This window comes from Balaenoptera physalus (assembly GCF_965194825.1).
Source record: "Balaenoptera physalus genome assembly, chromosome: 13".
Lineage (NCBI taxonomy): Eukaryota > Metazoa > Chordata > Mammalia > Artiodactyla > Balaenopteridae > Balaenoptera > Balaenoptera physalus.
Window position 1 is genome coordinate 90,852,879 of NC_138892.1, and position 957,888 is coordinate 91,810,766.

A 957,888-nucleotide genomic window follows, 5' to 3' on the forward strand; every position below is an offset into this window, starting at 1 on the left:
TCCATTCAAATTTTAGGATTGTTTGTTCTATTTCTGTGAAAATGCCATTAGAGTTTTGATAGGGATTACATTGAATCTGTAGATTGCTTTGGATAGTATGGACATTTTAACAATAATAATTCTTCCAATCCATGAACACAGACTATCTTTCCATTTCTTTGTGTCTTCTTCAATTTCTTTCATTAATATCTTACAGTTTTCAGTGTATATGTCTCTTACCTCTTTGGTTAAATTGATTCCTAGTATTTTATTCTTTATATTGATTTTTTTATCCTTTAGCTTTACTGAATTCATTTATTAGTTCTAACAGTTTTTTGGTGGAGTTTTTAGGATTTTCTATATATAATGTCATGTCATCTGCAAAGAGTGACAGTTTTACTTCTTCCTTTCTGATTTCCTCTTATCTCTTTTTCCTGGGAGATCATTCTCTATATCTAGTTGTGTTAATTCTATCATTACATGTATTTAATTCATCACTCTCAAAGTCCTTTAATTACTTGTTTCATAGTGACTTTCCCTGCTAGAATGTAAACTTCATGAAGTCAAGAATTCTGATCACAGTACCTGACATACAGCATTTAATTCTCCATTTTAGTCTTGTTTCTATAGTCACAACAACAACCCATGCATAATACACTACAGACAATGGACAAGTGAGAGCATAGAAATGAACTATATAGGGAAAGGCATTCTCTTTACCTTAAGAAGAAAAAGATCAAATGTTAATAACATGTTCATTGCTGCTCTTATAGCATTGAGAAGAAAACCAGAGATTATCTATGGAAGGGATAAAGTCTTACATTCTAGAATTTTTGACTGATAGGCAGGCTTCAAAAGCTCAGATTCCATTCCTCCTCTCTTGCCCTTCTCAATATTCCATTTTTCATAGAGCAAACTGAGAAATCTTTGCAGAGCATAAATAAGATCACATTACTACCCTGCATAAAACCATTCAATGACTTTCCAGTGTAACCAGGATAAAATGCAAGTTCTCAACCAGCTTTTCTATGATTTGTTCTCTGCTTTTGTCTCTGACTTTCTCCCCTCCAGACTTCTTACTCATTTTGCTCTGGGCCCTAAGCACATTGGTCTTTCTGTTCCTGTGTGAGTTAAAGGCATTTCTCTCTCTTCTCCCAGATCTTCAAGTGTTGCCTCTTTTTCATTATTTCTGTCTCAATTCAAACAATACTTCCTCAGAGTCATCTTTCTTGCCCTCCCCAGCTAAAGCACCCATTTCTATCAAGTAGCATTCTCTACCACTGTGGTTTTTCTTCTTCAGAAAGTTAGCTGCCCCGGAAATAATAGAATTTGTTTATTGGCTTACATGGTTAATGTCTATCTGTTCACACAAGGGCAGCAACTTGTCTACTGATTATTGAAAATAACTTCAGCTCCTATAATAGTAGTACACAGTAGGTGCTCCATATATATGTTAACAGAATCTTTCTGGATATGCAGGTGCAGGCTAATCAAGCCTTTGAAATCCTAAAGACCTCCAAGAAGATTGCCAAATAGCAAAGCAAATATGTGGTTTTCTAAATGTATCTGGTGACCCCTGCTGGAATATTTACCAAGGAAACCAAATATGAATTTTCATTTTTTTCTTAATTACCCTCTCACTATTTTTTTGTTATACTCACAGTTATGGTTTATTACAGGGAAAAGATAGAGATTAAAATCAGCCAAAAAAAGAAGAGCATAAGGCAGAGTCCAGGAAAAGTGCTAAATACAGAGCTCCCATTGTCGTCTCCCCACGGAGTCTTGTATGTGTTGTTTTCCTGGGATCCGTGTACAACACAGGGAATATTGCCACTAGGGAAGCCCACCTGAACCTTGTGTCTCAGAGTTCTTATTTTTTTAAAACCATTTTTTTAATCAAAGTATAGTTAATTTACAATGTTGTGTTAGTTTCAGGTGAATGGCAAAGTGATTCAGTTTTATATATATACATATATATATATGAATATATACATTCTTCTTCAGATTCTTTTCCATTATAGGTTATTACAAGATACAGAATATAGTTCCCTGTGCTATACAATAGGTCCTTGTTGTTTATCTATTTTATAGATAGCAGTGTGTATATGTTAATCCCAAACTCCTAATTTATCTCCCCTCCCTTCCACCCTGCTATCTCCTCCAGTAACCATAAGTTTGTTTTCCATGTCTGTGAGTCTATTTTTTTGTTGTTGTAAATAAGTTCATTTATATCATTTTTTAGATCCCACATATAAGTAATATCATATGATATTTGTCTTTGTCTGACTTACTTCACTTAATATTATATCCTTTAGGTCCATCCATGTTGCTGCAAATGGCATTATTTCATTCTTTTTTAGGGCTGAGTAATATTCCACTGTGTGTATAACCTACATCTTCTTTATCCATTCATCTATCAATGGACACTTAGGTTGCTTCCATGTCTTGGCTATTGTAAATAGTGTTGCTATGAACATGGGAGTGCATGTATCTTTTTTGAATTAGAGTTTTCTCAGGATATATGCCCAGGAGAGGGATTACAGAATCTTATGGTAACTCTATTTTTAGTTTTTTAAGGAACCTCCATACTGTTCTCCACAGTGGCTGCACCAATTTACATTCCCACCAACAGTGTAGGAGGGTCCCTTTTTCTCCACACCCTCTCCAGCATTTGTTATTTGTAGACTTTTTAATGATGGCCATTCTGACTGGTGTGAGGTGATACTTCATTGTAGTTTTGATTTACATTTCTCTAATAATTAGTGGCAGAACATTCTTTTCATGTGCCTGTTGGCCATCTGTACATCTTCTTTGGAGAAATGTCTATTTAGATCTTCTGCTCATTTTCTGATTGGGTTGTTTGTTTTTTAGATATTAAGGTATATGTTACTTCTTTTTACTGAATGATAAAATGTTGGTGTGAGTGTAAAATTAGAGCTCAGGACCTTCTGAGAGTCTTTCTTCCATCTTGGAGAAACCCCACATCCCATTCTGTCTAGATAACTGTTCTCTTTCCTCTCTCAGCTAATCAATTTGTGCTTTTAGCATAAATCTTAAAGGACAATATTCAGGGATATAGGAAATAGAGAACTTTCTCTGATTTCCCTACAAATCTTATTGCATAAATGACTGTCCTTCTTTGCACATATATCTGAAGGAAGCAGATTCATCCAGATAACATGGATCGATAAACATATATCCCATGGATATATGGTTCCATTATTTCACTTCTGCTGACTCAGGGAGCAGTTTTGAAAAAGGGATTCACTGCTAAAAAGCAAAGAATTGGCAAAATGTGTTCTCATGTCAGGAATAATAGGTTCAAGAGTTATATTAGTCTACTTTGAGGGGTCATTAGGAGATGATGTGTTGTTGAGAGTGCTTGTCCTTGAGTCAAAACCCCAGGTGAGAGCCAAGAATTTCAGAAATTCAAAGTAATGAGAGTGGGAATGAGTGAAACAATCAGGAGGTGATCTGATGACACTTTAAAAAACTGTTTACTTGTCCTGTGTATGGTATGACTATATGTACACGTTTACAGCAGAAAATTTGTAGAACACAAATAAACAGAAAGATCACATAAATATTAATCATAATCACTACGACCTAAAGAAAACCATTGTAAGAAATTTGTTTATATCTATTCCAGTCTTCTGTTTATATATACTTCATGAGTAGAAGTGTATGTATACTTTTTTTTTTACAAATTGAATCAGTCATACTATTTTATTTATGACTAGTCATACTGTTTACATACTATTTATTTTTATTTAGTATGTCATGAAATATTTTCATTGATCTAAGTTCATCCCCCCCAAATTTTTATGTAATTAATTATTTGAACAGATAATATATGCATGTGGCACAATATTTTAAAAATTCAAGAAAAGTAAGCTTCCTTTTTACTCCTCTTCTCTCCAGTAGTAACCACTGCTATTAGGGGAAGCTTTTAGTTGACCAATATATGTCTGATAAATAAGGCTGGAAGTTATTAAAGAGGTCAGTATAGTGCCAGGCACTATACTAAGTCCCTTACACAGATGATCTCATGCTCACTTTAGTAAGAAAATCAAAACTTAGTTAAGCAATTGGCTTGAGGTTACATAGCTGATAAGTGGCAGATTGGACTTGCCCTCACAAGTGATGAACTTACAACCAAGCACGTGATACCTGGCACATACTGTGAATGAATAAAGTCTCACAGTGTAATTTGGATAATGTGGATCAGCTATCCTTGGGCTTGTTCAATCCTGGAAGAACCAATCTCAGGGCTGCTGAGACTAGACACTGCAAACTTCAAGCTCTATCACAACCCTGTCACCCTGTTCTCACTTCTTGTCAACATGTCCTTCTGTTTGGTTTTATTGGAATTTTTATTTGCAGGACTCACAGGGGTTATGTCAACACAAGCAAGTCATTTTGTGAAGCAGAAAGTCATTTTCGATAATTTGGGCTCCTATTTTTATTATTCTAGTACTTGAATTTTTTGATTAGCCGTTTAACTTTTTTCCCACCACTTGAATGAATGGATAATAAACTATATACTTAAATTTACAGACAAAGATAAGAATCAAATACGTCACTGAATCATGGAAAAGATTTTTAATCTACTTGATCCACATTGATTTATTAATATCAGATAACGAAATATGGTTTTCTCTATCTTGGGTCATTAAAATATTCTTAAGTAGGTAAGGCCACCTGTACAGTAAATGGCTAAAGACCTAATTAAAGATTCTAACCTTTCTAACTCTAAAACGTTAGAATCTTTCATTAGGTTTTAATACTAAGAAGTAACAAATAAGATTAGTTATAATAAATAGTAAAAAATTAAAATAGTAAAAGTACTAACAAGTAACACACTAGTCTATGAGAATTCTGCTCATAATTCTAACGTGAAGGATATTTTGTGTGAATTTCAATTCTGCTACTATATGGAATAGTAATGTAAACATAATGATTGTAGGCTAAAACTGTAAAGTAAGAGGTTTCAAAACATTCATTTTGTGAATGTCTTTACTCCCTTTAGGAACAATATAGAGTGTAGCTGTGTGTGCAAATAAATTAGCACATACATGTTTATATACATACAAACACATGGGAAAACATATACATTTATAGCATTTATTGACAGGCTGATCCTGACCATATTTCAGAACCTAATGTCTTTTGCAATTTTCTTCCCATATTTGAACACTTTTACATCCATGGAATTATTTTTTTATCAATTTGATAATATTTGAGGTAATTGTACACATATGACTAAAATTAATTTCTACAACCTCATTAAAACGATGGTCTGATGATCATGGGTCAGTCAAAATTACATTCTTTGTATGTTATACTCAAAGACATCCTGGCATTTTCATAGGGAAATTTTTAAGAAAAGTAATTAAGGAAAGGGGAAGCAAGATCGATGCCTATCATCAAAATTAGATTTGTCAATGTAGAATGAAATAAGTAGAAATAATTTTTCTTAGTGATCTAGAAATGGGAATCAAGAGAAAAAATAACACTTACTTAGGAAATCTAAAGGGATTTAGAGCTTAGAAATACATCCCAGTCAATTCTACGTGTAACGTACAACGGTCTGCAAAATTTATAAGGGGAACTGCTACTCCTGGATCACTTTGGAGGTAATGAAATAAGTACTGGTGACTGTGTGAGTCTAGGAGTTTGGTCAAGAGGACAAGGGCTAAATGTCCGGACTCACGTCATGATCAGCCTGTGAAGATTCCATTATCCCGGGGGGTGCTTACCTAAGCCCCAAACTGGAGGGTTTTACTTGTGATTGTTCTGGGTTGTTTGGGTAGATATTGATCGGAGATAGTGTCCTCACTGGACCTTCCCAGAAAGACTGTAAAAGGAGCCAAGAATTCTGCCTTCCATTGGAAATTCTCTGGGAAGGCCATGAGATTTCTTTCTGCTGGTTTATTCCTGTGAGAAGCTACCAAAGCCTGTGATCTACCAGCTCTGAACCTCTGAGTCCCTAACGTGCACCACTCCTAGGATTACAGTTCATTGAGAGAGGGATTCAAAAGTGCCAGAGAACTGAAGGAAGAATGCTCCGAGGCCGATCGCTATCTGTGACATCCCTGGGTGGGTTTCCTCGGTGGGAAGCCAGACTCCCTGTGGAGGATTTACTTCTCTTTGAAGTCGCTTGGGAAGTGACCAATAAAGGTTTGTACTGCCCCTGAGGTGGTTATTTACCAGATTGCTGAAGAATGTAGATTAGGATTTCACAGAATGCTCTCTAGTAAGAATGACTTGCCAGTGAGTGAGGAAAGTATTCAAACCAATACGTTTAGATTACGTTTAACCTTGTCTATTTCGACAAGGTTGAAATGAAAGGCAATGAAAACTTAAACTGGTGTATGTGTTGAAGGAAGAGAAAACTGAAAATATTAGTCATGGCCAGAGAATGTGCATTTAAATTAAAATTTGAAATCCGTGTTATGACAAAACAGGAATATAGAGTTAATATTTACCTTTCTGGTCTTATGATTTTTCTCAGCAAAGAAAAGCACAATTTTGTACTTTATTTTAGGGAGAACTGTGCCTGATCAGGACCAATTAGAAACTTTAACCCCACACTCTGTTAGCGATTATATGAAATATTTAACAACATTTCTAATAATTCAAGATTAGCTTGGAATTAAAGTTTTAACTTAGAACCAGTTCAGAAGGCATAATATTGAGCTCCTATTAAGAAGAATGCATGTAATTTTTTCTTCAATACTACATAAACATAGAAATTATAAAATAAGAAAGGAAATCAAATTGCCAAAACTAAAACAATTTCCTAATAAGGTATAGTATCACTTATGCTGGATTGGAGATGGCAAGGCAGAGAACTGTGACCTAAATGACTTTTATGATAAAGGTATCTGTAAAATTATTAAAAAACTATTCCTCATGGATTGATATTGTCTAGTTTAAAAGTGTCAAGACTATTACCACTAATACTGAAGGAATATTGGTAAAGAAAAAGGAGCCGTTCTGAAGGTTGAGTTCTTCAAGGTCATGAAAAACCAGGTCAAAAGATTGATGGGTAAGGCAGTGATAACTTGTGGAATTTAAAGGATCTGAAATGATAACTTGTGATGTGATCTATTACATGTTCATTTTTTTGAAATTTATTTTTTTATTTTTATTTTTTATGACATGTTTATTGCAGTAGTCTAAAGGATCTGAAATAAACATGAATGTGATACATTACTTCTTCCTTTTAGCTAATCAGAGCCAGCAAAACCTCAAAATCAGAGAAATTGTATTTAGAATCTGATTTTTACCTTATGCTCAGTGTTCAAAGCTCTCATGTGTATGCATTCATAAAATTCATAAAATCATAAAATAAAAATTAAAAATGAATTCTTCCTATTTAGAAATGCCCGGAATGAATGTCAGAGAACAAATCACAGTCTTCCTCTTTGTAGTTTAGTGAGGAAGAAGGAAAAGCGACAGAAACCTTAATATGGAAGCGTGAAGTATTATACTTATAGCTGTTCCTAATGTTCTTTTTCCAGTCCAAGGTTTTTAAATATGCCCAAAGCTCCTGGGAACAGAGCCATCTCTACTACATATAAATCCCAGACTGTGACTTGAAATAGAGGTTGTTTTCTACAGAGTAAGCAGGAACTCAAGGATATAGCTCATTGGTGGAAAAAACTGGGGGACACTCCTTTGCACCAAGAATCAGTTCAGAAGACCTCTGTGTGGGTTCTCCTGAGCAGAGCCCCTCTCCTTCCTTCTAGCAAACATTGCTGGGACATTGTCTCCCAGTGCTGGGCACACACCGGTGAAACTGTTTATCCCACAGATCTTATATCCTGACTACATGCATGCAGCTCTCAGGGCCTAGAACAGTGCCTGGTGCATAGAAAATGCTCAATGGGTTTTTTTTCTTTTGCATGAAGGAATGAATACATTTATTTTTCAACCTCTAAGTTGCCTTCGATACTTATTTTCTTTCATTTCCCATGCAAGAGGAAGGGAATTTTCTTGTCAAGATGGGACCCACAGAGTGATTTACCCAAATTGGTATCATTTCCAACATACCTTTAATATTTATCATGGTCATATTTTTAAGAAATTTTTATATAAATGGACAATTATTGTGTCCATCCCTGATAAGACATTGACACTACAGTTTCTTTGAAAAAATTTACTTTGAACTTTTACTTCCCTGCAGTTCATAGCAGTGATAGGAGGCATCTCTGAGATCATGACTCCAACTCCTCCACTTCATAGATGAAAAGGATGCCTACAAGGCATTAAATGACCAAGCAAATGGCAGGGTTGGGACTAGCGTTTAGGTCTCCTCCGAGTCCACTTCTCTTTTTTATTACCACACAAGCATTACAAATTAAAATGTCCAATTTCTAAGGAAGTGCCCTGTAGGCGAACGGACACAGGACTTTAGTCAAAAAGGTCAGGGTTTTCTAAGACTTAGAAAAAAATCCCTTAAACTGTCTGAATATCAGTTTCTTCATGATAAAATGAATGTAGTATGCTCCAGCCATCTTACAATGTTTTGTGGACACAAGAAAATGTATTCATATCCAAGAAGACAAAAGATTTCTTAGGGGAAAAAATTCCTTACTGCCAGAATTTTGCCCATGAACAATGGAAATGTGTAAAATATAGCAAACAAGAGAGTCATAGTTAAATTATTGGGTGTTCATTCTCAGATGTCAAAATAACCTTTTCTACTTGTTCACATTAACCTTGAAATTTATTGCTCTTATTCAATAAAGATTCATCAAGTGTCTATTGGGTATCAGACACTGGAAAACAAGGGGCTTAGAATTTAACAATACAGAATTGATTCCTAATCTTCCAGAATTTACGAACTTGTAGGAAGATGGACATTGAACATGCAATTGTAGTCAAATGTAATGAGTGTAAGAATGAGAACAAGGTGCTCTAGGACTATAAAGGCAGACCTCATTTTATTGTTTCGCTTTATTGTACTTAGCCAATGTTGCATTTTTTTTTTTTTTACAAATTGAAGGTTTGTGGCACCCCTGCATCAAACTTCGTGTCTCTGTGTCACAGTCTAATAATCCTCACAATATATCAAACTTTTTCATTATTAGTGTATTTGTTATGGTGATCTGTGATCAGTGATCTTTGATGTTACTACTGCAAAAAGATTATGACTCGCTGAAGGCTCAGATGATGGGGAGCCTTTTTTAGCAATAATGTATTTTTAAATTAAGGTATGTACATTATTTTTTTAGGCAAATGCTATTGCACACTTAATAGATTGTGGTAGAGTGTAAACATAAATTTTATAAGCACTGGGAAACCAAAAAATTCATGATTCTCTTTATTGCAATACTCGCTTTATTGGGATGGTCTGGAGCACAGCCTACAATTATCTCTGAGGTCTGCCTGTAATTTGGTGAGGGTGGGGGAGGTTTTTACCTAGTTGGAGGCTTGGAAAGAACCTTTGATGAAAAGACATTTGAGCTGACACCTGAAGGATGAATAGCTGTTGGGTAAAGATGAGGAGGCGGTGATAAAGAGGGGACATGTTCTATGCGTGGGAACTGTACATGCCAAGGTGCAGAGGTGAGGAAATATACTCTGTTCAATGATCTGAGGGAAGTTCAGAGGCAGAAAAGGAGTGGAGCATGAGAGGAGACAAGAGAGACCAGCAAGGGCTGGACTGTGGAGTGTATGGTGAGTTAATAGCCTTAAGGAGTTACATTTCCAATCCACAAAGGATGGGAAGCCACTGAAGTTCTAGATAATGGAAAGTGTTAAGGAGTCAGATGTGGTTTCTTTTATTTTTTTATTTTTAATATTTTTTACTGAATGAAAAATTCTTTAAATCCTATAGTGCTTTACAGTTTGCAACTTTCACACACATGATTTCATATAATCCCATAATAACTTTTTCCCCCTACCCCTACATTGCTCCTCCTCCCTTCCGTCTCCCCACTGGTAACCACTAATTTGTTCTCTATGTCTGTGAGTCTGCTTCTTTTCAATTTTATTCACTAGTTTGTTGTATTTTTTAGATTCCACACATAAGTGATATCACACAGTATTTGTCTTTCTCTCTCTGACGAATTTCACTTAACATAATGCCTTCCAAGTCCGTCCATGTTGCTGCAAATGGCAAAATTTCATTCTTTTTTCATGGTTGAGTAGCATTCCATTGTATATATACACCACAAAAAGCACTATTACTAGTTGCGGGACAGGCTAGCAGGAAAGTAACTGTGCCATGGTCTAGGATGGAGAGTTTTGCCCCAATATTGGAAATAAGCTTTACTTTCAACTTCTTTGCTACAATCATTTCTTCTGTACAAACTTGCCCAAATCATTGTAGATTGTGGACCAATGACCATGTTGAGGATATTTAGGATCATTAAAAAGAGTTTAATGAATGTTGTCAAAAATAATGTAAGCTACTCTAATAAACGTGAACACTTCTGAAATTTAGTCACTAAATGGATGCTTCCCTCTAAAAGTTGACTAAAAACAATTTGTTTTAGCACCAAGCCAGTGTCAACTGAAAAAAAGATTGCACAACCTAAAAGTTGAGAACTGCGTTTTATTCAGCAGACTTTCTGAGGACCATAGCCTCTCAGTTCACTCTGAGGGACTGTTCCAAAGAGGTAAGGCAAGAGCCAGGATATATAGCAATTTTTGCTGAAAAAAAAAAAAAACAAAACATGAACATGTAGTCAGACATCAAAAGGTTACTGCTAATTACAAAGACAGACATCTCAAGCTAATGACTTTAAGTATTTTCTATGTTTGGAAAGATGCAAGAGTCTGGGCTCATTGAAATCATTCCTTTGATACGCTTCTTAACTATCTAGGGCCAGTATCCTGTTTTTCTCCATCCTGAATTCCCCTCAGGGTGTACCATCGGGGCAGCTGCAGTGGCTGATGCATTTATGCACAAAACATCCTTTGTTTACTGAAATGGCAGGTGACATTCTTTGTCCACACCAGCTTATTGCCTGACAGAATATTTCTCCCTGCTCCCTCCTCAAACTGGACACAATAGTTCTGGGTTACATGGTACAAAAGGCACACGGAATAATTCAGAAAACTACAGTCGAAAAGATGTGGTAGAAACTGATTACGATCAAGTCCACTACTGCAATCTGAGGCAGGAGTTCTAAAGGTGGGGACCTTGATGAAAGTGAACTTCCAGGAGTTTGCAAACCTTCTAAAATTGTATGTGAAAATTGTGTGCTCATACGTGTACGTGCTTTGTCAGAGAAAAGGACTGAATGATTTCACCAGATTTCCAAAGACCCCTATGATTTTTTTTTTTTAATTTAAAGTTACGTTTGTGACTCACATTTTTTTTTTTTTAATTTTATTTATTTATTTATTTATTTCTGGCTGTGTTGGGTCTTCGTTTCTGTGCGAGGGCTTTCTCTAGTTGCGGCAAGCGGGGGCCACTCTTCATCGCGGTGCGCGGGCCTCTCACTATCGCGGGCTCTCTTGTTGCGGAGCACAGGCTCCAGACGCGCAGGCTCAGTAATTGTGGCTCACGGGCCCAGTTGCTCCGCGGCATGTGGGATCTTCCCAGACCAGGGCTCGAACCCGTGTCCCCTGCATTGGCAGGCAGATTCCCAACCACTGCGCCACCAGGGAAGCCCCAGGCCCCTATGATTGATGTGAGAACCACTGCTCTAAAGTTCCCTTAACCTTGGGTTCCTTTTTATTAACCCAGAATGTTTAGAGCCAAAAAAAAAAAAAGCGATTTCCCCTAAGTGCTGTTTTCCAAATGGCCTTTCTCTAGAGCAGAGTAGAAAGGATTCCACCCTCCCCAAGACTTAAAGATGCTTATCTCTGCGTGATACAGCTCGCTTTCTCCCTCCGCCCCTCCCACCACCATTTTCAAAGACTCATCAGTATGTTGTTCCATAGAGTTACAATCGTCCGTCCGTATCCACGGTTCCACACCCGCGGATTCAACCAACTCTGGATCAAAAATAGTCGAAATAAAATTCCAGAAAGCTCCAAAAAAGCAAACCTTGAATTTACCACATACCAGCAAACTATTTACACCCCCATTTACATTGTGTTAGGTGTTATAAGTAACCTAGAGATGATTTAAAGTATATAGGAGGATATGCATAGGTTATATGCAAATACTATGCCATTTTATATAAGGGACTTGAGCATCCTTGGGTTTTGGTATCCACAGTGGTGGTTGGGGAGTGGCGTCCCAAAACCAACCTGCTGTGGGTACCAAGGGACAACTATACTTACGATCCTGCAATCTAAAGCTTGTGGGCTCTGGAGTCAGGCTGCCTGGATTGTAATCCCAACTCCATCCTTACCTTTGTAATATTGGATCCGTCTCATAGCCCCTCTGTGTCTCAGTTTCCCTGTCTAAAAAAATAAAGATAATAATAGCATCTTCCTTAATAGTGTTGTGAAAACTAAAAGAAATACCGACTGTAAATCACTTAGAACTGTGCTTAGCATCTATTAACACTCTGTTACCTTATTATTATTTCTTATAAAGTTTATTCATACAGTGGGGGCATTGAATCATTCATTTTCACACTAGCTCTCACTATGAGCAATTGCATGTTTCTATTTTTAAATGCAAAAGAAGAAAGAGAAAGAAAATACATGGATCAAAGTTACTACAATCATGGGCAACGCTGTAGTTAGAGGTTGGGGTTTCTTTGCCTGGTGTGGATATGCAGTGGCCATGTCATGTCAAAAGCATCCTGAACCACACCACATGAAACACACAGTCTCTGTAAGAACCATGCTTGTCACACACATACCTTCAAGATGAGCACCGGTCTCTCCACTTCCCTTTCATCCAGATTGCCATGACTAAGCCCTTCCTGTATAAAATATTCAGAGCTGCCGTTGTGGATGTAATCAGGGTGGGGCGTGCTTGTGGGCATGCTCTTAGTGTATCATCTCCCACTGCCCTTGGACTGCGGCTGCTTTGATTTGAACCACACACCCAGCTGACTGCTAGGCACACAAACATTTGGTGGCCATCGTCACCAGTAGCATTTAATCTCTTTCCTACCAAGACCTGCTGCCTCAGAGAACGATGTCCAACTGTGTAATGACTATCCCTGCTTCTTTAACTATGTCTTGGGACAGGAGGGTCAGATTAGTAGCTATGCACACTGAAATCATAGACTTCTAAATTCTCTGACTTTCAACCATATAAAAATAGTGAAGAGTCTCTCTCTATATATACTTATATTTATATATTATAACATATATCTCCTTTTTTTGGCTGGTGCCCACCTTCCATACTGCCTTGGAATTCTGCTTTTAACAATATCAGCAGTGTTTCTAGATTAAAAACTTGAGATTTTAGCTACTTCATTGACATATGTGCTATGATAGCTCATCTTTTCTTTCTGATGAAAGGCTTGATACTTTGCCCTCACACTAAAGACAGCTTCCATGTTGTTTCAGGAAAGTATAGATCAATAAAAGACAAAGTACATGTTTGAAAGTGAAGGGTAAGTCCAAATTCAATGACCTACACTGTGGTAAAACAATAATTCATTAAAAAATATGTGTTGGTGAACCTTTGGTTTGTACTCCAGATTTGAAAATAGGAATGACCCTATTTCTCAGCTATCATACTCATCTTTAATGAGTGTGCCGAGAGAGGAGTTTGGGGTATAAGGTGGTAAATAGAGTGAAAATTAAGGAAAGTCTTTGGCATATAAATCTGGGAAGGACAGAGAGGGCCTGAAATGGAGCTTGAACATGTGAAATAGCAGTAAGAGGACCTCCCCACAGAAAGACTGTACGGGGAGAAGCCTGGGGGTGGGTGGGGAAAGATTTATTTACAATCAAGCCTCAACCAATATGGGATGAAATTTTTAAAAATTTTATGTTTTTATTCCTGATAGACTAAAAAAACATAGCCATAGTATTTGTAAACACTCTAAGGCTATTTGGGGACTATTTATCTCAAGGTTGAAGGCCTCAAATGGGAAAAAGAAGCAGCAAATTAATTGTGTTTATCTTTGCATTTCAATTCTCAAATCTAACCATTTATTTTGTTTGAAATAAAAAATTTCTCTTCTCCCTGACATCCTTTAGCAAATAAAAATGTGTTTGCATTAACCCGAGTGTATTTCAATTTGCAACACATAATCTAACAAACAAGGATGTTCGAAGGTCTCTGGGCAAGGTACACAGCTGCAAATAAAAGAGAGTTTTCAAGACTAGAAATGTGAATTAGACATTTAATAAGTGTATGCCATCAGAACCTGATAACATAGTCCCCTGGATAATATAAAGATGAAGGGAAATAGTCTACAAAGAGGAGGAATTATTTGGAGATTTTCCATTTTTATTGACAGTGGGCTTGAATAAAGCTTATATAAATATATATACTTTTAAATATGTTGCTAAGATGTGACTCCAAGACTTTAGAGAAAAGTTCTTCTTTTTAGTTGCTCTTGCAAACTATTTCTCTAACGTTTTTTCCTCAACAAGTGGTTTTGACGGTTCCTAAATTTTTCTGGAATTTGGGGAAATATTTAGGCATCCTTGATGTTGGCATCAGTTTATGTAGACTCAGATTCGTGGTTGAATGGTTAAGTGAGTCCTGTCTGCTCTGGTCCAGTCTGAAAGGCTCTGCTTGCAGGTTTGCAGAGCCTCTTCCTGGTCCCACGCTGTCCTCATCAGCCACCTGAGCTGAGACTGATAGTGTCCTTATTATCAGAGGCTGCTCAAGTGACAGTTTAAATTTCTTTTAGGTGTGATCAAAAAGTTTTTTCTTAAAGATCAAGTTTCTAAGGACAATAAATTTATGTAGGCTCTTATGAAAATTACATGTAATATTTACATTTTGGTAGTTACATTAGCTCTTTTCTTTTATAAATTAATGAACCCCGTTGTATCATGTAATAGTACTAACATTTGCCTTTTGTGTCTCACCTCTCAAAAGGCAATTTACCAAAATGTGTATTTTGAGTGATTCAGACTTTTAAAAAAATTTGCAAATGGCAATTCTACCTTTTGGCTCTCAGTTATGACTATCGGTAAGATTTATTATTTAAGGTCTAATTTACTGAAATAAGAAATTTAAGAGATGCAGTAGGTATCAGACTTTACATCCTGAAGAATTGAAATACCTTATGAAAAACCATGGTGAAAAATAAGACTTTTTCTTCTTAATATACAAGTAACAAAATTTTTCTTGGAAGTGGGGTTGATGATTGGTGCCAGAATCTGTACTGGCTTGGGAATTTTATACAGGATTTCTTGAGTCGTTCCTTTGCCCGTGGTTCATGGACAAAGTATCGCTCAAGACATTGATTCAGATTGTTTTCATATTCTCATACGAGGTGATTGCTTTGAGCTGGCACGGGAAGTATCCTGTCCAGTTTACTGAAGGTCTTTTTCCCTTTGGTCCTCTCTATTCCTCCTACCTGTTTACTGAACCCCTCCTTTTGAATGCCTAGGACTCTCTGCTTGCACCCTCTGCTCCCAAAATAGAGCCTTGGCTCTGACTGTTCTCTCTGCCTAAAACATTCTTCCCCACGATATCCACTTGCCTGATTTCCTTACCCTTTTAAGTACTTACTCCAAATATCACCTTTTCAATGAGGTCTAATTTTTAATACTCCTGCTCCAGCCTGCCCTTCCTCCCCAAGTGATATACTGTTTTAGCCCCCTTGAACAGGTGAGCTAATGGAGCCTTAGACAGGTTACGTGAGTTAACTAGTTCAACTTAAGTTGGTTACAATTTTTCACCACCATAATTCTTTAATAAATATCCTTATACACACATCTTCTTATTTTTCCCCCAGGACAGTTTTCCAGATGTAAACATGCTGGGTATAACAGTATGTATATTTTCCAAGAGTATACATATTTTTTGGCTTTGTGTTTTAATAGTGGTGGCAGCAATGCCAGAGAGGCAAAATGCAATACCATATGAAAACTTGTATTTGTGTCACTGGGTTTGACATGAGGATTGGGCCAAGCATCTCCCCTCAAAATCCATCAGCTGCTTCTCCTTGTCAAAAGGTACTTGCTTGGGGGCTCCCTTGGTGGCGCAGTGGTTGAGAATCTGCCTGCTAATACAGGGGACATGGGTTCGAGCCCTGGTCTGGGAAGATCCCACATGCCGCGGAGCAACTGAGCCCGTGAGCCACAACTACTGAGCCTGCACGTCTGCAGCCCGTGAGCCACAACTACTGAGCCTGCGCGTCTGGAGCCCGTGAGCCACAACTACTGAACCTGCACGTCTGGAGCCTGTGCTCCGCAACAAGAGAGGCCACGATAGTGAGAGGCCCGCACAGCACGATGAAGAGTGGCCCCCACTCACCGCAACTAGAGAAAGCCCTCGCACAGAAACGAAGACCCAACACAGCCAAAAATAAATAAATAAATAAATATATTTTAAAAAAAGGTACTTGCTTGGTCCCTAGAAGGGAAGAGGCTCTTTATCCTGGGAGACTTATAATTTGAGCAGTGGCTGTTACTTGGTCATATTTTATCCCCTTGGACCACTGTTGGAGAAGGGGTAAAAGGTGATTACTGCTGCTGAGGGCATGTGTCGTGGCAATAGCCGTTTGTCTCACCTTTGACACTTCCATGTGGATAGAGGTTTAAGCCAAGTACTGCTTTATTCCGATTGTCTCTTCAGGTTTCCTTGAAATATTTGTACTTCTCTGCTGCTGCCAACCTGCTGCTTTCTGACAAGCACCCAGCATGAAATTGAACAAAATAGTAACTCTTTGATAGTGTTCCTTAAAATTTTTCTTTTAGAAAGTTAAATAAACCCTTGCGCTTGATGGATCCCAAATGCTAACTTAAAAATGAGTACCAACCTAATATTGTATATCAACTATACTTCAGTAAAAAAATGTTGGCTTAAGTAACATAGAAAAAAATGAAGACTCATGTCCACCCCTTCATCACTTAAACTACTAACCTGAATGATAATGGGACGTTTTCTTTTTAACAGTTGGTGGCATCTACACTGTGATTCAGACAAAGGCCAGAACAACAGCAGATGAGTGGGGAGACAATTACTTTCTGCTTGGTCCATATTTTGAGCATAATATGAAGACTCAGGTGGAACAATGTGAACCTGTAAATGATGCTGTGAGAAGAGCAGTGGACGCGATGAACAAACATGGCTGCCGGGTAAAGGATACCTGGTTTGAAGTGATTTATGGAATTGCCTTGCATGTAATAGGAGAGTAAACATAAAATAAAGAACATGAGTAAATTACTATAGAAAAATAGAGACCAAAGGGGAAGTTAAAACTTGGATATACAAGTGACTAAATAATTACAATCGGAAAAAATTTGAAATAGCTACTGCATTCAAACTTGCACAAGGTAAAACATTCAGGAATAAAAGAATCAGTTTGATGAATGTAATAGAATTAGACCGTGAGCTGCTAGATTAAAGAGAAAATGCATCTTGGGCAATACATTTAGTTACAACCTCTGGCAGCAACCATATTGGGAAACACTTGGTGTCACATTTTCTTTGATAGAAGGAATAAGGGAAATTATACACATTTGTCTAGAGAAACTTTTTTTCTGGCAGGAAATATTGTAAGTCCTGTTGCATAAAGGAAAATAAGTGACATGGTAGACATATCCAACTCCAGGCTGTTAAAGATACAGATCACTTCACCTTATGACTCTATCATAAATACATAGACCATAATATTAAATCCTAAAACCATGGGCTTAAGGTCACAGGAGGATAATGAGGGACAGAAGAACAGAGATTACATGATCTAAATACTTCATTTTAAAATAAGCAAATTTAATGAAGAGCAGGAACTTGGAGATTCTAGATGAATGGGTGCCAATCCATTCCCTCTTCGGGCGCACACATCAGATGCTCTGTGTTATCACTATGGTTCCCTATATGGCTTGTGTAATCTGCTTTTGAGTTCTAAATACAGTTTATAGCTTCTAAACCCAAATACATTGTTCCCCCTTGCGTTGCCTAGTATTACGCCATGGCTGTGTGTTCTTTATATGGCAGGTGTACTTTGGAAGATGGCTGATAGAAGGGAGTCCTTACGTGGTGCTCTTTGACATAGGCTATTCGGCTTGGAACCTGGACACATGGAAAGGTGACCTCTGGGAAGCATGCAATGTTGGTATCCCTTATCACGACCAGGAAGCCAATGAAATGCTGATATTTGGATCGTTAACTGCCTGGTTCTTGAAAGAGGTACTGTTTACTGTAGAGTCGTACAACAGAGGAGAAGCACAGTTGCTCTCTGTGCCCAGCAACGATCCTCTAAACTTTAAGCCAATTTTGAGATGATGCCATTATTAATTGTCCTAGAACATTTCAAAGGAATCTGAGAAAACATTCAACCTTCCCGTAACTAAATACCAGCTTTTGGAACAGGGTGATAATAATGCTTTTTGTTTTTTGGCTGTATTGGGTCTTCATTGCTGCGTGCGGGCTTTCTCTAGTTGCGGCGAGTGGAGGCCACTCTTCGCTGCAGTGCGCAGGCCTCTCATTGCGGTGGCTTCTCTTAATGCAGCGCACGGGCTCCAGGTGCGCAGGCCTCAATAGGTGTGGCGTGCAGGCTCAGCAGTTGTGGCTCACGGGCTCCAGAGTGCAGGCTCAAGTAGTTGTGGGGCACAGGCTTAGTTGCTCCACGGCATGTGGGACCCTCCCAGACCAGGGCTTGAACCAGTGCCCCCTGCATTGGTAGGCGGACTCCCAACCACTGTGCCACCAGGGAAGTCCCAATAATGCTTATTAATATTTACGTCATGTCAGGTTCAACTAGAATGATGTGGATAAAACACCCAATTATATTCACTGTTACATAGATAATATTCAACATATATGCAAGAAAAAACAGTATACATCATGCACTATGTACTTGAGTTCTAGCATCATGGGAGCAGAAAATGGCCTGAAATATTTGATTTTGTTTATGTGTGAGTGCTTGTGTGACTTCAGTGGCTCTCAGATCTTTTAATCATTTGCTAAAGGCTGAAGTGATCTCAGCAGTTGCTAAGGAGTCCACAGCAGTGAAATAGTCCACAGATGTAAAAATAAACCAAGAGCATTGGAAAGCAGTCCTTGTTAAATGAGCCAAGACTGTACTCAATTCCTGAAAGCATGGCAGTAGGATTTCTTCATATTCCTTTCATTACCTCAAGATGATTATGCCTCACTTAAAAATTGGAGAATGAAGAGCATCCCTAGCAAAGTGGGACTGTGGTCTAAGGACAAATCACAGAACTGTATGTTGGGAGTGTGACCCCTTGACCAGTATAACTTCTTTCTGATGAAGTCAGTCCAACAGCCATAAAGGGCTGCTTTGAGGTGAAAGGGAAGTGAAGGGGTGGTCCTATTGCTTTGTCTTGGTGACACCATAGGAGAAGAAGAGCGAGGGAGCTGACAGGATCTGACCTAATGACAGATAGATGCAGGCTTGTTTAGCATCAGTTGCTGAAACCAACTCTTCCTCTGCAAACTGCCCCAGGGCTGAGGCCAGCCTCCACGATCACCCACACATGCGTGCATGTCAAGCCTTCCAGGTGATTCTGATGTACCCTAGGTATGAGAACCGCTGTCTTAGGTTAACTCTCCAGACTTCCCAATTCTCTGGGCAGGCTTCTTGAACACAGGTGTTTTTCATTATCAATGCTACTCTGCCACTAGGGAAACAGTCATTAAGGGGAGTGGAATGTAAATATTAATTTTTTGTAAGGGTGAAACAAAGTAACTTTTTTTATTGAAATGCAGTTGATTTAAATATTGTGTTAGTTTCAGGTGTACAGCAAAGTGATTCAGCTATATATATATATATATATATATATATATATATATATTTCCATTATAAGTTATTATAAGATACTAATATAGTTCCCTGTTCTATACACTAAATCCTTGTTGTTTGTCTATTTTATATATGGTAGTGTGTATCTGTTAATTCCATATTCCTAATTTATCCCTCCTTCCAACCCTTTGGTAACCATAAGTTTGTTTTCTATGTCTGTGAGTCTGTTTCTGCTTTGTAAATAAATTTACTTGTATTATTTTTCAGATTCCACATATAAGTGATATCATATAATATTTGTCTTTCTCTCTTTGACTTACTTACTTAGTATGATATTCTCTAGGTCCATCCATGTTGCTGCAAATGGAAATATTTCATTCTTTTTTATAGCTGAGTAACATTCCATTGTATACGTATACCACATCTTCTTTATCCATTCCTCTGCTGATGGACGTTTAGGTTGCTTCCATGTCTTGGCTACTGTACATAGTGCTGCAGTGAACATTGGGGTGCGTGTATCTTTTTGAATTATGGTTTTCTCTGGATATATGCCCAGGAGTGGGATTGCTGGATCATATGGTAGCTATATTTTTAGTGAAACAAAGTAACTTTAAGGTTAAGAAACTGGTGCCCTGCCTAGTGTTAGAATTAGACCTGGAATTAGACCTGGGTCTTCAGTGTGTTATTAAGTTTCTATTTGATTCTAAGCAAGTTATTAATCTCTTTCCCTAATTCCAAATTCTTAAAATAATAATATATCATTTAAAATGTTTTTGGCTTCAAGGAACAGAAAGTCCAAATGAGACTGACTTAAAACATGAAGTCATTTATTGTTTATTAAAAAGAAGCTTGTAAGTGGGTGGCCCCACCTGATTCAGCAGCTCAGTGAATCTTCAAGGATAATATTGCTATTATTCATTCATCCATTTAATGAATATTTATTGAGTGCCTACTGTGCATTTATTCAGGAGTCCCCTCTGTGGATACAAAAATAAATTTGATCCATATTGAAAGAGAGGATTATTCCATAAACATATAGGGGCTTTATGAACATGCAACTAAATTCTATAAAACCATTATATTTGCTAAATCTGCCTGCTTTATCTTTAGATCCCTTTAAATTGTGCCAAAATTTACAGGCATGATAACTTTCCTTATGCTGTGGGCCATGAGCAAGATCAAACTACACCACCAACTTTTCTAAAAGCTTCTTTTCTGGTGTAGGTGACAGATCATGCCGATGGGAAACACGTCATTGTCCAGTTCCATGAATGGCAGGCTGGGACGGGACTGATTCTTTCTCGAGCTCGGAAACTTCCGATCGCTACAGTCTTTACCACTCACGCCACACTGCTTGGGAGGTATCTCTGTGCAGCAAACATCGATTTCTACAACCATCTTGATAAGGTAATTAGTCCTTCCACCTTCCCCCCTCACCACCTTTCTTTCCGGTCCTTGAAGCTGAAGGATGGGAAGTACTGACCTTCGTCTTTCATCTGTCATCCAGATGGCAGAAATGCCCTTTTAACCAATCAATATTCATGACAAAGCCTCCCCTGAGGTGACTGAGAGCTCATATAGTTTAACTTTGTTCAGAGTGCAGTAGAGTGTAGCAGGGAGAGGCCAGATGGCTGTCCACTTTGGAGCAATAGACCCAAGATCCAAAGGGATCTGGTGGGAGTCAGACACTGCGGATGTGAGGTCGGCCTGCTGTCTACTCTGAAGCTTGGGAAATGCTGTGAGGACCCTGAATCTGCATGCAGATCTGAGTGGCAGGTGCATGGCAGGGAATCTAGCCATCAACTTGTACTATGAGCCTTACCTCCTCCACCCTTCAAGTGAGCAAAGGTCAGATTTCTGCTGTGACTCTGCAATGAGTTATAGGTGGAGCTTTATGGGGATCTAGTAAAACAGAGTTATCAAAGACAGGGATGTGGGGCTTCCTTGGTGGCGTTGTGGTTAAGAATCCGCCTGCCAATGCAGGGGACACGGGTTTGAGCCCTGGTCCAGGAAGATTCCACATGCCGCGGAGCAGCTAAGCCCGTGCGCCACAACAACTGAACCTGCGCTCTAGAGCCCGTGAGCCACAACTACTGAGCCTGCGTGCTACAACTTCTGAAGCCCGCTGGCCTAGAGCCCGTGCTCCGCAACAAGAGAAGCCACCTCAATGAGAAGCCCGCACACCGCAACGAAGAGTAGCCCCCGCTTGCCGCAACTAGAGAAAGCCTGTGCGCGGCAACTAAGACCCAACACAGCCAAAAATAAATAAACAAATTAATTTTTAAAAAATTAAAAAAAAGAAAATAAAAGAATAAAATGAAACAAAATGAATTCGGAGAGTATTAAGATGAAATTAGTACAAGATAATGAAAAAAAGATGAATGAAAGGATGTACGAGTAAGAAATATATCTCTGAAAAAAAGAAAAAACAGGGATATGGATCTTTGGTGACTAAACAGTTGGTTTTGCTTATCTTAGAAGACTGCCTTATTCTATGACCCAGAGTCATTCAGTTTTGACTTCTTTCTTCTATTTTCCATCCGCTCAATCAGATTAATAAAAGTATGTTTCTCATATCATCCTGTCAGTAATAGTGATCAAGCATTTCAGTACCATAAAGTCAGGAGTTTTGCAGATTTGGTATCTATGCTGCCAATTAAATCAATTTAGCATTTCAGGGTTCTGTTTCACTCTCAGGAACATTAGGAAGTTGGAAAGTTGATTTCTAAAGACTCCCCCAGTTTAAAAAAGTTCTAGAATTCTATGAAACAGAATGCATGCTTGTGTGAGTGTGTGTATGTTTGTGTGTGTTTGTAACATATGAATAATACTACTCAGATAACGAGAGCAGAAAATTATACTACCATCTCGGAGACATTTTGAGCACAGGAAAGTTCTTTCAGACAAACTTTAACATTTGCAAAGCAATGAATGGTCCTAAGGAGAGCTTGCCTATAAAAAGATCAGCTGAACCTGAAGGTCAAATTGTAAACATTAGATGTATATTTAAAATAAAGTCACCAAGGAATTCAAAAAGTCAGGAGATCAGGGAGATTTCCTAATGGTAGACTAATAAAGGCAAACCAGTGATCTGTGATAAACTCAACCACTGTGTTTCCTGGAGAAGAGCAGACTTTGATTTTTGTGAAAGAGAAAATATTACAGAGGTGTATCAAATATTTCAGGCATATCAAATATTTCACAGCAGAATACTTAGGAGCAATGTATGAAACAATTAATAAAAACAATTAAGAATATTCATCAGATTTTATTCATCGTTTTTAAGGAACAAAACCATTATAATATATAGTTATATATTATAACTTTATTTGCTCAATAAAAGGTCAGTGTTTATATCACACTATCTTCAAATATGATTATATATCTCCCTAGCTTAAACCCCTCAGTTGTTGAAATATGGAAGCTTAGTCAGACCCCAGCCCATCTCTCTAGTAAAAAGTCCTGCTCAGCAGAGTAACTAGTAAATAAATAACAAGTAATTAAGAACTAGGTTTTAAGTTAAAAACTCATAATCATTATTCACAGGAAAGGCCCCCATATCAATTTCTACAGCAGACCTTCCAACGCTCACAGTAGGTTTAGAAATTCAGTGAAACAGCAAAACACCAAATTATATATATGAAAAGTTTTTAAAAGTTCCACATAAGAAATGAGTCATAAATTAGTCTTTGGTACAGGATCCACAGTCAGTGTCAGTGAGCTCTGACTCAGGCAAGTAGACTGAAAATGAGAACAAGGATAAAAGCATTTAACTTTTATAAAAGCAGAAAGATTAGAACTATTTTACTCAAAGACATGAACTGAAAATGTTTTTGGTTAATAGCCGATTCATAGGGACCTTGATGTTTGTTTATGTTTTGACTTAAATGTATTAGTTAAAATAGCATTGCAACTATTTTCAGCCAGCATATGAATTTTCTGAGACTCTCCATGAAGATGTTTCAAAATTCATTCTTATCGGTCCTGCCATTGGTCAACCGTCTCCTCAATGATAATGACTAGATACCTAATGCTTTAAATAAAAGGGGGATGGGCATTAGTTTTCTTATGTTTAGGCCTCTCTTTTCTTGATAGCAATGGGATTTCCTAGATGGGAATGTAAGGACAGGGCTGTTTGGGATTAGAAAATGGTGAAGAAAGCCACAGACAATTGTTTGGTGGATTTTAACTCTTTCCTCTGATCAAGTTTTGAGCTGGTCAACTTCAATTATAGGGGATCGCAAGGCCTCTGCTATCCTCTCCCTGTAGTTTTGCATACTTGGTTTCCTCATTTAGGAATCCTATCTTCTCACCTCTAAATAGTATTCAAATGTTAAGTGCTATCCCTATGTGAAATCTTACTATTCTCTACAATAACAACAACACTACTACTAAATAATAACAATAGCTGAAATTATTGAGCCCTTTCCATATGCCAGGCACTTTTCTAAACATTTGATGTGTGTTAGCTCATTAATTTTCCCAAAACTTAATGAGATAGGAAACATTTCATTCCAGAGTTATTTTTCTCGAACATAGACTATGTCTTTACCATACCTCTAACTGAGCCCTTTCAGTGCTTGCCATTGTATTCAGGACAAAGGCTGAATTTCTAGCCCTGTCTTCAGGGACTTCTGAGATCTGGTCCTATTACCAGGATGTCTCTGTATTACGTGACCTACATTCTACACCCAATGCTATAGTCACATCAGATGTCCTGCTATTTTATGCACATACAGTTTGACTTTATGTATTTGTTCTTTGGGACAACTAAATTTTTCAGTCCAAAATAACCTTTCCCCAAATTAAACTTTCATGCCTCAGTCCAAATGTCATTTTATTTATCTAATCAACTTAGAAATACAAAGATTAATAAGTCATGTTCCTTGCCCTTGAAAATCGTACATTCTAGAGGTGATAATGACAATATGAACACTTGCATAAATATGAGATACTGTTCTCTCTCCTTAGCCAGGATGAATCAGACCCTCTCTGATCCTGTACCTTACTCAGACACTTACTCATTTCTGCCCAATTTTCACCTGCTTTCTCATTCATAAGCTCTTTGAAAGCAACAGAAGTATGTAAATTACTAAACAAATGTAGGCTGAATGAGAGATTTGGTTGAATGAATGAGACCAGCCATATAGAGCTGATCTAAGCATGCCATATAGAGCCTTGATTCAGACATTTTCAGAGAGATGGTTGCAAATATTACAGTCAAGAAAGAATGCTCTAGGAATGTCCCTGTTGTAATCTCTAGAATCATCTAATGAGTCTCTTTTAGTACATTCCTCTATATGGTGCAGTCGTTATTGGGATTGCCATGTTGATTGAGCTGGAATCTACTTGATATAAAAGCAGGCAGGAGCTCAGGTGTGGAGTCAAAATGATTTGGGATCAATTTAGGGCTCTGCTAAGATACTTAATAGGAATGTGACCTTGGGCCAGTTTCTTAACCCCTAAAAGTTTCAATTTCCCCCTCCGTAAGATGAAGACAAAAAATGTGTCTCTGGTTTATGAGGATTAAATATGATATCAGAAGTGTCTGATACATAGACTTGAGCTTCTAATAATCTTTATTACAAAAAGCACCCCACTAATACAATGCCAGAAACTTTATATACTTTTTTGTCTTAGACACTGCTAGTTTCCTATGCAGCTATAGAGACATAACATTCAGTAACTAAGCAAAATGGCAAAAGCCCACAACGTTTGCTAACTGTGTTAAGTAACTGTTGGGGGTTTGGCTTTTTTTTTTAAAGTTAAGATACCCAGAATAATGGATGATTACACAATCTAACACACCATCTAATTAAAGTAACTGTACACTACTTGAAGTTTCACGGTGTTGGGAGTTATATAACATGGAAAAGCATTTGTCTTTTCTCTTTGTCAGGTTTCCTTTAGTGAATAGGAAGGATAATATTTATCCTTACTTTCAGTATCAAGTTTAATGTCAGCTTTGTTTCATTGCTTATGGAAAATATATGATAAAGACCTTGGGGAAAGGAATTAGCTCAACATTTATAAAATAAGCAAAAGGATAATTAAAATGCCAAAAACATCAAGAGTTCTCTATGATTATAGCAAAGGGGAAATATCATTTACATAGGGGTTTAAATGGCAGTTTAGAAGCACAGATGAAGTAAACAGCACTTTTTGTAAGCATAAGTAGCTATGTGCTTTAGTAATGGGTTTAATAGAAATTTATCATTATTTCTTTTGTGGTCATAAAATTTCACACAGCCTTGAGGAAAAACAATATGAGAAATATGTGATTTTGTTTTGCTCCTGTAGAAGGATCGGTGTAAGCAAATGTGTATGTGCGTGTGTTTTGTTTTGTGTTCACAGTTTAACATAGACAAAGAGGCTGGGGAAAGGCAGATTTATCACCGGTATTGCATGGAGCGTGCCTCAGTCCATTGTGCTCATGTATTCACCACTGTTTCTGAAATAACAGCAATAGAGGCAGAACACATGCTGAAGAGAAAGCCTGGTAATTATTATCCCTGAGTTTGTCACTGATCTATGAGAATTTTGTTTGAAACAAAAATGCGTAAAATAATAATAAGAGGAAAAATTGCATTCACTATTACCACTCAAATCTTTACACATATTTTAATTCTCATTTTCAGTAGCTTTGTTGAACACTAAGCTATATCTGGAACATACTAGCGTACAATCTGTGCTTGTCGAATAGTCTATGCTTAAAATGCCCTAGTTCTCAACTGGGTTGTCATAATGACTTCCTGTGTGTAAGCAAGCTGAGTTGATTTTTCTATTTTAAGAAAATGAAAGTCCAGAAAATATCAGAAATGTGAGTGATACTACCCTAGTCCTACATCTTAGAACATCGCCTCATTGGTCCTGTTTAGTAGAAATCTGTTGTTTTACTTCTCCCAAGATTTTCTTGTAAGTTTTTCTGGGAACTATCCCCAGACCCATCCAGAGGTTGCAATGCCAAGAGGCATGTTCATAAAACATGACACTGTCACCTGACCACAGCTGATTGGTCCAGAGGTAGACATCTGACATAAGCTGGACCAATCAGAATGCTCTCATAAGAAGGAGTCTAAACAGATGAGTCTGTTTGAATGCAGTCTTGTATAACAGAAATGTCACCTTGGAAGCTGTTAGCAGTGTCCATTTTCCCATTATGTTGCATGAGATGCAAAGAAAGTTAAACTACAGTGAAGTACAATAAGAAGCAGAAACAGTTTGAGAGAGAGAGAGAACTCTATACTTTCCACAGTGATTTAGATCATGGTTTAAACTAATTCCTGAGGCCCAGCTAAGTCTTTGCTATGAGACACTCCAGCATCTTATTAATAAATCCCTCCTTATTATACTTAGTGTTAGTAGGTTTCTGTTACTTGCAACCAAACAGTCCTAATTAATACATCCTCCTTGCTTGATTGCTGTGGTCTTGTCTCTAGCTGTCTTTCTTTCAGATACCAGTTGAATATCAGAGAAAGCAGATCAAAGTTCTAGATAATTAAAAAAGAAGAATTCAAGTAATTTGAATAGTGGCAGCCTCAAGATCCTATGCTATTCTTTTTTCTTTCCAAGGGTTCTCTTGGATTCACTTTTGTTCTCACTCTCATGTCTCTTACAAGAGTTTGCTACATCAATATGCTCACTTGTTTCTTGGATCTTCCTTTTTTCCCCTATCTTCATTTTCTGTGCTTACAAAAATGCTTTGTTTTTTTCTATTCTAAAATAAAAAATTCTCTTGAAGCCACTACTCTGTCAGATGTCTACACAATCTCATCCTCCCTCCTTTTGTTAAATATTTTAGAAAAATAATCCATAGTTCTTCCACTTACTCACAGCCCCTTCAACTCTAATTTCCAACCTCCAACTCTTGGTCTAAAATTGCTTTTTCAAAAGTCACCAAGTTCAGAATTCTGTAATTTTCTTTATGTTCCTTGACATTCTTTAGCAGTTAAAGGTGGCAGATACCTCTGTCATTCCTTACTTTTCATGACATTACATATTCTAAGTTTTCTCAAATATGATTCTTTTCTAGTGTCTCTAATAGTTTCTCTACTATCTTCCATCTTTTAAAAGCAGACATTCTCCATGATCAGATTCTGGATCCTGCTTTCTCTATATACTATTTCCTTAACTTCCTGTTTTCTTAAGGGGATTGCTGTAGGATAGGGGTGAAAACTGTGGACTTGTTGCCAAACTGCCTGAATTCAGTATCAAAATGACTTTGTGTTGAATATATGTCACTAGCTGTATGACACTGTGAAAGTTGCTTAAACTCTCTTTGCCCTAATTGCATAATGGAGCTGATAATACTATCTCTTATCCAGAATTGTTGCAATGATTAAATAAGTTACTACACAGGAAGAACTCAGATCAGTGCCTGGTTCACTGTAAAGGTTCAGAAAATGACAACGATTATTATTTTCTATGGATCAGACTTTTCCCAGGCTCTCATTTCTGTTTCTGCTAACTTCACTTGGAGGTTCTACTAGAACTATAAACCCCATAAGCTACTCCATTTCTGACTAGTAAAAGAATCACGCGGTGGCTCTGATTGAAATTGTGAGATCCCTGATGCTTTGTGGTTCAAGAAGGTCCACAGACTTTAAATAGATTATTAAACACAAAATTTTTCCTAAGAGCATTCTGAGAAAAAGCATCATATAGCACATCATGACTTTGTATTTTTTAGATTTTTCAAAGTATGTATTTTGAATTTTTGAAACTTGAATGATGTGAGTTTATTGCTTATATAAACAAATTAATCATATTTTTATAACTAATTTAATTAATGAAAACACTGAATTCAGAGCAATACCAACTCTAGAGTGGAACTGCTCACAAACTGAAGAGAGCCTTACTAATATAGTAAACATTGAAAGGATCATTTTAAACATTATTTGTAATAATTAGATTCCAGATAAATATTTTTACTCTAGAGACAAAGCTACAATTTTAATTATGTCATTACGTGTGTCCATATGATTCCATATCTATCAATGAAACATAAAAACATTTTTTGAAACTTATGTCTTAAGCCACGTAGGCAGTGGGGTGCTGGAACCAGCTCATCTTGGCTCACAAGAGCCAATTATTAAATTTCAGGAAATTTGTGAGCTGGTTGCTAAACACAGACATGATTAAAAATTAAATTATGTAGACCAGAGCAACAGCCAGCTCTACCCACCACCAGTCCCTCCCATCAGGAAACTTACGAAAGCCTCTTAGATAGCCTCATCCACCAGAGGGCAGACAGCAGAAGCAAGAAAAACTACAATCTTGCAGCCTGTGGAACAAAAACCACATTCACAAAAAGATAGACAAGATGAAAAGGCAGAGGGCTATGTACCAGATGAAGGAACAAGATAAAACCCCAGAAAAATAACTAAATGATGTGGAGATAGGCAACCTTCCAGAAAAAAAATTCAGAATAATAATAGTGAAGATGATCCAGGACCTTGGAAAAAGAATAGAAGTAAAGACTGAGAAGATGCAAGAAATGTTTAACAAAGATCTAGTAGAATTAAAGAACAAACAAACAGAGATGAACAATACAATAACTGAAAGGAAAACTACACTAGAAGGAATCAATAGCAGAATAACTGAGGCAGAGGAACGGATAAGTGACCTGGAAGACAGAATGGTGGAATTCACTGCTGCGGAACAGACTAAAGAAAAAAGAATGAAAAGAAATGAAGACAGCCTAAGAGACCTCTGGGACAACATTAAACACAACAACATTCGTATTATAGGAGTCCCAGAAGGAGAAGAGAGAGAGAAAGGACCCGAGAAAATATTTGAAGAGATTATAGTCGAAAAACTCTCTAACATGAGAAAGGAAATAGCCACCCAAGTCCAGGAAGCAAAGAGAGTCCCATACAGGATAAACCAAAGGAGAAACATGCCGAGACACATAGTAATCAAATTGGCAAAAATTCAAGACAAAGAAAAATTATTGAAAGCAACAAGGGAAAAATGACAAATAACATACAAGGGAACTCCCATAAGGTTAACAGCTGATTTCTCAGCAGAAACTCTACAAGCCAGAAGGGAGTGGCATGCTATACTTAAAGTGTTGAAAGGGAAGAACCTACAACCAAGATTACTCTACCTGGCAAGGATCTCATTCAGATTCGACAGAGAAATCAAAAGCTTTACAGACAAGCAAAAGCTAAGAGAATTCAGCACCACCAAACCAGTTTTACAACAAATGCTAAAGGAACTTCTCTAAGTGGGAAACACAAGAGAAGAAAAGGACCTACAAAAACAAACCCAAAACAATTAAGAAAATGGTAAGAGGAACAATATATATCGATAAATACCTTAAACGTGAATGGATTAAATGCTCCAACCAAAAGACACAGGCTTGCTGAATGGATACAAAATCAAGACCCATATAGATGCTGTCTACAAGAGACCACTTCAGACCTAGGGACACATACAGACTGAAAGTGAGGGGATGGAAAAAGATATTCCATACAAATGGAAATCAAAAGAAAGCTAGAGTAACAATACTCATATCAGATAAAATAGACTTTAAAATAAAGAATGTTACAAGAGACAAGGAAGGACACTACGTAATGATCAAGGGATCAATCCAAGAAGAAGATATAACAATTATAAATATATATGCACCCAACAGAGGAGCACCACAATACATAAGGCAGCTGCTAACAGCTATAAAAGAGGAAATCAACAGTAACACAATAATAGTGGGGGACTTTAACACCTCACTTTCACCAATGGACGGATCATCCAAACAGAAAATTAATAAGGAAACACAAGCTTTAAATGAAACAATAGACCAGATAGATTTAATTGATATTTATAGGACATTCCATCCAAAAACAGCAGATTACACTTTCTTCTCAAGTGCGCACGGAACATTCTCCAGGATAGATCACATCTTGGGTCACAAATCAAGCCTCAGTAAATTTAAGAAAATGGAAATCATATCAAGCATCTTTTCTGACCAAAATGCTATGAGATTAGAAATCAATTACAGGGAAAAAACCATAAAAAACAGAAATGTATGGAGGCTAAACAATACATTATTAAATAACCAAGAGATTACTGAAGAAATCAAACCGGAAATTAAAAAATACCTAGAGACAAATGACAATGAAAACATAACCATCCAAAACCTACGGGATGTAGCCAAAGCCGTTCTAAGAGGGAAGTTTGTAACTATACAAGCCTACCTCAAGAAACAAGAAAAATCTCAAATAAACAATCTAACCTTACACCTCAAGGAACTAGAAAAAGAAGAAAAAACAAAACCCAAAGTTAGCAAAAGGAAAGAAATCATAAAGATCAGAGCAGAAATAAATGAAACAGAAACAAAGAAAACAAGAGCAAAGATCAATAAAACAAAAAGCTGGTTCTTTGAGAAGATAAACAAAATTGATAAACCATTAGCCAGACTCATCAAGAAAAAGAGGGAGAGGACTCAAATCAATAAAATTAGAAATGAAAAAGGAGAAGTTACAACAGACACCGCAGAGATACACAGCATCCTAAGAGACTACTACAAGGAACACTATGCCAATAAATTGGACAACCTGAAAGAAATGGACAAATTCTTAGAAAGGTATAACCTTCCAAGACTGAACCAGGAAGAAATAGAAAATATGAACAGACCAATCACAAGTAATGAAATTGAAACTGTGATTTAAAATCTTCCAACAAACAAAAGTCCAGGACCAGATGGCTTCACAGGTGAATTCTATCAAACATTTAGAGAAGAGCTAACACTCATCCTTCTCAAACTCTTCCAGAAAATTACAGAGGAAGGAACACTCCCAATCTCATTCTATGAGGCCACATCACCCTGATACCAAAACCAGACAACGATACTAAAAAAAAAGAAAATTACAGACCAATATCACTGATGAATATGATGCAAAAATCCTCAACAAAATACTAGCAAACAGAATCCAACAACACCTTTAAAGGGTCATACACCAGGGTCATATGACCCTGGTCATATCCCAGGGATGCAAGGATTCTTCACTATACAGAAATCAATCAATGTGATACCCCATATTAACAAATTGAAGAATAAAAACCATATGTTCATCTCAATAGATGCAGAAAAAACTTTTGACAAAATTCAACACTCATTTATGATAAAAACTCTCTAGAAAGTTGGCATAGAGGGAACCTACCTCAACATAATAAAGGCCATATACGACAAACCCACAGCAAACGTCATTCTCAATGGTGAAAAACTGAAAGCATTTCTTCTAAGATCAGGAACAAGACAAGGATGTCCACTCTCACCACTCCTATTCAACATAGTTTTGGAAGTCCTAGCCACGGCAATCAGAGAAGAAAAAGAAATAAAAGGAATACAAATTGGAAAAGAAGAAGTAAAAGTGTTGCTCTTTGCAGATGACATGATACTATACATAGAGAATCCTAAAGATGCTACCAGAAAACTACTAGAGCTAATCAGTGAATTTGGTAAAGTATCAGGATACAAAATTAATGCACAGAAATCTCTTGCATTCCTATACACTAATGATGAAAAATCTGAAAGAGAAATTAAGGAAACACTCCCATTTACCATTGCAACAAAATGAATATAATACCTAGGAATAAACCTACCTAGGGAGACAAAAGACCTGTATGCAGAAAACTGTAAGACACTGATGAAAGAAATTAAAGATGATACCAACAGATGGAGAGATATACTATCATCTTGGATTGGAATAATCAGTATTGTGAAAATGACTATACTACCCAAAGCAATCTACATATTCAATGCAATCCTATCAAATTACCAAAGGCATTTTTTACAGAACTAGAACAAAAAATCTTAAAATCTGTATGGAGACACAAAAGACCCCAAATAGCCAAAGCAGTCTTGAGGGAAAAAAACGGAGCTGGAGGAATCAGACTCCCTGACTCCCTGACTATACTACAGTAATCAAGACAATATGGCACTGGCACAAAAACAGAAATATAGATCAGTGGAACAAGATAGAAAGCCCAGAGATAACCCACGCACCTTTGGTCAACTAATCTATGACAAAGGAGGCAAAGATATACAATGGAGAAAAGACAGTCTCTTCAATAAGTGGTGCTGGGAAAACTGGACAGCTACATGTAAAAGAATGAAATTAGAACACTCCCTAACACCATACACAAAAATAAACTCAAAATGGATTAGAGACCTAAACGTAAGACTGGACACTATAAAACTCTTAGAGGAAAACATAGGAAGAACACTCTTTGACATAAATCACAGCAAGATCTTTTTTGATCCAACTCCTAGAGTAATGGAAATAAAAACAAAAATAAACAAATGGGACCTAATGAAACTTAAAAGCTTTTGCAAAGCAAAGGAAACTACAAACAAGATGAAAAGACAATCCTCAGAATGGGAGAAAATATTTGCAAACAAATCAATGGACAAAAGATTAATCTCCAAAATATATAAACAGTCCATGCAGCTCAATATTAAAAAAATAAACAACCTAATCCAAAAATGGGCAGAAGACGTAAATAGACTTTTCTCCAAAGAAGACATACAGATGGCCAAGAAGCACATGAAAAGCTGCTCAACATCACTAATTATTAGAGAAATACAAATCAAAACTACAATGAGGTATCACCGCACACCAGTCCGAATGGGCATCATCAGAAAATCTACAAACAACAAATGCTGGAGAGGGTGTGGAGAAAAGGGAACTTTCTTGTACTGTTGGTGGGAATGTAAATTGATACAGCCACTATGGAGAACAGTATGGAGGTTCCTTAAGAAAACGAAAAATAGAATTACCATATGACCCAGCAATCCCACTACTGGGCATATACCCAGAGAAAACCATAATTCAAAAAGACACATGCACCCCAATGTTCATTGCAGCACTATTTACAATAGCCAGGTCATAGAAGCAACCTAAATGCCCATCGACAGACGAATGGATAAAGAAGATGTGGTACATATATACAATGGAATATTACTCAGCCATAAAAAGGAACGAAATTGGGTCATTTGTATATACGTGGGTGGATCTAGAGAGTGTCATGCAGAGTGAAGTAAGTCAGAGAGAGAAAAACAAGTATCATATATTAACACATATATGTGGAACCTAGAAAAATGGTACAGATGAACCGGTTTGCAGGGCAGAAATATAGGGACAGATGTAGAGAACAAACGTATGGACACCTAGGGGGGAAAGTGGCAGGGGGTGGTGGTGGTGTTGGGATGAATTGGGAGATTGGGATTGACATGTATCGGCTGATGTGGATAAAATGGATGACTAACAAGAACCTGCTGTATAAAAAAATAAATAAAAGAAAAAAATTAAATTATGTAAACTTACAATTAAATATTATACTAAAAACTAAATTAATACTCAAAAGACATCAATTCCTAATTATTTTACTACATTTTACCGTGATCAATACTCTCGTTTATGTCTATTGCATTTGTACGGTGGAAATAGTATGTAACGGTGTTACTTTGTATCTCTTTCCAATTCACATTAGTAGCTTGAAATCAGTCATGGTGGGAGTATTTACGCCATGGAGATGGGCAAATACTTCTAATAAAACATCTTTCTCTCTCTCTCTCTCTTTTTCCTGCAGTGCTGGATACCACTGCTTGTAGGCCTCTACGTGGGAGGTTATTCTGCACTAGAAATAAAGATGTTAAAAGACCTCATTGACCTAATTCTTTAGGCTAATAAACTGAGACAATTAATTTCAAGACACATCTTTTTTTTTAAACTTATTTTCTTGAAGTATAGTTGTTAATTTCTGCTGTATGGCAAAGTTATTCAGATATGTATATATATATATATATATCTTCTTTTTCAGTCTTTTCCATTGTGGTGTATTATAGGATATTGAATATAGTTCCCTGTGCTGTACAGTAGGACCTTGTTGTTTATCCATTCTACATATAATAGTTTGCGTCTGCTAATCCCAAACTCCCAGTCCAATTCTGTTCTCTATGCCTGTGAGTCTGTTTCTGTTTCGTGGATGAGTTCATTTATGTCATATTTTACATTCCACATATAAGTGATATCACACAATATTTGTCAAGACACATCTTTTATTTTTAATTGTTTGTGAAGCAGTGAGAAAATTCCAGAGGAATTAAAGTCATAATAATGTGGTATTCATAAACAGTCTTGCCTTCTCCCTCTTTGTGGACAGTACAGCTGCCTGACATAGAGGATAAGGATGTAGACTCCAGAGCTAGGCCGCCTTGGCTTTAAACTCCCAATCCATCCTTCCCCCACCCTTCACTCCCTTGGCAACCACAATTATGGTTATCTGACCTTAGCAGATAACCTCTCCGCAGGCCAGTTTCTTCATCTGCAAAATGGGGACAGTGAAAAGAACTTACTTCATATGGTTTAATGAAAATTAAATTAATAGAGTCTACAATAAAGTCTGGCTCAAAGTAAGCCTGAGAGAAATGTTATAGAAAGAGATACATGGTAAGAGGGGTCTGTCCGCTATCCTGATCAGTAGCAAATGCCCAATTACTTAGTAAAAAATCATAAGAACAGCAGTTCTTTTTAAAATTTTTTTTCACAACAAATGACCAAGAAGCCTGGGTTGATTTTGTGGAAGCATTTCAAGGGAATAGCCTGTTAACTGTAAAATATCCTTCAAAATGATAGCATACTTATACTTCTAGCTCAAATCTCCACTGCAAAAATCTTCATTGCCATGTGCTAATTTTTTTATTCCTTTTGTTTTTACTGCTACTATATACAATAACCCATGAATTCAACTCAGTAGGTGATTTCCACCATATACTCTGAGCAGTGCCTCTCTTTCTTATCACAGACCAATATTCTGGAAAACCAAAAATGTCTCCCTGCCCAAGCAACAAAATCTTCTAGGTAGAAAGACTCAGCTACGTATTAGACCTAAAGGGCTACTTTTCCAATGTTCCGCATGGACAGAACACTTCCCACACATTTAACCAAAATAAAATGACAAGAGGTAGTTTAGTGCACAGCACAGTTAAAGCTACAACAGGTGGAAGCAGACCGCATGGACACTGCTGGTCCTCCTGACACTTGTGCTCTGGAACAGATTCTATTGACAACTCTGTGCCTCAGTTTCTGCCTCTGAAAATGCAGATAGACACCCCGGCTTTATTGGCTGTTGCAGGGATTAAATGAGTTACTTGCAAGGTGTTTAGAGCAGTGCCTGGTGCACAGCAAGTGATCAATAAATGAAAACTCTAACAATGGCTATTTTTGCTATTCGTGTATTTCATAATACCCATCACTCAATGTTATTTCAGTCAGATAGTCTTGATTTTCTATGTCAGCAATTTATTATAAACTTTTATGAATTTTCAATTCTATGATAGTCAGAGACTAGAAATGTTAATAGACACCTAACTAGATAGATTTAAAAATACTGTTTTGTTTTGTTTTTTTACAATGCTACCCTCTCTCAAAAGAGCTTTTTCGTGATGATTTTACTTTGCTTTTCCAGATGTAATTACTCCAAATGGCTTGAATGTTAAGAAATTTTCAGCAGTACATGAGTTTCAAAATCTCCATGCCATGTACAAGGCCAGGATCCAAGATTTTGTTCGAGGTCATTTCTACGGGTATGCTTTCCTTCACTGAAAAAAAATTAGCGTGTGATGTTAGGGATCTGGGGTATAGAGAAAACAGGGTTACTAAAGTAAATGTTTATCTTTCCTAGTCCCCTTTGTACTTTAACAGAACTCACGTGTACATTTTGTTGCTGTTGCTTTATTTCATTGGAACCTGTTTTGTTTTGTTTTAGTCATCTGGACTTTGATCTTGAAAAAACGTTGTTCCTCTTCATTGCTGGGAGGTATGAGTTTTCAAACAAAGGAGCTGACATCTTCCTAGAATCCTTATCCAGGCTAAATTTCCTGCTGAGGGTAAGAATGATCTAGAATGCCATACAGTATTTTTTTATAGGAGGACTTTCTTCTGTGGGAAGTAAAGAAACTTCTGGCTTCTTAAATAGATTTCAAAAGAATATACGATTTTGAAGACTTAAAATGACAGCCTTATTCTAAAAGTGACTTTGGTCTTTCAATTAACATATTAGGATTGCCACACTGTTCGCTTGTGTATTTGTCTATGATGTCAGGTATTTTTTAAAGAGAGCCACAAGCTTATCACATATGTGCTATTTTTTTTTCAAGAATCATAGGAGCAACATTTTATTGGAAATGCTTCTAAAAGAATATTTTTATGTTAATTTTAACTTTTTCAATTTTTATTGAAATATAGTTGATTTACAATGTTTCAGGTATACAGCAAAGTGATTCAGTTATACACATATATAAATATATATATTCTTTTTTTTACATTCTCTTCCATTATAGGTTATATATGTGCTATTTTTAAGACAACCATATAGCATCCCTTTTCTTACCTGTCCCCAAAGAATTTGTAAACAATTGAAAGATAAATATAGAGAAATCAAGCAAACAGAGAACAAAGAGTATAAAACCTCACCTTTTTTATTTATTTATTTATTTATTTATTTATTTATTTTTTATTTATTTATGACTGTGTTGGGTCTCTTAGTTTTTTCGTGTGAGGGCTTTCTCTAGTTGCGGCAAGTGGGGGCCACTCTTCATCGCGGTGCGCGGGCCTTTCGCTATCGCGGCCCCTCCCGTTGCGGGGCACAGGCTCCAGACGTGCAGGCTCAGTAGTTGTGGCTCACGGGCCTAGTTGCTCCGCGGCATGTGGGATCTTCCCAGACCAGGGCTCGAACCCGTGTCCCCTGCATTAGCAGGCAGATTCTCAACCACTTCGCCACCAGGGAAGCCCGAAAACCTCACCTTTTTTAAAACCAATAAAAACTATAATGGAAGATATGGCTTGGGTGTATGGCATCAATAGGCTTCCTAATATTGGACCTTGGTATTAAACTTCTTGGTATTAGACATCCAATCACAGGCAGCTCTGGCCATTGCCATCCTCCCCAACCAGAGCACGTCTTCAGAAGAACATGTGCAACACGTCTGACAGCCAAGCAGTTTTCCTCTGTAGAACGGGGAAGACACTCACAAAATCTATTCCTATCCCAACTCACTTGCCATGCCTCTTCCTTGAGATTGAAAGTCTTGAACTGTGAAACTAGGAGAGGTCCCACCGCAAAGAAACATGAAGGAGGGAAAGGAGATTCCCATCCCAACAAGGTGGAATCATTTTTTGCTCAGGAGGGTGGGGCTTTATAGGTTCCAAACTAATCCAGCAATAAAACTTGTGCAAATAGAAGTGCCATGTCATAGCTACTGATGAAAGTTATTGGCTTATATTCGAATCCCATCACATAAAAATATAGAATAAGTAACAGGAAAATAGGGGAGACTAGTGTAGAAGTCCAATCTTATTGAGATACTGAGACAGTCTAAACTTTCCTGAGCTCCGTACTGCTCTCCAGTTCAGTTTTTATTTCTTAGACATAGATTTAGCCTTGCCTTAGAGCAGACATTGTACCAAGTATGCTAAAAGATTTACTAAAACCACATTAATAAAAACCCAAGCCTGTAAAATAGGGTTGAAGGTCAGAAAGATTATTCAAGAATAAACTACAATAACCTTATTTCACAGTATTTCCTGATACGTATCTATTCAACAAGCTTTACAGATGGACTCACAACTATATCAAATATGTATTGTGTTTAGAGACATTATTAATCAATTTATCCATACTTTTATTAATTATTCACTTTATTCTTAGATGTCAAGTAAAAGCCAGTTTCTATTTTTCTAGACATCAAAGACAATTACAGTCTTTGGAGAAATTAAAAGAAGGCATTCTCTTTCCATATAGTACATTTATTCTTTAATGGCACATTGGCTACTTGTGGGGTGAGTTTCCTATTCTATGGCTCCTATAAATGTTCAAATAGAATTTCAGGTCCTAGAGGGCAGAGACCACAGATTAGATGGTAAAGTGTCCCACATTCAGGAGTAAGTCATTTCAGAATACAAAAGCATTCATCTGTTCACAGTTCTAAGTTTATGCTTTCATTCCCACAGCTGTTTGGCATGTCATTTCCTTCTGAGAAATTCCAGGTCAATGGTATTTATTGGAATAGGAAAAGTAAGCAGATTGTAGAGTCAAAAAAACACCGGTTGACTCCCAGTTTCGCCAATAACCTCTGATAGGAGCTCAGACAAAATTTTGAAACTCTTGTGCCTCTCTTTTGAAATTAATGAGGAGAGTGATAGCGATTGTGCAGTTACTACCAGGCTTGGGTTAAGTTATGCGTTTAAAGCACCCAGCAAAGTGCCTGCCACACCAAAAGTTCTGGGCACATGCTCGTTCCCTTACTTTAGGGCTAAAAAAACCAAAACGCAACATCATGAGAATCAAGACATTTAACAGAAAAATGTAAATAATCTATTTGTGCAAATCCATGTAAATTAGCTATAAGAAATAGAATAAACCCAAACGAAATCCTCATTAACTTTCCAACCTGCAATTTTAAAGAATATTAGCTCACATTTATGTTATTTTTTTAACCACAGAAAAGCACAGTGATATCAATAACAATTGCTCTATATTTTAGATGATCGATGTCATGAAAATATTCTATGTGTGGATTTTTAAATTGTTAATTGACAAATCTTGATTGAATGCCATATTTAAATTAAAATTTCTGAAAAAGCCTCAAGACAGTGGGTGTAATTTTTTTGTCAATCATGAATAAGTATTCTTTTTATCTCAAGATATTCAAAGCACTCTTTTTCACAGTTTAAGGTCCATCTGTCACATGGTTTATTTTATCTTTGATAGTTGACTCTGTTGTGTTTTCTAATCCTTCATTAGATGCATAAAAGTGACGTCACCGTGGTGGTGTTTTTCATTATGCCTGCCAAGACAAATAATTTCAACGTGGAAACCCTGAAAGGCCAGGCAGTGCGAAAACAGCTATGGTAACCTCACATCTTGTACATGTTCTCAAGCGATAGACCTAAAGGGATTTTTTTAAGTGCATGATTTCTGATCTATTTCCTTAACCTGTTTTTTTTCATTAAGATTATTATAGCACACATACTACTTGGTTCTCTTCTCATTGGGCTACTAAATGTTAGATTATGTCATGCCTATAAAACTGTGTTAATGTAGAAACATTGGAGTGAGCCAACATGGAAGGATAAGGCCTCTATAGCTATTTTTAAAGATGGGTTTAATTTAAAACAAAATTTTATTATGGAAATGTTAAAACATATGCCAAAGTAATGAGATTAGTATAATGCTCCCCTACCTGCCCACAGCCCAGATTCAACAATTATCAGCGTATTCCCGATATTACATCGATACCTCCATCCACTCCCCTTCCCTTCCCCCCACCCTCTCCTGATTATCATCAAGCAAAAAAATGTTACATTCTCTGCACTGGTCAGGGTGTTCAGCTGCCTCAGCTCTGGAGGTTTTAACTCAGGCTAAACTGGCAAATAGGAAAAGAACAGAAGAGGTGATACAGAAGAGACCTGTAATTTCAAAGCCTGCACTGACAGAACAACAGCACTGTCATGGCAAAGAAAGAATTAAAATGGTGACATTGTTTAAGCTGTGAATCTTTCTGCTCATACAGGGACACTGCACATTCTGTGAAGGAAAAGTTTGGAAAGAAACTGTATGATGCATTATTAAGGTAGATGCTTGGAACACTGAACACTTCAAACGTTTAGGGCTTCACTATTCAGACTTAACCATTTAGACATTGTATTTATTTTGTTCCAACTATAAAGGAATTAGTAGACTTTGAAGATGTTTTACATCATGTGAGCAGATTTTGTTTAATCCTTCATCTGACAAATATTTGTAAACAGTTTGCACAAATGAGAACATATTTATATATACAGATAGGTTCTAGTTCAATGGAAATCTGATTAAGGGTTAATATGTCAGTCTGAAGCTGAGAGAGATTTCATGAGGTTTTTTAAAATAATTTATTTATTTATATTTGGCTGCATTGGGTCTTCGTTGCTGAGCCAGGCCTTTCTCTAGTTGCAGAGAGCGGGGGCTACTCTTTGTTGTGGTGCGCGGGCTTAGTTGCTCCGTGGCATGTGGGATCTTCCCAGACCAGGGCTCGAACCCATGTCCCCTGCATTTGCAGGCGGATTCTTAAACACAGAGCCACCAGGGAAGTCCTTCATGAGATTTTAAGTCAAAATATATATTGACTTCATGTATATTAAGTATATATTTACTTATATATTAGATTAACATATATTTATTAATTAACATATTAATTAATGTTAACTAACACATTTACTTAATAAGTAATATATAGTATTTAAATAAATAATAAATAAAATATATAAAATGTATAAGTAAAATAAAATCTAAATAAAAAATCAAATTAAAATGTATTATAAAATAATAATATGTACAAAATATATGGATTTTGTTACAATATGAAGAGAAAGCTGTGTTGTCTCCTGATGCATGGTGGCATCATTTCTTGTTACCGGTAAAAATATCAACTTATAGGTGGACAAGTTATGGCCACTGTAGAACACAGTACTTAGGGGTGGGCAAAATACAATGAGAATGTCCTCCTGATCATCAACATGAACGCTTTAAAAATTAATTTCAATTTTCTTTTATGCCAGCAAAGGTGTTCTTTTACCAAACTTCCTCAAACTTTAGGAATTTGTGAGCTTCATCAGGAACCTTTGTTTGCTTTACATTTATTTTTAAATTGCTTGAAACGGTGTCTAACACATAGGAAGCACTCAATTAGTGCCAGCTGTTTTTATTTTTATTATTAAAACTGTTTTCCCCACAGAGGAGAAATTCCTGACATGAACAATATTTTGGATCGAGACGATCTGACAGTTATGAAAAGAGCCATCTTTTCAACTCAGGTAATAAAGGAAAAAGTGCCCATCACTTCCCATAGTTGTTAAAGTTCATTTAGATCCATATCTTAATGCATTGGAGTGGGCTGATTTGGGAAATTTTTAAACCTGAGAGCTAGAAAAGTCATTCTTAGGTATTTACCTAAATGACGCCTTTGTAAGTTCTCTTTCTTCAGTGTATTTTCAGGACTCCTTTAAAAAAATCTCATGGAACTTGTTTTTGTATCTATTTTAAAAATTCATTTGGAACCAATATGTCCAATTGAAAAACGATGTATATTGCAATGACACCAAAAATACCTCCCAAAGTTTTCAAAAAGCATAGAATTCGGAGTCACTATAGAGAAAAGGTGAATGTTTCTCAGTCGAGTGGAATTATTATAAAAAAGGAAAGATAAGTGTGTTAGGCTTGTACGGGAATCTTGTCAATAACAGCGAGGCATCAGAGGACTGCCCCCTAGTGGGAACCGGCAGAGTAGCTCATCGGGAGTCAAGCTTCCAGGACACTTACTCCAAATAAGTCCCAGGAGCGCTCAAGAAGTCTAGGCTTTTCATAGAGTGGCTGCAGGTGAAAAACACAAGTACCGTATGTTCACAGTATGGGAAGGAAGTTCTTTACCCTGTTATCCTCCTCTTAGTGGCATGAAAGACCTTAGTGGCATCTCAGACCAGAAGGCATAAAGGTTGGATATCATGTCGCCAATGACGTATTGTTGAAATTAGTCACACTTGTTAATTCTTTTCACAAACTGACATTTTCTTCTCTCTGTTCCTTCAGCGGCGATCTTTGCCCCCGGTGACGACTCACAACATGATTGATGACTCCACCGATCCCATCCTCAGCACCATTAGAAGGATCGGGCTTTTCAACAGCCGCACAGACAGAGTCAAGGTACAACTAATTGCTTACGTGGGGCACTTCAAAATCATACAGAATAGATTTTTTGAGAATTTATTAGAAGCATCCCTTTTTCGTTGTAACTTCTATCAGAAATATTGTAAATAATATTTTGTTTCCTGTCTTGAGCAATTAAAGAATGACTATTTTGGTATCATTCTTAAAAATTGAAGCCTATTTATGGCTTTGAGTTGTAATTTAGCTTTCATTTTCATTGTACAATACTGTCAGTAAGCATCAGGAAATGGCCTCATTTTTAATGAAACACATAGTCTAAGAATTGCTTTAATTAATGAATCTCTGAGATTAACATGAACTGTCTTTGTTTCTTCTTGATAAAGTTCAACTTAAAAGCAGAGTATGAGGAGCTTCCAGTTTCAGAGAATGTGGCTAATGATGGTTTTATGTAATTTTCTACTGACCAATTCATTCTTTTGACTCTTGGGTTTCTATGATGACAAGGGACAGGGTTAGGTACATGAATAAGACTTGGTTTCTGCCACCGTGGAGCTTAATCTCTGTGATGTTTACTGAGGGCATGTCATGTTCTAGGCATGGTGCTAGGCATGGGAGACAAGGGTGAACGTGTCAACAGATAACTGCTTATCCTTACTCAATTCCATTCACCGGCATTCAAGATCAAGTTGTCACAAGCTTTTACCAATCTTTTCGAAGGGAAAGGTCTCACCGTCCCTTCTTTCTTTCACCTTTAGCAGATCTTATGAGTCCCTTCATACTGGCCTCGAATATAGATTTTGACCCATTCTTACTTCTTTTCCTTCAGATTCTAAGGGTTTTTCTGGGATCTTATTTCCTCCCACATTCTTAGGAAATGTGCCCTGTTTACCCTTCTTCATATTGTAGGCTTACTAGCTCCTTCCCTTGCTGTCTACAAATATTTCTTAAATTTTCCCACATGAAAAAACAAACTTTGCCTTAAGCCTGTCGCCTCTTGATGATTCTAAATGTTTTTCTACTCTTCTCTGCAAAGTTTCTTGGGAAAATATAGTCTATTCTTAAATGTATTTCTCATCCTGCACTCACTCGTTAATGTAGGTATGAGTGGATATAATGGAGACAAATTAAGGACCAACTGCAACAGTACAGGTGAGGGATGCTGAGGGCCTCTTCCAGAGGCCTCATCAGAAGTGCTGGAGAGAATGGAATAATGGGAGAAATGGTTGCCTGCAGAACGGACCATACTTCAGTGACCAGTGGACGCTGAGAGTGAGAAAGAGGGAGAAGGCAAGGCTTCAGTATGTAACCCGTACTTTCTAAAAACTAAGGAAAGGCTTCAAAAGAAGTTGGTTTGAGGGTCATGTCACGAATGGAGTTCAGTTTTTGATAGATTGAGTTACGTGTGAGATATTCAAGTTGAGATGCTTAATACGTACTTGGAAATCATGGGTCTGGGGTTTATAAGGACAGTTGTGAGGGGAGCTATTGGCGTGTGGGCAGTAGTGGAGACCAAGGAATGACGACCCTGCCATGCTGGAAGACCAGGTGGAATGAATGAAGGAAAGTGTTGAGCCAAGGAAACCTCAAGAGTTAAGAGGGGGGACTTCCCTGGTAGCGCAGTGGTTAAGAATCCACCTGCCAATGCAGGGGACACGAGTTCGATCCCACATGCTGCGGGGCAACTAAGCCACAACTACTGAGCCTGCTCTCTAGAGCCCGCGAGCCACAACTACTGAGCCCGCGTGCCACAACTACTGAAGCCCGTGCCCCTAGGGCCCGTGCTCCACAACAAGAGAAGCTACCACAAGGAGAAGCCTGTGCACCGCAACGAAGAGTAGCTCCCTCTCGCTGCAACTAGAGAAAGTCCGCGTGCAGCAACGAAGACCCAATGCAGCCAAAAATAAATAAAATAAAAAATAAATAAATTTTTTAAAAAAGAGTTAAGAGGGGATTAAAAAATGAAAGTTCAGGAAAAGAAAGAAAGGGAAAAATATCTCAGAAATCAAGGCAGGAGAAATTTTCATAATAGTAGGAAGAGCTCGTAATACAGCATTAAGTGATACAAGCTGTTTGTAAAATGTTCCATATTGTGTTAACCCTTTATTTCAAACATATTCTACACACCCACCTACCCACATATTGTATATACTGCCCTGTGCCATAGAATTATGGGTGATTTTTGTTTCTCATTTGTGTTTGTGAATTTCCAAATTTTCAACACCTAGTGCACCTATAATAGTCAGGCTGCACATTTTCCCCTGGAAATGCAGGGCTGTATCTGCCAAGGATGCACCACCCTTTATGTTTTTCAGCAGGATTGGATCCACAGAGTGTGTCAACACTTACTTGGCTTCATTCTCACGTAGTTTACCCCAGACTGGTCCTTCTCAATTTTTTGTCTCTTGGAAAGAAAATAGTGGGAGCAAGAAAGCCTCTTATTTCCCTGTCAATTTCTGTTTTTCTCAGAACCTTTCATGTCACATCCATATCTAAATTTGTGAACCTTCCTCTGTCGATCTGTCTGTGCCTGGCACTTATAATGTACAATAAATACAGATTGATGTTTAAAAAAGTGTGATAACAGTGAGGCAATTTCCCAGGAATGGATGAGTAACTTATTTCCTAAACATATTAAACACTTTCATACCTTTGTATACTTGCTGATATTATTTTCTCCTTCTGAAATAACCTTATCTCTGTTATTTTAACAATTCTTTTGGGATCCAACCTAAAAGTCCTCTCTTCCTTACACTTTTCCTCAATATACATTTGTCACTTTTCCTCAATATACATTTGTCTACTCCAGACAGAACAATCATTGCCTTACCTGTATTCTCAAGACACTTTCTATCTTCTGCAACTTTAGGAATTATCACATTGAATTCTATATATTTTAATTTATGTGTCCATTTCGCCAGAGACTGTGGGTTCTTTGAGGCAGTGATCATGTCTCACCTATTTTCTAAGTTTTTTTCCTCTGAGAAGCAGACACCGAGACAGGAGTAGATATGAAAACACTTATTGGCAGAAATGCCTGTGAAGGGTAAAGAGGTTGGAAGCAAGAGCGGGCAGGGAGGTGCAGCCAGACACAAGGAAGAGAGAGCAAAAAGGAAGGATGAGCTAGGAAGAGCCTTAGATGGCAGCCTAGTTTTTAAAAAGTCTCAGCCTTATTATCTTTTTTTTTTTTTTGCAGAAAGAAAAGTCAACTGATTAACAAACACTAGAATTCATAAAAATTAGCAACTACACAAAAACTACACAAAAAATGTACACATATATATATATATATGTACACATATATACACATATATAACCACACTATATATAGTGACTCATAAAGGGGAAAAGCAATGGTCCAAAACCACCCAATATGGCTTGTCAGTTAATGGAAGGAAACACACACACACATACACCCCACACGTGCGTGCTTATGCACCCACAAAAACAAACAAAAACAGTTTTCAACAGTACACTCAAACTACAGCTAACACAATTTCAGAATTATTATACAGTACTTCCTTTCTTTTTTTTTAAGATTTTTTTTTTTGCTGTGGGTCATTTTTAAAGTCTTTATTGAATTTGTTACAATGTTGCTTCTGTTTTTTATGTTTTGGTTTGTTGGCCGTGAGGCATGTGGGATCGTAGCTCCCCCTGACCAGGGATTGAACCTGCACCGCCTGCATTGGAAGGTGAAGTCTTAACCACTGGACCGCCAGGGAAGTCGCTACAGTGCTTCCTTTCTTAATACTAAAGATTCTTATTTGGGTGTGTGTGTGTTTTGGCTTACTGTTGACTTACTTTAAGTATCTTAGTGTTCTTACATACATTTTCCTTTATTGAACAATCTTTTCTTCGTGTTTCATCTTCATGTGTCCTTTCCACCTACCAGAAGTTTCAGGTTGGCAGGCAGATGGGTGCCTTAGTCTATGAACAATTCAATGCAATGGTTTTAATAGGGATTTCCATTAATAGGGATGAGGATTCCCCAAGCAAAAGTTGCCCATTACAGGAATCACCCAGTGGGCAGAAATGGGTTGGCGCTAGTACCCATCCCTGCTGGTCTTACAGGCTAGGAGTAGCCACTGTGATAGATGCACAGGTGAGGCACTTAGGGCCGTCAGTCAAGATCCCCAGGCCAGGATCTCTTGAAGGAAATCTGAGTGGCAAGTTCAGGGCTGCCACACACATCTCTAAAGGTATGTGAAGTCCTTCACGACTGTACTCACACTGCCTGGCTTTAAATCTCGGACACTTATTCAACATGTAAGTTTACTTAATCTACCTGTACCTCAGCCTTCTCATTTGTAAAGCGGTGATCATATAGCCACACTCATAGAATTGTTGGGAGGATTAAATAAACCATAGGTACCATGTTTAACACAGTCTTTGGCACAGAGTAAATGCATAATAAATGTTAGCTTTTTTTAATTAGTACTAGGCCAGTCCCTGGCACATCATACTCCATATATTTTTAGAAGTGTGAATGGAGTTTGATTAGCGTAGAAGACAGAGAATTGATCTGTACCTGCAGGATTTGATAAAATGTTTTATAAAAGAGATGATACGTTAGCTGCATCTTGATAGATGAGCACAAGTTCATCAGCAAATAACAGAGGGGCGGGCTCACCAGGCCAAAGAAGTAGATGAAAAGGCACAGAAATATAAAAAAGTCCATGACTTATGTAGAGTGAATGGAGAAGAAAGTTGGTCTCATACAAATTGTGTTTATGCAGTTAAACTCATGAGCATTTTCGGATATTCACTGATTAATATCATAAAGCAAACACACACACAAGAAATAAAAGAATAGCCCCTTTCATACAAATTGTGTTTATGCAGTTAAACTCAGGAACATTTTCAGATATTCACTGATTAATATCATAAAGCAAACACACACAAAATAAATAAAAGAATAGCCCCTTTTGTACAAATTGTGTTTATGCAGTTAAACTCATGAGCATTTCAGATATTCACTGATTAATATCATAAAGCAAACACACACAAAAAATAAAAGAATAGCCCCTTTCTAACAATATACACTCAAAAGCACTGAGATAGACTTTGGTCGATTCAGAATTAGGTATTTCATTTTATTAATAGCATCCTTGAAAAGCTTGACAGTAATTCAGGGCCTGTGCTAATGTAAGTACCTATTTGATCATCTGCATATTTATAGATGGCTATAGAGTGGTTCTTAACTCTCCGACTGGATTGACAAGTGTTTTATATGAATGTGACCATTTGATTCAGGAAGCATTGCAGATTATTTTAAACTTGAATTTATCATCCATCCTGCCTTGGTGGCAAGGTACAGTGAGAAAAGTCTAGACGGCAGATTTCAGGTCTGGACCCTGTGCTGCCATGCTGTGAAGGTAAACTAACTTCCTGGGACCTTACTTCCCTCCCAGGATAAATACAGTCCGACAAGTTTTTGTTTATCTGTTTTATCCCCACTGATCCAGGGACTGCTGGGAACCAGGTGCTCTGCTGGGGGGCTTTGCATACAGGATCTCATTTAATCCTCCCTGTAACCTTGGGCTGACCTCTGATATCCTTTCCTCTGCCCTGAGCTTCTGCCATTGGCTGTTCTAGGACCCAGGGCAGCTGTTTTCTTATTTTAGTCGTGCTGTCGTCTCTCTGGCTGGGAACAAAACGAATGAGCCATGATGTTTTCATGTTCCAAAATGGGCTTTGGAGAGTACAGATTTTCCTAAGTTTGGAAATGCCAAAGTAGGCACAATGTCTTTTAAATCCCCCTTTGCTGATATTTACCAACAGAGTACAATGGGCTTCTGACTTGATGGTTGCCCAGACTCAGTCAACTGTCTATGTCTTTGGTCTCTTTTCCTAGTGCAATATTTTATATGTAATAGGAATTGAAATTATGTTTTGTGGAGGAAAATATTTTATCCATTTTTGCTTTGCCAAATTGTGATTCTTGTGATTGAATAAACCATCATTTGTAGGTACTGGTTTTGGACATTTTTACCATTTTATTCCTTCTTGAGTTTAACATGTCTGCTATTTATGGATCTGCTGAGATATAACCAATGCTTCTAAAGTCTTAGCTTCCTTATTTCTAAAATTAGGACAATGAGAATGTCTACAGTCCTCATCACACAATGTTGCTAAGATTAAATCAGGTAATATGCGTGAACGTGACTTACATAAAGTATTAGGCAACTGTTGTTGTCTAATACTTTTTTTGTTGCTGTTAAAAAAAAAGTTTCTTTTTCCTCTTCCTTTTCCTCTCCCTCTTTCTCTTTCTCCTTCCCAAACAGTTCAGTTCTAAAGCCATTAGGTGGGGCAGCACAGGTAGGCATCTACACTGGAAGGGCGGGGGGGCATGCTGGGGTAGTCCATAGGAAGGAGTCAGAGCCCAGGCAAGGTGGGGAAGGTCCACGCAGTGGGGAGAGACACTCACAGCAGGTGTCAGAGCCAGAGTGGAGTGAGGGAGAGGCCGTGGAGAGACTAGTTAAGTGGAGGGGGATTGTCTGAGTCTGTTCAGGCTGCTGTAGCAAAATACCACAGACTGGGTGTCTTCTAAACAACAGACATTTATTTCTCACAGTTCTAGGGGCTGGGAAGTCCAAGATCAAGTTGCCAGCCTGGTCATGCTCTGGTGAGGGCCCTCTTCCTGGTTCATAGATGGCAGCTTCTCACTATGTCTTCACATGGTTGAAGGGGCCAGGGAATTTCCTGGAGCCTCTTTCATAAGAGCACTAATCCCATTCATGAGGGCTCCATCCTCATGACCTAAGTACCTCTTGAAGGCCCCACCTCCAAATACCATCCGTCTTTGGGGGTTTAGGATTTCAGTATATGAATTTTGGAGGGAACACAACATTCAGATCATAGCAGGGATTGACCCAATAAGTATTAAATTAAAGATAATGAAACTAAGTATAGATGTGCATGTGTGTTGTATATTGTGTCTCTCTGACTGCTGAGAGGGCCTGTGACACCCCAATAACAAAGAGCACATCTAACACCCAGGTCTTTATATCATTCTACACTAAAAGGAACCAGGACTCACTGAAGAAATTGTTACTTCTAGGGCTGTGGCAGGAAAAGTAAAAGATGAGCCTAGAACTTCTTCTTGTGTCAAAAAATCAAAGAAATGCTCAAAGAATGATGGAGATCTGTCAAAAGTTTACAGAAACCAGTTTGAAGGGGCTCCCACTGGCCAAATCAGGCACAATTTAAGTATCAAAATAAATATAGATAGCAATGAATTAGAATACATTGAACAAGGAACCATGAATCCAATACAAGTATAAGTTTATTGAGGAATGGAATATTTATATAGTTTCAAAATAACTCCCCCCAAATACTTACTAAAAACAAAGGAGAAACAGAGGAAGATTTTACAGTGGAGAAACCAAAAAGACATGACTTTAATCAAGAGATCAAAGTAAACATCAGAAGTAATGAATAAAGTGTAAATCCCTTGCCACCTGATGAAATGCAGTGAGAAGAACGGAGTATCACCTCTGTGCTATATCTACCAAAGATGCATAACTTACTCTAACCATGAGGAAGCATAGGACAGGCCCGAACTGAAGATCAAATTTCAAAATAACTAGACTGTAGTCTTCAAAAGTGTTAAGGTCATGAAAGCCCAAGAAAGTCCTTGAACTCTTCCAAACTAAAGGAGACTAGAGAGAAGTGACAACTAAATGTGACATGTGACTGTGAACTGGGTCCTTTGGTTTAAAGGACAGTATTTGAACCACTGGAGAAAGTTGAATGGGATTTAAGGATTAGATGGTAGTGATGTATCAATGTTAATTTTCTGATTTTGATGCTTATAGTGTGGTTATGTAAGAGAATGTTCTTTTTAAAATTGAAGTATAGTTAATTTACAGTGCTGTGTCAGTTTCATCTGTATAACAAAGTGATTCAGTTATATATATATATATATATATATATATATATATATATATATATATATATATATTCTTTTTGGATTCTTTTCCATTATAGGTTATTACAAGATATTGAGTCTAGTTCCCTGTGCTATACAGTAGGTCCTTGTTCTCTATCTGTTTTCTATATAGTAGTGTGTATATGTTAATCCCAAACTCCTAATTTATCGTTCTTCCCCACACCACTATCCCCTTTGGTAACCATAAATTTGCTTTCTATGTCTATGAGTCTATTTCTATTTTGTAAATAAGGTCATCTGTATCATTTTTTTAGATTCTATACATAAGTGATATCATGTTTGTCTTTATCTGATTTACTTCACTTAATATGATAATCTCTAGGTCAATTCATGTTGCTACAAATGGCATTATTTCATTCTTTTTTTATGGCTGAGTAATATTCCATTATATGTGAGTGTGTATGTACATATATATATTAATATATATATGGTATGTATATATATATATATATCTTCTTTATCCATTCATCTGTTGATGGACATTTAGGTTGCTTCCGTGTCTTGTCTATTGTAAATAGTGCTGCTATGAACATTGGGGCACTTTTCAAATTATCTTTTCAAATTAGAGTTTTCTCCAGATATATGCCCAGGAGTGGAATTGCATGATCATATAGTAACTCTATTTTTAGTTTTTTAAGGGAGAATGTTCTTGTTTGTAGAAAATACATCTTAAGTATTTGTGGATGATGGGCATCCAGTAAGCAATTTACACACAAATGGTTCTTGAAAAAATATTAATTCTCCTCACATTGTACTTGCAACTTTTCTGTAAATTTGGGATTTTTTCAGATTATATATATATATACATATATACCTGTATTTATATATAATTATATGTATAATTTGTATAAAATTAAATTTTAATATAATTTTAAAAATATATAATTTATACATAAACATATATATAATTCTCCTATTTCCCCATTTTATGAAAGTTCTCACCAAACCAGTTATATGTTATCTGTCAGCCTCCCCCCATAGCTAAGTAAGTTATTAAAAATAATTTCTAATAAATTTTAAAAATCAGATTTTAAAGTACTGGGATAATAATATAATTTATACATTATAATTATATTATAATTTATAATTCATCATTTTAATAAATAGGAGAAATAGAACTCATTTATCTAGGTGACCAGTTAAGTAGCTATTCTATTCACAACTTTCCAAGTATAGCTGGCTGTCTCTGGTCTCCGCCTTTGCAGAAAATTATAGGCTGTGCAGTCCAAGAAAGGACTCATACTGGTGCACGAGAGCCAATTGCTGAATTTTCAGAAATGCTGTAGGCCAGTTTTAAACACAATCATTGTGTAAAATTAAATTACATAGACTTAAAAAAAATCAATTATGCTAAAAAGAAAGGTAATGCTCAAAACTCATTGCATCCTAGTTGTTTACTGCATTTTCCTATTACCTATGCTCTTGAGGTTATTTATGACTATTGTACTCACATGGTGGAAATATTCTATAAGGAGATACTGCTGCTCTTCCCATCTCCAGTTCAGCGACATCACATTGGTAGCTTGCAATTGGCCCTTAGTTCCATTTCACTTGGCTAACTCATGCCTGGGGCATATAAGGGTAGCTCCCCTTTTTCCTCCTCAAGGTGGGAATAAATTGAGAAACAAGACAAGGGCCAGCAGTCAGAGAACCAAGTAAAATCTTTATTGTCAGTAAAGTCTGGGTTGGAGGAGTTTAGCATGAGAACAAAAATGGATACAATAACTCCCTATCCTCTAATCTACACCTGGGAACCTGAGGGAAAGTTAGTACTCAGAATAGATATTTACAGAGAATGGAGAGAGGAGAAAAAAACACCTGGACATTTTCCTTTTTCTTTTTTTCTTATCTCTCTCTTTCTTTCCCCAGAATCTAGAACACAAGGATTCTACAGTATTGAAATATTGAAATAACAAAACTGTAGGAGATTTTTTGCTTTAATTTCTTCTTTCTTTTCTCTTTTTTCTCATTAGAATTTTTCTTTTTCAGGTGATTTTGCACCCAGAGTTCCTATCCTCTACCAGCCCCTTGTTACCCATGGATTATGAAGAGTTTGTCCGAGGTTGTCATCTTGGAGTATTTCCATCATACTATGAACCCTGGGGTTATACTCCAGGTATGTGACATGTATAGATTGGGAAGTGTTTTAGATTTTATTAGTAGATTATTTTATGCACATGTATGTAATATTCTAAGTTGATATGTCATTTCTAAATGATATGTCATTTAAAACTACAAAACCAAAACCTTAGTAGAAATGGTTGGATCTATCCCAGGGATCCATTTTATGTTTTGTAGCTCCTGACATAAGAATAAGGACATAGGGCTTCCCTGGTGGCGCAGTGGTTGAGAATCTGCCTGCCAATGCAGGGGACACGGGTTCGAGCCCTGGTCTGGGAAGATCCCACATGCCGCGGAGCGGCTGGGCCCGTGAGCCACAATTACTGAGCCTGCGTGTCTGCAGCCTGTGCTCCGCAACAGGAGAGCCTGCGATAGTGAGAGCCCCGCGCACCGCGATGAAGAGTGGCCCCCACTTGCCACAACTAGAGAAAGCCCTCGCACAGAAACGAAGACCCAACACAGCCATAAATTAATTAATTAATTAATTAATTAAAAAAAAAAAAAGTTCTCATCACAAAGGAAAAAACTTAAAAAAAAAAAAAAGAATAAGGACATAATACATAATCATTTATGTAAGTATAGGAGATTGTGGTTGGGCATACTTTAGGGGGTATCTGAATTGTTGCCTCATTGCATTCCAAAGAAAAAGAATGTTTTATAAAGATTATATCTTCACCAGTCCTACCCATTAATATGAAGGAGAAATTAACTGCAAGGAGGTTAATATGAGAAACAATTTTTGTTTCTAAAATTGCTCTAAAATTTATTTCAGAATTCTTTTTTTAAATGAAAGGATATATGTATCTTTTAATTAGATAACACATTCATGTGGTTGAAGACACCAATAGTATAAAGAGATGTACAGTGAGAAGTCATCTTCACACCCTTGTCTTTCAAAAACGAGGTACTTTTAACATAGAATGCCGGTTCAGTGGTAGGTATTATGCCCAATGACATAGTTCAATTCAGACCCTCCACCTGCCTCCCTTTCTGTTCGGATGGTGGATTCTCAGATCCACTATCTATTTTTCTTTTCTGGCCCCTACTGGCATGGCTGCCATTAGTATTAAGAGACATCAATTTGTACTTGTACTGAAATGCCTAATTAAAAAAGAAACAAGTACTTTAAATATATGCCAATGCAAAGAAGACAATGATGGCTTTTCCATCTTCTTGGTAAACAGCGATTTTCCTCCTAGTATAGATATAATTCCATTTATAATTGTAAAAGAAAAGGCTCAGAAAACATTTTTATTTATAATGAATACATTTTGCCTTCTGCATCTCAATGTCATTATAGGCCAAGTAAAGGGCAGCAGCAGTCAGGGTTAGAGAGGTCATAGACTGAATTATGAAGAAGATTTTTTTCTAATCTTTACATTTTGATCCCAGAATTTTAGTATAGAATTTAAAATTCTGTATAAATAGGATACTATAATCTTTACAATAGGAGTGACATGAAGGCTCTTCATTTTTTGACATAGGTCCTATTCTATTGTTCTAGGCTCCACCAAGAATAATTTGCCAGCAGCTGTAAAACCATTAGAACTTTTGGGGGAAGATTGAAAAAGAATTATCCACTCTTGAAACATGACAGAGAAAAGTTATTGATCTAACTCCTCCAGCTACGTCTCTTGTAGTTCTAAAAATTGTTCTCGGCACAAATTCCACTTTTGTGAAGGCAATGTCTTCTTACCTATGAAATGCCCGCATAGTTATCTTAAATTGCTGATAATAGAGTATCTATCTTTTGAGATACATTAAAACAATTCACTTGACGAACTTAAAACTTTGTTATAGACTCTTATTCCTATTATTTCTAGGAAGTAACATAATTTACGATTGGAAATATTGAGAGCAAAGAAGTACAAAACCAAAGCATGAGTGACCAAGGGAATGTGGGAAGTCATTTATATTGGGTAAAGAGAATGTTATCTAACTTACAGCAGCCTTTCTGCCAGAATATCATTTTATAGGACAAAGTTAAACTTAACATGAAATGATAGAGGAAATATATTTAGTGTGTTAAGATAAAGGCCAGCAAATGTGTTGTAAAAAATAAGTAGATGGAAAAAGGGGTGTGAGAAATATGTACCCTATAGTGAATGAGTCATTCTCTGTTTTAAATTAACCCAAGGGGAATTCCCTGGTGGTCCAGTGGTTAAGGCTCCACGCTCTCACTGCCGAAGGCCCAGGTTTGATCCCTGGTTGGGGAACTAAAATCCCACAAGCCACATGGTGTGGCCAAAATAAATAAATAATAAATTAACCAAAAGAAGTTGGCTCCTCCTTATTTATAGAAACAGCAAAACCTCTGGTGGTATACATTTGGCATTAGCATATTAGATACCTCTCTAACTTTTTTTACATAGTTGTTTTATGTTGTACTAACTCTCCAGAAAGGGTTAAAATCTGTGTTTTGTGTTTTGAGAAAACCCAGTGAAGATAAACGCTGACTTCATTAAATTCACTCAATGAACATATACTGAGCTTACATGGGTCCCTGGCATTTTATTATATGGGTGTCAATGAGTATTTAATAAAAATAAGGACCTGTGAAGTTCCACAGAATTGTAGGCAAAATTTTTCTGGGGAGGAGTTCCAGAGTTTTCATCTGATTCTCAAATGGGTCAATAATCCCCGTCCCACCTTCCTCTCCTCTACCATCTTCCCCCAAATTCGGAAACCACTGTTCTCTAGAGCTAAACCAAGAGGAAATACTTGCAGAACAGGAGAACATGGGTCACGAGGAAATCTCTTTTTATCCACCCATCCCCACTAGCCAACCAAGAGAAATTCCGTAATAAAATATAAATTTCATGTTAACAATTCAAACATCCTTGAGTGTGTTAACATGTCTTAAGACACATCTGATATTGTCTAAAAAAAAAGGTTTTGACTAAAAGGTGGTAGAGGATTGAAAGAAACCATGGGTTCACTGAGCACCTGAGAAAGTGGAGGGGGTTGGTGGCAAGAGAGGTGAATATGATTGGAGGAGATGGCTCTTTCCAAAACATATTTACTTACCCCATAAACTTGCCAAATACTTAGTGACACAAGCTTAGAACAGAGCAAACAACAAAGCCAGCTGGAATGAGAGAGGCAGTGTAGGGTAGCAGTTCTGAGCAAGGGCTCTGGAGCTGGGCACCTGGCTTCAAATCCCAGCTCTACCACGTTGCCTGGCTTGGTGAAGTTGGGGAAGCTGTTTAACCTCTCTGTGCCTCAGTGTCTTCGTCTGTAAGATGGGGATAATGGTAGCCTCACTTCATAGGGTGGTTGAGAAGATTAAATTAGTTCATGCATGTAAGGAGCTTAGTACCGTGCCTGGCATAAAATAAATGTTGCTATTACTAGGTGGACTGGGGCTTTTCCTTCTCTGCGTGTGTAAGAGGATATTGTTGCTGGTTTGAAGCCAAGCCTTTGTCTCTTTCCCCTGGCAGCCGAATGCACCGTGATGGGTATCCCCAGCGTGACCACCAACCTCTCCGGCTTTGGCTGTTTCATGCAGGAGCATGTGGCTGATCCCACTGCATACGGTGAGACTTTTCATCATGAACCCAACTGCGGGAGAAGCACCAAACAAAGCACGGGGTCTTTACAGAGCCTGACTCTAACGCTATCCTGATGATTAAACTTTTTATACTTCTTGTTTAATTAAAAGTAGATTTCATTATATGGTCCATAGAAAAGATTAGAATGATATTAATTTTGAACATATTGCTCAAAAGACAAACTACAAAAGGAGTGTTAAACTTGGACAAACATTGCCTTTTCACCTTTTTATGTTTCTGAACTGATTTGGTCCTCTATTACCTACAAGTGATAATGACAATAACCATAGATTTGGAGTACATGTATTGATCAGCATAATTATAAGTTCCATGCCAAGTTATCAAAATTCACATTTAAGACGGCAGATGGTATCACCATCTCTATGTCCATGCTGCCTAGCAGCAAGAAAAGTTAGAATGGGCTGATGCTCTGCCTGGACATTGCCCATTCTCTGGTCTTTTAGAATTGCATTGTCACTGTTGTCTTTCCTTGGTTGACAGCTCTGGTCTTCACCCGTGGCTGCACGGTGGGGACACTGGGGAACCTAAAAAGCACTGAGACCCAGGTCTCACCCCAGAGATTCTGGTTAGTGAGCAGCCCCGAGGACGATCACTGACCCGAGGTATCCCTATACTGCCAGATTTTCTTTAGCAAGATCTGTTTTGTTGGCTGTGTGTTGGTGACAGTTGTGAGCCATTAGAAGGAAATCACAGGAGAAATACAGTCTCAGAAGGGAAAAGATAAAGCAGAGGCAGTAGGGGGGTCAGGGAGTGGATAATCACGCAGTTCGTGATAGACCCTAAGGAACAGGAGTAGAAGTGCTTTAAGGTTAGCCTTATCTTGACTTGTGCTCTGGCTTTCGTGCCCCTCAGGTATTTACATCGTTGACAGGCGATTCCGCTCACTGGACGATTCTTGCAATCAGCTGACTCAGTTTCTCTATGGATTTTGCAAACAGTCACGCCGCCAGAGGATTATTCAGAGGAACCGAACCGAGAGGCTTTCAGACCTTCTGGATTGGAGATACTTAGGCAGAGTAAGCAGGTTTATGATACACACAGAGGACCCCTTTAAAAATCCCACTGGACTATGAAAGAATTGATTCGAGTTGTAATCTGCAAGGTCAAGTCTGTATCATCACTGTTCAGATCTCAGTGATGCTTTCACGTACTTAATATGAGTACCTTTGAGCTTGATATGAATCCGCAAAGTCCCAACCCCAATTTTTCATATTTAGTTTGAGACCAGAACAGCCAGTCCAGCAGCATCTAGCCATGATCTTACTAATTATTCTATCACCAGGGCTTAACTTGATGCTTCACAGGTTTCATGAAGATGAGGAAATCAAGAGAAAAGTCCCTATTTTGTTTCACTCTAAGAGATAATATGATCACATTCCTCAACTACAGTGGGGAGTGGAAATAATCTTGTTTCTCAAAATGACAGGTACAGGAAATACCTCCTTTCAATCCTGCCATTAGTTTATAAATACTCAGACGTTCATATAGCTCAGCAGTGGATGATTTAATAAAAACTAAATTGACTTTGCCTTCACATAAAGTATCTGCTTAGATACTGCTCAACTCTGGCTGACAAATGACAGATAAGGCCACCAGCTGAGTATTTACACACACTAATGCCAGTAGTCACGCTCATTTCCACCCAGGAAGATTAATTTTGCTGTCTTCATTTTATAATGAAAGCAGGATGATACGCCCCTTAGAAGCTATGTTTCTTACGTAAGGTCGGAAGCAGGATTTAAAGCCAGTGTGTCTGATTATTCAGGCCCCATCTTTTTCTCCATGCCACACTGCTTCTCTATGGAGTAAAACCAGTGTTTTCAGTTGCCTTAGTGCTCAATTCAGAGTTCAGTAAAGCCAGTATGTCCTTCCCCTCCAATTTTTGATAGTATTTCTTTACTTATTCCTTGAAAAATGATAAAACTATAAATTGTCATATTTTTTCTGATTCTTAAATTTAGGATGAATAAAATCTGCCACTTTAAAAAATATATATAAATATATTTATAAGTAGGAGAATAAGATTTTATATAACAACTTGGTTATTGAGATATAAATATATAAATATACATCTTTTGTAACCCATGGATTGGTTTTCTATCATAGTATTACCAGCATGCCAGGCACCTGACATTAAGCAGAGCTTTTCCAGATAAATTCCACACGGAAACCACATCGCCACCAATGGTAAATATTTTATGTATCGTTTATTTGTTTTGAAAGCTAAATGTCTTACGTATGGTTAAGTCCTAACAATACCTTTTATTTGGAAGTAGCTAAATTCACAAACTATTGTACTTTTTCATAGTGTTGCTACAAAGCAAATAGAGAAACTGACAAATCAGACCAACTCTAAGCCCTCAGTTCAGAGTTAGCTTATGCACAGGCTGAGCAGTCAGCTAATTCATGTCACTGGAGAAGCACTTTCATATGAAAACTCTCCTTGCCTTAGTGCCTGAAACCTCTCTTAGACATCCATTCTTCTGAGGGTTGTCAAAAAAGAAACTGGCCTGCTCTCATTGGAAGTGAATTTGCTATCCAAGGAGACGTTTAAATGTAGGGTGACGACTTGGCAAGAGTAATAGTGAATTCGAGCACCGCAGGAGAAATTGAACTAAACGAGCATTTACGCATGGAAATTCAGCAGTGCCCACCAGGGCGTCTTCCTCTAATATTCCCTTAGACATTTATATTCTTGAGGCTAGAGCAGATTACTTGTCATCACATTCGCTTAGAAGGAAACACAGCTTGAAGTAGGGCAGTATCAGGCATTTCTCTTCAGTGGAATTAGTCCTTACAGCAGTCTACACAGCGGTCCAAGAGCTAAACTTCTCTGTTCCCTACCCACCAGGTGAAAACTTAGGTGCAAAAGATGAAACCCATATCATTGACTATGAGATCCATTTTAGCTTAGTAGTTCCACATCCCACAGGACCCAACATCTCATGTAAATCCTCACAGATAAGCTTCTATGGTCTCCACAAGGAATGTGAGCAATTACAAGAGTCATCAAGTTCAAGGATTTCCAAATACTAGAGACCTTCATCAAGTATTTATAGATCCTCCAAAAGCAGATGTCATTTTCCAATCAGGAGTCACTTTCACTATAAACAATTTTGCCTAATACCTTATATTCCACCTCTATTTGGTGTCTGGAGACCAGATCTAGAAAGTTAACCCAAGGGAAAATTTGCTCATAGAGAAAGTGAAAGAGTTTTGTAAATCCCTCAGTATACAAATTCCACTTCCCATGTCCATGATTCTAACAGAGTGACTTGCTTAGCTTACTTAGAGGTGGTCACTGCCCTTGATGATAATTCAGCTATATTCATTCATTTATTCAACTAATTCAAATAATAAGTATTGAGCTCCTATGCTCCCTAAGTGTAGGACTCAGCTCTTTTTTTTTTGGTATTGCTTTCAGGTAAAGTAACTGAGCCTTGAAATGACTGTACATGTATGACATAATAATGTCTAAAAATAGTTGCAATTCAGAGTGATAAGTGCTGTAACAATTTTATACATTTGTCTTCCTGATTGATGAAGCATCTGCACTCCTAGAGAGCAGGGATCATGTTTTTCATCTTTGTTTCCTCCTGCCCCATAGGTGTTGCTTAGTATGTGTTTATCAAATGAATTATCTCAGAGCATCTTAGGTAGAAGGGCAATTGATTAAAACCTAGTGATGTTTACTCATTAACTGAAAATAAAAGGAACTGGTGGAATTTTAAGGTCAGTGAAGTGGCCTGACTTCCAGGAATCTTTCTAGTGGGTGTTGTCCATGGAATATCCAGGCTGCTCATGTTCTGGAATTTGATTGAGCAACTCTGAAGGATGACATAGAGACTGATAATCTCAACAGTGTGTCATGGCAGTTGATATTAAAGGCTCTGGGATGATCACAGCCCTGGAACCACTCTTTGCTCTACCACTTACATGCAGTATGACCTTGGGCAAATCATTGGCCTCTTGGACCCTCAATTTTCTTCTGTCAGTGGAAAGAACAAATTGGTCAGAGATTAAATAAGATCACAGGTATATAGCCCCTGGCACATTTCAGTGCTTGATAAAAGAAAGCTATTTATTTAAGGAGTCTCTCTTGAACTTGGTTGGACCAGAATCAAAATAAATCAAAGTTAATAGCCCCTGAACAGACCAAAAAATCCAACTGTGTTTTTTGTTAAATGCACATGCCAAGTGTGTACCTCATTGAAAAATCAAAAAGTCATTCTAATGTTTTGTGTCTTTTTTTTTGTCTTTGGCAGACAGAAGGGTTTAAATATCCCAGGCCTTCCTCAGTACCACCTTCTCCTTCGGGATCTCAGGTCTCTAGTCCTCAGAGCAGCGATGCGGAGGATGAGAATGAGGAAGAAAGATACGATGAGGAAGAGGAGGCTGAAAGGGATCGGTTAAATATCAAGTCACCATTGTCTCTGAATCATGTTCCTCGCGGGAAGAAGAAGCTGCACGGCGAATACAAGAACTGAATTCCACTCTGGTCGAACAGGCTAATTTAGTGAGAACATAGAAAGAATGATTACTGAAAGAAATGAAAATACCACAGGTTTCATTCTCTTCTTCTCAGTATAACAATGGGATTTATTCTCTGCCTAAAAAGTGGAGGAGATGAAGTGAATGGCAATTTTGTAATTTATAATAAAATCCAACTCCTTTTGCCCCAGTCAGTTCAGGATCTAGGAAGAGTGTTAATTAAAGGAGGAAGACCGGAAGTGTTTTTAAAATGGTTATTTTAAGCGATAAGAATTTTCATTTCCTAATGCTGATTTTTTACTTATCATCACCATAATCCTTGGCTTAGTGTTTATACAGCTTCTATACCTGCTAAACCAATCTGCCATTTCCCTCACAAAGGATCCTGATCTTAGCTATGAAAGTGTTCTACCTTTATATTTCAAGTAATTTGGTCTTTAGTGATTATTCTTATTTTTCACATGAGGCAGAACCATGAATTTATACCTAGCTTTGCAGACAATCAAAATCCATAGGACAGTAGCTATCCTAAATCCACATGTTGATACATATTAATGCATATGTACAAGGTCACTTCTCAAATTAATGATCGGGAGATGTTACCATCTGTACTGTACCATCTGACTGTAACAGTTTTTTCTATTGTTTAAAAGGAAAGCCTTTTTGAAAACATGGTCAGTCTTCCATAGGTGATAAATTGTTAAATCCCTATGAATAAATATATCAATATTTAAAGATTTAACTGCATTGATAATGTTTAAAATTCTTTTAGACATTTAAATAAGATAATATGTGCAAAAACACCTACTATAAAATAGTGCCTTATGAAGGATAACATTTAAAACTGTCTTTTAAAAAAATTAGCAAAAAGAAAATAGTCTACTTATAATAAGGACAATGTCTCTGAGACATTGTTGAATGATTGTAGTTAAACATATTAATGTTTTAAATGTAGTTAAACCTAAATCAGCAAAAAAACAAAACCCAAACCCCACATTCACTCATGTATTGTTTTTTCCACAACTGAATGTTGTTACATTTAGATCCCAGTGAACACCTTGGTTGGCATATTGGTTGGCCCAGGTTTGTAGGGGCTCTAAAAAAGTTTAGGTCTTCTCAGTGTTGGGTTGTTGATGGCAATAACGGAAGAGTAACAATGACAGTGTGTCAGATGGTGCAAGACCAGTGGAAAACTGCACTCCAGCTCTATCACCCCGTTGTTAGGGGAGAGTAGAAGAATGGCGGATACAAGCAACAACTCAGGTCAAAATGGAAGATTGTTGCAAACTCCCCTAATTTAGTGGTTTGTAAGGAAGGAAAATAAATTACCTAAAGCCTAATCCTTAAAAAATGCCCAATGGATACCAATTAACCCAACTCTCCAAGCTCTGCAGAGGAGATCAGAAAAAAAATATGAAATAGATTTGTATTACAATCCAAATACTCATTTGCTGAAGTGCCAGAAAGATCTCATGATAAAATGGGTTTCACTTTTGCAATAACCATGAAATATATCCCTAATAAAGTGGTGCAATGTGTGTATTCAAGTGATACTCTTGATTGGTAATTGGTTGATCCACGGCTACTGAAAGCATGAGCTATACAGAAGCTATAACTTGTTAACACAAAACTTTAAAATTCAAGTTTTTTTTTTTTTAAATGAAAGAATAGTTCTCTGATTACAAATGAGTACAGGGCTTCCCTGGTGGCTCACTGGTTGAGAGTCTGCCTGCCGGTGCGGGGGGCGCGGGTTCGAGCCCTGGTCTGGGAGGATCCCGCATGCCGCGGAGCAGCTGGGCCCGTGAGCCACAACTACTGAGCCTGCGCGTCTGGAGCCTGTGCTCCGCAACAAGAGAGGCCGCGATAGTGAGAGGCCCGCGCACCGCGATGAAGAGTGGCCCCCACTTGCCGCAACTAGAGAGAGCCCTCGCACAGAAACGAGGGCCCAACACAGCCATAAATAAATTAATTAATTAATAAACCCAAAGTTTAAAAAAAAAAGAAAAAAGAAATGAGTACAAATGGTATAGGACACATGGAAATGACTGATTTGTAAACACCTGGCTTCAAGTGGCATGTGTAAGAATCAGTTTCTACCCTGCACTTGGTCCTCTATTCAGACAGCTGCTGCCACCTGACTCCAACCCCTTGCTCCAGTCACTTAGTTGTCCGTTCCCCAAGACTGACAAACCCTGGTGTTCTAGTTGTTCTTTCCCCAATATTGACAAAGCTTGGTGAGGAACAACCAATAGGATTGTTAGGTGACTGTGTGTCTAGCACAGCACCTTATACACAGTAGTTGCATAAATGAATGGTTTTATTGGGAGAAACATAGATACAAAAAACTGATGCTCTTAAAGTATGTATAAAAAAAGAAAAAATAATAAATAATAAATAAAGAATGTATGTATCCAGAAATTGGAGGACAGGAACTACGGAAAATTGTGTGTGCTTGACCAGCTGACAGCAAGACTTTTTTTATGCATTGTACCACCCTTCCTTCCATGGTAAGGGCTAGAGTGAACAGAGTTGGCTTTACATATACAGATGGGAATATAAAATATTACAAGTGCTATACTAGAAGCTTTCCAGGACACAAGGAGTTCTCAGAAGAGGGATTGGTTAAGTGTACTTGAGGAGATTCAAAGCGACTTCCTAGGACGATCCTAAATTTCTATGAAGTAATGTGGGAGATACAACTGCCCACTTCACATTGTGGTTGTAAGGATAAAATCAAATTAGACGTGAACATTTCCTTAAGGGATTTATAGTCCAGTAGGAGACCAACAGGTTACATTCCCAGCTCCTCTTTCTCCTGAGGCCAGGGTAAAATAATGTAACTCAGGGTTGGTAGGATATAGACCTTTATTTCTCATCAGCAGGTAAAGAAGAAATGCTAGTTGGAGGCTGATTTTAACCTCTCACCTTCTCTCCTTGCTTAGGATCACTATGGTGGGGGAGAGGAGTCATCCTCTGGGGAAAACCAGGGAAACAGAGAGTAATTGAGAGCCCACCCTAGAGGCCACGTAGCCACAGGGGAAGAAGGCTATAGAGGCAAAGAGGAGAAGAGCAATTGGAACGGGGTGAAAGTGGCTGCAAGTCCTATCTGGAGGTGGGGTATTCTAGTACAAGGACATGCACAGGAGGCAGATATTTTCCAATTTTAAAAGACAAGCCATACAATGTGAAAAGTTTTGACCACTGATCACTTATTCATTTCAGTTTTGAACAAGATAGAAATAAAGAGAATTGCAAAGACACCCCCGGAGAGATAGAAAGTTATAGCAAACCGGGCATATGCAATTACTGGGTTAATGTGCACATCTGTACGGCAGAACAATGTTCAGGAAATTCAAGTACTTGTAATATTGTAGCTGATATTATAACAGCTGTTGGTCATTTAGACAGCTTTTACAAACTCTGTTTTAGTGGGAAATACTTGAGATTGTTCTAGTTGTGGAAGAATTACTTTGTAAGATAGACTTTAAATGTATTCTGGGACTAGACATAGTATTTAAGCAGTCCATATGTACAAGTCTATGTCAGGTGAGTAAATAATTCTCAATAAACTGGACATATACACTGTCTAGAAAATCCACTTTAAAATCAAACAATAATTAATGACAGGCACCTATTATAATGCCACATAGATTATTTTATTGCTAGCATATTATTTTTTTGGCAGACATCAATGTTACATTAACTTGAATACAGTTTCATTATTCAGTTATGAAATGAGATACAGACAAATCTTATAAGCAGGGTTTTGATTACTTAACAGTAAAATTGTAATTCCAAGTTACAGAGACATTCACATAATGATATTCTTTAGCTACTGACTAATAGCTATATACTGATGACAATAAGAATGGACAATACTTTCCACTTGTGACATTTATCAATAACAACTCTCAAGTAATTAAGTCAAAAATAATGAACATGATGGTCGTATTGTAATTTCAAATAAATGTACTATATGCTTGCTGTAGGTATGTGTGTATTTTATTTTTCAGATAGTACTGAACCCTAGTTGAGTTTAAAAAATGAATAAATTAGGTATATTACCATGCATTTTGTATCAGGGTGCCTTTATGTTATGTTTTCATGTCAAATAAAGCCTAGAGTTCTAGTCAATTAGAGTAAGCAGTGTTTGAGTCTGTTTGGCCATGGAAAATGGGTTACCTCTAAAAAACTGGTTTGTTTCTTTTGTACAAGAGCAGCGCGTGTTTCCATCTGCTTATTTCCCAGTAACTTTTAGATCCTTGTTTCTAAACTGAATTTGGGGAGGTCCCCAGGGAGCACAAGGGGGAGCTTCCAGCTGTAGAACCTTCCAATGGCTCCAGTCTCACCAAGGGTCCCCTCTCTCAGCAACCACACTGCAGTGTCTGATCACAGGGCTTCTTCCCAGTCATCCCTTCCCACTTCCCTTCCTGACAACTTACCTCTCCTGGATACTAAAAGAATCACACTCTACTCTTTCCCATCTTGCCATGCTTCCCTGCCTTACCCTCCTTGGAGGTGAGAAAAGGGGGAAAAGGAGAGGAGATTCTCTGCTGAGTGATAAGACAGTGCAAGTGGGTAACAGAATGAAAAAAAGCAAGTAAGAATGATTAGATCAAGATGGGTATCTGTTGTCACAAAACGAAAGAACACTCTAAAGAGTCTTCAACCTAATAATTATAAATGGGCTAAAAAATTCGAGAGTAAGACACAAGGCGATCTAAACAGGACCTGAAGCAATGGAAGAAAGCAACGATGTTCTCACTAAGAACTCAACATCACTTTAGCTTCTGGAAGAATAAAACTGGCTGCACATGTTCCTAAGATTACAAATGAACATAAAAAGGGTGCACAGGCTTTATTCACATGGTTCATGTTTTCAACAAGAATAGAACTATAATTGAATTGAATCTGGTATATTTTCACCAGTTTAGCAGACTGTCTTCTAGGAATCTGGCTTGATCAAAGTTTTCTTCTCCAGCTGTTAGGAAAAAAAAATACATAACATAAACATGTATCCTGTGTTTTATAAGAAGAAAATATAAGATGAAGAGAACCTCAGGAGATAAACATTTGCCCCCCTACATTATGTCAACTCAGGCACTCTGCTATAGAAACCACCCCCAAATTGGATTTTGATTGATTTTGTTTCAAGAATTTCCCCCTCAGCTTGGGATGCATTGAAGAATTCACATCTGACATGTGAATCTCTACAGTGAATTTAACTATTACATGGTGTGTTTGGTAGAAATCTGAAAAGGCCACATGTCTTGCTCTAAATATGCCTCGTGTCTAAAATACCCACCAGTAGAACCATTCACTTGCATCAAGGTACTGTTTCTGTATTTCCTGTTAAAATGCATTTTAGCTGGGAGAGATGACAGAGGAACACATTTGCACATATTCTCTTACAAGTTGAACTAGACGTCTGGGGTGGAAGTAAGACAAAAAGAAGGGACACTTGTTAGCTGGGCAGGATTGCAAAACTTCAGAGCAGGAGGAATAACCTCTGGGGTGGGGATAGCGGACTGAGATGACAGCAGATTCCTGGGACTAAAAATGCGTTGAAGGGCTGAAACTGATGATGGGGAAGGGAGAGGAAGGTGCCAGAGACAAAATTCCATTCCTCATTTTATGTAAGGTCATCTCTAGAGAAAACCACTTTCCCCTAGTTAGTTACAATATGGTTGGAATATCTGAGTTACAGTTTAACCTGAATTGGTAGCAAACTTCAAAATATTGCAGATAATCAGTTACTCTATTTTTTAAAAATTTTTTATTTTTCTATTTTTAAATATTTTTATTGGAGTATAGCTGATTTACAATGTTGTGTTAGTTTCTACTGTACAGCAAAGTGAATCAGTTATACATACACAAATATCCACTCTTTTTTAGATTCTTTTCACATATAGGTCATTTCAGAGTATTGAGTAGAGTTCCCTGTGCTATATAGTAGCTCCTTATTAGTTATCTATTTTAAATATACTAGTATTTAAAGGAAAGGAAAAAAAAAAAAAGAAAGGAATCATCCCTGTATATCCTCCATTAAGATAACAATCCACGGGGCTTCCCTGGTGGCGCAGTGGTTGAGAGTCTGCCTGCCGATGCGGGGGACACTGGTTCGAGCCCTGGTCTGGGAAAATCCCACATGCCGCGCAGCAACTGGGCCCGTGAGCCACAATTGATGAGCCTGAGCGTCTGGAGCCTGTGCTCCGCAACAGGAGATGCCGCGATGGTGAAGAGGCCCGCGCACCGCGATGAAGAGTGACCCCCACTTGCTGCAACTGGAGAAAGCCCTCGCACAGAAACGAAGACCCAACACAGCCATAAAATAAAAAATGAATAAATAAGCAAATATGGTTAAGAAAAATATATTAAAAAAAAAAAAAGATAACAATCCACTACTTAAAATAATAATCCACTACATAAAATAAGTCCAAATAATATCTAGGGACTGCAGAATAAAAATATTAAAGGTGACTAATGATTAATCTATCATATGGCAATCCACAACTTTCCCATCCAGTTAGACTGATAAAATTTTGTTTCCTCATTTCATCATCAGAGACAAGCCACTTTGGAAACTTCAATAATTAAAAACTTGAATTTATTTTCCAACAAAGACTTGAAATGGAGACCTACAGTCACATTCTTCTGTAAAGTTTCTAATGAAGATCCCTCTCCTCCTCTTTAAAATTAGTTCTACCTTCTCCATTCCAGCTCACATCTTCCCAGCAATTAAATCTCAGACTTCACTAACAATCCATTTCCACCCTCACTGTCCTCCTACTGACTTCAAAAATCAGTAAGAGGGACTTCCCTGGCATTCCAGTGGTTAAGACTCTACCCTTCCACTGCAGGGGGCATGGGTTCCATCCCTGGTCGGGGAGCTAAGATCCCACATGCCTCACTGCGCAGCCGGAAAAAAAAAATCAGTAGGAGTGCCAAATGCCGAATTTAGAAAAGATCACCTTGGATGCAGCATCTTCTACCCATGATTCAACTCTTTCTCACCTTTTCATCACAAGAATTCTGAAAGCCGTGCCAGCAAGCATCTACTTTCTCTTAACTCTGCAGTTTACCTTCTTTTCCTAAATTCCCTCGAAACAAGGTTTCAGAATGGGCAAGGCAGCAGCAAATCACACCACTGGGCAGGGGCTGAGGAGAAGACTTGTGAACCGTGATTTAATGACCCTTCCTACCCAACACAATCTTCCTTCTCCTTTGATTTCTGTACTCTTACTAAGCATTCTGCTATATTTGGTGCTTCTCATCACTCCTTTCTTGAAACTCTCCATCCTCGACTTCTTGGATTCTCTGTTATTCTGGCTCTCCTCTTACCTTTCTGCATGCTCCTTTTGAAGTCCCTTCACTGATATGATTTCCCCCCTTTCCCTTGATCTCTGGGTATTCTCCAGGGCAAATCCTTTATTATCTGCCCTTTTCCCACTACATCTGAGGCCTAGGAGAGAGTTCCATTTCCATGCTTCCAACCTTTATTAACTGGCTCTGAATTTCCAGTTGTTCCCAAACCTGACATCATCAGAATAATGTGAGTGAACTTCTTGAGGATACAGATTCTGGGGCCTCACTCAAGTAGTATGGAATCAGACTCTCTGGACCTAAGGCCAAGAAATCTGTATTTTCAGCAAGTTCTCCAGAGAACTCTGATGGAACCAGTCCACATATGGAGAGCAGAGAACCAGTGACCTATACACCTTTATCCACTGGAATGGCTCCGTCACCTCAAACGGAACCTTAATTATATGCACAGGAATTTTCATTTGTCAGTATCACCATTTTAAACTCACACAAACACTTTAAAAATGTGCTTGACTCTGGATTCTCTCTTTCGTTTTAAAATTTTATTGAAGTATAGTTGATTTACAATGTTGTGTTAATTTCCTCTGTACAGCAAAGTGACTCAGTTATACATATATTTTTTTCATATCCTTTTCCATTATGATTTATTGCACGGTATTAAATATAGTTCCCTGTGCTATACAGTAGGACCTTGATTTTTATCTGCTCTTCCTTCCGGTATGCCTCAGGGTTGAGGCTCCAGTCCCACTGACCTCATCACTCCACTCCTGAATGACTGCCTTCGTTTCTCACTGACCTCATCACTCTGGCCTTTCCTCTTCAACACCATCCATCTGAGAGGTGGCAGGGCATAGCTGAAAGAGCTACAGCATCCCACAGCCCTGAGTTCAACTCCCCGTATCACTTCTTGCTGTGTAAACTCCCCATATCACTTCCACTCTATGTGGACCTTAGGAGAGTATATACAGCTCAGAAGGGTCAGTTTTCTGAGCTATAAAGATTAGCTTTAATATCTGACACACAGTAGATGTTCTCATACTGTAGCTATTGTAACTGCTCTTATGGTTACCCTATAAGCAATAACCAGTTTCATCTTCCTTCACCATGTCCTCTTTCTGGTAAAAATCCATGGACCATCTGATTGATTCTCAGATAAAGAATAAGTTACCCCCTGTTCTTCATCCCAGTACTACTATGTACCTGCTATGTGATAGCGGGCAAGCTACTCAATCTTTCTGTGCTTCTGTTTCCTCATCTGTAAAGTATAGATAATGACAGTGGGTAATCCTAGGAGGTAATTCATTTGTTACGGATTAATGAATTATTAATAAATGTATTAATCCATATCAAGTGCTTGGAACAGTGCCTGACCCACTGCATTATAGTAAAACCCTCAATAATTATTAGCTAGAGGGAGTAGTAACAGTAGTTGTAGTCATAGCTATAGTATGGCCATGACTCTCACAGCCTACTGTCCTACTGACTGTTCACCCTGCCTTTTCACTGCAAAGGCCATTCTCATTCTTGCTTTTGTTTAATCCATTTTCTTCTCTACCTGCCACAGTGCCTGGCACCTAGCAGGCATAAATGCAGATTTACTGAATTCAGTATTATAATCCCCTCCACTCCACCAAGTCAGCCGCGGACTTTCTCTGATTTCAAAAGACCTCTTTATCCCACTCTCTTCCATTTGCTTCTCATAGGTTTTTGTTTTGTTTTGTTTTTGTTTTTTCACAACAAAGCCATAAGCTAGAAGCCAGAAAGAGGCCCCTGCTCTCTTCCCCTCCCTGACGGGGCCCGTCCAATAACAGACAGGGAGCACATAGGCTTTCTCCGCTAGCACAAGTGTCAGAGCCCAAGGCCAGCAGCCTATGCTTTGACCACCAGACTACTCACTGTATTTTGTTAAATACATTTTAACATTTAAATTATGTCATAAATATGGCATCATTACAATTTTTGAGAGGGAAATATCTAGATCTGTTGAATATGCTTTGATGATCTCTATTGTTAATGCTAATAGAAAGTACGTACTTTGTTTCATTTGGCTCTTAGAGCAACCTGCCCATGGATGTCATTATTCCATTTTACCCGTAATGACACTAAGGCTCAGGGTCACCCAGCTAGTAAAGCAACAAGGCCAAGATTTGAACCCAGTCCTGTTATACTCCAAAGCCCTGGCTAATGTGCAACAAGATGCCTTAATGCAATTAGTGGTTTTAATGTTATATGGATAGAGAGCCTCTATTTGAAGAACACACCTAGTCCTGGCATGGAAGAAGCTATATAGTATAGTGCAAATCACACAGGCTTAGAATCAGAACTAGCCCAATCTCTTAGGGTGAACCATAAGAAACTGCTGTGTTTGTAAGTAAAAAATGAGTGATTTTCAGCTATTCCATTTGGTTCAAACTTTAATAGCGAGTAACTGGATCTGCGATTATTTAAACCTCTTTTGGCCTCAGTTTTTTCAAATATAAAATAATGAAGTTGGACTTTCTGGAGTTCTAACAGAAATAAAAGCTCCAATAGGCTATGGATTATGGAATTAACATGAAATCCCCCAGTCTCATCAAGGAAATGTTTTTACATTCTTGGGAAACACTTTAATGAGCAGCATGGGAGTCTTAAAATAATAAACGTCTCTGTGAATTTCTGGTGGTGTGGGCAACCGTTAATTATTTTTTAAAATCTGAATAAATAAAAGCAACTTTGTTGTACTCAACACAGAATGCCCAAAGCACTCAAAGCTTCCCTGTCCTGCAGTTAAAAGAGGTCACTATAATTATACCTTCTTGCGGTTTCTGCAAGGAAGCCAATAGCACAGCTACTGCCTCTGGAAGAGTTAGTAGTTGGGGATTTGGGCTTCGTCTTTCTGGAGAAACGAAAAAATAAATACAGATTCTATTAGCATTTAAATATTCATCTAGATAAATCCTATTCCAGTATGCTATAATACTAGAAAATCTCTGTGAAATACCTCTGTGATCCCTCAGCAAAGAGCCCCTTACACAGAATGATTTTTACAAGTTGAAACATTTCACACTTCGCTTAGACATTGCTTACAACTGGTTATATTGTGTATCACAGGGAATGGAAGAAAATTTAAACTATATACTACAGAGAATTTCATGAAAGCAAGGAGGATTAAGATAAAGAACCCATGAGAAATTTCCCCTTCAGAGCTTAAAATGGGGTGTCTGGGCAGAAAGGTTTAGATGGGACCCTGCCTGGAGCCTGGACTACCTTCTCTCTTGTTCCTTCCAAAGCAGTTTGAGAAAATAATCTACATTCTTGACCACATGTAAGTCAATTATTTGACTGAAGGAGAATCTGCAAAATATTCAAAACTATTTCAAATCTAAGTTGACAGAAGACAAACCATCCTGATTCAACACAAACCATGATTTTTAATTTGGGAGCTGGTGAAGTGGGAAAACAAAACTTACCCTCCCACGGTAAAAAAAAAGTTAATTACACTGCAGGCTTGAAGAAGGTAAACAAAAATTTGATAAGCACCTATGTGCTCAACACAGTGTTTGGTATTTTTCAAAATGAGTCTACTTGGTATTTTTAGCAATCTTGAACGTTTATCAAAATGAATGGTATTGTTATTTTTTAATCCAATGAATGGCATGGAAAGGTTTATCACGAAACATAGTCTCTGGCTCCGTCCTTAAAGGCCCCCACTTCTTCACTATTTCTGGTTTTGAACCTTTTGATAGTTCTTTTTAGTAATATAATAGAGCTGTTTGAAGTTTTTAGGCAAATCACTATTTTAATAATGATGATGATGATGAAAACAACATTGGCAACAACAACAGCGTTTAAGAGAAATCTTGTAAAGATCATGCCCTAAACGGGAGGCCCATTTCTCGGGCGGGGCAGGCGCACAGCTCTCATATCCATCCTGACGCCCGGGAGCGGAACCCCGCCCCCGCCGCCCATCGCCATCCCGGCGGGGCGTTGCGATTCCCAGCTCCGCAGCTGCCAGCGGGGCCGGGCGGGGCCGGCTCTCCCCCGGGAAGGCCCACGGGCCAGCCTTTCCGGAGGCGGAGCGCGCCCCTCCGGTCCTGCGCGGTCCTCTGCAGCCCGCGGCCCCCTCACTCCCGCGCACTCACCGGGCGGCGGCCGGTCGGCGAGGTCCTTCCTCCGGCTCTGGTCGGAGATGAAGCGGCGCCCCTCTGCCAAGGCGAGACACGGGCTCAGCGCCCTCCCGGCCCGATCGATCGGGGTTCCGGGGCCGGGAGCGGGCGGGGCCGGGTGCCCCCGGTCCGGTGCGCGCGGAACTGCCGGGGTCGGGGCGCCGGAGCGGATGAGGGAGGAGACCACGGGTGAAGCCCGCACGCCCCCCGCCCCCGGGCCGCCGAGTGCGCTTCGGAGGGGGCGGCGATCTCGCCCACCAGCCAGGGCGGGGCGGTGTGTCCCCGGAAATCCCAGTCTCCCTTTGGGCAGGAGCCAGCAACCCTCCGGTTTAGGGTGGAGGATTTCTGATAATCCTCCCCCCGCCCCCCGCCCTTTCTCCTTGATTAACTGAGACCAGGATGACCTCGATTATTTATGGGAACAAACTCGATAGGATTCTCTCCCCACAGCTCTTCATCTATCCCACGGATTCATGCACCCCTACGGATCTCCCTCTATTGCTGTCGGAAGAGCAAAGTATTTGGAACGTACGTGCACCCTTCAGGTAGAGCATAGCTTGAGGCGTCCAGTTCCTTCTCTCAAAGAGTCTCTATAACCCGGGGAGAAGAGGAAAGCAGTTAGTAAGGCGTTGCTGCCCAGCCCACTATTAGGGAAAAAAAGAAGGGAGGGGAGGGAAAGAAAGAAAGGGAAGGGAAGGAAGGAGGGAGAAGATAGAAGGAAAGAAAGAAGGAAAAGAAGGGAAGAAATAGGAAGAGAGAGGGAGGAAGGAAGGAAGGAAGGAAGGCAGGCAGGCACACAGCGCACGAAGGAGTCCCAATTTTTGCGTTTGATTACCTGCGGAGCACTGTTGGACTTTCCCAGGAAAGAAAACACCAGGAAAAGAGCCAAGGTTGTTACCACCAGACTTCTGAATCCCTGTATGAAAAGATCATAGAAAGTCGTTTCTGTGCCTATAGGATCTTCTGCTTCCTTCCCTGGAGCCTGGACAATTACACATCCCTTACTTTTTGCTATGTTCTGTTTTAGCGCTCAGAGGGTGGGGCAGAAGGGGGTTCCCCAGTTTGCCGTCTAGTTAATCCACCAAGAGTTCTTTTTTTAAAAAATTAATTAGAAATATATTATTTTTATTATTTAACCCAAATGAGGATTTGGGTGAATTAGTGAAACTTTTTCTTTGTAAAATCAAATGATTCTGATATTTTAAAGGCGTAACGTTTAACTATCCTTTAGCCTCTAAAACACTTATTAAACATAAAAGAGGTAAAAAGCTATACAGCTTTTTTATAAAATAGCTAAGAAATCTCAAGTATATAAAACCTTTACTTACCTTCATGCTCTACACCTTTCCAGAAGCTGCAATAACTATAACTTAACCTCTGAGTTTTCTAATTTTGTTCTGAAGGTGGGGCTTTTAAATCTTAGTGTCAAGGATCCCTCCTGATTTTGCATAGAGCTAGTGTCCACAGGGACTTCCTGTCAGTCTTCAAGATTGAGAGGATCTGATGACTCCTCCAGGGAGATTCAGTTGCAGGAAGTAGAGGAATGATTGATGGGTGAATATCATTTACTGTCCACATCAGCCAGGAGATATTCTGAAAATATCAGCATCATGACCTTTGATTTTCCTATTAGCTTCCCAAGGCAGTATTATTATTATTATTATTGAAAATGATTAATAACCCCAGGCAGAATCAAAAGTAAATGAACAAAGTAAGAAAACTTGTCTTGGGTAACTAACGAGCTATCAAGCTAACACCGGTGAGTAAAGATGAATCATTTGGGTAGGAATGAAAAGGTTAGGGAATCTCAATGGAATTTGACTCATTCACTTAATTATCCACTCAATTATTTAACAAATATTTATGGAATGCCTACTATGTAACAGACATCCTTCCTTTTAGTTCAAGGGACACAGCCATGTATTAAAAAGAGAAGTCTCTGCTTTGATCATGCTTATCTTCTAGTCAGGGGGAAAACACTCCAAACCGGTAAATAAGGTAATTACAGAATTTTTAAATGCTTTATAAAGGAAAAGTAAGCAAAATGATGTGATAAGGTAAGTGGTGGGCTACTTTAGGGAAGGTAAAAATAAGAGGGGGTCTGGAAAGATAAGGTGGAGTCAGACATGGGATAAACTGGGGTGGGAATCAATATTGCTGACATTCTCAGGCAGAAGAAAAATACAAAATCTTGGGATGGCAAGGAGCTTGGCTTGTTTGAAGAACAGGAAGGGGACCAATGGAGCCAAAGTTGTGTGGGTGTCAGGGGAGGACACTGTAAATTGAGGTTGGAGAGTAAGAAAAGGCAACTTGGTTATAAGCAAAAGATGATGATGGCTTAGACTAGGGGAGTCCTTGCAAGGAATGGAGAGCTGTAATGAATTTGGGAGGCAGAAAACATGGACTTGTGGATAAACCGTATATGAGAGTTTAAGAAAAATAAGTCAAGGATGACTCTTAGATTTTTGGTTTAATCACTGGGTGAATGATGAAACTCTTTATTGAAATTGGAGAGACTTCATAAAGAAGCAGTTAAGAGAGGGAAATAAAGAGTTGTCTTTGGACATAGTAAAATTAAAATGTATACTAGACATCCCAAGGAGAAATGTGAAGTAGGCAGTTGCAGATGCAAAACTCTAGAGCTCAGCAAACAGGTCACCAGCCTATAGATTATTTTCTAAAGGCAGGAATTATCAGATTTAAGAATCTTGAGAATTTTAAGGATGGAAAAAATTGGGATTGAAAAAATACTTAGGGAGTGAATGTAGTTAAGAAGAGGAAGAGGGGCTTCCCTGGTGGTGCAGTGGTTGAGAATCTGCCTGCCAATGCAGGGGACACAGGTTCGAGCCCTGGTCTGGGAAGATCCCACATGCCACGGAGCAACTAGGCCCGTGAGCCACAACTACTGAGACTGCGCGTCTGGAGCATGTGCTCCGCAACAAGAGAGGCCGCGACAGTGAGCGGCCCGCGCACCGCGATGAAGAGTGGCCCCCGCTCACCGCAACTAGAGAAAGCCCTCGCACAGAAACGAAGACCCAACACAGCCAAAAATAAATAAATAAATTTATAAAAAAAAAAAAAGAAGAAGAAGAGGAAGAGATAGAGCTCTGAGAACAAACCTACAGAGATTGAGCAGAGGGAAAGTCAGCAAAGGAAGCTGAACTGAAGCAGTCGGAAAGAAAGAAATTCCAGGAGAATGAGGCCATGGGAGCTGGGAGACTATCCAATAACATTGAAAGGTTAAACTGACATGAGCTAAGAAGTGTCTGCTGGATTTGAGAATATGATGGCTTTTGAGGATAGAAGCTAGACTGGGGTGGGTTGAATAGGATATGAGGAAATAAGGACAAGTGTGGACAACATTTATAGAAATTTCACCAAAAGGGGGAAAGGAAAGTGAATTTTTAGAAAAGATATGTGAGTGTGGTGGAAGTGGGCTATTTTTTTCTTTTTAGCCTTTCAGCAAATCTGAATCCTTTTAATTTTAGGGAACTTCGGAAATTCCCTAAACTATAAATTATGATTCTGGGTGGGAGGCAGCATCTTCCTTGTATTATAGAAGCTGAAAATGCTAGACGCTCTTTCCCAGCCTCCCTATCGGGTAGAGTGTGGGCATGAGGCAGGTTTCACCAATCAGATGTACCCACTCTTCTGGAGCTGGGGAGGGAAGAAAGTGGGGAGCAGGAGAAATACTTTCTGGTGCAGCACTGGTTGTAGGATACCTGAGTTTGTGGGGGCAGTACTGGCTACAATGCTAGTGATAGACACCAGCATCCAGTGCTAGCGGAATAGTGATACTAACTGCACTGTCCTTTTAATAAAGTCCTCTTTTGCTTAAATCAACCAGGTGTGTTGGTTTCTTTTGATGACCATTTGCAGAACATGTATGCTGATGGGGATGATCAGCAGAGAAGGAGAAATTGACGATGTGGAAGAGAACTGCAAAAAAGGGAGTTTGTGGAAGGCAAGAACAATAGGACCCAAATTTGTCAATAACCAGTTGAAACAGTTCTATACACAGGCAGACAGTGAACAAGGACCAGAGTGGCCACCATATGCTAAGATACCATGGATGACAGAGGTGGTCACTTTCTTCGGAATGTTAGAGCAGTGCTCCGCAGGTATTAATGTGCTTTTGAATCACCTGGGAATCTTGTTAAAATGCACATTCTGATTCATTATAGCTGGGGTGGGACCTGAGAGTCTGCATTTGTAGTAAACTCCCAAGTGATGCTAATGGATGCTAGTCTACTAATCCTTGGATATTATGAGTAGTAAAGCTTACAGGATATAAAAAGTGATAAGAAAAACTAACACTTAGAGTCTACATGGCTGGGAGAATGGCTAACAATAGAAACATCAGGGATAATGGAGAGGGACTAGAAGAGTTTAGTTTGGGACTGAAGTTTGAGGGGTAATGCTATCTACCAGTAAATACTTGTCTAAGAGAGACTGGGGTTTGGGCATTTGATGTTTGGAATTGACGATCATGTGCAGCCAAGAAAGCTGAGATCTGGTTAGTAAATGAGAATGAAATATAGAAAGTAGTTTGTAAGTAGAAACTTGAGGAATATTTACTCCCTTTAAAGAATAAGTAGAGCAAGAAGGAGCCAGAACCATGAATGTAGTGTTTTCCACTGTTTTAGGAGAGGAGGAAGATAAAAACTAAGGACTAAAAGGTTATCACCATATCTAAAGAAAATCAATATTCCTTTAAATATTAGGTTTTAGGATTTTAGAATTTAATTTCAAAAGACTGTAACAACTTCCAAAAAAAAAGCAACAGAAGAAAGATTATGCATGTGTTTATATTTTAAAAGAATTCATAAGTGAAACCCAGTTATTAGGTTACCCTAACAAACAACTGAAATGTCTTTTCCCCCTCTCCATACCAAAAACACACAAAGGTTTTAGAAAGAGGGACAGGAAAATAAATTGCCAATCAAACTGTGATTTGCATTTACAATCTTAAGGAAAAAATAATTAACGTGGTTTGTCTATAACAGTTCTGCTAATGAATTCACAAACAGATGTTTTACGTCAAAGCTGCCATTTTCAGCATAATATGCACAAGTGAGCAGAATGGCTTTGACATATTATCAATATTGTAGTCTTATCAAAAGCAACATGCCAGAATGTGTTTGTTCTAAAAGGGCATTGACTCCCAATCAAATGTTTTTGTTAAATTCACAATATTTTAAGATTTTTACAGGTCTAAACCTAGAGATGGGCTAAGAAAAGTTACTTATTTGAGAAAAAAACAGTTGTTGCATAAAACCAGTAAATTTTATTCTGCTGATATGATTACCCGGCAGTGGGTACTGGACAAATTGGATCCAAAACCTTTTTTTAAAGGCATATTTAATGGAGATCATTTTGCCTGCATCACTGATGTTATCTGAATTCTTCTAGTTGACTGGAGCGTGCCCAGGCCCCATTTAAAAAATACTGTCACAGTTTAAACTGCATTCTTACAAGGTCAGTGATTATTGTGTTCACACAGAAAACAGCTATCTTTTTAAAAAATTATTTTTAAACTTTATTTATACATTATTAAATCGAAGTATAGTTGATTTACAATGTTGTGTTAGTTCCAGGTACACAGCAAAGTATTTCAGTTATATATATATACAACTTTTTTTCAGATTCTTTTCCATTATATGTTATTTCAAGATATTGACTATAGTTCCATGCTATACAGTAGGTCTTTGTTGTTTATCTATTTTATACATAGTAGTGTGTATTTGTTAATCCAAAATTCCTAATTTACCTACCCACCCCCCTTCCGCTTTGGTAACCGTAAGTTTGTTTTCAATGTCTGTGAGTCTATTTCTGTTTTAAGTTTGTTTGTATCAGTTTTTTAGAAATCACACATAAGTGCTATCACGTGATATTTGTCTTTCTCAAACAGCTACTATCTTGGGTAAGATTACCTGGACAATATGGCTATTGAGATACTCAAGTATCCAAATTACTCTCTGATAACAGAATAGAGGGTTTTGGTACAGGATGATGAGGTCATTGGGTTCAAGTCCTACTTTGGCTTTATTCTCTGAAGGCCAGTCAGCCCCATAGGCCAGTTGTCTCACAAAGGGGTGGAAGAAGTAATTTCCCCAAAGGGCTACCGGTTTTAGGAGGAGATTTAGGGACACTGAGAAGGCCTGCTATCTAAAATAAAACTCCCCACTCATTGGCCAGTGTCTTTACCGTCCTTTACTTAAGGCTTTGAACTTCATGAATGTCTTTTTGCAAACCATGTAAATACCACAAAACAATTGGCAGGTTCTAGGAGAGGACAAGGAAGGGCCAGCTGTTTTGGCCTAGTCAGTCAAACAGAGGTGACCTTTTAATAGGTCTTAGACCTGGTAAAGGTAAGACCATGAAAAAGTGTCAGTTGATGAAGGATTTGGGGATGCCATTTCTATGTCTAACCTCCTATATGGATACAAGTAGCAGAAGAGCAGAAATTGAAACCTTTCAGCCCAGAGGACAAGGTTAGAAAGATGTGCTGGATACTGTATTTAATAACAGATTCACCAGACAATAGTCAAGACTTGCAGTTTAATAATTGGATTCAACAAATACTTATTGGGTACCTTAACTGGTAGATTTGGCCAGTGGTTTTCAGCCTTACTAAAAACATTGCAGACGTTAAGTGATTTTATTTAAGTCACAAATACTTAAGTATTATATATTCCTTCCATGTAGAGAAAAAAAAATTAAGCATTTCTCCACTAATTTCTAAATTCACCGCTCACTTTTTTACCTGAAGTCTATTTCTATTTATGATTACATTTAAACAGTTTGGACGTGGAAGATGTGACCATTATATAAAAAAGAAAACTGGGGCTTCCCTGGTGGCGCAGTGGTTGAGAATCTGCCTGCCAATGCAGGGGACAAGGGTTCGAGCCCTGGTCTGGGAAGATCCCACATGCCGCAGAGCGACTAGGCCTGTGAGCCACAACTACTGAGCCTGCGCGTCTGGAGCCTGTGCTCCGCAACAAGAGAGGCCGCTATAGTGAGAGGCCCGTGCACCGCGATGAAGAGTGGCCCCCACTTGCCGCAACTAGAGAAAGCCCTCGCACAGAAACGAAGACCCAACACAGCCATAAATAAATAAATAAAAAAATAAAATTTTAAAAAAAGAAAACTGCATATAAGGCTAATTTAAAAGACACGAGGTTATGACCCAGCAATCCCACTACTGGGCATATACCCTGAGAAAACCATAATTCAAAGAGTCATGTACCACAATGTTCATTGCAGCTCTATTTACAATAGCCAGGTCATGGAAGCAACCTAAGTGTCCATCGACAGATGAATGGATAAAGATGTGGCACATATATACAATGGAGTATTACTCAGCCATACAAAGAAACGAAATTGAGTTATCTGTAGTGATGGACTTAGAGACTGTCAAACAGAGAAGTAAGTCAGAAAGAGAAAAACAAATACCATATGCTGACACATATATATGGAATCTAAAAAAAAAAATGGTTCTGAAGAACCTAGGGGCAGGACAGGAATAAAGATGCAGACGTAGCGAATGGACTTGAGGACACGGGGAGGGGGAAGGGTAAGCTGCGACGAAGTGAGAGAGTGGCATGGACATATATACACTACCAAACGTAAAATAGCTAGCTAGTGGGAAGCAGCTGCACAGCACAGGGAGACGAGCTCGGTGCTTTGTGATCACCTAGAGGGGTGGGATAGGGAGGATGGGAGGGAGACGCAAGAGGGAGGCGATATGGGGATATATGTATATGTATAGCTGATTCACTTTGTTATAAAGCAGAAACTAACACACCATTGTAAAGCAATTATACTCCAATAAAGATGTTAAAAAAAAAAACACAAAACACGAGGTGGGTTATTGTGCAATGCTAAAGTTTTAGAATTTCTTAATAAAAATACATCTGACCATTGTTATGGATTGAATGTGTTCCCTCCAAATTCATATGTTGAAACCCTAACCCCCAACGTCATGGTATTTGGGGGTGGGCCTTTGGGAGGTAATTAGGTTTAGATGAGGTTATCAAGATGGGGCTCCTCATTAAGGGATTAGTGTCCTTATGAGGAGAGAGATGAGAACTTGTTCCTTCTCTTTTTCTCTGCCACGTGAGGACACAGTGAGAAGGCAGCTGTCCGCAAGCCAGGAAGAGGGCCCGCTCCAGGAACTGAATCTGCCAGCACCTTCATTTTGGACTTCCCAGGATGCAGAACCATGAGAAATAAACATCTGTTGTGTAAGCCAGTCTATGGAATTTTTTCATAGCAGCCCAAGTTGAGACAACCACCAGTTAATAGAAAAGTACCCTTTTATTGAGAAGACAAGTGTATTTACAATATTCAATTGTTAGATCATATAATCTGTGAGACTTTTAAAAGCAGCAGTATTCCAGGAATTACAATTTATAAGGGGAAAAAGAAAACATTCCAAATAGGTTTCTGTTACAGAAAATACATTTGAACAATGCCAGAGACACTTAAGGCTAAGTAGTATTAGACCTTCTCCTCCATCTTTATAGCAATAATCAGAGTATGTTTTTTGTCACAAAGACAGAAGACTAATATTGGAAAGGAAGAAACAATATGATGTACAGTCCTTTCTGTCAGAAGACAAGTATGTTTAAAAATAGAGCCTCATCAATGGTTCTGAATAAGAAACATACAATGCTGCCAAGCAGTCCCAAACTCACATTTGAGATAAACTGTGGACTCATTTAAAACTGAAAACTGCTCCAAGCCTCTCACTCTTACTAAGGACTGGGAGATTATCACATCCTTTACACATTTCTAATAATGCTTTCTGAAATAAGATTGCTGAAAAAGAGATCTCTGTTACAGTGCAAAGAACATTTTGATAGAAATTCATGTCTACAAAGGAGCTAAATAATACAGATGTTCCATACGTTAACAGATACTGTTCTTGCTTTAAAAAGGTAGAATTATCTAACCACTGTAAATAATATGGGTCAGTCAAAAATATGTATAACAGAGTCCTACAGGGCAACTTGTATAAGTCAATCCCCAAAATATGTATATATTTGACACTCTCCAAGTGAGGATATTACTTTTTTGAAGAACATTAGACACAACACTAGGTTTCTTATTATTCCATGAACTATTGAGGTAGGAGTCTCATTTTGTCAATATCATCTGTTTTTCACAGATTATAAGTCAAATGCCAGTACCAGAAAGACAGTAATCCACAAGGCTGAACCATTAGACTATCTACCAAGTCCTTCCTTCTTTAGATGAGCAAGGTTGGGACTTCTCTGTGCATCAAGAGATTTAACTAAAAATAACATAGGCTGTAATATATTTTGTAGACACATTTGTCAATAAAAATCACAAATTTCAATTATGATTTTATACATTAAAAAGCTTTGCAACTGTTAAAAAAAAAAAGAGTAAATAGTATAATCATTAGTGGTAAAACAAATAGTACTATGACTCTTGAAATGTCTTCCTACATCTACCAAAAGGGTGCCACCTTGGAAAACTACTAATGAAGAAACAACTACTGTTTCCTACTGCCTGTCAAGCAGCAACAGTAGAGAAGACAACACATCATTTTTGTAGTGTCATGTTTTTCAGAACTGTAGCCAGTTTAATTACAGTAAAATAATTTAGTATGTGAACTCAGATATTCTCTCCATGAACTCAAATGAAGAGTGATCATATGAAACACACATTATGCATATTGATTTTTATGTTATGAAAAAGCTGAAAATAAGGGAAAACTTGGCTTATGTAAATAGCCCTTAAAAAATAGCTGTAAGTTTAACACGGTACATCCTAAAGTAAATATTACCAGTAGTTATTTTATGAAAAGCAAAATAATAAATCACCGCTAAAATTTAAAAAAGAAAAGAAAAAGAAAAACTGGATCACAACATGGAACTATCCATTTGGGTTGCATCACGTAGTATCTTAAATAACAAACTATTCAATGCAATGAGCTATGTAACAGACTCCTTCATCACCAAGAATGCTTTTTTTGTTAAATGCTTACATGTCATGAAAGATAAAGATGCTCACGTGAGAGTCCCAAGAAGTATGAGGACTTCCAGAATGTGTTCCTGAAAGAAAAAGTGCTGAGTCAGCTATAACTTAGAAACTACAAGCTAGTAAAGAATGACCTTTGCATATTCCAACAAAGAATATCTAGTTCAGATTTCCATCTGGCTTTAAAATATTAAGATTCAGAAGAACCACAGAAGTTTTATTTTAACCGTACGTTTACCAAAAAAAAAAAAAAAAAAGAAAAAAAGTGATTCATACATCGACACTGGGTTTTCCTGGTTTTAATATATTACGATGACATAATCCAATCTAACTCATGCATCACTTTCAGAGACACAGTGCAACTGGAAATATTTTCGCTGTTGCAGAGGACATTACAGTTCTAAAAAGCAAATGCCTATGGGTGTGCTTGCATCTTCAAAAAAAAAAGAAAAGAAACAGGCACTATAGTTCTCTAAGGATGGCTGTGTTTCACACATTGTGGAAAAACAGTAAGAATCCCCTTCAAGAGTTTCAATATGCATTGTAACATAGATTTCATCTCCTTCGGTTTGCTTGCTGACTTCTTAGATGACTTGGTTAGAAGTCTGTTTTCACTGCTTCTTTGTTAACTGCTGTTGCTACTCTGTAGGCTATACGTTTTAAACTTCTGTAAGGAACATTACAAGCTATTTCATGTAACTTAATTTTGTGCTGAATATTCTTCAAAGGATTTTATAAATAATACAATATTTTAAATGAGTCTTCAATTCACTTGTTGTTATACCATATTGTTGCTTTCTCCGACTTTATCTACAAACTGCAAGAAGAAAAACAGATAATTAAATGAAAGCCTAGAGCACTATAAAATATTACATCAACACTTCAAATGTGGATTAAAAAACCCAGCTTTATAAGATTTGTGGAAATTTAAGGTATGACTGACAACGATTAATCCAGTACTACTCACCACCATCTTCTGACACAAAAGTGTATATAAAAAAATTTTTTTTTCTATAAGTTGTTTCTGCATGACATGTTACACATATGACTTTAAGGGTGCAATACAAGAAACACAACGCAATGAATAAAAAAATTGGATAAGATGAAGTTAACGCTGCTAGCTCAACAAAAAAAGTAAAAAAATAAAAAGCTGAAATGTCAGCCATCCATGCATTAATGAACCCAATAAGATATTTCAACTGACCATTATTGTGGATCTCTTCTGGGCCTATGTAGTCTTTGAACAAACAGATTTAGCTCCATTAAGTTCAATAATTAACAACAGCTACTGACTAAAAATACTTTAAATGTGTATTCTGGACTTCAGACTGAAAGTGGCAATGACATTAAAAAGAGACTTAATGATGCAAGCATAAATCGATAATTATGGAACATAAGTTTTAACACACATTAATGTAAGTGGTTATTTACTTTGGTTACTCCACCCCAAATATAAAGCAATTGGGCTTTCTTCAGCATTCCAGATGGTGATGCAAACAGATGTTGAAACAAAGTAATTAGTGAAGATATTAAGTTACATAACCCAAGTGATTATATAACACTATCAAAATCTAGCAATCATCTAACCCTTTCTTTCATTTCATTATTCACATTTTTACTTAAGCATTTATTACAATGAAGTAATAATAATAGGAAACATCATTTATAGTATTGGATGTCCATTTATGCAAATACTGAAGAATCCTTAAATTAAGGACATGATTAATGATTACAGCTCTATAACTAGAAGTTGTAGTACATTCAAAAGACATTCTAAGTATAAACAACATTGACTACTGTATGAGTTTTGGGGATTAATGCAAATGAAATCAGGATATACCCCTATAAGCCTAGGTTCTAGCATCTTATATTATCGCAAATAGGTGATTGGCACACTGAAACTAAAAGTTGCTCTCAAAGCACTCATGGATTCATTAGAATTTTACGGTAAATTTAGGTGGAGAGAAAGCACAACATTGTATCTCCAAAGGTAACTTCAAAAAATGTCTAGGTTATCTGGGCTGCAAGGTTCTGATTTGAGGATGGAAATGACATTAGGCTTATAGTGGTACCTATTTTTAGTGGGTAAGCCATCCTTCAGCTCTTTGAGAATTCAATAAATGCTATGAACTACCTCTCTAGAAGCATCTACAAAAGTCTGCAAACAACTTTAAGAAGCTGATTGCCCGCCCTGGAGAAAAAGATTTGACAAGACTGTTCTAACTGTGGACAGAGCTAGGAATGGAATTTTATCATCTGACTCCCAGTATCACAGTGCTTTATTTAATTGTCTTAAAGCACTCCATTTGGTGATACAGTCTACGAGAGAAAATATTTGTAAGAAATAATGATGTCCTTTTATATTATCGCTTCTAAAATTAGAGATCATATAAAAGTTAATTGAAAAGTGCCTTGAACTCTCAAAGAGAAAGGCAGCATAGCATATCAATCCAAGTTACATGAAAAAAGAGAGAACATTAAAAATGGATACAGTGAAACCAAATTTCAGGTTCTATAGGTTTAGCAATGATTATTTTCTCTGGTATTCATGGTAAGCACGATCTATGCGATGCAACCATTTATATCATAATAAACACTTATCAATCATGTATCAATTCCTCAAATTTCTAAAAAGAGCATCAGAGAGCATTTACCTTTAAAATTTTTATTTTATTTAAAAAACTTTTAAAAATTATTGAAGTATAGTTGATTTACAATGTTGTATTAATTTCTGCTATACAGCAAAGTGATTCAGTTATACATATATATATGCGTGTGTGTATATATATACATATATATATACACACACACACATTCTTTTTTATATTCTTTTCCATTATGGTTTATCACAGGATATTGAATATAATTCCCTGTGCTATACAGTAGGACATTGTTGTTTACTCATTCTATATATAATAGTTTGCACCTGCTAACCCCAAACTCCCAAGCTGTCCCTCCCCCCAGAGAGCATTTATTTTAATGGTTTAGAAAAACATATTGTTAAATATATGATTACTTACTGATCTAATTCCAGGTAAATTCAAGAGTGATCCAAGGACTGGCACTCTTCTAATAAATCCAACAACCACAGGAAAGAAGCCCCTGGGAGAGGCGAAAAAAGTTCTTAGGATGAACACGTTCTCTATTACCAAAATGAACCGTTAGCCATGTAAAAAGAAAGGATCCTGTTAAAGTTTTGAATGTTTTAAGAGACTTCAAAATTCAGTTATCTCTTACCTCTCCCTGGATTTGATCCCTTCCTTAGTTGTGCTCATAACATTCTGCATAAACATCTATAATGGCATTACTATTACATCCTACTGGTATCTTTACAGTCTATTTCCCATTTTAGAAATGAGAGATTCTCTAAAGCAGATTTGGCACTTAATAATGTTTGTTTCCTGTGGGCAATATGGTGCTTGGCAGATAGAAGACAAATGATACACTTTTCTTGAATAAATAATTAAACCAACTTACTTGAAAGTATTTTCTCACATTGCATACTATTCTTTACTGGGTAAGTGGCATTTGTAAAATATTAACTGATCAAAACCTCCCATAATGTATTTGGTCCAAAATTTTCTAATATCTACATGCACTAAAGAAAGTGTCATCAAGTGACAGTAACTGTACAGCATCAAGTCTACATATTAAAATGCTGGATCGATCGATCTATCTACCTACCTATCTGTCTGTCTATCTATCTATCAATCACTGTCTGGTTGATGAAAATACCAAACATAAAGAGAGTGCCGTAAAATGCCAACAAAATAAATTTTATTGCATTGAAAATACTTTATAAAATAATTTATACCCTGACATAAGCAATCATCTGCATCTGATAAACACATCTGGGTTTCTGTAATAATTATTTGACATAAAGGTTTACTGAAAGAGAAAACAATAAAATAAAATGGTCGCCTTACCTGAACAAGAGAAAGAACCCATAAATCTCGAAGATCATGCCCATCAAAGGCCAACCAGTCAGGACTACAAATACGCCACCCAGGAAAAATCCTGTAGCTTTCATTTTATGTTTCTGGAAGAAGAATCTGAATGTTCTTTCTAAACCAATTACAAAAGCCAAGCCAGCCACAAATAAAACCTAGAAGAGGAGGAAAACGTAACACAGAAAAAGCAGTTAAATGCACTGCATATGCTTGAAGGGGTAAGGTCAAAGCTGAATATGATAAAAAAAGACATGTGGCTTTTAATGTGAGCAACTGGCCAGAGAAAACTACAATGCACACCAAGAGGCAGAACCACGTTAAACCTGTAGTTGTATCCCATTCTGTTCAATCCTCTTCTATCTTGATTATATGAAGAAAAGAGAAACAAAGAAAGATTAGGTGTCACCCAGCAGCATCTGCATCTGCAGTGGTTTCCCCAGCTTTAGCTAGATGGCGATGGCTTAGTCAAGCAGATGAGCGGCAAGGCAAGAGAGGGAAGGTGCCCGAAAATATGTCAACCGAAGGTACTCCTGGTTCTGAAAACTTGATCAGGGGTGATAGGAGTTCCTATGGACGGGAGAAAACCTGACATGGCCCAGTTGGTAGTAGAAGAAACCACGCAAAGCCAGCAAGAAGATCCTAGTTTTATTAATTCCGGAAATCTGGGAGCAGCAGAAATGAAATACAGCCATGCATTCTCAAATATACTTATAGTTTGTAGGTTTTCAGACAATGGACAAGAGATGGTGATTGACTAAAAGCCTGCGTTTTCCCAGGTTTTATTCCCAAACACTTGCCTTTCTTCATAACCATTCTTCAGTGAAAAATATTTCACAAAAATGTTTATTAAGCCTATTGGTTAAGCTTCACATTCTGAGATACCAATGCTGTTTATATTATTGTTTATTAAAACATTAATTTTGAACAATCGTTACCCTTTATATTTTCCAATGTCCAATTAAAAGCCCAATGTTAACATACACTTCAAAAATATTTTATCGCTATTCAGTGACTTTATTGCCCTCTTAGAAGGGTTATTATTTATTTCTAGAACTCTTGCACAGCCTTCACACATGCACAATAGAGTACACATTCCAAATAAACAATATACACACCTTTCTCAGCAGGTCAATTATTAATACATTTTTTAAAGGTTTAAGTAGTTTTTAAAACTCTGTTCATTTTATGCTATTTAAGCAAATGTTAAATCTCAGGTGTGTAAAGTCAAAACATTAACAAACTTACCAAGACACGGGGCTATCAAGTCATCTATTTTGAACTATTTGAGGCAGTCTTGATTTAATCTATTGTAAATCACATATCAAACACTTAACAGAGCAGTTATGGAATTAGAAAACTTCATTAAGCATTTATCTTTTATTTAAACAGAAAGCTGACAGGTTTCACCCCTGATGAAATCAGAGAATGTAACAGGAGTCTTCACATGAGTAACAGTGAATTACTTCCCCCCAATTTCATAGCAGGCAATAATTCATTAGTAGTTAAAATTTCCTTATGAATTTAGTTAAAATATATATTGAAAAACTCACATTTCCAATAGCCAGTAGTGCTTTGTCAAAAAAGAGAATCATTCCAAAGAACAGGAAAAACACTCCAAATCCTGTTAATCCCATTCCAATTTCTGCAATATAAGTTATATGGTTAAGGGTAGAGCAAAAGTAAAGTTACATTAAGATCCTCGTAAACTAAGCAAGAAAAAATTTTCAGTTTTTCTTTTGACTGATATAAGGAAATAGGACCCTAACATTGCAGGTTGACTTATAATGACATTCATTAAGATCCAGAACAAATTAAATTAACAACAGAAAATTACTCCCAAAATTTAAAATATGAATGGGAATTTCTAATCCTTATATGAGAGAGAGCATTTCTCACAAACATACCCATAATAGAGAAAGACAAATGAGGAATCTAAACTTTTGGTTATATTATTTTTTCCCTCCCAAGAGCCCTTCTGGCATCAGACATAAGTATGTGGGTTCACTTTTGTCTCCTTTTCTCCTTTCATATTCCATGACTAGTATTTGTATGCACAATATCTGCAGTTCCTTCTTTCCCTTCTGAAAACGAATTCCTTCCTTAACCCACTGGAAATGCTATGGGAGGTCAGCACAGACTGCTTCTCACAATGACAACAGGAGAGATTTTGAGAGTCAAGAAGCCGTTTCCTCCAAAGTTAATTTTCAGACTTTTAACTTCTTGACAGCTTATTATGGATTCATCTTCTACAAGTCTCTCTCAACTATGCATCCATTCACATATTTAGTCTAAGAGTCCAAAAATCACCTCTCCAACATTTCAAAGAAGACTGTTTTACCTAATATTAATATTCTGGGTTTTTACTTTTTCATTCAAAAACAAAGAATTGTTGATCAACTCCTAAATGCCAGCAACTGTTCTAGGTACTGAGTATAGAGTGATGCACAAAGTATAAGCTTTTAAGTCTATGGTTACTCTTTATACAAAACTAATATTTTATTACCTTTACACTCCCTAGACTTATCTTTATGTCTGAAGAGTCTTAACTTTCTAAGGTTACAGTTGTACTATTCTGTTAATGTTACAAAGCACAATCCACGAAATTAGTTCCTTGATTATTTCAGTTTTGTTTTCAGGAAACAGTCACCAATCCTTATTTTACCTAGCAGCACTATCTGCATAAAATAATAAATCAGACCGAAACTGCCATATTTTGGGAAACACAATTTTAAATACACAGTAGTGATTTCTGATCTGTTACTTTTTTGCCTCGGCTCCAGAGAGCTAAAATCTAAGTCACAGCTACTTAAAAATTTAAGCATGTAAAATGTTATGATGAGTTGAAAATTTATATCCTATGCCTTTTTTGACATCCTTCACCTCAATTTACAGTTAACTCCTGCCTCCCATTTCAGCTGCCTTGTTCTCCGAAAGTTAGTCTAAAAGAATTCAGGTACCTGTCCATAAATACACTGGTAAGTGTATTCCACGGACACAAATTCTCATGAAAATTGGAGGCTCATACCTTCATGCTTAAATGCTTTAGGAGAATTTAACCAAATAACTGTTTAGGTGTCAGACATAATTTCCTACAGGAAAATATGGACAAAAGAGCAAGGAAAATTCCATTAAATAACTATTTAGTAGTTAGGATTTAGTCACTGGCAGCTGAATTATTTAAATACAACTCATTTCTATCTTTTCACAAACTGTCCTAATGATTACGTACACATTTTGAGATGTTTGTTCATCAGAAAGGAAACTATATGGCAATATGCCTACTATGTATTGAGAATTTACCATGAATTGCCCATTACGAGGTGCTTTTCGTATCTTATAGAACTTAATCCTCCCCATACTACTGCAAGGTAGGCATCATTACATTATTCTAGAGATTTTTTTTTCGCCAGGTTAAATATGTTTGATTAAATGAAATTCAAGGGCACTGGAGTAGGCTGAACTTCTGGGAGAAGCATCTTTAGGTTTAATATAATTAGCTTGTTACTAACATAACTAAGGAGATGTCAGTACAAAATTGACTGCAGTGAAAAAGGACAATGTCTGTACATGGTTTTACACTTACTGAGATGTTTATACAAATATGTCATAATTCCTTTAGCAAAACTGGGGGGTTAAAAAGTAGCACCAGCCCCATGTTTCATGTGGGCAACTGAAGGCTCAGATTAATAATTCACCCTTGATCACAGAATCAGCAAATGTGCGTGTGGAGGGGGACAGGTGCAGGGAGGGACGGGGGTGTGGTGTGGAGTCCGGCTAGAATTCCAATCCAGTCTTCAGGCTCCACATCTTACAACTATCACAGGGGAAACCCAAACATTCCCACTACTTTATCCAGTGTCGTACAGAAAGAGAGGGTTGCCTGTAACATTTTTGTCAAAACGGACACTAGCATGTTATTGCCCAATAGTCCCTGATCTGAATGGGTCAAAAGTCTCAAACTGACCTCGCTGTGTTATTTTCTCCCCTCCAGAATTCCATTCTTGCCTATGCCTATGTATTCACAAGCCCTCTGGTTATTAAAGCCCTACTTGGAGCTGCTCGTTCACCACCAGAATCATACCCAGTAAAATAAACTTATCTTCCTCTGTGCACTATCAAACCTTCATTCCCGCTCGAGCGCGCGCACACACACACACACACGTGCGTGTTTTTAAAGCATAATCTGATAAAAGTAGTCTAATAAGACAAATGTATCTAAAATCAAAAGCTTATTGTAGAAATGTGGTAAGGAGAGATATTCTTAATCCAATGACAATCACTGTTAGCATTTTGATATCTTATTTAAGACATTTTAAGGCAGCATTGTCTTTCTTACTATGCCCATTCCTTTCAAAAAGTAAAAATGTCACAATAAAGAACTCAACTGAACACCATGGTAGAATTTCAGGCAATGTGACATAATGAAGTAAAGATTTAGAGGCAGCATAGGAACTGCCCCACTCCAGCCCCCTCAATAAATCTTGTGGGTTTTTTCTGGGGTGGGGTGAGGTAGGGTGTGCTACTATAGAATTCCCTAAAACAATTATGAATTGCTATTTACTATGATCAGTACTTGGTCTGGTACTTCTCTTCCAGAATCAGGATCCCAGAATAATTTTGGCAAGTCACTTGAATGATGGCTGATCCCTACAGTTAAACACACACACAAACACCATTTGAAATCCAAAGAGCTTTTGGTTCACTAATCATTTTGTGTTCTGATCCATTGTCTTATCTAAAACACTTGACAAATGAGCAGTAAAGAGTATAATTTCATCCTCCTCATCAATTTAATGAAGTGAGGAGACTGCTTCCTATTCTGCCCACATTCTAACCCAACCCCCTTGTTCTGGTTTTTGGAAGGATGTAAATCAGGCACTTGTCCCTATAAGACTTCAGTAGAAGAGAATCTCTACACACAGGATAAGCAGTTCATATATTTACCTATGTAATAATCACAGACTAAGATTGGAAAGTTAGATAGGAAAACTATGTAGAGATTAAGTACTTCCTCTGAGTAATTAGTAGTATTAGAAATAAATTCTAGCAATTTATGTATACAATTCTGCTAAATTCTGGGTTTCAATTGAGAGGAACAGAGCACTGCATCATAAAGAAAATAGGCTCTGAATATTCTACACAGTCTGTCTCAAAAAAAAAAAATCAATGCACAATTCTAAAGGATAAATATCTACTGTTGAAACTATTTTTGCTATGGAACAATTTCTCCATTCTAAGATAGATTTCAAATAAGCTTTATAGCAAGTCTTCTTAGATGCTAGTAGGGTACCGTGAAAAGAACAAAGGTTTTTGAGCCAGCAGACTTGGGATCAAGTCTTGTTTCTGTCACTTCCCTCATGATTATACATTGAATTTCTTTTGAGCCTCCTTTAATTTATAAAAGAGACATATTCCTCTTTGCTCTACAGGACTCTTAAAAGAATTCAGGATAACGATTTATATAAAAGCACATGGTAAACTGAAATAAGATGCTTTTATACAATTATATAAAATGGCTAATTTTATTATAACAGTAAACCAAAACATCCCACAAAAAACAAACAAAAACCCCAAACAAAAAAGGACTATACTTATATTTTCTCTGATCAGAACAGGCAGACCAAAATGGGCGTCCAAGGTGCAGACCCAGTCCAATTTGAGGAAGGGAGGGAGCTCGATTCGGGTGGCAGTGTGGGCAGGAGTTATTAGCAGCTCGGTGAAGTTCAAGTTAGCCATGATTTGAATCCAAACCTTACGACTCCACTTTAAAACAGGGCATTTTTAAAGGAAGTTCTATTTTTATTTCAACAGACTGTTTAGTTCTTAAAATCTTTAAAATTCAAGTAAGTTATTCAGAATAAGAAAAACAAAGGCGTGGCAGATAAAACAAAGTGAGATAAAAAGTCTATCATGACCATCAAAAGATAGGAAGCATAGGGTTGGCAGAAATGTAAATACTAAATTATTAAGATTGACAAAAAGGGATAGAAAAGTGTAAATTTTACATTGATAGAAAATGAAAACAGACAGCAATGTTAATCTTAGAGATAAGATAGGCCTGGAGAACTCTGTGGCAGGCAGAAAGATGCTAAAATAATAAAACATGCCACCAAAGCACAATATACAATATTAACGAAAGAAATCGTTTAACTGAACACAGAGTTTACTATTGGGGAGACAGTAGCCGGTAGAAAAGTGAAGTTGTTTCAAGGGACTTTTAAAAGGTTGCTTCCAGTAGTGGCAAAAGGCAAATACTCAAAGTATTTAAGCGTAAGCACATTTTCAAAAACAGCCTATCATAGGTGACATTTAAAACTCGGCCTCCCAAACAACCAGCAGTAACTTGTAGAGGACCCCAAGCATGTCACGTGCAGAAATGTCCCCAAGAGTGGGCCGCGGGCACAGCGCATCAAACTTTCTCTCGTGGCCACCCGCGGGAACAAAGCGCCCATCTCCCTGGAAGTGAGAGCTGCGCTACCACGGTGCGAGACAGACGCTCGGCGAAAGCTCCCCCTCCCCAGCTAGGGCGTCTCCCCAGACCCCACCGACTCTCCCCCCAGGCCAGGTCCGCCACCGCGAGTCCAGCCCTCGGTTCCTCCAGGCAGCCCTCCAGACGCCCGCAGCCCTAGCTATGTCTCGCAGGCCGCCGCCCCCATTTCGGAGCTTCATTCATTGACCCGGGCGGGCGGAGGGGCGGGCGGGCGAGACCCAGCCCAAGGAACGGGTGTCCGGGGCTCGCGGCGGGGCCTCGGAGCAGGTACTTACTCTGGGTGTCCGTTAAGGAGATCATGGCTGCAGGGGTGAGGGCGGCGTCGACAGCACCTCAGAGCGGCCAGGGTGTGAAGCGAAGTCGAGAGAACGAAGCCGGGAAACAGCCCAGGCGAAAGCCGCCACGTCTTCCGGAAACACGCAGCCGCCCCCACCCCATTTCAAAGCCGTTTCCCATTGGCTAAGCCTGCTCCCAACATCAACCAATCACCTATGGCTTTGTTCAGTGGCGCAAATGGTGGCCACACCCCTTGACCAATAAGAGAAGGATATTACTTGCAATTGGTGGAAAGGACCGACCCGGAAGGGTGGATGCTTCTGGCTGGAAAGAAAGGAAAGCCTGGTGGCGGGAAGTTTTCGTTGGAGCGCGTCTGAAAGCGGTGCGTAGCGGACCTGAGGCCGGGGCGTTTTGGGGTTGGAGACCGAGGAGAGGAGGATGTTCCTTAACCCCCTGGGGAGACGTTCTGGGGTAACTCCCGTTACCGCTTTGAAAGAGCTAATATTCCTTTTCCTGGCTGATGGGGAGGCCGGCTCACTTCCTTCCACCAATACATTGGCGGGGGAGAAACAGGGGCCCTCGCCCTTCTAATGGAACTCTCTATCATCGCTCAGCTCTAATGGAACTCGGTCCTTTAGGGGCACGTTCCACTGCCGACCGGTCTTTTTTTATCACCAGCCTTTTCCATGCAGGAGGCTTGGGTACCACAGCCTGTTTATTTGCAACCACTGTTTATTGGGAAACGCCACTGGGAACGCCTAAGCGTAAGGGAGGGTATTATTCAATTGCTATTGCGTCTAAACGCAGGGGGCGAGGAGTTGGGGGATGTGTGTGTGTGATTTAGCCTCTGGTACTTGGTGTCAAGAATGCATGACTGCCTGAGACCCTGTAAAATATTTCCTGAGGATGCTTGCAAAAGTTCAGGTATAGCAAGTAAAACCACTGAATCATGGAAGTAGTAATTAGTAAAAGTTCATTGTGTACACACCAAAAAGACAGTTTGCCATCTGGGAGCACTCAAATCGAAACATGGAATTAGGCTCAGGGCTATATTGTTATAAAGCAGCTTGTTTAGTAAGGACTGTTTATTCTTCACACTGATTGGTTATAATAGTAACATTTTCTTAAAGGATAAGGAATTGATTAGTGGTTACCTCATAGCAACCTTGGGAAACAGTTGGAGTTTTGCTTCTGATTTCCAGAGGCAGAAACAAAAAATGCCCCAGGTCAAGTTAGTCTTTCAAAATAAGCTAAATTAAGCTTTGTTTGTATGTCTGTGCTGGTTTTGTCTGCCCAGGAAATTTTCAAGACTGGTCTACGTTTGTTTTGGATTTTAACAGTGCCTAGGTACACTTCTGACACACATGCTATAGATAGCTCATTAATTTTTGAACCTATTTTATGTTCAGATAGCTTTTGCTATTAAATCACATCCTTTGGGGAAGGAGTTTATGACCAGTTTTTTTAACAGTATAATCAAAGGAGCCGTTTAAAATAGTGGGGCAAAATGGTTGTAGATTACATCCTTTCATAAGTATAGAAGAAGCCTCTGCTTTCAATCTCAGCAAACCTGAGCCTGCACTATATGCAAGGCACTGTGCTAGGCTATGTGGATACAGATGTGAAGGGACTCAATCCCTGCCCCCCTGGAGAACCTTACAGTCTAGAGAAGGAGAATTGTATTTCCACAAAATGGTGAAGACATATTCGTATCGATAAAGAATTAGAAGTTCTTGGTTTACTCCCCTCCTTCAGTATCTTTTAGTGGTGTGGCCCTTCCAAACTTCTTAGCAAGGTAAAGAAGACCCTACTTATTTTTCCAGCCTAGTGGTGACTACAGAATTCTACATGAGGAAGGGCATAAGGTCAGCAGTTTGAGTAAGAGTAGGGTGATGCTGAAGCTTTGGAGAGCATTCTAAGTTAGTTTTGGAAAATATTGGTTTTCCATATCAGAGTTGGGGGAGGTATTCCTGGAGATTATGGACAATCTAAACAAAGTTCCTACCCTCCAACCTCACCTCCTTCCATTTGCTCATGTGTACTCTTAAGTTTTAGTCTTTCAGAAATATTTTGAGTTCCTTAATACAAACCAGGCTTTTTCCCCACTTCTGACCTTTTCATGTTCTCTCCCTCTGAAATCTCACCCCTCTGTAGAATACCAATTCCTCTTTTAAGATTGAGTCTAAATTGTAACCCTTTAAAGCAAATATTCAGTAAAATGTTAAATGATTAATTTGAATATTATGTTGATGGGTTTTACTTCATCTGGGGTATTTGAATCTATCCAACTTGTTATTTGTAAAATAGCTTCCACCATCCGAATTTTAGAGACGGGGAAGGGGCTGAGACGAACAAGTTGTTTAGCTTTTCTAAGGTCACAGAGTAATTTAGTGGTAAAGCTGTTTAACCTCAAAGCTTTGCTCTTTTTTTGTGACATCGCTTTGTGTCTGGTGGATATTTGTTCAGTGTTCTTGACGTCATACTTGTTATTATATGTTTATGTGACTTTGGACACTTCTCTGAAATCTAGAGAATTTTCCATAAAAAAGTGGAGTGGGAAGAAGCATGTAGTCCTTATTGAAAGGTCACTGCAGTATATAGTTTACTTTCTAACATTTTTTGTGCTTAGTAATGACAGATTATCATTGAGCGTTATCAACAGTACTGTTTTTAAAAAGTTGTTGCTCTGATTTTTCTTTCACTTTTAGAAAGAAATTTGGCTCTCCAATTCAACTTTAGAATGGCATCCGTTTCAGGTTAGTGGAGATGATTACATTTTGTAGTTCATTCTGTTCTCTTTCTAATTGCATGTTTTTCTCTGTACCTTCCCCTCAATTTTGCTGTGAACCTTAAACTGCTCTAAAAAAGTCTTAATAGAAATTAATAAAAATAAATTTTAAAAATACTTGTTTTAAAAATTCTGATTATAGAAGTGATGTCTTTTCAGATTTTTTTTTCATTGTGGGAAAATGTACTTGATGAAATTTACCATTTTAGCTGCTTGTAAGCATACAGTTCAGTGGCGTTACGTGCATGGCATTACGTGCATTTGCACTGTTGTGCAGTCATCACCATTATCCATCTCCAGAACTTTTTCATCACTCCAAACTGAAACTCGGTACCAATTAAACCCATTCCTCCCTTCCCTGCAGGTAACACTATTCTGCTTTCTGTCTCTGTGAATTTGACCATTCTAGGTACCTCATTTAAGTGGAATCATACAATATTTGTCCTTTTGTGTCTGGCTTATTTCACTTAAGCATGTCTTTGAGGTTCATCTGTTTTGTAACATGTATCTTTTTAAGGCTGAATAATAGTCCATTGTATGTATATACACCTTCTCTTTATCCATTTGTCTGTCAGTGGACATTGGGTTATTTCACTTTTTGGCTTTTGTGAATAATGCTGCTACAAACATTGTGTACAAATATCCATTTGAGCCCCTGCTGCCAGTTTTTGGGGGTGTATACCTACAAGTGGAATTGCTGGTTAACATGGTATTTCTGTGTTTAATTTTTTGAGGAACAACCGTACTGTTTTCCATCGTGGCTATACCATTTTACGTTCCCAAAAAGCAATACATAAGAGTTCCAAGGAATGATATGTTTTTTGATAGCATTCTGGGAACTTAAGAAATTATCAGGTAGACAATATAAATCATTTATAATCTCACTAGTCAGGTTAATACTGTAACATTTAGATGTATTGTTTTTCAACAAAATTTTTAACATTTTGTACATAATGTTTGGTAATGTGATTTTTAAAAATATAACGTAGATATAGAATATAGACATATTGTTAAGTAAATTCTATGTTGTAAATATTCTATTTTTAATACTGTTCTGTATTTTATTGTTTTGAAGTGACATTAAATAATTAACACTTTTAGTGTTGGTGTTGAACTTTTAGTCTGTCTCCATTTTTAAAATGTAAAAAAGGTTGCGTTGAACATCTTTGAATCAAAAACTTTGTGTGCGTCTCCGATTATTTCCTTAAGATAAGTTCCTATAAGTGGAGCTATTTGAAACATTTTTAAAGTATAAAAGAAAAACTTCCATTTCACCTTTTCCAGGCAGCTACTCTTGGTATTTTGGTATATTTGCATCCATTGCTTGTTTTTATAAACTTGGCTAGATTCTATTGTGCTTATTAGTGAGGTCTTGCTGACTATTCAGTAAAGAAGTGGATGGCAGGAGTGAGGAACTTATTCTATGGTTATTTTCCTGTCCTTTGTAGGATATAGTGAATATGACCTTTGCTACGTACTAGCACTAACAGTGGGGTAACAAGATTAGGTTCTTTTCAAACTTTAAAGAAATGGTTTTCCTAAGTATGGCATCCTCCCATCCACCCCTAAAAACTTTACAATTTATTTAAATATAAATATGAAAAAAATAGTGACATAGATTTTGGCTTTGTCTCATGACTCATTCTCACAGCTTAAGGGTTAATAATAAATGGTAACAATTTAAGTTATATTAAATGCTAATCCAAATGTTCTTTACTAAGAGACAAAGGTGAGGGTTTCAGAGATGTTATGGAACCTTGCCTCAGTTCGGTATAGGTATTTTTGGAATGCATAAATGAGTTATTCTACTTATCAAGACTTTAAGCTTTCTCAGTAGGCTATGATTTTAAAATAACTGAGTAATGACATAGATAAATTTTATTTAAGAGGAGATGCTTATTTTGAATCATTGCCTTTACAATATTGTGCCCCTTTCAAATAACCCACCTCTTCTATTGTTCTACCCACTTGTCGAACTATATTTGAAATGCCTCTGAAGTTGCCTTCAGACAGTTTGTTGATTTGGATTTGATGGCTTCCCTTGTGGCAAATCACTTTCCTTTCGTTGTTCATTTCAGTATGGGATATTGCTAGAAAATGTGCTGTTTCTGAAGACTGGTACCTCCCTTGCATCAGCTGTAAGCTTAGGAACTCTGGAGTGTGATCCCTGCTCAATACTATGTGCTCTTGAGATATATTATAGTAATAAGCCCTCTTTGTTATGGATTATTGAAATCTTTCACTTTTCAATCTCATCTCCAATAATACAACTCATGTGTTGTCCGTGCTGGCAATAGAGGTGATATAATTTTGAACAAAAACATTAAAGGACCCTGATTTATTACAACGAGCTCTATTTTCTTATACTCTTAGTCAGTCAGGACTTTATCTAAGGTACGATGATACTGACTTTGTAGCATAGTTTGACATTAACATCTCCATTACGTAGGATTTGATCAGGAAGCAGAGCCACTATGAGCGATATAAGGGACTGACTGTAGGGATCCTACTTGGTGTGAATATGGGAAGTGGTTAAGCTCTTTCTTTCTGTCTGTTGCCTGTGTGTCTGGAGCTGGGCCCAAAGTTGGCGGAGCCAACAGTTAGGAAGAGAAGACGCATATGCAGTGGGGAATGCCCACAGAAACTGCTCCCCACGAAGATGAATCTTACCGAAACCTATATCAGTCTCTTATTGCCTCAAAGCCTCCAGTGTAGGTGATGCAGGACCTGTCAAAATGCTCGCGTCCTTCCCCGTGGAGTTGCATATGACCTGGCTGGGTGTTCAGAGAAGCCAAGGGAGGAGAACCACAGGATCTAGAGGAGCTGCAGGCCCTGCTGTTTCCCTACGGATATCTAGCAGCAGCTGGAATCATGGACCCAGCTGCTGCCCCATGCCAGTGAGGTCACCAGGCCTGACCTTGCACTGACCTTCTTAAATATGGAAAATATGGCGACGGCTTCACTTCCACCTCCTACATCTCTGGCTCCCCAGCATGATACAGCTGTCCCTGGTCCAACCAAATATACACTGATCATCTCCTCTGAAGAGGACAGGCATTCTTTTTATTCATCTTTGGGTGATGCTCATTCCTCTTCTTGCTGAATCACATCCTTCTTGATAATCTTCTAACTTAAATCCTGAGATATGAGGTTAGCGACTATTAACACTTTTTATTTTAGAGTTTAGGGGAATGGGAGCAGGAGCATCAATCAACCCATCCATCCATCCATCAACCAACCAACCAACCAACCAACCAACCACCAACAAGAAAAACCCAAATTTGGCTTATATAGGAATATCAAAATAAGGGAGAAATGCTTATAGCTACTACAGTTCTTGGTTCTCACCTGATCATGGGGTCATAGCTATTATTTTATAACTGCCTTTTCAACTTCTCATTCCATAGCTTTTTTTTTTTTTAATTTTATTTATTTATTTATGGCTGTGTTGGGTGTTCGTTTCTGTGCGAGGGCTTTCTCTAGTTGCGGCAAGTGGGGGCCACTCTTCATCGCGGTGCGTGGGCCTCTCACTATCGCGGCCTCTCTTGTTGCGGAGCACAGGCTCCAGACGCGCAGGCTCAGCAGTTGTGGCTCACGGGCTTAATTGCTCCGCGGCATGTGGGATCTTCCCAGACCAGGGCTCGAACCTGTGTCCCCTGCATTGGCAGGCAGACTCTCAACCACTGCGCCACCAGGGAAACCCCTCCATAGCCTTTTGTTCTCAGCAAGCAGCTCACCTGGTCATGGGGCCTTGCCTGGTGGGATTTGCCTTAGCAGTTTGCTTGTAATGAGTTTTGGTAGTTTTCCATTAACTCTAATCAGAGGAGATGGGAATACCAAAAGACAGCCTAGAGGATCCCCTCCGTTCCAGACACACTTCTCCTCACCTCTGCAATGTCACAGCAATCCAATTCCCTTTAATAGTCAGGATAACTCACCCCAGCCAGTCCAGTAACCCCCTTCTTGGCCTGTTGATTTCCTGTGATGAGGAACGCAAACTGGCCAAGTGGTAGTCAACTTCCAGTTAAATGGAACCGTTGCTTTATCTCCTGGTAGAAGAGTTCTTCCTTGCTAACTAAGACCTCTAGACCAGCAGAGTCCAAAGTTTCAGGGATGGGAAGCAAACATTTCGCTAGTGGATCCTGGCAGTGGGAAGAGCACTGTTCACTGTTGTGATAGGTAAGCACACTTAGCTGCCTTCCACTTGGTCTTTCCTACCATAATCGTCCTTACTCTTGGGTCAGGAGACCAATGTGTGAACTCAGACAGTTGCTGAATATATCTGTTCTAATTATGCCTGCTGGAACTGGGGAAGTAACCACAGAGTAGTTTGGAGGACCTCCTAGCCCACTGTATGATGCACCCAAGCAAAACTGCATTGATCATCGGCTTTGCTTAAGTCCAGTCCCTACTCTGACTGGTGGATCACCATGGCATTTTAGTTCTCCAGGAATTATCAGTTTAGAGTTGATGTCTGGTAGTTTCTGAGAAGTTATTTTCCTTTTCCCAATACACAATTACCTTGATAAGTCTCTGGAGAAGGATAGTGGAAAGATTTACCACATACATTTTTAGCTGTGTGGGAGAGCCCTTTTTCAAAGGGCCCCACTTCCAGTTTATACAAGGGACTCTAGGTCTAGAAACTGGCCATTTCCGGGAACTGGTTGAAGGACTAGGGCTCCGTTGCGGTGATTCAGATCAGGCGTGTGTTTACCAGAGTCAGGCCTTTGTATTCTGCCTGGACAGATCAAGTCCTCTATTTCCATTTCAGACATCACGATCAGCTAGCTACTGCCAGAGATCTCTGTGGGTCAGACTGTTCTACTCTATTGCCCGGTATGGCAGCCACATCCACCTTTCCTCTGGTCGTGAACTGAATTGCCAGCCTTTAGCCCCCATGTCTTAGAATCCATCATTCTCGTTGATTCAGGTAGTCTAGTTCAAAGGTAGTACTTCCCATGGTCATTCCTGGCTTACAGAGAACAGCCACTCCAGCCCTCTTCCCGGATGCTGGGGCTCCCCTCATGAATGCATTTCTTTCAGGCTTGGTGAAGGGAGGATCCTCTGGGTCCTGTTGGGGGACGGGACCACAGGAGAGTGGACGATCAACCCACCTGATAATCCACTCTAGCACTCCCATCTCCCTAAGCCTCAGGTTTCCCTCCTTTAGAGCATACCCAGGAGGTCCTAGCCTTTCCACTTCATTGGCACCTCCACCTGTGTCATTCCACCCCAACTTTCTGATATTCATCTTTGGGACCAGCTAAGTAAATTATTAGAGCCACTCCTGGCCACTATATTTAGCACACTAAATCTAGAATTTCTTTCTTTCTTTCTTTTTTTTTTAAATTTTGTTGTTGGACTATGTCCTGTCTTTTTTTTTTTTTTTTTTTTTAATAAATTTATTTATTTATTTTTGGCTGCGTTGGGTCTTCGTTGCTGCCCGGGTTTTCTCTAGTTGCGGCGAGCGGGGTCTACTCTTCATTGCGGTGCGCGGGCTTCTCGTTGCGGTGGCTTCTAGCTCTAGGCATGCAGGCTTCAGTAATTGTGGCACACGGGCTCAGTAGTTGTGGCTCACGGGCTCTAGAGCGCAGGCTCAGTAGTTGTGTTGCACGGGCTTAGTTGCTCTGTGGCCTGTGGGATCGTCCCGGACCGGGGCTCGAACCCGTGTCCCCTGCATTGGCAGGCGGATTCTTTACCACTGCGCCACCAGGCAAGTCCCTAAATCCAGAATTTCTTATTGAGTCCACACCAGTAAATTTGGCTTCGTTCAATATTGTATGCTGTCCACCTTGATTTAGTAGCCTTAGGACCTATTCCCACGTATACGCTATAGTTTCTGGTGATAGATATTGGCAAATGCAACTCTTTTGGTGTGTTTCATATTTTCTCACGGTTCACATTTGTATACCTCATCCTCTGGGGCCTCGTGGGTCTTGTAGCGCTGGGAGGTGGCGGGGGCAGATCCTGCGGGTGATTAGCATGCTCTTGCAGAGCACCTACCCCAGGAAAGACCGTAACGGGCAGGAGGAGGCTGTTTCAGAAAGGGGAGGGGGGGTAAAAAAGACTTGGCAGAATTAGTGGCTCAAGGTCCCCTGCTTCGTTGGAATCTGCCCATATGTTCCCATCCCGATTTCAGGGTCTCACTCCTTCCAAATCAATGTCCTAACTTTAACAGAAGAGTCCCTGTGAGGTTGGGAATTCAGTTTGTATCATAATTCAGCCACCTGCAGAATTTAAACTTGTTAGTATTCAGTAATCTCAGCCCTGTAGCTCCAGCATACTCGGAAGCAACCAACTAACCCCATTATTCTTACAAAAATTTTCTGTGACAGCAACATTTGGTCACCCAGAGCATTGCCTTCTCTAGATACTTAATTACTGGTGTCTATAGATGATAATTTAACTCCGTCTACTGCATGCTGTGGAATACCATTATCACTTCTACCACTGCAAAGAGGGGTCATTAATGCCCTTAAATCTAATCAGATCAGAGACTCAATTCCAGGTGACCCAGAAACGATTCAGAGAACCCATCTTTAAGGTTCTGTTCCTCTGGGACAACATTTGGCATTGGTTAGGGTTCCATCATAGAAGCTGAATCATTATGAGTGATATAAGGGATTTATGCCAGGGATTAGTCTCTACATGATCATGGGACCTGGTGAAGAAGTCCATTGCTAGTCTGGAAGTCACAAGAGCCAGCAGTAGGGACAGGAAGATGGATGTGGCATGTGGGAGGATAAGGAAGAGCTGAAACTCACTAGGACCAAGTGGAACCTGTGTGTCACTGGGACTCATGTGGTGTGTCACTGTCCCCAAGGCTCTGACCTCCAGGCTGCTGGTGCCCTGCGGAAGAGCTGGTGCACTTGCCGCAGAAAGTTGCATGTGAACCCGGCCAAGGATTCAAAGAAGCTGAAGAAGCTGTGAGTAAACCTGCCCCTGTTTCTGCCCCCTGTCAACAAGGTGAGCCAGCAGATCAGCGACAATGGGAGTGAGCTGCAGCAACACCTGACCTTATGCCAGCCTCCTGACTGTAAACCTGGCTGCTGTTTCATTTCCACAGACTTCCCTGGTGGCCAGCCCTAACCAAGAATCACGCAGGCGGTTGGTACAATACAAAGCCACTGGAGCATCCTATTTTAAATCACAACTGTAAGATTTCATCTCATGAAAGGCATTAAGACTGGACACTGATTGGGAATTCCCTGGCGGTCCGGTGGTTAGGACTCTGCGCTTTCACTGCCGAGGGCCAGGGTTCAGTCCCTAGTCGGGGAACTGAGATCCCACGAGCCATGCAGCATGGCCAAGAAAAAAAACAAACAACAACAAAACAAAAACTGGACACTGATTAATGCAGGCAGATGTTTTAGAAAACACCAATCTATAAAATTTTTCTAGCTTCCACTGATGTGATGTCAAAAGAAATCTCACTTTGACTTTAACATTTGGACTGATTAGAGTCATACGTTAAGGCTTCTTTATAAGTTAGCATGCTGGCCTTGTAATGCCAATTCCAGTACCACGCTTGATTTCTCTCTTTACTGTTACATCATTGTGTTTATAATCACCGACTCCTTACCATGTCACAGTATGAACCCAAATATGAATGTTTTTGTAAAATGATAGCTAGGTAGTTAGGGTATGACTTTTAAATAATTTCTTCTTGCTTCAAAGTCTGGTCACTTTACTGAAATGATTTAGGAGATGGTTGGACCACTGTCCTACAACATAATAAAAAAAATTATTGTTGATTAAATGCTTAACTGTGTGCCAGGTACTGTGTTAAGAACTTTCAATATGCTATCTCATTTAATTTGTTATAGCAGTTCTATGAAAGCTAGGTATTAATATTATCCCCATTTTACAGATAGGGAAATTGAGGCTCAGTTAAGTATAAGGTACTTCGTCTGAGGTCACTCAGCCAGTAAGAGGAAGACCTAAGATTTAACTCGGGTCTGTGTGGCTCCAAAACACATGCTTTTAACCACTCTGCTATACTATGATAAGTTTATAATTTTGATGGTGAGGAATACCCAAAAATCAATAATAAGGAAACCTAAAGTTGTGATTAACTCTGTCTGGTCATTATATCTTTTTTCCTCCCTCGTAGCTCTAAGTGAGGAACTGGATTCTATAACCAGTGAGCTACATGCAGTGGACATTCAAATTCAAGAACTTCTGGAAAGGCAACAGGAGCTTATTCAGAAAAAAAATGTCCTAACAAAGAGGATAAAGCAGTGTTTAGAGAATTCTGATGCTGGGGAGAGCAGCGAATGTGATTCTTCACCTGCCTCTTGGAATAAAGAAGGTTTGCTCTTTTTTTGTTGTTTTTCTTTTTATCTTTGCCAGTTTTGTTTCTTCTCAGTTCTATGAACTGGAATTAAATCATTGTGCCTGGGTCAGTGCTTTCTAGTAGCTTAAGAGTTGAAACTGGCCATTCCTTAAGTGGCAGGGGAACTTGGAGGCAGACCATTCTTTACCCATGTTCTTTTTAAATGAAGCCTTTATTATTCAGAATGTATTATTTTGTCCAAATATGGTTTCAGCAACATTAATCGGTGCTTGGAAAAATAAGATATTTATTTAACTCAATTTTCTAGGTTTTAACTAGAAAAAAATTAAACAATTGAGAAAAAAATTCAAACTCCTCGTTAAAGTGTAGTTCATTCTCCTGCCCTAGTGAACAAACCTTTCTTGATTCAGGATCTTGCCAAGCGTCTTCTTTATCATTAATTGTGGAATACTATAACTCTTGAAAGAATTGAATTGCTTTTGTGGGCCTTTTTTTCCAGTGTTCATTTTTAAACAAGATATTTACACCAAAAATTTCAGGTAATCGTTAACTTTGTTCTTGATAGTTGAGTTTTCTATGATGCTATGAATTTCCTGGTGGACATGCAGACTGTTTTTCAAATACCTGACCAAGCACCTTTCTCCTCTGTAAGTTATTTATCACCGGCAAAGGTTGTCATTTTTTTCTGATGTACTTTTTTTTTTTTAAGAAATCTACTTTAGATTTATATATTTATTTATTTATGGCTGTGTTGGGTCTTCGTTTCTGTGCGAGGGCTTTCTCTAGTTGTGGCAAGCGGGGGCCACTCTTCATCGCGGTGCGCGGGCCTCTCACTATTGCGGCCTCTCTTGTTGCGGAGCACATGCTCCAGACGCGCAGGCTCAGTAATTGTGGCTCACGGGCCCAGTTGCTCCGCGGCATGTGGGATCTTCCCAGCCAGGGCTCGAACCCGTGTCCCCTGCATTGGCAGGCAGACTCTCAACCACTGCGCCACCAGGGAAGCCCTGATGTACTTTTTCTTATGATATATCATTAAATTTGATTTTGCTTAGCATCGTGAATTAAACAGATCTCAAAATTATTATTATAAAAGTTAAATTGTCCATAGTATTAAAAGTCTTATATATTGATCTGATTCTTCTCTATTATAAAAACGGCCATTCACATTTGTGTCTCATTCATAATCCTGAATAGTTCTAATCTATCTGGTTTGTTTTTCTCTTTCTAGATTTCCCATGGTCTGATAAAGTTAAAGATGTTCTGCAAAATGTCTTTAAACTGCAGAAGTTCAGGTCACTTCAGCTGGAAACGATTAATGTAACAATGTCTGGAAAGGAGGTATTTCTCGTTATGCCTACAGGTGGGGGAAAGAGCTTATGCTACCAGTTACCAGCGTTATGTTCAGATGGTGGGTATTAATCAACATTAATTTAACATGAAGAAACATCGTTTCTCTGAATATATCTTTAAGTCTTTAAAAAAAATGTCTAGCCCTGTATTTGCCAAAATCAAGTGCATTTTTGTTTGATTTATCTCTCCACTAATAGACATTTAAAGGATTCACCTAGAGAGGGAATGTTAAAGACTCTGAGAGTAATTCATTCTTTTATCTGGTTCCTGAAACATCATTAAAAAACATGTTGTAGGAGAAAAAGCACTAGAAAAGGAGTCGGTAGGCCTGGAGTCGAGCCCCAGGTCTTTGTGGAGTGTCTGCTGTGGAGTTAGGCCCTGGAGATACTGGAGTCAGCAAATGTACGTGGTCCTCGTTTTCACAGAGCTCAGTGGCCAGCAGTGCTTTCTCAAACTGTAATGTGCATAAGAATCAGCTGGTAATCTGATCAACATGCAGATTCTAATTTAGAGTGAGACCCAAGAGCTTGCATTTCTGACAGGCCCTCCGATGACACTCATGCTGCTGTTTGGGGACTAGCAGGGGTATAGAGCAGGGTCAGCGGACTTCTCCTCGAAGAGCCAGTCAGTAAATGGGACAGGCTCTGCGGTCCGTGAGGTCTCTGCCGACTGCTCAGCTGCCAGTGTAGCAGGAAAGCAGCCACAGACGATAGGTAAAGGGATGGCTGTGGCTGTGTTCCAGGAAAACCTTATTTACAAAAACAAGCAACCGGCCCTTAGTTTGTTGACCCCTGGTCTAGAGAATACAGCTTAATTGCAAGCAATTGCATTAAAGGTTTTGTGATAAAGGTTTTAATAGGGAATCAAGTCAGTGCAAAGATCTGGTCTAGGGGCTGTTAGGGAAGGCCTGAGGAAGTGGCTTTTTTTTTTTTTTTAATTTTTTTTTCATTGAAGTATAGTTGATTTACAGTGTTTCAGGTGTACAGCAAAGTGATTCAGTTATATGTATATATGTATATATATTTTTTCAGATTCTTTTCCCTTATAGGTTATTATAAAATATTGAGTAGAGTTTCCTGTGCTCTACAGCAGGTCCTTGTTGGTTGTCTATTTTATATGTAGTAGTGTGTATATGTTAATCCCAAACTCCTAATTTATCCTTCCCTTACCCTTTCCCCTTTGGTAACTGTAAGTTTGTTTTCTGTGTCTGTGGGTCTGTTTCTGTTTTGTAAATAAGTTCATTTGTATCATTTGTATCTTTTTCTTTTTTTAAGATTCCACATATAAGTGATATATGATATTTGTCTTTCTCTGTCTGGCTTACTTCACTTAGTATGATAATCTCTGGGTCCATCCATGTTGCTGCAAATGGCATTATTTCATTCTTTTTTATGGCCGAGTAATAGTCCATAGTGTGTTTTTGTGTGTGTGTGTGTGTGCGCGCCTAAAAGTGAGAGAACATGCATGGTGTGGGGTATTCAATAACCTGGAAGCATTTTAGTGTGGCAGGCAGTGAAGGGCAAGATGTGTGGAAAGAGTCTTTAAAGATATTTTAAAAACTTTTCCTTAGATGAGTGGAAAGCTATTGAAGGGTCTTAAATAGGTAAGAGACTTGTCAGATTTGTGGTTTAGAAGGATAATTCCAGCAGATGGAGGAATTCCAGAAATATTTAGGAGGTAGGTTCAGTAGGACTTGGTATTCATTGGATACAGGACTAGGAGAAGAGATAGTCTAGCTGCCCAGATTTGAGGCTGGGACAGATGGTGAAGTTGTTCACTGAAACAGGGTACACTGGAGAAAGAACTTATTTGGGAATGGAGAGGGAAGGTGATGAATTTAATTTGGGGCCTGTTGAATTTATGATGCCTGCAAGATATCCAGGTAGAATTGTCCTCTGAGTAGGAGGATGTTTGAGTGGAAAGCTTGGGTCCGAGAGATCTGAGGTTGCTGGGTTGGAGGCTGTTAGTATGCAGATGGCTATTGAAGCGAACTATATCATTCCAGAGCAGCGTGAGAAGAGAAGAGCGCCCAGAACAGAAACCAGAACACCAAGAGTGTAGGGATAAACAGAGAAAGAGGGCCTTACAGAGAAGGCTAAGACAGAGTAGCAAAGTGTAAGAGGGTAGTCAGGAGAGTATGGTGTTATCAGAAGCCTGGAGAAGGGAGTATTTCAAGCAGGGAGTAGTTAATAGTGATGACTGTTGGCAAAAGGTCAAATAAAATAAGGACATGGAAGTTCCAGTGGACTTAGTGACAAGGGACTCAAATATGACCTTGGCTAGAGCAGCTTCAGTAAAATGGTTGCGTGGCAACCAAAGAGCAATTGTTTGGGAGTGAGTAGGAGTGAGGAAGTGGAACCAGTGAAAGGGACACTCTTGGGAAAGAATTGCTATGCAGGGAAAAAGACAGGGGGCCTTGAATTAGGTGTTCAGGGTTTCTTCCAATCTGAGAGAGACTTGACCGTGTTTAAACATAATGAGGGACTTCCCTGGTGGTCCAGTGGTTAAGACTCCACACTTCCACTGCAGGGGGCACGGGTTTGATCCCTGGTCGGGGAACTAAGATCCTACATGCCATATAGGGTGGCCAAAAATAAGATAAAATAAGATAAGATGATAAGATAAAATAAAATAGTAATGAGAAGTTGCCAGTAATGAGGGAGAAAGTGAAAATACAGGAGAGAGGACTAATTGAGAGGGTAAAATCCTTGATAAGGTCTTAATCTTGAGTATGTTTTTTAAACTGGTCTGCTTTCTGCCGTAGGTTCTTTTAAGGAACAAACTACAGAAACATAAGATCGTAGGATTTTAACAATGTAGAATAGCTTTTGTAGCTGCTGCAAACAATTTCAGTTCTCAGAGAAAGGGGATATATTACGAGAACTTGAGTCAGTCAATAAACCGTTCACTGATGTCTGATCTGACTAAATTAATCTGGTGCAGTAAGTGACTGGATACTCATGTAACTATCATTCTAGATGATACAAGTTGCTATGTTTTCTTTGGAAAGCTAACTGGTTAGTATTTGACTTGATTTATATCATTTTACTAAGATTATCAATACTGAATGTTAAAAATGAGAGTAAATTCAAAATGATAACATCTATATTTTTATAAGACTGATAGGGTGAGAGATTTCTGTTTATCTTATATCTGCTTATTTGGCTTATTGTTTATTCGTATCTGCCTCCTTTATTAATGAGGGTAAGATATAGGTGGTATATTGCTAAGGCTGCATTGAAAATCAGTCCAAATTGATGGGCAGGGCCACAAGTTACAGTAAAGAAGGTAAACTCATTCTGGTGGTGATGTAAAATTTAAAGTAGATTTCTTTCTCTTTTAGGTTTTACACTCGTGATTTGCCCATTGATCTCCCTTATGGAAGACCAATTAATGGTTTTGAAACAATTAGGAATTTCATCTACCATGTTAAATGCTTCTAGTTCTAAGGTATGTGTCTGTGGCTTTTATTGTATTTTATTTTTAATTTACACTCTTCATTGAAGTAGGAACCTTAGCTACAATTGAGTTGCTTATAAAATTAAAAAACTGATAACTGTTTACGTTGGAGTCGAAAATTACTGCTCATAGGCCAGTTCTAGCCCACTGCCTATTGTGTGTGGTCCGTGAAGTAAGATTAGTTTTTATATTTTTAAATGGTTAAAAAAAAATCAAGGGGCTTCCCTGGTGGTGCAGTGGTTGAGAATCTGCCTGTCAATGCAGGGGACACGGGTTCGAGCCCTGGTCTGGGAAGATCCCACATGCCACGGAGCAACTAGGCCCGTGAGCCACAATTACTGAGCCTGCGGGTCTGGAGCCTGTGCCCCGCAACAAGAGAGGCCGCGATAGTGAGAGGCCCGCGCACTGCGATGAAGAGTGGCCCCCGCTTGCCACAACTAGAGAAAGCCCTCGCACAGAAACGAAGACCCAACACAGCCAAAATAATTAATTAATTAATTAATTAATTAAAAAAAAAAAAGAATACTTTAAAAAAAAAATCAAAAGAAGAATAGTATTTTGTGAAGTGTGAAAGTTACATGAAATTCAAATTTCAGTGGCCATAAATAATGTTCTGTTGGAACAGAATCATGCTGGTTCTTTTATGTGTAGTCTGTGACTGTTTTCATGCTGTAACGGCAGAGTTGAGTAGCTGTGATATGGACCACAACACCAATATTTTCTATCTGGCACTTTACAGGAAATATTTGCTGACTGTTTTATGGTATCCATTCTAAAATAGTGAGCAAGAATTTCTTATTATGCAATATAATTAAATACAAAAAATGAATTAGTAACAAGATACCCAACCCCTGTGGAATTTCTTCTGTTTGGGAATGGACTCTCTTACCTTTATCTGTAGAATAAAGCATTTCCAAGGTGTTTGTTTTTTAAAAAGCATATTATTGAAAATTTTAAAAATATACAAAAGTAGAGAGAATAGTATAAAAACTGCCATGTATCCGTTAAGTACCTTTAACAGTTATCAGCATATGACCAATTTTTTTCGTCTATATACCCCCAATTTCCCTTCCTGCCCACCCTTGATTTATTTATTTGAGACAAGTCCTAGACATCATATCATTTCAGTTGTAGCTTCTTCTTCAGTGTGTATCTCTAACATTTTAAAAAGGTAACTACAATGCCATTATCACATCTAAAAAATTTAGTATTAGTTCCGTAAAACCATCAAATAAAAAGATTCAGATTTCTGTCTCATCAAATATCATTTTTTTTAATCATGGTCCAGATAAGGTTCATGCATTATGTTGTACTGGTTGATATATCCATAGGTTTCCCTTATTTCTTGTTTGTTTCCCATGCAAATTATTGTTTAGGTTGGTTTTTTTGTTTGTTTTTTTGTCCTATACTTTCCTATATTTTGTCTCTTCCTGATTGTATTCTTGTGATGTTGTTTCACTTGTTCCTTTTAGTTAGGTCTAAAAGCTTGACTGTATTCGGGCTTTCTTTTCTTTTCTTTTTTTTTGGCAAGAGTATACTTTCCCCTGGTATCACTCAGGAGGTATATAATACCCAGTTATATTTTTGTGACATTAGCTTGATCAGTGGGTTCAGCTTATGTCTGCCTGCTCTATAATTATCAAGTTCTCTATCACCTTTTCATCTAATGGTTTTTAGCAGCCACCGATGATTATTGCCTACCTTAGAACATTATTTAATTAGGGGGTTACAAGATGGTGATTTCTAATTCTCACTTTTTCTTATATTAGCTAGACTTTTTCTGTAAAAAAGAACTTTTTCCTTATTAACTCTTTGCAGATTGAAAGTTCTTTCCCTTTCTTTACCAATTTTCAGAAAGAGTTGGTTTTCCAGCATTCTCCAAAGGTGGTCAATAAGTTCTTTTTTTTTTTTTTTTTCCAAGTATCATTGTAAACTTATGGATTTTTAACATGTTTGCTGTCTTTTGATCCATAGTTATTATTCTTTTTTTATGGTGAAATAGTCCCATCTTTGAGTAGTGAGAGTCTATCTAAGGTGTCTCCTAAATCTAACTCATAGCTTTTGAGTCTTTGCTTTCTTTTATAAGATACTCTGTGCTCATTTTGTATATTTGCTCCCAGACCTAAAGTCAGCTATGTCTTCAAGAAGCCCTTTTTCTCCTAGTCTTTCCTGTATAATTTTGTTTTATTTAAACTCTTGTGTCATTATAACTGCTTTCTCATTCACCAAAATGAATCTGTGGAGAACACTGCCTTCTCATATTGCACTTCTTTAAAACTGAAAAAGAGAGCAATAATAATGGAAAGTACAGTTGACCTTTAAACAACGTGAGGGTTGAGGGCCCCTAACCGTACACACGGTCAGAAATCTGCAGGTGACTTGTAGTCAGCTCTCCTCATTTCAGGGATTCAACCAACTGCAGATCGTGTAGTACTGTAGTATTTACTACTGAAAAAAATCTGCATATAAATGGACCCATGCAATTCAAATTTGAGTTGTTCCAGGGTCAACTGTAGTTAGAAAGGTGCGATGATTACAAGTTCAGGCCATGTCACTACTGCTTGAAGAGTTGGAGAAAGAGAAAGGTATAAGTCCAGTTTTCTGGTTGCTTTCACTGATCATTCATAGGATGTGAGGACAACCTTTTTTCCCCTTGCTTCTGCACTTATTCTGCCAGAAGTTCTAGTATTTTTTGACACCTGCCCATTTCTGAGGAAATAGCCTTATGTTTGCTCCTCTAAGATTTCTGGGACATTTAGGACCAGCTGAAATATTAATACACTTTGGCCATTTCTTAACAAAACTAGGAATATCTCGAGTTAACAAACTGCTTTGCTGGGATGATTGAAAGTATTTTGACTTTCTATCGCATTCACCACTTCTTTTGGTCCTAATTAGGTTAGAAGGAAAATATACAACATCCAGTGTTCTAAATATTATAGAAAATAACAACAACACTAAGAACCTAATAGCTGTTAGTTCTTAAGATTTATTCTTATTACATATGTCAGCGGTCCCCAACCTTTTTGGCACCAGGGACCAGTTTTGTGGAAGACAGGACGGATGGGGGTTAGGGAGGGTGGTGGTTTCGGGATGATTCAAGTGCATTACATTTATTGTGCACTTTGTTTCTATTATTATTACATTGTAATATATAATGAACTAATTATACAGCTCACCATAGTGCTGACAGAAGGCGGAGCTCAGGTAGTGATGTGAGCGATGGGGAGCAGCTGTAAATACAGATGAAGCTTCGCTCACTCGCCGCTCATCTCCTGCTGTGTGGCCCGGTTCCTAACAGGCCATGGGCAGGTAGTGTTCTGTGGCCCAGGGGTTGGGGACCCCTGATATATATAATATATAAATATATGTATTTCATATTATAAAAATTTAATGAATAAGATACTTCATAAAACCTAAATAGATTATGAGTAGATTTGATAACATCATTAAAGTAGCTAGTTCACACATGCATGAAATGATTTCAAATATAATGTTAAAAATTAATAAAACCCACCTTTATCACCATACCTATTGCATTGAGCTTACATTTTGGCATTTATTGTGAAAAATTTAGAATTATGCCTTTATGGAGTAAATGCTTATTGGAGTGTCTTCACATTCATTTTTTTGTTGTCTTTTTTGTCAAATGAGATTATTCTTTTATCAGCAGTCTGGATGTAAGTAAATAACTGAAACGCTGTTTGCACAGCTGCCTTGAAGTTTAGTACTGGGACATCATTTTGATTTTAATGCAGTAAACATCTGTTGCTAAAACAGCCCCAAGGCTGTTGCTTCTGAGTAATGAATGTCTTCATTTACCACTGAATATTGCAGTCTGCTAGCTTAGCTCTACTCTCATTGTGTCTGTGTTTCCTTTCAATAGGAGCATGTGAAATGGGTTCATGCTGAAATGGTAAATAAAAACTCCAAGCTAAAGCTAATTTATGTGACTCCAGAGAAAATTGCAAAAAGCAAAATGTTTATGTCAAGACTAGAAAAAGCCTATGAAGCAAGGAGATTTACCCGAATTGCTGTAGACGAAGTTCATTGCTGTAGTCAATGGGGACATGATTTCAGACCTGGTATGTATGTTGTATCTAGAAAACCCATTGGTGCTAGGGACTCTTTTCTTACTCAGCTTTACATGATGGAAATCCCTGCTTCCATTAAAATTATCTTCTTAGGTAGTTATTACTCATTTTTTCTTGCCTTAACATAAGGGAAGTCAAGAGGCAGAATCTTTGATCTCTTTACCCCTCACCCCCATGGTAGTGTTTATTTGTCTAATTGCCTTTATCTTTTGAAATGTGTGCTTATTAGCAATATTATACCTTGCCATCTTTAGCCATAAAGGTTTACTGACCTCCAGATTCTCCTTCACATCTGTTGAGGAATTTGCATCTGCTTCAAATTTGTCTCTTTTAGTCAACCTTCTGGGTGTCTTTAGCACCCACTTCAGGATCTACACCCAGCTAACTCCTCAGTGTTATAGTTCTGTGGTATATTTTAGTAACCTTATTCTTTGCTTCTCCAACAGAATCCTACAGTCATAGCCTGAATCAGATTGCTCAGACGTGTTCTATGCAAAAAAATCTGAAAATTAATTAAACTGTTTGGGTTTTTTTGCTGTTGAGCTGTATGAGCTCTTTATATATTTTGTATATTAACCAACCTCTTACCAGGTATATGATTTACAAATATTTTCTCCCATTCCATAGGTTGCCTTTCATTATGTTAATGGTTTCCTTTGCTATACAGAAGCTTTTTAATTTGAGGCAACCCCACTTGTTTTTTTGTGTGTGTTTTTTTGCTTTTGTGCTATTGCTTTTGGCCTCAGATTCAAAAAATCATTGCCAAGACTGATGTCAAGGAGCTTATCTCATATGTTTTCATCTAGGAGTTTTATGGTTCCAGATATTACATTAGAGTCTTTAATTCATCTTGAGTTGACTTTTGTATGTGGTGTAAGAAAAGGGTCCAGTTTTATTCTTTTGCATGTGGCTGTGCAGTGTTCCCAACACCATTTATTGAAGAAACTGTCATTTCCCCATTATATGTTCTTGGCTCCTTTGTAGTAACTTTATTGACTATATATGCGTGGGTTTATTTCTGGGCTCTCTATTTTGTCCCGTTACTTTAGCTGTAGCTTTTATTTGTATGTTCTTATATTTTTATTACTGTAGCTTTGTAATATAGTTTGAAATCAGGAAGCGTAATACCTCTGGCTTTGTTCTTTCTCAGGATTGCTTTGGCTATTTGGGGTCTTTGTGGTCCATACAAACTTGAAGGTGGTTTTTCCTATTTCTGTGAAAAATGCCGTTGGACTTTTGATAGGAATTGCACTGAATCTGTAGATTGCCCTGGGTAGTTTGGACATTTTAACAATATTAATTTTTCCAGTTCATGAGCACAGAATATCTTTCCATTTGTTTGTGTCTTCTTCAGTTTCATTCATCAGTGTCTTTTAGTTTTCAGTATAGAGGCATTTCACCTTCTTGGTTAAATTTATTCCTAGGGATTTTATTCTTTTTTGGTCTAGTTTAATTTCTCTTTCTGATAGTTGTTATTAGTTTATAGAAACACAACTGATTTTTGTACTTTGATTTTGTATCCTACAACTTCGCTGAATTTGTTTATAAGTTCTACAGGTTTTTGGTGGAGTCTTTAGGGTTTTCTATCTATAATATTATGTCATCTGCAAATAGTGAGTTTTACTTCTTTCATTCTGATTTGGATGCCTTTTATTTTGTTTTCTTACCTAATTATTGACTAGGACTTCCAATCTATGTTGAATAAAAGTGGTGAGAGGGGGCATCCTTGTCTTGTTCCTGATCTTAGAGGAATAGTTTTCAGCTGTTCACCATTGAGTATGATGTTAGCTGTGGGCTTGTCACGTATGGCCTTTATTATGGTGAGATTTGTCCCCTCTAAACCTGCTTTGTTGAGAGTTTTTATCATGAATGCATGTTGAATTTTGCTTTTTCTGCATCTACTGGGATGATCATGTGATTTTTAGCTTTCATTTTGTTACTGTGGTGTATATCACATTGATTGATTTGCAGATGTTGAACCATCCTTGCAATCCTGGAATAAATCTCACTTCATCATGGTGTATGATCCTTTTAATGTATTGCTGAATTTAGTTTGTTAATATTTTGTTGAGGATTTTTGTATCTATGTTTGTCATGGATATTGGCCCATAACTTTTCTTGTAGTGTTCTTTCCTGGTTTTGGTATCAGGATAATGCTAGCCTCGTAGAATGAGTTTGGAAGTGTTCCCTTCTCTTCTGTGTTTTGTAAGAGTTTGAGAAAGACTAGTGTTAATTCTTCTTTAAATTTTTAGTAGAATTTACCAGTGTAGCCATCTGGTCCTGGACTTTTGTTGGGAGGTTTTTGATTACTGATTCAATCTCCTTACTAGTGGTTTGTCTGTTCAGATTTTCTATTTCTTAATGATTTAGTTTTGATAGGTTTTAGGTTTCTAGGAATTTATCTGTTTCTTCTGAGTTGTCGAATTTGTTGGTATATAATTGTTTACAATACTGTCTTATAATTGTATTTTCATAGTATCAGTTGTTATGTCTCCTTTTTCATTTCTGATTTTATTTATATGAGTCTTCTCTCTTTTTTCTTGTTGAGTATGGCTAACAAGTTGGTCTATTTTGTTTATCTTTTCAAAAAACCTGCTCTTAGTTTCATTGATCTTTTCTATTGTCTTTTTAGTCTCTATTTCTTTTATTTCCACTCTGATCTTTGTTATTTTCTTCCTTCTGCTAACTTTGGGCCTAGTTTGTTCTCCCTATTTTAGTTCCTTGAGGTGTAAAGCTAGGTTGTTTATTTGAGATCTTTCTTGTTTCTTAATGTAGATGTTTTTTGCTATGAACTTCCCTCTTAGAACTGCTCTTGCTGCTTCTTGTAAGTTTTGGTATGTTGTATTTCCACTTTCACTTGTCTCAAGACATTGTAAAATTTCTCTTTCTTCATGTGTATCTCAATTAGCATGACTACAACTAAATGCCTCCCAAAAGGCCTGTTCTTTTTCCTTCTGTCTTGTAACTGGGAATCACTATTTGCCCTGTTGCCATGCTAGATCAAAAATTTTTTTTTTTTTTTCTTGATCAAAAACTTTTGATTTGCTTCCCTTCTCTGTATCTTTCCCTCTTCCTCCCTGTTCTCCCAAGCAGTTTACCCTTCAGTCTTCCCTATCTTAGAAAATCACTTAACCACTCACACGTTTACTCAAGCCAAAGTTTTAGCAGATCTGTTTAGTCAGGGTCTAGTCAGGAGGCAAAAGCTATACCAGTTATTTGAACACAGAGAATTTACATTACATTATGTAAAGAATTGTTAACTAAGTAAAAAGTGATTATAAGCAGCTAACTGAAAAAAGAAAAAGAAAACTCCAAGGTATCATGGAGGTAAAAGCTAGAAGAAGCAACTACCATCCCTAGGGCTGGGGGAACAGGAAGAAAAAGTTGGGATTGATGAGATTTAGAAACCTAGAGGAGGGGCCTTGTGGAGCTGATGCTCAGACCCATGGGAGGCCCAGCTCCCTGGTGCTGGTGTCTGTGGAGGCAGAGATAGGGTGGACCTGTGATGAAGTCAGTTCTCCAAAGCTTAGAAAACTGCCAACTGTATTCAGCTGCTGCTAAGTGGTGGCTAAACCTTGCTGGGGCGACATTCTCGGGAACACCAGCAAACACAGAGGAAGCAGACTGGAGGAGCAGCAGTCTTCTTCCTCCCCGAGCCTTGCACTTTGTACTTCTAGGGCCAGCCAGCAAAGCAGAGATTCCCCACGCCAGCACCACAAAGCAGAGTCTAGAAGGGTGGAGTTGGAGCTGAGAACAAATGACTTCATGGTGGCACATTGTCCTTGACTTATCCTACCTCTGCAGATTCGGCCCACCACCAAGTCCTGTCACCTCCACCTCTCAGTTGAATCTCAAGCTTGTCCACTTCTCTGTGTCTGTACTGCTATTTCTCAAGTCCAGCTGGGCTTCTTTCCATCAGTCTACTACAGTAGCTCCCTAGCTGGTCTCTGTTCCGGTCTTACCCTTTTACAGTTCATCCTCCACCCAGCAACCAAATCAAATCATGTTACTTCCCTCCCTAAACTACCCAGCAGATTCTCTTTGTACTTAGAATAAAATCTATATTCTTAACTGGGGTCCCCAAGACCATATGTGATCTGTCCCCTGTTTGTCTCTGCCCAATTTCCCCTCACATGTTATACTCCAGCTACAATAAGATTATCATGATGACCACTTACCATGCCCTGATAATCAGATACTTATTGGTTTACTCCTTGCATTGTCAGATTTCTTTGCTTGAATTGTAGTTCCGTTTGCATAGCATCTTTGTCTTGTTCTCACTTTATCTCTGGTGCCTAGGTCTCTAGGTGCTTGGCACATAATTAAAAGTGTTCAACATATGCCAGGTGATGAATGGATGAATCTTGGACTCTTCCCCCCCCGCCCACCATATCCCAGTAGTCACTAGGACCTATGGGGTTCCAGTTCATGTATTTCAGTCTTTTCTTTCTGATTTATCCTCAGTGTCATGCCTTATTTCATATTCACTATTTTTTGTTTTCCAGTCTGTCATTGCCACCTTTTAACTCGTCTCCCTTTCTTCAGCCTTTTGCTTTACTCCAGCCCATCCTTCACACTTCCACCAAAAGACGATTCCTGAAACATAGACTGTGTCCTTTATCTGCTTGAAAAATCACACGACTCCTCATTTCCTATAGGACAAAGTTCTGGCTCCTTAGAATCAACCAACTGTTCAGTTCATAGTCTTACTTAAACCTGCCTTTTTATACTCTTTGGAGTAACAGTATCAGTCAGGGTTTGGGCAGGGAAGCCGAGCTGTTATGAATGTTAAGGGCTAAGGGATTTATTTTAGGAAGCAGACCTTGCACAGTTGTGGGAGGAGCTGGGGAAGGGAAGGTCTGGAGGGGGAGTTGGAGGATCAGAGGAAAGTCACTGACTAGCCCTGGAGCACTGGTGTGGGAGCACCAACCAGAGCTTGTTGGGGAATCTGCAACTGGCATGGCCACTGCCAAAGGGGCCGCACAGGGGGAGCTCAGGCGAAGTCTCTGGTTAGTTTTCTCTGAGTAGCCGTCACCTCCGTGGGTCTGCTGCCAGGCATCTAGGGGGCCAGTGTTGATCAGTGAAGCCTACAGTTGGGAAGAAGGGCTGAAGGAGTGGGGAAGAACTGGGACAGGCTGGCACTGGCTGGGCACTTGTCCACCATCCTATCTGCCGGGAAGGCCCTTCAGAGAGTGTAGCAGCTGCTTCCCTCCTGCCTCCCAGGCCTTGCACAGGTTCCTCTTCTGGTCCAGCTGTAACTTGGAACCATCCAGCGAATAGAATAGAGTTCCCAGCCGACTGGGGTTGACAGTAGGTCCATCTAGCACAGCACCCTGTGATCTAGCCCCTCCGAACTGCTCGCTGATACCTGAACCTACCGAGAGATTTCATGCCACTGTGTTTGCTGCGTGTGTGTATGCTGCTTCCTCTGCCTGATGTTTTCTTCTTCTTCCCTTCCTCCCGAACTTCTGCTGGATTCTTCCAGACCCAACTCAGATGTTATCTCCCTTGAAGCTTTCACAACTTCCCAAGCAGTTACTGTCTGTTCCCTGTTTTCACAGGAGTCCTCTACCTTAGCACTGAGCCATTTCTCCCACATTTCTTTTTCACTTTTCTCCAAATAGTTTAAGTGCTTAAGGGTGTACTCATAGACAACTTATCTCGTGACTTAGATGTGTCTGATAAATATGAGCCCAGAATGGCTTTCCTGAAGTGGGTTATATAAAAACCAATGCCCTCACCAAGCGTTTTCTGTTCTGAGTTTGCCACTCTTGGATGATACCTGTGGTAGAAGGGTTTCGACTGATGGCCTTTTTATCTCTCGTCAGTTGCCACAGATTCAAACACTATGGCTCCTCCCACTCTGCCTCTCGAATCCACTGTTCAGCAGGTATAGACCAGTGCTCAGCTGACTGGGAATGTTGTGGTATTCCCTACTGAAGACACCTATGGCCAAGAACAGTGTTTCTGAAGAACCAGTTAAAAGTAGAGTAAAGCCTGTCTATCACCAACGCTAGGCAGCAACCACAGCTTAGATACAGATGGCTGTGGAAGTAAGATTGCAGTCATCTTGATGATCTGCAGAATGTTAGCAGGTGTAATTTACTCCTTAAAGGATAGGAAGAGGGCTACTTTGTATTTTTATTTTTTTCCCAGATTATAAGGCCCTTGGTATTTTGAAGCGGCAGTTCCCCAGTGCATCGCTAATTGGGCTGACTGCAACTGCGACCAGTCATGTATTGAAGGATGCTCAGAAAATACTGTGTGTTGAAAAGTGTTTTACTTTTACAGCTTCTTTTAATCGGCCAAATCTCTATTATGAGGTATGTAACCTTTATGTCAGTTTATTTTGTGAAGGATTTCGGAAGAAAGGTTACTTTTTCATTATGTCTATTTACATGAGTCACAGTTAATTATGTTTAAAAGTTTAAAAAAAATCAAGTGAGTATAAGCAGACTTATTAAAGAATGCTTTCTTCGCATATCTCCTGTGCAATTTAATTCTTTGCTCGGTTAAGTAGAAAACACTGCCTCATTAAATTTGCGTACATGCTTTCTTATGCAAGGATGGAGAGAAAGCATGTATGATACTAAGGACCCTAATGACATCTCTAAAGAAATTAATTATGAAATAATGCAAAAATTAATATACCACTAAAGATTTGCTAATACTGCCTATTTAGATTTTATCTGATATACAACCTTGAAAGGTAAATAACCTCACAGCTGTTTTTACTTTCCAATCCTTTTAAGGACAGACTTAATATTTTTCTGAGCTCTTACTGACTAGTTGTTTCTGCCATGGTTTATGTTTTTACAAAAGTAGCATCAGAAAATTTAAAAAGTCTCTGTCTTTACAAGTTATTCACTGCTTCTGTGTTTCCTCATCTCTGGTAAATTCAAAAATAAGGATCAAGAAGAGTCTGGGAGGTGATAGGGTCAGATGGGCGAGTGAAAGAGTAATAGAAAAAAACACCATGCCCAAGAAAGAGTGGCGCCTTGAAAGTTGTAAGTAAATGACCGCATGAATGGTATTCATTAATTTACTTTTTAATAAGTTGACTTTTTTTTAGGTTCGGCAGAAGCCCTCAAACACTGAAGATTTTATTGAGGATATTGTAAAGCTCATTAATGGAAGATACAAGGGGCAATCAGGTAATATAGAAGGAAACCAAGTTTGAAGACTGAGAGAGAACTTTCCAAAAGTAGCAAATATTATTTACACTAATACACTGAGAAAAAGACTAGCACCAGAAATATTAATGCATGGCAGAAGATACTTGAAAATATCATGATAAAATTAATTTGCTTGGTGATCTTAGAAATCAGGTGTGGCATTTGCTAATTACACAGATTGTAAGAGTCATAAAACTGATTTATTTTTGCTTATTTACACTTAATTGTGTTAAAGAGTGGACATAATGACATAATGTTAATTATCAACAGCACATATTTAGTAAGTATCCGCTGTATATGATTGAAGGTTAAGCAGTGATTTTCTAAAGGAATATAAAATATAGTTCCTTATAGTAAAGGACACATTAAAGAAATAAACAGTACATACTGAATGAGCTAAGTATAGAGTTGAGAGTGCGTATAACATGTGTTCCAGGATTAATGTAGAGACAAGTGTTACTAAAGCAAAGAGTTGGTGTAAAAGTAACATTTCAAAACTATTCTGTAGATTTTCAGGAGATGTTAATAGGGGCCATGGGTAAAAGGAGTTCCAGGGTCAAATAAGTTTGAGAAAGGCTGCAGCTGTTTATTCCTCCTGCAGAGTCACAGGGTGTATCAGCACCTTAGAAGTTCTGACCAGCCCTGCAAACAAGGAGACACACGTGTTTGTCTTTGTTAACCTTCCCAAACTTATTTGCACAGGAAACTCTTCTCATAGCATGCTTGTTAATATCTTGTGGAGCTGTGGGGCATCAGTTTGAGAAAGACTATGTAGTGGGAGATAAAGTTGGAGAGAGAACTGAGATAATGGGAACCCAAACTGGTGGCTCCAGGCTTGTTACTGCTCTGGAGCAAGTGGGTGATCAGACCTTGAATTACACTGAAAAATCAGTATGTGTTCAGGGCCTTGGAATTTTTCATAATTCTTATTTTCCCCCATGCATTGTAATTATCAACCTCTTCAGTGTGTGAGTTAAAAATTTTCTAGGAATGTACTATATATATCTAACCATTTCTTTTACTACAGGAATAATATATTGCTTTTCTCAGAAAGACTCTGAGCAAGTTACAGTTAGTTTACAGAAATTGGGGATTCCTGCAGGGGCATACCATGCCAATATGGAACCAGAAGATAAGACCAAGGTTCACAGAAGATGGTCAGCTAATGAAATTCAGGTTAAGTAATAGATCTTCAATAGAAGCCCAATTCACCTTTGAATATATTTTAACTTGACTTAATTAATATATAAAATGTTAACACATTTTAGGTAGTAGTGGCAACAGTTGCATTTGGTATGGGAATTGATAAACCAGATGTGAGGTTTGTTATTCATCATTCAATGAGTAAATCCATGGAAAATTATTACCAAGAGAGTGGACGTGCAGGTATGTGTAATTCACATCCAGAAATAATTTTTTTTTAATGTTTATTTATTTATTTGGCTGCGTCAGGTCTTAGTTGCAGTGTGTGGGCTCTTTCGTGGCGCACAGGCTTCTCTCTAGTTGTGGCACGTGGGCTCCAGAGTGCGCGGGCTCAGTAGTTGCAGCTTGTAGGCTTAGTTGCTCCACAGCATGTGGGATCTTAGTTACCTGACCAGGGATTGAACCCGTGTCCCCTGCATTGGAAGGCAGATTCTTAACCACTGGACCACCAGGGAAGTCCCCTAGAAATAATTTTTAAAGAGCTTTAAAAACACTATAAATGATGTTTAATAATACTGTATTTTTAATCTTCTTTATTGGCTAGTATTTTTATAACAAACAATGAAATCTTTTTTGTAGTTTTATATTTGCCTATGGAGAAATTTTATTTATGTTCTATTGGAGTGTCATGAATTTTTCTCATATTTGCTAAAATAATTTGATGTCCATCTTTGCCTCCTGAGTTTTTAATTAGTGGTTTCAAGTCTATAATTTAAATAACTGGACTACTTATGGACACATTTTTAAGCTAGTAAGGCTGATTATTGATAGATCTCTTTAGTCATTTTTTTAAAAATTTGAGGGCAGCTGTTACAAATTAACTTTCACAGCTCCGTCTGAAATTTCTAGATATATATTTAGACTACGAAATATTGCCAGCAAATTTTATATATTATTTTTGCATGTTTGACTTTTTAAAGTAATTATGCAATCTCAAGATTCTTCCCACTGCAGGTCGAGATGACATGAAAGCCGACTGTATTTTGTATTATGGCTTTGGAGATATATTCAGGATAAGTTCAATGGTGGTGATGGAAAATGTGGGACAACAGAAGCTCTATGAGATGGTGTCATACTGCCAAAACATAAGCAAGTAAGCACACACCTTTTTGTCACTTTTGTCAATTAAAGACAAGCACAATATGAAAGCACATGACATTACTTTGAGTCCTTACTCAAGTGAGTAAATACATTAGTGAAACATCAAGTGCAAACCAGTAAAAGCAGATGTCTGAAGGGTGGGAACCAGTACATGAACCTGCAGGATGCCTGAATCTAAGAAAATATATTCTCAGATATAGAGAACAAAGTAGTGGTTACCAGTGGGGAGGGTCGGGGAGGAGCAGTATAGGGGTGGGGGTGTGGGAGGTACTGCAACACAGGGAATATAGCTAATATTTTGTAATAATTGTAAATGGAAAGTAACCTTTAAAAATTGTATAAAAGTAAAAAAAATAAATAAATAGTATCGTAAGTCTAAAAAAAAGAAAAAAGTCATTCTCTATCTGTTTGGGAAGGATAGCTGTTAACTTTTTTCTAAATGTTTGGTAGAATTCACCTGTGAAGCCATCTAATGCTGGTCTTTTGTTTCTTGGGAGTTTTTAAATTACTGATTCAATTTCAGTACTTGTAATTGGTCTGTTCATATTTTTTATTTCTTCCTCGTTCAGTCTTGGGAGATTGTACATTTCTAGGAATTTGTCCATTTCAGCTAGGTTGTCCATTTTATGGGCAAATAGTTGTTCATAGTAGTCTCTTTGATCTTTTGTATTTCGGTAGTATTGGTTGTAACTTCTTTTTCATTTCTGATTTTACTGATTTGGGCTCTCTCTTTTTTTCTTGATGAGTCTGGCTAAAAGTTTATCAGTTCTGTTTATCTTTTCAAAGAACCAGCTCTTAGTTTCATTGATCTTTTCCATTGTTTAGTCTCTAGTTCATTTATTGCTGCTCTGATCTTTATGATTTCTTTCCTTTCACTATCTTTGGGTTTTGTTTGTCTTTCTTTTTCTGGTTCCTTTAAGTGTAAGTTTAGGCTGTTTATCTGAGATTTTTGTTTCCTAAGATAATATCACTATAAATTTCCCTCTTAGAAAGCTTTTGCTCCATTCCATAGATTATGAATCATTGTGTTTTAGTTTTCATTTGTCTCCAGGTATTTTTGCATTTCTTCTTTGATTTCTTCAGTGATTCATTGGTTGTTTAGTAGCATATTGTTTAGCCCCTGCATGTTTTGTGTTTTTTGCAGTTTTTTTCTTGTAGTTGGTTTCTGGTCTCATAGTGTTGTGGTTGGAAAAGATGATTGATATTTTCTTAAATTTACCAAGGCTTGTTTTGTGGCCTAGCATGTGATCTATCCTGGAGAATGTTCCATGTGCACTTGAAAATAATATGTATTCTGCTGCTTTTGGATAGAATGTTCTATATATATCTATTGAAACAATCTGGTCTAATGTGTCATTTAAGGCCAGTGTTTCCTTATTGATTTTCTGTCTGGATCATCTGTCCATTGATGTAAGTGGGGTATTACAGTCCCTTACTATTACTGCGTTACTGTCAGTTTCTCCCTTTTTGTCTGTTAATATTTGCTTTATGTATTTTGGTGGTCCTATGTTGGGTGTATATATATTAACAATTGTTATATCTTCTTGGATTGACTCCTTGATTATGTAATTTCCTTCTTGAGTCTTGTAACAGTTTTCCTTTTAAAGTCTGTTTTGTCTTATATGAGTATTGTTACCCCCACTTTCTTTTGATTTCCATTTGCATGGAATACCTTTTTCCATCCCCTCACTTTCATTCTATGGGTATCTTTAGAGCTGAGGTGAATCTCTTGTGGGTAGCATATATATGCAGGTCTTGATTTTGTATCCATTCAGCCACTCTGTGTCTTTTGATTGGAACATTTAGTCCATTCACAGTTAATGGAATTATTGATAGGTATGTACTTATTGCCATTTTGCTAATTGTTTTGGGGTGGTTTTGTAGGTCTTTTTTGTTCCTTCTTTTGCTCTCTTGTGATTTGATGACTATCTTTAGTATTATGTTTGAATTCCTTTTTCTTTATTGTGTGTTTATCTATAATAGATTTTTGGTTTGTGGTTACCATGAGGTTTATATATGGCAATTTCTCTCTATATATACATGACTGTTTTAAGTTGCTGGTCTCTTAATTTCAAATGCATTTTAACAATCCTGCATTTGTACTCCTCTCCCCCACAATTACCATTTTTAGTCTCAGTCATCTTTGTAGTCTTATTGCCTATCAAATAAAAATGACTCAAAATTTTTGAAATAAGCAGCAATTAGACCGTGATAGAAAATGGCATTTCTTTCCTATGGATGCCACAATAATCTAGTTTAAAAAATGAGAAAATGAAAATGTCCTTAAAATATCCAATATCCAATAGCCCCCATGAAGCATATTTTGGGGTTTACACCCAAACTGATACTGTAAAATACAAGAAACTGCTATCAGGAAGAGTCTATTAATATAGGCATACCTTGGAGATATTGCAGTTACAGTTTGAGACCACTGCAATAAACTGAATATTGCAGTAAAGCAAGTCACATGAATCTTTTGGTTTCCCGGTGCATATATGTTATTTTTACACTATACTATAATCTGTTAAGTGTGCAATAGGATTATGTCTATAAAAATAAGGTACATACCTTAATTTAAAAATTATTCTAATAAATGCCAACCATCATCTGTGCCTTCAGCAAATTGTAGTAGTAATTCAGACTACTGATCACAGCTCACCATAACAATATAATAATATTGGAAAAGTTTGAAACATTGTGAGTATTATGAAATTGTGACACAGAGACATAAAGTGAGCAAATGCTGTTAGAAAAATGGTGCCAATGGACTTGCTCAATGCAGGGTTGCCATAAACCTTCAATTTGTAAAAAACACAGTATCTGCAGAGCACAGTAAAGCAAACTGTGGTAAAACAAGGTATGCCTGTAGTTGTGAAATACTGAATCTCAGACAATTTTTTAAAAGCAATGTCTATTAACAACATATGGAAAAAATTATTATACGTGGTGGGCAGCATAATGGTCACCCAAAGATGTCCACATCTGAATCCCTGGAACCTGTGAGTGTCCTACTTTACATGGAAAAAGGGAATTAAGGTTGCAGTCAGCTGATCTTAAAATGGGGAGATAATCCTGAATTATTTAGGTGGGCCCACTATAATCACAAGGATTCTTAAATGTGGAAGGAGGCATAAGATGTCAGAGTGATGTGAAGACTTAACCCACTGTTGTTGGCTTTGAAGATAGAGGAATCGGGGCCATGAGCCCAGGAATGCAGGCAGTCTTTAGAGTCTGGAAAGGGCAAGGAAACAGATTCTCCCCAAGAGCCTCCAGGAGAAATCCAGCCCTGCTGACATTTTTATTTTAATCCAGTGAGACCCATGTCAGCCTTCTAACCTACAAAAATGTAAGATAATAAATTTGTGTTGTTTTAAGCCACCAAGTTTGTGGTAATGTTATGGCAGCAATAGGAAATTAATACAGTATATAACTCTGTATTTTAAAATAGGGATTCTTAAAAGTCTATTAATTATTTGATAATTTGTATCTCTGATGTGTTTGCAGCTGTCGCCGTGTGTTGATAGCTCAACATTTTGATGAAGTATGGAGCCCAGAAACATGCAACAAAATGTGTGATAATTGCTGTAAAGAGATTTGTGAGTTGTTTTTTAAATCCTTATAGGCTAATATTTATATGTAGGAGTACATGAGGGCAATATTAGACACCCAAAATGGATTTAAAAGAATAAGCAAGGTGTGAATAGAACTTCCCAGATTCAAAAGTGGCAACACAGAGTTTTGAAACAGAGGCAAAATTAAAAGCCATATGTGTATGCATTTATTTTATGTTGCTCCACTGAGGACATGTTAAATTTTTAAGAAATGAAGGGAAAAGTTTAAAAACCTTCTGAATAGAAATAATATTTTAAGTAAGAGAACGCTAACCTCCTGTGATAATCTCTAAAGCTTTATAGTTACTGATTGGAAAGAGAAATTTAGTGCAAAATAGAGACTATAGCGTATCATTTTTGATCCAGATAATGGCTAACCACTCATAAGACACTAATTTAGCAGTGCGTTGGTGCCGTCTTTTCACTTTTTAAAATCCTGTGTGTATGTGTATTATTGGAAGAGCTGGACTAACCCATTCCTCATTGAGTTCTGATGCCTTGGTCAGTGAAGGTCACAGTTTTAACTTTGCAGCTAGAGAAAATTATTTATGATTATTTGATTATTTTATACTGACCAAATTAACAAGAGCCTGATACATACATCGGAGTGCTAGTATCAGTAATTGGGAATAACTGTCCACGACATTCTTGTCATGAAATGAGAGTCCCTAGGAAGCCATACCGGTTGTCAGAATATCGCCTAATGAGCACGCATCAGGTAACATGAAGAACAGACTGACTCGCCTACGAACACCAGGTATTTGTCATAATCATGTTTGGCTGACACTCTTTGGTTCCTAGAGCATACCCAGATTAACCAGATTATTAATCTGATAACCAGATTATTTTCTTTACATCACTTAAATCTCAGTGTCTCACAGAGACTATAGCTTAATCTAGTGATAAGAGACTTGAGCAGTAGTCTTAGTTCAGAACATAGAAACAAATCAGTGTTTAGCGTGGCTCACACTGGGTGAAGACGTATTTTTTAAACCAGTCTAACCACTTAGGACAGCCTATCCTTGCCCTAATTTGAAATCCCATTCACCTGTAACCATGCCTCTTTCATTACAGCATTTGAAAGAAAGAATATAACAGCGTACTGCAGGGATCTAATCAAGATCCTGAAGCAGGCAGAGGAACTGAAAGAAAAGCTCACGCCGCTGAAACTGATCGACTCTTGGATGGGAAAGGGTGCAGCGAAATTGAGAGTAGCAGGTGTTGCTCCTCCCGCACTCCCTCGTGAAGACCTGGAGAAAATTATCGCGCACTTTCTTATACGGCAGTATCTCAAGTATATACAAACCCATTGCTTGCCCTTTCATGTTGTCTTTATGAGTCTCATTTTTATAACTGCAGCAGAACAAATGGTTTTGTGGTTGTTTCGTAAGAACTTTTAAACCCTATGCAAAATTTACCTAGTAAACAAATTCAAACTTTGATTACTGTATGTCAAAAAAGCACAAAAAATACTTTCTATAAAGATAAACTGCATTTTTATACTAAAAGTTTTATATTTCATATCAATGTTACTTAAAATTATTGCACTTTTTTTTTTTTATAAACTTCACTTTGTTGTCTGCAACTTGTCAAAACCTGATTGTTGGCCTTTATCTTCTGCAGAGAAGACTACAGTTTTACAGCTTATGCTACCATCTCATATCTGAAAATAGGACCTAAAGCTAATCTTCTGAACAATGAGGAACATGTTATTACCATGCAAGTAAAGAAGCCCACGCAGAGCTGTTTCAGGGTAGTTATTAATTTTTAATTTTTATATATTTGAAAAAGCCTATGGGATGCTTTTCTTTAACTAGTACTCTCCTGCGTCCAGTGGAGCATAGTAAGAGATTAAGTCAGTTTTCTTCCTGGAATCTGGGTATAGAAGAGAGAAAACCTACTTTTGTGTTCTGTAGAGGTATTAAGTAGAATTTAGACTAGCTTTTTAATAGACTAGGGGTTTCCAACCTTTTCGGATGTGAAGACTCCATTTAATGTCTGATGTTATGAGGCACCCTGCCCTTGCTTGTGGTCACTATTGGCTGAGAAGTCTGCCTGCGCAGCAGAGGTTGAAAAGCACTGTCACAAACTAACTGCTCTCAAGCCTGCAAAAGCACACCAGGCACAAGTGTGTCTAAGGACTTGACAGCACAGCCCCTTCTATTTAAGATGGGGCGCATACTGGAAGAAATTTGAAGATAAAAAACAAGACCACTGGACACTTAATTAAAGAGGTGATAATAGGACTATTGAGATTATTAATCTCCTGAGAAAATGGAATAGCTGAATTTTTACTAGTGTTTGTCTTGCTGTTGCTTTGTAGGCTGAATCACCTCAAAGTTGTCATTCTGAAGGAGCTGATAAAAAGAGGGAAGAAAAAGCTCCAAGTAACTTCCAGAAGAAGTCGGTGAACATGCTTCAGCAACCTGATTGTAAGATTACAGGGGCTAAGAAAAGAAAAATTGATAATGCATGAGATGAGTGCTTCTGAATTTTCTAATAGTTTATGCATGTATACACCATTAGTTTTGTAGTTAATCAGAAGTTTAATTTTAAGACAATTTCATTAATATTTTATTCATATGGAGCTATATTTTCAGAATTTATTTCTTAAGTATTGAAGACTTGAGAATTTGAGACCTTTTGAAATTTTGAGATCATGAATTGTATAAATTTACAGTATGAAACAAGGGAAAAATAAGTCATTTTAATGTAAAACCCTTTAAATGTAAAATACTTACTTAAGAGAATAAGTTCATATAACTATCTTAAGCTCTTTATGCCTTGCCATAACTAGTTGTATTTTCTTCTTTTGACACAACTGTCTTTTGATAACAATGTTATTATACTGAATATTTTACTAAATAAAAAAGGAATAAGGTATCCATACAAATAATATTAGCAAGTATGCTACACCTCTATTGAAGTAAAATAAAACTGTAAGCTTCTGGAAACCACAGCCCTGCTTTGACATTTCACAGAGAATGGCTCTGGTATATTAACCAGACCACACCGTTGACTAAGTAGATAACAACATAGTTAAATTTGCTCCAAATCTAAATCACAAATGAATGTGTCTACGTTTAAAACACAGAAATGAATACTTAAGACTTAAGTGGTCAATTTTGTATTTGTTGTTAGGGAAAAAATATATATCTATAAATAAATGATTTGAACTGATTTCATCTTTAGAATTTTATTTATTTTTAAAATCTTCGTATTTCTGTATTTTTAACTTCAGATGGTCATCATTAAATCAGTGCAGTCAATTTACTTTATTGGCATGTGACTTGTCTTATTTGGAACTCGATGTAGCCCTTGAAATGCCCTTTTTAGTCAAAATAATCTTCTATATCAATATTTGGATCTAGTAGATCTTCTCCATATGCTGAAAGATTCATCTGGTTTAAAATTAAGTTTTCAAATGTTTCTTCTAAATCAGTTTCACCAATTAAGACCGCTCCCATCATTCGCCCATTCTGCAGGACAGCTTTGATGTACTCTTGTCCTTTGGTACACCTCAGTATTAATTCATGATCTAAACCTAAGCCCTGTGCATTGTATTTTCCCAGCAATACAACCTATACAGAGAAAGACAAAACAAACAGTTATTTTAGTGAGTATGAAAAAGAAACATAATATGCAGTTATTTTGTGTTTTCCTAGAATGGCAAATCTAGTCACGAAAATTTACAGCTAAAAGTGCCATTCGGAGGAGCCCAAAGAAAACACTTGCATGGCATGCATTTACTCTACAGATGACACTACCATACAATCTGTATGAACTTTAAAAATACCTAGCGAATATACAAATATGTAGGATGTAGACTACATTAGCCTTGAATCACAATTTAAAGATTTAGTAAGAAGCTGAATTTGATCTTTCATGGGCACATTGTTTAGTCTCCCTGAACCGTATGTATATATTTGTATGTGTTTCTCCTTATCGGTAAATTAGGAGGAAAAATCCTGCCTCAGAGTGATGTAAAGAGGATTAAGTAAGATAATACGTAGGGGGAAGTACCTGCTCATTCTTGAGTATGAACAGCTGTTAGTTCCCTTCACAAAGGAGGAGTGAATTGCAACTAAAACTCAGAAATGCACCAACAGGGAACAAATCTGGAAGAGATTCCCCCCGCAACCCCTCGAACTATAAAATACTACAGTGAGACGGTAGGTAATGATTATCAGATGATTAGTGATTAAAGCCCAGCAATAATAACCAGATATAGATTTGCAAGAAATGAGGAAATTTGTCATTTTTTGTAAAGTGATTAAAGCCATATAAGTTCTTATTCATGTGAGAAAATCAGATGACCATAATTAGTTATAAAACTAACAAGCAGAAAAGGCACTAATTTGCTTATCTATCTTACCTTATAGTTAAAAAATTTTGTTACGTGAGCGAAAAGTTCAAAGCTGAAATCCATGTCAGTAGACTCGCCTACACTAGCTGCGGCCATGCACTTGGCTGCATACCATCCCATCTGTCTAGCCTGGGTCCACAGCCTCATCTGAAATTAAAAAAGGTTATGCAATTTAACTTTTTATTATCATTATTTGAAAAATGTTATCACCTTAACCTAGTAAAATTCCTTAAAGGGGTTCAGTGCTTGACAGTCCTTGAGAACAGTTAGATCTAGCTAGTTAGGTAACTGATTGAATCATCTTTGCCACAGAAGCCATCAGCCATCCACACTAAGCAACTGATTCTGGTGTTTGATCATTCTTATACCTCATGTGTGGTAACTAATGTCTTTTTGTGTGCAAAAAATAATAACCATAATCATGGATATGAGCTTTAAGCATTTCTGGTAGAAGTGATAGATTTTTTAAAAAAAAATTCAGTCTCCTCTCTAAACAAGGCAGGGTCTGATGAAGTAAGAGGCAGCCTACGGTAAGGGAGCAGAGTAAACTGAGCACGGTAACAACTAGAGAACGGCCAACAGAAGTGGCCTGCGGTATTACACTGCTGCACTGCTACCTAATGTATTCTAGCCTCCGGGTCCCTTTAGTTTGTGTCTCAGACTATATAAAACAAACTAATTAGTGTACTTACTGCTTCTGCAAATTAAGAGATGAAATTTATTAGATTCACTCAAAGTAAGAAACCCCTGTTTATTTTTGGACTTTCCTGTATCAGAGTATGAGGCACATGAAGGATATGATAATATACATATTCCCTAGATTCAACCCTTAGAGGGCTGAGATGTTAAAAAAAAAAAAAAAAAATCCCATGAACTCCAATTCCGAATTGAGTTTGGGACAGATATGTCATAAAAACAACACTGGATGTCACTGTAGAGAAAACTAAAAAACAAGCTAGTTTGAAGCATTTTAGAATTATGGCTGAAATCGCTCTCTTGTTGATGCTCTCTCTGATGTATGTTAAGACATGCTAAATAGTAAAGCTGCTTCTTAGAATACATCTGGTTCTTCCACTACTTCACACTCCACAGTTAATCTGAATAAATATCCCTACCTGTGGAGCTGGTCTTTCACCAAGATAAGCGTTGACTGGCTCCTTCATCTGTTAACATCTACCTCTGTCTCTACTCCTACTAAAACCACCCCGCCTCTGGCCGCTGAGTACCTTCCTCCAGTACTCCTGCTCCACCATTACAAGGCAGGCAACACTGTCGGGGCAGGAGGAAGTCTAGATCCAGTCAGAAGGGGTTGTTAGGCTGAGGAATTCTGCTATGGGAACATTCTTTCAGTAATAATTCCCACGGGGATAGGATCATCAGAAGCAGAATGTATGGTTTATAATCTCAGTTTGCTACTTTTTAATCCAAAGCTGTGCTGTCCCAAATCATAGTCACTAGCCACATGGCTATTTAATTAAAAGTAAAATTAAAATTCAGTTCCTCAGTCACATTAGCCACATTTCCAATGCTTAGGACACACATCGCTAGTGGCCACCTGACTGGACACTGCAGAAACATAAGAGCATTTCTGTCATCACAGAAAGTTCCACTGGACACCGCTGATAAGCATCTGAGCATGAAAAACAAAGTAACAATCATAATTCTTTTTAAATTAAAAGACATCCCAGTCTATTCCATCACTATATAATAACTTACCAAAGGGAAAAATTCTAGTGTTCTTTTTGTTTGTTGTTTTTGTGCCAAAAAACTCTATGATAGCTTCCCACTTAAAGTAGAAAAGTTGGAAAACCAGAAGGCTGGATATGCTGGTAGCAGTTCCTTTATTTTCAGATGGAATCTCTGATAAAAACCTGTGACCACCTATGCCAGCTTACCTGCTGCCAGACTGGGCTGGGCTGCCAGGAGGCCGTGCAGATGTCACCTGCAGCATAGATGTCAGGAAGGGACGTGCGCATGTGATCATCCACCTTCAGGCCACCGTCTTTCCCTACATCAAACTAAACAATGTTCCTCATAAGCATATGGGGTAAGAAAAAGGAAACGTGACTTTTTCATTCTAAAGTAAAAGAACAAGTCAAATTCTACACGTTGATATGCTGATCTTTAATGAGAAAAGCTGGCTAAACTGCAAAGTTTAGACAACTAAGCTGAATTTCCAGGCACTCAAATTCCTACTAAGACGAACCCATAAAATTCTTAGAACTTCAAATTCTTAAAATTCTTAGAACATCAAAAATTGCCAATAACCATATGATGACCCCACCCATAGTTACAAAAATATTCCTTAGTTTTTGTAAACTTCAAATGCTAAAAAGCAAAAAATACAAGCTGGCTTCTCTAAAAGAATCACTTTTAAGAATTCATAGGAGGTATCAGTTTCTTACCAACATTTAGACAAATTGTGCATTATGTCCCCTTAATAATGACACTTAGGCTGGGATGTTAACTGCTTAAAGACTTGAAGCAGTAAAACAATATTGCAAATCAAGACATGAATATAAACTAAACTGTTTTCAGTCATCTTAAATTACAGTTCTGTGCCAAAACAATGAACAATTATTCATGCTTGAGAATTAGAGATCTTCATAAATAATACTTTAAAAATGTTCACAGTGGGACAAAATTTTCACCTTACATTGTTGCCACAGAGAAAAGGTTCTGTATTTGGTGTAACTCCTGTAGCACTGACAATGAAATCACAGCCATATATCTTTTCATTGGTCAATTCCACATATACAGGCCATATCTCTTAAAATAAAAAAAAAAATTATTCTCAAGTGTAATGTAATCACCACCGTCTATAACATTATGTGAATATAATGACTAGAAGAAAGAAAGAAAAAGGCAGGAGATGACTTTAAAACAACGCCTCTTAATATTTATAGGTACATTTGCTAAAACAATTTTTAATGTCATCAGTGCCATCTTATTTTGGGTATAATCGCAAAACCATGGCAGGCATTCTAAATTTTTTTCCTTCAAATTCAGACACAGAAATTCCAACAAAGTAAATTTAAATCGATAATACTTTATAAACTGTTTCTTTAAAAATCTTTATTAATAGATTATACTCCATTGAGAGTTTAGTCCAACTAGGTTACTCACTTTTCAGTGTTTTCCCTTATTATTCACATTCAAACTCTAACACTCTCTTTTCCTATGAAAAAATTCAAAGAATTCAGAGCAGTGGGATATCCCATACAGTAGGTTTGGGTGAGTGTATTTCTGAGTAGTTCTCACAGGAGTGTAGAATAGGAATTTTAAGAGGTCTGTGCTTTAGTTTCAAATTTATAGATTTCATTCTGTTTGATTTTGAGGATGTCACTTCACCTTTCAGAGTATCAGATTTTTTTAGTTTTTATGTTTTGCCTTGATTCACAAGATATTCTGATTAACTCACCGCGTTATGATGGTCAAAACATAATGAGCCCTACGTAAGATGTTAAGCTTTCTACAATTTAACTTATTAGAAAATGTAAAGAGTAGGTAGTGAAAACAAAATGATTTATGTTATTAAATTATGGTTTTATTTTTACTTTTCACATTTAAGTTTTATATGGAAATATGAAGCTGTTTTCTAAATATAATAATAAAGCAAGATTAAGTCTTCTTTTAAAATAAGTGTTTATTTTTTTATTTCATCACTTACCTTTGTCAGCTATAACTAACTGATTATGATGGTCTCTTGGAAAAGTCAAGGACTTTTTCTTAGAAATTCTAAATTCTTCCTGAAGATAGATTTTCTTTACTTCACACATAGTTTCAATGTGAATTTTATGAGAAAACTAAAATAAAAGAAATACTGGTCACCATAATACTTCTAGAAAGAATGATCTGGGTTACTGATGATGAAGAAAAAATTTATAATACACTTATAAAAACATATAGAAAAAATAATTCTTATAAAAGAAAACACACTGAATGCCCACAAGCATGCCTCTCAATTTCTGTTTGAAAGAAATAAGCAGAAACTCAGTCAGTACTTAAAGAGATCTAGTAGTTGAATTGGCAGGTAGCACCAAGGGCATACTTTTTAACTATGAGCCTCCCTGATAACTACACGTATATTTCTTTTAAATTACAACTGTTACAGACTAAAGAAAGTTGATATATCCCAGATTGTTATATTCCAGAATCTTAGTAAAATGCCAGTTAGGTAGGAGATACTCAATAAATGTTCACTGAACTAAACTGAAGTTCCCAGGTTAAGAATACCATTAATCTTAGGACCTGAAGGTACAGGAATTAATTACTTTGTGTAATTTCCATCACAAAAATTAGATACACTGTGAAGCCAGCCCCCTTCCAACCTACTGAAGGCTGAAAAGGTATCATACACAGTAATAAGGCCTGCATGTTTCTTACAATATTTAAATATCATAGCCTTTTAACAACTACTAAAAAACTAAAATATCTAGTAAATAAAATGAGTAAAAGCAAGTCATCTGCTTATGCAATTAGGATATTAAATGTGTATTTTATTTAGCATCTATCTAATAACCTTTAAAATATTATACTACATCTAAAGTGACCTTTGAGAAAAGATTAATTTAAAATGACAGGTGTATTCACTAAAGTCTCTGTATGGAGATCTCTGTCTCTGGAGAGTTCAAATGGGCCAAGTGGCACTGAAGCCCTTTCCTAGCACCATGGATTTTAAGGAAAGCAACCTAGCAATTCTTTGACTATATACTTATAACCAGTCTTTAACAAACAGTTCAAGAATTTAAAATTGCATTTAGATATGTTTAAACAGTATATGAAAACATACCTCTTTTGTTCCTTTAAGATCCAACCCTTCATGCCAATCAGGTCCCAAGGCACTGCCTATATTACCAGCATTAGCTTTGGTTTCTGCTTCATTTTTCCTTCCTGAAGGGATAAACTCAATTCAAAATCCAAATGATATAAAAACTGCCAGGCAGAGAATTACATTTGTGTTCAGAAGTTTTTAGGCAATGTAATAATTTTCACACATACATTCATACAGCAGGACTAAACTTATCTATATTAATAATTTTAATCATAATTTTAATATTTTGTGATATAGAGCTATAAAATGGGTAATCTTTCAATCGAGTGTTGTGTATAAACACTCAAAAGTGTTTTATGGATGTTATATACACTGGTTAATATAAAAGGTAAGAAAATTAGACATCAAATTTTGAAAATTTTGTCAATTTTTAGTACCCCCAAAACTTACAAAATTCTTGCTCAATTTTATAAGCCAAAAGTTTAAAAAAATAAAAAAGCTCTTTTAAACTAAAAAACTGTATTTGTTTTTAAACTCACTGCATTTTTAATAAAATTACCTTAGGTATTGTCCAACTGGAGCATCTGTCTGCAAAGATGCAGATGGGCTGGTTTATTTAATTTACTTTAAATTGCCAGTTTTAGTTATACATATTTTTCATATAAAATACATCATACATATATATACACATATATAAATATATTTATCTTATAAATATTTCATACATATATATAAATAAAACCTTAAACATCACATAAGGAAATAGAAATATCTATATTCCTATCCCCAAATAAAATCTTTTTGCTAAATTTTCTTATAGCCTTTTTCTGTATGGTAAAAAAAATAAAGTTTCATCCGTGAATGAATGAGCTAGATGCTATATTTACCTTCAGTTGTATATCTGGTTCTTTTCTGTGCAATTTTAGCCTCTGGTTTTTCAGCAATGAGCTTTGAAGTCAAGAATTCAGCTGCTCCTGCATCGAAGAAAGTATTCCCAATAGCTTTATCTTTAATGGCCCAAATTACTTCACAGCCTTCAATTTCATACCTAAAAGAAATATGAAAGTTACTTGGAAGAAAAAAATCTTTGTATCTACAAATAACAGTTATCTCTTAAGGCAAATGTAAAGAAAATATTTTAAGGCAAACTGAGAAAGAATGATTATAAAGAGGAATGTAACACTTTTTCAGGATAATAAGTGCTAAGTAGAATAAATAATACAAGAAATTTAACCAGTTTACTGAAAAAACATGTGACAAATATATGTACTGAATATCAGGTAAAATTTCATTACAATGAATATCACTTCAAAGTGTTCAATTTCTACAAGATAGTTATATGAATGTCCCCCAGGGTTCCCAGGAGTGAGCAGTGTCTTGCTTATTACCTAGTTATAGAGTAATCAGTAATGAACGGATAGATGTTATATATGTTATATAGCTACAATATTGAGAACAGTTGACTTCTTTGCTAACGTACTTTATGTATTCAAAGCACATTATGGAAGGACACAGAAAAAGGAGCAAATGAGAGATACAAACTAAAATCTTAACTTTGTTATAACAGAATAATTACCCTGCAATGACTTCCCTTCACCTCAGAAATTTCCAAGCCATCTAGCCAAAGAAAGATCCAGTTCACAGAAAAATGAAGGCTCTTAGAGGAAGAAAGGAATGGCCAAGGAAGCCACCTTCCATTACCGTTCAGGAGGTAGCCAGAGCTCCTGAGCACCTGCAGTTTTATCTCTAGGTTTGGACACGGAGAATGTAATTTTCTTAATATTCATTCCACAAAGTCCCTGAAGTTCATTATAATTTATCTGCTATTACTACTTGTTTTGGTACAAATGAATTGGGACAATCGTGGACACACAGTATATATGGTCATCCTAACTACACTAGGATTTTATTTGAAATTGCAATGGTAATAAGAGTGTATTGATGTTATTAATTTTTAACATTTATTTATGGTAAAAAGTACTGCCATCTTTATATCTCAGACTGATATAAGTTAGGTTACATGACTTTTCAAGGCTGATCAGTAAGCAGGTGATAAAAGAAAGAAGGTTTAGTACATCTGACTCCAGATCACCTGATGTTCATGCTTTCTGGCATATGGTAAAGGAGTCCCTTGCTTTCTCCAATGGGCCTTTATTTTTCCTCCTCTCCTATGCCAGCAAAGAGCATTTATAGTTACTAAATGTCAGATTATCTGGAGAACGTTTTATCTTAACACTGCTCAGGTCATACAGCATTGCTGATGAGCAGAGAGCAGAATACACACACATTTGGTGATAAATTTTATATGTCAATTTACATACAGGCACACAGTTACCATGAAATGATTTCCTTAATTTTTATAAATTAGAAATTTCTGTAATTACCATTTTCTTTTTGTATTCTAAAGTAGTACAGCAACGTAACACATATCAGAATAGCTTAAAATACTGATGCTAGACCAGCAAGCCATATTTACTATAAGTAGTCACCATAAGTAACTCCTGGATGTGCTGTACCTCACAAGACACCCTCTAATCCTCTTACCCTATGAACTTGTCCTCAGAAAGATGCATAAGCATGAAGGTATCATCACCCATAGGGGAAATACTGCTTTCATTTTTAAAACCACTCTTAAAAAACAGACAACAGTGAAGTATTAAATTTTGTGAAATTATGAAAAACTATGTCTGTTTGAAAAAGAAAGGATTAACCTACATTTGGAAAGAAGAAAAGAGATAATAACTGAAATAAAAGTATACTGAAGAAAATCAACATTAGCCTCAGTGGGACACGGGGGCTATTAAAAAGCAGAAAGAGTTTGGGTATGTCATTTTTCATCAAGAGAAGACAAAGGCCTAATCATTCAGTAAACCTAAACTGAGAGAATAGCACTATATGGGAGCTTTCTTAAACTACCAGAGTTTACTGAATATAAAATTACGTGTTTTATATCCAAGTATATGGTCTTTAATCTTCAACCTAAAGAAAGTGAGGAATAGGATTAAATGTTGTGAGACTCTGAACATTTTTGAATGAGAAAGCTTTTCAATGTGAATAATAGTAATAATAATAATAATAGTATTAAGTTATACTTTTGGTGATAACTGATGGAGAAAATCTGTCATGTGTACATAAGGATTTGAAGCCCCTCTTACAATAAATCTATGCCTCCCTCCTCTTGGCCCAGTTTGGTCTTGACTCCCTAGTTTTTTCTCTGCATTTTTCCATACAATGCCACAAACTTCATAATTAAAATAATGACTGCCACACCTAGTACTCAGGCAATCCAACAACTCTTACAGGTTTCCACTGGGATTCACCATCCTCTAAAAAGGAGGGGCAAAAACCTAGTCTCAGAGTTGGAATGAATGAAAGTGAGAAAAGACAGGGCTTTGGCAGATTCCTTATTTTGATATAAATTTGTCCTCTTTGTAGTCAGACCCAACTTTCTGGCCTGAAAAATATCTAGACTATTCCATGTCAGCCATCTGCTGAAAGATAAAAATCACAAAGAAAGTGCATCAATGCTCTGTAGACCACAGCAGGTCCTCAATGTTTTCCAAACTTGAAATATCATCTTAAGATGATAGTATTTCACATTAAGGTGTTCACAATCCCCAACTTCCAAAAACCAAGAGCAAGGAGTACCACATACCCTGAAACAGAACTCACAGACACTGCGTTTCATCGGCCAGACAGGTACCATACATGAGTGAAGCAGGATGGGTATAAGCAATAAAAAGCAGCGGGGACTATCTCCAGAACTCTCTAAAGGTGCACACATTTAAACTGTTCTTCAGTATAGTACATGCTTCTAAGAACACACGTACGGGCCAAATCTACACAGTCATCAGTGTCTGCCCCTTTGAGACCTAAAGCATTCCCGAAACTCCTATGTTTTATAAGGTCAATTTTGCAACTAGGAATTCCATGAAAGCTAAAAAAATAAAGTGGATTTTTCCCCTTGAAAATGTATGAAAAACAATTATATTTATCTTTGATTTTATGATAACAAGATGTCTTCTAGTCTGTCAATAATCACATGAATCACAGAGCAATTCTTACATAATATTCAAATATATGTACTTACACTAATTCAAGTGCAATACCACCGTTCCCTATGATCATTATTCTCTTAGCTTTTGTAAGCTGTTTCTGAAATTCCTGTATCAAAAAGAAAATGAAAAGAGTGTTTTGTAATAGTGGGCAATGCCTGAAGCAAGAGGCTTCACTGATAATAAACCTAACTTTCCCACTCTGCCAGGAGGCACCATCCCAATTAATATAATAAATGCTCCCCCCATGTTTCACCCCAAACTGCCTTTATAGCAAGGCCTCTTCCTGACTTTCCTTGCCTTTTATGTCACTACATTCAGAATTGCAGCAAGAGCCTCTGTCTTTTGTTTGCCACATTCCCAACTATTTGACCAAATCAATTAGCAACATGACACTGATCTAGACCCTGGAAACAGGAGTCTTCCTGTCCTTCTAGTCCCTCAGTTGACACTTTCCCTGCAGTTACTCAGCACCTGGGACTTGCAGGAACGAGAAGCACAGCAGCACAGTGGTTCAGAGCACAGATCTAGAGTCCCTGGCTCTAGCAGTTACTAACCAGGTGACCTTGGGCAAACTGCTTAACCTCTCTGCACCTCAGGTTCCCCAACTATAAATGGAAATAAGAGGTGAGTATATCTCAAGGTTTCTGTAAGTATTAAGATGATAGAGATAAAGCTGTTGGGAGTAGGAGGCGCATAATGTCTAATATTTATTTTAAAATGTTATTACGTTATAAGACAGCTAATTGATGCCTCCACCTCCCATCCCTCCCCCCACCCCCAAAAAAAAGATCACAATGAACTTGGAGAGAAAAAAAAATACAAGGAGTCATTCTTATGGTACTTTCTAAAGTAGAGAATAGTCCCATTGCTTCAAGATGACATTTGAATAGCTAAATTCCACCTCCTACTATGTCAGGTCACCATTTCTATTAATGGACCCCAAAACTTATTGTAATGTACCATACATAACCACTGAATTGACTTCTTTAAATTCTACAAGAAAAAACCTGAAGTTAATTCTACCTTGTCCTTCACTGAACACAGCAGGTAATTAAAGACCTGTAAAGAGCAGTGGGCAGGGAGATGAATGTCATGAGTTTAGATTATACTTCTGATAAACTTAATAGCTACTTTAGTATAGCCAAATTTCTTAGTCTCTCCATCTCAGCTGCCTCTTTGCAGAGTGGGAGTAATGACTGTCACACAGGATTATCATGAGGATTCAGTGAGTTCATATATGTAGAGGACCTCGCTGTAACACAGTTATGAACTCAATCTTTGATAATATGAACCTAAAATGTTTACAAGAGCATAATCCAGTTCTTCTAGTATTATCTAAATTCCTAATTATTTAAGAATAAACTGAAGAAAATACTATCAACTTTCAAGACTATAAAATCTTATGTAAATGTACAATTACCACTTCATGGGACAGAACAACAACGAGCTTGAGGTAAGACAATAGTATTGTGACTAGAAAACAAGAAGGTTTTTGGCAATAAGGGTCAATGAACCCTGAAATAAATTACCAAACGAAGTTGTATAAGGTTCTGAAGGTAGAATTTCACCTTATTGGGATAGTTTATCACTGTTCTTGAGCAGAACAACAAACCAAGTGTCTTTTTCAGTTCTAGGATTCTGTCATGATTCTGTATGACAAAGATCTTCTGAATACTAATTTCTTTGCTGAGAAGTAAATTTTGGACATGCTTTATCTTTTGAGAAAAAGATCATTACATCCTTTAGGATGCAAATCACATACTCCCGATCAGAGTAAAATAATGAATGTGTGTGCAATGTAAGTTGTAACCTTCAGCATAGACATTATTTCTGGGATATCACATAATGGAAAGAACATGAAATAAAAAACAAGATAAATTATCCACTAAAACTAAACTCAAATTGGCAGTAATAAACCATTGTAACTACCTTCTGGTTTATGAGTCATGAAACCTTTCTTCTGCTGCTACAGTTTAGGAATTGACATTATAAGTGGAACACTTTGATTCAAATGTAGAAAAAGTCTAAGAAATCTTCATGTTTCTTTCCCATGACCCAATGTCAAAATGTTACCTGAGCACTGTCTGTATCACGGATTCCTAACACGTAAGGATTTTCTTCACATATCAACTTTGGTTTAGCTCCAGCACACAAACAGAGCTTCTTATAAATATGCTGATTGCCATCTTCAGTTAAAATGCACTGTAAAACCATAAAGCAACAAAGAGGAGAGGGGAAACATTTATAAATAGGTACAACTGCACTTTAAACATTCAATAAGACAAAAGCAGAAAATATATTAAGGTTGCCTCTTGGTGGCACTCAATACTTTGTTGCAGCAATGACAAAGCTAACTAAGCATAGGAATGCATTCTCTAATCCAGTGATTCCTAATCCCTTTAGAACCATGAACCATTTAAAAAATCTGATGAAAATTAGTCCTTCTCCCATGGAAAAAAAGGTACATTCCCACAAAATTTTGGATAAAACCAAGGGAATCTCATGTTTGGAAAGGTATGTTGACCTTAGATTAGAAAGGAAACATTCAGAAAATTTCAAATTGAGCATTCTGACGAACATTTCCTTGATGAACATTCTGATCTCAGTGAGAAGATACTGTAAGAAGATCTAGTGATTCTAATCATATCAGACCTTAATGTCTGTTATGGGTACGGGGAGTAGTGAATGGTAGAAGAGGTCACAATACATCTTAATCTGAAAAATCAGAAGTGCTAAAAACAGTATTTATATTCCTAAGTACAAATAACAATCACTTTACCAGCAAACTTCATGCTGTTTGGGGATTATATTTTTATGTAAGTGAAAAACATGTTAACCTTAAATCCTAGCATGTACTGGCTTTAAAGTTAATTTACATTCATTTTGAATTAATGAATTTAGATGAATCTAAAAATACATATCAGAGATCCATTGTTTTTGTTCCTTAATATTGAATGAATATCTACACAAAAGTAGAAGCATTTAGAAAGCAGGTATACATAAGCATGTGCTACTATGAGAGATGTCAGACTTTGCTGGAATGGTTTCGGGGGTTAACCTTTGTGCCATATGTCTGATTTATAAAACTTGCCAAATAGCATTTACATACCCGCTGAAATATTTGTTACCCATTTTAACTCTTCAGCTACATAACAAATACATAAAACCAATAAACCAACACAGTATAATCATACAGAAATGTTACACAAGTCTTCCTTCAGATAATCTGGTTAGAATTTTAACTAATAGAAGTTAGTCATAGGCACTGACCAAATTTAAAAAATTATTTGCATTTAGTTACTATAAAAGAAACACAAAAACTTTTCATTGGCTACTGTTAAATTTTTGGAAGTAGAGACGAAGGTAAAACACATTGTTTCTAATTCACTAAAGAATACGAAGGATGGATGACAGAATGCAGACATGTATGTTATGCAGGACACTTTTCAAATGAAACGTGTGGCACTCTGATTCATTCAACTGCCCTAATATATAAGTTCCCTCATAATTCATTAGGATACTTTTGAGCCTACCTCAATGAGCAGATTCACTGACATGGGTGTCTTATGGAACAAGTACTACCATTACAAGTATTAGGAACTAACTGCGGTGTTTGGATTCAGATTTGTAATATTTTTCTCATAAAACTCAGTACTTTTTCTTACTTTTTTTTTTCCTGTCAAGTTATTTGTTTCAAATGTGACATGTATGCTTTCTCCCTAAGGGAGAACTCAAATGTGAGCTGCTTTAGAGAAACAACTACAAACCCTACTTCCTATCTTGCCTAAAAGCTCATCTGAAGATACTGTTAATCATGTGACACTGAGACTTCCTGACATCTGAGACTGAGGTACTGCCTTTCCTGAGACTGTCTTAGTTTGGGCCTTATATCATTTTGGACTATTACAACCACCTCCTAATTTGGTTGTTGGCTACTGGCCACTTGCTCTATCCCAGTTCATCCTTGACACTGCTGTCAGATACATCTTCCTAAAAGAGTATTTTAGCATCCCTGGCTCCACTTAGAATCTCTTTACTATTTTTTCCATTGATTATAAAATAAACTCAATTTATTAGCATGACATAAAAAGCTCTTTACAATCTTATTTACTTATTTCTCTGGGCTAGTCGGCCAACCTCCTTTACTTATCCACACCCCAACCCCTTTGACAGTCTCACTCTTCCACATGCCCCTTTCCTTTCTCTGGGTCTCTGAACCCGTAACGTAATCTCTTCTTCCTGGAATGTCCTTTTCCACCTGGAGAACTGAATTCACCCATCTTTAAAACATAGCTAAAACATTACTCAATCTGGGAGGTCTTCCTAAATACCTACCATCAGAGCTTTGATGATATTTCAACAACTGTTTTCTTCTATGGGCATACATTACACGTATGCACGGCTATACTCCCTATGACACTGAGAGCTACCGGCAGTAGGTTCCTGCTATTACTGCTATTGTATCTCGGTACTTAATGCAGTGCCCAAAACACAGTGAACACTATATAAATGTTAATGCTAATTTAAAATGTAAAACCTAAAATGCCAGGCTAAACTAATTATATGACCCCAATAAACTCACAAAAAGTGTAAGTTTTTCTAATACCAATGGAAATCAATGTCACTGAAATTTACATGCTAGAGACTTAGGCGGTGGTGGAGCAGGTGGGGGTCAAAGGAAGGCAGGCAAAACCTCACCAAGATTTAACAATGGCAAATGTCATTAAGAAAAAAACCCTCTTACATGTTCTTTGCTGTTCAGTTGCTTTACTCCAGATTCTATAACTTTAATGTTGGGAAAGCGATTTTCTAACATGGTACTTGGTTGTTCTTCAACATCAAATTCTTCCAACACTTTAGAAACCTGCATTAGATAAAAGAAATAAAAATGTATACTTAAAAAATTTTTTCCTTTCAAGAATTTTAAATAATAAAAAAATACTTTCATTTCTTTTTATACACTATTTATTTTATATTGATAAAATAAAGTCTGCCAACTGCACTATATACAGTGGAAAGAGGGCCAGACTCCACATTTTAAGACCTAAATTCAAATACTAGTCCTACCACTCTTGGGCAACTCAGAAAGTCACTGAGCCTCAGCTTCCTGGCCTGGAAAATTAGGGCTAACACTACTTACTTCTGTATAGTGTAATCAAACAGCTTATCTATTTCTTTATCCTTGTAGCTCTCTCTTTCCATTGACTAGCTAACCTTATTGTGATCTAGTCTTTGGACTCTTCTTTCCTCTTCTCCAAAATCATTGGCATCCTCTTGGACTCACTTTCCGTCCTATCCCACTAAGACTCCATTGTGGATCATTTACTTCCCCCTTTCCCCAAATCCTTTACTTCCTTGCTCTCTTATCCTTAACCATTAATTACCCTGAAAACGCCCAAGCACAGACCAAATTACTTGCTTTCTCTAGTCCTATACCCAGTCTGCTATAGAAGTACCACACACCTTTCAGACCAGTATTTGGCCTTAAACACTGCATTGAAATGCTACTGCATGGCTATAGCAGTTCTCAAACCTTTTAGTCTCAAGACCCCTTCACACCCTTACCAATGATTGAGGACCCCGATGAGCTTTTGTTTTTTGAGTTACACCTAGCAATATTTGCTGCATTAGGAACTAAAACTGAGAAAAATTTTTAAGTATTTCTTAATTCACTTAAAAGTAACAACAATAAAAACATGTTACACTGATACAACATACCTTTAATGAAAAATATTTTTTTCTAAAACAAAACAAATTAAGTGAGGAGAACAGCCCTGTTTTACATTTTTGCACATTTCTTTAATATCTGTCTTAATAGAAGATAGCTGCATATCTGCTTCTGCAGTCAAACTGCTTCTACCTTTAAACCACTGCAACGCTGTTCTGGTTGAAGTATCAATACATGAAGAGAGTTCAGCCTCACACAGATATGCAGCCCTTTCAGATAATTGTACATTCTTCTTGATGCCACACTAAAACTCAACAAGTGATGGTTTCTTAAAGATTAGATGACATGTAGAATTTGAAACCATATCAAGAACTTTTCATACTGTGACTGTGAAATCCATTAGTTTATCCTGCACTTTGAGCGGATCTTGGAACATCACACATCAGTCGTTTGGACAATACTGGTTCATTAAGTTAACAGAGATCTTCCAAATACTGACACATTTCATGTCAATAAATATAAAAAAAAATTCATTATTATCAACAATTTCATGAGAAAAGTCTAAGTACTATAAGGCTCACAGTGAATAATGAGTTTTCCAAAAACCTAATTTTTGCTTGAAAGCTCTCATTTAGTCATATTGGCAACAAGCACCATCTGTTGTTTCCTTAAAGTGACAGGCTCACTTCATTCATTTTCCAAACATGAATAGCCAGTTTGTCAGCTGTTCTTTCAAGTAAAATTGATGTTCCATGAAAACAGTAGCTAGTTCATCTTCAACTCAGCAATTGCACAACTGCTTTTCCTTGAGACAACGTTGTACTCGTATGCAGAAGAGCTTTATGCATACATCGCATGGCATCATATAGAATATTAAAAAGATGTGTACTCAGGAGTCAAGAGTTAATAAAACTAACATGTTTTTTACTGGCTTTTATTTTTTTCACTAACTGTGTGGCAGTGAAGAACAAAATGGCTACCGATGTAAGTAGCCAGCACTGCTTTTATACCATCAGTGCAAACGTCAATATAGTGAGAAGAGCAGTAACATCTTAGTAACATATTCCATTCCATCAGTGACTTTTTCAAACTCTCACCATTCTAATATTCCCTGAACTTACTCTACCCTCTTTATTCTCAGTAAATCACCTTACTTCTAGGCACAAAGAGACCACTAAGAACTCTGACTACTTCCTTCCCACTATCTAGACATTTCTTTGCTAGTGTCCACCTTCCCTGACCCATTCCCACTATTTCTGAGTCAATCCATTGCTCTGTGCTCCATATCCCATCGCCTCTCACCTCCTCAGGACTCCTTCCTTCTTACGTATTCCTTGCTTTCCTTCATCTTCAGGCTTCCCCACTGGTTTCTTAATCTCAACAGGTGAACAGGCTCAAGTGTTTCCCACCGTAAAAGAATAAAACTCAACTTAACGCTAGACCTTATGTCCTCTTTTTGCTGCCACTCTATCTTTTCTACCTTTGCAGCCAAATTTTTCAAGAGAGAAAAGTTTATGCTAACCGTCACTTTAGAATTTCCTCCCATTCAGTTCTCAAAACAGCCTAAACTGTCTCAAAGTCACCAATGATTTATACTAGAAATAGCTACTTTCGAGCCATCATCTTACCTGACCGTTCCACAGGATCTGACACAACTGACCACTCCTCTTAGTTGAAACTTTTGTCTTCCTTGGCTTTAGGGTTACTGCTCTTTCACAGTTTTCCTCTTAGATCTAAGACTAAGAAGAAGGACGGCCATTTTTAAGTTCTCCTTTCTCTCTGACCTCCGCTTAGTGTTCCAAGGACACCACCACTGGGCCCATCTTCTTCTCCCGGCATGTGTCCTTCCTGGGAAAGTGCAAGCCAGGCCCGTAGCTGCAGCTGACACTGAGACAACGGTGAATACTCAATTCCCGTCTCCAGCTCAGTCTTTCCACTTGCTCTAAATGCCCCAGCAGCTTGGCATCATCTAAATTTAGATAAAGTGCAATTTCGCATCATGGCCCACAAGCCCGTCACGACCTGGCCCCTGCCTACCGGCTCAGCCTCGCACTCCACACGCCAGCGGTGAACTGGTCCCTGTTGGGGCATGTTTCATAGTTACACATTGTCATGCACCTTGGCACATGCCTACCTCCACTCCCTCTCTTACAAACACTGTAAAACCTTCTTCAAGTCTCAGTTTCAATGCAACTTCCAATGTAAAGCCTTCCTTGATTCGCAAAAGGCAGGCTTTGGCACTCCTTCACAATGTTTTCTATGTATAAAAATAAATATGCATGTATTGGAATATGACCTCAATTTTTTTGCCTCTATCAGGATAATGATCATATTGTATGACAACTATTTCTTGCATATCTGTTGTCCCAACAGAAAGTAATCATTCTGAGAAATTGACCATGAGGGCCCTACAACCAAAGTGCCTAGTTTCAAAACCTGACTTTATGCATCTCAGAAATTTACCTAACCTCACTGTGACCCATTTACCTCACCTGTAACATGGGGATAATATAACAACCTACTTCACAGGGTTAAGAATTAAATACATTAATATATTTAAAACATTTAGAAGTATAGCATAATAAGTACTCTGTAAATGTGAATTATTATTATTATTAATCCTTTTTCTCCTTTAAAAATTACGCAAGTCATGAATATATGCTCTTTTTAACACTAAACAAATAAACAATACATAATAAAGATTAAGTATTAAAATCCTTCTTTACCGCTCTTTAAATCTCACTTTCCCCTTACCCAAGGGATAACCACTAGTGACTTTTTGATGTATGTTCTATACTTTTAATCTCTATAGCCTGGGTGCCTAGCACACTGGTTGGTAAATAATCTAGATGCTCAATAAATGATAACAAGAATGCAATTTCTGACTTCTAAACACTAAGAATAACTGACATTTGCAATATTTATTTTAATTCACTTTCACATAGATTAGTACATCTTAAGCTCACAACCTTGTTAAGTAAGCAAGGAAGATATTATCCTAATGATGCAACTCAGGTACAGACATTTGTCAAGGTTACACAGCCAGTAAATAATAGTTAGGCCTAGAACCCAAGTTCTTTTTCTTCTATTGTACAACACTTAAAAAAAAAAAAGATTGGCAAAAACTAAACTCAGGTCTTACAACTCTGGGATCATTACACCAAATTAAGTCTTCTGTAAAGACATTAGAAGACTCAGCTATACATCTCTCTATTATGTATGTACTCTTAGCCGTAATTGAATATATACTTTTTTCTTTTAGAAATTAAGAGCCATAATTTGTTCTCTGGTTCTCCCAATCCCATAGTTCTTTTGGCTGTACCAAAGGTTCTAAGATATCTTATCTCTAGGCAGGTTATAAAGAGCAACATATGGCACTAAATTACCCTTGGTCTTAGGGGCTTATGTAAATCTTAGGGGTTTATATATGAGAATGGGGTAGGTTAAATGTATATTGATCTCTTCCCTGGGAGACAATATATAAAGAACTTTTATAAAACATACTTCAAGATTGGAAAGGTGTGTTTGTGGGAGATGGGCAGGGAGAAGGTTGCTTTTCCTCTTTAGCATCAAGTCTTTAAGCTTTATATGAATAAATAATAAATCTTAGACAAAATGCTGAAAGAAAAAAAAGATACAATCTATTATCAGAGTATTATAAGGGAAAACTTCTAATGAATCAAAGACTATGTCAATAGTCTTCACTGCAGTGTGGGAAGAAAAGATTTATGTTTATCATCTTTTTATTCATTTATTTTTTGCATAGGCATTATAATATTCACAACTGTAGCACTGTAGTACATGTATATAATTTATAAATATAATATTAAAATATGAGCTCAAAAGTTTTTAACAGGTGAGGTACAGGATCAGAAATGTTTGGAGACCACTTTTCTTTGATACTATGACCCAAATGTTCTCAGACTCCTATTATAATGTTATAACGTGTGTAAAATAAACTCACGAACTACAAACTGTTCTGAGATGCTTATGACACATCTGAAACATTAATTATCTGCAAGTGTAAACCTGGCTCAAAAGCACTTTTCTTCTGACTCGTAAACACACACACACATTTATAATAAAGATACACATGTATATTTGCATAAAGATACACATGTATATGTGTGTAACACCTTTCCTCAAGAGATAAATTTTCTGAAAAGTAATTCTGAGTGGGGAAGAAAAGATGGGAGAGAAAAAGAGAAAACTAGAAATTCAGTACCATTCCAGGTGCTTTTGGTATTCAATCTGAACAATTTTAAACTTTGAGCTATGATTTTAAAATGAGTATCAAAAGAACATTTGTCATTTTAAACAATTAAAATACTACAATTACACTAACTGCTATTTGAGTGATTGTAGTTTTTAAAGAGTAATACTAAGAAAGTTATATAAAGATTCTTACCAGCTTGAAATTTGTAACTGCTTTAATAACAGGAGAAGCTGTGATCAGGAGAACATCTTCTGATGGAAAGTGAATCGCCAACTAATTAAAAAAACAAGTAGGAAAAATATGATAAATAACTAAGCATTAGTACATATGGCATGGTGGGGTGAGACAGGGATAACACAATTTTAATAATGTTATTAACTTAAGAAACTAAAAACTTACTGTTCTTCCTCTAAAGGTCTTGGTCATATTTATGGGGTAGTGGTGAGTAATGTTCCACTCTCATATTGATTAAAATGAAAAATACATTTACACTACACTCAACAATTATCATGCAGAGGATGAGAAGAAACTATCTTCTTAATTAACAGTTAAACCAACTTCTATTTATTATAAAATAATAATTTCAATTGCCTTTAGTAGAATGAAATTAAGCAAAGCTTCAATAAAATGTTTAAAAGCTTAGCACCTTTCCCAAGTACTTCTATAATATTTGACAATATTATCACTCTCTCCATCGTGCTTTCCTCTGTATATTCTGTAATTTATTCCCCCACTTTCTGTTTCCACTATTATGCTACTAAAATCACCTTGAAGTTAGCCTTCCAGTCTCATGTTAACCAGCTTCCCCTGCCCCAAACACATTGTAACTAATCACCTTTCAAAATTTTTCATTTGATCATATTACTACACTGCTCAAAATCATTTGACTACTTATATAAGTCTTTGTTAAATTCTTAGCACGATTTATAAGATCCTTTATGATCAGGTCTCTACCAGCTTTCTGGCTTCATCTCTGGTCATCTTCCCCAAGCAGCAAAGCTTAAACCATATGCTTTAAGCTTTGCTGCTTCCAGATGGTGCCACGCTTTTCCACCTGAGATTACACTGTTGTCTCCCTTTGGAAAGTCTGTCTTTTCTTGTCTACTTGGTAAACTTTTTACTGATTCCTCTATATAGGCATAACTCAGAGATATTGTGGGTTCTGTTCTAGACCACTGCAATAAAATGAGTATCTCGATAAAGCAAGTTGCATGAAACTTCTGGTTTCCAAGTGCATATGAAAGTTATGTTTAGGGACTTCCCTGGTGGTGCAGTGGTTAAGAATCCACCTGCCAATGCAGTGGACACGGGTTGGCCTGGTCCGGGAAGATCCCACATGCCACAGAGCAACTAAGCGTGTGCAACACAACTACTGAGTCTGCGCTCTAGAGCCCGCGAGCCACAACTACTGAGCCCGCGTGCCTAGAGCCCGTGCTCCGCAACAAAGACAAGCCACTGCAATGAGAAGACCACGCGCTGCAACAAAGAGTAGCCTCCGCTCACCACAACTAGAGAAAGCCTGCGCGCAGCAACGAAGACCCAACGCAGCCAAAAATAAATAAATAAAAGTTATGTGTATACTATAGTTGCCAATATTAAGTGTGCAAAAAAATGTGTTCTTAAAAAATGTAATGCCTTAATTAAAAAATACTTTACTGCTAAAAATGCTAACCATCCTCTGAGCCTTCAGCGAGTGGTAATCTTTTTGCAATAGTAACATCAAAGATCACTGATCACAGATCACCATAACAAATAGAATAATAATTTAAAAGTTTGAAATATTGCGAGAGTTATCAAAATAGGACACAGAGACACGAAGTGAACAAATGCTGTTGGAAAAATGGTGCCAATAAGGCTTGCTAGAGAGGGTTGCCGCAAACCTTCAATTTGTAAACAATGCAATATATTCAAAGTACAATAAATCGAAGGGCAATAAAATGAGGTATGCCTGTACTAAGACAAAAGGACACTTCCCTTAAGAAAGGATACTTCTTCCCTAATCCACTCCTTACCAACTCCACAGGTACCCCTAAGGTACTGAACACATTGATGAAATGACTTATTTACTTACTTACTTTTACTTATTTATTTATTTACATGACTCACTAGGCTGTGAGTCTCTAAAAAGGAGGTACCATACTCTGTTTGTATTAGTCTGATCAGCCCTTAGTACAGTGCCTGGATTATAGGTGTTTACTCAGAAAATAAATGAAAACTACACATCCAAAGATTAAAAGTTAAGGGAAAAAAACCTCTTCAATTTCTTAGAACATCAGTGATGTCATAAGAATAAGACATCTGTTTACTGTTTACCAACAGAATAATCCAGTCCCTCTTGCAATACATGTACATGTATATATGTGATCTGATTATTCACTATAAATCAGAAAAGCATACCCTCACTGCATTTAATCCCTTGCCAGTTGTTTTAAAAAACATTACTAGAGATGATATCTCTTCTATCTTGGGAGTCCAAAGTATAGGAAACTTACGTAAGCGTTTCTTTATCATTCAGTTATGATGCACTCAGGACTTGGGCAGCCGTGCGGAAGCGGGATTCAATCAGCTAATTAAGAAAGGGGGCTGAGTTTTCCGACCAAGAACTTACTAGTCGTAACCCCCCCTCTCCTCCCCATCGGCTTTGACATTACTAGGACCAGAGCCGGGTTTAGTCCGCTTTGCGTTTCCCCTAACAACTTGCTCGCCATCGCTCCTCCCTGCGCCAGAAGCGAAGCCTGCGAAGTACTAAGGACATCATCTGGGGCCACGACACAGTCTCTAATATCTGGGAGCAAGGAGTGAAAGGGGAAAAAGGAAGCGGCTAAAGAGCGGCCTGGAAAAAAACCAGGAAAGGCGGGCGGGGAAGGAGCCTCAAGCGCCACCGCCTCCGGGACGGACGAGAGGCGGAGCCGCCTGCGCGCCCCCTTACCTGCTCCGCACAGGTGACACCCGCGATGCCACCCCCGACCACCACGAACTTCCCCGCCGTCGGGGGTGAGCACGCCGCCTCCATGCTCTCGGACTTCCAGCGGTTTTAGGACTCCAGTGCGGAAGCCGGGAAAGTTTACAGGCCGGGAGAGGGAGTGGCGCGGAGAAACCCCTTTCGGCGCCTGCTCCTGAGAATCCGAGCTACGGGTACCCGGGAGCTCATACTTAGTCTCTTCGCGTATCGGCCGGGGCTGCGTTGCCTAAAGCGCAGAGGCGGCTTGGCAATTGCGGGGTTTTGCGTTACTATCGCCACAGCTGAATGTAGTTTTCCCACGAAAATTTGGTAAAGATAAGACAAAAACCAAAGTAAAGTAGATGGGTTGTCAAAAGAGGCTTGGCAGGTTGTCTAAAGACAGACCAGTGTTCTCACGGGGCAGAGCGTTCTTAGAATAAATGAAGTTCTCACTGTTCGTTCCTGCGGGAAATTAAACACAGCCTCAGCTCTTAAACTCTTCCTGGTAGAAGGAACATAATCCTTCTCTACCCTTAACCTAGCAAGCTAAGATTTTATGTTTTGGAAGCACATTCTTCATTGACACATTAATCAAGACAAAAGCAATACTACTGTTGTTTTCTAAGAAGTTATTTCCATTTACAATTTTGACCTCAGAGAAAATTTCCCATAGTAGATAGACTTGCTCGCCATTTTGTCAAAATAAAAGAACATTCTTCCCAAGTTTTCAGTAAATAGCAGCACGTGTAAAGGCTGAATTAAATATTACCAATCTAATTTTTAAAAACTATTTTTACCATATTCATATTATTACAGTAGTCACCATTTAATTGTTTTACTATTTACTATTACCTTTGCTGTCTCATATAATATTTCCCCTGGGGGTTGTACTATAAAATTAAGAAGGTACTATTTCTCTAAATGGCTCACTCAAAAACTGGCAATTATCAATCCCCCTTTAATTCTTTAAAACTCTGGAAATAATCAGCCTATATAAACGAGAAAACCTAACACATCTAATTACAGATATTTACTGATAGCTCTAATAATTATTGTGTTTTGATTTACTAAGTTAAATAGTAGGCGCTTTAATAAGTGATTCTAAGTCCAATTACTCTCTCAGGCAAGCAAACAAAGCATTTCTAGCAAGAGGAAATTGGACTTTAAACCCATATAGATCTAGTCTTGTTTACTTCTCTTGCTTCTTTATTTTCACACAATCTCCCTCATCTCACTGTGCTCTAGCTAGATTGAACCACACTTGCAGCTTCCAGGACATGGCATATTCTTTCGTTTCTGAGCATTTGCACATAACTCTTTCTGTAATGCTCTTTCCCAGCAATTTTCCCTAGCTAAATCCTCACTGACCTTTGGTTTAACTAGCCATCACCTCCCCTAAGAAGCTTTATCTAATGTCCTCCAGACTGAGCTGGGTACCTCTTGACTTAAAACACTTTATTTTACCTATTACAGGTCTGATTCCCCCTCGCCACACCCCAATCACAAACTCCTTCATCTCAGGGATTGTCTCTCTTTGAATCTTCAATTATTCGTGAGTGTCCATGTAAATGTGCTGAATGAATTAGTAAGTGGTTGGAGCATCAGACTGCCCTGAAGTCCCTTAAAAATGTATTAGATCCTCTGGTATATTATGACAGCTATTTCCTCTTTGTGGAGGGCAAAGAGAAGAACAGACTGGAACTCAAGTTCCCAGAGGAAATGGAAAGAGACCAGATGTAGATGAGAGGGAGGGTGGCCCTGGGAAAGGAAGCAAAGCAGGGGGGTGCTTCTCTCTCGAAGGAGAAGGAATGGTGACTCTACATTTCTCCTTTTGAAAGCTGGCCTATGTCAGGGAAGGATAGTGTTAAGACCTAGCTGCCTCCTTCACTGGCTTGAATATTTAACTTTTAGAGATTCTAATGGTTAAGGAAGAGCACTAAGAAAGAGCTAGCAATGCATCCCACTTTATAGTGTTGATTGATTTAGATAAAAATGCACTCTGGGTGTGGGATGGGTTAAATGTAAGATATAGGTACCTTTGGAACGTGGATTCCTCAGGGAGGGCAGGAATGGGTAGGGGCTGGAGAAGAGGTGACTGCAGAGAAAGCTGGTCTAGAAATGAGGGAGGCTTCATGCCAAGGGGCAGGAGAGCAGCAGAGAAGCCAGAACGTCTGCTCCCTTTTAACTCTTTTTGGGATGCTTAAGAGTGAGCAGCACACCAACTTTATGGTTGTTTTGGAGGAGTGAAAGAAAGACCAGTTTCTTCCTAGATATTCTGGTGTACGCTTAGAGGTAGAAAAGAATAGTGGGCCCTGGAGTAGACCAGGACAACTTCACAGAGGAGGTAGGGTTTATACCGAACCTTAAAGGCCCAGAAGCATTTGGATAGGTTGAAAGGAACGATCTGGCAACCCAAGTCGGAAATATCTCAAGTACCAAAAGGTTCATGGCTGAAGTGAGCGTGGGAAATATAGGAGATGGTAAAAAGAAAGGGAAAAACAGTGGTTGGGGAGTTCAGGATTCATCTGGAAAAACTGAAGGAGATAAAACGCTCTTTATCTCACATCTACTTCCTTAACTTTTTTTTTAAATTATTTATTCATTTATTTATCTATTTATTTATGGCTGTGTTGGGTCTTCGTTTCTGTGCGAGGGCTTTCTCCAGCTGCGGCAAGTGGGGGCCGCTCTTCATCGCGGTGCTTGGGCCTCTCACCATCACGGCCTCTCTTTGCGGAGCACAGGCTCCAGACGCGCAGGCTCAGCCTCGCGGGCCCAGCTGCTCCTCGGCATGCGGCATCCTCCCAGACCAGGGCTCGAACCCGCGTCCCCTACACCGGCAGGTAGACTCTCAACCACTGCGCCACCAGGGAAGCCCTCCTTAACTTTTCTTAAAGGTCATCTCTAACTTATAAAGTATTAAGTGAAAACCTAGTTTCCCATTCTTCACCATGCTGATTCCGAAAAATGTCTTATATAAGAGGGTTTAGATTAATTTATTGAGCTGACTGATTGAAAACTGGGAAAGAACAATGAAATTTCATGCAACAGTTAATGATTAAAGGCTTTTGAATCAGATGACCTAGGATCAAATATGGCTCTAGCATTTTCTTAATCATGGGATCTTTAGTGAGTTACTTCTCCACCTGAGACTTAGTTTCCTTGTTGGCAAAGTGGGTGTAAGATCTACTTTGTAGCAGGTGTGGAGAAAAGGGAAGCCTCCTACAATGTTGGTGGGAATGTAAGTTGGTGCAGCCACTATGGAGAACAGTATGGAGGTTCCTCAGAAAACTAAAAATAGAATTATCATATGATCCAGCAATCCCACTCCTAGGCATATACCTGGACAAAACTAAATTCAAAAGATACATGCACCCCTATGTTCATAGCAGCACTATTCACAGTAGCCAAGACATGGAAACAACCTAAATGTCCATCGATAGATGAATGGATAAAGAAGATGTGGCACATATATACAAAGGACTATTACTCAGCCATAAGAAAGAACAAAATAATGCCATTTGCAGCAACATGGATGGACCTAGAGATTATCACACTAAGTGAAGTAAGTCAGAAAGAGAAAGACAAATACCATATGATATCACTCGTATGTGGAATCTAAAATATGGCACAAATGAACCTGTGTACAAAATAGAAACAGACTCACAGCCATAGAGAATAGACTTGTGGTTGCTAAGGGGGAGGGGAGGATGGAGAGGGATGGACTTGGAATTTGGGGTTGGTAGATGCAAACTATTACATTTAGAATGGATAAACAACAAGGTCCAACTGTATAGCACAGGGAACTATATCCAGCCTTCTGGGGTAAACCATAATGGAAAAGAATATTAAAAAGAGAATGTAGGGCTTCCCTGGTGGCGCAGTGGTTGGGAGTCCGCCTGCCAATGCAGGGGACACGGGTTCAATCCCTGGTCCGGGAGGATCCCACATGCCGCGGAGCGACTGGGCCCCGTGCGTCACAACTACTGAGCCTGTGCTCTAGAGCCGCAAGCCACAACTACTGAGTCCACGTGCCGCAACTACTGAGGCCCGTGCGCCTGGAGCCCGTGCTCCGCAACAAGAGAAGCCACCGCAATGAGAAAGCCGCGCACCACAACGAAGAGGAGTCCCCACTCGCCACAACTAGAGAAAGCCCGCGTGCAGCAACGAAGGCCCAACGCAGCCAAAAATAAATAAATAAATAAATAAATTTATAAAAAAAAAAAAAAAAAAAAAAAGAGAATGTATATATGTATAAAATTGAGTCACTTTGCTGTACAGCAGAGATTGGAACAATATTGTAAATCAACTATACTTTAATTAAAAAAATAGATAAAAGATCTACCCCGTAGAGTTGTTTTGAGGTACGGATGAGATAACATATTTAAACTTTCTAGCACAGTAGGTGCCGCAGTAGGATCAATGGTTAAGTTGTCTGCCCTTGGGAGGTTGAACAGTCTATCTCTGCTCAAAAGATTTTATTGACATTCTTAACTTCAATGAGATTAAGATGCTTTTAACTTTCAAATGTCTATCTCTCATATCATTACTCTGAATCTTCAAACCTGAAATTTCTAAAGCCTCCTGGATATCTGCTCAAGGTTACCCCAGTGTCCTCAAATTCAGCATGAATCTAAACTGGGTTCATCTTCTTCTCAGGATCTCTTCTTTGTTTTTGTTTTATTGAAAAAGCTGAACCTTCTAGGGAACAAGCAAAGTCTTCTTTCTCACCACTTTTCCTGTGAACATATTTTTCTTATCCTCTAAATTAAATCCTTGTCTGGCCTCAGAGCTTTTCTGATCATTCTTGGGTGATTAAAAAGTCCAGTGCTGCTTATTATCAAAACTCCAGACTCATCCAGTTAAAGTTTTACCTAACTGCAGGCAGTCAAGGTTGCTTTCTTTTTGCTTTCTTGTCCCAGCTCTTCTCCCATCTAGTAGCTGATGTTTTAAGCTGCTTTAAAATTGGAAGGTGGGCAAAGAGTAGGGGAAGAAAGATCTTACCTCACTGTACAGCTATGAGTCAGTGCTGTGCTAGAGCCACTGTCCTGTGAGAGCTGATTGTTAAAATTTCAGGAATTGTATAAACTGATTGTTAACACAACCATTGTTAAATATTAAATTATATAAACATATAATTAACTAAACTATATTAAAATAAAGGTAATAAATACTCAAAACTCATCATTTCCTAATTATTTTACCATTATCTACTCTTGAGGTTATTCACATCTATTTTATCCATATGGTGAAAACATCATACAATGTAGTACTACTGCACATTTCTTCCCAATGCCTCATTCAGTGATGTCACACTGATTGCTTGAAATTGGTCATGATGGGTGTATTTACACCATGGAAAATGGCAAATGATACAAATCAGGGATTGTTTTGTTGTATTGCCCAGACTTAAGAAAGTGATGGAGAAAGTATTAATAATGCAATTAAATGAAAATTGCGTTGTGTGTGTTGTTTTTGTGGCACATTGTGAATAGCACAAAAAATCGAGGAAATATTATTTCAGCATTCAAAAGCTACTATCCAATTCAGCAAAGACATTACAGTTGTCATAGATAAACAAGTGAAGTTTGACCTATGTCTTTGTTTTTCATTTTCATCTTACCAGTTACCTTAGATGGAAATATCAACCAACATTCAAATTACACTCATTAGTCAATTGGTATTATAATTTGACTTGGGAACAAGAATTCTGCAAAATCTATGAAAGTGTTCTGAGAGAATCAGTTGGCTATATGGAATTTACAATAGAGAGTATTGCATGTTTATTATTATTATTAAAATTTAAAATAAGTGCTATACATCTTTATATCAGTAAAATTTGCTTTATATATATGTACTTTTTCAGATATGTATTTTTCTTTTCAGGGAGCCAGTTGTTAAACATTTACCAGCACACTACTGGCCATTGATGCCTTGCTGGTGTGACTGATAAATGCTGATTCTTGGACACTGAGAACAGTGGTGGTTGCCAAGGGGGAGGGGGTTGGGGGAAGGATGGATTGGGAGTTTGGGGTTAGCAGAGGCAAACTGTTACATATAGCATGGATAAACAACAAGGTCCTACTGTAGAGCACAGGGAACTATATTCAATATCCTATGATAAACCATAATGGAAAAGAATATTAAAAAAAGAATGTATACATATGTATAACTGAATCACTTTGCTCTACAGGAGTAATTAACACAACACTGTAAATCAACTATACTTCAATAAAACAAAATGAAACAAAATGCTGATTCTTCCACTTTCCGAATGGGCATGCAGAGTTCCCCCATCACTGGGGATCTTTCACCTGCAGTTTCTGGGTCAGCCCTTCTCCAGACTCAGTCCCTCTTGAGATGACGTAGGGTTCACAATGGGCCCTCGGGAAACTCACTTAGCCTTTTTTTTCCAGCAAACCCTGAAACTGCACACTAACCCACCATAGCATCTCTCTTCTCTCTGCGGTCAGACCACCCAGGTAGCCACACCGGCATGCCTTCAGCTGAATGAAGTGCCATCTCCTGTGTCCTCCAGACTCCAGGGGATACCTGTAGAGCTCTCCAAAGAGAAGTCTTCCTCACTTATGCTAGGCTCAGGGACTGGAGAGTGAGGTGGATTCCCTTCCCTTCTCCTTAACTGTGTGCACTGCGAATGCGCTGGGGCTAGTGGGGCTAAGGGCAGAGGCTGTTTCCTACAGCATACCTACCGCCCTCTTCAAAAGGATTCTTATTATAGCCTTCTTCTAGTCATCAAAGAATTCTTTACATTCTCGTATACAGCCTCAAGGAATATGATGGGCTAATGCCGGCAAATTTTTCTTCGTAGCGGGTCCCTACTTTATAATCCTTAACATGGTCTAGTACCTTAAAGGCATTGGGATGTTTGGTACCTGTTATATTGTCCTTAGCTTTGGGAGCTGAATTAACACCACCCCCCCCAATCACATTTAACTCCATGAGACGCTGTTTTTGTTTTATAAATATCAGAGTCACGCCATTTAGAAAACTGGAGGCATTTCTTACACTCTACCCCCTGGCCCCCAAATTCAACATACCAAGTCCTACCATCTCGGAAGTGTCTCTGCTTCCTCACTTCAGTTTTGATTGTGGCTGCTCTGTCTTAGGCCTTTCTTCCTCCATTCTCTGCTTCTAATTGATCTTCCACGCTGCCATAAGCACTACCTTACTAAAAGGGAAATGTGGTTGCTCTCCCTTCCCACCTCTTTTTCTTCTGGAACTTTTCCAGTTCCCTGAACACATCAAGATTTTCTTTTCTCTATTCCAGGTTTGCCTTGTCCCACCTATAGACTCTGTGAATGGCAGGCTCAGATGCCGCCTTCCCCACTATTCTCAGGCAGAAATAATGTCTATAGTAGTTTATTACATTTAACAGTGTTTATCATGTTAGAGTTGAGTGTGCCCCTATTGGGCTCCTCTTTGAGGAAAGCGTATCTTTTTCTTTTTCTTTATTTCTTTTCTTTTCTTTCTTGGCTGCACAGCATGTGGCATCTTTGTTCCCCAACTCCCAACCAGGGATCGAACCCATGCCCCCTGCAGTGGAAGCATGGAGTCCTAACCACTGGACCACCGGGGAAGTCCTGAAAGTGTATGATTTTTCTTGCTTGTGCCTCTAATCTCAACACTTAGCATAGTGACTTAAGCAGCATATATTCAATAACCATTTCTGGAGGTGTCAGAATTAGCACTATAGGCCTGATCTTACAAAGACTGAGTTCTCATAGTATGGTTAGATCCACCACTGTGAGGTATGAATTTGCCTTATGAAATACTCCTTTTCTTTCTTAGTTTGCTGTGATATTTCTAGATCAAGTGTTCTGGGTAGTTAGGTGTTAGGGTCACCCCATGGTATCAGGATGGAACCTCTGCTCAAAATTTGGTTTGGATGTCAAGATTTGATGATCACACACACATATATACAAACCATGAGTAAATGGAAAGGTTTATTACTCACATAATGAGGTTTCCTGAACCTTCTGGAGAGAGCTGGGCAGGCTCTCAAGCTGATCTTTCCTTGAGAGGCAAGGAAAGGAGACCAACTTTGCTTTTATTACAGTTAGGGGATTGGGCCTGGGTGAAGGTTTGGCACAAGTGGGCCAGGTTTTGTTGTGGTTTAAATTTCTTGCCAGTGCCAAAGGTGGGCACACCCAATTCCCTCAGCTTGCCCCTCTGTGGAGCAGAAGGGGAAAGGGTGAGGCTTGAAAGCAGCCAAACATTGCAAGTGGAGTCAGGCTCTTTATTACAATAGCTAGCCTTCCTCTTTTGGTTTCCAACTCTATGCGATAGGTTTATAAAATTTCCAAACTCTTCTCAAGCTGTACAATGGAGCTTCATACTTCAATTTCAATTTCAATCCTTATCACCAGAAGACACTCTTATTAAATTATAAGCACACAAGGCAATTCCAGAGTCAAATATAAATTCTTTTTTATCATCCACATCTCTTTTGTACTATAGAAAACTGGGAATTCTCTTTAGCCTTTCAAACTTTTTGAGTCACAATTAAAACTTCTAAAAGATGCCCTTCATAGTGTGAAAGGTTATTATAACACAACTTGCATGTCCTTCTCCATATACTCTAAATAACAAATATTAGGTTTCAGCCTTATAGGTTTCATGCTATTTTTGAATAAAATGTTTCTGCTTAAGTTCCACAGCATTTGTTAATTGCTATGCTTTCCACGTATAAAATTACTGTGACAGCACTTGAAGGAATTATTATTTAATTATTTTTATGATTAATTATTTTCCATTTTAGTATGTAAGGCAACATTTTAATATCAGCCACATTGAAGATAGAGAAATTCTGATTGTTTTCTCAAAAATAAATAAAATACTTTCCACAGCCAATTATTATATTAAGGGAATAGAAACAAACAACACTGTATTTATACTTGTTTATTGAAATCACTAATATTTCTCATAAAATAAATGAAGGTATAAAGAAGGTAAAGCATATTTTTCCCTCCAAATGAGAAAAAAATGTTAAATTATGCTATCAAATGAATATGGTTAATTTACTTCAGTTGATATTAAATACTGAAATTAGAAATTAGGTTGTATCTCAGTGAATTTTATCTGTTTTGAAAAGAAATAAACCTCTGTTGTTTAAATAATACTGCAAATACTGCATTATCCATTCACTACATTAACCCAAGACAGATTTATATGATGTTAAAGTAAATTTCTCCAGTCTTGAACTTATTTTTAGGTTTATATGAAACTTTAGAATTTTAGCTGTCAAAATGATCTTTAATACAATTCATACGTCGTTAACAACAATGATTCACATTGAACGTGCTTGCCCAAACACATCAAGCTAAAAGTGGAAAGAAATTCTCATCAGTAGACTTGGGAGATACAAGTTAACCAATGTTTGATTTGATTCAGGCCAGATCGCTTTTTGTATGAATGACATTTTGAAGAACAGTTGTATAAAAAAAATTTTGTATAACGCCAAAAAATCTTGTTCTTATTGTGGTTGTGAAAGGTAGTCATGGAGGGAAAAAATTTGTCTCAGGAAGATGCAGCATTTGTTTAAAGAGACGTATCAGTGTTATGATTCATTTTTGTCATCTTTGAAGTAATCTAAAGTTTTATCAGTTATAGAGTAGTTACAGCATCTGGTGTTTGTAAAGAATTGGACACCCATTTATTCCCTCTTTTCTTTGACTCTAGCCATCTGCCCCAGGAACCTACACTATCTTTTTCTGTATTTATCAAAGCTTCCATTGAAAAGGAATGTTAAAGTCAATTATCAGATGGCCATGGCTCATGGAATCATAATGTAACTACCTTCCTCACATGCAAAGATAGTTTAGAAATGTGTCAAAACATTTTACAAACCTAACAGTTTTGCAAAACACCAATAACTCTTTTAACAATATTCCTATTGTTCTTTTACATCTCTCAGTCCTTTTTCTCTCTTTCCTATGATGATACATTTTCTTTCGCCTGACCCTAAATGCACTGTTTCTGAAAGCTCCATCCTCCATGAAGTTCTCTTCCCTTTCTATACTGCCTTTATCAGCACATCTCTTCCTGGTTGCCTTTGGAATATACATTCTTCCCTTCTTCCTTACTAATAGAAACCCAATTTTGTTTGAATTGCCAATATGTTACCTAAAAATATTTGTCCTTCCAGACTCTTTTGCAGCTGAGGTGGCCACATGATACTGTTCTGGACCATGAGTAAGTGGGAGTCATCCAAAGATTTCGGGAAAGCCTTTGTTCTCCTGATACAGGTACTGCTAGTTTCTCCTTTTCCCTTCCTCCTTCCTCCTGTCTGGAAGGTGGATGTGAGATTAGGGGTAGAGCAGCCATCTTGTAACCACAAGATCAAAAGTATGAAGATGAAGATATATTTGCTAATGATATGGAAGGAAGAGATGGAAATATCCTTCTCTAAATGCTTTATTGAGCCACTTTTTAAACTCTGGCTTGCCTACCTCCAGGCCTCTTGTTGCTTGAGACAAATAAATCTCTATATGTTTAAGCCACTACTGGTTTTCTGTGCTTATCGCTGAATATAATCCTCACCTAGCCCCCTTTTATTTAATTACTTTAGGACAGAAACATTTGATTCACTCCAATTACATCCTATCTTTAAAGCCATATTTATTCCTATTACTCATCTCTGATTTCCCTTCAATGTGCTATTTGAAAGTATACAAAACTGAAGGCACCATTCTGGATCATTTGCAAAGCCAAATAAATGGCTTTTAGTTCAAAGGAGTTCACTTATTGTGACATTTCTCACTGTGATTTATCTCCAACATTTTGCTGTAAGCATGGTGTAATTTATAATTTGGGGACCTCGCTGACAGTTTGATTTCCATACTCCATTCCTGACCACACTGGTGTCAATTTGTGTTAATCACTCCTGCAGAGGGCATGACATATTTTATCAGACATAGATTTTGATTTGTTACCCTTTCTACACTGAGGCTGATTAGCAGTGAGCAGGAGGTAGGCCACTGTGCATGGCCATCTGATAATATATATTACCTGTGTGTCTACTCTTAGATCTATACCTGCATATTTCTATTTATGCCTAGATCTGATTGGGATATCAAATAGCTATATAAATATAACTGTTTCCAGGACAGTGGCTTTGTTTCCTTCCCAATTGTAATGGATTCAATTTAATGATTTAACATCGTCAATTCCTAAATCTGAATATATTTCTTCAGTTTCATAAATTTGTATTAACCAAAATTAGTCAAATATGCTTGTAAGCATGTTTTACTTTTATAATGAAAAATATAATCAAATGACTTAAGAGAAGTACATTTAGGTTAGGCACATGCAAATCAGTATGACCATTCTAGTGTCATTCACAAGTTTTTAATTGTTACATTTATTCATTCAGCAAATATTTACTGAGCACCTGCTACGTGTCAGACATTGTTCCAGGCACTTGGGATATATCAGTGAATAAAACAGACAAAAATTTCTGCCCCACCAGGAAAAGACAGATAATAAAATAAATTTTAAAAATGAATAAATAAATAATGGGGCTGTATGTTAAAGAGCACTAATTGTATGGAAAACAATTAGAACAAGAAAAGTGAGATCAATAATATGTGCTGTTTACAGCGTTAATTAAGGTTCATAGGTAGGTCTCATTGAAAAGATGATATTTGAGCTAAGACACGAAGGAAGTGAGAGAGTTACGTGGATGTCTGAGAGAAAAGCATCTAGACAATGGGACGGGGCAAGGTGGCAGGCAATAAATGCGAAGGACTTAAAATAAGAACATATAGGGTAAAACCTAGTTCTTTCCTTCTGTGTTTCTCTCCTGTGTTCTGCCACACTCACACAGAGTACCTCACTTCTAACACTTCTGGTCACCAAGTATGTGGCGTTCTTTTCCCCACACTCAGCAATTCTCTGTGACATCAGCTGGGAGCCCTACAACTTTACTGAAATCTAACACTATTTGCCTGGAGAGAGCATCAGATCTCACAGGCTCAGGGCTCAGTCCCACAAGACTCTCCCTCCCTACGTCAGCTGCCAGTCACAAATAGTAGATCCCCAGGTCACCCATAACTTCTGTCCATTTGGCTACAAATCGGAGGTTCCCACGACCTCTCCTGAGGACTGAGTAATTTTCTAGAATGGCTCATAGAACTCAGGGACTTAGTTACTCTTACTGGTATATTAAAGGATATGATAAAAGCCACAGATGAACAGCCAGAGCAAGAGATGCATAGGGTGAGGTCTGGGAGGGTAGCCAAGTATAGGGGCTTCTGTCCCCATGGAGTTGGGTATCACTCTTCTGGTGTGGTGTATTCCCCAACCTGGAAGCTCTTGGGACCACTGCTCTTGGGATTTTATGGAGGGTTCCTCAGGTAGGCATGATCAATTATTAAGTCCATTTCCAGCCCACCTCCCCACTCTGGAGGATGAGAGGTAGGGCTGAAAATTCTGAGCTTCTCAACGTGGCTTGGTATTTCCCATGATCAGTCCCTGTCCAGGAGCCATCCAAGAACCCTCCCAGAGTCGCCTCAATAGAACAAAAGAGGCTCCTGGTGTTCTTAACACTTAGGAATTTACAAGGGTTTCGGGGGCTCTGTGCCATGAACCAGGGGCAGGACCAATGTATATTTTTTATTGTCTCACAAACCCACATGCTCATCATAGGGAAAGTAGATGACTACTTGACTGTGGTACATTCACCCAATGGAGTTTTATGTAGCAATAAAAACAAATTAACTGATTATATAGTATGCAACAAAATGGAAGAAAAATAGCAATAAGTGAAAGCATTGAGTCCTCTCAAATTACATACAGCCTGAAGCTCTCTTTCCAAAGTTTAAAACAATTAAACACCTACATGCATGTATGAATGCACACACACACTCTCTTTAGAATTATACATAAATGCAAATCTATATAAAAATGAAAGAAGGTAACGATCAGCAAAAGATTCACAATGAGCACGAGACTCAGGTGGACGGTTATCTTGGACTGGATGAGACAGGAGGTGGGTTGGTGGGGGAAACCACATGGTTAGATGTAGTTTATTTCAAGGTTCTAGGTTTTACAAATAAGAGCTTACCATGCACGGACAATGTTGAGACCAAGTTGTGAAGCAGGGAGTATATGATTAATCTAATTCTGTGTTTCAGAGGTCCACAAAATCAAATTTTTTTCCAAATGAAGGATTTCCTAAAAGTGTTGTTTTCCGCATTTTAAAAATAGAGCGCAGAAAACAATTATGGCGGACCATGCCTGACTTATCAGTGTTCATGGCCAGGAAAGAACTTGTGCAACGGTGTGAAAAGAACACACACAATGTGTTTGATGTTCAGAGAGACATAAACTGAATGTACAGAATCTGAGGGGTGCTTCTGTACCGTACAACTCAGAGACATAATTGTGATCTCGAAGGTTGTTTTCAGAGGCAAGGACGGTGGTGGGTGACCGGTCACACATGAATCCATTCCAGTACTTCACACTGCTATCTGTTTAGCTGCAGGTCCTAATTCTCACCAGAATGTCTGCTGACGCTACCCCAAACTGGCATTACTACTACCAGAAGCATTGTCCTATAACAGGGGTCAGCAAACTTTCTTCTGCAAAGGGCTAAGTAGTAAATATTTTAGCCTCTGCTGGCTATAACTATTCAGGTTCGTGGTTGTAGTTATGAAAGCAGCCATAGATAGTATTTAAGTGATTGAGTAGGGCTATGTTCCAATAAAATAAATTACAAAAACAGGTGGCAGGCCACATTTGGCCGGCATGCATAGCTTGTTGAACCCCTGTTCTATACTATTCATCCAATGACGAGTCTCTTTATCTTATAGTAGAGGGATAGCCATACAAAATGCTTACCAGCATGGTAAGGTGGTATTTAGGCCAGACCTTAGGGTTTAATGAGTTATCTCCCAATAGTTGCCACATCTTCCAATGTGAGAAGAAACAGAACTCTGTGGTCCACACTACAGAAATCTTTACAGTGGACTTATTATCAAATAACACTATCTCCATTGTTGCAAATTTGGGATGAGGATTTGAGGGAAAGCAAGCTCTACTTTTCAGAGTTGAAAGGAGGCTTCTCAGTTTTCTCTGGGGAGTCGGACTTATCAATGCTATCAGAATCCAAGGTGACTTTCTGGGTGTGATCTACAAACTCTGTATACACATTCTTTGCCAGTGTATTTATACATTTGAAACTGTTTGAAAACAAAAGTAAGCTGTCTTCTACCAGCCATTCAGACACTGTTTTAGGATAGCTTTGTGGATCTTTGAGGCTCTTTGGACGTATTTTTTTTTTCATCCTATTTTTTAGAGTGCATAACAAGCTCACTTTTTGCAGTGACGCAGCTCTGTCTTATCTGTAAAAAAGAAAACAAATCCCACAATAAAAGGGTAGCCAAAATATCTTCATTGCCTGCTTTCCTAATTCATCTGCCCACCTAGAGATTTTATTTGGCAACCAATGTCTTCAACGTGATACCGACCACACTGGACTTTCATCCGCAGAGAAAGGACCGGGTGACTTGCTTCGTGAACAATTTAGTGAATTGTTCTAGTGTTCTTCTCTAGTGGATTCCCCAGCAAAGTGCTGAGGAGGCCGGGGAGGCCGCATGCCCCCAGGAAGTGTGGGTACAACATGTCATGTGGAAAGATTGTACTGAAAGTTAAGAAATCACATTCAGTTTGGGAGCCAAGCCAGGGTGATGGCAACGGCATCAAGGACTCTCTTTCACCGCTGCTGAGGAGGGGTAATGACCTCGAGTAGATACTTACTCAAAAAAGAGATATTGTTTCTTAATTTAAAAAAAGGTGGCTGATAGAGACAAGCAAAAGAAGACTATGTTTATGACCAAGGGGCAATTATTAGTGTTTTGAAAACCCTTTCTCTATGGCTATTTAAGTCCATTTGTTGTACAATCACAGTTATTTTTGAGTATGTTGGGCAAGACCATCTAAGTTAGGGGAAAATTACTTTACTTAAAAACTTACCAGGGGGGGCTTCCCTGGTGGCGCAGTGGTTGAGAATCTGCCTGCCAATGCAGGGGACACGGGTTCGAGCCCTGGTCTGGGAGGATCCCACATGCCGCGGAGCAGCTGGGTCCGTGAGCCACAACTACTGAGCCTGTGCGTCTGGAGCCTGTGCTCTGCAACACGAGAGGCCGTAATAGTGAGAGGCCCGCGCACCGCGATGAAGAGTGGCCCCCGCTTGCCACAACTAGAGAAAGCCCTCGCACAGAAACGAAGACCCAACACAGCCATAAATAAATAAATTAATTAATTAATTAAAAAAAAAAAACTTACCAGAATAGTTAAGGTCCTGGAGAAAATAATCCTGATAAATAAATAAATAAAGCCCTAGCTACTGGGGGTCCTTGACAGGGAGTTGTCACAGAATTTTCTAAACATTTCCCTACAACACCTCCATCAGGGAATCCTTCAGGTTGTCTCCCAAACATTCTGAAGGTGTGTAGACCCCTGCATGGCCGCTACCACCGCCCTTATCCAAGACACTGAAGGTCTCGGGCCTGGAGTGCCACAACAGCCGTCTGGCCCCGCTCTTGCTTCCTGTGCGTAGCCCTTTCTCTAGGCTGTGGACAAATCGATCTTTTAGAGGCACAAATTTGATCGAGTCATTTCTCACATCCTCCGATGGTTTCCCATTTCCGACAGAAGGCAGTCCTATCTCCTGGCCGCGCAGACAGCACTGGGCGAGGCCTGTCCCTGCTCAGTGCCCCGGCCTCCTCCCACCCACTCCTCTCCTCCGCGGTCAGAGCTCACCCTGCTCCCACTACCTCAGTCTCCTTGCCAGCCTTCAAATTCACCCTGCTCGCTGTCTTCCACCCTAGGGCTTTTGTACTTGCTGTTCTGGCGTGCCTGGAGGGCTCTGTCTTACATCTTTACCCAGTTGCTCATCTGGATCTCTGAATTTAAGCTCAGGCATTACTTCTTCAAGGGCTCTCCCAGACAATCCCCCCAAACAGAGACCTCTGGACACTCTCAACCCCATCCCTCTGTTTGCTTCTCTTCATGGCTTTTATACCCTCCAAAAATTACCTTGGGAAACTGTTCCATAAAACCTTTGTATGTTCCTGCCAGGAGATGGAGGAGTAGAGATGGGAGGTAGGCCGGGGGTGAGGGTAAGGGGTTGGTTCAGGCAGGGGAAAGGGGTGTCTTGGGACATTGGCAATGGGATTATGTTTTCTTTTGAGAAAAGTTAAGATACATAAACTCTTACTATTTTTTCAGAAGTGTAGTTCTCCAAGGCTTTGAACACTCTAGGAGATAGTTTATACAGATTGCAACAAAAGAAGGAAAAAGAACACGCAATTCTCTGCAACGTTATTTTAATGCTCTTTCCCACCTGTTTGCTAAGTTAATGTCAGCTCTTGAGAGGCAGTGGAGTGCTGGGTTCTGAGGCCTGGCTGCTGGGTTTAAACCCCTGCTCTTCTGTCTTCCAGCCATCTGATCTGGAGGACATTAAAGCCTGCCTGTGCCCCAGCGACCTGACGAATTTGTTGAGAGGATTAAATGACTTAATACACTTCGGAGAATGGCCTGTAGCACATAACGGACAGTCAGTAAATGTTAACTATCATTATTACCAGACGATAGAAAACAACCCTGCCTCTTGGGGCTTCTTAAGAGAAATGAAACGCTGGAATTTCCATTTCCACTGTGGATGAGGTCACCGGAGGGATCAGAGCACTTCCTGCCCCACTGCCTCCCACTTTTGAAGCAGCTCCCAGATTTTGTCCACAGAGCTGCAGGATGGGCAAATATTTTTGTGTCCATCCTTTCCTCAGACTACTTACACACTTGAAAACAATGACAGAAATCTCACCTTCGGAGGCTGAGGAGCAGTACAAGTAATATCTGAGAATTACTAAATATTATTTGGGTAGGAAAAAATGTTCTAACTGATTTGGTTGCTAAATATTCACATACACACAATTTACACTTTTAAAAATATACTTATTAAATAGGCCTAGTAAAGGTAAAAGAGCTCCTCTTAATCTTATTATGTTGACTTGCTTATTTTCTTCTTTCCTTTAATCAGAGCTAAAAAAGTAGAAATTTAAACTACTTTGCTTATTTTTATATCCTTAGTACCTAGAATAGCATTCAGCCTAGAATAGGCACTCAACAAATATTTGTTGGAAGAAAGAACTATAATCTCAGCAATTCTTTGTGGTCAGTGCTCTAATTATCCCATAGCATAGATGAAAAGACTGAGGCTAATGAACTTGTCCAAGATCGCAACTCATCAGTGCTGGAGCTGGGTCTAGCTGGTGCTTTTAAGCATCCCAAAGCATTTGTATTATGTCTCCCCCTTTAACATACCAATCCAAACTATGTTCTGCCCTTCATCGCAAATTCCACCTGAATATGACCACCTCAGCACCTGACACAGTCCCTAATATTTCACTCATCCAATTCAGCTAGCAAGTTACTGATAGAATAATTGGTAAATGTTGGTTTTCTCACATCAGTCTACTGTTGAAAAATGTTGGTGGCACCCTGTAGAAATGAATGTTCCTGTCTACAGCAATTCTGTGCTTCCAAGTTTATTCCTGTTTGGATATCATCTTTTCTTACGTTTTCCAGCCACACAGGAAACTGAACTCATGCTCAATGGATTAGCCTCTTACTTTACTGAATGAGTAAACCAGTAAGTAATTCTTTGATTTACAAAAGACTTGCTAAAGCACAAAAGCAAAAACTGAGAAAACTGAGGGTCAGCTAGCTAAGTAACATGAACTCATTAACTGAGTTCTCCTGTACTCTCTGAACATGATGTCTTAGTCAGAGCCCTGGCCACGTAAGGGTTAACTGTTAAGAAAAAAGAAAACAAGAGAGTAAGGAGGAGCCTCTGGTTCCAACTGACTAATCTTTTCTCTAACCTGTTTTATGCAACCCTCAGAACCGCAGAAACTTTACGAAGGATTAAAACTTATGTAAAACAGAGATCCTTTTATTTCCAACTCTGATTCTCTGGAGAGAAAGAAGCTCCAGCTCAAATGTGTGCAGAGCTTTATTCATATTGGTTACTCAACACGTAATTTTAAAAAATCTGATGATCTTACAGTATAGAGGCAGCAATGAATGAAGATGATGGTGAATGCTAAGGTAAAAGGAGTTCATTTATTTGGGTTGTTGTGGGTTGCAATTCAGTCACTTCTGCTTGGAAAAAATATAAGGTAGGCTTAATATTGGGAAATATAAGGCTCCTTGGGTTTTCTAATTACCTTGTTTATAATTTCCTGATAGTGACAATTCTATTTAATGCAGGATCGTGTAATAGTAACACTATTGCTTGTTCACAGGTAAGCATGTGGAAATATACTTTGATTTTTTTCTAATATGTAGTTACCAGTGGTTTGGAATATTTGAAGTGAGTCTAAATGATCCAGACAATGTTTCCTTCCTGCTTTTTCCAAGGTCTGAAAATTCCGTCTTTGTTTATCCAGTTCCTCCAAGTTCATCCTTCAAGTTTTGATCAAGCCCCATGTTCTCCTTATACCTCTCTCCCTCCCCTGAAATCCTAGAGCTTTAGCAGTCTATACCACACACACACACACATACACACACACACACACTTCATTGGCATTTTCTTTCAAAATTCAAAAATGAGAAAGTTATTTTTTTTAAAGCCAAATAACACAAAAGTGTGAAAAGACAAAATCAACTTGGTGCATATCCTTTTACATTTCTTTCTATGCTCATGTAAAAAATATACAGAATGTATATAATTGTATGTATTTATATACATATGCTCCCCACTACTCTTATTCACATGAATAGGATCATCATTATATACATGACTTGACTTTTTACTGTATTCATTTAAACTGTGTACTCTGGATATTCCTGTGGGTCAGCACATGTATCTCAATCATTCTTGGCCTATTTTTTCTTAGAAATATGTCTATTTCTATAGAATAGATTTCCAAAAGTGAAATTGCAGAAACAATATGTATTGCAATTCACAACCCTACCATTTCTCTACCCCATTCCATTGAATGTTAAAATCTTTTAGATTTTGTTAATTTATTATATGAAAAAAATGAAGGTATTGTGTTGTTCTGAATTGCATTTGCTTGTCTACTAGTGAGACTTAGTATCTTTTACAAAAGCTTTTTATAAAATTTTTTACCCATGTTTATCTTTTCTTATCAATCTGTAGAAGTTCTTTTTTTACATTAAAGATATAACCCCCTGCTTCTTATATATATTTCAAACATTTCCTCCATCTTTCTCTCTCTCTCTCCCTCTTTTAAACCTTATTTATGGTATTAGTCACCTTTGTGCCTTTGTGTAATTTGTATTTTGATGAAGTCAGCTTTGCAATTTTTTTCCATTATAGTTTCTTAGGTTTTTTTTTTTGTATTTTTGAAGAAGTTTTTCCCAATCCTAACATCTTTCTACTTTTTTAAAAAAAATTTTTTTACATTAAAATCTTTAATCTATTGCTTTTTAAATTTTAAACATGATATTTAGACAGGGTTAGCACTCTATTTTCTTTTCCAGTAGAGAGTAAATTATGGTATCAATATCATTTGGTAAATAAACGCTATTTTTCTTGAAATACTATTATTAAAGTATATATCGAATATTACATTTTCATTTTTACTGGCTCTAGGAATGGACTCAGTTTTGTACCAGTGACCTGTTTGCCTGTTTTTTTGGCTCATGATGTGCTGTTTTAATTAGACTAGTGTTACAGAAGGTTTTAGCATCTCCTGTAGCAGGTGCCTACCATCCTTTTCAATTTCAGGGCAGGGCGGGGGCCGTCTTTCTCTCAACCTCAAGCCTAGAGAGCATGGCTTTAAGAAGTTTGCTCCGAGTGTTTTATATTTGTCCTCTGCAGTTTGGAGGACACAGGGGACTGGTGTCGGACTCCTGCTTAAGAAGTGTAAAAGGCAAAAGGCTGTGAGTGGATCTGCCTGCCAGGAGGTGGAAAGAAGAGAGGGCTACATTTAAAAAGGACCCAGTCAATGGCGGGTCAACCAGAGCTAGTTTGGGGCTGGCTTAGATCTGGACTGATTGGATTATATGGAGCGTTGATGAGACCTCAGTAGAAAGAGGCTAAACTTGTAGGCTGCACATCAAAATTTGAAGGAGAAATTGTGCCTGACTAGTCAGGGGCGGTGCATTTACCCTGCCAAGGACACTGCAGGTGAGAGATGGTGAATGGAGGGTGAGATCGCCCAAGACCCGCGATAGTGGCCGTGAGAGAGAGTCAGTTTTAAATATCCGTCCTGGCTGAAGGAGGCAAGGGTGACATTTCCGGTCTCATTAACTCCTCCCATACACGTTTCAACTCTGCAGGAGACAGAAGCAGCCTTGTTCTACTGTGGGGGGAGAGATGGGTGTGTGGGCGTGGGGAGAAGACGGCAGAAGGCGATAGAAAACAGGAACAACCTGGACCTTTCTCCCAACCGCAGCATTTGAACAGGTTGTAGTGGAAGGAAAGAAGCCTGAATTTAAGTAAAGTTCCAAGTGAACAAGATGGTAATCCGCAACTGAGCCTTTTTATGGGACTGAACATGCCCAGAGGGCTTTAAATGTTTTTCTTTTGAAAGTTAACAGAAAGTAGCATGACCTGTCTCAGATTTCACTTAGTGTCAGGAAGAGAACTGGCCCAGTGAAATGAAATTTGATAGGCAGTGGAGGGGAGAAGACTAAGGTTATTTTCTGCTATCACCATGTAAATCCCATTTGTTCAAGGCGCTTGCAGTTGCAATCTGTTTCTAATACAAATATTGTTTGGGAGCACAACAGTGGCTTATTTCAATTTTAAACTCTTTTTTCGATAACACCTCCTTTTCAGGAAACGATGGCCTTCTCCTTAGAAAGACTCCAGGATACTGTTGCTAGCTTTTCTACTTAAATATTTTCTACAGATACTTAGTATTTGCCTTTTAACCTAACAGATTTAGCTTTAGAGGCATGTCATCAATTCCATAGGATGAAATTTGGTAAGGACCGTCAAAGCACAGGAGTCAAATTTGGGCCAGTCTATAACAGGAGATTTTTTTAGTAGAATTTATTATTGACAGTAAGGATGATCATAATTTCAGACATGTGTATAGCATTTTAAATATTCAAAATAGCCATTTTTTCCCCTTATAAATCAGGAAATAAATAGGATTACATGTCCCGTATTTGAAATGAAGAGAGTAGAAATTGTCTTAGGAATTACTTAATACAAATACTTAGAGGCAGGATGAGGACAAAATGAAACTCAAGCTTGACAACTTGAGTTGTTTGGTTACTTTGTAAGCAATAGAGGCAGCCGGAGCTACCAATTACTGAAACTTACAATATGTCAGGCTCTCAGACTGGCACTTTACATCAATTATCTCATTTTTTATTATATGCCAGGTGGAAGTCTAATCTTTTTAGGGCCCAGCGAGAGATTTACATATCTCCTATTTAGTTGGTTCTAGGAAGCCTAAGGAGATTTACCTAGATGGTCCCTTGGCAGTTTCTGAAGCTTCAGAGATATTTAGGTCACTTGGATTTCAGTGTTAGAATTAATTCAGATGTGGCAGTAGCAGCTTGGGTGTTTCAAACTGTCATCCAAATATACAATGTAAATGACAGTGCAAGAATAGTATGGGAGAATGTAGACTGGATTCGACATTGGCTTGGTTCACTAACATTTTTGTCTTACAAATTAGAAATTTTTTGATAGCAATAATCTGTAGTTTCATCTGTTTTATAACAATATAATATAGTGATTGAGTGAGACAGTGTATTTTTTTTTTTTTATAACACAAGGTCACATGTTTTATTTATTTATTTATTTATTTTTGGCTGTGTTGGGTCTTCGTTTCTGCGCGAGGGCTTTCTCTAGTTGCGGCAAGCAGGGGCCACTCTTCATCGTGGTGCGCGGGCCTCTCACTATCGCGGCCTCTCTTGTTGCGGAGCACAGGCTCCAGACACGCAGGCTCAGTAGTTGTGGCTCACGGGCTTACTTGCTCCGCGGCATGTGGGATCTTCCCAGACCAGGGCTCAAACCCGTGTCCCCTGCATTAGCAGGCAGATTCTCAACCACTGCGCCACCAGGGAAGCCCGAGACAGTGTATTTTTATTTGCATTCTAAAATGGAGAAACAACATATGAAACAGGACTATGAAAACCCATAGGAGGCACTTTGTTTTGAAAAAAGCCCTCGTTTCTTTTCCTACCCACTTTCTTCCTTTTATCTCTGTGTAGGCGAGATTTTGTTTTTCTTCATTGACTAGTGACACTTATATCATGTCTGGTTTATAAGTTCCTGTTCTTTATGCTGTAAATCTTGTTGTTAAAACCGATGCTAGATGAGGCCAGTTGGTAGGACTACCTATATGAATTCTGATATCTATTCAGAATAAGTAAATTCAGAAATGTCAGAAATACACACTTGAGTATATCTTTGAATCTGCTCTTCTATCTTTTGTCATATTTACATGGCAGAATAAGTTGTTTACATATGTAAGGAAGAGGGCAGAGGGTAAACTCTATTTGAAGTGTCTGTTTTCCAGTTGGGACACTGATCATTTGCTAGATTGGATCTTAGCCTGGTAATGTCTCACTGTATCCGGAAATTATGGTCACATTTGTGGATTTTCTAAGGTTAAATTAAGTTTTAAATATATATTCCTAGAAAAGGCTAGAAAGAAATGTGTGTAGGTGGCAATAATACCTAAGCTTTTCTGGGGCAAATTTCCAGATGAAAACATATAGTAAAATGTAACTATTGATTATAACTATTTTTTATACAGGTAAACATTATCTCTGAATGCCTTCCTGTATTATAGATGGGAAAACAATTTACCTCAGATGACTGGTCACAGAGACCAAGCTCATTTTTGGTGGTAAAGCAGTGCATTATCCATTTCAGGTGATTTAGCTCCTAAATTCAAAAATACCAAAAGGACAACATATACTAGAGATATATGAGATTTAAAAGATTTTAAAGAGCCTCAGCACGTCATGTCTTAAGATAACCATATTTAAGCATACGTCAGATTGTTGTATTATGGTGTTTACAACGATAAAGTACAAAAAGGTCTTTTCTACGTGTGAATACACTCTAGAAGACCAATGCTACACTTGCAGATTTTAACAGTTGTAGCTATTAGACTTTCCTAAACGTCTTGACCTGGGTTTACTTTTATCTTATTTTTCACTCAGAAGTCTTAGAATCAAGGTGAGGCCAAATGTGAAGTAGTAAGTAGTATAATTTTTTTTAATGCCTCATGCTTTAGTCATGCCATATCCTAGAATTTAATTAATAATAATCACAGCTAATATTTGCTAAATGTGGTAGAGACAGGTATAATTATATTCTAAGTGCTTTTCATGAACTATATCTATCCTTATATCTCTGCCAAGAATGAGGGAATTGAGGCTAAAAGAAGTTAAGAGATGTATACAGTGTTTTGAAAAAGAGCTGTGATCCTAACAAAGGTCGGTCAGCCTGATTCCAAAAACCCTGCCCTTCCTACTATACCAGTGGCCTTACATAGTAGTTTTCAGTGTCCTGTTGACTTTTTGCTCTTCAAGATCACAATAGGGAATTTTTTTAAAAGCTTAATTTTACTTTAATATTATGACATTTGAACACATTTAAACAATCTCTCCTGGTACAGACAGATACTAATCCTAAACTGAAATTCAAATAAAGCTCCAGAAACTGAGTTTGAATTTCTAGGAACTCAAAGGGTTTGGTTCTGTTTCATAGCCTCTTTTATTTTCCGTGTCCTTTCTGCAGCAGGGGTTCTGGAACAAGAGAGTTCCTAAGGATCCAATACTGTCTGAGGAAGCCTGAGGACATTCCAGAGAAACAAATGGTTTCCATTGTCTTGTTCTTTTCTCTGTTTTGTCCTGCTAGCATTCTCTACCTTGTCGACCCAGGTTAACATTTAAGATTTTTATAACCAAAGTAGAATTGGTGCTTTAAATCCTGCTCAGGCCTAGCTGTTTGCAGGCAAATGGTTGCAGACGTAGGTAGATCCCAAAGCCCAAACACAGAAATTGTAAGCTAATCAAGACTCCTTTATGCCTTTTCCCGCCCTGCTCCTTCTCCTTTTTCTTTTCCTTACAGCTCACCTTGCCTCTTCCCTTATCATTTTTCATGTCTGCAGCTGCCTATCCCATTCTCCTAGGCCTTTGTTCTCAGCTGGCTGTTAAGTAACTTCTTCTAGGGAAATAGCGATAGTGATTAAGGATTTCCCTGTCAAGAGGGATTTATTTGTCTTTTAATGAGGGACTCTTGAAGTAAAAAGTTTTCAAAATGCAAAAGAATGAATTTCAAATTGTAGAAAGTTTGGGAGGTTAATTTGGGATAGGAGTTCTGCTCCAGACTGGTAGCTTGTTTAAATAATTCACATTTTGAAAGTAGAAGTATGTATTCAATAAAGGAAGTGAATTATTGCAAACCAGAATACACTTTTATTACAGTTGTAGCTGGGACCACAGCCTCCTAGCCTTCATGTAAGCTCACACTAATTATTTCATCATTTCAGTTACATAGACCCCATGTTCACATGTTTATAGGATAATCAGGGCATTATGCCTATGAAGATGAAGAAGAGTTTTTTTCATCTAAAAATCTCCAAATTTTAATTAAGTTAAAACAGTCGTGATAGTTTTTTCTTCGTTAATTCGAGTATGGTTGATTTACAATATTGTGTTAGTTTCAGGTATATGGCAAAGTGATTCAGTTTTATATATATATTTATTATATAGTTACATCTATATATTTTTTTCAGATTATCTTCCATTATAGGTGATTACAACATATTGAATATATTTCCCTGTACTCTACCATAAATCCTTGGTGCTTAAGAAGAGATTTTTAAAAATTTAAGTCTACAATTTTTTTTTAATTAATTTATTTTTATTTTTGGCTGCGTTGTGTCTTCGTTGCTGCGCGCAGGCTTTCTCTAGTTGCAGCGAGCGGGGACTACTCTTTGTTGTGGTGCCCAGGCTTCTCATTGCAGTGGCTTCTCTTGTTGCAGAGCACGGGCTCTAGGCTCACGGGCTTCAATAGTTGTGGCATGCAGGCTCAGTAGTTGTGGCTTGCGGGTTTAGTTGCTCCGCAGCATGTGGGATCTTCCCAGACCAGGGCCCAAACCGTGTCCCCTGCATTGGCAGGCGGATTCTTAACCTCTGCGCCACCAGGGAAGCCCTACAATTTTTTGATAAACTTAATTTTCCTTTTTATAATGCCTGTCCATGATTTCAATTAAAAAAATATTGAATTTATTAATATAGAGTTTGTTATATAGGTGGTAACATTTCCAGCTACTTAAATTCTATCCTTTTAGAAATTTTAGAATTTGCTCTCACTCGTAATCTACTTGCAGCACACGTAAACTCTACCAGATGTGCTGTTTCTATATTGTCTGCTATTTCCTTTTTAGGATTTGTGTGCCACTTCTTACTGATCATAACTGTTGTTCTAAATAACAAGGAATGTTCCCACAGGGAAGAAAGAGGATGGATTTCTAGAACCTGCATCTTGTATGGTTCTGTCAAATTTTCGTAATTCTAGATGCAATTGTGCAGAACAAGTGTCTTGCGTCATTGGTCACTGGAGCAGGAAAGGTAACCAGTGATACAAATCCTATTTAGGATTTGGGTAGATTATTCTCATTATCCTATTTCTGTTTTTGTTTCTTTGAACCTTTCCCTACATCGTTTTGTGCCCACTTTTATTACCCACCTTTATCTCCCACCGCCCCCGCCCCGCTTTTTTATATCCTTCTGGTTTGCTATTAATAACAAAAGTACCCACTGTGATACCATATCATTCTTTTGTTCGTGTGCAGTTATCATGGCTATAATAGTTACCACTGACTGAACCCCAAAATTGTGCCACGTACTTTGCGTATCTCATTCCTAGTCTTTAATAAAACCTTACAATTATTATCTTTGTTTTACAAAAGGAGTGTAAGAAGTCACACTCTATCAACTTCATCACTGTGTGATATCAGAACTTTATATTAAAGTTTACTCATTCATTTGCATGTTCATTATTCATGGAACACACTCATTCAGCCAGTATTTATTGAGTACCTGTTATGTGCAAGGACTGGATTTAAATATTGTGGGGATTACAGAAGTAACTCACTTACCCTTGTCCTAGATTTCAGGCTAGATGAGGAAATAATACCTGTGCATACATAACCAAAATACAAGGTAAACCTGTAAACTTCTTCAAGGTATGCTCTAAACCCCAGCCACTAAAATAGTATCAAATACCAATGTGAGCTCAATGGACATTTGTTGAGTGACTGTTTCAATAAACTGATATCGGCAGAGTAATACAGATAAAAGTCTATGTAAATTCAGAGGAGAGGCTCCTTGGAGACTGGCATTTGAACAGAACCCGAGTGTAGACTCCCAGAGGGTGAGGGGAGAATATCGAAAGGTGAGCAAATTCTGTGAGCAAGGGTGTGGAGGTGGGCGAGTGTGAGGTGTGAAATGTAATCTGAAGTTCCGTGGGAAGGACCTTCATGGACTGGCTACTGGATTTGGGCTTATTCACTTGGCAGAATTTTCATTTAACCATAAAAGAAAATTTTCTTAGTTGTATACAGAACAAAGAAATGAGTCTCAATAGAAAAGTCAATATGTTAAGAGGTTGGAATTAACAGATACACACTACCATATACAAAATAGATAACCAACAAGGACCTACTGTATAGCACAGGGAGCTCTACTCAATATTTTATAATAACCTGTAAGAGAAAAAAATCTGAAAAAGAATATATATATATACAAAATTGAATGCCCGTGCACCACAACTACTGAGCCTGCGCTCTAGAGCCGGCGTGCCATAACTACTGAAACCCGTGTGCCTAGAGCCTGTGCTCCGCAACAAGAGAAGCCACCGCAATGAGAAGCCTGCGCACCACAACGAAAAGTAACCCCTGCTCACCGCAACTAGAGAAAGACTGCGCGCAGCATTGAAGACCCAATGCAGCCAAAAAAAAAAAAAAAAAAAATTGAATCACTGTGCTGTACACCTGAAACTAATGCGACATTGCAAATCAACTATACTTCAATTAAAAAAAAAAAGAAAAGTCATTATGAAAATCTCAGCTGGATTAGGGAGAGGGGATAAAGATAAGCTACAAGTAATCTTTCAGTATTGGAAATTTTTAATAAGCGTATTAGATTTTTCAAACTTTCTTTCAGTTGAAACCTTAAAATACAAAATAAAGTAAGACAAAGCTATCTGATACTGGGTAAAGGTTGTTATCCTCAAAAGCAAACAAGTTCTTTATATTCTGAACACATATTTCTTGCCCCATTATTCTTTTGCCTGACCTGTTTGTCCAGTTCTCAGGCAAACTTCTTTGGCAGAGTCCTACACAAAATAAGCCACAGTGGAAGTAGGAAAAAAAGATTTTTTGTTTGGACATGAAGTAGAGAAATTGCCTGGGCTTTGGAGTCTGATAAACCTCGGTTCCAGTCTTGGAATGACCCTTATTAACTGTGTGATCTTGGACAAGTCAGCTCATTTTCTTTTACAGATACTATCGTTTATTTTGACAGATGTGGCTTGTTAGGAGAAGGCAAAGAAATTCCTGTCATTCTTTTTTTAAAAATATTTATTTATAATATTTATTTATTTATAATGCCGTGCTGGGTCCTAACTGCGGCATGCAGGATCTTCGTTGCAGCATGCGGGATCTTCGTTTTGGCATGTGGGCTCTAGTTCCCTGACCAGGGATCGAACCCAGGCCCCCTGCATTGGGAGCATGGAGTCTTAGCCACTGGACCACCACAGGTGGTCCACCACCTGTCATTCTTATCTATTCTTACAGAATGAAAGTTTTGTATCAGCCCATTTTTTATTCCTTAGTTTCTATCAGTAACTTGTATAACGATACCTGCCTGATGGAGTTTTGTGACGATTGACAATACAATATATATAAAGCGCATGTAGATGGTACTTAGAAAATAATGACTTTTCCCCATCCTAATTCTGTCCTGATTTCTTGTTTTCCTCACAGTGTTGTGAAAGGAAGATAAGAGATTTTACAGATGCCTTGGATTGGGGGAAGTGGTATAACATAGTGGCTAAAAGCACAGTTCTGGTACCCTCCCCCCCAAAATTAGCGTGTAAACTCCATGAGGATAGGGGATTTTGTCTGTCTGATTTACTGAGGCACTTTACAGAGTGTCTGCCGTATATTAGGTGCTAAGCAAACATATGGAATGGTGAATAATTGGGTTAATATCTTGGCTCCACCATGGGACTTGGTTTGTATTTGGTACAAACCGAGGCAGAAGAAGGTGAAGTGATTTGCCCAAGGTCAAACAACCTCAGTTTCTTCATCTGTAAGATAGAGAATAATAATAGTATTTTTACTGAGCTATAATTGGCATACAACATTAAACTGGTTTCAAGTTTCACAACATAATGATTCGATACATGTATATATTAGGAAAGATGACCACCAAAGTCTAGTTGACATCCATCACCATACATGGTTACAAATTATTTACTTGTGATGAGAACTTTTAAAGTCTGCTCTCTTATCAACTTTCAAATATACAATACATTATTATTAACTATAGTTAATTACATCCCTAAGGCTTTATAATTGGAAATAACAGTATTCATTTCACAGGGTTTTATGAGGAGTAAATACATGTGAATGAGTTTAAAATAGCATCTGGCACATAGTGAGCCTGCCATAAATGAAGCTGTACATGGGGAGGCAGTGGGGCTTAGCAGTTAATGGGTACCAATTAAATCATACCAAGTACAAGCTGAGATAGATAAACAAATAGGGACATTCAGAGGTAGGGTAGAGTCTCTGTTATTAAAAAAACATATTAACTGCTCCCTCAAGCACCTTTCTGAACTCTACAGTGGGCAGGTACCGCCCCCTTACAAAGTGTGATCCAATGCCACGTCAGAGGGAGAAAGTGGAAGCTTCCTCTACAAGGAAAAAAGGAAGGAAACAGCATTTATTGCAGGGCAGATTTGCAGCCAAAGTCTTAGCTATTTTCATCCCTGACACGATCTCATTTCATCCTCACTGCCTACCTCTGAGTTATTTATTATTCTTTTCATGTCACACATGAGGAGACAGAGGTTCAGAGTAGTCACCCAAGTCTATGTGACTCCAGGCTACACGGTCCTCCTACCACATGGCACTAATGAGGATATACCTTCATTAGCTGTCCCGTACTTCCCCTTAGGGGCTTTGCTGTGGAACAAATGCAAATCTCCCATCTTCGGCTGCATGGTGAACAGCAGTAAAATGGTGGTTCCCTCGTCTGAGAAAGAGAAGGATTTTCTACCCATGTCCCAGGAGAAATGTATATATCTTATCTTTTCTAAGGCATAAAAAAGACTTTGGATCAATAATAATACATCAAAACTCAAATCTCTGGTCCATACTGTTGTTCATTTCTTTTCACTTCATAAGCATTTCTACACTGTCATCATGAAGAAATAGGAGGTTTGAAATTATCAGAGATGCTATTGACACCACCTATACAATGAAGAAGAGGTGAAGAATTTGATTGCAATTTTTAAAGAAGCTACCATTGTTTACTTCAACCCAGCACAGGTGTATTTCATGTCATTAGTAGATGCCCAGAAGTAGAATGGGCCTTGGAAGCACAATGAAATTTTCCACCAGATCTTGTTACTCAGTGATTTCTTTAGCAGCCAAAAAAAAAAAAAAAAAAGTCACTGTATTATAAAGGATTCCTCCCTAGGTATAATAAGAAAAACATTAGCTGCTATATGCTATATGACTAGCTGTCACAGCATAATTTAATTTTCTAAGAAATTACTGAGAGTTGTCCTAATTCCAGACAATATAAAGTGTGACAATTTTTATAACCTTAAGGATACTCATTGCAAGCCAAATGATATAGCTATTTTAACTTATTCACATGTAGCCTCACAGAAAAACATCTGGCTGTTAATATGTAAACTCTAAGCTCCTGTTTGGCTCCTAAATTGATAAACCTACTCAGCACGAATACTTAATCCATTTCTCTCCTGACTGCCCAGAACTCTCAAGTTTGATTGTCATGTCTGAGCATCATAGATAAATTTCTAATGTGTTCTGTGTCTTTATTTCTTCTGTTGGAAATTCCACAGAACTCTGACTCACTGTGTTCTTCAATATCTCAATGTGCACTGTTAATAAATGTTTCAAAGCAGAGACTTTTCAGTCAGTGGAAATATTGTCCAAATAATGTAGGTTAAAGAGCAGCATGGAGATGAATGGCCAATGCATATTACTATGTTTTCACAAAAATGATCAAAAATTAAAAATTTCCAAAGTGTTAGCAATAGGCAGAGATTTGAATTTTGTTTATGATATTTGTTCATGAATGAAATGTATGTTATAAATCAATAATAAGGGGGAAGAAACATATGCTAGCATATGTAATTTTTCAAATGAAAGAGCACTTTTCTTTCAATAAATTGAGAAAAATAATAAATTTTTATTTATTAATAAATAATAAATAATAAATTGCTCCTGTCCCACTTCACCAGAAAAACTATTTTTAATGGAATTTACTCAATCTTATTGTTATGAAAATTTAGAATTTTTATTTTAATAATTATTTTATGAAATTTAATATTTAATTGTGTAATACTATGTTTAGTTTATTTGGAGGTGGAATTCATTTCCCAAAGAGTTTAGTAAATCAAATCAAGAAAACCATAATTAATATGTTCTGGTATGATGAAGTTACATTCCATAGCAATTTATCAATTATTTTTAGCTACGTGGTAAAACTCCCCTGGGATAAAATGATAGTACTTGCTTCTTCCATAAGTTGTATGATATGCTTAGAAAGCACAATTGTGTAATCCAGGGGTCCCCAAACCCCCCAACCTGGGCTGTACAGCAGGAAGTGAGCGGCAGGCAAGTGAGCAAAGCTTTATCTGCCGCTCCCCATCGCTCTCCATCACTCACATTACCGCCTGAACCATTCCACCCACCGAATCCATGGAAAAATTGTCTCCCACGAAACCAGTCCCTGGTGCCAAAAAGGTTGGGGATGGCTGGCTTAATCCATTGTCAACCAAAAGATGCTGGTGGTAAATAAATATCAAGTTATTTTCAGAAGATAAGAGAAGTTAAGCTCTATGCCAGCACAATATCAAGGACAGAAGATGGAAAATCCCAAGTAGCCTAACTTTCTCCAGAATGTGTAGATAGGCTTAATCTTCTTGATTGTGAAGTAGGAATTTTGTGAAATGGAGAATGACTAAGTTTCAGTCTCTGCCCTTCGTTAGGAATCTAGCAATGCTGAAGAGAAATGTGTCAGTCACACAAATAATACAGCAATAATATAACATTATAATAGAGTATTTTAATATGAATAAAATAGTAATAATATGATACTATAATATCAGATTTCTTTTGAATCTAAAAGATATCTTCAAAGTGTGGTTAGAGCTCAGTGAGTGGAGTAATCATATTCAGTAGGGCAATGATGAAAGATTCTTGACTTTGTCATTGAAAGATTTCAAAAGGCTGCACTGGGGGACATTCGTTCAATTTAGAGGGAACGGAGGGAAGAGTCAGAGCCTGGAAAATAAGAGAAAATGTGATGATATCAGTTAAACAGAAACAACTAAAAAAAGAGTTTGGCAGAGTGTATGTATAAGAAATGAAATGATGTGGGGTAAAGCTGGAAAAGAGGATAGGGGTTACTTAATGGAGGGACTTGAATGATAGGCTAAAAAAACTGATGTATTTTTGTAGATAATAACAAGCCTTTGAAAATTTTTGCATAGAACAGCTGATATAATAAGAAATGGGCATTTGGAAACTTATTCTGGTATCGATGTATAGAATGGCAGTAAATATTGGAGGTGGAAAACTATTTCAGCAGCCTGTTGCAGGGATCCTGGCTTCCACAAAGAAGGCTGGAGCTACGTTACTGGCAATGGGGGAAGGAAGAAGAGACATATCCTAGTAGCAAGGACGTAGAGTACACATGTCCTGGTAACTAATTGGAATGTGGGGAGCAAGGAATTTGAGCGATCGGTGATAACTTCAAGGTATCAAGGCTGAATTACTGTGGAAGAATGGTTATGCTGCTATTAGATATAGTAGAGTCAGGAGGAGAAGTTGGTTCATTAGGGAGGATGAAAATTTGACTTTGGTTATTTTGTTTTGGTAGGCTGTAGATAAAAAGTCACAAAAGTTTACTTCTTGGTGACACTCCATGTCCAAGACAGATCAGTAGGAGAGTTCTTCTCCATGAAGTCACTCAGGGCCCCAGCCAGAGGGAAGCCTCACCAGCAACGGCTGCAGCAGAGTAGAGAAAGATTGAAATTTTTCACATAGGTTTTTTAACCTATTGTGTCAACCTAGATGTGACACACATCATTTCTGCTAATATTTCGTTGGCCAGAATGAGCCACATAGCACCACCTGAATGCAAGGGTCTGAGAACTACACTCCCTTGTATGCTCGGGAAGGAGAGGATGTCGGTGAGCACTAATAATATCTACTACAGATGCACTGAGTGTAAGGAAGATGGATTTTTCCATAGTTTTGGGTAGTGTGTATGTGGAAGGGAAAATAATGGGTAGAAAAAGAATACTTTCTCCTACATTATATGAAAAGCTCTCCCTGCACTCAGCCAAAGGAGCTTTAGACTCACAGGCTTTTTTACTGTTAACCAAAAGGTGTTATTTCATCTCAGCATAATATTACCAGGTAATGATATTCAGGCTTCAGAAAAGTAAGAGGCTTATTGAAGAATGTCCTCTCACAATGCTTAAAGAGAATTTCTAGAAGTGCTAAATGCAGTATTAATAAATAAAGTCTTTGTTCTGATTCTGTATTGCAACATGATTGATATAAGAAGCGCTTTTATTTCTAAATCTTCAATAAAATATAATTTGTAGCATGGACATAAATATTTGGAAGGTTACTCGAGAGTACTTACGATTTCAAGCACCACAGGCACAATGAGAAGAGTTGGGATAAATTTAGTCACCAAAACTTACTGTTGATATTTCCAGTTACATCAATAAAGAAAAACTAATCATTATTTTCACAAGGTACTTAATTATGAAGAGCCAGGGGAAGTATTTGGTACATAAGGCATTCCCAACCTTTATATATTTAGATTCCTACTGGCCTACGAATACCAACTAAGGAAATAATGCTGAATTTGTTCAAATGTTTCACCTTGATAATGAACGTAATGAGTAAACTTTAGAATAACATCTACTCTTAATGTCTATTGTATCAATGTAATAACCTCTTTCCTTCTCAAAAGTCTCCTGGTTGGAATAAGTGACATAGTAACCCTAACTCTATCCAACTCCTTAGCACCAGAGGTTGTTAGGTTACTATACATTAATTCTTCTTGTTTTATATCTGGGAATTGTGTACTGCTGTATACAATGGCCTTGAATATCATATGCGCTCATTACAATCTCATTAACGCTTGAAAGATAGATTGGGGAGTTGATATAGATGTGAGATGCAATAAAGTGTTACTTAATGTAGACTACCGTGGGAAAATTTTTAAATAAGTAAGTTTAACAGATTGTAATTTAATTATACCTTACTCTAAAACGTGGTCATATCCACTTTGAAAGAGGCTAACAATTGAACATCACAAATAGGAATTTATGTACTCATTTATTTCAATATGCAATTCATGACATAAAATCACTCTAAATAACATCTTCTGTCTCTATACACTCCAAAAGAACCCAACAAACAAACAAAACAACAACAAAGTCTATAATCTGGTGATCTAAGGCATACTTCATAAGGGGAAATTTTAATGTAGCAATCAAGTCAATGAGTCGGATTCTCACTAAGATTGAGATGCTTCCTTTTTCTGTTTTCTTTTTTAAATAAAAGCTGAGTGCCTTTAGAAATGCATAATGCAGCATGATAGCAGTTTATATGAGTTAATGCTACTTCCAAAAGTATGAAACTCAGAGTTAGGGAAAAGCAGATACCACATAAGAATCTGACTTAAAGCAAAACATTTCACTTCATGTTCAGTACTTCAGCTTCCTTCCAAGAAAAGGGCATCAAACACGGAACCTCTGCCAGAAATGTCCAGTTAATTAAACTATGAAAATAAGTTGCCATGGAGTACATAATTTCCAAAAGTCTATAGTCTTTTAAATGAAGACATAGTTAATAGGAACACAAATTGCTTTTTCAGTACCCTGTATAAGAATATGACTAAGATCTGCTGAAAGCCACTTAGAATAAAGGGCATATACATTTAATAAAAGCTCACTGAGGATAACTCCTAATGAAACCCTCAGGGACATTGCTTTTTCAATTTTTAAGTTACCTCTTAGTACCAGCAAGTACAACAAAAAACAGAATTAAACAAAAATATTTTGACTGAATCAGGAGAAGGCTTTAATTGACTGTTTTAAGCAGCATTTTATCTCATTTCAGAAATCTAATGCAAAAAGGGATTGCTTAACAAGTGTACTTACAATTGCTGGTTTTCTAATGTTTATAATCAGAACTTTACTATTACTTGTTTACAATTTATCAAGTTTCCAGTAACCATTTTCTCCTTTGTTCTCAAACTCAGGTCATAAAGATACAGGCCAAAGAAATGACTTTTTAAAATGTTTTAAAAATAAAAATCTACAGCCAGAATATTTCATTTTTAAAGACTGTCTTTTTATTATGGGATCTTAATTTGCATTAAATTTAAAACAATTCTTAACATGGCAATTTATATGTCCTGGCAACAAACATGGGACACAGACATTCATATATTCACTCCAGAAATGAAGAAGCACTGTTAAAGTCTACAGCAAATCACTAGAGTATTTATACAATAAGAACTGTGAGGTGCACTGACCTCTAAAGGGAGTAAGTAATTCAGTGGTTCTCTCTTTAAAATCTCAACTGTATTCCTCTTGCCGTATATATTGGATCCCACCTTGGTAGGTGAGAAAATGGTGCCAAGGTTGTTGCTGGGCCAAACTAAAAAATTTTCCAGGCGTTGAGTTGCACAACTGGCGGTGCTGCATTTCCGCTTTTCCATTTGACTACTGGTGACATCGAACAAATATGAAAGGTTAGAGACCTGGAGTCAGGATTAGGTACAGCTATTATGTATGTGACACCAAATATCTCATATTGATGAAACGTAGAGGAGACATCTTCACATTAATAATTCAATGTTTTGATTTGCAAATATCTGGATGATTGACAGAGCTTTTGGACACCTTGAAGATGCAGCTTGGAAATCATATAGCAAACCCTCCATTATAGTCAGTGTTGAATTTCCCAGTGTGATTCTTTCTTTGGAAATTCAGAATATATTCAAGATAATAATAATAATGTCTTTGTCTTATATGCTTTTAAATACTGATTAATCTATTGCCCAATTTAAAAAAGGACTTAGAAAGTAAAATATATATGTAATCTGGAATATGTAGACTTAAAATATATATACATTCACTTCCTGCATCTTTCCAATCATAATTAAGTAGTGTTAGTTAATTTTTGTTGCGTTTCCTGGGGTCATTGAATTAGTAGTGTTAAGAGAAATGTCAGATATTATGAAGTCTCAAGGGAATCAATTTTATCACCTGTTCAGGCACTTTGACTATTGTAGTGTGGGAATTCTATTACTATTAGCATAAATAAGTGGAGATTACCATGTTCCTGCCACCTACTAAGTTCCTATGCATTCAACAATTTTAATGATAGAATTGGTTTAAATGTTAAAACAGAAAGTCTTTTTATGTCAATGGTATTAATATTCATCATATTCTTTCAGCAACCTGGAACAACTGCATAATAATATTATGGATAAGTCAGAAATGATAATTGTGAATAATTTGTTTGAATTTTAACTTCTGTTTCTATTTACAGAATTTACATCAACTCTATATTTTTATACCATCTTTTGTTTTAATGTGCTCTCATAACAGTACTGGAAATAGACACAATTTTAACATTGCTTTTTGCTGGTTGTTAGGAGCACTAGGGAAATATTTTAGTTTTCAGCTCCACAGAAACCAAAATATTGGTTAACCTTACGTTAAGTGTAGAGTGGGAGAGAGATACAGGTATGAGGCTAGAATCTCAATATCCAGAAGCCAGTGGATATACATAATTTGAGGCAAAATTGCAGTGGTTTTGATCTCAATGTGTTTATTTTGTATGGGGAGTACTTCATTAATAGTTTGTATAGAGATAGCCTAAGAGTAAATATTTTGAAAACGCAAGTGAAACTTTATGTTTTTACTCTCAGATCTTCTCCCACACAGAAAATTTTTCTTTCAGTATTAAATAAACTGGTATGTGTTGCATGTGAGTGTATGTTGACAAACTAATTATTCAGGCAAAGGAAACCCACTTTGGGGCTGAATTACCTGGTTTGTATATCAGTTTTTTCATATTATCCATTTAATTATTTCTTTTGCATGTCTAGTACACATGGCCAATGTGCATGTCCAAAGAATGATTTAATGCTTTAAAGGATTGTACCAGTAACTCATACACTGAACATTCAATTCTAAAAGATGATAAACTTTTCCTGAAAAACAGCAGTAATTGGAATGTGACCCAAACACTTCAAACTGATAAATTTAAAGCAGTAAAGGAAATATGGATCAAATTGAGGAGGTTCAAAGGGATTTCTGGAGACTTCCCTGGTGGTGCAGTGGTTAAGAATCTGCCTGCAAATTCAGGGAACACGGGTTCAAGCCCTGGTTGGGGAAGATCCCACATGCCACGGAGCAACTAAGCCCATGCACCACAACTACTGAGCCCGTGCACTGCAACTACTGAAGCCCGCGTGCCTAGAGCCCGTGCTCCGCAACAAGAGAGGCCACTGCAATGAGAAGCCTGCGCACCGCAATGAAGAGTAGCCCCGGCTCGCCACAACTAGAGAAAGCCCGCGTGCAGCAATGAAGAACCAACGCAGCCAAAAATAAATAAATAAATAAATATATATAGTGAATCTATTTTTTAAAAAGAAGGGATTTCTGTTCCAGGATATGTTTGGCAAATGCCTGGAGCAGAGTGTGAAATACTCTATGTGTTAAATGTCTGATAATTGATAATTGATACGTCTGATAATTGGTCTCAAGGTCTGTAATAGGATTTAAAATTATTCTAACTAAAATATTACCTTCTTTGAGTTAGCTAAGAGGGCCATCATTCTACTGTAAAGAAAAACTAAGAGCTTTTATGTTTGTTGGTTTCATAATTGTGAACCTGCTTTCCCAAACAGGACTTTTCATGTAAATATGGTAGTCAGGATATACAAGATTCCACCCAGAACTATCATTAAGATGGAAAAAGTCAGCTGAAATGGTTAGTGAAAAGCACCATACTCGTATTTTCATGTGTTTTTTCCGCATTGACTACCAGGCAGACATGGCCTGCCAGCCTACCCACCAGCTAGTTAACAAATACTAGTTTAAAACTACTGACCACTTACACACATGCACACACACACGGAAATTCTTGGCTTTAAGAGAGTTTAAACAGTGATGTTGACTATAGGCCAAACGTTAACTCTTAAATTGTCTCTCTTTAAAAACATCTCAGTTTCAAGGGTTTTCATTTTTTAATTTTTTGGCCGCACTGCGCAGCTTGCAGGATCTTAGTTTCCCCACCAGGGATTGAGCCCTGGCCATGGCAGTGAAAGCCTGGAATCCTAACCAGTAAGCCACCAGGGAAGTCCCTCAAGAGTTTTTAAATGGATTCCTTATCCCAGGTCTTAATAGTTATCTGTGGAGGTGTGTGAGTTCCTATAGGGGACTCCTAGTAACTCCAGAATGAAACCCATGTAATTATACTTTTGGTTACCCTCTGATTATCTGCCAGGCAGATAGTTACTACTGAGTCTTAAAAAGTTGGTAGGCAAATGTGGGGTCTTTTTGTCTCACTCATGAGTGTAAAGTAACATAACTATGTTTTGATATGGTTTGTAAAGTTTGTTACCTCTTAATTGAAAAAGATCTCGAGTGAGATGATTGACTTTGTGAAAAAAATGACATTAAATAATAAATCTTCATCAGCTTTATTTTTTTAAAGGTGTTTAAAATTTGAGATGTTTCCTACATAGGCTTTCTCAGCTTTTTATGAGCTTTATAGAATATTACATGGTTGAACAGCTCAAGATATAAAATTCTTCCTCCCCCTTAAAAAAAAATGACCAAACCATACTGATTCCAGGAAATTCAATTTCCTGAAAAAAATTGATGAATGTTTTATAAGTACTTCTAATAATAATTGAAAGTAAGAGATTGTACGACTAGCATGAATATATAATTTGTTAATAAATAATGTTACATACTATTCTATTTCTGAGCAAAGTTCACCTCATAATAAACGAATATCCTTAAAAACATACTGGGTAAAAATACTTAGCAAATGAGTATATCTAATGAAAGAGAAGATCAAGATATAGACAGAAATACTAGGTAATATTGCTAATTTTCCTGTCATCATTCAATTGTTCTGCTAGTATACCAGAAACTTCATGGCAGTTTTAAAGTTATTTTTATCCAGGAGAAAACCAATTGAAAATTACAGTCAATTCTGAGAAGAACATCCTGTAAGCTAGATAAGCCCTGAAATGAAAAGAAAAAAATCTTTTGATGATTCTTATTATTTATTATACATAGGTGCTTTAGAAATCTTTCCATATCACCAAAGACCTCCATCTCAACAAAAAACACCCGGAAGGAAAATAGAAAAGATGCTGATAATTCTATGAGAAGAGTTCTAATACTACTTAAAGCAAAGTCTCTTCAAAAATAACCTTATTCTCCTTGGTCTTTAAGAGAGTATAAATTCAGTTCTACAAAACTATATGGAATCAAAACCGATTTAGGCACAAATGAATCTCATTATATTATTTATGACATATGCATGAATTTGGACTTAAGGATCTTTTAAATGAATGGAGAATCACAGTTTTAAAGGCTTTTCATTTGAAAGTTGTAAATACTGCAAACATTTTCACCCTACATAGGTTTTAGACTTCCTTAACATTACCAGTCGAATGAAATGACACCTTTCAAAATAAGCTTTTTTAAAAAAAATCCTGATGCACATGCTACCTATTGAAAACGTTTTCGGAGGTATTAATTTACATTTAGAGCATCTTGGAAGTAGTCTCATGAAAAATAATATTTTAATTATAATTCTCTTTCATTAACAGAACAGTTAACAATATAGAAAGAATCCCCCTAAGAACAAATGGCTTTTTAACTAGAGCTTCTAAATTTAACTTCTTAGCAAATTTAATTTGCCCCTTTCTTATTTCTATATATTTAAATTTCCAGAAAAAGATGTAAAAGTTTTGGATATTGCCAGAGCTGAGAAAAAAAATCTATATAAACATACAGTAAAATTCCACCTCATATAACATATATGCTTTAAATTTCTCTAGTTTGTTTGCGAATCAGGTTAGTATAGCAGAAGTTACCACCTTTTGGGTTCTCTTGCTTCATGTTTTGGCTTTGCTCCTCTAAGTTTCAACAGCATATTTCTGACAAAACTGGAACTATCCATTCCTGTCTGTCACAAGTTTCATCAGAGAGATTTATCAGACTGACGTTAGTCTTTAAAGAACACAGAATTTAAGGAACAGTTGAACAGCTTAATGTACTATTCTTTTTTTTCCTCTATTTTGTATTTACTTTTTAAAATAATTAATTAATTTATTTATTTTTTAACATCTTTATTGGAGTATAATCACTTTACAATGGTGTGTTAGTTTCTGCTGTATAACAAAGTGAATCAGCTATACATATACATATATCCGCATATCCTCTCCCTCTTGCGTCTCCCTCCCACCCTCCCTATCCCACCCCTCTTGGTGGTCACAAAGCACCAAGCTGATCTCCCTGTGCTATGCGGCTGCTTTCCACTAGTTATCTATTTTTAATGTACTATTCTTGAATATGATTTAGTCAGAAATCACATGGCACAAGGGCTGTTAATTACATAGCTGTATTTAATTCTAATTTTCTCATACTTTGCAAAGAAACCAGGATTTTAAAGTTACTAACCTTTCAATGGGTGTACCTTCCAGATGGTTTAATGCAACAAAGAGCTCAATGAGAACTACTGGCAGCTTCCAGATGCCCATTGCTTCTCAAATTTTCTGAAAAGAATAATTCAGAATTGAAATCAAGAAATTTATTATAGTTCTGATTAATGGAATATTAAACTAGAGCTTACTTTAAAAAAATCTTTTTTAGAACATAATTTCCAAGGATCATACTTTTGATGTAGTCCCTTAACAATTTTCAAATATTTTCAAAATTTTCCCTTACCCAATTTCCTTCTTGAAACAATCTGGAAAATTAATATTATAGAACATTATCCCTTTAGCCTTTCTTTGAAATAAACCATATATTTAATCCCAAATTTGTTCTAATGCTAAATAAATAATACTATCCCAGCAACAGAAAATTCCTTACCTTTTAATGTCTCAGTGTCAGCAATATCAGAAAATACCTTTGTTAGCAAGGAAGCTTCATGAAAAACACCAAGCTTGCATCCACTGGAGCATTTACCCCCCGACTTGCTAACCAGTAATCCAGCTCTTATATACCCTTCACACCTTTCCCAGCTCTGACATCAGGCAGTTCAGAGAGACTCTGTCATTAATTTCCATCCCTATAGATAGAAAGTACCTCATAGACAGCAGAAGCAGATGGGTCATTATTACATTAACACATCAGTGAATGTTAACGTAGTAGATACAGAGTATCTTGCTGGAATTAATGGTGTGTCACACACAGCGGAAACTTGAATTTGCCATCTTTGTAAAGTACCAGAGTGGATTTTCACGGATTAAAGAGAAGTTTGTAGCAAGGAATTGGTAAAAAGAAGTGATTAAGAATATCAACAATATGCTTATAGGCAAAGAATGAAGCCAGGGACATTGAAGTGTCTACCTAAATTCAAATAATGCTAGGGGCTTAATTCCATGAACATTCAGTAGCAGATTGAGATATGAGGTCAAGGTACATAAAAAAAAAAAGACACAGAAGACAATTGAAAGCCATTTATAATGAAGTGGGAAGAGGAGGGTTAAAGGCATAATAACAATTTTCAACCCGTAAATTCATTTGTCAGCATTTAAATAGAGACACAACTGTAGCCAAGCAGTTTTTTCACTGACTTTTTCTATTATCACATAGAAACATCACAATTATTTTGAAGGAAAGATTTAATTTATTTTTTATTTTTTCCAAATTGTTCTTTTTTTCCTGAATTTCTAAGTCATATTTAAGTTAATATTCTAAGTTATGACAGCTTAAGATCATATATAGCAGCTAAAACAAATTCCAACTGTCAGTGAAAATGTGCATGTCTGTATAATCTAGAAAAGGTAGAAGTTCTCCAAGTAAAATTTTAAGTTCTCTGACTTCATATATTTCTTTAAAGCTGAGTAATATAGTTTGAGGGTGTTTAGTAGAGATTTTAAGAGGAAAGAAACAAACTGTTTTCCAATCCTAGTTTTAATTAACAATGATTCTGAAATTTTAGTATTTCTGTAGAAATTACTGATATTCCAAAGGGAAATATAAACTCACATGTTTTTGAAGAATAATGATTTCCTGTAAGAAGATAATTAATGTATTTAACAAAGTGTATATAATGATATAGAAATAATACAGAGACCCAGAGATGTTAAATAATATGTCCGATGTCACACGTTTAGTTTGAGTTGGATCCTGGACCAGAACTCAGTTTTTCTGATCCATGGTCTAGTGTTCATTTAGACCAAAATGCCCGCTTTTAACCTACATATTTATTTATTTATTTTCCTAATTTTTTTCCCTCTGAGATGTTAAAGATGACAAACATACATTCAAATATTAATTCTTTCACCACCTGGGAAGTAAATGTTATAAGGAAAATAATGTTCTACCTAAGAAAGGAACAGGTGGACCTGATATTTTTAAGGACTACCAAACGCCATGCACAGTTATTTAACTGATATGTGAGACCTCACTTCATCTGCACACCTCTAAGGTGGGTATCATTTGCCCCAATTGATAAATGATGAAATTGAGATTCAGAGAATATAAATTACTTGCTTAAGGTTGCACAGCTACCCAAGGACAAAGTGAAATTCAGATTCTCATCTGTCTGTCCCATGACATTTATTGCTTTGTTATAAAGGATCTCTATTCCCATAGACTGAATTACCAATTGCTTCTTGTAAATTTTGTATTTTATTATAACTCTTTGAATGATTTTGTTATAGCTAGACATGGCCTTATGTTGGTCTTGTATAACGTTTGGATAAGGTCAACATAGACCCCAATCTCAAACAATTTTAGGTCTTACATGCTTCCTATAGTAATGAAAGTCACGCTGGTAGTGATGATTTAGATCATCTTTATGAGGCAACTCCATTATCAGATCCTAAGCTCCTCCCTACAGGACAAACATCACTATTACTCATTTTTATATTCCCTCTAGCCTTGCTAGTCAAAAATGCGAATAAGGTGCTGGTAGCTTTGACATCACACAGGAGCGTTTCAGAAACTCCTAATCTCAGACCCCATCCCACATCTTCTGAATCAGAATGTGCATGTAAAAACAGATCTCCTCAGTGGTTATATGCACACTTTTGAGAAAAAACTGTCCTATTCTACATTCCATTCACTGATCGATTCAGTCAGGAGTGAATAGGGACCTACTCTGTGACAGGGGATATTCTAGGTACTAGAGATACAACAGTGAACAAAGCAAAGTTCCTGGTCTCATGCAGCTTAGAGCCTGTGGCGGAAACAAAGATAAGCAAGTGAATAAGTAAATACGCAATCACAAACGGTACATACTGTGGAGAGAATTGCCATGGTGGTGAGAGAAAGAAAAAATGGCGGCACTTAACTTGAATCCTAAAGCGTGAGAGAAAACCAAGGAAAGAGTGCTGGGGAAATGTTCAAGGCCAGAGAAGCAGCATGTGCGAATGCGAGTGGAGGAACAAGAAAGTGGTAGAAAGATGATGCTGGAGACAGAAGCAGGGGCCCGAAGATGCAGGGCTCAGAGGCTGAGCTGACTTTGGATTTATTCAGAGGCCAATCCGAAGCTATTGAAGGGGGCCAAGCAGGGGTGTGACTTCTTGTACTCAGCACTTTTAAAACATCAGCCTGACTGCTGTGTGTGGAATGGATCAGAGGGTGGCAAGAGTGAAAACAGGCCATCTGTTGGGAGACTAGGTAGTATTCCAGGTGAGAGATGATGAAGGCATGGACTTCAGAAGACCTAGAGAAGTAAACGGCTTCAAATCATACCTGGGGTCATGACATGATGTGGAAAGGATTAGGTATGGGGAACAAACGAGAGGGAACTGAGGATACAGGTGAGTGCCAGGTGAGGATATAATACATAATATGAATGAATGGTCTTCGTATACAATTTTTAAAAAGTAAAAGATCTTTTAAATGTCTTCAAACAAATAATTTCTAGTTTGACCGAATGTGTGTGTGTTCACAGTTTAAAACACCCAAACGGTATTACAATCAAAACAGCAGTCCTCTGCCTTCCTTCTGCCTACCTCTGAATTTTGGGGAGGGGGGAAGCCCAATTGGTGGGCCCATGGGTGGTCTCCTACCAGCTGGAGGAGCCATAAGGCCTGGAGCTGGGGTTGCTGGGCCAACAGGTGTGGGTGGAGTCCCATGCCTTGGTGGGTGCTGAGCTGGGGCTCCAGCAGTGCTGGCAGGAGCAGCAACTGCAGCAGCGGCTACAGTGCCTCTTCCCTGGACTCATTACCTGTTGGGATGGCCTCCCAACCCCCCGGACAGGACCTGCTCATCCAGCAGGAGCCTGGGGAATTGGAACACTAGCTGGTACACTTTAGTCAGCTGCCTTGCCAACCCCAGGGCCTCTTGTAGTTCCAGCAAGTGGTACCCAAGCAATGTCAGTATGTTTGGGGGTTTACCCTCCACAGTCACAGAAACCAAGTTCTCTATGTGGCAACCCCAGACTCCAAACCTGCTTTTCTTCATGCTCTGGCTGCTTTGCATTCTTTAACCTGATCTCCTTGATCTCACCCCTGTCACAGAGGATCAAGTTCACATGTTTGTCGAAAGCCTTAAAGATGCCAATGAAGATTTGGCCGTCTTGCAAGATACATCTCAACCTACAGTTAACGCACTGCAGCACCTTGCTGCTCTTTCCATAGTCATGGTTGACGTTCCCCCAAAGATAATGTCCCCTGGAAGGTTTCAGGATCCTTGAGACCTCAGGGAAGGCTAGAGTTAGAGCTATGACGCAGGTTCTCCTACAAACAAGGCAAGCTGGGGCAGAAGCTTCAAAGAGTAGACAGAGCATGGGTTTTTTTTTGCTCCAATCAGCTACCTGGCTATTCCAGTATAGCTTTACCCACCTCTTGGTGTCTCAGCCAAGAATGTCCATGTCAATTTTGCCTTAAAATCTACCATGGGTACTTGCTGCTGCTGAGATCTCTGCGGGCACAGTGGACACTCTTGATCGCTTGGTGAGGTTGTCCTTCTACGTGTGACTTGAACTTCCACCTCCGGTACGTGCCTGTTCTGTGATCCGTTTCAGGTGTGAGCAGTCCCTGGCCTGCTCCATCGCTTCGCTGGCTGTTCTTCAAAACAGAGCATTACGCATCACTGGCTTCTTCACCCGGCTCCTCCAAAAGTCTTTTGAAGATTAGATTTATTAGTTTAATCTTATGTATTTTTTTCTCACTGGTTTTCCATATCTTTAATTTTTTGAACGTCTTAGAAATATCCTAAACTTGATAGAGTAACATTTCCATTTAAAAATCAACTTTGACAATCATATATATTTTTAATTTTCAAGATCTCTTGCCTCTTGAATAGCACCTCGGTTTTGTTTCATTGATGTAAATAAAATCCATTCTTATCTACGAGGATACTATTTACAGCTTTCTCTCTCTCTCTCTCTCTCTTTTTTTTTTAATTCTTGTCCCTTTGTGGTCTCTATTTCCTTCAGTTCCTTTTTGTTTACCTTTGAATGTTTGTTTTGGTCTTTGTATTTCTTACTGGAGCTTTCTTTAAGTATCTGATGATCCTTAGCTATCCCTTTATTTATTTTTATATTGTTGTTTCACATCTTTATTTAGGTACTATAGAAATAAAATAAACTGCACATATGTAAAGTGGACAATTTGATTGGTTTTCACAAATTTATACACCCCTGAAACCATCACTGCAAACCATCACCACAACCAGATGTACAGATGTTTCCATCTTCCAAAAAGTTGTCTTGTGCACTTTTGCAGTTTATCCCTCGTTCCACTCCTTCATTCTCCTCTATTCCTTTACCCCCTCGCTGGGCAACCACTGATGTGCTTTTTGTTCTTGTATACTTGTTTGCATTTTCTAGAATTTTCTATAAATGGAATAGTACAGAATGTACTCTTTGCCTGGCTTTTTTTTTTTTTTTTTCGCTCAGCGTAATGAATTTGAGATTTCTCTGCCTTCTATATCAATAATTTTCCTTTTTATTGCTGAGGAGTATTGCTTCTTGTTAACATTGCTCTCTTAGCCGTATGGAGACTGAAACATAAGTCATTATATCTCCTCAGGTTTTTTTCCATCTTGCATAGATGTGTAGCTGTCTTCTGCCTGTAACTTTTCTCTCTCATTCGCTTTGTCTTTGTGGATTCATATTCTTTTTATCTCTTTGCTGTCATTTTAAGATTGGCGTGATTAAATGAAGTCTAACATTGCATGTTGATTCCTTCAAGAAGTATTCCGTGGCTTGGGAAGATATTTAGAATTCTTTCCTAACAAGCTTTACTTTTTATCTGTATTCTTTTTACATTAAAAATAAAATTTCATTCCCTGTTTATAGGCTTCAAACTTAACAATTAATTTTTGATTATAAAAATTTAAAAAGGAATAAAAAATTGAAAGATATGAACTAGTGATAAATAAAACAAAAGATACAAAATTGTTAATATATACAGTATTTACATATGAAAATAGAACACAGTAACAGTTTTTGTGTTAGAGTTCCAGGTTATGACTGATTTTTCTCTAAGCATTTTTTATGTTGCTACACAGTTTTAAAACTATCTCCTTAATGGATTGCCAAACATAGTGTGAAGATGGTATCAGTGTTCTAAACATTCTCAGAAATGTGTTTTAAATCTGTGTTACATGGTGTCAAATAATTCTTCTATTATTCCACTCCACCATGAAGATATAAGTAAGATTATTTTCTATGCAAAAAGCTACAAATTAACAAGCTGGGTGATTTTCTGACACACAGTCTCTCACCTCTTTGTACCACAGAATCACTTTGCTGGAAAGTAATTTAGAATTGCCATTGTTTTCACACCACACGTAGTCATTCTTTCCTGCCATCCTTTAAAATGCAGCATAGGAATTTTTAAGTCCCTAAAGTGAAAAATGCCTTTTCCAACATTCCCTTCACATGTCCTACCATATTCAAAAGGCATGAATAGTATATTTGTTTGTTTGTTTAATTTGTTTAACTTATTTAATTTTTATTTTTATCAAAGTATAGTTGACTTACAATTTTATGTTAGTTTCAGGTTTACAACATAGTGATTCGATATTTTTATAGACTATATTAGGGTATGTTCCATGTGCACCTGAAAAGAATGTAAATTCTGCTATTTTTGGATGGAAAGTTGTATGAATATCTATTAAATCCGTTTGGCCTAATGTGTCATTTAAGGGTACTGTCTCCTTATTGATTTTCTGTTTGGATGATCTATCCATTGACGTAAGTGGGGTATTAAAGTCCCTTACTATTATTGTATTACTGTCAATTTCTCTGTTAATATTTACGTTATATATTTAGGTGCTCCTATATTAGGTGCATATATGTTTATGCCTGTTATATCCTCTTTTGGATTGACCCCTTTATCATTCTATAATGTCTTTCTCTGCTTTTTTTTTTAATAGACTTTGTTTTAAACTCTAAGTAGTCTGATATAAGTATTGCTACCCCAGCGTTCTTTTGATTTCCATCTGCCTGTAATATATCTTTCCAACCCCTCACTTTCACTCTGTGTGTGTCTTTAGTTCTGAAATGAGTCTCTTGTAGACAGAATATAGATGCGTCGTGTTTTCTTAATCCGGTCAGCCAACCTATGACTTTTGATTGGAGCATTTAATCCATTGACATTTAAAGTGATTATTGATAGATATGTACTTATTGCCTTTTTGTAAGTTGTTTTCTGGTTGTTTTTGTAGTTCTTCTCTCTTCTCTTCTTTTTTTAGTCACTTCCCTTGTGGTTTGATGATTTTCTTAAGTGTTATGTTTGGATTCCTTTCTCTCTCCCTTTTTATTTCTATTGTAGGTTTTTGATTTGCAGTTACCATGAATTTCATATATGTCAACATTTAACTATATCTACTTGTTTTAAGTTGATAGTCATTTAAATTCAAACACATTCTAAAAGATATATTTTTTGCTTCCCCTTCCCCCCACATTTTGTGTTTTTGATGCCATATTTTGCATCTTCTATGTCTGTCTCTTAACTGTTTATTGTAGTGATAGTTGAGTTTACAATTTTTGTCTTTTAACCTCTGTTCTATCTCATTTAAGTGGTTGATCCACTGCCCTTACTATACCTTTGCTGCTCCCAGTGAGATTTTTCTTTTCCTATATTTTCTTATTTGTTATAACATTTTCTTTTTCACTTAAAAAAAACCCTTTAACATTTCTTGTAAGAAACATTTAGTGGTCATAAACTCTTTTAGCAGAAAGCTTGTCTGGAGAACTATCTCTTTTTCAATTTCAATTCTGAATGGTAACCTTGCTGGGTAGAGTATTTTAGGTTGTAGGTTTTTTCTTTTCAGCACTTTAAATACATTATGCCACTCCCTTCTGGCCTTCAAAGTTTCTGCTGAAAAATCAGCTGACATCCTTCTGGGGATTCCCTTGTATGTGACTCTTTGTTTTTCTCTTACTGCCTTTAAAATTCTCTTTACCTTTGACCTTTGCCATTTTAATTATGATACCTGTTTGTGTGGGTCTCTTTGGGTTCATCTTGTTTGGGACTCTCTGCTTCCCAGACGTGGGTATCTGTTTTCCTCTTCAGGTTCAGGATGTTTTCAGCCATAATTTCATCAAACCCATTTTCTGCCCTCTCTTCTCTCTCTTCTACTTCCAAAACCCCTCTAGTGCAAATGTTAGTATGCTTGATGTTCCAGAGGTCTCTTGAACTATTCTCATTTTTTAAATATTTTGTTTTTCTTTTTACTGTTCTGATTGGATTTCCACTATTGTATCTGCGAGGTCACTTACGCATTCTTCTGTGTCACCTAGTCTGCTGTTAATTTCTTCTAGTGTATTTTTCATTTCAGTTATTGTATTCTTCAACTCTAACTGGTTCTCTTTTTATATCTTCCAGTTCTTTGTTGAAGTTCTCACTGTGTTCTTCTATTCTTTTCCCAAGTTCAGTTAGCATTATTATTATTGCTTTGAACTCTTTATCAGGTAAATTATTTATCTCCATGTCATATGGGTTTTTTTTTTCCATTTTTTTTTTTCTTGTTCATTCATTGGAAACATATTCCTCTGTCTTCTCATGTTTCTCTGTCTCTATGAAATTAGGTGAAACTGTTACCTATCCTGGTCTTGAAGGTGTGTCCTTGTGTGGGAGAGTCCCTATGCAGCCTATCTGTGCCCAGTGGCTTTGGTGGGAGAGATGGGTCTGAAGTGAGCACAGGCTGTGACCTCTCCTGGGTTGTGCTGGAAGCCACCACATTGGTGGGAAGTAAGGTTGGAGTCGGAGGGGCTAGAGCTGGAGGCAGGTGCAAGCCAGGGCTTCACCTAGGTTCAGTGGTGGTCACTGCCCTATTGTGGGTGGGTCCGGGGCCCTGAGGCACTGAGGCTGCACTTCTTAGCTGTCTCTAGGTCTCTGCCTTGCTCAGAGGCAGGGTCAGGGCCCAAGGAATTTGAGCCACACTTCTGGCCTGGCTATAGGCAGCCCTGGCCCTGAGCTGGCTCTGCTTCTTCCCGGGTGTGTGCACACACATTTGCAATGGTGATCTTTGCCCTAGTGGGAGAAGTGCTGGAGCAGACCAGGGCGGAGCAGGAGTTCAGTGCAGGCTGGAGCGCACACCGGGGCAGTTCTGGCAGGCTGGCTAAAGCCCCTGGCAGTTTTCAATCTGATGTCTCTGTGCTGGGCCTGAGAGCAAGCAAGTTTGTTATGCACTCTTCAAGAGGGTGCAGGTTCTGACCAAATCTCTTCTCTTCCCTTCCTACCGAACTCCATGTGGTTTATTCTTTACAGCCTTGGTTGTAAAAGAGCTGTTCTTCAGGTGGTTCTCAGAAAGAGTTGCTCTGTATGTAGTTGTAGCTTTAATATGTTCATGGGGAGATGGGAGCTCAGGGTCCTCCTACTCTGTCGTCTTGATCCTGCCCCCTCATGAGTAGTATTTTGAAAAGAGACAGGAGCCAACCCCATTCCTGCTGAAGTTTAGGGGAGTATGAACAATGCCTTCTCACTCAGAGCTTTGTTTTATTTTTATGCTTTTGTGGTGAGTTCAGTGTTTAATGGCTTGCAACTTTATATTTTAAAAGGGTCTCAAGAAACTATCTTAATGGATGCTTGGACCAAATTTTGATAATATTAAGCAGTATAGAATAAATGTTATTGTTAATATAACAGAACTAATCCCAAACATATCTATTATATTAAGCAATACATGGGCTTACCTTACTTACTAAAAGAAGGATATTTCAGATAACCCACAAAAGAAATCCCAACTGTATGCTCTGTATAAAAGACATACTTTCCGTCCTGTTTTAATAGTTTGAAAAATGATGCATTTTTAAGGACTTCTAAGATCCTGTTAATTCAGACATATGGATTAGGAGCTTTTGAAAGGCCTGATGTTCCCCCAAAATCAAAACAAAATAAGCACACAAGCAAATGAACAACAATCTCTGAGTTAGAAGAGACTGCCAGGAGAATTTAATTTACCCTCCTTTAATGCTTGAATTATTCATTCAATAATATTTGGAGCATCTATTGGGTACTAAACTCTTAAGTATAGTCTAGTTTGGAATTTGGGCAACTAAATAAAAACTAGCAATGATGTTTTCAACCTGCTGGAAAAAATACCACAAACTGACTTAAACAACAGAAATTTATTGTCTCATTGTTCTGGAGGCTGGAAGTCTGAGATCAAGATGTTGACAGGATTGGTTCCTTCTGAGGGCTGTGCTATATCTTTCCCCACCTTCTCGTAGTTTGCTGGCAAATCTTTGGTGTTCCGTGGCTTGTAGAAGCGTCACTCTTATCACAGTCTTCATTTCCATTTGAATTCTCTGTGTGTATATGTCTCTGTTTCCAAATTTCCTTTTTTTTTTTTTTTTTATTAAGACACCAGTTATATTGGATTAGGGAACCAAACTACTCCAGTATGACTTTGTCTTAACAAACTACAACTCCAGTGACCCCATTTCCAAATATGGTTACATTCTAAGGTACTATTAGAACTTCAACTTATAAATTTGGAGGGTGGGGAAATAATTCAACCCATAGCAGTTGTTTTCTAGAAATTCTGCAAAAATTTTTGTTTGTGTGTTTTAAATTCTCTCCTCTAACTCAAAGGTTTTCTTTCTTTTTTTTTTTTCAGTCTTTCTCAGTGGAGGAGTTTCTTTTATTGTTTTGTGGTCAAGCAATATTTTCTGTGTTATTTATATTTTAGACTTTATTAAATTTTTTTGTGATCAGATACATGGTTAGTTTTAGTAAAGCTTCCATAAGCACTTGGAAAAAGCTGTATTTTCTAATTCAGGTACAAAATTCAATATATATCCATATCACCTCCTTTATTGAAAACATTATTTAAGTCTTCTGAATCCTTTCTTATGCTTTTCATTTTGCTATGCCTTGGACTCGGGGGGAGAAATAAGTTGCTATTGTTTATTTCTCTCTCTGAATGTCTCTGCCTATCTATCTTTGCATTTCCTGAATTTCCTGCTTTATGAAATTGCTGTACTCCCACTGGGTGCATAGAAATACATAACACATCTTCACTGTGAATTGTTCTTTTTAGTACCTTTAACATGCCTTTTGCTCTGAATTTTAATGCCTTTTGCTCTGAATTTTACCTTGTCAGATATTATGATCATGACTTCTGCTATTTCTTTTTTTTTTTCTCTTTTCTTTTTTGGATATCATTGCCAATTCTTTTAGTCTTTCTGAATAACTTTGTATTTAGTGTGTCTTTTATACACAGCATAAAGTGGGGATTTGTTTTGTGAGTTATCTGAAAAAATATCTTTCTTTTAATAAGTAAGTTAAGTTCATGTATTTCTTGATATAATAGATACGTTTGGTCTTAGTTCTGTCATATTAATAATGACATTTATTCTCTAGTGCTTAATTTATCAGACTTTGATCCAAGCATTTTATATATATTATTTAATCCTTACACAAATCCTCATTTTTCTTTTTTAAAGTACAAACAGATTATTTTTAAAATTTATTTATTTATTTATTTATTTTTGGCTCTGTTGGGTCTTCGTTTCTGTGCGAGGGCTTTCTCTAGTTGTGGCGAGCGGGGGCCACTCTTCATCGCGGTGCGCGGGCCTCTCACTATCGCGGCCTCTCTCGTTGCGGAGCACAGGCTCCAGACGCGCAAGCTCAGTAATCGTGGCTCACGGGCCCAGTTGCTTCTTGGCATGTGGGATCCTCGCAGACCAGGGCTCGAACCCTTGTCCCCTGCATTGGCAGGCAGATTCTCAACCACTGCGCCACCAGGGAAGCCCCTCATTTTTAAACATATGGTGAAACTGAGCTACAGAGAGGATAGTAACACACCCAAGGCTACAGAGGGAGTTAGTGGCAGAGCTGGGATTCAAATTTAGTCTAGTTCCTGAATCTTGTCTTTTATTGACTGCATTATATAACCTCTTTATTTTGTACTTTTTATGCTAACTCTGGGTAATTAATTTCCTAAGATTGATTTTTCAATTCACAAATTATCTGTCATCTGTATCTGATATGCTGATACCCATTCCGTGTGTTTTTAATATCAAAGATTAAGTTGTTTTAGTTTTAAATACTTCTTGGTCATTTTTAATAGTCGTTTTAGGTGGATTTAAAAACAGTGCATTAATTTTGTTTTTAATCATTTCATAGATGGTCAGTCAATATTGTTTATCTGATTATCTCAACATATTTTCCTCGGAAATTTGGTCTGTATTTTGTCTCTGATGACTCTCAGTGGCAGTGGCTTGATTTGTGTTTATAAGATCATATGCTCTTTTTTTAAATTCTTTTTAAAAAATTATTTATTTTTGGCTGCCTTGGGTCTTTGTTGCTGCGCACAGGCTTTCTCTAGCTGCGGTGAACGGGGGCTACTCTTGTTGCGGTGCGCAGGCTTCTCATTGCAGTGGCTTCTCATTGTTGTGGAGCATGGGCTCTAGGTGCACAGGCTTCAGTAGTTGCAGCACGTGGGCTCAGTAGTTGTGGTGCATGGGCTTAGTTGCTCCACAGCTTGTGGGATCTTTCTGGACCAGGGCTCAAACCTGTGTCCCCTGCATTGGCAGGCAGATTCTTAACCACTGCGCCACCACGGAAGTCCAAGATCATATGTTCTTCAACTAAATCTGTGGGAATCCTAAGGGCCCATATTGGGGATATTCCCTTAGAAAGGATATGGTTTATTTGCCACTGTCCAGAATTTGCTGACATCTGAGATCACTTAAGCTCCAAGGAGGGTCAAGGTAATACAGGAGACTCACATTAGCTTCCAACCTTGAGACACACCCAAAGCTTAGGACTTCAAGATCTCAGGACTCCTATTATTATTTGTTCCCAGAGAGACTTTCTTTCACTTACTGTTTACTCATGGCTCTCTGCTCAGATTTCATTTCATTGCCTCCCCCATCACACTCAGATTTCCTTTCCTTCTTGTGAGATTAGCCATGCCTTAAAAATGTTTGTCTTAATTTGTCCAGGTTCTAGTTGTCTTTTAGTGGGAGGGCCCTTCAGTATAACTTCATACTACAAAAGCAGAAGTGTGTATGCATATTTTAAGGACTTCCAATCTATATAGTCAAATTGCCCTCTAGAAAGCTTATAATAATTTACACTCCATTAGCAGTGTGCTAGGATACACTTTATTCTTAAGTTTGCTAACACAGGATATTGTTTAGAAAAAAAATACCCATAAATCACAAGAAAAAGGAAAGTAGTATCTTTATATTAACGTAAAATTTTTTTTAATTTTATATTGGAGTATAGTTGATTTACAATGTTGTGTTAGTTTTAGGTGTACAGCAAAGTGATTTAGTTATCCATATACATATATCTATTCTTTTTCAGATTATATTAACTTAATTTTAAAAAATTAATAATGAAGTTTAAAAAAATTTAAGTGTTTCTTCGGGTCATTTATGCAATTTAGTTTTTAATCACTTAGGCATATGGATTTGGATATCAGGATAGGTCTGATCTGGATATAGAAAGTCTTAGACATGGATTATATAATCCAAGGAGAGCATGTACAATAAGAATAAATTAAGACAAAGTATATCTTAGGAAACATCAAATTTTATGAGTCATTTTGAGGAGTAGGGGCCAGAGGAAGAGATGGGAGTATTCAAATATGACTTATTGGGAGAAAAAAGTGATGTCAGAAATCAATGAAAGAGAAAGTCCAAGAAGGAAAATCTTGGTATGAATGTCACATTATGTAGATAAATAACATAGGATGAAGACTAAAAAATAGAAATTTGAGGTCAGCCAGTAAAAGTTCACTGCTGACTATAACTTGTGTGCATTCAATGCTTGGTATGGACAGACACAGTATAATGGCATAGCGTGACAGTCCTGAAATGTTACTGATATAGATCACTGGATCTTAACATATTGAGAATCAAGCATCCTTTTAAGACTCTGATGGGGAAAATGAGCTCTGTTTTTCCGGAAAATGTGGATTTGAACATGCAATTTAAATTTTGAGCACAGTATCTAGAAATTCATATTCCCTCTGACAACCTCCTTTATATAGATTCCACTACTGTAGCCTCATGGCAGACTTTTGATCATAAAGGCAAGAAGAAAGACAGACCAATAGCTTCAGGAGAGGTTAGCGTTAGGTTAAGATAACAGGTAAAAAATGGCCTGGCACTTACTAACTATATATTCAATAAATGTTTATTGACTTTTCAGTAGGATAGGAGAGTTTGGTAAGACGGGAGAGGGAAAAGATAATTGTTGGTATAGTGTCCCCAGAGAACTGGGAGGCAATGGGATTGTGAATATAGTGGAGAGGATAGTCTTATGGGGATGAGGGAAGCAGACATTAGAAATGTGTGTTTTTCAGAAACTGCTTTGAGTCAGGCATTGTGTTAGGACATGTTTGTACAATACCTCACTTAATCTTTAAACAAGATTAGCTTTTACAGATGAGCATTTGAATGTTTAGAGAGATTACATAACTTTTTCAAATTCATGTTAGAAAGTGGCAAGGAGAAGAGTCTAACCTCCATGTGTCACACAACAAAACTGCCACACCTGGTACAGTTATACAGAAATTAAGGAATTAATTACTATCGCTAAGATTGGACTTGGAGGGGAGGGAAATTTGGGAAATTGGAGTCTCTATCTTCATTGTCAAACTGTTACCAAACTCAGGTTCAGCTGTTCGCAGGTTGAAAGCCAATAAATGAGAGACAAGTGTTGGTGAGAAAAGGAAAGCTTGCTTTATTCAGAAGGCCAGCAACCTGGGGAGAACGTAGACTTGTGTCCCAGAACCAGCTTCGAAGATTCTGCTTGGCCATGAAAGTTTATAAAGAGAAAAAAGAGGAAAAAAATCTCAATCACTGAAGTAGGGGGTCAGATTCTTTACCATCTTCCATAGTGTGCAGGTTTGTTGACTTCTTGTGATCTTTCTTTGGATGCTATCTTGTTCATGCAGTCAGCTCACAGGGTTACTGAAGGAGAAAAGATCTAGTCCTCCATTAATTACTTATTCTTCATTCCTACTTCTTCAATCTAAGAAAAAAATCAACAGGTTAGACAAGGCATGGTGTGATCAAAAGATTTGAGAGGTGTGCTTGGGTGGGAGATTGGTGAAGTATGGAGGCACCTGGTATAAAGGTTAAGTTAAAATACAGCTTTTGCTAAAGTGACAACAAAAAGGGCCTCATGCAAAGAGCTGCTTCCTGCAAAGGGCTGCTTACAAAACGGCAGAATGATCCACTGAGAATGACCATTAGCCTGGCCTACTCCTCTCTACTGACTTGTCAGCACTGTCCCTTAGATGTCTGGATGGATGTCACACAGTCCTGCAGCCCCTGGGTCCTGCATCCTGCCCACCTCCAGGTCTGACAGCATTGGAAGCTGGGATTGATGCAAACCTCTGGGAAAGAGCCAAGTTGTTCATAGGAGATTTTCAAATATGAGCTAGATGAAAAGGGAGAACAAAAAGAACATAAAAGATCCATCAGAGGGATCATGTATTATTTCTTACCAAAGCCACCCAGCTTTGATTTTATTTTTGTTGTTAGTTTGTTTTTTCCTAATACCACTCAGTGAGTACAGAAAGAAGCTGTGGAATTGTCCATGGTGTAGAAGCCTTAGGACTAACTTTTTTCCCCTCTGTACAATATTACCGTCTATCTTGGTTCAGCAGATTATTAGCTCTTTGAAACCTTATTTACATTTTTTGTTTTGTTTTATATTCAGGACACTTCACAAATAATATTACTTTTGTTGTTTGTATTTGAGTTTTATTATAATTTGATCTAAAGCTAAGTAACTTCCAAGCTAAGTTGATATGTGATAGAAATTAACTGGTTCCAAATAGTCATTTTTTGTTGCTGTTGTGAATACTGTGGTTGGATATAATTATAGAGATGAGCTTTAAGGGATAATGTGTATAGTCAAAAGAACTCTGGTTTAGATTTGATTATTTAAGCAGATCTGATAATAATTTAAGAGTGATACCCTGTGATTAAGTTGTAACACTGCTCAGAGAAGTGGCATATGATTAAGGTTGAAATCTAGCTATTTTATATTCACTGTTAAAAAAGTTGAATAACCTATGCCAAAAATTCCTTTAAAGATTAGTGGTTTCCCTCTAAGTGTAAATTGATTGGTTGACAAAATTGCCAAGTTCACTGAGATATTTGTACCTACATCCACTCATACTCCTCCCATCCCCACTCCCATGGAAACAGTCAAACAATCAATGAACCAACCAAACAGTAGAGGAACAGGGAAAGAGTATTTTTATTTTAATGTGTTTCAGCATAAATGGAATGAAGCTATTTGTTGCACTAGACTTTTGGCTGTGGGTGGAAAAGCCAACATCTATGTATACGGTGAGTTTCAGAGTCCCACCACAACAAAGTGTTATGTGTAAACAGCAGATGACAGACAAAAAGGAGTGTTTACCTGTGGGCAGCCATGAAGGGCTCATTGAGAGTGAGTGATGTTTTTGGACACACACTCAGCCATAACATCACCCTTAATAGGAAGACTCAAAATGTTCAATTTAGAGATGCCCTCAGTCAGATGACCTAATTGAAATCAGATGAAGGGAGAGATGTAGGGTAATGATCCAGTTACTGGGAAAGTAGGATAGGATTAGTTGGGATTTTACTGACACTACAGAAATGGAGCCACCAGACTAAAGCCCCTTAGGGCTTAGAATTTCATCTAACTGCTACCATGCACCCCTCCTAATCCTTCCTCTCTTTGCATTTCCAGAGATAAATTCAGTTTTGGCGATGTAGGTCTGGACTGAAGTGCTTGGTGAAGTACAATTCTAAGCTGTCAATCTTTGAAATAAAACAGCAAACCTTCCTTTTAAAGACTATCCTGAAATGCAAAGGGAGGAAAGGCCAGGAGGGCTGGATGATACCAATTAGACAAAATTCTAAGGGGTTTGTCATTAAAGCCCTAAGGAGCTTTAGTCTGGTAGCTCCGCATGCAATGGAGGACGTTATGCTACAGGAAATAATCAACCAGTCACGGAAGGACAAATAAGGCGTGATTCTACTTATATGGGGCAACTAAAATAGTTTAACTCCTAGAAACAGAGCAGAACGGTGGTTTCCTGGGGCTGGGAGCAGGGGGAAATGGAGAGCTACTATTCAACAGGTATAAAGTTCCAGTTACACAAGGTGAATAAGTTCTAGAGATCTGTTGTGTAACATTGTGCTTATATTAACAATACTGTATTGTGTCCTTAGACTTTTAAGAGGGTAGATCTCATGTCAATTGTTCTTAGCACAATAAAAACAAAACAAAGCAAAACAGAAAAAAATAAAATAAAAATAAAATGTGGACTGTTAAAACCAAGACAAAAACAAATCAAACAAAAACCACAGCAAGCGATTAAGAGGCCGATGGCAATTGGAGACCTGCCATTTTCCATAACAATATAGGGATCTGAGGGCATCTTGAATCCCTTTCAATCTGTCCTACAGATTTTGTCCCAAGATTTTAAGTCACAGACTGTCAAGACTTCTTTGAAACCCAGGAGAAAAGCTCCTAAGGCCAAGTTCAAATCAGTACAAAGACCCAAAGGCCAAGGGCATGTTGGTGGGCTTCCAGGGCATTTGTCTGATCTCAGTTATTTGGGGACATAAGAAAGACTGGTGTTGGTGCATTTCAAATAGTCCCTTGATTCACGGTTCCTTCCAAAACTTTTAACATTTTCCAGTAATGTTTATAAGTATTGTAAGGCATTTTAGAAAGTGCAAGACACCAAATGTGTGTTGTTTGTGGAGACACTTTGAACTCTCCTCAGCTGGGTGAGAGTTTTCTTTAGGTCTGAGGCCCAGGAATATGTTGTAGGTGAACTAGAGACCACGCACTGGGAAACTGCACAAATGAAACAAGACATCTTGCTTTTCATCGTCACCACACCCTGAACTCTGTGACCTCTGGGCTTGTCCTCTCATGTTATGGATGGAGCACGGTTCACTGTGTCATGTAATTGTCTACATGTCTTATCTACTGGCTTCTAAGGTGCTTCAAAGTGAAGGGTACTGATTGCTAACTTCTCATTACCCAATGCCTCTTAGCAGAGTGCCTCGGACACATTTAGTCACCTTGTTATTTTAGTGTGATGTCATATGTGTTTCAGTTTTTCCCAGATTCTTGTTTGCTATTAATAGCCTTTATTTTTTTGTTTGTGGTTGTTGCTCTAAACTTTAATTTTTTAAATATAGGTATTTTGCCTCGAGTTTTATGTTTAGAAATAACTTTTTCTCCATCATAGCCTATAAATGGTCATAAAAAATTCCTGCTAGAGGTCCTTTGTGCATTTCATTTGGGATATGGAATGAAGGGAGAATTTAATTTTTTTCTTATAGTAATCAACTATCTCAAAGAAAAGTAATAACACTAATAAATAATTGAGTTGAATGGATAATAAAAATAAAGAGATAAAGAATCATATGGCTTGATCATTTGTGGCTTGATACAAGATTCAGTGAATATTGGGCCTGAGGACAAGGAATGATATATGTAAATTCCTACTTATTCTGGCAGTCTGAAGACATGTTACACTAACGCAAGACCAACCATTCATTTAGTCATCTTTGATTTGGTTGAGATTTCTTGAATCCACATTTTTGAACTGCCTAGTAGTAGGTAGGTAGTACACGTTCCAAACTCAGCACCAACTGGGAATTGTGGGTATAAAAATATGGAAAAACCATAGGCTGGGCAACAGCTGAGACATGAAACAAGAAACGTTTCTGATCATTAAGAATGGTACTTACATTCTTATGGTGAAGTACAGACAATTATTGCAAATGCAGGTAGAAAAGCTCATGAAATGGTCTGAGGTTACTGATTCACTTCAATACCCAACCCACTGCTTTGCACCCTTTGTACCAAATAAATTGCACTTGAGGAAACAGATCAATTTGGGCTAACTTATGTACCAACAATGAAGTTTTAAGCAAGTTTTCTTCAAAGTTGTTTCCTTTTTAGCAATCAACTTTTTTCCAATTCAAATTACCAAAAGAATGACAATTCCTCTGTACCTTAAAACACTCTTCACCTTTCAAAATGATACAGTCTTGACAGATGGGCTATAAATAGTGGCTTTTCCCCCTGTAGTTCAAAATAAGTCTGAACTTGGGATCAGTCATATTACTAAGAGCTTCCCACAAGGAGTGAAGGAAATGCTCTACCTTACGTAGGTGGATTTACATTGCAATTACCATAAAATACAATGAACCTACTATTAATGTCACAATGGCATGTGCATGGCTTGCTAGCTCATCTTGTTTCCAAATGAAGTGTATTGGAAAATGTGGGTGTTTCTTTTCCAGTGGAGTGGAGCAGACAGCCTTGGTTATATCTTTGCAGAGTCAGAATATACAGTATCTGATGATATTGGAGTTTGGGTCACACAACAGGCCAAATTCCAGGCAAAGGGAAACTGCTTTGGAATCTATAACTAGTTTTTTGCTTTGTTTTTAAAAATAACTAGGTATTTATCACTGCTGGGAAGATGTCTATACCAAAGGTTTTGCTGAAACTGGGTTAAAAAATAGTCATATATGCAAATACCATATGATATCACTTATATGTGGAATCTAAAATATGACACAAATGAACTTATCTACGAAACAGAAACAGACTCACAGACATAGAGAACACACTTGTGGTTGCCAAGAAGAAGGGGTGCGGTGGAGGAGGGATGGATTGAGAGTTTGGGGTTAGCAGATGCAAACTATTATATAGAATGGATAAACAACAAGGTCCTACCGTATAGCACAGGGAACTATATTCAATATCTTATAATAAACCATAAAGGAAAAGAATATGAAAAAGAATATAGATATATACGTTTTCTTCAAAGTTGTTTCCCTTTTAACAGTCAACTTCTTTCCAATTCAAATTACCAAATTTGAATCACTTTTCTGTACAGCAGAAATTAATACAACATTTTAAATCAACTATACTTCAATAAAATAAATTAAATAAATTGTCACATGTGTTCCACATATGTTGGCAGTTACAATTTGATTTGACTGTACAGACTATCAATGCAAGTCCTCTTAAACATAATAATTCATCCTTGATCTACATCCTGTGCTCAGCAAAAATGTGTCTGTGTTTGATGTCCCTTCAATACATATTCCCCTCTTGCCATCATTTCATGGAAGTAGGTGAATTCTTCAAAGATCAAGGCACTGAAGTTCATTTGTGGAATAGCCTATTTCTTAATTTACTAGTTTACCAGATATATTGTTTTAAGGATTAATCAGCATAAGCATATTAAATGGTTCTGTATATGCTTTCCTATAAACATAATTTATTGACTAGATTAAGTGAATATGAATTTTTTTTTGAAAACATTCAAGTACCCAATGAAAAACATTTTACATAAATAAAGTCTTCATAAATGCACTCTCCCTAATTATATTCTTCATGAATATGTTTTTCACAACTAAGAATATTTTCAGTGAATTTATTCATCTTTATTATGCTTTTAACACTACCTTAGGGTGGGAGGGAGACACAAGAGTGAGGGCATATGGGGATATATGTATACATATAGCTGATTCGCTTTGTTATACAGCAGAAACTAACACACCATTGTAAAGCAATTATACGCCAATAAAGATGTTAAAAAATACTACCTTATTAGAACTTATTCTTAATATATTTATATTAATATTTATTAGAAAATAGTCATAAAATCACCAAATAAGCCTAGGACTCAGCTTTTGACAAATTGAACATTCCTTAAAATGTGTTTAATGAAGGTATATGTATATTTAAAAACAATATTCCTTATAAAAAGTTTTAGTAAATTTGACAAGTTTGGTGTTTGGTAAATTGACATTGCGACTGACCTCAGGTTTAATTCTCTTATCAGTTCATTGACTTAAGAAAGCATAATTTGTGATTATCTTTCATGACTTGGAATAGAAAAATACATCTTAGCTTTATATTGTTCATTCAGTCTTGCTTACTTGGCTTCTAGGATGATATAGTGAAAACTAATTTAAAATCAATTCTAATTTTTAACAGGATACTATGAACCCATTCTCACAAGTGATAATGATCCTGAATTGTTCAGGATTAGCTGTTTACCTAAAATGAATGAGCAGACTTCTTTATTGTCTGTGCTCAACGGAAAAAAAGATGTCGTGGTCCTGCTTGCAAATAGATGTTACTGCTTCTCTGGTTCTAAAATTTTAGAAAAGGCTGGACTGTTCTCAGTCTGTAGACCAATATGTTTACGTCATAAGCATTGGTCCACCAGATTGTAATAATTTAGTTTTCCTACTGCAAGGAGGAGGTAGATTCCATACGAATATGCTACTTTCAACAGACATTTAGCCTGGATTTTCTGAGAGGTAGGTGAAGAATGAATTGAATTTGAACCATGAAAAGTCACGTTCCTAGAAAATTCTATGGTTGTACTTAACAAGACCAAACACAAAACCAAAACAGATCAAAACCAAAACAGCTTCAAATAACTGAAGGTTAAAAATTAACCTGCTTCTTTGAATGTGCCGTTAATGTTTTTACAATAAATTTTTGGGGTAATGAGAAGTACCATTTAGCTCATTTACTCACTGTCTCCTATGGAGTGATTACTCTGTGTTTATATGAATATGGATTAGGAAAATTGTTCTGCACATATGAGCTAGAGATTTTGAAGAAAGAATCTTTATTCTCAACACTGATTTTACCAAGAAAAGGGGGGAGTGGTATTGCAGTTAGTTATTAAAGAAATAAGGAATAGGGTTTACTAACGTCTGAATTCAGTATACAAGAAGACTCACTCTAAATCTAAAAGCTCAAACTGTTACCTTTCCTTTAAAAAAGAAAATCCTTATTTGTATATAACTTGAGTCAAATGCATTGTTGATTTTGCACTGAGTAGGACTTTAATTAATCTGTTCATTTTCTCTTGTCTTTCTCTTAGGCATATAATTTTCTGCAACATTCATTCAGATAAGTTACTGTATAGTAGGAAGGATCTTAAAACATTTTCCAAACCAAATGTATTTGCCTCTTCGGTTTCTTGTGTACTAAAATTCCTAACATGTGAGCTAGTCCTTTTAATTAAAAAACTTAACAAAGGGCCCCTATTAAAATATGAATCTGCCTGGGAGGAGCATATTAAATTCAAAATTAAAAGGTGGTAATATATCAGTATGAATGTATTAACTAGATTAGTTTCATAGCAACTAGAAAAGAGTAGAACCAAGACATAAAACACTGTGGAAAGTGAGTCAGGTGAAACACTATAATTCATACTTCTGCGAGGCCAAGTATGGGGTACACTGTGGGTTTATGGTATGGTGGGTAAGGGGAGGGAGGTGTTCCTTGGATTACATCTTCTCTCAGGCTTCCTATAATGCTAAAACTGCACAGCTCTCTCATTCTAGGAGTTCTGAAAGGCAGCACATGGAACTGTTTAACCCCTAACATTAATGCTACATACAAATAGTCACTCAGTAAGTGAGATTTATCTGATTTTTGAAGATACATAAATTCAGTTACGGAAATGCCAGTTTTCACTGCTCAGCGGTCCTTTTATCAGATTTACCCAGCTGGTGAAAGAAAAAAGTTTGACCTATATTATCCCTTTGCTTTTTTTCTTCTGTCAGTTCTCACACCTTATCTGTATGAAGTTGCCTGTGTGTAGACAGAGTAAGTGGCCAGGTAATGGATGTGATTTGAAAGGTATTGCAAAATTTTGTGCTATTCTATCCCATGTCCCTGCCAATAGAAATGTCCATTATCGACATTTCTCCAACGCATGAGATAACCAAGGTGAAATCTTTCTCCTTCATTTTACAAACATATGCATTTTTTTTCCCCTCTGGGAAAGAAGAAAAGGATAAGCTACTTCCTAATCAGAATGGTGTCTTAGGTAAGAAGGTGTTACACTGGAAAGTAGCAAAATGAGGCAGTCAAGGAACATATATAAAGAGTTAGGGGAAAGGGAGAAGAGAAAAAAGGGGCTGAAAAATATGTTTTCATAGAAGTTAGTCTTTGATTTAGCCTGTCATCTGTCATATTGATTAAGGAGAAAAAAAGTGACAAGGGCAATTTGACTCTCTGGAGATGCCAGGTGTAGGTCACGTGGGTGCACACGTGCATGTGGGTTTCTCACAGTATGTATAGGTGTTTTAGCCGTCCTGTTAGTCCCTAGGTCTATTTCAGTGAGAGTTGCTCTGTATGTAGTTGTTGTTTTGATGTGCTTGTGATGGGAGGTGAGACCAGTGTCCACTTACTCTGCTATCAATCTCTTTTGAAAAGTTTTATAAATTAAAAAAGTTTATTTAAAAATAGATGATTCTACCTAAAATGTTTTATTTTAGATCAATATGTTTGTAGACAAATTATAAACTTTATGATATTTGGTAGTATTAAGTAGGAAGGCAAATTTTTGTCATATATATCATGTTATTTATCATGTGATATACACTCCTTATTTTAAATTAATATTGAGAAAAAAGCATGACCTGTTAAAAAATAAATTCAAAGATGACATTCTGTTGTATTTGGCTTCAGAGAGTCATACATTAAAATGTAGATTGGTGTTTAATTATTATATGTGTTAAAGTGTTAAAATAAGAAAAAAGCTGATATAATGTTTGGAAGTTTTACACTTTGGAGTTTAAAAATGTTTGGAGTTTAAAAAATCTTAAAAATCAATAAACAGTATTATACTGTTTGTATTTAGAACTGAAGGAATAAGATAATAGATTTTATGTCATTATTTGCAGATATTTCTAACTAGATGAAAAAAGAGCATCTAGATACCATTCTTCATTTTATTCTTTCTTTCCAAGAATTGGTTTTGATACAATGGAATCATAAAATGAGGTACTATGCTGTTGGAGGATGGAGGGGATGAAAAGTGCCCACTGAACTGAGATGGTGTCTTGAGACCGAAAAACAAGGCAGGCAGCTCCATATAATCAATGGATCCATTTATTATAGGGCAACTTACTCACAAGGCAGGATCTATTGGGGTCAGGCGACAACAATCCCGAGGCATTCACATCTGCACTCTGCACCACCGAGGAGCCGTTGGGGCAGTTTTATAGTTAACCTAGGGAATGGGGTGAGTGCTTGGAAAAAGGGTGTACATTCCTAAGTCAAGATTTGTGAATGGGGGGACTTCCCTGGTGGCACCGTGGTTAAGAATCCGCCTGCCAATGCAGGGGACACGGGTTTGAGCCCTGGTCCAGGAAGATCCCACATGCCGTGAACCGACTAAGCCCGTGCCCCATAACTACTGAGCCTGCGCTCTAGAACCCATGTGCCACAACTACTGAGCCCACGCACCACAACTAATGAAGCCCATGTGCCTAGAGCCCGTGCTCCGCAACAAGAGAAGCCACTGCAATGAGAAGCCTGTGCACCACAAGGAAGAGTAGCTCCCGCTTGCTGCAACTAGAGAAAGCCCGCGCGCAGCAATGAAGACCCAATGCAGACAAAAATAAATAAATAAAAAAATTTATTAAAAAACAAAAAAGATTTGTGAATGGGTAACTAGTCTCATGGGTGCTGGAGAATACGTCAGGGAAGGTTTTCATCGTTTTGGAGAGACTAACAGAGGATAGAGGCCACCTGGTCCTAATGATTATTAAACAATGTCTATTAACTACAAATCCCTTGACCACAGAGAAGTGGTTTACAGAACAGTACAGTCCTGGGTAGGGTCAGTGGAAAGAGAGAAGAAACTCTGAGGGCTCAAGATGGTGTCAGTTATTCTAACAGCCTTACACAGGCAAATTTTAGGGACTTCCCTGGCAGTCCAGGGGTTAAGACTCCACACTCTCAATGCAGGGGTCATGGGTTTGATCCCTGTTCAGGGAACTAAGATACTACATGCCATGGGGCCAAAAAACTTTTAAATAGAGGAATGAAACTTACTGATCAGATGAAGGTACTCTTGAGGGACATTTATAACATTATTTTCTTTATGCTCCCCATTAGGTTAGATTTTAACATCAGTGCTTTTCATGCTTTCTGTCTTTATCCAATGGTCTATTAGAGGTATAAATAAAACAGTGTATGACCACAAATACAGTTTAATATTGTCTAATATTCGAAACCAACATGCTGACAAATGGTACTCAGCTGAGTGGTAAACGGAGGAGAGGCTAGTCCTGCCCACACTCATCTGATTAACACTAGTCCTGAGCATCTCGCTTGATATTTATTCAGAGCTCCAAACTCTTCCCTTTATATAATTTAAACAAGTGTTTTATTTACTAATACCAAAGTAGAAATGAGAATTGATACCTTTATGGCTGGAAGCACATGGAGCCAGTTGGGAAGTTCTGAGTAGCAACTCTGGATGCTTCCGGGCTCTAACAGTCAGTGGCTCTGGTCAGGAAAGTTACAGATGCCTCAGGCTGTTCTGCTAAATTAAAGTCCAAATAATCAAAGAGAAGGGAAAGAAAGAGGAGACTGACAAAGGTTCTTAGTGAAAGCAAAATAATTAGAGAACCAAGGAAAAAAAAACAGTTAAGAAAGTTGTTAAGAACACAGCATTAACATAGATTAGAAATGTGCTACCTTCTTATTACGTTTTTAAAGAATCAATTCCAATGACGCTTGTTCTTTTCCCCTATATTTTTGTAATTGAAAATATATATAATGATCCTTGTGGAAAACAGTACATAACTTTCCAATGGAAAAACAAGACAAAATCAATCATAATCCTACCCAGAGGTAACCACTATTAAGATTCTAGTTTTGGTCCTTCAATATTTTATCTAAGTGAATACAACAGTGAACATACACACCACACCAGCGGAGAGGCAGCTTAGGGTACTGGATAATAGTCTCTAGGGCCAGACTGCCTGGATCTGAATCCTGGCTCTGACACTTACAAGCTGTGTGACCTTGTACAAGTTACTTGACCTCTCTGTGCTTTAATGCCCACATCTTCAAAGTTGGGATAATATTATTTAGGTCATAAGTTTGTTTTGTTTTGTTTTGTTTTTTACCATTCATTCTCTTTATTTTTTTATTTTATTTATTTATTTTTTTAACATCTTTATTGGAGTACGATTGCCCCACAATGGTGTGTTAGTTTCTGCTTTATAACAAAGTGAATCAGCTATACATATATATATGTCCCCATATCTCCTCCCTCTTACTTATCCCTCCCTCCCACCCTCCCTATCCCACCCCTCTAGGTGGTCACAAAGCCCTGAGCTGATCTCCCTGTGCTATGCAGCTGCTTCCCACTAGCTATCTATTTTACGTTTGGTAGTGTATATATGTCCATGGCACTCTCTCACTTTGTCCCAGCTTACCTTCCCCCTCCCCGTATCCTCAAATCCATTCTCTAGTAGGTCTGTGTCTTTATTCCTGTCTTGCCCCTAGGTTCTTCAGGACCTTTTTTTTTTTTTTTTAGATTCCATATATATGTGTTAGCATACAGTATTTGTTTTTCTCTTTCTGACTTACTTCACTCTGTATGACAGACTCTAGGTCCATCCACCTCACTACAAATAACTTAATTTCGTTTCTTTTTATGGCTGAGTAATATTCCATTGTATATATGTGCCACATCTTCTTTCTCCATTCATCTGTTGATGGACACTTAGGTTGCTTCTATGTCCTGGCTATTGTAAATAGAGTTGCAATGAACATTTTGGTACACGACTCTTTTTGAATTATGGTTTTCTCAGGGTATATGCCCAGTAGTGGGATTGCTGGCTTGTATGGTAGTTCTATTTTTAGTTTTTTAAGGAATTTCCATACTGTTTTCCATAGTGGTTGTATCAATTTACATTCCCAGCAACAGTGCAAGAGTGTTCCCTTTTTTCCACACCCTCTCCAGAATTTATTGTTTGTAGATTTTTTGATGATGGCCATTCTGACAGGTGTGAGATATCTCATTGTAGTTTTGATTTGCATTTCTCTACTGATTAATGATGTTGAGCATTCTTTCATGTGTTTGTTGGCAATCTATATATCTTTGGAGAAATGTTGTCATAAGGTTTTATGATAACTAAATGAATTGGCAACTCTAAAGCTTCTAAAACTGTGTCTGGACTACAGCAAGTAGTATATAATATGTATATGTTTTATTATTATCTCCAATTATATATAGTTTTACAAAAATGGTATCACATTGTATGTAATATATTAGGATTTGTGTTTTTCTAATCTGGTCATAGCCCTTTAGGACAATCTGCTTCTACATGCTTTTCTTGTATGTTGGAGTCTTTGAGAGTATCCAATCAATAAATACCAATAAGTACCAGTGGCCCCCCCATCCTAACTGTGAATCAATTGAAAAATAAGAGACACGTATGACACACAGATTCCAAAACATCACTTCTAGCACTGACAAGCTGATGTGAGGGCATGTGGCTTATTTCTGCTGGCAAGCAGGCTTTCTTACAGTTAACCTCCAAATAGATCAACCTCCCCACGTCAGCCTTCTCCACATGGAGTGAGTGAGGGTATGGAGAGGAAGGACATGTCATGCTCATGGAATTCCATCTATACAGAAGGAAATAATAAGAATGAGGAATAATAATATTATCCTTTTCCCTTTTTCTCCTTCCACCATGGAAAAGTTTTCCTTCTGATTTTAATGTACTGTTTTTACTCTGCTTGTTGAAGCATTTTAACAAAGCACTTAGTGGTAATTGACACTATGTATCTCAAATTTCGTTGGACATTTTCCCCACATATAACTTAAATAAGAAAGCTGGATATACCTTGGTAAGTGAAGATTTGGTGACAATGGCTGTGTTTACCTGATGCGAAAGTAGTTGGTTAATATATCTGACCAGTTAAAAATCAGTTGATTTGATGACAAAATCTCATTTGGTATCACATAGAGATTGCAGGGTCTGCATATGTAATGTCAAGAGCTGGCCAATTATGCAAACTAGTTAAATCTCCTGAGTCTTCTATTACTGAGAATAAAAAGAGCATTAAGGATTGAAGGTATAATATCAATAACATCAATAGGTACCCCTCATTGAATGTTGATTGTGTGCTAGCATCATATTACATACTTCTTATGTATTATCTTATTTAATTTTATTGCAACTCATCGTTGTTGTCGTGGTCACTTGTATTGGGCCCTCCCATCCTCTGATCCTTTCTGTCCTCCATGGGACTGACTTCAGAAAATTAAAATGTCCAGGTTGCCTTGCATCTGATTTCCAGTTAGGTTGTCAATGAGAGGTATTGGTGTGAGACTAGGGTTGTAGAGGGGAAAAGTCATTTCTCCAGCTCCATGCATTAAGTGGTGCCTCTGGCAGTGGCTGTGTGTCCCTAAGGGCGCGAGGTCCTGCAACTCAGCCCTTTTCCCTTTCTGATACATTCTCAGGAGTGAGAGAGACTTGCCACTGACATAAATCTCTGGGTTGCTCACCATCTGCCCAGTTTGGCTTTTTAACTTTTCCGATGCCTTTAGAACTAGTTTCCCATAATTAAATCCTCTATTGAACTACCTGTCATGGGTTCTATTTTCTTGTCTGAACCTTGACTTATGTAAAGATAGAGATTATCTTCATTGTATGGGTAGATTAAGCGACTTGTACAGAATCACACAGCTAGTTTGAAAACAGGCTTTCAAACCAGTAGGGCCTCCTTTTGAAGCCCAAGTCCTTAAACTACTAGGCTGTATCAAAATGATATTCCAAGTGACTGTCCAAATAAATAGTTTTCATGAATTGCTTATTTTTATTACTTAGTTCAAATTGTTTGCATGATGGCATGAAGCAGCTATTATTATCCTTTAATTGTCTATCTCTCCCATTAGCTTGTGAGACTGCTTGAGAGCAAGCACATATGTTATTCATCTTTGTATTCCTAGCACCAACTACTGTGCTTGGAATGTAGTAGAGCCTTAATAAATATTTGTGGAATGAATGAATAATAATCACTGCCATTTACAGAGTGACTATTTCATTCCAGCAAACATGCTAGGGGTCTTATGTAAAATTTATAACTCAGTCTTCATAACAATCTTGCAAGGTAGGCATAAATATTCCAACATCATAGGTAAGGGAAAATAGGCTCAGAGTTGAAACAATTCACAACTAAACTAGAATTAAACCTTAGCTAACAGGGCTTTAAAGTCTGCCCTTTTGACTATATCTAGCTGCTTCCATTAGTATGAAGAAACAAATATATAAATAATTGGGTTGGAGAAAAATCTAACATCTTATTGGATTTACAGTTATTAGAGGGACTTCATAAACAGATGAAGTCTTATCTCTATGAGAAAAAAGAGGAGTTCAGTATTTTCTTGCCATAATTAAATGAAGAAACAAGTTTTTGTATCTCAAACTATGCCTATGCAAGCAAAAGGAAGAGAAATTGGGTTAATAATCTGAAATATGAAATGGTTTAAATTGCCAATGTGGAAAACATTGGCTATTCCCATAATTACCTAATCATTCTCTAGAGTTACTTGGCATGAGATGTAACCCTGATGATATTCACAACTAGCTCTCCTAAAGACTTAGAAGTCAGGTTTTAGCTTTACTTTTCCACGTCTTGGTTTATTATCCAGCACAACGCAGTAAGTTTTCCAAAGTAACTGGGTAGGTATTTTTATTGCTGGATTGCTGATGATGGCTTTCACTTGTGTTTCTGTGTGTTCCATACTTTGCTTTGCTTGGTAAAATCATATGCATGAGTCTATGGCCCAGTTAAGTTTCTCCCTTAGTTTTACCAGAGTGATGCATTTCTAGTAACTCCTCTGAGCTTGGACTTAAAATAATATCTATACTTGTAAGGCTGATTTGCAGAATCCATGTCTTATTCTTTGATTTCTGATGAAAAGTAACTAATAGAAGCAAAATAATTTGGTAGGCGTCATACAAAGAGTCATTGTTAATTCTCCACGTGCTTCTTTGGCACATACTTGCTTGGTTTGGTATTGGTTGAAATTATTTCAGCTGGATACCACCAAGAGTCTGTTCTCTTCTTGCAGAGCTAGGAGCCATTTGAAGATTCTGGAAATAAACAATTTTCATAAGGTCTTTGCTGGCGTGACCCTGTCTTTTTCCCCAGGGAAAGGATGTTCTCCTAAATCTTCTTCATGTATGTACTACTAGTTTTGCCATGATAAAGTAAAGCCTTTATTTTGTTAATTCAGTAGGAGAGATTAATATAAAATTAAATGTAGACATTTTCCCAGGTGATTTATAATAATAAAAGCTATGTCTATGTATTGAATACTGGGGAAAGAACACAGTAAGACCGTTTATTTGTTTGATAAATCATTGTATTCTCTTGTCGTTGAGACCTGTCATTAAGGGCTGGAAACCAAGGGGTGTTAAAAACCCCAGAGGTTGCTGTTCCATGGGTGTAGAGTTTCAGTCATGCAAGATGAAAAAGTTCTAGGAATCCACTAACCAAAAGTGTGCAGGGAGGGAACAGTTCTGTAATGTGCTTTTACCACAATTAAAACAAAAATAAAAACAAACACAAAAAGCAGAGTCGTGACCAGTAGACATGGAAGAAACCCAACTACATTTGTGCTGAAGAATTACCTGCTCCCATTTGAATGTCGAGAAGGAGTTAAACTGATTCTCTACTTCATAAAACTGCAGCAAGGCGTTTTCATTAGCAGTGATGACTGATGGATATTGTCGGTGATGCTGTGATCCCAGGAGCAGAAGTCACCGTGTAAACAAAGCTGTGCTGACAAAAGGGGACTGTTCACAAAGCTGACACTAGCGTGGCATTGAGAATATGAAGAAACAACGTGTGCATTCTCCGATTTGGGGCCAAAGTGCTCAATAATGATTGGGACATTAACTATTGGAATTTACAAATTTTAAGTAAAAAGAATAGATCTTATTCATTCATTTATTTATTTTCCTCCGCTAAAATTTTTCAAAAGTATCTGAAAAGCTAAAATGTTTTCACTGTATAAGTTGGCAAATTAAGGAAAGTTTAGTGTTAATTGAATCACATTTAATTCTTTCCAAGTGCTTAGCTTTAAACACTACAGTGAAAAGACAACTGTTTAAAAACTTCTTTCAGGGCTGGAAACACATTTTGAAACAAACCTTTGGGGCATGATGATAAAACCTGCACAATATCACAATGCACAGAAGGAAAAACAGAATTCCCTGATGTGGTGATTTTCTGTGTTACCAACTACAGCTTCTATGCCTCCTCAGGTATATAGGAAAAATAAGCATTTAGAATAGGCATGTTTTTAGCCACTAAGATGAGTGAAGACAACTTTGATACCAAGAGGAATATATTCTCTCCCTCTCTTATCATTTGACTGGGTAGCTATATTGAGCTCTAATATATTGAAATTTAAGCAAGCTGTAGCGGGGGAAGAAAAAACATAAAGGAGAGAGATTGAGTTCTAAATGTAAGAGAAGGAAAAACTGAGAGCAGTTGAGAGGTTTATGATAAAACCAGAGGTATTATAGATGAAGACCAAAAAATAGCAGTTTCCACTCTTTTGAAAAATTATCCCATTCTATGGGTTTTTCTAAAACTAGTGTTATGTACTTGCGCTACACTTAAGGTGACTTGGAATTTTATGGGAGGGATTTCAGCTTGAGTTCACTTGTATTGTCATTCAGAATTGCCAAGAGTGGTCTCTCGTAATTTTCACTTATGACCTATGGATTTTTTCACCACTTACATACCAAACAATTTGTATTTGATCATACACTGTCCAGTTCTATTCCAATGTGTTTTATTGAAAAGTTTTACCTTTCCCAATAAAAGTATAATTTCCTTGGGATCTGGGTCCAAGTACCTTTCACAGAGCCTTATACTTCTCTACCTAGTTTATATTGTCTTTAGGACAACTTGTCTGTCTTGCTCACTGCTGAAATCCTGTGCTTAGCACAATGACTGGCATATAGTAGACTTCTGATAGATATTTGTTGTCTTCATAAAAGAATGAGTAAAGAGAATTAAGCTCATACATAATTGTTCAGTGGCTATTGCCTTAATGTGTATAGGGGAGTGGGATTCAGGTTTTAAAAATTAGTGCCATTCGGGATATTGTTAAATGGATATTGTTCAGAGGATTTTGATCAATTAACCCTGGGGATACTGTTAAGACAGCATCTGGCAACTTGAAGTAGATTTACTAGATTAAATATAGTCAGAGGGAAATGTTTTGGTTTTAGTACAAAATATTGCCCTAATTTCAAGAAACGAAATAGACAAAATCTTTGACAAACGGTTAGTAGAATTTAATAGAGTTTAAATCATCCTTTTGTTTTACATATAAAACATTTTAGATATAAAAATGTGTACCTATATATTATATATACACATAGACACACATATATCTGTATTTATTATATATGTATACATATAGGTTTCCACTTCTATCTTTGATCTTCTCTGAAACCTCACTTCTTAACTTGCGGGATTCTTTTCCAGATCATAGAATTATTTGTTATTTTTACTTAGGCGATTTCCACGATTAAAATTCCATGTCTCCCCAGGTTTCCGTGAATCAGCAGTGCCCCAGAAAGCGCTTCCCTTCCTGAGACTCCAGGGAAGTCTTGGAACACAAAGAACTTGAAGAGGGAGCCTGGCCAAATAGAGATTTTTTGAGCCTTTGTAAGCTTGCTAAAGCAGATTATTAGTACAAACAAAATCAAAGTCTGTGTGTTCCTAAAAGCAGCATTTTCATGTAAGTCCAAGGAGCTCACTTTAGTTTTATTTGCTTTGGCTAAAGAAATGAAAAGCTTTGTTTTAACCACGTGGGCATTATTTTGCAAGGGGATCATAACAAATTGTTCTAATCTGTAATTTCACTAAAGAGTTACTACAGTGATTTGATGTAACTTTTTCAATGGAAAATTAACAACTAAATCTTTTCTAACGTCATTGTTTTCTAGACATGAATCAGAAGCTTCCTAGGTATTTTTGTAACATTTGTAACACAATGCATTCTGATTCTGTTATTCAGATTCAGTGCTTTCTTCAAAAGAATGACGCTTTATGACTTTGTCAGCAATTTAATAGATTTTTGTCTTCTTAAAAGAATAGAACTAAGAAATATCAAGATTTAAAGCATAAACACCTTGGAACACTCAGAAGAGCAACATGGGAGAAACTGAGAAAAGAATTGAAACTCATAGAATAAGATGTCTTTCCAAGTTGAAGGTAAGGACTTGCTTTGTGTGGATATATGTATATGCACCATATATATATTTTTAAACTGAGACCTTGTAAAGTTGCTTATATCTTCGTGTATTAATCTAATAATAATGTCATACTACCTGATATATTGATAAGTTCTTGCTTTAATGAAGTTGGTTTGTAACTGAGGGTGTGTCTAAATAGGATTATTGATTCAGGCAATTTAATCGGAAATAGTTTTGAGGGATTTAAATGGAAGACAGGATCTTAAACACTTTCAAGCACACAGTATATTACAGTAGGATTTAATTTCCTGGATCAAAGGCCAATTTAATGTTCACTCTTCTGGGGCTTCTAAGTCAGAGGAGTATGGAGGTCTCTCCTGGAAAATGGTTCATGGCACAGAAATGCTTTGTTGATCTGTATTCAGTGATGCCCTCACAATGATCCACTAAAACAAATGTTTACTTCAAGCTTTGGCATCATACCAATCATTCTCTATAAGAAAAATGCCCATTTTGTTAGCTGTTTCTGGTATTCTTGACTATTTTAGAGCAAATTCTTTTTGCATAGCCTCAAAGCTATTTTGCCTTCAAACAAAATTTAAATTTATTTTAAACCAAGGAATCTGGATAATTGTCTTGATTCCACAGCTAGTGCCTGCAAGTGGTTTCCAAACTACGACACTGCCACCAGTTTCCTTCCTATCAAAAGTTTGTTTTCTCTTTATACATGTGTAGGAAAGATCTACACATGTACCGGAAAGGGGAGAATCATGATATAGAGCTGGAAAATTACTTTTGCCTGAAATGCTCTGTTAATTATATATTTTAAAAATCCCCTTAAATTATTCCTAATTCTCATGTCCATCTCCTAACATTGAAGGGTTAAAAATAAGGACTGAAGCCCAGGCTATCTAGGTTTATGTCGAGTTCAACTACTGACTTGCTGTGTGACCTCGGAGAGGTTGCTTAACGTCCTTGTGACTCAGTTTTCTCATCTGAAAGGGGTAACAACAGTACTCATCTCATAGAATGTTTTTCTTTTTACATCCTTCAAACAATGACTGGAATATTGTAAACATTCAATAAATATTAGCTATTATTATTAATAGCATTTGTGGATAAAGGTCAAGTATTATTTATAAACAATTGGTCCTTAATTTTTTCTGACTGGAGTTTGGCAGGACTAGATATTGATCTGAAATGAGATAGCAAAATACTGCAAGCACAAGTTTATCAGGTAAAAGTAAGAGGCAATCGCTTCATAATTAGCCGGGTTTCTCTGTTTCTCTGACCTTAGACATATGCTCATTAAGCAACATTTTTAGAAGATATCAAAGGACTGTCTTCAACAAATTTGCTTCAAACTCTGGGGCATTATTAAAAGCTGGTAGGACTAGCTTTATAAATATAGAGGTTATTTTGCACTAGACATGAGTCACAATGACCACTGGTTGCTTTCACTCTATGAAGAAAACCATACAGGTTAGGAAGCCCATCTAAATGTTTCAGGAAAAGCACTGGGGTCATGATTTACCTAGTTTCCTCTCTTAAAATGTTAAATAAAAGAAATTATTCTCTCAAACATGATCTGTACTTTATTTGATAGGCCTTGCTTGCTTTTAAATATAAAATCTGAATGATAAAACCATGTGAAAATTGTTTACTCTCAACAATGTGCTCTGAAAAGATTTACAGTGTGATGAGAGACAGAATTTCTACAACTGGTATTTAATATAAAAGGATAAATAGCTAGAGATATAGCTATACTATCTTGGCAGGTATATAACAGTATGAATTTTGACTCATATTGAGCTTGATATTTAAATTTCCCAGGTCTTTTTCACATACATTTCTATTCAGATTTCCCCAAACTAATTGGTGCAGATAACTTTTGGTTTAGGTGTATTTAATCCTATTGAATTTCATCTTATATTCAGCTTACTTTCAGCAGTGACTACTTCTTCAAGATGTTTTTGAATACTGATTCTGTCATTCATTCAATAAACTTGTACTGGATGCCTACTGTTTGTGAGGCATTTACTAGACCCCGAAGATACGAAGGTAAATAATATATGGATCCTATCATTGACTTGCTCACAGTATAATGAGGGAGGAGGTTATAGGCATCCAAACACATAAATAACGTGCACTGTGGGGAATTCCCTGGCAGTCCAGTGATTAGGACTCTGGGCTTCTACTTCAGGGGCAAGGGTTCAATCCCTGGTCAGGGAACTAAGATCCCGCATGTCACATGGCACGGCCAAACAGATAAATAAATAAAGTCCTTTAAAAAAAATAAAGTGCACTGTGCTGAGGGCTGTAATAGAGGCAGGCACACAGCAGGGTGCAGAGATAGGGAGTGAGTGGTCAAGGCTACCTCGGAAGTAGAAAGACAAGGAAGACTCCACAATAGAAATAATGATAGAGTTGAGTTTTAAATATTGAGCATATATTTATCAGATGCACAAGGTGAAGAAAATCATTGCAAGTGCAGGACCACCTGTAAAAGAGGTGTAAAGTGGCATGGTGAATTAAAAGAACTATAAATAGAACATTATGTTTAGGGACATGCAACAAGAGATCATAACAAGGTATATACGAGGTTTTATTTGCCATCTAAGAAGTAGGGATTTTTGTTCATGGGAAGCCACTAAAAAGTTTCAAGAAGTGGAATCACATGCTAAATATGCATTTTATTCATTTGTTTGACAAATATTTATTAAGCTCCAAATTAGTGGTGGCAGGAGGTGGAAGGGAGATTGGAGGTGGGAAAGACTAGAGGAGACTAAAAAATGATTGCAGTTGTCTAAGATAAACTTTGTAAACATTTGAGAGATTTCAGCATCTGGGTGGTAGTTAAAGCCATGGGAATAAGTGAGATTTCCTAGGGAGAGGGTATATAGCAAAAAGTGGAGGGTATGAGACAAAAGCCTGAGAAGAGAAGACTGGATAGAAAGAGTCTAGAGATAGGTGGAGATACAGGTATACATGGGGGGAGGGGAGGGAATTTCAGGAAGAAATGAATGATTAATGATCTTAAATGACTCCGAGATATCAACTTAGCTGAGGACTGAGAAGTACCTATTGGATTTGGAAATCAGGAAGTTGTTTATGACCTTTTATAGAGTAGCTTCAAGAGAGGCTAGACTGTAGTAGACTGAAGGGTGAGTGGAAGGTTCGTGTAGGCAATGAATCTAGACTATTCTTCCAAACAGCTTGATGGTAGCTGGAGCTACCATCAGGGATGAGGGAAGATTTTTAGGACAGAAATGTCTTGGATATATTTATAAGTTAGTGGGGAGAGAGGCAGTAAATAGTATGAGGATGAAAGTAGAGGAGGGGGTCAACAATTGATGAATCAGGATCTCAGCAATGGGAAGAATGGATTCCAGAGCATGGCTGGAGGGAGTTTCTTATACAGGAGGAGGGATACATCCTTTTAAGATGGGAGGGAAATTGGAGGGGTAGGGAGGGGTAAATTTGAAGGTGAAGTTGCTGAGATCATTTGCTGGTCGAGAAGAGCATGGGGCTGAGTTGGAGACTGGCAAAAAGAAAAGATTGTGAATAATCTTGAAGGGAGTGTACAAAGTGCAGTATAAATTGTGGGGTTGGTTCAAGATTGAGAAATTGGAAGATGGAGGGGTGAGGATTTTAGGGATATGAGTGTACTGGCTGGAGAGTAAATCGAATGGTCTCTCAGGATGGAAGTGTCATCAGGAAATGGAAAAGCCCTATGGCATAGGATTGGAGACTACCATTCAGGTTGATATAAATATATTTATCTATAATTTGTTGATTTGGAAGCATTAATCTACCTGACTTTGCTCCTTTTTCAAATCCCTTACTAAGACCTAAATCTTTTCACTTCCAATTTAATAAAACTATCAAAAATTTAACTTTTGGGGCTTCCCTGGTGGCGCAGTGGTTGGGAATCTGCCTGCTAATGCAGGGAACACGGGTTCGAGCCCTGGTCTGGGAGGATCCCACATGCTGCGGAGCGGCTGGGCCCGTGAGCCACAACTACTGAGCCTGCGCGTCTGGAGCCTGTGCTCCGCAACGGGAGAGGCCGCGATGGTGAGAGGCCCGCGCACAGCGATGAAGACTGGCCCCCACTTGCCACAACTGGTGAAAGCCCTCGCACAGAAACGAAGACCCAACATAGCCATAAATTAAAAATAAATAAATAAATAAAAATTAAAAAAAAAAAAATTTAACTTTTTAGTAAAACCATACTAGTTTCTGCTGATCACAATGGTTCTATCTGTTAAATTGTCCTTGAGTTTTTTGTTACAGATGGTGTCAGCCTGACTGCTGTCTGGAATTATATCAATACCTAGGAAGTGTGATTCAATATGCAGAAATTTATTGTACTGTATTCATATTTGTTTATCATAGCAAGTACCTGTTTATCATAGCAAGTTTAGAAACATTTTGTACGGTTTATAATTAAAATATTGCTTTAAATAAATTAACTGGCAATGAGTAGCAATAGAATGTTGTATAAATTGCATATTACTTTGTTCAAGAGAGAACTTAAACAAATTTGCTACAGAAATAATGTCTTTGTGTAACGCCACATTCCTTTTTAAAAATTAACATACACGTATTCTTTTGTACTACAGAGAGTGTTGCAATGCTGAAGATCAATTTAAATCATTTGCTACATGTTATTTAGAATGATTACTTGCTTCTGTGTATGTATAAGACGTGCCCATAAAATAATGAGGCTACAAATGACCTACACAATTCAGTATCACTAATCAATTAGTCCCACTTTGGATTTTCAAAGAGAGAACATAGTATGGAAGACCAGAAGAAGAGATCACTTTAAAAGCTTCTTCCAAATACAAGAGTTACTTGAGGTGGAGACAATCAGTCTTTTGGTAGAAGATATTTTGTCAACGGGTGGCAAATGTACAATTTAAAAATAAATTTTTCATATGTTTTCTTGAACTTTTTTTCTCCCTAGATGTTTCTGTTGGCAATAACATGTGCGTATGTATCCAAAACACTATCCGGATCTTATATGAATTCCATGCTCACACAAATAGAGAGACAATTCAACATCCCAACGTCTCTAGTTGGATTTATTAATGGAAGCTTTGAGATTGGTAATGAATTATTTTTCCATTACTTCTTTTTATACATTATTTTATCCAGGGAGCTAGTCTGAATTTTACTCTCCTTATTTTCCGCTTTGTACCATTTAGCTGACTGAATGTATTTTCTAAAATGACTTAAATAGCCTAGCTCACTTTCGAATATGTTGAGAAACAATTCATTTCAATATTATCCCTGAATAACACTTAAACATTGTCACATATCCCATCATGGGACTTTTTATTCTAATAGTTAAAATTTTTTTACTCTAATAGTTCTTTGGTTAGCTAGCATGAGTAGCATAGTGTTTAGAGTACTAATATTTAATCTATTATTTGATAACCCTTAGGGCTTTATTTTCATGTTTAGAAGATATCATGGGAAACAAAGGAATCTGTTTCAAAAAAAAAAGCAAATATTTTTCTTCTCCTGCTGTTTCTGGGAGGTTGACAATTCTCCTTTCTAAGTGCAGAGCCTATTCTTAGGCTTTGATTTTTGTGGCTGACTGGGAAGATGTGAGGACAGAGAGAAAGAATGAGGAAGGGAAAGATTTCTTCTGTGAACAAACCCGCATAGAAATACAAATGTCACTCCTTTTGTAATGGCTTTTACTTCCTTCAAGATGCAAGTTGCCTTTAATATTTTTAATCAGTATCTGAAAGAAAAATTAGGATGGGATAGACGCAAAACTGAAGCAGGTGATGCTTGATCTTGTCTCCTAGTGCTCGGCTCTCTCAGACCTCATTCTGTGCTACCCGTTTGCTGGCTATGGAGATCCTGGCTACGGAGTCAGAAGTCACTCCTTGTACAGTCCTTGTGTAAACTCAGCTGACAGTCTAATGGAGGGCATAGGTGCAAAATAATTTAACTGAATGCAGTAAGTTTGGTGACATAGGTATATGCAATGTCCTATAGGAACACAGAGGAGAGACACAACCTCACTTAAGGAAGATAGGCTCTTGAAGTAAAAGTTTTCCGGGTGACGAAACAGGGTTAGATAAGTGTGAAGAGAATTCCAATAGAAGAAGCAGTGTAATGTTGAAACAGCATGGTAGCTTGTGTAGGGAGCAACGTTCAGCCCAGTGTTATGGACTGGCCACGCTTCAGGTGGCAATTCCTAGAATATAGGTCTGGAGAAATGGGCAGGGGTGAGAAATGGACTATTGGAGAGCTTCGTGTGTGTGTGCTATGGAACTTACCTTTTATCCTCTAGGTAATGGAGAGTCACTAAGAGATTGGCAGAGGTTATTAACATTTCTGTGTCAAGGACCTCTTTGGCAATCTGATGCCCTATAATCTCAGAATAATGTAATTGTGTAAAATAAAAACCATAAGGGTACAAAGGAAGTCAACTATACCGAAATAAAATTATCAAAATATTAAAAGCAGCTTATATAATAATACTTGTACTTCTTACCATCACATTAAATAACAAATCTACACTAATTTTGAAGCAATCATTGGTGTCAATAATATTTTGAAGTATCTGCAACAACTGTAATGTCATATGCAAATACCTGTAACTTCTGTTGGTGATAATTGACGACAAAATCGTACATACTGTTAATACTAATGTAGTTTGTGTCTACTTTCACAGTCAAAGGAAATACTAATATTAAGTTACTGAAAATAAAGATGTAATTTTTTTTCTCACTCAAGTTCATGGAACACCTGGTTTCTATCCATGGACTCCTTTGGGGTTTATAGACAGCAGGTCAAGAACCTCTGTTAAAAGACATTGTGAAACAGAGCCTTCCCTCAGGGCAGGGGTTGTGTCCTATTCATTTATTATTTCATGCATCCCTAGCACCAATCCCAGTATTTCAGATATTTATTATACAATAAATGCTGGATAGTCAATGATTGGGTGAGGCTGTTAATTTAGACTTTGTTCATACTAATTGAAATATTCATTTTTCACATCAATTTTTTCTAGGAAATCTTTTGTTGATTATATTTGTGAGTTATTTTGGAACTAAACTGCACAGACCTATAATGATTGGTGTCGGATGTGTGGTTATGGGCCTAGGGTGTTTCTTACAATCACTACCTCATTTCCTCATGGACCGGTAAGTACTGCAGTCTCTGATGACTTTTTCAGGGGCAACTTTCAGCTGCAGGAAATAAGCTTGGATTTCTTTCTAGGAACAATGCCCCTAAAGACCCAGAGCACTGTAATAGAAACTGCAAGGTTCAGATTCTGTTCCACCCGCCTGTTTTGTACTCTTGGCTGCCTGGCTTCCACTTACATGTCCATTTATGAACTAGAGATTTGGGACAACTCTTTTATGGAGTTGAGTCTGATGAAAAGATTCTTAGGACCTGGCAAGATTTGGGATTACTCCTTTCTAGGGACTATTTAGACACTTCTAATTACAGTTGAGTTTCTGTTTAATTATGGGTCACCAAAGGATAGACCATTCTGAAGGTTGATTTTCATTTTAAATTTTTACCAAAGTAATATGTGTGCAAAATTGTGAAAAGTAAAATTATGTTGAAAAAAGCATTGTCTCCCACCTCTTCAACATTGCTCATGTTACTCCTCTCCAGAGGCAACCACTCCCGACTCTTTTAGCTCTTTCTTCTTCTATTTGCTTCCATATTTCTAAGTAAATGTTTATCCTTTTAGTTTTTGATACTTTAATGTTATGTAATATACATATTGACTTCCTACTATAAAATCATGCTCACTATTCCATGTGTGTGACTATGTAAATATTTTTCATATTTCAGCTGAACCATGCTGTTATTTTCCCTTTCTTCTATCACTTTTTATTTTCCCTGGATTTAATAATTGCCTCATTTTATGTTTGATTCGTTTTCTTTTTATTTCTCACGAATCATCACCAAATTCTTTACCGGTAGGACAACGTCTTCTCAATATATTCATACATATCAGAGGGTTTCATTTTTGTCTTTGAGATACCTCTCCTGTCATCATCAATTTTCCATCTGCAATCTGAACTGGGAACTCTCCAGGCCAGCCGCATGGCTGCTTCCTTGAAATTTTCACTCACCATTCTCCTTGGGAATTTGTCCTGCCTCTTTCTTCCATTCAGTTACTCACTTCCTGGGTAGTAATCTCTTCTCCTTTCCTTTTCATTCTTACTCTTTTTGTGGAAAATGTCATCTAATAGGTTTCTGAGAAAGTGTGCAAGGAAAGTAATAATTTTAAGACCTTAAACATTGGGAAATATTCCTATTCTACTCCCATACTTGGTGGCAGTTTGGCTGGTATAAAATTCTGGTTTGAAGTTTTTTCTCTAGGGATTTTGAAGACATCATTTCCAAGACTTTCTAGTTTCCAGTGTTAACTCTTGAGAATCCTATACCATTCTAACCCCTGTGACCAGTTTCTTTTCTCTAGGAGCTGTTGGGATTTTCCCTTAAACTCCAGAATTTGAATTCATGATAATCATGTTGGTATAAATGATTTTCCTTTATCGTGCTAGGTGCCTTCAATCTGGACATTTGTAAAAGTTGCCTGTATTGTTTCTTTGATAATATCCCCCCTTCTTCCACCCCTCTACTTTCTCTTTCTAGAACTTCTACTTGTTCTTGAATATTGTTACATCCTGAGTTAAGCTTATAGTTTTCTCACCTTTTCTCTCCAATTTTCTATCTCTTTGCCTTCTTGTTACTTTTAGGGGAGATTTCTAAAGATTTTTTTTTTTTTTTGATGTGGACCATTTCTAAAGTCTTTTATTGAATTTGTTACAATATTGCTTCTGTTTTAGTTTTCTGTTTTTTTTTGGCTGCGAGGCATGTGGGATCTTAGCTCCCCAACCAGGGATCGAACCTGCACCCCCTGCATTGGAAGGCAAAGTCTTAACCACTGGGCTGCTAGGAAAGTCCCTGGGGGAGATTTCTTTATCTTCCAAACCTTTGAATGGATTTCTAACTTTTGCTATCATATTTTTAAGTTTTAAGGACTCTTGTTCTTTGAATGTATCTTTTTAAGGAACATCTTGCTCTTATTTTAAGAATGCAATGTCTTTTCCATCTACATTTTCTTCATCTGTCTTCATGTCTCTGTCTCTTTCAAGTGTACAGTTTTTTATTTGTTTTGTCTTTGTCTTTATGTTATAGGCTTCCTTCATATATCTGGTGGTCCTTGGTTAGCTACTCATATTTGAGAGAGAGGAATAGCAACAACAAGCTAACCAGAAGTTCTGTGGTACATGTGTAGGACTTGGTTGTTGGAGGACTTCTTCACAGCACAGGGACTGGATGTTTTAGAGATGGCTCAGAACTGTCCATAACCTGTCAGTTAACTCAGGCAGGGATTCTTCAATCTGTTGCCTGAGACATGGCAGCTTGGCTACCAGCCAGATGGGAGTCTCTTTTATCAGTATGTAGATTTTTCTTTTACTTAATATCCCCAGTTTTTAGTATGGCCTCCTATCCTCAATGTGCTTGTTTTGACTCTCTGCAGTCTAAGGCCATGTTCACTGGGATGGTGGAGGGTGTCTATTATAAGGGTTTAAGTGCTCGTTATACACACCTTAAACCAATCCTCTGATTTTTTGGATCATACCCACTCCTGCCTTTAGAAGTATCTTGTATCCTGCCTGAAACTTTCCAGGGATATGTGGCACATGTTTGGTTGCTCCCCTGCAGGCACTTACTTAGGCTTGTGTTTCTCATATTTTCTAGTTCAGTGACCACTCATCTGCTTTCCCATTTTCAAAATCTTTATCTTCTTGTCGAATTTCCAAAATCTCTTTCTCTTTGTCAAATCTTCCATTTTCTTTATCCTTGCAGCGTTATGCCTTTCCCTTTACTATTTTATAATCCATCAACTGTCATTTTGCTGAAGTTTTGGGGATGAATGAACTTTGAATGAGTTATTGGGTTTTAGTGGATAAGTTAAATGAAAATGATATGTTATCTTCTCAGGTATTTCTGAAGGGATCAGAAGTTTTCAGGCAAAGAGTTTTCACCGTCCTTTTAGTTCCTAGCCTGTCCAAGACAACATCAAGTAATATTCAGCTATTATTTACATTTCTTTCCACTCTCTGCCAAAGGTGTTATTTTTTTTGTCTGAAGCTGACAAGTCTCATGGGATCATGGGTATGGAGACAGAAGCCTTTGTCCACAGTTCACAGCCTCTCTGTGACCATGACTGGACAATTGTTCAAAGGAGAAGGCATTTTGACCCTTTTTATTATGTTCTATAGCATAGAAATCAGAACTGTCAGTGACATACAAGCATAGCACTCTTTAGCTCATTTGGAACTCAGAAGGGCAAGGTTGTTTGTGTGTGTGTGTGTGTGTGTGTGTGTTTTGTTTTTTTTTTGTTTTTGGATTTCTCTTATCTACTAGAAATATAGAAACCAGTCCAGCATAATTTCTATCAAAGAGAGACTTAGCTGGACATATTTTCTACCATTATTGCAGCTTATAATTTACTTTCTGAGAAAGCGCATGGGATCTTGTGGTAATTTGCCTAAGATAATACAGTCACAGTGTATTAACCCTTTTGTTCTTATGAGAAGAGAAAAACTCATTACATTGCACTGTCACAGTGTTTGAATCTCCAAAGTTCTCTCATTATGATGGGAAAATGTTTTGTTTTTCTTGGGGAGTGATGAATGCATGAAGGGATTATTGTTTGAATTCTCAGAAAGTGGGGTATATTTTTTATGAGCAAACCTCAGAGAATCCAAAGTTGGAAACTTGTTTTGTTTTTCCCCCCAAAGCTTTATCTTCTTTATTATACTTCATAGAGTCTATTATTTTTCTTCCTTTTTGTTCCTTATCCACAGTAATTATTTCCAGGCAATGATCACCTAAAAACCACAAGTGTTGATGTTAGGTAATCTAAAGGATAGACCATACATATGCAGATAATTGAAAGCTGGCTGTCAATGAATTGCACATTTTCGTGAGTGGCAAGTTCTTTTTGATGATAGCAATCTATGATGATTGGGTGGCAAAGATGAAAAGACATCTGCTTTCCTGGGTTTGGATGTTGTATCTTAAGTGAAGCAGGAGCATCTTCACAATGCTCACATTGTCCTCATTGGCTCCTTAACACAAATGTGTTTTCCCTGTGTTCATACAGATACGAATATGAATCTACAGTTTCAGTGTCTGGTAATTTGTCCTCAAACAGTTTCTTGTGTATGGAAAACGGAACCCAGATTTTCAAACCAACAGAAGATCCATCAGGTTGTCTGCTTCATTTTATTACTTTAGTTAATTTGTAACTGAACACTTTCTGTGGAGGGTCTTTGAATGAGTTATTGGGTTTGGTTAAGTAAGGTAGAGGAACAAAAAGATATTTTTTCCCCTCTAAAGGATTTTAGAGGGGATCACGGAGGAGAATAGGAATGGCTAATAATAGAAAATGTTATGCCTCTTATTTTTGAATATACCTATTAAGACTGCCTTGTCTGTTCTTTAAAATGGTTATTTAAAAATCAGTCAAAGACATCCACCCAAGGGCCACTGTAAAATTAATTCCTCAGAGGAAAACATCTTAGAAGGATGGGTTTATAATGATGATTTGGTCTATACAATTATCTAAATAGGAAACAGAGGTAGAAACAAAGTTCAAAAGATTTGTGTTATATTATTGATATTCTATAGCAGAGAAAGCAGGCAAGTATGCTATAGTTCTGAATACTCTAGTCTCTTTCTACTGAACTAGGAACTTGTCTTTTTTGCCCAGTTGTCCCTCTTTTCCAGAGACTACTTCCTAATCCAGCGCGATAGTGTACAATAATGGTGTTTCTTCTAGGTTCTTGCAGTCCCAGGCACCAACATACCTGCCTCTGCCCCTTCATGTGCTAAAGGACCTGTGTAATCTGGTGATACTTAGTCTATAGGTGACCCTGTTAATTTACCTCAGACCAGAACTTCTTTCCCTGTGATGGGCACATTTTCAGGCTGTATTCATATCAGTGGAAGTTACAGTGGTTCCTTAGGCTGGGAATTTCACTGCCAGCATGGAATAAGAGAGAATCAAAATAGTTCAAATGAGTATAAGAATAGCTGTCTCAGAAACTCTAAATCAAAGGAACCCCCTGGGGAAACAAAAGAAAACAGTGACATCAGCAATAGCCCACGTTCTCTCCTTGAGTTGGCTTTTGCCAAAGAATGACTCAGGTCCTGTTTCCTATTTTTCCTAATGTGCATTGTCGTAGATAAACAAAACCTTCCCAGTTGGGTGTATCTCCAGGGAAGTGTGTTGATTCCTTAACCACCTGATATTCTCAGTTTTGCCCTGGAGGAAACCTGGAGTTTGCCTGTGATCTATAGACATAAACATTGTGCTCATCATAGATAAAAATATGAATACCCAGCAACGGAGACTATGATTTTCTGGACTGGGAATGACTGAGAGATAGCCTGACAAGAAATTTTGAGACTCAGCTGTGTTCAGGACCCTCACATCTGTGGGTGGCACAGTTTACTAATCATCGGGAAAATGCAAATCAAAAACCACAATGAGATATTATCTTACACCTGCCAGAATGGCTGTCCTTAAAAAGGTAACAAATAACAAATATTGGTGAGGATGTGGAGAAAAGGGAACACTTGTACGCTGCTGATGGGAATCTAAATTGGTGCAGCCACGATGAAAAGCAGTATGGAGGCTCCTCAAAAGATTAAAAATATAGAACTACCATAGGATCTAGCAATTCTCCTCCTGGATATATATATACATATCTGAAAAAAACAAAAACACTAATTCAAAAAGATACATGCACCCCAATGTTCATAGTAGCGTTATCTACAATAGCCAAGATATGGAAGCAACCTAAGTGTGCATCAACAGATGAATGGATAAAGAAGACGTGGTGAATACATACACAGTGGAATATATTACTCAGCTGCAGACAAGAATGAAATTTTGCCATTTGCAACAACATGGATGGACCTGGAGGGTATTATGTTTAGTGAAATAAGTGAGAAAAAGAGAAATACTGTATGTTTTGACTTATATGCTGAATCTAAAAAATGAAACGAATGAATATAACAGAACAGAAACAGATTCATACATGCAGAGAACAAACTAGTGATTGCCAGTGGGGAGAAGGGTGGGAGGATGGGGAAAATAGGAGGAGGGGATTAAGAGGTACATACTACTAGGTATAAAATAGATAAAAGGATGTAATGTACAACACAGAGAATGTTGCCAATGTTTTATAATAACTTTATATGGAGTATAATCTATAAAAATATCAAATTACTATGTTGTACACCTGAAACTAATATAGTATTGTAAGTCACTGTACTTCAATTTAAAAGGAAGTTATTTGGTGATCACAGTATACAGTGGGCTCTATAGAGAAAATGTGATTACTACTCAGTTAAATATTCTTCATTTCTATAAAGTAATTAGAACTGTAGAGAATTCAAAACTCAGTGAGCCTCTTATGTAAATCTTATAAATATAGTCTCAATTCTAGGGAGAGATATTTGTGTTTTTTCCTCTCCCCAAAGTTAGTATATATATTGGGTAGCACTTATAACAGCTAACTAAGTTTAGCAGTTGCTGGTAAACTAACTCTCTGGAGGGGAAAAAAAAAGCCTTGATTTTTAGTGTTTGTCAATTTCTGTGGTGTAAATACTCTCATCAAACTACCAGCATGTCATCACTAAATACTGAATTGGGAAGAGATGTATATACTCATCTCTCCCCAGCCAGTAGGAACTGGCTCCAGCGTACCACTTATTGTTGGCCATACCTAAGCACTCTGTCAGAAAGTGCAAGAGGGATGGCCCATGAGTCATCACTGGCATAGTAAATTGTTGGCAAGGTGCCATGGTCACATAAGAACTGTGAAATGCTTACCTACCAAAAACTTAGAATTAAGTATTGCTAATATTTCACTACCAAAACATTAATGTAATGTCTTTTTTTCTTTTAATGCAGAGTGTGTGAAGGAAGTTAAATCATTAATGTGGGTGTATGTACTAGTTGGAAATATTATACGTGGAATTGGTGAAACTCCCATCATGCCTTTGGGTATTTCCTACATAGAGGATTTTGCCAAATCTGAAAACTCTCCTTTATATATTGGTGAGTTGGAAAATCTGCCTTAGCCTCTTTTCAGGACAGTAAGCTCCTTGAGCATGGATATTAGTTATTTATTTGGATGCTTAGTGATTTCCAGAATGATGAACAGAGTGCTTTGGCACAACTGGCCATCATTTAAAGTTTGTTGAATGGAGCAATTATGGGCTAACTCCAAATAAGCCACTTTGCTAAATCTGCTTTTTTACTGTTGAAAATGCCATTAATCTAGTGCCCCTGGAGTTCTATTTGACTCCTCCATTTGCTGGGCACCAATCTATACCCAATCTGTTAAGAGATTTAGCAGTGTTTTATCCAAAATGTCTCATATTGAAAACCTTTCTCACTATTTTCATTACTTCTATTTTTGTTCAGGTCTTCATCACTTCATGTATAGATTATTATAACTTCTGTATTGGTCATTTTATCTGTAGTATTTATAATCAATTTCTTATAAAAATTCTTGCAGTATAATTTTTCTTAACTATTTTAAATGTCTTCTCTTTCATGTTGATGAAACATACTGACCCTTTATCCATTAAATATGAGCTCTCCACTTATTACTAGCTCTGCACTCAGTTTATCTATTTAGTTTCCTATATAGTTTCTCTTTATCACAATTTCTTTATAATAGCCAGGCTGTTTCATATTTTTCACAAATATCTGTCTTCATAATTTTGGTTATGTTTCCTGAAAATTCATTTTCTAACATCTATCAGTATCTCCCACAATAGGCAACTTAAGATCCACCTTGTATGTTGTCTTACAATCTCCTGAATATTCTTAATTTATTATGCATAACTTGCTTATATTCCTTAGTTACTCCATCTGTTGTTGGTTATAAAATCATAACTTTGAGTACAGGGACATTTTTCTGTTAAAGTAGAAATATCTTTTTAAAACCAGAAAAGTCAAAGTGGGTAAGAGAAGATAGTAACAGAGCTACATGTAATGAGGAGATTAAAATATTTAGGAACGATTATCCCAAGCAACTTTGGGTGATTTTGATGACTCACTGATTTTGTAATAATCTTTTTCAGTGTTTTTCTATTCAGTCTTTGAAACCATTCACATACTTATATTGAAAGATTACAGAATGCTCACCTGCAATAAATTAACAAACACCTTGTTAAAATATGTATTTCTTTTTTCAACAAATATTAGGGTGTATAACACATAGAAACAATGGATAATCTCTACATGTATTAAGATGAATAAGACATTGTCCATATAAAGTTTAGTATGTAAATAACTACATAATTATAAATCAATAAAATCAGATAAATATGTGTATAATTAAATTTGAAAATTGCAGTAATAATTATTAATAATTAATAATCCATGTATAATTAAATAATTATAAGTCAATTAGCTATACATCAAGAAAACAGTTCCATGTGTGGCTCTGGAGTTTAGGAGAGAACATAAAAGCTAGACATAAAATTTGAGAATCACCTATACAGAGACAAAAAATAAAATCAAGAGGGAGAAATGAGGTTGCCGTAGGAGGTCAGATGCTACATAGTGAGGGGCCCTAGGATAAAATACTAGGGAATGCTTCTACTTAAGTGAATAGAGTAAGAGGAAGAAAACTCAAAGAAGGGATAGTCATAAGGGACAAGACTAAGACAATAAATGAATGTATAGTTTTGTAAGTCTTCAGAGGAAAATGTCCAAAGAAAGTTGACCAGTTAAGAAGATGAAGACCACTGGTAAGTGGCCAAGAGATCACTGAGGCTACCTGTGTGTATTTTGAGTAGAATGTGAAAGGATTTGAGTAAAGTAGAGGCAGAGTATAATGACAGGAAAGAAATCAGGGTGAATTTGAGAAATTGTACCAATCACTGGATGTGGGGGAGACTGAACAAATACACAAGAGGGAGTGTTTGGTTGAGAAACAGAGAAAATAGAAAGGGTTAGTGTCTCACAGACATAGAGAACAGACTTGTGGTTGCCAAGGGAGGGGAGGTGTAGGGGAGGGATGGATTGGGAGTTTGAAATGAACAGAGGCAAACTATTATATACAGACTGGATAAACAACAAGGTCCTACTGTGTAGCACAGGGAACCATATTCAATATCCTGTGACAAACCATTGTGGAAAAGAATATATATATATATATATATATATATATATATATATATATATATAACACTTTGCTGTACAGAAGAAATTAACACAACATTGTAAACCAACTATACTTCAATGAAATTAAGAAAAAGTTTTGAAAGGGTTAGTGTCAAGAAGTCAGGTGTGTACAAGGTGGACTAGCCCATAAACCGTGGAGAAGGCAGAGGCAATCGGTGAAGACATATTTTGAAGTAAAGAGGAAGAAAGTTGAAGAAGCTCGAGCCTGGATTTTCAGTAAGCAGGGACGGCTCAGCATAGACTCAGAGTTGTAGACAAATCATGAGATAGCTGATGATAATGGTCCAGAAGAGTAAAAAGTCAAGCGAGGATGGAGGGGACTGACGGAAATGGAAGATAAGAATGTGGAGGATAAGAAAGGAGATGACGGTAACGGGAAGAGAAGTATCAATAAAAGTGAGGACAGAGCCAAAGGAAGTTTCAAGTGGTAGATTTGGGAGTGAAGCTTTTCTGAGGAGTATGCCACAAGATATTTATCATAACATAGTATTTCTTTTAAAATCCTCCAAAAATATGACTGTGGAAGGCAACAAAAGAATTTTGCTCTATACTATGACTTTCTCAGTAGTAAGATCCCAGCTGTAATACTGAAGGAACCATAGAATCAAAATATCCACCCATGATACAGTAGTGATAATTCTATTCCAATATCGGACACAGTAATAGTTTACTCACAAGACACAACAAAACTCACTGAAAAAGGCCATCACTTTAATCAGTCTCTAATACCACAAGAGAAAATGGCTTTGAATCATAATAGGGACAGTCCCACTAATCTCATCTTTGTCTTAGCAATTTATCAGGTCAAGTTGAGATTGTGGAGATATGCTGTCATAGAATTTAAAGATTCCCATTTCCTTAGTTTTATTTCAAAATTATTATTAAGGAATGAAGTCATACATACACACTGATAATTTTAAGTAAGTTAGTCTTTCATAAGAGAAAAGGAATATTTTCATCTTGGAGAAGGGCGTTTGCACACAATATGGTCACCCTGCTGCAGCCAGTCGCTTCTAACTGCAGATCTTTATCTGTAACCGAGTGTGAAAGAGAATTTGGAGGCTTAAAAGAAAGTGGCTTCAAATTAGGAGGCTCCTTTTTCAACATTTAAACAAACATCCTTGTTACTTATACGTACACCAAGTTTAATTTTCCTACAGATTGAACACATAAGGCAAAAATATCTAAGGTAAAAACAATTCAATCTTCAGACTCTTCATGGGATTAGAACTCTTTATGTGGGTGTATAAGTTTATATTTTCCTTTATTTTTAGGGTTTATAGAAACAGGAGCTATCATTGGTCCTTTGATTGGACTTTCGTTAGCGTCATTCTGTGCAAATGTTTATGTTGACACTGGATCGGTGAACACAGGTAACTCCATAAAATCTATTTATACAGTGTCCAGAGTACACAAAGCATCATTGGGTATGTTATCACATTTAATTGTTGCTTTACCTGACCCTCAGTTAGATAGAATCTCCACTTTCCAGGTGACCAAATTGAAGTTGAGGAGTTTAAATAATTTTCAATATTTCAAACCAGTGAGCAGGAGAGCAAGATACAGTGCTGATCTTCTGACTCAAAATCCAGTGCTCTTTCTATTGCACTAATCATATTTCTTGTTTTCAAAAGATTTAAGCACATAGGTTTAAATTGTTTTTAAATCAAGCAATCATTTGAGGATAACAAAATAGAACTTGTAGCTCTTTAATATGTACCTATTTATAAATTCCTTACATGATAGGACAGATAGTCAAACTAGCTTATTGCTAGACAGTATTGTAACACCACATATTGTCAGACAAGTTTTATCAATGTCTGAATTATATGCAAATTCTGTACTTGGATAGAACCTGACAATTATAATTGTAATAATTTTCTATAGTTCATAAAGGAAATAATGACTCAAGCTAATAAAAAATGTGTATATCTCTTTACAGATGATCTGACCATAACTCCCACTGATACTCGTTGGGTTGGTGCATGGTGGTTTGGCTTTTTGGTTTGTGCAGGAGTGAATGTGCTTACTGCCATTCCTTTTTTTGTTTTGCCCAAAACGCTTCCAAAGGAAGGACTAGAGGATATTGCTGAGATCGTTAAAAATGACAAAGAAGAGAAACAAAGCGAGGTCAGGAAGAAAAGTGCTGGAATCACTAAAGGCAAATATAAACATTTTATATTTTACAATTTACTTTCTATTTTCTGTAGTCGTGTCTGTATCTTAGTCTATTACACTATGCTAGGCTGAGTTAAAACAATTTGTCACTGGCAGTCAGCAGTCAATAATGTCTAGCTGTGCTACTACAATAATGTTTTCCCATGCTACCACCTGGGAGTGAATGATATAGTTTAGAACCTGACTTAGATCAGCATTTATATGAAATTTTATGTCAATCTGGGTACTCAATAAATAAAGAAAGAAAGAAATTAGGTCCCATCTGCCTTAAAAAATCTATTTTACAGAGAGCATAGGTCTAATTAAAAAAGAAACTCAAACCAAGAACAAAAGGAGGAAAAAATATACGCTAATCCAAATAAGTACCATATAGGTCTGAAACCAAAAATATTAGCTGAGCTGTGAGCTTCTTGGAAGTTAAGGCAGAAAAGAAAAAAGGCACCTCATTTATAGGTCATATAATTATCTGTATTTGAGAGTGGAAAGGATAACAATTCTTAGAGAGAAATTGTTGCCCAAGTAACAAGTTGTAAAAAAAAGAAAAAAATTATATGATGTACAATACAGGTAATATTGAGTCACATAGTTGTTTTCCAGCAAATTCAGGAGCATATTTCATGTAACAGGTTTTTTTTTGGTATAGATCCTCAATAAAAGCTCAAAGCATAATTTACAGAAGGTGTATCTATGGGAAACTAAGTAAGGTAATCTATGTATAGTATTCAAGAATACTCGTTCTCAAACTTGGCCATATATTGGAATCACCTAGGGAATTTTTTAAATTACTGATGCATGGAAATTTTGCAGTATTACCCAGAGGTCTGATTTAATTAGTATAAGGTATGGCCTGGGCCTTGGAATTCTTAAAGAGTGTCCATTTGGAAGGTGGTGGGGGGCTTAGTTTCCTTACCTCAAAGATGGGGATAAAATAGTATTTATTATTATAAAGTTGTTGGGCAAAGGTAAAAGGAGTTCTGGCACATATTACTATTATTACTGCTTACTAGTATTAGTATTATTATTGTTGATGTTGTCACTTCTACCATCACCCGTAAATTATAATATCAATTTGCACAGAATTTTTAGCAGTTACAAATTCACTTAAACCACAACTGAACATAATTTAATACTTCTCATACCATTAGGAGCCAATTCAGAATCTTACAAATTCTCAGAGTCCTTACGATTATATTCACAACTCTTCTCAAAGGGTCGGTATGGACTGGTAGGGAATTTTAACACAGAATTTCATTTATAGTCTGCAAGATAAACTAGGAAAGGGCTTAACTCAGTATATGACATCTAGAAAAGAAACTGAAACTACTGAGACTCATCTATTAGGACAGTATGTCAACAAACATGCGTGACTTCAAAAGCTCCAAAGAGCTGTGAACACAAGTCACTTCTCTGCCATGTACTTTATTCATACATATGAATTCTACAACTAGAATTCATTTCTTTGCATTAAACTATGCTTCCTCCTCTTCCAAGTTGTTTACTGATTGATACTTTGCTAGATTGGATTTTAGGCTGTTTATTAAGCAAACCAGGATAATACACAATAAGTAAGGAAATCAAGACAGAGAACATGAAGATAGGAAAAGTGAAAAGAAACTATAAGCGAGACTTTGACCCGAAATGGAGACCTAGAACATTTGCTAGAGCTGGCCGCAAATTTGGCTCTGAGCTTTGTCTGTCCACACAAACAGGAAAACATTTCGGTTAACTCATTTACATGGTCTTTAGTATATAGCAAATGAATCAGGATCTCAGGGAGCGAGACCTGGGGGTTGGTATTTTAAAAGACTGTGAACCGTTAGAAGCAAAGAAATGCCTAGTACTTGAGAAAATTTATATGTCATGAATTTCCACATTTAACTACATTTTAAATGTTCAGGAATGATTAATCAATATTTGTGTGTGAACTTCTTTATCAAATTGATTTCCTTCCTGACTTTAGAGGACAGAACAGGAGAGCAAGAATCTTTCATTCTAGATGATCTCTAGAGAAGAGAGGATATTAGTACAAGTAAAAGAGAAGGATAAGAAAGAAATGGTGTGAACCCGGACAATGTTTTTGTCATGCAATAGTTATACTTTTTCCTTAAGACATGTTAGTAACTTAGTGAAGGCAAAACGACTGTGCTCTGATCCCTTCCCGCTCAGCTGCCTCACTGTCTTGCAGAAGCTACCAGAACAGCGATACAACTTTAGCTTTCAAGGGGCAAAAAGAATCAAGAAACACATGTGCATTATAAAACAGAAAAACATACTTTAGAGGGGAGGTTGATGTTTCAGAAAAAGTCAGTCATAAAATGCAAAGCCAAGTTTGTATGACACTGCTGTCATCCTTTCCTTTCAGATTTTTTACCATTCATGAAAAGCCTTTTGTGCAACCCAGTTTACATGCTTTTCATACTAATAAGTGTGCTGCAATTCAATGCGTTTGTCAATATGATCTCCTTCATGCCTAAATATCTGGAACAGCACTATGGAAAATCAGCTTCAGATGCAATCTTTCTCATTGGTACGTTTGTTCTTCTCTGCAATTGTAGCCCACTTTTTTCCCCATGAAATGGTGAACAGTGTGATGATGGGTCTAGGAAACTCCTCAGTTGAAATCTGTTAGGATATTTTTTGCCTCTGGTAATCTCCCCCCGTCTGCTTTCCAGGGAAATCAAGAGAGGGTAAGGAAGGGAAGAAGCCAGAAAATCCTGGTTTTCTTCTTTCTTTGGCTCTTTTTGTAGTCAGAATGCAAATTTGAAATATTTGTGGAAAGTTTAGGGAACGTACAAGTTAGATACAATTTTCAGATTGGTAATTCATTTATGTAAAAAGGAAGACAGAGTTAACTCATCAGGAATTTTGTTTCACATCCAGGTTTTACTTTTTTGGCTCCAATTCATGAATTCTGTGGTTTCTAACTTAGTTCCCTGGCTCTCCTGGTGTTTTGAGATGTCTCTGCAGCCCATACATTCTGATTTTCCTGCAACCACACTAACCTCGGTGGTTCTACTCCACCCTGAGTTTTTCCTGGGATCTTTTTTACTGTTTTGAAAAGAATTTCCAGATTACATGTACCCATATCACCTAGAGTGTTTGTTAAAAGTTCAGATACCTGGGACCTATCTCAAATATACTAAATTAGACTCTCTGGAATGGGACTTGAGAATGGATATTAAACAAGCTCTCCCAAGAGTGTGATTCAGTGAATAGACCCTGGCACTGTAAAGATGAAACCTAGGGCTGTCTTTTCCCTTTCTTTTTCCTTTTTTGGGGGGAGGATTGGGGGAGGGAGAGTGCTAGTCAGTAGTAGCAAGACATTAAATGTAAAGACACTTGACAATCACAGGCTCAGCAAAGTACCTCTAAAATACCTTGAGCTGAGTCAAATTCTTAACAATCAGAGTGGGAATAAAAAGCTGCAGAATCATACAAATCATTCTATGTATGATTATATAATACTGTATATGTTATATACAAATCATTATATATATAATCCCACCTGAAAGAACGGAAAGCAATAAATGACTGGTAGACTTTGACTTGCCACTTCTACCTACATCCTAAGAAAAGAGATATAGACCATGATCCCTGCATACAAGAAATTTACAATTTACTGCTATTAATTAAATGAATGACAATGATAACAGTCTTCTAAAATATATTTCGATGTTGTGGGGCATTTAAAAATCTCACTGTATGTAATGCATAACTAAGTGGGGATAAATTTAAATTAGCCTTCTTCACTATGAGTTGGACCTAAATGGTTTTTTTATGTGAGACATATTAGATAAATGTGTTATCATATTTTTTCCTTTGCTAAGTCACTTTGTACATAATATTTTACTTGTATTTATAGGTATTTATAACTTACCTCCAATATGCATTGGATATATAGTTGGTGGTTTAATTATGAAGAAGTTCAAGATTACTGTCATACAAGCTGCCCACATAGGATGTTGGTTATCCTTAATTGAGTATCTTCTCTATTTTTTGTGTTTTCTCATGATCTGTGATAATTCTTCAGTTGCTGGCATAACCACCTCTTATGAAGGGTATGTTGTTTTCTAATGAATGTCATACTCTTTCAAAAGTTAATAACATATTTTCTACAGTGATTACTCATGACCAGATTATTTGCTAATTGGAGTTAATGGCAGGAATTTGTGGTCTTTCTCCATCTTATTAAAGAGGTTGGGAATATATCACAGAGTTAGTGAGCTTATGATTGCGTGTGTGTGTGTGTGTGTGTGTTTGTCTTTGTGATATCCTAGTAGATAGTAAAATGAATATCACAGAAACTAGTTATGGTTTTAGGTTGTATTAGGATGTGTTATCCATATATTTTATACAACCATAAACAGGTAAAATTAAGAGTTGACTATACAGTCTCAATCACCTTTATATGGTTCCACGATGGGCTTAAATTTAACATAACTGAATCCTAATACATGATATATCGATGCTTATATAAATTTATATATTTTATTTGTATAGGTATATCTATGTTGTTGAATGGTTTTAGATTTGCATTTTGAGGGTTATCTGGGTTCACAGGAAGGTTTTGCATAGTGATATGAATTTTTAAAAGTCATTTGTAGGACATATCTAGATAATGGAGTGATGAGTTGAAATGAAGAGCATCCTAAAATGGTCCCTTTAAAATTACCAAGGACTATACGATTGGAATAATATTAAATATATAATCATAAAAGTAATTTTATATATTATCTTATTTGAGTCTTGCAAATTCCATTTAAGATAGCTGTTGTTATTTTCATTTTACAGATGAAGAATTGAGATTCAGAGAGATTAAATGACAAAGGGAGGTCATGGAAAACCTCTTCAACTCCATCAATATATAAGAATAGAATTTAAAATTGGTAAAATCTTAAAGATTATCTCCATCTCCAATTATCCTGATTCCCAGAGCAAATATGTAAAAAGGCATAATCTAGTCATGAGTCAGGACTTTAATTCAGTTTCTAGACTCCCATGCTAGCGTTCTTTTCATCATATTACATTGAACATAAGAAAAGTAATCTTGTTAGACCTTTAGATCTGTTTTTAATTGAAGTATAGTTGATTTACAATGTGTTAGTTTCAGGTGTACAGCAAAGTGATTCAGTTACACACACACATATATATAAATATATATATATTCTTTTCAGATTCTTTTCCATTATAGGTTATTACAAGATATTGAATATAGTTCCCTGTGCTATACAGTAGTTCTTGTTGTTTATTTTATATCAACTATTCATTTTTTATATAATTCTATTTATTTTTTATAGTGTATATCTGTTAATCTCAAACTCCTAATTTATCCCTCCCTTCTTTCCACTTTGGTAACCATAAATTTGTTTTCTACATCTGTGAGTCTGTTTCTGTTTTGTAAATAAGTTCATTTGTGTCATTTTGTTTAGATTCCACCTAAGTGATATCATATGATATTTGTCTTTCTCTGAGTTAGACCCTTTTTAAAAAACTTTTTTCCCCTGGTTTTATTGAGATATAATCAACAAAAAAATCATGTAGGTTTAAGGTGTATAATCTGATGATTTGATACGTTATATATTGCAAAATGATTATCACAATAAGGTTAGTTAACACATCCATCACCTCACATATTTACAGTTTTGCGTGTGTGTGTGTGTGGTAACTTTTAAGATCTACTCTCTTGGGAACTTTAAAACATACAGCATTGTTAACCATAGTCACTAGGATGTACATCGTATCCCCAGAACTTATTCACCTCGTCTCTGCAAGCTTGTCCCTTTGACCACGTTTCCCCATTCCTTTTCCTACCTTCCAGCAACCACCAATCTACTGTTTCCGTGAGTTCAGTTTTTTTACATTCCACAAATAAGTGAGATCATATAGCATTTTTCTTTCTCTTTCTGACTTACTTCACTTTGCATAAAGCCCTCAAGGCTCATCCATATTGTCGCAAATGTCAGAATTTCCTTCTTTTCTATGGTGGTTGATATTCCATTTTGTGTGTGTGTGTGTGTGTATATATATACATATACCACATTTTCTTTACCCATTCATCTGTCAATGCACACATAGGTTATTTCCATGTCTTATTATTGTGAATAATGCTTCAATGAACACGGGAATAGAGATATCTCTTCAATCGTCTATTTTCATTCCTTCGGATAAATACCCAGAAGTGGAATTGCTGGATCATATGGTAGTTCTATTTTTAATTTCTTGAGGACACTCCATACTGTTTTCCACAGTGGGTCTATCAATTTACATTCCCACCAAAAGTGCACAAGGTTTCCCTTTTCTCTACATTCTCGCCAGCATTTGTTACCTCTTTCCTTTTGATAATAGACATCCCCTTAAACATCCTAATAGGTATGAGGTGATATCTCATTGTGGTTTTGATCTGCATTTCCCTGATAATTAGTGATGTTGAGCATCTTTTCATTTACCAGTTTGGCTGTTTGTATGTCTTCTTTGGAAAAAATGTCTATTCAGTTCCTCTGCCCATTTCTAAATTAGATCATTTGGTTTTTGTTATTGAGTTGTATGAGTTATTTATATTTTGGAAATTAACCTCTTATCAGATATATGATTTGCAACTATTTTCTCCCATTTCATAGGTTGCCTTTTCATTTCGTTGATGGTTTCACTTTCTGTGCAGCAGCTTTTTAGTTTGACGTCATCCCCCTCATTTATTTTTCCTTTTGTTACTTGTGCTTTTGTTGTCAAATCCAAAAAAATCATTGCCAATACTGGAGTCAAAGAGCTTACCCTTTATGTTTTCTTCTAGGAGTTTCATGGTTTCTGATCTTAAATTTAAATCTTAATCAATCTGAGTTGATTTTTGTGTATGGTGTAAGATAAGGATCCAGTTTCATTCTTCTGCATGTGGATGTCTGGTTTTCCCGCCACCATTTATGAAAAGACTTTCCCAACCCTATTGTATATATTCCTGGCTCCTCTGTTGTAAATTAATTGACATACATGCATAGGTTTTTTTCTGGGCTTTCTATTCTGTTCCATTGATCTATGTGACTGTTTTTATGCCAATACCATACTGTTTTAATTACAATAGCTTTGTAATATGGTTTGAAACCAGGAAGTGTGATATTTACACCTTTATGCTTCTTTCTCAAGATTCCTTTGACTATTCAGGGTCTTTGTGGCTGTAGGATGGGCTCTGTGGCTGCCCAGGCTCTCTGGCCAGGCTTTCTGGATGGGTAGGACTGGAGGCTATACTTAGCAGTTGGGTGGAGCTCCATGGCCAGGGTGGCCCATTGACTGGGAACCCAAATCAGGCAGAACTGCCAACCGAGCTCTCTGGCCAGATGGGGTCACCACTCAGCTCTGCAGATGGGCAGAGGCACTAGCTGGGATCCCTGCTTGGGCACTGCTGCAAGCAGGAATGCAGTTTACCAAGATCTGACTGATGGTTGCTGTAAGTCCTGCCCCCCTCTCCTTCTCCAGTGGTCAAACCCCACAGATTCTCCCAGTGATCCCCTTGTAGAAAGATCTGAGTGGGCCTCCTGGAAAGCATTCCACAATCTGGGGGCACTGGGCTTTCTTTTCCCACTGGAGAAACCATAGGCTTAGGGGGGCTGTCTTGATGTGGTGTTGTACTAGCCTGGGGGAGGGGCAATCTGCTCAGAGTGTTACTGCTCCTGTTATCCTTCTAAGGTCATCCTTCTTGGTCTCTGTGGCTCAGGAGGTGCTCCAGCCTCACAACTGTGTTCTGGGATTTTCACAGTGGTGTCTTGTTTATAGATAGCTGCTAATTGGTCTTCTTGATGATCACTGAACACCTTTTATACTAGAAGAATGTATTTGTTTACTCAAGTAGTTATGTTTCTGGAGCTAAATGTATTATATACATTATAAATTGCACTTACAGACTTTGCTCTTACAGATTTTGAGCCCTTGAGATTGTTTTTATAAAATATGATCTCTCTTGTTATTTTCCACCATGTGGACCAACACTGGGATTTGTTCATCTTCATTTTTGAGTTCTAATTAATACCTGGAAAAATACTTTCTGTATAGTAGGTGCTCAGTTAATGCTTGTTTATTGGCTTTTGTTTACCTGAAAGAGATCATTGAAAAACTGGCTGTGGTCACCAAAGTAAGGTATATTTTCTTGCAGAGTTATAGTATCCAGGCCATACATTGACAGTTGACAGATTTCTGCTTCTATTTTGGGGAGTAGAAGAAATATAATTGGGAACTGAGATGAAAAGAAAAAGAAAATGCTCTAATATTCTTTCAATATCCATGGCATTATTTTAAATCATTTCAGACTGCAACAAGATTTACATGTGGGAAATGTCATCCTTGCTGACTGCAACATGGATTGTAACTGTCCAACTAAAATATGGGACCCTGTATGTGGAAACGATGGTTTGTCATACATGTCAGCTTGTCTTGCAGGTTGTGAGACATCCTCTGGAACAGGAATAAACATGGTAACACATCTTATTGGCCTTTTATACAGAACTTTTATTTTATGCACTGCATTGGCACATTCCAACGATGAACCGGGTCCATATTTGACAAAAGTAAAATTAAAGTCTTTCCTCAAAACCAAATTAAAATTTTTTATGGAAAAAATAAGTTACTTTCTATGTGCTCACTAAATTTATCTTTTACTTCCTAGATCTTATTTGAAATCTTCTGCATGTCTGAGCCCTGATCTTTAATTTCATAACAGTTGACATTATTACTTAATTTCATTTAAAAATACTCTAGACTGAAAAAAAAAACACTCTAGACTGAGATAAAGTAGGCAGTTGTGCTCTCAGTTAACCAGTCAATCTCTTTGCTGGGTTTTTTTCCTTTTTTCCTGTGTATATGTACACATGCACTTTCTGTATGTTTACATCCTGACAGGTTTTTAAGAAGATAGAATTGAGCATGTTTTCTTGCCTAAAAAATGTCACTTATAATGTTGGTTGGTAATCAAAATAAAATACAAATTTTGATTTTTTTCTTTTTTTTTATTGCTGGGTCAAAACATATACAAAATTCTAACGTTTTTAATGGTTATTTATTTATTTATTTAAAACATCTTTATTGGAGTATAATTGCTTTACAATGGTGTGTTAGTTTCTGCTTTATAACAAAGTGAATCAGTTATACATATACATATGTCCCCATATCTCTTCCCTCTTGCGTCTCCTTCCTTCCCACCCTCCCTATCCCACCCCTCTAGGTGGTCACAAAGCACCAAGCTGATCTCCCTGTGCTATGCGGCTGCTTCTCACTAGCTATCTATTTTAGGTTTGGTAGTGTATATATGTCCAGGCCACTCTCTCACTTTGTCCCAGCTTACCCTTCCCCCTCCCCCTATCCTCAAGTCCATTCTCTAGTAGGTCTGTGTCTTTATTCCTGTCTTGCCCCTAGGTTCTTCAGAATCTTTTTTTTTTCTCTTAGATTCCATATATATGTGATAGCATACCGTATTTGTTTTTCTCTTTCTGACTTACTTCACTCTGTATGACAGACTCTAGGTCCCTCCACCTCACTGCAAATAACTCAGTTTCATTCCTTTTTATGGCTGAGTAATATTCCATTGTATATATGTGCTACATCTTCTTTATCCATTCATCTGTTGATGGACACTTAGGTTGCTTCCATGTCCTGGCTATTGTAAATAGAGCTGCAATGAACATTTTGGTACATGACTCTTTTTGAATTATGGTTTTCTCAGGGTATATGCCCAGTAGTGGGATTGCTGGGTCGTCTGGTAGTTCTATTTTTAGTTTTTTGAGGAACCTCCATACTGTTCTCCATAGTGGCTGTATCAATTTACATTCCCACCAACAGTACAAGAGGGTTCCCTTTTCTCCACAACTTTTCCAGCATTTATTGTTTCTAGATTTTTTGATGATGGCCATTCTGACCGGTGTGAGATGATATCTCATTGTAGTTTTGATTTGCATTTCTCTAATGATTAATGATATTGAGCATTCTTTCATGTGTTTGTGGCAATCTGTATATCTTCTTTGGAGAAATGTCTATTTAGGTATTATGCCCATTTTTGGATTGGGTTGTTTGTTTTTTGAAATTGAGCTGCATGGGCTGCTTGTAAATTTTGGAACTTAATCCTTTGTCAGTTGCTTCATTTGCAAATATTTTCTCCCATTCTGAGGGTTGTCTTTTAGTCTTGTTAATGGTTTCCTTTGCTGTGTAAAGCTTTTAAGTTTCATTAGGTTTCATTTCTTTTTATTTCCATTTCTGTAGGAGGTGGGTCAAAAAGGATCTTGCTGTGATTTATGTCATAGAGTGTTCTGCCTATGTTTTCCTCTAAGAGTTTGATAATGTCTGGCCTTATATTTAGGTCTTTAATGCATTTTGAGTTTATTTTTGTGTATGGTGTTAGGGAGTGTTCTAATTTCATTTTTTATATGTAGCTGTCCAGTTATCCCAGCACCACTTATTGAAGAGGCTGTCTTTTCTCCACTGTATATTCTTGCCTCCTTTATCAAAGATAAGGTGACCATATGTATGTGGGTTTATCTCTGGGCTTTCTATCCTGTTCCATTGATCTATATTTCTGTTTTTGTGCCAGTACCATACTGTCTTGATTACTGTCGCTTTGTAGTATAGTCTGAAGTCAGGGAGCCTGATTCCTCCAGCTCCCTTTTTCGTTCTCAAGATTGCTTTGGCTGTTCGGGGTCTTTTGTGTTTCCATACAAATTGTGTAATTTTTTGTTCTAGTTCTGTGAAAAATGTCAGTGGTAGTTTTATAGGGATTTCATTGAATCTGTAGATTGCTTTGGGTAGTAGAGTCATTTTCACAATGTTGATTCTTCCAATCCAAGAACGTGGTATATCTCTCCATCTATTTGTATCTTCTTTAATTTCTTTTGCCAGTGTCTTTTAATTTTCTGCATACAGGTCTTTTGTCTCCTTAGGTAGGTTTATTCCTAGATATTTTATTCTTTTTGTTGCAATGGTAAATGGGAGTGTTTTCTTAATTTCATTTTCAGATTTCTCATCATTAGTGTATAGGAATGCAAGAGATTTCTGTGCATTAATTTTGTATCCTGCTACTTTTCCAAATTCATTGATTAGCTCTAGTAGTTTTCCGGTAGCATCTTTCGGAATCTCTATGTATAGTATCATGTCATCTGAAAACAGTGACAGCTTACGTCCTCTTTTCCGATTTGGATTTCTTTTATTTCTTTTTCGTCCGTGATTGTTGTGGCTAAAATTTCCAAAACTATGTGGAATAACAGTGGTGAGAGTGGGCAATCTTGTCTTGCTCCTGATCTTAGTGGAAATGGTTTCAGTTTTTCACCATTGAGGATGATGTTGGCTGTGGCTTTGTCATATATGGCCTTTATTATGTTGAGGTAGGGTTCCTCTATGCCTGCTTTCTGGAAAGTTTTTATCATAAATGGGTGTTTAATTTTGTCAAAAGCTTTTTCTGCATCTATAGAGATGATCATAAGGTTTTTATCCTTCAATCTCTTAATATGGTGTATCACATTGATCGATTTGCATATATTGAAGAATCCTTGCATTCCTGGGATAAACCCCACTTGATCATGGTGTATGATCCTTTTAATGTACTGTTGGATTCTGTTTGCTAGTATTTTGTTGAGGATTTTTGCATCTATGTTCATCAGTGATATTGGCCTATAGTTTTCTTTCTTTGTGACATCTTTGTCTGGTTTTGGTATCAGGGTGATGGTGGCCTCGTAGAATGAGTTTGGGAGTGTTCCTCCCTCTGCTATATTTTGGAAGAGTTTGAGAAGGATAGGTGTTAGCTCTTCTCTAAATGTTTGATAGAATTCGCCTGTGAAACCATCTGGTCATGGGCTTTTGTTTGTTGGAAGATTTTTAATCACAGTTTTAATTTCAGTGCTTGTGATTGGTCTGTTCATATTTTCTATTTCTTCCTGGTTCAGTCTTGGAAGGTTGTGCATTTCTAAGAATTTGTCCATTTCTTCCAGGTTATCCATTTTATTGGCATATAATTGCTTGTAGTAATCTCTCATGATCCTTTGTATTTCTGCAGTGTCAGTTGTTACTTCTCCCTTTTCATTTCTAATTCTACTGAACCTTCTCCCTTTTTTTCTTGATGAGTCTTGCTAATGGTTTATCAATTTTGTTTATCTTCTCAGAGAACCAGCTTTTCGTTTTACTGATCTTTGCTATAATTTCCTTCCTTTCTTTTTCATTTATTTCTGATCTGATCTTTATGATTTCATTCCTTCTGCTATCTTTGGGTTTTTTTTGTTCGTGTTTCTCTAATTGCTTTAGGTGTAAGGTTAGGTTGTTTATTTGAGATGTTTCTTGTTTCTTAAGGTAGGATTGTATTGCTATAAACTTCCCTCTTAGAACTGCTTTTGCTGCATCCCATAGGTTTTGAGTCATTATGTTTTCATTGTCATTTGTTTCTAGGTATTTTTTGATTTCCTCTTTGATTTCTTCAGTGATCTCTTGGTTATTAAGTAGTGTATTGTTTAGCCTCCATGTGTTTGTGTTTTTACAGATTTTTTCCTGTAATTGATATCTAGTCTTATAGCGTTGTGGTCAGAAAAGACACTTGATACGATTTCAATTTTCTTAAATTTACCAAGGCTTGATTTCTGACCCAAGATATGATCTATCCTGGAGAACGTTCCATGAGCACTTGATAAGAATGTGTATTCTGTTGTTTTTGGATGGAATGTCCTATAAATATCAATTATGTGCATCTTGTTTAATGTATCATTTAAAGCTTGTGTTTCCTTATTTATTTTCATTTTGGATGATCTGTCCATTGGTGAAAGTGGGGCGTTAAAGTCTACTATGATTGTGTTATTGTTGATTTCCCCTTTTATGGCTGTTAGTATTTGCCTTTTGTATTGAGGTGCTCCTATGTTGGGTGCATAAATATTTACAATTGTTATATTTTCTTCTTGGATTGATCCCTTGATCATTATGTAGTGTCGTTGTTTGTCTCTTGTAATAGTCTTTATTTTAAAGTTTATTTTGTCTGATATGAGAATTGCTACTCCAGCTTTCTTTTGATTTCCATTTGCATGGAATATCTTTTCCCATCCCCTCACTTTCAGTCTGCATGTGTCCGTAGGTCTGAAGTGGGTCTCTTGTAGACAGCATATATTCGGGTCTGGTTTTTGTATCCATTCAGCCAACCTATGTCTTTTGGTTGGAGCATTTAATCCATTTACATTTAAGGTAATTATCAATATGTATGTTCCTATTCCCATTTTCTTAATTGTTTTGGGTTTGTTATTGTAGGTCTTTTGTGTCTGTCCCCAGTGGCTAAGGTTTGTTCAGTGGGTTGTGTAGGGTTCCTGGTGGAGGGGAATAGTGCCTGTGTTCTGGTGGATGAGGCTGGATCTTGTCTTTCTGATGAGCAGGTACACGTCTGGTGGTGTGTTTTGGGGTGTCTGTGGCCTTATTATGATTTTAGGCAGCCTCTCTGCTAATGGATGGGGTTGTGTTCCTGTCCTGCTAGTTGTTTGGCATAGAGTGTCCAGCACTGTAGCTTGCTGGTCGTTGAGTGAAGCTGGGTCTTGGCGTTGAGCTGGAGATCTCTGGGAGATTTTCGCCGTTTGATATTACGTGGAGCTGGGAGGTCTCTTGTGGACCAGTGTCCTGAAATTGGCACTCCCACCTCAGAGGCACAGCCCTGACCCCTGGCTGGAGTACCAAGAGCCTGTCATCCACACGGCCCAGAATAAAAGGGAGAAAAAATAGAAAGAAAGAAAGAAGATAAAATAAAATAAAGTAACATAAAATAAAATAGTTATTTAAATGAAAAATAATTATTAAAAAAATTTTAAGTCATAAAGAAAAATAAAAAGTAAAAAAAAAAGAAAGAAAGAAAGAAGAGAGCAACCAAACCAAAGAACAAATCCACCTATGATAACAAGTGCCAAAAACTATACTTAAAAAAAAAAAAAAACGGACAGACAGAACCCTAGGACAAATGGTAAAAGCAAAGCTTACAGACAAAATCACACACAGAAGCATATACATACACACTCACAAAAGAGAAAAAGGGGGAAAAAAAAATATATATATATATATATATATATCGTTGCTCCCAAAGTCCACCTCCTCAATATTGGGATGATTTATTGTCTATTCAGGTATTCCACAGATGCAGGGTACGTCAAGTTGTTTGTGGAGCTTTAATCCGCCACTCCTGAGGCTGCTGGGAGAGATTTCCCTTTCTCTTCTTTGTCCGCACAGCTCCCGGGGTTCAGCTTTGGATTTGGACCCGCCTCTGCGTGTAGGTCGCCTGAGGGCGTCTATTTCCCGCACAGACAGGACGGGGTTAAAGGAGCAGCTGCTTCGGGGGCTCTGGCTCACTCAGGCCGGGGGGAGGGAGCGGTACGGAGGAGGCGGGGCGAGCCTGCTGCGGCAGAGGCTGGCGTGACGTTGCAGCAGCCTGAGGCGCGTCGTGCGTTCTCCCGGGGAAGTTGTCCCTGGACCACGGGATCCTGGCAGTGGCAGGCTGCGCCGGCTCCCGGGAGGGGCGGTGTGGAGAGTGACCTGTGCTCGCACACAGGCTTTGTGGTGGCGGCAGCAGCAGCCTTAGCGTCTCCTGCCCGTCTCTGGGGTCCGTGCTGACAGCCGCGGCTCGCGCCCATCTCTGGAGCTCCTTTAAGCAGCGCTCTTAATCTCCTCTCCTCGCGCACCAGGAAACAAAGAGGCAAGAAAAAGTCTCTTGCCTCTTCGGCAGCTGCAGACTTTTTCCCGGACTCCCTCCCGGCAGCTGTGGTGCGCTAACCCCTTCAGGCTGTGTTCACGCCGCCAACCCTAGTCCTCTCCCTGGGATCGTACCGAAGCCCGCGACTCAGCTCCCAGCCCCGCCCGCCCCGGCGGGTGAGCAGACAAGCCTCTCGGGCTGGTGAGTGCAGGTCGGCGCCGAGCCTCTGTGCGGGAATCTCTCCGCTTTGCCCTCCGCACCCCTGTGGCTGCGCCCTCCTACGTGGTTCCGAAGCTTCCCCCACTCCGCCACCCGCAGTCTCCGCCTGCGAAGGGGCTTCCTAGTGTGTGGAAACCTTTTCTCCTTCACGGCTCCCTCCCACTGGTGCAGGTTCCGTCCCTATTCTTTGTCTCTGTTTTTATTTTTTTCTTTTGCCCTACCTGGGTATGTGGGGAGTTTCTTACCTTTTGGGAGGTCTGAGGTCTTCTGCCAGCGTTCAGTAGGTGTTCTGTAGGAGCAGTTCCTCGTGTAGATGTATTTCTGATGTATTTGTGGGGAGGAAAGTGATCTACGCGTCTTACTCTTCCGCCATCTTGAAGCTTCGCCTTCCAAATTTTGATTCTTATTGAAACCTGGGAACATAAGATTTCAAAAAGGGTTGACTTTGTTCTGTTTGTGAAATAAACTATATTTTTTGAAACAAAACTTTGTTTATTGGTAAGTAAATATTTCAACTGAGCATTCTGAAACAAATTTTATTTGTCATATTTAGCATGTGGCAAAACAGCATGTGTTTCTAAAAACCATGACTTTAAGGCAACAGAGCTATTGCAAATTTACTCAAATTTAGAAAGAAATACACTTTTTCGGAAACCACCCTTCTATGTTTTGTTTCACGAGATAATCCTGAGACACTATAAAGGATATGAGAACAAAGGGAACAAACTGTCTATCTTGACCTCATTAGGAATGCAGAAAATATTTGAGATTTGTATTCAAAAGTTTCCTTCCTTAAATAGGATAATATATTATTTTTGACAGGTGTTCCAAAATTGTAGCTGCATTCAAACACCAGGAAATTCATCTGCAGTTCTTGGGCTATGTGACAAGGGACAGGACTGTTCCATGATGCTCCAGTACTTTTTAATCTTGTCGGTGGTCAGCAGTTTCATCTATTCTTTATCTGCCATCCCTGGATATATGGTTCTCCTGAGGTACAAGAATTATTTTCTTTATTTAGATTTATTTCTGGTTGTTTAGTAAGGGAGCTTTTTCTAAGAAAGCCACTTGAAGTCCACAGTATCTAAGAATGTGGTGCTCTATATATACCATTTATTAAGATTTTCCCATTAAACATTGTTGAATTTTACCAAATTTTAAAGTTAGCAATAAAAATGTTCATCTGTTGGTTTTTGCCTCCCTATCTTTCCTACCTTATTTCTTAGAGTTAAATTAGCGAACCTCTCATTGTTTAACACAAGAAGAGACACAGTTATATTTTAGGGTAAACCATATGAGATGATCATTTTCCTAGGTACAGAGTGGTTGCCTAGCTGTCATTTCTTATAGTTCAACCTATAGGACAGCAGAGTTTAAAGCTGTCAGAAGTCTCAGTTTCACCAGTTACTACCCACAGGGCAAAAGGCAGGTCAATTGATCTTTCTGGGCTCCTTTTATCTTTAATTAAACAATGGATATATAATGAATGCTCAACTGTCTTATAAGGCTACTGTGAGACACAAACGTTGAAGGGCTTACTGAAACTAGGAAATTGCAGAGCTAGGATTCAGACTTAGGTTTATTACATGTATTTTTCCAATTACAGCAGCTTCATGCCTTGTAAACAATTCTAAACATGCCTAGTAAACAAAGTGCATTGTTTTCTCTTTTCTTCATCTTGAAGCAGAGTTAAGTTGATCATAATTCTCAGTTCATAGTTTATCCTAGGTGAGGTAAGGTTTCCCTCTTGTTTTATTTCACTTTATTTTAATTTTTTTCATTCCATTCCCCACTTCCTATCACCACCGGCATCTATATTAATATGATAGACATATGTTCTTAAATACGTACTTTCCTTTGTAAAATATTAAGTTTTTTGTGTATTGTGTTTTATATTACACAAATAGTGTTGTGCCATAAATTTGTTTTGGTTCAAAAGGCACACAGATACATAAATTCACCAAGTACTGCTATACACCAATAACTTATGAGTTACAAGTACACCAATAACTTATGAGTTATTCTCATACCATCAATGCATGGGAATTTCTACTTCCTTATAGCCTCACCAGCACTTAGAATTATTGAACTTTCTGATTTTGACTCTTCCAATGGGTGTAAAATGGTAGCTCACTGATGTTTTAATATGTGATTTCCTAATTCAATGAGTTTAAGAATTTCTTCAAACTTTTTTCTAGCTATTAATGCTTCTGCTTCAAGATGCTTATTCATTATTTTTGCCCATTTTCATTATAATTCCTATACTTTTCTTGGTGAATTATAGACATTAATGTAATATTGTTTACTTGATACAATTATCTTTTCCTGGTCTCTCATCTTTCCTTTGAATTTTTTTCATAGTATTTTTTATGAAATTAAATCCTAAATTTTGTTGTACTGAAATCTAACAATTTTCTTGCCTTAGGGTTTGTGTACTGGGGAGTCACATTTCAAAAGGGTTTCCATATTCCTAATTTATAAAAGTATCCCCCTAAATTTTATCCTACTAGCTATACAGCTTCAGCTAGTTCTTTAAGTCATCACAAGTCTATCTTTATGTGTGGCTCAAGGGAGAGAGATATTCAGTGTTATTTTTCTCCAAAAAATAAAGTAGTTTTCCCAGCATCATAGCACAAGTAAGAGGTCTTTTTTCCATTGATTTGTGGTGCCATCTTTATCATATTTAAAGTTTTTATATAACATGGGCCATTTTCATTCTTATTCTGTTCCACAGTTTATTTGTTCCCATACCAGTGACATTGCATATGTTAATGTCTCATACAGTAGCTCTTCCTCACCCACCCACCACTTTCACCTTCACTCTTCCTTCATTCTTTTCTCCCAAAATTGATTTAGCTATCAATGCATGGATCTTTATACTCACATATGAATTTTGATTGTATGGATTCTATATATTAATTGGAGAAACACTGACATCAAATATTTGTGAACATGGAATATTTTTCCATTTATTTAAAATTTCCTTTATAGATACTACACACACACACACACACACACACAATATATATATAATATATATATATATATACACACACACACAAAATGGTACCATGTACAATTGCAAATATATATGTACCCATATATATCCAAACATACATATATGGACATGTACTTATTTGTAATTTAACATGGTGTTATTTTCTTTTATATTTTCTAGTTGGTTATTGTTGGTTTAGAGGAATGCTGTTGATTTTTTAAAGTTTACTTTTTATCCAGCAACTTTTCTTATTTTTTCTAATAACTTGTTGATTTTGTTAGGTTTTCTATGTAGAAATATGTTCACATATGGAAAGTTTTATCTCTTCACTTCCAAACCTTGTATATCTTAGGTTTTACAAATTTTCTTACAGCATCAGCTTGGACCTCCAAAAGTGTGTTAAACTATTTGGTGATAGTGAGTATTCTTGTTCTTTTCTAATTTTAATGGAAACCATGTAAAATATTTCCATTAAATATGATGCTTGCTAGAGATTTTTAGTATGAGTTTTCATCTAGTTTCTGAGTTTTTCATAATAGAATCAGTATCAAACTATCAAATATATTTTTCTTCATCTAGGAAAAAATTTACATATAATCTTCCAACTCAGTACTTTTAGTGTAGTGGAAAAAAGTGATAGATTTTTTTCTACATTGAACTGCTTGCATATCTAAGAAAAACCATACTTAATCACAATATATTTTTATATATGATTTGATTTAAATAATAATTTATTTAAAATTATTATATCTATGTTGATAAGTAAAACATACCTTTTATTTCCTATTCTTTTTTGTTTGTTTATTTTGGAATCTTTCTAGGCCCACAAAATGAATTAATATATTTTCTACTTTTAAACTTCTGGAACAACTTGCATTAAATATTTGTTTGTGGAAAGTTTTATGAATTCACCTGTAAAACTATCTGTACTTTGGGCTTATTTTGTCAGTGATACTTGGTTATTATTTTCATTTATTTAATGTTAGTGTCTATTCACATTTTCCATATCTGCTTACACCAGTTGTATACTTGTTAGTGTATGGTGTTTATAATATTCTTTTATCATTCTGATATTCTCTGATATATCTGAAGGATTTTCCATTTTTTTCTGTATTTTGTTTATTGCATCTTCTTTATTTTTTTTCTTGATTATTGTTGCCAGAGGCTGTTTTATTTTTCTTTTTTAAAGAACCAGTTTTTGGTTTGATAATCTTTATTTCATCTATTTCTGCTCTTTATTTTATTTATTTTAAAATATTTTTCCTTTTGGGCTTGCTCTGTTTTTCTTTATTTGAGTTTAACACTTAGATAATTTGCTCATTTTGATTAATGTAAATAAAATCATACATTTCCTTGCAAGTATTGCTTTAGTTATATCTGAACTAGTATTTTCCATGAAGTTTACTTCTAAATCTTTTGTAATATCTTTTATGTTTGCTCCACCAAACCAAAATTTATTTATGTGTTATATAATTTCCATATCTATGAGAAATTTCTATAGGTATCCTTTATTATTGTTATTTCATTTTCATGTTCAGAGAATATAATCTGACAGATGTGGGGTTTGGGGGGGAATATTGAGGCTTTCTTTGGGGCATAATGCATGTTCAATTTTTGAGTGTTTCATGTGTTTCTGAAAAGAAAGTGTAACTTCTGCATTTTGGATATAGAGTTTCCATATTTCTTGGACTGAAGTTAATCACTGTGTTATCTAAATTTTGTAAATCTATGCTTGTTTTTTGTCTGCTTAATTCAACAGTTTTTTGAAGATGGATGTTAAAATCTTTAAAAATTGCTGATGTATTTCTTCCTATAATTCTGTCAGTTTTTTAATTTATATATTTGGAGGCTATACTGTAGGATGTAAATGTGTCTTTGATCATTATACTTCTATTATTAGCAGCACTTAATTTTCTTCTTTATCTTTTAGTCATTTCTTTCAGGCAATTTTATTTTGTTTCATATTAAAATTGCGGTACTGGCTTTCTTTTGGTTCACTGCTTCCTGTTACACCTTTTTCCTTCCCTTTCTTTTCAATCTTCAATCTTCTATTTCACTTTATAGACAATATGTTAGATCTGATTTTGTAATTTCAGATTGGTGAGTTTAACCCACTTATATTTACTGTAATTAATGTGATAGGGCTCTTTTGCCACTTTATTTCATATATTCTATTTATTTGACTTTTTGCTTCTTTTTTTGCTTTCCATTGTATTTATTGGATTTTCTTCTGCTGCTTGAAAAGTCATATCTTTCCAATGGCTAGCCTGATTATTGAAATTCTTAGCTACATTTCTGTTTTACTTATCAATTTCAAAACTTTTCAGTAATAATATCTACTTTCTATTAAGACGAATACTTAATCATGCTCTCAGCTCTCTTCATATCTTTACTCTCTTCCTCTAGCTCTTGCCAAGATCACATTGTTGAATTTAACACCTGGATTTTTATGGATATACTTATGCTTTTCTCTATTTTTGTGGAATCTACATGGATCTCCTACCATGATGGTAGAAGGATGCAACATCTATGCTACTCTGCCAGTTTTTAAGAACTATTTTAATTTCTCTCAGCATTTTCCCATAATTTGCATTTTAATTTTTCTTTCTTATTTCTGGATTCTAGAAATTAATGTTGTTATTAATATCAAATAGTGACAGCATTTGGAGAACAGTTTAAACTGCCTACAATTTCTTAGCTATAAGGATTTCATGCTCTTGTGAGATCATAAGGTGGTATATTAGAAATAGAGGAGAAAGAAAAATTCTTCAGTAAAATTTAAATGCCCTATTTTCTGTATTAAATGGTAACTATGGGAGCAAGAGGGTCATGCTAGGTCTCCTGGCTTTTCTTACTTCCTTCTCAGTAAAATCCTTGATGCTGTCTAAATAACCTACGTGTTAGATAGATAATGACCAGGTCAACTGTATCTCAGTCTATGACGCTGAAGAGTTATTTGAATTGGTAAAATACTTATGCCAAGAAAATGCCAATAATATGATGTTTTTGCTAAAAATGTACTACGTCCTTTTGTGAAGAAAGCTGCTTTCATTTTCTCAGCTTTGAGTTAATCAAAAAGGGAAGGGAATACAGAGGAACTCTGCAGGTGAATTCTTGGAGCAGGTAGCCATGCTGATGTTGAAGTGAGTGGAGCACAAAAAGTGCCATTGGGGAATTATAGTCTTCATTTCTACTCATAGGAATTTCAGGCAACAGTGAAAACATCAGGGAATTTCTGGAGAGAATGGAGGAATCTGTGCCACTCTTGAAAAGATACCAAGTCACTTAAAATATGTTTGCTTTGGATTTTTTTCATCACTTTCCTTTGAAAATTTTTATTCTGGCTTTCTTTTCTCCTTACATTTATTTTTTAAAATTCTTGGCTTTTCTGTATTTTGTTAATACAAATAATTTAAATACACCTAGGGCTGCATTGTTCTTGTTTTAGGCTAAAGTTTTAACCATTAGAATCAAGAAATACCATTCAAGAAGAGGATACTGGGGTTGAAATCAACTGATATGAAACATTTTCTTCCTTGATAACTTTATGATAGAAATGAATGAGCAAAAAATGATGGATAAAATGCCAAGGACCAGAGGTGGGGCTCCTGTGAAGGTTATGAACTGGATAATCAGGCCTTGAATAACCCAGACCTGAGCAGGCAGGAAAATTTTCTAAGGCTCAGTGTGTTACTAGCACACAAACAGTTCTTTTAAGAAACTGTGGTAGATTTTAAATGTCTATTTTTTAAATTTATGAATTCATTGATTTTTTAGGTGTATCAAGCCTGAAGAGAAGTCTCTTGGTGTGGGATTACATGCATTTTGCACAAGGGTATTAGGTAAAAATAGTTATTTTTCCCAACATCACATCAGACCACTATTAAATACTAAGTAGATGAAATCACTCCCTCAGAGTAACAGTCTAGCAAATATCCCTTCTGCTTGTAAACAGCACTTTGTAATTAGTGTGAGAATGAAGAACAAAAAGAAATAGAGACCTTCTCCTTTTTATTTGAAAAAGACCTATCTGACCTTAATTCTACTTTTCATCAATTGCTTTTCATCAATGCAATTTGAAAAGCAAAGGAACAGGAAATGCTTTGTTAAAGTATAATGTGCATGTGATTGGCCCAAAACATTGCAGAAAAAAAATGTAAAGAATCATTAATTCAGTGTTTTTCTCTACTGATGATATTTATTTTGCATTTATCCTTCAGATTACTTATTTTTTATAATCTAAAAACTTTACAGTAAAAGTAACTTCCAGTTTCTAAACGTAAAATTTAAAGCAATAGATGTATATTTTGTTAAACTTTATTTGTTCTACGAATAAAGTTAAAATGTTTCCAAACAAAACAATATATCTTCTTACCTTGCTAATGGATTCTTCTTTCTCCCTTTTAATTGTAGCTGGGATTCCCGCACCTATATATTTTGGAGCTTTAGTGGACTCCACATGTTTACACTGGGGTACTTTGAAATGTGGTGAGTCAGGGGCATGTAGGATATATGATTCCACCAACTTCAGGTAAGGATAATTTTTTAAATTGCCTTCTAAGCATAGACAGTGTGTAAAACGGTACCATTCATATCTAACATTTTCTTTGTCAAGGGACTAGATTACTTTTGCCTTTGTTTCCAGAATAGATAGTGGTACTGTGTCTCCAATTCTTATTTATATACTAGAATTTTATTTCCTCAATATTTTCAAAGTACTTGATAAATATAAGCATGGGTGGCTTTCAAAAGCTTGTTCCTTAAATTGGTTGCAGTCAATATATTGTTGAAGGTCATGGCTGTACAGAAGCTACCTATCTAAATTATATTACTCTCAAGTATCCCCATTTAATCCTACATCATTTCAACATCTTACTAGGTTAAATCCTTACTTCCTTTCACTATCCACTTCTGATCTCTAAAATGGTATTTTTTCTCCCTTATTAAATTTCACTGACACAATATTCTTCATGTCTCTTAAAGCTTTATTTATTTTTTTAATAACAGACCTGATTTTGAACAAACCTCGTATGATAATATTAACCTGTTTTTGAACAAAACTCTTCCATTTTTCTCTTTTTGTTTTCACATTCTTTTCCATTTGGAGACCTGGATTTTGTTTAAATTTATATTAATTTCTCCTTATGGGGCAGTAAGAAAACTCATTTTCTAAAAATGATTTAGCATTATCTAAAATAGTCTAAGGTCTTCTCTTGATCAGTAAAAAGGATGTATGTCAAGAACTGTGAAGAGAGCAGACAGAATGAGATTCATGTTTTCATCAGTTCCCCTTTCCCCTAAAGTTCCACAGGGGTAATATGGAGGTGGGCACAGATACATACTGTGCATGCAGTGGGTTTGCATCACAATTGAGGAAAGCCAAGGATCCCTAGTGTAGGTTGGCCTCATCCTGCTGCTTTGATTCCTGTTGATAGTAGCTTTGATTAAATGCTATTTCAGACAAAATTATTATATTTGGTACCATCCTCTGTCAGTCAGGTGAATTAGAGTGACCAATGAAGTGTACTCATGAGAAAATTCATCAGAAACTAATACAATGTAGAAACAAGAGTTACATGTTGATGGACAATTCTTCATGGGTTCCTTGAATCTTGGCATATCTTGTCAGCAGACGCTTTTGTTCTGAACTATCTTTTCAAAGATGTTTGAACAGTAAGTGACCTTGGAAGATAAAAATGGTCTTTCCCTCTGGAGCAGAGTTTTCTGTCCAGGATGATAAAGGTAACATCTCCCTCTGGGGCAAATGTTGACAGATTTGCTTGCAACCCATTTAAATGATAGGGATTTCCTAAACTCAGGATTGCTTAGCTGTGACCCGAACCCAGTGTGTGCACAACCTGGGTCTCCTGTGTCCCCACTTCGGGACTTGGGGGGTGAAAACTAACCTGAACATGAAGCTTGTGCTGATTGCTGTAAAAGTCCTTTGTCTCTGATCAAGGAGTCTTGTATCTTCTGCCAGTTTCCATGCAGCTATGGCAGGCTAACTTGTTAGCTTAAAATCCAGGTAAGATCTAGGACTCTTTTACAGTTCTTGAGAACAGAAATACTGATTAACTTAAAAATTGGCCAAAAATGTAAGGATGATCACTTACATTTATTACCATCTAATGAAAAGTGGGGAAAGGATTAAGGAAAATTTGATGGAAGTAAGGCATAGGAAAATAAAAACACAAAAAATAATTGAAAATAAAGCCTAAATATACCAGGCTTTGCAGTAAATGTAAACCAATTGAACTTGCTTCTTAAAAGATAATGCCTTTCATATTGACGTTTTCCAAATTCCAGCTACATGTTGTTTACAAGAGACAGCCTAAAAATATAATGCAAAGAAAGGTTGAAGATAAAGGTCAGAAAATGTATACCAGACAAATATTAAATCAACCTTCTGTGGTTATATTAATGACTGTAAGACAAAGTAGAATTTAAAGTGAAAAGAATTAATAGAATTAAAGAAGGATATTACTTAATAATAAAAAAAGCACTTCACCAAAAATATATAACAATCATGAACCCATATAAATCTGTCAACATAAACTCAAATATATAAAACAAAAATTCACAAAATTACAAGAAGAAATCTACAACTAGAGTGGAAAATTTCAACACACTTCTACAAGTGAATATAAAATACAGATGAAAAATTAGTGAGAATGTAGAAGATTGAACCATCCAATTGTGCAAAAATTATCTATTAGTAGATATATAGTGATTTTTTTTTTAACCCAACTAACAGCAACCATAGGAAAATGATGCAAACCTCATTGGAAAAGAGATTTAAAAAGAAACCCTTTTGCATGTTATTGCTGTGATACTAAGGAGGGAATAAGATACAGATACACCCAAGAACTAGACCAAGTGATCTCTTCCCTCTGTGATTATTCCCAGTATCACTATGAAAAGAACTAGGAAAGGCCTAAGAACCTGGGGGACTGGGAAAAGCAAAGGGAAAATAATCAAATTTGGAGGAGTAAATACAGAGAAACAGAACAGCAAAGAAAACCAAAATAAACAAAGAACAACAACAAAATACTCAAGAAGAGCTTGTAAACTGAAATGTTAAAATACATAAATAAATCCAACAGTAAGAAAGACAAGCACATAAACTACCAATTGAAACATTACTTTATTCCAGATTAAATTTAATCTAATGTAAGTATCTGACAAAGACTTTAAAATAAGTATGTTTAACCAGCTTGATAGGTTTAAAAATAATAAATTGATGGCATAATACCCGTTAAAAATGAATAAGAAATTATGAAAAAATTCTAGCAGAAATAAGAATATCAAAAAGAACTCTTGGAAATATTAGAGATTAAATGGATAGCACTGAAATAAAAAGAAGCCTAAATACATAATAAATTTCAAGTCAACATAAGAATTGGTGAAATGGAAGAGAGTACAGAAGAATTTATCTAGAATGTAAATCAATGATTTGAACTGATTAAACAAAAATGAACTACATAAGTAATGTTAAAGACCAATTAGCAATTAAAGGATATAGCTCAGAAATTTTCTAGAACAGAGAATAGAGGAAATGGCAGAGATAAATTAAAGAGTTAATGGCTTAGAATTCATTAGAATTTAATAGAGACATACATTTTCAGATCAAAAGTGCACTTCAAATGCCTAATGGAATAAATTAAATAGACATATCAGAGTAAAATTACAAATGCTCAAGGTAAAGAAAAAACATAAACACTACCCAGAGAAATAAACATGTGGCTTATAAAGAAATAACAATTAGACCAATAGCAGATAGGTCATCAACAACCGTAGATCCTAATATCTTTATGATCCTTATTGCTTTGGGTTTGGGTTGAAACAAAAACACAAACCAGAGAGCAAAAAATTGGCAAATGTGACTACATATAAAATTTTTAAAAGTTTTTGCAACAGAAAACTCCATAGACAGTGAAGAATGATAGAACACAAATTGGAAGCATCCGGAACTCTCATACACTGCTGGTGGTGAATAAAAACTATTGAAAAGAACATTTGGGCAATATTTACTAAGCTGAATCCTCTAAGATGCTTACACATATTTTAAAGAAACTCTTGCTCACATGCACAAGGAGACATGGCGACAAAGGTATGTTGCAGTTTTGTTGATATTTAAAAAATTTGAACAAAAGCGTCCCACAGGAAAATGGATAATAAGCTGTGGTGTGTTTGTTACCGAACTCAGGTTCGGCTGCTCACCACTCAAAAGCCAACACACTGAGAGGCAGTGTCAGTAGAAAGGAAAGGTGCTTTAGTCAGAAAAGCTACCAATCTGGGGAGAAGGTGGACTCGTGTCCAGAGACCAACTCCGAAGATTCTGCTTAGCCATGACAGTTTTTAAAGGAAAAAATGTTGAGGGGCGTGGGGCGCGGGGAGGGTGGGAAGAATCTCAGTGAATCATGGAGGCAGGAGATTGGGTTCTGCATCATTCCCACCGAGTGCAGACTGGCTGACTCTCTCTTCGGATGTTATCTTGCCTGAATGATCTGCCTGCAGGATTGCTAAGGGAGCTGTTGGGAGCAGAGAGCTAAACATTCTTTAACTATTTAATTCTTCACTCTTACTTCTTTTTAACTAGGAAAAGAATCAACAGGCTAGGCAAAGCATGGTGTGCGTTAAAGAAAGCGTTAAGTCAGGAGTTAGTTTCAATTGTTTAGTGATTTCGTTCCTATAATTAGGGTTTTAGAGTTAGAGGGAGACAGAAATGGGTAAACAGGAAAGGGGCAGAAGAGTTGCTTTCATGTTCATACATCACAATGTTGTTCAACAGTTAAAAATAAACGATGTAGAACTACATGTATGAGCCTAGTTTTAAAATGGTGGGCTGATAGAAAAACTTCCAAAATAAAAAAAGAGTATTATGCCAATTATTTAAAATGTGAAAATATATACAATAACTGTATAAATTACGAATGGATACATGCATACTTTGTAAAGCTATAAAAATAAACTAGGAACAAAATCTATAAAATTCAACATAGTGTTACACCTGGGACGGGTTAGAATGTAGTAGGATCACAGGAATTATTTTCTTTTAACCTGGTCTGAAACAAAACGGCAGCAAAACAAAAACGGCAAAATTTAATCATTTAAAAAACCTGGATGGTGAGTACAAATATGCTTAACTCTTTTTTTCCTGCATTCTTGAAATGTTTCCTAATAAAAGAAAATTTTAGAAGTAGAAAATGAATATAAGGAGCAGAAATTAATAAATAGACTATACACCATAGAGGTAACCCCCAAAAAGCTGTGCTTTCTAAAAGATTGAAATATAATAATAACAATTATCTGGAAAGGCAAATAAAGAAAGAGAAGAGGCACAAATAAACACTATTAGGAACTAAAAAGGAAATATAAGTACAGATACTTAGGAATTTTATACATAATAATTTGGAAACATGTTAAATAAGAGTTTTCTAGGTAAATATGTATTATCAAATTTTATTGTAAATATATAGAAAACATGAATATTTTCATAGCCATTTAAAATATTTGAATCAGTCAAAAATTCTCATCTTCCAAAGGCATCAAGTCCAGAAGTTTTAAGGCAAGTAATACAAACCTTCAATGAAGTGATGATTCCTGCATTATACAAGTTATTCCTAGAAACGGAAAAAGAGGGAAAATTTCCCAATTCATTTTACAAAGCTAGTGCAACCTCGATATTGACATTAGACAAGTTCCGTATAAGGAAAAAAGTATAAGCTGGTTTTACTTGTAAATATACATGCAAAAAATTAACAAATTGAATCCAATAAGGTATAAAAACTAACAAATAGAGTTTGTTATAGAATTATAATAATAATCTTGGATATTCTGCTAATTACATACAGAAAAATGATTTAGTGATATTTTACAAATTCACAACTAAAACTCTGAGCAAACTCAGAAGAGGAGAAAGAAACTTCCTTAACCCGATTAAGATCATCTAAGAAAACACAGGAGTAAATATTATAATTAGTGGTGATTCTTTGGAAGCATTCTCACTAAATATTGAAATAAAACTGCTATCCCTGTCAGTATTAAATTTAAGTTGAGGAGTCTATTCAATGTAAAAAGATAAAATAAAAACAGTAACAAAAGATTAGTGAAGAGGGAAATAAATTTCGATCTTCTGGATAAAAAATCCCAAAACTCATTTTAACAAACATTAGAATTCATAAGTGAGTTCATGAAGTTCATTCATAAGGTTGACGTGCAAAACAATTAGCTGCTGCTCTCCTTATGAGAGTAAAATATTAATAATTAACAATATGCAGAACTATCTTTGTAAGTTTTAATATGTTTTAACTCTTTTTGATAGATACATCTACCTTGGATTGCCAGCAGCGCTAAAAGGATCAAGCTATATTCCAGCCTTTTTAATCCTCCTTATTTTGAGGAAGCATCGTCTACCAGAGAAAAATGCCTCTTCAGAAACTATGCTTGAGGCCAAGTTTACAGGGAAGGAAAATGAGGGCAAAGAGATGGATCAAAATTCCAAAGTTTTGAATGATGATGAATTGAAAACTAAACTATAACGCTCTTTTATATCATGCTTCGCAGAATTGGAGAACACACTACAACTTAATTGTTTTTAGAATCAATAGAGGTACTTACTGCAGGTAATTTTTCCTTGTCTTTAAGAACCTCAACATTTTTCTTTACTCAAGGTAAAAAAATGTTCACTGATGGTATTTCTGAGGCAACAATGGCATTTGAGATCTTCCTCAGAGGGACATTTATAAACAACCTTCAAAATAGGATATTAGAACCAGCTTTATTTTTATGTTAAATTGCTAAAACAGCAATTTCTCTTTTCACTCATGCAAAATAAGGGCATATTTCCCACATCCTTTCCAAATGATTCTAAAAATTTCCTATTAGGAAAATCTATTTAATTCCATTGAATTTCTGCTTTGATATCAGGATTATTTAGAGACTGAAATTCTTATCTTCTTATGTGAATATTTAAGTATTTTATTCAAATTTATCACTTCATGTGAAAGGAGAGTAAATCTTTTTAATCTATTTTGGAATTGTTCTTTACCTCTTCCTATTCATTCCAGACATGATTCTTTTAAAATAGATTACTCACTAATATGCCATCACTTGATTTCAATTCATTCCCTGCTTTTTGACTCATGTCATATATTTGCTCATTTTGTTCAGAGTACTGACAAACTTAATCAGGTAATTAAAAATCATGTAGCAAAGATTGTTGGATTTTTTTTTTCAGCAATTCAAACCTGGCAACTGAACTCTCTCTTAAAAACAAATGTCTAAGTCAAAGTATGAAAGGTCAATATTAGAAAAACACTAGTCCTTTTTTTTTTCAGTATTTTTAAATTAATTAATTAATTAATTTTTGGTTGTGTTGGGTCTTCGTTGCTGTGTATCGGTTTTCTCTAATTGCATCGAGCAGGGGCTACTCTTGGTTGCGGTGCGCGGGCTTTTCATTGTGGTGGCTTCTCTTGCTGCAGAGCATGGGCTCTAGGTGCGTGGGCTTCAGTAACAGTGGCACGTGGGCTCAGTAGTTATGGCTGGCGGGCTCTAAAGCACAGGCTCAGTAGTTGTGGTGCATGGGCTTAGTTGCTCCGCGGCATGTGGGATCTTCCGGGACCAGGGCTCGAACCCGTATCCCTTGCATTGGCAGGCGGATTCTTAACCACTGTGCCACCAGGGAAGTCCCGAAAAACACTAGTCCTTAAAGGCTGTTTGTATTGCCAGATATTATCCAAAAAATCAGTTTCCCAGATTCAGGCGGCCTCCTTAGTCTAATGTTTATGTCACCCAAGGTGTCCTAAGTTAGAACACAAACACGAATTTTCTTTACATCCTCTTAGAGAATGAAGTGTTTAAAAAGTAGCTTCTGTTATGGAACTGAGTTTAATAAAATTCAAGATGTAGATTTAAAACTAAATCTACCCTTATTATTATTTTGTAGCTTAGGGATACAGTAAAAGTATGAAAGGATTTTAGAGACACAAGAGGCCTTATGGATGATATGGAGTTTCTGGTCAAGAGAATAGAATGAACAGCCATGTTTATCTACTTCTTATTCTCCCTCCCACTGAAAGGACAGTCAGTATAGATGTAATGATAGAACTCCCTTAAGGGTGAGGAGGATGTGGAGAGGGAGGATTGGAGAAGTGGGTGTCAATATACTCTGATTATTTATGTGTCATACAAAGGGAATGGAAGTGTCTCCAGGGATAGAACAGGGTGGCAGGGGCTGTCATTCAGGATGCACTTAGAAGGAGCCTGGGATGTAGGTAGGAACCTCTGAGTTGAAAGTTCAAAGAATACAAGTTAGACAGAAAATAGACCACAAGCTAGACAGGAAGTAGTCCAGTTAATTGAAGGACTGTCTACATATACTTTGCAGACCAGTATGATTTCCTGAGAATTGGATGCATCATTTAAGAAGAAAGCAACAGAGAGGACTGGGTAGAACAGGTTTGGGGGGAAGATTTAAGAGTTAAGTTCTCTGCTCACGAAGTCTGAGACTTCATCAAGACCGTGATTCAAGACAGGAACAGTGTTGACACTGGAGAGAGGAGCTAAAACCATTGGAAGTGAGGAGTTCCAACTCAGGGGAAGTGTGGCAGATGAGGGACAGTTGCGTGTTAGGATCAGATGACATGAAACTTAGAGCTGCTTTATTTGGGAAGGGAGGAAATGGGGAGAATGCTCTGGAAGCTAAAAGAGGAGCAAGGACTCACCCTATATCCAGAGAGTTGTGAGAAAAAGTCAACAGCTACCACATGAGATGCTTTTGGGGGAAGCATTGTCCTCAGGAGAAACCCAGATTTTGGTGAGGCTGCAGCCGTGAAGAGAATGCTGGTTTATGAGTTTGAGAACATGGACAGTTTTGGAGTTCCAGGGGACAAACTGAAAGGGGGCAGATTTCAAAATTGGAGTCTGAGAGAAAAAGCTGATAATTAGAGGTATATGGAAATCAGAGAATGAAAATTAGAAGAAGGGGAACGAGAGATCATCTGGAATTCTGGGACTTTTTAGGTAACTGACATAATGAGGTTAGTCCTGATAGATTTCAAGGCAGATAGTGTTGGTGACACTGTGAGTGTCAAAATTAGGAGGGGTCATGACTCAAGACCCCTTGTCATGGAGGCAAACTGGAGAATCAAAATCTTACCTGAGTACCTGTGGCTCTTTCTTGACTTCTATTGATGGGTTTAAGTTGATCAGAGAAAGCTGAATCTTAACTCTGTGCACAGTTCAACCACTTGAATACCCTCAGTGGAGCAGGGTAGGCCCAGAGAGACATGATTTTGGACCCAGTGTCTTGGGCTCACTCTTATCCCCTGCTGGGAATGATGGCATTTTACTCTAGGGTTCTCTTTTGACACTTCTTGGTGGAGGAAAGAAAATCAGAGAAAGTGAGTATTGGAGTGGTCTGTGACCTCTCCTGACCGCTGTTGTTCAAGTCCATGAGGCCTGGAGAAGTCAGTTATTTTTCTGAGCATTTGTCCTCCCTCAGGATAGGGTAGAAGTAAAGGCATAGCAGACGGAAGTAGAGGAGAGAAACAGCAGGTAAACCAGTAGTGGGAAGTCTAGGATCGTTCATTATCTTATTTAATATTGTGAGGAGTCTAAGTTTATGGAATTAGAAATGGTTTAATATATTATTTATAATTCTAAATATAACTGATATTTATGGGAACTTTAAAAATAAGTACATAGAAAAACCACAGAAATTGGGAAAAAGCATAAAGGGAAGGAGAGGAATTCTTCATATTTTATAGCATGGAGTTAAAATATATTTTAAGCTTAATAAATTCAGATAAAATTGGCAAACACATCTTATCAGAACTGCTGAGAAGTGGTTGTCTCTGTAGCATTGGAAGCAGGAAGAGAAGCAAAGAACAATGCATTTGCCTTTCATTTTTGTCCCTTTTGTACTCTGATTTCTTTTCTCTTGTGCATGTAAAATACAATGAAAAAAATTTCATAAACAATACACATCAGCAAAAACAATAATAATAAAAGAAATAAAATAGGGCATTTTACAGAAAGGGAAGAACTGAGTCCTCCAATTGTGAGATTTTCAAAGGTTCTCCAATGGGTGTTTATTTATTTACTTATTTTTTTAGTTTATTATTTTTTAACATCTTTATGGGAGTATAATTGCTTTACAATGTTGTGTTAGTTGCTGCTGTATCACAAAGTGAATCAGCTATATGTATACATATATCCCCATATCTCCTCCCTCTTTGAGTCTCCCTCCCACCCTCCCTATCCCACCCCTCTAGGTGGTCACAAAGCACCAAGCTGATCTCCCTGTGCTATGCGGCTGCTTCCCACTAGCTATCTATTTTACGTTTGGTAGTGTATATATGTCCATGCCACTCTCTCACTTTGTCCAATGGATGTTTATTGAACAATTTTTTTCTCGTTTCTGTCCTTGGTTCTAGAGGATATGTGTCTTGGTGTGTGTATGTAAGGAAGGTGGTGATGAACTAAGTTGTAGGATGTAAAATTCAAGTGGGTGTCATTTTATTAGGGTGAATAAATATACACAGAAAACAATGACAGAACGACAAATAACAGCACAAGGTAATTTCAAACCCTATGGACATATGGTGAGTCACTAAGTAATCAGAGTTTTTTGCAAAAACTTCCCATTCTGTTTTTGGGAAACACTGCAGAAGCATGTTAATTGGTAAGGGATTTCTTTCCAAAAGAAGAAGACAAATCTTTCTAGGAAGACATTTTGCCCTTTTTCCTTCTTCCTTCTGGAACTGAAGATATTAGGCCTCAAGGAGGAGCAAGAAGCCATCTTGCCACCAAGAGGCAAAAGCATAGGGATGAAAGATGAAGAAACATGGTGTTGTAGGAAGACAGGGAGAGCCCGGCCACCAGCAGGGGCAGGGCTGAGTTTTGCGGGCTTTTAAGTTTACCAAATTTGAGAGGAAGGCCTATAAAAAGTTTCAAAATGATGAATACAAAATAAAATTAAAAGTGATAATTTACTTAGAATGAGAACAAAAAATCACAACAGGTTCCATGTGATATGCTTCCAGACATGATCATGATTTTTTTTTTAAAAAAAGCCCTACTGCAAACATTAGAGTTTAATGGGAAATTTAATTTTCATAAAGCTTTCCTGCTGATGTTGGGAGTGCGAAGGAAATGGCTACTATTGCCATTTCTATTCAACATTATGTCCTAGCCATGGAAATGGGAAGAAAAAGAAAATTTGTAAGGATAAGAAAAGAAACAAAAACTAAAACTATCATTGACATGTTTGTATTGCAGAAAATCCACAAGTTACTATAGATGAGCTATGAACGTGATTAAGTGAATTTTAACAAAGTTCACTGGTTACAAGGGCAATCCACAAAATCAAATGCAGTTGTTCATATATCAATAGCAATTAGGAAAAGATATTAGTAAAGCATATTATTTAGTGTAGCATCAAAAAAAACACAAAAAACAAAAAATAAAACCACATTGAAATCCTAGCAATAAATCTTATAACAGGTGTCTAAGACCTCTATCCCCAATACTACAAAGCAGTATTCAGAGAAACTAAGACCTACATCATGTTCATTTATTGAAAGATTTAATATTTTAAGGATGTCGGTTCTCCCAAATTTTATCTATAAGTTCAGTGAAATCTCAAACAAAATCCCAGTACTTTCTGAAATGTGGATATTGACAAGATTAATTTGGCCTTTACATGGAAATGTAAAGGGCCAAGGAGAAATCAAAGCAATCTTGAAGGCTAAAGTTGGAGAAGCCCAGCATCAGATATTAAGGCCTGTAAAGCTAAAGGAATTAAGCCAGTGTGATATTGACGCCAGTCTCCCATCCCTGGTGCCACTCTCTTCCTTGCAGAGACCTTCTTCACCCCACGCAGAGTCCAACACCATGCGGTGCTGGGCTGCTTTTTTCCTACCTGGAAACCCTTCTCACCCTATTCAGGTTCCAACACGTCACATCCGGCCTTCATTCTGCTCTCCCCCACAGTGATGTCTTCTTCACCCTATTCAGGTCTGACACCCATGGCTGGGTGCCCCATGTGTGATGTCCCCCTTATACTCCTGTGATGGTTGGTGCTATGTGTCAACTTGGCTGGGACACAGTATCCAGATATTTGGTCAAACATTATTCTAGATGTTTCTGTGAAGGTCTTTTTTAGATGAAATTAACATTTAAATCAGTAGACTTTGAGTAAAGCAGATTACCTTCCATAGTGTGGGTGGGCCTCGCCCAATCAGTCGAAAGCCTTAATAAAAAAAGACTGACTTCCCCTGAGGAAGAAGAAATTCTCCCAGCAGACTGCCTCTGGACTCAAACTGCAACATCAACCCTTCCCTGGGTCTCTAGGCTACCCCCTACTACCTATCTATCTATCTGTCTATCATCTATCTCCTCTTGGTTTTGTTTCTCTGGAAAACCCGACTAATAGACCCTTCCTTGGATTCTGATACCTATGCTGGACTATCCCTCTTATGGACACTCTCCTAACACTGTTTTGACTCTTGGGCTCTTACACCCACTCAGGTCCCTGTAGTTCCCCTTAAACAGCTTTCCTCCACCCACACCTACCTACATACCTACTTTCTTGGCCCCATCTAATGGCTCAGGATTGAATTATTCTGGAAGGAAAAGGACAAGAGAAAGGAAGGGAAAGAAAAGAGAAGACCAGGAAAGGATGAAGGGGAAGAAAACAATTGAATATTTGATAAATTTTAGAAAGTGAGTATTATGTTGGATGTTATGTATCCAGAGAGTAGATGCATATTGCCAAGTGTATTTTACACTAAGCTCACCTATGTCTAGGTCGAGATTAATAAGTGCTATTACACAACATTGTAACCTTGAAATTTATGTTGATTTCCTATTACCTCCTGCTCTAGGATGAATAGAAACAAAGAGTTTCTTTTATTGATTATATATTTAAAATGCTTTTGCATTTGTTCAACCACATAGCAGGCATAAGAAATCTTGGAAGTGATTTTAAAATTTATGAACGATGTATCTAATTTTAAAATTTATTACTCAACAGATTTGTGGATCCAACAAACAACTGCCTGAGTAGATTATTTTTATGTTTTTAAACAAAGCACTTACTTTCCTTTTAACTGTTCTCAAATTTATAGCCTGATATATATGTATATGACTTATATATGTGACTCATACAGGACACAAATTATAGAAATGGCCCAAGCAGTACTCAGAGCTTTATTATAAACAAAGCTATTGAAGTAAAGCCTGGCAAAACAAAATATGAAACTTTTCTTGCAATCAGCCCTAAGAAAAATTCAAGCAAATGTTACTTTAAAATAAAATGGAATAAAATAAAAAGGAAATCACAAGCCTCTTCAAGCCCTCAGATGTCTGTAACTCCTATCTGTATGGCTGTTAGCATAACTGATACCATCTTGAGCACTAATAGTTTCTCCTGTCCTTCTGCTGACTCTACCCAGGACTGGACTGTACAGTAAATCACTTCTCTGTCATGAAGGGATTCACGGTTAATAGATACTGTTTAATAATCATTAGGAACAGGTAGCCTGTATGCTCTGTTAGTCCCCAGTGATGAAAACCTTCCCTGACATATTCTCAGCATCCACAAGACTAGTTACCCATTCATAAATCTTGACTTAGGAACACCCGTCCTCTTTCCAAGCAACTACCCCATTCCCTAATTAACTAAAATCGTCCCAGTGGCCCCTTGGCAGTGTGAGTGCAGCTGTGAATGCTTCTGGATCATTGTCTGCCCAATCCCATCGTGTGAATGTCACCCTATAATAAACTGATCCATTGATTATATGGAGCTGCCTGCCTTGTTTTTCAGTTTCAAGATGCCTTCTCAGTTCAGTGGGCATTTTTCATTCCTTCCATCCTCCAACACTGTTGAAGTCAATTTCTAAATAAAATAATAACTTAACATATCCTAATGATATATCAAGCTTGGTAGATTCAAAAGACATCCTTCACAAATTCAGAAAGGTACATGCACCCCAACATCCAGAGCAGCATTATTCACAATAGCCAGAATATGGAAACAACCTAAGTGTTTATGAATGAATAAAGAAGAGGTGGTATATATATATATATATATATATATATATATATATATACACACACACACACACACACACATATACACAATGGAATATTTTTCGACCATAAAAAAAGAATGAAATCTTGCCATTTGTGACAACAACATGGATGGGTCTGGAAGGTATATTATGCTTAGTGAAATAACTCAGATAGAGAGAGATAAATATTGTATGTTTTTCCTTATGTGAGGAATCTAAAAATAAAACAAGTGAATGAATATAACAAAACAGAAACAAGCTCACAGATACAGAGAACAAACTGGTGGTTACCACAGGAGAGAGAGGTGGGGGGAGGAGCAAAATAGGGGAAGGGGATTAAGAGGTACAAACTGCCAGTTATAAAATAAATAAGTCACGAGGATGTAGAGTACAGGGAATATAATAAATATTTTATAATAACTTTGCATGGTGTGTAATCTATAAAAATATCAAATCACTATGTTGTACACCTGAAAGTAATATAATATTGTAAGTCAACTATACTTCAATAAAAAAATACATCCTTCACCAATATCATTTCTGATAACTAAATGAAATGACAGCAATAGAAATTATGAAAGGAGGGGAAGAGAGAGAGATTCTTCCCATCAGTAAAGATATACTGTGCTGAGTTTCTTAGAATGGTTAGTATGGGGGAAGACATATTTAAGTGGCTTTAATATGTGTGGAAAACCTCATTCTTTTCATAACTCTGCATGTTTCCTTATGACCTGGGAGAAAAATCCCTTGCAGACCCAGCATAGTATACACCTAATAACGTCTAGCAAATTCGCCACATTGGAAATATTCTTGTAGTCATCCCAAATACCAGATGTATTTGCAAGATTATACCTTTTCTTCCACCTTTATTCTTAATGGCATTATTTGTTATTTTCTTATCAGTTGTCTAGAGGCTTTATATTAATGGACAGATCATAAGAATATGGGAGATATTGCTGGGTGAACATCGCTAGAACTCTTTATGCACAGGTGCTAGGGATAAATCTTTGGGTAAAAAATCCAGCGTAACAAAACCAGACTCACTATTTAAAAAAAATTTCCAGTCAGTCTTAAAAAAATTCAACTGAGAAGATAGAAGGAACTCAATAGAAACAAAATAAAAGCCGTCTTGCCTGATGACTTGGCCCTGTGGAATGAGTGAGTTTAGGAAAGGTCTATTTCAGAATGATAGCTGTACTTAGAATTGTTTACCAAATAGATAATTTCCTAGTTATTGGAGAATCTATTGACTAGCATCAGGTGAGGGAAAGGAAGAGAGGTACTCTCATATAATTCAAATAGGTCTTGAAAATTCCTAAAGTTAACTGAAACACACTTTCCTTTACATCAAGGGAATGAAAGTGAGACTTCTGGTTTCAGCTCGGACATTCAGAGAGCAGGAAGCAGTATTGCCTCCATACTCCTATAATAAGAAAAAGCTGGAAAAAAGGTAAATTACGACTTTTCTTGAACCCATCAGTGAGCTGAGGTCAGTGGATAAACAGCTAACTGGATAGCTAGAGTCAGGATTCCGCAGGGAGAAGCAGGATTTGAACATTTACTGACTTGGGGCAGAAACCACTTAATACCAAATAAGTCAGTACAAGATTCAGATAGAAATTTTTAATGAGTTGCTAAAGACCAAGTGTAGGTTGGCATGAGAAAGTGAAGCCCCTGAAGGTGGCCAACAGAAGGTGGGTCACACCTCTTGCAGCTGATTCCTCCAGAACCTCAACCAGCCATTCGGGGGAGGTTAGAGAGGACACCAGGGGTGCCAGCTGGGGCAGAACAGCAGCTCCTTTTCCCATTCTGCTCAGACCAGTCTCCCCTTTCTCCTCTAAGGAATGGAAGCTTTTCTCTTCAGTGGGGATGGTCAACAAAAACTGTAGCTTGAGGGTGCTGGTGAAAACTCCTACAGCTGGGAAGGGAAGCAGGAAGAAAAGCTTCACTCCTGGGAGAGGGGCACGTCACCCCCAAACCCTGGTTTACCCAGACTGCCTGTCTCCCTCCTCCATACCCACGTCCACCCATGGTAACAAGCATACAGGGACTTCCCTGGTGGCACAGTGGTTAAGAATCCTCCTGCCAAGGCAGGGGACACGGGTTTGAGCCCTGGTCCGGGAAGATCCCACATGCCGCAGAGCAACTAAGCCCGTGCGCCACAACTACTGAGTCCACGTACAGCAACTACTGAAGCCCACGTGCCTGGAGCCCGTGCTCTGCAACGAGAAGCCACCGCAATGAGAAGCCGGTGCACCGCAATGAAGAGTAGCCCCTGCTCTCCACAACTAGAGAAAGCCCGCGAGCAGCAATGAAGACCCAACACAGCCAAAACTAAATAAATAAATTAAAATATATATATGTATATTAAAAAAAACCAAGCATACAGTAAAAATAAAAGTTGTATATATTGGGGAGAGTGGCAAGAGACAGACTGTTTGTGGGTAACAGGGCAAAGGGAGAACCAAATCCACATGGGGAGTAGACCCTAAATACAAGGTTTCCCTAGAGGAATTTGAAGCCCTTGATGCACTGAGGGTAACCATAGCAACAACAAACTTCAAACCCAGCCCCACTCCTGATAGAAACCTCATGCTACAGGCCTAGTAGAAGGAAAGATGTGCTCATCTCCAAGTAGGAAAAATATTTACCTCCGTATCACCTGTCCTATACTACATTTATGACCTTCAACAAAAAATTATGACATAAAAAGGTAATAAAAAACACAATCTGAATAGGCAAAGCAATCATCCGAACCAAACTCAGATATAAAACAGAGTATAGACATATTATTAGAATTATTAAACAAATGAAGGCTTTTTAAAGATGAATGTGACTCAAAGGAACATTTTTTACAGAGGGTTTAAATGTATAGAATCATTATTGGTAAGATCAGTCTTAAACAAAATGGGGAATAGACAAAAGATTTTTGGGGCTAATCATCTCACTTTTCTGTTACCTTTGCTTTTGCTTTCTGAATATGTTCATTGTTTTCCATTTCCACTCCTTTCAAAAACCTATTGCTTTAAAATGATTGGAATCTCACTTCTACTGTGAAGCACCTAATAAATATATGATCTCTTCCAATTTAAACAAAGTCTCAATTCAAAGGTATAAGCTTCTAAGGATAGAACTTGAAACAGCCTCGAACTTAACAATGGAGACTGGTTGGGAGTCAGAGGTATGTCTGTGGGTTTTTGTTGTTGTTGTTTTTTAGTGATAATTTTTAAATTTCTACCTTCCAACTACTTCTACCGACACTCCTTTTACAAAACATTTTAGTCTTATAAACTATGGCAGTCAGGTTTGGAGTTGGTGTTGGGGAAATCACACTGCTTGTCTAATCATCTTCTCATCAGGTTAGTTCTTGGTTTCCAGGTGGTGAGCAAGTCTACTTAGGAAGGGTAGAAGGCACACAAGAGGAAAGTGACAATGGCCACTGCCAAATTTGTTGTGATAAATTCTCAATACTTTTTTTTGGAGGGGGTAAAATCTCCAGAAATATATATGTTGAAATTGAAACAGAGAGACTAGCATGGTCCCTATGAATGAGACACATGAACATTTTTTATTCTATTATAGTATTGATTACAGTGTATATTATCCTACATTTATATGCCTATTCTCCCCCTCAGTTGTGGGCTCCCAAAGGGCCAAGATTCTATTTCATAAAGGTTTTTATCTCTGTGCTTAGCATGTAGATGGCAGTCAAAAACCACTTTTTTGGGGCTTCCCTGGTGGCGCAGTGGTTGACAATCTGCCTGCCAATGCAGGGGACAAGGGTTCGAGCCCTGGTCTGGGAAGATCCCACATGCCGCGGAGCAACTGGGCCCGTGAGCCACAATTACTGAGCCTGCGCTTCTGGAGCCTGTGCTCCGCAACAAGAGAGGCCGCGATGGTGAGAGGCCTGTGCACCATGATGAAGAGTGGCCCCCACTTGCCGCAACTGGAGAGAGCCCTCGCACAGAAACGAAGACCCAACACAGCCATAAATAAATAAATAAATAAAATTTAAAAAACAAAAAAAAAACAAAAAAACCCCCACTTTTTTGACATTACAAAAATTTTTTTTTGTTGAAAGATATTAAAGAAAATCTTCAAAACATCAGAAATCATCACTCCCTATCCAATGACTTAATACAGCTATTTTTATTTTTGCACATTGTTTTTAATTCTTATTTATAACATTCATGTGACTGGCATTTTTGGAGTTCATTTATTCATTCATTCATTCATCATTCTTTCAAAAATAATTGATAAAGCACCTATTTGTCTGGCACCAAGCTAGATCCTGGGAATAAAATAAGTAGGTAAAATGAGTTCACTTCCTACCTTCCTAGAGCTTATGACTAGCGGGGGAGACAGACAGTTATTAAATAATCATAATAAATGTAAAATTACCATTTTGATAAGTGCTGCATTACTACAAATATATTGGAAAAATTCTCACCAATGAAGAAGTCTGAGACATTGAAGGAATGGTGATTAAGCTTAGATCTGAATGCTGAGAAGCAGTTACATGGAAAAAAAGAGTATTTCAGGAGAGAGAAACATCATGATCAAAGACCTCATTTCATGAAAATGGAAGGGAGTGTGAAGACATGGTGTAAATAAGGAGACCTCAGTCTGGATACTCAAGTCTTTCTTCAGAGCAGGAAGGCATTCTTCCACTAAATCTCTGATTAATGCTTCCAACTCTGATTAATTAAGCATTAATCTCTGATTAATGCTTCCAACTTTGATTTCTTCCTCAAAAATAGATTTATTAGGTTGGTGTTTTAGTTTGTCCTCTAAGTCACCTACCTTTCTTTCACAAATTGCTTCTTTACCTTTTTCTTCCACATTTTCATAGATTTTTCAAAAGTATCTTCTTTAACATGGATTTGGGTTTTTGACCATTGTTTTCTTTCAATTTTATCCAATGCATATTTTAACTACACTCTTGCATTATTTTGCTTCCTTGAAAATCTTACTTATCATATTCTTATCTCTGTTGAATTTTTTCCCCTAGGATCTGTATTCATGTTTAATAAATGCCATTGAATTAAATATTAATATTTATTCTGGATTGCTGGTTCTGAAGTAGATCAAATAATCTACTGTATATGTGTTAATGTTCCTTTCCTTCACTGTACATATCAAATATAAATATAAATTTATTCTTTTAATTTATATAACTTTATAACATTTTATACTTTAATCTTGTTAATGTTCTTCTTCCCCTTTAAAGTGTAAGCTCATCAAGAAAAAAAAGGGAGAAGACTCAAATCAATAGACTTAGAAATGAAAAAGGAGAAGTAACAACTGACACTGCAGAAATACAAAGGATTATGAGAGATTACTACAAGCAACTCTATGCCAATAAAATGGACAATCTGGAAGAAATGGACAAATTCTTAGAAATACACAACCTTCTGAGACTGAACCAGGAAGAATTGGAAATATGAACAGACCAATCACAAGCACTGAAATTGAAACTGTGATTAAAATTCTTCCAACAAACAAAAGCCCAGGACCAGATGGCTTCACAGGCAAATTCTATCACACATTTAGAGAAAAGCTAACACCTATCCTTCTCAAACTCTTCCAAAATATAGCAGAGGGAGGAACACTCCCAAACTCATTCTATGAGGCCACCGTCACCCTGATACCAAAACCAGACAAAGATGTCACAAAGAAAGAAAACTACAGGCCAATATCACTGATGAACACAGATGCAAAAATCCTCAACAAAATACTAGCAAACAGAATCCAACAGCACATTAAAAGGATCATACACCATGATCAAGTGAGGTTTATCCCAGGAATGCAAGGACTCTTCAATATATGCAAATCAATCAATGTGATACACCATATTAACAAATTGAAGGAGAAAAACCATATGGTCATCTCAATAGATGCAGAGAAAACTTTTGACAAAATTCAACACTCATTTATGATAAAAACACTCCAGAAAGTAGGCATAGAGGGAACTTTCCTCAACATAATAAAGGCCATATATGACAAACCCACAGCCAACATCATCCTCAATGGTGAAAAACTGAAATCATTTCCACTAAGATCAAGAACAAGACAAGGTTGCCACTCTCACCACTATTATTCAACATAGTTTTGGCAGTTTTAGCCACAGTAATCAGAGAAGAAAAAGAAATAAAAGGAATCCAAATCGGAAAAGAGGAAGTAAAGATGTCACTGTTTGCATATGACATGATACTATACATAGAGAATCCTAAAGATGCTACCAGAAAACTACTAGAGCTAATCAATGAATTTGGTACAGTAGCAGGATACAAAATTAATGCACAGAAATCTCTTGCATTCCTATACACTAATGACAAAAAATCTGAAAGTGAAATTAAGAAAACACTCCCATTTACCATTGCAACAAAAAGAATAAAATATCTAGGAATAAACCTACCTAAGGAGACAAAAGACCTGTATGCAGAAAATTATAAGACACTGAAGAAAGCAATTAAAGATGATACAAATAGATGGAGAGATATACCATGTTCTTGGATTGGAAGAATCTACATTGTGAAAATGACTATACTACACAAAGCAATCTACAGATACAATGCAATCCCTATCAAACTACCAATGGCATTTTTCACAGAACTAGAACAAAAAATTTCACAATTTGTATGGAAACACAAAAGACCCTGAATAGCCAAAACAATCTTGAGAAAGAAAAAGGGAGCTGGAGGAATCTATACTACAAAGCGAAAGTAGTCAAGACAGTATGGAACTGGCACAAAAACAGAAATATAGATCAGTGGAACAGGATAGAAAGCCCAGAGATAAACCCACACACATATGGTCACCTTATCTTTGATAAAGGAGGCAAGAATATACAATGGAGAAAAACAGTCTCTTCAATAAGTGGTGCTGGGATAACTGGACAGCCACATATAAAAGAATGAAATTAGAACACTCTCTAACACCATACACAAAAATAAACTCAAAATGGATTAAAGACCTAAATGTAAGGCCAGACACTATAAAACTCTTAGAGGAAAACATAGGCAGAACACTCTATGACATAAATCACAGGAAGATCCTTTTTGACCCACCTCCTACAGAAATGGAAATAAAAACAAAATAAACAAATGGGACCTAATGAAATTTAAAACCTTTAGCACAGCAAAGGAAACCATAAACAAGACAAAAGACAACCCTCAGAATGGGAGAAAATATTTGCAAATGAAGCAACTGACAAAGGATTAATCTCCAAAATTTACAAGCAGCTCATGAAGCTCAATATCAAAGAAACAAACAACCCAAATCAAAAATGGGCAGAAGACCTAAGTAGACATTTCTCCAAAGAAGATATACAGATTGTCAACAAACACATGAAAGAATGCTTAACATCATTAATCATTAGAGAAATGCAAATCAAAACTACAATGAGATATCATCTCACACCTGTCAGAATGGCCATCATCAAAAAATCTACAAATGGGGAGGAGCTTCAAGATGGCGGAAGAGTAAGACGCTGAGATCACCTTCCTCTCCACAAATACATTAGAAATACATCTACATGTGGAACAACTCCTACAGAACACCTACTGAACGCTGGCAGAAGACCTCAGACCTCCCAAAAGGTAAGAAACTCCCCACATACCTGGGTAGGGCAAAAGAAAAAAGAAAAAACAGAGACAAAAGAATAAGGACGGGACCTGCACCAGTGGGAGGGAGCTGTGAAGGAGGAAAGGTGTCCACACACTAGGAAGCCCCTTCGCGGGCGGAGACTGTGGGGGGCGGAGGGGGAAAGCTTCGGAGCCACAGAGGAGAGCGCAGTAACAGGGGTGCGGAGGGCAAAGCGGAGAGATTCCCGCACAGAGGCTCGGCGCCGACCAGCACTCACCAGCCCGAGAGGCTTGTCTGCTCCCCCGCCGGGGCGGGCGGGGCTGGGAGCTGAGGCTCGGGCTTCGGTCGGATCGCAGGGAGAGGACTGGGGTTGGCGGCGTGAACACAGCCTGAAGGGGTTACCGCACCACAGCTAGCCGGGAGGGAGTCCGGGAAAAGGTCTGGAGCTGCTGAAGAGACAAGAGACTTTCTCTTGCCTCTTTGTTTCCTGGTGCGGGAGGAGAGGGGATTCAGAGCGCCGCTTAAAGGAGCTCCAGAGATGAGCGTGAGCCGCGGCTAACAGCGCGGAACCCAGAGACGGACATGAGACGTTAAGGCTGCTGCTGCCGCCACCAAGAAGCCTGTGTGCGAGCACAGGTCACTCTCCACACCTCCCCTCCCGGGAGCCGGTGCAGCCTGCCACTGCCAGCCTCCCGTGAGCCAGGGACAACTTCCCCGGGAGAACGCACGGCGCGCCTCGGACTGCTGCAACGTCACGACGCCTCTGACGCCGCAGGCTCGCCCCGCCTCCTCCGTACCGCTCCCTCCCCCCGGCCTGAGTGAGCCAGAGCCCCGGAATCAGCTGCTCCTTTAACCCTGTCCTGTCTGGGCGGGAACAGACGCCCTCAGGCAACCTACACGCAGAGGCAGGGCTAAATCCAAAGCTGAACCCCAGGAGCTGTGCGAACAAAGAAGAGAAAGGGAAATTTCTCCCAGCAGCCTCAGAAGCAGCGGATTAAAGCTCCACAAACAACTTGATGTACCTGCATCTGTGGAATACCTGAATAGACAACGAATCATCCCAAATTGAGGAGGTGGACTTTGGGAGCAAGATATATTATTTTTTCCCCTTTTCCTCTTTTTGTGAGTGTGTACGTGTATGCTTCTGTCTATATAGCTTTGCTTTTATCATTTGTCCTAGGATTCTGTCCATCTGTTATTTTTTTGTTTTTTTTTTACTTTAAAAATTTTTTTCTTAATATTTATTTTAATACCTTTATTTTATTTTATTTCACTTTATTTTATTTTATCCTCTTTCTTTCTTTCTATTTTTTCTCCCTTTTATTCTGAGCCGTGTGGATGACAGGCTCTTGGTGCTCCAGCCAGGCATCAGGGCTGTGCCTCTGAGGTGGGAGAGCCAACTTCAGGACACTGGTCCACAAGAGACCTCCCAGTTCCACGTAATATCAAATGGCGAAAATCTCCCAGAGATCTCCATCTCAATGCCAAGACCTAGCTTCACTCAACAACCAGCAAGCTACAGTGCTGGACACCCTATGCCAAACAACTAGCAGGACAGGAACACAGCCCCATCCATTAGCAGAGAGGCTGCCTAAAATCATAATAAGGCCACAGACACCCCAAAACACACCACCAGACGTGGTCCTGCCCATCAGAAAGACAAGATCCAGCCTCATCCACCAGAACACAGGCACTATTCCCCTCCACCAGGAACCCTACACAACCCACTGAACAAACCTTAGCTGCTGGGGACAGACACAGAAAACAATGGGAACTACGAACCTGCAGCCTGCGAAAAGGAGACCCCAAACACAGTAAGTTAAGCAAAATGAGAAGACAGTGAAACACACAGCAGATGAAGGAGCAAGGTAAAAACCCAGCAGACTTAACAAATGAAGAGGAAATAGGCAGTCTACCTGAAAAAGAATTCAGAGTAATGATAGTAAAGATGATCCAAAATCTTGGAAATAGAATAGATAAAATATAAGAAACGTTTAACAAGGATCTAGAACTAAAGAGCAAACAAACAATGATGAACAACACAATAAATGAAGTTTAAAATTCTCTAGAAGGGATCAATAGGAGAATAACTGAGGCAGAAGAACGGATAAGTGACCTGGAAGATAAAATAGTGGAAATAACTACTGCAGAGCAGAATAAAGAAAAAAGAGTGAAAAGAATTGAGGACAGTCTCAGAGACCTCTGGGACAACATTAAACGCACCAACATTCGAATTATAGGGGTCCCAGAAGAAGAAGAGAAAAAGAAAGGGGATGAGAAAATATTTGAAGAGATTATAGTTGAAAACTTCCCTAATATGGGAAAGGAAATAGTCAAACAAGTCCAGGAGGCACAGAGAGTCCCATACAGGATAAATCCAAGGAGAAACATGCCAAGACACATATTAATCAAACTATCAAAAATTAAGTACAAAGAAAAAATATTAAAAGCAACAAGGGAAAAACAACAAATAACACACAAGGGAATCCCCATAAGGTTAACATCTGATCTTTCAGCAGACACTCTGCAAGCCAGAAGGGAGTGGCAGGACATATTTAAAGTGATGAAGGAGAAAAACCTACAACCAAGATTACTCTGCACAGCAAGGATCTCATTCAGATTTCATGGAGAAATTAAAACCTTTACAGACAAGCAAAGGCTAAGAGAATTCAGCGCCACCAAACCAGCTTTACAACAAATGCTAAAGGAACTTCTCTAGGCAGGAAACACAAGAGAAGGAAAAGACCTGCAATAACAAAGCCAAAACAATTAAGAAACTGGGAGTAGGAACATACATATCGATAATTACCTTAAATGTAAGTGGATTAAATGCTCCAACCAAAAGACATAGACTGGCTGAATGGATACAAAAACAAGACCCGTATATATGCTGGAGAGGGTGGAGGAAAGGGAACCCTCTTGCACTGTTGGTGGGAATGTAAATTGATACAGCCACTATGGAGAACAGTATGGAGGTTCCTCAAAAAACTAAAAATAGAACTACCATATGACCCAGCAATCCCACTACTGGGCATATACCCTGAGAAAACCATAATTCAAAAAGAGTCATGTACCACAATGTTCATTGCAGCACTATTTACAATAGCCAGGACATGGAAGCAACCTAAGTGTCCATCAACAGATGAATGGCTAAAGAAGATGTGGCACATATGTACAATGGAATATTACTCAGCCATAAAAAGAAATGAAATTGAGTTATTTGTAGTGAGGTGGATGGACCTAGAGTCTGTCATACAGAGTGAAGTAAGTCAGAAAGAGAAAAACAAATGCTGTATGCTAACACATATATATGGAATCTAAAAAAAAAAAAAAAAAAAATGGTCCTGAAGAACCTAGGGGTAAGACGGGAATAAAGACACAGACCTACTAGAGAATGGACTTGAGGATAGGGGGAGGAGGAAGGGTAAGCTGGGACAAAGTGAGAGAGTGGCATGGACATATATACACTACCAAACGTAAAATAGATAGCTAGTGGGAAGCAGCCGCATAGCACAGGGAGATCAGCTCAGTGCTTTGTGACCGCCTAGAGGGGTGGGATAAGGAGGGTGGGAGGGAGGGAGATGCAAGAGGGAAGAGATATGGGGACATACGTATATGTATAATTGATTCCCTTTGTTATAAAACAGAAACTAACACACCATTGTAAAGCAATCATACTGCAATAAAGATGTTTAAAAAAAAAAGTGTAAGCTCCATGAGATAGTGTAATTCTTTGTTTTTGTTTACTGTTATATTTCATTTTACCTGTCAGATTTTTGACATTCGGTAATTGGTAAAGAAATAAATATTCAAGATAGTGCCTTTATTTTCTTTGCAATGTTTTAAAACACAACTCTGTAATTTTGTCTCTTTTTTTAATGATACAAGATCCCATCAGACCTGTCACATAGTAACCAGCTGTGGGTGATTTTTCAAATTTCTGCTTTTGTGATTAATGAATCTTTTCTCAGGTTTACTGTTTGAGAATAGGTTAATATATATAACTTCCAGTGTAATTCCGAGATTCTAGCAAGCATTCATGTTGTGTGACTTTGGTATACTCAGGAACATCTTCTCCTGTCACGTGGCTTGTTTTTTGTATCTCTTTATCAAGGGCTCTATGTGAATTTTTTTTTTAAAGGAGATGTCCTGGCTGTATCACAAATGTTTTGAATCAGAATCTCATGTGGGTGTATGATTGTGGTTTCTTTTTAAAGAATGTTTCACAGGTGATTCTGATGACCCGCATTTTTTTTTTTTTTTTTGCTATTCAGAATAAAAACTACAACTTCTAGCATTCACTATAATAAAGCTGCCATCACTAGCGAATGCAGTATTCAAATATTTGTTCTCATTCACTCTACTTCTTGTCCTACTTGTGAGGGTGTGAAAGATCTCTGTGCACCAAACACAAACACACAAAAAGCCATGCAATTGAGAGACAGTTGGTAAATTTGGTGCAGACTCCATTTCTGCCAGAGAGCAGGCAAACAAAATGAAGACATCTTTTAAATGGGCTTTGCTTTCTCAAGTTAATGTCAGCGTTTCTTAATCCATTTCCATGGGCTTGAAAGAAACTTAACACATTCTGTAATATGTTGTCTGACAATTGCAGCTTGGAAATTTTCGATTAGTTCTATTTCTTCAGCAGTATTTTAATGAGAGGTTGGAAGAAGATGTATCAAGTGCTGATAGTCAGATTAGAAATTAATAAGGTCTGGGAAATATATGACTTAATACATGAATGACAGATGTCATGACAGCATAAGCTCTCCATCATACTAGACTTTAGGCTTGAGTAACATGGTCCAAATTGGTTTTGGTTCTTGTTTTAAAAAGAAAGGTATTAAGCTTTTCTTCTTATTTAGACTATTAATTTCTCTCTTCCTTTTTCACCTCTACCTATTTTCTAGTCACTGGTTTTATTGCATTACAATTACCTGAGCAAATACTTTCTCTTCTATTACATATTAACCATACCTTTCACTTTAAATTTGTATGGATCATATATTCTAATCCTAACCACAAGTGCATAGCCACACCTTAACAGTGAGTACTCCCATTTTTTCCCATTTATAGTTTGTTCCATTGTCATAAATTCATAGGTGATTCATTGTTCCATCATTAGTATAGAATGTGAAAATTGTCAGTGAAAGGACCAGGAACGGCTCAAAAATAACATCCTACTCAATTAATACAATGTTAGTTGAAAACACAGCGGCAGAAGAATTTTTTTCTCCCCTTAAATATGTGTTTCACGGTCCACTCCGGCATCACTACTTAACGGTTCTAAGTTCGCTTCGTTCACGGATTTTCTTTCATTTTCTGATGCCTTGATATCTTTTCCTTGATATTTTTTCTTCATAACAGAAATTAATACAACATATAAAACAAGGGCGGGGAGTTTTAAGCTTGTAGTCAAGCCAAAGAAAGTATTTCTGTGAAAAGAGAAAAAAAGTCAGTTTTTACTTGGAATTGGGTAAAACACTTTACAGTGTTGTTCTTCAGTATGCAGAAGGCTTTAAAAAAATGATGTTTGAAATCTTACATAAAAATATTGAAGTAGCAATTTCAGTGATTCTTTTGATTGGAGCATAAGAAGTTTGTGATTATTTTTAAAGGACTATTAACCCACAGAAACTAAGGATGGTTCATGATCTGCGCAAGTGCTATCCGTAAAATAAGGTATATTTGGAATGTTCAACTTTCTCAGAGACAGATTAGTTCATGTGTAATGAGAACAGATTATAAAGGAAATGAACTGCCTGTGAGATAATCAGATTGAATCCATTTATATTGAACCAGGAGCCAATGTTTACCTTATAGCCTTGCTGTCTACGAAGCCCTGCCCTGTGGTCTACTGAAAATTTTTCACAAAGCCACATACAATTACCTAGTACACGTGGTCTATTCCAGGGATTCTCAACTTTGATTGAACATTAGAATCACCTAAGGAGATCTTAAAACTCCCATTCCCCAGGCCACATCCCTGACCAATTACATCAAAATTGAAATAAGTACTTCAAAATAGAAATTAGCAATTTTTGGGAATTCCCTGGTGGTCCAGTGGTTAGGACTCCATGCTTTTACTGCTAAGGGTGCGGGTTCAATCCCTGGTTGGGGAACTAAGATCCTGCAAGCTGCATGGCACAGCCAAAAAAAAAAAAAAAAAAAAAGAAAGAAAAAAGAAATTAATATTTTTTAAAGCTCCTCAGGTGATTATAATGAGCAGGAAAGATTGATGACCACTGACCTGGTAGGTTGGGAAGCACTCACCTCATAACATTATTAACTAAATGTTGAGAAGCTTTATGCAAAAGATACTTTGAACAATTATTAGGTTTAACTAAATGGAATTAATTCTATAACTTTGAGTTGTTTACAAAGTTTTTTAAATGGTAGCTATAATTCTTAATATTATTATTACACTGAAAATATCTCATTCTTTAGTAATTAACATAGTCAAAGGAAAAAATCAATTAATGAAATGTATTTATGACAACTTACCCATATAATGTGGAATTGTATATCCGACAAGACCCTTGCTTCCCATAGTTGTTGACAGACCACTTCATACAAGCTCTATCAATCAGAGCCCCAAAATATATAGGAGCTGGAATTCCTCCTGCAACATGAGATGAGAAGATGTCAACCCAAGGAATATGTTTCAAAGGAAACAGTGATATTCCACACTGATACATTTTGGATTATGTAGAAATTAAAAATTTTGGAGGACTTGTCCATTGATTTGGTCTAACTCTACTCAAGAATCAAGATTATGAGGAATCTCCGAAGCTCAAATCACACACAATAGCATAGACATCTTTTATCTACCCTCACCATGCCAACACACATAGGGAAGAAGGAAGATTATATGCCTGTACATTGTTCTTCGTATAATGCCAATTAACTTAAGCCTGGTTGGTAAAAGGGAGAATGTTGTCAGTAAAACATAGAAGTTATATTGGTTCATATGTAATTTTTCTTAGGCAAGGACAGCTAGAATAGCAGGAGTAGAGTTATAACTTCACAGGGAAAGGGAAAATCTCTCAGCTCAATTTCTGCAAAGGCAAGAGATTTTTCAACTCGATTTTTAAGTAAATTAAAAGGTGAATGCCAACACTAGGACCTCCCCCCCAGAGAAGCACAGGCCCAGCTTCACTGAGTACTAGGCTCCTGGTAGGCTGTGCTTTTTTTTTTTTTTTTTTGCCTCAGGGCTCCACTCCCACCTTCTTGGAGTCTTGAAGCATTTTCTCTCCATTGATTGTGTTCATTATTAATACCTCCTGAAGCAGCCTGGGCTGTCCAAGGGCCTGTGGTGCTGAATTTTGCTTCTGTTGATGTTCTGATCATAATGATGCCTAGGTCTCTCCAGTGGCCTGTACCTAACCCAGTGTTTATTTGTAGTGTATGATTTTGTAGAATTTGAGGATTTTCAGGAACACACATGTTGTCTTAGAGCAGAAGTGCCCATCTGCTTTTACTGCTATTTTAATAAACTCTGACATTGACTCCTAGTTCTAAGCATTGGTAACTTGACCAAATTTTAGAGATATGCTAATTTTCAAATTTTATTTTGTTACATAAAAATGATAGTGGTTCATAGTTTACAGTTTTGCCAATTCCATTTACTTTTAATCAGTCTCAATTTTCTGAGAGTGAGAAATCTTAAAATGTCAAGGAACTGGTGTCTGAGACGAATATATCTGAGGAAAACTGGTACAGAGAAACTGGATTAGGAATTCACAGGTTTTTACAAATCTAAGCCATTCCTTTGAAAAATGAAAAATATGTGCCAACAATTTATTTTTCTTATATAAAAATAGCACTGGTTTGATCAAACTTAATGAATTAAATGTTTCAGGTAACAAACTTGGTCTTATATTATTGAAATTTTAAAACTTCAGATAACTTGTTTTCCAAATACCTATTTCAGTTTAATATACCTTCTACAATTTACATTGTATTCAGACAGTTGTTTGTGACTGGACATTTGGTCCTCAGTGTGTATTTTTCCCCTAGAAGAGTTAGATTCCATTGGGCCACATACTGGACGTATCAAAATAGGATGCTTACAATCAGAATAGCAGAATTCCTTTTTTTCTATTTTACGTCTCTAGAGGACCTTCTTCTATTCTCAGTCTCATTTCAGCATATCAGAAGGAGTACTGGCTCCCCAAATTCTCTTTCTATCTGCTAACTTCTATGGCTTAGATTCTAGGAGTGAGGCATCTCCATTGGATCTAGAGGAACTGCCAGGATTGGACAGAGAGCTACAAAAGACAAGGTAGAAACTTTAATGCCCATAGCTAACTGAAAGAAGGCAGTCTGAAAAACTACTCACTGTATGATTGCAACTATATGATCCTCTTCCATAAAGTCTGCACTATTCCTGCCAGCTGGAAATAACTATCCTCTTTAAAACTCTTAGCACTTTGTAGCTCACTCACAGCCCTTGTCATCCTGCAGTACCTCCATCTTCTTCTCTCCCATACCTTTTATATTTTCTCCTTTTACCTTTGAGGATCTGTGATTTTCTCCCAAATATACTTCTTGGACAACTGCTCCATTGTAATTTGGCCATAGTTATGCTTCTTTCTTTTGCTTGCAAGAGTCCCAAGGGTTGACACCCTCCCATTTCCTTTTCTTTCAGCCATCAGTGGTTGCCTCCATGCCATGATCAGTTGCCTACCCCAGTTCCTAGAGCAATCATGTCCTTTTCCTACTTCCCAGGAATAAGCATATAATGTTAACAGGTCTTAAAAAGAGGTAGCACAGGGGTTAGGTTAGAAGTTGTTAAGCTAACAACAGGAAACTGTATGGTATGAATGGCAAATGGCAACAAGGGGAAAAGGATAATTTTCTAAATCTTGTACTAATCACCTCATCTGAATATTTAGAAATAGGCCTTTAGCCTCTAGATTCTATAGTATTACTATTTGACAGCAACAACAAAAAAACACAACTTCCTGAGCTTTCTTTCATTCAGAGCACTCCCCATTCCAAGATGCTCAGTTCGAGAATTTTAGTGCCCATGAAACCAAGCAGAACCCTGTGGGCCTCCGCAAGTACAAAGGTCCCTCCATGTCCCCTGCCTCTTGTTTGTAGAAAAGATGAAATCTCCCAGGCCTTCCTGAGTCACAAAAGAGCAAGCTCAAGCAGTAAATTATTAGGACAACAGAGTCACAGAATCTTTCCAGTGTCTGATGTACATCCCTGAGTTGTTTTACAGATACTATAACTGCCACCAAAGAAAAAAAGCTAACCGCCTAATGACCAGACTATAGCCATGCCATAAGCTGCTCCATCTATGGCTAGCACAATTCTAAGAACTGGCTTCAGATAATGGGATTAACATTATTGCTCATGATAATCTATATTTTGTGGGCATCAAAATAATTGTAGTTTACTCTGCCTGTATATGTAAGTGGGCAACTAAAATTATCAGCAAAAAGATACTACAGACCCATGTCGACATCTTCCACTTTAAGAATACAGTGCCCTATGTCGGCATGAAATTACAGAAGATGGACTTTCATCCCTAATCCCATGGAATGGAATGATGTCTGACAAGCAGCTCTTTTGCTCCTTTTCTGTTTGTCTATTTCTGTTCCCCTTAAACCTTAATTATAAAAATCAGATCACTAGGTAACATTTAACCTAACGCCTGACTTGTGCTCTACTTAATGCACACCATGCCTTGCCTAACCTGTTGATTCTTTTCCTAGATTAAAAGAAGTAGGAATGAAGAATTAAGTAATTAAAAAATGATTGACTCTCTATCCCCAGTGCCCCCTTAGCAAACTTGCAAACAGACCACACGGGCAAGATAGCATCCAAAGGAAGATCAGGAGTAGTCAGCAGGTCTGCATGAAGTGAAAAAATGATGAATCTGACCTCCTACCTTAATAATTAACTGAGATTATTTCCCCTTTTTCCCTTTAAAAACTTTCATGGCTGAGCAGAATCTTCAGAGATGGTTTTGGGATGAGTCTGCCTTCTCCCTAGATTGCTGGCTTTTCTGATTAAAGCAACTTTCCTTTCTACCAACACTTGCCTCTCAAATATTGGCTTTTGAACAGGGAACAGCCAAACCTGAGTTCAGTAACACCCATTCCCTTTTGCATTTTAAATTTCTATAAAAGGTTATCTGCCCCAGCCTTAGAGAACTAGTCTGAGGGACTGTGAAAGTCCTCATCTGTTGTTTTACACAATCTCCCAGGCCTCCTGAGCTGTTTTGGGCATTACCCCCCTCAGCATAGAAGGAAGGTCCTGCACTCTGCATATGGGAAGAAATATTCCTAAGTCTTAAATTAAATTCTTGGAGACCACTGATCTTTGTTTTAGAAAGGATACAATACAAATATGATGACGCCTTGTTCTTACGGATTGATTCTAAATAGAACTGACAACAAAATTCTCTTTTAGGTCATTTAGTTCTCCTTTATCTCATTATTTTTCATTTACCACAAACATAAAAATGATATTTTACTTATACCTATTTAAAGGAACTTTCTGATAATTGGAAATCAATTACATTCAGTCTTTGAGCTTTGACATGAAAATTTATACCTGGAATTTATCATCTACGTATTTATCATACCTAGTGTTCGAATAGTTAGTGAATGGAAACCCATGGCAAGTGATTTCAGTTCAGGTTCAACATTTCTGAAACAAGATAAAGGCAAAGCAACATTAAGCATCTCTAAAATACCAGATTGAGCTAAATATTAAAGCATTTCTCAGTGTTGCTCTTCATGATCTAATGAAAATCCTCAAGTGAAGAGCGGCTATTATTTAAAGTTATATTTTCAGTTGTTTTAGAAGGCAAACATCTGAATGATATTAACAGTTCTTATTTCTTTACTTATTCAATGTGTTACAATTTCAAGACAGTTTTACAAACATTTCCACATTTGATCCTTAGGAAATCCTGAGATAGTGGTTGGAATAGACTTTATGATATCTATGAAGACAGTGATTTTGTGTGATCTGTTTAGTTGATACCTGCCATATGAGAGAGCAAATACTTTTATGTAGGTCTTGGTCTGAGCAGAACTCTTTTTACTACTTTATTTCTATCATTGCTGTTAACAGAAAGGTTGACTAATATGATTCATAAACTACATAATATAACCAGGAAGGTAAAAAAAGATATCTGTATTCTACTGTCTAGTGTATTTAAATGTCATTTTAAAGGTAGCAAATACACTTGTATCCTCTCTTAAAATTTAACTCACTTTTGCATTTAGAAAGTTATTTCCACAATTCCATATTTCTATGTTCAATGAGCTGATGATACAACCAACTCTGTAATAACCTAATACATATCAAGCAAAATAAATTACCTGACTGCAGTGGCAAGATGGGGGAGGGCGACTGAGGCTCAGAAGTTCTGTTTTTATTGAAATATTGAATTAACTGATACAAAGGTTTATTTTTTTTCTTGAATGACTGTATGTGTTCAGAGATAAATAAATTTAGTCATTCAACAAACATTTGCCATGTGCCTCCTAGGAGACTCTATGCTAGTCTTTGTTATTGATATAAATAGATAAATCATGTTTCATAGGAACTAAATGCCTTAGACAAGTCATTCAACCTCTCTTAGCCTCAATTTCCTTATCTGCTAAGTAGTCTTATCTTGTGTGTTGTGAGGATACAATGTAATAAGCTAGCCTGCTAAACCTCAATTTTCTTTACACAAAATTGCCCCTTAACCCTTGTAGGAGAGCTACGCTTGAGTGAGATTCTCAAAAGTATTCAAGAAAGCTTATAAAAGTAAACAGGATAAAAAATTAAATTAAACATAGCATAATAAAAATTAAACACAGCAGAGTTATGTATTAAGAGAGAAAATGAATGGAAAGGGTTTTTTCTCTGCTTTTGCAAAAGACAGGGACACTTGCACTAGCCGAGCTGAGGACACAAAAACTACCCTTGAGGGCAGTGAAGCCATGCCAGTAAGTAGATGAGGTCATGTTATTCAAAGAGGTGGTTTCTTCCCTGAGGAAATTGTCATGAGGGAATCAGCCATGACAGTTAACTAGTCCAGTTAGCTGTCTCTCTCAAATATCAGATTTCTTACAAGGGCTTTTGGGAAGAGAGAGAACGCAGTTTGTTCCTGGTTGAATTCTCTGTGACAAGTGCCTGAAGTGTCACTTTTCATTGCAGTTGATTTTTTAAAGGATGCATTTGGCTTACAAGCCAGATGCAATAGAGGCAAAATTGAGATGTTTGTTATCAACTTGTCTTTTTACCCAGGGAGAGGGCTAGTGTGTAGGAGAATGGAGTGGACTTGGGGATAGTGATAATATCTTCCTGAAAGGGAACTTGAAATCTTAGACAACTCAGTGGAAATGATAGACTTATGTGATATAATGACACACAACACACATACACACATATACAATGACAATCACACACACTCCTACATTCACGTGCATGCACACTTACAGACCCTCATGCTCATACTTACATGCACACTCTCAACACACACAAACACACACACACACACACATTTTTATCATGTAAAATATTGGTCACTGCAGCATGAGTCCTACCTCAATCTGATACTGATCAGCTCTGTATTTTGATCAACATTTCTCAGGATGGATTCTCCACAAAAAGCACCTCCTATCATAGCCTTCTGTTTTCCCTGATTCTGTTCTTGCCTCCCAAAGACATATTTTCCACACAACAGCCAGAGTGATCTTCTAATTGGATAAGATAGTTGTATAATTCTACTGCTCAAATCTCTCTGCTGGCTTCTTAATACAATGAGAGTAAACTCCAAAGTCTTTACTGTGATCCACAGGGTCTGTGTTATCTGGACCATGCTTGCTCTCTCATTGTACTTCTTACCTCTTTCTTCTTCGTACAGTCCTCCTGATCTTGTACATGTCAAGTATGTTCCACCTCAGGACTTTTACCTCCACTGCTACCTTCCCTGGATTGCTCTTCACCTGTTCATATCTGCATGATTTGTACCCTCAATCTTTATTCAGGTCTCATCAAATGACTTCCAGTGGAAGGTATCTGAATTAGTACTGCTTCTCCACCCCCTCTTCTTTCTTTGCTTTTCTTTTTTCCTTTTTTTTTTTCCTCATCAGGTTATTCTCATCTATGGTCTCCCCTTTCCCACACTAGGAGCATATTAAATCAGGTTGTGACAGTGGAATGTGGATCCTAAAGCAGACCCTTCCATCGCAATTTACAGAGACAGAGGGTAATTAAAACCCTAGTTAGTGAAGATGAAGTGCGCCTCCTTCCTCACCAGAAGTTAGTGATGGAGGGCTCTGTCGAGGGCCTGAGCAATGTACTAAAGACTTGGTTGTTAGGCTTCTTAATGTTTAATTTTTTTGGATGCATGGTGATTAGCTAATTGCATTTTACTGGAGATGCAGGCCCTTGACCTGGTGAGGCTGGAGGTTCAGATGCTCATGGAATGTTGTGGTCTAGTTTGGTGATCCATCTCTTTCAATGGCTCAGACAGATGATTGAATAAAAGCCCCAGAAAAGCACTTGGTAGACTAACCACACTTTGTAGAAGTGAAGTAGGATGTTTATCATGCACATCCGACAAGCTTTGACAAGCTTTAGCCTCAATTATTCTATAATATGTGGATTTCTTCACAACTTAACTATTCTTGCAGGGAAGGTAGCTTTTACTAAGAGGAAACGGGCTCTTATGATGAGTCGTCTTCTATAACTCCTGTCCAATTTTTAAAGATTCACAGGGTTGGTTGAGCTTTCAAATTCTTGGGAGGGAACAGTCTGAAACTACCATCTCTTTAAAACAGTGTTGTAAAAAAATGTTTTTGAAATTATTTTGAAAAAAGTTTTTGAAATTAATTATTCTTGCAGAAAAGTTGTAAGAATAGTACAAAGAATTCCATCCTCATTCCTGTCACCTGTATTTCCAAGCATTAAAATTTTATTACCTTTTCTATATTTTTACTCTGATTTTTTCTTCCTAATGCTTAACACTTCTTTTTTTTTTACATATTTACATGCTTATTTATTTATTGTTTCTTCTCCTACACTCATCCACTTTCCCATCCCTCACCCCCACTGAAAGCTAATGGAAGGAGGGCCCTTAACACTTTTGTTCACAGTTCCATCCTTGGCCCCTAGAACAATGCCTAACATATATACTGAATGTGTAAATATCAACACTCCTGCTTACTCTAGTTTTAATAATAGCTTTATGATGTAAGCATCGGGAAATCACTAATAGACTGAAGTTTATATTTTTATTCCACAGTCTACCTCACAAAAGTTCTCTTTCAATAAAATCAAAGGTTGGTGAGAAATCAATAAATGTTTTTGATAAATGGTAATGCTGATCTTATCACTTTCTTATTAAGATAAAATTATCATCAATGTTGTAACAGTTATCTCTAAAATTCTCATTCTCCTCATAAAAAATTTTAAATTAAGAAGCCAAGACTTGTTGAGATGCAAGCTAATTTGGAGTTTTGAGACAACTTCCTGTAATTTAATTAATCTGTAATTTGGCAAATATGGAAAGCTTCTCCTTTTGAGTAGACAGTATTTTATGTTAAGGTAGAGCTTTATCTGTGGAATAAATTAGTATAAATAATTTGACAAGTTTTAAGGGTCACTGTGGAATTTAAACAACTGTAGTCTCAGTTTATAGCTTTATACTTATTTTAAAAAACATTAATACATTTGTTTTCTTTCCCTTCTATGTCATGCTGTTGGCTGACCGTGAACCTGTTGCTAACTACTTATGTCTTAAAAGTATAACTAGAGGTTAAGCCAGATCACCATATTTACACATATATATTTTAATACCTAAATGCAAGTCTTTATATGCTTTCACTTTTAGGTGATTGAAAGATTAACTTCACCAACAGGCCTTGTATTACCTACTCCCTTCCTAACCCTGCAGTCTTACCTTGTGCCATCTGTTTCACTCAGTATGTTCCAACCAACTGGCTTCTGTTCACTCCTCAAACACATCAGTGCTTTCCTGCCTTGAGGCATTGGCATATAGCCCCTCTCCCTGTAAAGTTCTTCACTGCTAACTTTAACATACCCTCTAGACCTTTAGATTGTGTCACTTTTTTTGAGAAGTATTTTCTGAGTCCTCTTCCTCACAGCTCCTCACCTCAATCCTAAATTTGTTTTTCCTTTTTATTCCCTTTAATAGCACTCTTTTTTTCTTAGTAGTACTAACGACAGTTTGTAATTACGTGTTTATTTTTAAGTTTATTTGTCTTACATAGGTCTTTCCTGTTATACTCTAAACTGTATGAGAACAGGTACTTTATCTGTTTTATTCACCATGGAGTATTCTTCACCAAGTGTGGTCTAAATATTTGTCTAATCAGTGAAGAAAAGAACGAATATTGTTCATGCATTTTTCTTTTCTCTACGAGGGTATTTGAGAGACTAGGTCAAAAGCCATTCTTTTAGCTAGGATTAAAAACTTTGGAATATCATAGACTGTTTATATTATGTGATCTGGTTCCCAAATTTTTTTTCTTCAATGGAATCAATACGTGATTCACTTTGACAGGCCCAACAGGGTATAAGGCATCTCGAAATGAGAAGTTCTTTTAGAATCACAACGGGGATTCTTTCACATTGAGGCAGTTGTCGATCAGTCTCTGTCTTAAAAGTCTCATTAAGAGGAGAAAGTATGGAATCTAGATTTTGTAGTGGCAAAGGTCAAGGCAAAATTATTAATTATGGCAGTGAAGTATCACAGTAATCCTAAGAAAATGCATTCTTAGAAAATTTAAATGTAACAAAATATGAATTTGGGTTCCAAATATATTATGGAAAAATATGCACATTATTAGGTGTGTTTATAGTCTAATATACGTAAAACTGCTTTTAAAAAGTCATACTCACTTAAAAACCAGCATGATATTTGAGGTGCTTCCCAATGCAGAAGAAAAAAAGATAAATATTTGCACTACTATATAAACGTAAAATTTTCTTGTACATTGATCATTTTTGGGGCATTCACCCAACTTCATTGAGTTATTTCTGCTCTGGAAACCATTTACTTCCACACAGCTACAGTTATGAAACATCTGAAAAATAGTTTTTGAAATATGACAGAATATATTTACAAAATATGACTGGGCTATAAATATATTCTATTATATTTAAAGACATCTCACTCATCTAAGCTAAAATATTTACAGTTTTTAAAGAAAACATTCTAACAATACAGCTGTTTAAGAATTGAAAGGCAAAATAGTTTCCTGGATTCCTTTCTAGACAAGAAAATGTAATTTACTATTAACTTTTCATACATCCCTAAATTAAAAATTAGGAAAGAATAGAAAAAAGTAATGTCTGAAACTCTAAATTATTTTCTCATCAATATAAAATGTTTAAATATTTCTCTACCACTCACTTTTATTTTCTATAGCACACCTACTTACTCTCTTTAACAATCTCTACAGAGTGTTAGTGACACTCCCTGGGTAGGATTGCCTAGGGAATCCAGAAAATATAGTCGATTTGGAGGGGTCAAACCTGGGTCTAGAGCCACCCATTCGAATGGGGCAAAGTCCAGGGCGAAATGGGCCAGGCACGGATGCTAGAATTTCACTTTGGCCAGAAATACAACATCCGATTGCATAATGACAGATTATAGGATAGATGATGCCATTACCAGAGAGGTTCAACCCAACAGAATACCCTAAAGGTTAGAACACAGCTAGAGAAAATTTAGGAACAAATGATTTTAGAAATTTAATTTGGCAGGAAATTTATGTAGCTAGATGGCTTTAATAAATTCTGTTCTGAGTCTAGGCTAAACTAAGGTTTAAGGGAAGTTTGAACCCATTAATGCTAAAGATCAATTACTGAAGGAGGAACTGGGGAAGAATTTGAATTCATACTTATCTGATGACCAAGCTTTACTTTTTTTTTTTACTAAGAATTGTGTGGAGAAATTCTTTATGTAGCAAGCCTATCAGGCAATAAAACCAAACTTAAGTACAAAGGGCATTATTTTGAGTGATTAAGAAGGGATGACTTATTACTAAGAATTTGGTAAAAGGACTCCGCATTGGTCCCTAAATGGTAAAGTATTAAGAAGATGATGTCTCCATAGTAGACAGAGCTCTCTTTAGGATTCTAACGTCATGTCTCTTCCAGCCCTTCACTCGTGGACAAGGTGGGACAATAGGTTGAATGGGGCACTCTCAATGAAAGGCACTATAGCCATGCATATGAGATATGGGTTTTTAAGTATAGTCTTTGGGCCATTTTTGTGAAAATTTATGACGCAGCTTCAAAGAATCTAGGTTCTTCAAAGTTCTTCAAAGTTCTCAGTGACCTTCATTAATGCAGTTAGTAGGACTATGGGCAAGAAAATAGTGGTAAAGTTTGAAAATCAAAGACAGGAGGTTGTGGTAGAGAGCAATGATCATAGCTGATAATATTGCTAATATTGGTGATAGGAAAAGAGCCCAGCAAATGGGTCCCCAACTTTGTGAGATAGTCAGTGGATTGGAAGTAGAATAGAGAACACCATATCTGATGCCCAGCTATTGGAAGTTACTTGGGGGATTGGGGAGAACTCATAATTTGCATGGAAAGGGATATTTTGAGTGAAGAAGACAGTGGCACTTCTATGGGAGATTTTAGCAATAGGTAAGCAGAATATTAAGTTATCCTGTGTAGGAGAAGTGCCAACCTTGAAAAAAATCAAAATTGGAAGCCAAAAATTGGACAGTCAAGTGAGCATGAAGCCTTGATTAATTTCTTGAAAAGTCAAAAGGGTATTGAGCCTCAAGATAAACTCTCCAGAATCTATATGCAAGATTGCATATAGATGGTTGTCCTGGAAAGGCACCTAGATTAACAAAGGGTTGGCTCAGGATTTTCCCCTAGCATCTGAAGGGTAAAGTACTTCCAACCTAATGGAAATCATATCCTTTAGTCAAATGAGGTACTTCCTAGAAATCATAAATGTTTTTAAATTTCAAAAGGTCATGGTATTATAAATGCAAGAAGAAAAGGTGGGAGTAATCTCATGAGAATTCAAGCAACAGAAAAACCTGTTTGTGTCTCAAGCAGGATTTTATGTGAGGCTTTGTTTACACACCACAGCCATCACAATGACAGGCAATAATAGGAATCTTTTTCTATCTTTTTACTGGTGACCTTAGTTGTAGAAACATTTGGTAAGTAATTATCAAAGTTTAAGTAAGTTAAATCAAATCTGCAGTTTTGATTAAGGAGAAGAAAGTAAAAAGTAATACTCACAACAGACTTTTTACTGCCACTTGAAGATTTGCATCCTGCTAAACAAGGTGATATGTAAGTTATTCCATTGTCCCCACAGAGTGGTTCCCATTGACTTTGATCACAATTGCAGTCAGAGTTGCAGTAAGAAAGTGGTACATTTATATGAGATGCCACTGGATTATTTCTGGAAATATATGATAGACATATATCAGAAAGAGAGAGAAAAGAAGAAGAAAAAGAAAGAAGAAGAAAGGAGAAGAAGGAGAAGGAGAAGAAGGAGAAGAAGAGGAGGAGGAGGAGGGGAGGGAGGGGGAAGGGGAAGGGGAGGAAGGAGGAGGAAGAAAAGAGAAGGGAAGGGAAAGGAAAGGAAAAGAAGGAGGAGAGATGAAAAGGAGATGAGAAATAAGGGAAAGGGTTGTCTTTAAATTAAATAGAGATATTTTGCTTGTCCAAAATAGCAAAGTTTATTTTTAGTGCTTATTAACTTTTTCACCCTTTATCTTTACCCAGACAAGATTTATGATGTAGAAAAAGTAAAACATATAAAAGAAACCAAAGAGGATAGGTAAGACATAGACAACAGGTCTTTGTGATTCTATCAAAAAATTACTCAAAAATCACTTCATTTTTCTGAGAATCGGTTTCTGTTCAGTAGGGTAATGACGTTAGACTAAGGGTCTTCCCAGCTCACTGTAAAGTCTCATGAATCTGTGAATGTTAATTAACTAGTTTGAATTTTTAAATCTATATTTTAACTACACAAGGAAAGAATTCAACGTGGTCAAAGCACAATCCTTATGGATCAGTTTTTAAAAATCAAGAATAATAGAATCAGTTGAGAAAGACTAGAAAAACTTCATATGCTATTTAAATGAAACCATAACAAATTTTATAATGATTTACTGTAAAACATCGTTGTATTTATAAAATATAATCTTATAATATGGCTAAAATTATTAAATGGATTATTCATATAATTAATTTTCTGCTTATAGATTTTTAAAAATTATTCTTTTGTTTTTGGGTAAAAATCTTGATAAATTATCTTTGAATGAGAAAGTAATTTTCATGAAGAAAGAAGAAGGTAGATTCAGAAATTCTGTAATCAATGATTTTACTAAAAGCATCTAATACCTAATCCTGCTTGGGGACACACGATGGAGAGGGAGTGATTTAGCATAATGATTAATGACTCAGTCCAGACATTTCAATCAGACAGTCCTGTGTTCATATTACGTCTGCCACTTCACAGCAATGTGACTACTCTTTCTAAAATTAGATTTGCCATTTGTAAGTCATAAATCCTCATAGATTTTTTTTGGAAAAAAGTTAATTTAGCTGTTCTCAAACTTTCTGTTCCCAGCAGCCTGTCCATTCTTGAAAAGTACTGAGGACCCTAAAGGTTTTTTGTTCAAGTGGGTTCTACTTATTGATATACATACTCTACTAGAGATTAATAATAAGAAAAATTTAGTACATGAGAATGCACAAGCACACATATCCTTAGCCAACAGACTGATATTATCATCACATATCTTGTAGCCTTAGAAAATATCTCTATACAAGCACAGGGAAGTCTGTTCAATACTCTGTAATAACCTAAATGGGAAAAGAATTTGAAAAAGAATAAATACATGTATATGTATAACTAAATCACTTTGCTGTACACCTGAAACTAACATGACATTGTTACTCAACTATGCTCCAATATAAAATAAAAATAAAAAAAAAAAGAAAATATCACTATATACTCATTAGAAAATGAGAATGAAAAAGAAAAATACTATCTTGGTATTAATATAAAAATAGTTTAGAATTTGTTGACCATCTGCAAAAGTCTCAGGGACCCCTGTAGATTCTCAGACCACATTCTGAGAACCTCTACAGTAATTCATACTCTAAAAACTTACCCCAGTGACTAGCATTTCATAAATGCTAAATATATTGATTCTGTTAATAGCCATCACTTAGATTATGAGTTCCATGAGGGCACTGAGGTATCCTATAAATTTTTGGACCTTTAAGGAGGCACTCAGTGAAATTTTATTGAATGAAAAAAGCCCATAGAACTCTAGCTGCTTTCTTTTGAATAGATAGCACAGTTACTGTGCTTGTTTCAGGGAACTGGCTTTAGGTTAAAGCCTGTGTGCTTGTGCTGTGAAGTAGCATCGTTCACTGTATGACTTCAAACAAGTCACAGTTTCTCCAGGTCTCAACTAACAAAGGAAGAGGATAAAGGAGGGTCGGGCTGCATAATCTCCAGGATTCTCTTCCCTCTAAAGTTCAATGTTCTAGGTACTCTGTATTTTGATATACCAGAATGAGTGGTGGTCAATAGGAATATTCAACAACAAACAGGATTAGGAGAGAGTGGGGAGATAATTCAAGATTAAGTTGGCAAGCCTCCAAGAATAGGATGATGTTTAGGTAAGCAAATGTGGGAAGATTCGACAGGTTCAAATTGACACCTCATAAGACCCAGAGTTTAAAAACTCAAAGCCAACAATAAGCAGTGCTAAGGAGCATGGTTACTAAACTGTGATCCAAGGATCTTTGCTTGTTGCTTGAACGTGAACCTTCCTAAACTTAAATTGTTGGCTATATTCAGGAGATGATGAGAAATCTGCGCAGGGATCTTGCCCTTGATTTGGGGTAGAGACTGTAGTACTAGGTATACTGCACAATGAGTGATAATAATGAAAAGTAACAGTTTTCTAGGTCTAATATACCATTATGTATAGAGTATTTATCAATTCTACTGCTAATGAAGACAATACCAGAAGAAACAGAATTAGCTTGCAAAAAAGGAGAATTCAGTAGAATTTACTGGTTTTCTTATAAAGATAATTGTTAAACATCAAAATTAACTGCAGATAAAGATTGTTCAGTCACTCTTGGAAATGTCATTTATATTTCTCTCATGATTCATCCAAGATCATAGTGGTTAGGATTAAGAGTTTTGGAGTCAGAACCTTCAAATCTGAGTCAGAATCTTAACAGTGTTAGCCATGTAATCTGTGTATCTTTCTAAGCCTTGCTTTCCTTATCTATAAAATGGGGATAAAAGTACCCATCACTCATTGTAAGCACCCCATAAATAATAACTATTACTATTACAAACTATATGGCTTTTCTTTAAGGAAGGAAAAAAAAGAACTTTTTGAGATCTTAAGAAATGAACGTTTTAAGAATTTATAAATTGAAATTTCTCTCAGTTAAAAGTTTAGTTAAATTGCCACTGCCTTGTTTGCCTTACTTTCTTTTACATTGGATGGTTTATATATTGTGCAATTGGTATATTGATATATATACAAACCCATCATAGGTCAAGGTTAGTCCAGCAACTGATTTGTTTTCACAGATTAGCGCAAAATTTAATAGGTGAAATAGGAAGGACAACATATGGCTACAAAATGAAAATTTCGCAATTCCAACCAAGGTAAATTTGAATTTTTTAATGATATATCCTCCTGTAAACATTCCAGATGCAAAAGTTGGTATGGTTATGAATCCTAGAAGAGAAAAAATGTAATTATATAAATATGGTTATTCTGAATGTCTTTACACATGAAACGCTGTATATCAACCAAAATCATCCTATCTTATTATTTCTTAAATAGAAGGCTGGCAGTCCAGGATGGAGGTAGAGGGTCAGTGCACCATGTGGGGGAGATAAAAATAATTTCTTCCTGCCAATGCTGAAGGTTTAGTTTCCTCAGTAGCAAAAGTCAGTGACTGAGAATATCTGTATGTCTGAACATATGGTTTTTATAAGGTGCTTTTTGTCCCCTCCCGGAAAACAACAACAAAATATCATCTTCCTGACTCTGAGACTTCTATCCCACCATCTAAAATCCTTTACATTTCCTTAAAATGAAGAGTTCCCATCCTTAAAAACTTACTACAAATTTGCCCAGTAGTTTAGAATTGAACACTTAAATTAATATCTCTTCTTTATTCATCTAAACACACACATACCCTAAGATGATAAACAGGTCTATACGTGATGTTAAAAATAGTTGATTCCTCTTATAACTTTTCCATTTCATTGTCTTCCAAGATTGATTAAAGATGAAGATCTCTCTAACAAAAAAATTAGGCTGAGAACTTTATTAGGAGTTAAATTTACAGTTCTAACTTTTATCTTAAGTTCAACAAGCACATCCTACAGAATTATCTTTTTCTTGTTTACTTATGACCTATTCATATATCACTTGATAAATTCAGCTTAACTTATCAAATATTGGGTTTCTACAATGTGCTGGGCCCTGTACTGGGTATTCTACTGCTCTTAAGAATCTTATATTATACAGGGGGTAGGGAAAGAATAATATGAGAAAACCTTTCCTTCATAAAGAAGTCTCCATGTGTCATTGGAAACAGATATTGCAGCAAAAAACCTCTCTAAAATACGAGATTTGTATTGAATTATATAGATACCAATGATGTGTTTAAATTGATTTTTCTCCTGGAAACATCAATGTCCTATTTTTTGTAAGTATCTGGGTCCTGATTCAAAGTCCATGAAGGATAGAAGTATAATAATTACATTACAAAAGGATTTGCCTCAGAATCTCAGCACTAGATTATAAGAGCTAGTTATGCAGATATCATATCTACATGTTCCATTCACATGTCACTTTTCCTTCAGGAATTCATCTTTTCAAAAATAACATGAGCTGTAACTTCAAATGCAGAGCAATGATGATATCACAAGACCCATCGATTTGATAAAATTTGAAAAAATAAATGAAAATTATATTTAATAAAATGTGACATTGCCTTCACAACAAAATGTCACTTGGAGCTCAGTGACTTAGTAGCATAGCATTTATCAAGCAAACATAAACAGGTCTTACCAAACAAAATGCTAGTCTCAGATGCTGACTGGCCATACTGCTGTTCTACATATTTGAAGACATAAGTAATAATTCCAATATGGCTGCTGGCTTGTAGCAGTGTCAAAAATAATGTTATAACATACAGGGGATTGGTAAGGATGTTTTTCAAGGACTGGAAAAAACCTATAAAAACATAAAAAGAAAGAAAATATTATAATGCAGCATACATATATATTAATATCTTACTTGTAAATATAATTTATATAAGATTTAAAATTCCATAAATATATAGCACAGAAAGTCAGAATACTCTGCAATCCTACTAACAGTTTTTTAAAAAATATTCTTTCAATTTTTTCCATATGTGCATTAATATTTATTTAGTTAGTTCATTTTACTCCAAAATGGGATCAAACATACATGCTGTTTTAGTAAGTGCTTTGTTCACCTCGTATTTTGTTATTCTTAGCATTCTACCATACAACTGCATACATCATCAGTTCATTTATTCATTCATTTAGCAAACATTTGGTTTTTAATTGGGTACTAGGCAATATGCTAGGCACTCAAGAAGCAAAAGTGAATGAAATGCCATGTCTCTTTTTATTAGCACTTAATAATACAATCATTATATTAATAATATAATTATTAACTGGAAATTTATCTTAAAGATAGTATAATCCAAAGCTCACAGAAATAAGAAGACTAAGGTTCAAAAATCATAAAGTTCAATTTAGTACCAGGATTCAGATCTCTTGTTTCCTGGAATATAGCTTTTCTACCATAAAATCCTGCCTCAGTAAATCTGGCAGTATTATCCATCAGCTTTCTTAAAGACATATTGTGTCTCAAGTGACATTATGACAACAGTAGGGCAAAAAACCCATGCCTACAAACAAGTGTGTAACAAATCTGTTAACTTCTGTACCTAGCAAGAATTATGTGATCTGGGTCTATGATCACCAGGTTAACTAGCTGTAATGAGAGTTCAAAATGGAAGAAACCACTTAGAAAAACAGTGGGAAGTATCAGAGTCTAGCAAGACAGAACCAGATATGGTTACTGAGATATGGATGGTGTGGACTTTGAAAGATCTTGTGCTGTAGATCTCTAAAGGTTTCCATTAGATATGATCAGAACCAAACCTTCTATCCAATGGTAACTAAGAAATAGTTTCATCTGCTTATAATAACAAGAAAAAAGATTAGAGCAAAGGGCATAGAAGGAGAAAAAAGAAGATGTAGGGAAATGTATAGCAGGAATAAATAACATTTTAAATTGTTAGGTCAAAATGCTAAACTTCTCTCCATGGGACTCCCCAATCAGGAAGGACGATTGACTTGTGAGGCATTCTAAGTGAGTTGTGATGTTTGATCAAAAGAAATAGGGTATATGGGCTCACCAAATCATTGAATTTTTGAGGTGAGTGAGAACTTGGATGTCATCTGAACTTCTACACAATCATGATCCACTATATATCCTCAATAATCGGATCAATAAACAACTCATTAAGCTGACTATCTCAGAAAGAAATTTCTCATTTTTGGACAATTCTCCTTGTTTACAAATTGTTTTGTAATGAACTGATATCTTTATTTCTTTCTAACCAACTAGTCTTGTTTCTACTCAAATTAGATATTTTATTTTCTCACGAAGTGTTCTTAGTTATTTCATCCATTCCTAATAGCACATAATTAAGAACCTCTTTACTATCTTATTTTGGTCACTATCTTACAAACACAGTTGATAACACAGATGATGTTTACAATCGCCCTATTTTTGCATCTTCATTATCCTCTCCATTTTGGGGGGGCTCACAGTCACCCACGTTCCTTATTTTTAGATAATCCGCTACTTTTTATGGATTTAATTTGCTGCAGTGTGAAAATAGCATAGACCAAATGAAAATTTATTGGAATGGTACTTTTAGTGTGCATGTTAAATTTCAAAGACTCCTAAATCAGTGGTGTGCTGGTAAATGTTTAACAACTGATTCTTGGGAAAACAACGCTGATTTGAGTATTTCCCAAGTTCGGTAATAAATGGTGGTAACTTCTCCCATCATGGCCAATTTCAAGCTACCAATGTGACTGAAAATTTAAGTCTTCTTTCATGAGTCAATACAAGTCACACCATTGCGTTCAGATTAGAGTGATGGAGAGGAGAAAGTAACAATAAAAGGAGTGAGGGGAAGAACTGATGAGAGGGAGAAATTGGGCTCCACCTGACAAGCTCTAATGTCACTTCAACTTGAAAAGGTTGTCAAGGTTCAGCCATTGCTTTGCTTTGACTCTTACTATTCCACCATCTCTGTGCAATCTGAAAACTGCACTATTAACATTGTTTCAACTATCTTGCTCTGACTGCTGCTGGATCGTTCCCCAAATTACTGCTCCTAAATTGTTCTCCATTAGCCCTCGGGGCTTATGTTTGAAAGGAAGGGCACTATCAAATGGTGGAGGGCTCTTATTCACATGACTGATTACAATAACCTTAACTACTACTGTTGCTTGTACTTCATTTTTTAATATTTAGGTAAGCAATATTTTTCTATATAATTACAAAGAAAATAATCTTACTCTATCTAGAGAGAAACTTCCTCTGATTTCCTTCTCCATACTCCATGTCTCCACCTAAGAATAGTTAAGTTGCCCAATTTATAGGCACTCATAATTGTTTATATAGGCACTATATGGCAATTGTCTATATATTTTTCAGTACAACCCCATTATATTGTAAATACTTGGAAAACAGAGGCAATATTCTATTACCAGGGCATAGGATGCTTCCTGGTACTATTTGTGAAAGGAAAGAGAAGAAAGAAAGAAAGAAAAAGAAAGAAAGAAAGAAAGGAGGGAAGGAAGGAAGAGAAAGAAAGAGGAAGGAAGGAAGGAAGAAAGGGAGAGAGAGAGAGAAAGAAAGAAAGAAAGAAAGAAAGAAAGAAAGAAAGAAAGAAAGAAAGAAAGAAAGAAAGAAAGAAAGACCTTTTAATCCCCATAGTTTGTACTATGTAATTTGGAAATGAATATATACTCTTTGGTTTACAAATAACAGATATTTTTAGCCTTTGATTGGTTTCTCCCTGCCACAAGCCTAATCCCCTTCTCTTCAGAGTTGATATGTGTTCAGAAAATATTTACAAATTTTAGTAGGAATCTTAGAAGAATAATTTAGCCAAATTTAGTAAAGAAGAAAGCGAACTTTATTTAGATGACTTGAGTATGATTTATTATTTTGGAATATTCACCCCTCCCTTTCACTGGGATTAACAATTCCAAATTGACTGTAAATGTGAAATACTTACCAGCTACAGTTCCACTAACATTTTGCCCCTGCTTGGTCAAATGAGCCATTTGACTCTTTTCCTCATTTTGCACAGGCAAAGATACTGAAGCTTTTTTTTCTTTCTTTGGTTTATCCAAATTTTTGGGCAAGAAAAAGAACGGTATAGAAGAAATAATGGATATTAGTCCAGCCACAAGGAAACCAAGCCACCACGCACCAACCCAACGAGAGTCCTTAGGAGTTATTCTGATAGTGCCTAGAATAAAGAATTAGAAGAAGCCAGTCAAAAATCATTTTGAAATGCAAGAATTTCTGGAAATAATTGTAATAATTGCTGTCCTCCATAGATGAAGAAAGTACATGATGTTTCATCAATTCTGAGACACTCTTTTCTTTTTCTCACACATTTATCTTTGAAATAAGGGTAAGTCTAACATTTAATGACATCCTACAATTGCTCTTGTCCAGGAGTCAGTCATGACATTGTTGTCATTGCCTGAGCCTGTGTGAACTTGGTGGCTTTTCTGGTGACATGACAACAGCGGCCACCATTGACCAATTGAAGCCTGCAAACTATTTAAGGGCCATTTATGGAAAGCATGATACTCATTGTCTGAAAACTTCTATTGGCACCATCTCCTGAGGTCAAGAAAGCACTAGCAATGAAATTTACAGCACTTTGCAAGAAATTCTCAGAGTCAATAGTGGGGTTTTTCTCCCTAGAACCTGCATTTCCAACTCCTTGACAGCACAGAGGATGATAATGGTGAAGATATACATATAATGAAAATCTGAGTTGAAAATTTAGACTCTAAATTTTAGGGATAATTTAACCATTTTATTTCAATAATATTTCCCTTTAAAGCTGTGTGAGTGCCATGTATGTGCTATATCTAAACAAGTATAAATGAGCTGTTTTAGTAAATATAAAGTTTCAGTATATATTTAAATTTATAAATATAAACATTCTAATAAGAAAGCACCACACACACACACACACACACACACACACACCCCATAGATGTTTGAAGCAGAATAATAGTGTTGTTACTCTTTGATCTATAAGAAAACTCTTTAACGTGAGAAAACATTGACTTGATATATAGAAATAAATTATTAATTATATGTACTGAAGTGGTTTTCAAATATGCACAACTCTGAGTTTAAAATTGATTTACATGTTCATATTATTCCGTAATCAGCAACTCTGACAGACTGCAGAAATGATTGATAAAATCAGTGACTCCATCTACATGCTAAGTACTTATTCATCATCTGTCAGAAATGTCATTTTGATAACATTTTTTTGTGTTCTATCCCTGGTGTACACATAGGAACTAGAGGTCATAACCTGGCTAGACACAGCCTGCCAAAGTGTTTTCTTTTGTTCACACATTGTTTTAAAAATTGAAAACTTCCACATGAAAATCTGGATTCCAGGATTTTCTTGAAAACCAATCAGAAGATTTTGTCAATGCTGGATCCAAATTTCTTCATGAAAAGAATAGGTTGAGGTTGAGCAGTATATGCACTTTCAGGTGTGTGCAGAGGGCAGTTCACCACCACCAATTCTTCCAAGTTTAACCACCACACCGAACACTCTTTATTCACTTATGTTATCTCGTTGGCTCCTTTGGCATTGGAGTTTGCCAAAATGTACTTCACAATATGTTTACATCATATCCATAACTGAATAAGAGAAGATATAATAAGGTCTAGACGTTCAGTGCTAGAAATGGGATCACCATGGACCTAAATACTGTGAGTAGTGATTTCTGACTATAGAAAAGAGGTTACAAATCTATCATTCTAAAGACTTTAACCATTTATTTCTGGGTGCTTAGTGATAAAAACAAGGATGAACCTGGAAATGAACGAGTAGAAACACTTGGAATGTGAACCTACTCTAATTCACACATCCAAAATAGAAGACATAACACATTCCATCAGGTCCACGTTTTAGCTTTATATTAAAATACTTTCAGATTGTGGTTATTGTTGGTCTGCTGTGATGTCTACTCTATGTAGTCCTGGTGAAATAGAAAATCAGATTTGTTTATTTCTAAACACTAATTACTTATCATACATTAAGACAGACATCATACAGTTATGTTCTAAAAGAGATGGAAGATAAGTGGCACAAATATTTATGGCTCATTGTGACAAGGGCTACAATAAAGGCATGCTCTTGATGATTAATAGGGACACTTAACTTGGGGCCAGTAGGAGGTGGTGAAGTAAGACGTCTCTGAAGAGGAGCCACATATTGGAAAAGACTTTAATAACTATGCAAATAGAGATGGGAGAAAGGGTAAATGTGGGGAAGTGACATTAGTAGGCACATTGAGAGACCTGCAATTAGTTTGCAATTATTTTGGGTGAAGTAATCTTAAGTTTGTTAAATTTTCCTATTTTGTGCTTAGTTGTAAAAGCCTGATGCAGATAGGTGCTGAATTTTATTTTTATTCTAGTTATTAACACATTACTATTTGTAACTTTTGACAATTAGTCAGCAAAGGGCCACTGAAAGAGTGAATTCAGTTATTTGAAAGAATGGTGTCATGTACTTGAAAAGCATTATCATGTTACCTTGTTCTGATTGTACTTACTCAGATCTACGTATCCAATATCCACATACATTTTAGAAAACAGAGATACCAGTAAAAAGCCAACGACTGGACCAATCATTGTTACTGCAAACAAATTACCTAAAAATATCACAAAACATTTTTATCAAATGCCAATAATACATGATTCTTATTCAATTTTTTACAGTAATACAGTACAATGTATTTCTCTAAATAAATTTTTAAGTAAAAGAATGAGCTTAGGAGCACTGTTATTTCAAGGTACAGCCAGGAAAAGTAACCATAAAATCTAATATTTTCTGTACATTACCTAAATAAAAAGAAGAATGTCCTTCTTTAGCAAAATCATCGATGTAAGAAATCCCCAAGGGTGTTATGGGCGTTTCCCCAATTCCACGAAGCATATTACCCAATAGAATATATATCCACATATGTGACCCAGATTCCTTTTCCCAACCTACATAGACAAGAGAGTGTTTTATCTTAAACATTAATTTTAGCATCCCTGTTGAAAAGTCAACTAACTTAACCCTTTAATTATTTCATTTAAGATTTTTTTTGCTTTTTTTCTAATTATAAAATGATTTATAGTCACGTTACAAAATTTGACAATACAGAAAATCACAAAGAAAACAAGTAAAAATTATCTGCCATCCCTCCACACACAGAGTACCACTTCTAATGTTTGTTTATATCTTTCACATTTTTAGTGAACATAAAAATATGCATAATATTCTTTATGTTCTCATATCAGAATTTTAATGACTGCATAATAGTGTGCTGAATAAGTTTCATCATTTATTTAATCAATTTTTTCTATGTACTCACACAATATTTCTAATTTTTCATTCTGTTAAACAGGGATGCCATGGCTATAACGGTAAATAAATCCTTCTGCACATTCCTGATTATTTCCTTAAGATAAAGCAATAAAAGTAGAATTGCTGATTTAAGCAGATGTGCATATTTTTGTTCTTTACCATATTGAAAATTACCCTCCAAAAGAGAAATTTATACACTCCCCATAATACATAAAATGTGTCTTTATCCTCTACCTCATTTCTTTTTATTTTTAATCTTTCCTATCTAGTAGGTAGGAAAATCTTTAACTAGTACTATAATTTATAATTAAAACTCATGATTTATGTTATAATAGGTAAAAAATCTTTAATTGGTGTAATAATTTGAATTCTTCTTAAAGAGTAAAGTTGTTTTAACGTATTTATACCACTTCCTCCTCTTTATATTAATTGCATATAGTCTTTGCCAATTTTGTATCAAAATATTCCTCTTTTCTTATTACTTCTAGAAGGTCTTTATATATAATATATATTAACACTATGATTTTTGTCTTACATACATAAGATGCAAATGTTTTTCCTATTTGTCTTTTAAATCAATTTTGCTAATGGATATCACAATTGTTTTTTAACAATGTAATTAAATTGTTAAATTTTATAATATTTATTAGTGACACTAATATTCACTAGTGCCAGTTCAATTCTTACCTTTTTCCACTATCTCCAGTGATGTTCTATTCAGTGACAAATTTTGATTAATCAAACAAGTTGATAAGCTTGATGTTGAATTCTCTGATGGATTAATAGGGGTGTCTTTAGAATACCTGTAACTGTAAGAACATCATTATATTTACTGAGCATTTTCACTTTTCCCAGAAATACAGAGGAATTTTCCCCTTTATTTGCACCATTCTCTTCTCCAAATTATCAGGATACTCTGTCAGTTTCTCAGCTTATATTTTAGGAGTGGTGATGGGTAACAGTGAAATGGGAGTGTTCACTAAGAAATATGCAATACTCCCCAGGCAAGGTGGAGTACCATGTTGCTCTCATCCTAGGAGTGCTTATATTCTGGTCAACATATGAAATATCTTGGTTTCATGCTTTTAAAAAACTGCTAACTGTATTTATCAATCTTTTGAATTATCTTCAAAGATGGTTACAATCTAAAATTTCAAAATCAATTTATAATCACACACAGTCATATGCCTGACTCTTCAAAACTTAGTTTAAAAAGTTCTAATTCATTTCAATTTGATAAGGAAGCACTTAATAGGAACAATAGAATGGACCTAGAATAGGGACAAATGCTGATATTTAAAAATACATGAATGGACCGAAAGGTATTATGCTTAATAAAATAAGTCAGGCAGAGAAACACAAATACTGTATATTTTCACTTACATGTGGAATCTAAAAAAAAACCAAAAAACAAATATAACAAAACAAAAACAGACTCACAGGTACAGAGAACAAACTAGTGGTTACCAGTGGGAATAGGAGTGGGGGAAGGGGGGAATATAGGGTAAGGGCGGTTAAGAGGTACAAACTACTAGGTATAAAATAAAGAAGGAGACCTTCAAGATGGTGGAGGAGTAAGATGTGGAGATCAACTTCCTCCCCACAGATACATCAGAAATATAACTACATGTGGAACAACTCCTACAGAACACCTACTGAACACTGGCAGAATACCTCAGACTTCCCAAAAGGCAAGAAACTCACCAAGTACCTGGGTAGGGCAAAAGAAAAAAGAAAAAACAGAGACAAAAGAATAGGGACAGGACATGCACCTCTGGGAAAGAGCTGTGAAGGAGGAAAAGTTTCCACACACTAGCAAGCCCCTTCACTGGCAGAGACGGAGGGTGGGAGGGGGCTTCGGAGCCACGGAAGAGAGTGCAACAACAAGGGTGCAGAAGGAAAAGCTGAGAGATTCCCGCACAGAGGATCAGTGCCAACCAGCGCTCACCAGCCCGAGAGGCTTGTCTGCTCACCAGCCGGGGCAGGCGGGGGCTGGGAGCTGAGGCTCGGACTTTGGAGGTCAGATCCAAGGGAGAGGCCTGGGGTTCGCTGCGTGAACACAGCCTGAAGGGGGCTAGAGCCCCACGGCTAGCCGGGAGGGAGACGGGGGAAAAGTCTGGACCTGCCTAAGAGGCAAGAGACCATTGTTTCGGGGTGCGTGAGGAGAGGGGATTCAGAGCACAGCCTAAATGAGCTCCAAAGATGGGCACGAGCTGTGGCTATCTGCGCAGACACCAGAGATGGGCATGAAGCGCTGAGGCTGCTGCAGCCACCAAGAAGCCTGTGTGCAGGCACAGGTCACTATCCACACCTCCCCTCCTGGAGCCTGTGCAGCCCGCCACTGCCAGGGTCCCGTGATCCAGGGACAACTTCCCCGGGAGAACACATGGTGCCTCAGGCTGTTGCAACATTACGTCAGCCTCTGCTGCTGCAGGCTTGCCCTACATTCCGTACCCCTCCTCCCCCAGCCTGAGTAGCCAGAGCCCCCGAATCAGCTGCGCCTTTAACCCCCTCCTATCTGGGCGGGGAACAAATGCCCTCAGGCAACCTACACACAGAGGCGGGGCCAAATCCAAAGCTGAACCCCAGGAGCTGTGCGAACAAAGAAGAGAAAGGGAAATCTCTCCCAGCAGCCTCAGGAGCAGCAGATTAAATCTCCACAATCAACTTGATGTACCTGCATCTGTGGAATACTGGAATAGACAATGAATCATCCCAAAATTGAGGTGGTGGACTTTGGGATCAACTGTAGACTTGGGGTTGCTTTCTGCATCTAATTTGTTCCTGGTTTTATGTTTATCTTAGTTTAGTATTTAGAGTTTATTATCATTGGTAGATTTGTTTATTGATCTGGTTGCTCTCTTCCTCCTTTTTTTTTTATATACAGATATATATATATTTTTCCTTTTTCTCTTTTTGTGAGTGTGTATGGTGTATGCTTTGTATGATTTTGTCTGTATAGCTTTGCTTTTACCATTTGTCCTGAGTTCTGTCTGTCTTTATTTTGTGTGTGTTTTTTTTTACTATAGTTTTTAGCGCTTGCTATATAACTGGTGGATTTGTTTTTTGGTTTGGTTGCTCTCTTCTTTCTCTTTCTTTTTTTTTTTCTCATTTTTAAATTACTTTTAAATTTTTAATTTTTAATAATTATTTTTTATTTTAATAAGTTTATTTTAATTTCTTTCTTTCTTTCTTTCTTTCATTTGTTCTTTCTTTTGTTCATTCTTTCTTGCTTGCTCTCTTTTCTTCTGGGCTGTGTGGCTGACAGGGTTTGGTGCTCCAGCCGGGTGTCAGGCCTGTGCTTCTGAGGTGGGAGAGCCAAGTTCAGGAAATTTGTCCACAGAGACCTCCTGGCTGCACATAATATCAAATGGCAAAGGCTCTCTCAGAGATCTCCAACTCAACGCTAAGACCCAGCTCCACTCAATGACGAGCAAGCTACAGTGTTGGACACCTTATGCCAAACAACTAGCAAGACAGGAACAAAACACCACCCATTAGCAGAGAGGCTGCCTAAAATCATAATAAGTTCACAGACACCCCAGAACACACCACCAGACGTGGACCTGCCCATCAGAAAAACAAGATCCAGCCTCACCACCAGAACACAGGCACTAGTCCCCTTCATCAGGAAGCATACACAACCCACTGAACCAACCTTAGCCACTGGGGACAGACACCAAAAACAACGGGAACTATGAACCTGCAGCCTGTGAAAAGGAGACCCCAAACACAGTAAGTTAAGAAAAATGAGAAGACAGAAAAACACACAGCAGATGAAGAAGCAAGGCAAAACCCCACCAGACCTAACCAATGAAGAGGAAATAGGCAGTCTACCTGAAAAAGAATTCATAATAATGATAGTAAAGATGATCCAAAATCTTGGAAGTAGAATAGAGAAAATACAAGAAACGTTTAACAAGGACCTAGAAGAACTAAAGAGTAAACAAAGAGAGATGAACAACACAATAAATGGAATTAAAAATTCTCTAGAAGGGATCAATAGCAGAATAGCTGAGGCAGAAGAATGGATAAGTGACCTGGAAGATAAAAAAGTGGAAATAACAACTGCAGAGCAGAATAAAGAAAAAAGAATGAAAAAAATTGAGGACAGTCTTAGAGACATCTGGGACAACATTAAATGCACCAGCATTTGAATAATTGGGGTCCCGGAAGAAGAAGAGAAAAAGAAAGTGACACAGAAAATATTTGAAGAGATTATAGTTGAAAACTTCCTTAATATGGGAAAGGAAATACTCAATCAAGTCCAGGAAGTGCAGGGTTCCATACAGGATAAATCCAAGGAGAAACATGCCAAGACACATATTAATCAAACTATCAAAAATTAAATACAAAGAAAAAATATTAAAAGAAGTGAGGGAAAAACAACAAATAACATACAAGGGAATCCCCATAAGGTTAACAGCCGATCTTTCAGCAGAAACTCTGCAAGCCAGAAGGGAGTGGCAAGACATTTTTAAACTGATGAAAGAGAAAAACCTACAACCAAGATTACTCTACCCAGCAAGGATTTCATTCAGATTTGATGGAGAAATTAAAACATTTACAGAGAAGCAAAAGCTAAGAGAATTCAGCACCACCAAACCAGCTTACAACAAATTCTAAAGGAATTTCTCTAAGTAGGAAACACAAGAGAATGAAAAGACCTACAATAACAAACCCAAAACAATTAAGAAAATGGTAATAGGAACATACATATCGATAATTACTTTAAATGTAAATGGATTAAATGCTCCAACCAAAAGACATAGACTGGCTGAATGGATACAAAAACAAGACCCGTATATATGCTGTCTACAAGAGACCCACTTCAGACCTAGGGACACATACAGACTGAAGGTGAGGGGATGGAAAGAGATATTCCATGCAAATGGAAATCAAAAGAAAGCTGGAGTAGCAATTCTCATATCAGACAAAATAGACTTTAAAATAAAGACTATTACAAGAGACAAATAACGACACTACATAATGATCAAGAGATCAATCCAAGAAGAAGATGTAACGATTGTAAATATTTATGTACCCAGCATAGGAGCACCTCAATACATAAGGCAAATACTAACAGTCATAAAAGGGGAAATCGACAGTAACACAATCATAGTAGGGGACTTTAACACCCCACTTTCACCAATGGACAGATCATCCAGAATGAAAATAAGTAAGGAAACATAAGCTTTAAATGATACATTAAACAAGATAGACTTAATTGATATTTATAAGACATTCCATCCAAAAACAATAGAATACACTTTCTTCTCAAGTGCTCATGGAACATTCTCCAGGATAGATCATATCTTGGGTCACAAATCAAGCCTTGGTAAATTTAAGAAAATTGAAATACTATCAAGTATCTTTTCCAACCACAACGCTATGAGACTAGATATCAATTACAGGAAAAAATCTGTACAAAATACAAACACATGGAGGCTAAACAATACACTACTAAATAACCAAGAGATCCCTGAAGAAATCAAAGGGGAAATCAAAAAATACCTAGAAACAAATGACAATGAAAACACGACAACCCAAAACCTATGGGATGCAGAAAAGCAGTTCTAAGAGGGAAGTTTATAGCAATACAATCCTACCTTAAGAAACAAGAAACATCTCAAATAAACAACCTAACCCTACACCTAAAGCAATTAGAGAAAGAAGAACAAAAAAACCCCAAAGATAGCAGAAGGAAAGAAATCATAAAGATCAGATCAGAAATAAATGAAAAAGAAATGAAGGAAACGATAGCAAAGATCAATAAAACTAAAAGCTTGTTCTTTGAGAAGATAAACAAAATTGATAAACCATTAGCCAGACTCATCAAGTAAAAAAGGGAGAAGACTCAAATCAATAGAATTAGAAATGAAAAAGGAGAAGTAACAACTGACACTGCAGAAATACAAAGGATCATGAAAGATTACTACAAGCAACTACATGCCAATAAAACGGACAACCTGGAAGAAATGGACAAATTCTTAGAAAAGCAGAACCTTCCGAGACTGAACCAGGAAGAAATAGAAAATATAAACAGACCAATCACAAACACTGAAATTGAAACTGTGATTAAAAATCTTCCAACAAACAAAAGCCCAGGTGCAGATGGCTTCACATGCGAATTCTATCAAATATTTAGCAAAGAGCTAACACCTATCCTTCTCAAACTCTTCCAAAATATAGCAGAGAGAGGAATACTCCCAAACTCATTCTACGAGGCCACCATCACCATGACACCAAAACCAGACAAAGATGTCACAAAGAAAGAAATCTACAGGCCAATATCACTGATGAACATAGATGCAAAAATACTAACAAACAGAATTCAATAACACATTAAAAGGATCATACACCATGATCAAGTGGGGTTTATTCCAGGAATGCAAGGACTCTTCAATATATGCAAATCAATCAATGTGATACACCATATTAACAAATTGAAGGAGAAAAACCATATGATCAACTCAATAGATGTAGGAAAAGCTTTCGACAAAATTCAACACCCATTTATGATAAAAACCCTCCAGAAAGTTGGCATAGAGGGAACTTACCTCAGCATAATAAAGGCCATATATGACAAACCCACAGCCAACATCGTTCTCAATGGTGAAAAACTGAAACCATTTCCACTAAGATCAGGAACAAGACAAGGTTGTCCACCCTCACCACTATTATTCAGCATAATTTTGGAAGTTTTAGCCATGGCAATCAGAGAAGAAAAACAAATAAAAGGAATCCAAATCAGAAAAGAAGAAGTAAAGCTGTCACTGTTTGCAGATGCATGATGCTATACATAGAGAATCCTAAAGATGCTACCAGAAAACTACTAGAGCTAATCAATGAATATGGTAAAGTAGCAGGATACCAAATTAATGCACAGAAATCTCTTGCATTCCTATACACTAATGATGAAAAATCAGAAAGAGAAATTAAGGAAACACTCCCGTTTACCATTGCAACAAAAAGAATAAAATACCTAGCAATAAACCTACCTAAGGAGACAAAAGATGTGCATGCAGAAAACTATAAGACACTGATGAAAGAAATTAAAGATGATACAGATGGAGAGATATACCTTGTTGTTGGATTGGAAGAATCAACATTGTGAAAATGACTATACTACACAAAGCAATCTACAGATACAATGCAATCCCTATCAAACTACCAATGGCATTTTTCACAGAACTAGAACAAAAAATTTCACAATTTGTATGGAAACACAAAAGACCCTGAATAGCCAAAGCAATCTTGAGAAAGAAAAACGGAGCTGGAGGAATCAGGCTCCCATATTTCAGACTATACTACAAACTACAGTAATCAAGACAGTATGGTACTGGCACAAAATCAGAAATATAGATCAAAGGAACAGGATAGAAAGCCCAGAGATAAACCCTGAGTTGTCGTAAAGGAAAAAGGGATTATCAGCTTGGCTTGCAGGTTGGTAAAGGTGTGGATTAGAGAAGACTTCACAGTGAGGATTCCATATGAGATGTGTCTTGAAGATGGATATGGGTTTAATAGACAGACAAAGAAGGAAAATCATTCAAAGCTGTAGAAACACTATGAACAAAGCTATGACATATTATGGCACATTTGGCAAACTGTAGGCCTAGAGTGTGGTCCTCAGTCATGGGAAGCAGTGTAAATGAAGCTAGGAAGGTAGTCAAGGACCAAATCAGTGAGTGACCTGTATATGCAAATGAGCTTAGATATGCAAATGAGCCTAGATAGTAATTCATAGGCAAAAGGCTTTCAATACTTTGACTGTTACTAACAATGAGAAATACATTTTGCATCACAATCACAATACATGGATATCCACACACACACTCACAAATTTATGTACAACCAAAACAAAAGTTTCACAGAAGAATATTTATCCCTGCTCTCATTGTGTTTTCTTCTATTCTATTCTATTCTATCCTATCCTATCCTATTAAAAAATTGTTGGTCTTAATAATCATAATTGATTTATTGGTCCATGAGTGGTTCAGGATCTGAAGTTTGAAAAATCCTGCTCTAGGATACGGGACTTCCCTGGTGGTCCAGTGGGTAAGAGTCCGAGCTCCCAGTGCAGACGGCCCGGGTTTGATCCCTGGTTGGGGAACTAGATCCTGCATGCTGCAGCTAAGAAGTCCACATGCCACAAGTAAGACCCGGTGCAGCCAAAATAAATAAATAAATACTAAAAAATAAAGAAAAATACTGCTCTAGGATATTGGGAGTTTTAAGTGGGAGTAAAATAATTAGATTCTTATTTTTTAAATCAATACTGTATATAGAATATGAGTTAGAATGAAGTTGAGTTGGGAGGCAAAAAGTCCAGGCCAGAGATGATAGAATCCTCTATCAGGTTAAGGGCAACAACTATGACAGATAGCAGGCAGAATAAGCAAGATTTGGTGAGCACTGGTCATGTGTATTGAAGTAAAAAATAAGTCTAGGATGAGACTCTTGACTTTAGTTTGAGTTCCTCTGTGGCTAAATGAATCATTGCTGAAAGAGTGAATGTGAAAAATCTGAGCTGGTTTTGGCATAGGGACGAATTCTGTTCTGAATATATGGATGCAAAATGTTTGTAGGATGTTAGGTTGGAGATACCCACGAGGTGGTTGGTTATATAGATCTTGAGTATAAGATAAATTCACTGTGTACAGTGATAGTTACATTTAATGCATGTACTCCACACAAATCATGTAGAATGAAAAGTGAAGAAGATTGAAGAGGGAGCTTAGGCAATACTGACCTTATGGTGTCAGTAGCAGAAGGAAAAGATGGGCATGATGGAGAAGCCAAAAGGAGAAAATAAATCAAGAGAGAGTAAGATGATGAAAATAAGAAGGAACAGCACCAGGAAGAAGAAAGAACTTATGAGGGTCAAATAGAGTAATTAATATAGTAACCAAAAGGCATGGCTGTTGGCATTGATAATGAGTAAGTAATTGATATCTTTAGCAGTAACTGCTCATTGGCTCTCAATATCCATTCTTCTCTCCTTCTATGGTAACAGAACCTGGGATCTTTAGCTGGGAAGGGGACGCCTGAAGTAAAGTCTATTTTTCCCAATGACTTTCTATCTGAATGTGAGGTGTAACAAAGTTCTGGCTAATGTGAAGTCGGTAGAAGTGTTAATGCTTCTGAAAATATTTCTTAAGTCTCAGCCTGTGTGCATTCTGTTTCTTCTTATTCTTCTTCCCTTCTATCCTGTTGCAAGGAACAACATTGCCACAATTTAGACCGTGAAGTCAAGGCCAGTCAAAGCTGGGTTGGCTACATTTTTTTGTGTAAAAAATAAGCTCTTATCTTATTTAAGCCATCACTATTTTTGGTTTTCTGTCATTAGTATCTGACTCTAATTAAAACTACACAGTGACTTAGAAAGAAGTCTCAGTGGAGATGGTAGTGGGAAAACCCATACTGCAGTGAGTTGAGTGGTGAAGTTGTAAGCAGCTTTTGGCAGGAAAGAGGTTTCTGCAGGAGGCCCCTTTGTCTTGTCACTTTAGCAAAACTACATTGTAACTAACATTTAAATCAGGGGCCCCATACTCTACTCATCACCAACCCAAGCACACCTTTCAAATCTTTTGATCACACAATACCTTGCCTAACCTGTTGGTTCTTTCTGTAGATCAAAGAAGTAGAAATGAAGAATGAGTAATGAACAGATGACCAGATCTCTTCCCTAGCTTTCCCTTCAGTAATCTCATGAACAAACTATGTGAACAAGATAACATCTAAAGAAACATCACAGGAAGTCAACAAGCCTGCACACAGTGGGGGATGGTGACAACTTTGACCCTCTATCTCAATGATTAACAGACATTACTTCCCTTTTCCCTTTAAAAACTTTTATAGCCAAACAGAATCATGGGAGTTGGTTGGGGGGACATGAGTGCACCTTCTCCCCAGATTGTTGGCATTCTGATTAGAAGCAACTTGCCTTTCTACCAACAATTGCCTCTCAGGTATTGATTTTCGAGTGGTGAGCAGCTGGACCTGAGTTTGGTAACAAAGACTTATTAAATATTATCAAAATCTTGTAGGCAAAGACATGAAATACATATCATATTAAAAAGTCACAAAAAGCTTATTTATTTTCTGTGAAACTACTCATTTATTGCTATTCATATTTTAATATGAATGAGAGTCATGGTAGATAAAATAATTTAATTATTACATAGAAAATATACTCCATTTCTACACACACTTAGTGGATATTCTTCTCAAAAGGGGACTGCTTATTTAAAAGGAAAAAAATGAAATTCTACCTTTAATTTACAAGGAAATGATCATTGATGGCATAGAGCCACTTACTATCCCATGAAGAAATGAGGTAAAGCAGTCAAAATACTTCCAATTCCCATAGTGAAGCAACCAATTCCGATTAGTTTTGGTCTGTGTAATTTGGCTCCAAAGTAACTCACAAATACAATCACAAGCAAATTTCCTAGAAAGAAAACAAAATTATTTTGATATAATTGATTATAGCAAACAGTGACTGAGTCCAATTTTGTGTTCAGTAGAATGGAAGGCCACAGAATGGATAAAAATAGAGCATAAGACATGGTACCATGCCTCAAAGATCGGGTAATTTTTTTTTTTTTTAAATAGACTCTGCCTTTTATTTATTTATTTATTCATTCATTCATTTATTATTTATTTATTTTGGCTGTGTTGGGTCTTTGTTGCTGTGCACGGGCTTTCTCTAGTTGCGGTGAGCTGGGGCTACTCTGTTGTGATGCGCAGGCCTCTCGTTGTGGTGGCTTCTCTTGTTGTGGAGCACGGGCTCTAGGCACGCGGGCTTCAGTAGTTGCAGCACACGAGCTCTGTAGTGTGGCACGTCGGATCAGTACTTGTGGCACGTGGGCTCAGTAGTTTTGGCTCATGGGCTTAGTTGCTCTGTGGCATGTGGGATCTTCCCAGACCAGGGATTGAACCCGTGTCTCCTGCATTGGCAGGTGGATTCTTAACCACTGCACCACCAGGGAAGTCCCTGGGTAATTTAATTAAGATGAAACTCACTTACCTTAAGCCACTCACTATAAAGTTGTATTGTGTTAATAATAAGCAGAATTGACTTTAGATAAGAACTAAAGTACTTGAATTACTTGGCGATATTAGTGAAGCAAAATTTTATGAAGAATTTGGAGTTGAGTGGGTTGTACTGGAATGGAGAAAAACGGACAAAAATACCTGAGGGAAGGTATTTATTCATGCATTTTTCATTCACTCCTAGAAATCTTTAAATTCTTATTAAGTACCTGTCATGGGGTTAGAAGCCAGAAATAGAGGAAAAGAATAAACAGTGCATGGTATCTGCTCTAAAAGAACTTACCTACCAGTGACAAAAATAGATAAACGGACAGAAGTATTCTTACACCACAGAAAGGGGAAGCTTAAATTAATTAGAGGTTTCAGGAAAGTTTCCTGGAGGATAGGTCACTTGAGATTTAATGTTAGCTATAAGTTATTTAGATCAAAAAGAGGAAGAAGAGCAATCTAAGTGGAGGGGGTCATGACCAATTCCAGTCCATCTGGAGCTACAAGTATAATAACGAACAGACAACAACCAAGAATTACTGAACATTTGATGGAAAAAAATAACATGAAATAAAAGCACCAAACTGAACCAGCAGATAAAGTAACCCATGAAGAAAACAGTTAAATGAGGAAACTAAGAAGAGAAGACATTTTGAAAAAATCCAGTTAGTATCTCTAGAGGTACAAAGGTATGTTGCATCCATAAAATAAGAACTGGCAGACTAAAAATAATAAGAGAATAATAAAGTATTGTTGCAAATTTAAAATACTATACAGAAATGTACATATTGGGACCTGATACAATAAGATGAAAGATGGCATCAGCAAAGACTGATGGAGTTTCAAGAAAAAAAAAAGGTCGAATTTTAGAAAGAAAAACTTAAAGTGAAAAAATAGCCAGAAAATTTAATATTCATATATGTTTCAGAAGAAAATAGAGGGGAAGGAACAAATTTAAATATAGAAAATAAATTTCCTGAGCTAAAGGAAGGCTTAAGGCATCAGATAAAAATTTCTACATTTCTACAGCATAAATAATGTAAAAGAGACTGTCCTAGGTATATGTTGGTAAAATTTCTGAAATTCAGGCATAAAGAAGAGGTACTATCAGTGCATGACAATGATACTGGTAATGATTTCTTATGTATAATATTGTGTTATAACACAGTAGATAAATGTTTTAAACGTTCTGAGAAAGAAAGATTCTGAAGTTTTAATTTCATACTCAAATTATCAGTTGACTATGATAGTAAAATAAATACATTTTCCAACATGCAAGAGCTCAGAAAGTATGTCTTATGTTCAATTATTTCTGGGAAAAAAAAAACTACTTGAAGATATACTCCAGAAAAACTAAAGATGAGACTTGAAGTCATAAGGTTCAAGAAATAGTGTTAAGAAGGAAACGAATAAAAAGTATAACCATGTCCAAATAATTGCTTTTAAATAGCTACAAAGTTTAACAAAGATAGTAAGAATCAATTCCTCAATATAAAGAGATATACAATGAATTAGAATTTAAAGCTAATCACAATCTAATACTAAAGTTCTAGATGGTTTCATTAAACCTAGAAGGTGGAAAAGTGAAGGATATATATGGTGTAATAGTCTCTGAATCATGAAAAGGCAGAATTCATGACAAAAAGATAGATGGGTCTTCCTTTATACAATTATTTTTTAAATATTCAATAAACAAGTATATTTTTTAGAAGGTTAAAAGATAAAGAGCAAACTTGTAAAAAATATGTGTAATCTATACAACAGACATAATTTTTGAATCCCTTCAAATCATTAAAAAGTGGGGGGAAAAGGAAAATGGGCGGAGGTAATCAGCGACCACTTCATAAAATAAGAAAAGAATGTTAAATAATTATATAAAACCTCACTATTATTAGAGAAATCCAAATTAAAATGAAGACAACAAAACAATATACTCAGTGTTCTAAAAAAAAAAAGACTTTTAAGCCCAAATTTTATACCCAGTTCAACAGTAGACCCTAACAAAGATTGCTTCAAAATTGTTCTCCTCTCCTCAAATCATCAGAATCATAATCCTCTCTCCAACTTTTTTTTGCACTAGGGCATCTTGAGAAAGAGAAGTTTTAGCCCTGCAAAATATTAGTTTGCAGGCAATGAGTTTGTGTAAATCAGGGTTTTTTAACCTCTATACTTTTGACATTCTGGACTAGGTAATTCTTTGTTTTGGAGGCTGTCTTGTGCATTGTGGGATGTTTCAAGGCATCCCTGGCCTCTACCACTAGATGCCGGTGGCATTCCCTAATCCTCAGTGATGACAACCAAAAATATCTCCAGATATTGCCAAATTGCCCCTGGGCAGGGGGTGGGGATGGGGGCAATTTACCCCTGGTTAAGGATCAGTGGTGTAGAGCATATGTGAACACTTTTTTTACCTCTGCAAATCTCGTTACTAAGTAATAATCAAAACAGAAACAAAAATTACCCATTTCAAAGCTTCCATCAATTAAGCCAACAGTAGAAGATGATATGTCAAATCTCCTTTCTATTTGAGTGATGGAACTTTTCATAATGATTGCACTTAGTGCCTTAGAAATAAAGCTGAGTGAGAGCGCTGCCAAGAACATCTAAGAAAAAGCAGAAGAAAAGGGAAAAATAATTAATCATAAGATCACATAATGTTTATATCTGCACAGAATTAAAATAGCTTTTCTTCTTTACTTAGTAATATTTTTATCGTAAAAAGCATACCCACCTTTCTTCTATTCCAGTTGGTACTTCTTAGTCCTTTTAACATGAACATCACTGTACCAATAAAGCACCATTTTCTTTCTTCCTTTCTTTTTAAAGCCAATTTAGTTAGTTATTCCGACCGTGCTGCACGGTATGTGGGATCTTAGTCCTCAACCAGGGATGGAACCTGCACCCTCTGCATTGGGAGCACGGAGCCTTAACCACTGGACTGCCAGGGAAGTTCCTCATTTTCGTAAGAAGCTAGATAATGATGTGAGATGGCCATGGTAACAAGCTATTCTTTAGTCCCAAATGAATAGCAAAGGAGAACTGTGAGGGGAGTAGCTAGACATTCTCAAAGGTAGTATTTCCAGGAAGTCAGCTGAAAAAATTTTCATTTATAAAACCTCGCTAATATTGGAGAAAACCAAATTAAAATGAAGACAACAAAACAATATAGTCAGTGTTCTAAAAAAAATAGAAGACTTTCAAGCCCACTGGTTATAGGTGTTTTATTTTCAATTTAATTTTAACAAAATTTATTTATTCATCTTTCTTACAGCCCACATTTATATCCATAAGTAAATTCCTTTTACATCCAGTATTAAACACACTGCTATATTTGAAATGGATGACCAACAGGGACCTACTGTATAGCACAGGGAACTCTGCTCAATGTTATGTAACAACCTAAATGGGAAAAGAATTTGAAAAAGAATAGATACATGTATACGCATAACTGAATCACTTTGCTGTACACCAGAAACTAACACAACATTGTTAATCACCAATACTCCAATATAAAATATTGATAAAAAGTTTAAAAATATATATCATCCTGTTATGAACTGCATATTAGTGTCTCCACCAAATTCATATGTTGACACTCTAATCCCCAAAGTCATGATATTTGGAGATGGGTCCTTTGGGTGTATAGGTTTCCCCCACTATCCAAAAGTAGAGCGTTCCTTTGAAATTTTCATAAGCCAAAATGGCGAAGAAGCAATTACCTTAGGACACACCTTGCTAACAAATGCACAAGATAAACTGAGATAAAGCAGAGATGCTCACAGACACAGTTCAAATCTATGGCAGCTTGATGCTGAGATCCTGAATGCAGTTCCCAGGGAAGGAGATTAGAGGTGCTGCCGTCATTGCTCGAGGTGCCCACCACCTCTTTAATGGCCCGCTGCAAAACAAAGGCTAAATGCTACTTTTGCTTTTCACCATTTTTTTGTAAAAGCAAAACTTCTCTTTGGAATTCTTTCAGTTAGCAAAAACAGGTACTAATGTAGGTCTTTAGTAAATGTGAATGATGTAAAGCGAACTTTTGGAAAGCAGGGTACACCTATAATTAGGCCATGAGGGTGGCGTCCTCGTGGTAGGATTATTGTCTCTCCCTCTGCCGCCGTGCGAACATAGCAAGAAGATAGCCATCTGAAAACAAGGAAGAGGGTTCTCGCCAGAACCCCCAACCATGCTGGTACCCTGATCTCAGATGTCCAGCCCCCAGAACTGTGAGAAATAAATTTCTATTTTTTAAACCACCTAGTCTGTGGTATTTTGTTATAGCAGCCCAAGCTGGTTAAGACAGGCCCGTCTCATTACCTCCTACTCTACAAAGTGTTAGGCACCATCATGTTTAGAATGGGTCATTGCATTAGTTTCCTAATAGACCTTTCTGCTTCCGCTCTTGGTCCCCTATGGTCTCTTCTCAACACATTAGGTAGGAAAGGTCTTTCAAAGTGAAAAGTAGATCATGACAGCATTCCCTGTTCTTCATCTCACTCATCTATCTAGTCTTCCCAAAGTCCTCCAAGGCACAAAATGGTCTTTCCTCTCCCCTGCTCCTTTTTACCTTTGAATCTCATCTTCTGTGACTCTAGTCCTAGGTCATTCCCCTACAGCAACCCTAGTCTTCTTGCTGTACCTCAAGCATTCCATGCTTATTATATTGTTCCTTTGTTTTTGCTTTTCTTTCTGCATGTAAAGCTTTTACCCAGAGTCACAGGATCATCATAAGATTTAGCAATCCCACTTCTGGGTATATATCCAAAGGACTTTAAAAAAGGATCTCAAAGAGATGTTTGCACATCCATGTTTATCACAGCATTATTCAAAATATCCAGGAGGTAGAAGCAATCCAAATGTCCATCAACAGATGAATGGATGAGGAAAATATGGTATATACATATAATGGAATATTATGTAGCTTTAAAAGGAAGGAAATCTTATCACATGCTACAACATGGCTGAGCCTCAAAAACATTATGCTTAGTGAAATAAACCAGTCACAAAGGGACAAATATTGTATGATTCCACCCATATGAAGTATTTAAAGGAGTCAAAATCATAGAAGCAGAAAATAAAAATTCAGTTCCCCAAAACTGGAAGAAGACAAGAGAGAGTATTAGTATTTAGTAAGTATAGAATTTCAGTGTTGCAGGATGAAAAAGTCTAGAGATCTGTTGTACGACAATATGAATATACCTAATACCACTGAACTGTACCTTTAAAAATTGGTTAAGATGGTAAATTTAACATTATATGTTTTACCACAATAAAAAATGCATTTTCCCATTGAAAAAAATGTGGGTGGTCTTTTGCTGAGAGAAGTAACATGTCCCACTGATATGTTCAAAGTGTTACTGGCTGAAGGATAATGGTACATTACTACATAATTTCATTTTTTTCTCATAACTTCACTGTGCTGTTGTCCGCTGATCTGTGAAGTTTTGTACAGATGTAGAACTTCTTGGTAAACCTTCCCTCCTCCATTCCTCTCCCCACCCTTTACTTATTTTAAAGTTCTGTTCTTTTATATAAATATATATATATAAATAAATCATATATATATAAACATATATATTATATGTGTGTGTGTGTGTGTGTGTGTGTGTGTACAGCCATGGGAGAATTTTTTAATTTATTGAGTTTGTTGCCTCCCTTCAAGAGTGGTGAATGAAAATTTCTGGTGATTCTTGCCTGTCTGCTTTGTTTTACATATGGAAGCTCCCGTTTCCTTGTCTCTGAATATTCAGTCTTTGTGAAGTCTATCTGGGATGGAGAGGCAGCAATCTTTAGCAGTAGGGTAGTTAATAGTTAATCTGCATATGTGCACCTCACTTCTTCATGGGAGTTGCCAGCCACTTGAGACACGGTTCTGCACCATATGCCCGGGAGGGCATCCGACCACGCTCACTACCTCCTGCCCAGGGTAGATGTCTCTGCAGTTTGCTGCTTGGACTAAGTGGGGGAGGGTAATTTGATGATCAAGGGAGATGTTAAACAAGGAAAGGAGCATGTTTTCTCTGACTGAGTGGAATACCCTATACAACTACCTGTCGGTGGTGCCTGGGACCTCTCTTGATCCCATTATCAGTGGCTTTTGCCTTTGAAACATGCTTGGAGCCATGTCCATTTTTTTTCAGGTTTCTTTTCCTGCACTTGTCTTGGGCTGTGATTTCTTTTTTTAGCCTAATTCTTTCTACTTCTTACTTTTTAGAAAACTCTCATAGTTTCTGATTTACAGAATGTATCTCTTCTTGTTTTCTAGCACATCTACAAGTTGCCTTTGATACCTTTTACATTATTTATTAAAATTGGAGGGGGGAGGAGATGGCTTCAACCTTATTATTCTGTCTGCCGTATTGAACTAGAAGTCAAGTTCTGCCTTTCCTTCTCTAATAAATAGAAAAAAAATGTTATCAGGTTCCCTATCAATCTCAGATGCCTGACACATAATGAGTAAGTATTCAATAAATGTTTTTTGGTTGTTGAATAAATTGGTATTCCCCAAATTTAGGTTATAAATCTGGTACAGAGCTTACATGTAGTGAAACCTCTCATTTCCTAGTTTCCTCGGCTTTTAGATGGAGATAATTACAGTAAAATTGTTATGAAGATTAATTAAAATAATATACATAAAATTTTTGGCACATAGTATTGAGAAATGTCTGTTTTTATTACCATTCTGAGCTATCATCATTCAGCTTTTGGCTGTAAGTTCGGTCAAATAAAAATAGGACTCTGATCATTTAGCCAAACACATTTTTTGTCAGGCACTATTTCAGGTGCTGCAGAATCAGTAATGAGCATACTGGCAAAATGATTTATTGATTATTAAAGAAATACTGAGGCAAACTTTTATCTAAATCCTTATCATCAAAACACTAATTGGTAAAATCAAAGAGGAGGGAGTTTCATAAAGTAACAGAACATCTCAGTAAGCAGATACAAGCATAACCAGATGTAAAACCTGTCCTATATAAGAGCAGCTTTCTAAAAGTTCAGAGAAAGATTTTGTAATGTACATGTCTTCAATCTTAAAAGGAAGATTAGCTCAAGACAAAAGAGAGACTCAGTAAAGTCAAAATTTGTACAGTATAATCCTAAATTGGTTTTACAAAGAAGAAAAGGGTAACAGATGTAAACACAATGGCTACAGTAGGATTCCTCCAATAAGCTAGGATTTTAGAAGGATATGAAATGAGTTAATATAGACAGATTTATAAATGTGCTTTCTTTTACTCTAACTATAACCCTGAGAAATGGGCATTTTTAACCATGTTCCTAATGTGAGGCTGAAGTTCAGAGAAAGAGTGATATGATGATTTTCTCAGAACATAAAAAATTAAATAATAATAAACCTGAAATCTGCAATGGAAAATATTAAAAGACCAAAGCATAAGGATAGAGAATTTAAGATTGAGAGATTTCAAAACAGAGATACGAATGTTCACAATCAAATAGATTTTAAAATATCACAGGCAGAAAGACACAGCTAGCATTGAGATAAGAGGTAAAGTCTATATTTACCTGCAATCGTGGCAGGTCAGTCCTTTGTTTATGATGGCAAGAGTCTTAGAATTAAGGTCAGAAGACAGTTCCAAGTTTCTACATTGCCGTATGTACAACCATGATTAACTCAGTTAACTCATAGGAACCTCAAACAAATTTACTCAGCAAACATTTATTGAGCAACCACAATATGGCAGTTCCTCCACTAAACCTTGGAGTTGAGACAGGCACAGAGTAAGGAGGGAAGTAAAAACAATTAAGATGTAATAAATGCCCCCAAAGAACTAATATTTCCCTGGGCCAATAAACAATTAATGCCAGTATAATAATGTAATGAGTACTGTAATTGCTATACAGTTTTAAAATTATGAGTACACAGAAAAAAGTGATTAGTTCTGTCTACACAGGTCAAAGTTTCTATAGATGTGCTAACATTTAAACTAAGTCTTTAGGGGTTAATAGAAGCTTGGAAACCGAAGAAGAAATAAACATTTAAAACAAAATAGGAAACACATGAAAAGCCCCAGAGTAGTGAAAGAACACAGATCATTTGAAAAACAGAAAGAATATCTGTGGGTGGAATATAAGGATAGAAGTATGCCAACCATTGGGAGATCAATCTGCATTTTTAAATGTGATGTAAGATTAAATTTTAGAGGGCTAATTCTGGTAGCCATGAGGAAAATGAATTTATGGCAAATAAATTAATTAGAAAGCTGATTTCAGAAAAAAAGATGAGCAGAGATGGGAAGAGGGGACTAAAAGGTTACAGACACACTTGGAAGAAGTTTAAGAGGAGAACCAATAAGATGTGGGAATAATGGAAAATAAGTATTCTGATTTTGTTTTATAGTTTGTATAATTGTATGTAGTAATACTATTATTTGGAATGAGAAAAAGAGAAGTCTTAGGGTTAAAGACAATGAAATCATCTTTTCAAAACTCAAATTTGAGATGTCTAAAAATAAACATCTACTAAATAGACACAACTAAGGCAGGGTTTGTGCTCAAGAGAGAGTTTTGTCTGGAAGTTGTTTTGAGATCTACCAGGGGATAACTGTACAATTAATCCATATTCAGGCTTATTCCATTAAAAAAACTACCCCTGCCCCACTGCATCCTCGCTTTTCCATAACTCTCTCTCATTTTTTCCAGTCAAAACTGAGAGTTGTTTACGTTTGCATGAATCAGATCTTATTTTTTGCATCATTTTTTAAACTATCCTCAGCAGGCCTAGGATACTTTGGCTATTCCAAACTTTATTTCAGGGTTTTGTTTCAAACTCTTTTCTCTTTTTATTCTACATACTCTTTCTGGAAAAACTCATAAATTGTCATTGTTTTTATTGCCACCTAAATGCTGCTGATGTCAAATCTATATTTTAAGCCAAGCTTGCTTTTGCTGAGGTTTAAGCTGCTGTTCCAAAATGCCTGCATTAGAGCTCCATTTTGGTTTTAATGTCCAGATTGCATCCTTTTCTTCCTCCCCTTTCACCTCCTTTCCTGTGTCACCACTTAGAATCTACTCTCTTATATATCACATCCAATCAGTCCCCCAAAGCTAAATATTTACTCTTGTAAACATCTCTCTTTTTAATATGCTTCACTTTATATTCCTACCTCAAATGACCATCATCTTTCACCCAGAATACTACTATTTCTAACTGGTGTCTCTTTCCTCACTGTCAACTCTTTTTCACACCACACCCAGCATGATTTTTAAATACTTATAACTATTTCCACTTCCAATGTAGCTGAATAAGTTCCCACTGGACTGATCCTGCAGCAAATAACCATTGTAAAGTCTGAGGGGAAAACAAAAAACACCCAAAGGCATGGGAGAGCAAACAGAAGCAGTCAGATTCTGGACAGGGGTTGACCCTTAAAAGAAGGAAATACCTAAGGTTAATTTCTCATTCTTATGGCTTTAAGGTAAGGTCACAGTTAGCATTATTCACAAAAGCTAAAATTCTTTTAGAAAAATCACAGTCCTTGTGGCCTGAAGAATGAGGAAGAAGAGTTTAGGTTAAAATATAGGGGAGAATCTCATAAAGGAGAGATCCAGAGAATGGGGAGCCCCAAATTCTGCATATAAACTGTCCAATTTTTTGACTTCTGAACTCTTCATGAACAGGGCAACTCAAGTTAGCCCTATAGATAAAGTAATTTAATTGAGATTTGAACTATTTCCTAAGAGAGAGAGTTTGCAGTTTCAGGTCAACAAATTTAATTGCCTTGTAAAACAAACAAAAAATATCAACACCCTTTGGAAGAATGTAACAATGTTCAAAATTACCAACATATGAAGAGCCAAGAAAATGTGACCATTTCTCAAGAAAGATAACAGTCAACCAAGACTAACCCTTAGATTACACATATGTTAGTGTTACTGGACAAGAATTTTAGAGCAACTAATCTAACTGAGCTCTTTGATGTAAAGGAAAGTTATCTCACAATGAATGAAAATAGAAAATTTCACACACAAAAAAACTGTAAAAAGAAGTTATAAGAATGAGAAAAGATACAGTATCTGAAATAATATGCATAATCAAGATGTTAATTTATGCCACATCTTCTGGATAGGTGTTGTGTGTGTTCTCTCTTTGTAACCTATGCTTTCCTATGATGTAGATCTTAGTAAGTCTCCAAACTTTCCTAAACAGAAACTATCAATAGTCAATATAGCTTTCAAAAATATTTGATAGCAGAGATAAAGATGAAGTTTTGCATCAGACATCCTACAGAAAACTTAATATCTCCCCATCCACTAGATATTTCTCTTTCCAATTAATACAGGAAGGATATGAATGTGAATTATGTTATGTGGAAGCTAATATTTGCTAGGACTGTTCCAGGTATTCTAGAAGTATTATTTCTAATGCTCACAAAATCCTTGCATGGTATGCATTACTCTTTTCATTTTACAAGTAAGAATAATGAAGTTTAGAGATGCAAAGTTATTTAACTAGGGGAATAAGGCTAAAACTGTAGCAGAACTGCGATTTGAACACAAGTATTTCACACACGAAAAGCAAAACAGTTCTTGGATCCAATATACTAATCCACTTTTCCTTCATCTCTTTATTTTCCTAAATCAGATCCTTGTTACGTCTCACTTGGTTTATTTGTAGTATTCTGCCTGCTTTCCTCCATTTGCAGCAATGGGAATACTGCATGTAATTTTATTTTTCCAACTTTATTGAAGTGTGATTGACAAATAAAATCGTATAAATTTAATGTGTATAACATTGCAGTTGACATATGCATAAATTGTGAAACGATTAGAACAATAAAATTAGTTAGCACATTCATCACCTCACATAGTTACCTATGTTTTATTTTTGTAGTGAGAACATTTAGATATACTATCTTAGGAAATTTCAAGTATATAATACAATATTGTTAACTAGAGTCATCATGCTGTACACTAGATCCCCAGAACTTATGTATCTTATAACAGAAAGTTCATACCCTTTGACCAACATCACCCAATTTCACACACCCTCTGGTTCTAGCAACCACCATTCTATGCTGTTTCCATGAATTCAACTTTTTAATACCCACCTCAGTGACACCTCTTTAGTGAAGCTGTATATTGACTAATAGGAATTTGGTTTGTATCCCTCTTATAGCTAGTGTAAATATATAATTTATCATATAAACTGGAATAATTTTTAGAGCAAAATGAGTGGTAAAAAATAATTAAGCTTAGAACAGTTTTTGAAATTTTATTGATGAATTGCTTGTTACTATTGTTCTAATTTTTTCAAATAAAAAACACATATCCAAGTAAATTGAAGGAAACATTAAATTTTTTTTCTTTTCATTGCTTACTTTAATATTTAAAAATAATACACAGTATAATTATTCTTGGTGGATATATTAGTATATTTTTATGTATACCAATATGTATCCATGTATATCCATGTATTTTATTCAGTTTCTTATGAGTATCTCCATTACTATGTCACTATTATTTTTCTGAAGGATAATTTTCAAATTAGACATTTTAGTTTATTAAAAAATTATCTGAAATCTTCATCAAAATTGCATTTTATGATTACTGAATTTGAAATTGTCAACATTTCAATTGACACTTCTCTGTAGATCATAATATTTTTAATGAAGAAAATATTCCCTTAATAAGCCCACAGCAAATTGTGCTAAGTGGAAATATTCTCAATTCCTTTTTTAAAATATTTACCTATGTACATTTTTTATTCTAAATATCACAGGTGCTATCATTTTTGCCTCTCTTTAGTGTATCTTTCTTGAAAAATATTTAAATAAGAAAAATTTATGTTTTTTTTAACATTTGCCAATTTTTGTCACTGGAAAATTATAGGTATATTCAGCTACTTTTTATTCAGATAAAGAATATACGTTTATCCAATTCAAATAGTACCTGTATTAAAATAATTTTTCCATATGTCAAGATATTCTAAAATACAATTTTAGAATTACAAAATTACATTTTGTACATTATATGATCTCTAACCAATTAACTTGTTCAGCTCTTAACATTCTGTTTGCAAAAATTGTGATTTCAATAATAGCAATATACAAAAAAATTTTTAAATGGAAGTTTTTGACTCTTCATTAAATATTTTTATCAAAGAATTCAAATCTATTTTGAGGAAAGTGCAATGATAATTTACAGAATTAATTTATGAATATGTCCAATGTCATTGAAGGATACTTATTTTTATAACAAAGATCAGTTTCTTCCCAAAACTTTTATATTCAATTATTCACATATGTATGTAACTGTTGATGACAGCTTCAATTCAACTGGTAGAATATCTCAGGCCGGACACAATTATGGATTATAAATTCATTTTAATCAGTTCTAAAAACATTCTGCTCCATTATTTTTTTGTTTTAGTAAATTGTTTTTTATTGTTACTCTCATCGTCCAGTAAAATTTGTATTTGTATGAGCACCACAAGACAACATATTTTATTATTAATGTTGAATTTTTAAATTAAATATATAATAGTGTTTACAATAATATTAGAAATTTCACCTTTGAAGAAAGACCTTTCAAAAACTTTACTTTGATTCTATGAATTGAGTTAAAAACAAAATCAAACTATTATTAATTAACTGATTTTCTATTTGAAACATCTTTAATAAGTTAGTATTCTTAGGAATGGTAAGAAGTCAGGCAAACATAGGATGAGTGTATACACTAATTAATGTGTGGAAATTTATTTAATCCTTCGTTATTTTCACATTACTATTCTCAGAGCTCTTACTTTTTAAAACGTGTTTATTTTTCATGTCAATTTGGTGTTATAAGGACATTCTTTTAGCTTGTTTAACTGGGATGCAAAATTATTTTTTGACTGAATACTATAAATTACATTTGATCTTTCTTTGTTTTCAACAACCTGTTGAAAACTACCTCTAACACCTTTTCTGCCTTTCAAGTATAAGTTTTACCGTCTTTTAATTAATCTTCTTTTTGAGGTAACTGGTTTATATTATATTTTATAACATTATGTAAGTTTCATGTGTACAACATTATATTTCTACTATATACTACAGCATGCCAACCACTAAAAATTTAGTGTCCCCTTTAACCCATTTTGCACCACCTTGCACCCATTTTCCTTTGGTAACCACTACTTTGTTCTCTGTATCCATAGTGTTTGCTTTTGTTTTGTTTGGTTTGTTCATTTATTTTGTGTTTAGTTTATTTGTATTTCATAGTCAGCATATGAGTGAAATTATATGGTATTTGTCTTTCTCCATCTGACTTATTTCACTTAGTATAATACCCTCAAGGTCCATCTATGTTGTTGCAAAGGGCAAGATTTCATCTTTTTAATGGCTGAGTAGTATTCCATTCTATATTCATACAACACCTTTATCTACTCCTCTATCCATGAGCACTTAGGTTGCTCCATATCTTGGCAATCATAAATAATGCTGCAATGAACATAGGGGTGATATATCTTTTTGAACCAGTGTTTTTGTTTTCTTTGGATAAATACCCAGGAGTGGAATTGCTGGATCATACGATAGTTTTATATTTAACTTTTTAAAGAAGCTCCATCCTGTTTTCCAAGTATTACATTCTCACCAACAGTGCCCAAGTGTTCCTTCTTCTCCACATCTTTGCCAACATTTTTTATTTTTTATTTTTTTTAACAATAGACATTCTGACAGGTGTAAGGTGATATCTCATTGTGCTTTTGATTTGCATTTCCCAAATAATTAGTGGTGTTGACCATCTTTCAGTGTGCCTGTTGGCCATCTGTATGTTTTCTTTGGATAAATGTGTATTCAGCTCCTCTGCCCATTTTTTAATCAGGTTTGTTGTTGTTGTTGTTGTTAAGTTCTATGAGTTCTGTATATATTTTGGATATTAGCCCCTTATCAGACATATGAGTTGCAAATATCTTCTCCCATTCAGTAGGTTGCCTTTTCATTTTGTTGAAGGTGCGCTTTGTTGTGCAGATCTTTAGTTTGATATAGTCCTATTTGTTTATTTTTGCTTTTGTTTCCCTTGCCTGAGGAGACATATCCAGAAAGTTATTGCTAAGGCCAATGCCAAAGAGTGTACTGCTTATCTTTTCTTCTAGGAGTTTTATGATTTCCGTTCTTACATTTAATTCTGATCCATTTTGAGTTGATTTTTGGGTATAGTGTGAGGTAGTGGTCTAGTGTCATTACATGTGGCTTTCCAGTTTTTCCAAAACCATTTACTTAAGAGATTATCCTTTCTTCAGTATGTTCTTTGCTCCTTTGTTATAAGTCAATTTTTTGTATATATGTGGGTTTATTTCTGGGCTCTCAATTCTGTTACATTGATCTATGTGTTTTTTTTAAAAATACCATACTGTTTTACATACTATAGTTTTGTAATATACTTTGAAATCAGGGAGTGTGATACCTCAAGCTTTGTTCTTTTTTCTCAGGATTGCTTTAGCTATTTGGGGTTTTTTGTGGTTCCATACAAACTTTAGGATTTTTTTGGTTCTATTTCTGTGAAAGATATCATTGGGAGTTTGATAGGGATTGCATTGAATCTATAGATTGTTTTAGGTAATATGGACATTTTAACAATGTTAATTCTTCCAATTCATCAGCACAAAATATTTTTCCATTTTTTTGTATGTTGTGTTCAATTCCATTCATCAATGTTTTAGAGTTTTCAATGTACAGGTCTTTAGCCTCCTTGCTTAAATTTATTCCTAGGTATTTTCTTCTTTTTGTTGAAATTGTAAATGGGATTGTTTTCTTGTTTCTCTTTCAGCTAGCTCATTTGTTAGCATATAGAAACACAACAGATTTTTTTTTTTTAAAGGAACTCCTTTATTTATTTATTTACTTATTTATTTATTTTTGGCTGTGTTGGGTCTTTGTTTCTGTGTGAGGGCTTTCTCTAGTTGCGGCAAGTGGGGGCCACTCTTCATCGCGGTGCGCGGGCCTCTCACTATCGCGGCCTCTCTTGTTGTGGAGCACAGGCTCCAGACGTGCAGGCTCAGTAGTTGTGGCTCACAGGCCTAGTTGCTCCACGGCATGTGGGATCCTCCCAGACCAGGGCTCAAACCCATGTCCCCTGCATTGGCAGGCAGATTCTCAACCACTGCGCCACCAGGGAAGCCCGAAACACAACAGATTTTTGTGTATTGATTTGTATCCTACAACTTTACTATATTTATTTATTATTTATGATAGCATTTTGGAGGAGTCTTTAGGGTTTTCTCTATAAAAAATTATGTCATCCACAAATAGTGGCAGTTTCACTTTTTCCTTTTCAGTTTGGATACCCCTTTTTTCTTGCCTAATTGTTCTGGCTAGGACTTTCAATACTATGTTGAATAAGAGTGGTAAAAGTGATCATTCTTGTATTGTTCCTGACCTTAGAAGGATAACTCTCAGTTTTTTACTGATGATTATGATGTTAGTTGTGGGTTTGTCATTTATGGCCTTTATTATGATGAAGTACATTCCTTCAATACCCATTTTATTGAGGATTATTTTTTATCATAAATGGGTGTTGAATCCTGTCAAATGCTTTTTCTGCATCTATTGAGATAGTCATAAAATTTTTATCCTTCATTTTCTTAATGTGGTGTATCACATTGATTGATTTGCAGAGGTTGTACCATCCTTGCATCCCTGGAATAAAAACCACTTGATCAGAGTATAGGATCCTTTTAGTGTATTGTTATATTCAGTTTGCTAATATTTTGTTGAGGGTTTTTGCATCTGTGACCATATGGGATATTGGTCTGTGTTCCTTTTTGTGTCATCCTTGTCTGGTTTTGGTATCAGGGTAATATTGGCCTCATAAAATTAGTCAAGAAGTGTTCTCTCCTCTTCATATTTTTGGAAGAATTTGAGGATAGGTATTATATCTTTTTTGAATTTTGGGGAGAATTCATTTTTTGTTTCGTCTTTTTTATGTTTTGCATCTCTGCTTTAGATTTATGTTTCATGGTTACCATGAGGTTCGTTGAACATATCTCATAGATAAAATAATCCTTTCTCTGCTGATACCACATTATCTTCATTTGCCTATAAGAGTCTGTCCTTTTCCTCTTCAATTTTTATGTTTTTGTTGTCTCAAATTACCACTTTTTATATTGTGAGTTTGTTACCAACTTGAAGTAGCTATAGTTATTTTTATTACTTTTTTTTCTTTAACCTTTATGCTATAAAACCTATTGTGATATGTAGTTGCAATTTTCTGATTCTATTTATCACCTTACTCAAAGTTTTGTGTATTTTTGCCTTTTTGTTTCTGGTAAAATACCTCCTTTCAACATTTCTCATAAAGCAGGTCTAGTATTGATGAACTCCCTCAAGTTTTGTTTGTCTGGAAAAGTCTTAATTTCTCCTTCATATCTGAATAACTTCGTTGGATAGGGTATTTTAGGCTGACAGGTTTTTTCTTTCAGTATTTTTAAAATGTCATTCCACTCTGTCCTGGCCTGTAGAGTTTCTGCTGAAAATATTTGTTCCTTTATAGGTTACCATCCACTTTCCCCTGGCTGCCTTTAAAAGCCTTTTTTGTCACTGACTTTTGATAGTTTTAATATAATGTGTCTTGGAGAAGGTCTTTTTGTGTTGAAGTAATTAAGTATTCTCTTAGCTTCATGGACTTGCATTTCCAATTTCTGCCCAGGTTTGTGGAGTTCTCAGGTATTACTTCTTTAAATAAACTCTGTTCCCTTCTTCCTCTCTTCTTCTTCTGGGATATCCATTATCTTAATATTTCCCTTCATAAAAGAGTCAGATAGTTCTCAAAGAATTTCCTCATTTTAGATCTTAATTCTTTCTCCTCTTTTACCTGTATCATTTCTAGATTTCTACCTTTGAGCTTACTAATTCTCTCTTCCATATAGTCTGCTCTATTTTCAATGCTTACTAATGCATTCTTTATCTGGTTTATTGAGTTTTTCACCTCCAGAATTTCTCTCTCTTTTTTTTTAGAGTTTCAATATTTTTGGTAAAGTATTCCTTCCATTCATTAATTTTATTCCTGAGCCTATTGAACTGCCTTTCTGAGTTTTCTTGTAGCTCACTGAGTTTCTTCATGACAGCTATTTTGAATTCACTATCAGTCAGATCACAATACTCCATGACTTTAAGTTTGGTTTCTGGAGAATTGTTACCTTTTTGTGGTTCAGTGTAACTGTGGTTCTTCATGGTGCTTAATGAGTTTTCCTCTGCGATCACATTTGAAACAGAGAACACCTTTCTTCTTTAGGTAAACCTTTTTTTTTTTTTTAATAAAAAACTTGATTCTAATGATTTAACGGGTTAGAAATTAGAGGACTTTCTTTTATTTTTCAGTAGGTGACAGTATAGCACAAGTTTTGGTTACTCTTACCTGAGGTGCCTCTGGTATATTTGAGAATGAGCATTTTCCACCCTCCAACACCTCTGTCAGAGGTGTAGCCTGGTACTTTCACTGTCACTGCTTGTGACTCTGGGGTTGTTGGTGCCTTGCTGCTGCCAGTGTCACCACCTGGGTCACTGGAATGGCGATGCCTCCACGATCCAAGATCTCATGAGTCACAGGCTCCTCCACCACAGAGGGAGGGAAAGGGTGGCTTGGAAGCCAGGTGCCTCTGCTGTATCCAGATTTGTCAGATTCATGGGTGCATCTGCTGTGGTTGGGAGGTGTGTCCCAGAGTTATGGGCACCTCCCAGACTAGAGGAAAGCATCGCAGGTTCTGTTGCCACTGCTGTCCTATTTCCTATGGCTGTGGGCACGGCTATGCCTGGGAGGCTGGAGCTGTGTGTACTGCCTCCCCTGATGCTGTTAGGTTCTCTGAGACAGCAGGCTGGGCAGCCATGAATGGGGATCTGGGATCATAGGAACCGCCTCTGCTGTGCCCCAATTCCACCTCCTCTGTGTATTCCAGTCCACTCAACTTTGGATGTACAGATGTGTGGAATTCTCTGGAGTCCTGGTGTGTTGGGCAGAGTCACCTTTGTTAGGCTGTGGATGTTTTACTGGTTGTAGATTGAAGGGGACAGAAAAAGGGAGAATCTCACTTTACCATGATTCTGATGTCACCCACTAATTAGTCTTAATTTCAGAATATTTGTAATCTAAAATTACTGTGCTATTTGCATTCCTGAGATAAATTGATTGTTTTCTTCTCATCTTTAAATTGTAAAATTGCTTAGAAGAATTCCTAGCTAGAATGCTTTGTGAATGTCATTACTATTAGATCTCAACTTCCATAAGGTTTAGTTTAATTTTGAAATGAAGGTAAGTATTATAGAGTTACTATACTACTTCCAAACAAGATTGGAATACAATTTATTGTATGTTTCAGAAAAACTAGGTTCTAGATACATTGTACCTCTTTTTTTTAAACCTGGCTTTATTTCATACCTGGATTTCATATCTCATATTTTTCCCCTTCTTTCTTCGGATACCTCCCACCCACTGCACTGTTTTCTTCTTAGCAAAAGTAGAAAATTATTCATGGATTATCTGGTGTGCATGTGATGCAAGAAAAAATAATGTATTTTGCAATCAGAAGGTCTAGATCCAGTTGTCTTTTTCTTAACTTACTAACCTAACGAAGATGAAAAAGTTACACAATTCACTGAACTTCAGGTTCCTAATCCATTACAAGATAATATATAAATAGTTACCTTATTTATTTAATGGGGTCACTGTAAAGTTCAAAGGAAATCATGTTCATGAGTTCATGGATATGGTTTTGAATGTCTGTCAATGTACCAAACATGTTTGGAATTTGGAAGGCTACTATAGATTTATCCTCTCTTTTTCTTCTTATTAATGTTAGACTTGTTTCTGAAACTTTGCTCCATTCACACTCTTCAATTACTATATTGTTCTTTGCACTAGTGGAAGAACAGGAAGAGTGTTGAGTGCCAAAGCCCTTCCTACCACCTCTATAAGACATATCATAACTGAGTTAGAAGCAAGTATATTATAGAGTGAAAAAATTATAAAGCCCTTGTCTAATACCCAGCCCAAAGATTTAATTTTTATTAAATATTAACCTTATACCTTAAAAATATTTCCTTGTCTTTGTAAATCTACATCTCTTTTATTTAATTTTGCTTTATATACTTTTAATACATTGAGACAACCACTTTTTAAAAATTTTTGATATTTGATATCTTTCTTCTCTTTTCTATTATTTACTAATTACAGGCAATTATATTCCCTTAAAATTCACTGTGGACAAATAAACATCTTATGGTTAATTCCTTTTGCATTTTTACAGAGTTTATCATTTTTATTTTCTGTTTATTTCCATGAATTTTTATTTGATTCATTTCAGCCAAATTCTGTGTATTCACTGACATAATTCCTAGCTTTTGGTGATATCCTGGTAGTTGCCTATGCTATTAGCTTTAGTGATTACAAATTTTAAAGTGCTTTATAAAAAACTAACTTCTTTTGGCATAAAATATTTCCTTAATCATTTAAATATATATGAATTCTGGGAGAAAAATGATAAATAGATAATTTAAGAATATCTATATGAATGTGCCACACCAATGCATATTATAATTAAATTATTAAAAGTCAAAGACAAAGAGAGAATTTTTTAAGAATCAAGAGGAAAGCAACTTTTCACATAGAAAAGAACCCCCAGAAGACTATCAGCAAGTTTTTCAACAGAAACCTTGCAGACCAGGGGAAATGGGATGATATATTCAAAGTATTAGAAAAAAAAAAAAAAAAAAAAAAAAACCCTACCAGCCAAGAATACTACATTGAGCAAAAGAAACCTTCGAAAGTGAAAGAGAGATAAAGACTTTCCCAGACAAACAAAAGCTGAGGGAGATCCTCAACACTAGACCTCCCTTACAAGAAACGCTAAAGGGAGTTCTCCAAGTTGAAATAAAAGAATACTAGACAGCAACATGATACCATAAGAAAGCATAAAACTTGTTGGCAAGGTATATATAGAGACAAATACAAAATACTGTATTACTATAATAGTAGTGGGTAAATCACTTATAATTCTAGCATAAAACTAAAAGACAAAAATTTTTTTAAATAACTACAAGAAAATATTTTAAAAGATAGATAAGTAGATGTAAGCTATGACAGCAATAATGTAAAATATGTGGAGGGGGAGAAGTTAAAATGTAGAGTTTTTATGTGCTATTGAATTTAAGTTGTTATCAGCTTTAAAAGACTGTTATAACTATAAATATTTTATATATGCCCCAAGGTAACTACACACAAAAAATTTACAAAATATACACAAAAGAAAAATAAAAAAGGAATCAAAACGTATCAGCACAAAAAAAAAAAAATCAACAAAACACAAGGGAAGGAAATAAGAGAGGAAAAGACAAAAGAACTACAAGGCTCTCAGAAAACAATTAACAGTGTGGCAATACTAAATCCTTTCTTATCAATAATTACTTCAAATATAAATGGTTCAACCCCCCCCCAATCAAAAACTATAAAGGGGCTGAATGTATTTTTTTTTTTAAAAAATGTTTTTTCTGTGTTTATTGAGATCAACATGTGATTTTTATTCTTCCTTTGTTAATATGATGTATCACATTGATCGATTTGCAAATATTGAATCATCCTTGCATCCCTGGAATAAATACAACTGGATCATGGTGTTATGACCCTTTTTATATACTGTTGGATTCAGTTTGCTTATATTTTGTTTAGGATTTTTGCACCTATAATCATCAAAGATATTGACCAGTAATTTTCTTTTTTTGTAGTGTCTTTGGTTTTGGTATCAGAGTAATAGGGGCCTCATAGAATGAATTTGAGAGTGTTCCATTCCTTCAGTTTTTTGGAATAGTCTGAGAAGGATAGTTACTAAATCTTGTTTGTATGTTTGGTAAAATTCCCTGATGAAGCCATTCGGTTCTGGACTTTTGTTTGCTGGGAGTTTATTATTATTATTATTATTACAAACTCAATTTCACTACTACTGATTGGTCTGTTCAAAATGTCTATTTCTTCTTGATTCAGTCTTGGCAGGTTGTATGTTTCTAGAAATTTGTCCATTTTTTCTAAGTTATCCAATTCATTGGCATGTAACTATTCATAGTATTCTCTTATGATTTCTTGTATCTTTGTTGTATTGATTGTTATTTCTCCTCTTTTATTTCTGGTTTTGTTTATTTCGGTACTCCCTCTCTTCTTCTTGATGATCCTGGCTAAAGGTTTATCAATTTTATCTTTTCTACAAAAACAGCTCTTGGTTTCATTGATCTTTTCTATTGTTTTTTGATCCCCATTTTTCCTCCTTGATCTTTATTATTTCCTTCCTTCTGCTGACTTTGGGATTTGTTTGATTTCCTTTTTCTAATTTTTTTAGATGATAGGTTAGGTTGCTTATTTGAGATCTTCCTTGTTTCTTAAGGAAAGCCTGTATTGCTGTGAACTTCCCTCTTGGAACTGCTTTTGCTATCAATACATTCCATAGATTTGGGAGTGTTGTGTTTCCATTTTCATTTGTCTTGAGGTATTTTCTGATTTCCTCTTTGATTTCTTCATTGATCCATTGGTTTTATAGTAGCATGTTATTTAGTTTCCACATGTTTGTTCCTTTCCCATTTTTCTTTCTGTAATTGATTTCTAGTTTCATACCATTGTGGTCAGAAGAAAGGCTTGATATAATTTCTATCCTCTTAAATTTGTTCAGAATTATTTTGTGTCCTAGCATGTGATCTATTCTGGAGAACATTCTATGTGCACTTGAAAAGAATGTGAATCCTGTTGTTTTGAGATGTAATGTCCTATAAATATCTATAAAGTCTAACTGGTCTATAGTGTCATTTAAGACCACTGTTGCCTTATTGATTTTATGTCTGAATGATCTGTTCATTGATGTAAGTGGGGTGTTAAAATCCCCTATTACTATTGTATTATTGCCAATTTCTCCCTTTATGTCTGTTAATATTTGCTTTATATATTTAGATGTTCCTGAATTGAGTGCATATATGTTAATGAGTATAAAATCCTCTTCTTGTATTGATCCCTTTATCATTACATAATGCCCTTGTTTGCCTTTGTTATAGTCTTTCTTTTAAAGTCTATTTTGTATTGCTACCCCTGCTTTCTTGTTGTTTTTGTTTGCATGAAATATCTTTTTCCTTCCCCTCACTTTTCAGTCTGTGTGTGTCTTTAGCTTTGAAGTGAGTTGCTTGTAAGCAGCATATAGAAGGGTCTTTTTTTTTTTTCATCCAGTAAGCCACCCTATGTCTTTTGATTGGAACATTTAGTTCAAGAACATTTAAAGTAATTATTGATAGGTATGTACTTATTGCCATTTTATTACTTGTTTTCCAGTTGTTTTTGTAGTTCTTCTCTATACATTTTTTCTTCTTTTTGTTTCTTCCCTTGCAGTTTAATTTGAAATCCATTCATGATAAAAACTCTCATTAAAATGGGTATAAAGGGACCATATCTCAACATAATAAAGTCCATCTATGACAAACCCACAGTTAACATCATACTTAATGGTGAAAAGGTGAAAGCTTTTCCTCTAAGTTCAGGAGAAGGACAAGGATGCCTACTCTTGCCACTTCTATTTAACATAGTATTGGAAGTCCTAGCCACAGCAATTAGACAAGAAAAAGAAACCAAAGCCATCCAAATTGGAAGGGAAAATTAAAACTGTCACTATTTGCATGATTCTTTATATAGAAAACCCTAAAGCCTTCACCCAAAAACTGTTAGAACTAATAAATGAATTCAGCAAAGTGTCAGGATACAAGATTAACATACAGAAATCTGTTGTTTTTCTATATCTAATAACGAACTATCAGAAAGGAAAGAGAAAGTTTAAAAAATTCCATCAAAAAGAATAAAATACCCAAGAATAAACTTAACCAAGGAGGTGAAACAACTATACTTTGAAAACTTTAAAACACTGATAAAATTGAAGATGATACAAAGAAATGAAAAGATATCTTGTGCTCTTGGATTAGAAGAACTGATATTCTTAAAATTTCCATACTACCCAAAGAATCTGCAGATTTAATGTAATCTTTATCAAAATACCCATGACACTTTTATAGAACTAGAACAGGTAATCCTAAAATTCATATGGAACCACAAAAGACCCTGATTTGCCAAAGCAATCTAGAGAAAAAAGAACAAAGCTGAAGGTTTCACTCTCCCAGATTTTAGACAATTCTACAAAGCTACAGTAACTAAAACAACCTGGTTTTGGCACAAAAACAGACATATATATCAATGAAACAGAATAGAGAGTCCAGAAATAAACCCACACATCTATGGTCAATTAATCTTCAACAAAGGAGGTAAGAATACACAATAGAGGAAAGACAGTCTCTTTAACAAGTGGTGCTGGGAAAAATGTACAGTTACATGCAAAACAATGAGATGAGAACACTTCCTCACACCATACACAAAAAAAACTAAAATGGATTAAAGAGCTGAGTGTAAGACTTGAAACCATAAAACACCAGAAGAGAACATAGGCAGAACACTGTTTGACAATTATAAATTGTAGCAACGTTTTTTTTTTTTTTTTTTGGTTCTGTCTCCTAAGGCAAAAAAATTAAAGCAAAAATAAACAAATGAGCCCTAATTAAACTTAAATGTTTCTGTACATAAAGGAAACCATGGATTAAAAGAAAAAGACAACCTTTGTAGTTGGAGTTAATATTTGCAAATACTATGACTGGCAAGGGGTTAATATCCAAAATATATAAACAGCCCATGCAACTCAATATAAAAAATAATTAAATAATTGGCAGAAGACCTGAATAGACATTCTTCTAAAGAAGACATACAGATGGCCAACAGACACATGAAAAGATACTTAACATCACTAACTATTAGATAAATGCAAATCCAAACAACAATGAGATATCACCTCACACCTGTCAGAATGGCCATCATCAAAAGGTCTACAAGTAATAAATGTCAATGAAGATGTGGAGAAAAGGGAACACTGTACACTGTCAGTGGAATGTAAATTGGTGCAGCCACTTGCAGTATGGAGGTTCCTCAAAAACTAAACAGTATGGAGGTTCCTCAAAAAACTAAAAATAGAACTAACATATGATCCAGCAATTCCACTCCTGAGTACATATCTGGAAACCTCAAAAACACTAATTCAAAAAGATATATACACCCAATGTTCATAGTAGTGCTATTTACAATAGCCAAGATATTGAAGCCACCCAAGAGTCCATCAACAGATGAACAGATAAAGAAGATGTAGTGGGTATACACACACACACATACGAATATTACTCAGCCATAAAACAAAGTGAAAATCTGCCATTTAGAGCAATGTGGATGGACCTAGAAAATACGCTTAGTGAAATAAGTCAGACAGAGAAAGACAAATACCATATGATATCACTTATATGTGGAATCTAAAAAATAATACAAACAAATACATATAGCAAAACAGAAACAGACTTACAGATACAGAAAACAAATTAGTGGTTACCAGTAGGGAGGGGGAAAGGAGGAGAGGCACATTAGGGGTATGGGATTAAGAGATACTAACTGCTATGTATAAAGTAGATAAGCACCAAAGATATAAGGTATAGCGCAGAGAATTACAGCTATTATCTTGTAATAAGTTCTAGTATAGTATAATCTGTAAAACTACTGAGTCTCAGGTATATAGAAACTATATACCTAAAACTAATATAGTATTGTAAGTCAACTATACTTCAATTAAAAAAATAAAAATTGAAAAGAAACAAGACTCAACTATGACTTATGTATAAGAAACTCACTTTAGATCTAAAGACACACAAAGACTGAAAGTGAAGTGATGGGAAAAGATATTCCACTCAATTGGTAACCAAAAGAGAGCAGGGGTGGTTGTATTTATATCAAACAAAATAGACTTTAAGTAAAAAATGTCACAAGAAACAAAAAGGACATTATATAATGATAAAAGGGTCCATTGACCAGGAAGATTTAATAAGTATCTCTATCCCTATCTGTCTGTCTATCTCTCTACCTATCTTTCTATCCCCAACATTAGAGTACCTAAATATATAAAGCAAACATTGACACAACAGAAGGGAGAAATAAAGAGCAATACCATAATAGTGGAAGATTTTAATACCTTATTTTAAATAGTGGATAGAAATAATAAGGAAATGGATAACTCAAACACCACTATAGACCAAATTGACCTAAAAGACATGCAAAAAACGTTCCACCCAATGACAGTGAAATACACATTATTTTTAAATGTACACATACCTTTCTCCAAGATATATCACGTGTTAGGCCACAAAATAAGTTTTAACAAATCTAAGAAGATTGATATCATCCCAAGTATCTTTTCTACCCACAATGGAATGAAACTAGAAATCAATAGCACAAGAAAAACTGGAGAATTCACAAATATGTAAAAATTAGGCAACACCCTCTTGAACAACAATAGGTCCAAGAACTCAAAAAGGAATTTAGAAAATATCTCAAGACAAACAAAAATGAAATCACAAAATACCAAAACATATGGGATGTACAAATACAGTATTAAGAAGGAATTTCATAGTGATAAACAGCTACATAAAAAAAGAAGAACGATCTCAAATCAGCCACCCAACTTTACATCTCAATGTGCTGGACAGTGATTTCATTCTCACATGTACAGCAAGATGACAACAATCTGGCCAAAACAAGTAAGATTGCCTGCATGGTCCCTTGCAGCGTATGTGGAGAAGTTTTGAGTTAGCAAGCTGGCAGTGTGTATAAAGTATGTTAATTGCTGCCCAATAATAAAGACCAGAGAAGCAATAAAAATAGTAGTAGATAGCATTTATTGAGCACTTACTATATACCAGACATTGTTCTCGTGTTTTACTTCTGTTAGTGGATTTATTCCTTACCATAATTCTGTCAGCCAGATGCTATTATTTCCCTTTCACAGATGAAAAAACTTAGATACTAAGAGGGCAAATGACTTCCTCTAGGAAAAATACATATATTTACAGGTTTTGGAGATTAGGACCTGGACATCTTTGCATGCCATTACTCTGCCTTCCTATGAATATATTAGGTAGCACGGCAAGGGGGTCTTAAGGTTGCAAATGGAGTTAAGGCTGCTAATCAGATGACCTTGAAGAGGTTATCCTATATTATCCTGGTTAACTCAATGTAATCCTAAGGGTCCTTTAAATGTGGAAAAAGGAGCAGAAAAGTAAATGTCAGTGACCATCACTGACCATCACTAGCTTTGAATATGGAAGAGAATTATTAGTCAAGAACTTTGGGCAATTTCCAGAAGTTCGAAAAGGCAAGGAAATGAATTGTCTTTTAGAGTCTCCAGAAAGGACACAGCTCAGCCAACGTCTTGATTTTAGCTCACTGAGACCTATTTCAGACTTCTCAACTTCAGAATTGTATGATTATTACAGAACTGTGATAAATTTGTTTTGTTTTATTTTATTAAAGACATACATACACATACACACCTATACATATGTGTGCATTTGAATGTCAGTGTCAGGAGGTGATAAATGCTATGAAGAAAAATAAAATTTGGTTCAAGAGTTATGGATAGGAAATGCTATTTTATATGGGGTGGTCAGGGATGAGGTAATGTTTAAATAGAGATTTGAATGAGATGAAAGAGCAAGATATCTGGGAGTCAAACATTTCAGATGAGGAAAGAGCAAGTGCAAGCTTCTCCAAGTCAGAAGTGCACTTCACATCTTGAGAAACAGCAAAAAGTCTAATAGGCCAGAAGAAGGTTAGCCAGAGGAAAACTGTGGGGTAGGGATACTGTTGGTGGTTACAAATGGGATGGTTATCCTAATGATTTCCAGAAGGGGAGTGGGAATGAAGGTAGAATGGGAGACCTTTTACTTTTGCCCTATTATTTATGTTTTTTGATAATGATGCACTACTTTTGTGTTTTTAAAGAATTTTCATTACAATGCAGCAGTACAAGAAATCTGAAGCACAGAAATGACAAGCGTAAAGATGAACAATGTACTGGCAGGGTTTATATAACCTACTTGGTTCCGTTTAAAAATTGAGGGAAAGGGGTAAGAAATAATCAAACTACGCTGTTGTTATTCCAAATTATTATCTATTTGCACTTTTACACATTTTTACCTGCTGAGTCTATATACCCACATCAGTAACAACATGTATTTGTGTGTGTGCAGGCAAATATGCTTGCTTGAAACTCAATTATTCAGTATAAAGGGGAATTTTTAGAAGTACAGAATGAGGAAGATTATTAAATAGCCCGCTTACCAGAACATCTTGAGGGTACTAATATTATGGAAACCCACAGGTACCTTAGCAACATGGAGTACAATTGAGCTCATGGGACTTGCAATCAGACTGCCTAATTTCAGACCTTGGCTCTACCACTTTCCAGCCTAGGGACCTAGAGAAAGTCATTCACCCTCTAAGGTTTTTTTTCATGTGTAAAAGGGAGATAATAGCATATGGCTGACTGAATTGTAGTAAGGAATAAATCCATTAGTAGAACTAAAATACTAGAACAGTGTCTTGCATTTAGTAAGTGCTCAATATACTATTACTGTTATTGCTTCTCTGTTCTTTATTATTGGGCTGCAATTAACATACTTTATACACACTGACAACTTGCTAACTCGAAGATTTTCTCCAAATATGCTGCAAGTGACTACCCAGGCAATTTTATTTGCTTCAGCTTGTTTGTTGTCACCTTGAATGCATGTGCAAATGAATCACTGTAACCCTCCATGTTTAAAAGCGAAATAAGCCAGCACAACCTACTACCCCTAGGCAATCGCATGTGGTCCAGTTGCATTAGCCAGTTCTTTCTCCTGGTGACTGCTTTTCTGTTTAAATATTACTTAAATATTTCATCAGAACTGATTTTACCAATAATCTCTGAAAAACAAACAGACTTCATGTTCCCTGGACAAAGTTAAAACAGACTTTATATAACATGATTGCAATTGAATCTGATCTCTGGTCTTTATTCAGCTAGATAAGACTATAACTTTGAGGAAAACATTTTAAATATTGATCAAAGTCAGCCCTGATTGATTTTTTAATTTCCTCTAGTCTTCTCTATGGGGGTTTAAAGGCTTTGATTTAGTTTTAAGAGTTTTCCATTTACAACCTAGATGACTTCACGCAAACTTCTCAACTTCCTTGAGTCTTGGTTTCCTTGACTCTGTGCTCAAGGATTGCTTTTTCCTGTCTGTGAAAATCGCAATACAGTCTATATCATTCAGTGTCTCACCGTTTTGTGACAAAAGCAAGAGACAGGATTATCACTTTTACCCACTTGCATATGGAAAAATTAAATGACTTTCCTAAGTCATCAACTAGGTCTTTGGGCCAGGTCTTTTAGTTCCCTTCAGACTATATTATTTAAGTTAATAGAATAACAAATGCTGTTCTTTAAAAAAAAAAAATTAAATAGGTCAAGACTACAAAGTGATTCACAAGACTGATAAATCTTCTCTGTTTATAGGTCAAGTGTAAGAATTTTTTTTTTTTACATACTATCCATTACACAGAGACTGCTTTTATTTTAGTCACATTTATAAGTATCTTTTTGTCCATCAAGAATCAAAGAGAAGATATCAAAATCTTTCTAAATTTTCAACATTAATAAATTCTTAACTAGAAATGTCACCAAAGACCTTTTTTTCAGATTTAAAGATTGATTTATATTAAGATGTATATCATTGTGTTAATATTTTAATGTATGCTTCAGTCGAAAACTCTAATTTGAAGTATAATGTTCTTTTAAAAAACTGGCTGCTTTTTCTTTAAATCAAAATTCTCCCTTTACTTATTTTAGTTTGAAAACATGAAACGCATTCCACCTTGAATCCATTGCAGTAGTTTCTAGTTTTCCTTTTCTCAGAATGTTGTGCCTCTGCTGTCTTACTCAAATGTTGATTTTGGTCCATCATTGAACTGCAGATATCATGTGAATGTTTTCAATTTTTGTCGATGTTTCGTTCAAAATGATCACCTTTTTGGGGAGGAAAGGTATAATTTATTTCACTTTAACAATTCAGAAATGAGAAAAGCCTCAAGGTCAACATCAATCAATCAATAATTCCACTAATATTCATTCAGGACCTACCATGTCCTGAGCACTGGGACACAAAAGGAAACACACACTCACACACACACTCACAGACACACACACACACTCACACATATACAAATTTCTAGCTTTAGCGAGATTGTAATTTAGGAAGATAAATTTATGGAGGGGAACTTGAAACAACAAATAAATAAGGTAATATAGAATCACACACTAGATTAGATTAAATAAACTATTAACAATTATCTATTAGAAATAAAATTTTGTTATATTTTCTGTATATCTACATTATAAGATTTAGGAAGGCAAATAAGTGTTTAATTCATCTTTCTGGTTTTACAAAATGCCAAACAGTACCTTGCATATAGTAGATAGTCAAAATGAATAGAAAAATAATGTAATTAATTATAATTAGAGTGGCCTAAAAAGGTTTCAGAGAGAAAATATTAATACCTCTGGAACCAGGCTCAAAAAGCAGAGAAAGTTTGGATTTGTTAAAAAGAGCTTAGTGTACTCTAAGTAACTGGTAGAGGGACTGTGGCCGTGCTTGAACTTACCATCACCATGATTCCACTTTATTTTAATTTTGTTTATTTATTTTTGAAGAGAGAGTATATTTGAAGTTGAAAGCACAAAACATCAAAAATGACATATAGGAAAACTTCTTCCTCTAACCCTCATCCAGTTTCTCTTTCTGAGGAAGAGTATTATTAGCTTTCAATGAATCTTCTCCAGAAATATGATATGCATTTTTAATTAAATACACAATATTTTCCTTTTTTAACACAAATAGCAGCATACCATTACTACAGTTATCTGCCTTTTTGCTCTGCTTTATATACTTAACTTTATATTAATATGGCTTACTCAGTTTTCTTATGGTTGTAGGGTATTCCATTGTCTATAGTTTATCTACCTAGTTTTATGGTTAGGTAGGATCTAATTTAGATTAGGTTGCATCTAATTATTTCATATTAGAAAAATTTCTTAGTATGTCTTTTGACTTATGTGTGATCATTTCTGTAGGATAAAATTCCTACAAGTGGAGTTTTGAGGTCAAATGTAAGAGGGATTAAAATTTTGAGAGTTATTAAGCCCCTGTCTTAAAGACTAGTAAAATGAATCAACTTATTTCTTAGATTTGCTCTTTTTTGTAGAATAGTGTGTTCTTCACTGAGGTTTAGAAAATGTATTCTTATTTATTCATATGTGCATAATACATATTTATGTAGCAAAAATACCTATTTATGTATAGAAACAAGCATAAGCATAGATATATGATTACTAATAGGGCACTAATTATACAGTATATTTAATACATGTTCTATATACAGTTGATTCTCATTATTTGCAGTAGTTGTGTTCTATAACGTTCTTGCAAATGCTGAATTAGCAATTACTAAACATTGCTCCTAGGGGAAATACAGGGTTTGGTTCCTGTTTATCTGTGGTCACAATATTTTTGTCAACCAATCAATACATAACCTTGTTTTATGTCTCCTTCCTGTTAGACACCTTATTTAATTTGTATTATTGATCACAAACATTGAATCTGTGGACAATAGCACTTTGCAGCTCAAGCCTGAAGGAAGCTTATGTAATTCATGTATCTTTTCCATCAGGCACATCACAGCTTTCTTGAACTTAGGAACACTAGACAGCACTTCAGCATTATGCTTGAGAGTCATTTTAATAGCAAAAGCACACAAATGCAAAAAATGGCTCTAAGTAGACTGTGAAAAGGTCACTTGTTTATATTAGGAGAGCAAAAACAAGAAAGCAGAGCCATATCTTATATCTTGTCCAGCCTCAGCTGGGAACATTCATGTGGGAGAACTCAAATTTTTTACCACTCTGCAGGTATGTGAATGACCATGAAAGAGCAGCAGTATTGATTTGAGGGTTACAAATCCATTTTAGTCAGTAGGAAAATTCACAAATACAGAATCCACAAATGATGGGGATCAACTGTATATTCTATTCATTAATTCATGCAACAAGAATTTATATATAAAGTCCATCAATATACATAATGCATATTAAATGGCTAATGTACAAATACAGAAATGATAAATATCTGAAGATATTATCACTTGTGTGTATATGAATGTATATAAACATACACATGAATGCAGAAACCCACACCCATGTACATGTAAGTGAATCCTAGTTATTCTATACTCCTGGCATGTGGTCCATATACACCTGGACCTGTTCAGTTACTGAGTGAAGTGGAGTGAGGAGGGAATCAGTAGTTTGGTCCCAAAGTCACAGGCAGCCTTTTGATAAATTTTATGTCATTTTTACATGAACACCTCTTTCTGTATCTTTGTTCAGGACTTAAATGTTAGGAAATCATTTTTACCACTTAATCCTCTGAATTATTTGAAAGGTGGATACCTTTCACCCTTTAGCTTTAGTTTTTTGTTTGTTTGGTTGGTTTGGCTACTCAACAAACATTCCTGAATGCTATGATCTCACCACTCCTATCCTTGTTGATTGCAATTGATGAAATTATTGTCCTGTCTCCCAGTCTTCTCCCTTTCCTATGCATATCACATCCATCCTTAGAATCTTTCAGAGGTCTCTTGTACCACACAAAATAAAACTCACATATAGTATTTGATATTCTTCCCAAACTAAAACCAGCCTTTGTTTTTAGTCTCAATACACCCATAAACATTTTCCACCCTATGGAACCACTGTCCCCAGAAGAAAGGTCTCTGCCCACCTGTATGTTTCTTCTTAACCTGTAATGTTCTCCTTTATCTCTTGTTTGTAATTCTGCCCCAACTCACCCCTCTTAGATATTTTCCCGTTGTTACTCCCAGTTGAAATAACCTTTCCCACACTGCTGCTGCATTGGACAATATCCCTTGTAATGTAGTCATTCCTTTTCCCTGTATTTCTACTACTTTCCCAAACAGACTGCTAGACCACACCTCTCTCCTACATATTGGGGAAAAGTATCCAGATAAAAAGTTGGAAATGTAGGCACTTTTACCTTATTTCTGAAAAAGATTAAATTATAACAAATCACTACATAGTAATTAAAAGGTTGAAATATCATTTCAGGGTTGACTCTAAACACCATATTTTCCACATCACCATGGCATTTTAAGCCTGACTTGAAGACATTTAACAATTTTTTCTCTGGACGTATTTTTTTTCTCAGAGTTCTAAACAGCTAACATGTAAATGAATTTTGGGGAATCAATAAGTTTATAACATAAACCACGATGCTCTGTAAGACAGGCATTCAGACGTAGTATTGCAACTCTTCCTTGAATAATAGTACAGTCCAGTTCTGCTCCCTTTTGATTGGCGTGGAGCAGAGGGAAGAATCTCACCAGCCTCTGCTTATCTGTGCAAGCTTTTTCTATTTGCATGATCATAGAAAAGCAGTGTAATCCAAGTGACCCAGGTTCTACCATGTACAATACCTGTGATACTAAGGAGGGAAAAAGGGAAAACAGCATTTACTAACTTCTTAAACCTTTTATGGGTCTGTAAATAATTTAATAATTTTTAATTAAATAATATTAATAATAATTATAAGGGTAGCCACCTTCCGGAGTTGGAGAAGGGAACTAATATTTTTGAGTCCTTAGTTTGTGCAAGAAACTGTGCTGAGCAGAATTTTTTTCTCATTTAATCAGAGATAAAATCATCTAGAAAACCTCTTCTTTTGACCTCCCCTTGAGCTGAAACAAGGAAAATTGAGGTGAGTAAGTGGCTATGAGGCACATCCCATTTCTTGATGTTTGTCAACTAACTCTCCAATCCACATTATTTTTTCAGACTTGAAGTTCCACTTGAATAGAAAGTAATAGGAATGGGATTTCAGTGTTTATTTTTAAATTATAAATGTCTGATTTTCTGTATTTTATTTTTAAAAACATCAACCTGAGGCTCAGCTACCTCTAGAAGGGATAGTTAATAAGTTTTAAAGGTTTAGAACATAAGGGTGTAGAAGACACATAACATAAAATATGTAATATTTATCATGTCCATCAAAACAATTTTTTCCCTTGAAATTTCTGGAAGTTTCTCATATATAGGAAACATTGAAATTCGAGACTCTCAAAGGTTCTTACCTGGACTTAGGATCCTACAGCAATGGCCACAGGTCCATCCCTTTATCTGTTGTTATAGTCTCTTGTTAAATAGTTAGCTGGTTATTTTTTTTTACAGTCCAATGATGATTAACTACCTTCTTAGGTCATTGTCCCAGGCAAATAGAAGAAAATTAACTACTTATCCTAAGAATCTCCTCTGCATGCCTGTAGTTTAAAGATTATGTTAATAATTTCTCAGAATTTACAAATTACGTGTATGTAAAAGTTCAAAACTTAAGCTTTACTTCTGAGAATAATTTACATTTGCTTACTCAATTAAGTTGTTTGCATATTTTTCTTTAAAAATACAAATACAACAGATTATCCAAAGTGATAAAACAATTCCACATAGAAAAGACTGCAAGGCAATTTAAAAAATTTGTCTACACAAGGACCTACTGTATAGTACAGGGAACTCTGCTCAATGTTATGTGGCAGCCTGGTTGGGAGGGGAGTCTGGGGGAGAATGGATACGTGTATATGTGTGGCTGAGTGGCTTTGTTATGCTCCTGAAATGGTTACAACGTGGTTAATTGATACACTCCAATATAACATAAAAAGTTTAAAAATAAATAAATAAAATAAAAAATAAAAAAGGGGAAAAAAATTAAAAAAATAAAAATCTGTCTACAGGTTCCTTTAGCACTCAAAAAATCAAATATACTCTTTTGTTTGATATTTGGGTGCAATTCTAATATGATGTGTCTGGATACCAGATGTCCCATATGGAATAGTAAAGTGCCAATTCATTACAAGACAGGTCTTCTAAGTGACAACACTTTTAAAGATGATGAAAGTCAAGACTACTTTACATAATAGATGTCTTATATCAAGGTATACAGAAAGTAGGTCACATTATTTCTTTCTATTCACTTGGTTTTTAGAGACGGGGAGAGCTTGACACAATTGAACATTTTCTTGGGGTTCTTGAAGTTTCATGCCCTCATTTGTTCATTCAGTAACTCAAACATTTTTGAATCCCTGCCATACCTCTCTACTTCAGATATTGGGCTCTGTTCTGGAGGTGTACTAATGCAAATAAAATTCATACTCTTCTTCTCTCACATGAATAATGTATATTATATATGTTTTATACATATATGTTATTTATTCATTATAGTTATATATAGTATATATAATATATATGTATGTAGAGAGAGATGTGTGTGTATATATATATGGCTATTATATATAGATAGGAATGTGAATGTATATACATGTACATAGATATGCACATACACATATGAATATATATACGTACATACATATATAGCAATGTGAAGATGCATATATGAAAACACAGTTACCCCTTATCACTCCTGCAGGACAATCCTTGATACAGCTGCAACAATGTTTATTTAAGTCCTATATCTCATTTATTTGATAAATTGGTTCGATCCTTGGAAATGTTGGAATCATGGGAAGAATCAGAGACTGTGGAGGGGAAAGGTTAGGAAATAGTTAATTTCTCAATTAAAGGGAACTGAGGAATGAAGACCTGGGCCTGGGAAGATTAGGATCCAGTCATCTATAGCAGACTGGGGCCCACACTCAGGAGATTCTGATTCAGTTGACCAAAGATTATGATGTTTTAATAAGCACTTCAGTGAACTTTTATGTTATGCCAGATTTTGTGAACCACTGTAGCAGAGCTAGAGAACATTTTCAGTAAATTTTGTGAACTTCCTTTTCATTCAGAGTAGGGATATAGTCTAGGGGTTCCCATGCTATTGATTTTCTCTTTAAATTTCTGTTCTACCCAAGTCACATCACTTCATTTTGAGACAGCTGTGTTGAAAGAATGAAGGTAAAACAGTACAAATTAGTATGCCTTTTTTAATCCCTAAACTAAAGTTTTCTGTTGAAACTCTGGAGTGTTTCCAGAGGTCAAAGAGCATTTGCTCTTTTTCTTACGTGACTGTTTTAAGTACTTGAATTGTTCTTCTTGTGTGACTTGTGGAAGAATAAAAGTGGTCAGGAAAGACGTTGCAACAGCTCTTTCAAGATCAATATTATGCTAACATCCATGAGTCAATAGAATTGCAAAATTTGCTAAAAATAATCTTATTGGTATTTACTTCAGAGATAATCATACCAGTTCTGATGATATATCATGGTCTTTGAAATCTGATAGATTTTGATGCCAATTTGTCTCTGCTACTTGCTAGCAGTATGAACCTAAGTAGGTTATCTAAACTTTTCTGAACATGAATATCCGTATCTGTAAAGTAGGAAGACAATACTTGGGGTAAGGATTAAATAATGTATGCAAAGTGCTTTGCATAGTACCTGACAAGTTACAGATTTGATACCTAATAAGATTCATTGTACGACATTAGTGTATTATAAATACTCAAAGCAATTAATTCATATGAAATGAGTAAAAATAAAATCTCCATGACATGTACCCAGCAGTTTTTATTTCCAGAGTACTCAGAGGGGTCCGCAGGCATTCTTGAAGGGGGAGACTTCAGGCTCAAGGACAACCTGCAGCTGCCTCCTGCCATACTTCTGTTAGTAATGGTCAAGAGGCAGCCCCGTAACACAACATTGTAAATCAACTATACTCTGATAAAATTAACTTTAAAAAAAGAGGCAGCTCTGGGAGGCTGCAGACAACTCCTGGAAAGAACCTCACATCTTTCTACCCACTAGAGCCCTGGCATTGTCATGATTGATCTTATTGTGGCCATCATTTCTCTTGTGTTGGTCACCACAATGAGAAGGGAGGGATTCCCTGATCACTCTCTTCAGCTCCTGTCTAATCCCCATATGGCTCTGCGCCCTCCCGTATTTGCCCTCATCTCCTATCCCTCTCCCAATCCTGAACTGAGATACTTCTCTTGAGATGTTTGGAACTCATGGTTAATCACAAGTAGAATTCCCTCTACCTTCAGCCTCTTCCCTGACACGTTTTGCTTCACCTTCTTGCTTTAACTTAAACCTGGCCCTTCCCTGATGACATTGCCTTTCAAAGCTGCTGTGATCAATGAGGGCTACATTGTTCTCCATTTTGCTCCATACCAGATGCCTTGGTCTCCAATTTCCCTTACTGTGCTACTTCCTTTCTGTTTTCACACCCTCTTCTCTCAGAATCCATCGTTATGAATCTCATATCTAAAGACTCTATCACTTCTTCTTGGTGGAATCATCTACCAGTCCTTGAGTCACTCCCACTTCTTCCATGAGTTTTAGCTCTTGGTTCAAAGCCAATCTTTCAAAATATTCCTGCTGTCATAATTATTGGTAATTTTAATGACCATGAAGAGAATCCTTCTAATTCCCTGACTTCTTAGCTTTTCAACTTTCTCTTCTTCAATAGTCTTGCTTCTACTCACTCCAATGGACATATCCTAGACTTTATCACATCAAAACTGCAACTTCTCCATAACACAAGTTTCAAGAATTGGAGTGCCACTATCTGTCTTGCCAGCTCACACACTGTAGCACCCCGAATGCTTGCACTGACCAGGATCTATCTGACCATTGATTGATTTTACCAGAGGTTTCACTGTGCCTTATTTCATGTTGTCATTTCCCTCCATATCTGGGTTAAATTTAATGGTCATGGTAATCATTTTCTTCCATATATCTTCAAGTCATTTGTGACCCTGGCATCATTTTAATTGCTTGACAAAACACAACCTGGATTAAATACAACTCTCAGACTACTCTGTCCATTCATCCATGCTGCTGAACGTGATTGAAGAAAAACCCTCAGCCGTGTTGACTTTAAATTTAGGATCATGAAGTTCAAATGGGTCTTTCTTGGGCTTAGGTATCGTGTTGCATTTTCCCAATCCATGTCGTCTTGCTTTCTCAGTGACTATCTTTTGCCTTCATCTCTCTCCTCAAAACTCTAACACATCTTTTCCTATCTCCACCTTCAGCTGATGATGATTTCAGTAACAAAAATGAAGATCAAAATTTCCCAAATCTTCTTTCACCACATCTGTCTACCTATAGCATCAGTACCACATACTCTGCCTTGATGAACTGTCTATGCTCTAGCTAAGGCCAGCCTCCACTTGTGCACCAGATTACTTCCTCTGGCATTCCCAAGGATAGCAGTTTTTCCTTTCTAGAGAAATGTTCCCCTCAGCATATCATCATGCCATCACTTTCCCATCTTCAAAAATCCCTTTTGATCCCATTCCCTTTCCTGGTATTAACTTTATTTCTGTGTTTTTTACATTAAAAAAAAAATTCTCAAAATGCTTATGTATAATTAATGTTTTCCATTCCTTTCCTCATATTCTCCCTTGCGGACACTTCAATCAAGTTTTGCCCCCAACTCCTCACTCAAACTACTCTTGCCTAAGTCATAAATTACCTAAACGTTACATGTAATGGTCTTCAGCTGACTTGACCTATTAGCAGCATTTTTTCAGAGCTGATTACTTTCTCCTCAGGATACCATCTTCTGTGGTTTTCCTCTTAACTTACTACAATACAATTTAATGCAAACACAATTTAATGTTTTGACATATGTATTCACCGATGAGACCAAAATAGTGAAATAAAAGTCACTCCCAGAAGTTTTCTCCTGCCTTCTCTACTATTCCCCATCCTAGACCAAGCCATTGATCTGCTTCCAGCACTATGGATTAATTTACATTTTATAGAATTTTATACCAATGTAATCAAATTGTACATACTGCTTTTTGTCTGACTTCTTTAATTCAAAATAATTATTTTGAAATTCAATCATGTTGTGTATATCGATAGTTTCATTTCTTTCTATGCTGATTAGTATTCCAAATATGAATATGTCACTATCTATTTACCTGTTTATAGAAATTTAAGTTGTTTTCAGTTCTGGGCTACTACAAATAAAAGTCTTGTGAACATTGGTTTATAAGTATTTTTGTGTACATATACTTTCATTTCCCTTAAAAAATACCTGGTAGTGGAATGCCTGGCTTACACAGAAGGTGTGTGTTTAAGTTTTTAAGAAATTGCTAAACTGTTTTCTAACACAGTTGTATCATTTTTCATTCCCATCAATAGTGTATGAGTTTCAGTTCCTCCACATCCTCACCAACAATTGGTATAAATAGTCTTTTTAATTTTAGTCCTTTTAGTAGATGTGTAGTGGTATCTAATTGTGGTTTTAATTTGCATTTCCCTAATAACAAATGATGTTGAGCATCTTGTCATGTGTTTATTTGTTGTCCATCTCCCTAAATATAATTTTCATTTTGAGTTGTTTTTCCTTGTGAAATGTCTGCTCAAATCCTTTGCCCAGTTTTTACTGGAATGTTTGTCCTCATTACTGAATAGTAAGAGTTCTTTAGATGTCTTCAAACAAGGACTTTCTTGGATAAATGTTTGCAAACATTTTCAAGAGCAAAAGTTTAAAATTTTGATAGAGTCTAATTTATTTTTTCTTTACAGTTTGTGCTTTTTGTGTTCTATGTGAGAAATCTTTACCAAAATCAAGGTCAATGAGATTTTCACATTTTGTTCTAGAGATTTTATATTTTTAGCTATTACATTTAGGTCTATATTCTATTTTGAATTAATTTTAGTATAAGGTGTGAGGAAAAGTCAAGGGTCATTAATTTGTCCATTGTTATCTAATTTATTTAGCATCGTTTGTTAAAAAGATTATTCTTTCCCTATTAACTTGACTTAGAATCTTTGTAAAATATCAGTGAAACATAAATGTGTTGGTCTATTTCCAGACTCTTTATTCTATTCCATTGATCAATATGTCTATCTATACATCAATACCATAGTATTTTGATTATTATAGCTTCAAAAAAAGTCTTGAAATGAGATAGTGTTAAGTCTTCCTAATTTGTTCTTCTTTTTCAAGGATGTTGTGGCTATTTTAGGTCCTTGGCACTTCCATGTAAATTTTTTGATCTGCTTGTCAATTTCTGAAAAAAACCTCTGCTGGAATTTTGCTCAGGATTGCAGTCACTGTATAGATCAGTTTTGGTATAATTGGCATCTTAGCAATATCAAAACATATAATTCATGAACATGGTATATCTCTCTTTTGTTTAAGTCTTGTTTAATTTCTCTTAGCACAGTTTGTAGTTTTCAGTGTACAAGTCTGTCATATCTTTTGTCAAATTTGTTAAGCATTTCATATTTTTATACTATTATTGTTTTATTTTAATTTCAATTTCTGACTGTTCAGTGCCAGTATATAGAAATAAAATTGATTTCTGTATATTGGACTTATATCCTGCAATCCTGCTAAACTCACTTTGTAGTTCTAGTGGATTTTTAAAAATATGTTTCTTAGGATTTTTAATATATGTTACCATGTTCTGTGCAAATAAAGACACTTGTACTTCTTTCTTCCTTTCCAATTTGGATGTTTTCAACCCCTGCCTTAGTGTACTGACTTGGACTTCCAATGCCCTCTTTGGGCTCTCATATCACAAAATAAAAGTGGTGAGAGCAGGCATCCTTGCTTTGTTCCCAATGTTAGGGGATAGAATTTTCAGTATTTCACAATTAAGCATGATGCTACCTGTACGTTTTTGTAGATGTAGGTTAAAAAACTTGCCTGCTATTTCTATTTTTTCTGAGTTTTTTTAAATCATTAACAAATGACTTAACATTCAAGAGTCAATCAAGGTAATTCACTCCATCAGTAGGATAAAGAGAAAAAAAATCCTTAAACTTATATCATCTCAAAAGATGAAGAAAAAGCATTTGATGAAATTCTTCATTCACTTATGATAAAAACACTTAGCAAACTATGACTAAAACTTCCTTAAGGTAAAACAGAGTTTCTACCAGAATACCTATATAATTATCATACTTCATTATATTTTTATTGGACATCAAGGTATTGATGGATAGGGAGAAAATAGAGGGTCCAATAAATTGGCAGTCCAATGAGTTAGGAGAAAGGGTATTTGAGAGAAATTGAGGGAATGAGATGAAGGAAAAAAGTGGAAATTTAAATACATTATTTTGGAGCAGTTCCAGGTGATGACAAATATCAGAATATGGCTACAGGATGGGGTGACTCTAGTTGAATAGAGGTGTGCATTTTCCCACTGCTCAAAGAGGCATAGAAATTCTACTCGAGGCTGTCTGTGTTGAGCCTTCAGGGCAGTGTTGTACAAATACACCTTCTGTGATGATGAAAATGTTCTATAAGTGCATTCTCAAATGCAGTAGCAAGTAGCTACACATGGCTATTAGAAACTGAATTTTTAACTTTATTTAATTCAGATTTAAGTCACCACATGTATCTAGTGGCTACCTTATTGGATGGCATAACTTCAGGGTGTCAATCTGTACCCTGGCGGAGCGAAGAAGAATGGCGTTTTCCGAAGACTGTCACAAAATCTCACTTAAACTATTCTTAAGCCTTTTACCTTGAACCTAACTCTTTCCAAGGACCAAAATACCAAATCATTAGGCTGTTAAGACACAGAGGAGATAGGAAATGCTCTATTACTTCTATTTTCATATATGATTTCCTTATTTCTCCTCTATTTTCTCCCTTCAATTTCCTGCTGTCTCTCAGGATCAAGGATCAAGCACAATGTCAGATATTATAATCACTCAATATGTGGTAGCTATTATAATAGACTTTTCTAATTATAAAAAATACCATAATGAACATCTTTTAATGTAAATATTTGAAAACATCTATGATTACTTCTATGGTGTACTATTCTAGCACCAAAATTACTGATTCAAAGAGTGTAAGCTTTTAAAAACTCACTTTTCAAATAGCTTTCCAGAAGGGTTCTATCAGTAACAGTCCCTCCACATATATTGCACTTCTCAATTTATATGTGTCATATCTTTTTTTCAATCTTAGATTATTAGTTGCAAAATGGAAACTCACTGTTGTTTCATTTTTCACTTATTTGATTATAGAACATATTTATGCTAATTCCATAAGACCTTATGATAAAGTCCTCTAATATATTTCATATGACCCAGGTATTATTTCCTTCATCTCTTTCTAGTTATCTTTGGCTCAAACTCAGAATAATGTTTTTTCATCCTCAGATGGCAAAAATGTATGTCCTCTTGAACAGCACCAGGATAGCATTTGGTTTTCTGTAATAGGAATCCTCATTAGCCCTATTTTCTGGTATATTCTTAATACTACAGGCCACACAATAAACATTGTTTTTCTGGAAAATCTAACTTTACTGGATAATTCTCAAGTTATTTGCTCTCATGTGATATAACAAAGACCAGTCACAATCCCCAACATTGTCTTTGGAGCAACAGAATTACAGAATTCTCCTGTTCTCAACTACTGCTAATCAAGAAACCCCTGAAATTCCAGTTATGACCTGACTTCCTTGAATCATCTTGTCCATTTTCCTCAGGCTTCTCTAAGTGTGTCGTGTCCCATGGACTTCATGGCTTCAGATGTTCTCTTGGATATCTGTAGCTGCCTAACAATTTTCATAACACAACACACTGGCTAGTTTAATCAATCATTCCAGAAGTGAGGACGAGAAGAGGTGGTAGGTTTGGGAGTAAAGAAGTCCTAAGTAGATGGGAGCTGACTTTATGGCTACAAATCAGAAGCACATCCCAAGACCCAAGTGGAAATTACCTGTATAGTACTGATGATTGTGAAATTCTTCAGCCAGTAGGTGGAAGCAGACTCCTGTCTGTAAAGAGGGAAACTATAAACAGCTCACATATCTGAGTAGTTATTTAGCACTTTGCAGTAAAAGCAGCTTTCATTCTCCAGGAATCTGCTCTTTCTTGGGCAATATTTATGCAGCCACTAATCCCTATTCAAAGGAGATTAGGAGCCTTCACAAGTTTAACCCATGCCTAGGATATTACAGTATTTTCTATGCAACTTCAGGTTAGGTGAAGTAAACATAACAAAAGACTAAAACATCATCTGAGTAGGTTTTTAATGCTAATAAGTTAATCATTTACCTGGTAAATGAATTCTATCCTTACTTCATTCTCCTAAAAAGACAGTGCTATTTGACTTAGGGTCTGGAAGGCAGGATTGGACTAGGAAGGGCAAATCCACAGAGAAGGAGGTAAGTGGGAGGGCAAATGTGATTTAGTAATGGGGATGATGTTGATACCTATCAGGGTTCTTGGCCTTCCCCAAGCAATAGATATTGATAAGAGGCCAGACAAGAAATTCAGGCAAGGCTTTACTGGGGCTCCTGCAGTGGCAGGGGTGAGTAAAAAACAAGTAACAGTTTCCCTTGCTCGCTCCCCTAGAGGGGAGAGCTGGTTCATTACATGGGGTGAGGGTAGGGGTGTGTCTAGGGGTCAGGTTGAAGGGGTTGCTTAGGTGGTTTGCCCACCCCTTAGGTGGTGGTCTGTGCAGGGGGCATGGGCAGTACCCTGCTTTTGCTCCTGGCTCTTCAGAAGTGGCAGTTGGTTGTTTTTGGTCTTTTTGTATCTTGCTGTCCATAATTTATCCCAACTGTGAATTCACACAGTTTTTAGTTCCTTATAGTTTCTTTGTATTCTGTTGTTTGAGGAGACTTTTGTCCAGGTGGAAGCACTGCAGCAAAGGGTCCCAGGTCCCAGGTCCCAGCCTGTCTCAGTGTGACCTATGAGCTCCATGAGGGCAGGGAGATATCCACAATGTTTGCTTCAAAGGCTAAGATACAGTTCCAGATACCTAGTGGATACCCGTTAAATATTTGTTAATACAATTGTGAATAATTAAATAGAAGTTTGAATGGTGTCTCTTCTCAGGATTTGATAGCTCAGCAGTATCCCTTGTAAAATGTAGGTAATAAGAAGTTGAAGGGCAATGGAGAACGATGATGTGGGAGGCTGAAGAATGATCCCAAAAGATATCCACATCTTAATCCCTGGACCCTGTGAATGTTAACTTATATGGCAAAAGTCACTTTACAAATATAATTAAGGACCTTAATGTGAGGAGAGTATCCTGGATAATCTGGATGGGTCCTAAATGTAATCAAAAGTGTCATTTAAGAGGCAGGTAGAGGGAGATTTGAACATGGAGGAAAAAGTTCACGAGTCAAGGAATACAAGAGGTCACTAAGACCTGAAAAAGCAAGGAAACAGATTCTCTCTCTTCTGAGATTCCAGAAGAAACCAGCCCTGCTGACACCTTGACATCAGCCCAGTGAAACTAATTTCAGACTTGTGACTTCAGAGCTGTAAGAAAATACATTTGTGTTGTGTTAAACCACTAAGTTTGCGATACTTTGTATTGCAGTAATAGGAAAATAATACAGGTGGTAACTGTCATCTTCATCCCTCATCTCTCTTCCTCCGCTGGCCTCCAAGGTTGGATATAACCAATGGAATATGAAGTCAAGGCCATCTAGTCAACATCATCTGTCCTAGAAGGAAAGACACAGCCAGTGGGATAGACAATGTCAGAGAAAAAACTCTGATATTGGAGTCCCAGCCAGGTCAGCCTCAGGGTAAAGGAGTAGAGTCCTTTAACACATAACTAAATTTTGGAACACGATTACAAATACATTAGTAACTTAAAGGCTGGGGAAAGTCAATTTTATTTCCATATGTTGAGAAATATAGGCTTGAGCTGATCTCTGATTATTTGTGTCATCTTTATACATTAGGAACTTTTACATCAGTCTTGGGATTATGGAAAGTAGCTGAATACTGGAGACTGAATACAACCTACTAGTGCTGAAGACTCAACTCATTCAACTGACACAAGTTTATTGAGTAGTACTAATGTGCTAACCAATGTACGCAGAGCTGGGCATCTACACAAACAAATAAGTTATGTTCACATCCTCAAGAAGCTCACAGACTGATGGTAGATAAAATGAATGACCTTGGGGTGTGCTGCTCCCTAAGTAATACTCTTGATCATGCATGGACAAACTATCAAATCCTTAGATTTCATTGAATGCAGTTCAAGAGTCAGTAAAACGTTCAAACTAAATGCTAGAGGATTAAGAATAGCAGGGGCTGGGGGTGGTCTTATAGTAATAGCTTATTAATCATTACTTTCTGTTCCTCTAGATCAGTAGTCAGCAAATTACATACTGAGGACCAAAATAACCCCTTGATGGTTTTCTCAAAAAAATGTTTCATTGGAACACAGCCATGCTCATTCATTTATGTATTGTCTTTGGCTGCTTTCATGCTACGATGGCAGAGTTAAGTGGTTGTAACAGAGATCATGTGGCCTACCTCAAATGTATACTGTCTGCCCTCTTTTTAGAAAAAGTTTGCTAACCCCTGCCTTTGTGAATTTTATCCCTTTCTAGCTATTGGTGTTACTCTCTATGTTGGGCTCCATATCAAAACCTATAATGAGTAAAAACCTATAACATCAATTATTTGGTGACTAGACTCAGAGTGGAGCCTGAGACTGACCTACATTCCACTCTCTTAGTCAAATTTTCTATCTAAGGACTCCGTCTTTCCCAGGTTAATGACATTAAAACCTACCTTATCCTTCCATGACCCAATATAATAACAAGCATGGAAGTATTTTCCTTATAGGTCTTCCCACTTGCAAAAGGCACATACACATAGTAATGTCGGGGTAATTTCCTCACAGGCAAATTAAGTTTGAGACATCTATGGTTAAATAGAAATGTGTCCAACAGACAGCTCTAGATTAGAGATGTCACTTTTAGGAGACATGGTAGAAAAATATCTTTGAATACAAAAGAAATTACTTAGGGGAGGATGGAAGTATGAGTATAAAAAAACGTAAATTCAGAAGAGATAGAAATGAAGGAGAAGCTGAGAGCAAGCAGTCAGAGAAGTAGGAGAGGGTCCAAAAGAGAATGCAGTCAGGGAAGCCTAGAGAGCTGACGTCATCATGTAAAAAGAGTTAAAGGTATTGAGTGCTGAAGAAAGATTGGAAAAATGGCTAAGGGACTTCCCTCGTGGTCCAGTAGTAAAGAATCTGCCTTACAATGCAGGGGCTGTAGGTTTGATCCCTGGTCAGGGAACTAAGATCCCACATGCCGTGGGGCAACTAAGCCCATGCGCCACAACTACTGAGCTCGCATGCCTTAACGAGAGAGCCTGCGTGCCGCAAGCTACAGAGCCCATGTGCTCTGGAGCACATGCACCACAACTGGAGAAGAGAAAACCCACATGCCACAACTAGAGAGGAGTCTGCGTGCCACAACGAAAGATTCTGCCTGCCTCAACGAAGATCCCACGTGCCACAACTAAGATCCGACGCAACCAACAATAAATCAAATAAATAAAAAATAAATCTTTAAAAAAAAAAGAAAGAAAAAATGGCTAAAATTCATATATTGAGTTGGAAACTTTGTTATCCGGAAATTGGATTATAGTGTATGGTAGTATGATTACGTATTGAGCTTGAACATATCTTGGCCATCTTAGAACATGGTAGCATTGTAGCAAGAGTATAGATTTGAATCCCGGGTCTGCTGTGTACTCTCTGTGCAACTTTGTCAAAATTTGTTTACCTCACTAGGCCTCAGTGTCCTCCTCATTTCGAACACAGGGATAAGAGTTGTACACACATCTGGACTGTCCTGATCAGTAAATGAGGTGCTATATTTACATCAGTTAGCACAATGCCTATGCATAGTGATTAATAAATACTTATTAATATTCTACAGAAATATTTTTGGAAACCTAGCTACAGAATAAGAAGAGGGATGAAACAGAAACTAGAGGGAGCTGTCGGAACTAGAGACTTGTTTTACTTTCTCTTGTCTTTTTTTTTTTTTTTTTAATATTTAATAGCTGGAGAGAAAGGAACTTACCATCTAGTGGGAATATAATGTAGGAGAAAAGCTGAAAGCTGGAGCAGTATTTTATTTCATACCCAGAGCTTTTATAAATTTCCTGTGTCAATTTCTTTTTTTTTTTTTTTTAATTATTATTTATTTATTTATTTATGGCTGTGTTGGGTCTTCGTTTCTGTGCGAGGGCTTTCTCCAGTTGCGGCAAGCGGGGGCCACTCTTCATCACAGTGCGCGGGCCTCTCACTATCGCGGCCTCTCTTGTTGCGGAGCACAGGCTCCACACGCGCAGGCTCAGCAATTGTGGCTCACGGGCCTAGTCGCTCCGCGGCATGTGGGATCTTCCCAGACCAGGGCTCGAACCCGTGTCCGCTACACCGGCAGGCAGACTCTCAACCACTGCGCCACCAGGAAAGCCCCTGTGTCAATTTCTTGAGCAGTCTACAAGTTGGAGGAGCAGGAAGCATGGAAATAGCAGGAAAAAGGAAGAATGCAGGTCCAGGGACTCATTAACAGCAATGGATGTCCCTGGCTATTTGGGAAATTCCTGAGGACTGTAGAATGTTTTGGATGAAGGCAAAGAATGAGTGCCCCCGTAGTGAGGGTGACTGGATTCCCTGAGGTACAGCAAAGTGGGGAGGAGGGTAGGTGATGTCTAAGTACCGATACAGCACTCGCCCAACTCCTAGGTGATCATGGCCCAGATTTAGAATGGCAAAGACTCCATTTCAGAATTGCAGTAAACTATATACTTTCAAAACGGCCAGGGTTCTGGCAGGGTGTTGTTTTTTTTTTTTTTAATATGTGTTTCTGAATAAGGTAAAAACAGATGCACTTGTTCACCTCCTGAATACTTTTCTGTCTTGGAATTGGAATCTTTCACTACTTTGGATTTTGCTTATGAAGCATGGAGTATGTTCCAATCACAGTGGCCTTAGGCATGAAATAAATCAATGCCTGGATTTTTAAAATGTGGATTTAACCCAAGCCAGACCTGGCCTAAAGCACTGTATAACCTAAGATTTAGTTGTACTGATGTTGGAGGCTGAATGCTAGAAAATGCAATCTATTCAAGGGTCTTATGTGTAGATGCACCTGAGTAACCTCACTTGTAAAGTCCAATTAATTGTAAATAATACCTTAATAAAGCCTTTTTGTAAAGAGTAACTCATGTAAAACTTTGGGTAAAATGTTTGTTAGCTTACAGTATGTGACATCTATTTACATATTTTTCAGGGACAAATTGATTCTTTTTTAATGGAGAAGAAGACTTCTACATCTCTAGATTTTTCTCCATTGTCCTTCCTACCTTTTTCAAGTCTGGGATGTTTTATTCATGCAATCTTTGGGTACTTACTCTGTTCCAAGTTCATTACAGTGGAGAATAACAACTATTCCTTGACACTTTGTGGAGCTTTCAGACAATAAATAAATTAACAAAAAGATCTATATTGAGGAGTGATAACTGCTATAAAGAGAAATGAGTAAGGTTAAGGGGATAAAGAAGGCCAGTGCATACTATTTTAGAGAAGGTGGTCAGGGAAGGCCGCCAAAAAGCTGATGTTGGAACAAAGAAGGAGTGAGGGATCAAGTCCTAGGGGGAAAAATTATTGCAGGCAGAAGACTCAGGAGGTGCAAAGACCCATGACTTAGGGGCCGCTTGATGTGTTGAGGGAACAGAGAGGGGGCCCAAGTGGAACAGAGTATGGGTAGAATGAGAGGAAATGAGATTTGAGAGGCAGCTGTGCTTAGTTGATGGAAGGCCCATGAAAACATTAAATATATAGAATCAACAATTATATGCTATATTAGTGTGAGTGCTCTATTTACAAAGTTATCAGAGTTTCTCAGTTTTTATCCCAGCCTCGTCCACCTTGAATTTCAAAGTCTTTGATTTTCAACTCAGGTTGATCAATGGCGGGCCTGGATGAGAGATTACAGGACGCCAGGTGCCCAGCCAGCAAGCTCAGCACAGTCAGTAAGTAACTGGATGTTTTCGGACTATGAGACCTTTCACTTCCAGGGCCCTCATCCTCCTATCTGTTCACTAACAATTTCTGAGATGCCCTCCATTGCTGATACTCTAATTACCATGGTGATAGGTGCTCTGTGTTCATTAGCCAGCCCTACTGCTGTTACAGGGTTTTTTGCAGGGTGTGAGCTACCAAACATTCTTCTTTACCCACAAATCAACCGTTTTAGCCAGCCCAGAAATCTCAGCTAGAAAGAAAAAGGAGAAAAGAAAACAACAGGAGAGGAAAACTAATTTTGTTATTTAAGTACAGGAAAAAAATTGTGGAATGGAGGTAAAATTTGATTTTATCACAATCAAAATTGAATATCATGAATATGGCATCATATCATGGACTCTGCTGGTTTGGGACTTTAAAAAAGTTTCAATCAGGTTTGGTAAGTGTCTAGAACACTGGACTAGGCATCAGAAGATGCAGGGTTTGGCTCTTGCTCTACCAATACCTGACTCTACGACCTTAGCAAGTAAGGTTAACTTGTGTAATCCTCTTATAGTCAGGCTTTTCATGTATAATGGGAAAAAATATTATCGATCTTTATGTGAAATTAAGAGAAAAAATATATGGTAAAATGCTTTATAGACTTTAAAGAAATGGGCAAAAAAAAGAATTATATAGAGGGACTTCCTGACGGTTCAGTGGTTAAGACACTGCGCTTCCACTGCAGGGGGCACAGGTTCATTCCCTGGTCGGGGAACTAAGATCCCGCACGCTGCGCAGCCAAAAAAAAAAAGAATTATATAGAAATGATAGAAATGCTGCAAGATAAAATACATATCTAAATTAAAATTGAGGTTTTTTTGGAAAAGTGATTTGTAGAGTTCATCAAATATCTACCTGCTTAGGTAATAGAAAATAGTATTTCCTTATTTGTTATGTTTTTTCAATGTGGTCAAAATTTCAAAGATCCAGAAAAACTTTAGAGCACTTAACCTATTTCGATTTCCATACTCTATTTCATTCTAGTCTATTCTTGCCAAATTCTTCCTGCAGTGAATTCAATACAGAATATAGAAATTTCAGGAAGAATTATGTAAGGTGTGATTTTATTGATCTTGTTCACAATTCCTAAAGGAAGTTTATTTTTCCTATATCATTAGTTCATTCATTTATTCAACACTGAGTTTGTAACGTGTGTCCAGTAATATACAAGATGGTATAGATTAATAAAAGAATCTCTACCATCAGTCTGTACTGGGCCACTACCTGGTACTTTGGGGGTGCAGTGAGGCTGAGGGCCAGGGAAAGCTGACTAGAGGTGACTGAACTAAATCGTCATGGAGGAGGAGGAATGAACAAGGTCCTTGCTCAGGATGTGATGCTGCTGGTCTGTGGGGCTAGTTAGAAGTGCAGAATCTCAGGCCTCACCCCAGAACCACTGAATCACATCTGTTTTTCAAACAAGATCTCCAGGTGATTCATAGACATAATAAAGTTTGAGAAGCCCTGAGCTGGGTGAAAAGGTGAAAAAAAGGAGAAAGTGTTTTCTAGGCAAAAAAAAATAGCAGGTCTGAACAGCACATTTAGGAAACTACACGTAGTATAATACAATGGGCCATGGGCTGTAGTGAAGAATTTGAGTGAGGGTTTTTGTGGGAGATGGAGTGAAGAGGTTGTCAGGGACCAGATCCTGAAAGGCCACATTTTACCAAGGATGTCTGAGGTTTCCTGAAAATGTTGGAAGGCTACCAGATGATTTTTTAAAATTAATTAATTAATGTATTTTATTTTTGGCTGCATTGGGTCTTCGTTGCTGTGCGCGGGCTTTCTCTAGTTGCGGTGAGCGGTGACTAATCTTCGTTGCAGTGCGTGGGCTTCTCATGGCGGTGGCTTCTCTTGTTGCAGAGCACGGACTCTAGGCACACAGGCTTCAGTAGTTGTGGCACGCGGGCTCAGTAGTTGTGGCGCACGGGCTTTGTTGCTCTGCAGCATGTGGGATCTTCCCAGACCAGGGCTGGAACCCATGTCCCCGGCATTGGCAGGCGGATTCTTAACCACTGCGCCACCAGGGAAGTCCTTACCAGATGATTTTGAATAGCAGATTTAAATCATAAGCAAATTTAAATTTTAGATGTATGACATATATATCACTGGCTTTTCTATCAGACAAGAAAAAAATGACATAAGAAGTATCAACTTTGAAAAGGAGTCAAAATAACACTCTTTCATAGATACTCTGATCACCTCCCAAGAAACACCTAGAGAATCAATTGAGCAAACTAAACAAATAATGGACTTTGGTAAAGAAGGCCAGTTAAAATATTAACGTGAAGCTCCTAATAGCTTTGCTAAATCTGTTACACAGAAAGTAGAATAAAAGATCCTAAATAATCTTTTAGAAAATAAAATAGGCAACACTGTAAAGCAATTATGCTGTAATAAAGATGTTAAATAAAAAAAAAGAAAATAGAAGAGAATAAAACATTCCAAATTATATTAACAACATAAATATTGAAGACTATAAGTAAACTTAGTAAGAAATATTTGGTGTGTATATATTTTTTTAAAGTATAAAATTTTATTGAGAAACATAAACTATGTTGCTAATGGGCAGACTCAATGTTATAAAAATATCGGTTTCTAGGGTTGGTGCTACAAGATTATGTGACACTGTGATTTATAATAAGGACAGAGCTCCTAAAACCATTGGAATTTCCTAAGTGATAAGTGATAAAGTTGAAAGGGGCATTTTTGTTCTTCATAACAAGCCCCTTTCAACCACCTGAGTTTATGTTAATGAGGTAATTTTAGGAAAGTCCCTAAGGAAGTGGGGCTGGTTGCCAGGGAAACCAAATACTTGAACCACTGCAACTTTCAGCCCTGCCTCCCCACCACCACCAGGGATGGGAGAGAGGCAGGGGGTTGAGTTCATCACTAATGGTCAATGACTTAATCAATCTTGCTTACTTATGAAACTTCCATAAAAAAAACCCAAAACGATGCGCGGTTTCAGAGAACTTCCAGGTTGGTAAACCCTTGGAAGAGCTGGGAGGGTGATGTACCTGGAAAGAACACGAAAGCTACGTACTCCTTCCCACATACCTTGCCCCATGCATTTCTTCCATTTGACTGTTCTTGAGTGGTATCCTCTCGTAATAAATCAGTAATCTAGTAAGTCTTCCTGAGTTCTGTGAGCTGTCTAGGGCATACTTCATTTTATTGTGTGTATGGTCAGGCCACTCACGGTGGCTGTTCTCTTGCTCTCTGTACATCCCGGGCTCGACCAGTAAGCGCCTGCTTCACCTACACCCTACTCACTTGACTGACTTTCCTATATACTTGCCGCAGGTTTCAGCCAGTGATTGCTCTTATCAAAGGGGCAGTAAGGGGCGTGCCCCTCTGCTAGTTCCCCTGGTAACTGACGAGCCAACCTGACATCAATTCCCCCTATAACTGGCGACCTCCCCCTCCCCGCCCCGGAAACAAGACTGCCGCCATGTCATGCCCTCCGTCTGTTTCACTGGGTGGGGTGATGTGTCAGGACCTTGCTTCAGAGAGGTAAGCTACCCCACATCCGTTAAACCATTGATGTCTCTGCCCTGACTTTGGGCTCTTTCTTCAGTCTTGAAGCTGGGCAAGTACAGGTCTTGGAGGCCTGCGGGGGTGCAGCCCAACTTGTGCTTCACGGATAATTGCGTCTTTTACAAATTGAGGGTTTGTGGCAACCCTGTGTCAAACAAGTCTATTGGCTCTGTTTTTCCAACAGCATTTGCTCACATATGTCTCTGTGTCACATTTTGGTAATTCTTAAAATATTTCAAATGTTTTCATTATTTGTTTTGGTCAGCTGCGATCAATGATCTTCGATGTTACTACTATGCATGACTTGCTGAAGGGTGCTGGTTAGCATTTTTCTAGCAATATAAAATATTTTTAAATTAAAGTATGTACATTGTTTTTTTAGACCTACTGCGATGGCACACTTAGTAGACTATATTCACTTTATGGCTGTGGTCTGAAACCGAACACGCAATATCTCCGAGGTTTGCCTGTATTGAACCTGAAGCGGTGGTTGTGGTCATCTTTGATTTATAGCCAGATGGTCAGAAGCACAGGTGATTGTCCTCTGAAGGGGGGGGGGCCCAGTCTTGTCGGATGAGCTCTTAATCTGTGGGAATCTGACAATTACTCCAGGTAGATAAAATTGAGTTAAATTGTAGGACATCCAGCTGGTGCTGGAGAATTGGTCAGTGTGCAGGAAAAAAAAAAAAAACCCTGCTTGAGAAAAATGAGGTTTTTCTTTTAGTTTAAATGTTGTATATAGTACAGAGAAGAAACAAGTAGCTTTTTTTCTCTCTTTTAGATTAGTAGTCTCAATTGGATATTTTTGGAACCTGACAAAATAATCGTAAACTTATTCAGAAAAAAAGAATGAACATATTTAAGAAATTTTAGAAAAGAATCATACGAAGGAAGACATGAGTTGTCAGAAATTAAAATGTATTTTTACATTTTACAGATATAATTCTTATATAGAGTGACCCTAGACAGAAACAGTACCTTAGAACATGAGTGTATTTGGTGATAGGGTCTTTAAAGGTATGGTTAAGTTAAAATGAGGGCATTAGAATGGGCCTGAACACAATTTGTCTGGTTCTTATAACAAGAGGAGGTTAGGACAGAAAAAGAGACATCAGGGATGCATATGCACAGAGAAAAGACCTTGTGAGCACAGTGAGAAGGCAGCTGTCTGCAAGCCCAGAGCCCTCAAAAGAAACAAACCCTGCCAAACCTTGACCTTGGACTTCTAGCCTCCAGACTGTGAGAAAATAAATTTCTGTTGTTTGAGCCACCCAGTATGGTATTTTGTTATGGCAGCTATAGCAAACTAATACAGCTCCCAAATTAGAAAAATAATTATTTTACATGGGACACAGTAATGTGTTATCTTATCATTAATAAGATAACTACCAAAACAAACATATAAGCAAGGCTGTGAACACAATCTCTAAAAGAAGAGATATGACCAGTACACATGTAAAAGTTTTAACTCACTGGCAAAGACATGAAAATCAAAACATTGAGATGCCATTTTTAATTTATAAAATTGATAGATTAGTGAAGTTTGAGGAGAGCTAATCTTTCAAATGCTGTTTGTGTAAGGCTCTACTGTCTTTGCCTTTTGGAATGCTGTTGGTTAATATGTTTGAAACATTCTATCCCTAGGAGTCTATTTTAAATAAATAAATAAAGATAAGGAAAGGATGCATGCATGAAATTTTCCTTGTAAATTTGTCTATATAGCAAAAAGATTTAGAAAGTAAAAATAATTTATTAATAACTTAAGTCTTAAATCCTTAATTACATTATTAAAAAAAATCTTGGGCTTGTGGGTAAGAGATGAGATAGGAAGTAAAAACTTCTTTTTAGTTAAAATTTTTTTAAAAGTTTAGCTTTATCGATCTGTAATTGATGTATATCCATTCATGTGTGACAGACACGTAGTTGTTTTCATATCTTGTCTATTGTGAATAATCCTGCAATGAACATGGGAGGGTAGATATCTCTTTGAGATACTGTTTTCATTTCCTTTGGATATATTCCCAGAAATGAAATTCCTGGATCATATGGTAGTTCTATTTTTAATTTTTTGAGGAATCTCCATACTGTTTTCCATAGTGGCTGAAAAATTTGTACATTCCTACCAGCAGTGTACAAGGGTTCTCTTTTCTCCACATCTTTACCAACACTTGTTAGGTCTTGCCTTTTTTTGATGATAGCCATTTTAACAGGTGTGAAGTGGTATCTCATTGTGGTTTTGATTTGATGGTTTCCCTGATGGTTAGTAATGTTGAGCACCTTTTCATGTATCTGTTAGCTATTTGTATATCTTCTTTGGAAAATGTCTGTTCAGATCCTGTGCCCATTTTTTAATCATATTGTTTGTGTTCTACTATTGAGTTGTATGAGTTCTTTATATATTTTGGATATTCACCACTTATATGATTTTCTTCCATGCCATAGGTTGCCTTTTCATTTTGTTGAGGGTTTCCTTTCCTGTGCAGAAGCTTTTTAGTTTGATGTAGTCCCACTTATTTATTTTTGCTATTGTTGTGCTTGCTTTGGGTGCAAATCTAAAAAACCATGCCATGACTAATGTCAAGGAGCTTATCCCAATGTTTTCTTCTAGGAGCTTTATGGTTTCAGGTCTTACATTTAAGTCTTTTAAATTTAACGTTTTAAATGCCTAAACTTGCATAAAGAGAGTCAACAGACAGTATTTATTATCTGATTCTTGGAATTTTTAAAAGAGAATATCAAAGTATATTTTTATAATTTTGGGATAACCAATGGCAGAATATTTTTCAGAGTGTGGAAGAAGAGGCTATGACTTCTATAATTCTGAGAAATAAAAGCAAAAAGATAGTACATATAGCATATGGAAGAATGAAAGGAAAACATAAGGGAAAAAATTTAATGAACAATATAGCAAAAATAAAGCCAAACATTACATATGATAATTAAGTATCTTATTAATAGACAAAATTTTTAATAAAGTAAAAATAAAATTCAATTCTGTACTGTTAACAAATATCGAACCTTAAACAAAACACAGGAAATTTTTTAAAATAAAGTTAGGACCAAAGATATATCAAGTAAACACAATCAATAAAGAAAGCAGAAATGGCAATGTTAATTAATTAAGAGAATTAATTTATTTAAAATACAATTCAAAGAAAAATTATTAACTATGGCAAAGTTTTAAAAATCAAATATATGCATTATAAGGATACAATATTTATGAAACACAACATTCAATTCTACAAATAAACCTTTTTTTAAAAGTGGAAGCAATTCACAAAAACTCATTCAATTGTAATCGGAAGATCTTGACTCTCAAGCCTTGAAGAGAAAACAGGAAAGAAAATAACTATCAAAAGATGTGAATGGTATAAAATTTAATTGGTTTGGTTTGGTAAATATATACCTAGTATTATCATCTATAATCAATGAACATACTTTATTTTTAAAATCTGAACATTTTCACAAATTGATGATGATTTGGCTTAAACCCTCAAATTTCCAAAATAATAAATTGAATAGGCTACATTCCCTAATTATAAATGTAATTAATCTAAAAATTAAAAGTTTAAACAGAAATATCTGAACACAGGGAAATTTTAAATCATTCTCCTTTTAGAACAAATAGGAATTTTGAATCAAATAGAAAATCAAGAATGCATTTGTAAACAGGAAAACATCATTGGTACTACAGCATGGCAAACCTTTGTGTTACGAACAAAGCTGAACATTGACATATTAAAATTTTTATTACTAAGTTAGAGCATACAGTTGTAAGACTACGAATTAAGTATTTAGGTAAAGAGTTTTTTGAAAAGCATGCCTAAAGAAAGCAGAAGGAAAAAAAGTAAAGTAAAATACAGAAGTTAAACAATTAAATAGCAAATCACAAATGCCATTTCTCTGAAAAGTCCAATGGAATAAGTTCCTGGCAAGCATAATATGCAAAAAAGACAAACCCAAATACACAAAATTAAGAATGGGAAAAGGGTATAATAATTATCTTAATTGCTCTAAGTTTATAGTATTAAAAATGTCTTTTAAAAATCTGGAAGATTTTTATAGAAAAAATACAAATGTTGAAAGTTGAATCAGTAAGCTGCTTTTTTTTTTAAAGCTAGAATAACCAGTCAACAACTTTTCAAGGATTATTTCTCAAAAAGGCTAAAAACATTTTTTCAAATGTAAAAGGAACAGAAAATTCCTATGTTGTAAAATCTTTTCCAGACATTTTAAAACAAAATAGTTTTCTAGTTAATTTTATAAAACTGCATAATCTTGACAGAAGCTGATAAAGATAGCAAAAGATTTTACAAAGAGAAGGATAAACTTGTGTTTTCCAAATATATTGTACTGAAAATTAGTTAGGTCCAAGACTTGTTAATAAAACAGTGGATTCAATGCCAAATAAGTTTGAGATACACATCCCCTTTAGTAGACTGGCAATGTACCGCATCACATTAAAGAATCTGAGAGATTTGGCAATCATATGAGAGCTATCATTAACTCATTATATTCCCAAATTATTCAAACATAAAACACTTTTAAACATCACACTTATTAATATTTAAATATGCTAATGTGCCCCTAATGCCTCATTAAATATGTTTTTCCGTCTTTTTCATTTTTCTCTAACGGTAGGTTTCATGACTTCAACAGTAGATGGCATTGGTCATGATCATAATAACCACTCAGGTCTTTCCTAGATTTAATGGTTGCAGAGTTGACTATAATTGTCATCATTCTTAACAATGTAAAAGTAAAGGTACAGCTAACAGAAAGAGGGAGATGGGCCAGAGTTTGGAGACATGGAGGGAAGGGAGGGAACCTCTAAGGTCTTCATTTTGAGAAATGGGGAAACATACGATACTTGATGTTTATTGAACAAGAAATGGAGGTTTTGGTGTGACATTTGAGGAACTCAGAATAGTGACCCCAGCATGTACAGATTACAGGGCGAAGAACAACAGGGCATGAGTAAATGACATTAGTTCTAATCTATCAGAAGAGAGAGTCAGTAAACATTGCCCACGTTAATAAATCAAGAAAGTGGTATGTGCATATTATTTAAAGATACTGGAAGTGACCATCAGAAAAACCAACAAACCAAACTGGTTAGAAGTAATTCCCTTTGAGGAATAGAAGTGAAGGTGGTGTGAAGGACTGTTACTTCTCATTTTAAATCATTTTGTACCATATGATTTTTTTTTTAACCATGTGCGTGGTTTAGCATGCTAAAACTTCTCTAATGTCTATGTACAAAATTTGACTTTCAGCGAAGTTAGTGGAAGACAACAATTCAGGATCTAGATCAGTATGGGGGTAACGTTGCTGTTTGAATTTGATAAACCTCAGTTTAAATCTTGGCTTTACCAGCTGCGAGAAAATATTGGCTTTGCACAAGTAACTAAAACTCTGTAAGCTTCCTCTGAACATACCAGTACTTATACCTAATACATAAGGTTATTTTGACCTTTGAAATTGAGATAATGTGTCTAAAGCACTCAGCACACATAAAGAGAGTGCTTAGTATTTGTTATATTTAATAGTTATTATAACAATTATAACTGTACATGTTACAGTCAACTTATTCTTTCAATCTTTTATGTCTGAGTCTATGAATTTATAATAACTGGAGATTTCTTAACTGCTCATGGTCACAAAAATTCTTCCAGCTGTTTTTAGAGGTTTCAGATTGTTTGTTTTTATTACCTGCTTTAGAGGCATCATGATGTAATGGAAGAACCCAGCATTAGTTTGACTGCCTCCACCTTGGGCAAGTCTTTTAATCCAATTGAAGTCACTCCACTTATAAAATGATATTGCTGGAGTGTTTCCTGTCTGAAGGTTAGAGTGAATCATATGTTCATTTGAGGTGCTGGTCACCTCCAGGGGTCATGACTGTATAATAAATGAATAAAGTGGTGCAACTGTGGGATCCCACATGTCCATCAAGGCCTTACCTCTAATGTTTGGCCCTGGGGCTGAGGGAATGTTTTGACCTCTGAAATGGGGTTTGGTTTCTCGAAAAAAAAAAAACAAAAAAACCTCATGTGCTTTCTGAGGCATGAAAAGCCTGCTTACTTCTGTCAGCTGAATTTACTCATTTAAAACGTCAAGGTTCCTTTTAGTAAATTCACTTTGCCACTAAATGATACCCTCATATGCCATACAAATGAGTTTAGTATGTATAATTCCACTGTTGAATTAACAGTTATGCATAAAAATATGCTTTTCATTAACAGTTGGTGCTTTTATGAAAAAGATCATTTTAAATATGCTTTATGCTAATTTTTACTTTTCAAGTCATTCGAGAGTACATTGGATAGGATCCTGTTTAGAAATTTACTTGCAAAGAAGTTACTTTTCAGGATGTTGCTACAAAAGCTTTGAAAAATAAAGAGGATGTGGGAGACAGGATGAGGAACTTGAATTTCAATTATATCTCTACAAAGAAAACTCTTGACAAGTGTACCCACTCACCCGTTCAGTAAATATCCGCTATGGGTAAGACTGATACTGAGATGACAAAAAGGATTCCTGCTCACAAGTTAGTACAGCAGCAGCAGGTCTGAAGTAGGCCTGCTGGAAACAAACCAAGCCTATTTTCATTTTTAAAAATAGTAAAATATGAAATAATCTGGCACCACCAATTCAAATAAAATGGCAAAATTAATATGTATTTAAAGGAAATTTTCACTGCTCTCCATCCCCACACTTTTCATCTCTAGTTTTTTCCATTCATCATATTCTCAGGACTGGTACGTAAGGGGAAATTTTATTTGATCCTTCCACTGTGTGAGTAAGGCGACTGCATTTCTTTTTTATTTATTTATTTATTCATTTTTGGCTGCGTTGGGTCTTCGTTGCTGTGCGCGGACTTTCTCCAGTTGCGGCAAGTGGGGGCCACTCTTCACTGTGGTGCACAGGTTACTCATTGCGGTGGCCTCTCCTGTTGTGGAGCACGGGCTCCAGGCGCACAGGCTTCAGCAGTTGCAGCACACAGGCTTCAGTAGTTGTGGCACGCAGGCTCAGTAGTTGTGGCTCATGGGCTAAGAGTGCAGGCTCAGTAGTTGTGACACACGGGCTTAGTTGCTCTGCGGCATGTGGGATCCTCCCTCAGGGGCTCGAACCCGTGTCCCCTGCATTGGCAGGCGGATTCTTAACCACTGCACCACCAGGGAAGTACCGTGACTGCATTTCTGAGCTGAACTTTTTTGTTGGACTCAGGCTCCCAAGAAATACCTCAAAGAGACTCCTTGTTGGGAGTGCCCTGTTTGTGTGTTCTAAAGGCTGCTAAGAATTGTGGCATGATTTCAAGACTCCACTGCAAGGGAGGGGTGGATCTACCTAAGTTTGCTTTTCTTGGGAAGGTCAGGCCCCTTCTAGGGTGCAGCAGTGGTAGAGGAAGAAAGACATAACACACAGTAGAGCTGAAGATTAAAGATGGTGGACTGCTGAATGTACTAGTTCCAGTGAGAGCAGGACCAGGAAGCCAGTGAACAGGAAATGCCTGGCATGGCTTTTTCAGTTACAGAGAAACAGAGAGCTATCTGGCAAACTGTACCAGTGGCACCACCCTGCCCAGAAGCCTTGTGACAGATGCCAGGGAGAGCACCAAAAGGGACCACACCATCACTCACCCCATCACTCTGTGTTCCTGTTATAACATCTAAGTTTATTGTTGACTTTCAGAAATGCACTTTCAAATATATTTTAGGACCACATCACAATCATAAGTCTGGAGCTGCTTATATACATTAAAATATGGGCAGTATTTAACGATATTTTTTACTCCATTGAATTCATAGAAAGACAGGAAAGCATATTAATATTAATTTTATTACTTTACAACTATGGTCACTTAAAATCTCACACATAAAATACATGCAGAAGAGTTAGTAATGGTAGAAGAGTTAGTAATTCAAAATTCGAATCCTCCAAGATCATTTGCAAATATACATTTCTATATCAATTATTGTATTTCAAAAGAAAGAAGGAGCTTAAAACGAAATCTTCCTCTACATGTTCTGACTCCATCCTAACATCATCATTAAGGTGATATTTGAAGGAGACCAAGATGTCATTTAATTTTTTTAAAGTATTCTCTTATCCTAGGCAAGTATCTCAGTTTAGAAATTACTTTACACATAGCCATTAAACTACAGCGACAATTGTTCTGTTAGGAGTACAGCTAATATATCAATGGGCACAGGCAAAGTTAAGCAGAATGAGTAAATAATATAAGGAATTTGTTTATAAATTAAAATATTTAAGATTAACTTTACCATCTACACCTTCTGTAACATGATTAATTATATTATCAGGTACATTATCTAATACTTAGGATCAAAAACAAAGTAGACATCTTTTTGAAAGGAGAAAGAATTTACACATTTAAAACCCTTTTGCTTAAAATTTGTTTGCAGAATTTCCAGAAATTGGAAAACATGGCTTCAAGTCATCATTTGTCTAAAGTTGCGTTTCTTTGCCTGGCCAATAGCTGGGTTGTAGCAAATGATCACTCGTCGTACAGTTTTCCTTCCTGATTCTTGTAGACACCATTGTTCTTTCTCTCTTGGTTCTGAAGCTTCTGTGTTTTGAAACATACTTTTTCTTTAAAGTGAAAAGTACTGCAGTACTTAGGAAAATGGACATGGTGCCAAGGATCATGGTTAGTCCCAGATACATGTGTCTAGAAGAAGAGAGAATGTCCATCTTAATTATTGCAACTATCCAACTTTAAATAAAATGTAATAATATCATCCAAAAATATCAATATCAATAAAACTATCATGAGGATGGTTTTAAGAATGCAGATTCAGTGGCTATAAAAGACCTTTCTATGAACATTTGACAGACTATTGAAGGCAGTAAGCTAATATAAAGCAATTTTAGTAGTACCATCATTTTCAGTCACTGATAATTATATAATCCGTCCCATCCTCTCTGTAAATTATTTCCTTAGACCAGGTAACTATATCCCTGTTTGCCCAGAACAGTCCCAGATGATGCTAGTGTTGTCCCAGTGTAGTTTTTAATAGTGCCCCCTTTCACTCTCAAAAGTACCCAGGTTTGCATGATAAATTATGTGGTTACCCTTCCCTCGAAGCTTGCCCAAATTCACTTCTACGGAAAAACTGCAAGAAGGAACATTAAGGGGAAACCAGAGCTCTCATTAGAGTAGACTGACTTAAGAACAAACCAGAGGTTTCAATCCATTTCTTCCATGAGTAGCCTTTAGTTCTACATTAGATTATAAGACACAAAGGTTTGAAAGGACAGGTTAAATGATTCATGCTGGTTACCTTGTATGTACACTCATAGTCTCTGATTGAATTACATTGTCTTTGCACTAAAATACAGCCTTAGTAAATGTGAAGAAAGCGCCAATTCTCCTCATAGATCAGGTCCCTTTCAAAGACCAAAATAAATTTCTCACATAACATCAAAGCCTATTAAGTCAAGCAAATTTATTTGAGATGGTCGGCTAAATTCACATCCAGCTTCCAACTTACACAGTTCAGCACCAAGTTTATTTCTCTAGAGAATACTCAGCTTGTAAATTGAAAAAAAAAAAAATCCTTCTTGCTTTTAAGCCATTGAAGTATTGCTTTAAGCAATAAGGAAACTAAATGTTTGATGAATTGAACTGAATGATACCATAGTGAAAAAAAACCATGCCCTCAACCCCATACACACTCACACACACAGAGAAAACCTTTTACTTTTATGCATTTCAAGTACTGGAATAATTGAACATCAGTTTGGCAATAAAAGCCGGACAGATTTACAGCCAAATCCAACTCTTGCCCAGAGGGATTATATCTGACGTAAATGGGACAGTTTGGCTCAGTTTGAAAAAGAATAGAATTAAACCCCAAATGTGACCTAGATTTAAATGCTTCTGAGTTTCAGGGAATTAACTCACTTGTGTGCACAAACTTTGAAAATTCTACTCTATTCTGAAATCTTATGTCATATTTTTTTAAAATGATTACTCATTTAAAATGGGAGTCAAGATTAAGAATGGGGGGAAAATGAAAGATCTAGCCAAATAATCAGATAATAATAGAATTATTCTATAAAACAGAACAAAGTTCTTGATTAGACTCTCCTTTTCCTTACAAGCAATGAAACTACTTGAGGATTATTAGTGCCAATTGCATTGTGTAAACCTGGGATGTGGTAGCCGTGAGATGTGGGAATGAGTTTGATACGGTACCTAAAAGCATTTGAATCATATAATCTGCAGGATCCTCTACTTCCACATCTTTTAAATCCCCATTTGAGGCATGAAGTATCAATCAAAACTCCAAAATATACGGGAGCTGGGATTCCTGCTGTGAGAAAAACAAATAATTGCTGCTAAAAATATATGCATATCTTTTTGGTTAGCCTATAATTAATGATTCTCAGAAACCACAGTCAGTCCAAAATTCACTGCTTTGGAGATGACAGGGCATCTGTAGAAAACCAGAATGTGTCACCCCAAAATATGCCTCTGGTATAAAGATTATTTTGAGCTGACAATTTTGAGAAACAGAAGTCATAGGAGAAGCTCCGAAGACACAGCATAAGTTTTCTTTTTGTAAGGAAAATGTACATTTACAAAGGAAAATATTTGCAAGGGTCTTTCCCTTTCTGTACCAGGATGAGAAGAATTCCAGATTCAAAAAAGAGCTAACTGACCCTATTTTGCATAAAATCCTGTAAGCAAGAAGATCACATAGATAAAGATATCTAACAGTCAGTTTAGATTATTTGGTATCTTAAATAAAAATTCTCTTTATATACATTGTCCATCTAAATAGATTATTTGCCACTGAAAAACATTTAGGTGATAACTAACTTTACATTGCTCTTAATAACGTGAAGATGTTCCTCAAGATTCAAATGCTTGCCATCTTCTGTATGTTTTAAAATTTTCATAATGGCAAATTCAAACATTCACAGAATTAGAGAGGATGATGTAATACAACCTCATGTACCGTCACTAACTTTAATAATTATTAATATCAATATTTTGCCACTCCTGTGTTATCTCTCTCCAGTCCCACAACCCAACGTGCATCCAGAAACTATTTTTTTTAATATTTTAAGAGATACCTCAGATATCACATCATTCTCCTTATATGTATTTCAGAACACATCTCTGACATTTTTAAAAAATATATCACTCTGCCATTTAACACATGACACATTTTATAATTTCTTTAATCCTATCAAAAACCCATATTCAAACTTTTCTGAATGTCTTCAAAGCAGTGTTTTAGAGTTGGCTCATTCTAATCAGGATTCAAACCAGGTAGGCAGGAATAAAGAGGTAGACATAGAGAATGGACTTGACATGGGGTGGGAGGGAAAAGCTGGGGCGAAGTGAGAGTAGCATGGACATATGTACACTACCGAATGTAAATAGTTGGCTGGTGGGAAGCAGCAGCATAGCACAGGGAGATCAGCTCTGTGCTTTGAGATGATCTAGAGGGGTGGGATAGGGAGGACGGGAGGGAGGCTCAAAAGGGAGGGGATATGGGGACATGTGTATGCATACGGCTGATTGGCTTTGTTGTGCAACAGAAAATAACACAGTATTGTGAAGCAATTATACTCCAGTAAAGATCTTTTTTAAAAAATTTAGTTGATGGCTCTTTATATCAGCTTTTTCCTCAACTTTTTTTTTTTCATACTAATGATTTTTGAAGAAAGACATTTGTCCTATAGAATATGCCACAGTCCAGATTTGACTGATTGCTTCTTCACAGCATCATTTACTTTGTTCTCCTATCCTTCATTTTTCCAATAACCTGGTAGTTAGCTCCTGCATAGACTCAGGCAGGAACAAGGCACAGGTGGTTCTGTGTGTTCTGGCAGAAGTCACATGCTGTCTACTTGCCACTCTTTGTAATGTTAAAGTGGATCTGAGACTCAGGCTATGCCCTCCATTATGAAGTTTTTCATCCATTTTCACCTATAGCTTTCAGCAAATATTGAGGAGGTTGCAAAACAGATTGTTAAAAATTATATTATTCCTTGTGTAAAATTATTTAGGATTTTTCTATAAAAGAGAATTTTCCTTCATGACTATTTATTTGGTTACTTCGAAATATAGTTCATAGAAGGAAGGCAGGATAAATGCTCAATTCTTTCCATTTATCAGTTTCAAAAATAATGAATTGGTGCCCTAGTAGTCTCCAAAATTATTTAGGTATCATTACAGATTTACGTCTTTTTATATATTCAATGTATTTCAAGACACGGCAGATATTATAATGATTAGTTATGTTATATATTAATTAATATAATAATATTGTTTATATTACATATTTTATTTTCAAATTATCTCACCTTAGGCCAAGCTCCTCAAATTGGGCCTGTGTCCTTTTGACATATCCCTTTGATAGCTTTCTCACTTTCTGGCACAAAAGTTGTCCCACAATCATCTTGTGCATTTTCTACCCTAGACCTTGGTCAGTTCTCCAAGGTGCTGTGGTTTCTTTATTGAGGAATGATATTTAGACAGCACAGATTCATTGCTATGGATGCTCATGTCTCCTGGGTTAAATAGATTCTAGATTTTTCAGGAGACAGAGTTATAAGATACACATTATTTTAAAATAAAGCTATATGAGTTCATATTAACATTTTAAGTTTAAATTAAGAATGAGTTTTACTTAAATTTTTTATTTTATGCTTTTATCGCTTTTCTATTATGCTGAAAATATTGATTCCTAATGATATTAACATAATATCTTATTTACTTTAATCTTAAAATATACAATAGTTTTAACATAACAATGCCAAAGTTAGTATTACTGACAAGACCATAAAATGTACTGAAGCAATGGGGATTTGGTAATAATTCTACTTTCCATGTAGTTTAAAGTTTTTTTCTGTATGGTTATGTCACCCATATAATATAGAGTTAGTTTTGTTTTAAGAATTTCTTTGGTTCTGTTAATTTAATTATTTTAAATTATATAAAATTTTTGCATGCTTTCAGATTATACAACAGTTACATTTACAAAGTCTCATTTCCATCCTGTTCTCTCTCCCCTTTTTCCTTTCTTCCCTAACAGGTAAAGTTTTTTAAAAATTAGTATTAGTTTTTAGTTTATGCTTCCATTGTTTCTTTTTGTTAACAAGAGCAAATACCTCTGTGTGTGTGTATAATATTTCCACCTTTCTATACTTACACCAAATGCATCATACTATATACGTTGTTCCACATTTTGCTTTCCTTCGCTTAAAAGCATATCCTGGAGATCACTTGATATGAATTGTGTCCCTACAAAATTCATATGTTGTAGCCCTAACCCACAATGTGATTGTATGTGGAAAAAGTAATTAAGAAGATAATTAAGGTTAAATGAGGTTATAAGGGTGGGGCCCCAATCTGATAGGAATGGTGTCCTTATAAGAAGAGGAAGAGACACCAAAAGTCTCTCCCTCTCTCTCTGTGCACTGAGAAAAGATCCAGGGAATGAACTGTGGGAAAATGGCCATCTGCAAATCAGGAAGAGAGGTCTCACCAGACACCAACCCTATTGACACATTGATCTTGGACTTTACAGCTTTCAGAACTATGAGAAAATAACTTCCTGTTGTTTAAGCCCCTCAGTCCAGGATGTTTTGTTATGACAGCCAGTACTGACTAATATACTTGGTAACATTAGAGAGAGATTTTCCCCATTTGTCCATACAGCTGCATAGTATTCCATTATGTGGGTTTACTATAGTTTATTTAACCAGTCTCATACTGATGTACATTTACACTGCTTGTAGTCTTTTACTATTATAACTAATGCCACAGTGATTGAACATCCATAAGATTAGACTTACTTCATACTTTTGCGAGCACATTTTTGACATCAATTCCTAGAAGTGGGATTGCTAGGTCAAAAGATAAGTCTATATGTAATTTTGTTAGTTATTGTCAAATATCCCTCTCCAGAAATAGTATAATTTTCACACCAGCAGTGTATAAATGTATCGATTTTCTATTTGTACTGTAATACATGACAAACAACATTTGGTAATTCGCCTATCTGATAAGTAAGAATTAGTATCAGTGTAGTTTTAATTTGTACTCTTCTTATTATGAGGGTCCTTGACTATCTTTTTATATATTAAGAGGTATTTATACTTATTTTTCCATGAAATGGTTGTTTATATCTTTTAACCCATTTTCTCTTAGAGTGTTGATCTTTTTGTTCTCAGGACTTAGGTGTTCTCCTTATAATAGGGATATTAGCCACCTGTCTGTTATATAAATTGAAAAAAATTGTATGTAGTTTGTCGTTTGCTTTATGATATTTTTGTCATTTTCAAGTATATATATTTTTTATTTTTTATACAATTTTGAAGGTTACTTTCCATTTATAAAATATTGGCTATGTTCCCCATGTTGTATAATATATCCTTGAGCCTATCTTATACCCGGTAGTTTGTATCTACCACTCCCTCACCCCTATATTGCCCCACGACCACTGGTAACCACTAGTTTGTTCTCTATATCTGTGAGTCTGCTTTTTTTGGGTTATATTCACTAGGTTGCTGTATTTTTTAGATTCCACATATAAATGGTATCATACAGTGTTGATTATATTTTCATTTATATGGAATCAACTTTATGAATTATTTCTTTTACTTGAGATCTTTTTCACACTGTAGGTTATATCTATGTTCTCAAAGGGAGGTAGATAGACTTATTACAGCCAGGGATGTACTTCAGGCTCAATAGCCTTTTTTCTAGATAATCTCTGTTTTTATATTGTAGAATTAGAGCCAGCCATGATGGCATAAACCTCCATTTTTGTTGTTTTCCCAATTTTATCAGGATTATATTCTATCTTCACATATATCCATTTTTATGTCAAGATTTATGTAAACCACATTTATTTAAAGCTCTGAATTTGTTTTTCTTCCAGGTAGTTCCTCTCTGTCAAGTTACAGAGGAACATTTACAATGGTTTTTACTATCTTCTTTAGAATATAAACTCTTTAAGGACAAAAACCTATCTAACTTAATCACTCTGTTTTTTATGGGTTTTAACTAATGAATATTGAAAAATCTGGTAGTCAGAAGAAATCATTCCTATTACATTTAACAAATTGGGAATTCAAATCCACACTGCTTTGATTGTTTGAATGATCTTTCTACCAATGATATATCCTAGCATTGAGAGTAGCTCAAAAGAATTCCTTCCATCTAATAACTTAAAAAATTATATTTAGACTTCAGTTTTTCTTACTGATTCAATTTTTGCTTTCCTCTCAGAGGGCTCTTTTATAACAGCAATGGATTTTTTGACACTAGACCCATGCTAGAAGAGATAAGATTGTTTAAAAATGTCATTACTCTTATAAGATCACTTTATCATGGGTATAGCATTGGTTCTCAATATTTCTGAAAAAAAGGAAGAGAGTAGTCAATGAAAAGAGGAAGGGAAGAAAGATATGAAGGAAGGAAGAAGATTAAAAGAACAGGAATCTACTACCGACATCATTTAGTTATGTGTCATAATTCTGTAAAATATTTAGAAAATTATTCAAAATACACTTGTAATGGCTACCATAATTAAAGCATAGATTATACTTACCAAGAACTCTTACTGCTAAGGTGTAGATACCCAGGGCAAAAGACTTAAGTTGTGGCTTAATGCACCTAAAAAATCAACAAAAGCATTATGACAAAAAATATAATAGTACATTAAAGCAAATAGTAATGTCAGTGATAATCTACTGAACACACATGAAATGATGTTAGGATTCAAGTAGCATTTATGGAGAACCCACTAGTATTCTAGCATAGGGAAAGCAAATTATGTAAAAACCTTGTTCCATTATATGCAGTGTATCGAGGAATTTATAGTTAATATTTCTAAAAGGTAATTCACTCTTACATGACATATTCAAATGGCGTTGGGTAAAGTAAAATCAAATTTAATCAGTAAAATAACAAGGACTCACAGGGAAAAAAATTCTAAGAAATTATAAGAATTTGAGGCACAGTAAAGGATTAATAACCTATAACTAGTTTTTGTGGGTTTTGGTCTAAAAGCACAGGACCCTATTGACTCAAGTTGAATCAGAATCATTGTGACATGCTTAGTGTTTTTGCTAAATAGTGGGGGCCTGAATTTACCAGTCAAGTACAAGAGTACCTAAAATAACAAGACCATCCTTAATATGACTGTATAACTTTAACTGATGGATTGGCGTATAGATTTTAAATGTAATAATCATGAGGATATATAATAACTACTGAGTGTTAACCATGGTAGTAAGTTCTTCATATGTATAATATTTAGTCTCTGCTTTAAAAGAGTCAAAAATTACAACTCTTCTCCTTGAAGCAAATGACATTTCCTTCTGACATCAAAATAAAGTGTGGTTCATTTGAGGGACTGGTGGTGAGGAAAATTCTTCCTCTATTGGCCTGTTTATTCACTTGGCCCAGGTGACTACTTGGCACAAGGTAAGCAAATGTTGGAGAAATAGGTACCCATGAAGAATGATCCTGGTCTGAGAATTCTGGGGCAGTGCTTTCCCATCAAACCCATGTTTCCATTTGAAAGCATCAATATCTCATGTTCTCCTTAAACCCTTTTACAAAAACAGATTTGTGGATGTTAGATCCTATCTTCTGTAGATCTTTCCTGATCAATTTCTATAATATAAGTTGTGGGAAATTAAAGCTATAAACAATATTTTGATTAGTTTCATTTTAGAAAAACTTAATATTCATCCTTTGATATATGAGTTAATTTCAAAATCACCTAATCCATCTCATAAAAGATTGATTTACAATAAAATTTGACTTTTCATATTTAACAATTTTATCGAAATTTGTAATATCTTTAGGTGATTTCGATCAGTTGTTTAACAGTAATACTTGCAACACTAATTCAATGAGGAGGAAAATTTTATCACTGAAAATACTTGTTACAAAACTAATATTTTAAAATATGAATTTACTTATATATTTTATCGAGATCTAGGATAGGAGAGCCAATAAAAAATGTTCAAGCATAAGTTATAATAGAAAAACTTCTATTCAACCACATTATCTATATAAAAACCTAAAGTGGGAAAAGCATAAAAGTAGAACAAGTTTCCTAAGAGAGCTGTAAGGAATCATAATGATTCCACAGAGCAGAGTTTGAAATCACTGCTGTAGATGATCACAGTATGTCATATTAAAATTAGGGCACGGAGAATCAGTGTTCACCTCAGAAGCAATATGTATCCAGGTATCCCGCCTAGAGACAAAGTATAGGACGTGATGACTGAAATTACAAGGAAATACAGAAACATTTTGGGACATCCATTATCTTTTTGACATCTGCCCACCATGCCTGAGGAATTTCCTGATTTTGAGGCGGCAATTCCCACACAGGTGCAGTTATTAAATATCTGTAACACAATAGGGAAAAATCCAATTATTGAGGTAACTTGTATATAAAATTAAAGACAAGTATTTATTTTAAAAGAATTTATTGTATACATTTATTACATAAACAATGGGGAAACTTTTATTTTTCTGTGTTAGAATATATCAAGCAAAGCAAAATCTAGAGAGACAACATTTCATTATCCAAAGAGCAGATGGTCTACAAACTATTGAACCTATAGAACCATCTCCAAGCAAATCCCACCAAATCCAACAGTACCTTATGTTCTTCTCTACTACTTCTAAGTCTAAGCCACCTTTTTTGCTTGCTTTGATTATCGCAGTGGTCTCTCAATGCTCAACATGTTTCTACTCTCTTTTCCACAATAACCCAAGTGAGCCTTTAAAAATAGCGGTCAGATTGCATCACTATTCTCAACCTTCCAATGACTTCTCATTGTACTTGGATAAAATCCCAAATCCTCATAGTGGCTTCCACACTATCTATGATGCAGCTCCTGAATCCCACTCTGATCTCATCGCCCAATGATCTTCCTCCTCTCCCTCTACTTCAGCCACACACATGGGTGCCTATGGGGCCTTGGCCAACCCTCAAACATGGTGAGTCTACCCAGGCCTCATGGCCTTCCTATTTTCTCTGCTGGGCAATTCTTCTAGGGAGTTACATGGCCAGCACACACACTTCAGGTCTCTGGCATGCAGTGTTTTCAATAAATGGAAACTCTGGTTAAGAAAAATCTTCCAGTGCAACTAGAGATATCATATTAAGTGAAGTAAGTCAGAAAGAGAAAGAGAAATGCCATATGATATCACTTATATGTGGAACCAAAATATGACACAAATGAACCTATCTATGAAGCAGAAACAGAATCACGGACATAGAGAACAGACTGGTGGTTGCCAAGGGGGAAGGGTTTAGGGGAGGGATGGAGTGGGAGGCTGGGGTTAGCATATATAAGCTATTATAATATAGAATGGATAAACAACAAGGTCCTACTGTATAGCACAGAGAACTATATTCAATATTCTATGATAAACAATAAAGGAAAAGAATATTTTTTAAAAAAAGAATATATATATGTATAACTGAATCACCTTGCTATACAGCAGTAATGAGCACAACATTGTAAATAACTGTACTTCAATTAAATAAAAAAGTAAATCCAAAGTAAAAGAGAAAAAGGAAAGAAAAACCTTCAGGCAGTTTGGACCAAAGAGTAGTGGCCAAAGATCGGGCTTAGGGGGAGGAAAGGAAAGAAGGAAGAAAAGGAAGGGAAGGTGAAAACTCAGATTTCAGATGGGTGGGTGGTCTTATATCACTGTTGCTAGAGACCAATCCTTTCTGCTCTGAATAAAATGTCAAAAGTAACAATAAACAGAGAGAAAATCAACAAGGATGAATTTGTCTACAGAAGTGTTTGCCTAAGCATTCTTATCTAGTTGATAAAAATACGTAAATATATGTGTGGTTTAATTTTCAGCCCTCTAGGGCTGTCAAATACAAGCAGATTTCATCAGCCACAAGTATAAAGCCATCCAATCACTGTGCCATATACACGAGTGTAAGGAAGAGTCTCTGTTTGGGACAGGGATGTAAAGGTGTGATTAGAGGGATGAGTCTATTAATGATTGAAGTACATAATACTCTTCACAACTGGTTTCCTACCTATAGTTCCAACCTCATCTTCCTCTTACACCCTACAGGAACCCTCCACTCCAGCCACCTACTCTTTTAATCATTATGCACATTGGCTTGATATCTCGGGCAGAGCTGTCCCAGAACCATCAACCTCCTCACAATTGGATCCCTGACCACTGGGTCTAGACCTTTTGGGCTAGACTTCCTAATACTGGCCTCTATTTGCCCTGTCCTCTAAATCCTGCAAGGACCAAGGGTCAGGAGAGATGGATCCCAGTGCAGATGTTATTATATGATCTTGTGACTGAGACTTTCTCATTTGAAGCTAACATTCCTTATAAGCAAAATGAGAGAAGTAGATTATATAATTACAAAGTTCCTCCAGCCTATTTCATGATTCTAATTCTGATGCTAATTCTTCCAACAACTCTAGTTCTACTAGCGATGCTTATATTTCCTGTCTCCACACAGAAGAACAAGGGCAGAGTCAAAGCCAGGGATTCGACCGGTGTGGTCTGCTCCTAGGTTGGTCCCTGAGCCCCCATAGGATTGTATAGTTAAGCATTGTCGCAGGCCTGTGGGCACACACTTTAGAGAAGATGTCTTACAGTAGTCTTTCCACTCCCGGTGGAGGTTTGACAACCAGCAAGACAAGCCGATGCATATGTAATTCCGTTTGCACCACACATGGGTTCCCATTTTGTCTCTGAACATTTGCATCTTGAGTTGCAATCTGAAAAGAGAGCTCGTTCATGATAAGAGACAGGTTTGGTTCTGAAAAGAAATGTAATGGTATAAAATATTACCTCTTAGTAGGCAGCACCCTAATACTTTCAAAAATCAATGTTCTTGGGTGATATAAATGGCACTGCCAACAACGTTTGCTTTGGGGGAACACAATTGTCATCAGAAATGCCAGCTTCTGATCATTAAATGTGAATCCACTATTAAATAGCTTTCTCTTGAAAGTTATCTTTCTAGGTTTACAACTTCACATGATATCCAGTTCTTGGCTGATGGCTTTTACTAACATCTACTGACTCTAGAATCTTCTAATATTTTTCTATGCAGTGATGTATGAAAATGACTAACAAGATAGAAAAGTAAAGTAAACCTTAAGAGCAATTTATGACATTGCTCTTATTGTGTATCAATATAATAACAAACTTATATAATATTCCATCTCATAGAACTACTATGGATTTTGTCACCTCAAATGTAAAAGCAAAAGACCTTTGAGATGTCTTCTAGCAGAATGAAAGGGTATTTAACTAGGCCTCCTAAGAAGTCATCCAGGAATATGTCATCTTATTCTCTTCTCTAAGGCATTAAGTTTTAACTGAGACTGTGTTGTAGTATCTGAAAGTATAAATGTGTCTTTGAAAGCCTAGAATCAAGCCACTGTGGACACTGTAGGGCTGAGATTTTAGAAGGTTAGAGCTGAAAGAACTGCGGGTGTGATCTAGGCCAACTTCTCATTGGGCAAATCAGGAAAGTCAGGTCCAAAGTAGGCAGATAATTTGCTCAAATTCACGTTTGTTCGTGACAAACCCAGAATTAGAACCGTTCCAGGCCTCTGGATTCTACATTTTTGTCTTGCATCAGACTTATTCTCATCATTGCAGAAGAAAAATTTCTTCCACTATCATATCTAAAGCTTATCTATAGTGTTACTGTAATGTCCAGAATCAAAACAGCCTTGTGGAACAGAGAAACTCTGGATAACCCCTGGAGAGCACGTTTATTTTATAAAGCCAATTCTTTTATATTACTGAAGGTACATTAAATTTATCACTTAGGGCAATCTTGAAGCAGAAATTAATTGCATATATGTTTTATGTAAGATGTGTTGACAGTAGAGTTATTTAAATTTTTAATTATGAGTTTTATCAAATATGCCAGAATGTTTATGCTCAAATGAGATTTTTCTTTCAAAATAGCCATGTTGGGAGGGGAGAGATTTCCCCAGTGATGTTGCCTTTTCTTTGGCTCCTTCCAATAACAAAGCTGCTCTTAAAGGTTAAATTTTGCCCCTGTTGAGAATATTCTAAAAAGACATGGAAAGCAATTTCAAAAGAGGAGTTTTAAACAATGATAGCATTATTGCAATACAGTTATAGTCTTTTGAGGTGAATTGCTTTCAGTGGCTAGTACTCAATGAATAATTATTTTGTTTTGTTTAAAAATATTTAATCTTTTATTATCATCTGAGTATCCTTTTAATGTAAATCTCAAAATTTTTCTGTTGTTGTCTACTTACATATTTGCTTTGGCTTAAAGATAGCATAATGTCATAGAAAGAACATTATACTTTGAGGAAGTTACTTGACCTTTCTAATCTCAGTTCCCTTTAAACGAGGGTAAAAGAACTTCATAAGGGCATCTGAAGGTAGAAGTGAGATAATAAAACTAAGGTGTTTTCTAAATTGCAAAATATAAAACACTTTACCACTGTCCATCCACCATGAAGATCTTAGGGATAGTAAAAGATGGCACAGGGCTTCTACTCGCTCCAGAATCTTCTTGCAGATACAACTAACATTCTTAATCTACATTGCTCACTGTTACCAAGGCAACACTATACTCCATTAAGTCTAACTGTTGCTGTGATAACTCCTAGAAGCAACGATATATGAACTTTGCATTCATTAATTTTCCTGAACATTTTAGATGGCAAAAGTATAATTGATGTTCACTTAACAGCAGGGGAAACCAAGATAATGAAGAGGATGGAACATGAACACAAGACAGATAGATAAATGTGGAAGGAAGCTGGAGAGCAAGCAGTGAGCAAGAAGCAACTGAACCATCAGAAAACAGAACATAATGTCAGGAGTGTTGGCCTTTGAACCACAGGCAGAATTTTAGGCAGTCAGGCAGATACAATCAGGGAGGCTGGCCTGGCAACTAGTAGTAGCTCAATAATTTTTTTTTAAACAAATAATGTATAGATAGGTGGAAGGATGAAGAGAACTGCCTCTGGGAACTCAGGTTCAGGGTAGAGTGATAGCAAGGACTCTTGAAGGGGAAGGGTGAAGTAGTTTTAAGACCCAGCCTTTAGACTCTGGAAACTAATCACCCACCCCAGGCAGGATGGCATAAGTCTGAAAACATCAATAAATATTCTTATGATCAGCTGCAAAGAGCTAAAGAGAGCTGGAATGTGGGTCACTGGCTTGAGGGATAGCCATTTTCTCCTGAAATTTCTCTTGATTTGAGTAGCAGAGACTATAAAGCATGGCACAGAGACCATTCCAGCTATCTAGGTGTTCAAAGAAAAAAAATACAATTGTTTCCATGAGTGGCACATCTATCTTGTGCCAGGTAAGTACTAATCACTTTCATGTATATCATCTCGCCTTACAAAACCTTAAAAGGCAGTTATTATTTCTATTTTTAAAATGCAAAAATTGAGGCTATGTTAAATAACTCATACAACGTCACTTCACTAAGAATGGGCAGAGGCAAAATTCAAGGTCTGTATTTTCCACTATCAGGTTGCTGCCCTAAAGTAAGATGTGGATTTAGCATTCTTTATATTTCTCTAACACATTCAAATTCAAAGGAAATGACAGATTTTGTTGACAATAACAGCTTACATGTCATAAGCATTGTCCACTATTCCATAATATCCACTATCCCATAATAAAACATTAACTTCTTTTCTTAGTTACAATGCTTAAAAATTAAATTATCTTATTTTGAAACTCTATCAATAATTTGATTAAACAAGGCAATCTCCTCAGATTACTTAATGAGTGAACATACCCTTGGTAGGAGACTGTTAGTCCTGCCACATCAGAATTTTCACAGCCCAACGCAAAAAGGGAAAGGAATAGGAGGTACCCAAGGACAGATGATCCCAAGTAGAGCTTTGCGGCTCCACACACACTGATTCTGAATTTTTTCATGACTATCCCCCCAGAGAATATTCCAAAGGCCACTGCAGGTATATTGATGAGCCCTGAGGAAAAAGAAAATTTTGTGAATCTCTAAAAGAAATGTGAGTACACTCACACAAACTTTCTAAGGGATTATACAAAATTATACAATAGTTTCTGACTTATTATTAACTACTTGGTTAATTTAAGTTATAGAAATATAGAAATATTTAATAATTAGTTAATAGTTACTCTCCTATTTCAAGATGACTAAATTTTAACATGATTTCAAAAAAGATTAGTAGCACATTTCAAATATACTGTCAACGTGATTCTCCCTTTCAAGTTCCCTAGGATCTATAAGCTGTCCATGAAGGGCCAGTGTGACGGCGAAGTTCCTGAACAGCATATGAGATGTGCTTCTTGCCTCCCAAAGCTTCTTTTCTTTCATCTTAGGTATTTTTGAGTCATTTAATGAGGTAGAAATATCACATTGATTTCTTCATTGCACACTTTTTCCACTCACACCGTAAAATGTGTTGCTCTTACTGTATTGGTCAAAAAGTTCATTCAGTTTAAAGTAAAAATAAGACATTTTTCATTTTCACCAAGAACTTTATTGAACAACGTATTCAGTAACCGAACAAACTTTTTGGCCAACCCAATAAAATGTTTACCATCTAAATATTCCAACTGGAAACATTAGCTGTAATTTATCCTAGCACCTACAATTTGTTTCAGTTTATTTTATGATTTCTCTTGAATTTAATATTTATGTTTATCCAAATATCAGGAAAGCTACAAGCTAGTTTATTATTATATATTTTAGTATTATTAATTACTATTATTATTTCAGCACACTTGTTCAAGTTAAAGACCCTATTCTTTGTTACTATCCCAAACAAGAGTTATGAGGAATGTGTAAACTGTTTCGAGATGCTCAGCAGAATTACGATATAAGCTGGAAACTTTGATTTCCCAGGTGCATGAAAGCCTTAGCCATTAGGATGAAACAGTAATGAGTTATAGTAATAATAGTACTTTAGGATGTTTTTAAAGCTTTTTTCCCAGTGAAGTAAAAGTCCTGGTTATATCATGGACCCTCACAATATTACTCTAATGTTAGAAGAAATAAGTATTAAGATTTTTATTTTACAGAGAGAAAGAAATGCAAGAAAAATTTACATATTCATATAACCAGTTGGGTGCAGACAAAGAAGTAAAATTAGCCATCCTTCTTGGGCATAATAAGAGGGTTTTTTTTTCCCTCACAAATTAAGATAGTTTTCCATCACCTCACAGATTTTTAATGTAACTTTACTTGATTCTAGAACAGATCATAATATAATTCTAAATTTCCTATGCTAGCTTAGCCACAAAAATAATAATGCTTTCTCTTATGATCATATTTTCACAAACAGTTCTCTTAATTTTTCCTTATTTGTCTGTGTAACATCTCCAAAAATTGAGAATGATAATCATTGTCAATGATAGTCAGTGTTGATGTATCTTGTCAATTACTTCCTATCTTATTTAATCAAAAAATTTCAAGAAATTAAGCAAAAATAAATAATTGCAATCTGTGTATTAAGAAGGAAAAGGAAAGATGTCCATGTAACTTCATGAGAGAAGTTCATGTAACTTCATAGTGATAGGAAAAGCCTAAATGTCCATGTAACTTCATAGTGATAGGAAAAGCCTAAATGAAAGGTTCAGCTGTCTAATCAAATTTCTTTCAGTAGAAATTGGAATGGAAATTTCTTAAAAGCCCATACCCTTAAAAAAAAAACAAAAACCATTTCATCTCATACTTTCTAGTCCCTGACTTTGAAAAATTTTTGTTGTTTATTTTTCTTTCGTTTTATTTGCAAAATTAATTAATACAAGAAAATGCTATTTCTAAACTTTAGAAAGAATGTGACCAACATATAAAAACAGGTACAGTAAAATAAATTTTCATTGGATCGGTCGGCCCTTGAACACTTTAGGGAAATTTCTGTTTATTCTTTCCTCCATGTCATATCAAATGCTTTCTCTGAGAGTAGAAGGGAAATGTGTCTTTTCTGTGCCTTTCCCATATTTTATTACAGAAAGGGTCATTCTCCCATAATCCAAAGAAAAAAGCTGAAGGAGAAAAGAGAGAGGGGTAGGAAAGAAAAAGTGAAGAAAGGGAGAAAATATATTTGTTGAATGAGAGCTATGTGCATTTACAATCCATTTTATATGTCTTTTTTCATCTTTATTTTAACCCAGTGATGCATTTCTTTTCACCATTCTACAGAAAATCAAAACAAGTGTTAAGGATGTTGAATAATTTACCCACTTCCCTTACTCTGCTGTATCCCATACTTAATAATGTAAAATTACAACGCACTCAGGAAAGTATCCTAGTTATAATGATGTGGAATTACTAAACATTTTTACTTAGCTCTCACAAAAGTACTTGAATTATCTATAGATATGCCAGAAATTATGAGGAATTAGAGTTCCAGGCAACCTTTGATAGATGGCTCAAAAAATTCTGATGATGAGTTTGTTTGGATCTCAGAGTCCATTTCAGTATACAGAGTAGGGTCATGGATTAAAAGAAATCAATCAGCCACAATTCAAAAGATAATTATTAATCAGATTCTTCCTGACAGTTTTCCAAAAATAATTATGCCCAGTGAGGAAATACAACTCAGAAGCTCAGGGGAAATAATTTTATTCCTGGCTATATCATGTATGTATGTATGTATGTATGTAAGATACATATGCATGATATTGGGCAGGCCATTGAATCTCTCAGAATCTCACATTCTTTCATCTGTGCTAATTACTCTTAAAGATAATTTTACAGGCAAAACATATTTCATTTATTATCTACTTAATAAAGGAATGAGATTACATGTAATTTCATTTCTTTTCTAAGTAACTTCCCCCCAAAAGGCCCTTAATTTTCCTTTATGAAATGAACTTTTCAACTGGAAAATTTTAAAGAACTTATTGATCATTCTAGTGGGAGCAAAATCAAAGGCCCCCAAATCTGTAAGTGTTATGTACATGTTGAATAATAAGAAATAAACATATACTTAAAGGTATGTTCTTCACTACAATTCATGGGGAGAAGATGGTCTCTTCATTTTGATAAATGAATCTTGACCTCCTTCACATAACACAAAAATACTTTGTATTATGTGAAAATACTTTGAAAAAAATACTTTGAAATGGATTATAACCTAAATGTGAAAGTTAAAACAATCTACTAGCAGCAATATTAAGAAAACATTTTCATAACCTTGGGGTTTGACAAAGATTTCTTAAAACAGGCTCAAAATAGCACGGATGAAAGAGGAAAAGATTAAAATTGGACATGATTAAAATTAAGAAGAGTGAAAAGGCAAATTGAAGTCTGTGAGAAAATGTTTGCAAAACATATATTCAATAAAGAACTTGTATCAAGAAAAAATACAGTATGCCTACAAACCAATAAGGAAAAGATTGACAATCCAATTAAAATGGGCAAATGACTCAAACAGAATTAGCAAAAGATAATGAAATGACCGAAAAGCCTGGGAAAAAATGCTCAACATAGTTAGTCAGCAGATAAATGCAAATTAAGCCACAATAAGATACCATCACACCCCATAAGAATGGTTACAATGAAAAAGACTGACAATACCAAACATTAGAAGGATATGGAGCAATTGGAGCATTCTTACACTTCTAATGGGAGTAAACATTTGCACGACTCTTTTATGAAATGTTTTGGCAATATCTGCCAGATCGAAACATATTCCCTATGATCCAGCAGTTCTACTCCAGGATATAGCCAAGACAAATGAGTGAATCTGCCTACCAAAATACGTGTGGAATGTTCATGCAGTGTTAGTTATGATAGCCCAAAGCAGTAAACAACCTGAATGTCCATCAACAAGAAAACAAACAAAAAGAAAAAAAAAAAAAAAAGAAAACAAACAAACTGTGGTATATTTATGTAATGGGATATTACACAGCAATGAGAAGAACAAACCACCACTACACGCAATAACATGAATGAATCTTGTAGATTTCACTTCCATTGAAAAAAGCTAGATACAAAAGAGTACATAACTTATTCCATTTATATAAAGTTCAAAAACAGGCAAGACTGATCGATAATGATGGAGTTCAGAATAGTTATTAACTTGGAGAAGAACATTGGGTAGAAGAAGTTTTGAGGGAGCCTTCTGGGGAACTGAATTGTGCTACATGTTCTGGATAATGATCACCACACAGATATATACATGTAAACATTTATCCAGCTGAGCTATACATTTAAGGTCTGTAGACCTAACTTGCTTATAAGTTATGTCTCTAAACACAAAAGAAATGTTAAAATAAAAAGAATGTCAAAATTTCATTCCTCTTCTAGTCTTCTTAAAGTCAGTACAAAGCTTTGATTGGCATGGATGGGGTGTGGGGTTAAAAAAAAAAGCCCTAAAATATCAATATTTCTTCAGGTCAACCATTAAATAATAAAATTAAATTAATTTGAACCAACTAATGTTGAAAGTAAAATTCAACAATGATTATAGCCTTCACATTTAGAATTTAGGGGAAGGACAGCAGTTCAAAGAGTCAATTAGAATTGCATCTGCTAAGTGCCCATTATCCAGGATTATTATAAGAAATTTATACATCCCAAAATATGCTCAGCTGTTTCCTCACACACACCCCCACCCTGATCTCTTTCAGAGATAGATGAATAGAGCAAGTTTTAAAATATTTTATGAAGAAGAAATGATTTTAAGCCATTGGAGTCTCCTGTCATAAAGGAACATGTCCAAAGGAATAGAATATGTTTTATACTTTGAAACAGTAGCATTAAATAACACCTTTGTGGACTAAAGGAGCTAATCCAGGTTTTAAAGTATCCAATTGCTTATAGGATGGTGGTTTTATATTTGGAGGTTCTGGTTCTTCTTCATTCATCTTCTCATTTTTTTTTTTTTTTTTGCCCTTGAATATGTCTCTTATTGGCTGTCCTGCTGTGCTAGAAACACAGTCCTTTTAAATAACCCAAATGCCAGGAATCAGAGAAGTCTTTCAACTCTGAGCAAACACAAACTTTGTTTTGCAATGCACACCTTTTAACCTGTCTGAATACTTACCTTTTGTAATCCTAGAAACTGTTCAGGTAAAATGGCCACTGTTATGAGGTTTCAGCTACACTTGAACGACAAATATCCAGTACTAACAATCTCCTAATAAGATGCATATTTGGTCTATGTGGTATTCTCGTGGTCATTCACACACAGTTTTGAACAATTTTTGCTACAAAGTCGTACCACAGACTAAATATTTTACTCTGCTAGATTTTTTCGCTTACATTTTGAAATGCCATAAATTACCTTCAGTCTAAATATTGGAACAATTTCTCTAAAGTTACTAAGGATTAACAAGACACAGCTGAGATTGCCTATTGGCAAGCAGGAAGGACAGAGAAGCATACCGATAACAAAGTTGGCCTTAGAGGGTGACTGCCCATACTGTTGCTCAATGTACTTCGGTTTATAAGTGACCATGCCAAATAAGGAATTGAACTGCACGGTGCTTGCACACAAATATAAGAAGTACACTGGATTTCCAAAAAGACTCTTCAGTGATGGCAGAAAATCTGTGAGACAAAAATAGCATGGAGTAATTAAAGACAGTGTCACACTTGGCAGAAGATACAGCCATGGCATCAGGGCTTAGAGGCTGAGTGTCATTGTCATGGTTCTGAGGAGCATTTATAGCATGGTACACACACGCACTCTAGATATTAAGCCATTGGCACAAGTCAAGGCTGAGTTCCGGCCAGGCTCAGATCCAGACATAGGCACTCACTTCTACAGGCATAAAATCTAGATTATAAATTAGAGTGTCAGACAGGAACAGATTCCTCTGATGTGGGTAGAAGACACGAGGGATAAGAATACTCCCTCACCACTGAGCTGGGAGTCATGGACTGGACATTAAGAACTTGAGTTTTCTGATCTCTCTCCTTCCAACTTGGGTCATGGGTGCAGAGAAGGGAATATGAAAGTTATCTCCAGTTAATTATTGTTAGAAATGAGCTTTGGCATTCTCCCTTCTTCTTTTATGCAGCCAAACAGAAATGTGAAGATTTTCTATAAATGTCAATATTGCTGGGCCAGTTGAGGGGGACCAATCTTTCTCATGGCCACCCATTTCCACGTGGAGGGAATTCACTAGAACATGTCTGACCTTTGGCCCCATGCTACACTCACTCCTTTGATCACTAGTGGGACACGTGCACTGGTGCACATTTTCAAGTGGGTAGATGTCATCTGTTAAAAGGCCACAAGCCCTGAAGATTCACCCAGGTGAATGTGAAACAGCCCTCCCAGGGAGGGGCAGTTGCAACGTCTACACTGAGGAGGTGTAAATGTGGGGACAGCAGCAAAGAAGGTTACCAAGACTTTGGGTCAAGTTCTTCAATCAGTTTTCCAGTAATAAAGCTGACTTTTTAATAATCTTCATTTCTGCTTCCTGTACAGTTTCTGTTTTTTTCTGAACACGTGAAGTGGAGAGAGGGGTATTATTTATAGATCGCCTATAAAGTTTCAACAGGAAAATGGAAAGTGTTTCAGAATCAAGGAGAATCTGGCTCACCCCTTGCCATTTCCATGATTTTTGCTTTTTCTCCAAGAGGTGTTTGGTAGTCCGTGTGATCATCCATAATAAACTTAGATTTCTCAGAGGAGGAATTGGAATCCTCTCTGCGCCGGGGTCTTGGTAGACTCTTTGGTAAATACCAGAAAGGCACAGCTGCCAGAAGACTTATGCTTCCTGCTATTAGATAACCAAGCCACCAGGCACCCACCCACTGTGGATCCTTTGGGGTGATGGTTATATGATCTGAAAAAGAGGGAGGGTGGCCGAAGAGCATATACAGCAAAGATAGTGTGTTGAAGAGTCCTCTTTTTAAAAAAAAAAATCCAAACGTTACCTCTATCACATCATAAAAATACCTAATAATTCATACATGATAACCTTTTCTAATCTGAACATTATTGTTATCTTGCTTTTTGAAGGAAAGAGGGTGTTTTCAGAGCATGAATATTTCTCCTTTTGTTTCTTTGATTAAAAGTATAGAGTCTACATACTGGAAGGGGTCTCACTCTGCTCTGGGCTTCTGTCTGGACCCATGACAGGAAAAAATCAACATGTGAGAAAGAATTAATGAGGGCTTAAAACCTTCTGCCAGCTACCCCACATGAGTACCACTTTCATCTGATTTACATATTGAAGGTTTGTCTAAGACTTTACTGGAAGAAAAAGTTATGCCCTATGCCCTCTGGCCCAAATCTAGTCTGAGCCACTCAGAATGTTATTTATTAAATGATGATTGAGAATACTTCAGAGCTATTCTAGGTCCAAAGCAAGATTTGTATATGTAATTAAAACATCAATATCTAATCATCATAAAATTTTATTTTTGATAATATTTCTTATTTGACTAAAAGGTAAGCATTGACAAAGTTTTTTAACCAAATCAAGTTTTTTTTTTTCTATATAAGCACCTATGAAACATATTATTATACTCTACCTCTACAACATTCTATGAGAATCCTTTGACAACTAGGCTCAATTGGTACTACGTTATACTCACTACAGGGTTTTAACTAGTTTACCACTGCATGTGCATTGCATCCCTTTCACAATATTTCTCTGTACCACTCATCACACCAACACTTTCTTATCTATATCAGTCTCCACGACCAGATTTTAAACTTCATGAAGTAAAGGAACGCAACTATTGGGTTGGCCAAAAAGTTCGCTCTGGTTTTTCCATAACATCTTACAGAAAAAGCCGAGCGAACTTTTTGGCCAGCCCAATATTTCGTTCACTGTGGTAGAACATCACTTGAGATAGAGTAGATGTGAAATAAATTTGGTAGTAATAATGAATAAATAAAATTTTTGGAATGTATATTCCAGTTTATTTGATTAAAAAAGGACAACTAGCCCAAGAGTTTTGCATTCTTTTTTAACACACAATAATCATTTATAATACACACTAATGACAATGCAATTCCAGAATTTATAAAAATGAAACTTGTTTTCTTGTTTTTTAATTGCCTTCTAGGGTGTCTTTAAAAAAACCAGATGAATTTTATCTATGTCAAGGGACTACATCTTATATAAGGAAAGAAACAAATTAATAACTATGGAAAGAGGAGGCCTCCATTTATTCCCTCCACAAGCATTCGCCCAGAAGGAAAGTTAGTCTCACTAGAATATGCCTTCTACTAAAAAAGACTTGTACATTAAATAAGGAAATTTTGGTTGCCAGAAGACTTTCAATCTTTGGCCTTTCTGACAAGTCCAGAAATATGTTATCAATTGATGTGACTGCAGTAAATGTTGATTCACCTGAAACCAACAAGAGCCAAGAAGTAGCCACAGCTGTTAGTCTTAACTAAGCTGGAATGCCTTTGAGCTGGGAAACCAGAAGTGGAAACTGATACATCCGAATAACAAACGATGAGTCAGCCGGTTCTGATCACCACCTATTTTTCGTATTCCACACACATACAATCATGTGTGATGATTGGATCAGGAGTAAGTTTTCCATGGATTATTTCCATTTTATGAAAGACTACCATCCTGTCATTTTATAAAAAGGCAATTTGATATTTTCTATACTATTCCTATTAAAAAATTACAGTAACTAAACAAAGTAAATGAATAAATAGAAATAAACTCCCTTACCTAGATTTACAAAGCCAACGTCAACATACAGTTTGGCACATAATGAGCCTAACAGGAAGCCAAAGATTGGTCCTATAATTGCAACCGTCTGCACACACCCTGCACCAAAAAAAAAAAAAAAAAAAAAAAAATGCAATTTCTTTGCTCTTGTAAATTAATTTTTAAACAAGAGATGTGCATAAGATCCAGTTAGTCACTGAAAATGTTTCCTCAGCTCTTCCCTTAAGTGTGCTTGATTTGTCAATTTTTCAACCTCATTGAATCGGAAATAAGTCCTCCTCAGTGTTGGAAGAAGAATGAACATTTTTAAGGCAATAATTATGTCTTAGTAAGAAAATAACACTAAGACTCTGAAGAAGTTAATTTCCCCAAATGGAGCAAATTTTACTCCCTAGGATTAGATTCCCCCTAGTGATAAAAATCAGAATTATACTATTTTGACAGTCTTTCAAAAACCTTTTATGGTCAGTTAAGCATAAAACTTGTTTTGACATTAAAATTGATTTCTTCCACGTTAATGAAATGTGCTTGCATTCAGAGCTTCTGGTGGGACCTTCTGCAAGTGCAGTAACTATGCAGCCAGCAAAGGAGCTAGACTTGGGAGAGGGGAGAGGTGTCCTCTGGAACGCTCACGGCGCACCTGGGCAGCTTTTACAGGTAGGGGGAGCAGATCTCCCAAATGACACCATTTCTAGTAACCAGAAAGATTGGTCTTCCTTGCAAAATATCTCCCATCTGCCTTTCATTTCATCACTGAGCTTATGCACATATCCCTGGGAGAGTGATTTAAATTAACTGGAGGAGTAAATAGCAGTTACCAGATCCTTTTCAGAATAGAAGAGAGGGCAAAGGAGAGTGAGCAAGCTCTGAGCTCCTGGACCGGATGGGGACAACCTGACACCTGTGTGCATCTCTTGGCCGCAATCTTTCCTTTGGTCCCCAGAGTAATTGCCTAGCATGTGCCATGGAGCTTCTGTTCCAATTCTAGGTCCTAATCTATGCTGCAGTTTTCCATTAGAACTGGTGCCCTGTTTTTAACTACAGCATGCTTGGATATCATCAGAGACCTCTGGAGTTCTGTGTGAGTAGCCAGGGCAGAACTATACCATGGACCTACCTACAGCCCCCTCAATGAATTTAAATCTTGTCCTTCTGTCTCTGAGGGTGAGACTCTCAAAAGGTCAGAACCCCCAAAATCAAGACTAATGTATGAAACAGAACAAATTTAGCTTCCGAGACATAAGAGGCACTCAATAAATGCTGCTTCCATTCGTTTACCTTTGGAGTTTGCTATCTTTTGGGTTTTGTGATTTTAGCTGCTGGTTTATCTGCTGGGGTCTGTCCAGACGTACGGTTGGCTCAGGCCTTGCTCTTGTCCTTCTTCTGTATCCATGAAGATACTTGCACAAGTCATATATCACAGCAGTTGAGCTCACAGATATTTTCTTTTAATCTGATATTCTTTCCCTAAAGCAATAGGTCCTTCTAACTGAAGTTTCTTCGCTATCCAAATCCTCAGTGTGGACTTCAGAAAAATGTGAACTGAATAAAGGAGTTGGATATGAAGTATAAAACCTTCCACACCCTATTTAGTTGAGAATGAAGCTGAGAAAACCAGGTACCCTGTATCCCAAGAAGATGAATGAGGTGGGCATTACCAATATAGAAAGCCGCATTGTCCTCATTAGCAAAATCATCAAGGTAGGCGATGCCCAGAGGCTGAATGGGAGTTTCTCCAATGCCACGAAGAAGGTTCCCCAGGAAGACATAAGCCCACATGGAGGAGCTGGCATCAATTTCACATTCTTGAAAGGAAAGCAAATGAGGTTGAAATTCGATCACTATCGAAGTTAAACATTTATTCTGCATGTCTACAAGTTGTCCTAAAGTTGCATTAGAATGCAGAAGTGAAATTTGCCATAAACCTAAGTTGATAGGAGTTTGAGCAAGATATTTTAGGCAGTGTAAATCCCCGAGAGACCAAGGAAATCTATTGTTTCTTGTTCCTGTCCCCTTATTTCTTATTTTCTTTCTTTTTATTTCATATTTAGAATGAATTCTTTGAATTCCTACACTCCAGTAACATTCAATATCCTGTCTGGGACAAAATACAAAAATTTGAAGAAGGCTTTTCTCACCTTAATCTTCAAACTTTTCTATTTTGCAACAGAAGTCACTGGTAATTTTATTGCTGAACAAGTTTTATCTGAAATTCAAAATTTTATATGGGTGATACTTCAAATTTGAACAGCATTGCCTACAGTTATAACTGTTCGATAGTTAAGGGCTCACGTTTCAGAAACAAATTCATATAGAAATTTAAAACCTTATATGCCTTAGTTGTATAACTATTCCAACAAAAAGAACCTTTTGACAGTATTTTCAGAGGGAAATTCAAAGCTAACAATTTTAAAATGCTTTCATAAAAGTCATGTCTTAATATGAACATGTGAAGTAGAATAATTACTCCCATATAATAAATTAAATATACTTTGAAGAGTTTGGTGACTTTAATAAAAGCAATAATATTAACCATCTCTAAAAATCACCACTTCTGGATGCTCCCTTTCTGCAAGGCACTGGGCTAAGTGGTTTGCAGACATTTTCAAATTGAATTCTCCTAATAATCCTATGAGGCAGGAGATATCGTCTCCTCTACTAACCTTGAAAGTAATTTTTGAAGGTAAAGTATGGGTTATGAAGAACTGGGGTGAACACTTTTGTATAGATGAGTCAGACTCTGTGACAGAAAAGATTACTATGTAGTCATGTTGCTTTTAGTTCTGATTCTGCCTCTTCTAGAAATGTAGCCAAGTGACCAGGGATTTTTCACTTATCTTCTCTGGATTTCTATTCCACTTCCCAAAATATAATGGGGACTCCTTTTTAAAAATTGATTCCAATGTCAGTTCCAGCCATGACATTTGTGGGGTTCTATGCTTGTTGGTAGAGGAGTCTTGTAGATAAGTGTAGACACCTTAGCTTTGTGCTTTCCAGTACAGTGGCTACAAGCCACATGTGGCTATTGAAATTTAAATTAATAAAAATTACATGAAATTAAAATTCCATTTCTCAGTCACACTGGCTATATTTCAAGTACTCAATGGTCTTGTGCAACTAATAGCTATTGTACTGGACAGTATAGATACAGAACATTTCCATCATCACAGAAGTTCCTGTGGAGAGCTCTGCTCTAGAGTATTTGGGTGAAATGGGGTTTGTGCACAAAGCATTTTTGAGAAGAGTCCTCTATTTACTCCACTAACCCCTTTAGGATAAGCCTTGTGTCCGCTATGTTTAACATCTGCATAAATCTATGACTTTAAGGGAGCAGGATCTCATCTAAAGGAAAGAAAAGGATCAAGTTGTGAGTCTTATACTCTGTACCTACCTAATAACTGGTCTCTTTACATTAAAAAATTTTCATTCTCCACCCTAAACCCTATATCCCTCTTTTTAACATTAAAGGCTTAAATATTTCCTAATTAGTTGTATTGTCATTGATACCATGTCTCTCCCCTGACTGTCAAAACCAAGAACAAAATAAAATATCTTCAATGACTGTACATTGTGTACAGGTGAAAGTCCAAATTCTTTAGCTCATCTCCTTGCCTCTTTATATGGACCTGAATTAAACTTACTATCCATTATGTTCTTATATAAACAAGCCCTCTGTTCTCATCCATTGATTTTTATATGCCCTCCTGAATTTATCTATTACCTTCTTTCACGTTTGCTTTTTCTTCTGGAATGCTTTCTTTTTCATATAGCATGACAGGGTAAATTTGTTTACATGTTTATGATCATCCCATTTTCACCCCTCGTATTTCAATATTTCTTTTAATCTTTTGGCCCTTCCCTTCATTCAAACAGCCAGACTTCTCAGGTTCATTGACCAGGAAAAGGACATCTCAGAAGAAAGCATTAATGAGGATGTTAGGGGAGTGAAAAGGTTTTATGGTGTAGATAAAAGATTTAGATGAGTAGCAGGTATATAAAGAAGGACTTCCACACTGCCTCTGCAGAAATGGATTCCCCAGCCTAGGGGTAGCGAGTAAGATGAGGGTGGCGGGGAGGAGGTATTGAGCATATTTATGCTAAAAGGCTGTGGAGAGAGGATTTGAGCACTTGCCAGTGCAGCATCCCAGAGACATGGCAGACACCTGTGGGTAGATTCATGGACTCCATGAGTGAAGAGAACCTGTGCCACTGTGGCCAGGAAGAACCCAGGGAGGTAGCAAGATCCCGAAGATGAGATGGCTACACAGTATAGCTAGGCATCCCTGCCCCTGCCTCTTCACAGGGTTTCCAATGCCTAGAGTAACACAGAAGAGATGGTTCCCATGCTCCCAAGGGGGGCCCACACATAGCCTTGCTTTGCAGTATGGGTCAGCCGTGTGGAACTCTGGATATGCTAACGAAATTCCCCAAATCCTCTCTTGTGTGGAAAGTAGAATTATTTCCATGTTTCCATGGCGGTCACTTTTGCATCAGAGAGAGCCACTGTGCTAAAAAGGACACGAACATGGACATAAGATGACCCCAAGATGACATGTATGAACAAACACTGTGGCCAGAGGGATTTTAGATATTTAGGCTGACAGGACTACTGATAACACCAAGACCTCCCCTCCCATAATTTTCTCCTTTACTATAATGTAAAGCTCCCTGGAATGTAAGCAACCCCTGGGAACATGGATAGAGGTTAGGGACAAATTGACTGAGATTACGTTTCTGCCGTTCTGATGAAAAGGGGCTGAACACAGAAATCAAGTTGAGTTTGGGGGAAAAATATATTTCTTTTATATCTGAGCAACGGGCCGAGATTTGTACATGCTAAACTAATTTTACCCTGTTTCACAGCTTGCCTTGTTTGGAACCACTGGAAGCTTTGCTCAGTCACCAGCAATTAATGCCCCATCTTTCCATAATATTTGATTGTCTGCATATTTTCTTAGGATCTCATCTCTGCTTTATATTCTAGGAATTTTTATGGCACTATAATATCTCAACTTAAGTAGTAAAGCTTCTGACAGCAAAAAATCACATAGATACTTTTTGTTCATATTAAAGCACCTATAACGTCTTTAAAAAGAGCTTGTTTAGTCAAGTAAAAAATAATCATCTTACCATTATTTATTTTGGATTGTGATTTTTCCATAACTGAGATTGGTAATGGACTGTTTGACCCCAGGAAACATGGAGAGATGCTGAAAGTGGAATTGGAGAAAGGAGAATACCTTTCATATCTGTACCTGTATAAAAAAAGCATTTTCTTTACTACGAGCTCATTTAACATCATGCTAAAAATATTATACGTGTACTACTTGACCCATTAGAGGAACTGGTTGAGTTTACAGCTCTCGCAGAATCTGAATCACTAAACCAAACCAGCATTTAGTTCACAGATATTACACCATATCTGAACCAATTACCCAGTGTCATGAAAGAAAATAAAAGAATTATTTAGAGAGGCTCATTTTAATATAAAATAATGACTGTAATCACCTACTCGATTGGTGAAAAAATATCCAACACTCCGTAAAATCATGATTATCTCTAAAAGCAATAATTTAACAACCATGGCCATTGGCACACTGTACTTAGAGTTGTAAATCTAGTAGAACACCTGAAATGTGGTTTCTAGAGAACTGATAATGATACGTGGGCTTTTTGAAACATTTTTCCAGACGGTATCCTTTTCCTCTTCAGTTTATTAATCTGGCTCTAAGCTATTTGTAATTTCACCCTTTCCTCTGTTATAAGGTTACCATAGCAGCTGGATTGAAGAGCCAGTGCCGAATGGTAGGGCTGCGATCATTCTATCTACGGCCCCACAGTGCCATACTCCCCTTCAAATTATCCTTTAGGGGCCAATTTCTTTGCTCTACATGCACCCTTCAGAGTAGAGGTACCTGATAAAAGGACATCACATCACCTTGATTCTCATTTTGTTCAGGCACTATGTGACTAAAGGCTAATAATCATAGTGATGTTTGAAATATCAATAGTAAAAACCTATTCAGCATGATAGGGACAAGATGTATTGAGTTATTAACATATTCAGATTGATAAATCGGTTACCTTATTATCAGTGTTGCATAACATACACCTCAATGGGTCTCTGAACCCCACTGGAAAAGTAAGAACATTTTGTATGTATGTGAGTATTTAAGGGAAGAGGTTCATAGTTTTTGTCACTTTTATCAAAATGGGTCCTTGACCAAAATTGGTTAAGAACCACTTAATGAGGATAACTTTTTAAATTTCTAGCTACAGAGGAGAGCATTTAGTATTAAAATCATGGTAAATATAATTTTCTTTCTTTAATATAATTCCAGAGATACCAGAGACTATTATAATGCCTAAAGACTCTTTAAGATGACTGTCAATAGCAATTATGTAGTATTTTGAAAATTTTTAATTACTTGAGCTTTCAGTTTAATCTATCAAAAGGCAGCCACTGCACACATAATTATTTAGATTTTGAATAAATAGAATTTTATGTAAGTGCCGCCTTTGTCACTAATTACTATATATGACACTGAGAAAAATCAATTAACCTTTCCAAATTTCGGTTTTCTTAGTTGTAAAATGGGGACTATAGGTACGGTCTGTGCCTATTTAGGCTCTATTGGATGAGACAAATGATTGAACAGGGGACCAATGTTATAAATGATTTTAAATCAGGGATATTAGTTCTGACCTAGCTTCCAACCCCGACTGACACAATCTTGACGCGTGAAGTTCTACAGTAGCCTCCTAAATAGTCTCTCTGCTTTCACATTTGCCCTTCCTGAGTTATTTTCCCAATCTGTAGTCACTGTGTCCCTTTAAAAATATGTCAGATTGTGCCATTCTGCTCAAAACTCTCGTCTGTCTTCCCATCCTATTCTGAGGAGGTGAAGTCTTTGCAATGATCTGTGTCCTCACTACCCGAGGTGTGGTCTGCAGACCAGCAGCATCAGCTGAATCTCAACCCCAACCCCAGAGCTACTGAATCAGAATCTACATTTTACCAAGAGCCTCCGGTGATTCCAATGTCCATCAGAGTTTGAGAAACAACCTTGACATCTCCTCTGTACCCCCTCTCACTTTCCCCTTGCTCATCCCTGCAGTAGACCACATGCCTGACTCCCTCCTCCTGCAGGAATGTCTCATTCACTGTTCATTTAGCCTGGAATCTTCTTCTCCAGATGTCTGTATGGCGCTCTCCTCATCTCTTTCAGCCCTTCACAAAGGTCACCATCTCGGTGAGCCATCCCCTGAAAACCCTACTTTAAACTGCAACACTCTGCACACACTTATGTGTCTCCCTGGGTTATTTTTCTCTGTAGCACTTAACATTTCTGGCATATCTCATTACTTGTCTGTTTATTTATTATCTATCTCTTCCTAGTAAGATCCGTGAGAGCAGAGATTTTTGTCACTATTCTATCCCCGTTACCTAGAACGATGATCAATATATATTTATTAAATTCATGAGTTAGATGTGTAAAATAGATAGCTAGTGGGAAGCAGCCGCATAGCACAGGGCGATCAGCTCAGTGCTTTGTGACCACCTAGAGGGGTGGGATAGGGAGGGTGGGAGGGAGGGAGATGCAAGAGGGAAGAGATATGGGGACATATGTGTATGTATAACTGATCCACTTTGTTATAAAGCAGAAACTAACACACCGTTGTAAAGCAATTATGCTCCAATAAAGATGTTAAAAAAAAAATTCATGAGTGAGATGAACTAACACACATAAGGCTGAACACAGTCTGTTGGGGGTAGTCCCTGAATAATTGATATCTATAATTAATATTATGTTTAGTTGCGCATTGAGTGTATGTCTGCTAGGCAGACAGAGTACACTCCTCGTTGACAGAACAAAAGTTACATTTTGGACAAGTACCCAATTAGTGACTAATGCTGTGAAAGGTTGGAAAGAAGTTATTGTAGTAATCCTCAGTAGACAGCAAACTTCATGAAGGAAATAACTGTGTATGGGGGTATTTTTGTTTTATTTCATTTTGTTTTTTCCCCATTACCTGGCACAGTACCAGGCAAATGGCAGACACTAAATAATAAATTAACAAATATATCTTTCAACATATAAAAGGTGGTTGATAAGAATCTGTGTTTGTTTGGCACCCTTTGTCAGCACTAGCCTGTCTGGCTTCTCTTAGCTATACTTCTTTTTCTGGTTTTCTTGTATTAGTATGTTATATTTGTCATCAACTTGAAGTAACACTATTATTAATCTCAATGCAACACCTTTGAGACAAATCATTGCTATCTCTGGTTAAAACCAGCTGGCTTAATTATCTGAGGAGGGTTGAAAACAATACACAACAAGAATGACACAGCTCCTAGTTATGTCAGGAAACTTGGTAAGCATTTTACCTGTGTCATTCCATTTAATATTTGCAATAACATGACAAGCTAAGTATTATTTTTAATACCTATAATACCTATTTTAAGGTATTATAAACTGAGGCCTAGGAAGGTTAGATGACATGGCCAAGGTCATGTAGAAGAGCTACTGATGCACTGCAGAATGAGTTAGGTCAAGGGTCAAGGTTTTATCTAGCCTCTGAACCTACTTCAAATTTTAATATTTTTAGTAGTGGAACTCTATTCCCCCACTCTGAGCGAACTGTTGCATGGAAGTTCAATGACTAGAACAGATAACACAGCTATGGATCAATCAGGAATTAGGTGGATTGGACACCCTTTTCCTCAGCCTTCTCCTTTGTCTCCTCCTTACCCACTGGCCACATATAACACCTTTGCATAACCTCAGTGATCTAAGGAAACTTCTGCCCTGTGGAAAGGAGGCCAGATAGGTGTCCGAAGAGTAGGCAGAAGTCTTGAAGCCACAGATCCCTCTTCATGTAAAGACAAAGGGGCCAGAGAAACCACCCAAATAGATAGGAAAGATCCCACACAGAGGATTCTGTGAACTATCTTTACAGATTGGACACAGAAGTCAAAATCAAATTATATTTATATAAGTGACCTGGGAATCCAAGAAAAAGTTTGGACCAGATCATTTCTAAGTCTCTCCAGATCTAAAATGTCATGGTATGATGGTCTAGAGTGGACAGTTATAAAAGAATTACTTGATATATATAATGCTAGTTTTAAGAATCCAGTTCTATAATTAGAAGACACCTAACCCAGAGAAGGTCACCAGACTCTCTAGGTCATGGTCCTTAGCTCTAAAATTTAAAAAAGATAAAATATGCTCTCCTGCCTCACAGGTTGTTGTAAAGGTGAAATGATACGACAAAATCTTTGGAAATACTAAAGTTGTATGCAAGAACTAACAAATTACTAACAAAAGTATCAACAGTAAACTTCAGGGTTAAAGAATACAAGCACCCCACTTCTACTAAGAAAGTTCTATGAGATAATATTTGAACATCGTATAGTTATTTCAGTTGGTCATGTATCCCTAAGTCAATGATCTGCCAGTCAATTGTACCATGATCCAGCATACTGTCTGTAGCATTCATTTATTACCCCTTTGACACTCATTTGACATTTACCACATAATTTATTACCTTCTCTTTACTTATATATTTTGCCTCCACACCTAAGTTAAAGCATTTGAAAGAAGGCATAATCGTGAAAATTTCCCTTTAAATTTTGTTGACATAAATACACAGTAGTATATTGAAAAAAATTTTTACAGATTATTAAATCATAAGTAAAATTGTAAGTATTTTGAAATTTTGCCCAAAGTGGGTGTAATAAAAATAAGATATAAATTATCATGGTTTAAGACAGGAGTTATTTTCTTAAATTTAAATAATTAATTGTAATCATCATACAGTTGTTTGTTAAGGCAAGAAAAAGATGTTTGCTTTAGACTTACTGCTCCATGAAGAACTGAGGCATTGCAATGAGCAATGTTCCAACGCCCATGATTAGGCACCCTGCTCCAATTATTTTTGGCCTGTGAAGTTTGGCTCCAAAGTAGCTAACAAATGTTATAACTAAGAGATTTCCTTTGGGGAAAAGAATAAAATGTTCATAAGTTAGACAACTTAGAAAAAGTCATCAGCATAACTAGATGACTATAACTAAATGAATGAATGTCTATAGCAGGTTTGGCAATGTTTTGTTTTGACTAAACCATCTCCCACTATCTTCCCCATCATTTGTCTTTCTTTCCTTTAATCTGAGATGACTGTTGAACTATCTTCAGATTCATTATTTCAGTCATCTCATCCTTTTATCAAAATATTGATATTTTTATAAACAACCCTTCTACCCTGTTTTCATCCATCTTAATTATTTGTCCATTTAAAGTGTTTTATCAATAAATCAAATTGTAGAAGGCTTCCTTTAGTTGTTCTCTTAAATTTTCCTTGGTGATTTTGAAGTAAACTTTATTACTCTTTCTTCATTTGTTCACATTTTCTATTAAAACTTCTATTGGTTTCCCATTCGCTCTTGAAACATACATCATATAGTATTGCTTGAGCTGATATTCCCGAAAGAAAAAACAAACACACCTGTACCTCACTTTAAATGAAATCAAATTATGAAATGCATATTTATATACTTTTTATAAAAATATAAGATTCAAAATACAAATAAAAATTACTCCACATAACTTCAGAAATACATCAATTAGATAAACTCAATGTATGCTCATAATACAAATTTTATAAAATAGAAAGTCTCCATAAATTATACCCATCTCTTTTTTAAAAATATAATTAAAGAATACATTTTTTGAAGGTGGGACTTAACCCTTTCTAAAATATCTCTAGTGAAGGATGTGATAAATTACTTTTAGTTGATGATGGTGTTAACTGATTAAACATCCTTTAAGAAAGATTTTCTAATGCCTTGCTGTGCACAAAAATTACTGGAAAGGAGTGGTGAGGGAAGTAGAAACGTTAAAAATGCAGAATCTTGACAGCTCTAAACAGTTTCTGATTTCATGGATGGGGGAGGGGGATGCAGGCCAAGAAATCTGCATTTTTAATACTAGTTCAAATGTGTTGACGGAGATGGCTCCTGGAACACGCTTTGATAAACATTGCTTAGGGTCTTAGATTTCAAGGGGCTTTAAAGTTTTAGCTATTTGCATTTGGAATATTTAGTTTTTAAGGACTGTGGTGTTAGATAAAGTAAAACTTAGCAATTCTCCAGCGATTGATTGTGATGGCTGTTGGGTGGCCTTGCTTTGATGTTCTCAATGTTTTCAATTTTCCAGAAAGAGTAGTTTCCTTACATCTGTAAGCAATCATCTAATGTACTACTGTTTATTCACATTGCCAGCTTTAGTCAAGTGCAAAAAGAGCAGCAATTTTTATAGCCTTGAGGGCAATAACAATAGTGAAAAAAGCTTGCTCTAGTCTACAGTGGCTCCAGGCTTTATGGCTCCAGGAAGAATTAAGCTCTTTTGAATTTTCATATCAAAAAAACTTGAATATGAAATTTCTCGTTTGACATTTAAGTATTTAGTAGAAGAAATTTTGTACCATATTGATAATTATGTCTATAGTTTTGCTAATGTGTCACAGTAAATAAACCAAACTAAAGTGAAAGTTGACTTTCAGTTTATAGGTAATGTGTCCCCACCACCACCACCATTATCTCCCTCCCCAGCTCCCATACCACCAACATGTCACAATAAAGGACTCATGTTTACAGGCTGTTTCTATGTTACATTAGTGGGTATGCCAAACACTACATAATACCATTTGAGCTTCTGTGATGTCTATAGAAGTTTTTGCTTCCTTTATTTAGTATCTTCTCTGAGTTCTCAGAAGATATACTTAGAAAATAAATAGTGATGTATAATCTTTAAAAAATCAAGTTGTATATCAATATTCTTTCACATCTACTACCACTAACTTCTGAAAAAGACAACAGGTCCAGAGAGGTTTACAAATACATTTTATCAAATTTTCAAGTACTAGATTTTCTCTCTTTCTCTCTTCCTCTTTTTCTCTCTCTTTCTCTCCCCACACCCACACACAGTACTTCAGATAACAGAAAAGAAAACTACCCAACTCATGCTATAAGACCAATATACCCTTGCAATTCAAACTAGACAAGGACAGTGAAAGAAGAGACCAAATGCAGTTTATTCTAGGAGTGCAAGGGTACCACCAAATAAGAAACAAATCTGTTAATTAAAGCTCTATATTAAATAATGGAAGAGGAAAAATTCCATGGTTATCTTGAGAGATGTGAAACATTAATATAATTAACCATTTATAATAAAAAATCTGAGCAAATTAACTTTTAAACTGTATCTATCGAAACTACACAGCACAGATATTGTTTAATGGTGAAATTTTAAAAGTATTTTCATTAAGTTAAGATACAAGAGAAGGATGCCCCCTGTCACTACTTCTATTGGACATAGTGCTGAGCCCAATGCAATAAGGCAAGAACAAGAAATAACAAATCTAATAATTGTAAAGAATGATATACAGTTGTCTTCTGTTTCAGACAATATGATTATTCAGGAAACTCTACAGCTTCTATAGACAATCCATTAAAATTAACATAAATTCAGCAAGACTGCTGTATATGTATAACATTAGATGTTAATACTCTTCCAGTATTCCAGGAATTACTAAATAAGAAATGTAACAAAAATTCTTTTCACAATAGCAACAAATACTTCAAATATGTAGGAATAAGTCTAACAAAAGATAAGTAGTATATGTATAGATTATAAATATAATACTGAAAGCTATATAAAAGAGGCCTAACTAAATTGAGATATATACCATGTTCTTGGATGGAAAGCCTCACTAACAAAATTTCAGTTATCTGATTTGATATATAAATTCTATGCAATTTCAGTCAAACCAAAATTGGATGTTTCAGGAAACTATTCCAAGTAGAGCCAAGAAAAAATTTGATGGAAAAGTTGGAAATTTTCCTACCTAGTAACAGAGCTAATTATAAAACTATAATCAAGAAGACAGTCTTGTATTGAGTCAGGGATCAACAGACTTATGGAAAGATTTACACCTAAGTGATAAGTTAATATATGATAAAGAGGGTATTGCAAATAACTGGGTTAAGTATATATTGAATTAGTGCTGACTGGACAATTCATTATAATAATATAAAGAGATTGCTACCTGACCTTGTATTTTAAAAAATTGTATTTTAAGGATATGCCTTTTCTGGTCCAGCATGTAAGAAGCTAGAAGTATCCACTTCATCCTAACACCAAGTAAGAAGTTGAAAAATCAACAACTCTTCTTAGATCTGTCAGAAAGATGGGGTCATAGGGCAGACTGCTGTCCCCAAAATTGGAGAGACCAATAGGCAAATGCAGAGAATTGTGGCCAGCTGGAATAGAAATCCACAGCAATAAATCTCCTTGGGAACAAGTGTTATGGTAAGAAAAACCTGAACTATAAGTGACAGGAGGCTCAGCATCAGCAATTCTGAGAGATAAAAACTCCAGAGGGACCCAGTGATTGAGGGCACACACTCTCTTGTGAGTTTTACTTCAGGAGCTCAATTAGGTTCTCACAGTGAATATTGGAGAATAAAACTTGTGCTTGCAGCATGGGGAGGGGAAAGGGAACCATTTTGAAATACACCAGAGCCCTCTGTTTTTCTTAAGAAAGTCTGCTTTTAGGGGAAACTAGTAACCAGAGTCTAACCTGCTGGGCCATTATCAGAGCCCAACTGACCTGGGGGAAGGGAAATACCCAACTTCAGCTGTTCTAGCTATCCTGTCCCATCAATGAGGGATAGGGGGACTGAGAAGCACATCTGAAGTTCACAGTCCAGAGGCATAGGCTCACTAAGAGCCTGAGACCCATAGGACTATAGAATACTTCCTCTCCCTCACACAATACCATCATATTACTAAAGGCCTATTTATAGCAGTTCCTTTTACCCAGTACATCATTTCTGGCTATGAAGGAAAAAATTATAAGACATACTGAAAGTAAAAAGAAAAACTTTTTGAAGAGACATCAAGAATCAGAACCAGACATGGCAGAGATTTTGGAGTTGTCTGACTAGAAATTTAAGACAACTATGATTAAGATGCCAAGAGCTCTAATGGAAAAACTAAAGAGCATGCAAGAACAAATGGGTAATGTAAATCAGAGAGATGGAAATTCTGAGAAAGATCCCCCCCAAAAAAATGCTAGAGAACAAAAACATGGTAACAGAAATAAAGAATGCCTTTGATAGGCTTGTTGGTAGACTGGACACAGTTGAGGAAAGAATCTCTGAGCTTGAGGATATATCAATAGAAAACACCAAAACTTAAAAGCAAAGAGAAAAAAGGACTGAAAAAAAAAAAAAAAAAACAGAACAGAATATCCAAGGACGTGGAACTATAAACGGTGTAACATACAGGTAATGGGAATTCCAGAAAGAGAAGCAAGGGTCAAAGGAATAGAAGAAATATTTAAAATAATAACGACTGAGAATTTCTACCAAATTAATATCACACACCAAACCACAGATCCAGGAACCTAAGAGAACAATGAGCAGGATAAATGCCAAAAAATCTAAACTAGACATATCATTTTCAAACTACAGAAAATCAAATATAAGAGATAATTTCTATAAAAAATCTCACCTTACTTATAGAGGAGGAAAATAAGAATTACATCTTATTTCTCTTCAGAAACCATGCAAACAAGAAAAGAGTGTAGAAAAAATTTTTGAAATGTTGAGAGAAAAAACCCCACCAACCTAAAGTTCTGTACCCTGTGAAGTTATCCTTCAAAAGCAAGGAAGAAATACTTTCTCAGACAGACAAATATTGAGGAAATGTGTTTCCAGTAGACCTGCCTTTCATGAAACGTTAAACGAAGCGCTTCAGAGAAAAAAATAATAATAAAATTCAGAAACTCAGATCCACATAAAGAAAGGATGAGCATCAGAGAAGAAATAAGTGATGGTAAATTTAAAACTTATTTTTCTTATTCTTAATTGATCTAGCAGATAACAGTTTGTTCAAAATAATAATATCAAAAATGTGTTCAATGATGTATTCTTATGTATGCATGTTTGCTTATGTATTAGTGAAATAAAATGAATAATAACAGTGATACAAAGGATGGGAGGAAGGAATTCAAATTGAAAGACACAATCTGCCAACACTCACATAGGGAGATATAGATAATCTGTACCTATATCTGTTAAAGAAATTGAACCAATAATTAATATCCTTCCAAAACAGAAAGTACCAGGTCCATGTAGATTCACTGGTGAATTTTTCCAAACAGTTAATGAAGAAATTATAGTAATTCTCTACAGTCTCTTTCAGAAGATAGAGAGGGAACACTTCCTAATTCTACAAGTGCCACATCACCCTAATACAAAAACCAGAAAAGGCATTACAAGAAAAGAAAACAACAAACTAATATCTCTCCTGAACATAGGTGCAAAAATCCTCAACAACATATTAGCAAATCAAATCCAACAATATGTAGAAATAATTGTACATTAAGACCAAGCGGGATTTATCCCAGGTATGCAGGGCTGGTTCAGCATTAGAAAATCAATTAATGTAATCCATCATATCAACAGGCTAAAGAAGAAAAATCACATGATCATATCAATATATGCAGAAAAAGCATTTGACAAAACTCTACAACCAATCATGATTAAAAAAAAAAAAAAAGAACCTCCATAAACTTGGAAGAGGGAGGAATGTCCTCAACTTGATAAAAAAAAAAAAAAAAAAACTACCAAAAATTACAGCTAATATCATACTTAATGGTAAGAAATTCAAAGCTTTTCCACTAAGATCAGGCACATGGCAAGGCTATCTCCTCTCACCATTGCTTTTCAATATTGTACAGGGAGTCCTACTTAATGCAATAGGACAAGAAAAGGAAATAAAGGTATACAGACTGGGAAGGAAGAAATAAAACTAGCTTTGTTCCCATAAGACATGATCATCTTTGTAGAAAATCTGAAAGAATTAACAAAAGAACTCCTGGAACTAATACATGATTATAGCAGGGTTGCAAGATACAGGGTTAATACACAGAAGTCAATCACTTTCCTATATGTCAGCAGTGAAAAACAGGAATTTAAAAACATGATACCATTTACATTAGCACCCCCTAAAATGAAATAAGTACAAATTTAACAAAATATGTACAAGATCTATATGAAGAGAACTGTAAAACTCTGACTAAAGAAATCAAATAACTCAATAAATGGAGAGATATCCTATGTTCATGGATAGGAAGACTCAGTATTGTCAAGATGTCATTTCTTTCCTACTTGATCTATGCATTCAATACAATCTTAATCAAAATCACAGCAAGTTATTTGTGGATAGTGACAAACTGATTCTAAAGTTTTTGTGGACAAATAAAATACCCAGAATAACCAACAAGATATTGCAGAAAAACAAAGTTGGAAGACTGACACTACCCAATTTCAAGACATACTCTAAAGCCACAGTAATCAAGACAGAGTGACACTGGTGAAAGAATAGATAAATAGATACATGGAACAGAATAGATAGCCCAGAAACAGACTACATAAATACAGTTAACTGGTCTTTGAGAAAGGAATAAAGGCAATACAATAGAGCAAAGATAGTCTTTTCAATAAATGGTGCTGGAAGAACTTGACATCCACCTGCAAAAAAAAAAAAAAAAAAAAAAAAAAAAAAAAACTGAATCTAGACACAGACTTTACAGTCTTCACAAAAATAAACTCAAAAGGGATCACAGACCTAAATGTAAAATGCAAAACTATAAAACTTCCAGAAGATAACATAAGAGAAAACCTAGAAGACCGTGGGTTTGGTGATGACGTTTTAGATGCAACACCAAAAGCCGAATCCATGAAAGAAAAAATTGATAAGCTGGACTTTATTAAAATTAAAATTTTCTGCTCTATGAAAGATGATGTTAAGAGACTTAAAAGACAAACCACATACCAAGAGAAAATATTTGCAAAAACCATATCAGATAAAGGACTGTTATCCAAAATACACAAAGAACTCTTAAAACCCAACAATAAGAATACAAACAAACAGTTTAAAACATGGACCAAATACCTCGATGGACAGATCACCAAAGAAGATACACAGATGGCAAATAAACACACAAAAAGATGTTCAGCATCGTATGTCATCAAGAAACTGCAAATTAAGAAACAATGAAACACCACTACATATCTATTAGAATGGTCAAAATCCAAAACATTAAATGCTGCTGAGGGTGTGGAGAAACAAGAACTCTCATTTATTGTTGAACTCTCATTCCAAATGGTACAGCCACTTTGGAAGACAATTTGGTGGTACCTTACAAAACTAAACATGTTCTTCCGATAAGACCCAGCAACTATGCTCCTTGGTATTTACCCAAAAGACTTGAAAATTTATGTCCCCACAAAAATCTGCACACACAGATGTTTATAGTAGCTTTCTTTATAATTGCCAAAACTTGGAAGCAATCAAGAAGTTCTTCACTTGATGAATAGATAAATAAACTAAGGTCCATTCAGAAATAGATTATTATTCAGTGCTAAAAAGAAATGAGTTATCCAGTCATGAAAAGACATGGAAGAACCTTAAATGCTTATTGCCATGTGAAAGAAGCCAATCTGAAAAGGCTACATACTGTATGATTCCAACTATATAACATTCTGAAGCAGGCAAAACTATGGAGACAGTAAAAAGATCAGTGGTTGCCAAGGGGTAGGGGGTAGGGATGGATAAATAGGCAGAGCACAGAGGATTTTTAGGGCACTAAAAGTGCTCTGTATGATACTATAATAGTGGATACATGTCATTATACATTTGTTCAATCCCACAGAGTATACAACACCAAGAGTGAGCCTTAACGTCAACTCTGGACTGTGGATGATAATGAGGTATCACTGTAGGTCATCAACTGTAATGAATGTACCACTCTGGTGGGGGATGTTGATAACGGGGGAGGCCGTGCATGTGTGGGGACAGGGGGTTTATGGGAAATCTTTGTACCTTCTACTCACTTTTGCTGTGAACCCCAAACTGCCTTAAAAAGCAAAGTGTATCTGAAAACATCTATGTCAAGTTGACTAAATACTAAAATGTAAAAAGCAAAAGTTCTAAATATTTAGAAGAAAATACATGGAAAAATATTTGAAACAAAGAATGAATATCTGCAAATATTAGTAGGTCTTGATAAGAAAACATTTTATTTTCTTGGAAACTCTCTGTCATTTTTGGAGAAAGAGTCCTTGTTACAAGAAAATACTTTACTTGGGAAGAAATTGAGTGTCCAGTAGGAAGGTGTTAGATGATGATGCCAATTGATGTCAAAGGATAAATGAAATTGTTCTGCAAAAAAATAGAAGAATTTAAAGCTAGAGACAGAGTGTGGGAATGGGTCCAGAACTCTGGAAGGAAGGAATGTGAAGAGAGGCAAAAGGAGTAAATTAAAATTATGGTCAGGAAACCCGCTTTTCTGGAAAACTAGGGATTGCAAATAACTAGATGTTTGTGATGTTTGGGGTAAAGTTTTGCAATGGAAGTCAGACGACTTTTATTGCATCTAATCCAATAAACAATTTCTATCCTTAGAATGGTCTGGAAGAATTAATATGAATTTAGACTCAGGGCCCTTTTTTACTTCCTGTGCAACATTAGTACTCTCTATTAAACATAGATCCTCTCAAGTTTTGCATTGGGGTCTGGGAATCTAAGAAAAATTTGGACCAGATTCTTCCCAAGTCTCTTCAGCTACAAAATGTTTTTATACTATAATCTAGAGTGAGCAATAATCAATGAATCACTTCATATGTAATTTTCTATCTGCTCATTTCTTCTTCTTTCTGTAAGTCTGATTTATTCTTTTGATCTGCACCCAGCTTCCTCTTCATACTTGTTTCTTCTCCTGATGCAGTGTTACCCTTACCTTGACTCTCCATGGACTTTCATTCCATTTAGGGTTGTAGGCAGGGCAGTCATCAAGGAATAAATCAACTATCCAGGCCTCTCTATTTACTTTACACAAGGTAGTGATATGATCAGGTGTTTTAGAAACTTGTTACACAAAGTGCAGCCCATTGATGAATAGCATCAACATCGCATTGGAGCTTGTTAGATACGCAGGATCTTACTTCCCTTCCTACAGAATCAGTCTGTGCATTTTAACACAATTGTCCAGTCATTTGCGTGAACATTAATGTTTGACTAACACTGAACCAAGAAATCTTTTTCTGGTAGGGTGATGAAAGATGGATTTGGGAAGCAAAAGCCTGAAGGTAAAAGGTTACCTATTCATTCTTTTAATTCTTTCTCTGATATTTAGGGTAAGAACTGATATATACAGTATGAACTTGTATCATCAGGCCACCCAAGATGGCTCTTCTTTTGCTCTCTGTACATTCCCTGCTCAATCAGTGCCTGCTTCATCTACACCCTACTCACACTACCGACCTTCCTCTATACTTGCCCCTTCAGCTAGTGATTGTTCTAAATTTAGATCAGAACATCTCCACTAGGATAGCTTGTCAAAGCGGCAGTGAGGGGGCGTGCCACCTACTGGTTTCCCTGGTAACCAATGAGCCAACCTGAAGTCAATTCCCCCTATAACTGGTAATCTCCCCCTCCTGCCTGGGAGCGAAGACTGCCGCCATGTCCTGCCTGCCCTCAGTCGTACACGGTGGCGTGTTGCTCCAGGACCTTGCTTCAGACGTGTAAGTTCCCTCTATCCGTTAAACCATTGATGTTTCTGTCGCTAACTCTGAGTTCTTTCTTCGGTGTTGAAGCTGGACAAGCACAGGGCTTGCTGGCCTGCGGGTGCAGCCCAACAGAACTAAAGAAGTAATTGTTGAAGAGTTGAGATATATTCCTTCACTCTTCTGAAGGTTTAAGTGAAGGTGAACCTGGAGCCATTAGAGATTTTACTATAGCATATATTTGAGTCTCAACAGGCAGAAAGGACCACAGAGACTATTAATTTTGTTTACTTCAAGAAGGAATCAAAGCCCCTTAGTTTATCAACTCAGGAAGCTAAGTGGGATTACACTCTTTAAAGTACTTCCAAAACAGTGACGAAAATCACTTGGTCTTTTCAAGTTCAAAGTGTACAGTCAATGGCTAAACAAAGACCCCGGAGAGTAGAATTTTTATTGCCTGCTTTGCTCTAGTGTTCTTGTTAATAGAATCCCTTTATCTTCTTTCTAGGCCACTGGGCAGAAAAACCCCTTTTATAGTTTAACTTCTTCTTAAATGATTACAGGATATTTTTCTAGAGCTTCTTTGGATTCTTCCAAATTTTGAATCACAGGGCTTCCAGGATGTATAACTCTTTTGTAAGGACATTTCCTACATACTTTTAACTCAAAATACCAGCGGCATCTCACGCTCTCTCCTAGAAAAGTCTCACTCTGATTGAAAACTTGTGTGAGTCATATAATAGTGAACACCTGGGGCAGGAAGTTAATTGCTGTTTGCTGGGCGAGAACAAATTGCCTGTACTGTAGCACAAGGCCATGGCAAATTCTGTCCGAATAAGATTTTACAGATAGAGTCTGATCTTGGCAGACAACAGAATGCAGTGAGGATGTCATTTAGTCATGCCTAGACACCTTGTGCTTAAAAGTAAAGTCAGGCATCTGCAATACCTACCAATTTCAAAACTACCGTCAATAACTCCCACCAGTGAAGAAGGGATATCAAACCTTCTCTCTATCTGAGTGATGGTGCTCTTCAGGTAGCCTTCTGCCAGTGCTTTGGCAAAGTAAACAAAAGACAGGGCACCCAAGAACACCTGAAAAATATGACAGGTCACACTTAGTCTAACTCCAGCCTGACACATGACTGGAAATTTACTAAACAGAGAGACAAAAACACAAACCACGAACCAGGTAACAAGCCTGTTACCATTGAAGATTTCATTCAAGCAAAGTAATAGGCTCCTTCCCACCTCAAGCTTATGTAGAGTTCTCAAAATTCAAATCGATTTTCATTCATAATGTATGTTGAACTCCTTTTTTTCCCCTTTTCTCCCCCTCTCCCCCAAAGGACGTTCAAAGGTGTCTTGGCTTTGAAAAGAAGATTCATTGCATGGGGAAGCAGAGAGAGGAAGGAGCCATTGAAAGGTAAGAAAATAAAACAAAAACCATAAACCAAATACTTAACATCTTATCACAAGTCTAATACTCATTATTGTGTATTTCACAGCAATGGTTAATGTCCTAGCAGGGAACATAACAGACTGAAAAAGTAGAACTACTGTTCTTTGTGTTTAAGTTCATATTCAAGTTAAATTCATACTCAAATTCTTATTCAATGAAAAAAATATTTTTTTTTGATATCTGGCTTGTGTGTTTTGCTAGACCTGGGTCTGTGATGGAGTATCCATAAGGCAGATTATATGAAAAAAAAAAAAAAACACATATGTATTTGTTGAGTGAATATTTGATGCAAGGAAAGTATAGGAGCTTGGAGTCACGTTGAGCACCATTTAAAAGGGAACTCTGTCCCTTACTCTGTGGCCAGGAAAGTCAAAATTTTCATTTATAGAATGGGAATAATATGGATGTTTCATAGATTAAATGTTACAACTGTGCATAGCATAACATCTGGTACATGGTAGATATTTAATAAATATCATTACCTCTCTCCTTTCTGTTTCGGAGGGGCATTCAAGTGAGCCAGGAAAGTAATATTTAGTAATTTAACCTACATAGTCAGGCAAAGATTGCTTTCACTGCCCAGCAAAGTGTGGTTTTCATAAATTGCATCTAAGATCACTTTTTAAAGTGGAAAAAATTTCTCCCTTCTAGCTATAGTGTGTAGAAAATAACTGGATCAAGAACTGAGAGCATGGACTCCAGCAAATTCTCTGACCTCTTTAGTTAAGCACTTATGGTTGTTTATCATTTAATTGTTTGTTACCTTTAGTTCACCACAGCAGGGTTGTTTCTCCTCTGAGGAGGGATATTCTGTTTTAAAGGAAGGCCTCCCAACAGGTTGCATTGAATTTTTGCTGAATAACTGGATATTTTCTTTGGATGAAGTGTCCATTATGAAAACATTCCTTGACTCTGATCTGTCAAAGTTGATTTTTAAAGTAAAAAAAAAAAAAAAAAAAAAAATTAATTCAAACCCATGCAGTTGATTAGATAATGTTTTTATTTCACAATAGATCACAATTCTGTAGACATAACTTGATGTGAAGTTCCCTCATTTTACCACAGTAAGTTGGCAAAGTTTTTCAATTAAAATCGACCAGGATATCTGATTAAGCAATCCTGCTCTTGGGACTCTGTAGCCAGCATTCTTTCTCAATCCCTCCAGTTTAAGCCTCATTATAGCAAAGAATAAATTTCAATGTTGCCTTTGGAATAAATAACGAGGAAGAATTTTGCTAACTTTGTGGTCTTGCCAGCTTAAACTAGAAGCAAGCAGGAAAGGAAGAAGAGGAATTCAGCCATTTGAATATTGATTCATTAGAATTAAGTCTTTAAAGCCTTTAAATCTATTATCTTAGCAGAATGAATAGAAAAGATTGATGCCCCTGGTAGATGCCTATATCACACTGTGATTCTTATACGTTTGTAGCATCCAAAGTAAGGCTTAAAATAAGGCAAAAAAAAAAAAAAAAAGACCAATCTGTGTATCATTTTAGCTTGACAAGTAGGGAAGCAGCATGATTTATGCCTCAGGCTTAGATTTCATTCAGCCAAAAGTAGTCTTTGGCCTGCCTTAAAGTAAGAAAGATGCCTTCCTTCCTATGTTTAATTTCCCACCTTCCCTTGTCCTTACCAAGCCCTGGACAAGTTCACATAATCTGAACCTATTTTCTTTTTGTTCATATCAATATTTACATATCCTATGCACCCACTTCTTTAGGATTCCATATAGCTCAGTGCCTGCCTGATAAAGTAATCTAAGTGAAGGGATTTAAAAGTAAAATAACTTCTGGATCACCCTAATGTTTACCAGATGATGCATTTGTACATTTATAGAGATCTTCTGTATTCCCATCACACTAACTGAAAGAATAACATCAGGGTAAAACTTAATGTACTGTGGTAGAAGTTTAGAGTTATTCTGTCTGTGTGTTTATTATCTTGACTTTATATAATGCATGTTCTGTGTTTACTCAACCTCGTCTTTCATAGTTTGAATTCATAGATAATGTCTCAAACTGAAAAATCAAGAAATAGCAGTATACACAATTTATTTTGAAATATGGAGCTAAATATCAGAAGAAAGACCTGAAAGATTTAAAAGTGGAGGGAGTGAGAAATGGGTTGAGAAGCATAGGGCAAGGACCTGTTTTGTTTTTTGTTTTTAAACTTGTTATTAGACTTTTAGATCATTCAATTTCATAAACATGCATAAATTTACTTTTTAAAAATGGACAAAGGAAAGTGAGGAAAACAGAAAAAATTTTAAAGCCAAAAAGCTAAACAAAGAGCAGAGAATTCTAAACAAGAGCAAAAGACAAAGATACAGGAATACAGTATTAGTAAGATCTAAACACAGATGTTTAGGAGAATACAAAATAAAAATTATGCAAAATATATAGAAATAACTATAAAGTCTTGACAAAATGGATAACTTTCTAGCAAATATAAATTACCTGTATTGATACAAACCAGGAGAGAAACATAGCTAAGGAAGACATTAACAAAAATACTCTAAAACTATTCCCTAAATAAAAATAGTAAGGATAGATGATGTAACTGGAGTGCTTTATCAAGGAATACCCTTCAAGGAAAAATAGCAGATAATGGAAACAGATGCTAATAGTCTCCATTCATTTGACCAAGCCAAAATTATCTTGATAACAAAATCTCATTAAGACAACACAAAAAGGAAAACTGCAGAGCCAATCTAGAGATGCTAAAATCCTAAATAAAATACTAGCAAATACAAATTAATTAAAATTCTATAATTAAGATTTTTAAAAAAATATAACAATTGATTAATTAGGAAGTTTGTTCACCTAAATCATCACATTAAAAATTCAAAATGTTGGGGCTTCCCTGGTGGTGCAGTGGTTGGGAATCCGCCTGCCAATGCAGGGGACGTGGGTTCAGGCCCTGGTCCGGGAGGATCCCACATGCCACAGAGCAGCTGGGCCCATGTGCTGCAGCTGCTGAGCCTGCGCTCTGGAGCCCGTGCTCTGCAACGGGAGAGGCCACTGCGGTGAGAGACCTGTGCACCGTGGCGAGGAGTGGCCCCCGCTTGCTGCAACTGGAGAGAGCCAGTGCACAGCAGTGAGGACCCAATGCAGCCAAAAATAAATAACTAAAATAAATAAATTCAAAAAAAAATTCAAAATGTTACATATGTATATCAAAACATCACGTTGTATACCTTAAATATATACAATTTTTATTGTCAGTCACATTTCAATAAAGCTAGAAGAAATTCAAAATGAAAAATAATAAAATTTCAGTAGATGCAATACATCAGGTGATAAAAGTCAACAGCCATTCATGACTCAAAAAAAAAAATCTAAGAAATTCAGTATATAGATATTGATACCAACAGCCAACTTCCTATATCCACTGAATCACTAAAACTAGGTTTTAAGAAAAATATTTTGCCAGGACAGTGAAAGGGTATTTGGGAAGCAATGGATTGAATAGGTCTCTTTACTACAAAAATACTGAGTACCTTTAATTAAAATCCTGGAGAGACTCATTGCTTATAAAAAATTTAAAAAAAAATCAAAACAACAAAAAGACCTAAATGTCCAACAAATTATGGTATACTCACAGAATGAAATCTTTGAAACCATTAGCAATTAGTGTAAAGAAGTAAATATAGTCATATAGAACTATTTTTATTACAGAGTTGATTTTAAAAATACAAGACTTCAAAGCAATATATATATAACACTCTATTTTATAATAGAAACACACATACATTCACAGGTGTGTATACATAGAAGCAAAGCTTCAGAAAGTTTATAAAGAATAGGTTAACACATTATTTCTGGCTGGTGACGCTGCAGACGATTTTTAAAAAATGTTTTGTGTATCCATATTTTCTAATTTTTCTATAATGAATGTACATTTCTTATACGAAAAAATATTTTAAATATAAAAGATATAGAAATATCACAAAGCAAGAAATACATACCAGAAAGATTTTTAAAATACAAAATAAATAACATCAAATTTATAGTGTAAAATGCAATTCTCTTCCACAAATCAAACTATGTAATACAAACTGGCCTGCTGTTTTAGGAATTCAGATATATTATTTCTGTTCAGTCATAATATTAAACCCAGTGAACAGAAAACGCAAATAAATTGTTTAATAATCAAATACACTATCGGGGAGGGGACCTTCAAGATGGCAGAGGAGTAAGACGTGGAGATCACCTTCCTCCCTACAAATACATCAAAAGTACATCTACATGTGGAACAACTCCTACAGAACACCTACTGAATGCTTGCAGAAGACCTCAGACTTCCCAAAAGGCAAGAAACTCCCCCACATACCTGGATAGGGCAAGGAGAAAAAAGAAAAAACAGAGACAAAAGAATAGGGACGGGACCTGCACCAGTGGGAGGGAGCTGTGAAGGAGGAAAAGTTTCCACACACTAGGAAGGCCCTTTACTGGTGGAGACGGGGTGGGGGTGGGGGGGGAAGCTTTGGAGCCACCAAGGACAGCGCAGCAATGGGTGCAGAGGGCAAAGCGGAGAGATTCCCACATGGAGGATCAGTGCCAACCAGCGCTCACCAGCCCGAGAGGCTTGTCTGCTCACCCACGAAGGCTGGTGGGAGCTGGGAGCTGAGGCTCGGGCTTCGGAGGTCAGACACCAGGGAGAGGACTGTGGTTGGCTGCGTGAACACAGCCTGAAGGGGGCTAGTGCACCACAGCTAGCCGGGAGGGAGTCTGGGAAAATGTTTGGACCTGCCAAAGAGGCAAGAGACCTTTGTTTTGGGGTGCGTGAGGAGAGGGGATTCAGAGCACGGCCTAAACGAGCTCCAGAGATGGGCACGAGCCGCGGCTATCAGCGCGGACCGCAGAGACGGGCATGAGAGGCTAAGGCTGCTGCTGCAGCCACCAAGAAGCCTGTGTGCAAGCACAGGTCACTCTCCACACCTCCCCTCCCGGGAGCCTGTGCAGCCCGCCACTGCCAGGGTCCCGTGATCCAGGGACAACTTCCCCAGGAGAACACATGGCACGCCTTATGCTGTTGCAACGTCACGCCGGCCTCTGCCGCCGCAGACTCACCCCGTATTCAGTACCCCTCCCCACTCCCCCACCCCCGGCCTGAGTTAGCCAGAGCCCCCTAAGCAGCTGTTCCTTTAACCCCGTCCTGTCTGGGTGGAGAACAGACGCCCTCAGGTGACTTACATGCGGAGGCGGGGCCAAATCCAAAGCTGAACCCCAGGAGCTGTGCGAACAAAGAAGAGAAAGGGAAATCTCTCCCAGCAGCCTCAGAAGCAGCGGATTAAAGCTCCACAAACAACTTGATGTACCCTGCATCTGTGGAATATCTGAATAGACAACAAATCATCCCAAAATTGACAGTGGACTTTGGGAGCAACTGTAGACTTGGGGTTTGCTTTCTGCATCTAATTTGTTCCTGGTTTTATGTTTATCTTAGTTTAGTATTTAGAGCTTATTATCATTGGTAGATTTGTTTGTTGATTTGGTTGCTCTATTCCTCTTTTTAATTACTTTTTTACTTTTTTATTCTAATAACTTTATATATTTTATTTTATTATTATCTTTCTTTCTTTCTTTTTCTTTTTTCTCCCTTTTCTTCTGAGCCGTGTGGCTGACAGGATCTTGGTGCTCTGGCCAGGTGTCAGGCCTGAGCCTCTGAGGTGGGAGAGCTGAGTTCAGGACATTGGTCCACCAGAGACCTCCCGGCCCCATGTAATATCAATCAGCAAGATCTCTCCTAGAGAGCTCCATCTCAATGCTAAGACCCAGCTCCACTCAACAACCAGCAAGCTCCAGTGCTGGACACCCCATGCCAAAAAACTAGCAAGACAGGAACACAACCCCACCCATTAGCAGAGAGGCTGCCTAAAATCATAATAAGTTCACAGATACCCCAAAACACACCACCGGACGTGGTCCTGCCCACCAGAAAGACAAGATCCAGCCTCATCCACCAGAACACAGGCACCAGTCCCCTCCATCAGGAAGCCGACACAACCCACTGAACCAACCTTAGCCACTGGGGGCAGACACCAAAAACAATGGGAAATATGAACCTGTAGCCTGCGAAAAGGAGACCCCAAACACAGTAAGTTAAGCAAAATGAGAAGACAGAGAAACACACAGCAGATGAAGGAGCAAGGTAGAAACCCACCAGACCAAACAAATGAAGAGGAAATAGGCAGTCTACCTGAAAAAGAATTCAGAGTAATGATAGTAAAGATATCCAAAATCTTGGAAATAGAATGGAGAAAATACAAGAAACATTTAACAAGGACCTAGAAGAACTGAAGAGCAAACAATGATGAACAACATAATAAATGAAATTAAAACTCCTCTAGAAGGAATCAATAGCAGAATAACTGAGGCAGAAGAACAGGTAAGTGACCTGGAAGATAAAATAGTGGAAATAACTACTGCAGAGCAGAATAAAGAAAAAAGAATGAAAAGAATTGAGGACATTCTCAGCCTTCTCAAACTCTTCCAAAATATAGCAGAGGGAGGAACACTCCCAAACTCATTCGAAGAGGCTACCATCACCCTGAGACCAAAACCAGACAAAGATGTCACAAAGAAAGAAAACTATAGGCCAATATCACTGATGAACATAGATGCAAAAATCCTCAACAAAATACTAGCAAACAGAATCCAACAGCACATTAAAAGGATCATACACCATGATCAAGTGGGGTTTATCCCAGGAATGCAAGGACTCTTCAATATATGCAAATCAATCAATGTGATACACCATATTAACAAATTGAAGGATAAAAACCATATGATAATCTAAATAGATGCAGAAAAAGCTTTTGACAAAATTCAACATCCATTTATGATAAAAACCCTCCAGAAAGTAGGCATAGAGGGAACTTACCTCAACATAATAAAGGCCATATATGACAAACGCACAGCCAACATCATTCTCAATGGTGAAAAACTGAAACCATTTCCACTAAGTTCAGGAATAAGACAAGGTTGCTCACTCTCACCACTATTATTCAACATAGTATTGGAAGTTTTTGCCACAGCAATCAGAGAAGAAAAAGAAATAAAAGGAGTCCACACTGGAAAAGAAGAAGTAAAACTGTCACTGTTTGCAGATGACATGATGCTATACATAGAGAATCCTAAGGATGCTACCAGAAAACTACTAGGACTAATCAATGAATTTGGTAAAGTAGCAGGATACAAAATTAATGCACAGAAATCTCTTGCATTCCTGTATACTAATGATGAACAATCTGAAAGAGAAATTAAGGAAACACTCCCATTTACCACTGCAACAAAAAGAATAAAATACCTAGGGATAAACCCACCTAAGGAGAGAAAAGACCTGTATGCAGAAAACTATAAGACACTGATGAAAGAAATTTAAGATGATACCAACAAATGGAGAGATATACCATGTTCGTGGAGTGGAAGAATCAACATTGTGAAAATGACTGTACTACCCAAAGCAATCTACAGATTCAATGCAATCCCTATCAAACTACCAATGGCATTTTTCACAGAACTAGAACAAAAGATTTCACAATTTGTATGGAAACACAAAAGACCCCGAATAGCCAAAGCAATCTTTAGAAAGAAAAACGGAGCTGGTGGAATCAGGTTCCCTGACTTCAGACTATATTACAAAGTTACTGTAATCAAGACAGTATGGTACTGGCACAGAAACAGAAATATAGATCAATGGAACAGGATAGAAAGCCCAGAGATAAACCATGCACATATGGCCACCTTATCTTTGATAAAGGAGGCAAGAACATACAATGGAGAAAAGACAGCCTCTTCAATAAGTGGTGCTATGAAAAGTGGGCAACTACATGTAAAAGAATGAAATTAGAACACTCCCTAACACCATACACAAAAACTCAAAATGGATTAAAGACCTAAATGTAAGGCCAGACACTATAAAACTCTTAGAGGAAAACGTAGGCAGAACACTCTATGACATAAATCACAGCAAGATCCTTTTTGACCCACCTCCTTGAGAAATGGAAATAAAAACAAAAATAAGCAAATGGGACCTAATAGAACTTAAAAGCTTCCGCACAGCAAAGGAAACCATAAACAAGATGAAAAGACAACCCTCAGAATGGGAGAAAATATTTACAAATGAAGCAACTGACAAAGGATTAATCTCCAAAATATACAAGCAGCTCATGCAGCTCAATATCAAAAAAACAAAAATCCCAATCCAAAGCTGGGCAGAAGACCTAAACAGACATTTCTCCAAAGAAGATATATGGATTGCCAACAAACACAGGAAAGGATGCTCAACATCACTAATCATTAGAGAAATGCAAATCAAAACTACAATGAGGTATCACCTCACACCAGTCAGAATGGCCATCATCAAAAAATCTACAAACCATAAATGTTGGAGAGGTTGTGGAGAAAAGAGAACCCTCTTGCACTGTTGGTGGGAATGTAAATTGATACAGCCACTATGGTGAACAGTATGGAGGTTCCTTAAAAAACTAAAACTAGAACTACCATATGACCCAGTAATCCCACTACTGGGCATATACCCTGAGAAAACCATAATTCCAAAAGAGTCATGTACCACAGTGTTCACTGCAGCTCTATTTACAGTAGCCAGGACATGGAAGCAGCCTAAGTGTCCATCGACAGATGAATGGGTAAAGAAGATGTGGCACATATATACATTGGAATATTACTCAGCCATAAAAAGAAATGAAATTGAGTCATTTGTAGCAAGGTGGATGGACCTGGAGACTGTCATACAGAGTGAAGTAAGTCAGAAAAAGAAAAACAAATACCATATGCTAACACATATATATGGAATCTAAAAAAAAAAAAAGAAAAATTGGTTCTGAAGAACCTAGGGGCAGGGCAGGAACAAATTCGCAGATGTAGAGAATGGACTTGAGGACAGGGGGAGGGGGTTAGGTAAGCTAGGATGAAGTGAGAGAGTAGCATGGACATATATACACTACCAAATGTAAAATAGATAGCTAGTGGGAAGCAGCCACATAGTACAGGGAGATCAGCTCGGGGCTTTGTGACCACCTAGAGGGGTGGGATAGGGAGGGTGGGAGGGAGAAGCAAGAGGAAGTGGATATGGAGATATATATATACATATAACTGATTCACTTTGTTATACAGCAGAAACTAACACACCATTGTAAAGCAATTATACTCCAATAAAGATGTTTTTAAAAATTAAGTAAAATAAATAGGTTTTTAAAAAAAAAATCTCTCTGGCTGCAGTAGGAAGAGTGGATTAAGATAATCCAGAGTTCCTTAAGGACCCTCTCTGAATTGAAAAAGAAAATAAAAATATGTGTATATTGGTGAGTGTTCTTTAATAAATGCAACACTATTAAAAAAATACACTATCAGTTATACTAAAAATATCTTTAAAAATTCAAAGGGTCATATCTAGAATACTAATGCTAAAGAGGGAAAAAAATGTTGAAAATAATATTAAAAGCTTGGGACATCAAAACACAATGTCTTCTTATATTTACAGGTATTGTCACAAAAATCACTCTAACTCGAATCCAGAAGTGATAATAAAAACAAGAGAACACCTAGCTGATGTTGTGTTAGGGCAAAATAACATCCAGATTAAAATACTGACACTACATTGTTTTACTGAAAATACAGTTTCATCTTGATGGCTAATTTGCATATCCTCTCAAGTATAGTATGTTTCAAGGAGGCTAGGCTACGTTTTTGAGCACTGAGCTATTCATCCGTCTGTGAAAAGAAGGGGAAAGGCAACGCTCAGTGACATGAATGGAGAGAGCCTCCGGGCTTGTGGGCGCTCTCTCTCTCTCTCTCTCTCTCTCTCCCTCCCCCCATTAGCAATTGCAGAAGTAGAGTGAACGCAGTTATTTAGCAGGATTTGCATTTGTCAAATCCTTACTTGTTCTCCCACCACTTTGAACAGATTTCCACAAAGTTTTCCTCCAACACCCTGGGTTGGAGTTTTACTTACTCTGGAGGCCAGAGAAAAATCAGCCAGTTTCTCTTCACTTCAGTTCCAAAAAATGGAATTCTCTGTTCACAGGGGTTTGGAAGGCAGTCCTCCAGTCTTTAAAGAGTACAGGTGCACTAGGAAGGTTGTAGTTGGATCGTGCAAATAGCATGACCTCCATGCCCTGATCCTGTAACAGACTCCATCCAGCACTCAGCCTCCACGGACCCCAAAGAGAAAGTCAGAAAGGCAGCCACTCCCATCGCTGTCTTGTCTTGGTCATCTCACATGAGGAAAACCTCTGCACTAGCTTGTCTTGTAGACCCCAGGATCTCTCCCTTCAGGAGGGAAAATAACCTCATGGTCCTTTCTAAGGAGTATGTGTTGGTAGGAAGCTGATCGCCTCACTGCAAGTAATTGTGTCAGATGCAGATTTAGTAAGTACAGTTTATGTACCAGGTGATTTATATACTTTGTGCTAATCCTTAAAACAACTCAACAAGGTTGGCATTATAATTCTCATTTTATAGAAAATCATATGACTCAGAGCAGTTAAGTGACTTGTCCGAAACAACCCATCAAACAAGCATCAGAATCACAATTTGAACCCAGATCTGAGTTTATCTGACTTCTTTAACCAGTATCCTCTCCCATTTCCACCATCCTTACAAGGGCCCCTACAAGTTTCATGAGAAGTGTTATGGATAAGACACGTGTAGTGCAGAACATAAGGGTTCTTTGACTTCTCTCCTGTGAGACTCTGATGTGATCATCACAAAATACGAAAGCAGAGAACCAGATCTTACCTGGAGGTGGAGATCACGCAGCCAGTTCCTCTCAGTGTGCCCAGCAAGAGGCTGGACCACACTCCACAGACTGAAAGAGGAAGCAGGTGGATCCTACAGCAGCTTTGAGCAGTTTTGTCAGGTGGGGAGAGCCTGGTTGGACACAGAGTAGATCAGTGGAAAGAAAAGATGTAGGGCATGGTCTCACCCGTGGCCAATCTCTTCTGTTTTCTCTTTCCTCCTGGCCTCTTTTCTCTGGCAGTCTGCAGGGAACAGGCCACGCTGGCAAAGCCACTGACGTGCATCTCAGCTCCCAGGGCACAGAAAGAGCTGATGCCTTTGAGCCATTTCTTTGCAATTTGCTGCAAGTTTAAGGCCGCACGTGATAAAGCTTTCTTTATGGGAGAGAGTGAAGAAAGAAAAGACCACTTGTGATCTTACTTGCTGATTCCCAGAAAACACAACTCTGCAGGGGGCAGAGGGTAAGGGAACAGAAGCAGGAGGAGGGACGGAAGTTTGTAACAAAGATCTCTCCTTCTCCTTCCAAGAAGTTTTTAAGCCAGCCGCTCCTTGAGGACATCACTGGAATTCTTTAAAAAAAAAAAAAAAAAAAAGCTCATGGACTAAAATCTCTGTATGGTTTCTTTTCCCGTTGGGATTCTTTCTAGAATCTGCCGGGACCACAGATCTGGTGAGGACCAAGGCTCTGCAGAGTTCTTTCCAGAAATGGTTAATTCTCAAAGAGACATGATCAGTTGCTCACACCCACAATTTCTGTGAATCTTAAAAGTAGAAAAAGAAAGAAAAACATTGAAATTTTGGCATTCAGTTGTTCATTCTACATAAATTCTAAGAAAAGAGAACTTGCACTAAGACATTCTACAATTCAACTAAATTCTTTTTTCGAGACTACCATTTGAGAGGATTTTGAGCAGTACTAGCTTGCATGTGGTTTATACTAATAAATGAATTTGCTTCCAGAATCATCCAAGGTCCACCATTTTCTTACATGGCTGTGACTATGGCCTGGTCACTTTACAATCTCAACTTCTTCCTTGGTGAGCAGAATTTTTATTAAAAAAAAAAACAAACACATTCACAAGGTGGTTTAAGAATTATATTATGTACTCAAACATACATTTCAAATAACAAAGTACTAAATGACAAAGTTATCATCATTACACATATTATTTCAGTTCACATAATGGTCAGGATCATTAATTAATAGTCAAATATTATTATAAGACATTTTACTATAAAAGAAAAAAGAAAGATACAAGGAAAATAAAGAAATAAGAAATCTTTTAGTGAAGCAACTGTGTATCTGGAGTCTAAAAAACCAAATACTTTATTTTAGCCAACCGCCAACCTTTGCCATCAGAAATAGTGAGCAAACATCATAACAGGTCTAGACTTTTCAATGTGTCTGACAGGTGGCCATTGGTGCATTGAAGGGGAGACACTGTTTACCAGCCAAAAAGCACAAAAGGCCTACTTTTTCTCAACATGAAATGCAATTTTACCCCGAGAGTGTAATTTGGTCTATTCCTAACTTGCTCAAATTCACTCTCTATCATGATTCCTTTTCTGACCTCTTCAGTCCACGGCTCATGTTTCTATTTTGAATGCACATCATACTTATTTTATACATGATATTCAGAGTTTCTCATAAACAGCCTTGCAGTGGATTATATCCTACTTTCATACTATAGACCAGGGTTCAGCAAACTTCCCATAAAAGGTCAAATAATAAATAGCTTAGGTTTTGAAGGCCAGTATCTGTCACAGTCACTCAACTCTGCCACTGTGGTGTAAAATCAACCGTAAATGAGTTAACCATGAATGAATGAGTTTTCTAGGGTTGTGTAACAAAGTACCACAAACTGGCTGGCTTAAAACAACAGAACTTTATTATCTCAGTTCTGGAGGGGAGAAGTCCAAAATCAAAGTGTGGGCAGAGCCGTGCTCTCTCTGAAACCTGCAGAGAATCCTTCCTTGGCTATTCTGTCTTCTGGCGTTTGCTGCCAATTGTTGGCATTCCTTGGCTTATAGGTTCATCACTTCAGTCTCTGCCTCCATTGCCACATGGTCATCTTCTTGTGTGTCTCTGTCTTCTCCTGTTTTTAAAAGGAAACCAGTCATATTGAATTAGGGTCTACTGTAAGAACCTCATCTTAACTTGATTACAACTGCAAAGTCTTTGGTTCCAAATAAGGGCACATCCATTGATACAGGGGCCTAGGATTTCAGTATATGCTTTTGGGGGGATACAATTCAACCCATAGCACTCATTCTCATTTGCTTCCTTATCTGAGGTAAGGATCACACAATCACTTTATTTATTTATTTATTTATTTTTATTGAAGCATAGTTATTTGGTTATACGTATAGTTATTTGGTTATATATATAACCAAATAACTATAACTATATGTGTGTGTGTGTATATATATCTATATATCTATAGATATATAGATATATAGATATATATATATACATATACACAGACACATACTTTTTGGATTCTTTCCATTATAGTTTATTAAAATATACTGAATATATTTCCCTGTGCTGTACAGTAAATCCTTATTGTTTATCTATTTTATATATGGTAGTGTGTATCTATTAATCCCATATTCCCAGTTTATCCCTCCCCCCTTCCCTCTTTGGTAACCATAAGTTTATTTCCTATGCCTGTGTGTCTGTTTCATTTTGTAAGTAAGTTTACTTGGACTATTTTTTAGATTCCACATATAAGTGATATCATATAATATTTGTCTTTCTCTGTCTGACTTACTTCACTTAGTATAATCTCTAGGTCCCCCCATGTTGCTGCAAATGACATTATTTTGTTCTTTTTTTATGGCTGAGTAGTATTCCATTGTACATATGTACTACATCTTTATCCATTCATCTGTTGATGGACATTTAGGGTGTTTCCATGTCTTGGCTATTGTAAATAGTGCTGCTATGAACATAGGGGTGCACGTATCTTTTCTAATTATAGTTTTGTCTGGATACATGCCCAGGAGTGGGATCACTGGATCATATGGTAACTCCATTTTTAGTTTTTTAAGGAACCCGCATACTGTTCTCCACAGTGGCTATACGAATTTACATTCCCACCAAGGATGTAGGAGGGTTCCTTTTTCTCCACACCCTCTCCAGCATTTGTTATTTGTAGACTTTTTGGAGATGACCATTCTGACTGGTATGAGGTGATACCTCATTGTAGTCTTGATTGCATTTCTCTAATAATTAGTGATGTTGAGCATTCTTTCATGTGTCTGTTGTCCATCTGTATGTGTTCTTTGGAGACTGTTTACATCTTCTACACATTTTTTGATTGGGTTGTTTGGTTTTTTTGATATTGAGCTGTATGAGCTCTTTGTACATTTTGGAAATTAATCTCTTGTTGGTCTCATTGTTTGCAAATATTTTCTCCCATTCTATGGGTTGCCTTTTCATTTTGTTTATGGTTTCCTTTGCTGTGCAAAAGATTTTAAGTTTAATTAGGTGCCATTTGTTTATTTTTGTTTTTATTGACATTACTCTAGAAGATGGATCCAAAAAGATATTGCTGTGATTTATGTCAAAGAGTGTTCTGCCTGTTTTCCTCTAGGAGTTTTATAGTATCTGGTCTTACACTTAAGTCTTTATTCTATTTTGAGTTTATTTTTGTGTATCGTCTTAGAGAATGTTCTAACTTTATTCTTTTATATGTAGCTGTCCAGTTTTCCAGCACCACCTGTTGAAGAGACTATCTTTTCTCCATTGTATATTCTTGTCTCCTTCATCATAGATTAATTGACCATAGGTGCATGAGTTTACTTCTGGACTTCCTATCCTGTTCCATTGATCTATATGTCTGTTTTTGTGCCAGTACCATACTGTTCTGATGACTGTAGCTTTGTAGTATAGTCTGAAGTCAGGGCGCCTGATTCCTCCAGCTCCATTTTTCTTTTTATCAAGATTGCTTTGGCTCTTCGGGGTCTTTTGTGTTTCCATACAAATTTAAAATTTTTTGTTCTAGTTTTGTAAAAAATACCATTGGTAATTTGGTAGGGATTGAAATGAACCTGTAGATTCAAAGCACAGGCTTTTAGGCTCTACACTACACTCTCCAGACCTGCCTTTTTCCTTCACAAAGCTACATTGACACATTGAGAGAGTGTCAATGTCTAGCAACTGGGGTCCTCACTTATTTTAAAGATCTATTTTAAAAGTGCATTGATATTGAGCTCATCTTTCCCTTCTTAAAGTCCCATATCTTTGCAAAATCTTTTCTCACTACTTCATTACACACAAACCTTTCCCTTCTTAAGCACTTTCTGTAATTACCACATACCGCCACTTAAAAAGAGAAGACATTTTTCGTTGGGGTACAGTTGACTTACAGTGTTGTATTGGTTTCAGGTGTACAGCAGAGTGAGTCAGTTATTTGTATACACATATATATTCTTTTTCAGATTCTTTTCCATTATAGGTTATTATAAGATATTGAATATAGTTCCCTGTGTTATACAGTAAATCCTGTTGTTTATCTATTTTATATTAATATGTAGTAGTGTGTATCTGTTAATCCCAAACTCTGAATTTATCCCTCCCTGCTCCCTTCCCCTTTGGAAACCCTAAGAGAGAAGAGATTTAAAATTCATCAAGTGCTTACCTAGGTATCAGGTACTGTATGGGCATATAAACAATCATTATATTAATTCTAACAACAGAAAAATTTCTGCTGTACAGCAAAATGATTCAGTTTTATATATATATATATATATTCTTTTTCACATTCTTTTCCATTATGGTTTATCACAGGATATTGAATATAGTTTCCTGTGCTATACACACAGGATCTATATAGGATTTTGTTGTTTATCCATTCTATGCATAATAGATTATATCTGCAAATCCCAAACTCCCATTCCATCCCTCCCCCATGTCCCCCCCTCCCTTTGGCAACCACACGTCTGTTCTCTATGTCTGTGAGTCGGTTTCATAGATAAGTGCATTTGTGTCATATTTTAGATTCCACATGTAAGTGATATTATACGGTATTTGTCTTTCTCTTTCTGACTTACTTCACTTAGTATGATAATCTCTGGGTCCATCCATGCTGCTTCAAATGGCATTATTTTGTTCTTTTTTATGGCTGAGTAGTATTCCACTGTATATATGTACCACATTTTTATCCATTCATGTCGATGGACATTTAGGTTGTTTCCGTGTCTTGGCTATTGTAAATAGTGTTGCTATGAACATAAGGGTGCATGTATCTTTTCAAATTATAATTTTGTCTGGATATGTGCCCAGGAGTGGGATTGCTGTATCATATGCTAACTCTATTTTTAGTTTTTTGAGACATACATACTGTTTTCCATAGTGGCTTCCCCAGTTTACACTCCCACCAACAGTGTAGGAAGGTTCCCTTTTCTCCAAACCCTCTCAAGCATTTGTTTTTCATCTTCAATTTCTTTCATCAGTGTCTTACAGTTTACAGAGTACAGGTCTTTTGCCTCCTTAGGTAGGCTTATTCCTAGTTATTTTATTCTTTTTATTTTGATGGTAAATGGGATTGTTTCCTTAATTTCTCTTTCTGATCTTTTGTTGTTAGTGTATAGGAATGCAAGAGATTTCTGGGCATTAATTTTGTATCCTGCAAATTTACCAAATTCATTGATGAGCTTTAGTAGTTTTCTTGTGGTGACTTTAGGATTTTCTATGTAGAGTATTATGTCATCTGCAAATGGTGACTGTTTTACTTGTTCTTTTCCAATGTCTATTCCTTTTCTTTCTTCTTCTACGATTGCTATGGCTAGGACTTGCAAAACAGTGTTGAATAAAAGTGGTGAGAGTGGACATCCCTGTCTTGTTCCTGATCTTAGGGTAAATGCTTTCAGCTTTACTCTGTTGAGTATGATGTTGGCTGTGTTTTTGTCATTTATGGCCTTTTGAGGTATGTTCCCTCTATGCCAACTTTCTGAAGAGTTTTATCATAAATGGATATTGATTTTTTGAAACGCTTTTTCTTCATCCATTGAGATGATCATATGGTTTTTATTCTTCAGTTTGTTAATGTGGTGTATCACATTGATTGATCTGCAGATATTGAAGAATCCTTGCATATTATCATGGCATATGATCCCACTTGATCATGGCATATGATCTGTTTAATGTATTGTTGGATTTGGTTTGCTAGTATTTTTTTGAGGAATTTTGCATCTACTTCATCAGTGATATTGGCCTGTAATTTTCTTTTTTTGTGGTATTTTTTGTATGGTTTTGGTATCAGGGTGATGGTGGCCTCATAGAATGAGTTCAGAAGTTTTCCTTCCTTTGCAGTTTTTTGGAGTAGTTTCAGAATAGTAAGTGTTACTCTTCTATACATGTTTGGTAGAATTTACCTATAAAACTTCTGATCCTAGACTTTTGTTTTTTGGGAGTTTTTAAATCACAGATTCAATTTCAGTGCTTGTAATTGGTCTGTTTACATTTTGTGTTTCTTCCTGGTTCAGTCTTGGGAGATTATACCTTTCTAAGAATTTTCCATTTCTTCTAGGTTGTCCATTTTATTGGTGTATATTTGCTTGTAGTAGTCTTATGGTCTATGTATTATGGTCCTTTGTATTTCTTTGGTGTTGGTTTTAAATTCTCATTTTTCATTTCTGAATTTAGTGTTTTGGGCCCTCTCCGTTTTTTTCTTGGTGAATCTGGCTAAAAGTTTATCAATTTCATTTATCTTTTCAAAGAACAAGCTTTTAGTTTCATTGATCTTTTCTATTATTTTATTAGTCTCTATTTCATTTATTTCTACTCTCATCTTTATGATTTATTTCCTTCTGCTGACTTTGGGTTTGGTTTGTTCTTTCTCTAGTTGCTTTAGGTGTAAGATTAGGTTGCTTATTTGGATTTTTTGTTTCCTGTGGCAATCTTGTATTGCTATAAACTTCCCTCTTAGAACTGCTTTTGCTGCATCCCATAGGTTTTGGATCATTGTGTTTTCATTTTCATTTGTCTCTAGGTATTTTTATTTCCTGTTTGGTTTCTTCAGTGATCCTTTGTTTAGTAGCATATATTGTTTAACCTCCACATGTTCGTTTTTTTTGCAGTTTTTTTTCTTGCAGTTGATTTCTAGCCTCATAGCATTCTGGAAGGAAAAGATGCTTGATAGAACTTCAGTTTTCTTAAATTTGCCAGGGCTTACTTTGCAGCCCAGCATGTAATCTATCCTAGAGAATGTTCCACATGCACATGAAAAGAATGTGTATTCTGCTGCTTTCAGATTGAATGCTCTATGAATATCAATTAAGTACATCTGGTCTAATGGTCATTTAAGGCCTGTGTTTCCTTATTGATTTTCTGTCTGAATGATCTGTCCATTGACAAAAGTGAGGTGTTAAAGTTCCCCACTATTATTGTGTTACTGTCAATTTCTCCTTTTATGTCTATTAACGTTTGCCTTATATATTGAAGTGCTCCTGTGTTGGGTACGTATATATTTACAATTGTTATATCTTCTTCTTGGATTGAGCTCTTGATCATTATATAGTGTCCTTCTTTGTCTCTTGTCACAGTCTTTATTTTAAAGTCTATATTGTGTGTCCTATGAGTATTGCTACTCCAATTTTCTTTTGATTTCCGTTTGCATGGAATACCTTTTTCCATCCCCTCACTTTCAGTCTGTACATGTCCCTAGATATGAAGTGAGTCCTTGTCCACAGCATATATATGGGTCTTGTTTTTGTATCCATTCAGCCAGTCTGTCTTTTTTTCTCCCTTGGGGGGTTTTTATTTTATTTTATTTAAGAAAAAATTTAAAATTGAAGTATAGTTGATTTACAGTGTTATGTTAATTTTGGCTGTACAGCAAAGTGATTCAGTTACATATATATATTATTTTTTATATTCTTTTCCATTATGTTTTATCACAGGATATTGACTATAGTTCCCTATACAGTAGGAACTTTTTTGTTTATCCATTCAATCTATGTCTTTTGATTGGAGCATTTAATCTGTTTAAGGTTATTATCGATATGTATGTTTTTATTCCCATTTTTTAAATTGTTTTGGATTTGTTTCTGTAGGTCTTTTATTTCCTTTCCTCTTTTGTTCTCATTTCTTGTGATTTGATGACTGTCTTTCGTGTTGTGTTTGTATTCCTTTTTCTTTTTTGTGTGTATATCTATTTTAGATTTTTGGTTTGCTGTTACCATGAGGTTTTTGTATAGCAGTCCATATATATATGTATATGTATATGTTTACACACACATTATTGTTTGAAGTTGCTGATCTTTTAATTTCAAATGCATTTTAAATATCTTGCATTAGTACTCTCCTCTTCTCACAATAACTGATTTTGCTATCATATTTTACATCTAATTGTTTTGCATATCCCTTAACTGCTTATTGAGCATACAGATGATTTCATTATTTTTGTCTTTTAATCTTCCTATTAGTTTTGTGTGGATGATTTCCTACCTTTACTGTATGTTTGCCTTTACCGGTGAGCGTTCCTATTTTGTAATATTCTTGTTTCTAGTTGTGGCCTTTTCTTTTCCTCCTAGAGAAGTTCCTTTAGCATTTTTTGTAAAGCTGGTTTGGTGGTTGAAATCTTTAAGCTTTTGCTTATCTGTAAAGCTTTTGATTTCTCCATCAAATCTGAATGCATGCCTTGCTGGGCAGAGCATTCTTGGTTGTAGGTTTTTCCTTTTCATCACTTTAAATATATTGTGCCACTCCCTCCTGGCCTGCAGAGTTTCTGCTGAAAAATCAGCAGATAGCCTTATGGGAATTCCCTTGTATGTTATTTGTTGCTCTTCCCTTGTTGTTTTTAATATTTTCTCTTTACCTTTAATTTTTGTCAACTTGATTACTCTCTGTCTTGACATGTTCCTCTTTGGGTTAATCCTATATAGGACTCTGCACTTCCTTGATATGGGTGACTCTTCCCTTTCCCATGTTAGGGAGATTTGGGGCTATTATCTCTTCAAATATTTTCTCAGGCCCTTTTCTCTCTCTTCTCCTTCTGGGCCCCTATTATGCAAATGTTAGTATGTTTGATGTTGTCCCAGAGGTCTCTTAAACTGTCCACATTTCTTTTCATTCTTTTTTCTTTCTTCTGTTCTGCAGTAGTGATTTCCACCAATCCATCTTCCAGCTCACTGATACATTCTTTTGCCTCATTTATTCTGCTATTTATTCCTTCTAGTGTATTTTTCATTTCAGTTATTGTATTGTTCAACTCTGTTTGGTTGTTCTTTATATTTTCTAACTCTTTGTTAAAGATTTCTTGTAATTTCTTGCTCTGTGCATCCATTGTTTTCCAGAGTTCTTGAATCCTCTTTATGTTCATTACTCTCTGAACTCTTTCTTGGGAATACTGCCTATCTCCACTTCATTTAGTTGTTCTTCTGGGGTTTTATCTTGTTCCTTTTCTGGAACTTATCCCTCTGCCATTTCATTTTGTCTAAATTTCTATTTGTATTTTTATGTATATGGTAGGTTAGTCATTTTCTCGACCTTGGAGAAGTGATCCTCTGTAGGGGATGTCCTATATACTGCAGAATTACACTCCCCTCTCATCACTCAAGGGCCAGGGACCAGCTGGTCCCAGGGGAGGTTCTGACCTGTGTTTGCAGACTCAGTTCTGCAGGCTGCTTGATCATAGTTTTCTTGCTTCTGTTTCTGCCACCCTAGTGGGTAAGGCTGTTCTAGAGCCATGTGCAAGCTTCCTGGTGGGAGGGGCCTGTGTTTGCCCACTATTGTGTGGAACTGGGTCTTGACCCTCTGGTGGGCAGGGCCGGGTCAAGAGGCATGTCTAGAGGCAGCTGTGGGTTCAAGAAGTCTATAGGCAGCCTGTCTGCTGATGGGTTGTACTATGTTCCCACACTGATGGTTGTTTGGCCTCTCAGCACTGGAGCCTACAGGCTGTTGGGTGGGGCCAAGTCTTGGTGCTAATGACCCAAGCAAGATATCAGCCCCCAGTGAGAGTCCATGCAGATGAACATTCCCCTATACCTCCGCCACCAGTGTCCATGTCCCCAGGGTGAGTCACAGCTGCCCCCCTCCTTCCCAAGAGACCATCCAAGACCAGCATGTAGGTCTGGCCCAGCTCCTATAAAGTCACTGCTTTTGCTCTAGGTCTCAGTGTGTGTGAGACCTTGTGTGCGCCCTCCAAGAGTGGAGTCTCTGTTTCCCCCAGTCCTGTGGAGTCCCTGCAATCAAGCCCCACTGGCCTTCAGAGCCAAATGCTCTGGGAGTACCTCCTCCCGATGCCAGACCCCCAGACTATGGAGCCTGATGTAAGGCTCAGAACTCTCACCTCTGTGGAAGAACTTCTGGGATGTATCGGGTAGGCCAAAAGGTTCATTTGGTCTTTTCCATAAGATGGATTTAGTAGCACTTAGTTGTCTTTAACTTCATTCGAAACAATTTTTTTAGATTGTATGTGACAGCTGTCATACCAGCATGCATTTAAAAAAAGACTTCTCAAAATTGGTGAATTTTTGTGTAGCCATTTTAATATTGAAGATAGAAGAAAAAAAGCAACATTTTTGGCATACTCTGCTTTATTATTTTAAGAAAGGTAAAACGTAACTGAAACACACAAAAAGATATGTGCAGTGTATGGAGAAGATCGAACTTGTCAAAAGTGGTTTGCGAAGTTTCGTGCCAGGGATTTCTTGCTGGATGTTGCTCCATGATCTGGTAGACCAATTGAAGTTGATAGTGATCAAATCAAAACAATAATTGAGAATGATCAACGTTATACCACGTGGGAGATAGCCAATATACTCAAAATATCCAAATCAAGTGTTGAAAATCATTTACACCAGCGTGGTTATATGAATCGCTTTGATGTTTGGCTTCCACATAAGCCAAAAAAACCTTCTTGACCATATTTCCGCATGCAATTCTCTACTGAAACATAATGAAATGCTCCGTTTTTAAACCAAATTGTGAAGGGCTATGAAGAATGGATACTGTATGACAATGGGAATGGAAGAGATCATGAGACAAGCAAAATGAACCATGACCAACCACACCAAAGGCCAGTCTTCATCCAAAGAAGTTGATGTTGTGTATATGGTGGGATTGGAAGGGAGTCCTCTATTATGAGCTACTTCCGGAAAACCAAACAATTAATTCCAACAAGTACTGGTCCCAATTAGACCAACTGAAAGTGGTACTTAACAAAAAGCGTCCAGAAATAGTCAACAGGAAATGCACAATCTTCCATCAGGATAATGCAAGACCACATGTTTCTTTGATGACCAGGCAAAAACTGTTCCAGCTTGGCTGGGAAGTGCTGATTCATCCACTGTATTCACCAGACATTGCATCCTTGGATTTCCATTTATTTCAGTCTTCACAAAATTCTCTTAATGGAAAAAATTTCAATTCCCTGGAAGACTGTAAAAGGCACCTGGAACAGTTCTTTTCTCAAAAAGATAAAAAGTTTTGGGAAGATGGAATTATGAAGCTGCCTGAAAAATGGCAGAAGGTAGTGGAACAAAAAGGTGAATACATTGTTCAATAAAGGTCTTGGTGAAAATAAAAAATGTGTCTTTTATTTTTACTTAAAAAAACCAAAGACACTTTTTGGCTCACCCAATAATAATTCTCCAGTTTGTGGGTCACCCACCTGGGGAGGGGGGATGGATTTGATTATATCATGAGTGTGCCCCCCACCCCCCACCATGGTCTCATTGTGGTTTCTTCTTTATGCCTTTGGATGTAGAATATCTTTTTTGGTAGGTTCCATTTTTTTTTTATCAATGACTGTTCAGCAGTTAGTTGTGATTTTGGTGTGCTTGTAAAAGGAAGTGAGCTCAAGGTCCTTCTACTTCACCATCTAGTCTCCAATCTCTATTTGTAAACTTTTTGATGATAGCCATTCTGATCAGTGTGAGGTGATATCACATTGTTGTTTTGCATTTCTCTAATAAATAGTGATATTGAGCATCTTTTCATGTGCTTATTAGCCATCTGTATGTCTTCTTTGGGAAAATATCTATTCAGGTCTTCTGCCCATTTTTTGATTGAGTTGTTTGGCGGTTTTTTTTTTGATATTGAGTTGTATGAGCTGTTTATACATTTCAGATATTAACCCCTTGTCAGCCATATCACTTGTAAATAGTTTCTCCCATTCTGTAGGTGTTGTCTTTTCATTTTGTTGATGGTTTCCTTTGCTGTACAAACGTTTTTAAGTTTAATTAAGTCCCACTTTCTTTTTCTTTTTTTTCTTTTCTTTTGTTTCTGTTGCCTAAGGAGACAGATCCAAAAAAAGATTGCTACAATTTATGTCAAAGCGTGTTCTGCCTATGTTCTCTTCTAGGAGTATTATGGTTTCTGTTCTTATGGTTAAGTCTTTAATTCATCTTGAGTTTATTTTTTTGTATGGTGTGGGGAAATGTTCTAATCTCACTTTTTCACATGTAGCTGTCCAGTTTTCCCAGCACGAGGTTTTGAAGAGACTGTTTTCCCTCCATTGTATATTCTTGCCTCCTTTGTCATAGATTAATTAATCTTAGGCATGTGGGTTTATTTTTATGCTCTCTATTCTGTTCCATTGATCTATGTGTCTTTTTTTGTGGTAGTACCATGCTAATTTGATTGTAACTCTGTAGTATATTTTGATGTCTGGGAGGGTGATCTCTCCAGTTTTATTCTTTTTTCTCAAGATTGCTTTGGCAAATCAGGATCTTTTGTGGTTCCATATGAATTTTAGGATGATTTGTTCTAGTTTTGTGAAAAATGTCATTGTTTTTTAAAATAGAATTGCATTAAATCTGTAGGTTGCTTTGGATAGTATGGAAATTTTAACAGTATTAATTCTTCCAAGCCAAGAGCACAGGATATCTTTCCATTTCTTTGTATCATCTTCAATTTCCTTCGCCAGTATTCTATAGTTTTCAGAGTAGAGGTCTTTCACTTCCTTGGTTAAGTTTATTTCTAGGTATTTTACTCATTTTGATGCAGTTTTAAATGGGCTTTTTTTTACTTTTTCTGATAGTTCATTATTAGTGTATAGAAAAGCAACAGATTTCTATATATTCATCTTGTATCCTGCAACTTTACTGAATTCATTTCTTAGTTCTAATAGTTTTGGGGTGGAGATTTAAGTGTTTTCTATATAAAATATCATGTCATATGCCAAAAGTGACAGTTTTACTACTTCCATTCTATTTTGGATGGCATTTCTTTTTCTTGTCTGATTGTTGTGGTAGGACTTCCAATACTATGGTAAACAGATCTGTGTTAAACAGACATGGCAAGACTGGGCATTCTTGTCTGGTTCCTAATTTTAGAGGAAAGACTTTCAGTTTTTCACTGTTCAGTATGATGTTAGCTGTTGGTTTGTAATAAATGGCCTTTAGTCTATTGAGATATGTTCCCTCTATACCCACTTCGATGGGAGCTTTTATCATAAATGGGTGCTGAATTTTGTCAAATGCTGTTTCTTCGTCTGTTGAGATGATCATGTGATTATTAAACTTTATGATTTTTTATTTTTTAATTAAAAACTTTTTTCTTATAGAAATTTTAAATGTTACTTTTTATTTAAAGTTATCAAAAAATATTTGTTGTAGTCCCTGTTTTGTACAGTACATCCTTGAGCCTATCTTACACCCAATAATTTGTACCTCCCATTCCCACATTCCTATATTGCCACCCCCACTTTCACACTGGTAACTACTAGTTTGTTCTCTACATGTGTGAATCTGCTTCTGTTTTGCTATATTCACTAGTTCTACTTTTTAGATTCCACATACAGGTGATATCATACAGCATTTGTCTTTCTTTATCTGACGTATTTCACTCAGCATAAGGCCCTCCAAGTTAGTATTTTCATCATATATTTAGGTGTTCCTGTGTTGGGTGAACGTGTGTTAACAAGTGTAATATCCTCTTTTGTATTGATCTCTTTATCATTATATAATACCCTTCTTTGTCTTTTGTTATAGCTTTTCTTTTAATGACTATTTTGTCTGACATGAGTATTGCTATTCCCACTTTCTTGTCATTTACATTTGCATGGAATATCTTTTCCATACCCTCACTTTCAGTGTGTATCTTTAGCTCTGAAGTGAATCTCTTGTAGGCAGTGTATAGATAGTTCTTGTTTTTTTGTTTGTTTGTTTGTTTTTCATTTTGTTTTGTTTTATCCAATCAGCCACCCTATGTCTTTTGATTGTAGCTTTTAGTCCATTGACATTTAAGGTAATTATTGATAGTTATGTACTTATTGTCATGTTATTACGTGTTTTCCAGTTGTTTTTGTAGTTCTTCTCTGTTCATTTTTTCTTCTTTTTGTTTCTTCTCTTGTGGTTTGATGATTTTCTTTAGTTGTATGCTTCTGTTCCTTTCTTTCCAGTTTTTGTGTATCTGTTGTAGGTTTTTGATTTGTGGTTACCATGGGGTTCATATATTTTGACCTATAACTATATCTATTTGTTTTAAACTGGTAGTCAAGTTCAAGTACATTCTAAAGATCTACAGTTTTTAGTCCCCACCACCTCATAATGTGTTTTTGATGTTATATTTTACATCTTCATGTTTATCCGTTAATTGTTTATTGTAATTACAATTGTTTTACAATTTTTTGTCTTACTCTTCATACTGGCTTATTTAAGTGGTTGATCCTCAGTCCTTACTATATATTTGCTCTCCTAGTGGGATTTTCCCTTTTCTATAGATTCTTTCTTCTTTTTCACTTAGAGAAGACCCCTTAATATGTCTTTTAGGGTAGGTTTAGTATTGATGAACCCTTTTAATCTTTGCTTGTCTGAGAAGTCCTTTATCTCTCCTTCTATTCTAAATGATAATCTTGCTGTGTAGGGTATCCTACGTTTCAGGTTTTTCCCTTTTAGCACTTTGAATATATCATGTTACTCCCTTCTGGCCTGCAGTGTTTCTACAGAGAAATGGGCTGATAGCTTATGGGAATTCCCTTGTATACGACTCTGTTTTTCTCTTGTCACCTTTAGAATACTCTTTTTATCTTTAACTTTTGCCATTTTAATTATGATATGTCTTGATGTGGGTCTGTTTGGGGGACATAATGTTTTGGACCCTCTGTGCTTCCTGTACCCAGATATTTGTTTTTCAAATACATTTTTGATCCCTCCCCCCATCTCCTTCTGGGACCTCTACAATGCCGATATTTGTAAACTTAATATTATCCCATAGATCTCTTAACTTTCTTCCATTAAAAGAATTTTTTTTGCTGTTCTGTTTGGATGATTTCCATTATTCTATCTTCCAGATCACTTATGTGTTCTTTTGCATCACTTAGTCTGCTATTCATTCCTTCTAGTGTGTTTTTTTAATGTTAATTAAAAAATTTTTTATTAAAGTATAGTTGACTTGCAGTATTAGTTTCAGGTATACAACATAGTGATTCGATATTTTTGTACATTACACACAAAGTTATTATAAAACATTGACTGTATTCCCTATGATGTACAGTACATCCCTGGGACTTATTTATCTTATAACTGCTAGTTTGTACCTCTTAATTCCCTTCACCCTTCTCCCTCTGGCAACCACTACTTTGTTCTCTTTACCTGTGAGTCTGTTTCTGTTTTGTTACATTTTTTCATTTGTTTTGTTTTATAGGTTTCACATATAAGTGAGAACATACAGTATTTATCTTTCTCTGTCTGACTTAACTTCACTTAGCATAATACCATCCAGGTCCATCCATGTTGTTGCAAATGGCAAGGTTTCATTCTTTTTCTATGGTTGACTAATATTCCACTGTGTGTGTGTGTGTGTGTGTGTGCGTGTGTGTTTATTTGTATCCATTCATCTGTTGATGGGCACTTAGGTCGCTTCCATATCTTGGCTATTGTAAATAATGCTGCTGTGAATATCGGGGTCCATATATATTTTCATTTTCTTCAGATAAATACCCAGGGGGTGGAATTTCAGGACTATATGGTAGTTCAGTTGTTAATTTTTTGAGTAACCTCCATATTGTTTTCCATAGTGGCTGCACCAGTTTACATTCTCATGAACAGTGCATGAGAGCTCCCTTTTCTTCACATCCTTGCCAACACTTGTTATTTCTTCTCCTTTTGATGATGGCCATTCAGACAGGTGTGAGGTGATATCTCATTGTGGTTTTGATTTGCATTTCTCTGATGGTTAATGATGTTGAGCATTTTTTCCTATGCCTGTTGGCCATCTGTATGTCTTCTTTGAAAAATGCCTATTTGGGGCCTCTGCCCATTTCTTTCTTTCTTTCTTTCTTTCTTCCTTCCTTTCTTTCTTTCTTTCTTTCTTTCTTTCTTTCTTTCTTTCTTTCTTTCTTTCTTTCTTCCTTTCCTTTCCTTTCCTTTCCTTTTCTTTTCTTTTCTTTTTATTGAAGTATAGTTGATTTACAATGTTGTGCTAATTTCTGCCATACAGCAAAGTGACTCAGTTTTACACATATATCTTGGTACATTCTTTTCTTATATTCTTTTCTATTATGGTTTATCCCAGGAGATTGGATATATTTGCCTGTGCTGTATAGTAGGACCTTGTTTATCCATTCTAAATGCAATAATTTCTATCTACTAACCCCAAACTCCCAGTACATCCCTCTCCCTCCTCTCCTCCCCCTTGGCAACCACAAGTCTGTTCCCTATATCTGTGAGTCTGTTTCTGTTTTGTAGATAGGTTCATTTGTGCCATGTTTTAGTTACATTCCACATATAAGTGATATCATAGGCTATTTGTCTTTCTCTTTCTGACTTACTTCACTTAGTATGATAATCTCTAGGTCTATTTATGTTGCTGCAGATGGCATTGTTTTATTCTTTTTTGTGATTGAGTAGTATCCCATTGTATATATGTACCACATCTTCTTTATCCATTCATCTGTCAATGGGCATTTAGATTGTTTCCATATCTTGGCTATTGTTACTATGAACATGGGGGTGCATGTATCTTTTTGAATTAGAGTTTTGTCCATGTATATGCCAGGAATGGGATTGCTGGATCATATGGTAGTTCTACTTTTAGTTTTCTGGCAAACCTCAATACTGTTTTCCATAGTGGCTGAATCAACTTACATTCCCACCAAGAGTGTAGGAAGGTTCCCATTTCTCCACACCCTCTCCAGCATTTGTTATTTGTAGACTTTTTAATGATGGCCATTCGGACCCATGTGAGGTGGTACCTCATTGTAGTTTTGATTTGCACTTCTCTAATAATTAGTGATGTTGAGCAGCTTTTCATGTGCCTGCTGGCCATCTGTATGTCTTCTTTCAAGAAATGTCTATTAAGTTCTTCTGCCCATTTTTTTATTGGTTTTTTTGTTGTTGAGTTTTATGTGCTGCTGTATGTTTTAGAGATTAAGCCCTTGTTGGTTGCATCAGTTGCAAATATTTTCTCCCAGTCTGTACTTTGCCTTTTCATTTTGTTTATGGTTTCCTTTGCTGCACAAAAGCTTGTAAGTTTGATTAGGTTCCATTTGTTTATTTCTGCTTTTATTTCTCCTGCCTTGGGAGACTGACCTAAGAAAACATTGGTAAGACTTATGTCAGAAAATGTTTTGCCTATGCTCTCTTGTAAGTTTTACAGTATCATGTCTTATGTTTAAGTGTTTAAGCAATTTTTACTTTATTTTTTGTGCATTGTGTCAGGGTGTGTTCTAACTTCATTGATTTATATGCAGCTGTCCAACTTTCCCAGCACCACTTGCTGAACAGACTGTCTTATTCCCATTTTATATTCTTGCCTCCATTGTCAAAGATTAATTGACTGTAGGTGTGTGGGTTTATTTCTGGGCTTTCTGTTCTGTTCCATTAATCCATATGTCTGCTTTTGTACCAATTCCATACTGTTTTGATTACTGTAGCTTTGTAGTATTTTCTGAGGTCTTGGGAGAGTCATGCCTCCTGCTTTGTTTTTTTCCTCAGATTGCGTTGGCAATTCTGGATCTTTTATGGTTCCTTATAAATTTTTGGATTATTTGTTCTAGTTCTTTGAAAAATATCATGGGTAATTTGATAGGGATCACATTAAATCTGTAGATTGCTTTGGGTAGTATTGCCATTTTAACAGTATTAATTCTTTCAATCCAAGAACATGGGATATCTTTCCATTTCTTTGAATCCTCTTTAATTTCCTTATTAATGTTTTATAGTTCTAATATTTCCTTTATTAATGTTTTATAGTTTTATTAATGTTTCACCTTCTTGGTCAGGTTTATTCCTAGATTGTTTTTTGCTTTTTTTTTTTTTTTGGTGCAATTTTAACATGTTTTTTTTTTTTTTACATTCCCTTTCTGATATTTCATTGTACGTTTAAAGAAATGCAATTGATTTCTGAATGTTAATCTTGTATCCTGCTACTTTGCTGAGTTCATTTATTAGATCTAGTAGATTTTGTGTGGAGTCCTTAGGGTTTCCTTTATATAGTAGTATGGTTATCTGCATATAGTGACAGTTTTAACTCTTCCCTTCCAATTTGGATACACTTTATTTCTTTTTCTTGTCTGGTTGCTGTGGCTAGTACTATGTTGAATAGAAGTGATGAGAGTGGGCATCCTTGTCTTTTTCCACATTGTAGCAGGAAGGCTTTCAGCTTTTCACTGTTAAGTATTATGACTGTGGGTTTATTATATATGGCTTTTATTATGTTGAGATATGTTCCCTCTATACCCACTTTGGTAAGAGTTTCTTTCATGAATAGACGTTGAATCTTGTCAAATGCTAAATCTATTGAGATGGTCATGTGGTTTTTTACCTTTCTTTTGTGAATGCAGTGTATTACATTGATTGATTTGCATATGTTGAACCACCCTTGTGAACTTGGGATGAATCCCACTTGATCGTCATGTGTGATCTTTTTTATGTGTTGTTGGATTCAGTTTGCTAATATTTTGTTGAGAATTTTTGCATCTATATTTATCAAAGATATTGGCCTGTAATTTTCTTTTTTGGGTGGTATCTTTGTCTGGTTTTGGTATCAGGTTGATGGTGGCTTCATATAATGTCCTTTGGAGTGCTCCCTCCTCTTCAATCTTTTGGAAGAGTTTGAGAAGAATCAGTATAGGTTCTTCTTTTCATGTTTGGTAGAATTCACTTGTGAAGCCATCTAGTCTTGGCTTTCGTTTGTAGGGAGTTTCTGGGGTTTTATTTTTGTTGTTGTTTGGTGTTTTTTTTTTCCAGATTCTGTTTCACTTCTAGTGATCAGTCTGGTCAAATAATCTATTTCTCCTTGATTCAATTTTGGTGGGTGGTATGTTTCTAGAAAATTGTCCATTTCTTCTAGGTTGTCAAATTTGTTGGCATATAATTGTTCATAGTATTCTCTTATGGTTTTTTATTTCTGCAGTATCTGTTGAGATTTCTCCTTTTTCATTTCTTATTTTGTTTATTTGGGCCCTCTTTCTTTTCTTCTTGGTAAGCCTGGCTAGAAGTTTGTCAATTTTGTTTACCCTTTCAAAAAACCAGCTCTTGGTTTTATCAATTTTTTAAAAAAATCTCTATTGTATTTATTTCCTCCCTGATCTTTATTAGTTCCTACCTTCTGTTGATTTTAGGTACTGTTTGTTCTTTTTCTAATTCTTTTAGGTGGTAGGTTAGGTTGTTTATTTGAGATTTTTCTTGGTTTTTTTTTTTTTTTTTTTGAGGAAGGCCTGTATTGTTATGAACTTCCCTCTAAGAACTGCTTTTGCTGCATACCATAGATTTTGTATGGTTGTGTTTTCAGTGTTGTTTGTCTCAAGGTATGTTTTAATTTGATCTTTGATTCCCTTGTTGGTTTTGTTAGTAGCATGTTGTTTAGTCTCCATGTAATCATTTTTTCTCATCTCTTTTCCTGTGGTTGATTTCTAGTTTCATGACATTATGGTCAGAGAAGGTGCTTGAAATAATTTCTGTACTCTTAAATTTGTTGAGGTTAGTTTTGTGGTCTAGTATGTGGCCAGTCCTAGAGAATGTTCCATGTGTACCAGAAAAGAATATGTATTCTGTTTTTTTGTTTTGTTTTGTTTTTTGTTTTTTACATGTAATGTCCTGAAAATATAAGTTAAGTCTAACTGTTCTATTGTATGATTTAGGATCTCTGTTGCCTCATTGATTTTCTGTCTAGAAGATCTGTCCATTGATGCGAGTGGGGTGTTAAAGTCTCCTACTGTCATTTTATTCCTTTATATCTTTTAGTATTTGTTTTATGTATTTGGGTGCTCCTATATTGGGTGCATATATGTTGATAGGTATAATATCCTCTTCTTGTATTGATCCTTTTATCATTATACAGTGTCCTTCTTTATCTTTCCTTATGGCCTTTGCTTCAAAGTCTATTTTGTCTGATATGAGTATTACAACTCCCGCTTTCTTGTCATTTCTGTTTGCATGAAATATCTTTTTCCATCCCCTCACTTTCAATCTATGTGTGTCATTTGCCCTAAGGTGGGTTTCTTGTAGGCAGCATATTGTAGGCTCTTGCTTTTTTTAATCCAGCCTGCCAGTCTGTATCTTTTGATTGGAGCATTCAGTCCATTGACAGTTAAGGTAATTATTGATACATATGTATTTTTTTTTAAACATCTTTATTGAAGTATAATTGCTTCACAATGGTGTGTTAGTTTCTGCTTTATAACAAAGTGAATCAGCTACACATATACACACGTTCCTATATCTCCTCCCTCCCGCATCGCCCTCCCTCCCATCCTCCCCATCCCAACCCCCAGGCGGTCACAAAGCACCGAGCTGATCTCCCTGTGCTATGCGGCTGGTTCCCACTAGCTATCTATTTTACATTGGTAGTGTATATATGTCCATGAGATACATATGTATTTATTGCCATTTTAAACCTTATTTTCCAGTTGATTCTATGTTTCTTCTTTGTTTTATTTTTCTTTTTGTGGTTTGATGATTTCCTTTTATTTTATGCTTGTGTTTTCTCTTTTTGGTTTTTGTGAATCTGTTGTATGTTTTTAATTTGTGGTTGCACTGTTTTTCAAGTACGTTAACTTCTTCTTATATCTACTTGCTTTAGACTGATAATCATATAGGCTGAAACACATTCTTAAAAAAAAAAAGACTCTACATTTTCTTCCTCTCCTTCCCCGCATTTTATGGTCTTGGTATCCTTTTTTACATCCTCATGTTTATCCTTTTGCTGTTCCTTTTGTTTATCATCGCTTTCACAAATAGTTTTTTTTTTCTTCTTTTTGATCTGTATCTTGGCTGATTTATTTTCCAATTGTCATTTACTCTTTCCTATAGATTTGTGCTTCTTTTCTATTTAGAGAAGTCCTTTCAATACTTCTTTTAGGATGGGTTTAGTATTGCTGTATTCTTTTAGTTTTTGCTTGTCTGAGAAATTCTTTCTCTCTCTTTCTATTCTAAATGATAATCTTGCTGGGTAGAATATCCTAGGTTGCAAATTTTTCCCTTTCAGAATTTTGAATATATCATGCTACTCCCTTCTGGCCTGCAACGTTTCTGTAGAGGAATCAGCTGATAGCCTTATAGGGGTTCAACGGTAATTAAGTATTTGTTTTCTCTCGCTGCCTTTGAATCCTCCCTTAACTTTTGCTATTTTAATTATAATATATAAGTCTGTTTGGGGTCTTCTTGTTTGGAACCCATTGTGCTTCCTGTACCTGGTTATCTGTTTCCTTCTTTAGGTTTGGGAAGTTTTCAGCAATAATTTCTTCAAATACATTTTTGATCCCCTTTTCTCTTTCTTGTTCTTCTGGAATTCCTATTATGCTCAGATTGACATGCTTTATATAATCCCATAGGTCTCTTATATTGTTTTCATTTTTTTCATTTGGCTTTCTGTCTGCTGTTTTGATTGGGTAATTTCCATTATTCTGTCTTCCAGATAACTTATTCCTACTTCTGCATTATTCATTCTGCTGTTCATTGCCTTTAGCTCAGCTTTCAACTTGGCAAATGAACTTTCTAATTTTTCTTGGCTCCTCCTTATAATTTCTGTTTTCTTTTTCCAGTAATCTGCATTTCTGTCCATAGCCTTTCTTAATTCCTTCTGTATTTTCATTACCTCCTTTTAGAACTTGGTGTCTACTAGACTGAAGAGGTCTGTTTCATCGTTTATTCCTTCATGGGAATACTCTTGGTTTTTTAACTGGGAATGATCCTCTGCTTCATCATTTTGCTTATATTTCTCTTACTCTGTGAGTTTAGGAGAAACGATTATCTGCTGTAGTCTTAGAAGGCTATTTATACACAGGATTGTTCCTGCATAGCTTGTGTGGGTTTAATATTTTTTTGGCGTGAGAGCTGTTTTTGGCTTGGATGCTTGCAGTCTCTTTGCTCAGCGTAGGTGCGTGGCCCATGCATGTTCTCAGGAAGGCAGGGGGAGCAGTTAGCACCTGGTCATGGGACCCTCGGCGGTGGTGGCAGCGTTAGGCCCTGTGTGCTTTCAGAGAGCTGGGGGCAGTGGTTGGTGCCCAGTCGTGGGACCTGTGGCAATGGGGGCAGCAGACCATGCACGCTCCTAGGAAGTTGGCAGCAGTGACTGTACCTGGCTGTGGGACCCTTGGCAGTGGCAGCTGTCCCTGCCTGCCTCTGGAGTCCGAGAAGGCAGTGGCGGCTTGTGTTCACCCCTGGAGTTCATGTAGGAAGTGCCCTGCCACCTGAGAGCACACATGGAGAAAGAATCTCCTATGATGATCCCGCCCCTCTCCTTGCTTGCTCCCAACAATGGCACCTTGCCTCCCTGACAGGCCCAGGCTTCTTCCCATACTCCCTTGGTTGTGGTGCACCACACCCTAGCCCCCTCAGGCTGTCTCCACACAGCCAACCCCAGTCCTCTCCCCAGTGTCTGACCTCTGAAGCCTGAGCCTCAGCACCCAGCCCCTGCCCACTCCAGCAGATGAGCATCTCAGGCTGGGGAGTGCTGGGCAGTGGCACCGACCATCTGTGCAAGTTTCTCTATAATTTGCCCTCCACATCTGCTTTTTGTGCTCTCCTCTGAGGCTCTGAAACTCCCCCTCTGCCTAGCTGATCTCCCCACCAGTGATGGGACTTCCCAGTATGTGGAAACCTTTCCTCTTTCACAGCTTCCTCCCAGGGGCACAGGTCCCATCCTGATTTCTTTCTCTCTCTCTCTCTTTTTTTTTTTCCTCTTGTCCTACCCAGTTACGTGGAGATTTTCTTGTCCTTTTGGAAGTCTGAGATCTTCTGCCAGCATTCATTAGATGTTCTGTGAGAATCATTACACATGTAGAAGTATTTTTGATGTATTTGTGGGAGAAGGTGAGCTCCATATCCTATTCCTCTGCCATCTTGATCCAATCACCCTTCTAGTGTGTTTTATATTTCATCTATTGAATTCTTCATTTCTTATTGGGTCTTTTTTATATTTTCTAGTTCCCTGTTAAAATGGTCAGTGTGGTGGAGCAGCTGCAGCCAGAGATCTGGACTGCTTCTGGGGTGATGCAGAGTAAGCACCAACAATAGCCACCACCCAATTCCCCCGGGTTCCACCCTGGGTAGGTGCTGTGTCCCACAGTCAACTCTTTTCCCTGGGCCTGACCACCCCAGATCCAATGCCACCCTGTGATGTCTTTTCCTTGGGCTTGATGACCCCAGATACAATGCAACCCTGCGATGTAAAGTGAGCAGAGCCAGAACGTTTACTTGGTTCAGGTTGGGGCACGAGGCAAGGTGACTGTGGGAAACCCAGCCGCCACTAGAGCAGAACTGTCTCCGCCGTGTGGGCTAGCCAGCGTGCATGTGCTCTTCATGAGCTTAGTCCAGACATTACACAGCCCTTCTGCTTGTCTCAGTGGTCCTCCAACCAGCCAAGGGGACTTATCTCCCTCGTGTAGAATCCCAGCACTGTGGTGCCCAATCTGTGGCTCTATCTACTCACTCCCCAGGGTGGGTGTCTGCCTATGTAATCTCCTTTTTTATCTGAGTTCCCTCTCAGGGGCACAGGTCCTGACCTGATTGCTTTTCTTCCCTTCCTATCCAATTACGTATCTTTCTTACAATCTTGGTGGTACAGGAGTCCTTCTGCCAGTTTCCAGTTAGTTTTCAGTGAGAATTGTTCCACATGTGATGTATTTTTAATGTTTTCGTGGGGGGAGATGAGCTCCATATCCTCTTATGCTACCACCTTGATCCCACCTCCAAACATAATACCTTTTAATAACCCAATCACTTTCTTTCCTGAATGACTTCTCTTCTCAAACTTTCAATATTTCTTTCCCAACTTTCATTGTCAGCTGACCTTGACTAGGGAAGTCACTGATGAAACAGAAAAAAATCAGGAGAGAAATATTGCAACCTGCCTCACCACATTTACTCTCCACCTATATTTGTATTCATATTATCTGTCTTCCCTTCTGTTCCTATGGATGGTCCATGTTTCTAAGACCAAGCCTTCATCTATACTCCTCATTTAATTCCTCTTCTCTAATTCTTTTCCCACCAACTCAAATTAGTTTTTTTGCTTCCACCATTCCACCACAACTACTTTCATCAATAACATCAAATGCTTCACATGAATAAATCCAGTGATCAATTCCCAGACCTCATTTTAATTGATCAATTAGCAGAATTGTATACCATTGATTGTGCCCTTCTCTTTGATCCATTTTCTTCACATGGTTTTCAGAACACCACACTCCCTTAGTTTTCCTCCTGCCTCAGTGGTCCTTTCCTCTTAGTCTTCACTGCTGGGGTACCCCATAGTTCAGTCCTTGAAATATCTTCTCTGCTCTATCTACATTTACCCCCTTAGTAACCTCATGCAGCCTCATGGCTTAAAGTACCATGTATAATATAAGATAAATGAAGTTAAGAAAAACTTTATAGCCCTAAATTTCAGTTAGGAGTTTTCAGTCTGAATTATATATATATCGTAGCTCTGGACAGAAAATATCTTTAAGCAATGATCAACCAAGTAGCAATAAGTACAACTAGCACTGAATTGGTGTCTATAAATACCACCAAAAAAAGGAACCATGGCTTTTTGATATGTGACTGTTACTAAGTCTGGGGACATAAGATGGGCCCAGAATAGCTTGTCATACTGAAAAGCAAGGCGACCTTGGAGACTAGATTGTGCCCAAAGGACTCAGGAGCCAATGTGAACAAGCTCCTGCTAGTCAAATATAGGAAAATTTGAGTATCAGTAAGATAATAACTGTAAGAGTTGAATTATATAGGATGTTTAAATTAATGAATTCATAACAACACTACAAAAAAGTCCCATGGTCAACTTTGGATGCTTGTAAGGCACCACTTTAATACATTTAAAACTGGTACTTAGGGGGAAAATTGCATTGATCCTGCCTTTCCTATTCAATATGTTTATTAGATTTATTAAAGTATAAAGATAAATCTCTCTATAGAAGCATTCCAAATAATAAACAAAAAAAGGGGATGAGAAAATGATAATTTTCAAACCCTAAGGAATTAATGAATGGTCATAAATGATGAATAATATTGCAAAAAAGAAGCAGCTATTTTGAACATCTTTACGAAAGTTAGAAACTTGAAATATCACCTTTGAAAGAGCCCTCCTCCCTAATTCCAAGCAAAACTAATCTTATCAAGTGTCAGTTTAGATCTAAATATCACTTCATAAGAAATACAAGGAAGAGAATAACATGTTAAATTACACTATGAAAATACAATCAGCAAAATCCAAAATGGAGAATCTCAGTAGGACAAACAACTCATTTTTTTCCCATCCAAAAGGTGCAAGGGAAAAAGGAGATGGGCCTGATTTAAAAATGGGCCAAAGACCTTAACAGACACCGCACCAAAGAAGATATATGGATGGCAAATAAGCATATGAAAAGATGCTCCACATCATTTATCATCAGGGAAATACGAGTTAAAATGACAATAATATACCACTACACACTTATTAGAATGGCCCAAATCCAGAACACTGACAACAACAAATGTTGACAAGGATGCGGAGGCACAGGGACTCACATTCATTGCTGGCAGGAATGCAAAATGGTACAGACACTTCGGAAGAGAGTTTGATGATTTCTTATAAAACTAAAGATACTCATCCCATATGACCCAGCAATCCCACTTCTTGGTATTTACCCAAAGGAGTTGAAAAACTTATGTCTACTCAAAATCTGCACACAGATGTTTATAGTAGCTTTATTCATAATTGCTAAAACTTGGAAGCAATCATGATGTTCTTCAGTAGGAAAATGGGTAAACTGTTGTCCATCCAGACAGTGAAATATTATTTAGTGTTAAAAAGACATAGATGAATTTTAAATGCATATTACTAAGTGAAAGAAACCAATTCAAAAAGGCTGCATACTATATGATTCTCACTATATGACATTCTGGATAAGTCCAAAATATGATGACAGTAAAAAGATTAGTGGTTGCTAAGGGTTAGGGGTGGAGGGGAAGGATGAATAGGCAGAGCACAGATTATTTTTAAGATAGTGAAAATGCTCTATCTGATACCATAATGATGGATACATGTCATATGTCATATAATCAGACAGCTATGTGAGGATTTTTGCTAATGATATGACCCCAAACTTCAGTCCTGAAGGGTCAGTGTTCTTCATGGTCCTGCCTTTATTGGGTTGCTTTAGTTTTCTACTACATTTACTGTTTGACACAGAAGTACTAAAAGGCTCCATGGAGAATCCTCTGGGCTCCAAATACAACCTTGCCACTACTTTGTAGCAGAAATCTTATTTCAACTTAATAAATTGGGATCAATCAGTTCCTCTCCTGTTGACTCAGTGAAAGAACAAAATGGCCATGTGGTAGCATCAATTCCAGGTAATGGAAATATCATGTCCTCTGGTCAGAGTATCCCACATTTGGAAACTACTTCCTCTCAACAAGAAAAACCAAAATTTTAAGACATGGGGAAAAAAATAAGTTGGTTATTAGGTATAATAATGAGATAATTCCTGCTTCCACCCTTTAATTCAAATACCTATGTATTCTGGCTATAGGCTAAACAGCAACATATACTGTTAGACGGTCAAGAGCATATACTGCATTATATCATACCACATCCCAACAGCTTATTTTCTTTCTTTTTTAAAATTTATTTTCTTGAAGTAAAATTGATTTACAATGTTGTGTTAATTTCTGCTGTACAGCAAAATGATTCAGTTATACGTATATGTATACATTCTTTTTCACATTCTTTTCCGTTATGGTTTCTCATAGGATATTTTTTTTTTTTTTTTTTTTGTTTAGGAATTTGATTTTTATTATCAAATATCTACTATAAGAACACTGAACAAAATTAAAAAAAAAAAAACATTAGGGGAAAAAAATCACTGCAGAGGCAGTGCAATACAGTGGTTAAAACAATCTCTGGAGCCAAACAATCTTTCTACTCCTAACTAACTGTGTCCTTAGGTAGGTTTCTCATGATTTCTGCCTCAGTTTCTCCCTTTGTAAAACTGGGATAATAATAGTACCTATCTCATAGAATTAAGGGTCTCATAGGATATTGAATATAGTTCCCTGTACTATATAGTAGGACCTTATTGTTTATCAATTCTATATATAATAGTTTGCATCTGCTAATCCCAAACTCCCAATCCATCCCTCCCCCTATGCCCATCCCCTTGGCAACGACAAGTTTCTTCTTTATGTCTGTGAGTCTGTTTCTGTTTCATAGATCACTTCATTTGTATCATATTTTAGATTCCACATATAAGTGATGATATATGGTATTTGTCTTTTTCTTTCTGACTTACTTCACTTGGTATAATAATCTCTAGGTCCAACCATGTTGCTGCAAATGGCACTATTTCATTATTTTCTAATGGCTGAGTAATATTCCATTGTATATATGTACCACATCTTCTTTATCCATTCCTCTGTCGATGGGCATTTAGGTTGTTTCCATGTCTTGGCTACTGTGAATAGTGCTGCTGTGAACATAGGGGTGCATGTTTATTTTTAAATTATAGCTTTGTCTGGATATATGCACAGGAGTGGGATTGCCAGATCATAGGCAACTCTGTTTTTAGTTTTTTTTTGAGGAACCTCCATATTGTTCCATAGTGGCTGCACCAATTTACATTCCCACCAACAGTGTAGGAGGGTTCCTGTTTCTCCACACCCTCTCCAGCATTTGTTATTTGTAGACATTTTAATGATGGCCATTTGGACCCCTGTGAGGTGGTACCTCATTGTAGTTTTGATTTGCATTTCTCTGATAATTAGTGATGTTGAGCATCTTTTCATGTGCTTACTGCCCATCTGTATGTCTTCTTTGGAGAAATGTCTATTAAGTGCTTCTGACTAGTTTTCGATTGGGTTGTTTGTTTTATTGTTGTTGAGTTGTATGTGCTGTTTGTATTTTGGAGATTCAGCCCTTGTCAGTCACATCATTTGCAAATATTTTCTCCCATTCTGGCTGTCTTTTCATTTTGCTTATGGTCTCCTTTGCTGGGCAAAACTTTTGAGTTTAATTCAGTCCCATTTCTTTATTTTTGTTTTTATTTCTCTTGCCTTGGGAGACTGACCTAAGAAAACATTGGTATGGTTTATGTCAGAGAATGTTTTGCCTATGTTCTTCTCTTCTAGGAGTTTTATGGTGTCATGCCTTATTATTTAAGTCTTTAAGCCGTTTTGAGTGTATTTTTGTGTATGGTGTGAGGGTGTGTTCTAACTTTATTGATTTACATGAAGCTGTCCAGCTTTCCCAGCACCACTTGCTGAAGAGACTGTCTTTTCTCCATTGTATATTCTTGCCTGCTTTGTTGAAGATTAGTTGACTGTAGGTGTGTGGGTTTATTTCTGGAGTCTCTTTTCTGACCCATTGATCTGTATGCCTGTTTTTATGCCAGTACCACACTGTTTTGATTACTTTAGCTTTGTAGTATTGTCTAAAGTTTGGGAGGGTTATGCCTCCTGCCTTGTTCTTTTTCCTTAGAATTGCTTTGGCAATTCTGGATCTTTTATGGTTCCATGTAAATTTTTGGATTATTTGTTCTAGTGCTATGAAAAATTTGATAGGGATCACATTAAATCTGTACATTGCTTTGGGTAGAATGGCCATTTTAACAATATTAATTCTTCCAGTCCAAGAGCATGGGATATCTTTCCATTTCTTTGAATCAACATCAGTTTCCTTTATTAATGTTTTATAGTTCTCAGCATATAAGTCTTTCATCTCCTTAGTCAGGTGTATTCCTAAGTATTTTATTGTTTTTGATGTGATCTTAAAAGGAATTTTTTTATACTCCCTTTCTGATATTTCATTGTTAGTATAAAGAAATGCAAGCTATTTCTGTATGTTAATCTTGTATCCTGCTACCTTGCTGAATTCATTTATCAGTTCTAGCAGTATTTGTGTGGAGTCTTTAGGGTTTTCTATATATAATATCATGTCATCTTCATATAATGACAATTTTACCTTTTCTCTTCCAATTTGGATAATTTTTATTTCTCCTAGTCTGATTGCTCTGGGTAGGACTGTCAATTCTATGTTGAATAGAAGTGGTGAGAGTGGACATCATTGCCTTGTTCCTGATTTTAGTAAGAAGGCTTTCAGCCTTTCACTGTTGGGTAGTACATTGACTGTGGGTTTGTCATAAATAGCTTTTATTATATTGAGATATGTTCCCTCAATACCCACTTTGGGAAGAGTTTTTATCATGAAGGGAGGTTGAATTGTATCAAATCCTTTTTCTGCATCTACTGAGATGATCATGTGGTTTTTTCTTTTGTTGTTTTGGTGTATCACATTGATTGATTTGTGTATGTTGAACCATCTTTCTGACCCTGGGATGAATCCAGCTTGATCATCGTGTATGATCTTTTTCATGTGTTGTTGGATTTGGTTTGCTAATATTTTGTTGAGAATATTTGCATCTATATTCATCAAAGATATTGGCCTGTAATTTTCTTTTTTTTTTGTGGTATCTTTGTCTGGTATTAGTATCAGGGTGATGGTGGCTTCATAGAATGTCTTTTGGAGTGTTCCCTCTGCTTCAATCTTTTGGAAGAGTTTGAGAAGAATCGGTATAATTTCTTCTTTGTATGTTTTGTAGAATTCACCTGTGAAGCCAAAAGTCCTGGACTTTTTTTGTAGGGAGTGTTTTCATTCCAGATTCTATTTCATTTCTAGTGATCAGTTTGTTCAAATTTTCTATTTCTTCTTGATTCAGTTTTGGTGGACCGTATGTTTCTAGAAACTTGTCCATTTCTTCTAAGTTGTTGAATTTGTTGGCATATAATTGTTCATAGTATTCTCTTAAGGTTTTTTGTATTTCCACACTATTGTTTCTCCTTTTTCATTTCTTATTTTGTTTATTTGGGTCCTCTCTCTTTTCTTCTTGGTGAGCCTGGCCAGAGGTTTTTCAGTTTTGTTTACACTTTCAAAGAACCAGTTCTTGGTTTTATTGACTTTTTTCTATTGTTTATCTCTATACTATTTATTTCCTCTCTGATCTTTATTATTTCCTTCCTTCTGCTGACTTTAGGTTTTGCTTGTTCTTCTTTTTCTAATTCTTTTAGGTAGTAGATTAGGTTGTTTATTTGAGGTTTTTCTTTTTCTTTTTTTTTTTTTGAGGAAGGCCTGTATTGTTATGAACTTCCCTCTAAGAACTGCTTTTGATGCATCCCATAGATTTTGTATGGTTGTATTCTCATTTCATTTGTCTCAAGGTATGTTTTAATTTCCTCTTTGATTTCATCATTGACCCACTGTTTTTTTTAGTAGCATATTGTTTACTCTCCATGTATTCATGTTTTTCTCGTTCCTTTTTCTGTGGCTGCCTTCTAGTTTCATGCCATTGTGGTCAGAAAAGGTGCTTGAAATAATTTCTATACTCTTAAATTTGTTAAGGCTTATTTTGTGCCCCAGTGTGTGGTCAGTCCTGGAGAGTGTTCCATGTGCACTTGAAAAGAATGTTTATTCTGGTTTTTTTGGATGTAATGTCCTGAAAATGTCAGTTAAGTCTAACTGTCCTATTGTATCATTTAGGATCTCTGTTGCCTTATTGATATTCTGTCTAGGAGATCTGTCCATTAATGTGAGTAGGATGTTAAAGTCTCCTACTATTATTGTATTCCCTTCAATTTCTCCCTTTATATCTGTTGTTTTATGTATTTGGGTGCTCCTATATTGGGTGCATATATGTTGATGGGTGTAATATCCTCTTCTTGTATTGATCCTTTTATCATTATATAGTGTCCTTTATCTTTCTTTATGGCCTTTGTTTTAAAGTCTACTTTGTCTGATATGAATATTGTGAGCCACTTTCTTGTCATTTCCGTTTGCATGAAATATCATTTTTCATACCATCACTTTCAATCTATATGTGTCCTTTGCCCTAAAGTTGGTCTCTTGTAGGCAGCATATTGTAGGCTCTTGTTTTTTAATCCAATCTGGCACTCTGTCTTTATTTAATTTTATATACAGCAGGTTCTTATTAGTTATCTATTTTAAACATATTAGTGTATATATGGCAATCCCAGTCTCCCAATTCATCCCACCACCCCCTGCTGCTTTCCCGCCGTGCTGTCCATTCATTTATTCTCTACACCTGTGTCTCTATTTTTGCCCTGCAAACCGGTTCATCTGTACCATTTTTCTAGATTCCACATATATGCGTTAATATACAATATTTCTTTTTCTTTTTCTGACTTACTTCACTCTGTATGACACTCTCAATGTCCATCTACGTCTCTACAAATGACCCAATTTTGTTCCTTTTTATGGCTGAGTAATATTCAATTGTATATATGTACAACATCCTCTTTATCCATTCGTCTGTCGATGGGCATTTAGGTTGCTTCCATGACCTGGCTATTGTAAATAGTGCTGCAGTGAACATTGGGGTGCATGTGTCTTTTTGAATTATGGTTTTCTCTGGGTATATGCCCAGTAGTGGGATTGCTGGGTTATATGGTAATTGTATTTGAGGTTTTTAAGGGACCTCCATACTGTTCTCCATAGTGGCTGTATCAGTTAACATCCCCACCAATAGTGAAAGAGGGTTCCGTTATCTCCACACCCTCTCCATCATTTGTTGTTTGTAGATTTTCTGATGATGCCCATTCTAACTGGTGTGAGGTGATACCTCATTGTAGTTTTGATTTGCATTTCTCTAATAATTAGTGATGTTGAGCAGCTTTTCATGTGCTTCTTGGCCATCTGTATGTCTTCTTTGGAGAAATGTCTATTTAGGTCTTCTGCCCATTTTTGGATTGGGTTGTTTGTTTTTTTAATATTGAGCTGAATGAGCTGTTTATATATTTTGGAGATTAATCCTTTGACAGTTGCTTCATTTGCAAATATTTTCTCCCATTCTGAGGGTTGTCTTTTTGTCTTGTTTATGGTTTCCTTTGCTGTGGAAAAGCTTTGAAGTTTCATTAGGTCCCTTTCGTTTATTTTTGTTTTTACTTCCATTACTCTAGGAGGTGGATCAAAAAAGATCTTGCTGTGATTTATGTCAAAGAGTGTTCTTCCTGTGCTTTCCTCTAAGAGTTTTATAGTGTCCGGTCTTACATTTAAGTCTCTAATCCATTTTGAGTTTATTTTTGTGTATGGTGTTAGGGAGTGTTCTAATTTCATTCTTTTACATGTAGCTGTCCAGTTTTCCCAGCACCACTTATTGAAGAGACTGTCTTTTCTCCATTGTATATCTTTGCCTCCTTTGTCATAGATTAGTTGACCATAGGTGTGTGGGTTTATCTCTGGGCTTTCTATCTTGTTCCATTGATCTATGTTTCTGTTTTTGTGTCAGTACCATATTGTCTTGATTACTGTAGCTTTGTAGTATAGTCTGAAGTCAGGGAGTCTGATTCCTCCAGCTCCGTTTTCTTCCCTCAAGACTGCTTTGGCTATTCAGGGTCTTTTGTGTCTCCATACAAATTTTAAGAATTTTTGTTCTCTTTCCGTAAAAAATGCCATTGGTAATTTGGTAGGGATTGCATTGAATCTGTAGATTGCTTTGGGTAGTATAGTCATTTTCACAATATTGACTCTTCCAATCCAAGAACATGGTATATCTCTCCATCTGTTGGTATCATCTTTAATTTCTTTCAACAGTGTCTTATAGTTTTCTGCATACAGGTCTTTTGTCTCCATAGGTAGGTTTATTCCTAGGTATTTTATTCTTTTTGTTGCAATGGTAAATGGGAGTGTTTCCTTAATTTCTCTTTCAGATTTTTCATAATTAGTGTATAGGAATGCAAGAGATTTCTGTGCATTAATTTTGTATCCTGCCACTTTACCAAATTCATTGATTAGCTCTAGTAGTTTTCTGGTGGCATCTTTAGGATTCTCTATGTATAGTATCATGTCATCTGCAAACAGTGACAGTTTTACTTCTTCTTTTCCAATTTGTATTCCTTTTATTTCTTTTTCTTCTCTGATTGCTGTGGCTAAAACTTCCAGAACTATGTTGAATAATAGTGGTGAGAGTGGACATCTTTGTCTTGTACCTGATCTTAGAGGAAATGCTTTCAGTTTTTCTCCATTGAGAATGATGTTTGCTGTGGGTTTGTCGTATATGGCCTTTATTATGTTGAGGTAGGTTCCCTCTATGCCCACTTTCTGGAGAGTTTTTATCATAAATGGGTGTTGAATTTTGTCAGAAGCTTTTTCTGCATCTATTGAGATGATCATATGGTTTTTCTTCTTCAATTTGTTAATACGGTGTATCACATTGATTGATTTGCGTATATTGAAGAATCCTTGCATCCCTGGGATAAATCCCACTTGATCATGGTGTATGATCCTTTTAATGTGTTGTTGGATTCTGTTTGCTAGTACTTTTTGAGGATTTTTGCATCTATATTCATCAGTGATATTGGTCTGTAATTTTCTTTTCTTGTAGTATCTCTGTCTGGTTTTGGTATCAGGGTGATGGTGGCCTTATAGAATGAGTTTGGGAGTGTTCCTTCCTCTGCAGTATTTTGGAAGAGTTTGAGAAGGATGTGTGTTAGCTCTTCTCTAAATGTTTGATAGAATTCACCTGTGAAGCCATCTGGTCCTGGACTTTTGTTTGTTGGAAGATTTTTAATCACAGTTTCAATTTCATTACTTGTGATTGGTCTGTTCATGTTTTCTGTTTCTTCCTGATTCAGTCTTGGAAGGTTATACCTTTCTAAGAATTTGTCCATTTCTTCCAGGTTGTCCATTTTATTGGCATAGAGTTGCTTGTAGTAGTCTCTTAGGGTGCTTTGTATTTCTGCGGTGTCTGTTGTAATTTCTCCTTTTTCATTTCTAATTTTATTGATTTGAGTCCTCTCCCTCTTTTTCTTGATAAGTCTGAATAATGGTTTATCAATTTTGTTTATGTTCTCAAAGAACCAGCTTTTTGTTTTATTGATCTTTGCTCTTGTTTTCTTTGTTTCTATTTCATTTATTTCTGCTATGATCTTTATGATTTCTTTCCTTCTGCTAACTTTGCGTTTTGTTTGTTCTTCTTTCTCTAGTTCCTTTAGGTGTAAGGTTAGATTGTTTATTTGAGATTTTTCTTGTTTCTTGAGGTACGATTGTATTGCTATAAACTTCCCTCTTAGAACTGCTTTTGCTGCATCCCATAGGTTTTGGATCATCGTGTTTTCATTGTCATTTGTCTCTAGGTATTTTTTGATTTCCTCTTTGATTTCTTTAGTGATCTCTGGGTTATTTAGTAACGTATTGTTTAGCCTCCATGTGTTTGTGTTTTTTACTTTTTTTCCCTGTAATTATTTTCTAATCTCATAGCGTTGTAGTCACAAAAGATGCTTGATATGATTTCAATTTTCTTAAATTTACTGAGGCTTGATTTGTGACCCAATATGTGATCTGTATCCTGGAGAATATTCCGTGCGCACTTGAGAAGAAAGTGTAATCTGCTCTTTTTGGATGGAATGTCCTATAAATATCAATTAAATCTATCTGGTCTATTGTGTCATTTAAAGCTTGTTTCCTTATTTATTTTCATTTTGGATGATCTGTCCATTGGTTTGAGGTGTTGAAGTCCCCCACTATTATTGTGTTACTGTCGATTTCCTCTTTTATAGCTTTTAGCAGTTGCCTTATGTATTGAGCTGCTCCTATGTTGGGTGCGTATATATTTATAATTGTTATATCTTCTTCTTGGATTGATCCCTTGATCATTATGTAGTGTCCTTCCTTGTCTCTTGTAACATTCTTTATTTTAAAGTCTATTTTATCTGATATGAGTATTGCTACTCCAGCTTTCTTTTGATTTCCATTTGCATGGAATATCTTTTTCCATCACCTGTCTTTCAGTCTGTGTGTGTCCCTAGGTCTGAAGTGGCTGTGTTGTAGACAGCGTATATATGCTTCTTGTTTTTGTATCCATTCACCAAGCCTGTGTCTTTTGGTTGGAGCATTTAATCCATTCACGTTTAAGGTTAATATTGATATGTACGTTCCTATGACCATTTTCTTAATTGTTTTGGGTTTGTTTTTGTAGGTCCTTTTCTTCTCTTGTGTTTTCCACTTAGAGAAATTCCTTTAGCATTTGTTGTAGAGCTGGTTTTGTGGTGCTGAATTCTTCTAGCTTTTGCTTGTCTGTAAAGCTTTTGATTTCTCTGTTGAATCTGAATGAGATCCTTGCCAGGTAGAGTAATCTTGATTGTAGTTTCTTCCCTTTCATCACTTTAAGTATATCATGCCACTCCCTTCTGGCTTGTAGAGTTTCTACTGAGAAATCAGCTGTTACCCTTATGGGAGTTTCCTTGTATATTATTTGTCGTTTTTCCCTTGCTGCTTTCAATAATATTTCTTTGTCTTTAATTTTTGCCAGTTTGATTACCATGTGTCTCGGTGTGTTTCTCCTTGGGTTTATCCTGTATGGGACTCTCTGCACTTCCTGGACTTGGATGGCTATTTCCTTTCCCATGTTAGGGAAGTTTTTGACTATAATCTCTTCAAATATTTTCTCTGGTCCTTTCTCTCTCTCTTCTCCTTCTGGGACCCCTATAATGCGAATGTTGTTGCGTTTAATGTTGTCCCAGAGGTCTCTTAGGCTGTCTTCATTTCTTTTCATTCTTTTTTCTTTATTCTGTTCTGCAGCAGTGAATTCCACCATTCTGTCTTCCAGGTCACTTATTCGTTCTTCTGCCTCAGTTATTCTGCTATTCCTAGATTCCTTCTAGTGTGGTTTTCATTTCAGTTATTGTATTGGTCATCTCTGTTTGTTTGTTCTTTAATTCTTCTAGGTCTTTGTTAATCATTTCTTGCATCTTCTCAATCTTTGCCTCCATTCTTATTCCGAGGTCCTGGATCATCTTCACTGTCATTATTCTGAATTCTTTTTCTGGAAGGTTGCCTATCTCCACTTCATTTAGTTGTTTTTCTGGGGTTTTATCTTGTTCCTTCATCTGGTACATAGCCCTCTGCCTTTTCATCTTGTCTATCTTTCTGTGAATGTGGTTTTTGTTCCACAGGCTGCAGGATTGTAGTTCTTCTTGCTTCTGCTGTCTGCCCTCTGGTGGATGAGGCTATCTAAGAGGCTTGTGCAAGTTTCCTGATGGGAGGGACTGGTGGAGGGTAGAGCTGACTGTTTCTCTGCTGGGCAGAGCTCAGTAAAACTTTATTCTGCTTGACTGCTGATGGGTGGGGCTGGGTTCCCTCCCTGTTGGTTGTTTGGCCTGAGGTAACCCAACACTGGAGCCTACCTAGGCTCTTTGGTGGCGCTAATTGCAGACTCTGGGACGGCTCATGCCAAGGAGTACTTCCCAGAACCTCCGCTGCCAGCATCCCTGTCCCCATGGTGAGCCACAGCCACCCCCCACCTCTGTAGGAGACCCTCCAACACTAGCAGGTAGGTCTGGTTCAGTCTCCCCTGGGGTCACTGCTCCTTCCCTTGGGTCCCAATGCGCACACTACTTTGTGTGTGCCCTCCAAGAGTGGAGTCTCTGTTTCCCCCAGTCCTGTCGAAGTCCTGCAATCAAATCCCGCTAGCCTTCAAAGTCTGATTCTCTAGGAATTGCTCCTCCTGTTGCCAGACCCCCAGGTTGGGAGGCCTGACGTGGGGCTCAGAACCTTCACTCCAGTTGGTGGACTTCTGTGGTACAAGTGTTCTCCAGTCTGTGAGTCACCCACCCACCAGTTATGGGATTTGATTTTACTGTGATTTCGCCCCTCCTACCATCTCATTGTGGCTTCTTTTTTTGTCTTTGGATGTGGGGTATCTTTTTTGGTGAGTTGCAGTGTCTTCCTGTCAATGAATGTCCAGCAGCTAGTTGTGATTCTGGTGTTCTCACAAGAGGGAGTGAGAGCACGTCCTTCTACTCCGCCATCTTGGTTCAGGGCCCTGTATACTCGCTTATTTAGATGATTTACTTCCCAATTGTCATTACTCATTCCTATAGATTTTTGCTTCTTTTCTATTTAGAAAAGTCCTTTCAATATTTCTTTTAGGATAAGTTTAGTATTGCTGTATTCTTTTAGTTTTTGCTTGTCTGAGTAACTCTTTATCTCTCTTTCTATCTAAGTGATAATATTGTTGGGTAGAATATCCTGGGTTGCAAATTTTTACCTTTCAGAACTTTGAATATATCTTGCTACTCCCTTCTAGCCTGCAATGTTTCTGTAGAGGAATCAGCTGATAGCCTTTTAGGGGTTCACTCGTAATTAACTCTTTGTTTTTCTCTTGCTGCCTTTGAATCCTCACTTTGTCTTTAACTTTTGCCATTTTAATTATAATATGTCTTGGTGTAGGTCTGTTTGGGTTCATCTTGTTTGGGACCCTCTGTGCTTCCTGTACCTGGATATCTCTTTCCTTCTTTAGATTTGGTTTCAGCAATAATTTATTTAAATACATTTTTGATCCCCTTTTCTCTTTCTTGTCCTTTGGGAACCCCTATTATGCTCAGATTGGCATGCTTTATATTATCCCATAGGTCTCTTATATTGCTTTCATTTTTTTCATTTGGCTTTCTGTCTGCTGTTCTGCTTGGGTGATTTCCATTATTCTATCTTCCAGATCACTTATTCATTTTTCTGCCTTATTCAGTCTGCTTTTTATTACCTTTAGCTGAGCTTTCATCTCAGTAAATGAATTTTCTAATTTTTCTTGGCCTCTCTTTATAGTTTCTAGTTCCTATTTACAGTAATCTGCATTTTAATCGATATCCTTTCTTAATTCCTTCAGTATTTTCATTATCTCTTTTTTGAACCTGGTGTCTATTAGACTGAAGTGTTCTATTTTATTGTTTGTTCTTTCAGGGGAATTCACTTAATCTTTAAATTTGGAGTGGTTTCTCTGCTTCTTCATTTTACTTATATTTCTCTTACTCTATATATTTAGGAGAAAAAAAATTATCTACTGTGTTCTTGGAGGGCTATTTTTATGTGGAAGCATCCCTGTGTAGACTGTGTGTGTTTAATATTTTTGGTGCAAGGGCTGTTTTTAGTGCGGATGCCTTCCACCTCTCTCCTCCATGTGTGCTGGCTATTATCCTCCTGATAGGGGGTGTGACTTGTATTGTGATCAGAGCCTGCACTGGCTGTTGCGCAAGAACGTCTCTTTGCTCTGTAGTTGTCACAGCCCTTTTGGGGGCAGGTCTCCTCCTTAGTTGCTGGAGTAGAAGTCTCCAGATCCATTTCTGAACTGCGGTGTGAGGTAGGCGGGATATTGGAACACTCCCACTGGGAGAGGAGCCACTGAGTATCCCTCCACCAGAGCTGTCCAGCAGGATATGAGCTCTGTGGTGTCTCGCTTTCACCCGTTGTGTGGGCTCACAAAGTTTACTGTTTTGGGCACCACCTTCAGCCCCGCCTCAACCATGGGAAGGCTGACAATCGGCCCTAATATCCCTGCGTCATTTTTTCCACACAGCCACCAGCATACATTCATAGGCTCAGATCCACTGAAGTCAGCTACCAGGACCACAGTAGTCATGCACCTGGACCTGCTGTGGGAGCAATGGAGGCAGCCTAGACCCTGGCCCAGCCCAACCTCCATGTGCACATAACCACAAAGCCCACAGCTTCTAAGGTCAGACCCATCCCGGCCAGGGAGCACCCATTGTTCACTTGGATGTCCTGCAGGTGCTGAGTTTACAAAGCCATTGATGGTGGCATAAATCCACATATCTCACAGCCACAGGGAGAGGGCTCAGATTTCAGCCCTGCTTCCTCAGTTGCTTGGCCCCTGGTGATCAGCTCTGATTTCAGCCCTGCCTCTGCATGTGGTCAACCCACTGGCGCTTGTGCACTCTCAGAACTCGTAGAAGTGGTGCTGAGCCAGATGAGAGTGCTTGGCAAAAGAGGCTGCTGCGGCGGGCCCTGCCCTTCCTTTTGCATGCGTGTGCGTTAATAATGGGGTTTCAGTGGCGGCACCATGCCCACTATGAGGATGCAAAGAGTTAGACTGCAATGCTGGGCCCTACCCCTCCCTTTGCACACTCCTTAACAATGGTGCTTAGCTTCTATGGCAGGCTCAGGCTTCTTCTGTGTACACCCCCTGGTTGCGGTGGTGCTACACTCTAGCCCCTTCAGGCTGTCTCTGCACAGCCAACCCCATTCCTGTCCCTGGGTCTGTCCTCTAAGGCCTGAGTTTCAGCATCCAGCCCCTGCCCATACCAGTGGATGCACTGGCTTGGGAGTGCAAGGTGGTGACACGGACTGTCTGTGCAGGTCTCTCTCTGTTCTGCCTGCCACAAACCAGTTGATGTGCTCTCTTCCTAGCCTGTGAAACTCCCTTTCTTTCCCAGCTGATCTCCACACCTGTGAGGGGGCTTCTAAGAGTGCAGGAACCTTTCCTCTTTCACAGCTCCCTCCCAGGGGTGCAGGTCCTGCTTCCTTTTTTTTCCCCTTTCATCCTACCCAGTTACGTGGAGATCTTTCTTGCACTTTTAGGCATCTGAGATCTTCTGCCAGCCTTCAGTAGGTATTCTGTGAGAATTGTCCCACATGTAGATGTATTTTTGATGTATTTGTAGGAGGAGGTCAGCTCCAGGCCCTTCTATCCCACCATCTTGATTGGAGCGCCCAACAGCTTATTTTCAATAGGCTGTTCCAACATTCTCAAGACTGGGCCTTTCCTGCTTTCCCCATTGCCACTGCTGACTTTTAAAACTGACCTGCCTGTTTCATTATGGACATGAGCTTTCTTGATGTGGAACAGCTGTGTAGTCCATATGCCTTCATTATCTTTACTATGTTCCTCAATCGTTTCATGATTTGTGGAAGATTAAATTATAGCCACCAAAGTTGTCTACCCCCTAATCCCCAAGAAACTGTAAATATGTTAAATTACATGGCAAAAGATACTTTTCAGATGTAATTCATGTTAAAGACCTTAATATAGGGAGAGAATCTTGGATCATTTGGGTCCAGTATAATCACATAAGTCCTTAAAAGCAGAGAACTTTCAAAAGCTGGAGACAGAAAGGATGCAGCAGCAGCTGAAGTTAGAAAGTCTCAGGGTGTAAGAATGAATCACATGCCATCGCTGGTTTGAAGATGGGGTGGGGGCTTGGTGAGAGGAGAAATGCCTGGAGGACTGAGGTGACCTTAGGAAGCTGAGAGAGGTTCCCAGAGGACAGTCAGCAAAGGAATGGGACGTTAGCTCTGTAATTGGAAGGAACTGTATTCTGCCAACAAGCTGAATGATTCTAGAGACTTCAGAAAAGAGGCCAGGCTGGCAAACACTTGATTTCAGTCTTGTGAGAGACCCAAAGCAGAGTCCAGCCAAGCCCATCTGGACTTCTGACTGACAAGAGTTGCAAGCTAATAAATTTGTCTTGTTTTAAGTTACCAAGTTTGTGGTAACTTATTCTGGCAGAAATAGAAAACTAATGCATAATCTTTATCTGCTTTGAAGTTCTGAAGACCAGAGCCCAAGCCTTCTATGAATTCACCTTTGGCACCTGGTGGGGAAAAGCCAGTCAATTTGACTGTGGAGGAAGGAGCAATCCCATTTCCTGAGTATAACTACAAAGTATGAAGCAATACGCCCCTCCCCCATCCAGTTCTGTCTGGTCCCAGTATCCCAGAGGATCGCAGACAGCACGGGCCACTCAACAACTCTTCACATCTGTCAGATTTCTGCAGAAGTGGACCTGGGTTTGCTCTCTTAAGCCAGCAATGATGTAAGAAAGAATGATCTGGACATGGAGTGGTTCCAGGACTAAAAGAAGCAAGTCTGTTGCTTAAAACTATCCAAACAGGCAGGAAGTTTTCTAATCATTTAAGAACTGATTACATTTTTTCTTTTCATTGGTCAGGGTGTGGTACTCATTTCCTAAGCTCCACCTCATGTGGTTCAGTGGGTGAAGGGGTGATCTGTAGAGTTGGACCAAGTATGGATTAGTGTGACCAAGGACACACTAATCTGATCTCTGAGGCTATTTCAGACAATGGACTTGGCCATCCCTTTCCTCTGGCCTGGATCTCAGGCTCCATTAGAACTTACCAATCATCACCTCTCTTACCCCATCATGTAAATTAACTTTTCCTTACCTAAGGCCAGTTTGACAGTACCTAAACACAGGAAGGAGATGAAAGTTCAGACTGGACCTAGTTATGGTCTCCCTTCCACTGAGGACCAGAGCATCACCATAAGAGGAAAGCCCTGGGAGAGGGATAGAATCCAGAACTCAAAAAGACATAGTCAATCTTGCCCTGTTGTGCTGCGTGTAGTTGGAAGAATTTGTGTACGCAAAAAGGGAGAAAGAAAATGTATTTATACAGAGTGTGAAAATCCCCTACTAATTTGATTTGCCTAAGATATAGAAATATAAATGATTAATGGCTGGTTCCTTTGATGGGGACATGGTTTGAAGCCAGAGTGAAGGGAACTTTGAATATAACAGGCTTAGACATTAGAATTTTTTTCATAGGTAATCGGGAAATCAATGTGTGTAGATTGAAGAATTGACTCCTTGGGAACTTTGGGTAGAAACTGCATTTTGCTTTTGTTTGTTTCAGAGAACTGTATTTGAGTGTTTTCAAACCATTCAAAATTTTGTAAAGCTTTTTATATATGCAGACCAAAAACAATTCTGAGTCTGTACAACCAAATATCCTGTATATTGGGCATTCATAGACAATCTTGATAGGATAAATTGTAGCATTCATAGTATAAATGGCAGCACTGTGTATTTCACAGGACCCTGAAGCTGACTATTAGAAATCTGGTTATCTTGGTTTTGGTGCTAACTATTCTATTAGAGAAAGGGCACAGCTTAGCTGCAGAAAGTTAGATGAAGATTAATGCAGCTAAGAATTCATCAGAGATAGGGAGAGGGATGTGACCATGGGAAAGAAGTATCCAGGAGTCCTTGGAAATTGTAGGAGGGCCAATGGATGTGTCATTACAGTGTAGGCTGGGTACAGGCTACTGCATTTGGATATGAGAAGAAAGGATGCCTTCCAAAGTGGATGGAGGACTTGGGTTGTACAAATGACTACATCAAACATGATACCACAGAATTATATTTATATTATACATTGTCTTCACATTGTAACATCCACGTTGATCATCTGTGACACAATTCTAATAACTTTGAGTATATATTTACTATAACATTTATATATATATATGTGTATATATATATATATATATATGTATATAAAACCAAGAGGCACTTCCAGTAATTCTGGCTGAAAAGGAGCATCATTATATTGTCTAAGCTAAAAAATAATAAAAATAAATACAATTTATCTAATACTTTTTCTGTACAGATTCTACTTTATACAAAACATTTATCAGCCACTAACTGAGTCACAACAAATACTTGTGATAGGATGATACAAAGTATTGCTACATATATTAAGTGCAAGATACAGGTGAGAGGACAAGATTTATTTCAACTGCGAAATGATCACTTAAAGTCCAAAAAGTTGATAAATTCGGAAAGTTATTAACAAACATATTCAGGTTTGTTGAGAGTGATGAGAATTACATTGTTAAAAATTACCATGTACAAATGACATCCCTTACGCTGTTACTTTGGTTGGCAGTTATTTGAAAATATTGCTTTATAGGAATACTAAATTAATCCAGTACTCTCTGGTTTACAAATAATACAGAGACAAATATTTGGGACATGCTAATTTGAACTTTCCAATGAAAGTTTTTGTCAGGAGGAGGTAATGACTGATCAGAACAACTGCCCCATCAGGAATCAGAACACATTTTAACACCAAAAACCAAATCAAATTAACCAAACCAGCCAAAACCTCAAACACTCTGAATTCAAATTAAAGTTCTTTCAGTTGCATATCCTAATATTATTATAGAAAGCCAGGGAGAGTCTCGTTTTCATTATTTTGCATTGAGAGTTTCAGAATATCTATAAAAGCACCAATTTTCATTTTGTGATTCGTATGATAAAAAATCTGTAGGAAGAAAATCAAGGGGTAGTTGGATTCAGTGATATTTATTTCCAGTGCCTGTCAACTAACAAACTGTTCTTGTTGAAACAAAAATGGTATGCGTTCTTCTGTGAGAATGTATTAGGAAATGAACTGATATTCACAAATGGAAAAAAACCCCACCATTTAAGCAAATATAATATGGCAAAAATCCTATGCACATGTTTTACAGAGTATTAAATAGTGATTTTTTTTTTTAAAACTAATGAACAAATTTATACTTAAAGTCAAGCCATTGAAACACACTGACAGGTGATATATAGATATGTCAGGGTTGTTATTTAAAGATAGCAATACTATAGTACTGGATTATGCTTATACATAGCTAAAATGAAATATCTGGTATAATATGGGTTTTTGAGTCATAAAAATAATCAGTTAATTTTTAAAAGAAAAGTGAGGGAAATTCTATCAACCAACAGCTGATATACACAAAGAAAACATCTTTAAACAATTACGTTTAATTTCACATTAAACCACCTGAATAATTTGCTAGTATATAGAAAGTAAAATTACTAGAATAAAAAAAAAAATCCTTCCCTACAAAAAGTATTCAAGCAGCAGTTTCCAAGCGCTAGGGGATAATTCACATTCCAAAATGTGTAAGTGCTGATTGTAATAAAGGAAGTCAAGATTGAATATGGATCCATTAAGTCCCTTTACTCCAGAGTAACTGAGAACTAAATTGGTTTGCCACAGAAAAGATGAAGAGGTGTCCTGGGATGATCCTTTAAGTTTTATGTAGTGTTCACTCCCAATCCACAGCTCTGCTTTTTTTCTTTTCTTTTTTTTTTTTTTTTTTTTGCTTTTTAGTACCATGGGCTGCACAATGAAACTAGGTGTGGTGAGTTAAAACTTGAGGTGAAAGGCATCTTTCTCCTTATTACAGCAGAAGAGAATTTGTGATGATTTTTCCTTTACTAATTTTGAGTTAGAGAAGGAAAATTGGAGATAAGTCATACTTTTCTCCTGTAAGTTTGACTTTGTTTTCTTTTTGTTTTGTTTTAAAGAGGAAAGAATTCCCTGCTATAGTGTCTGTTTCACTTGAGATGGGTATTTCTACTGACACAGAAAATTTAAAGCATTTAAGCTTTAAAAACATTTTTTAAATTACTTTTCTATTTGTGAATTTCAAATTCCAACCTACCATTTGATCAGTCTTGGCAGACGAATGTAGTGCATGGGGTTTATTGATCGGTCAGTGCTTCCTTTGTGAAAGTCAAGATTAATAAGATTTAATTTTTCTTAGTAATGAAGGTGAGTATTTGGGTTCCTAACTGTGTTAGAATTTAGTAAAATATAATCTTCATTAGTAAACCATTTATCTTAAAACAACCTAAACCATGACAAATCGCTGGATTTGTCATTCCTCTTTCTTGGGATAATTCAGACTATAATTTATACCCTAAATCTAATTAAATTATGGGGACTAAATTTATTTTTATTTCATGTACTATTGGACTCTTCATAAAATATTTTCCTCCCTGAGGCATGCAGAGAATTAGATAATTAAATATAACTTTTTCCAGTTTTCTGTTACATAATAGTTCTGATTATATCAAAATGTTTAGCATCTCTATACCACGAAACATCATTTTGTGGGTTTCAATTGATTAAAAAATTTTAACAGCTTTGCTTCAAATAATCAAATTTAATATTCTTGGTAGTACTTACATATGATGATTTAATATTATTCTTTTTGAAGCATTTTTGTTTGAATTTTTTGCATGATTAAAGAATCACTTCTTGATGTAAAACAATGAGGAAATCTGTCTGAACATGAACATGTTCAGTATTTCTTATCAATAAGAAGCAGGCTTGCCTTTTCTTCTTTGCTCCACAACTCCTCAAGGAAGCAGAAATCCATGATACCAATGCCTGTCAATGTAATCAACCTTAAAAGTATGATATGGAGAAAAACTAGCTGCCTTTAGATGGGGAATTTGGATTCATAAGAGCCTTAAGCACATGTCAAAAGCCAGTTTTGTTTTCCATCTATACACCATTCCATATAGTTTATAGTCTTACCTGTACTAAAACAATCTATACCAGATCAGTATTTTTGAATCCGGATATTGGGTTCCACCAACTAAATAATGGCTTAATCTTCAGTTTTGTATCTTCAAACATATTTAGCAACAAAATGATCAATTATTTTTTGTCACTCTTGTTAACCTGCTATTAGAATGATTTTGTAGTGTGAACGTAAAGATCATAGTACCTAAAACTGGTACATTTCCCTCTGATTAGAATTGCTAAGCATAGTTTAATTCTGGGACGCTCTTCACCTAAAATGGTGAATTGGTCTCCTAATCTTAAAGTTCCATTTTGTTGGACAGATTAGAAAAATGGACTGACAGACAGTATCAGCAAGGTCATAGTTTTACTTCATAGAGAAATCACAAGAGAAATGAATGACTTAGAGCTGGTTATAAAGTATTTTGCTGCTTGATAGGAGAGAGGGCAAATGAAAGGAACTCAGTTTGGTTCCAGAGTATATAGATATTTTAGTGCTCGAATACCTGGAGTTGAGCTATTAGCAATTGAAAATTTGTTGATTTTTTCCACACCCATTAGCTGATAATTATATGGAGAATTTGATTTACTGTAGATTATGAAAGTTTACAGAACTCTGTTTTACTGGAGCCTCTGCCTGTTTGAAAAGGCAGTTTATTTCCAAAATTGCATATAAACCAGGAAAAGTATTAAGTGGGAATCAGACTTAGGATGGAAGAGAAGGACAGTAAGACCCTTACTGTGGTTTTCACTATTATTTTAGAAAAACTAAATGACAGGGACAGTGGAGATCCCCATGCTGATATGGAAGCACCAAAAATACCTCCTAAAGCAGAATAGAAATGATATTTTGATTCTTTACTTCTCATTAGTTAAGAGTTGTTCATCACACAAATAGTTCACTTTTGTAAAGCAGTCGTTTCAAACTTTAGACTTTATTTACAATGATAATTTTCATATCTTTATTACTTAGAAAATAATTTATGTTTTTCCATCATTTAAACAAAAAATAGGCCTGAGTCTCATGCCTTTTGCACAGCTTTTACCTTCAAAGAAAGTCCTCTGGGAAAGTGACAGGGGACATCAGGACATTGCAAATCAAGAGAGGCAGGGGTGTGAGGAAATTGCAATACGTATTATACCTGTAATATGAAGTCCGCTTGACATACCATCCATTGTCTTTAGTTTTACTGAGATTGCAATGGTTAGGATTTGTTCTGGAATTCCATCAAAACGGAACAGACATAATTTCGTGTTCTGTGTTTAGAAAGTGGATATTTTCTTAAACATAATATGAGGAAATTCCTTCACTTCTCAGATGAAGACCGATGTAGAGAAATCCCTGTACAGAGCTACTGTCTTCATCTTTGACTACGAGCAAAACCAGGTCTTATATAAATGACAAAAATAACTTACAGTTTTAAAATATGCTAAAGTGGTGTTTTCACCAAGGAAACAATATTCTCAAGGTTGGCTTAGATCGATAACCAGAAAGACATTCTATCAGCATGCTGGAAATGACATCGATGACATTCTTAGTATACCTGGTCTTTTCCTTAACAGAAAGCAACCACTAGCATCAAGGCCACCAAATTCCAACTTTTCCTACCATTAGTTTCACGCCTGTCCATACAATTCTTTTCCCTAAATGGGCTAGACATTCCTTCATTTGAAAGACCTGAGTTTATCTAATGGCACCTATAATTAGGCTCATAAAAAAATGTAGTAAATTGCAACAAATACACTGGCACCACAGGAAGCAAGCTCCGGAGTTGGAAGTGAACACAGTAATATTGCTGTCACCAAGGACGCGGGAGCCCATCACTAGCAGAAAATATCTTTTCATGTCCCTCGGCATCCTGTGGGATGTACTGGGTGTGTATGAAAGTCAAGCACTTGAAGAATCGCCATTCCTTTTCTTGAACTGACTTTAGCTTTAATACACTGGCAATTTATCTTTCTTTGAAGAAAAAACATGATTAATCTGCCTAGACTGGTGAGCACAATTCTGGAATGAAGAGGTTCTTACTGCTTTGGCCATGATTATTTCATGTACTTGAAAACAGAACAAAACAAAAACCAGGTAGTGTGCTTAGACCTCTACTCTGGCAGCCAGGCGGGCCCCTACTTGGGGTCATGGAGCGTTGAGGAAGCCACCAGTATACGGTTATGAATGTATAACTACTCTGTCGCCATTTAACTTGCTCCATACCTAGATTTTTTCTGGACTTATATTTTAGAGACATATGGCATTTGGAGCAGGGGGAAAGATTAGTTCTATTAAGTAATTAGATACAAGAGGTATGTGAGTATAAATGCTTTTTTTCCCCCCCTTCTGTTATTTACCATGGAAGGAAAATAAATTCACTGGGGAAATGTATTTGACTCACAGTAAGTTTTGCAAACATAGAGACACACAGGCAATACTAAAAAAAAATGGAAAACAACTCAGTAAGTCCTAAATAATGAAGACCTGATGTTAACTCAAAAAAAAAAATTATTCTCATTAAATAATTCTACCTAAATAGGTAGAATCTGCATCTATTTGATCCTTTTCATATTTTCCTACTTTTTGGGAAATTTGCCTTGAAACTATGTTTATTTTGGATTGTATTATCTTTGCCTTATTTAAAAAATGCCATGGATTATTGTATAATCATTGCTTTGGAAGGGAAGGATATCCATTTATGAGAAATGAAGGCATTTTTAATGTTAACACTCTTCTATGATTTGAGAGGAAATAAAAAGTAAAGTAGAAATCACGAGCAAGATTTACTTGAAGCTAAGGTTGTTTAGATGATGGGCCAGGATATCAAAGTATCAAAGGAAATGTTAGAAGCAAAAAGTGTTGGGAAGAAAGGGACACCAATTATAAACATTCCTCATTGTTTAAGAAAGTCTTTCGCTTGGTAGATGTGGATCCAGAAGTTACCCAAAAGTTAGCCAGAGTTGCTAGTGAAAAAACATTCTTTGCACCATCCTCATTTAATTGGCATAAAATAACTGTAGCAGATTATCATTTAAATTAGAACAGGTAGATGAGTGGGTGTTCACAGACCTCCATGCAGGTGAACCATCCATCTCTTACTGGGCTTGGAGAGAGCTACAATGTATAAAAATGGTGATTAAAATAGACCTTTATAAAAATGTTTCCCTTTTCCCTTTAAAAAAAAAAAAAAAGAGTTGACTATCTACAGAAACAAAAACAAATCTTTATATTTACATCAAGATAACTATTCATGACAAATATAATAATATGAAATAAAATATTGAAAGTGAGTATCAACTTTTTAAATAGAGGTTTGGCTCACAGCATAAACAAGTGTAGATAAACAAACAAACCAAAAAAAAAAAAAAAAAAAAGACTGTCAATGATAGGCCCAGTCTCCCCAAATCCCTCGAGTCTTCCCTGCCAAAAGAAACATGACAACGGGCCAGATTACAGCTAGAAGCCGCTCCATCACACCGTGCATGCAACAGTACAACAGGGTTGTCCGTGCAACCTTTGCCACTCAAAAGCCAATCTTCACCAGTTGCCAAGAATCAGGCTTTCACTATGTCAATAGACACCAAACCCTAGGTTGAAATGTTCCCCTTCACCTCTCACTGTCTATCCCAGAGTGGGTTTCTGTTTACCTTCCTTTTTTTTTTTTTCTTTTTCTACTGCACATTTTGCAGCAAATTAAGACATGGGCGATCCCCGTTAAGAGCCATTTCCCAGGCCTTCTCTGGCAACCTTTTAGAACTGTAACCTGATGAAAAGACCTGACTTCAGCTCCTTCTGAGGTGTTTCTGTTTAAAGAATGTCATCCCCTTCCATGGTGATTTGATTTTAGGTGAGTGACAGACAGACATACAGACAAACAGCTCCTATACATTCATTCAGCGACTAGACTGGAAAATGCCTGTCTTCCCGGTTTAAGGCTGGTGACAGAGAGCCTTGAAGGGATGCACAGGCCCGTGGCCCTGTCCCCCAGCCTGCCAATCCCCTCCTTCTGCAGAGGGACTTTTACTGAAGCCAAGTAGAGGCAGGCGTTTGGGATGGCTGCCTCTTAAAGACTCTCCAGAGCGAACTTCATCCTGTTTGTTCACATGTGCTGAGTCGTCTGCTGCAGCAATGCTATGACCAACTAAAACCACAAAAATCTCTCTTTACATACACACAAATGTACATACACATGAGCATCCTTTCCATCTCTCTCTCTGTCTCTCATACACACACACACACACACACACACACACAATGTTGGCAGGATGTATAAGAATTCAAACAATGCTCTGGAACTTTCATCCCTCAGTACTAAGAGCAAAAGCTTCTTAGTCGTAACCTACATTTGCTACACTGCTTCCCGGCTAAAGCTGCACCATCTCCTTTGGGATTTGTTTTCCTTTAGTTTTTCCTTTATGATTTATTATATCACAGTGACCACTATATATCTTAACATGAATGTTACTAAATCGTGGAGCCAGGAATCCTGGCTTTTCGGTGTGTCTGCGTGTGTGTCTGTGAATATGTTTTACATGGATCTATGTGAGAGCTTATATACACACACACATATATACTTCTTCCTTTAAGAAAATCCTTAGAAGCTGGTGTTGTTGTTATACTGTGAAAGCTTCTCTGAGTGAGAGTTTTTTAAACCATGTACCTCACTGTAAAAATAAACACATAAAATGCAAAGAATCCCAAAATGCCATAGCCGTTTGCCCATCTTCTCATATTTCTACAGTGTTGTGTCTAAGTGTTGTGCTGGCTTGAAAAGAGTCTGTGACAAGTCACTCTGTTTGGAAACATAGCTCATTCTATCCATTGTCACTGGTTTGGCTTTGGGGTTGGGGTCTCCTCTCCTCTCGGCTTCCCCTTTTCTTCATCTTCTTCCTTGATGGCCTGGATCTGTTCTGAGGGACGCTGCTGGGGGGACTGGTCCAGGGACTGATCCCCTGTGCCCACCAACCGCTGTTCCTCCTCAATGACTTTCTTCCACATCTTGTGGTTCTGCAGAAGGTGCTGAGTTATTTGGCAGTAGACTTTTCTCCTTTTGAAAGTTTTCTTTCCTGAGAAAACACCAAATTAGACTACTTATTTGTGTGTTGAGTACATGACAGTTTTTTCCCCTTATTCATAAGGGTCAAGTACCAAATGGATACATATATCTATCAATCACTTGATGTGTATATTGTAATAATCATTTTTGAGAGTGGGGAAATAAGAGGAAGATGGCATGAACCACTAACATATCATTGAGACGTACTGTGAACGGTATGTAATATTTGGTAACGTAACTTCCAATACAAGGTTTTTGTTTGTGTCTTGGAGTTATTACTCTCACTCCATTCAGACTCTCAAGATTTTCCACCTAGATTATTGGAATAATTCCTTGTTACGTGTTCCTCTGCTTTGTCAACCAATTCAACTCACAAAAGTCTACAATATTGATTTTTTTAAAAAAGACAGTTTTGATAGTACTGTTCTGTTTCCTGTGGACTAAAAAATTCATTTCAAACTCCTCTAGCAGGGAGCTTTGACTCTAGTGGGAAAATAGAGAGTGAACAAGTAAGGACAATTACACTGAGTTGTACAAAGTCTTTAAAAGGTGGCAGAAAGAGAGGGAAATGACTTAGCTGCGAGGATGCGGCATGATGATGGTGCTTTGGACTAGGATGGGACAATGGAGACGAAGATGAGTAGATAAATGTGAGATACATTTGTGAGGTATCATCAACAGGACTTGGCAACTGATTACATGTAAGGAAAAAAGAAGGGAGGAATCAAAGACAACCCTGAGCTTTCTGATGTGAATAGCTGAGTGGCAAGATGTACTGAGAAAGGGCACATTAGATGAGCAGACTTGAGGCGTATGTTGAACATGATGTTCCCCTCATCGTCACTAAACTTTAGATAGGTTTCTTCCAGACTCTATGACCCTGATCTAAAACTTGTAATTGCAAATTCTTTCTCTGCCCCTTGGTAATGTAGATAAATCTTCTCCCAGCCTCTAGCCAGTTTGACAACCCAGGAAACATCATCCTTCTCAAGGACCTGGGAGCCAGCCCTTTGAAATGCAATTATTAAGAAAGATAGATAGGGTCCCTATCACCGATCTCCGTGGGTAGGAAGGAGCCTAACTTCAATAAGCACCAATTAGCAAACAAAAATGGCCTAATCACATTGACCAACTCCCCTTTAAGGTCCTCAGTACTTTTTCCTTAGCTCATCCCAATGTGTAAAAACTCTCCTGCCTTTGTTTTCATTGGAGTTGAGTCCAATGTCTCTCTCCTATTGCAATAGTCTTGAAGAAAGTCTTCCTTACCATTGTTAACAAGTATGCAGTGCAATTTCTCTCTGACACATCAAAGTATGGCAACATCAGGTATTCAACCTGTGAGGGAGTAGATAAGACTTTTCCCAAAGGACATGACACTTGAGCTGAGATGTAAATTATGAGAATTAAATATACTGGGTAAAGAAGGGGCTGGCAGCATTCTAGGTATGTGAGGGGCATGTGTACAGGCAGAAGCCATGGGGCCCTGGAGAATAACACCAATTTCTTCAATTATAAGATTCTTAACAAGGGCAATATATACATAAAATAAAATTGAAAAAAAAATCTGAATTCTTTCTATAGAAATCAATAAAATATATTAATCCATTCAATTTTTAAGAGCAAACCTTTAAAATGACTTTTCTATCAAAGCTATCTCCTTGTCTATTTCTACATTGTTTTTATTGTAGTTAAGTTCAATTGAGAAATCTTCACATGTTAATATACTTTTTAACCTAATCCTTTGAGTCAGGAGAGTTACAGATGATCACTGGGTGAAGGATGGACTTGACTCAGTCATAGCACATGCTCTACTGCTCAAAGTGATTATTCCATCCAAAAGTTATACACATTCAGGGTACTGCATTCACGGGGAAGAAGCTAACAAAAGCTCAACTTTTCTCTTTTTCCTTTCAGGGCAGCCCCCATGAGAGCAGCTGTTCTCTTATTAATGCTGCTAAACATTAGCAATAAACCTCTCTGGAATTAAACTGAATAAGGTGACGTAGAAGAAAGTTTGTACCAAATAAATTTGCGTAGATTAGTCTGCAGGTGGTCTAAAACATGCCTGTATTGAAAGCCAAATTGTTCAGCACTGGAACCTTTTGAAATGAGAACAAAGATCCTTTCATTGCTCAAACTCTAAATGCAGCTTAGTACTTCATTAGAAACCTCTTAGTTTGCTGTAGGAATCTTTCAAATTTAATTATGAGGTGGGGAAAAAAGCCTTCTTTACCCAGGATACCATATTGAAATATTTTATTCTGTGTTTCCTGAGAGATCTCCGAGTTTTGCAAATTGCTGAAATTATCAGTGCATATTTAATTTACATTTTTTCTGAAATCTAAGTTTCTGGTTAAATCAAGTTAACCATCTCAGTCAATATGAATCCTGAAATTAAAATTACTAAGAGTCAATAACAATGGAGTTAAAACGAGGAGACCTGGGTTTCCTTTCTGGTTCTGCAGAATCCATCTACACCTTGGGTTGTCAAACTTCTGAGCCTCAGTTTTGACTTTTGTAAAATGAGGCAGCTGAACTGGATGATCACTGATTCCCCTTCCATTTCTAGAATTCTATTATTCCATGTGGCCAATTTTTACTAGATACTAACACTGCCCAATATTTATCATTTTCTTGGCTATAAAGGGATAGTTCAAATATAATTTTTCAAAAGCTATGGTTATCAAATCATTGTTGATGATGTTTTAAATTTTAACATAAAGGTGACCAGTTGACTTTTAGAAGCCATTAGTAAACAGAATCCACAGAATTCTCATTCCTGCTTTAGTGAGCTTGATTAAAAATGGGAAGGTCAGTAGAGTAACACATCAGAATCTCAGAGTCAGTATGGCCACCCAACCCTACAGAACAGAGACAAATCGAATATTTGGTTGTTTGTTGTATTTGCTGCTAAAGCCAATGCTGACGAGTTGAGCCTGTTAAATCTCCTAACCTAGGTTCTTCAATTCTTGATGCCTAGATTATGTATGTGTTGCTTCAATGTATTTGAGTTCAAATAGCAATCAAGTAGGGCCCACAGGAACAAAGCTTTTCCAGAGGCTAAGCTGACCACACTTTCCAATAACATTCAGTGGAAGAACTGTCCAGTCCTTAGTCAGACAGCAAATTACCTGGCTCTTTGAATGAAAAAAAAGTAAAAATATAAAATTCATCATGCATGTTTATTAAATGAGAAAATGAATAAATAATCCATGAATCCTGTCTTGGCTCCTACCTCTGAATGCCAAGATCAGCACAAAATTTTTAATAGACATCTTTTGATAAGCATCAGAGGAATAAAATAAAATTACTTTGATAATAGAATATTGAAGGAAAACAACTTTTGATTTTCCTCCCATTCTGTATAAAAGTTAATATATGGGTTAGACCTTAAGCAAAAGTCTGACCTAAAGCCAAACTTGCCCCGTCTCACCAGTCTATGGTTAATAATGAGTTCTTTATCTGCTTATGTGAGCTTACGACAGGGCATTTATATGAGGGCAAAATAGGTTAATACACAAGTTAGAATATCTCTTTACCTAGATGGCCAAATGAACTAAGTCATGCATTTCCCTGACTGTGCTAAAAAAAAAAAAAGGAAAAAATGATCATAATGTCTTTCATGGCTAATATTTTTGGTAAGGGCCTTGAAAAATATCAATATTAAGACTGAACTTCCTTTATGAAGGTAGATAGAAACCACATACTATACTCCCATGAACATAGGAACAGTATTTGTGCAATATCACTGTAAGGGTTATTGGTTTTCCTAATTATGCTATTAGGGCCTCCTCCCTATGGCAGGAGAAACAGTGGAGAATATCTCAAGACGTGAAGAAAAATAATCTTGATTTTATAGACACTTAAGTTGAACAGATTAGAACGGCTACATGATGCACTCCAAATCAATGACGAGATGTGACCACTTCTCACTGTCACTATTGCCACTACCCTGGTCCAAAGCCACAGTCATCTCTCACTTGGATAATTTCAACAGCCTCTTAACACACTGCCCTGCTTACACCCTTGCTCTCACCCCAAACTCGAGAATATTCTCAATGCAGCAGCTGAAGCAATCCAGTTAAAACATAAGTTGAATCAACTAAGTCTTCTGCTCAAAACCTCTGATGATGGCTTCCCATCTTACTCAGAGTGAAAGCCAGCCTCCATACTGTGACCTGCAGAGCCCTACCTTCTAACCCTCCATCATCTCGGTCCCCGCTCCCCACCCCCTTCCTCTGCTTCAGCCTCCCAGCTCTCCCGATGCTCCTTGAACACGCAGCCAGTGTCCACGTCAGGACCTTTACACGGTTTGCTTTCCCCTCTCCTTGAAATGCTTTGTCCACATCTATTTCCAGGGATCCCTCCTTCCCTTGCTTCTTTCAGGTTTAAAAAAAAAAATCTCTTATTTAGACCATCTGTGGCTATCTTATCTAAGATTTTAATCCTTCTGTACAATATTTCATATCCTTATTTTTCATTTTTATTTTTAAACTCTAGCATTTATCAGTACCTAACATATTACAGATTTACTGATTTGTCTGTCTGCTGACCCCACTGGAATATAAGTCTAAAAGGGCAAGGATTGATCGATTCTTTTTTTTTTTTGTCTGATTTGTTCATGGCTCTGTCTTTAGAACCTAGAAGAATGCCTGGCACAGAGTAGGTGCTTAATAAATATTTGATGAATGAATGAGTGACTACTACCTCTTACCACTTTAGCACCTCCCCCGAAGCAAGCCAGGAAAAGCCTATGGCTGGTCTAGATAGTACCTGAGATTCCTAAATCATTCAGATACTCTGAAAAATAGGCTTTGATTACTTAATTGTCTTACTTCATAACAGAGAACATACCTCTTTATGAACATGGTATTATAATAGATTCCACAGTCTGTAATTCCCATTATCATGATATTGGGGAAGGGGGAGTAGCCATAATCACTGCACAGGTGATATTTGGACTCAGCTATGAAATTCACGAGGAGCATCAAATTTATTGTGAACCTAAGTAAGAAAACAATCCTAGGAGAAGCACATTCGAGAGAGATTCTATAACTTACTTGGAGATTCACTATTTTTACAGGTTTCCTCTTCGTTTGGTGCTTCCTCCTCCTCCTCTGGGTCATCGGTGTCTCCTGACTCATCACTGTCTTCCACCCATTTCCCTGGCATCAGTCCTGCTGAATCATAGGAGTTGCAGAGAGGACCCACGATGTGCGAGATGAAGGATTCCTGGAGGTTGGCCAACTGAGGAGCAGAACGGTCCATGAAAGGGCTTATTGGTAACCCGAGGCTGGCCTCTTCATCACCCTAGAAATAGGAATGTAGCAGGAACAGTTAACTAGAAAGGCAAACGACAAGGAAAGTGTAAAATACAAATAAAGTCACCATTCCCTTGGCATCTAAAATTTGCAAATATGCAAGAACCCAGGCATATGTGTGAACTCTTTTTCTTTCCTGGACTGGTAAGAGATTTCCCCCACATTACTAAGATTCCTATCGGACTGCTTTGTTGCCATTTACCACTTCGGTAATCTTGAGGGTTTGGTTTTTGATCAAGGGGAAATACAAGAAATGGTTTAATGTCTAAGTAGATGACCTTTCTTATCACTAGTCATTGTTCCTTATATTAGAGTATAAGTTAGAATATAAATGCATCTTAAAAGGCAATGCTGGATATAAATATCCAACAAATAGATAATCTATCATGTTTTCCTTTTTCTTTTGCCTTGGCTGCCAGAAATTTTAAAGTAATTTATTCCTCAATTAATTAAAGTTGCTACCTTAACGCAGCTTTGGGTTGAATTATGTCTTCTGTGATTATATAGTTTCTGATATTCTTATTTATCTATGTTTAACAGTACTACTGTATAAGTGTTTACTTTGAACTGATTCATTTCTGGAAAAAAAATATCAGATTGTAAACCAGAAGTTACCTGGCAACATTAATGAAGGAATTATACCAAAATATCGACAATGGTTATGCCTATGTAGTGGAATTATTATAACTGGATTTTCTCTTTCCTTTACATTTTTTTCTATATTCAATATTTCAGGATTGATTATGAATTTATTCCAAGGAAAGGCAATATATTATTTTCTAGAAAGCACAAACATTTATTGTATATATAAGTCCTATCTATAATGCTCAAAAAAGTTCTTTCTAATCTTTCTTTAAAAATGTCCAGGGAAAGGCGATTTATTACTTAATACTTGCAAATAACTTAGAGTTTTTATGCTTTACAGTTCAGTCCAATTTTTGTCATTTTTTAATCCTCTGATTAAAATTGGCCAGTGCCTTTTCTGATGGTAGCATGAATATGAAATAGACTGATCATGCTTTTACAGCTTTTGGAAGCTTTAGGGAATTTATAAGCAGCCTCAATATGGATTAAGAGAAATAGTTAAGTTAGTTACCTGTTCATAAAATTCATTGACAATACCCTCTGTCCACTGAAGATGGAGCTCTTTAAATTTAGCTGGCCCATTGATATCAGCCAACTTTATACACATTTGACAAACCAGTAGACGATCATTTTCATTGGTCCAATCTATTCCAGCTTCATCATTCACCTGTTTGAGGGACAAAGTTAAAATGGGTTCTGACTCAATGAAAGCAAAAGTTGAACAGGAGAATAAACAACAGAATATTGATTGTCTTCCTACCATGTGGAGATTAGAATGCCAAGTAATGAGAAACATCTCAGCTGTTTCAAATAATGTTATTGGCTTGCATAAATTAATAGTAAAATAGCTCACCAAAAAAAGTAAAATAACAAATGATGGATAATTATTAATGATGGAATTGAAAAGAAATGCTATTTAATATTAACATAGGTTTTAAATTACTATTAAAATAATGTGGCTACAAATAATAAGAAATTTTGAGTTAACATTTGGGCATTTATGTTTGTTTGATGTATGAAATTCTGCTTCAGGTTTTTGACCTTTACTACTGCCAGGTAATTTCTGTTAGCATTCCACAGAGATGAGAGCAAATTAAATCAAACAAAAACACAATGATTGATAGTTAGAATTCTATTATTTCTCTGCAGTGCAAAGTATAATCTATACAGACAGCACCTCAACATATCAGGTTTCCAGGTTGGGACCAATGCCTAAATATCCACTTCTGGTTAAACATTTCATTGCCTCTCATTTTCACATTTGACATATATGAGGTGACAGCAATGAGTTTTGTTCAACACTTTGATTCCATGACTTCTTTCAATGTGGTCAGAAAATGAAGACTGGTACAAATCTAGTTACCTTGGCATTAAATTTGGCTACGAAGTCAAAGTGTTTCTTCAGGTCAGTGGCCAAAATTGCTTCAATGACAAGGAAACGGAAATGCTTAAATTCCACATGGTCAAGGTTAACTAAGAAGTTATATTCCGGCCGGGACATGAAAAGATTCCACGCAGCAGCTGCATGATGATTCTCCAAAACTGAACGATCATTATAGAGCACCGCCTAGGCAAAGACGAGAGTGAAGAGTTCAACTTCTTAAATTAAAAAACAAAAACAAAAATAAATGAGAATATGCAAAGCTTTTGGAATCCGCTTTTATCATGGAACACAGGAATGTAATCCTGTGACAGCTAGTTATTAAGAATCACTTATTGCTGTACATTGACTGTTTACTTTTCTTGGTTAAATTTCCTTTTTTGTAAGATAAAGTTCATTTCCTTGAAACGTTATTTCATTTCCTTGAAACTTTATTTCAAATTCTTGCAATTGAAGGGCTTAGAGTTAGCTTTTATCAGATTATTATTTTGCAGGGCGCAGGAATTTGACCATTAAAATATGCAAATATACTACTATTCCTAAGAAGTAACTCAGTTACTTCCCACATCTAGAATAAGAGTGACTTCCTTTTAGTTAAATACGTATAACTAATACAGAGGAATGGAATCCCTGAGAAGCCCATAATTCAAAAGATTCTTACCCCACAATCAGCCATAGGAAATATCACCCCCTGTCTACTAATTGAAAGTATATAGTAAATATCTACTTGTTTGAAATTCTCTAATAAATAATGCTGAGGGAAGCTGCAAAGGAAAAGGAAGTTGCCTAAAAAATGCTTGGAGACTAGTGTGGTAGATTGACGATGGAGAGGGAAAAGGGTATAAGGACAGAAAAGAAAGACCAAGGACATGGAAATTGATATTTTATGAATATTAATAAAAATTTATCATTGCTTGCTGATCCGTAATCATTAATCACAGTTGAGAGGCTGGGAATAGGTTGTGTCGTGAGATACCAAGTGAGGCAAGTGAAAATGCATGCATGTGTAGGAAAATTGAATGGCATATGGTGTTGGCAAAAGGATTTGCTTACCTTTAGGGAAAATATACTCTGGTGTATGAACGGCACAGTGAAAGAAATTAAAGTAAGCAGTGAGAAAAAAAAATCAGGATATTTGTATTGTATACAGATTGGAAGAAAATTCTAGACTAGTCTATAAGAGAGGGTGTGGAAATGGATGAGAATAGGGAAAAAGACAAAAAGCAAACGTGACAAAAAAAAAAAAGAGTACTGGACCAGATTGGCCTCTAGATCCTCTAGAAAGAAAAACAAGATCTTGGGATCTTTAGTAACATGGGTCCAGCTGATTAAATCAAGGAGAAGCTTATTAAGTTTAATTATATAGATGGAGATGCCTAAATACTTAGTGATTAATATTGGACTTAAATTTAAGTACATGCCAAGATGAACTTCTTTAAAGTTACTGTTTTTGGAGTACTATGTTCAGGTAAAAAATTTCCCTTAAGTGAATGAAATAAATTGATTTTTAATTCTTCCTAACCAATAAAAATGCCATAAGAATAGTAATTGTTATAATGAATATATCTCAAAGGAATTGGATTTATATCCAAAGGAGCCTTACATTCTTAATAGTCTTAAATTTATATCCAAAGAAACCTTTAATTCTTAAATTAGAGAACCAAGAAAGATTTGGTTCTCTAATCTTTTCAGAAAGAAACTTTTGTATAGGTCAGATTTTCTTTGTTGGGGAAGTTCATTAACATGAATTCAAGCGGTTTTTCTTCCTAAGAAAATTGAGAAGGGATCCCCATGGGTGATAAAGTTGCATATGCACCATTGATGACTTAGAACAAACCATGATATCTTTTCAAAATGAGCATGGTCTCTAAGGATTTTATCTCAGGGCTAAATATAAACAGGCACCAAGTGAATATGAGCTAAAGTGAAAGTCAAATTTATAAAATTAATTTTCTTCAGAGAAATCTCAAAATTGAATTATTTCCCCTGATCAAAATTGAAAGATTTACCTGAGGGGCACTAGTTGCAACCAGGAAAGCATTAGTCCTTCCTGGGTGATCAAAATCATGCATGGCTGCAGCCACATACAAGGCCATCAACTCCAAGGCAGGGATATTTCCAGACAAACATCCGTATTTATCATCTGGCACACTACACATTTTTGAGAATACATATCCCATATGTCCATGTGTAAACCCACTGTCAGAATCTGAGAAGAGACAATGAAGATAATAGAACTTTTAAGAAAGTATTAAACTGATATCATTTGTCCTGATTTCCTTTTTAAAAAACCACTCTTCTGTTCCCATAATTTACAAGGGAGCACAGAGGGACTTCATACGTACCTGAATCGCTTGCTGATCCGTGATCATTAATCACAGTTGAGAGGCCGGGAATAGGTTGTGTCGTAAGATACCAAACAGCGTGTAAGACATCGGTGGCATGGATTCTGTTATGGTCTGTAACCAATGCAAAGGAACAGTCATTCATCTGTGAACGCTGGGGTCCGAGGACCAAGAGTGCCACCTACTGGATAAAGAGTTTAGTCCTCTCATTTTAATACCCCAGTGAAAGACAGCCAAATATTCTAGGACAAATACTCTGTGATTACTCTTCCATTCCTCGGTAACATCCAGAGTAACAAGAAAAACATCCAGAAATAACATTCATTACACATGCAGATGTCTGAAATGAAAAAAATCTGTCTAGAGTCCACCAGAAACCTAACGTATGTAGGAAACTCACTCTCTGAATCCACTGTGATGTTTACGCTTGTTCTTATTCCCATGTTCCTGTGTAAAACTACACAGAGGACTGGAATAAAAGACCCATGATATACTTAACCTAGATCAGACCAATGGTCTATACCACCCAGTATTTCATCTCTGATAAATAGCATCCAAATATAATTTGTGAACTGAACATAGTATTTTTCTTCTGTATCAAATGTAAAACACTGTAATAAATTGAATAACACGTCTTTTATATGTATACTAAATCCACAAAGCAAAAGCAAAATCAAAACCGATAATGTTCTCTGATCTAGAAATTCTAACTTGGGAATATAGTTCTAGGAAATACCTAAAGAGAAAAAATTAAAACCTCTTTGTATAATAGCGTAGGGAGTTGAGCCATTCCGAAGAGTAAAAGCTAAGGGGGAACCAAATCTCCTAGTTATAATGTCATTACCATGGGAAGGGGTTCCTGTTTCTACATGTGCAGTCCAGCTTCTAGGGAACCATGACCAAAGGCCCACTGTGCTCTTGGCTCACCTTCTTTCTCTGTGCAATTTTCCCATGTTTTTCTCTTGTTTCTCTGGCCTTTCAAAATACTTCATTGATTGGTATGCTTTATCCTAAATATGCTATCTTTACACATTTTATTCCTAATGACGAACCATGATACAATTTCCTTCTCTAATGTAATAGATTACATCTCTGAATAATACTCAACAGATGAGAAGCAAAAACAGAAGAGAACAAGCAGAACGATGGTGGGAATTTGAGAGAAACACCTGTTCCCTGGTCGGGGAAGAATGAAGAAACTATGACATCTGTGGTGTTGGTGGCACACAGGAGAACGTAGGAATATGATGCCTATGTTCCTACATTTGTGGCAACTATTAGGAGTCAGTCTTTAAGCTAAATCTTGGGTGAACACTCCAGGAACTCATTGAGGGGCTGTGAGGTCTTTAGAGGATGTCTTCAGAAGAGCTTTGAGAAGCAGACCTCCTAGGCTCCCAAGGGGTCAACAGCAAAACCTGTTCACAGTCATTGCCAGAGGTGAATACGGATATTACCTAGTTTCCAAAGAACAATTTTATTCAAATTGGAGTCTCTATTTCTGTATATGGACTATCTCAAGTGATTTAAGACGATTACATTTTATGTCTATACCTGTGCCATGTACGAAGTTGATCACGGTAGAAGTTTCTCGATTTACGACAGATCTTTGCTCTGACATTTATTACCTGTGTTACTGAGGGAGTGACTTAAAACTTTAAGTCTCATTTCCTTATCTTAAATGTAGGGAGACAATAGTAGTGCCTATTTCGTAGTCCAGTTGTGAGAATTACAGAAGGGAACCTATTTTAAAGTGGCTGGTATATAGTAAGCTTGCGATTGATGTAAGTATCATTCACATAAAATACATGATTGCTCTTAAAACAAGATGACAGATTAGCACAGATGACCTGTTTTCTTTCAAAATCAATGCTGGGTTTGTAAGAATAGAATTGAAGAGCTAAAATAAAAACTGTGCTAAGCCCTGGGGGAGGGAGAAGGCAGTGATGACCTGGTAGTAGAGGAAGAATATGCAGCCTGGTCAGAGAGTGTCTGGGGCTATGTTGGGAGGGAGCTTCTGGGTTAAGTTCTTTTCCCTTGTGGCAAGCTGGGAAGATTACTGTGTGGATGTAATTACCATTACCATTGCAAGTCAGGGAAACCTGCGCTTGTGCCCAGTATTACAAGCGTGGGTGGGTGTCAGTATCAGGGTGCTGGCCGAGCCTCTTTGGGGTGAGAAATAGACAACATCACGTACAGGTGAACTTGTTGCTCTTGAGTTATCCTGCTTCCTGCCCTGTTCCTCACCCCAAGGTCCAGGTCCAGAAGGTTTGATAGGTAAGTTTTATAAACTTTCAATGAACAATCGAAATGATTTAGTGCTGAAAATGTACAAAGAAGAAAGCGGCCAAACGAATTTTATAAGTTAGTATCATCTTTAAAAACTTTTTTTCTTTATACATTTTTTGTTTTTTAGAGATTAGTATAATCTTGATTAAAAAACTAGGTAAAGACAGTATACAGGAAAGAAAAATTCCTCCTTTTACTTTTGAGTATAGGTTCAAAAGTACTAAATAAAACAATAGCTAACGAAGCCTAACTCCATTTAAATACATACGTATATTTATAGATAGATAGATAGAGATATAGTTTGGCAGGTATAGCTCTAAAAGAATTATGTTGTCACTATCACTTAAGCAGGATGGAAAAACCATCTGCCTTTAAGTAGTCATTAACATGTTTGTTAAACAAATATTTACTTCGCACGTACTATGGGCAAATACTATGTCAAGTGCTGGTATCACTGTTGCTCTTGCCGTTAATTCTCTGGGGACCAGCTCGGGAGCAAAGACACCCAGGAAAGATGCTAGCTAGGTCAACACAGGGGATTGACAAGTTTCTGTAGGACATACGAATATGCTCAGAATGCTCTTCTTTTTCTGGCCCTGGAAGGCAACTGACAGGGCTAAGGAATGATATCAGAGCTCTTCTTATTTTATCATTATTATTCTCATCCTCTTCCTTCATCTCTGCATTTTGGACAAATCCCTTAATAATTCTCTCACCCACCAGGCAACCTTCCCTGCCTTTTTGACAACACATAAACACACGTGCATGCACTAACACATCGCCCGCCCTATTCTTTCCCAGAGCCTGCCCATCCCCCTCTGCTGTCTTGATACACTTGTTTTCTCAGTTTTTCCTTATACCTCAAGCAGCGGGTTGAAGTGAGCTGGTATGGAAGGCTGGGGTTGTATGTAAAACTTATAGATTTTTTAGACCTAAATTTATAGATTTTCCATTGAAAATTCTCTATGCTCCTATTCACCAAAGGGTGAGGGAAAGTATTAATACTAAAGAACAGAAATGAGACTTGAAATATTTTTTTTCTTTGGAATGTAGCTAACACTGTGATAGTTCTGCCCTTCTAGCTTGTTCCACGTCAACTCAGTATCTAGCTTTAAAACTGGTGGGCACATCACATATAGCTTAATCGAACTGAACTAAACTAAGTTGAGTGAGACTATTCTCATGGCTGCCATTAAATAGTACATGGTGGTGGGATGAATTGGGAGATTGGGATTGACATATATACACTAATATGTATAAAGTGGATAACTAATAAGAACCTGCTGTATAAAAAAAAATAAAATGTAAAAATTCAAAAAAAATAAATAAATAGTACATGATCGTAGGTATTTCTGAAGCATTATCTCCACTTCTCAAACTTGACTAATGAGAATGAGAGGTGCTAGGAAGAATATATTTTAGAGATGAAAGTCTTTGTAAATAGAAAATGCTCTCTTAAGAGTAACTTTGAATCCATGAATGAATATGACCTAACAATTTATCACCTTTACTAGCCAAAAATGCCCAACTGAAAGGGATTACAAACGATATCAAACATTATTTTCTCTCTGTGCGATTGAATATAAACTATAATTTATCCTAATCTTTTTTGAACAAATATATTTTTGGTATCACATTTCTATCAGTGAGTTGTCTATATTTATAATTTTACCCCCTGCTGCTCCATGAAATTATCTATCTATCTATCTATCTATCTAATCTATCTCATTTAAAATCTATTAATAGATTTTTCAAATTTTAGTAAGGGTTCTGGGTACAAACTTAAAAGCTTTCATACCTTCCCTCTTCTCTTGGAAACTGTTAAAGGTGTACTTGGAACTGTAATAAAAATTTACTTTCTAATATTTTAGCTCACTATCATAGTAAAGCTAATCTAACCCCATTTTGGTTACCCTTTGGCTTTTTTCATTTAGTTGTGTGGGTTTATACAGAGATATTAGAAATATAGTTCTCTAGGAGTAGATGTTAAATTAGTAGACATACAACAAATTTTTGCACATGCTAATTTCAAATAATGATAAACAAAGCTCTTAATAAATGTCCATACTAGTCTAAATTTACAACCCTACAACATGCAAGGTATTATTATTTAAAAGTGATCATCAATTAAGTTAAAACTTTTCTCTGAGAAGATATAAATAAATTCTCTTTATGGGAGGTGTCTGGGACTTCTAACAGAACAAGTAAAGTTATTATAACAATTCTTTTCACCTGGAATGAAGAACCTGATATTTCAGGAAAAATATCTGTTTACTTGTAACATATAAATATGTAATAAGACAATATAAAAATGAATAATAAAACTTGGAACCTGAAGACTTCTTTTTACACTTAAATAAATACTGGTCAACTTTCTCTCTGAGTTAATGGTATACTATCTAGAGAAAAGTTAGTAGTTATATCAATTTGAACTCAATGGAACTTGGCGATAGCTGATTATATCACTAAAATATATTTGGAAATATAATATTAATTTGTAAATTTATTCTGATACTAGCTGTTCTTTAGTGTTTGCAGTGGCTTCCTTTCTTGTAAAAGCTTATTTATGCAATTCCTTAACCTTTGAGAAATCACTAACACTTAGGTCAATCCCTGGCATCCAACCAGGGTGGGCCCTGGGAATGTGGTATTAAGAAAGCAAGGCTTATCTTGAAATCCTTTCAAACTACCCCTTTTTCATATTTCTTTCCCCACTTCCATGGCCCCATCGGCCAGACTTTCCCACGGCACCCAGCGCTCTTAAGTTCCTCTCTCTACTCCCGCTGTCCTATTTTGTCTGCATTTGGTTCCATATTCTCCAACAAATCTCACTTGTAGATTTAATTCTTCATTCTCCTTTTCTATCACACAATTTGTAGATTCAATAACTCATTCCTCGTTTCTAACTCCTCATTCATAACTCATTCCTATCACACAACATCAACTGTGCATTTTCATCTTAACGTACCACGTGGATGGCATTTTGAAAACCAACATCTTAATAATGGATCACTTGGTTAATGCACTACCCTACCCCTTTCTGAAAACACTTGTGTTCTCGTCTCCGTATAATTTTTATTTAACTTCAGCTCCTTGCAACTACAAACAGACATGGGATTCTAAAGTCCAAGGTATATAAAAGCAAATTTTAAACTTAAAGGTTAAAACACAATTTAAGTAACACACACTCCAGCCAATATATTGATACTATTTTGACTAGTTTTCTTTCTGTGCATTTATTTCCTAAAAGAGCTACATGATTTCGGTACATTTTTTATTGGATTTACAGACATTTTCTCCAGTTCATTTATTTTGTAGCATGTAGGACAATGCTACTTACATGTTCTGATGATAACCTGAAATGCTACATATTGAAAATTTAATATCTCTTCTGTGTTCCAATTCCTCATGATAACAAATGACAAACTTATTCTCACAATATTCAAAGTTCAGAAGTTTGAACCCTTGGTTGTGTCCTTTCCTTTGGTCTTCACATTTATCTTGATTTCTAAAATGTTCCTAGTAATTTCTCTACAACCACTTCCAGATGTCTCTCCTATTTTATTAATTAGACCATCATCCTCCTGCCCCTCTACTCCCAGCCAGGTTTATCTTATACTGAAAAACTTTAATAGTTAGTGATTTAACTCTGTGGATGCCAGAATAAAGGTTGAGAATTCACCCAGTGAGGGAGGTATATTATAAAATGAGCAATAAATTTAACATTTAATTATTTATTTAGCACACAATTAATTTGGAGTTACTATGGGCAAGGTACTATTATAACCCCTTTAGAATTATTACATCATTTTATCCTCATAACAATCCTATGAAGCAGCCATTATGATCCCCATTTTACAGATTAAGAAATGAGGCACATTGAGATTAAGTAAGACCCAGGGTCTCCAACAGCTGATATGTAAAGGGATCAGAATTCTAACATAAACTATTATCTCCTAATCACTATACCATGTGGCCATCCAGGGTATTTTCAATTCGTAATTCTGTGCTAGTAGCTAATAATTCAATACCCCATTACCCATAACAAATTCAAAGGATTTTAAAAGTATGAATTCTTATACTTACAAGGAATTTCCCTGTAGCCAATCTCCAAAGCATGAAAATAATTCATAAATTCCCTAACTGGAATTTTAAAAGCTTCAAAGAGGCCCATGTCTTCAAAAAGTCTGTATGATACCTGTGAAAGAAAAAGACAAAGCCTTACAAAACATCCCTCAACGTGCATTAGACATAAAGAGAAAAATGGGGAAAAAAGTATACATTCCATCAACCATATTAATGTACTGCCCGTAGAGACACTTACTGGGAACAATAAATAGATATTGAAGACCTCCATGTCCTAGCCCTTGTAGTTCCTGATAAGGGGTATATAATCTATTTTTAAAGGTAGAGACATAAAACCCAAGAAACAGCCAACCAAAAAATCCAGTATACACTATAGAAACATATCAAGGTACTAAATTGCATGTGATATCAGTAATAAGAGAATAATACTTAGTAAACTGCTAATTGTATGATATATAAGTGCTAAATAAAGAATGAGAGAAAGCTTTAATTCAGACTAATCTTATAAATTAAAAAAGAAAAAGCTTTCTAGAGGATAAAGGATTCAGAGTTGTGCCTTAGTGAAGAATAAGAGGACAGAATTATGAGAGAGAAAAAGTTGCCTTGGTTGAAATACATAGGGAAGAAAGATTTGTTCTAATCTAGTATGAATAAAAATGTTTAAACTATTTTTCCTCAATTGTCTTCTTTCTCCTTTGAATACCTATTCTCCTTCCAATTACTTTCATAGCTCTGGAGACTCAAATCAAGTAAATAGCTCTGGATGTAATTGGCATATTTGATATGCAAATGAGGGAGAAAGAAAAACATGAAAAAGGCACAGAAGAAGGTAATGGGGAGAGAAACGGTTATTCACATGGCAGAATGGAGTACAGCACCATTTAAAGTGGCCTCACTTTATGTCACAAAGGCACAGTACTCATTATAATTCAGGAGACTCTAAGAAAGAATTATTCATCCTTTTTGTTATTTGCATTCCTTCTCAAAATTCTCTTGAAATATTTCTTCTAAATCTTTGATATAATACCTCACAGTTACTTTTCTATTTTTTGTTATTGACTTTAAATCTGTTCAAATTCACTAATATTTTTTAATTAGATATTTAATGTTCATCAGTTACATATATTATGTATGTATTTGTGTACATATATACACAGGTATATATAACTAAAAAAGTGATTTATTCATTCAGCATATGTCTATTGAGTGCCTACTCTGTTTAAGACAATTTTCCATCTACAAGGCATATATATAGATGAACAAAACAAAGAAGTTTTCCTTAAAAGAGCTTATGGTCTAGCAGGGTAGGGCAGTAAACCATAGACGTAATTAGTAAGGTATATACTATGACTGAAAGTGATGTTATATGAAAAGAGAAAAAGGGAAGCAGGGATGGAGGTTCGGAGTGCAAGGGAGGACATGGCAATTGCTGTTTTAAATATGGTGGTTAGAAGAGGCACATTCAGGTGACTTTGAGCAAATAATTGAAGGAGATGCAGAGTGAGGTACAGGGATATCTGAGGAAAGAGTTTTCTTTTTTTTTTTATATATATTTATTGATTTATGGCTGCATTGGGTCTTCGTTGTTGCTTGCGGGCTTTCTCTAGTTGTGGCGAGAGGGGGCTACTCTTCGTTGTGGTGTGCGGGCTTCTCATTGCGGTGGCTTCTCTTCTTGTGGAACACTAGGCACACGGGCTCAGTAGTTGTGGCACACAGGTTCAGTAGTTGTGGCTCACGGGATCTAGGGCACTGGCTCAGTCAGTAGTTGTGGCACACAGGCTTAGTTGCTCCAAGCATGTGGGATCTTCCTGCACCAGGGATTGAACCCGTGTCCCCTGCATTGGCAGGCGGATTCTTAATCACTGCGCCAGCAGGGAAGTCCCAGGAAAGAGTTTTCTAAGCAGAGGAAAAAGACAGAGCAAAAGCCCCGAGGTATGTTTGCTATACTCAAGAAACAGCAAGAACGCCAACATGGCTAAAACAGAGTGAACGAGGACAGGAGTAAAATTTAAGTTAGTAACTGTAGAGCGGTACTGTGTGGGTTGCAATCTTGCTGTTTGACAGCCAGATTGATCATTATGAGGACTTTTACACTGAGTGAAGTATGGAGCCTTTGAAGAGATTGGAGCAGGGAAGTGTCTTTATTTAACTTACGTTTTAAAAGGAGCACAGTGGCTGCGCATTGGGAACAGAGTGCGTATATTATACGTGCTTTTTTCACTCTGAATGGCAAGTATATTTAATTTTTCCCCTTTTTCTGTGTTACATAAAATCTCCACCTCCTCTCTTTAAAAATGTAACAGAAAGTTAAGTTTGTGGTTTCTGTCATATTTCAAGCTAGTTCTTCTTTTAGTTATTTTCTCCATACTATTGCTTTAAACTATATTTGAGTTCTTGTTTATAAATACCCAGTGGATTTAACTATGCATGTTACTTCAATAAAAATTATTTATAACAATAACAGCAGCTGCAACTGTTGACATATATATGTGTGTGTATATATATATATGGCATTTAATATGTGTGATGCCTGCTCTAAGTAGTTTATATATATTAATTATTTCTATTAATTAATCCAAATAGCATCTTATGAAATAGATACAGTTAATTACTAACATTTGAAAGCAGAAGACACTAAGGCACAAAGAAGTTGAATGACTTGTAGAAGATCACACAGTTGACACATTATCAGACCAGAATTCAAGCAGTGTGCTCTTAACTGCTCCAAATCCTACCACCATTATTTGAAAAGCAATACTGTTAGGATTGCAAATGACTAAAGTTTCCTGTTATTCTCTTAAAACATTTGAAAGATGAATTGAAAAATTAAGACAAGATATTTTAGAGTATGATTTTAAAATAGGAGAATTTTCACCAAGAAGCTGTTAAAAATCAATGGCCAATGATCCAAACTCGTGAATAAAGAAAAGTCACTGTTAACTGGGTAAATACTGGTAACCAAAAAAGGTAAATACTCTTCCAAAATCTGAATGATGTCCTTTTAAATTTGTTAAAATAAACATGATAATCATCAAAAAGGTAGGCAGTATGTTAAGGCTGAGAAATCATTTCCATTGCACATATGTCTCTTTAAAAGTCTTTTGAAGTGAGACTTTTTCTGTGTAGTCTCAGCCAGAAGGAGATTTCTTGGAATGTTCAAGTTAATTCATTTCAGCTGTCCTAAAGTCTCACTAAAGTGCAAAAAAATATGCCTTTACACAGTGAAAATTTCATGTTTTTTGTGCTTATAAACTCAAATCAAAGAAAAAAAAAACCCACAGCAAGGCAAATAAAGTTGTCTTTTCTCAAAGTTCAGTGTTTTGTATTTTGGAAAAATAAACAGTGACACAGTAAGGACCATACAGTTTTGTATTTAGTTTTGAAAGATACAACTGGAGAAAAAGATACAAAAATCTAATTGTTAATTATATCTAATCTTTCTATTGTCTACTTGTATTCACAACTTTTAGAAAACATTTTGTGGCAAAACTGGTTAAGTTGCACCCTCCTGCCCCACCACCCCCGTTCACAGAACTCCAAGGGGGTTAGGTACCTGCAATGTTATTGGGTACAGTCATTTGTGCTGTAAAACCAACTGCTATAACAACCACTTTCTACTTTCTCAGACTCTCCATTATGAGAGTTTGAAAATATAATAAATAAATGAATTTTATGAGGGGCTGAAAAGGATTTGAAATGAAGGTGAAAAGCCTGGACTTCCGATATACAGATATATCAAATCCTGTGTCCAATCTGACTTTAGATGAACAGTATATTTTAAGTCTTAGTTTCTTCTTCTATCAACTAGAGATTTAAAGAAATACCTGCATCCAAGTTACTCTGAAGATTAAGTTGTAGAGTTGTGGGAAGTCTGTGACACATATATCAAATACAAAACAATGTGAGATTTTTCTCTCCATCCCAGGGAACACACTCTCCAGTAGAAGAGAAAGAAGACTTCCTGGCCCACTGCCACATCTTCTTGTGGCACCATTACAGGCATATTTCCAGGTAAAATCACTCCCTCAGAGTTCTGGTATGCAATGAGTTTCAGAGAGTAGGATACAAAACCTCCCTGGAAAAGCCCCAAGGCGTGAGGCAGAGGTGGACCGGATAAAACAGCTACTCTTAAACATGCCCTCAAGATCAGCGAGCATAAAAGATGCTGAAGATGCTGGTCAGCATTGAGGAGAAAGAAAGAGAAGAAGAATGGGACTATTAATTTTCAAAAACATGCATGGACCTTGAGGATATTTTGCCAAGTGAAATAAGTCAGAAAGAGAAAGACAAATACCATAAAATGATTTTACTTATATGTGGAATATCACAGACAAACAAAATTAATGAACAAACCACAAAAAACAAACATGTAGACATAGAGAACAGAGTAGTGATGGGAGAGGGCAAAAAGGTAAAGGGGGTCAACTACGGTGACAGATGGAAGCTACATTTTTGGTGGTGAGCACATGGTAGGATCTACCGAAGAAGAAATACAATGTGCACGTGGAACTTGTATAATATCATAAACCAATGTTACATTAATAAAAAAATGTTTTTAACAAAAAAAAGAAAGGGGTAGTATCTCTTAGTCAAAGTGCAAAGGCTGCCACTCTGGTTCTCAACGTGTTCATGGTGAGAACAGAGGCCAGTAGAGGAAACAACTGCATATTATGGAAACTCTGTAATTATTTTGAGCTTCACAAGCCATCCGTCATTTGAGCATACTTCTTCTGTAGGTAGCAAGTCATTATTTTGACACGTATCTAATTTCCCTATTGGAATGGGAGTTCCTTTAAGGCAGGGACACATTTTTCTTCTTGGAGACTAGCCTAGCACTTCATGTTTGAGGAACTGAAGAGCAAGGGAAAAGGCCCCTCTAACTTCTTCCTTTAAACCTTCACGGATCATGAACCCTCACCCCAAAGTTCTACACTCATAATTGCTCCGTGGTCTGAAGAAAGCCTGTCTTCATTGCATGGAGTAGAAATCAGTCCAACAAGTGATTTCTTTTCTAGTGTTTTGCAGGGAAGGGTTAGTGGCTCCAGTAAATGTGGGTCCTGAATTCTCACCTAAATCTGATATTAACAAATCTGGTAGTCTTTAGTATCTTTGCTGTGATATTTCTTCAATCTGTAAGAACTCACCTAAAATATTTTAAGATAAGCTGATAAATATTATTCCATCATCCCCATTAATTAAGCGTTTTGATAGGGGCTCGATAATACAGCAAATCCATTTTGTTTCGTTTTATTTATTGAGAACAAACATGTTCAAATTCTTAATTTTTGTATGTTTTCTTTCTCCTTCAGAGAAACAAAACGTTTCTTTATTTGGGAAACCTTGAAAGTAGTTGAGCTTAAGGAAAAAATACTTAAGGAAAAAAAAGGCTCGTTATGCAGTAATAGTTTGTATTCTGTATTTCTTGTGATACCTAAAGGTGTTTTCCATATTAAAATACAAAGAACTCTAATGTGTTTCTCACAGCACTGGAGGAAACATACTACTGCATAATATCTTATTTTTGATAAGGCGTAAGCACTATACTATTCAAAAGTTAAAAAAAAATAGTCATTGGAAATAATCACAGACAATAAATTAGTGTTTATAAATTGGCAGCTTTCTTCTTGTGAGGGCTTGGGTCAGCTTTTCTTTTGCTGAATTCTATGAATTTAGATCACTTCTCTACCTTGCTTGTGTATCCCTGACCCCTCCATTTTGTCTTAGAAAATACATAATATTTTAATTGCAGAATATGATATTCTACTCACTTGAAGTTCTAATTTTTTTTGTTATCCCACCAGCAAGGAATCTACAGAATGTTGGGTACTGAAATTTCCTTTCTCCACCTAACATTCACCACTGATGTTAAGTATGTACAGAGATTTAAACAAACAAGGAATTTTTTTTTTACATTTAAAGTCATATGTATGAATGCATTTCTTACCTGACTAAGAATACGGCCACTTTTTCTTCCTATTTTCTCCACCAAATCAAAAATTGGAAAATTCCAAGTATTTAGCTGCTCCATAATTGAGTCCAAGTTATCCATGACAAGAGGTTCAGGAGCAAGAATTGGTTTGTCCTGTAATGAAGATAAAAATATTTTAACAGCGTGCAGTTTTTCTACAAAGCAATTTGCTCTTTCTGTGGTAAATTCAGTTCAACAATGGAGGTTACCTGAAATAAATGACTTTAGGGTGAATGAGTGATCTTCAAAAACAAAAAATCAAAATGAACAAAACATCGACCCCCAAGGTAAGGAGAAAAGGTCTTAATGCTGTTTCAGACCATGAATTTTACATTATTAAGTGCCTGCCTATTCCTGGTTCATACACGCTATAGAAAAATTAGATGTTTCTTTCATAAATTAACATAACTGCTTTTTAGTCTTCTGTGGAGTTCTTAAATAAAGATTCAAGTACTTCAGAACACGGAAATAGTATGCAAACTTAGCTCTATATTTTTATGTAAATTTTTCTGAGATGAGGATTCCTGGCTTACATTGAACTCTCAAAAGAAACACGAGTGGGGAGGGGGAGTAAATCACCCCTACTCTAATTGGTCCAATTTATATTACTGCTTCAAAATCAGCATTAATCCTGTAGAGTTTCAATTACTACAATTTTCAGGGATTTTAATTTAATTCACGTGATCCATGGTTTCCAAAAAACACACACCATATATGTGAGAAAACATTTTTATAACTGGTCCCAAATGAAGACATTCTTGAGTTTATTTACCAAAAAAATAGAAAATAAAAATAATGAGGATAAGGAGATATATAAGTTATTTTATCTGACAATCTCTTTGATTTAAAAGTGTAAATGGTAAATCAGGTAAAAGAAAAATGATAAGAGCAGCAATTGATAATCACATGACAGTCAACTAATTTCTACCATTGCTGCCTCCCCCAAACTAGCCAGACTCAAATGTATGCTTTTATCCTCTTTAAGTGGATCTTTTTAAACACACAAAATACGTCATCATTAAAAGATGTTTTAATGGGTAGCAAGTGTCAATGTAAACCTGGTTTAATTTAACAAGGAAAATAAATATTGGCTCACTCTCTAAATCAAGGAGGTACTAGAGAAGAACCAACAGAAGCCCTACGATAACTAATATATTTCATTTTGATTGCTTGATATTTATAAAATATTATTTTACTGATTGAAATAATTCATTTTCCTATGCATAGTTACATTTTTAGATTGGGTTAGGAAATATCTGCAATCAGTTGTGGAGATGAATACTTCTGTTTTTAATCACTAAATAATAGGACCGTTAAGATACCAGTAAGACTTGGATACAGAAAAATTACGTTGATACATATAGGGAGGGCTATAATACATGTATAACCCAAGTGACACAGATCTTCAAACCTAATGATTCAGGGATCTATTTCTAAGCCAATTCCTGTCATAGAAACCAATTTCTCAAGTAAATGAATGAGTTAAGTGATGGGGGGCTACCAGGAATATCATGGCCTCGGGAGTGTAGGTGCTGCAAGCTGATGTCTTCCTTAGAGGCTCGCTGGGGCACTCAGTCTCATCTTCGTTCTGTACAATATCACTACTATCACTGTTGTTATTGGTTTCATAATCAGAGGTAACTTGAGTGGTGTCATCTGCAATTAAAAGAGAACAGCCTATTATGAAACTTGCAAAGGAAAAAGGGGTCCCATTTAAGCGAATATTCCTAAAATGCACATGGTAGATACAGTGTTTATGGAAATACTGCTTTCATGACCTTACACACCAGGAATATAGGATTATAGGGTGGGAAAAAGCACACATTTTTTAAACGTAGTAAAATAGATGGAGTTATGATCTGTGATTTATAGGACATTCAATAATTCCTCAATAAGAATGCTCAGATCAGTAGTTCTGACCTTTTAAAAACCCTATGACTTTCAAGTTACACCTTTTTTTTAATTGAAGTATGGTTGATTTACAATGCTGTGTTCATTCCTGGTGTACAGCAAAGTGATTTGGTTAGACGTGTAGACATATTCTTTTTCAAATTCTTTTCCATTATGGTTTATTACAGGATATTGAATATAGTTCCCTGTGCTATACAGTAGAACCTTGTTGTTTATCCATCTTATATATAGTAGTTTATATCTGCTAATCCCAAACTCCTAATTTATCCCTCCCCGCATTGGTAACTTATGGTTCCCCCTTTGGTAACCATAAGTTTGTTTTCTATATCTGTGAGTCTGCTTCTGTTTTGTAAATGACTTCATGTGTATCATATAAAATCCTATGACTTTATATTTCTTTTTCCTTTATCCATGCCCAAACACATTAAACCACCTAGTAGCTGACTAGAACCTTACCTCTAGAATGGGCACATGGGTGGGAGAAATTGAGTTGACACCCAAGAACAAAGTGGTGTGTAGAACATACCAGCCATAGCATGTGCTAAAGAGCATGGCAGGTCCTATGTATCCAATCTCAATTCCTAGGGATCTGTGCTTTCTTCCGTCTCTGCCCCTCTCCACGTATCTTCCACTGCAGTCAGCACTAAACTGTGCTAACCAAAGGATCAGTCAGGTAATATCAAGTGTCTGAAGAACATGCTTCTGGGGTAAAGACCTCAGGAAGCTTCTCTTAACTGAATAAAGTGCCTGAATGAAGTTTATGGAGTGCTTGCTATGTGCCAGATACTACGGAAAGCACTTTATTTGTACTAACACATTGAATCCTCTTAACAATCCTATGAGGCAGGTTTTATTGTGTTACTATTATCCTCACTCTGCAGATAGGAAACTGAGGCACAGAAAGGCTAAGTAAATTGCCCAGGAGCATACAGCTGGTAAATTCTGTCACCAGAATTGAACTCATGAAGTCTGACTTGAGTTCCTATACTCCTGATGAAGCCTAGCTTTTTTTTCTCTCCTGTTTATTGCTTTCCATGGCCTACAAAATCTTTGCCTTTCCCTAAATCACAAAGATATCTGCCTGTGTTTTTTTTCAGAAGCTTTATTGCTGTAGCTTTTACAGTTAGGTCTGTGCTCTATCTCAGAATAATGTTTCATATGGTGTGAAGTAGGGAGTGAGATTCATTTTTTTCCAGCCCTACTAGATTGGAGAATTGGATCTTTGTTGAAAGTTCAATGACTGTATAAGTGTGGGTCTAATGTGGGCCTTTCTACTCTATTCCATTTGATTCTATTTGCCAATCCTTATGCCAGCACTACACTTTCTCCATTACTGTGGTTTAAGTCTTGAAGTCAGGAGACATATATCCTCTAACTTTGTTCTCCTTCTTCAAGATTGCTTTGGATGGTCTAGGTTTGTCATATGTCCTCATGTTGCTGGTGAATAATGGCTTTTGTTATGTAGCCTATTCCAATCAGGAGTATTTTGTAGGACATTTCCAAGGACCCATCTTTCTCCCATCTTTCTCATGCAACAGCTTTCTAGGTTAGAATCAGACACAGTCTGAAAGTGTAACTGACAAGTTTCAATCCCAGAATTTGCAGAAAAATGAAGAAGCACACTCAAAGGCCATAGCTCTGCAGGAGACCAAAGGTGATAAGGAAATACTCCCCTTATTCTATCAGCCTCAATGGAGTGAGAGATGAGGGACATAGAGAAGGGAATATTCTCACTTCAGAGAGCTACAATATCAGATAACTCTACAATATCAGATAACTCTCAGAACACAGAACTCTCTTTTTGATTTTTCCTTGCCTGTGTCCCCAGACCTTTGTCCACTGCCACAGCACACCATTCTCGTGGGCAAATAATCAATATTTTTTGAGTATCTGTCAATAAATGCTGGAGTAGATAATTAAGAAACATTCTTAGGTCACTCTATTATCCTAAAGTCTAAAGTTCATGAAAGCCATTTTTTTCTGCCTTGCAAACTTTCAGCAAACTTGGTTTTGTTAGCAAGTCCCTAGGATTGCATCAATAAAAATAAAATAATAATTATTACAGTAATTATGGCAGCAAACACTACTTACAGTGACCCAGATACTATAATAAGTGCTTTATGTGCTTTAGTAATTTAATTCTCACAATAATCCTGTTTGGTAGGTACCGTCTTTATCTCCATTCTACAGATGAAGGAACCGAGACACAGAGATTACAGGTGAGTCAGAAGTTGAATCAAGATATAAACCAGGCTCCAATGCCTATTTTTCTGAACCTCTCTGTAATACTGCCTCAAGGAAAAAGTATGTTTTCTTCCCTAAGTTTACAGTGATCTAAGCAGGGTCATTTCTCAGGGTGTGCAATGGAGATCTCCACAGAGTACCCTAAAATAGATGACCCTCCAATGTCCAAGATAAAATAACATTTCTGTAGAGTGCTATACATTATATAAAATGGCCTCTCATTTCAAAAATATATTCATTTGTGTATAGATGTATAGAAACATTTTGGACAGCTTTGCATCAAAATTTAACCTATGATTAACTCTAGGTAGTAGGATTATGGATGATTTTGATTTCCTTCATTGTCTTTTTAAATTTGTAATCTAAAAAATCAAAAACATAGGTTAACTTTTTGATCAGAAAAAAAAATCAAGTAAAGCAATTTCCACTTTGAGGAACAGAATCCAATAAAGAATTACCGGTTCTGCTGGGTGTCCGAATGGCTGCCCCACTTCTCTCCAGGGGCCCATCAGCAGGAGTCCCTTGGGAATATGGTCTGCCACAGCTGAGAAATAATGGAACAGCTGTAAGTAGGTCCTTTCTTTTCAGAAAATCATAGACACACACCATGTACACATACGTTTAGATATGTAATGATAATCAAATATTTCTACATTCTACTTATTCATTTGATGGAAAGAAATCATTTTGTTTTATACATGGATGTTGATATGTAGGATGCTTTTTTGTGTGTGGGGGGGGGAGGAGAGAGTGCTGTGTCAATACAAAGGATCAAAAACTCTGTTCAACTCTCATGCTCCTCCATGGTCTAGACCATACCTGAGGTGAAACTACTGGCAATTTTTCTTTTTTACATTATTTAGAGAATCCTGGAATAGTCTGCTACCTATTTACAGTAGTGACTTTGGAGGTGCCGATGTGTATTTGATCAAAATATATCTTTCCCAATGGAATCCCTTTGTGTCTGCTTAAAAGCCTCATTATTAGATTTATTTCTATGGGTTATGAGATTTTATGTCCAAAGAGCCCTTTAAGAATAGATTGCATACATGAAAATAAAATAATGGTAGATTAATTTTATTTTTGCCACAAAATAAAAATTATTTTTTTCAGATTGATCAGTTCCCCTGTTAAGGCTCTAAGGAAATGAATAAAGTAGACGTACATTTTGATGAAGAGTGGATGTAAAACTGACCACAAAGGTTGCTAGTTGAGAAAAACAGGCCAAGGGAGTGCCCTGTGGGTCACGGAGAAAAATGAAGGTACTAGAGAAGTGGGCAGGGTTCTTTAACAGAGGAGGCTGGAGGTTGTAGGATACTTTTGCTTTCTCAACAGTTTTGACTGTTTAATAAATTACGAAGTAACCCCACGAATGGCCTGGCAAGTTTCCTCTCTCACTTATCTTATTTAGAGACTTTATGATTAGATTTTAGTTGTTTTTCGCCTCTGGGTTCTTTCGTTCTGCCTAATATTAGAAAGGGTCTCAGAGAGTTTTTGTTTATTTGTTATTCAGCTACAGGTTACTCACTGTAAAAGGAAAAGAGAAGAGTCATATATTATAATGTAATATATTTAATATCTCATCACCTTTTCCCCCTGAATTGTGTTTATATGTGTAGTAGAGATAAGCATTTACCGGTTAGAGCATTTACATCCAAAGCAAATTTATTTTTCAAGCCTTGAATGTAAGCAGAAAGCATCACACACCAAATATTTCTAATTATGAAATCCTATCAGCCTGATTTAGGGACTCAAAAGAAAATGACAGAACCCAAGGAAAAAGCCCATAGCTGTAAATGATGGGCTTACATGTTCAGATGAAACTTGGTAAAAGTAGAGTTTATCAGTTTGAAGATTTTTCTTTGCAAGATAATACTTAAAAGGAACGTTTAAATGAGTAGTTCAAATAGACTACCTCTTTTGCCAAAAAACCAGCTTGTTGCATAGACATTACAGCGGCCAAGAGACTGGGATTCAACGCCAAATCCTTCAAGTTCAGCGGGGGAAACCACAATAATTAGTCATGTGTTTCTGGAGCTCTCTGTGCCTACATGGGTGGCTGCCTTGGCAATAATAAAACATGGTTTGAATTATAGATTTATAAAAGCCCAAACAAACAAAACGCACACTACTGGATTTATAAACATTACTGAACAAGTAGACAGTGAAATTCCCTTGTTTTTCTCCAAAACCTCTTTTATAAAAACCCCATTACATTCTTTCTGCTAAGAATACAAAAAAAAAAAATAGACTGTGGTGAGAAAAGCTAAGTGAGTGGTACATCTTTTCTGAACCTCTCTGTTCTTTTTTTAGGCGATTTATTTCTCACAAGTCTGGAGCTCACAGCGGGAGCGTCTCCCTAGAAACAAAGCGCTGGAAGCAGATGTCCTTGATGCTGGTGACTCCCCTGGGCTTCATCTGGGCTCGGGATGCACACCACAAAAAAAAAGTGTTCCTTGAGGGTGTTCCACCAAACATTAGCTCTGGGGGCAATTATTGGGTGTTAACCTAAAGAAATTGGTTCTGTGGTCAAATAGAGTCAGAAATCACCAGGTGAAACAAAACTCAAGAGGTTTTCCTTTTGCAGGACTTCTCAGAGCTTTAAATAAAGTGAGTTGTGTTGTGAATCACTAAGAGGAAACTATGACAGGCCTGTTTTACCACAGAGCATACTTTTTGGTGGGGAATAAAAGATGGGATTAACATCCCGCAGAAATTATTTTATTAAAAATGCTGTTATACAGAAGGCAGCAGAATAACTTTTGGGTGGTGGAATAACTTTTCACTCTGGTCCTGGCCAAACAAACAAACACAAACGATTTTCCCTTTGAAACTATTTGTAAAGAGAAAGGAAGGAAAAATAAAGATTATAAAAAGAAATAATCGTTTAACATAGAATTTCTGAACAAAGGATCAGAGAATGAAATTTGTGAGGCTTAAAGCTGAATTCATTGATGAAGCCTGGGTCTGTGACCCAACATTAGATATTAGAAGACTAACATCTAACTAATTTATTCAAACAGTTACCCTCATTAAGCTTAGGGGGAAAAATACCATTTTATTCAAGGCACTCTCACGATTATAACTTAGTTTTAAAACACTCAACTCTTTTCTACTTAAAAAAAGATTGTAATGCTTTAAGATCAGTTATTCAAGATAAAGCTATTACTGAAGAACAATAATATGTTAATCAGTAAGAGGAGGTATTTCTTTTTTAGTGACCATGTGGGCGAAATAGTCTTATCACGCTAGGCCCTTTTTTCTTATCCCCTGTAATAGACAACACTCTGTCATTCGGTTTCAATAGGACAGAGCAGCACAAGCAATTGCTTCACTGTATTCAGAGATCCATTTGGGTCCAGCCATAATGTGCCATGTGTTATCTGCATATTCTTAAAGTGTTAAAAAGGGAATTACAAACTTAAGATAAAAAGAAGCACCTTTAAAATCAATATAAAATCCTCCCTGGAGAACAAGTAAAAAATATCCCAACAAAATATCAAATTATACCAAATGACTTGATATGAGTTTTGAATTATATGTTTTATGCATCCTCCATCAGCAAGCAGACAAAATACACAACTTATTATTTTGTATTCTCTCCAAAGATTAACTGTTTGGACTATACGGACTCTCAAATTTCTGTTAATGGAAAAGCACTGAAAAATTAAGTTTCTATGCCAGCCTGTTCAACACAAATCACATTATTTGTACTTTCTTGTCAACTACTTTGGGCAACCTACACAGAGGTGCGTGGACTGGTGGTGACTGTTCCTAAGAGGAAAACCAGTATTAGTTTTATTATTAGTTAAACTCCAGCTAACGATATGAATTCCTTACCTGCTACATATAACAGGTGGAGTCAGGATCTGAGGAGAAAGGTCAGGGGCACTCTGAGTGTAAGTTACGACCCTGTGAGAACTTAGGCCTTGTTTGGCAGTTGCATCGGCAGATTCTGGAAACTGCACTGTAGAAATTTTGCTGACTGGGCTGCTGGCAGGGGTCCCATGGAGAGGTGAGGAAGAGGGTGAGGAAAGAGGTGAAATTTTCACTAGGGAACCTAAGAAAGAAAGAGAGTTATTAAGTCCTAAATAAATGTCTTTAAAAGGCAATATTGCAACTCTTTTTTTTTTTTAACATCTTTATTGGAGTATAATTGCTTTACAATGTTGCATTAGTTTCTGCTGTATAACAAAGTGAATCAGCTATACATATACATATATCCCCATATCTCCTCCCTCTTGCGTCTCCCTCCCTCCCACCCCTCTAGGTCATCACAAAGCACCGAGCTGATCTCCCTGTGCTATGCGGCTGCTTCCCACTAGCTATCTATTTTACATTTGGTAGTGTATATATGTCCATGCCACTCTCTCACTTCGCCCCAGCTTACCCTTCCCCCTCCCCATGTCCTCAAGTCCATTCTCTACGTCTGTGTCTTTATTCCTGTCCTGCCCCTAGGTTCCTCAGCACCAGTTGTTTTTTGTTTTTGTTTTTGTTTTAGATTCCATATATATGCGTTAGCATACAGTATTTGTTTTTCTCTTTCTCACTTCACTCTGAAAGACAGACTCTAGGTCCATCCACCTCACTACAAATAACTCAATTTCGTTTCTTTTTATGGCTGAGTAATATTCCACTGTATATATGTGCCACATCTTCTTTATCCATTCATCTGTCGATGGACACTAAGGTTGCTTCCATGTCCTGGCTACTATAAACAGAGCTGCAGTGAACACTGTGGTACGTGACTCTTTCTGAATTATGGTTTTCTCAGGGTATACGCCCAGTACTGAGATTGCTGGGTTATATGATAGTTCTATTTTTAGTTTTTTAAGGAAACTCCATACTGTTCTCCATAGTGGCTGTATCAATTTACATTCCCACCAACAGTGCAAGAGGCTTCCCTTTTCTCCACACCCACTCCAGCATTTATTGTTTGTAGATTTTTTGATGATGGCCATTCTGACTGGTGAGAGGTGATACCTCATTGTAGTTTTGATTTGCATTTATCTAAAGATTAGTGATGTTGAGCATCCTTTCATGTGTTTGTTGGCAATCTGTATCTCTGGAGAAATGTCTGTTTAGGTCTTCTGCCCATTTTTGGATTGGGTTGTTTTTTTGATATTGAGCTGCATGAGCTGCTTGTAAATTTTGGAAATTAATCCTTTGTCAGTTTCTTCCTTTGCAAATATTTTCTCCCATTCTGAGGGTTGTCTTTTTGTCTTGTTTATGGCTTCCCTTGCTGTGCAAAAGCTTTTAAGTTTCAGTAGGTCCCACTTGTTTATTTTTGTTTTTATTTCCATTTCTCTAGGAGGTGGGTCAAAAAGGATCTTGCTATGATTTATGTGATAGAGTGTTCTGCCTATGTTTTCCTCTAAGAATTTTATAGTGTGTGGCCTTACATTTAGGTCTTTAATCCATTTTCAGTTTATTTTTGTGTATGGTGTTAGGGAGTGTTCTAATTTCATTCTTTTCCATGTAGCTATCCAGTTTTCCCAGCACCACTTATTGAAGAGGCTGTCTTTCTCCACTGTATATGCTTGCCTCCTTTATCAAAGATAAGGTGACCATATGTGCGTGGGTTTATCTCTGGGCTTTCTATCCTGTTCCATTGATCTATACTTCTGTTTTTGTGCCAGTACCATATTGTCTTGATTACTGTAGCTTTTTTTATAGTCTGATGTCATGGAGCCTGATTCCTCCAGCTCTGTTTTTCTTTCTCAAGATTGCTTTGGCTATTCGGGATCTTTTGTGTTTCCATACAAATTGTGAAATTTTTTGTTCTAGTTCTGTGAAAAATGCCATTGGTAGTTTGATAGGGATTGTATTGGATCTGTAGATTGCTTTGGGTAGTATAGTCATTTTCACAATGTTGATTCTTCCAATCCAAGAACATGGTAAATCTCTCCATCTGTTTGTATCATCTTTAATTTATTTCATCAGTATCTTATAGTTTTCTGCATACAGGTCTTTTGTCTCCTTAGGTAGGTTTATTGCTAGGTATTTTATTCTTTTTGTTGCAATGGTAAATGGGAGTGTTTCCTTAATATCTCTTTCAGATTTTTCATCATTAGTGTATAGGAATGCAAGAGATTTCTGTGCATTAATTTTGTACCCTGCAACTTTACCAAATTCATTGATTAGCTCTAGTAGTTTTCTGGTAGTGTCATCAGGATTCTCTATGTATAGTATCATGTCATCTGCAAACAGTGACAGCTTTACTTTTTATTTTCTGATTTTCTGATTTTATTTTCTGATTTCTTTTTCTTCTCTGATTGCTGTGGCCTAAACTTCCAAAACTATGTTGAATAATAGTGGTGAGAGTGGACAACCTTGTCTTGTTCCTGATCTTAGGGGAAATGGTTTCAGATTTTCACCATTGAGAACGATGTTGGCTGTGTGTTTGTCATATATGGCCTTTATTATGTTGAGGAAAGTTCCCTCTATGCCTACTTTCTGGAGGGCTTTTATCATAAATGGGTGTTGAATTTTGTCAAATGCTTTTTCTGCATCTATTGAGATGATCATATGGTTTTTCTCCTTCAATTTGTTAACATCCTTTATCGCATTGATTGATTTGTGTATATTGAAGAATCCTTGCATTCCTGGGATAAACCCCACTTGATCATAGTGTATGATCCTTTTAATTTGCTGTTGGATTTTGTTTACTAGTGTTCTTGTTGAGGATTTTTGCATCTATGTTCACCAGTGATATTGGCCTGTAGTTTTTTCTTTGTGACATCTTTGTCTGGTTTTGGTATCAGGGTGATGGTGGCCTCGTTGAATGAGTTTGGGAGCGTTCCTCCCTCTGCTATATTTTGGAAGAGTTTGAGAAGGATAGGTGTCAGCTCTTCTCTAAATGTTTGATAGAATTCACCTGTGAAGCCATCTGGTTCTGGGCTTTTGTTTGTTGGAAGATTTTTGATCACAGTCTCAATTTCAGTACTTGTGATTGGTCTGTTTATATCTTCTATTTCTTCCTGGTTTAGTCTTGGAAGGTTGTGCTTTTCTAAGAATTTGTCCATTTCTTCCAGTTTGTACATTTTATTGGCATACAGTTGCTTGTAGTAATGTCTCATGATCATTGGTATTCCTGCAGTGTCAGTTGTTACTTCTCCTTTTTCATTTCTAATGCTGTTGATTTGAGTCGTCTCCCTTTTATTCTTGATGAGTGTGGCTAATGGTTTATCATTTTTGTTTATCTTCTCAAAGAACCAGCTTTTAGTTTTATTGATCTTTGCTATCATTTCCTTCATTTCTTTTTCACTTATTTCTGATCTGATATTTACGATTTCTTTCCTTCTGTTAACTTTGGGGTTTTTTTGTTCTTCTTTCTCTAATTGCTTTAGGTGTAAGGTTAGGTTGTTTACTTGAGATGTTTCTTGTTTCTTGAGGTAGGAGTGTATTGCTATAAACTTCCCTCTTAGAACTGCTTTTGCTGCATCCCATAGGTTTTGGGTTGTCGTGTTTTCATTGTCATTTGTTTCTAGGTATTTTTTGATTTCCCCTTTGATTTCTTCAGGAATCTCTTGGTTATTTAGTAGTGTATTGTTTAGCCTCCATGTGTTTGTATTTTGTACAGATTTTTTCCTGTAATTGATATCTAGTCTCATAGCGTTGTGGTTGGAAAAGATACTTGATATGATTTCAATTTTCTTGAATTTACCAAGGCTTGATTTGTGACCCAAGATATGATCTATCCTGGAGAATGTTCCATGAGCACTTGAGAAGAATGTGTATTCTGTTGTTTTTGGATGGAATGTCCTATAAATATCAATTAAGCCCATCTTGTTTAATGTATCATTTAAAGCTTATGTTTCCTTACTTATTTTCATTCTGGATGATCTGTCCATTGGTGAAAGTGGGGTGTTAAAGTCCCCTACTATGATTGTGTTACTGTCGATTTCCCCTTTTATGACTGTTAGTATTTGCCTTATGTATTGAGGTGCTCCTATGCCGGGTACATAAATATTTACAATCGTTACATCTTCTTCTTGGATTGATCCCTTGATCATTATGTAGTGTCGTTGTTTGTCTCTTGTAATAGTCTTTATTTTAAAGTCTATTTTGTCTGATATGAGAATTGCTACTCCAGCTTTCTTTTGATTTCCATTTGCATGGAATATCTCTTTCCATTCCCTCACCTTCAGTCTGTATGTGTCCCTAGGTCTGAAGTGGGTCTCTTGTAGACAGCATATATATGGGTCTTGTTTTTGTATCTATTCAGCTGGTCTATGTCTTCTGGTTGGAGCATTTAATCCATTTACATTTAAGGTAGTTATCCATACGTATGTTCCTATTCCCATTTTCTTAATTGTTTTGGGTTTGTTATTGTAGGTCTCTTTGTTCTCTTGTGTTTTCTGCCTAGAGAAGTTCCTTTAGCATTTGTTGTAAAGCTGGTTTTGTGGTGCTGAATTCTCTTGCTTTTGCTTGTCTGTAAAGGTTTTAATTTCTCTGTCAAATCTGAATGAGATCCTTGCTGTGTAGAGTAATCTTGGTTATAGGTTTTTCCCTTTCATCAGTTTAAATATGTCCTGTCACTCCCTTCTGGTTTGCAGAGTTTCTGCTGAAAGATCAGCTGTTAACCTTATGGAGATTCCCTTGTATGTTATTTGTTGGTTTTCCTTTGCTGCTTTTAATATTTTTTCTTTGTATTTAATTTTTGATAGTTTGATTAATATGTGTGTTTGCATGTTTCTCCTTGGATTTATCCTGCATGGGACTCTGCACTTCCTGGACTTGATTATTTCCTTTCCCATATTAGGGAAGTTTTCAACTATAATCTTTTCAGATATTTTATCAGTCCCTTTCTTTTTCTCTTCTTCTTCTGGGACCCCTATAATTCGAATGTTGGTGCATTTAATGTTGTCCCAGAGGTCTCTGAGACTGTCCTCAATTCTTTTCATTCTTTTTCTTTATTCTGCTCTGCAGTAGTTATTTCCACTATTTTATCTTCCAGGTCACTTATCTGTTATTCTGCCTCAGTTACTCTGCTGTTGATTCCTTCTAGAGGATTTTTAATTTCATTTATTGTGTTTTTCATCATTGTTTGCTCTTTAGTTCTTCTAGGTCCTTGTTAAACGTTTCTTGTATTTTCTCCTTTCTATTTCCACGATTTTGGATCATCTTTACTGTCATTATTCTGAATCCTTTTTCAGGTAGACTGCCTATTTCCTCTTCATTTGTTAGGTCTGGTGGGTTTTTACTTTGCTCCTCCATCTGCTGTGTGTTTTGCTGTCTTTTCATTTTGCTTAACTTACTGTGTTTGGGGTCTCCTTTTAGCAGGCTGCACGTTCGTAGTTCCCATTGTTTTTGGTGTCGGCCCCCAGTGGCTAAGGTTGGTTCAGTGGGTTGTATAGGCTTCCTAGTGGAGCGGACTGGTGCCTGTGTTCTGTTGGATGAGGCTGGATCTTGTCTTTCTGGTGTGCCGGACCACATCTGGTGGTGTGTTTTGGGGTGTCTGTGACCTGATTATGATTTTAGACAGCCTCTCTGCTAATGAGTGGGGTTGTATTCCTGTCTTGCTAGCTGTTTGGCACAGGGTGTCCAGCACTGTAGCTTGCTGGTCGTTAAGTGGAGATCTCTGGGAGAGCTTTCGCCATTTGATATTACGTGGAGCTGGGAGGTCTCTGGTGGACCAATGTCCTGAACTCGGCTCTCCCACCTCAGAGGCACAGGTCAGACACCCAGCTGGAGCACCAAGACCCTTTCAGCCACACGTCTCAGAATAAAAGGCAGAAAAAAAGAAAGAAAGAACAAAATAAAATAAATTTATTTTTAAAAATTTAAAAAATTATTAAAAAGAAAAAAAAAGAAAGAAAGAAAGAAGAGAGCAACCAAACCAAAAAAGAAATCCACTAATGATAACAAGTGCTAAAAACTATACTAAAGAAAAAAAAAAGAACGGACAGACAGAACCCTACGACAAATGGTAAAAGCAAAGGTATACAGACAAAGTCACACCAAGAAGCATACACATACACACTCATAAAAAGAGAAAATGTAAATATATATATATATATATAAAATAAAAAACCGAAGAGAGCAACCAAATCAATAAACAAATCTACCATTGATAATAAGCTCTAAATACTAAACTAAGATAAACATAAAACCAGAAACAAGTTAGATGCAGAAAGCAAACCCCAAGTCTACAGTTGCTCCACTGCCTCAATTTTGGCTTGATTAATTGTCTATTCAGGTATTCCACAGATGCAGGGTTCCTCAAGTTGCTAGTGGGGATTTAATCCACTGCTCCTGAGGCTGCTGGGAGAGATTTCCCTTTCTCTTCTTTGTTTGCACAGCTCCTGGGGTTCAGCTTTGGATTTGGCCCCGCCTGTGTGTGTAGGTCACCTGAGGGCGTCTGTTCTTCGCTCAGACAGGACGGGGTTAAAGAAGCAGCTGATTCGGGGGCTCTGGCTCACTCAGGCCGGGGGGTGGGAGGGGTACGGAATGCAGGGCAAGCCTGCGGCAGCAGACACCAGCATGACGTTGCAACAGCCTGAGGCACGCCCAAAATTGCAACTCTTAAGCTTCACCTTGGACTCCTTTTAACTCAGTAAGGACCGGGAGAGTACTCAGGCCACTGGGCCAACCTCCTGTGTGTGCTACCATCTGCAGACAGGATGCACAGTGGGGGCATCTCCACAGCATGAAATACGAGGGATGAATCATCATGAAAAATCAGTGGCAATGTTGGCAAGTTCAGTTAAAGCCTTGGTGTCCTGGAGTAACTTCAAGACAGAAGGATATTATTATTATTATTATTTTAATTTTTAGGGCTTCCCTGGTGATGCAGTGGTTAAGAATCTGCCTGCCAATGCAGGGGACATGGGTTTGATCCCTGGCCCAGGAAGATCTCACATGCCGTGGAACAACTAAATCCGTGCGCCACAACTACTGAGCCTGAGCTCTAGAGCCCGAGAACCACAACTACTGAGCCTGCATGCCTAGAGCCCATGCTCCACAACAAAAGAAGCCACGACAGTGAGAAGCCCATGCACCACAACGAAGAGTAGCCCCCACTCGCCGCAACTAGAGAAGCCCATGTGCATCAACGAAGACCCAACATAGCCAAAAATAAAAACAAATAAATATTTATTGGCATACAGTTGATTTACAATGCTGTGTTAATTTCAGGTGTACAGTAAAGTGAATCAGTTATATATATACATATATACACTCTTTTTCTTTTTTTAGATTCTTTTCCCATATAGGCCATTACAGAGTATTGTGTTCCCTGTGCTAAACAGCAGGTTATTATTAATCTACTTTATGTATAGTAGTGTGTATATATCAGTCCCAATCTACCAATTTATCCCTCCCCCACTCACCCCTGGTAACCATAAGTTTGTTTTCTACATCTGTGACTCTACTTCTGTTTTGTAAATAAGTTCATTTGTACCCTTTTATTTAAGATTCCACATATAAGTGATATGATATGATATTTGTCTTCTGCAGAAGGATATTATTTTCTCCTCCCATTTTTGTTTCTTCTTGGCATTCTGACCTGATGATATCAATAGTTAACAATTTCTCATGTGTTTGCCCTCTCTTGGGTTGTGAGGTTTTTTAGCAGCAATAGGATCTGCCACTGTTTTCAACATTAATGTATCTGGAGCAGAGTTTTTTTAGCAGGCATTGGTTGCTTAAAATATGTCAAGGAAGAAGATACATTTTTGAGAGGGAACTGGCTTTATTAACCATCCACGCTTTCAGTGAAACTACTTTTTGTGCGTCAAACAGTACTTTGATCAGCATCGTTTCTGAAGGAAACATTTAAAAATGGAATATGATCCATTTCAGATCAAACAAGAGGCCTCAAGCTCAAATTATAAGTGTGGATATTTTTGCCAAACTGTGTTTACTCTTGATTGTGAAAATTTTACAAAACGCTGGCTTTGATTTCCAAGTGCTGAGGTTTGAGGACGGGATGCTGTCTTTTGAAGTTACTCTCTCCAAACACAGAGAAGGCAGCCTGCACTAAAACTGAAGAAAAGAGAGAAAACACTTCTGAACAACTACCTGCTTACTAATTTTCATGATTGCCTGGCTGAACAATCTACTGTAAAGCAAATGAAATGAAATCATTAAAAGTCATTTTCCTGTTGCTCACCACTCCAGGGAAATGTACAGCCAGAAACATTCACATCATTGAATAATATGTGTGATGACCTGGCAGCTGGCCTACTTTGCTTCCAGTGCCCAGTTCTCTCAAAAGTTTTATTTGGGGGGCTTCCCTGGTGGCGCAGTGGTTGAGAATCTGCCTGCCAATGCAGGGGACACGGGTTCGAGCCCTGGTCTGGGAAGATCCCACATGCCACGGAGCAACTAGGCCCGTGAGCCACAATTACTGAGCCTGCACGTCTGGAGCCTGTGCTCTGCAACAAGAGAGGCCGCGATAATGAGAGGCCCGCGCGCCGCGATGAAGAGTGGCCCCCACTTGCCGCAACTAGAGAAAAGCCCTCACACAGAAACGAAGACCCAACACAGTCATAAATAAATAAATAAATAAATAAAAATAAAAAAAAAAAAAGTTTTATTTGTCACACCCAGAGGTTTTCTGGTCCACTGATGGACCAGGCTTGTTGATGGACTTTTGTAATGTTTAAGTTTCTTGTTGGCACTGTTATTTCTTGTTTTGTTTGCTTTAAAAGATGAGAAATTGTACTCTTCCTTTGATTAAATGTGGAGGCCAACTACCCTTCCTAGTCCTTTTCTCAATATTTCTATTGATTTCTGATCAACAGATCAATCCCCTGCCTTATACTTAACAAATGAAACCACTTAGACTCAGGAAGATTAACCTTCCCAGGGTCACAGTGAGAGTAAATAGGAGAATATGGAGTGAGCCCAGCTATTCTTGGTAAACTGTGCTTTATGAGCCCATTATTCTATCAGAAACTGCCCAAGGAGGGAGAAAAATTCATTACCTCTAAGGCTGCCTCTGTTTTGCTCTTTACAATGACATGCCTTACGGTTTTTGTTTTTATTTCTATTTCTATTGAAAAGATTTAGCTATTTTACCAAAGACACCGATGAACCTTCTCATTACATAATTTCCTGAGCCAAAAGAATATTAAGTTCATTGGATTTTTAACTCAAAGTTTCCCACCCAACCTATCATTGTGTGCAGCAAGTACACAAGTTACAGGTGTGCTGTGAAGTACTAATGGCTGTAAATTTTTTAAAAAAGAAAGATCTTATTTGGATGCTCCAGAATAAATTTAATTTTTAATATTATCTCTAACATTCTATAATTAGATTTTCTTATTATAATTTTATAAAATAAATACAATTTTTCACCAAACTCTAAATCCCTTCCCATTTCTCCACTGCTATATAACATTATCATATTCACACATATTATTCCACATATATATGTGCTCTCATGTAAGAAAGGATGGAAAGGGCTAGTTTATTTATTTTTAAAAAATTATTTATGTATGTATCTATGTCTGCGCTGAGTGGCATGCGGGATCTTAGTTCCGCGACCAGGGATTGAACCTGTGCCCTGTGCAGTAGAAGCACAGAGTCCTAACCATTGGACCGCCAGGGAATTCCCAGGGCTAGTTTAATTTAGACTATTTATTAAATTAAGGCCGACTGAGTCTCCAGATAATCTTAGACAAGCAGCTTAACCATTAAGGAGCTGGATGCTGGTACAATGTGGTTTAAAGGATATCAAGGTATTTGCACAGAGTATCTCAATGATTTGTTCATTTAACAAATATTGATTGTGTGCCCGATTCCAGGGAGTAAAGGATGTGGTAGTGAATGAAATAAAATCCCCTGCTCTTATGGAGCTTTCAGGGGAGACAGAAACTAGAAAAAGAAGAAAAGGAGAAGGAGGAAGAAGAAGGAAAAGAGAGGAGGAGAAAGAAAAAGTTGGGGAGTTCTAAGCAATATAAAGAAAAAATAATGCAGAGGGTAGAGGACAGAGAAGGACAGAATGCACTAAGGGTAAAATCTGAACGCTTGATGAAATAAGGAAGACATTTAGACAAGTATCGGGGAAAGCATGTTCCAGAAAGAGGGACCTACCTGGGGGGTGTCAGAGGATCAGTCAGGAGGTCAATGTGACTGCAGCTTAGCAACGAGGAAGTAGAGGGGCAGGGAACGTGGTCAGAGAGGTTGCTGGCAAGGCTGTGTGGGGCGCCCAGGTCAAGGCTAGGTTTTCATTGCTGCGTCTGAGACTCCTGACAGGCATTGCTTTAGGCAATTCCTTAATTATTCTGATAACTAATTGTGAGTTTGGGGATAGTTTTCTATCACTTTTTAAGAGTAGTTGAAAGCCCGTGGGAACACCATCCACTTCTGTCTTGACACAATATATTTTCTGAAGGTAATTTATGAGAGGAGTGATTTTCTTCATTGCTAATTTTTAATAGCTGCCAGCTGATCCTCTCAGAGATGTGCAATTCACTCTTAAAACACAAATTTAAAAATCCACTGATGATTAGAGTTCTTGGAACTCATGGATTAACTAACTTAAACAAATAAGCAGAACTTCAGACTCCAGACTTACTGCCTGGGATGAAATTTAAAATAAACCTTGTAACAGAGGAAAAGCGCTTTGCTTTTGCAGTGCTGTTAGGCTACATATTTTGAACGCTCCTAACAAGCAGGGGTCTTGGCAACACCATGAAGAGCGGGGGTATTTTTATTCTGTAGGTGAGAAGATAAAGGTATAAACATATAAATTTCTTTTTTCTCAAGCCAAACTATTTCTCACAGTGTGCCTTATCATGGTTTACCTAAAGTTTTAAAAAACAGAAAGGGTTAGGAATGCCGTAGGAAATGGCCATATATTTACATATATTAGTCTTCAAATAGATGGAGAGGTATAAGTGCAGATAATAACCAAATACTCTTTCTAGAAAGGAGAGACTGCAAATAAAATTATTTCACAGGAACAGCATATTCTTGTAAGTCTTCAAAAACAATTATTCTCTAAGATTTTTTAAAGTGTAGTCATGTCTAAAGTTAGAGAGATGAAGTTTATGACCTTTGAAGTTTCACCCAACCTTCTGTTACACACACACATCTATACATTCATACACACACACACACACGTGAAGGACCTCTGATGAATACTCATGCTCTCAAACATATTTATCTTCATTTTCTATTTGAATAACTTTAAGAGACTCCAGGAAAAAGACACAGCACATGAAATACAAACTTTTGGATGGTTCAGACCACCCTAATGTGAAATACTTAAAATTAAAACATTTAAAAATTAAAAATATGACTTTAAAAAGTTCTAAAGTACCAACTCCTTTGAGTAATTGCATCTTTAATTCCTTGCTCCTGAGAACAGGAGAAAATGTGTATCAAGACACAAGGAATGTTGGGCAATCAAAAGGAGATGATAAATAATACTGGAGGGAAATGATTTAAGTGAATCCATCTGTCTGTGTTGTAAAACTCAGTTTTAGTTGAACGAAAAAGGGACTAGTATGTCTGATAAATACATGCCTCTTTTCCACGCCCACAGGAAAATAGACAGCCCTAATATTTTTCCAAAACAAAAAAGTATCTAAAGTATAGAGATTCAAAAAAAAAAAAAATCACAATGCCATAATTAAAGTTCTCTCTCACTTCAAATTTTCCATAGCCAAAACTCAGTCTAACTTGTAGGTATAGAGATATCTGTAAATAGTTGTAATAGGATGATAAGAATCATAAAAATTATAGGAATCTGGAAAGGGACTACTCGCTGCAGATGTGATAAGCATGAAATTAGGGAGATTATAAAAGCAGAATGACAGAAAGGCATCTCGACATATTCAGTGACTCATAATAGAAAAGCAAGATTGAAAATGCAAATTATATTTAAATCTTCCATTTTTAGGCTTTAATCAAAGGACTCCTATGTGATTTCATCCATTTATTTTATATTAGTAACTGCATAATAATTGGTTGCGTTTCAACTGTTTAAATGAATGCTGACTGATGGAGCCAGAGGACACACTGTTTACTTGATTTGCGCAAAGAACAGATTTCATTAGTCCCGTCTGGAAACAGTTCATTTATCTTCCAGTGGTTCTGTTCTTTCAGTTTATGCTTGCATCCCCGTACCTCTTTTGCCTCCTGCTTCTTATTTTCCTCCTTAGATTCTCTGCACACTTTATTTAATTCCATTTCCTTAGATTCTGCCACATAAAGGGGCTTTTCTCAGCCCCTTCCCACAGTTTTCTTGAAAACTGGGTGGGAACCACTGTCACTTACATCACACCTACTTAGGGAATCAACCCCAACTTGCCATCTATGCAGGGAAATGAGTTTCCAAACAGAAAGGCCCATCTGATCAGGGAGAAGTATGATTGAATTTCAGCTCTCTGATTCTTGCTGGATATTTTTCTCCCTTTTGGCAGGCTTTCAGGGCTTTGTTGAGTTGAATTCAGCACGCATAGGATATAGGTTATTTTATAAACATTTAGCTCTGCCGTGACAGCAGTCTAAAGATGGCACAATGCAAAATCCCTTCCAAGGTAATCAATGATGGAGATTTTTTATGTACTTTAAGGCTCTTGCCATTCCCGAGGCTCTCATCTCTGCCATCTGCCTTGGTGGTATCTTCCGTGGACATTCTTTTCCTGTCACACTTTGCCCTTCTTGAGTGCAGGCATATGAAGTCGGGGGCAGGACACAGAATATGAAGCTGTTCCTCACATCTGTCCCATCATTTTCTCTGTTATTTCCAGTGACTATGCTAACCATAAATTTCTATCTTCTTGACTTTACCATGTTGGTTATTTTAAGAATTTTAATTTTATTACCTACATGAAGAAACTAAGAGACAGAAAACCAAATCCTTTCATTATCTTGTCCTCAGACAAGGAAAAGACCAAAAAATCCTAATTTTAAATTATCTTAATTTGTCATCCTCAATTTTTTTTCTAGTAAGTCTTTAGGACAAAAGAAAGAATCCTGGACTAATTGTGTGGCCTTGGGCAAGTTACTCAATATTTCTGTGCCTCAGTTTCCTTATCTGAGCCTGTCTTCTGAGCTATACAAGAATGTAGAACACAAATTCATACTTCATCTCTCAGGTTACATATTATTATTGTCTAATATTTTAATTCTTTCCATTAAGAATCTTTTAAAAATACCCACGGATCTGGAAATACTATTATTTACACATATAATGTTTGTCTGGATGGAATCATGGTTTTCAAATTTATGTGTTCACCATTTTTATTAGATCTCAGACTTTTTCTCGGCAATTACTTTTTTTTCTAGAATACATCCATCATACATCCCTTTAGTTAAGATCTGGTAGGTGGTAAGGTTTTGACTTACCTGAAGGTATCTTTAACTCATTCTTAGTCTTCTGAGATAGATTTTCCCCACACACAATTTTAGGTTGACTATTATATTCTCTCAGAACTTTGAAGAAAATATCTTCCTGTGTTCTGATACCCTTTATTTGTGACAGTTCAGCTCTCAGACTAACTAAAAGGTAATGTATCTTTTCTCTGGCTAACTTTAAGATTTTTTTCGTCTTTGGTGTTCTGTAGTTTCACTGTTTTGTGTCTATGTGTGAATTTTTTTTACTCTTTCCTCTCCCTCTGCTCAAATAGTTTATGTTCCCTATCCTCTACTAAAACTATGATCATGTATCTTACACTTTCTAATTCCTTCTCCTATATCTCTTAAAGTCTTTTACATTTTCCAGTTTTCATCTATGTTTCATTCCATGGAATTTCTTCACATTCTCTGCCTTCCAGTTTACTAATTCTCCCTTCAGTAGTCTTTTATGTCATTTAACCTATCATATTTCCCTGATTACATTTCTGAAAGACATTTAGCTGCCCTACAATTATGTCTTCTCTCATTGCTATTTTTTATGACCTCATGTTTTTCTTTAAACATTTGAGTATTTTTGTAACACTTAAATATCTCAACCCTTTTAGAGATCTGTACAGGTTTTTTTTTTTTTTTTTTTTTTTTTCTGTTTTCTCTGACTCGTGGTGCTTCCTTGCATGTTTACAGTGATCTTGGTTGTAAGCTCCAATTTGTTTGAACTTGATACATTGGGGTTGCATGGCCCTTAACTGGTGATGTTTTCCTCCAAAAATTATCTGTACATATTTTTATAGGGAGCCAAGGGGTTCTTCTGAACTAGAACCACTTTAGTGCCCCTTTAAAAGTCTCAGGTTTAATGTGGAATGCTCAAATTCAGTTCCTCCACCTTGCTGGGGTCCCAAATGAGTTTCTGCATTCCTGAGCTCATCTGCATTTGCCCTCAGTGCAATCCCAGTTTAACTATTTGCCCACATTGTCCTGTTCCTGACCCTAGTGAAAGCTCAATTCTAATCCTCAGGTCATGAATGACTTGTAAGTTACCAAAAAAGTAATGAACATTTCTAAAGAGCAGAGAGGACCAGATTAATTTTTGGAAAATCAGATTACCTTTCCTGGTTTCTTTCAGTAACGCAATGCCAATAAAATGGTACTTTGTGGAGGAAGTGTCTTCCTACACTCAACAGTAGAGATTTAAGCCAAGTCAGTGCTTAAATGGTTTCAAGGAATAGTTACCAGTATAAAGTGGGTGATCAAAGGGGAAAGAAAGTACTAAATTTTCTTTTCTAGACGTATGAAACAACAACAGAAGTCCTTCCTTAAGTTAGTCCTTCCTTTTAAAATTAAGTTTATATTTCAAGGTGGTCTCTTGACATATTAGTGAAATGTGAGTACTGGTTCTCTAACCCTCACAGAAACACTGCCATTTCAGGACTTCTGCTTCTGGCTATGATGCAGTAGTTTGTAGTAAATCCATGCTTCTTTGAGAACAAATAGAAAAGTTGAGTGAAAAATTTAAAAAGCGATCAAGGGAAGGCAAACCAATCCTGAGAGACTAGGTTTCCAAATAGAAGAGACCCTCAGAAGGGTGAGCCAAAACGCTGCAAACTGTTCTTCCATTCAGAGCGTTATTTACTGACCACTGGCATGGAATAAAAGGTTAAGAATCCAGGCAGAGGGATGCAGTTGTTAGGAAGGCAAGCCAACAGAGCTTTTAGTAACGTCATGAGGCTGATGACACAAACACTGGAGTTTGGGGCTGCCATGGCAGCCAGAACTTGAATGTCTAACAGCCCAGTGGGAAGAGGGCAGCTTCCCCCTTGAGCCATTTGGTGAATTCTTGAGCTGCTTGAAGATTAAGAAGCTAAGCAGGGAGCTACTGAAAATCTCAGTCGAGTTTTCTGCAGCACCGAGAGGTGAAAACTTGGACTTAGAACATTCCAAGAAGGAGAGGTCAGAGTAGATACCCCCAGACTCTCAACTGGGATTCAAGGAGGGGGCCAATTTGGAGATGGAATCTGACAAAAACTGTATTTCAGTTTTGAGTCAGCAGAGATTCTGATTAAATGAGGTAATCTTCCCTCCAAATCATTTTACTTTCCTACCTGAAACTTCATTGATACCTGAACTCCTTACCACAGCTCCTGGGTCCCGTATGGCCTCTGTCCACAGATCTGCTTTCATCTCCCATTCTGCATTCAGGGCTCCCCCTTTCTTCTTGTTAGCTTTGCCAGCCATTTAGAATCTTAAGTTGCTGAGGCTTTCCCTCACCAAGTTGGGTCTTTATATCTCTTTTGTTATTTGAAAGTTTTCCCTCACTTCCTTATCATAGCCTTTAACACACTACGTATATAGTAATAGCTGCCCATCTGTTTATAGTCTCCACTAGAATGTATGTGAGAATTCTGTGAGAGGAGGAACAGGGTCTGGTTTAGTTACTGCCACTTTCCTCAAATTAGTTCAGTGTCGGAGATAGTGAACACTCCACACGTACTTATTAAGCGATGCTTGAGGGGAGGGAGAAGCTAATGCTTAGAGAAGCACAAAGGGCGCACTGACACCATCGTGGAAAACCCCGTGCAGATCCTAGATGGGAGAGATCACATCAAATTTCGTTCTGTACCTGTTTGAAAGAGAAGGAAAACCTCCTACCCACGGTACTCTTGGGTCTTTTGGTTGCTGACGTGTGAGCTTTTTCAAAGGGCTCGCAAAGGTCCTGAATTGTATTTTCTCCAAATTTAAATACCTCTCCTTTTCTGTATTTCTATGTTTGGTGGGGGGGTGAGTGACACAGAGTAAGAATTTCTTTGAAAAATTATCATACGTATAGTAAATGAAGCATTTCCTAGAACTTATAAATACCATACTTCTGGAAAATAATTTTCTTTTTTAACAGACACTAAAAATAAAATTGAAATTTGATAAGTACTTCATTAGCTTTTATATTATAAGATGATGCTTCCAGAGATTATCCTCGACAGTGACACTGATTTCCTACTCATTCAATAAGTTCAAGATAGGATATTTGGTACAGCTACCTTAGAAGAATCTGTATCATCATATAAAGTGGAAATTTAAGTAATTATAGTTGGTTATTGAGGCTTTTGCTTTTTAGAAGAGTCAAACCAAGCACACCTGAGTGTTTCAACACTTGAAGCTTCGTTCATTCCACGACTGCACACTCAATGAGTATGAGCTCTTTCTCCAATAAGTTACTTACCTGGTCGATTTTGCTTTTTAGCCTTCACGTGGTTAGAGGCAGCAACAGCATAGGATGAAGTGAAGGATCTGCTTTTGGTGAGAGTCATCATCACTGAGTTTTTCCAAGAATCTGGATTAATAGCACTATAAAGACAGGGTATAAAGAGAAATGAAGAAATTATTCATCAATTATTGGGGCGGACCTTACCAGAACCAACCATCATTTCCATAGTAGACTTTCCAATCTGAGTCGTGGTCCAGATTCAGTGACAGAACCACTTTACTTCCAAATGACAAACAAGGTTATCTAAGTTCAACCTCTGCTGCAGGGATACAGTACACACCCTTTAAGGATTCTGGGTTAACAAAAGACAAAAGATAGCTTTACTGTTTATCCAATTACTAGGTATCAATCACCTTCTCTTTCTACTTCTACAATCATGTTCCTCACAGATTTTCTAAAAACACGGCAAGTCAACTAGTTAAGATGCAGGTGAACTTACATTAAATGTGAATGGCATGATGCTTCCTTCTATACCCTTTTTAATTTATTATTCTTGGTGTAACTAAATTAAAAAATCAAGCGCTTATAAGATCATTCAAAGATAATACTCTTTGCAGTGTCGTGAAGGAAAAGGTTAGTAAGAGGTCTTTTAACCTACCATTTCTTTTACTGATGATACCCTGGAAAGAAAGAGATGATGAGCCAAATCCCCTAGTAGACACTAATGGCAGACCTGCTACTAAACATACTGATGCTATTTACTAGGAGAAAGGTAATGAAAGTGAGTCTTCACCTAGGGAATGCTCTTAGCTGGATATCCTTGGTCTGTCTAGGTTATTATTGTAAACAAATCTGGAATCAATAAATCTCTGGAAGGTTGGGATGGAGAACGTTACAAAACGCCATGTAATTAATGGGATATACATTTTGAAGCTGTTCCAAACCAAAATTTATCTGCAGGCATTGCTCAAAACCTTACATGCTGAATCTGAAACAGAATCCATTGTAATTTGAGAGACAAAAGAATTTGGGAAGTCATGTGGACAATCTTGGACCGCTGCAAAGGAAAAGTGTTTGGTTTTTGTTTGGCTGACACCTGTGTGCTTTCAAGCATTAGTAAATTTGGTACTGGGTAAAATCCATCATTTGCATGAGGATAATTGGACCATTTGACCTTCGGCCAATCTTAGATTGGCACTATAAGCGGATGTACCTGGTCTCTCTGGGTGACTTGTAAATAAACCTGAAATGGATGGAATTAAAGGGTCATGAATGGGTGGAGATTGTCAGGTAAGCTGTATAATTAATGAGGTATAATTTGGAGGTGTTCTATAACCAAAATGGCATCCTCTGTGCAAGCATCATTACGTGTGCATTGCTTACAATCGTGCATATTAAGTCCAAACCAGAACACATGCTAACGTGGAGTAAAAGGACTTTTAGGCTGTTGTACTACCAGTTTGAGACCTCTCAAAGGGAAGGATGCTGAGCATTGGTTGGCTACTTCCTCTATGCCTTTATTATTAGTAAGCTTAGCAATGGGAGAGATCTGTAATTTGTGTTGAGTCTGATTTGACATTCTGCCACTTGTTACCTCATTTCTTCTCTTTCTTTTTCTTTTTTCAGAGAGATTTTTCTTCAACTGTAGACCCAGGTATTTTAAAACTTCATCTTTTCTCCTTATTTTAAATAGCATTTGAAATGTGGAATGAACTCCAGCAATTATCAAATACAATTAAGGAAAGCCTACAAAATAATATTTGTTTCATATCCTTCTTAGAAATCTCATCCTAGGCGTTTCACAAATGCCTGGAATTTTGAAACAATAAAATCAAAGAAAACTTTGAATCTGAGATAGATAAGTACACCAATTATTTCCTTCTACCACTATTCTTTCAACTCCTTTTGCTGGATTGATTGACTTATAAGACTTAAAAAAAAAAGAAAAAGACTGACTGTGAAGAAATTTTATGTAATGTATATGTGGCCTAGATGTTTTCTTAGCACATTGTACAGTAAATGGGTTGTGACTTTTCTATATAGACTTTTAAAAGACCTTAACATTAGCTGAATTTATTTTTTAATATCTTAAAAAAGTTATATTATGAAAGCTAACTCAAAAATTGCCTACTACTGTTTTATATTTCTTTAATAAAAACATTTAAAATATGCTCATTTTGAGAAGTTTCGTAAAGTGCAATAATGGAGCATCTTTAATGTATGGGAAGTTAATGAACTTCAAGATAAATAAAATTCCACCTATATATCCTTTCTTAATATAATAAATATTAATTTATTAAACAGATATTATTAATAAAATAACAAATCAATATATGTATAGGTGTGTGTGTATATGTGTGTGTGTATATACACACACACACACATGCATACACACTCTGTAATTTACAGGCACTTTCAAATGCATTGCTTTGTGTGATCCTTGCAATAGTTTTCAGCTGCCTATTGAACTTCACTGTCTTGATTCCTGTTTAAATCTCATGAATATGGAATGATTTGAATTCCAGAGAGGAAAATAGCTTGGGGAAACCTTTACTTGGTCTTCCCACACTAACACAGCAGGGGAAAACTATCTGTGCATCTGTTGTAGAAGATCTCAACCCTCCTCCACAAAAGTGGATTTTATAACCTTAGTTCTATCTATAAAAACTTCATCCTAGGTCCTAAAAGTCTTACCAGGTCCTAACAGTTTCTTTTACTGAGTTTACAGCGTTCTTTCTGCCTAATATACAGGGGCAGGGGTCAGTCAGTTCCAAGGCCAACATGAAATGATTAGAGTATGATTTATTTCAGACTTTTTTATTTCTCTCAAGCCTATTTTTTTTAACGCACCTACTGGCATTCTTCCACCTAATTTTACTCCAGTTTTACCATTGTTCCCTTTCTTCCTAAGAATTCCTTCTGGTGAGTACCAAGGTTCTGGATACACATCACTGAGGGATAGGGCCAAGATTCTGCTTCTCAATCCAGTGTCTTTTCACTCAGCTGGATTTAAAACTACCCAGGAGTAAATCATCCAGCTCTGTACCTAAAGGAATATAAGCTGAGGACTGTTTCTACTTTTCACTTCCCACTCTTGTTCTTCTTTTGATCACTGCAGTCCTCAGGGAGCCTCAATAAAAAGACAGACATGGAAAGGAAGAAATAAAAGGGCTGACAGGGAAGAAACTTCAAAGGCTAAAACTCAAATCAGTTTTGAAATGAGTCAGCAGGTTTAGGAATAGGTCTCCTAAGTGAAGAGGTTTTAAATTTGGTGTATCATCAGGGCTGGAGATGATCTGAGGCTATCTTTTCACTATTTTCATGCACGACAAAGGATGAGTCGACCAAAACTAGCTGTATTTAATGGTGGTACCATTGCTACTTACTTACACATGGTTTTCCCTTAAAGGGCTCAAATTCTCTTCAGAATGAATTTTATTTCTTTATAATGGTGAAAAAGTTGTATCATTCTCAGATTTTATATCAGGACTTTTAATAGGATAGTGAAATTAAGGAATAGTAAGTTAGTGGAAAAAAGCATACCCAGGCAAGACATCTATTAGTATTTTTAGGACAAAGAGAATGAATAGGATTGTATGCTATTCCTTATCTATTTTGAAAATATTTGAGCATGAGTATTTATTCCATAAAGCAGAATGACAAAATCTTTAGGAGTTAAGCTCATAGAAGTTTTTGAAAGCTTCTTCCTCACAATGATTTCAATGTTAGCCCCCAATCTCATTTAACTAAAAGAAGAGAGAAGTAGGAGAAAAGAAATTTGATGAGAAGTAACAAACAATAACACAAAGAAAGGAGGCATTTAAGAATGCTTGAATGGATTTTTGGTAGAGTCATTCTACGGAAACTAAGTAAAGGAGCATGCTTGCCAAGGTGTGTTGGTAAAATAAAGATATACACTGAGAACACAAATTCATTTTCTTAAGCAACGAATATTTAACTATAATTCCCTACTACTTATCAGTATTTGCTGCAGTAGAAGTCGACAGTGGTCAATATTTTCATAGGAAAATATCATAAATGACTTGTAATTTTAAACTTCAGGAAATGTTCATGAAACAGATTGGGTAACATCCTCCTATGGTGATGCTTAGAAGTTTTACAAACGTCCAGGTAATAAGACAAAGTGGAATTATACTGATATGTGAAAGAAAGAATCATTCAAAATTGCTTCTGATTCTATAGGTTTATTAGACTACCAATAATACGTTAATGTGGAAGAAACCAATTATGTTTTTAATCAACAAAGCAAGAGAAGTTAGCCGTCATTAAATTCTTAAGATTTGAAAGGTTTCCATCTCTTTGCCAATCTCAGAATGGTGCTTTCTTTATATTCAAAGCCAAGGTCAAGAGAAAATCACTTCTAATATTGCCATCATGTCGTTCAACAAAGATGTGGTAATTTTTCAGTCATTAGGTCATTAATAAGGTTGATGCAAATGTTTCACAAACCTGAAATCATGTGGTAAAGGTGCTCATAACTATTATTCACATAAGGTATGCTATTTCTATTCTAAATAGAAAAGGACAAACACAGTAGCTCCCTCTGAAAGCACCTCTTTCATGATGATGTTTTCTTCAAAACTCTTTCTAGATCTTTGTATTATCTTTCCTTTCGCTTTGGTGACTCTGACTTTTCAGTCACTTTGTAAAATTATCACTAATATACTAAATAAAGTTTATTCTATTTTTATTGAGGTACAGTTTACATGTAACATTATATTTGCTTCAGGTATATAACATAATGGTTTGATATTTATGTATACTGTGAATGATCATCACAGTAAGTCTAGTGAACATCCAACGACATGCAGAGTTGCAAAATTTTCTTTTCTTCTGATGAGGACTTTTAAGCTCTACTCTCTTAGCAACTTTCAAATATACAATACAATATCATTAACCACAGTCACCATGCTGTACATTAAATCCCCATGACTCATTTATTTTATAATTGCGTTTGTACCTTTTTGAACCCCTTGACCCATTTTGTCTACCCCCGACTCCCCACCTCTGGTAACCACCAATCTGTTCACTATCTAAACAAAGTTTAAATTGCCAGCTGTTTGAAGATATTTAGGTGCTCTTAGAATGATGATCTATTTTTTGATCTGATCTTCTGCCTTTGAAATAATGCTAGGAGAGCTGGTCTGGTGGGCTGGGGGAAATCTAACCATCATTGGCAAATGTCAGGTTGGATACCTTTGATTTAAAGATCCAATATAGATCACAGTCTAGGTAAAACATAGCCCACCTTTATTCTGGGCTCACCCTTTCCACCCAAAGTGACAGTGGCAGGCATCACCTCAAGTCACCGTCCCCATTTATACTTAAGGCCACACATCACAATTTAAGCCGAATTATCTGATGTTAATCCCTATACTGCTCTGGATTTAAACCATCCACCTTTTTCATTTTCAGAGCTGGCCTCCAGCCAACTATAATTGGCTGGGCCTCCCTTCCACTGTAATTTATAATTCATTTTTGGTAAAAAAAAAAAAAAAACAAAAAAAAAAAACGACTTCTCCAAGACATATGAAACCATCAGGAGCACTGCCTAACCTGGATGAAGGTGCTTCATGCAGTTTGATGCTGGCGCTACGGTCCCTCCGTACTGGGGCAGGCTCCAAAGTGGGCAGACCCGTGGCTGACGTGGTGGTTGTCCAAGTTGATGAAACTCGTCTCAGCAAACCAGGGGGCAAACTCCTCCTCAGGCGCTGGGAAGAAGGAGCGTTGATTTTATTACCAAGCATATTTTCTATCACTAACTTCTACATAATGAAACAAAATGGGTTTTTAATTGGCAGTGAATTTATTAAACTACATTGGTTGAATATCATTTATCTAAAATTTGGGCACTCAGAAATTCAATAAGAAACTCTGGCCCAAATCAATGAATATTATAAAAATAACATTTTGGGGATCTTCATTTCAATGTTCACACAAATATGGGATTATGGGAAATGAGAATCAATTACCTTTGTGATAATTTTATAGTTATATTAGTTCAATAGGGCTTATACACTTATACACACATCATGTTAGTTAGTTATTATGACTAGTAGGTTTTCCTCAAAAGACACTTGTGTGGGACATGGATTAATTTTTATCATCTAGCACAATAGTAGTCGCTATATCAAAGTGTTTATTGATTTATTTTTAATTTCTTGATTCACACATGACAGGAGCTAAGGGTAAGAGTATAACTCACAAGATGTACCACCTCTCTTGTGGTTAACATGACTTCAGACAGGCAAATGGATAAAGTCATTAGGACCAACTCCTCTTAATAGAAGACTCTGCTGGTCAACCTGTGACCCTCTCTTTGTTATTTCTTTTCCTACCATATCCTAAGTGGGATCTGTGGCACCATCAAGCACTCAGGCATGGTTCTGAGCTCACCAGCATGAGCACGGGCCCTCCAACGAGAGTCTTAATCTTAAAAATGAAAGGGAAGGTAATCTAACACAACTACAGCAATAGTTATAAGAGGTAGGAGCTCAATCCATTTTTATGTGTGGCCAGTTACCCCAAGGAGAACAACTGTGTAGGCAGAGTTTAACAAAGACTCAGACTGCTCTTCCTGAAGATGGTAAAAACTCTGAGAAGTGAGGATATGGCACCTCGGGATTCAAGAAGACCTCTGATACTAAATAGTTTCCAAAATCTCTGAAAGATCTGGATATGCATCTTAGAACGGAATTCAATAGGAAGAGAAAAGGTCAAGCACTGTAAATATCAGCATTATTGTCTGTAAATCTGTCACTGACTTCATGTCTATTTTGAGGCCCAAGGGAATCAGTTACTCTCTCCCCATTCCTTTATTGTTATATTATCATGCTTAGCCGTATCTTTCTCAGAGAAGTAGATGTTCGAAGGAAACTTCAACAACTTAATTGACAAAGCTGTGTGAAGGACACTGTCCCGAATCAAGAGACCCACAATGTCAAGAACACAGATGTTACTGACTGACCACCAGCTCCAGAGGACAGCTGCCTGTTTACCAAATAAATAAGTGCGCTGGATGTACCTGAGACCACTGAAATTCTGATTCTTTTTTTTAGTCTTTAGCATGACTTGTTTTTAACTAGTACTGAGGTCTAAACTGGGTGCAGAACCCTATTTCCCCAGAGCTTACTTTTATAAAACTCTTATATGTTATATGTAAAAAGAAGAAAATACATGAATCACTAAGGCCGTCTTTTGCTTTAAATAATCTAAAATCAACTAGAACTTTTCTAAGTTCAAAACTTGTCGGGTTTGGGAAAGACATGAGGGTACTATGAAGGTTACCATACTAAGAAATCAAAGAGCAAAGGAATCTTGTGTTTCAGAAGGCAATGAATTTTAAACAGAATCCACAAGAGTGGGAGCAGGGATTTTTGCCTGTTTTTTTTTTAATTTTTTATCACCACTATATCTTTATCCCACAGAACAAATCCTGGTATAGAGAAGAAAAAAATTTCTTGAATGTCTGAATAAAAAAAGGTAATGCAAAAAGGTAAATTTTTTTCATTACAGAAAGCTATCACGTGTAAGGATGGAAGTCTTTATGTTTACATTAGTATTACTTTGGTCACCATGACTGACAGACACATCTTTGGGGAGTCACTGATATGAATCTCCATGTGGGTTTGGGGTGACAAGAAAGAGGCCCAGGGGACAATGGAAAGAAACGGTTTCACCCTTTCAGGAGCATGTCATTAATACCTACCTTGGGAATAGCCAGCTTGTCTTTTTCAGAGCTTTCCTCAGAATCAGAGCAGGTATAGTTTTCACTGAAGGAAACGATGGGGTTCACTCTGGGCTTGTGAATGGCCTGGATGGTGAGCTGCGTGCTGAGAAGGTTGCTCACTGCCCTCAGGGACGTGCACACGTTGGGGGGCAGAGAAGGGTCTGCCAGGAGGTCGGTGATGAGGCCGTGAGCCTCGCCCATCACGGCAATGTCCACAGTGATACTGGTTCCTGGAGACTGAGACACCAAACACAGGAGGTCGGGCGAGAAAGGCCTGAGGCTGGAGGCACAGGGAGGGAAACTGGGCTTTTTCTGAAAAGCAGACTGAAGTGACACTAGGGTTGCAGTAAAGTAACATTCAAATCACATTTCTGTTTCAAATTTTGCCAAAATTTGCCATGGCTTTTGCCATTTTTGTGTTCAGGGCACATTTTTACTGTTAGAACCTATGGAGGCACTTTGAAGAGATACAAAGATAAACACCAGTTTTTAAAAAATAGGAAGTTTCAGGAAACAAAAAAAAATTCATATTGATCACTACTTATGAAGAGCTCAACATTTTAATGTATATTATTTAGAAAGTGTCCATTGATAGATGAATGGAAAAAGATGTTTTATACACACACACACACACACACACACACACACACACACACACACACACATAATGGAATACTACTCAGCCATAAAAAAGACATTTCATTCTGAAAAGCAACACTAATATAGTATAAAATTTTAATTTTAGTAATATTCTAGTGTGATATTTGAGCCGGGTGTGTGATAATTATTCAACTAATATTAGAGATAAGCACAAAAAGCAACTCAACTTGTTCAGATTCACAAATTGTCCCTCTTCTTGTGGTTGGTAAGAACAGAAATTTCAGTTCTGGGATTCCGTGGCACATCTGTCCTAGTCTGCCAAACTGCCTATCAGATTTAGAGCTACTACTCTATATTTGCTAAAGAAATGAAGAGCATTAGAAACAGAGGACAGGACCGTTCCTCACCCTGCTGGTCAGGCAGGAACGTAGGCAGGCAGATGTGGAAATAAGGGAGAGCATGGGCAGGGTCAAGGTTAAGAAAGTAGGTGAAGCTTAAAGACGGCATGCAGATGACTGTTAATATTGGAATGCTACCACAGTATGAGGCACAAGGAACCCACGGAACTGTAAACTGAATAACACAGTGATTGGCGTGAGGTTCTGGAACTTGGCTACTTACATCCCAATCACAACTTCCTGACCCTACCACTTTCTAGCTGCATGATTTGGCAAGTTAGTAAGCTCTCGGTGCTGTGACTTCTCTGTCTGTAAAATGGATGTAGTAGAGTACCAACCTCAGAAGGTAATGATAAGAAGTAAAAGGGAGATTATAGGTAAAACACTTACTGTTGTGCTGTAAGCGAACAATTATAAGTGTTCAAGAATGATAATTATATAAATAATAGTAATAATAATTCTGGAGTTTTTCAATAAGAGGCTATTAGACGTTTGGCTATGTATTTGGGAGAAAAAAAAGTTTAATCATTCTTTCACAACAGACTTAAAAATAAACTCCAGAGAGATGAAAAATTTTATAATCTTGGGATTAGGAAGACCGTTAAAAATAATATAAATGGCATAAACTGTCAAGAAAATATCTAACAGATCTGACTAAATGAAGACATAAACTTCTCATAAGCAAATATGCCATAAGCAAAGGTAAAAAACAAATAGTCCATGAGAAAATATCTGCCACCCAGAGAAGATAAAACATATGCAAATAAAAGGTCTTTTAAAAAAATCGATAAAAGATAAACTTGGAAAAAGGAAATGAATATACAATTCAAACAAAATTTAATAATCAAATATACAAAAGCTACTTGCCTCCCGAATATAAGACACAAACTAAAGTAATAAAAACAATGTTTACTTATTAAATTGCAAAATAATAAAAGACTGCTAGCACCAAGTATTAGTAATGGTTTGGGGAAATGAGCAGTGAGTAAAAAATAATCCAATATTTTTGTAAAGAAATTCTTGCTGAGTCTATCAATTTATAGTTTAAATGTATATATCCTATAATCTAGCAAGACAATGTAGACATCTAGTCCAAAGAAAAACTACATATGTACAAAAATGTAAAGATAAGGTCACAAAGGATACTGCAATGCTCTGATAACAATCAAAGAATGTGGCCATAAATGCATTATCAACAGAGAAATTGTTTAAAAAAGTTATATTACAAATATACTATAAAGTATAATGTACTTATTTAAAAGATTTGGGTAGGTCTATAAATGTTTATTTGGAAGAATATTCATAAAATATTGTTTTATTTTTATAAAGTATGTCACAGAAAAAGTGAACATGTATTTTTCGCAATCAGAAAAATATGATAATTATGAAAACATCCAACATCTGTGAAGGTATCTAGTCTTATAATAACTATAAGCAAGGATAAATTATTCTGTAAAGCTATCATATAGAAATTATGTCTTTTCGTACTAGAATAATAAGAGTAGCAATAATAATAATGGTGGATAATAATGGTGACAGCTGATATTTATTCAGCACAGTCTACAAGGTAGGTACTCTTATTACATTCATTTTTATTAGTCAAAAATAACTTGCCAGGGGGCTTCCCTGGTGGCGCAGTGGTTGAGAATCTGCCTGCTAATGCAGGGGATACGGGTTCGAGCCCTGGTCTGGGAGGATCCCACATGCTGTGGAGCAACTGGGCCCGTGAACCACAACTGCTGAGCCTGCGCGTCTGGAGCCTGTGCTCCGCAACAAGAGAGGCCGCGATAGTGAGAGGCCCACGCACCGCGATGAAGAGTGGCCCCCACTTGCCGCAGCTAGAGAAAGCCCTCGCACAGAAACGAAGACTCAACATAGCAATCAATCAATCAATCAATAAATAAATCTTTAAAAAAAAAAACAAAAAACTAGTCAGGACTTCCCGATGGAGCAGTGGTTAAGAATCCACCTGCCAACGCAAGGGACACGGATTCGAGCCCTGGTCCAGGAAGATCCCACATGCCACTTAGCAACTAAGCCCGTGTGCCACAACTACTGAGCCTGTGCTCTAGAGCCCGCGAGCAACAACTACTGAGCCCGCGAGCCACAACTACTGAAGCCCACGTGCCTAGGGCCCGTGCTCCGCAACAAGAGAAGCCACCGCAATGAGAAGCCCGTGCACCACAACGAAGAGCAGCCCCCGCTCACCGCAACTAGAGGAAGCCCGCGCGCAGCAACGAAGACCTAACGCAACCAAAAAAAATAAATAAATTGAAAAAAAAAAACCTATTTAAAAAAAAATAACTTGCCAAATAACTGAGTCAAAAATAACTCAGAATCAGATAGCTAGAGCATGGAAACGTCAGGCTGCAAACACAAATACATACTCTATTTCCACGGCTCAAGAGCTGAACTAGCAGGCCGAAATAAATACTGAACGTTTTCATTGTACGTTACTAAATATATCTGTAATTATTTAACGCTTTATTTAATCATTAGGCCATGTTTTTCTCTCTTTGTAGGTTTAAATATCTTCCATGAACCAACATGAAAATTTAAGTGTAATATTAATAGCTTTAGGATATATAATTATGTGTATTTCACATTTTTATTTACATTGTTAACTTAAAAAATGTTTGTGAGAAATGCCACTCAATTAGGTTAACATTCCCTTGTAGAAACGTATTTTCAAGTGCATCTCTAATTATTATGCTTCTGAAAAACTCACCCAGTGTGATCTTATGAAACAGTACTATTTATTCCTACCCATGTTGTTCTAATAATCTTAAACTAGTACATCACTGTACTATTTCCCTAAAAAATTAAATTTTAAGTCAAACTTTGTATCCAGGACATAAAATTTTAAGATGTTTTGACAATAAAATTAACAGTTTATGTTCTAATAGTTAATAAAGAGATTTTCTCAAAATGGTCTCAGTACATAAAACTTACAAATCTGAAGAAAAATTAGAACAAGCTTATTGACAATCATAATTACATTTTAAAATAAATTATTGGTGAGAAAACAAATGCATCTTATAATTCTCGAATTTTATGTCTTTTTTTAAAGTAATGGATGTATTTCTTATATACTCAGAAAAAAACAAATAACTAAAAATTTAAAAGTAACTTTAAAATAGAAACAGAACTGAAAACTCATCCTTGTAAGCCAATGTTAGTGTTACATAAGAACTTAGAAAACAAGCACATTATGTAATTCAATGTTACTTATACTGTAGCTTTTGTGAAAGCAAAGGTCTTCAAGTGAAAACAAAAGCAATACTCAGGCCAAGCTGATTTGCTTTGTTGTGCAACAGAAACTAACACCGTATTGTGAAGCAATTACACTCCAATTAAAGATCTATTAAAAAAAAAAAAAGCATATTACCCATATTGGAATTGGCTAAGAAACCAAACACTTCAACTACTGGAAAAGTCTCCCTACTGTTATAAAGTCAGGTCTTTGTTTTATTAGTTTTATGATTTAAAAATTAAAATTGTGTAACAATTCAAAGTTGTATCACCCATAAGAAGTTATCATCAGTTTTTGGCTCAAATAATGAAAGGCTTCAATGAGGCATGAAATCTAAAACCAACAATCAGATTTGTTTGCCACAAACTTGCCAAGGCTAACCACACACGAAATGATGAAAGGCTGAAAGATAGATGGGCTGCTGTTTCAATAAACAGCAGGCAAATTATAAAGACCCAGGCACGTTCAGGGAGTCACTATAAAGGAATTTCAGGGGAGAGGGGCTTAGGCTGATTGGTAGTGCTTTTTCATCATATGATCCAAAATATGAAACAACACAGAGTGACTCACACAGAGGGTATTTCCACACCTATTCAACTTTCAAAATAATATAATTCAATTTCTAGGTATACCAAATAACACTCGGAAAAAATTTCATTTAACTGGTGAAATCTTAGCTAGTGATAATAAACACTAAAGGTTAAGTTTATATTAAAGCTACTTTAAAGGAAAGTCTTAAGCTTACAGCCTGAAATCATCTTTGAGTGCAATAACCAACTCTACTGAGCATAAAACCACAGTTGAGTCTTTTTACGGTGCATATGATCAAACGAATCTTTTCCTTGAAAAGAGTGACCAAGCAATAAAAAACATTTTACTTTGCAGACTCTCCTTATAATGGAAATACTTATATTTAACATTTAAGAAAATGCAAGTATAATTCCCTGGGCACTATTTAAATGACAACAAAATTTGTATTGCCACCTCTAAATAGAAAATCTGGAATTTAAGTCTGATAAACAGTGGAGTAAAGTGCAGTTTTATATATCAAACCAAAAATAACTGATTCTTTTGGTAAATCCACCACTTTTCAAAGCACCCCGTTCTTTCAGCATCTTCCTTCCCCCCTTTATCTTCTTCCAGTCTACTTCACCATCTCCAGGATGTCCTACGCAATGCTGGTTGCTATGGTAACAATCTAGCTTGCTTCCAAGTTACTTTAATCAACATAAACCAAGGGCCAAGAAAATCTGGAGTCAGAGATAAGTTAAGGAAACAATAACAAATACACTTAGAAATAACATTAGATGTAACTCCTAGACTAGGCATGTATCAATCAATTCAATTATAGAAATTTTGTTTTTACTGTCACTACTTCTGTGGTAAAACTTTGAAATTACAGTTCTGGTATGATAAAGGGGAAAGCTTTGAAAATGTGTAGGGGTCAGAAAAAATTTGCACTCTATAAAGGGCATCTAAATTTCTAAACCACCATAAGCTGCAAATTATGAAAAATTTAGCAAATAAATCTATGTGGTCAAACGACTACTAGAATGTAAAACAAAATTATATATCTTTAAGGAACATGACAGATTATTTACTGCGGCACTGTGTTTGGGTTTCTATCAACATATTGTTCAGAAATGGAGAATTTCTAAAAGAAAAATATCATTAAGAAGTCTTATGAAATAACTACCGGAACAAGGTAAATAAAAACAAAGAAGTAAACAAACATCATTTCACTCTAAGAAAGTGAAAGTGCCCAAGCGGGAAATCAGAAGGGGTTTGGGAAAGTTGATGTCAACAGCAATTACTGATTCAAAATGATTAGGGAGATTATCTGGTATAGAGGGTGGGGTGAAGATAAGGCATCCAATTCTTGACAAATTTTTTTGGGGGGCAGCACCAGTATAGTCACGTTATAGCTCTTCTCCCTTTACATTTTGAAGCAAAGATTAAACTGATAACTTAATGAAATAGGTTAAATACATCTCTGCCCACAGGCAGAAGATGTAATAATTCTCAAGTCTTCCGACTTAGTGAATCATTTGATGTGTCACTTGCTTTGGACATTAATTTATTCTAACTGGAGGAAAAGAATTGGAAGCAGCACAAAAGCCTCTCTTCATAATTCTACATGAAGCTCAAAGATAGGTTATAAACGCAAAAGCACTAGAACTGAGATAATTATCTCGATAACCTAGTTGAGATGCTTTATCCCTCAAATTAGGCCACTTTTTTTTTGGTTCAATATTTTAAGTTTTATGATGGTTTCCAAAATCAACCATGGCTTTTCTCTAGGCGATACTGTATCCATTGGAGCCCTCGGGCTCTGCCCCTGCAAAATCAGAGAACTCGCCTTTATCTTTCTAAGATCCCTCCCAATTCTGTAAGCCTAAAGCATTTCTTTACATAACACACATACACACACAAACATCAAAGGAGAAAGAATCAAATAATTTTAAAACTTATTTCTTGGCTCATTAAGAATTTTAAATTTTTTTAAAAAGATTTTGATTTATTTACTTTTAAATTTTATTTTACTGAAGTATAGTTGACTTATAATGTTGCATTAATTTCTGCTGTACAGCAAAGTGATTCAGAGATATATATAAATAAACTCTTTTTCATATTCTTTTCCATTATGGTTTATAATAGGATAGTGAATGTAGTTCCCTGTGTTATACAGACATAAAAAACCTTTTAAAATTATTACATAGCCTTCAAAAAGTCCTTGTTTCACCAATTGCTAATCTTACTCAAGCTTCACCTTCTAACTTATTATTGAGTCACTGATGGCTGTTTCCCTCCTATGGTAAAATGTCTAACGTACACCAAGTACTTATGGGGAATAGACTATTTTCTAGAACTTCCATTCCCAATAGTTGAGTTGCACATTTGCCAAGTGTCAGTTTTGTTTGGTCCTAAATCTGTTTAGGCCAGTGGCAACTGTCACTGTAACTTACATATGCCAATAAAATATGTATAAACCAGTGATATGTGAGTAAACAATGGAATAATTTCTTTAAAAACTAAGTTGAATAATTTTAAAGACTTCATGAACAGACTCATAAAGATGAGGCCCCGACAATGATTTCTGTTAAATTAAGTAGGGGTGATATAACTGCAAAGATTCAAGAAGAAAATGATAATGTGCCTGAAAGATTTTCAACTCAGAATGCTTCCAAATGGCTGTCATTTCTACTGTAAAAACAAAAAACAAAAAACAAAGCAAAACAAAAACAACCCTGAACATGGTAGTCATATATCATGAAGTATGGGTGTGCTGCATGTAACATAACTTGGAACTCCAATCAATACAGTAAAAATATACCCAAAGAGAAACATTCTTGTCTCTTCATCACAAATGTGTGAAATCTACATATTCATATGTATCAAGTTAAAATATCAACATATTGCTAGAGATATGGAAAATATGTTATATTTTTATGATTCTCTGCTTTAAAAACTTTTAAAATTAACAGATCAACTACTGATTAAGAGGGCTCCATACTACTTTAAACCCAACACATTCTTTCACTTGAAATGAGACATAATTTAATAGCTACATTAAAGCTATGCACTACCACTCCTGGAACAAGGGATAAAAAGTGAAGTTTGGTTTATGAATTAACACGTGATGCACAAAAAGGTACAAGTGTGTATTTTCATCATGTATGTAATTTGGGAGGTCATATATGTGAGAAGTTGGAAGCAAAGGTATAAAAAATTGGGAAATAAGAGAGGAAGTTTTATTCATTCGTCAATATCAAATTTTTATTTTATGAGGTAGTACATGGGGTCTTTAAGAACACAGGATCTAGAGTCAGACTGCCGGTGTTCAAATTTCAGATCTGGTGAGAACTGGGGAAAGTCACTTATCTCCTTAGCTCTTGTTTTCTCATCTCTAAAAAGAGGGCAATAATAATGCCTGCTGTATAGTATTATTGATGAGTCAATGAGATCAGGCACATAAAGACCTCAGTAGAGTGCTTGGCCTCCAGTACATGTTTGAAAAATATTATATGGCACCACCATCATTATTATTATTGCACTGAAAAAGATTATGTGCAAAAAGGGATGCATATGTATGTGTGTGTTTGTCTACTACATACACTGGGTCAGTAGTTTCTTTATAAATGAAGGCAGCATAGAGATATCATTTCTCTACTGACAAAACGAAACAAAACAACAAATGCAAAAACTTAGTTTCACTTTTTATTCTAGGTAAATATATTCATAAAGATTGTATCCCCTACTCCTATATACTCAGAGTAGTTCTGAGATTAATTTTAGGCTCTTAGAAAGTAATTGTACATTAGTCCTGGTTTCAGTTAATATGGTTGACTGCACTGGTATGATTTATAACACACTATGTGAAAGGAATTCTAAAAGTAGGCATCTTAGCTCCATTGTTGGAAATTTTTTTTTTTTCTTTCTATTTAGTCATCTTGGGAGACACCCTGGGAGGCAAACACGGCATGGGAAGAACATTCTCAGGGTGAAAAGGGAATTGGGATAAGGGAGGAATAAACAGTATAAGGGTTGAGACATAAAAGGAGTCACTGGGACTTTTCTTACCCAGCTTTGGTCCTAACGCTGGGAAAAGATGCCTGATAGGCTTTGGGGAGCTGTCTCATCCTACTTCTCTAAAGCAGTTTTCCACCCCTTGCCCTCCAAATCTTTCTCTCTGATACCAGGAAGCAGTCTCTTAGTCTAAATTCATTTAGAAGATGAGCTGGATTCAATAAATGATCTTTGGTGCATTACTGGTTCTGACCTCAGAGCCAGCAGAATTGCATATGTGTTTATACTTTCATAGGACCCATTTATAATTTTAGACTTGAAGTTGGTTGGGAAATTTTTTAAAAATGAAATCATGTGAAAATTTTGCAGTAACTCATTGTAGGCTGAACCTTGGCTAAATGTCATCCTAAGGAAGCAGATGTTTGCTTATTTTAATTTTCTGGCAGGGAATATGAGTTGACCTTTGGATTTTCTCCTTAAGATAATATGTATGTACAGTAGGAGGAAAACATACAGGGCCCTTCATCAAACTGCTCTCTAAAAACATCTCAGTTGGTCGGGGCCCATTTGAGATGTGAGACACAGCAAACTCCAGCAGTTACCAGAATTCTTAACTTCCTTCTCTTTTGATGGTCAGAGAACATTCCATGTCACCAAATAGGATGTAGTACATGGCCTTGTGTCCTTATATATTTCCCTACAATCTGTCTGCAAATAAGCCCCAAAGTGTTAAAATTGTCCCTCTGTTTATGTTTTCTAAGATCTTCCAGACACTAGCAAATTCACCCAACAACCTCAAAAATAACAACTATCACAGAATACTGTTTTATTATTTAGGCAATAAAACATACTTATGAAATCGCTTACTCGAGTAAGCACCCATATCTCTGAGAAGATAACCTTAGTTGCCTTTGATTTCCAGGCTGGTTCTCTCTGTTTCTTCTAATTATAAAAAGATGAGGTGGCTGGCAAAACTAGGAGGAATTCAGGTAATGGACCGTTCCCAGGACTGCTCACGCAAATGAACTGGGAAGGCTTGGTTAAGTATAAGTTGCTATGTAAATAAAAAGCATAATTATTTCTGTTAGTGGAAGAAACTGGATTCTCTGATTGAGCACAAGCTTGTAAATATTATAGAAAAAGATCAGAGTCTCTGAAATAAGTATGAACTCCTAAAGGTGATGAATTTTGATGGTCTTTTGTTTGTTGAATTTTAAGAATTGCTGTTAAACTTGAACTTGAGGTTTCTGTTTGCTTAGCCTAGAAACAATTTCAGTGAACAACAGATGGCAGTATTCTGCCTTTAAAAAAGAACTCCAGTTGTCTGAACATCTTTTTGAATGAGTGCTGCTTCCTCATTAACAGACACAGTTTAGTTTCTTTTTTCATAGAAAAAAAGAAAACACAAAAACTAAAACCAAAACAAAACACAAAAACCTTACATAAGACTATTGGTAGAAAGTAATACAAAATCTTAAGTTGTGTTATATCTCTCAGGATCATTGTTAAAGTGAAACTGGAACTACATCCTTAATAATTTTTGTCTCAGTTACAAACATTTTGGATCTGTTACCTTTCTCCATTTTTATAAGCTACCCAAGGTAAACATGACCCATTTTCATACACAATTTGATATAAATTTTTCCACGTGTAATTCTCTAGTGTGATTAAAATATTCATAAAACAAAACCATCAAAATGCACATTTAACACAAGGGTTTTGTGAGCCTTCACTGGCATTTTCTTTATCCCCACTGTGTTATCACCAGATTCTTTGCCACCTTGCATGCAATGGGCACTTATTCGATGCTACTGATTTGCTTCCACTACTGTTGACCTGGGAGATCTTCCCTGCACTCTTGCAGTAGCGTCCACTCTGGTTGCCATATGAATGCCTGCTGAGGCACTCCTGTACTTCATCCACTGGAAGCACCAAAACCAAAAACAAACAGCTGAAAAACCCTGGGAGCTGTAACTTCTGAGAAACCTTCCATCTCTGAGCAGTTCTCACATGTAGTCAGAGAACCTCTCTCACTGCATTTGTGACAGTTTTCCATTCAACTTTTGGTATGTGATCATTTGATGAAAGTTGGTCTTCCTCTTTTAGGCTGAAAGTTTTAGGAGGACAAAGGCAATGCTAATTTTTGTTTACCAGTTTAACCCCGGAGCCTCACTTACTATCTGGTACTTTTTAGGCACTCAGTGACATCAGGAATGAGTTAAGTCGTAAGTAGCATTCTCTAAACCTCTAAAGATAAGTAAATTTCCTCTCTCCTGTTCTATGTCTTAAAGAAATATAGAGACAAATAAATTATATTGTCCAAGGTATTTCCTTAAAACAAATAACTGAATTTTCTTGAAGCCATCCTAAAACATTTAACCTTCTAGTACAATTTCATGTTCTAATCTTAAAGTTAAATAAAATATCGAGAATTGTTAGACTGTAATACTGAAATCATGAATAAAAATTATATTCAACAAACTGATTCTGTAATAACTACTATCCAAAAAGTAGTGAAACTGCCAAAGAGAAGTAATAGTACTGATCAAAAAAAGCAACTCTACATTTTTCTATAATCTACCACATGTATGAAAAGAGTAAGTACAGGATTGAGGTATATGGATTAATATTTTCTGGAAAAGACAAAAATCTTAAAAGGACTGGAGGTAGAAAAAGAATGGCCTTTTGGGGACAAAGTTCAGTGAAGGTCAGAGTGCTTCAGGTTGAAAAGCATGTTGTCTGTGAACAGCATGCTGACTATAGTTAATAATACTGTATTGTATATTTGAAAGTTGCTAAGATAGTAGATCTTAAAAGTTTTCATCACAGGAAAATAAATTTGTTAACTACATATCGTGATGGATGCCACCACTAGACTAGCTGTGGTGAACATTTAGCAACATACACAAATATTGAATCATTATGTTATACACCTGAAACTAATACAATGTTATGTGTCGATTATATCTAAGTTTATTAAAAAAAAAAAAAAAGAAGAAAAGGATGTGTCTGGAGAGATTTGAGGGAATATATCAAGACAGGAAGATGAGCCAAATTCAAGAGCTTTGATGACCTACTAAAGGCCATGAGAAACCCTGCAACGTAGTGATGTTATCGGTATGTATAAAGGAAGAAGTCAGGCTGATTTTCAGGCTTTGGGCTTGGGCAGATGGGCAGCTAAGAAACTTTCCCTAAGTTATTGGAGAAGAAAGAAGCTTTGGTGTGGATGCCGAGATACGCATCTTTGAGTAACTCTGTGGTGTTCACAGGATGACTCCAGTTGCACTTCAGGAGGGACACCTGAACTGGAAATACGCATTTGGGTATTGACGCCATAGACACGGCCATTTCCATAACACTGCCGTGGGAGTGTATAAGGAGAAAGAGAAGTGGACCGAGGGCAAAGCCATAATCAATATCAACTTTTAAGGGCCAGAGGGGAGAGAAACCCACAAAGGAAAATGAGAAGGAACAACTGAAAACTAAGAGTGTAGGGTCAAACGGGCCAAGGGAATGCTTTTGTCAAGAGGGGAGGAGTGGTCAGCAGAGACCGATGAATTTGAGAGATTAATACATTTTGGAAAATATCCATTAGTTTAGTGTCTGGAAAGTCACTCATGACATTGGAGGCAACAGTCTCAGTGAAGTTCTGAGGTTACGAGTCACACTGCAATCAACTGAGCAAGGAAAGGAAGATATGAAAATGAAGACAATGTAGACAACTCTTCTGTGAAAACTAGCTGTACAATGGAAGATAGAGATCTGTCCGCATCTAGAGGGAAACAGGCTCTAAAGAGCTGGTGAGTAAGTGAGCAGGCAAAAACGTTGAAGCGGGGAGGGTCCCACTAGTGTGAGGGGTTTAAAATGCAGTAAAGACAATGGGATGATAAATGGATCAAGGTGCAAGAGAAGAAAGCAAAGGATGGGGCGACTAACCTTTCGCAATAGGGCATCTTTCTCATGGTGACCGTGAGAGCGAAGAATGTTTGTAGATTTGCAGGTGAGAAGTTGGAGTTCTTACCCTTTGGCTTTTATTTACTCTGTAAATTAGTCCTGAGTCCCTGGTTGAGAAAGTAAATCAGGCAATGTTGAGGTTAGAGGTGCAAAAGAGAATAAAGAATGTTTGAAAGAGGAATGAGAAAGAGCTGGCTAGATTCTCTGGCGATCCTGAAGGTCCAGCTGAGTTTGGAGACCATGGATCCCAATATGTTTTCTGTGTACTTTCCAGGGTTGCTTGGCGTGAAGTTTTATATGAAAAGGCAATGAACTGAAAACAGGAAGGGTCTGCCAGATGGGAAAGAAAGATTGGACAATTGGACTGGAGATCCTGGTGAGGTAGAAGAACAGGTGCAGGGTAGGTGAGAGAGCAGAAAAGCTTGAAGAAGCACGGCATCAGAATGTGGGGTGGAGTGTTTGCATGAGAAAGATGGATGAAGGATTCCATTAGTGCACTAGTCTCTCAGGCATGGAAGGTTTCTGCTTTCTATTAGCAGAAAATAAGGTTGAAAAGGAAATATGAGGCTAGATTTCATATGCCGATGAATGAAAGGCAAAGTTTTCTAATTCTGTCAGTTGGTAACTGAGTGAGGAAAGATGTCTGAGAAGGAAAATGATGTAATCTAAGAGTGCACAGGGCTTGAGGAAGGTGAAGTTGTGGCACAGAGGGAGGGAGATTTGACCAAGGCTGCCACAATAACCACTGTGCAGAAACTGGGACACTTGCAGCATGAATAACCAATAAGGGAAGGGTAAGTAAGAGTAGCATCAAGGAGAATCAATTGCCCTTGTAATGTGATTGGATATTGGGACCTGAAAAATTGCAATCTATTTGTTCCTCTAATAGTTGTCTTTACTCTGTCCACAATATTCTCTCAGTTCCTTCTTCCAGAAATTTCTTCAAGTGCCCCTGCCCTCACAAAACAAAATGTGGATAGTTCACTTGTGAATGTATAAGTCCATATTGGGTCTGACCAATTATCTTTTAAAAAGTTTGCTTTTGGATTTATTATGGTAGTAACCCTTCACAACATTAAACAACCAAAGGGGTGAGTGGATACTCTTAAGACCCCAAATTATTTTAATACAGCATTAAACACTTCATAAATGTGTTTTAAAAACTCAATACATTTCAGTTTCTACAATTAAAGATACCATCAATTAAGTAATAAGGCTTACAAAGTTATAAATAGATCAAATGTTAAAACACTTGTAAATCAATTTTTTTGGAGCTTAGAATGCATTTTTCTAGAAAAATAATACTATATATTGTATAGACTAATCCTAGGTTAGCTCATGAAAGTTTATACAACCACTTAATAATAGATATGATAGCGTTTTTTCATTGTTCATTGCAAATGCACTCTCTTTCAATCACATTGCGATATTTTTAGAGACAAAATACATTTTATCAATGGTGTGATTCTACAAACAAATGCTGGAGAGGGTGTGCAGAAAAGGAATCCTTCTTGCACTGTTGCTGGGAATGTAAATTGATACAGCCACTATGGAGAACAGTATGGAGGTTCCTTAAAAAACTAGAAATAGAACTACCATGAGACCCAGTAATCCCACTACTGGGCATATACCCAGAGAAAACCATAATTCAAAAAGACACATGCACCCCAATGTTCACTGCAGCATTATTTACGACAGCCAGGACATGGAAACAACCTAAACGTCCATCAACAGAGGAATGGGTAAAGAAGATGTCGTCCATATATACAATGGAATATTACTCAGCCATAAAAAGGAACGAAATTGGGTCATTTGTAGAGATGTGGATGGACCTAGAAACCGTCATACAGAGTGAAGTAAGTCAGAAGGAGAAAAACAAATATCGTATATTAATGCATGTATGTGGAATCTGAAAAAATTGGTAATAGACGACCTTATTTACAAAGCAGAAATAGAGACACAGACATAGAGAACAAATGTATGGATACCAAGGGGGAAGGGGGAGGGTGGGATGAATTGGGAGATTGGGATTGACATATATACACTATTTTTTTTTCATGGAAATGTACATTCTTATTTATTCTTTTATTTTTTTAAACATCTTTATTGGAGTAAAATTGCTTTACAATGATGTGTTAGTTTCTGCTTTATAACAAAGTGAATCAGCTATACATATACATATGTTCCCATATCTCTTCCCTCTTGTGTCTCCCTTCCACCCTCCCTATCCCACCCCTCTAGGTGGTCACAAAGCACCAAGCTGATCTCCCTGTGCTATGCGGCTGCTTCCCACTAGCTATCTATTTTACATTTGTTAGTGTATGTATGTCCATGCCACTCTCTCACTTCATCCCAGCTTACCCTTCCCCTCCCCATGTCCTCAAGTCCATTCTCTACGTCTGCATCTTTATTCCTGTCCTGCCCCTAGGTTCTTCAGAACCTTTTTTTTTTTTTTTTGGATTCCATATATATGCGTTAGCGTATGGTATTTGTTTTTGTCTTTCTGACTTACTTCATTCTGTATGACAGACTCGAGGTCCACCCACCTCACTACAAATAACTCAATTTCATTTCTTTTTATGGATATATATACTATTGATACTATGTGTAAGATAGATAACTAGTGAGAACCTACTGTATAGCACAGGGAACTCTACTCAGTGCTCTGTGGTGACCTAAATGGGAAGGAAATCCAAAAAAGAGGGGATATATGTATACAAATAGCTGATTCACTTTGCTGTACAGTAGAAAGTAACAGAACATTGTAAAACAACTATACTCCAATAAAATTTGTTTTAAAAAAGGAATATGGAGGCACTGGGATACAGCCATTTCTGCCTCATTTATTCAACAAATATTAATTGAACATCTACTGGGTACCTGATACTGTCCACACCCTAGGGCTACAGAGATGAATAGGTCTGGGCTGCTACCCTCAAGCAACTTCCCGTCTAGTGGAAGACATTCAGGGGGCTGAAAGGGATCAAAGGATAAAAGAGGAAACTGGGGGAACCCCGTGGATGTATCACCACTGCCTCTGGTTATTAGGAGAGTGAAAGAAGTTGTTCCTCAACATGAAAATAGGTCTCAAAACATCCGACCGTGTGGTTCTTTTCCATACAAACTTTGAAAATGGCTGCCTTGAACTGAGTCGCCATTCTCATCCATATCTCCCCCCCAAGTAGGATTAAAAAAAAAATAAAGCAATTCTCCAGAGAAGACAAGCATGAGGGGGAAGAGGAACTGGTTACAAAGATACTCATCACTAGAATACAGAAACCACTGATTTTGGGGCACTTCCCTCAAAATCTTCAGCCCTTGGAATTCTCATAGCTCCAGCACCCAAGTCTCAACTTGGAAACATGGATTTCAGGCCTCACCAGCTTCCCATCCCCCAGTAAACAGTAGGAAACCTGAAGCCCCCTTGCCTCTTAGAGGACTTGAGGGTCTCTTCCTGCTAACTGGTTTTAAGGGATGGGGTGAGCTGATCGGTGAATAGTTTGGCATATAGAGAAGATTTGTGTAAACTATTAAAAGCTTATAATATCATTTCTTGATTTTCCAGAAGGCAACTCACAACTCTAAAAATTACATTATAAAGGGAGTGACTTTCAAAAAGTTTGAAACTAGTGCACAAAAGGTTAAGTAACTTGCCCAAAGTTACACAGTAGTAAGTGGCAGAGGTGGAATTCCAATCCAGGAAGTCTGAACCTATACTATTAATCACATCGCTAAGCTGCCCATCAGTATTTTGGGTAACTGTTCCTACGTATGGTTATCTACTTTTGACGATATGAAAGTATCTTTGTCAATTTGCAACACACTGCTAGTTGCGCAAATTCTTCCTTCAATTAATTATCAACCTAGGTTCTCGTTATCAAGGGGAACTTATTAACGTCATCAGTAAACTCCAAGAATTCCTGGTATACTCCCTTCCTACACATCTTTTTTGAAAATCAAATGAAACTCTTCCCAGAACTAAGTCTTAGGGAAGACTCCACTATTAATATTTTTCCACCAAGAAAAATGCCATTTATTCCTTCTCCCTGTTTCTCCCACTTAAGCCAGATCTCTTATAATATTTGCTTCTGGAAGGAAAAACTAGTGGGCTTTTGTGGAGACTTCTCTTGCTAATAGAAAAGCATCTGTCTTCATTTTCCTTTTAGGTGGTAATGAAAATAAAATTTTATAATGTATCTGTCTACAAGTCTGGGTTAATTACTTCAGTTTAAGAAACTGGTTTTAGTTGTGATCTGATTATATTCAGAATGTTATGAGACATTCGGATAATAAATATGATTATCTTTGGGTCAGCAGACCCCGGTAGCTCACCAAGATATTTCATAGGCAGAGGGTGGGCAGGATTATAAAGATTTTCTATGAGCAGCGTTTCAAAACGATACCTTCTCCCTCACGTTTAGCAACAATGTGTTGCTGAGTCAAGGAGGAAATGAGGCAAGAAGATAAGGCATTTGGTCATAAGTTGAGTCACTCAGCATTTATGTCACAGATTTGTTTTCTTCCTTGTGGACATAATTGCTAGTTCAGTCAATGCTCCCATATGCCATGAGTATAGCAATAACAGCATACTTACGACGTACAAATGACTAAAAATTTGTCGCGATTCAGGGCAGATTCTTTAAGACAGATCTACGCAAAGAAGACAGAATGACTGCAGGAGTGATCTTTTAAGATTATAATCTTGTGAGACTAATAAAACTGCTGATTAAAAATGTGGGCTAATTTCTTTTTCTGGGGATCAAGAGGAAGGATCCAGGGAGAAACTGCTAGTGAATTCCTCCTCTTTGGCTATCATTTCAGTTCGTTTTAGTTTTATGTCATCTTAAAACAAGCAGATGAGAATGGAAGTATGGTACAGGAGCTCTAATTAGCATATCCCATAGAAACAAATAAGCAAAGTGTTATTAAAGCAAACACAGAACGGAAGCAATGAACACTTTCACATGCTGATTCTGATGGCAAATTGAAGACAAAAATTATTAATACAGAGTGATGTCTTACTAAAAATAGCTTCAAACTGTCTTTCTTCTGGTTTCCATATTTCTAACGAAGAATTTTAACGTATTATAGTGTCTTTACCAACAGCCACACTCTAGAGAAGATTACAAGAGCTTCTCAGATGCCCATCAAGCAGGTCTAGTGGCTGTTGAATCAATCAACAGACTTGACAGTAACTCCAGGGACTATTGCAGCACTTTGATATCAAGGAGGAGATGTCCAGAGACACAGAGAAATGCCTCAATTCTGAGCTCTCTTCAAACCACATGCAGTGGATGTTGCGACGACTCTCGACTCTCTATACCATGGTGATTCCACCCCCCAGGGGCAGGAATTTGGTCAAGGATGGGTAGCCCTTAGTCGACGTGAGTCAATGAGACATGAGAGGATATTTGTTTAGCGCTTCTGGGAAAGGAAATCCTGTCTCTCCAGAAGGAAGCGATGTTGCTGCCAGCAGCCATCTTTGGGTCATAAGTGGAACCAGTTTGGGGATGGAGCCAACAGTGTAACAGTAACAAAGTGGAGAGAATTAGAAAACCTAGGTCCATCACACAACATTATTGAGCCATGAATTCACTAATCTTGAAGACTTTTCTCCTCTGGCCTTCTTATTGCAAGAGACAATAATACTTCTTTATTACTACAGCTAGTCTGAATAAAGATTTCTTTTACCTATGGTTGGAAATAATTAACCCAGCATAAAATTTTACCACATGTATATGTGACTACTAGATAAGTAGGTGGTAATGAAAATAAAATCTTATAATGCATCTGTCTACAAGTCAGAGTTAATCACTTTGGTTTAAGAAACTGGTTTTACTTATAATCTCATTATATTCAGAATGTTATGAGACAATAAAAAATATGATTATAGTGGGTTCAGGAGAGCCTGGTAACCCACTGAGAGCCGTGAGATTGAAGCAAGGGACACTTTCACTCTAGCCCAGGGCCTCACTTCTTCTTTTTTTTTTTTTAACTTTTTATTTTATATTAGAGTATAGTTGATTAACAATGTTGTATTAGTTTCAGGTGTCCAGCAAAGTGATTCAGTTATACATAGTTAGGGAGTTTGGGATTGACATGTACACACTGTTATATTTAAAATGGATAACCAGGGCCCCACTTCTAACACCAGTACCCAGCACACTACCCACATCTGTGCCTTAACTGCAAATTGCCCCATGTCACGGACCTTATGTGACTTGTAATAATTGAAGCGCCATTCATAAAATCCTCCAGCGCAAACATACTCTATTACGCGTGTGTGGCTCTCAGAGGTTCTTGAAGAGAAGAATCCTTTCATATTTATTTTCTTCTCCCACAGCGACTTTAACCAGACTCAGCCAAAAGGTGCCTCATTAACGTAAACGTAAGAAAACATAACATTTATCCAATCCTTTACTGGGAATTTTAATTTAGCTTTAAATAAAATTCTAAATATAAGTAGGATTTTATCATTCTTGATTTTTCTCCCTGTTGTTTCAGTGAAATATTCTTTTTTCTTTTTAATATCAGTTCCCTACCCCTGGGGACTTTTAATCTCATCCTCCTACCATGGACAGCCCATTTCTTCTTTCAATTTGTGATTTTTTCATTTGATCTCTTTTTCCTACCCCTCTCCCTCCTTTCAACCTAAGAAATGGTTAGCATTTCCCCTGCTAATGAAATTGTTCTTCGACCCCATCTAAGGTGCTATTCATTCCTTTTAAATTCGAATCTATTAAACCCCTGGAAAAAGAGCTCTCTTCTCTCTTAACACCCTGTTTAAAGGTATTGAGTCTTCCACTCATGGTAATCTGATTTCTGTCTCTTCCTGATAAAATGAAATTCTCTATCCAATACAGACAATATCTTAATTACAATATCTCATGACAACATTCCTGGCTTTGTCTTCCTTTGCCTGGCACTGCAGTCTCTTTCTCCCACCTTGGCTCTGCCCTGGTCTGGCTTTCTACAGGCCCTCTGAGAAGGGACTCTCAGCCTGCTTTGCTGGCTCTTTTTCCCTCCCTAATGGTTGTTCTTTTTTATTGTTTTTTTCTCATCCTAATCCAAGCCCTTCCCTTCCAGCTCTCACCCTGTGTTATAATGAATACCCACCAGTCTGGACCTCCAACGCCGACCATTTTTCTGGACCTCAGGCCTGGGTTCCTATCTAGACAGGCCCACTCAAAATGTCTCCTGATTATTTCAGACTCAACTTTTCCAAATAGAAGACTTCCTCTCTTTCTTCCAAAACTCTTCTTTTCCTTCATTTCCTATCTTGGCTATCAACAAAAGCACTCACCAAAACTGGATGCCTCGACTTTTTTTTTTAACCGATTTTTTTTCTTTCTCATCTCCAGCATCAAACTGGTCACTGCACCTGGCAATTTCTACTAAAGAGTCTCTGTCAACTACTTCTTTCTTGAAACTCCCTTCATCCTTGCATTAATCCATTTCTCATTATTTACATAAGGGTGTCTGCAGTTTTTTCTTCCACTTTTTTCCTACCACAAACTCGTTTTTTTCCCAATACAAAAACATGAATACGCTGCTCTCTTATTTTCTGCGATGGTTTTCCAAAGTTATAGAACAGGATTCAACTTCTTGGTATGGCTTTAAGTGTCTTCAAATTTAACCTTTAACCCCCTTTTTACAGTTACATTTCCATATACCCGACTAATGTCTTTCCTCCCCAGTAATCCTGAGTTATCTCAAATATGCTACTGCCACCCCATGCCTTTGTTTATGGTGTTACTTCTGCCGGGAACTCCATTCCTCCAGTATATCGATATTAATGATCAAGATCCAAACTTTAAAACACGAAAACATTTTACCTTCATTCTCAAACTGACACCACATTAATCACTTCCACCTCAAACCCTTCAGAGTACTTTGTTCCAACATCTATTTTCATCAACTGCTATTGCTAATGGTTTGCGACCAAATTCCTCGCCAGATTGTGAATTTGAGGGCAAGAATGATTTCTTTATTCATTTTTTATATAATCTTAGTACTCAGCAGACTATAAGAGCTGAAAAAACAGAATTATTAAATGAGTGAGTTCTGCCTTCTAACACAATATGCTGTTCTTCCAAATGGTTCTCAAAAGTTTGGAGACTGGATCATTCAAATCATTCTGAAGAGTGTGCTGCCACCTGGCCCTTAGACTCAGACAAGACCCCCTTCAAGTCCTCACCACCTCCTACTGAATATCCTGTTACTCGAGGCTACTGCCTGCCTACGATAAACACACCCGATTGACAGGCAAACACAGACTCCCATGAGCAATGAACAAAAAGGGAGTGCTGAAGAAAAGAGAAGCAGCCTGGACTAATTTCCTTCCCATGTTCTCCCTGATTTCCATTAGTCCTTGACTACGTGGCTCACTGCTTATTTTCAGGGCTCCTTTTATGATTAGTACTGAAGCATAGATGCACCCTTGACACAAAATGGCTTGCTTTGTAGTAACGGCACGTTTACATCATGGGAAAATACTAAGATAAAAGGAAAAAAATAAGAGTGAACAGATTTTGACTCATTACTAAAATAATACTTTGATACTGTACACAGCATATGATTGCATACAATAATTAAATTCCTTTTATTTAGTGCAGGTTGATCATTTATACCTTTAAGGAAAGGTAATTCTGGAGGTCTAGAGTCAATCCTTCTGCTTCCTTAAAAAAAATATTATCTTTTCAGCTTTCCACTATAGTCAGCACATAAGCATTCCAGATGCTCTTCGAAGACAATATTGTTTCTTCCTTCAGATTTGGGAAAAAATTTTTTTAAATTTTAAAAAGCCTCTTAAATCTTTGAGTAAGATTCACCACCTTTCTACAATATAACCCAGCTAAGATTGTGAATAACTGCCTTTGTTTTGGGGAGACATGTTGGTATCCGGGATGTTAGGCATAACCTGAAGATGCTATATTGAGAATTATGTTTGTCGTGAAGCATTTATTGTAGTAAATCTTTTTGTAAATATTAGTAATGATAAGGAATATTACAAGGGAGCAGCTGGAAAGGAAGAGCTTGTTTCAATGCAACTCAAATGCTCCTAACTGGCTAGCTTGAGTTTTCAAAAGAAGCTGGCAGATAAAGCCCTGACACTGACAAGGACACAGTAAGCTAAGGGCAAGATGACCGTAACCATTAACATCATTTGTGTCTCTTTCCTCTGAAATTACACTACCCAGCTGCAATCTTCTGATACCCGTGTCCTCTCCTCAGCCTATAAATCTGCCCAGGTTCCATCTTTTAGACACACTCCCATCTCTCCTTTGTGAGGACATCCCCCATTCTTCTTCAATCCCATATTCTTCCCCAAATCTCCACTCCCCTGTCAACTACCACCCAATCTTTCTACCAAATTTTTTGAAAGAACAAGTAGTACTCAGTGTCTTTATTTTCTTGTCTTCTGTTCATATGCCAATCCACTGAGCCAGGCTTCTAGAACAAAGACTATAATCGCTCTTGCTGTTACAGTGGATTTTAATTGCCAAATTCAGAGGATACTTTTCAGTCTCCGCATTACTGGACTTCTTCATAGACGTTTTCGGGATTGGTGATGCTCATTTTCTGAAAATCTCTCTTCCTTCAGCTCCCATGCCATCATGCCCTTCTAGCTCTTTTCCTATCTTCTGAACAGTCTTTTTCTGTCTCTTGAATTTCTCCCTCACTTCCCATCCCTCTCAACATTTTAAATGCCAAGTCCCCACGTTTCACCTCTCAGCCCATCTCTCTTCTAACTCTCTAGACTCTCTCTAAATGTGTTCATGCACTTTCGTGACAGCCATACCACCTCTTCTAGATAATAACTCCTAAACCATCTCCAGCCCCAAACCTCTGCCCAGAGCCTTATTCTGCTAATGGACTACTTGGAGACGTGCATTGTGGATCCTCAAACCTCGCTTTACCTGACTCTCCCAATCCGCTTATCTGACTGTAGAATCTCAGTCAGTGCCGCCAACATCCACCAAATCATTCACACTAGAAACCTTATCTCCTTCCTCACTTCCTTCATTTCATTAATCAGAGTCCTGTCATTTTAACCTCCTATATAGCTTCCCACTCTTTTTTTCACCACTAGTACTCAAAGAGTACTTAGTTACTAACGTTTTCCACATGCTAAGTTTTAATCATACATATTGTGACAAATGTAATTACTTCTGTTATTTCCCTGCCCTCCACTCCTCACCACTACCTTCATTTAGTTTATCCCTACAACTCCATTACTGCTTAATTCTTCCAAAAACACTTTTTCTGATTCCCCACTCTGCCCCTAGCTGGGGTAGGTATACATCACCTGTACTCCTATAACACCCTAATTATATATCAATTGTTGCATTTGAGTTGAAATGATTTGTTTGCATATCTTTCTTCACTACTAAACTGTGTAGTTTATTTAACTCTTTTTCTCCAGTGCTTATCACATTGTATGGTACCCACTAGGTGCGTAAAAACATTTACTGAATTAATAAACACAGTTATTTATTCACTGATGTGTTTGCCCAGGTAGACTCTCTTACTCTGAAAACAAAATAATGAATACCCAATGTGAGCGTTATAATCTGTCTCGCTGTGATATTTCTCAAGAAAAATGAGTACACTAACATTGTGGTTTATTCATCAGCCTCTCATGTTAAAATGCTTAAGTTCTTTGAAACCTGAACTCTCTGGGTGAAGTCAGTGTGTAGTTTTTGAGTTGGAGGGGGAAAAAAAATAACACCTCTACCAGTCCCTCAGCTAGACTCATGGGACTCAGCCCAGAACAGCCTGACATCCTGGCTCCCCAACGATCTCTAACGAGGCACACATCTTGGCCATTTGCTGTAGGCGTGGGAAGGTTATGTCTGTGTGTCAGGATGAAGACGGTCCTGTGGTTTCTCCCTTGTAAAATGTAATTGTGTTTTGGATCTCGGCATGAGCACTGAGACACCAGGCACTGAAAACTTATAAACTAAACTGCTTCTCGTTGAAAAATGGTGTTGGTGTCATTAAAGAAAAGTTGGATGGTGGTTTGACTGTAAGGTAGCTTGACAATTGATTATTCAGTTCTTTGTCCTGACACTGCATTAAAAATTGAGTGAAATCGATATATCGTTTTTTACTGTCTTTAAGCTGTAGCACTGCCCAATGTATGTAATATATTACTGAACAATCAAAAATTAATTTCATGATTAAGGGAGATAAATTAAAGGAACATTACTCTTTGATAGCAGAGACATAAATGAATCATGGGCTTGCTGTTTCAGGACTTTGGGGGGACAAGGACAATATGGCCAAAATGACTATCATCTAGAGTTATATTCAGGAACATATTGTTTTAATTCTGGCAATGTTTGGGCAAACCTTAACATGTTATATAAGGGATGATGAATAATGACCATTGTGTTATCAACAATGGCAATACTTATGCCTGGTACAAGTGCTCTGTACTTTCAGAGTGGATGCGGAGCTAGGACATGCAAAGTAGGACACTGCTATTAACACTATAGGTTTTCTAAGGTTGATTCTTGGAGAAACATGAACCTGACATATAACAGACCTAACATGATTTGCATAATCTTGAGATTTAGGCCCAAGTATACCCCGTGTGAAATATGTGTTTTGTGAATACATTTCTAATCTAAATTCTATCTGAAAAACACCTTGGTGCTGCCTAGGGTGGAAGCTGGTGACTTATATTTACACCCCTCCCTTTTTAATTCCCAACAGCCTTCTCATTTGGATTGTGTTTCTTGACGCCTCCTTTTTTTTCTAAGAGTTACTCTTTGATGTTGGTTTCATACTCTTTGCTTCTAACCTCATGTCATCTCACAGAGCTGGGTCTGCTCATGGATACATACAAGATATTGATCACGCTCCTCCATGTGCCCCCACCTCCTACAGTTGGGAGGGAAAGGGGATCACAGGAAGCTGAAAGGGGCTGCTTAAACTTCCATAATCTTCACCATCACCTCCCAAATCTTCCTAAACCCTGAACCAGAAACTGAAATTAAAATGAGATGAACACATTCCCCAGCAACTCTGCTCGTACTGTTTATATTTGGAAAATATTCCATGGCCGAGCCTGTACGTGCGTTTGGAGCAGGGAATGGTAAGAGCAACTGTATTTGTTTCATTTGCAGCATAACAGGGCACATGGAAAACTGCTTTAGGTTTGTCCCCCACTTGAGCCAGTGGTCTTAACATCCATGCTTCCTGTTGCCACTGACAAGATGTCAAGAGATATTTCACTAAACTAAGATGATCAGTCCCATCGTAAGTACCCTATTAGCACTGCCAGTGTGGGTGTAAGACTGAGACTAGGTAACATGTGTAGCTAATTTTTAAGCCTTTCTAGTTTCCAGCCTCCAATTCCCTTGGTATACTAGATGCTTCTCTTTTCAACCCAACACAAACCTACCACCATCAAAACTTCTACTTCTGAAATGTATCATATCTTGACTTCAGGTAAGAGTTAGGAAGAAAGTGACCTGGGTAATACAGCTCAGAACAATCTTAAAATACCACGTCATGTACCATGAGTAATATGAGTGACAGCCACAATCACAAAAACTTCCGCTGGTATAAGTACTTTATCCTTTTTTTCATTCTCAAGTTGGCTGTAGAAATCAATTCATCCAATGAACTGTTACAGAAATAGGTACATTATAAAAAGAAGATACTTGCTAACCCAGTGAATGAAAAGTTTGAGAAATGCCAGACCTTAAAACAAAGTAAAACATGACAACTTCTGGCAGTGGGAAGGGCTGATGATGAAGAGGACCGGTCAGCCTGGCCCAAAAGAGTGGCCCTGGGTCAGTTTCTGAGAGCAGATCCTGGCATTTCAAACCGCCTTTCTTTCTTCTATATATGGACCCACAGGTTTTCTACAAGTTCCTTTCTGTCTGTCCCTCCAAATGGTGTGGGGATAACAAGGCAGCCTGGGGCAAGATGGTGAGGACAAAGCGGTTTGTATATATACATAGGACTGTTGTACGTTAGGTATTTTTCAGTCCTGGGATCCATTCACAGAAGCTAGGCTTTTGTTCTAGAGTCCATTGCTGCCATTTTAGACCCTTCAGGTGCTAGTGAGTGTGTTTCTGAGGCTGTCAGGATCCACAAAAGACCTTCTGCAGAGAAGATTTTTTTGAATGATCACATTATAGTCCTAATTGAAGCTGAGTAGTTCATGGGTCCTCTGTAGCTGACAGTGAAACATGCCATTCTCCGAGCATGTGTCCCTTATCAGAGCCACTTAAGGTAACAACATCCTACAAAAGGCCCTCTGGGGGTCTCTGAAGGTACAGAGACCTCATTACTCTTACAGTTAGGAAAAGCTTTAGACCACTTCTGGGAATGCAAATGAATGAAACCCCATGTGACAGCTGTAATAAAAGGCTCCTGTCTTTTTGCAAAACATTCAAATGCCATCTGGCAATTTCGTTGACGTCAGCAGGCACAGAAAAACAACTGCCCCACTGCCTTCTTCATTATTGCCTTCCACCCCCAACCTTCCTCTCCCCTCCTCCCTGGCAAAAAGCTCCAACTTTGAGTTACGGAGACAGACAGGAGCAGAGTAGCCTTTTAAACAGATTTTCTCTAGTTTTGGTCAACTCCATTTTCAGAAACAGCTTCAGCAGCACAGGAGCAGTGGTATTTAGCTCCCAGCTCTCCAAATGCCAGTTAGAGGGTGTATAGATCATTCCATTAAAAGGAAATTTTAAAGCCTTTTCTATTTGTGTTTTTGGACTCGAAGAACCTTTATTCCGAGACTAGAGGTGTTAAAGAAAACTATTAATCTGACTTCTGATTCAACACAGGTTCTCTTTGATCATTATAAACAAACATCCAGTGTTACACTGAGAACAAGTTTGCAGCCGTAGGGTGCAGACACTTGCTTGAGAAGTCACACATCATACATATATCTTTCAACAGTTCACTAGAAGCTTAGATGGACAGATTTTTTTTTTTCAATGTTTAAATCATATGATATAGTTATCAAGCTATTTTGTCTTAGACACGCTCCATGAAAAACAGACTTTTCTAAATTGTTGAACAAAAAGAAAATAGGTCAATGGCATGTTTGTACCCCCTGTCAAAGAAACATAGAATTATAGAAGGAACTCCATCGAACACGAATCCTTTCCAGAAGTCCTAATTAGAAAGGAAACCCCACCTTAGTATTTGCACACAGTATTGAAGGACATAGAAATTTTAAGTTACTATTGCCTATTATGGCTTTTTTGCTTAATTTACAAGGGAGAAGTTGAATACTCACAATACCTAGTCTGTTCCTGGAAATGAGCAGGCACTATTAACAGTAAAGAGTAAAATGGCCTCATTAAATAAGCCAATTAATCAGCCCCCTTTCAGCCTCCAAATTGTTTTACTTCTCAAGGTAAACGAATACACATTTGAATGAGATCCTATAATTTTATCCACATCGCTGGTACCTATTACTTACGTGGTCAGACCGTTATCAGATGAAAAAGATTTTTGAAAAACAATTTTACATAGTAAATTAAGGATACGTCTATTAGGTAAGATGAGCCACTCTTGGTATCGCTTAGATACAATGCTATAGACCTAATCTTTTGTCTTTCCTAAAAGTTTTGCTTTTTCACTTTAAGAAAAATCTTAAGCATTCTAATATTGAAAAGTGATAATTTTTCATAAAAATCCATTCATCACATAAGGTAGGAAAGTGATCATAAAGTACAAATATGACTATGTGGCTTCTAGGTTACAGTTTTGTTCAATCGCTCCCTCTTATCCATTAAACTATCCTGCTCCAGCTCACTTGAGGAATATGATACCGTCCCATTAGCAGAAAGAGCAAAGTTAGTAATGGACACCTGGGCTTTGGGGTTCAGTGGGAAGAAATAATGGGAGGGCTTTATAATTTGATGATTTGTTCCCACTAACTCTAAAGAGGAGAGTGCCTCCCCCCCCAAACCAAGGCCTTGTATGACTAACTCTCCTCTCCCCACCATTTTCACCTCGACTCCTGCCATTCTTTTTCTTTTTATGAAATTTTTGTGGTTTCTTCCTCTCAAAAGGCTGTGGCTTGCCTCCTCCTCCTCCTTTAAGACTTTGCTCAGGAATTCCTCTCCTCCAGGAGGCTTTTGCTGACCCATGTCTCCTCTGCTTTGCAAATACCCTGCGCACAGACCCTCATTTTAATTCCTCCATGTGATGGAACATGTCCATTTCCCCATAAAACTGTGAACTCCATCAGGGTAGGGAGAGAATTCTTCATCTGTGTATACTCAGTGCCTAGCGTGGGCATGGTATGAAGTGTTCAACAGACAATGATGGAAGGAATAAAAGAAAGAAGAAACGGTCAGATAAGCAAAGAAATAAAAAAGAAAAGGGATCAACCCAAGTGAAAACTGAAATGCCATTACTAAAGAAAGCAAAAGAAAAAAAAAATTCAAGAGATAATTTATTATGGCTGAAGGAAAACAGCTAGGACTTATTGAATATTGATTACTTGCCTAGCAGCATGCTAAGCATTTTCACACATGACCCCATTTAATAGTCAAGAAAAACCTGAGACATGGGAATTGTTATTACCATTTACATATGAGGAATCAGAGTCAGAGAGATTTTGTGAATTACTAAAAGCCCCTCATCTGGCAAAGGGAGGTGGCAGAATGGAACACAGGTACGTGGACACTGTAACTTTACAAGATATTTAATATCTTACGCTCTTTTGCTTAAGGCAGAAGGGAGAATGGGAAAAGAAAGGAAGGAAATGAATAACCTATTGTTGAAGTTGAGGTGAATCTTGAACAGTCTAAGAATAAATCCATTAGGCCATAAGAGAAAAACTCAACAAGGTACATTTGGAAAATACCAACTTGAGGTTAAGCCTAAACTGCATTTCAGTTCCAAGACTTCATCTGGATTTCTAACAGCTCCCTAGAACAAAAGGTCATTAGTAGCTGCTGATTTACAGGCAACATCTTCACTGAACATATAAACTAAGCAAGTTTTTCAAAAACACATGTCACTTGGTAACTCCTGTTTTTATGAGCTGTGTGTATCAGTTTAAGGATGGAAAATAAGAAATCCAGAAGGCCATGGAAGAATCAGCCAATGGAAAATGTCAATTTAGCAAATGGAGAAAGAATGAGATCAAGGAACTATTAGGAGACTTGTACTTTCAAGCTTTTAATAATGGGCAGAAAGGTCTAACACACTTTCTAGAAAGTATTAAATAAAACATAGAAGCAAAGAATGTTCTGAGTGCCTTACCTAAGCATAACTGCTTTTTAGGGAATACTGTTTTTCTTATAACAGGAAAATCAAGAGAATAGACTCTAAAACTGTCCAGAAAGCAGTTAACATGTTTTTAGAGGAAGGAAAGCAAGCACGCAAAAGATGAAAATCACCAGAAAAAGAAGATATTCAGAATTTTAGTGCCAGAACAGGTCTTATCTTGTCTAAGAACTAGTTTGAGTTTGAGTCAATGTAAAACAGCGCATATTCATAGTAATGGTTTGGGGAGTTATTCCTAGGGCTGTAATGTAAGAAAGGACAACAGAATTTATACAGCAGTCTAATAGTCAGTCTAAAGAAAAGGATATTTCAATCCAGTGTCTGGCATTCTACATCAAATTAGGAAGACCAGATGCTACCAAGAAACAATCAATATGTATAAAGTCTGTTAATGTGCAGAAGGGGGTTCTGATTTGGGGGAATAATGCTGCTAAACCTTACATAGATGGAAACATCCTAGAGATATAAGAAACTTAAGAATAGCACGTTCACATTGAAATCATCTTATGTTCTACTCCCTCCGAGGAACAATCTGGGGTTCTGAGTCGTGTCATGCATTACTTGGTGAAATTTCCTGGGCAACTGACCAGAAGTCTAAAATATCCTCACAAAATTATCATGCAGTTTTGAGTTGATAACATTTTATCCCACTCGTAGTCTCTAATGAGTGAGTATTTCAGAGTTTGATTTCTAGGCTACCTCCCAAAAATAAATTTCTGGAACTGCAAAATGGAGGGTGATACTTTTGACAAAACTGCCCATCTGTGTGGCCGCGCTAGACAAGAGTAACCAGTCTTTCTTTGGATTCTCTTCTTGATGCTCTTCGAGAGCATCAAGGACTTCACCTCTTCACAAAGTAGTCCCTTGTCATACTGGAAGGCTGTGGTCCTTCGAGGACTTTTCTGAACCTGAGCTGAGACCAACCTTCAGTTCTCGTTTTGTCCTCATCAGTCAAACCTCTCTTGTACTTCACAGTTTTTCACAGAAATCAAGCTGCTCTCCTGTTCTATATTATACTAGAATTAATACATATCTCACACCATTTGTGTTTTCTCCTACTCTTTGTAGACTATAAAAATGAAAGCTGTTTTTATCATTTTTTTGTAGGAACATTAGCAGCTTCTTAAAATAATTTCCACTCGTCAATTTAAAAAGGCAAACAGAAATAATGGTAGGAAACTGAATAAAAATTAGCACTTATTGAGGAATTATCTTAGGCCAGGGACTAGTCTAAGTACTTGATATACATTATGCCATTTAGTCCTCATGTCACTCTGGCAAAAAAGGTACTAACATTCTACATATTTTACAGATGAGCTCATAGTTTAAATAACTTGCTCAAGGTCACATATGTAGTAAGTGATGGGGCCATGACGTGATCCCAGGTGGTCTCTGACTCCACCGTCTCCGCTCTGTTAACCATTATCCTCTATACTGTCTCCTTACTGAAATCCACCTTAGAGAGATTCTTATCAATCCTCTCATTCCTAATGAAATCACCCGTAGGAATTAAAGTAGGGCAAATAAAGCAACTCCTTGAGGATAGTCTAGAAATCACTGGAAAAATTATACACCTATACTTCATTACCTCCTAATTTACAACCATTTATTGAAACCATAAAAAACATGGGCTATTAATATATATATAGTTTCTATAATCACGAATTTACACCCTGAATGAAGCAAGGTAGGGGTAAGGGGAGTATTTCAGAATCTTGAGCTCTTTTGGGAGGTGCAGTGGGAAGGGGGGGAGTAATCCCAGCCTTCTGGCAGGGCTTGACTCAGTAGAATATGGATATGTTACAAGCAAAAACCAGTTTTCGGACAATGAGGGGGGAGGGAAAAAGGGAAGGATCAAGGAATAAGTCTGCAATTTTGAAACTTTTCTGCATAGTTCAAGGGTTCCTTAGGGGGTAGTTTCTCAAGAATAGTTTAGTTTTAGCGATTACTAAAATTATCTTTGTTCCCATCAGCATATTAAGACTGTGGGAGAATATTATTTTAAAATGTAATTCCTTTTATTCTTTCACCTCCATGTTCCACCATGAACTTCACTTTGCCACAGTGCACTTGTTTTCAAGTGCAATCAAGGATCACAGCAGAATAAATATTTCCACTTACAGACAGATGAGAGCAAACACAAAAATGAAAAAAGCTATAGTCCTCCAAATATTGCTATAAATGTCAATATGTACATCTGCAATGACTATTGTTTCAAGTTCTAGGAACAGTGTTGACAAACCATTCTCAGTTAAATAATTTACTATGTAAGTGTACATATTTGTATCACTATAATTTTATTACTTCAGTATTCTGGAATATTTAAAAATATAATTTAATAACAATCATAATAATATCCTAGAATGTGCTATTTACAAAATGACTCTAATTATTTCCATGAAAATAATTTTCTTATATATCCATTTTTTTTTTCTATATCCATTTTTAAAGCAACAGATCATAGAAGGATAGTTCCATTACAACTTAATTTGGAGGGCAAAGTCTTTTTATAAAAATGTGCCTTCAGACGTCTCTGACTCAGAGAATAGAGACTTGGTAAGAGGATGAAAAATTTAAAAATTCCCCAAACTAAATAATCCAAATACACACCTGTAGAATGCAGAATTAAATCTCTGAAAGGAGCGTCTCTTCTTTATCCTATTAGTCAATGAAGCTGTGCTCAATTTTTAAATTCTGGTGTTTCACAATTTCTCTATGGATTTTACATTTAGAAACATGCATGTACAAATGTATATACTACATGCTCAATTCCAAAGGAAGAAAAAATTGCAAGCTCTGTCATGCTGCTCTATCTGCAGTGTCTATAGATGTGTGTATTTAACTGGTTTAGCAACAAATTCTAACCTGAGGGAAAAGGCGTTGAGGTGGTAGGAGACATATTTGGCTCCAAGCTATGAAGCACGTTGTCCTGAGTTACTTGTAACTGTATCAATATTAAAGAGTCACTTGTTGCTTGATGATCCTTCAGCAAAACAAAACAAAAACTAGAATGTTACCTCAAAATAATAAGAGTCTGAAAATACTGGGCAATAATAAGCATTCCATTTGGTATGAAATTTTTACCTGCTATTCGCAGTTAAATTTAATATGTTGGTCATGGTGATAAACTATTTCTAATTTGCCTTTATTTTGCTGGTGATGAAGTCCAATATTCTGAGTGCCTTTCATAATTTTAAAAGGAAATTTAGAAAGAACTGTCTTCTCCTCTTTTTTCCCAAGCCCAAATTAGTTCATTGTAAGGAAGGTTGTTTGAAAATCTCTGTAATAAACAAACCCAGAGGCTGTAATTTTCTTGACAGTGGAACCCTCCATTTGCTTCTGAAAGCTGTAGGAGGGCATGTCATTCTTCTTTCCATTTATTAGTCATAATTCACCACTATCTTTTATGTGCTACCGTAGTTTTGAAAATGACCAAAGCAGATTCAGGAGGTTAATTTATACCATTAGCTGTCACTTTTAGGAAATGCTTTCACATTGGCATGTTTGTCAGGGCAGCCACGTGTATTGAGTGTGTGGAGAAGGGTGGAGGAACATTACTTTAATACCAGGCTGTGCATTTATTCCTCTGACTTAGCACACACTATTGCTCTTGGTGTCACAAAAAATAAATAGCAAAATATAATTTGCAGTCACTTTTCTAGCTCCATGATCAACAGAAATAGAAACAGAAAAGAATCAGAAGGCCTTTGCCTGTCAAAATGCACACTAGTTCCTTGATTGCTATGATCATAGAGTTAAAATGACTAAATCCTTTTGGACCTTAGAATATTTTGAATGTTACCAGGGTGGTGATGGAGTTGAATTTTGAAATGACCCTTTCTTCTCTCTCACCCGCATCATCTTTTATTCATCCTTCAAAGCCATCAGCTTCTATGAAATTAGCCCTGAAGACTTCAGCCTAGACTGATTTTTCTCTTCAACTTCCACCCACTGTAGTCAACATTAGACCATCAAAATATTATGTTCTGTTTTCTTAACTCTTATGTGTGCCTCACTTTTTTTCTAATCCAAATTTTAAGTTTTGAAAAAAGGCGTTCCTCACATCTTTGCTACTTCCCCACAACTCCCCGTCCCCAAGTCATGGGCTCCTTACAACTGGTACAGAAGCCCCCAAGAACTGGCTTATTACACAATAAATATAACATGAGTGCAGTGATTTTAATTTGATTGAACAGATACTTCTTTAGTGCTAACTACCCAATTTTAATTGGTCATACTTTTATATTACTAAATTTTTATCTAATACACACAGTCTCATTTCTCCATCCCAAATAGTGAGGTGTTTCTTAGAGCTCTTGCAATTTCCTTTATGAATGAATCAGCTCTAAGCCAACCTTTTAAGTAGGTCTTTTGCTTCCTGTCAAAGATGCCTTTGCCCACTTCATTTCTACTTGGCTCTTCAACTGCTTTCTCTGCACTACAGATTGAGTCTAAAATCCTGACTTTGATTTTTAACAAAGCATTACCTAAGGTGCAATGCAGAATCACTGTATATACACTGACTACCTAATAAAAGCCATTCAGAAATTAGCACACAGAAGTGGAATGTTGCTGTAAAAAGTCACGAGTATATGAAGCAAAAGGTTAGTGACCTGATAGCAGATGGTGAGGAGCTTGCCATTACAGCCTGGAGGGAGGTGGTCCTTGTGATGCCGAAAAGGATCACGTGGTAACACTGTAGCCTCCAGTATCCCAGAAGGTAGACATTGAACCTAATGAACTTGTAGCTCTAGCAGAGAGGTCGGAAAACAGGATATGGATAGCATTAGCTGATTGCTGTGAGCTGTATTTTGACAAGGTAAGACACAGATGATCTCAGAAAAAACTGGTATCATTTGCAAGGAAGAAGAAAAAGGAATAGAAAGGGCCAAGAACAAAGAAGAGGCAACTGCTTCCCATTCTCAGATGGCAAAAGAGCAAACTGAGAAGGACACCGAACTAAAATTGCCTGTTACGACTCAGCTTTGGCAAGAGTTAATCAAGAATATGGTCAGCACATCCATTGTTCAGACCTCTGAATGAAGATGTCTGAGAGCAAAATCAAATTAAGGTGGTAGTACTCAATCTATCCTTTCAGTGGGATAAAATAACTCAGAGAAAAGAGACTAAAGATGCTTTTCTCATGAAAAAGCTGCTAGGGTCTCCCAACAAAGCCTGATAGGCTCACACTGTCAGCATCTAAGTTGGGAGTGAGAAGGACAGAGAGAGAGAAAATCTAAGATGTGTACCCAGAAAAACAAAAACAAAAACAAAAAACCAAAACCCTATAGATGTAGTGATTGGTATATGAAGCCAAATAGTATCTATTTTAAAAGGAGCTATGTTTTTGAGAGGGTTATACTACCAACACAACCCTTTAATTCCTAATGCTCTATGGGTAGTAAGTGATCAAATAGAGGCACTCAGCCCCGAAAGAGGGCAATGCTTCCCAATACCCGGTCTACAGGTGGTCCCGGAGGATAATCAGATTAGGAGAATTTATGATGCTGGAGCGGGGTCGGGAGGCGGGGGAGAGAACAATGGGCAGGAGACTTCTGCCAGGAAGCAGAACCAAGGTCTAATAAAAAAATGTATCTCATCCCAGAATATGGAACCTCACAATTGCTTCCCAATGAGATTTTGGAATAGCTTCAGATCAAGAATGCCGTGTGACTTCCTTTCTTCCCTTTCCAAATGATCTTGTTTATTGTGCCAATCCTGTCCATTTTCCATCTGTGAGTGTGTGAGTATTAGTTGGGGGAGGGTGGGAAGGCTGATAACCTGTCTCTTACACTCAGAGATCTCTGGATCAATAGGAACCACATCCAAATTTGATTCAGAAATGATTGCACAACACTCCCTGTTATGGGTTAAACTGCGCTCCCCCCAAAACTCATATGTTGAAGTACTAACCCCCCGTACCCCCAGAATGTGACATTATTTGGAGATGAGGTCTTTAGGGTGGTCCTAATCCAATGTGACTGTTGTCCTTACAAACGGGAATTTGGAGACAGACACAGGCACACAGAGAGAATGCCAGGTGAAGCTGAAGCAGAGATTGGGGTGATGCTTATACATGCCAAGTAATACCAAAGATTGCCAGCAAACCACCAGAAACCAGGTGAGAGGCATGGAATAAATTCTCTCTCACAGTCCTCAGAAGGAACCAACCCTGTGGATATCTAGATCCTGGAGTTATAGCTTTCAGAACTGTGAGACAAGACATTTCTGTTGTTTAAGCCGCACAGTCTGTGGTACTTTGTCATGGCAGCTGGAAAATTAATACATTCCCTAATGAGGAAACTATTATGCACTATGTGGACACTGGCTAGATGGAACTTTCGGGTTGTCTCCCTTGAGAAGGACATAAGTGCATTTTTCTTACCCTGGGGAGAATATTTTTCTTACCCAGTGATGACTAGTAAGGCAAACTAAGGTGGTATGTGTCAGCTATTCCTAACCCCTCTCTCCTGGAAACATGGAGGGGTTCAGACTGCCTGGCCCTCTGTGGTTAGGTGAGGCCAGGCCGCTAGTTATGGCCAATGAGTTACGAGGAGAAGTGATGTGTACTGCTCTCAGGGTGTGGCTCTTGACTGTCAAAGTAAGACCCTCCTTCCCTCTGCCACTGTGACCGGCAACGCCTGACCAGCGGTCCCCGACCTTTTTGGCACCAGGGACCGGCTTCGTGGAAGACACTTTTTCCACCGACCGGGGTTGGGGGGAATGGTTCAGGCGGTAACGCGAGCGATGGGGAGCGATGGGGAGCGAGCTGCAGCTGAAGCTCCGCTAACTCTCCCGCGGCTCACCTCCTGCTGTGCGGCCCGGTTCCTAACAGGCCACGGACCGGTACCGGTCCACGGCCCCGGGGGACCCCTATCTTACACCACAGCTGCTCCACCATCTCTATCCTGAAGTGAGGACGGTACAGAACAGACCCGCGAGCCAAAGCATGATGGGCAACACATGCCAGAGAAAGAAATGACCCTCATGATTCTGAGAGCTGAGGTCTGGTTATCACTGCAGTACCAGCTTGTCTATCCTGACCGATCCTGTCCACGCATTAAAAATAAAAATGGTAAGGGAAACAGCTTATTTATGGAGGCTTACTGGGGAAGCATATTTAGACGAATAATCTGCCTCGTGCTACTTTGGAGTAGTGTAAAACTCCCAGAGGAAGTGAAATCTGGTGCACAAGTAATCTTTAAGAATTCCTCTAACCCCACGAATCTTCAGTTATCCAGTTTCTCCCTGGAACAAGCAACGAAATGGGTGGAATTCTCATGGAACAACTCCTCTCCCACTCTGATAAATGTTCCAAACCGACATTTGTTACTAGCTTGTTTCCGATTTCACATATCTACTTTTGTCCCATCTTTTGAAAACGGCTGCTTCTGGTATCTTTATATGTTCACCAAATTCTTCTTAATTATAAATGGAACCAAAGACTTTCCCCCCTTGTTATGGTAAATAAAATGACGGCACATTTCCACTATATGTCAAATCCCATTTCCATAGCACATAATACAGCCACAAAACTTTAAAGCAAGAAGGGACATTAGCGATAATCCAGCCAAATTCATTATTTTTTAAATTAATGAAGCTGGAACATAAAGAAGTTATTTAACTCATCCACTAGAGATTATCATTTCAATGAAGTAAGTCACACAGAGAAAGACAAATATCATATGATATCGCTTATATATGGAATCTAAAAAAAATGATACAAATTTTCTCTTTACAAAACAGAAATAGAGTCACAGACGTAGAAAACAAATTTATGGTTACCAAAGGGGAAATGAGGGGGACAGATAAATTAGAGTTTATGATTAACATATACACAACTACTATATAGGAAATAGATAAACAACAAGGACCTACTGTATAGCACAGGGAACTATATTCACTATCTTATAATGACGTATAATGGAAAAGAGTCTGAAAAAGAATGAATTTATACATATATATATAAAACTTGAATATATATATATATCTATATCTGAATCAGTTTGCTGTATATGTGAAACTAACACAACACTGTAAATCAACTATACTTCAATTAAAAAAAATAAATCAATAAAGGGAAAAAAAAGGAAGGTATTTAACTGGTCCAAAATCATGCTGTTAGTTAGGAGTTAAGCCAGTCAGTACCCAAGTTCAGGTCCTGATTCGCAGTTTTGTGGAAGTAATACAAAAACACACATGAACCCTAATGTGCACTGATCCAAAAATACAGAGTTCAGTAATAGGGTGGGAGGAGGAGGGACTTAATGTAGGAAAACTTCCTTCCTTAGCATCCTCCAATGACCTTTATTACCTACTGGTTGAATTCCAAACTCCTTAGCAGGACAAACAAGGTGTGTCACAGTGGTCCGTACCTAACCCACTGGTTCATCACTTTCCAACACTCTTGCCCAAGGATTACTTGCTCTGAAGGGCTGCCCTACCCTCTGCTCTGACCTTTCACTGGGCTCCCAAGCACCGCAGTTCATGCCTACTCATGTAGCTTCGCTCTAACAAGCTCTTTTTCTGTGATTCCTTGTTTGGGTAGTTCTTGGGTAATCTGGGGAAAGCTTGTTCCAGTTTCTACTTGATATCATGGGAAGGTTTAATACCTTCCTCCTCTAAAATACTTCTGATATAATGTTAATGTATTTACCACAGGCTGTGCTTTATTGCAGGGTACCACCTCCTATTCCCCTACTTTATTTGGGCAAACTCATCTGGTTTAGTTCATAAATTTCCAAATCTCTATCTCTAGTCTGACCCTTTCTCAAGAATTTCACAATCATATGTGCAACTGCCTCTTAAATGGTGATAAATTGAATCCATATCCCCAATCCCCACCAAAATTTGCTCCTCCTCCTGGATTTCCTAGCTCAATGATTGGTTGAATTACACCATACACCTAGTTGCCTCAATTAAAAAAACAGGGTATCCTTTGCCTGTTCTTTAATATATGGATAAATATTTATCAAGCACCGACTATGTGCCAAATATTTTGCTAGGCATTGGGAATACAACTGTGAACAAAGTATATATGGGTTCAGCCCATTTACAGGTTATAGTCTAGTAGTGAGATAAATGGGTAGATCAAAAATTATTACAAATTGTGGTAAATATTATAAAGGAAACAGAAGGCTGTGGTAGTACATAATGGTGAGGTATGGGGAGGGGAGTAGTACCTAATTTAATTTAGAGGAGATTGTGAAAGAAGGCCTTGCTGAGGGCATGACATGACCTTCCTCTGAATTTCTACACTTGGTCCAGCCTGTATTTTATCTGTATTACTGTCATAGAGTCTTAATTTGTCTCCTGCCTCAAGTCTCTTGTTTTCAACTCATCTATTAACTGAGTGCTACAAGAGTGACTTTTAAAAGTGTTGAACAAATGATCTTCTACCTATGTTGCTATTGTAAGAATCTTTCTAAATTTGGATCTAATTATATAAGTTCCCAATCCAAGGTCCTTAAAAAGCTTTAGAAAAGTATCATCTAAAAATGCAGGGACCTGTAAGATGTGAACTCCCTCAGTCTCAAGCCACTTCCTGCCTGGAAGTCTTTCCCCTGTTTTACTGAACAATGATTCGGCTAAATATTACACACCTGGCCTTTGCCTGCAAAGTCCTCCACACCCCTTCCCTAATCTGGTCCCTAATCAACTGTCAAGCCAACTCAAATGTAACCTCCTTTCTACCAGGGATCCCCTGACTATTTACATCTTTCTTATAGGCTTCTATCATTCTCAGAGCGTGCTACCAGCAGAGTCCCAATCACAATTCACTCTATATGTTTCATCCATTAGACTAAGAACAGGGCAGTTTCATTTTTGTGTTCCTATTCCTAACGCCTTGCACAGTGTCTGCCATGCAGAAGAGACACAATGTTGAATGAATGACTTAACGAAATGATGAATGATGATGTGTATCTGCTTTTATTTTCAGGTGTGCAAGAATCATGCTTAATCTTGTATTTATAGCACTTAACACAAAATACTCAAAAGACTGTATTCTGAATGAACATTCACAGGAACACTGTATAGATGTGTGCTATAATAATAACGTAAAGATAAGCCTAACAAAAATTACAATAACTAATTGTAAACTCATGTGTGGCTCTAAAATTCATAATGGTAACATAAAGATAAGCCTAACAAAACTTACAATAACTAATTGTAAACTCATGTGTGGCTCTGAAATTCAACAATCTAAAAGTAGAAACTGGAAAGCATCCATTCATTCCATTTTTATCAACTTCTCCTTTCTTTTATTCCTTTGTATAACTCTGTGTTACTCTTTCTGGGTTGCTGAATCTTGTATTCTAACAACTGGACGCACTCCATTTGAAAAATGAGAAAGTCCACCTGTGACTATAACACATGGCTAAGAAAGAATATATAATATTTTCATTATCACTGTCTTTAGGTAACTGACAAGAAAATTGTTTTCTGCTAGACAAATTAGATTTTTGTGAATTCTCATGAATTGAGCCTACTTAAAATGAAGACTATCTGTCTAATCTCATTTCCACTGGTAAATGACTTCTTAATACCCAGAGTCAGTTCCTCTTTTCTGTTTATTGCTAGTAGAGGATTTAGTCCTTCCACATTATGTAAGACCAAGGCAATCTTTATTTCCTGTTTTCCAGATATCTTAATGCTTCTGCCAAGCTGCTCATCCCTCTGTTTTTAATCAGTTTGTATATAGTCCTGTCTTTATTTCAGGATGTTTACATTTTAATTTTAGTCAGTTTTGCAATTTCCTGCTAATCTAACATTCAGTAGGCAACGTAAAAGTTATAATACATGAAATAGTACTCACAATTCAATTAATATACACGACTAATTTTATTCTCAAATTCCTTGCTTCAAAGTGATAGACACTATTTTACTCCAAACCACATTTTAAAAACTTAAAGACCAGTAATGCTGAAATGTAAGCAATTCTCTCAGTAACATTCATTTAATAGATTAGTATAATAAAAAGCTCAAATTAAGATGTGGCATTAGTGTCTAGGTGTGAATTCTTAGATTTGTGAATATATACAAGTGTTGACCTAATTTCTATCATTTTTTAAATGCATATGAGTTTAGCTGTACATTAAAAAAACCCTTCTCTTCAATCATCAGGTGTGCAAGAAACTAAATGAAATTGTCAGATTAGAATTTGTATTTAGAGCTCATTTGTCAGGTCAAATCCAGTACTTTGGGCTTGAAAAAGATAGGAGGGTGAAAGAAAGGAATAGCTTCTCAGTGAAAATTGTATAAACTGCTAATTTTTACAGAAATTTGTGACATGATGTCACTCAGAATAAAGTAGAAAAAGAATGCTTTTCGCATGGATGGAAGTCTGTAAATCACTCCAAACAACCTCAGAGGTTAGTATGTTATATATTAAATTATATAATAGATTATATATATAAAATATATAAAAAGGATTCCCACTCTCCATCTATGAGGCCACATTATTACCAGTAAACAGCATCAGGTGATTTTTGAAGTTGCCTTTCTTTATTTAAAGTTTATATTTTTGTAATTGTTTATTTAATCAGAGCTTTACTTTCCTCTCTTGATTTTAATAGGAGTTTTTTTTTTTACCGCTTAATCTTAATTAAGTTTATAGCTTAATTTTTAATACATTAGCCCTAATGAAATGGTTAGATAACTATTAAGGAAGCTGAAATTTACTTAATGTAAGTTCACTTTTGTTTGATGCCAAGTAAAAAGGATGTCAATTTATGAAGTCAAAATTCAATTTTAGCAAGGACAACTTAGTCTTCACTTGTTTTGCAAATATAAGACATGCGAGAGTAGTATTCTCATTGACAATACCCAAGAAATATTTTATGGATGATATTATATTCATTCTCATAAACTATTTGAGAAGTAGGCATTCCAAGTGAGACAAATAATTTATCTTCCCTATGTAATCAGAGGTGACTCAATAAATAATACATTAAATGACATTTACAGAAGCTTGGAAGGAGGAGATTTCCATTTTGGAGCTGGGTTATTATGCCATTTCTCGTCTATCAAAGAGATCTGTGTAATGGTAAACTCAAGCTAATCATCTCTTCAGTGGAATAGTTCATAAAGTAGCATCATCTCTCTTTGCCAAAAGATGATTGAGAGATATCTTCCTCTCATTGGGAAAGGACAGGGAAAGACAATGCTACCAATTAATGTAATCGGAATATTTCGACATAGGTGACAGTGTAAGTTGTTTCCCAAGGGAAAATGAGTAGTCTGTATGCTAGGGGATCAGGTGAGAGAGAAGGCCTGGGTCCTTCACGCCACGTAGAGTGATTAACAGGTGGTGGAGGTGGAGGTGGAGGTAGTGATGGTAGCAAATGATGATAATGGTGTTTCAAGCTACCATTTAAATAAGCATATTTATCCCTGATACTCTTTTGATTCAATGCCTTTACAATGTATTGCAGCCACAGAACAACCCTACAAATTAGATATTATCTCATTTTCCAGATTAGAAAATCATGACTGCTAGTGGTTAAATATCACATTACAGCGTCATGTGTTTAATGGTGGCATTGGGATCTTTATGATGTCAAAGATCACTCTATTAACCACCACACCAACCTTTCCATCATGCCAGGTAGGGTGGAATTCTGCAGGACTACACTCTGAAGTTTGTAGCTCCATGAAATTCCAAGCAAATTGAATTATAACCTTTTGCTTTGACAGATGTGCAGCTTTCAGAAGACGAGGTATACACCTCCGTGGGCTGCTGTTGGTTAAATTAGAGGTTGTAGCCCTTATAGAGGTCTTCCAGAGTTCATATTCAGAAATAGTTTCTAATCCATCATAAATAAACTAACCTCCTTAACAATCCTGCTGCATACAAGGTAAAGTGGAAAGGTTAGAGCATTGTACAGGTTTGGAGCATTACTTCGTGCACTGTACAAAATAAATCTAATTTATGGAAGGCAGGCTTGGCAGCAGAAAATGAAGTGGCATATTTCAGTTGGCTGAAACCACAATTTTTTGTCAGAAAAGCAATTCTGAAATGTTTATTTCCTGCACATTTATAAGGCTGTTTGGAAAACCCACCACTCAAAGGTTGACCTTTCCGTTATTTAAATATTTCTGAGACTCTACATTTATAACCTCCATCACAATACAGCGCTTATGGTTCTAATGAAAATTCAGGTTTCATAATTCCTTAAATAAAAATGAGTTTATCTGTTTTAAATGATGGTAACTAGTATTGGTATAAAAAGAACTCACTTTCTACCTTACCTGGTAGTGTTTTGATGGCCTCATGACAAATCAGATCTTAACTATATCTTGGTGAGAGGTACTGTAGCCCAGTAGAGTCAAAAGTAGCCCTCTAGAGCCACACAGATGTGGGATGAAATACAACCTTGCCTCTTTCTAGCTCTGACATTTGGCAAATCATATACACTGTTTTGTCTACCTCATCATTTAGAAATGTGTAATGTGATCCAGAATTCTAGAATACAAGCTTTCTGAGGGGCAAAATCCATCCAGAAAACAGCTTCACCACTAACACGGTAGCCACACAGAGCAGGTGCTCAAAACCTGAGCTGAATAATTATTATTGGCCTTCTAGAATCATTTTGGAGATTAAAATAAATTATGTGGATAAAGTACCTAGCACAAGATGTGGCAAAAAGATACATTCAATGAATGTTAGATTCTTTTTGCCATGCTTAACTCAAGATATGTTTTAAATATGTTATTTCAAATCTTTTATCTTTTGTAACAGCAAGCAATGAGAAATTACTTATTGCATAGGGAAAAATTACCAACAAAGTCAATGAAAAGAAAAGGCACAAGGAATCTCCAGCTCAGCACATTAGCCTAAGAGGAACCGAAACCCAAGTTTGGAAGAGATGCAGGATCGACATTTTGACTGGTAATGACTGATTAGTACCAATCAATATAACATCGGGGGTGAGGGGGAGATATTAAATATTGACATTTCTGAATTTTGTATTTCATGCATTTTACAAAGATACTTCTAAGTAAAGCACGAATACACACTTAAACTACAGAACTGGAGTTTAGCAGCCATGATGGTAAATAGTTTTGTCTGAAACACTAAAATCACTTGCATATCTTATATATAAATGACTTGTCTGCTCAAGTAGTTATTCTTTCAAAAGATATTTATTATTCCGTGCTATGTGATAGGGCATTATATATTTCTATGTTCCTCCATAAATTTTAACAAAGAACCTTAAGAACTCTAAGTATGCAATCGATGCAGAAGGAAAATAGGGGAAAATGCAGAAAGAAGGACATTATTAATCTTTAGATAAATGTAGATTTAGTACTAGATAAAGATAAAGTTTCACAACACTTGAATCATTTATTTTTGGGTGGAAAGATTGGGTTTTATTTGGGAGTTTAGTGAAATGTTCTAAGTTAATAAAATATGCTGTTTAACTTTCTAAGATAATTTTGTAACTCCATAAAAATCATTCTAGAACTTTGTCTGTAAAGTTTTTTTCATCCCATGTCATATTTTTGTTCAAAATTAACATTAAAATTAACCTAAGAAAATGCTTAAGAAATAAGTTAAGCAAGTTTACCATAGACTTGATTTCCATTACTTTCTAGGTTTCTTGTTTTTAAAGGCATTTCAATTCTCCTTCTCTAATATAACTCCGGTTGAAAATCTTTATAGAACAAAAAGGTTATTCAGACCTTGTTACAGTAGTAGCGCTACAATTTGGTAAATCTCATCACCATGTATAATCAGTAATAAGATATCTTTTTAAAGTTCAGCCTCTGTTAGAACAATTCTCATTTCTTCAAAAATACGCTTTCCTGAATACTGATTGGAACTCCAGTTATCCCCAGATTAAAGCAAGGCCACACCACAGCCAAACTTTGAAGTAGGTTAAATGAAAGTTCTGTGTGCTCTGATTTTACACTGTACACCTCATTCACTCATTCATTGATTCAGCATTTCTTAAACAACTTCTGAGTGGCAGTCACTGTGGAAGATTCAAACAAGGCAGAGTTCCTGAATATGAGAAGTTTGAGTCTGGAGGGAAATTCTGCATAGTTTTCTAAGTTCTATGATAAATACATGACGGATGAAAATGTATTATGGGAGCATAGTTAATGCTTAAATAAGGGTTGGTACTCAAAGTTTCAACTGTATTGAAGAGGGATTTCACAAGATTAAGAAAAGGTATTTAAATTACAGGCAGAGAAAACATGCTTGTAAAAGTACAGAAAGGTGGAATAACATGACGCCATCCAAGGTACAGGAAATGTGATCTATTTTGGAGAGAGAAGGAAGATGTTAGGAGAGAGCTAGAAGTCAAAAAATAACAGACTTTGTGGCCTTTTCCTGAGAGTGAATCGGGTGACACAATCAAGTTTAGGTCTTAGAATAATCATTCTGTGATGAGTGTAGAAGTAGATTTAGAGGGCTAAATAGGGTCACGTGTGCAGCTGTGCATGTTGTACACTGCACACCCCCAGGGGGCATCACTCATGTAGACTGCACTGTGAATGACTCTCCTTGTGGTTGTGTAACTTACTGCCCTGATGCCAGAAGAGAAACCAGTATCAATCCTCAGTATTAACCCCCTGTCTTTCAACTCCAGTACCATCATTTCTTTCCCCTTATAATATCATCAAACATTCTTCTCATTATGCTTCATTCATACCAATAAATGGCCAATATCAATTTTTAAAAAATGTAAGCTCCCACAATCTATAGATGAACAAGCAAGGAGTAGCAGAGAAATTTAGCTCTAATTCTCAAATTTCAGGCAGGCGTGAGACAAAGGAGATTATTTTAGGCACTGAAATCCACTCACCATTCATTCCAACTCCTTTAAGTCAATGGTATAATAATATGGGCACTCTTCATATCACCTGAGAAACTTCCTAAGAGGAAGATTTCCTAGGTTCATCTAAAACTTGTCAAACAGAATCTCTCATAAACTCTCTAGGTGATGATACTGAATGGATATTACTAATCCAAGGGAGAAACTGCTTTAAAATTGCTCCCCCAAGTGGAAGTGACGACTCGACTCTACAGAATACAGTCCAGACCTGAGCTTAAAACTTATGGTACGCCTAGGTTTGGAAATTTCCATCAAATGAAGAGCATAATTATAGGATTCTTTTCTGAGGCACACTAATTTAGGAGACTGGGATTTCAGCATCTCTGGACTATTCATCGCTGTTCAGAAACAAGCAGGAAACCCACCATATGAAGTTCGTTCATCTACTCTAATAGAAACTGTTCTATGTAACAATTATTTAAACGACTTCATATTCAGGAAAACAATTACCTTATTTCTAAATCAATTTGAATTGGCTGAAATTTGTATTTCTTTCTTGTATTCAATCAAAATCTTGACTCAAACAAAATCACTTGTGCTCTATCCATTTGTTCAAATAGTATCTTATAGGACTAAAAAGAGAAGAAAAAAAAGAACTCACACTTCCTTCTATATCCAACACTTTTGGTGATTTGAGAAAATACACCTTTTCTCCCACACTGTTTCTAAATATTCTGATCTTCTGTGTGAGTGCATCAGCTTTCAATACCCCTCTTGAAATCTGGCGTTCAGAATTGAAAGCAACACCGCAGGTGTCATCTGGCCAGTATAGATTTTGTTGAATTAATCCTGCTCTGTCTGCCAAAACTACCGTTGCTAATGAAGCCCAAGGTTGCACTTGCTGTTAGAAAAGCCTTACAATGTTGCGCTTGAAGTCAACCCAAATCTTTAAGCCTTTTTCTTCGTTTGTTTATAAACAAATATGCAGGCACTTTCCATACTGGAATTTAATTAAAATTTTATGTGTAAAATTGCATTTCCTCCTCTTCAGTTTAATCTCATTAATTTAGTATTCTAACTGGAGTTTAATGAGAATACATTCTATACCCTTATTTTGTCATTCACACATTAGCTACATATCCCATTTTTTAACGCCAGAATGTAAATGCATCATTTTGCCTATATTAATCGTTGAAAAAAATCTGAAGATAAGGTGTTGCCTTAGGAGGTTTTAATGTTCTTATTTTATTCTTTGATTCTACTCTGCAAAAACTATTCTACTGTGTATGGAAATATGACAGCCCTTTTGTCATATATGAAAAAAAGAAAAGATGAATACACCATCTGTAACCCTAACTCCCACATAAATGATTAAACTTTTAAAATAAAAATATAGACATCTTTACCTCTTAAGCTGCTAAAATAACCATTAAATCTTTATATAAAATCTATAGAAAGTAACACTGTTAGAAGACATTGTAGCAATAGAAAATAACATCAGTTTCCAATTTTATAGTTTTTACACATGAAGTTAATTTTAAGAAGTTGATCTGGTGACCCATTACAGGGGTGATTTTCTAAAACATGATTTTAAAAAATGTTAAGTCTGGTTACGAAAGCAAATCTATTTGGAATAGAATATTTAATGTTCATAAAATTTCTTGTATTCTTTTCTTAATCTCTCCAAAGAGATAATGATTTTATTTTTAATACAGGGCATGCTTATGACTACACTTAGGTATTTATGCTAACATATTTTTACATACATATTAAATAATATAGTGGTCATATACCAGCTTGTTCCAAATGATATTAAAGTAGATATGACTTGATTACATATTTATCAATGTACTCTGAAAAACAAACAAAATGCATCTTGCTTGCCTCCTTGAAAAACTAATCTTGCCCATATTTCTTTTCATATTCTCTAATTCTTTCCCATATCTAAACTAATTTTTTCCATATTCTGTAAATTCCCACATGGTCAAATACTATGAAGTGAATTCATCTAAACACGTATCTGTTAATGAGAAGAAAACTGTATACATTATGAAAAAGTATTATAAAAATATTTCTAAGCAATCATCTATCAATTAGAATTTTTGAATCAAATATAGAGTTCAAGGCCAGTGTGGCTCCTCTCTCCCCTCCCCCTAGACTTTTTAAATGCAGGAGTGATCATGTCTCAGGCAGCACAGAGATCTGAAATTTATATAAGGACTTTAATAGAAACTTACGACACATGATCTGACCAGGCTTTTCACTATTTTTTTGCCATTTATTTGGCTTAAAACCAATGGAACAAACTGAACTTGGCATTGCTATTTCTGTTCAAAAAGAAGAAAAATATATAATTTTACTAGTTCTTATGTTTTGGTTTTGGCACCGTGGCTTTTGTTTATGGAAAAAGACAGGAGAGTAAAATGCATCATTTTAACTTCACATGATAAATAATCATACCAAACTGAAATTTCCTTAAAAAGCGTTTGTTCCTTTTTTTTTCTTTCTTCTTATTACAATGCAGACTGTTACTAATTCAGTGCAAGCTTGAAAAAAGAAATAATATTAATATCGTCTTTAAATTACATTATAGATTTAAATGCATGAGAATATGGTTTTTGTACACTGTTCACTGTACTTTGCTGCATGTTTGAAATAATTTATAATACAAAAAGAGAGAAAGGCGTTGACTATTTGGTATTTAATGTAACACAGCATCTCATATGTTCTAACTAAGCACATAGTATGTATAATACACTGTTCATTCTGGGAAAATTGTTTACTTCCTATACTGCATCTACCAATTAAAATTTTCATGATCACCAGCACATAAAATGGTGAAAACAGAATTTCCTTTAAACACTGGAATGTCAGAGATATTACTCATATTCCTATTTTTCCTTATTAGTATTTGGCAGAAATTCACTCTAGCTAAAACTAGTTATCGTTTTAAAGTAGCTAATAATATCCATAAAGCACTTATCAAGAAGAAAACAAAATTGTCCTAGGATTAGATTTCACAAGCGTACTTGGTACACTGGAATATTTATTTTAAAAAGTCATACAAAGGCCTAAAAATGCAATAAACATGCATCATACTGTCACGTTTTTCAAGAACCAGAGAACTGTCAACCTCCCAAATCATGATGTTCAAAATCGAAGGACTTTCATGTATGTTTCTGACCTTCTCAACACGGCTGCAACGTCACGTCCTTATCTTGCTTTATGAAATGGTCTTTGCTCTATTTACTAACCCTGTTTCCCTTGGGTCTCTTTGTATCATCTTTGATAGACAACTTCTTTCCATTTCTCTGCTCACAATCCTTTGAGAACTAGAGCTTTTACATCTGTTTGTACTTCTTTAACTTTCTGACTGATCACATTGGTTTACTTTTTTTCTTTCAGTTTTATTTATTTATTTCACATTGGTTTACTTTTGAAATTTCTACTCCGTTTGTCTCACCCACAATCTCCTCTTTTTTCTTTCCCTCCTCAACTTTTTTTCTAATTGCTCTTTTAAGTGTGTATCACAGACACAGTGTAAACAACTATCTGTAGTTTGGGGGTTAAAAGGACTTGAAAAGAAAAGAACACTGTTACAAAATTCTAAAATGGAAATAGTTGTAGAAATCCAAGTGTATACTGTCACCAGAAGTATTTAACCATCATGCCACAAAATTCAGCAAGGAAATTATTTTGATTCAAGTTTGATAACCTGCAGATTTCCAATAAGAACAAACTTGAACTTGTAACACTCAAGAGTTTTCCAGGAATTGGTCATTACATAAGGCATCACCACAAAAGCAAAAACAAAATAAAACAAACAAAACCGCCCCCTATGATCTGGAAAATCAAACATGACAAGAAGCTTCTTTTTTATGACCTTCCTCACCTCACCTTCACTTCCTGCTCTACCTGATGGTTTGCTTTAGTCAAATATAACCTCGTCTTAGGTTTTTGTCTCCTATGAAAATGTAATGATATTCAGCACTATCATTTTTCATCAGTTTTATCTAAGAAGTAGAGTAAAATTTTAAAAATCCACCCCCTAAACTTCCCTTTTAAAGTATGTTTTCACAATTAATAAAGAATAAGATCTTACTCTACGTCAGAGATTGCATAAAATCCCCCAGCATGAAATAAAATTATTTCCCTCTGTCAGGTACTTCAATTCAAAGATAAAATGGACAGTTCTCAAGCTCGCATATCTTTCTTCTGTTATTCCAGCCAAGTGGAAGGCAAAACATTAGAGCTGCAAGTCAGTTTCCAAAAAGTCTGTATTTACTTTATAGGAACTCACAAGCAAAAATACTTGCATTAATTAATGAGTTTTCTAAATGTTTACACCAAGATATGTAAAAAAAAATTACAGACCATAATAACAGCGGAAAATGCAAAAATGGTCAGAAACTATCCGTAGCTTAAAGTGTCAGGTATTATTATACTTACTTCCTTCAAAGTATGATTTCATAATTCAGTAAATTTGATTGTTGCTTAAGCTGTTTACAGCTCCTGCAGATAAATAGCTGTCATCTACAGCTGCTTACTTCATTTCTTTGTTTTGTTTCATATAATGTACCAGAAGGTTCTGATTTGGCAAAAACAAGCATAAAGCAGTGCACATGTTGGATGAATGATGTCCACGGTTCCCAAGATAAGAGGGTCATTCAATAAGTATTAAACAACATGTCTACTAATCTATAAACATGGGAGGAAAAAGCATAAATGCCAGTGGCAATTTTCCCTTTTATTTCTGTGGACTTGTTTGATTCCTGTTCACTGATGTCCTTTTAGAGAGACCAAGGCTTTAATAAAGAGTGACTTACTCAAGGTCATCCATCTGTTCACCAGAAACATATGCTCTGCACAACCACTGCCTGGACAGAGCCACACCCTCTCAGGCTGCTCCCCTGACACTTGAATGCTTAAGTGTGGAAAGAGTGCATTTTCTTCCTCCTAGTTTTCTAGGACATGATTCTACTGTGAGTAATACTTCACAATGAAATAACTATGATTTTTTAAATTGCTATTTGTTAGACTTAAAGAAGGAACCTGGGGAGGCTAGGGTTAGCAGATGTAAGCTTTTGTATACAGAATGGATAAACAAGAAGGTCCTACTGTCTAGCACAGAGAACTATATTCAATATCCTATGATAAACCATAATGGAAAAGAATATTTAAAAAAGAATGTATATATATATATATATATATGTAACTGAATCACTTTGCTGTACAGCAGTAATTAACACCCCATTGTAAATCAACTATACTTTAATTTTAAAAAAGGAACCTGAAAGCTTGAAAGCATATATACTTGAAGAAGCATCTTCCCATTTTCCTGTATGTCACGTTGAAACGAATCAGTAAATACCTATTTATTCTCTTCGATATGCATGGCGAAGAGATTATGCCATAATCTCAATACTAGTTCTCAACCAGAAGCAATTTTGCCTCCCAAGGAACACTTGACAAGGTCTGGAAGCATTTTTCCTTATCACAACTAGAGGGCGGGGAGTCTGCCACTGGCATCTACTGGGAAGAGACCAGAGATGCTGAAGAAGTAATAAACTACTGGGTTGACTAGTTAAAGAGAAACACCATTTTCCTTTCTCTGAACAAAAACAAAGAAAAATGTCTCTGCGTCCTTTTGACACCATGGATGTTGTGGACATTTCCAAAATTATCCCTACCAGGACAAACTTTCTAAGACTGTGCCTTGTAAAGTTTCTCAATGCAAATTAAAGACATAACACTAAACTCTAACTAGACCAAAGCAATTTCACAGACTGAAGGGGACGGTAGCTAAAGGGTAAAATTTAAAACATCTAGAGGAGGGTTTAATGGACAAGATGGGTGTGAAATACTCATCTTTGTTTTATTTCATATAATGTACCAGCAATTTCTGATTTAACAGAAACAAGCATAACGCAGTGCACATGTCATGTGAACGATGTCCAGTCTTCAAGATAAGAGGGTCATTCAATAAGTACTAAACAAGCAGGTCCTTTCCTGCCACTAACGTACGTGAGGACAAGGCCAGTCCTAACATGTGTAGGGCCCAGGCAAATATTTGGTGTGGGGCCCTGTCCACATGAACAAAATTCAAACAAATTTCACAACACAACAATAAAAACAAAAGACAAAAAACTTTCCTTGGAGGGTTGACAAAAAATGAAATTATTATTGGAACAATTTCTAAACCAGTGGCAACAGATAGTAGATTAATATATGGAAAAGTGAAAAAGGAGAAGGAAATGCAAATTAAAAAACACTCTTTTTGCAGAAAATGTAACATGGGCAGCCAGCTTCATCTAGGGCATGAATTATCCTCGGTAACACATTAGGCATTTGGGTGACGTAATAATGAACTCCCAACCTGCTCACATTAATCCCTTGGAATAAATTATGGGGAAATTTGGATGACAGTCTTCCTAAAATATATTACATGGAGTTAACTTTAATAAATTTACATAGCATTATTCCAGGTATGCCTGGAAGGCATTTAAATTACTCTCACACTCTCTTTTATCAAAAACAAATGATTTAACCTAGAAAGAACTGATCTGTTACCAAATTAGAGCACTAGGAGGCAAATGTTTAGGTTCATGAACTTTAGTAGCTATTATGAACAGATCCATTCTCTTGAATACTCAAGTAGACAAGATACTGACTGATAATAACTTCCAATCGAAATTCATCCTTGAGACTGACTATAATCCCGCAAGAGCTAACTGATGTAGATAGGTGCTGCTTATTCTAGAAGTTTTATAGTTTGGAGCTTCTAGCATGTGGTAGATAATTAAAGCCATGCTACTAAAGAGGACACAGATCATTTTTAATTTTTAAAATTATTTTTTAAAAATTATATTCGGGACTTGCCTGTTGGCACAGTGGTTAAGAATCCGCCTCCCAGTGCAGGGACACGGGTTTGAGCACTGGTCTGGGAAGATCTCACATGCCACAGAGCAACTAAGCCCATGTGCCACAACGACTGAGCCTGCACTCTAGAGCCCGAGAGCCACAACTACTGAGCCCACGTGCCACAACTACTGAAGCCTGTGCGCCTAGAGCCCATGCTCTGCAACAAGAGAAGGCACCGCAATGAGAAGCCCGTGCACCACAACCAAGAGTAGCCCCTGCTCACTGCAACTAGAGAAAGCCCATGCACAGCAACGAAGACCCAACGCAGCCCAAAATAAAATAAATAAATAAATAAAATTTTTAAAAATAGATTTAAAAATTGTATTCAATTTATTTAAACTAAAAAAAATTAAAACAGTTCACCCATTTCTCACACTCCCCACCCCTTGCAGCCATCAGTCTGTTCTCTGTATCTATGAGCTTTTTATTTATTTTTTTTAGATTCTACATATAAGAGAGATCATATGGTATTTGTCTTTCTGTGCCTGCCTTATTTCACTTAGTGTAATGCCTTCAAGGTCCATCTAAGTTGTCACAAATGGCGAGATTTCATTCTTTTTTATGGCTGAATAATATTCCATTGTGTATATATACCACATCTTCTTTATCCATTCATCCACTGATGGACACTTAGGTTGTTTCCATATCTTGGCTATTGAAAACAATGCTGCAATGAACATGGGGGTGCATGTATCTTTTTCAGTTAGTGTTTTCATTTTCTTTGAATAAATACCCAGAAGTGGAAATTGCTGGATCATATGGTGGTTCTATTTTTAATTTATGGAAAACCACTGGCTTCCATAGTGGTTGTACTAATTTACATTCCCACCAACAGTGCACAAGGTACGAGGAGATAACTCTGTGGTTTTGATTTGCATTTCCCTGATGATTAATGATGTTGAGCATCTTTTCATGTACCTGCTGGCCATCTGTCTGTCTTCTTTGGAAAAATGTCTATTCAAATCTTCTACCCATTTTTAAATCAAATTGTTTTTGTCTTGCTATTTAGCTGTATAAGCTCTTTATATATTTTGGATGCTAGCCCCTTATTAGATATGTGATTTGCAAATATCTTCCCCTATTCAGTAGGTTGACTTTTGTTTTTGGTTTCCTTTGCTGTGGAGAAGCTTTTTCGTTTGATATAGTTCTGCTTGTTTATTTTTGCTTTTGTTGCTTTTGCTTTTGGTGACAGATTAAAAAAAATCATTACCACAACCTATGTCGAGAAGGTTACCACTTACCTTTTCCTCTAGAGTTTTATGGTTTCAGGTCTTACGTTCAAGTCTTTAATCCACTTTGCGTTAATGTTTGTATATTGTATAAGATAGTGGTCCAGTATTATGTGTTTGCATGCTGTGGTCCAATTTTTCCCAACATCATTTATTGAGGAGACTGTCCTGTTCTCTTTGTATATTCCTGGCTCCTTTGTCATAACTATATGTGTGGGTTTATTTCTGGGCTTTCTACTGTGTTCCATTGATCTATATGTCTGTTTTTATGATAATACCATAGTGTTTTGATTACTTTATCTTTGTAATATAGTTTGAAATCAGGGAGTGTGATGTCTCAAGCTTTATTCTTCTTTCTCAAGATTGCTTGGCTATTTGGAATCTTTCATAGTTCCATACAAATTTTAGGAATGTTTGTTCTATCCTCTGAAAAATACCATTGGAATTTTGATAGGGATTGCATTGAATCTGTAGATTGCTTTTGGGTATTATGGACATTTTAACAATATTAATTCTTCCAATCCATGGGCACAGAATATCTTTCTATTTCTTTGTGTTCTCTTCAATTTCTTTCATTAATGTCTTGTTATTTTTAATATTCAGTTCTTTCACCTCCTTGGTTAAATGTATTCTTAGGTATTTTATTCTTTTTGAAGCAATTGTAAATGGGATTGTTTTCTTTATTTCTTTTTCTGACACTTCATTATTAGTGTAAAGAAACACAACAGCTTTTTGTGTACTGATTTTATATTCTGCAAATTTAATGGATTTGTTTATTAGTTCTAACAGTTTTTTGATGGGGTCTTTAGGGTTTTCTATAACTGATGTCATCTGCAAATAGTGATAGTTTTACTTTTTACTTTCGAATTTGGATGCCTTCTGTTTCTTTTTTTTTTTTTTTTTGCCGAACTGTTCTGGCTAGAACTTTCAGTACTATGTTGAATAAAAGTGGAGAGAGTGGGCATCCTTGTCATGTTCCTGTTCTTAGAGGAAAAGCTGACACAGTACAATGTCCACTGTGAGCTTGTCATATACGGCCTTTAGTATGTTAAGACACGTTCCCTCTATACCTATATTGTTGAGAGTTTTCATCATAAATGGATGTTGAATTCTGTCAAGGTCTTTTCTGTATTTATTGAGATGACCATAAGATTCTTATCCTTTATTTTGTTAATGTGGTGTGTCACACTGAATGATTTGCAGATTTGAACCATCCTTGCTTTTCTGGAATAAATCCCACTCGATCATGGTGTACGATCATTTTAATGTATTGTTGAATTCAGTTTACTAATATTCTGTTGAGGATTGTTGCACCTATGTTCATCAGGGATATTGACTCTTAACTTCCTTTTCTTGTAGTGTCCTTGTCTGGTTTTGGTATCAAGGTAATGGTGGCCTTATAAAATGAGTTCAGAAGTGTTCCCACCTTTTACATTTTTTGGAAGAGTCTGAGAAGGATTGGTGGTAATTAGTGCTAATATTTAGTAGAATTCACCAGTGAAACCTTCTGGTCCTGGTCTTTTCTTTATTGGTCCTGGTCTTTTCTTTGTTGGAAGGTTTTTAATTACATATTCAATCCCCTTACTTATTATTGATCTGTTCAGATTTTCTGTTTCTTCATGATTCAGTCTTGGTAGATTGTATGTTTCTAGGAATTTATCCATTTCTTCTAAGTTGCCCAATTTGTTGGCATATAACTATTGATAGTAGTCTCCTATGATCCTTTGTGTTTCTGTGGTATTGGTCATAACATCTCCTCTTTCATTTCTGATTTTTATCAATTTGAGTCCTCTCTCTTTTTTTCTTGGTGAGCCTAGCTAAAGGTTTGTCAATTTTATCTTTTCAAAGAACCAGATCTTAGTTTCACTGATCTTTTCTATTGCTTTTTTAGTCTCTATTTCATTTATTTCTGTCTATTCTTTATCATCTTTTCCTTCTACTAACTTGGGTCTTCGTTTTTTCTTCTTTTTCTAGTTCTTTGACATGTAAAGTTAGATTGAGACTTTTCCTGTTTCTTGAGGTAGGCATTTATCTCTATTAACTTCCCTCTTAGAACCGCTTTTGCTACATCCCATAAATTTTAACGTGTTATATTTTCATTTTCATTTCCATTTCATTTTAAGCATACCAATAGCCCAGTGCCATCTATTACCTTTTTTCCCACCAGAATATTCAGTTAATTTCTTGTATTGTAATACAATATTCTAATGACTTAGAAACATACAAACCAGAATTTCATTGTCTAAAAAAATACCTAAATTATTTGAAGACTAGATAGATCACATGTAAGCTGTTTCTTCAATAAGTGGTCTTAAGTGTAATTGATAAAACTTGGCTGGTAGTATATATACATTAATATATAGGTTAATATACACACACACACTAAATGACTACAGAATCTGCTAGTCTCTAGTGATAAATAGTTCAGTATATCAATAATATACTAAATACTAAAGAACTGGCTAGTCTCTAACTATTGATAAATATGGGCCTGCTGGTTCCTAGCACATTAAAGTGTTAGGAAGTTCACAAATTCACAAATTAATCTTTTCCCACAGACCCTTAGCTAAGTGATAAGTAAATTATTGGCTCCTTCAATGCCCTTCAACTACTTTTAAGCTTTCAAAGGAGAGCAATTTTCTATTGTTTCTCTTAACTTCCCACTGAAAAACTTTTCTTCAAGAATTCAGAGGAAAGAAAAAGTAAAAAACATAATTGCCTTCTGAGAATTTTCTCCCCTGACTTCGTTTGGTATTACTGGAAATGCTGCCAGAGAAAAGAGTTCTGCCTGCTGCTGGAAGTTTATTTATCATTTAGCATCTTCCCTAGTTTGGATGATCTACTATTTGAGACCACATACTTTAAAAAAAAAAAAACAAGGAAGAAAATATCAGCCTGAAAGCTGTGAGCTGACAAATTATGTCACAGAATTATTGAGTAAAGAGTAAATAAATCAATTTTAATTAAATTCTTACTGAGCTTGAAGAGTTACATGCAATTAAGTGTTGGAATTTACTTGAAGTAAGATACGTATTTTTCTATATAAATATTTGATATGAAAGGTACACCTTATCATCTGTGATAATGCATATATAATTTTGGAAGATGACATCAAATTTGAGAAAATCTTTTATTTAGCAAGCATGTAGGAGGAAAGCCAGGAGAAGTTTAACTCTATCCTGGTAATGATGAATGCCCTCAATATGAGCTGATCATTTTTATCCTCTGAGTTAAGGCTGCCTTTAGGTAAAACTATATACTTCCTTCCTGAAGGCCAAAGTCATTTAGTTCATTTTTGACTCCTCGAAGGATAAAAACAGTTCCTGACATATATTGGTGTTTTTTGCATTAAAGTAAAATACGTTAAAATTTGTCTTGCAGGATACCCACTCACATCTGTCAAAGCCCACTGCTTTCTACCAGGTATGTTCACACATCAAGTCAGTCCCGTTTTTGGAAATCTAAAACAAATGTACTCCATATATTTTCTACCATTCAAGGTTTTCCACTATAATATCCCCAAGTTTATGTACCCTTTCTCTAGCAAGAAAACGGAAGTCATTAGGCTCAAAGTAGTTCTTTCACTTTTGTGCTATCTGTCCCTATTTCTTCTCTCCTTTTCTGGTATAGATGTGCCTACTTTCTTTCCAAAACTTCTTCATTTGTGCTTTCTGGTGGATCTATCCAGTAGTTCATTTGAAAACATGGTCAGTTTTTCTGAACTAGGGTGAATGGCGGAGTCTAGGGTGGGAACTGGTGGAGTGTGAGAAAAACACATAAACAGGTGTCAAAGGGACCAGCCCAAAGGACCACACTGGGAGAAATTGCATTCCTTTCCCTGGACTACACTATTTTCTCAGTCCTTAAATAGTCACTATTGAGAATTTTCAGTGTTTTCTTCTCTCTACTGATTCTCTTTCTTTGCCATTAATAGTTATTAAGACATACATCCCACCTTAGCATAAAAATAAATTTTCCTCACTTCTGTTGCCACCTCTTTCTCTTGTTTTATTAAAGTATAGTTGATTTACAATGTTGTGTTAATTTCTGCTGTACAGCAAAGTGATTCAGTTTTATATATATATATGTATACACACACATTCTTTTTTATATTCTTTTCTATTATGGTTTATCATAGGATACTGAATATAGTTCCCTGAGCTATACAGTAGGAACTTGTTGTTTGTCACCTCTTTCTTAATTCTACTTTTCTTTTAAAACAAAACTCCTCCAAGAGACCTTTCCACTATCTCACACTAATTCTCTTCTTAATTTCTGTATTCTGCTTTCCACCTCTTCTTGACCAAAAGTGCATTCTCAGAGTTCACTAATGCCCCGCTCATCACTACATCCAAAAGCATTTCCTCCTTTTTTTTGTTTTCTTGAAACTTTGGTTGTGGTCTCAGCCTTCTTCTGAGTGTAACTTGACAGTATACTCACTACTTTGGGTTCTGCATTACTTCTTCCTCTGGTCTCTAGTGAGCCCATGTACATGCTTTAACTCCCTCCCCAGGCTCCTCCCAGCCCTTACACTGAGTCTCCCTCAAGAATGAGCCTTTCTTCTGTTTTTCTCTTTTAATATCCTTCTTCTGGAATCCACTGCCTAATGTAGTTTGATTATCACACGAATGATTGGCATTCCCTAACTGACATCTTCTGCTTTCATCTGGCTACAGAGCACAGAACGGCACCTCAAGTATTTGTCTGAAATTCCCTTTTGGAATTGTCATCTTCACTTCTCTCTTAACACTTCTAACACTAAACTCATCATCTTCCCTGTGAACTGGCCTGTGTTACTGGGACTCATTCTTCTTTTTTTTTTTTTTTTTCCAAAAAAATTGATGTATATTTGACTTAAAATATCTTAATTTCAGGTGTAAAACATAGTGATTTGATATTTTTATAGATTATGCACTATACGAAGTTATTATAATATCATTGACTATATTCCCTTTGCTGTGCATTACATCCCCATGACTTATTTTTTTAATAACTGGTAGCTGGGACCTCTTAGTCCCTATCACCTGTTTCTCCCATCTCTCTTCCACCCTCCCCTCTGGAGACCACTAATTTGTTTTCTGTATCTTTGAATTTGTTTCTGTTTTGTTATACATGTTCATTTGTTTTGTCTTTTAAATTCAACATATAAGTGAAAACATGCAGCATTTGTCTTTCTCTGACTTTGTTTCATTAGCATAATATTGAAGTACTGGATTACAAATTCTTAACCCTCCTTACTTCCTCCTCATACCTGATCAATAAAGAATGATATTCCCTGGATCATTCTTTCACAGTAGTTCCTGCAACAGTCCCTAGGCAGGAAGTGTTTATAAAGCAGTTATAAAGAAAATTCACAGAAATCCAAACAATCCCACACTTTACCAGTTCAGACTTTTCCTCAAGCTTTTTCCTTTCCCTCTTTGCACTTCTGAAACCTTACTACCCAACCTTGAAGGCTCACCTCAGACACCACCAAATTTCCCAGTTCCACTAGGCATAAATAAATACTCTGTCCCACCTAAACTCTTATCACACTTTGTTTATATACTTAATTTTACATCTATCACTCTGCCTTATATGCAAATTACCTACTCAAGTATTGCTCTATTTCCAACCATACCTTGTAAGCTCTTGCAATGCAGTAAACTTGTCACTCAGTTTTTCTTCAGTGAGACCTACCACAGTGCTATCCACATAGTAAGTGCTTAAAAACCTGTCTTCAATTAAACTAAAGTGAGATGGGATTTGAGTAAGGCCTTGTGGTAGTCGTAAAATATTTAGAGATCTGTGTTCAAATGCAGTTTGTCTGAAATTCCTTTCAAATGGTCGAAAGGCTTTAGACATATTGTCCAAGGAAATGGTAGCAAGATAAGAAGGGATCAATCATCTAAAACATAAATATACTGTCTTCCCCACCCCATACCCGCCCCCCCGCAGTGGGGAATCAGAATTAGATAAGAGGTTACTACTTTTGTGCTTAATTGACTTATCTGGAATTTCCAAAGAATAAAGTATTCTGTTGTAATTGTTATCGTTTTTATTTTTTGGTGTGTGTTTTTGCTTTTGACATTGACAATTTTTTTTTTATCTGAGTTGAGGGTCAAGGGTGAGACAAAGGTATACCCCATTTCGAATGCTCATTTAGCTAGTTGAGAGGTTCAGGAAAGACCTTGATGCTGATAACGGTAGTTCATGCAAGAACTTTCTAGTGCCTTTGCTTTTCAGAAATATCTCAAGCTTCTAAATATAATCAAACTTTATTTATGAAAATATTTTTCATGTGTATGTGGAATTCTGAAGTTTTCTAGCTATGTGCAATAGCTGGAATTCTAAAAGTTTTCATTCTGGGATTTTTTACGTTTAAAGTTAACATAAACAACGCTGTGCCTTTATGACATTATATTTCAATTAATAATGACAGAGTGACCAATCCAAACTTGAAGATAAATTATATACAAATAGGTTATATGGCGAGTATATTATATATTTTTTCAACAAATTTTAAAAACTAACACTACATTACTTTGAAAGGACATGTCCTCATCAAGTTGCTTGGTGTGTTCTAAGTCAAAATGTCTTTGGTGGCAATAATCAGAAATCACAGAGTTTCTTACTGGTGCTCATCTTTACTTTTGATTGGTCTAGAATTACAAAGCATCCACCATGCATTAATTTCATCATTTCATTGCCAATCTTGCCGAAAATTCTGATTTAAAATAGTAAATGTGTACAGAGGGAGAGTTGCCAGAGAAAATGGAGACAAGGAAGTGACAGTGAGGGGGAATGAGGCATAAATCCTCTTGGATAATCCTAATTTAATTGGACTGGTTTACATTATCTACTAATCAAATTGATAATGGACAAAAATAAAACCACAGCTATTAAACTCTCCACTAAAAACAACTGACTGACTTGGTTGTATTTTCCTAGTGACCGAAATGAAACTGTTGTCCGTGCAATCTTAATGACAGCACAGGTCATGTCAGCTTGGTAAAACACTTGGGAGATGCTCATATTTCACAATGATCTTTCGTATACAGTATCGCACAGTAAACTCTCTCTTAACCATATTTTTTAGTGGCAAATAAAACATGTGAGCAGCAAAGATTAAAATGTTCCACCCACTTAATTTTTTATTTAGCATGTTTACAGTCAGGTAAGCACAGGCTGCTAAGAGAGAAATGACTTTTACATTTCTCCACAAAATACCCTAGGAGGAGAGACAATTTTCTTAGTGTAAAACTCAGCCTTTATTCTGTCAGGCGAAGTAATTATGAAAGCAAAACAAATCCACATTGTCTAATTAGGTCATTAAAAAGCATAAATGCGTCATGGAGGCTTTTCTCCTTGCCTAAGACATAAAGTAAGACAATGAGAACAGTCTGGTAATATAGAAAGTTTTATAATTTGTTTCTTTTCCAAAATAATAGGTCCTTTCATCTTTCTATTTCCCTAAGATGAAGACAGTTCATTTAGAGACAAATCTCTGTAATTAGTTCAGGGTTTACTCTCATTATATTTCAAAATATTTAACCAAAACCAGGAAGGTAGAGAGAAGAAGAAAACACATAGAAAAATTTTCAAAGGAAGGAAATAAAATCAAGAGAGTAGGTTGCTGATCAAACTGTATTCTGCAGACACAAGATGAATATAAAATCTACATTCATATAAACACAGCCAGTCTGGGATACCAGAAAGCTCTTCAGAGGAATATACTGGCATCTGCCTTTGGGATTTGAAACCTGACTTTAATTACAGCTAACTTAAATAAAAACAAATGGCATGATTCTTTTGTCTCTTCCTCTCTCTCATTATTATTATTTCATGAGTTTTAGAAAACTCATGGCTCAAAGTGTTAAGAAACAAAATGCAAAAAAGGAAAGGAAAAGAAACCTACCTGCGATCCTCTTGGCCCTCGTTTGTGGTCCCATTCTGAATGCCCCATGAGCTGTAAGATAATATAATAATGACAGTAAATTAAATGATACTTATTTTACATGGCAACTATTTCTACTCTTTCTTTTAAAGAATAATGAGGCTTTTGAAATCTATGTTTTAATAGTAGGGTATTATATTGACCTCATGAGTAAATTAACATATCTGAAGTAATACACTTCTGGTTTGATAGCTAATAGTTCAACTACTAGTTGTTGTGAAGATATTTTAATATCACTGTGTGACAAAATGAGTCTGCTAATGTACAGCTTTATGGTTGTCAGGAACATTCTAGATCAATGTTAAACCACATTAAGCTTTATTTTCTTACCATTAAGCTTCTAGTTTATTAAGAAAATATGCTACAGAAATCTACTAGTGTAGCTTAGTCTACTGTCAAGAATGACAAGAACCAGAAGTCCAAAATATTTCAATCATTTTAAATTCTGTTTTGATAATATCACAAAAATATGAGAGTTCGAAGGAGCAAAATTATTTACTGTGAAATATGCCCCCAAAGTCACGAAATGTAAATTTTCATAAAAACAGAGACTACAAAACATTATCAAGTTATTCCCATAGTTGTAATAGTCCTGAGCTACTTTGCTTCAAAGCACAATATTTATTTATTGAAAATAACACTTAACTTGAAGAGCATTAAGAAAATGCAAGATACCAACTGAGAGGGTAAAATTCCATTTCTCTGTCCAGTACACTCACTAGTCATGTGTACCAATGGAAGAACTCCTTACCACTAAGAAGCTAGCATGCTAACAAGACATCTATAGAACATACTTCTATACATTAACTTTTCTGTACAACAGCAGTGACTCTTCAGTAGCTATAGCAAAAAACAAAGAAACTAATCACAATAGCAACAAAAAATAATATACTTTTGAACATTATTAAGAAATGTTTGATAACCATACACAGAAAATGGTAAAACTTTACTGATAAACATACAATGCTCCTGGTTAAGAAGAGTGAATTCAATAAAATTATTGTGTTCATTTTTACCCAAATAAATGTACGGGTTTAACTCAATTTCAATCAAAAGCTGTTTGTATTTTTTTTAAGAAAAAAATTGAAAAACACAAGCACCTAAATTTTATCTGAGAGAATGAACTTCTAAGAACCAAAATATTAGAAGAGATGAAAATGCCCTAGTGGTTATTGAAGTGTATTATAAAATTTAACTCAAATTATAGGATAATGATTTAAGACTCTAAATACAAATAAATGAAATGTGGTGGACAGTTCTGAAATAAATTCAAGTACATGTAGTAACAAAAGGTAAAAAAGAAAATATAAAATTCAATGGGTATTTGATGAATTATTCAACAAATGAAAAAAGAAAGAAAAAATTGGAACTGAACCTTACAATATACATAACTTCTATATAGATAAAAAGTTAAATTTTTAAAAGATCAAACTATAAGTATAAAATAGAACAAAATCAAGACAAATACTTAAACTACTTTGGAATATATAAAGATTTTCCAAATTAAAAAAAAAACACAGATGAATTTATCAGGCTGCACGAAATCTTCAAATGTCTGCACAAATGTCAAATTGGCAAAATATCTGCAGTAAATGGTAGGTAAAGAATAATATCTTCAGTACACTAAGAACTCTACAAACTTGAAATAAACACAACTCTAATAGATAACTGGAAGAAAGGATAAGGACATTTACACAATAAATATCAAGTCAAGAGGTTTACGGGAAACAACCGACTTTGTTGGAAGTGAAAGAAAGTATAAACAATAACAAAAAACTACTGTTGCCTATTTTTTAGCAAATTGATAATGTAGAATATTAGGTTAGGATTTAGGGAGATAAGTATACACATATATTGCTAGCATATAGCAAATATATATATTGAGATATATATGCATATATATATAACACTTATAAATATAGACATGTACCATGTATGTCAACTTTAATACATATTACATACTACTAAAAATTCATACACTTTGACCAGTAAATAAAATCATAAGAATCTAGTAGTTATAATGTGCTAATCACTGTGTTATCCAACAAAAGGGTAACTATTCAATAAATTATAGTATAGAAAAGAATATAATATAGCAATTAGAAATTGTGTCCACCTAGAGAGGTGGGATAGGGAGGGTGGGAGGGAGATGAAAGAGGGAGGGGATATGGGGATATATGTATACGTATAGCTGATTCACTGGGTTATACAGCAGAAACTAACACACCATTGTAAAGCAATTATACTCCAATAAAGATGTTAAAAAAAAAATTGACCTTCAGAGCCTTTTAAAAAATTACATGAGAAATGCTCATGGTATAATAAGTGAAAAATACAACTATGTCATTTTAAATTACTCATTTTTAATCAGACAGTCGATTATTACAAGCCTTAGAAGTATTACAATGATTTAATTATAGTTTGGCTAGCACGCAATTTTGGGTAAATTAGCCCAGATAATCATCACATAAAATTGAATGCTTAGTGGATATTTCTTTAATGCTTTAATTTCTTAAATTTGTAGATTTATTGGCAATACATCTGCTAGTAAATATTCATTAATACTAATTTAAAGTTAATTATAATAAGATAAAATACTAATCAACCAATGAAATAGTCTGATTCAGAAACATATAAATTAAGGATATTTAAGTAATTATTCACTAGAACTATCAAAACAATTCTTGACAATTTCAACCATTGTCCTATTGAGACTTTGGGAATATCTTTCATTAATAACAGGGAGGTGAGATGCTTGCGTTGGCAACTCTAAAGAGATGATAAACTTGAGTACTAGACTGATAAATAAAAATGATTTTTAAGCAGAAGGCTTACCTTCTCCTCTCTCTCACTATTTTATCTAAATCTTCTCAAGAAAATAGGTTATAAACGGCTGTTATGACTATTACCCTCTTGCTAGTGAATTTAAACGAACAGGGTAACTTGGTAAATTCTACCACGCATGAGTATCACAATTAAAAGAGGTAAATACATCAGAAACACGAATTGTCATCCACCTATATGAATTTAAGGGGGAATATCTGATGATGACAGATACTAAGTCAAGAACATAACATTTCTCCAAGATCAGAACTAAGATAAGAAAAACACGGGATTCACTGCCCTCTGCCATTAACTATCTTAAAGACAATTTTTAGTCAAAGAACAAAAACATTCAAAATGCAGACTCATTTGGGTCATCACTTACTACAGAAGAGAAGATAATTTCATAATTTACAAACCAGAACTTATAAACCTCCAAAAGTTTCACTCTCCAACCTTTTACTTTAAACTTTAAAATAGTAAATTTGCCAAATGTGTTATGTATAAGAGAGAGTTGTTTCCTTGCAGTATACAATAGACTAATGAGAGAGATTTAGGCTAAGGGAATTCTATTCCACTGTATCATTATATATTTATATTATCTATTTAATACGATTATTATAATATATTTGAAAGTCTGAGTTGACAAAGCATGTGGTAATATTTCAAAATGTATTTTAAAATGATACTGCTGCTACTTTTTTCTAGGTAATAAAAAGTTACATAAATCTACATGCTCTGTGAAATATCCAAAAAATAAAAAAAACTCTGACATGATGAATAAGATACTGGAATGTTCTCTATTCAATAAGAAGAAAGGCAAAGGAAATCAACAAAGATTGTATTCCCTTTGGACTTGAGGAAATCACACAAGGGCTTTATCATTAAAAAAGTATCTATTGATACTTTTCATTTAAAAAATCTGAGCCAAAATTTAACATTACTTCAGTGTTGACTGTACGGGGTTTGTTACAGTATTTTCTCGCATTTGTTTTTTAAATGCAGAGAAAGGTGGGGAGGGCTGGATAGGGTGTCAGGACTCTACTTGTTCCCGTGATTATTGCATACCTGGCACAGAAAGGGGAGTGAGTATCAGCTTCATATTAGTACATGACAGCATCTGAATTTTTACCCTATTTACACAGAATTTATTATACTGTCATAAGAGCATTGTCCTCAGATCATGGATGCAGGACTAAAATAAGCATCATGTTTTCAGTAGCCTTTTAAAAAAACTATCCATAGTATGATAAACTGCCTGACTTATTTAATATTACAGATTATTTAAATTAAAATGAAGCATTTGGCTGCTGGTAAGTATTCCTATTAAAGCAGAACCACAGAGCTAAATGTTTTAGAAGTACAGAGATACCTCCCTAGCCCTACTCTCTTAACTAATGATTAGGACAAATGAAAAAAATTGGTCAGTTATAATAAATAGTAAAGAGGAGAGCTTGCATAATAAGTCAATGAATTACAGAATTAAGTGCAAACTGATATTGATGTTATATCAGTGAGGAAGTTGAAACATCCTTTGAGTCCATAGGTAGGATTAGTGTTAAGTTGCAGATGTCCAATGATGAACAGAAGTAGAATTTGTGGAATCATTTTTTTCTTTTTGCAACTGAAGTCATTTCAATGGACTACACTTTCAAGATAAGTGAACAGCAGCATGATACCCAGGCCATTCTGGGAAAAGAGACAAAAAGTTTATTAACATGACATGATACTCTTTTTGGAGGAGGAATGCTTCTGATTTTATGATCAATTGAAATGTAAAACAGAGAAAGAGAGAGAAATTGAAACTAAAAAATGAATAATAAATAGGAAATTCAAATATGTTCTGGTTGATAAAGAGTACATGGCTTAACTCAGGAAGAAAAAAATGTTTGTCTCTCGCCTTCTATAAAAAATACCTTCTTGGCTATTTAACTATGATTACTGCTATGGGTAATAACACTTTAATAAACATCTCACCAGAAGGTTTGAGGATATATAGGTCACCAAGGTTACGCCTACACACGGCAAAGAGAAGGAATTCTCCGTAAAACTGTCTATCTTTCCTTCTTTCTCAGCTCCCATTAATCAGGATGGGCAAAATGAAGATGCTTAAATTTATTCCTAGGAAATAAAATATACTTCCTTTCAGAGAAACACAATTTGCTATGTAAAGCATTTTGAAAATCCTAACTTCCTTGACACTAAGTCATTTTCATCCTTATGGAATAAATTCTTCTTTTATTTTTAATAATAAATGTCTACATCACAGCCTTCAGCTAACAGTATGTTACACAGTACTTAGTTCCAAGGAAAACAAAACTGCTGCCAAACACCGAATTTAAAAAGTTCACAGGAGAAACAAATGAGAAGTTAGCATGGAAACAAAATGGTTCTGTCCAAGCAAAGATATTTTTGATAATAGCATGAGAAATGCAGAGAGTTGAAAGTGTGTTTCTGTAGGTAAAATAGTTCCCTTTCTTGTTTATATTTTTCCCTGTGCTATGTTCTATTATTTTTTGTTTGTTTGTTAATATAAACATGAATACCTTTTTAGGGACTTTTTGGGCAAAAAAAAAAAAAAAAAACAAACCTCACCAGACTTATTACTGAAGGGATGCAAGCTGCAGGAAACCACAACTAGATGCAAAATTTAAAAAAAAAAAAACTTTGCATGTATTTAAAGAGGCGAGCGGTTTTAGATATGAAAACATGTAATGATGGAGAGTTAACAGTCACACTGTTATCCTCAAGTTATTCTCAAGTAAACTATTCTTCTACTTCATTTGTTGAAAACCTACAGAATGGGAGAAAACATTTGCAAACAATACAAGTGACAAGGGATTAATCTCTAAAATATACAAACAGATCATGCAGCTCAATATCAAGAAAACAACCTAATCAAAAAATGGGCAGAAGATCTAAATAGACATTTCTCCAAAGAAGACATACAGATGGCCAACAGGCACATGAAAAGCTGCTCAACGTCTCTAATCATTAGAGAAATGAAAATTAAAACTACAATGAGGTATCACCTCACACCGGTCAGAATGGCCATCATCAAAAAGTCTACAAATAATAAATGCTTGAGAGGATGTGGAGAAAAGGGCACCCTCCTACACTGTTGGTGGGAATGTAAATTGGTGCAGCCACTGTGGAGAACAGTATGGAGGTTCCTTAAAAAACTAAAATAGAGCTATCATATGACCCAGCAATCCTAGTCCTGGGATATATGACCCAGCAATCCTAGTCCTGGGCATATATCCAGATAAAACCATAATGTGAAAAGATACATGCACCCCAATGTTCATTGCAGCACTATTTACAACAGCCAAGACATGGAAGCAACCTAAATGTCCATGACAGATGAATGGGTAAAGAAGATGTGGTGTATATATACAGTGGAATACTATTCAGCCATTAAAAAGAATGAAATAATGCTCTTTCCAGCGACATGGATGAGATCATCATACTAGATGAAGTAAGTCAGACAGAGAAAGACAAATATATTACATCAATTATTTGTGGAACCTAAAAAAATGATACAAATGAACTTATTTACAAAACAGAAACAGACTCACAGACATAGAAAACAAACTTATGGTTACCAAAGGGAAAAGTGGGGGGAGGGATAAATTAGGAGTCGGGGGTTAACTGACACACACTACTATATAGAAAATAGATAAACAACAAGTACCTACTGTATAGCACAGGGAACTATACTCAATATTTTGTAATAACCTATACAGGAAAAGAATCTGAAAAAGAAAAAATATATATACTCATATATATATATGAATATATATATGAATCACTTTGCTGTACACCTGAAGCTAATAGATTTTAAATCAACTATACTTCAATAAAAAATAAATTACAAAAATTACTATATTTTTGAAAACATAAAAAAAAATATATACACTATAATTTATATATTATATATATATGAATATATACTCTGTATAGTACATACATGGAAGTATAACATAAAACCCTCTTTTTATGTAATCATTTATTCATTAAACAAATATTTATTGTGTGCCTATTATATGCAAGGAACTCTTGTAGACATAACCTATATACTAGTGAACAGACCAAGATGCATCTTTATTCTCCTGGCTCTTAAAATTCTAATGAAAGGAGATAGAACATATACAAATAAACATATACCAGGTGACGATAAAGCTATAAAGATGCCTAGAGTAGCGTAAAGGATAGAGAATGAGAGGCAAATGGTGGGTCGGGGCTGGGAACAGAGCTAATTTTATTTAAGTAGATCAGGGAAGTCCTTTCTGAAAAAGTGACATTTATCAGAGACCTGTATAAAGCGGGAGAGCCAGACACACAGGTATCTGGGGGATGGGCACGCGAGACAGAAGACACAGAGGTGCAAAGGCCCTGAGATGGGAGTACAAGTGGTACAATTGAGGAGCAGCAGAGCATCCTTCACCTAAAATTTTAAAACAGTTGGATCTTTTAAATCTATATTTGGTATTTACTCCCTTCCTCTGGTATGAAATTGTCCAAAAAAGTTAGTCATGAACTCCACTAATTAAAAATAACAAAGTACATTCTCTAGAGAAATACTCGTGGACCAGGGATTCTCCCTTCCCGAATCTCATACTCAGTTTTATTCAATACAACAAGAATTTATGAAGCATATACGATATGCCACAAAGGTACCCTTGTATTAGTCATAGTACAATTTTGTTGTCTCTTTACACATGGGTTTTGTTTTTCAAGAGTCATAAAATGCATAAGGGCAGGGGCTGCCTTTTAATTGCAGTTACTATGAGAAGGCTGGGGCTTTCAATTTCATAAGCAAATTAAAGCTCTTCTTTACCCTGGGCATGTTCCCTTTGGATTCTTCCCTTGGCATACTCTTTTCATAATCTCCTTAGTACTTATGTTTTTGTTCTCTAGGATTCTATGTCGGAAGATGGGCCTGGACTGCCCGCTCCCCTGCCCGCAGGGCCCACTAGACGGCAGTCCCCTGGCCTGGGACGATCTGTGATGGACAGTGTAGACCAGTGCAGCTCCCACCTAGTCCTTTTAGGGGAACTGCTCTTAATCCCTGATGTTTCTTTCCTTTGCCTCTTGTTATCAATGGGGGTCAAGGCTATATTGTGCTCCGCCGAAAAGGGAACTGAAAATCTGTAAATTTAATTATAAAGGAGGATAGATCTTTTTCAATACCATCTCTATTGGGCCTTTTGAGGCCCCAAACCCCAGCGAAGAACCCTGGAGGGCTGGGTGACAATGTGTGGGAGCCTCAGGGATTTTCTTAACAACTCTGGCCTATGGTCCAAGTCAAACACAGACTTCCTGGGAGATTCCATCAGCCTCCTTCGCGTAACCCAGACACCATCAGCAGCCTCAGCTCTCACCCAGAGCCTAGCTTCACTACCACCACTTCATCACATCCCTCCACATGCTAAATCCATTCCACTCTACAAGGCATTATCAAGTGATGGGGGCGTTATTGAAGAGCCAAGGGGAGACCGGACATGATTACACCACACAGAATACTGCAAAAAGCCACTCAAATATCCACCAGGTATCTCAGAGGGTGTCACAGAGCATTTTTGTTTATTTTTTTATAGCTGTTACTACCCCTGGCCCTTTACTCCTGGCGGGGGTGGGGGTGGGGCGGGAGGCACGGGGAGGGAAATGAGTCTTTTTCAGCTTAAAGGTCTCAACCTTTCATGCCTCAAGGATCCTCCCCCAGAGCTAAATCTCATTTTTTATCATTCCCCAAATAATTTAGCTTTCTCCAATTCTCCCCATCTTGAACCTTCAGACAAATTAGCAGGAGAAAAAGGATTCTTTAGAACTGACCCTCCTTAGAAAGCACTGAGAGCCTGAAAACAGTAAAGCACTACATAGGACTGAAATCAAGGGATATTTTTTCCTTTCACAGTTGGTGATAACTACCTAAATTCCATTCACTTGGCAGAGAATAAATCCCTGATCCTAACTCAGCGTTCCAACCCAGCAGCCAGTGTAAATTTCATAAACACGGGGGAATGAGAAAACTTCAAATAGAAAGAAATTCAAATATTCTGGATTTCGAAATCCCAGCCTCTCTACTGTTAAGTCCTGTATCTTTTTCTGATAATGACGATAATGATGTTCCCACACTTTGGTTTAGAATGTTTCCATAATTCTATTTCTGTCCCTGTCATCACAATAACAATCACTACCCTAAACCTATATGCGGCTATTGATGCTACAAAGCTTCCATTATTTTTACTTAATAGATCTTGACTATCTTGATTACATGGAATTTTTGTACTTTTTATTGCTAATTTGTATTTTGGGTACTATGCTACTAATAATGCAATCACAACAGTATTGTGCTTAAGCAGTGTTCCCCTATTAGATATTTTATAAAGAAATGACAATACAGTAAAACATGCTTTTGAAATTCTGCATAATATAATTAGTACTTGGATAGTCCCAATTCATATTAGCGTTATTAAAGTTTGGTGAAGTATTAAACAAAGGAACTCCATTTAACTAACATTTTCAACACATTTGAACAGAACACTTTTGTTTCGAAAGAGATTAACAGCTTTCCATGGAACACATTCTGAGGATTTTTTTTTCTTACAGTTTTCTAAATGTTTTTCTTATACATTTTTTTTTTCATTATCATAGAGGCATATAATTCTTACTTTATAAATATGGAAATGAGTAAAGAGAAATGAACTTGAAACATAGCCACTAGCCAGTGGTTAAACATGGATTAAAATTCAGTTCTGCTGACTACAAATCATATACTTTTTCTACTGTACAACCTTTAACAATAAATAATTATTGAGTTCAAACCAAGTATCAGGTCTTGGTCAACTAAGTATATTGGTAAGGAAAAAGAAAAAGACATGGGATTTGATTTGTCTTCATGGAACTCATGGTGGTAGTTAATGTGACAGATTTATTTCTCCAAAATCCATTTTCCACTCCTAGTCTCCACCTCCTTTAAAAATTGAGGAATATGAGAAAAATTTAATTTCTTGGAAAATCCTGTGTAAATACTATAAATTAATCATATTTTTCAATGTTGGCTATGGAATTACCTCAAAATGTATAGTAAATTATATGTCAGAGTTTAAGTTATGCTAAATTCTCTATTAGCATATCTCAGTAGTACCTATTATTCATTCCTGCATTCACTCACTCACTCTTTCATTCATACATCCTTTCAACAAATATTTATTGGGTACCCACAATATCTAGCCCAGTGTTCTATGTAAACATAGCAAATGTTGCTATTCCCAACCCTGAGGCACCACAGGATCTTGAAGTACCTTCTGAATCATTAATAAACTCTAGCACAGTAGTCAAGCATGTGGGTTCTAGAGGCTGGATTTGTTGGTTCAAATCCCACATCTGACATAATATTCAATCTTACTAGATACATAATCTTGGACAATTTACTTAATGTTTCTGTGCCTCAGTTTCTGTATTTCTAGCATTTAGATAATAATGGCATCTAACTCTAAATGAGTTATTACATAAAGAAGGCTTAGTATAGTATCTGGTACACAGTAAGTACACATTAAATCTTAGCTATTATTTTTATCATTTTTAATAATTACATAATTTTATTTAGGTGTTAATATATTCTAATTCTTTAAGAAAAGTATAATTCAAATGACATATATGTGATTACTTTTTATTAAGCTAGAGTGGGAAAAACCCATTCCCTGACCATGGCAACATCCAATTTACAAAATTTGATCAAATTTATAAGTAAAACAAACTTCATGCATCATTTCTCAGAGTAATATGTAACATGTAACGTGTCCATGAGGTCTACTGAGTCTACTGAATCAGATTCAGATTTATTTTCTGTGTAATAATTGGAAAATCCAAATTTTAACATCACTAGGTCCCCTTAGTGACAAGAGACATGGAGACATGAGATCTGGGGTGGCTTAATTTTCATGAGGCACATAGAATAGCAAAAGGCTGAGCGTCGCAAATAAACATTTGAAAAGATCAGCTGAGGAAAAAGCTACTCGAGAGTCTGTTCAATACGGACAAGGCTTGTACCTTCAGGTGGATCTATTAATTGGAAACACAACGGAATTTCCAATGCAAGTGACAGGCCTGAAAAAACAAGCAAACAAAACTAAACAAGTACACCCCTCAAATCCACGCAAATGTTTCTAAAATAACCACAATAAAACGTTTTTAAGTTCTGAGCAGCAAAACAAATGCAGTTTTCTTAGGAAATATTAAACAAGGCATTGTGGCTATACTTTATTAACTCTATCAAACTTACTTCAGGTGAAACCCAAATCTCTGAGCAGCATTGAACACAGCTATAAATCTGCATTTTACAGTTTGTTAAACTACCGCTTGTATTATTTCTGCTAATTTGGGTAATTGAGCAGAAAGCACACATACAAAAAAGAGTTTCATTCATTATTTCTAGCTCTTCACCTGTGGTCTTTAGAATGGCTCTTCCTAATATTTCTCAGTTTCCCTATATACTCAGATCCCATTTATACAATGCCTTATTCAAGGCTCTTTTCCCCGGGAAGTTATTAAGACTCAGTCAAACCTCATGACATGAGGGCAACTTCATGAGACTAACCTATAAAACTGATCTTTCTTTAGAAGAAAAATTTGGAAATCCTAGGGAAAAAGAATGAAATTTAGATATAGCCTCAGTTGTGGCAAAAACATTAACAAGATTCATGAGGTCTTACATTTGGATAGCTTGAAGGTTTTTTTTCTTTTTCTTAATCAAACATTCTCATATATTGCATGTGGTATAAACAACATACAATTTCTTAAATTGTAGCATTAAAATTAATAATGTGTGCTGGAAAATGGGAAAAGTACTTTGATCGCCAAAACACTTACTTTTCTGGACCTATAAAAATATAGATATGTTACTACTTAGTTTTTAAGCTGTTACATATAGCAACAAAACTAACTAAATCAGAGAAAAATTTCCACTTAAGCCATCTTTCTTAGAAATGGTCTTAAAAATCAATAGCGTGAGTTTTAAAAATAAATCTCAATAATACACGACTTAAAAAATTAAACTCAATTTAAGTCTGATAAATGACATAAAGTACTGAATTCATTTTCATATGATTTCCTCTTAATGCAAAAGTTACTTTTTCCCAAAAATGTTTTTTGTAAAAAATATAAAGCCTTATTTTATTCAATGCTTAGCTACGTTTTTCATCAGTGCCAAAAAAACTTCAGCAAAATGACAAAATTCCACACATTTTCCATGCTACTTCTCTTCCCCAAACAGCCTCACTTTGGGGGTTTGTGGAGAAAAGGATAGATTGGCTAAGTGAACAGTACATGCCAGCCCCATTATATGTCCCTTGGGTTTCTTCTTTTTCCACTTAACTTGATATTGCCAAAACTACTTTAGTTCCACTTCTACGATATGTAAGTTTTAATAAAACATGTGCATCTTGTCCTTAGCTCCCTAAATGTGGCTGGAAATAATTTATGATAAAGCCTGAAGACAGTTTCTCAGCTCAAGTTGATGGCAGAGTATATCCACATCCCCAAATTTGATATAGCCCCTCAATTCTTCACGGCTCCAAGACTCATTTGATACATTGAAAGTAATTTCATGGGTTTGTTTATACCACAACCAATGTTCTTTTGCAGAAAGAAAAGGTTTCCTTGGAAATTTATTCCCTTTTGGGACATATTACGCAGGTCCCTAGGGATGAAGAAAAAGAAACTCGAATATAAGATGATATGGTGAGGAAAAGGGAAGGGGGGGAGAAAAAAAGGAAGATCAGAGCATGACGTAAAACTGTTTGTACTTTATGAACTGAGGGTGGGTAGAATTACAAGTTCAAAATGGATTAATATGTTCTTCTCTACTTTGTTCTTACCTCAAGTAGTAGAGCTGACTAATTCACTCTGTTTTTCCCGTTTTCCTTTTTTTTTTTTTTTAAGCAACTACTATGTACCAGAGCCTGTATTAAAGGCAAAACATAGGAAAGAAGAAGAACTTGAAAAGTGAATCTGGTGAGAAAAAAAACATGAGGAAAAAGACAAATAGCTACCTAACGATAATTATTAAAAAAAACATGATTCTGGGGAATTCCTTGGCAGTCCAGTGGTTAGGACTCAGTGCTCTCACTGCCGGGGGTCTGGGTTCCATTCCTGGTCGGGGAACTAAGATTCCACAAGCTGTGCGGTATGGCCAAAAAAAACAACAGGGACTTCCCTGGTGGCGCAGTGCTTAAGAATCCGCCTGCCAATGCAGGGGACACGGGTTCGAGTCCTGGTCCAGGAAGATCCCACATGCTCCGGAGCAAATAAGCCCGTGCGCCACAACTACTGAGCTTGCGCTCTAGAGCTCGTGAGCCACAACTACTGAAGCCCGCGCGCCTACAGCCCGTGCTGCGCAACAAGAGAAGCCACCACAATGAGAAGCCCGCGCACCGCAACAAAGAGTAATACCCGCTCGCCGCACCTAGAGAAAGCCCGCACGCAGCAACAAAGACCCAACACAGCCAAAAATAAAATTAATTAATTAATTAAAAACAACAGCAACAACAAAAACATGATTCTGGGTTGCAGAAGAGGAAGGTTGATTAATGTATCAATTTACCACTGACTTTGTCAATTTGAATCAATAATATACAGTGGATGGTATTCCTGCTTTTTTGATTATTTATCTAAATTGAAAACTCCCTGAAATGTTTTTTGTGGGAAGGGGGTATCCTAAAGGAAGTATACAATAAAACATTATTTTCTATTAAACACATTTTATTTGCTTCCAGCCAAGACCGGAAGTATTAAATATTTCACCAAGACACGTGTTTCAACATAAATTGTTATCTAGAAATAGAGGGAGGGACGTAATTTGACAAATAAGATAGTTGTACAGTTATTGCTGTGTCACAGCCAAAGTTTTTAATGAAACTGCCACAGAAAATACTTTAGTTTCTCATCTTTTGTTGAGGAATTTAAGACTTAGAATTGTGGGATTCAAAAATGATCAGAAAGTCACATTTGAAAATTGAGAATTATTGTCATTGATGGAAGTATTAGGGCGATTTTCCTGTTAGGCTACATTTCTTCTTTTTTGGAAGTGGTCATGGGGGAATGACTGTTCTAATATGGTTTCTGGCTGCAGGGTATGTACAAAATGCCCAAGATAGTATCCTTAGAAGAAGACAAATTCAATTTTTCAGAATCAGTAAATTACACAAGGTACAGTCACAGCTTTAGAAGTGTAGCCAAACTGAACTGTCTAGCCTGTAATGTTTTTCCTCTTTCAAGCTACTGTTATTCAAAACTTAAAGAAAAAAAAATTTTTGCAAGTTCCATATAGTCAAAGAGCTCATTAGAACCATAAACTAGACCGCTTAGAATAATCTAATTTATAATATATTACAAAAACACAATTTTGACTTCAAAAGATAAAGTCAATCAGAGGAGGCTCTGAGAGGACTACACTATGTGTTCAATTCGTAAGCCAGGCTAAGAAATGTTTTTAAAAATGCTTAAAAATTGAATCCATTATATTGGCAGAGACCTAATTTTCAGCCTCTCTCCTTCTTTCTGATTTAACAATACAGGTGCTGTTATTCAAGTTACTGTACATATTACAGTATATTTATTGAGTCTTTATAACATTGCTTTGTGGTTAAGATAGACTCTGGAGTCCAATTTCTTGAAATCAAACCCTAATTTCACTCTTACTAGCTCCATGAATCTGAGTAAGTTATTTTTATCATTTCTAGGTCCAGTTTCCACATTGTAAAATGGAGATAATAGTAAGATTACCAAGTTGACATAATTTTTATGAAGATAAGATGAGATCATCAATGTAAAACCATTCAATGGCTTCTCATTTCATTTAGAATTAAATTTGAACTCACTGCTATGACCTGCAAGGCTTGAATACTGTTTACTGTGCCCGGAATGAATTTTTCCATTTCTTAGCATTATTATCTCACCCTTACCATTCAGGTATCATTTTGAATAGCACTGCCTCAGAGATATTTTCCAAGACTAACGAATAAGCCACCCTTCCATCCATCCATGCCTCCATCCATTTGGCATCAGCCAATAGATACTGAGCACCTACCCTCAGCCAGGCTTGATACTAGGTACTGGAGTTAGGGAATAAACAAAAGAGGCCAGCCTTACCTTCATCTTCCCAAATTCTCTTCAGCATGACCATCTGTTTCCTGTATTTAATGGCAATCTGAAATTATCTTGCCTATTTATTTCATTACTTGCTTATTGTCTATCTCCCATTCTAGAAAGTGAGTCCGAGGACCAAAAATCTTTTGGTCTTATTTTCTATATGCACTGCACCTGGCAGCAGTTAAGGGACTCAATAAACATTTGTTTACAGAATGACTAATTAGTTTGCCCAGAAGAAAATTAAGTAAGAGAAGTTCACTAGTTAGGAATATGAATGATGAGGAGTTGATTCAAAAATTCTATAGCTGGGAAAAGACTTCTTTGTCTTCAATTGCATTCTCCCTAGAGTTCTCTTGCTATTAAAAAAAAAAAAAAAAAAGCATCTTGTGTATGTTTGTCAAATTATAATGAATAAAATGCCTACTATTTTAGTTTTAAGATTCTGTGGTACCCCTAGATGGAAATGGAGACATTCTGAGTTGCTGTATATCAGGATGCAAACAAGAGAACACAAGTGGTAAAGACACTTTGTCCCTTCACTCTCTAACTTATAATTTTCTTTCATCCCTTGCCTTATGTGGCCAAAGACTGCTAGTTTCCCATACCATATACGTCTACTCTTACTCTTCACACAAACCCAATTTTTGCAGAGATGGCAATGTGCCTAGCTTAAAAACGTTTCCTGACCTCCCCTCCTTTATAGATCAGGAAGCTATGGGACACAATCTTGGCCCATCAGATGTAAACAGAAGTCACTATGGGAAACTTCCAAGAAAGCACTTTAAAAGGGGTAAAGACTTGGCTAGTTTGCCTCTTTTTGCCCTTCTCCCTTTCTATTCTTCCTGCCTGGAAGTGCTTTAAGATTCTGGAGATGAAGCAATGATCATCTGACCCAAAGTAACCAGGAGGAAGAGATAATTGCCTCTGCCCCAACATCCTGAAGCCATGAAAATGTCATCATTGAAATCAATTTGAGCAGACATGTACAAATGCAAACACACACACACGTGTGCGCATGCACGCACATACTCTTATGGAAGAGGAGCAATAATGCCAGGCAACCAGTATACACCAGGAAAGGCCTTCGAAGAGAAACAGATCCACACATTAACCGAATTTGGATTCGTTCCAAAGCAAAATTATAACATTCTAACCATATGTTTGGTACACAGAGGAATCATTTATGTCATTAGTTTGATTCCCATTATGTATGTGATACTTATATCAAATTCAGGCTTGTGAACTCAACAGAGATGGTAGAAATAATTTGTGGATATCTCAGTTCCTTTTGTTGCCATACACCTGGTTCTTGAATAAAAAGTGACCATCACTATTTTATTTATTTATTTTTTTTAAAAAGGACAACTGTCCAGAATGGTGAGAACCAGGTAAAACCAGTTTGGAAAACAGATTAAAACAATGTTTCTGGGGAAAAAAAAAAAACAATGTTTCTGAAGTATGTTTTATAGAACCTGGTTTAGTTGTTTTAGGGAAAAAATCATTAGTTGTTAATAGTTGTTTGGGGGAAAATCATCTTAAAAGATTTTAGAAATATTGGGCTAGACACATGTTATTTTTAACACAGAACTTCACATGTCCTTTAATATTATGACCTCAGAGTGAGAAATATAGCAAATGAATTTCTCAGTAGCCTCAATTTCTCAGATATAGTTTATCTCAGAAACTGAACTCATTTCTCATAGAGCACCTGTGTACCACAGAGCACAGTTTGGGAAATAATGAAGAATTTTGTTTTTCAAAATGTTTCAATTCAAAAAAACTCAGAATTTCAGAGAAGAACAATACAAAAATTTATACTTCTAGATAAGTCAAGACAATGAACATTGACCTTAAAATCTAGCATTTAGAATAATTTGTCTGCTTTTTGTTTTAAAAATAAACATGACACACACAATAATTGCATCAGGAAAGTAACAAGACAACCCAGAGGGTTGCAGAAAATATTTGCAAATCACAAATCTGATAGGGGGCTTGTATGTAGAATACTTGTACAAAGAATACAGAATCCTGAAATAATACAAAGAAATTAACCCAATTAAAAAGTGCGCAAAAGGTTGAATAGACATTTCTTCAAAGAAGATATACAAATACCCAACAAGTACATGAAAAGATGCTCAACATCATTAGCTACTGGGGAAAAGCAAATCAAAACCACAATGAGATACCACTTCATACCCACTAGGATAGTTATAATAATATTTAAAATACACATACACACAGAAAACAAGTATTGGTGAGGATGTGGAGAAAAATGGGAACCCTCATGGTAAAGTGGTAAAGCCACTTTGAAAAACTATTTGGCAGTTTCTCAAAATATTAAACATGGAGTTACCATATGATCCAGCCTTTTCACTCCTAGGTATGTACCTGAGAGAAATGAAAATCTATGTTCACAAAAAATTTGAACAAGAATGTCCACAGGAACATTATTCATAATAGCTGAAAAGTGGAAACAACTCAAATGTCCATTAATTAATCAATGGAGAAACAAAATGTGGTCTATTCATACAATGCAATTTTATTTGGCAATAAAAAGGAATAAAGTATTGATATAGGCTACAACATGGACGAACCTTCAAAACATTATGGTAAGTGAAGGAGATCAATCACAAAGGGCCACAAATAGTTGATTCCTTTTATGAGAAAAGTCCAGGACAGGCAAGTCGATAGAGACAAAATAGGCTACTGGTTAACTGAGGCTGGAGGTGGTAGGGAGGCAATCAGGACTGGGAAGTGACTGCTAATGGAGAGCAGGTTTCTTCTGGAGACGGTGCAAATGTTCTGGAATTAGACAGTGGTAATGACTGCACAACTCAGTGAAATGCAAAAAACCAATGAATTGTATACTTCAACTGGATAATTTTCATGGTATGTGAATGACATCTCAATAAATCTGTTTTTAAAAAGTAAGCACACACACCTCTATGTACACACCCATTCCACACTAAGGAACTCCTTAAGGAAAAATCATAAGCATTAGATTCATCTCTTTTTAAATTTGAGGTGTATTATTGAAAATATTGCAGAATAGAGAATTATAATTACTTCTTTAGGTGTAAGATATTTTAACTGTATTAAACAGTAAATTTAAGCATGACTCATTTCTAGTAGCAAGTGATAAGCCTGTGCCTGGTGACTGCTATTCCTGCTACTAGCTACTCTGGAATTATTTAGGAAACTTTCCACTTATACTAGTTCTACCTGCAGAATCTGAACCAAAGAGAGATTTCGTAAGTACTGACATTGTTTCTATTTCTAAATTGGCTCCAGGGGTAATTCTCCAGTAAAGAGATACAATATCTGACATTTGGGGATTTGTTATTTTAAACTGCTTTCACACAGTTCCTTTCATTTCCTTTTCTCTGTGAGCAAAATGCCTTTCAAAATACTTGAGGGTCAATAACAGCATTAATATGGGTATTTAAAACTTATTTTAATAATCTCCTTGTAATAATAATTCTTCAAATAATTAATGTTTGGACCAGTATGTGACCTTCCATATATATTAACATCAAAAACCACATGAGCCAATATTGCATGTGAAGAGCTGTTGGATGCTTTACGTACAATGAAGACAGAGATGGAATTCGGGCCATCTCATTTTAGTAGAGGCGAAAGACACATAAGCAAATTAAAATAATATATGAGCACACATTTGTTTCTCCTACTAGTGGCTCAGTCTTCACTGTGTGCCTGGCATGCATTAAATATTTTCTATGCATTATTTTGAAAGTCCTCGAAATAATCCTCCTGGAGTAATATCATTTCCCCTCCTGTATAAATGATGGAACTGAGACATACAGAGAGCTCCTTACTATGTGGTATCTGCCAAAGTTCCCACAGTAAGAATGCGTACAGCAAGGTATGCCTGTCAAACACTAGCTCTTATCCTCTACATTTTACTCCCCGCATATCATGAATGAATAAATTGTTAATGGAATCACAAATATGGAAGCAGTGAATTCTTCCTTGAGAGGTAGAGGCAATAGTGAGACTGAACTAAAGGCAGGATGCGATTGCTGTGATGGGTTTTTTGGTGTGTACAGGAAATTACCAAGGATTCTAGGTAGGCTGTGGTCAAGATACTCAGATCTTTGTAAATGAAGTAAAAGGGTTCAGAATATATTTTAAAGGCAAGAGGAGACATCAGACACTTTAAAGTAGAAATTATATGAACGTACGTGTGCTTTAGAAAAAGCCAAGTCTATAAACATAGTTGCAGATTGTTTGTGTGATGGGGCAATTTGTGGGAAGGAGATTAATGGCAAGATCACTTAGAAGACCCCTACTAAACACAGAATTAAAATAACATTTTGAACTTAAAGTCCATTCCCATTTCTGTCTCATCCCCCAAGGAAATGTTTCAATTGAAGATACATCTGAATTGGGATACAGCATCTCACCCTTTCACATTCAATGATGAAGACCATAAAATACCTCATCAGTGTTTTCACCTGAGGTTGCAATATTATCAACAGGTATTATTAACCAAAGAAAGTCAAAGCCTAATAAATTAGAAACCCAACAAAAGGAAATAGAGAACAAAAGGAAAAGGGGGAATCTTGCTCTTTTCTTCCCTTAAATAGTTAATTTAAAGCTCAACTGCAGCTTGAACACCTTTAAAGGATCCTTGAGCCATAAATTGTGCCCAAGGTCTAGAGTGGTTGACAGGCATTCAGATCTGCATGTTTTCAATTACACAGATTAGCATAAGGGCTCTTCCCACTCAGAACACTGCACTTAAAGTGTGAATGTGAATATGGATGAGATGATAAAAAAATTAATCTCATGACACGCATTACCCACTAGAGGTGGATCATACTCTGCCCATCAATTGGATAGCTCTGGGAAGAGCCAAGGATGAATGCCTTTTAAAGCTCAAGATAGACATGTTTTGATGAGTAGACCTATATGACGTATGTATTACTCACTAATTCCACAATTATTAAGCACTAACTAACTACCAGATGCTGGGTTATAGAAGAGAAACAAAAACCAAATGAGTGTCCATCTCAAAGGAAATCTCATTCACTAGAGGGAAAGAAAGATGTAAATAAAGAATTTAAATATGTTCTGGGTGAAATATGTCCTGAGTGAAAGTGCCGCCTTGCTGTGTGAACTGACTTGATTTTCCAGAAATAATAAAAACATTATGAAAAAAAAAGAATTAAAATATAATATTATAACCCTTAAAATATCTGTTCCTCAAAGAAAGACTGTATAAACCATTTAATATGTGTTTGGAAGGTGTAAGAGGGTCTTGATAGAAAGCAATGGAGGGAGATAAAGGTGTCTGAAGGATCATCCCAGGTGGACGGAACACCACTGGCAAATGCTCAGAATGTGACAGTACATGGATTATTTGTTCAGGAAAAGAAGAATCGCCCACTGATGGCCTGTATTTAGGGCGCACTAAAAAAAGGTGGGGGGAGGCAGTCAAATTGTGAAGGGACTGAAATGGCAGGCTAAGAACTTGGAATATTTATACTATGGGTTTAAGACAGTCACTGCTTTGTTCAGATTTGTTCTTTTTTTTTATAATATCTTTATTGGAGTATAATTGCTTTACAATGGTGTGTTAGTTGCTGCTGTATAACAAAGTGAATCAGCTATATGCATACATATATCCCCATATCTCCTCCCTCTTGTGTCTCCCTCCCATCCTCCCTATCCCACCCCTCTAGGTGGACACAAAGATCTGTTCTTGAGAAAGATCTCATCTAAGAAAGTGTACAACAGATTGGGGTCAGGTGAAGGTGGGAGCCTGCATAAAGACCAGTTAAGAAATAATTTTATAATCTGGGCAAGAGCTAAGGAGGACTTAGCCAACAGGAATGGAGGAGATGGGGAAGAGGGAGAGAGCTTCATGAGGTAGAATTTGATTTACTTAAAGAGCACGAATAAGGGCAGAGTTAGAAAAAGGAATATGTTACAATCTATTCACTTTCCATACCGTACTCAAAACATCTGTCTTAAAAAAAATGCAAACTCCTTGATGGCACGCCTAACTGCCATCCACTGAGCCTAACACTGTGCCTGGCACCTAGGAGATGCTCCTAAACTAATAAATTAATTCATTACTTAAATGCTGAAATACCAAGGTAATAATAGAACACGGACAAAAGGGTAATCATCTAGTGAAAACAGTGGTACAGTTTGAGTTCTAATATCTAGTGAATACTCTAATTGTGTTACGTTTGGAAGTTTCCTCAATACAGCATGGGACCCTTAATACAGTCTTACAGGTTGATTGAGGAAGCTTCTATAAAGAAGAAACTAATACACGGAAACCTGACATCAACGTGCCTGTTCAATCCCAATGTTTGTCTCTCATGTCAGTACTGCTCATATTCACATGGAATACTAGTCATTTGCCTGTCATTTCTAACCACATCAGTGTCGTCAATTTTAATTTGTAAACTCAAGAGATCAGAGACTTTGTCTAACTTGTTTTATACACAAAAAAGCACTGTTAGCTCTTAATAAATGCTGCTGATTAGGGTCATTTAAAATAACTTCCAAAATAAAATTCAAAAATTCTCAAACCTCTATACAGCACATCTACTAACTACTCAGTGTTCATTGAGAATGTGACAAATGCCTGACATTCATATCTGCAAAGTCCTTATCACAGATTTTGCCAGAGTTTGCCTTCTTGTTCAAATCATCTATCATTACTTTCATTTATAGCACTTCATATAACTGTTAATGACCCTAGATGAATAATTACATTGTTATTCAGAGAATATATTAGCAAATAAACATAAACTAGTTAAAAATAAAGTTCCTTAAAGTTTTCAATGTATTTGCTTCGTATTGATATTTTGTTGTTTGCTACCTGTATCTATGATGAGGACAGAGGCTGGAACTTTAAGGTAAAAATCTAACCATTTAGCAATCACAGGATACAAATCTATCAGACTTGGGCATGGGACATAAAATATTTTTTAAGTAAGCTCTTATTTCATAGTTTCTAAAACTGAATAAAAATAGAAACCTAAGACATAGACTAAACAATTTAAAGATCACTCAACATTTTCCACGTAAAACAAATCTTCTGATAATAATCTCTCTGAGTGTTCAATTAACTTCTTAGGTGTTTTAGAAAGTCCTATTCCTGTCAAAATAGTGGTATCATTTACTTAATAATGGCCCAATATCATAACTGATGATAATTCCCTACTGAAGTTATACCATTCAGATTTCAAATAAATTGTTATAGTGGATTTTTTTTCCAACAGGACAAATTTCACATTATCCTTTAACTCTAAGCTTTACGATATAAGTGACCTTCAGAAATTCATTCCATTTTTCTCAGCTTCAGTTTCCAAGTAAACAGGGGAGGGGGGGTTGCTACTTACCCATCTCATAGGGATTCTATGACAGAGCAAATGAGAGAAGAAACACAAAAGCACTTTCTCATACAGTATAATGATTGTGAGTCAAAAGCATCTAAATTGTGAAGCAATTCCTAAAACGACTGACTACATGTTTTTTTAAGTTTAATATGTGGTCATGCATCAGAAATACAGGTTGATCTTTAAGATTACTCCTTTTCACATCAAATCAACATTAGTTTGCCCTATAATAAGGGAATGCAAAGATAATTGTTTATGACTTGTTACAAACTAGCCTGCGGGAACAAATATGGGAAATATGTTCACATAGATGCTGTTTTTGAACACAAGGGGCACTGATTTTGCTGAGACTAGTAGAACAAATACATTGGAGCACTTCTGTTTTGGAATGTCAAAATAAATAGAAACAGGTCTAACAGATGAAGCTAGGAGGAGATTGTGTAGGGGATCAGAAATATGTCCTGATAAGGAAAAACCCTGTTAGTCTTCGGGAACTTCAAGTGGCCTAGTTTGGGTGACATTTCCAAGGATCAGACCTTTGGATTATTACAAGAGAGAGTGCTTTTCTTGGCTGAAATCTGAACCAGACAATAATAAATCTCTTCATTCTCAGGATCCCGATTCTGATACTATAAGGTTTTAATTAAACCCAGTCAGACCAAATGGAGGTGTTTAAAAACGTAGTCACTTTCTACAAAATGAACAGAGCATTATTCCAATTAATGTACACAAGATGAAAAGGCCTGGGGGAGGACTTGATTGATCCACGTTCCATTTTTTAATTTGTTGAGCTTAGTGAGGCATGTGCACTTCTCTTTTTAATTTACTAATTAATTTTAACTTGAAAGGGGGGATTTTTTAAATGGGATTTTCCATCATGCCAATTCTTAATAAAATGTATTTTTATAGGCATTCATATTTTGATTTGTAGACTCATTCAATCCTTGAAAAATTATTTTTGAATCTATTATTTGGTACTCACATTAGATTTATCTCATGAAATGTATACTATGAGTCTTATGTCCACTTTCTGGAGAAGGGTGTGCCCATGAGATATGGTCAGTCAAGTTTAGCTGACTCCTTAATTCCTTGACTACTATGGATTGTGACATATTTCATAAAGCATGATTTCAATATTCACACTTAGTAAAGGAAAAGATACAATAATAATAGTGTTCTCTAAATTTCACAGATTAACTGTGAGAAATGAATGACTAAAAAACTTGTACCTCAAGTTGAATTTTTCAATTTTCAAAGATGAAGTCTGAGCCCGAAATTATTAGATTTCAGGAACTTGTTATAAATGAAATAATTCATGTACAAAAGTACTCAAAATGGGCAATAGTAAAATGACAGTCCCTCCTAACAATCTGTTAAATTTGATGCATTTACCTTTACAGGCAAAGAAATGAAACGGATTATTTCTAGAGGCAGGCACTGAGCACTGAACCTGGGTCACAGACAGAATGGGCTCCAGACTTCTGAAAGCTAGAAGTCTGAAATCTACGTGTCAGAGGGCCACCACCCTCTGAAATCCGTAGGGCAAGAATCCTTCCTTGCCTCTTCCTAGTTCTGTTGGTAAACTAGCAATCTCTTATGTTCCTTGGCTTGTAGCTGCATTATTCTAATCCTCTGTCTTCACATGGCTGTCTTCCCTCTGTGTGTGTCTGTCTCTGTGTCCAAATTCCTATTTTTTTATAAGGACACCAGTCGTACTGGGTTAGATCCTCCCAACGACCTCATACTAACTTGATCACTTCTGTAAAGACACAATTTCCAAATGAGGCCACATTCTGAGGTACTGGGGGTTAGGATGTCAGCCTATCTTTGTTGGGGATCACAGTTCAACTCATAACATATGAACCTTAGTTTTCTCAAATACAAAATTGGGAAGATAGATTACCTAACGGGGTTCTCAACCATTTGTGGATGAAGCAATTTTTATTTCCTCAAAATAAAATATATACTTGATGAATGGTACTGACAGCATGTGCTGAATGAAAGATCTTGATAAGAGCTGTGCTGCCTTCTGTGCTTTCTAGAAAAACCTGAGTAGGATCAATTATGTTCAGTGATTGACCCTCTAATTCCTCCAGTGGACTTAGCGATAGAGGATGCCTGGATTAGATGATCTCCAAGTCCTTTCTAGCCATGACTTTTACAATTCTAGAACAGTTTTTAGACTCGCATGATTATTACACAGATGAAATGAACAAAAAAAGAAAAACATCTGTCTTGCCCAAGAAATTTTAACATGAAAACTGAAAAATCAGAAAAAAAAATCATTCTCATAATTCAGAACACTTTTCCTATGACTCTTATGAACACCTTTTCCAATGTTCTTCAGTTTTCAAAACCTGAGTTCATTCTCTGCATATACTATGTTTCTCCTATAAATATACCCTTCTCAGGGTACACACACTTTGGTAAATCAAAAGTGTCAGCGAACACCTATTCGCCAGGTTTTATGATCCCAGTTCAGCCTTCCTCTGCTGTGATGTGTGCTCTGGGAAGGTCATGGACCTCTCCCTGCCTCAGTTTTCCCAGCTGTTAAATGGGGATGTTAACAAAAACACTATCAGGTATGTATAGTGAGCATATCTTACTTAGCAATAAGTTATTACTAAGGTATTACAGATGCAATAAGGACTAGGAAGATAATAGCCATACCAAAGGTTTTGAACATGATAAATATCATCAAGGTTACAAAGACTCGATAATAAAAGGAGATACATCATCCCAGAAGCAGCGGCAGCTTCATTCATTTACCTTGGCTAGCCACTAGATACAACTTGCCTGTTCCCATGCGTGTAATTCAAAGTGTCATCACTCCTCCTGGGGCAACTGCACAGAAGCCAGCATGAGAAAATTTCACAATATATTATTCAGCACCAGTATGCTCGTGCAGATCACAAAACATGACTGTGTTCTTCATGCTAGTAGCTGGGGTTTGAGAAAGGGAATGAAATGAAAGCAGGGCAGCAATGAAAAGACCGAGATAGAGCAAATGAAACGAAACTCAATGTGACAAACCCCTAGGTTGCCAACTATTCCCAACCTCAATTTCTAGCAGTTGAGAGTTACTACTCCCAATAAAAAGAATAACAACTATGACCAAAGGAAACTACTGAAGTTGTCAGAGCATTCCAAAGCCTACAGACCCTTTGATCATTGGGTTTCCTCCTGCTCAGAAGGACTTGGTCCATTCTCACAAACTCCCCACTTTCCATCAGAGCCTGGGCCTCAGAGAACAGAGTACTTCCTGCTGGGCAGGCAGAGCCTGAGAAAGTTTTCTGGGGGTGGCTCTTTTTTTTTTTCTTTCAAAGTTATACAGACACACATAAATTGTCTGCTTCAACATTTTAGTCACCTCAACATATGAAACGATGGGGTTTAAACAGTAAAATAACAATATAAGGGGGGAGGGCAGTCTTGCCCCTGGCATCAGGTATTATAAACATCAAGGAGTGCCAGTGTAAACCTTTATTCAAGAGACTGGCTTCTTTGTCAAGCAATGCCTTTCTTCCAAAACATCCTTGCTGCCATATGTCTGCACCCGGCCAGCTGCAGATCTAATAAGAAAGTTCTCATTCATGTTGTATAATGTTTTACAGGTTTGCCACGGGGGTCACTCGCTGTGAGTTCTTTACGTCAGAGTCGCAGCTCTAACAAACAGAGAGGGGAGAGATGCCAAGAAATGTAGGTTGGGAGGAGGGGAGGATCCAGAAAAAAGAAAGGAAACACCGCATCAAGCTCACAGCCTTTCTATTTATCTTGCCCTCATTTAATGCCAGAAGCAGCGTTTTTATTATTACGGAAGAAAAAGAGAGGAAAGGGGGCAACTATTAGGTTGGATAAACATTATCATCAAATATAAGATTAGGAATGCCCAACTACCTCCCTCCTGACTATCTAATTTAGAAAGGGGAGATGCATTAGTCGTTTCAGATCTTGGGTGGCTATTTAATTATGCTCCTGCTGTTGTATTTATCATGTTAACAAATACAAAGAAAAAGATGTTTCTTAATAGCCCTAAAACGTGGAGATCTTATTAGGTTCATAATTTACTTCACTGAGGGACTGGGATACATCGTTAATTTAAAATACTACATTATCTAATAAACTCATGTTGATATGAAATGAGATGCAACAAGTGAAAAAAATCAGTTTCAGACTGGCACTAAATGTTTTCAGAAAGTATATGGACGATAGCTTTCACTGAGTGTTCACCCCCCCAAGAACCAAGCGCCTTGTTGTGAACTCATTAAGTACATTTGTGGGATCATTCATGAAACAGAGATCCCTCTGCCAGATGCAGAGAGAGGTTTAGAAGGCACATGACACACGCTCGTATTACTTTCTTATGTTGACTTGCTTTAATTGTAATACCTTTTTCCTTAGCAGGTTTGATAGGAAAGCAAATTTTCGAGTGAACTTTTAGATCCTGGATACAGTTTTAAAACTTAATCACAAGTAAATTCTACCTTTGAAAAAAGATAGAATGCAATCTCAAAAAGGAAATACTGCTGGCTCATTAAAATACAGCATCTGAAAGCAAACAGACAGGTGCCTACAGCATTGCTGACTAGAAGTCAACTTGAGAATAATAAATATCATTAGGGAGAAGAGAAATTTTATTGGAGAAAAATAGCATCAACTAAATAGAAGATAAGAATTTTCTACAAGGTACCTAAGCAATGTGTCATGGCAGTGAAGGTATGTATCAATCATCAAGTGTGATGTTCATTTCACAAGAAAGACCTCAGACAATAATCACTGCATGAAATGAGAGGAGAAGGAAAGGTGGCATCAAGAGTATCTAATATCATATTGGTGAATTTTATAACAGCATTCACAGCCTCAACGACTTCAAAATAAAGTCCTAGAGTAGAAGGCCATTTTCTTATACTTGGAAAATTTCTTCTTCTTATTTTTCATCCTTATTATTTATAAATACTCAGAGAAAAAGCAAAAATCTCCAAGTGGGAAACTGTTCTTTGGCTCTTGGTACTGATAAGATAGCAATTTTTAGTAACTCATTTTCTTGTTTTACAGTCTTTTTACGTTGCCAAATCTCCTCTTGTCTCTCTTCCAATCATTTATTCTCTCGGACTCTGAGAAGTACTCTTTAATGAGCTCAGCAGAGGGCCCAATCTCCCCGCCCCCCAAAAAAAACCCAAAGTAATATTTTGCAAAGTCTGTCACGTTTTAATATCACTCTTCACTGTACTCAAATGCAGCCAGTCAGCACTAATGTTACATAACTGAATAGCAACATCCTGTTAAGACTAAATCTTATATGGCCAGTGACCGGTGTTACATTTTGTAATAGTGACTGTGACACTGAAGAGTCTTTGCTCTAAAAAAAATGTTCCATGGTGCTTCAATGGAAGCATCTCAGAAAGGTATTTTTAAAGTCCTCAGTGACAAAGTGAAACGGATGATATCAAAAAGGCCCCAGAGAAATCAGGATGTTTCCACTCTGAATGAGTTGAAAAAGGAATAATAAAATGATTACTCTAGAAATCAACTTTTAGTCCTGCAAACTCCATCGGGTTGGCAACAATGAAAATCTCTTAAATATAAAATTAAACATGATCCAGCAATCCCACTCCTGGGCATATATCTGGACAAAACTGTAATTCAAAAAGATACATGCTCCCCTGTGTTCACAGCAGCACTATTCACAATAGCCAAGACGTGGAAACAACTTAAATGTCCATCGACAGAGGAATGAACAAAGATGTGATACGTATATACAATGGAATACTACTCAGCCATAAAAAAGAACAAAATAATGCCACTTGCAGCAACATGGATGCAACTAGAGATTATCATGCTAAGTGAAGTAAGTCAGAAAGAGAAAGACAAACACCATATGATATCACTTATATGTAGAATCTGAAATATGACCCAAACGAACCTATTTATCAATCAGAAACAGAATCACAAACATAGAGAACAGACTGGTGGTTGCCAAGGGGGAGGGGGGTGGGGGAGGGAAGGTGTGGGAGTTTGGGGTTAGCAGATGTGGGCTTTTATATAAGGAATGGATAAGCAGCAAGGTCCTACTGTATGGCACAGGGAACTATATTCAATATCCTGTGATAAACCATAATGGAAAAAAGAAAAAAGAAAAAAGAATGTGTGTGTGTATATATATATAGCTGAATCACTTTGCTGCACAGCAGTAATTAACACAACATTGTAAATCAACTGTACTTCAATAAAAAAAAATTCAACATGATGGTAATAACAAAAACAGTAAACTCTTAAATAATGGTTGCTACACAACATACTTTTCTAAGCACGTATATAGGTGACTCATTTAGTCCTCACAACAGCCCTGTGAGGTCAGTATAGTACGATTCCCTTTATACAGATGAGGAAGCTAAGACACAGAGGTTAATAACTTGCCAAAAGGTCCGGGACAGCTAGGTAGCTCCATCCTCCTACCCACCAGAGCACACTGCATAGAGGTTCTGAGAACAAGGAAGGGGTAAGAAAAATTAGCACTCCATAGGGGCCTTCTAAGATTCTGAAATGTTTATTTTTTATGCCCAGTGGTTGGTATATGTGTCTCTGTTTTAGATTTAATTATTGTTCTTCTTATTTTAAATAGTATATATATACTTACCATATATATATATATATATATATATATATATATATATATATATATATACACACTTAGTATATATAAACCTATATATACTAAATAGTATATATAGATTGATATATAGTCAAAATAAAACTTGTTAAGAATAATAAGTATATATAGTACTATATACAGTATATACGTAGTATTACATTTGTTACATGTACTCTTTTAAATATATGTTTTAAATTTAAAAATTTAATGTAAGAAAATAGCTATTATACAAATTTTAGAAGTTGGCATAAGGGCATCCTGACTGAATTTGAGATGTAGAAAATGAACTTTATCATCTTTTAGTGAATATATATCATGATTTTAGTAATTTTTTGGTCACATTCTGAACGATACCTGAAGATCTCCTGCTCTTCTAAGAAATAAACTTTGGCAAGTAACGACCTCTCTAGGCTATGTTTTCCTCATTCAAAAACAAGAAAGTTAAACAAATGATCATTAAAGTACCTTACAGCTTTAGAATTCTAGGGCGCTGAAGATCTGAACAAAGCTGTAACTGCTAAAAAAAAAAAAACTTGCCACTCAAATCTAAACACTGTGAATAGCACCAGAATTTGTCAAATCAGGAGTGCTGATGAAGCCTCATTCCACTGAGTATGTTTTCTCTTGGTCCCCCTGCCTCACCATCCTTTCTAAGGCAATCCCCTGGGACTGCAATGGGTAGTTCCACAAGTGAATCTGCCACCAGGAGACCTGGGTTCAAGACATGGTTCCCCACTTAAATAGGCTTGAGACCTTAGATAAGTCACTGAATCTCTCTTCTCTTTACTAATTTGTTTTATTACATATATGAAAGACCTTGTATCAATGACATATACACGGAAAGTAACAACCCTACTATATATACCGTGTGTCTTCCTAAAGAGGGGTATGCAATTCAAATAACACTTTAAATCTGCCCAAGAGAATTTGGTGAATCATTTTAAGGCAAAGAACTTTTCTATGAAGTGAATCATCCACTGATTATTTTCTTTCACAATTCAGGTTTTAAAGACATTTTTCACTTTAAGTGATATACTCCTGCATCGCAGAGGTACTGTTTTCTGAAGGAAATCCCAAGCATCATACGCCCAGTTGGAAATTTATAAATTTCATTGTTGCTTTGGTCAATAGCTCAGGACATTCAAATGACCACATCAAAAACCATCAAGTTCTCGACACCAAAAATCAACATTTTAATGCAATGTTAAGAAAGACATCTATCAGGGTGGACTAAATAAGCCAATTGATAAAATGATCTAGGTTCTTTAAAAAAACAAAATTTAATTTTTAATTACGCTCTGTGGACCAAAATATTTTCCTGGTAAACATCCAGGAAAGTGAAAAAGAAAGAAAGAAGATTAAAGATGGCAACTGAGACAAGAGGAAACTAGCATTCTCTCCTCCTAAGCACAATTTTGTATATTGTATGCATGGTCCCCTAGTTTCAAGGGGAGCCTACAGCAGACAGCTGAGGGAACCAGGTCTGATCCTAGAAGATGGTTGACCACCTGCCTGTAGCACAAGAAGCCGTGGCTTGTGATACTCAAGACGGATCCTGTGGGCACCAAAGTCACAGGGAGAAAAGTGGCAAATTTAAGAAAGATGTTGAACTCGGGAGTGAGGAAGAATGCTGCCACTTTAATGTATTGGTCTCAAAATAAGTACAGCAAATTATTATTTTTCATTCATTAAATGTTCACTATCTTTTGCCTAACCCTCTTCCCCAGTGTTGCTTGTACCCCAGGACTTGGTCTTCAGACAGTCTCCTTCGTCATGTACATTCATTCCCTTGCAGATCTCATGGTAGCACATTTCTTTAACTACCATTCATACGGTGATGACTCTCCAGTTAGTATTTCTAGCCCCAACCTCCCCCCTGAATAGTAAGATCATATATAGCTTCAAAGATCGCCAATGCGCCTTTGAAACTCAACATTTCGGAAATCAAATGTGTTACCCCTCCCCCAGAGTCTGCTTCTCCCTGCCCCTCCCCATTTTCTTGTCTCCCATCTTACTATGAGGTGCTGCCAGCCAATCATCAGTTGCTTAGGCCAACAACCTTAGCATCATCCTGAAGGCTCGTGCCCCATTTCCAGCTAACGCAACAGTAAATTCCAGAGTCTTAACCTTCAACATACATCACAATTTCAGCCACACCTCAAAGCACTAAAAAGACTCTAACCTAGATGACTGCAAGGCCTGCACCCAGATACTCTCACGGTTTGCTTCCTCACATCATTCCAGTGCTCAGACAACAACTCAAAGAACCCTTCCCCTGACCACACCATGTAAGACTGCACCCTTTTACACTTTTATACTCTATCTTCTTTCCCTGCTTTCTTTCCTTCCTAGAACTCAGCACTTCCTGGTGTACTTAATCATGTTTCCTATCTGTCTTCTGCTGAAGTTCTCAAACTCTCACAAGCACCGGGAAGGTTTATGAAAAGACAAATGACTGGGCCTCACCCCGCACAGAGTTTCGGATTCAGTAGGTCTGGGTGGGGCCTGAGAATATCTATTGCTAACAATTCCCAGGAAATGCTGATACTACTGGTCCAGAGATGACACTTTGAAAAACACTGCCTTACAGAGTATAAGTTCCTTGAGAGCAGGGCCATTATGTTTCGGGATTTTTTTAAAGAAATTTATTCTATTTAATTCACAAACTTTATATAGCTTATTAAAATACAAGAAAACAAAGCAAAACAAAAAAACAGTGAAAACAAGATACTTTCAAAGTCTGGGCCCTTCCAGCCTTCCAAACATAAGAGTTCTGAAAGTTGTGTACACCAGTTGGAAGAACAAAACAAAATTCAAAATGGCGCCATGACATTTCGTAAAAGGAATCAACACTGTATCCCCAGCACGTGGGAAAGCATCTGTCCTGTACATATGGGTGATGCCCAATAGCATTGGTTGAAAAATGAATGATTAATTCTAGAATAAACCTGTTTTAATGTAACAGACATTTCCATGGACATCAGATCCTAAATAATTTATACCAAAACATTCCTAAAACAAAATGTAGTATAAATACCCATGTGCATCTTTTTAAAATAACCTATTCATCAAATTGGAAATCTGGGTATTACCAATCATTATTAAACACACTGATAATCAAGACAGTGACACACATACAATAATCACTAATTCCCAACTGAGTACTCAAATTTACTTAAACTCACTACCTTCTCAAAATGATTAGCTAAGATGCCTGATTGCTTCCTAACATCTATGGTTTTCCAGACTTTTTAAAATAATTTCCCTATTACACATGTCATCATTCCTCTTTCCTAACATAAATTCTCATCCCATAGCAGCTGGATTGTACAGTAGCTCCTGGCTCCAAAAGACATGTACAAAGTTAAAAAACCATGTTGCCTGTTTTCTTCCCATCCAGCCAATCTGTTTCTAGAAACCTGCAGGTTAATCTGATGCTTATGAGCCCAAGATAAAAAGAAAGGTCTTAGAGAGACAGCCAGGAGTTGGTCAAGGAATGGATTTGAAGCAGAAGGAGAAGAAATATACCAAACAAAAAAGGAAAGGAAAAACATGCAGCTACACTTGGAACAAAGTATGTTCTCACTTGTACGAGGAGCAAGGGCCTTGCTTGAGTCCCAGCTGTGGGTGGACATGAAGAATTTTCCATCAGAGAGGTGGGGAAGGGGATGCGCCATGAGTCAAGACCCCCTCCGTCCCTGCCCTCCCTGGTTCCTCTCCCTCAATCTCGGATCATTGGCCCCCTTTGTAGCATGAGTCTCACATGGGTGGCCCAGAACAAGGCAGGGAACTCCTCACCCCACAAAACACACACTAGAACTTCTCAGAACAACACTGGGCTCTGGTTTCTGCTTGCCTCACTCTGATCACGTTGCTCATTTTGTCACAGGGCTGTGAGCTGACAGTGGGGTGCTTTTGGGTTCAGGAAGCCAGGAAGCAGCAGAGGGGTCATCAAACCTTTGGCCAAATCCTAGAAATGACTTGGCAATTTGATCAGATACCTGTTGTCCTATTACCTTATGTTTTCACAAACATAGATTAAAACAAACCAACAGTCAAAAACACAATACTGTATAGCAAAAGTTTTCCATTCCATCAGTAGACATATGAAAAGCAATTAAAATTATTTCTCAAGTATCCACGTGTCTCTCTTGGTTGACTGTTCAAGGTGAATTTTTGCTTCTACGTTAGCTGTTAGCCAGCACACACCAGAGTAGAATTCAACTACTTCCTAACAACTGTCCAGTCGGGAAATAATAAAGCCAATTCAAAGAGAAATTCAAGTCAAACAATTAGCCAGATCTGATGTTGATTTTAGCACCTGAATTTTGGGGGGAGCGATGATGGCATTGCCTCATCGAAAACTAACCCTTCCAAGCCTCCGCGTTACTTACAGAAAAAACTCCAATGTATTTAAAATGTCACTGGTGATTTTTCATGACCTTATGCCTCTACTCTACCTCTTCAGCCACTTCTCCTTGTATTCTGTGCTTCAGTGATCCTGTACTACCTGATTTCTCCAAAGATCTGGGTGGTTCATTACTGATACCAATGACGTATGATGCAATGCATGGGATTTGGTGCTGAAAAGACCTAGGTTCAAAGCTTGGCTCCCTCAATGAATAATGAAATTATCTTGGGCAAGTTTCTTAAAAAACCCTGAGTGTCAGTTTCATTGTCACTCAAATGAGGATAAGGACACCTACCTCAGGGCACACTGGGAGAACTGAAGTGAGATAATGTCTCTACAGTTCTTAGTAAAGTCTCTGGACCACAGCAGGCCTGCTTCTGCTCATCTTTCAAAGTGTGCCTCAAAAGTCATTTCCCTGGTAAAGCCTTCTCTGCCTGTGTCCCCTCCATCCTGCCCTCAGCCAGAAAAAAGTCACTTCTTCCTCTGCTTTTCAAAGCTACACTGTACATACACCTCAATTACTCCAGTTTCTTTTTGACAACGCAGCACCTTTCTTTCTTTCTCATCTTCATTAATCAGTAGTAGATTCATAAAGGCACACGTGTGCCGAAATTATCTTTGTGTTCCAAATACTCAAAATTAATACTTGCTACAAAGTAAGTTCTCCATAAACGCAGTGCAGATCAATGACTATAGAGATCAAAGGGAAAATTCATACAATGGGTTCTATTAGCACACAGTAAAAGATGAGTTTTCCATAGTATAGCACTGTCTGTTTATTATTGTACATATGTAAAATTGGGATGTGCATTCCTGTTTTACTTGAATAAAGATTTACCAGGAACCAAATGCATGCCAGGCACTGTAGATATCAAAGTCAATGAGACATTCCCTCCAGCTGTGGCACAGCTTATGAGGTAGGGTGGCTAGGGACGCTGCGTGCACAATTCCAGGGGCAGCACTCAGAATCTGGTCACTTCAGGTGGCGTGTTAACACTCATCTCCTGACTCACTCTATAACATCTACTTGCTTTAAGAGGGGGACTTTCAAAATAAAACCAGGGAGAGAAATAATAACCGTCTCTCTAAGTATGAGAAAGTCAAAGAACTGCTCTCTTAAGAAGCTAACTTTAGAAATTCCTATGCTAAACATACATAGAGCTTTCTATTCTCATAAAGAAGTCAGTGAGCACTCCTAGAGTTATGAAAAGTGCCTATTCCACTTTCTTCTAGAGCAATACAGTCCAATTTAGTAGGTACTTGCCACATGTGGTAATTTATATTAAATTAATTAAAATGAAATAAAGTAAAAAATTTAACTTCTCAGTTACATTTCATGTCTTCAATAGCCACATGTAACCAGTGGTTTCCAGATTGAACAACATAGATATACAACATTTTCGTCATCACAGAAAGTTCAGCAGAACTGTGCCGCATCTAGAGAATTAAAATGAAAATGTTTCTTGAAAATCTGATTATGCCCTTCTGTTCACTTAATCCATTATTAATTGGATTGTCAGTCAGATACTGACTATCTGTTACCAAAAAAGCAATTGGTCACTATTATCCTTTACATGGAAAAGGAAAAAATATGGGAATATTTTCAGGTCTAAAACATCTGTTCATCTTTATTTACAGAGAAACACTCCAATCCACTATTAGTTTTTTTTTGATGGTAGCAGTTTGCTAAAATCTTAAAAAGCAGTCCTCTATTCATGATCTCTGTTGCTTTTGTTTTTCTTTTAAAGTTAGGTATTTTCTTAGGAATAAGAAAAAGGCTAAAGGTGCTTATACTCCAAGATCTTCTCCCAAATGGATCCTAATTTTTTCAGTGTTAAACATCCCTGGAAGCTTTAAGTCTGAACTCGCCAGAAGTTCAGTCATTGTCATAACGAGGATTAGAAAACTTTCAAAAAGTGTCCTATAAAGATGAACTTAGTCTCTATCCATAAAATTTTCTGTGCCTATAATACATCTGAATAGTGACAAGACAGATCTCTCTTTGTAAGCAGTCTTCTGATGAAAGAGCAACCAGTCCTTTCTGAGAATTGAAACACTGGAGAATTTTGCCTGCAATTTACCCTTGTGAGGCAAATTTACTGTATCTCTCAATTCTTAGGGAGACGTAAATATTTAGATATTCACGTAATGTAGAGGAATTGCCCATGCCAAGGAGAGACAGAGAAGTTCTCGTCTGTCTTCAGAAAAGAACACAGGAGAGTTGGTGTTTCTTAAAATGTGGTCTTGGACCACCCATGTTAGGGGTCCTTTTATCAGGAGGGTGTTACTAAATACAGACACCTGTGGGCCACTACCTAGGATCCAGGTTTATTAAGTCATAATCCTTAGGTTGGGGCCTGGATTCTGCATATGGCAAGTTAGCAAGAGACTTGTGTGCACATTCCAGTGTGGCATCCATTGTCATAGAGAGAAGAGAAAAGGACCCTGCACTACGTATTCCCGACTTACTGAGCTTGAAGAGTGAAGAACCTGATATTTAAGGCAATTGCAAAGGTTTGCAACACCAGACCCACAGATCACACCCCAATGACTATATATATGTAAATAAGTATTTTACATATATATATATATATATTTTTTTTTTTCCCCCCAAGGATATCCAGTAGAATTAGGGCATAATCAATATTTAGTTTGCTGCAGTGAGGAGCTATAAGAAAAAGAGCAGAAAATCAGTAAAGAAGCTTATTTATGTCATCATAATGAGACAATAATTGAGAAAAGCATTGCACATATGAGCTCTTGAAGTCACACATTTGTAAAACCAAGCAATCCAAACACACTCTGAGTGCAAGTTTACCCTCCTGCCCCACTATTCAAAGAGCCACTGTAACCTCCAGCCTCCAACCCCTCCTTCATAGTATCTATGGCCAAGAACCGGGGCTAAGTCTCATTTTGTTAGTTCTGTTTTATTCCTGGATCACTTTCGTTATTAAATTAAACCTGTTGAATGGATGGATGGATACATCAATGATAAACAGGAACAATAAATGGCACCTGATGCTCTGAAAGAAATCAAACAACTTTCAAAATTACTTGTTATTCCTAGTACTGCATTACAACACATGAAATAGAAGAAAGAACTCCTGTCATTGATGTAATCAAACTCACAACCTTGCCACTCACTAAATGCCTCTGAGACACCGAGCAACTCCTGTATTCTCTCTGGGTCTGTTCCCCATTTGTAAAGGGAGGGACAAGACAAGATGATCTTCTTGCTTTGAAATTCCATAATTTGTATTGGGAGAAAAGAGTTCCTCATCCTAGCTACAGCTTTCAGCTTTGCAGAATAAAATACATTTTCCTTTCAGGTAAATCCTTTCAAATAAAATTTATCTTGATGTAATTTGTCTTGGTGATTTATTAAAATTCCTACTAGGCCTTTGTAACTAGTCAAGCTTAACTACATAAAGCAAAATATAACTCAACAACTTAGAAAATAAAAACACTTGATTCTGTAAACATCTTCACTATTGAATTAATCACAGTGGAAAAAATTTGAAAAGTTTGAAGAAACCTCATTAAAAAATAACTTGAAAATCCCATATGCTGAAATTACTGACTCAGTATAAACCAAAGACATTTGAAGTTTAATTTTTCACATATGTACATACATAGATATTCTATATTCTGGGTAATAACTATGTTGATTATAGTACATTTGAAATATATTAGAAGTAGAACTAGCCAGTACATTACATGATTATTTCATTAGCACTTTGAAAAATACAAATCCGGTGAATCACAGTTTACCTTTACATTTCCACTTATTTTAAGTGCTACTCTATTAAACAGGAAACAAATGAATTTCATCAATAGCTCACTAATTGACTTCATATCAAGCAAGACCTGGGGGTATTACTATCTATAAAAGCAGAGACTATACTGAAATGGATACTGATGTTAAACAAAATACTCAGTATACATTCTTTCCCCGGGTTTGAATAAAAATCTATGAGAAAAATGTCTTTTCTAATATTTCCATGATAATTATTACTATTTCTTCTACCACTACCTTAGCTGAGCACAGGTCAAAAACTTTCCTTATGGCCTCTTGCCCAGTGAACAATAGGCAAGATGTATTCTGAAGCAAATGGTGGGACTGTACCCCATCAGGGAGTATTGGGTACTCTGGTCTCGAGCCCTGAGTTAGTTAGAACACTCCAAGTATCCAATGGAAGGTCAGTTTATTTTATTATTTCCACTGTAGCCCAATAGTTCCCAAAGTTATAGCTGGGATGTTCAGAGAGCTAGCACTTCTCATCTGTGGTTCTCTAACTCAGCATACTGGTTGAGCTCTAGAACTTCTCAAATCACCACCTATAGAGGTTTCTTTTTTTTTTAAAGGTGGAGTCTTAGACATCCATCAACACTTGGCTTCATAAAAAAGGAATCAAAATATCACATATTTGACACATATTCTGAGGTCACGTATTCAGAAGCACATTTAACATGTTAGTGGTATAGGTATATCATAGTTATTATCAACAACCATTTCATGTGCATCTACTATGTGCCAGACAGTGTACACGCCCTTCGTATTATCTCTTTAAATCCTTACAAGAGTCACTAAGATAGGTATTATTGAAACCATTTTATAGAAACTCAAGTTAAGTCACTTGCCAAAGTCACACAGCTAGTAATGTTACCGAGACCAAGCTCACTCCGCTCGCCACACGACAGGCCAATAAATTGGAGACAAGGTGTTGAGGCAAGGAATACGACTTTATTCGGAAAGCTGGCAGACCGAGAAGACGGCAGACTAAAGTCTCAAAATAACCTTATCGGGGTTTGGATGCTAGTTTCTTTTATAGCACAGAGAGGGGGAGGAGATGAGGAAGTAAAGTAAAAAGGCCATAAGTTTTGCAAATATCACCTGGAATGGCCAGCCTCGGGGAGGGGATGTGTTAATTTCTTCTTTCTTGCAGCCATCCACAGGTGGAACAGGGTCCGGATGTTTCCCTGAACAAAGGCACTTTGGTTTAACATTCAGGCAGAGGGGCAGGGTTCCCCGAGGAAGGCCATTAAATATAGACAATATCCTCTTAATGAACAAAAGCAGCGGGAAGCAAAGGTTAAAGTAAAAGAAACAGATCCAACATATAGTCCGATTTGGCTCTTTTCTGTTACAGTAACACACTGCACTAACATTGGAAGCCACATTTACCTCCAAAATCCATATTCTTAATACAATGCTTCACTGCCTCTCCAGCTTTGCCAGGATTCTTAACTCTCAATAAGTTTCTAATTTATCCAAGTGAAGTTCACACTTGATAAATCTATAATGCAAAAGCTAAAATAACAATTTTAGTCCTGGAAACTGAAGATCAGAAACTTTAAATGACTTTCACACAACTGTAAAGGTGACAGAAACAGGACTGAGATCCAGGTCTTCCAACTTCAAGGGTGTGTTCTTGTAGTAACAGTAAACTTAATGCCGTTGCATACACTATCATCACATCTACTGTTATGAACTACTTTAAACACAAAATTTAATTCACACATGTGGCATGTGGATTTCTTGTGACCAATGACTTTTTAGGAAATTCAATTTGGAACATTCATATGTGGTTTATAAAAAGGAGACTATTCCTTTCAAAGTACACTATTTCCCAAACCATATCAATTAGTTCAGAAATCAAAGACAGCACCGTGGGATGATTTGAAAATTAAAACACAATCAAAATATTTGGTATAGACTAAAGTATATTATTGACTTATTTGATTATGCCCTGAAATTTCTGATCTCCTCTTTGAAAAATTCAAACATAAGAAATAAACATATGAAAAAGAAAACTTGACCACCATATTCAGGAGAGTACTGAAAATAAAAGAATAAGATTAAAAAGCACAAAGCCTAACTCAAACTTTTTATAGATGAGAAAACTGATGGTCAGAGAGGTGAAAGAACTTACTGGGAGATAGTAATTCTCAACCTTAGCCACACACTGGCATCAAATGGAGAGCATTAAAAATACTAGTACCTGGGTCCCACCATTCAGGGTTTAATTAGTTTACAGTGCAGTGTGGGCACTGGGAGTTTTACATCTCTCCAAGTTATTCTATCAATACAATAGAATGCAGCAAGGTTGAGAGCCTCTGAAAGTGTAGAGACCTACAGTTGGTTAGTGGCAGAGACGGGACTTACAAACTAATTTATTCAGACCTAGTTGTGTGCTGTATGATTACCTCTTCTTTCAAGTAAAACAAAGTAACAATACTTTGAAATTGATGGTATTATAATTCAGAAATACTTTAATTTAGTCGTATTCATTCAAGTCCTATTGACTGATTAATGGATCAAAATTGGTCTAAATTGTTTAAAATCGCCCCGATAAAATCTCAGTGGAATCTGTACCTGATGTGTCAAAACTGCTCCCTGTCGTCCTAAGAAGGTTTAATATAATAAATATATTAATACAGTCTCTAATACAGGAGACATAGAAGAAGGTCATCAAAATCTGGTCATTAAAAACTCTGGGGCTTCCCTGGTGGCACAGTGGTTGAGAGTCTGCCTGCCAATGCAGGGGACACAGGTTCGAGCCCTGGTCTGGGAAGATCCCACATGCCGCGGAGCAACTGGGCCCGTGAGCCACAACTACTGAGCCTGCGCGTCTGGAGCCTGTGCTCCGCAACAAGAGAGGCCGCGATAGTGAGAGGCCCGCGCACCGCGATGAAGAGTGGCCCCCCACTTGCCGCAACTAGAGAAAGCCCTCGCACAGAAACAAAGACCCAACACAGCCATAAATAAATTAATTAAATTAAATTTTAAAAAATTAAAAAAAAAAAACTCGTAAGTAATTTTTTAATGGCTATTTCCTCAAATTCACTAAGAATTCACTAAGAAACTAATCATAATCAGGAGAACTACATCTGGTGGTTTACAAATTAAGGAAAATAATACAAAACCCATTTTGCAACCGTTCCAGGAACTGAAACCTTTATCTAGAGAAAGTAAATGACATTCATGACCTTTTTAGCTATTAGAAAATTCTAAGAGGATGTTACCAATAAAAGAGTTTATTTTCTGACATTCAAAAACAAGTTCTCATTAGCAAAATTTCAACACTGACATTTAAAGGATGAGAGAGTGACTACCATTCAAAGACTATGGTTTCTCAAGCAACCTAAGTGTCCATTAACAGATGAATGGATAAAGAAGATGTGGCACATATATACAATGGAATATTACTCAGCCATAAAAAGAAACGAAATTGAGTTATCTGTAGTGAGATGGATGGACCTAGAGTCTGTCATACAGAGTGAAGTAAACTAGAAAGAGAAAAACAAATACCGTATGCTAACACATAGATATGGAATCCAAAAAAAAAAAAAAGGTTGTGATGAACCTAGGGGCTGGACAGGAATAAAGACACAGATGTAGAGAATGGACTTGAGGACACGGGGAGGGGGAAGGGTAAGCTGGGACGAAGTGAGAGAGTAGCACTGACATATATACACTACCAAATGTAAAATAGATAGCTAGTGGGAAGCAGCCACATAGCACAGATAGATCAGCTCTATGTTTTGTGACCACCTAGAGGGGTGGGAGGGAGACGCAAGAGGGAAGGGATACAGGGATATATGTATGCATACAGCTGATTCACTTTGTTATACAGCAGAAACTAACACAACATTGTAAAGCAATTATACCCCAATAAAGATGTTAAAAAATAAAAAATAAAATTGAACATGTGGAGAAACAGAAAAAAAAAAAAAAAAAAGACTACGGTTTCTCATGATCAAAATCATATGCAAATTTCAGAAGTTTTTCAAGGTTGCTCAAGTTTTTCAAGTGTCAGGGAAATAGACAAAAAGAGATTACTGAGTGTTTTTTCAATGGAATTCTGGGGAGTTTCTAGTGATTCCTCTAGGGATTAACTATAAGAATGTGCATATGTATCTCTGACTGCTTTGGACTAGACTATTTTACAACTCTAGGGATAGACCTTAAGTTAGAGGAAACTGATAGCAATGCAAAAGTTTTCTGTCCACAGCAATGTAAGTGATTCCTGTTCATAACAACGCAAATTAATTTTGTCTGGTTGAGAATATAAATTCCTGCAAGTTAAATCCTCATTTGAACTGGGTTTAATACCTTACTGGTTGCCTCATTAATCAATGAGCTAAATAAAATCTCTGACTTATGTTCATTTTATGTTTCTGTAAACCTTGATTTCACTGTTGTGAAAATTATACTTTAACATAGGAAAAATGGTCTCTAGAGTCCATAATTACGTTTCAATCGGAATAAATAATAAAATGCATTATATCATGAATATTTGATCATTTCTTTTAGCTATAAGATTACTAGAAAAAAATGTCAAGTATTATTTCAGATTTTCCTTCTGGGTTTCAAGTTGATAGAAATTAAACTACAAACACCAACTCTTCAAACATTTTTACTGATTCAGTCTTTTTTTTTTTTTTTTGAGCGAACAGGAAGAACCCTGTTAGACCTTCACTGGTTAACTTAATAGCAGCACCTGGTAATTTATTAGAACAAATCACACAATGATGGGTTAAAGAAAAATCCAAAACTCTTTTGAGAATGTTGATGTTATCCTCCATATTTATAATGATTTTATAAAGCTGAAAAACCTTTATTCCGAGCTTCATACTTTTTGTTGGATGTCTCTATCCAAATGTTCCTCACAACCTTAAGCTAAAATTCAAATGAATTCATCTCCTCAAACCGCCTAATCACTCCTGTCGAACTTGTCTCTTTTCTGCATTATTTCTTGTACTTCCCTCCTAGCCATCCAATCTCTAAGTATACAAGCTGGGTCCTTTCTGCAGCTCCACTACCAGTCGCCTTATCTAGGGTTATAACTCTACTCCCAGTCCCACTCCAGTAGTTGACGACTCACCATCAGTCCCACAGTTTACGTCAATTATGTGCCAAAAGATTTCTCCACCTCCAATCTTTCCATCTCACATGTGTGGTCCTCGTGGATCACTGAGACAGAATGATTTATTAGATTAGAAATACAACTATGACTTTGGCTATGTTTGTTGTCTGTCCATGACAGGATAAAGGATCCCAAACATGAAAGGAAGATCCTCCAACAACTGGCCTTGTTTCCTTCTGCAGCCTCACTTCCCATCTCATGAGCCTTAACAACGAATGCCCCAGCAACAAACAGTAGGGTGCAGCTTCCCTGCATTTTCATTATTTCTTGCTTCTTGGCTCTTGCTGCCTTGAATATTTTTTGCTGTCTTCCTCCTATCCCTAACCTCCACCTTTTTGGCTATCTTTTTATACAAGTTTTTTTTTTTTTAAATAAATAAATACATTTATTTATTTATTTTTGGCTGTGTTGGGTCTTTGCTGCTGCACACGGGCTTTCTCTAGTTGCAGTGAGCGGGGGCTACTCTTCACTGAGGCACGTGGGCTTCTCATTGCAGTGGCTTCTCTTGTTGTGGAGCACGAGCTCTAGGCATGTGGGCTTCAGTAGTTGTGGCTCAAGGGCTCTATAGCGCAGGCTCCATGGCATGTGGGATCTTCCCAGACCAGGGCTTGAACCCGTGTCCCCTGCATTGGCAGGCGGATTCTTAACCACTGTACCACCAGGGAAGTCCCTATCTTTTTAAAAACACAATTCAAAGCATTATCACTGCCACTTCTATAAACAGTATTCTAGGCCCTCCCCTATTTCAAGGATACAACTATTCAAACACCATGTACTTACTTTTATTATTGCACTAAAAAAATCCATTGTAATTACCTGCTTAGGTGTCTAGTTACTTATGGAACTGTGAGCTTCTTGAGGACACAATTCAAAACCTATTACAAATTTTTTAAGTCTGTTACACATGTTTGAGTTCAGCTCAACTAAATATTTAAGCACAGAAAATACATTTAAACAGTGCAAACACTATATAAGGTTACATCTCTTTTAGATTCCTGCCTAGACATTTTACATCAAAAATCAGAAAGAGGGCTTCCTTGGTGGCGCAGTGGTTGAGAATCTGCCTGCCAATGCAGGGGACACGGGTTCGAGCCCTGGTCTGGGAAGATCCCACATGCCGCGGAGCAACTAAGCCCGTGCGCCACAGCTACTGAGCCTGCGCGTCTGGAGCCTGTGCTCCGCAACAAGAGAGGCCGCGATAGTGAGAGGCCCGCGCACCGCGATGAAGAGCGGCCCCCACTTGCCACAACTAGAGAAAGCCCTCGCACAGAAACGAAGACCCAACACAGCCATAAATAAATAAATAAATAAATAAAAATTTAAAAAAAAAAAAAAAAAAAATCAGAAAGGAAAATTATATAAGTATTTATCACTTACCATGCCAAATATTCTTAGTGTAAAGGCTCTTCTGTTGTCATTATCAAGTAACTCCCCCAAACAACTAGTAAATTGATATACGAAACAAGAGATGTTATCCTACAATCTTTCCCAGTAACATTCACACCATCGGAGGGGCAGAGAGGTAGTGTAAGTGACATACAAGGGATTGTCATAAATATTACTCAGGTTATTTTTGTCTCAATCCTCACATGTTTTATACTTTCTTTTGCCTATCCTTTCTATCACATATTAAACTGTGATTTTTATTCATGTTGGTTGGTAGACATTATTAAATATTTCACCAAATCCCCTATTTTCTCTGGTTTTACCTCCCTTAAGTATTTCTAACATACTATGTTAACATATTTTACTGCTAAAATTGCATAGATTTATGTTATGAATATAAATATATATGCATTGGATGACTATAAACACGGTTTGATTTTATGATAGTGGGACCCAGATATTTCAATAAATTAAGAGGTAAGATGTAAAACATGGAATACTGAGAATCACTGCTCAAGGGCATATATGTTAAAAGAGAAATTAATAAGTAGGAGAGGAATAGGCCTTCAGCAATAACCTTTGGTAAGGTGGAAATGATCCTATGTAATTAATTCTGGAAAAAAAAACATATTTATTCAAAAAAAGTCTGAAAGACTAGAATCTGGTGACTTTTTTACTATGAATAATGCTACATAATTGAATGGATATGTTTATATCATGATAGATGTTTTCAAAATAATGATACATAATATGCTTTACATTGAGTTTTTTCTCTCAGTAAACCGTTTCCTTGGAACCTGGAACTTCTGAATCTGCCATCACTCACTCTTAGGGTGCCAGGTCACCACCTAATATGCTGGAATTGAAATTTGTTAAGTAATATTCTGATTTACTAAGCACTGGTAATGGTAGATGTGGGCCTAACATACTCAGAAGTTCCTGGACAATCATTTTGTTTGGCTTAAAATATGCTATATTCTCCCTGATATTGCATTCTGTAATTAAACTCATTGAGGATTTCCTGGTCCTAGCACAGGGCTTGACATGTGGCAACATTCAATAAGTATTTGTTGAATAAATGTATGAAGAAATCCAGACATAAATAACATCTATCACCTTCCTCTTCACTCTCTGAGCATGCTTTCCTTCTTATTTCATGGACGATATAAAAGTCATGTTATGGGCACTGACTCAACTTCAGGCCTTTCTCCCTACAAATATATACGCACCATATCCATCTCTGTTGTCTACTTCCTAACTCAGTGGAAACAGTGCCTGTCTTCAGCCCATGTTAACAGATCGGTCTGGGGGTTAGATTCCCTCCTCCTGCCTCTTCAGGTATCTAATTCCACCAGTGCTTTGCCTGAACCATCCCGTGCTGTAAATCTTTCCATGTCCATTTTCTCTCCCCTCGGTAAACACACTCAAGTCTCTCCCTTCTTTTTACAAATATAGATTTTTATCTCCAAACCACTTCCTTAGCTATTTTTCTCTTTTCATATTTCTCTTCATTACCCAGCACCTTGAAAAAATAGTCTAAATTAGATTTCTCCATGTCCTCACCTCCCATCTACTTCTCCACTCACTGTTACCTGGCTTCTATCACTCATACAACATAATTTCTACCTAATTTACTAATTTCAGTGAGTTCTTCTTTATAATTCATTTTAATTGATCTAATATCTTGTAAGCCAACAGAAAAGGCATATCCATTATTCAACTAAGTTTGCTGACAATTCTGTGTAGCAACTTACAAAATCCCGCAATTTGCTTATTTACATGCAAATTACCATTCATATAACTGAATCCCAAAAGTATTCAAAAACTCCATGTCAAATCAAACCCCAAAACTTACAAAAAAATGATAATTAAATTTTTTCCTATCTGAATGCAGAGGGCTATTTAAGAATTTTTAAAATAGAAGAATAATGTCTAAATAGAATATGGTAGGGCTTTCCTGGTGGCACAGTGCTTAAGAATCCACCTGCCAATGCAGGGGACACGGGTTCGAGCCCTGATCCAGGAAGATCCCACATGCTGCGGAGCAACTAAGCCCGTGCGCCACAACTACTGAGCCTGCGCTCTAGAGCCCTCAAGCCACAACTCCTGAAGCATGCACACCTAGAGCCCGTGCGCCACAATAAGAGAAGCCACCGCAACGAAAAGCCCGGGCACCGCAACGAAGAGTAGCCCCCGCTCACCGCAACTAGAGAAAGCCCGTGCGCGCAGCAACGGAGACCCAAAGCAGCCAAAATAAATAAATATAAATAAATAAATATATGGTAAAAAAAAATTGCATTTCAAAAATATATTAAGTAAATTATAAGGCAAGCACCGCTCTATTATCCCATAGAATAAGTAAATATCAATATTTAAAATGTTAATGAGAAGACAATTCACAAGAAAACACAAATGGCTAATAAACATAAAATGTTCAGCTATATAATAAGTATGAATTCAACAAATGAACTATTCTTTCTTCACCTATCAAAGTTGTAATTCAAATACAGCTCCCAATTCTGGTAACTGTTGCTTAAGATCAGCATTATACTAATGGCTTCTAGAAAAGCCATTAGTATATATAATTTTTACTTGCTCTATTCATTTCTAGATTTTTGAAGCTGTACTAAAAAAAAAAGGAAAGAAAAGACATTTAACAATCAAAAGAAAAACATTAAATGCCATCTAGTAACAAAATAACCAGAAGATACAAAATCATCAGGATCAGACATTATAAAACAATGGAGTGGGCTGAAATACCTATTGGAATTGTCATAGAGCCAACACAGCCCTCTCAAAATAGTTCTCCTACCAACTTATTCATATCCAACTTTTTAACGGAAAAAAGACTATTTAGTTGAAAATTGACCTATAAAAGCAAATACTTCCAGGATAAATAGTTCACACTAAGACATAAATGAAAACCTCTGGAAAAGAGGTTTTTAATGACAGAAACAGAAGGGAATGCAGTAGGAACCCAAAAATGACAGATAAAGTGGACTCTCTGTTAGGGGGGGGGAAACAGATGGTTAACTAGAGGCCCAGAACACTAAACACAGGCTTTGCCCAATACCTAAAATTATGCTTTATGCACAGACTCTTTCAAAGGCCCTTGTCCTGAATATTATGCTATGGTTCTTGCCTAAAAGGAAGCAGCTGTGGACACAGATGTGGTCTTACTCTGTTATTCAAGTCCCCACTGGATAAAAGCAGGTTAATATAGCTTTAATGGTGGCAGATTAGATATTTGGCCCGTTTGTTAAGCCGTAATTGAATCTGCGTTTTTGAGAACAGCTCTTGATGATGCACGATGTCACAAATCCAGCATAAGAATGGCAATTTAAGATCTGGTGACAGAATGCCTGTGTACTAACATGAAATGAATAAAAAAAATGCTGGGTCTCTGTGAGAAAGACATATGTAGATAAATCATGATGGAATTTTATGTTTTGATTTGGAGCTATATCAATACTTCCTTATCTTGAGAGGATGGCATCTTCAAAGAATAAAATGAATGTCCACATTTATGGATTTTGGATGCTTACAAAAAACAAGTACAGGGTAAAAATATTTTTAAAATCAAGATTTTGGGGGGGTATCAACTACATGGCTAATTATTTTCAGGTATTCAGGTTGATGAAAGAATCAGAAAGCAGATGATCCCAATGAGTTTTTATGTGGCAGAAACAGCAATCAACCCGAGGTAGTCCAATTCCAAAGCTACCACATCTTAAATACTTAATCTATGTTGCTTTCCAGGTGTTTTCCAAATTGCGAATTGGCTACTCTCATTGCTGTTCTGTCTAAATGGGTTCCTTTTAAATAAATAGTATGGGATAAAATGTAAAGAACTCTAGGCATGCATTTTTTCTGATCTAATTATTGTTTCCCCAATTCATTCCACCAATATATTTATTGAGCATCTATTATGTGCCAGACACTGTTCTAGATGCTTGGGAAATAGTGAACAAAACCAAAAAAAAAAAAAAAAAAAAAGTAACTCCACAATGGTGCTTTCTAGCGAAAGAGACAAAAAGTAGAGAATGCATGTAATAACGAAATTCTACCATGAATTAGAAAGTGATTAAGTGCCCTTGGAGGAAGAGAGAGCAGGATAAAGAGGATTGGTAGTATAGGTGGTAGGGGCTTCAGTCTGAAAGGGAGGGACTGATCAGGCTAAACCATACTGGAAAGGCAACACTGGATTAAAGACTTGAAGACACAGGCATGGAGGAAATGAGCTTTGAGGATATCTAAAAAGCAAGTGCTCCAGGCTGAGAGAAGAGCCTGTGCAAATACCCTCAGTGGGGATGCATAAACAATAGTACGAACAAGTGTAGCTGAAGCAGAGTAAGTGGGGAGAAAGGTAATAAGAGATGAGGTAATGACAAAGATAAAGAAGACCAACTGCATAGGACCCTGCCGGTGGTTGTAAGGTCTTAAGCGTTTACTCTGACATGAGGAGTCATTAGAGGGCTTCAAGCAGAGGCGTGACATTGACTGATGGCTACTTTACTGTGAATCCATGATAAGTAAGGAAGCAGAGAGCAGTGCTGAGAGGTTTCTGTAGTAATTAGGGCTAGGAATGATATTAGCTTGACTATCATTGTAGCAGTAAAGGTGGTGAGAAGTAGTCAGATTCTGGATTATTTGGCAAGTAGAACTGAACTGGACTTGCTAGTAGACTGGGACTGATGTGTAAGAGAATAAGACGAGTCAAAGAGGCCCCCCGCCCTCCGAATCTTTAACAGAGCACCTGGAAGGCTGGAGTTGCCACCAACTGAGATTAGGAAGGCTGCAGATGGAGCAGGTCTACAGGGGACTATTGGAAGTTTTATTTGGGATACATGGAATTTGAGATGTGTTTAGATATCTAAGCAAGAGATCATTTATTGCTGCTGAATATATGAGTCTGGAATTCAAGAGAGGCATCCAAGCTGCAGATATAAATTTAGAAGTTGTAAATCTGAAACCTAATTTCTAGTTAACAGAATAAGAAAAGCAAAGTACTCATTGGTCACTTAACATATGCCAGGCACTACACCATAAACTTTCACATTCCTTATGTCATTGAATTCTTGTAACTCCCCTGGTTTTCAGACTAGACCATTTTACAGGCTAGTAAGTTAAATTGAGAAAGTCTAAGTAACTCTCTGAGACTAACCAACTTTCCTTACAGCAATGAATCTTGGAAGAGGCAGAACTTGGACTCATATATACGTGTTTCCATTAGCTATATAACCTCTTAAAGGCCCAATACAAATAGAAACATATCTTACATTCTAGCTGTGATAAAGGAAAAAAGGAATCCAAAAAGCAAATGCAGAACTGTGTACAGATACACCCTAGTGTCATAATATAAATGCCCTTAATAATGTGAATTAAGTTTAAAATTAAGTTTAATAATCCTTTATAAAGAAAGACTAAAAATACACAAAGTCTTTCAGGATTTGAATCAAAGTGTTTAAAACATTTTACAGTTTTGTTTCTTAAATAAGTAAACTGTCTTCTTGAAAAATCACCTGTTTCTCACAAGTCACTCTATTTTGATATGCCAACATAAGTCCAAACTGTGTACACATATAGGGAACAATAAGCAACCTATTTCTTCAAAACAGAATATAAAAATGGCTTATTCATTTGATACCATATTTTTTTAATTGTAAAATGCTCTCTCTTCCAAATCACTTGGCTTTAAAAGTTTCGTATGTTATTTCTCTTGTACTTTTTAAGTATATTCAGTTACCCAAGCTATAGATCCTCTTAGACCAATGAACCAGGTAAGAGTATCAAATGTCATTTCTGAAGATGATTATGAGCCAAATTATAAATTCTACTGTAAAATTATGACCACAGAAAACAAAATTTGAGAAAAACGGAACTACGAGATTCTTTATTACAAACTAGATACGGTACTCTGACAAAAACTGTTTCCAAATTTTCCACTGATGAGATGATTGTAAACATGTTTCATGTACTCATGTATACATTAACTATCCAAGACCAAGGGCTGTAACATCATAACCTCTATTCCTTCTGTTCATGGTGGCCAGATGCACAAACAGAATTTTCAAAGTTACATACAGATATTTTAAAAAATTATATATATATATATATGCATACATAGTAGGCATACTATAACATAAACTACATATAAATGCATAGTTTATGAACTTACAATATAACTTTCAAGAAAATAATTTTAAATATAAATACTCACATGGGTTATGGTTTTATAGGAGAGGTGAACTCGGAGAACAAACATTGACTTAGCATTAGCATTTACAAAATAAACTTGTGGAGAACTCATATTTATTTAACCTGCTCCATACACACACACACACACACACACACACACACACATTTATAGTCCCCATAGCTTCTTGACCTGTACCTACTATATATTATCTTGTACAGTTCAGAACATACTAAACACTTTACAAATAAATAACTGTGGGTCACTGAAACCCACTGGGGGTGCCTTAGCAGACACTGGAATGTGTATTTGTGAGGGCACCAACTCATGGACTTGATGCCTCCCATGTTCCCATTCAACGAGAGCAGCTCCACATACCTTTCTTTTGCATATGGCCGCTCCATGTAATATTTTGTTGCAAAAAGGCTTCTGTTACTTACAACTTGGAAAACCACTGTCCTAGAGATGCCTTAATTAAAGTATATTTAGAACTATTGAGGCATTAACGTTTCATATTTATGTAACAGAACTACAGAAAGAAAAGTGGGACCATCAACAGATTCACATTACTCTTCCAAAAGAACAGGGCAAAATAAACCTGCTTTGTATAATTTGACAGAAAGTTTACCATTTGAAGCGGTACTAAGTATTGATTTTACAAAATGCTGAGTTATTTTCAGTAATGTGCTAAGATTCACCATTGTGTTTGTTTACATCAATATAAATAAAACACTTGAGTACAAAAGGGCCCTTTAATAAGGCCTTAGAGAAATACTATATATAGAAAGAGAGCTCTGTAATTTATAGGACATTCTTCATTAAGATCTCATTGGTTCTGGAAGCTGAGTAAGAGAGATTTGGCTATCATCTGTAGTTTATACATGAGCAAATGAAGTTCAGTGACAAAAAATTATCCACAAAGGATTGCAAAGTTAGCAGTGGAGTCTCCTATCTCCTAGCACCTCCTAGGTCCAGATCCACAAAACTGGCCGCATACCACATAGAACCCTGTCACTATGAGGAACTAATTAATGTGTTACAAATTTACTGTATTTTGAACTCAAGTGATAGTCCATAAACATAGGGCTATAGAACATAATTGGTGATTATACACTTGAAATGAAATCTAAACCAGAAGAATGGAGCTCTTATTTTTGAGCTAAAACCTCAGAAAGGCTTGGCCAAAGCTCTTGCATTTGTTAACCAAGAAGCAATTTCTCTGTGTAGTTACAAAGAAAAGAACTCTGGTGCTTCCGCTACTGGTATACGCTCAGTGTACTAGGCAGAACAGAATAATGACCCCCAAAGCTGTTCACACCCTAATCTCCAGAAGATCTGAAGGTGTTACCTTTTACAAAAGCAACTTTGCAGATGTGATGAAGGACCTTGAGGTAGGGAGATTATCCTAGATTATCTGGCAGACCCAATGTCATCACAAGTGTCCTTATAAAAGGGAGACAGAAGGATCAGTTAATAAGAGGAGATATGAAGATGGAAGAGGTCAGAGCAATGTGATGGAAGAAGGATTCCATTTATCTTCGTTGGTTTTGAAAGTGGAGAAAGAGGGTCACAAGCCAAGGAAACGGGGCAGATTCCAGAAGCTAGAAAGGCGAGGAAATGGATTCTACCCAGAGCTGAGAGAAAGGAATGCAGTCCTGCCAACACCATGGTTTTAGCCCAGTGTGATCCGTGTCAGATTTTTGACCTACAGAACTGTAACATAATAAATGTGTGTTAATGCTGTCGAGTTTGTAGTAATTTGCAGCAATAGAAAATGTATACACTTAGCTTAAAGGATCTGTTTTCTTTATAAGTAAAGAGATATTTTAAAATTCATTCTAGAAGTATTTACTGAAAGTCTAAGATGTGTCAGGCTGAGGAACCTGGGATTGAAAGAAGACTAAGACATACTCTTTTCAGTTGGAAGTGAATAGTTTTTCCACGTACATGAATTGGCTGGTATGTACATGTTATTGTGGGTACACAAACATTTGCCTGTATGTAGTATGGCAACAAAGTAACTAAGAAAAAGAAGAGATTTTAGAAATCACCTTAAGCCAATTATATAAGCCAAAGAGGAAACTGTAGTCCAGTTGGGCATTCATAAAGTGTGGCATCTACTTTCTCAGATCCAACTAGCACTTCTTTTGCTTAGTTAATAATGTAGAAGCAACTTGAAGACTTTCTCCTAAGATTCTGATATGAACAGTCTCTAAGTTTCAACTGTGAATCAATCAGCCAAAGACCCTTCTGAAGATGATCAGCTGTCTTAGCATTTTCCTCTTAAACAAAAATTTTCAAGCTGAGGAACTATTTTATTTTTTCTAATGGTAACTATACATTATTACAAATTCCATTACATTTGAAAAAACTGCAGTTTAAAGATAAGGGACCTCAGAATGGTCTATAAATTCTAATGAACATAAAAAATTATGTCTATTTTAAAATTAGAATCCAAAATAAGCAAAGCTACCACACATGGAAATGTATTGATATAAAAATTATGACACTTTCAAAATATGCATCTGAAAAACTTGGTTTCTTAATAATATCAATTATTCCACTTGACTCTAGGCTCGAAAAATAGAAATTCAAACTAGATGACACTTTAAGATAGAGAATGATCAACATGTATCTATATAACTTAACTATGTCTAGAACATTACCCATGCCTTCTCTTAATTGGTTCCTGACTGATGGAAATTTTTCTATTTAGATAGGAAATTGATACGGAGAAGATAAAAGCATTTCACAGTTTCAACTTCTGTACCTGAACTTACATCCTGCTTATTTCTAAAATCCATTGGCACTAAGAGAACAATCTTTCTGTGGAATGCCTGTGGAAACCCCAGGAATCAGAAACACTGGATTGATGACTATTTAATATTAATTAGTACTGTAAGCTAGTATAGTAACTAAAGGTTATATTAATATCACTTAGTATTCCAAACCAATATATCAATCTAGTAAACTTCATCTATCATCTCTGAGGAACTAAGGAGCCCTAAGCATAGTAAATTCAGGGGTAGTAATATTCTAGGAAGTAATAGACTAAACACATATATGATGTATATGATAATGACTAAATGATGGTGATGATGATGTCGATGGGGACAGCCATAGCAGTTTGCTTCAAGCCAGTTGAGGAAAACGACTTAGAAGGATTAAGTATCTTTCACAAAGTCACACAGCTGGTAAGTGGTAGAGCTACGGCTCAAATTCTGACGAAAGCCAGGTCTGCTGCCTCGCCAACATCAGTTCTTAATCCTTTCCTATACTGCCTCTTATAGGCAGAAGGGAATGTCACAGAATGAAGTACCGGATTGGGATTCTGGTATTTCCTGAATCCCTAGCTAAACAATATGGAGAAAATCAATAAACCAATCAATCTTAGGCTTAGTTTTCTTTATAGAAATTAGAAAGATTAGACAAGATGATGTCAAAATTCCTTTTATAGTTCTATAATTCATTAATTCATTCCATAGATACATCCTAAATGCCTTCTGTTGGCCAGACCTCCTCTAGGTATTAAGGACACCACAGTGAACATAGCAGAAAAAGGCCCTAACTGATCTCACTCAGTTGAGGAAGGCAGACAACAGACAAACACTTTTTGGGTGTGTTGCCTCAGAGAAGATACTTTTGGTAAGGGATATTTGAATAGAGACCCGAATAAAACGAGAGATTAAGCCCTAGGCATATCCTAGGGAAGGGGCTTTCTAGGCAGGAGGACTTATTCCAATGGCCCCTTCAAAGCCTGACCAGGTTGAGCATCCTTTCAACTAGATATATTTTCTATATGATCGCTAGACTTTCACCTCAAGTGACAAATTTAAAATGATTTTTTTTAAAAAGATAAAAGCAATTAGTAGAATTCAGCTGATCCTTACTGTTTCCTAGACCCTTTCATCTATAAACTGAAAACACTTGGGAATAGAGCAAGTCATGTGATTCAGCAGAAAGTACCAAACTCCTAATAATAATTCCTACAAAAAATATGAGATATGTATATATATGTATATACTTACGTGAGGATAATCTTAGATTAATATTGTTTTGTAAAGTTTCATTTACAAATAGATGAACAATTATTCATATTCCCTAATTTTTAAAAGTCCATTCCATACAATTGCAAAGTTTAACAAATACAGAGGTTACTGAAGTCAGAATAGAGGCTATAATACTATAAGAGGATGAGCCGCTTAAAGTTAGGCGAATTATTTAGCATAAGACTGGAATGATGACAGCTTAATGCGCTAAATTTGATACGTCAAAAGCAACAATGCCATCATTTCCATTACCATTATGTTCTCAAAAATCTAACATTCTTTTTCAATTCTATTACCATGGCATCAAACTAATGTGGATATTGTAAAATAGTCTGGAATGATCATTTAGAATACTTAAGATCACTACAAAATAGTTTCATTTTTGTAAGTGCTCCTTTGCTGTACTTTTCTAGGAAAATAAGAATAATAAAATTTAACAACTTCATTCTATGAATAAGTTCAAACCACTTCCACTGAACTAAACAGAAAACCTTACTGCATTTTAAAACCCCAAAGTTGATATGAAAAGGTTGTGGTAATAATTTTTTTTTATCTGTTTAGAGCAGTAATACTGTTCACAGCTGGTTAAAATACTGAATCACTTTTTCCTTCATTAAGTTAATTTCACAGATATTTTCTTAGCACTTTTCAGGCAATAAACCACTGGCTTGGCACTGAGTAGTGTTCAGTAGTATAGTACTATAGACACTTATCTTGAAATAGATAAAGAAAATATTACCTTTGGCTTAATGAATATTTTCTCATTTCTGATTTAATTAATCTACCTTACTGTTTCAGGATGTTCGTATACCCCAAGGCAGAGAAAAGTATTGTTAACTCCGTGCTCAGAGAATTTAAGGAGAAAATGCCTAAGCTTGACCATAATCCCATGCTAATATTATTTTTCTCTTGTACCTGTAACACTGGTACATTCTCTACAGTGAAAGAATTAAAGCCTTTTTCACTTTAATCGGACTTTAAAAAAAAAAAAAATTAGAGAAGTAAAGCCCTGCAAGTAAGATACAATATGCATGTTTTTAAAGACTTTGAAGAAACCCATATGAACAAATAACTTGTTATACTCTTCTGCTTAGCAAACTGGCTGAAGAACAGTCCAAATAACAAATATAGAAAAAGAAAATCCTGAAAGAAGAAAGGAAAAAAGAATTTTAGACCATACCAAACAGAAAAATATTCAGGGTCGGAATGAAAAATGGTTAGGGGACCAAGTTTAGATTATGGACCATTTCCTTTTTTTTTTTTTTTTTAGCTATACAGGCAAGCACTGTCTTCAGAGTATAAAGATTAATCATTTTCTTCTTTTAAACAATGTATTAAAGATTGCTTTTTATTATTTGAGTATCAAAACATATTGCCATCAGTCAATGGTAGCTTGCCATCAGTCAAAAATAACAGACAACACATATGCCAAATGAAGTGAATTGAACTAAATGTTAACTAGAATATTTTGCTCATGATGCATTCTGCTATATAATATATATACAAAAAGTACGGTTTCTGTTTTAAAGAGGTCCCTTCACTTACAGGAAAACTTTTCAATTTCTCTCTATATATTGGATCCCATTTTGATTAAAATATATTCACAAAACAGAATGACTAAGAATCGTTTGATTATGAGAATTTGTGTCAATTTCATTAGAGTGAAAAGAAATTGTGGTCTGGCTTCCATAGTAGTGATGGAGAGATGGTGGTCAGGGACACTAGCTTAGGTTCTAAGGCAGGCTCTGTGACAGGCACAGCAAGTGACTTAGGCAAGTCACTTCATCTTTCTAAGCTCAGTTCTCATCTGTAAAATGGGAATAACAGTAGTTTGAAATAGGGAGGATTATTGGGAGGACTGATGAACACATGGATAAAAAGTCGCATAGATATTTGACAATGGTTATCACTCAGTAAGTGTTGCGTGTTATTAATGATGGTAAAGGGAATGATGGTATGAACAGAAAGAATATATGCAGGCTGTATGCATTTGTCACACTCACTGAAATGTACAATTAGGATCTGCACATCTTACTGCACATAAATCGTATCTCAGTAAAATGACGAAAGAAAAAAAGAACACACATAAAGGTAGGAAAACAGGGAGAGAGAAAAGATATAGACTACTTTGATTCTATTAAACTGAACAAGTCTAACTAGAATGATTTGTATGAAAATGTTTCTTTGCATTATTAATCTAGTTATACAAATACTAGCATTGACTCTTAAATCTGTTTTATATACACAAAACAATCAGTTTGTTAATCTCATTTTTCATCATTATAAATTTTGAAACAGACATAGGAACTATTTCAGGAATATTCCACAGTCAATTGGTAATTGCCTATCAAAGTCTCTATCTTTATTGCTTACCACCAACCATTTTGTAAGGGTCCGTTGAATGATATATTAGCAAAGATCACTAAGAATTAATAATCTCAAACAAGTGCATGGCAGCCAATGAGAAGCTACTGCACATCAAGCACAGTGCTGGCATTTGACATGCATTTTCTCATATAATCTTCCCAAAAACTCTACAGAAGTAGATTCTGCAAGCTACCAACAAATATGAAACTGTGGAACAGTTAGGCTAAGTAAAATGTCCCAGGTTTTCTGGTGTCAGAGCATGGATTAGAACCTATGTCCAACTCCACAGGCTGGGATTTTGATCACTACTTTCCACAGGGCCGGAAGTGCAAAAAACACACCATGTGCCAATTTTCTACCTATACATCTAACACAAGTGTGATCTTTGGTCCATCTCTTGCGCGTGTCAGCACAAGGGGGCAACCAGTTACTTTAGATTCCTGTTTTTTACTGCTGTTGCTTTTTTGTGTCTATATTTAAAAGGAAGAGAGGGAAAAGGGAATGGAGAGAGAAAGAGGGAGAGACAGAGACAGAGAGACAAGGAGAGACAGAGGAAAAGAAACATTGTTTTCCACCATGATATTCTATATCAGATATACAAATATACAAAGCTTAGTTCTATTGGTTCTAAGTCCAAAAGATAAAGAAAAATTATATATTATAGTGACCTGGAAGGCCAAGACATTCTAATAAGCAGAATTCTGATTAGTCAAACACGCCTTCATCCATGGTAAAGAGGGTTGCCCATCTATACCACAAATGACAAAGGATGGCATTGGGCTTTGAACTTCAGCAGGTTTATGAGTTTATCACTTCATCACTTCATTTATTCCTCCATTATGCATCCATCCACCTATTAAGCGTATCGAGTAGCCAGTGTCAGACATTCAGCTCCTGCTTCCCTCCTTCAGACAAGGCAGGCATGTGGACCAGCCCAGCAAAGCTGTCTTCATTAACTCAGAATCAGTCTCCACCTCTCACCACCGACTCCAGTCCAAAGGAAAGGGGTCAGAACCCTGGCACAGTATTTCTTAACCTCTGCCAGAGAAGTATGAATCAAATTCAAGGTATTCTTGTAGTCCAATGATCTAATGAGGCTAAAAATGATATAATTTATTTTAACATGCAGAATTTCTTCAATGCATTACAGAAATCCAACAGACTCAAATTTTCATCTTAATAGCAAAATGCCTGAAGAGTTATGCTCTCATCTTTGTTTTAATGATCAGTTAAATGTTGACCATTTGGTTTCTTAGCAAAGAAATCCAATTAAAAATTTAACAGGCACTCTCCTACACTGCAGGTGGGAGTATAAATTGGTACAACCTTCTTGGAAAGCAATTTGGCAATATGTATGGGAAGTTTTAAAGTATTCCTACCACTTGGCCTAGTAATTCCACTTCCAGGAATATTTGTAAAAAGATCTACAACTTGAGATTTTTTTAACAGTTTTAAAAATCTCATTATTATTTGTAATAGGGAAAATTAGGTAACACAAAATTAGGTAACACAAAATGTCTAATAAGAGAGTAAGTTATATCATAGCCATAGAGTAAATTGGCACATAACCATCAAAGATGTTTCTGAACACTTAATACCAGAAAAAAAATGCTTGTGAAATAGACTTAAGTTTAAAAGGAATACTCAAAATTAAACATACTGAATTGCTGCACCTATGTAAAATACACAAAATAATGAAGATACATAAAAACATTAACTGTTTATCTCAGAGTCATACGATTATAATGATTTTTTTCCTTTTCTTCTTTCCATTATCCTAACTTCCTAAACATTGAGCTTGAGGTTACAAAGAAATCCAAAATCTGAAAGCATTTCAAGTTTGGTTGCATGTTATGCTAGGTTCTAGGGATAAAGGTTCAAGCCTGAGCCCAGAGATATAGATTATCAGAGCATGTGTTAAAGACCACAGAAGAGCAGCAAAATGGGCAGGAAAGGCAGGGAGAAGACAGCAGAATCCCAAGCAGGCACGGAGTAAACACATTTTTGACAGGCCGAGTTAGGGCAAAAGATACCACATGGAAATTCATGAAACGGTCTCTTTTCTGCTGTCCATTTAAAAGAATTCTCAAATTGAGTGATTTTAGACAGAATGTATATTTAAATAAATAAATATTGCAGAATTTGTTTCTTTACTACAATCTCATGCGTGCTAAATCACTTAGGTGATGAAACTGAGTGGCACTGTATTGAGGACAGCTTGTCACCAGTGCCACCAAAACAGAGTTTTTCTGCAGTATTGTTTAAAATCTCATTTGTTCCAATTCTCTTCAGTTCATCCTTCATAAACACTAAGTGGACAGTATTTTTTTTCTCAGTCTAAATTCTCCACAATAGGACAAAATATTCTTAACTATTTCAATGCAGAATGATATGTAGTGCTATACACCTGAAGGAGAGAAGTAAATAAATGTCACTTTTTTTCATACTTGGTCAACTGAATTTTAGAAAATGTACTCCACAGTAAAGGGAAAGTTTATTTGTCATGTAAGGATAAAAAAGTTCTAGACCCAAACTATATATATATATGTATATATAGTCAGTCATAAGATAGACACAGTCATAAGATATATTATCACATTAAAAAGTTTACATACACAGCATGAGATTTCAGTCAATCACCCATAATTGTGCTTCTATGACCTCATTACAGTGAAATCAACTAGATCAAAAATTTGGCTGTGAATCTGTTTACATGATTATCAACATTTTCATAAAATACATGAAACTTGAGTGTACAGAGTATTATAGTATCAAGAAAATAATATTTAATAAGTTGTCCTTCAATAAAGTTAAAGGTCATGAAAAAAATCTATAAAGCTTTTCTTTCCCTATAAATTTGAATGGGGTGAGGACTGAGAAAAATAAAAGGCTTCAGCCACTTCCAGAGCAGCTGTACTAATGTCACTCATTTACATTCCTTCTCATCAGAGAGTAGCCTGAAGATGATTTAATCTAGATGGCTCAAGTGCACAAAACATACTTGCTTCTCTCAAATCCGAAATGAGCAGTTAAAAGATGAAATGTTCCTACAGCATTGTGCATAAGAGTGAAATAATGAAATTGTCCAAATATCCATCTAAACAGCAAACCTTAAACATATCATGGTACAGCCATACAGTGGAATACTCTGAAGCCAATAAAAAGTAGATAGAGTTCAGGATGTGAGACAGTGAGAGAGAGAGACAGAGAGAGAGAGAGAGAGAGAGAGAGTGTGTGTGTGTGTGTGTGTGTGTGTGTGTGTGTGTGTGTGTGTGTGGAGAGAAAGAAGTGGGTGTACATTTGTGTATATTCATGTATGTATATGTATGTATAATGTATATGTATTGTGTTTGTGTGTATATATATATATTTATATACATATACCGAGAGAGATGATCAAGATACATTGTTAAAGTAAAAATCACACATTTTTCTGAATTTCATGTAAAATTAATTCATAAAGTAATAATTAATTAATAAAGTTATTAAAGTAATAACTTAATAATACTTGCTGACCCATGTCTATCCAGGTGGCACTCACACACTTTGTACATAGTAACTCATTTAAGCCTCACAATAACCCTGTATTATTGGTTCTATTATTCTACCCATTAAACTGATGAGGAAACTGATGCACAGAGTAAACTGTCAGTACTGTTTCTTAAGTCATACAGCTAGTATTTTTGCTTGTAATTCTCCATTTGCCCCTCACCACATCTAACCTTCCTCCTCTGCCCTAAAGAGGCTGATTTCTATGCATGACAACACCGGGATTCCCGAGTCCACAGATTCTGTTTGGATTTAGCCGATGGGAGTGACCCTCAAAGGTGAGGGTAGGGCAAGGTGGTAGAAGTGGGGCCTTTATACCCATCCCCACTGCCCTCCCCTCCCCTGCTCACATCCAACAGGGGCTGTTTTCCTCTCCTCCTGACCATAGCTTCTGCTCAGTAACCCCTTTCTTACAGCTACCACTCTCATTGGGGTGGGAAGAGCATTCCCCTCTCGCTAACCCAGGTTGTCTCACCATTCCTTGGTGTTTCCCTTAATATCTCCATAACTTGTCCCTTCCTCAAAGTCTCCAGACCCTTTGATTTCCTGCCAGCACCCTGGCTCATACAGTAGCAGAGACAGGATTCAAATTCAGGCAGTGTGGTTCCAGAATCTGTGCTCCATCTCTACCCACTACTGCTTCCTCACTATGCCTTCTGTAGTATTAAAAGACTACACATTAAATTATCGATAGGAACTTCATCTGGGAAGCAGGATTACAAGAGAACATAAACTTCTATATTTTATAGTTCTACAACATTTAAATTTGATTTTATATTTTTCCAATAAAAATGCAATAAAGTGTTACATACTAACCATTAATGAAATTACAACAATGGGATTTGATACCATTTACCACTACTGACTTCTCCTTTAAAGAAATTTGGTATACTTGTACAGTAGCCCTTTTAGGACAGATACCCACTTTGTAGTTAAATTTTTTTTTTACGATTTTGACTACAGTGTTTTTTTAATAAAGTATGGAAAATAATTCTCTAGCATAGAAATCTAGACAATGTGCTATATATTGATACTCTTGGGTTGCAAAAAAATCGGTGAATAGGAAAGTAGTACCTTGCTATTTCTCCTATTGATAATGTGCCAAAGAGACACTGGATACTGGCTCTTCTAAGATGAGAACCAAAGGAGAGAAACATTTAATATTATACTTTTAACATTATACTCCAGAATTTAATAATGATGGAACCTTATAGCTTCCTGTGGGGCATTATTAATGTACAATAGAGTTTACCTCAGATTTCATCACATCTGCATGATCAGACTATATAAGCAATATTTTATAGGGAACTGGAGACTAAGTCACATTCCAAGCTCATTCTGCAAGCACTGCTCTGCTTAGACACAATGCAAAGGAGCCTTCTATTTCCCTCTTCCATGCTGCAAATACAACACTCTCACACCACTTCTTCAACACTCATGGAGAGTTTCCCACAGTGCAGAGGGCTTTAGGGAGAAAATGGAATTCAATTACTAACAATTTTGCCCCATAGCTAGATTCTTCGGAATGCTTCCTTTCTGAACATTCAAGGATAACTGCTGTAATTTTGTGATAAGTTAAAAAATTCAATCTTCACTTTTAAATCATAATTAATAACAGATATATCTTCCTGACGTCTACGGAGCTCAAGCAATGCTTTATATGAGCACCTAACATCAAATTAACTAATTCTATTCAATGGAAGACATCATAAAAGACCAATATTTCTCCTTCAATTCTTCCAATCTTTCAGTCCCTCTCAATGTGAAATGTGAAATCCGTCAATTGCACTTGTGATATTTCCTAAAAGCCAAATCTAGCTTACCAGAAAAAATGCAAACCCAGAATTCCCCCACATCTAGGTACAGAAAGCCTCCAGATGTCACTCAAGTCCAACTCTCCTACCAGGAATTTACTTATGAATGACTGCCAGCAGGGAATATACCAGAGCCCCAAATCCTTTAGTCTCTGTCACGTCAAGACCTCAAACATGTGGGAAAAATCCAGGTCATTCATTATTAGAGAGTAAATGTTGGCCATGTCTCCAAGCCATAGACGCTATCCTGCCATAAGACGCATCTGTCATCAACATCTAAATCAGTGAACATTACTTTCAGACTTGTTTTTACTAGAATAAAAGCTATGTAGGTTATAGGTGAGGCAAGACTTAGAATTAAAACGATAAATCTTAAGTAGATGCTGTATCTTGCGATCAAATACAACTGTACATAAAATAGTTCAGTTAAACATTAACATATTTAGGCATGAATTACTTCCCTTCCTCTACAGAGACTGGTGGAAAGCTACACATTAACTTTCCATTCTTTGAATTATATGGAATATATCAACATATAAGTTAAAACAAATGGTTAGTCTCGCTTATTTTCATGGCAACCGTAGTTTACTTATACCCAAAACAACATTTTTGAATTAAAATGGTAATAAGGCCCTGGCACAAGGATGGCCATCATTCTTCATGCCCACCTCAAGGTTTGCTCATATTGCTAGGAGCTGACTGCCAAGCTTGCTAGCTATGTTACTCTGACTATAGATTACAGCCAGATGAAATCTTCAGTAGGAGTTTCCTATTAATAATTTAGTATTAATTGCTAGAAAAGACAAAAATGAATGCATTTTTCTCTTCTCTTGCCCATGCAATAAAATGAAAATGAAATACACAAGTCATTAATGAAGGAAAAAAATGACCAAGAGAAATAATTGTTAATAAAAATCTATACTTGAAAGGAAACAGAAAATAAGTTCATTTTTAATTGAACTACAGTTGATTTATAAGGTTGTGCTAATTTCTGCTGTACAGCAAAGTGACTCAGTTATACACATATATACATTCTTTTTATATATTCTTTTCCATTTATCTCAGAAGACTGGATATAGTTCACTGCACTATAGAGTAGGACCTTGTGGCTTATCTATTCTAAATGTAATAGTTTGCATCTACTAACCCCAAACTCCCAGTTCATCCCTCTCCCTCTTCTAAATGAGTTCTCCCTCCTAAAAATGAGTTCATTTTTAGATAGCCATATTCAAATTCAGATTGTATAAGTGAATTTGGAACACTATATTTGTAGGAAATCCCCAAAGAATTTATTAGCTCCTGAAGAATCATTAGTTAAAAAATAGCTACTAAAATATAAAATATCTCCTTGACCCTGGATATTTCAGACAAAATAACGTGATTAAACACTGAGAATGACATTGCTTGCATTCAATGCTAAAGAAGCTAATTGTCTTAAAAGCTTGTTCCTTTAAAAGAGATATTTGCCTCATGGGAATAACAACAAAGACGAATTTTTGAAAAGGTGAGTAAAGATTAGGCTACTTTGGCAAAGCTCTGTAACTGCAGTGCAATAGAAGCTTTAAAGGTAAATGTTAAGAATTCTTATTCGCAGACAACGAACAACACTCTTGCATATATGGCTCAGATGCTGTGGCTGGTTTCATCAACTGAAGCAAGAAAAACTCAAAACTTCAGAATCAGGATTGGACTGATCAGGTTGGCTGTGTGTTTGGGGAGTGGGGGAAAAGTGCATAAAAGAACATAAGGGTGACTGGGAGACAGGACAGTGAAGGGGTGTGATACTGCCCGTCCCAGAGTAAAGAAAGGGAGGGAAAGGTAGGACTGTCTTTCTTTTACTTTTGTTTCCTTCTTTTTGTGTTAGTCTGTGCATTACATAATGCTCATTGGTAACTATGTGGACAGTCGTGATGTCGCGGGGGGTGGGGGGGGGGAAGAAATACACATGGTTGATTTTCAATTAGTTTTAGGTGGAAAAAATGTAAAAACAATAATTCCAGTTGGTGATCTGGATAGCTCTGGCTTTCACTGTCTTTGAGCCACCTTACAACTCCTAAGTAACAGAAAATGATAGCAACGCAAATTACTGTCCAAACACTGATCCTAGTAGAAATGCATGCTCTGCCCATTGGAATGCAGTTGATTCTTGCCCTACAGATACTGATCAGTTTTGCATTTTTAAAAAATTGATTCCATCATTCTTTATCTGACTATAAATGTGGGATACTTTGACTTCTCCTCTGAATCAGCTCTCATATCTTATCTGTTCCCTCATTAATCAGTTAAGTGAAATATTTGGCATGTATTCATTTTATATTTGTGTTAGTCATGATTTACTTTTTAAAAAAAAATTATCCTTTAGCTCTACACATAGGCATGTGTGCTCACATTCATAGACATGTACACCAGTAAGATTTAAGAGTATCTACATTATGGGTGAATTGCAAGTACTTTTCCCAGTATACCTTTCTGCACTTTCCAAAATTTGTTTAAAAAGCATGGATTACTTCAATAATTAGAAAAAATATTGTTAAAACCCCCCCCCAAAAACCTAAAGTAATCCTCTGACAGTTTCTACACTTAGAGCTAGCTCTCAAACAAACGTATGTTTTTAATATCTGTGATTAGGTGACCCACTCAAAAGCAGCCAGGTTCTAAAACACTGAACCGATCATTTTCATTTTTAAAAACATGAGATACATATGTACCAGGAACTAAGAATTGCTAATAGCAGTGACTGAGTATCACTATTTCAATATAAATGTCAAGGCACTGTATTTTTAAAGGCCTGTCAGAAATAGGCTACAATAAGAATTTAGACTGTGGTATTTAAAAGAGAACAACTATACCTTGGATTTTATTTGGATAAACAATGAAATACCAATAGAAGCAGAAGCAGCAGTATTCAGGCATTAGTGGGATAAAGTCCTTAATCTAGGTGTTCAGGACACAGTCCCCTCAGTTATTTCAAAGTACTCATCGAAATTTCTTAGATTATTTACTTTTTGCGAACCTAGAAAAAAGGAATCTTTGCACTCCATAGCCTGCCATATTATAAAAGAAAACAAATGTACTGAAATTAGTATAGTAATAACACTTAAAGGTAGAGTTAATAAGGAAGTGTACAAAGGAAAATAAATATCACAGGTTCTGAGGACACTGATTCCATAGCAAAGGTAGATAGGTAAATGCTTATAGTTTATTAATTTTCATAAAATACCAATATCAGCACAGAGATGACAGAAAATCGGTAACTTCATTTTGTATCATTATGAAACTTCAACCCATTTTCCCACTAAATAAATCAATATACTCGAATGGACTTTTTGTCTTATTCTGAGCACTCAGAATAAAAATAGAATGCATTCTGAAAACTAATTAAAAATTAATCACAAAGGAGCAAAGCGGTGGTTCAAGTGCTGTTAAGGGTTGTGTCCCTCCTGCAGCCTGTCACAAAAATACGACATTGAAGTCCTAACCCCAGTGCCTGTGAACGGGGCCTTCTTTGGAAATAGGGTCTTTGCAGATGATCTAGTCAAGATGCGATCGTTAGGGTGGGCCCTCATCCAATATGACTGCATCCTTATAAACAGAAAAAAATTGGACTCAGGGAAAGACACACACAGAGTGAAGACAATGTGAAGACACAGGGAGAACACTGCCTTCAAGCCAAGGAACACCTAAGACCATCAAAACCTAGGAGGCAGACACAGAACAGACCCTGCCCTCTCTGAAGGGACCAACCCTGCCGACACTTCGATCTCAAAATTCTGTCCTCCAAAACTGTGAGACAATATATTTCTGTTGTTTAAGCCATTCAGTCTGTGGTGCTTTGTTACAACAGCCCCAGGAAACGAATACAAGAATTGACACTTCATTGTCTAATTTCACCTGCTACTTATGATCTCAATAGAATGCGCTGAATCTTTGCTATTGCTTAGGCACATTAATAATGATTGACCAAGAAATTTTCTGAAGACTCATTCCTTCTTCCCAAATCACCCTCCATCAACAAACACACACACACACACACACACACACACACACACACACACAGAGACCAGGAAAAAAGAGCAAAAATAAAGAAATCTTTGAAAGAACAGTACTTTTTTAAACACAACTTACAACTCACTGGTCATTGTAACATCAATTATTATTATTAATGATGTTCCATTAACACCAGTTGTTTCTCATTTTATTGCCATACTTTTAAATATTAAGAACATTTCAAAATTTATGTTTTAGCTTAGACATCATAAAAAATACAATTGGGACAGTGGAATAAAGAACAAAAGGTTAAAGACAAGGCAGAGAGTTAAAAGTAAATCAAAAGTTTTCTGAAATGTTTATTAAACTTAATGGAGCTCATTAATAGATACCAATATTAAACTGAGAAAGAACGAGCACACTGAGTTCTATAGAGAAACCCCTTTCTCGCAGAGATCAAAGGTAAGCTAAAAATCACATTTTCCCTTACCCCCAAAGACTGGAAACTATAAATAAAAGTGTCATTGATTTGGGAGAATATATAGAGCTATATCTACCTCAGTTTCCTATGAATGGCTTACTGTTTAATAAGCAAAAATTAAAATGTTAAGTAAAATATCATTTAAAAATAAGAACAGACTTTGCTACTGAGTTATATACTACACAACTACCATTAAGCATAAAATAACTTCTGAGAAGTGGAAAGCTTCAAGGTAATCACAGTAACTAGTTCCTTGTTAGTTTTAAATCTGGTTAACAACTAGGTAACTAAAAGGGACTAGGATTTGGAATGGGGAAATACAAATTCACATCCATTATAGAATTCTGTCTGCATTACCTACTAAATAAAGAAATTAAGAAATCCCTAGGTAACATTTAACAAGACTCTAATACACAGAAGAAGATCTTTGAAAATACTTCATAAGGAAGGCATAACTTTAACAAAAAAACCCCTCATAGCTAAACCATGAGTCAAGTGGGTATGTGAACAGTAAAGAAACAGATAGTCTAGGAGGTTTTATTCAGCAAACCTAAACATTCAGCGCTCTCTAGACAAGACTTACATGAAAGATTAAGAGTGTTACATACTTTTTAAATCAAGGTTTAAGAAATCAAGATTATTCTATACATCTGCACTCGTAGTTCTATTTGGAGGATGAAAGGCTATGAGAAATAAAAGATGTTGAAACTGAGATAAATTTTACATACTATAACATTAATGCTTACCTTTCCCCCAATTTTTTTTTTCAGTTTAAAAGAGACTGAATTTTAAGGCATGCAAAAGGATGAGTTCTCCATAGCAACTAAGTCAGAAAGTAGATTTTTAAATGTTATAGGAGAAACAGAGTAATATAGGGAGATACAAGAGGACGACATATATTTTTACATTTTAATTTAATCAAACACATCAAGATACAAGTATCTCTATGTACTGAAAAGTCAAAGTTCTAATTCAAGCAATAAATATATGATGCTGGTTAATTCTCAAGCAGATAATATTTAAAAATTAATGGGTATCATTTTTTTCTCATTTTCAGGTCATTTTTCAGAATCTGCTCTAGCTTACAGTGTTTTAGGAGTTCTGAGATAAAGACTGATATCCGGGCATCAAACCTCTATATCAATGTGATATGAAAAGGATGGCTAAGAAAAGTAGTGCCAGAAACATAGGAAGTACCGCTTTCACGTTTTAAAAAAGTCAGCCAGAAACTTTTATTTGCCTAATTCCTACTTCATATCATACTTTGCACTTTCTAGGAAAAAGAAATCAAGCCTTTGCCTTCCACAGAAACATTGCTTTTGAAAGACTGGAAGCAACCAACTAAAAATTAAGCAATTGTTGCCAATTAAATCTGTAGTACAGCTGCACCCATTTAAAAAGAGCAGCTGTTGAAGAAATAAAAGTACATTCTCTGCATCAAACTACAAAACATTTAAAAAAAAAGATAGTGGCATTTGATTAAATGGATATTTATTAGAGACAGCTCCATATGGCTTTTACATAGATTCTTCTACGTAAACACCAGCTTCTCCTTTTACATTGGAAGTTGAGAACTGCTTACCTCTGAAACAGACTTACTTAGCTCCAATTTTGTCCTTTGAGAAACAATTATTTTATTTTAATGTGTATTGTCTCCAGGCCAGCTTGAGTATGTATAACTGGGCTCTAATATTTTCCATTTTTCAACTCTGTGTGCCAGAATCTGCTTCTCTTCATCTAAAACTCAGTTTTCTCATCCTCAACTTGTACTTGATTTTTTTCTTTCCCACATTCTCCAAAACAAAGCATTATCTGCTCATTTCGGGAAATACACACCTATAGGAATAGAGGGAATTTCTCTATGCCATGTCTGTCTTGCCAGTTATTTTGGAACGAAAATATTTGTGTTTCTGTATGGGTTAGAAATATTCTTCTATATCAGGTTTTTTAGAGCACAGGAAAAAGAACACATGTGCAATGCATGATTTTTGTCATTAAAATAACAAAATATTTTTCAGTTTCCAGCTAAGTGATCAATTATGTAGTCATAAGAGTCAGAGCAACAAGGAGAAGTAATGTAGTGCTTTCCACACTTGCCAGAAAAGAAGTCCTTTTGGGAGCTTGTTAAAAATATATATTTACCAGGTCACTTCCCTGGAGTTTCTGAATCAATCGTTTAAGCCAAGAATTTGGGTAGAGTTTGGGGGATTTGAGAAGAGATGCTGTGTGCAATAAATGGGATTCATCTTAATATAATGTTTTAAAATGATACAAATAAAGATTAAAATACTTCATGTATCTATTTTTTCAAGCTGTTTCATTGTGTTACTTTATATGTAACTTGCAAAGACTGGTCCCAGGGTTAGATTTGGTCAGGCTTAGATTTAATATGGCAAAAGTCTTCTTATCCAGGTGACCAGGACTGGTAATTGGTTAACAAAGAAAATTCAGCCATGCAGTTGAGTCATGTAGAGCAGAAAATCATTTAACCAAACTCAATGTACATATAATAAATATTCGGTTTTAACTTGAAATATTCATTATTCATACATTCATTCACCAATCTTTTATAAAGGACAAGACTCTACAAGATATAGGTTTCCTATTTGGTATCGCATGTCACCTTTAAAAAGAAGAGAACCTAAACATCTGTAATGCAACAAGGTTATTTGATCTTTACAGCTCCCCAAATATTTCACAATTACATCACCTACACCTAATTTAACATGTATGTTATATCCACTTGGCCTCCATCAAGTCTTTCAAAGAAACCATTTAACCAAGTTTTCATAAAAACAGCAACAATATTTTTTCTGCTTATACTTCAATAGTTAATATAATTTTAATTAAATTATGTAATTACAGTAGTAAGTATAAGTGGGAACAAACACAATTGCTGGAGCAGTAAGTTTAAGTTTGGGAACAAACACAGTTGATGGGCATCAGTTTTTATTTTCAACAGAGACTGGAGAGCACTGGCTAGTGCTAGTTAGGCTAGCTAGTTAGGCTAGCTAGTTAGGCTAGTTAGGTAAGCCGGTCAGGGGGAAGGTCAGTGAAGAGAATTTCTCCTATGGTTTCATTTAGTAACTCGAATTGTATTCTGTCTTCACTGACAGTGCTAGTTTTGCTTGGTTAGCTTCTTCCCCCAGAATTTATCTTTGTAAGAAGATGGTGGGAAATGTCATTCACAAATAGTCCTCTCTTTACTGTTCTCCTATGGTTTTTAAGCTGAATGGAATAGCTTCTGGGCAAATCATTGCTTTAAAAAAAAAAAGGAAGTTATGCAATCCAAAGTGAATATTAGAGGAAAACATCTTTCCATGAGACAAAAATGGTCAATAGACCAAGTTACAGAAATTAATTCCTAATAGACCTGCAATTAATCAAGGCATTTCTTTAATAAACTGTTAAATTTGCAAATGCTTTATTTCTTTGAGAAATAACACTTTTAGAAGACATACTTGATTGTATTAAATTATACAATGCCTAGTACAAACAGCAGCTCATTTATAAGCAGAATACTTTTCAATCCTGGATGCTCTGGTATGTGACTGATAAAGAAGTTAAGGAAATAATTATAAAAGACTTGAAGTCAGAGGGCCCCTGTTACATAGCTAACGAATATCATTCAATCAAGGAGATGTTCTATTACTTTGACTTGGCATTCTACCCTGTGGTTTTCTACAACTAACTGTGTCATTTTATAGCAGTGACACTAATTGTCAAATCCATCTTATTGTTTGGCCACTGACACATCTCCAAGAAGACCCAAACTGCACGTTCTCTTCAAAGATAGTAGTGGATTTGGCCCCACAGCTATTAAAATAAATGAGGCCAGAAAGCAAGAGCAAGCACTTCATGGACAGATGAACTCATCTCTATTGCCAGCCCTGTTGCCAAAAGTAAAACTTTCCTCAGATACTTGCTTTTGTCAACATTAATGAAAAGGACTCAGAAAATGATGATGAAATCTTGAGAAACCAAGCCCTTTAATCATCCAGGGACTTCAGGTTTAGAGAGTCTACCTTCTTGATTTTGCACTCTTGTAAACTCCCAACCTCTTTGCTGCACTAACACTAGTCAACTTAAAATCATTTGAAGACTTATTATACAAGATCCAACTATTAACACGGAAAAAGGTTTCAAGTAATGGCGAAAATCTTCTAAGCAGTCCCAGCTGCAGACATCACTGATCCAAGTGTCCTCAGTGTAATTTGAATCACTTTCCAACCACAGTTTTTGCCATGCTGGCCCCAGGAAAGCATTTTATACATGTGCTCATGTTTGATCATATCAAAAGACCAAGATTTGGATAATATGATGAGGAACCAAAATATTTTTCTGCAATAAGACTCCTTTTCCTTAACTTCTTTTTAACTCCCAACCCAGGGTAATTTTTCAATTCTGGCTCTCAACACCAGAGACATGAGCTGTGTCATGGTATATCTCAGGAGAACAAACTGAGGAATTTAAGTAGAAAGATATATGAACTGTGGCACTGATCAAGAAGGAGAATGGTGGCAGTATGATCACATTATATCCATGAAAAGAGAGGAGTCCATCAGTATCCCTCGCAATGAACCTTTTAGAGCACACTGCATTCGATACACTTCTCATAAAGGAAAAATGTGTTTACAATGTTTTTCAACTTCTATTAACTGTGTCAGCTATCTTAAGAGAATGACTAAAAACTTTTTAAGAGGGAAGAATACTTGGAAGAGAAACCATACCTCAACGGTTTTTCCTAAGAAGTATGGCAGCATCACCTGAAAAGTCATAGGTCAACCTCAGCTAATGCCATTTGTACAACAAAAGTACAGGTAAGAAACTTGGCCGTAAGAAACTGACAGTGTTAGTAAATGTCGAAAATTCACCAGTAAACATTCTTAAATGAGTGTAATTACTTTCAGCTCTTTTCTTAAGATAATGAGGAAAAATGCATGAGAAACTCAGAAGGATGACTTTTCAACTAACCAAAAACCTAGGCAAAAATGCATATGCCAAAATTTTGACCTGGAAATGATTTGAGATTCATAAAAAGAGAAACTTTTTACACTAGTATTAATAATATTGAAATACAGCCCCATAAAATATTGGCATTTCCCTGGTGTTTATAAGGATATTGTAATATATAATTATTCCATTAAATTTTGTTCTGATTACCAAGAAGAAGAAATGTCATTCAAATTATATTTCAAAATAGGTAGTATATTTAGATTAAAAGTATTCTTTCCTGTAAATTTTTACAGTTACAATAAACACTTATGTAATACATTTACAGGCAATTTTTAATTTTGTGGACTACATCCAATATTTACTGAGCTCTTGACTGTCAAGCACTGTGATACGTACTAAAAATACAAAAAAAAAGCAAGAAAGAAAGAAAGGGAAGGAAAAGGAAGGGAAGGGAGGGGAGGAAGGAAGGAAGGAAGGAAGAAGGGAAGGGAGGAAAAAGTCATCAGGGGCTCACAGGAGGCAGTATGTGTAGTGGGTAGAGTTATGGGCTCTAGACCCAATATTTATTAATTACGTGACATAACTGAAGTGTTTCCAGAAGCTTGATCTGATGGAGGTGTATAAAATGCAAATAGCTACCTAGGGTGTTTAGGTCTGATTATAACTATCACTATATCTTCTTAGTTATCTTCTTCGGAATCATTGCTCCTTCCAACTTAGCAGGCTGCCTCTAAACATAGCTCCCCTGTTTATTCACACAGACCAAGCTGTCAAAAGCAATAAACCATCCTTATTCCTAAGAGCACTTTAAAATAAAAATTTACATGAGGCATAATTCCTAAAGGTAATTATCCCTCTCTCACAATTATCATTATGGACATTGCAACTGTTGACAGACTGTTTTGGAAGAATATGAGTCATCTGCAGAACCTTAAAGGCTTACACATTTTATTTATTTGTTTTTAATTAATTATTTGAGAAACGAGCACTTGAGAGATTTCAAGAAGCCAACTTTGTGGCTTCTGGTGGAAGATTAGATCTGGAAAGAACTGCTTACTCTGGTGACAAAGGAGAAAGGCAAGCTGTTGGAGAGATGAACCATGAGAAGCCTTTTCAAGCTCCATTTTTGGTTGTTATAAAGGAAGGGCGGGGGTAGGGGGGGGACTAAGAAGTTTCTCAGAAAGGATTTGATTGCTGTTTAATGGTCTCCTTCCCAAGGCTAACATACTCAATGACAGAGGAAAGGAAATCTTTCTAGGTTTCGTCCCCTTAGACTTAAGAGTGTTTCTTTAAATCAAAAATATTTTAATTACTTTAAAATATACAAAATAAATAAATAAATAAACTATACAACTCTTTCACTCGCTTTAAAACTCCCTAGCGTACTGGACTTCCCTGGTGGTGCAGTGGTTAAGAATCCGCCTGCCAGTGCAGGGACAGGGGTTCAATCCCTGGTCCGGGAAGATCCCACATGCCACGGAGCAACTAAGCCCGCACACCACAACTACTGAGCCCGCACACCTAGAGCCCGTGCTCCACAACAAGAGAAGCAACCACAATGAGAAGCTCGTGCACCGCAACGAAGAGTAGCCCCTGCTCGCCGCAGCTAGAGACAGCCCGTGCGCAGCAACGAAGACCCAATGCAGCCAAATAAATAATAAATACATAAATTTAAAAAAACAAAAACAAAAACTCCCTAGCATATTGAATTACATATGGAATGATACATAAATCTGCACAGGATTGTAAATCATGTGTGTATAAGCTATAAGGTGGGGCAGACTTGAAAATGAAGGAATATGCATTCTCTAAATATGCAACAAAAACACATGCTCATTTATTCTTGGCAAAATATTAAAAAGTGAGGTTCCTGGATTACTCAATCGTATATGGCATCTCTTCAGGTAGGATTCAGTGACATAACTCTACGTGGCACCTTAATTCAAAACATGTTCAAAGACATTAGCTCAATAACCATAATTATATATTAATGTGTTAAGAATTAGCCATCCTCCGCCCCCAACCCCTGGCAAAAAAAAAAGGCTTCAAGCTGTGTTAGAAGCCTCTTTGCTAGAATTCAATGAATGGAAGCTTACATCTGAAATGAATTCCCTCAGTGGAAATGACATTGTTTCCCCTCGTCTTGAACCTCAGAGTCAAGTAAAGGAAATGCTAGTACCAAAATTTAATGACCTTAAAATAAAAAGCATTTTTTCCCAATTTAATATAAGCAGTGTTTCTCTTAGGAATATTTACAGCTAAAAAACGAATATTAATGTTTTAATAATAATTTAACTCATCAATCCTAACAACAGGTTTTGAACAGCTTTTAGAAACAGGTGTAACTACTGTGTGTGTGTGTGTGTGTCTGTGTATAATCAAGAGGGAAAAATTAAGATAGAAATGAGCATAATTCTGAACAATGAAGTTTATACTAGAAATAATCCCTTTAAGATATAACTGTCAGATTTCAACACTAATAGTAGAAACTAGCTTTTCTTAAAACAACAAGGTCCTACTGTATAGCACATGGAACTATATTCAATATCCGGTAATAAACCATAATGGAAAAGAATATGTATATATGTATAAACAAATCACTTCGCTGTACACCAGAAATTAACACAACATTGAATATCAACTATACTCCAATAAAAAAAAGAAACTAGTTTTTAAATATTTAATATCAAATACTTTGGTATCAGTCAATAAACAACAGGAAAAAATAGGATGCACAAATTAACTGAGAGTGGTATTATTTCTATCTACTGCAAGATGAAGGAGGAGCTTGTAGAAACCCTTTTCTAAGTGTCATATCCACAACTGGAAATAAATAGATGTTCTCCTTGGGTAATTTTGAAAGTATGATATCTATTTTAAGTATATTTTTAAACTAACAGGGGAAATACCTCAATTTTTTTTTTCATTATCAAGATGCTGGTTTAGAAAAAAGAAACACAAGTAAAGGCCAACACATGTGGATGTACTAAATTCCAGCCTTGCTCTATACCATGGACAAGTGATTAACCTCTATAAACCTCCATTTTCTTATGAAGAATGTGAAGGTAATAAAACAAATTTATAGAGTTGTTGTAAGGATCAGATCAAATAGTATCCATAAAGTTCTTTGCATGGTAAGAAAGCTATTATTAATTCAATAAAACTGTTCTTTTCTGGTCAAATCTCAACCACTCGTATTTTTGGCACCTTTTTCTCCCCACGAGTACTTTAGCCAGCCAAGCACCTCTAGACTGGTTGTTTAAAACATAACTAGTTGTAAATACATACTGAATTCTACTTAATAATATGCATGCTGATAGATTTCAGGGAACTGTACCCATATCTGCAACTTACTTTGAAATGCATCCAAAAATGCAGATGCATTAGTGTACTGATAGAGAGAGACGGATGGGTATGTGATTAAGCAAACATTATAAAATGTTAATGGCAGAATCTAGCTGATATGTACACAGGCGTTCAACATAAAGTTCTTACAGCTTTTCAGTATGTTAGACATTTTCCATACACAAAGTTGGGGGGAAAAATAATTACCCATCACATCTCACTGAAACCTTTGAATCTTGAGAAATTCCAAGGTTCCATTCCACATAAAGGAATGGTGGGGAGTAATTTACTGCCTTCTTCTTTCAAGTCATAAATAATACTTAGAAGTTGTTATTAATATATTTAGAATTTTACACAAAACACAGGAAGCCTGAGTTGTCTGGCTGATGTATGAACCATATGCATGAAATCAATGATTATTTTCCTTTTTCTCATGATGTAAAATATCATGTCAGCTGGTCATGAGATTTCCTCTATCTTAAACTGACACTGTTGAAGAACATACAAATACTTGATGGCACTAGAGAGCATGTGTTGCAGAAAAGTGAGTCTTTGCATTTTCTAAATTAACTTTTAGGAACCAGGTTACGGGTCTGTAACTCTCAAAATCATGTCTCCACTGCCTTCTGCCCCACTTCCCTCCCTCTAAGCCCAGATCAGCAGGTGGACACCATCACTTGTTTTATGTTTAAAAGAGAGTCACTTTGCTGTACAGCAGAGATTGGTACAACACTGTAAATAAACTACACTTCAATAAAAAAAAAAAAAGATAAAACAAAGAGAAGATTCTAGCAGAAACTCAGGGTTCCTTTTTTTCACCTTCTGTGTATCTAGCTAGATGTTGGATTATTTCTTTTGACTTGTGGCCTTAATGGTTCGCCTATCAGCTAGAAGTGCTGTTCTTTATGACTTGGTAAAAATAAATTACGTGTTTAACAAAGAGTGTGTTATTTCTGATCAGAAATTGGAAGGCTGGAATCCCTCACTTGCAAACTGCATGATAATTATCATGACAATTAGGGGTATAAATCTGCTGGCACATAGTATATTTTTGCTGTGGTATTTTTAAAATTATGGAAAAGAGATATTTATGGTGAGATATTTAACTCATGCTTTTCTTGTGGCAGCTCCAAATTTCCCAGGCAATCCCTAATCAGATGTATAGTACTTTTTTTGCTCCAAAAATGTATCCAATGGAGTTTGAAATTCTTGCAAATGTCAGGAAGATATTTTTCCTTTTTTGTACACTACTGATGAGGAAGTGCTAAGTGTTTCCTGGAGAAAGGAATATTCTCAAAATGTAACTCAGCAGAGAGGCTATGGATGGAATGAAGGGTTGAAGGGCTGACCCACCTGCACTAAACTCCTGGACAGTAGTACTAGGAGACACGGCAATTTCTCCATGTTCTGTTTGTTTGTTTGTTTGTTTACCTCATAGCCAACAATGACCCTGTTACACCAAAGAAAGGAATGCTCAGCTGCCACGCCACTGCTAATGGCAGAAAAGAATACAGGACATTCAGCAATTATATTCTTAATAAATTTCAATGTATAATTTAATAAGTACTGACATTTTCAGCTCACAGATTCAAAACAATTTGATGGAATTTGCCAGGGGTCATAATCTTGTTGACATACCTTTTTGCTCTTTGGGGAAGAACTTTTCATCCAAACCCCAAGGCAGTGGTTTGAATCCCGGTGGACGCAAGCATATGTTCAAGAGACTCATAGTCTATCCTTCCTGGATAATTTAGATAATCATATGAAATGAATTCCCCTTCATGTCAACTTTATTCTCCTGCATTAGGTTCACAAGATATATGATGCCACAAGATGGAACAGGATAGGCAATGATCAAAACAGACTAGTGATATGAAACTTGCCTTTAAGTTCCCATCTTTAGGGCAGGAATATCATTGAATTACTCATTATACTTAGTCAAGTTTCTTTGAATGCCTCTTGAAATTTTAATTTTTTTTACCCAAGCCCCGACAAACACAGGTAGGATCAAAAATAATTTCTACTAAGTAACTGACATGCTTTCATCTAATAAACAATTATGAATTACTAATTGATTGGGTCTTGTTTTTCACAGTTGCTACTAAGAAGTTTAGAGCAAATTTAGGCTACCCACAGAAACTAAGTAGGCTCTAGATAATTTTTAAGTTCTTGTTCTTGTTACAAATCTCACTTCTGGCTCCATTTTTATGCCTGTTCTTTTGTTTTACTTTAGCGCATACTTTTAATTTATATACTTCCTTGTTTTATTTTATATGTTCATATAAACAATGAAATGGTTGTAAATTTTTTTTAAAGAAACTTTTTTTAATTAATTTATTTTATTTTTGGCTGCGTTGGGTCTTCGATGCTGCACGCTGGCTTCCTCTAATTGCGGCAAGCAGGGGCTACTCTTCGTTGCCGTGCCCAGGCTTCTCATTGCGGTGGCTTCTCTTGTTGTGGAGCACGAGCTCTAGGCGCATGGGCTTCAGTAGTTGTGGCATGCGGGCTCAGTAGTTGTGGCTCATGGGCTCTAGAGCGCAGGCTCAGCAGTTGTGGTGCACAGGCTTAGTTGCTCTGAGCCATGTGGGATTTTCCCGGACCAGGGCTCGAACCCATGTCCCCTGCACTGGCAGGCGGATTCTTAACCACTGTGCCACCAAGAAAGTCCAGTTGTAAATGTTTTAACAATGGATTCTCCAGAAGGAAGGTGTGTGTGTGTGTGTGTGTGTGTGTGTGTGTGTGTGTGTGTGTGTGTGTGTGTGTGTGTGTAGTATAACACTGATATAAGGATGTATAGCACATATTTTATAAGTAATAATATGTATACCACACTTTTTATTGTAGATTTCATATAGTCACTTGATTCTCAGAGAATAGTTTTGTTAATTTTTTCCTAACCTCTGTATCCTTAGCCACCTACGGTTGCATTTGTCCTTTTCTTTTTAAATTTAATTTTTTATTAGCGTGCATCTTCCCTAGTTCAATACTGTAAGATACAGCCATGTTCATTCTCTTTCAGTACTGTATGGTACTTACTTAGCTCACTGTTGGAAACTCTGAGGCAGATCTTCAAAAATTATAATGAATAAGTAAAAGACTGAATCCAGGATTTATATAGTTATAGATACACATATACACATATATATGCTGGATTAAAAATAGATGGCATTTAAAAATTTTTTTACTTCTCCCATGCCCCATCCCCTGCCTCTGATAATCACCAGTCTGTTCTCTGTATGTTTGAATGTTTTGGTTTTTGTGTTTTTTTTTAAGATTCTGTATATAAGAGAGATTATGTAGTATTTGTCTTTCTCTGAGTTCTTTCACTTAGTATAATGCCCTGAAGGTCCATCCAGGTTGTCATAAATGGTAAGATTTCTTTCCTTTTCATGGCTGAGTAATATTCCACTGTGTATATATATGCCACAATCTTCTTTATCTATTCATCCATAGATGGACACTTAGGTTGCACCTATATCTTGGCTATTGCAAATAATGCTGAAATGAACATAGGGGTGCCAATATCTCTTCAAGAAAGTGATTTTGTTTCCTTAAGATATATACCCAGAAGTAGAATTGCTGAATTACATAGTTCTGTTTTTAATTTTTTGAGGAAACTCCCTACTGTTTTCTGTTGTGTCTGTACTGATTTATATTCCCACTAATAGTGCACAGAGTTTCCCTTTTCTCTACATCCTCACCAACACTTATTATTTCCTATCTTTTCTGAGAGTAGTCATTCTAACAGGTGTGAGGTGATATCTCATTGTGGTTTTGATTTGTATTTCCCTGGTGATTAATGATGTTGAGAATCTTTTCATGTACCTGTGGGCCATCTGTATGTCTTTGAAAAAAATGTCTATTCAGATCTGCCCATTTTTTAATCAGAAGTTTTTTGTCTATTGAATTGTATGAGTTTTTTATATATTTTGGATATTAGCCCTTTATCAGATATATGATTTGCCAATATTTTCTCTCATTCAGTAGGTTGTGTTTCGATTGTTGATGGTTTTTTTTTTTTTGCTGTGCAGAAGTTTTTTATTGATAGTTTAATGTAGCCCCACTTGTTTATTTTTACTTTTGTTGCTTTTTCTTTTGGTGTCAGATTTTAAAAAATCATTGCAAAGACCTATGTCAAGGAGCTTACCACCTATGTTTTCTTTTAGGAGTTCAATGATTTCAGGTCTTATGTTTACATCTTTAATCCATTTTGAGCTAATTTTTGTGTATGGTGTAAGATAGTAGTCAAGTTTCATTCATTTACATATTTTATTCTTGGCTGCCTAGTTTTCCCCAACACCATTTGTTGAAGAGACTGCCCTTTCATCATTGTATACTTTTGGCTATTTTTTCATAAATTAATTGATCATATATGATGTGGGTTTATTTCTGAGCTCTGTATTCTGTTCTATTGATCTATGTGTCTGGTTTTGTTTTGTTTTGTTTTTGTATGCTAATACCATACTGTTTTGATTACTAGAGCTTTGTCATATAGTTTGAAATCAGGGAGGGTGATGCCTCAAGCTTTGCTCTTCTTTCTCAAGATTTCATTGGCTATTTGGAGTCTTCTGTGATTCCATACAAGTTTTAGGATTATTTGTCCTATTTCTTTGAAAAATATCTTTGGTATTTTGATAGGGATTGCATTGAATCTGTATATCACTCTGGGTAGTACAGACATTTTAACAATATTGATTTGTCCAATCTGTGAGCACAAAACATCTTTCCATTTCTTTGTGTCCTCAATTTCTTTTATTACTATCTTGTAATTTTCAGTATATAGGTATTCTACCTCCTTGGTTAAATTTATTCCTAGGTATTTTATTCTTTTTGATGCCCCTATAAATGGGATTGCTTTCTTTATTTCTCTTTCTGATAGTTCATTATTAGTGTATAGAAATGTAACAGATTTCTTCACACTGATTTTCTGTCCTGCAACTTTACTGAACTCATGTATTAGTTCTAACAGTTTTTTGATGAGGTCTTTAGGATTTTCTATGTAAAATATCATGGTATCTGCAAATAGTGCCAGTTTTACTTCTTCCTTTTCAATCTGGATGCCTTTTATTTTTCTTGCTTAATTTATCTGGCTAGAACTTTTAATACCATGTTCAATAAAAGTTGTGAGAGTGGGCATTCTTGTCTTGTTCCTGATCTTAGAGGAAAGACTTTCAGCTTTCCACCACTGAATATGACATGGGCTTGTCATATTTGGCCTTTATTACATTGAGATATGTTCCCTCAATACCCTCTTTGAGAGTTTTTATCATAAATGGATGTTGAATTTTTTCAAATGCTCTTTCCATATCTATTGATATGATGATGATTTTTACCCTTCATTTTGTTAATGTGGTGTATCACACTGACTGATTTGTGGATGTTGAACCATCCTTCCACCCTTGTATTATTTTTATATTCCAATCACAGAAGAGTTGACAATCTCCACTTATTAGGATCACAACACCCATAAAATTCATTCCACAAAACTCAAATATCATAAAATCAAACATTAAATAGCACAGAGTACGTATCGTACTTGTGTCCCCTTTACCACCTTGCACAGCTATTATCAAGACACAGATTTTGCCCTATCTAAGGACATTAGAGATCAATTAGAAGTTTGTGACATTAGTATTTTGCTTGTCAATCACAGCAATGCTGTGCTGGTATTTTTCTAAGTATTCTCACAATCTTCAAAATAAGAATAAAAGCCAGAAGAACAAAATCTTTCTTTTATATCTCGAAAGAAAGAATAAGTTATATAAAATGCAAGTGATTAAAGCAAAGAGATTTAAGTTAAGAAAACCACCTGATTTTTTGAAACTCTATAACTCCTAGCGTGAACCAAAATGCAAACTGAAGCAGTTAAACAATTCTTGTGCTTATGGTTTCTTGTCTCCGACTCACTCCACTCCTGTTTCTATTTCCATGCTTATCTAGCACCGGTCTCTTGCATTCCCCACCAATGGTTCAAAGAACGTCTGCTTTTCAGTTTCTTCCTTTATTAGCAGTAGAGCCTGTGTAGCCTGTGCTTTAGCCCATTTAAATCCTAATTTATCTTCAGACACACAAAACCAAAAGCATTTCTTTTGTCCACTATATACCAAGCATGTTTAAAATTAATGAATCATTAGGCAAAGGGGTTGCAAAACATCTTTGCATCACTTTTCTCACTCTTTACTTAGATTTTGCCATAGAACAAAACTCACATGGAAAACTAAGTGTGAGCTCACTGAGGACACTAAGCCCAAGAATTTGGACACTTCACTGATTTCAATGTAGGAGAAAGGAGAGGAGCCCAGAAATTGTAAAAGATATATAATATACACATATATTTCCCTACATTTAGCACAAAAGTAGATGATAGGAAAAGGGGAACCTTCCCTCATCATTAAAGGACAGAACTGTTTTGTCACTCATTTCTGATCAATAGTGATCCAAAGAGCTTAATTAACAAATCATTCAGCTAATCTGGCCTGTGAAGATCCAACCATCATAGCACACTCCCATCTACACACACACACACACACACACACACAAAGCAAAACATAAGTTTATCTGCTGTAGTAAGCTGAATAAGGGCCCCAAAGATATTACATCCTAATCCCTGGAACCTGTGAATGTTATCTTATATGGCAAAAGGGACTTTGCAGATGTGATTAAATTAAGGATCTTCAGATGGTGAGATTATCCTGGATTATCTGGGTGGCCCTAAATGTCATCACAAGTTTCCTTATAAGAGGGAGGCAGAGGGAAATCTAAGAACAGAAGCAGAAGGCAACGCGAGGGCAGAAACAAGATGCTAAGCTGCCGGCTTTGCACATGGAGGAAGAGGCCAGGAGCCAAGAAATGCAACTCTAGAAGCTGGAAGAGGAAGAGAAAGCAATTTTCCCCTAGAATCTCCGGAGGGAGCAAGGCCTGCTGAACCCTTGATTTTGCACCAGTGAAACCAATGTCATACTTCTGACCTCCAGAATTGTAAGAGAATAAATGTATGTATTGTTTTAAGCCACTGGGATTGTGATCATTTGTTCTAGAAGCCATAGGAAACTAACACAACTATAGTAAAATACAAAAATCATATTTGTCATCAAAATCAACTTAAAGAGAATGAAAATTCAAGAAAATACTAAGAAAAAGTGCTCTCGATATGTATAATTAACACAAGATATGCATCTAAAATATATTTTTTAAATCTTATGAAATAATAAGACAAACCACATAATAAAGTAGGCAAAAAAAAAAAAAAAGAGGCATTTCAGGAATACCTCTAAATATATGAAAAGAGGTTCAAACTCACTAAAAATCATGACCATAACGTTATAATTAAAACCAAAGTAAATTTCATTTTACACCCATCATGTTTGTCGGTATTCAGAACAACTAGAATTCATACAATCTGCTAGGGAAAATGTACATCGTTACACCCACTTCGGAGTGTGGTTTGGTTCTATCATGGAAAGCTGAGCAAGCACATACAACACAACTGGCAATTCACTCCAAGGTGTACACCTAGAAGAAATACTTGTACATACGCACCAGAAGCCACATACATTTTACTCTTATTGATAGAGAGTAATATTCTAAGCACATTGGGAACAATCTAAAAGCCGATCAAGGGAATTCCCTGGCTGTCCAGTGGTTAGGATTCCGTGCTTCCACTGTAGGGGGTATGGGTTCGATCCCTGGTCGGGGAACTAAGATCCCGCATGCCTCAAGGTGCAGCCCAAAAGAAAAAAGAAAAAAGAAAAGCCCATCAATACGACAATGGATAAATATGCTGTGCTAATTACCTTCACACAATGAATTAGTATATAGTGGGAAAATGAGTGAATTATAGTGATAGATATCAATGTACCTGAATCTCAGCAACAACACTGGGTGAAAAAAGTCATAGGAACACACACACAGTATTTCAATATTATAATATTCAAAAGCAGAACTAAACGTTTTTAAGGAATTTATACCATAAAGAAAAGCAAGATAACTATCTTTACAAGGCTCAGGATATGGATTAACTGTGCAAGGGGGAGAGGAGGAAGGGCTCAGGGTAGAACCCCCAGGGAGCTATAAAACCACTGGTAACGTTGAATTTCTTAAGTTGAACAGTGGAATACGAGTGCTAGTCTTCAAACTGAACACGTATACTCTTTCAGGTGTGTGGTATTCACAATTAAAAGTTTTTATCTACAAGAAGTCAAGGATACAACTCACCAGAACTGTTATAACAGCCAATTAGATACCATTTCTAAGATCTACCTCCCTATTTGAATTGTACATTATTGACTGTTGAAAAAGCTATAGGTTTTACAACTACATGTAAGCTCATATACAACAAGCTTGCACTTAGTATCACTTAAACTATGTTAACAAACACATGTTGGTAAATAATCATTTATTTAAAATGTGAACTGTGAATCCGAAAGTATACAGTCTTTAGTATCTCTGAATAGTAAGCAGCTTATGTGCCCAAATACTTTGCCCCGCAATCCAAGCCAATTCCCCCAAACAAGATTAAAAGCTAACATTCCAACATCTTAAAAATTTCAGAGGAAGCCCTGATAAGAATTAGGCTTTAAACCGTTTATTTTTTGTTCAGGGTACAGAGAGTCACTAGCTACTTACTGTTTTTCTGAGATATAGTTCTTAAGATGAGTTGCAGCTGTGATAACGTGGTCATTTAGATTAATAAAACCCCTGAAGGATGACTAGATTCAGAGAGATTTAACAGCTGCAGAGAGGAGGATTTCATATGTAACTGAATAGTTTTACCTTTAGGAGAAAGAAGAAAAAAAGCGATATCTCTCTTCAAGTTTCCAGATTTCCTACTGATCAGGGTTTGCATTAGGAGTGAAGGGACGAGCTGAAGTTGCTGGAATGTACAAAAGCTAACCCTCCATAAAACTGACATCAAAGATGCCAACGATCAGGCAGCAAAGATTTTACACTAAAGACCCTGAAATAGATGAAAAATACATGACATTGACTAGAGTTTGGTAAAGACACTTTGAATTGCCTTATGCAACTAGGAAGGAATTCCTTTCTAGTTGTCATCCACTCTTCCAGGAAATATGTTTTAAAAAAATCAGATTCCTAAACCCCAATTCTGATCTCCTGAATCAGAATCTTTGAAGTTTTCCCCAAGAATTGCCTAAATTATGCTGACACATATTAAAAGGTAAGACTCTGCAAGGGTCTTTTCTTTTTAAAGTAGTTTGAGAATATGTATTTAAATGAAGACGTATTCATGTGTTGCTTTTCTATTTACTTACTTATTTATTTATTTATGCCAGCTCTTTTAAGCACATTTGTGTCAATTAGGCACAAGAATAATTTTGTGAAAATTCATGTTTAAGCAGCAGTTACCCTTTTTTGGTATGTTTCCAAGGTATTCCTTTATCTGTTTCTAATTGAGGCAGTCACTTAATGTTTTCAATAATCTACCTAGAGAGTGAGATACCGATCTTTCTTAAAAAAAAATTATACTCCTTTGATTATTTGAAATGCTGACTAAAACATGCCTCCTGCAGTAAAACTGGTAAATATGGAACCATACTACATCCAGTAACTGTTTACTGTTCTTTTTTTTAAGATATTAATAAACTTTAACATCTTTCTGGGAAAAAAAAGGGGGAGTTAGACGTTTCTGTCTCTTTTGGTGTTAAATTTGGGGCCAATATTCACCAGGAGGAACATAAGGGCTGTTTATGGTCTGTGTGCTTTCTGACTAACCATGTCAGTGTCATACTGGTAAAAAATATATACATTCTAAATGTTACCTTCTCACTTACTGAGTGCCAAACATAGTAGCTAGGAGACATATAAAAGATATTCAATAAATATTTTTTGAATGAGAAGAAAAATAGTCTTAAGAGGACACATATCACATGTTAAATATTATTTCAATATAAAATCTAAAGTGCATTACTTCTTTGAACTGTGCAGCTTTAAGTAAATAATACCAATTTACATAGAATCCAAAAATGTAGAAAATGCACATGTTTTTACTTTTAGTCCTGACTCTGGGATTTTAAGTACCGAAGAACTTGAGGCAATAAAAAAAATGATGGTTTCTGAAACTGTGGATTTGCCGCTCAGAAAATAACAGCAATGTTGGCTCTGAGATGTAGAAAGGGGTACTCGGAGAGAAGACGGGGTATGATCGGACATGACCTCCAGAAACTGGGATTTGTAGAGCAGAAGCACAGAGGAAAGGGGGTTAATTTAACCCAGTGGTTCTGTCTGGCTGCATGGTAGACCCATCTGGGAAGCTCTTTAGAAGCACCAACCCCTGGCCCTACCTTGGCGCTAACTGATCTGGAAGGGAAGCTTGCATCAGTCATATTTTAAAAGCTCCAAAGGAGATTTTAATCTTTAGGCTGAATGGTTGAAAACCACTTGTAGGCAAATTAAAAAATAGATTGTTCTCTACCCGAAATGCACACTACAAAATTCTACGGAGATTTTAAAGAGTTCAAATGCTACACTGCTCTCCAGACCTGTTGACTCAATCTCCAGGATAAAGCCTGGGAATCTGCACATATTAGTCTGCTCAGGCTGCCATAACAAAATACCATACACTGGTGGCCAAAACAACAGATATTCATTGCTTCACAGTTCTGGAGACTAGAAATCCAAGATCAAGGTGTTAGCATGGTCAGTTTCTGGTGAGAGCTCTTTCCTTGGGCTGCAGACGGCCACATGGCTGTGACCTCACATGGCTGGTCGGGAGAGAGCTCTCTGGTGTCTCTTCTTATAAGGGTACTAATCCCATCATAAGGACTCTACCCTCATCTAACTCTAATTACCTCCTGAAGTCCCTATCTCCAAATACCATCACATTGGGGGTTATGGCTTCAACATACTAACTGAGGAGGGGGGATGCAATTCAGTCTATAGCACTGCATTCTTAGTTTTCAGAATTACTGTGATATCTAGCCTAGGTTGAATTTGCAGATTCAGAAATCAGAGATTATCATTTGATTTAAGGAGAAAGAAGAAGAACCTTTCTACTACTTCCACACTCACATCCCTAAATTGTCCCCCACTACTGTCTAAAATGCTTTTAAGTGAAAAAAAATATTGTAAACTATGACATGTTCCCTGCCCATTTATATATTGTTATGAGACAATACAGATTAGCTATTTAATAATTTGAGCTTTGTAATCAGATGGTTCCAGGTTCATCTCCTAATAACAGTGATCATACTTGAAAGCAGGAAGGCCCCTGGGACACCATCCTCTTCCTTAATGTCTGCCAGCTCAGACATCATTTTGATTCTTACCTCCCTCTTTCCCACTGAGCCTCAGAGCCCTTCTTAACACAGCATTCCAACTCAAGTAGAAACAACACTCAAGATGAAACCTATTTTCCATGCCTACTCTAAAAACTCCTGTTTTATGCCATGAAGTCCATCAAGAAATCTATTTCATTCATTAGATAATCCTTTGGTGTATATGTGTATATATATATATATATATATATATATATATATATATATATATATATATATTTTTTTTTTTTTTTTTTTTTTTTAAATACTACCTAAAAGTTAAGAAAAATAATGGATGATACTGAATGATTGCTGTTATGCAAGTCGGAAAAAACAACCTGAGTTTTGTTAACACATGCAGCGGGGATAGAATAAACCAGGAAAGAGATTAATTTTTTCTAGCTTTATTGAGATACAATTGACACATAACATTGTGTAAGTGTAAGGTGTACAACACGTTGATTTGATACATTTATATATTGTGAACTGTCTACCATAGTAGCATTGGTTAACACCTCCATCACCTCAGAAAATTACCATTCTTTTTTGTAGTGAGAACATTTAAGATTTACTCTCTTGGCAATTTTCAAGTATATGACACAGTATAATTAATTAGAATCATCAGGCTGTACATTAGATCTCCAGAACCTATTCATCTTGTAACTTTGTACCCTTTGACCAACATCTCCTACTTCCCCCACTACTACTTGGCAACCGTCATTCATTTTACTCTCTCTGAGTTTGACTTTTTTAGATCCCACATGTAAGTAAGATCATACAGTATTTGTCTTTCTCGGCCTGACTTATTTCACTTCGCATAATGCCCTCAAGGTCCATCCATGTTGTTGGTAATGGTAGAATTTCCTTCTTTCTCATGGCTGAATAATATTCCATTGTATATACACCACGTCTTCTTTATACATTCATTCACAGACATTTAGGTTGTTTCCATATCTGGAATATTGTGAGTAATGCTGCAATAAACATGAGAGTGCAGATATCTCTTCAAGATCCTGACTTTATCTCCTTTGGATATATACCCAGAAATGAGATTGCTAGATCATATGGTAGTTCTATGTTTAATTTCTTGAGGAACCGCCAATACTGTTTTCCATAGTGGCTACACCAATTTACATTCCCACCAACAGTGCCTGGGAATTCCCCTTTCTCCACATCCTTGCTAACATTTGTTATCTCTTTTCCTTTTTCATGACAGCCATTCTGACAGGTGTGAGTTGATAGCTCATTGTGGTTTTAATTTGCATTTCCCTCACGATTAGTGATGCGGAGCATCTTTTCATCTATCTGTCCACCATTTGCATGTCTTCTTTGGAAAAAATGTTTGTTCAGTCCCTCTGTTCATTTTTTAATTGTATTGTTTGTTTGCTTTGCTATTGAGCTGTATGAGTTCATGTATTTTGGATATAACCCTTTATCAGATATATGACTTGTAAATATTTTCTCCCATTTCATAGGATGCCTTTTCATTTTGTTGATGGTTTATTTTGCTGTGCAGAAGCTTTTTAATTTAATGCAGTCCCACTTTTTTATTTTTGCTTTTGTTGCTTGTGCTTTTAGGACCATATCCAAAAAAAAGCGTTGCCAAGACAAGAGATTAAATTTAAGATATGATTTCCAAGAAGAGGTGGAGATGGAAGCATATTTAGAAAAGAAGAAGACACAACTTTCCAGAGTCATTTCTGGCAGGAAATGTCATTTAGAGCTCCCTGAAAGCCCATAAAAGAACAGTTCTGCCATGGGAATATCTATTTTGTCTGCCTTCATTCTTCAAACTGAGCTTCAACTTCAAATTTGGGGCAATATTTACAATCACAGCACTGCTAAGTGGTTTTAAATAATTTCCTCTGTTTTGACTTCCTAAATAACTTACTATTTCCCTACTTCTCCCACAAAATATTTCCTTTCAGATGTCATCAAAAATATATACTGTGCCGAAAAATATTATGCTTCTCTAGACATTATCCAGTATGTAATGTCTTTTAAAAATATATAAAAGCACCTGTTTTTATTGGAAAGGAATTTTAGTTGTTTGTAAACTCTAACAGTTCCTAAATCATTATTAGCAACAACACAGTGTTTGAATTAGTTTATCAAGTTCAGAAAGAGTCAGTCAGTGTCTATGCTGAATAAGTACCCTGAAGATTTGTATTTTAGGCAGGTGACCATGGAGGCAATGTCAAAGGCTGAATGGGGTGGGGGGCGGGGGGAGTCAGAAGCTACAAACAGAAGCCCATGACCACCAGCTAGGTGGGAGGTGACTAAGATGGGCTAAGGCTGAGGGAATAGAGAGGAGATGACAGATATAAAACGGACAAGATGTTACAACATACGAAAAGTGAGGAGTGTAGTTCACAGGACAGGCAAAAATGGATCTTGGACGTCACACCCAGGTAAGTAGCAGGACACTAACTGTTAGATTGCTGACCTCCTGGCTACTAGGAAAATCTGAACACTTCAGTCCCTCCCAGGCTTAAAGAACGACTTAGAAGTCGTTTAGGGTTAAACACGGACATATGTCTCAAAATCTGCGCAACAGATAAAAATGAACAATAACCATGAGAATGGTGTGGAGTGATCGCTGCTTTCTCATACTTTATGATTAACAGCTTTTAAGCACACCGTCACTGGGTTCTGAGGTTTACAGCCCCTGAGCACCAAGGGTTTGGACTGACTTCCCAGTTCAGTGTGGAAGTGAGGGCTCAGATCCTTAGACCACATTAATGACACACTTAGTGACAAAGCGGCAGCCTCAAGGTGTGCAAAATAAGCTATTTAGTAACCTCTCCTCTAGGGTCATTTAACAAAATAACTCCTGCCAGAAAAGATGTTTGAAACTTTGAAAGGGTATTTAGTGGTCCTTCCATCCTTTGTGTAGAGAAATCCTACAAAATCCAATTACAGTGCTTGTCAATCCACCACTAACATGCAGCGAACAAACACTTCTTAAGTACTGGTTTCTAACTCCTCTCAACAGTAGCTAGGTTAAAAGTCATAAAAACAACAACAGTGAAATAATTCTCATAAATCTGGCATGCTGGAAGCTGTCTAATAGTGAAACGGGAAGTACAGGGCAAGACTATCAGTGCAACCTGAGATGTTAGGCAGACCTTTGCCTCATGTCAGTGTCAGGTGACTTACCTCTCACATCTTTACGTAACAACAATTAGCCGGAACTTACTAGGTTTCTGATTCCACGCCAGGTAATTTATCTTTATCACTTCATTTAATCTTTACAATCAATCTTATAGATCCATATGATCGAGGCAATTTTACAGATGACAAAATACGATCCAGAGAAATTAAATAACTTGCCCCAGACCACATGCTAGTACTGAACTTGATCAGCTGCCTTTTTAATTTCCAGACAAAAGGCTAATGAGAATAAGCAACAGATACAAATGCAAAATATATATGTAAATCAAAATGTAATTAAAATTCAAGAAGACAAGATTCTGAGACAGCTCTGAGTATAAAAGGGAATACTCAGAAATCAGTTGCAAATGAAAAATAAGTACCATAATGAATTTATGAGTAGATCCTAGTAGAACAATGTTGCTATTTTAAAACCTAAATAACACAGATTACTTTGCTTGAGCTTAAAGGACAAAATCACAAAGCTGGCTACAAAAGGCAGACTTGCTATTAAGTTAAATGAGTGTTTCAAGAAATGTTCTTATCTGTTGACCAACATTCCACTGTTTAATTAGCTCAAATATTCAGATTAAAGTGGATGTCCCAACAATGCATAAGAAAAGTTTAAAACCTAGTAAAAGATGTCAGAAGATATATTTTCAATGCTCTTAAGAGACAATCACACACTTAGAAAAAGTAAATTGAAAAAGAGATTTTCAAAAATTCTCTTTTATATAATCAAGAGTAGTAATCCATTTTTAGAAAAAAAATATCTAGGAAATATCTGTGGAAATACCTAGGACTATAGGGTACCGGGAAAAGTGCCAGGCATAGGAAATCATTATACAAAGCTTTGTGGTAATGAGTGGGTGGGCTATATAATATTGTACATCAACTATACTTAAAAAAATAAAATAAAAAGGGGTTGGGCTAAACTATCTTTATAATTCATTTCAGAATTAAAGATTCCTAGATACACAAACAAGAGTGAAAGGACCACCGATCTCTTTTATCTGCTTCCTTAAAGAATCTCTTCCAGAGATCTCACATAATCATTTTAGCCAAGTCTATCTGCTATTTCTCCAATCAGAATTTTCTGGAAGATGAACACAACCAACAACTTAGAATTTATGTTTACCAGCTGTCTTCTTTTACTCCCAATTAGATAAAAATTGAGTATACTTATTAAAATAACACACAGGTCAAGTAGTTCAACAATGAAGAAAAAACTTTGGAAGGCACATTTAACAAAAGCTGTCCACTCAATAACGAGAAAAACAAAGAAGCCTCCAAAAAGCGAATGAAATGTGTGCCTATTTCAGCAAATTTTGAACTCAACTCTGGAGTTCAAATGACCAGTTATTTTTTTACCCTCATAACCACAGGATGAGAAGCACACACCGAAGTTCTCATTCCACCATTCAAACTAAAATGACTGATGGAGAAAGACAGATCCCGTTAGTAACTAGAGCAGGTGGTGACCATTAAGGAGGAGAAAGAGGAAGAAACATTTTATCCTAAAATTCAAACTTTATCTCTCACACACAAAGCCACAATCAGGTAATCATTAATAGACTGATTTCTATATTCAGATTGGATTTGTCTAGAGCATCTATTACACAAAAATGGAGCCAGAAATACAAAAATAAACAAAACGGCCTCTTACTATGAGACATTTTAAAATAATGTACTAGTCATAATTTAGTCTTATAATAATTTCTTTAAAGTGACACTTAAAGTAAAAAAAAAAAAAAAAAGCATTCAGATTCAAAGCATTAATTATGGCCAATCATTATATCACATTATAGTCACCTAAACACAACTCAGCACCCCTTATTAGATGGTTCACCAAACAGTACCTCTTCCTCTTATTGGATCATGTGAGAATTATTACTTCCTACTAAACAAGAATTCTTAATTACAGAGCTTTTTATTTTGGCTGGTACGCTTTATAAAATAAAAAAAATTTAAAACCTCGCTTATTTGTTCATTTACAAAAAGAGTTTCATTCACAGATCATAACTGTCAGGGTAAAGTGTTTGGGCTTCACAGAAACATCCTGTTGCTTTGCTTGACTTCCAAGAGTTTGGCTGTCAAAGATTGAACTGGGAGCAATTTCCCTATTGCGTAACACAGTTCAGTGTCCTGGACAGAGGGTGGGGCCTCAGGACTCCTAGTGACTATTTGGATGGATCTCTAGGGAACATGCTTTTCAAGAGGCAGAAGAGAGAAAAATAAATGGGCCAGAAGGTCAGGTTTTAACCTGCTGACTTAGTTCATTGGCTCTTTACACACAGCAATGGCCTCTATACAACTTCCATTTAATCATGGTTTCTTAATGATTTAAAATCTCAAAAAGGGAGATCTCAGATGAGTAATATTTTTGGCTTATATCTGTATTATTTATCATGCTTTCTTCTTCTGGAACATTCCTTTCAATATAGTCTCTCAAGTTCTAAGAAGTAGGAACCACTTGTCCTATCTGCTTTCTCATTTTATCCATCTCCAGGACTTTCAACTTTATTGACTATTTTATTCAGGACATGCGGCCATTTTTTAATAAATAAAAGTAGTAAAGATATTTAACATTCTAGAACATGTAAGGACTTAGCTTGGGGGGTTAGTAGAAAGGGAATCATATCAGAGTTGTAGGCATGTGTAATGTTACAACTTAATATGAACTAGTGTAAAGGCTACTCTATGCTTGAAATATCAACATGTACACTGTAGAAATGGAAAATGAAATATTAATGAAGAGAAGAAACTGGAGAGCAGCCTCCAATTTTATTCACTTCTATGTCCATAAAGGAAGGTTTGATGAACTAAGAAAAACACCCAGAATTTTTATAAGCTATATGTTGTTTCAAATTTCTAAAAAAAATTAAAGAGGGCATCATGAACCTAAAAACACAGAAGTAAACAGTAACACACAAAGAACCTATATGTCATGGCCAAGCTTTTAATTTCTTTTAAGGTTCTTTTATATTATCATATGTTATTAACCGCTTCTTAATAATACTGATATTTGCTTAATGGTATAAATTGGAGTATGATACTTAATAGGTTCATAATGTGGTGAGAGGACTTGTCTGAAAATATTTGATTTACTCCCTATGAGACAAGGTTTGATGGTAATTAGTCAAGCATGTCTGGAGACTTTTGAATAACCCATTTTAAAGACCAGAACTTATTCACACATGAGATATTAAGGTCTGTGCCCTTATGTTTCATTTCATTCAATGGCAGATCAGCCATTTACAGTCCTACAGTCCAGTCTTGAAGAACAAAGAAACTCTGCATTGCACACTATTCTGGTATGAGCTTAGGGCCTATACAAAAACAAATAGGTTTTGCAAGTAATTATGATTTAACCCATAGTAAACATCTTACAATTATAAACATCCAGAATAAAATCTTACATATATGTATCTCATGGGCCTACCAAATTACACTGTCACTATAATGAAGTACAGAAGGGAAAATTATGATGAAAATTAGCTGATTAATGGACAAATATTTCATTATACTCAATAAACTCAATACTACACTTATAGATTTAAAAAGCGAGCCCTGAAAAAATATTTCAGGTATCGGTTTACTAACTGGCAGGGGAATTTGTTAGGTGAATACATTGTTTTCTAAGTACATAAATTCCTATTTTGAAGGGGGTATATTAAATTTGTGGGTCTACTGAAATACCATTTAAAATAACACAGGCCTACATCAATGCAATTAAATTTGTGTATGTCTAATATAATGCTAAGACCAATGAAAGTTCTCATCATTTCAAAGTAATTAATACAGGGCACACTTTTAGAAACAGTCACTCCAAGAACAGAGCCATCTAGTGGCAAGTGCAGAACCATGATTCCATCAAATTACCAATGAACATAAAAGCATGAGTAAATATTATCATTAACAACCTAAACTAGGCAGAAATAAAAATAAAATCGTTCTGCTTTTCAGAAAAGAAAATTAAGTGAAAAACCCAGCTACAAAAATGTATATACTCTTTATTTAGTAAGGTCCTTATTTGTAAAATTAAAGAGACTAAAACAAGAACTACATACACATGTTCACACACAAACAATACACACAGACACACACACAATGGAAGGAATTAAGGTAGGATATTAACAGTGTCTAGGCCCGGGGTAGTGGGAATAAGTGTGATGTTTTGTCCCCTTCCTGATGCCTTTCTGCATTTTCCTCAGTGAATAAACACTACTTTTATAATTAGAAAATATAATATTTCAAAATACTCTGGGCAAGTACTGAAACAAATGTAAAAATTAAAAACAAGAGTAAAGCCATTAATCTTTGAGAATATTTGATGTTTCCCATTTCCTAATTCTACATATTTGTAGCTCTAGAGATTGTTCACTGATATACATGAACTGCTACCTCTTGATTTATTTATCATAGGCGTAGCTGATTCTTCATCTGGGAATAAATTACAATAGGCTTAGATATAAGGCATAGAGCTTTGAGCCAAAATTTGAGCAACAGATAAAAATTTAAAATATTTATGTGGAGTTTTAAAAACATATATAAATTACTTACCAACATACTTAATACTGCAAATAGCACACTGAGGTAGAAAAGGAAAAGATAATTTTTTTCATTTCACAGATGCAGGAATGGAGATTGAGAAAGATGACATTATTCCTCTCCAGCTCTGCCATCAATAAGCTAAAAGTCTTCTGACTCCTATTCTATTGCTCTGTATACTATAACAATTTTGATGCCTGGAACTTGCACTACCTGTAAACTTCTTACATATTTCTTCTCGAAAGGTCTGATTGGAGGCAACAGCAGCTCTTCTCATTCTTATTTTCAGATGGACATAGATAATGTACTATAGCCGAGAAAATTTATCTTGAGTATAATAAGAATACAAATTTTACTCTCCTACAATGTGTTGATATTTTACCAGAGCTTTTTAACTAAATGAATACCGAATTGTAAGAAAGCCTGACATAAATGTTTAACTAATGTAAATTGAGAATAAGAGGAAATGTTGAATATTGAAAAGTTTTCAAATAATTTTTGAAAACTAAAAAAATTTTAACCCAAACTAAAATTAATAATAAACCAAAGAAATCAGAATGTTGTGTAGGGCAACCTTGAGGGGAAGGATACACTTCTGATAAGAGAACTGATCCTAACTCTAATCTTCACAAACAACCAAAGAGTAGTTTAGTTTTCAATCTTTCCGATGTTCAAAATTGATTTGGAAATTCTGGAGTTAAGTACTTGTCAAGTAATACTTTTAATATATTTTCTACCCAAAATTACAAGTCATAGGTGAGATCCAGGACTGGTGATAACTCTTGTTTAGTGGTGATAACTCTTGTTTAGGCTATATCTTATATTATATACATAGCACCCAAAGCAGAGAAATGCAGCAATGAGAAGGCAAAAGTACTTCATCTCTTTTCCTGCCTTTAACATTCCTTTTATTCCTACTCTAATTGCTATTTTAAAAATCTTCTGATACTATCTATATTTTGATATATTATTGATATATTATACTGTAGATAAATAATAATAAATCATTTTTGGAATAAGATAGAGTATTAAAAACTTGTAAACTGACATTTTGACACATACCTGCCTTTTGTTCATTTGGTAGACCAACTGGTCAAAGTTAGTTTAAATTTGCTACAAGGTTATCTGAATAGGAATTGTGGTTTTAAAAAATCATTAGTCAATAATCATCGTCATCCCTTTTAATTACTGGGTTAAACCCTTTAAATAGATTACTTATGGAAGAAATTAGGTAAAAATGATGGTTTAACCTTCAAAGCTGCAATCTTTTTTTTTAAAGCAAGTTTGGGAACAAATACATTTAATGCTTGGTAAATATACAATTCAACTAGTGGGAACTGAAAAAGTACGTGGATGTCTAAAAGAGAAGCCTACCAGTTATAAGGTTTTAGTGTGCTGTAGTAATCTTACTTTTCAAGATAAGTCTACCCTCTTATGCTTTGTATCTTTACGTAAAAGTAACTAGAAAGAAGGAAAAGATGGAAGTAAATGTACTATGTATCACTGTTTGCAAAATTTAAGTTATTCACATAGTAATCACCTTCCTGATTCTACCATATTATGGACCAACCACCCATAATATAGTACACTTAAGTTGGAATTTTCTTCAATTGAATTTATTTTTTAAAACTTTATATCACTACTTAGATGGAGACTCAGTAACATTTTATATAAGTAGAAAGGTGCCATAAAACTAAATTCAATGAGAAACAATGCCAGGCCATTACATTCCAGCAAGATGCTATTCCCTGAAAAACACTCTCAAGACCTGTTTACAAAGGGAGATCAGTTAAGTGTTGGAGGGGTTCTGAAGGCATACTAGCACCAAATTGAGATCTGCTCCCTTTCTTTAATCAGAAATATTTGAACAGATTGAAAAGCAAATAACTTATTAAACACATAGTATCTATAAGGATTTCTAGTTGCATCTAAAACAATCTTTTATATACGACCGCTGATAAGGACTCTACATTTCAAGAAATACCATAGTATATTACACGAGACACGAATTACTGAGATAAAAGTTAAAGTTATAGTTTATCAAGAATGATGATGGTTAAACTAGTAACACACTGGCATTCATCTGCGATCTGAGTGTCTGAGAAAGGACAGTGCTAGATGTGAATGGGAGCAGTGAGTCAAAAACAGGTATGGAAACTAGAGAACACCTCTGAGGTCAATTCCCACGACCCTACTTAAACTGATGAATGATACAGTCTCGAAGTTAATTCGGCCGAAGTCATCTTTTCAAGTAGCAGATGTTTTAAAGGGGTGGTGGTAATAATCCTGAGAAAACTACTAAAATTATTTTCCATATCGAAATATGAAAATAGCATTGTTACGTGACTTCTACCCTAACAGTAAAAATGTTCGTGTTCCTCCAAAAGCTTGAAGAGCTCTCTCATTACCAGGATTTAAATTTTTCTGTATCGCATTCTTCCTATAAACTATGCATGAGGTGCTTCAGAGAAGTACATTTCTCTTTCTTGCTAGCATGCTATTTCTCCAACCATTCATTTCCTCGCAATATTCTGCTTTAATAAATGATTCTGCCAAACGAGGCACTGGTTAGGAATTTGAAGGTGGAAGGAAGGAAAAGTTATTTTTTTTTTTTCTATTTCTAAGTGAGGAAACAGCGGCAGAGCGCTCCTGAGAACCACTGCAAGTGATTGGCATCCAACCTCCTTGTGGCAGAAATTTTAGCAGAGTTTTGGCTCCTTAGAGTCTACTAGGTGGCATCAGTACTGTTCCAACAGTGGCAGCAAAAGCAGCAGCCCCTCCCTCCAGCAACTCAGTATCAAATGCACTTTCCTGGCCTATAGCCCTGAGTGGTAACAGCTTTCTGATTTGGGGGCAGCAACCCTTTTCTCCCTTTGGCATCAAGGTAAGTGATTCCTTTCATTCAGTCTCTTGCTACTTATATTAAAGTGGGTTCTGACTTTCTGAATGGGCACTACTAATACACAATCAAACCAATGTAATTCAAAGAGATATTCTCTTCCTATCATGACTGGCATTAAATTGGAAAGTTGTGATGTATATATTTTGGTTAATGCTACCAAATCTTGGAAACAGTATATATTTATATATGAATATACACACAAACCACATTTAACACAAATATGAAGAACAAACTCTAAAATGTAAAACAATCTATTTATGGTCAAATTATATTGATACATGATCTTTTCTTTATATATTATTTCACTAATAAGAAAACATTAAAGGGAGAATTGCTATATGATCCAGCAATCCCACTCCTGGGCATACATCCAGACAAAACTATAATTTGAAAAGATACATGCACCCCAATGTTCATAGCAGCAGTATTTACAATAGCCAGGACATAGAAACAACCTAAGTGTCCATCCACAGAGGAATGGATAAAGAAGATGTGGTACAGATACACAACAGAGTACTACTCAGCCATAAAAAAGAATGAAATAATGCCATTTGCAGCAACATGGATGGACCTAGAGATTATCACACTAAGTGAAGTCAGAGAAAGACAAGTATCATATGATCTCACTTAAACGTGGAATCTAAAAAAATGATACAAATGAACTTATTTACAAAACAGAAATAGACTCAGAAGACAAACTAATGGCTACTAAAGGGGAAAGGTGGTGGGGGAGGGATTGATTGGGAGCTTGGGATTAACAAATACACACCACTATATATAAAATAGATAATCAACAAGGACCTACTGTAGAGCACAGGGAACTATGCAATACTCTGTAATAACCTACATGGGAAAAGAATCTGAAATATAATAGGTATATGTATAATTGAATCACTTTGTTGTACACCTGAAACTAAAACTTCACTGTAAATCAACTATACTCCAATATAAAATAAAAATTAAATTAAAAATAAATAATACAAAAAAAATTTAAAGGAAAAAAAAGAGCTGTATGTTTCTGAATCTTAGTAAGACAGATTGTTTCCTTATTTACTTTCAGACAAGTATAGCAAAATTGGGGGAAGTACTATGAGTTTCACTCCAGTTCTGTCTTCCTTATAGCTAGTGAAAAATCCTCCCAGATTCAGGCAATAGGTTGAATGTCAATCACAGTTTTCTGCGTATATATTTTCCTTTGTTTCTCAGGGGGCATTAGTAGGAAAGTGGGAGAAAGATACGGGCCAGATGCCATTTCTAAACTATAACTCAGTTCACTCATGTCTATATAAACAGATTTTCCCAACATCACATATTCATCCCCAAATATGCTTTGAAGTTAATGTTTATAACAATTGATGAAATTCCAGATAAATCAAAGGACTATTTTTGAAAAAAATTAAAACAGCGGCAACAAATTCAGTACTACATTGAACAGAAATGGAAATACCAGGTGGGATCTCTATATAAAAGGCCACCCATAGAAGGGCTTCAGGAAATATTAACAACCTTCAAACAAAGCTACAAAATCAGCAGGCATTGCCCTTCGGAATTCTGCAACAGCACAGCTAACTGGTTTATAAATCATAAATCCACCCATGTGAAGATGAGCACATACAGGAAGACGAAAATTCACTAACAGATTAAAATATCCAAGTTCCTGAAATCCAGAAGGAAAAAAATATCTGGAAATATTTTTGAAGAAAAAGATGTCAAAGATCACATCTGTGAGTTAGTAAAGTTAATCTCCAACGGAATCACCAGAATAATCATAATACCCAACTGTATAGATGAAGAACACTGTGAAAACTTGTGGAGAAGATGGGGTCAGGAGGCAGCAATTTTAGGGAAATGAGAATAGCTCTTCTGAATGGTAATTTATCTGACATGTTTACTCATTTAGTCAGGGCATAGTTTAGAAGTTCTTTTTTTAAAAATTTTACAGCATTGCCATAAACCAACTATGACAAATTTAATGACATTGTAAGTTATTTTTTAACAGATATAAGAACTCAGATAATAAAATGTCCTAACCTTTAACCTGCCAAAAGTAGATTAACCCTTAGAATACCTTGGAATAGAGACATTACACCCTTTTCTTCCAGGTGTGTTGAGAGTTTATGAAACCAGTATTCCATTCTGGACCTAGCACTTAGGTATTATAGAGGACAATATTATAACTTATGTATAATTATATAATAATTTATATATAAAGCATATGTATAGAAAATTATAGTATCTCCTAAATGCATAAAACAAAACATATATGAATTAAGGTGTGTATATATATATGTAACATGTGTGTTACATGTATGCATATACATACACACACAAACTCATACATATATACATACATTCCCTTAGTTCATGTACACTTTATTTCAATTCATAAGTGAAATACTGTAAGTATAATACTATTGGGAGTCCTAAAGAAATCTAGGCTGCCAATATAAATCTAAGGTCTAAATATAGAATTATTATTATTAAAAACAAAAGAAAAGATATAAAAACATTCCCTCCTCAGAATTAGAAAACAGAATCCTTTCCTCGTAGTGCTCTCCATATTAGGAGGAGGATTACTTCTTCACTCAAGTCCTTTATCAGAATTTACTTGAGATTTTACCCCTATGTGAATTTCTGGTTTGTTTTTTGCTTTTCTTTTGTTGTTTGTTTTTTTGTTGAAAGTAGATGCCTCTCTAGGAATGAAGTGACTGAGTAGCTTTTATAAAAGGGATTAAAAGGATGTCCTGGGAAGCAGACTATGGCATCCATAACTCAGGCCAAGGGAGGACAAAGCAAAAACTAAGTTTAATTGACAAAAGCATCTCCATGCCCAGTCAGGGAGGGAGAACATTTCCAGAATGGTCTTTAGCTGGAAATCTCATCCAAAAGTATAAATCCTTTGTTTGATTCTAGCTGGCAAATCCATACCTGTAACTAAGTGTGATTCTGTAAAGAAGGGAATTATAAAGGACCATTAAAATTTTATATTAATAAACTGAAATAACCAATACACTAGTTGCTCAACTACCATGCAATGCTTACCAACTCTACCCATGGACACACATATGGCTAATTGAATTTCCAGTTAAATTTTTGGTAAGGATTCTTTATTACCAATATATCAACAGTATGGTCCTAAACTTGTCATGTTTTTAATTGCTCCAACTCTGACCTGTTACTTATAAATTGGCTTAGCTTTACAGCTTTCAACTGAGGTTACGTAAGGTTTGTTTCACCTTACAGCGCAGAGAAATGCATGTTTTCAAAAAAAATTTGGAAATATAATTTCCTAAGAAATTAACTTTAAGGTATAGACATCATGGTTCAAATGTTAAATATGCATATTGTATTAAATCCTCCCCAAATTTGTTTGCAAAATATCTCTTCTTTGATGATGTGATATATTACATAAGCAAACTCCCAGAGAACAGACTACCAAATTTAGAAAAAACACTACTAAATTCAGTGTTTTAAAATTCTACCTGCTTCTGTATTTTACTTACATGACTTACTCTTGTCACTTAGCAAATTTATATGGGGCGGAACCTAGTAAATGTCTCCACTTCTGTCTCTTCAGAAGTGTAGACTCTCTCTCTCTGCCTGTTGGAGAAGATAATCACCTACAAAGAGTTTGTCAAGGTGTCCTGAACATACTGTTTAAAGCGGCAGTTAAATTTTAGTTAACCCGTAATTTTTCATATTTTCCTCCAAGAGTTCTTCATCACAGGAAAACAAAAATCATCTCTTGTGGTCAACTGCCAATTTCTTTATCATTGAAAACGTTACACTGATAGAAATGTTACGGGGATCTATGATGCTTTGACTGAGGAAAGCTTGAGATAAATCACACAGTAAGAGTTTCTAAAATGTGGTCGGGCAGATTCAAGAGGTAACATCTGAATGGATTATTCTACTTTCTATTTCTTTCTTCCAACATTTTCAGCATTTTAAAACACTTGCTCACCCCTTATGCCACAGAAGAAACAGAGAGCAACAAGTCATAAGATGTTTACCTATGTTTATAATTAGAAAGCTTACCAGTTTTAGCATAAACATACAGCAATGACAGGGGTTTATTTAAAAGCAGCTTACCACTTCTTAGTAAATGTTGAGTGCCAGAACACGCAGGATGGCTCACCCATGCATTCTTTCATCTTCATTTATCTGGCAAGCATCTGCCACTTGCCTACTATGTGCTGGGAACCCTGTTAAGCACTGTTCTTAGGCACCAATAAGATAAACCAAGTCTTCCTCTTATTGAGGGTGGAGGAGTTGGAGCGGACAGACAATAGAAAATAACATACGACAAGTGGTAATATGAACAATTCAGAAAACAGAGTCAGGTAAAGACGGAGTAATGAGGGTCGGTGTGTATTAATGGCTTTAAATAAGACAATCTGGGGCAGACCCCACTGATGAGGAAAATTGGAGCAGAGACCTCAAGGAAATAAAAGAATAAACCATGTGAATACTGAAAGGAAGAACAGTCCCGGTGGAAGAAACGGTTAAGTGCAAAAACCCTGAGGCAAGGACAGGCTCAGCAAGTTCCAACAAGGGCAAAGAGCTGATGTGAGGAGAGGAGAAATGAGGAAAGTGCTAGGAGAGGAGGTCAAGCACACAGCAGGTAGGCAGGTCACAGCTGAGCTCATTGGCTGCATGAAGAACACTGAATTTTATTCTGAATGAGAGGTGAGGCAATCACAAGATTGCACAGAAATGACATGATCTGACTCACCTTTCAAAGGATTAGTTCTGGTGCCGTGTGATGAATAAACTATAAGGAGGCAAGGGCGGAAGCAGAAACCTTTTAGAAGGCTATTGTAATAACACAGGTAACAGATGATAGTGATTGAGACCAGGACGGTAACTGTGTAAGTGGTAAGAAGTGGTGAGATTCTAGCTCTACTTTGAAGTTGGGTGGAATAGGATTTGCAGATAGGTCACATGTGGGATGTTAAGAGTAACAGAGGTGGGAAGGATGATGCCAAAATAGGCACCCGGAGCAACTGGACAAGTGCAACTGGATAATCAATGTATCAGCAACAGCGTTTCCTGAATATGATCCCAATTTAAAGTCCAAACAAGAGCAAAAAGTATCTAACATTTTACAGGCTTTCCTCTCTGGCCCCTTTAACCAAAAAAGTTGAATTTTCTAATTTACTTAGTTCTTAGATACTCTGACAATTCATGATTCCCTCTTTCCACAGTTTCTGTTCCCTATATATCTTTACTCTAAGTGAAAGGATGGATGGATGGAGGGATGGAGAGATAGACAGACAGACAGACAGACAGACAGACATAGAGAGAGATCTATCTATAGTTACAAATTTGGGAAACAAAAGTCCATAAGCCTTCCACCCAACTTTCTTCAGGCTGGCTTTTAAATCCCTTTCATCTGCTGATTCAAACCAATGATGCGGGCAGGCACCGAATAAAAGGACCACAGTATTTTTTCTAAAGGCGCCTGAAGACAGAGGCTGTCAACCCTTTAAAATCTTACCAAGACAGCACCAAGGAAAGCAGGCAGTCCACAGCACTGTGAGAAGAAACAACAGTGTCTTTAGCTGGTGAATAAGGTGCGTGCTTCCCTGTTTGGAGCTCATCACCTAAACAAGGTAAACTGGTATGAGCTACCGAGGGAGTGTAAGGTCAGAGGTCATCAGTGGCAGAGGTCAGGCGTGCTTCCTTTCCATGTGTTAGCTGTCGATGGCTGATGACCGTCATTAAGTTAAAGCCAAACGACCCTGAGCCCTTGATGAGTAGTTTGCTTCTTCCCAATCTCTGCCAGCATTTCCCCTGGTAAGCTCTGCAGATCATTACCACATCAGATGCTCTGAGACTAAAAACGATTCTCTGATCAAATATATGTAGGAAATGCTCTGTCCCATAGTCCTCCTGTAGATATTCACAATGCTCCTTCATTAAAGGTATTGTCAAGTCCCATGGTAATCAAACCATGAACTGCTTAACCAGCATTTGCCCAACTTATTTTACCCATGGGCAAAGAAAACAAGGACCTTAATTAGGACAGTGAGAAGAGGATGGCCATTCAGAAACATACTGCACAGGAAAACTGTCAAAACTTGGTGAATGATTTAATGAATGGGTGACGGGAGAGGCAGATATCAAAGTTGACTTCAATTCTAATCCCATCAAATTGATGACCAGGTAAGGGAGGGACGTATATAGTAAAACAATTGACTTCCAAATTTTAAAAAATTATCTTGATTCAATTACACACGGGCATTTATGGATTGCTGCGTTCAATACGTGAAAGCAGGCACCAAGAACAAGAATGATGAACAAGATAGAGACCGTTCTTGCCTTTGCACAACTTAGGCCATGTGAACCATTCCAGCTCCGTATGAGAACTCTGATAAGTAAGGAGGACGCCCATGATTCGGGAGCAATAACATTCAACTTGAGGCTGGGAATGTGGGAGGCACTGCAAGAGGAAGTAATATCTCAGCTGAGCCTTGAAGGAGCATTGTTCACAGGTGATAAGAGAGAAGTTTGTTCACACACAGGGAAGGACAAGGCAGATTCAGCAGGGGAAGGGCCCTGTCGGGCAGGTCAGAGCAAGGTAACAAGAAATCGAATACACGTGAGTGTAGCACACAAGAGGAAGGGAAGAAACACAGAATTAAATAGTCTCTGTATTATGTTCAACTGCTAATGTATTATAGGCACAAATTTTCCCAAAAAATATAAAATATGAACATTTCCAAATGAAGTCCAACACTCTAGGGGTTTTTTTCTTTTTTTATCGAAGTATAATTGACTTAAATGCTGTGTTAGTTTCAGATGTACGGCAAAGTGATTCAGTTTTATATATATATATATATATATATATGTATATTTATATATATATATATTCTTCAACACTCTAGTTTTGTATGTGAGAAAAGTCTTCTAGACACCAGGGGGCCATGTAAGTGGTGAAATTAAAGAGAAAGAAATGAATCCCCTTTTGCTTTGGGTACTACTGACATTCAGAAAGGTCACTGGTCCTTTCTTCTAGAAAAGAAATTAAAAGCCAGCCATAGGTGAATTAGAGACCCCTGAAGAATGCCTAGGAAAGCTGTGAATACACTGAGGTCTGCAAACTTCCTGCAGACTGGAAGTTTGAACCATGTTCTTAAATACCTGATATTTTACAATTACTTCTGCCCTCTACAGCCTTTTTCAAGTGATCAAGGCATACTTCCTAATACTAGAATTTTTGCTGACATATTGGAAGGGATAAAAAGGTTCGATTTAAATTCTAGATTTAAACGGCGAGCTTTGTAAAAATGACACACCTCTCTGCAGGTAATTGGGCTCTCCACCTTCATACTCTGACTCAGCTTGAATTAAAAACTGTATCCTGCCTTAAACATGTTCTCAAAGTCCAAGGCGGATACTCATGTACCCAAGTAAACATTCAATCTTTTTCTAGGCACCACTTTGCTGTTATGCTATACTTCTTACCCCCTAGCAAGACCTGATCAGCTCAAAATTTTGACATGCATCTCCCTTTGAAATAGAAATACATTTGATGTATTCACCAAACTGTGAGCACATGCCCACCCTTGCCCAGCTACAGTCTATGTTTCACGTTACTCTTCTGAAAAGCAAGTCAGATCATGCCACTCCTCTGAGATCAGAATAAAATCCAAAGGCCTCAACATGGCCTCCAAGGGCCTCCACGGATGTCCCACTGCTTCGTCTATGACCACTTGTCACACCATTCTTGCCTTTGCTCCTAGGCTGCACCCTCACCTGTGACATTTACACTTGCCATTTTCTCTGCCTGGAACGCATTACCCTCCCCCAGATGTGCACATGGCTTGTCCCCCTGAGAGAAGCAGCGGTCGCCATATCAGTTCAATCTTTCTTGAACATCCTATAAAAAACAGTACACGTGCTCCATCCCTACCTAGCAAAAAACAACTCAGCCTGCTTGATTTTCCCTCACAGCACTGATTCCCCGAGACATGATCTACTAGAATGAAACTGAAAGTGAACAGAGGATTTACCTATTTGTTAACTGGTTTTTGAAATGCTTACAATAGTCTGGCACATAGTAGGCACTCAATAAATATTTACTCAAAGAGAGAATTAATGGTCACTAAAAAGTTTTGACAGACCGAGAATCAAGGGATAAATAATTGGAGTCTGGGACACAAACTTAAGGGCACTGCCCCAGCTACTTGCCAATCCTGTTCCCAGACTTACCCAAAAAGTGACATGATCTCCAGCAATTAACCCTCCTGGGAAGGGTTGGATTCGAGATCCTAGTTTATAAGCAAAGCAAAGAAGTTGAAGGAGAGCACAGAATAATGTTCCTCCCACGCCCCATCTTAAAACAGTAAATACACTATTCCCCACTTGGGAGGCACTCCATAATAAATGTCTGGATGGATGACCATTTTTATGTTACTGGAGAGGAAAGAGGAATAAGGGACATTTTCTCATGATGTGAGCTTATGTGATTGGACAAAGGCAGAAAGCAGATATGTATTGTAGTAGGGGGAAGGGCAGGCTCTTCAAATTCTCACAAAGTACAAATCCCTTGTTATGCTTTGGATGGGAAGGGTTTCATTTCAGGCATGTCGGGGAGAAGGGGTGGAGAGGAAAGTGCTATTTTTAAGCTCTTTGGTAAGAATGGCTGTTTTTCCCTCTGATACTCTTGAGCCACCCATATGGCATGTTTCCACGCACCGCTGTCTGGATGCTATCAGAGGCACTGCTTTGAGTGAGAGGAAGGGGTCATATGCTCATCTTCTCACATGCTGCTACTGCTGCTGATTTTTTTTAAAAGCTTTGTGACCTAGAAAGGAGATGGACGGTATGAATGATGCACAGACTGCAGAGAGCATTGGGCGTCATCAGTCTATTTATACCTCCAGGAAGGAAAAAATGAGTACAGGCCAATGACTCTATACTCCATGGACTGAGTAGGTAAAGATCATCTGGAAGAAACAATAAACAACGCAGCAAGGAAGGCATTTATGCCGTCAGTGAGAAATAAAAGGTGTGGCCATATTCACATCTTCCTTGGTCTTTCCAAAACTTGTTGCGTCTAAAGAATTTCAAGTTGATCCCTGACGTTCCCCACTACTGTGGAAGGCATCCTGAGTCTTAGGGAAAGACACCACCACCCACGTTTTAAAAACTGGCTTCACTCCATATGTGCATACATGCTCGCATTTGGCTATAATCAGCAGCCACTTGGAAATGCTGTCAGTTTGGGGGAAATGTTTTTCAGGCTTAACAAAGTATTTGGAAAAGCCGTACAGATACTTGTGTGACTTAACTGTGAAAAGGGGGAAAAAATGGAAAGATTTACACGGATTTGTACAATATGGTAGAGAAATTTTTTTCCCAAGGTATGTCATCAGTTCCTCTGAAATGGTTAAGTATTTCCAGGACAAAGCAGGGGAAAGGCACCCAGGCACAGCTGTTAACACTTTACTCCTGCAGCAACTGGAGAATTTAATGCCAGGCTTTACCTCTAGATTTCTAGTTGTTTCTAAAGGAAGCAGTGTACTGTGGGGTCCAATGGAAACGATGTTGTATAACTTACCCATTTTGCTCTTTTGTCACCCATTTAATCGTGCAGTTTCTGCCACCTGGATTTGCTTTGGGAGTTATTTTACTAGCTGTGGTGATGGGTTTGCTGACAACTGGTGAGAGCATGAGATGTTTTCTAAGGCTGGAGATTAGGTACTTCTTAGTGTGAAATTTATTGATCCACATGGGCTCAAACCTGGAGCCTAAATTGCTTCGTAGAACATGAACTGCTTTACTTTGAATACACTCAAGGTTCATAATAAAACACTTCCTGTTTCTTTTACTATCCAAGTCTTCTCACCATCTCTGAGGCAGACAATTTAAGGCAGGCTTCACCCTTTCCCTTCATTTGCTGAAATCACGTTTGGTTTTTAATTCACTGACGGCACGCTGTCATTTCATTACAATCATGTCTTCCACAACCTGACCAGTAAAGGGGGTGAGGCTTGAATTGTTCAGATCAAAGAGAATTAATGCTTTCATTCTGTAATTTCAAAAACTCACGAGGCAACTTTTGAGCTGGTAAATGTCAATCATTTGTTGCCGAGTCAATGATATTCTTACACCCGCTGCTACATACGGGAAACGCAGTGACTGATGGATAAAGTCAGTGAATTTAGCTAGAATAATAAACTTCCCTGACTGACTAGATTCCTCAGAATGTAAGTGGGCTCATAAAAACCAATACAACCAACTGGTTTTGTTTTTTGTGTGTGTTTCTTTTGCTGTTTGCATGAGCTTGCAAGTTTAAGAGGTATTGCTTACTTATTGTTCACATGTATCTGGTGCCAGAAAAGTGACTGCTGTGAGGCCTACTAGAGAAACATATCCAATGCACATGGAAAACTGATATTTATGACGCAGAGGTTGGGAGCTGCTGGGGGAGAAGAGAACAGGGAAAGCTGGGCAGAAATGAAAACCCAGCCATAGGGACCTTAAACAAAGAGGTACTTGATAAATATTTGCTGGTCAATTACACAATAGAGACAAAAGGAATTACGGGATGTATCATCTTTGAAATCTCCTCTACTTGCATCCCACTACCAAGAATAAGAACTTAATTTTCATGCACTCAATAATTTTCAAGTTTTCTTGTCCTTTAACTTTCCACCACATAAACCAATACTGCCAGGTTCTCCCCTCCATCTTTTTCTTCTCTCACACTGCCACCAAGATCCTGCCTTTAAATGGAGATGAACATGGTACATCCAAAATCAGTTCTTCTTTTGGGAGGTTATGGAAATGCAGACCTTCGGGGGAGCACTGAATAATTTGGCAAATTTTCTGTGAGGCAGAAGAATGTTCCATAAGGAAATGTGCTAGGTGAGAAAAGCAGACCAACAATTAATGCCCACTTCTCCTTTAAAAAAAAAAAAATTTTTGTTTTCACGGAATAGTGTATTTTATGATTTCCACATGAATCCTTAATTTATGCTAAAGTATCTCTTGATAATGGTGACCAATTACTGTGAGAAAAAGAAAGCTAAGGGATCTACTCAGACATATTTAACTTACACACAAGAAATGGAAGGAGATATTCTTGTTGCGCAATAAAAACAAAACACAGGAAAAAGCAATTACTGGCTTTTGTGGATTTTGTGGATCACACAGATACTGCTTTTAGATTTCCTCATTTTATGTTTGTATCCTTGATCACACTGACAGTCATTATTCATCCCAGAAAATAATGAGGTATTTCCTAAGAAGCTAATATTCACAAATAATTCTGGTATAACTATATTCTTAATTTCTCTTTTCACCCAAGTCCTCTCACATACATATGAAGATAGTCAAGGTAGGGGTGAGGACTTCAGTGATATACTTTAACAATATCCGTACATAGGATAGAGTAAGATTTCTCTCCATGTTAAACGCCCCTCAAATCAATTTCTATATAACTTCTTCTTGCAAAAGGAAATAAACAGCAATTAATGTTGACAATTGCTGGTCGTCAATTAGTGCTGACAACTGAAAACAAACCAAAGGAGAATGAATATTAAGAAAAACATTATGTTTTTGTAAATTCAACAAATCTCTACAGGAGTACTTCAATGTGGAATTTTGACTCATTCAAACTCGGCTCATTGTCTTTGATGAATTCTAAATGACGATCACGGAAAAGAGGATCCTTCAAGCATGATATATAACCGAGGATAGCTCAACCTATTTGCTGTGACACTGCCTTTTTCTCTGACATTATCAGTGGGCAAGATGGTTTTAGCATGTGTTTTTGTTTCCCAGACATTAAGTGCTTACATTTATTAAGTATAAGCATATACGTCAAATTCAATGTTTCCAACTGAAATAATGATTTCGAAAGATGCATAATCACACATCTTAGGATTTTTTAGTTTTAATTTCCAAAGTGCTAGGTTTGACTACATGTTTTCAAACTGCTAATTAACATAACAACTGCTAATTAACATAGAATTGGCCTACAATTTCTAATTGTTAACACTTTGCAGTGCTGTTGACTAAATATTTCCATTTGTCCTCCAACTTTTCCACCATATGGCAGGATTGTACTTCCCTATCTCCTTGGTGTTCAGTGAGGCCCTGTGAGGTCAGGGAAATGTATTCGCAAGTGGCATGAATCACTCCCAGGATTAAGTGCTAACAGCCATTATGTGATTTACCATGTTCTCTTGCCCTGTGATTGGGGAAGCACATGTCAGGGGGAGCTTCCTTTGGAAGTAACTGTAATAAGCACAGTCTTCCTGCCAAGACACATGAAAATAAGAGGAAAGTCTCTTTTGTTATAAGTCATTACAATTTTGGTGACTGTTGTTACCACAACCTAACTTAGCCTATCCTGACTACTACACATACCTTGTTGTGATGATATCCACACACTGGAAGTTCGAAAAAAAATTAAAAAGAGAAAAAATCTACATTAAACAACTGTAAAAGCCATTTTAATATGGACTATGGAGTGTCGACAGTTAAATTCCATTTTGATGTAGAAATGCATGTCTAGAAATTTTCAAATGTTATATCAACTAGAAAGTTAACAAGTAGTTCAATATTTAATAATAAATGAGAAGAGTGGAAGGGGATGGAGGATCCAGAGGTGAGAAGAGCATCCAGATGGAGGTGCTAACCTAGGAAAAGTAAAGAAATGAGAAGACAAGGAGATTTCAGAGAATGGAAAATAGTTCCAAATGAAGCTATGCAGATTGGCAGGGCCTTGTACACCACGGGAAGGAGCAGGAAAACATATGCTGTAGACCTGCAAACACTGTAAGCTTGTAAGAAAATGCAGTAGATGATCAGATCTATAATTCTCAAAGGTTTCTCTCTGTAGTTTGAAAGCAGGGTTTGAAGAGAGGAGTGGGTGGCAATAGGAGGATGAGAAGAGGCAAAAAGAATAATTGAGAAGAACACATTATTCAACCTGCTCAAAAATATCCCATGAGTGACCACACTCCTCATGTGGTACCAAACATCCTCCAACATCAGGAAACAGAGGGCAGTGGTCAAGGCCCCAGTCTCCAGCTTCAAGTTCAACTTCTGCCAAATACCAGCTGTACGGTGTCGTAGTTTCTCTCCTCATAAAATTCTACTTCTTGGGCTTATCATGAAGATTTAAATAAAATAATAATATATGTAAATACTTATTTTAGCAAAGTACCTGGTTCTTAGTAAGGATTAACAGGTTAATCTAGTCTATTTTATGACCATAACATAAGTAAGCCATTATTGCCTGATACCATATTTTTTCATTCTTCCTCTACTAATGACCTTGCCTTTGACTGTGTCTTTCCCCAGTCTCCACCTGCCAAATTCCACTCACCCTTCAGGATCCAACTCAAATACCATCTGCTCCACAAAGATTTTTCTGAATGAATGCTCCCCACCTCTAGGAAATAAAAGTTTCCAATTCTGAACCAGAACATATTTTCTAACTGCTTCATGGCACTTAATTATAACCTATCTGCTGGATAAAAGATACATAAAATAAAACTTATTTTTCTCAGGTATATTATATTTTTCTTTAGCTAGTATTACTTTTTATCTATCCAGGTATATTTCCAAAGGTACTTAGTTGTAATGCCTTGAATGTACTGATCTTCACTGTTGAACAATTTAAGGAATTAGATCCAATTCTAACATAACCCGATTAAGTTTAATAGAACAATATATAATATTTTTATTCACAAAGTTCAGAAACAACAACTATTTCACAAAACTGGTAATTTTCTCCTTCCTTTTATCTACAAATAATCAAAGATTAGATAGGGTGACTGTTCTAAAATCCCGTGGCATGTTGATGATAAATCCTAAAGGAAAATTCACAATCTCTGATGGAAACCCCCTAATTCCTATATTCCAGGAGCAGAAAAGGAAGAAAGCTAATCTTCCACAACTGTACAAATAGCATTCTTCACTCCCATAGCCCTCAAGATGTCATCAGGCAGAGAGGGATCTTCATAAACAGCTAGCCATTGAGAAAGTTTGTTTTTCCCCCAGATTCCACCAACAAATAAACCCTTGATACCCTTTGTGTCTGCTGTGATAAACAAGCATTCAAGAGGTGTTGTGTAAGTGATGGGACTTATTGAGAAATAGATTTGCACTTGAAAAGCAACCAGCCCAATAGTTTGATCATTACATCCTGAAAAATATACGGCCTGGCCCAGGCCTCTTTGGTTAAGTGATCAAATAAAATCCAAAGGGATTTAGGGAACAGTTCCTGCTTACCATCCTGATTGCAAATTTTCTAAAATAGACTTTGACCTTTAATCTCCATCCCATGAACTTTTTTTAGAGCCAGCCGAGTAACCTGTGGGATTATAGAGCCATCTCACCAATTTCTTTTCCATTACAAATGACTTTGGAATTTAAGTCTTTTGGAAAGTAAAGCTTAAAAATGAAGTCCTAAATACTCCTTGTAAAACATAAAAACCGGGCAGTATCATAGACACATACATCACTTTAACTTTTCATACCTCACCACACATGTTAACTCTTTCAAATGTCCCTTGTGTAGGTACTCTCATATTCATGAGAGTCAAAGCTTAATTAGATTTCTTTGGATCTTACACTATACTATGATTTGTAAATTTTTGTTATTTTTATAGAATGCCCAAATAAAAATAATCAAAAACAACTAAGTCAAAAAAAATTGATTTTGAAAGCATATGCAAATAACTAAGAAAATTATATTTTATGTATAGTTAATTTAGCAAAAAAAATGTTGCCACAAAGCAGAGTTCTATTAGATAGTGCTAGCTGTCTGTCCCGATTTTTTCCAGGCTGACTTATGCAACATCCTGATGTTTAAAACTATCCTGTCATGGAAAATCTGTCTCAGGGGTGCGGGGCGGAGAGGAAGGGAGTCCCATTTTCTTTTTAAAGTTATAATTCGAAACAGATAGTTAAACGATATAATAAACTTCTTGTACTTTGCAAACACTTTAAATTATGCACTGCAATACATACTGCAGTTATTTAAAATAGATAACCAACAAGGTCCTACTGTATAGTACAGGGAACTCTGCTCAATATTCTGTAATAACCTAAATGGGAAAAGAATTTGAAAAAGAATAGATACATCTACACACATGTATAACTGAATCACTTTGCTGTAGACCTGAAACAAACACAACATTTTTAATCAACTAAATTCCAGTATAAAATAAAAAATTTTTAAAAAGACTACAAGGTCAAGACAATAATATGCATTTGAAAGTAAAAACTCAGCAGATGCTCCTTTTTGCCCACAGCATTTACAATACTGTAATATCAAAATATTTTGCTTTGCAAGATAAGCAATCAACAATACTCAGTGATTTGAATATTTTTTAAGTGTAATACTTTATACATCCAATAGAGTTCTTCTTTGGTTTTCTCCCAATGTTACTGTAAGAAATTAATGATTATTAAGAGATGAAAAGAATTTGCCTTTTCATTAATGTAAGGACTCACTACTGTGGGTATAATAAAAGTTCATTCATGCTTCACCTCTTGCTATTGACCAGAAGATAAGCTGACATAAATAGATGAAATTCATATTGGATGTCATATATGAATGTTAGGACAAAAATAAGTTCCGAGTATTTTTCCAATTTGATCTTAGTCTCTCCAACAATTAAATCTTACTGCTCTTAACCCTTTCCTTCCAAAACTACCCGAGACGGATAAAGCTTTTAAAGTCATATCGTCATTTTATGGACGATTATAGAAAAATTACATTTTCAAACTAAGGGGAGATTTTAATTTTTTAACGTTTGAAGCTGACTTAAAGGCAAAACATATTAAGTGACAAGAGAGAATACAAGAATCGGGGTCTGGCTCAGTGATTAAAAGCAGTAACTCAGCTGCAAGCAAAGCACATCATGTCTGGACTGTAGTTGCGTTAACAGGAAACATGCTAACTCAGTTCATATCCTATGTTAAGAAGATATGACAGAAAGCTAAATCACTCTACCATTTCTACACCATAGTACGTGTCTGAATGCGCACCATATTTATCCATACTGAATTCTGCATTGCCTTTGAGATGAATGACTTTGGAACCGTATTTTCTTCTATTACTAACACACTAAGTGCAATGTCAACATCTGAAGATAATTATTTCTGTGTCTTCACATAACCTTGGAATGTTGAGAAATGTATTTGGCTTCAAACACAGCACAACAGCCATGACAACTCCGCCTTAACAATATAGACAGCAGACTTCTTTAAGGGAGAATTATTACATGGTTAAAACCTTTATAGTAAACACTCAAGACCAGGTTGTGCTAAAGATAAACTGAAATGTTAGGAAGGCTCAACACCTGTGGAGAGTTAGCCGCTCCCTTAAAAGAGAAACAGGAGTAACTTGGTGAACTCTGGAAAAAATGAAACTAATTCTTTCTAGCAACGTTCTCTACATCCAATAATAGGACGCCTTCATTACTACGTGGAATCAGCTATAGGAGAACTTAAGAAAAGTCTTCATGGGAGCAATACTCTTGCATGGGTCTGCTTTGGAAGACAAGTATAGTAAAATAATTACACGTTTGACTGGTAGTCCTTATTGGGGAAAACAATCTTTCTTCTTTATATAAAGGAGGGTTAGCTAAAACTGAAACAAAAAGCTTTAATATAAGAAACACAGTGCTAACCCTTAATTTAGTTCACTTCAAACTTTTGAGTTGTGGGCTCTTTCAAAAGGGTATCCACCATGATAAAATGTAAGCTGTGGGACTGAGTGTAAATCTCCAGTTTCTACACTAAGCCTACCGCCTGTAATCTTACTAGCATAGAGTAAGGACACAATCAGTATATGTTGAATAAATGAGTGAAGGCTGAGTGAGGTACAGGACTGGTTCCCAAATGCTGGCCATGACAAAATTTCACTCACGTGTAGCAAAATTGGAAAAATAAGGCCTGAAATTTTGTCATCAGGCATCTATCCATCTCCAATATTAAAGCTGATTTACCTCGCCTCACCCAACACTCTCAATTTTTGTTTTCAAAGTCCAGACCTGGAATCAACACACAAAGGAATCACACAGCATCTAGCTCAAAAAAATGTCATAAATTTCACCCCAGGGCCCCAGGCAGAAAAGAAAGAAAAAGGGGAAGAAAAGAGCAAAGTTGCAACACTGTAATTACAGAAGGGGAAAGATTAAAAATTATTTCCTCTATCCTGCAAAGAAAAGTGTTGTTCTAAGGGAAGAGCTTATTCAATTCTATTTCATCCTAAACCTTGGTAAGACTGCAAGCGAAGATTAATTTGCAATTATATAGAAAAAGTCCGAATATTACATATAGACTCTGAAGAACTAGTTCCTGTTTACAAACATGCATGTGATCTTTATCGAGAATTTAAGCCACTCTTGGTCTCAATCAATTTCATTCTTCCCTTTATAATAGAATAAGATATATTTTTTTTCTGCAAAATGCCGAGTCGCTGAGAATGTGTGCCTCATGGAACTTAGACCAGGCAGAGTAAAGCAGCACTTACTCACCGTCCTCAGGGAGCAAAGGTGACTAGAAACCAAATCCTAGTGATGAAATCATACGGCTCTGCTGATAAATGCCCAGTTCCTCTGACTAAATATTTCCCTCCTTAATCCCAGCCACTATAACTGCCAGTCATTTTGGGTCTGTTATTCCAATATGAAAAATCTGACTTAAGCACCATAAAAGTCTTGGGAAAAAAACATTTTTGAACACTGGTGGGCTCAAGGGACTGATAATGGAATATGAACCTTTCACCCCTAAAATGGTTTCTTGGGAACAGAAAGCAGCATATTTTGTCTGTAATAACCCTCCCTGTGCCCCCCATTCTCCCAGGTGGTGCTAAAGCATCCAGCAGCTGCTGGCCGTCAGTGTCGCTCCATCGTCCTGAAGAGTCTTTTGAATGATCAGGATAGACTAAGAAAGAAATCTGTCCACCCCAGTGCTTGAGAAAATTTGCATATAATCACCTGGAGATTTGTTTAAAATGCAGAGTTTGATTCAGTGATGGAGGGCAGGGACTGGGAGTCCGCATTTTTAGCAGCTCCCAGGTAACGTCGATGCTGCTGACCCAGGAACCTACCTTTGAGGAGCCAGGATCTATCCCACCTTTACCCACATCATGGAATTTGAGGGACACCACAAAAATCCCTCCGCACCAAAAAATCTCAATCTTGCCCAATACCAGAAATAAACACACACACACAAACACACACACACACACACTCACAAGGTGAGAGAAAACAAATTCCAGTTTCCCTTATTTAAGTTATTGGTCCAGATCCAACACCGCATTATATCAAGAGTGGTCACAGGGAGTTTGGGATTGACATGTACACACTGCTATGTTTAAAATGAGTGACCAACAAGGACCTACTGTATAGCACAGGGAACTCTGCTCAAAATTCTGTAATAACCTAATTGGAAAAAGAATTTGAAAAAGGATACCTGTATATGCATAACTGAATCACTTTGTTGTACACCTGAAACTAACACAACATTGTTAACCAACTATACTCCGGTATAAAATAAAAAGTTCAAAAAAAAAAGTGGTTACACCATACTTGTGTCCTGAAATCTGACCCTTTCTAGCTTTGCACCTACACTACAATAGAAAAGCATCCGTGCAGTTCTCACGGGATCCTTTCAACAGCTACAAGCTGAGCAGAGAAGATATATGTAATTACTATTTCAGAAAAGGAGAAAATAGATTGGTCAAGTTGAGCAACTGACTCATGACAACTCATAACTAGTATGAGTCAGATCCCGGAAACATACTCAGATTTTGTGACCCTCCCCCAAGTCTAGAGTCTAACCAATTTAACATTGCCTTTCACATCGCCAGTCCTCCCTACGTCCCAGCCAAGTTTTCTTTGATGTTTATTACACTATTGTTCCCCTAGCTGTAGAACAAACAAAAAAGTTGTATCAGTGTTCTATGGGGTTGTTTGGGTTTCACTATTTCAGAACAATCTGCAGCCTAAATGACTTTTTTTTTTTAATCTGGAAAAGAAGCCTGGATTCTGCTGGACAATACAGCTGAAGAGACAAAACGAATTAGGATTCTCAAGATTTGATTTAAGAGCAGAGTGATATTTTTGATCAAGCTGAATACAAATGCCAGTCACAGATCATCAATGTTAGTAACTGAGTGAAAATGCTCCACGATCAAGAATCTCACAGTGACTCCCCAGTAATAGAGAATGCAACTGGGATTCGCTCTGGAAGAATGAGAAATGAACAGTACCGCCTGCCTGCCCAGGCAACTCTCAGAGGGACGTTCCCTCCGGAGTGTAAGTTGAATAGCCCGGGCCGTTTCTGCTTTGTTAGCTGCTGGACCCCAGCACCCAGAACAGCGCCCGGTATATAGAAGATGCTCCATAAACATTCTTTAAATCAAATGAAGAACTGAAGTCTTATGATAACAATACACAATGTAATAAATATTAAAACGTGTTTCAAAATGCTACTCGTTTCTTTCTTTCATATTAATGTGAACTAAAAGTTGTTTTAAATATTTTAAGCCTTTGGACAACTAGAGACACTCTGTTCTTCATCACCTGATGAAAAAGTACTCTTTAATAGCTAAAAGATGTAATCTCAATGCAATATATCCCGCACCACATAAATACTATATCTAATCAAGTAAGAGAAAGATAGCAAATGACTTATATTTATTTCAAGCCTACTCTTCAGGTTATGGTGGGAATTTAATTTCTGATTTTCCTTTAGATCTTGGCTCAATCAGCATTTCATGAAAGAAATCTATCATAGGCTCTTCAGAGCATGATGTACCTCCCTTTCTTAAACATCACATTTTACATGTATTTACTTTACCTGTGTTTGCCACTGGGCTACCCTCTCTCTGAGGACAGGGATTGTGTCTGGCTTTGCTCACAACTGTATCCATCGCCTCTGCCTGCTCGTGAGGCTTACCAGACTAAAAACTAGCAAATATCCTCTATAAACAATTCTCAACAGCCTCTCTGGCCCTTCCCTCACATAAAGATGAGTATAGAGGTTTCTTCAATAGTTTCAATAGGACCACACAAATTCAAAGCCTCTAGGGAAGTTTGATGGAAACACATTATAAACTTACAACATCACAAATGCATGTTCCCCACCTGGTCCATGGACGATTTGGGGCACATGCCCTAGTCATGAACAAGAATGGGTAACAGATAGTGAAGGCTGGAGTATGAGACAGAAACTCAGCTGAAATGCAGAAAAGGAAAAGGTCACGTCAATATTCAATATTCCTTTGCTGAGTTAACAAATCAACAGAGATTAGGTACTTTATTGACATTTCACAAGAACATCAATGCTCTACATTCTTTTAACAATGTAGGAATCTCGAACTTCCTACGTGAGACATACTGAGTTTAAGGAAGAACAAATCAAATTCAAGTTAAATGAGAACAGAGCTCAGGGTGAAAAAAATAATTGATCACCCAATTTTTCTATAAGCAATTCTTATGCAAGAATTGCTTATAGAGTGGAGGTCAGAGTGGAGGAGACAACCATACTTAAAGCACTGCGACTGTCTAGGAATTTCATCTGTACACAACCCATCTATGAAAAATTCCATTATCTGTTAAGTCATTAAATAGAAAACATTGTTTTCATGAACAATGAATTTGAAGGCAAAACTGTAACAGAGAAGACATATATTTTATCTAGGTAGATACAGAAATCTTTCTTTCCAGCAGCCATTCACCTAAATCTGTCTTTCCAGTAGCCCATACTTTCCTCAACCTTACTAAAATTACATTTTGTGTACTTATTTTTTAAAACTTTTTATGCTGTTCTTAGAATTCTGACATTGAAATATGGTACAATATTTATTAAGAGTTTACTTAATTGGGTTTTAGATTTATTAAAAACCGAATTCCAGGCTAAATACATTGGAAATAAACAGTTATCCTGAGAAAGCAGTGTTGTTTACCAAAAGTTTCATAATACTATTTTTCTAAAGTCATCCTGCATATAGAGACCCTCTTCAAGCAGAACCAGAAGGTAATAACATATCACCACAACTGGTATAGTTTCTAAGACTGTATGCCACTGATGTACCCTATATATTCCAACCTTCTTTTTCCTGCTTCATAATGGATGCTCAGACTTGCACACTTGCCTCTTTTAATATTAGGAATGCAAAATCTCCAATGTTTCTAAGGTGCAAGGTTTCTTGTCTGTCCATCACGGCCCCCACCCACTTCCTCCTCCTTCATAGAGTCCCAATTGGTTGAGGCATCTACCACTTTGTCACGTAACCCAAGTGTCCCAAGTCTGCTCTGTCCCACCAAAGGTCAGGTTGGTCAGCGAGTGATTCCATTGCCCTTTGCAGGGAATGGTTCAAAAGAGGTTATTCCAACTAATACGCTAAGAGGATGCTTTTCGGGGGTAGCTGGGAAAGTTCTGCCTCATCCAAACCTCATCCTCCTTGTGCTTGGATATGAGGCCCCAGAAACACATCAGCTCCATTGCTGCCCACCAGAGGTGGGCAAAGTTAGAGAATCCCAGGGAAAATGGAACCAGAACTCGTTGATGAAGTCAACCCTGACACCTTCTAGACTTCCATTTGTGAGACAATATACTTTTGTTATTATCACATGTATCATTTTGGGGTTTTCTACTTCCTGTACACAAAAGCATACTAAAAGATACATTTTAATTATTTAATAACCATTCAACTAAATTTCAAAAACAATTTTAACTAGCAAATGGCAGAGTACCAAATTGAATATGGCTTTTGGAATATAATGTGGGGTTTTTTTTTTTTTTTATAAGAAGTGTGGTTTAGAAAGTAGGTTAAATAAACCAAGGAATTAGCCGTCTGAATTTTTATGATAACATGGAAAGGGGAAGAAGAGAAAAATAATTGAAGCTCTTCCTTTTTCTTTTCTTTAAGAAATTTCCCAGCATCTCATATAATTCCAAAACCATAGTGAGACTTTGACAGCTGTTTGGAGAGTAAATTCTTAGATTTTTGTCACAGAAAAGAGTACCTAAGTATCTGGTGAGCTGGGAAATTGGACAGATCCGCCTCTGTGTGACTTTGGGCAAATCATTCAACCACCTAGGCCTTAGCTTGTTCATCTGTAAATAAAAACATCTTTTCTAAGTTCACATGTTTCATCAACATTGGCACACTATCACTGCTTTTGGGGGAAAAAAATTGCCAAGAAAAAAGACACTGAGCTCATAAGTGACTGCATGTTAAAAGTGCTTGCAGATTAATACTTGAAGTCAGATCACCAGGCCACATAATTTCATGTGTCTTAAAAGTTTGCTTTACTTCTCAGCAAACAGCAACTTATGAACCTTATAGCAGTCGCATAATGTGTTATTAAACTAATGTATAAAATGGAAACACTTTCTTTCAAAAGGTTTATCTACAACTGAAAAGGTAAGGCACATAGATGATCTTTGATTTCATGATTTCTCTTCGTTTACTTTATGCTCTTCAAGTGAATTTCAAAGACCTGAAAATATAATCTAATATCATGGAAAATTTAGACCTATTATAGCTACTTATATGTCCAAATAGTGGTGGTGTTTTGTTTTGTTTTTCCCTGCCCAGTCACTATCTGACAGGCACAGTGTCCTAACACTGAGTTTATCTGATTTAAATTAATCCTCGGGACTTCCCTGGTGGTCCAGTGGTTAAGACTCCACGCTCCGAATGCAGGGGGCCCGGGTTCGATCCCTGGTCTGGGAACTAGATCCCTCATGCCGCAACTAAAAGATCCCGCCTGCTGCAACTAAGACCTGGCACAGACAAGTAAATAAAATTTTTTTTAAAAAAGTTAGTAGAATGCTCTTTAAAAACAATTAATTAATTAATTAATTAATCCTCACAACTCAAGCGTCCCCATCTTAAACAAAAAGAAATAGTCTCAGAAAGACTAAGTAAATTACTTTACAGTCATGGATATAGAAAAATCTTTCATCTCCACCATTATATAGGGCATCCTCATCTTCTCAAATGCTAAGAACTTTTTTCTAACCCCACACGAACCTACCCGGCAGAACAAGATTTCAGTGAACAACCACAAAAATATCATCTTAAAAACTTTTATGGAGAAACTATTTTCGGAAAATAAAGTAAACAAAACTTTTTTTTTTGGTTCACTGATTTTGCTTCTGTGAGCCTAGTGCCTTATATTATGTGTGAAGGGCCAGGCTTAGCTATAGAGAGAATCTCCATGCAGCCTCATTTCCTTCTGTATCCTCTGTTTTCAAAACGTAAAATCAATCTACCCGGTTTAGACAGAATTACAGAATGGCAAGCAAACTCATATGCCAACTTTTCTATTAGGGTGGTAATGTGGACGGGTAGATGATGTTTCCTTCCACAAATGAGACAATCTGAGGGAGATATTATTACTGAGAATTAAAAGGATAGAATAGAGAGGTAAAATAAAAACTTCCGATGAATCCAGAATATTTTAAGTATTGTGGCAACAAGGACAGCACAGAAAGCATGACTTGCCTAGCTTCAAGGAGTAAATCTGCTTCAGTCCTGGACAAGAACACAGATATAAGGTAGTTTTCCCACTATAATTATCCCCGCCCACAGAGCAACAATAGAAAAAAGCCATAAATATTAACTCTGCTACAACACAATTCTTTCAATACTTGTGCTTATATACATATGAAAAGTAGGGAACAGAGGTGCCTAGGGGCTCAGCAGCAGCCAATGCTTATATATATACAACAGGGACTTATTGTTTTTCAAAATACCATATTTTAGAATAAAACGTTGAGTTTCTATGAGTAGCCCATTTCAACTGTGTTCACTTCCATGGTCTGGCAGCACAGTGCTTTTTGACTTTTGCTCTCATGTAGTAAAGTAACACACCCTGACCCCAAAACAAAGGATGAAACATTGGAGTGATATTTCTCCAAAACAAAATGGACAATTTTCTTTCAAACAAAAGAAAATCCTGTAAAAAGGCAGAAGCTCATTTAAGGCATGGTGTGTATCAAGAACTAGGGGATTACATCAAGTGATTATTACCAAAAAGTCCCTTGATTCAAAAAATATCTGCCTAAATGATCTAGTTTGTGAATCTGCTACACAAAGGAACCATGAGTGCTTCCTTCCTCCTAGAAAAGGTACCTCCATGGCACAGAAGAGAACAAGATGAGCATTCATTTGATACATTCAAAGTGTTCTTGAATAAAGACATCTTTGCTGGTGTCTCAGTGTATGTGGGCATAAACTCTGATGCATTAGGAGAGGCAGTAAAAACACAAACCATAAAAGGATCTTCCTAGTATAACATTTAAATGTTAGCAGTAAAAGTTCCCAATTGTATTCTCTTTATTCACTCATCATTGGTATGAATACCATCTCCTAAATTTTCAGCAAGATCTCCCTCTTCTATCTTTTAAAGAAGGTTTTCGGGGGCTTCCCCGGTGGCGCAGTGGTTGAGAATCTGCCTGCCAATGCAGGGGACACAGGTTTGAGCCCTGGTCTGGGAAGATCCCACATGCTGCGGAGCAACTAAGCCCGTGAGCCACAACTACTGAGCCTGTGCTCCGCAACAAGAGAGGCCGCGATAGTGAGAGGCCCGCGCACTGCGATGAAGAGTGGCCCCCACTTGCCACAACTAGAGAAAACCCTTGCACAGAAACGAAGACCCAACACAGCCAAAAATTAATTAATTAATTAATTAATTAATTAAAAAAAAAAAAAAAAAGGTTTTCGTTAGAACCTTTGCCCAAAGGTAATCGAGTAACTAAATTATATCAGTGTAAGGTTTACCTTCAGCCCATTTTTCCCCAGCATCAGGACAATAAAGGGTCCAAAATTCCTCACTGTATTTTTTACAGTCCCTTAAACGAAAATACGTATGTGTTTTCTGTTCCTTTTCAGATAATTTGCTCTTTTCATAAAGAAGGAATAAAAGCAGGCATGAAGAGTAGCTTGGCAGTTAACCACACATTCAATTAACAGGCCCTGTTACTGTTATCTCCGAGTCAGACATGGAAATTTCCAAGACTGTAACATCAGCCAGGCCCATTAGAGGGAGCTACAAGGAACATTAGTTTCAGGACTTGGTATTCAGATGAACCATTAACAGAAAATGCAAGTGCCCCAAGAATACTAACGTAGGGTATGGAAACCTCAAGCCTCTGGGATCTTGACTCCAAAACACCCATAGATCACCATAACCCTGCATGGCCAAGACCCATTTGTGCTCATCTGTGCCCATTTGTGGTAGAGCTTAAACATGGGAGACTATTGGGGCATCTGTTCTTCTGAAAGCAGCGATGTAAATTGTTTACCAGGATTTGGAACACCTGGATATTCCCTGACAGTTTCCTGACAGCTTTTGCTGCCTTTCAAACTATGCCACCAGGTGTACACAGAAGAAATCCAGAACGATGTGGGAATGGGTGGCATCACTAACTGAAATCTTGACATACAAGAATTGTTATTAATTTTCTCCTATATTAGTAAGTACTTCATCCTGTGTGAAATGCTTAAACATCTAGAAAACCAATTTCTTAAACTAGTAGCTTTTTTTTTTTAGTTTCCATATTTGAAATGGTTTAATCACGTTCTCTTTCCAAACCTTGAAATCAGACCTTGTGTTAAAGATTAAACAAATGCTCACATCGTCTTGCAAAGAAATCAGATTCTGCCTTTTACTGAAGACAGTTAACTGATGTTGAAGCAAAATAACATCTTCCTGAACATTACATAAACTTTTCCATTTAGGGGAAAAAAAATCCATTCTTGATAATAGCCAAGGAATTGTATTAAAAATTTCAAAGCTGTGACAAAGTGAGAGAGTGGCATGGACATATATACGCTACCAAACGTAAAATAGATAGCTAGTGGGAAGCAGCCGCATAGCACAGGGAGATCAGCTCAGTGCTTTGTGACCACCTAGAGGGGTGGGATAGGGAGGGTGGGAGGGAGGGAGATGCAAGAGGGAAGAGATATGGGAACATATGTATGTGTATAACTGATTCACTTTGTTATGAAGCAGAAACTAACACACCATTGTAAAGCAATTATACTCCAATAAAGATGTTAAAAAAAAAAATTTCAAAGTGAATCACACTATCACTTCTCCAAATGTTTTAGTACGCTTTAGTTTTCTGTTTCTTTGATTTTCTTGATGGTGAAAGTTGCCCCATTTAAAGATAAGTCACTGTAAGGTTAATAAATTGTCTATGGAGTTGTCATTATTGCATATGCTAAAACTACCTCATGATTCTAGCAGAATTTTAACAAATGACTTAACATATTGAGATGATTTAAATCATCACTTCCTTTCCCCTTTCCGGATAAGTTGTGGTTGATAACACTTTTTTAAAAAATTGATGCGGCACCAAGCCCGGTGCTAGATACTTTACATACAGCATCTCAAACTCTTCCCAAAACATTAAAGACACTATAACCATTTTGCATCTTATAGATGAAGAAATCAGGGCTTTGGGAGTTTAAATGATTTGTCCCAAGGCCACAATTCTAGTAACTCGCAGAGCCAAGATTAAGTCCGTCTCAATCCAAGACCACATGAGAACCCACACTCTAGCCATACGACCATTTTGCTACTCGTCACATAAGCACAAACATGCACATTACCCTTGATCATTTTAACCACTAAACTGGAGTCACAGATACTACTAACAATGATATATCCTTCATCAAGTTTTGAAATTTTCGTTGTATAGATTTTTTTATGGCTGAAAAGATCAGAGTTTGCCCACCTGTTTGATTATTGCACATGGGGTACGATCACCTGATTTCCTGGGAAAAGCACTAAGACCACTGTCCTAGAAAAGCCGGGCCATAATCATGACCTGCCCATTGATTATGTGTATGTTTTGGAGCAAGTCTCCAAATTACCCTGTGACGAGTATCTCTGATTTACAAGTGACATCCATAATCACCCTCTAGATGTTTGCAGCTGTGTTTATGATTCAGCTAGCAAGCCTAACACTTCACACAAAAGCCCTCCCAGAAGCCGCACTTAGAATAGCGAATATGCATTCCAATATTAATATGATTTGTTGTTGCAGGGCTAACAGTATAGAAAAATGCTAGAGGCCCTTTCTTTGTGATAATGTGACAGGTAAAAGATGTGAGAATTCAGTGGGTTATTTAAAAACAAGGAAAAATGACACCAGGGGCACAATTTATGGAAAGCAATCATAGTCTATTAGGTCAGAAAATTCCAATCCTAGATTTATGTTTGATTATATTTTCAAATTGCATGCAATAGATGTTTTTTCAAAGTGCAGGGTCAATACTGGTTGGCTGCAATGTCAACTGATTTGCTTCTCTTCTGTTAGAGGCAAATACTTCAAGATGAAATGTCAGAAAGGTTATTCTGGTTGCAAAAATTGTAAATGCTTATTCCTTCCCAAAGGTCAGATATTTTAATGAATCTTGAAAGACAATGAAACAGCATGCTAAGCCATAAATATTTTAATTTTCAAACCCATGTTTAAGCAGTCAAGTCACCTTAGAGGAGTTCCTCTTTTTAACTGTAATGCCCTCTTGAAATGCTTTTGTACAAATATGTTTACTTGAGGAAAGCCACCCTAGCAAACAGTTAAATACCATATGCTACAAGTCATGGAAAAAAAGAGTTTAACTATAGTTCACATAAAACTGAGACCTCAAAGAAAGGTTATTTTGAAAATGTACACAAATAAATTTTTAAAACATTTGGGGGCATTTTGGAGTTCAAGCCTATAACCATAGGCCAAGATGCAGCAGAGCTGGCATTTGGATGCTGAGTGGTTGCTGGACTAACATAAGAGAATCAGCGTCTAGGAAATATGGAACACGGATTGGATGCTTCAGTATTTGAAACAAAATGAGAAATTGAAGTGATAGAGATAAAAATCAAAAAACAAAACATCAACAATGACACAAAAAAAGTAAACACAAGAGAAATAACAACCTATACCACAGAAGTACAGATACCATAAGAAAATATTATGAACAGTTATATGCCAACAAAATGGACAACCTATATGTTTTTAGAAACATATAACCTGCCAAAACTGATTCAAGAAGAAATGAGAATATGAATAGACCAATCGCTGGAAGTGAAATAGAGTCTGTAATTTTAAAAACTCCCTGCAAACAAAAGTTCAGGACCCGATAGCTTCACTGGGGAATCCTACCAAATGTACAAAGAAGAACTCACACTGATCCTTCTCAAACTCTACTGGCCAAATATATCAACTTCCTCTTTTACAATCCCTCCCTACCAAAGCATCTTGCATGTAGTAGGTGCTCAGCAAAGTGTTCTCTATTTTCTCATTTAAAGTGAGCCTATTACATTACTCAGGATAGTCTTTCCACCCCACACGGTTAGGTGGCTTAGAAGAGCGCTTCTCAAACACAGACATGACCAATACAATATTTACAACTAAACCGTCTTACACTCAAAATGCTCTTCATCTCAGAAGGCCCATACTTCTATTCTCTCAAATTTTTAACCGATTTTTTAAAAGGGCTGTTACGTTGCAGCACTCTGCCAAGGAATAATTTGAGACAATGGTTAAAAGTAAGATAGAACAGCCCAAAAAGTAACCATTTAAAGAAAAAAGAAAGAAATCGGAAGTCAAACTCCCGTATGCTATTTTTCTGACCTATATTCGTCGAAGGCAATATTAAGAAATAGAACTTAATGATACTCAAAACCATTACTTAATGAAATGCTTATCTGTACTATCAACCAATATGCATTTTTCTCAAAGGTCCTAATGGAGGATTCAACTGGCAGAATTATAACCAGAGGAGAAGAAAGAAAAGGGTTCTAGCATCAATGTTATTTAGAGTCAACCAATACCACAAATCCCAGTTACAACATTTGCCTAGTAATCTTTTCATTTTATAGATGAGATTACATTTTTTAAAAGTTTTTTTTTAATATTCCAGTAATTAAACCCCTTTTGATGATGCTCATTCGACTACTTTTGAAGCAGAGGAACAGAGGAAGCAATTTGCAATCTGAACTCTTAAATGCACAATGACCTCACTCCTTTTGCACATATCTAGTCCCATGCTTTGGAACATTTAAAAAAAAAAAAAAAACCTCCAAAAATGTACGGATTGTAATTAATATACACATCAATTATATCCACCTTTCATCTTCTCGTCTGTATTGAAAAGCAGAATATGCGAATATGCATCAAAATTTTAATAATAAACATTCAAACAAGATGGTTTGATTTGTGATGTTTCTTCACAATTGAACAGATTACAACCTGAAGCCAAAATTCTATGGGGAGGACACAGTCCCTCACCAAGTGCTTAGTAATTCAGAGTTAAGGATATAAGTAGATGAGACCGAGACCACTGATAGGATGTGGAAACAGTTCCTCAGATGTATCCATTTCTGTTTCAAGAAGATGAAGAAATTCTTTCTCTGAAGAGTTTGGGAGGATTACAGAATATTCTAGATTATAAAAAACTCATGTTACCTAATACGGCAAAAGAAAAACATATGAACGGGACTTTTTAATTTTCTATTTAGGTAATCTTTCTTTACTTTTTAGTTATTCTACCCAATGTGGAAATATATACATTAGATGGTTAAATTTATTAAATGAAATTTTTAAATACCTGTCTTCTATGAGAAAAATGTAAAATTACTAAAACTATTTTATTGTTTTTTCAAAAAAATTATAACAAAATTGCTGAAACCGAACAATCTAATGTCTGAAACTTGGTAGTATAAATACAACAAAGGCAAACATTGTGACAAAACGAGTTGAAAGGAAGGCTAACATCTAGGACATACCTAACCAGAAGAAAAGCATATATCTGAAGTCACAAGAATGAGATATCACAAGAGAAACATGCCTGTAAAATATAAAGTAAGTTCCCAAGGCTACACCATAGCTATCTTCTATTATATTTTCCAGTAATATTCACTTCACTCATCCTTAAAGAGAACCTTTAGTGTACTGATATGAGCCTCAAATACTGTTCGTATATGAAATTCAAAGGTACACAACATTTCCACCCTTCTTAATATTTCCACCCATCTAGAGATCAGGGAACTCTACAGATTTTCTCTATAGGTTTTCTATAGGTTTTCTCTGATCAGAAAGAACTATAGGTTTTCTCTGATCAGATCCCAAAACCATACAATACTCAACCAGTCTTTATCAACTATTTTTGTTGGCCTACATATAAAGAATTCTTAATAAGTTACTAAACCTAAGTTAAAGGAATTTGTCAAATTTGGGAAAATACCATATCACCCAGTGTTCCTTGATCCCTTACTTAAATAAGATTTTGAAACCAGCCTGAATAAAAGTAAACCAATTATATAGATTTTTTTTACTCCATACAGTCAAATAACAGCCTTAAAAATCTTAATGAATTTTCCAGGGATTGTCACTGCCCAATCCCTGTGAGGATATGAATGCATAAATTTGATTTTAGTGAATGTGAGTAATGGAATCTAATCTTTGACCACATACAGTAATTCTTCGTACAGCACTCCTGCAAGACCCAGCACCAGTACCCATCATTAAGGGGAGCAAACTACCGTAGACCCTTGAACACAGGGGTTAGAGGTACAGACGCTCCGCACAGCTGGAAGTCTGTGTATAACTGAGAGCCAGCCCTCTGCAGATTCAACCAACCGCTGATCATGTGATACTGCAGTATTTACTGTTATAAAAATCTGCGTATAAGTGGACACAAGCACTTCAAACCTGTGTTGTTCAAGGGTCAACTGTATTCCCATTATTGGACTCTCTAGTTGTTATAAAGTTTTCTCCCTTAACATAGAGTTAAAATATGCATGCGACTTTCATTCTATTGGTTCCATTTTTGCATTCTAGAGCAATATACAAATGTGTCCTTTTTTTTTTTTAATGGCAACCTTGTAAATAATTGAAGACAGGTGTTTTAGTTCCCTTAGTCTTCTCTTTTCTAGGCTACACAGTCCCACTTCCTCTGTTTTCTATATGATTTCCAGACTTCTGTCTCTCCAGTTTGTCAATGCCTTTCGTAAAATTATGGTGTCTTGGACAGAAAACAGTATTCCAACTGTGATCTGGCCAGTGTTAAGTACATCAAAGATATGACTTCCCATGATGTAGGCACTTCTATTTATACTGCCTAAGGAAGGCTTAAGGGTTTTTTTCTTTTCCTTCTTTTTTTCTTTTAAACAACTGCATCATACAGTTGGCTCATATTAAATTTGTAGTCAAGTAAAAGCTCCAGATGTTTTTCACAAGCTGGAAATTTTCATGTTCAGTTCTCACTTGCAGCCAGCAACCACTTACTCCAGTAACAAGCAGAGAATTCATAGGTATAGCTGTCTGACAGAGGGATCAATAGCTGGATAATCCACTGTATTTTGTTATAAAACCTCTTCCAGTTGCCATTCTCATTGCTTAAGTTTTTATCAACTGAATTAAGTATCTTCCCTTTGGGAATGTCTTGAGTATTCAAATACATATTTACGTATATTATTACTTATGTCGTATTTAATATGTGCTGGTCACTGTTCTAAGTGCTTTAAAAATTTTAACTCATTTCATCTGGATAACAACTCTCTCAAGTTGGTACCATTATTATACACATTTAACAAAGGAAGAAACTGAAGGGCAGACAATTGAAGTAACTTGCCCCAAATCACAAAGCCAGTAAGAAGCAGAGCTGGGATTCAAAACCAGGTAGTCTAGAACCAGACTGGGGCTCATAATCATTATATTATGCTGCCTCTTGACCCTCCATACATGCTTAGAAAAGCAGGCACTGTGTCAGACACTTGGGAAGCAAACAAAATAATATATCATCATATTTCTATGTGTGTCTTTATCTCCATTAAATAGATAATAGATAGATAAATAGACAGACAGATAGAACTACAATAAGCAACACAGAAATAGGTCATAGACATTCTGAGCATAACTTTACAATGAATCCAAAATATAAAGGTCTCTTTTAGGGCTGTTGAAAGGTTTACATAAATTAATATCTATAAAGCATTTAGAGTAATATCTGGCCCAACCTGATTGCTAGCAATTATATTATATTTATATTGTTTTATTAATAAATGTCAATTTTATAAATGTATTTTAATACAAATATACATATATAAACTCATATTTATAAATTACAAACTTCCTTAGGGCAAGAAAAAAACAAATTTTTAATTAAATCGTAATGAGACTTTATTTTAAAAAGTGAAATATTCTCTTAAATAAGGAAGAGAAGTATGGTGAAAATTAAAGCAGGCAGGCTATCAGAAACACTGATTAAAAAAAAAAAATCAATTTCTTTAGCACCCATCCTCTGGTGGAAAGAACTCCACTAGCATAATGTATGTCACCAATTTGTTTGAGGTTTAAAGATAAAACTACTCTAAAAACATGCATTACCACCAGACATTATGGGTCACCTAAACCAATCTAGGAGCTTACCTCTTTAAGTATTCTAAATTGATATTTTTTGGCAACTCATGTACGTTCCTGCTAATCCAAGGTTATCTAAAACGTGGTTTTTTTTTAAATTTATTTTCTTTCTTTCTTTCTTTTGGCTGCATCGAGTCTTAGTTGCAGCATGCGGGATCTTCGTTGAGGCATGCAGGATCTTTTGTTGTGGCGTGGGTTCCTTGTTGCAGTGTGCCGGCTTCTCTCTAGTTGTGGCCTGCGGGCTCCAGGGCACGTGGGCTCTGTAGTTTGCGGCACGCAGGCCTAGTTGCCCCGCGGCACGCATGCGGGATCCTAGTTCCCGGACCAGGGATCAAACCCTCATCCCCTGCATTGGAAGGCAGACCCTTTACCACTGGGCCACCAGGGAAGTCCCTAAAACATGTTCTTTTGCTAGTGCTTTCGAATGATGGACACAGGATCCCCTATAGACTGTCATTTTTGGTTAGGACTAAGGGCTACATAGTAGTAAAACTTGACGTATCTCATCACTAGAATTTCCTGAGCAAATTAGTCCTCATTCGGCTTTGAAGTGTGGTTGCTGTACTGTGTAAGGAGTCGGAGCAGAACATGCAGGCCACGATGCACAGGATTCAGGATGGAATTCTACCGTCATCACACCATTATCCACTGTCTTGATACGGCTATTCTGCTGTTGGTATTCTGGGGTTTTTTTTAGTTATAATCGTTGTTAATATTTATCAAAGTTTGTTGCTGGCTGTTTGGTAGATAAAAACCTGCTTATTTTTTCTATGATTTTCCAATTAATAGATAGCCTATGCATAGCAGTTTCAATGTAAATCACCCATAAAGCAGCTGTAAACATTATTCCACATCACCCCACAAGAAATTTTTATTTTGGCATAGGTAGCAGAACGTCATTGTTGATTCATCCGCGAGTTTATGTTAGTAATTGACAACGGTAGGATTTTTTTAATAAAACAAACTCCTAAGCATATGTTCAAATTCTTAGCTTAGAAAGTCAGCAATTTACATATGCTCCTCCACATCTATTTGTACTTATCGAATTATTTTCCTAGGGAGATAGAAACTTGTGATCAGGCAAATCAATTAAAAGGGGAAAAGAGAGAGAAAAAGAGACAGAAAAAGCGAGAGGTCTACTTATGTAAATTATCCCCCCAAATACAAAAGGGACAAGATGCTTTGCTCCACTCCTGTCCACTGATCACTACCTACCTGTTCCTTTCTCGTCTCCGCCCTTGCCCTTCCTAATAACTAAGAATGGACCACCTTGTTTTACAGTCATTCTGTAATACAGCAAGAACTAATATGGTTACTGTAACACTCTTAAGAATTTCAAGCATACAGAGTGAAGTCAGTCAGAAAGAGAAAAACAAACATCGCATATTAACGCATGTATGTGGAACCTAGAAAAGTGGTACAGATGAACCAGTTTGCAGGGCAGAAATAGAGACACAGCTGTAGAGAACAAACGTATGGACACCAAGGGGGGAAAGCGGCGGGGGTGGTGGTGGGATGAATTGGGAGATTGGGATTGACATGTATACACTAATATGTATAAAATAGATAACTAATAAGAACCTGCTGTATAAAAAAATAAAATAAAATTCAAAACTTAAAAAAAAAAGAACTTCAAGAAAAAAAAATTATCCTTTCAAAGTTTTACTTTGGTAATACCTATTGTCTCTGAATTCTGTGTTTACAATTACGCTAAAAAATGCAAGAATCCAACATTTTCTACTGCTAATTTGTTTCATCTCTCACCAGCTTCCCCCTCACTGAAAGACACTGCCACTTCACCCTTAAAACGAACACAATGTCTCCACTCACATCTTAGTTATTTCTTACTAGGTTATCATGTTAGGTACTGTCTGCTCTTTCTACATGGTTAGCACCCAAAGGAACCAAAAACCCACCTTCTTCCCCCACCTTTACCAGCACTAGCCTTACCTCAGCCTGTGTTCGGGCAGAAGTGCTTATTATCTCAGCCAGTGGGCCCAGCATATCTCCAGGAGGTTACGAAAAGCTGGAGGGCTGTCTTTGGCCCACTTGCTACAAATGGAATCAGATTTGTAACAGAAGACACATGCCTGCAGGTGTCACAGGGAATATGAAAGCAAGGGAGAGGCAAAACACAGATCAGCCACTCACCGGCACTAAAACCTTACGCATGAGAGTCCACTTAACCTTTATAATTATTTCTAAACCAGAATTAATGATTCCGAAAGTCTGTTTTGGAAGGAACACCTTTGTTTGTCCAGGTGCATGAGGTTGTTTCCCTCTGCCACAGAAAAACAAGTTCAAGGCATTATGAAAAGTGTGCACTTAAAAAGAACACTTTCATCTCAGCTGTCTGTGTGCTAGGAAACATTTCAGGATTAAAGTCTCAAGAAAGAAGTCAATCAAGGAAGATATGGGCATGTGAGCGTGTACACTGTGTCTATGGGAGGGAGGGAAGGAGGGGTATTTGGGGTGGGGGGGAATGGAGTTCCTGACAGAGGTGTAACATCTAATCATCATTATTTTCTGTAACTTTCATATCTATGATAATACAAAAATTTATAGGGCTCTATCTTTTTTTCTGGCTGCACCACGCAGCATGCAGAATCTGAGTTCCCCAATCAGGGATCGAACCCTTGCCCCCTGCAGTGGAAGCTCCGAGCCCTAACCGGAAGGGCAGGGGAGTCTCAGGGCTCTATTTTAAATATGTGTATATTTCATATGTATGTATACTTTACTAAAAATTTGATAAATATGTATAAATACATTTTGGTAAATAAAAAGGCCACTTTTTTTTTTTAGAAACCTGAATATAGAGAGTGGCATTATAATTTGGTACTGTATGAAACCAAACAACTAAAATCAACCCAGGCTTCACTGGCTATATATTCCAGTGATTTCTAGCATTCCAAGACTAATTATCATGCAACAAAAATTTTAAACTATTACTGTTAATTATATAACAAATTAGATAAAGGTATCGGTATTGCAAAATTACGATCTCTAAAAAATGTGTGTTATATTCTGACAGTCATAACCGTAAAAGACAGGAAATTTTTAAAAGGTAAACACTAGACTATTAAATCAGATTTCAAAAGTCTATAGTAATTTAAACTTAATCATCTTTACAGTTTTAAGAATTGTCTCCAAGGCAGGAGATAAATATGCTAGTAACTCAGACTGGCGTTTAAAATTCATATACTCCTAGACATATAAAAATATTCATATATGTCTTCCCTTTGGGACAACTTAGCAAAATGGGCCTGTTTTTCTTAGAGGGAGGAGGAGATAATAGCATTGGTGAATGGGATATTCTCTAAGTATTCACAAAAGTCTAGCTGGAGCTACTGTCATGTCCTTCTATACACATGTATGTTGTACAACATGACCTTGGTGAAAATAGTCTTTATTAAATTATGTGGGGTTTTTCCTGACAGAAAATATTTTCTAAAACAGGACATAGTACATATTATAATGGGTACCCTCATCGATAATATGCAGTAGGACAAAAGGTTTATCTTTATTAAATGTATTAGTTCAGTATTTAACCTAAAATGTACATTAGAATTCTTTCTTCTAATACTATGTCTAATTACCAAAACAGGCACTCAGGGGCTGGACTGTCATTTTAATACACTGGCCAAAAAAATTATTGCTGCCCTAAAATCTAAAAATAAATATAGCAATAGCTCTATCTAAAAACACAAGTGAAGTCGAGACTTTTCAATGATTGTTACTTGGGAAACATATGCTATTATATTAGTAAAACTTTATAATTTAGGTGGGAAAGGAAAACCCAGCTATGACACAATCTGAGCCAAATTATCCTAGACTGGCTATTCTCAGAGCTTGGATTTTCCAAATATTTGCCCACTCTTGATTTTATGTTGCTCATTACCAATCTATGTTTTTAGGACTTCAAAGGCCAACTATTCCAAGGAGCAAGAAACTAGACAGACATGAAACTTGGATGCCACGCTTAGGAACACAGAGTGCTCTGGCCCAGCCACAAAACCAAGCCTCATTTCACCTCTCCCACTTCCTGTTAATAGCAAAGGTTAGAAACAGATTCCGTTCCCAAGCACAAAAGTCAGCATGTCTTTTTTTTTTTTTTTTATTACCAATAAAACTGAGCAGCGCACACAGGTACAAGTGTTTTATGCTATTTGCTTATTCTCTACCAGAGTTATAAACCCTTAAGACAGATGGCAGTATAATTGTTAAATTCTACAGAGTAACCTGGCCGCAATTAAAGCAACAAACCTCACAGCCAACAGAATATGCTCAGTCTTCAGCTGTTATACCTGGTGTGAACACAGATTTACATCTGATAGTGACATGTATAAAAACATTAACTAATTTGATCACCAACATTAGAGCTACTGTTAGTAGAAAATGTTTCCTGAACAACGAAACATGAAAATTATATTTACACAAAGGCAAAATAAATGGTGGAAAGGTCAACTTTTGAAAAAAAAAAAAAAACGAACATATGTGTCTAAAAATCAACACCATAATATTTTAAGGTGGGTAATTTAACACTTTGACAATTTCTCAACCAGTGGAGCACATAAGTTCATCTAATATAACTATTCTACTGAACATATCATTACTATTATGGTTTTACCATTTCAACATCCTCTATTTTATCCTGACCAAACCCAGTTTCCACTTATGCTTAAACACCTCCCATGATCAGAAGAGCATTTATTTTTGTCCCTAGCTTGCGACAATATTAAACAAGTCTATCACTCATATACCTGCCCTTCCCCTATTCCTATTAAAGGAGAGTCCAAATGCCTGTCAGATTTAGGACATATGAATGAAGGGTGAGACAGTCATGCTTCTATTGCCTGATAACTTATCTGGAATCTGATAGCAAAGTGGAATGACTAAACCTTAACCCAGAAGTATCCAGAAGCTTATATTTCTAAAGATAAACCTGAAGCGCATCCAGCATGGGGACTTGCTTTAGCACCAGGGCAGCCAATCTTCAGGGACTCTGCTCCACATAACAGTGAAAAGCAGAGCTTGTGCTCTGACCTCAGCAGTGCTTATGAAAACTCCTGTAACTGAGCCTTCACCTGGCATCCCCCAGGGCCCTGGGATACAAGAAAAATTGCCTGGGATGCCCCCAAATTCGAGTCAGACCTTTACGCTTGACTAAGATTCCAGTTACTTATAATTATCAGTTGAGTTTTCAATCTTCTTGGACATTAGTTTATTCCAGGGTGGCCTCTATCCCACATCATGTCAACCTCAGCATGAAGCTCAGACCATGCTTGCGTGTTAAAAATAATGTAAGACTTGCAAGCAAACATGCATGAATTTATGAGACTTGATTGAGCTTAGAGAATGGAGCTCTGAGGGATTTACACATTGCAGTTTACTGCCAACTCCTGATCCTGTCCTTTCTCCTTCTCTTACTCTTTTGCAAGTTGCCAAGAAGACTCCAAAATATTCTCTCTCTATCACACAGTTTTTTCTCTCTTCTCTGAAGCCCTAGCTCCCTCTGACATCCAAGCCCTTTGGCGACGGGTGGAATGAGAATAGAGTGATATTTTCTCCATACTTGCAACAGTATCTAAATATTTTTCCATACTTTTTTGTAAGAGAAATTTTGGTGACAGTTGTCAAGTTGGTAAAATATTCTTCACCTGATTTTAAAAAGTTCCTAAAACTACCCTCATGCCAGCCACTATCTTTCTTCATTAATATTAACCAGATGGCTGAAATTTAATTTCAAAGAAATTATTTATTAAATATGGTATTTAGGATATAATAGTGTTCAAAATAAATAAACCTTTCATATTTCATCATAAAAATGAAAAACACGTGACTTTAATTTTTGTCAACTCTGACAATTTGAAAGTGCATCCGCTTCACTTGCTATAAGAAAGAGACATGAGGGATTTCCCTGCTGGTCCAGTGGTTAAGACGCCACGCTCCCAATGCAGCGGGCCCGGGTTCAATCTCTGGTCAGGGTACTAGATCTCACATGCCGCAACTAAGATCCCACATGCCACAACTAAGATCCCACATGCCACAACTAAAGATCCCACATGCCACAACTAAAAGATCCCGTGTGACGCAACTAAGACCCGGCGCAGCCAAATTAATTAATTAATTAATTAATTTTAAAAAAAAGAAAGAAAGAGACATGAAAAAAGTTACCTTCAGGGTATAGCTCTTCCCTCTCAATAGCAACCCCAAAGGAGATGTCACAGAGTACTTTAAAAACCACTGATCTCGGATTTTTGAAAGAAAATTTCTTCCAATTTTAATTATATATGTAAACCATTACTTTAAAATACAGAATACTTAGTTTCTTTAATCCATAATCCCATATACAGAAATGTACCTGGAAGAAATAATCAGAAAAGCAAACCAGGGTTTATAAAAATATTTACTTCAGTATTATTTACCCTGCCAAAATCTAGAGATAATCGACCAGTCCAACAAGAGAGAAATCCTTAAATAAAATGACACATTCACACAGTGACTATTAAGAAGTGAACAAGTGATAAAAGTGATGCAAATTGATACAAGTATAAAAGTGATAAAGTTTTCATACTTTAAACGTTGTAGAAGATGGTCAGAAAATACCATTAATTTAAACATATAGAAAACCAATCAATAAAAACATTACAGGGACTTCCTGGTGGTCCAGTGGTTAAGAATCCGCCTTCCACTGCAGGGGATGCTGATTCAATCCCTGGTCCGGGAACTAAGATCCCACGTGCCTGTGGGGCAACTAAGCCAGCGCACCACAACTACTGAGCTCACGCACCTCAATGAGACAGCCCGCATGCCACAAACTACAGAGCCCACGCGCCCTGGAGCCCACGCGCCGCAACTAGAAAGAAGCCTGCGTACTACAACGAAGAGCCTGTGCGCCACAACAAAAGATCCCACATGCCTCAACGAAGAACCCAAGTGCCCCAACTAAGACTCGACGCAGCCAAAAAAAACATACAATCCTAATTATATAAACTACGAAAACACTGAAAAAAGGAATCGGCAGAACTGATAAATATTAGTGATGGTCATTTTCATTTTGTGGTTGTCTATTTCAGAAAGGATTTAAGCTAATGAACCTTTTTCAAATGTAACTGCATTAAATAAAACGTAGACAAAATGTATCAGGAAAGCGGATGACCAGAAAACAAGCAGAGGAACGCCAAAGTGCTGCCAGGGGTGAAGTTAGTTCACAAAAGTGTACCACTTAAGTTTGGTGCCCAGGACCCAGGGAGACCACAGCTGAGCACTAACAGCCAATGCAATCAGTTACACGATGCCCACTCCTCAAAGCATCAAGAACACTTAACCTTTAGTGGGTGCCTATTATGTGACAAGCTTTGTGCTCAGCAATTTACATGCATTATCTCAGTTAATTCTCCCAGTACCTCTCTAATTGGCATTATTATCAACCCCACTGCGCAGAAGGAGATATTTTGAAGGGTTAAAAAAAATACGCTATTAACCTTATCAGCAATCCTGTAAGGCTTGATCTTTAGGATCAAATAGTAATGAACATTTTAGAATCAATTTTCAGTTTCAGATGCACCTGAAACACACACCGATAAAGAATTAAGTTGTTTTAAACAGCATGTACAAGAATACCCCTAAATTTGGAGGAAAACCTGTAACTTTAGAAAATGTTATTTAGTCTACTATTCCTGGTACATAACGGCTGCTTAATAAATGCTTTTTGAATGTTTAATTCTGGCCTTATTTTAAATCATAACCATTTAATCATACACACACCCACACGCTCAACACACACAAAAGGGGGTTGTATGCATTTATTCTTAAATTTCTGAATTTGTCTTAAATTCATTTATTATTTCATTTATTGATTGAACCACTATTGATTCTTCCCTGAACACTTAAAATGTATTAAGTAGCTCTTGGGAATAAGGACAATAAAGACAGCTCACAAGAAAGCAATTCAATCTAGTTATCAATTATTCTGCAAAGGAAAACAAACTTAATGAGAGGGTTGTTGTTGTTTTTTTAATATAATTTAGACCACTTACTATCAGATCCTGAAATTCAAAGGGGCTGATGTTCACAAGACTTTCAATCCCTCATTTTTTAAGTCCCTCATTCCTTCTGTGTCCACCCACGATTTCACATACATTCACACGTCACCTTGGGAAATGTTTCTGCAACTAAAATTCAGACTGTGCTATGGGTATGGTTGAGCCATGGATGTATACCTTAGATGAGCAACTGTGATTTTACATTTATAAACGAAATAGTGATGGGGCCCATTGCATATTGGTTTGAAATCTACCCAAACGACTCCTTCTGGATCAGAGTTTCCAAAGGCAGGTAGTTATTACTTCCTTGAGGAGTAATACATGAGGAGGTTAAAACCCACAGATATTGAATATCATATCCACAAGCTAGTATGTGTCCGAGTTTGAACTAAACCTCACTTTGTCTAACGCTGAAGCCCATGTTGCCTCTCTGTGTCCCCAACTCTCTTCCCATCTCACGAGCTTCATTCACACTGAGTTTACAGAATCTCAGAGTCATCTGTCACCATGTCACCAAGGAATGAGGAATTCAGTGAGGAAGCTGAAGGCTTATTCAGAGTGAACTCAATACTTTATCATAAAAGAATCACCTGGTTTGGGGGTAAAATAAGCATAATCACCCCTATGGGAAACCTGATGGATTGTAGCTTGGCTGTAACTACTATTCAAACACGTGTTTTACTTGTCAAACTAAGGATCAATGCCAAACAAGAGCCAAAAAAGGAGCGTGGGAAAGCCTGTGGGTTGGGTTAAGGGTTAGGGAAACAGCTGCTATGGGCATGATACAAAAAAAAAAGGAGAAAAATAGCAAGAGAGAAATTAGCAATAAATAGAACATAACTATCTCTACATTCTGTGGTTTAAAGAGAAGGTCTTTCAAGAAAAGATATTTTGGAGGGTTAAAAAAATATGCTATTAACCTTATCGGCAATCCTGTAATGTTTGATCTTCAGGATTAAAGAGTAATGAGTATTTTATAATCAGAATTTTATTATGTTTGACATACTTTTATATATGGTTTATATTTGCTTATGAGACTCATTTTTTTTTAAGCCAACATTTTGCTCTTAAAAAGAACACCTGCTGCCCTCAATTCAAACCATGAGAAAAGATAGCTACTGGAAAAAAAGAACATTAGCTTAATTGTGTCTCTACTACCTACAAATATCTATACTTGATCCAAAAGAAAAATGATTAATAAGTGAATCTCTATCTTTTAAAAATGTATAGTCTCTGAAATCTGCATGGTTCATTCATTCAGCAAATATTACCTATATTTTGCCAGGCACTGTGTTTCTCCGTATTCAGTGAATAAAAGAGAAGGTCCACCTAGAGTCCAAACAAATAAGGCTTACGAAAGCAAGTACCTGATACGCTTCTAAGCTCACAGAAGAACCGGGCTGAGCAACCAGGGAAAACAATCTAGAAAAGATGTCCAGGGAATTATTTTATTTGATAATTTTTTTATAAGCAGGGACAATGTATATACTTAAATTTGATTGAGAGAGATCTTAAATTCTGCTACCACTAAAGGGTGTCATGTAGAAACATACGGAAGAAATTGATACACTCTCACAATTTATAATTCAATGCAGACAAAATGCCAGTATGAGGCTGAGGTGGATTTTAAAAACCTACACTAGAAAGGCAAACTTGAGACTTTTATGCCATGACTTACAGAAACTGTATCACTGAGGCTAACAGGACCTCTTTGACTCATCTTTACTTATTTATTTTATTTATTTATTTTTTTATTTTGGCGTGGTGCGCGGCAGGCAGGATCTTAGTTCCTGGACCAGGGATCGAACCCGTGCCCCCTGCAGTGGAAGCAGAGGGTCTTAATCACTGGACCACCAGGGAAGTCCCAATTCATCTTTATTTTGACTACATCAGATCAGAAGATGTACAAGATATTTCCAGTTATGTGATTTTAAATCTGTACTTATCCCCCCAAACATACCTCTACCCTCTTTCTAGATATTTGTGTTTTCAAGAGTACTTCTTTTCTACAAATCCCCAAGAAACTGTGTCCAGTTCCATGGGCATCTGTAGAAGGATGATTCCAAAATCTGTACTCTAGCTTCAGTTTGGTGTCTCATCTACAGCCCATATCCCAGTTATTTTCTGAACCCTTACTCAGTATGATAGGCATATAGTTCCATGTATATAGTTGACCACTGAACAATGTAGGGAGCTAGGGGTATTGTCCCCATGCAGTTGAAAATGGGCTATCCCTACCTCGAAAAACAAAGGAATTGATAAATGACTCACCACCCAAAGGCAGGAAGCTCAGTTTGGATAGCATTATTTCTTTTGATTCTACATAGTGTGATCTCTAATAAAACACAAACTTTTCCCCACACTTAATTAACTTAGAGATCTGTAAACCGAAAACACAGGTACTGTATTTATTTTTTTTTTAAATCCAAGTATAAGTGGACCTGCACAGTTCAAACCCGTGTTGTTCAAGGGTCAACTGTATTTACCTTCAGTACTTTCAGTAGTTTAGCAGGTGCTCAAGCAGCGCTCATTATTCTGACTTAGGGATTTCTGCTATCAGCCCAGGTTTCCCCACCCATCACTTTGAAACTGGCAGCTCCATCAGGTCAGAAGGCTACTTGCACAAGATACAGTTACCGTAACGACCGTGCTGGAGTTGGACTGTAGTTTGTTCTACAAGGGAACAAATCAGCTGTCATTGACTCCTCCTGCGTTCCTGTTAATAAAGCTTCTACAAATGAGGAAGCCTGGGGCAGGTGTGAAAACGAAACCAAATTCAAAACAGAAGCAGTATATTGGGCTTATGATTTCTGACCTACTCCATACTCCTGGACTGCACTTCTGGGCCTTATTTTATGTCTTGTTTTCTTCACATCAGGAATGAGACCAATGCCTTGGACCATGAATTCTGAAATATATTCCCTTTGGGCAAGAGGTACAGGAAATGCATGTTCATCTGGAATAAAGTGGATTTTCAATGCTCTGGTTCCATTGTCATTTTTACACACGGCAGAGTATCTTACATACTACGCTGGGCAAGGCAGGAATTACTGTCCCCGCTAGACAGATCAGGAAACCAAGGTCAAGAGAATTTAAGAAACTGCCCAAGGGTTCAGCTTGGTTTGCTTTGTGACTTTCAGACCCACATTCTCTACACAGCCATGGTGTCTTCCTCTCACTGTAACACTTTGCCACGCAACCCAGATGACCTAGTATTATTTTCTGATTATTTCCCTGATTATTATTTTATGGATAAGACATTAAAAAAGCTTGTAGTAAGTGTTTAATGTGAACCAAACTGAAATGAAATAAAGGACCCCTATATTTGTAAAAGATAAATATATGTATTTATAAAATAAAAAACACTTTCTCAAAGGCCTGCACCAACCCCATAAACAAGGTATAAATCCCTTGCTATTCTCTCCCACAGCAATCAGTATTCTACATACCTTTAATCACATTCACATACTTGTAATTACTTAAGATATTCCTACTAAACTATAAAATCCACCAGGGCAACATGGTGTTATTTTGTTCATCATTGTATTCCTAGCGTGAGATGCAACTGGTGATTCAATGCATTATTACTGAACTGAATTGTGTCATATCTGCTTGATGCCACATAGGTAGTATGAGTTAATATATTTATAGACTTTAAACAGGTATTCCCTCAAATTACAGCATTTGATCTTTACAGCTATGATGATGTTGTTTAATATTAACAGAAAGAAGGGAAATCAAGGCCAAAATGATAAATCCTAATCACCTGAGTTGGAGGAAAAGGATGGGTAATACTCCTTCTCACTCAACAATGACCTTGAGTTTAAGCTTCAGAAAAGGAATATGAGAGTTAAGGAAGACAGAATAGTCAAAAGAAACAAAAAACAAAAGGACTAAACAAGATTCTTTATACAAAACCCCATTTTCCACCTACATAGGAGGTCCAGCATTAAATGCTCTAATAACAGTCCATTTCCTAGTGCCAACATTATTGTTCAGGTGGGTTTTTGTTTGTTCTTTCCCTCTCTTGGATATGTATCTAATGATAATCACCTACAAATATATCAAATACTTCTCATTTTGGAACGATGCTGGGCTAAACATCAATTAAATCAAATAAGTCGCCTGTGGAAAAAAGGAACATTAATAATTGTCTTAAATGTTTTCGAACTTAAAAGCGCTTGCAAGTAAATTAAGCGTGGGTGGTTTAGAAACAAGAGTGAAATAGAAAGTGAAAGCTTTTATAGCACGCTTATAATGTATTCTATTACTGTACTATTAACATGAAAATGCCACTAACACAACAAATACTTATTGCCCACTTAATGCATATTTGCACTCTGCTTGCTAAAGTGGAGCTAGGAAAAACAAGCATCAGGCTTCAAGAAACTGAAATCTACTTAGGAAACTACTAACTGGTACAGCACAATCTATAGTAATGTATTTAAGGGTAAGAATGTAACTAAGCGAACTATAAATAGGGCTGTAGCAGTTGTGAAGTTTTCATGAAGAATGTGAGCTACACAGAGTATATGGTATTTGGATAGGTCATGAAAGTAAATTGAAATTTTCATATGAAAGGGATAAGAGGCAAAAAGAGGAAGAGACAAGTATAAGCACTGAATTCTGTAGAGGAAGTTAAATGACGACCTGACAGAAATGAAGGTCCTTGGCGAATAACAGTGATACATAAATTAAAACACAGGGTAAAGAGATCATTAAAAGAACAGAATCTGGCTAGATTATGAAGGACTCAAAAATTAAGTAGAAGGGGCTACACTAGACGGGGAATAGCAGGAGAGAAACTGTAGTGCTTTTAGCAAGAAGGGGCTATTCAGAGCCTCTGTGTCGCACCAACCCATCCATGGGGCTCCATTCATGGTGACCCTGTGGTCAACGACCAGATGAAAACCACTCTTTCAAAGCTATGACTCAGACATCATAGCTTATGGCTGTAAACAGGGGGAGGATACCAGAGACTTGTTAAGACATTGTTTCAGGAACTCAGGGGCAAAGTGATAAAGGCTTAGACCCCCGCTTGTCAAAGAGGAAAGAAGACAAAGGTTAAGTCAAAGAATAACATCGGCATGACAAATGTCAATTTCTGACACATGCTACAACATGGATGAACCTTGAGGACATTATGCTAAATGAAATAAGCCAATCACAAAAAAGGCAAATACAAATACTGTATGGTTCCATTTATATGAGGTAACCTAGAGTAGTCAGATTCATAGACACAGCTAGTAGATGGTGGTTATCAGGGGTTGGTGGAGGAGAAAACGAGGAGTTATTGTTTAACGGGTACTGTTTCAGTTTTTCAAATGAAAACAGTTCTGGAGACTGGATAGTGGTGATGGTTGCCCAACAATGTGAATACACTTAATGTCATTAAACTGCACGTTTAAAAATGGTCAAGATGGTAAATTTTATATTATGTGTATCATACCACAATTTAAAGTAATAATTAAAAGAAAAAGAAATTCCAAAATTTTGTGTCAGATTGAGATTAAGGGAAGAAGGAGCAAAGAATTCCAAATTACTCTTAGATCACTAACTTAGAAGAGGGAGGAAAATTGAAATAAAATAAGGGGATCCAGGCTGACAGAGGGGAAGAGAGTCATAATTGTCAAATATGTTTGATAGGACCATCTAAATGGAAATGCTACACAGGCAGCTGGAGACAATAGATAAGGCTCTGTGGATGGAACAGGAAATATGCTGGTTTTTATTTTCGTGTCACCATGTTGCTGGGGGAGGGGAGGAAGGGCTTGGAATCAATCATCAGGTTCAATTCGGAGCCCTAGAATTTAACAGAGATGTTTTTAAAATATACTGTTACGTTATATTTTTTCACATTTTGATACCTTTGAATTAGGGTGGTCTTACAATGAACAGTGTCTTTTTCTTTTTTTAACATCTTTATTGGAATATAATTGCTTTACAGTGGTGTGTTAGTTTCTGCTTTATAACAAAGTGAATCAGCTATACATATACATATATCCCCATATCTCCTCCCTCTTGCGTCTCCCTCCCACCCTCCTTATCCCACCCATCTACATGGTCACAAAGCACCGAGCTGATCTCCCTGTGCTATGTGGCTGCTTCCCACTAGCTATCTATTTTACATTTGGTAGTGTATATACGTCCATGCCACTCTCTCACTTCGTCCCAGCTTACCCTTCCCCCTCCCTGTGTCCTCCAGTCTATTCTTGAAATTGAGTTATTTATAATGAGGTGGATGGACCCAGAGTCTGTCCTACAGAGTGAAGTAAGTCAGAAAGAGAAAAACAAATACCGTATGCTAACACATACATATGGAATCTAAAAAAAAAAAATGGTTCTGAAGAACCTAGGTGCAGGACAGGAATAAAGACTCAGACATAGAGAACAGTGTCTTTTGATGAGAAACCATGGATGCAGTAGCAGAAGCTAACTCGATATAGCTTAGGGCAGGGTTATTCACAGAATGGGGGGCAGGAACATAGTGCAGCCTCAGGGAAGAAGGAGAATCAGAGTCAAGAAAGACCCGAGGAGATTCAGATCTCTCTCCCTTTCCCGTACTCTCTGTATCTGCTTCATTCTTTCCGCAAACTGATTTCCGCAAACTGATTTTTCTCTGCTCCTTAGCCCATAGGGGTTTTGGAAAGGGGCTTTTGCATTTTGGAAAAGACTGACTTAACTTACACTTGGTCCCAATACCAAATTACTGGATCAGAATTTCATTGCCCAGCTTGAGGCCAATCGAGTACAGTCAAGATAACAGGGTCATGCCAAACAAGTGTGGCTTCCAGAGGATGGCTACTGTAAGTGTAGCCTGATACCCCAGTAGGCATCAAGTACCACTGCATCTCAGGGAAGAGGAAAGATGGTAACAGGACAATTGAATTATATGGACATCTTTAGTCAGGGGAGAAGACTTGAGAGTCCTAAGAGGCAAATGACAATGGTCTTTCACTATTTAACTTTATCACATAAAATAGTAAATAAATATTAAGAAAAAGGGGTCAAAGTTACAACAAGGCAGTTTTTGACTCAAAATAACCATCCTATAGCAATGTTTTATTAAATGTTTTGTATTAGACATAATCAATTTACGTTATCACTCAACAAACCTGCAGAGCTGGGATTTAATTGTTCATTTAATAGATGGAAAACCAAAACTAAGAAATTCACTAATTTGCCCACAATTTGCACCAATGTTCCTTTGCATTCAAAGTCCTTCTCTTTCTTTTTTTTCTTCCCCAGCTTTACGAACGTATGATTGAGTAATACAAATTGTATATATTTAAGGTACACAACACGATGTCTTGATATATATATACATTGTGAAATGACTACCATAACCAAACTAATTAAATATCTATCACCTACCATTTTTTTTCCCTTCTCTTTCTATTACACCCATCTCTTTGTATTGATTTGAATGTGGTGTGCTTTCTTTCATTCAAGGTATTCAAGTAGTGGCTAAATAAACATTTGTCACAAAACTATTATAGGAATAATCATTGTTTTGGGTAAGAAATTTATCTGGCCTCTCTGATGATTTCCAACTATAATAATTCATAAGTTTACTATTTTGGATTCAGTGACCTCATTTTGAAAGCATTCATTATAAGCAAATATGAACACTTTTCCCATCTATTAAAGGTTTTGCAATCTTGATAATTTCCAAAAGAAAACATATTCCATCTATTGCATTAAAACTGTTGGTAAGCATTTTTTAAGGAAAAGAGATCTGGTTCATCTTTAAGTAAGAAAGCTAGTAATAGTAAATATATTCAAATCTGACAAACAACATTTTCTAGGAAGAGCTGTAGAAGTGACCACAGGTGGTGAAATAGAGAATTTTTTAAAATTATCAACTATTTTTCACAGAACTAGAACAAATAATCCTCACATATACATGGAACCATAAAAGACCCAAAACTGCCAAAGCAATCCTGAGGAAAAAGAATAAAACAGGAGGCATAACCCTCCCAGACTTCAGACAATAATACAAAGCTACAGTAATCAAAACAGTGTTGTACTGGCAGAAAAACAGACATATGGATCAATGGAACAGAATAGAGAGCCCAGAAATAAACCCCCACACCTATGGTCAATTAACCTTTGACAATAGGTAAGAAAATACAATGGAAACAGGACAGTCTTCAGCAAGTGGTGCTGGGAAAACTGGACAGTCGCATGTAAATCAATGAAGTTAGAAGACATCCTCACACCATACACAAAAATAAACTCAAAGTGGCTTAAAGACTTAAATATAAGATATCACACCATAAAACTCCTAGAAGAGATCATAGGCAAAACATTCTCTGACATAAATGGTACCAATGTTTTCTTAGGTCAGTCTCTCAAGGCAATAGAAATAAAATTAAAAATAAACAAATGGGACCTAATCAAACTTACAAGCTTTTACACAGTAAAGGAAATCAAAAAAAAAAAAAAAAAGAAAGAAAAGAAAAGACAACCTACAGAATGGGAGAAAATATTTGCAAACGAAGTGACTGACGAGGGCTTAATTTCCCAAATATACAAACAGCTCATACAACTCAACAATAAAAAACAAACAACCCAGTTGGAAAGATGGGCAGAAGACCTAAATAGACATTTCTGAAAAGACAACATAGAGATGGCCAATAGGCACATGAAAAGACGCTTAACATTACTAATTATTAGAGAAATGAAAATCAAAACTACAATGAAGTACCACCTCACACCGGTCAGAATGGCCATCATCAAAAAGCCTACAAATAACATACTGGAGCGGGTGTAGAGAAAAGGAAGCCCTCCTACACTGTTGGTGGGAATGTACATTGGTACAGCCACTATGGAAAACAGTATGGAGGCTCCTCAAAAAACTAAAAATAGATTTACCACATGATCCAGCAATCCCACTCCTGGGCATATATCCGGACAAAGCAATAATTCGAAAAGATACATGCTCCCCAATGCTCACTGCAGCAGTATTCACAATAGCCAAGACATGGAAACAACCTAAATGTCTATGACAGATGAATGGATAAAGATGATATGGCACATATACACAATGGAATATTACTGAGTAATATTCCATTGTATATATAGAATATTGTCATTTGCAGCAACATGGATGGACCTAGAGATTATCAGTATTAAGTGAAGTAAGTCAGAAAGAAAAAAACAAATACCACATGATATCACTTTTAAGTAGAATCTAAAATATGACACAAATGAACCTATCTACGAAATAGAAACAGATTCTCAGACATAGACTTGTGATTGCCGGAGGCAGGGATGGACTGGGAGTTTGCGGTTAGCAGATGCAAACTATTACATATAGAATGGATAAGCAACAAGGTCCTACAGTGAACTATATTCAGTATCCTGCGATAAACCATAATGGAAAAGAATATTTTTTTTAATGTATATATATTTATATGTACAATTGAATCACTTTGTTGTTCAGCAGAACTTAACACTGTAAATCAATTTTTAAAAAGTACAAATTATTCAAGGTAGAATGTTGCTTGTGGCTTCAAGCTGGGTAATTGACTTATAAACATAACCACCATTTAGACTTCAAATGATGAGAAAAAGGCTGGTGCTCTGGGTCCCTGCATCCTTCAGTGGTTGAATCTGGTTGGTTTGTTTTAATCTATCACTCATTGGATTTACATAGGATTTCATAGGAAACAAATGTTCCATTTCCAGAAGGAGAAATGGAGGGAGGAAGCGGGGGGTGGGGGAGGGAGAGGGGACAAGGAAGAAGGGAGAGAGGGAAGGGAGAAAGGAAGAAGGAAAATATATGTCACATTTTTAGAACTTTCCAGAGTTCTCACTCTCAATGGATTCATCACTCCACTTTGAGAAATTATGCAGCAGAAATTAGATATGTACACATAATTAACATTATCACAGATTTTAAATTTTTTGTGACATTTAGAAAACTCTTTTCTAAATGTACAATGAGAAATGTATTTAATGAAATTAATACTGTGATAAGAAAAAGAATGCTAATAAATTATATAATCATTCAGGATTATGTATTTTCCTTTAAAACTTATTTGTATAGCTTACAGAATAAAAACATGGCATATTTCAGACGAAAATTCTAAATAGGGGAAAAATAAGAACAGATGCTACTTTAAAATAGTTATTTATAAATCCATTTAATCTTTGAAATAAGAAAAATGACCCTCATGAAAAGCAACCCTTTAACAAAAGCTATCTGCAAATTAAAATCAGCTTGAGCCAATTTTCCACAAAGAAAAATGTGGAAATAATTAATAATTATTATTAATAATGAGAGTTTTCTCACATCTATAAAGCCAAACAACAGTATAAATACCACAGTAATACAACATCATTAAGAATATCAATTTTTTAACTATAATATCAGTTTTCACTTAAGGTATATAGGTGCTATACCAGTATTTTATAAAGGGAGACAGATATACATGTTTAATTTTTTAAATGTCATCCCTACTGTTTTATAGATTTCTAAAGTATTAAGTTATACATGTGATTTTTCTAATCAAGTTTTACTCGTAAGAAAATACATTTTACTGTACTTCAGTACCAGAGGAGTCAGAAACATACTGAAATTCCACAAAAAATTAAAATATTTTTTATATTTACTATTTGCTTTTCTTCATGTATTGAACAGTTGCTAAGAATATAGATATAATGCTAGACACATGGAAATCACGTGGAAGCAATTTTTAAACAACTGTAATTTTACAAAAACTAAAACTCTAAACTTAAGTATTCCAAAAGCAATTAAAAATTTAATTCCGAGCAACAGAGTCTTTGAGTTGTAAGGAACGGGGGAGTGCAGGAATATCTTCCTGCATGTATACAATCTAACAAATTAGGCCCAATAACACTGCCAACCCCTTTCTTTATCTGGAAACCTTGGCACCCAGGTACAGGACATAACAACAGACCTCATCGTGCTAGATTTAGAGCTACTACATTTATAGACTAAGAATACCTACTACCTTTGCAGATTAAGAATACCAACTAATCCTATCTCCTGCCCCTATTGCCTTTCTGAAAATTCAGCCACTTAATTGGAGTATAATTACTAAGTTGCCAAAAAAAAGCTGTCAGTGAATACGTATTCTGAGCCCAGCCATGTACGAATTAAAAAAAAGGAAACAAGATTAAGTGTCTGCTAGACACTTGGCACTTTGGCAGATAATGTAAGCAAATTATCTTAAAACTAAATAATAACCTTATGAAGTAGGACCTGCTATCCCCACTCCACAGATGAAGAAAAAGTTTCAGAGTTGCTAATCCACTTCCCCTAAGTCACAAAGACGGCATTCAGCAACTGCCTTGACCCCAAACGTTGTGTTATAACAGCGTAACTCCCGACACCAGTAAGGCAGAGAAGATGCTTAAGACAGGATGTCTATGACGTGGTCAGGGAAATAAGACCACACAACAGAGCAAGGAAATGCTAAAGTGTGAGGGGCTAGGAAGGCGAGTTCCAGTAAGTGAGAACGAGCTGCATAGGTTCAGGAGGTTTTGGGAAAGAGGTGGGTCTGGAAATAGGGCATGAAGGATGCAACAGGCTTTTAGGAAGTGCAGGCTAGAAATTAGGTCATCCTGAGGGCTGGCAGAGGATAAAGGTGGGAAGGAAGCTGGCGGGTTCCCAGGAAACGGCGTGGACACAGACCACAGCGCACACAAAGAGAACGAGCGACGCCTGAACAGCCCCAGAAGTAGACCCTCCCGTGAGAGAATCGACAAAAAAATGATGCAACAAAGATGGAGAGAAAATTCCTGCAGAAACAAGGAAGGATTAATAAGAGGTCGTGGTTTAAGGAGCCCGGATCATACTTCTTATTTCTCCTCTCCCATTTCCTCTATCACTTCTCTCTCCTTCGCTCCAAATTCAAAGCTTTACACTGAAAACCTAATTGTATATTCATCCTCTGAATACAAGTTTATCAGAATAAGAAGAAGTGTTGGGGAAAGAGATGAAGGAAGCCAGCAGCAAACTTTGTCTGTGAATCAGCAAGCAGTAGGAGACCATTAGCAATTCTCTGTCAGGCATTAACCTGACAGTAGACAAATACATATTCTTCAGAAAGGATGTATGTGCTAGTTCCCAACACCCACCCTCCCCTGCAAAAAAAATGCATAGGCCGCACGGATGTGGGTGAGCCATGGTGTTTGGCAGGTAGCCAACAGCTCAAGGAATATGAAAACATGCCTCTTAAGGAAAATCATTTAGATATACACAAATAAGGTGATCTGAGGTTGACAGGTCAGAGAGTTAAACCTTTAAGCATGGCGATTTCCATTAAAGAAATACTAGTCAAGCCAAATTAGTATTTCTCCATAAGGCAAACAGTACATTTCAATACATTTATCTTGTAACCAATAAATCAATAAAAACTATGTAATGAGTGTCTATCATGTATGTAGTGCTTTATTAGGTTCAATTCAGGATAAAGAAAAAATTAAGAGATGTGGTTCCTACCTCAAGGAACCTACAGTATTATATTTTTAACTTGGAAATCACCCAAGTTGTCTCATTCCTGTTCTATACGTACAATTATATGGCTTCCTACATAAGTGTGATTTGATTAAGTCCCGGACCCAATTAGTGTTAAGCAGGGTGAAGCTCCAAAATTATAATTAAGTAACTTTTGCCAAAAGTTAACTCAGTAAAAGAGGGGGAGAAAATACTTCCCCTCTGAAACAAAGTAATAAACCTAATAAACGTATTAAAAGAAACAAAAAATGTTATTAAATTATCACTGGAGTTTAAGAAAATAACACGTATTCCTATTAATATGGCAAACGATTTCTCTATTTTAGTTTCTCCCAAAATTCTACCACTAGAACGCTCAGCCACCTTACATTTTTCTGTCTCTTAAATTATTCTTTTGCAGGAATCCAGCCAAATGATGTCATGTTAGATATGCAAACGTACCTGCCAAAAAGGGAGAAATTCCAGGAAAAGCCTTTGAAAGGAAATAATTCATTAGGGAGTTCAAGTAGAAAGCTAAATATTGAACTTTGACTAAATTATTAAATTTCAGAGTTAGAAAATGAAAATAAAAATTAGAGTGCCTACCATGTATCTGGTCTCTCTCTTGAAATAGATATATCTAAAAACAGTTACTTATTTATATAATTGAGATTAAATTTCTGATTATCCCAAAAAATGTAAATAAAAAATTATTAGAATTGATAGTCCTCACTTTTTTTGTTGTTATTTAAAGCTCAGATTTGAAATAGCCCTGAAGTAAAAATGACAAGTGATATTTTTTTGTCTTATAAAAAAAGACAAAATTTAGGTTGTCATACTTCTAATTTCCTTCTTTATCACAGAATTATCATTTTGAGCATTCTGATGTTGTGTCTTCATTTCCTTAAGGAAGCAACTCCAACAAACTCTTCCACTCATAACACAGTTGTAAATCCAGCTGTAATGGAGAAAAGGCCTCTGAATGGTAAGTACAACTGTGGTCACAGATCCTAAACTCTGTCCTACATGGGAAAGATGTATGGTCACCCTCAGGCCTCCATCTAGAGCTCACTGACTACAATTGTGAATAAATAAGGCCATCAAGTTAACAAGCGTGGTTAAGTGCTCTCCCTGCAAACTTACAATTCTTCCTCGCAGCAGAATCAAAGATATCTGCTAAACACTTAGGATAGCTAACTATCAGGGAGGGAATAAAAGTTTAAAGAGGCACCCATAACAATATGGAAGCATGGCAGGTTAAGCCATTCACCATCAAGAAAATATCTCTATAAACATTTTAATGGTCTCTGAGGATGTTATTGTACTGCTGCATTTTAAAATAATTCAAGTTGATAATGAAGACCTTGAGCTTGCAAGAAAAATTTTAAAGTCAGTGCGTGCTATGTACACACCACACACTAAGAAAATGAAATAAATAAATGTGGTTCCCAATTTACAACAACAATAAAAATCCATGTGATGGCATTCCTTAAGAAGAGAGAAAAATAAGCCATTACTCTACAATGAGTAGGAGTTACATGTTATCTCTCTATTCCTATATAACTTTCTTTCAACAAATAATTTGCATTAATATATAAAACTTTTTTCCTTTTTGGAGTTTTAAATATAATATTTAAAGCTTGTATTTCCCCAAAAATGTGCTGACCCAGAGTGTCACATTATAAAGTGCTTAACTCTGATAGCTCAGTTAGGATCATATCAACGTAAATCTGTGCCTCTGAAGAGTTATTCTCTTACAACTAGGACATAGACCTATTTTTCAAGTCAGCATCAGAAAATACTGAATTTTTATATCCAGAAAAAACAAAATCTCTAATTCGAAAAGATACATGCACCCCAATGTTCACAGCAGCACTATTTACAATAGCCAAGACATGGAAATAACCCAAGCGCCCATCACAGACAGACAACTGGTTTAAGAAGATGTGTTATAGAAATACAGGGGAATATTACTCAACCATAAAAAGAAGAAATAATGCCATTTGCAACAACATGGATGGACCTAGAGAATATTATACTTAGTGAAGTAAGTCAGACAAAGACAAATACTATATGATATCATTTACATGTAGAAGCTAAAAAATAATACAAATGAATCTATATACAAGACAGAAATAGACTCAGACATAGAAAACAAACTTACGGTTATCAAAGGGGAAAGGAAGGGAGAGACAAATTAGGAATGTGGGATTAACAGATACAAACTACTATACATAAAACAGATAAGCAATAAGGATTTACTGTATAGCACAGGGAACTATATTCAATATCTTATAATAACCTACAATAGAATATAATCAGAAAATATATATATACATATACATAACTGAATCACTTTTTGCTGTACACCTGAAACTAACACAATATTGTAAATCAACTATACTTCAATAAAAAAAGAAAATACTTAATTTTTGATAATACTGTAGAAATAAAGGGAAAATGGAATGTCCATTTTATAAAAAGAAAAACAGGCCAACTATGAATGATTGGGTCAAAAATTTTTAATGTGTTTATAATAGAAATTATTAATCTCTATCATAAATTTCTTCCATAAATTTGGAATGATGAAATATTTTTCAAAATCATCACATTTAAAAATAAAAATACCAATGTCTGGGTACCAACTCAGACCATCAGATCAGAATCTTTGGGGATGGGGCTTGCTTGGTAAATGACTTATCTTTAATTTCCTGAAGGTGAGTCCAAGGCACAAACAGGGTCCAGAAACCCTGAATTCAGTTGCCCTGGAGGTCCTTTTAGCTCCAAACTGCTTAACTCAGAATCCCATCTTGCCACTCTCCCAAGAGTAGAACTGACACAAAGCTCCACAGACACTTCCTGAGCCTATCTCTGTAAACTTCCAAATGCCATCCATAAAATGCAGATAACCACCAAGTTCCACCCTACTGTTGTCAAATTTAATAAGGAAAATGTACACTTCTCTAAATTTCCAAGCACTGCCTACATGTAACATATGATACTACCTCATTTGTTGACCCTCTCCATGGCTCTATGATAAACACTGTGGCGCACAGGACAAGCGGGCTCAATTATACACCGACATCCCCCCCATGCCAAGGACCTCAATCTCACTTATAAAAATATTTACAGTCCAAGGTGGAAAATATAAGTGCCATTAGGAAGTAATTGGTACAGTGCTATGGAGACTCAGGAAGGAGAAAGAACTTTCAACTGGGATTATCAGAAAATGCATCAGGAAGCAGGTAGAAGATGGGTAAATTTTTTATTTACATTGGTTGAAGATCAGGTTAGAGAGATGGGCATAATGTGATAACAGGAATAGAATCAAAAAATAGAGATGCCCCCTATCCATTGAACCATTGATGTCTCTAAAGAAAAAAGAAAGAATAGAGATCTATATACCTATGGGAAGAGAAGGAGAGAGAGGGAGAGAGAAGGTGGCAGGGCGGGAGAGGGAGTGAGAGCATGCAAGATCACACTGTAGGCAATTCAAATAAGCTAGAAAATTGATGTGACAAAGGAAGCAAGCAGTTTGAAAAGGCTGAAGGGTAGGAAGGGCAGATGAAGGAGGGTCATGAATGCCAAATTTAGAGGTGTTCACTTTATTTGAAAGGCAACTAAGAATTACAAACTGCTTTTTCTCAAAGGATTGATGTGATTTTTACACTAGCATGAGACAAAACTACTGTCGTGAGTAGAGTTGACCATGGGGAAGATACAGTGCAACAGTGCAAGGGATGAATTAATATTCAGAAAGCAAGGGGGCGGGAAGATCAGTTCAGAAGCTCCCGCAATAGTCCATTCAAGTATGTTGGGCCCATAAACTAGGACAGCAAGAGTAGAAAAGGAAGGGAAGGGCTTGACATACTGATTATCATTTTGAAGAAAGTTATACCCTGGAAATTCCGGTGATGCCTTTGCTGTCTAGCGCAATGGAAACAGGAAGCCTTCAGAGCCAGACAGAACTGGACTCAAATCCAGGCTCTGCATCTGATAAACGGTAAAATCTTGGGTAAGTTATTTAACCTCCATGAGCTTCAGACAGGAACAATAATACGTATCTCTAATGCTGTAATGAGAATGAGTTGTGATATCTGAAAAATGATTAGCATATTGGGGGAAAATTAACAATAGGGAAGACAGCAAACCAGTAAAAGAAACAAAAATGTGGATTAAGATATTAACAATTTTAAGGAGTCAATGAGCTTTCATACCAGAACTCAGCTACCATCCTCTACATTCATTAGCATCTGGCTGTCCCTCTCCTTCAGATAGCAGGAGACATTCTCCAGTATCTCCCTGGTTCCAGGTACCAACTCCTTATTTTAAAAACAGAGTTCAGGCAGACACATGACAGAACACAGAAACAGTTCTCCAGAAGGTAAAATGATACCTACAAGCCAGCTCTTGATATCACTTGTGTTTGGGACAGAGAAAGGATCAGTGTTCAAAGTATCTACTGATGAATGTCTCAAAGCAGAAGTGAACATGATGGGACTCAGGGAGAACTCTGCAGACAATGCAAGTGGAATTCTGACAAAGCTTTTAAACTAGACAATGAATGTGCTCGTCCCTTTGTCCAATTCAATCATTCTTAAACAAAAATTGTGCCTCATTTGGAATGACAAGACTGAAAATTAAGATGAATACACCATTGAGTGTTTAAAGCAGCCTTCAAAGAATATTTGTAAACGGTCTGCCAAATATGGTGAAGCCATCTTTACAACAGTTATGAACTCAGAATACTGGTATACTGGTTTTATAAATGAAAAATTTAATTTATCTCCTCCTGTTGGAAAAAAAATAGAGAAAAGCAAAGCATTGAATGCTCTTGAAACAAATGTGCTATTTCTGTCCATAGTTTTCTTTATTAACAGAGAGGTTTCTTTGCTTCTCTAGTAGAAAACAACTAAAATCATAGTATTTTGCAGCTTTTTGAATCAACTATTAAAATAGTCTGAATCCTGTATGTAATGACCAGCCAAGCAATAAAATTTCAATTTTAACCCCAAGTTTACAGGTTCTAATTACTGTGCTAAAACTGTCTCATGTATGCATTTTATTCTCTTCCTGTAATGTTTCATCTTTCCATGAGGAGATGACTGGTTAGGATCAGTTTGGGAAAAGTGTCCTTGTTAAATAAATGCAGTTAGGTCACCCACATTTGCTGTAGCTCCTTTGTCAGCTTGATGGTTTTACATAAAAGGTTTATGTTACTACCATTTTTTAAGTAACATAAAAATCTTCTTATTTGTACCCCCATGTTCATAGCAGCATTATTCATAATAGCCAAAAAGTGGAAGCAGTCCACCTATCTAGCAATGGATAAACAAAATGCTATCTACACATGAAATGAAATATTATTTAGCCTTAAAAAAGAATGAAATTCTGACACATGCTACAACACTAGATGAATATTGAAGACTATAGGCTCAGTGGGATAGGCCAATCCAAAACACACACGCACACACACACACACACACATAAATACTCTATGATTCCACTTATATGAGGTACCTAGAGTAGTCAAATTCGTAGACACAGAAAGAAAAATGGCGGTTACCACGGGGGCTAGGGAGAGATGGGAATGGGGAAGAGTTACTATTTAATGCATAGAGAGTTTCAGTTTGGGAAGATAAAAAAGTCTGGAGATGGATGGCGGTGATGGTTGCACAACAACGTGAATATACTTAATGCCACTGACTGTTCAATTAAATATGTTTAAAATGGTAAATTTATGTGATGTCTATGTCACCAAAATTTTTGAAAATACAATAAAATCTTCCTCTAGCTAGCACTGAAACTTCTTAGAGATATTGGAGCTCTAGGAATGAATGAGTAAAGAAAAGTTTGGGTTCCAGAATAGTATGTCCAATCATTGATGTGAAACAAACTTGTCCACGTGTCTACTTTCATTCCCTTAATGTATGCATGTAAGAATCATTGTTCTCTCATAGACTTGGAATGAAGACCACTAAAAGAAAAGCCTTTTAGCAGCCTACATCATTTTAGGGAATGCAGAGAAACCTAGAGTACAAAGTAAGTACAGTTCTTTAGATGGCCCTCTTTCTTCTTTTACAAAAACATTAGGCTTTTTAGAACTCAGAGACTCAGTACAGATTTTCAAAACAGTATTGGCAGGATTATCAGAATAAAAATTTTGGAGGTAGACATAAACTAATCAACTGATGACACAGTCAGGCACCTGAGATGTCTAAATTAAGAAAATAAAATGAGGTATTTTTATTACCATAGTATCACTAACGATAAAAAAAAAAAAAAAAGTGAAATAACAGTAAAGGTTTTGCAAGTGGGCTCCTCCAGAATAATAGTAAGTTCCTCCTCCCAGGCTCCCCCTCCTCCTTCTTTACCCATAGGCTACCAGGTATTTTCCTACTTCCTTCTAAGTTGGTTTAGCCTTAGTAATTACTCATTTAGAAAGAGAAGTCAGAGTTTCTGCTCTGGTCAAAAAAAAAAAAAAAGTTGTTAGAATTGGATAGAGATGGCCGGCACTCCTGAAAAAATGGGCATTCTCACAGACAAATGGATATCAGTAAGTTTCTATAGAATGAATTAAAGATTTGATTAAAGTTCAATAAGTATTCACCAAATCCTCTACTTGTTCTAGACCTCCCCATATTTAATCAATATGCTTGTGAACAACATTCCTTCACTGGCATTCATCTGATACCTCACCTTTTCCAGAACTATTAAAATTAGCTTTGTTGGCATTTAAGAAAATGCGCTGATTCTCCTTTTCAGTGAATTGCCTATTTTAATCATTTTGAATTAATGAGTACAGTTTACAGGCCATCTTTAAAATAAATACCCAGTACGCAATTATCTCTCAGTCAATTCCTAAAACACCTCTACAGGGTGGTTTCTTTTTACATTATTTTTATATAACAAAACCTAAATTTTAGAGATTAAGCATTATAATTTACCCAAAGCCAGACAGTTAATACATGGCAGAGCAGGGATTTGAATAATTCTAGGCTTTCTGACCACTTTATAGTAGTCAATATTCCTTTTAAACTACAGCAAGGAGAACTGGTCAAGATGCTACAAATGCAGGAGGAGAATTCTGGAAATTATGCTACCAAAACCACATCTCACAAGACAGCTCATAAGAGGCAGACAACTCACTGAACTTAGAGCCACTCAACCCTTAGTATTTATTCTTTATTTAAACAGGAATTAGATAATGGTCTAAACTCCCTCATCACAAAATTACATAATTATTTCTAAACCAAATTTATAGGAACTTATAATTTCTCCTGTTAAATTTAATATTCTTATTTTTTTTCCCACTGTCTAAATCTAGCACAGTTTGAAATTTATATCCAATCACCCAAACTATGATCTATACCTTCCAGTTTCGGACAACTAGAAATTTAATAAATACGCTTCCTATGTTTTTTATTCAAGACCTTAATAAACTGCTGAAGATCAGGAAAGGAAAGCATCCTGGCTTTAGAGATTCAAGTTATAAATTCTCCTGTCCTCTTTTTTACTCACCACCCAGACCAAATTTCACTGGCTTCACTGACAGCACCACATGCCAAAACAGAAGATAAAGGCATCAATATGACCAGCTTTATCACGCCAGTAAAATTTTAATGGGTCCTACAGCTTCACCACTTTTAGAAAGGTGACTACAGGGGAAAACCAACTAACAGAGATAAATTAGCAAAATGGGAAACTCTGTAAATTAGAAGAGGTATGTTTTAACAAGTATTTTTCAAAGTTTATATTGGGAAACTCTGAGGGTTCTGTTGTAATGTTTGCAATGCTTGCTTTCTTAATTACAAAAAGAGTATAGGTTTTTTGAAAAAACTATTTAATAGAAGAATGTAAATTTTTTTAAAAAAAGAGAAAAGATCCTTTTTTCTTTTTAATAAATCCCACTGGTAATTTGTGTTATTAATTTGGCATTTTTAAATGTTTGTTTCTTGTCTTGAAGATTGCATTATTATAGATCTTTCAGGTTGTCAAATATTCTTTTCTAGTTCTTCAGAAACACAGAGATAGAGATATACAGACAGGGATTCATATATTTAAAGACTACATTGCTTCATTAAATTGAAGAGAAATCCTTATGATTCATTCCCAAAAAATCATCTCTATTGATAATATCTCTACTATCTCATTCCCTATAAAACCATATAAATACTACACTACCAATCCCAAATTACTTTCTAAACATAACAGTGGCTACCATTTATTAAATGTATCATATCTTGCAGGTTACAAATAGCATTTCATTTACCAGATCAAGCCTGTAAGGTAGATCTTATTATCCATATTTTACAAATGAATATATTCAGTCTCAGAGGGATTAATCATCTTATGATTGCTTATAAATATTTAAGGTCAGACAGCTAATAAGTGGCTGAAGTAAATAGTGGAACACAAATATGACAACAAATCCTGTATCTTAATCACTGTACTGTACTTGAATCCCTCCATCAACAGATCTTGCTATCTGGCTATTTTCACGCTTAGAATAAAAAAAATTAAAATTCAACTTCCATTTATTTCATCCACCTGTCCATATGGAGTATTAATAAAAATAAATGCATAATACTCTAAAGTTTTTCTCAATCTGGGCACTATTGACAGTTTGGGTTAGATAATTCTTTGTTTGGGGGACTGTCCTGTGTATTGTAGGATGTTTAACAACATTCTTGGATTCTGCCTACTACGTGCACCTTGGTAGCACCACCCTCTTCTCAAAGTCCTGAAAACTAAAAATACCTTCAGATTTGGCCAAATGTCTCCTGGGGGCAAAATTAGCCCCCTTTGATAAGCAATGCAATACTCTATTTAAAACTTTGGAAACCCAGAGTAAGCAGAATAACTGACTCAAGTTCTGATACATTTACATTTTAAAGTATTTCTTCCACGAAGATTATAATTATAGAATTCGGCACTTCTGGAGGAATATGTAGAGTTCTACACAATCACAGTGCTTTTCTGAGAGCTCATATATTACACAAATCAATATTTAACTAAATTAGGTAAAAATATTTCAGGTGCAACTCTTTAGCGGTCCATTTCATTCCAATGGTAAATAAAGTAAACCTTCATTTATTGCCCAAAGTGGCACAAAGAGGTTTATTATTTATTCCAACTCATGAAAAAGTAATTCATACCATCTCTAATGAAGAGATATCCTTTTAGAACATTCAATGTTCTAGCTACTCTCTGCCCCATTTTTTATGATTTCCCTGTAAGTTACAAGCATGAACTCGTAAACTATAGAAAATAAATAATGAAGCATAACTTTATGGGAAAAAAATTATGAAAATAGTCTGCCGTTCAAGGTTAGAAAACCAGTAATTAAAGTCAAAAGTAAAACCAAATGACCTGTAAAAATCAAGGCAAACATTGCCTCTTGCAAGAATATTTCACTGATGTCAAATGAAACTCCTGAAAAAGGCCCTTCCTCTAAACTGTATTTATTTAAATCTCCCCTAACAGGAACTTTGTACAGGAAAGTAAATGCTCACTTGGTCCACAAATTAGGTTCATGCCCTTCTTGGATTAAGTCTATAGAGCTGTGATTTGCAAACCTTTTTTTTTTCTCACTTCAACATACCTGATGGATGTGACACACACATCAGTAACTGTGGCTCACTACAGCATTGATTCAGGATGTGGGAGGTCTCCCTAGAGAGAACGTATCAGAATCAAGGGCAGGTTAGAGTTTGAAAAAACCTACCCTGTGATAATCACCTTTGTAGAAGACAAAGGGCCATTGTTTCTGCCATCTCAAAGAGCCCCCTTAGGATGAAAAGCTCATTTCACCATTGACAGTACCATCTTATGTGGATAATATTTCCAAAAGCACCCATAATTTGGTGCATCAAATCTCCAGCCTTCCTTTGCCAGCTATATTTTAGACCTATATGGGTTGATAGTTATAAATCTGTCAAATTGTTTTAATATTTGTATTAAGTATTATGTACAAAATCATGTCATATTGCCGTACTGGTTCTTTTCCTACCTATGTGTTTTTTTTCCTTTTTTAGCTACACAAGTTAGTTTTTTTTAATTTTTATTTTATATTGGAGTATAACTGATTTACAATGTTGTGTTAGTTTCAAGTATACAACAAAAGTGATTCTAGCTATGGTTTTGTACTAAGGAGAACCTTCGGCATTATTAAACTTGCTTCAGATTTCTATTGTGTTAAAGATCTATTTTGAATGAAGACCATGTAGGTAAATGGAACTACTTAATTCCCTAAAAACTGACCAAGTTTTATATACAGTGTTTTTTCCTCCCACTTTCCACTATTCTAGCCATACATAAATCACCAGAAGATATTTAATACAGCAAAAATGTTGGCTTTTTTCCTTGTTTTCATCTGAATCGAACAAGAGGAGAGGGTTCAAAGTATCAAACATACAATACAGATAGAGCTTCATGTTAACTCATGTGACGGTCTTCAAAGTTTTAGCTGACCAAAAATTAAATATATAGATTATTTTACTGACAAAGAAAAACAAGTTCAGTCTTAGTATGTGTTAAGGGTCTTCCTATCAAGATGAGTGGTGTGTAGGTAGGTCTGTGACAGAATCACACAGCTTCCTCCTATCACCCACATTTTGATAAGGTTTAGGTTTAGGACTGGTGTTTGGGCAAGTATATGCTGCAAAAGAAAAAAAAAGATGCATAAATTATTTTGGTACAAAAAAGGTGACAGTCACACTCTGCTTTGTTCCAGTTAGACCACATCTAAACTACTGTACAAGGTTCTGGACTTCTCCAAAAAGAGAGGAGCAGAGGGGAGGGAGGGAGAGGTGAAATGGCATGGAAGGGAACTTAGCTCCCCATCAGGGTAGAGACTAAGCAAAAGCATAATGAGGACCATTTGTTAGGGATTTCATAAATTTGGCTCTACCTCTTCAATTTCCCTCCAACCCCGTAACAGCAGCAATGCTTTCTAGGAAAAGGAACACATACAGAAACAAAAGAATTCCTCCAAAAACCCACTATGATATATAAGGACAAGTTTAGAAGAATACTGAGAGTGATGAAGATTTTACCAGGTGGGAATCTCCACCAAGTGGGCAAAGACTAGAAATCACATTGCAGTTATAGAAACTTGACCTAGAGTGTGTAGCCTAATTTATGTATGTGTAATTATCTATAAATTATATTATATAGAAATATATGCTTATATATATATATTACATGTAATTATATATTATATAAATATAATGTATAAATTATATATGTTATATATTATATACAGAGACAAACCATTTATATATATATAAAATCATTATAAGCATCTGGAGTAACCCAAGAAAAACATCAAAGTGGAACCCAACCTGATAATTTCACAAGATTAACTGCTCTAGACTATCTAGATTGTCTCAACTGATAAAATAATTTTTAACTAGTCATAATGATCCAGCGTTCACTTGTTTCAAGGAAAAGAATCTTGCCCTTGTAGTTTTAAAATGTGATGGGGTGATGACAGTCTATCATGGCAGGGATTCTCAGAGGGTCACCCAGAAGCTGCGGTCTGTACTGACTCTAACCGGTCTATTTCCTTGGTAAGATCAGCACCAGGAGTGCACAGTTGTCTGCCCTGTAAGACTGAGGACCCTATTTAAAGTCTAATCTGAAATAGGGTGACAGCCTTTGTGCTATTAAAATGGCCAAGGCTACAACCTTTCTGTGTTTGCAGTTGTAGACTGAACACAGGAGGCTTCTGATTCTAAAAAGCCACGTACATACAGAGCAAGGGAACATGGCGAGCAAATCTAACTCTGATACTAGTATTTCTGTGAACGAATGAAATTGGGTGCCTTCAAGCGAACAAAAATCACATGAGGTTGTGAAAGTAACACACATAAATGTGTCCAAATCAAACCCACACTTCATCCTCCCTTCCTCACTCAGAACCTAAAACAAACAAAAACTGCTCTTCTGATGCTTTTTCTCTCGAAGAACCGACAAGGGATTAACCTCCAAAATATACAAACAACTCATGCAGCTTAATATCAAAAAAACAAACAACCTAATCAAAAAACGGGCGGAAGATCTAAATAGACATTTCTCCAAAGAAGACATAGATGGCCAAAAAGCATATGAAAAGATGCTCAACATCACTAATTATTAGAGAAATGCAAATCAAAACTACCATGAGGTATCACCTCACACCGGTCAGAATGGCCATCATCAAAAAAATCTACAAACCATAAATGCTAGAGAGAGTGTGGAGAAAAGGGAACCCTCCTACACTGTTGGTGGGAATGTAAATTGGTACAGCCATTATGGAGAACAGTATGGAGGTTCCTTAAAAAACTAAATATAGAACGACCATGTGATCCAGCAATCCCACCCCTGGGCATATATCCAGAGAAAACCATAATTCAAAAAGATACATGCACCCCAACGTTCATTGCAGCACTATTTACAATAGCCAAGACATGGAAGCAACCTAAATGTCCATCGACAGAGGAATGGATAAAAAAGATGTGGTACACATAAACAATGGAATATTACTCAGCCACAAAAAAGAACAAAATAATGCCATTTGCAGCAACATGATGGACCTAGAGATTATCACAGTAAGTGAAGTAAATCAGAGAAAGACAAATATCATATGATATCACTTATATGTGGAATCGAATTAAAAGAATGATACAAATGAACTTATTTACAAAACAGAAACAGACTCACATATCTCGAAATCAAATTTATCATTACCAAAGGGGAAACGTGGGGGGGAAGTGATAAATTAGGAGATTGGGATTAACATATACACACTATATATAAAATAGATAATAAGGACCTACTGTATAGCACAGGGAACTCTACTCAATATTCTGTAATAATCTATATGGGAAAAGAATCTGAAAAAGAGTGGAGACATATATATATATATATATATATATATATATATATATATAACTGATTCACTTTGCTGTACACCTGAAACTAACCTAACACCGTAAATCAACTATACTCCAAAAAAATTAAAAAAAAAACAAAAAAAGAACAGCATTCACAATCTCTCCAGTTTCCCGGATTCACAACGTTAAGGACTATTCATGCCCTTTGTTCACACCTGCCACCACCAGTCACTGACTAATCCTGCCGATTACAGCTCTTCATTTTCTCTTCAATCACCTTTCCTTTCCACCACCACTGTCCTAAGAAATCTTCAACGTCTGTAACCAGGACTTTTCCAACAGCCTCTTAAATGTCTCCTGTGTCCAGTTTGCCCCCATCTGATCCACTGTTATCAAAATCATGTTTAATCTGTTCACAGTAGTCTCTGGCTAAAACCCTTTTAATAACTTTCGGTGCCGACAAATAATGTTCATCTTCCCCAGCCTAATTCTGAAGACATTTCCGTTTTTCATTCCCCACGCCCAACCTTGTCTGTCTTATCTCTTAAAAACGTCCCACCACCCCCTTCCCTCTTCCCACCACAAAGGCTAGGCTATCTGTTCCACGTGTTGTTTCCAGAACACAACATTGCTCCACACCTGGCATCCAGCTCCAAAACAGGCTTTATCCTATCCCTCCCTCCCTCCTTCCCTCTGGAAGTCACGCCCACAGGAGAAAGATAGCAAAACATTCTTTTAAAGATCCGTTCTTATTTTCTTTTCTAGATATATTTTTTATATTGTACTAAAGTTCATTATAGTTAGCCTACTATCAACATAAACACACGAAAAAAGTTAAACGTAAATCAAAAAGGGAAGTCAGGAAGAAAAGGAAGACAGAATATTACCAGAAATCCATGTGAAGAGGGTGATGGTATTTGAGCAATAAATTTAGCTATGACCTTTCTGGAGGGCAAAGTTCTCAGGACTTTCTGTATTTTAAAGCATTTATCACTTGCCACTGGAATCATTTGTTAATGTGGTATCATTATTATAAGCTCAGGGAGGGGATGCAAGGGCAGTCCCTTTTGAACCCTCCCCCAATAACCCCACCCTCTTCAGCATGTTATGGGCACTCTTCAAACATTCTAGAATAAAAAACATGAACTGTGTAATGTTTCCAAGGGGAATTCTCATAAACCAGAGATCCACAGTCCCGTCCTAGGAAATAACCATGCTAAAGGTGACTTTCCCACTAGGAACATGAAGCATTTACCAGTAACTATTGGCACTCTGGTCTCCCTTAGAGCTAAGTTCCCCAGTGTAAATTAATAACCTGACATTCTGATTGATGAGTTATAGTTTTATTATTAGTGTTTCTCAGCAATGGATAACCCCTGGTTCGATGGAAAAAGTGCATCTCTGACCTGCAGGGCTGAGAGATGAACTGCAGCCAAATGCAAACTTCAGTGCCAAATGCCCTCTCCACAGTCCCACCTCACCCCCTGCCCCGCCAGCATCCACCAACCCACAGACACTCAGCAGAGAAATGCGTACCAGTCTGTCGCCTTAACTCAACCGTCTCAAACAGAATCTGCTAGTGCTAATCTGCCAACTCTCTTTGAACAGTAAAGACAGGGTACAATGCTTGAGTAAAGGTTATTTCGTTCTGTTTAACTACTTTCTCTGATTCTATCATATTTATTCCTGGAAACTTTTTTTTTGGAGGGGTTAAGTGAGACCCACAGTCTCTTTATTTTTTTAGGTAATTATAGAAACTGTTTGATATTCTCAAATTTATTTCCACAGAAATGTATAGTTCTTCAAACAAGAAGACATGTTAATAATCCTAGATGTGGAAGTGATTTGTGATTTGTTACACACTGCTTTCTTTTCCTACTCATTTATTTAAACAAGCAAAAACAAATGGAAACACACAAAGTTCCTCAGTCTTAGACAGGAAATGCAAAGAATAATCAACAAATCCTGACAAGCAAGACTGAAATTAATCAATATTATACACAGAGTAGCTCAGATGCAGAAAAAGCAAAATACAGAAGCAACTCATTATATGTCTGCATATGAGTTATGGATAAAATTTTAAACTATCCTAAAATTAAAATGCTTATACTTTATTTATAGACTATGCATAAACTATTAGAAAAATCATACTATATATTAACAAGTATTTTGGCACACAGACTTCTTTCAAGCCAAAAAAAAAACTTTTTAATATTTATTACTTTGAAAAACAATCATTATGAAGTTGGTTTTTATTTGCAACTTTACTGGTCTAATAATCAGCAAGGTAGGCTCAATACTCTGCTTATATATGTTTTATAAAGAATTTCCCCTCCTTGGGCTTCCCTGGTGGCACAGCGGTTAAGAATCCGCCTGCCAATGCAGGGGACAACAAGAGAAGCCACCATAATGAGAAGCCTGCACACTGCAACGAAGTGTAGCCCCTGCTCGCCGAAACTAGAGAAAAGCCCGCGCGCAGCAACAAAGACCCAAGGCAGCCAAAAATAAATAAATTAATTAATTTAAAAAAAAAAAAAGAATTTTCCCTCCTTATAGAACCCAATTCATTTTCATGTTCATCTCAACATATCACAGTCATGATTAGTTTTGTTTCCACCTTTTAGACAAAAATAGGCCCAAAATCCTTTGTAAAAATTGAAGCATGTTTCAGTACATGTGTACATATTTCAGCACACATGTGTGTGTATTTTTTCATAAAACCTTACTTTCAGGTAAAGTTGCAAAAATTGTGTGTATGCCCATCTATAATTACAGGGACCCATTTTGCAGGATCACATACCAATTGAACCTCCAATCTTATAAGAAACTTACACCTTTCCAGCCACCTGGGTGAAGAATTGGGAATGCACATGGACTATACTTCTGAACATGTTTTACCCAGTACTGAACATCACATTACCAGTCATAATCATAAAACCACCTGGAGTTCCTATTTCCATGTCTGCAAGTCCAACAACTAGTACTGGGTAAGTGGCCCTCAAAGCACTCTGTGAACATACGCAGGGGAACAATGTCAAATGACTACATTTCTTTATAAAGTTTTGTTTTTCTGATTATAAAAGAAGTATGCAGGGTTGAAAACGTAGACTCCACAGAATAGAAAAATAAACAAAACTCACCCACGATACCCTCAACCAAACAACAACAAACATTTTGACTGCTTTCCTTTCTGCTATGCATTTGATTGTTGAAGTGAAAGCATGCCATATACTCCATTTTATTTCCCGATTTCCCTCTCAATTCATCAAAATATTTTCCCATGTGATTAAAAACTCTTCATTCCACAGGCTTGAAAATTCCTTATCTTTTGTGGCTTCTAAGCAGCATGGAAAATATTTCATAATCAGATACTAGCCACAGTGTAGAGTTAAGCAAACTCTGAAAAGTTACGGTGCAATCAAGCTATCGTAATTTAAATATTTATATAGCACCTATCACTGAAGTGCTCTGTAGGTTGACAAATGGTCTGAGTTAATATGAAAACAAAATAGAAGCATTTCCTCTATAGGAAGGTCTGGGAAATACTGTCAACATGGCTAGATAAAAATGGGATTTGTCAGACTATTGAAAGACTAATAAAAAGAGAAAGCCTTGGATTTTCTTTGAAAGGTCTAATTGTTTGCCATATTAAACCTTAGGATATTATAGCATGAGTTATAAAGGTATCTGTTTAAAAGAGAGAGCGTGAGGATGACACTTAAATGTGTTAAAATTATATTTTATACAAATTTATTTTAAAATTTAAAAGATATTTATATGAGAATAAAATTTCAAAACTAACTTTTATCAGACCAAATGTTATAAAACCTAGCAAACTAATAATTTATGAAGAGTTTAAGATACTTGATTAGAGTTTCAACATAAGGAGATCTGATGGTTTTCTGGAAACGCTCACCATTTGAACATCCTCTGAAAGGCAAAGACAGAAGGTAAAATTGAAAAGAAGAAGAAAAAAAAAAAGGTCAACCCAATCAGATATTTTTAAAGCAAGAAATGCTTAATATTAGGCCCCTAAATAAAAGAGAAAACATTAAAGGAACTCTCTCCCTACCTTCCAAGAGATCAGCCAGTCAATACCAATCTTGGTGGCATTGCCTTCAATAGATATTTACAATCTTCTCTCTAACGCTACCTCCTGGTATCATTCCCAATCCTCCCTGGATTACTGCAATAGTCTTCTAACTGATCTCCCTTCTTCCATCCTACCACCTATTTTCACTCAGCACAGATTGCTTGAGAGATCCTACTGAATGTAAGTTTGATCACATCCTTTCTTCACTTAACCCTTCAATGAATGGCTTCCCATTCTGCTTGGAGCACCAGTCTTGCAATTACCCCCACAGCCTATTGATCTACTGGCCCTCCTCATCACCTTTCTGACATCTCCTCCTGTATCACAGAAGTGAAAACCAAAAAACTTCCTTTGATCAAGTTGGAGAATAACATGATTACCCCAAGCAGAATTTCTAAATTGAAACCAATGGTGGTAGAGTGAGATGATACAGGATTCCTGCTCCTGTGGAGGTCAATCCAAAACAACCACCTCACTCAAGACTCAAAAATCATTCAATGGGTGGGAAAATCTGGAAGAAAAGTGGTCTGAGTGTTGAGGCCCTGTGGAAGCTGGTAAAAAGAGGGAGTAGCTACAGGAATATTCTAATGTGGTGAAATCAACACTCACTGAGGGCCACTGCTGAACTAGCACTGAACTAGCTGCTTTCCATAGATTATAAGCAGGAAGTCCCTGTTATTTGAGAATAACGGTCTCATTGGCAAGTAACGAGCAAAAAAGAAGGGTATGACTAGAATGTCACCACAAAAATTTAAGCTAAAAATTTTGAGAAATAACTTTGTTTCTCAAAACAAAATATGGCGTATAATGGCAGCAAGAGCACAAAGCAAGTTGCCAATGGGGTTATACGATACATGATTGCACAACTGACTCAAAGGAGTCATCAGCTATTTTTACAAACACGTTCAAATCCATCAATTTTCCTAAATATCCCCCTTCATCCTTTGTCACTCACATCTTTTTCTTCTGAAGCACCTGTCACCATCTTTGTCAAATCTTTTTCCACTGTTAGCTTGTCCGAATCTCCAGGCTCTTCTGTAATTTAACTGTAATTTAAGCAACCGTCTAATATCATTTAAGAAAACCTGCATCTTTTGTAGACCTGCAAGTCTATTTTTTTTTATCAAATGCAAAATTGTTTGCATTGTTCTGCATTATACTTTCTGACATTTACCAACAGCCTTCAATGACATGGCCCTAATGGGTAGGAATATTCTTGTTCAGTCACGGGGCGGGGCGGGGCGGGGGTGGGCAGAATGTTTGACAAGAACCAATGTCCATTATTTCTATTAATTTAATCTTCACACTTTAAGAAATAGGCTGTAGTATTCCTATGTTAAAGATAGGATTATTCAAGTTCAGAAAGTTGAAGGAACTTTACGTTATAAAGCCTCAGCCTGTCTGTCCATTGCACATACTCTTTCTACTTAACATTTGTAGGGCAATATATTTTTAAGCTTTGTAACAGCATGAGATAAGTGAAGAAATTGTTACTCCTTTCTCACAGAAGAAGAAGTTGATCTGCAGAGTGTCAAATAACTTGTCTGAGGTATCGTCAATGGGGAAATCAAAGTGAAAATTTTATCAATGTCATATAGGTTGATTAACAATAATCTCTCTGTGTGTCTACGTATGTACATATACGTGTGTGTTTACATAAATAAACAGTTTTCCCCAGGATACCAAGCCAAGTACTTTTTAACTATTTGCTTAATCAGATTGCAAAAGTCCCAACTTTCTGTCTAGTTTTAGTAGACAGAAGTTTATAGTCCTGTGTTTCTTCTCTGAGGCAACCAAAACGCTCTAAAACTCGATTTCTGGACCCTGCTCATAACTAAATCAGAGTATCTGACCTTAGGACCTAGGAATTTGCATTTTAATAGGCTTCCCAGATCACTTTTGTTCACACTAAAATTTGAGAACTATAGCATTGAAGACATATAGCAGCTCTATTTAGAAAGTGCCAGATAATGTGTAATGATAAGTAGGTGAGGTCAGGCCATCTACAAATTCTGAAAGCATCTGAAGGAAGTCTATTAATCTACTAATCAGAGGCATTTACTGTTAGAATTCATAAACAAGAGTTTGATTAATATGGCATTATAATAATTACATAAGATTAATTAGCCCCAGGGAAAAAGAAGATAAGAATCCAGGCATATTGAAAAACTTAGAAGGTAACAAAGAATCAATGTGAAATAGAGAGAGTCGATCTTAAATAAGATATATTTACTTGCTGGCATTTTTCATCAACCAGGTCACATAAGAGGTAAAAGTTCACACAAGACTGCCCTAACGGTACATTTATAAGTCAAAGTGATAAATGCACTAAAGAACTAAAAAGTAAGAATCGACGACTTGGAAAGTAATGAATGTCAGGAAAGTTCAGGAATAGCATTATGACCTATGAAAAATGATCGAAGTGTTTTTGGTCTAAGCACAGATCCTAAGCCAACGCATGGCTGGACTTCCTGCCCAGCGTCCAGGAGTGACGCCCGCAGGGTCTCCTCTTTCCAAATCATAAGGAGTTCTAGATTTTAAGGGCACCAACATTATGTCCCCAAAAGACCATACAATAAGTATATGTTTTTTAAACTGAAGAATTCTTTTGATTTTGATCTAGTTTTCTTTCTGCACAAGCAAAATACTAGCATTCATTTCTTTCACTTATTTATTGTGGGCAGTTTCCATTTCTGAATGCCACTTTATTTTTTAGATAATTTACTTTATCAGTGTTCAGTTATATCTGGATCCAACATTCCCAACCGAATTCTCACACTTTTCATTGAGGACTAGTTAATGGCTTACAGAAGTTCCACTGAAAAGATTTAAAAGCTCTCGTTGTCATTCTCTGAAGGGGTGAAGAAGAGCTAATCCCATTATTATTCAAGTAAAAAGGAATGAGAAGTGGACAAAATGAGGCTACTGCCTTAATAACTGTGCTATAATTTAGGTCCTGTTTATCTAGCAAAAACAATTTCAATGTAGCCAAAACAAGTCATTAAGAGGAAAAACAGACACTCTTCAAATGGTAAAGACATACAGTTAGCTTCCTGTCTCAAAATGAGAATAGAGTGGAAGGTTTTGCTCCTAAATTTTTTAATTTTACATTTGACAAAAATATCAAATAAATTTAGTAATGGCTCCATTACCAAAAGAATATATACCTTGCTTATTTCAAAAGGTGAATTAATTTATAACTAAATTCTCAGTTTGTAATTTATGTTTTCAAAGAGAAACAACATTCAGATTTTTTTAAAATAATATATTCAAAGATATCTCAAACTCTCAAAGTATTCAGTAATGGCAGCCTTTCTAAAAGATCTATCTATGAGATCATTTGACATCCACAAACTAAAAGAAACTTATTCCCAGAAAACAAAGTTGGAAATAACTTTTATTTCTAAACTGTACTCCTAGTTTATTTAAAGGCATGATAATCTGCCTAACATACTCAGAAGAGAGATGTCGGATTTCAGTGAGAGGAGATGACAATATCTCTATTAAGAATTATAACTACAGCAACAAAATATTCTTATTTGACTTAAAACTTTCTATTTTAACAAGTCAAGTTCTATTAAAAACTAGATGGACCCCCCCCCCAAAAAAAAATTGACTGGATAAACTAAAACCTGTCACTTCAATAAAACCTTGTGAACTGTTGACTTTTAAATTCCTCTGGACTCTGAAATTATGCTACCAAACTTCTAGATTATTCAGCACAATTGGACTAGTGCTACAGTTGGATGACATGTGAAATAAGCTAATTTCACAAAGTCATCTCTGGAAGCAACAGGCTCAAATTATATTTTGTAACAGCAAATTAAAAGATTAAAAAAAGAGATAGTATTTACATTAGACTTTTCAGAAAACGCAGCAATTCAGTAAGAACCTCTAATAAGGACACAGACTGACTGTAAAAAGATGTAGCTGAACACCTGCCAACACTTTGTAGAAAGTGACAGACGGGAACAAATAACGTCAAAGTTGATTCTTTCTCAATTAATGTATTAGTTGCACATGAAAAAGACTTGAATTTTTATTTTTCTGAAAAATGTGCCCTAATTTCAGAGACCTTTCTAAAGTTCACACCCCAGTGATCTTGGTGGTGGCTTTGGTTATTTTCAGTTGGAAGTGAGCTAAAAATAAATATCTAGGACTCATGCTGAACGTGGGATTTCCTACCATGAAAGGCACAGGCAAATTCAGCCCCTTATCTGACACATGGCAGAGAATATTTTTAAAGTAATAAAAGTACAAACATTAAAAATGTAAGTTCACAGACTAGTGAATAGGCTATTTCTTTTCTTCTCTCTATAGACGTTTACTTCAATGGGTTTAATCACTAGCTCAATCTCAGGAGATTAGGGGGATAAATATTTCAGATTAAAATCATTTCTTTCTTTTCTATCCATTTATTCCGCCAGTTAGCGCCTACCACAAGCAAGGCACTGGGCTGAAATTTTCTAAAGCAAATACTTATGGCTGACACAAGGAGGCCAAAAAGGTTGATTCCTTTTATAATGAGAACCGTTGTGATGTGAATCTGACTTCTTCAGTTCTTGAGCCTAGAAAGCAAATGTTCAAGGAAGCCTAGGCAACTCAGGGTGCCTCTCCCAACTTCCTGGGAGACTGTTGCTGAGTCGGGACCCCAAAATACTAACTCCCAAACAAGGGGATGTTTCATATCACAAGGACAAGCACTGCCTCCTGAAGACCATTTCCTAAGTGGACCTGTTAATTCCATCCTCTAAAATACTTGGTTTAAAAATAAGAACGATTTCCTTTCTCTGTGCTCAAGCTAGTTTAACAATGTCCAAAGGAGGCTGACTTCACAGGACTCAACACAAAATAAAACATTCCCCCCCAAATAATACTGCTATGACTTCCAACTTCCATTAGGTTTATTTAAGTGGATTATACCTGAAGAGGAGGAAACACCTGCCACAGACATAGCATAAATATTCTGTTATTTCAACTTACTTCAGAAGGTGGAAAATTTCTATTAAAATCCAATTAAGGGGCTTCCCTGGTGGCGCAGTGGTTAGGAATCCGCCTGCCAACGCAGGGGACACGAGTTCGAGCCCTGGCCCGGGCAGGTCCCGCATGCCGTGGAGCAACTAGGCCCATGCGCCACAACTACCGAAGCCCCCGCGCCGTGCTCCGCAATAGGAGAAGCCCGCTCACCACAACGAAGACCCAACACCGCCAAAAATAAAAAAATAAATTAAATAAATTTTAAAAAAATCCTATTAAATCAAAATCACAAGCTTCTTGCATAAAATTATTTCAATATTCTGACAAGGTACTGCGGGGTGTAGGGGATAGGAAGGCATTCCTTAAATTTTTAAACACACTCTGACTGAGAAGAATCTATTATGTTAAAAAAAACCATGAAATAAAATGCATTTCTTGGAAAAAAATATATACATACACACACATACAGTACATTGTCAGAAGAGAAGACTGGCCAAAAAAAAAATTACAAGACCAACCTCTACATTAATTTAAAGCAATTTCAAAATTAGCCAGGGCAAATGACTAGTTACATTCAAATACAAACTCTTTCAAGTAACAGTTATGATTACTATGGCATTTTATTCTCCAGCTAGCTACTTCAAGAAGTCTAAATTAATCCAGCTTCACCAGGAGTGAGATTGAGTCCACATTATTTCATTTTAGACAAATGTGCTTCTTTGTATATCTAGATTCTACTACCTTTGCTCTTTCTAGATTATTTCCTAAATGATATGTAAAAACCTATGTATCTCACTATTTTGATTCTCTAATGCAAAGATAAATAATAGATCTTGCTTTAAAAGGGAGAAATTTATGAATCAAAAGTCATCATAAAGTCATTTATAAGTTTTGATTTATAAATCAAAAGTCGTGATAAACATCACACAGATATAAACCAATATACGCAAAATGAATGCATACTTTAAAAAATAATTCTATACATCTGTGTATATAAAGGAACATGCTATATTTAAAAGTTGTTTTCTGATCACTTCTCGATGCAATATTGGAACTATGACTACAGTTATGAATTCACAGAGCTTGGGGAAAGGAGATGGAAGGAAGGTGACATTTAAAAGTTCTTCCTTTCCATCTGTACATTTTTTTGAGTTTACCCGGCAGTTTGAAATCACACAGAGCTTCAAAAGCCACCTAATCTCAATTCCTAGTTTAGAAATTCCACACTATCAAAATCTCCAGTCCTCTCTGTACACAAAATGGAAGCATTTTCCTTTTGTATATCCATGAGGGTGGTGTTTACATAAGCAATAGTGAAGAATCATCAGCCCTTTACAGACACTGTTAGAATTTTCATCCATTAAAGCTACTAGCCGGTTTGCAGCTTTAGTTTCCTAAGTTACCAAGATAACGACCTGCATTACAAACATAAGCACTTTCATTTCTAAAGAGACATTAGATAACCCAATTACAGACTAATCACCATGAACACGGCTGATCACGTGTTCACACTGTATATATAAGCCATCCCTGTTAACTAACCACACTTCCAAAGGCAAATTCATAATTAGCTGGAAATCCTGATTCTGTGTTACAAATCAAGTTAACAAAAAGCTTCCTTATTTAAGGGCTCTGTTAAACTCCCGCTCCAATTAAAATCAACATATTTTAAAATATGTGCAATAATGAGAAATGAAGAAAAGAGGGAAAACAGACTGACGTGCCAACTATTAGAGTGGTAAGTGGTACAAAAATGAGCTATCAAGACTACATACAAATGTGAACAGTTGTATATTAAGTGATGTCATTAAATCTACATGGATTTTCCATTATAACAGAAGAGGTGACATTAGTATTCAAGTACTTCACCTCTTTAAAAATGTCCGAAAAGGTAGCCATTAGCCACATGCGTCTACCAAGTACTTGAAATGTGGCTGCACCAGATTGAGATGTGCTGTAAGTGGAAAACACACACCACATATTTAGACTGTAGCACAAAAAGCAGAAAGCAAAATACCTCGCTTTTTTTATGTGGATTTTCTGTTGACAGGGTATAATGGATTAAATTAAACAGTATTATCATGGATTTCACCTGTTTGGTTTTTTTTTTTTGTTTTTTTTTTTTTACTTTTTTATAAGGCTACTAGAAAATAGAAAATTCAGTACTTTGTTATATTTCTATTGGACAGCGCTTATCTATAATGTTTACAGGACTGTTTTCATCAAAGCCACTGGGTGACACTGTTTCTCCACTAAATTGATGCAACCAAAGCAATTTCCTGGCAGAGGAAAAAGTCTTGCACATACACGTACACACACACCAACGGACATCGTGTGCTCCTTATAACTATTCATATTCTTAGGATGAAAAAACATGAATACATGTAAGTAACTTCATCGCTATCTTAGCAGGACTGGCAGTACTTAAAATCTGTAATAATCATTCAGATTCCTCAATAATAAATGACAGCTCTAATCAAATCAAACAGACAGAAGCTGTTTCGTTTGTGACTTTTCCCAAATAGCTTTCCATCTTCTAAATGGTAATGTTCTTCATGACTTCCTCTAATATTACATCCTATTTACTTACATTTTAACAGATTCCTACAGAAACCATGCAAAATAATTTAGGTGAACAAAAACTACCAGCTGTTTTTGCTAACAAAGAAATGCTTTACCCATGTGCAGATGACTTTTCAAACCGAAGTCTGAAATCCTGAACATTTTTAAATCAATTTATTGAAAAACTAAAAGGAAAACCAAAATCAATATTTACACCACCATCACATACTCTTCTTTGATGAGATAAAGAGTCTACAAAGTAGGACTTTGCAATGCAGTTGGCATTCATTTCTGGGACGAAGTCCTGAATAATACATTCTAAAGGCTGCCTGGTAGGTGACCAGAAAATTCATTGTAAGGGCTCCAAAGAGTTTTGTGGTATGTGTCCTCTCAATGGGTTTTACTCAATCTTCTAATTCTGAATGAGAATTTAGAGTTGAAAATTACAAATGAAACGTAGGCTTAAAATGATCTGCCTTACTCCTTTCCTACTCTGTTCCCCCAGCGGCAGATTCAAGTCCAAGAGAGAATTGGATAAAAGCCAACATTTTGCCACAGGCTGCTACATACTTTTAACCGACTCTCCCTCAGTTTCCTTTTCTCTAAAATCAGACTAATTCTAGTCTCCTAACTACAGCCTGCACAGAATTAAGCATTTTAAGATCGCATTACAAGTTCCTTACAGCCATAGACTACCTCAGGATAGGAGAACCATCGTTGTGGTACCTTGAGGTATAACATGTCCTAAATCCTATAATAGTTTTACCTGTATTTCAGAAGTCCTATTAGTGTATACTAAATAATTTCCACTTCAAAGAAACAATTTTCTCTTGTCTTCAAAACCTAAACCTGCTCAAAATCTAAATAAAACATTTATATTTAACCATTATGTATTGAGGACCTTCTGAAAATCTGTGAAAATATCAACTTTTTCCCCAGAAAAATGAACAGATGAAGTTTTACATAAAATTTCAGAGAAGCGATGAACAGATCTGGATCTAGATTTAAAACCTGCTCTAAGCTGTTGTATGCATTCCTTCAACAATTATCTAAGAGGTCATTTAGATATTTTACTGTGATTTCCCCTTTTCTTACGTTGATGTCTCATTACCCTAACTAGGTTCTAAGCTCTGCAGAGCTAAGGTGCTACATCATACCTGTGTGCAATCTGTATGCTTTCTAGCACAAGGTTTAACACATAGACAAAAATATGTTGATATGACTTTTTGTAGGTTCACCGACCAAAAACTTTTATGAATAACATTAGCTAAGGATAGCATCTTTTAAAATAGTGTACATTTTGGGTGAACACGTACGACTAATATTTTCAGCAACTGCTATCTGACAGATCTTTCTCTGAACTATAACTTCTGCACATCTTTAAGATTTTTCCCCCCAGAGATCAAACCTGGGTATCTTACGCTGACAACAGTGCAAACGTACACTCTCAAGTGCAAAGTTAAGACCATTCCCCAGGAAAGCCTTACGGAAAACAAAAACAAACAAAAAATACTCCTTTAAAAAATACTACCAATAGTAAAAGTATATACTGATAGGTAATTCCTACAAGGATTTAAATTTCTATATAAAGGAACTAACGGTCATTTGAATATTAACAGAGCACAGATTTAGGTGCAAGAATATGGAGGTGTCTGACTCTTCTGGCTCATTCTGAATTATTTGATAGAGCTTCGCTGAAAACGTGAATGTAGAAAATAAACGCAAATTGAGTTTTCAATCTAATATATTTGAGGCTTTTTTTTTTCAAGACACAATTATAAATATCACACTCAGAAGAGAAAAGGGAGGCGGAGACTCCATGGAATAGGAGACACATGGCCAATGAAAACAATTCACCAGAAACACGTAGGATTATGTCTAATTTCGCAAAGCTCAAGAAACTTGCCCTATGCAAAACAGGTTTTCTGAAAAATCCAACTCCCACCCCTAAACCCCAAATAAACTCATTCTTTTGCTAGATTAAATATGCCAAGTTTTCAAGGAAGTCTACATAGACTCTACTGGGCTGTTACTGGCACAAACCATATTAATTGAAAATCTTAAAATGTAATATATAGGCACGTTTCTAATTTTGAGGCTCATAAACATCCTACTTCAACATAATAAATGAGAATTTATTGAAAAGGGAAGTGAAATTAAATTTGGTGAGGCCTTTATTCACGTAGAGTCCTGAAGAGATTCTTCTCAGAGCTGTATTTCCTAACAGACTACAACAAATTCACACAAATGTCACTACAGATATAATGAATGTTTTTTCATGCCAGTGTCACTCACCCTTGCCTGCCTGCGCCCCTCCCCTCCAGGCTTTTCAAAATGTATTTCATACACAGAGTCACTGTTCTGGTTGTTTATTTAATTAACATGACAGCCCAGCATACACAGCATTTCTTTCAGTTCTACAGTTTTAACTTTTTTACACTTTAGGCTCAATACAGAAAGAGTAAAATTACTGTTTGCCTCCTTCCAACCTCTGTAAATTTATATAGATTCACTGACTCTTTCTGTCAAAACAGTTTTTCAGTATGCTTTAAATGTCTATATTCACAAAGTAAAATCACAATTTTGTCCCTACACACCAAAAAATTCTTTTCCCTCACCTTTCCCAAGGGATGAGAAAATCTTGTTTTTTCCTTTTTAGGGTTTTCAAAAGTTGGCATTAATTAATTTTAATTCTGTCAGCAGGTCATAAATAATCAATATTGTTCTTTGTATAACCATGAGCAGAGTTATACTACTGAAATGTGATAGAAGCTACAATTGAATTAAAAACCCATGGTTGTTTCAGAAACTTATTCAATTTGAGAAGTGTTATATTATCCTGAAATGTATTTAGGAGTTTAAAGGACAATACATTCTGTATTTTCAGAAGCAATCTATACTGTAAATGCAAGTAAGTTATACTTTTTACCAATCATGTAAGAAGGCCTACCATATGCCTACCATTGAAAACTACACCTACTACTATATTCCACTATTTTTGTTTTGTTGTTGGCTTTTTTGCTTGAAAATACCTTTCTTACATCACTGATGAAAAACGTGATTCTACTTTTGATAACCAACCACTAGACTCTTGCAAAAACTACTACATTCCTACAAAAATCTGCTAAAGATGTTTCTTGCTAAAGATGTTTAATTGAGAGCAGTAAGGACTTATGTCTGGGAAACTATTTTGATGTTTAATTACACAATGTGAAGTATATAGCTGTACATTTCTGACTGATACTGTACCCATCACAAAGAATTTTGTCATGAAGTGGTAAAACTGCATTAACAGTGAGAGGCGTACGGCTTGTGTTTATTTTATGTGAAACCATAGGCAAAGATATTAAATTCTTCTTAATATGTAACTATAATAAAATGGCATTGGTTTGGACTCTTTCTTAAATCAATGTGCATGGTGGTCCCAGTAATTAGAGGGGAATGTCTGGCCAATTGCCTTCTCTGATGTATGAGGAGAATAGAGAGACATCCCTTCAAATACAATTTCCAAGTGTTAAAAATTGCTAAATTAAAATTTTATGTTTAAAACTAACATATTTATTAATCATGCATAATATCTAATAATCCAAGAAATCCTAAGGACCTTAGAGTTCAGAGGGCACGGTGATACCTGCTCAGGGACGTGAACATCTGCTCAGGAAAGATACATACACCTTAATGGAACCATCTGCCTTCTTAACCAAAAAAGTACAGTTTGACTCACTGATCTACAAAATCTTGAGGATACTGGGCTGGTAGGATTGAACTAAAAGCCATGCAAATGTTACCAACTTTGTTCTTTCCTGAAGTAGATACCTTCACTTGCATCTCACAGATACACCCCATGCCCCATTAATTCTGGGACTGAAGACTAGATCTATGTCTCCTTTCTTTGGTTGAAGCCATCTTTATGATCAATGCTGCAAAACTCAATTCTATATGTAATAGCTGATCTACTGTCTTCAGTATGGTTGGGGAAGGGAGAAAAGGAGTGAGGGAGGGAGGAAGGGAGGGACAGAAATCTATCTGTCATTTGGTTTGCCTTATGAAAATTTTATCATCTATTCTCCTTGACCTTTTAGAATTGAGTCATTGCAGAGAGAGAGCTCCCAAGAAAGTGGCCACTATCATTCATCTGGAAAAGAAAAGGCTGGAATTCTCTCACCTTTAAACCTCATAATGAGCAAGGTCCAAATAAATTCTCAAGAGGACTCTGCCAGCCTCTCTGTGTTTTATGTACTCACACCTCTACTTAAAATTCACTTGTTGCCTGCGATTGTCTTAAGAGTAGACGTTCTTTCAAAAAAGAACTCCTAATCAGGTAGCATTCAGGCCAGTGTTATATATGTGTTTTATAATTATTTTGATTCTTGACTTCATAAAGCATGAGGATGACAGTGGTACACTTTGCACCCTTAATGAGAAGTTTGTTTCCTTGTGGTAAAACAGATAAGCCATTTACTATATAGCTCCTGAACTTTTCACAGAGGCTAACGTATGAGATATTGCCCTGTCTTATAAGATCCTAGTGCGTGTTAGTTCCCACCCACCCCCAACAATTATGCTCAGCAACAACCTAAATGAGTCATATATAAAAACTAGCCTTAAGTAACACGTTCACACTCACCCATGCCCTCATTAAAACTTCCAGTGAATAAATTTCTGCTAAATGTAACCTTGTTTTTCCATCAACCATAAGAGATAGTCTCTCACTTTAGAAGAGTCTTCATAAACACAGCCTTTAAAAAAATAGCAGCCAAGAAAACTGACCAAAATAGATTACAAATATACATTTTCAACAGAAGTCATCAGCAAAACACGTAAAAATGCAAAGCTCAGTTAATTCCTTATAAGTTTGCAGATTATTCAAATCCTCCATTTATCAATTCAAACCAGAGAAAACCAATAAAAATCTACAGGCTAATTAACACCGCTGGTTAATTCCCCTAAACAACTTCTTATCTTAAATCCACCCTTAACTCCTTACCTTCTAAATGTTAATATGAAATTTCAGAAATTTTAATTTCAGAGGCTAAATGACATTAATTTGGAGTCAAGTTATTTATGCTTAAATCACAGATTTGACTTAGAAATTTAGGTTAAATTTTGCAATGATCAGATCACATTTCCTTATAAGTTAAAGAAAAGTGTGTTCACAAAATATTTAAACTAGCAGTGTTTTCATTTAAAAGACATTCTCTAGGTGACTTTAAAAAGAAATTAAAATGTTTTTCCCCCTCATTGGTTTACCCTTAAGTAGACAGCTTACTTTATTCTGGTGATTTCCAGATTTCTACCAAAACTGAGTATCAGTCAGTGGCCTGTTTTTAACTTCACTCTTAGAGTAAGCTAAACCCAAGAAATATTTGCTTTATCTAAACGAAAAGCTAAATAAGTACATTTGTTTTAAAATAAACACAGAGACTATGATGCTGTCATCCATTCTGCTAAATAATGTCAAACAACCACATTCTGTGGATTCAACTCTATTTCAGAAACAAACTGGCCACCACACCATATGGTGACTGCTATTTCTTAGAAATACCCAAATGATTATCCACAGAATAACCTAAAAAGAAAAAGCTTAGTATGTCTTAGGATACTCTCACACTCCCTGAAGTTGTCCTAACAGTACCACAGGTAGGCATAAATTTAAATGGGAAAAGTGTAAATTTCCACTTGCTGTACATAAGCAGCTCTCTACCACCCCTACCCCCAAGTGTCAAATCAGCTTGGAGTAGAGAGGCAAATGTTGAGGTACTCCTTCTCAGATACAATCTGCTTTTAAAATTGGGATTTATTCTTTTATGCCCTTTATAGCAACTATACTCCATGGTCTCAAAACACTTCATGATAATAAGGAAATTGGTCCCCATAATTCACTAAACTTTTATTTGGGATAACTTCACTCATAATTCTAGATTCCTCCTCCTCCTCCTCCCTGAAAGATTGATATTACCAGCAGTTTAGAAATACTCTCCTGAATTAATGTTTCCTGTATAAGTCCATTTGAATTTCTAAATATTCACTTAAGTATGTACATACTCAAGAGATATGTTTTCTTAAGTTGATACTAACAGCGCAGTCCATGATTCTGGCAAATTCTTAAGTTCAGACATATTGTTCCCCAAATTGAAGTTTATGATGATAATACAAAACACATGAGCATGTAATAATGTATGTCCCCAAATCACACTTAAAAACAAACTGGGCACCACCAAACGCAGTCTCTTCAAGTAAAACGAACTGCAAGACCAGAAAGCGTATCAGCACCTCACCTTCAAGCATGCCTTGCTTTAACTGTAAAATATTTTTACTGACGTCCATAAAAGTTTACCTGTCCCTTTAGAAGAAAAAAATTTTATAAAAAGAAACAGAAAGAAATCTAGTAAAATCCTCGTTTTAAAAATCACCCATCGCTTAAAAAAAAAAATTAAACTTAATTCGAACATTTCTGCTAAAGGAGGAAAGCCTGAGGCAAGCCATACGCAGGTGTAGCAGATCTAAAAAGTTGGCCCAGCTGTGGAAGACCCCGCAAAGCTCATCTAGTTTTATTACTTATTCGGGTTCCTGTTGTTCAGGTTATAAAATACTGTGTGAGAGGGGGAGAAAAACCCGCTAGTTTCCAACTAAGTCTGAAGTTAAAGCAGTTTTCTGGGCTATCTTTCCTTCTGTTCCCAGCGCTCGAATTCCCTCCACTTTGTGGGGGATCCCAGGGGTTTCAAGTTTTCCCGAGAGGTGAGTGAGAGGGGCTGCCAACGCTTACCTGTTCCCTCGGGATGCAGGGCAGGGAGGTCCTCCGATGGGACTTGCTGCTGCAGCCCGACATCTCGGCGGACACCACGGAGCTGGACCGCCTCCTCCTCTTAAACACCGGGATCTCTTCCTTGGTCCCAGCGATCAGCTGGGACCCGAAATGCTCCCTCGGAGCCGCCCCCGTGGACTGTGGCAAGAGTTGCTCCACGTACCTGGCCAGGAGGATCCCCAGCACTCCGGCCAAGTACGCCAGGTAAGGTCTCCAGGCGACCTTGAACCTCTCTAGGGAAATGAGGGCCACGGTCCTGACCGCGCTAGTCAAGGCGATCATGAGGACGCCCAGCCTCAGCCTCAGTACCAGCCATGTCGCGGCGGCCAAGCAGCTGAGCACCACCCCCGCGGCGGGGAGCGAGAGTAAGTGATCCTCCCCGACGCCCAGCCCAATCTGGACGAGCGCTTCCCCCCCGCAGCAGGCGGCCAGCAGCGCGACGGCCAGAGGCAGGCGCACCCCGGCGCGCTGGAGGTACAAGCCCATCCAGAAGAAGGCACACAGGAGACTGAAGAGCAGCGCCGAGGGCTGCAGCCAGGGGCCGAGCGGCGCGCCGCCCCCGGGAGCACCTCCCCGAGGCCCCGGGAAGACGCCCCCTTCTGCTCCCGGGGCCGCTTCCTCCTCCGCCGCCGCCGCCGCCGCCGCCGCCTCCTCACTCCGCTCCAGGTCACAGCCGATCTCCCCGCGGACCAGCCTCACCAGCAACGCCAGCAGAAGGGACAGGGAGCCCGCGCACAGCGCCGAGGAAAGTTTCTGCGAGCGCCGGAGCGGCCGCAGCACCACGGCGCCCCAGCAGCCGCGGCAGCCCGGGTCCCGGGGCGATGAGGAGCCCGCGCGACGGTGGCAGTCCGGGCCCGCCGCGGGGGCCGGCCTCGCCTCTGCGTGGCCGGGCTTGGCCCCGACTCGGGCGGCCTCGCCCGGCACGGCCATGGTGCGCCCTCTCCGCGGAGTCCCCGAGGTCCCCCCGACGCCCCCACCCCGCCACACACACACACACAGACACGCACGCACGCTCGCTTGCTCTCCTCCCAATCCCACCCTCGGAATCCCTCCTTCTTCTCCCAGGCCCGCGAGCACTGAAAGTTTCAGCTTTCGAATAACTCCTGGAGAAGGCTAGATGCTCCAGAGAGAGGAGCCTTCAAGTGAAAAGCTAGCACAGGCTGAAACGATCAGACTTCCTCTTTTTCTCTCTTGGGAAAGCTTTGCAAAATTCTCCGCTCCACCCCCACCCCCCGACTTCTGTCCTCCGGGGTCTCTTCGGACTTCAGGATTTTAAAGATTGCCCGAGGCGTCCTGCGCGCGGGGTCCGCGGCCGCTGCTGGAGCCGGGGGCGCAGGGCGAGCTCGGGGCCATCCCGGGCGCTGCTGCGCGAGGGGCCCGCGGCAGATGGAGGTCCCCCTTCTCTTCCTTCCTGCAGCTCTTTCTCTATCACTCTTTCTTTCTCCTCGGCCGATCTTCCCCGGCCCGGCCCCAGGAAGCGAACCGCCATTCCCTGGGGCAGAAAGCACAGCCTCCCCAGCGTCCGTAGGTCCAGTTCATGGCAAAGGGTGGAGAAAATGGAAAAGGGACTGAGAAATAACCAAGAAGTTGCTAAGTCCCGTCGGAGAGAGACCCAGTCCGAGAGACGAGCGGCTGCCGCAAGGGAAAGGAGGGAGGGCGAGCGAGCTGGAGAGGAAGGGAGGGTGAGAGGAACGGGAGGGTGAGAAGGGAGAAGGAGATTTGCTCTCTCTTTTTTTTTTTTTTTCCTTCTTTTTTGGTTCGAGGTTGGTGGTGATTTGCAATGTTGCAGAAGGGAAGCGAGTAGAGACGACTAGTTACAATTGTATAAAAAGCAGGCAGCTGGAGTGATCTGCAATCCCGCTTGCTTTCTTTAAGGCAACTCCCTAGGAAAGCTTTCCCAGCTCAGCTCCCGCCCCTCCCCCGGAGGAGGCGCTGCTCTCAGCTCCGGTGCTCCTTTCCCCGGAGCCGGGCCGCGCAGCCAGCACCTTGGCGAAGGGGTTGCTCAGACCCGTCCACCGCCCAGCTCGTTGCATCCGGGGGGCGCGGGGGTCTGCGGCTGGCCCTCACGCCAAGCTGGCCAGGACGTTGGGGAAAAAAAGGACTGTGCTTGGATACTTAGCAGGCGATGGGAGTTAACAGACTTCCCACTGTCGTGAAAAATGACAGCCACATCTACTGTCTGAGTGATTCAAAGATGCTTATATCAGGTACAATAGCAAACCAATTTCAGGTGGCATTGTAAGGCCTTGACTGCTCCTGCTGGAAGGTCTGTTTTCAACAGAAAAGCCAAGCTTTTCTGTTGGGCCAAATAATGGAAAATCTCAACAAGTTACCTAGACCGTAATAGCATTATTTAAAAAGAAGGGGGAGGGGAGAGCATTTTTTAAAAATTGTTACTTTAAAAAAAATGCATGCGAATAATAGTCAACAGTTGTTGTTGATGGTGGATGGTAAAACTACATTGAGATTAAGTGACCCTGGCCTCAAAAAGGTGTACAAAGTTAGGAAGCCTGAACAGTCAATCATGAAAGTAATATAAAGAAATCTCAAGAGATGGGTGGTGAGAACAGGTAGGTTAACACTAGAAAAGATCTTAGAAGACCGTCTGGTTGTGAAATACTATGTCTACCATGAATAAAGCTTATGAGAAAAAAATCATGACCCTAGTTATTGAAGTTTACAGGCTACACATTTCACGTACTGTAGGAATGTAGTATTTGTGAAACTGAAGGAAAAAAATTTAAAGCTAACTTTTTTTGGCAGATTATGAGAAATAATTCAATATCTGTTCAATGGACTTTTTTAAAGTCCATCAAGGTGGGGAGCTAGTTTCTTTCTCCACTTAACACAAGAATAGTCCACTCTTGTTCATTTTTAATATGGCTACCTTAGATGCCATTTGCCCTCAATAATAATAATAATCCAATTGTGTCTTAATTATCTGGACATTCCAGGTTAAAGTGTGTTTAGAGCCTGGAGTATTTGGATAATTGGCTCAATATGCCACTGTATTTTATGTGTAGAGATGAAGCAATATAAAGAAAAGGCAAAGGAGATACTTGAGATAAAATTAAATCATGGGATAGGGGAGAAGTTGGCTTAAGTCTTAAGCTTAGCTTCATGGGAAACAGCCTGCTCTAGTTTGGGACAGGGATTAATATTAGTATTAGGGCATAAATGGATATGAGGAGCTATGATGATACAGCTTCTCTCCATCAGATGTCCAGAACCGTGTTTCCACATGCACAACAAGTTGGGCAGCTAGTCAATGGCAGTGGGCACCATCTGTTTAATAATTAAAGAAACAGGAGCAGCGATGTCTTTGCCAAAGACAAATGAGCCCCCTAGCCTGCACACACACTTTTTTGAGTTTCCTTTTTAGACGTATGATTCATATGCCAGCGCCTACCTGAAACATTTCAGAGTGAAAAGCCTTGATTGGAATATCATGCTAATATCCACTGGCATCAAAAATACCATATAAAAATGAGAAACTTAAAATCTAGGCATATATCAAGGTTAGAAAGAAAGGAATAATGAGAATTTTAGAATATTTCCATTTTCACTGTAGTCTACCCCCCACAGTTATCTCAGTTCTTTAGAAAACAATAAATCACCATAAAAACTGAACATGTAGGAGATGGAATGTAGATATTAAAGCAACATTATGACGGAAAAAACATAAGAATGGCATTTGTTAATGGCCGCAAAACAAAAACACTAGATCTGTATGTTAAACAATGACATTCTTGAGGTGTTCAATAGTATTAGAGAGGCAATATCCTGATTTCTCCCAATTCTCAACAAACATCACAACCAGAAAGTTATTTGTCCCACCAAAAGGAAAGAAGGTAGGTTCCACCCCTCACCGGCATTACCATCCAGAATCTGGAGGCAGAGATATGAAAACAACAAAATACTCGTCTTAGGTAGATGCAGAAAGCTGCAGTGCTCTACTACCTGAAAGAAGCGTCTAGCGCTGTGCGCAGCATATTAAATGAAATCAGACCCAACTCGTAAAGCGGACATTGAGCAACCACATAGAAATAGAAACTTCCCATTTTCTGCAGACAGTGACTGATGAGTTCTAATTCAAGAAAGTGACAACACAGCCAAAAGATCAGGAAAATGTGGTACACACAGAAAAAGAGAATAGGGAAAATGGAAAGAAAAATTCAAATTTGACTTGCTAAACCCTCCACTTAGCCAAAGCCAGGGATTGTGTTTTATTAGTACTTTGTGAAGACGATCTAGAAATTAACCCCATTGCATATCACTTGCATTTGGCCAAATATAGTTATCATTAAGGGAATTCTGTTAAATTCAAAAGTTTACACCCCACAGTATGGGTTCACTCATTCTCCACTACACACCTGGCCTCCGTGCATGTAATCCAATGGGTATCTAAAATATAATTTATCCAATACACAATTCTTAACTTCCAGCTCCCTCCCTGCCCTTCCACCACCAATCCCCACACACTCAACCTATTTCTCCTTGGTCCTCTCCCACCCCAGGAAGAAAACATAACCACCTATCTAGTTGCTCAGCCCCCCAAGGAGGGTATTGCCCTCCATTCCTTCCTCTGTTTGCCTTGCTCTAGCTCCAGTCTATTAGCAAGTCCACTTGATTCTTTCTCTAAAATACAACCTTAATCTATCCAGTTTTCACCATTCCTCTTATAATAACCAACCCAGGACCCATCATCATCCCTGGCCTGGACAATTGCAATAACTTTCCTGGAGGAGGGTGTTGCGCTCCTACCACTCATTTTCTACACGACGGCCAGAGTGATGGTTTGCAAATGTGAATCCTATGATGTCGCTCCCTCCTTAAAACCGTCCAAAGGCTTCCCGTCACACCTGCATGACCTAAAGTCCCCCAACAGCCTGCAAGGATCTTTCCAAGCCACTCTCTTTGACTTCTCGTCCTATTCCAATTCTACTTCACTATGCAACACTGTCTATTAGACAGTTCTTCTACAATGGAAACGTACTCTGCACTTCAAATATGGTAGCCTCTAGCCATGGGTGGCTGTTGAGCCCTTGAAACATGGCTAGTGCCACTGAGAAACTGAGTTCGGGTATTTTATTTTATTTTAATTTAAATTTTAATAGCCTCACGTGGCTAGTGGCTTCTGATGGAGAGTGCCTCCCTCACCCTCAAGCCATCTTTCTGTTCTTTATCATGTCCAAGCAGGACCTTAGAATCTACAGATTTTCGCATAGCTGGGTCTTTCTGCTCCATCAGTTCTCACCTCAAATATTACCTGTTTACAGAGGCTTTTCCCCAACAGTCTTATCAAAAAGTCTTGGGACTCCATTTGCACGCACACGTTTTTCATTCACTCTCACACAGCCCTGTCTCATTATATCTGTAGCACTTATCCCTACACAAAATGGTCTTGTTCATTTATTTGTTTTCTTGTTCATTGTTACTGTTAAAGACAATCTGTGTATATTTTTACATATAATTGCTCAAGTGGGCAGATGCCTCAAAATCTGCAATTGAAGAGGTGGTTGCCCAGATTGAACCCACAGGCAAAATCATGCAAGCAGCGCTTTTCACAGAAAGTTGCTTTTTTAAAAATTGCTAGATAAGTTACTCATTTATAAGAGAAATAGGTAATAGTCAATGTTCTGAAAACTTTGTATTGCTTCTCAGATGAAATGTGCATCATCTACAACAGTTTTCTGTCAGGCACAGGGGAAAAGCCATTTAAATATATGCATTTGGTTAGCAAGTCAGCTGAGAAATCCAGAATTAGGAGATGTCTGAATATAAATTACTGCCAAAAAGTCATAGCTCACATCATCATCTATGAGATAGCCTCTAACTATTCCAATTAACACTACTTGAGGGGTTGAATTTAAGTTAAAGAAAATTACACATTTTGGTAAGATAGACCTTATTAACACTAACTATTCCACATCTAGTCAGGGAAAAAATGTAGAAAACTTGCATTTGGGGATGCATTGTCTCCCTCCCACTCTGTGGAATGCTGCCCCTCTTTTTAATTCCCAAAGAATTTAAGTAACAGCTTTGAATATACAGTTGTGAACTAGTATAAAAACCCTAAAGAGTAAAAGCAAGATGCAAGAACAGGTTGCATCCACAAAGCTGTTATTCACAGAGTCAGATTGTCTATAGCAGTAAACCACCAGGAAGCTTCACTTCGGCTTATGTGTCCTCTGCTTCTCCATTGTCTGAGAGTTGGCCTTCCTGACATCGCATTTTGGGTGTTAAAGGCTGGCTCTACCTTATCTAAACAAATCGTTAAGGAAATCAGAGTGCTTTAGGTACAGGGATTCGAAACCTGTTCACTTGGTAGCACATGCAGAAAACAAGAACATTTTGTTATGCAGAAAACGATAACATTTTGTTGTCACGTTGGATTAAAGGGACAAAGCTTTTTGCAGATAAAGTCTTCAGGCCTGGAGCCTGAGAGATTATAATCTCAGGTACACCTCTAACCTTTGGCACTTTAAATGGGAATTTTTGAGACATCTAGTATTTGACTCACTAATAAAATGTGTAATTCAACCGTATTCTTTATGAAGGCTGTTAAAATAAACATAGTGTAAATCCCAAGACCTTAGTAGCTTGCCAACTACAAGTCATAGTTCTTTATCACTTCCCCATAAATTCCCTCAGTTGGTCTGCAACACAAATGCATGATCTTTGTCTAGTTTAAAAATTTGGAAATGATACACACTAAGTCTGATTTATAAAATAGATGTGATCATGATCGGGCCTAGAATCCAAATATTTCCTACCATACATTGATGTGTTCTCCGTCGCATCCACATCCGTTACTCCGATTGATAACATCAGTAACATCAGTAACTCTCTCCTCTGGACTTGCAAGTGTTGTTACTCTTTGAAAAGTGAACTATTCTGTAAAAATACAAATATATATTCTGTTAAAGTCTTACAAATAATGATAAATTGTGTGTGTGAAATCAGCATACTTTTCACTTAATAGTCTCATATACGTATGTATCAAAAGGCGATGTTCTATTCAAAAGTGAAGACATGCTTTGCTTTACAGAATTCTTTGCACCCTCCGAGTCTCAATCCCAGTGGATTACAAGGTTACTAAGGAAGAAGGAACTCACAGGGTACAGAGCACATGAGTCAAACAAAAGAGTGTGAATGCATTTACTGTATATCTGGGTTTTTTACAGATAGCAAAATATTATGGATATTATGAGTAATAAGAGCTTTAAGATTGCTTATATTATTATTTTAAAGAGTTTTATTAAAATGGATTATTCCGGGCTTCCCTGGTGGCGCAGTGGTTGAGAATCCGCCTGCCAGTGCAGGAGACACGGGTTTGAGCCCTGGTCTGGGAAGATCCCACATGCCGCAGAGCGGCTGGGCCCGTGAGCCACAATTGCTGAGCCTGCGCGTCTGGAGCCTGTGCTCCGCAACAAGAGAGGCCGTGATAGCGAGAGGCCCGCGCACCGCGATAAAGAGTGGCCCCCCGCTTGCCACAACTGGAGAAAGCCCTCGCACAGAAACGAAGACCCAACACAGCCATAAATAAAAAAAAAAATAAAAAAATAAAAAAAAAATAAAATAAAATAAAATGGATTATTCCACTTCTCTGCTTTAGCACCGTCAGCAAAACACATTTAGTTGAATCTTTCTGTGGTGATTCAAAATCTTGTGATATCTCAGAGCTATCTTTGTAAGTAGTAATTTTCAGTTGTATTTGTGCAGGTAAGTGGTGGAGGAAGGAAAGGACTGAATGTGAACTGCTTTCTGTTCAGTAATAATTACTTTTAAAATAATCCTAATCTCGGGCTTCCCTGGTGGTGCAGTGGTTGAGAGTCTGCCTGCCAATGCAGGGAACACGGGTTCGAGCCCTGGTCCAGGAAGATCCCGCATGCCGCGGAGCAACTAAGCCAGTGCACCACAACTACTGAGCCTGCACTCTGGAGCCCACGAGCCACAACTACTGAGCCTGCGTACCACAGCTACTGAAGCCCACGCACCTACAGCCCATGCTCCGCAGAGAGGCCACTGCAGTGAGAAGCCCGCGTGCCACAGCAAGGGGTGGCCCCCGCTCGCCGCAACTAGAGAAAGCCCACGTGCAGCAACTAAGACCCAACACAGCCAAAAATAAATTAATAATAATAATAATAATCCAAATCTCAAAATATAAGCAATATGTTGGCAAAAGCCTGAGAGTAATAAAGATTTACTCTTGTCTTATTCTTTAAGATCATTCACTTTAATTTAAAAACGAAATAAAAATTCTCTTCCACTGGACTCTGAATAGAGCCATACAATAACAGTGTAAAAAATCAAAGAAATTAAAAATTTTTTTGTTGGGGCAAAGGGTGGGCAGAGAGCATGTAATAGGGGAAGAGGTGGCAGGAATTTTCAGTAACATCATCTTCACGAGTGAATTACAGCCCATATTTACTATAATCTACAAAAATGAGCTTTTCTGTTAAAGGAACACCTCAAATCCTATTTTATGAAGAGGAATGAATTTTACTAAAATGTAAAAGGCATATGTAACAGTATGACAAAAAAAAATCTTCTTTTGGGGGGAGAGTTAGAAGGCAGAAAATACAGTGCCTGCCAAGTCAATTACTGATAAATGGTCCAAGACTGAGCTCTTTCTGACTTCGTGAGCAAATACCTCAGTTCTACAGCTGCCACTGATGTGCAGACCATTCTAAAATTTAGAACTTCAGGATGATTTGTGTTTTCAGTTAGAGAATATTTATAGAGAAAAATTTGAGGGTTGCTTGATAGAAAGGAAAATGTAAGTATAGGCTATTTCTTTTGATATTCCAATACCACTGAATTTTAAAGTTAGTTTTTACTTTACCCTCAGAAGTTATAATAGCACCCAAACTATTACTTTTTGTACATGTGATAGTAGGATGCCAGGACAAAATTTATATACAGCCCAGAAACATCTTTGGTCTATAAAATTAATCCTATTTTACATGAAATCTACCAGTGTTTTTAAAGGTTAATAAAGCATTTTGAGCTTCCTTATCGTTTCGGTGGAAAGTTATAATCAGCCAAATGTCTAGAATTAGGCAATTGATGGAAGAAGAGATAAAAAGAAAGAATAGGGATAATTTACTAATTGAAAATCTTCACTGAATAATGCATCACCCACTGCTCTTTTCCTTTACAACCAACCTAAGGAGAAAGCATATTTAAAAATAGAATGAAACTATAAATTGGAACCAAAACTCATTCATAAAAAGATTAAATTATGTAATTCTGGAAATATCCTAATACAACATCTATATTGTGCTCTGCAGCTTTTAAAGTAATCCATATTAATCTTCACAATGTATGTGTTGTTTGTGAAGCTTATATTATTATCCCTATTTTACACAAAAGGGAACCGAGACCCAGAGAGGCTGAGATCTGCTCGAGCTAATGAAACATCAATGACAACAGAACCCAAATCTCCTGATTCTTGATTCCAGGGCTTGTTATTAATTGCCATAACGTATTCTCTAATATAATCTGAATCTAAGAAAATTTAGAGGTCACCATCTGTCTCTCACCTAATCAAAATTCTAACAGCTTGAAAATTTCCAAAGATGGGAAGTCCCACTACTTTTTAATTTTTAATTGGAGTATAATTCACATATCATAAAATTTACCTCTTTAAAGTGCACAGTTCAGATGTTTTCAGTGCATTCACAAACTTGTGCAATCATCAATGCCATCTAATTCCAGAATATTTTCAGAACCCCCAAAAGAAACTCTATTCCCATTTGTAGCCACTCCTCATTCTTCACTCCCCACCACAATCCCCACACCTGCTATCTACTTTCCATCTCTATGGATTTGCCTGTTCTGAACATTTCATATAAATGAAATTATATAATCTGTGGCCTTTTGTGTCTGACTTCTTTCACTTAGCATGTTTTCAAGGTTAATCCATGTTGTAGCAGGTATCAGTGCTCTTTTTGATGGCTGAATAATATTCCATTGATGGACATACTGTTGCAAGTGTTCTTTTATATTCTAGATACCAGTCCCTTAAACCCCCAGAATTTAAAAACATAGATTGCAACAAGAGGCAGCTCTCTCATTCTGTGTAATGATTCTTTCATTGTGTACTTTAGTCAAAAACAAGGGGCCCCTAGGTAAAACAGCATTCCCAGTAAGGGGTGTTTAGTATATTTTGTGGAATGTTACTCAGCAATGAAAACAAATTATTGATACACACAATAACTTGGATAAATCCCCAGGGAATTATGCTGAGTGAAAAAAATGAATCCCCCCAAATCACATATTATATAATCACTCTTACATAACATTCTTGAGATGAAAAAGAAATTATCAAAATGGAGAACAGATGAGTGGTTGGCAGAGGTCAGGGAGGGGGTTGAGAGGAAAAAATATGTGTGGCTACAGAAGGCAGCTGGAGGGATCCTTGTGCTGAATCAGTTCTATATCTTAACTATATCAATGCCAATATCCTGCTTCTGAATTTGTCCTATAGTTTTTTAAGATATTACCATTGGGGGAAACTGGGTAAAGAATACATAAATCTCTCCAAATTATTTCTTACAACTGCATATGAATCTACTATATAACAAGAAAAATGTGGGCTTCCCTGGTGGCGCGGTGGTTAAGAATCCACCTGCCAACGCAGGGGACACGGGTTCGATCCCTGGTCCAGGAAGATCCCACACGCCGCGGAGCAACTAAGCCCATGAGCCACAACTACTGAGCCTGCGCTCTAGAGCCCTCGAACCACAACTACTGAAGCACGCACGCCTAGAGCCCATGCTCCGGAATAAGAGAAGCCACTGCAACGAAAAGCCCGCGCACCACAACGAAGAGTAGCCCCCGCTCATCACCACAACCAGAGAAAGCCCACGCACAGCAACAAAGACCAAACACAGCCAAAAATAAATAAAATAAATAAATTTTTAAAAAAGAAAAATGTGTATTTTGCATTTTCTCTGACACTACTTGAAAGGGAATCGCTACTATCTTTTGTGTGCTTAGGTATGTCATTTAAAAAAACTTACCATACTGGTTTTCTCTGTACTGTTCAGACACTGAAATTCTTTTGGTGTTTGGTTAATTTGTTTTGAAATAATTGTTATATATCATATAAAGTAAAAGTATAACTAAAAAATAGAAAATATAATAGTTTACTCTTTTAATTTTTATGAAACAGTTTGTCCTAAAAAGAAATACAAGTATTTAAGTATAGTTTTATTCTTTGCTTTCAAAGATGATTAACATTGTTCACTATGAAATACACAAAATGGATGGAGCAGATAATAGCATCTTAATTGAATAAATATAGAAACAAGCACAGATGCCTCACTTAAGACACTCCACAATTCACTCTGGATTCCAGGTCTGGTGATGCCATGATCCAGCAATTATGTATTTTTCATCTTGAAGTCAATGTAGCTAAAGAACACTGGAACTTGACCATTTATCCTACACTCCCTACATTTACAATGTTCTTTTAACTGGTAGATGTATTGGATCTTACAGAATCTGGGGCTATTTGTTACACTGCCTCTTAAATTCTTGCCTCCTCGAAAGCATTAGCTCCAAAAGGGCAATCTCATTTATGACTCTGGTGTGGCGTGCCTTGAACACAGTAGCTATGTTGTAAGAATATAGCAAAAGTGTCAAAATGCAGCATTTAAACAACAATCACCTGTAGAATAGACTTAAATTTAGACTTAAATGCAAATACAAAAAGGAAAATGCTCAAGTCTATTAGTTCTCCTACTGATATGGGGTTCACAAAAGAAGGCATCATCTGGGCTTCTCGATATAATCAATATCTCACATTCAGGTACTGAGAGGGAAGTACCATGTTAATTAATCTGAGTTATTCTCTGCCTGAAACTGTGAGGCACTTTTTTCATGCTACTGGAACCACAGAGCTACGGTAAATTTCCACAGAAATTGCAAATTACCTACAGACCTTAGGCTCAATGATTTCCTTTAACCAAAATCTAGATATGGGGCATTTTGAGCTCTGTAAGAACAGTGATTGTGGAAGAAAGCAATGTGATTCTTCTTCCATCCCAGAAAAGGGTGACTCTAGATAAATCTAGGAATGTGTAACTTTTCTCTGATAATCACTCTCCTCTCCTTGACCTAATCTTTATATTGATTTTATTTTTTCTCTTCTTTTTTTCTTTTCTAAGGATCTCAGTCCACTTACTATTAGGAACAAATTGTACAGTCTTGCTGTGATTTTTGTAATTATAATGTAAAATTATGGGTGACACATAGCTAAATGGAGTCAGGAAAAGCTTTCAGATTATTCTAAATTAAACAATTATTATCATTCACTATGTAACTTATTCCATTTCCTATCCTAAATATCAATTATTCTAGGGACTGAAGAAAAGCCTAGAAAAAAACCCTCAAAATACAAGTCATTTCATCACCATATATAAATCCTGGTGAGGGTCCTTAAATTAACCCTTATTATAAGAACTTATTAAGAAAGGGGATTTATCTCTCCTCTACAAATACATTTATGCCTCAATAAGAAAGTCACTCAGGTATTTTATTTTGCTACTTCCTAAAAGAAGAGTTCGGGACACAATTTTGAATCAATCCATCTGAATATTCTCCCATAGAAATGTTAATCATCCTCCTGAAATTTCCATGCATATTTTTTTTTCTAGAACTTACTAAGAAGCCAATATTGCTACCCAACTGGAACCAGATTGTAGAACACAAGGATACATCCTTAACCTTATAAAAATGCCCTGGAATTTTTAATGAGCAGAAGTGGTCAGAACCTCAGTCTTACATCCCATCCAATAGATGGTTCTCCTACAGCGCAGTGCTCTATAACTCAGGGCCGGGAGTTGGCTCTGGACCACCTTGGGATGGAAGAAGGCCACCTACTGAATCACCGCCACCACATCCTGCAGCATCTTCCATCCAAGTCTTCTCTGGGCCCACCCCTGCCGAACTCCCAAGGTCAGAAGAGATCCCAGCTTTAGAGCATTTCATTACAAGTTTTAAATTTCCAGTCTCTGGTTTTCATATTGCATTTCAAGATCAACATCCTTATTAGTAGAAGTATATTTTTTGCTTTAAAATTTTATAACACCTTTTTCCACTGAGAAATTCAAAGCAAGCTACTGAGCTTCATTACCACACAGGCAGAAATCCTCACAACATCTCTAAGAAGGAGGTGTTAGATGAGAAAGAGAAAGAGAGAGGGGTCACCATCACCTCCTCTTACAAAAGCCCAATCCTCAATAATGAATGAATGAAAAGACATCTTGAATCCAGTGGTCACTGGGAGTAATTGGCATATAATTTCTCAGCTGCCTCTAAATTAAAATGGTAATCATTTAACCAATATATTTGGGCTGAAGGCTAAAATCAGTTTCCTCTTGCACCCAAGCAGTAGAACTAAGTGGGATCTGAAGAGACAATTCTCCGTTACCACTTGATTGCGGAAAACTCACATGTTATGCTCAGTAACTGAGGACTTCAAGTACTGCTCACGGTTACAGCTGTGCTTCTCTGTCCTCATTGACGAGGTCCTGACATGGGTCATATTTGATCTGATTTATTTCCTTTCCTCTGTCTTCAGGTTTACCTCACGCAATATTTTTGTGTGTCCGAACGATAGCGTAAAATAAAGGCTAAAATAAAAGAAGGGATACTTCGAGTGATAAAAGCAATAAAGTCCAACTATCAAGATAAAATCATGTGACATGATGTACAGTTCATAGTACAGCACAGTGGTTCTCTGCCTTATATCTATTGCCCCTCCAGTGTGTGGGTTTTCCCCACACTCTCCAGCAAGCAATTCTTGGACACCAACTGGGTGCCCTACAGTTCAACTCAATTCTGACACTACCCGGTGATAGCATCAGATCCCAAGGTTAATGGCTCAGTCTTGTAAGATTGCCCTCCCTCCCATGTCCCCTGCCCCACAGCCCACCTCACCACCACTTCAGAACCAGTCAAAAGCCCAGGTCATCACTGTGCTTATGACCAACCTGCTGTAGATCAGAGGCTCCAATGACCTCCTCCTCAGGTTCAGCTCATTTGCTAGAGTAGCTCAGAGAACTCAGAGAAACATTTTACTTACTAGATTACCACTGTTATAAAAGGAGCAACCAGGTGGATAGATGCATAATGCAAGGCATGGGGAAAAGTCTCAGAGGTCCCAGGCTCTCACCGAGCCACCACTCTCCCCAAATCTCCATGTGTTCACCCACCTGGAAGCTCTCCAAATCCTCTGCTTTGTGGTTTTTAATGGAGGCTTCATTACATACACGTGATCCATTCAGTGATTCAACCTCCAACCCCAATCCCTTTTCTGGAAGTCAAGGGTGGGACTGAAAGTGCCAATCTTCTAATCACGTGGTTGATTCTCCTGGCAACCTGCCCCATCCTTAGGTGAGGTCCAAAAGTCAACCCATTAACCTGACAAAAGACACCTTTATAGATCTCATCACTTAAGAAATTCCAAGAGTTTTAGGAACCCTGTGCCCGAAACAGGGATGAAATCCAAATACATATTTCTTATTATAAATCACAATAACACAGCCTCCAGGAATATCAATGCAGCAGATGCTGTCGGTTCCCCTCCCACACCCCATGGTTGTACACACCAGTGACTTCTTATTGTTGATCTCTAACTGGAGAAGTTTTCTGGTCGCAGAGAGCACTGTCTCATAGACGACGTGGCAGGCTGGAAGATGCTAGCCTGATAGAATGACCTCATAAGGTGCAGACAACTGGGGAGCAGAGGGTGGCTGGGGCACAACTGGGGTTTCATTACACCTAAAACTTGGGCTGCTGCCTAGACACATTGGGTGTCTCATGCCAGTAGACCAGCAGGCAAAGAAAGGAGTTACTCTACTGATTATCATGAGAAGAGAGGGTTGCTACTGCATAATGGGGGCAGAGAGGAATACAATTGGAACTCAAGGAATTTATTGAGGAGCCTCTTGGTACTTTCCATCGCAGGGGATAATAATCTGACAAGATCAAGGCAATTTAGGGCTGAGAGCCCTCCAGAGGTAGCCTATGATTCATCAGGCGGGAAACTAAGGCCAGTGGAAGAGCTGGCTGAGGGTGAGAAGACTCTAGAAAGGGTGGTAGAAAAGGGAGATTTGTTTTAGAAATTATGTGTATGTGTGTATTTGTGTGTATGTGCAGAGAGTGAAAGAGAAAGAAAAAGAGTCTGGCTACCCCATTATAGAATCTGTAGCAGAGCTGATTAATTTCAAGGAGGGCATGAGTGGATCTGGGTGGTGCAAGGGGTGGACTGTAACAGATGTTTTTAGTGTCCCACTCATCAGCACTCCCTTTCCTTGAAAATGCCTACAGCCTCTTTTTGCAAGCACTGTGCCTCCCTGCCTGGGGTCTTTCTTTAGCCATAGGTTCATGCTTGAGCCACACGTGAGACAGGTGAGAAGTGTTTAGGAGTTAATGTCCCTGTAATTGATAAATTACACTCTAATCTTCCTTTCACCTCAGGTGAAAGAGTTGAGGGATAGTGCTCTATGCTGTCTCTCAGCAGCTTCCAGTGAGATTGTGCTTCAGTTGCTTTCAGTGAGATGGTTACCTGCTTTTTAATGCAACTGATTTCTTTTCCTTTCTTGTCTCACTTCCACATTCCCCTACCAGTGTGTCCTGGGAATTACTTCCCAAACAAACTACTTGCATTCACATCCTTGTCTCAGGGTCTGCTTCTTGGGGATCCTAACCTAAAACAATCATCTTTACCTTACTAAAATAAAATTCACAGATACCCACCTAGATAACTTCAAAAATCTACATAATCTCCCAGTTTTAATATAAAGGAGACACCTCATACCAGTTATGATGGTTATTATCAAAAAGACAGGAGATAACAAATGTGGTGAGGATGTGGAGAAAAGGGGACACTTATGCACTCTTGGTGGGAATGTAAACTGGTACAGCCACCATGGAAAACAGCATGGAGGTTCCTCAAGAAATTAAAAATAGAACTACCATATGATACAGCAATTCCACTTCTGGTTATATAGCTAAGATTTGAAACCATTATCTCAAAGAGTTATCTGTACTTCCATGCTTGTTGCAACATTATTCACAGTAACCAAGGTATGAAAACAACCTAAATGTCTATCAGTGGAGAAGTGGATAAAGAAAATGTGGTAATACATACCACGGAATATTATTCAGCATTGAAAAGAAGTTAATTCTATTATTTGCGATGATATGGATGAACCTGGAGGACATTATGCTAAATGAAATAAGCCAGACAAAGAAAGACAAATACTGCATGGTATCACTTACCTGTGGAATTAAAAAAAAAAAAAAAAAAAAAAAGTTGAACTCATGGAAACAGAGAGTAGAATCATAGTTGCCAGAGGCTAGGGGTGGTAGAAAGAGGGAGAGGCTGGTCAAAGGGTACAAACTTGCAGTTATAGGATGAATAATGTCTGAGGATCTAATGTATAACACAGTGACTATTGTTGATAGCACTGTATTGTGTTATAGTATACTTGAAATTTGCTAAGGGGGTAGAACTTAAATGTTCTCACCAAAAAGGGGGGTCATAAATATGTGAGGTGATGGATGTGTTAATTAACTCCACGGGGGGCATCCTCAACATACACATATGGCAAATCATCAGGTTGTACACTTTAAATATATTACAAGTTTATTTGTCAATTATACCTCAATAAAGTGAAAAAATATAAAGGAGAAAAATTTATGATAAATTAACATGCACTTCAATATGTAAATTGTCAGGCATTACTAAAGAAGACATAATGAAATTTTACCTATAGTATCAGTTAACATGACCCCAAGAGAGACAAAAGCAGACTGACATGGGTGTGATTTATTGGCTGCCCAAATATCCATGAAATGGTTCCATAAAATGGCAGACAATTTGGTAAATGTACAAAACAAAATATGATCCTCACTGAATACGCACTGTAGTTGATGTTAAACTGGAATAAAACGTTGGAAAGGAAATTTTAATCTCTTTAGTATATAAATTAAGGAAACCTAGAGGGTTCAGATCACAGACAACACTACAGCAAATCTACTGCTTAGTGGAGATATGTATATGTATAACTGATTCACTTTGCTGTACATGTGAAACTAACACAACATTGTAAATCAACTATACGCCATTAAAATTTTTTTAAAATATGCTTGACAATGAAAAAAAAAAAAAAGAATGATTTCTAGTCTACGGCAGTCCTGGACAATTATACTCATCTCCCCTCAACTCCTTTAAAGGCGTCATGTTGGTAGCCTGAAATCAGCTGTGGTAGCAGTACTTACCCTGTAGAAATCTGCAAACACTACAAATCAGTCTTCCTCCCCCAAAGTGCCAGTTGTTAAACATTTATCAGCACAGCAGTGGCCATTAGGCTTGCTAACCTGGTGTAGGGGACAGATATTAGGCAGAGAAAAAAACATCTCATTCTCAGGGGTCGTGGGAAGAAGGGAGACAAAATAGAGAGAGTGGGTAAGACACCAGGTTCTGTTTCTCTTCTCAATTTGTTGCTGAGCTTTAAGTGGAGCGACTGAGAATGAAGGTGGAAGTTAGCAACAGGGACAGTTTTCTCCCCTTGTAGCAATGGAAGCCTTGAAGCCCCAAAGAGAGTGACAGGCTTCAGTCAGAGCCATGCCCGACATTGCTAAGGACAGATGTCTCAGAGGCACTTGTGGATGTTGGGTTTATCTATCAAGCTGAGGCCACGTTTTTGGTTTCCCCTAGCCTGTGTCTGGTGTTTAGGGGCCCCAGGAGTTTCCATATACCCTAGTGAAGGGCTACAGATGTTATGGGAACACCAGTAGATGATGAGACTTGATAGCAAATTGAGAGTGGGCTCTTCCATTCTGTGGGTAAAACTGCGAGGCCCCCGGGCTGCAGTGTTGAGTGCTTTCTTATTTGCCTGAAATAGTACATGAAACCACTCACCCCTCAGAATTCTCAAGTCTAAGAGGCAGATTGGGTGGCACTTCCCAATGGTCTGAGAGAACAGATGAGCTGAAGGTCACCGTGTGGATCTGAGGAAGCTTCTTCCCCAATGACAAGAAAATATAGCAAGCAGGTCTCATATAGCTAGTCACCATCTTAGGGGAACAAAGACAGGGGTAAAATCTGAAAGACTGAGCAATTACCTAAGGAAATACAGTCATCACAAATGTCTTACTGAAACTAGCCATCAAAGGGAGTTGAAATTTGGAAAGAATAAATGTTCTGCTTTGAATTGAAAGAGACAAATATTGTCCTTTGGTAAGTTTTCGATGTCCATACTCCCCAGTATGCTCGTGTGTGGAGTGGGCAGGTATAAAAAGATTAATGCAGTCGTTGATCCAGTAAAGAAGGTGCATTTTGCTTGCACAACCCTACTGTAAATGTTTTTGTGATCTGGCCATAGAAGAAAGAACTTGCTAACAATGAAAGCCATTTGAAAATGAGAAGATCAGCAACTTTGGGAGTTGGTGATGTTCCTTCACCAAGGGTGTTTTAGCTGAGGATAGACAATCATTTAGTAAGATTTACCAGAATCAACCACCAAGCATGGGAAACGTGGAGATTGGGGGTGAAGTTTGCGATCAAATGCAACCCAGAGAGAAGCATCCCGTAAGTGAAAGAAAGAAGATTAAAATAAAGGAATGAAGGGACCATTCGTGTTGATCAAAGCTGAATTCAATGGACATAGAACCCTAACACCCAAAGTAAAGTCTAAGGAAGCTCCCAATCTCCAAATAATGGAAAAGAAAGCAAAACGCTACTTATGTGGGTCTGGAATAGCTTTTACTGTAAAGACGGTGCTCCTCATCTTGTGCATAAGAAGACCAGTGTCGCAGACAGGCTGTGAGCCTGTGGTCCTCTGTTTGCTTCTGAACCTCCCTCTGACCCACTGGACTCTTTAATGTCTATTGAGCCCATTCTCCAACCAATATTTTGGCTCCTTCCCCACTGCAGCGCTCCATTCAATAAAATATCTCGGATCCTGACTTTTTTATGTAAGTTCTGCACTTTGGTCACTTTGTTCCTCCCTGGCACAGCATTTTTGGGTGTCGTCTTAGTCACTTTGGGCTGCTATAACAAAAATACCATAGACTGGATGGCTTACACAACATTTATTTCTCACAGTTCTGGAGGCTTGAAGTCTAAGATCAAGGACCAGCTGATTCATTATCTGGTGAGAGCCCATTTTCTGGCTGCAGATGACCAACTTCTTGCTGTGTCCTCACATGGCCAAGGGCTGGAGAAAGCTCTCTGTGGTCTTATTCATGAGAGTCCCACCCTCAAGACCTAAATAATTAGGTCTCACCTCCTGATACTATCACCTTGGAGTTAGGATTTCAACATATGAATTTTGGGGGAACACAAACATTTAGTCCATAATAGACCCCAATAATCAAGTAAGAGGTCACCATGTCACAGCCTTAGGACTCTTTTACTCCCAAAGTTAACTCAACTTTTCCGGATCCCAGAAAGGCTGACCTAGATAACTATTGAAAAGATATCTTCTAAATAAAAAACTTTATTTCTATATGTTCTCAGAGTCACAGTGGAAGGGCCTTGATTTACTACAAATTTGGCCATCTCTAGCTACCTTTAAGAAGGTTGGCTAGGATTATATTTTTGAAAGTCATAATCATCCTCATGAGAATGGCAGTAGCAGAATACACGGGGTTCCCAATTTTTTAAAGCATTTAGGCAAAAATGGTGACCTCTTTTCCTCTCAGGCACTATGGAAGTTTTAAAAGACGTTCATACTTGGTAGAATTGTTTTTGAACTTGGTTGGGACACATTGGGAATTAGAGGGGAAGAAAGAAGCAAAATAATATGTCACACAAATTGTCTTCTAGAAAAGCCCTTAGGAAACTTTTGCCAGATTCTTTGGGAAAAGGAGGCTGTCAGAGACTAAATCCATAAATCAAATAGGAAAGAAAAGAATGTGTTACTGTGGGAAGAGAAGGAACAAGTCTGTACAGCTTAATCTAATCGTGGAAGGTATTTCTCTTTATTTCACCATAAATACCATTGAAATGGAAATGAAATCGAGGATACGTCATAATGTGGGTGGTGTCACAAGGGGAATGTCATCATTAGAGATGTGAACCGAGAACCACGTGATGAGCACAGGGGATAACGGAGGGAGACAGAAAGAAATGCCAAGAGATGCTGCAGCAGCTATGATAGTTTCTAGGAAATACATTTTTGTTTTTATCATTATTTTGCCCCGTATTCTTTCATTGTAACATCCTGTCTATCTATGCCCCCAGACTGATATAACCTGGAAAAATTAGATGATAAATATACATTTTAAAAGGTATCCTTTGTTCCTTTTTTTACTTTCATGTTAACTATCGATGTATCGTCATATCTTTACGTCCTGCCCCGTTAGTACCGTCTTCTAAAGAAAGAAATTGTGTATAATATTCCAGCGGCTAAACAAAAACCACAGGCAAACATCTAAACTCATAAATTGAAAATGCTTCAAAGAAGTAAGCATAAAACTTAGCATAATATTTTCAGTTATAGAAGTCATCCTTTTACTTGGAAAAATAACATGGCTTAAAATAGACAAATGTTTCCCTTAAGAATCGACAAAAATACCCAAATTATATTAAGAAACATTCATCAAAAGAACAACAACGGTAGATTCAGTCAGTAGATATCTGTGCTAAAGTAAAGAACTATAGATTATTAAAGAGGAATTACTCCCAAAATGATCTGAAGATTTCAAACCAGTTGAAAAGGAAGCATTATACAATGATCCAATCCCCAATATTGAACTCACCAATTCCCACAAATCTTTCTTTTTCATCCTATTTCTCTGATCCCATATCAAGCCTTCTTAGGAAAGATCTTTTAAATATTCCAGAAGAAATGAACAATTCTTTACCTGAGTGTTTATTTCTCTCTTCTTGGACCGGGGCCTGAATTTGGTTTGGGAAAGAGGCACAGTTCAGATTTTTCCACAGGCCTTCTTGACCTACACAAGTCAGCTTGCTATAAACCAAACCCCTGCAGCTCTCCTATCCTGGCAGAGCTGGGCAAGCCATAAATATTTCTGGCAAAGCAGACCCTAAAACAAGACAAGGTTTTTTATTTCAAGATCACATAACATTGGTCAAAGTGGCATAGTGAGGCAAATAGCTACAACATATTTTTAAAGCAAATATTTGGTGATATAGAAATATTTCTTACGCTAATCCATGTCAGTGATCTTAGTTGAAGGTTTCAAACACTAGGCTGTATAGGACACGTTGTTTCAGGTGGGGATTATAAACGGCACTAGATTCTGTTGGATGGAAGGAAAAGGTGCCGATGTGCCCTGAGCCACTCAGAAACCCAGCTCCTACCTTGTCAGGCTTGAAGTCCCAGAGGCTTAAGAACAGACTCTGACCAGTGGTTTCCAAACTTCAGTGCATTTCAGAATCAACTGGAAGACTTGACTGGGTCTTAGTCCCAGAGTTTCTGATTCATTAGGTCAAAAGGTAGGCCCCTAAATTTCTATTTCTAGCAAATTCCCTGGCCCTGCTGATTCTGCCAGCTCCTGGACCACACTTTGAGAACTCTTGCATTAGGCTGACAGGGATATCACAGCAACCCTTCAAAGGAAAAGGAACTTCAATGCCCTATCAATAGTGCAACTTCATGTCATGTTTACTTGTGCTAAATCCACTCAAATCTTGTAGCAGTCACTTACTTGGTGAATAGCTGATATTCAGTTTGTTGATGGATAATCATGTGTGCCACCCAAGTTCAGAATTTGAAAGGTAATTGGGAGAAGTCAGAGTAAAGAGTAAATCACAGACCCAGAGTTCCTACTTACTGTTTTCTCTCCCTATGGGTTTTATTACCACTCCCAAATGTACTGAATTGCAAAGAACCACAACAGATCACTAGCCTGCACTGGAAAGATTTGGTTCTAGTTGACATTCTTTTTTCTCAGAGTGGTCTCATATTCTTAGCTATTCCATTGGGTTTACTCTAAATGTAGCACTAAGTGATGCTAGAATGTATTTTTTAAATGTCTTATTTTTTCACATAAGAAATAGGCAACATAAGATAAGTTTTTGATGTACTTGGGCAGTGAGTACCGTGGTAGATTGTATTGTTTTTTCCAACTCCGCCCTACCCTTTCCTGTAAGAGGATTACATATTCCAGGCCTTTGCCTTGCGCTTGCCCTTCTCAGTGAGACCAACTCACTTTCTACCAGACTGATACTTGCCTTGGTCATGTGACTTGCTTTGGCCAATGGAACACAAGTGGTACAAAGCCATGTGTTCTACCAGTATCCTTCCCTCTGCCATCAAACTGACATTTGCTGGGTAGAGACTGTTCTTCCAGCCTTGTTCTTGGATGAAAATAATGTGGAGCAGAGCCCCAGCTGACATGTATCACAAGTGAGAAATAAACCTCTATTTTTCCAAGCCACTGAGATTTGGAGTTTATTTGACCGGACATGTAACAGCAAAAGTACAACATGAACACATACAACAGGTAAAATAAGAGAGACACTTTAATGACCTCCTTTACTGAGAAAGTGGTCATGGAGAATACGGAAAGGATGGATGGAATTTATGTAGTCTCATTTGAAATTGATAAATCTGAGATTTAGAGACGTCAAATTATTTGCCTAAGGTTACACACCTAAGTAAACGGACCACTATTATTTTCAAGAAAAAGGAAGAGAAATAACAATAAGTGAGTGCCAGGGTGGAGGCAATGGGCCCATCTGTAGAGTCCAGTGAAGTCTAACAGACAGACATTAGAGTTCTATATTAGACTTCTAAAATCAATTTCTGTTGGAAACTGGTTGACTCAAATTTAAAACTGAGTTTGCTAAACCAGCTAGAATTTTCATTATATGACAAATGTGGAAGACAATACACAGGTCTGCAGTGAGGCCCCCAGCAACCAATGCCCAGATCACCTCATAGATGTACAATCAGTGTACAGCTGAATACAACAGGTTGCTGCCAGGAAATATTGGAATTATATAACAAACTTTCTTCGATCTAATTCCTTGTCTCCCCCCCACAAAAATGTCTGATATTTCTATCTCCATTTTTAGCTTGCTCAGGGGAAAAATATGCTGGTCAGGCTGAGGTGAATAGTTAGTTCAGTTGTATTTTTCATTGTATAATGGAATTGCCTCTTTTTGCCCAGCATCTTTCTTACTTTCTAACAATAATACATAGCATTTCCTTTGAAAAGTAATGAATCCTTCCCCTTAGGCCACACAATCAAGGTGGGGTTGACCTCATCTTCAGTCACAGGACCAGCTAACATGAATCAGTACATCCTATCTTCCTGGTCTGGTGATTGGTTCATGGATGGGTATGTGACTCTATGGGGGCCATGACAATAAGATCAAGGGTAGCTGGGGAAGAGAGGCTCTCCCTTCCACACTGGATGTGAAGTCTGGAGCTGCAGTGGTAAGTTTTTAATAAAGAATAGTGATCATGTCTGCAAATGAATCCAACATGTGGAGGGAAATCAATCCAAGACAGAGAACCAGGTAACTGTGATATTGTTTGAGCCTCAACATCAAGCCGACCAAACCTCAAACCTCCAGACTTTTTTGGTTATTCAAACTGATAAATTCCCTTTGTGCTCAAGCCAGCTTGACATTGGGAGTTTTGTCACTCAAGCTCAAGAGTTCTAACGTAGTGTATTAACAAAGTTGGCATTTTTCAGCCTCTTATGAGTTTGGAAAATGCAAGTCAGCCTCCTTGACATTCACACCCTCTGGGTGACTGACAAGATTATTTTGGCTGGGATGTCAAACTCTGAGACCAGGTAAAGTGAGCAAGGTAAATGTCACTTCTAAGGCTTACTGACAGCCAACTGTTTTTCTCTTTCAAGGTTATCAAACATCCAATCTCATCTTGCTTTTTTTCTTTTCACTGTGTACAGATTATTGGGTAGCTTTATCCTACTTTATTTTAGAGATAAACTCGAAGGAAGAAATTCTTATATTCATGATATTTGGGGTTAAACCAACAGGTTCTTAGTGAACAGCCACATCTGCCCAGCCAGGTGATAGTGCATTGTATCCTGGTAAGAATAACTTTTCAATCAAGAATGCTGCCCTGGTATGTCCAACATAGGGGCCAGAAACATGCCTGCAAGTTACTGGGTTCAGATTCTATCATTAATGATACCTAGAGGGTGTCTTTATCTCAAGGCTCTACGAAGAAAAGTATTATAAAAGTGGCATTAGAGTTTACTTACACTTAAGGATAAGTATACGTAACAAACTAGCAATAAAATTGAGTAGAGCTTGGAAATTCTTCTCCAGTTCTGTATTATGAGCTCAGTAAAACTAGTGAAGTGTCTCTATTCAGGTCCCGCTGAGAGGAGTTTTCTTCAACTGTTGTCAATTTGTCATCCATATCCTCTTTACACCCCTGGCTCTGCTATACTGAGATAATCACTTCTTTGTATCAAATTCCTTATAATTTATAGCAGAAAACTCTTTGTCTCTATCTTTGATTGCTTTTCAGATTTTAATATAGAGTCTTCCTAAACTGTATATAGTTCATTATGAAAGCAGTTTCGCTCCTTGCTGTCAGCTAACTGGCTACTGCTAGTATTTATTATACAGGGACTGGCTTCTGTCTCTATTTGAGCAGCCCGGCAACTTTCTGTCTTCTCTGAGTGCTCTTTGTCTGCTGCCTCTGTGTCCTGCCAGCGCCGAAGCCGTTGCAAGGACGGGGTGTATATTCTACTGCTTCTGGCTGGAAGAATAAATTCCGGCTTAAGTCCAAGTTGAAAATGAACCTCCCACTCGGCAAAAACATGGCCTCTAGGATACTTCCTGTGTACCCCGTTAAAAACCCCTTTGGCCGCAGCAACGTGGAGTTTCACAGTGGAACCATTTCATGCTTAATAACATGTTCTGCACTAGGCACCGTGGGAAAAACAAAGGCAGGAGGCCATGCTTCCTGAGTGGAGAAGTGCAAACTCCAGCATGGGAGACAAGGTTTGTACGTACACAGAAACACACATGCGTGTGAGTGCACACACACACACACACACACACACGTCCACGCACCTTGCAACGAATATAACACAGCTTACAAGATTATGATGCTGACTGCTTATTGGTGAGAAGAAATCAAGGTAATTTTAATTAGTCAGAAAGACTTCACGGAGAAAGCCAAACTTGAATTGTGCTTTGGGCGCCAGGGAGGACTTGAGACTTTATATGAAGTCTGGACTGGCCAAAGGCGGGATTCTCTACGTAAGCTGAGAACTACTAACGATCTAGTTAAATCACCTGGCCTCACAATCGCTTGTCATGATGTAGACCACATGTGTATACACCAAATTCTTCTCCTTGAAATGCCTTATTTTGGCCCTGTAAAAATCCAGCCTATATCTTTTGGCTTTCATCTGGTGATGTATATTTTTAGAAGTTTCTAAGGTTGTGTTTGTTGAAATCTAACAGGACAGTGGTCTGTATTTTAAACATGATTGTCCTTGTGTGAAAAACCACTAAAGCTCTTTAAAAGTTTCAAAAAATATTTCATGTTTAAGCATCATCAACTAAGCAACTCTATCAGTTTTCTAAGTGAATCCATACGGGTGCAGTTTTCTTGGTTTATTAACTGATCTGTTGGTTAGAAGCCTTTATTATAAATCCAGTCATTCTGCAAATATTTCTCTAATGCATTTAAAATAAACAAAATCCAAACTTTGCCTTTTAGCACCAATAAAATCAGGAATGCATCAAAGCGAGAAATTCAAAGTGCAACTCAGTGTGCCTGTGAGAGAACACCGTTCAAAGGCACTAGAAAATGATCCTGGAAAGATGTAATATTCCTATGTCAAGTCTATCTGCCCACAGCTTTAGATCATATTTGGAAAAAAAAAAAAATCCCAGCCATTTGCCATTGATTTTTTAGAATGTGCTCATTCATTTTATTTGTTTCTTGAACTTATTTACAAATATTTTCTGCATCATACTAGGTCACTTTTAAAAGTGAGACTATTTCAAGGGTTTGTTTTATATAGTCATGCAATAAAACAAGCACAATTTATACAATTTACTTAAATAGAAGTATTCTACTTGTAAAGTCTAAAAGTAGTACTTTCTACTTCATGATTTTAACACAACAGCCTGATTTTACTCGGTCCAATGCCTTGATGAAAAAAACAGCATGGTGAGAGGGGTTAAAGGTGAACTTGCTACTCACTGATTCTAGAAATGACTAATTCATCATGCTGAAGGTAATCTCCCACAAGTCTATAGTATAAGTTTATTTTACCCATTTAGTGCTGATTTCAGCGTCGGCCTCCTCCTTCTTTCTCACGGATGCAAAACTGTAAATGAGTCATGAAAGGATGCTTCCTATGAGAATTATTTTTTTCTCAGTAAGAAGGAAGGCCAAGGATAGCCTTATGCTTTCTTTCTAAAGTTTACAAGGCTTTTAACTAAGATCCTCTTGCTGAATAAGTTACTTTTCATTTACTTTAATTTAAGACATTTGTTTTTTTAAAACATACTTTCCAGAAAACATCTGGTATATTACTGCCTGCATCTACTGGTAGAATATAAAGTTAGAAACAAGGTCAAGCAAATTTAACTGTCTTTCTTTCTTGTCCTTCCACAGTTAAAGCATCACTCTTATGTACAAAGAGAATTTCTAAGAATATTATCTACCTAGTTAGAGATAATTTTTAGCAAACTGAAATACTGGTTTTGGGTACGGATTAGCATTCAAACATAAAATCTTTTCTATGTTTTATCATTGTAGTTCATTGTAATCTGACATTCGAAAACTAATGGAGCAAAATGTTTGTGTAAAACTTATTAAGTTCAGGATGCTGGGCCTATCATCCTTGGTAAGTGTAATCAATTGTGCAATAGGTCTTTTAGGAATATCTTTTAGGGATACATAAAACTATGCCAGTCAAGCTAATTGACGGACCCATTATTTGTAAAATTTCTTTTTTTAAATTGAGATATAATTGACATATAACATTAATTTCAGGTGTACAACATAACGATTCAATATTTGTATATATTGTGAAATGATCACCACAGTTAAGTTTAACTAACATCCATCACCACACAGAGTTACAATCCTTTTCTTGTGATGAGAACTTTTAGGTTTTTTCTCTTAGCAACTTTCAAATATACAATAAAGTATTATTAACTATAGTCACCATGCTGTACATTATATCCCCAGGACTTATTTATTTTATAACCGTAAGTTTGTACTTTTTTGACTACCTTCACCCATTCTGCCTACCCCCTCACACCCTACCTCTGATAACCACCAGTCTGTTCACTGTATCTATGAGTTCAGTTTTTCTTTGTTTGTTTGTGGCTTTCCTTCATTTACGGAATGCTCAAGGAGCTCATTCTTGTGTTTCTGTTACTAAATATATGTACTCTATATTCTCCCCTTATAAAAAAAAGTACATATGAAGTTCTTGAAATTGAGACAATTTTTTTTATAACTTCTCTAAGGTATCAGTAGAAAACTTCACTTGAAAAAGTAATGCCTTTTCCACTCAACTATACCCTTCATTTCTAGGACACTTTTCAATTTTCTGAAGATCAAGCTTCTCATGGCCTTATCTAAGAAAGTGTCTGTGTATTAATGAACCACTTGTGAACTAACACAACAAATATTCTTAAAGGACAATTTTTTTAAGTAAAAGTATAACTCATATAAATATAAAATGAACACAAGTCAAATATGTTATTTAATTCCATATTTAAAGAGGGAACCAGGAAGATGTTACAACTAACTCAAAGGAGAGTTTAAAGAACCATATGTTCAGCAATAGGGAATGCTAAAATGAAGTTACAAATAGATGCAAAAGTAGCCTATCCATAGGGCAACAATCAGTTGCATTCTATCAGGCACATTTCACTTGTATTTCTATGGATAAGAATCACTTGTGCTGTTATCAGTGTTCTAGAATTTACAGAGTTCTGAAATAGTTCAAAAACAATGAAATGTGGTAATAACCAGGAAGGGTAAATAGACACACACTGTGGTAGGCAGAATTCTACGATGGCCCTCATAATTGCTACCCCCTGGTGTTATTCCTATGATTATGTTATGTTACCTGGCAATATGGTTTTTGCAGATGTAATTAAGGTTACTAATCAGTTGACTTTAAGATAGGAAGATTATCTAGATGGGCCTAACTAATTACATGAGCCCTTTAAGAGAAGTTTTTCTCCAGGTGGTAGCAGAAGAGGAAGTCAGAGATTTGACATATAAGAAGGATGTGATATGCCATTGTTGACTTGAAGATGGATGGGGCCATGTGGAAATGATTTGAGCGTGTCCTCTAGCTGCTGAAAGTGATCTCCAGCCAATAGCCAGAAAGAAAATGGGAACCTCAGCCAAGCAACTGCAAGGAACTATATTCTGCCAACAACCTGAATGAGCTTGGAAGAGAATTTTTCCCCAGAGCTTTCAGATGAATACTCAGCCCAATTGGCACACTGATTTTAGCCTTGTGATTTTAGCCCTAAGCAGAGAATCTAGTCACATCGTGCTGGACTTAATCTACAGAACTGTGAGATAATAAATGAATGCTATATTAAGCTGTTAAGTGTGTGGTAATTTATTAGGTAGCCAAAGAAAACTAATATACACACGAATCCTCTTTGCCTGTTTCACAAATACTAACCACAATAGTAACGATAATATTGTTAAATGTATAAAAAGAAGATAACTATCCATGCCTTGCAGATTTTCCCCTTAAAACTGGTATTTTTTTCTATCAGAAAGCTTCAAAGATTTGGAGACACAAGGTCATATTTGAGAGATAAGTTGAAAGTGGAAGAACCTCTAATTTTATTAGATGTACTGTATATGGAATCCACAAAGGGAGCCATACCCGGAATCCACATTTTTTCTTTTCTCTCTGGCCCGGGTTTAAAACTTAATAAACACTGCTTTTAAAAGTAGCTGACTACCAGTTTTTCTAAACACTGTCCTGCACTGATAAATACCTTTCTTTCTAAAAGAAAAGCATTTGTGAACATACTGACTGCAGTCCTCTCCTGGAAAGAAGGCAGCTTACTTTCTATCACCTGCAGAGGCATTGGAATGAAAGCATAATCATTTGTATTGAGATTCTGAATCACATGTGCCAGGTTTGAGGGCTTTCAACCTGGATTGGCTGGCCTTTGGGAGCAGGAAAACAGAAAGAGGAAACGTCCATGTTTGAGCTGGCATGTGCCATGCAACCTTTATCCAGCACTGACAAGTCCCTGCTGTTGGAAACCAGCAGAAGTTGTGCAGTTTGTCTGCAGATATTACCACAGGCCAAATAAGTACGCTGTGTGCATAGGGAATATTAAAGAATAGAAAACAGATAAAAAATTTACAAATACACATATACACATTCTTAAAAATCAAGGTGTCTCATTCTGATTTGACTCCTGAAGCTATGATATAATACATGTTTTTAAAAATCAGGTGGATAGTTAAGTTCATCTCTAAATCTTTGTTATCATATTGCAATATGTCAGAACCATTATGCAGCCTCTTTGAAAGAGGATTACCTGTTTATTTTCCTTTTAGACAAATGGAATTTTAAATAAAGGTAAAACTCATTTTACTAACTGATTAAAGTTTCTCTCTCTCATGTCTTTTCTTTTTCTTCTTTTATTAAGGTCTGGAAACATCACTTTCAACTTCTTCTATGAATATAAAGCAAGGTGCATGAGATAGAAATATTAATAATTATGAGTAAGTATTTGGTGCCTCAACAAAGCAGTTTTAGCTTTTGAAACAAAATTAACCTAGGGAATTGCTTTCTTTTTTAAATGGCATGTTTTTAAATGCCATGCATGCACTATGGTTGATGTATGGAAACATGCCCAGTTACAGACACTATATACACAGATGCTCCTCACTTTTTGCAGCGACGGTGCTCAAGAAAAGCTGTGTATATAAATCACACACTTATGAAAGTGAAACATTTAGAAATGCCCTGGGGGGGTTCTAGTTCAAGAAACGGTGTATTGATTCATTTTATGACACAAATAATCATGCCCAGAAATTATCTCTTTTGAAAGTACTGTGCCTGGCAAATAATAAGTATTAAATCAGTAGAGAGAGGCAAAATCAAATTTAAGAAACAGGACTTTGAAAAGAGAAAGAAGTTTTAGCTATTTTTTTAAAGAAAAATTGCACTCAATAATATTAGCACAGTGTGATAATGTTAGCACGGTGTAATTATTTTTACTCTTTATTCAAAGAAATACAAATTTTTTCTTCACTGACCCAAGGAGATATATATTATATATAATATATGTGTATGTCTATATATATATACATATATATATATATATATTTTTTTTTTTTAACTGACCCATCCTTCCATTCAAGAATGTCTAATTTAAAATTTGGAATTCTTAGCGGAATATCCAATTCTTATCAGTTGTAATTATGCTGAGTTGAAAGATAAGCAAGGAAGAGGGTATAGTATGTTTACCTATAACCAGAGAGTTAAAGCAGAAAATTTTCTACACTGCTCATGTGATGAAGACAAAAATTAACTCTACATTTTTAAAAAAGTGTTTGCAACACATATTTGTATGCTGAATTATAATTTTTCCATTTTCCATTTAAAAACTTTGCTTGGCCTGATAAAGAAAAAAAAAATTCAGGCCCAGCTGTGTATATTAGTTACCTATTGCTGCTCTAACAAATTACCACAAATTCAGTGGCATAAAGCAACACCAATGTATTATCTTACAGTTCTGGAGGTCAGAAGTCCAAAATCATTTGCACTGGGCTAAAGTCAAGATGTCAGCAGGGCTGGTTCCCTCTGAAGTCTCTAGGAGAGAATCCCTTTCCTACCCTTTTCCAACTGCTAAAGGCTGCCTGTATTTCTTGGCTCATGGCCTCCTTCCAAGCAAGCACTTCTCTCCAACCTCAGCTTCTTCTATCACCACATCTCCTTCTCTTCACTATGGCCATTCTTATAGTTACCCCTGTGATTACAATGGGTCTCCCTGTATAATCCAGAGTAATCTTCCCATTTCAAGGTTCTTAATCACATCTGCAAAGTTCTTTTTGCCATGGAAGGTAATATATTATATTAACAGTTCTGGGAATTAAGACCTGGGCATCTGTTTTATTTTTTTGGTTGGGGGGGGACATTATTTTGTCTATAACACTGTGTTAGAAGCTCATTTTAGGATATTAGTATCAAATTTGTTACTCTGCTTCTCCTTTTCAATGCACAAACAAAATGAATGATTTAATTCTCACCTTTGGAATTAAAATTAGTCTCTAAGAATGTTCCCCGAGCAGTTATCGAACAGATTTTATCTACCAGGTAATATGCCAAGTGCTTTGAGTGTATCTACATATTTAATCCTTACAACAAACCTATACTATTAATTTTAGCTCACTGTACACATGAAGAGATTGTAACACAGAAGTTCAGTTACTTGTTCAAGATTTTAAATCTAGCAAGTGACAGGGTCAGGATGACTGCAGAGCTTCTCCTCCTAACCCCAACTTTTTTTCTAGCTCTCTCAAGAAATTACCAAACAATTTACATGATTCTCATGTGCAAATTAAAAGTATGCATACAATACATTAAACTGTATCGACTAAGATGTGGCCACATTTAAACTAGTTACTGGAGTTAAGGTGAGACCCCTCCTTAGAAGGCTGATGATGTCTGTTTGTAACTGAGAGAGCATATCAGATGTTAATGGTATTAAATCAACTCTCTGCAGCTTAAATAGAGGATTAATCTATGAAAAGTGAAGACTCTTGAAGCCACTTTTGCATTTATTCATGTGTGTGCAGGGGTGGTTTGGTAGGATTTCAATACCTGAATATCAGTTAATCAAATTGCCTTTTTTTTCCCCAACACTACAAGCTGAGTAAAGCATTTTGGGGGTAGTAAAGATGAGAAAACTTCCCTTTACCAGGAGGCACCTGAGGGCAGCAGCACTCTTAGAGAAAAGACCAGAAGCCACTTCTCAACCAAACACTGCCTACAAGTTTTAAATTCCTAAGAACCTCATTAGCAAAAATCGTTTCTTCCTTTTTTTCCTTTTGCCAGTATTATAATTAAATAATTTAAATAAATAAATAAATATTTTAAATTTCATATTTATCCTTTGGTAGATTCATTTTTTCTCTCCCAGTTTTACTGAGATGTAACTGACACGTAACACTGTATATGTTTAAGGTGTACAGCATAATGATTTGACTTACATAGATCATGAAATGATGACCACAATAAGTTCAGTGAACATCAATCATCTCATAGAGACACAAAGTTAAATACATAGAAAAAAATTTTTCCTTGTGATGAGAACGCTTAGGATTTATTCTCTTAACAACTTTCATATATAACATATAGCAATGTTACTTATATTTATCATATTGTACGTTGTATTGCTAGTACTTATTTATCTTAATAACTGGAAATTTGTACATTTTGACTGCCTTCATCTAATTTCCCTTCTCTCACACCCTGCCTCTGGTAACCACAACTCTGATTTCTTCTCTTGGTAGATCTTAAAGCCCCATGAAAACCAGAACAATATCTGTCTTATTCATCACTCCACCAGAGCAACTAATAGCATGTATGGTGCCTATGTACTCAGTATTTATTGATAGATGGAAGGAAAGGAAGAAAGAAGTAAGGGCGGGAAGAAGGAAGAAAGAAAAAAAAAAGAAGGTCCAGTCACTAGTTTGGGCCCCGATAAGAAATAGTGATGCATAGGCGCACATGAAAACTAAAAATGAGACAAAAGTAGTCAGGATACCTCCCAAGATTAGAGCCATAAGCCAGCTACACAGCAGGCAAGGTTGAGAAGGCAAACATCCACTGATTTAACTCCCTACGTGGAGCCTGGGTCATCCTGTTCTGAGTGGGGATGACTTCATAATGCATTTTGCGGGCCTCAAAGGAAAAGAGAAAATAAATTTTTGAAAGAAAGCATTGGGATAAAAAAGGCAGTGTGGGGAAGTTGGGCAGGATGGGAGAACAGCGTTGAATCTTCATTAAAAAGGCCTACATTTGATGTAACAGGATGGTAATTGTTTAGTTTTCCCCCCCATTGAACGGTAGGCAAATAAAGAGCATGGCTTGTGTCTTTTATCTTGGAAATTCAGCATTTAATAAACATTTAACAAATGTTTATTTGTTAAGTTTAACATGATGAAAATGGATGAAGGCCATGGTGGAGATAAACCGGACAAGATGGGTACAGAAGGTGTGAGGAGCAGCTATCCAGTGGAGCTCACCAGGGTAATCATCCCAGAGAATTATGCTTGGCCCAAGTCTTGAAAGATAAAGAGAGGGTTCCCAAGCTAAGAAAGAAGAAAGAGTGTTCTTCTCAGATGATGTAGGCTGTGCAAGGGAGGGAAGGCTTGAGTGTATTCTGAGAACTACATGTGATTTGGTATGGAGGGGATAAATAGTAGGAGGATGTGGTTGGACTGGGGAGAAGTGACAAGGAAGATACTGAGGCTGAAAGAGTTTGAGTCATAGGCTAAAATCACTGGGGGAATATTTAAGGTTCATTAGGCAGCCAACATAACTGGATCACTTCCCCCAGCTGTGTAGCAACTGAATTGTAAGGGGGTCAGGGATGGAGATTCTTTTAGATCAAGAGAGAGGTAATTGCAACAGTTTTGACGAAAGAAATCATGAGCACCCAAGTCAATGTACTTCCATGGAGACCTTAGAGGAGAGGATGGTTGTTAAGGTGAAAGGTTAGACAGAGTCACTGACGTCTCCTAGGTTTCAGACTAGAGGATCTAGGTGATGCCATTCACTAAGTCAGGTGAGAAAGCAGAAAGAGCTTGAAGACATGAGTGAGTGAGTGAGTAAGGAGTATTGCTCAGATATATTGAGCTAGCAGACCTGCTGAAGATAACAACAAACAGCATTACTAACTGCTAGCTCTGTGCCGGGCTCTCTTCTTAGTGTTTTACATGTAATCGTGAACTTCAAATGAGATGATGCGTATAAACATTTTTTGGGAAAGCGTAAAGTACAACATTATTGTGTAGATTAGTACTTATATCCTCTTTTCTATTTTTACTATATTTAGGAGAGTAAGGGACTAGGATTTTTTTCCCCTTTTTCTCTTCTTTTCTCTAGACCAAGAAGATTATACTGGAAAAGATAATAAATCAACAAAGTGTCATCTATTACTCTTTTTAGAAAAATGACTTAATGGGACTGTATGTTTAAATGCTTCTAAAATAATGCCTTCCTCTATAGTCAGTCTCAGGAATTGAAAATGTGTTATTTAAAAAATTTTCATCAATTCAATAGGTAAAATATTTGAATAGAAATTTTAAATTACTACCTCTTACTTTTGTTTATTTCTCCTAAGTGCGAATCTCTTTTCACTGATACACAGTTGACAGAGAGCAGCCCGATTACAAGCAGCTACTCCAGATGTTGTGCTTCTACAAAACTCAGCATCTTTGCATAGCATGAATATTCATCATTTCACCAGTTCACATTTGCAGTTCTTTATGTTTTTCAGTCTATACCATAGGATAAGTAGCTTTCAGTGCTTAAGGAGAACACAGTGTTCTAGAATTGCTGAGTTTCACATTATCCTGATAAACTACTCATTGGAGTTAACCTGGTATATTGGGTAGACTGTTTACCATGGAATGAGAAGCTCTATGGTAGAAAAAATGGTTGAATTATCAATGATTCAACAGAAAAGAATGCAAAATACTGAATACAAAAAAGAATGAATTCTACCTTTTCCTCATCTGGAGGCAAAGGTAATGAAAGTCCACTAATGCAGCAAATGAAATGATCTTGAGCAACCTGGCCCTCAGGAATGAAAGTGAACAGAAGAAAAGGCTAGTAAGATGTATTTCAGAATTAAGCAACTGCAGAGCCTAGCCAATTAAATATATTGTTATTAAGAATTCTGAATTTAGAATCAAGGACCTAGGTTTGCACGTTACTGTGTTGCTCGTGTGACTTTGCACACCTCTGTAATCCTCAATTCCCAATCAATGGCCTATGGCATTTTTGTATTTTTCACACTTTAAATATGCATTTTAAAGTTAGCATTATTATTATGAACACTGATAATTAGTACGATGTATATCATACAGTAAGTATACCAGTAATTTTTAATTACTCTTCATTGGATGACTTTATGTTAATGTTTTTTTGCTGAAAATGATTAAAATGAGAGCATGTTTTCTAACTGCATTAGTGAACTATCAAAAATACGTCACTACTCTAATTTTTAATCAGCATAATAGAATGACATACCAAAAGCAAACTCTTACTTCTTAACATAATAAATTTTAATGAAATATGATGATAATGGCATTGACACTCTACTTATGAAGTTCTGTTTATCAGATGAATTACCTTGGGAAAAAAATGAATCTAGTCAGACAAGACTTTCTTGGCCATCTTAAATAAAGTAGATGGCAACATTCTCTTCCAAAATTATTTTTATTAGCAATTTTCACTACCTTAATCATTATATTTAATTGTTTATTTGTACATTTTCTGTCTCTCTCCAGTAGCGTGCAAACCCCAGGAGAGCAGAGACTTTCATTCAATACTGTGTACCCAGTATCTTGACCAGTGACCAGCACAGAGGAAGCCCTCAATAGATATTTGTTGGATAAATGAATTTCTTTCTGCTAGATATTGTGTTATTTTAACGTGTTTTCACATATAATTCACGTATTAACCCTTTAAGGACTTACCTGGTGGTGCAGTGGTTAAGAATCCACCTGCCAATGCAGGAGACACAGGTTCAAGCCCTGCTCCGGGAAGATCCCATATGCCGTGGAGCAACTAAGCCCGTGTGCCACAGCTACTCAGCCTGTGCTCTAGAGCCTGCGAGCCACAACTACTGAGCCCTTATGCCACAACTACTGAAGCCTGCATGCCTAGAGCCCCTGCTCCGCAACAAGCCACTGCAATGAGAAGCCTGCGCACCGCAACGAAGAGCAGCCCCTGCTCGCTGCACCTAGAGAAAGCCCACATGCAGCAACGAAGACGCAAAGCAGCCAAAAATAAAATAAAGGGTTCCCCTAGTGGCACAGTGGTTAAGAATCCGCCTGCCAATCCAGGAGACACGGGTTCAAGTCCTGGTCCGGGAAGATCCCACATGCCACGGAGCAACTAAGCCCGTGCACCACAACTACTGAGCCTGCGCTCTACAGCCTGCGAGCCACAACTACTGAAGCCCGCATGCCACAACAACTGAAGCCCATGCACCTAGAGCCTCTGCAACAAGAGAAGCCACCGCAGTGAGAAGCCTGCACACCGCAACAAAGAGTAGCCCCCGCTCGCCGCAACTAGAGAAAGCCCACACGCAGCCACGCAGCCAAAAATAAATAAATAACTTAAAAAATAACAAAAATAAAAATAAATAAATTTTTAAAAATAGATAATTATAGTAGAAAATACTTAAGTAATGGTTTCTAGATGCTAGGCAGTATTCTCAGGACTTCACTCGAATAACATTAATTTCATTCTCATAGAACCTATAAAGCACCCCATTTCACAGATAAGGCAATGGAGGCACCAAGAAGTTAAATGACTTGCTCTAAGTAATTCATCCAGAGTGGTTGAACCTGTATTTTGACCTAGCCAGCGTGGCTCTAGTTTCCATGCTGATAACTACTGCCTTTCCATTTTTATCTTACATGTTACATAGCTAAGGCTGAGAGCATTGGATAGGAACTGTACTGTTTCCTTATATATGTTTTACATTTATGCTGTATTCATGTTTATCATTGATTAAAGAATGTCTTTTCATTATCAGTGACTGCTATAATAGAAAATGAATATGGAAAAATATTTCAGAAATGTGTTTAAAACTAGCCATGGTTAGAGTTACTAAATTGCAGAGAGAACTAAAGAAGACCTTAAATATCACTCATTTTCAAATTCGTCATTTTACAAATGAGCAACTGAGGCTCTGACAGGTCAAGTGACAGTCTGTGGTCACTTAAAATGTTAGTTCTCATGCCAGTTTGAGGTTCTTTCTCTTGAGCAGGATGCTTTCAAATAAGTAGTCCAGAGGACATACTTTTTCAACCCCTCCCTTTCCTGCTTGCTTTTTACTAAGGAAGCATAGATTGCTATGGTGATAGCACTATATAAATAATAAATGGAACAGAAAATAAACCAGGCAGAAGGGAGGAGGGCAATGGTCTCTTCATCTCCTAGTGTTTAGTGATTAAGCTGTGCATCCTGTGGAGACAGAAACAATGACAGAAGCCATTTCACCGTCATTTATCAGTAGGTGCTTTCAGATTTTAAGATTATTGAATTTATTGTATTAACTACAGCTGTACTATTTATTTGAATAAAGAAATAAACTCTGCCTGCAGTAGTAATTTTATTTTTTACTTTTGTTGTTGTCTCACTTGAAATAGATGACAAAAGGAGACTTAACACAAACATTTAATATTCACATGTCAGCTTTTGTAATGGACATTACTGTTTCATGCATTCACTCAACAGGTGTTTATCCCTTTCCTGCCAATGCCAAGGACTGTTCCATGTGCCCGATATAGAGTGATATTTAGATAAATAAATATAGAGTGTACTCTCGGGAAGTAACAACCATCAGGAAAGATAAAATAGGACTGAGGGGATAGAGAAACTACTTTTGATAGGATGGTCCGAGCAGGTCCCTTTGGAGAGGCGACATGCAATAAAGCTGGATGGATTAAAGGGCTGATCTCTAAGGACATCTGGGCAAGTGTATGGAGTGTATCGGAAATAGGAACAAGCAGGAAGGCCAGTGTGACATAAGAGAGTAAGAGAGCAGGAAAACCAAGGCAGACACTCACTGAGGTGTCCAGGAGCCAGACTAGAGAGAGGCTTGGAGGCCACTGTAAGAATTTAGGAGTTTCTTATAAAATGGGACTGGTCCATTTTGGTCCAATAGCAGAGCTGAATTAACCTGACTTCAGATTTCTCAAGTTGAGTATAAAGTACAAGAAAAAATCCCATTGGCAACCCAGAAATGATGATGAATTCTAAAGGCAGAAGACAAATGGCCGCTGACTGACAAAGAAATGTGAAAAGGCAAAGCATATGAGGTCTCCTGGACAGAGATGTCAGAAAAGAAAAAAACAAAACAGTTCAAACATTTGGAGCAAGAGCAAATAGTCACTTGGGAGCCCTGAAGGCGCTCCCATCCCAGAATCAACAAATGCAAAGAGAAGTAGACCATAGAAATTAATTTAGCAGCTGCTTTCAGATCACCTGGGGGAATTGTGTCCCTTACCCTCTTCCACTGCCTGTGTATTCAGCGTAGCTGGCACTGATTTCTTTTGGCTTAGGCTAAAACTTCAAGAACGTCTCTCTAAATAAAGTAGGATTACAGCTCCCAGACTTTGAATCTGAGAGAGATGCAAAGGAGAACTTGAAGGTATCTCAGAGCTGCTGCAAGAGATACAAGGGAGAAGGGAAGAAAAATACACCAAGAAACCCAGGCATAAAATACATTAAACCCTCCACTGCCCACATAAAGCCCCCTTATATAGAATACTGTAGGGATAACTAGCCTATCTGCCTCCTCCCTGCCGACATATCCTTAAGCATGTCTTGATTTTTGACATATGTCATCTCTCTTTTTTTTAACATCTTTATTGGAGTATAATTGCTTTACAATGGTGTGTTAGTTTCTGCTGTATAACAAAGTGAATCAGCTATACATATACATATATCCTCATATTTCCTCACTCTTGCATCTGCCTCCCACCCTCTCTAACCCACCCCTCTAGGTGGTCACAAAGCACTGAGCAGGTCTCCCTGTGCTATGCAGCTGCTTCCCACTAGTTATCTATTGTACATTTGGTAGTATATATATGTCAATGCTACTCTCTCACTTCGTCCCAGCTTACCCTTCCCCCTCCCCGGGTCCTCAAGTCTATTCTCCACGTCTGCATCTTTATTCCTGTCCTGCCCCTAGGTTCAGCTCTCAGTCAGTCCCCCATCCATAACTCTGAGGGATGATGGACTGAGGTTAGAGGATGCAGAAATGCTATAATAAAATATTTCAGAGAAACGAAGCCAATAAGCCAATGTGAACTAAATTAACATCGGACTTCTCATCAGCAATCCTTTCTGCTAGAAGACAAAGAAATGATGTCTTCAAAATTGTGATGGAAAAATTATTGAGAGTCTGCTTTTACATTTCCAACCAAACTGTCAATTATTGGTTAATGCAAAATAAAGGCCTTTTGTCTATATTCAAGGACTAAAAAATACTCTTCACTTATTTACCCTATAGGAAAAAGAAAAGCAAGAAAAGATCTATTCAAGCAGAATAATAAGGGACCTTAGGAAAGAAGATGATATGGGTTACAAAAAAATTGACAAGTGAATATGCCCAGAAAAAGCTAAGATGGTAAGAAAAAAAAAAAAGAAATCTCCTAGCTTTGATGAATATTCACTTTCAAGTGGCCTGTATTTAAAGATATGGGGTTCTAGTTCCTTTTCCCTGAGTCCAATCAAAGTAATAAATTCTGCTGTGAATCTGCATACAAGCATACCTCAGAGACACTGTAGTCCTGGATCACTGCAATAAAGCAAATACTGCAATAAAGCAAGTAGCACGAATTTATTGCTTTCCCAATGCACATAAAAAGTTATGTTTATACTATAGTGTAGTCTATTAAGTGTGCAAAGCATTATGTCTAAAAAACAATGTACATACATAATTTAAAAATACTTTATTGCTAAAAAATGCTAACCATTATCTGAGCCTTCAAAGTTCTAGCCTTTTTGCAATCGTAACATCAAAGATCACTGATCACAGATCATCATAACACATATAATAATAATGAGAAAGGTTGAAATACTGTGAGAATTACCAAAATGTGACATAGAGACACAAAGAGAGCAAATGCTGTTGGGAAAAAATGGTGCTGATAGACGTAGTGTTGCCACAAACCTTCAATTTGTAAAAACATAATATCTGCAAAGCTCAATAAAGCAAAGAGCAATAAAATGAGGTATGCCTGTAATCACGATACTATAAATGGTATTTATTGACTTATAATCAACTTACAGGAAAATCTAGGAAAATAATTATAATTACCAAACTAAATGCCAGCTTATAACCTTTTATCATACAATAATAAGCTAAGAAAAATCAGCAGGTGAAAGAAATGCCAAATGGGGGAAACAAATTAGAGACGAATTTCCTTGTCTTTTATTGTAGGGATTCAAATAAAATTTAATATCAAAACTGATGGATTAAAAAAAGAGAAGAAAAGTTACAAAATTAGACCAGAAGAATAAAATCATGCTAAACTCTGGTAAGATAATCTGGAAATAGGGTAGGATGAGGGTACTACCCTCAGTAGTATTTGTCTGTAGGTCATCATGTGCATTCACTACTTTTATAATATATATAAGCTATTTTAAAAGTTTAGCTATTTCTATTATTTATTTCCAGTCCTTTTGTAAAAGTTCTTAAGGCAAAACAAAGACTGTTTAACCAGCAATTCATCTTCTCAAGAAGAACCAGTTGGTCCTTGTGTACTTACTAGTATAAGCAATGTTGCTAAAAGCTAACTATGCTGACAGCATTCTCTCTTTTAACAAATGTTCTAAACCAAAAATCAAAAAATGGCATCCCAGGGAAGGTTTGGTCTGCAACAATGTTTTATTTAGCCATCATAGATTTTGCTTGCTTATTTGTTCTTAACCGAAATGTCACTAACATTTAAAAATTCACATAAAATTCCATATGTCTGGCATATTTTGCAAACTCAGAAAGCTTTACAAATGTCATTTATAGGCTCCTCCTGGCAACAAGTGACTGGAACCTATAGATCCCCAAACCCATTGGTTTGGTTGGAGTGGCGATATTTAACTTATACATTCATCAGAATCACTTGGAGGGCCAGCTCTGGGTAGATTGCTGGACCCCATCCTCAGAGTCTGTGATTCTCAAGGTCTGGGGTGGGGGAATCAAGGAATTTATATTTCTAACAAGTTCTCAAGTTCAGGGGACCACACTTTGAGAACCATTGGATTAGGCCATGTTCTCATGGTAGTCACCACTACCCTTAACCTTTCTGAGTCATTCACTTGTGTCATCTAGCCGGCCACTAAGTTTGTGCTTCCTGCTTCAAATCTTACTTGCAGTCATTTTTCTAATGAATAGGCAGTATTCCTCATCTGGGAAAAGCCCTTCCTTCAGAACTAAGGGGACCTACCAAATATTTGGTCTTATTTGAGCATATAGCATTAAAGTAACCTTTGTTGTTTTTTTTGAAGCATTTTTATTTTAAAAAGTTACTTAAAAGAATAAAAATACTCTCTTGATTTTCTTTTATATATCCTGGCTTATCTTCATTCATGTAAAACTGGATGTGCCAGACTCTAGTTGCCAATACATCTGGATTCATGGCCCTGCCCTGATCTGCCTCCTGGCAGACCTTGGGTGCCTTGGGTTACAGACTCCATTTGTCTATGCCTCAGCTTTCTCACCCACAAAAGGGAGGATGGAATATTTATGGTATGATGTCAGTAGGATTAATAGAACTGATGGCCACAGAGTTTCTAGCTGAATGCTTAGTACCTACCATTGTAACTATGAAGTTGAGGATTCTGATAATGGTTGTGCTGTTCAATCTCCATTCATGTAGCAAATGTGCATTTTTTCTGACAATATAATAATAATATTACCAAGCAATATTGAACTTGTTTTGTATAGAAGGATTTCTGGTTTCTTGGTTTGCCACAGGCAAATTTAACACTTAATGAATCAACCCAGTGACAGTGGGGAACTCTAGTATTGCATAATAGAGTGCACATTTGTAAAGAATCAGAAAAATAGGAAATAGCAGAAATAGCAAACAGAGATTGGCATAGAGCAATACAAATAAAGTTGGTGACTGCTATTGTGTATAACTGAGACCAAACGGTATGGACAGCCAAATTTCTCTCCATTTTACTTTTGTGAGCAGAAAGGTCGGGGAGAAAGCAAATCTGCCAGCCAACGTCATGGGTGTTCAGTAAGTGGCCAGGATATTTCAAGGACATGATAACAAACACTGGAATAATTAGTAATATCCAGATGTTTCAATTGTTTTCCAGACACAGACATATTGTGTGAAAAGAAATGGAAAAAACAGTGGAAGTGAGCGGGAACACAGAGAAGGTGGAGAAATATCAGAAGTATTTGAGGTCATGAAGCATAAATATGAGTTCCATTCTGATCTAGGGGGCATGACTTTTCAGTTTTACTTTAATTTTACTTTTGTTGAGACTAGCAATTTATAAGCTGCAGGGAATATGCTAAATAATGACATTATTAATGCATCTTTCTTAAAGACCTTTAAAAGTATTTTAAATCACATTACGCATGTTAAGTCTTTGGGTAGAGATGCTACATTTGGCTTCCAAATGGCATTGTATAAAACAAAAGGCATAATAATAAAAGTCTCCTTAGAATTTGCTCATTTTCCTGCACCGCTGTGTTTAGAAAAGATATATTTCAAGCTTATTCAGCAAGACTATTAATGTTTAGTGTTTTAGCAATATAATTATCTGGGTTGTGTGGAATGACGAAAGAACACACTATTCTGAGGATATTTCCCTCTATCTGGATTTGAATAGTACTTGAATAGGGCATCAAGACCATTAGAATCACTTTGTGACTAATTTACTCAGGCTGAGAGAAATTTTGATGAAGCTAAGTGCTTATTTTTACCCAGTGCTGAACATGGGTTGTAAATGAGAAACCTCCTTATTAGACACGTTGAAACAAACAAACAGCATATAAGAATACTAGTTGATGTATCAGAAGACCTGAATTGTAGCCTTGGCTCTACGGACCTTAATTTTCTCATCAATGAAATGAGGGTTTTAAAATAAGTGATTTCTAAAGACCCTTCCAGTGATAAAGTTTTTGATACTAAGTGGACATCAATTATTTTCAACGTATTTCATCAATTATTTTCAACGTATTGCAAATATGTAATGATGATTGTAAAAGAATGTAAGCTGACCTCCCTAAAACTAAGGTATTTATTGTACTTGGAAAAAAAGTTAATGTTCCTGTTTGCAATTCTAACTTAAAAGGACGGAGTTATCTAAAAATAACAACAAATGTATTGGAAGTTGAATAAGTCCTAGAAATCTGATGTACAACATTGTGCCTATAGTAAATACTATATTGTACACTTAAAAACTGTTAAGAGAGTAGTTACCAGTTGTGTTCTTTCCTCAATAAAATAAATTTTTTTAATGATAGCAAATGCTGATAGCTTTTACCAAAATACAGATCTTTCACTATTTATAATAGTGGATGTGACAGAGATTACGGTAAAAAGAGTTACAAAAGCCTCACCCACTATGCTTGCTTATTGACATCGCATATAGAATTTTTTTTTTTTTTTTGGCTGCGTTGGGTCTTCGTTGCTACGTGCGGGCGTTCTCTAGTTGTGGCGAGCGGGGACTACTCTTCATTGTGGTGCACGGGCTTCTCATTGCGGTGGCTTCTCTTGTTACGGAGCACAGGCTCTAGGGCACGTGGGCTTCAGTAGTTGTGGCTCACGGGATCTAGAGTACAGGCTCAGTAGCTGTGGCGCATGGGCTTAGTTGCTCCGGGGCATATGGGATCGTCCCGGACCAGGGCTCGAACCTGTGTCCCCTTGCATTGGTAGGCAGATTCTTAACCACTGCGCCACCAGGGAAGTCCCGCATATAGAGTTATTGCTCAGTCTTTTTTCTTCTTCAACAACTGTTCACAGGGGACTCCCCAGGAACCTCAGGTACAGACTGAATGTGACCTTGGCAGTGAGGAACAGGTGGCCTTAATGAAGTTCGTAAAACTTGCTTGGAGATACCATTTCAAACGGCATCTCGCCACATTTACTGGGTCATTAAATAAATTTAGTGGGTTGCAACCAGAATTTGGAAATTAAATAGAATAAAAGAGAATTTTAAAAATCACAGTACACTACACAGGTATGTAAATGTATCTTTAGTTTTGCAAAACTTTTTTTTTTTCAAATACAGTTGCCCTTTTGTATCTGAAGATGCGAAACCCACAGATACAGAGGAGGGTGACTGTATTCATTTCACTATGTCACTTTATATAAGGGATTTGAGCATCTGTGGATTTGGTATCCGTGGAGGGTGGAGGGGGAGCGGTTCCTTGAACCAATACCCCAAGGATATTGAGGAAGGACTGAATGAGTGTGTGAATGTATATGTGGGGGATGGTACCGATGATAACAATATTTCTTACTGTGGATCTTAGACAAAACCGTTTGAAAAGTACTCTTCTTAATAATTAAGTGGCATTGAACATGCATGAATTAGTCACTAAATAAATACAAGATCAGCTAGTATCTAATTCGTGATGGTCAGTTTGAGTTCCACATCTCTAATATACTGTGTTCAATCATTCAGTTAACATCCAAACCCAGTAGCAAGCCCGAAACTCTTTCTCAAAAGAAGTATAGTTGCTTGCCATAAAGAAGTTGGCTTTGCTTGAGAGCTGTAAGGGGCACTGATCTCTTATGGGGCTTGTTGCAATGTACACAGCATGCCGATCAGCAGAGACTCTCTACCTGCTAGATCAGAGGGACTGAACTGTGGAACCATTTGTATTGCAGGATGACTAATGGAGAGTCTTCTCTTGCTCTGAGCACCAGTGAAAGTTGGCAGCTTTTCTGGCCACCTGGTAAAAGGGTCAAAGCAGGACACCAAATGTGGCAGAAATTGCCTCCAGACTCTAAAGGGCCTCGCTGATAAAGTTTTCTTTTTCCAGTTTTTCTGTGTCTTTGTGTTTTAAGCATGTCTCTTATAAACAGTATATAGATGGAATTTTAAACATCTGTTCTAATAATTGCTTTCTTTTAAAAGGGAAATTTATATATTTATATCCATCGCCATATTTCAATTATCTTTACGATCTTATGTTCTTATTCATTTCTTGGAACTCATTTTTATTTGTTGGTCAACACTGAATGAAGTCTGTGTAAGTCTACCCAGCAAACTGTCAGAATCTGGGTTTTCTAGTATGTGCATCATTATTGGCAAATTGATCTAAAGTTATGGTTTTTTTCACACTTTGAACACTCTAAAATTTCATTTTCATCCATATTACTGAGATTGTTTCTAATGTATTTTAAAAAGAGTTCTGTAATTCTTTTGTGTGGGCATTTTCCCTCCAGATTTGGACATGACTCCTGAGGGCATGTTGAGATGTAAATATATTAGATTTTGACAAAACGGGAGGTAGAACTGGCTTCCCTTTAGAAGGTGATTAGGTAAGGAAATGATAGTGTTCTGAAGCTAGAAGAGGCCCTGGCTAGTGAGGCAAAAGGGGGACAACAGTGGGAGGGGAAGGAGGAGTAGCTACTTTCTTAGGTAGAGAAGACTCGGAGGTGGTGAATTTGAGTTCTCTAGTTAGTCTTCTGATTTTCTTCTACATCCTCACTTTAATTCTCAAGGCCCCATTTGTTCCAGATCAATCCTCTTTTACATAAGAAATCTCTCCAGGTAAATTCTGAGCTTGATTTTGAGTTTCTTTTTTTAGCTCGTTAGTTACGTCTTAAGAAATTCTTTCACAATGATAGTAGAAATTCTCCTAGAAATCTATCTTCTATTTCTGGCGATCTGATGGTTTAGCTGCCTGAAGTAACATTCCCAGTACAGAACAGGAAAAAAGACTGGATCAACTAAACACACACACACACACACACACACACACACAGACACACACAAACACAATCACCTTTCTATAGGCATGCATAAGCTAGTTGGAAAGTAAGGTGAATTCTTAGATGCAAACTACACAGGTGTTTGCCTTTGGGGTATCTGAAAATTCTTGACAGGGTAGAGCTTGAATTTTAACGTCCTATGTAACAGGCAAGAGACAAAACCAGGGCACCCCCAATGTCTGAAGTCAAAACAGGGATGTCATTGTATAAATCAGTGCCCCAAAGCAATCCCTTCAATGGGTTAACTAAAAACATTCTTGCCGAAAAATAATATTTTGCCTGTCTCAGCCTTCACTCTGAATGGTGGTGGTGGAGAAAGGTGGGGAGGTAAGGGGAGGCTCCTAATCATAAGGCAGCCATCATGTGGATTTAGGGCAGAATATCTGATGGATTCAAAAAGCCTTAAGCTGAATATTTAAAGCTATCCTGCTAGTGCCCTCAACTGCCTAAGAAAAAAAACAAGTGCATTAATTTCAACCTCAGACCTCAAGGAATTCCAATAGATAAAGGTCCAAGAAACATACGCCTATGACTAAAAAATCACAAAAATAACCCAAGAAGCAAGCTACTGAAAGTCAGCTGAAGTGAAAATTTCAGAATTAAACATGTAAGAAAATTTTAGAACTATCGTATAGAAATATAAGATAACTATGTTTAGTATGTTCAAAAAGCATATCAAACTGACAAAAGAACAAATGACTATAAAAAATGATGAGTAGCATTTAAAAATCTGCATAAAATTTCCAGAAACAGAAAATATTATAATACATATTAGGAATTCAGAATGTGTTAAATTCAATGAATTTGTTAAGAATACAATGAATGTGTTAAATAGCAGATTAGACACAAGTAAAAATGGAATTGATAAATAAGAAGATAGAACTGAAGATTACACAGAATATACTGCAGAGAATCAAAGAGACAGAAAATATGAAAGTGAGGTTAACTTTTATGGGGATATAGTAAATTGGTCTGGTATATATCTTATTGGAGTTTTAGGATGAGAGACTGGAGAACATGGTAGGGAGGCAGTATTCAAGAACACTAAGACTGAGAATTTCCAATATTGATGAAAGACGTCAGAATTCAGTCTCAGATACCCCAACAAGGATAAAGAAACAAAAATTTTTGTCATTGTATTATAAAATTGCAGAATACCACGAAGAAAAAAGAAGATCTTAAAGGCATCCAGAAAGAAATTACTGATAACCTATAAAATAATAAGAATTAGAACCAATCATTAAGTTCTACAAAGCAACAAATAAGTCAGAAGATAAAGAGATAATGTCTGTAAATGTTAAGAGAAAGTAACTATCACTCTAGAATTATACTCCCAGGGAAACACTTGTCCAAGACTGAAAGTGATATAAAGACCATTTTATACAAACAAAAGCTGAGAATTTTAATACTAACATACATTGCTAAGGGAACTTCTAAAGGATATACATGAGAACTATAGAAAATGATTTAAGAAGGAAGATATGAGATGCAAGGACTGGTGAGCAAAGAAAATAGAAACATGTAGGTAAACCTGACCAAACATTGACTATAGGGAACAATAATAATATCTAATGCGGGGTCTAAACAAACAAATAAAATATAACTAAAATATTGGAGGGCTGAGAATATGGGGAAAATGGGCCAAATAGCACATACAAATAAATCTACCTTAAACAAGTGGAAACAGACTAAAATTTCCCAAAAAAGGCAAAGATGGGCAGGATGAGTTTAAATACCCAGATATTTTATTTCACTTAATCTAATATACTGAATTAGAGAGGTACTATTATTTTATGGACTACTAAGAAAGAAAAATGAAACACTACATATTAAACTATGACACTGTGTTTTAATGTTAATCCTCTGAATTAGCCACACCAGCCTCTTTGCTTTGAAATATTTTTTATCTATTCTGAGGGATTTGCGATTGTTTCCACCTTCAGTTGCATTTATTACTGTGATGTACAATCCTTTTGCATGTATTTAAGAAACGACACATAACAGCTTTTCTTCTTGTAAGTATCATTCTGAAGCCACTTCTTATTGATAAAACATTTGATGTCTCAGTATGATATAATTCTAAATTGGTAAGAATGCCATAACATATTTTCAAAATACACAAAAGAAGAGGAAATTGATGAATTTACCATCGTATTAGAAAATTAACATAACTGCTTCAATAATTGATAGATCAATCAGAAAAGAAATAAATAAGGATTGACATGATATGAAAAATACAATGATAAAATTTGCTCAAGCGGATATACATAAATAATTGTATCCCCAGACTGCAAAATACATGTTATTTCAAGGATACATGAAACATATTCAAAAATTGATCAAGTGATATACAATAAATCAAGCATCAACAAATGTCAAAGAATCAATATTTTATAGAGCATGTTCTGTTTTTAAAAATACACCTAATACAATAAGAAAAAAGATAACAAAAATTCATTCAGATAAAATTGAAAAATCACTACTTCATAACTCAGAGGTCAAAAAAATAAAAAGTAGAAAGTATTGAGTATCAAAGAATAATAATTATCCTACCTATCATCAACATGTATGTGCCTGACAACAGAGCATCAAACTATGTGAGGCAAAAACTAAAAGAATTGCAAAGAGTAGTAGATGAATCTGCTTTCAGAGTTGAAGACTTCAAAACCCCTGTCTCAGAAATGGGCAGTTTCAGCAGATACAAAGTCAGTAAGGACATAGTTGAATGCCATCAGTCAACTGGATATAATTGACATCTATAGACTACTTCAACCAATAACAGCAGAATATATATTCTACTCAAGCTCACATGGAACATTTACCAAGACCACATTCTGGCATATAAAACACACTCAACAAAATTAAAAGAATAGAAATCATACTATATCTCCTCTCAGACCACAACGGAAACTAGAAATCAATAACAGATAACCGGAAAATCCCCAAATACCTGGAGATTAAACAATGCACATCTAAATAATACATGGGTCAAAGAAGAAATATCAAGATAAATTTTTAAATATTTTGAACTAAATGAAAATATAACTTATCAAAGTTTGTGGGATGCAGCAAAAGCAGTGATTAGAGGGAAATTTATGGCATTGAATGATATACAAGAAGAAAGATCTAAAATCAATAATCTAAGCTTCCAACTTAGAACACTAGATAAAGAAGAGTAAGTGAATTCCAAAATAAATACAAGAAAAGAAATAATAAAAGAGCAGAAATCAACAAAGTTGTAAACAGGACATCAATAGAGAAAATCAGCAAAGCCCAACACTGGTTTTTTAAAAAGCTCAATACAATTGGTAAAACTCTAGCCAAGATAACTAAGAAAAAAAAGAAAAGACACAAATTATTAATATCAGAAATGAAAAAGAGGGCATCATTACAGATCCCATGGACATTAAAAGGATAATGAAAGAATACTATGAAGAACTCTATGCCCACAAATTTGATAACCTAGATGAATGGACCAATTCCCTGAATGACACAATCTGTCAAAACTCATGCAAGAAGAAACAGACATCAGAATAGTCCTATATCTATTGAAGAAGTTGAATCAATAATTAATAACCTTCCAAAACAGAAAGCACCAGGCCCAGATGGGCTCGCTAGTGAATTCTACTAAACATTTAAGGAAGAATTTATAGCAATTTTCTAGAAGCTTCCAGAAGATAGAGAGAATACGTCATAACTCATTCTATGAGTCCACTATCACCTTAATACAAAAACCAGACAAAAACATTACAAGAAAAGATAACTGCAAATCAATATCTTTCATGAACATAGATGCAAAAATCCTCAACAAAATGTTAGCAAATTAAATCCAACTGTGTGTAGAAATAATTATACACCATGACTAAGTGGGATTTATCCCAGGTATTCAAGGCTATTTCATCATTCAAAAATCAATTACTGTAATCCATCACATCAATAGGCTAAAAAAGAAAAATCATATCAATAGATGAAGAAAAACAATGGACAAAATCCAACACCTTTTCATGATTAAAAACTCTCAGTAAACTAGCAATAGAGGGGAATTTTCTCAATTTGATAAACACTATTTACAAAAACCCTACAGTTAACATCAAACTTAATGGTGAGAAATTCAAAGCTATCCCACTAAGATCAGGTACAAAGTAAGAATATCCCTTCTCACCACTCCTTTCCACCATTATATTAGAAATCCTTGCTAATGCAATAAGGCAAGAAAAGGAAAGTAAAGCTACAGAGATTGGGAAGGAAAACAAAAACCTGTCTTTGTTCACAGACAACATGATCATCTATGGAGAAATTCTGAAAGAACTGACAAAAAATCCTGGAACTAATAAGCGATTATAGCAAGGTTGCAGGATACAACCTAATATACAAAAGTCAACTGCTTTCTTATATACCAACAATGAACAAATGAATTTGAAAATAAAAACAATGTCATTAACATTTGCACCCCCCAAAATGAAATATTTGGGTATAATTCTAACAAAATATGTACGAGATCTGTATATAGAAAACTATAAAACTCTGATGAACAAAATCAAAGAAGAACTAAATAAATGCAAAGGTATTCCATGTTCATGGATAGGAAGACTCAATATTGTGAAGATGTCAGTTCTTCCCAACTTGATCTATAGACTCAATGTAATCTCAATAAAAATCGCAGCAAGTGATTTATGGATCCAACTAACTGATTCTAAAGTTTTTATAGAGAGGCAGAAGACCCAGAATAGCTAACACAATATTAAAAGAGAAGAACAAGGTTGGAGGACTGCCACTACCTGACTTCAAGACTTACTACAAAGCAATAGTAATCAAGATAAAGTGGTATTGGCAAAAGAAGAGATAAATAGATCAATGGAACAGAATAGAAAGCCCAGAAATAAATTGCCATAGATATGGTCAACTTACCTTTGACAAATGAGCAAAGGCAATACAATGTAGCAAGGATAGTCTCTTCAATAAATGGTGCTGGAGAAACCAGACATCCACATTCAAAAAAATGAATCTAGACACAGACCTTACTCCTGCCACAAAAATTAAATCAAAATGGATCACAGATATAAATGTAAACCACAAAATGATAAAACTCCTAGAAGATAACATAGGAGAAAAACCAGATGACTTGGGATTTGGCAATGACTTTTTAGATATAATGCCAAAGATACAATCAATGTAAGAAAGAACTGGTAAGTTGGACTTCATTAAAGTTAAAATTTTCTGCTCTGTGAAAGATTCTGTCAAGAGAATGAGAAGACAAGTCACAGGCTGGGAGAAAATATTTGCAAAAGATACATCTGACAAAGGACTGTTATTCAAAATATATAAGAACTCTTAATACTCAACAGTAAGAAAATAAACAACCCAATTAAAAAATGGACTAAAGACTTTAACGGACCTCACCAAAGAAGACATGCAGATGAAAAATAAACATATGAAAAGATGCACCACATCATATGTCATCTTGGAAATGCAAATTAAAACATACTCTTACCATGTGATCCAGCATTCATGCTCCTTAGTATTTACACAAAAACCTGAACATGAATGTTTATAACAGCTTTATTCATAATTGCCAAAACTTGAAAGTAATCCTCAGTAGGTGAATGGCTAAATAAACTGTAGTCCATCCAGACAGTGGAATAGTATTTAGTGCTAAAAAATAAATGAGCTATTAAGCTATGAAAGGACATAGAGGAAACGTAAATGTGTATTACTAAGTGAAAGAAGCCAATCTGAAAAGGCTACATAATGTATGATTCCAATTATATGTCATTCTGGAAAAGGCAAAACTATGTAGACAGTAAAAATATCAGTGGTTGACAGGGCTTTGGTGAGGGAATGAGTAGCTGGAGCACAGAAGACTTTTAGGGCAGTGAAAATACTCTGTATGATACTATTATGATAGATTCATGTCATTTAATATTTATCCAAACCCACAGAATGTACAACACCAAGAGTGACTCTAATGTAAACTATGGCCTTTGGGTGATTATGATGTGTCAATGTAGGTTCATCAACTGTAACAAATGTACCACTCTGGTGGAGGATACTGATGATAGGGGAGGTTATGCACATGTGGGGGCAGTTGGTAATATAGGAAATCTCTGTATCTTCCCTGCAATTTTGCTGTGAACCTTAAAATGCTCTAAAATTTTAAAATCTTACATAAAAAAGTAATTCTACCTATCACAGTTTGAGGTATAGAGCTAAGGTAGTATTACAAGAAAATATATGTCCTTAAGTATCTATATTAGAATACAAGAAATCTGACAATTCATTAATTACCTAGTTAAAGATTTGTGCCCACCTAGAGGGGTGGGATAGGGAGGGTGGGAGAGAGAGGCAAGAGGGAGGAGATTATGGGGATATCTGTATATGTATAGCTGATTCACTTTGTTATAAAGCAGAAACTAACACACCAGTGTAAAGCAATTATACTCCAATAAAGATGTTAAAAAATAAATAAATAAAATAAAATAAAAGGCAAAGAAAAAAAGGAAATAGACTAAAAAAAATTAAAAATTAAAAAAGAATAAAAAGTACTTTCATAGAAATCAGAAGGGTAATCTTAAAGTAAGAGCAAAAGTTAAGGAGGAACCAAGATAGCGGAGTAGAAGGATGTGCTCTCACTCCCTCTTGCGAGAACACCAGAATCACAACTAGCTGCTGGACAATCATCGACAGGAAGACACTGGAACTCACCAAAAAAGATACCCCACATCAAAAGACAAAGGAGAAGCCACAATGAGATGGTAGGAGGGGCGCAATCAGAGTAAAATCAAATCCCATAACTGGTGGGTGGGTGACTCACAGACTGGCAAACACTTATACCACAGAAGTCTGCCCACTGAAGTGAAGGTTCTGAGCCCCACGTCAGGCTTCCCAACTTGGGGGTCCAGCAACGGGAGGAGGAATTCAAAGAGAATCAGACTTTGAAGCCTAGTGGGATTTGATTGCAGGACTTCGACAGGACTGGGGGAAACAGAGACTCCACTCTTGGAGGGCACACACAAAGTAGTGTGCGCATTGGGACCCAAGGGAAGGAGCAGTGACCCCAGGGGAGACTGAACCAGACCTACCTGCTAGTGTTGGAGGGTCTCCTGCAGAGGTGGGGGGGGTGGCTGTGGCTCACCATGGGGACAGGGACGCTGGCAGTGGAGGTTCTGGGAAGTGCTCCTTGGCATAAGCCATCCCAGAGTCTGCAATTAGCGCCACCAAAGAGCCTAGGTAGGCTCCAGTGTTGGGTTACCTCAGGCAAAACAACCAACAGGGAGGGAACCCAGCCCCACCCATCAACAGTCAAGTGGATTAAAGTTTTACTGAGCTCTGACCACCACAGCAACAGTCAGCTCTACCCACCACCAGAGCCTCCCATCTAGCCTCTTAGATAGCCTCAACCACCAGAGGGCAGACAGCAGAAGCAAGAAAAACTATAATCCTGCAGCCTGTGGAACAAAAACCACATTCACAGAAAGATAGACAAGATGAAAAGGCAGAGGGCTATGTACCAGATGAAGGAACAAGATAAAACCCCAGAAAAACAACTAAATGAAGTGGAGATAGGCAATCTTCCAGAAAAAGAATTCAGAATAATGATAGTGAAGATGATCCAGGACCTCGGAATAAGAATGGAGGCAAATATCGAGAAAATGCAAGAAATGTTTAACAAAGACCTAGAAGAATTAAAGAACAAACAAACAGAGATGAACAATACAATAAATGAAATGAAAACTACACTAGAAGGAATCAATAGCAGAATAACTGAGGCAGAAGAACGGATAAGTGACCTGGAAGACAGAATGGTGGAATTCACTGCTGCAGAACAGAATAAAGAAAAAGAATGAAAAGAAATGAAAACAGCCTAAGAGACCTCTGGGACAACATGAAACGCAACAACATTCACATTATAGGGGTCCCAGAAGGAGAAGAGAGAGAGAAAGGACCAGAGAAAATATTTGAAGAGATTATAATCGAAAACTTCCCTAACATGGGAAAGGAAACAGCCACCCAAGTCCAGGAAGTGCAGCGAGTCCCATACAGGATAAACCCAAGGAGAAACACACCGAGACACATAGTAATCAAATTGGCAAAAATTAAAGGCAAAGAAAAATTATTGAAAGCAGCAAGGGAAAAATGACAAATAACATACAAGGGAACTCCCATAAGGTTAACAGCTGATTTCTCAGTAGAAACTCTACAAGCCAGAAGGGAGTGGCATGATATACTTAAAGTGATGAAAGGGAAGAACCTACAACCAAGATTACTCTACCCAGCAAGGATCTCATTCAGATTTGATGGAGAAATCAAAAGCTTTACAGACAAGCAAAAGCTAAGAGAATTCAGCACCACCAAACCAGCTCTACAACAAATGTTAAAGGAACTTCTCTAAGTGGGAAAAACAAGAGAAGAAAAGGACCTACAAAAACAAACCCAGAACAATTAAGAAAATGGTCATAGGAACATACATATCGATAATTACCTTAAACGTGAATGGATTAAATGCTCCAACCAAAAGCCACAGGCTTGCTGAATGGATACAAAGACAAGACCCATATATATGCTGTCTACAAGAGACCCACTTCAGACCTAGGGACACAATCAGACTGAAAGTGAGGGGATGGAAAAAGATATTCCATGCAAATGGAAATCAAAAGAAAGCTGGAGTAGCAATACTCTATCAGATAAAATAGACTTTAAAATAAAGAATGTTACAAGAGACAAGGAAGGACACTACATAATGATCAAGGGATCAATCCAAGAAGAAGATATAACAATTATAAATATATATGCACCCAACATAGGAGCACCTCAATACATAAGGTAACTGCTAACAGCTATAAAAGAGGAAATCGACAGTAACACAATAATAGTGGGGGACTTTAACACCTCACTTACACCAATGGACAGATCATCCAAAATGAAAATAAATAAGGAAACAGAAGCTTTAAATGACACAATAGACCAGATAGATTTAATTGATATTTATAGGACATTCCATCCAAAAACAGCAGATTACACTTTCTTCTCAAGGGCACATGGAACATTCTTCAGGATAGATCACATCTTGGGTCACAAATCAAACCTCAGTAAATTTAAGAAAATTGAAATCGTATCAAGCATCTTTTCTGACCACAACACTATGAGATTAGAAATCAATTACAGGGAAAAAAAAGTAAAAAACACAAACACATGGAGGCTAAACAATACGTTACTAAATAACCAAGAGATCACTGAAGAAATCAAAGAGGAAATCAAAAAATACCTAGAGACAAATGACAATGAAAACACGAAGACCCAAAACCTATGGGATGCAGCAAAAGCAGTTCTAAGAGGGAAGTTTATAGCTATATAAGCCTACCTCAAGAAACAAGAAAAATCTCAGGTAAACAATCTAACCTTACACCTAAAGGAACTAGAGAAAGAAAAACAAACAAAACCCAAAGTTAGCAGAAGGAAAGAAATCATAAAGATCAGAGCAGAAATAAATGAAATAGAAACAAAGAAAACAATAGCAAAGATCAATAAAACTAAAAGCTGGCTCTCTGAGAAGATAAACAAAATTGATAAGCCATTAGCCAGACTCATCAAGAAAAAGAGGGAGAGGACTCAAATCAACAAAATTAGAAATGAAAAAGGAGAAGTTACAACGGACACCGCAGAAATACAAAACATCCTAAGAGACTACTATAAGCAACTCTATGCCAATAAAATGGACAACCTGGAAGAAATGGACAAATTCTTAGAAAGGTATAACTTTCCAAGACTGAACCAGGAAGAAACAGAAAATATGAACAGACCAATCACAAGTAATGAAATTGAAACTGTGATTAAAAATCTTCCAACAAACAAAAGTCCAGGACCAGATGGCTTCACAGGTGAATTCTATCAAACATTTAGAGAAGAGCTAACACCCATCCTTCTCAAACTCTTCCAAAATATAGCAGAGGAAGGAACACTCACAAACTCATTCTATGAGGCCACCATCACCCTGATACCAAAACCAGACAAAGATACTACAAAAAAAGAAAATTACAGACCAGTATCAGTGATGAATATAGATGCAAAAATCCTCAACAAAATACTGGCAAACAGAATCCAGCAACACATTAAAAGGATCATACACCACGATCAAGTGGAATTTATCCCAGGGATGCAAGGATTCTTCAATATACGCAAATCAAGCAATGTGATACACCATATTAACAAAGTGAAGAATAAAAACCATATGATCATCTCAATAGATGCAGAAAAAGCTTTTGACAAAATTCAACACCCATTTATGACAAAAACTCTCCAGAAAGTGGGCATAGAGGGAACCTACCTCAACATAATAAAGGCCATATACGACAAACCCACAGCAAACATCATTCTCAATGGTGTAAAACTGGAAGCATTTCCTCTAAGATCAGGAAGGAGACAAGGATGTCCACTCTCACAACTATTATTCAACATACTTTTGGAAGTCCTAGCCATGGCAGTCAGAGAAGAAAAAGAAATAAAAGGAATACAAATTGGAAAAGAAGAAGTAAAACTGTCACTGTTTGCAGATGACATGATACTATATAGAGAGATTCCTAAAAATGCCACCAGAAAACTACTAGAGCTAGTCAATGAATTTGGTAAAGTTGCAGGATACAAAATGAATGCACAGAAATCTCTTGCATTCCTAAACACCAATGATGAAAAATCTGAAAGAGAAATTATGGAAACACTCCCATTTACCATTGCAACAAAAAGAATAAAATATCTAGGAATAAACCTACCTAGGGAGACAAAAGACCTGTATGCAGAAAACTATAAGACACTGATGAAAGAAATTAAAGATGATACCAACAGGTGGAGAGATATACCATGCTCTTGGATTGGAAGAATCAATATTGTGAAAATGACTATGCTACCCTAAGCAATCTACAGATTCAATGCAATCCCTATCAAATTACCAATGGCATTTTTTACAGAACTAGAACAAATCATCTTAAAATTTGTATGGAGACACAAAAGACCCTGAACAGCCAAAGCAGTCTTGAGGGAAAAAAACGGAGCTGGAGGAATCAGACTTCCTGACTTCAGACTATACTACAAAGCTACAGTAATCAAGACAATATGGTACTGGCACAAAAACAGAAACAGAGATCAATGGAACAAGATAGAAAGCCCAGAGATAAACCCACGCACCTATGGTCAACTAATCTATGACAAAGGAGGCAAGGATATACAATGGAGAAAAGACAGTCTCTTCAATAAGTGGTGCTGGGAAAACTGGACAGCTACATGTAAAAGAATGAAATTAGAACACTCCCTAACACCATACACAAAAATAAACTCAAAATGGATTACAGACCTAAATGTAAGACTGGACACTGTAAAACTCTTAGAAGAAAACATAGGAAGAACACTCTTTGACATAAATCACAGCAAGCTCTTTTTTGATCCACTGGGCATATACCCAGAGAAAACCGTAATTCAAAAAGACACATGCACCCGAATGTTCATTGCAGCACTATTTACAATAGCCAGGTCATGGAAGCAATCTAAATGTCCATCAACAGACGAATGGTTAAAGAAGGTGTGGTACATATATACAATGGAATATTACTCAGCCATAATAAGGAACGAAATTGAGTCATTTGTTGAGACATGGATAGATCTAGAGACTGTCATACAGAGTGAAGTAAGTCAGAAAGAGAAAAGCAAATTTCGTATATTAACGCATGTATGTGGAACCTAGAAAAATGGTACAGATGAGCCGGTTTGCAGGGCAGAAGTTGAGACACAGATATAGAGAACAGACATATGGACACCAAGGGGGGAAAACTGCGGATGGGTGGGGATGGTGGTGTGCCGAATTGGGCGATTGGGATTGACATGTATACACTGATGTGTATAAAATTGATGACTAATAAGAACCTGCAGTATAAAAAAAATAAACAAACAAAACAACTAATACTAATCTTCCATTGGGTTATTTGTATGGAAATATGTTAATATAAATGTTTCAGACATTACATGAAATTTCTAAAAATCTTATATGTTCTGGTATAATGTTATAAGTCATAATTCTAGTTATTACTTTAAAATGTATATCTCAGAAATAACAAAATTTCCTTGTCAGTTGCATTATTATGAATTTTCATCAAATCTTTAACTGTGGTCATTTTTAAGTCTTTTGTCATTTACAGACAGTTCTGGGTATACTGTGATGCTTTTGCAAATATGTTCCTATAAAAGGGTTTCATCTTCAAGGAATTCATGGAAAATACTCTGACAAGTACAGGTTTCTGGTAACTGACTGTACTGTTGAACTGAATGAATAAGCATTTTCAGAACTCTAATGAAAAACTGATGAACTCATAAAAGTGCTCACAAAAGATCAAGATGAAAAAAATTAATTACATGGGACTGAGTGAACTGATGAGCATGATTATAATTTTTGTGACTTTCTGTTTGAATTAAAAAAAAAAAAATCCCACAAGGACTCAGAGGCAAAGAATATACAAATCAATTTTCACTGCAAAGTAAAGGAGCTGTTACAGTGGAGGATTACTGGACTGAATGTCAATATTATGACATAGCATGAGTGTGTTTCTTGTTTGGTAATTGCAATCATTGTTGCTTTTGTTGTGCTCATTCATTTACAATGCCTGGTGTCAGTCTATTTATCTCTTGTAAAAATAAAATACAGTGTGTGTGTGTGTGGGAAAAAAAAAAGTTAAGGAGACAGAAAACAAATAGAGAGAATCAAAAGATAGTTCTTTGAAGAGATTATTGCATATAATAAATTTAGAAAGAAGATTTAACTGCATATAAATCAGATATTAAAATGATTAGAAGGAATATTATGGACAATATTTAGCCAATATATTTGAAAACTTGGTTAAAATGCAATAACTTTAGAAAAATATGACAAATTGAAAGTAGCTGAAGAAGAAAGAGAAAACATTAGTGTTCCAATAATAATAAGAATTCTTCTCATGAATAAGGTATCAGGTGAAGATAATTTTACAGGTGAGTTTTATCAAACATTCAAAAAACAAATAATATATTTTAAAACAAAGTCTTCCACAAAAGAGAAAAAAAGAGACCATTTCCCTACTCAGTTGATGTGTGCAGTATAATGTTGGCACAGAAATCAAATAAGGAATATCAAAACAGGAAATATTAAGAACAAACCTCACACCTGAACATAGATGCAAAAATTCTAAATTAATATTAGCAAGCTCACTCTAGTAATGTTAAGCTTTGTCTTTAAAATCAGGAAGAAGTCACTGATGTCCCCTATAATCATTTTTGTTCTATTATCCTGGAGGTATTGGCTAGTGTACTGTAATAAGTAAAATAAAGTATAAGAATTAGAAGAGAAGAAAGAAAACTTTTATTATTTTCTGATAATATAATTGTCTCTATACACAACCTCAATTTTCTACAGATAGATTATTGGGATAAGAGTATAGTAAAATTGCCAGATATAAGGATAATATACTAAAGTCAGTTGAACTTCTGTATACCTATAAATAATAGAAATTTTAATTTCCAAAAGGATACTATTTATAATAGGAACCAAAAATATACGTAGCTAGGAATAAATAGGAAGTAAGAGAATATTATGCTGAAAGAAATTAGTTAAGATCTGTATAAATGAAAATATATATCATGTTCATGGATCAAATGACTCAAAAAACTATCCCATTCTCCCTAAATGGATTAATAGATTCAATTTAAAAATTCCCATCAAAATCCCCAAAGAATCTGGAATTGGACAAGCTTGGAATTTGATAAGCTCTTTCTAAAAATTTATATGTAAAAACAAAGGATCAAGAATAGCTTGAATATTCATGAACAGGATGGAGAAAGGGGAGGAGGAGAAGAAAAGGAGGAAGAAGAAAGTGTCTTACAAAAAATAAATCTCATTATTAAAAAATTTAATTAAAACAATGCAGTCCTAGTATAGAAGAACAGACCAGTGGTACCAAGTGGAGGATAGGCCCAGCCTATTTGTATATGGCTATCTGATGTATGGCAGAGATAGAATTCCCAGTCAGTTGGGAATGAATAACTATTCACAAATAGTGCTAGGACAATTTTCTATCCATATAAAATAAATTTTGAATTCTGCTTTTCACTAATACGAAAAAAAAAAATCATTTCTGCTTAGACTCAAACAATTGTTAAAGACAGAACTTTGATGAAAGTATAGGAGAACACATCAGAGTAGGGAAGGATTTGTTAAATGAGGCATACAAAGTCCAAGTCATAAAGGACAGGATTAATATATTCAAATTCATTAAATTAAAGAACTTATTATTAAAAGACATTGTGAAAAGACAAAGAGCAAACTAAGTCAGGAAAAGATTGTTTTCAAAATACATAACCAAGAAAACCTTATATCCAGAATATGGAAGAATTCCCCCCCAAAATACGCAAAAGCGAATAATACGTTGAAAAAAATAGGAAAATATAAAAGAGACATTTGATAAAAGAAGAAATATGGCTAGTCAACCTAACTAATAGTTAAGGAAATACAAAAGAAAACAAAATAAGTTAATTCATATCCATGATATAGATAAAATCTTAAAAGATTGATAATTCCAAATATTGGAAATCATATGGTGGAACAGGAACTTTATAAAGAACCGGTGAGGGTATGAGTTGGTACACCAGTGGAAAACAACTAGGCATTACGTTGTAAAGTTGAGGTCATGCTTACACAAAACCCAGCAATTCCATTCCAAGGAACATAGCATAGAGAACTATTTCTAACTATATGCTTATCAGTTGATATATACCAAAATGTCAATAGAAGTAGGGTTTGAAATAGACAAGAAATAATCCAAATGTACATTGATGGGAGACTAGATAAATCATCTTAAATTCATACACAGTAGACCCATGAACAACACTAGTTTGAACTGCATGGGTCCACTTATACCCATACGTTTTTATACGCATATTTTTAATAAATAAATTAGAAAATTTTTTGAAGTTTGTGACAAGTTGTAAAAAGCTCACAGACAAACCACATAACCTAGAAATATCAAAAATAAGAAAAAGTTAGGTATGTCAAGAATGGATAAAATATATTTAGATATGAGTCTATTTTGTCACTTAGATCATAAAATATATATAAATCTATTATAAAAAGTCAAAACTTATCAAAACTTACACAATTACATCCCTTATGTGGTGCCATGCCAAGTAGAGAGAAATGGAAGCAAATTGTAAAGATGCAGTATTAAATCATGGCTACATAAAATTGACTGTAGCACATAATCCACTACTGTAATAATTTTGTAGCCGTCTCCTGTTGCTATTGCAGTGAGCTCAAGTGTTGGGAATATCTGCTTAAAAGGCTCTGTGAGGCTAATCATGTCCACGTGAGCAGTCTGTCTCTCCAGTAGATTGTGTATCACAGTAAAAAGTGATCTCTTGAGGTTCTTGAGTATTTTTCATCATGTTTAGTGCAATAGTGAAAACCTTGAATAAAACCACGGGACCCATAGAAAGTGCCTCTAGTGATGTTGGAAGTGCTCCCAAGAAGCAGAGAAAAGTCATGACATTACAAGAAAAAATTAAATTGCTTGCTGTGTACCATAGATTGAGGTCTGCGGCTGCAGTTGCCCACCATTTCAAGATAAATGAATCCCGCGTGAGGACCATTGTAAAAAAAGGAAATTCATGAAGCCATTGCTGCAGCCATCCCAACAGGCGTGAAAGCTTTGCACTTTTTGTGAAATACTTTTTTATCTCATACTGAAAATGCAGCTTTATGTGGGTGCAAGATTACTATAGGAAAGGCATACCTAAAGACTCTAATATGATTTAAGAAAAAGTGAAGTCATTATATCACAACTTAAAGCAAAAGGAAGGTGAAGGATCTAAAGCTGGAGATAATTTTAGAAAGAGGTTTGCTTTTAGAGATGTCAAGATATCAGGAGAAGCAGCTTCTGCTGACCAAGAGGCAGCAGATGAGTTTCGATGCCATTAAGAAGCTTCATTCTCATTGACGAGGAAGGATATCTGCCTGAATAGATTTTTAATGCAGATAAAAATGTCCTATTTTGGGGAAAAAAAAGCCACAAAAGACATTTATTAGTAAGGTAGAGAAGCAAGCAGCAGGATTTAAGGCAGGAAGGGATAAGCTAACTCTGCTGTTTTGTGCAAATGCAGTTGGGTTTATGATCAGGACTGACCTTATCTGTAAAGCTGCTAACCTCCAAGGCTTGAAGGGAAAAGATAAACAGCAGTCTTTTGGTTGTACAGGAAGAAGGCCTGGACAATGAGATCTTTTCACTGTATCAGTTCCATCAATGCTTTGTCCTTAAGGTCAGGAACTACCTTGACAGTCAATGACCGCCTTTAAAAGTTCTTTTGATACCAGCCACCCTGAACACTGAGAGTTCAACACTGAAGGTGTCCAAGTGGTCTCGTTGCCCCAACACAACATCTCTAATTCAGCTTCTAGACCAGGGGGTCATAAAGACCTTTAAGGCTCATTACACATGGTACTCTGTGGGAAGGATTGTCAATACTGTGGAAGAAAACCTTGATAGAGAGAACATCATGAAAGTCTGGAAGGATTACACCATTGAAGATGCCATCGTGGTGTTATAGAAAAACCCAAGAAAGCCATCAGCCAGAGATGATAAATTCCTGCTGGAGAAAACTGTGTCCAGGTGTTGTGCATGACTTCACAGGACTACTACAGAGCCAATCAAGGAAATCATGAAGAGACTGTGGATATGGCAGAAAAAAAAATGGGGGGGGAGGGGGTGAAAGGTTTTAAGAAAAGGATCTTGGAAAAATTCAAGAGCTAATAGATACCATACCAAGAGGAATGAACACAAGATGACTTGATGGAGATGAGTTCTTCCCACCCAGGGCCAGACGATGAGGAAGAAGACATAGGAGAGGCAATGCTAGAAAACAAATTGCCATTAGACAATCTGGCAGAAGAGTTTTGATGATTCAAGACCGCTTTTGACTTCTTTTAGGACATGATACGGGCACTGAAACTAAAGCAAATGGTGGAAGAAGGATTGGTACCATAGTGAAACATTTTTAGAGAAATGAAAAAGCAAAAAGTCAAACAGAATTATGATGTATTTCTGTAAAGTTACACTGAGTGTGCCTGCCCCTCCTGCCTCCCCTCCCACCTCCTCCTCCTCCTCAGACTGCTCAGCGTGAAGATGATGAGGACGAAGACCTTCATGATCATCCACTCCCACTTCATTAATAGAAAATAATCATCATACTGTACAGTTAATAGTTATCTGTTGTATGTGTGTGTCTTCATGTGAAAATCTAACAAATATACAGAAAGAACTGTATGAGAATTTTTGTGTCATCATTGCCTAAGTATTCATCGTGTGCAAGACGTGTATTGAAGTGGATAGCCTATCCTTACACAGACATGTAAGAGAGTGATGTTTAGTACAAAATTTAAAATGTTTTCGTTTTCTTATTGTTTGATAACTTTGCTTTCAAAAAATTACGTGACCATACAGTATGGCTCTCTGGTAATTGGAGAAACTGCTTATCAGCCCATCATCACAGGTGTTTTTTTAATGTAACAATATTTCCAATACTGTATTATGAATATGACTGTAATATCATATGCCATAAAAATTTTACACTGATTCATTCATTAGTGTATAGGATAGGCTACCGTGAAGCAACTGTATCGATTACACGAGGCTACCATAAAACAATCACATTGCTACTTCTTCATTATCAGTGCATGAATTGCTATTACCTGTAAATAAACATGAATTTCTTTTTCAAATGATTTTTTCATTTTTGATGTCTAGTGTTAGTAATACATATAACATCTACAGTGTTTTGTATCATATAAGACAATATTGATGTAGCTACTAACGGATAGATGATTCATCTTGCAGACAGATGATGTCGGTATCAATGAATACAGTAGAGTACTGTAAATGTATTTTCTCTTCCTTATGATTTTCTTAATATCATTTTCTTTCCTTTAGCTTACTTTATTGTAAGAATACAGTATATAATATATATAACATACAAAATACGTCTTAATCAACTATTTATGATATCGGTAAGGCTTCTGGTCAACAGCAGGCTATTAGTAGTTAAGTTTTGGGGCAGTCAAAAGTTATACATGAATTTTCAACTGCGGGCGAGGGTCAGTGCCCCTAACCCATGAGTTGTTCAAGGGTCAATTGTAGTCATATATCACACATTTTTTAAAATAAATGAACCAGGCTATCAACATGGATGAAACTCAAGATATAATATTTGGGGGAAAAAAGTCACTAAAGTGCATGTAAAAGAATGAGTTATTATCAGCATATAAAAGTAAAAGGCAGAAAAAGATAACCAGCATTTTTAGGATATACATATGTGGCAAAACCATGAAGAATATCAAGAGAAATGTTAACGAAAGTTTTAGAATATTGACTCCCCAAAAAGATGGGCAGGAATGGAAATGTACTTGACCTGCATCTAATTTTCCAATTTTTAGGGTAGGTGGTTTGTATATGCTGATTTGTCATATTGCTTTTTGTAAGATTGTACATATATGTCAAATAGTCCCTTTTAAAGTATATTTCACAATAAGACAATTATAAGTACTCTAATTTTATGTCTGAGTCAAGAATATAAGAATTTGAGCTTGATTTTATCTATATGATCTCAAAAATAGTCACCCTCTCCTGCAGTTCATCACTGAAAAAACTATTTAGTTTATCCTAAGTAATTCATCATTATAGTAAGTTTCCTATATACGAACCAGTTCTGTTCCGAGAGCACATTCATAAGTCCAACTTGTTCCTAAGTCCAACAAAGTTAGCCTACGTACCCAACTAACACAATCGACTATATAGTACTGTACTGTAATAGGTTTATAATTCTTTTCACACAAATAATACATAAAAACAAATACAAAAAATAAAGAAAACATTTTTAATCTTACAGTACAGTACCTTGAAAAGTACAGCAGTACAGTACAAGAGCTGGCATACAGGGGCTGGCATCGAGTGAACAGGCAAGAAGAGTTACTGACTGGAGGAGAGAGAGGAGGTGGGAGATGGTAGAGCTGAAGGATCGTTCAGCAATAGGAGACGGAAGGCAAGCTGCAAGTTCACTCACACCTGATGTTGATGGCACAGCGTCTGGTTCCTCGCTGGATTTAATTCTATCTACCCTCATGAAAAAATGATCCAGTGATGTCTGGGTAGTAGCTTTTTCTCATCATAGATGACACGGTAGCACTGGATTGCATTCTGAACGGCTGCTGCAACCTTCGTGTACTGACGTTTGGGTCCTGTGCCTCAAAAACTAACAGTGCCTCCTCAAATAAAGAAAATCCCCTTGCCATTTCCTGCACTGTAAATCTCTTCAGTTCTTCAGTTACTTATTCTTCCTCTTGTCTCTCTTCGTCCTTCCTCTGGACCTCCAGTTCCTTCAGGTCTTCATTAGTAAGATCCTCGTGTTGCACACAAGGAGTTCAGTGAAGTTGTCCTCTTGCAGATCCAGCTCCAGCTCCTCACTGAGGGTCACTAAGTTGCTGAAGACCTCTTTGGACTCCTCATCCACCTTTTCAAATCCACGAAAATCATGAACAAACTGTGGGAAAAGTTTCTTCCAAACCCCATTCATGGTGATGGCCATAACCTCATGCACGTTCACATCTTTGAAAGTTCATAACTTAAAGGTTTATATGTAGGGGACTTACTGTATTTAGGAGTGGTAGCCATTCTGTGTTGCTTTGAGGTAATCACTGCAAATAATTTATCACTGCATGCTAGGGGCTGAAGTTCTAGAACATTTATGGGACTGTCCCTGGCTTCCACTGCATCTTAGACTTAACCGACCCAAATCCCTCACGTTTCCTGAAACTTTGTTTGAAACCTACGCTTAAATATCACCTCCCATATCATTCAGGGTTCTAACTAACCTGACACAATTGTTCTTACGTAAATATGCTGACGTTTGTCAACCTTAGCAAGATATGAAAGGAAAATAACTACGTATTTTGAAAAGATGACACATTAACTTCCAAGGACATGAAAGAAATTTAAGAAATAGTATGAACTTCGAATAGGCCCTTGTAGAAACAGGGAAACTAGAAAATCATAAACAACTATAGATAAACATCTGCCAAAGTGAAAGACCTCATGGTTGACAAATTTAACAGCCTTTATAGATTTCTATCCTAATGGACTTGCTCTGACACCCTGAATAAATTGTAATCCACAATTACTGAAGCAGCTACGTCTCCTTGAAGTTATGTTTTAAAAACAGGCATATCCAACTATGGCTAGAAACTGTTATTTTAAACAGTGAAAGGAAAGCCTAAGGATAATTCATTTAGGATAGACAAAGATTGGGATGTCTCAGTATTACTTGAAAACACATATAGGTTCAGTTAAGAACTTCATGTTAACTTTTTTTTTTTTCCTTTCTTAATGTTGAGCACAGGAAAAGTAACCTGACAGGGAGACAGGATCACTGATACACTGTTGTCTCTCTCCTAGCCGTAGAAAGAAATATCAGAAAGATCTTTCTAATTCCAATATCCTGTCTTCTTATAGCTACTGAACCCAATCCATCTCAGATAAGCCCTGATTACTGCCCTATAGCACTGGTTCCAAAGGATTGTTCCTTCCCTCTGGGCAGAAGCAGATATAATTAGCCTGAATCCATTGAAGATAAAAGAAACAGCTTTTGGAAATAGGTCAGAAGAAACAATCATTGCAAATAAGTAAAGCCTGGTTGACAGACTAATGTAAAAATAGTCTCAGGCTGAAGTTTATAACTGTTTGTATTTAGACTGAGAGTACACAGCGTCACCATGAAACTTTAACTTTTAATATTGTAAATAAACAATTTCAAAAATAAGGTGTTGCAAAATTAGCTACTATAATCATTTCCCATCATTCTCTACTAGGAGCTGAAGATGCCAGATCAGTCAATCACTTGCTGGGCATCTTTTCCTAGGTCCTCTTAGCAGACAAATGTATGTACATATCTGTCTGAGGGTGGTATTTAGTTGCTGTTTGTGCTGATGGGCTTTTCTCTTCTACTTTGAATTAAACAAAAAAACCTGAAGAAATCTTGTTCAGCTATGAACATTATGTTATTAAGCCCTCAGCATGGTTTCTTTATCTAACAGCAAAGGATATAGAAGACTATTGATACTTGTTCCTGAAAAGGCTACGCTGCTTCAACTTTCCAAGGCTTTTTACTGTCTGTTGGGACTAAACCTTCTCTTCTTTTCATCCTTTACTTACCTAAGATTCGATTTATTGCTCGTCAGAAGTCTGCTCGATGGTTTATATGCATTACCTCATTTGGTCTCCCATCCACACTTAATACTTGAGGAAACCAAAGCTTACAGGGGTTAACTTGTCACATGGCTCATAAATGGTGGAATCAAAGCTACTTCCGATTCGCCTGCGCTACAGCTGTGGCCCTGGAAGTGAAGGCTAAGAGGCTTAAACTTCAAAGACATTTTTCTGTGACAACTGACAGGATTCAGTAATCATTTGGATCTGGGATTGAGAGGTAGGGAGTAATCAGGGATAACTGGAGGCTTCTGACGTGGTATTACCAATAACTAAAAGCAAATAAGAGCTCTTGAAGCCAGCTCGATGGGAAAAGGAGTGAGTTCGGTTTGGATGGGCTGAGATCTAAGCGGCTGTGGGACAGCCAGGTGGTGTCCACTTACAAGTTAAACAAGGTCATATTGTAGTCCTGAAATAAGATATAATGAAAATAAGAAAGAGGAATTTAGGATGTAAACTGCAAAATAAAATTAGGGTAAAAAATCCTTTTGGCTCTAAAAATAATACACACATATATGATACACACATATAATAAATGATATAATGCACATATATAATATACACTTATTTATAACATAAATAAGTATATATTTATATTATATAAATAAGTGTATAAATTTATATTTATAATATAAATGAAATATATAGCCACATAAAAGAAATATGCCTAGTTTTCTAATCAGAACAAAAAGTTAACATTATAACCAACAAAAATCTTTCAATTTAGTTAGCTTATTTAACGAGTTACTTTCACGTTTTGTAAAAAATCCAATAGCTCAAATACACAAAACTTAATTTGGAAAGCAAATGCTACATTGATCTTAGGCTGAAATGAAATAGAATGGGTAGTTATGAGAAGTTTCTCAGAATTTGGGTTTGTTGTATATTGTGAAGTCACTACCAAAGCTCATTTGATTCAGAAATTTTGAGTGGGTGTTACAATCACTATTTAAGATGATGTAGAAGAATCAAACAAGAATTTAAGAGTGGCTATCAATTTTTTTTCTGTTTCTCAGTCTTAAGCGCCTATCATATATAATTTATTTTTGTTATAAGTTTATTTATTTTTTGGCTGCATTGGGTCTTCATTGCTGCACGTGGGCTTTCTCTAGTTGCGGTGAGTGGGGGCTACTCTGTTGTGGTGTGCGGGCTTCTCATTGCGGTGGTTCTCCTGTTGCGGAGCATGGGCTCTAGGAGCACGGGCTCAGTAGTTGTGGCACGCGGGCTCAGTAGTTGTGGCTTGCGGGCTCTAGAGCGCAGGCTCAGTAGTTGTGGCGCAAGGGCTTATCTGCTCTGCGGCATGTGGGATCTTCCTGGACCAGGGCTCGAACCCGTGTCCCCTGCATTGACAGGCGGATTCTTAACCACTGTGCCACCAGGGAAGCCCCTATTATATATAATTTATTTGCTGGTATTTGTTTTTCAGTATGGTGTTTTTTTGTTGTTTTTAATGAAAAGGATTTCCATAAAAGGTTTTATGGGGCTTTATATAAAAGAAATGTTCCATTTTTTTATCTCACACACAGAAAGAGAGAAAGAAAGAGAGAGAGAGAAGGAAAGCATAAAAGAAAAGAATAAAATCTGACTTAATTTAAGCTCTGGCTAAACTTTCAAAACTACAAGGCATTAAGTATGATTATTAAATTAAATACAAATGTTAAAACTTCTTGACTTATGCCACTATACCATATGTGCTAATTTCTTTTAATTGTTTCCAGCTAGAAATCAATTTTTTTTAAAGAGAGTTAAAGAAAAAGAAGAATGGAAAATTCTTAACCTGGATAGGTAATAATCTGCCTGCAAATTGTTCATTTATGTCACCAAAGGGAAAGGGGAGTTTGCATTAATACCGCATGCTAATATGCTTCCTCCAGCTTTTCCCACATACTTTAACCCAAATTGCTCATATCACTCCAGAGAAATGTCACAGATTGTCTGTGTAAGCTAATTTTTATAGAGTTGCATGAAAAGCTTGGGAAACACAGACAGAAAAAGCTCTACCCATCATGGTCACTCACTAGATGACTTTCAGAACTCTTTGGATATAAAAAGAAACCCCATCACAGCTTTTGAACATCCAACTGCCAAATACACTATGGCTTTTCGTTGACTAGAGTAAAAGGTATCAGATGGTTTTGTTCCTAAAATACATAAGTGATCTAAAAATGCTTAGCTGCTTTCTGTTGTATATGGAGTGACTCAAATTTAAAATACATCTCTCCTCTCTAATGGCTATTCTATTTAAACAAGACATATTCAAAGTAACTATTGAAACCCATAATCTGTCCATTAAATACATGGGCCAGACTCTTAGCTTTAAACAAATTCTGAAGTTTGTTAGCACTTAGTGAGTTTGTTTCAGAGACACACAAGAATATTTAAAGATCTAGTCCAACTACCTTTCACAGATGTGGAAAAACTGAGGCCAGTGAAGGGCAGTAACTTCCCCTTGGTCCTAAAACTTATAAGGTGACAAGAGTCAGAACTTTACAACACGTGCCAGCCTCCCAGTTCAATGACGTTCCTCCTGGTTTGATTTCTTCAGGATTGCTAACACACAGGAGGATAAAACTCTCATCCTGTGCACTGGCAATAACAATCAGTTGTTTAATCTCCCAATTGCTATTTCTCTAGGAAAATGAAGTGTTTCCACCAGAACTGAAAATTTGAAAAGAAAAAAATATATATGTATACATATATATATATATATATATATATATTTTTTTTTTACACATCCACTTCCAATAGCACAGTCCTGGGAAGGAAAGACACACCACAGTCCTGGTCTAGGAAAAGAGCATCAACAAAGGCTAGAGAGACTATAAATTAAGTGAACAATTTTCAGCAACTAAATGGACACATAGAAATGAGGAAAATTAATTTTGTTTCTGAATCCACTATACTGTGCATGTGACTCGTGCTTGTTAATGTTGAGTCACTCTGTGATGAAAATACTGGGCCCATTCCTCTCCGGTCTTACCAACACATATAACACAAATGTCATCAAGTGTGTGTGAAAACATTTCTTTGCTGTTTCTCTTTCCTACTAGATTGTCAGCTCTGTGAGTGTAGAGACCACGTTTGTTCCATTATCTTTATAACTCCAGTGCCAGGCTGTGCCCCATGCATCATGGGTACTCTTTAGAATTGTGTAAAATGCACTAATAAAGAAGAGGTCTGTGTTCTAACAGGAATAGGGGCTACAGACTATTGCTGCTCTCTTCTGTTCCCACAGGCCTAAATTCCTGAATCCCTTTACTCAAGCTTAATCCTGAAATTAGACACAAGTTTATGCCATGGAACGCTTACTGGATTAGCAGGCAAGCCTAGACTCTGTTGACTACCTGGATGATGTAATTAACTTCTCTGGGCCTTAGTGTTCTCGCCTATAAAATGGGGAGAATATTTGCCAAAGTTTCCTCTTAGGGCTCTTGTGAGAATTAAATAAAACAAAGCTATGTAGAAATCATATTCGGCTATTTAGCCAAAAGGCCTATCACTCCCGATGCCACCATCACCATCCTGGGACCCACTCTGGGAAGCTACTCTTCTCCCTTCTCTGAGTATACATTTGTCCCATGCACAGAAGGCTCTTATCAGGAGCCATTCCAATGCTAATGGCAGCACCCACTTGAGTCTCCTGTGCAAATAAATTGTTAAGAAGGAAAGTAAGTATATTCCTTTAAAATGACATTTTCTGAGGAATAACATAGTTTACTTTAGGAGTGTCCACGTGGAAACTTTCAATAGTGCATTGTTGATTCACTGCCTTTTAGTGGATTTTATTTCTAAAGATGTTTACTTCTAAAAATTTGTGGATGATGACAATGGAGTCTGAATCTTTGAGCCTCATATTGTGGTAATTCTGTTTTTTGTGTGTGTGTGTGTGGTAATTCTTTGAACATTAATTAACATTCCCAGAGAAAACACATTTTGTCTTATTTTTATAGAGGCCGTGGAGTTTTTTCAGGAGCTGAGTAGTTTTGAGACCTTCTGAACACAGAAATTAGTTTTTAAATTATGCTAAAAGATTTGAAATTATATTTCTTTTGTTAGAGAGATGTTTCCTCTTCAATTGTAAATCAATTACCTCTGATAAAAACATATTGTCAAAGGTGTCAGTTATGGAGCTCATCATAATTCTTTGGTATACGGAAACAAAAAAGCACTTTTTATATTAAATTCTCCAATGGAGTGTTTAAATTTGGCTTTGATAGCTTCTCTTTGTTCCTATGCAGTAAACAATTACTCTTCTCAGTAAGTTTAGAAAAAGGAAATATATCTAAAAAATTGAATTTTCTTTTTGCTTGAAAGTTATTGAAGTGAGTGGGTTTTTTATTTTGTTTTTTGCTTTTTTGGCTTATTTTAACCTACAGTATGAAGCTTGAAGATTGACTAAGCAAGCAAATCATTCAGGCTCTTAATCTCAAGAAATTCTACAGGAGAGTAAGCTCACTACATTTTTTTTTAAAATTTATTTATTTATGGCTGTGTTGGGTCTTCGTTTTCGTGTGCGAGGGCTTTCTCTAGTTGTGGCAAGCGGGGGCCACTCTTCATCGCGGTGCGCGGGCCTCTCACTATCGCGGCCTCTCTTGTTGTGGAGCAAAGGCTCCAGATGCGCAGGCTCAGTAATTGTGGTTCATGGGCCCAGCCGCTCTGCGGCATGTGGAATCTTCCCAGACCAGGGCTTGAACCCGTGTCCCCTGCATTGGCAGGCAGACTCTCAACCACTGCGCCACCAGGGAAGCCCGATATATATATTTTTTTAATTAATTAATTAATTAATTAATTTATGGCTGCATTGGATCTTTGTTGCTGCGTGCGGGCTCTCTTTAGTTGCGGCGAGCAGGGATTACTCTTTGTTGCTGTGCACAGGCTTCTCATTGCAGTGGCTTCTCTTGTTGCAGAGCACGGGCTCTAGGCGCGTGGGCTTCAGTAGTTGTGGCTCGCGGGCTCCAGAGCGCAGGCTCAGAAATTGTGGCGCAGGGGCTTAGTTGCTCTGCGGCATGTGGGATCTTCCCGGACCAGGGCTTGAACCCATGTCCCCGGCACTGGCAGGCAGATTCTTAACCACTGTGCCACCAGGGAAGTCCAAGCTCACTATATTTTAAAGTACAATTGAAACACATCTCAAAGCTAGCTAAGATTTACTAAATCTACTTTGGAAGAAGACTCTTGGAACTGGTCATCATCATCATTTACAAAAGATTCTTTTGAATTACTACCTTGCATAGGACATTCTTATAAGGGTTGCTTATAAAAAATTGTACAAGACATAGTTTGCTCAAGAAGCTACTAACCCTGTTGGTATTCAGTACCTATGTGGTTCAAGTTAACCACCAATACAAGCAAGAGAGTAATTTCAGTGAAAAGACCAGATTCTGCATCAGAAGGGTCCCAGTTCTTCTGGTTTTAAGAACTTGGACAGCTTGTTTAATCTCATTCAGTCTCTATTTCCTCAACTGTCAAATGGGGTTATTGATACATTTATAGGATTTTTATGGATTCAAAAACGTGATTCTGGATGTGAAAGCATTTTGTAAATTGTGCAATTTACACATATGTACAAATGGCAAGTTTTATTTAAAGACAACATATGCTAGGACCATGAACACTGTCTACACAATAAATGATACAGCAGTTCAGAGGAGGAAACAGCTTGTCCTGGCAGGGAGTGCTTTCAATGAAGTATATTGAAAGGTTCGTTTAAGCCTAAAATTAAGTTAGGCAAATTATGGAAAAACACTGCTTTGATTATGCTTTTGAACAAAGAAAGTCCCTTTCTCACCAAGTTAACGGTATAGCTTTCTTTTTCATCTTTACATTTGTGCCAACTGAAACCATGTCTAGATTTGAAAATGTGGTTTCAAATCCAGCCTCATCTAAAATGTATTTTCTTCGATAGAGATATCTTTGCTAATTTCAGCAGGAAGTGTGATAGAGACACGTGATCAGCAGAGAGATGGAGAGAATGTGACCAGCAGCTGATTGGACCTGAGCCCAAGAACAGTCATCAGATATTAACCACTTTGAGCCATAATCTTGAGTACGTGGAATGCATGTGAATGGGTCATTTAATTTCCTATCATCCAGTCAGCTCAGTTCCCTTACACGGAATGTTCTATTTAGGTTCTTTTCTGTTTTGTAAAGTTCTTGATTGAAACATCTATATTAGAACTGAAATGGTAAAACTGAGAGATCTAAAAAGGACATTCCATTTTTGTTTCTCCCTGCAATTCAACTGCCAGCCTCACTTAGACTTTTATTTACCATTTATATATATTTTTTGTAAGCATATTTTCTGTGCAATTACCATCCCTTCCCAAACAGTAATACTATTTTATTATTCTACTACCAATTTTCAGATTCTTTTCATGTTATGAAAAGTAAGCCCATACTTTTCCTTCCATTTTGTAGGTATACACGTTGATGAAAAAAATTAAAGATACAAAGTAGCTTTCATGAATCCCTTAATGTTTTAAAAGAGGAACGTTATATTTTAATATGATATTCAAAACTGGATGCTGAGTCATGCCCTTGGTTACCACAAGATAAAAGAATAAAGAAAGCAGAAATTTAAACAGCATATATCAGATTTTTAGAGTATTTCTTACATGCAGTAGCTGTGGCCAGTAACAAATGTGACCAGCCTAGTTTTATTTTTTGGCAGAAGATACTTTTTATTTTAGTTTCCCTCAGATAGTCAAAAAAATCAAGTTTTGGGGTCTGATAGACCTGGATTTGCATCCCAGTACCACTGTATACTGTGTATTCTTCTTTTTTTTTTTAACATCTTTATTGGAGTATAATTGCTTTACAATGGTGTGTTAGTTTCTGCTTTATAACAAAGTGAATCAGTTATACATTGTATACTGTGTATTCTTGAACAATGATTGACTTAGTCCCTCAACACCTCATTTTCTTTGTATAGAAAATGGAGACACTGCTGAACACCTTGTGAAGATTAAAATGAGATAGTACATGTAAAGTTCACGACAGTGCACCTAGGACATATTATGTATTCAATAGTGATGAGTTCTCTGATTCTTTTTTCAAAATAAGCTTTTGTTATTATAGGTCACTAAGATTGTGAGATTAGGTTACTGAAGCATAACCTAGCTTATTCCCAATAAGCTGATAGTGAGGAAATTGACATTTCAGGGTGGAAGGACAGCAGTCCATGATATGTACAACTGAAATAACTTAGAAGGTAGACAAGGTATCCAGTGAGCTTAGAGATTTAGGAAAGCTGGAGAAGAGAATGTCAGTGCCATTGTTAATTGCCATTGTCTGCATATGCAAAATATAAGAAACACATGACCTTAGAAAAGAGCAGACTGATTTACAAAAAGGAGTGAAAGGACATGGAGGGAGGCCACAATGTTAGAATTTTATATGAATGGAACAGACAACTACACTTCTCGAGCTTAAACAGGAAAAACATAAAATTTTTTTTTCATATCTTTATTGGAATATAAATGCTTTACAATGTTGTGTTAGTTTCTGCTGTACAACAAAGTGAATCAGCTATATGTATACAAATATCCCCATATCCCCTCCCTCTTGAGCCTCCCTCCCACCCTTCCTATCCCACCCCTCTAGGTCATCACAAAGCATTGAGTTAATCTCCTTGTGCTAAAAAAAAACAAAATTAAGAAATGCTCTGAGAGGGGGCTTCCCTGGTGGCGCAGTGGTCAAGAATCCACCTGCCAATGCAGGAGACGCGGGTTTGAGCCCTGGTCCGGGAAGATCTCACATGCCGTGGAGCAACTAAGCCCATGCGCCACAACTACTGAGCCTGAGCTCTAGAGCCCGCAAGCCACGACTATTGCAGCCCGCGCACCTAAAGCCCGTGCTCCACAACAAGAGAAGCCACCGCAATAAGAAGCCTGTGCACCGTAACGAAGAGCGGCCCCCACTCGCTGCAGCTAGAGAAAGCCCACGCGCAGCAACGAAGACCCAACACAGCCAGAAATATAAATAAATAAGTAAATAAATAAATAAATAAATTTATAAAAAAGAAATGCTCTGAGGATAAAGGCTGATTAAAAACTTGACTTTGTAATAAGAATCAAAACAAGGGTATACTTATTCATTGTTAAAACTTCCGTATAGATTAAGGGGGTGCCCAGGAAATTCTTAAAATTGGACAAAATGGCTCAGAGAACAGAGACTAAAGTTGTAGCTCTCCCACCAAAGTCCGATATTTCCAAGGTATTCATAATAAGGCAAGAAAGAGAAGCATGAGGGAGAAGAAAACAACAAAAAAGGGCATATATACACATAATATATATGTATATACATGCATACATGTACACTTCTTAGATTTGTTTTATATATACTAATATATATAAAATCTAAGAAGTGTGTCTAGAAAAGAACAAAGAGCCATGGCTTAATAGTACATGGAGCTAACTGAAATTTAATAGATAAGAAGCCAATCATTTTAAGAAAGTTTATAGCTATAGATACCATGAGTCTGGGCTAAGAAAGACTTTTTCAAAACGGAAAATTATCCTTCAGTCTCCACATTTCTACAGGCTGAGAATGCTTCTAGCTTCTAAGAAGAGGCAATTTTCCAACGCTCACTTCACATGGGGCCAAGGAGGATAATGAGTAAAAGAAACAAAAACAAACACGCAGAGAAAGGAAACAAAGGCCACCAGAGGACAATGGACTGGAGAGCCCCTCCCAGGGAACAGAACTGGACAAAACCAAGGAATATTCCCATCCTGCGGGCGTAGAGGGATTTCAGAAACTAGCATATCCGGGTATACAAAAGTTTTTCCAATGGGTTTATAACTGATTCTAAACCATCATAACGAGTGTAAGCAGCATTCATGACCACATTTTGTGTATAAACCTGCCTGCATTACATTCAGAGTGCACGTGTAGGAACTTCAAGTGCTAATTCTGATTCCTCTTTACACGATAGGCACCATCACCAACCACACACACACAGCAACACAATGGTGAGCATGATGATGACAAAGAGTGGGCCATAAAATGACACAATCTAGCCTTATCACAAGTCAGAAAATACAGATTTAATAAATGAATGCTTGCCACATTGACTACCTATTCTTCATAAATAAGTAATGAAACCATCTTCAATGTACACTTCTTATAACTTAAATTCCACTTGTTGAAAACATCGCTAGCTGTGCCATTACCTTTTCTGCTTATTTTCTTTTTTTAATTAATTAATTAATGTAGGCTGCGCTGGGTCTCAGTTGTGGCACGCAGGATCTTCATTGCGGCATGTTTAGTTGCGGCCTGTGGGCTCCTTAGTTGTGGCGTGCAAACTCTTAGTTGCAGCATGCATGTGGGATCTAGTTCCCTGACCAGGGATCGAACCCGGGCCCCCTGCATTGGGAGCGTGGAGTCCTACCCACTGGACTAGCAGAGAAGTCCCCTCTGCTGATTTTCTTAACATTCAACTTCAATCATGTGGCCTCCCTACTCATAATTTTTCCATGGCTCCCCATTACCTTCCAAATCATGGATAAACTCCTCACTCTGGCATTCTAGGCTCTTCTCCTTGGGAACCCCTCTAATCTTTCCAGCTTTATTTTTTGTCTCCAGTATAGTTGCACAGAACTTCCACCAAAGTGGGCGAGTAGAATGGGTGGTGCTTTCTGCCCTGGTGTAGAGAGCAGTTCCATCTACCAGGAGATAAAACTGAAGATGTTTCATGCCACAAATCCTTGTTGGACTCTTAGAAATAACAGCGCCCCCTTCCTTACACTGTCAAAACAATTTGCCCCTCATTGAGTCCCCTTTCTGGCCTATCAAATCTTTGTTTTAAATCTTGTTCCTGATGGTACTCACCCAGAGGTTTCAAACCCAGCTGGGCTACTGGACTTTTGCCTTTGGAAACTTGCCCTGCCCCTGTGTTGACACCATGGCATCCATCCATTTCTGACTCCTGGTCTTTGCTCTCAGATTTCCTTTTGGCAACTGTGTAGTTCCTTCAGCTTCAGCCGGTCCTGACATCACTCTTCATGCGACTTGGCCCCATCTGTCATTCAGTCATCCTTCCCGCCCTTCTTGGCTTCAGCAGCTGTTTACCCAGGATCCTGCCCTCAGGTGGGGATTGGAAACACCCTCCTCTGGGAGTCTGCAGCCGTCCTCACACTATACCCTATGCTATAGCCAAACTAGCCTAGTCATCTAGTCTGGCGTCTGCCTAGAATTTCCATCTTCCTGCTAGGGCTTTGAAGGGTGGGAAGATATTGTCTGTCCTTCTAGATCTATCCTAAATGTCACCTCTTCTGTGAAGCTTTCTTTATCTCAGCCCCCTGGACAAAAATCAAGCAGTTCTCTCTCTGTACTCTCAAAAAACTTTTTGTTTCTTCTAATTTGTATTAATTTCATCATTTCAAAATTCCAAACCAAGCAAAGGCTTCATCTGCTTTTATGGCCTGGCTCAAATGCCACTCTCTGTACCTCTCTTTGGCTTTCTCCCTATTCACAGCAGAAGGAAACAATTTCTTCTCCTGTTTCCTTGACATTCATGATAGATCTAAGTACCTCAATAGCAAGAATATACTTTGTTCTTCTTTGTAATCTTTATGCCCAGTTCAGTGCGATGTCAATAGGTCTCTGTAAGACCTCACTGATGACATGGACTTTTACCTACATTATTTCATTTGATCCTCACAATGACAAATAAGGAAAAAAGAACAGCTATTCTCTTCATGAGAAGAGGAAACCGGGGCTCAGAGTAGCTAATCAGGTTAGTCCAATCTTGCATAGGTATAAACAGAACCAGGTCTTAAACAGACTTTAAGTCTAATTAACTTACTACTATTCATCCATTCATTTATTCATTCATTATCTGGATATCAGAGTTTCAAAGGCAAATGAAACGTGCTGTTACCCTAAAAAGACTCACCTAATGATGAGATTTAAAAAATCTAATAAAATACAGTTTAACGCATGCTTTGGTAGGAAAAAACCTTAGAATTGTATCATAACACATATATGACTGTATACCCAGCTTAGATGGGGTTGGAAAAAGTCCTGGAAACAATTTTAGATGGGATAAATCCTAAACTGGATCTTAGAGGATAAGTAGCTGTTATTCAAATGAATAAATGGGGGTAAGAAATTTCTGGACACGAAGAAAGCAGCTGTAAAGCCATGGACTTGTGAAAGGAGATGGCCCTTCTGGGGAGCTGCAAGCATACTGGAATAGCAGCTGTGCAGAGTATGAGGAATGGGCAGAGAGAGATTTGAAACACTTCTTGGAAGAGATGGTATCTAAATAACAAAGAGTGTCAGAGCAGAATTACACAGCTCGTATTTGGCTTCCCTGTTGCCCATGAAGGGACAATGATATTTTTTAAAAAAGCAAATCCATCTTGGTCATCATCAAGATTTAAAACTGAAAGTTGTATGATAATAGTGGTTTCCGCTCTCTAGGAAAATAAATAAATAAATATATATATACACACATACACACGTATATATATGATATATATCAACTATATGTCATATATGTCATATTGCATATCATTTTATACTATATATATATCTTGCTTTTTGAGTTATTCTTGGCAAGGTCATTGTTCTGTCACAAAATAACTCCACCATAGCTGAAAGTCGTTATCAGAATATTTGATATCAATATATGAAGTGAGTAAACAAAAATAATTTGGCTCAAGGGACATTCTTCCGTTAAATTACTGGAAAAAACTTACTTATGTTACTTTCTAATACTGTCAGATCTCTGCAGAATGATACAAAAGGGGTAGCAATTACTAGAATATAAGAAGTATTCTCCCAGTGTTCAGAAAGAACATAAAAATAATTCCCCCAAATACAAACCATTAAGTTTAATTTTGGTCCTCTTTAAAATTTTAATGTGGATTATCAATTATTTTTTGGCTCTTATGAAGGTAATGCCTAGAAGCCAGCATAGGTTCACTTAGAGCAGACTATGCCACAGAGAGCTCATTTCCTTTTTGTGGTTTTTTTAAACATTTTTTATTTCTTTAATGTTGTATCTATTTTATTTATTTATTTTTGGCTGCACTGGGTCTTTGTTGCTGCGTGTGGGCTTTCTCTAGTTGTAGTGAGCAGGGGCTACTCTTTGTTGCGGTGCACGGGCTTCTCGTGGCGGTGGCTTCTCTTGTTATGGAGCATGGGCTCTAGGTGCGCAGCCTTCAGTAGTTGTGGCTCGCGGGCTTTAGAGTGCAGGCTCAGTAGTTGTGGCGCACAGGCTTAGTTGCTTCGTGGCATGTGGGATCTTCCTGGACCGGGGCTCGAACCCATGTCCCCTGCATTGGCAGGCAGATTTTTAACCACTGCGCCACCAGGGAAGGCCCTCATTTGCTTTTTTATAGCCTGACCACACAGGTAGAAAATAGAAGTTCTATGGCAATGCTATAGTGTCAAATATCTATATTCAATCAAAATAATTTGAATAGACTCTTATAATGACTTTTTGGACATACGTGATATAATTAAGTAAAAAATAAATTGTCCTGATTGAATTCTAGCCAGAGTGCTTATTAACAGAGCTGAATATCAACTTACACTGTAGTGTCCAGAGACATTACTTTGCCCTATTCTGTTCAACAAGTTTGTCAGTTACTTTAACAGCTTAGAAGGCATGCTTATTACATTTTTTAGTGATATAAAGTGGAGAAATCTTAAGTTAGTATGAGAAAAGCAGGATTCTAAAAGTCTTCTAAAGAATATAGACTGTAAGACCAAATATTTAATAAGAATAAATATAAATAAAAATGGGGGGGTGGGATGAATTGGGAGATTGGGATTGACATACATACACTATTGATACCATGTATAAAAGAGATAACTAATGGGAACCTACTGTACAGCACAGGGAACTCTACTCAGTGTTCTGTGGTGACCTAAATGGGAAGGAAATCCAAAAAAGAGGGGATACATATATATACGTATAGCTGATTCACTTTGCTGTATGGTAGAAACTAACACAACATTGTAAACAACTATACTCCAATGAATAAATAAATAAATGAATGAATTAATAAATAAATAAATAAAATGTAATCCTGTATTAAAAAAAATTGAGTATGTATAAAATGGACGTTACATTTTATTTTAAAAGTCTCAAAGACTTTGGAATACACTTACAGAATTGTAATGTAAGACCAAGACAATGAGAGTTATATGTCATATTTGCCTGCCCTCAGTTGTTCTAAGGTGGATTTCAGATTTTAATCGAAATACTAGCAAAGTGTGATACATCTAGAGAAGGACGACTGAGATGGTGGTCAGGAATTGTTGAAAACTTGGGGACTTTTTTGCTCAGATGATTTGGAATTATAAATCCTATTTTTCCATCTTACAGTTCGTCTCCATGAAAATTCAGGAGAGAATACAGAAGAACTGTCATGAGGGAGGAAATAAACTTATTGCGACTGGAAAATGAGTATATAGGTAGCATACTTTTAACTTGCTGTAAGGTATCACTTTTTCCTAATTACAGATGTTGAAAACTAAACAGGCTATATTGAGATGATGAGTATGTATTTTTTTAATTTAAAAATGAATTTTTAATTCATTTACTCATTCGATAGCTATTGAATGACTAGCCTGTGTCAAGCATTGTGCTGCGTATTAAAGACACAAAGGATAATTACAAATAGGACCTGCTCTCAAGGAGCTCTTGGGTAGGAATGGAGTGGGAGTGGAAGATACATGATAAATAATTATAATAGAATGTAAAAGGTGCTATAGTAATTGTCTTCAACAAGCCATAGCAGTGGATAGAATTACCAGTTCTGTCCCAGGAATAAGGGAATATCTAGGAAAGTTTCATTATCATAAAAAAAATTAGCTAAGAATAGTCAGCTTTTTCTATGTGTGACGTTCTATACTAAATGCTGTGCACCCATTATCTGATCTAATCCTCAAGACCACCCTATAGTCCATTGTTTTTCTCATTTTACAGATTAGGAAACCAACACACAGTAAGGCTGTGTAATTTTGCCAGGGTTACCCAAATACTAAGTGGCAGAGCTGAGTTATAAACCCAGGAAATTTCACTCCAGGGACTATATTCTTAACCAGTGTTTTCCAAAATCTTTGTTACAACCAACTGGTGAGTCATGAAATCAATACAGTGTCTCTAACATCATTTTAAAAAATTAATAGAAAATATCTGGGCACACTATACATAGTAAGGATGAATATTGTTTTAATATTGTTTTTAAGAAACTCTTGCTTTAGCTACAGAAGTGTGTGCACAGGTGTCTGTATTAAGTCACAATATAAAATGTATTTCTTATAGCTGTGTATTAGTTATCTACTGCTGAATAACAAGTAACCCCAAACCTTAGTAGATTAAAAGAGCAACATGTATTATCTCACGGTTTCTGTGACTCAGGGATCTGGGCATGACTTGGCTGGGTCCCCAGACTCTAGGTCTCTCACAAGGCTACAGTTCTCTCAAGGCTTGACTGAGAGTACAGTAAGTCCTCAACATACAAACAAGTTCCCTTCCAAGAGCGAGTTCACAAGTCCAATTCGCTCATAACTCCAACAAAGTTAGCTTAGGTACCCAACTAACACAACTGGCTGTATAGTACTGTATTGTAATAGGTTTATAATACTTTTCACACAAATAATACAAAAAAACAAACAAAAACAAAAATAAAGAAAACATTTTAAATCTTACAGTATAGTACCTTGAAAAATACAGTAGTACAGTACAACAGCTGCCATACAAAGGGCACGTTTGCATCTTTGAAATTTTGCAACTTGAAGGTTCATGTGTAGGGGACCTACTGTATTTACTTCCTAGTTCACTTGCTTGGCTGTTGGCAGGATTCTATTTCTTCTAGGCTGTTGTACCAAGGCCTCAGTTTCTCACACACTACTGGCTGGCAGCTTCCTTCAGTTTCTTGCCACATGGTCTCTCTGTAATCATGTCTCGACATGGTAGCTGGCTTCAGAGAGCAAGTGAGAGAGCAGGAGGACCAGAGAGTGTCAGCACCAAAAGAGGGATAGTGAGATAGAAGCCATAGTCTTCTGTAACCTAATCATAGAAGCGACATCCTTCTACTTCTGCCATGTTGTATGTGTTAAAGCCCAGTTACTAGGTCCAGCCACACTCTGAGGAGAGGATTCCTCACAGGCATGAAATCCAGGCAGTGGGTATCAATGGAAGTCAGGCCAGAATCTGCCTAACATGAGCAGGCTATAGGTATTGAGAATTACATACCTCACTTCCCTTAAACTTGCATAATTAAACTTAAGGAGCTGTATGGGAGTGATTCTTTCACAGGCAGAAGATTGGCATAGAGAAGCTTCACTGTCCTCTCCTTTTAAAACTCTTAAAATCTAAGTACTTTCCCTACAGCTTTGATAACCATCATTTCTAACACGTAATAGTATCTACAACATGGCAGGCACTGTTCTAAACCTCTCTCACGAATATTTTCGCTCATTTAATCTCCAAAAGTACAATATGAAGCTGTCCAGTTTTCCCAGCACCACTTATTGAAGAGGCTGTCTTTTCTCCATTGTATATTCTTGCCTCCTTTATCAAAACTAAGGTGACTCTATGTGTGTGGGTTTATCTCTGGGCTTTCAATCCTGTTCCATTGATCTATATTTCTGTTTTTGTGCCAATGCCATACTGTCTTGATTACTGCAGCTTTGTAGTATAGTCTGAAATCAGGGAGCCTGATGCCTCCAGCTCCGTTTTTCTTTCTCAAGATTGCTTTGGCTATTCGGGGTCGTTTCTGTTGCCATACAAATTATAAAATTTTTTGTTCTGGTTCTGTGAAAAATGCCATTGGTAATTTGATAAGGATTGCATTGAATCTGTAGATTGCTTTGGATAGTATAGTCATTTACTCCTGCACTGTTGGTGGGAATGTAAATTGATACAGCCACTATGGAGAACAGTATGGAGGTTCCTTAAAAAACTAAAAATAGAACTACCATATGACCCAGCAATCCCACTACTGGACATATACCCTGAGAAAACCATAATTCAAAAAGAGTCATGTACCACAATATTCACTGTAGCACCATTTACAATAGCCAGGACATGGAAGTAATTAAGTGTCCATCGACAGAGGAATGGATAAAGAAGATGTGGCACATATATACAATGGAATATTAGTCGGCCATAAAAAGAAACGAAATTGAGTTATTTGCAGTGAGGTGGATGGACCTAGAGTCTGTCATACAGAGTGAAGTAAGTCAGAAAGAGAAAAGCAAATACCGTATGCTAACACATATATATATGGAATCTAAAAAAAAAAAGGTTCTGATGAACCTAGGGGCAGGACAGGAATAAAGACGCAGACGTATAGAATAGACTTGAGGACACGGGGAGGGGGAAGTTTAAGCTGGGACGAAGTGAGAGAGTAGCACTGACATATATACACTACCAAATGTAAAACAGATAACTAGTGGGAAGCAGCTGCATAGCACAGGGAGACCAGCTCGGTGCTTTGTGACCACCTAGAGGGGTGGGATAGGGAGGGTGGGAGGGAGACACAAGAGGGAAGGGATATAGGGATATATGTATGCATACAGCTGATTCACTTTGTTAAACAGCAGAAACTAACACAACATTGTAAAGCAATTATACTCCAATAAAGATGTTAAAAAATTAAAAAATTAAAAAAATAAAAATAAATTAAAAAATTTTTTTAAGTACAATATGAGTTAGGTAGTATTATTATCACCTTTGTCTTTCAAATGAAGAAATTGATGCAGAGAGAGGGCACAGAGTTACTGAGTGGCAGAGCTGGGACTTGATTCTAGAGAAAATGCTCTTGGTCACTATGTATAATAGAAGGCCTCCCATTGAATCTCCTAAAAGCTAGACCCAATGCCCCTTCTCTACCTCATCTTCTTTGATCTTCCTGCAGTATTTGGTCTGTTGACAACACAAAATTTCTTAGCATTTTCATTTCCCTTGGCTTTCAGAACACTAAAACATCAAGGCTATAGATCAGGCAATCCCTTCCACTGATATCAGATCATGGTACATATGTACTTTGTCTCCTCTATTAGATTTTAAGCCATTTACAGGTACAGATCAGTTAAAGATGTCTGTGGAACTGGTAGAGTGAGTGCATAATAATTGATTGGCTAACCTTAGAAACTTTCCATTCATACTGAACGTAGGAATTATGCTCTTGCTGTGTATATTCACTCCACAAACTGGTATGGGGCAGCTACTCCACGTCAGGCACTGTTCTAAGTGCTGGGTGAATAGCAGAGAATAAGCTAGACAAAACTTAGCTCTCATGGAGCTTATATGCTACTTACATGACTTTAAAAAAAAAAGAATACAAGAAATGGATTCTGATTAACTCACCTCAACCTACAGCCAAACACTAGTAAGCCATAAATACACAAATCACCAGAGAAATGGTTGCCAGAGAAAACTGAACAGATTTAGGTGTCTTTCTTTACATTCAAAATCATGAAATTCTTCCTCAGTAAAGTGCTGCGTCTCTACTGAATGTTCAGAAATGTTCTAGGCATTGATATAACAGACACCAAAAGGAAACGAAAAAGATTCTCATTTTTATCCTTGGCTGTAAGTGCTTCTATTGCCTGCCTTTTCAAGGAATAAAAGATAGAGCTTAATGTAATAATTTTCTTTCCAGAAGAATTCAGAGCCTGTTTTCTTATTCAGCCTATTACTTTCTCAGGTTTCCTGACTTCCCGTAGCACTATTTTCATATCAAATATTCATATTTTCTGGACAATCCATGTTTTCCCCAGCCAACGCCACCCCCCCCCCTTTTATTTTAGTTCACTAATCCTTAAGGGCACCCTGTTGCCTTACTCAGCTGTTCTCAGTTTCAACTACGCAAGCACATTCTGGAATTATCTCATTATAATAGTCCAGAAATATGTCATAAATTAGGATTCTATTGTGGTTTAATAATTAGCTGCAACCATAGAAAGAATTTCACACCAGATGCGGAAAAGCATTTTGACCCTGCCAGGGGGCCTATTTTCTTATTCATTTGCAAATTTCCCAGTTCTTTTCTGCAAGATGGTTTCTAAATCCTACAAGGTCTAACCTACACAGCTAACTGGGGGCCTCATAAGGCTGCAATTACCCTTAAGTGACTTGTTTCTTTATTATAATCCTTGGCAAGTAATATTTATGGGACATCAGAAGTACCAAAGTTATCCAGGTCCTTTTTAAATTAGAAAAGAATCTGTGCTACTACCCACCCACTACTTTGTGTATATGGCTTTGATGAAGCCTACAAGTTTTTCAAATAAGATATACTCCCAAAGATCATGTCCTGTTTTGGATGACAAATGCTTCCTTAGGCACTGGGGAGGTCGGTGTGGAGACAGTCATTCGTTTTTTTTGTTTATTTGTTTGTTTCTAGCCATTCAAACGACTGAATGTAGTAATAGGGAGAGAAGAACATTTAAAAAAATTTTCTATTGGACTACAGTTAATTTACAATGCTGTGTTAGTTTCAGGTGTACAGCAAAGTGATTCAGTTATGCATATACATATATCTATTCTTTTTCAAATTCTTTTCCCATTTAGGTTACTACAGAATATTGAGCAGAGTTCCCTGTGCTACAGTAGGTCCTTGTTGCTTATCTATGTTAAATGTAGTAGTGTATATATGTCAATCTGAACATTTTAATGAGAGCTGTACTCACTATAGAGCAATGATCAAAATGCTTGCATTGTGTACATGTGGAAGCAAAACAGATGATGAGATTTGCTTTTAAAGGTTTATGTACAAAAGAAAGATCTGTAGCACTTGAAATCTTGAAAGAGAAGTTGATACTAGATTTATTTTTTTTAGACATATCTGTTCTCTTTTCATGTTTACATCCAATGATTTTGCCATACGTGGCTATTTCCCTGTTAAGGCAGATCTATATTCAAGATAATCCTAATCTTAAATACTTTCTAGATTGAGGACTTTAAGTATTGAATTCTTACTTTAATGATGTTTTTAAGTTGTCAAATATGTTTTAGGTATCTCAAGTCCATTTGAATTCGGTTGATATTATACATTACAAACATGAATCTGAATGGACATAAAACCAGTTGCTAATGTGTATATATTTTTATAAATGGACTATTTTGTTCCTGAGAATAAGAAAACTTCATCTTATCAGCATACATGAAGTTAATGAGAAACTACAGTCAAGTCTGATATATTTACTTTTCCTAACCCCTAAAATTTCTTCACTTAGAATTTAGACAAGTTAACTCCACTGAAAAAAAAAAATGACCTTGGAAATACCATATGATTTAGTGTGTGGCATTAAAAGAAGAGACAAGAGATTTTGATGGATGTTATAAAAATATTTTTCCGTTTATTTTGCTCAAACTACTGTATTCTTTTGAAAGATGTATAATAAAAATGAATTTGTTATTTTATTTTTAAAAAAAATTAGTTAAGCTTTAGGAATGCATTTTAAAATGTTAGAAAAGGTTTTCTCTTGATACTTTTCTTTTTATTAAGAATATCTTGGCTATTCTGTCTTTATTATGAGATGAATTTGAGAATTCTTGCATTAATTTCTTTATCTTGTTTTTCTAAATTAATTAATTAATTAATTAATTAATTTATTTATTTATTTTTGGCTGCGTTGGGTCTTTGTTGCTGAGCCTGGGCTTTTCTCTAGTTGCGGTGAGCAGGGGCTACTCTTTGTTGCGGTGCGCGGGCTTCTCATCACAGTGGCTTCTCTTGTTGCAGAACATGGGCTCTAGGCACATGGGTTTCAGTAGTTGTGGCACACAAGCTCAGTAGTTGTGGCTTGCGGGCTCTAGAGCGCAGGCTCAGTAGTTGTGGCACATGGGCTTAGCTGCTCCGTGGCACGTGGGATCTTCCCAGACCAGGTCTTGAACGCGTGTCTCCTGCATTGGCAGGCAGATTCTTAACCACTGAGCCACCAGGGAAGCCCTATCCTGTTTTTTAACTGGAATTTTGTTGAAAATACATTAATTAATTTCTAGCGGATTTTATATTTTACAATAGTGAATTTCCCCAAACAGAATAATGTTGAGTATTAAATTTTAAAAATGAATTTATATAAACATATACTGTTTGGTAATGTATATCAGACCTTTCCTTCAAACATATTTTAGAGAATATGCAAATAAATCTTTGATTATAGCAAGTACATCTGAACTCTCCTTCCCATGTCATTAGTTTTTTCTGTATTTATTGCTGCGCCTTCAGCCTCCTCCTGTGAAAACCCTCCCTTTCTCCTGCTGTTTTTAACTAAACAAATAGCATGCAACATCTTCCAGGAGAGAGATTTATGATCAGGAAGTTTCCAGATTTCTATGATTATAGGAATCTACCCATTTTTTTCTCAGGGTTCCATGGTTAGTGGTATCCATACAGCACAGTGCTAAAAGAAACCAGGGTAGAGAAGGAATAGTTCTTGACTGGCTTCAGAAAATTATTCCTTGAATTTATTTTTCCTTTTACTGGCTGTGATCTGGAAAACAGGACTATTGTTTCTCTGTAAGTTTCAGACTTGAATTGTTGCTTCCCCTAACGTTAAATTAAAAATCTTTCTACACATCAGGCTAAGGAAACAAGAGGCTGAAAACTGAAATAAGAAGGCTGAGGAAACAAGAGGCTAAACCAAGAGGCTAAGGAAGTTGTCACAGCTCAAAAACGAACCCAAAATGGACTAACCAGCTGCCTCAGGAGGCGCCTCGCAATTGTGCACTGCCCAATGATCATCACTACACAAGATCTGGGCCGAAGCTTTAATAGTTAGAGTTGATGAAAATTTGGAAGGATGGACTCATAATAACGAAACCCCAAAGAGGCTGATTTATAAACAAGAAGACCAATTAATTAATAAGAGTAGAACTATTGAGAAAAAGGACTCTCCCCACCCCCTTTATCTTGTCAATATGAAGTTCCTGTATTTCTCTTTATAAAAGTAATATATCAGCATTGTTGTTATGGGCTGAATTACATCCCCTCCCCAAATTCATATGTTAAAGTCCCAACCCCAGTACCTCAGAATGTGACTGTATTTGAAGGTAGGGTCTGTAAGAGGTAATTAAGTTAAAATGAGGTCATTCCAGTGGACCCTAATCCAATATAACTTCTTACTTCCTTATAAGAAGGGGAAATTTGGACACAGACCCACACAGAGGGAAGACCATGTGAAGACACAGGGAGAAAACAGACATCTATAAGCCAAGGAGTGGGGCATCAGAAGAAACCAACTCTGCCGACACCTTGATCAAACAGCTGGCTTGCAACTGTGAGAAAATAAATTTCTGTTGTTCAAGCCACAGTTGTTCAGTTGTCGTATTTTGTTATAGCAGCCCTAGCAAACTAAATCAACTGTGGAAAAAACATCAGAAACTTAAAAAAAAGAAATAGACAAAGACAATAAAGAATACATATATGGTTTCCCTGGTGGCGCAGTGGTTAAGAATCCGCCTGCCAATGCAGGGGACACGGGTTTGAACCCTGGTCTGGGAGGATCCCACATGCCGCGGAGCGGCTAGGCCCGTGAGCCACAACTACTGAGCCTGCGCGTCTGGAGCCTGTGCTCCGCAACAAGAGAGGCCACGATAGTGAGAGGCCCGCGCACCGCGATGAAGAGTGGCCCCCGCTCGCCGCAACTAGAGAAAGCCCTCGCACAGAAACGAAGACCCAACACAGCCAAAAATAAATAAATATAAATAAATAAATAATTTAAAAAAGAATACATATAATTCCCAAAAAGCTGTGGTTACAGTATTGAAGTATGCCCTTTTATATACTCTCTGGTATATATATGGCTGTTTTTCTTTTAAATATGTAATTTTACTAGATGTCATTTTTAACTTGCATTCCCACTATTTCTATCTGCAGAATACCTTTAATAGCTGGATAATATTTCATTGTATGATTTTATTTTTTATTATCTAGTCAAGCCTTTGGTATTGAACATTTAGGTTGTTTTCAGCATTTTTATTCTTACATAAACAGTCTTCGGTTGAAAGCCCAGTGCTACAACTTTATGACTATGTGGATTTAAATAATTAAATTAGCAATAAATTTGGGGAGCAAACAACTTCATTAAAAAGTGGAACTATCAGTTCTGAAATATACGGGCCAAAATCACATAAATGAGTTTAGTATTTTTCTCTTAGAAATAATTTCTTTTTTGGCTGATTCAAATCTTTAACACCATATCATGCATCTGGGTCATGTTGATAATATTCTTTGCCAAAGCCTGATTGCTTGCACATATTCAGGATTTATATCCTACTTTGTATTTCAGAGTCTTCGTCACTCAAAAATTTAAAACAGGCAGTTGATAAATTATTAATTCCATTTTTCAGTGTAGGCTTAATCTAAATGTTTTCCTCACATCCAGCATTCTAATAATATATGAGCACTCATACAACTTAACCTTGAAATTTGGGCTGGGACCACAGGCATCTACTCTGACATAAATTAAATACGTTGGAGTTCTTTTTCACATTAGTAAAAAGGAGATGGGCCAATAAAGGATGGATTGAGGGATGAAGAAAAATTACAAGTATTTCAATACTCCGTGATGTGCTTATATCAAAAGTTGTCATCACATTCTTAAGCAGCTTTAGCTCAGCAATTATAAAATTGAAACTTTTTTCATTTTATAGTTTTTCAAATTTGGAGATTACTGGAAATCAGTTGACATTTTGTCTCATTCTCCTAGGGCAAAGTTATGCTTTAGTTACCTTCTTAGTAACTAGGAAAAGGGAAAAAAATCAGCAATATATTTTGTGGTGTATACAAAAGACATGAATGATTTATTTCTATATATTTTTGAGACTAAAATAAAGCATTTTTAATTAAAATGAGCAATATAAAATTCAACCTATAATACTGTAAAACAAGGCAACTTGAGTGTTCCTATGCAGTTCACTCAGTACAAACAAAATTGATGCAAATACTACTATTCCAGGGCCAATCTACCTATAAGAGAAGAGTTACTAACTGTTTATATGACTTAAGGAATAAACTGGAATTTACAAATATAAATTAAACATACTTTATATATTTTTCCTGATTTATAGAACTCAGCTTTTCAGTCTTGCTTGAAAGAGATAAAGGTAAGTACTAGAGGCTCGCCTTCTTCAGCTATTTAGGAAGAGTGTGTGTTTGAGCCACAGTGAGAGCAAGGAAACCCCTAAGGAGGCTTAGTGCTTCCTTCCAGAAATTAAGTTTGAATGTTAGGTACCAATTGCAAGGTGAATGTGGTAGGTGCTCAATTTGGGGCCAAGGTTTTGATCAGGCCTGAAAAAATGAGAGAAACAAGCACATAGCACAGAACATCTCCCCAGTACATTTTGCCTAAAATATAACTAAATACATTAATAGAATCTATTTTGATTGATTTCTAATTTCCACATAACAAAACATGCTACGGAAGTCAGGGCAAGATTCAAATTGTATGATACAAAGGTTCAAGTTAATTATGATTGTTACTAGGTGTCATTATAAAGAGCTTAACTCTTTGTTCCTGCCTGCAGATTTACAGTGGGATTTTTTATTTTGCTTTTCTGGTTATGATAGATGCTCATTATTTTTTTTTAAAAAAGCAAACAGTTCAAAAGCAGGAAGGAAAAAGTAAAATATCATGAAAAGCCCACCACTTAGAGGTAACCTGTATTCAGACCCTGGGAAAAATCTCTCTATGCATATATGTGGTTAGGAGACATTTGGTCCTATCCAAAATGACCATGAGCAGATTTAGTCCACAGCAAATGGTTTTGGACAGTCCCAATTATCAAAAACCTTTTGGCATGGACCAGATGTTTAAAGGACATTTTGGACAGGACCAAATGTCCTGTAAGGATGTATGTAAATACAGAAATAGGGGTGTAATCTTACATGAATGGGATATAGCATAGGGGTTAAAAATATGGGCTTTACAGAGTACCCATTTCACAGGATATTATAAGAAAAAAAATGAATTAAAAACCAAACAATTGTGCCTGGAACATAGTAAATGCTCCAAAATATTTGCTATTATTATGTACAGATATATGTAAGGGTCATAAGTTTGCAACCCCTGAACCAAATCTTCAAAATAAACTTTAAAAAAACTATAAATATAATTTAAAATGGTTTTTTAACAAATATGAGAATGATTCAAGATAATATTTACCTGAGTCAAAGGAAAAAAGGGTGGTGAGAAGAATCATCTAGATACATGATGGTCAGGGTGCTAGCTTTTCTTCACGGGGAGAGAGGCTGAGTATATTCTTTGGTGCTCATTCTGTTAAAGAAGTACACACACTAAATTAGAAAGAACATTGGGGGCATCCTGGCCTCAGGACCTGTGTTTTTAACTTACCAGTACCCAATAAATGGTAATCATGATGATAATCAATAAACAATTACAAGGCGGACCTTCAAGATGGCGGAGGAGTAAGACGTGGAGATCACCTTCCTCCCCACAAATACATCAGAAATACATCTACACGTGGAACAGCTCCTACAGAACACCTACTGAATGCCGGCAGAAGACCTCAGGCCTCCCAAAAGGCAAGAAACTCCCCACGTACTTGGGTAGGGCAAAAGAAAAAAGAAAAAACAGAGACAAAAGAATAGGGACAGGACCTGCAGCAGTGGGAGGGAGCTGTGAAGGAGGAAAGGTTTCCACACACTAGGAAGCCCCTTCGCGGCCGGAGACTGCGGGTGGCGGAGGGGGGAAGCTTCGGGGCCATGGAGGAGAGCACAGCCACAGGGGTGCAGAGGGCAAAGCGGAGAGATTCCCGCACGGAGGATCAGTGCTGAGTAGCACTCACCAGCCCGAGAGGCTTGTCTGCTCAGCCGCCGGGGCGGGCGGGGGCTGGGAGCTGAGGCTCGGGCTTCGGAGGTCAGATCGCACGGAGAGGACTGGGGTTGGTGGCGTGAACACAGCCTGAAGGGGGCTAGTGCGCCACAGCTAGCCGGGAGGGAGTCCGGGAAAACGTCTGGAACTGCCTAAGAGGCAAGAGACCATTGTTTCAGGGTGCGCGAGGAGAGGGGATTCAGAGCGCCTAAATGAGCTCCAGAGACGGGCGCGAGCTGCAGCTCTCAGCGCGGACCCCAGAGATGGGCATGAGATGCTAAGGCCGCTGCTGCAGCCACCAAGAAGCCTGTGTGCAAGCACAGGTCATTCTCCACACCTCCCCTCCCGGGAGCCTGTGCAGCCCGCCACTGCCAGGGTCCCGTGATCCAAGGACAGCTTCCCCAGGAGAACGCACGGCACGCCTCAGGCTGGTGGAATGTCATGCCAGCCTTTGCCGCCGCAGGCTCACCTTGCAATCCTTACTCCTCCCTCCCCCCAGCCTGAGTGAGCCAGAGCCCCCGAATCAGCTGCTAGTTTAACCCCGTCCTGTCTGGGTGGGGAACAGACGCCCTCAGGTGACCTACACGCAGAGGCGGGGCCAAATCCAAAGCTGAACCCCAGGAGCTGTGTGAACAAAGAAGAGAAAGGGAAATCTCTCCCAGCAGCCTCAGGAGCAGTGGATTAAATCTCCACAGTCAACTTGATGTACCCTGCATCTGTGGAATACCTGAATAGACAACGAATCATCCCAAAATTGAGGTGGTGGACTTTGGGAGCAATTGTAGACTTGGGGTTTGCTTTCTGCATCTAATTTGTTTCTGGTTTTATGTTTATCTTAGTTTAGTATTTAGAGGTTATTATCATTGGTAGAATTGTTTATTGATTTGGTTGCTCTCTTCCTCCTTTTTTTTAATATATATAGATATATATATTTTTTTCCTTTTTCTCTTTTTGTGAGTGTGTATGTGTATGCTTCTTTGTATGCTTTTGTCTGTACAGCTTTGCTTTTACCGTTTGTCCTAGGGTTCTGTCTGTCCATTTTTTTTTTTTAGTATAGTTTTTACTGCTTGTTGTCATTGTTTGATTTGTTTTTTGGCTTGGAAGCTCTCTTCTTTCTTTCTTCCATTTTTTATTTTTCTCTTTTTTTTTTTACTTTTAATTTATTTATTTTTAATAATTATTTTTTATTTTAATAACTTTATTTTATTTCATTTCGTTCTTTCCTTCTTTCCTCCTTCCTTCCTCCCTGCCTCCCTCCCTCCCTCCCCCCCCACTCTTTCTTTCTTTCTTTCTTTCTCTCTCTCTCTCTCTCTCTCTTTCTTTCTTTCTTTCTTTCTTTCTTTCTTTCTTTCTTTCTACATTTTCTTCTGAACCATGTGGCTGACAGCATCTTGGTGCTCCAGCCGGCTATCAGGTCTGTGTCTCTGAGGTGGGAGAGCCGAGCTCAGGACATTGGTCCACCAGAGACCTCCTGGTTCTACGTAACATCAAACGGAAAAGCTTTCCCAGAGATCTCCATCTCAACACTAAGACCCAGCTTCACTCAACGACCAGCAAGCTACAGTGCTGGACACCCTATGCCAAACAGCTAGCAAGATATGAACACAACCCCACCCATTAGCAGAGAGGCTGCCTAAAATCATAATAAGGTCACAGACACCCCAAAACACCACCGGATGCGGTCCTGCCCACCAGAAAGACAAGATCCAGCCTCATCCACCAGAGCACAGGCACTAGTCCCCTCCACCAGGAAGCCTACAGAACCCACTCAACTAACCTTACCCACTGGGGGCAGACACCAAAAACAATGGGAACTACAAACTTGCAGCCTGTGAAAAGGAGACCCCAAACACAGTAAGTTAAGCAAAATGAGAAGACAGAGAAACACACAGCAGATGAAGGAACAAGGTAAAAACACACCAGACCAAACACATGAAGAGGAAATACGCAGTCTACCTGAATAAGAATTCAGAGTAATGATAGTAAAGATGACCCAAAATCTTGGAAATAGAATGGAGAAAATATGAGAAACATTTAACAAGGACCTAGAAGAACTAAAGAGCAAACAAACAATGATGAACAACACAATAAATGAAATTAAAAATTATCTAGAAGGAATCAATAGCAGAATAACTGAGGCAGAAGAACGGATAAGTGACCAGGAAGATAAAATAGTGGAAATGACTACCTCAGAGCAGAATAAAGAATAAAGAATGAAAAGAACTGAGGTCAGTCTCAAGAGACCTCTGGGACAACATTAAACGCACCAACATTCAAATTATAGGGGTCCCAGATGAAGAAGAGAAAAAGAAAGGGACTGAGAAAACATTTGAAGAGATTATAGTTGAAAACTTCCCGAATATGGGAAAGGAAATAGTCAATCAAGTCCAGGAAGGGCAAAGAGTCCTTTACAAAGAAAATATATTCAAAGCAGCAAGGGAAAAACAACAAATAACATACAAGGGAATCCCCATAAGGTTAACAGCTGATCTTTCAGCAGAAACTCTGCAAGCCAGAAGGGAGTGACAGGACATATTTAAAGTGATGAAAGGGAAAAACGTACAACCAAGATTACTCTACGCAGCAAGGATCTCATTCAGATTTGACAGAGAAATTAAAACCTTTATAGATAGGCAAAAGCTAAGAGAATTCAGCACCATCAAACTAGCTTTACAACAAATGCTAAAGGAACTTTTCTAGGCAGGAAAACCAAGAGAAGGAACGACCTACAATAACAAACCCAAAACAATTAAGAAAATGGTAATAGGAACATACATATCGATAATTACCTTAAATGTAAATGGATTAAAGGCTCCAACCAAAAGACATAGACTGGCTGAATGGATACAAAAACAAGACCCATATATATACTGTCTACAAGAGACCCACTTCAGACCTAGGGACACATACAGACTGAAAGTGAGGGGATGGAAAAAGATATTCCATGCAAATGGAAATCAAAAGAAAACTGGAGTAGCAAATCTCATATCAGATAAAATAGACTTTAAAATAAAGACTATCATAAGAGACAAAGAAGGACACATAATGATCCAGGGATCAATCCAAGAAGAAGATATGACAATTGTAAATATTTATGCACCCAACATAGGAGCACCTCAAAACATAAGGCAAATGCTAACAGCCATAAAAGGGGAAATCGACAGAAACACAGTCATAATAGGGGACTTTAACACTCCACTTTCACCAATGGATAGATCATCCAAAATGAAAATAAATAAGGAAAAACAAGCTTTAAATGATACATTAAACAAGATGGACTTAATTGATATTTAGAGGACATTCCATCCAAAAACAACAGAATACATTTTCTTCTCAAGTGCTCATGGAACATTCTCCAGGATAGATCATATCTTGGGTCACAAATCAAGCCTTGGTAAATTTAAGAAAATTGAAATACTATCAAGTATCTTTTCCAACTACAATGCCATAAGACTACCTAACAATTACAGGAAAAAATCTGTAAAAAATACAAACACATGGAGGCTAAACAATACACTACTTAATAACCAAGAGATCACTGAAGAAATCCAAGAGGAAATCAAAAAATACCAAGAAACAAATGACAATGAAAACATGATGAACCAAAACCTATGGGATGCAGCAAAAGCAGTTCTAAGGGGGAAGTTTATAGCAATACAATCCCACCTCAAGAAACAAGAAACATCTCAAATAAACAACCTAACCTTACACCTAAAGCAATTAGAGAAAGAAGAACAAAAAAAACCCCGAAGTTAGCAGAAGGAAAGAAATCATAAAGATCAGATTAGAAATAAATGAAAAAGAAATGAAGGAAACAATAGCAAAGAACAATAACTAAAATCTTTTTCTTTGAGAAGATAACAAAATTGATAAACCATTAGCCAGACTCATCAAGAAAAAAAGGGAGAAGACTCACATCAATAGAATTAGAAATGAAAAAGGAGAAGTAACAACTGACACTGCAGAAATACAAAGGCTCATGAGAGACTCCTACAAGCAACTCTATGCCAATAAAATGGACAACCTGGTAGAAATGGACAAATTCTTAGAAAAGCACCACCTTCCGAGACTGAACCAGGAAGAAATAGAAAATATAAACAGACCAATCACAAGCACTGAAATTGAGACTGTGATTAAAAATCTTCCAACAAACAAAAGCCCAGGACCAGAGGGCTTCACAGGCAAATTCTATCAAACACTTAGAGAAAAGCTAACACCTATCCTTCTCAAACTCTTCCAAAATATAGCAGAGGGCAGAATACTCCCAAACTCATTCTATGAGGTCACCATAACCCTGATACTAAAACCAGACAAAGATGTCACAAAGAAAGAAAACTACAGGCCAATATCACTGATGAACACAGATGCAAAAATCCTCAACAAAATACTTGCAAACAGAATCCAACAGCACATTAAAAGAATCAGATACCATGATCAAGTGGGGTTTATCCCAGGAATGCAAGGATTCTTCAGTATATGCAAATCAATCAATGTGATACACCATATTAACAAACTGAAGGAGAAAAACCATAGGATCATCTCAATAGATGAAGAAAAAGCTTTCAACAAAACTCAACATCCATTTATGATAAAACCCTCTAGAAAGTAGGTATAGAGGGAAGTGACCTCAACATAATAAATGCCATATATGACAAACCCACACCCAACATCACCCTCAATGGTGGAAAACTGAATCCATTTCCACTAAGATCAGGAACAAGACAAGGTTATCCACTCTCATCACTACTACTCAACAGAGTTTTGGAAGTTTTAGCCACAGCAATCAGAGAATTAAAAGAAATAAAAGGAATCTATTTCAGAAAAGAAGAAGTAAAGCTGTCACTGTTTGCAGATGACATGATACTATACATAGAGAATCCTAAAGATGCTACCAGAAAACTACTAGAGCTAATCAATGAATTTCGTAAAGTACAGGATACAAAATAAATGCACAGAAATCTCTTGATTTCTTTACACTAATGATGAAAAATCAGAAAGAGAAATTAAGGAAACACTCCCATTTACGACTGCAGCAGAAAGAATAAAATACATAGGAATAAACCTACCTAAGGAGACAAAAGACCTGTATGCAGAAAACTATAAGACACTGATGAAAGAAATTAAAGATGATACAAACAGATGGAGAGATATACCATGTTCTTGGATTGGAAGAATCAACATTGTGAAAATGACAATACTACACAAAGCAATCTACACATTCAATGCAATCCCTGTCAATCTACCAATGGCATCTTTCACAGAACTGGAACAAAAAACTCACAATTTGTATGGAAACACAAAGGCCCCGAATAGCCAAAGCAATCTTGAGAAAGGAAAACGGAGCTGGAGGAATCAGACTCCCACAGTTCAGACTACACTACAAAGCTACAGTAATCAAGACAGTATGGTACTGCACAAAAACAGAAATACAGATAAATGGAACAGGATAGAAAGTTCAGGGATAAACCCACACACATATGGTCACCTTATTTTTAATGAAGGAGGCAAGAATATACAATGGAGAAAACAGCCTCTTCAAAAAGTGGTGCTGGCTGATGAAAGAAATTAAAGATGATACAAATAGATGGAGAGATATACCATGTTCCTGGATTGGAAGAATCAACATTGTGAAAATGACTCTACTACCCAAAGCAATCTACAGATTCAATGCAATCCCTATCAAACTACCACTGGCATTTTTCACAGAACTGGAACAAAAAATTCCACAATTTGTATGGAAACACAAAAGACCCCGAATAGCCAAAGCAATCTTGAGAATGAAAAATGGAGCTGGGGGAATCAGGCTCCCTGACTTCAGACTATATTACAAAGCTTCAGTAATCAAGACAGTTTGGTACTGGCACAAAAACAGAAATATAGATCAATGGAACAGGATAGAAAGCCCAGAGATAAACCCACACACATATGGTCACCTTATCTTTGATAAAGGAGGCAAGCATATACAGTGGAGAAAAGACAGCCTCTTCAATAAGTGGTGCTGGGAAAATTGGACAGGTACATGTAAAAGTATGAAATTAGAACACTCCCTGACACCATGCACAAAAATAAACTCAAAATGGATTAAAGACCTAACTGTAAGGGCAGACACTATCAAACTCTTAGAGGAAAACATAGGCAGAACACTCTATGACATACATCACAGCAAGATTCTTTTTGACCCAGCTCCCAGAGAAATGGAAATAAGAACACAAATAAACAAATGGGACCTAATGAAACTTAAAAGCTTTTGCACAGCAAAGGAAACCATAAACAAGACCAAAAGACAACCATCAGAATGGGAGAAAATATTTGCAAATGAAGCAACTGACAAAGGATTAATCTCCAAGATTTACAAGCAGCTCATGCAGCTCAATAACAAAAAAATGAACAACCCAATCCAAAAATGGGCAGAAGACCTAAATAGACATTTCTCCAAAAAGATATACAGATGGCCTACAGACACATGAAAGAATGCTCAACATCATTAATCATTAGAGAAATGCAAATCAAAACTACAATGAGATATCATCTCACACCGGTCAGAATGGCCATCATCAAAAAATCTAGAAACAATAAATGCTGGAGAGGGTGTGGAGGAAAGGGAACACTCTTGCACTGTTGGTGGGAATGTAAATTGATACAGCCACTATGGAGAACAGTATGGAGGTTCCTTAAAAAACTACAAATAGAACTACCATACGACCCAGCAATCCCAATACTGGGCATATACCCTGAGAAAACCATAGGTCAAAAAGAGTCATGTACCAAAATGTTCATTGCAGCTCTATTTACAATAGCCAGGACATGGAAGCAACCTAAATGTCCATCGACAGATGAATGGATAAAGAAGATGTGGCACATATATACAATGGAATATTACTCAGCCATAAAAAGAAATGAAATGGAGGTATTTGTAATGAGGTGGATGGAGTTAGAGTCTGTCATACAGAGTGAAGTAAGTCAGAAAGAGAAAAACAAATACAGTATGCTAACACATATATACGGAATCTAAGGGAAAAAAAAAAAAAAAAGGCCATGAAGAACCTAGTGGCAAGACGGGAATAAAGACACAGACCTACTAGAGAATGGACTTGAGGATATGGGGAGGGGGTGGGGTGAGATGTGACAGGGTAAGAGAGTGTCATGGACATATATACACTACCAAATGTAAAACAGATAACTAGTGGGAAGCAGCCGCATAGCACAGGGAGATCAGCTCGGTGCTTTGTGACCACCTAGAGGGGTGGGATGGGGAGGGTGGGAGGGAGGGAGATGCAAGAGGGAAGAGAAATGGGAACATATTGTATATGTATAACTGATTCACTTTGTTATAAAGCAGAAGCTAACACACCATTGTAAGGCAATTATACTTCAATAAAGATGTTTAAAAAAAAAAAAGAAAAGCAGCAGAATGGAGCGCTGGGGCCCAGGTCACACCACCCCAAAATATGCTTCAATTGCACATGAATTATTTTGAATTAAATTTACTTAAGGAAGAGTCAAAGTGAGAGGGATTCTCTCACCCTCCTCTCTGTCTCCCTGAAAGCAGAAAATAAATCTCCCATATGAAAGGTGCCCTCCCTTCATCTGGAAGTTTAAGGACACCCTTATCACCAGAGATAGGAAATTTAGGATGAGAAACCTGAATAAATAAATCTTGGTACTTATTTAATTTAGTACACCAAACCCAAACTCTGTTTAGAATCTTCACTAATTAAGCACCCAAAACCCAAGTTCTTTGTTCTGTTATTTCCTCACAAATTTATTGTTTCTTCATCTAAAAACTAAAAAGCTGCCTGCTTTGGCCACTTAGGTCCCATTTTTATGAGACCTCCATGTGCACAAATTTAATTAGTTTCTTTTTCTCCTGTTAGTATGTCTTGTGAATTTTATTATTAGATCAGCCACAAGAACTCAAGAGGGGTAAGGGGGTAACTTCTCCCTCCCTGATGGGAGTTATTTCTAACCGTTTATTGAAAGTAAGAGAAAAGGCTATGGAGTTCTGTAATTGGTTGTGAGTGAGGCCTTGGTCATGAGCATGAAGGTAATAGACAAAGATAATTGTGGGAGGGGATGAAAAAATGATGAGAATGCAAATGGCAGACATGTGGGGAAAAGGAATCTGCGTCTGACAGACTGACTCGAAGTTTCAATAACACCTGCCACAGCCAATGAACACCATCCTGTTAACATGATGGCAACCTTGTCACTGCCATCTCAGATCCAGTCAGCCGTCTCCAGTACAGTTGTACAGGTAACTTCCTCACAAGTAGATTTTACTTTACGTTATCAGTGCTGACAACAGTAATGGAATATACACACTTTTTCCTTTTAATTTGTGATATTCTCTGGGATTTCTGCTTGCGTGTGTGGATGCTCAAAATGGATGTCTTGTCAAGTCATGCACAAAACTGAACTAATCTTGCAAAAATGCTAGCTGTTCATCTCCTCCAGAGAACACGACACTGGGTAAAAGGACGAGCAAACCGTACTGTCATATTAGGATTGTATTTTCAGGGAATAAATCAATAACAGAGAAACGCAGACTCTTATTGAGGTTGTCTAAAAAAGATAATAGAGTTAAAAAAATATAGTTGTCAAGAGTGAAATAATAGTGATGAAATTTATTTCCTTAAGTAGGGAATGAAACTTCATTTCAAATGTCAATGGGAAGAATGAGAAAAAATTATCATTATTTCTACTATACTTGATAATATACATAGAAAATCAGATTATCAGTTGGAAAATGTTGGTGATTAATTAATATGAGTATTCAATAAAATGACTGGGTAAAAAGTGAAAAAAAAAAAAAGTGGTGCTGGGAAAACTGGACAGCTACATGTGAAAGAATGAAATTAGAACACTCCCTAACACCCTACACCAAAATAAACTCAAAATGGATTAAAGACCTAAATGTAAGGCCAGATGCTATCAAACTCTTAGAGGAAAACATAGGCAGAACACTCTATGTCATAAATCACAGCACAATATTTTTTGACCCACCTCCTAGAGAAATGGAAATAAAAACAAAAATAAACAAATGGACCTAATGAACCTTAAAAGCTTTTGCACAGCAAAGGAAACCATTAACAAGATGAAAAGACAACCCTCAGAATGGGAGAAAATATTTGCAAATGAAGCAACTGACAAAGGATTAATCTCCAAAATTTACAAGCAGCTCATGCAACTCAATATCAAAAAAACAAACAACCCAATCCAGAAATGGGCAGAAGACCTAAATAGACATTTCTCCAAAGAAGATATACAGATTGCCAACAAACACATGAAAGAATGCTCAACATCACTAATCATTAGAGAAATGCAAATCAAAACTACAGTGAGGTATCATCTCACACCAGTCAGAACGGCCATCATCAAAAATTCTACAAACAAAAAGTGCTGAAGAGGGTGTGGAGAAAAGGGAACCCTCTTGCACTGTTGGTGGGAATGTAAATTGATACAGCCACTATGGAGAACAGTATGGAGGTTCCTTAAAAAACTAAAAATAGAACTACCATATGACCCAGCAATTCCACTACTGGGCATATACCCTGAGAAAACCATAATTCAAAAAGAGTCATGTACCACAATGTTCATTGCAGCTCTATTTACAGTAGCCAGGACATGGAAGCAACCTAAGTGTCCATCAACAGATGAATGGATAAAGAAGATGTGGCACATATATACAATGGAATATTATTCAGCCATAAAAAGAAACGAGATTGAGTTATTTGTAGTGAGGTGGATGGACCTAGAGTTTGTCATACAGAGTGAAGTAAGTCAGAAAGAGAAAAACAAATACTGTATGCTAACACATATATATGGAATCTAAAAGAAAAAAAGAAAAAAAAATGGTTCTGAAGAACCTAGGGGCAGGACAGGAATAAAGACGCAGACGTAGAGAATGGACTTGAGGACATGGGGAGGGGGAAGGGTAAGCTGGGACGAAGTGAGAGAGTGGCATGGACATATATACACTACCAAATGTAAAATAGATAGCTAGTGGGAAGCAGCCACATTGCACAGGGAGATCAGCTCGGTGCTTTGTGACCACCTAGAGGGGTGGGATAGGGAGGGTGGGAGGGAGATGCAAGAGGGAAGAGATATGGGAACATATGTATATGTATAACTGATTCACTTTGTTATAAAGCAGAAACTAACACACCATTGTAAAGCAATTATACTCCAACAAAGATGTTAAAAAAAAAAGTCAGATGGAAAATTCAGAAAAAAAATTTAAAAATAAAACAATTACAAATAACAGTCATTAATAGGTAATACTACTTGACACCTTACTCTCCAACAGGCACTGTTCCAAGAACATTAGCACATTCCATGTATTAGCTAATTCAATTCTCACAACAACCCCATGAAATAGGAACCATTATCTCCATTTTAAAAGTGAGGAAACTGACATGATAGAGTAAGGACCTTAACAGCTCCCCAGAGAAAATGATATAAAAATACAACCATTTAAAAACCTCTGGAAATGGCCCTATAAGAATACAGCAAATGAATAAACATTTATTGAAAAAAATCTATAATATTCTGTAAGAAAAGCAAGAGTCTGTGATGTTTGAACCCAGACCACTCCCGCACACCTCCCTCCCACCTCAGCAAGGCAAAGATGCCACTTCAGACTGGTACACCCAACAGCACAGAGATGCTTCTAAAGTTACAGTCTCCAGCTGGAGGGCTTTCTTCCAGGGAGGAGCAGGATGTCAGCATTTCTTATCCTGCTCCCAGTTACCTGTCACTGAGGCTATGTTCCAGGTGAGTGTTGTCACAGGTGGCTTCTGCCTAGCCCCTACTCTGGGAATGCAGGCTCTGCCACTGAGAATGCTGGGGCCAGGTCACCCTTGCTTGGCTTCAGAAGGTGGCGGTTCCATATCAGGAGAGGCAAGCTAAGAACACCTTGGGTACTGCTTCCCCTCCACCTAGCACTCAGGAACTAAACTGAGGGTGTCAGTCAGAGAGAATTGTGCCACTGTCTCCACCCCCAGATCCAGAGCCCTGGCTCAAATATTTTGCCTGGGACAGAATTAGGCCATAAAACGGATAGCTCCTAATCTCTTCCCAAAGGACCTGACTTCATCTGCAACAATCTGAAAATAAAATTTAAAAAACCATTCCATTTATATTTTATGTTACCATTATAAGGAATAAGATACGTAACTAAATTAAACAAAAGAAATGTAAATTTTACACTCTGAAAATGAAAAAAAAATTGTTGGAAAAGTAAATAATATCTAAGTAAACAGTAAAAAACATCTCAGGTTCATGGATTGGAAGCCTTCATATTCTTAAGATGAAGATATTCCCAAATTAATCTATAGATTCACTGCCATTTCTAGCAGAATCCCACATGACTTTTTTGTAGAAATTGAGACGCTGATTCTAAAATTCATCTGGAATTGCAAGGGATCCAGAATAGCAAAACAATCCTGAAAAAGAAGAACAAAGTAGGAGGATGCGTCCCTATTCCAAAACTTGCTAAAAAGCAACAGTGATCTAGACAGTGTGGTGTTGACACAGGGCAGACATATAGATCAGTGGAATAGAATAGGCAGTCCAGAAATAAAATCATGTATCAATGATCAGTTGCCTTTTGACAAGAGTGCTGAGACCATTCAATGGATAAAGAATAGTTTTTCCAACAAATGGTGCTGGGAAAAATTGGATAGCTATATGCAAAAGAATGAAGTTGGATCCTTACCTTATATCATCTGTAAGAACTAACTCAAAATGTATTACAGAGTTAGATGTAAGACCTAAAGCTATTAAACTCAGAAGAAAACATAGGGGTAAATCTTCATGACCTCAAATTTTACAAAGGATTCATAGATATGATACCCAAAGTCTAATCAACCAAAGAAAAAAAAATAGATAATTTGGACTTCATCAAAATTTTAAACTTCTTTGCTTCAAAGGACACTATCAAGAAAATGGAAAGACAACCCACAAAATGGCAGATCAAAAAATGTTTGCAAATCATAAATTTAATAAGAGACTTGTATCCAGAATGTATAAAGGACTCATAACTCAACAATAAAAAGACTAATACTTAACTGAAAACTGGGCAAAGGATCTAGATAGACACTTTCCAACTCACAAATGATCAATAAGCGCATAAAAATATGCTCAACCTCATTAAGTCACTAGGGAAATGCAAATGAAAACCATGATGAGAGATATGACTTCACACCCACTAGAATGTCTAGAATAAAAAAATCACATAGTAACAAGAGTTAGTGAGGACATGGAGAAATCAGAACCCTTATACACTGCTCAAGGGAATGTAAAAAGGTGCAGCCACTTTGGGAAATAGTCTGAAGTTCCTTGAATGAGTAAACATAGAGTTACTATATGGCAATTCCACCCTAGGTATATGTGCAAGAGAAATAAAAACATATGTCCACACAAAAAATTGTTTATAGCGGCATTATTCATAATAGTGTTTATAGCAGCAGTATTCATGATAGCCAAAAAATGGAAATAACACAAATGTCCATCAACAAATCAATAGATAAACAAAAAGTGCTGTATGCATACGATATAATATTATCCAGCCATAAAAGGAATGAGGTACTGATACATGTTACAGCATGGATGAATCTTGAAAACATTATGCTAAGTGGAAAAAGCCAGTCACAAAAGGCCATGTTTTATATGATTCCATTCATATGACACGTCCAGAATGGGAAAATCTATAGAGACACAAAGTAGATTAGAGGTTGCTTGCAGCTGGGGGAAATGGGAAGATAGGTGGATAATATCTGAAGGGTACAAGGTTTCCTTTTGAAACAGATGAAAATGTTCTAAAATTGGCTGTGATGATAGCTGCAATCTGTAAATATACTAAAAACCTTTGGATTATATACTTTAAATGGGTGAATTGTGTGGTGTGATGTTAATTTTACATGTCAACTTCGCTAGGCCATGGTACCCAGATATTTGTTCAAACATTCCAGATGTTTCTGTGATGGTATTTTGTAAATCAGATTAGCATTTCGATCAGTAGATTTTAAGTAAAGCAGTTTACTCCCCATAATGTGAGTGGGCCTCATCCAATCAGTTGAAGGGCTTAATAGAAAAACACTGACCTTGGAAAGCAAGAAGGAATTCTGGCACCTTTGAATTTGAACTGCAGCTCTTCCCTGGGTCCTGGGCCCTGCATAGTTTGGGCATTGCCAAGCCTCCACAATCACATGAGCCAATTCCTTAAGATGGATCTCTCACAATCTCTCAATCAATCTCTCTCTCTCCCCTTCTCCACACACACACACAAACACACACACACACACACACATATCCTGTTGGTTCTTTTCTCTGGAGAAACCTAATACATATGGTATGTGACTATATCTCAGTAAAGCTGTTTAAAAAATGAGGAAACTCAGGAAGAGTGAGGTTAATTAGCTGCCCAAGTTTCCACAGCTGGAAAGTAGCAGAATGGAAAGCCTCTGTTTAGTACAACCTGCCACACAAGGTATTCATTTGTGCTCTTGTTAACTTTGGGCCAGGCGTGCAACATTGTTGAGAAGTTTGCGCTAAGTCTAGGATGTAAGGATCATGGGTACAGACATGGGGTTGCTACAGCAGGGATATTGAACAGGAGGAATCAGGTTCTGATGAGATTCAACACGTTTAGCGACTGTTAGGGTACAGACATTAGCCTGTTAGAATGGACCCCAGTCATGTCCAACTGGGACTGGACAGAAGTTCACATCAGCTTAACATCAGCCCTGACCTCTAAAAGGGTTATTACTCGTGGCATTCTCCTTGGAGCAAGTACTTATCACGTGGCAGCTTTCTTACTTACTACTTCCCTCGCTGAAGCACAGCAGAGGTGCCAAGTCACAATGAAATGATTTCTGCAATTGACTACAGAAATACACACATATTCTTCTTAAGGTAAGGAAACATTACTCTAACAATGAGAAACATTTAATTGCTTTATGTTTTAACCATTTTGTAAAAATTACACATTTCCTGCTTTTTTTGAATGAAGTAAACAATGTCATATTTTCATGCATCATCATTATGATCAGAATGACGGTAGAATTCCCCAGAAAGGCAGGGATACCCTCAGAGGTCATTGAGATATTCTAGGCTGGTTGCTTATATATTAAATGGCCCTAATGCCTTTTGAGTTGTTATACCTGGTTTCAAAAAAATAATTTTTCAATATCTCACACATTTTCAGACTGTTGCCCTTTCAGCAGTGATATGTTTTTGTTTTTGGTATGTCCTTCCTCATCAGGGACTGAGAGATTAGAAAACTAACATACTATGATTTTTGAGTCATGGGCCTTAACTTTAGTACATGTTTTTTTGTATCATTTACGCTGTCCATTCAGGTGCCTTTGCCCTCTTTTCCAGAATTCCTTCTGCAGTGTTTGATAGGCAAGACTTCCAGATCAGATGAACTTTGCTTGTGGTTATGTAGCATTGCTCAGCTGATATTTTCAGGTAGAGCCCCACAAGGTAGAAATCATAAGTATTTAGTCTATGGGGGATTGATTGGCATTAACCAAATTCTCAAAGACCTGTTTTAATTATTTCCTATATTTATTGAAGACATTTTACAGAATAGGAATACTGCAGCACACAAGACAATGTGATAGTTATCGGGGATGCAATGCCCTCATGAAATCCACAGAAAAAAAGGGGAAAAAGACATTCATTTATGTATCTATGGAGTACAACTCTACAGCAATCAGTACACTTAAGCTTGCTTTATAGGATTTCCATGATCAGGGTTGCTGAAAACCAAACAATTAATCAGAAAGATTTCTGATGTTCGCTGAATCAGGGAACAGTGATCTCTATAGTCTTCTGGGGCCACTTATCCTGACTAAAACTTATCAGAGTATTGCTTCTTTCTAGAAACTGTAAAACAATTAGAATGCCCTATTCTTTTCCTTTTATTTATTCATTTGCTCATTAATTTATTCCATACAGGCCACCATATAGTGATATGTAATGTTTATAATCCCCAAAGGTGCTGGGACAAGGGACAATGAGGGTCTGAAATCTGCTCTGTGCTTTGTTCACCAAGCTGTTTCCTGAGGGACCGTGACCTTTGTCCAATTCATCTGCCGAGAGGGGAGGCCTTGTTAAAATCTTCCGGCTCACAGGTCTGTTTGTGTAATCCGCAGTCCTGTGCTCGGGTTTAGGTATAAATAAGATATGTGGTCTAACCCTTAAATGACCTTGAAATGTAGCAATACTCTATATATTCTTCCTCTTATTTACACAGTTTTGAATAGACCCTGATATATCTGTTCTAATTCAGCTCCTTTTTATTCAACATTCCTTATCAATTATAAAACATTTCAGTCATTCCATGGGCTCATTAATTTTAATAGGTTGCAGGTAGATGACAACTTGTTTCATCTGAGTCCCATTCTACACTGATGATTTAAGGAGGTTTATATCCTTCACTGAGCCCTTTGGGAGAGGTCATAATCAATCAAACATTTCTAACATAATTGAACACCGTGGATCACTTCTCAGAAGGCATAAGCATAATGTGGACTTCAACTTCAGAAGGATGCCGTGCCCCTAAATTTTGGAGTCTGTTTGAGGCTGCTAGCTTCCCATACCTTAACAAATTCTCCTGCTCCAAGCCAACAACCCTATGAGGGGGAAATACTAGATCTCTCTGAGTCATCTCTGCTGACTGATTGCCTAGCTGCTGTAACCATTCCATTCATGGAAAATTTTGCATTTAGAAGCAGACTGTTCCATCTTCTAAACACTGTGCTAGGATCTTTTTTCCCTTAAAATACGCCATTACCTGTCCACTGATTGTGTCTACCTATACTGATTCTGGACCTATTTCACGGGGTACGTGCAGGACAAGTCTAATTGCAAATCAACTTGAAATGCCTCCTGGTACTGAAAAATTTGAGTATACTCATCAATACTGGCTTGGCAGACTATTCCATTAAATCTTATGAATTAAATACATATTTCCTTAAAATGAGGCATTTCAATCATTTAAATGGTTAGGCAAAACAAACAAACAAACCAAAAAGAATCAACAAGTTCTCTTCTAAGGCACTGAAGTTATGACAATTTAAGTTACAAAATTAGTTCTATACGTTAACTCTGCACATACACGAATGTTTCGGTGTTATTCATTGGGCCACTATAAACAAAGGACTAAAAACAATACACAGATTCTTATATTGCTTGCCTATAAAATGCACAGCTTAGACAGACAGTTAACGGTAACAGTATGTACTGGAAAGTGTATTTCTTCTCTATGAATTAGCGATTAACATACACCCCTCATAGAGAGAAAAGTTCGGTTTTTTTTAGCTCTCTAAGAAGCTTTCTCAAATTCCATCACTGGAAAATTTTGTTTCTTTTATCTTTTAAACTCTATACATCTGTGCTTCTCATCCTATGATATTGCTGAGATATCACATGTTATACTTCTAAATAATTGTATTAAAAGCAGCGTTTATGATTTGTATCAAACTACATGCTTTTACTTTTGTTGCTCTAAGACATTTAACCCCTTGTCAGTATGACAGGGGCCTTATTGAACTAGATGCTGCCATATGAGGGAAGTACGCATTGTCATTGGACTTTACTATCAACATAGCATAATCAGTTATTAACACAAGTGACACTCAATGGGATTTATGCCGATTCTTGTTCAGTCTCGTTCCTTCCGTGGCTTAGCAGAACTTAGCAACAAACTGAGCTACTTAGGGAGAAAAACCCTCTGCACATGGATCTATTAGAAAATGGGAAACACGCTGTAAGAGAAGATGCAATCGTATTGGGTGGGGCAAAAACTGCCTTCGGTTTTTTGTTTTTTGTTTTTTTTTAATTAATTAATTTATTTATTTTTGGCTGTGTTGGGTCTTCGTTTCTGTGCGAGGGCTTTCTCTAGTTGCGGCAAGCGGGGGCCACTCTTCATCGCGGTGCACGGGCCTCTCACTATGGCGGCCTCGTTTGTTGCGGAGCACAGGCTCCAGACGCGCAGGCTCAGTAGTTGTGGCTCACGGGCCTAGTTGCTCCGTGGCATGTGGGATCTTCCCAGACCAGGGCTCGAACCCGTGTCCCCTGCATTGGCAGGCAGATTCTCAACCACTGCGCCACCAGGGAAGGCCGCCTTCGGTTTTTTAAGTAAAAATAAAAGAAACGTTTTCCATTTTCACCAAGACCTTTATTGAACAACGTATTCACCCTTTTGTTCCACTACGTTCTGCCATTTGTCAGGCAACTTCATAATTCCATCTCCCCTAAAACTTTTTATCTTTTTGAGCAAAGAACTGTTCCAGGTGCCTTTTACAGTCTCCCAGGGAACTGAATTTTTTTCCATTACGAGAATTTTGTAAAGACCGAAATAAATAGAAATCTAAAGGTGCAATGTCTGGTAAATATGGCGGGTGAATCAGAACTTCCCAGTCAAGCTGTAACAGTCTTTGCCTGGTCATCAGAGAAACATGCGGTCTTGCATTATCCTGATGGAAGATTATGCATTTTCAGTTGACTAATTCTGACGCTTTTCGTCGACTGCTGCTTTCAGTTGGTCTAATTGCAAGCAGTACTTGTTGGAATTGTTTGGTTTCCCGGAAGGAGCTCATAATAGAGGACTTCATTCCAATCCCACCATATACACAACATCACCTTCTTTGGATGAAGACCGGCCTTTGGTGTGGTTGGTGGTGGTTTATTTCACTTGCCCCACGATCTCTTCCATTTCACATTGTTGTACAGTATCCACTTTTCATCGCCTGCCACAATTTGTTTTAAAAACGGAATGTTTTTTATTACATTTCAGGAGAGAATCCCATGTGGAAATATGGGAAAAAGGGTTTTTTTCGCTTATGTGGAACCCAAACATCAAAGCGCTTCACATAACCAAGCTGGTGCAAATGATTTTCAGCGCTTGATTTGGATATTTTAAGTATGCCGGCTATCTCCCTCATGGTATAACGCTGATTGTTCTCAGTTATTGTTTTGATTTGATCGCTATCAACTTCAGCTGGTCTACCCAACTGTGGAGCCTCGTCCGTCGAGAAATCTCCAGCAAGCACGAAACTTCGCAAACCACTTTCGACACGTTCAATCAGTCACAGCACCTTCTCCATACACTGCACAATTTTTTTTTTGCGTTTCAGTTGCGTTTTTACCTTTCTTGAAATAATAAAGCATAATATGCTGACAATGTTGCTTGTTTTCTTCCATCTTCAGTGTTAAAATGGCTACACAAAAATTCACCAATTTTAAGTCTTTTTTTAAATGCACGCTGATATGACAGCTGTCACACACAATCTAACAAAATTGTTTCGAACGAAGTTAAAGACAACTAAGTGCTACTAGAGCCATCTTACGGAAAAGAACGAACGAACGTTTTGGCCCACCCAATACTATTTCACTTCTTAAAACATTCCTTTTCATTACAAAGACTGATTATATATTGTGGAAGTGAGGAGGCAATATATTTGGGGCCCGGATTCCAAAATAAAATACAAATTCTCTTCTGTAGTTATCTGGTATCATTTGTTAAGATTGTTGACTATATGCACAAAAAGATGTTGGAAATAAATTTGACTGTGTAGTCACGCTCCCCAGTGGCAAGTTACACATTTTTTTAAATTAAAACTTTGGCTCAATGTGTATAAATATTTGGATATGTTCTTCTATTGCACCTTTTAAGCCAAGATTGCAATCACCACCATATTAAAATAATTAATCATCAAAGCCTGTAAAGTTGTTAAAACCCTTTTGGATAGCTAAAAGCCTTGCTCTGGGATACACTTATTGTTTAAATTCCAAAAGTCCTAGTTCCTACTTATAACTCTTGGAGTGTCACAGACTTCAGTAAGTTTGCTTTCATGCATTCTGTGGTCTTGTAGCAGGAGCAAATAAACTGCCTTCATGAGTGTCCCTGTACCTTTAGTCACTTAAAGTCTACGAGAGATTGTTACCAGGTGTGTGACGTTTTAGGGTCTAGTCCTTTTTTCCTTGGAAGAAGGAGTCAAATATTTCATATTGGACGATGTGACATGTTCTAACAGATGGTATCTTCTTCCTTTTGCAGATGCTTCTGATTTAATTCATGTATTAGAAGAAGCCTATATTTGCTGTTCTAATGGCGAGGATGTCAGAAATTCTTTCTTAAGTTAGGAGATGAAAGCCTGAAAGAACGGTTTTAATCTCTAGGTTTATTTTTTTTATTTTTATTATTTTTTTTTACCAGAGGAGAATCTTATGGGAAATACATTCTACTCATCATCTTCACACTCTATATATTCTTGGGAAATGGAATGAGAAAACACTCTCAGTTTTGCTAATACCCTGATTCTATTCTTAGATGTTAACAAGCAAGATGTGTAATATAAATGCCATGGCAGAACTGCTAACAAAAACAGGGTCAAGGTCTTTAATAGCAAGGGAATAACTGGAACAAAGCTCTGTAAGTCATGTTTATTCAACTTTGGAATCTTCCATTACAGACGGCACATTCTTGCATGGTCATCTGCACCCCAGATGCTGGAGTAGTTACCATCTCAGAGAACAACTGGCCCTGGGATTCTAACAAACTCTCTGATACATGTGAAGCACAAGTACTACTCTTCTCCACCTTCACAAGCTGTCAAGGAGGGAGCACACGTTTGGTTGCAAAATAAGATTTTCTGTGAGAGGAAGAGGGGATGGAGATAGGATAGATGGAACGAGGTCAGCCAATGTCAGGGACAGGAAAGTGATCGACAGTTGCTTCCCCATCTCTCTGTTCAGTCTATAGATGTGACTTAACAGAGGAATTGAACTTTATGTGCACAAAGAAATGTAGACTGACTCTGTGGGATTAGGTCCCAGTTCTGCAATTTACTGTCTGTGTAACCTTAGGAAAGTCACCCAACTCCACACAGCCTGAAGCTCCCCACCCATTTTTTTTTAAAATTTGGAAATAAAGATTTTAAATCAATACATTCTAATTAGTTTTAAAAAGTACATAAATGAATAAAATAAGAAATGAAAGTCCAGCAGCATCCATAGACACACATACCTAACACATTTCCAAGAGGTGGCTACTGCTCACCTCCTGGAAGGTATCCTTTTGTTTCTTCATCAGTAAATTGGAGATGAAAATAACTGTATCTTAGTGTTTGTGAGAATAAAAGGAGATATTTTAAATGCCTAGACCATTAGGAAGTTTTCTTTGTCTTTTCCCTTTCGCTCTGCTTCCCTTTCTAATTTTACTTGTTTTACTTAATCTGATGCTTGTTCATAACCAGACCAATTTTGAAGTCCATAGTGTACTGTATTAGTTAGATGTTGCCAAAAACAACCCAGTATCTCAGTGTCCTATTACCGCCAACATTTACTTCTAGCTCATGGGTCTGCAGGTCGGCTGGTCTCTGCTGTTTCAGGCTACAGATGGGTCAGCCGCCCTCTGCATTTCACTTAGTGCTGGACCCAGGCTAAGTAGTGACAGCTGCAGGGCATTTTCTCTCGTGAGGGATGGCAGAGGCTCAAGGGGGGCGAGTGAAAGCATGTGGATGCCTAATTTCGAGAAAGAGAAAGATATACAACAAGGGTTTTTAATCAGTTTAGTTGTACAGTGAAAGGCGTGACTCTCCCCTCTAGTTTCCCTCACCCCCTAAGAAGATGTTATGGACTATTTCTTACTTCTCCTTGATGCTTTGTTCCTGGATCTTCTTAAAGAAAGCAGAAAGAAGTGCTAAGATCTATTCCAAGACTGATGTCAGTGGGCAACAGAAGCTGCTTGGGAGGACAAGCAGACACTAAGTTAAACATAAAAGATGTGTAAGATGGTGTAACTACTAGAAGGTTTCTACTATGGGAGGACCGCCAATGAGCAAAATAAAAGATAGTGGGGGGAGGGGAATGGGTGTTTGGGGGAAAAAGAGTGAGTTAAGGTCAGTGGGAGGAAGCAATGGTCCCAAACAAAGCTAGAAATGAAGAGGGTAGCGTGATAAGGACACATATGCTAATCAAGGAAAGAGGAGGTACCTTGGATTCCTCAAACTAATCTTGTTCTTTTTTTTTTTCCAACTTCAAAAAGAAAAAATAGAAGGAACGGGAAAATAAATATTATGTGCAGATTATCAAAAGGAGAGGATTAGCTTTTTTAAAAAACTTGTATTCAACCACCATTTCCCAATTTTATGAACAGTTTAATCTCTTTTATTTTCTTCCACCCTTATAGAGAAGTAAGCAAGGGAAATAAGCATGGTCTCTTCCACTAGCTTCTGCCGCCTCATGACTACATGGACACCATGAATAAAAAAAGAGGTTTCTCACTTGTGTGACTAAGACAGTAACTACGGCACTATTTTTTTTCTTCCAAAATTGTCAATGATAATGGTAAAAACATCTAAGTATCTCACTTAAAACATGCCTTTCCTCCTATTTGACCAATTCCTAGTAGCTTGGAAAAGTCAGTTTCATCCTGGGATATTTTATATAATCAATACTGTATAAAAAATATTTCAAAAAAAGGCTTCTTTAAATTACATTGTTTTAGTAAATTCCAGATATATGTTACAAACACACATATGCATGCACGTGCACACACATCCTGTCCTTAATTTGTAATTTCAATTTTTAAAAAGGTAAAAATAAATTAATAGATTGGATATTAGACAGCTGTTCCCTTCCAGAATAACATTAGGTATACTTAATTTTGAATCATTCTTGGCATTCCAACTGGGTTTATTCTAGCTCAGCTGTCAATCTCCCATTGCACTGTCAAGGCCTGCCTTATTTAAGATATTTCTTTTAGCATTATAAATTTACTACAGTTTTCTCTAATTCCCTTCTCTGTATTCCTTCATCTCAGTTTCTCACATTTAGTCAGGTAAACTTAATGATAATAGTCAAGGTTATCTTTAAAAAAGACTATCCACTGAAAACATGAAATAATCATTTGCTTTCTTTGTTTTTTACATACACACATGGATATGACTATATTGCTCATAAAACTGACCCAAAGAAAAATACTTCTTTTCTGGTTTAGAAATCTCTGTAGGAACATTTTTAGGCACACAGAATATTGTGTGGGGACAGCCAAACGGCTCTCTCTAGGGTAGGAAAACTTTTAAATCTTATTCATTCTACTCATTTTATTTCCACTTAAAACAATTGTGATTGTCAACCTAGCTGAAAGACAAATTTAAGCTTCAGTATTATAAGAAAACATCTTTCAAAGAACTTATGTCCCATTCCACTTCTGTAGATGAAAGGAATATCAGAGAAGGCTGTATGAAGGGAGAAAAAGTCATAAATAGTTCTCAGATTTCATTATTTCAAACCCGTTTGCATTTTTCCTTATAGAGAACACCTTTAAACAGACCTTTACTGAATTTTCATCTAGAACACTTGCAGTTTCTTACTGAATTAGAAGTTACTTTTAAGATTAATTTAGTATGTTTTACAGCCAATCAAGCAGCTTTAAGGGTTACCTAAAGTTATCAGTAGTGAGGGGTTATCAGTAGTGAGTATTCAAAAATTATTCAGAGAGATGGTGTCAATTACTCCCAAGATGAGAAGGGAAAAATATAATCTATTAATTCATCTCCCAATTAGGTAAACTGTTAAGGGCAAAACTCCAACTATAATAGGCTTTGTGAATGTGACTGATGGAAACAAGAGAGACCATTAATCATTTTGACTAGAAAAAGAACAGCATAATTTCAGGAATAAGTTTTAGCTATTTCTTCCCACTGTCATTAATCAAGAACATTAGGTAATTTTTCTCCAGGTTATTTCCCATTATATACATTCAGAATTATGCTGCATAAAAATATCCAATATCACAAAATAAAGTACTCCCAGGTTTTTAGAGATGGTAAAATACCAGAAATAGTAAGTGATGCTTTATTTCTATAATCTGCTAGAGCTTTTAAAAGGCTTCACATACATTATCTCATTTAACCCTAGAAATGATCTCTTTCAGGTAAAATTATTATGAATCTCTCCTCAGAGAAGTATTGGAACTGTCTATCCAGATAATAACTAACAGAACTCATTTGATTCTAGGGCTCTGGATTTCAAAAACTGTGCTAGTTCTAATTTATCACTTTGCATTCCTGATTTTATGAACACACTTACTCGTTAACCACATATAGTAGTTTAGAAAAAGATAGCCATAAAAATGTGATAATTTATACTTGGTAGTTTTTTGTATCCTTATTGCTCAGCAGTATACAGTAGACACATCATTAATTCATCTTTGTGATGTTTTTAAAAATCATGAAAGTTATTTTATTTGTATCTAATTATCTAACTGCAGCTCAAGCTATTAAATATGTAGCAATGCAGGACAGTTAAATGCAATAAAATTTCATCCATTTATTTATTTAACACTCATGCATTTCTCACAGTCTGTGCAATAATTTCTGTATTAAATGCTGGGGATATAAAGCCCATTAAGAAGCAGGCCCTTTTCCCTATATGGGAAAAGAATCTAAAAAAGAGTGTATATATGTATATGTATAACTGATTCATTTTGCTGTACACCTGAAACTAATACAACACTGTAACTCAACTATACCCCAATAAAATTTTTTTTTTAATTAAATTCAATAATATATTGGAAAACAAAAAAAGAAATAGGCCCTTCTGTCAAGGACCTTATAATTTTCTGGAAGAAAGGCAAGTAAATCAAAGATTACCATAGTTAGATTAGTGCTCATAAAGGCATTCACTATGTCATCAGTGCATAGAAAGTAAGCGATACATTGTACTAGAATCAAGACATATTCATTGAGAAGGTGATACATGGGGTAAACTTTTTAAGACTTAACTGTGAAAGATAAGATGGAGGCAGAGTGATTAGAAGTGAGATCTAAAACAGGATAACTCTTTTCAGGATACTCAGTCACTTAATCACGAGATCTGATGTTAAGTGGGGATTTTCCCGGGCTCTGGAATCAGCCAGTAGGGCCTATGAGGACAGTGAGGTATTGAGTTAAAAAGAAGAAGAAAAACAGAGAGGTGAGAGAGAAGTTGGGAAAGCAATGTTCCCAGGGACAGATTTTCCTTCCCTTCCCCTCTGGAGAAGGAAGGAATGGGGATCCTCACCCTCCAACAGAAGAAAGTTCATTGAAAAGGGGCTCCAAGGGGTCTAGCAAAAAAGAGAGACCAGTGTCTCCTTGCCTGCTTGGACCTGTGTGTCGGCCGTGGACTTGTTGATTTTCCCACCTGTGTGTCCTTGAACAGGAGAACAAGAGATCTGGGGGAAAGATGCCAGGGCGTGGGGGAGGGGAAGTGGGCAGCAGGGAACATCCTCCGACCTAGTAGCTGGTCATCATAAGAATGTGTGCGCTGCTGGTGGACGAATGAAGTACTGTGAAAGATAGTTTGGGCCATCTGTCCAATGCCAGACCCACAGAGCAAAATGATGGGGAGCGGCAGGGGAGAGTAGTAAGAGGCTGGTGGTGTCCTGACGGACGTGGGTAGAAGAGGCCCAGGTGGAGCTGGCTGTCTCACAGCTGGGAATTGTCAAGTCAGAAGACTTCCAGGAGAGCTGCTGAAGGGCTTCAGCATTTGGATTTCAACCACAGAGGGGCCCTGATGGCCTGTCACTGTTAGCCAGGGAAGCAGCCACCACCAAGAGCAAACTACCAAAGTGTCTGATAAGGAAGAGACACTACTTTACCCCCTCCTACCTCCCCCAGCACACGGCGGGGAAGAGCTGGAGCCAGGGAACAGGAGACCAAGGAAGTGCCCCGGAGACACACGCGCTGCTTCCACTTTCTGCTCTAAGGCGAAGGAGTGAGAAGGGGAGTCAAAGAGCAAATCAGCCCCCTGAACCACAAAAGTGATGGACCCTGGAGGTGGGAAGTAAGAGAGATGTAAAATACATGAGCTCTGACGTCTAAAATGGAGAGATTTTACATAATCAAGAGCCTTAAGGATATCAGTGAATTTGTATTTTGTCATGTCCTATCCAGTGGGTGGAGAAGTTCGACATAGTAGAGTTGAGGAGGGTGATTGGAGAAAACAAAATTAGGTTTATGTGATATCTCCACTGAACACTGAACAGTTAGCTGATTCTAGCTGGACATTTGGAGAAGAGCAGGAGGTGAGCTTGGAGAGGGAGGTGGGAGTGAGGACAATAAGGCTATAATGTGCTAAGCTAAGGGGTTAGAACCTTGGACTGAAAGCCCTGGGGAGCCATTGAAAGAATCTAAACAGGGAAGTCATATAATCAGAGTGTAAAATGTACCCTTTGGTATCAGTGACTGTTTACCTACCTACCTAAACTCATCTAGTTTAGGCAGGGGGAAATAAATGTAATAAATAAAATACCATTTTGTTAGCAAATGCCTAGGTCACTCTTGGCAACTATGTCAATAAATTACAATATTTTCTTCTCAATGTAAAAAAATCAGCCCAAATCTAATGACAAAATAGTTCCCTATGTCTTCAATGTATACTCCAGTAAAATGTGCTTGAACTTTTCAACAACTAAGAGTTAATACAATTTGTAACTGGTTTAAATTGTATGCCTTAGGAAACAAATGACTATGTAGAAGTCGGAAGCTAGAGACATGTAACTTCACAAAATTGGGACTACTAATCATGGTTGAATAATATTTTTTAAATTTCCAGGCAAGAAAAGCTCATAAAGGTATTAGTTCAATTATAAACATATTTGCTCAAACCTATACATTTTAACATCCTTACACAAAAACAATGTAGAATGCTAAACTAAGTTAATCTGTCAAAATTCTATCTTTTACCCCCACCATTGACATGAAAATATTCAGTAGAACAAAGGTAGTACTCTAGAGAGAAAATTTCCCAATGGTATTTCCAAAAATTCATCAGCGGTCTGGTCATAGTTAAGAATGTTCCTGAAAACCGAATGCCAAATAGAAAAGTATTTCTAATCAACATTGCTGAACATGGGCAATTTTATCTGATTAGATACTCACTGGAAGCTAAAAAGTGAACCTGCTTCCAATTTTTTGACTTCAGGGAAAGTAGAATATATTAGTGAAAATTTGATTGGAGAAAACTGGGAGGTGATTTTAACCCTGTTCATTTAAGAAGACAGGATTGAGTCTGTTATATGCAACATGTATCACTAAAGTGCTCTAAGTTAGGAGATAGGAGAGGAAGAGGAAAAGTCTGGGTCAGTCACTGACTGTTCATTTAAACTCCCTATCTTTACCTCGGGCGCCTATAGTACAGGAAGATGAGATAAGCTTTTCTTTCTTTTCATCTAACTCTAGAATATTATGCCATTTATTTATTTTTTTCATTTCAGTTTAGCAGGCAAAAAAAAAAAAATCCAAAAGGATAAATATCTAACATTTAATTAGATGAAACATGTTGAACGTAAGGAACATAATAAAGGAATGAAGGTATTTCTTTTTGAAAAGTCAAAATACAGTAGAAAAACAAAAATTAAAACAATTAGGGGTTGCAAATTAAATCACTTTTTTTCAGTTATTAAAAAAAAACTGAAATGTCTACAACATTATAACTCAAAGTGTGGTCTTCGAACAGCATTATTGGAATCACCTGGAAGCTTATTAGAAATGTAGGCTCTCAGGCCTCAACCAAGTTGCTGAATTCGAATTTACATTTTAACAAGATCACTAAACAATTTTTTAAAATTTTATTGAAGTACAGTTGACTTAAAATATTGTGTTAATTTCTTCTGTAAGGCAAAGTGACAGTTTTATATATATAATACACACACACATATACATATATACATATACACACACATATATATATCCTTTTTCATATTCTTTTCCATTATGGTTTGTCACAGAATACTGAATATAGTTCCCTGTGCTATACAATAGGACTTTGTTCTTAATTCTTATGCCCGTTGAAGTTTGAGAAGTTATAGAAAGCCCTAGAATGCCCTAGCCTTGAATGCCTAGAACGCCAATGAATGGTTTCTACCTCATAACTTAAGAAATTAATTTAGCCCAAGTCCATTATTAAAATAGGAACACTTTATTTTTCCAGGTAGCTAAAGCAAGTGTAAGTTTGCTTGTTTGCACATATTTAATTTTTTTCAAATTTCCAACACATTAATACCTTTATATATGGAAACTAGTTTTGTTTTGTCAAATAAAAGGCATCCAATCAGCTGATTTGGGGGAAAGGGTTTCTAGAAATAAATCCCATGTTTAGAAATCACCCTCAATAATGGAAAGTTCCATTTCTCATTGCTGAGACCTGGCCCCAGTGTGCTAGAATGAAAGAGGGTTTTCTTTATGTCAGCTGTGCTTTTTTGTTTTTCATTTGGGCCAAGTTAGAATACAAACCACTAGCTCATTTTTATTACTCTTCCCCCTCTTTCTTTTGCAACAGTTGACAGCACCCCTTCTTCAGGTGACTGCCATGAGAGCAGGAAAGCCTGGGAGAAGGGGATCGCCCACTTGCACTTTATTATTTCAAAGACTTAAGGAAAACATTAGAAGAATCATGGAGGACAAATGTGGTGATGAAGATAAAGAGCAAGAATGGGATGAGAAATGTTAAATGGGAAACATAAAAAGAAAGCATACTGTGAACAAACTCAGATGTACAAAGTTGCTTAAAAACACAGCTTTCTCTCTCTTTTTTTGTAACGTTGCTATGTAATCTTATAAGTTTTACTAAAGAACTTTTTTTCTGCATGGTAGCTTTGTGGTTACAAATCTAAGAAATAGAGATCGCATTACAGCTTTTGTTTATTAAAAGAGTATAGTGACTTTTAGCTTTTAAAATGCCAAATGTTCTTATTCACTATTGTTTATTCATTCAGTCATACAATCATTTCTTCAGTAAATCTCTGCTGAGTAAACTACGTTTGCTTAGGAACCATTCTAGATGCTCAGAAGACATCAGTGAATCAAGCAAAGACACCTCCCACCCCCACTCTTGAGCTTGTGCTCTGACAGGAGGGGGACGGAGACAAAAATAACCTATAAACAAAATAAATAAATAATTGCTGAGATTGTTAGACTATAATACTAAGTGAAGTAAATTGGACAGAGAAAGACAAATATCATATGATATCACCTATATGTGAAATCTAAAGAAATTATACAAATGAACTTATTTACAAAACAGAAACAGACTCACAGACATAGAAAACAAACTATGGTTACCAAAGGGGAAAGGGGGGAGAGGGATAAATTAGGAGCTTGGGATTAACAGTTACAAACTACTGTATATAAAATAGGTAATCAACAAGGACCTACCATATAGCACAGGGAACTCTATTCAATATCTTGTAATAACCTATAATGGAAAAGAATCTGAAAAAGAATATATATATATATATATATATATATATATCTATCTGAATCACTTTGCTGTACACCTGAAACTAACACAACATTGTAAATCAGCTATACTTCAGTAAAAAAATAAACAAACTGAAAAGCAAAGGATATTAAAAAAAAAAAAAAAGCTATAGACTATTTTGTTAGAGGATTCCATTATAAATTAAGTTGGCAATTCACTTCCTTTCTAGCCCACATGAATAGAATAAGTATGTCCAAGCATGAAGAAAATAAATGCATAGCATTATACAATGAAGAATCTAAGTGTTGCTCTTAAAGACCTTAGTAACTGAGTGAATGAGATACAACAGGAAAGTAAGTAAATATTACAAAAGGCAGATTATTCCAAGTGGTAAAAAAAAAAAAAAAAAAAAAAGGGTTTCAGGGGACTCAGGGGAAGAAATTTTTTATTTAAATAGATGAGATGACAAGAAATGAGGAAATGGAATATTCCATCAGAGAAAGGAAGTGCTAATTTTAAAGAGCTTAAATAATAGATGTGACAAGTTGTGCTTAAAGAAAATATTTCAACTGTGTAATAAAAATATATTTCCCAAGTTGAAAAATATATTTTAAAAATCTGGCTGATTTCAAACTTCAAAGAATGAACACTCTGAGCTTTGACTAATCCAAAAGGAATATTTATATAAGGTTTTATAAACGGCCAGTATCCTTGTTTGGAGACTATTTCCTTTCCGTTATGTACCTTCTACTTTCACTGTTAGTACCACTCAGCAACCGTGTTTTTGTGAAGTGTAAATTCAAATTCAAATTTAATTTTCTTAGTCGGCATAGAAGTTGCTTCATTTGTTTGTGAAATCACTTTTGAAATACAGGACACTATTAAGTAAAGGTGGTGATTGTGTTAAAACTGCCAATCAAGTAGAAAACCAAGGTCTAAGTATAAATCATCAGTAAAACACCCCAGCAATAAAGACGTCCATTGTTAGGTTGATGTTTTCTTAAGGTCTCCAAGAAAAGATGAATTCACTCTGATTCTCTAAGGAAATGGGTCTTACCTGATTCTTTTCTTTTCATTTTTTCTAAGCAACAGATGGACAAGCAAGGAAAGTCAGTGTAGTGACCATGGAGAAAGCCAAACGTGCACAGGAAGAGTACAGAAAGACTTTTTGAATTGCAGGAGGCAATGAATGAGGCAATAAACATTAGGCCAATATAAAAATGGTATAGAGTATTAACAGTTAACTTTTGTATTATACTTCATAGCTTACAAATGTTTTTCACATACAATAATTTATTTAACTCAAAACAACTCTTTGCTTTCATCGATCATTAATGATCTATTAGTCATTATTTTTCACTAAATAGACTCAATGTAATCCCACTGTCACCCACGGCTAAGCCTTGAACTGTAGCTGTTTTGAGTTACTTCTTGGAATGGAAGGATGGAAAGAAACCTCTGAAAATGCCTTGTCCATAAAATCTGATACCATCCAATGATCTGGAGGGGCAGTAAAACAAATGGCCATACAAAATTTCTTCCAGTTGCAGAAAAACTAGCCCAAACTGACTTCAACCAACATATGTCCAAGGTTAGAGAGGCAAAGCTTGATTCAGAACACACAAGATATCACTAAGATCCATCCCTTGGCTTTATGTGCTTGGATTGCCTCTATTTTCAGGCTGCAACGAGAGGGTCAGCTTCAGGCTCCCATCACTGCAATACCCAGTGCATCAGAAGATAATCTGCTTTCTGGTTGATTTAAAACTAAGTCCAGAATTGAGTTTAATTGGCTGTTTTCCTTGCTTTGGGTCATGTGCCTCTCAGACCAATAACTGCAGCCAGTGGAAGGGACAGAGTGTCCTAATTGCCTAGGCTAAACCTCGGTCAAATGCACCATCCCTGGAGCTAAAAGGGAAGATGTAACATCAGGGTTCTGTTGCTACAAGAATGGAGGCAAACAGGCAAAAGCAACAAATATCTATTACTTGTAAGACGCAAACTGTTGCAAAGAAAATTGTTTCACACTTGCTATTACTGCATTCTCTTCACCGCTGTTCTATTCCTTCTCCCATCCATTTTACCTACTGCTCCCAGATTAATTGTTCTAAAGGACAGTCTTGTTAATGTCACACCTCTGTCCAGAAACCTCAAAAGCTCCCTGTGATTTAAGAAACAAATTTCATACCCCTTAGCCTGATGTTTAAGGCCCTCCACAATCTGGTCATGCCCAAACTTACCTTACCATTCCTATCTCTAGCCAAACAGAACCTCCCTGGGCCTTTATTTCTGATGCTTTCTTAAAAAAAAACCCCAACTTTTTCTTTGCATCTTTGCTTGTCTAAAGTGTACTGACAGTTTAATAATTGAAGCAAATGTCATGTGTTTTTATGAAGTAGAAAGTAATTTAGCCCTCCTTTCAACTCTCAGAACTGTAACCTTCTCCTGCGGTCCTCACTACTTTCTACCTGAGTCACAGTTATTTACAGATCTGTCTACCAGAGTCCCTATTACCCACTGAAGGTAGGTTTAGACTCAAACATCTTTGCTACTTTTGAAAAAAACAAAGTACCTTCTATTCAATAATATGAGTGTTTTCAATAAACAAATAAATATGGAGTACACAGGAAAAAAAGACATCCTATGTCTACTTAGGCAGAAATATTTTTTCTGACATTGGAAATAGAGTTTTAGCAAAGGTGATGAAGACATAAAATTAGAAGGTTTGGTTCTCATCCTCAAGGAACTCATGGTTTAGGTGAAAAAACACACAGGTAATTCCAGTACAATGGAATAAGATGATGTGGGACCACAGATGGGGAAAAGATGAATTATGTCACAAAAATTCTTTAAAATCTTCACAGGAAAAGAAATATTTGAGTTGGAAAGAAAGGACCAGGAGAATAGCAGGCATAAAATCAACAAAAAGTTGTGTTTGGGAATTGTGAGAGTTCAATGTCATCACTGTTGAGTGTATTTTGGGGTACAAAGGAAAATGAGTTTGGGAAAATGTATCAAAGTCAGCTAATAAAAGGCTTTATATTGTATTAAAAGGAGTTTATATTTCATCATGTAGGTATCTGTGCATTAGCCAAAATTTTGAGGCTGGAGATTGGGATCAGATTTACAGTCTAGAAGGTAATGTACAAGATGGGGAGGGAGGTGGAAGGGAGTAGGAAAGAGAAACCAGAAGATGGTTAGATTCTAGCTTGGGAAACAGGAAACATTTTAGGGTCATTAACTGAGGCCAGGAATTAATAGTTTTGGGGAACAGGGAAAAAATGATCATGTTGAATTTGAGATTCATGGAACCTTCAGGTGGATGTATCCAATGGGTGAAACAAAAGACTAGAAGTCATTATGACCTTACCTATTCTACCACTGGTTGTGAAATTAATAAAAACGGAGATTTTTTAAAAAGTAAAACAAAAAGTATACAGTCTCAATTAATACACAGAAGTTGGTTGGATTTCTATACACTAACAACAAAAGATCAAATATTTCTGAGAAAGAAATTAAGGAAATAATCCCATTACCATCACATCAAAAAGAATAAAATACCTAGGAATAAACCTACCTAAGGAGGCAAAAGACCTGTACTCTGAAAACTATAAGACAGTGATGAAAGAAATCAAAGATGACACAAACAAATGGAAAGATATACCACCTTAGACTAGAAGAATAAATACTGTCAAAATGACTACACTACCCAAGGCAATCTACAGACTGAATGCAATCCCTATCAATTACCAGTGGTATTTTTCACAGAACTAGAACAAAACGTTTTAAAATCTGAATGGAAACACAAAAGACCCCAAATAGCCAAAGCAATCTTGAGAAAGACAAAGCTGGAGGGATCAGGCTCCCTGACTTCAGACTATACTACAAAGCTACAGTCATCAAAACAGTATGGTACTGGCACAAAAACAGACATATAGATCAATGGCAGAGGCTAGAAAGCCCAGAAGTAAACCCTTGCACCTATAAAGGAGACAAAACTATACAATGGAGAAAAGACAGTCTCTTCAATAAGCAGTGCTAGGAAAACTGGACCGCTACATGTAAAAGAATGAAACGAGAACATTCTCTAATACCATACACAAAAATAAACTCAAACTGGATTAAAGGCCTAAATGTAACACTGAATACTATAAACTCCTAGAAAAAAACATAAGCAGAACACTCTTTGACAAAAATCGAAGCAATATTTTTTTGTATCCATCTCCTAGAATAATGGAAATAAAAACAAAAATAAACAAATGGGATCTAATTAAACTTAAAAGCTTTTGCACAGCAAAGGAAACCATAAACAAAACAAAAAGACAACATACAGAATGGGAGAAAATATTTGCAAGTGATGCAACCAAAAAAGGATTAACATCCAAAATATACAAACAGTTCATACAGCTAAATATCAAAAACAAAAAAACAAAAAAAACAACAAGCAACCCAATCAAAAAATGGGCAGAAGATCTAAACAGACATTTCTCCCCCCAAAAACAAAAACATACAGATGGTCAAAAGGCACATGAAAAGATGCTCAACATCACTAATTATTAGAGAAATGCAAATCAAAACTACAATGAGGTATCACCACACATGTCAGAATGGCCAACATCAAAAATGTACAAATAATAAATGCTGGAGAGGGTGTGGAAAAAAAGGAACCCTCCTACACTATTGGTGAGAATGTAAATTGGTACAACCACTGTGGAGAACAGGTACGGCAGTTTAAAAAACTAAAATAGAGCCACTTCGGGGCATACAAACAGAGAAAACCATAATTTGAAAAGATACATGCAGGCCAATATTCATTGCAGCACTATTTACAACAGCCAAGACATGGAAGCAACCTAAAGTCCATAGACAGATGAATGAATATAAAGAAGATGTGGTATAACATTCAAAGACAAAGAAGAAGCCACAATGAGATGGTAGGAGGGGCGCAATCACAATAAAATCAAATCGCATAACCGCTAGGTGGGTGACTCACAAACTGGAGAACACTTATACCACAGAAGTACACCCACTGGAGTGAAGGTTCTGAGCCCCACGTCAGGATTCCCAATCTGGGGGTCCAGCAACGGGAGGAGGAATTCCTAGAGAATCAGACTTTGAAGGCTAGCAGGATTTGATTGCAGGACTTCGACAGGACTGGGGGAAACAGAGACTCCACTCTTGGAGGGAACACACAAAGCAGTGTGCTCATCAGGACCCAGGGGAAGGAGCAGTGACCCCAGGGGAGACTGAACCAGACCTACCTGCTAGTGTTGGAGGGTCTCCTGCAGAGGCAGCGGGTGGCTCTGTGTCACCATGAGGACAAGGACACTGGCAGCACAAGTTCTGGGAAGTACTCCTTGGTATGAGTCCTCCCAGATTCTGCGTTAGCCCCACCAAAGAGCCCGGGTATGCTACAGTGTTGGGTTGCCTCAGAACAAACAACCAACAGGGAGGGAACCCAGCCCCACTCATCAGCAGACAAGTGGATTAAAGTTTTACTGAGCTCTGCCCACCAAATCAACAGCCAGCTCTATCCACCACCAGTCCCTCCCATCAGGAAACTTCCACAAGCCTATTAGATAGCCTCATCTACCACAGTGCAGACAGCAGAATCAAGAACTACAATCCTGCAGCCTGTGGAACAAAAACCACATTCACAGAAAGATAGACAAGATGAAAAGGCAGAGGGCTATGCATCAGATGAAGGAACAAGATAAAACCCCAGAAAAACAACTAAATGAAGTGGAGATGGGCAACCTTCCAGAAAAAGAATTCAGAATAATGATACTGAAGATGATACAGGAGCTCGGAAAAAGAATGGAGTCATAGATTGAGAAGATGAAAGAAATGTTTAACAAAGATCTAGGAGAATTAAAGAACAAACAAACAGAGATGAACGACACAATAAATGAAATGAAAACTAAACTAGAAGGAATCTAGGAATACCAGAATAACTGAGGCAGAAGAGCGGATAAGTGACCTGGAAGACAGAATGGTGGAATTCACTGCTGCAGAACAGAATAAAGAAAAAAGAATGAAAAGAAATGAAGACAGCCTAAGAGACCTCTGGGATAACATTAAACGCAACAATATTCGCGTTATAGGGGTCCCAGAAGGAGAAGAGAGAGAGAAAGGACCCGAGAAAATATTTGAAGAGACTATAGTCGAAAACTTCCCTAACATGGGAAAGGAAATAGCCACTCAAGTCCAGGAGGTGCAGAGAGTCCTGTACAGGATAAACCAAAGGAGAAACACACCGAGACACATAGTAATCAAACTGGCAAAAATTAAAGACAAAGAAAAATTATTGAAAGCAGCAAGGGAAAAATGACAAATAACATACAAGGGAAGTCCCATAAGGATAACAGTTGATTTCTCAGCAGAAACTCTACAAGCCAGAAGGGAGTGGCATGATATACTTAAAGTGATGAAAGGGAAGAACCTACAACCAAGATTACTCTATGTGGCAAGGATCTCATTCAGATTCAATGGAGAAATCAAAAGCTTACAGACAAGCAAAAGCTAAGAGAATTCAGCACCACGAAACCAGCTCTACAACAAATGCTAAAGGAACCTCTCTAAGTGGGAAACAAAAGAGAAGAAAAGGACCTACAAAAACAAACCCAAAACAACTAAGAAAATGGTCATAGGAACATACATATCGATAATTACCTTAAACGTGAATGGATTAAATGCTCCAACCAAAACACACAGGCTTGCTAAATGGATAAAAAGACAAGACCCATATATATGCTGTCTACAAGAGACCCACTTCAGACCTAGGGACACAATCAGACTGAAAGTGAGGGGATGGAAAAAGATATTCCATGCAAATGGAAATCAAAAGAAAGCTGGAGTAGCAATACTCATATCAGATAAAATAGACTTTAAAATAAAGAATGTTACAAGAGACAAGGAAGGACACTACATAATGATCAAGGCATCAAACCAAGAAGAAGATATAACAATTATAAATATATATGCACCCAACACAGGAGCACCTCAATACATAAGACAAATGCTAAAAGCTCTAAAAGAGGAGATCGACAGTAACACAATAATAGTGGGGGACTTTAACACCTCACTTACACCAATGGACAGATCATCCAAAGAGAAAATTAATAAAGAAACACGAGCTTTAAATGACACAATAAACCAGAGAGATTTAATTGATATTTATAGGACATTCCATCCAAAAACAGCAGATTACACTTTCTTCTCAAGTGTGCACAGAACATTCTCCAGGATAGATCACATCTTGGGTCACAAATCAAGCCTCAGTAAATTTAAGAAAATTGAAGTCATATCAAGCATCGTTTCTGACCACAACGCTATGAGATTAGAAATCAATTACAGAGGAAAAAAAATAAAAAGCACAAAGACATCAAGGCTAAACAATACGTTACTAAATAACCAAGAGATCACTGAGGAAATCAAAGAGGAAATCGAAAAAACCTAGAGACAAATGACAATGAAAACACGATGATTTAAAACCTATGGGATGCAGCAAAAGCAGTCCTAAGAGGGAAATTTATAGCTATACAAGCCTACCTCAAGAAACAAGAAAAATCTCAAATAAACAATCTAACGTTACACCTAAAGGAACTAGAGAAAGAAGAACAAACAAAACCCAAAGTTAGCAGAAGGAAAGAAATCATAAAGATCAGAGCAGAAATAAATGAAATAGAAACAAAGAAAATAATGGCAAAGATCAATAAAACTAAAAGCTGCTTCTTTGAGAAGATAAACAAAATTGATAAACCATTAGCCAGACTCATCAAGAAAAAGAGGGAGAGGACCCAAATCAATAAAATTAGAAATGAAAAAGGAAAAATCACAACTGACACTGCAGAAATACAAAGGATTATAAGAGATTACTACAAACAACTGTATGCCAATAAAATGGACAACCTGGAAGAAATGGACAAATTCTTAGAAAGGTATAACCTCCCAAGAGTGAACCAGGAAGAAACAGAAAATATGAACAGACCAACCACAAGTAATGAAATTGAAACTGTGATTAATAATCTTCCAACAAACAAAAGTCCAGGACCAGATGGCTTCACAGGTGAATTCTATCAAACATTTAGAGAAGAGCTAACACCCATCCTTCTCAAACTCTTCCAAAAAATTGCAGAAGAAGGAACATTCCCAAACTCATTCTATGAGGCCACCATCACCCTGATACCAAAACCAGACAAAGATACTACAAAAAAAGAATATTACAGATCAGTATCACTGATGAATATAGATGCAAAAATCTATATTCCAGAAAAAGATACTACAAAAAAAGAAAATTACAGACCAATATCACTGATGAATATAGATGCAAAAATCCTCAACAAAATACTAGCAAACAGAATCCAACAACACATTAAAAGGATCATACACCATGATCAAGTGGGATTTATCCTAGAGATGCAAGGATTCTTCAATATACGCAAATCAATCAATGTGATACACCATATTAACAAACTGAAGAATAAAAACCATATGATCATCTCAATAGATGCAGAAAAAGCTTTTGACAAAATTCAACACCGATTTATGACAAAAACTCTCCAGAAAGTGGGCATAGAGGGAACCTACCTCAACATAATAAAGGCCATATATGACAAAACCACACCCAACATCGTTCTCAATGGTGGAAAACTGAAACCATGTCCACTAAGATCAGGAATAAGACAAGGTTGTCCACTCTCACCATTATTATTCAACATAGTTTTGGAAGTCCAAGCCACAGCAATCAGAGAAGAAAAATAAATAAAAGGAGTACAATTTGGAAAAGAAGAAGTAAAACTGTCACTATTTGTGGATGACATGACACTATACATAGAAGATCCTAAAGATGGTTCCAGAAAACTACTAGAACTAATCAATGATTTGCTAACTTTGCAGGATACAAAATTAATGGACAGAAATCTCTTGCATTTCTATACACTAATGATGAAAAATCAGAAAGAGAAATTAAGGAAACACTCCCATTTACCATTGCAACAAAAAGAAGAAAATACCTAGGAATAAACCTACCTAAGGAGACAAAAGACCTGTATGCGGAAAACTATAAGACACTGTTGAAAGAAATTAAAGATGTTACCAACAGATGGAGAGATATTCCATGTTCTTGGATTGGAAGAATCAACATTGTGAAAACGACTATACTACCCAAAGCAATCTACAGATTCAATGCAATCCCTATCAAATTACCAATGGCATTTTTTACAGAACTAGAACAAAAAATCTTAAAATTTGTATGGAGACACAAAAGACCGTGAATAGCCAAAGCAGTCTTGAGGGAAAAAGACAGAGCTGGAGGAATCAGGCTCCCTGACTTCAGACTATACTACAAAGCTACAGTAATCAAGCAATATGGTACTGGCAGAAAAACAGAAATATAGATCAATGGAACAGGATAGAAAGCCCAGAGATAAACCCATGCACCTATGGTCAACTAAGCTATGACAAAGGAGGCAAGGATATACAATGGAGAAAAGACAGTCTGTCCAATAAGCGGTGCTGGGAAAACTGGACAGCTACATGTAAAAGAATGAAATTAGAACACTCCCTAACACCATACACAAAAATAAACTCAAAATGGATTACAGACCTAAATGTAAGACTGGACACTGTAAAACTCTTAGAAGAAAACATAGGAAGAACACTCTTTGACATAAATCACAGCAAGCTCTTTTTTGATCCACCTCCTAGAGTAATGGAAATAAAAACAAAAATAAACAAATGCGACCTAATGAAACTTAAAAGCTTTTGCAAAGCAAAGGAAACTACAAACAAAACAAAAAGACCACCCTCAGAATGGGAGAAAATATTTGCAAACGAATCAGTGGACAAAGGATTAATGTCCAAAATATATAAACCGCTCATGCAGCTCAATATTAAACAAACAAACAACCCCATCCAAAAATTGGCAGAAGACCTATATAGACATTTCTCCAAAGAGGACATACAGATGGCCAAGAAGGACATGAAATGTTGCTCAACATCACTAATTATTAGAGAAATGCACATCAAAACTACAATGAGGTATCACCTCACATCAGTTAGAATGGGCATCATCAGAAAATCTACAAACAACAAATGCTGGAGAGGGTGTGGAGAAAAGGGAACCCTCTTGCACTGTTCGTGGGAATGTCAATTGATACAGCCACTATGGAGAACAGTATGGAGGTTCCTTAAAAAACGAAAAATAGAATTACCATATGACCCAGCACTCCCACTACTGGGCATATACCCAGAGAAAACCATAATTCAAAAAGACACATGCACCCCAATGTTCACTGCTGCACTATTTACAATAGCCAGGTCATTGAAGCAACCTAAATGCCCATCAACAGGCGAATGGATAAAGAAGGTGTGGTACATATATACAATGGAATATTACTCAGCCATAAAAAGGAACGAAATTGGGTCATTTGTAGAGACATGGATGCATCTTGAGACTGTCATACAGAGTGAAGTAAGTCAGAAAGAGAAAAGCAAATTTCGTATATTAATGCATGTATGTGGAACCTAGAAAAATGGTACAGATGAATCGGTTTGCAGGGCAGAAATAGAGACACAGAAGTAGAGAACAAATGTATGGACACCAAGGGGGGAAAGCAGCGGGGGGGTGGGGGGGTGTGATGAACTGGGAGATTGGGATTGACATGTATCCACTGATGTGTATAAAATGCATGACTAATAAGAACCTGCTGTATAAAAAAATAAATAAAATTAAATTTAAAAAAATGTGGTATATATGTATATAAAATGGAATATTACTCAACCTTAAAAAGGAATGAAATAACGCCATTTGCAGCAACATGGATGAACCTAGAGATTATCATAATAAGTGAAGTAAGTCAGATAAAGACAAATATCATATATCACTTATATATGGACTCTTAAATAAAAAACGATAGACGTGAACTTATTTACATAACAGAAATAGACTCACAGACATAGAAAACAAACTTATGGTTATCAAAGGGGAAAGAGGGGAGAGGGATAATTTAGGAGTTTGGGATTAAGATATACACACTACTATATATAAAATAGGTAACCAGCAAGGATGTACTGTATAACAAAGAGGTCTATACTCAATATTTTATAATAACCTATAAGGGAAAAGAATCTGAAAAAGAATATATATAATATATACATATTTTATATAGAGAGATATATATATATACACACATATCTGAATTACTTTTCTGTACACCTGAAAGTAACACATTACAAATCAACTATACTTCAATTTAAAAAAATAAATAAAAATATTAAAACTTAAAAAAAAAAGTAATTGAACATGGTATCACAGGTATACCAATGTCCAAACTCATCAAGTTGTATCATTTAATATGTGTAGCTTTCTGTATAACAATTATACCTTAATAAAGCTGTAAAAAAAAATGTATACAGTCTTAAATGCAGCATAAAGTATTTTTGCACAATGAAATTTATTGAATGCTGTCAAGGTAGATAAAAATATAAATTTCCATTTGACTTATTTTGTTTATTTCACAAACGGGTAGGTGATTAATAAACTGATGACTAGATTTGTAATGTTTCACAAATTTGATCCAAGTTGTACAAGATGGTGACTTCAAGACCCTGGACTGGACTCCCACCCAATTTATAAAGCCCAGAAGGCTGACGTTTTGCAGAACATTTTCCAGTCCTTTCTGTTGAGACCTTATCATGTTTTTCTTTGATTTTACTCTCTGGAATTTTATCCCAGTGACTATCACTTTCTGTGTACCACAAAAACTTACTCAGTACTTTGGTTTGTTCAGAAGGGTTACATTAGTGTTCAGATATTTTCAGTTATTTCGTCAGAAACCATTGAAACCACAAAAAAAGATAAACTGAAAGTTAAGAATTGGTCTCTCTGAAGGAATTATGTTAATCTTGTAAACTATATGGTGAGAAAGTTTTATACACAGGTTAAATATCGGTCACCTGTGAAGTTAGAATGATGAGCTCTCATTTGATTGCTTACACACACTTGGGAAAATAATCTTCTTACACATTAAAACACATTTTTGAATACCTGAGCTGTTGGCAATCATTGAAAATTTGGCTCTCAACTCTTCTATGCTTCACTGAGGAAACTGTGACAGTGGGTGGAACTGAAGTCTGATGTGGATAGTATTAAGTTTGCCAAGTTAATTAAATTTAACCAAAAAGATTCCTAAGACAAAATCCCAACTTATAGGACATTATACTCAACTTTAATTAACTGTGATATACATTTAAGACAATGAAAAGATAATCCACAGACTGGGAGAAAATATTTGTAAAACACGTGTTTGATGAAGACTTGTATCCAGATATATTACAAAGAACTCTTAAAACTCAGCAATAAGAAAACAACCCAGTTAACGGGCAAAAGAGCTGAATGGACACTTCACCAAAGAAGATATACAGATAGGTAATGATATCACTACACACCTATTAGCATGGCTAAAATCCCAAACACTGAGAACAACAAATGCTAGTGAGGATGCAGAGTAAGAGGAACTCTCATTCATTGCTGGTGGGGATGCAAAATGATAAAGCCATTTTGCAAAATACTTTGGCAGTTTCTTATAAACCTAAACATATTTTTATCATACAATCCAGTAATCAAACTGCTAGGTATTTACCCAAGTGAGTCGAAAGCTTACATCCACATGAAAACCTGCGTGCGAGTGTTTGTAGCAGCTTTATTCATAATTGCTCAGACCTGGAAGCAACCAAGATGTCCTTCAATAGCTGAATGGATGAACCAACTGTGGTACAGCCACACCACAGAATATTATTCAGTGATGAAAAGAAATGAGCTATTATGCCACGAAAAGGAATCTTAAATCCATTGCTAAGTAAAGAAAGCCAATCTGAAAAGGCTATACACTCTATGATTCCAACTATGTGACATTCTGGAAAAGGCAGGGTTAGGAGGGAAGAAGATTGCCGTGGGGCTAGGGAAAAGGAAGGGATGAATAGGTGGAGCACAGGGGACTTTCAGGGCAGTGAAACTATCTGTATGATAATGTAACGATGAATATGTGACATTATGCCTTTGGCAAAACTCAGAGAACTTTACGATAAAGTGAACCCTGATGTAAACTATGGACTTTAGTTAATAATAATGTATGAATATTAGTTCATCGGTTGTGATAAATGTATCACATCAGGGGCTTCCCTGGTGGCGCAGTGGTTAAGAATCCGCCTGCCAATGCAGGGAACACGGGTTTCAGCCCTGGTCTGGGAAGATCCCAATGCCCCAGTGTAACTAAGCCTGTGCGCCACAACTACTGAGCCTGCGCTCTAGAGCCCACGTGCCACAACTACTGAGTCCACTCAACTACTGAGTGCCTAGAGCCCATGCTCCGCAGCAAGAGAAGCCACTGCAATGAGAAGCCTGCACACCTCAACAAAGAGTAGCCCCCGCTTGCCACAATTAGAGAAAAGCCCGCACACAGCAATGAAGACCCAACAGAGACAAAAATAAATAAATAAAATAAATTTTAAAAAATGTATTACTCAATACAAGATGTTAATGATAGGGGGAAATGAGGGTGAGACAGGGGATGTATTTGGGAACTTCTATACTCTCTGTTCAATTTCTCTGTAAATCTAAAACTGCTCTAAAAACATAAAGTCTATTAAAAGCAATGATACAGCTGACTGTATTATTTGTGCTCTAAGAAATGTGAATAAATGATATGAGAGTCTTGGTGAGTTCCAGAAGGATTCTAACTAGAGGTGCTTATGAAGACTTCATAGAAGTAGTGAGCTTTAAGTATTGAACAATGAGCTAAATTCAATGAGAACAACTAAAGCAAATAAGAAATATTTTATCAGGTAACATTTTGTAAGCAGAACTCTGTGTGCAACGACAGTCATTGAGACTGTATTGCGTTCTGCTCTATTGAGAGAAAAAGGGGGCAGATCAGAGAATGACAATGTCTGTTGCAAGAATTATTTTCCTTATATAATTTATTCCAATGTAATCATATTTTTCCTTACTTCTTTAAAAGGTGTGGAGAAAATAGTCATGCTAGGAATATTCATGAAAGTTTGTTGAGGTGTTAAAATCAACAAATTAATCTCCCCCCATCTTGGGAATATTTTTCCCTTTGCCAAGGCTATCTTTACTTACCATTATATTTTTCTCTTTCTTTTGACTGCCCAAATTTTCTAATACGTGAAGTATATTCAATTTTTCAGTACCAATGCTTTATTATTTCCCATGTACCTACTTCTGCTTCTTTAAGAACCAGTCTCAAGAAAGAGTTCAGTAGTCTCTTCCGTGTCAAACTCAAAGGTCTTTTCTCCTCAGTTTTGACACCTGTTGAGCTCTTACCTCTACTGAGCACTCCATTTTTCCTGAAAGCTTCTCTTTCCCCAGATTTCAAATATATGGGATTTCCCCGGCCTCTCTTTCTACTGCTCTTGACTATTCTGGTGATAATTCCTGGACAGATACACAGCTTCCTCTCATTCTCAGACTGCTGTTCTGTGAGTATACAGGGATGAATAAGACAGATTCCTGGGACCTCACCACCTAGAGGAAAGCAAGACCAGCAGGTCTATCTGCTGTAGAGAGAGGATAAACAGAGAACTAAGGGGGAATTGGTGGTGCTGGCTTAATAAATGTGTGGGAATAGGTAGCATGGGATCAGGGTACATAGCAATATCCCATGATATATCAGATACTGGCTGAGAAGTTCAACAAGACTAGAGTTTAAAGGTAGATACCAAGTTGAAGATTAGGAGAGCTGAAAAGTAGACAGGACTGGGTTGTACTGCAGCAAAATGGATGGACCTAGAGAGAGATTATCATACTAAGTGAAGTAAGAAAGACAGAGAAAGACAAATATCATATATCACTTATATGTGGAATCTAAAACAATGATACAAATGAACTTATATACAAAACAGAAAGAGACACACATAGAAAACAAACTTATGGTTACCAAAGGGGAAAGGATGGGGGGGAGTCTGAGATTAACATACACACACTACTATATATAAAATAGATAAACAACAGAGACCTACTGTATAGCACAGGGAACTATACTCAATATTTGGTAGTAACCTATAAGGGAAAGAATCTGAAAAAAATAGATATATATGTATGTATAAGTGAATCACTTTGCTGTATACCTGAAACTAACATAAGACTGTAAATCAACTATACTTCAATAAAAAAACAATTATTTAATTTAAAAAAGATCTTAGGTATTTGCCCTGTAACTAATGAATGTAGTCAGTGCTCAGTAACTGACTGGTAAGTATAGGTTAAAATCAACTAATCAGTAGAGCAATTAGCATGTATTAAATAGGAAGGGAAAAATAAGAAATGGTCTCTCATTATGAGAAATTTATTATCTACTTGTAGGAGGCAAACAATTAATAGTATAAGAGAGCATAGGATACTTCCAAATTATACGGGGCATTTAAATAAGCATGGGAGAAATGAGTAGTAATCAATGTGTCGACAGTCAATGTATACTGACTGTCACAAGTGAATTTAAAGTTGAATTAGGTCTTGAAAGTTGAGTAGGATTTGAATAGGGTCAGAAGAGAAAGGAGGATGTTTTAAGTACGTGGAAATCCTCCAGCAAAGACATGAAGCTGAAAACTGGCCAAAGTGGGAAGGAGAACAATACTGTCATTGGCCTGTGCGATACTACAGTGTGTTGGGAAACGTGATAGTCATTGATGGCTGTGCACCAAGCTGGCCCTAGTGACCCCCTCCTCCTGATATTTATCAAAAGGCTGCCAAAAAAAAAAAAAAAAACCTGAGATAAGCTGTAAAACTTTTTTTTTTTTGCTATAAGATTTTTTTTAAACTGAAGTGTAGCTGATTTACAATGTTGTGTTAGTTTCAGGTGATTCAGTTACATATATATATATATATAAAATACATATATATATTCTTTTTGAGATTCTTTTCCCTTGTAGGTTATTACCAAATATTGAGTACAGTTCCCTGTGCTATACGGTAGGTCCTTGTTGGTTATCTATTTTATATATAGTAGTGTGTATATGTTTCTATATATAGAAAACAAACTTATGGTTACCAAAGGGGAAAAGGGGAAGGGATAAATTAGGAGTTTGGGATTAACATGTGCAAAACTTTTGATAAGAATCAAAATTGAAGGTAGCAAAGACACAGGCAGAATGAGCATCATAAGTGTAGGTTGCTGTCAATAGAACAGACAGGCGTGAGGCAAAATTTGGAATTGTTCAGAATAAAACTCAAGTCACTTTAGTATAGGAGCCCCTGTCCCTACCCCTCAGACCTTTTGTAAAATCCATAGGGCCAGACCACTGACAGACAAAGGTCTTCCCCATGTGTCTTCTTGAGCTCCCTGAATAAGTCTTTTATTATCTTGCCTTCTTTGTCACTGTGGCATGCTTTAGTCTGGATGGTTTTCTTTCTTCCACTTGACATTCTGCTCTGCATGCCATTCTGCTCCAGGAATATCCTGAGCCTTGATGTCTATTCAAGTCCTGACCTTTTTTTTTTTTTTTTTTTAACAGTCCAACTGAAGTCATCTTCTTTTTAACCTTAACCAATAACTTCTCAGAACTCTTGCTGCAAATTATGGAAGTTCCCGTCTGAGTCAGAAAAGTGCTCCTTTTGGTTGTAAACAGGGTGAGAGTAATGACTTGCTACCCACAGTCATTTTACTTGGTGGAATTTGATTTGTTCTTCCAGCCCTAAGTAAAAGCACTACCTGTTACAAAGAATCAAAATGTAGATTTTCACATATTTCCTAAGAACTTTCCTCAATTCCTTTCCTTTCGCCTCCAAATTAGTAGTATATCTTGCCATCTAGAAGAATTTCCATTATTTATAGTTCCTTTGCCAGCCTAAGGCCCAGCTTCCTCTAGTGTAGACAGAGAAAAAAATCGAGTTTATACATATTCCCTCTTGACCTCCTAGGCTTGATTTGGAAGTGCTTCTTCCACAAACCACAGCAGAAGGATAATAAAGGGATTGGTCATAATTTCCTATAACATCAAAGCATAAAGCTATACATGTATATTGGACTTCTCAGAAGGGTGAGATAATTTAATTACAGTATGTACAAAATAAACCTAAAGATGTATGCTTTATGAATATTTCAAGGTAAAAGATTCTGAGATATTACACATTTCAAAGGAAATCTCATGGTGAATTCGTCCTACTTTCTGACATTACTTTCCTCTCCTTAGATATTTTCGTATTTGTAAAACACACTCCTGATTCAAATCTCCTAATAACAGATTATTTCACCAAGTCTGAATAATTCCATGTAGACCTACACTGTCTGATAGTATAGTTCTACATACTACACTATTGCCACTAGTCATGTGTGACTACTGAACATTTTAAATGTGGCTAGTCTGAACCCTCAGAATGGGAGAAAATATTTGCAAATGAAGCAACTGACAAAGGATTAATCTCCAAAATTTACAAGCAGATCATGCAGCTCAATATCAAAAAAGCAAACAACCCAATCCAAAAATGGGCAGAAGACCTACACAGACATTTCTACAAAGAAGATATACAGATTGCCAACAAACACATGAAAGAATGCTCAACATCATTAATCATTAGAGAAATGCAAATCAAAACTACAGTGAGGTATCACCTCACACCAGTCAGAATGGCCATCATCAAAAAAATCTACAAACAATAAATGCTGGAGAGGGTGTGGAGAAAAGGGAACCCTCATACACTGTTGGTGGGAATGTAAATTGATACAGCCACTATGGAAAACATCATGGAGGTTCCTTAAAAAACTAAAAATAGAACTACCATATGACCCAACAATCCCACTACTGGGCATATACCCTGAGAAAACCATAATTCAAAAAGAGTCATGTACCACAATGTTCACTGCAGCTCTATTTACAATAGCCAGGACATGGAAGCAACCTAAGTGTCCATCGACAGATGAATGGATAAAGAAGACGTGGCACATATATACAATGGAATATTACTCAGCCATAAAAAGAAACAAAATTGAGTTATTTGTAGTGAGGTGGATGGACCTAGAGTTTGTTATACAGAGTGAAGTAAGTCAGAAAGAGAAAAACAAATACCGTATGCTAACACATATATATGGAATCTAAAAAAAAAAAAAAAAGGCTCTGAAGAACCTAGGGGCAGGACAGGAATAAAGACGCAGACGTAGAGGATGGACTTGAGGACAGGGGGAGGGGGAAGGGTAAGCTGGGACGAAGTGAGAGAGTGGCATGGACTTTTATATACTACCAAATGTAAAATAGATAGCTAGTGGGAAGCAGCCGCATAGCACAGGGAGATCAGCTTGGTGCTTTGTGACCACCTAGAGGGGTGGGATAGGGAGGGTGGGAGGGAGATGCAAGAGGGAAGAGATATGGGGATATATGTATATGTATAGCTGATTCACTTTCCTATAAAGCAGAAACTAACACACCAGTGTAAAGCAGTTATACTCCAATACAGATGTTTAAAAAAATTAAAATTAAAAAATTAAAATAAAATAAAAATAAAAAATAAATGTGGCTAGTCTGAATTGAGGTGTGCTTTAAATGCAAAATATCTACCAAATTTCCAAGACTTAGCACACACACACACAAATATAAAATAGTTAATAATTTGTACACTGATAGCTTACTGAAATGATAATATTTTGGATACATTGCATTAAATAAACAATATTTTATTAAAATTAATTTCACCTGTTTCTTTTTGCTTATTTCAATGTGGTTATTAAATATACATGTAGCTCTCTATAATACAACATATATAATTCTATTGGACTTTGCTTGTCTTGAATGATGAATAGGGCACTTGAAGGAGATGAGGTCGGGGGTAAGTTGGAGAAAGAGAAAAAAATGCCTCAGTAGGACAGTTTGTGGTGGTCTTTGGCATTCTAATTCTAGCAGAAAAAGTCTGGGGGAGATTTTTTTCATGTCACAGTCAAGTTAAAGGCATAGGTACTCTAAGTCTCATCTGCTTATGGGTATACCTCACCCGTGTGAATCACAGAATTAAAAAAAAAAAAAAACTCCGTGTCATTAAGTCATAACCATACACATATACAGATTCCAAAAACAGATCCAAAAAACAAACTTTACTTTCCACAGACAATGTCCTGTAAAGCAGGGACTGCACACTCCAATGCTAATAGGGGCTAGATGGGTAACTTAAATAGTCAACAGTTGTGGACCAGGTGAGATCTGTGGTAGACCAGAGAACACATTTTGCATGGAAAAGGGGCACCTGGTGCTTGCCTCCAGACAATTGTTACCATGTGGGAATGCTGGCCCTGTGTTGCCAGACCTTCTGATATTTTTAGAGAAACTAGAAATCCAGATTTTCAGGTGACCTTTCCTTACTTAATCTTTTAAATAATAATGCCCATATTGGGGCCATGTGTACTTTGGGTTATAAATCTGTTATCTGCATCTAAATTTAGAGAGAAAGAATAGTTTTCTAAACAGCCCCATGATTTCTCAAGTTGCAACAAAGCTTCATCATGATGGAATCAGTATTTAACATAAGGATTCAGATCACGTGATTTTCCTTCATCTTCTTTATCTTGCTTTCAGACTTGGACAGTTAGGCCTCAAAAGAGGCAGTTCATTAGTCATATATTTCTTATTTATTATTTGTTATGTATGAAATATTTCAGACATTCAACTAAATCCGAGAAAACAATATAAGGAATGATCATACTCATTACCTAGTCTAAGACATAAAACTTGACAAGTGAGTCAATTGGTACAACCTCTATGGAGGCCACTGGCAACATTTATGAAAATTAAAATGTTTCTACCCTTCGTTACCATAATTTCACTGTGCTCCTCTTCTCAGTAATATTCAATTACAACAAGCACTGCCTCTGTCCTCAGTAATCACTATCCTGAATTTAGTGCTTATGATTCCCAGATGATGCTTTTATATTTCTGATATGTATTCATAAGTGATACTGTGTATATGGTAAAATTTCTTCTGAAACATTGTTTTTCCTGAGGGCCCTATGTCTTGTCTTGTCTGTCTGTGTTGTGCGTCCCATTTCAGCATTTACTATCGCCACTGAGATCAAAGAATGGGCCCTATTGTTTTGGGTCCTCAACGTTATGTTTCGTGAGATTTACCCATTTGATATATTTATTGCTAGCTCCTTTTAATAGCTATAGAGCATTCCATTGTATTTAGCCATTCTTCTGAGAAGTACCTTTAAGGTCTTTCCAATTCTTAACTACAAGCAATGTTGAAACATTCTTTTACATGCTTTCTTCTGCACATGTGGCAAGTTTTTTAGGGCAGTGATATTCAAAGTGTGCTCCTAGACCAGCAGCATTGGCATTACCTGGGAACATATCAGGAATGCAAATTCCTGGGTCGTACCTTAAGGGAATTTGAGACTCTGGGGATGGAGCATAGCCAGCTGTTTTAAGAAGCCTTGCACGCTAAAGTTTAAGAACTACAGCTCTAAGGTAAACCTAGGAGATGTATTAATGGCTCACGGAATAGGCACGTCATTAATTATGTGTTTTAAAAGTTGTTTCCAAGGTGGTCGAAGCAATTTATAGGCAGGAGGTTTTATGTTATCTGATAGGGCAATTAGGTGGTAAAATATACTTCAGTGTCTTAGTAGTTAAAGGAATGCAGTAGTAACAAATGAGTAGCATAAAGAACAATGGTTTAGAATCAAAAGAACAGAAATAGACCCCCAAAATGTCCAGAAGTTTAGCATGAGAATATGGGGCCATCTTTTCTCAGAAAAGATTAACTTTTCTCTGCTTCTGTTTAGACAGCTGGGAGACATATGGAATAAGATAAAATGAGGTCCATTTCTAGGTAAACTGCAAATCAATAAATACAGGATATAGACAGGCAGATACTGTGTGTGTGTGTGTGTGTGTGTGTGTGTGTGTGTGTGTGTGTGTGTAAAATCAAAAAAGGGCTAGGAGAAAAGAAAATATGGAGGATGCCTCCCCCCAGAGTGGGGAAGACCTTTCTCTCTGCCACGTAAAGTTCAGAAGCCATAAAATAAAATTCAATTAAGAAAAAAAAAACCTTTAAAGTGGCAAAAGAAAAGCGAAGTAAAAATACTCAAATTACACACATGGAAAAAATGGAACCTATCACAGACAATGGACAATTCTCCCTATGGAAAAAGGGCAAAGGATATGAACAGAGTGTTCTCCCAAAATGAAATACAAATCTCTCTCATACATATGAAAAGATACCCAAATGGGGTTGCATTAAGAGAAACTAATTCAAACAGCAGTGAAACAAAATTTGCATCTACCTGATAGGCTAAAATCCAAAATATACTGTGTTGGCAAGGCTGTAGGGAAATAGCAACTCTCGTATATATTTAAAATTTTAACCTCTAGAGATGCTATTTGGCAGCATTTATCAAAATTAAAATGTATATACTCTTTGGCATCATAATTCTACTCCTAGGATTTTATCCTAGACACAGGATTTCACACGTGTGTAATTTCACATATGTACATGATTAGTCATTGTGGCATTATTTATAATAGTAAAAAAAGAAAAAACCTAAATTTCCATTAATAGAGGGCTGTTTACATAAATAATGGTATACCCACACAATGGCATACTTTTCAATTTTTAAAAAGAATGAGGAACTACTTAATAAATGGATTAATATGAAAAGAACTTAGGTGCAAAAGAGCATATATGCTACAAGAAAAGGATAGAAACTTCATTCCAGGTATATTTTTATATTTTTATGACGTTTGAACTATGTGAAAATGTTACCAATTCAAAATTGTATGTGTCTGTGTATGTTGGAATGGATTTGCTCAGATTGTGTATTAGAGAAATCAACTATATTACATTCACTCCATTAATACAGTATAATATTTAATTAGTGATGTCTAACAAAGGGGTAGATTATGTTGATAGTATACTACCATATTCCACTCTCTAAAATTCATTTGAGAATTTGTTTCCTTTTCTGCGTGACATTCTTGATTTTTTCTGCTGTTACATGAAGCATATTCCAAAATACTCTACCAGAAATTTTTTTATAAATCTCTTCTGCCATCAGTGAAATAATCTACCTCACAGAATATTTTCACAAGTTGACTTATTTTAATTTATTCTTAGATATTACATATGATTGAACTAGGGTTTTGACTTGGATCCGCCATTTTCCCTCTTCCATGTTCAATAAATCCCTCTTGTTCCCAAATCATCTCTTTCCTGTACCTCTCCCCTCATGCTCTGGTCCATCTCCTTTCCATTGTTTCTTGCTATTGAATACATCTTCCCTTAATAGACATTGAGCGATTTAGCCTGATTTCTTTTCTAAAATTTCTGACATTGATTTCTGATTAAATTATGACCCCAAATAAAATGTGTAAACATCTATTTTTAAAACTTGCCATTTCTTCCCAGGATTCTCAATGACTAATCATAATTGTGTCTATTTACTTTAAAGCAAGAGCATGGATGGGTTAGATCAACCAACTGATTTTTAACCCTCCCACTCCTGGTTTTCCACTTATCTCAAAGACCATATGCAGGTACATCAACAAGTTATGTGACACTTCCAGGATTCTATCTATACATTTATTAAAACTAGCTATTGGTCCAATGCCCTCTGACACTATCACACGATAGCATTCTGTGACATCGCGCACCTCCTTCAGGTCTTCATTCAAACATCAGTCTCTCAGGGCTGCATGCCAGGATCATTCTATTTAAACTGATAACCTTTTCTCACTCTCAATTCAGGGACCATCACTTTCCATTTTCTTTTTTATAAAAGGTGTGTGTGTGTGTGTGTGTGTGTGTGTCTTCATTCTTGTGTGTTCTATTAAAAAACAGATTCAGTTTTTAATAAAAATATTTTCACATGAAAGTAGAGATACGCACATTTACTATAGAAGATCCATGGAAGCAGAATGTTTGGTTTGTTTTCCCCTTTTTTTTTTTTGTCCACTGCTATATCTAGAACACTGTCTGGTACATGGAGGCACTCAGTGAATATTTGTTGAATGAAAAAGTATAATTTTCATGGAACCCAAGAAGCCTAAGGACTTCAAATTTTAAACCCAATCAGATTACATCTTCACGTATAATTAAAAGGTTGAGCTAAAATCTATAAATTGAAAATTTTGAATTTAATAATTTCCTTGATAACCATCCACTTTTTACAGCAAATGTTAATGAGAAAGTCAGTTCCGAAACTGGGCCAGCCTGGGAGAAGTACAAGAAAAGAGAAGCCTTGGAGGAAAAGTAAGGGTGAAGATCAAAACAAGAGAAATATAAATGAATATCTAAGCATTCATTAAAGCATTATAGGGTTACCATCAACAACAAAAATGCCAACTGTGCTATAAGTACTTTGGTTCTAATTTAGAAAAATCTAGATGTCCTCATCTAGACAAAAATGTACTCATCATGTGTATGCTGATTGAATGTGTTATAGCAATGAGCTATGTATCTAGAGCTCATTTCTTTTAGCTGGATATATTTGAGAAGTGGGCAAGCCCAGCACGTTTGAAGACATCATTACAGGATATTCTCCTCTGGAATCTTGAATCGCTCATTTTGTTAAGAGAGTTTCAAACATTTCTGTTCTGAGTTGTAACTAAAGTTAACAAAAGCCCTATTTCCTTGTGAGGATTTGCTCAATTCCCTCTGGCCAGATGGCTTCTATACCCTGGGTTTCCTTCCAATGCTAATCTTTGGTGATCCACAGCTGCACGCTGCCTTGAGTACTTAACCTTCTCTCATTATGCTGTCATCCTGCTAAAAAGGATTCGCCACGGATCAAACCCTAAACAAATCTCTTTTACATAATTGCATCCAGAAATAGAATTGAAATATTACATATGAAAGCAGTAATTAAGCAAAAATTGTATAAAATAGAAGCATAAAATTGCACACTCTGTGTATGACAATCTGTATTTTTTTTAAGATTTATCCCAAAGAACTACCATTGCAGATAATGATGACTACAGCTTTGTACGCATAGTGCCTGGCAAAGTCCCTGCTATATAGTTACTATTTTTAATACCATGCCTCCTTAAAGAAAATAATTTTGATAGCTGACCAGGTTTATATGTATAATTAATGATTATGTAATATAAACATATGGTATTAATACAATTAATGAATGCTTGTTGACTGCTAGAATGAATAGTTGTTTTTTTTTTTTTTAATAAAGTTTGGTGTTTTTGTTTTTGTTTTTTCCCCATTACAACCTAATTGTCTCTTCCTCAGTTTTCAGGAGTCACTCTTCACTTTACACGAATGGCATCCATCTTCAACAACTGGATGTCTGGTCTTGGAACACTTTCTCTTCCCTAGGTATTTCTAAATCACTGAGGAAGGTTGACAGGTTTCCAAAATTATTCTAGTTATCACTGCTGCCCAATGCTTGATTCCTTGTGGCCAATTTGGTCTCCTTTCTGCTCTGGATCTCCCCTGGAGGCCTGGAAACTTCTTCCCTCAGGCAGTTGCTGCTCTCCACTTTGGTACTTCATGCCAAGCATGGGCCCAAAATATTCCCAAACTCCCCACAGCACAGCTAAAACCAGCCAACATGATTTAACAAGACTTTACTAAAGATTTGGGTAGGAAAAAAAAGAGGAATATAGTGAAAACACACACACACACAAACACTTAAAACTGGATTAAACATACCAAATCTCTCAGCGTTCTTAGGCCAGGCTACTCTACAGTTACTCTGAGACAATTCTCAATGATGGAGCAAGCTTCCATCCAACTATCATATCACAAGGACCACCATATTTCCCTCTCTGTGTCTTCCTACCAGGAAATCTAGACAACTGCTCTCAGATGCCCCCAAAAAGGTGTGGGGGGGATTTCCGGCAACTCTTCCCAGAGTAAAAGTAACCCTTTATAATTTTTATTCTTGATAGAATAAATTTTATTGTCTTGAACGTCCTATTCCAGGATACAGGCTTTAGGTTTGCATAACCTCAGGCCAATTAACAACAAAGCCATTTTCCCTCCAAAAAGAATGTATTATCCATCTATGAGAAAAACTTTCAGCTTTGAAATAATATTGACCTGTATCCCACCCCCATCCACACACTCATACTCACACGTATATTAAAGCCAATGATATGACCAAGTATGCTGGTTTCTTGTACACTGAAATCAACAATACACTCTCTAGTCATGTGGGACATGCTCTTCCATTTTATCAAGTTTTAGTTATATTTTTTCAAATATTAGCAGAAGGACATGTCTTTTTTTTAAGAAGACAGTAAAATAAGAAAATATTTTCAAGCCTATTTTTTTAAAAAAAAGTCATAGTAACAATTTCTTTTACATTTAAAGTCTTTGAAAACTTTGGGAGGAAATGTCCAGAACAAGCTGATATCTAGCAGCTGGAAAAGCCGCTGTACCAGTGTCTCCAAATAGTAGCTTTACATTTGAATCATGTGGAGAAGTTGTGAAAAAATTCTGATACTTGAGCCCTACCCCCAGCAATTTTGATTTGTGTGGGGTGTGTCCCAAGCATCAATATTATTGCAGAAGAAAACTCTCTAGGTGATTCTACATGTAGCCAAGATTGAGAATTTCTGTACTACAGGAATCCAGTGAAAGGAAGGAGGAGATTACAGATTGTTAGCTGAAAGGACCACCAAATGATGTCAAAAACTCAAAAGTAAAAGCAACAAAAGTATTCTCTGTATTTGATCAGGAAGACAAACTTTTTTTCCCAGAATTTGAGCAAATGTTTACTTGTGTTGCTTTTCCTAGAAAATAAAACCTTTTCCTATGATTTTTAGAAATCCATATCTAAATCTAAAATTTATCTACTTTATTTTCAGAGAAAGAAAACTTCTAAAATTTTACATTGTAAAAGATTGATTTAAAAGTAAAACTAAATATGTTCCACTCCCAATCTGGTGGAATTGAACATCTTGGCCAAAAGAGTTTAACAACAAAAATTTTGTTTCAATTTTTATGAACATAACCAGTGGTATTTATTGAACTGGAGACTATTCAGTGTGGATTTAAATGCTGAATTTTTAAATCATAAATAGGGAACATCTAACATTTCCACAAATTAACTCTACTTGTAAAATTTGGGGTTATACAGACCTTGGTACGGTAGGGAATTGGAGACAGATGACAGGAAAATGCTAATTTATTGTATACTTTTGAGATACTTAAGGTCATTTTTCAGAGTTTAAGTTATCACATTCGGAACCTGTACACTATTGAGATGCATAGTAAGATAGGCTCATGAAACTTCCAGAAATACTCAACTTAAAGTATACATTGATATTATAGCAAATTTTAAAAAAGGAATTATTTTAGGCAAGTTTTTCTCTTCATGTACAGTTTGGACTGAACTAAGTATGAAGTTGATTTTAATATTAAAGGTTTATCTAATTATCTAGGAGCACCTATCCTATTTTATTTTTCTATTTAATCTTGATTGGGCTATTTTACAACTCTATAAAGGTTGTAAAACTAACTTGTAGAAATTGGATAGCAATACAAATTATCCTTGGCTAATAACAATGGAAATGCATTTCTCCTGTCAAGGAGCATTATTTCTGTTCATAGACAAAATTACAACCCCGAAGTTTTAGCTTTTTATTTTTGATGTGTACGGCATTACCCGTTGTATTAGTCTGTGTTCTTCAGAGAAGGAGAACCATTAGATGGAGATACATATACAGACAATACACCAGAGATGCATTAAACCTTTCCCCAGAAGAGGAGGTAAAGTATTCATGAGCCCACTGGGGATGACAGGGTAGCTGAGAAAAGATGACTGGTATCCACAGAACAAGTCATCCTATCCAATTTATTACTGAAATTTTCCTCTGCTGAGGCAGAAGCAGACACACACAAACACCCCCTTGCAGATGAATGCAGAAATAATGTTTAACCAAATATCTGGGCAACCTTTAGCCCAGTCAAGTTGACAAAATTAACCATCACGCCAGTTTTGCATGTAATTTCACAATCTTACCCCATCATTCTTTCATTTGGTCACTAAAATACTCTTGTCTTTTCTAGATATTTTTGAGCCCAAGTTCCTTTCAAGTTTTCTCACTACTTCTTTAACAAATCTTTGATGCGCTCACTTTATGTCAGTCATATTTTGAACTTAAAAAATTTACACTATGAGAGTCTTGGGACGTTTCACTGAGATGTCCATGTGGAACCCATCTTCCCAAACCAATCAGACTGAATTGCCCAAGAAATGCACCTCGTATTTCAAGCAAAGCACATCCTTCCTTGCCTTTTAGAGAGAATGCCAAGCAGCAATAGAAATTACTTACTCTTGTTCCTTTGTTTTAATTTCTCATTCTACGATTTTATTTTCTATTTCTTGATTAAGTTTGATTCTGCTTCTGGTTCGCATAAGATGGCGAAGAATGAAATTCTGTGTGTATGGTCTGAACGTTTAATTATCTCTAGTGGGTAGAAACACAGATTTGCTCTCTCATAGGTGAGAGAGAATAGATTATCTGAGTTATTGGCCTTTTTGTTAGTCTGTTTGTCTATTTGTGAGTTCAAATCAATTTAGAAAATATGCCACGCTTATTGGAAAGGAGAACAGTACTCTGGAATCTGGGCCAGTGATTTGTGTGTTTTTGTGTTGAATTTGACCTGTGGCCAAGGTTGTGAACTGAAGCTGCAAACCCTGTACGTGTGTCCATGTCTTTAATTGAGAAAAGTCTTTATTTCTCATTGCGTGAGTGTGAAATATTTTCCCACTCCAGAAGGTACTGCATGAATATATTAGATACAAGTCTAAAAATAAATGAGGTCTATTCTGATATAGAAACCAAAAATCATGGACATAATTTGAATATTTCTAGAAAACAAAGTCATAAAATTTCTAATATTTTAAAATGTGCTATATATCTTTAAGAGGGAAAACAAGAAAAATCTTTCTCACCAAAACTGCTAACTCAGAGGCATTTTTTTCTTTGAGAAATCAAGTTGGTGTAAACAAGGTGAATCTTGAACAAATCAGACCAGTTTGATAATTTTGGATTAAGAAATCCCCAGCAATATGTAACTTCCCTGACTATCAGCACACAGTAAAACTTTAAAACGTAAAATAGTGTCTTCATAATATTTGGATTTGTTTTCTCATGAAGAGACTAGTTAATCTGAGCTTCTTCAGCATCTTATAGTGGTTTATTAATCAGAAAAACTAATATTATTCCCACAAAATCTTTTTAACGTTTGTCTACTCAGAGATCCATTTGTACAATCTGCTGCCCTGGATCATGTCTAAGCTAGGATACTGAAACATTGGTTACCAAGCAGTTAATTTTGCGTGGATAAATTGTTATTAATATAAATGTGTTTTAGAGACTGTAAACCCTGCAGGAAGGCCATGAAGGTGAAGAATATTTTCTCACCTTTACTGGAAGACAATTCTCCATGAATCTCCTGCATGTCTGCATGAAGTGCAAAGAAAGGCTTTGGCTGCCTTGTTCTGGGTTATGTTTCCAAAGATATTTGTATAGCAAGCAGGCTTGGAAGACAGAGTTTCTCTCCCGGTGGGGGGGTGGGGGCAGGCAGGTTTGTTTACAGGCCAGTATTAGTAAATTTCATTTAATTTCCTTGCAGCCTATTAGAAAAGATTTGGGTTCCCTAAATTCCATGTTCCTCAGCTATGATGCAAATCCACTGCAAGCCCAGCGTCCACCTGGTCCCCTTTACCTCAATCCTTCTAGAAAGTGGTAGGCAAGGACAACTGATGGGGACATGATCATCATGCTGCTTGCTTTGCTACGAGTAATAAACAGTCCATGGTCTCCGACCCAGGAGTGTTGCGTGTTCCACCAGCATCCATGAAACTGTGGCAGGCTAACTTATTAGCCAGCAAGTAGAGTAGCATCTCATACCTCATAGGGTAACATCACAACTCCTGAAAACTCTCAGGGAACCAACAAAACACTCTCCATACCAATGTTGAAGAGAGAAAGAAAACAAAATGTTTTGGCAAATGAGCATTTCAGATTTATATGCAGGTAAAGATAGCCCAAAAGTGGGTGCAAAGTCTGGACAGAATTTGACACATATTTATACAGTCAGGTGGGGAGAGAACAATGAAAACTTCTCATATATTCTTGGGAGATGAAATAATGCACATGTGATTACCTCCCAAATATGCTGAGAGAGACCCCTGAGCTAATTCTCAAAGTAAGTGTTTTCAGTTCCAAGGGTCAGAAGCGCTAAGACCTTGCATGGCCAAATCAAAACCTTGGGCCTTTTATCAAGCCAATAATGTTTCAAGGGGACACCTTCAGGAAGAAGGTGGGGAGGCAGGTACCTCTCTCCTCTTTATTAAAAAAAGAATGCTTGGAATATTACTAACCCATAATAAAGAATGAAATAATGCCATCTACAGCAACATGGATGGACCTAGAGATTATCATATTAAGTAAGTCAAACAGAGAAAGACAAATATCATATGATACCCCTTATATGTGGAATCTAAAAGAAAAAAAAGGGAAACAAATGAACTTATTTCCAAAACAGAAAGAGACTCAGAGACACAGAAAACAAAAGTATGGTTACCAACGTGGAAAGGGGGGTGGGAGGAGGGATACATTAGGAGGCTGGGATTAACATACACACACTACTGTGTATAAATAGATAACCAACAAGGACCTACTGTATAGCACAGGGAAGTATACTCAATATTATGTAATAACTTATAAGGGAAAAGAATCTGAAAAAGAAATATACATACATATATAAACTGAATCACTGTGCTGTACACCTGAAACTTACACAATATTGTAAATCAACTATACTTCAATAAAAAAAATTTTTTTTTAAATCTCGATCATCTCATTCTTACTCAACCCCCAGGGGAACCACTGGTCAAATCCTCAGGCCATAGTAATGCATGTATCTCCATAGAGAGTATCACCCTTCTCCATTCTGATATTGTTGGTTACTGTAATAAACTAACGACAGCCTTTTCGCGTCACATCGGTAGGTAATTTCTGTCTCCTTTCATGTTTATCTAAAGGCTTTGCTACAGGTCAGAAATTTGATCTTCAAAGAAAAAACAGTCAATACCTCCTGTAAAGAAGTATAGCAGGTGTTTTGACTATTTATACCGGAAGAAATAGATTCATTAGTACCGGCTTTGGAGCTTAAGGTGACACCTCTTAGATGACTGTAAAGATTGCATCAGAGGACTGAGCCAGGAGTTCTTTTTATTCCAGAAGCAGACAACCTCGTGAAAGCAAACTGCTGATGTAAGATCAAGAGGAACAATAATTACATAATACCGAATGCTCTTATGACAGAATGTGTGGTTGTGTGTGTGTTTTGTTTAGAATATTGTTGATATTTTTGATGAGTATATGAAGCATTCTTCTATCTCTAACCCTCAGTTATTTAGACTATGGTTTTGCAAAATTAAAAAAAAATTCTTTAAATGGTATCTTTTTTTTTTTCTATAAGAAATCTATTAGGCTGATTCTCACACTTTTTTTTTATACTAAACCCTTAATTTCAATGGCAACATAGTTATCTTTATAGATTAATAGGAATCTGTCTCTTAAAAATTGGGATATCATTACACAAATCAACTGTGCAGCCAAAACCATGTATTGGGGGGGGATCCTATTTGAGAATTCAATTTAAATCAGAACTAGAAGCCCACCAAAGAGCAAGGGTTGTAATTCAGGTCTGGAATCTATGTCCACAAAGTGCTCCAGGAAACTGGTCTTGTACCTTCTGTGGATTACAAGAACACAGCCTCACAGGCAGTATAATAGCTCAATTAATTCCCTGCTGGTCAGATCCCTTTAGCAGATTTCCAGAACCTTGAAAAAGTAGAATCCACACACAAACATAGATACTGTAGGTGTAACCCTATGGAGATAAATTCCCTTTTTTCTTTCCTACCCTCAGAATAGAAGAATAAGAGTTATTTAAAATGCAACCAAACCCAACCAAAAATTGAGTGCTTAATCAAGAATAATCTCTGGAGTTTATTTTAGGATCACAAGTAGAGACTGTTGTAACAAAGCATTGTCTAACAGGCCTACCCAAGGATTATCCGATTTTAGACCTTTGTTTGGATTTGTTACTTACTATTGGTTAGAGTATTTTACTACTAATGCCACATAAGACATTATTCAGTTTTGTATATGATTTCATGGTTCTCTCCTACCATTCTTTTATTCGGTCACTATAAATACTTCTGTTTCTTCTAAACTTTTTTTGGAAACAGTTTCACTCCTCTTGTTTGTTCATTAATGTGTTAAATAAATCTTTGACATGTGCTCATTTTCAAAATTCATGTGTTTAACCTCTAAAAGCTATATTTTGACAAAAAATTGAAGGATTTAAACAGTAATGTATAAATAGACTTTTTGATTTAGATATTATGTATATATACATTTGATATATATGTTCTTTAATAAATAATCTATATATCTGCCTATTTGAATTTTTATAGTATTCTAATATTTTGGGTTTTAACCTATTCACAAGCTATAAATAAAGCAAACTATTTCATTTTGTCTCTAGAACTTTAGTTTGGTAATTTACCTGGCTTTACACTTTATGGCTATAAAAATGATATATTTTACAATGTTGGGACTCAAAGATTCCCTAGATATATAATTCGCTCAATTTATGCAGTCCACTAAAAAATGAAATTTCCCCCCGAAGCTCTTTAAAAGATTGCTGTATTTTTGGTGCACTAAAGAACAGTGAAATAACTGGCAGTTACCTGTCTTATGCAATTAATTGCATATATGACCTAGATATTACCGTTATAATCCCTGTTATAAATAGCCATTTTCTTTAAAGTATAATTTATCAAGATCACTTTGGATACTTATTTTTTAACTTTTAACTGAAATTTTTTAAGTTGGTCTGTTATTTGATTACACTCTAAGTTTATACACTTAAATTTAGTAAGAATTTTACTTTTGTAACTTGATAGCTATGGTGATTAATCACTTAGAAGAATTTTTAACTATTTAAAAATTGTATTTTGAGTTTATATAATCTAAAAAAAAAAAAAATGGACCAATAAAGGGAGCAAGTCCTCTTAAAGAACAAAGCATTATATAATTTTAACTAAGGATGGGAGTTTAGAGGCAATTCAAATTTCAATAACTTTAAATTTCACATCTAAATCCAATGTTTGGATATTAAAATTCACTGGCTCAGGAAAGTCTGTCAAGATGCACAGAAACTTCCTCTCAGTTTAGGAGGGCTGTCCTAAGAATAGGGCTGGCTCTCAGAGAGGACAATTTAGAATTAAAAATAAATCATTGGAGGGGGGGATACGCAGGAGGGAGGAGATGTGGGAACGTATGTATATGTATGACTGATTCACTTTGTTATGAAGCAGAAACTGACGCACCATTGGAAAGCAATTATACTCCAATAAAGATGTTTAAAAAATAAATAAATAAATAAATAAATCATTGGCTCTTGACAAAATCTTATTTCTAAAAAAAAAAAAGTCAAATAGCTTGAATGTGTGTGTGCACATGTTTTGAAAGTAGTGCTAATGAGCCAAAAAGTCAATTTATCATAAATATTTTGATGAATTTTTCCAACTCAGATTTTGTTTAAATGGAAAATACCTTTTAAAATAGAGTCTTTCATGGCATTTAAAAAGACTTTACCAAAGCGATCTTGAGAAAGAAGAACACAGCTGGAGGTATCACACTCCCTGAATTCAGACTATACTACAAAGCTAAAGTAATCAAAACAGTATGGTACTGGCACAAAAACAGACACATAGATCAATGGAACAGAATAGAGAGCCCAGAAATAAACTTATGCACTTATGGTCAACTAATCTATGACAAAAGGAGGCAAGAATATACAATGAGGAAAAGACAGTCTCTTCAATAAGTGGTGCTGAGAAAACTGGACTGCTACAGGCAAAAGAATGAAATTAGAACATTTTCTCCCAACATGTACAAAAATAAACTCAACATGGATTAAAGACCTAAATGTGAGACCAGAACCATAAAACTCCTAGAAGAAAACATAGGCAGAACACTCTGACATAAATCATAGCAATATTTTTTTGATCTATCCCCTAAGGCAAAGAAAACAAAACCAAATATAAACAAATGGGACCTAATTCAACTTAAAAGCTTTTACACAGCAAAGGAAACCATCAACAAAATGAAAAGACAGCCAACTGAATGGGGAAAATATTTGCAAATGATATGACCAATAATGGTTTAATATCTAAAATATATAAACAGCTCATACAACTCAATATAAAAAAATTAAGAAATAGGCAGAAGACCTGAACAGACAGTCTTCCAAGGAAGACATACAGATGGCCAACAGGCACATGAAAAACTGCTCAACATCACTAATCAGAGAAATGCTAATCAAAACCACAATGAGCTATCAACTCACACCTGTTAGAACACCTATCACCAAAAAGACCACAAATAACAAATGTTGGTTAGGATGTGGAGAAAAGGGAACACTTGTACCCTGTTGGTGGGAATATGAATTGGTGCAACCCTTATGGAAAACACTATGAAGGTTCCTCAAAAAACTAAAAATAGAACTACCATATAATCCAGCAATTCTACTGCTTAGTATATATGCTAAGAAAACAAAAACACTAAGTCGAAAAGATACATGCACCCCAATGTTCATAGCAGCATTATTTATAATAGCCAAGATGTGGAAGCAACCTGGGGTCCATCAACAGATGAATGGATAAAGAAGATGGGGTATACATTATACATACATACACAAGAGATTACTACTCAGCTGTAAAAAAGAATGAAATTTTGCCATTTGCAACAACATGGATGGACCTGGAGGGTATTATGCTTAGTGAAATAAGTCAGACAGAGAAAGACAAATACTGTATATTACTGCTTATATATGGAAACTAAAAAATAAAACAAATGAATATAACAAAACAGAAACAGACTCAGATACAGAGAACAAAATAGTTGTTACAAGTGGGGAGAGGGAAGCAGGGAAGGGCAAGATAGAGGTAGGGGATAAAGAGGTACAAACTATGATGTATAAAGTAAATAAGCTACGAGGGTATATTGTACAGGACAGGGAATATAACCAATATTTTACAATAACTTTAAATGCAATATACTCTATAAAAAATTTGAATCACTATGTTGTACACCTGACACTAATATATCAACTATATATCAATTAAAAACATAAGCAACTGTTTTGAAACAAAAGTTTTAAATTATTCTCATAGGTTTATTCTGTTTAATCAGCTATGCTTTTCCATAATTTACATGTTCATGCATGAAACCTTAATAACAATTTCTAAATAACTGTGTGACATGAAAACTGTCCTAACCACTTTGGGAAGTTAGAGATATTTTTCAAATAAAAAAGGATAAAAGTTGGAGTAGGAAGACTATTTTGCAAAGTTATAATTAATTTTGATTTGAATTTTGCTATGCAGCCCTAGAAGTCACTTTTTTTTTTTCCATTTTGAATATAAAAAAGTGAGTTAAAGGTTTGTGATTCTCTATCCTGTAGGAATTTGATTAGACTTTCCATGGTCCCTACAAATAAAGGGATGATTTGGGTCTTTTTTCCTTCAATTGTCACATTCTGTTAGTGAGAAGATCAGATCATATCATGTATACTTGCTTTAAAAAAAAAAAAACACAGCAAAAATAGAGCTAACAACCTCAGAAATGCAAACAAATATCTTCTGTGTTCCTCATTAATCAGATTAGTGATCAAAACAGATGGATCCTATATTGATTGCTGTAGATTGCGAAACCTACTAGTTTATTCTTCCAAATCTATTATGCTTACTACATTTTCTACATGCACTTAATACAGCTTAAAGTTATGATCCTAGGAAAATCAGAAGTTAAAGAAAAATTTTTGTAGTATATGGTTTTTAAGATAATTAATAAATAAATTTTATGTACTTAAATGATGTTTAATAAAAACTTATCTTTTATGACTAGTATTTTTCTGTTGTTTTTTTTTTAATCCAAAGGTGAGTTTTATTCATTTATTTGGTTGCACCGGGTCTTAGTTGCATCAGGCGGGCTCCTTAGTTGCCGCTTATGGGCTCCTTAGTTGTGGCATGCAAACTCTTAGTTGCGGCATGCATGTGGGATTTAGTTCCCTGACCAGGGATTGAACCCGGGACCCCTGCACTGGGAGCATGGAGTGTTATCCACTGCACCACCAGGGAAGTCCCCTATTTTTCTGTGTTTAATTGAAGTATAGTTGACTTAGTATGTTGCGTTAGTTTCAGGTGTACAGCAAAGTGATTCAGTTATACATACATATATATCTATTTTTTTCAGATTCTTTTCCCATATAGGTTATTACAAAATATAGAGTATAGTTCCCTGTGCTATACTCCTTATTGGTTATCTGTTTTATATATATATTAGTGTGTACATGTTAATCCCAAACTCCTAATGTAACCCCCCCACTTTCCCCTTTGGTAACCATAAGTTTGTTTTCTATGTCTGTGGGTCTATTTCTGTTTTGTATGTAAGTTCATCTGTATCATTTTTTTTTTTTTTAGATTTCTCATATAAGCAAAATTGTATGAGTCTAGTATTCTTCTTAATCTGCTCAGACTGCCATAACAAAATACCGCAGACTGGCTGATATAAACAACAGAAATATATTACTCACCATTCTGGAGGCTGGAAAGTCCAAGATCAAGGTGCCAGCAAGGTAGGTTTTATTCTCAGGCCTCCTCTCTTGGCCCGCAGCCAGCCACCATCTCACTGTGTGTGTCACATGACCTCTTCTTTGTGCACTGGAGGGGGAGAGAGAGAGAGAGCTCTGGTCTCTATTCCTCTTTTCATAAGAGCATCAGTCCTATTAGATTAAGGCTCCACCCTTGGACCTCATTTAACCTTACTTACCTCCTTAAAGGACCCATCTCAAAATGCAGCCACACAGGGGGTTAAGGCTTCAACATATGGATTTGGGGTGGACACAAACATTCAGTCCCTAAAAGTATTTTTATTAGCTATTTTGTATGTCAGTATTCATTAATGAAGAGACATTCTGTTTTGCGTGGATACTATTGAGCAGGTTATAAGAGAATGCTCGGCAGAAAAGTACGTTTACAATAATCTGCGGAGAATTCTCAAGTACAAATCTAATAGCAACAAAACTTGTGCTCCAAAACTTCTGCATTCAAATCCAGGGGTTTACACTGAAAAATGTTGATATGTCATACCTCCTGCTGTTACTAATCCAATACTGTTGGGCTGCACCCCGCAGGCCTGCAAGTCTTGTAGTTGCCCAGTCTGGAGACCAAAGGAAGAGCTTGGAGACAGTGACAGAGACATCAATAGTTCACTGGACAGAGGGATCTTACACAAAGTGACCTAGAGCGACACTCCACGTGTGCAGCAGACAGTAGGCAGGATGTAGCAGCCATCTTCGTTACTCAGCAGAGAAGGAGGATACCATTTATAGGGAGAATTGATGTCAGGTGAGCTCATCAGTTACCAGGGGTTAATGAAGCCTTAAATTAAGAGGATTGGATAGTCATGTGTGTGAAGCAGGGCCTGGTCGATCAGGGGATGCACAGAGAGCAAGAGGACAGCCTAACCATAAAAATACTGATATCTACTAGTTATATTTATTTAATATCATATAATTTTAGAAAAGATGTCAAAAGTTGTTGAACACGAGTTATTCGAATGACAGGAAAATCATTCTTTTAAAAAATGTGTTCACTATCTAGGCATAAAGATACAATAAAAAAGACTCTCCCCTTGGCTCCTCTCTCGCTCCACCTTATTTTTAAACTCACTGTTCCCCTCCCCACATTTTCATTCTGAATTTGACCACCGTTTACTCAAGTATCAGATTTGCAGTGAAGGCAAGATTATTAATCACGGTTCAACCAGAGAAGCAGAACCAGAAGTAGTAGGAGATTATATCTAGAAGCAAATATACGTTTATTTGTTTACGTAATTGTGGAAGCCTGTTGGACAGGCAGAGAAGGAGGGTCAGCAGCCAGTTGGAACCCAGAGGAAGGAGCCCAAGCTTGTCCACAGGTGGGACGTCCCACTCAGAGAAGACCTGAGCATATTTTAAAGATCTTCCAGTCAATTCAGGCCGACACAGGGTAATCTCTTGTTCAATTAATTTAACTGATTAGCATCTTTTTTTTTTTCATTTTCACCAAGAATTTATTGAACAATGTATTCACCCTTTTGTTCCACTACCTTCTGCCATTTTCCAGGCAACTTCATAATTCCATCTTCCCAAAACTTCTTATCTTGTTGAGCAAAGAACTGTCCCAGGTGCCTTTTACAGACTTCCAGGGAATTGAAATTTTTTCCATTAAGAGAATTTTGTAAAGACCGAAATAAATGGAAAGCTGAAGGTGCAATGTCTGGTGAATACGGCGGATGAATCAGAACTTCCCGGTCAAGCTGTAACAGTTTTTGCCTGGTCAAAAAAGAAACATGCAGTCTTGCGTTATCCTGATGGAAGAGTATGCGTTTTCTGTTGACTCGTTCTGGATGCTTTTCGTCGACTGCTGCTTTCAGTCGGTCTAATTGGAAGCAGTACTTGTTGGAATTAATAGTTTGGTTTTCCAGAAGAAGCTCTTAATAGAGGACTCCCTTCCAATCTGACAGTATACACAACATCACCTTCTTTGCATGAAGATCGGCCTTTGGTGGGGTTGGTAGTGGTTCATTTTGCTTGCCCCATGATCTCTTCCGTTCCACATTATGGTACAGTATCTACTTTTCTTCGCCCATCACAATTTGTTTTAAAAACAACGTTGTTGTTACGTTTCAGTAGAGAATCGCGTGCGGAAATACGGTCGAGAAGGTTTTTTTTGCTTAACTTACGTGGAACCCAAACATCAAAGCGATTCACATAACCAAGCTGGTGCAAATGATTTTCAGCGCTTGATCTGGATATTTTGAGTATGTTGGCTATCTCCCGCATGGTATAACGTTGATTGTTCTCAATCAATGTCTCGATTTGATCTCTCTGATCAGCGTCTTTAACCACATCTGCCAAATGCCTTCACAGAAGAACCTAGATTTACTGTTTGATTGAATCACCGGGAGCAGCTGTGTGTATGTTCCAACATGGCTTTGACTCCTGACGCTTCCATTTATATGCATGTAAACTTAAGCTGGTTATTAAAACTCTGACTTTATAGAATTGCTGTGAGGATTAAAAACTTATTATAAATGATAATTATTACTGTTATTAATTCACAGTTTTAAAAGAAATTTTGACATATATTTAATTTAATTCTCATTGTTATACTGAAAAAGTGTTTAACAGATACTTTTTCCTATTGAAGATAGGAAAAGATAGCAATTACACAGCAATAAAATATTAATCTATCAATGAGTACATAGAAGTAAAAATCAATAATTTCCATAAAAGAAAAGCTTTAAAAAGCATATTTATAAAATACAGAACTTGAGCAATTATTAAGTACGTGCAACACAGATTCACAGCAAATAAATTTTAACTCTGAAAACTGCTCTAGAGCTCAGATTTTCAGAAGTGTAACGTGTTAACTGTATACTTAGAAAGTTTCCTTTATATATCATACATTCAGAAAGATTTCAAGTATGCCCTCTTTGATGCTTCCGTTTTTTTAATGTATTTGCTACTAATACAAAACATGTTGTTTTTCATTTAAGAAATCAGAGAAACAGTAGATTCAGTGTAATAAAAATCACAGTTTCAATGAAAATATTCTTTTACCACCAGGTTTTCTCAGGAAGACAGTAGTTAAGAAACAATCCACCTCCACAGCCCTTCCCCCAGCCTCCTTCCAACATACAGACATATAGTTTTATTAATGGTTTAAAATATCACTGGATGCCTTGCATCATACACAGAAATCTGAACAACCATATTTTAAAACTGCCAAAGTCTATCTTATTTTAAGATAAAAGAAGCACAGTATAGCAGGGACATGGTGAGAAAAATATTGTAGAAAATGTATTTTCTCTTCAGGAAGAAAATGTTAATTTGCTTTGCTCTGGATGGATTTGAATGTTAAGAGCTAAGGGAGAAGTGAGTCTCCAAGGGTAATAATTCATATTTTTTAAACTAAATATTCTATGACTCATCCATGACTGAATTGCTGATATCAGACTAAATTTGCCACCTAGAATAACTCAAAAAGCTTGATAAAATACAAACAATAAATGGTGGCATCAGAGAGCAACCAAGGCAGCCAAAACTTAAAGGGCCTGGCTCCTAGGTAACTGGGAAGGCGTTAAGATGTGTTTGTTTTTACTACTACCTTCTTCCGTCAGGGTATCTGCTGGTAAACTAACATTGGAAGAGAGGTCAAACAGAAAGTGCTGTGGAGCTGGCAGTAGTCTCACTGACCTGAGGAGATAAAAGCTGGTACTTAGGGCTACCAAAGCAGCTAGGACCAGAGACACCAATACCTTGAAGGAAAGTGAATTACAGAGAAGTGAACCCAATGTTCTGAGTGCAATTTTCCCTCAATGTATTCACTGATTTCTAAGCTCCCCATGCTTTGGTCAAGAGGTCGAGACACCAATTAGAAAGCAACTGGTAAGAGGCTAAAATATGAAGCAGAGATCAGAAGTCTCAAAGCCCTGAGACAAACCTTAGAGTTTAGGGACTGTTGAGGAGGAAGGGAACGGTTAAAAAAAAAAAACGAAAAAAACCCCCAAACAGAAACAAAAACCCAACTAAAACTAAGGTTTCTGTTAACACCCCTGAAAATTTCCACCTTGTGAGTAAACCAGAAATAAATCAGTAGTCAAAACTACTGAAACCAAGGTGTTGTGGCCATGAGAATGAGTTTCACAGACTTCCATCTAAAGGGGGTTTCATTGACTGAGGGCCCAGCTGCTATAGAGCATCATGGCCACACTTCCTACATGTATCCCAGCCAACGACCTAGCACGGCAGGGATTCTGAGGCAGGCTCGTTTTTGGTAGATACGGAACTCCTCAGACAGCTGGCCTTGGCTCAAATACAGTAGCCCCCCTCATCTGCAGTTCCACTTTTCACCTGTGGTTAACTGCACTCTGAAAATACTACATGAAAAATTCCGGAAATAAATAATTCGTAGGTTCTAAATTGCACACCTTTTTGAGTTAGCGTGAGGAAATCTCACTCTGACGCACCTGGGATATGGATTGTCACTTTGTTCAGTGTATCCCGCCTGTTAGTCACTTACTAGCTGTCTTGGTTATTGGGTTATTGTCACAGTATGGCAGTGCCTGTGCTCAAGGAACCCTTATTTTACTTAATAATAGCCCCCAAACGCAAGAGTAGGGATGCTGGCAATTTGGAGATGCCAAGGAAAAGCTGTAAAGCACTTCCTTTAAGTAAAAAGGTGAAAGTTCCCGAGTTAAGGAAAGAAAAAAAATTCTAGCTGTGGTTGCTAACATCTCTGGTAAGAAAATCTTCTATCCGTAAAATTGTGAAGAAGGAAAAAGAAATTCCTTTTTTGCTGTTCCACCTCAAACTGCGAAAGTTATGGCCACAATGTGTGATTCGTGTTAAGATGGAAAAGGCATTAAAGTTGTACAATAAGATATTTTGAGAGAGAGACCACATTCACATAACTTTTATTACAGTATATTGTCATAATCGTTCTATTTTATTATTGATTATTGTTGTTAATCTCTTACTGTGCCTAATTTATAAATTAAACTTTATCATAGGTATGTATGTATAGGAAAAAACACAGTATTTGCAGGGCTTAATACTATCCACGGTTTTAGGCATCCACTGGGGGTCTTGGAACATACCCCCCATGGATAAGGGGGGCTACTGTACTCACCGACAGTTTTGCTGAACCTTCTTTAGACTGCAGGATGCTCTAGGACCTTCTACCCCAACTTCCTTCCCTCTGTTCTTTCCTTGGGTTCTGACTTGCATTGTGGTCTGCCAGCTCTCTTAGCCTCCCCAGGCTCTTTGTCTCATAGGCATTCCCCTTGATGAAATTCTTGCACGTTTATTCCTGCCTTGATGTCTGCCACTTGGAGTCTCTGGACGAGCACAGATGGTACCTGGAGTAGCCAGAGAAAACAGGCATCAGGATGGCGAGGTGGACAACTGCTCACCAGCTACATGCCCAGCAGGTAAAGAGGACACCATCCTGGCTGACGGCGAGCCTGAATAATTCCTGGCAACAGATCGCAGCTCGGTTGCCTGGCTTCACTGGCGGTGACCTGGGAAAACGTTCCGGTGGAAAAGAATGTTGTAGCAGGTGCGATGAGGCAGGTATTTGAAAAACGTGGAAGGGGCAGGGAGGAAAATGCCGAAAAACACAGCAGAGTCAGCTGGGTTTTGCTGAGTTATATTGACACCCTGCAGAAAGACTGAAGACTCTTAACAAGCAGTTAGTAGCTAAGTATGAGAGCCAGAGAAGCCCTCCGTCAGGCTGGGTAGCTTTCACTGAGCCCCCAGCACCTGTGTTGGGAGGACCACACCGTTGACTGACAGGCTGAAGACTTATCTGTTGGAGTTGCAGCATTCCATACAAGTGGGAAAGCACAGGCAAAGCAGACCTGTCATGTGAAGGTCATGGCCCTGGCAGATAAAACCTGAGATCCTGAAACATGAGATGGAAACATCTGGATGGCTTCCCCTGAGGGTGTGGACTCTGTAGTCCCCCCCCCCCCCACCACCGAACGCTTTGGGCTTGCAGAAATAGCTCATCCTTCCTTTGCAAGAGCTAGCACTTCTGCTAAGTTTCGTTCCTGTGAAATATCAGGTGTGTCCCTCAGGATTTGCCCTCACTCCCTCTCACAGCTGCTAGGCTGATAACTAGAGTCAAATCACAGCATCACCTGGCAGGGGACATGCCAGGCCTCAAAAGGGAGGAAAACATTATAAATGCAAAAGATGCAAGAATTAGCCATAATGGAACAGTGAACCCTGGGAGTACTCCTGAGATTGGATGGTGCTTGATCAAGGGAGACAGAATGTAGGACTAGATAAGTAAGGACTGATTTACTTAAGTGTACTTTTTTGAGACATGGGACTTAATGCCCTAGTTAGGAGCTAGGATGCCTGAGGATGGGGTAAACTCACTGCTGGGCTCTTAAAAGTCAGAAAAACAAGATGGCGAACTCTCGACAAAGTGGAAATGCCTGAATTGCACTTGCATTTGGTATAGTAAGGAAAAAAGAGGCTAAGAGAAACGGACATGCTGGAATGGCTATAGTAGGTAAGACCAGAGACCCACCAGATGACCAGATTCCATGAGGAGGCCCAAAGAATCACACGCTCCCCGAGGCCATCAGCCATGCACTGGCGTGAGGGGCCCAATCGTCCCTATGAAGTTCAGAGGCGCGTCTCCTCTGCAAGTTAGGAATGACAGTAGGAGAGGTAGTCACAGAGCTGGGTGCATGAACAGCCATAAGGATAACGTTCGGGCCCCCACTGCAATCATAAAGACCAGGTGACAAGGCTTAGCTACAATCAGCTAGGAGGCTGCAATCACCATAAAGACCAGAAAGGTCAGAGCACGAGCTGAGGAGGAGCCAAGGAGACCTGACCCACAGGGAACTGTGTAGATGAGGACCAGAGCATGTTGGCCTCGAGAACAAGAGAAACAGGCAGGCCACAGGAGTTCTGTTCAACATCAACCACCACAACAAAACAGCAAGAATGGAAGGGTAGGGAGATGAGGGAAGTTGCCCCAATAAAATATCACAATTCTTTGCTTGGTTATCAGATCTGAGACAGTTTTCAGATTTGGAACCCACTGACTGGGTCCTAGGGATCCCTAGGAGGAAGGACTGTGTGATACCGTGGACGTATATACTGTGGCAATTCCCTTAGACCTCTCCTAAAGGGACCTATGGTTATTCACTTTGGTGACTGTACACCCAAAAAGGTGGGTAATCACCAGACATTTCAAGAACTATTGGACACTGAACACCAGTTAGTTTGCTGTCTCAACTCTACACATCCCCAGAATCCAGCCATTGTCCTAGGGAGACTATCCGTCACATGATGGGTACACTTCCAATCTAAGTCTCCCACGTTAGTCTTTCCAGGGTTTATTTCTTCAGCATCCTCTGACATTGTCAAATAGGTCATCATTTTACCTGGCTTTCCTAGTTGCTCTTAATAGGAGTCCTGGTCGATCACAAGTTACTCCATCTCATTTAGGATGAAGTCTCATTTAGCATTTTAGCGTCTTCCGGAATAATGTAATTCTTCAATTCTTTTTTGTCGACAAATAGTTACTTAACAGCGATTATAGCACAGTATGAGATCAGAGTCAGGAAAAAAGCCTAAAAGTCTATCTACCACCTAGAAAAAAAGGAAATACCGATATTTGGCGTTTACAGATGTCATGTAACACCCCCGCCTCCTCCCTGCACTCTTCATACTCCGAGCGATTCTGCCATCTCCTCCTCCCTCACCTCCAGTACTCACAACCTTGTCCCTCTAATTTGCTTTAAGCCCATCACGTTTAATCCTTTTATGTGTATTGTTGTTATTCATATCAGTCACAAGAAGCCCTTGACTCCTAGGTTATCTCTGGGACCCCAAACCTACATGGCCCTGTATATCTCCTACCCTATCCTCACCTCCTGTCATTCTTCAGTTCCTGGAACCATTTCACCAGACCCTCTGGACTAAAGCATCAGTTACCGGGGAAATACCCTACGTCTTCAAATACGGCAGTGAGAAATTTAAAACATGGTACAAATGAACTTATTTACAAAACAGAAATAGAATCACAGGTGTAGAAAACAAACTGATGGTCACCAAGGGGGAAAGGGGGGAGGGATAAATCGGGAGATTGGGACTGATATACACACACACTGCTATATATAAAATAGATAACTAATAAGAACCTACTGTACAGCACAGGGAACTCTACTCAATACTCTGTAATGACCTATATGGAAAAGAATCTAAAAAAGAGTAGATATATGTATATATGTATAATTGATTCACTTTGCTGTACACCTAAAACTAACATGACATTGCAAATCAACTCTACTCCATTAAAAATTAATTTAAAAAATATGGCAGTGAGGTTTCCCTTCACTTTTTCCACTCCAACCGAGAAGGCCCATTTCCACTCAGACCCCTGACACGCTGGCTAGTTTCTCTCCCACCGTCCTACTACCCCAGGGTGCGGAGGCTAGTGGGTGTTCCCCACACTGACACCTTCTGTCTCTTCTTCCTCTGTCTTCCCTAAACCCACCCAGATTAGAATTTCACACCATCCGCGTATGCAACCCGACCCCCTCCTTATTCCGGTCACCTCAGTCCTCTCCAGTTACTGCCCCATTTCTCTGCTTTTCTGAAATGTAACATTGGATATTTATTTTTGCCTTCAATTCCTCTCTTCTAGTCTCTAACTCAAACCAATGAGGCTTTTTGGCCTCATCTCTCCACTGTAACAGCTTTTGTGGAAGTCAGGAATAATCTCCCATTGTTAAAGCTTTTTATCAGTTCTCTTGCCATGACTGTTAAGCAACATTTGTTGTCAGTTGTTCCATGATTGTGAAGAAACATTCGGCACCGTGGCTCGGTCTTCTTTAAACACTTTAATCACTTGGCTTTCAGACAGAAAATTCTCCTGCTTCTCCTCCCACTTCACTGGGTGCTCTTTCACCGTCTTTGTTTTTGCGTTTTCTTTTCTCTTTTTTTTTTTTTCTCCTGTACCTATTTTTCTCAGCCTCTGGCAGTGATTTTTCTACTCTCTATTTCTATGAGTTTGACTTTTCAAAGAAATAATTCACATATAAGTGATACCACGCAGTGTCTGTGTTTCTCCAGCTGGCTTATTTTACTTAGCACACTGCTTTCAAGATTCATCCATGTTGTTGCAAATGGCGAGATTTCCTCCTTTCTCATCGCTGAATAATATTCCATTCGAAAATGCTTCTCCCACCCCACTAAGTGTCTACATCTCTCTCACCTCCTTCATACCCTTGGTCAGATATCATCTTATATGTGAGACCTCCCATAGCACTGTACTTAAAACTGCACATGTGCACACATGCAAAGGCGCACACACACACACACACACACACACACACACACACACAGGCACTCCATAAGCTGCTTTTATCTTTTTCCATTGTTGCCATCCCCATGTGACATAGCATGTATTTAACTTATTATTGATTCTCTCTTTCCACACTAGAATGTACAGTATATGAAGGAAGAATTTTTCTCTGTTTTGTTTACTGCTATATCTCTAGTAGTTAGAACCATGATTAACACATTGTAGGCACTCAAGGAAAGTTATTCAATTATTGATCAAAAGAATTAACAAATCCTTAGGGATATAAGGCCATTTTTGAGGGTAGCCACAGAGACAGACACCATTGGTAAGCCTAGTGGGATTTTCAGTGTATAGATGGATTTGGTATGATGTACATAGTCGAATTAAAAAATACTTCTCAGACCATATATTCCCAGAGAAGTCTTTTGAGAGGGGGTATATACTCTCGCTTTTTTTTTTTTTTTATCAGTGAGCCTCACAGACAAGCTGAAAAGTTGTAGCTTTACAATTCTAACTACAAACTAATGTTGCCTACTCAGTTTTTTATGTTTCCTCACTAACAATTCCTCTCAGTCTCTAAATGTAATTAAGTCATTCTTCACTCATTCAGCAACCACTTATCGAGTACCTACTATTTACCAGGCCGTGTGCTAGTAGTTGGGGATGTATGGTTTCTGCTCTCAGAAAACTTATAATTGCATCTTTCTCACAATATCCAATAGCCCCTCTTACCTACAGCTTTAGTAACGTCATGTAAAGTTAGGTGGTTATTTGTGGAAATCCTGATACGTATATCATTGACCTTAACTGCTTTGGGTCTATCACAAAATAAACACTCCAAAATAGACAATGTGATCTAACGTAAATGACACAGCCTTTCAATACAGAGACCTGAATTCTAATTTCTATAACGTGGTTAACGTTTGTAGCAGGTCAAAGGGTCTCTATTTACCTTGGTTTCTTCATCTGTAAGAAAAAGTTAGTAATCCCTATTAAATGCAAAAGATTCTTGTGAGGATAAAGTAAAACTTAATAAAATGCTTTTGAAAACTTAATGTTCTACTTAAACATGTAATAAAATTATTAAATCAATTGGGAGCCTAATCTGTGTGATGTGACTAAAACCAAGTTTTGGGAGGAGACAGGCATTGAGTCAAATGCTAGCCCTGGGACTAGGCAGCAAATGGAAACAATGACATTTAATTTACAGAGTCAGTGTGGGAATTAGAATTGATGGATGTAAAAAGCCTAGCACCTAATACAGGATCGGGCACAGAGTAGATGCCATTGTCAACTCTTTTTACTTACTGTAATATTTTGGCACATGACCATTAGAATTGCTCATTTTCTAATATACCTCAGATTTTAAATCTGTAGAATGGGCAAAACATATTGTAACGGACTTTTTTCAAAGGCCTCCGCAGAAGTCCTGCGTTAATAATAGATTGTGATCTCCAAGCCAAAGTCACTATTAGCACATCGTGGAGGTAGCACTTTCACATTCTTTATTAGATTTCTGCGTGGTCAACTCTGAAGACAGAGACAGAAAAAATCACATTCAGAAAAAGCTCTTCAGGGCAGGACACCAGAGGAAAAGAAGAATAATGAGGTCATACAAATTGTAAAGTAAACCAGGCAAAGGGCCAAGAACTTTCATGCAAAGGGAGACTGGAGAGAATCAGCTCTCACGTACCTACAGCTTCCAGCTCCTTTCAAGCAGCAGGAGACAAAGAACACTCTTCTCTGGCAATTTTTAAAAGTCAAAGCCAAACGAGCCCGTCACTTCCACCGCGATTAGAGGACATCCCTTCGCTGTTCACGGTCGGCCTCAACCACTGGATCTACTGACATCATTCTAGTCACACGGCGGAGATGTTCACAGTTTGTGGAAACTTCAATTTCACAGTAACTTAGTGTCAAGGTTATTCTCCTAAGCCAATGAAAGTGGAATAATGAAATGGTCAAGTCATTTTATTACAATCGGGTTGTACAGGCTTTGTGCCTCCGCCAAAAGTGCCCAGAACTAGGAGGCCTCTGTCTCCCCTCCCGTGCCCACCCAAGTACTTTTGGTCTTTTGAAATGAAAAAAATCTAAGCTTTATATTGTAACAGCTAGAAATGAGCTGCTGTTTTAGCACACTCCGAAGCTCTTTTCCGATGCCCTTGCTCAACTGCCTCTATCCTAGCAGTTCTTTATCCATTTTAGATGGCATGAGACCAATTCTGTTTCCTGATCTGTCACTTGTTGCTTTAGAAACAAAATGATACTTTATGAACCAATGGGCAAACTGAGTTACATTATCTGCTACTGAATTATGTTGATTTCATGGCACTTCACTTAAAAAACCAATTTGTGGGGATTTAGGTCACATTTTGATAATTCGGCCTACAAAAGCCTAACCATTTTTTATTCTCTGGTCAAATCTGAACATTCAAGAATATCACAAAGGGTTATATTATTCTATATCACAAGCTCAAAATGTAATGCATTGTTGTAAGACCAGAATTTTCCTACTGCTGTTCAAAGGTATATGATTACCATAAAAAAGTACCACAAATAGAATCAGGAGAATAGCTGTTATTTATGTATATAGATTTTTTTGTTTGTTTTTTCTTTTTTTGGGCACCTGGCCTCGCTGCCACACCACCTCCCTGCAGCCATCTGTTCTCGCTTCTCCTGATTTTCCTGTAAATAAACACTTGTAATTTGCCATTTGTACCTCATGGTTCACAGGCCCCAGCACCAGCCTTTGTCTCCTTCCCTTCTTTATCTATGGCCTGGGACCACCTTTACAAGTCTTATTTAATACAGCAATGCCATCCCCATTTCACAGATGGCTAATTAGCGGCTGATAAGAAGAGGCGATGGGATCCAGTCCCTTGCAGTCTAGCGTCAAGACCCCAAGTTCTGGGGCACACACCTTGGGCTTGCCATTCCCACTCTGTGAGCTGGGTCACCCTGGCCATGGTGGTGGTGGTGGGGTGGTGGGTATGCGATGACCCTCATTCTGCAGACAAGAAACTGGAAGCTCTGAAAATACACCTTGTCCAGAGTACGTGGCTGTCTAAGTCTTAACCCCAGCTCTGACCTCATGGGCGTGATATCCCTCTAAACATGGTTCCAGTGGCTCCCTCCCAAGACATTTTTGTGACCCCTGCCTCTGTTCCTCTGACTTCCGTGGGTAGTGGCCCCAATTCACGGCGGGTCACGAGCCTTCCCTCAGCCCACTCCACCCACGAGTCCCAAACGAAGTCGGCCTTTTGTATATAGATATTTATATTTATTTTTAATATTATCGCAAAACGATAGCCCATCTTTGCTCAAGGCCTTAAATATTGAACAGTTTACTACCACGAGAAATAGGAAATTTTGATTCCTGATCCATGGCATCTGATATTTATAATGTTGTTCAATAGGTAAGTTTGCTATTTAAATTTGGTTTTGTTCTTTGCCTGGTTATTATTTTAGGGTGTGTCTATATGCTAGTCACTTGCTGCCGGTCAGATGCTTGTTTTTTGGTGATTGATTCCGAGTTAAACAAACAGGTTTCTTCTCTCTCATCCATCTCTTGCATAGTCTTTCTCAAGCTCATTAATTTTGTGGCCCAGATGAACTTGGATTAATCTTTTCTTCAGAGTCATGGTTTTCTTTATCTAGTGACCATATTTAACGTCTGTATGATATACCTTGGGTCAAGATAAAGTTTTCTAAAAACTAGTGCTCATGAAATGTTTTCTCACTAGAACAGAAGGGCTGTGATTTTCCACCCAGCGCAGGGGCACAAGAAGCAAGAATACATTCCTCTGCTGGTTCCAGAAAGAAGGGCTAAGGCTCTCAGGGTTTCCTTGTTTCTCTGTGATCACACACATATTGCTAATGGCCCGA

The 957,888-nt window shown here is 36.8% G+C and overlaps 10 protein-coding genes, 3 long non-coding RNA genes and 1 pseudogene across 30 annotated transcripts; 5 read left to right on the plus strand and 9 right to left on the minus strand.

Moving 5' to 3' along the window:
• The first annotated feature begins 5,305 nt into the window (after window positions 1–5,305).
• GYS2 (glycogen synthase 2) lies at window positions 5,306–61,570 on the plus strand. Of its 2 annotated transcripts, XM_082419749.1 has the most exons (16): window positions 5,306–6,159; window positions 16,937–17,118; window positions 17,981–18,172; window positions 20,973–21,155; window positions 26,103–26,247; window positions 36,222–36,339; window positions 36,522–36,642; window positions 39,558–39,664; window positions 40,327–40,386; window positions 41,527–41,605; window positions 42,378–42,491; window positions 52,393–52,519; window positions 55,965–56,060; window positions 56,949–57,112; window positions 58,203–58,283; window positions 60,362–61,570. In XM_082419749.1, exons 1-16 carry the CDS (start codon window positions 6,042–6,044, stop codon window positions 60,581–60,583), a joined length of 2,109 nt encoding a protein of 702 aa, XP_082275875.1. In that variant the 5' UTR covers window positions 5,306–6,041; the 3' UTR covers window positions 60,584–61,570. The 2 variants fall into 2 exon arrangements, with proteins under 2 accessions (XP_082275875.1, XP_082275876.1); XM_082419750.1 differs by lacking the exon at window positions 20,973–21,155.
• Window positions 61,571–64,221: 2,651 nt separating this feature from the next.
• On the minus strand, window positions 64,222–75,888 carry SPX (spexin hormone). The gene is made up of 6 exons (XM_082419922.1): window positions 73,384–75,888; window positions 72,891–72,971; window positions 72,588–72,645; window positions 72,032–72,094; window positions 70,702–70,785; window positions 64,222–65,568 (listed from the first exon to the last, which is right to left on the minus strand). The coding sequence occupies exons 1-6, from the start codon at window positions 73,387–73,389 to the stop codon at window positions 65,510–65,512; spliced, it is 351 nt and encodes a 116-aa protein (XP_082276048.1). The 5' UTR covers window positions 73,390–75,888; the 3' UTR covers window positions 64,222–65,509.
• Window positions 72,035–81,466, plus strand: LOC309640719. Its single transcript, XR_014252354.1, has 3 exons — window positions 72,035–72,600; window positions 75,903–76,176; window positions 78,859–81,466. It is a non-coding gene; the product is annotated as an uncharacterized lncRNA (long non-coding RNA).
• GOLT1B (golgi transport 1B) lies at window positions 80,356–92,984 on the minus strand. Its single transcript, XM_082419920.1, has 5 exons — window positions 92,782–92,984; window positions 87,567–87,658; window positions 85,993–86,171; window positions 85,087–85,168; window positions 80,356–82,883 (listed from the first exon to the last, which is right to left on the minus strand). The coding sequence occupies exons 1-5, from the start codon at window positions 92,804–92,806 to the stop codon at window positions 82,845–82,847; spliced, it is 417 nt and encodes a 138-aa protein (XP_082276046.1). The 5' UTR covers window positions 92,807–92,984; the 3' UTR covers window positions 80,356–82,844.
• A 70-nt stretch (window positions 92,985–93,054) lies between these two features.
• On the plus strand, window positions 93,055–129,133 carry RECQL (RecQ like helicase). Of its 2 annotated transcripts, none has more exons than XM_082419751.1 (15): window positions 93,055–93,164; window positions 95,491–95,538; window positions 103,684–103,881; window positions 105,095–105,274; window positions 108,560–108,666; window positions 112,562–112,760; window positions 118,926–119,092; window positions 119,842–119,923; window positions 120,972–121,120; window positions 121,213–121,330; window positions 122,102–122,240; window positions 125,753–125,844; window positions 126,934–127,153; window positions 127,483–127,615; window positions 128,183–129,133. In XM_082419751.1, exons 2-15 carry the CDS (start codon window positions 95,523–95,525, stop codon window positions 128,333–128,335), a joined length of 1,953 nt encoding a protein of 650 aa, XP_082275877.1. In that variant the 5' UTR covers window positions 93,055–93,164; window positions 95,491–95,522; the 3' UTR covers window positions 128,336–129,133. The 2 variants fall into 2 exon arrangements, with proteins under 2 accessions (XP_082275877.1, XP_082275878.1); XM_082419752.1 differs by having other exon boundaries at window positions 93,067–93,164; window positions 127,483–127,612.
• A 16-nt stretch (window positions 129,134–129,149) lies between these two features.
• Window positions 129,150–152,073, minus strand: PYROXD1 (pyridine nucleotide-disulphide oxidoreductase domain 1). 4 transcript variants are annotated; one of them, XM_082419819.1, is made up of 13 exons: window positions 151,871–152,058; window positions 151,434–151,726; window positions 149,134–149,214; window positions 143,802–143,921; window positions 141,131–141,259; window positions 139,090–139,163; window positions 135,887–136,047; window positions 135,018–135,118; window positions 133,896–134,031; window positions 132,882–132,994; window positions 132,121–132,243; window positions 130,235–130,372; window positions 129,150–129,440 (listed from the first exon to the last, which is right to left on the minus strand). In XM_082419819.1, the coding sequence occupies exons 4-13, from the start codon at window positions 143,871–143,873 to the stop codon at window positions 129,192–129,194; spliced, it is 1,296 nt and encodes a 431-aa protein (XP_082275945.1). In that variant the 5' UTR covers window positions 143,874–143,921; window positions 149,134–149,214; window positions 151,434–151,726; window positions 151,871–152,058; the 3' UTR covers window positions 129,150–129,191. The 4 variants fall into 4 exon arrangements, with proteins under 4 accessions (XP_082275945.1, XP_082275944.1, XP_082275947.1 ...); XM_082419818.1 differs by lacking the exon at window positions 151,434–151,726 and having other exon boundaries at window positions 151,871–152,073; XM_082419821.1 differs by lacking the exons at window positions 149,134–149,214; window positions 151,434–151,726; window positions 151,871–152,058 and adding an exon at window positions 146,860–146,895.
• A 15,625-nt stretch (window positions 152,074–167,698) lies between these two features.
• Window positions 167,699–281,718, plus strand: SLCO1A2 (solute carrier organic anion transporter family member 1A2). Of its 6 annotated transcripts, none has more exons than XM_082421073.1 (16): window positions 167,706–170,011; window positions 224,305–224,495; window positions 224,850–224,971; window positions 229,922–230,063; window positions 231,989–232,121; window positions 236,120–236,226; window positions 238,940–239,086; window positions 242,503–242,601; window positions 243,171–243,389; window positions 245,769–245,933; window positions 247,269–247,464; window positions 251,697–251,862; window positions 259,113–259,285; window positions 265,066–265,130; window positions 265,702–265,819; window positions 271,613–281,718. In XM_082421073.1, exons 3-16 carry the CDS (start codon window positions 224,912–224,914, stop codon window positions 271,827–271,829), a joined length of 2,007 nt encoding a protein of 668 aa, XP_082277199.1. In that variant the 5' UTR covers window positions 167,706–170,011; window positions 224,305–224,495; window positions 224,850–224,911; the 3' UTR covers window positions 271,830–281,718. The 6 variants fall into 6 exon arrangements, with proteins under 6 accessions (XP_082277204.1, XP_082277199.1, XP_082277200.1 ...); XM_082421074.1 differs by having other exon boundaries at window positions 224,855–224,971; XM_082421075.1 differs by lacking the exon at window positions 167,706–170,011 and adding an exon at window positions 218,850–221,914.
• On the minus strand, window positions 176,991–192,895 carry IAPP (islet amyloid polypeptide). Its single transcript, XM_082421103.1, has 2 exons — window positions 191,925–192,895; window positions 176,991–186,935 (listed from the first exon to the last, which is right to left on the minus strand). Exons 1-2 carry the CDS (start codon window positions 192,002–192,004, stop codon window positions 186,683–186,685), a joined length of 333 nt encoding a protein of 110 aa, XP_082277229.1. The 5' UTR covers window positions 192,005–192,895; the 3' UTR covers window positions 176,991–186,682.
• LOC309641843 (small nuclear ribonucleoprotein-associated protein B' pseudogene) lies at window positions 192,929–198,343 on the minus strand (annotated as a pseudogene). Its single transcript has one exon. The product of its transcript is annotated as a small nuclear ribonucleoprotein-associated protein B' pseudogene (transcript).
• A 1,694-nt stretch (window positions 281,719–283,412) lies between the features above and the next one.
• Window positions 283,413–498,230, plus strand: LOC309641247. Its single transcript, XR_014252577.1, has 3 exons — window positions 283,413–286,966; window positions 431,812–431,888; window positions 498,111–498,230. It is a non-coding gene; the product is annotated as an uncharacterized lncRNA (long non-coding RNA).
• Window positions 290,674–373,706, minus strand: SLCO1B3 (solute carrier organic anion transporter family member 1B3). The gene is made up of 15 exons (XM_082422504.1): window positions 360,900–373,706; window positions 356,573–356,724; window positions 330,241–330,382; window positions 327,054–327,186; window positions 317,418–317,539; window positions 316,220–316,366; window positions 315,931–316,029; window positions 313,341–313,577; window positions 310,055–310,219; window positions 308,512–308,707; window positions 305,214–305,379; window positions 302,838–303,022; window positions 297,556–297,620; window positions 293,460–293,577; window positions 290,674–292,390 (listed from the first exon to the last, which is right to left on the minus strand). Exons 2-15 carry the CDS (start codon window positions 356,660–356,662, stop codon window positions 292,195–292,197), a joined length of 2,061 nt encoding a protein of 686 aa, XP_082278630.1. The 5' UTR covers window positions 356,663–356,724; window positions 360,900–373,706; the 3' UTR covers window positions 290,674–292,194.
• On the minus strand, window positions 385,272–463,304 carry SLCO1C1 (solute carrier organic anion transporter family member 1C1). Of its 7 annotated transcripts, none has more exons than XM_082421068.1 (15): window positions 442,688–463,304; window positions 432,688–432,836; window positions 431,416–431,557; window positions 420,691–420,823; window positions 415,955–416,079; window positions 412,483–412,629; window positions 410,825–410,923; window positions 408,722–408,967; window positions 407,556–407,720; window positions 401,970–402,165; window positions 398,810–398,975; window positions 396,380–396,564; window positions 394,749–394,813; window positions 389,372–389,486; window positions 385,272–387,841 (listed from the first exon to the last, which is right to left on the minus strand). In XM_082421068.1, exons 2-15 carry the CDS (start codon window positions 432,814–432,816, stop codon window positions 387,619–387,621), a joined length of 2,136 nt encoding a protein of 711 aa, XP_082277194.1. In that variant the 5' UTR covers window positions 432,817–432,836; window positions 442,688–463,304; the 3' UTR covers window positions 385,272–387,618. The 7 variants fall into 7 exon arrangements, with proteins under 7 accessions (XP_082277194.1, XP_082277192.1, XP_082277198.1 ...); XM_082421066.1 differs by having other exon boundaries at window positions 389,372–389,489; XM_082421072.1 differs by having other exon boundaries at window positions 389,275–389,489.
• PDE3A (phosphodiesterase 3A) lies at window positions 485,428–796,182 on the minus strand. Its single transcript, XM_082421065.1, has 16 exons — window positions 788,872–796,182; window positions 608,259–608,309; window positions 547,399–547,656; window positions 545,247–545,401; window positions 539,685–539,809; window positions 522,995–523,214; window positions 519,613–519,698; window positions 516,501–516,655; window positions 514,976–515,113; window positions 509,032–509,143; window positions 502,660–502,773; window positions 502,324–502,523; window positions 500,297–500,500; window positions 499,445–499,600; window positions 498,088–498,337; window positions 485,428–493,037 (listed from the first exon to the last, which is right to left on the minus strand). Exons 1-16 carry the CDS (start codon window positions 789,838–789,840, stop codon window positions 492,796–492,798), a joined length of 3,435 nt encoding a protein of 1,144 aa, XP_082277191.1. The 5' UTR covers window positions 789,841–796,182; the 3' UTR covers window positions 485,428–492,795.
• LOC309641250 lies at window positions 686,755–716,611 on the minus strand. The gene is made up of 2 exons (XR_014252580.1): window positions 715,198–716,611; window positions 686,755–715,159 (listed from the first exon to the last, which is right to left on the minus strand). It is a non-coding gene; the product is annotated as an uncharacterized lncRNA (long non-coding RNA).
• Window positions 796,183–957,888: the final 161,706 nt, after the last annotated feature.

Coding starts and splice junctions, on each gene's coding strand:
- GYS2 (XM_082419749.1), top strand. CDS start 6,042: ATGCTCCGAGGCCGATCGCTATCTGTGACATCCCTGGGTGGGTTTCCT. Junction 17,119..17,980: donor TGAACAAACATGGCTGCCGG/GTAAAGGATACC, acceptor TTTATATGGCAG/GTGTACTTTGGAAGATGGCT. Junction 26,248..36,221: donor CATGCTGAAGAGAAAGCCTG/GTAATTATTATC, acceptor TTGCTTTTCCAG/ATGTAATTACTCCAAATGGC.
- SPX (XM_082419922.1), bottom strand. Junction 72,095..72,587: donor GCTCTACCTGAAGGGTGCAC/GTACGTTCCAAA, acceptor TCGCCTTGGCAG/AGGGGCGCCGCTTCATCTCC. Junction 70,786..72,031: donor CGCCGACCGGCCGCCGCCCG/GTGAGTGCGCGG, acceptor TCGTTTCTCCAG/AAAGACGAAGCCCAAATCCC.
- GOLT1B (XM_082419920.1), bottom strand. CDS start 92,806: ATGATCTCCTTAACGGACACCCAGA. Junction 87,659..92,781: donor CTCCTTAACGGACACCCAGA/GTAAGTACCTGC, acceptor CTTATATTGCAG/AAATTGGAATGGGATTAACA. Junction 86,172..87,566: donor CACTACTGGCTATTGGAAAT/GTGAGTTTTTCA, acceptor CTCCTCTTCTAG/GTTTTATTTGTGGCTGGCTT.
- RECQL (XM_082419751.1), top strand. Junction 105,275..108,559: donor ACCAGCGTTATGTTCAGATG/GTGGGTATTAAT, acceptor TTTCTCTTTTAG/GTTTTACACTCGTGATTTGC. Junction 119,093..119,841: donor GGCCAAATCTCTATTATGAG/GTATGTAACCTT, acceptor ACTTTTTTTTAG/GTTCGGCAGAAGCCCTCAAA.
- PYROXD1 (XM_082419818.1), bottom strand. CDS start 151,954: ATGGAGGCGGCGTGCTCACCCCCGACGGCGGGGAAGTTCGTGGTGGTC. Junction 149,215..151,870: donor GTGTCACCTGTGCGGAGCAG/GTAAGGGGGCGC, acceptor TTTTTTAATTAG/TTGGCGATTCACTTTCCATC. Junction 139,164..141,130: donor GTGATACAGACAGTGCTCAG/GTAACATTTTGA, acceptor TTTTTGATACAG/GAATTTCAGAAACAGCTTAC.
- IAPP (XM_082421103.1), bottom strand. CDS start 192,004: ATGGGCATCTGGAAGCTGCCAGTAGTTCTCATTGAGCTCTTTGTTGCA. Junction 186,936..191,924: donor GAAGGTACACCCATTGAAAG/GTTAGTAACTTT, acceptor CGATGTCACCAG/TAGTCAAATGGAAAAGCGGA.
- SLCO1A2 (XM_082421073.1), top strand. CDS start 224,912: ATGGGAGAAACTGAGAAAAGAATTGAAACTCATAGAATAAGATGTCTT. Junction 245,934..247,268: donor AGATGCAATCTTTCTCATTG/GTACGTTTGTTC, acceptor TTGTATTTATAG/GTATTTATAACTTACCTCCA. Junction 265,820..271,612: donor TATGATTCCACCAACTTCAG/GTAAGGATAATT, acceptor TCTTTTTGATAG/ATACATCTACCTTGGATTGC.
- SLCO1B3 (XM_082422504.1), bottom strand. CDS start 356,662: ATGATGGACCAAAATCAACATTTGAGTAAGACAGCAGAGGCACAACAT. Junction 308,708..310,054: donor TGAGACTAGCATTTTGTTTG/GTAAGACCTGTT, acceptor TTTCTCTTCTAG/GATTCATAACCATACCAACT. Junction 293,578..297,555: donor ACTAACTATTCGAACACTAG/GTATGATAAATA, acceptor CTCATGTTGCAG/GAGGAATTCCAGCTCCTATA.
- SLCO1C1 (XM_082421072.1), bottom strand. CDS start 432,816: ATGGACACTTCATCCAAAGAAAATATCCAGTTATTCAGCAAAAATTCA. Junction 398,976..401,969: donor CTAACAGTCTCCTACCAAGG/GTATGTTCACTC, acceptor ATTTCTTTTCAG/AACCAAACCTGTCTCTTATC. Junction 394,814..396,379: donor GGATACATATTGCTTCTGAG/GTGAACACTGAT, acceptor TTGATTTTTTAG/GTGCATTAAGCCACAACTTA.
- PDE3A (XM_082421065.1), bottom strand. CDS start 789,840: ATGGCCGTGCCGGGCGAGGCCGCCCGAGTCGGGGCCAAGCCCGGCCAC. Junction 509,144..514,975: donor GTGGCCGTATTCTTAGTCAG/GTAAGAAATGCA, acceptor TTTCTTTCACAG/GTATCATACAGACTTTTTGA. Junction 499,601..500,296: donor TAGCCAAATTTAATGCCAAG/GTAACTAGATTT, acceptor TCCCTCAAACAG/GTGAATGATGAAGCTGGAAT.